A 1,153,433-nucleotide genomic window follows, 5' to 3' on the forward strand; every position below is an offset into this window, starting at 1 on the left:
TTGTTTGTGACCTGATACTTCAGCTTTGGGGCCCAGAAGCCACAAGCCTCTGGGCTGGCCCAGATGCAAGTGCCCAATGAATATTCCACACCTGTCAGCACTCCAGGTCTGGCCACTGATGGGACCAGACTGGGCAGAAGGGTGGGGATTATCTTGGCCTTTCCTGAAGAACTTTGTCAGGTGTCCATGGCAACGAAGCCTCAAGTGGATGCTGAGTAGAGAGTTGGCCCTCTGCCTCATAGGGCCAAGGATATGGTGACCTTTGAGCTGCCACTTGCTGACAAGGCTGGAATACTGGCATGTAGTTCATCAAAAGGTGGGCTCCCGCCTTCACTGGAGGCCTCTGGAATCCAATATTTTCTGCCAGCTATTATGTGCCTGGCACTGTGTTGGGTGTTATGAACATAGAGGGCTTTCCTGGCCACTGAAAGACTATAAGCTTAATGGCACAGCAGTCCACATACACTAATTACTGTAACATATTATCATCAGTACTGTATTATATATGCATGAGCTTTGGAGACATGGAAACAGGAATATTTAATTTTGCCGACAGAAAGAGTGGTGTTAGGGTAAGCTGCCAAAAGAAGAGCTGGTATAGTGTGAAATAAAGTAAGTAAAACTCTTGCACAACAGCTGGCATGTAGTAGTGTAAGCACAGTACTTGACAAACTGTAGGTACTCAAGGATATCAGATATCATTATCAGCAGAAACAACAGTAGCATCCCTAGATCTAGAATAGGTGAGTGATCTTCAGGCACAGAAATCAGGAAAGGGCTAGCAAACCTTTAAGAGCAGAATGTTATTCCCAAGGATTAAAAAAAAAAAATATTGAAAAAGCAGTATGTTTTCAAGTTGAAAAACTGGGACGACACTGAGCCTCAGCTCAGGGGATGTGGTTGTAGTTTCAGTTGGCCACGATTATCTGTGTGCATTGGGCAAATCCTTTTTTCCCCCATGGATCCTTTTTATAATTTGTAAATGCAGAAAAATGGACTACATGTTATCCAAGAGTTCCTCTAATAGCAGAATCTACAATCTCCACATCTCAATGAAAATGTCTTGCAATCAATAAAACATTACTAGATGTATAGAAACTGAAAAATGTATTGCATAGCCAAAAGAAAAAGAAGTCAATATAAACTAACTGAGGTATTGGAATGAGTGGACTAGGTCTTTAAAGCATCTATTTTAAATATGCTCAAGAAATTAAGGAAAAACATGGTCATAATGAACAAACAGATGGGTAATAACAGAGAAATGAAAAGTATAAAAAAAGAACCTCATGGATTCTTTACAATGTAAAATTAAACTACTTCAAATTTTAAAATGATGACAGGTAAGTGAACTTGGAAAATTAATAGAAACATTTAATCTGAAAGACAGAGAGAAAAAGGCTTGACAAAAGTGAGCAGGGCCTCCGTTGTGCCATATCAGGTGATCAAACATATATTAAATTGGAATCCAAGAAGGAGAATAGAAAGGAGGAAAGAAACAATATTTGAAAAAATAATGCTAAAAGTGTCCAAAACCTGGTGGAAAACACAAACTTATGAATTCAAGGAACTCAAAGAAATCAAGTAGGATATATATAAAGGAAGCCACACTTAGGTATTATGCATTAAATCTGCCAAAAGTCAAAGAGAAAGAATTCTTGAAAGCCGTCAAAAAAAAGTGGCACATCACATACTCAAAACATTGATACACATGATGAATAACTTCTTTAAGATGAGTAGAGGCAAGAAGACAACAGAATGATGTCTTTAAGGTGCCAAAAGAAAAAAAAGAAAAAACTTTCAGTCCAGTATCCCAGAATTCTATATTCTTTAAAAATGATAGCAAATAAATGCATTTTCCAATAAACAAAAATGGAGTGTATTTCTTGCCAGTAGGTTACAACCTCAAAAATGCTGAAGGAAAATGATTCCTGAAAGAAAATCATACCTGCAAGAAGGAATAACAAGCACTGGGAATAGTAAGTGTGTGAATAAGTATAAAAGACTATATACTTTTTTTCTCATAGTTTCTTTAATAGACATGATTGTCTTAAGCAAAATAAATATTGTGTGGGCTTTATAACAAATATAGAGTCACTATTTATGACAATGATATCAAAAGGGTAGGCAGGGGAAGGCAAATGGAGCTATTCTGTTACATGGTTATCATATTTTACATGAAGAGGTACTATATAAACTCCAACCAGACTGTGACAGGTCAAGGATGCATAAAGTAGTCCTTTGAACAAGCACTAAAATATAATGCATAAAGGTAGAGCTGAAAAGCCAATCACAGAATTAAATGGAATAATAAAAAATGTTTGATTAACCCAAAAGAAGGCAGAAAAGGATGAAACAAAAAGAGATGAGACCAAGAGAAAAACAATTGCATAATGATAAAGCCAACTGTATAAAAAATTACATGAAAGGTAAATAGAGTAAGTTCCCTGCTTATGAATGAGTTTTGTTCCAAGAGCATGTTTGTAAATGCAATTTGTTTGTAAGTCCAACAAAGTTAGCCTAGGTACCCAACTAACACAATTGGCTATATAGTAATGTACTGTAATGGAGTCATAATACTTTTCACACAAATAATACATAAAAACAAAGAAACACAAAAGTAGTACTGTATAATAAAGTACACAAAAGCACAACCACTTGTAGAGGATGGACACACGTGACAATGTACACCAGACATGTGAACTAACTTACATGATTGGATATGCGAACATAAGTTTGCAACTTTGTTCACAATTTGAAGGTATGTATGTAGGGCACTTATGGTAAATGGAACAGTCCAATTAAAAGGCAGAGATTGTCAGGCTGAATAAAAAAGCAAGACACCAATATATTTTTTGAACAAGAAATGATGTTAAGTGTAAAATATAGATAGATTGAAAATAAAGGATGAAAAAAAGCTACACCAAGTAAATCATAGCATAAAAAAGCTGGAGTAACTATATTAATATCAGACAAAATAGACTTTAAGACAAAGAGTATTTCCAAAGATAAAGAGAGACATTTCATTATGATAAAAGGGTCCATTTATCAGAAGGACATAGCAATTATAAATGTGTAGTTGCCTATTAACAGAACTTAAAAATCCATGAAGCCAAAATTTACAGAACTAAGGTAGAGATAGATAAATCTCTAATCATAGGATATAGAAGATCTGAACAATACTGTATCTTGACCTAATTGACATTTATAGTATGCTATATCCAACAACTGCAGAATATATACATTCTTTGTATAAACACAGAATTTTCTTCAATAGACCAAATGCTGGGTCAAAAATAAGTGTTAAAAAATTTGAAAAGACTGAAAATTTACAAGTACATTTTCTGTCTATAATGGAATTAACCAGAAATTAAATTTATAATAATAGAAACTCTGGAGAAGTCCCAATGTTTGTATATTAAACAACACATGTCTAAACAACCCATATGCCAAATATTAGAAATATTTTGAATGGAATGATAATGAAAAAACACATGGAAATTTGTGAATGCAGCTAAAGCAGTACACAGAGGGATATTTATGGCTTTATATGCTTATACAAGCAAAGAAGAAAAATTTAAAGTCAGTGATCTAAATTTCTACCTTAAGAAGCTAGAAAAATACAATCAATGTAAGTAAGTAGAATGAAGGACATTATAAAGAGCAGAAATTAATGAAGTAATAAACAATAGGGACTTTTACAGAGCCAGTTGTCCTTCTAACATTTTCTAATAGAAATAGCTCAACTGAACTAGCATGTATTTGCTACTGGGACCAGTGATCCTTCTCATGGCAATAACAGCCCTTTGGGGATCTGGAATAACTTAAGAAAAGTCTGTCTGAAAAAACTTTGGAAGATTTAAAAACCACTTATTATTCTTTTCTAACAGAAAACACAATCTATATAAAAACAAGCAAAGTTATCCTTGAGCTTGTCTAAAAAGATTATATGGTAAAGCAAGGCTTTACCTGGTTCACAAGAAACTCCCTGTAGAAGCAGACCATTACATAGTCACCTTCCTGGGTTAGCTTATCCTAATTGTAATTATAATCTATATCACTCCACACCAAACGGCAAAGGGGTGGGGACTTGGGTGGTAGCGATGCATGGTTGGGGTAGGAGCGGGAAAAGCAATACTAAGAGAAGGAGGATAAATCAGCTACCTCTGAAACCCCCTTCAGTGTTCTAGAAAGGCGTATCCTCTAGCATGGCTTTTGCATCCCTCCCCCACAAAGTTCCTGAAGGATCTGGATTTTGCTGCACATCAACCAGAAGGAAGGGAAGAACATTCTAAGACAGTGCAGGAGACTTCAGTTATCACCTGGATGCCCTGTGTAGTAGATCAGGAGTTATAGATAAGAAATAAGGCTAAGGAGTATGATAATTAATGGAATTAATTGAGGGAGGGGTGGTCAATGTTCTCCTGATGCCAAGGGAAACCATCTTATTATTATTATTGAGCTTCAAGTTCATGCCAGAAATATTCAGCAAGGATGGTTGTTCACCTGTTTTGTCCACTCTGGGTCCCAGAATCCAATAGCCAGATAAGAAGTGGTCCAGACTGACAATATTTGAATAGTTCTCTGAGTGTTAATGGGTTGGTGAAAAATGACCAAATTCACTGTCATTAGAGAACAACATACAGTTTTTGACATAACTGTATTTAACACACTGTATAGAGAATAGAGTAGATTCAATTATTCCCCATTTCAAAGGGTAGTATCTCCTTACCAGTACACCTGGAGATGTTCTCTCTGCCTCACTCTATCATGTCCTGTGCTGCTTTTGTCACCAGGTCTGGTGGTGGCTGAGATGGCTCTGCTGCTTCAGATCCCTCTCCTTTAATGTCCGAATTAGTCCTTGCTCAAAGGGCAAAATACCCAGTGCTTTTTTTTTAAAAAAAATTTATTGGTGTATAGTTTTTTTTTTTTTTTTACAATATTGTTAGTTTATATTATAAAGTGAATATATATACTATACATATACATATATCCCCTCTTTTTTGAATTTCCTTCCCATATAGGTCACCACAGAGCATTGAGTAGAGTTCCCTGTGCTATACAGTAGGTTCTTATTAGTTATCTATTTTATACATAGTATCAGTAGTGTATATATGTCAATCCCTGTTCCCCAATTCATCCCACCCCTACTCCCCCTTTGCCCCTTGGTAATCATATGTTTGTTCTCTATTTCTGTGTCTCTATTTCTGCTTTGTAAATAAGTTCATCTATACCAGTTATTTCAGATTCCACATATATGTGTTAATATATGATATTTGTTTTTCTCTTTCTGACTTACTTCACTCTGTATTACAGGCTCTAGGTCCATCCACGTTTCTACAAATGACCCAATTTCATTCCTTTGTCATAGATTAGGTGACCATAGGTGTGTGGGTTTATCTCTGGGTTTTCTGTCCTGTTCCACTGATCTATATTTCTGTTTTTGTGCCAGTACCATATTGTCTTGATTACTGTAGCTTTGTAGTATAGTCTGAAGTCAGGGAGCCTGATTCCTCCAGCTCCATTCTTTCTTCTCAACATTGCTTTTGCTAGTCGAGGACTTTTGTATTTCCACACAGATTGTAAAGTTTTTTGTTCTAGTTCTGCGAAAAATGCCATTAATAATTTGATAGGGATTGCACTGAATCTGTAGATTGCTTTGGGGAGTATAGTCTTTGCATAACATTGATTCTTCCAGTCCAGGGACATGGTATATCTCTCCATTTGTTTGCATGGCCTTTGATTTCTTTCATCAGTATCTTTTAGTTTTCTTCATACAGCTCTTTTGACACCTTAGGTAGGTTTATTCCTAGGTATTTTACTCTTTTTGTTGCAATGTTATTTGGGATGATTTCCTTGATTTCTCTTTCTGATCTTTCATTGTTAGTGTATAGGAATGCAAGAGATTTCTGTGTATTAACTTTGTATCCTACAACTTTACTTATTAAATTCATTAATTAACTCTAATAGTTTTCTGGTGGCATTTTTAGGATTTTCTATGTATAGTATCATGTCATCTGCAAACAGTGGCAGTTTTACTTCTTCTTTTCCAATTTGGATTTCTTTTTCTTCTCTGATTGCCATGGCTAGGTCTTCCAAAACTATGTTGAATAATAGTGGTGAGAGTGGGCACCCTTCTCTTATTTCTGATTTTAGAGGAAATGCTTTCAATTTTTCACCATTGAGAATGATGTTTGCTATGGTTTTGTCATATATGGCCTTTATTATGTTGAGGTAGGTCACCTCTATGCCTACTTTCTGGAGATTTTTTATCATATGATCATCTCAATAGATGCAGAAGAAGCTTTTGACAAAATTCAACACCCATTTATGATACAAACCCAGTGTTGCTGAAGCCCTGTCTCCTGCAGGTTTGGCTTGCCTCGGGCCCCTGTCCATGGTAGGTGGTGTTGCATCTCTCTGTCCCTCCAGCCAGAAGGATGCTGAGCTCTTGTCTGCATCTCCTTTGCTTTGTCTGGTATCTGAGCTCAGGGAGCTGCATGCTTTTATGGTGCCTGCAGTTGTGCAGGTGTCTTGTAGTGATGGGAGTTCATTTCAGAGATGTTTAGGATTGATGAGAACTCAAAACAGTTTTCTTCATTGGGCAGAAATATGGATGCCAAGTCACTTCCTCTACCCAGTACCCTTCTAATTTAGCAGGAGTCCAGGGCATCAGTACTTAATAATTTTCATCCTTCATCACCTTACATTAGTCAATTCCACATATTTTTGCTCATTTAATCCTCCCACCAATTATTTGAGGTAGGTATTATTGAATTTGTAACAAAAGTACTCATAATCATGATAATATCAATAGTATCTGCACATATGGAGGGCTTACTAGATGGCAAACACTGTACTAAGAGCATTGTGCAATTCCAATAAATCATCCCAGCAACGCTATAAGGTAGGCCTTATCAACCCCCATTTAACAGATGAGAAACCAGAAGCACAGAGAGTTTAGGTCACTTTCCCATAGTTACAGCTAATAGGCAAGGGAACAAAAGTTTGATCCCAGGTGTTCCATGTTTAAAGTGGAGTGAGACTTGTCAGGGGCTGGTCCCAGGTTGAGTGATGGAGGAGGTCTGTTTTCAGGCCTTGTCTTCTACCCACGTTACCTGCATTCGTGTGCATCTAAGTCACTATGTCTTTCTAGATCAGCTAAGACTCCTGGGGGCTGCACTCACACCCTCAATGCAGGGTATGCCTTCCTGCTACCTACACTCCCCTCTATGCGCAGGAAAGAATCCACATGTGTTATTTATGAATGTAAATCCATTGAGAATTTCCCTTCCAGGGGCTTCTGCACCTCCAGCCTCTCTTTTCATTGGAGGGCAGGGCCACAGGGGCTGACAGACCCAGGATCAAGTCCCTGTACAATACCCTCACATAATTTAACCTTAGTTTTCTCATCTGGAAATAGGAACAATGTCTGACTCAGAGGGCTAGGACAAGGATTCCACTAGATAGTGTACCCAAAACACCAGCTCTTAGACCCAGATTTCTTTTCCTCTACTCCTTTGCTCCCACCCACCCCCCTTAGGAATTTCATGCGTTGGAGAAGGTAAAGGAAATCTTTTGAGAGGGCAGTAGGGACAGCCAGTCAACTCTGAGGTATTGTCAGGGCAGCCTTGTTCTGATTGGCTGAAGGTTGCAGACAATGTGTGTGTCTGTGTGTGCATGTAGGCACCAGTGTGTACACACATGTGTGTGCTGGAGATGGGTCAGGGGAAAATCAGGAAAGCAAAAATGAAGAAAACTAGAGCATGACATGGAAAGCTTAAAGATAGTAACATTATATGTAAATCACCATGGTAGATAGACTGGTCACATGTGTGGACTTGGGTAAATCTTTATACTAATCAGCTTAAAATGTGTCTGAGGAAGGAGGGTGTTAGCTATTATTTGAGAGAGATTTGGTCTCACTATAAGATTAGGGAACAGATAATCTGAACTGAGTATTAGACAGGAAGTGTGGAGCAATGTGATCCTTCCATAATTTTAGCTGCTAACCTTTCTCCCTCTAGATTTTTGCTGTGTCTGGGAGCCAAATGTACTATTATTCCCTTAATGTTTTTCTTAACATTGACTCACTTAAAAAAAATTAATGTATAATTGATTTACAATGTTGTGTTAGTTTCTGCTGTACAGCAAAGTGATGCAGTTATACATATACACATTCTTTTTCATATTCTTTTCCATTATGGTTTATCATAGGATTTTGAATATATTTCGCTGTGCTATACGGTAGGACCTTGTTGTTTATCCAGTCTCTGTATACTAGTTTCCATCTGCTCATCCCAGACTCTCAATCCATCCCTCCCCCACTCCCTTCCCCCTTGGCAACCACAAGTCTCTTCTGTATGTCAATGAGTCTGTTTCTGCTCCGTAGATAAGTTCATTTGTGTCATATTTTAGATTCCACATATAAATGATATCATAGGATATTTGTCTTTCTCTGTCTGGCTTACTTCACTTTGTATGAGAATCTCTAGGTCCATCCATGTTGCTGCACATGGCATTATTTCATTCATTTACATGGCTGAGTAATATTCTATTGTATATATCTACCACATCTTCTTTATCTCTTCATCTGTTGATGGACATTTAGGTTGTTTCCATGTTTTGACTATTGTGAATAGTGCTGCTATGAGCCCAAGGGTGCATGTATCTTTTTGAATTATAGTTCTGAACATTGACTCACTTTTAAACTTTAATCTTTACCATGAGAATGAATATCTGAGAAAACATGGTTTTACTGTGCTGATTAGATATTTTTTTCTAATACAGGCTGAGATACAACCTATCTATTGAAATGTAGATGGTTTGAATTCCACCCAGATCATCACATGTGCCACCTGGGAGAGTGGGCCACATTCTAGAGGGCAGATTCGAAGGGAGAATTAGTTCCAGCTTTGTCATCTCCTGGGAGCATCTCTCTTTCTCCTCACCCCAGCAAGTCATAGGGCCTGTTAAAGTCACCCAATCCTGGAATTCCCTCTGGAATCTTCTGACCAAATGATCTTTCAGTCCCTGCTGGGCAGGGAAATAGCCCCTCATGTTGGCCTGAACCAGCTCAGGACCGTTCTGCACCTGCCTCAGATGGGTTCCTTGTAGCTCCACCCTTTGCTTCTGTTTCTTTCTTTTTCTTTTTTTATATTTTTATTTATTATTTATTTTTGGCTGCATCAGGTCTTAGTTGTGGTATGTGGGATCTTCTGTTTCTGCACACGGCCTCTTTCTAGTTGTGGTGTGCAGGTTTTCTCTCCCTAGTTGCCCCATGGCATGTGGGATCTTAGTTCCCTGACCAGTGATCGAACCTGGGTCCCCTGCATTGGAAGGTGGATTCTTTACCACTGGACCACCAGGGAAATCCCTTTGCTTCTGTTTCTTGCCTTCAGAACCCATTCTCCTCCACATCCTTTCCAGCCTTGACAACAGCTGTCACGCATCTAGAGGCCAAGCGGTGTTGAGCAGGACTGGGCTCTCCTCTATTGTGATTATGACTCTTCTGTTGCTGATGTCCATAAGAATAATACATAGCTCTAACTGATGGGCACTTCCTCTGTGCCAGGCACTGTGCTGAGCTCCTGCACAGGTGGGACCTCAGTGCAGCCTCACTGCCATCCTGGTTACAGGTACAATGTTCACCCCTGTCTAAAGATGATGGCATCAGATTGAAAAGACATTCTGGGATTTGAGGTCATGCTTAACTGATATGGTTCTCCCCTCTGGCTAAACTCCCAAGCCTTTCCATGCTCAACACTGGTTTGCCAAGTCTCTTACCTTATTTTTGCACGGTTGGTGTAGAGGATCCAGGGGAAGGCGTGTCCACCTGGCTCTGTTATATTTCATCCTGTAGGATCTGGTCCATCACTCAAGGCTGCTGAAATCTTTTTGGATCCCAACTATATCATCTGACATATTTCTATCTTTCTCAATTGGGTGTCATCAGAAAATTTGATAAGCTTGCAGTTTTTATTTTCATTCAAGTCATTGATAAAAAACGTTGAATAGGAAGAGCCAGGGGAGTCCTCTGAACGCTATTAGGAAATGCCTTTTGAATCAGCATCAATTTTTTAATCACCACTCTGAGTACCGACATTCTACTAGCTATTGGGGTCCTCCCAATTAGACAGGCCTGAGCTTATTTCTCCAACTTATTCACGAGATATGATGAGATTCTTGGGCCTAAGATTATGAGAGAAGAGGGCAGGTATGCAGTAAAGGATTAACCTTGTCCAAATAAAGTTCTGGTTTTGCCTAGCTCCTGAGAGGTGATCTCTCAGAGATTGGAATGTGATGCCTGAGAAGAGTGTCTGTTTACCTGGGCGCCTGGGGCCACGCTAGATAGACTATGTAAACAATATGATTTAGGTGGGAACCTTGGGCCACATGGTGCCAGCTTGACCTCTGGAGGGGCTAGAGACTGAGGTCAGTCATGTCCACATGACCAACCCCCAGTGAAAACCCTGGACAGCCAGGCTCAGGTGAGCTTCCCTGGTTGGCAACACTGTATGTGCTGTAACCTACTGTTGCTGGGAGAAGTAAGCATTGTCCACACAACGTCCTTGCTGAGCATAACTGGCTGCTCATGCCTGGTCTCTCTGGGACCCTGCCCTGTGTGCCTCTTCCCTTTTCTGATTTTGATCTGTATCCATCTGATGTAATAAACTGTAACTGTGAATATAACAGCTTTGCTGAGTTCTGTGAATTACTGGACAAGGAGATGGTGTTGGAGACCTCCTGAAACTACAACAGGAATCTCTGGACCACATTAAATGTATCTTTCTTTGAAGCCAGAGGACTGAATTCTATCTGGGTTTCCCTAAATGTCTTCTTCAAAAGGTACGAAGTGAAGAAAGTAGGAAGGCCTTTCTTTTCCAAAGTAGCATCTTCCCTAACTTTCCCCAGGGACTGACCTTCCCCTGTTGGCTGCTCCAAATGGGTAATGAGCACTTATTTCAATTTACTCTGGATACTGTATTGTCCAGGAGGATTCCAAGCTCCTGCCTTTTAGGAAAGTCCCTGCTGAAATTCAAATACTAATGGGAACATGCATATTAAGCTTGCACCCGTTTATACTCCAGCTGAAATTAACCAGCCCACTCATAGAACTGGAGTTTCATTAAGATGGAATCCAGGAGAGGGAGGTTTGGATGGGGGCACTGCTGGGGTTTTCCCAACGCTTGAGAGTAAAGAAGGTTGTGCTGGAGTGGGGAGCAGGGTTGCTGGGGTCCCTGCAGGCCAAGGTTGAGGTGTAAGTGTTGGGGAAGCAAGAGAGAAATGTGCTTAAGGTGTGATGGAGAGCTGAAACAAACTAGAGGCAAGCCCTAATTTTGTTAAAAAATCACAGGGTGAAACCAGCACTTTATTCCTTGTTTGGCATCCATGTGTATCCACATGGGTAAGTGGGTGATGACTCCCCAGAGGATGGAACTTTGTCAGGGGTGATGGGGAAGTGCATCCAAGCTGGGCACGTGAGACAGAGGGAGCCCACTCCTTGCCTTATTTCTTGCTGAAAATAAGGTTCATGGTGCTGCAGGGGAAAGGGGTCACTGAGCAGAAGAGAGTGATCACTTTATATATAAGGTTTTTACCTTGCCTCTGCCCTATGCAATTCCAGCGAGCTGAACCAAGATACTGGTTCAAATGGGGCCGATTTTACATCAATGCTAACATAAGGGCCTGTGACCACGAAAATACCTTTAGTTATGTCCTCAGAGGTTGTTTTTGTGAATTCTCACTACATAGTGGCTTCTTTCTTCTCTTTTCTTTCAAAAAAAATTATTGATATACTTGTATTTTATCGATATAGTTGTATTGTTATATAGTATAGTTGATTTACAATGTTGTATTAGTTTCAGGTGCACAGCAAAGTGAATCAGTTACACATGTACATATATTTACTCTTTTTTTTTTTTAAGATTCTTTTCCGATATAGGCCATTACAGGGTATTGAGTAGAGTTGCCTGTGCTATACAGCAGGTTCTTATTATTTATCTATCATATATAGTAGTATGTATATGTCAGTCCCAATCTCCCAATTTATTCCTCTCCCCCAAGCGGTTTTTTTCTTTAAACTATTTTTGAGATGTATGTTGGGAGGGAGGTTTTATTCTTCCTTTCCGCCTCTCTTTTTTCTTTATCCTGCAGCCAAGGGGCATGGATATCTGCTCTTAATGACATGGGATAGTTCAGTCTTCCCTGCATGCCTGGACCTTAAAAGATCACAGAATGTGTGTCTTGAAAAGCTCCACTCCTCACAGAAGGTGGAAACCCTTAGGAAGCCTTCATTTCTTCCTGAAGTGTAGGGACCAATGGCCCCTCATCCCCCACGCTCCAGAAACATGAGATATTATAGTCCCTTCCCTGCATGGAAGGTCTTCATATTGAAAGCCATTAAGAGTGGAAGTTTCTGGAGGGCAGGAACCACATGAATTTCGCCCTTGAATTTGAGGGCTTGGCCAGGCCTGATATTGAGAGGGAATAACTGAGATGTGGTCTGTCTCCTGACTCGGGAACATTTCGGCCAAGTAGGATTAGGAAACGCAAACTCCCTTTCCTCTGTCACCACAACGGGCTTGGGCAGCTGCCAGCTGGATGCTTTGATGCTTCACAAAAGCTCCCCGAACTCTGCACGGGGGTGTTGGCCGTGAGCCCAGGCCCTTCTGCCTAGCTGTGCTTTCAGTCGGTCATGAACTTCAATGAGCTCACTCTCCAATTTCACACATGAGAAGTTGTGCTTGGAGTTTGCTGGGTGCTAGTGATTGGGACAAAAATTGTCAGGCATCGAACACATGGGCTGTTTGAGGCCGTGTCATCAATGTGGTCAAAATTGGGGCTTCCTGAACTTTAATCCTCCAGTAATTTTGTTAAGCAGCTATGGATCCCCTGAAGATCTTGTGAAAATGCACATTCTGATTCAGAAGCTCTGGGGTGGAGCCTAACAAGCTGCCAGGTGATGCCACAACCTCCCTCTGAGGAGCCAGTACCTGAAGGACTATAAGACGTGTAGGTGTTGACGTGAGGGCAGGGATTAGGTGGCCAATTAGCCAGTAAAACTGTTCTGACACATTCTGAGCAGAAGACATAGAAGGAGGTGATGGATCCTGCATTGACCTGGAGGAAATCAGCCAGGGCATCTCCTCTCCCTGAGGCAGGGGACGGGGCTCCCAGCCCTCATTACTTTGATCAGTGTGTTTGCAGCAGCAAGAGGCAGGATGGTGTAACGGTCAGTGCTTGTGCTTTGGTGCCAGTTCAGCTATGGCAGGCCGGACATACCCTCCTAAGCTCTGTTCCTGTGGCCTAACATCTCTGTGCCTTGGTTTTCTCATTTGTAAAAAGCGGGTCAAGGGTGGTAAGAATAGCACCACCTCTATAGGGTTATTGTGAAAGCTAACAGATTATATAAGGGACCCGGTTGGTAGTGGATGTTTTCCTTCTCAGTCAGAGCTCCCGTCCCTAAGCCTGGGACCTCAGGGGGCCTGGGCTTCTGTGCCCTGCAAGGCCACGGTTGTGCAAGCTCTGTCGGGGCTCTTGTTACCCGGCAGCCGGCAACAGACCAAAATAAAGGGGGAGGGGGTACCAGTGGGGAGGGCCGAGCGAGCCTCTGCAGGGAGTCTGATCAGGTCAGCTGGGAATGCCTGTCAGCCGTCCAGGGTGGCTCCTGCGTGGGCCTGGGGGGTGGGTGAGTGACTCACGCCGGGGCCCTCTCCACCCCTGCGCCCAAATGCTGGGCGCTCCCCAGCCCGGGGCTCACCTAATCCCCGCAGTGGGAGCCGGGGGGCACCCGCACCTGGGCCGAGGGCTAGGGTTGCAGCGCGGTCACGTCATACGGCAGCATGTGCAGCTGAGGCCTCCCCCCCGTGTAGCAGGCTCCCGCCAGGCGGGCAGCGAGGTCAGCTTGGCAGCCACTGACGCTTCAGCCCCGATCTGGCCGCAGGCAGCCGATTCCCCCGGACCCGAGGAGGTGATGGCCGAACAAGAAGCCAGTGGGCTGCAGGTCCTGCTGCATACGCTCCAGGTAGGAAGCAGCGAGGGCTGCAGAAGCTGGCCGGCTGGGTCTTTGCGGGCCGGGCCTGCCTGGGAGCCGGGCTTTTCCCGCAGTCCCCTCTGGCACCAGTGGCCTGGTTTGCTAACCAGCAATAACACCGGAGTCAGCAGCCGCTCTCACCTTGAGGCTGACCTAAGTGATGCTACAGTGTTTAAATATTAAACCTTCGATGTTGATGAGTGCTCTGCTTAAATTATTGAACCTGGTGGGATTAGAGGCTCAGGCTAAAAGATCTAGGTTTCCTACAGATGGGAAAGATGGAGAAAAAGGCTGTTTGGCAAATGCAAACCTGTTCAAGTTCTCCCAGAGCAGGGCAGGAGACATGGTGGCAGGGGGGGCAGGTACGTAGAACTGCCTGGGAGGAAAGGAGCCGCAGGGCAGAGGACTCCTCCGGGCTTCTGCTGAATGGCTGTTAAGAGGTTCCCAAAGAGTTGTCTGCATCAGACTTACCTAGGATGCCAGCTGACAGGGCATCTTTTCAGGTAAGATCTGGCAGGAAGGAATCACATTCTCCAGGAGCGGGGAACTGGGAATCTGCCTTGCCCTCTGCCTGATTCTATTCACTCCTAATGTTCAGCATTCTTATCCCAGAGCACTGGTTTGTTGAACTTGTCTGCAGACTAGAAACTCCCGGAGGGTGTTAAAAAATGCTGACGACCACCCACCCACCCAAATTTGGATTTAATTGATCTAGGGAGTAACTTCGGCATTGGAGTTTTGAAAACACCCCAACAAACCACTGCTCTGTAGACTTGGGTAGATGCTGGCACTGAACCGGATGCAGGGAATGCCAGGGCTCAGAGGGACCTGAGAGATCTTCTATTCCAGCATTTTAAACTTGAAGTCCATGGGCGGGCATCATAAGAGGATGGGCTTCAGGGACTCCAGGACCCCCACCCTCTGATTTAGAATGTAAGTGTTTTGCACTTATGGTCATTCTTCCCAGCTTTGAAAAGCTTAGCTTTGCTCAGACTCTTAAGGAAATGTATATCCCTGGAAAGTTGAAGAACCAATAAATCCAACCTTCCAGTGCACAGATAAGGCAACTGAGTCTCAGACGTGAAACAGCTTCCCAAGGTCACGTAACCACTTAATAGGGGAACTGGAACTAGCACCAAAGAACTTCAATATCCGGTGGACCTAGTGTCTTTGACTCATTCTATCCAATACATCAAAGGCAAGAATGCATCTGGGCTAGGAAGGTTATTTGAGAGAGTAGACCTCAAAATAAATTTGCAGTTGGCCTAGAAGTCACTGCAGGATGAACTCAATCTCCTGTCTTCCTACCCGTGGGGTTTTCAAACTGATATTTAGAAGGATTGTTCCAGGGCACTGCAAGATTCTCAATCATCAAAGAAAGATTTAGTTATGTTCAAAATACCGTGCTTTGTTCGCAATTAACCGGAACACGCTTCCCCTGTGCACTCTGCTTGATCTCAGAATCTGGTGGTGGAATTGACTTGGGTTCCTGACCGACCCCTGAGTCAGCACTCTCCAAGTGCCTGCCTGAGCCCGGTTTCTGTCTTGAGAGTAGAAGTCAGAACTCTGATGTACTTTAAAAAAAGAGAACCCAGAGGAGATATGCTGTGGGATGACGTTTTATGGTGGGTTTCGTGTCTCACCCCCACCCACCCCCTGGGGACTAGAGCCCGCAGGGTTTCTGAGAAGAGCTTTGCTGAAGTGCTTTTGATCGGGGATCCCAAAGGTCTTAGGGATTCAAGCCAATCCTCCTTTCCTTGTGCACAAAGGTGAGAGACTGAAGGCTTTGCTCTGCTTCTTAAACTTCTGCAGAAGACAGTGGTTTTGTCTGAGCAGAATGTGAGCTCAGAATATGAGTTGCCCACGCCTTTCAGGAGCACCCCAGAACATTGCCAAGGGAAGGGAGAAAGAGAGACCAGGTGACCAGAACGAGCAAGCACAGGAGTGACAATGTCCCTGCAATATGATTGTAGAAATCCCCCTACTCCAGAGCATCACCGCTTCTGCCAATCTGGGCCACAAGGACAAAATAGACAACATCATATCAGTTTATAAGCTAGAAATATCAGTTTTCTGCCTGTTATCTTTTCCCGTACAAGTGGGAAAGGGGTAAGTGATTTTTTCCCTACCCCAAGTGAAACACAGCCTTATCTCTGTCCTGAAAGTGTGAGAATCAGATTTCTACTGAGACATTTTCCAAGTCCCTGACGTTTGCCATCTGTGTTGAGGCAGAAAATCAGATTGACTCATGAGGGCCTGGGTGAAGCGGGGCCAGCCCAGAGCACAGGTGCGAGAGACAGAAAGAACTGGATCCTGCCCCACTTCTGGCACTTACCAGCTGTATATCCTTAGGCAAGTCCCTCAACCTCTCTGAGCCTTCATTTCTAGATCTGTAAAAGGGGGCAATAAAAATGCTTTGCTCGGCCCTTTGTGCCAGGATTGAGAGAACCCATTTGAAAAGTGCTTGTAAACTATAAACAGTGGTTCAAATGACTCTGGTTTTTATGATTTCCTCAGTTGAGTACACAGTGGAGAGGCTGGGAACACTTGCCTAGGCTTTTCATCAACCTGCCCTGCTTTTTTTCCTGGGTGGACTCCAGGACACTTGGAAAAAAAGGAAGGTGTCTCATTCCTCCTGCTCTCATTTCTCCATGTGGTTTGAGCTAATGGGGAAGATGGGGAGCTGCCAGGGTAGAAGGATGTGGGCTCCACGCCAGCCCTGATGCTGGGAGCCCTCACCCATTGGCGTCCCACAAAATGTCAATGAAGTACCTTATCGAAACATGAAAAATGTATAATTATTTGGTCAGCTTTGGCACACTCTGAGCTGTGATATGAGCACATATTTTGCTGTTTGCATTTGCACTTTATTATTTTATGTTATAGCTGCTCAAACCGAATTCCAGGTCTGCATCTTGGCCAAAATGTGCATAGCGAACCTCCTTTTCTTGACTTGGGCTCCAGGAACATTATCTATTATGGATTGCAAATGAGGCTGCAAGATGTGGGGCTTCCTGTCTTGAGTTAGCATTGAGCTTAGATAATAGAAAACCTGGAGGGGGCGACAACTCCAGTTTTCCCCTTGGATTGGTTCCTCCAGGGATTATTTCCAAGACAACAGGTGATTTCAGCCCCTCAGCTGCAAAGAGGCCATGGGCGGAAAAATAATGAATGGTATGTTTCACTCATAGCACTTGGGAGTTTTGTTTTCAAAACATGTGTTTAAAAATTTCCTTTTTAGAATTCTCCATGGAGGATGTAGAAATATCCATGTATTGCACATCCACAGGGCCAGGTGTAGCGGAAACTGAGCTTTCCCCTTGGACATTAATAGAAGGGTTTGGAAAAATCAAGAGAAGAATTTTCCTCTAAGATAGCAAACATTGTATAGACCTTCTAAACATTGCAGCATCTCTCTGGTGAAATTTGAGGCTTTCTGAGGGTTTTTTGGAGACTTCTTCCTTAACTGCAAGACAAACATGGACATAAACTGAAATCTGTCTTAATTTCAAGCATCAGTAGAAACAAAGAAAAAGACAAACCCCCAAAGGACAAATGCCAAATGGAAAAGGGACAAAATTGGCACAAAATAGCCTCTGTCAGTGTCTAAAGAATGACTTGGTGCCAGTCAACCTGGAGGTTGAAGGGGTGATGGAGGCATGGAGCCCTGTGCTGAGCTGGGAGTGGGGAGATGACCTTATATGGTGTTTTGTTTTTTAAGACCTTGTTGCTTTCACAGTTTCTTAAACTCCTTGGAGTTAAAGATTAGAAAAAATAAACATTGATTAAGGGTCCACTCTATGCCAAGTTTTCACATTCATTACCTAACATCACTCTCTCTGCCACCTGTGAGGGGAATGTGGCTGGTCTGTCTTATAGATGAGGACACTGACCCTCATAAGCTGTTCAAGGCTCAATGACAGAAACGATAAATCCCTAGAGGAGAGATGTGAAATGGATCTTGTCACTCTAAGGTCTTTCCACTGGTCTCCGTTGCTCACATGACCTGGGGAATACCCACTTGCTCTTTATTTTGAGAGTATTACCTTGACTTGACTGAACCTGAAGATTGAGGGGTTATGGATTCTTCATAATGGAACTAAAATAATCTTCTACATCCTGTATTGATGTTTGGGTAAATAACTCCTGATAGAGAAAGGTAACAGTTAATTTGAGTCAATTGGATATTTTTAATATCCATCCATCCATCCATCCATCCATCCATCCACCCATCCATCCATCCACCTATCCATCCATCTATCCATCCATCCATCCATCTATCCATCCAACCCTCTATAGCTATCCTGTGTACTAGAAGAAATTCAGAGTATTTGGTAGGACAATACATCAAGAAGAGCAAGATCTTTGGATCTTGGTTCAGCCATTCAAAACTTGTGTGACTCAGGACAAACTGTTGATCTTCTCTTTGCTGAAATTTTTTCATTTGAAAAATGAGAATTATAGTATCTACTCATGAGCTTACTATATGTTTAGAGAAAATGCATGTAAAAAAGTAAACGTATTATGTGCCCAACAAATAGCGATGATTATAGTTAAACACAGTCCCTGCCCTCATGAAAATACAATGTTCAAAAGGAAAGGTAGGAGAATAAGAATATTTGCAGAGCAAGTTTGCATGTGATGAATGCCATGGTAAAGGTAAACATCAAAAGAAAATTCTGTGGAATTTGGTAGAAGAGATTCCTTTCAACTGGATATTCAGGGAAGACCTTGGAAAATGGTTCAGAGTTCAGCAGAGGAAGGTGCAGTTAACAGGGAGATAAGGATCCCCAGTGATCTTTCCCATGTCAGGAAAGTGTGGAGAGTATTTGCCATGGCACTGAATTTGATTAAAACAGAAAATCTGTGAAGGGGAAGAAAGGAGATTGAAATGGGAATTTGCCCAAATGCTAAAGAGCCTTGAGTGGCAAGCTTCAGATCCACTCATGTCCTTGGTGATGGCTGCCTGTCTCTAAAGCTAGGTAATGGGGGCTACAGGACACTCAGCCAAGGTGTAAAGCCAAATAGTTGTAAAGCTATTTGGATGGGGGGATGTTAGTCATGACCGCATCTTTGCTTTTTGTTGCTTAGTGATGTGATGTGTTCCCCACGACCTCCCCATCCCTGACATGCCCTTTATCTTGGTCTTCTTCTTATCCATTTCCAACCTTTAGCCCTTTCTGGTCACTTAACTCAACCCTGTATCTCACCCTGCCTGGAGCCACAGTCCATCCCTAATCCCCTTCCAGGGGGAAGGGCTGAGATGGATTAAGGCTCAGGGATTGAAGAAGGAGAACTGCTTAAACTTTTTTTTTTTTATTTTTTAATTTGGAAGAAACACAAATTATTTTAGAGGCAGCATTCAGATGTCTCTGACAACATGGCTGCATTAAAACAACCAGAGTTGGGTCCAAAAGTCCCATCCTCACTTTTGGGAATTGAGAGCAGTTGGCCATTTCCATCCCCTGAGCCCAGATTCTGGATCTGACTGCCTCCCTGAACACCCACCTCTGCAGGGTAGCAGGTAAGGGACAGAAGGCCTGCATGGCTTTGAGGTGTAATTGGAATTTGCCATTGCTGGTGACACGTTGAGGCAAATGGCCAGTAGAGAGAATTTCTCTCTGTAGAAATTCATAACCTGGCAACATTTACTCCACAACTCAGTTGCTAAAACTGGAACCATTCTTATAACCTGCCTCTTTTTTTTTTTTTGGCACACGGGTTTAGTTGCTCCGCGGCATGTGGGATCTTCCTGGAGCTAGGATCGAACCTGTGACCTCTGCATTGGCAGGCGGACTCTTAACTACTGCGCCACCTAGGAAGCCCTGGAACCATTCTTAGGAAAACCAAACATAGTCTGGGTTTGAGCCCTGGGAGCTGGGGAAGTATGCAAACAGGGAGGAGAATTTGGTCTGGGTTCCCAAGCACTGCACTGTATCTGTAAGTATGGGACAGGCAGCTATGAATCAAACAGACAAGATGCTTCTTCACATTTCAGAAATAGGCACATGGAAATACATCCTCTTGGGTGTGACCTCCATATCCTTGTGCCAGACCAGAAATGAAGGAAGTCAGAGGTTTGTGGGATCTGTGCTTTTTCACCAAGTGAATACTGCATGGTTGCTTCAAAGTGATGGGTCTGCAAATCTGATTCTCACTACAGAAAAGGATGCGTAGGGTGAGGAAGAGATCAACGGCAGAGATGCCAAGAATAAAAGAATGAGTAGAAGAAAGGGCATGGAAGAAAACAGAATGGTAGAGTATGCACTCAATACATAGCTTTTTTCCTCCCTCCCTCCCTGCCTTCCCCTTCCCCTCCCTCCCTCCTTCTCTTCCTTTCTTTCTTACAAAATTTTGTGAACTGAATACACCCATGTAACCATCACCCAGATAAAGCGAACTCTCAGCATCTCAGAAGACCCCTCACACCCCTGCTTCCAGCCCTCGCTCCCCCAGTGTAACCACTGCCCTGATCTCTAACCCCACAGATCAGTCTTGCATACTTTGTGCTTCATGTAGTTAGAACCTCACTGTCAATTCTCTTTTGTGTCCGGCTTCTTTCACTCAGCATTGCGGGAGTCCCCCCGTTGCTATCGTTGTAGATGTTCTCATTCTCATTGCTGAAGAACATTCAGTTGTGTGAATGTTCCAACGGTTTATTTATCCATTCGAGAGTACATGGTACTTGGGGTAGTTTTCTTTTTTGGGCTTTCACTCATAGTGCTGCTATGTACATTGCAGTGCACATTTTTGTGAAGATAGGTACACGCGTCTGTCTGTTGGGTAAATATCTAGAGTGGAGTTGAGGGGTTATGGGCTACTTGTATGGTCAGCTGTAGAAGACAATGAAAAGTTTTGAAAATGATTGCTCCAAAATAAACACCTATTAACCCTGTAAATACCATTAATTTATGAGCGTTCTGGGTTGAACCCTTGCCCTAACCTGTTTAATTCATATTTGTTAGTTGAAAGTGGCTTGAGATGCTTTGCATGGAGGGACCTTGTCAAACTGATGTTTTTTGTATCTAATTCCCTCTACTTGGTCCTTTTCATAATAATAGTTAAAATAATAACTAACATTTATCAAAGAGTTTCTACACATAAGGAGCCATGCAAAGTCCTTCACTTGCATCATCTCATTTAATCCTTACAACAACCCTTGGAGGCGGGTCATATTATTATCCTTGTTGTAAAGCTCTCAAACGGAAGGTTGCAGAGGTTAACACATTTCTCACGGTCACAGAGTGAGTGAGTGGCATAGCTGGAATTTGAGTGAAGGGAATCTGACACCTGTGGATGCGTTCTCGCCAGGTGTGCTAACTCTCTGAGGAAAAGAAGGGGCATTGAGAAGATGTGGAACAGATTTCCCCAGGTGGTACGTGTCTGCTGAGCAGACTGGAGACCCCCACTTGGCACATCTGGGGAAGACGGCAGCTATTCCTGCAAGGCTGGCAGGACTGGCCAACAGGGCAGAGAACAGCCTAGAGCAGAGGTCAGCAAACTCTAAGGGCCTCATAGTAAATTTTTCAGGCTTTTCTTGACACAAGATCTTTGTCACAGCTATTCAACCCTGCCACTGTGGTTGTAGACAATATACAAATGAATGGGCTAAGTTGCAGTAAAATTTATGTTCAGAAACAGGGAGTGGGCTGGCCTTGGCTGTTGGTGGTCAATTGTGGACCCTTGGCTGGAGGTCCTTTGGGCACAGGTAGGGTGTAGGGGTGGGAGATGGGACAGAAAGAGAGTGATGGAGCAGCAGGGGTTGATGGGGGCTGCCAACTGCCAAGTGGGAACTTCCCTCATGTGCCATGGATATCCTCCTCAACTCCCAGACTGCCCTTCTTGCAAAGGCTGCACATCAAATGGTGCTCTGAGTTCCTCTGGGGGCAAGTCTTGCAGAATCTGAAATGCACACTTCAGAATGTCATTTCCTGCCATTGCTGCTTCCTCCAATTTTCTAAGTATCAGTGGAGACAGTGATTGTGTCTATCAGCCCTCCAAGGTGGGCTTTCAGGTCATTTTAGCAGCTCTGACCAGTGTAATAGATGACTGTCTTGCACATATTGTCTGCATTCAACAGTGCTACCAGCACAAGATGTGTTCAGTCCAAGACTTCTCAAACTGGGTTCCACAGAACACCAGTGTTCCCTGGGATGCCAATGAGTGTTCTACTCACAAAGGGTCTTGTTGACAGATGGATCTGAGATGTCAGGGTAAATAAATTTACTAATTTCTTTACTGAAAGGTAATCAATCTTTTAAAAGCTTTTCAAACACTTCTGTCCTACAGTAAAATGCCTTTTACTTGGAGGAATACTCTGATAGACCAATGAGCTACCCAGTCACTCTAAGTTCCATCTTTCTAGTTTGACTCACTGCATAGAACTTGCCATTTCCTGATGCTTGATTGTGTCTTCTCTCCCTTCTTCCACCAGGGTAGGGGTCTCATCTGTCTTGTTCACCTTTATCCCTGCTGCCAAAAGCACTATCTAGGACATAGTAGGCGCTCAATAAATATTTATTGATTGAGTAATAAGATGAATGTGCATGGCATATTATCAAGTTGGGGATATAATATATTGCATTTCTAAACCATCTTAGAGATGGGATAATTTTTTATAGCAAAACCCCTGTAGTATCCCACAGGACATTAAGAATCCATGGAGCATATTTGGGAAACAACGGTTATAGACCAATGCCATGTTAAATCACTGCTGGTGCAGGAGGGTTGAATTTCTCCTGATCTGGAAACTAACCTCTGGCTTGTTGAAACATTTCTGATCTGAGTTGATACAAAGTTAGTTCTGTTGGAGACCTAGGGTCATTCCTCTCCTTGGTGAATTCTGCAAATCATGATTCTACAACCTATCTCTAGGCCTTGAGTTACATGAATTCTAATCCTTGATTGGGAGGGAGAATATAAGTGACAGATGTGGAGGTTTAGAAAAAGGTTCTTCCTAGAGGCTCAAGAGAGTCATTCTGCTTCTGATCAGGAGGCCAGATGGTGATAAGAACAGCATTAGCCTCAGGTTTCAGATGAAAGGCAGAGTCAGATTTCAGAGCAGGAGTATCTGATGAAACTTTCCCTAGGGAACTTGGAGAGAAGGCAGCTTCTTTAATAAATGGTCAATAGTGAATTCTCCCTCTACCCTTAAAAAAATACACCCAAGCTCAATGTGTGTTAACATCTCTAATCTTCAGATCTCACCAGTCAGTACAGCCCAATGCCCTACATTTCTGACCCATAGACATCCTTATCCTATCCATCTTAAAATCCAAATTAATCCAAGAAACCCCCATGACAATGCAGATATTTTTTCACTACAATGCAGATATTTTTTTTACTTTTCACAATAGATAGATTAAGAAGACACTATAAGAAAATCCCATTTTCTCCTTGACTTTCATTATTAAATCATAAAATATATATTATATATCCTAAAGGAAAAAAATGACAGCTAAAATTTTAGACTAAGGAAGAGGTTAAAATGATAATATTTGAATAGGTATTATTTGAAAATGGATATTAAAATTCAAGGAGTGCTTTTGCCACGAGCTGCTCATGTTTGTTGAGCACTTACTATGTGCCAGCAAGTAGTCTAAGCATTTGACATGTTATCTCATGTAGTCCTATGAGGTGGGTACGACTATTATCTTCATTTTACAGATGAGGGACACAAGGACCTTGTCAAGGTCACACAACCTTTAAGTAGCAGGGTCGAGGTGTGAACGCAGGCACAGTCTGACTCTAGCTTACTTATTACTCATTGCTATTACTCATCAGGCTACAGAGTCTCTTTTCCTTTTTTACCTGTCCTTTTCATCAGTAAACATTTTTTTTCCTGATTAAAGATGTAGTAAAAGCTTGTGATTATAAAAATTTAATTAAAATGTAGGTATAAATTTTAGGGAGTAAAAATCGCCCCATCAAATCCTGCTCCCTAAGACAACCACACAAGGGTCTACTGTATATTCTTTTATATGTTTGCATACATATAGCAATATGTGTATTTCTATAACTATGTCTATGTGTGTATATCATTTTAATACATTATTATTCAATTCCTACTTATCAGTATGTTTGCACATCTTTCAAGCCAGCACATGTGGACCCAGTTCAATCTTTTGTGATAGTTATATAGTACTTAATATATGGATGTACTATAACTTAAATAAATAGAAGTATATTTTCTTCTAGTATTTCACTTAAATTTGACTTGGTTCATGTTTTATTTTCATTTTTTTGATGTTTTACGTGTTACATTTTATCAAACTTTTCTTTCATGGGTTATTTTTGGCCATGATGCATTCTTCCCAGGATCTAACTCTTATACTTAATGATGCTTGAATTCAACTCCATGCCATTCTCTTTTTCTTAAGTCTCCTTGCTTTCATAGAGCTTCTCTGCCATACTACACTTCACCAGTATGTGGCAAAAGTAAACAAATTTATAAATTTAAATTTTCTTTTACTGGACAATCCCAGTTCTGTAACATCTAATAGAGCTCTGCTTGATAATATTTAGAAATTTTACATTTGACATAAATGCTTATTTAAAATAAATATAAGTTTCTTGGCTGGGCTTCAGGAGGCCAGCACTGATTTTGGACGCTGCACTGTCTTTCTATTTGACTTGAATCCCCTGGGCTAGCATCCTATGTTTTCATGGTTTTCAGACTTAAGTGCTAGGAGATGTGTCCAACAATATCATCTATTTCCTTGGTATATTATGTCTCTCTTGTTAATGGTTCATTCATTTATTGACTGCTTCCCTCATGCCAGAGGCTGTGCTAGGTAGTAGGTGGCAAGGTTCAAGAGTCTTATTAGTCAGACACTTTCCTACTGAAATTCTTCCAAATGTTAATGGCTAATGTCAGGAAGAGAGAGATCCAGAATGCTGCAGTCACACCTGCCCTCCTTTGCTCCATGGAGCATTTTATTCTGTGGTGACTTGCTGAGAACACAGTATTAGCATTACTCCATGTCCTGGGGGAAGATCTGAAAACTCAGCAGCTGTAACATGTTCAGCCACACCTATGTACTTATGTTAATTCGTATGTGGTCCTTTTTTTTTTTTTTTAAACTGCAGGGGAGTGATTCTTAATCTTTTCATTATTTTCTCTTTCAGGGTGTGGGTTGTCACAGATTCCTTTTTTTTTTTTTTTTTTTTGGCCAAGCCCCACGGTATTTAGGATCTTAATTTCCCGACTAGGGATTGAACCCTCACCCCCTGCAGTGGAAATGTGGAATTTTAACCACTGGACTACCAAGGAAGCCCCATAGATTCCTTTTTGATGCCATTGAAAGCTAAAGACACTTTCCCCAGATAACTGCTCATATAAATTTTTGTGAACAATTTCAGGGTAATAAGCCACACCATAAGATTTCACTCTCTCAAGGTATTTACTTGGGTTTTGTTTCATGGAATGGAGCTCTTAAAGGTTAGAATAGTAGAGGTGAGTTCTAGTCACACAAAGGAAACCCCACAATTCTGTCCAATTGCAACACATCTTTCATGCCTCCAAACTGGGCACAATATTCTTTTTATCTCCACATCCCAGCTATGCCTTGAACATCTTTCATAGCTGATCTATACTTGTGAAAATTATGAGTACCTTTGATGGATCAACTGTAATGTTACTTTTCAAAAAAAGCTTGTTTTGATAAATTGTATAGATGATATTTTTCTCTCTCTTCTGAAGTAGCATCTAAGCATTTGTACCTTTCTCTTAAATCATCTATGCTTTGCTTTGTTATAGTTGTTCTTTATTTTTCAACAAACCTTTACTGGGCAGGGAGAATCCCCAAATAAATATGACATGGTCCTTGTTCTCCCAGAGCTCACTGTATTTAGAGGAACCAGATATACAGTTGAGACTCTTCTGAAAGTTACAGACCCTTTCTCTAGATATTCATACATATGTTCTTTAAGCACTTAAATCTTAGATTTGCCTACAGTTTGAATAAGAATCTATGTCATGTGATTGCTCGGGTTGACATAGGAACAAATAATTATAAAGTATTATTGTAAATGAAGATATAACAACATGCCCAGTGTATTCTTGGAGGAAGGGGGATCTCAAACAATCTCCAATATTCCATGACCTTCTCTTCCTGGGTAATAGATTGATTAGATAATTCAGACCAACCCTTGAATTGGAGACAGTTAAACATATAGATAAAATATAAGTAATTTTTTTCTGAAAAGCATCCATGTTCTAGTGAGATAATAGACATTTAATGATCTGTGCTCAGAAGAGGTGGGAAACCGCAGAGACATGAGCAAAACTCTGGTACTCTGCTTTGGAGGCATTTACTATTTTGGAAGGTGTGGCTGGAAAGATTAAATTGTATGTTCTGTATCTTTGCATCTCTAGGAGAACAGGAGTTGGAATATAGGGCTTGCCAAGAATGGGGACCCTGGTAAACTACTGTCTGCTTTTGGGCTGAGACCTGAAGGGATGCTCCCTAGAAATAAAGGTGATCCCTACATAAACTAATCTTTACATTGAACCATTCTTCAACTCATTTGGGTAAAATCCTAAGACTTGAACAGGCAGTCTCAGATTCCTAGAGCTTCCAGGTGCCTGGTAGTAGCAAATTAAAATCAGTGGAAGAAAATATCATACTAGGCCTTACACTAATTCTACAAATAATTTGGAAGCCAGGGACAAGGGGAGATAAATCAATATGAGTAAACACCAGCAGGAACAGGGAACTATATTCAATAACCTGTGATAAACCATAATGGAAAAGAATATAAAAAAAGAATGTGTATAACCGAGTCACTTTGCTGTACAGCAGAGATTGGTGCAACATTGTAAGTCAACTATACTTCAATAAAAAAAAAAATCAAATAAAAAGAAATAAAAGATTTCTGTTGTACTCCAGAAATGAGAATTACCAGACACAGAATGTAACAAAGCTTTGGTTACTATGTTCAAAGAGATTAAAGTCAAGTTTGAAAAATTTGGCATTGGCTGTAAGATATGTGATGTGATATAGCAGATTTGAAAAGGAACCAAATGGAAATTCTTGAACTGAAAAATAAATAACCAAAATTAAGAACTCAGTGGATAGGTTTAATTGCAGATTACACTTGGCTGAAGAAAGAATTGAAAATCAGGTCATAAAAAAGGGAAAAAAAGGGAAAAAAAAGGAAAAGAAAAAAAAAGAATCTACTTATCCAGAATGAAGCATAGAAGGCCAAAAAGCTTAAATATGCAGAAGGGCAGGTGTTGAAATGTGTCGGAGGCACAGGGGATAGAGAAGGTCTAACATACATTTAATTGGAGTTCTAGAAGGACAGAAGAGAATGAGGCAGCAACAGTATTTCAAGAAATAATGATAAGAGTCCCAACCCTTTAATATACTGCTCATTCCTTGGTAATAATAGAAGCCATATCTTTCTCAAGTCTGTATTCTCTGAAATACTTAGCAGGACTTTATTAAGTGTATGTTGAAATTGTTAGGTGAGGAAACCTCCCTATTATCTTTTTTTTTTTATAAATTTATTTATTTTATTTATTTATGGGCTGCATTGGGTCTTTGTTGCTGCACAGGGGCTTTCTCTAGTTGCTGCGAGCAGGGGCTACTCTTCATTTTGGTGCACAGGCTCCTCGTTGTAGTGGCTTCTCTTGCTGTGGAGCACGGGCCCTAGGCACGTGGGCTTCAATAGTTGCAGCACATGGGCTCAGTAGTTGTGGCTCACAGGCTCTAGAGCACAGCCTCAATAGTTGTGGCGCATGGGCTTAGTTGCTCCGTGGCATGTGGAATCTTCCCAGGGCAGGGCTCGAACCTGTGTCCCCGGCATTGTCAGGCAGATTCTTTACCACTGCACCACCTAGGAAGTCCCCTCTCTATTATCTTCTATTCCATTTCATATTTTTGGAATCATGTCAGAAGTTCTCTTAAAACAGTATACTCTTTAAAACAATATTATAAAATTACTGTCTGTTGTGGCTATACATTCAAATATCTAAATCCCTGTATTTGCAGTTGTCACTTCAAAATTTAGAGCTAAATCTACGATAGACACTACAGTTGTAGATTAAGCTCTCATTTGCAATCTGATGATTCATTCATTTTTTTGACACCCCCCCCCAGAAAAAAATCCTCTTAAATTCATATATGCTACCTATGATTATACTCCATTTCTTTTCTTGCTTTTTAAGTTTTATAGCAGCCTTTGGCAATGAGTTATAAAATTCTAATCTGGTCACAACTAATTAGAATATTACATCTACTTACTTTTCCCCTGTTCTCTTTAATGATCTGGTATTCTGATAAGTAGCTTCATTTTTTTCCCCTTTAAAATAGAGGAAACATGATGTTTTATAGGTTCCCTAGGAAACAGATTTTGAAACAAAGGTTTGCATTGAGAAAGTATGCTGGGGAGTATCTCAGGTCCACATGCAGAAGAATGAAGGAAGCAGGATCGGGCAGGGGGAGGAGATGAAATGCAGTGTAGTCACAGCAAAGTCTCAAGTTGATCCCACAGGGAGCTCCTGAACTTGGATGGTCCTTTAGCAATTGTCTTGTCCTGTGGTCAAAGGGTCGAACTTTTATACCTCCTTCCCTGCACCACTGACCAGTCATTGGTTATAGGCTTCTTCCAGGTAGGGGATATGACCTTAGACATCTCTTTATCTGACAGCAGTTCCCAAAGAGAGACCCAGGCGAGAGCTGTCAGTCACTAGTATTCCCTTTGGTTGGTGGATGAGTGCCTCAATCCTCAAGGGGAGACCCAAGAGGCACACCTGTATCATCCACTACAGGTGATAACTGATAACACATCAAGGCACCTAGGTTCAAAATCTGGTTTTGCTGCTAATTGACTATGTGCTCTTGGGCAAGCCATATAACCCCCTGGGTCACAGTTTCCTCATCTTTAAAAAAAAGAGTAGGAATGAGATCATATTTTCCTCAACTTTTGTTATTTGTATGCCACTTTCATGACTTTTTTTTCATATTTTGGATCAACGATACTATTGTTTACTTGATTTATTTCAGCAAATTTATTCATTTTAACTTAATGTTACTTAAGGTGGCACTTTATATACAACCATAAATAGAGCAGTAGTACTTAGCACAAATAGAAAGTAGCCACAAAAATAAATTTAATATAAACAATGCAGTGCTGTTAAAATCCAGGTAGACACTTGCCTGTAGAGTCTCTTAGCTGAGGCCTGCTCTCTGCTTTCTAAAAAGATTAGCAACTATTGGAGAAGAATTGGAAATATACAAATAACTAAGACTTTAACAGACATTTCTTAAAAGAAGAATAAACACTTTACTGGGAATAAATGTTTTTCTCTATGTGATTCAGTGAAATTCAATGCTATGTCTCTCATGACATCTAAATTCAGGTCATATACTCTCAGTAGGAGATTTCTGACCTTTCAAGAAAATACTGGATTAGGTAGCCTTTAGGGTGAAATTATATTATCCCATGATTTTCTCCCTGTGGGAGAGGAATATTAGAGAGAAGATATTTGTGAGTTATACTTTTTTTTTTAGGTCATGCATCTATCAGATTGAGTACCAACCAGAAGCTTGAGGAATTAAATTTATTGGATAGGTTTCCTAACATTATGAGCACACCATATCGGAAATGTAGCCATGGTGACCAGCAATGAGAATGCCATGCTTCAGTTCTCCCAATACCCCTGGAAGAAAGAGCCTCTCATAGGTGGTAGACACTCCTTCCTTGGGTAGCCTAGCACAGCTCTACCCTACACCTAGCTTCCTCTCCTCAGGAATGATTAATCTGAAGTAGCACAATGTAGGGTCCTCTCATCCTGAGACCACCAATTTCTTATTCAGATGCTGTTTCCCTGCTGACCAGGAGTTATCCAGTTTATCCCAGGACATTTAGGCATTACTAGGAAGGGTCTAGAAAATTCTTTACATGATATCCTCCAGATATCAGACCTGGTACAGGGTTGCCCAAACCTACTGGCCTGCTTTCGGAGTTCTGTCATCTCTGCACATGTTAATTGCAATCCAGGGTAGAGCTGGGAGTCTCCTCTAGCATGTCATCTGTATTCTAAGCTTAACTAGGGTTACTGTTTCTAACTCTTTACTCAGCTACAGTAATAGATATGTCATCCTAGTCTTGGCATCCTTTCACCCCTGGATGTTAGGATTTGGCATCTCTTATTGAATTCACCTCTACCAGCCAACCAAAGGATGGCTGGAATTCTATGTCTGTACCCATTTCCTCCATAAACAAATCAGGAAAATTATCTTTCTTGAGGCGAGTAAAGGCATTCACCTTTGTGGGGCCACCACCCTTCATTCAGTTAGTTCTACAGCAGAATATTCACCAAGAATTGAGACCCATGAGGCCTCTTTGCTTCTAACATAAAACCAATTTCTATCCGTATATAAATAATGATGAGGACGACAGTTATCATCTTCATATCAGAGGAGGAAGAAGGTGAGGAAGAAGCGGGGGAGGTGCAAGAAGAAGAGGAGGTGGAAGAGAGAAGCAGAGGGGAGAGACCCTTATTGAGCACGTACTAGTTCCAGGCCTGATGCTTAGCCTTTCACAGAGGTAGGGCTGGCAGTAGTCTTTGAATACAGATGCTTCCATGTGATGAATTCATCCCTCAAGTTTTAGAGCTCAATTGAGATCGAAGAACCCCGTATGTCTCATTCTCTTCTGGACCAACCCAATCCTGGCTCTCTTTATGGCTATTTCTGTCTTTTCTCAGTAGAGAGTCAGTCCTTGGATCCAATTCAGTGAGGTCTGTGAAAGTGAGTTAGTTTTGTGTCTCCAGTTTTATTTGCTGTGACTTACAAGTCACATGGAGTATCTGAAGTTACGCTAGTTATTTGCAGAGTGACCTGCCAACTCAGCCCACCATCTCTTCAATTCTCGTCTGAGAATTCCTTTTTTCTTTTCTTCCAAATGTCCTGCTCCCCATGCTGTTATTTAAATCTGAAAATGGCACAGGAACAAAATTTATGTGAATAATAATGTACAAAGAAATGTATGTTCAGCCTGATGTAAGGATAACTTCTCTGGGGTATTGTATCCCAATGTTCTGCTGTGTTTGTCAAGTGCTTGAGTCTACAGAGAGAATGCGATGGTTCACTATTCAGTGAATTTGGTGCTTATGTTACATATACTTGATCTTTGTGAGATTTGGTTCATAGAATTGTTTTCAGGAAAGCTAATTCCCCATTACTCAGGACAGAAATGCATTTGGATGCACTCCAAGGTACCCATGGTTAAAGCAATGTTCACGCATGATATGTTAGGCATGCATGAAGAAGGAACACTGATATGATGCAGAGGACCTCTTCACCTATTCTGAGCCCTAATCAGAGCCAGGAAACCTCCATCTGATTTTGGGATAATACCTGTCTTTTCAGTTGACTCTGGGGATTGTCAACTAGGGATAATTTTGCCCCTCAGGGGACATTTGGCAATGTCTGGAGACAGTTTTGATTGTCACAACTGTGGGGGATGCTACTGGTTAAGCATCTTATAGTGCTTAGCCTCCTAATGCTGCTAAATGCTAAATGTCCTACAATGCACAGAACCCAGCCCCTGCCCAAAGAATGGCCCAGCCTTAAATGTCAACAGTGCCAAGATGAGAGCCCTGTTCTATTCAATCAGCCCTTTATTCATTTTACTAATTGAGGCTGAAATTTAAGATGGCACAATACCAGAAAGCTGTGTCTTTTGGTCCAAATAATACTTTCTCTGAGAAGGGTAGTGAGGCTGTCCTTGTTAATTCTTGGATTTGCTCATAGAAGAATCAGGCTAGAGAATCTCAGGACAGACATTTTCTCGCCAGAGCCACCTCCTCCTCATTCTGACTGGCAGTGTGCTTTTGCGCCCTGAGAACCAATTGGCAGTGATCAATGCAATTTGCTTTGATGTATTCCTGAGGCTAGAGGAATTGTTGAACTATGTGAGTGACACATGCCTGGAGGCAAAGTGTATCATGATTCACAAATGGGAGAAAGACACTAGTTACAGTTGATTAAAAACAGAACACATTGTGGGAAACATTTGGGGTCCAAAATCCTTCAGCAAGCAAATTTATGCATGCCAAGATCCAGGCACGCCAAAAATGAAGATGGCCAGGGTGCCCTATGGTTTGCAAGTGAGTAGGAGACTACAGGAGAAGGTAAAATAGAAGAGTTTTACAAACAACTTTGATCCTCCATAATTTTTATCCTGTTCTTACTTCTTCTGCAGCATGGTTAGAAAGTGGAGAGCTTAACTTTGATCTGTGGTGGCCAGACATTGGGTTTAGCTCCAGAGAGAGCTGAATTTCAATCCTAGTTCTACTACATATAAACTGTGCACTCCTAGGCAAGTTATCTAGCTTCCTTAAACCTTAGTTTTTTCCTTAGTGTAATGGGGAAAATGATATCTACCTGCTGTGAAAATGAAAGGTGTTATCATTTGTGAACATGCTAGCACAATTTTGGCACACATTACAAATGAACCCTGACTTACAATGGTTTGGTTTATGATTTTTCGACTTTATGATGGTATGACAGCAGTATGCATTCAGAAGAAACCCTACTTTGAATTTTGAATTTGGATCTTTTCCTGGCTAGTGATGTATGATATGGTACTCTGTTTGATGTTGGGTCACAGCAATGAACCTCAGCTCCCAGTCAGCCATGTGATCACAAAGGTAAACAACCTATACACTTACAACCATTCTGTATCCAGACAACCATGCTGTTTTCACTTGCAATACAATATTCAGTAAATTATATGAGACATTCAACACTTTGTTATAAAATAGGCTTTAGATGATTTTGCCCCATTGTAGGCTAATGTAAGTGTTCTGAGCATGTTGAAGGTAGGCTAGGCCAAGCTGTGGTGTTCGGTAGGTTAGGTATATTTCATGCATTTTGTACTTATGATATTTTCAACTTAGAATCCCAGAATGTAAGCCCATTGTAAGTTGAGGACTATCTGTAGATGCCTGATGAATATTCACCCGTCTTTCTCTCCCTCCCCCTGAACCTGAAGCAATGCCAAGTCTCCCATCCTACCAGTTCTTTCTTGATAGAATTTTGGATGTGCTTCAGGGTGAAAGGCACACTCTAGAATTGCTCAGTGGACACAGGAGGATGACTTACTCCCATTGCTTTACTGTTCACATTTAACCAGCATTCTCTCTTCTGTTATTGGTAGGGGGCTGGGATGGGAGAAAGGAAGATGGCAAACACTTGGTTCAAGTCTACTCTGTGGGTTAGAAGATAAGAATCTCTAGGAATAGACTGGCTGAACATAATAAACATGTATGTTTTGCTTTCTCAGTGTTTCTCAGAGACTCATGCATACATGTGGATTCCAATTCTGGTGGCTTGTGTAGTAACACCTCACTTTTTATAATTCAGTTCTCCAGGAAAATAAGATCTTTCAAAAAATAATGGAGAACCAAGATAATAACCAGTTAATGAATAGGAAGAGCCCAAATTGATGCCATGCTATAAAATCCATATACAGTGTTAGGAGAGCCCCATGCTACCATAACTAGAGCTGCCTTACTCTTATTTTATGTGCGCTTAAACATACCTCTTGATCTAATTTCAAGGCAAATATCTCACTGGGACCAGTAGATTAAAGATTAAATGAGGACTTCCCTGGTGGCGCAGTGGTTAAGAATCCGCCTGCCAATGCAGGGGACACAGGTTCGAGCCCTGGGCCGGGAAGATCCCACATGCTGCAGAGCAACTAAGCCTGTGTGCCACAACTACTGAGCCTGTGAGCCACAATTACTGAGCCCATGTGCTGCAACTACTGAAGCCTATGCATCTAGAACCCATGCTCCACAACAAGAGAAGCCACCACAATGAGAAACCAGTGCACTGCTGCAAAGAGTAGCCCCCTATTGCCACAACTAGAGAAAGCCCATGCACAGCAACGAAGACCCAACACAGCCAAAAATTAAAAAATAAATAAAATAAAATATATAAAAAGAAAAAGATTAAATGGGAAGACACTAAAGATAGGTCCTTTGACAAAAACAAGAAGTGGTAACTCTGTGCATGAGCAGAGACAAGTTTACACATTGACCATAGTAATTAGTTTTCATGATATTGAGCATGCATCCTCACCAAGATGAAACAATTTTGTGTGTCTTCTTTTTAAAAGGGAATGGGAAATTTCAAAATTTCTATATGTGATGAATTAAAATGAAATAAAATGAGGATGAAATAAAGTGAAAAGGGATAATATACCCAATACAGCTCCTTGCTGTGCTTAGTTGGTACTGGTTAAATGCTGCTATTAATATAAAATATTGTAATATGATGCTCAGGAGAGCACCCAGGTTTCATGGGGCCTGAAGCTTTTATAACTTTGGGATTCCTCATTAAGAAAAAGAGTACAAAGTTACAAATACAAAATTAAATATGAATGGGAATATTTATTTAAAATAAGAAGCCTTTAAAAAGTAATGATTTTTCAAAAGCTGACAATACCACAAGCATCCCAAATCCAGAAAAATAATGTATTTTTTAATTGACTTCCTGGGATTCCTTTATAATCCTTTTTATCATAACCTTTCTTGGCTGACTATTCTTTGATTGCCCTGTTCACATGGCGTTTTACAATATCCTCTTCTATAGAGAATAAGGACAATTCAACCTCTTCCTAGCATGGCTGATCAAACTTTATTTTTTACTATTGATAATTAAAGAAAAATTTCTTTTAGTGTCACAACTTGTTTTGGGGTAAACTTTTAAGATTATTGTCAAATTTGGGAAAACCTCAATTGAGTTTCTTTTAAAAGAGCTGTCAGTTTTGAAAGGACATGTCATAGACCAAATTCTGCTCTGTCCACTGCAGACCTTGTTTCCCCTCCATTACCCACATCCAGGGCTGAATGCTGTAGGCGATGTTTCCATAATGATGGGACCTTCTTGTCATGATGCTGGTGAGTCTGCATAGGTAGGGACGTTCCTGGAAGCCATTGCTGTGCCAGGATGGCTAACAGTAACTTACCTGTACACAAGAGTTACTGTAAATCATAGGAATAAATCCAGCTAAACCTGTGTTAACTAGGTTCTCTACTCAACTCCAATGTCATTCAATATGTGGCAAATTGCTTGTAGGGAGTTGAAGAGGAAAGAAATAGGGGTCTTAATTGTGGTTTAAATCTCTTCCTGCTGCAAATTAAAAAAGAAAATTATTGGAGTATAGTTGCTTTACAATGTTGTGTTGGTTTCTACTGTACAGCAAAGTGAATCAGCTATATGTATACATTTATCCCCTCTTTTTTGGATTTCCTTCCCATTTAGGTCACCACAGAGCATTGAGTAGAGTTCCCTGTGCTATATAGTAGGTTCTCATTAGTTATCTATTTTATACATAGTAGTGTATGTCAATCCCAATCTCCCAATTCATCCCCCCCCCACCTTTCTCCCTTGATGTCCATTCTTTTGTTCTCTATGTCTGTCTCTATTTCTGCTTTGTAAATAAGATTGTCTATACCATTTTTTTTAGATTTCACATATATGCATTAATATATGATATGTTTTTCTTTTTCTGACTTACTTTACTCTGTATGACAGTCTCTAGGTCCATCCATGTCTCTACAAATGATGCGATTTCGTTCCTTTTTATGTTCTTTTTTTTCCCTTCCAGTTCTTTGTGGAATATAATTGCTTTACACTGTTGTGCCAGTTTCTTTTGTATAACAAAGTGAATCAGCTGTATTTATACACATACCTCCATATCTTCTCCCTCTTGAGTCTCCCTCCCACCCTTCCTATCCCACCCCTATAGGTCATCACCAATCATCAAGTTGATCTTCTTGTGTTATGCAGTTGATTCCCACTAGCTATCTATTTTACATTTGGTAGCGTATATATGTTAACGCTACTCTCTCACTTTGTCCCAGCTTCCCCTTCCCACCCTCCATGTCCCCAAGTCCATTCTCTACTTCTGTGTCTTTATTCTTGTCCTGCCACTGTTCATCAGTATTGTTTTTTTAGATTCCATATATATGCATTAGCATACGGTATTTGGTTTTCTCTTTCTGGCTTTCTTCACTCTGTATGACAGACTCTGGGTGCATCCACCTCACTACAAATATCTCAATTTCATTCCTTTTTATGGCTGAGTAATATTCCATTGTATATATGTGCCACATCTTCTATATTCATTCATCTGTTGGTGGGCATTTGGGTTGCTTCCAGGTCCTGGCTATTGTAAATAGTGCTGCAATGAACATTGGGGTGCATGTGTCTTTTTGAATTATGGTTTTCTCTGGGTATATGCCCAATAGTGGGATTGCTGGGTCCCACATCACCATGTAAACATGTAGCTAGGACACCTATCAGATCTTGAAAGAATCCCATGCAAATGAATGACTCTGAAGCTTAAGCTCTGTAAGATTCATAGTCAGTCTCCCTCTGATAAAAATAAATAGCTCTGAGAAGGGGATGAGTAGACTTGGGCCACCATTTTGCTTGGGAACTAGCTATGTGACCTTGGGTAAAATCACTTCATTTTTTATGGACCTTCTTTCCCATCTTTAAAGTGAATATGGTGATGTGTAAGGTACTGGGTACCCACAGCAGTGGGCGACTCTGAGAACTGCTTCAGCCTAGTGGGGTCAGGAGGATGGGAAAGAGCAAGAAGAAATAGTTATTGCATTAAGACTGTCCCTCCCTCCCTCTCTCCTCCAGCAAAGGTTTGCTTAGCAAACGAATCCTGAATTTTCCCAGTCCAGAAGAGCTATGAAAACTCTGTACCACTGAGTATTGCTACAATTACTGGCTGTGACAGACCTATCTTTTATTTTCCTGGGAGCAAGATGTAAGGAATGAACTGAGCTGTCTGAATGACTTACCCAGACATTCCTCTTTTGAAAGTCATCAGGGCAGGAGGAGAATTGTTTTGGAGGCAGCAAGGCTCAGGCCAATTCCCTGGGTGGTCCTGAGCAATTCTTGTTTTTGACAGTGCCTAGTATCAGATCAGACTAAGTTTGGGAGGGTTCCAGTACCTTCTCTCTTTACTTCTTGACCTTTAATCCCGCTCCTTTGATGGGTGGACTGGGAGTGAGAGAAAAGTGGGAGGCAAGTACTCTTCTTTGGACTATATGTATTTTGAATGTACTTTTGGTATTAAAACTCATTTTTAAAGAAACTTAAATTCATTCCAATTTTAGCCAGCTTGAACATGCATAAAATTCTTTTTCCAGGACTCCTTTTCCACAGACCTACAACTTTTTGACATCTGTTTAGTTTTTGTCCTACGTTTTTTCTCTTTTTCTCATTCTTGAACAACCAGTCTCATTACCTACTTTTTGTACACACTTGTTTCTTTTCACCCTTATTTTTCTAAGTCGTTTTAAAAAATTACATACATTGATTAAACTTTTTAACCCTTAGAATCCTTTACTCCTAGTGAAAACTAAGAAGGGCAATTGCAGACTATCTGTTACACTAGCATTCTGTGGACTGGCAAATGTATAAATACATTTCATAATTTTTAGAAGTATATTCTTCCTCATAGTACATTTTTCAACGTGGCACAAAAGATGTTTACTAAAAGACCCAAATATCTTTTGTTCCTCTGTAAAAGGAAGCCAAAAGAGGATAAACCTATGGTCAGTAATTAATGTTTCAGAATTTTATCTTGTTTGGAAATGAATTAGATACTCAATGAACATCCATTATTTAACTTATCTCAGTATAATTTAAAGGTATTTTTAAAATAGACATACCATAAAACAATTACTGTTGAAAGTTAACTTCCAAACTTTTATCAAACCTACATCTATTTAATTTACTTGTTATGTTTAGATTATTTATAAAAATTTACATGAGATATGAAAGAGCTAACCAGCACCTTAAGTTACCTTCTTGCTGACAAATTCTGTAACAAAGAAAACATAAGCTTGTTTGACTTTTAATGAACCCAGGTAGAATAAAGTTTTATATTTAATGCAGATAATTCTAAAGGCATGCCTGTTTTAATTAAACCAACAAACTAGATTTTATTTACCAAAGATTATTCTAGACCAAGTGAACCTGAAAAACATTTGAGTTCGTCTCTATATTTCTGAGAGTATACTTGATTTATAGAATGCTTTTCTGTCTTTAAGCCAATTAAATAGAGCTCGTTACAAATTAATTTTGGCAATACAATCAGTCTGGAGGTAGAAACAAAATCACACATCTAAGAAAGAAGAAAAAAAAGAAAAAAATCACACATCTATGACATGCATATATAGATATCCAGGCAGATGCAAATGGAGATCTTATAGTTTTTCTTTAAGAATTTTAGTCATGAGACAGGTATGAGAATGCAAAGGTTTATAAAAGAACAGTTGGATCCAAACTATGCTTCTGGCAGGTGGAATAAAAGTTAAGGTCACCTACTCAGGTGGCTACAGTTTTTTACTAATATTTGTGATAGAGACTTTTAAGATTTTTCACAGGCCTAGTTCTCAAAATAGGTTTTCCTTTTTTTTCCTCGTTCTGATAAGAATTATCTTAGTTTCTAGAGAAGACCAGGTAGATACTTGCATTTCAAAAGGCACAAAGAAAGGAGGCAAGTTTTACCAAGAAGGATTTTTATTCCCTAAGTCCAGATCTTTTACTACATGTACAAGCCTTTTGAAAGAAATAGGGGCGGTTTGGGGGTTGGTAGAGGCATAGGTGGGCTTTGAATTTTTCCAGATGCACATTTCTGTTCTTGTAAAAACTCGATGTGTAAGACAAGTACAGTTGTTTTGAATTCCTCAAAGAATTGGGCTGCAATTCTTGAATGATATCAAGAAGCTGATCCACCCTTCCAACTACATTTTTTTCAATTTGCTTTTTAATAGCAGGGAGAAGATCTTCAACTAAGATGAAATAAAAAATTTTTGAGTTCTAGATTTAGAATTATTTATCTTCGGAATGTTTCTTTGTGAATCCTCCTACAAAGCCTTTAGAATATTTTTCTTTCCCTTTGGGTACAAAGTTTCATTTTGGCTTAGGGAAGGAGGCCTAAAAAAATTCCTATCTGGCTCTGATTATCAGCTTCCAATCTGGCAAACATCTGATCATAGAGCTACTTAAAAAAAATTGTTTCAAATATCTTGTCAGGGTCTGGCCAGGACAAACAGTAAGTATTTTTGGCAGTATTAAACAACCTCGTGGATGCAAGAGTCATCCCCAAAGAGGGTGCAAAAGATACTATCACCCCAAGATACAGAGCCACTCCCAAGGATAACCAAAAGAAAGAAGAGACACTTCCCCGAGAGTTGGTGGGACCCTAGATAGCTGCAAATGCGGGTGCACCCACAATTCTGTCTGGCCATATTTTGGGAGCCCCAACCTGATAGATTCCAAGTCAAATCCTCAGGACAAAAAATGAGACAAGAAGACAATAGCTGTCCCTAGGAGAGAGAGAATCGATAACCAGCAGGTTACCCGAAAGCAAATTCACAAGTCACCATCGAAAGACCTAATTCTTACACGCGTTTCTTAGCCTGCCAATCTGAATTTGGAAAGGAAGGGACAATGTAAAATCTTACCTTCCTCTTTGACCAGGCACCACAGCTAGAGATCTGACTTTGGTAAGCGTTCTCACCCTTTGCTGGCTTCTGCCCGTTTTCCCAGGATGCCATCTGCAGGTTTTGGAGCTAGTGAGGTGTCCCAGCAGGTCTCATCCTGGTCACCACACACTGTAGAGGAGCAGAGACAGCTTTCCCTCTATGTTTTATGGTGAGTACTTGGCTGAGAACTCTTTTTCTCTAGGGCACCTTTGAAGTGGATAAGCTTGTCTACTTTAAAAGATCTCCACTGTGGCCACAGTAATTCAAGATTATCTTTGGCAGGTTAACCTGCTTACCCTCAAAACAAAATCTGAATTCACTTGAGGCCTCACACGCAGCCCTGTCCAGCTTAAGTCAAATTCGATTTGACCCAGACCCAGTCCGACCCAATCCAGTCGGTTTCTAAGTCAAACCTAGTCCAACTCTGGCCGGTTTCCATACCCAGTCTGGAAAAAGAAGAAGTTCTCAAATAAAGTCTGAAGGCTTGTAGCACAAAAGCGGTGGAGCTGGAATTGTGGTGGGGGCTCACCCATCCCCTCCAGAGGCAGTGGGAAAGCAGGGAGCCCAAGGGACTCCGCAGGTATTGATACCTGCTTCCTTGTTGCTCCTGGAGGCTGTCTGGCATCTCCTTTGATTCCCTCTCTGACACCAAAACTGTTAAAAAATAAACTGAGGTGGATTAAAAATGAGTTTATTTGAACAAAAATGGATTTGAATTGGGCAGCATCCAATTGAGCAGATAGAAAGGAGCCCTGAGGACCTGTACAAAGCGGAAGACTTTTATAGGCTGAAGGGATAAGGAACAAGGGAGCTGGTCTAGGCAAAAAACAGGTTGGTTGTTGCAAAAAGTTACTTTCCTTTAGGGGATGGTAGTGGTTTGTCAGGCAGATGACCTCACTAGTGCTGATCAGGTGATTCCTCACGGACTGGTTTAAGATTGCATTTGTGGGAGAGCTGAAACTGTGATTAAGCCTTGGTTTGGTACCATGAGGCTTAGCATAAGCAATTCCACTTGGGGCTTGTTGTCTTGTTTCTAGTAAGTCAACATTTTGAAGACTCAATAGAAGTTTCCTAGGAGATCAAGGCATTGCATGAGGGCAAAAGACATGCATTGAAATGTCATGGGCAAATAAAGACTTTCCATGGCTGGAAAGGCTGAGAACAATGTATGTGTGTTTATGTCATTCCAGATTTCACTCTGTGCATTTATCCATATATATATATATATATATATATATACATATATATGAGTGTTTAAACAAAAAACCAGACATGCTACAAAGGTATTTCATGCATTTATTAATATAACATGAATATCTTTTGCATTAATAAAAATGTCCTACAACAACATCATCATCAATGATTGGAATGGATATAATAATTCAATGGAATAATAAGTCCATTGTGTTATGGCAATTTATTTAATGTTAGATATTCAGAGTGTTTTCATTTCTTCACGATTAGCAACAGTGATGAAGTGATTAAGATCCTTGCAAATAGATGTTTGTCTCCATTTCTTAGGAATAATTGCAGTAGAATTGTTGGGTCAAAGGGTCTGTACATTTTAAAGGCTTTGATTAAGTATTTCTAAATTGCCTATCCAGAAAAGTTGGAGCAATTTAAGTCTCTTCAGCACTGTAGAAGAATGCCCATTTCCTCTCACCCTCACTAGGGCTAGATTTTATCATGCTTTTAAATCTTTGCCCATTTGAGAGGAGAAAGATGGTAATTTGTTTTCATTTGCATTTCTTTGATTACTAATGTGATTGAGCAGTTTTTTTAAATAAGCTTATTAGCCATTTGCATTTCTGCTTTTGTAAATTGCCAGTTTATTTCTCTCAGGCAAGAGAATCTTTTCCTTCAGAAAACTCTCCCTAAGATACTAGGATCAAATTTATAAAACATCGTCTTTTGTTCTCACACTTCAAAAACATGCCTCCCATTGGAAAAATGGAAAAGACAGCCTAAAGAGGAAATGGTGTCCCTGTTAGCAAGTAGTGAGTCCAGCCATGGGGTCAAGGGCAGAATTTAGGCTTCTTGCCTCAGCTTTTAGCTCTTGCCTCAGACTTACTTCTCTGGTTAGTTGGTTTCTATCCATGGCTGTATATTACATCTCTTTCAGGGGATAACCAAAGGCTGTCATATAGTCTAGATATTTGAGTATCTATATCAAATGGATATACTGATATACGGTATTACATAGTATAGTTTATATTGGGTGGTTTATATTATATTGTTACATTATATTAATTATCAAACTGATAATAGAAGGGGCATTACACTGACTTATCCTAGGTTATAAGCTCCTAAAACACAAGGACAGTTTCCTCTTCATCTTTTAATGTTCCGCCACACTCAACACAGTGGCTTGTCCATCAAAGGTGCTCTCTAATGTGGGATGAATATGTATAATGCCACCTCCCAATAATGCATTTTAACTCTAGCAGATTTTGAGTTTTCTGGTCCTTCTGCAAACTTGCTAGGTAGTCTTAGAAACATGACCCAACTTTATAGTGCTTCTCATTCTCCATGCCCCAAAGGAAAGACTGGTAATGTTTGTTTATAAGGTTCTGTGTGTTATATTGGTTTTTTGAAAATGCTGAGAATTATGAGAGTGGTAAAAAAACAATTAAGAGAATTCTACACATAAGTCATTAACTACACTTGAAATAAAAATGTGTGCGTTACCACTGACATTTCAAGAACTATATTTGCTAATAACTGAGCCTTGACAAATTGAAATTATTTACAAACTTGGCTGAAATGGGAATCCAATACTGCTTCTAGTCTTGTTGAACAATCCAATTAAGGAACTCTTTATATAGAACATGTGTGCCATTTTTCCATTTGAAAGATTATGATGATGTTACATTTGAGATCTGAAACTGGTTTTTTCGCCAGTGGTTTGGTCTCTTCGGACTTGGACTTGGTGGAGTCGGGGGAGGTGAAGGATGGGGAACGGGGGAAGCAAGTTCACACTCTGTCTTGGCCACTTGCATTTCTTCCAGTTCAGCAGAAAGAGCTCAGAGGCCCATTTCCAACTGAACCTGGGAGAAGAGGCCTCCCTCCTCTACCCCAGTCTGCTTGTGTGTCTGAACACACTGCAGACGCTGCTGATGACCCACTGGGATTCCTGGAGCCTTGCTTTTGTGAAGAGTCATAGGAACTTAGCTCCTAATAGCTCAAATGCTTTTGTAAAAAATTGAAGTATAGTTTTTTGGGGTCTTTTTTTTGGCTGTGTTGGATCTTTGTTGCAGTGCACGGCCTTCTTAGTGCAGTGGCTTCTGTTTTTGCGAAGCACAGGCTCTAGGCGCACAGGCCTCAGTAGTTGTGGTGCACATGCTCAGTAGTTGTGGCTCACAGCCTCTAGAAAGCAGACTCAGTAGTTGTGGTGCACAAGCTTAGTTGCCCCACGGAATGTGGGATCTTTCTGGCCCAGACATCGAATCTGTGTCCCCTGCGTTGGCAGGTGGATTCTTAACCACTGTGCCACCAGGGAAATCCTTAATTGAAGGATAGTTGATTTACAATGTTGTGTTAGTTTCAAGTGACAGCAAAGTGATTCAGTTATACGCACACACATATATATTTTCAGATTCTTTTCCCTTATAGGTTATTACAGAATATTGAGTATCGTTCCCTGTGCTAGACAGTAGGTCCTTGTTGACTATCTATTTTATATATAGTAGCATGTATCTGTTAATCCCAAACTCCTAATTTATCCCCCCCTTCCCCTTTGGTAACCATAAACTCATTTTCTATATCTGTCAGTTTGTTTCTGTTTTGTACATAATTTCATTTGTATCATTTTTTAGATACCAGGGCCCAAGTGTTGACTTGACCCCAATGTGGCATAGATATCTTTCTTCTGTGTTGAGAGTTCCTTGACATGAGCTTGACCTCTGAAACAAAGAGAAGGTTGGAAGGTTCCAGGAAGGGACTGTTCTTTTCACTGATGTCATAGTCAGCTGTATGCATCTGAATCTTGTCGAAGCTGTGAATTTTGCTGGCTTAGGGATTCTACATACTGAAATACGGCCAGGAAGATACTGTGTGCTAGCTGAGTTTGGTGCAAATGGCGACTCATGTCTTGCTTGCCCACTTCAGGATCAAGTGTATGCTGGTTTATTGAGTCACCCATCCATACCAGTGCTGGGGTCCTTCAAGAAGTCCTCTTCTCAGTGAATTCACTTGGAATCTAGGAAGAGTAGCCAGAGCGTTCTTAGAATTTGTCTCTTTTGTTGACCTCCATGATAATCTCTAATGCTGTTAGTGAGCCCAAGCGCTCTGCTTGCCACATGACAGGCAAATACATCGGGAGATGAGTTGTTAGGGCAAGGACTTTTATCTGAAAGTTAGCAGGCTGAGAAGATGGCAGAGGAGTGTCTCAACAACCGTCTTTCCTCAGTCCGCAGGTTCCTTTTAAACAGAAGAAGGGGGGGTGGGGCACTGCGATGCCAACCAATGGCTGAGCAGGACTGCTAACCATTGCCCGCTAACATCACTCGCTTGGGGGCGGGGCCCACTGTGACACGGATCAGTGGCTGAATGAGAACGCTATCGGTCACTCGCTAACAGCCGTGCACCTGCCCCACACCTATTACAATGTGAAAAGGGTAGGAAAAATTGCTACCACTTTCCTGCTCACTGTTCACCACTGGGTGATGGGTAAACACCTGCCTGACCTATGAAATGAGGGGAATGAGGAAGACCTGACGTAATGTCTTCAATTCTAAAAAATAGTTACTGCTATCCCTAAATGACACGAGGCTGCTTTCGCTTTCCTGAAAATACCTTTCTTGAAGGATGCTTAAGACATTCTCTAGGCGGTGTGATGACATCCAGCTTACTGCTAATCCCACGATCCAGATGAGCTCTGTGAGGTCACAGCGGCGGACTGAGACTGTAAAGATGGAGTTTGAACAGTGGCATCCACTCTGCCCTAGTCTAGACCTGCCTGTTAAACACATTGCCACTAGGTTGTGCTAGAGTATAAACATAGCACCAGTGTGCATGTCCTGGTAAATCTTCATTCACTTCGCTGGCTATTTCTTTCCTTATTTCATTAAAAAAAAAAAATTCCTCCTGTTCTTCATGGCTTGGAAGAACAGATCAGAAACATGGTGGTGATCACTTTTCTTTGAAATGAAGGACCTTTGAGTGGCTCGCTTGTGATTTTGTAAAAGTCCGAGATGGTGAGATGCTCAGAATTATTTACTCTCATGCCTGGATACCACTTAACCACTTCCCAACATCTGGTGCTTTTCTTCAATTTTCTTACCAGCTCCTCATTTTCTGCCTAACTTAGCACTGGAAAGCTCAAGGCTCTACTTGGGATCCTCTACCTTCTTTTCTCTGATGGGTCATCTTCCATAGTCACATACCATCTGTATGTCAGTGATGCCCTGAGCTCTAGTCCTGACCTTTCCACAAAACTCCAGACCCTTATATCCAGGATGACCAAACAATCCAGCTTTCTGGAACAGGACCGGTTTATACTTGTTATCCTGTTGTAATTATTAATAGCACCCCAACTCTCTCTCAAAATGTACCATTTATGTCATCCTACACATATCTCTGCCAGTTTGACATCTTCATTTGCATATCTTATAAGCATCCCGATTACTATGTCTGAAACTCGGCTCTTAAATTTCTATCCGATTCCCTTATATCTTCCCAGTTAATGGAATCAACATCTGTCAGTTGTTTAAGCCAGTTATCTAGTACTTTTCCTTGATTATTTAATTTCTCTGATTCAATCCTAGATCTACCCAATTCTGTCTCATCCACTACAATTCCAGCCCACTCACAATCATCTCTTCCTTGGATAGATCTTAAAATCCATTCTCCAGTTTGGCATTTAAACGAGATCATGTTGCTTTCTTGCCTAAAATCCTCTCAAGGGAAGTAAATAATTGGGAAAAATAATAGAATTTATTATGCCACTAAGACAAGCAGGGAACCTAGCTTGAGCATCGCTGTGCTAGGTTATTTGAGTTTATTCTCTCATATAAGTTTCATCTCATCTCTGTTTTGGGGGTATTATTCCAGTTTATTTCAGCTAAAACAAAGCAAAATAAAACAAGCAAACCAACAAAAAAGAAAAGCAAAGCTCAGAAAGACAAAAATAACTTGCTTAATGTCACACAACTGGTAAGTGTTAAAGGTGGATTCGACTCTTGGTTCTCTCCAGTGCTCCAGTCCGGGGATTATCTGTTTGTGTTTTCCAATCACTTTGTTGGCAGCTAGTCATCTGTCTTCATCTGGCCTCTGGAATACTTTCTTAGAGGTTTTTGTATTACTTGGGCTACTTACCTAATGATTTATCAACTGTCATCATTATAGTCTTATTGAAGACTTTTCTCTGGGTTACTCTATTGATTAAGATTAGATTTGACTCTGGGTAATAAAAACTAAAAATCGCTGTTTTATTCTTTCTCATATAATGAAGGCTGGAGGTAAGTGGCCCTGAACTGTTGTGGGCTCCATTCTCAGCACAGCCCTGGCTTTCTTTCTGCCCTAATAATGCTATGCATGGGTACCTTCCTTAACATCACCCTCTGTTCCAAGGAGGTGGCTGGGAAGCCCTGCTAAATTTGCCCTGTTACTAAGGAAGAAGGGGAGAAACCAGTAGTGTCACTATGGTGACTGACTTTGCTTTCCTTTATTTCTCATTATTTGGGAAATTTTTTTTGGTAGGAGTCTGAGTGTGTGAAAAATAAAGTGTGGAATAAGGTTGATTTGGCATCAGATTGACCTAGCTATAATTTCCAGTTTTCCCTGGAACTAACTTTGCTAATTGGGCAAGTTGTGTAACTTACTCTACATGAGGTACTTAAAACAATCATTTAACTCTTACGAAAACCCCGTTAACTCTATTTTACAGTTGAGAAAACCAAGGCTCCGAATGTGTTAGTTCATATCAAATAATGGTCAATGTGTGATGATTAACACTTCATTGGCACACAAGGTATTCAAAACTTTTTTTTTTAAAAATAAACTCATTTATTTATTTATTGGCTGCGTTGGGTCTTCATTGCTGCTGACGGGTTTTCTCTAGTTGCAGCAAGCAGGGGCTACTCTTTGTTGAGGTGTGAGGGCTTCTCATTGTGGTGACTTCTCTTGTAGAGCACAGGTTCTAGGCACGCAGGCTTCAGTAGTTGTGGCATGTGGGCTCAACAGTTGTGGCTCACAGGCTCTAGAGCGCAGGCTCAGTAGTTGTGGTGCATGGGCTTAGTTGCTCTGAGGCATGTGGGATCTTCGCGGCCCAGAGATAGAACTCACATCCGCTGTGTTGGCAGGCGGATTCTTAACCACTGTGCCACCAGGGAAGTCCTCAAAACTCTTATTTACCTTGTTTTAACCCAAAGATTTCCTTGTGACTATCAAATAGGACTCTTCACCCTTCATTTTTTGAATTTATCAAGGTTTTCACTGGAAAAAAAACAAAACAGAAAAACAAACAAAAAAAAAAACCAAGGTTAATGTGATCAGAGATCACAGGAGAATGTCATAGGACTCTATAAAAATTCATATGTCTGAAATCCAACTCTAGGGACTTCTGATTTAGTAGGTCTGGATGGGCTTGAGATATCTGCTGTTTAAAAAGCTGATGTGTATCTCCCTGGGTGAGCTTCTGGCACAAGAAGAATAGCTTTCTGGAAATGTTCTGCTGGTCTTAATTTGGTGTCTTCCTCTTGGGTGGAAGTCTTTGCCTATTCCAGTGTTTAAGCTCTCTTATTAAGCAGCCATCTCTAAATTTCTTGTCACACTGACATTGTTGCCACCCTCATGGTGAGTGCCAATATAATCTTTCTTCTGAGATTTACCCTCCTCTTTTAGAAGACGGCTCTCACCTTTTTCTGGGTGGGCTCAGTTCTATGTTTATAAGTGCTGCCTAGGCTGTGTAAGAGTTGCTCTCAAATGTCATAGAATAAAAAACATTAAAGACATAAAAAAAGAGTTGCTCTCATTTGGGGTGCTGGGGACCCCCCAGTTCATCTTGCCCCTCCCCTTTGCTTCTTTCTGGGGTTAAGGCTGGCAGGCAGGAATGAGAAAAAATATAAACAGTCCAAATTGGCAGGTTGGATTTCAAAGAACAAAAATAATTTTCAAGGCACATCTCCCCTCTGTTTATGCTGACAAAAGGCGGTCCTTGCAAGAACTCTGCGGTATCACACACACTGTTGGCCCTCTGCAAATCAGCACCAATGACAACATTATAATTATGCTTCAAAAACAAAGGCAGTGAGAAACTTGCATTTTAAATATCCTTTATTTGGTTGCTCTGGGGTTGCCTGTGTAAGTTCAGTGCTGGAGAGCAGGTGCAGAGATTAAAAACATACTCAAAAAAATCTAGAGCCCGTGCCTTGCTTTCCATCCTATCCATCGTGAAAGTGAATGCCTTCCTGGAGGCCTGGACATTAAGGGGGATGAAGGGGCGGAACACGGGAATTCCTCTTCTCCTGGGTTCTGTTCACGATGCAGTAAAGCAAGGATACGGAGGACTAAAGCTTTTGGGGGAGGGTGGAGCTAGAGAGCAAGCTCGTACTAGTAACTAATGATCAATTTCTCATGTATTCAGAGAGTTAAGCAATTGCATTAGAAAGGGTCTCCTAGGCGAGGCATCATCATAGCAACTCCCATTTTAGCATCCACTATTTGCAGACAGGCTACAAGGTACTTCATTGCCATGACTTCTAGTTCCTACAACAAGATTGTGGGAGAAAATTGTGTAATACTCTGGGAGTCTCTGAGAGGACACACAAAGAGATGCCTAGCCAGTAAGCAGAAGAACCAAGATCCAAAACCCGTACGGTCTGAAGTCTTTGCTATTTGCTCTAGGGGCACCTCACCTCTGGCTCGATTAGGGCTCGTTTGATTGCAAGTCACCGGAGTCCAGGTCTGGATTCCATCAAACCCCAGTTAAACTACATTTTGGGTTTAATAAAATTAATTTAAACCCAACCCCATTTTATTGTAGAGATCCAGAGGTTTCTAACAAGATGCCAAAGTGGTTCCGAGAGTCTGGAATGGACCAGAGCCAGTGCTTAAATGCAGACAGTACTCACGCTGTTCCTTGTTTTTGCTCCTCTGTTCCCCTCAGTTCACAGTTCACTCTTCCCTCTTGCTGTCGATGGATTTCTTTCAGCTCTTTCTACCGACACTCCCCACATATCGCCAATAATTCTGGAGTTTGACATGGCACAGTTCATGGCCCTAGAGAGAGATACCAGCTTCAACAGCCCAGAAAAATGGATCGACTGGTCCAGCTGGGCCAGTGGGAAGGTTAAGTTGTGTAACTATGGCTGAACCCACAGTGGCCGGTGGTTAGGAATTCTGTAGAAAATCGGATTAGGGTAGAGAAAATCTCAGAGGACTGTGTGTATTTGTGTGTACAATGCATGTATGTCTGTATGTAGAAACTGGGCAGACAAAAGTTGTCCAATATATCTGCACAGATTGCAGGTGTCTTCTGGTTGTAGGGGGTCCTGGAGGAGGCACAGTTTGCCACAGTAATCATTTTAATTCCATCCCCAAGGCTGGCTCCCCACAAGGGATGAGAGTGGAAGGGTTTGGGTGGTGGTTGAAGGAAAGCCAGGGAAGAGAAGAATTTGTTCGTAATCTATTCTCAGCATCAATGCTAAACATCCATTAACTATGAATAAACCAAGGCTACTTTTGCAGATCATCTTTTACTTTCCCCCATGTGTCCTTGGAGCTCTACTACAAGTTGCAATGCCCTTTTGCCTTGTTTATATGGTAAACAAACATCATTTGGCTTCAAGGCAAAGTTCTAGCATTATCTCACTAACTTCTTCTCTGTAACCCTTCTTACTCCTAAAGCAAAGCTAAATGATGTTCCCATAATACTTAGTGGGCCTGTCTTCAAGACTGCCCCTAATCTGTAAGGTACCTGTGTGCCAGTGAGGAAAATCATGTCCCCTCCTGGAGACACTTTATTGCCAAAGGCTGGAAAATTGCTATAGTAAGAGTGCAAATCTGAGCTGACTGTGATGCAGGCATGCCTTTCAGACCTGGAGCCACTGAGCGGAGCCCCAACTGCAGGGCTGGAGGCAGTGGCCACAGATCACCTTCCACCATGGAAGGAACAGCCTAAATCCATCTGCTTACATATCCGTCTCCACCTTGGTACCATGGGCACAAATTACATCTCACTAATTGTGTATCCCTAGTGCCTAGCAGAACTCTCAATAAGTGTGTGTTGAATCAACACAAAAGGAGTAAAGTATAAGGCATGAATGACCATAAGGCAAGAGCATTAAGTGATGTAGAAATATAGCTTCAGTATAGGTGTGGTCCCTGCCGCAAGGATATTAGAAGCTTGGGGGGTCCATGTATTCATGTACCCGCATCCCTCTCCCCTTATGTCCTCATTTACTTTCGGCATCTTAAATTTTTAAATTTTTAACTTTTTAACTTTTTTAAAGATTTTTTTGATGTGGGCCGTATTTAAAGTCTTTATTGAATTTTTTACAGTATCACTCTGTTTTATGTTTTTTTGTCTTTTGACTACGCAGTGTGTGGGATCTTAGCTCCCTGACCAGGGATCAAACCCGCACCTCCTGCACTGGAAGGCGAAGTCTTAATCACTGGACTACCAGGGAAGTCCCTCGGCATTTTTTAATAATATAGAAGATATCTATGGTCATTTTAGAAAAGTTAGGAAATTAGATAAGCAAAAATAATTTCCAGTCCCATTACTCAGGAATAACAATTGTTAACGTCTGCTTCCCCAGATATTTTTCTATGCAAAAACAAAAACAAAAACAAAACAAAAAAAAACCAATACATTGGTGTGGGATATTTTTAAAACAAATTTAATCATTTCTTTTAAATAGTGATTAAGGAGATATGTAAATGTGTAAATCACAAAGAAATACCCCAAGCCTAAGGATTACCTTCTTTAAAATTAGAGTTTCAAAAAGTGGTGTAAGCTGCTTTGGGAAATCCTGAGTTCCTTGTCTCTGGATGTATTAAAAAGAAAAAAAAAAAAAGATGAGGAAATTTCTCATTTGTGTGTCATATGGGTGATTTCATGCATTTGACAATAGTCAGATTAGAGAACTTCTAAAGTCTGGGATTCTGATCTGTTAGGAGAATTCTCACGGATTCCAAGGGGAACCCACACTTCTAAAAGTGTCTGCTGTGTTGAGAACCAGAATGCATAGTTTTCTGCAGCCTTGTCTCAACCAGCCTAAACCTCAAAGGCAGGCTCTCAGAGGTTAATCTTCCAATGCATTCTTAGGCTTACTTACACTCTCCAGGTTGGCAGATGAGTTTTCATTCCACAATGTATTCAGTGATGCTGAATGTAGTCATTGTGCAATTAGCATTAAATTAGTTATAGGATAAAATGAAACAAATTTGGCTTTTTGAAAAGGGGGACTTTCATACAAGGTCCAACTTGAGAGAAAGAAAGCCGGAGAACATTTCAACTCAAAAAGCAATTTACTTTGCAAAAGGAAGTAGGACAATTACAGCCCATCATACCTAATTACTGCACACATTTGTGTTTGAATGCTAGCCCTCGCTCCAAGGAACTGTCTCCAAGTTCCTTACACTTCACCTCTCAGCAGCCAGAATCCACTGCCGAGGGCAAAACAGTCATTGGAGCAACACGATATTGTCCATTTCCTGACACGGTCACAGGAGGTACTGACAGATTGAGTGTTGTGGAAGGTCTTGTTCCAAGCAGAGTAATGGGCATGTGATTATAAAAAATAGTACGGAAGAGAACGTCGACATTCCCATGAAAGCTGAAAGCACTGAATGAATTTCTCCCTCAAGGTCAAGGATTCAAAGAATTTTTGTAGATACTCCCCGTTCCAAGAGATGGAGCTTAATTTTGCCCCTTCTGCTCCAGTGTAGTGTAGACTGAGTGACTTGCTTCTCAAAAATGGAGTATAGAAAGGAAACCATAGTAACTTCCCATTGGAGAAAACTGACAAAAGTCACTTTATCCAAGTGATGTCATGTGGGTATCATGCACCCCTGATATATGATGGGAAGGGCACTTCCTCTCTGAAGACTCATAAACCTGGCCAATAATGGGAAAAAAATTGAACAAACCCAGATTGAGGGGCCATCCTACAGGATACCTTTTTAGTACTTCTCAAGACCGTCAAGGTCATGGGAAAAAAGAAAAGGCTGAGAAACTGTCACAGATCAGAGCTGGGGGGACATGACAACTAAATGCAATGTGGTATCTTAGTTGGGAACTTAGAACAGATTGAAGACATTAGTGGAAAAACTGGCAAAATCCAAGAAAGTCTAGAGTTTAGTTGATAATGTAGCAATGTCAGTGTCTTAGTTTTAACAAATGTGCCATGCTATTATAAGATGTAGCAGTGGGGAAAGAGGGTGACGAGTATCTTTGCAACTTTTCCGTCAATCTAAAATTGTTCTAAATTAAAAAGGTTTATGAAAAATTTCCAAGGATTTTTTTTTCCTCTGTGTAAATTTCACTTCTGTTTCATTAGCGGACTTGGTCCATGCCTTTGATAATGATCCATGAGATTGTTTTAAGGAAATCAATATATTCCTCACAAAGGGTGTCTGCATTTCCAATCCTATGGCTCAAACACCAGACTTCTGAATTGAATCTCTTAAGAATAAAAGATTAGAGTGATCATTCAGCATCCAATGGTTGACAGTTGACAATGGAGACTCTGAAAAGCAAGCAGAAGATGGCCATTAATGCTTAATCTAATTATGTATAAACTCACAACAGTCTTTAGAATGGCATGACACAGTTATAATTACCCTTGGTAAATGGGCATAAAACTGGTTGATGTTAAAATGGTTGACTTTATTTTGTGGAGAATTGAATGAAAGAGACTTTAGAACTAATTTGATCAAACATCCGTCCAAAGTACAATAATGCCTTTATAGAAACTGACTGATGAAGGCTCCCTGATTTTGCTTATCCAGCTAATTCACATCTTCCTAATGAGAGAGAAAAACTTTGATTTTCAATCACAGCAAATCTGGTGCTTTATTTACACATTGGTTGACTTCCTTCAAGAAGATGAAAGCCAAAACTTAAGACAGAGTCAGAAATAATTTCATAAGGTTTTTAGAAGAGGTTTCCACCCTGAAATTGGAATAGTCACGGCTAACCGAAATAACTGTTGCCTCTATTTAGAAGGAACTTCCTACTTCCTCATTGTACATCTCTATTCATTTTCTTTTCTTTTTTTTTAAACTTTTTATTTTATTTTCGAGTATAGCCAATTAACAATGTTGTGATAGCTTCAGGTGCACAGCAAAGGGACTAAGCCATATATATACATGTGTCCATTCTCCCCCAAACTCCCCTTCTATCTGGACTGCCACATAACAATGATCAGAGTTCCCTGTGCTGTACAGGAGGTCCTTGTTGGTTATCTGTTTTAAATCTAGCAGTGTATACATGTGAAGATTTTCACAACTAGATTTTCCCCTTTTCTTACATACCTTTCCAGGAACTCCTGTTAATCATTCTCATATATTAAATTCAGTATGGGCTGGATAAAATGTCAGTATTTTTGTGTAATTTTTGGCTTGTTTTGCAGTTGGGTTGAGAACTCCCGCACTGGTGGCACTTAGAACTCCTTATCCATGGCTTAATGTATTAATGTATATCAAATAATGTTAGTAAACAATTGATTGAATGGATGGATGGAAGGACAGCTAAAAGGACATTTTGTTTAGTTATTGCTTATGAAGGAAGTCACGACTCTTCATGGCTGTACTTCTTGGTTACTTTCAACCAATAATTTTCATTTCATTCCTCCTTCAACCCAGGCAGGGAGATGCCACTGCATCACTGAGTATTGGTGTACCAGCCATATCTCTCAGATTCATTGAAAGGATGCAGTCAAAAGCAACTTCCATTATCATGATACTTATTTGATAATTCAACATAAAGAGGAATTCCAGAAAGGCGAATTGAAACAAATGTGTTCTCCTTAAGTGGGAGCATTTAACTAAGAGCTTGTTGAGTATCTCCTTAGTTCTTGGAATTCAGCCCTGGCAATTGGAAGAGAGTTGCCTGATGTCCTCTTTATGGGTTATGTGATCCTACACAGCTGCAGACACTTTTCTGGACTATTAAAACTGTGACTTAACTGGCTACTTGCCAAACATTCAGGGCTTAGTTGCTGAATCTCTTGATACACCATTTTTCTCCCAGTGTCCCATTACAATCTCTGACCCTTGAAGCCTTGATCCATAGTGGAACCATCACCTCTACCCTTTGCAGCTCTTTTTTTTTTTCTATTATCTTTCCCATTTATTTAACCTCTTAACTCTCATCAACTTAATAACCCAGCCTGCTAACACTGTTTTTCTGGAATCTTCTGGTTTCTTGGACACAAGCTGTGAAAAAGTAAAATGTCGGTTTGTATTTAACATTATCTTTATCTAACCTTCTCTCTCACCTGTTCCCTCTACTTCATGAAATACAGTCCGAGTGCCTGAAGAAACTCTTGTGAAATTATCAGTGATCAAAAAGAATGTACAATACTTCAAGTAGGCACTCTGTCCCTGGTAGAGTTCTAGGGTGACATCAGTGGGTCTTTATGACTCCAGTGTGGGATTTCACATTTCCAAAGAGGCCTCCTGGATATTCCATAAATAGATGGTAAAGTCTATGTGAATTTAACAATGCATTAAACGGAAGTTCCTATTGGTGAGGAAAGAACCTTCTCTGGGAGAAGGGTTTGCAAAATATTCTCACCTGTACTTGATACCTAATGATGATTTCCTTTTGAACACCTTTATTCACCAAAGAAGAGCTCAACAGGATCTGTAATAGAGATACAGATGAAAAATATGCTATTAATTAAGTGTTTGGTCTTCAGATGTCCTGGAAACAAAGCTATAGAGTATTTGGAAAGATAAATAGAATGACTAATTTATTTCCAAACCGCTTTTTGTTTAGCAGTTGCATTGTGGTTTTAATTAATATAACATATCTTGTAACAAATTCCCGTTGCAGCTGCCCACATAGCAGTGAAATTCCTGGATATATTTCATTGGAAGCATTTTGCTTTGAAGATGAGAATTACTAGGATGGAAATCACAGTTGAGGTTTCTCAGAGGTGTTCGGTATGGGCCAGCTGGGCCAACAGGCTCATGACACGGCTTGAAGTACTTCTGAGAAGTGCCTCATGAGATCAAGAGGGTGTGATATTCAGACAGGATGAGTAATCGCTTTTCATAGAAACTTAACATTGAATCTTCATCTGCATTTTCTGAGATGCTCACCAGCATGCCTACCTTCAAATAAGGAAAGAACTACAGGAATTCTTAATATTCAAACCCTTGGTATTTTTGCCCTTAACCGTTGATGACTATTTTATACGAGGTAGCTCACCCAGAGGTGTCAGGGCTTTGTGTTTTCAACCTTGGCCATAGGTTGTGTGACATACTGACTCCTTCCTGCTGCTGTTTGTGATTTTTCTTCTATAATAATGTGCTTATTACTGAGCTTGAAGTTTTGGTTCTTTGTGAAAGATGTACTTGATACCAGAGTAAATCTTTCACGAGTGGGGTGGGTTCTCAAACAGGAAATAAGAATTGGAAAATTGCTTTAGATGGCAGGTTGGTAAATCCAGTGTCCCCTGGTCTTGCTTACTTGGGCCTATAGTTTGGTGAGTCTAGACATGATGGAGGGGAAGATGGCACCGCCAGCAGGAGGCCAGCCAAGGTTGGGGAACCCTAAGTGGAGGATGAGGAGACTCCACTATGTCAGAGCCATGCTAGCCATCTACCGACCTTACTTCCTCTCCTTTTAACACGTCAGCTGGAGTCTTGTGCAGAGCTGATGTCCTGATTCTGGAATACGCTCTCCTAGCAGCTTGGGAGGAAGGTGAAGAGCGACTAGCAGAGAATTAACCTCTGAGTTGCAGTTGTCCCTCTCCATGGGGTGGTTCCCAACCCCCTCCTTACAACCCAAACTTACAGGTTTGGGCCTTATTTCATTGACAGAGGCAGGAAGTTTCTATATAGTTTATGCTAACTCATCCACACACCGCTTATCTTTTCTCATCTCTCTTTTTAAGCCCAAAGAGCTCATTTACTAGAGTTGGGGAAGCAATTTATACTTACGCAGCAGAATGAAAGGAACTGGGGCATATAGCTATTTCATCTTACTATTACCAAACTTTAGTGAAACAAACACTTCATAGTCCGAGAGAGCTGTGAGGACTGAGACCTTATTGGCTCGTTCACATCCCTGACGTGGAGTGGCCACCGAACATGTATCTTCCAATTACGTGAACTCATTGCTTTCAATAACTGAGTCAACCGCTGGCATACCAGGGAGGATATTGGAAATAAAAAAAGAAGAAATCTTATTCTTTACCTTCTAGAATGTACTGGATGTTCTCTTTCAATATAATAGAACCAATCACTCTAGAAGGAGGATAATTAATAATCATTCAAGAATAGACGTAGCATCCCGTGCTAGACAAAAGCCACACCTTTATTTTAATTCTGGGTTGGTTGGTTTATTTTTAAGCATTTGAGTAGTTGGTGGAATTCACTATAGGATGAAATCTGCTAAATTCAACTAGTTTGCTATTTAACCACATGTGTGTATGTGTGTGCACATGTGTGGACGTGTGCGCACGTGGACGTGTGTGTATGAATCTGCTTGATCATATGTCTCATCCAGAAATCTAGTGCTGGCTTTGAATGAAAGAAGAAAGTAAACAGTTGTCTGGGAGTAGTAATTTGTGAGATGACCAAAAGGATCCCTCCCCCCAAAGATCCCTCTGACTTGGCTTTTCACTGATCCCTGAAACAAGCAAAAATTTATTCCTCTGGTTTATGCCATTATTCTCATTAGATACACTGGGAGGGATACTGTGTTACATAGGAATTAGTCATTAATTCATTAGTTTAGTGGTTCTTGACCAGTGCCAATTTTGAATTTTGCAATGTTGTTCAGTTTTCACAACTGGGAGGTCGGGTGGGCTACGTACTGGCATCCATTGGATAGAAACCAGGGATACTGCTAAACATCCTACAATGCACAAGGCAGCACCTCCACCCCACCTCAACATATAACTCTCTGGCCCCAAATACCAATAGTACTGAGGCTGAAAAACCCAGCCTTGTGTGAACTTATCCATTGACAGATCCTTCTGAGAAAATAGTTGGCAGAGTAGCGGGTTTTGAGAGAGAGTGGGCAGGGTGGACAGAAAGGCATTAAAAGAAAATTGTGAAATTGGGAGATGAATGTTGGGATACCTTCATGTCCCAGAGGTCAGCATCTGTGAACTGAAAGGGAAACAATTACTCCTTCCTGGGAAAAATGTAGAGCTGTTCTTTTAAAATGGCAGAGGGCTGTCTTAAGTTCACAAAGGTGAGGAGAGGTCATGTGGTGGGGGCAAGAGCAGGGATCGCTGACCTGAATTTAACACATGTCTCTCTGTATTATTTTGGATCCTGGGGGATGTCTTTGGAAGAGCATCATGCCCTACCTTAGGTCTCCAAGGGCACATCTGTCCTCTGAGACTCTTGGGGGTATGGTTTCAGCATATGAACAGATACTAGCTCTCACTCTTTCTCTCTCATCCCTCATTTTCAGAGTCTGACTCACCTTTAAGCAGCCACTCTTGGCCCACAATACCAAAATTAGAAAGTTAACCTCTTAGCACGAGGGTCTTCTGTTGGCCTCAGTCTGACATCATTGAATGCCATAGGGTCATAAAGTTGGAAGGGACCTGAGAGATCATCTCTTCTTGTTCTCTTAGTTGAAGCATGAGGAAAGCAAGTAAAGGCCAGAGAAGGTAAATAATGTATCTAAAGTCATAACGGAAAAATTGGGTTAGAAGTAAGTTTACTGCCTCCAAGTCTGATGTTTTCTCTGCTATCATATAGTCTTGCAAAAATCAATGAAAGAAGCTTTTAAAATCTTTGTGATATTCTACAATTTAAAAGGTCTAGATCCTGTTTTTTGAAACTGTCATGCATTCCAAATTCAGTTTTTAGAAATCAAATTTTCAACGCATTTTATTGATCTGTTTTTGAGACTGGTTTGCATCTCAGTTACTATTGGTGTGTAATAAATGATCTTAATCTCAGTGGCTTAAAACAAGTATTTAATTTTTCTCATAATTTGGAAAGGACTCAGCAGGGTAGCTCTTGCTTGGTGTCTCTTTTGTGTTGCATTGGAAACTGACTGGAGATGCAGTTATCTGAAGGTTCAACCAGCCTGGACATCCCAGATTACGTGCTGCTATGGTTCACAGCAGGTGCTGAGCAATCCCAGGGGAGCTGAGTGCTAAATTGAAGCTGTCTGCTGGAGCATCACGTGGGTCCTTCCACGTGGTCTGGGCTTCCTTACATCACAGCTGCCTTAGGGTAGTCAGGACTTTCACACGATGGGTCAACACGGTGGGTCAGGGCTCCAGATGCCAAGATCCCAGTGGCCTAGGTAGAATTGCCTCACTTTTTATGGTTAGCCTTGGAAGTTAAGCAGTGTCACTTCTACTACAGTTTATCTGATAGTGAGAGTCACTTGGCCAAGATTTAAGAATATGGACCATAGATCCCGCCTCTTGGTGGTAGGTATGATAAAGCATTTGCAGACATGTTTTAAAATTGTCAGTTTGTCTTCTAGAATCAGAGAGTTTTCACTAAAGAAACATTAATTTAGTGATGTTAGAATGTCCTAATTTTTTTTCTAACTTGCTAGCTTTCAAAACTCAATTCAGAAAATATGAAGAAAGCTTACTCTTACTCTCAAGCAAATCATTCAACTTCTTTTGGCTTTTGTCTCCTCACCAGGACAGTAAGAATAATGATATCAGAATGTCAAGACGGTTTCAGGGAATTCCCTGGTGGTCCAGTGGTTAGGATTCCGCGCTTCCATTGCAGGACTGTAGGGGGCAAGGGTTCCATCCCTGGTCCGGGAACTAAGATCCTACAGGCCACGAGGTGCGGCCAAAAAAATGAAAAACAAAAAAAATAATAAATGTCACAAGACGAATGATGGTATCAAAGCAAAATCGCAAGGTTATGAGGATTAAGCAGTAAGTGACATCTGGAATGAAGTGGGCACTCAGTGGTAATATTCATAGTATTGTGGCCTATGTGGGATGTCAATTGATGATCTGATGCCTAATTCTTAATTCTCAAAGTGTACAGAATATCTCTGAAAAGCAGCTTTTCAGAGTGGGTTGGGGAAAATCATTACCTTCTACGTTAAAGAGTACACAAGTGGAGGAGCAAGGCCATGAGCTGATGGGGTCCCTGGACTGGGAGACACAAGGACAACAGAATCAAACTTTTCTTGCTTCACGATTGTGCTTTAGACCAGCTGGCTAAGAGTTAGCTGGGTGAATGACCCGGAAAAGGGCGTCTTCTGAGTGTTTTTGGAAACTGCTCATTTCAGTGGCCTTGCAGAGGCAGCATTGAGCCTCTCTGTCCCAGTGCTTTTAATCCTCCCTGTGTGTTTTGGAGGTTGATGGATTCGGAAAGGATCAAGGCAGTGAGTGGCAGCTGCTGATGAACAGGGAGGCAGCAGCTCACTTCCTCAACATTGGTACTGAGCCTTGGGTGGCAGGCACCTGGCGTGTTATTTACTAGCTGTATTTACAATCCATTTGGAAAAGCTGAAAACTGTTTGGCACTTCTTTTCAGTAAATCGTTAATTCTAACCTGCAAGTTTTGTGCTATCATTTGTCAACTGTGCTTTGGAAAGACTTCACAGCCTTCCTAGAAGCAGAGACAGTCTGCTTTCCAATGAGCGTCATTTAAAAGAAATCAGAGAACATCTCAAGGATGTGATGTGTTGATTGCTGTTCTTATTATTATGACTCGGCATCTTTTACTGTTTACCAAGTGGCAACAAGTGTGCTGGGCATTGACAAAGCACAGAACTCCAAAGTGTCTCTGCTCAGAGGACACCACCTCACCATTTTCAGATGTTTTGGTTATTTTTCCCTTCTCCTTAAGAACATCCTGCTAAATTGGGAACATCGTGATCTGGGTGGAAAATTGACCCAGGAAGATGCATTTCTAAAGATCTCCAGATCTATTTTTAGATTACTCACCTTTTGTTAGGCATGGTCATGGCAATATTTATTTACCAACGGCCTATTGAACATTTCTTGTGACCTAGGCAGAGAGCTAAGCGTGTTGCATCCATTGTGGTATTTCCAACCCAGTTGTACCCATGAGCTGGGTATAGTGATTAGCCCAGTAATGTGGGGAAGAAATTAAGTTGTACAGAAGTTATGGTAACCAAAGTCTATCTGAATTAAAAGTACATCCTTTAAACACCCCCCTCCCTTTCTCTACCCCAGCTTCACTGGCCTTCTTTATCTCCCTCACCTGTGCCGTGTTTCTACAGCCACAGGACAGAACACTACTCTCCTTTGCCCTGTTTTGTCCTGAGCATTCTTCCCTCTAATCTTCTCCTAGTTACTGCTTGCTTACTCTTCCGCTTTTAGCTTACGTGTTACTTCTTAAGGGAATCCTTTCCTGACTCGTGTCAAATAACCTTAACTTACGGTCATGTGGTACAATAAACCTGGGCACTTATCCCCAGTTGCAATTTTACATTCCTTTGGGTGACTATTTCGATATCTGCCTTTCTAACTAGGCTGGAAGTTCATGAGGACAGGGACTGTGTGTACTTATGCTTCCCATGGTATTCCTGGTACCTAACACAGTGCCTGGTACCTAGTAAGTAAGCAACGATATTTGCCAAGTGAATAAAAAATGGACCGCATTCTAACTTTACCCCATGCTGGATCATGAATACCCTTTTAACCAGGAGGAAGAGCATTGGTATTCTTAACAATTAGTTATGTAATACCCAATCTATGACTGGGGCATGCGTCAAATTCTGGGGCCCAAGAACTATGAGAAAAGATGCTAGTGGGATTGTTCGTTCTTAAGGTTCCATCTAAGATAGAAAAGCATTGCAGTACATACCATTCTATTCCATTCCATTCTATTCTATTCTATTCTATTCTATTCTATTCTATTCTTCTATTCTATTCTATTCTATTCTATTCTATTCTATTCTATTCATTTTGTAATGTTCTGTGATGTTTATTTTATCCTGTAATATTATAAAACCACATCACCCAGCTTCTGTAATTATGACGGCAAACCACTTGTTTATGCCCCACTATTTCCAGCCCAACCTCCATCATATTGAAACAAATCTTATTTCACGTCATTCATAGGTATTTTGGTCCAAAACACCTCTCTCTTCTGAACCCATTGCAACCCTGACAGGAAGGTTTTCCTTCTCCCTAAGCTGAATTTCTAACGATGCTGCTGCTGCCTCTTTCCTCTCTTGTGAAGGCAGGGAGATGTCGGCGGCCGTTTTTGGGAGCGTCATAACCATGTTTAGTCATTGACGTTTGTGATTAGAACCCCCTTTTGTCGTTCATTACCAACTCCAAATTTAATAATGTCTTTTCTTTAGCAAATGGACCATGTCTAGTGAGTGTTCAAACAGCATGACCGAAGAACAAATTTATTCTCGGCAATATGGTTTTCTTGGGCTATGAGCTGTGTCCTGTGCTCTTGGCTCATGAATTTGGAAGAGATTCTGTCTTATTCTTTAGAGACCAAGAGTTAAAATTTCATGGGCTTGTTCTTTTCATCTGTGGGAACAGAGCAGCAGCACTCTATTTCTGCGATATCAGGGGTGTTACACAAAATGGGATAGGGATGGACGTTTTCCCCCCGGTTCAGTAAAATGGGGCCAGACTTGAGAAACTTGGAGATGCTTCTTATTCCTCCATTTTGTCTGGGATGACCTTCATTAACACAGTTCACCAGCACAGTGCTTGGCACATAATTGGCATCCTACAAATGCTTGCTCCATTCCTGGATTGGCAGAAAATTTGAGCTGCATACCTCGTAAGCTTCTGTAACAATGTTCTCACTGGAATATACTTTGAGGTAAATCCTGTCATCAGAGAGAATAGGATTACATATTGTTTCCATTCCATTCCATTCCATTCCATTCCATTGCATTGCATTCCATCATCCCATCTCATCCCATTTTATACCATTCAGAATGGTTACTGAATGTCTACTTTGTGCAAGATGCCATGCTTGGATCTGGGGTTATCAAGCTGAATGAGACAAAATTGCTCTAGAGGAGCTCTCAGTCTAAAGGGAATGTGGAAGATTAAAAATGGCTGCAAATTCTTTTCTACTCCTCCTGTTGAGAGGTGGAGATTAATTCCCTCCACTTGAATCTGGGCTATCATCAGTGACCTGACTGACCAACAGAATGCAGCAGAGGTGATGGCTGGACTTCTGAGGCTAAGTCAAAATAGGCCTTGTGACGTCCACTCAGTTCTCTTGGAGTGCTCGGTCTGCCACATACGATGTCCAAGTACCTTAGGACTGTCATGCTGGAAAGGCCACATGAAGGTGTTCTGGCCAACAGCCCATGGTGAGCCCGGTCCTTTAGACTGCCTGGGAGACACCATCCCTGCCAAGGTATCAGGCATAAAAGTGAAACCATCATAGATCCTCCAGGCCAGCCATTCCATTTGCCAGCTGAGTGCCACCCAGTGGCCTTTGTTGACACCACGGAAAGTAGAAGAATCTCCCAGCTAAGCCCTGTCCAAACTCCCTATCCACAAAATCAAGAGATATAATTGTTGTTTAAGCCATTAGGTGTTGGGGTGGTTTGTTACTCTGCAATAGACAACCAAAACAGAGAGGTACGAAAATAACCAAGATCTAGTAGGAATTCTAACAAAAGTATGTGCACAGTGGATTGTGGGAAATCAAATGTTCAGAGCAAATAAATCTGTTCTTGGAGAGGCTGGGCCACTGCATCACTCTACTTTAGAGGGCACTGGTATGTGGTAGTCCTTGTGAATGGTACCCCCTGGAGTTGTGCAGTGCCCAATATATGCAGACATGTAGCAGTTTCGGGTAATGGGTGCCAGGAAGGCAAGTTACCTGGGAAAACTGTAAGAAAAGGGACCTTGATCTTGGAATTGAAACTTAAGTAGGTGTCATGGGCTAAGGAAGACGGAGGAGAAATAAGACCCCAGCAGTGGAAGCAACATAAGCACAATGTTGAAGGCAGAGGAACCCGTGATGGGCTTGGGGCATGGAGGCTGGTTCTGTGTGGTCAGCATGCTTGGTACTGGGGTCAGCGGAGCGGATGGAAATGAGCCTCCAAAGTCTGAGTGATGTGAAGGGTCTCATACCTCCATGAGGAGTCAGGAGGAAGGAGGCCACAGGGCGACAAAGATTTCAAAGCAAGGGGGCAACCAATTCAAAACAGTATTTGAGAAAATTGCAGTTCAAAACCCCACAGACTGTGAAAGACACTGTTCTTCCAGCGGCCTGCCTCTCCCTGAAAGTTTGGCAGATCCAGTTTTTCAATAGGAAAGCCTTAAACAACAGGGGATTACTCAATGATTCATTTCTAAGGATCATTAGAGGACAATCGAGGCACGTCACATCCTGCCTTCTTAGTTGCTCATTTATTATTACTGTGGGTGAGATAACAGCTTTATGTTATTCTTCTAAATAATATAAAATATTTATAAATATAGCAGTGCATATATTAATGCCAGGCGAGATTTTGTGGAGCATTTTTTTCCTCCACTGATAGCCATAATTTTTACTTAAAGACAAACAGTGTTGTGCTGATGAATCCTGGCTCAGAGCTGAGCGAGAACATCACGAACTCAGCATCTGTGTGACGGTACCACCTCTTAGTGCCAGCGGAATGGTAGGATTCTCTAGGTGGGCTGGCCCTAGAGTTTGTGAAATCAATTTCTTTCCTGTTTATGAAGGTTCTAATGCTTGGGAAGAGAGCAAGGAGAGGTGTAAAGTTTTCTTTTCTCCCTCTTCACGACAAACTACCGAACGGAAAATAGCTTCTATAAGTGAGGATGTTTATTGTTTCATGTATCTGAAGGTCTACAGGGAGGTGGTTGTATAAAGTTGGTTTGGTGGCTTAACAATGTCACCAATGACCCAGGGTCATGTCCTCATAGAACAATGTCCAAAACCAGGAAATAGAGTTTTTGTTTTTTGCTTTGTTTTTGTTTTTAATGTTTTCTTTTTTAAAACCCTGGAGGAAAATCTTTTCCGGGATCTCTTAGTCGACTTCTACTCGAGTTTCCTTATCCAGATCTGGGCTCACATTCACCTCTAAACCAGTCATAGGAAAAGGAGAAAGACTTAGAGGAGGTGAACTGTGGCCCATTCCCCAGGCAGAGGAGAGTAAAAAGTGCATCTTCCATCAGCACACGGCTGCCCCATGTTTGAAACAAATGGGGTTTTCTGGGAAGCAATTACAGAGGAACGGCTCATGTGTGTGCAGCCAACTGTGTTGGCCACGGGTCAAACCAATTTAGGGGCAGTGATTTAGTACATTCTGTATGCCCAGATCTATATCCCTGCTGGCAGGTACAACAGAAGTCTGGAAGACAGTGCTTGTTTTCAGGGAGCGTTAGTGGGTATTGTTCTAAAAACAAGCGATTCCTTAGCTGGATAAATTAATCCAATAAAATATACCGATTATCTGTTACACTTTAGGAGATGGGAATGAAGAGATGAGTAAGACCTACTTCTTGCCCACAGATATTCACAATTCCCTTCACCATTCGCTTCATCCTGGAAGCAATGTCATCCCCCAAGGTCGCCACGCTCTGTCATGCTTCCCTCTGAGTACCCAGGGCTACAACACAGCTGGAACATTCCCCCCACCCCCCTCTGTCTGGTTTCCCAGATTTATCACTCATGGACCTGGCGGGGTTAAGTGCTCCTTCCCTGGATTTTTCTAGCATCGACGCTTGCTTTTGCCGCAGTCCTTAACCAACGTGGGTCCTAACTGTCTGCCAGCTGTTCGCCTCAGCCAGGCCTGGAGCCCCATGAAGGCAGATTGAGTTTCCATCAATTTGTATCGCAGCCTGATGACTGGAACATAGATGATTTTCAGTGAATGTTTGTGGGACGAATGCATGAATAATTGAATGAAAGGAAATTAAATATGGATCTTTCATCGCTCTTCAATCAGTTTCTACTTTATTGGTTTTTTCTTTCCTCTCTTTCTCATCTCTCCATTTCCTCTCTTATTTTACCCTTTCCTTGCTCATTATTCACAATAAGCTAATGAATCCTGCATTTAGCAAGTTACACAATATTGCACAGCCTTGCTTTCATCACTTATTCTCCTCTCTCTTCTCAGAAAGAAGAGCAGTTATAGCGGGTCCTGCAGGTGGATTCAGAAACATCAGTGCTGACCAGGAACACCATTCCAGGGACTTTGTTTTCTACTGTGAGCCATCTTTGGGTCCACTTTCAAAGGGCTGGAGTCCTGCAGTGACATTGTGATTTATAGTGAGAAGTATATATTTGGTCTTCCTCCTGTTTCTGGCACAGAGCTCCCAAAACTCTTGGAATGTCTTAAGTGATGAGCGCAATAAAGTTGTCTTTTGTTAAGTTTATGAGTTGACTTTTGGACCACACTTAAGGGTGGGAGCTAGTTGCCAGGAGAACCAGGACCATGTGATTAGAGGGTTGGGACTTTCAATGTCTTGCTGGCTGACGAGCACACCCCAAATCCCCCCTCACTTTCAGGGAAGGTAGAATACTTGGAAGTGATTCATAGACTATAGATTAAGGAAATCTCCATAAAAACTTGAAGCATGGGGTTTACAGAGCTTCTGGGTTGGTGAACACGTGGAGGTGCTGGGAGAGTACTGCTCCTGGAGAGGGCATGGAAATCCTGTGCCCGTCCCCCATACCTTACCCTGTGCATCTCTTACATCTGACTGTTCCTGAGTTATATTATTTTATAATAAACTGGCAATCCAGAAAGTGAAATTTTTCTCTGAGTTCAGTGAGCAGCTTTAACAAACTAATCAAAACCAAGGAGGAGGTCTGTTGTGGGAATCTTTAATTTACAAGCCAGTCGATTGGAAGTACATGTAGCAACCTGGGCTTGTGATAGGCATTCTGAGTTAGAGGGGATCATTGGAGCCTCTGATTTATAACGAGTTACTTGGTGAGAAGGACAGGTAACAACTTGAACTTGCCACTGTAGTCTGAAGTGGGGGAGGCCAATCTTGCAGGACTGAACCCTTAACCAGTGGAATCTGATGCTATCTCTGGGTAGCTAGTGTCAGAATGGAGTTGAATTACAGGACACCCACCCAACTGGTATTCAGAGCATTGTTTGCTGATGTGGGGGAACCTCCCCTGCATTGGAGTTGGTACCAGAACCTAAGACTAGCAAACTCCCTGGGATGACAGATCAGTTGCCGCCTGGCTCCTTGGTTCCTGGTCCAAGATTTTGGGAGACTAAGGAGGGGCAGGAAGTACTGAGGTGGTGCACAACTATGCATGACATTTGCTGGAGGGTGGCTCAGACTTGGGGACTCAGAGAACGGTGTCTTCTCTTAGCACCCAGTGCGTGTTATGGTAGGCGGCAGAAAAATGCACGCTGAGGCTGCCCTCTTTAGACCACAGCTCGCAGTGGAGAAGCTCTCAGAGCAAACCCAAGTCTTTTCCTGGGTAAGTGTAGACCTCAAATGCCTAGGGAATCCCCAGCTGTCTCATCATACCTGGAAGATGAGTTAAAATGTTAAATTTTGGTATTTTGTTCATAATGGATTTTTTTTGCCTTATTTGATATATAAAATTATAGCATTACACTATTATCTTAATTACTGTATTTTAAATTTAAAAATTTGTGCCCAAGCTAGTGTCTCACTTGCCTCACCCTAGTCCTGGCCTTTGCTGGGGTTTTAAAGTGTGACTTCCTGGAAGGTCTTAAGCCTGGGATTGAAGAAAGCACAAGCACCGCTCTGCCTAGGGATGTGGTGCTGGACTTCATGGCTCCTTGGAGTTCCTTATGGTTCAGTTTGGTTGGATTCTGAAAAATGTTTTTTGCACACTTTCTCTGGAACAGCTCTTGTTCCAGGTGTTGGGAATAGAATATACACAATACTCGGGCCTTTCTTTAAGGATTAGTATCTGGTGGGGGTGGGGTGGGAAGCAAGATTGCATCCTGAGGCCCATGCTATGTGGTATGGATGCTGTCAGAGCTGCACAGAATGATGTGGAGACAGAGGAGACTTCACACGCAGCTCGTGGGTGGGAAGGAAATCTTATGGGAGCCATAGTGCACTTGAAGGATGAGTTGGCATTGACCAGGCTTCAGGAAGAGGGACTAAATCTTATGATCAAAGGTACAGAGGCAAGAAATTACATGGTTTGAGCAGGAAATTATAAGTAGTTTCATGTTGTTGAAGCATGTATTTGTGCAGGGGTGTTGTAATGAATAATGAAGCTGGAGAGATAACCAGGAAAAGATTGTGGGAAGCTTTGGAAACCCTATCAAAACTATCAACTCCATCAGCATAGTCATGACTTTATCCTATATGTCATGGGGAGTTATTGAGGTCTTTGAAACAGATGAGGAACATGAGACTTACTTATGGGAAGATGAAAGCTTTGACTTAAATAACATATCTAAAAAAATAGCTTATTAGGGTTCCTTTTTCTCCTCATCCTTGCCAACATTTATCTCTTGTATTTTTGATAAAAACCAGGTAGTAGGTGTGAAGTCGTATCTCATTGTGATTTTGATTTGCCTTTCCCTGATGATGAGTGATGTTGGGCATCTTTTTATGTAACTATTGACCATTTGTGTGTGTTCTTTGGGAAATGTCTATTCAGGTCTGTTGCTCATTTTTAACTGAATTATTTGCCTTTTTTGTTATTGAGTTGTATGAATTCTTAATATATTTTGGATATTAGTCCCTTATCAGAATTAGTCCCTTATCCCTTTGTGAATATTTCCTCCCGTTCTGTAGCCTTTTCAATTTGTTGATTGTTTCCCTGGCTGTGCAAAAGCTCTTCAGTTTTATGTAGTCTCACTTGTTTGTTTTAGTTTTTGTTGCTTGTGCTTTTGGCGTCTTACCAAAGAAATCATTGCCAAGACTAATTTCAGGGATTTTTTTCTCTATAATTTCTTCTAGGAGTTTTATGACTTTAAGTCTTAGATTTAAATCTTCGATCTGGGACTTCCCTAGAGGTCCAGTGGTTACCATTCCATGCTTCCAACACAGGGGGCATGGGTTCGATCCCTGGTTGGGGAACTAGGATCCCACATGTGGCGGGGGCAAAAACTAAAAAAAAAAAATCTTTGATCTATTTCGAGTTAATTTTTGTGAGTGGTATAAGATAGGACTCCTGGCTATATATTCAAAGGAATTGAAAGCAGTGTCTGAAAGAGACATCTGCACACCATGTTCACTGCAGCATTTTTCGTAATAGCCAAGGTGTGGAAGCAACCTAAGTGTCCTTCAACAGGTGAGTGGATAAAGAATACGTATATACATATAATGGAATATTATTCAGCCATGAGAAAAAGAATATCCGGCCATTTGCAACAGCACAGATGGACCTTGAAGGCATTAGGTGCAGTGAGATAAGTCAGGAAAGATGAATACTGTATGATATCACTGTTATATGAAATCTAAAAAAGCTGAACTTGCAAAAACAAAAAGTGGAGTGATGGTTACCAGGGACTCCAGAGTGGGGGATTTGGAGAGGTGGTGTTTATGGATACAAACTTACAACTAGTAGATAAATAAGTTCTTGAGATATAGAAAATTAGCCTATTACAGTGCAACGACCCCTGGCCTGACTTTTGGGAACCTGGCCTGGGCTGTAGTCTGGGTTTTGCTCTATGGGTCACAACAGAGGACTTGAATAAGTCCTCCCTCCCTCTGAATCTTGGTGTTCTCATCTGTGTAACAAAGGGTAGAGTGGCAAGCATTGCAAGCATCCCATAGAGCATCTACATCACATGGCTGGGTGCTACCCTAGGTGTCTCTCGAGAAAATAGAAATTCGTCCTTGTCAGTCAGGGAAGTCTTTCCATCTGAACATTTTAGTGGATTCCTGTTTCTGCTCTCTGCCTGCATTTAACAATAATCCTGAAATAAGTGAGAACTCTGCTACCTTGGCCCACAAAGCCCTTTTTCATTTGCTGTTTCTGCATAAATTATCAATGTTTATTTTTTTGCCCATCTTTCTGATGTTACTACAAAGTGGGTCCCCAAAGAGGGGTCCTGGAGGCTAAATATGGAGGCAGAAACCCTGAGACCCTTACCTCAGTGAGTCCCCTCATAGTCATTATTTAAGGAGCAACCCTTCAACCATTTCTTGTCACAGGAGGTCCTTCTCAGCAGAAGGAAGCACAGCGCTGCCATTCCCACGCATACTCCTGACCGTGCCACCTCCCTTCTTTTTCCTTCCTTCTTTTTTTTTAAGAACTTTTATTGAGATACAGTTAACAGACAATAAACAGCATATATTTAGAGTGTACAATTTGGTATCCCAATCTCCCAATTCATCCCCCCCCAACCCTCCCCGCTTTCCCCACTTGGTGTCCATGTGTTTGTTCTCTACATCTGTGTCTCTATCTCTGCCTTGCATTTCCTCTTTCATAGTTGTTAGCTTTTGCCTTACGTATGGAGGTGCTCCTTTATTGGGTGTATGTATATTTATAATTGTTATCTCCTCTTCTTGGATGGATCCCTTGATCTTTATGTAATGTCCTTTCTTGTCTCTTGTAACATTTTTTATTTTAAAGTCTATTTTATCTGATATGAGTATTGCTACTCCAGCTTTCTTTTGATTTTCATTTGCATGGAATATCTTTTTCCATCCCCTCACTTTCAGTCTGTATGTGTCCCTAGGTCTGAAGTGGGTCTTTTCGAGACAGCATATATATGGGTCTTGTTTTTGTATCCATTCAGCCAGTCTGTGTCTTTTGGTTGGTGCATTTAGTCCATTTACATTCCAAGTAATTATCGATATGTATGTTCCTATTACCATTTTCTTAATTGTTTTGTTCTTGTTTTTGTAGGTCCTCTTCTTCTCTTATGTTTCCCGCTTAGAGAAGTTCCTTTAGCATTTGTTGTAGGGCTGGTTTGGTGGTGCTAAATTCTCTTAGCTGTTCCTTGTCTGTAAAGCTTTTGATTTCTCCGTCGAATCTGAATGAGATCCTTGCTGGGTAGAGTATTCTTGGTTGTAGAGTCTTCCCTTGCATCACTTTAAATACATAGTGCCACTCCCTTCTGGCTTGCAGAGTTTCTGCTGAGAAATCAGCTGTTCACCTTATGGGAGTTCCCTTGTATGTCATTTGTCGTTTTTCCCTTGTTGCTTTTAATAACATTTCTCTGTCTTTAATTTTTGTCGATTTGCCTACTATATGTCTTGGTGTGTTTCTCCTTGGGTTTATCCTGCATGAGACTCTCTGAGCTTCCAGCACTTGGGTAGCTATTTCCTTTCCCACGTTAGGGAAGTTTTCAACTATAATCTCTTCCAGTATTTTCTCAGGTCCTTTCTCTCTCTCGTCTCCTTCTGAGACTCCTATAATGTGAATGTTGGTGCGTTTAACATTGTCCCAGAGGTCTCTTAGGCTGTCTTCAGTTCTTTTCATTCTTTTTCCCTTATTCTTTTCTGCATCAGTGATTTTCACCATTCTGTCTTCCAGGTCACTTATTTGCCCTTCTGCCTCAGTTAATCTGCTATTGGTTCCTTCTAGTGTATTTTTCATTTCAGTTATTGTGTTGCACATCTCTGTTTGTTTGCTCTTTAATTCTGCTAGGTCTTTGGTAAACTTTTTGATCTTTGCATCCAGTCTTTTTTCAAAGTCCTGGATCATCTACACCATCATTATTCTGAATTCTTTTTCTGTAAGGGTGCCTATCTCCTCTTCATTTGGTTGTTTTTCTGGGGTTTCATCCTGTCCCTTCATCTGGTACAAAGTCCTCTGCTTCTTCATTTTCTGTCTTTCTGTGGCTGTGGTTTTCAGTTCCACAAGACGAAATACTGCTGATACTGCTTGATCCTGCTCTCTGCCGTCTTGTGAAGGAAGCTCCTTCCTTCTTTTTTTAAAAATTTTAATTTTATATTGCAGTACAGTTGATTTACAATGTTGTGTTAGTTTCATATGTACAGCAAGGTGATTCAGTTATACAAATACATGTATCTATTATTTTCCAAATTCTTTTCCTGTTTAGATTATTACAGAATATTGAGCCCAGTTCTGTGTGTTATACAGTTAGGGTTGATTACTTTATACATAGTAGTGTGTACATGTCAATCCCAAAGTCCCAATTTATCCCTCCCCCCACCTTTCCCCTTTGGTAACCATAAGGTTGTTTTCTAAGTCTGTGAGTCTGTTTCTGTTTTGTAAATAATTTCATTTGTGTCATTTTTTTAAGATTCTACATATAAGTGAAATCAAATGATATTTGTCTTTCTCTGTCTGGCTTACTTCACTTAGTATAATAATCTCTAGGTCCACCTATGTTGCTGCAAATGGCATTATTTCATTCATTTTGTGGCTGAGTAATATTCCATTGTGTTATTCATCCATTGTATGTAATATTCCATACCACATCTTTATTCATTCATCTATCGATGGACATTTATGTTGCTTCCATGTCTTGGCTATTGTAAATAGTGCTGCTGTGAACACTGGGGTGCATGTGTCTTTTCTAATTGGAATTGTTATCTTTTCTGGGTATACGCCCAGGAGTGGGATTCCTGGATCATATGGTAACCCTATTTTTAGTTTTTAAAGGAACCTCCATACTATTCTCCATAGTGGCTGTGACCTTGCCTTCCTTCTTAAAGATGCCTGCCTGTGCTTCCATTACAGAGCTCCTCTGACAAGGAGTCCACCCTGGCCATCCTCCAGGTCCTCGGAGATCTGCTTTCTGTTGGTGAGTAGCCTACGCCCTCATCCCTCGTATGGTGGACCTGGGTGTACGAGGCTGTGGTGTCTCCCAGGAACCTGTGTGGCTGGGGGGTTTGCTCCAGCTCAGGTTTTCTGTGAGAGTCAGAATCGCCATGGGATGGTTGTACTTTGGGCTCTTCAGTCTTGTCACCCACCCTATGGTGATCCAAACTTTGGAGGGAATTAGACTCTGGGTGGTTCTTCTGTGACATCTCATCTCTGGGGTCAAGGACCTCCAGCCCTCAGTGATTCAACCTCTTGCCTCCCCTGCTTCTCTCATTGTGGCCCAATTAAAGAGCCAGGTATTGGCAGCTCCCTTCATATGTCAACTGGAGACAGGAAGAGGAGGCAGGAGCTGGACTTAGCAGTGTGGTCAGCCATTAGCTTTTCAGAGATAAGATGACAGAGGTGACAATATTGGCAACTGAGTTAACTGGGGCATGCCTCTATTAGCTCATTTCATGTGAAGGTCTTGGAAAACACAGTTTCTTGGACATTCCAACATTCACTCAGTTTTCACTTCTGAGTAGCCAGACACATTGCGTTGGAAAGAACATATTAGCACCAAACAGACAATACCAAAGTGCATGTCTCTCCAAAGCCACAGACCCTCAGGTTGCAAATTCAGGAGGAAAGGTCCATTCATATTGAGGTTTTCCCATAGGCTGTGTGCCTGCCAATGGCAGGGTGATTTCCCCTTCTTTTGAATGAAGTACCCTCTGTAGGTGAATTCCACTTGTCCTCTGGGATAGTTCTGCCTTCAATTTGTCCAGTGGTGTCTGGAACTCTTAAAATCAAATCTTGGAGTTCTTCTTCTGAAATAGGTACTGATTATTGCCCCTTTAGTAGAGGATGAAAAATCAGAGGGTCTTCTTTACTAATAATCTTCCACCCTGTTGGCCACCTGGTCCAAGTACATAGAGAATAACATGGGTTTCCTTTCAAGTTGAAATGTAATCGCTGCTTTTGAGCTTGTCCTGGGGCAAGATGTTTAAAACTATTGTTAGGTAGAAAGACCAATATACCTTACCCTGGCCCCAGACCCTCTTCAAAACTCCTTAGATATATGATTAGATGTTTGTTTCTCAAGGGCTTACTCTGGTAATTTCCATATTTCTCTCACATCAGTTACCGAAGGCCAGCACCAAATACTCATTAATACCATCCATGAAATTATTCCAGATAAGCTGTAAAATCAAACCCTCTTGTAGATGATTCAAACCTATAGCTGAGGGATACTGATATTCCCTCTTTAATTAAGTATATGATTATACATAAGCCTATGGGCATATTTCTATACATGCAACACAAGTCACACATACACTGAGACTTAATAGATTCTCAGGAAAGTAGATTTTAGGCTCCATGTATTACAGTTGCTGCAACTTCTGAAATATTCCATTATTTCTCCATCTCACACCCCACCCTCACCTCCCAACCCTGGCCCCTAACCTAATAGCACAGCTTTACACAAGTTGATTCAAGAATGCCACAATTTTGGTTTCTGGGGTGAAATGAACCAATCCTTGCTCTGTCTCTAGCTGTGAAGTCTGCTTCCTGCTCCAAGGAAATGAGGGTAGTTATTTGAGGCTCAGCGCTCCTCTGCTCTCCCCCTCAGGCACAGACCGGAGGATTCGCTACATGATCAGCAAGGGTGGCAGCGAAGCCCTTCTGCAGACTCTGGTGGACACAGCCAGGACGGCTTCTCCAGACTATGACATCCTCCTGCCTCTCTTCCGACTGCTGGCCAAAGTTGGCCTACGAGGTACTCATACCCCCAGACCTAAAATGACTGAAAGGGCACCTGGGGATAATATTATGAGAGCAATTTGGGAAACTTTTGTAGGGGAGTACAGTGAGGATGCAGCAGGGAGGTCTGGAAATCTTGGTGGTGATAGCAGGACCAGCCCCTCAGGAGAGGTACATAGATGTCAGCAAATCCTAGGTACCTAGGTGCTTAGGACAGAACCCAGAGCAGGCATGGGCTACATGAGGCATGAGGCATATGGGGAACAGAGTGGAGATACTCCAAGGAGGTTTTCAATCACTTTAAACATAAATGGAACATTTTTACAAATAGCATCCCACGTGGAAGTTCATTGTGTAAGTGCATTCATTTCCTAGGGCTGCCGTAATGAATTACCACAAACTGGGTGGTTTAAAACAACAGATGTGTATTTTCTCACAGTTCTGGAGGCCAGAAGTCTGAAATTAAGAGGTCAGTAGGATTGGTTCCTTCTGGAGGCTCTGAGGGAGAATCTCTTCCATGCCTCTCTCCTAGATGCTGGTAGTTTCCAGCAATCCTTGGTATTTCTTGGCTTGTAGAGACATCACTCCAATTTCTGCCTCCATCTTCCCATGGCCTTCTACTTCTACTCTTGCATCTTTCTTTCTGTCCTCTCTTCTTATAAGGATATTTGTCGTTGGATTTAGGGCCCACCCAAATCTGTATGATCTTATCTTAAATAATTACATCTGCAAAGACTATTTCCAAATAAGATAACATTCTGAGCTTCCAGGAAGACGTGAATTTTGGGGAGATAGGTTTCAAATCACTACAATAAGTCGCAGAGAAGTGGAGCTTCCCTGGTTGAAGAGAAGATGGGAGCTTAGAGTTCTTTCCACTTATGGTCCATACCCATTTCTCTTTCTTCTTAGAAGACTGAAACACCTCCCTAAAATCCTAGAACTTTTTGGAGCCCAGTTGAAAAAGCTTCTGCACTCAGGATGCATGTGAATGTTGCAAATTAGTCATAACAGTTAAGCTCCGATAGTGTGCAGTCTTTCATAGACCACGATCAAGAAGCTCAGGTCCTCTGAAAGCTGGGTCTTTACTGCTCAGTGCAGACAGCAGCAGCTGAGGGCACAGGGCTCTGGGGTACTCTTTGCTTTCAATGCTTGGAGCTCTACTTCGAGTCCATTCAACATTTCACAAATAACGATTGAGACCCAGGCATCAGCCAGCGCCTGCGTGAGCATGTTCCAGACAAAACCAGTAGAATTCGTTCATTGAATATTCAACAGAGCTTTACTCCATGTCCCCCAGGGCTGTGTGCCCTGTTCTGGACTCTGGGCACACCACAGTCACCAAGACAGATAAGGGGCCTGCTCTCATGGGACTTACATTCAAGTGGGGAAGGGCAGAAACTAAATAATTAACTAGATAATAGCAGAAAATGGCAATTAACTAGATAATAACTGAAAGGAAAAGAAAGGGTGACGTTCCTCTAAGATGGTGTGGACAGAGAGAGGGGACACTTGAGCCCAAATTTGAAGGATGAGAAGAAGTCAGCAAAACAAAGAGTGGGCCACGTGAACTCCAAAAAAGACAGAAAAGACATGATATACACCCTGGTAGTAAATGGCAGAGGCTGGGAAGTCAGATCTGGGTTTCAGGCCTGGCTTTGACACTTGTAAGCTGTGTGACCTTGGGCAAATTACCATTGGGCTCTCATCTATCGAAGGGGTCTCAGTACATAATTCTTGGGTTACTGTAAAGATTAAGCAAGGTTATATGTCACCTGCTTAACATGTGGGGCCAGAGGCTTGACAGACAAGAGTCATGTAGGTTTCATAGGAGAAAGAGAGATGAGTGATGCACCAGGGCAGTGATTTTCAAGTTATGCACCTTGATATTACTATTGTCATCATTCCATCACTACACCTTCTGCCGTCAAGATTGTAGTCCTTGATGTTGCCATTCAAGCTGTCAGGGGCTGATCTGAACAGAACAAACGTGAGATTGGCTGCTCATGAATGGAGTCAGATAGATATCTTTCTTTTCTGCTAAAGGGAATGGTCATATGAGTTCAGTCACAATCTGCTGGTGTCCTTTGGTCCAGAGGTAAATATTGGTAAATGAGGTTTAAGACGTTGTCTCTGTTGTACTCATTTCCACCTGTGATGAATCTGATAGTGATTGTATTCTTACAAAAACAAACATGATGATTCGGGCATTGCACTTTGGAAAGGACACAGACAAATGTGACAGGTGGGATAACACCTGTTATCCTAGTGGGAGCCAGGAGCATAGAATAAAAAGCACTCTCCCTTTTTCTTACGCTTATTCACTAATTATTAAAATAATAATGACTTACCCACAACACCGAATCTCAGGTTATTTGGATCAATGCTTTAGAGAAATTTGGGGAGAAAATTTTATTTTCTGAAATTATATTATTACCTTTTATTATGAAGTTCTCTACCATATAGAAAGATGACCTCATATACTTATCACTTAGCTCTAACCATTGTTAATATTTTGCCATATTTCCTTAGGCTATTTATTTTTATTTGAACTATTCTAAGGAAAATTAGAGAGAGCATGTTAGTCCTAAATGCTTTTGAGTATATTTCTTTGAAAAGAGATGTTTTCCTATATAATCACAATAGATTCCTATAGATCACAAATCTAACAAAAGTAACAATGCATGCATATCTATATTCATTCCAATTTCTTCCAATGTTCCCAGCATGCCTTTTACAGACATGTTTGGAGAAGGATTCCATCAAGGTCCACACACTGCATTTGAATGTTATGTACCTTAAGTGTCCTTAATTCTAGAACTTTCTTAAAGAAAGAAATTTATACCCAACTAAACTCTAGCTCATGTTTGAGGACAACCAGAAATACCCTTACATTTAGGGGATGCAAGTCATATAACCCACAAGGCTTGATATAAATATTACTTGAAGAATAATGGACCACATACGTGCCCTTGCTTAGCTCTTTGGGGCCATCTGCTTCCAATGGGGACATATTTATTAGGGTTGGCCAAAAAGTTTGTTCGGGTTCGCCATACTATCTTACGGAAAAACCCGAATGAACTTTTTGGCCAGCCCAGGAGCATTTTCTACTAGATCTGAAAAGTCTCATTGGCCACGGTAATCCTCTTCCCTCCACCGTCTTTGCCTTCCTCTCCTCCACACATTATACAACCTTCAGAATTAACGTGAAACACCACTAAGATGGATTGATTTGTGTTCATAGATAAAAAGTTTGGACAGAAGGCACTGGAATTGGAAGCACTGGATGTGACATTGATTCTGGCCAGGAAAAACCTGTCCCACAGTCAGAACCTTCTCCACTGTCTCTGGATGCTGCGTGTGTTCGCCTCTAGTGGTAAGCAACTCAGCTGTGGCCCTCAGGGGTAGCTTCCAGACCTGGGTTGGGGCACCCGGAAATCATTTGTGGGTATGGTCGGAAGGAGGGTGTGGGTGGAGGACAAATGTAGTCCCAACAAGAGAAATAGACCACAAGGAGCCTCATGTTCTAGAGAACGTAGAGGTGAGAAGTTATTTCTTCATCTGCTCCTCAGCCATGGTGAACTCTTGAGCCACTTCTTGAAGCAAGAGGTCCATATTGTTTTCCCTTGGGAGCTACATGTTTTAACACTCTACACCTCTCTGTCAGTACTACCAGATGAAAAAGACCTATGGCAGAGGAGAGCAGACCTTATTCAGTCCTTATATACAAAGCACAGTGTGATGTGTTACAGCTGTCAAGGGTGACCCTCACACACAAATCTCTCTACCGTGTTCCTGAAGTCACTCATTGATCATGACATCCTTCACCAAAGTTTATCTCCCAATGCTTCACAGCACAGTCCTTCAGGTAACTTGATCTATCCTAGCACGTGGGTTGATGTTATTTGCCGTCTCCTGATTTGGGTTATTTCTGATTATCATAACCATCCTGTATATAGATTTAGCTAAGAGAAAGAAAATGAAGCTTATAAGAGTGAAGAAATTGCTTGAGTTCATACAGATAAGTCATGGGGGCGAGTTTCTAACTGCAAAACTCATGTTTATTCTACTGTCCTTATGGAGGAAATTCTTATTAATAGATTAGATTCTGTGCCACCTATTTCAGTGTGATGGACATAGACTTTTATTTCTCCCTTTCCTGCAGAATGAAAGTGGCAATTATTTAGATGTAATAGTCTCTAGAGGAAAGAACGTGAGCTTAGAACCAAGAAGACCCAGGCTTGACTCTAACTTCATGAGAGTCATATTACATGGGCCCTTAACCTCTTTAACCTCAGTTTCTTCCTTTGTAAAATTAGAGTTGTAGTAAGAATTCATAGACTTGCGTGATTGGGATAGGTAAAATCATGTTCACGGGTAAGCTCGTCACATAATGGTTGCCAAGTAAGTGTTAGTTTTTCTTCTCTGCTCCAATCTTTTCCCTCAGTCCTTTGAAATAATAGCAAGTGCCACATAAGAGGAGCAAATAGGTGACCTTTTCCCATAACTATCCTCAGAACTACCAAAATAGTAGGGACATGTTTCATTGGTTAATTCTGTGAGTAAGCACGGAGGACCCACCAAAAGAAAGTATTTCTAGGGAATCATGAGATAGATGCTTGACTCCATGTTCGCAGATAGAACCTGCACTCACACTCACACATGTTGACCAGAAAGGCAGAGAATATTTGAGAAAGGCTGAAAGAATCTGTCCAAACCCACCTCGAATAAAGGAAAATCTAAGTGGGAAGTTGTGGCTTTGTGTAAAGGACAACACTTATTAACGAGTAGCCAGAAGGTATGTCACCCCCATTTGGAGCTTGCCAGCAGCACAAGATTTGAAGTATCTTATTTCGGTTCTGTAAAGAATAGTTAAGCTGAATACATTACTCTTCTTATTATAGACATTGATTATAGACATCTTGAAGAAATCCTTCAGCAGGGAGCTCTGAAAAATGCTGAGATTTGCCTGTGGAGGTGGCCATGTGTCTCCTATTTTAAGGCAACATTTATTGTACGAACTAACTGTTTCTTTCATAAGATATTAAAAAAATATATGATCACTCTGTACACCTTGACTTTACTGATGAGAGGCAAGCAGAGTTCACAAAGCCCATGGGCTGCTATCGCTTTGGTGAATTGCTAGCCCCTGTTGAATGTTCCAGCAAGTTTTCTAAACAGCTCCTATCTGCAGAAGGAGTTGGCTGGAACCATAATGGGTCTGTGACAGACAGCGAACCCTTCAGCAGCTCTCAGATGGCCAATGGGGATGTTTACAGAGCTGCCAGAGGTCTAACCTTGGGCAGGCATCCAGCATGGAAGAACGTAGTGAGGATTTTTTATTGTTAGCCTCTCTCAATTCCAAGTCTAAAGTCTTCCAGGCTAGAACTCATGCTCTTAAAACTATTTCCTCCCTAACTCTACTTAATACTAGAATTTTGCTGAATTATTTGCCAGGAGTTTACTCCAGCATGTTTTCCCAATTTAGAAGGAAGGACTGAGTTAGTAGCCAGGGGAGGGGAAGATTGATGGGCAGGACTAGAATGCCAAGTTCTTGAATTTTGATCCAGGCAATGACTGCCTGTGCTAGCCTCAGGAGGGACAAATTCATAGAGGATGTTCCAGGAGCACGCACCCCTCGTGGTAACTAAGACATCAGCCTCTGTCTCTCTCTGGTGGACTGTACTGGCATGAACTATTTTAGGGACTTCAGTTTTCCATTTTCCCTCCTTTCCTGAGGCTTGGAGCAAGCCAGGATAAGCCTTCCTTGGTTCCCTCTCTTTGCTTCTCCATGACCGCCTTGTTCCCACTCATATTTCCTGGGACAAAGCTGGTCCAAAGCACAAAGCATTCCTAGGTCTCGGTTTTACCACAACAGTTCAGTGAAGGAAAGGAAAAAGAGTCACACCTTGGAAGACAACCTTCTTTCCTTCTCTCACTGAAAATTTTGCCCCCAGCCAAACTGATTCCATTTTGTATCCTGTGGATTCCTCTTAAGTTTGGACGTGACCAGAGCTCTTCCTAAAGTGAGCTGAGTGGAGTGGGGGTGCTGGGGCTAGCACAGGGGGGCTGGGGCATCATTGGCGATGAGAGTGACATCCAGAGGTTTTGCATCTAAAATACTTACCTGATGCCACCAGGATGACCAGATACCCCCTTGAGTCTCCTTCTGTTATTCAGATCTATCACTATGTTTTTATAACCATCCAATTGGGCAAAGAGGCAGAAATTTCTGGTGGTTACCTCTGAGCAGGACCAACTGATTCTTCCTTTACCATTCTAATGGATAGAAGTATAGTTAAGCCTTAGCCTCAGTGATGGGAGATCTGAGTACAAAAGTTATAGGGGAACTTGCAACAGGGGTGGAACAAAAACGGCACCACCTTCTTTATTAGGTTGCTACTTAAAGTTTTAAAGAAGTCAGTCCAAGTTGGATTGAAACTTATCCCATCCACTTATGACTTTTCTTCATTGTGAAGTCTCCAAACAGCAAAATATTGTCTAAAAAAGTGTTTTTGAAAATACTGGCTGTGTGTGTGTGTGTCTTTGTCTGTGTATGCACGCTTGTATGTGTGCAGGCATGTGTGTATCATATGGGAAGTTGGTGGTGGGTGAAACAGCTTGAACTGAAGTAACTGCCAGAAACCCAAAGATCTACTTTCAGAAAAATCTTCTGCTCAGCAATTGCCTTGACTATTCTGGTTGAGTATACAATGGAGTAGTACAATGGGCCACCAGAAAATGAAAAACATAATTTCATGGCTTGGGCCCCCTTTGAGAAAAAGATAGTGTGGGAAGATAATGTGTGCTTTTCAGATGATCTTTAACTTCCAAGCCAGGGATGAAAGACCATAGAGTTTCTCTGCTTTTAAGTTGCCTTTGGTAAGAAAGGCGATGGACCTCCCCTATCTTTTTGGCTCGTTCTGTAATGCTGAAAATAACGCTTGGTTCAGATGGGTCAATAACTAGTGTGATTTTGTCTTTCTCAGTCACCACAGGAGCCATGCTGGGAATTAATGGAGCGATGGAACTACTTCTCAATGTCATCCCCCCTTACACCCAGAGTTGCACCCGAGTAATCAGGTACAGAACACTTTTTAGAACTTTTGCCCTCTTTGTAATAGATACAGAGATGGGAGTGGTCTCAGATATTCTCTTGCTGCTTCCAGTTCACTTAGTGATGACTTCCCCCTTGTGGATACAGAACGATAACTTTATCTTGTCACAACTTGCATCCCTCCCCACCCATGCATCATTTCCTCTGACCATCACAGCAACCCTGAATGGATATAATATCATCCTCATTTTCAGATGAGGAAACTCAAATGTGGAGAGTCTTATCCAAGGTCACAATGCTAGGAAAAGGCAGAGTTGGGATTTGAATCCAGCCAGATCTGTCTGACTCAAAAGCCCCTGTGTTGTTTTTTTTCTTTTTCTTTTTTTTTTTTTTTTTTTGCATGGAACCTTCAGGTTTCTCTTTGAATCACGGTGACTCTGCCATAGTGAGTACAGCCCTTAAAAGACTGTCCAGACATGACAGGGTCTCTGAAGAGTCGGCCAGTTAAATATCTGATATGAAATTCTGATTGTGTGCTGGTTTTGAGATGTGCTTTTACGATTGGAAAGTGAAACTCAGCCTATTCTCCCTGGCCCTGCCTGTGGGAGTGGAGTGAATTACAAACTTAAAAAAAGGGAGATGGTCAGACACACAGGCTTTAGAGATATTCGGAACCGTTAAGATCCATCATTTATGGGAGTGACTCAGCCAGGACCTTGAAAGAATATTAGAAAAAATTCAGCCAATTTCCAAGATATATGGGGTCGTTTGGCAAAGTAGCATTTCCATGCCCAGCCATGATATTTTCCGCATCCCAGCATCAATCTTCAGCTCATCTTCCACCTGATTATTTTTCTCTTGGGTCACCACAGTAATGCCATTATCATCCATTCTCGCCTGCAGCTCTCTACACCAGCATTTCCTAGAGTGAAAAACAGATCTTGGTAAAAAAAAGTTCCTCATCAAATATATTGAGAAGTGTTGGGTTAAACAAAGTTAGGTTCATTTCTTGACTGTAAGACTTCTCAGAGCCTTTGTAAAGCCAACACACATTCAGAATATTCAAGATGGGTACGTAGTATATACCTTTCCCAAAACTGATTTGGCTAGGGAACTATTTTGTTTGGCGGCTACCTTTTTTTTTGGAGTCAGTGTTGCACACACCTCATTTGAGAAATCTCCTGTCTGAAGTGAAAATGTATTGCAATATGGGATCCAACTAAATTCTGTCAAGGGGTCCTCATGCAGTCAGTATAAAGCTTCAGTCACGAGCTCAGTGGCAAAAAAATTAACTTTCTTGATTTTTCTGTAATTATATTTTATTTCCTTCGTAAACTTCCATTATTCAATTTGAATATGTTTGATTTGGATATTTCAGTGTTTATCGTGGTGTATAGGCCCTTGCTGCTTACATATGCAGTCTTAACACGTCCTTTGGTCAACAGGCCATGAGCCATATCTTTTTGCCCTATTTGCCAGGGCTCTTCTAATCTGCTCTTGTCTCCATGTATCTCTTCGGCAGCTCAGGGATATTTGGTTGCTTCCCCTACATCATGTGAAAATCTAGCAACGTCTCCTGGGCCCATCCACATAGCAGTACCAGTCAGTACTCATCTGGGTACCATGTTGTCTGGAGAGCTTCTCTAGGCTAGCCCTTCCTGGCTCACCTTGACACTAGGCCCTTCCCTTCTGGGATCCTGATAACTTTTATTGTCTTTCCCACTCAGGTGGAGCTGGGGGTGGGGGGTGGGTGGGGAAGGAAATAAGCAACAAAGCACAGACGCCCCCTTCTCAGAGGCTTATGCTAGTTGCCATCTCTATTTCCCTTTTTCTCCTCAGGCACAGATCTGATCAAGATGCTACGTGAAAGTAGGAAAGTAACCCCAGGGATGAATAGGGTTGGATGTTACCAATGACAAGATGACTTTTGGGGGACCTTGGGTATATTTCTGCATTTCTGTTCTGTTCTGTAAAAGTTAGACAAGGTGATTCCCCTTCTTGATCCAAATGTCAAATTAAAACCAAACCTCCACAGAGGAGAGGCTTTTCCACCAACCATTTCAATAGAGCTGTCATTGCCATGGCGTTTATTATGTGCTCTGCCCCGTGCTAAGCTCTTAGCATGCATTATCTCATTTGATCCTCTCCTCTCCTCTGCGAGACAGGTGCTATTACTGTCCCCAATTTTACAGGGAAAAAAAATTGAAGCTGAGAGAAGTTAAGTAACATGCTGGGATTTAAGTAAAAGAGCTGAAATTTAAACCCTGTATGATACATGAGCCTTAGTTCTTAAACCACCACTGGAGTATCTTGCACAGTCTATTTCCAGCATTTGATTTCTAAACCACCATATATAAGACACCCATAAGCAGTCCAAGTTTGCTTAAATTTCTGTTACCCTCTAAACACACATACTCATGGACCAATTTGCTTAATGATAGGGGAGTCTTTCTTCTCCATCACATGCCTCTTTCCTTTCAAAGGCTAAATAAATATCTGTTCCCTGTGCTTTTGAATTCTTTCTCGAATCTGCCTTGTTTTCGGCCTTACGCCTAGCCTTCAGCAGCAGGACAAGAACAAAGGTGCTAAAATCAGAAGACCTGCCTTGTCTCCCTCTTGCTGGCTGATTCCTTGGCGAGTCATTTATCCTTTCTTAACTAAACTGTCACATTTCTCAAAGTGTGAACATCAAGTCCTACCTCCTAGGTTTGTTGTGGGCATTAAGAAATAACATGCCCAAACTCTTGAAAGCTTTGATGTGCTGTAATATTGCTCCTCATTTTGAATATAAATGCTATTGGCTACTTGGCTGCCTGCTTCAGATCCGGCAGCAGTGCTAGAGGTGAACAGGCAGATGGGAAGTTTCTGCCACTACTCACCTTCTCCCATGAACTCCATTTCCCAAATAGTAACTAAAACGTACCCCAGTGAGTTCTACTCAGCTCCACTTGGATGCCAGAATCTGTGGGTTTGAAGGGGTCTTTCAGGGATGCAGTGACTTCTCAGGGGATGTGAACAGCTCTACTGAGTGTCATCCTCCAAAAGTGAGCAAGCCCTGGGAGAGTTATTCTGGGATGGCTCTGCAGGAGCAGACGCCCAGCATTGTGTCACTATGACTCCTCCCTTCCCTGGAGATTAAACCTGCCCTATTTCTCCAGCACGAGCCTAAAATTAGTTATGCAGCTGTCCTCCAATAAAACCCTGTCTCCAGTTAGTACTCAGGGCAAGATTTATGACTGAGCCACAAACCGCACACTTTCTAGAGAGAAGGGTCCTGCAGAGCAATGCCACTCACCCCCCGTGGCCCTGTGTCAGCCCTCACTCTCAGGGGAGGTGGTTACTGCAGGCCTTCCTCACTTCCCAAATACCCACCATGCTGGCAGAGACTGACTGCCGTAGATGAGTGTTGGCTTGCACCTGTTCCCTCATGGCCCTCGCTTTAGTCTGAGCAGTTTTTGTCAGATCTAGATGGCTCCTATAGCCCTCCCACTGGTCTTCCCTGACTTCAAAGCAATCAAGCATGTGTCCCAGTCGCCATGTCCATCCTTCCCTTTAGTCCTCCTCTCTTTCTAGCCAGCTACCCCTGCACATGGGATGCCCTGTCCTGTTCCAGTCTTTCCGCTTGTGCTTCCCTCCCTCTGGAAAGGCAGCACTGCCTTATTGAATGGTAGTCACTCCTCCTATTATTCGGGTCCCACCTTATGGTACCCACTCCACCTCACTACACGGAAGGAATTTTCTCTCCTCCAGCACTTCGTTCATATTTTCCTTTAACATATATCAGATTTGACTCGGTCCTATGTTTGCTTGTACATCTTCCCTCCCCACTAAGTTCTAAACCTCCTGAAGGTAGAAGTCGAAATATATTTCTCTTGCTGTTCTCCACTGGCCCTACCCGAGTGCCTGGACCATGGTAGGCTCTTCATTCAATTCGAAAGAAATTCTTCAATTAGAAAAAATTGATATATTGTGAATAACCGATCTAATGACAAATAAAAGCCAACATTTACTGAGTGGGTGCTATAGTAGACACTGTGTTTATTATCTTATTATTTTTGGTACCAAGCCAACTTCACATTTGAGGTTCTATCATGTCTAAACATGTCTGGAAAATGATGGGGCAGGTGTACCCAGAACTCTCTTGCATGAGGGACTGAGGTGTCTTGCGGGAGGGGACTCATTCTAAGAGAATGAGAGGCAGCAATCGTCAGCTTGAAAGACAACAAAGTCTCCCTGAAGGGAAGGAAAAAGGGGAGCCTCTTGTCTCTTCCTTAGAGTTGTCTGGGAAAACTGACCAAGATTGGCAGGAGAGAAAGATCTACGTTTGAAGGCATGTTATGGGCCGCATTCACATTGAGCCTTTGCTTCCTATTTTCCAGTATTTGGTTTGATAATCCACTTGGCTGGAATTAGTGGGGCTTTAGAATTTATGGGGAAGCTTTTTATAGAATCAGGGAGGGAGAAATGACACAGGGCCAGGGTGAGCTAGCGCTTGCTAGCTTGTTCTACTGTGAACAAGTTTGTTTATCTACACCAAAGCTGTCTTTGAGCTTTCCATGTTCGCTAAGTAGGAAAATTTATTGAGACAAAGATGGATTGCTTGTCTGTGACTGACTCATCTTGTGACCTTAGAAGAGTCTGTGTTTGTTCCATGTCTTAACACCTTCTGTACATTTGTGCCCCCATTTCCAGGGTGGACCTAAGGGTTTTGGTAAAAATAATGGCAATTTCCACTGTCTGTCCATGTGACTATTTCCAAAGCATGGCCACATTTTCACATGGTAATAGTTAACCCAACCTTTGAAGCTGAATTATCAGCTGTTATCATCGGTTTATCTCCCAGGGCTTCAAACTCTGTTGGCCTCTCTTGCCTCAGAAACATCAGAGTCAATCAGAAACAGGTTGAGTCTTCCTAGCAGAGGCTGGACCTTAAACGCCATTGTATTCCCTGACCATTGCACCATCCTTTGAGAAAGGGCACACAGGACATCCATGGGCTGAGATGGTTCCTTCATCCTTCCCTTGCAGTTTCCTTGGAGCTTTCCCAAGAAGACAGGAGGTCCGGAAATGTGTTGTTCAGGACCCTGCTGGTCTAACCCTCACAGAGGACAGCATTTCCAATTTTCCCACCCTCTCAGCATCCTCTCAGGCTTTCAGCAGGGTTCTCATGCTGTGATTTAGGCTCTCCAGGCTCAGAAGTTCCTGGGTGCCTGGGTTTCTGTGAGGTCATGATGTTCCGAGGCTGTGCGCTTCACCTGGGCTCAAACACGTTGACAAGAGGAGAAGATGGATGGGTTGGGTCTTTAGCAAGCCTCATAAGCAAATTCTTCAGCTGAGTCTCCTGTTGTCTGTGCTTAGAATAGTTTTAGATGATCTGCTCCCTTTAAAGGCCTGATCTCAGGGCATCTCTGGCATTTGAGCTTTGCCTGAGTGCAGGATTACTAGGCATGGCCTCACTGGCAGCTCTTTATGGTGATTTCATCTTCAATTTATGAGCTCTAAAAAATGTCCTGCTCCTTCTTTCCCTCCCCTCAAATCCCTAGATTTTTTTCAGAGCCAGACCTTCTGGGCTTCCTCCAACCATCATCCCATTCCACTTTATCTGGGTGTAATAGCTGATGGATGAGTGGAGACTCAACCAAAGCTAATGCGTTCCCTGAGAGCATGAGTGGGTGACTCAGCTACTTTGTCAGTGAGACAAAGTAGCAAATTTTCCTGTTTTTCAAAATAGCTACTGAATTTCTCCTGGGACGTTCATTTTCCCCTTACCCTCCCATTAATGGCTTTGTGACTTTTGCTGCTCTCTGTTCAATATAATTAGACTCTGTGGTCTCCAGGGCAAGGGCTTACATTGGGATTTTAGGAACCGTGTGCTCCAGATCACTCAGATTCAAATACCTTGGAACAGGAACAAAAAAATTCCACCCCAGCCCTACAAGTGCTTCTGTTGGGAGTGAACAACACAGGCTCAATTTACTGACAGAGTGATTAGTGCGTTTGCCACCTGACTCCAAGCCTGTAGCTGATGATGGAATGAATAATTTCCTACATGTATTAAATCTTGGTGACTAGGCTTTTTGATCTAAATCCCTCTCATCTTTTTGGGAAGCCAGTGATCTCTCCCTGATTAGGGCCAGTTACAGATATTCAAGTCATAGGATCTAAAGTTGGAAAGTCCTTAAGGATCTGCTGGTCCAGCTGCTTCATTTTAAGCTGAGGTGACTGAAACCCAGAGAGATTGAACTAAGCCTTCTAACCTAATTTCAAGACACTATTCATTTCTCTAAGGTGCTCTACCGTATAACGTAATCAAACTTGCCCTGATCTAGAACTTTCAACATTTCTTTGACAACATTGTAAGTGTCTGTTTTGGTGCTAGACACAGGGGTTTGAAAACAGCAGAAGGTGGACCATGTCTTCAAGTTGGTGACAGTCTATGGCAACAATAACAATGCGGCGTGGGGGGAAACTTCTGACCCAGTGTTAGGCTTATGAAATGGACTGAATTCCTGTTCTGTGGAAATGTCCTCATCATGCCTTTATCTGGAAGTGCCCTTAGAGCTGAGCCAGAAGGGCCTCTGTTGTGGGCCCGTTTCTTAGGAGGAACGGGAGGCTCTCCTTGGGCCCTCCCAGGACTTTGGAGAGCCTTCCCGGAAATGTGTAAATTACTCCTCTGGGCCTGAGATGGGATTGGGTTGGCAGCACATTCACGGGGCTCCTAGTCTGTTTCTCCCTCTTTGGGGTGCTCTCTGATGCACTGACACCTGAGTGGGGTGGACTGGATACCTTGAGGAGGAGAAGCTCTGGAACACATGCAAATGGGATCGTCTTGAGACTCCATGGCCAGTCCTTGATTCAAGGAGGATGACTTGGCAAGGAGATCACTTCCACGGTCTGGTGGGGTATTTTGTCCTTAGCCTGACATGAGATGGGGCAGACCGAATGTTGCTGACATGCTAATTTTGGGTGCATCTAGTTGTTTGTATAGACAGAGTCTCCAAAACAAAACACAACAAACAAAACAAAACAAAACAAAGCAAAACTTCCTGGGCCTGCATACCCTGGGACGGTCTTCACATGCCCCACTTGGCCCTGGTGAGGGTTCGCTACAAAAACTCCTTTCCCATTATTATCTGCTGAAGTCTGTTCTGCTCATATCTCTTCATGGATTTGCCCCCATTTCCCTTCTGTAGATTGGAGGCAGGATCTTAGGAATTTTCACTTTTCATAGAAATTAGTTTTATAGCCCAACCTGACTCAACAGGGAGCTTTAGCGAAGAAGTTTGTATCTTCCTGTAAATCATGCCCTCCTTGCAATTCTATAACTGCCCACAAATATGTGGGTGAGGGGATTCGAAGGACTGGGGGAGGTACAGAAAGACCCGTATCAGTAGAGACTCTCATGACATTTACCCTTTGCTTTGAGGGAAAAGATGCTTCTAATAGGCCATTACTAAATTCTTGAGGGGTAGATTTCACACTCAGATGCCACAAATTATAAAGCACATGGGTGAAGGAAACACATTCTGCTTTTCCTATGGGGCTGTGAGTGGGTGCTTTGTCTGGGGATGTGCTTATTAGGCAGAAACAAGCCAACTCAGTTAGTTGGAAAGGAAAGGGTCAAAAGGAAGCCATTAAGCAGACGTAGAGCCATCTAAAACTATTTCTTTAAAGAATTTAGAGATTTCAGGATGGAAACAGATTGGAGGCTTTCTGTCTAAGTTCAGTTATAGCTCTAATTTAATATTAGATCGCAAGTGATCGTTAATTATATTTAAAAGAGTCAATGAGGAAAATGGCTAGAAAACAATAGCCTGCCATTTAAAAGAAGTGAATTATTATAAATTATGTTTGAATTTCTTTCAAATAGTACATGGTGTAGGTGTTCAATAAATGCCAGCTGAATAAAATGAGCACTGTTGTTTTAGTTCATCTGAATTGTACTCTTTTAACCACTTATTCATTCAATAAGTGTCTTCGGCATTTATCATCAGCAGAGATGTGTGGGCTTTGAGATGAAAATACATAGTCCTTGCCTCTTAAGGAGCTTATCGATATATGCATAATAAGATAAATAATATAATGGTAGGATGTTCAAAGAAGGAGGATCTTAGTCTACCCAGGAACTGTCAAGGAGGAATTCACTAAAAAGGCAGGTTTTGGTTTGAAATTGGAAAGGATTTTTGAAGATCTTAAGGTTATAAAAAAAGAGCCCTCCAGCCAGAGGCAGAAGCAAGTGCAAAGAGAAAAGAACAAGAAAAGATGGTGGGTTCGTATGTGACTAGAGTATATTGCAAGAAAGTAAGGGCAGGGAACTCACCCAAACTGATTTGGAACACTCCAATATCTTAATAACAATAAAAGAATGGAAATACATAATTCACAAAGAGGAAATAGAAAAACCAATAATCTCATGAAAATATTCAACTTGCCAATAATCAGAGACACACAATTTAGATCAAGATACCAATTTCACAAATCAGAGTAGCAAAGATTTTGAAAAAGAATATTGTTGGTGAGGCTTCAATAAGATGAACACTCACATATGCTGCTAGGAATAGAGATAGATAAAACCTTCCTGAAAACAATGGGATGATGTATATCAAGTGTTTTTTTTTTTTCATTAAGTTCCCATCCCTTAACCTAATTTTTTTCACTTCTTGAAATCTGTCCAGAATATGATTGAGAAGGTGGATGAAGAATTATGCACAAAGATATTAATCATGTTATTATTTATAATTGGAAATATCATAACCAGGAAAAGTCTGATAACATGGGATGCACAGTAAAAGTGATATATTTATACATCATAATATTATGTAACAACACACACAAAACAGATTAGGAGTGATGTTTGCCAGTGGTACTAGCTTATGATAAAATATTGACAAGAAAAAGTAAGGTTCAAAATTCAGAATGATCTCAATTATATAAAAAAATTGCATACAACTTCTGTTTCAGGCCAATATGGAAGAACTGGGTTCACATTTATCTTCCCACCTGAAAAAAAAACTACAGATAAAATATATTTTAAAAATGTTTTAAAAGATACTAGATATCAGGTAATGGAGAACAGTGATCCCTGGGAGATGAACCTTAAATAACATCAGTTAATGTCTTAAGAGAGTTTCTGGTTTGCAGTGCAGGAAGAGGAACCCCAGTTACAGCCTGATGGATGGCCTCAGTTGAGGAGACAGAGCTGAGGATATAGGGTTATGAGTCTGGAGAGACCAAGGTGCCTAGAATCATAGGACTGGAAGGAAGAGAGCTGCACAAAAAGAAATTATTCTGGAGAGCTTCAGAGGTTCTCCTTCAAGTATTCAGCTGGATATTGGTCAGTATATACTTCTTGGGAAACTGCTTAAAGGCAGGGAAAGACCACCTTAAAGGAATGGAAAAAACAAGGCCCGGTGCTCAGACAGAGCTGGAAATAATGCTTGGTTTTACAAAGCAGACTGGGGAACCTCGTGATTTGTGGGGCATTGGGTAGAGTGCACCGAAGAGTCTTACTTCAGTAGTGGGGAGTAGTTAGCTCTAATCTCAACACTGCTCTGGCCCTATCTATCAAATATTGAAAGAAGACCTGGAAGGATAAAACTGTTTCCAAGAAACCTAACTGCATCTCAGGACAAAGCTTCAGAATATTTATAGAGATACAAAAATACTCAGCATTCAACAAGGTAAAGGTTAAAATGTCTAGAATCCAGTAGAAAATTATCACAGGAAAATACTACCCATGGTGAGGAGATAAAACATTAAGTCAAGAAACAACCTGGAACTGAGATAGATGTTAGAATTTTCAGGCAAGAACATTAAAAAGTTATTTTAAAGTATCTTCAAATGTTAAGTAAAGATGCAGAAGATATTTTAAAAGACCCAAATTGAACTTCTAGAGATGAAAGCTAGCATGCAAGAGGTAAATACACTGGATTGAACTAAGGAAAATTGGACATGGCAGATGAAAAGGTAAGTGAGCTTGAAGGCATAGCAAAAGAAAGTTTCCAAAATAAAGTACAGATGAGAAAAAGAATTAAGAAGAGAGCATCAGTGAATCATGGGACAATTTTAAGCAGCCTAATATACATATGATTGGAGTCCTTGGAGAGAGGAGAGAGAGGTAGGAAGAGAAAAAATATCTCAAGAAATGATGGCTTAAATCTTTTAAATATCATGAAAACTTTAAAGTCAGAGAGTCAAGAAGCTCAATAAATCACAGGCACAAGGCACACGAAGAAAACCACTCTAAGACAAATTATATTCAAATTGCTCAAAACCAGTGATAAGGTAAAAAAAATCTTAAAATAAGCCAGAAAAAAAAGAGACATTATACACATAGGAACAGAGATAAGAATGAAACGATTTCTCTTTGAAAACAATGCAAGTGGGGGGGCAGGGAGAGGGAAGAGCAGTGGAGCAGCATCTTTAAAATATAAAATTCTGTATGCCATTAAAGTATATTTCAAAAAGGCAGATGAAATAAAGATTTTTCAAACATACAAAACTGAAGAATTAGTCTCATGACAAGAAATGTTAAAGAAAATCTCATGAACAAAGAAAATAGTACCAAGTAGGAAGAAGTATTTGCTCAAAAAACAGAATAACACTGGAAATAGTAACTACATGAATAAATATATTTGATCTTTGATTTATTACTTTAATCTCTTTAAAAGATAGTTAAGAGCTTCAGTAAAAATGATAACAATGTAGCCTGGAGTTGATATACCATGTAAAGTTAAAAGCACACAAAAGTCAGGATGGGAGAAATGGAAGTATCCTATGGTAATGGTCTTATATATGAAATAGTATAGCAGCACTTGAAATAGACTGTGATACATTAAAAATGTATACTAAAGCAACTACTAAAATAGTAAAGCGAAGAGTTATAGCTACTAAGACCACCAAAGTGATAAAATGGAATAAAAATATTCAGTTTAATCTAAAAGAAGGTAGAAGAAAGATTAAGGAACAAATGTTACATATAAGTAGCAAACAGGCAGATGACAGATTTATACTTAACCACATGAAGAAGATGTAAATGGTCTTAATACTCCAATTAAAGAAGAGAGATTATCATATTGATAAGAAAGCAAGGCTCAACAATATGCTGCATACAAGAAACACATTTTAAATAAAAAGACACAAGTAGGTTAAAAATAAAAGGATGAAAAAGATACACCAAAGCTAAAACTAATCAAAATAAAGCTTGTAGAGTGCCTTTATTAATACCAGATAAAGTGGATTTCAAAGGAAAGAATCAGCCAATATCTCTTATAAAATAGAGATCGAAATATCCTTAACCCAGTTTTAGAAAATTGATATCAATAGTATATAAAAGTATCAACACCAATTGGGATTTATTCCAGAAAGGCAAGATTGGTTTAACTTGCATAAATCATTGCCTGTAATTTATCATATAAAAAAACTTAAAAACTAACCACATGATTATTTTACTAGACACAGAAAAAATATTTGATAAAATTCAGCATCACTTCCTGATAAAAATTCAACAAATTCTGAGTAGAAATCACTCAATAAATCACATTTATGAAAACTATTAGGTAGCATCATGGTTAATGGTGAAAGAGTGCTATGATGGTGATCTGAGTGCTTTCCCACTAAGATCAGAAGCAAGACTAGAATGTCCACTCTCACCACTTCTACTCAACATTGAATTGGAGATGCTAGCCAAGGCAATGAAGCAAGAAAACAAATAAAATCGAGACATCCAGATGGTAAGACAGACATAAAACTCTTTATTTGCTGGTGATATGATCATCTATGTAGAAATTCTGATGGAATCTACACACACACACACACACACACACACATGGTACAAGGAATACTAATCGAGTTGACTGAAGTTCCAGGATGCAAAATCAATATACAAAATAATTCTATTTCTATAGAGGGCAACAAACTATTATAAAGGAAAAATTTTCAAAATACAATTTACAATAGTGTCAAAAATATGAAATACTCAGGGATAAGCCCAACAAAAAGATGCAAAAGATCTGTGCACTGCAAACTACAAAACATTGCTGAAACAAGTTTATGAAGACCTAAATAAGTTGATAGAGTTCATGGCTCAGTAGACTCAATATTGTTAAGATGTCAATTTTCCTTAAATTGATTTATAGATTGAATGCATTCCCAGTCAAAATTGTGAGGATTTTTTTGGGGTAGAAACTGACAAATTGTTTCTAAAATTCATCTGGAAATGCAAAGAACCTGAAGCAGCTAACACAGTTTTGTAAAAGAAGAACAAAATTGGAGGACTAACAGTATTTTATTTCAAGAATTATTATAAAGCCACAGTAATCAAGACAGTGTGGTATTGATGTCAAGACTGACAAATAGATTAGTGAAACAGAATAGACTGTTTAGAAATAAACCCACACATATAGAGATAATTGATTTTTGGCATAGGCAAATTCCATGGCAAGTTCATCATCTGTTCAATATACGATCCTTGAAAAACTTAATATCCGTATGCAAAAGATGAATTTCAGCTTATACTTCACACAACAAACAAAAATTAACATAAATGGTTAATATATCTAAACATGGAATCTTTAGCTGTAAAATTTGTGGGCTACAGCTGGGGAAACCTTTGTGATTTTCAGATAGGCAAAAATTCTTTTAGATGCAGCATTAAAAGTGCAATTCATAAAGTAACAAATTAATAGATTGGAGTTCATCAATATTAAGAACTTCGGTACTCTAAAGGTATTATTAAGATAATGAAGATACAGGTCACAGACTGGGAGACAATATTTGTCAATTACATATCTCAAAAAGGGGTTTTATCCTGTATCTAAAGAGCACTTAGAGTTCAATAATAAGAAATGAACAATCCAACTAAAAAGATGGACAAAAGATTTGAATGGACGTGTCACCAAAAAAGATATATAAGAAAGTATACATATAAAACATGATTGATGTTAAAATTCATCAGGGAATTGCATGTTAAAACCATAATGTGATACCACTGTATACCTGTTACAATGGTTAAAATTAAAAAGCCTGACCATCACAAGGGCTGACAAAGATCTGGGAGAACTGGAACTCACACAGTTTACTGATGAAAAGCTGAAAATGGTACAATTATTTTGGAAAACCGTCTGGCACTTTCTTAAAAATTGTACATACACCTAAAATACAACTATTCCTTTTCTAGGTATTTACTCAAAAGAAATGATAATATATATCTTTACAAAGATTTGTGCAAATGTTCATAGCAGCATTATTTGTAATAGCCCCAAACCGGAAACAATCCTAATGTCCATTAACTAATAAATAGGTAACAAACTAATATTTCCATAAAATGGGATATTACTCAGCAATAAAAAATGAACTATTAATACATGCTACAATGTGAATAAATCTCAAAATAATTATACTGAGTGAAAGAAGCCAGACAAAAAAGTATGTGATGTATGAGTTCAATTATATAAAATCCTAGAAAATGCAAAATAAACTATAGGACAGAAAGCAGACGAGTGGCTATCTGGAGACAAGAGTTGGGGGTTAAGGAGGGGTAGGAGAGAGAGATTCAAAAAAGCATAAGGAAAATTTGTGGGGCTGTAGATTTGTTCATTATCTTGACTGTGGTGATGTTTTAAAGGGTATACAGACATCAAATCTTATCAAATTGTACACTTTAAGTGCATAATTTGATGTATGCCAATATATCTCAATATATCAGTTAAAAACAAAACACGTTCTCTTGCATAAAAATTTGCACAATAAAATCTTTAAAGAAGAATACCAATAACTGTAGCTATTTCTGAGTGATGGGACTATATATTACCTTTAAAGTGTTTTCTGTAATTATTAGGCATTACATTTATAATTTTAAAAATTAAAGCTAAATGAAAATAGTTGCAGTAACGTCTAGTCTGCAAAATATTTTATTGGACTGTCTGGCTACAGAAACATGCACTGAAACTAACGACACTATTATTGGTCATTAGATTGTTCATTTATTCATTCGTTCAAAAAGGAATTGAAGAGGAGTTTTGACTGATGGGAAGGATTTAGCCCATTTAGTATTGCGGATGGGGAATGGAGGGAACAGAGCAGAGTGTGTTTTTCTAGGTAGAGATTAAGCACTAGGAAATGCATATAAAAGCAAGAAATAGACTAGTTTGGGTGGGGTGTACAATTAGTTGGATATTTATGTAGGTAAATTTTGAGATGGGTGGTCATGGGAAAGAACGACGTGAGCTGAGGCGGGATCTTTTCTCTATATCTTGTCTTCTCTCTCACCCTCCTCTCCTCTCCTCTCCTCAACCCTTCCCTTTCTCACCTTAGTTTATTTTTGTTGTTGTTGTTTGTTTGTTTGTTTGCATTTTAGGGATATTCTTTGTGTTTGTATTCAACTTGAATAATTCAGTTTTAATATAATATCCTGTCTGCTGTTCACTGCCTCCGACAAATTTTCACATTTATAACCATGTATTTAATATATATATATATCCAGTTCTTTGTATTCTTAGATTTATGGCCTCATACAGTTTTCTCTAGGGTTATAGATACAAATCCCCTCTAGAATATTCTGAAGAACAGAAATCAGGTGTTTTAGAATTTCTTTTCCTTTTCTATCTTACATTTACTCTGCATCACAGGGAGGTAACCTACTAAGAAAACGTTACCTTCTTCTTTTGAACTGAAGAATAGGTTTTTCTTTTTTTTTTTTTTCTTGTCTTCTTCTTTTACAATTTTATCCTTACAGAGACACTTTTATTCTCTCTCAGTATTAGTTTGTAATCAATAACAGTTGAGCAGGGACTATGCTGGAATTTGGTATAGGTCTCTACTCAAATATTTCATAGCAGGATCTTCAGGGTCAGATTAAAGAAAAAGAAAGGAAGAAAGAAAAAAGGAAGGAAGGAAAGAAGGGAGGGAGGGAAGAAGGAAGAGAGAGAAAGAAAGACATCCTAGTAGTTACTATTTTGCCAATTTAAAGATCTAGCAACCTAGAGAAGGAATGTAGTGGAACAATCTTATAGCCATAGCAGCAGGTATTGCTATTTTATTTCAGTGTCACTGAGATGATGCTCTGTACCATGGCTAGCTCTCTAGTGTGTCTGATCAAAAAGCAAACCTGGGGGATGCTTGTCCCAAAGAGTGCCATGCTGCTTTCACCTTAAGTTCTTACTTCTCTGAGATGGGGGCTTTCTCCAAGAGTTTACTAGGGTCTCTGTCCATTTTCTTTTAGTGTAGCTATGAGATTTCTCTTAATTAATTAATCAATTAATTGGCTGCATTGGGTCTTCATTGCTGTGCGTGGGCTTTCTCTAGTTGCAGTGAGCGGGGGCTACTCTTCATTACGGTGTGCAGGCTTCTCATTGCGATGGCTTTTCTTGTTGTGGAGCACGGGCTCTAGGCCCATGGGCTTCAGTAGTTGTGGCACTCAGGCTCAGTAGTTATGGCTCATGGGCTCTAGAGCACAGGCTCAGTAGTTGTGGTGCATGGGCTTAGTTGCTCTGCAGCATGTGGGATCTTCCTGGACCAGGGCTCAAAACCACGTCCCCTGCATTGGCAGGTGAATTCTTAACCACTGTGTCACCAAGGAAGTCCCAGCTATGAGACTTTTAAAAAATATTTTACTTTGGGAGATTCTCATTCCTGTTTCTTAGAACTGCTACAATTTTTGCAATCTAAATATTTCTACAATATTTTTTTAAAAGGGTAAAACAATTTTAGACTCTGTGACAGCAATGTTTTTAATTTCCATAGAATCTTTAAATGTTTTATGCAGAAGGGAAAGTAGAGGGTACTCATTACAATACCCCAAGTTGATAAATAGAGACTGAGTTCAAAACAGGTCATTTCCTGTAATTTACACTGGTAGTGGGTAGAGGAGGTAAGATAAGATTCCAGTTCTCTTGATGGGAATATCCAAGTCTGTTTTCACCCTATCATGCTGTAGCGTGATGACTTTTTTCCTCAGTATTTAAAAGCAGAAATGTTTAAATGACTAGTAAAAAATAAAAACATGTAGTGGACCATTTCACTAGAGACTGAGGACTCTAAAAAATAAAGAGGCAGCTTCAAGTCTCTCTTTCCTTGTGGCTGAAATAATTTGTCTCTGAAAATGGCTCACCCTCATCATAGTAAGCATTTTCCACATAATAAAATCCCATTCTATGTGGCATGTTTGGGGTCAAATGAATCCCCCCAAAATGCTTTTCAGAATTAACATCAAGGTCCCCCAGTTATATGATGCTCTTATGGAACTAAATAATACACTGGCAGAGTTATGATAATAAGGGGTAAGAGGGAAAGTGGTCAATTTGATCAGGCAATAGCAAGGGAAGAAAGCAGTGTTTCTGAAACAAGCTCAAGAGTCAAAGAGGCAGAGAAACAGGAAAGGCAGTTCCAGGTGTCAACAACCCACTGATCTTGAGCACCGCCATCTCTTGGCAGCCATGGGTATTACAGTTATCTCTTAAGATATTGGTGTATAAAGTGTTGTAATGAAATGACTTCATATTTATATTTATAGAGATGTTATTTCCAAGTCACTCAAAGAAAATAGCTTTTTTAGAATTCAGTTCATTCTTTTATTTTTTCTGTTGTTTGGAAAAACCAAATGTTGCCTTCCTGAATTTTGCTTGTGATGGTGATAAATGCTCATTCCAAGTAGTATCCTGTTAGTATTTTTTTCTGATCAGAGTTGCTAATGAAGGCTGAAATGAGTTCACCGAACAGCTAGTCACTGGATCAATATGAGATTGTTTTTCAAAGCAGAAGTATAAAAGTATATTTTGGAAGCCAATTGTTGAATGGTTTTTGATTTTCATGGAATTTTGTACATATTCTATTTTTGTATTTTTTGTTTCAAAAGGGCAAACAGCTTAAAAAGGAATCCTAAAATAATTTTTGGTGTCTTAAAAGGAGTTTCTAAAATAAAAATATTTTCTCTCCCTCAGGGTTAGCTTCTGTCCCTGAAAATTACCTTTTAAGGAGTTCTTGTAAGGTGGGACTTCATGGCTAGAACTGGTTTATGACTGTCCGTGCCTTGGACAATCCAATTTACTCAGATCTTGGATAATTTATTTACTGAGAGGATGGTACAATTGACACCTCTCAAGATGGATCTGAAAATATGCATTCGAACACAAATCTCAACCTCACATCATGACCACTAAAAGGGAAAAAAGGAGAAATTAATTACAGTGTAAAGATTGCTCTTTTTGCTATGAGCGTTCCAAGGCCTTCCAATCCACCACGTCAGGTGTAGGGCTAAATATGAAGGCAGCCTCACTGTGTGGACTTGTCAAAATGTTTGCTGTGGAGTAGAATTTATTCTCAAGAGCCAATCTGATGTGGAACACTGTGGCCTCCACCAAGGACCCTCCAAAGTAAATCTCACAAAGGGTATCATTACTCTAGGCTTTCAAGAAGCTGAATCATTAGAATTAATAAAAACGGAGAAATAATTGGGAACCTAAGGCTTGTCAGACATTTTCATGTGCATTACCTTATTTAACTTTCACAAAATCACTGTAAAGTTGGCATTTTTGCTTCCATTTCACAAATGAGGAAACAGAGTCTAGAGATGTTTAACAACATGTCCAAGGTCATGTTGTTACCAGAATGAAGATTCAAGTCAGAGTATCTGACTTTAAATCCCAAACTGTTTTCATCATACGATGCATATTAGCTTTTCAATTCTTTGAGCCCTAGTCTATGCTTATTTCCATCTATAATCTGAGGATCGCTTGGCTATTATTGATACTAATGCTATATCAAATAGAGCTAAAGCACTTACACCTTCATCTACCTTTTTGCTTCTAAGCAAAAATATCTAAACTGTGCTGTAAGCTCACTGTGCCTATGAAAACCAATACATACCTGCCACCACCAATTAGTTATCGAGATCTTACATAAGGTCAATTATAAGAAAGGACATGGGGAAAGGAAAGACAGTGTTTTACATATTTCAGTCTGATTTCTTATGAGTTTTTTTGTTTTTGTAAGTGAAAGATTCCTGCTCCCTTTTTCAAGTGGATTCTTACATGGAACTTCAAAATAAAATACAGCTAAGGGCTATCCTCTTTACAGTCGTTGAAAATCTGGAGTTCTGCCTTCTCTTTGCACCTTAAACTTCTCTTCTTCATCACAGTCTTGGGATAACAGGACTTGAAAGAACATATATTAAAAAGCCTCCAAACTATTGAAAATAACATTAGGATTCAAGAGTTGACTCCCCTTTTTTTAGTGACCTTAGCAACTTTCTCAACTTGATTGAGTCTCAATTTGCAGACTTTAGGAATAGGTATCATAGAGCTTTATCTCAAGAACCTGTTGAGAGATTTAAATGGGATAATATACATAAGGGCCCAGAACGATGGCTAGAACATAACAAGTTTCAGTAAAGAATAATACCCTTTTTTTGTTTTGTTTTTTTGACAAAGAGAATTCACCTTATTGTTACAAAACAATGGCTTCAGTAGGAAGGAACAAAATCATTATGGGGGTGGGGTGGGGGTGGGAGGCTAGCTTTAAAATATTTGAAAATCACTGATTGTGTGAAAATGGTACTTCTGGGCAGCTGGGTCTTGGATCTCAACTCAGTGACTGTCGCCAGTCCTCCAACCTTCCTACTTCCATCTCTGTATCTTTAATGTCATACAGCCCTAATGTCATGGATGTTTATCAAGGAGGTGGGCCAGGGATCCCAGCTGGGCAAAGTTAGAAAAGACTTGGGCCTTCAGACTCTGTCAAGTGGGATCTGAGTTCTAGAGAAACATGTCATGTTCAAAGGCTTGTTTTCTGTTCTTTTGCTGTTTGTTTTGTAGTGGAGGAAACAGACAATCGGTGCAAGAATGAGGGATCCTTCCTGGGTTCCCTCTTCACATCTGTATTAAAGTTTCAAAGTGGGAAAAGTCTATGAGACAGGGATCCACTCAGTAACAGCCAGAGGCTAAAATATGGCCCTTCCTGGCCATCATGAACCCTCCATTAAAGAATAGTACCCTTCATTGCTCAACCCCGGTCCCTCAAAAGTCCTTCTCTACAACCATCAAGATTATATGCAGGACACCCGTGACTAAAACTTCCACTGCTCCACAAACACACTACCCCAAGGTGTATTCAATCCTGTCCTTTGTTTACAGTGCAGTGACCCCAATTGTTATTTGGATTCACCATCTCCCCTAAGCGTTTGCTCAAAAGGGATTTCGTTTTAGACTGTTCCATCTCCCTGTGACTTCAAGCGTTCTCTTAGTGAGCAATTGTTAGTGGTGTTGGGATTTGGGGCAATATGACAGTTTGAGCCAGGGTGTTTGCTCTGCTGCTCCAGGATCATTATTACCATGACAAAGAAATAGACAATTAAGGGAAAATGTTGCATCAGGGTTGGAAATTAGATAAAGATGTCATCCACATGCTTCAAGGCATTTCTAATAAGTAAAGTACAGAAGGGTCCAGATTGAGGAAGGGATACAAGAATCACCTCACCACTCTCATCCTCAGCAAAACTACTCTCACCCACTAATGTGGGAGGGTAGCTGCCAAAATGAAGGAGAATTTGGTACAGTGGAAATGAAACATTAAAAAAATTATTAATGGTGAAATTTTAAAATCATACACCAGAGAAATAGAGAATTAGGATGGATTGGTAGTATGTAAATTACTGTTAACTTATATGTGGGAGGCATCAGTAATTACTTCTTAGAAGTCTGTTATAAGTTTTCTATTTTCTTTTAAAGTAATACATAGATAATGAATATATATGAATATAATGAATGTATATATATAATAAATATATATAATGAATATCTCCTGTAATTCTCCACTGATAGCTTCTTTGAACATGTAAGTGCTTTCAAATTATTTTATGCATACATTAGCAGGCACGTATCTGTAACACATATTGTTACTAGTGTTATTTTACAAAAACAGGATTGTCCTAGGACAATCTCTTTTTGATTACATTTTTTGTTTAATGAAACATTATGAATGCTTTCTGAGTTACATCATAAACATCTCTTGGCATCCTTTTTTTTCCTAACTGAGGTAAAATTCACAGAACATAAAATTAACCATTTTAAGGTTTACAGTTCATTGACATTTAGTACATTCACAACATTGTGTATGTATCTCCTCTATCTAGTTCTAAAACATTTTCATAACCCCAGAAGGAAACCCCTTACCCATTAAACAATTACTCTGCATTTTATCCTACCTCTCAGCCCTGGGTCACCACTAATCTGCCTTCTATCTCTATTGGATTTACCTATTTGGGGTATTTCATATAAATGGTATCATATAATAAGTGAGCTTTAGAGTCTGTTTTTTTTTTTTTGCACTTAGCACAATATTTTCAAGGTTCATCCATATTGTAGCATATATCAATACTTCCTTTTTATGGCCAAATAATATTGCATTGTATTGACATGCTACTTTCGTGTATTTATTCATCAGATGATGGACATTTGGATTATTTTTGCCTTTTGGCTATTGTGAATAATGTGGCTATGAACACGTGTTTATATATTTGCTTGAGTATCTGTCTTCAGTTCTTTTGGGTATATACTTAGGAGTAGAATTGCTAGATTATAAAGTAATTCCATGTTTAACTTTTTAAGGAACCACTAAACTCTTCCATAGCATCTGCACCCTTTATATTCCCACCAGCCATGTATAAAGTTTCCAATAATTTCTCTTTATCCTCTCCAACACTTGCTATTTTCCACTTTTAAAAATTATTATTATAGCCATCTTAGTCTGCATGCAGTGGTATGCTTTTGTGATTTTAATTTGCATTTCTCTAATGGTTAATGATGTTGAGCGTCTTTTCATGTACTTATTGGCCATTTGTATATCTTCTTTGGAGAAAGGTCTATTCAGGTTTTTTTAAATCTATTTCTGTAATTGGGTTGTCTTTTTGTTGTTGATCTTGCCAAACTTTTAAAACGTGTGCACAGTATTCAGTGCTGGACTCCACCCTATCCAATGTAAAATCAAGGTATTATTTTCATGAAAAGGAGGAGTGGATACTGGGTCGAAGAAACAACAACTGTTCACCACGTTAAGAAAACACATAAGGCAGGATTCTCGGAGGAGCCCTAGAAGATATTTCCCATAATCTTGCAGAATAATAACTCTTAACCCAAACTCATCAGTTTTGCTTAATATTTTGCTTTCTCTGGATGTGAAGTCGTTATAAATGGCTGCTGAGGAGAAGCAGGTAAGGTGGGAAAAATGAACTACTGGAGTTGATAATTTCTGTTGGGTTCCATCTTCTATCAGAGGGATAATTAACAGCTCAAATATGCTTCCCATGTGATTAATATATGCCCTCAGTCAAGTGAAATTAACTCTGTCACCAGAGTTTTAATAAATTTCATAAGAAAGGTGAACAACCATCTTAGTTTGACTGTGACAGTCTTAATTTTTGCGCTGAAACTCTGAAAATCTTGTGTCCTGGGAAACCCCTCAGTGAGATATGAAAGGTCTTGGTTTCCGGTGATGGGTGTGGAAAGTTGAGGGAAAAGTACAAAATTCATATGGTAACCCCCAGAATAGGGCCTGAAAGTATTATTGTTTTTAATGGCAAGTAGATATGATGTAGATCAGTGGTCCCCAACATTTTTGGCACTAGGCACTTGTTTCATGGAAGACAATTTTTCCGTGGATGGGGGGGTGGGGGTGGGTGGGATGGTTTAGGCGGTAATGTGATGATGGGGAGTGATGGGGAGCGGCAGATGAAGCTTTGCTTGCTTCCTGGCCACTTACCTCCTGCTGTGCGACCTGGTTCTTAATGAGCTGTGGCCCGGTACCCTTCCACGGCCCGGGGATTGGGGACCCCTGGCTTAGATGGATAAATGGATAAATGGGTACCCTCTGCAGTCATCATTGTTTCCACTGACCGCTGATGCTGGTAATCGTGATTTGTGGTCCGCAGTAAAGGACTATTGGACGATTCATTATTGCACCACTCTGGGTGATGAGATTTAAGTGTGGATGTCAGGGCATTGTGACTGTGGATATTAGCAGTCTGTGTTTGTTAGTTTAATTTTAAGCATTGTGAACAGAGTTTCTGAGAGTTCAGATAACAAAATGAGAATGATCACAACACCAGCGTCAGCATGACCCAGATAGCACTGAAGAAGAATGTTAAATGAGCATGTAATTTTTTTTGCAATATAGCTGATTTACAATGGTGTGTTAATTTCTGCTGTACAGCACAGTGATTCAGTTATACATATATACATTGCTTTTTAAATATTCTTTTCCATTTTGGTTTATCATAGGATATTGACTATAGTTCCCTGTGCTATACAGTAGGACCTTGTTGTTTATTCATTCTATATATAAAAGCTTATATCTGCTGACCCCAACCTCCCACTCCAACCCTTCCCCAGTGGCAACCACAAGCCTGTTCTCTCTGCCTGTGAGTCTGTTTCTGTTGCATAGATGGGTTCATTTGTGTCACGTTTTAGATTCCACATGTAAGTAATATCATATGGTATTTTTCTTTCTCTTTATGACTTACTTCACTTAGTATGACCATCTCTAGGTCCACCCATGTTGCTGCAAATGGCATTATTTCATTCTATTTTATGGCTGAGTAGTATTCCATTGTATATATGTACCACATCTTCTTTATCCTTTCATCTGTTGATTGATATTTAAGTTGTTCCCATGCCTTTGTGAATAGTGCAGCTATGAACATAGGGGTGCATGTGTCTTTGACTTATAGTTTTGAATGACCGTATAATTTTAATGACAGATGGAAGGATGCATACAACTGGATTAGGGAGGTAAATACCCAAGCCAAACATACTATGCAATATGCAGAAAAAAATTTGGAATACTGCATGTTGGGGAAGGCAGGTATGGAAACTGAATCTCACAAGTCTATAATGAGACAGTTGAGTACTTCTAAGTCAATTTAAAGATTTTTCATCTCCCCAAAGGCACTGATGCTCAGTCGAAAATAATGGCCTCTGAATTGGCTTGAACATACTGTATGAATGGATATACATTATTGTATTGTCTTCTTTAATGTTCTGTGAAACTCCATAAAGTTACTTTTCCTGATTCAGATATTGCAATTAAAATATCCTGTAGTTGAACAAAAGCAGACATTTGGTAGTTGATCTGTTGACCCTTCATACTGTAGAGCTGATTCTGTTAGTTCTTATTAATGGCCAAGTTTTCTATAATATTGAGTAAGAAGAAAAGTAACAGGAATAAAAAAAAAAATTCTCCTTAGCTTTAGATATTTTGTTTTGAGAAAATGAAGTATCAGACTATCTTCTTGATTTCCAAGAAGATTCTAATGAAACTGCAGACTATATAAAACAAAAGATTGTTGGTAATCTTGTCCAAATGCAAACTAGATTTTGCTCTCTCTCTCTCTGCATATTTGACAGACAGTGCTAATATAAATTTTGACAAATTCTGTGTAATCTATAAACTTTTTACCAGAGAAAATGGAAAGATCTTATCTGTTAAATGTCCTGTACACCTTGGACACAACATTGCTAAAAAGAGGTGTGATTTGCTTACCAGTGTTATTCACGATTAGAATTTTCTTTTGTCACTTTCGAGTTTCCTCCAAACAAGCAGAAGCAATTAACAAAATTTTAATTTTACAGAAATGAAAGGAGATAGCATCTGACAGCATGGTACATCTTGATACATTCTTGTTGGCTGTAAAAAAGCTTTTAAAATGTTGGCCTGCTATAAAATATTTTCAAATGTGAGATAAGAAGAATCTCCTTCTCTAATGTGGAAATACCTTGAGGATAAAAATGGGGAAAAGTGTTACTTTAAAAGAGAGATTATATAATGTTTCTTCAAAGCTTTTTGGTGATCTTTGAAGAGATATTAAGGAGCCCTAGAAAAGGATGAGCTGACTGCACTTGAATTGTTTTAGGTTGTGGCAAACACTTATATGGAAAAAAAAAAGAAGACTCATTTTTTGGTGGAAAATAAGACTGCTTCAGAATTCATAAAAATGGGCAGCCAGATTAAATAAGACATTCACAAATTCAAACTACTTCTTTGCTTTAAAACTATTTTCCATGAAAGAGGTTAAACTTTGGATTTTTTCAAAATTGTGGACATTGTAGACATGGAAAATCTATTTCATAAATTTAAGGGTGCAAAGGACCTGATGGACAACTGGTCTACTATAACAAGCCAGCAGATATGACGTGGATGGACATTTTTAAAGAACTGGAAACTAATTCCTAGAAGTCAAAAGACCTGGTGTTGCTAGTAAATAAAATCTTAAGTATTCTAGGCACAAATGCTTTTTAGAGAGGATATTTAGCTTGACATCATCAAAACCTGAAAACAGTGTGATGTGGGCTTAATAAGAGCAGAACTTCAAGAGAAAATGAATTTCATATTTGACTGTTTTCAGTATCACTACTACATTACAAAAGAGAAGTATGTCCTAAAGGCGGCAGGCTGTTCACAGAAGTATTATTAGAGAAGGATTTAGTAAGATTACAACTATCCTACTGTGTCAGGGGACCAAAAGGAACATATTGTATTATTTTTAGTTAAATATGGGTAATACCTACTTAATTAGTTCTATTATATTTATGTTCTCTTTTTACAATACATTATATTAAGGTATCTCCAGAATAGATATTAATATAGCATGATGTATATATAGCATAACTGTTACATACAATGGCTTTAAAAGGTTTAAATAATTGCTCTATCAAAGGGCAGAAAGAAATATAAAAATATTACACATTTCTCACACATGTTATTTGTTTAGACCTACTGTTAAGTACTACTAAGTGCTACTTTGTCTTATTTTTTGTTTAAATATTAACATTTGTATAGAATAGTTATCTCAAATGAATATCTACTTTTCACATTTTATGTTAAAATGATGAGACATGTGAATAATTATTGTATTTTATTATGATTTTTTGTTTGTTGGATGTGGCTGTGTTCTGGTTTGGCTTTCTAAACAGTTGATAATTCTACCCAGATAAATGCACTACAACCAGCTCCAGTCCCACCTGGGCTCCCCCTTCCTCTTCCTGTAGGATGACATACTGAGGCTGTGTAAAAACAGATCTAACTTACAACATTCAGACCTCTAAGTGAAATTCTGAAGGGAAACTAATCAGATATCAAATAATGTGGGATGGACTAATGAGTAATGCAACTTCATCCTTATAGAGCAAATAAAATATATAAAAAAGAACTGTCCTAGTTAATACGAAAATTAACAGTGTAGAGGAAAAAACATCTAAAAGATGCAAGAAAGCAGGCATTAAAAAAGAATGAAGAATCTAAGCTTAAGAAAACATGAACCGAGAAAGAAATACAAATTTCCTACAAGTGCTTTGCAATGTAGAATTTAAAGTGAATGTGAGTCCAGTGACTCAGGGCTCAAAGGTAAGTTGCTAAAACAACAGAGTGAGCTGAAAAGGAAGATTGCTGAGGAAGCAAAGAAATTAAGGGTACAAATTCTCTTTTAAGTGAAAGAAACAGATTAGGGATAGAAAAGACATAGCAGAAAAGTGAACTCATGACAGCAAAGGCTTGTGATGATAACCCTGATTGTAGAAAAAAAAAATCCAAGGGATTAATGGAATTTGAATGACAGGAATGGACAAAAAGGTCAGAGATGGTGTTTTAACTAAGAATAACTGGTCTTCTTGCAGTAGAAAGTAAAACAAATAGAATTGTTGTGAAGGACAGGAAACCCTACCAGAGTGCCTGCAGAAATCCTGGTAGAAATCCTGATCGAATCAGGCTCTTTCTATCTTACTGCTCCACTGTCTTTAGTGTGTGGCTACTGTGCCTTCATGTACTGACTGCATATTCCAGGCAGGAACGTGGATGAAAGGCATAGAGCCAATTGTTTCTACTAGTGAGAGTTTGTGTTTTTATTTAAGAAGGAATAATCTCCCCCAGGAACATCTGACTGTGTCTTGTGGTGAAACTGTGTCCCATGACCACACCAGCTTCAGGGGAGTCTGGGGAGGTATTCTAGTTTTCCTTGGTTAATGAAGGCAAGATGGAGGTGAACTATGGCTTCTGGGAAACCAATCTAGAGCCATCTACCAAAACAGTAAGTCCACAGGCCTTGTCTAAATTTGATAACTCCATAAGCAGCAGTGTTAGCACGTTCTTTACTAGCTCGGTGGTAAATACTAGAATAACCAGAAAAAATATTTGAAGAGGTTGCTTCAGGCAGCAAGTTGTAAATATACGGAGAAGTGTGGTGCTATTTAGCTATTTTCATATAAGTACTTTAAATTTATCTGAATTTATACCCATGTACTTGTATTTCTAACTTTAAAAACGCAAATATCTTTGGAAAAAATATAGGGGAAAAAGAAAAATAGAGAAAAATCATTAGGTGACTTCCCTGTTCAACTCCCCATCCCTCCCCCCAAGAAAATCAAAAGTATATATACAAAAAATTTTAAAAAAGTATGTTTGTAAGTAAAATTCTTACTAAATACATTGTTAGGATATACTTACATGCATTTAAGTTTAAGAAAACTACTAGAAAAGTAGGGAGAAAAGGCAAAATTTTAAACCATAGAGGGGAAAAAATGAAGCAAAGAAATTTTAATCAATCAAATAAAAGGCAGGAAAGAAAAGTAAAAGGAATCAAGGAGAAAGAATGCAAGTGGGAGACACAAAATAAGACAGCAGAAGTCCAACATATCACAAGTGCAACAGAGATTAAAATCCAGCTATATGATAATTACAGGAAATATTCTGAACACAGAATGATGTCTGAAGTCTGAAGATGAACACATGAAAATGGGTAGATCAAGGAAATTCTAATGCTGATGACTACAGGCACAGTAATAGCATCAAAAGCAACCACAGCAAATGAACAAACCAAGAAAATGATCCCACCCCCCAAAAAAAACACACAAAAAACAAAAGCCCTAGATGAAGACGTATTGGCTATTTGTATGTCTTCTTTGAGAAATGTCTATTCAGGTCATTTGTCCCCCCCCCATTTTTTTGGGTATAAATTTATTTATTTATTTATTTATTTATTTATTTATTGTCTGTGTTGGGTCTTCATTGCTGCACATGGGCTTTCTCTAGTTGCAGCAAGTGAAGGCTACTCTTCGCTGTGGTGCATGGACTCCTCATTGCAGTGGCTTCTTTTGTTGCGGAGCCTGAGCTCTAGGCATGTGGGCTTCAGCAGTTGTGGCACACGGGCTCAATAGTTGTGGCACACGGGCTTAGTTGCTCCATGGCATGTGGGATCTTCCTGGAGCAGGGATTGAAACTGTGTCCTCTGCATTGGCAGGCAGATTCTTAACCACTGTGCCACCTAGGAAGCCCCTTTGTCCACTTTTTAACCAGTTTTTTAGTTTTAATTTTTTTTTTTGTTCTTAAGTTATAGGAGTTCCTAATATATTTTGAACATTAACCCCTTATCATACAAACGGTTTGCAAATATTTTCTCCCATTCTGTAAGTTGCCTTTTCACTCTGTTGATTGTTTCCTTTGCTGTGCAGAAGCTATTTCATTTGATGCACTCCCATTTGTCTATTTTTTAAAATATTTATTTATTTTGACTGTGCCGAGTAAATAAATGTGGACTCAGTTGCGGCATGCAGGCTTCTTAGTTGTGGCATGCAAACAGTTGCGGCATGCAAACTCTTAGTTGCGGCATGCACGTGGAACCTAGTTCCCTGACCAGGGACCAAACCCCAGCCCCTGCATTGGAAGCACAAAGTCTTACCCACTGGACCACCGTGGAGGTCCCCCGTTTGTCTATTTTTGCTTCTGTTGCTTGTGCTTTTGATCTCATGACCAAAAACTCATTGCCAAGACCAATTTCAAGAAGTTATTTTCTTTGTTTTTCTTTAGTAGTTGAATAGTTTTAGGTCTTATATTTAAGTCTTTAATCCACTGTGAATTGATTTTTTTTTTTCGTTTCCCTGGAGTTCAGAATGGTGCAACAGAGCCATTGAACCATGTTTCCACATTAGTAGGTGGCAAGCTGAGGTGCCACTCTGGTCTCTCGTGGCTTTTACTGACAGCGACCCACAGCTCACTTGAGGTGGGTGGGGCCACCACTCCCTCCTGAGCAGCTTTTGCTTTATGGCAAAGTTAAGGTGCTCAAGACCCACAGGCAGGCACAGAGAGGGTGCCTGTCTCTGAGAGCCTCTCTTTGAGGGTGCTGGAAAAGCTTGACAACACAGAGAAGTAGTTAAACATCAGAATAAATCAGGGAGGCTTCCCTGGTGGTGCAGTGGTTAAGAACTTGCCTGCCAATGCAGGGGACACGGGGTCGATTCCTGGCCCAGGAAGATCCCACATGCCAAGGAGCAACAAAGCCCATGCACCACAACAACTGAACCTGTGCTCTAGAGCCCACGAGCCACAACTAATGAGCCCACGTGCCAGGACTGCTGAAGCCCACGCACCTAGAGCCTCTGCTCCACAACAAGAGAAGCTACCATAATGAGGAGCCTGTGCACCACAACGAAGAGTAGCCCCCACTCACTGCCACTAAAGAAAGCCCGCATGTAGAAACGAAGACCCAACACAGACAATAAACAAAAATAAATAAATTAATTAAAAAAGAGTATTCTACAGTTATTAAAAAAAAAGAGTAAATCAGGGACTGTGTTTCTCAACACAGTGTGAAGACCAGTATGTAAGGAATGGTGCCTGACACACTCTTTTAAGTATAAGCCAGCCTTTTAGCCAAATTTTGAAGGTCGTTCAAGACCTATTACTTTTGGAATATTTTCTGTTTATTCTCACCACACCCCTATCATAAACATAAGGCTGTTTGCATTAAACAATCACACTGATTGGAGATGACAGGGCCTTTCTGGCCAGCCTGTCAGGCCCAGGGAGGGACATAATAGGGAGAAGCTGTGGTCTACTTCCAAGTCCTCTATCTGGAGATGAGACTCCCGGGCATGGGGGGAAGATCTTTCCAGAGTAACACATTCTCTTGTGACGGATTTTGTCCTGACACTGGGTCTTGAATTCCCCATTTTTTATTTCTTCCTTTCACTCCTGCTCACATCCTGTTGGAAAAATTCATTTTGTTCCTAACCTGCTCTGCTTCTAAGTGCAAACCAGAAGTACATCTGTACTTTCTCAGCAAACTCATCGTTTGACTGGGTCACTTCATAATTAGATTTTTCAAAAGCCTCTCTCCTCGTATATCAATGATTCCACTCCCTTAATCGTTCTCTTCAGTGTTCTACATGATCCTACTCATTTGTCACTGTCTCGGTCTATGCTTCGGGTTTGCAGAAAAAGAAGGAGTGATACATGCGAACAGGGTGCTATGTCTACTTGGCTGTGGTCTTGGGAGATTTCTCCCATGTTTTCCCCTTTCTGCTCCCCATTTGACCTGCCAGATGATAGCATCATTTCCCGTATCTGAAAAAGAGGATCTTTTGGTTTAATGGGCTTTTGGATTTCTGCAAAGATGCTTTTAGAAGTAGAGCATTCTGGAAATCGATCCTCCCTGTTTAGGTCCCTTTGTAATGGAAGATCTAACTTCCTGAAGCACTAGCCAGTTTTACGACTAATTAACCTATGATAACCTTGGAGATAACCCAAGAGACAAGGTGAATTATAGAACGAATTCCTGATCCCATATTAGGTGGTTAGTAGGTAGTTAGTAGGTAGTTAGTAGGAGGGGAAGATGTGCCAGTATGCAGGCAAAGAACAGGCAGTCCTCTGTTCCATCAGGAGTGCCAGAGCCTAAAAACTCACTCTATGGAAATTTAATGCTGGTTCCAACTCTGTCAAAATAGACACGGAAGGAACAAGCAAGCTAGCAAGGTCTTACAAGAGACATATATCAGGAAAGATATATATTCCTGTTATTTGTCACTGAAGTTTTTCTGCAGAACCTGATAGGAATATACTGTCTTTGACATGTTCTCTTCCACTTGTAGACACTGTTTTACGATGGGAATGAATTTATTCTTTATAATAATCGCTAAGCATGAGGGATTCACTTCTTCAGTTGATCTATGAGGGTCTTTAAGTATCTCATTCATTGACGGATTCATCCTTTCATCACACCTTTATTAAGAGCTTACTATAGGCTGAGTACCAGGTAGGCACCTGGGATGCGATGGTGAGTTGAAATACATATGGCCTCTGTCCTGATGGGTTTTATAAAGTAATAGGGAAAGACAGATGCTAATCATAATATCCCACAAATACTTGTAAAATCACAGTAATGACAACTGGTTGTTGGAGGGTACCTCTGTGAGGGGCGTGGGGATAGGATGTTCTGGAGCTCTGAGTGGTTGAATTTGCTTGTGGCCATCCCGGACCGAATGAGACACACGTCTACAGATACACCCTTCCCTGTGAGTGCTCTGAAGATGAGGTCATGTTGCATTGTCTATTTTTTTCAGGGGATTTGATAGTTTTTAATTGCACTTCATACATGTTTATCATTGCTTAGTTCATCAGATTCATCGACGAAAAATCTTCAATCGTAATTCCCTCACCAAAAGGATGCCTAGAAAAAATTTTAAAAATATTGACCTACATGGGCAGCTTTCTGAAGGTCTGAAAATCATGTGGCTTGCTGGGATCACTTGTTCTTCAGATTAAAGTGAAATCAGACTCCAAATCTGGTGGGAATTCCAGCAGCCCTTTACTCCCAACATTCACCTGTAAATGTTCACCTGGCAAGATTTACTGGAGACTTGGGGCATAAGGTGGTTGTTACAGTAATTAAACCACAGGGCAGCACAACAGAAAAAAAATGGAATATTGGACATTCCAGGTTTTAAACATCCCTGAAGCATTTCCTTCCCTAGGGAATTTTTGCCCTCTTTTTCTTGAGTCCAGCTCTGTCATTTTTTCATATTGCTATGTCTATCCCAGCTATGCCCTGGAGGTGTCTTTTCAACGACTAGCTTCTTTTGTTGAGGACAATAGGACTCACTGAAGAGAAGATAAAAGGATCGCATTATCAAATAAATGTGGGGAGCTCTGGTTGAAATGCAGTAGGAATTGTTTTTAACCCTAGGGTTTCTCTGAGTTTTTAATGCGCTAATGTATGTTGTAAATTGCTAGGAAAGTGATTTTCTGAAAGTCTTTAACAAGATCTGTTTTCATTATTTCTCGGAAATTGCATCATTTATGATGACTTTGGCTCCACATAGCACAGACTCTGACTTATAATGTTTTGAGCAACAAGAAATGTGATCATTTCGTGAGGCTGGAAGTTCCGATGTAGGGTGCTTGATTTTGTGGGTCAGTGATGGCACCAAGAGCTCAGGTTTTATCCCCCGTGGCTTCTGCCAACCTCAGTGTTGACTCAGTACTCAGACTAGTAGCAGGATGGCTGCAGCAGGTACAGGCTTTAAATCTATAGCGGCAGTATCCTTAAGAAGAGGAGTGGCCGTTTCTTCCTAGGGCTTTTTCTTAGAGAAAATAGACTTGTTCCCAAATCCTCCAATAGACTCTCACATGTCTTTGGCTGGAACTGGGTCTTAGCCTTATTCCTAAACTAACCCATAGCAAGGAAGATGGCTGAGCCTCCCTTAATCACCTGGCTACACGTGGGATGGGTAGATACCTGCACACAACTGAGGTTCTTTTTGGAAGGTGTTAGGTGGAAGTAAGTGCTGGTTAGGCCACTAATAATGTCCATTAAAGAAACACATTGCTATGGACTGAATTATGTCCCTCCTAAAATCCATAGGTTGAAGGTCTAACCCTCAATGTGACTGATGAGATTTGGGGATAGGGTCTTTAGGAGTAATCAAGGTTAAATGAGGTCATAAGGGCAGAGCTCTAATTTGGTAAGACTGGTGGCCTCATAAGAAAAGGAAGAGATAGAGTACACGTACCAAGGAAAAGCCAGGTGAGGACATTGCAAGAAAGTGGCTGTCTGAAAGCCAGGAGGAGAACTCTCACCAGAAACCAACCTTGTCAGACCTGCATCTGGGACTCCCAGTCTCCAGAACTGGGAGAAAAAAAATTTCTGTTTTTGAAGCCACCCAGTCTACGATATTTTGTTATTGCAGACTGCACTAACTAATACACACATTAATGTGATAATAAGTTAAAATAATACAGACATTTCTAGAAAAATGATGAAATACTCCTCCTCTATGCCAACTTCATCCCTCCCCAGAGATTGCTGCTAAAAACAATTTGCTGTGTCCTTTTCTAGTCTTTTTAATGCTTATCAAATGTATGTATATGTTCACGTGCAATAACCGTATATATATCATTGTGCACACATACGTTTTTGTTGTTGACTTTTTATTTTTTAACATCAACATTTCACTTACAGTTTTGCAAGATCATTTCGTTCAATGAAAAATACAGCCCTACGTCATTCCTTGTAAGGGTTGCATAGCTATGCCATGAAGATGTATCTTACTTGATTCAACCACCTCAGTATGGAAGGATGTGTGAAGTGGGTCCCACGTGTATCTGAATGTGGAATATCTCCTGGGATTTGTATTCAGCACATTTGTGGATCTGCTGCTCTAGAATTACAGGTTCTCTCTGTTGTCCTAAAAGAAGACAACATCTTGAGGCTTTTATGGTTTTTGCCTATGGCAGAATGTCATTGGCTGATGGCACCCAAAGGACATGGTGACACAGGACACTAAGGAATGCTCCTGTGCTGGCTAGTCATCTTCTGGCCCCTGCACATGAAAAATGCTAACTTCTCATTCTTTAGGGGACCAGACACTTAGTACTTTCATGTGTGACACTGTACTGTTATGGAAACTGTGACATGACAACCACTGAATTTTTCCATCTTGAAAGAACTCTGCTTCAAGCTGTGTCACTCGAATAGAGTAAACCTGATTAATACATTTAAGGCAGGATTTTGGCAACATAAAAGATTCTGGCGCCTCTAGAGAAGTTCAAAAAATTTGTCTGATGTTTATGAAGAAAATGATTTCTTGTTATGTGTTATATGAATCTAATTTTAATGATCAACGAACACTATAAATGTAAGAAACCCACCCTAGTAAAGTCATTTCATCTTTAAATACATTTAATCTTATCAATGGGGTTGCTAAAATAAACATGGGTGATTCTAACATGACTGGGAGTTTATACAACTGCCCTGTTTGCAAGTGCCAAGATATTATTGTGTTTATCATAGACAAAAGATGATGTTCACTTGGGGATTGGATTGAGTTCCAACAGAAAGATTATTCTGTAAACCTAATTCCCATATGAATGTAGGTAATTGTTATATACATATTTCAGTTGGTTGACTCAGTTGTTGGAAGGTCCAGATGCAGTATTTTGGAAAGTTTGTCTAACAATTTAATCTTTCATTTCTTCATTTTTAAAGCCTTATTTTGGCTTGAATTTATTTTGGGTGACATCACATATAAATAGAGGAAAAGAAAAAGAACTTGAGTCATTAAGTTGATGCATCAGAGACAAATTCTTTTTAATGAATTTTCTCTTTTGATTTCAAAAGAATTATAAGAAATAATCTTTCCCAAATCCACTTAATCTTTAGCACCTCATTTTTGTCACCTGTGGTGTCTTTCTAGATGAGGGTGGCTTACAAATCACCCAGATTTCGGACTGTGGAGGCTGAGATAGTTCCCATGCGTCATTCTTTAAGGTGTTTATATCACTTTTTAGTTCCATTCTGTTATTATTTTAGAGTAGTTGTCACCAATTTTTCATTAGTTTTCCATCATGCAAAGAATCATGGATACTTTAAATTGGGGAAAAAGATCGTATTCTTACTCAAACTCCCATGCAAACACTTTTATATATTAAAAGCACATAGCATCTAATGATAGTATACGAAGTATAATTAGACTACAACAAATAATCAAAATTCTGTTAATGTATATATTCAATTATATATGGCATGTAGGAATACTTATATATAAGTATGCATCCATCCATCCTATCTGCAAAGACTTGCTTAGGTTACAATAGATATGAATGATTCATTAATTCCAAATGGAAAAGAAAACTGTGCAAACAGATGAAGAAATCTCTTCACCTCGCAGTCCAGGCAAGCCATCAATCTTTTGACAGCACGGCTGGATGAAGATTGAAGGATGAGACTCATAGTGGGTGAGGAGTCTGGGAAAATAGCTCAAGTCTCTACAGGGGACCTGAAAAAAGCAGGGGGACTCTACCGGTGGCTGTGGCAGCTTTACTACAGGTTTGTTGACCCACACAGAGAAATCCTTGTGCTATGCTCCATTCTCAATGAAGCTGAGCCGTGTGCCCAGTGCCACATTCCCTTCCCCTCTTAGGGCCTTCCTTGTTCCCTTGCCCTTCCTCCCACCATTCCAACTAACTCCTGGTAATCTTAAGAAAAAAACTCTTTTTGGGGTGACACTTACTTTGTGGTTTCTAGAGCTAGTGCGGGGTTAAGACTGAGGTGTGTTTAAGTTTTGCAGAAGACTGTTGCAACCTAGTCACATATTCATTTATTTACCCACCAAAAATGTATTTAAAAACTATTATGGAGCAGGTCCTGTGATAAGTGCTCAGACTTCTAAGATCACAACATCGTTTCTGTCCTCAAAGAGCTTCTAGCTGAGTGTGGAGTTAGATATATAAACAGATAATGTCCATGTTGCTGCAGAAATCGATCCTGTGAGAAACCAAGCACCACACTCGGAGGGTTTATTGAGCCGGCGGACCGAGACGAGCTAATGCTCCAAAATTCTGGGTCCCGTTCCGGGTGAATTATCTCCTTATATAGGTTAAGACACATGGCTACAGTCGGCATTAATTGATTGGCTACAGTTGGCATTAATTGATTGGCTACTCAGTTTTCATAGGTTACAGGTGATTACAGAGTGTGGGAGTTGCTAGGGGTTACATGCAAAGGGTTTTCAAACAAAAGTGAGCTGGGGCAGGAACAGAACATTCCATACTTATCTGATCATCTTTTAAGTTCCAGTTGATTGTATTTTGTCCTCACTCTAGTGCAGCAAGCAGGTTTTACAGAAGCAGAGCAGGCATAAAGCTATTTTCTAGCTGTGTATGAACTCCAGATTCTCCTCATCAATGTTACTGTGAAAATGGTCTGAAAAGGGAAAGTAGAAAGTGGATTGAGAACTCAGAGAAGACCTTTTCAGAGGCTGGAACTCAGGTAATGGGGGAGCTGGAATTTAAGCTGAATGTTAGGTAGGAGTTTGATAGACGGAAAAAGACAAAAGGAAGGAAGGCTTTCTAGAGAATGGTGAAACTGCTTACTCGGACCTGTAAAGAAACCCAAAAGCATGATGTGTGGCGAGGAATTCTGGCAGATTATGTCCTGTGTTGGCTTTTATTGGTAATAAATCCAATCCTTTAAAGAAGTGGGATGGGCATTTTTTCTCATCTCCCCTCTCACCTAAGCTCTAATGAAGACCCTGATTTCTTTTTTTTTTTAAATTTCATAATAGCAAAACTTTATTTAAAAATATATATATAATTTTAAATCCCCTGACACTGAAAGACAAATACTTTGCTAAAGTACTTTACATGAGATAAGACCCTGATCTCTAAAAGACTTAAACACTCCAGGATGCTAGGGATCATAGACGTATATCCCGTCAATCAAGGAATGAGTACCAAGTCACCTTGAGGCTCTGAGGCAGGCAAAAATGATGACTCCTCTGCTCTCTGAAACCTCAGACTCTGGTTTGGAAAGAGTCCCCCAAATCTCACGGGTCTTTTAAAAGTTAATTTTAGTTAAGGAAGAGGGATGTTTAGGAAATCTTTGCTTGGAGGTCCATCTCATCATGGCACTATAAGGAGGCGTCACTGAGGGTCTGCAGCGCTTGACCTGAAAGTGAAATGGCTTAGGCATACTCCCCATACTTCGTACTGAAAAAGTCCCTTAGCCAAATCTCCTGAGTACCTACTGCTTAGCGCTGTGTTTTGCAAGTGTGATTCGTGAACCAGCAGATTCAGCAGCACCTGAGAAGTTGTTAGAAGTGAAATTCCTGAGGTCCCAAACCAGAGCTACTGACTCCTCAGGGGGATTCTGATGCACCCGCCAGTTAGAATCACTGGTCTGAGTGGTGGGTGATGAATTTTCTGGTGCTATTCCCATGTCCTTCCAAGTAAGGGGGCAGTCTGAAGCCTTTTTCCACACTCTTTACCCCTCTTTCCTACATGACCTTAGCATTTTTTTTGAAAAGAGATCACTCATCTTCAGATATAATGACAGTTTATTTTTTTGGTAGTAAAATACACTAACATGAAATTTACCATTTTAGGATAAAGATGTGGTGTGTATATATATATATATATAGATATATGTAATGAATATTACCCAACCATAAAAAAGAATGAAATGATATCATTTGCAGCGACATGGATGAAACTAGAGATTATCACACTAAGTGAAGCAAGTCAGACACAGAGAGACAAATATCATCTGATATCACTTATATGTGGAATCTAAAAATGACACAAATGAACTTACTTACAAAACAGAAATAGACTCACAGACATAGAAAACAAACTCATGGTTACCAAAGGCGAAAGGAGGGGAGGGATAAATTAGGAGTTTGGGATTAACAGATACACACTACTATATATAAAATAAACTGCAAGGACCTACTGTATAGCATAAGGAACTGTATTCAATATCTTGTAATAACCTATAATGGAAAAGAAGCTGAAAAATAATATACATGTGTATATATATTTTTATACACATATACACGCATATAAAAACTGAATTGCTTTGCTGTACACCTGCAACATTGTAAATCAACTATATCTCAATTTAAAAAATTTACCATTTTAACTGTTTTTAAGTGTGCAGTTCAATGGCATTGATTACATTCCCATTGGTACGTAACCATCACCACTATTTATTTCCAAAACCTTTTCATTACTTTAAATGAAATTCTATAACAATTAAGCAATAACTCCCCATTCCCCTTCCCCTCAGCCCCTGGTTACATCTAATCTACTTATGTCTCTACGCATTTGCCTATTCTAGGTACCTCATATAAGAGGGAAGAATCCTACAATATTTGTCTTTTTGTGAATGACAACCTTTGGAAGTGCTGGTTTCATTAGCGTTAGGGCCTCTATGTCTTGGTACCAAGTGTGATGCTCTGTTACACCTCAACCAAACAGGTCCAGTAATGGTCAGTCCTGTCTTGGCTCTGCCCTTCAGCAAGAGCAAAATCAGATACATTTCTCTTCATTCACTGAGTCAGCAAATATCCGCTGGGTGCCTGTTCTGTGCTGTGCCACGGGATAGGATATCGTAGCTTTCCTTTTGCGCTTCCAGATATTCAAGAGTGGATGGTATCATACACGCATTTAACTCAGAAGAATTTAACTAAATACAGGGATTATTCTACTACGGTAATACAGCAAATGTTCTGTAACATTTTATGTTGCATATATATGCATAATTATATACTGTGCTCATTATACATTTATATACACGTATTACAGTATGGGATTACAGTCACTCATCCATATATACTGTACTTTATGAATAATTTAAGGAAACTCAAGGGTTACTTTCACATCCAGCTCTAACTCAAGAGTCACAGCGTAATGTGGAAAGAAACGCCCTGTTTGTGAGAGCTTATTGGAATCCCTGTTCTGCTCTCCCTCCCCTGCATTAATTAGCCTTTCCCATCCTGGTCTTGGAGATTCTCAAAAGCTTTTGTCTGAGTCCTTGGTCCTGATGCCATTACCCAGTGGATCTGGAAGTACTTCAAAACCAGCTCCCCTCTGCAGAGTTCCTGCTTACGACAGGCCAGGTGGGTGGGGGTCCTCCCAGCCTTGACTGCGGTGTTGTGCTCCCTGTCCCCTGACTCAGGCAGTAGCCACCCCTCTGCCACACTCCCTACTGAATGTTACTAACCAGACCAGTCTGAGGTCTGGGTTTCCATTTCCCTGGTAAAAACTTTCTGCAGTGGATGATGGTTCCCGTAAGATTTCTTTGACAGCATCTGGGTAGACTTGGGAGGGGAGTACTTTTCTTTCTTTCCCAGACATAATGGACAAGTTTCACGCTGGGCACAGGATCTGGTTCAACCTTTGCACCATATGTCCACTGTTTTTCTTTTCTTTCACTGTGTAGGAGCCATCTCAGTTTCCATTTCTGTTTTCTCCTCTCTCTGGGAAACAGTGATTTGCAAGATTCATTTGTCATCCATTTTCCTTGGTAACTGCCTGTGTGTGTGTGTGTATGTGTGTGAGAGAGAGAGAGAGAGAGAGAGAGAGAGAGAGAGAGAGAGAGAGAGAGAGAGCATGCGTGTGCAAATAGATCCTGCTATTCCCTCTCCAGCCAGGCAGGAGGCTGGGGTGGTACCAGATGGTGTTCTGGGCGCCTGTGCTTTACAGGCAACGTATTCTATCCCTTGTAAAGGTCCTCCTGCTTTATCCACCTGTTATTTAAATAGCTCTTTCTTTTTTTTCCACTTTCTGTTTCTGCTGCTACAACTCTGCATCCCATGGTCAACTCTAGATAGGATCTAGGGTTAAATTCTAGGGCCACCTACTACTTTCTTTCTGAAAACTATCTTATTTATAGATGGTTTGGTCTTGTATATAGAAAGTCTTTATGAATCCACTAAAAAGCTATCAGAACTAATGAACAGGTTCTGCAGTGTGGCCATGATAAAAGATCAATATTCAAAAATCACTTGTATTTGTGTAAACCAGCAATGAAAGGGGAATATCACTGGCTGCAGTGCTTCAGGTGCTGCTGGGTGGCTGGGGTGAGTGCCAGACATTGGGGTCAGACAGAGTCGAGGCCAGGTTCCAGCTCTGCTGCTTTCTAATGTTACTTCAGGTGGGTTAACTTACCTTGAATAGTCCCTTCATCTGTAAAATGGGAATTGTTATGAGAAATAAGTTAGCTAATGTTACTTATCATAGCAAGTTGCCAAGACATCCTGTTAGCTCCAAATTCAAAACATATCCGTGTTCTTGAGAAGATTCCTCTGGTTGTACCCTGAGGAACAGTCTGAAGAGACCTAGGTCACTATGGATGCATCAGTTTTGGGGCGATAGCAGTAGTTAGGTGACGGCTGACATTTAGGTGATTTCTATTCATTTAGGTTTTCTTTAACTTTTTAAAAACAGAGTTTTCTAGCTTTCAGTGTAAAAGCCTTGGGTTTCTTTTATTAAATTTATTACTGGGAATTTTATTCTTTTGCTGCCATTATAAGTGAGATTGCTATTTTAAATTTCATTTTTGAACTGTTCACTGCTAATTTACAGAAATACAATTGATTTTTAAATATTGATTGCAGAACTCATTAGTTCTGATAGTTTTTTGTGGATTCATTTACTTTCTATGTACAAGACCCAACCATCTGTGATTAAGATAGTTTTACTTCTGCTTTTCCAATCTACATGCCCTTCCTTCCCTCCCTCCCTCCCTCCCTCTCTCCTTCCTTCCTTCCTTCCTTCCTTCCTTCCTTCCTTCCTTCCTTCCTTCCTTCCTTCCTTCCTTCCTTCCTTCTCTCCTTCCTAAATGCTCTGTGTAGAGCCTCCAGTGCAATGTTGAACAGAGGTGGTGAGAATGGATATCCTTATCTTGTTCCTGATCATAGGAGGAAAGCATTCGGTCGTCTTTCTCCATTAAATATCGTATTAACTATGGGTTTTAAGTAGACCCCTTTATCAGGGGGAGGAAGTTATCTTCTATTCCTAGCGTGTTGAGTATTTTTATCATGAAAATGTAATGGATTTTATCAAATGCTTTTTCTCTATTAAAATTATAATATGGTTTTTATCCTTTATTTTGTTGTTATAGTAGATTACCTCATTGGTTGATTCTCAGATGTTCAACCAACCCTGCATTCCTGGGATAAATCCCACTTGACCACTGTCTGTAACCCTTTTTATTCGTAGCTGTACTTGGTTTGTTCCACAAAGCTCTCTACTGCTTTCTACTCTAGTCTGTCCCTGGTTTCTACTTTTGCTTCCTTAGAGTCCTTTTTCTTTAGAAAAATAGAGCAGTCACAGAAATCTTCTTAAGATATGTTAGATCATTGCTTAAAATCCTTTAGTGAATCCCTCACTTGGAGTGAAGGGAAAGCCTTTACAGTGCATACCAGGCCCATATGACTAGTTCCCTGTTACTCCTCACCCCAGCTCCTGGTCCTCTCCTCTCATCCTTTTTGACTCCAGCAGCCCTGTCCAACTTGCTGTGCCTTGAAAATATCAGGTCTATTGCCATTTTAGAGGGTCTGCACATGCTTCCTTCTGAAATTCAATTGGCAACTTTCTTCCCTCCTTCACGCCTTTGTTCAGAGGTTGCCTTCTCCATGAAGCCTACTCTAGCAAATTTTAAAACTTGCCACTCAGCCCTGTGCATCTTATCTCTTTACCCTCTTCTTACCTTTTCTTTTTTTCTCCCTCATAGCATGGACCACATTTTAGAATACTAATTTAATGTATTTGTCAAAAATACTTATTGTCTATTAACTATTTCCTTCACCCTAACCCTTTTGAGTGCAAGAATCTTTGGTTTATCAGTTTTTCCCAGCACATAGTAAATGCTCAGTTAATATTTGTTGAATGAATAGGCAGTGTATATAAAGCTCCTAGACCAGGGCCTGATTTTTGGAAAAGTTTCAACAAATATTCGATAGGGTTCTATATTCAAATACTGTTAAATGGTGGGGGCCAATAAGGCAAAACAAAATGCTTTCTGTTTTCTGGAGTTTGCAGACTGGAAGAGTAGACGGACATTAATAAGATAATGATGAAATGAGTGAAAAATTACAAGCTGAATTGAGCAATTAAAAAGGAAGGGATGAAGGATGAACACACCAATAGAAGACCTGGACCTAGGCTAGGGGTCTCGAAGTCTATCCTGAGAGACTGGCACTTGAGTTAGGATGTGAAGGAGGAGAGGAGGGCCTAGAGCATTTCAGGCTGCCATTAGCAAGGACAAAGGCAAGTTATAGGAACATGTTCCAAAGCTTGGCAATAGGCCAGAGGGGCAGAACTACAGAGAATAAGAGGGTGGTATGAGGCTCGGCTGGAGTGGGTGGCAGCAGCCAGACTTTGTAGGGTCTCCTGGACAATGTTTTAGGATTTTATCCAAGAGCAAAAGTGGGTTTGGAGGGTAGGAATGTGAAGGTGCCTTAATCAGATGTTCTTGGGAAGATCACTCTAGTTGCAGCTGAAAGGACAATTTGAAGGGGACCTAGAGTTGATACAAATAGATTCATTCTGGAGTTTTGCAGTAGTTAGGTGTGAGATATTTGGGTGATTTTAATTTATTCCATTTACTTATGCTCAGCTATATTTTATAATATATCTAAAATGATTATGCTGTTCACACACACTTATGGTATAGAAAATAAAATGTAAATTTCAACCAAGGACCAATGACTCTAGATATTACATTTTTCAGTGAAGTACCAGACCCCCATGTGCTTTGACTAGGATGCAAACAGCAGAGATCAAAAGGAATGGGCAATTTAAGAGCACTCTAGAAGTTAAAATGGGGGTGTTTGAGTGTGTGGTGAGATCTGGGTGGTAAGGGCAGATAGATAGAAGGATGCATGCTCAGTTTCTGAGAAAGTAGTAGTTCTATTCTCTGGGAAGGAGAAGATTGGGGCAGGTCATGTCTTGGCAAGGAGAATATCAGGGTCCTAGTATCTGAATACTAAAGATTGAAAGAAAATTTGGGTGGTGTATAGACTCTGAGGTACCCCCCCCCCCATGATTCCCATCTCCTGGTGTTTATGCCTTTGTGTGATGCCCTCCCCTTGAGAGTGGGTAAGAGCTGGGACTTGCTTCTAACCAACAGAATATGGCAAAAGTGAGGGCATGTTACCCCCATGATTACGTTGTGTTCTGTAAGACTTTGTCTGGTTTACATACTCACTATAGAAACTCTCCTTATTGATGAATTCAGCAGTCATGTTGGGGAAGGCCACATTGCAAGGAGCAGTGGGTGGCCTCTAGGAACAGCAGGTACATCTAGCAGCTGAGAATGGTCTTCAGCTGATGGACAGAAAGAAGTCAGGGTCCTCAGCCTTAACCACTGCAAGGAAATGTATTCTGTCAATGACCTGTTGGAGTTGAGAACCAGACGCTTTCCCAGCTGAGCTTTCAGATGACACAGGAGCACCTCTGGCTGACAGCTTGACTGCAGCCTTGAAAGATGGTAAGCAGAGGATCTAGCTAAGCCATGAGATTCCTACCCCAGAAAAACTGTGAGATAATAAGTGTCGTTTTAAGCTGTTAAGTTTGTGGTAATTTATCACACAGCAATAGATAACTAACATAGATCACAATTGCTATATCTAGACCTTCTGAGCTACAGAATATTGGACTTCCATGAAGTTGTTTGGTCATTTTGTTTCTCCAAGGGGTAGAAACCTATTTTTCTCCAGGGACCCTGACTGGCAAATGACAATCCTGTCGGCTCACCATATGCAAACACCTATACAGAGATGAACCCTCACTTCCTTGCTTGGTACTGGTTCTACCAGTGATGTCATTCAAGTTCCTGGTATGTTTCTGGAACTATGGTACATTTTAATTTAATTTTTGCTTTATCTCTTCCTACATACCACTGTTATCAGTTAGAACTTATACCCACTTTACAGAGGAGGATGCTGTGAGATTTGCAGTGACCAAGTAAACCCAGAATGTAAGACCTCAAAAGGGTCAGTTCCAAGCTTCAAACCCCAGCCCTCTAATTCCTACTTCAGCAACTCAGCCCTGGCATTCAAGAACCTCTGCGGGTTGGTACCAAATGAGTTCTCCATCCTTGTCTACATCCTTGTGTACATGATTACCTCTGAACATCTAAATCCACTCAAGCTTCAGCTGAACTGTTTGATGTAGAACCCTGAATAAGCACTGGGCTCAAGGCAGAAAAGCTGTTTGCATTTGCTCTGTGACATATTAATCCTGTGACCTTGTACCAGTCACCTAACCTCTTGAGCTGTACGATCCTTATTTGAACGATAAAGAAATTGCACTGAGAGATATTTTATATTCCTTCTAGTACTATTCTAAAAGTACTAGAAGAGCCATCTCTGACTGAATCTAGAGAGATGTGGACTTGTACTCAACGCTGCCTCTTGCTAGCTGCTGCAACTTGGGCAGGTTATTTATCCTTTGTGAATCTCACTGCTGCATTTGTAAAACAGGGCTAATAATTTTACACTCCAGTATACCTGGGAAGATTACCTATGATGTATGTAGGACACAGCATAGTACTTGGCATTTATAGGGACTCCCCAAATCATGGTGGTAATTATTAAAGACTATTGTAAAAGCTTTTAAAATTTATTTCAGTTTGAAGAAGTAAATTAAATTGTTGCAGTTCTGTGGCTTTTTGATAAATTCTTGAAAAGAGAGTATATCTCAATTTGGCAATGGTTTAAGGTTGGTTTTTTCTGAGGAGGAGAATTGCAGGGGTCTGTGACCTCTAGAATCTTGACTCAGTCATCCCCTGTATTGTGAAAATGGTATGGTGGAGGCCATTCCACTTCTCCTTTGCATGTCATTGTAGTTCTCTTGGAGCAGGTATTCTGCAAAAATTTATTCAATGACCCATTCAGTGATTAAACTCAGGGAAAGTCGATGGAGGAGGCGATTTTGGCATTTCTACTTTCAATCCCATGAGGACTTGGAAGCTCAGACCATACGGGATGTTGGTATGGGTTTACACATAAGAAATAGAGGCATCTCGAAAAGTCCTCTTCTAAGAATCATTGAAACAAATACCAGAACCATGGGTGCTAAATGTCCATGTCCAGCAGAGGGCAGTCTAGAACCTCAAAGGCAGTAACTTAGTGGCCCCAGCTCATGGACCTGTGGGCTTGATTTCTTGGAGTGGAGGTAACTTATTTCCACTCATTTTCTTATTCATTTAAACTTTAGTTGCTTGTGTTTTTGCTTTTTGCGGGTTTAGCCACTGGTTGACAAAGTAGTTGCCTCAGTTCTGATGGATTTTACACTCTTGGTGTTACACTGGGGGAGCAGAAGAGACGCAGATCTCAATGCTCAGACAGTGGACCAGTCTTCCAGACATTTATCCACCACATAGATACAAAATGCAGAGCCCCTCGGTGACAGTCACACGAGTGCCTGGATCCCAGCACCATGAGGGGGAGCGAATGCTTTCTCTTTGCTCATTAGTTCATTAGCTGATTCCAGACGTTTGCCCGTGTTCAGATCTCATATGGACACTAGACCTTAAACTGCATCTTTTTTTTAATTTTATTAATTAATTTATTATTTGTTGGGGGGGTACACCAAATTCAATGAACTGTTTTTATACACATATCCCCATATTTCCTCGCTCACTCAACTCCCCCCCCACCCTCCCTCGGGTCCCCCCCACCCTCCCCGTCCCAGTCCTCTAAGGCATCTTCCATCCTCGAGTTGGACTCCCTTTGTTATACAACAACTTCCCACTGACTATCTATTTTACAGTTGGTATAAACTGCATCTTTACAAGCTTTATTTTTTTAAGAAATACACTTACATCTTCTTCCCAGTAGACACACATATGTGTGTATGTGCATTGAAATAAAAGTTTCTGAGACTGTAGCTAATCTTTGCTACATGAGATGACTCTAGTATATTTTATTCCATTCCAATATATTTGATTTCATTAATGAAATTAGTTAATACCTGTTGATTTTACAATCTACTGTTGGGTCACAACAGTTTGAAGAACATTGTGCCTGGAAAATCTAGAGATTTCAGTTTCAACACTGACCCCAACCCCAATTCCTTCTCCTTGGAGAAGTCTCCTCCTACTTCCTTGACTGCATATTCTCTTGAGTCTTTTAGGGGTTTCCTTCCCTCTAGTGCAGATGCTGTCCTGGGCCAGCCCTCTGTTCAGCTCTTGACTGAATTCCCTCAGAGATAGCACCTGTTTCTGTGGCTACCGCTGGTGTTGCTACTGTAGTGATTCATAAGTATACGCCCCCAACTCTGGATGTTCTCCAGAATTCTCAATCTGTGTTTCCAACAGCATTCTAAATAGTTCCATGTGGCTTGGTCCCCATTATCTCGAGCTCAGAGTGTCCCAGGTCAAAATCATTATCTTCTCTGAGCACCTCAATTTCCCTCCATTCTGGGTTAATTGTTCTCCCAATTTCCTTGGCTAAAAATTTCAGGCCATCACTGACCCTTCCTTTTCCTTTGTGCTTCATCACTGGCCTGTCATCAAATCTTGCTGATTCTTTGCTCACCAGCTTCCTCTCCCTTTTCCATCCTTGCCACCATACCCTCTTGATCAAACGAATCGAATGGCTCCTTATTACTTATGAAACTAAATCTGAACTTTTTAGAATACTGGGCTTTGGCCTCAAACCTTATGTCCATTGTTGCTCTAAATGTGCCCTCTGCTGTCCTGCCTGTTGATCCCCCAAGTAGAAGCTGTGAAGAAAGAAATATTTTCTGGTGACTCAGAAATCCGCCTCTCATCTTTCACTAATATGACACTTACAATGTGTTTTCTGCTGTATCATGTCACTGTTTGGATTCATGTTTATTTATTGTATTATCGTACCATTAGGTAACTTCTAGCAGGTTCAGATCTGGGAGTTACCTTGAATCTTTCTCGCAACATCAAAGAGCAACCAAGCCAGAATGAAGCTCTCCTCTAAACCAATTAATCTCAAAGGTTAATGTGCGTATGAACTATCTGCTAGAATGAAGGTTCTGATTCAGCAGGCCAGGGACAGGCCTTGAGAGTCTGCATTTCTGTTTGGCTTCCAGGAAATAAAAGCTGCAGGTGGGAGACCCATGCTTTGAGTAGCAAGACTCTAAACTTCCCTTTAACCGCCCCCTCTCCCTTCTTCCTCCACACACTCTTCCAGCTGGGGCTCCTGTCACCCCAGATCTTCCTAACTTGCCTGCCTGCAGCCTGTCCCTCCCCAGCACTAGTCTATCCTTCTTAAAACTACCATCTAAGGGAGCAGTACCTCCATGGTGAACTCTCCCAAACAAATGTGCCGTGCAAATCCGAAATGCAGGGTTGCCCTACGACCTGGCCTGTGATCTAAGACAGGACTAGGTATTTTGCTTGGGACATCCCCATTCTTTCTTTTCCTGCTTCTGTGGTTTCCTTACTCTCTGCTAACCCTCCTTTGATGAACTCAATGTGGCTACTCTGCTTTTCCCCAAAGTATTGATTTTCATTTTGTCCCAGCCCAAGCCAGGCCCTCTGTACTGTGACTCATGGATTTTCCACCGTGGCTTGGACTCCCAGCAACACCTTCAAAGTGCCCTTTCTTAAATCCACTGTTGCCCCACTGTTAGGGAACAGTCAGCCGAAGCTGCCTGCCTTGGCCAGGTACCATGATGACACTTGCGTGAGTCGTCTCACAGTAAGGAACACTGTGCTGCTGCCAAAAACTAACTGGCAGAATTTGGGAGGCACCAAAAGGAGGGAAGAGATGCCGGTCCAGATGTCCTACCAATATCCCAGAATCTTTCTCACTGGAATCCATCTTGGCTGAGAGATGCTCACACCCCCAGGAAGGACCCCGAATCAGACCAAATATGGGCCTAGTGAGATGATTGGCCAGAGCCTACCTGGACACTAACCCCATCACCATAAAACCCGAGACTGCGAGCCCCGTGGCAGAGCAAGTTCTCCTGGGTTCCCTTACCCCACTGCTCTCCGGCCAGGAGCCTCTTCCCAATTAAGTCTTTTGTTTTGTCAGTATAGAGAGTCTCCATAGACAGTCCATCTCCGAGTGTTAGAAAAGAAGGGGTCCCCTGCCTGCAGCCCTGCCATGTAGGATTACAAAAGAGGGTGGCTGAGGAAGCTGATAGTTGACTAGAGGAAATCGTGGTTGGGAAGGAGGAATGATGTAATCCATTGGTGAAAACTAGCCTGGCCTTCTTTGTGTCTGCCCTGTGGTTGTGTGGGTCTCAGAGCTGGGGGTCATCCCAACCATGGGTTTGCGTCTGTGAGTTTCAGGCCACTGCTTTGCAGGAGTCCCTCGTGGGTTATGGGACACAATAATGTTTCAAGCGCCTAATTTCTATTCTGGTTTAATTTATTTTTATTCATTCCTTTGTGATTATGATTATTTTTTATGTCGGGCTCTATTGCTCAATAGTAGATAATACGTTGCAAAGAGAATTGTGCCTCATCACCTGGGCAGAGACCAGGGCAAAGCGAGTACCAGATAGATTCTGGAGAACAGCAGATGCGGAGGAAGCAAAGATGAGAAGTGAGATTCCTGGGTTTGGGGTCCCAGTCCTGCTCACATGTCTATGAAATCTTGTAAGGGCGATCCAGCCTCTTTGGCCTGTTCCTTCGGTTCTCAGAAGGGTGCTGGGGACATATCACTGTTTAACAGACCTTAAGGATAAGTTAGTAGGGCTGTGCAGAATACTTCTATTCTTTTATTTATTTATTTATTTATTGGCTACGTTGGGTGTTCGTTGCTGTGCACGGGCTTTCTCTAGCTGCGGTGAGCAGGGGCTACTCTTGTTGTGGAGCACAGGCTCTAGGCACAGGGGCTTCAGTAGTTGTGGCTCACAGGGCTTAGTTGCTCCTTGGCATGTGGGATCTTCCCGGACCAGAGATCAAACCCATGTTCCCTGCATTGGCAGGCAGATTCTTAACCACTGCACCACTGGAGAAGTCCCTACTTCTATTATTTAAAAGAAAAAAATCATATACAGTCTCCCTCCCAGAATCACACCACAGTGTCCTCAGTGCCATGAAGCTTTCCTCTGCCCTGTGAGTGGGTCTTTGCAGACTGAAAGGTCACTGAGATCTGGGCCAAAGTCATTTTCATTCTACATGCCTCCCCTCACTGCAAAGGCTGTTAAATTCCTTCATGGAACAAAATAATGAATTTGGAAGAAAAATGCAATATAACCATTTTCTACCCTAATGAACCAGCTTCTCTTTCCAATGTGTGAATGTTCTCTAGTGTGTCCCCAGGGCCGTGAGAGTTTCAAGAAGTTTGCAGTGCACTGCTGTACTTACTCAGCTTCCAAGTCTCACCCCCTCCCAACCGATTCTCTAGAGTCCCCAGGGTTTCCAGGTATAAATCAAGGGACTGAGAGAGAGCTCTGGCTAGACGGAGCACAGCTTGAGGAAGCTGGTGGAAGGTGGGAGGCACGGGGGGGAGGGGAAGAGACTTTCAGCAGCAGAAGGGACTCTTGAGACCCATTTGCAAGACAGACACTTCACTCAGCGCGATTTCTACATTCCTGGCCCTTTAATGGCTGGCAGTAGAATCAGTGGACTGCCTGCTACCTGGTTAATAATGGGGCAGTTAGGTGGCAGCAATGAGCCTGCCGACTATGGGATCCATGGGCTGACAAAAAGACCATTGAACATTGACTTTTCCACTTTTCTTTCTCTTTCCCCAGGGCATCCGCTGAAGTTCTGGCAGCATTGCTGAAATCCAGTAAGTACCTCTTTTGAAACATCGGGTTATTCCTTTCCCCTCCGAGTTTGGTGAAAGATGCTCTTCTGTCTCCATGGCTCATTTTCAACCTGGAAGGCAATAGAGCCATTCCTGGATCTTTGGGGTGAGATGGAGAATATTCCGGCTGTTCCAAACTTGGGCTGCAAAGAGAGAGTTAAACTCTCTCCCTGTGGATGTGCCCGTACATAATGCTGCTAAGACAATGGTCTCGAATGGGAGTATGTTTTCTACTGCAGACCCCAGGAACTCTCCAGCTCCTTCTAATTAGATCAGCAGCCCTTAGGGACTGTTGGAATAAATTGCAGGTTCCAATGGGATTGTCCTATGGAAGAAAAGTTTATGACAGTGGGTGGGAAGCGTGATTCTTGCCTTTGATTCACAACTCAGCTAGTGACTGTATCCTTGGGCAGGTGGGGTGTTGGAATAGCTTGGACAACATAGATGCTGATAACAAATTTATATTAAAAAGTTGGCTCTTTTCTTAGTTACTTGAATGATTGCAAAAGAATAGCTCTGGGGGTCTGAATAATTTGAGGGGTATTTTTTGTCTGCCTTTTTTTTTTTTTTTTTTTGCCTCGTAGCCATGGTCTAATTACATTGGGAGCCAATTTCAAGTGTGCAATATAGTAGAAGGCACCATGCATTGGGAGTGAAGAATTCTCAGCTTAATGTTTTTATTTTTTCCCCCTCCTTACCTCTTCATCTATTTTAATTTGGCACCTTGGAAACCAGCTGCTTCAATTGTGATATTTGTTTCTCTATAGGGAGCCTGAGGCATGTGGGTAATAGGTGAACTTTAATAAAACTTATAAATAAATAAATAAAAATCAAAACACCTTCTCCCCTCAACCATACATCTCTGTCAACTCTAAGTGCAAAGAAAGAGTCATATCACATAGTGCTTCCCTTTGTAGACTGAAAAAGTAATTGAAGCTTGAATTCATTTGGACCGTTGGAATTTGATATAATACACAAGTCTATACACAGTTGCCTGACCTGCAGGGAGAGTGAAGGTGGTTAGATCAGGTTGGTGGAGTGAAGAGGTTAGGAAGCCCTTGAGATAGGAGTGGTTGAGAAAGTGCTACCTGTGGGTTACATGGAGAGAACAGTTTATCCTTCAGACTAAACTTGACTCAGGTTTGGTGTCTGGGTTCTCATTATTTACCTGCTCACTCTGTCTGCTCACCTGATTATAACGGGTGTTTGAGGAAGAAAGGTGAGGAAGTTCTTGGATTGCAGGAAATAAAGGTGCTGAGAAAGGCTGGGTAAGCCAGCCCACGAGTGCGGTGCCTTGGGAAAGTAACTTTCTCCTCCCTGCCCAGCCTTGGCAGTAGAGACCTTTTCATGGGAACAGAGCCTTGCTCGTGTTATTGAATTGGGGGGGGGTGTCCCACTGCTGGCCACTTACAAGATCAATTACATACTTACAAATGTTGTTAGAAAGGAAACACACCTTTAATCAGATTGCTGGCAATCTAGGGAGATGGTGGACTCAGCCTCCCCCCCAAAATCACCTCTGGAGAGTCTGCTTGGCCATGAAACTTTTAAAGGGAAGGAGGGACGTGATCTCAGTTAGTCATTGAGATATAGGGAGTCGGAGTCATCACTACCTCCCATTGCATGCAGGCTTGTGGACTTCTTGTCATCTTCCTCTACATGTTATCTTGTTCACACAGGTTGGTCACACAGTTTGTTGGGGAGATTACTGAAGGTGAAGCTAGGGAAGAGATCTGGTCATCTGTTAATTTCTTATGTTTCATTTCTACTTCTTTGAGCTATGGAAAGAACCGATGAGTTAGGCAAGGTATTGTGTGATTGAAAGATTTTGAAAGGTTTACTTGGGCTGGAGAAGTGTAGAGCATGAGGGTGCCTGGTTTAAAAGTTAGTTAAATGGTACAAATGAACTTATTTACAAAACAGAAATAGAGTCACAGATGTAGAAAACAAACTTATGGTTACCAGCAGGGGAAAGGTTGGGGGGGCCGGGCGCAGGGATAAATTGGGAGACTGGGATAGACATATACGCACTCCTATATATAAAATAGATAACTAATAAGGACCCCTGTATAGCACAGGGAACTCTACTAAGTACTCTGTAATGACCTATATGGGAAAAGAATCTCAAAAAGAGTGGATATACGTATATGTGTAACTGACTCACTTTTCTGTACAGCAGAAACTAACACAACATTGTAAATCAACTATACGCCAATAAAAGTTAAAAAAGAAAGTTAGTTACACTCTAGCTTTGCTAAAGTGACAAGAAAAGGGGCTTCCGGCTGAGAGCAGTTTCCTGCAAAGAACTGCTTACACTAGCTAAGAAAGGCTGCCTTATCTTTTTACATATACACATCCCCCTGAGACTTAGAGTTGAGTGTCCTGATATACCACGTGTAAAAATCTGAACGTCGTCCCATGCCAGTTATTAACTATTTCTGTTTGAAACATGGTGCATGGGCTCAGGAGAAACCAATAGCCAGTGCAAATACTGACTGATTCGGGCTGAGAGCATTAGTTGGGTTTCCAACACACTAGTCATGCTTAGCGAGTGGAGTGCGCTGTACCAGGTGCTCAGTTTTACAGTTTCTAACGTCTACTCTCCCTCCAGAGCTCAGCTCAGACCTCATTCCCTCTGAAAGCACTTTCCCTGGTTACCAAGACCAGGCTGGATGCCCCTCCTCTACGATCTCGTAGGCTCTCCCAACACAGGGTTGAGTACACTGCATTGAATTTGCTGTAGCCCATCTGTCCCAGCTGATTGTAAGCTTTTGAAGGCAAGGGTCATCTTCGTTGATTGTCGTATTACTTGCGTCAGCACAATAAAAAGCCTAAAATAAATATTTGTGTCCTAAACGTTTAAATGAATAGTGCTTTCTAATATTTACATGTATAAAAATGGCATTACCACCCCCCACTGCCCTCTACCACTGAATCCAACAACCCATGCACAGAACCGATGACCTTAGTTCTAATCTCTATTTAACTATATGGAGAGACTATCAGGGAAATGATAGTCTGCCATCCTCCACATATGAAACAGGCTTTGTTGTCCCATTAGATGAATGTATAGGGTTATTTGCTAATCCTGCTGAGCTGTCCACATAGACTTTTGTGTGAGTCTTAGGTCCATCCTAACACAAGAGAGTTGGTTGAGAACTTCTCTAATGTTCTTTCTACCGTTAAATACCCAGCCTTCACGCCTATTGGGGTTTCTCAACCCTGATACCCTTGTGTTTTGAACTGGATAATCCTTAGTTGTTGCGGCCTGTCCTGTGCATTCTGGAACGTTTAGCAGCATCCCTAGGCTTTTCTCACCCGGTGCCACTGCCAGTTGTAATGAGCAAGATTTGTCTCTAGACACTGCTAAATTGTCCCCCGGGACATCAAAATCGCCTCCGTCTGAGAATCGCTGATGCATATTTGACCGCACAGGAGCTGAACCTCATTCAAGGTTTCAGATGATCCCTCCCAAATACCTGTATTGGTATTTCATAGAAATCTCTTCTTGCATAATTGATCTGAAATTTCCCGGCACTGGTGTCATTCCTGTGGATTCAAATGAGGTAAGAATACCGATGGCAGGAAGTCTTTATGAACACGCAGAAATAACTTGGGAGGGAGCAGGTTCTAGAGCTCTAGAGGCTCTTAGAACAGGGAGGGCAGGTTCTAGAGCTCTAGAGGCTCTTAGAACAGGGAGGGCAGGTTCTAGAGCTCTAGAGGCTCTTAGAACAGGGAGGGCAGGTTCTAGAGCTCTAGAGGCTCTTAGAACAAGCGCCAACTCCCATGCGTGGGTAGAAGGATTCTGAGATCATATTTGAGCTCATCAGGCAAGAGGGCTGTTTTTTCTTGTTTAAATTTATTTTTTATTGAAGTATAGTTTAATGTATAGTATTATACAAGTTACAGGTATACAATATAGTGATTCCCAATTTCTAAAATGTTTTACTCTATTTATAGTTATTGTAAAATATTGGCTGTATTCTCTGTGTTGTACAATATATCCTTTTAGAATTATTTTATACCTAATAGTGTGTACCTCTTAATCCCCTACCCCTACATTGCCCTCCCCCTTCCCTCTCCCCACTGCTAACTACTAGTTTGTTTCTATATCTGTGAGTCTGCTTCTTTGTTGATATAGTCACTATTTTGTTGTATTTTTTTAGATTCCACAATATGTGTTATAATTCAGTATGTGTCTTTCTCTGCCTGACTTATACACTTAGTATAATGTCCTCCAAGTCCATCCATGTTGCTGCAAATGGCAAAATTTCATTCCTTCTTATGGCTGCCTGGTATTCCATGGTATATGTTTATCCCACATCTTCTTTATCCATTCATCTGTTGATGGGCACTTAGGTTGCTTCCATATCTTGGCAACTGTAAATAATGCTGCTATGAACATTGGGGTGCATGTATCTTTTTGAATTAGTGTTTTAATTTTTTTGGAATATATACCCAGGAGTGGAATTGCTGCATTGTATGGTAGTTATATTTTTAGTTTTTTGAGAAACCTCCATACTGTTTTCCACAGTGGCTGCACCAGTTCCCACCAACAGTGAAGGAAGGTTCAAGAGTGCTGTGTTTAAATAGCAAAGTCTTTCATGGATTTGGGGAGGGCCAGTTGCCATCTTTGTTACACCAGCCTAAGCAAAGCATTGTGTGGCATGTAATAACTGGGTATGGGTTGTACCAGTGCACTTAGGCTGGGGTTCCTGTGGGGGAGATAAGTGTCATGGAATTCTCTAGTTGCCTTCCAATGCCTTCATGCATAGTGAAGAATTGACATGCAATGTCTGCCAATTTGGATCCCAGATGAGTTTGTGTCTGCTGAACCTAAATGCTGGAAGTCAGTTTCTGTCTAAAATTCAGACCCTGGCACCCATATCTGGGAATGTTCATATGAACCTTTATCTCCTGAAAGCACACTCTTTTTAGCTGGTGGTTATTCTGGCCTTGATACTTATCAGTATAAAAGTTGGCCATTTTAGCATATCTCTAAAATTGCAGCACAAAAGAACATTCCCCATTCAAAATAGAGCCAGAAGGACATATCTACTACCTTCGGTGCAGTAATCATGGGTGGGCTTGGGAATCTGAGGTCCACAAGGCCCTATCAAGTAGTGGGCGGTGGGAGGCGATCTCCACCAGTGACAGGGAACCTCGGAGCCGCCCACTGTAACACCAAAAAGAAAGGCAAAGAGCACCAGTTTGCATTAGGACAATTTTGTTGTTTTGTCTCAGCTCATCAAGTAGCTGCTGCATGAGAAGCCAACGTAGGAAAAGTAGATGGTGGACAGAGCGAAACAAACCAAAAGACAGGTCTCATCTCTTTCCCTCTCCAAGCAACAGCAGGCAAAATAAGCTTGGAAGTCCTAAGCCTCTTTTCCAACCATTTCTGAAATTTAGAATCCTAAAAATTGAAGTCATTGCTCATTCAAGGGCCCTTTTTATATGACCATGGGCTAGAATGGTCTAATCCAGATTCCATACCCTCATTGTATCAGTTCCTCTCTCTCTACTCACACAGGCACAAAGGTTAAATTTTCCTGTATTGAAAGTTTTGCCCTTTTGTGTTTTATCCTACACAAAACATTTAGCTTTTCATCACCAAAACTTAATAAAGCTTTGATTAAGAAATAGTGCTTCTATTGCAGGCCATTTTTTTCTCTAATAAATCAACACAACACATGGTCCTTTGCCCTGTCCCCCTTTATTAAAAAATTTTTTTTAATTGAAGTGTAGTTGACTTATAGTGTTGTGTTAATTTCCGGTGTACAGCAAAGTGACTCAGTTATACATGTATATACTTTCTTTTATATATTCTTTTCCATTATGGTTTATCACAGGATATTGAATATAGTTCCCTGTGCTATACAGTAGGGTCTTGCTGTTTATCCATTCTATATGTAATAGTTTGCACCTGCCAACCCCAAACTCCCAGTACATCCCTCTACCACATCTCCCCTCCCTTGGCAACCACAAGTCCGTTCTCTATGTCTGTGAGTCTGTTTCTGTTTCATAGATAGGTTCGTTTGTGTCATATTTTAGATTCCACATATGAGTGATATCACATGGTATTTATTTTTCTCTGTCTGGCTTATTTCGCTTAGTATGATAATCTCTAGGTCCATCCACGTGCTCCCGTCCCTTTTGCTATCTGCCTCCACTCTGCCTTTCTCTCTCTCACCTGTGTCTCTACCTGGACTTCTGTCTCTTCTTCCTTTTTTTGCTTCATCTTCTTCTCCTTGTCTCATTGGCCCTTCCACCTCCCCCTCTTTCTTTCTGCTCCCTGACAGCCTTCTGTGAGCATTAGATATAAATGCAGTTTGGAGAAAGGTGGCCCTGGCAGCAGTGCTTGAAATGAGCATGCCCTGTGGGATTCCGCCTGATCTGTCCTGGCTCCAGTGCTGAATCTTCACATAATGCCTTGGTAGTAATCTTGCTGCCCAGCTTTGACAGTCGCAGTCTCACCGCAAGGAAATACCGGAAGCAATTTTTGGTTCAGGCCCTAGATCTTAACAAGAGGATGATGGGTCTACTTCAGACCACTCTCCAGCTTCAGCATTAGCATTCAGAGCAGTCTGGGAGTTTGCACAAGTTGGGGCAACAGGGAGGGTGCTGGGAATGGGAAAGTAAAGGGAGGGAGACAGAGAAGCAAGGAGGGAAGGAGAGATGCAAGGGAGCTAGCGGGAAGTCTGGCAGGAAGAGGAGATTCTCTGTGATCTTCCTCGGTGAGGTCTGCCCGGCTGGCTCACGGCACACGACAGCCTGCTGCTAGCGGGGTATAGGAAGGAGGTGCCTTCTGGCACCTGGAGTTCTGATCATGGACAGACACCTCATGCTCTCAGTCATCCTCTGCTATGGCCTGTCAGTCAGCAATGCACGGACTGAAGGGCGTGATGGCCAGAGCTGCTCTGCAGCAGAACATCAAAGAAGGGGCCCTGTTAGAAATGCCACAGCTGAGGCTTTTGTAGGAATTCTAGGAGCTCCGAGGAGTTCTCAGAATGACATCAATGTTTTAGGATGGTTGGCCGTGTGATTCCTTTGAACTTCTGACATACACTAATAGCCATGGGGTGGCACGGCCTTCATGGGGCTCACAGGTACAATGTGTGTTCCTACGGGGCCAGGAGTCTGTCCTCCTGGCCTCCCGGGCTGCTGCACAAGCCTGGTGCTCCAGGGTGATGGAGTGATTACCCTTCAGTTTCCTGATGAGGGCTATGGAGTCAGGCCATTAGAGCTGGAAAAGACCTTGGAGGTTGCTTAGTGCAGTGATGTTCAAACATTTTTTTTTTTTTTTCAGTAGAGAACTCAGAGCCCTGTCTGTCCATTTCCCAATGATTTTCCCCTAAGGTGGCCTCTGAGACACATTAAAAAAAAATAGGGCTCCCTGAGAACCCAGAAAACTATTAATCTTTTTTTTAAATTGAAATATATTTGACACTTAACTTTGTGTAAATGTAACACATGTTGATTTGCTACATCTATATATTGTGACTGCCATTCTAGCAGTAATTTGTACCTCCGTCACGTCACATAATTATCATTTCTTTTTAGTGGTTGGAGTAATTAAGATCTAGTCTCTTAGTGAGTTTGATGATTATAGTACAGATAGTTGTCCAGATCCCAGAAAACTGTTGGTCGTATCCAGCCCCCTCCTCATTTTCACACAGGGAAACTGAGGACTAGAGAGAGGGAGTGACCCCCCCCACCTCCAGGTCTCTGAGACTGGAAGCTTTCCTGTCCAGCTAACACTAGTTCTTTCTTCTGTCTCAGCACAAGTGTCTCTGCCAAGGGTATTGACAACCCCCATCTCTGCCCAGGGTTAGGTTTCCAGGTAAACCTTTTCACTATGTTTATAGTAACTATAAATATACTAACTATAACTAAGAACTAACTATACTGTAATCAATGATTCCTGTAGTTCTGCATATGTGTAAGCGTGTATGCATTTTTGTGTACGTAGGCACGTATTTCCCTGCAGGGTATGCCTCCACGGGGGCTGGGGTCCCTATCATTGCCCCCACACCTCGCATTGAGTTATCCAGAGAAGCTCTAACACACTAATGTTAACTGAGGAAGGATTCCTGTTTCCTGACTTAAGCCTCATACAGTTGCGTTCAGTATGCCTTAATGAAGAGGCCAGCCCAATTCCTCTCCCCAGAAAGAATCAAACTACAGTGTGATTATAGACTCTACATCCTTTCTGCCACCATAAATCCTAGAGAAGCAAGCCATATATTCCTGTGATGATCCAGAAATCTGCTTCAAATAATATTGATAGATTTTTGCATTTGTCACGCTGGGATGCACTGCTGTGATCGACTTCGTGTGAATGCAGACTAGCAAGCTACATCCATCACACGGTGGGACTGAAATGACAACACAGATAGCTACTGTTTACTGAGTGCTTAGTGTGTTAGCCGCTGTATATATGTGTCACCTAGCAAGGAGGTATCATCTCCCCATTTCACAGGGGTAGGAACTGAGGCCTGAAGAGGCTAAGTAATGTACACAGCTTAGGGGCTGCAGAGCTTACCTGCTGTAGACCTTGGGACCTAAGCCCTTTGTGTACCAAGGAGAGATGAACAAGGGTAGGATAATTTAGCCCAAAGAAGATATGATCAAAAGCTGAAAGAAAGCTAAATAGATACTTTCTAAGAATTGGAAGATTCTTTTTTTTTAATGGTGGGAGCATCTGTCATTTAGTTTAGAAAAGAGCATCACACGGTCCTTCCCGTACAAGCATCTGAAGGGGACCCAGGGAGAGGTGCCCAACACACCAGTGTGGCTGTGCGAAGGGCCAGAGTCCCTGCTGTGAGGCTGAGCATCAGGCGAGGCTGATGAATGATGGGGTGAGTGAGAGGAGAAGGGAACAGGGCTGGGAAGGATTACAGACCCTATTATGTCATGACGCGTTCAACTTGGCTTTTTTTTTTCTTGGCTCAAACTTCAGTCTTCTCTGCCATTTTTTTTGTCTTTTGCATAAATACATAAAATATTTTTAAAAGTTTAAGCTAAAAAGATACTACCTATCCCCCTCCTCCCCCCTCTCCCTGCGGGTTTTGTCAGGCCCCCTCGTTGGGGGGGCTGATCGGCACTGGCCAGACCGCAGCTCATGTAGTTCCTCTTCCTGCCATGCGGTGGTGCTGTTCTTTTAGTTATCTTGGCCGCGCTAGTCCAATATTTATTTTCGGTGAGTAATTTGTTTATCGGGAGGTTATTTTTATCTAATTTTGGCCATATTTGCTATTCCACACTATCTGTGCTTCCCAGCGTTAGCAGCCTGCATGTCTTGAAGGAAATTAGCTGAAGATGGTCTCGGAGGCATTTGCTCAGCCATTATTTAAGCGATCTGGGAGGAGGCAGGGTGAGCAGAGCCCCGGGTTGGAAAAGCTCCTGGAATTGGTTTCACTCCCAGTGAGGTTAGTATGATTGAGAGGGACTTACTGAGGGCGGGGAGCATCTCGCATCTCGGGCAGCTTTTTTGAGGGCTACCTCTGGTAAAGGGCAGCAAATCCTGCAGTTACTTTCCTCCATCTCCTTTGAACCCTGGTGATAATCTGTATCTTCCTCACCTTTGCTGCCAAGGCCAAAGGCACGACTTAAGGAAGATGCCCATCTGCCTTCCCATGGTCCACAGGCTTCCCGCATCCCATCTGACAGTATGTTTCATGAACTGTTCATTGCCGGTGGTGGAGGAAGGGGGCAGGAAGGTGGGGAGTGGGAAGAGAATTATTGTTTGTTAGAGTACCTTCAATGAGTAATGATCGTAGCTGTTAATTACAGAGCACTGGCACTTGCCAGATATTTTATATTCGCATTTTACACAGGAGGAGGTTGTAGTGAGAAGAGGTTAAAGATTGTCCCCAAGATCCCATAAATGGTAAGTGGAGAGCTGAAATTCAAACTCAGTTGTGACTGTCTTCAAAGCAGAAAATCTTCCTGTTTCAAGGATGATTCATTCCTTCCACATGGAGTCAGGAAACCTAGACTTGGCTGATGGGCATGTGACCTGAAATTAGTTCTTTGTCATTGTACTTGACTTCAGTTTGGTTTTCCAAAAATGGGAGGGCTATGTAAGTTGAGTAGTGTGAGAATGCTTTGGTAGAAGAAACTTTTTTTTTTTTTAAAGAAATCTTCTGAGGAGATGACACATGTAAAGAAGATAAGACAGGAACAGAAGTGGGAGAGCCCAGTGAATCACAGCCTGGCCTTTCTAGTGTCACCTCCTCTTTCCCCAGCTTGTGAATGACACTGAGAAACTTCCGCGGAAGTTCCTTAGGGCAGCGGTCCCCAACCTTTTCGGCACCAGGGACCAGTTTTGTGGAAAACAATTTTCCCACGTATTAGGGGGAGGAGGGATGGGGGGGATGGGAGGGATGGTCCAGGTGGTGATGCGAGTGATGGGGAGCAATGGGGAGCGCTCGCTGGCCCACCGCTCACCTCCTGCTGCTGTGCGGCTGGGTTCCTAACAGGCCGTGGACTGGTACTGGTCTGTAGCCCGAGGGTTGGGGACCCCTGCCTTAGGGCTCCAAGGAATCAAGTTTGAAAACCTCTGAAATAAATATTCTCATGGGACTTTCAGGGCTCAGTAAGTTGTCAGAGATTATAATTTAAAGATGGGCAGATGCATCCTTTAGGAGGTTTGGAACATGTGCTATGTGGAGGTCCTAAGGAATAGCTAGTCTGACTCAGAGAGACATGCAAATTGTTATCTCCATCCTTGAGCCCTAGTCAAGTTACCTTTGAGTCTCTTGGGACTAAGAGGCCTAATTAAACAATTAAATTGAACCTAATTAAATGAGGAGGGTCCGCTTTCATTGGAAATTACAGTGGTTTTTAGTATAGGTAAGATGGTGAGCTACCATCCTGAGATGGCCAGGATATTCCCAGACACCCCCACGGGGTCTAACAGACCTGTGGACCATGGTGGTGTATTTTCACGGCTTGACATAAAACTGTCGTCTGCAGAAAATATTGTTGTAATAAGATCGCTCTCAATCCTGGTTCTCACATCCAAGAATGATGCTGTGTTTTCACCAGGCAATTCTGTTCTCTGGTACTAAAGACCTGGTTCTGTCTCCAGGGCTTTCCCTCTGATCTGACTCTAGGTTTGTTTAGGCCATGATGTTGCTTTGACAACAGTGCAAATGTGTTCAAGGAGGCTCAGGGTCATGTGTGAAGGTAGTGTGTGTTTGCTAAAAGCTCAACCCTCTTACTCTCTGGAACAATGAGACATGGTGGAGAAGAGTGTTTGCACAGTGGTCTCAATGCTGGCTCTCATGAGACTGGATTCAAATTGTGTCCACATTGGGTGTGTTCCTTAAAGACTCTGTACCACAGTTTCCCCATCAATAAAGCAGGGAAGATGATACCCTCCAAGGATAATTAGTGAGACTCAAACAAGGTGATGTACCCATCATGGGAACATAGTGCTAGATTTTAGTCAATCTCTATAAAGATCAACTCTCATTTTGTTATCAGCACCATTTGGGAAATACTGGGAGTTTTAGGAATTGGTCATACACAGGCATAAAGCTTGTTGTAATGGAATCCCATCTCCCAACATCTCCCTGAGCGCTGAATGATACATAGTTGTCTCCACTGTCTGTCTTCCCTCTAGAAGTTTTTTCAACAAAAGGAGTAAGTAAATAGACGAATGCGGCAGATTTGGCGCTCTGAGTTGATCCACGTGCACTTATGTGCTTTGTTTGCATTCGGGGGAATCAGGGGTTAACATCCAGGATTGCTGAGCTTTAAATGTTCTGGATTTTAGAATTCATGTCACCCTGGCATAATGAATGACTGGCTATGGACTGACAGAGATAAAGTATCACAAAGATTTAAAGAGATAGACAAAAAGATAAACATCTCGGGGCTCTGAAAGTGCACGGTAGCTTCCTCATTCCATTCAGGATTGACTGTACAATCATTTGTTCATGTCAGGATGTAAGTCAGATGCTTCCCACAGGCTTCTGATAAAAGCGGTTTACAAAGCACTTTTTCATCTATTATCTCATTTAATGCTCACCGTAGTCCTGCAGGACAGGTAAATATTTAACTCTTCTAGAGCAGCAGTTCTCAACATGAATGATTTTGTCCCAAGGGGACATTTAACAAGGTCTGGAGACATTTTTGGTTGCTGCATCTGCAGGGGGTGTGGGTGCTCCTGGCATCAAGTGGGTAGAGGCCAGGATGCAGCTAAGTATCCTACAATGCACAGGGCAGCTGCCCCCCATCCCACCTCAAGAGATAATATTCAGCCTCAAATGTCAATAGTGCCAGGCTGGGAAACTGTTCTACAGAGAAAACATTGAGGTTCAGAGAGGTTGGCTGACTTGCCCAAGATTGTGTGATGTGTACTTGACACAATGGGACTGAAATCCATCCCTTCGTGTCACTACCAGAGCATTTCAAATCTTTTATTTTTATTTTAGGGAATAAAACAGTTTTCATTTTTAAATGAAAACCTTGGCAGAGCCATTGCATGTAAACAGCTGATGGTGGAGCTGCTCTGGTGGCAGCGGGGGTCAGACACCCTCTTCCTCAGCCCCTCCCCCTAATCCCAGGGACACACAGACAGCCTGGCAACCACTACCCCCCACCCCGCCATACGCGGAGACCCAGAGAACACCAGGCCCCTGTTGGCATCCACAGACCTTCCGGATTTCCCAGAGCCGTTACATTTTTCTGAGCAGAGGAGGACAGCATCTGAGTGTGCATTTTAGGAAAAGGTGTTGGGCAGTGTAGGGGAGCAGGAGGCATGGGGGCCAAGTAGGAGGCTGCTGCTGGCACCTTCCAGGTGGTAGGGGAGGAGACTGGAAGGATCACGGGTGATAAGAGTGGAGTCAAAAGGAGGAAGCACAAGGCTCATGCTTGCTTCGGGATTTTTTCAGTGCTATGCTATTGGCTGACATCAGGCCAAAGGGCAGCAGGCCAGGAGCACAGAGGCTGAGCTCTTCGCCTTCCTCTGTACATGCTCAAGGCCTGGAGGCCTGAAGCAGCGTGGACCAATTTGCACGTGATGTTTTCCCCGCCGTGCAGATTTGTTTTCCTGCAGTCCATCTTGCTCGTCTGTACTCTGGGCAGAAGCAGGCAACGCCACCGACAGACAGGCGTCTCCGTATCCACTGACAGAAGAAGGCAGGTGGGGACATGCTCTGTCTTTCTCCTTCTGGGTATACATCCTGGCTTTATTCTTTAAGTGTTATCTTCTAATGAGTCGATGGTGGAAATGGCAAAGTGAAACCAGGAGGGACGTTATCTACAATGACCCAGAAGGGACAGTGGCTCATCTTGGGGCTTAGAAGGTACTTCTTTCCCTACCAAGAATCTGGACTCAAAAGAAAACTCTGGATGGATAGGAAAACTGGGAAATTTTAGGTCCAGGCAAAGGTGATCCTTCCTAAGGGCTTTCTTGCAGAGATGTCAAAAATAAATTACAAAAAGGAGAGTGGGAAAATCTGACATAGCTGCACCCCCACCCCCACCTGCTTTTGCACAGCCCTCTGTGATGAATGCCAAAGTGGTAGGGGTCCTGCATCCGGATCCCTGCCCTCCTACTGCTCTCCCATCTCCTTCTTCACCTGGCTTTAGCTTCCAGACTTTTTGTTATTTGCCCTCACCAAATCTGGGCTTTTCCACTTGCTCTGCTATCAAGATTTCCAGAATTTTCTGTCCTTGAATCTCGGCCTCTTGATTCCTTCCCACATTCCGGTCTCAGTACTAATGCCCCCTCCTCAAAGAGCTGCTCCCAACCACCCAATCTAGAGTAGCGACCACACGCAGTCCCTCTAGCATCATTATTTTATTTTCACTGTAGCTCTTGTCATTATGTGAAGTTACCTAATTTATATGTGTGTGTGTGTGTGTGTGCGCGCGCGCCTGTTTGGATCTGGGAGTCTCCCCAGCTCCCCCATGGAAATGCAAGCCCCTAAGAGTAGAGACTTTGTGCATCTCATTTCCTGCTGTAATACCCCCAGTGTCTATGTTGCACCAGGTACAGACTGGCATGTAGTAGTTGTCAAATGTGTTTGTTGAATGAATGAATGGTGGTGTCTGGGTTTTGCGGGGTGGGCGGTGGTTAGCTGATAATTTACTGCTTGGCCACAGCAAGATCTGGCTTTCAGGACAAGCTGTCTCTGCTATTCCCATATGCTGAGCAAACCTCTCAAGTGATCATTTCTTGCTGGGAACAAGCTCCTTTTAGAGAATTTTAAAACTAAATATTGAAAAATTAATCCTATTTCCTCAAAGCTAAGATGTCATTGACTATAAGATGCCCATTTTTGGGGGCTTTCTAGGTGGCGCAATGGTTAAGAATCCGCCTGCCAATGCAGGGCACATGGGTTCTATCCCTGCTCCAGGAAGATCCCATATGCTGCGGAGCAGCTAAGCCTGTGCACCACAACTATTGAGCCTGTGCTTTAGAGCCTGTGCACCACAACTATTGAGCCCATGTGCTGCAACTACTGAAGCCCATGCGCCTAGAGCCCGTGACCCGCAACAAGAGAAGCCACAGCAATAGGAGCCTGCGCACCACAACGAAGAGTAGCCCCCACTCACCGCAACTAAAAGAAAGCCCGCACACAGCAAAAAAGACCCAACACAGCCAATAAAATAAATAAATAAATAAACAAACAAATAAATAAATAAGTAAATAAATTTATTAAAAAAAAGATGCTCCATTTTTTATGTGCCATGAAGAGTGAAAAAATGCTGCCAGTTGTTATTGAAACACTATCATTGGTGAGAAGCCCCTTAATTCATAAAAAACACTAAGATGTGAAAAAAATATAGGCCTTAGAATTGATGAAGTACAAAGTGAGATTGATTCATCATATGGGATGCAGGGAAGTTGGGGATGGGGATGGGATCTGGAGCATGTCCCCATTAGTGGTCCTCTCCCCTGTTGCACTGCAGCCTAACACTGTGGACATGGTACTCTTGAAGGACCAGAGGAAGAGCTAGGTGAGTGGAGGAAGAGGCAGATATGGCTTCTCAGGCTTTCTTAAGAGTGGAGAAATTTCTATGGCTTGGGAATGTATTTGTGGAAAGGTATTAGAAGCTTGGTGATTAAAAAAAAAAAAAAAAAAAAAACAACCAACAGTAGTCGAGTCTAGATTTAAAACAATGTTATGTAGGATGGTTTCTTACCCTTTGCAGTCACTCTTTCTGAAGCTTAGAAAAAGCATCTTTAATTTTCAAAAGGCAGTCAATGGGAAAACAAGATTTGCTTCAAACCCAAATTTACTTTATAGCCAAGTTTACTGAAATGTATCTATTTTACAAAGAGAAAAAAATACCTGCGAGCTAATTCGATATCATTATTCTTATCTGAGCTAATGATAATGGAGTGTAATTTCCATTACTGCTGACATTAAGATTAGTTATGTTTCAGTACATATATCGCGGCTTCTCCTTTGTGAGGAGCGTCTAAGCAGCTGCAGGGGAGGCTGAGAGCTGATTCCTTCTCTCCTTCTCAGTAGCTCTGCACTCACTTCCGGGCCTGACTTCTGGGGCTGGCCTCAGGGAGGTACCGCCGGGCATCAGGAAGGCTCCGGAACATCTCCTCCAGTGACACAAAGAACCACCAACTGTTTATTTGACTCTTTAAACCTTCTTGAGTTTCCTATGAAAAATCAACTCTCACCACAATGTGGGGGCCTGGGAGCGAGCAGAGAAGACGGAGGAAGGCGATTGGCTGAAGGTGGCTGAACTAGGTTAGATTTGGCTGAAAGCGCCTCAGCTGTTCCGCTGGCTTTTCTCTCCTTTAGCCTTTCAGAAACCTTCCTCAAGAAGCTGGTTCTCCTGGTAACCATTCAAGGTCTTTATCTGAGTGCAAAACAGCGTAATCTGTACAAACCAGCATCTAGAGCTTTGGGGATAACGATGTGGGATGTCAGCTTTGGAGGCAGATGGGGGATTCCATTTGAATTCTCCATATGCCATTTATAAGCTCTCAGGACTTAAATAAGTTATTTAACTTCTCTCAGCCTCTGTGTCTTCATTTGTAAGAGGAGGCAAATAAGGCTTATCTTCAAGCATTTCCATGAGATAAATGAGATGATCACGTAAAATGATTAGCCCAGTGCTGAGCACGTAGTAAACGTTCAGTAAATAGATACTTAGTAATTGTAACTGGTGTTACAGTGGCAAAACACGCAGCTTGTCGTTCTTCTAATATGATTTAGAAGTCTTGGTAAAAGCCTGCTGTGTCCAGAAACATCTTATAAATTGAATCCCTGAAAAGACCACTGCTACAGAGGCCAGCGGATTGTTTGCTGTAGTTAAGGTCACCACTCTCTTGGGTTGTAGTGATGTCTCCAAAGGGGGATTTCTAGAGTGGGATATTATACAGTGTGAGTGCTGTGCTCCAGGAGGGTCTTTCCATGTGGGGTCCTGATGAAGAGCAGGCAGTGTTTGTGATGTAATTGCTCAGGGTTGGGGGACCCGGTGAGGAGAGGGGTTGGAAGCAAACTTTGGGGAGGAATGTTTGATAAGCCCGGCTGAGTGGTCTTCTGTTCTAGGAAGGGGTCCACTGTCCTGAAAAGGGCTAGCTGAATTGTCAGTAGTTCATATGGATGAATTTTCATGAAGTTCCTGAAACAAAAGGAAATAAAGCTATTTAGTAAAGCTATTTAATCTTCCCGGGCAAGAATTTCTTGGGATAGTAATGTCCTACTATGCTGCGTGGCTGAAGATGGTTTCTGTTCTCAGGAATGATGGGGGCCTAGAATCCTTGTATTTATTCTTACTCACATATGTTTATCAAAAGCAAGGGTGAGTTATTAAACACTTAGCAATCATCAATCAAGAGGATCTTACAGCACTAACCAGTCTTCTCAAAAAGCTTTAGTGTAATGGGACCCAACTGGGGTAAACTTTGCCAGAGAGGGGAACTCTAAAGGTCTGCATTATGGACATTGTCTGTAAGGGCTCCTGGGATAACATGAGGTATAGTCCTCAGTATGTATGTTTCAGGGTGTCTAAGGACAGATAGGCAGCTACATAAAAGGGGTGGCCATTTGGAGAGAGAAATCAATTACGTTACATGGGGATCGAAGGATTCTGGTTATAAATTTTACTTCTTCCGAAACTTTTCCTTGGGCTGCTCTCACTAGTGAAGTTTGAATGTCATCCTTATGGGGAAGGGGATTATCATTTATTGCGCACATACTTGGTTCCAGGTGCTGCACTATGCATTCATTCCTTAAAATGGACGTGTAGGGCTGATGCTGGAATTCTCTCTTTTTTAATCTTGCTTTAATATTTGCAGATGATGGAAATGTAATCCAGGTTGTCTTAGTAACTTAACCAAAGTTACACAGCTGGTAAATGGCAGAGTCAAAATGCAGATCAGCAGCTATGTGACCCTGGCCCTCCTATTCTTGTGTGAGGCTGTCCAAAGGAACCTGTTCATGTCCTGAGCGTTTGGCACTTTGTTGTCCAAAATTACAGAGGGGAAGTTGGAATAGTAAATAGATGATGCGTACCATAATGCTGATGGCAGTTATCATAGGCAACAGGTATTGCGTGCTTAGTCCATTCCAGGGATTGGGCTATCTACTTTATATGTATAATCTCATTTAATTTTCTCAACAGTTCCACAAAGAAGGGATTATTATTAGTGTAGGTCTTTTGTTTGTTTGTTTGGTTTTTTTTTTTTAGATAAAGGCTTGGTGATGAGAGCTGTGAAGTGACATGCTCAAGGTCACACAGCTAGAAAGCCGTGGAGGTCACGGCCATGTGCAAGGACTCCAGAAAGAAAGCTGACCGCTGAAGGGTCTGCCCGGCAAGGCAGTGAAGCGTACACGGGGATGGTAAAGATGGGTGTGGAGGTCTGTGCTAATTTGTGTGTCTCATTCCTAGAGCTGTGGTTGTGAAAGCATCCGGCTCCTTCCTCTGCGGCAGCTTCCCACTTTTCTTTCACTTTAAGTCATCAGTTTACCCTAAAGGGGGTGATGAAATTCTCAGATATGGGAAACAAAGGGGTGATAAAATTCTCAGCCATGGAAATTTCATCTGATTTTGCCCAATAACAATGATGTAGTGTTGGGCTGCTTGCAGATATGATAACCTGGGTCACCAAGCACTTCTCCACCAGCCTGTCACGGAGCTGGAGGGTTCCCCATGAGAAATCCAGTCTTTGAGTCTTGAAGGTGTCTGGGCTTTTCTGTTCAAAGACAAACATCTTTATAGAGGTGATCGTGATCTCAAATGCCCTGGAGGTGAGGTAGGTAATTCACTTTTGAAAGGGATGGGGTAAAGTGAATTGGTTGCTATGGCAACCAGGGGACTGCTTGTCCTGCCCCACGAGCATTTACAACATGGCATGGCCTATAGACTATGGACTTCCTGTCAAAGGTAACCTAACTTTTTCCTCTTGATTGTCAAAGTTCATTGCAGAGGATGTGGAGAATAAAAACTACGGAAAAGTCTAAATCTAGTCTAAAAAATCTAAAGCAAACCAAATCATCAATATCTTCCTCCCTTATAAGTACTATGGATACCTTGGCATATTCCCTTCCTTTTTTTGTTCTTTTTTTCCCTGAGTGTAAAAATCTGCTGCATCAGTGGGGCCTGCACTATAGAAAAACATTTGAAACTCTGTGAAGAAATACCTGGGGTAAAGATAAGGAGAGCTTGAGATCACATTTTAGACTGAGAATTAGCTACAAATAAGACTTCAGGAGGATAAAATCTGCAGAGGTAGGTAGAAATAGTAGAACATAAGAGGGTAAATTGGAGGTGAGGACAAGGATGTGGATTTGCCACTGGAAAACTGGCCAAATAAGCCCTTCAGCAGGAGGCCATCAGGGAAGAGAGCTGATGGAGACAGGGGGGCATGGAGAGCACCTTCGGATGGGGTAAGGGGTGGGGGTGAGCTGTTAAATTAAGGCCCTCAGGGACTTCCCTGGTGGTGCAGTGGTTAAGAATCCACCTGCCAAAGCAGGGGACACAGGTTCAATCCCACATGGCCTGGAGCAACTAAGCCCGTGCACCACAAGTACTGAGCCCACATGCCACAACTACTGAAGCCCATGTGCCTAGAGCCAGTGCTCTGCAACAAGAGAAGCCACTGCAGTGAGAAGCCCATGCACTGCAACAAAGAGTAGCCACAACTCGAGAAAGCCTGCGCGCAGCAACAAAGACCCAATGCAGCCAATAAATAAATAAATAAATGTATTAAAAAAAAAACTAAAGGCCCTCAGAAGTCCTCTCTGTCCATTCCACCTCATCTTCCAACTGGTTTAAGATAAACTAATCTATTTAGAGGACTGAAAAAAAAATTAAGGACGGGGAACTCTTTCTCCAAGAAAATCTTAGGAGGAAGCCGTTTACGTAAACAGAGGTAAGTACAGCTGGTCTGGGGATCCTCTCCAGCCTCCAAACCCTGAGCTCACCTAAAGCAGTGTATAAAACCCCATATCTCCTCGCTATTTGGCCCCCTGGGGAGAAGCGTGTCCTCCTCTGAATCTTCTCGAACACCTGCGAGTTGCTGATGCCAGCGACCCTCATTTCATTCTTGGGCTCCTCTCTACAGTTTGTTCAGCTTGATGAATCTCCTCTTGTCTGGCGGCTTTTAGATGCGTATGGACTTTTGCAAAACTGTCAAGCCATTCACGGAGAAAGACTGGCTGATTTAGGGTGGGGGTGGGGGAGGAGGTGTAGCTGTTTTCCATGTTAGTAAACATGATAGCTTGTTGAAGATTAAAGGGAAGTCAGGAATAAAATCATTGGGATTTGATAAGGGATTTTTCTCTCTGACAAGTAAAGATTTTTTTCCCCATTATCCCCCTCCCCCTCCCCCCAAAGTGAGAGATAAAGGTCATGTGGATAACACATTATTAGTCTCACACCCTTAAAAGAGATAAAAGACAAAAGTTCTTAACCTCCCACTGCCCACAGGGCCTCCGTGCCCTGTTTTTGCCATTCTGTCATCTTTTCAGCAGGCGATACTTTAATGCCTCCTACTTAATCCTCAATTTTCTTTTAAACATCAGATATTGGATAGGCTGGAACCTCATTTAGGCAGTAAAGAACTCCAGTGCTTTGTGGCTGGGACCAACCGAAGAGAGAAATATTTTTGATACAAAAGAATAATTCATTAAAGGAGGTAATGAAGGCGATTTAAACCTTCCACAAACACATCATGGAATGAATAAAGCTCATCGCTCTCAGTTCAGGGTCATGGCTGAATGAAATGTTGTAAAAAGTGGAAAAAAAAAACAAAAAACCAACTGCACAAATGGGTCAAAAATCTCAGTGGGGCTCAGTCAAGCCTGACAATTTAGAATTTGACAAACAAGCAGGAAAAAAAGAAGAATTCTATTAATATTATGAGAAAGCCCTTCTGGAATAAAGCACTGAATTTCCAGGTTATTTTTTTCACTAATGTGCACTTATGTGTTCTTAGGGAAGAATCTGACTTGGAGCTGAAATTTTGCTTATCCAATTACAGCTCAGGGAATCTCTCTCTCTCACATATCCGGCCAGGAGCATAGATTGTCTCATAAACCAGTGTGAACAGTGTGGATGATGGAGAAATGCAGTCATGGGAGGGCAAAGCTGCAAAATATGGGCATTTGTGCTTGAGAGTCAGCCGGTTAGAATTCTGCAGGGTACCAAGTCCACAGGGGCAGAGAGGACCAGGATCCAGAAAAGATCTCCCCATCTACTGGGTAGGCCTGAACTGGTACACATCTGTCCACCAGCCCTGCAGGCTGAGTAGTTTAACAGGAAATGTGGAGTATGTGAACTGTCGAGAGAGGTATCCTAGACCATTCTTCCATGTTTCTTCAAAGAGAATTGAAACTACATATTGGGAAAACAAAGAAATCTTCCACCCATCAGAGGGTTCTCATGGGAGGTCTCACGCAGGGTCATTTGACTAACAAAGAGTAGTCGTGGAGTGGAAGAGGGGAAGGGAACTGTAAGAGCATGCTACAATAGCTCCCTGTTAGATGTAAGGAAGCCCCATCCTCACATCCCTGCTGGGTAGATTTCCAACCTCTGTCTGGATATTTTTGGTGCCAGGTTGCTCATTACCACACAGAGTCCAGCCTCTTGTTGGGTAGCTTTGACTCTGAGGAGTTCATTTCCTGGACGGAGCCAACCCCTTGATGATCTATAAACTGCTTCCATTCTTTTTAGGGAAAACACTCAATGCATCTGTTACACATGACAGCCTTCCTGACATATCTCTCACTAAGGGTCCTCTCCTTTCCAACCTAAGCCTTATGGGTTGCTCAACCCAAATGACAATATTCCAAGTCCACTGAGATTTAGGAAAGAGGAATGGAAATCTGGTGGATTCCCCCCCACCTCCTTTCTTCTCTCTCCCCCACATACTATTATTTTTTTTCTGAACTATTTGAGAATAAGTTATAGACATTCACAATTGTGCATTTCCTAAAAACAAGAATATTCACTTGCATAAGCATAGTTTATCAAAATCTAACAATAAATATTTATGAAATACTGTGGGTTAATCTAAACACCTTATTCAGATTTTACCAATTGCCTCGCTAATGCATTATGTAGCAAAAAAAAAAAAAAAAAAATTGTTTTCTGGTCCAGGATCTAAACGATAATTATATATTGTACTTAATGTGTTATGTCTTTTTAGTCTCCATTAGCTCAATTCCTCAGTCTTTTTTTTTTCTTTCTTTGCCTTTTATGCGTGACATTTGAGAAAAGTAGAGATCAGATATTTTTCAGCATATCCCTTGTTTTGGATTTGCTGGTTTTCCTCTGGCTACACTCGGGTTATGCATGTTGGGTCAGGAACACCCTAGAAATGATGCTAAAGTGATGCTGTGTCTTTACCAGGACATCTTATCTGCTGCTGTTGACTGTGGTCACTTGATTAAGGTGATATCTGCCAGTTTTCTCCCCTGGAAAGTTCTCATTCTCTGTATAATTAATTGGTATCTCGTGGGAGGTACCCTGGGACACGCTCAGGCAGGTGTGGCCAGGAGAGCCTGTGACTGATGTTGCCTTTTCCCGTTGGTTTCAGAGTCTAACAGTCGCAGGGCAGTGAACAGAGGCTACGTTGCCAGCTTGCTGAGACTGCATCAGGACTGGCACAGCCATGACCCTGCCAATTCCTACGTGCTGATCCGCCGGGCGCTTCTGCTCTGCCTCAAGCATGTTACCAACCTCCGATCCGGCAGGGAGGCCTTCCTGGCGGCTCAGGGCATGGAGATCCTTTTTAGTACCACACAGGTAATCAGCATGGGGATTCCCTCTGCAGTCGGATGACATCTGGATGATTCCTGAAGGCCCTTGTTTAGGTCTCACCCTCAACAGAGCTGGGAAACCTCAATACATTTCTTGCTGCCTGCTCTGGGAAGATGCTCTGGACTCAAATTCGCATCCCGTCACTCAGAGACTGATTGATTCATTTATTCATTGATTCATACATAGTCGTTGGGCACACACTGGGTGGTGCAGTGATTAAGACTGCTGATTTTAAAGCTAGAGAACCTGGCTTCAGACCTCAGCTCTAGCACCTACAGCTGTGCAACTTAGGAAAAGTCACCCAACTCCTCTGGGCCTCAAGTTTCTTCTTCTTAAAAAAATGTAAATGATAAAATCTAGTTTTTTGTGTGGCCTGAATAAGTTAACATAGACATGTCTTGGGCTTAGCAGGATGCTTGCCATGACTTAACTGCTTTATGAGTGCGAGCGGTTATTGGAATAATAATTAGTTATTGGGACCTAATGGTGAATGTGATAGACAAGACCCCTGATCTTTTGAGGCAAGCATTCCAGCAGAGAGTCAGACACTAAGGAAGCAAAGAATTCAGTCTGGAAGATAATTTCATATTGCTCTGTGAAATCAATAGAGGACGGGCATAGGTCTGCAGTGACACCTGCATATGCGGGGAGAAGGCCTTCTCTTAGAGGGGTCAAGTCTTCTCTAAGCAGGTGACACCTAAGCTGAGACCTGAATTATTGAAGGAGCCAGTCATGCCAAGTTTAAGAGGAAGAGCATCCCAGGCAAAGGGAGTAGCACCTACAAGGGCTGTCACTTATTTGTGCCCCAGTGGACTATGGGTCTAGGGTTTCCCAGATTTCAACCAAATAACAAATTCCTTAATTTCACTTGATTAGGGCTAATTTAAACAGTCTCGTGGGAGGCTACCTATACGTTTTCCTTGGATGATGTGAGCATCTCCCTAACAACCATCATCTGCTCACCCACCCGCTGCTGGGGCCAAAGCAGCCGTGTTTCACACAAACTGTGTTCCTTGCTGTCTTTGTATTAGTCAGTCTCTGCACTCCCTTCATTGGTCTCATTGCTTCTTTCTGGACATCCTCCAATTTCTCTCTACCTGAGTGCATCCAAGGTAATGAAGCAGTCAATAAGAGTGCCGTTTTCCAACCATGGTATCTGTAGACTCGAACCATTTTTTTTAAAAAAGCTTTTTTCCCTCCTCTAAACAATAACACAATATTGTGCTGCAAACCAATATCTAATTTTCTGTCTGCTATCAGCTCTGGGCTTCTCTCCATCATTACAGCTTTCAGAGATTCTCGGTCATGAAATAGCTACCGTTTCCATTCTATTCCTCCGGATGAGGAAGGACTTTGCATTTCTGCAAGCTTCACGGTACTTTGTAAGCTTGTGTTCCCCCAGTCTCGAATCTCTCCCAGACCTTGTGAAATTCCCCCCTGCATTGCTGACGCCTAACCACCCCGCACCCCCCGAATTCTGGCTCGTGGGCTGCAGCCAGGTCCTCTGCCCCCTCGCCTCTGTATTATTGACTGTTTCTCTGATCTGTGTTAAAAAAAAAAAAAAAAAAAAAAAACAATTGAAAGAGTAATAAAGGGAGAAGGTGGCGATCTCAGAGGAACAGGTCTACGACAAGAAGAGGGTGGAGAAAACACCAAGTAAAGCCCAGGCGTGACAGGGGCTGTGAGCCCAGAAGCAGGCTTTTAGAAGCAGTTCCTCAGCAGATCGATAAAGACCTCAGCTGCTCAATTAAGCAAATTTACAACGAGCTCCCAGCTTCCAATTACTGTTGGGAATGGAAGCAGGATGTGAGCAGAGGCAGAATCTGCGCTTGGTGGCCAGGTTTCTCCTGCCTGAAGAGCCTCCCAGCACCTGGGCTGAGTGCTTTGAGCACAGATGCCTGTGCAGCTGCACTGGAGTTGGAGCTGCCCATCCATCCCCTCCCCTCTGCTGCCAGAGAAGGCGCTTGAGTCACAGGATGGCCAACTGGGGAACCTCGGATCTAGGGATGTCATTTCAGTAGCTCTAGCAAATCATGCTGGTTCTGGTGCTGCTGCTGCAGCTGATGGTGATGACAATGAAAATGAAGGAGAAGAAGAAGAAAATGAAGGAGGAGGAGGAAGAGGAAGAGGGGATGAGATTTGTATCGAACGCTTGCTATGGCCGAGGGCTGGCATAGCAATTTATGCTGACTTTCTGATTTCAACATTTTAAAGGATTTGAAACTGATGGTCTTACTCAAGAGTCCATGCTTCTGTCCGCTGCACCAGGGATTCTCTATGTTAAGTGTAATTAAAGGCACCTACATGACTGCGAGGGCCCCATCCTCAGAGTTTCTGATTCAGTAGGTCTGGGATGGAGCTGGAGAATTTGTGTTTCTAACAAATTCCTAAATGGTACTGATGCTGCTGATGTGGGGATCACACTTTGAAAACCACTGTCCTGTACTATTTTTATCAGTGTTTGTGATGTAATTGCAAGCCTACTGGGCATGAGAGTAACTGGGAAAGAACTGTTTTTGAATCCTTTCCACACCCTTTGCCCATCGTAAGTTCTCTGCCTTCCTGTTGAGGCCGCTGCTTGCTGTGTTTCTCTCTCAATAGCCCCACCTCTTTTTTTTCCTGGGTCTCACATCCTTGCATAGATCCTCTGAGCATCCTTGAAACGTTCAGAGGATCAGATTGTCCATAATGCATTGAGGTTGTTGTGTAATGGGATCTTGTTGGAGCTTTGTATGAGGAAGGAGAAAGAAGGCCAACAATTTGGATATAAGGTTAAAAAAGAACCCCTGCAAGGATGCCCTGAAATAATTTGAGATAGTTGCCAATTTGGAGAAATGGGTAATTGCAGATGGAACAAACTTGTAAGAAATAATCAGGTAAAAGGGCCACTCTCTGGAGCTAGAACAGCTTCAGAGACCTAACACATTGCTAAGATTGGTGGTTTTCAAACTTGATCATGTGTCACAATCACCTAAAGGGCTTGTTAATACGCAGATAGCTGGACCCCATTCCTAGAGTTTCTAATTATGAGATCTGAGTTGAGGTACAATATTCTGCATTTCTCACGAGTACTCAGGTGATGTAAGTGCTGCTGGTCTGCGACCCTCACTTTAAGAACCACTAGAATGAGCTATGATAGCCTTTTAAAAACTTGCAGCTACTGTCATATGCTCAGAAAGCGTGGCCACGTCTTAATTCATCAGGACCCAGTTTGTCCATAGGACTGATTACTGCAGCACTGTGGATCTACGGAAGGAAGGGCTGACTCCTTAAAGGGAATGTTACCCACTTGGGGTCAGGAGCTCCACACTCTGGAGGACAGAGTGATTGGAGATCATTTGCTGTTTATTTAGTAAATGTTTCCCGAGCTCCTGTTTTGTGAAAGGTACTAGAGTTAGGTGGGGAGTTCAAAGAGGAAGGTGATTGGAGTTCCCATTCTGCTCAGGAAACCTACTGTCTACAGGGGAAATCAGGATCACTGCAGTATAGGCAGCAGGTGGGATGCCAGAATGGAACTGGCAAAGCCACGCAGAGGAAGGAGAGCCCCGCGTGGTCTTGGCTGACCAGAGGAGGCTTCGAGAAGGAAGTCATTGATATTTCAGTCAAGGCAGACCACCTTGAAATACTGGGTTTGTGCACAGAAGTGCAAGGAGTTAGCAAGGAGGTACAGATGAGAGAGGAAAACAGTGTACAGCTCGTGGGACCACCAAGACATTTGGGGGGAATCAGGCAGGAAGGAAAGACCTGGGCAAGAATGAACCAGTAGGTCCCAAACCAAGGTGTTTCCATCTAAGACAGTCCTAAGCTGAAGCAACACCACATCTGTTTTGGACCTTAGAATTTGCCCATCTCTGTTCAAAGAGTTTCTGGAGAGAGAGGGAAGAGAGGGGCCAGTCTAAGGCTGGCTTGGAAGAGCGACCCTCTGAGCTGAGATCTGAATGACAAGAAAGAACCAGTGATGTGAAGGTCTGATGTGAGGGCTCCAGGGAGAGGATAAAAAGGCAAACGTGAAGGCCCTTAGATGATGGGGTCGGGGTAGGGGCAGAAGCATGGGGAGGAAGAGTGGTGAGAAATGAGGTGAAGTTGGAGACGGGACCAGAGTGTCCAGAGCATCCTGAACCATGGTAAGGAATCTGAGTTTTGTTCCATCAGATTTTAAGCAGGTACAAAGAAAGGGGAAGACAGATTTGGAGAGTTTTGGAAGACTGGATCATATAGAGTTTCTAGATCATGAAAAGGAATTTAGATTTTATTTCTTTTAGGTTTGAAGCAGGGGAGTGACGTAATATGATTTATGATTTTTATTTTTTTAATTAAAAATTAAAAATTTTAATTGTGGCCAAATTCATATAACATACAATTGACCACCTTAGCCATTTTTCAGTGTACAGTTCAGTAGTGTTAAGTACCTTCATACTCTTGTATAACCAATCTCCAAAACTCTTTTCATCTTGCAAAACAGCAACTCTACCGCCAATTCAAACTGATTTATGCTTTTCAAGGATCATTCTGGCTGCCTGTTGGAAAGGAGAGTATCCAGGGGCAGAAGGGGAGGAGGCAGAGTTAGGGGGGCAAGGGGAGGAGTCAGACCATGGGAGTCGAGGCAGGAGATGCTGACGGCTTTGGCGAGTGAGCAGCAGAGCTTAAACCCAGGACTCCTGTTTCTTCCTCAGGCTCCTCTTCCACTAGAATGTCTCATTTTGTTACCGTGAGGATTATTACTGGGACTCTGCCCTGAGTTAGCAGCGGTCCCCTAAGATCTTCCTTTCAGATTCTTATGAGATTTTATGAACCTATTGATGCCTCCTGGCATCCTACTAGCTAATGCTTACCGTGTGCCCACTATTAGGCACTCACCTTACCTATAACTCACTTAATTCAGACACATGAGAGAGGTTCTGGTATGATCTCTTTACAGATAAGGAAGCTGCAGCACAGAGAGGCGTAGTAATTTGCCAGGGTTGTACAGTAGCTCGTAATCGTCATCCCAGGATTTGAATTCAGGTAGTCTTGCTCTGGGATCTGAGCTGCGTGCTCTACCCTATCTTGCTTATGTATCATGAAAGTAGAGTATTTGTCATCCCAACGCTAATGCGAAGATGTTAAACGTGAATTGAATATATTAAGCACTCATGTATTTTATCATCTTTTACAAGTAGCAGGTGGATTACTGGGAGTGGTGGGAAGAGTGAGCCTACAAATCTCACCTTTGCCCTCAGTTCTGAGACGTTTGTCCACAGGGATCCTATTTCTTGGAGTCTCGTCAGTTTGTGATACATGGCACAGCTGCTGACCCTGCACTTGCAGGAGCCTGAGAATGAGTGCCTTCTTAAATTTTGTGTCCTCGGCACCTCCTTGCCTCACATTAGTCCTGGTCCTGATCCATTAACACTAGGAAAAAGTTGGTGAAGGATCTAGGCATTTCTATTAACTTGGACCCAAGGATGATTTTTGAATTCAGAAATGTTTTCCCCAGAGTAGAGAAGACACCAAGTATAATGTTATCCCTAATGCCTAGGTTTCTGTGGGTACTAACAGTGCCTTCATTCCCCCAAATTCAGCTCATGGTGTGGCCCAATCCAACAGGACACTTGGACTTGACTCCATCCTTTCACTTGCTTTTCACCTGCACCATCCCACGCCAAGTAAAACATTATCACTGTAACCATCATTAGCTACAGTACCAATGACAACCGTAGACCTGGCTACCAAAATGCAGGCAGTTTTGATCAAGTTCCCTGACTTGGACTTGGCTCTCCATCTGCTAAGGTTGAAGCTCAGAGCATTACATTTGATCAGCCACCTACCTCACCATTCTTCATCCTCCGTACTCAGTTCTCTTTTTCCAATACTCATACTTTTCATTAAGCACTTGAAACTATTTGACCAGTCCCAGCGATGAAATAGCCTCAACTAATTTATTTTCCATGGAGAATGTTTCCTGCTCTTGGTTCAGGATACCTGATTGGTGTTATTTGCTCTTGGTTCAGGATACCTGATTGGTTCAGGATACCTGATTGGTGTTATTTGGGTACACGGAAGGGGAGATAGCGTTCTCGATTGTATTAAGAAATTTCTGTTTTGAAAGTTGGCTTACTTTTATTTTACTTTGGAGTCATTTGGGTAGCTTGAATTCATGGCTTAAATTTTATTAAATGTTTTCCCTCCATATTCTTTCCTGTGGAGCTACCTGTCGTGTGGGCCTGAAGGTACCATGCATGGCATCATTGTAGACAGTCATTGCCCCGTGGCATGTTCTAAGCAACCTGCACATCTCCTGCTGTGACTTATTGGCCTCAAAGGAAACCGCTTAGGAATATCAAACGGAAGGCTTACAGTAGTCAATTTTCTGTACCAAGTCAGTAGACAAAACATTTACTAACAGACTGAAGAAAATGGTCATATTTTTGCCAAAGAGATACTGACTACTCCCAACTCTCTCTCTCTCAATTTGGTAAACTTGTTCTTACATTTTTCATGGTGTCTGAAAAGAAGGGTCTTGTCATGTTCCATCAGTATCAAAATGTTACATTTGCAAACCCAATTTTTCTTTGCTTTGTGTAGGTACCAAGGGGGATCAACACTGTGGGCTTCAAGAAGAAGCATGTTATTTAATTTAGGTACCTGGGATTCTCTTCGTCTTTCTTCTGATTTCATATTTTATTTTTTTCCTGGATATTTTTCTCTTCAGATAATGGCTGAAAGAGAAAAGTAACACTTCCATCAATTCAGCCACTCATTCTCTAATTTAGGCAATAATTCACAATGACACATGGATGGTTGAAGGAAGATGCCATTACCTCCTCTTCCCTGAGCTATTCTGGACAGTGTCTTACCTTAGGTGCAGCATCCCTTGAAAGTCTTTAAAGTCTATTTTCAGACTAAATTCATTCCAAGAATATATGAGCTGTAAAAGAGAAATAAAAATGCAGATTAAACACTGGACCAGAGCAGATTCTGCATTTGACAAAATTCTACATTAGAATGTTCAGATTAGATGTTCTACATTAAGGATATTTACTGTACATTTAGGCTATGTGTAACCCACTACCCCAAATACCATGATAGCAAAGGGACTTCACACAAGGCGCCCATATCTGATATAATCTTCTCTCTGTTCAGAACTGCCTGGATGACAAAAGTCTGGAGCCTGTCATCTCCCTTGTGCTTCAGATCCTGAGGCAATGCTACCCTAAGAGTCCACTTCCCTTGGTCACAGCCAGCAGTGCTTATTCCTTCCCAGTCCCTGGGAGCATCACCTCTGAACCTCCACGTGTCCTAACTGAAGGTAAAGTGTGTGGGTAATTCTTCTGCACTGAGTTTGCTCACAGTTATGAGCTTTATGATGAATTTTTGATTTGGATAATATTTCAGAGGAATGTGGATGAAAGAATCTGTTTTTTTTTTTTAACAGATCAACCATGATTACTAATAAGCTAATTAGACACATGTATGAAAAAGCAAGGTTTTCATAATATCAAGCTCATTAATTTTGTCCTTAATTGTTAACTGTTGCCACTTTGCCTGGTAGCTATGGAATGCCTATATAGTCATCTCAAGCTGATTAAAAAAAAAAAATCTATTCCCAACCCCATGATGAAGTCCCTCCACCATAGAGACTGATTCTGGAATTAATTTGCCCTAAGGATGAAACTGAAATCAAACTTTTGCTGCTTTGCCACCCTACGTTAGTCCTTTTAGAATACTTGAAAGTATGATTATCCAATCTCCAAGAAGATTTTGTCGTCAGAAGATTCTAGTACTTTTCAACCTCGTCGTCCTTCCAGGGAACAGATTTTCCGTAGGCATCATCTTGTCACAATGACACTGGGTGCTTTCTCTGGACTTTTGTTTTAAATAAGTTCCTTCGTATTAAAATTAGGGACTCAATCAAAGTGCTGTCTACATTACAACAGCTTTGGCATGTACGTGATCACTAAACTCTGGCAATGTTAGTTGCATGAATACTTCTACATCGGGTGGAGGAAGCCAGAATGGTATTCATGTGTCATTTTATTCTGTACTCATTTTGCATTCAGTGTGGGACAGCAGTTTAGACTTCACAATATAGTGCCCTCATGTGCCTATGTGCACACAATTTACACATGCAATAAGTGTTAGTGTGTGTTGGGACCTTGTGCACTTAATAATAGCCCCTTACTTCTGAGAAGAAGTACTAACCATTGTGTGGCGAGAATCCCAATCCAAGGCAAAGGGGACGCCTCATCCATTTTACCTCTTTTTTTTTTTTTTCCCACTCAGAAGATTTTGAAGATGATGGTGAGGAAGAAGAGGACAAAGACTCAGATTCCGAAGATGTGAAAGAGGAAGTACGTGTACTAGCCCTTGCTTCTAATGATCTCCACATTCGCACTTCTACAAAGGCAAACGCCCCTTTCTATGTTCAGCTAAGCCCAGGATAGATTTAAAGAACATACCTTTGTGCTTCCACTCCGGGGCCAGGCAGATACTGATGCTCAGTAAATGATGGCTACTGTTATTGATTTCCAAGGTGTCATGCTCATCTTGGTAGGTCCTGTACAATCTCATTGTCAAGACAGAGTCTATCTATTATTAAGGCACTAATATTCCATCAGGATGAGTGCGAGGTAGACACTTAGGGTTGGTATATTTAATAAGTGTGGATGATATTCAGGCAAAGAGACCATGGAAAGATTTTCTAGGAAACTTTTTCTAGTAGATCTCCCCTATCTTTGTAAGTCACTCTTCTTACGTAACCAACCTACGCACAGGACCACTGCGTTGTACAATTCCATTTACCTTGGAGTTTGCGTGAACTGTGCTCCCTTGGGTTGCACACCCTGGAGTGCAGGGAAGTGGTGCCTTTTGGTATCTATTGATAATAACATGCTATAAAGTGGAGGTCAGCAAACGTTCCATGAGAAGGCAGATAGTCATCACTCTAGGCTTTGTGGACTATAAAGTTTCTCTCACAATGACTCAACTTTGCTGTTGTAACACAAAAGCAACTGTAGACAATGTGTAAACAGTAGGGCATGACTGTGTGCCACAAAACACAGACAGTGGAGCATAGTTTACTGACTGCATTTCTAGAAAAGGGCTTCTAAACCTTGGGACTACTGGCACTTTGGCAGGATAATTCTTTGTTGTGGGGGGTTGTCCTGTACATTGTAGGATGTTTAGCGTCATCCCTGACCTCAATCCACAAGACGCTGGTGACATCCATCCCTTTGCCCCGCAGTCATGAACCAAAACTGTCTCTAGGGCTTGCCAAATATCCCTGGGGGACAAAATCACCTGTGGTTGAGAACCTCTGCTCTAGAATAATGATAATTTATCTATAAGTTATAATTCTGTCTCCATGTCTGTTGGTGGGCATAGATTTGGGCAGGTCCCTTCAAGTTATAATTCCTTAGTTTTGACAGCTGCAAAATAAGACTGAGAAGTAAATGCTACCTTTTATGACATTCCTGGAGATGAAATCTGGATTAAAAATCTATCTATCTATCTATCTATCTATCTATCTATCTATCTATCTATCATCTATCATCATCATCTATCACCTGTCTATCATCTACCTATCTACTATCCAACAATCCTCTTCCCTTCCTTCCTCCCTTCCTTTCTTTTTACATACCGTTTCACCTACATATCTGCTTAGAGAGAAAGAGACTTTTTGTGTCCTCTATCATAATAATCACTCACCTCGCTAATGGTGGCAGCAGACATAGAGGGACTACCTCTTAGCCAGGTCTCTGGGTTAAGGCTGCTATTGATATTCTGGTGTGCTCAGGGTTTTGTTTATAAATAGAATCATTTCTGAAGTCATCGGTAGCAAACTGGCTCTTTGCTGTGGCTTGCCGGTGCAGGCCTATGGAGGACTTGCTGGATTATTTGAATAATACTGTGCTGCTGCAGTCATTTATCAATGCCACTTTCCCTCCCCTCTTGCTGGCTCTTTGATAACTGAGTGTTTGATGCGGAGCCTCAGTCGCCTCTTGTATCTGACGTGGAGGAACAAGCTGCTGGCTGGTGCCTGACTTCACACAGCGTGGGGTTGGGGGAGAGCTTTCAGACTGTCTCCCTACCACAGCTCTGCAGATGATGGTGGGTTGGGGTGGGGTGGAATCTAAACAAACAAATAAATCCAGCTGGGAAGGAGGCATAAGACAAATGAGGGAGGGCCTAGAAATAATTCATCAAGAGCTTTCAAGCCAAGGAGAAGATGAGACGTGTGTGAGCATGCATTGTAGAGAAACAGAACATCAGAGTAAGGGCTTGATTTGGGGGTGTTGCAGGAGTCAGGGAAGTGGTGCTCCCAGCAGACTGGTTTTTCCCTGGAGAACCCGGCAGCATTTGCTGCAAGATATGTGGGAAGAAACCAGGAGTATTTATTTCTGGTCAGAGAACTGACCCAGGCCTTTTCATTTGAAAATCTTAGTTAAAAATTGGGAGAAGGAACTTATATCTGTATATGGTCTTGAGAGTAGATAGTCAGGTGCTGTTCTCTGATTGAAAACCGAATGTCATCATAAGAAAAGAGAAACTTACAACAAATATAAACTAGAAGTTGGCCATATTTTTTTTCTGAATGAACACAAACATTAGATTTGAACAGATTCTGAAGAAGAGGAGGACATAGAGGGTGAATTCAAGTTCTTTCTTTTCTTCCCTCATTTCCTCCTCTTAAAGTTTTTATTTATTTCTGGTATTTTCTGGGATGTGATCCATATGTGGGGCAGCATACTGAGTTCTTAGAGATGTTAATATGATACAAAAGCAAATAAGACATAGTTTTTTATCTTCAAAGAATTCAATCTAGTAAACTTGGGGATTGTCTCTACCAGAGTTTGAATCAGCACCTTCAAAAGGATGTTGAACTCAATCTAAGGCTGGGAAAAGTCAATATTGGAAGCGTCCAATCTGAGGAGGAAGGGCATTATCTGGATTAGATGGTTACCAGAATCCTAAATGATGAAGCTTGTTTGGGTTGCTGTGAGGACAGAGAAGCTGGCCCACCCCTAAATAAATATAAGTGGTATTTATAAAATACAGAAGGAGTTGACAACCTGTCTGAGTGCCTGGAGATTCAGAGGCCAAGAGTTAAGATTTGAGGACCAGAGATGGTCTCTGTTACAAGTACTCCACTTTGCTGTTATACTGAGAAAGCCATTGCAGGCAATATATAGATGAATGGGCATGGCTGTGTTCTGATAAAACTTTATTTACAACAAAAAGCAGTGGGCCATACACCTCAATACATAAGGCAAATGCTAACAACTATGAAAGAGGAAATGCAAGGCAGAAATAGAGACACAGGTGTAGAGAACAAACATATGGACACCAAGTGGGGAAAGCGGGGAGGGTTGGGGGGGAATGAATTGGGAGATTGGGATACCAAACTGTACACTCTAAATATATGCTGTTTACTATCTGTTAACTGTATCTCAATAAAAGTTCTTAAAAAAAAAAAAAAGCAGTGGGGCATAGTTTGCTAACCCTTGCTCTAAGGCTGCGTAGGTCACCTAGTTAGGCTGAAGCTCATGGGTTACCTGAGGCTCCTCATTCCAGACATACCAACCTTACTTGCTGGTGGGGAGATGTTTCTCAATGCCTGCCGGGTTGCATTTCTATTGGTGCCACCTTGGGGCTTGGCTGAGGCTGTAACAGAGATGGTGGAAGCAAGGAAGATCTGACAGATAAAGCTGGAAAGGATAAGTGCTGGGATCTCTAATACTAGGCTAAGGAGTATGGGCCTGGTGTGTGTTGTTTTTGAAAATATCATTATATCAACCTCATGGGATCTATATTTCTTTTAATTTAAGGTTTGGAGGAAAATTACAGAAGATGGATGGAATATTGCATTTTATCCCCTGAATCAGGAATATAAACAATTATTGTTCACATTTATTTCATTTAGGGAAGAATAATCCAGGCTTTCAGGACTATCAGGTTTTTCCTTCACTAACAAAATAGACTCCTAATATATAGGGTAGATTGCCTCCCCTCCCCCATTTTATTAGGGAAACTTGATCTAGGAGAGGCACAGAAAGATGGAGAGATTGAACTGTTTAATTCTTAGTGCCTTTTCTCTGTAAGATTCTATAACCTTCGGAAAATACAGAAGTGTTTGGAGGAGAGTCACCATCACTGTGAAATGATTAAGAAATGATGATCTAGAAGAAGAAATAAAGGGTCTGGGATTATTCAGCCCAATGAAGAAAAGACAGATATTACCTTGAACTTACCTCCTCCCCGGAGCCTGGAAGGCTCAGCATTGTACCTGCTTCTGGAATCTTGACTCCTACAGTCTTCCTCTTATTCTTTATACTTCAGCCACCTTCTTTCTATTTATTTATTTTTATTTTTTTAATTTTATTTATTTATTTATTATTTTTTGGGGGGTACACCAAGTTCAATCATCTGTTTTTATACACATATCCCCGTATTCCCTCCCTCTCTTGACTCCCTCCCCACCCTCCCTCGAGTCCCCCCCACCCTCCCCATCCCAGTCCTCTAAGGCATCTTCCATCCTCGAGTTGAACTCCCTTTGTTATACAACAACTTCCCACTGACTATCTATTTTACAGTTGGTAGTATATATATGTCTGTGCCACCTTCTTTCTATTAAAAAAAAAATAAATTTATTTTATTGAAGTATAGTTGATTTATAATGCTGTGTTAATTTCTGCTGTATAGCAAAGTGATTCAGTTATACATATATAAATTCTTGTATATGGGTGTATACATTCGGTCACTTTCTTTCTGTAAGCAAATTTAAGCTTTTTTTTTTTTCTTTTTCTGTTAATTTCTTTCCCTAAGTCTTTGCCTAGTTGGCCATTGTTGTCATTTAGGTCTAGTTTAAATATAACCTCCTCAGCTTCTTGTACCCCAGGTTCACTCACAATCACTCCACCCACTCTCATTCTTCCCATGACATTTATTACTGTTTGAAGTTACCTTGGTCATTTGTTTGCTTTCTTACTTATGTCTTCCTTCTCTCACTAGAAGGCAAGTTCTATGGAATCATGGACCTTAGTCTGTTCCATTATCGCTGGGTCTTTAGTACCTAGGAGAGTACCCACTCATACTAGGTGCTTATTAAATGTTTGTGAGAAGAATAACCTAAATAGGTAGATAGATGAATTGGTACAATTACGATTATATTGAAGAAAGTGGTGATGAGATAAGAGCAATTCTTGTATATCGTGCTTCACTGTTTATGTAGCTCATCTCCTTTTACATAAATTATTTATGATGAACCCTGATAAATACTGACATGAATGCTGAGAAAAATTATAATCTTCTTTCTTTTTATTTAAAAAAATACAGCCTCACATATTAAATTATTCTTGAGTAGGCTAGCACTATAATTTGGAGGCAAGGAAACTATGTCCCAGGATTCTGAAGAATCACATCTGTAGCTTTTCTTGATGTTTCTCATGATGGCTCTCCTGATTGTGACATATTTTTTTGACTATTACATTGCAGGATGATGACTTGGAAACAGATGTGAACAAGCTAAGCCCCAAACCTGGTCTTGATCGACCGGAAGAGGAACTGACGCAATACAAGGCGATGTGTCTTGAGCTGTCCTGCAGCTTTGAGGTAGGATGTATGCCATGTTTCTACTCCTTGGTGAGGCTAACAGGTTCTTTGCAGGCTCTGGGAGGCCAAACAGGTCTCCAGATGGAAAGCATAGCTCATCTTTAGCAATCTGCTTCTGGGCTCTTTTTGAGAGAGAAGCAGAGGCTAAACTAAAATGTGAGATGGTGGCAGAGCTAGGATGCGTGCGAGGGTTCTACAGTCTGACACTGACACCTAGGAAGGAAGATGAAGGTTCACACTGCTGCCTGTTGTCTGGTGGGCAAGGTGCCTATCTCCCACACTGAAAAGCAAGTGAAAAATTTTGGAGATTTAATCGTTCCCTTGTCAAAGTGGAAAGGTTGTGTGAGTTGGCTTTCTGGAGGTGACCAGCCTGATTCTAGGGTTCCTTTGTTAGTAGAAACAAATCAAGAACCTTATACATGGTGATGTTAATCCGCTGGCTGGTTGCTGCTGCTTCTGCTGCTCTTACTTCCACCAAAATTTAGACCTGCTTTTGGACCTCCGTTATTTTCTTATGATTCTTAATAAATCATGAATCTGGCCACATCTAATAGTACAAACTATGTCACTTATAGAAGGGAGTTAGCATATTGTATTTTGCTCCAGAAAACAGAAGGGAATTAATGGGTAAAAATTTCAGTGAGGGAAATGTTAATTCAGCGTAAAGAAGAATTTTTTTTAAACACTCAGAATGATCCTCAAATAAAAGGAACCATCTTGGGATGCAGGGAAGCTTCTGTAAGAGTTGTTCAACAAGACTGTAAATTATTGGAGGTGTCATAGAAGGTATTCATGTACTGCATAGAATTGTACTAGACCCACCAAATGCCCCTTACACCTATGGATTTCTAGGATTCTGCCATTTTTCTGACTCTTGAAGCTGAGGCTTTCCTTGACTGACCTTGGAAAAAGCTTTACAGTGCAGCACAAGATTTATATTTAGTTCTGTGCCCAGAGAGTGAGGACAGGGATCTGATTGTATTCTCTACCTGGAAGGAAACACTGATGTATTCTTTTCCACTTTTAACCTGAAGGAACTGGAGTCCAAACCTGAAGATGATTTGAACTTTGATGAGACTCAGTATGCCAATCACCACCACATTCCGACTGCTGCCTCCCCAAAGGGGCTTTGCTTGAATAAGGACCAAATCTCCTGGGGACAAGAAAGAGAAGTCCCTGTCCAGACCTCCCTTCTAAGCAGAGTGAAGATGGGGAGGTCCAACATACATCTAACCTCCAAAAAAGGACCTGGAATGAACCCATACCAAAATGCACAATCCAGTGCTCTTGGGATAGGTTCTTCTGGAAGTGAAATCTCAGACATTCAGGCATCCTTCAAAGAGGATGCTTGGGACATAGATGTGATTTCCTGCCCAAGGATAAGCGCATCCTTTTCCAATTCCACCAAACCTAGAGAAACTGCTGAATTAATGGATAAGCTACTGCAGATATATCTGAAGCATATCGCCTTCCATGACCCCTATCTTTATATGGCCAAAGCCAGAAGAACCAGATCTGTGGCTGACTTCACAATGATGGCATTTCCTGACTTCTGGGGACATCATCCACCTCTTTCTGCCCAGTCCATGTTGGATCGTAAATGTGGAGTCCAAAGGTGATGGTGCTACTAACTTGGGAGCTAGCTATATATATATTTTTTCTTCTTTAGTATATTGGTAGATAGAATGGTTTGTACAGATAGTTCTGTTACCTTCAGGAAAGTGAGAATTAGTCAGGAACATGTTGCCTCCCTACTAGGACATTTCAGAGCCAAGTGTAAAGTAGTGGTAGACATGTGTTTATTCTTAGATGAATTTCTTAGATGATTCTAATGCTACCCCTTATCCCCTATCCATTGCAAATCCTACAAGAGGGAAAGATTATCCAGTTTCTCCAAATACTGAGATCATTCCTTAAGAGAAGGTTCTCAGGAAAAACCTAGTATGGATTATTTGGGATCACTTGTCTCATTCACTGCAAATTGGAATCCAATCTGTTAATGAGAGGAGATGATGGACCTCCATCCCATAGTCCCAACCTAATAGAACCTCACTTGGCTTGGGGAATAGTTTTGCTGCATCACTGAGGATTGTAAGGAAAAGAAAGTGCATCCTCCAGGGAAGAAACATTGGGTGATGGATTATTCCCTGGATGCGTGAAACAGAGCTTTGCCTTTGGATAGGCATAGTGAGATTAAAAAGAAAATCACTAAAGCGAAGGAAAAAACTATTTTCCCAGAAAAAAATTGAGTATGCATACACTAAGTCTATGGAGCAAAGTGTGCATAGCAGTAAGTTTTATTCACTTATTTGCAAGTTCATCAGCAAGTCGTTTGTGGATCCCAAAACCTGCTCCTACTTGGTCTCCTGGCTGACATCTCTGACCTCACCCTCTGACCTTATCTCCATGCTCAAGTTCCAGAGAGACACACTGCAGGGGCCTGGCCCATCAACAGCACCGCTCTGGACAGGACATCTTCCCCCTGAGTTCAGGCCTCATGTTGACATCCCCTCCCCCTTCTCCTTGCTCTTCCCACCCGGACACCTGGATTGGAAATTCAAGGGGGGAATCTGAAAGATCTCTTGGGTATCCTTCTTCCCTCTTACTTAAATCTCCCAGGTATTGGTGTTTCTCAGACAGAAGATTGACCATCGTCTTCTGGAGCAAACAGAGCCAAGAAGTATAAATGATACAAGAGTTCAAAGGCTTATTGGAGCCTCCCAGATCTCAAGGATGCTAAAAGTCAGCAATCCTAACATCTCCTTCAAAACAGTCTTAGTGCAAAGGACCCTCTTATTCACACATCCAGAGGCTTCAAAGTCCCTCAGCCCAAATGCTCTTGATAAAACTCTTCTTTGAGTAGACAATCCTCCTAAAACTAAAATGTGGTATCACTGCTTCCTACATCCCTACTACTCAGTGTAGTTTTATTTTTTGATGACGAAGAAAAGGAAGGAGGGACCATGCTTTTTGTACTCATTCAGCTCAAGATTAGGGCATTATTACATTTTTCTCTCATAATTCTCTGATGACTCCCAAGGCCCTTCCCACATGACCATAGGATGAATGGGTTAAGGAGTGAGGGCCAGCCCTTAGAATGTTTCCAATTTTTCCTTTCCAGGATCAAGATATTTGAGGATGTCCGGAGGCTCATCCAACCAAGCGATGTGATAAATAAAGTTGTCTTCAGTCTAGATGAGCCTTGGTAGGTGGTCTTGAACATCAGTGGAATGAAGGGGTGGGGCTGGGGGTGGGGGTGGTGGTGGTAGGAGTATGGAATACCCTTTTAATGACACGAGAATAAGAATATTTTAAGTTAGTAATCCGTTCCTTCTCCTAAAAACAACACTGTGAAAATTCGGGTTAAAGATCCGTAAGAGAAAGCTTATCTCTTGGAAATGTCAAACTGTGCCCAAGAATAGCACTGACTTCTATGTTCATAGGTTCTTTACTTCATTACAGGCCTTTGCAAGATGCCACTTCTGACTGCTTACAGTTCTTCTCCCAGTTTGAGTCAGGAAATCTTCGCAAAGCCATCCAAGTCCGTGAGTAAGTAAGGAAAGCTGCAGGGGGTAGCTCCTGGCAGCTCAAGCCAGCTCTTTGTGACTACGTTTCCCCTACTCTGTTTTCAGGGGCCTCACAGTGATAGCTTGCCATGGTGGGGGTGTTTATACCCTGAAAACTAGCAAACACAGCCAGCGAGGGTTTTTCCTGAGAGTCCGTTGTTAAACATTTACTGGCACACCACCAGGGAACTCACTAGCTGATGTCAACACAATGGAGACTAGGGGTAAACTATTATGAATACACCTTATGTGTCAAATAATGGGCTTGTATTCGGGTGTGAGAGCCCTTTGGGAAGTTTATACTCCTGTTGACGCCAGGGCTGGTTCTATTGTCACGGAAAGGTATACAGGATTCCTCATTCCTGTACTTTCCCATGTCTGTTGTTCCCATAGCTGTGTGCTTAGGTGGCAAAAACTCTTGGGCTCCCCGTGGAGAGGGGAGAGGTGCCCATTCTTTATTCAAGGGAATGGGCAGCGCCAGACCTCTCTGCCAGAACCTATCAATGAGTGCTTGTTGATAGAAAAAGATTCCACAGGCAAAGAAAGTTTCAGGCTGCAACAGACTAAAAGGAAGGAAATAATCAAAAATGGAAATGAATTCTAACTCCTTTCCAGTGGCGGAAGAGATTGCTGTTCTTGCTATGTTGTTATTCCTGATACTATAGCAGTATGGGCTATATTTGCCGTAATACTGAAATCCACCTTCTGTGGGTGAACTTCTGAAAACCACAGGCCAGAACAGTTAATGGTGTGGCAGTCATAGACTTTGGAATCAGATTACCAGGGCAACTCCACCCCTTTCCAACCAGGAGACTTGAAACACGTTACCTTACTAAGCCTGTGCCTTGATTTCCTCACCCAGAAAATGGGGACAGTAGTAGCACTCTCGTCATAGAGATTTTCTGAGAGTTAAATAGCTCTCAGAACTCTCGTCAAGCTCTTAGAACACTTCCTGCCACATGGTAAGTGCTCAGCCAACATTAGCTCTTACTCAGGGATGCATATTCACCATGGCTTGAGCTCAGAACTCAGTACTGCTCAGTCCTGTTTTGTATCCTCCCAAGGAGTCATTTTTGAAGTTTTCCCTTTTTGGGAAGTGGTGAGTGATAATTTTTTTGGTACATGAAATATTTCAAGGAGGCCCAACATACAAAACAAATACAAGTTGAGCTGTTTGGGCTGGAGAAAGGAAAGGCAGGCGTGTTAAGATTCCTTCTCAGCCTCCTTCTCTTTCTTGTTTTCTAGCTCAGCTTCTTCTTCCTACAGATCCTGCTTTTATTATTTATTCTCTTCATTTATCACGTTCCAAGGATCCAGAAGGGAAGACCTAATTAGAAATGTCCTAGTAGGACAATGAACAGTCCAGGATGTGCCTCAGCTCCTGGCCTTACTCAGGTCTCTCTCTTTATATCTGCCTTTGGCCAGAGTGTAGAATCCTAACCCCCTCAGTTGTGGTCTGGGTGACAGAGTGAAAGGACAGAAAACAAACCTACTTACAGGCAAAGAATTTTTATGATCACTTTTTGGAGCGAGCATTGTGGGCATTGCAGATAATTGGAGGGTCATGGGCTTTCTGGAATTGTCCTCATGAGTGCCACTATAGTGCCAGCTATAGCTTTGCTCATTGTGTGGTGAGCTCAGTGGTTAGTGTGCTGCTTATGGTGATGATGTGAGGGAGTTGGACAGCATCTGCTCTGCTACATCTTCAACAAAACTCTCCCCTTCCACAGATCTCACTATACACTGCCATTTACTCAGGGGTCCAGAGTAGAAGAGTATGAATGAATCAGAGCAAAACCATTACCCTTTCTAGAATAGCAACTCAAAGAGCATGCAAAGGGGATGGGATGAGAATATTTTTGAAAATGAAATATCCTGATGATAATGTTTAAGCCAAAGCTGCGTTGCTAATTCTGTTGCTCAAGCTTGAAAAAGTAATTTTTTGGAGACATAGTGACTGGGTGGGGACACGTGAGGACTTTCTGGGTTCTGGAACTGTTCTCTACATAGGTGCAGGGAATTGTCACAGGTGTATCTGGATGAATGTGTTTAAAATCATTGAGTTGTACATTTAAGATTTGTGTACTTATTGCATGGAAGCTAAATCAATTAAAAAGGGAAAAAACAAACAGACAAATCCTTTATTGCTAGTCTAATACATGTTTGTTGCCTTGCTGGGGATTTACATATACTCTACTACTTAATCTTTACAAACAGTACTGCAAGTTTAGACACTATTTCTGTTTTTCATATGAGGAGACTGATGCTCAAAAGTCATGTCTAGCATCAAATAGCAATGAGACATCCAACCAGATGTGACCGCATTTTCTCTGGGATGTGGCATACTTGCATTTTTCTAGCTGGGCAGAAACTTCATTACCATTTAACGAGAAGATAGGCTATAATTATAGAACTGACTCTTCTAATAACAGGACAATGCTCCCTGCTCCTTAAATTTCCAAAGCCTGTGTCCAGTATTGCGAGATAAGGATGATAACTATAGCTTAACCAGCCAACCAAGATCCTGGATCTTAGATTTATCATCCGGAACCTGAGATGTGCAGACTTTTCAGCGCTGGAAGTTCCCTTAAAGACTGATCTTTTGCTTCTGATGTTGCAGGTTTGAGTACGACTTACTGATCAATGCTGATGTGAACAGCACGCAGCACCAGCAGTGGTTCTACTTCAAGGTGAGCGGTATGCGGGCTGCTGTCCCTTACCGCTTCAACATTATCAACTGTGAGAAGGCCAACAGCCAGTTCAATTATGGTATGAGCTCTTGGGGAACAGACACTTTCTCGATAACACCAAAAATGAGGTCACTTCTGAGCGTCAGAAGCCCTGCTTCGGTTGCAAAGGGTTGGAAGTTGGGCTCACACGTTTTGGTTGCCAGGTACAGCAAGACAGCTGTCAACCTCTGGCAAATTGCTACCATGGGAGGGGAAGATGGAAACTCTCCCTCTGCCATGGAACGTTAATTCCTTGCATAAGTTTCCCCCACTTCCTGCCTCCCTGCTTCACCCTGAACTTTTGGAGGCCAGTGAGCCCTCTCATTTATCCCTTCTCTCCATCTCCTAAATCCCACAGAAGCAAATATATTGGTCTATTTGTCACAGACTGGCAAACGGCACAACTCAACTGGACAACTCTGATTTATACTCTCAGAAAACTCTGGAGAAAGTTTAAATTCTCCTGAATACCTGTGGCAATTTTAGAGGAGGAATAAAGACTGATTAGTAGCCCATCTTTATTTTGAATGTTTCTGGGAAATTCTGTGTGTTATTGCTGGCTCGTAAACTAATGTACTGAGTGGCTCTGAGTTAGGAAAAAATATTCCCATAGCTCCAGGTCTGAGCACAGGACATTGTCTCTATTTTGTACTGATTAAATAGACTCTTGCTGCTATAGAAAGAAAAAAGGTGAGCCTTGACTCTTGTATTCACTTGATGTGGCTGCTGTAACAAACTGTCACACATTTTGTGGCTTCAAAGAAGACAAATGTACTCTTTTACAGTCCTGGAGTCCACATGTCCCAAATCGGTTTCTCTGGGCTTAAGTCAAGGTGTTGGAAAGGCCATGCTTCCTCTGGATATTCTAGGGGATTATTTGTTTCCTTTCCTTTTCCAGTTTTTAGAGCTATGTTCCTCACATTCCTTGCCTCATGGCCCCTTCCTCTATCATCAAAGTCAGCTGCGTAGCATCTTTAAATCTCTCTCTTCAGCCACATTGCTTCTCCTCTGCGGTCAAACCTCCCTCTGCCTCCCTCTTGGAAAGACATGTATGATTGAATTCAGGGTCCACCAGGATAATCTCTGAATCTCAACATACTTAATTTAATCATATCTACAAAGTCTCTTTTGTTATAGGAGGTTAACACACAGCTTCGAAGGATTAAGACCTGGGTATATTTGAGGGCCATTATTCAGCCTACCACGGCTCTCCTTTCCTTTTTCCCCCCTCATGGATTAATCCTACCTTTATTTTGTGTAGGGATGCAGCCAACTCTGTATTCTGTGAAGGAGGCTCTTCTTGGCCGACCTACCTGGGTACGGACGGGCTATGAAATCTGTTATTACAAGTAAGTTAGAGCGCTGTTAGCTTCCTTTGCTCTTTCGTTCTCTCTCAGTTTCCTGCTTCTCCATTTTAATCTTATAAACCTGAGCAATCTGTGCCTGTCTGCTTTGCTTGTCACTCTCCCACTGGCCAACGCCCACGTCCTTCAGAAGCCTAAGCATGTTAAGTGGCGCCCACAGTAGATCTCAAGAAATATTTTTTGATTTTCTGAAAAGTCATCTATTCTTATTTAAACATGTTAAAACCGGTTTAAATTTGTCAGATATTAGAAGTTGTACAGACTCAACCTACGATTAGTGCATCAAGCTTTAATTTATTTCTTTTCCTGTTTCCATTGATCCCAGTGAAAAAAAATTGTGAGATATTCTAGCGTATTCTTATCCATCCCATGCTTCAGCTTTCCAAACTGGATAAGCATGAATATGTGACAAATATACTTAAGTAACTATTCCTCCACAGCAAGAGAACTTCTTGGAAAAAAAATAGAAGAGAAAGGTATTTTCGGAATTCATCTTCAACTCTTGATCAGTAGCCAGTTTCATCAATTTATCCTGTAAAGTTGTAATGAAATTTGAATTATCCATATATTTTGATAAAATAAGTGCATTCCAGACCCATGAATTGCTTATTTGTGCATTTTCCTTTGATAGAAAATAAAATACAAATTCATAAGACAAAGAAAAAGGATAGGAACTGGGGACAGGTAGAGACTATGTAATTAATTATTAGCTGGTTGCGGGTTTCTTATAAAAACCGATAGGCTAGTATTTATTTTCTTGGATAAAGTAAGTTGTATCTGTTTCTGAGATTACAAGAGGCCCCTGAAAATATTATCAGGCATTCTAGAGTTCAAGATTGTTGCAAGTATCAAAGAGAAAGAGAGTAAATATGCTTACTCCTCCTGGCTTTTGAGACTGTGACGACAGACAGGCGCATTGACAGATAGGAAGGTCAGGAATCTTGTTGCTCTATCAGATGCAAGGGCAAACATCACCATAGAAGTAAGGATAGTCTATAAAGTGCAGAGCTGGGCTAACAGTTTGTAATAAAAGAGTCAGCAATCTTCAGTCTTGGAAGTATTAGAATATGGAGCTGGGTAGTGTTTTCATGACATTCTTCAGAACAATAACAAAGCCATACAATTTTGTTGGTTTTACATAGCAATTACTTTCTGGCCCACCTATCTACAGACTCTCAGGATTCTTTTATGGTCCAAAGAGATTGAAACTAAAATCACCCCAAGGTGATAGGGGCCACAGCTGCAGGGGAAAATAATGAAAGCATAAATTTGGACATTGGTGTGTCAAGAATATCTGCTCGTGTCCTCGAGAAATAGTAATCCTAAATAAACATGAAAGACCCAGTTTGCAGCAGGCTTGGATCTGGAGCTTAGTAAGAGACTGGACAAACATAACATTCAGCATCCTCTGGCGGGGGCGGGGGTGGGGTAGGGGGTGGGTATAGCTCTCTCTGGAGGTTGCTTCCTTGGATGTGGGACAGAAGGAGTCTGCTTAAGGGGACTTAGAATCTGCCGAAAGGAGAAGGAAGAAATCAGACATCCCAAAGTGGAGCCTTGGACTAAAGAATGCCAGTGTTAATGTTAATAGCTTTTAGATTCATTAACAAGACAATTGTTATGTGATTAAAGAGCAACAGAGGGGTAACATGAAAACCATGAATGAGTAATGTAATTCATTTTTCATCTTCCAGCCATGAATGCAGTAGAGATGAATGGATAAGATTGCTACATTGTAACGTAGTTTGTTTTACGATTCACCACATTGTGTTAACGTATTTCCAATAATGTGATCTAACAACAGGATAGATATGTTACGTGTATCTCTATTCAAGCCCAAATCAGAGTACCGATTCCTAGGGTAGAATGCCTTAGTTTATACAATGTATTTATTTCTCCCCTTTACCTATAACAATCTCTGAGTTGATCTGCTTTAGAAGATTTTTTGCTTCATCCCTGACTTTATGCTCTCTAATATATTAATTTTGGAGAACTTTACCTCCTTATTTCTTTGTTTCCAATATGTCATCAGGAACTCAGAAGTCTTTTTTCTGTTACATTTTTAGATTTAGTACCATGTTCTAAAGGGGGTTCCAGGGTGCTTACTGTGGAGAGAACCACGAGCCCTGGTACCTGAGTATATTTATGGGAGGGTGAAAGAAAAAAGAGAGTACTCAGAAGGAACAGACTATTCACTTGCTTCAAAAAGTGATAGCAAAACTGATCAGTTAAGGAGGTGGGCTGACCGCTTTGTGGGTCTGAGCATCATCGCTTAGAAAGTGATCTCCAAGCTATTTTGATAAGATAAATTAATCCATGTACTTTTAATATAGGTTTGTTCATAATTTAAAAAAATCAATTATGTACACCTTACTGTAGTAATATGTACACTAGAAAACATGCAGAAAGTTTAGAATTTTAAATCATGGGAAAAAGATGAAAAAATGTAAAATTTAAATCTTTAAATTTTAAAAGTAAAATTGTTATATATTTATACTATTGGTAACTCAGGGTATCCTATACTCTTAAGGTTTATCATGAAAAATATAGTTGTAAATTGTCCTTTGGATTATTTTGAAAAATTGTGGTTAACTTCCTAGATCTAATTAGATAATTTTTACACAAGTAAGAATTCTTGAGAAAGAGCTAGTGTTAAGGATAGGAGGAAGGCCATGTCAGTTATTCCATTTTCTTGGTCATTTGTGCTTAAAATGTAATAGTATTATCAATCTCTGAATTCCAGGCAGAATTTAGAAAAATACTAATTGTCTACATTGAAGGGCTTAGTTTAATTCAGATAATATAATCTGTAAATCGACCAGAGAATTCAGCGAATTTAAATGCTTTGCCAGAAGCTAAAATCAAAAGAATGAGAGGGGTGATGAGCTATTCCCATCCCTCCCTCAGCAAGCCTCCTGTATAGCCATCAATACTTAAATATCTGACATATGAAAGCCATAGATATAAAACGTAATGCATTTTTCATAGTTTAGCCCTGGAGAACAACAGAGAGGAATGGATAATATTGCTGCACTGTAATCTAGCTTGTTTAATAATTATTCATCACAGTAGGCTGACTTGGACAGCATAAGGGGAGCGGTGTCCATCCTCCCTGTGTTTAGTAGATTTGATCCTCTTGCCCTTCCCCTGGAGTACCTCCTGCCCCTCTTTCCCACCCCCTCGCCCACCCACCTTGCAGACCACTAAGCCAGAAAAGCAAAAGGGATCCTCCAAAGGGAAGAACAGAAATGCGCAGGTTCATTTTTCCATGCCTCGCGTAAAAGTAAGCAAGGACAGTTTTAGTTTCTGCTTTATCTACTTCCCTGAGGTCTGCTTCTCCCTCTAATGTGCACAGCCTCACACCTCTTTGAATTCTCTCTCAGCTCTGGTCTCAAGTAATTTGGGTGCTGAAGGGCAGAAGAGGGGAGAAGTCGCACGCTCAGAGTGGCCATGTAATACACAAAGGCTGATCTCTTCTGACACTTATCTCTGCTCGTGAGTGGAGACGGAACAGCTCACTCATGAAGATGAATGTCATACAAGAGCTCTGCCATCATGCATCCTTCCCAGGGACCTCAGGAGAGAGATTTGGTGCTATACAGAATATTAGAAACGCTGCAGACACAGGGCAGCCCGGTGACTTGACTGCCCTGCCTTATTAGATGCTAAGTGAAATGATGCACCCGTGTTAAACAGAGCCATTGTCATTATAAGATTATCTAATCCACTCTCTATCTTGGCATTTGCTTCCTTCATGCACACACAGAAAAGAAAAAAAAAGACTTCCCAAAAATAAAATGTAAAAAAATGACTTCCCAGCATATTTTAAAGTACAAATGGAAATAGATTGAGTTCATAACTATGCATTTGTGTACTTTGCGCCTTGCTTCATTGAAAGCTTTATGATTATAAAAGTGCAGATCCTTCCGAAGATAAATGGTTCAGGGAATGGAAAAGCAAAGGGGAGCCTTTTAACTGTGGAATGGCTGATCCATCCATATCATCTTTGACCCAAGATGATGTATCTAGGATCTGGCATTTTTGAGAGCACACTTGATTTTCAACAGGCTTCTTCTCCTTCTAGAAGCACAGATCAAGGAGAGAAGGTCCTTGGAATTAAACTTCTACCACTCATTAATGATGTGACCTTGGGGCAAATTATTCCAGCCTTGCTGGAATAATTTAGATTCTTCATCAGTGAAAGGGGAAAATAGTGGTATGATAGATATGTGATGAGGATGAAGTGAAATGAGATAAAGCACATAGAAATCTTACAACAGTGTCCAGTGCATAGTGGATGTTCAGTGAATGTTAGCAATTATTAATAATTAGTGGAAGCATCTTAGTGGCATCAAATACGAATGACATAAAGAATCATAGTGGTATGAATAATTTTCATTAGCTCTCATCTGGATTATTTTACATTCCTTCTGTTATTTTAGACTTTAAGTTTATAGGCAGCCCTATTTGTGAAAGCCAAAACTTCAGATTCTTACTTGCTGAATTAAGCCTAACGACCTCTTGTTCTTTCATCCATTTTTATGAGACAGCTGATATAATGAAAAAAAAGTTTGGTTTTGGAACAAACCCACACCTGGGGTTGAATCCTCTTTACTGTGCTTGTTGTGTGGAGCTGCTCAAGACACCTAAAATCTATGAGCCTCAATTTGCCCATCTGTAGAGTGTGTGTAATAATACCTTGAAAAGATATAAGTAGGATTAGAGATAAGATATTCCAAGCATTCTAATGATTACTTCTGGTGTCTCAGGTCCATTTATTCTACAAGCCTTAGCTGAACAGCGGCTAAGTCCAGGTACTGTGCCAAGCAGGTATACAAACAAATAAACACAATTCCTGCCATAAAGCGTGGGCAGTCAGGGAGAGACACAATGTGGTAAGAATTATGTAAAAGGGCAGATATCAGGGAAGGCTTCCTGAAAGAGGAAACGCTTGTGTTGAGTCTTGAAGGAAGAAGAAAAGTTGGCTGAATGAGGAAGAAGGAAAGCATTTCCATACAAAGGAAGAACAAGGGAACCATTTGAAATATAAAGGATGGATGTGGGACTTCTCTGGTGGTCCAGTGGTTAAGAATCTGTCTTGCAATGCAGGGGACACTGGTTCGATCCCTGGGGAACTAAGATCCCACATGCTGCAGGGTAACTAAGCTTGTGTGCCCCAAGTACAGAGCCCACGCACTCTGGAGCCCATGTGTCACAACTAGAGATAAGCCCGCGCACCACAACAAAGAGTCCATGCGCCACAGCAAAAGATCCCATGTGCCACAACTAAGACCCAACGCAGCCAAGAAAAAAAAAAAAGTATTAAAAAAAATAATAAAAAGGATGAATGTTATTGCCTTGCAAACATCCCTCAATAGGTTCATATAATAACTTGGAAAACAAAAATAACTTGATAAGGTCTCACTTTCTCATGGACAAATCTAATTGTAGCAAGCCAAGTGTTTCACTTTGGAGATTTATTGAACACTTCACTTTGAAGAAGGTGATCTTGGGAAAGTTTCGAGGTTTCTGAAGAGGGCAGTTTTGCTAAAGGTGGAGTTATCTCTGGAACTCTCCTGCTACAATGCAGCCACCAGGGGACTCCAGTGGGGAAGCCTGATGTTTGCTTTAGTTTCAGCTACAGCATAGACCCGGATTAGCATTGCAACTGAATCTCCTTTAGCTGAAACTCATCCTAAATGAGGTGGTATTCATTTTTCTTAAATTGCAGCCATCAGTGATCATCCTGGGGAGGGCTGGCTTATTAGTGGGGAACTTTTAGTCTTGATCACGAGAATCTTGTCCACCAAGCTACAGCTCAGGTGTGTGTGTGTGTGTGCGCGCGTGTGTGTGTGCGCACTGGGTGGGTGAGGAGGTAGATTTTATAGCCCAAACTACCATACTAAACTTTCCTTAAATCACTAGAGCCTGGGCCCACAGAAGCTCAAAAGCTAAAAATTATTCTGTTTCTCTTTCCGTTTCACTGTAGCCGTTCCCTGCCTGGAGTCGTTTTGGCTTGAATGGTGCAAAGAGCCTAGGGATGGGAATTTCATATTCTTATTTTCACTCTCTTTCTTGCTGTCTCTGGTGGCTGGTGGGGCAGGATTGAGTTTGCTTAGGATGGAGGTGCCTGTGGTGTTATTTCAGTGTATTTAATAGTCAGTGGGAAACCTAAAAAGAAGCAAGGCTCATGTCAGATGAGACCACTCTGACTGGCCTCTGGAGCATCTTATTGATCTTAAGGAAAGATGCAGGCTCTGTCTCCACTGCGTGTAGCTGAAAAACTTGGGGTGGCAAGGCACTAGATGTGTTTCCACCTGCCTTTACCTTCATGAATATGTATGTGGGGTGCGTGTGTTGTCACGCTCGTGCGTGTGAAGCTCTCTTCCACGTTTCGATTGGTTGTCAAAATGTTGACCATTTGACCAAGTTGTTGACTGTCTCATTTCACTTAGAAGAGAGTATAATTGACTAGGTTCAGCTAGGTGTAAACTGAATGTGCGTTTGCAGTGGAGCCTTTACGAGTGAAATCAGAGAGAATAAAAGGAAGAGCATATGTGGTTTGCATGCTTTCTGAGTTACCATCTGCTTCTTTACATATTTACTAATCATCAGAGCCTTAGCTCTGGAGAAACTACAGAACTTTGGGGAAATCTGGAGAAAGTAGATCCAATTAGGTATCAAGATCCAGATGGCATCTTTGGTGAAGATGCCATTTTGGGGACTTCCCTGCTGGTCCAGTAGTTTGTGCTTCCACTGCAGGGGTGCGGGTTCGATCCCTGGTTAGGGAACTAAGATCCTGCTTGCTAAGCAGTGTGGCCAAAGGGAAAAACAAAAGAGAGAGAGAGAGAGAGATGACTTTTTGAACATAGTCCTGTAATCACAAAGGATATAGGTCCTATTAATAGGATGCTGAAAAGCCGGGTACATTGTTGGGGATTTCTTTCTTTCCCTCGAATGACCAGGGATTCAGGGTGCCATGTTGGCAGAAGCTGAGGCAAAAGAAATGTGTAGCCTGATAGGTCACAGTCCATGTGACTACCAATTTCTCTTACTCCCGTTCTTAGTTTTATGAGTATTGAAGAAACCACAAAACCACCAGAAACAGTAGATTTTCTATTTCTTCCTTTCTTGCTCACTTGATTTGTTTTGCTTTGGTGGTGGTGATGGTGGTGGCGGGGGCGGGGGGGGGGGGTTGTCCTGAAGGTAGCAAAAGAGGCGGAAAAGAATAATCTGTGTTTTTTATATTTGCAAGAACACACAGAATAATTATCTGCTAGTTCTTCCCTCTCCCCACCCTTTCCCCCATGAAACCCCAAAGCACAAGGGACAAGAAAGCCAACGTTGTAAATGTTCAAAGGTGGAATTACATCTTTTGGTGTCCGGGTGTATTTTGCATTATAATGCAGCCTTGATGATAACATTTCTCAGGAAAGCCTGCACAGCTGTCTCAGCATCAAGAGGCAAGGAGGGAGCGTAACTGGCAGCGTGTGGGGAAAATATTGCTCAGAATGTACTTCTGGGTGCAATTTACTTTGATACTGTTCTCTGAAGTATCAAAATTGGTTCTTCATCTTTGACAAAGGAAAATGTGCATTCTCAAGCTGCAAGAAGCCGAGCCACCTTTGGGGTGACAAATGTATTCCTTTTGGGAAGAAAGTACTGTGTGGTGGAAAGAACAAAGGCTTTGCAGGCAGATCTGGGTTCGAGCCCTGCGTTGGCCACTTATTAGCCTTTTGACCTTTGACAAATGGATTTTTCTAAGCTTTTGTTCCTTTATGCACACAATGGGTTGTTGCAGTGATAAGATGACATACATTGTGTTGAGTTGGAACTCTAACATAGAGTAGCGATTGGTAATAACCCATCTGGCAGGTAGAAAGGAAAGGAGGAGCTGGACTCTGTGTGATCTGGGGAGAAGCAGGGGTTGAGGAACCCAGATTTGGGTAATAATATCTATGTCGGTAATAAAATCTCAGGAAGAACGAATTATTCACACTTTCCTCTGTTTTCTAACTCAGTGACTTTACAGCCTTCATTTTCAGACAGAGCAAGGAAAGGCCCCTGGCATAGATGCCACAATTAGGAGACAGATGGATTAACCTAGATGTTGCTGATTTGGGCTCATGACCTGGCAGTAAGCTCACGTCTCTATTGCTCGGTTTTCTAAATTTTGCTCACAAAGTGTTTCAAGTGCAGAACGTTTTGGCAGTATATAACACTAGAGGTTTATGGCATCTTGAATGCTAAATGACTGTTTTTCCCACCTTTCCCTCATTCTCCTTTCTTCTCCTTTCTCTTGTAGGAATCATTATCGCCAGAGCACAGCCGGCACAGGGGCAGCGTCTGGGAAGTGCTATTACACCCTCACCTTCGCCATCACCTTCCCGCACACCGAGGATGTCTGCTACCTGGCCTACCACTATCCCTACACCTACACCGGCCTCATGGTAACTTCCTCTCTACAGCCTTACTCCCGTCCGACTGAAGGGGCTCTTTGAGGTTTTCCTGGAAATATTCAGGAGACCCTGACATCCTGGTGGGGACCTTCAGCCATCCAAGGGAACCGGGGTTTGTTGTCTTGTTTATTTCCTTCCTTGGACACAGCACGAGGCTGAGGTCATGACCAGTGACATTCTGAGGCCCTGATGGCATATAGCGCTCTTCGTCTGCAGGTTGAGTGTGGGAGGCAGGGGGCAGGGGGACATTTCTTAGGGGTTCTATCTTTAAAAAGCCCTCAAATTAAGCAAGGGGAAATGATGTTGGAGTACGATTATTAAGTTAAAATGGGATAAAACCAGGCATGGACTCATTGAGAGGAGTGAAGCAGAGGGTGAAGAGGTGAAGCTTGGAAAAACTCCTTGAGTTCACCTTGCCCCCCATTCCCCATTTCCAGTGGTTCCCATGGCAATGGGCTAGAGGCTGCTAGAAGGATCCAGGATGGACCAGAAGGGTGGAAGATAAAACATTGAATCACTGGAAATGAGGGTCACAGTCTTTTCATGAGAGGAGGGTCATGTCAACCTGTCCAAACTCGAAGTCAGCGTCTGATGTCCTACCAGGCCCTGCACAGGGCTCATTGGAACAATCTGAGCAAACTGCTTAAACCGTGCAGTTTCCTGTCACTTGAAAAAGTTGGCAAACCATCCTTTCCCCCTAGCTATTTCATGGATATCCTGAGGATTAATGAGCTAAAGTATCCCCTATAAAGTACTTTCATCCTCTGTGTTAATGCAAAATGGTATTAGCATATTTATAATCATATGTGTATAAGCGAATATATGTATCACTTAGACTGAAGGATGAGCATTTTCGTTGCAAGTCTGTGATAAGGAGTTGGAAAAGGTGATAATCAAGAACGTCTTTCCCCTCAAAAGGAATGTTCAGGTATAAATAAGTTTTTTTTCTCCCTTGAGGAGTCATACCTTAAACCACTTGGCAAACTGCTTTGTAAAAGTACATCTGCCTTTCTCTCCATATGTTGGCTTGCCTAAAGAGAGATTTTTTTTTTTACTGTTTCCCAGATTGCAAAAGATACACAACTAGTATTATTTGTGTATTGCACTTAGAGCTCTCAAGAGCTTAATCCAAGAAATGTGCATTACGAGCTTTGCTGCAACAAGGCGTGTTTGTTTTAAATCACGCTTGTTACCTTTAGGGACTCAGAACAGGCAAGATTCATGATTCCCTGCAACATCTGTTCTGATTGTCTCGCCTGTGAAACCCGGCACACGAAAAGTCTACTGGGGAAGGGGGTTCTTTTTTGAATTTGGGTCTGCCTTTTCCATCGGGGGATGGATCTAACACTTGTTAGAGTATCTTTGACCTCGCGGAGATTCTCAGTGGCGATTAGTAGAAAAGTTGAGAATTCCAAGGGGTTTGGGAAATTGTCTAATTCACCTTATCATTTATAGATGCAAAAACTGAAGCCTAGAAATCTGACATTTAGGAAGTGGCCAAGCAGGGAAGTACTGGCCTTTGACATCTATTCCTGTCTGAATAGAAGGTCTGAAACTCCTTCAGCTGGCCTTGACTGCATCTGGTTGCTTACTTTGACTTTCAGACTTTGAATCAGCTTGCAGGCACTTAGAAGGACTCACTAAAGCATCGTGGAATAAAAATGGGATCATGTTTGGGGAAAAACACTATTCTCACCTGAACCACATCCATAACACCCAGTGTTATAGACAAAAAATCATGGGTTGTTGACTTGAACTCCATCATTGGAGGTTATATAATCTCACAACTTGATGACTATGTGCACCTATAAAAGTGGGCTGCCATTGCAGTAGCTCTAGCTTTTGTCTCTGGGACCACTCAGTACTCTTGTCAGACCAAAGCACAAGATCTAAAGTTTACAATCAAGAAATAGTTTAGGAGTCACGGAGGTCAAGTTTGGGATAATTTCATATTGAGGGGGGACAAAACCTCAAGAAAAGAAGACCCCACCATCACTTGATCTCAATGAGAGGAAGAGAGAGGTCTTGTTCATTGATGCTTATTGGCTTGTACTTTGGCTATTGACTGAATCTCTTCCCACTAGGGAAGTTTGAGGAGAGTTAATGAGAAAGAGAAGCAGGAAAAGGGATAGCTTTTCATTCCTTTTAAATGAGTAGAACAGAGTAAGAAAGACTATTTGTTACTTGAAGTGAGGAATGCATATACACGATTTTAGGTTTTACATTTCCAATAATGCATGGGCTTTGTCCTCTCCAGGTTTAAGACAATAATTGACTCTGTAACTTCTCTTTAAAAACTCTTCCTCCCATCATGGACAGAATGAGTACATTCTGTAATGCACACTAGTCATTTTTATTTTTGGCCATATCCTAAGGAGAAACAGTTTTCTTCCAACAGATCAGTGATAAATTAAATGTGAATGATACCCCAAGGGCAGAATTAACTGGATGTTACTTGGGGGTTATGCTGAGGGGTGGAAAATACATTTCTATGTGGAATTCACATTTTGTAAATCTCTTGTAATGTGGATTACGGTTTAAAATTATAGACATTTTTATAGCAGAGGACATGTATGTTGGATGTTTTTCAACATGAATATAATTTTGCAACCTTAAAAATTTTATTATTCTCTTATAATAAGAGAATTAGTATTTGGATCTTTCAAACTGATATCTTCCAGATGCTTGCCAGGAACTCCGCTGGATAATTGTCCAAATTATAGTATTAAAATAAAGCTAAAAGAAAGAAATACGGTACTATTGTAATCATGAAGCAAGCAAAAGGAGTTCTATTTAATCATCCATCTCAAGCTATCAATAATTGCAATGATGGTTAAAGTGTTGTTAGCAATACTTGTTAATGTGTTTGGATTATGTTCTGGATTGCCCCTAGGTAGCCAGGAGTATTGGTTGAAAATGGTGCCCCAAGAGAGTTTCTGGTGGACATTTTAGAGAGTAAGAAAATGGGATCTCACTGAGAACTTATAACTTAAGAGTTGGCAAGAGACAAGCAAAGGGATCGGAAGTAGGATGCATGTGTTGGGAGAGCTTAAGGCTTTTCAAGGGTAGAGTAGGGTTTTTCACCAGACACATATACCCACTGTGGTAGAGGCTACCAGCATTATCTTTAGAGATAAAATGGAGTAGTGTAGGGAGACAAAGGGAGGGGAGGAAGGGAGAGGGAGAGAGAAAGAAAGAATTGAGAATTAGAATGCTATATTCAGAATTGCTTATAAAGGGCTCACCTTTAAAATGTGTCAAATAAGAAATATTGACTTATATGTGGTAGATCAAAGATGCAATGAGTAAGTCATAAATCAGTATTGTCACTTAATCAATAGACAGGCACCTGTCTTTGTCTGGGCCAAAAGAAAGGACAGGCACCAATAAAGGGTCCTGATGTCGAGGAGTTGAACACAAAAAGCCATTCTGATGAGCTGAGGTGTGCGTGGATGGTGAAGTCATTGACCACAGGGACCCCTGAATTCCAGGGTTGTGAGTACAATGTAAGAACAAGTTTGGAGTCAGGCAGGACTGGATTTGGGTCTGAGCTCTGTGTTTTCTTGCAGCATAGTCATGGGCAAGCTATATAACGTCTCTCAGCCTCAGTTTTAACATCTGTAAAATTGGAACTATTGAAGTGGTTATTCTACTGGTTATCAAGATTACATGACTTGATACATGGAAAGTGTTAGCCAAGTGCCTACAACTAGTAAACAATATTAGGCGGTGACCATTGGAGCGTTTATTCTCTTTTTTATGATGACGTATGATCATTTTCTCTGTTGGACTGACTGGAAGATACCCATTCCACAATACATAATAAAACTAAAATTACGTAAAAAAAATCCAAACCAAGGACCAAAAAGAAATAAATACAAAATCTATTCACGGTTTTCTTAGGGTGGTTAATCATCATTATTTTTTTCTTTACTTGTTTTCCAAATCATCAGCAATATAGCTCTGTTTATTTATTTTTTCACAGATAATATTTTTATTTAACACTCAGGAAAAATAAACATGGGATTTCCAGGGTAGGGATTATGATAATAATCTGATGAGTAAGAAACTAGGAATCATTTATTAACTCATTCAACAAATATGTTTTGAGTGCGCCAGGCTTTCTGTTAGTCACTTGGCATGCTTATGAAGACAAAATTCAGGAGTGCATATTACAGTCAGGGTGCTTTGGGTAAATGAATTTATTATATCAGATGGTAACATTAGCTATGTAGAAAACATAAGTAGGGTAAGGAAAGTGTGATTAAGGTGGGAGAGTGAAAGATATCTATTTTAAAAATGGCAGTCCCAAGTCTGCAGCAAACTCGGCATGTTTTAAGGATAGCAAAATGGGGAATTCCTTGGTGGTCCCGCAGTGAGGACTCGGCGCGTTCACTGCTGGGGCCCGGGTTCAATCCCTGGTAGGGCAACTAAGATCCCACAAGCCATGCAGCAGGGCCAAAAAAAAAATTGTAGCAAAAAGACAAATGTGTCTGAAACAGATGGAACAAAGGCAAATGAATATGGAATGTGAAGGAAAAGACACAGTTATAAACCAGACCATGAAAAGTTCTTGTAGGACATGGCAAACCTACGTTATACACAAATTCAGAGAGCTCCAAAAGGAGCACAGGAAAGTATGAAGCTGAACTGCAATTAAATTATAGCTTGGTTTATTTTTAATGGAAAAAGGATATTTAAATCACCTTTTTTTTCTAATCGGCAAATCTGTGAATACACATCTAGAGATGAATCACTTCTTTCAGCCTCAAAGTGAATCTGTTTAACTTAGGGAGAGTAGTATTGGCAGACTGGGGTAGTTTGAGAAAGCTCATTAGAACCCGCTTACAGCATGTTCTATTGCTTTTTATTTAGCTTAAAAGTGTCATTTGTTCTCTTGTGATGAGAAGCCTTCGATTCTCTGATGAGTGTATTTAAGTGACAACTGAGAACTAGGCAGTACACACGTAAAATAGGCCATCTCCTTAGGGGTGAGCTTTCTTGTGAATTAGGGGGACAGGGAGTGTAGCAGTTTAGGGGATAACAGTGAGAAACCAATGATTTTTGAGTGCATAGTGCTTCTTACTTTATCAGCAGCCATCAGCAGGCTAACCTGCTGAAGTCAAGTGAAGTCTTTTATGGACGTGTTAAGGGAGTAGCTGATAAAGCAGAGTGGGCAGAAGACCCCTGCTGAGAGGCTCGGAGGAGGCTGCAGGCTCAGTTAACAGCCTGATGTCTTTCAGGGGTAGGTAGGATTTTCTCGGGAGAAGACAACCTCTCTGGGGGTTTCCATAATTGCCTTGAACTCATTCTCATTTTTAAAAAGAAACCCACCCGTGTGGCTTCCACAGGGCTGTTATTACAGTTGGTTGTTGGCACCTGCATTCAGAAGCCCTGCTTCTCTCATCAGCGCTCCCAACAATATCCTGTTAGACATGGCTTTGCTGGACCTGAGATGGGGGCCGTCACCTAAAAATCACTTTCAGGAGAACCATACAAAGTCCTTTGTTTTTTTTTTGCAAAAGGAAAACCAACAGAAGTTTATAATTGGTTTCCTTCTGGAAGTTGTCTGTGTGACTGGAATCAGAAAAACGCACCAAGCGCAGAGGTGTTACGTATTCGGTGGCAAGTGGAGTGGTCAGAGGGACAGAGATTTCATTGAGGGGCACAGGGACATGGCTGCATGAACGATAACAGAAAACCAGCTTAAGCTGAAAGATATTAGGCGTTTGTTGAGTTGTAATATTAGTAATCGTGAAAAATGTCATAATAAAAAATCAACAAAGAACTCATAGGAGAAGAGAATTTTCAAACTTTGCTTCCTCCAGGGTCCGCCTCTAGGGAGCCCATTAAGGTGACCGTGTTTTAAAGCAGTGGTCCCCAACTTTTTGGCACCAGGGACTGGTTTTGAGGAAGACAGTTTTTCCACAGTCCTGGGGTTGGCAACCCCCGTTTTGAAGGACAATGTATGTGTGCAAAAGACGGTTTTTCTTTTCTTTTCTTTTTCTTTTTTACTTTTTTCTTTTGTATCTAATTGTGTCTGATGACTTCTGTAGACAAAACTGCTTCCAGACCTGCTTCCCGTATCTGATTTATAAAATCTAGATTTTATTTTCTTTCAAGATTTGGCAAGAAGAGCTATGGCTTGTATGTAACTTTGTGACATCACAGAATGATGGCCACTACTTTTCTGGAGAAGGGTCTCTATCTCGCCCCCATCTCCCCCACTTCTCGTAGCCGTAATAAAATGTGAAAGAAATAGCTTTGACGGCATGAACAAAGCAAAAACCCTCATAGAAACCAATTCAGCAGACAGTGTTTCCCAAAGCATATTCTACAGCACTCCAGCGTCCTGAGATCTTTAGAGGAAAAGGGTTTAAGGGTCACGTTAATTCTTGAAACACTGTTTGCTAGTTTTTCTTCTGAGAGTTCACAATGCACATCAGCATGTTAAAGAAACTGAGCAGTCTGCATCCGTGAAAATGTTTCCATCCTCTGTGATTCACCAGGTCCCAGGTGCTTTGGCTGTGAATCTCCGCCCTTCCACACCCCAGTGCTTTGGAACATCCTGCAGGTTACATTTTGGGAAATGCTGCAGGAAAGGGTATTGATTTCCTAGTTTAGGGGCCTGGAATCTTGATAGTAATTGTGGGGCAGAGTCTAGGCAGTTCAGATTTCAAGAATTAACATTGGGAGCAATTTTCACCCAGAAATGTATGAAAGTGGTTAAAATAATTTGTTTATGATCCCAGAGTATCATCTAAATCCAGAGCAATCTTGACTCTATGAAGGTGCTGGAATTTCCTTTTACCAGCATGACTGAGACGTGGACGACATTCTGATGTCCTTGTCCTGTGCCTTCTCTCCTGGGATGCCAGATGGACGCTTCTATCAGGGTTTTAATGATACTGATTTATTATTGATTCTCTTTTTAATATAGGAATTTCTTTCCTAAGCTTTAAAATGGAGGATGTTTTTCTATTCCTCAATGGTTTTATTTTTGCTGGTTTTAAAACCATTTTTACTTAAGTCTAATTTCATTTAATTGTTGTCAGAAAATGTGGTGTGTACAATTTCTGCTTTTTAAAAAAAATTTAGTGAATTTTTTTATAGTCCTGCACATGATTAATTTTTGTTACAATTCCGTGAATGTTTGAGAGAAAAATAAAGGATGCTCTCGGTAAAGACAGTTTGACATATATCTATAAAAAACAATATTGTTCAAATACTCTCTATCATTTTTTTTGCAATTGATTTATTCAAGACTGAGGTACTGTTTTAAAGTCTCCCACTCCTAGTACAATTTTTTCCCCTTCTGCCGTTTTTGTGTTGTATATTTCAATTCTGCGTTATTTGATTCTTAAGATTTATGAGTTTTATATGTTCATTGTGAATTGTGCCCTTTATCAAAATAAGACTTTTAAATCCCATTTAATGCACTTGGTCTTGAAAATGACTTTGTCATATATTGCTATTGCCAGGCCCGCTTTAATTTATGTTTGCTTATCCATTTAGTTTCAATATTTCTCTTTTAAAATATTATAGTAGAGGCAAACAGAATAAGAAGATAATTTAGGAGTGTTTTCCATACACATCATGGGTCCTTTTTTTCATCTCTTTAAAAGTTTCTTTTATATACAATAGGCAGTGGGGTTTAAAAAAAAAAACTAATCTGAAAGTTTTTATCATTTAATAAGGCTGTTTAACCAATTTATACTTAAAACAATTTTTGTTGTTACTTCTGTCATTTTGGTTTTGTGCTACTTTCTGTGCTTCATTGCTTTTCTTTCTTTCTCTCTCTCCCCCTTCCCCATCTATCATTCCTCCTTCCCTCCTTCCCTCCCTCCCTCCTTCCCTCCCTCCACTCCTCCCCCCACTTCCCTCTCTCTCTTTCTTTCTCTTTTATGCAACATGGAGTGACCATATGTTTTATTATTTTTTCTACAGTGTTCATAATTCTACTAGTTTCTCTTTTAGTTCTTAAAAATATTTTTTGAACCTACATTTCTCCATCAATAATCACAGCTAAAATCGAGTGTTTCTTGTATGATGGGCACTTCTCATACACAATAAATGGCTAAATTATAGCAATTACTGAATAACATAGGTAATGCCATTTTATATACATTTTAAACATGAGAACACTGAGTCACAAACAGGTTAAGTATAGAATTTACATGACTTTTTTAGAATCTACAACCAAGCTGTGAACCCAGGCAGCTGACTCAAGAGCCTGCCCTCTTAGCCGTCTTGTTCTTCTGTCTTTCCATTAAATAATATTATGTCCATGTAAGTTGAAAAGTTAGTATTTTGTTTTACTTTATTCCTCACTTACACATTTCTTTTTAATTTCATTTTAGAACAGGATGATGAGATTAACATTTGACGATATGTGTTTTCTCCCTAAAGAGTTATTTTTTATATTTGTATTATGTAATAACTGTGTTTTCCAATAGTCATTTAGACAAACCTTGTTTAACTGAACTGTCCTTTTATATCATTCCTTCGTTTGATTTTGGGCAGCTGAAATTTGTCTTCAAGTTATTATTGTCAATAAAGATAAGATGATATGTTTTCTGAGCTCTCACATGGCTTAGCATGTATGAGCAGAAACTCGTGAGCAAAATCTTGGCTGGTTATAGGTTTACTCGATTATAATCCTTTGTACTTTCAAACGCTAACCAGTACTCCATTTCCTCTGGCTTCTAGCATTGCAAAAGGAGGTATGACCTAAGAACGACTTTTTGCGTAATCATATATGTACATGAATAGGTTTGTCTACACACACACAAAATCACTTTTAAAAATAACTTCAATTGTATGGTTCAATCCCCATTCTGCTCAACAAGCAGCGGTGATGTTGGGCTTAGCTTGACAATCAAACACATAAGACTAGGCTTTACCTGGAACCAAATGAACTCATCCTTGAGAAAGGCAAGCAACAGCACAGCATGCCTGGAAAGGGCTTTGTGAAGGTCCTGGACTCCTAGGCCCAGCTTTCTTGGTCTGAGTCACTTTGCTAGGAAAGCGTGTGGTCATGAGAGATGAAGCTGAGCTCAGCCTAGACAAGCCATCAGCCCTGGGGTCTCTTCAGCTTTCACACTTAGCTAGTTACATAGGGCCTTGGTGTTTGTGCAATTAGTTAGCCTCCTTGTCTCCTCAGGGTATGAGACTGCCTCCCAATCATCTCCACTGCAGGTGCATCACAGCAATACCTGGTACTCACCATCACTCGACAAACAGTCAGAAGAAGGAAGCACAAAGTTTTGGTCAGAGGCATGGACCTTAGCTGAATTCTCATCTTGAACCTGGGGTAGCCATGATCCTTCTAACTCCTTTCCTTACTATTGTGTCAAATGCTGGCTCCAAGAAATACCACCAGAACAACCTGTTTCTAAGACAGACCTAAGTGTATTGCTTACCGTGGTGTGTTAGATAGAATAATCCCCCACCCCCACCCCAAGATATTCATATTCTAATCCCGGAAACCTGTGAGGATGTTACTTTATGTGGCACAAAGGACTGTGCAGATGTGGTTAAGTTGAGCTTCTGCAGATGGGGAGATTATGTTGGACTATTAGATTGGGTCCAATATCATCACAAGGATCCTTAACCATGAGTGAGTGAGACAGAAGAGTCAGGGTCAGGGAAGGAGATTTGACCACGGAAGCCAAAGTGGGAATGATGTGATTGCTGGCTTTGAATAATGTGGAGGAAGACACCATGGGCAAAGAAAGCTGACCTCTGGAAGCTGGAAAAGGTGAGGAAATGAGTCACCTTCTGGAGCCTCTGGAATGAGCGCAGTCCTGCCAACACCTTGATTTTTGCACAGTCAAACCCACTTTGGATTTTTGACCTCTAGAACTGTAATACAGTAAGTTTGTGTTGTCTTCATTCACTAAATTGGTGGCCATTGGTTACAGAAGTGATAGGAAACTAATATATTTGATAAGGGAGAATGTGACAGAGTCTTGATAGTGTCTCAAAGTGAGAAGGGTAAAGCCGGGCTATTTATTAAGACTTTAAAGTTTTGTTAAGAGCAGGTATTTTAATGTAGGGGCTTGATTAGTATTGGGTAAAGACCATGATGTAATGGTTTAAGATTGATAGACTCTAAAAGGCAAGAATCTTGAGAAGAGACATCAACAAGTCATTGATACTTTCTATTAAAGAGTTGATAAGATGTTCCTGAAAAATGATACATTTATGAAAAATAAATTTATTTGTAATTTTGATTTTCCTGGGCAGACAGGGAATAATAAGTCATATTAATCAAGGCAACAGGCTGTGTGAAGGCACATGATTTGGGGTCTCAATTGTAAGGAGGATGTGATTCAGGGTCAAGTTTTCAGGTATCCCTGAAGCTACAGGAAAGGCCACGGAATCATCTGGTAATATTTTCTTTCCTTGGGACTTTTTCTTTTTCCTTGCAAGTCAAATGTTTCAATAGAGTACAAGTAGATTTTAGTCTATTCCTACCCAGATGCTAGGATTTTTACTTAGTTTAGGAAATTCTTTTTCTTCTTTCCCAGTGTATTGGTTTTCTATTGCTTCTGTAACAAGCTATCAGAAATTTGGGAGCTTAAACAATTAAAAAAAATCTTACAGCTCTTCTGGTGAGAAGTTCAACATGAATAGAAATCACTGGACAAAAACTGAGATATTGGAGCTGTATTCCTTCTGGAGGATGGTGGAGGAGAATCTATTTCCTTGCTTTGCCAGCTTTTAGAGGACACCACATTCCTCAACTTTTGACCCCTTTCCTCCATCTTCAAAGCCAGCATGGCAGGCTGAGTCCTTCGCCTGTGGTTCTGGTCCTTTGTGGCTGGGGAAAGTTCTCTGCTTCTAAGCATGTGTGATTAGATTGGCGCCAACTGGTTTATGCAGGATATCCTCCCACCTCAAATAGACCTCAATCCATCTCTTTGGCCACATAAGGTAACATATTGACAGGGTCTGAAGATTAGGGCATGGACATCTTTGAGGAGCCATTATTCTGCCTACCACCTCTATAGTAAATCCTTTTCACATGTAAACACTTCCTCTACCTTTTGAGGGCACTACTCCCTTTTTCATAAGCTATATCATGAATCTCTTGTAAATATTTTCATATGATTCATGTTTGTTTCATTTGTCTAGCACGCTTGTTATTTGTCAAAAAACAAGGTGGGCAGTTTTTCCTTTGCCCTCTTAATTCCTATTTGATTGTGTTCATACCTATTTGATCTTTAGCTGAAAGGACCGTTTGGTGCACTAATGTTCTTGCGTTGGAGAAGGGCCGCTTCCCTCTCACTGGTAACTGAAGTCACTGGGTTCCTATTGTTAGGGTACACAGTGCAGTTGGCAGGCAATCTCTTAACCACTTGATGACTAATTCCACTGTTTGGGTTATTGAAAGTATCTTCAGTCTTAAAGATTGTTGACCAAAGAACCCTAGTTTCAATGGTTGCCCCATTTCTGTATCTTTCTGTGTTTTAAATGAGTGTTTAAAAGGGAGGGTATTGGGGTGGGATGAATTGGGAGATTGGGATTGCCATATATACATTACTAATAAGAAAAAAAATCAAATTGTATGCAGTTTATTTTTAAAAAAAATAAAAAATAAATAAAAGGTAAGGTAGGGAAAATAAATTGCTCCCTGTTAGAGGTTCTTTTCACTTAGCATTCTCCCTGGATCAACTGCTTTCTATTTTCCTTCAGTATGTTCCCAACTTTCCTTATACTGCTTGATTCTACAGTACTCTGTGGTGCCAAAGCTCTGTCTCATGTTCCCAGTGTCCTGCATGTACACTGTCTTCATGATAACAGCATTCTTTACATGCCACTGCCATGGGAAGAATGCTGTATGCCCCTGCTCTTTCGCTTTCAGTGCAACTTGAAAACAGATATTCTATTGTGCAGACATAGGCAGGCATGATGCTTCCTGTTCAGCCTCATTGAACTTCTTCCAGGGATTAGGAAGAGCCCCCCTTTTAAATCACTTAATGCTCAGTGTCAGGCAGATTAGATTAACAAAAATACTTCCCAAACTATAAGGAGTTAACGTGAATATAAGCTTTGTTGCTGCTTTCACCTATTGCTATTATTGAAAATCTTAATATACACTTCTGTTTCATCTCTGCTCCAGACTCACCTTGACATTCTGGAAAAAAGTGTGAACCCCAAGCAGGTCTACTTCCGGCAGGAGGTTCTCTGCCAGACGCTAGGAGGGAATTCCTGTCCACTGGTGACCATCACTGCCATGCCCGAGTCTAACAGTGCTGACCACCTGGAGCAGTTCCGTGAGTAAAAGGCGGACCCTCTTCTTTGAAGATTTGGTGGTGAGGGTGGGGGAGGGCGGGTGGGGGCCCTCCCAGTCTTGGAAGCACTCTGTCTTTTTGAGATCAGAAGCTCCATAAAGAGTTGGGGACTGGTCTACCTTTATAGAAATACACCCCAACTATTCTTGATATGACCCAAAGGGTAAGTATTCATGTTGCTCTGTTATCAAAGGGAGGAAAAAAAATAAATTGCAAATTGCCAGAGAGATGAAATGACTTGCTGGAATTGTGAGCAGTTTACAAGTGACAGTCACTTCTCCTAAAACAGGACCGGGACTGGAAAATGAATCACATTTTCCAACTTCTAGTCCAGGGACTTTTCTCACCATACTTACTGCCACTCTACTGCCCTCATGCTCAATCAAGATTTGGAAAGGAAGTAAGCTGAGTCTTGGAGCACTGGCTGAAGAATTCCCTTGATGACCTGGTTACAGTTTGGATCTGAAGAGCTGATGGTGTGGAGGAATCTGTAGCCAAGAACTGTAAAACCAAACCAAAACACACAGCCATACACACACACACACTTGCACAGACAAACAAATGCCCATTTAATGTTAGAGTCCTGAGCACAAATGTGATTTACTTGTAAACAACCATCTTTTAAAGTTTACCCCTGACATGGTTTTTGACCTTAGATAAGGCAAGAAAAACCAAACAGAATGAGGAATGCTTTTTAATGCGGAAAAGTTTGTGAGATGAAAGAAAAGACTAGGGAACAAAAATCCAGCTAATTTATCCCCCAAAGATGCAGCCTTACCTGATGGAGTGCTAACTGCATTCAGGTGAATCTTTGGTGGCTAGGAAATGTAATTTCTCACACCCCATCAACATCTGACAATGAATGCTTAACTATCTGGCTAATCAACAACTGATTATCCCATCTGAATTAATAGGGCCTTAAAATGCTTTAATGAATAATAAGGGATTTTCCAAAAATTCTCTTATGTGTTTTATGCATTTAAGAGCAATTTCTGTAACAGTCACTGAGTCCTTCCCTTGAAGATAAGCAGTTCTTGAAGGTTAGAGATAGTAATCTTTCCAGTGTAACCTTCATAGAACAATTATTTATTTAAGAAAGTGGATCTATGTACGTCTGCATTTTGCAGGCTCAGTTTCTAAATAGGAGCTGAGCGGTACCCAGTGAGTAATTATGACAAGGAGCTGCCTCTGTTTTTGCATTTTTATTTATGCTGACAATGGTGCTTTTGTTGATATCATAACCACAGAGATCATTCTTACTTTAAGGAGAGGACTTGAAACACAGTAAAAGCTCCTGAATAATTTGGCACTCCAAAATAGTTCAGTTTAAAAAAAGAAGAGAAAATATCTCTTAGCACACCTTCATAGGAATCAAAGGAGGCTGGTTTCTGCTTGTGGTCTAAGGTAATAATAAATGTATACTCTTGATTTGGGGGTGGGTGGGTGGTGGTGGCAGGACAGCTGGAAGCAGGACCTTGGTCCTTGTCTTCTCTGAAGAAATAATTCAGTAAAGAGAACAAGACTGTGAAACAAAGCATTTATTAGAAGCAAAGAACATGTGGTGATACCTCATTGTGGCTTTGACTTGCATTTCTCTAATGATTAGTGATGTTGAGCATCTTTTCATGTGTTTGTTGGCCATCTGTATGTCTTCTTTGGAGAAATGTCTATTTAGGTATTCTGCCCATTTTTGGACAGGGTTGTTTGTTTCTTTGATATTGAGCTGCATGAGCTGCTTGTATATTTTGGAGAGTAATCCTTTGTCATTTGATTCATTTGCAAATATTTTCTCCCATTCTGAGGGTTGTCTTTTCATCTTGTTTATGGTTTCCTTTGCTGTGCAAAAACTTTTAAGTTTCATTAGGTCCCATTTGTTTATTTTTGTTTTTATTTCCATTACTCCAGGAGGTGGGTCAAAAAAGATCTTGCTTTTTGTGATTTATGTAATAGAGTGTTCTGCCTGTATTTTCCTCTAAGAGTTTTATAGTGTCTGGCCTTACATTTAGGTCTTTAATCCATTTTGAGTTTATTTTTGTGTATAATGTTAGGGAATGTTCTAATTTCATTCTTTTACACATAGCTGTCCAGTTTTCCCAGCACCACTAATTGAAGAGGCTGCCTTTTCCATTGTATATTCTTGCCCCCTTTGTCAAAGATAAGGTGACCATGTGTACGTGAGTTTATCTCTGGGCTTTCTATCCTGTTCCATTGATCTATATTTCTGTTTTTGTGCCAGTACCATACTGTCTTGATTACTGTAGCTTTGTAGTATAGTCTGAAGTCAGGGGGCCTGATTCCTCCAGCTCCAGTTTTCCTTCTCAAGATTGCTTTGGCTCTTTGGGGTCTTTTGTATTTTCATACAATTTGTATAACTTTTTGTTCTAGTTCTGTGAAAAATGCCATTGGTAATTTGACAGGGATTGTATTGAATCTGTAGATTGTTTTGGGTAGTATAGTCATTTTCACAATGTTGATTCTTCCAGTCCAAGAATATGGTATATCTCACACCAGTCAGAGTGGCCATCATCAAAAAATCTAGGAATGATAAATCCTGGAAAGGCTATGGAGAAAAGGGAACCCTCCTGCACTGTTGGTGGGAATGTAACTTGATATAGCCACTATGGAAAACAATATGGTGATCCCTTAAAAAACTAAAAATATAACTACAATATGACCCAGCAATCCCACTACTGGGCATATACCCTGATAAAACCATAATTCAAAAAGATACATGTACCACAATGTTCATTGTAGCACTAGTTACAATAGCCAGGACATGGAAGCAACCTAAATGCCCATCAACAGATGAGTAGATAAAGAAGATGTGGCACATATATACAATGGAATATTACTCAGCCATAAAAGGGATGAAATTGAGTTGTTTGTAGTGAGGTGGATGGACCTAGAGACTGTCATACAGAGTGAAGTAAGTCAGAAAGAGGAAAACAAATACCATATGCTAACACATATATATGGAACCTGAAAAAATGGTACTGATGAACCCAGTGACAGGGCAAGAATAAAGATGCAGATGTAGAGAACAGACTTGAGGACACGGGGTTGGAGGGAGGGAGCAAAGGGGAAGCTGGGATGAAGTGAGAGAGTAGCATTGACATATATACACCACCAAATGTAAAATAGATAGCTATTGGGAAGCTGCTGCATAACACAGGGAGATCAACTCGATGATGCGTGATGAATTAGAGGGCTGGGATAGGGATGGTGGGAAGGAATCATGGAAGGGAGGGGATATGGGGATATATGTATAAATGCAGCTGATTCACTTTGTTGTACAGAGGAAACTGGCACAACAGTGTAAAGCAATTTTACTCTAATAAAGATCTGAAAAAAAAATTAAAAACTTGAAGAAAAAAAAAACCATGTGGAAGAGCACACGGGTGGACTCGTGGAGTGAGTTGCTCCCAATAAGGGTGGCGTAGGTCACTTATATGGGGGCGATCTTCCGGGTTGTCTCTGGCTGGTCATCATCTTGCTGGTGCCCATATTTGGCCTGACTCAGGGTCCTTCCTGGTGGCGCCTACTCTCTCAGCCAAGATGGAATCTCACGTGAAGGTTTCTCTGGGTTTTGGCAGGACATAATATGGGGTGGCATTTTTTTCTCCCTTTGACCCCTTTGCTAGACTGAGGACCTTCTATGTGCATGTCTGGGCTGGGAAACTGCCTTGACCTCAAGAATGAAAAAAATGTGGTCACTTTCTCTTTCACCCATTCAGAACCTATGCTCTTGCTAGTATCTTATCTCAAAGTGTCAAGAGGAGACCAGCTGCAGCTGTTCAGTCTGGGGCTCACCTATCTCCTATCTCACTCTCATGTATCATTACAATGTTCTTTCTTAAACACGTGCCAGTGTGTCAGCTGTTGTTCATCTCAAGATGGGCGGGTGTGGAGAGGGCCCAGATAGTGGTGAAATAAATGCTGTTTGTTTTCTTTTTGGCATAATTGACTTGCAAGTGACAATCGTTGAGCTAGATCCTGAGAAAAGACTAATGAGGGCTGACTTAACAGGTGTGTCAAGTGTACAGTTGCACAGGTCCTGTGCTTAGAAGGGCCTTGAACTTTGTTCAATGTTCTCTGACACCAACATGAAAATCTTAAAAAAAAAAAAGTTTTGAAGGAGGGGCTTTGCATTTTCATTTTGCAGCGTGCCCTCACATCGAGTAGCTGGTCCTGGGACTAATCTAAGGTCATAGAGCTAAAACGTGAAAAGACTAGTGCCCTGCCCATGCTACCATCCTTTACTACTTCTAAGTATACGAGAAGAGTTCCTACCTATCTTGTGCAAGGTAGGTAGGAACTCTTACCTATACTCTGAAAGTCTTATGTGTATGGGTTATGTAGCTGGTTGGTATCTTTCATAACGGGGCTGAATCAGGACTCTCCATTTTTACAGATGAGGTAGGTGGGGCTCAGGGAGGTTAAGTACCACAGTCAGTGGTGGTGCCTGATTTCTGATTTTCTTGTTCTCATTCCTGGGTCCATACACACAACAGATGTGCTAACACAGTCATCAGAACAGGGGTTCAGCATCACTATTCAGGCTCCACTCTGTGATCCAGAACTTCCCCTCCTCCCTGTTCTATGTCCTCACATTGTTGCAAGCTAGCTTAGTTGCTAAAGCAACTCACAGTAAATTGACCACAAATAAATGTATTACCCTCTTCCTGCTCACAGTGAATTTTATTTTCCTCCTTAACCCAGTGGAAGCATTTTCATGGTGGATGTTTCAGACACTGTGGCAGGAAGGAAAGAGGGAGAGAACATTCAGAACACTCCAGACCCCTCAGATCCCAGCACAGAGCTGAGATCGCAGGGCCTGGGCCTCAGTGCTGGGAACGTAGTCCCAGACGTGCTGCAGAATCAAAAGTGTGTTTAGCAGGTTTCAATACATACACCAACACACTCCATTGCTGTATTTCTAAAAAAAGACAGGAAAAGATCTCAATATACACATCATCTACCCTCCAAAATGCAATTAACCATGCCTATAAATCAGAAATGAAAAGGTAACTTTCTTTGAACCGCAAAATGTGACACATTGTTTTAGGACAAGAAAATAGCAAATGAGCCAGCAGCCCAAGACTCCCCTGCCTCCAGTCTTCCCCCCAGGTGAACTTCAGTTGTCTTACCTGCTTCTTGCCTCCCAGGGACTAGGCCTGCTTCAGTTTGCAGGTGTATTTAGCTGTGATTTGGCTAGTTTCCGACTCAGTGGCTGCCACTCGCCCCTCATAAGGAGGTTTTGTGCACTGAAGACTTTCTTTCCACTGTGTAGGATTATCACTTCAGTCTTATTTTAGAAACCCAGGAAATAAGAGCATGGCTACGGGGCCCTGGGAGAAAGTCCCTGCTGGAGACTGGTCCCTGGTGGTCTGGCCTAAAGTCCCAGCCCAGGGGATTGTTTAAAACAATTTATCGATTACTTTTAGTTCTTCCTAGGGTCTGGGCTCCAGAGAGTCTCCTGGAAGGATTTATTTGGTTTGATTTATATTTCAAAAGTATTTTTTTAAAAAAGATCTTTTCCTGGAAACATTTAGCCTTACTTTCTTGATAAATATATTTTCGGTTCAGTAGTAGCCAGATTTCCCTGGTGTATGTTTGATGACTTTCCTGAGAACTGAGGGCGGGTGCTTTCCCACAACAGTCCTCGGAGAGAAGGCTCACTTTTCAGCTGGAGATCTGAGCCCTCAGAGCCCAAATGCTGGCAGGTCACCAAGAGCAGAGTCACTCTCCGTCCTTTTCAGTGGGACAGTAACAGGGAAGTTCTCTGAGCAATTGTCATTGAGGCCGGAATGGAAGAGACAGTCTTGAAAAGAAATGGATGATAAAAGGGAGCTGTTACCAAAGGATAAATAGCTCATTCTAGCATCAGAGAATCTCAGTGGATGAGATGAGGCATCAAGGAACTAGGAAGTCCAGTCCCTTCTTAAATGCTACGATTCCAGAGGTCAAAAGATCCCTGGACATTTGGGGTTTGCAAAGCAGAGGGTGAGTGAGGAGTGAATAGAATCCAGGAGGATGGGATAACGGCTCCGACAGGTTGGAACAGAAGGCATCGGATGAGCAGTTCTGGGGGTAGGTGTGGTAAGCAAGACCTATCCAGGACGTGGATTCCAGTGCTTTCTGTGCCTACTGTCTGTTGGTTAATGGTGTTCTGGCATAATGGCACTTAGCCTAGTTAAATCCTTTCACACATTGTACGTTAATAGGTATTCTGATTAACAGAGCCTTTGGATATACAACTTCCAGGTAGAGAGTTGAGAAGTCATGTTTTCTTTGCTTTGTGTACTCTTCAGGAACGGTGCGTGTGTGTGTGCGCACGCACGTGTGTGCTTTTTTGGATTTGAACTGAGAGAAGATACTGAATTTAAGGAGAACTAGAGAACAATTCAGAAGGTAAACAAAATTCTTTGGTGGGGCTGAGCATTGTTTCCTCAGACCCCAGCATTCGCCCTGGCCTGCTTCCTGCTCTTGCAGAAGTGCTGCCTTTGCTGTCTTGGGTCTCCCTATACGTGTCATTATCTCCATTTTGCAGATGGCCAAGGTCAGCCTCACGAAGGGGAAATAACCAGACTGAGGCCCCATGGGAAGAGGTTGCGCAGGGAGGAGACCCCAGGTCTCTGCACCACGGTTCCAGAATATACCCCCACCTTAGCGTCTGCCCTCCCTGGGAAATTCCCCAGAAATACACACAGTCCAAACACACTGCTTATTAAAGACCATCACCTTGTTAACTTTTCTATTTTCTCCGCATTTCCCTCATTACCTCACATTTTCCGGTTTTTGTTTGTTTGTTTTGTTTTCCTTTGGTTTGTTTTTTTGGCTACACTGTGTGGCATGCGGGATCTTCGTTCCCCGACCAGGGATCAAACCCGTGCCCCCTGCAGTGGACATGCAATCTTAACTACTGGACCGCCAGGGAAATCGTTCACATTTTCAGTGACCATTAAAATGGTCAGTCCAGGGAAAGCTGACTTCCTTTTTGGTTTGGGGAACTAAATCTCTGAAATGGATGCTTCATTTCTCTCTCAGGAGCTTTTTTCCTGATTCTTTTCCCCTTTGGACATCTATCCATCCAACCTTTCTTATAACAGTATTGTCTTGACCATCCTCAAGAACGACCTGAGAGGGGAAACGAATTTGTGGAGATTATCTGAGGGAAAAATGTCATTCTCTTATTAGAAACTCTCACTTTCCAAGTGACTAGTGGCTGACTGACTCACCGACTGGTGAGAAGCCAAGAAACAGCAAAGGTGGATGGAAGGGGGCGGATCTGCTATTTTTGCCCTCGGAGACACCTCCACTCTGCATTTATTATAACCTGAAAGAGCAGAGTGTAACCTTTCTATGGCTCTGGAGGTGAGGTAATCTCACGGCACTACCACAGCCTCCTGTGGCTCACACACTCTTCTTTCCGGGGGGCCTGAGATGGGGGAAGCAAGGGGCTGCGTTTGCTGTTGTTAAAGAATACCTTTCTCTTGTTCTTTCTCTTAAAAACATTCTTACAAGAGCAATGTTCTATTCAGCCTGCCATTATGCTAAGAGCTTTTCCTTGGAAGACAATAGCTGTTCTCAGAAAAAAAAGATTTACATGGGGTCCCCAGGGGATAATGAGCTACCAGATGGCACCTGCCTCAGGTTGGGAGTTGTCACTTGTAAGTGGTTTTAAATTAGAACGGAGTGGAAGAATACACAGTTACAGAATTCCCCTTTTGGCTTCTTTGCATATCATTTTCTATCCTCTCTAGCCTTTGTCTCTTTCTGAGACACCTGATCAGGTATGAAAAACAGAGCTTTCCAGTGAGGAGAGTGCGAAGGGACGATAGTGGTCCAAGGAAAACAGAAACCCAAAGTGGAAACCTCTCATTCTGGAAGTTTCTGTTTCTTTTTGTCCACCCTCCCCCTGCCCCCTCACCCCTGGCATGTGGCGCCACGTATTACTAAGGGATCACTGAATACTAGAGCTGGAAACATCCATGAAGACTTTGGAGTCCAGATTCCTCAATTGTTAGTTAGCAATTGAAGGTCAGAAGCATGACCTGACCTGTTTCAGTCACCTGGCAGATGGGGTTCTAGACCTCAAACCTCTTGTCTCCTAGTTAAATCATGTGCTTTTCTTTTTTTGTAAAGCACTGCTTCTGACAAATATTAGAACCAAAAAAATTAACTACGAGAATGTGAAAAGATTTCTCTCTATGGAAACTTTTAATAAGAGGAGTTAGAATTAGAAAAACTGAATTGTATCCTTTTCTTGTCTTGGGATGGGATTTCCATCTCTTCAGGCAACTAGGGCTAGGAACCATGGTAGATATTAGGAATATAGAGATGACGAGTATGTGATACCAGCCATTGAGACACTCATGATCAGTATTGTGTCTCTGTGTGTGTGTATTTGTGTGTGACAGTCATGTTAACAGGCCATTATGATACAGCAAGTTATACCAGAACAAAGTTCAGTGGAAGTGCAGAAAAGAGAGCATTTATCTTCATGGTAGACTCAAAGGGGGATTGGTACCCACGGGGGAAGCTATGCAAATCCCATATGCATGATGGTCTTATATTGACACAGCTTTGCTTTCAAAGAAACCTTAGTGGAGAATCCCAAAACAATTTAAAGAACTGCTTGAATCTTTCTTGAGAAAACATGAAACGGGGGATATTTAACACATCCAAAGCATCATAAATTCATCTTTCCTCATCTTTCTTACTGCTGTCAATCTGCACACACAAATAGTGGTTCACAGTAATACCACATTTTTTCAGTACAAACCCTCAAAACTATGACATTTAGACCGGTTGAGTAACTCCTTTCTACTTCCCATTTTGGCCCACTCACTCCAAGAAAAGGAAGGCTAAGAATTCTTTCTCCTTCGAAGTATGGTTGGAGGGATTGGGGAAAGCTGTAAAACCTTACAATTGAATAGTTTTGCTTACACCCAATCACGTAGTTTCCACTTACAAAGTTTTTGCATGATATATCATTTCGTCCTTATAGTTCCCTTGTGAGTTGAGGAAGAAAGTAATTATGATGCCTATTTTATAATGATAAAACTGATATTCAGTGCCAATGCCATTTGATCTGCTTCTTGAAGTCAGACTGCTACATGCAGAGAAATGGAGGAGTGTCTTTTCAAGTAGGAAAATAGCTTTTGCTGAGACAAGGAGGCCTGGAAATGATGCTGTGAACATCTCAGGGTGCCAGGACTACAGGATGGTGGATTGGTCATGGGGTTAGACAATAAGGTGGGAAAGGTAAGTTGGGCTGCGTGGTAAAGAACCTTATTCTTCACGTTAGTTTCTCCTGAAGGCAATAATGAGCTAATAAGATGTTTTTAAAAGCAGAGAAATGACAAAATCAGATTCATTTTGGAGGAAGATTCTGTGGCAGTAATATGGGGGAATTCTGGAGTGAGAACACAGTGACACGTTGCCCAGCACAGAGAAATTCTTAAGCATGTAGACCATAGTTCATTCTCTCCGGGGTTCTAATCTTGGCTCTGCCATTTGTCAGCTTCATGACCTTGGAAAAGATGCTTCAAAACTCCATGCCTACATTTTCCCATTTATAAATTGCAGATAATAATAGTACCTTCTTCATGGGGCAATCTGAAGCAAGTAAAGGCCTAGAACAGTGCCTGGCACATAGTGAGTATTCAAGAAATAATAGCAATTGTTAGCCCTCTATCCGGACGCTGAGGTTCCCAAGGAAGAGAAGCCTATGGAAATGGGAAGGAAGGGTCTGAATATAGGAGACAAGTCTAAGTTACAAGTGAGAGGTCTTGGTGATTGATTGGGAGGACAGATAAAGGGGAAGGAGTTGAAATATTTCTCCTTTGGGTGATAAGTGCACAGTTTAATGCCAATAGAATATATGAGAGAGTAAGACCGTTGTGGACAGATATTGAGTTCAGTGTTGGAAATGTTCATTTACAGAGGCCTGCAAATTATATAAGAACTCAGGCTAAACTTAATTATAAAACCAATATGCTATAAAATATAATCTGTTTCAGAGGGAAATAAAACAAAGTTTGCATTACCTGAATAATTTTCTCAATTAGCAAGGATACTAAAAGTGGACAATATGTGGTTACTGTAGCAGGAACATATATTTTATCAAAATCAATGCTAAAGTGTTCTGTCCTATAAATATGTTCATGAGATATAACAACTTATATGTTTTTAAGGTAATTAACTCCTTACAGTGTTTACATGTGATTAACTGTTCCACACAACAGCTCTGTGAGGTAAATTTAAAAAAAATTACATTATGGTTTCCATTTTTAGATGATAAAATTGAGGCCCTAAAAAGTCCCATAGTTAGTAAGAGCTGGAGCTCAGATTTATCCCCAAACTCTCTGCATCTTAAGCCCTATTACCCTAATCCCCACACTCTAAGACCTCTTTCAGCTGTGCAGTAACAAGAGAAAATCCTTTATCTTCAAGTTGCAATTCCTTATATGTAAAAATATTTGTTTATACTACAAGTAATACCTTCTAGGAGTTTCCAATGTGTGAGTACACATGTGGTCATGTTAACATTAATAACTTCTGATTTTAGTAAAATCTAAATCTTACTGCCTCTACAAGACCCTGCATGCCCCTCTCCCCTGTTTCTTACCCATTCACCACTCTGTACCCTTCAGTCACACTAATCTTCTTTCTATTCCTCGAACACAGCAATTTAATTACCTCCCCTGGGCCTCTGTGTTTGCTATTGCCTCTGAGTGGAATATTTTTCCTCCATACCTTGGCATGGTTAATTTCTTCTTGTTGTGTGTTATCCTAGTTCAGGTTGAGGAAGCCTTCCTGGGTCACCATATGTAATGTCCCCTCATTCAGGACCTCACTACCACATGCACTTGTTCTGTTTTCTTCATAACCCCGTTATTGGGCTCTATGAGGGCACAGATCGTAGGCTTTTCTTTTTCATTTTTGTGTCTTTAGGAGCAAAGAGCTCCTGCACAAAACTGGTGCACACTCGGTATTTATTGAACAAATAAATGAAATCTTTGCATCTCTTCTTCCTTCCACCCACAATGCAGAGCCTTTAAACCTCTCTTGAGAAGTTACTACCTAGGTATTTCTGGGGGTACCCACAGGTAGCCTCAATTGTTCTCATAAAGTAACCATTGGCTACAGTCACCCCCATTGGCCACTCCATTCTTTCCTGATGCTTGGGCTTCTTTTGGTGGTTGTCTGCTGGCCTTACAGCTACTAAAAGGACTCTTGCTACTGCCATTGCTGGGTTTTCAGAGAATTGCTGGATTTCATGTAAAGATTGGGAGGGTGGGGTTGTAAATTAACATTCTTCAAAAATCTGTACCACATCTCAACGTTGATTGTCCCCAAAGCTCCCAAGTTTCCTGTGAAAGAAGCTCCTTCTTCACAGGCTGGTGAGATGGCAACCCATGTCACCATTATCCAGATGTTTCTCTCTCTGAGTCCCTGCACCTAAGACATGAAAACCTAACTCAAACTCCTCGCTTGTTTTCCAGCCTCAACACAAGGTCTTCCCTACCTACCAACACATGCTCTCAAGTGTGGGTCATCACCACCCTGCCATTTCCAAAAACATCAAACTTAGATTACGAGGCTGTGCTAACCAGATGATACTCTGATTCATATATTTCATGGAAGCCTCACAACATGACCATGAGTTTGTTATTAAACTTCCCTGTTGTTTTAATATAACAGGACAATATATTTCATTGTTTATGGGTACTTAACGTGTATAGAAAAAGTATAAAACCATGCTGAAAAAAGATAACACCAGATTCAAAGTAGTGATTCCATCTGAAGATGGAGGAGCAGAAAGGGAGATGGGTCTTAAATCTATTGCAGAGTTTGTATTTCTTAAAGTAAAAGAGTTCTGAGGAAAATAGGACAAAAAGTTAACATCTGAATGGGTAGGTACCTGAATGTCTGTCCTATTATTTTTTGAGAGTCTCCAACTATATTTGTATTTCATATTTAAAATCTAAAAAATAAATTAAAATTTAATTTAAAAATTAAAATTAAAAACATCAGCATATCATCCTTATTAAAAAATCGATAAAGTGTGACATTAACCACTTATTTCACATATTACTATTCCTTAAGCAACTTCTTTTAACACTTCCATGTTTTTCTTCAGTGCACAAACACACATACACACATGCACATACTCACTCACTCACACATAAACACATGAACTCATACATACCGAGTCTTGAAATTTAGATGAAATGAACTTAAATTAGCCTTCCTGACAATTCTGTCCTGTGGAAGTCCAAATCTCTTCCCCATGAATTCTGAGAATTGATATCCTCACCAAATTCTGAGTTACAAATTTATACCCCCACAAAAAGTATGGGAGATTATTTTCCTCCAAGGCTCAACCAACAATGGATTTACTAGTCTTCTAGATTTTCGTACCTGTTAGTTAAAACAATTAATCCCCTTCTCTCAAAACACCATTTCAGTATTATTTCAATTTGAATTTCTTTGAATATAACTCAAGTGGTCCATATTTTTAAATGTCATTTATGTATCTTCCTTTTAAATTGCATAATTTTAAAAATCATTTGTCTATTATTTTATTAGATGCTTTGTCTTTCTCTAAATGATTTATTAGGAGCTCTTTATATGTTAGAAATATTCTTCTTTGTTAAACATTAATTGATTTATTTAGTAAGTATTTATTAACTATTGATCATTGTTCTAAGCCTAGAGCGTTGAGTGGCTGATGTTTTTCCCTAGCCTGTCACTTCTTTTTAAATTTGCTAACTTTTTTTACTTAACTTTCGTAGAGTCTAGTATAATAATCTTTTCCTTTATACTTGTGAAAGTAATGTGTGTGTGTTAGGGAAAAATTCCCATTTTAAAGCTGATGAAAGTTAAGGCCCAGTGAGTTAAAGTGACTTGTGCCTGGTCTCATACCTATTAAATGTGGAGCCAGAAATTGGAATCCAGGTCTTTCATGAAAAGACAAAGTGCGTTATTTTAAATGCGATACTTATAAAAGAATTCATGTAATGTAAAGGTCTAGATTAAAGAACAATAAAATGAATACCCAGGTATATAATACCCAATTGAAGAAATACAGCATTAATCCATATTTTAGCCCCTGTAACCTTTGTTCCTATAACTCCCCACTATTTCTGCCTTAGAGTAACTACCATCCTGGATTGTGTGTTAAATGGTCTCTTGCTTTTCTTTATATTTGAAAATCACATTTATATATCTCTAAACAACCTATTGCTGAGTTTGCCTGTTTGGGGCTTTAGGTAAGTGGAAACATACTATATATGTATGTATAACAGTATATACATACTGTGTATGTATGTATACACTATACACAATATACTGTATGTGTATGTATACAGTATATTATGTTGTGATTGGCTTATTTTGTTAAAAACATTTGAGACTGAACCACATGACATGCTGGGGTTGAGATCTGAGTCATTTATTTTTTGCTACTATAGAATACTCCCACTTATCAATTGAGGTCAGTCTATCTATTTTGCTGTTGATGGCTAATTGGAATATTTCCAGTTTCATTTCATTTGCTGTTACATACAGAACAGGGTATACTCATGTTCAAGTTGGTAATGCCAGTGTTTTCTAGGATGGTCGCTCCAACTTCCACTCCCCCCAGCCTATTGCCCTACATCTTTCCAACACTTGGTACTGTCTGACTTTAATTTTTGCCAATCTATCATGTGAAATGGTATCACACTATGATTTAATAAGCATTTCCCTTACAGCTATAGTGATGTTGTGTCTTTTTATATAGTTAGGGGTCATTTGTGTTTTCTTATCTCTTTTATCTAAATTTTTTGAAATGACATTTTCCTATTGGGTAGTTTCATTTATAAATTCAATATAGAATATGTGTGTATATGTCTAATGTACTGCTTGGTCTATCTCTACGGTCTTTTGTTGAGATTACTTGTGTTGTCATTATTTTAGGATTGAGTGCATTGAGGTGTACTTTAGAGGCAAAAAACCAATTCTTCTTTGGTGAAGAATTTGATGAATTTTGAAAAAATATATAGAGGCGTGTAATGTAATAACCATGATAATAAAGATATAGAATATTTTCCTCACCTCAAAATTTTCTTTTTTACTCATTTGTAGTCAATCACCCCACTCTCCTGTCCCAAGCCCCTGGCCACTACTGATCTGATTCCTGCCCCTATAATTTTGCCTTTTCCAAAAAGCCGTATAAATCAAATCATACAGTATGTGGCCTTTTGTTCTTGTCCTTCACTTAGTGTAATGCTCATGAGACACATTCACATTATTTGCATGGATCAACAGCTCATTTCTTTTTATTACTGAGGATTATTGTGTTGAATGGATATACCATTGTTTATTCATTCACCATTGGCAGACATGGAGGTTGTTTTCAGTTTGCTAATTATGAATAAAGCTAACCATTAATTCTCACATATAGGTCTTTGTGTGGACATATCTTTTCTTTTATATTGGGTAAATAAAGTAAGTATATGTCTAATTTTCTAAGAAACCACTCAATTATTTTACAAGGTAGTTGTTCTATTTTGCATTCTTACCAGCAACTTGTGACAGTCCCAGTGGCTCAACATCCTTGCTGGTACTTTGTATGTTAATTTTTAAGATTTGCCATTCTAGCAGGTATGACGTAGTGTTTTATTTTAATTTACTTTGTATTTCCTGATTGATTACTGATATTGAAATGTCTGTTCAAATTTTTTGCCCATTTTCTCATAGGATTTTTTTTTTGTATTATTACTGAGTTATGAGACATTTATTGTGGGTACAAATTCTCCATCAAGTGTGTGTTTTGCAAATATTTTCTCCCAGTTTATGACTTGCTTTTTATTTTCTTTATGGTGTCATCTAAAGAGTGGAAATTAAACATTTTGGTGGCATTAAAATGTTTTTAAATTAAGGTAGAGTTAGTGCTTTATGTATCCCAGATAAGAAATATTTACTCAAATCAGTGGTTCTTGGCTGGGGACATTTCTTCCTCCCAGGAGACAATTGTCCATATCTGGAGATATTTTTGGTTGTCACAACTAGGGGGATGCCTACTGTCACCTAGACGGTTGAAGACAGGGATGCTGCTAAACATCCTATAATGCAAAAAAACAGCCCTTCTCAACCCACCCCAAAATGTCAACAGTGCTGAGCTTAAGAAAACTTTACTCAACCAAGGTCAAAACCTGTTTCTTCTGAAATTTTATAGTTTTAGGTTTTACATTTAGGTGTATATCAAGTTGATTTTAGTGTATATTGTGAGGCATGGATCAAGAACTATGGTTCATTTTTTTCTCCCCGCAACAAAAAGCTGTTGAGATTTTGACATTTGCAAAGAACTGAAATCTTAACATTATTGAGTCTTCCTACCCACGAATGTGGTATACCTCTCCATTTATTTAGTGTTATGCAGTTTTTAGCATAAAATTCTTACATGTAATCTTTTAGATGTATCTCATGTATTTCACTTTTTGATGCTGTGGTAATTGGTAATTTTTAAATTTCATTTTTTTATTGCTAGTAAATGAAAATACTGTCAATTTTTGCATATCAACCTTGAGTTCTATGACTTTACTGTTTGTTTGATTGAATGGTGGGTTGCCGGGATCAACTCGGCGACTCAAGGTGAGTGACGGGTGCCGCAAGCTTGAAGAAGACACAGACACAGACTGAAGAGAAAAGTGGGACCGGGGGGCTCAAGACCTCTAGGATCAAGAGCCTTGCTGGTTGATCCCACGTTGCTTTTATTGAGTTCTCGGCATAGCCTAAGGGTCTAACACTCCCAGGTTAATCCCATAAACAATCAAAGGCCTCACATGACTGGGGGCAATGATCTTTGTTTGCCTCCTGGGTCCTGATTTGAGCTGGGTGTGGAGAGCAAAGCAGCCCTGGGGGAAGGAGACCTCTCTCAGAAGGATTAAGGGTCTGTGCCCCACCCGTGTTGGCCCCTCTGCGACTGTGCCTGTCTTAGGTTGTTCCTCCCTTGAGGAATCTTACCCGTCTCTGGCTAACCAGTCATCCTCCAGGGCCAAACACGGTGATATAAGGAAGGCTCTATGCACCACCCCTGTTGGCCCCTCTGCGGCTGTGCCTGTCTTAGGTTGTTCCTCCTCTGAGGAATCTTACCCGTCTTTGGCTAACCAGCCATCCCTCAGGGCCAAACAGGGTGATATTAGTCTCCACGCCCCGCACCCTCAGCTCCTCCACTGCTCAAGCAGGACATTCTGAATCCCATCGCTCGGCCCACATACTTCAACATTTTCAATGTTTCAAAAAGGTTCCAGAATGTCTTCCCACAGTGGGTATTCCATATGTATAGAAGAATATCAGAGAATGAGATCAATACCATTTACCCCTCTTCTGTCACTGTAGGGTAAAATGAATCATGTCAAGAGTGGGTTTTGTTCTTCTCATACTCTTATTGAGCCACAGGCTTCAATTCCCTCCAGTGGTGCCTGCTGTTGTCACGTAATTAGTGTAGGGTCTAGGGTGCAGGGGGGCAGTGGTTCTCAGTGTTCCTGTTTCACCATCAGCTTTCGACAGCATGTTTGCATTACAGAGGGCCTATGTCTCCATGCTCATTTCCTCCTGCAGGGGCAGACAACTTTTGCATTCACTCCTACCCCAGAAGCATGAGATATTAGCCTGGGTCCTGAGGGTGAGGCCCCTCAAGACCTTTGTTTTGTATGAGAGGAGCCAAAGAAAGAGCTGCTGTTTTTGCCTGTCCATCAGCAGCAACTGAGCACCTTCTGCTTGCCTCTGCCTCTGTGTGTGTGTTTGTGGGCTCTTCCTATTGCCAAGCTCTGCAACTGATCCAAGGAGAAGAGTTTCCAGAGTGTGAAATCCCCTGGTATATGATGGATTCTAGTTGATACACTGTTATTACCAAACACAAGTTTGTGTGTCCAATGCATAGTGAGGCCAAGCATAGCTAGGCCAAACAAACTGAAATGTCAGAGTTTGCACTAGAGAGAGGTTTATTATAGGGCCAAGCAAGGGGAACTGGTGGCTCATGCTCTAAAAACCTTGAAGTCCCCGATGGTTTTGGGGGAGAAGTTTTTACAGGCAAAGTTTGAGTGAGGGCTGCAGGTGTGTGACTGTCTCCTGATTGGTTGGTGATAAGGTAACAGGGTGGTGCTCCAGGAATCTTGTGCTGAGCCTGAGGTTACCATCCTCCATCTGGGTGGAGGCCTTAGTTCCTGCAGAGGAACTCAAAGGTATTGCTATGTATATCCCTTGAGGAGGAACCAGGATCCAGCATTAATTGCTGCACTGTAGTTTCCTGACTGTTCTTCCTTTGTTTCTGCATTCCCTTACTTCCCTGATTAACAACTGTTTGAGTCTGCTTTTTGGAACTCAGGGAAGGTCTAGGAAGCTGAAGCTTTTATCCTGCAAATAGGAAACAGGAAAGGCTTTTGTGTCCAGGAGGGCCCCACAGGGTCCTGCTCCGTTGCACTATCCCACACAGGGCTTTCAGGGATTTCTTAAAATTTTACCTGCTTCTACAGCAGCCCTTTCTTCCTCTAATACTCCACCAAAGTGGAAAAGTGTGTGTGTCTCTCTTTTGGGAACATATAGCTCTTTGCACTCTTTGGAATTCGGTTCACTCAGCTGCTTTGTGATGTTAACCTCTGATAGGTTCAAGGAAAGTTATGATGGATGTGAAACTGTGCAACTCAGATTGGGACTTGAACCCATGCACTGGGACTTGAACCTGGCCAAAACCCAGATTGGGGCTTCAATCCACAGTCTTTTAATTGAGATCACACACCTGGTCTCAGGACTTAATGAAGCTCAGGTTCTTGATGTCTCTTCGCGGAAAGAATTCAGTGAGAGACAAAGTGACAGGTAAGAAGTGGATTGATTTAGAGAGAAACACACTCCACAGACAGAGTGTGGGCCATCTCAGAAGGCAAGAGGCCTCAAAATATGGGGTGGTTAGTTTTTATGGGCTGGGTAATTTCATAGGCTAATGAGTGGGAGAATTATTCCAACTATTTTGGGGAAGGAGTGGAGATTTCCAGGAATTGGGCTTCTGCCCACTTTTTTATCTTTGATGGTCAGCTTTGTCATGGCGCTGGTGGGTGTGTCATTTAGCATATGCTAATGTATTACAATGAGCATATAATGAGGCTCAAGGTCTACTGGAAGTCAAATCTCCTGCCATTTTGGACCTAGTTAGTTCCAACCAGTTTTTGTCTTGTCCTATGGCTGTGTCATTCCTTTAAAGGCTGTGCCCTGCCCCCTTCTTATCTCAGATAGATTATTATTCAGCTTTTTTTTTTCTTGGTTAGGATGAGAGCAACATTCTCTAGTGGCTAAAAGTATTTAGTCTATTATTCTTCTATTAATGGGAATTCTCACCCCCTCAGCTCTCCATTAACATCCCTTTCTCTATTGACTTTTTAGTTTCAGTTATTAGATTTTTCGCTTCCAGAAATTTATTCCATCCTCTCCACATCAGTGTTTTGCTTTTAGAGTCTCATTCCTTGCTCATATCTCAAATTTCTCTTCCATTTCTTTAAATGTTTTTTTTTTATATTGTTATTTTATATTGTTTCCCATAAATCTAATATCTTGTGTCTCTGCTACTCTGGTGCTCCTTCCTGTCTCTGCTGCCTCTCACTCATGGGGCCTTGTTTCCTGGTTTGTTCTGTAATTGTTGACACTAAGTCACTCATTTTACTTGGAATTTTATCTCTGAGAAATCTTTGAGGTCAGACTTGAGGCTGCTTTACTTAAGAAAGCTTTTGTATTTGCTTTTGCTCCTATCTGAGGATGCTAGCAAACTGAGATGACTGTATTACCTCCCTTAAGTTTGGGGGACCACAGATGGATCATGAATTCAAATGTATGTGAAAATTTGCATAGTTATACACTCCTAGGGAAATTTTGAGATAAAAACTTGTTCTTGCTCTCCCTTTCTGTGAATCGAGAGTGAAGACCTTTGGGGTGGGGGGTGGGGGGGGTCTCAGCTTTATGCAGGGATCTCCTATTTGATGCCCTACCATGGGTGAGCCCCGTGCTTCACTTCCCGCCATCTCCTGCAGCCTTCAAAGCAAAAGCTCAGGGTCTCCAAGGCTTGGTAGAAACCCTTGGGTGAAAAGTATCCTTTGATGATTGCTTACCTTCCAAGATTTCTTTGGTCTCGCTTTGGTTTTAGCATCTACAGATTTCTTCTTTTCAGACCAGCTCAGCAATGCATTGAAAATGATTTTTGAAAAAAAGAGTTTATTTTAGCGTTTTGGTTGTTTCGTTTGGGGGATTGTTCAGAATATTTAGTCTATTATACTGTTGGAAATGGAAGTTTTCACTCCTTGATCTTTCCACTTTACATGCTACTTCTTTCCATTAGAAAGAAAAATGAAAGTCTATTTTTTGTTTACTATAGTGGATAATATGAATTTGAAAGTCTGTGAATCTGAAATAGTATACCCACTATTCTATATTTAGAATTGACATTAGTCCTGTTGAAAGACTACCCTTTCTTTTCTGATTCTTGGAATACTCTTTTCCCCCTAGCAGAAAGTAAAGATTTTAGTGAAGAAGTATTTTGAAAATTTTAAATTAATAATCCAACTAAAAACTAGGTTTTCTCCAGTGCCTCCTGCTTGTTTTCTTTGACAATATGAATATCAGCAGAAGAGTGCTTTTTGTTTGGTTTCGTTTTTTTCTTTGCCTTTAAGATGACCGGTTCACCTAGAGGTACCTCCTCTTTCTGATTTCAGTTACCGGTTACCAACATCAACACCAGAAACCTCCAAAAGACAAATTATTTAATCCATCACAGTTGTTCTACTCTATGAAAGTAACTTTAGGTACCTCCAGCTGTGGGAGGGACTCCTCATCCCCTTGCAGCTGGTAGACAGTCTCTTGGTCCCCATAGTGGAGTTTTTAAATTGCAATTTGCAGGGCAGGTATATTTAATGTGACTGGGGGAGAGAATGATTCTCAGCATAGCTGATCAGTGTCCCCTATGCTCTCAAGAAGCCAGGATAGAGTGATGCGGTAGAACCTGGAGATGGATCCTAGCTGTTCTTTCATAAAATAATCTTCATGGACCTACCAGGATCCTTCACTCCACTCCGTTACAGGTGAGTGATGAGTGATTGTGACAGAAGGAACTCCTTCCCAATCCAAAACAAAACATACCCAGTCACACTGCAAGCCTGACTTACAGAATGCTAGGATTGTGTTTTAATGCGCTTTCTCTCTTCTTCTTGAAAGTAGGGATTGAATTTAGTGGAGGAACACTGATGCGATGATATGGCATTATCCAATTTGTTTGTTGTGGTTTCCTACTCCCATTCTCCAGAGTTGGCAAGAAAAAGTAGTTTGGCCAGACAGACTTTTGTAAACAAGAGCCTCTTGAGGCTATAGCTGGGACATCACTCCACTGATTCCAGTCGCAGGAGAGATTCAGGAACACAGACTTACAAGCTGAGTCACTGAGCATATTAACTGCCTGAAATGTGATGATTGAAATGTATGTCCATAGCCACCTTGGCAATGATCTCTTGATGGAGTTCTGCCCTCAAGCTGGTATGTGTGGTGCTGCCTTTCCCAAGCAACAGATGAATGCGTTAAGAGCTTGCATGCCACAACTCAGAGGCAATTGGTGGTGCCCCAGTGTTCTCTGTGCACCTTCCCGGTAGCTGATTTTCTGTGGCTCATTGAGTATTGAGTCCAGGTGACAGCTGTGGATTTTGACATCCCAGAATTTTATAGAGCAAGGGAATCCTCAACATGTACTCATGTGCATCTGGATTGGAAATGGCTATTCATGAAACTGACAGGGTAAAACCCTAATTAGAAAGACCAGCAGGCTGCCTGTACCCCAGGATGCTTCGACAGAGCTGTCACTGTCTCCCCTCAGGCAGGATCATTGGGCTGGAACACTGAGCAAAAAAACATTTTGTTCAATGTTCAACATAAATAACTCCCATCATTAGCATCATGACAAGTGAAAGGAGGACCTGCATGTCAAGAGACAAGGATTTATTCATTGTGCTTGTGATGGGTGATTCTGAAAACTTTTAGCTGCTGGGGAAGTAGCTTTCACCTTCTGAAAGATGCTACTGGAAACTTGAAGAGTCAAATGGGTATGCCCCTCTGGTCTTCAGCAGACTGAAGCTTAATTAGAGGTTTTGGAAACACTTTAGGCTGGGAAAGGGATGGGGTAAGACGAATTTGAATCACGATTCATCTCAGTATTTTGTAGGGCTTTTCCATTTCTTTGAAGCTCTGTTTCTTGGTCTTTAAAATGGAGGGTTGAAAGCAACGCTCTTCTTAGTTTAGGCATATAATGTAGTCCTGTTTATTAAGATTCTGAATTCTTTGGAAAAAAACAAAAAAAAATTCTACACACCGTATTGCACTCTGAATACACTTGTGCAAACAGCCTTTGTTCTTACAATCAAAAAGATATATCACCAGATCGTATGTAGTTTCTTAAGCTGTTGTGTAAAGCAAGAATCCTTATCTTAATTTTTTTTCCGTCAATAGCAATTCGTAATTCAGAAGGAAGAGGAGTGGAATAGAAACTGTACTCCTTTGAAGGAAGCTGTGATGTAATGATTTGGTGGGCAACTTACATAGTTTAATTAAGCACTCTGATTAAATCAATATGTACCCAACAGTTCAGCCTGGCAATCAGCTTAATCTCATTAAATGTTGTTCAGGCCCCAATAATTGATTAATAATACATTATCGTTTATGAATTATTGACTTCAAGTTATTATAATTGTGCCTGCTTTGTTCACTGCACCTGCTGCCACATGTTAATTATGAAACGCTTAAACAGTTTTCTTGGAATAACTTTAGAGATAAAGCTGATGGGGTTTTTAATGAAGTAAGATTATCTTTAGTTCAGAGCTAGACTTTCTCAACCCTGTATTGTTTAATAAAAGGGAGCAGACATTTGCCTTTTTAAGAGCCAGTGCTTGAAGAATAGAAAGACAGAGTTTGGAAGGCACCATGCCTGAGTTGGATGGTGAGCTCTGCTAAATGAGAAGGGTGATGTCAGCCTCATAAGCCAGTGAATTCTACTTATTGAGCAAGACCTTGCCTTACCCAGTAGGCATTGGATTTCACCTGGAAGAGATGGGTGTTGCCATTGTCAGACATCTAGGGGAAAAGATAGGACCTCAGAGAGGAAAATAGAATTGGCAATGTGAAAGATGATCCTTAGTCCTTGGGAGAGGAGCTGCTCTTTGGAACTTCTAATATCAAGGAAATGTCAATCATCAATTGACCTTGGGGACAACCTTCTTTTTCAGGTGAGATCATACCAAAAAAGCTATTCTCAAAAAAGACACCTATTATATGTCACTGAGTGAAACAGGTACTGGATATACAGACATCATTCCTATTCTCCTGGAGTTTACTGATTCTGTCTTTGAAGTTTGAATATGCCTGAGGGTATTTGGGGATTCTAGAGGGAGGATCTGGATCTTTCCTGGCTAGAGATAGGAGACATGGGAGCTATTCAGGGAAATGCCCTTTAGAGGGACCTTTGGCTGAAGAAGAGGCACTATCCCATTATTCCACTTAAACCAGGTTAGTCTTTTGCATTCTATTTCTCTCTACTTCCAGCTCCATTTTTTTTTTTTTTTTGTGGGAGGTGGGTGTGCTGGTTAGCAAAATCTTGCTTCAGACCCCCAGACTGGTCTTAGCTATGCCAGCGGAGTCAAGATAGTAGTTCATAGTGTCTGGCCTTACATTTAGGTCTTTAATCCATTTTGAGTTTATTTTTGTGTATAATGTTAGGGAATGTTCTAATTTCATTCTTTTACATGTAGCTGTCCAGTTTTCCCAGCACCACTAATTGAAGAGGCTGTCTTTTCTCCATTGTATATTCTTGCCCCCTTTGCAAAGATAAGGTGACCATGTGTACGTGAGTTTATCTCTGGGCTTTCTATCCTGTTCCATTGATCTATATTTCTGTTTTTATGCCAGTACCATATTGTCTTGATTACTGTAGCTTTATAGTATAGTCTGAAGTCAGGGAGCCTGATTCCTCCAGCTCCATTTTTCCTTCTCAAGATTGCTTTGGCTATTTGGGGTCTTTTGTGTCTCCATATAAAGTGAATCAGCTGTATTTATGCAAATATCCCCATATCCCCTCCTTTTTGAGCCTCCCTTCCACCCACCCTATCCCACACCTCTAGGTCATCACCAGTCATGGAGTTGATCTCCCTGTATTATGCAGCAGCTTCCCACTAGCCATCTGTTTTACATTTGGTAGTGTATATATGCTACTCTTTCATTTTGTCCCAGCTTCTCCTTCCCCCTCTCCCTGTGTCCTCAAGTCTGTTCTCTACACCTGTGTCTTTATTCCTACCCTGCCACTGGGTTCATCAGTACTGTTTTTTTAGATCCCATATATATATGTTAGCTTACCATATTTGTTTTTCTCTTTCTGACTTACTTCATTATGTATGACAGTCTCTAGGTCCATCCACCTCACTACAAATAACTCAATTTCATTCTTTATTATGGCTGAGTAATATTCCATTGTATATACGTACCACTTCTTCTTTATCCATTCATCTGTTGATGGGCATTTAGGTTGCTTCCATGTCCTGGCTGTTATAAATAGTGCTGCAATGAACATTGGGGTGCATGTATGTTTTTTACAGCTGATTCACTTGTTGTACAGTGGAAACTAGCACAAACAGTGTAAAGCAATTATACTCCAATAAAGATCTGGGGAAAAAAAAAAGACAGGAGTTGAGAATGAGTCCATGCTTTAAGTCAAGCACAAAAGGAGAAGACACGGTCAACCTGGTTATTGCCACGCAATGCATTTATGTTTGATGCTCAAGGAGAAAGGAAAAATTTGATGGGTGAGACCCAATTTTGCAAAATCCCGTGGCCCCTTCCTACATTGTGAGTCTCTTTCCATAGCCTTCCTTGAAGGACCTGGGCTTGATTTTATTGAAGATATCCTGGGAGGCATCATTATTGCCACCTCTGGTCCGTAGCTCTGTAGGAGCCCTTCGCTTCAGGATGAACACATCTGGCTCTCTTGAGACGTTCCTTCCCCATTGAGATACCTTGTCCATCTCCAAAACCTGGCCCAGAAACCAGCAGAGTAAGAAATAAGATCTCATCTTCAGGCTCCATTTTTCCCCTTTTATAAGTGCCATTAAAAGCTTCATGTTTTCAAGTGCACTGTTTTCAGGAAAAAAGATTTTGACAGAGTGGGAAACCACAGGTTCATCATCAGACCTGGGTTGGCATCCTGGATTTTCTGCGTGAAGTTTGGAAAGCAGCTTAAACTCTCTGAGCTTCAGTTGCCTTATCTGTAGAATGGGGATGATATTTTTGCCCTCATGAGGGTGATGAGGATTAATGCAGTAAAGTATGTTTTCCTAACATAATGAATAAGAGAGGATGCTTGTTAAATGCTCACATACATACTCTCTCACTCTGCCAGCCTTGACTATTCTAAGGTGAGGTGTCATCACCCATCTTTCTTGGTGCCATGTTAACATTCAGGTTAACATGCAGCCTTGTGAATTGAGGGGCGGGGGTGAGACTCAGGTAGAGAGACAAGTCACCCAAATGTAATGTCAAGAGCTGCAACCCAAGCACAGGTTTTGGAGTCTTTCTCATCTGCACTCACCTTTGAGCTGTCCCTCACAGTAGCTGGGTAGTAAGACCACTGACTGTTGGGCAACCTCTGAATTGAGCCTACCTCTGTTTCTTCATCTGTACAATGACACCAGTTATATTTTTTTCATACGACTGTGATAAAGTTGAAAAGTGTTCTTGCATACAAAGTACAATGCCAGGCATTAGGTAGATGCTCAGTAAAAAAGTAGGGTTCTATCCCCCCTTACTCATTTTGTGTGGACATTACCATAGCTAGTGCTGCTTCTAAGTGGCATTGGTCAAAGAGGAGAGTATAACCTTTCCCATTTGTAATCTCAGACAATACCACTAGGCAGGAAGTAGCAAGCATTACAAAACACCCTGTCTCAAACAGCCTAAAGTGCTTGGGGTGGACGTTGGGGAAACTTGTCTATTTTTGATACACCAAATTAAGGGCACCTTTTGGCAGAGACTGAAGCACTGTGTTACTCATGTTTTCTGAATGAATCCAAATGTATTGAATTTTAGCATAGACCATGGACGTCCTTCTATCCCTTACTCCTTTCTTTACACCCAGCTTGTCTACCATGAGTGGACCCAGGGAGAGTACCTGAAATAGTCCTATTATGTTAGCATAAAGAGTTTAGACAAAATTACAGGGGAGAAGTGTCCTGAGAATACTGATTGTGTGGAAGCAATCTCTTACTAGATTCAACTGCTGTTCCTGTGCTGAAATAAATCCCAGTTCATCTTGACATGAAGTGCACCTCCAGATCCCAGATAATTCCCTAGAAATTTCTTTCTTTTTTTCTTTTGAGCCTTCCTGATTCATTTTTGCTAGCTTCTCCCTCTCTCCCTTTCACTCAGTTTTTACTAAATAACCACACCTTTCCATTCTGCAGGTGCATAGGCACAAGGGGTAAAATGACTGCCCTGGTTCTCACGCAGCTCTGACACTTTGTAATTCAAGCATCTGTCAGCGGTGAACCCAATTCAGAGGATTGGGGAACTGGTGATCCGTGGGTCCCTTACTCTCTGCAGGTCAATATGCTCTTCTGATCTGACTAGATAGGGATTTTATCTCTGAAGTTAGGAGCCTGATCCTGGAAAGCAGGTAGCAGATCAGAGGATGTAGAGATGACAGCGTCACATTGTCCATCTTGTCCTGATTCTTGTCTTCCTTTACTCTGCTGATAGTGCAGCTCTACCTTGTGAATCTCGATTTGGCCCAGTCACTGTGTCCTCTCTGATCTCAGTTGGGTACTAGGTCCTGATCTCTGGCTTTATCTTCTTCCCTTGGAGGGAGCAACTGATCCTTGCTGGGGTGATGCAGTCCCGAGAGAAGCAGCTCTCTCATGTAGGACAATGGCAGAAGCTTATACTGGGAATTTCAGGGCTATGAGCTATGCACAAACAGAAAATGTCAGCCTCCACACCTTCCAGTCTGGCATCCTTCACTGTTGCCATGTTCATTTACAACATTTATAAACATGCAATTTGGTACATCCTGCCTCTCATCTGTTTCTTGTTCTTCCTTCCTCTCAATTCTTTCTTCCAAGGAGATATGCATCAATTCAGGCTCTCAGTACTTTTATTAAAGAAGTGTTCCTAAAATATGTTCAATCAACCTAGTTTCTAGCTCATCTGTTTCCATAGCACCAATCATGATGTCACAAACAGAAGGTGATGACCTGAGGGAGGAATTAGTTGGCAAGATTGCAGATAGGCTTTCGGGGGAAGAAAAAAAAAAAGAAAAAGGAAAACAATATCCTCTTCACACAGAGTTTTCCTTGGTAATAAAGAACAAGGGAGAGATAAATCAAAAAGCAATGAGAGAGAAGAAGAACCATTTCCAAACAGTGTCAGAGAAATTAGGGGTGGAAATTAGTAGCACTCGTGAGCAGTGTTTGCTTCCTTTCAGGCATTATAAATGATGAATCTACACAACTCCCTTGGGATGATGAACTACATGCAAAATGAGGAAATTAAAACTTTGAGAGATTAGGGAACTTGCTGGGGGCTGCAAAACACAGAGACAAGCTTTGAGAGGAGGGTTGAGTTGTTACTCATAATTACATAGAGTAGGGAGAGGCACACTTTTCCTGTCAAGAGTCAGACAGTAAATATTTTAGGTTTTGTGAGCCAGGTGATCTCTGTTTCAACTTCTCAACTCTGACTTTGCGATGCAACAGTAGTCATAGCCAATGCATAAACACGTGGGCGTGGCGTGGTTGTGTTCCAATAACACTTGTGCTGGATTTGGCCCAAGAAATTCTTGAAATAGAGGATTATAGGATATAAGTGCCACATTTAAATGGAAAGCTCCTGGATGGGAGTATTGACACCAGACCTCCTCCGGAGACTTACTGACTCATGCATTATGGTATCATGAGTGGAAAGAATAGGTGGGTACTGAATAGATGGGTTCCAGCTCCTCCGTTTATTCCACAAACATTTGTTGTGCCTCCACCTCGTGAAGTATTCTGTGCTGGGCATTGGGAATACAGCAGTGCCCAAATCTCTGTCATTGAAAGATTTTATGTTCTAAGTAGCTGTGCTAGCTTGGGCAAACCATTGAACCAACATAAGCCCTGGCTCTTCTCATCTGGAAATCTAATTTTTTAAAAATTATGAGCCATATTATATATACAATACAATCTATACTATGTATATGTAGAATATAAAAACATCTATTTGCCTACCACCAGTATTAAAAAAAAATAGAATGTTATAAGTACCTAAGAAGTTTTCTGTGTGTCTTTCCCAAGTTTCATTATGCTTCTCTTTCCCCCAGAATTTTGTGCTGATTATTTCCTTGATTTTCTTTATACTTACGCCACATGCATATGTTTCATTTAAAATTATATAGCCTGATTTTTTGCCTTGTTGATTTTTAAAGTTATTGGAACCATACTGTAGCACTCTCCTTTGACATGCATTTTTAAATTAGAAGATTTTTTTGGAGGGTGGGAGGATTTATCCACACAGATGTGTGTCACTGTTGATAAAACCTTAGGGCCCAAAGAACAGTAGAGCCAGACCTGTAGTCAAATAATGTTAGATTTATGAACTTGCTGTAGCTGGGGAGAATGGAGAGTCATTGGGCATTTCAGAAAGAGATTTACGGGAGGCTGTTTATAGGTTTTGGTGGCTAGAGTTGGTCATAGATTATCTTGGTAGGGATTGGTCAGAATTTGGAAGCCATGTTGTTAGAATAATCAGTAATTGTATCTTTAGAACCTATGAGTTCACGTAGTGATTCTGTTAGATCACTTTGTCTGTGGCTTTATCTTGGAATATATGGATTTGGATAAAAGGGTATTAAAACAGTTTGAGCTTATGTGAGCTGTGATGCGTATCATGGCTCAGTTGGGGACAGTTTATCTTTCTTGTGGGTCTGGGTCCATTCTGCCAGTCGTGGTTTCCAAATTATCAGTTTTCCTCTTACAACCTTGATGCCAGAAAAGGCATTAAAAAATGTTCTAACTGCAGGTTATTTTTATTGCAATATAATATTTCATTGTATGAACACAGCCACATATACTTATCCTTTCTACTCTTGATACATTTGGATTGTTCCTGGGCATTTGCTGTTACAAGCAATGCCACTATGAACATTCTTTTTTTTTTTTTAATTTTTTTAATTTTTATTTTATTTTTATTTTATTTTTATTTTATTTTTTTATTTTTTTGGGGGTACACCAAGTTCAATCATCTGTTTTTATACACATACCCCCATATTCCCTGCCTTCCTTGACTCCCCCCCTGAGTCCCCCCCACCCTCCCCGCCCCAGTCCTCTAAGGCATCTTCCCTCCTCGAGTTGAACTCCCTTTGTTATACAACAACTTCCCACTGACTGTCTATTTTACAGTTGGTAGTATATATATGTCTGTGCTACTCTCTTGCTTCATCTCAGCTTCCCCTTCACCCCCCGCCCCCTCCCAAACCTCGAGTTCTCCAGTCCATTCTCTGTATCTGCATCCTTGTTCTTGTTACTGAGTTCATCAGTGCCATTTTTAGATTCCGTATATGTGAGTTAGCATACAATATTTGTCTTTCTCTTTCTGACTTACTTCACTCTGTATGACAGACTGTAGTTCTATCCACCTCATTACATATAGCTCCATCTCATCCCTTTTTATAGCTGAGTAATATTCCATTGTATATATATGCCACATCTTCTGTATCCATTCATTTGTTGATGGGCATTTCGGTTGCTTCCATGTCCTGGCTATTGTAAATAGTGCTGCAATAAACATTATGGTACAAGTTTCTTTTGGGATTATGGTTTTCTTTGGGTATATGCCCAGTAATGGGATTACTGGATCATATGGTAGTTCTATTTGTAGTTTTTTAAGGAACCTCCAAATTGTTTTCCATAGTGGCTGTACCAACTTACATTCCCACCAACAGTGCTGGAGAGTTCCCTTTTCTCCACATCCTCTCCAACATTTGTGGTTTCCAGATTTTGTGATGATGGCCATTCTATGAACATTCTTAATGTGTATAAAAGTTTCCCCAGGCTGGGTGTACACCTGGAAGAGGAGTCATTGGATGCATCTCTGCATAGATATTTAATTTTAGCAGGAAATGGAAAATTGGTTTCTGAAGTGGTTACACAGTTCTCTTTCTGCCCATTGTAGGTGAGAGTTGCTGTTGCTACACATCCTGGCTAATACTTGGAGTTGTCAAACTTTCTGATTTTTGCCAGTCTGATGCGTATGTGATATCTTATTGTAGTTTTAATTCCTTTGATTATAAACAAGATGAAACATCTTTTCAAGTGTTCCTTAGGCCCTTTGGATTTCCTCTTCTGTGAAGTGTCTGTTTGTTTTTTCCCTCCATTTTGCTATTGGTTTTTCTTCCTCCCACGTGCTATATGGAATCCTACTTTAAATAAATCTTGATATCTAATAGGGAAGTCCTGCACTTTGTTTTGCTTCTTCAAGAATATTTAACTATTCTGGACCTTTTTCATTTCTAAATAAATTTTAATGTCAGATTGTCTAATTTGAAAACAAAAATATAAAAGCTACTTCCTGGGATTTTTGTTGGAATTCTATAAAATTACATATGTATCAGGGAAAAATGATATAAAAATGGTAGCAAATGTTCCAAGAAGTTTCCAAGAGTGTGTGTAATTCTTCATTTAGGTAAGATTCTTTAGTAATTTTCATAAACATTTATGTTTTTTGTATAAAGAGCTTGCTTATACATCATAATTTTATTCTTGAATATTTATATACTTGTGGACTATTGTAAATGATATATTCTTTAAAAATTCCTTTTAAAAATGATTGCTACTGGTCAAGAGAGATGAGAGTGACTTTTATATATCATTTTTGTATTTAAAAAATTGAATACTTTTAAAATTTTAATACTTTTTCTGCACACTATGTAGGGTTTTCTTTACAAACAGTCATTTCATTCATAAATGATAGCATTTCTTCCCTTCATTTCTTTTTTGTAATTAATTAATTATTGGTTGCATTGGGTCTTCATTGCTGTGCACAGGCTTTCTGTAGCTGAGGAGAGCAGGGGCTACTCTTTATTGCGGTGCATGGGCTTCTCATTGCTGTGGCTTCTCTTGTTGCAGAGCATGGGCTGTAGGCAAGAGGGCTTCAGTAGTTGTGGTGCATGGGCTCAGTAGTTGTGGCACATAGGCTCAGTAGTTGTGGCACACGGGCTCAGTAGTTGTGGCACATGGGCTTAGTTGCTCCCTGGCACGTGGGATCTTCCCAGGCCAGGGCTGGAAACTGTGTCCCCTGCATTGGCAGGCGGATCCTTAACCACTGCACCACCAGGGAAGCCCATTTTCCCTTCATTTCCAAGTGTTGTATCTTTTATTTATTTTCTCTTGTTTTTAATACATTGGCTTGAACTTTGAGAACAATGTCAGTATAAATGGTGATAGTGAATATATTTCTATTCTTCTTGATCTTAAAAGAAATGCTTTCAGCATCTCACCATGAAGTGTGACATTTACTGAAGGGGGTGTGTGTATATGTGTGTGTGCATGTGTGCATGAGCTCTAATATTTGTGTGTATTTCATTTATGAGGTTAAGGAAGTGACTTTTTATTCTCCATTTGCTAAGAGATTTTTAATATGAATGAATGTTGAATTATGTCAGATGCTTCTTTCCACATCTATTATGATTATCAGATAATTTTCCCTTTTAATCTGTTATTGAGATAAATCACATTAATTGATTTTCTAATATTAAACTAGCAGTCCCAAGATAAACCCATTTGTCATAATATATTACCTTTTTTATACATTGCTTGTTTAAATTTGCTCTTATTTTATTTAGTATTTGCATGTATGTCCATGGTGCTACAGACTTTCAATTTTCCTCTCTTTTGCTGTCTTTGCTTGTGGTATCAAGGCTGTGCTTATTCCTTAAAATGAGTTGAGGACATATTCCTTTTTGCTTTGTTGTTTTTTTATTTGTTTTTCTTTCCCCCTATTCTCTGGAAGAGTTTGGGTAACATTAGAATGAACTCTTTCTTAAATGTTTGGGATAATTTTCCTCTAGATTTCTCTGGGTCTGGTGCTTTCTTGCAAGAAGTTTTTAACCTATTGATTCAATTCCTGTATTGATTCAGTAATGTTTTCGTTTCTCAATTTCTTTTTGAGACAACTTAGGTAAACTTTTAATCATTTTTTTAAATCCCTGTAATGTGTCTATTTAATCTAAGTTTTAAAAATTGCTGGCATCACTGTGATTGTATGTCCTTTTATTTATCTGTTTAAAAATTCAGCCTGTGTACTTGTGTCTTTATTTTCATTGTTAAAATTGTTTATACATCATTCTTTCCTGATAGAAGCATTTGAAGAAAGTCATTTCTCTTTAAATACCACTTTAGCTCTATACCACTGGCATTTCTATGTCATATTTTCATTTTCTCTTAGTACTAAAATTTTTCTAATGTCTACTATGATTCATTTTCAACTCATGAATTGTTTAGTAGTTTAAAAAATTTTTAAAACATATTAAGTTTTTCTAGTTAAAATTTGATATTGATATTAAATTAACATTATTATGAACAGATAATGTCACCTGCTTGTTATTCACCATTTGATAATTGTTGGGGCTATCTTTTATGGCCTGCTGTATGGTTGAGTTTTGTAAATATCTATACAAAAGGAATGCATTTTCTTCAACTAGTAGGTGCATAATTTTATATATATATATATATATATATATATATATATATATATATACTTTAGATCAAACTTTTTTTTGCTTAGTTTGAATCTCCTGTATCTTTAATAACTCCTATTTTGATTGCTTGACCTGTCAGTATTTGAGAGAATTGTGTTAAGATTTCCAATTATAGTGATAGAGTTGTTAATTTTTCCTTGTTTAGTTAAATAAGTTCCTTACTTATTTTGAGTCTATGTTGTTAGTTGCATATAAATTTAAAATTATATTGTATTTTCCTAATTAATTGAAACATTGCTCATTATCTAGTGATCTTTTTTATCTCAAGTTCCTTAGAGAGAATTTTGTTTGATATTAATATATATACTTTAAGTTTTCAGGTTCATGTTTGACTGTTATGTCTATTTTGAATAGTGTATTTATTGGGAATATATTTTTTTAAGTCAATTGCTTCTGTTGGTTTTCATCTACAGTATCTCATTTCTAGTATGCTTTATAAATATTAACTGTAAGATGACATCTTACTTGGAACTTCATCTGGGGGAGCACTTTGTAATTTGTGCTGAGTTTCCCCCGAGAGAATTTCTTCTGCTAGTCACCCAGCAGCACTCTCAACATGGATCCACTTAAGTTAAATCCTGGGCTTGCTGGCTTTCAAACTACATAGGTAGTGTGAATTTGAACAGAAAACCAGCTATACATGAACCCTTTCCCAGAGTAGCACCAGAATCAGGTCAGATAATTTTTCTTGCTGTCTCCTTTGCAAAAAGGACTTTGTTTCTGGTTCAATTTTTAAAAAATAATTAATTAATTAACTTAGATGCATTGGATCTTTGGGGCATGTGTGATCTTTGTTGTGGTGTGAGGGATCTTTCATTGCAGAGCATAGGCTTCACTCTAGTTGAGGTGCATGGCCTCTAGAGCATGTGGGCTTAGTTGCTCTGTGGTACGTGGGATCTTAGTTCCCTGACTAGGGCTCGATCCCACATCCCCTACATTGGAAGGTGGATTCTTAACGACTGGACCACCAGGGAAATACCATTTCTGGTTCAATTTTATACTATGTGTATAGCCCTTTAGAGTACCACCTTTTTTACAGTTGTCTCCTGTTAAATTCCCTGCATTGGCCAGATCTTAGGCTTCTTAGGGTCCTATGCAGTTTTCAAAGCAGAAACTCAAGTTCTTTAGGCATTGGCAGGAAACTTTCAGAGTCAAAGGTAGCTTTACTTATTCTCAAGGTCTTCTGGTTTTACTTTTCTTTGGAGCATAGCACATATCCTTGCTCTGGTCAGCATGGTGATGCTTTGTACTTTTAGCCACTATTTTTTTTTTCTTTCAAATCCACCATTTCAGTTGCTTCTGTGGGGAAGGTGAATGAAGATATATATCCCATCTATCATATTGCCAGAAATGGCAATATTTGTGTATTTGACAAATATTTGTCGTGTCTTATTCTCAGGTGGTTGTGGCCCTCAAGAAAGTAATGTGTGTTCTAATAGCTTTAGAAACAACAAAGTACTTGGCTTTTCCATAGTTAGGTAGCATTGAATAACTTTAGTAATTGATGTAAAACATGCAAAGTAGACTTCATGCTTGGGGAAAAAAAAATAAGATCAATTCACTTCATTGTAAGGTGGTTGTATGAGCCTCAGTATTGACTATAGCTTTGTTAAAGAACCATATGATAAAGCTTCACCCACCATCAGGAAAGAGAATCATTTGATTGGCAGATGATACTAAGTGTAATCTGACTAGAGGCAAGGGCATTGGAAGTTAAAGAACTGTCAGTGCAAAACCCTGCTTGGATCTTTGTGCTAAATGTGTTTGGTCTCTGGGTTTAATAGTGATACCCCTTATCCAGGCATAGAATTGATCTCTAAAAGGCTAGTGCCTCTGACTCTACCTTGCTTGGCAGTCTCTATATTCAACACTGTCAGTGTGACTTCTGAAATTATTTCTTTTACTTGACTAGGGTCATGGACCATTGGTGCTCAGTTTTGCACAGTAGTTTGCAACCTTAATGAACTTACTACTGACCTCTCTTCCTGGTGTTTCTCCTTTTCTCTGCACAATCTGATGTCTTGCTTTTTGGAAGAGATGTAATTTATGAGGTATTAACCTGTATGTTGCACTGTTGTACATCTTAGTGCTCCAGGTAATGGATGGTGATATGGACAGAGAAGATCTCAGATAATTTCTATGGTGGGATGTCTCATGTGTTTAAAAAAAATAGAATCATAACATGTCTCATTCTGTCATTGATTTCTAACTCAAAAATTATTACAAGAGAACTCATTTAGTGTCAGGCTCTGGGCTAGGTATCAAGTATACAATGATGATTAAAATATAGTCCCTATCCTTAAGAAATTAATGAGTTTTCTTAAGAGGAACACACAAATAGTACATTTGAGTATTACAAGCACTATGGTAGAAGCTGATACAAATTCGAGGTAAGGTATAAAGGAGAGAGATGAGAAGTATACCTGGGAGGGAAGGGAGAAAGTCAGATAAAATTTGAAGGTGCTAATGACGCTAGTGCTAAGGCATGGATGTGGTGTGGGTGCTCCACAGGATGCTGGAGTGGACCGAGGGCCGTCTCTAGGATGAGAGATCATCGTAGTAAAGGTCCACTTGTGTGAGGCAGCTGTGAACAACTCATAGATTGCATTCATTCATAAATTCATTCATCATTCATTCAACCAATTTGTAATCGGGCATCTGCTAGGTGCCAGGGACTATACCATGTGTTAAATGTATAGATGTGATCTCTGTCCTTTTGAAGCTTTCAGACTAAGGGGAGACAGTCAGTAAACCAGGGAACAAGTAAGGGAATAGTCACATAATATGATAATAGCCATAAGGAAAATAAGTAGGTTGTAGTGATAAAAAAAAATAAGGTGGGGTTGTGGTGGTGGTAAATAATTTAGATAGAGATGGCCTCTTGGAAGAGATGACATTTATGCCAACATCCTAACAAGAATTTTCCATTTGAGAACACAGGGTGAGCTGGGACAGAGTTTGGAGAAAGGGTTAGAGGGTTACAGGCAGAGGGAACAGCCTGTGAGAAGGAGCTTAGTGTGTTCCAGGAATGAACAGGAAGCCACGGTGACTATAATAAAGGGGGACAAAGGGGAAAGTAGCAGTAAATGACACTGGACAAGAAGGCAGATGACAGTTCTTGGGGGGCATCGTAGACCAGGCTAAGAAGTGTTAGCGGAGAGCCTTTGAAGGGTTTTGGATAAAAAAGTTATTGACAGCTAGGATTTTAGAAATGCCACTCTGCCACTAGTAGACAGGATAGATGGGAGGGCTAGCTCACAAGAGAGAGAGGTAGGGAGATCCTCAGTGATGTTTGTGAGAGTGTGAATAAGAACTAATGAGCATTCATGGGAACAGAGAGGAAGAAATGTGTAAGAAATGTTTGGGTTGGGAAAGAGGAGATTGCAAATAACATTCATGGGTAGATGGTGGTGCTATTTTTTAAACCTCTAAATTCAGCAAGAGTAGCAAGCATTTGGGGGAATGCAAATTAACTACTACTAGATGGGTAACCTTTGAGGTCCTGAGAGTATGAGGGAAAAGAATAGCATTTCATGGACTTGCAGATCTGTTTGGAGTTTGTGACAGCAGCCAGGGCTTGTATGAGAGATGGACAAAGGTTTGGAAGGGCCCTCCTTTTCTGTAACTTACCAGCCTACCTGGTGAGGACACAGGTTCCACACCTGGTGCGTCCTTGCCTCTGTTGCCCTGGCATTGCTTTGTTGCTGAGCTGGCCAGTCCCACAGCCCAATCTCTGCCGAACAGCTATCTCCCGACCTCCTAGCAAGATGAACACAGGTGAGTTAATGTCCTTCTTCTTAGTACCTCCTGATTCATTTCACCAGGCAAAACACTGAATTATGGTGGAAATGTAGGATGACATTTTTCTAATAGATTATATAGATCTGACAGAGTTACAAGGTGTGTGTTGGGGGAAGGGAGGAGGTGTACTGTTTCATCTGGTTTAGTTTCTCTCCTCCATCCAAATGGGAAACACCTGATGTAGACGTATGTATTTGAAAGGAGGGTGCCTCACTGGAATACTTTCTTTCTTGAAATATCACTTCTTAATTTCTCCCATTTTTCTCCTGAATCTTTTACACTTAAGCCCCCAAAGGTACTATCCTACTTGCTTCTTGAGAAAATTCCAGGCCTTCTCTCCTGAGCAGGAAGTTTTGCTCCCTGAACTCTTGTATCTTCCAAACTTGATCACATAAGGCTTCAGATAGGTGCTAAAGAGCTTTTTAAAAATCCAGATGAGAAAAGTGTGGTCTCATGGCTGAAAGCAGCTGGATGCTCCTATTCTCGTTTATGCTCTTCACCAGCAAGTGCTGTAGTTGATTTCCTCACTGTTATGCAGAAAGCTAACATACTTTGTCAAGGTGAGCAATTTTGCTTTTTTTCTTTTTTTGGTCAGGGCAACACAGTTCAGTCTTATATGAACAATGGAAACCCCTTCTATTGAGAAGATAGTTTCCTGTCTACTTGTGAAGCAAGAAACACAGAATTATTGGGCTTCACCAGCTATGAGTGTCTCTCTCTCAGGCATCTTGGGCTAATTAAAAACAGCTCCATGAATTTTTTTTTTCAGTTATGTATTTTCTTCCAAATAGAAGGGAGAGGGATATAGAGAATGGTTTTTGGTTTATTCTGAAACATGAAAAAAGTTATCAAATATTGAGATGAAACTAAGTTAAAGTTGAAGATACACGAGAAGAAAAGATATGTTTCTTTGGCTAGGGAAGCTTGGCTAGCGGGAAAGAAGAAAATGGATGTCATCTTCTTTTGAGAAACTTGATTATTAAAGGAAAGAGACCATTAGGGCAATAAGTATAGAGGAGTGGTGTATATTGACTTTATGCTTTTGAATTTTCTTTTTTTTACTCATTTCATTTAAAGGAGGAGGTATTTGAGAAACTTCTAAAACACTGCTGGGTGGAGCAGAAGCCAGTTTTGAGATAAACAAGATTTAAAGCACAGCCGAAACTGGGAATGAAATGTTCTAGAGAAGCTAGAAGTGGGTTAGAATAATCACGAACAATTGGAAAGGAACCTCAACCTTTAGACCAAAAGGCTTTAGAAGCAAATGAAGATGTTTATGGATAAGGGAAGCAAGAAGTTGAAGGAGGTCAATCCCCGTAGCCTTGATAGTCCGCATGGAGTAATATGATGTCATCCACTGATGGATGGTAGGATGGCAGAATAATTTGAGGAGACTGGTCAAAGTAGAAATGATCATTCAAGGGAATGGGAGAAAAAAACTGACCAATGACAGAGAGATAAGTGACAGAGAGGGGCTTAAAGACCAGTGATAAGGGAGATCATGGGTTTGTTGGGCTTCAGTCTATGTGGATGGGTACTTCTCCCCAGCAGTACTCAGCAGGTCTCCCAGAGTTGAGAAAGTCGGTAGATGGACTGATCTAACATTGAGGGTGGTAGGACAAGGAAGTGAAAGACTGGGGGATAAAAGGAGAGTTAGGTCATAAACTCTTTGTTTTATGGAGCTAGAACCAACTGTGCTCTTACCTAATAAATTTGTGACATTCCAAACACTAGATTTGCCTTAATACTTGATAGCTAGATGTGTTGTTCTTCACTCAGGAAGCTGAAGTTTACAACACCTCTGACTCATTCTCTGATGACAAATTTTACTCTTTGGATGCTGAAATTTTGGTCTGAATGCAAATGTCACTGGGAATTAGTTTAGTTTTGCTTATTTATTGTGCAAAGTGATGGAATCCACATAAGAGAAGATAAATCTTAGGCATATGTGCTCAGCAGAAATGTTTGTATACTTAGTGTTTGCTTATGTTTTCCTAGAGGCGTCAGCTGCTTTTTCTATACCAGTACCTTTATTGAACATATGGCATTTTGAGGTGAGTCATAGAAAGTTCAGCTGAGTCTGTTAATTTGCCAGAAGAGACAGATATAAAATTCACAAAGAAGCCAGAATAATGTATCTACAAATGAACTTCAGGCAGGTGTGACTTGCCTAATTACTTGCTGATGGAAAAAGCACACCTATTTTAATCTATGCATGCCATGTGATAGGAGGAGTCTTGGCAACTGCCAGATGGGGTGTGTTTCAGATGGGGTGTGTTGTAATCTGACTCCCTGAGAACTCAGGCAACATGTTTTAAAGGAAAGAGGGATCTGGTTAGAATCCTGGCTTCATAGTTACACGGACTTTATAGCTATGTGAACTTGAGCAAGTGTTTGCTTTTAAGCCTCAGTTTTTCTTTCTTGAAAATGAGGCTGATAATACACAATGTTTTATTATTCTGTGGACTGAGTATTTGAAGCACTGGGCTGAGCTCCTGGCCTGTAGATATTTGTTCTCCTCATTTTCTCCTTCTGACCCCTACTTGTAGAACTTCTAGCCCTAAATATGGGAGGCCAAGTTCACATTTATTGTGGTTCTTTCCCAGAATAAGAACTAAAACAATTGGATCAAAATATACAATTTAATAATCATATGTAGATACAGAGTAATAAAACAAGTGTGGTAAAATATTAAGAATGAGGAGAATCTAAGCGAGGAGTACACAGGAATCTTTTGAACTATTTTTGCAACTTTTCTGTAAGTCTGACATTGTTTTGAAATAAAACTAAAAAAAAAAAAAAATCACAGTTTAAAAAGAAAGAACATCCAAGCGTGTGCCAGAAATGAAGAAGAAATAGCTGGCCTCTTTGCCTGTCTTGGCGTCAGCTTGTGAGAGATGAATGGATGTAAGAGCAGAACTGATTCACAAGTGGGGATCTGTGGAGATGGACGATGCACCCTGTGTTTATGTGCAGTGAGGACAAGAGTCGAAGCTGGTGTATAGACAAGATGTGAGGCTGGTAGGAATGCCCCCCTCACTAACAGGACAAGTGAAAAGACCCACCCTCTAGCTTAGAGAAGCAAAAAGGAAGTCTCTCTTCTAGAGCTTAGTAGGAAAGAAAAAAGTCTCTTGAGAGACACTGAAGCTCCAGACTTCTGCCACACGTGTATAATACCAGCTAGGTATGAAGGAAGTAAATGTATTAATTTAAAGACAGGTCCTGGTGAAACTCACTTTCTACCCAGAAGAAGGCAATGCAGAAGTACTCTTTAGCAATAATTTCATAACTCAGGCACAGTGGACTTCTGCTGCTGCTGCTAACATTTATACCCCACTCAAGGAAGTGATGCACCATGAAGGAAACCAAAATTCTAATAATCAGGACTATTAGGCCATAAAGAATTTGAGACAATAGAACAATCTGAAAGATGCTTCAAATTGTGTGCCTTTAAAATGACCAACAAAATGAAAGAAAGAAGAGATATCATGAAAATAGAATAGGAACTATGAAAATCAACAGGCATATTTAAGAAAAGAAAGCAAATACATCTTTTAGAAATTAAAAGGAAAACATATCCATTGAAACGAAAACCACAATAGGTGAGTTAAGCAGCAGTTTTAGACACAGTTGATGAATTTAAGAAAATTAGAAGCATACTTGAGGGCATAACCTAGGATACGTGATGTAGAGAAGGAGATGAACACAACAAAAGAGAGGCTGAGAGACATGGAAGACAAAAATGAGAAGGTCTAAGCAGCTTCAGAAAGCAAACAGAGAGTTGGAAGAGGCAATGTTCTAAACATATTGGCTGATAATCTTCCAGAATTGCAAAAGAAATGAATCTTTAAATTGAGTTTAAGAATACCTTTGTATCCACTAAACTCTGGATCCACTCAGGTGAAATTGCAGAACACTAAATATCAAGGGAAATACTTAAAAACAACTGAAGAAAAAAAATACATAATATAGGGACATCCCTGGTGGCGCAGTAGTAAAGAATCCACCTGATAATGCAGGGGACACGGGTTCGATCCCTGGTCCGGGAAGATCCCACGTGCCACAGAGCAGCTAAGCCTGTGCACCACAACTACTGAAGCCTGCGTGCCTAGAGCCTGTGCTCCGCAACAAGAGAAGCCACTGCAATGAGAAGCCTACACACCGCAATGAAGAGGAGACCCGGCTTACTGCAACTAGAGGAAAGCCCACATGCAGCAACGAAGACCCAGCACAGCCAAAAAAAAAAAAAAAGTCCTTGATCACTGTTTTTTAAAATTCAAAAGTGAGATAGAATAGTATTATGAGGAAGTTAGAGAAAACTATAGAAGAAAAGGATCAGAGAGAAAGAGAGAAGAATGAAATGTAAAAAATGAGAGAGGAACAGCTACAAAAGTATTAAAAAGAGAATCTCCACAGGACTCAGATTCAGGGGACCTTATTCAAGGTCTGTTGCTGTGAGAATTTAGCTAAGTTACCTAACTTCCCTGATTAAGAACATGCATGGGATATTTTCTAGTTTTAACAAGCCTCGACTATCAGCCATCAGTTCATTTCGCACAGCACTGTTATTTTCCACCACGGAGCCCAGTGTGCCTGTGTTGTGAAAGTGTTGACACAGAGAAGCGGAAAAGCATGAGGTCAGCTTGCATACAGGGAGGAGAAAGGGTGGAGAAATCCATGAGCCAGGAAGAGGCAAAAAATCAGCCTCCACCTGATGCTTCTGAGCGCCCCAGGTGATAAGGCCAACTGAAGCTTTGGGGTCAGTGGAGTCAGTTAGTACAGAGTAGCAGTGCCCCGGTGATCTCTCACTCCTTTTGCTCTGTTTCTCGCTCTGTCTGCTCCAGGCTCTTTCTTCAGATCTGCATTTTGCCTTGTGGAGTTGGGCTCTGTTTCTGGACGTGTCGAACACGCTTCCGTCTTTGAGTTACTAATCATCACTCTCTGTAACTTGCAAGAGACGCCCCTGAGGTTTCGCTGACTCAAGTAGAACAGAATCTAAACTTATTATGGAGCATAAAACACGAGAGGATCAAACTGAAACAAGTTCAGAAAATAAATTGCATTTAGAGCTAAATGAATAATCTTTCCCACTTCTTGGGCTGACTGGAACAAGGTGCTTGCCTGGAATAACAACTCTTGCGTGTGAGTTGGCATTTGATTGTGCTTTTATTACCCAGCGGTCTGGCTTCAGCTTGAAGAGAAGTTAGGGGTATTTAGTTAGTACAGGGTTGTTGAATTAGTGGCCATGCTCCAGCTCTGATCCATGATTTATACCAAGAGGGAACAGCAGGCTTGACTGTCCCTGCAGGTGGGTGAAAACCTATCCCCTTATACCCCATGGGGCAGAGACTTAATGGGGACTTTTCATAGTTCTGAAAACAAACATCAGACTGGCCTTTGCCTTCAGAGAGAGACAGATGCAAGAGGGGCTTGAGAAAAGCTCCTGTTTTGACACATGATTTGTACAAACACATAACCTAAGTGAGAATTACTCTGCTACTCAGCTCTCCATGTATGAATAATCTTCTAGCCCAGAGAAACTGCCTGAGTATGGGGAGCCACATACCCTCTATTTCTAGGACGTTAGGAGGCACCCCTGAGGACTCTGACTGTCAGGGAAAGGAGACAAGAATTATCACCACTCTCAAGAATAAAGCATTAGGTGTACATGCAAAATAATTAGCTTAGAAATCTTGGGAACTTTTGTATTCCTGATGCCTCTCTTTCTTTCCTCTGCTTATTTCTATAGAAACCTGCACATGTTTACACTAGTGAAACTTTTGTAAACTGAGTGCTATCTGCTTCTCACGTGATATTTTGTTTATATGCCTGGATATTTGCAGAAAACATCTAGACCTATTGACATGCAATTTGCAAGAATCCAGTCTGTTGCCTTGCACAACCACTAGGCATATGTACATTTGTTTAAAGAAGGAAAGAAATTTGTATGTCAATTGTATCTCAATAAAAGTTCTAAAAAAAAAAGATTATTGAGGCCAAGTGATAGAGATATGGCCCAAGTTAAAAAAAAAATAAAGAAGGAAAGAAAAAAAAGTACAGAGGAAAAGAAGGAAGGAAGGAAAGAAATAATGGGGTAGAAACACATATATAGGGTATTATTTTAATTTGTTCATTTATTTGGCAGATAGTTACAAGTATTTGGTATATGCCAGACACTCTTCTAGGCAGTAGAAAGAGAGCAGTGATTAGGAAGCAAAATAGATAAGGTTCTGCTCTGTTGAGAGCTTACATTTTAAAGAGGGGACAGAGATGATCAATATGTAACCTAGGATAAATGATGTGTCAGATGGTTCTAAGGGATATGGAGGAAAGAAAAGCAGAGAAGGGGATGGGAAGTGCCAGGTGGATGTGGGCTCTATATGGTAAAAGATGGTTGGTGAAGGCTCCTTAAGGAGATGCCAGTTGGAGGCTTGCAGACCCATTCCCAGCAGAGGAAATGGCAAATGCAAATGAGCCTTAGAAAAAGCCTGGAGACCGGACTGTGCTTGGTGGGTTCTCATCAGGACAGCCAGTGTGGCTGAGTGAAGTGAACAAGGAAAAGAGTCAGAGGTAAGGTCTAAGAGGTGATGGGGGCCAGATCCTGCAGGTCCCTGTAGTAGTTGTAAGAACTCTGGCTTTTCCTTTGAGTGACGTGGTGGTGTTGGAGAGTTGAATGATGTGGTCTGATTTATACATTAAAAGAAATCACTTTGGCTTCTAAGGGAAAAAGGTGAAGGAGGACCACACTGGGGAATCTATTGCCTTGATCTGGCCAGAAATAGTGGTGACTTTGAACCGAACAGTAGAGGTGGGGAGGTCGTTGTGTTTTGGATCCATTTTGAAGGCAGAGCAACAGATTTTGCTATTGGATTGGATAAAGGATGTGCAAGAAAGAAAATCATCAAAGTTGCTTCACTAGGTAAACAATTTGGATAGGCTGCCAAGACTGGAGCCACGGAGAGCAGGATAGAGGCTGCTCTCAGTTATTGAGGTGAAGCTGGAGTTTCCAGCACTGTATTGAATAAGAGTAATGAAGAGTGGATATCCTTACCTTGTTCCCAGTCTTAGCACAAAGCATTTGGTCTTTTACCATTGTAGATAGTGTTAGCTGTGAATGTTTTGTAGATTATTGTCAAATTGAGGATGTGATCCTCTATTATTGTTTTTCTGAGAGTTTTTATCATGATTAGATGTTGAATTTTATCAAATGCTTTTTTCCACATTAATTTGTAGAATCATGTGGTTTTTCTTCTTTATCCTGTTAATATGGTGAGTTATATCACTTGATCAATATTTCTGAAAGATATCTTCATTAGGTATAGAATTCTACTTAACAGTCTTTTCTTTCAGCACTTGGAAAATATTGTGCTACTTCCTTTTGGCCTCTGTGGTTTTTAAATAAGAGATCCACTATCATTCAAAATGTTTTTTCTCTATAGGTAAGGTGTTTTTTCTCTCTCGTCGCTGTCAAGATTTTTTTCCTTTAGTTTTCAGAAGTTTGACTATGAAGTGTCTTGCTGTGGATTTCTTTGAGTTTACCCTGTTTGGAGTCTGCTCAGTTTCTTAAATATGTAGGTTGCCATCTCTTGCCAAATTTAGGAAGTCTTTTAGCCATTATTTCTTCTAATATTTTTCCAGGCCTGTGTTCTTCCTCCTCTAATTCTGGGACTCCAATTATATGATTGTTAGACTTTGTATTATTGTCCTACAGGTCTTTAAAGATCTGTTCTTTTTTTTTTTTTTTTCATTATATTTTCTTTCTATTATCAAGTTCACTGATTCTTTATCAAGTTCTATTATCAAGTTCACTGATTCTTTCCCTGCCCCCTCCATTCTGCTGTTTAGCTCATCCACTAATTATTTTTATTTCAAAAATTGTATTTTTCAGTTCTGAAGTGTCTTTGGTTCTTCTTTATATCTTGTTTGTTGAGGCTTTTAATTTTCATTGCTTCAAGTATATTCATAATTACTCACTGAAAGATTTTTATGATGACTTCTTTAAAACTTTGTCATAAAATTATAACACCTCTGTTTTCTGGGTGTTATCATCTATTGATTGCCTTTTTTCTGGACAATCTTCTTGTTTCTTTGTATGATGATTAAGTTTAGACTGAAACCTAGACATTTTGAGGTATTATGTTGTGAGACTGTGTATCTTATTTAATCCTTCTGTTTTAGCTGGCATAATGGGTTGAATAGTGTCCCCAAAATTCATGTCTACCTGCAACCTGAGAATGTGACCTTACTTGGAAATGGAGTCTTTGCAGATGTAATTAATCAAGAATATTAAGATTAAATCATCCTGGACTTAGGGTGGGTCTGAATCCAACACATCTGTCCTGATTGATAGATGAAAGGATACAAAGAGACACAGAGAAGAAAGCCAGGTGAAGACAGAGCCAGAGATTGGGATTATGTTGTCATAAGCCAAAGAACACCTGGAGCCACCAGAAGCTGGAACAGGCAAGAAAGGATTACCCCCTAGAGCATTTTATAGTGAGTGTAGCTCTGCTGGCAACTTGGTTTCAGATTTCTGGCCTCCAAAAGTGTGAGAGAATAAGTTCCTGTCATTTTAAGCCACCAAATTTGTGGTCATTTGTTATGGTAGACCTAGGAAACAAATAAAATGGTTTCCTTTGGTATTACTTTGGCAGGGGAAGCGGTGTGGGTACCACTTTGTAACCACTACATGAGTGAAGAAGCCCTAGTTCCCCACTTGGCCTTTGTTGGCCCATGAGAGCAGAAACCCTCTGCATTCCTGCTGACTGGGGATGGGAGTTCTGACTACGCTAGGCGTCCAGGGATACCATTTTGGCTGGGAGGGGCTGGAGTGCCTCATTACTGCTCCCGACACAGCTACTTCTGATACCTCGAGCGGAGGTGACCTCATTACTCCTGGGCAGTGGTGAAAGTCCTGACCCTCATTAGGCCTCCACTAATGCCCCTGGTGGGGCAGGATTGGGACACCTCATTACTGCTGGGGTAGGAGTGCAAGTCTAAATGTCCTGTGTGGTCTCCCCAACTCTGCAGGTTCCCTACTGGCCCTCTTGACACATCACTGTGGGAGTGAAAGACAGGGGGTTGGGGTGCCTTCTTAAAACCCGTCCAAGATGGAAATCTAGGCTCCCCACTCAGCATTTGCTGGTGTGAGTGGGGCCTCAGTTTTTTCTGTGGTGTTTGACTGGAGTAGAGTATTATCTAAAAGTTTTCTGATCTGCTGAGCTCCCTTTTTTCTGATCCTTTGACTAGAAAAAGCAGGTTTTGTTGGGGCTTTTTTTGTCTGTGCCTGTTGGGTTTTGGATTTGTTGAATTTTTGGCTCCAGAGTTCGGAAGCATGAGGCAAAAACTCCCACAAAAACCCCCAAACCCAAAACCTAAAACCAAAACAAATAAAAAAACAGAGAAGTTACTCTTATGCCACTCCTCAGGTCCTGTGCTTCCCTAGCTGGTTCACCTTCCTCTCTTCCTTTCTCAGATTCATCTTATGTTTGTTTTAAACATCACGACCAGATGGGAGGAATAAAGAAAGATACATCTACTGTATATTGTCCTCCTAGAAGTGGAAATCCTTATGTGCCTTTTAAAGATTTTTTCATACCTTTATTCCTGTCAGATTATAGAATTTATTTTCTATGCCTTTTCTGGGTAAGTATCATCCTCAGACCGTACAGAGATCTAGAGAATCCTGTTATATCAGAGCTTTAATTATGAGCCCATAGACCAATCAAGTCCCCCAAACTTAGGAGGGCCATGAACCTTAATAGAATTTTAGTCAGAAATTTCTTTTGTCCTTTGCCTTTACTTGTGAGTTAGTCACTTGAATCATTGCTTTAAGGAGGAAGGGACATTGATAGAAACTCTTTTTTTTTTTTAAAGAGAGTGTTTTCATTTTAGAATTTTCTTAACCATAGGATTTCTCAGAAAAGCTACTCTTTCAAGAGTGAATGAAGTATCATTCAGCTTACATGAATGTTTTCATGAACACAGATGTTAAAATCAGCGATTGCTTGTTGAAATCCTGGTTTGTGAAAAGTAGTGGGCCAGTGGCCTCCTCCTATGTGCATTTCTCATAGTAATAAAGGCTACCACCTTAAAATGACCTCTTTCCCAATTTTCCTCTCATGTTTTTATCTAATATCCTTTCTTTACTGCCAGTTCTCTGACGGCCCAGAACTCACCATGTTCTTGAGCATCGCTTAAATTTTTTTCAGCATGAGCATTTGGGAAATAGCTGAATTCTGGTCATTCTCTATACATTATACATAGCTGTTTGACTGTGAACTCAATTACATCTTTTGACTTGTATGTGTTGCTTTTCCCAGAAATATAATATACTGCGTGAGACCCGGGGCTACATTTCTTGTTTCCTTTTTACCTTTTTTGGGATGATTAAGAAAGCACAGGCCCAATAATTGACTGTGAAATGAATTAATGAAAGACGATTAAGAGAATCTGGCTTAGGGGATAGTGATGGATCCTGAGAATTATGTTTTTATTCCATTAGACTATGTTCACCCATTCATCCAGCAAACATACAGAGGCCTGCTGTGTATGAGGCACCTTGCTAAGGACGGTAGAGATTTCAAAAATGAATAAGAGGCAGACGGAGTGACAAGGTGGTTAACAACTTAAACTTCAGAGTCTGAAAGAACTGAGTTTAGATCTCTGGTCGACCCCATCTTAGCTGCATCGCTTCACGAAACTTAGTTTCTCTGAGCTTTGATTTCCTCATCGATGTGTTTGTTGTCATGATTAAATGAAATAAGAAATATATAGGACACCCACCCACATAAGCTGGGACTCAGTTTATGCTGGTTATTAGCAAATTGTGCCTTTCTGTCTCAAAAGAGTTTATACTATAGTAGAGAAGGAAGCATATACTCAAAGAAATTAGAACCTTTTTAGAATTTGCCAGGAGAGCAGCATTTTGTGAATTCAAAGGAGAAAGCTCACTTATTGGCAATGGGTGAAGAACTTAACTTTAGTGTCCTCTGCACCCCCCTCCCCCCCGACTGATGCACCAGGCACATGGCCTTCATTAAATTAGGGGGATAACTGGGGTTCAAGGTGTGTTTACTGAATTTTCTTGGTGTGCTGGATGTTTTCACGTTATCCCTCCCAGCACCCCATATCTACTCTCTCACCCTAGAGAGTGACTTTATAAATTGGAAGGTTGATCTTCATGGTCTGTACCACTGGGGTCTTTGATGGAATGGCTTTGGTTTGGGTTGGCCAGTGGGGGACAATATAAAAGATTGGAAAAGGGAAAAGAGCAAGATCTATGTATTCTCCTAGCTTCTTCCTTTGTTGTGGGTTGGCTGCATCCCTCCCCTGAAGGTCACAACTCCTGAGAGACTCCTTCCTCCACACCACTGCCCTTTCTAGGTACCAGTAATGGCTCCCTCCCCTTTTGCCTTCAGCCCTGGGGGTGGTCACATCTAGCCCCAGGATCCTGGGCCTTGCCTTGCTAATTCCCCCAGATTGTTGTGCTGTTTCTTGCCCGTGCCCTGATACCCTGGTCTTCTCAGAAACTATTCTTGCCTCTGCATCTTCTTGAAGTTATATCTGAGCTCAGAAAGGCATGGATTAAATGGGCTTTAATGGATTTTCATGGAAGAACAAATGATTAGGAAAAGAAGGGAAAGTTGGGGAACTTTTTCTTAAATGCATTCACTGGGGAAATTTGTACCAACTTTTCCAGTGCCTGTGGGTTCTTAAGTTTCTTCCCTTTCAGAGAAATCCATCTCTTTCTCTAGAATGTGACCAGCAGGCCCTGCAGTGGCTGCTGCTTGCGGGGCTTTTAATCACCTGTGTGAACGTCTGATAGGGCTATGAAATATGGCCCCTGAAGGCCTCCGCACTGCCTTTTCCCTTCCTCAAATGGTGAGTAATCATTGAACTGCTCCACAGTTTCTGATATAAAGTTCAAATCAAGCCATGAAAAAACCTATATTTCACAAGGTAGCATATATTTGGTTCCTGGCAGTAAATTTTCCCCACTCTCACTGTGCCGTGGGGTATATTTGGAAAGGTCAGTTTGGCACTGTGTAAATTAACCAAAGGACCATTGGAGTTGAATGAAATGTATTGTAAATGTGTATTGATGGGCATAGCATGGAGGCGGGGACATGGCTCTGGTGCCTGAGTGATTTGGACAGAAAAGCAGAATTGTACCACGGGCCTTAGAGGCACTGTTATTGTCACGCTGAGTAACCACTGGAATGGAGTGATGACACAATGGCAGGAACGCTCTTTCCAAAGCTTCCTTTGGGAAGCGAGTGTTGAGCTTCTGCCAAGGATTGAGCTGATCTCTTGGCGTCCTGCGTTCGTTCACTTCAAGTGTGAGCACTGCTGCCTTGTTGCACACATCCAGCGGGCAGTCGTCCCTTTGTCATGCATGTGAACAGAGCACCCTGGTGTTGTGGTGTACTGACTGTGCCTCCAGGCAGGGTGGCCCGGGGTTTGTAACACCCTGGGTCTAGGAGGAGGCAGCATAGTCCAGTGGCTAAGACATGGATAGAAGCACAGATCTTTGACTTGCTAGCTGTGTGGTCTGGAGCGTGTCTTTTACATTTTTTGAGCCTCAGGGTCTTCGCTTTAAATACAGTGATAATAACACCACCTCCCTGTGTGGTTCTGATTATGAAATCAGATAATGTGAGTCAGGCACTTTGCTCAGCATGATAAGCAAGTCCTAAATGGTAGCTATTACTGCTCTTATTATTTAAAATGTAGGCCCTGAGTGGGAGTCCAGATCCCAATATGGCCAGAGACAGTAATGACCAGCCAGAGGACACGGAAGGGAACCCGATCTGCCAGGCCCTGTTCAGAGTCCTTAGTTTCTATTTGACTCCTTTGCTTCCCTTAGTCGCATAATGTCATCGGTGAGCAGAGAGGAGAGTGACTTTTCCACAATCAATTAATTATTTAATCAATCTATTCATTTATTCAAAGTAAGTTAATTGAGCACCTCCTCTCTCTCAGCACTGTTTTAGGCTCTGGGGAACAGCAGTGAACAGAGAAGACATATGTCATGTCCAAAGCCCTTGACACAGCTTCTACTCATCTGCCTGAACATCTTATTAACTGTCTCCAGTGGATGGCTCTGCTGTCATTCTTACCTGTGGGGAGACAGCTGATTAGGAGGGACAGAGAGAGAGAGAGGAAAAGAAGAAAGAATGCAGAGGAGGAGGAGGGCGACATTTAGAAAAGATTTTCTATGGATAGTAAAGCTAGAACTATTAGTCAAAGACCTTGAGTCTGTTGCCTTTCAGAAGACTGCTGCTGACAAGCCATCCCGTTAGTGGTTGCCACTTACAGTTGGTGGCATTAACAGTCACTCATCAGCTACGATGAATTGTATACCTACTATGTGCAAGGCACTGCGCTGGGCACAGGGAATACTGTGGTGAACACATCAGAAATGTGCAGTTTAGTGATGAATACAGATACTAAAGAGAGTTTGGAAGTAACTAAATGATAGCAAATGTGCAAAGGAATACAGAAGGCTATGGCACTCATAGCTTGGAGAAAACAGTCAAGGGAGGCTTTCTGAGGAAGTGATATTTAATCTGAGGCTTGAAGGATGACTTTGAGTTGCCAACAAAGGGCTGGTACAGGGAGAGAAGATTCTGAAATCTTTAACCATTCCTAAAAGAATCCTAAAAGAATAAAGAAGTAGAGCTCCTTTTCAAAGTGGTCTTTCCGCATCCAAGGGTATGTCATGGACTCTGATGATTGGCTGCTCAATAAAAATTTCTCAAATGACAGAATAAATGGAGGGATAAATCACTGAATAAATGACTGCATGAATGAATACAATCCCATAGTAGAAGAGCCATAAAAGAGTCTCTGGTGCAGTAATTGAAACCTTAATAAGCTGAGAGGAGGAAGTCATTCACTATCCTCACTCCTCTTCTTGGCTTTCTTCTTGCTGCTTTTTGGCTGCTATAATATCTCTCTTCAATCCTTCCTTCTCTTTTCATTGGGCATGTATAGCCCCTCCTTTTAAAAAGCACTCAATTGATTCAGGATGTGATCTCATTCTTTACGATACAGGGAATACCAATATCACTGACCCGACAATCTTTTCATGTTGAAAAGGAGGAAGCAGGAACTTCTGAAAATGGACCTAAGTTAGTCGTGGCTTACCAGCCAACAAGAAGCTTGTGTAAATGACTCTGCTGGTGGAAGCTTTGAGAATCAATGCTAACGATGGGCTGTACAGCGAAACTCTGCCTTTGGGTCTGAGCTCTCGCTGGTTTGCGTTGCTCTATTGTAGGCCAAGTTAGGAGGCAATGAAAAATTACCCTATTTGGTACCTCGTTTACACAATATGGATCCTGGTGGAGCTTTGAGAGCTTTATTAATAATGGCTCTGATGGTTTATTGGACATGTGGTGCCCAATTACAGGATTTGACAGCACAAGGTATATATTAATGACTTATTAGGGTGGACCTGACTGGTAATTGATCACTAATGAGGTAGACTTGCTTGCATCTAGGCAAAATAAGATTTTGAAACTCTCTTAGCAAACCCTGCATGAATGCCTTAGGAGAAGTGATCTGCTAAATGGGTGGTAAATATTTCTTGGGGAGCATTTTAAGCACCCATTTTACTAATTATTTTTTAAGGTTAACTAGATGGTTACCAGAAAGTCCCAGTAGGTGGTTGCCTTTGGTGTTCAAAGTTCTTGATGTGCAGGATTGGCACAGAGTAACTGCAGTCATTACTGACTTTATCTTGCTGCCTACGACGACAGGGGCATGTTCAAGTGACTGAGAGTGTTTTGCTGGGCTAAGTTCTTGGCAAGCTTTGTTTTGGGTTCGCAAAGGCAAAGCATAGTTTATGCGTGTTTCTCAAATGTCATAAGAAATGAACGATTTCAAGCTACAACTCTGATGGCTCACTGATGTGAAAGTGAAATATTTTCTTTCCTTTTAGAGCCTGAATTAAATACATACTTGCTTTCCTAAAGATGTTGTATGTATGTTTTCCATAAAAAAATGCTCTGGATCTGTTTTACAAATTTCCGTTTTCCATCTGACCCTTTCCCTTTTTATATTAATGAATTTCACCTAATTGAATCAGATGCCACAACTGACAAGTGCGTGTTCTGAATTTGAGCTCCATCTCCCCAAGCAGGCATTTTCTCAGTAACACTTAGCAAGATGATATCTATCAAATCACTGGTGCAGCTAGAATTTAATTTGCTCTATCAGCTGCCATTGTCATGCTACTTAACCTTAAAAAAAGTAATTTTCCTCAAGACTTCATAATTCCTTTTACATTTCTCCTTTTTCTCACTGAATGAATTTAATAAACTCTTAAAAGAGAAAAGACTGGATAAGAGCCATTCTTCACAAGGCGAACCTGTTGTGTCTCCTTTCTTTCCAAGTCACCCCTATCAACTGGCATTGGATAATTTTAATGGCTTTTTCTTCCTGATGGTAGCCTACAGAGTCCCCTTAAGGAAGGGGAAAAGAAGGTACTGGCAGGGAATGGGAGAAAGGGTGGGGAGGATGGAGAAAAGAAGAGGCAATGAAGATAAGAAAATAAAAGGAGAAAAGAAAGAGGAGGAAGGAAATAGCAGTGATGCTGGAAGAGAAGTCGAGAGGGAGGAACAGCACTGCAAAGCCAGACAAACCAGGCTCCTTCCACCCCTACCTGTTCTCTTGAAACCTTTACTGAGTTCTCAGCTCACAGTAATGTGTTCCTTTTCTGATCTCTGTAGAGCAGTGGTTCTCAACTACAGGTGATAACTTTCCCCCCAAGAGGACATTTGGCAATATCGGGAGATATTTTCAATTATAACTTGTGTGTGTAGGGGCCAATGTAGTGGATAGAGTACAGGTGTGCTGGCTTGAATCCTGTTCCTCACATCTACCTGGAAACAGTAAATGTGAGCCTACTGGAAACAAGACCTTTGTGGATGTAACTGAGTTAACGTGAGGTCACACTGGATTAGACTGGGCCCTATTCCAATGACTGGTGTCCTAGTATGAAAGAGAAATTGACCCACAGGGACATGGATGCAGAGAAAAGACAGCCATGGGAAGATGGAGGCAGAGACTGGAATTAGGCTGCCACAAGCCAAGCAAAGCCAAGATTGTTTGGAACCACCAGAAGCTGGAAGAGGCAAGGAAGAATGCTTCCCTAGAAACTTTGGAGGGAGTATGGCCTACCAACACCTTGGTCTCAGACTTCTAGCTTCCGAAACTGTGAGATAATAAATTTCTGTTGCTTTAAGCCACCCGGGTTGCAGCACTTTGTGATAGAAGCCCTAAAGTTGCCACGAAATGTCCTACAACACACAGGACAGCCCACCACAACTATGAATTATACGGTCCAATTGTTGGTAGTGTCAAGACTGAGAATATCTGCTAAAGAGCTTAAGTCTGTAACTCTCATTAAACACTTTATTATATATGCTTTGAGGCAATTTCTATGCTTGCAATTTTTTTTTTTTAAACTGATCCCTATGCGTGATTTAACTTTTTGTGTCTTTGTGTGTCAGCACATCTACTAAGTAAACTCTAGGATGGCAGGGGACTTGTGTTTGCTTCTTTGATTTCCTTCTTTGCTTAACTGAGGTGCATATAATAGGAGCTCAACAAATGCTTCTTGAATAAATGAACAAAGGTTATCAGCCGATGATCTTGTTACAGTGGCACCTGTCCCCAGTCATGTCAATAGAACATATTCTGAGGTTTTGAAGTTGTACTTGCCCACGTTGTGACTAATGTTCCTTAAGTCTGAGGAGTCTGGGTGGAACCAGTCACCCAGTAAGGAAGGCCTGATGTGGATGGGATATAGAGGAAGTGTGGTCTTTTGAAAAGAGCTCCAGAACAGAAGGTTGGAGAAGAGTTCAATTTCCAACTCTTTGGGCATCTCACATGTTCTCTCTGAACTATGTTTTTCCCACCTCTAAAATGAGAATAGTGATACCTAGCATATAGAGTGTCTGTAAGAATCAAGCAGGTTACAACATAAAGAGCCTGACAAAGGTACTACATAAATATTTTATTTTTTATACATGTAAAAACCAGGACAAGCATCTTTTCCTGTTTCAGGAAAACGGCGCAACCAGGAGATATAAATACATGTGCGACGGGCCTGTGAATTTTGCATGAGAAGCAGAAAACAGGGAAGAGAGTAATGCTTAGTGCTGGGTACCTCCGTATGCCAGGCATTTTCACGCTTTCTCATTTAATCCTCAGGATAACCCTTGGAGGTAGCAATTGCTTTTCTCAATTTGGAGTGAGGGAAGTGAAACTCACAAAGAGCTGAAGCCAGTAGGGGCAGACTCATATTTGATTGTAAAGCCCGCAATATTTCAACTGCACTTACTGCCTGCCAAGTTTATATGAGAGGTCCTGAGTGGTTGTTTGGTAAATCAGAGAAAGGCGATGAACCGATGTAGCACCGAAACAGAAGAGATCCTATAGAAGTAATATGAAGTGAATGTGTATTTACGGGGTATCATCTCTGTGCGAAGACCATGTTCCTGGATCACTCTTGCCTGGCCATGTTTCTGGGCTTTTTTTCTCTAGTTAGTCAGTTAGTGCTGACTACAGCTTGGTCTCCAGCATGTTTCTGCTGTACGTCAGGTGAAGGTTAGTAGTATCATCCATGGGCATGGAATAAAGGGAAGATGACGGGCCATGGCTGCAGGGGCTCCACAGGGCACTCTGCTGAGTTGGTTGGTCTCAAAAGTATCACTATCAGAGCTGGAACATGACAAGGTTAAAGGTCTGGCAAGAGACATTGGGTAAGAATTGGTTATCCAAAAGAAGATTTCAAACCTTCGAATTAGGCTCATGTCAGAAATTTATACCTGGCAGTTCCTCTGAGAAAATGCCCATGTTCTAGTGGACTATGTGTTGATGGGAAAATACGTAGATCCATGGGCAAGTTTTCAGCAGAACATTTCAAAGAAAAAACAAATTTAACAAGTACATTTAAGTAGTATCTAAGTGAATAAGTTTTATACATGAGACCAGAATCACGACAAGGGAAAGCTAGTCGTATATGTTACTTATCTGAGTTAAGCACATTCTGCATAGTTATGCCAGATCTGCTATCCAAGAAATTCATGTTGGAAGCCCATGTGGATGGGAAGCACGGTCTTCCTGCACCATGGGTAGAGTGCCAGTAGTTCCAATGGTGTTGCTGTAAACCTTGCCTGTGGAAGACCCAGCTTTCATCACTCAGTTCCTGTGGTGCCTGTAAATCTGATCAAGTGTGAATATTGAGGATGACACCTGTACATGATGAAGAATGGGCTCATTTTATAGTGATCATCATTGAGGGGTTTTAGTAGTGTTTTTCTTTTGTTGAGGTACTATAAGAGCAGATATTTGATCATTAGAGGAAAAAAGGTTAACTTCCTACTACCCTATTATCAAGTTAATTTAGCCATTGATGTCTTACTCCAAAATTTTCACATTTCTGGATTTTTATAAGTTTATATCCAAAAGGGTCAAATATAAAACATATTTCTAAATGTTCTTCCATTAGGGATAAGCGGCTTTTGGATTCTTCTCTGTTTTGAATGTTTCTCTGTTATACCTTCTGCTTTTCTATCCAAGCTGAGGTCATTGACTTCTGCATGAATGGTGACATCAGAAATATTTTCATTCTCTCTCTTTTTCTGATTCATCTAGTTTTGACAAAGCACACATGAAAGGTGTTCTTTGAGTCCTTTAACTCATATTAGAAGTAAATTCCATTGTGTTAGAAACATGACTTTTCTCAGACATTCTGCTTTCTTCCTGTGGGAGGAGCTGCCCACCTCCCGCACAACATTGCAGCCACCAGGGGCTGACCAGCCATTTGCTCTGGGAAGGCCAAGTCCTCTCTCTTACTGCTTCTGAGAAGCTAGTCTGACCAGTAGCAAGCCTGGAGTTTCTGGTTCTTCCAGCAGTTTCTGAACTTGGGTGAAAACTCACAATGAAGGTGTGGGTTGTGGCGTCTTAAACCGCTAAAGTAACCAAGATGTGAAGGAAGGTTTAATAACACCGTGAGGTAAATTCTCACCAGCTGGAAACAGGAGACAGGAGGGAGATGGGCAGACAAGTTATCTCCCATTCTTCCCTTTCATTGACTACTTGGACACAGAGTTTCTCTTCACAGCTTGTCTTTAATTAACTCGCATGCTGAGTAACCAGGTCTATCTGTTCATGGAAGACTGTGAGTCAACAGGGCTATTATAAAGTGAATTGTGTTCCACCCACCACCACCCTAGTTCATATGTTGAAGCCCTAATTGTCAATGTGGATGTGACTGTATTTGAAAATAGGTCCTTTAGGGAGGTAGTTAAGATTAAATGAGATCATAAGGGTGGGGCTCTAATCCAGTAGGACTGATGTTCTTATAAGAAGAGAGTCACCAGAGATCTCTCTCTCACTGCATGAGAGCCTGAGGAAAGGCCACGTGTGGATGCAGTGAGAGGGTGGCCATCTACAAGTGGGGAAGAGAGCCCTCATCAGGAAGTGAATTCTTAGGCATCTTGATCAGGGACTTTTAGTCTCCAGAATAGTAAAAAAATAAATGTCTACTGTTCAATCCACTCAGTCTTTGGTATTATGTTATGGTAGCCCAAAGCAGATTACTACAATGGTCGTGCTATATTCTCATTGCTTCACACCTTTCCTGATGAAAAATACTTTAATTCTTATCTAAGGCTCTGTTTTCTAGACCTCAGGTTAAGACAAACATCTTACATTGGAAGGAAAGTGCCTTAATAGTCATAAGACGATGATGCCTTGAACTCTGTTCTATAAATATGTCAGAAAAAAATGTAAAGTTTTTATTTTAATTATGAAAAGGAGATGCTAAAAATCTTCTCTTGGGGAGTGTGCCATTCTTTTAATGAAGCATCTGTTGCAGTATATGTCAGTTGAAAGAAACTCAAGGAAATGGAGAGATGGTTGGTCAAAAAGGTGCAGATATGATTTTTCAGTTATTGCTCCTTGGTCCAACAGCATGTTACCCATTGTAGCTTTTCTACCATGCTTTGCAGACGAGCTGAGTGGGGGAAATCAGTTGGCATGGCAATGGGCTATTGGAAATATTCAGGCTGTTGCCAGGAAAAGAGTAAGGGTTTCACAAAACTCTATTTATGAAATTAAGTTGGCCACGATCAGGACAGTCTTGCAGCTTCAATCCGGTTGCATGCCTCTAAACAAAGACAATCAATACAAAGCAATGTTCTTCACTGTGAGGACATATCTAACGGGCTGCCACTGAGGTCAGCTCTAGGTCAAGCTTCATTTACTAATGAAAGAAAAAGAGAGAAGTGTGGAGAACGTTAATGAAACCCATCCTGGTTCTAAAGTGGAAGGCCCTACCGTGCCAGGAGAATGAAATAAATGTCACTCTTATTTCTTCACATTTAGCAAGCTTTGCCAATTATTTTGCCGTGTATGAGATTTTATGATAAAATCATTTGAAGGATAAGTGAAATAATGAAACTGGCAGAGAAGTGCAGGTAGAAGAGAGGTTTATCTTGGAAACAACAGGACAAATTATTTGGATGAAAGCCATTAGAGTTCGATTTTGAATAGGAAGGAGAAATATATAAATCGCCACAGATGAAAGATTTGATAGAATATCCAACAACTGAGATCAGATTTTTAGGACAGGATGGAAGTAAAATTAGAAGCCAGGGACCAGACGTTCTGACACATACCTGAAAGATGAGAGTCATATGAGGACCAGACCATGAAGTTGTATTGGTGAGGAGATACTATAGTATTGGTAGTTGTTGTAGTAAACTTGTTGCACCCTTGACAAAGCAGCTGCTTTTTTTTTTTTCTTTCATTCATGGCTCAAGACAGAGTGTACTGATTATATCACAGAATGATACGTTAATTCCAGAGAGTGTAGCTCTGTGTTGGATTCTGAGGAAGTAGATGATCTGCATTTAACTTCTCCATAGAGGCAGATGCTAAAGGGGATGGCGGTCACAACTTCCACATGCTTGAGTAGGGGGTATGCCCAGACCTGGCCTGTGGAACAACAAAATCTATCCCTTGTGGTCCCTGAATGGTATCCAAGTAGACTGAGAGTTAAGGCAAAATGACTCTAAGGTGCAGTTCAGGGAGGCATAAGTGAGAAAGATGTTCATTTGGTGATTTGGGAAAATATAGAGAGTGCCCAGGGGAGGGCTGATACAGCCATCTGATTGACAGTATGATGATTCTAAGGCATTAAATAATTCATGGTTGGATCCTTCATAGTGGATGAGGTACAAGGATACCTTTTCAACATCCTGGGTGGGAGGTAGACCAGTGGCCACAGCCCACTCACATTGGTTAGATTGTAGCACAGGTGTGCAGTCTTTGCCTTTGTCAGAAATGGTTCATGAATTGAATGGGGCTGAGGGGAAGTCATCAGTATGTGGAATGACCAGGCTTAAGTGGATTTAGAAATGTGAAAGATAATAACAAAGAAGAGACACATTTTAGAGTGATGTCTATAGCTCTGGACAGTCAGCTAATATTCCTGAAATGTCAGTTGAAGTTTAGCATAAATAGCAATTTAAAGGATAGATTCACTGTTGTAAGCCAGATAATGGTTCCTCCAAGATGTCCTTGCCCTAATCCCTTGATCCTGTGAATAGGTTACTTTCCATGGCAAAGGAACCCTGCAGATATAATTAAGGTTACAAACCTTAAAATAGGGAGGTTATCCTGGATTATTAAAATAGGCCCAAGGTATTCACATGAACTTTCAGTGGTTGGAATCAGATGTGGTGGAAAAGGAGGCAGGAGAGATCTGTCAGGAGGGAAAAGCAGAAATACTGGAAACATGAACAGAACTCGATGGGCTGTTGCTGACTTGGAAGATGGAGGAAGGAAGCTGACAGCAGCTCCTAGATGATAGCCAGCAAGGAAATGGGGACCTTTGCCCTAAAACATCAAGGAACCACTTCTGCTGACAACCTGAGTAAACTTGGAAGCAAATCCTTTCCCCGCGCCTCCAAGTAAGAGCCCTGGACAGGTGACACCTTGATTTTTGCCTGGTGAGACTTGTGTTGGGTTTCTGACCTATGGAACTGTGAGATAAACTGTTTTTGCTTTAAGCCTCTAAGTTTGTGGTAATTTGTTATGGCAGCAAAAGAAAAGTAGTACATTCTCATATCTATGTTTCCATAGATATAGGTATCATTATTTTACTGTGTGTACACACACTTATTTCAGCAAAAGAACCACACACTATATAGCATACTGGATAAATAGAGCTCATGAGAATATGCAGTCTTATGGTCAATGCTCCTGGCATTCACTGCTGAGGGCTGGTCTGGGAGCATGTTGCCTACAACTATTTTTAACTTCTTCAATGGTTAATTAAAGACAGAGACTGCACATGTGAAATTATTGTACTCTCTGCTTTGTGAGCTGTTGGTTCCCAAAGATTATCAGAAATGCAAACTCAGCTCCAGCCTTCCCCCACACCTTTGCCAAATTTGATAACTTTTCCAGCCAGTATATGTGCATGTGTGTATGCTTGTGTGTCTAGGGTATGTGTCTCCTGTAAGCATGTAGATATATAACTCTCACTTCCAAAGCAATTTTCTAACGTGTTAAGAATAGAACTGGAAACCAGCCTTGCCAAAACACATAGATCTTTACTTCCTGTGGACTGGGGCAGAACCGGCGAAGGAGGATGGGGAGATTTGCTTCTTGTCAACACTGAATCTGTCCCTTTCTTACAGTGACATCTCTTGCAGGAGTCCTTTATTTGTGATTCCCAGTGTTTTGGAAACTCACCCATAAGTTTATGCAGAAAAAAAAAAAAAAAAAAAAAAAAAACAGCTCCTTTTTCTTTCTTGACCCTGATCATAAGAATTTAATGAAATGCTCACTGGAGCAACCACTCGGCTTTCCCCTCTCCTCTTCAGCACCAACTGGGATGGACAGCTTCCTTAGGAGGCTGGGCGGTTTGTGTGCACTTCTTACGCAGTCAACAGAGCTGTCCTCTGTGTTTTAAATCTAAGTGTGGATACTGAAAAATGCTAACTTATGATAAGCAAGAGCTGGATTGACAGAAATCACAACAGCAGAGGGAGAGGCTGTTTTGTTTGGTGAGGCCGGAAACGGGGAAAGGGAAGGGAATGAAAAGTTCAGAGACTGATTGGGAATAAAACCAAAGAGGTTAAAACGGAATTTTTTGGAGTTAACCCAGAGAGGGGCTGCAATAGAATAACCTGGAAAAAGCCATGTAGATTTATATCTAGGAAAATAGACTAAGCGTATTTTTATCAGTCAGATAACAGTGATATGGAAAAAATATACATATATTAGTTCAGGGAGTCACACTCCTTCCGGGAAGATCAATCAATGCCCAAGCCTTGGGTTTATGTCTTTAGAAACAATAAGAGTAGCCTTTGTTTTTCTGAAGGTGAGAGGCAACAATAGGCCAGCTTGTTGGCTGTCGACTAGAATCTAGGTGGAACTAAGAAGCTGAATTCAAGTTATCTTGTAGGGCAAATCGGTTGGACTCAGCACAGACGCTATACTGTGTCCCATGATTCTGATCATCTGCAGAGACTTTTTACCCTGGGAGTTTCACTGGAAGGATGTGAGAAGCAGTGCTACAGTTCTCATGGGCAAGGCTTTCAGTAAGAGCAAGAGTTAGGGCTGACTTTACCCCAGGTCACATGGGGAGGTGCTCCTTTTACTGCTATCTCTGGCATTTTGTTTTGCATCCTCTTTTGTGGAGCATGATGGAGAAGTAAGGTGAAATAGTCTCACTTTACATTCCAGGCAGCTGAGTCCCAGATGGTACCACAGTCGTCCAACATCACATAGCAGCATCCACACCAACTCATCTAAATACTCTTAATTTTTCTTGATTCCTAAAACACTGTTTCTGCTCTGGTATTTCCTGAGAATAACCTTGTTTCCTGTTTCTCTGCAAATGAAATCTGAGATTATCAGTGTAGCGCTTACTCATAGCTGAGAGAACATTTGAGAACTCAGGAAATACTTTAGCTGGAACCAAGTAACTCAGTTGGGGCATGATTGCTTTCTTCAGATATTTGTCAGGGAGTCATGTAAAAGAGGGATTTATCTAAACCCCTATGGTCCCAGAGGGCAGATGCAGAAGTGAGGTGTAGTAGTTCCAAGAAAGCAGATTTCAATCCGGGGTAATGAAGAACTTCATTCCAATCTGAACTGTCCAAAAATGGAATTAACTAAATTATGCCATAATGAGTTCTCTGCCTCTTGAGGTAATTAAGTAAAGGCTGAATGTTTGCCAAGGATGCTGTCCAGAAAATTACAGAACTGACATGAGAGTGGAGTGGGCTTGTGCTTGATGGCTCAAATCCTGAAATTCAATGTGTCCATCAAAATTAAAATTACCTGAGCTTCCTTACTTTCCTTTTTCTATTTTTCAAATTTACTCTTGTTTATTTTTTAAAAAAGTTTATTACTTTTTATTTTCACTGAGGTACAGTTGATGTACAATATTATATACATTTTGGGTGTACCATATAGTGATTCAGTTTTTAAATATTATATTCCATTTAAATTGACTTGATTTCTACTCTACATCTAAACTTTTGTTTCCACATAGGTTTGCCAGAGACCATCTCACTTTTCTGGGATCACTCCTCTTTTCTCCATTTCCTTCTCAATGTGCTCATCAATTTATCCCTTTCTCTGCTTCAGTTGTCTATCTTCTTTGCCAGTGGCACTTTTTTTCCTTAACATACGGCATGCTTCTTCACCGTAAAATGATATTCCATTACCTGTTCTACCCCTCACATTTCCATTCTGAATCTTTTCATGAAATAATACTTTGTTTACACTTGGTGCTAATTCACTTACCAATTGATGCTCACTCCATAAACTCTTAATACCTGACTCTTTTCACATCATTCTAGTTAATGGTGGGTATGCAGGTGTTTGTTCCAATATTCTTTTTTGACTTCTTATTTTTTAAAAAAATATAAAAATCATAAAAAGTTCCCCCCTTCCCTGGACCTCCTAATTGCCAGATATGGGAGCATCTTCTCAGTCTTTGTCCTTCTTGATTTCTTCCTGACCCTTTGGCACTGGGTGCATCCCCCCACCTTCTAGAAGCTCTCTCTTCTCTTGATTTTTGAGACAGTGTTATGCTGATTTCCTTTCTATTATTGCACCCATATCCTAGGACTCCCCAGGGAACAATTTTCACCCATCTTTTCATCTCTCTTTGTGTTTCTGCCTTCAGCTATATCATATGCTCACTCAGGTTCAGCCATAGATCTGTATGCAAATGACTCTCAAGTTCATTAACTTAAGCTCTGACTTCTCTTCCAAATTACTGACTTTTATTCCAAATGCCTTGCAAGAGAGCTCTCCCTTAAGTATCTCAGAGCCAACATGGTGAAAATCAAATTGATAACCCTACCCTGCCCCACGCTCCCCCCCCCACCCAGCTCCTCATTCTTACTCCTTAATTGTGCTTTATGATACCACCGTTATCCGAGCTACTCTGGTCCACTGTTTCTTAATCAGAGTTGATTCTTCTTTCTCTCACTCCATAATCAGTGCCCAGCCTCTATATCCAACCTACGACTCCTTTCAAGTGAGTCTCCTCCTTTTCTCTTCCCACCACCCCTACTTTAGTGTGGAGCTTATACCTCTCATCTGAACCTTTGCGATATCTTAAGCCATCATCTCCACACCTGCAGTCTCTATGCTCTCCAGTCATAACATACATACTCTGACATGACATGATCGTTCTCTTCAAACCTCACTATTGGCTTCCTCTCACGGATAGATTTGAAAACAATTTGAAATTCAAGTTTCTCCACAATGTTAGACCCAACTCTACTTATCTTAGCCATTAAAGTAGTTAACATGTATGAGTGTTTACTCTGGGTTAGGCATTGTGTTAAGTGATTTTAATAACCCTATGAAGTAGATACTCATATTACAATTTAAGTAATTTGCCAGTGGTTACAGTTAGTAACTATTTGAAGCTAGGAGGGGTGATTCTAGAACCTTTAACCTTTCTGATGCCCTGTTGGCTTATCCGCTATTTATACCATATGTAGCTTTCATCTGAAATTTTAATGCATCTGCCCTATGTCCCTCTGATTGGAAAGTTTTTTCTACGTATTTTGTTTTAGAAACTATCTATTCTCCTAAGGACTCTTTACTGATTCCTGCCCACTACGTGAAATCCCACAGTTTTTTTTTTTTTTTTTTATATTTTTATATACAGCTTCTTTAAAGTTTTTTTTTTTTATAGTAGTGTATATCCCTAGCTTCTTAGCTCTGATATTTATCATCTCCTTAAAGACAGGAACCATTTGTCAATCACCTTTTTTATTCTTTAAGTTACTTAGCAGAGCACACCTTTCCTACAACATAGTAGGGTCTTCATTTAAGTTGAATTGACTCACAGCACATTAACTACATATAAGAGCTTGTCCTAATTCAGTACAGTGGCCCCGCTCATGCTTTTATGATTATCACTCCTAGCTATAGTGTTTAGACAACCTGAAGTAGCCTCATTGATTTATATGTCACTGATATATATAGCATTGATTTATTTACACTTCAAGAACTGCCCTCCTAAGTGAAGGAAAGAAAAGTCTCATTTCTACAAGAGACAAGTGATAATACCTGAAACAAGGGCCACATCAATGTCCAAATGGATGAGGAAAAATTCATTCATTAGAATTAATAGCCCAATTCTGATCTCTTACAACAGACAGAAGAGATTCATCTAAGCTATTCTAGCCAACGTATAATGGTCTGGACTTTTTGACAGAGGAATTCATTTTGAGGAAATAACGTTGAGTTCTCTGAATCCTTCTGATCCCCTTGAGTGGGGAAAGCTGGGAAGGAGGATGTGATGAGCACTTGGTACTTGCAGTAGATCTGTGTCTCTGTTACCCAGAATGGAGGGATGCGGTTGTCTCAGCAACCATCTGCAAGAGTGAATTGAACTTGACCATTTGGGTAGCCCTGTTTCAGAGAGTAGGTGATGGAATTTTTGCATCTCATATGTGAAACTCCTCCTTGCAGTCTCTCTCCACACCCATTTTTCTCTTTGCAGAGCTGCCTGAGATTATTCATATTTCTGAGTGTTTTCCTTATCCCTTTTTCTCACTCAACCCTTTGATTTTCTCTCAATCACACCTGTTATTTGTCACTTCTGCTTTCCAAGAGCCTTTAAGTTTGTTTGGTATGTGATGAATAAATTTTTTTTCATGTTTTGTGACAGAACATTTCTTGGGTAAAGGAGTGATAAATATCAAATCAAGTGGAGGCCAGAAATTTAATTTCTGCTATCAGGGCCAATCTGTGCTTCGTTTTATCCTGACAGAAATTGATATTTTATCCCTGTGATAATGGAAGACTCTGATTGCAGTGCCTTTTCATAATTTAAAAAAAGAAAACCCTTTTCTTTCCCCAGAGAAGCTTGAATCAAAGCAGAGCAGATTCCATGCACATTGTGAAGAAAGTCACCTTTTATTCCTTCAGCACTTTTGGTCCCGCAGCCTGGCAGCAAGTATTTCCATAAAGTTGTTCAAGTTCTTGATGTAATGTGTCACTTTCAGGTTTTCTCTCTGGTTCTTCTCAAGAAATTTATTTAGTCATGGCAGGGACACAAGCCTCTCCCACCTTCTCTTTCTTTTTCTTCCTTCCTTTCTTTCTTTCTTTCTTTCTTTCTTTCTTTCTTTCTTTCTTTCTTTCTTTCTTTCTTTCTTTCCTACTTTTTATCCCTTCTTGGTTCAGTTTCTCTCTCTTTTTAAAAAATATTTATTTATTTATTTTGGCTGCGCTGGGTCTTTGTTGCAGTGTGTGGGCTTAGTTGCAATGTGTGGGATCTTAGTTTCGATACGTGAGATCTTAGTTCCCCAACCAGCGTTGAACCTGGGGCCCCTGCATTGGGAGGGCAGAGTCTTAATCACTGGACCACCAGGGAAATCCTCCCCCGCTTTCTTTGTCCAGCCCCACTTCATAAATTCAGGAGGACTTGAGAACTCTGACATTATGTCTGAGAACTGTGCTTTCCAGTTAACTCATTAGAAGTTGCTTAAGGCTAGAATGGGGCCAATAAGCACCTATGTAACAAACAGTCATATGTCTGGATCAGACAGCATTCCAAGTGCTCTTTAAATATTAATTCATTTAATGGTCATAACAACCCTATGATGTCGACCCAATTTTTATACCTATTTTATAGATGGGGAAACTAAGGCACAGACAAGTGAGTTAACAGGACCAAAGTTACTAGCAAGTGGTGGAGCCAGGATTCAGACGTGGCAGGCTGCCAGGACCCATGCTCTTAATCACTTCACAGCGCTGCCACCACATTAAATTGTTCAGTTTGCTTTGTGTCTTCCTTAGCATCATCCTTCTCTCACAGACACTTTTCCAGCTCTTAGGTGGACTACCCTCTCTGGACTACCCTTTAGAAGAATGTTGCAAACCATATTCCTTCACATTCTCCAAACTATGCTAGAAATGTCTGGATTCCCAAGTCCCAGAGTAACTTCTGACATGCAGTCTCAGTTCTGTCAGAAACTAACTATATGGTCTTGAGGAAAACAGCTACTCTACTGCTGTATCCATCTGTAAAATAAGGTGAGGCTGGGCTATGCAATTGCTTCTGTCATAGCAGTAAAGTGTTAGGATCCTAAACTTGACCCATATTCTTTGGGACACCCTGGCTGTGTCGCCTATGCTTAGAAATCGATCTCAGATTTGGAACCTATCCTCTAGGGGGCTGGAGGCAGATTAAGAACTTTGCCCCAAAGCTGCTCTGAAGAATCTATTAGTTTTAGTACACTGACTGCCCTGGTTTTGCAGAGTTTTAGGCTATTCCTTATGTCCTTTCGACAGCCTCTGTTATGATGGGTAGTGATGTGTATATGACAATATATTCCATGAGGACAAAGAGATAAATGCCTGATGCAGTCAACAGAGACTAAATTAGTGTGAGACTTGGAAGTCTTTCAGGGGAAGCCACTAATAAGTTGTTTTTTTATTTTCTAATTTGGACAAAATACATGATATGCAGCAGGGTCCTAAAACATAAGCACCTTGAATGGATACTTAAAATGCTTTTCTGTGTGAGAACCATGCAGACCTGAGGTTCATAGCATATAGCTTACACTGTGCCCCCTGATGATATTTTCTGAGGAATCCCCACCCAGATAATTTTGTATTTATAGGCTTTATCATCTGGTGTAGGACTTATGAAGAGAAAATATGGTCTTAAGTCTCATGACTCATTTCTGACTACTTGTCACATTCTCATAGGTCTGAGGGTCCTTATGCTAGAGATTTTAGATCAATGGGGCACATGGTTGGGCTTCATTCATCTGTGAGTGCCTGGAAATTATATGCATATAAAGTGTATATATGTGTGACTATGAGCCTTTTAAATATCATTTCATTCTGTGAAAATCTGAGCATGAGTTAAGAACTCTTTTGGAACTAAGTGACAAAACTCAATGCAAAATGGCTTTAGCAAATAGGCTCATTTTCTTCAGAAGTGCTTTTATCTAAAGACTGAACCATGTCATCAGGATTTGGTCTTTTGCCTTATTCTCCCAGTTCTGCTCCTCTCTGAATGGGATTCATTTTAGGTAGTCCTTTTCTACTTGGTGATCTTCCTTCACTCATAGAGCTCCTGGTTTACATTCCAATAATTAGCAATTCCAGTGCCAAGAGAGAGCATCTTTCCCAGTAGGTTGAGTACAAGTCCTGGAGCTACTTCTTGGTGAACGGATTAGGTGCCAGTTTTTATCCAGTCACTCTGAAGACGAGGGGTGATGAAAGAATATGCAGGTTTCCCATGCCTGCAACCCAGGGGTGAAGTCATACTCATGTGAACCATGTGGACTGAAAGTGGGGAGGCAGAGGTTCGCAAAGAAAATCAAGTTTCTTCTGTTCGAGGAAAGAGAAAAGCCAAGATATGAAGTCAAGCCCCTTCCTCCCATATTTATAAGCACTCTCTGAGAAAAAGAATTTTAGGATACTTGTTTCATGCTCCAAACATGTGATATTGTTGATTAAAAAAAAAAAAAAAACATAGGTTTGAAAATGAGATGTGTGGACCACAAGCGGATCAGAAATTCAAAACATTGTGCAGGCCTCAAATCAGCGGTCTGCTGGGTTCTGAGAATCAGCAGCAGTCAGCATTTCACTCCCAGACTTTCTGCTAAAATTGTTTGACATGAATTGGGGGCCAAGAGCCCAGCTCATGCTTGATGTAAGGTGCTGAAGCTGGGCTCTGCTTATCTCTTATAAAGGAGAGTACACTGCCAAAAAAAAATATAGCTGCTTAGAGATTTGGCTTTTCAGGATGCTCTGGGCTTAGGGCGCTGGGAGGATCAAGATGCAATCAGAAATAGCACTGAGATGTGATAGTCCTGATATCACCATGAGGGAAGAGCCCCCAAGTGCTTCTGGGCTGGGGGTCTGGAAGGAAGTACCAATAGAGAGATATGGTGGGTATAGAGGGAGGAAGAAAGAGAAAAAAACAACAGCACAACACTCTTAAAATGAGCCTAAAATTCAGAATTTCAAAATGTGTGATAAGAAACATAGCCAACAAAAATCAATAATAAGACCACAAATTCACTTAGGTGATATCAAATATATGAAAATGTCATATTGATTTTCAAGTTACTACATTCAGCATGCATGAAATGATAAATGAAGGAATAATGCCAGTTGAAAAGAACAAGAGCACATGAAACAAAAAGAGGCAGAAATGAAACAAGAATAGGTAGGTGTGAAAAATAACGAATTAGAAATCTTGTATATGAAAAAAATAGTTCATTAAAAAAAGCGAGTGGAGTTAATTCAATCCTAGAGACAGAGAGAGAATTAATGAACTGGAAGAAATTTACTCAGAGAGTGGTACGAAGAGAGAAAGAAATAAAATATCTCCCTTAAGGAATAGATAGAGACACAGAGGACATATTGAGGGACCCCAGCATATAGCTAAAGAACTTTAAGAAAAGAATGAAAGGAACGGTGGAGAAATGATATTTGAAGAAATAATAGGTTAGAATTTTGCAGAACAGAAGAAAGACTTAAATCTTTCAAAAATGCATTCTGAATACTAAAAAGGAGAAACAAAGATAAACCCACACCTAGAAACACCTGTTTACACAGCAGAACAACAATAAAGAGAAATTTAAAAAACTATCCAGGGACTTCCTTGTGGCACAGTGGTTAAAAATCTGCCTGCCAATGCAAGGGACACTGGTTCGAGCCCTGGTCTGGGAAGATCCCACATGCTGCAGAGCAACTAATCCTGTGTGCCACAGCTATTGAGCCTGCACTTTAGTGCCAGTGAGCCACAACTACTGAGCCCACACACCACAACTACTGAGCCCACACACCACAACTACTGAAGCCTGTGCTCCTAGAGCCTGTGCTCTGCAACAAGAGAAACCACCGCAGTGAGAAACCACCGCAGTGAGAAGCCAGCACACAACAACAAAGAGTACTCCGCACTCACCACAACTAGAGAAAGCCCGCACACAGCAGTGAAGACCCAATGCAGCCAAATACATACATACATAAATAAATAAATGAATAAGTAAATGCCAACATTAAAAAAAAAAAACTATCCAAAGAAAGGTGGAGATGACTTTCAAAAAGGCAATAGACTGAAAGAAACTGACCAGCAACAAGACACAATGTTTTAAAAGAGAATGAACTAAATGGAAATATTTGAAATCATAAAAGATTAAGAGAATTTGCCAACAAGACACTCAATAAGAGGACAATTAACAAATCTACTTCAGTAAGAATGATAAACTGAAGACTGGAGGCATGGGGTATGAGAAATGGTGGTGATCATAGAAATTGATACAATTGATAAGAAAACTATGATAAGGATTGGCCACAAAAAAAATTATTGTTTAATATGATAAAATAAACTCTAGACAGCCATAACAAGAAGGGAGACAGTATTTAATGGTTTCTTAAAATATGCTAAAATTCCTGTCATGTTAGGGGGGAGGGAATACATTGTGAATAATTAAAGTTTGTTCATAAGGTTTATAGGATAGAGATAACTAAAACACAGACATAAAAATCTATAATTTTGAAACTAATAGAGAAAGAAAAGAGAGCAGAATATGTTAAACTTCATCAATCTAAGCAGAGTCCAGAAAGTAGATAAAAAAAGCAGCAAAGAGGAAAAAAAAGACATGAAGAAAAAATAAGTTGGTTGAAATGAGTATATATACGTACCAGTAACACCAATAAATATAACTGGATTAAAGTTAGATATTTTTGACTATAATTATCAGATTGATAAAAGGGAAACTGATTTCCATCCTGCTAACAAGACACATAGTTAAGACCCTCCAAGAAAAGTTTGAAAATATAAACCAAAAGCAAGCTTCAGTTATAATATCAATATCAGATGAGAATTTAAAGACAACTTATTAATAGGGATAAAGATGGCTACCTCTTTATACTCAGTACATAAATGTAACCATTATTTACTACTGTTTCTACCAACAGAGCAGAACTAGGCAGAATTACAAGGAGACGTGGGCCAATCTACATCATGGGTGATTTCAACAAATATGTCTCATTGGTATATATAGAATTCCACTCCCAACAAATAGGTTTACAAAATATAACCATACTCTAGGTCACAAAAGAAGAATTCTCAAACAACTTCGGAGAATCAATTACAAACAGACCAGGTTTTATGAGTGGAGGGCAATTTAATTCCATATCAATCATAGAAATATTTAGAAACTTAATTCTTCATTAAGAAAATCACCCTGGAATTTCAAAATGTCTCGAAAGGAAGAATAATGAAAATATGACATATCAAAACATATGGGCTGTAGCTAACGTGTTAATTAGAATAATTTTTCTGCCCATTAAGCTGGTATTGAACACTGTGGGTGACATTCCCTTGTGGCCTGGGGTGGGATTCACTTTGCAGCTACCTGGTAGGTCTCATCCCATTTCTCAGGCTGCTCCTCACCTTCCTACTATTTCCATTCTTTAAGGCCAGGATAAACGACGACTGCCTGGAGAATACAACCTCAGGTTCCCAACTTGAGCTGATTTGTACTTCTCTGTCTCTATCACTCTGCTGTCACAGCACATCTCAGTCGGCCTTAGTGTTGAGTAATCAGTGACCCTGCTTAGCCTAACTCTCCTCTCTCCACTAGCTGGGAGGTCTTTGGGGGAAGAGATTTTTATACCCCCACCAGGCCTATATGGGGGACTTGCTCCTGGTGGTATACATATAGTAGGGTACAGCCTGAGTACCACATCGATCGTGAAAGGCATATAGACATTGTTCTTCTAGTAGACTGTTAGATCTGTTGGTCTGGCATTCAGAGCAGAGGTCAAGACTGGAGACAGGATCTTGAGCATCATCAGTGTTCAGATAGTACTGAAACCCTGGGGATGGGATAAGATCATTTTGGCATTGACTACTGTGAGCAGAGGAGGAAGCCTGAGAAACGGCATATGGTGCAGTGGGGATTAGGAGGGCTGAAGAGGAGCAGCCGGAGAGGCAGGGAGAAAATGAGCATGGCGTCAGCAAACTGGAAAAGAGCGTGTCTTAAGGAGAGGTGAATTGTGCCAGATGCTGCTGGCAGGGGAAAGAACAATGAGGCCTGAAAGGATTCCAGTGGAGTAAAAGCAATGGGTATCACTGGGGACCTTAGCAAGGCCAGTTTTCAGGAAGTGGTGCAGCAGGATGCTAGACTGGAACGAGCTGCCTGCATTACTTCCTCCTGGAGTCACTCGACCTGGAGCACCTTTTCCTCCACCCTCTAGACCTGGCTCACAGTGGCCCATTCTCTGTATTTACTTCATATACTAAATATTTGAATATATTTCATATATGTGTAACATCTGTATGTGTATATATGATCTATTGCATTGCATATCTGATATATACAATGTGTAAGATATACACGTGTGTGTACATATATATATATAGAATACGTGTGTGTGTGTGTGTATTACAACACTTATCACATTGCATCATAATTATTTATATATTTAACTCCCACACATCATCCTTGCCAGGAATCTGAGAATTTGGGTCAAGGACTACCTTTTTTTCCCTCTGTGTCCCAGGTTCAAACACCGTGTGGGGTCATCTGGCGCTGCCGTGTGTTATCTTTCCCCCGATGATAGAAAAGCTTTTTGTGCAGATGATGCCATTCCAGGCAGGGGACACGGAAGGGAGGTGGCTAAGGTGGAAGGGAGGAGAGGTTAAGGCAGTGGGTGCTCCCTCTCCATCCTTCCCCAGTTTCAGCCTGTAAAGCTGGTCTAGTGCAACCTCCCTTGGGTGTCTTGGAGGAGCAGGCAGTGGCTGAGTGTCTGTGGAGTGGTAAGACGATGGGGCGCAGAGCTTCTTTGTCAGGGTATCATCTGCCTGCACACCTGGCAGTGACCCCTTCCATTCAGGGAAAGGGTCCCACGCATCCTTCAGACAGTACTTATGCTGTTCTGCCTCCCACCTCACAACACTTGCCAGAAGAGTACGATGTGAAAGGGTCCGTAGCTGCTGAGATTCTCAACGGAGTGGGGCTTTCCATTCTGATCTGCTGTGGCCTGGGGTCAAGGCCAGGGCTGACAGATCCTCACCTTTAGCCCCTGTCAAGGCACTATGTGAATGTGGGTTCTATGCACACTCCATGTTGTGTGCTTTTTCAGGGTTTCAAAGACAAGGTCTCAATCAGTTCAGTTAAGAGGGGCCCCCACTTGATTTGCTGGCTTCTTGGCCTCAAATGGGACATGAGCCACGGGCACATGTAGATTTTCTTTGTTCTTTTTTCCCTCCTGCCCTCCTGCCCTCCTTCATTCTCTGCATCCATTTCTCCCTCTGTATCTTTTCTTTCTTTGAGTGAAAGAGAGTTTCTCTCTTTCTGTCTCTTTCTCCCATTCATCCTCTTTCCATTTCTCCCCATTTTCACATGCGCACACATTTTATAACTGCAGATGTATGCAGGAGGTAGTCACTCAGCTTTGGAAGTGCAGACCTTTGGCTCTTTCTCTCATAATTGTAATTTTCCTGGCTACCCCTGTGCTGTCAGCTGGGACCAGATCTGAGAAGCTTGTCTCCACAGGGGAGGCTGCTCTCTGCACACCACCGTCAGACTGGCTGGCTAGATTCTAGATGCTGCAGAGGCTTCTCTGGAGAAATTAAAAAGCCAAGGACTAGGGTCCACAGGGCTCTGAACAGAGGGTAGCAAGGTAGTCATGGTGGGAGAGGGCCCTCCTGTCCCTAGCGCCCCTGCAGACCTGGGAATCTGGTTGCTACTGAGTGGCGAGAGTGAGGTTGAAAGCCCAGAAGGGTAGATTTTGGTCCAAGTACTGGCATGTATGTCTCTATTTCTGCCTTGCAAACCGGTTCATCTGTACCATTTTTATAGATTCCACATATATGCGTTAATATACAATTTTTGTTTTTCTCTTTCTGACTTACTTCACTCTGTATGGGGGGGTGGGATGAATTGGGAGATAGGGATTGACATATATACACTAATATGTATAAAATAGATACCTCATGAGAACCTGCTGTATAGCACAGGGAACTCCACTTCACTTTGCTGTCCAGTAGAAACTAATACAACATTTTAAAACAACTATAGCCCAATAAAAAAATTAAAAAACAAAACAAAAGAAAGCAAACAAACAGACAAAAACAAAGTACTGGCATGACTGACCTGACCCTCTAACCTCCTTTTCTTCTTACTCTTCTTTCCTTTTCTTCTCCTTTCTTGTCTTGTCTTTTCTTCTTATTTATTTATTTAATTTATTTTGGTTAAAAGTCTCTGGCATGTCATTTAATAGTCCAAGCAATATGAAGTTTTGAGACTCGTCCCCCATTCATTCAAATAGCATGCAGCCTAAAGGATCATTACCTTTATAAATATACCCCATCAACCCTCATCTAATTAACTCATTGTGGTTTAGTCCACACATCCCAAGGATAAGTTTGATGATATTCTGCTTATAATTCTCTGGGCTGAATTTCCATGTGCAGTTTGCTTTGAGAGTGTCTGCCCCTTATAATGTGATTACCTACTTCCCCAAGAGAGGCCTTGGCACCCTTCCAACATTTGGAAGCCCTGCTCCAGTGGACAGAGACAATAAACTTGACATGCTGGGGCACGAGCAGTGACAGAGCAGAAATGGCCCAGAGTGGAGGTAGGGGTGGGGATGGTAGTGGGCTTGCCCCAGAAGGCTGGGACCAGTGGTTTGGCTGTATGGATGGGAGAGTCAGGAAGTCCTGTATGTCAGCAATGAAACAGAAGACACTTAGCAGTGCTAAGAAGGGGCTGCAGGAAAACAAGTGGACAATAACCCAAGGGTTTCAGTAAGCAGAATGGGATTTCAGGTCAGAAGACCAGGCACAAAAATTCAAGACCCAGGTGGGGATTCTGGGCATCACAAGGTCAGAAGCCTTTGCTCAAACATGTTGGTAACAGAGGAAAAGCCCTAGGTGAGGCACAGCACAGCACAGAAAGCCCAGAGGCTACTAGGTCTCGCAGTCAGGTCTGGGTTCAAGTTCTTGATGTGCTATTTACAAGAAGTCTGCCCGTGAGCACAGTTAATACCTGTCAGCCACTTATTTTACTTAAAGTGGAGCCAATAAAACTTTTGTTATGGTGAGCATTAAGTGAAATTATGTGTGCAAAGTGCTTACTACAGGCCTTGAAGTTCTGAAAAAATGAACATTACCTCCTGCCTGCCCTAAGCAGGGTCCTCTGGCACAAGCTGTTAGAATGGAACTTGACTCCCCATCAGAGGTTTGCATGAGAATAGGAGTAGGGTCTCCTACTCAAGCTTGACGTGATTTCAGATTAGGACAGAGACTGTACTCCGGGGTGGTTACTTGAATTGGTGGTGGTCCCAACAGTTCTTAGAAGCAAAGCCAGAAATATAACTCAGCATTTCTAAATTCTAACCCACAGGCATCTACAATTAAGCATGTAAACACTTACTGATATCAATAGGAATTTGGGGTGAAATAAGATTTGCATCTTGGCGAAGAAACTTTTGTTGACTTATTACAAAGCCTGTGAAGATAAGTGTAATTTTATCTTTCATGGATCCATTTTTACGAACACCTTAGGGGTCTGCATATTTGATTTTAATGCTTGCATTTATCTAAATATCATAAAAGTAATAGTAAGAACATATGAAGGAGACAGTGTGATCCAGGCAGCACCTTCTTCAGGGCACATGACTTGTCTTGTTTAGACACTGCTGATGATGGAGTGTTCTGATTTATCCACTTTTCCATCCTAGTCCCTCTGGCATCGACAATAAGGGTTGGAGTTAGAGAACAATCTGACTGTAGAATGGAATGCGCCTGGCGGTCTTAAACCTATAAGTTAGGGTCACCAATCACAATCAGTTGTCTCTTGCATCTGTCTGGTCAAAAAGGAGACCCTCAGAGTCCTTGACTGTCTTTTCAACTCCTGCCTTGCTCCTATGTCAGTGTACCCTCAGTCATGGGTATACTTCTTATGAGACTTATTCCTTTGGAATCGACTTGCAACTAATACACAGCAGAGGGACTTCTCTGGTGGCGCAGTGGTTAAGAACTCACCTGCCAATGCAGGGGACACAGGTTCTGTCCCTGGTCCGGGCACATCCCACATTCTGCGAAACAACCAAGCCTGTGCACCACAGCTATTGAAGCCCACGCGCTCTAGGGCCTGCATGCCACAACTACTGAGCCTACCTGCTGCAACTTCTGAAACCCTCATGACTAGAGCCTGTGCTCCACAACAAGAGAAGCCACCACACTGAGAAGCTCGTGCACCACAATAAAGAGTAACCCTGCTTGCCACAACTAGAGAAAGCCCATGTGCAGCAATGAAGACCCAACACAGCCAAAAATAAAGAAATGAATGAATGAATAAACAAATAATAAAATAAAATAAAAATTAAGAAAAAATACATAGCAGAGCTTAATTAAGAACGTGGGCTCAGGAGCCAGTCTGTCTGAGTTGAAATGCAGCCTCTATTACTTGCTTTCTGAATGACCTTGGGCCAGTCACTTAATTATTCTGATCTGTAAGGTGGTGATTACAATAGCACCTTTATTCTGAGATGCTTTTTGAGGAAAATGTGTGCTAAAACAAGCAAAGTCAATCATAGACAAATATTAAATGCTCCTTAATCTACTATAATTATCTGGTTCTAAAGCTACTTATCCTTGGTTTCCCTTCATGGACTCAGTCATACCTTCCTGCTACTCAGTCACTTGGGATTCAACTCTTGCCCTTGTCTTTTGGCCAAATCTAAGGCAGCCTGTCTGACTCCTAGTGAGATCCAAGTTGGGCAGGTGTTTGCCTTGAAAGGTATAGAACTTGTGATGATGATTTATAGAACCATGTTGAGTTCCCTGAACTCTACCTCTCCCAGGTCATGTCAACCTTTTCACTAATCTATCTGCAGAGCCCTGCACGGTGCCTGATGCAGACAGAGTGCTTAGTAAGTGTGTGCTGACCACAGGAAGGAGTACCTGTGTGTCACTATTCGATACAGTCTCTTGTGCAGCTCTGAGCTGGTCCTAAGACAGTATACTCAGCATTCTGGCTTATTCTCTGTGTTACCCCCCTCTTTCATAGCTTACTATGTGACAGGAAAGGGTAGAGCACTTAAGTGTAGGGGTCAAAAGTGAAGGGGAAGGGGAAGAACACCATAATTAATAAGGAAGTGTGCTAGTTTGGGCCCTGGCCAATGGTAAGGTCAAGTGCATGCTAGGAACAGAAGGGCGGAGTCTTCTCTGTTCAAAGAAGGACTCATCACATTCTGCATCTGATCACACCAGGTGGCCACACTGCCTGGAACAAGGCGGTGGGTCCTGCCTCAGGTTGGATCTGAGCAGATTTTCATCTAAGGTGACCAGTGGTTATGTGAGCAGATGGAGAAGAGAATCATGCTAGGGAGATGCCACTATTTGAGCTGAGGATATGGTATGTGCTTTTATCTTGGACGCTGAGCTAGGAACCCAGTGAGGCAAAGGAGAAGGAGGATGGATGTCAGAATCAGGGACGGTTATAAGCAGGATGAAAAGTGGGTCAGTGCTTGGTGAATGTCATCACTCAGAGTTAGTGCAACTTCCAAGTCAGGGGAAACAGTCCCCACAAAGCTGTCACTTCAGACGCCAATTGCAAGTTTGGGGGTCTCCCAAAACTGCCCTCAGTTTTGATAATTTGCTGCAGGACTGAAAGAACTCATTGGAAGCTGTTATATTTACTGTGATGGTTTATTACAGGGAAAGGATATAAGTTGGAAGCAGCTGAAGTAGGAGACACATGGGACAGAGTTCAGGAGGAGTCCAAAGGCAGAAACGCTGCTGGTCTTGTCCCTGTGGAGCCACGGACAGCAGTACCTCCTCCCAGCTGAGATGTATGACAATACGCAGGAAGGACTGTCTACCTGGGAAGCTCACCCAAGACTTTGGTGTCCTGAGTTTTTACTGGGCTTTGATCACTTACCGTATATGTGGCTGACTTGTAATCTCAGTTCCTCTGAAAGTAGGAGGTGATAGAGCATGGCCCAAAGCCCCCATTATAAATCACATTGTTAGACTGTCCAAAGGGCAAAATGCCAGACAAAGATACTCTTAACAGGAAGGACATTCCAGGAGCCTAGGGATGACCTCCATGTAGCCAAGGGAAGAGACCAGGCTCCCTTCAGGTAAAGTTAATTTTTCATTTCATAGTTATTAAGTCCTGAGTTGCTCTTTTCTGAATTCATCCTATGGATGGTGATAAAAGGACAGGAGCAGGTTAGAGATGATGCAAGAATTAGACCATAGTAACTTGTAATCATCTCAGTATGGGAATGCCAGACAGAGTGGGGCTGGTCCTTAGAGTAAGACGTATGATTAATATGTTGTAAGAATTATGTTGGCTGGATTTTTCTGGTTGAGCCTAATGGGGCCAGATCCACCATGAGTCCAGCCCTAGCCTTTGCTTTGCACTCTGAGGAACTTGACTCTATCCGTTCATCCAGGTGGATTGGATTACATGCACCAGAGTTCCAAAAATGGATTTTAAAAATCACTATCAAATTTACCAGTTTATAATTAAATGCACAGCCTCAGGTATTTGTGCGTACTTCTAAGAACCAGAAGAGCTCATCCCCCTGAGGGGGGTCTCCGTGCTGGTGAGTCATCCACTCAGGACACCAGAATATACCCTAGAAGGCAGCTTGGTCAGCACAGAATTGGAGCAGAGAGAGCTGGGCTTTAAAGATACGGCAGTCCTCACAGCCTGATGGACTGGCCTTCTCTCCAGCGGCATTTTCTGTCTAAATCACTGTACCAGACTCCTAAAATGGGAGCAACATTTCTCATGGTCAGTGCTGACAAGACCTGAATTTCCAAGTCTCCATTTTCATTATTTCTTATCGGGTTCCAACGGCTTCTCTCATTACATTATTTTATATTACAATTTACAAGCGTATTTTATACAAGTGACATTTCAGAGGAACAAGTTCCTGGCATGTTAATCTCACCGATGAACCAGCTCTAAATCACCACGTGCAGTGTTAGTGCTGCCTTTCATCCAGGGAGGCTGCTGTGCTTGCTAGTTCCAAGGAGTTACTTCCCCCCCCCCCGCCAGATTTCAGGACTTGGTGATTTGGGCGTCCACCTTTGAGCCCTCCACGCGCATCCTCCTTAGATACCCTGGCAGGTGAATGCTTTGTGTAATTGCCTGGGGGAGAAACCCATGCTCCAAACCCCTCTCCTCCTTCCTATGGTAGAAAAGAGACCATGAAAAAGATAAGAATGGTAGGAAAAGAAGAAAGATGGTTATTTGTGGGAGAGAATTTCAGATTCTCATGTACTATCCAGGCTGTATACACCTCGGCTTGGCGCGTCACTTTGCCTGTGGACAGACTTTGCGTTTAAATGGGCTTCACATCACAGTGTGTACATATGTATGGATAATATAAATACATGACGCTCTGCATAATACAGCGGAGAAACAGTGGGGCAAATTTCAGAGTTTAAAATACAGTATTGCCATATTTTTAGAGCCGGAGTCACCTTAATGTGCTGTCTGCCTCACTCAGGCAAACTTTAAAATAATATCATATTTCACAAAACCCTATTAAACTGTCACATAAATTCCCCTTATTTCCTTTTCCCGTCAATGCTGATTACCCTGGAAGGTATTTCTGTGTCAGTGGAAATTTTCTCTTTTCCCATCAGCTTCCTCCTGTTGCCTTGTTCTTTTGGGGGGTCTGTCTCCAGGGAGCAGTCTCCTAGGGACCCCTTTCCTTCTCCGGAACAGAGGGAAATGCAACCTGGGGACCCAGAGCCGAGTTTCTTATAAGCTGTGAGCAGCTTGAACTTCCAGCTGGGCTGTGTTGAGAGAAATGCTGACCCCACAGGGGCTTATACAAATAGTTATCATTTATCGAGGACTTACTAGGGGTCTGGCTCAGGCTAAGCTATTTATGTGACCTCCTCTAATTCTCACAAGAACATCATGAAGTGGAATTATTATTTTTCTCCCTGTTTGACCACTGAAGAAATGGAGGCTGGCTGTAAATAACTTACACAAGGTCAAGTTAGAGGTGAAGTGGCAGGATTAGAATTTAGAGTGACCAGTTGTCCTGGTTTGCCTGAGACTGAGAGATTCATGGGACTTTCAGTGCCATAACTGCTATGGTCCTGGGCAAGTTCGCATGGTTGGTCACCCTAGCTTAGATCCCAGTCCATTAGATTGGCTGAAAGCCCTTTGTCTTAACCATTATGGTCGCTACCCCACCTGCATGGAGAAGAATATAATATAATAATATCGCATGAATTAACACATGATATTCATTCTTCTCGATTCCCGTCTTTCTATATTGTGTTTTAGACAAAAGTTTTTACAGTCAAGTCTGAATGGTTCTCATTCAAACTAGATGTGGCCACTCCAATAATTTATTCATTTATTTGTTGATTTGCTACAGCCTGAATAATAATGTAATCCTCCTTAATTAATAATTATACAATTTAATTAATTGCATTTATTGAGCAATTAATGTGCGCCGTTTACTTTGCAAAAATGCTTTGCTTACATTATCATATTTAATTTGGACAACAATCCTATGAGATAGGTACTATTTTCTTCTGGCTTTATTGAGGTATAATTGACACAGAACATTGTGTGCGTTTAAGATGTGTAACATTATGATTTGATACATGTTTCAAAATGATTACCACAATGAGGTTAGTTAACACATCCATCATGCAGTACTATTTTTTTCCCCAGTTTTGCAAAATAAGGCCTCAGAGAACTCAAGTGAGTGACCACAAAGAATATGCAGCGCTTGGATGCTAACCCGTTTCTGAGGCCAGAGAGCTGGCTGACTCAGGACATAGGGGAGCAGGGTTTATCTGCTCTACTCCACACAGCCTCAGGGCTGTCTTCAAGTGCTTTGCAGCAGTCCAATCTTACCGGTGTAGCTGTGTCTCACTTCAAAAAATAACTGCAGGAATTCCAACTTTTCAAAAAGATTCATAGCAGGGGGCTTCAAAATTGAGAGCTCTCCAAGTAAATTTAAATGATGACTTGATTTTTAAAATATCCATTTACATGCGATCTGCAGGGCCCACCTCTGACACAATTCCTTGGCATGGCTTAAGGGATTGTTTGAAAGCAAAGCACTAGTGGGATGTCATTTGGTTTATATTAAATGGCTTTCTGGGGGACTTTAAATCTATACACTGCTCAGGAATAACTGATGACCAAAGATTCTCACTTGATAGAATCTTTGTACTGTGGGCACACAGTCACTTCCCTCCCTCTTATTCATCTGTCTATGTCTTTCTCTCTGTTTCTTTGAGTGTCTGTCTTTCTTTCTGTCTTTAAGCCCCCAAAGAGGAAAAGAAGCATTTCATTAACTTCCTCTTAATTTACAAGGCCATCCATGCACCTGCATGGTTCAGAAATCTGTTTTACAATCCCCAACTTTCAAACTGTGTGCTTTTAAGGCTACTTATCCTCATCTAATTCTACTTCGAAGCCATGTCTCAAAGGATGCCTGGTAGAACTTTAAAAATTCTTGCTTTTAGTGCTTATGTGATTTTCAGAGAGGGTGATATTCCTCTCACTAGGCTTTGTTCTTCCAACCCCTATGTTTTTAAAGTGTGTGTGTGTGCGCACCAGTCACTATGTTGATTCCGAGTCTCTGGGGAAACAAAATTGAATGAAATATACATACTCAGGACCATTTTAAGATCTTTTAGGCCTGAGGCACTTTATGAGTTTGAGACCCTATCATCATATATCATATTAAACATAATTAAATGCCCTCATATCCCACATTATCTTTTTTTAACTGGATTTGAAATAATACCGTGTTTGTTTTTGCAATTATTTGGCTATGGGTGAAACTTAATTTACCGTTGGCTGTGACTCCTTAGCCATCATTGTCTGCAATTGAAAAATCCTGCGAAGTGAGGAAATCTTACCTACCAATTACTTTCAAAGATAATAAAGTTTTTATGAATACTAAATTTACCCATTAATGCAGTTGACGTATATTCTATTTTTTGGGCAATTAAACATTTATCTCCATTAAATAATTTCTTTTCACATTTTGGAGCCAATGTATACATTTCTTTTTTGGGTCTCAAAGACTTTTCTGAGTTCTACAAAGTCTGTTGGCTCCAGGCACTATGGCTAGGGTCCCATGGGGTAAAGGATTCTGCACGTCCTCCATGCCTCGAAGTGTGTTCCAGCTTGAGACAGAGAAGAAAAATTAGAAGTGCAAGGCAGGGTGGACACAAAGCTTTGATGCCATGTTAGAAACGTGAGCCAGATGGCAAAGGAGCACAGGCTCCAGAGTAGTTAATTCAAACTCAGAAGGAGGTAAGAAGGGAGGTTACCCTGAAGTGAGTGAAACTTGAGCTGAACTTAAAGTCCAATGGAGCCGGTCAAGCAGAGAGGGCCTTCCATCAGAAGAAAGAGCCAAAGTTGTGGAGCAGAACAGAGCCTGTTGAACCAGGAGGCCACGTGTTATGCTGCGTGGGTGCGTGAGGCCTGCCAGTGCACGTGTGGCCTGGGGGGAAGCATCCCTCCCTTGGGAAGGCCCATTATGAAGGGCCTTGTGCCCCCCAAGGAAGTCTTAATTATTTTTTTTTCAGTTTGGCCTTTTTTTTATATATTTATTTATTCGTTTGTTTATTTTGATTGCAGTATAGTTGATGTCCAATGCTGTGTTAGTTTCAGATATACAACAAAGTGATTCTGTTATACATATAGATACATACATGTATATATCTCTATTTTCTTTTTTTCCGATTCTTTTCCATTATGGCTTATTACAAGATATTGAATGTAGTTCCCTGTGTTACACTGTAATCCCTGTTGTTTAAGAAGGCTTAATTTTATCCTAAGAGCCATGAGGAGGGGGTGCTGAATATTTTGTATGAACAGGGATGGGGAGGATGTGAAATACCCAAAATGTGGAAATGACAGGACTTGGTAACTCTCTACAGGTGGGATGACTCACTGTGATGTGAGTATCTGGTGAGACCTCCCTGATTCCAGTTGAGTCGACTAGAGGGACAGGGATACCCTGCGCCTTCACTACCTCAGGCCGCACAGGGCAGGGCGGGGCTTGGGCAGCGGAGCTGAAGGCCTGAGTGCATGGATTTGTCTGTGGGGTGTTGTCTCAGGCAGCTGCTGTCCATGCTACAAAAACCAGCAGGAGGGTGTCAGCAAGGCAGAAGCAGACATCAAAAAGAGGGGCCAGAAGTAAGCCTTTGATCCTGATGGAAGCCTGGTTTGGGAGCAGTGAAAGCTTTTGTATGCTGCTCGGTTTCTCACTTTCAGGCCTAAATGTGCCACTAATATTCTCTGTGAGGCTCACTGACCAGATGCACTCCCCCGCTGCACTGTTGATTCCACACATCCTAGGGCTCTTGGCCTGCCAGGGGCTCTTTCTTGTTGCCCAGTCATCTGTGAATATACCTGATTCAGAAGGTGAATACATTTAAATGGCTTAAGCATAAAAGGCAGGTTGCCAAGCAACTGGGAATCCGAAATACCTTGTCAGGTTATGTAAGTGAGGAACTGGCAGGTCACCACTGTAGTCGTTTTGATTGGAACAGCAGCAATAATAATCCTCTCTCTCTTTCTCTTTCCCTTGTTTCTTCTCTTGCTCCCTCCTTTCATCTCTTACTGTAAATCAGCAGCTCAGACTTAATTTAAAAACGTACTAGCTCTATTCCGACCAAAGTGTGCCTGGAATAGCTCTGGGTTCTGTTTGTGGAGTAACTAAGGAGCAAGGTTACTTTCCTAATGCCGACCTCCTCCCATTCCTTAAACACCACCAGGTTCTCGAAACAACCGGTACCACGCCAACCCTGGCGAGAGTAAAGATTTCCACATCTCAAAGCAAGTAACGCAGCTATTGAAATTTCCTGGCACGATTTCAGTTTTAAACTGCTCTGCTCCAGTGTCAGGTGGTGACATATGTTTTGGGCTTAAGACTCTTAAATTTTCTCCTCCTATCTTATTGGTCCTTATGACTCAGGACCATAATTTATTCGTTGTGCGGTTTTCACTTGGTGGTTTTTCTGCTGTCTTAAATAGCTGGAACTACAAGGGTTTGGGGGAGTCTAAGATTCCTGAAAGATTCTGCAGGGAGGAGAGCGGGCTTTCAGTTTGTAATTTATAATTTAAAAAGAGAATCATCCTATTTGCCTATTTAAAAATATCCATTGCACAGGGGATCACATTTTTCCCCCTCACTCTTCTCATCATTTCCCTTCCCTTCTTCACGGAAGCCTAATAATATCCTGTGATAAGATTGTCCAGCAGCCCATGGTAACACGGGGGCAGACACTTTGCTTCTGGAAGAAACTCTGTCTTTGGAACTGAGAGCCTGCGCCCTCAGGGACTTTGGATTCATTTCTCGTTCAAATACGATCAGGCAAATAATGTGGGTAAGAGCAAAGCAAGAGACCCATTGTATGTGATCTGGAAACAGATTTATTCACTAGGATATTTCAACATTTTCTGAGCAAAGCCAAGAGCTCTTTAATCTCTTTCTTCAAGATTCGTATCTGTATCTTTCAGTGCCTTATACCATGCCTCAACCTGCTGAAATGTAATCTAGTGTAACAAGATGAGCTGTGTTGGATGAGTTTTCATGGAGCCTGAAAAGTTCTCCTTCCAACTCACTTTAGATATTGATATTTCTCGAGGTTACTGTAATGCACGGCTGTGTCACCATAGTGCTCAGGCCAGGAGCTCTGGCAGGAGATTGCTGGAGGCTTGGGTGTGTTGTGAAACATACAGAAACAGCTGGTAGTGATTTGACCTGACACTCAGTGGTCTGTAGGTGACAGAGACCTCCTGGGACCTTCTGGAGCTTGAGGGAATTATAGTGCTTTCCTCCTGGCAGAATTAATTCTGCCAGGGAGGCCAGGGGTAAAGGAGCCAGTGCCCTGGGGTACCAGTGAGCCAGCAGGTCCCAGGCAGACTTGCAAGCATCCCTAACTGAGATCAGCTGATGGGTTGGTGCGGGGTAGGGAGGTACAGCAGCATCTGCCTGCAATTTTCCTGATGCGATTACACACTTCTCCCAAGTTGACTGTCGTTTCTGTGTGTAGTAAATTTCTCAAACCCAATCCAAATAGTATATTATGATACTGTATATATTATGTATCATTATAGCACAAATGTATTATTTTTATTTCCACCATATTATAATATAACAAACTCTCCAGAAAAATCTGTACAGTTTGACGCAGATGAGGAAATGCAGATGAATTTACTCTTATTGATGCAGAGTCTAAAATTGTTATCTCGGCCTCGATTACACCACTTCCTCTTGGTTATCTGAAAATTTCCCAGGAATAGATTTCCTGATTTTATTTTCATTTATATCCATTATCCAAACCCACTTTCTTATAGTCAGAGGTAGGAAGTTACAAAATAAGAAAGCAAGATTGCCCTTTGCAAAGAAATATGAGTTTGTAATATTTCAATATTGGATTGTTTCATGAGCAAGAAGGCAATGAAACAGAATGTTTTGTTTGGGGGTGTGGCTTATTCTTTTACCCATTTTCTTAATGTCTCAACTATATTACATTGGAGTATAGTAAACTTTTACCATTGAGTATGGTGAAGGGTTTCAGTTAGAGACCTGAAAGAGGGTCTAGTGTTGTATTGTTCAACTTAGTAGTCACGAGTCACATGAGGCTATTGAGCACTTGAAAGAAAGTAGTCTGAATTGAGCTGTGCTGAAAGTGTAAAATACACGCCAGACTTCTGATGATTTAGTACAAACAAATGTAAAATATTGTATTAATTGTTTTTCGTATTGATTACATATTGAAATGATAATGTTTCGAATCTTTGGGGTTGAATACAATTTATTATTAAAATTAATTTTTTAAATTAAAAATGTAGCTACTAGAAAAATTTAAAATTTTGTATAATATTTCTGTGGCTTCCATTATATTTCAGTGGGACAGGGAAAGCTTTGCAGCTCAAAGTGTGATCTTTGGACTAGCCATCTTGGCATCGCTTGGAAGCTTGGTAGAAATGCAGGACCTCAGGCCCCAACCCCAGAGTCACTGAAACAGAATCTGCACTTTAACAAGTTCCCTGGAGGATTCACATGTAAAACACTGCTTCAGTTGAGGGAATTTCCTAAAAGGCCAAAATTCTTTCACTCCCAATAAATATCTATTTCCCATGGGAAAACTGGGAGTTCTTTGAGGACAGGGACTCTGCCTAAAACTCCTTGGTTATCCTTAGTGTTTAGTATGTCCTTGGCACACAGAAGATACTCAATAAATGTTGAATAAATGAATGGGTACATAATCTTGTCTACCACTTCATGGATGGAAACTTTTATAATGGTCGCGTAAAGTGAAAAGTGACCACGGTTGAGGGCAAATAGTTTAAAGTGGTCTGTCTTCTATGGCACCATTTTCGTATCAGAAACACAGAACAATGTGATATGCTCACACGTGACGAACCTAATTGGCCCCCCTTCTGGGCTTCAAAAACCTTATTCTGACTGTGGTATAAAAAATTATCTTAAATGGAGCAAAAGTACAAATTAGATCACCGTACTGCCCTGCTCAAACCTCCGTGATGTCTCATCACAACCCAGTCTTACTCTGTCGGACTCATAGAATCTGGCTCTTGTCCACTTCACACACTCTATTCCAGACCTATTTAACTTTACTTCTTGAATTGGCTAAATTTCCTGCAAGGAGGTCTCTGCTTAGATGTCAGCTCCTCAGAGAACCTTCTCTTCATCATCTTTTCTAAAATGATGACCTCCACCTGTCCTCTGAGTTCTCTGCTTTCTTTTTCTTCATAGTACTTACATGACGTTACCGTTTGCCTTCCCCGCTAGAAGGTAAGTTCCTGACAGCAGGGACTTTGACTCGGTCTCTGTTACAGCTCCAATTTGTACTATAATGCCTGGTATATCTTAAGAGCTGAATAAATACTTGTTGAATGAAAGAACAAATGAATGAATGGATCCTGAAAACATTAGTGAATTTGTATGTTGTGACACAACAGGGCATGGAGAGGTTAATTAGAGGTTAATTACAGTTAATTACACACATTTACTCAGAAAACATTTTCTGAAAACCCCCAGTGCACACGGCTTCAGGAACAGAGAATGAAGGTACAGGAAACAGGCTGGATACTGGAAGAAAGAGACCAAACAAGATAATGGATGATAAGTGTACTTGGAGAGTTGTATACAGATGCACGGATAATGTATACCTGGATAATGTATACCTGGATAATGCTAGAAACCCACATATGTCATAGGACGTAGGAGACGGAGACTACTCCCTCTTCCTGAGTGGGAAGGGGTCAAGAAAATCTTCAGGGTGCAGGGCAACAGGAATTTTCCAGGCAGAGAAGTGGGGAAGGACTTCTAAATAGAAGGAAGCGTGTGGGCAGCAACACAGACATGGAAGGGAAAGGACATGCTGTGTTTTGGTTACGGTAAGAAGCAGAGTGAAGACTATTTGGTTCTGGAGCAACAGGGATTGAGACCAGTCTGGCTGAAGCCAGCTGGTGGGGACTTTCAATGAAAACTTGATAAGCAGTGTAGATTCTACTATAGTTTATTATGTGGAAGGTGATGCAGTCAGATCTGGGTTTTCTTCTGTTTTGGATCACTGGGGATGCTGTGTGGCTGGACCAGATGGTGAGGAAGAGGTTCTATGCATGTATGATGGAGAGAGGAGGAATTAGAGAGGGCGAGACCTTGCTGGTCCCGGGCATTTCCCTCCTTGTTTTGTGTATCGCTTATAATTTGTTAAGAAGTTTTAAAGAGTTAAGAAAATGATTCATGGGCTGCCAATACCAGATCATCATCCTCAGATCAATTTCTGTAGCTCATCAGCTGTGCAGGGCCTAAGGTCAGGCTTTGCTCCACAGCTGCCTCCCTGCTGCCCCGAGTCCTCCGTGAGGCAAGTGGGGGCCATGAGCATCCTCTCTTCTCCCTCTGTCAGTGCAGGAGCACCTATATCTCTGGTGAAAATTAAGAAATCTGTTTACAGAAAGATGTCAGAGCTTCCCAGGCTGTATGTCATTCACTCTGGGGTGTGAAGGTCATTTCTCAAGCTTTGAGAGGAAAGCAGGGTGCAAAGTTCTGGGAGGGACGAGATCCAAGGCCACTCCCTGCCACTGGGGGTGAAGATGATCAATCTGGGGTGAACTGAGGTTTTTAAGCTCACCACTTGGAGCAGCCCCCAATGAGACTAGTTTGGAAACTGTAATCTGGTCAATTTCTTATTCTCATGGCATATGGGCCAGACAGCTCACAGCTTAAGAGTGTGTAAAAGAGGGCACATGAGCAGAAGAGCCAGCTCATTTGGGAAGGAGTTGTGCCCCAGTGCTCAGGAGAAGCAGGAGAGATCCAGGCCACACCTGATTGTTCAGAAGCTGATTATTAGCAGTGATTACCTGAACTGCTCTCTTCTGCTGCCACCTGACTTTTGACTTCTCTGCTTATTAGCACTTGCATCTGAATATTGGAAAAAGAGAAAAAAAGAGCTGAAGCTCCATGTAATTTTGCTTCTTGTTAGGCGCTCTATTAAAAGAATACAGAGAATATAATAGAATCAAAGGGGATTGAAACCATTGGCTAAAAAGTTTTATTTTTATCTACTGTATTTCACATTGCCATTGATAATCATTGAATTTAATGCTGAAAAGACCTGAGAGAGCCTTATTTTATAGGTCAGGAACTGAGATTTCAAAAGAGTTTAATTTCCCCAAATCCATTCAATTAGTATGAGGCAGAACCTGGCCTCAAACCCAGCTTGCCTGATTCAAAATTAACATGGTGCTTGTTTTCCCCTCAATATATCATCATGTTTTATCTCAAGAGGATTAATTTCAGCCTTCCTCTTAATTATACGTACAGAATAATACATGGTCAAATGAAAAGAACATTGGATTTTGTTTCAGAACACCTAAATTTTCCTCTTGCTTTCTCTCCTTTTTAGCTTTATGAATGAGAAGAGAATAATATTTGTCTTGCCTACTTTACCATTTACTCTGAGAACTAAAAGGATGATGTAGGTGAAAGTGCCTTCTCAGCGGCAAGTTTCTATAGAAATGTCATGAATGTGTTTACACATAATCCCACACATTTTAACAGAGCTGGCCCAAATTATTGGCAACTCTGTCAGGGAGTCACCAGTCGTGATAACATTGAATAGCATTAAAGGACTCTTTTATTTCCTATTAGTGAGGAAGTTCTAAAAAATTAGAAATGTATGCAGAATAAGTGATATAATATTTGGAGAGAAAGAAACTTTTCATCCTTTGCAGATGTTAGGATTGTCTACCTGGAAATTTCAGTATAATCAACAGAAATTTTAAAAAGAGTACAGGAAAATTCAAGAACTTGGAAATTCCATTTAAGACATTCTCCCTTCTTTTGGAAGCCACATAAAAAGAACATGTACAATAGAAAACAAAAACACATATCCCTATTTCTGCAAAATGAGGAGACAGACTTCTAAGTACTTGTGAGGGGTGTTGAAAGCAGCCAACTTCTTGCAGGATCTTGGTGGGAGGAACATGGAAAGACATGGAAAACATGGAAAACAGAGTTCAGCACCAGGGGTGAGATATGATCCAATACTTAGCAAAAATAATTTTCAAACCTGAAGTTGGGATGAATTCATTTTCAGACACATGAAGAGACTACAAAAAGGGAGAGTGTTCACTGCTAGCAGACCCATGTTAGAAGAAATACTGATGGGTGGTTTTTCAGGAGGAAGGAAAATGAAACCTGATGGACACTTGTAGATTGAGTAAGGAGTGAAGAATAACTAAAAGGGTAAATGTATAATTTAATTTAAATTAGTATTGACTTTATGGCACAATAAATGTATTTTGTGAGTTTTAAGATTTGTGGTATGATAGGTCAAAATGTGGTAGATTATATTTACTATGATAAGTCAAAGGTGCATAATGTAATCTGAGTAACTAAAGAAGAATAAAAGGATGTATAACTACTAAACTAATATAGCGGAAAAAAGGAATAATGGGAAAAAAATACCTAATCAATCCAAATGAAGAAAAGATAGGAAAGGAAATAGATTATACAAAAGTTAAAATGAACAGAGAACAAATAATAAAATAAGAGCATTATATCATTACTTGAATCAAATGTAAATTGACTAAATACTCCATTTAAAAGAAATAAAAGATTGCTAGACTGAATAAAATACCATATTCAATTATATGGTACATCCAAGAAATAAATACCGACTGAAAAATTGTAGAAAAGTTGAAATTAAAGGGATGGGAAATGTTACACACTGTAAATACTAATGGAAAGCAATCCAACATGGCCATATTAATACAGACAAAGGAGAAGCTAAGGAGAAATGTTTTAGTAGAAATGGAGAACTTATCAATAAATGTCACTTTAACAATAAAATGTCCAGTTAGGATAACATAACGATGCTAAATCTCTTTTCAGTTAAAACATGGCTTTAAAATAAAGAATTGACAACATTTTAAGGAGAAATAGACAAATCTAAAATCATCTTTGGAGACTTTTACATACCTCTCTCATAGAATAAGGAGACATTATATCAAGTAAAAATACAGAAAATATGAAGAATATGAATAACAGTTCTGATCTAATTGGTATATACGGAACTTTGCACTCAACAGCATTCTTATTTTTTTTTTAATCAACAGCATTCTTTAAAACAGGTGGATAACATTTATAAAATTCCATCATATGCTGCGTCAATGATCTAAATGCCTGTTTAAATTCTTTGTAAAAGAACAAAAATATTGACACCAAAGAAAGTGGAAGGAAAGAGAAATAAAATTTAGGAGCAGAAATAAATGAAAGAGAAAACAACTATAAAATGAAGAGTTTGCTTTTGGAAAAGACTAAAAATGATAAGCTCTCCTGAGAATGATTAAGAATAAAGAAGTCTACATCAGAAATAAAAATAAGGCAGATCAATAGAGACTCTTAAATATAATTAGGGGGGTTTCAAAATAACTTTACGCCAACAAATTTGAAAATATAGCTTTGAATGCAAAATTATTGGAAAGTAGAATTACCAAACTGACAAAGGAAGATATAGAAACTCTCAACTGTTGGATTTTTTTATTACATGATTTGAATACCTTTTCATATTTTGGTTTTGTTATTATATAATTTGGGTTGTTATTAAAATCTGCAGAGAAAAAAATTCTAGGCTCAGATGGCTCACTAGGAAATTTTACCATAAATTTAAGGAGGAAATATTTCTAAACTTTAAAAATCTTCCTCAGAAAAGAAGTGATAATGGCTTCCAACTCATCATAATCTTGATATCTTAGTCTGAAAAGGACATTACAAGAAAGAAAAATTAGAGGCCAACTTCTCTCATGGGACATAGCTGCAAAATTCCCAAGAAAACAACCAAATCCAGAATTATATAAAATGGTATATGATATATCATAATCCTGTGGATTGTATTTCAGGAATGTAATGTTGACACAACTTGGAAAAAAATCAGTCAATGTTAAAATAAAGTGATGCCTAAGATTTGTTTCAAAATAATCTTGCGAGAGGTAGAGAATGAGAGTATAAATGAAACAAAAATGGCTGGGAATTGATAATTGTTGTAGCTGGGCAGTAAATGCATTTGTGCATATTCAAAGTTTTCTATAAAGGAAATAAAAATAAATAAATCCATATAATTCATCACACTAACAGTATGAAGGAAGAAATTATGTATTCGTTTGAACAGAAGCCAAAAAAATCACTTGAAATAATTTGACATAATTTAAGATCAAAAACTCTTAGCAAGTAGGACTACAAGGAAACTTTCTTAATTAGATAAAGGATAATTTCAAAAGCCTTATTGGGGAAATGTTGAAAGCTTTCCTTCTGAGACTGGAAACAAGAAAAAGATTGCCACTGTCATCATGTCTATTTAATATTGTATTGTAGAGTATAAGCCAGAGGTTTCCATTCTCCTATCTATTGACACTTTGGACCAGATAATTTTTGGTTATAGGAGTCTGTTCTGTGCATCACAGAATATTTAGTAGCATCCTTGGCCTCTATCCAATAGAAACCAGTAGATGCCAGTAGCATCCCACCCTCCAGTTGAAATAAATGCTTTAAAGTTTGGAGAGGAAAAAATAAAACTATTCTTATTTGCAAAAGATAAGACTGAATGGGAAGAAAATCATAGGAAGAAAAGGATATCATAGGAAGAAAAACATGAATCTCAACCCTTACATCATATCATAATCCAAAATTAACTCACTAGACCTAATATAGATCTACCTAAATATAAAACTTAGACTATAAATCTTGCAGAAGAAAATCCTGGTCACATTGAGTTAGGCAAAGATTTCTTAGATGGAACAACAACTATTCAAACTATGAAGAAAAAAATGGAGAAATTTGACTTTATCAAATAAAAAAAAGTTTGTGTTTCAAAATACATTTTCAAGAAAATGAAAAGGTAAGTCAAAGACTGGGAGAATTTACTAAACCTATATCTGTTAAGCAGTTATAGTTAAAATATATAAAGATCACTTCAAACTCAATAGTAAGATAAACAACCTGATTGTAAAATAAGCAAAAGAGATGAAAAACTACTCCCCTTAAGAAAGTATGGGATTTCCTTGGTGGAGCAATGGTTAAGAATCCTCCTGCCAATGCAGGGGACATGGGTTTGAGCCCTGGTCCAGGAAGATTCCACATGCCAAGGAGCAACTAAGCCCGTGTGCCACAACTACTGAGCCTGTGTTCTAGAGCCTGCTAGCCACAACTACTAAGCCCATGTGGCACAACTACTGAAGCCCGTGTGCCTAGAGCCCATGCTCCATAAGACAAGTCACTGCAATGAGAGGCCCACGCATCACAGCGAAGAGTAGCCTCCGCTTGCCACAACTAGAGAAAGACTGTGTGCAGCAACGAAAATCCAACACAGCTGTAAAAATAAATAAATAAATAAATAAATATTTAAAAGAAAGAAAGTATGAAAATGGCTGAAAAACACATATGAAATTTCTCAAAATCATTTGTCATCAGGGAAATACAAATTAAAAAACAATTAGACAGCACTACCTCTCCATTAGAATGACTAAAATTAAAAAAAGCTTGATAATACTAAGGGTTGGTGTTTTGGTTTTTTGTTTGTTTGTTTTGGGTTTTTTTTTGGAGATTAATCCTTCATCAGTTGCTTCATTTGCAAATATTTTCTCCTATTCTGAGGGTTGCCTTTTAATCTTGTTTATGGTTTCCTTTGCTGTGCAAAAGCTTTTAAGTTTAGGTCCCATTTGTTTATTTTTGTTTTTATTTTCATTACTCTAGGAGGTGGGTCAAAAACGACCTTGACATGATTTATGTCAATGAGTGTTCTGCCTGTGTTTTCCTCTAAGAGTTTTATAGTGTCTGACCTTACATTTAAGCTGCTCAATATCGAAAAAACAACCCAATCAAAACATGGGGTAAAGACCTAAATAGACAGTTCTCCAGAGAAGACATACATGTGGTCAAAAAACACGTGAAAAGATGCTCAACATCACTAATTGTTAGAGAAATGCAAATCAAAACTACAATGTGGTATCGCCTCACACCGGTCAGAATGGCCATTATCAAAAAAATCTACCAAAAATAAATGCTGGAGAGGGTGTGGAGAAAAGGGAACCCCTGTACACTGTTGGTGGGAATGTAAATTGATACAGTCACTATGGAGAACAGTATGGAGGTTCCTTAAAAAACTAAAAATAGAACCACCATATGACCCAGAAATCCCAATACTGGGCATATACCTAGAGAAAACCATAATTCAAAAAGACACATACACCCCAATGTTCATAGCAACACTATTTACAATAGCCAGGGCATGGAAGCAACCTAAATATCCATTAACAGAGGAATGGATGAAAATGTGGCACATATATACAATGGAATATTACTCAGCCAAAAAAAGGAACAAAGTTGAGTTATTTGTAGTGAGGTGGATGGACCTAGAGTCTGTCATACAGAGTGAAGTAAGTCAGAAAGAGAAAAACAAATATCATGTATTAATGCATATATGTAGAATCTAGAAAAATGGTGTAGATGACCTTATTTGCAAAGCAGAAATAGAGACACAGACCTAAAGAGCAAATGTATGGCTGCTAAGGGGGAGAGGCGTGGGCTGGGCAGAACAGGGAGATTGGGATGGACACATATACACTATTGATACTATGTATAAAACAGACAGCTGAGGGGAACCTACTGCACTGCACAGGGAGTTCTACTTAATGCACTGTGGTGTCCTAAATGGGAGGGGGTATATGTATACATAGGGCTGATTCATTTTGCTGCGCAGTAGAAGCTAACACAACATTGTAAAGCAACTATATGCCAATAAAATTAATTAAACAAATACCACGGGTTGGTTGTTCTGTGGATTAACTGGAGCCCTCAGACACTGCTGGTGGGCATGCAGAGTGGTACTGACTCTTCGGGAAACAGTTTGGCTGCGCCCGATAACAACCTACCATAATATTAACCCTACCAAAACATGCAGAAGTTCTATTCCCAAGTATTCGCTTCAAAGAGGAATGTATACACAAATGATTATAACAGCTTATTTCACAGTAGCCCTAAATCGGAAATAATGCAAATTCTTATCAATAGGTGAGAGAATAAACAAATTGTGGCATGTCCATTGCTCCGTGGAACACTGGAATGTAAGTCAGTGGCTAAAAGCAACACCTTTTTGATATACATAACAACATGGACGACCCTCAAAAGCATTATGCTAAGGGAAGGAAGCCAGACAGAAAGGTTATATGCTATATGAATCAATTATTATGAAATTCCAACGAGGACAGCCCTATAGATCCAAAAAGCAGATCAGTGGTTGCCAGAGGGTAGGGATGGGGTGAGGCAACTGCCTGCAAAGGGGAAGGAGGGGAATCTGCGCAGAGAATCACGGTCCTAGTGGTTTTACAGCACTGCATACATTTGTCAAAACTCATTGAAGTGTAAAATTAAAATTGGTAAAATTTAGTGTATGTCAGTTATACCCTAAGTACAGCTAATTAAAAAAGAGATATGGAAGAATCTATATATTGATGTGGAGAGACCACCAAGATGAAAAACACATGATGCAGAAAATGTTCATAGCATGGCTGCCTTTGGTGGGAAACATTAGTATCATGTATATTATATAATGTACAAATTTTTTCCCATCATACCTCTATTCCAATTTTCTCTTTCTCAGAATCTTCTTTCATTGACATTTTCTTTCCATTTCTTTCCTGGTCTCCTTCTGCACCTCCTTGCCCTACAGTCAGGCCAATTTTATCCTCTCTCTTCAAGAGTTAAGGTCAAGTTAGCTGATTTGACCTGAAAATCACAATATGTTCTTTTGGCCATTTCTCTTATCATCTTCAGCTCCAACAAGAAGCCCCATCTGATCACACCCTTGCAGAATGATTTTCCATGGTGCTTCTACAGCCTCTAAGATTGTTTCTAAACTCCTTAGCCTGGTCTAAATGGTCTGTTTAAAAAGAAACAGGTACAGGCTTAGCTTATAATATCAGTCCTCTTCCTACCTTCCATATAGCTAGTGCTTCAGTCACATAAAATCACATGGCTCTTCTTCGGACACTAAGTGATTTATGACCTCCTTATTTTGCAAATACATCGACTTAACCCTTTCCTGTCATCTCCCTCTTTCTTTTCTTCATCTGGCAAACTGGAACGCCAATGGGACGAACCAGATCATATGTCACCTCTTCTGTGAAATTTTTTTTTTTAAACTTTCTCTTGTGTGGTTTACTACTATTGGAAAATATTTTGCCTTTATGAAAACTGACATATGGTTGCTATTTTCTGGAGAGACAGTCATGCCAGATTGGGATAAAGGGGACATAAAAATGACCCAGGTGGCCTCCATTCGCAGATGTGTCTATGTGTATTGATACCTTTAAGTATCTACAGTGACACACAAATGGGATCCATGATGATGCCACGATCTCGCCTACACTGTTTTCACCCATCACTGTGTGACAGACATCTTCCAGCGTCAACAGAAAGAGATCTATGTGCCATTTTTAATGGTAGTATAGTATTCTATGTGTCATTTCCTTAATGTCCTGTGGATGCATGTTTAAATCATTTCCAGTTCTCACATTACCGTAAATAACATCGTAATAAGCTTTCCATTGCACTTTAAAAAACGTGTCGACAAGTGTCCCTAATCACATTGGATCATAACTATCCGTGTGCCTGTCTTTCTCACCAGACTATTATTAGTTCCCCGAGGGCAAAAATCATTATTTCTTTTGGAATCTCCAGAACTTTCCAGACTGCCAGTAGGAGCTTAATATATATTGTTGAGAGAAAGAAGGAATAAATGAATGGATGTTTATATAGTTGGGTGCACATGTGTATCATCACACACGTCTTCAGTTCTTACTCAGCTTTGGCCCTGAGCCTGATATCGCTCAGGCATCAGACAATCCCCTATTTGTTTCTAACAGATGTCATTACCACTGACATAAATTCAATCTGTAGCTTTAAGAATTACAATGTTGCCAAACCATGACTCCCCCATAGATATGGGTGGCCTCCGGAATAGATTTTATAAATTGCAGAGGAAAAAAAAGACATATACCTGACACTCTTTGCCCTACCCTAAGCAAAGATGAGTTATTAAAACTGAAATTGTCAATTACAAGAAAAAACACATAGTATGCGTGCTGCACAGTCTTGACAGCTGTTGTCTATTATGGGATTCTCTGGAGCACCATTTGCTGCTGCAACTGAATGATCCCATAGGTTTAACTCACCAATATGACTGCAAAATTGCCTTCAATCACAGGGAGAAAGACAGGAAAATCACCTAGAAATGGCTAAAATGCTGCTTATGCTATGTCTTCCTGAGAACATGCAGTTTTCCCTCTTTCCTTCTTCAGGATGCTCAGAATAGACTGTTAGGTTTTGTGGTGTATTATAACCTAGCAGAGTATCAACCTGCATCTCCAAAGGGAAGAAACATCATTGACTTTCTTTGCAAGAGCTTCATTTGGCTTATTGACTCATGCACTGCATTGCACAGGCAATGGGACTCAACTGGCCCAGACAACGAGAGTGTTCAGTTGCTGTTGAAAATTTACAAAAGCTTAAGCTATTTTTTATTTCTTCTTGCTGGGCTGGGAGCATTTACTATTGTTGTTCAATATGCTGTAAATGAACATAGTTCAAAAACCACAAAGAGAGTGATATGATATTATAGAACTGAAAATAGGCCACTGATTGGGTACATATTCATCAAGCCTCTTTATTTCTCAACGAGGTTTTTATTGGTGTGCCAATACAGCTTGCTTTGGGAGGAGTAAGTAATTGTAGGCAAATGATACAGTGGGAAAGTTGACCTTCAACCTACTTCAACTGTGCTCAGCTAGCTAACTATATACCACCACCCTGGACCACCCCCACCCCCTCACCCCCGCCAATATGCTTACTTAGTAAGTACCAGCTAGCAAATCATCAGTCTTACATGCAGAACATCCAACCCAATATTCAATTTCTTCAGAAACTTACATAATTCATCTCAGGTAGAACGTGGTGGGGCTGGAATTTGAACTCTGGATGTATGGGTCTAAAAGATGTTCTCTACTCCAGTAGGCTACACTGTCTATGATTAAACAAATGTACTGTCTACATAAATGTCAGAATTATTTTTTTTGAAGCACAGTTTTTGGCATGTCTTTCTCCTCTTGAAAAGCCATCATTTACTCTCTGCTTGTTAAAGCACACATTCTCAACTGTTTTTTTCTGGGACACACATAACAAATATTCTCATTACAGCTCTCTCTGTCATTCTTTTCTCTCCAATCCAGAAAGCACACTTGGATGCATGCTATTCAAGGTAACCTTATTATAAGGTTGATTTTAAACCTGATCTTATATTCAAATGTTAGGCTAGAGTCTAACGAGATATAACAGAAACATGATTACATTTGCCCAGTCAAATAGTGGTTTATTGGTTTCAAACATCCAAAAGCATTGAAGAAGCCAGTGAAGGTACAGAGTAGCTGCTTAAGGGATTTTTCAAGAACCCAGATTCTTTCTACCCTTATGGTAACATCTTATCATGTGACTTTGATCCTCAAGTTGGCTTCCTCACCTGAGCGTATCAGATCTATGTTCAAGGGAGGAGGAAGGGACAAAGATATGAGATAAGAGGCAAAAACCAAGAAGGCATTTGCGGGGTCAAAGGATGCCCTTTAATCAGTTTTCCAGGAAGACTCACCCTGGCTTCCATTTCATCTCATTGGTCTCAACCCTGTCACACTACCACTCCTACTTACAAGAGGATCCACGAAGCTTGGTGTTTTGATCTGGGCACTTTTTAACCTCTCAAAATCAGGGGTCTGGTAGTTGGAAAGAAGGGGAGAAAAGCTATTGGGCAGGTAACCCGCATTTTGTGTGATATGTATATGCAGTGTGTGTGTATATAAGTATATATGCCTGTGTATGTGTATTTCTAAAGTATATGTATACGTATATAGTGTTAGTAACCACTGATTCTTCAATAAATCTCATCACAGGTCATAGTATACCAATGAGACACTGACTCCATGGTTGAGAACTTCTGATCGACAGAACAAAGTCCAAATCCCTAAACAAGATATATGAAGAGAGATCTTAACAGTTTGACACCAACCTAAGCTTCTAAATTCACAAGCTGCTATCTCCAATCCTTTGCTTCAGCCACTGACAGCTTTTCTTTATTCCTGAATGCACCAGTTTTTACTCCTCTGTGTTCTTTGCCATGTATCTTTTCTTTGCTTAGAAGACCCCTCCTCACCTTAGATGATACTTATTCTGCAGGACCCAGTCTAAGTAGCATCACATCTCTGGAAATGTCCTTCCCTCTCTGAGTCGGATCTATTTTTGGTGCTTTATATGCACCTCCACTAGCTCATTATTTGCTTGCGTGTGTGTCACTACCGACACTGCTTTGGCCTTTTGCAGAACAAGAACTATAATATAGTCAACTTTTTCTTCACAATGCCTGCAGGATATTCCATATCTTGGAATATGTCCAAGATACCTGCTTCAGCAAAAACACAACTGAATATTATCCCCAATATATAAAGATAAAGAGAAATAATGTGCTCTCACCATAGTGAGTAAAAATGCATGAAGATATGCCCCTTAAACCTACATCACATTGGCTGTTGACAGAGGGTTTTTTTTAAATAAATTTATTTATTTATTTATTTATTGGTTGCGTTGGGTCTTAATTGCTGTGCGCAGGCTTTCTCTAGTGTGGCGAGCGGGGACTACTCTTTATTGTGATGTGTGGGCTTCTCATTGCGGTGGCTTCTCTTGTTGCAGAGCACAGGCTCTAGGTGCACAGGCTTCAGTAGTTGTGGCTCATGTGCTCAATAGTCGTGGCTTGCAGGCTCCAGAGCTCAGGCTCAGTAGTCATGGCGCACGGGCTTAGTTGCTTCTCAGCACGTGGGATCTTCCCGGACCAGAGATTGAACCTGTGTCCCTTACATTGGCAGGCAGATTCTCAATCACTGTGTCACCAGGGAAGCCCCAGGGTTTTTTTTTAAATTGATGATATTAGTAATATAATTAGGTAATTAATTGTTTATTTCTCTGTATCTTCTATTACTTGTTATTTAGCTGTTATTGAGAGTTATTCGGTTTTGTCTTTCTTTATACAGAATTAGAGACAGAATTTATTTCCTCAAAAAGATTACTGTTTAAGGGAAGAAAAGCCATATTTAACTCACAGTTAAATATTTAACTCATGATTTGAATGATCAGAAAGAAAATGACTGGTTTAACTTTTAGGCTGTTTAGTGGCTAAGGTATTTATACTTGGCAAATATTTAGCTCTTGTCATTAGAATGGGTTTAGGAACAATAAGGAATTAGGTGAGGTTACAGAAGGAAAAGAGAGTCAAAAAACCCACATAAAATCAGACAAGGGATTAGAACACACATGGTGAATTGCCTGTATGATACCACACGTTCCCGCTTCTTCCTCAAGAGTATGTGGACAGACATCACCAATCAATCAAAAGACGTTTCCCACCTGAGCCCAGATGTGGTCTAAGAATAGATCTCAATGCTACAATGCTCCATGTGTCTTCTATCAGCAGAGAAAGGATGATAAGTTTATTTTTAATCAGTGCATACTTCATAAGATCTTTTCATGTTAATACACTCTCTGTGATTGGCAGAGAGTATGTTCCTGATTTTTTTTGCAAAGTGAAGGAAGTATTGTAACTCCAAGATTGAGCTTCTAGTTGCTTTGCTCTTTTGTGAAATCTCTCCAGGACTGGCTTCAGTGTCATAAAGTCAGTTGTAAATTTCCCGATTCAGTTTCTGTATTTGACTCCTATTTCTACTGGGGAATGAGAGGGACCATCCTAACCACAGACTTCATCATTGAGAAGGGAGAGAACTAACAGTTATGTACCAAAAGGCAAGCAATGGAAAGCAAATGCTTTATAATTACATCCTTTAGTTTCTATAACAGCTACAGGAGGTCAGTGTCATTGTCCTCATTTTACAGATGAGAAAGCAGGCTTGGAGAAATTAAGTCATTTGGCTGAGATCTTACAAATGGTAAATGATGAAGATAAGATTCAGTCTCAGATCTGGGACACTCAGCATCATGCTGTTGGACTCTGAAGAGTAAATTGTTTCTTTGGTGGTCTTGTTAAAATCTGATTCTTGGCTTGTTTTGATGCCACTAAGTACTTATGCTTTGGATAACAGCCTTGAGCTTTAACTTTATAATCTCTTGGGTCTTGCAGACGATAGAGGCAGATGGAAAATGGATAAATGTACATTAGGTGTGTATTAGAAACAATCAACCTATTTCAGGCTTCTTGCCAGTCAGGTGTAATACTGGCTTCCTGGAGATTATCTTGATGGAAATGGAAAGTGTATTTAGGTTTAATCTTCTGTGTCTCTTTTACTGCAGGGCAGCGCCCATACCAGGTGATTACCGCTCGAGTTCACCCAGGAGAGAGCAATGCCAGCTGGGTGATGAAGGGGACCTTGGAGTTCTTGGTCAGCAGTGACCCTGTGGCTAGACTCTTGAGGGAAAACTTCATTTTCAAGATCATCCCCATGCTCAACCCAGATGGTGTCATCAATGGCAAGTATGTCAGGCACCTGGCCCAACCTAGCCTGCATTTATGTTACCATAGTAACACATTGTTGTTTTGCCCAGTGGATTTCACTAGGGAGGCCTTGGTACTCTGGCAGGAATAACATCTCTTGGGTTCTGTTACCTGGTACAAATAACAGGGTAATCTCTATGTACATTGATGTCAATTTCATAGTTTCTTTGAATAGAGAGGTATAGACTCACCGGCAGTTAGTAACAGAGGAATCCTTGGAAATAATCTAATCTAACACTCTCCTTTTTAAAAAGAAAGGAATTGGTGTCCATGATAATCAAATGACTCCCCACAGTTACTTGGCGGGTTAATGACAATGTCAGTGCTCAAGCTGTAATTTCCTTGAAGTTAAGACCAATGCTTTTATTTGCTTCTATTTACTGCAGATAAATCTTTATCCTCAGTTGTATTTTACTGGATTCTGGGTACACCTATAATAAGGGTGTCACTTCATCTGAATGGAATGGCTGAAATGGTTGAAAAATGTCTGTGGAATGGCTAAAAGTGGAATGACTGAAAAATGGTTGGCTGAAAGAGAGAAGGTCGGGGTGATGCTTCTCTTGGTCTAGCTGCCACTTGCATTTCAGAATGTGTAATAGGAAAGATGAATTCCAGTGTCAGAAGGGTCAGCATTTTCAGGTTTGTAAGCTGAGGCCCAGATAGCAGAGCAGGCTCCCAAGATCACTCAGTCAGTGGGTGGAGGTGATAGAATTAACATTCCCATGTACATGCCTCAAACTGTGGAAAAAGACTTAGAGCCCCTTCTTATGGTAATAAGTGATTCTTTTTACTATAGGATTAGACGTTGGTATCCTATGGAAAAAACAGAATATAAGGTAAACAGAAAAATTGAAAGGAAAAATAATTTCAAAAGCTAAAAATAAAAATGCAGAGGAAATTACAATTTAAAATATCAGTTTTGAAGACACAAAAGCACAGGTTTAGAAACTGAGAAAATAGAGCAATATTGAAAAGGTGAAACATGAGAGATGAGAATTATAAAGAAATTAAAAAAGAAAAAAGTTCAGAGATAAAATTAAAATGACAAAATGAATAAGAAAATGTTTTAAGAAATATAAAATAATTTCTTTTGAGAAAAAAAAAACCTAGATAAGTGTCAAAAGGCTGAGAATAGCCTAGCTTCAAAGGATAAACACAAAAAGAATATTGATCAGTTAAAAAGGTTAAAAATGTAAAGATGATAAAATAGAAAAAGAGGATCAGAATAAATTCCAAATGATAAAATGTGTTAAATTATGCCAAAATGCAAGCCAGTTAAAGCTAAAGACTGTAAAAATAAAATTTCAATAGATACCACAAAAGAAAAAGAAAGGAAAGAAGATAAGTAGGTAAGGAAAGCATCCATGTGTTCTAACTAACAAGATTCCTAGTTTTGTAGCTCCCAGATTTCTTTTTTCTTTCTTTCTCTCTCTTTTTTTTTTTTTGGATGGAAGTATTTGGTGGGCAGAGATCAGGATCCTTCCTCTTTGCGTATGATGACTGGTTGGTCTACAAGCACCTGTGAGGTGTGGGAGGCCAAGTCCTTCAACAGGTGGCATCCAGTAGGCCCCTGGCAGCAATCAGACTTCCTAGATCTTAAGCTGGACAAAGCCCTAAAGCAGTGTCCTTTCCTGGTGCAACAGAACTCAGCTGGCTCCTACCATGTGTTTCTTTAGCTCTAGAGATCAGCTCCAGGGCCTCAGTGCATGGCTCCTCCCTGCTTGAGGGGCTAAGAATTTTACTAGCAGGCTTACTGAGCCCAAATGGATGGAAAACAGCTCTGCAAGCCATCTTGAGGGACATGACCTTATTTCAACATTTTCTCATCCAAGCTGGCTCTTTTCTGAAGTTACGCATTGCATTGAATTGTCTGGGGTCTGGTAGAGCATGGAAAGAGCATTGGGTTCAGAGTCATAACTCTAGTTTGGAATTCTGGCTCTTCCCTGATCTACTCAGTTGTCTCTTCTGTTGGAAGAGGAAGCTCCCTGTCGACCTGTCTGGGTAGATATCTTATAAGCCCAAGGTAATATTCAAACTCTGGAATAAATACTATAGTTTCTTCCATCTCAGATGCTCACACCTCTGAATCATAGGCTTGATCCAGGTTTTTGGTTGAAAGGTTAATGTGGTCTCAGTCACTGAATATCCTCCTGGCCTGGACACACATTATTTCCAGCTCACAGCTGGTTGCTTTGGGCTCTCTAATGGCAGGCCAGCTTCTTCTCTGTGACACCACCATTCATCATCATTACTGTTATTTATTGTGACTAAATTACCCTTTTTATTTTTATAGCATCTTTCATCATGGATCTCAAAGCTCTTTGTAGGTTACTTGGATCACCCAAACAATTTTGGCTAAAAGGGATTTGGAAATCACAGCATTATTCTACTGAAATGAAAATCCCCAGGTCACTGCACATCATTACCAAAAGACTTCAGGCTGCCATGGAATCATAACATCTCACAATAGAAGGGCCTAAAAGTTTTCGCTCATGAACCCTTAGAACATACCTAACATATGGTTTATCTAACTTCCACTTAAGCTCTTTGTTGACATTCCATTTCAGGACATGCCCATTCCTTAGTGTATAATTAGGTGGATTTGTTTTTCTGTGTTTTGATCCTCGCCTTGTGAATTTTATACATTTTGCCTAAAATGTGTAAAAACGAGGATGAGATCTAACCTCCATTTTACATACCTTAACTTCCCCAGGTGAAGCCCTCTCCAAGTTTGATGTGGTTCACCTAAACATTGTTTATGTGATATTGTTTCTGATGTTCTGATTGTCATTGATTTTCTTTGGCCACGTTCCTATCCATAGGCTACTTAACGTTAACAGAACTGCCCTGTGTGTGGTCTGACCAGCAAAGAGGCAAGCTGTCTGCCTAAAGATGAGAGAGCCTGAACCTGAACTTGGCGCTTAACCTACCACATGGTGCTTTTCTTTCATAAGAAATCATGGGCCCCTGTGGAGTTTGCAAAACTGTGCAAAGGTGGAGGAGTTTCCTTATGTGGTGATGGTAATGAGCCTCTGAGGATGGCTGGGAGGTTTTGATAGCAGTGGTCAGGGAGACAAAGCCAGGATTTTCTAGGGAAAATATAGTAGGTCTTGCCAAGCCAAAGATCTCTTAGCAACATATGTCTGTAACAGGAAAACAAAATATAAAGATGGTTTCCAAAAGAAACAATCTACCATCTTGTTGGCCTGGTAGTTTTATTGAACTGGGCTGAGTTCTAAGTAATCCAGGAGGACTGACGCGATGATCCCTTGATTCTTCTAATTCTTTCCAACATGGGATAAAAGAACAAGGAGACAACCAGTTGGGTTAGACCAGAAATAGTAATGGTGGCTTGATTAGAGTCGGGAGTGGGGAGAAGACACGTGATGGCTTAAAAGGTCAACATGACCCATCACTGAGTTTATCTCCCTATGTTTATGCCTTAGAGGGCCAGGATAGGGAGCGTGGGAGGGAGTTGCGGGAGGGAGGGGATATGGGGACATATGTATAAGTACAGCTGATTCAATTTGGTGTACCTCAAAAACTGGCAGAAGTCTGAAAGTTCAAAGGGGGATGCAGAAGAAACCAGGAGATTAATATTTGCAGAAGTGGGCACTGCCTACAAGCATGGGGAAGCAAAAGGAAGAGGTGGAGTTACCAGAACCCAGGGGTTGACAGGCTCTATGACGCTGGTGTTTGGAACTTTGAGAAGGCAGTCTGACTTAGCAAGGGCTTCAGTGGACCAAAGGGCACAGCTGAAAGGGTGAAGGAGTGTAGCGTATCCAAATGGCAAGGGGAAGCATCGCGCCTGCTGCTGTTACCCACGAGAGGATGCAGTGATGCTAGTGCTATATCTTAAGATGCAGGAGTTCAGCCAATCGCCCTTTGCTGCCCTATCACGTTAACTGGAACTGGGAAACATAAAGGGTATCACTTTCTTCCTCCTCCTGCCTTCCTGTCTCCCTCTAGTGCCTCCTGTTGGCAGAACTTAGCAGGAAGCCAACTGGCAAGGGAGTCTGAGCCTTGAGATGTGCAGAGTTTTAGCTGCAGTGTGGTGGAGCAGAGGATAGAATTGTGGGCTGAGAGTTCAGAGACATCTAGTGAAAAACAAGCACAAAGTGTCCATTTACAGAGTGTCCAACATGCTCTTACCTCCGGCTTATTATTGTTTATATGTGACTTCTTTATTTTCAAACCACAAAATGGTTTTATTGTTTCCAATGGGAGAAAAATGAAACATCATTATTGTAGAAAATCCCAGTATAGAGAAAAAGCTTAAAGAAGAAATTAAAAAGCACCCAAATTTGGGGCTAATACGTTACATTTCTCCAAGGGGCATGGTTCACATTATCATCTATGATAATTACACTGTGCCTGTAGAACTTTGTAATATGCAGACCCTCCCTGAGTCATGCTGCCCAGAGAGAAACACTATTGGAAAGTTGAAGAAGATCCATTAGCCATTTGTTTGTAAATTGACAGCTTCAGGTATATCAGCTATTTCCTTAAATATATTTCTATATTCACACCCATGTTAACTTTAATAAGGTAATGTATTTTGTAGTATAGTTTATGAACAAATAGCATCTTCCTATGGCATTATTAGTTTTTAAAACAGCAATCTCATAGTATTGATGGGCCATAATTAATTTAAACAATTCTCCATTATAAACAACAGACAGGTGAAGAGTCTTGTTTGTCTCTTGGCAAATTTCTTCAATCATTTCCTTATGATAAATTCTTAAAAGTAGTCAGTTGGGTCAAATGTTATGCGTATTTCATATTTGATACATGTTATTGACAGATGCTCTCTATAGAAGATTCACAGGTGTATATTCCTACCACTGAAGGAATATAGGATGAAAGGGCCAGGTTCTCATACCTTCTTCACACTGTATATTATCATTCTTTTTATTCTTTCTCTATATGATAGAACAAAACTATGATTTTAAATTTGTTCTTTTATACTTATGAAAAAAATTTGTACTCCCATTTTACAGATAAAAAAAAAACCTGAGGCAAAAGATTGGGTGACATATGCAAGGTCAGCCACATAGCTGAGGTTTCAGAGTCAGAAATTAAACTCAGGTTTGTCAAGTTGCAAAGCTTGTGTTCTTTCCACTTGGCTATGCAGCCTCACTTATGTCAAAGCTTCCAGACAGTCATCTGGTGACTCTCCTTTTGAATGTTGCTAGCATAGAATTTGGGAAGTGGTAAGTATCTAATACATATTTGTTGAGTCTAACTCAGGGTGCACCTGACCTTTCTAAAGTCTTTTTAATGTGTGGTCCTCCAGATAGATCATCCCAGATCAGAGCAAGGGCTCTAACAGGCTTTGAGTTATCTTTGTCAGAAGTAAGCTTTTGAATACATCTTCAGTTAAATATTAGCACTTAAGTATTGGTGTACCATCGACACAATGTTTTACTACAGGTTAGATTGGAAGGGAAACTTTGTATCCTATCCATTTGTGGTGTGATTTCTGTTGAACCTGTGGGCATGATACTTAACCTTCTCCATGTCCTTCTCCTCCTTTCAGTCACCATTCACTGTCTTGAAAGAATGACAGAGAACACATGAGGGAGTGTGGTTTTATGTCTGGGCAGTCTTCAACAGGATAAGGTTTAATAAGTAGCTTCCGTGAAAAATGCCATTGGTAATTTGATCGGGATTGCATTGAATCTGTAAATTGCTTTGGGTAGTACAGTCATTTTCACGATGTTGATTCTTCCAATCCAGGAACATGGTATGTCCCTCCATCTGTTTGTGTCGTCTTTGATTTCTTTCAGCAATGTCTTAAAGTTTTCTGCATACAGATCTTTTGCCTCCTTAGGCAGGTTTATTCCTAGGTATTTTATTCTTTTTGTTGCAATGGTGAATGGGAGAGTTTCCTTCATTTCTCTTTCTGCTCTTCCGTTGTTAGTGTATAGGAATGCAAGAGATTTTGTGCATTAATTTTGTATTCTGCTACTTTACTAAACTCATCAATGAGTGCTAGCAGTTTTCTGGTAGAGTCTTTAGGGTTTTCTATATGTAATATCATGTCATCTGCAAAGAGTGACAATTTTACTTCTTCTTTTCCAATTTGGATTCCTTTGATTTCTTTTTCTTCTCTGATTGCTGTGGCTAAAACTTCCAAAACTATGTTGAATAATAGTGGTGAGAGTGGACACCCTTGTCTTGTTCCTGTTCTTAGAGGGAATTCTTCCAGTTTTTCCCCATTGAGAACGATGTTGGCTTTTGGTTTTTCATATATGGCTTTTATTATGTTGAGGTAATTTCCTTCTATGCCCATTTTCTGGAGAGCTTTTATCATAAATGGATGTTGAACTTTGTCAAAAGCTTTTTCTGCATCTATTGAAATGATCATATGGTTTTTATCCTTCAATTTGTTGATATGATGTATCACGTTGATTGATATGTGTATATTGAAGAATCCTTGCATCATATACGGAATCTAAAAATGGTACTGATGAACTCAGTGACAAGAATAAGGATGCAGATACAGAGAATGGACTGGAGAACTCGAGGTATGGGAGGGGGCGGGGGGTGAAGGGGAAGCTGAGACGAAGCGAGAGAGTAGCACAGACATGTATATACTACCAAGTGTAAAATAGTCAGTGGGAAGTTGTTGTATAACAAAGGGAGTCCAACTCGAGGATGGAAGATGCCTTAGAGGACTGGGGCAGGGAGGGTGGCGGGGACTCGAGGGGGGGAGTCAAGGAAGGGAGGGAATACGGGGATATGTGTATAAAAACAGATGATTGAACCTGATGTACCCCCCCAAAAAATAAAATAAAATAAAATAAAATTAAATTTAAAAAAAAAAAAAGTAGCTTCCAAGCTGGGAAGGTTTGTGCCCTGAGGTCTCCTGCTGGATCACGTAGGGGAGTGATTGGCTTTTCTATGGACTCACCATCCACATTTGGCTTCTGAAGCACAGATTTTCTGTAGGCCTGTGGGTGAGTTCTGCAGTGCACCCTGAAAAGCAAGAACAGCGGACCATACTCCTTTGTAGAGGGGAGAAGGAGAAGCAGGAAAAAGCAGGGGAGACCAGTAAATGCAGAGGGATACTGGCTGTCAGATGGTCAGCCTCCCTGTGGGTCTCTTTCTTTCTTTCTCTCTCTCACTCAGCAAGGCGCTGTGTCCTCCTGTGTGAAGGCCAAAATGATCACAGGCTGAAGAGCCTATCAGGAGAAAGTTCTGCATTCTCTGTGGCCTTTGGGAAGCTGAATGAATGAGTCCATGTCGTCTGTAGCAATGGTGCTGATGGTCATGATGACATGACATGATATAAGAATGATACTCACCTTTAAACTCTCATTCCAAAGTTTCAGCTCCAAATTCTCCTTTCAGCAAGGCCAGGAGAATCCAGTGCTCCTGCTGTGGAATCTCTCTGTGGAATGTTTGCTGGCCAAAGGTCATATTTCTTAGCAATTAAAGCTTAGCCTACTCCAGTCATCTGTCCTTCAACACAGAACCCAACTACTCTGCCTGGAAGCTGACAAAGGAACTTAAACGTGCAATCATGGACTTTTAAGATTTAGATTGTTTTGCTATTTTGTACTCTTTGGAACAGAGTTATCAGTGAATGGATATTTGTGCTTTATTTGGTTTCAGGAATATTTTAAGTTTTTCTGGACGTGGAGCGAAGGTTGGCTATTCAGATGGAAATGTCAGTCTGGGTCTGATTCTACCCTGTTTGCTGGTCTCTCTGTTAAGGGACTTGGGGAAGAGGTGGGCAAAGGGTATGTAATCTCTTTCTCTTTGCTTTACTTTCCTTATATTTGAAAATGGGGAAGAAAGTTATTCTGATCCAGAAGGGTTTATTTGGTTGGAGGAACTATAATTTTCTCCATTTACCTCCTGCCCTCACTGGAAAAAAAGAAAGAATGGAAGTCTCAGTCCATTTTGAATGCTAAAATATTCTCCTACTCACAAAAAGGGAACATTGACAGGAATATTTTAATCTCACAGATTTTGAAAATAACTACTAAATGAAAGACAAACACGCATTTGAAATTGTTTTAAAGGATGCAAACATAACTGTTTTCTGCTTTAAATACTTTCCTTGCAAATGTCTGCCAGCGATTCTCAAATCATGGTCTACAGACATTTTGCAGGACATCTGTGATGTTCCTTCTAAGAGATGGAAGGAGGTAAAGAACGTAGCATTTGATACAACCGTCCAAACCTCTGTGCATACCCCATAGGAAGAGTGTGAGCTAAGGGAACATTTGAGGGTCTTGGTTCTAGAGGGAAACGCGACACAGTCTTGCTGATGAAGTTGTTCTTAGGGATCCAAATGAAAATTATTTGCTCTGGGAACTGTTAAGGTCCTGCTGCTAAGTCATTTGCATAGTGTGAAATGATGTGTGATGCTGGGTGGAGAGTTCTGGGAGTGTGTTCCTGAAGGCTCCCTTGCTCACACCCATTCCTACACAGCCTGCACGCCGAGAGGGAGTCAGGAGCTTGACTGCTGCATTTGCCTTCCTCAGACACTGCAGTGCCGAATAAATATGACTATTTATATTATTCCTAAATTTAGGGTTATTAATTATATCAGCATAAACCTAATTTATGCCATCATAAACAGCGATAATAAATGCTGCCAAATGCTAATACCCAGCTCTTGCCAACTGTGCCTGTGGTTGATGGGCTCCCCCCTCTCTTCCCAGAAGCATTAAATTAAGAATGATTCAATGTTGCAGAATCATTGATCAAGTTGGAGCTGAGGCTCTTGGGGAAATGTGCTTGTTTTGTTAAATGCTTTTCTCCCTTATTGGCTGGGCGACTTTTGACATCTGTCTGCACTCCAGTTTTTCTCTGTTCCTTCCCCTATACGAGGAAGAAATGGGGGCAGGGATACAGGCAAGGAGGGAGGCAGATGGCCGTCTATTCTTCTTTCTTGATTTCCCCTTTAGACACCTCTCTTTTTAGTGTCCCCACACTTAACACTTTCTTTCAGTATGTACTTAGAAGTCTTTACAAAGCAAAACCTTGATTATAATATAGATGTGTTATTTCACAATTCCCATCACATCTACCATGTATTTAATGAGGTATGTCTCATGACTCCCTAAAATCCGTGGAAGTCAATAACTGGAAAATAGGAAGAACAGCCCTGACAGCTCCTGCCAATACTGAGGGTGTTTTTTCTTTTGCCATTTACCCTTGGGGAGGCTCTGCTTTTATGAAGGCAGAGGTAGAGCCTGTCCTCTTGTTATTAGAAATATAATAAGATCTCATTTGTTTCCACAAAGGAAACTGTTTGTACATTTTCCTGCCTTCTCCCTGGTTCTTTCTTTTTTTCCCATCTGGGATGACTGTGATGGTGGTATAGTATAAAGAATTTCCATCAGGCGATCAGAAGATTCTGGTTTAGGTCAGAGTTGTGTTCTTTCCATCCGTGTGGCTTTGGACAAGTTACCTAACTTCTGCATTCCTGCTTCTTCAAAGTATTTAAGGGGCTAGTAAACCCTAACCACTGCACCTCCTCTAATTATTATCATGGCCAAATACCATAGTACTGTGAAACTGTTAAGCACTCTGTGGAACTTTTTATAATTCCTCTGATGGTGTTCTTTTTTTTAACTGGAGGAAGGAATACTTTTTTAAATTTTTTTATTGAGGTACAGTTGACATCCCTGCACTACTTGCAGATGGGTGACACAGTGATTTGACATGTACGTACGTTACTCATTGATCACCACGATAGGTGAAGTAACCATCTGTCAACCATACAAAGTTATTACAATCTTATTGACTGTATTTCCTATGCTGTCCATTGCATCCCCGGGACTTATTTATTTTACAATTGAAAGTTTGTCCCTCTGAATCCCTTTCACCTATTTTGCCCAACCCTTCAACCCCCTCTCCTCTGGTAACCACCAGTTTGCTCTCTGTATCTATGAGTCGGTTTTATTGTTTGTTTGCTTTGTTTTTTAGATTCCACATATAAGTATGTAGATTTTTGATCTGTGGTTACCATGAGGCACTGCAATTTTTACAGCCCCACCCCCCAACAATGTTTTCTGTTTTTGACATCATATTTTACATCTTTTCATTTTGTGTGTTGTTTGACCTATTATTTTATACATAGACGACTTTACTACTTTTGTCTTTTAGCTTCCATATTAGCCTTATAGGTGGTTGATCCACTACCTTTATTATATGTTTTCCTTTATCAGTGAGATTTTTTTCTTTCATTATTGTCTTTTTTCTAGTTATGGCCTTTTCTTTTTCATTTAAAGAAGTCCCTTTAACATTTCTTATAAGTCTGGTTTCGTGGCAGTGAACTCTTTCAGCTTTTGCTTGTCTAGGAAACTCTTTATCTCTCCTCCAATTCTGCATGATACTTTTGCTGGGGTAGAGATCTTGGTTGTAAGGTTTTTTTCCTTTCAGCACTTCGAATATATTGTGCCAGTCCCTTCTATAACGTTTGTGCTGAAAATTCAGCTGATAGTCTTCTGGGGGCTCCTTTATATGTAACTAGTTGTTTTTCTTTCACTCCTTTTAAGATTGTTTCTTTATCTTAAACATTTGGCAATTTAATTATAATGTGTCTTGGTGTGGGTCTCTTTGGGTTCATCCTTGTTAGGGGCTCTCCGTGCTTCTCGGACTTGAATGTTTGTTTCCTTCTCCAGGTTAGGAAAGTTTTCAGCCACTATTTCTTAAAATATGCTTTCTGTCTCTTTCTCATTAATTTCTCTTTCTGGGGCCCCTATAATGCAAATGTTGTTACACTTGATGTTATCTCAGAGGTCCCTTAAACTATTCTCATTTTTCAAAATTCTTTTTGCTGTTCCAATCGGGTGATTCACACTAGCCTGTCTTTCAGATCACTGACCCGTTCTGCAGCCTCTAATCTGCTGTTGATCCCCTCTAGTGTATTATTTGTTTCAGCTATTGTAGTCTTCTTTTCTGATTGGCTTTTTTTTTATACTTTCTCTTTCTTACTCTTTGTTGAAGTTCTTACTGAGTTCATCTGTTCTTCTCCCAAGTTTGTGAGCATCCTTATGATTATTTCTTTGAACTCTCCATCTGGTAAATTGCTTATCCCTTTTTTCTCTAGTTCTTTTCCTGAGGTTTTGTCTAGTTCGTTCCTTTGGAAGGTATTCCTTTGTCTCTTCACTTTGCCTATCTCTCTGTGTTTGTTTCTATGTATTAGGTTCATCAGCTACCTCTCCTGGTCTTGCAAGAGTGACCTTACATAGAAGTGATTACCACCCAGGTGCTCCTGTGTAAGTGGTGTGTCCCTCTTCTCATGGTTGGGCTGCAAGCACACGGGTGGGTGGGCCAGGCCCCCAGCTCAGCTGTCTGTAAGGCCCAGCTATGACTGTTGAGTGAACCCCGGTGGGCAGGGCTGCTCCTTGGCAGGGCTATTTCTGAGGCCTGGCTGAGACCGCTGCAGATGTGCTGGTGGGCAGGTCTGGTCCTGCAGAGTGGGAGCCACTTTAGAGGGGCTGGCTTGCATGCATGCGTTGGGTGTGGAGGGTCCTCTGGGGAATGCAGTGATGGTGTGCATGGTATTAACTAGATTGATAGAGAGAGGCAGAAATAGTGCCCACCAGCACCAGGCAGGCTAGGTGGAAGGAGAGTCAAAAAAGGAAAGCTGGTGTCCACCAGTGCTTCTTTTCCCAGAGGAAGTTCCACTAGGTCCCAGCCCCTTTAGCACACACTATAAAATTAGTTGATGAATCTCCTTGTATGACCCAGGTACTTTTCAAGCTGCTGTCTCTGCACTGGGACTTGGAATGGGTGAGTTTTTGCAAGCTCTTCAAGAGTGGAGTCTTGGTTTGCCACAGCCCTCTGGCCCTCCTGAATGTAAGCTGACCTGGTTTTCAAAGGCAGACATTATGAGGACTCACCTTTCTCGTGCAGGTCCCACAGGCTGGAAAGCCCAACATTGGGCTTGGACCCTCACTTCTCAGGGGGGATGTCCATGGTTGTGATACCCTCCTATTTGTGCGTTACTCCACAGTGGGGTGTGGGCTCTGACTAGGCAGCATCTCTGCTACTCTTACCTGTCTTGATTTGGTGTTTTCTTTTGGTCCTTAGTTGTAGAAAATCTGTTCTGCTAGCCTTCAGGTCATTCTCAGACGTAGTTGTTCATATGTAGTTATAGTTTTGGTGTGTCTGTGGGAGGACGTAAGCTCAGGATCTCCCTACTCTGCCATCTTGATCCGGACCTTCTCTGATTGTTTTCTGTTGCCTGAATTTCAGTGGTGGGACATGCAAAGTTCTTCTCAATGACCAAGCCAAGCAGGCTCTGTCCTGCTTCCATTTCTCAGTTTTTCAAAGAGATCCAGGATGAGGTTTGGCAGGATAGATGAGATAGATATTCCGCAGAGGATGGGATAAGATCAAAGGTGAAAAAGTTTCCTTCTATATATATATATATATATATATATATATATATATAAAATTACATGTATATGTATACAATTTATTCAATCCTATATCCACTCCATAATTTTAAAATCACAATAAGGAGGACAACAACCTCTTTAGTAAGAGCTTTGGTTGTCTTTGTGATTGTGATTTAAAAATTATAGAGTGGGTGCAGGGTTGAATAAATTGTATATAATATGCAGCAGGAGAGAAGCTTGGAACTGGAAGAATTCAGCTAATGCCTTTTTTCTCCTCATGCTTACTCTTTAAATACATTTAGTTGTCCTATTGGAATAGACAAAAATCTATCTTCTAGTCTTTCAGAAGCCAGCCTATGATCAGCCTCAACCTCTACCAGGGCATCTCCAAGAGCGTTTCAGGGCATCAGGGTTTCACAGTGTCTGTGGTTGGTGGAGTCTGTCTCCCCCAGCCTAGGGACTACCTGCTTGGTGTACCCCATTTCAGCCACACAGTCTCATTGCCCACCACCCACAGAAACCTGGGTTCCTAGGAAAGGGCACCCCATTAGGAACCAGAAGGAATTGCACCTCTAATCTGGAATTGGGGAATTGCCGGGAACCTTATGCTTTCAAATTCTGGGTCTTTCTGCCTGGCTGGCCAGACTTTATAAACAGGAAAGTCAAAGGCAGAACATAAACCTTGGTAATGTGGATCCACCCTCCCTACCCTGACTTCCAGGTTGTCTTTTCCTTGGAAAAGGTTATTTATCTCTCTGAGCCACCTAGCCCTTTTGAATTATTAGTCCTATTCCTTTATTGCCCTGCTTCCTTCTTGCAAATATGCTCCTATACATCTTCACTGCGCAGGAAACTCTTTTCTATTTACAGCTTTTCGCTGCTCCTTCCCCCTCCCCCCGGCCCAATAACAGCCAAGGAGATAAATAAGAAACATAACTCTTTTTAGCTATTATTTTTTTTCTTACCCTGCACAGTAATATATATAATAACAAGAAAACAAATCTTATTACTAAAGTAATTACAATAAATAAAAAATAACCGAGAGTGGAGCTTAAGGAAGGGGGCATGTCAGGGGAGTGATTGCACCAGGATTTTAAAAATTTAATTTACAAGCACCAGTCTCACTGTTCTGTTGATGCCTCACTTAAGAGATGGTGTCTAATTAGAGAGTGTTGTTATTGCTCTTTGAATACACCCTCCCCTAGCTGACTTGTACCTTGGGTCTTTAAAGGGGAAATTTGGCTCATGGAATCCCTCGAGAAATTTCCTTGTCAGCAGCCCTATGTTGAGAACAGCAGCATTTTGCATGCTACGTTGTATAATCTTCAAAACTTGGGAATTGCAAAGAATTGCATGGCATCCTTCCCTCTGACTGTAGATAATCTCCCCCTTAATCATCCAAATAGGTGTGTATTTACCCTGTCATTTGTGGACTTCTGAGTTGAGGTCACAGTGCATCCCTTAGTAAAACATGCTGGTGTTGACCAATTCTTAGAGTTAAAATGTTTTTCCTTGTAGGCAATCTAATTTTATCTGAAAGCAATTTATGTCCCTTTGTTTTGTATGGTCCAGAGTGGATATGGGGAACAGTTATTTTTCTTCATTAATTATGGCTATTATCTCATTTATGATAGCCATCTTTCCAAGTCCTTTTGGCATTTGAATCACTTCTCTTCTTTCACCTAAGTCCTTGTGTGGGCTGCACTTAGTTTTTTTTAACTATAATGTATTATTGTCACTGCTTGGCTTCTTTAGCCTTCTCCAAGTTACCCTTGGGTGTGGAAGGCAGATTAGGTGTTATTGTGCCTCTTAGCATCATTCTTCAACAGCAGCATCACGACAACAACAATCACATTTATTAATCCGTTATGTGGGCATGTGGTCTTCTAACTTATTGTGGCTGATTGGTCTTAGTCATCCACACATTTGAAATCCAGGAAAAAATGCATAGTTTAAACACATAATATACCACCTCCTCTCTCAACTGTCTCTACTACCACCATCATCCCTACACACATGGCCAATATCAATGATAAGAAAATAACAAATATTAATCGAGCATTTAACATGTACTTGACAATGCTAAGCATTTGATGTGCGTTATCTCTTTTAATCTTCATGACAATCCTCTGTGATAAGTACTACCAATATGACTTAATCGTAAGGAATCTCATATTTTAGGAGCAAAAGAAGTGTCTAAGGGCATACAGACCACAGATAATAATTGAGTGAAGAGGGTGTAGAATGTAGGTTTGTGTACGTGTGTGTGTGTGTGTGTGTGTGTGTGAGAGAGAGAGAGAGAGAGAGAGATTCTAAAACCTGCTCACTTACCACTGCATTATACATGAAATCAAAATTAAGAGAATCCTATAATATTAGCATTGGAAAGGCTTTTGCATTTTAACAAATCTAGCCCTACACTCTCTTTATAGAAGCCAACAAATGACTAGTCAGGTTCAGTATGTTTTTAAATCCTTACAATTTTAGAGCTGAGTTTACAGGCTAGGTCTAAAATTTCCCCCATTGTATGGCCATTTCATTCAAGAGTAAAGCATTTGCAAACTATGCAGACATTTATTAATAACCTTATGCGTAATCTTATGACATTTGGGCATGTAAAGCAAAGGCAAGTACCTTCTTAAGACAAAGAATGCAGAGTTTTGCACAGAAAAGCACAAAATGTTAGAACCCCTCAGCCTGCCTAAGATGGCATCCCAGAAATGGTGAGACAGCAATGGGAGTTTAAAAAGGGGAAGCAGGCACTTCCTAGGTGGCACAGTGGTTAAGAATCCTCCTGCCAGTGCAGGGGACATGGGTTCCATCCCTGGTCCAGGAAGATCCCACATGCCTCAGAGCAACTAAGCCCATGCACCACAACTACTGAGCCTGTGCTCTAGGGCCCATGAGCCACAGCTATTGAGCCCATGTGCCACAACTACTGAAGCCCATGTGCCTAGAGCCCGTACTCTGCAACAAGAGAAGCCACAGCAATGAGGATCCTGCACACCACAACTGCTCACTTCAACTAGAGAAAGCCCATGTGCAAAAATGAAGACCCAACCCAACCAATTAATTAATTAATTAAGAAAAAGGGGGAAGCAGAAGGTTATTGGGAGAAAAGTGAAGGCCAACATTTCCCAAACTGGGTCTGAAGGACACTAGCAGATTGGTGCTAATAGATGTTTCATAAAATAGGGTGCTATGGTTGGAGAACATATTGCAAATTTCATGTAAAAAGATTTCTTTGTTGCAGAACCTACCAGTTCTATTGGAATATTAATATGCATGGAGACTGTCCAATAGGGGTTAAAACACATGGCATTTAATGAACTTATTCGAACAGGGTCACATTTGTTGATAGAAGATCTAGAGGAATATTAGTGATCCCTCAACTTGAGAAGTGTGGCTCGTGCTTTTAGCTGAGATGCAGACATAAAATGAAGCTTATTACTTATAAAGAAATGTATTAGCATAGTGGCTGAGAACATGCATTCTGGAGCTGGATGGCTTGGGTTTGCCACTTGCTGGCTGTGTGATCTTGGACAAGAAACTTTCATAGGTTGGATTATGTGGGAAACGTATTCTGAGAAGAAGACTTGCTACAGGAGGTTTATTTTATTGTGCTTCTGTGAATAACACCTGGGAGGGAATGGGGTAGCTGGATCAGGACTAGGGTAGAGTTGAATTGTGATGCAATTATTACAGAGGCCTTAGATGTTGAGGGGAAACTTTGCAGCTGGGGTAGCATTGGAATATCCTGAGTTAAAGCAAGTGTACTGAGCCTTTCTTCTGTGTACCTGACTAATGACCAGTCATTGAATGTGGGCTGCCTCTGGTTGAGGGGGTGTGACCTTGGGCCAGGAAGATCCCTTTGGCTGAGGACAATTCCTAGAGGAGGTAGTTGGCCATGAACCTTAGTAGCCAACGGCAGCTGAGGAATGAGTTTTTCAGTCATAGGGGGTACTCTGAGGGACACACCACCCTATCTTCTGTGTTTCACTTTTCTCATCTGTAAAATGGGCATAATAGTTGCACCTTCTTAATAAGGTCATTATGAGTTAAACGAGTTGTTGTACATGTGCCTAATATTTACTAATGCTAAATAAGTGTTAAAATAATTAAGATAACAAGTAATACTTAAGATATGCACCAGTTTTTTTTTTTTTTTTTTTTTTTTTTTTTTTTTTATTTTATTTTATTTTTTTTTTGGGGGGTACACCAGGTTCAATCAACTGTTTTTATACACATATCCCCATATTCCCTCCCTTCCTTGACGCCCCCCCCCTCGATTCCCCCCCACCCTCCCTGCCCCAGTCCTCTAAGGCATCTTCCATCCTCGAGTTGGACTCCCTTTGTTATACAACAACTTCCCACTGACTATTTTACGGTTGGTAGTATATATATGTCTGTACTACTCTCCCGCTTCTTCTCAGTTTCCCCTTCACCCCCCGCCCCCTCCCATACCTCGAGTTCTCCAGTCCATTCCCTGTATCTGCTTCCCTGTTCTTGTCACTGAGTTCATCAGTACCATTTTTAGATTCCGTATATGTGAGTTAGCATACAATATTTGTCTTTCTCTTTCTGACTTACTTCACTCTGTATGACAGATTGTAGTTCTATCCACCTCATTACATATAGCTCCATCTCATCCCTTTTTATAGCTGAGTAATATTCCATTGTATATATATGCCACATCTTCTGTATCCATTCATTTGTTGATGGGCATTTAGGTTGCTTCCATGTCCTGGCTATTGTAAAGAGTGCTGCAATAAACATTATGGTACAAGTTTCTTTTGGGATTATGGTTTTCTTTGGGTATATGCCCAGGAGTGGGATTACTGGATCATATGGTAGTTCTATTTGTAGTTTTTTAAGGAACCTCCAAATTGTTTTCCATAGTGGCTGTACCAACTTACAGTCCCACCAACAGTGCAGGAGAGTTCCCTTTTCTCCACACCCTCTCCAACATTTGTTGTTTCCAGACTTTGTGATGATGGCCATTCTGACTGGTGTGAGGTGATACCTCATTGTGGCTTTGACTTGCATTTCTCTGATGATGAGTGATGTTGAGCATCTTTTCATGTGTTTGTTGGCCATCTGTATGTCTTCTTTGGAGAAATGTCTATTTAGGTCTTCTGCCCATTTGTGGATTGGGTTATTTGCTTTTTTGGTATGAAGCTGCATGAGCTGCTTGTATATTTTGGAGGTTAATCCTTTGTCCGTTGTTTCATAGGCAATTATTTTTTCCCATTCTGAGGGTTGCCTTTTAGTCTTGTTTATGGTTTCTTTTGCTGTGCAAAAGCTTTTAAGTTTCATGAGGTCCCATTCGTTTATTCTTGATTTTATTTCCATGATTCTAGGAGGTGGGTCAAAAAGGATGTTGCTTTGATGTATGTCAAAGAGTGTTCTGCCTATGTTTTCCTCTAGGAGTTTGATAGTGTCTGGCCTTATATGTAGGTCTTTAATCCATTTGGAGTTTATTTTTGTGTATGGTGTTAGGAAGTGTTCTAATTTCATTCTTTTACATGTTGCTGTCCAATTTTCCCAGCACCACTTATTGAAGAGGCTGTCTTTTTTCCATTGTATACTCGTGCCTCCTTTGTCAAAGATAAGGTGCCCATATGTGTTTGGGCTTACTTCTGAGTTCTCTATTCTGTTCCATTGATCTTCCTTTCTATTTTTGTGCCAGTACCATACTGTCTTGATCACGATGGCCTTGTAGTATAGTTTGAAGTCAGGAAGCCTGATTCCACCAACTCCATTTTTCCTTCTCAATATGGCTTTGGCTATTCGGGGTCTTTTGCGTTTCCATACAAATCGTAAGATTTCTTGCTCTAGTTCTGTGAAAAATGCCATTGGTAATCTGATCGGGATTGCATTAAATCTGTAAATTGCTTTGGGTAGTACAGTCATTTTCACGATGTTGATTCTTCCAATCCAGGAACATGGTATATCCCTCCATCTGTTTATGTCATCTTTGATTTCTTTCATCAAAGTCTTAAAGTTTTCTGCATACAGATCTTTTGCCTCCTTAGGCAGGTTTATTCCTAGGTATTTTATTCTTTTGGTTGCAATGGTGAATGGGAGAGTTTCCTTAATTTCTCTTTCTGCTCTTCCGTTGTTAGTGTATAGGAATGCAAGAGATTTCTGTGCATTAATTTTGTATCCTGCTACTTTACTAAACTCATCAATGAGTGCTAGCAGTTTTCTGGTAGAGTCTTTAGGGTTTTCTATATATAGTATCATGTCATCTGCAAAGAGTGATAATTTTACTTCTTCTTTTCCAATTTGGATTCCTTTAATTTCTTTTTCTTCTCTGATTGCTGTGGCTAACACTTCCAAAACTATGTTGAATAACAGTGGTGAGAGTGGACACCCTTGTCTTGTTCCTGTTCTTAGAGGGAATTCTTCCAGTTTTTCTCCATTGAGAACAATGTTGGCTTTTGGTTTGTCATATATGGCTTTTATGATGTTGAGGTAATTTCCTTCTATGCCCATTTTCTGGAGAGCTTTTATCATAAATGGATGTTGAACTTTGTCAAAAGCTTTTTCTGCATCTATTGAAATGATCATATGGTTTTTATCCTTCAATTTGTTGATATGATGTATCACGTTGATTGATTTGCGTATATTGAAGAATCCTTGCATCCCAGGGATAAACCCCACTTGATCGTGGTGTATGATTTTTTTAATGTGCTGTTGCAGTCTGTTAGCTAGTATTTTGTTGAGGATTTTTGCGTCTATATTCATCAGTGATATTGGTCTGTAGTTTTCTTTTTTTGTGACATCTTTGCCTGGTTTTGGTATCAGGGTGATGGTAGCCTCATAGAATGAGTTTGGGAGTGCTCCGCCTTCTGCAATATTTTGGAAGAGTTTGAGAAGGATAGGTGTTAACTCTTCTCTAAATGTTTGATAGAATTCGCCTGTGAATCCATCTGGTCCTGGGCTTTTGTGTGTTGGGAGATTTTTAATCACTGCCTCAATTTCTGTACTTGTGATTGGTCTGTTCATGGTTTCTATTTCTTCCTGCTTCAGTCTTGGAAGATTGTATTTTTCTAAGAATGTATCCATTTCTTCCAGGTTATCCAACTGATTGGCATATAGTTGCTTGTAGTAGTCTCTCATGATCTTTTGTATTTCTGAGGTGTCCGTTGTGACTTCTCCTTTTTCATTTCTAATTCTGTTGATTTGCATCTTCTCCCTTTTTTTCTTGATGAGTCTGGCTAATGGTTTATCAATTTTGTTAATCTTCTCAAAGAACCAGCTTTTAGTTTTATTTATTTTTCTTATGGTTTCTTTCCTTTCTTTTTCATTTATTTCTGCTCTGATCTTTGCGATTTCTTTCCTTCTGCTCACTTTGGGGTTTCTTTGTTCTTCTTTCTCTAGTTGTTTGAGGTGTAAGGTTAGGTTGTTTATTTGATCATTTTCTTGTTTCTTAAGGTAGGACTGTATTGCTATAAACTTCCCTCTTAGAACTGCTTTTGCTGCGTCCCATAGGTTTTGGGTTGTTGTGTTTTCGTTGTCATTTGTTTCTAGATACTTTTTGATTTCCTCTTTGATTTCTGTAGTGATTCCTTGGTTGTTTAAGAGTGAATTGTTTAGCCTCCATGTGTTTGTATTTTTTGCAGTTTTTTTCCTGTAATTGATATCTAGTCTCATGGCGTTGTGGTCTGAGAAGATGCTTGATATGATTTCAATTTTCTTGAAATTGCTGAGGTTTGATTTGTGACCCAAGATGTGATCTATCCTGGAAAATGTTCCGTGTGCACTTGAGAAGAAAGTGTAGTCTGTCGTTTTTGGATGGAATGTCCTATAAATATCCATTAAGTCGAGATGGTCTAATGTGTCATTTAAAGCTTGTGTGTCTTTATTTATTTTCTGTTTGGATGATCTGTCCATTGATGTAAGTGGGGTGTTCAAGTCTCCCACTATAATTGTGTTACTGTCGATGTCCCCTTTTATAGCTGTTAGCATTTGCCTTATGTATTGAGGTGCTCCTATATTGGGGGCATAGATATTTACCATTGTGATATGTTCTTCTTGGATGGATCCCTTGATCATTATGTAGTGCCCTTCCTTGTCTCTTTTAATAGTCTTTACTTTCAAGTCTAATTTGTCTGATATGAGTATTGCTACTCCAGCTTTCTTTTGACTTCCATTTGCATGGAATATCTTTTTCCATCCCTTCACTTTCAGTCTATATGTATCCCTTGGTCTGAAGTGGGTTTCTTGTAGGCAGCATATAGAAGGGTCTTGTTTTTGTATCCATTCAGCCAGTCTGTGTCTTTTGGTTGGAGCATTTAATCCATTTACATTTAAAGTGATTATTGACATGTGTGTTCCAATGACCATTTTCTTAATTGTTTTGGGTTTGTATTTGTAGGTGTTTTCCTTTTCTTGTGTTTCCTACTTAGAGAAGTTCCTTTAGCACTTGTTGTAAGGCTGGTTTGGTGGTGCTGAATTCTCTTAACTTTTGCTTGTCTGGAAAGCTTTTGATTTCTCCCTCAAATCTGAATGAGATTCTTGCTGGGTAGAGTATTCTTGGCTGTAGGTTTCTCTCTTTCAGGACTTTCAGTATATCCTGCCATTCCCTTCTGGCCTGCAGAGTTTCTGTAGAAAGGTCAGCTGTTATCCTGATGGGTTTTCCCTTATATGTTGTTTGTTGCTTTTCTCTTGCTGCTTTTAATATTTTTTCTTTGTGTTGAATTGTCGTTAGTTTGATTAATATGTGTCTTGGTGTATTTCTCCTTGGGTTTATTCTGTATGGGACTCTCTGTGCTTCTTGGACTTGGTTCATTATTTCCTCTCCCATGTTGGGGAAGTTTTCCACTAGAACCTCTTCAAATATTTTCACAGACCCTTTCTTGTTTTCTTCTTCTTCTGGGATGCCTATAATTCGAATGTTGGTACGTTTAAGGTTATCACTGAGGTCTCTGAGGCTGTCTTCTAGTCTTTTTATTTTTTTATCTTTTTCCTGCTCTGTGGCATTTATTTCTTCCATTCTATCTTCCAACTCACTTATTCGTTCTTCTGCCTCAGTCATTCTGCTGGTTAGAGCATCTAGAGTATTTTTAATTTCAGTTATTTTGTTATCCATTGCTGTTTGTTTTTCTGAGTTCTTATGAACTGTTTCTTGTACTTTCTCTAATTTGTTATCAAGATTTTGTATCATTTTTACTATCATTACTCTAAATTCTTTTTCAGGCATTTTTCCTATTTCCTCCTCATTTATTTGGTCTTGTGGGTTTTTTTCCTGCTCCTTTGCCTGCATGGTGTTTCTTTGTTTCCTCATGGTTGTCCAAGCTTTTGGGGTTGCTTGTCCGGCTATGTCAGGTTCTCTGCAGCCCTTTCCGGTGTCCGAGGCCGTCTGCTGGTGTTCAGCTGGTTCTCTGTGGGAATGACTGTGTCCTTCCGTGTATTCCCAATGCATCTGTGGAGAGGGATGCACTCCACGTCTCTCTACTTCGCCGCCATCTTTTTCTCTGCCTGAAGCGTCTGGCAGGATTTTTTCAGAGGCCTCTTACTCTCCTCTTGGGGGCTTCACGGCACTTCCCAATTCTTTACTTTCATCAATTTCACTTTCCGTGAGCCTTCGTCACTCAAGCCTTTCGAGCCCCACGTTGGGCGCCACTTGCCGGGATCAGCTCCGCGACTCGAGGTGAGTGACGGGTGCCGCAAGCTTGAAGAACACACAGACACAGACTGAAGAGAAAGATGGGACCGGGGGACTCAAGACCTCTAGGATCAAGAGCTGCACCAGTTTTTTTTATCATGGAATTCATAGTTAGAGTTAAGCCCATGAAAACTGAAAGGACAAAGGAAGTATATTTTTTACTCCTAGTGAATTAAAAACAATTTTAGTCCCTCTGTGTTATCATATATTCACACCAGTGGGCTTCTGTATAGCTTTCTTAGGTTGGGACAAAAAAGGTTATTACTGCATCTTCCAGTGTGTTCTTTCCCTAACAGTGTAGGTCTTTGTGATGAGAGCAGTCTACTCCTTCAGAAGTTATTCCCTTGGATATTTCACATTTTAGGCAAACAACAAACAAAAACAAAAAAAAATTAAACTAGGCCAAGATGTAAGTTGAATAGAGATTACTAGATATTTATTAGTATCTAGGAGGTTGATTGTGGTGTTGACTTCATCTAAAAGGAACTATATCCATAGAAGAGGTGGTCTATCCTAAAATAATGTCCAGAGATTTGATACTAGATAAGCTGAGATCTTTCTTTAAGTGCAGTGTTAAGTGAAAATGTCCAAAGCTTGGACTGAAACTTCCAGTGTCAGGGCAAAGAATTCTAATGCTTGAAGTCCTGATTAGGCTGGGTCTCCCTCCAGAGGAGACTGTAGCACATTAATGCCCATCATCTGTAATAGTAATTCTGGAAATTCAGACAGAAAGACTCCCGTCAACAGTAATCAAGGCCATTGAAGTCCATCTGATCTAATGTGGGGCAGACTTCTTAAAAAGTAGAATTGAACATCTAGCTATTAATCTAGCCAACTTGACAGTAAATTATTGGGTGTTCTAACTCAGTGTATTTGGCCCTTGAGAGACTTTGCACGTGATGTCCATAAATGATGGATATTCTCTGAGGAAAAAAAAAAACACAGCTTATTCTCCTTGGGTAGGTCATAAAGGTGATTAATAGAATAAAATAAACTCTCTGCCTCTCCCTCTCCCTCTTGTTCTCTCTCTCTCTCTCTCTCTCTCTCTCTCTCTCTCTATATATATATATATATATATATATATATATATAATATATTATATATATATGTATATCTGGAAGAGCTCAGAATTATTGGTTCAACATTTTAGAGACATTGAATACCATAACATAGATTGTGTGTGTATATACTTTTCCATATATATATATAGATAGATAGATATCCAGAATTATTTTGTTCAACACAGTATTCCATTCTACAGATACAGAAATAAGCTTGGAGATTTGATGCTACTTATAAGAGTTTACCCAGTTCCCCAGCATAGATAAGATCAAGTCAAAAGACAACTGTCAAGAGACAATTGAATCTTCTGGGACTTCCCTGGTGGTGAAGTGATTAAGAATCCACCTGCCAATGCAGGAGACATGGGTTTGATCCCTGGCCCAGGAAGATCCCACATGCCATGGAGAAACTAAGCCCACATGCTACAACTACTGAAGCTGGCACTCTAGCACCCACATGCCACAACTAGTGAGCCCATGTGCTGCAACTACTGAAGCCCATGTGCCTAGAGCCTGTGCTCTGCAACAAGAGAAGCCACCACAATGAGAAGCCCGTGCACTGCAAAGAAGAGTAGTCCCTACTCACCACAACTACAGAAAGCCCACGTGAAGCAATGAAGACACAACACAGCCAAAAATAAAATAAAATAAAATAAACACACTTAAAATAAAAGAGAAGACATTTGACTCTTCAATTAGAGAAAGAACAAAAAATCCCCAAAGTTAGCAAAAGGAAAGAAATTATAAAGATCAGATCAGAAATAAATGAAAAAGAAATGAAGGAAACAATAGCAAAGATCAATAAAACTAAAAGCTGGTTCTTTAAGAAGATAAAATTGATAAATCATTAGCCAGACTCATCAGGAAAAAAGGGGAGAAGACTCCAATCAACAGAATTAGAAAGCAAAAAAAAGTAACAACTGACACCGCAGGAATACAAAGAATCATGAGAGACTACTACAAGCAACTACATGCCTATAAAATGCACAACCTGGAAGAAATGGACAAATTCTTAGAAAAGTACAACCTTCCAAATAAGAAATGGAAAATATGAACAGGAAGAAATGGAAAATATGAACAGATGAATCACAAGCACTGATATTGAAACTGTGATTAAAAATCTTCCAACAAATAAAAGCCCAGGACCAGATGGCTTCACAGGTGAATTCTATTACACATTTAGAGAAGAGCTGACACCTATCCTTCCCAAACTCTTCCAAAAGATAGCAGAAGGAGGAACACTCCCAAACACATTCTAGGAGGCCACCATCACCCTGGTGGCCAAAAACCAATGATATCACAAAAAAAGAAAATTACAGTTCAATATCACTGATGAACATAGGTGCAAATTTCTTCAACAAGATACCAGCAAACAGAATCCAACAGCATATTAAAAGGATCACACACCATGATCAAGTGGGGTTTATCCCAGGAATGCAAGGATTCTTTAATATATGCAAATCAATCAATGTGATACATCATATGAACAAATTGAAGGATTAAAAACCATATGATAACCAGATGCAGAAAAAGCTTTTGGCAAAATTCAACACCCATTTATGATAAAAACTCTTTGGAAAGTGGGCATAGAAGGAAACTACCTCAACATAATGAAAGCTGTATATGACAAACCTACAACCAACATCATTCTCAATGGTGAGAAACTGAAAGCATTTCCTCTAAGATCAGGAACAAGACAAAGGTGCCCACTCTCACCATTATTATACAACATAGTTTTGTAAGTTTTAGCTAGGACAATCAGAGAAGAAAAAGAAATAAAAGGAATCCAAATTGGAAAAGAAGTAAAACTGTCACTGTTTGCAGATGACATGATACTATACATAGAAAATCCTAAAGATGCCACCAGAAAACTACTAGAGCTAATCAATGAATTTACAAAATTAATGCACAGAAATCTCTTACATTGCTATACACTAACAATGAAAAATCAGAAAGAGAAATTAAGGAAACACTCTCATTTATCATTGCAACAAAAAGAATAAAATACCTAGGAATAAACCTACATAAGGAGGCAAAAGACCTATATGCAGAAAACCATAAGACACAGATGAAAGAAATCAAAGACAACACAAACAGATGAAGAGATATACCATGTTCTTGGACTGGAAGAATTAACATTGTGAAAATGACTATACTACCCAATGTAATCTACAGATTAAATGCAATCCCTGTCAAATTACCAATGGCATTTTTCACAGAACTAGAACAAGAAATTTTGCAATTTGCATGTAAATACAAAATACCCCAAATAGCCAAAGCAATCTTGAGAACGAAAAACAGAGCTGGAGGAATCAGGCTTCCTGACTTCAGACTATACTACAAAGCTACAATAACCAAGATAGTATGGTACTGGCACAAAAACAGAAATACAGATCATGGAACAGGATAGAAAGCCCAGAGTTAAACCACGACACATGTGGTCACCTTATCTTTGACAAAGGAGGCAAGAATATACAATGGAGAAAAGGCAGCCTCTTCAATAGTGGTACTGGGAAAATTGAACAGCTATATGTAAAATAATAAAATTAGAACACTTCCTCACACCATACACAAAAATAAACACAAAATGGATTAAGGACCTAAATGTAAGGCTAGACGCTATAAAACTTTTAGTGGAAAACATAGGCAGAACACTCTATGATATAAATCACAGCAAGATCCTTTTCGGTCCACCTCCTAGAGTAATAGAAATAAAAATGAAAATAAACAAATGGGACCTAATGAAATTTAAAATCTTTTGCACAACAAAAGAAACCATAAACAAGACAAAAATACAACCCTCAGAATGGGAGAAAATATTTGCCAATGAAGCAACTGACAAAGGATTACTATCCAAAATATACAAGCAGCTCATGCAGCTCAATGTCAAAAAAACAAACAACCCAATCAAAAAATGGGCAGAAGACCTAAATAGACATTTCTCCAAGGAAGACATACAGATGGCCAACAAACACATGAAAAGATTCTCAACGTCCCTAATCATTAGAGAAATGCAAATAAAAATCACTATGAGGTATCACCTCACACCAGTCAGAATGGCCATCAACAAAAAAATCTAGAAACAATAAATCCTGGAGAGGATGTGGAGAAAAGGGAACCCTCCTTCATTGTTGGTGGGAATATAAGTTGATGCAGCCACTATGAAGAACAGTATGGAGGTTCCTTAAAAAACTAAAAATAAAACTACCATATGACCCAGAAATCCCACTACTGGGCACATACCCTGAAAAAACCGTAATTCAAAAAGATAAATGTACCACAATGTTTATAGCATCACTATTTACAATAGCCAGGACATGGAAGCAACCTAAATACACATCAACAGATGAATGGATGAAGAAGATGTGGCAGATATATACAATGGAATATTACTCAGCCATAATAAGGAACGGAGTTGAATTATTCGTAGTGAGGTGAATGGACCTAGAGTCTCACAGAGAGTGAAGTAAGTCAGAAAGAGAAAAACAAATACCGTATGCTAGCACATATATATGGAATCTAGAAAAAAAAAAAAAAAAACGGTACTGATGAACCTAGTGGCTGGGCAAGAATAAAGACACAGATGTAGAGAATGGACTTGAGGACATGGGGGGAAGGGGAAGCTGGGGCAAAGTGAGAGAGTAGCACTGACATATACACTACCAAATATAAAATAGATAGCTAGTGGGAAGCTGCTTCATAGCACAGGGAGATCAACACGATGCATGGTGATGACCTAGAGGGGTGGGGTAGGGAGGGTGGCTCAAGAGGGAGGGAATGTGGGGGGATATATGTATAAATACAGCTGATTCACTTTGTTGTATAGCAGAAACTGTACACAACATTGTAAAACAATTATACTCTAATAAAGATCTGAAAAAAAAAAAAGGCAATTGACTGATATTTCCATGAATGCAACTTTTCTTGGACAAGTATCTTATTCCTAATAGATTAATTTACAGAGGAAGATAGTGTGAATTATAAATGAATACATTTCTTTGACTTAATCATTCAACCATGGAATATTAGGGAACTTAGCATTTAGTCCAACTTCCCATCTCATGTTTGATATTTCTTTATGACATTCCTGTCATGTAGCCAAACATTCTGTGCTTTAGCATGTTCATAGTACATGAACTTATTTTGTCTCATGGGAATTTATTTCATTGCTGATATTCCTCTAGCAAGCCATCTCTTGAACCATGCTAAAATATCTCTCCTTGAAACTTTTGTCCTCAATGCCATGTAAAATAAGCCGAATCAATCTTCTTCAGACTTTTACCTTCAGACTTTTAATTGAAAACTACCCTCACATCACTCCCAGGAGGCTTTCTTTCTCCTGGGTAGTTCCTCCTAGTTCTCTTTTGATGTGTTCTTTTATTCTTCCACTATCGTGATTACTCTCTGAATTACCTCAGTCATTAACTCACTAAAAGTTTATTGAACATCTGATAAACCTGTGGATGTAACAACGAACAGAGTAACAGGTTCACAGTATAGAGGTGGAAAAAGACAATTAAATACAGTATAAATTCAGTGTTAGAAGTGATCTGATAGCTGTTAGCTGCAGGGAGGCTCAGAGGAAGGGTGTGTAACTTAATCTTGGGGTCAGGGACAGCTTCCTCTGGCATCTACATTGAGAGCTGAAGGAAGAGTTAGCCAGGAGCAAAGCATGTGTGGGACAGTACAGGTAGGAAGGTGTGAGAGTTGTCTACAGGAGAAGCCAGCATGCTTAGGAGTCGAGGAATATCTAGATCTCTGTTAGGGTGAGATTCCCAGATGACCACTATTATCATTCTGAAAACCCAGCTGCTGTTCCTGAAGTCTGAAGCAGGAAGACTTAAGGTCTTTTGATGGCCTAATCATATTGCTAACTCATTTTCAATTTAGTGTCAAGTAGAGTCCCCAACTCCTTTTTTATACTAATTGCCAATAGCATGAATGTTTCCAGCTACATCCCTGTGTAGCAGATGTGGGTGGACCCAGTGCTTGAACTCATACTTATTCCAATTTTGTCTGATTAGATTCCATTCTTACGAGACCACTTTGGATCTGGAAGCTGCCATCCATTTCATTTGGCTCTATTCTAATTCACATGGAGTCTTCAGTGCTGACAGGGATTTCTTTCCTCTTGTTGCCATGCCATTGATACATTTGTTGAACTTAAGCGAATCAAGGACAATATCCTAGAATACGTATCACCCAAAACATAGATCCATTTAGTTATGATCATTCAACCGTGTTCTGATCTATTTGACTGTTGCCATTGAACCTATCTTTCTTTATATAACGTGCAAGGGTATCTTGAGAGACTCTTGCAAATTCCTCACTGAAGGCCTGTTAAACTCTTGTCTCCTTACTTAATAACCTGTCAAAGTGTGAAATGAAGTTGGCCTGGCACAGCTGGAAGAATTTCCTAAGTTGTTCTTGGTGATAGGCGCTGGTTTCTATGATTTCTGCTTCCTTTTCTGGACAGCCCCAAACTTCCCAGTTAATATGTCCCCGAATTTTGCCAAAGATTGGTGCCAAGCTCGCTGATTTCATCTGCCACTTTCCCCTTTTCACAGATGGAGGGGCATCTGTCCATCTTCGGTCTTGTTCAGAATTCTCCATAGATTGCTGATGTTGTCTCAGGCTAAAGGTGGGCTCAGCCAGAGCCTTTGAAAAGTGAAGAGGAGACCTCAGCTTCTCTTGACTTCGTGTAATTCAGTCTTCTCAGAGGCATCTCTGGGTGCTGTAGCTATTCGTTTTCCCTGTCCCCAGGACAGACCATGCACCCTGCTTGTCAGGATGACTATTTATTCTAAGGGCATGAGAACTGCAATTCTCTTGACCTTCGGTCACTGAACTGAATGATACACGTGGGTCAAAATCATTGTGGCTTCAGGTATTTTAATCTAGAAAATTCTTTATTTTACTTCTATTGACTTAATGCTCTTTAGTATCAATCGAGCTCCTTCTTGGATATGATTAGATCATAGAGTGAACATTTTTTGATGTGTGACACGTTGTAAAATATATGTCTTACATATCTTACGCACATTTTAATATGAAGATGTGATAAGCTTGAGGGAGTTAAACAGCAAAATTCCAGACCATTAATATTACTTGGGAGGCAACTTAAAATCAATGATTAAAGTTATGGTATGAGAGACTTTTTCTACTAAAAGTGTTTCCTTCTGTGGCTGATCATCAGAATGCCTTCAGGAGCTTTCTAAAAGCATAGAGACCAGAGTCACCTCCTTAGAGTTTCTGATTTCTGATTCAAGAAGCATAGGTGGGGCCTAGGAGTTTGTGTTTTTAATATATTAGATAATTATGAAAATAGATCAATGGTATGCTACTTTGTATAATCTTTGTGATGGTCACACTATCAGAGAATTATGGAGAGAGGTTATGAGTTTGGGCATATATATGTGTGTGTGAGAGAGAGGGACAGAGAGAGAGAGAGAACGGAAGCATAAAAATAATACATGTGAAGAGAACTCACCAAAAGAAACATGCAGAAGCCATCTCCATGTGAGAGGTAGCAAATATTTTTTTCCAAATCATCTGCTAGAGATAAGTTTGGCCACATCTCTGCTATCCAGTAGAACATTTATAGCAGAACACATGTATAATAGCAGAAAATAGGAGGCAATATAGAAATAAAGCTAAGCCTTTGTACTTGGAGCTTGAACGTTGAAAATTTGTAAACAAAAAGACTGAGAAACCTCTGAAGTTAATCTCAAAGATCTCATAAGGGAATATCAGTTTTGCCACCGGCAGATGGGGGACAAGAAAAACAGGGTCTAAAAATGTTTAGCAGACAACCTAGGACCAAATTCAACTTCACCAAAGAAGGGGATTCTAAGAGATCCAGGACAAAGAAAATCTCCTTAGCCAGATGTGTCAAAGGCTTTTACTTATTCCTTTGTAAAACTGTATGGAAGTCATCTTAATTGGAGACATACTGTGTGTGTGTGTGTGTGTGTGCATACCTGTATATAAAATATCTAACATATATATGTATATTAGATCATAGATTGCAAAGGATGCCTAAGCATTTTTAATAGTGACATGTTATGAAAATATGTCTTGTGTATCTTAGGCAGTTTTTGGCTGGTATATATATGTATATGCATCTGTGTGTGTGTGTATACATACATATATATATATATATATATATATATATATATATATATGCATATAAAATCAGCCATTTTCTTAAGTACATCCAAAAGTAAATTGCATGTAGTTCCAATACTGTGGGTTCATCTACACATGAACAACATTGTATACCTTCCTTTGGTCCTAATTAAAAGGATTCTTTCAGGCAATTTCAACCTTAGCCAGCTGGACCAGCTGACAACTGAAGTCTCAGATACAGTGGCCAGGGCAAGCAGTGGGGATGAACTATGCCTTTGCTAAATGTGGCCTGAAGGAGGCCTGTTCTGCTCGGAGAATGCAATACAACATAAATGCACACATCACTTGAAATCCTCTACGGATCCTATACTAAAGCTGTGCAAGTGGGGCTACTCAGTTATTTATTTTGTCTGTTTCGCTATGTACTTTGTGTTTTATTTTATTTACTTTGGGTCAAATGGTGATCATTTATGGAAAGAAATGTACTTCATGTTTTCCTTGTCACTGTATTACTCTATTTTAGACTGAATTGATAAATCCTTCCTGGAGTAGACATTGCATAGAAATATTTTTCATGGGCAGGAGGAAAAGAGGAACAGTTCATGGAATGAAATTACAGAAGCTTCATTTTATAAGGGTGATGACAAATGTGCTAGACCTTTTTGTAATATCCATAACCAAGAAACAGAAATTGCACAGGGATGAGTATTAGTGTCTTTCAGAAGATATTTTAGTACATACTAGATGTCATTAATTAGGCAATATTTCTGTGAGTTTCAAACCAGGACATCTCCAGAGTCCTAAATGACATTTCCAGCTTTATACTGCCATTCAGTATCTTTTAGGTTGTTTTATTTTTTTTTCTGTACATTTTAAGCGTTTAGATCCATAATTTATTATAAAATATTTTCCTGCAATTTTTGTACATGGTTTTAAGAAAACCTCCATTAGCATTTAGCAAGGGTGACCATTCATATGGTTTTGACAATTTATACCAGTTTTCCAGGGCAATTCCAGTTTATATGTGATTTCCCAATGTGATTATTCAACAGTATACTTTTCCATTCTCAAAAGTGTGGATGACATATTTTGTGGCCACCTAAAAGGGGCTACTAGAGCCACAGCTTATTAGACTTCAGCATTGGCAGTTTCTGCACTTGATTGGACCAATTCTTCCCAGCTGTGTCTTCTCCAAGACTTGAAACTCACATTCCTAAACTTTCCCTGGGAGTCAAACATGGTGAACATAATAATAGAAACTGGCAAAGCATAAGGACAATGACCTTCTCCCTTTTCCTTTCTTATTCCTGACCTTGTAGACAGAAGTAAAATGCAAAATAGAAGGGATCTGAAATACTCCAGGGATCTCTGTCCTCCAATTTATAGATTATGACACTGGGATCCAGTGTTGCCTGTAGCCAGTGGGTGGCTTGTCCCCTAGATCAGCATACTTTTCAATTCTATCAGCATAAAAATAGGTCCTAAATAAACTCATTAACAGGGAGGGATCTGAAAAACTGAGCCAACATGAAGGTAGAATCGTCCACAAATCCAAATGAAACTCTGGGCATTTGAAACTCAGCTTTGGGTAGAAAACTGTACAACAAAGTATCAAAGAGGAAGATTTTGATGTCCCTAGGTGCCAAAAGCAGTACCTTGGCTTGAGGAACCATATTCGTTACGATTAAATACCCCAAAGTAGGGGGAGAATGTTAAAGAGAAGTACTCTAGGGAAAATCAGATCCAAATCTTCCTTTCGATGTTCTCCATTTTCCTTTTCCTCTTTTTTCGGTATACACTGAGTGCTTTAACTGCGGTAGCAAGGATAGTCTACCTCTTAGTGTCCTAGTCAGGGAAAATATTGAGTAGAGGATACACTTGGTGTTTTTAATATGTGCTTAATTATTATTTTATGAGTTGATTTGCATTCTGCCTTTTCTCTGAGAAAACCAAGCAAAAGAGAATCTGAAATGGGGAAGATTATGGCTAGAACGAACTTCACCACAGGCATTGCCAATCATGAGGCTGGATTAACAGCAGAGTCCGCAAAATAACATCTGAAGATCTTTAAGAGTACTTGGGATTCCTACTGGCCTGGGATATTAGGGATGAACTAAGTCTTTCTAAAAGCAGTGAGCTGCATGAAGCCCTTTCCTTTTTTTAAAATTTTTAACTTTAAAATTTTTTATTGAAGTATAGTTGATTTACAATGTTTCAGATGTACAGCAAAGTGATTCAGTTATACATACATACATATATGTATATATATATGTATTTTTTTCAGATTCTTTTCCCTTATAGGTTATTACAAGATATTGAATATAGTTCCCTGTGGTATACAGTTTAAGTCCTTGTTGTGTATCTCTTTTATATATTGTAGTGTGTATCTGTTAATCCCAAATTTCTAATTTATTCCTCTCTCCACTTTCCCCTTTGGTAACCATTAGTTTTTTTTTCTATGTTTCTGAGTCTATTTCTATTTTGTAAAAAAGTTCATTTGTGTAACTTTTTTAGATTCTACATATAAGTGCTATATGATATTTGCCTTTCTGTGTCTGACTTACTTCACTTAGTATGATAATCTATGTTGCTGCAAATGGCATTATTTGATTCTTTTTTATGGCTGAATAATATTCCACACATACACAGTGGAATACTATATATGTGTACACATGTATGTATATATGTGTGTGTATGTGTACATATATCACATCTTTATCCATCCATGTGTCAGTGGACATTTAGATTGCATGAAGCTCTTTCTTGCCTTGCGATTAAATGACTTTGCACACTTGGAGGCTGATGTTCTCAGTGATCACTGAAAGAGAAAAACATAATTGAAAGCTTTATCCTCCTGATTTCTCAGTGTGTTCCACAGCAGGTAGTCTCAGAGAATGAAGCCAGGGACAAGTCAAGATTGAGAAACAGAACAGATGTAGGAGGGCAACTATGGCTGCTGGCTTCACAGAGGGCTAAGTGTCCTTCTGCTTCCCTATGCCTCCTCACAAAGGCATTGCCAAGGTTACTCATACCCTGGGTCACTAGATCATGAGAACCTTAGGTCTGGAATAGAAAGCAGGATAGTCTGTCTGTTGGGAGGTTTCTGTCTTATTCCAGAGCCATGGGAAAACAGACATGCACTTGTACCTCTAGTGCTGGCTTAAAACACGTCAAACGTGGGAGCTTCGCCTCTGCCTTCTTCCAGGGCCAGCCTTGTGGTGAAGCTGTATCAGATGGGTCTATTCTACGACATTGAAATTGAAAAAAAAATTCTAAAACTTCACCTTTGCAACACATGCATGATAAATAGAAAAGAGTAGGAGAGCTGTGATTTTTCTTTGAAAGTAAAAGTTTAAAAAAATGCATTGAGCATAATAGACTGTCAACCACACTATCAAACTGAAAATTATAGCTGGGCCCAGCAGACATAAAATGTAAATTTGACAGACAGGGCAACAGCCAAGTGTTGCACAAATGCTGCCTGGAATCACAGCTTCAATTCATCTCCAAGGAATCAGCATGAAAGTTCTACTCTCCCAGATACTCATAGCCCTGTAATTTCAGGCTCTGTTCCCACCATGTGGGTGAATACAACCTTGAACTATGTCTCCATTTTTCATTTTATTTCAGGCAAATGAATTCCTCACAGGACGTGTTGTTTGTACAATCAGGCATCCTTCTTATCATTGCCTTTGAGCTTTGCTGCGAATAATGCTAAGATAGCCAGAGACATAAATAAAATAGAACCTAAGAAAAACCCATGTTGCAACAAATAGCAACAATATATTGACTCTGATGAATATTCTTTATTCTTGCCCACAGTGGCCTGGAATTCAGTCAGCTCTTAAGCCTTCGGTGGCTGAGTTGGGGTTGCTCTTCTGGGAGATTGGTACAATGAAATCTAGCCTATTTTAATTCCAGCATTTTTTTTTCCCTTGGGAATAGACTGTCTGCTTTGACTTATTCAATCTTGGAATTTCTAGGACTCTGAAAACGACAGCGTATACTGGGAGAGTACTCACGTCATTATTGCCGTGCATAGGTTTTAGTTGTGATATATTGGATTTTCTTGACTTAGGATTTGCTTAGCCCCACAAGGTGAAATTCAGGGATTGAAGACATTTTTTTTTTTTTTTCAAGTGCTAGACACTGGTCTAGGTCTTTGGGAAGCACAGACATAATCTAGTCCTAAAAAGCACATAATCAAGCTTGAGAGACGGACCCAGAAGAGCTTTCATTAATAACCACACATCATAAAACATGTTTTAATGACTGCATCAGTAAGTTGTTGTGGAACCAAAAAAGAGACACATAGAATTAATTTTGTTTAAGAGGAACAACAGAGGTATCACAGGCAGTAATTAGGGTTTTAAACTGGGCTTTGAAAGAGTAAGGATCTCATAGGATTTGTGAGGAAGTAAGGTTGGATTATAGTTTAACTTTGAGTTATATGTTTTTTTAAAAAGGATTCTTTTTATTTTTTAATTTTTTCATTGAAGTATAGTTGACTTACAATGTTGTGTTAGTTTCAGGTACATGCCAAAGTGATTCAGTTTTATGTGTATATTTTATATATATATAAATACGTATATATTCTTTTTCAGATTCTCTTCCATGATAGGTTATCACAAGCTATTGAGTGTATCACAAGCTATTCCCTGTGCTCTACAGTAGGTCCTTGTTGTTTATCTATTTTATATATAGTAGTGTGTATCTCTTAATCCCAAACTCCTAATTTATTGCTCCCCACCACCTTCCCTTTTGGTAAACTTAAGTTTTTTTTCTACGTCTGTGAGTCTATTTCTGTTAAAAAAGGATTCTTAAAGTCAGTGTTTATTATGTGACAGGAACAATGCTAGGCATTTAATATCACAAAAGCCTATTTAATTATTATGACAACCCTATGGGAGAGGTAATATTAAAATTCTCTGTGCAGGTAAGGAAACGGAGACCCAGAGAGGTTAAGTAACTTATTCCAGGTCACCCAGCTACCAAGTGGTGCAGCTGCGATTTGAACCTGGTCTGTCTGACTCTAACATCCCAGTGCATAATGCTAGCTCTGCAATGAAGACAAAGTTATTTCATTCAGTGTGTTTAAATTATCAGTATTTTAATGGGCCCTATTTGCTTACAAACCGTGAGACAGTGCTGTGAACCCACTTGCCAGAACTGGGCCTGACACAGTGTCAGCACAGTTAGTACCTGACTTCAGGGTCAGCTTCACTACTCAAGGGATCTTGGAAAAATTACTTAAAACAAGGTAGCCCTGTCTCCTAGTCTCTAAAATGAATATAACAGTTCCCCCATCATGCAGTATTTGGCAGGAAGAAAGGAAATGACATATGTGAATGGCTTAGCACAGTGCCTGGCACATAATGAGAAATTAATGAAAGTATTGGTTACCATATAAATTTCTGAGAAATCTGTGATCTAGCAATTCCAGCTCTCCCAATCTTGACATTAAAGCCATGCTCAAAGTTTGCTTTTTACTCAGTACTAGAAAGTAAAACAACTACATGTAAAACTTTTCTGTAACTCAGACTTTCATCCTAATTACTGTTAGCTAATAAGATTTTATTTTACTTTATTACTCACCCTGGGTGTCTATGTGGTGTCTAATAAGCCATAGGAATCCACATGCATTTTATCTTACCTTATTTTATTTTATTTTTTTATCCAATGTTTTTAAACTAAAAAAAGAAAAAGAAAGTTCACATGTTTCTCCCACCCCACCCCCACCCCTGTCTGTTGCAACCACCAATCTCTTCTCTGTGTCTATGAGTTTGGTTGGTTCTTTTTTGTTTGTTTGTTTTGTTAATTTTTTTTAGATTCTACATTCAAGAGACATCATATGGTGTTTTGTTTCTTTCAGTCTGACCTGGTTCATTTAGTGTAATGCCCTTGAGGTCCATCTATGTCATTGCAAATGGCAAGATTCTTTCTTTCTTGTGGCTCAATAATATTCCCTTACATATATATAATTTCTTTATTCATTCATCCTCAACACACTTAGGTTGTTTCCATACCTTGGCTGTTGTAAATAATGCTACAAAGAATATGAGGGTGCATATATCTTTTAGAATTAGTTTTAATTTTCTTTGAATAAATACCAAGAAGTGGCATCACTGGCTCATACGGAAGTTCTATTTTTAATTTTTTGACGAACCTCCATACTGTTTTCCATAGTGGCTGCACCAATTTATATTCTCACCAACAGTGCACACCGCTCCCTTTTCTCCACAGTCCTCACCAACATTTGTTACTTCTTGTCTTTTTGATAATAACCATTCTAACAGGTGTGAGTTGGTCTCTCACTGTGATTTTTGATTTGCATTTCCCTGATGATTAATATGTTGAAAGACTTTTCATGTACCTGCTGGCCATCTGTGTGTCTTGTTTGGACAGATGCCTACCCAAACAAAGTTTTATTTGTTTGTTTGTCTTTTCCTGCTAAATTGTACAAGTTCTTTATATATTTTGGTTATTAGCCCATTATCAGATATGTGACTTATAATTATTTTCTCCTATTCAGTAGGTTGCTTTTTTATTTTATTGATGGTTTTCTTTGCTGTGCAGAAGCACTTCAGTTTTAGTTTATTTTTGTTTTCATTGCCTTTGCTTTTGGTGTGAAATTGAAAAAAAAAAGTCACTGCCAACACCTATGTCAAGGAGCCTGCTGCCTTTGTTTTCTTCTAGGAGTTTTGTTGTTTGAAGTCTCACAGTCAAGTCTATAATCTATTTTGAGTTAATTTTTTGTATGATGTAAGATAGTGGTCCAGTTTCACTCTTCTGCTTGTGCCCAGTTTTCACAACACCATTTGTTGAAAAGACTGTTCTTTCCCCAATGTATGTTATTGGCTCCTTTGTCATAAATTAATTGACCATCCACACATGGGTTTATTTCTGTACCTACTATTCTATTCCATTGATCTACGTGTCTGTTTTTATGTCAATACCATACTTGTTGTAATTACCAAAGCTTTGTAATATATTTGAAATTAGGGAGCTTGATGCCTCTAGTTTTATTCCTCTTTCTCAAGATTGCCTTTGTGGTTCCATATAAATTTTAGGATTATTTGTTCTATTACTGTGAAAAATGCCATTGGAATTTTGATAGGGATTGCATTGAATTTGTATATTGCTTTGGGTAGTATAGACATTTTAACAATGTTAGTTCTTATAATCAATGAGCATGGGCTATCTTTCCATTTATTTATGTCCTTCAGTTTCTTTAATTAATGTCTTATAGTTTCAATACACAAATCTTTCACCTCCTTTGTGACATTTATTCTTAGGTATTTTATTCTTTTTGATGCAGTTGAAAATGGATTTGTTTTCTTAATTTCTCTTTCTGATAGTTTGTTAGTGTAAAGAAACAGGACAGATTGCCTACTGATTTGTATCCTGCAATTCCATTCCATCTTATGGCTGAGTAATATTCCATTGTATATATGTGCCACATCTTCTTGATCCATTCATCTGTTGATGGGCATTTAGGTTGCTTCCATGTCCTGATTATTGTAAATAGTGCTTCAATGAAATTTATGGTACGTGTTTCTTTTTGGATTATGGTTTTCTCTGGGTTGCATTACATTTAGTTGTCTTATCTCCTGTGAGTTTCTTGGACTTTGTTTTTGATGACATTTTTTAGTTGAAAGGAGTACTGGTCAGGTATGTGCTAGAATGTCCCTTAATTGGGATTTGTCTGGCATTTTTCTCATGATTAGATTTGGGTTATGGGTTTTATTTATCGAGAGATAAAAAGTCATTTTCATCACATCATAGTAAAGGTAATTCTGTTAGCTGACGTCCTGCTACTGATGTTCACCCTGCTGAGCTGGCGTTTGTCAGGTTCCTCCACTGTAGAGTTACTCTCTTTCCCCCCCCATTTCTGTACTGTGCTCTTTCTGACCAACATTTTTCACTTAAATAACATCAGGTCATCACCAAGGATGGCAGAGATAAAGAGGAGCTTAGATAAAAGCCTGAAGGAGGTCAGGCGATCTAAAGCCTGAGGCTATTCTGTTTTGGGTTTAATTTGTTCCTGGGTCCCGTGGCAGGAAAAAATTGACAGAATTTTCTTTGAGAACAACAAGGAGCGGGCCCCTGGCAGGTGGCTGTAAGCTAATATGCCAGCATAGGGACAGGCCCCACTGATGGGAGTGACCCCTGTCCCCATACTCCCTCAGGGTGCTGGCGGCGGGGTGGGGGGGGGCAGGCAGCAGGGCCACCAGGGGTCACGCTGGAGGTCAGTCATGGTGCTCTCCTCAAGGCTGACTTTGACAATGTGCAGAACAAAATGGCCAAGGGTGGCTCAGCTCCAGGGGAAGTCTGACAGGCATCAGTTAAAACTGGTGGTCAGCAGCCTGGTAGCACTGAGGAGGAGTGACCCAGCTGGCCTTGCAGAGATGAGAATTCTGAGCAAATGCCTTGAAAGAAGATGAAGTTCCTTTCACTTTCTTTGTGGCCATTGGCTACATCTTTAATGGATGGGTAGAGGAGTTTTATACAGAGTCAGGATGGATGGCATCATTCTGAATAGGCTTGTTTAGCTCCTTCTAGAAGGGGATGGTGGCAGATCCCGCTCAGGCATGTTCCGTGGAAATTGTCAGTGTTAGAGTAGGGGGGAGTCTCAGGGAAACAGTAAATAGAATATGTTTGTCTAAGGAAACCAGGTACTCCAAAATCCTTCCCGTGACACACAGACGTGTGTGGCACTTTTCTTGGAGAGAGACGTTTCACTGTGTGTAGGGCTCCTGCGAGAACTCTGGCATACCCTGTGTGGTCACTGGCACCTCCAGGAGGGCATCCCTCAGCCTAAGCTGTCAGGAACAACACACACGCAGTCTCTGAGCTTCAGCCTTTCTCTGTTAGATGTGATGAATCCACTAACTACTAGGACAATCCAGAAACCCAATTCTGAGGGAGTGGGGAAGGAAGGGGTGGGGACATATAGAGCATCTTTCCTGGATAGCTCTCTTCCTTCCCTTTCTGCTACCTCGAATTTATCTCTGTAGCCCTTTCCCCTAGGGACAATGTTTTATGAAACCTAAGCTATGGGATCCAGTTTGTAAGATTCCTGACTATTCCATCATCCAAAGTTGGGGCAAGTGCAAAGAATTCCTCCAGACAGTGGAGGAATCTACAGCCATCTGAAGACCTGTCTACACACCCAGCCAGTCCTTTTATTGTAGTGGAAACATTTGATCCTTCACTTACCTAGTCATTCCAGCTTTTAAACAAAATGGAGTCTAGGTAGTTACCTGACCAAATTAACCTTTTTGATGTCGGTACTAACCATCTGGGCTAATCACCCCTGTGAAACCAGTTGTCCATACAAGCAGAGTTTTATGAGTCTTATTTCCTTTGACCTTTATTCTAACTGCCCAGTTAACTGACAACATGTGTCTAAAAACTGAAAAAGGGCCACTTGCTTTACACTGAATTCAATATCTGACCTTGCTCCTCAGCTTCAGAGTATATTGTTTAGATCATGAAATTGATGAGGTGAGGAGAAGTGATGCTGAGAGGAAAATAAGCGAAGTGCAGGAGGAGCACAGGAAAGACCTCACAGTGCAGTTTGCTTACATTTAGATTAACTGATGCTAATTTATTTACTTATTATATTTATGGGATGCACCCATTGCTTATTAGCCCCTGGATACATTTTAAGAGGATCATAAAAGGAGACACTCCTTGTCATTATGGCTAATTAACATTCAAATTGACTAACTAACTAACATTTAAGCGCTAAGAATAAAATCAGTCACGGGCCAGTCAACATTTTCATCAAATACCCTTAAATAGAATCCATGAGTTGGTTCCCTCTCCTCTACTTTTGTATCTGCTGCCAAAATATGTGGCGCCAGAGAATGTCCAAATTGATCAGGGGAACTGTATTGTTACCTCTGTGAAAATTAATATCTGATGTGTTTCTGGGCTCATACAAGGTAGTGTGCAAAGTGTGATTAAGTGGACAAGGCTTCCTCCCAGAAGTGGTTTACAGTCCAGCTATAATTGATACGGAAGAAATGAACACGTACCACTCAGGGTTTATATGTCCTATCGTTATGGATTTGTTTTGCTCACACAACCACAACAATTACTGAAGCTTATAAATGAGGGTGTGTGCTGATAGTAAGTTTTCTTGATTGAATATATATGCTGAAAGACCCTTGAGCTACTGTAAATCCATTCAGTTGAAACATGTGAAGGACAGGGAGAAATACTTATTAGACAGCTCAGGTGGTTCTTGTAATTTCTAGGGGAAGAGGAAGGAAGAAAGTTCATTTTTTTTTTTTTTTGGTCATTAACCTATCCTAGTAAATATCTATAGAAGCACATATGAGTCTCACTTTAAAAATATGTCCATATTAACGTTTTCATCCCTGTTTTCTATTTGTGTTCTTCATTTCCCCACTATTTCAGTTCTGAGTTGATGCTATACTGCATATACTGAAAGCATTGGGAAAGGTCAAGACCAGGCAGGGGGCGATAAACTCTGAACTATGAAGGTTTTCCACTAAGTATGGTGGGGAGGGGAGGCTTATTCTCGCTAGGTGCTTAAATTATCACCAGTTAAGAACTAACATTTTTTAACATTAAAGCTGGTAAATTCATATTTTTAAGGAGCTCTAAGTTTTAAGACATGAAAGATGCTCCACTTAGGCTAATTTTTTAATAATCACTTCCATATGAATCAGAAATTTAAACCCAATTGCAGATTTATGGCCCTATGTTATTGTATTAAGACTCGGTGGGCTTCTTTAGAATTATAAACATCTGAAGTTAATTTTCAGGTTGGTCACTAACCTAGTGTAGACTAGAAGTAAAGCATGTGGGCTTTGGAGCCTGAATTCTGAAATTCTTGGTCTGGCTGAACACATAGCTAACCTCTCTAAGGCTCAGATTCCTTACCCATAGAGTAGGGTAGATAACAAAACCTATCCATTAAGCGAGATAATCAGATAAAGTGCTTAACCTGCTCCCTGGCAAATACTAAATGCTTAATCAATTGTAAGTTATGGTTATTATAGTTAATTATCAATATCATAACAATACAATATGAATTATTAATGACAACTATATTGGCTTCTTATTTTAGCTAAAATTTATTCTCATGGCATTCATCAGAGTCTAAGGAAACATTTAAATTCAGTTCCTTTCTCTAAGATGGTACTTTGAGTATCCCCCTGGGGTGACTGCTATGGAAACAATTTTTTCTTCCAACCCTTTCCTCTCTCCCCTTTGCTGCCCATTTTTTATTGAACTCCTTAATTCTGAGCCTTGCATACGTATAGATGACTATTGACTTACCCCGCTCTGTAGTGGTAGGAAGAGTGGGTGTAGGGGGACCCAGTGTCATCCTATTGTGACTAAGCTTGGTGGAAATTCCACCTCTGGCCCAAACTGTGCATCGCTAGAGTCAGATGGAGTGGAGGAGAAAGGGGAAGGCTGCCACATGGGGCAAGCCAAAGAAGAGATTCACAGTGACTAATAAAATAGGCAAATATGGAGTATCATAAAATTAAGGTAAGGAAAACAGTAGACATAAAATGGGATAAATGTGTCCATCGGATTTGTGGGTTTGTGGGAGCACGTTTCTTGGTGAGAAAGATAGTTTTGTCCAGGATTGGCTTTTTGTGCAAGAAGAGTTTGGAAACAGGGAAATTCTAGCTATTTTCCATCCATTCAGCAGATAATTAAGGTGCTCCCTCTGAGTGACAAGCTCTGTGCTAAGCCTTGTATAGAGTGACAAATGTCAGATGCATGACCTTTGCTGCAATGGCCGTTCCACTAAGTTAGTAGGAAGAATTATATTAGTAAATTAATATTAGTTGGCAACCATGATCTCAAAATTATTATTTTACAAATTAAGCAGATCAGCAGTGTTAATAAGGAATAGTATCCAAAGTTAATTATTGTTAATGAATCAGCTAAAGAAAGACAGAGGAAAGAAGGTATGAATAATTTTCAGAGACAGGATCTGCTTACAGTTCTGGAAAATAACTGTGGGGGAATAAAGAACAAATAATTGCCAAAGTTAAGACCTCCTAATCTTTTTCAAGACTCTGCAACTCCACAAAATAAAACAAACTGGCCTTGCCAAATCTTGAAAAGCCATCAATCTGCAGAGAGATCTGGACAAGTTGGTTTTTTTTTTTTTATTTGTTTATATCAAATGACTCTGGATTTCTTAGGAATTTTCCATCAAAACCATTTTTTCCCCCTAGTTACTATTGCCAGAAAGAGGAATTCTAAATGCACTATGGTTCTCATAATTTTATAAATTATCTCGATTTGAGGACACTGAGTATGTGTGTTAAGGCATATTCTAGAGAAGTTAAGTGAGAAACATTGATAATAGATGTTGATGTCAAGTACAGAATTCTAAGTATCTTGGTGCTTTGACCTAAGTTCTTCTCTCCAAGGCCTGGTATTTATAGATATAGTATTGGCTTTTTGTGGAGCACTAGCTCAGTGATCTGCTACTTCCTTTCTCCAGCAGAGACAGGAGAGGGGGCTGTAAATCAGGTGGCGGCACCATTGATCCTGCTTCCGGGCCGCATTGGGTTATCATTGTGAGACATTTATTGGAGCACCATACTTTCAAGAAACAGAGTGAGATGCAGTCCCTTCTCCACAGACCTGTGCCTTCATGGACCCATCTTATCCTGTCCTTTCAATTCCTTTTTCTCCTGATATTCATGTAATTCTCCCTACTTTGCTGAGTCCTGCTACCTATTCTGGAACAGCTTAGATGGTCCCACTCCTGGTAAGTGACTAATGTGGCTTCTCATTTTACAAGAACATCAGTAATAACTTCAGTTATTACTAACTGAGCACTGTGGGGTAGAGCTGAGGGGTCAAGTGATGGAAAGTTGAAAAATTCTGCTCTTAAGAACTCCCAGTCTCTGTGACTGCCTCCTTCTACCCTTCCATTCTTTTTCCTTTTTTTTAATATAAATTTATTTATTGGCTGCACTGGGTCTTTGTTGGGTCTTTTTTGCTGCGTGCGGGCTTCCTCTAGTTGTGGCGAGTGTGGGCTTCTCTTCGTTGCAGTGTGTGGGCTTCTCATTACAGTGGCTTCTCTTGTTGTGGAGCATGGGCTTCTAGGTGTGTGGGCTTCAGTAGTTGTGGCATATGGGCTTAGTTGCTCTGCGGCATGTGGGATCCTCCCAGACCAGGGCTCAAACTCATGTCCCCTGCATTGGCAAGCAGATTCTTAACCACTGCACCACCAGGGAGATCGCTACCCTTCCATTCTTATCATGGGTGGCTGTGCAGGGTGGAGGCTAAGACTATGAGCTTGAGACATCTGTGGTCAAATCTGGCCTCTCCCAATCACCAGGTGTCATTGGACAAAGTATATAATTCAGCCAAGTCTCACTTATAAAATGGGGAATATAATAGATGGGTTGTGAGAAAAACATAAGCTAATCAAGGTAAACTGTTTTGCATGGAACCTAGTCCCCACATGCACAATATAACAAAGGTCTTATTTTTCTTATCTAATTATCGCCCAGTACTCCCCACTCACGTGTTCTGAGCAGATTGGAATACTCCTTCACTCCAGAACTTGCTTTGCCCCTTTCCCTACTTTTTTAAACCATTCACTTTATCAAGAATGACCTCCCCACTTTCCCTCACTCCATCCAAATCATCCAGGGTTACCAGATTTAGCAAGTAAAAATACAGGACACACAGTTAATTGAATTTCAGAAAAGCAACAGATAATGTTTTAGGAAAAGTATTTCCTATGCAGTAATTAATGGGATATACTTCTAAAATCTTATCTATTTGTCTAAAAGTCAAGTTGAACTGAGTCTATGTTTTAGCCAACAACTCTCTCCCTCCGTGACTGCCTTTTGCCTACAAAATCCTTTGTGTTATCTAAGTCTTGCTTGGGAGTGGCATCCTGAAATGTCTGTATGGCCAGGCTGGGAATGCTGATATGGTGAAAGGGGCCTAGTGAGGATGCTGTTACTGGGAAGCACATATAGAACAGTGGCATTTTATCTCTGGCTGGTTGTTTCTATGTGCGATGTGGAACTCATGTTGCTGGATGTTACTAATTTCCAAGAGTAGTTGGAAATTTAAAAAGTAAAGCATGTGTGATCTGCTAATATTTAAATATTGGAACTAGTTAAATATCTTAATAATTATCCATGGGTCACAAACTTAAAAACTTTGGCCAGGATAATCACCTTTTGTTTCCCCCATGTAGACTTTCTCTGAAAACCCACACTAGATACGGCATCCCTTTCAGTTGAGCTCCACGGGTGGCTCCATTCTGATGGCTCAGTATTTATGGCCCTGTATGTTTGATCTTGATTTTTTCCAAGAAGACTACCAACTCCAAGAGAGCAGGGAAATTTTCATCTTTTCTTCTCTAGGGTTTTGTATTTACTGCATCATCAATTGAAAGAATCAATGAATGGGTGACTACATAAATGAGTAAGTAAATTTCAAGCTAGCCAGATTAACTAAGATTATCAACAAGACCAGGAATAGGAGTTAAAAAACAGCAACACTGAAGAAAGCACAGAAATCTATAGATTTTCTTTTTTTTTAAGAACTTTTATTGAGATACAATTGACATAAAATAAGCTGCATATATTTAAAGCGTAACTATTGGTATTTTTTTTCCTATTAGTAATGTATATATGGCAATCCCAATCTCCCAATTCAATCCCCCCAACCACCCCCTGCCCCTTTGGTGTCCATATGTTTCTTCTCTACATCTGTGTCTCTATTTTTGCCTTGGAAACCGGTTGATTTCTACTATTTTTCTATATTCTGCAAATATGTGTTAATATACGATATTTGTTTTTCTCTTTCTGACTCATTTCACTCTGTATGACAGTCTCTAGGCCCATCCATATCTCTACAAATGTCCCAATTTGATTCCTTTTTACAGCTCAGTCATATTCCATTGTATATATGTACCACATCTTCTTTATCCATTCATCTGTTGATGGGCATTTAGGTTGCTTCCATGTCCTGGATATTGTAAATAGTGTTGCAATGAACATTGGTGTGCATGTGTCTTTTTGAATTATGGTGTTTTCTGGGTATATGCCCAGGAGTAGGATTGCTGGGTCATATGGTAACTCTGTTTTTAGTTTTTCAAGGAATCTCCATACTGTTCTCCATAGTGGCTGTATCAATTTACATTCCTACCAGCAGTGCAAGAATGTTCCCTTTTCTCCACACACTCTCCGGCATTTACTGTTTGTAGATTTTCGATGATGTTCTTTCTAACCGGTGTGAGGTGATACCCATTGTAGTTTTGATTTGCATTTCTCTAATAATTAGTGATGTCGAGCAGCTTTTCGTGTTCCTCTTGGCCATCCGTATGTCTTCTTTGCAGAAATGCCTGTGTAGGTCTTCTGTCCAATTTTGGTTGGGTTGTTTGTTTTTTTGATAGTGTGCTGCATGAACTGTTTCTATATTTTGGAGATGAATCCTTTCTCTGTTGATTCATTTGCAAATATTTTCTCCCATTCTGAGGGTTGTCTTTTCGTCTTGCTTATAGTTTCCTTTGCTGTGCAGAAGCTTTGAAGTTTCATTAGGTCCCACTTACTTATTTTTGTTTTTATTTCCATTACTGTAGGGGGTGGGTCAAAAAAGATCTTGCTGTGATTTATATCCAAGAGCGTTCTTCCTATGTTTTCCTCTAGGAGTCATATAGTGTCTGGCCTTACATTTAGGTTTATTTTGAGTTTATTTTTGTGTATGGTGTTAGGGAGTGTTCTAATTTCATTCTTTCACATGTAGCTGTCCAGTTTTCCCAGCACCACTTATTGAAGAGGCTGTCTTTTCCCCACTGTATATCCTTGCCTCCTTTGTCATAGATTAGTTAACCATAGTTTATCTCTGGGCTTCCTATCCTGTTCCATTGATCTATATTTCTGGTTTTGTGCCAGTACCATACTCTCTTGATTACTGTAGCTTTGTAGTAGTCTGAAGTCAGGGAGTCTGATTCCTCCAGCTCCATTTTTTTCCCTCATGATTTCTTTGGCTATTCGGGGTCTTTTGTGTCTCCATACATATTTTAGGATTTTTTGTTCTAGTTCTGTAAAAATTGCCATTGGTAGTTTGATAGGAATTGCATTGCATCTGTGGATTGCTTTGGGTAGTATAGTCATTTTCACAATGTTGATTCTTCCAATCCAAGAACATGGTATATCTCTCCATCTGTTTGTGTTGTCTTTGATTTCTTTCATTTGTGTCTTATAGTTTTCTGCGTACAGGTCGTTTACCCCCTTGGTTAGGTTTATTCCTAGGTATTTTATTCTTTTTGTTGCAGTGGTGAATGTGATTGTTTCCTTAATTTCTCTTTCTGATCTTTCATTGTAAGTGTGTAGAAATCCAAGAGATTTCTGTGTGTTAATTTTGTATCCTGCAACTTTACCAAATTCATTGATTAGTTCAAGTAGTTTTCTGGTGGCATCTTTAGGATTTTCTATGGATAGTATCATGTCATCTGTGAACAGTGACAGTTTTACTCCTTCTTTTCCAATTTGGATTCCTTTTATTTATTTTTTTTCTCTGATTACTGTGGCAAGGACTTCCAAAACTATGTTGAATAGTAGTGGGGAGAGCGGACATCCTTGTCTTGTTCCTGACCTTAGAGGGAATGCTTTCAGTTTTTCACCATTGAGAATGATGTTTGCTGTGGGTTTGTCATATATGGCCTTTATTATGTTGAGGTAGGTTCCCCCTATGCCCACCTTCTGGAGAGTTTTTATCATAAATGGGTGTTGAATTTTGTCAAAAGCATTTTCTGCATCTATTGAGATGATCCTGTGGTTTTTATCCTTCAATTTGTGAATATGGTGTATCACATCGATTGATTTGCATATATTGAAGAATCCTTGCATTCCAGGGATAAACCCCACTTGATCATGGTGTATAATCCTTTTAATGTGTTGTTGGAGTCTGTTGGCTAGTATTCTGTTGAGGATTTTTACATCTAAATTCATCAGTGACATTAGTCTGTAATTTTCTCATTTTGTAGTATCTTTGTCTGCTTTTGGTATCAGGGTGATAGAAGCCTCATAGAATGAGTTTGGGACTGTTCCTTCCTCTGCAATTTTTTTGGAAGAGCTTGAGAAAGATGGGTGTTAGCTTTTCTCTAAATGTTTGATAAAATTCCCCTGTGAAGCCATCTGGTCCTGGACTTTTGTTTGTTGGAAGATTTTTAATCACAGTTTCAATTTCGTTACTTCTGATTTATCTGTTTATGTTTTCTATTTCTTCCTGTTTCAGTCTTGTAGGGTTATACCTTTCTCAGAATCTGTCCATTTCATCAAGGTTGTCCATTTTATTTGCATATAGTTGCTTATAGTAGTCTCTTACGGTGCTTTTTATTTCTGTGGTGCCTGTTGTAGCTTCTCCTGTTTTGTTTCTAATTTTATTGATTTGAGTCCTCTCCCTCTTTTTCTTGATAAGTCTTGCTAAAGCTTTATCCATTTTGTTTATCTTCTCAAAAACCAGCTTTTAGTTTTACTGATTTTTGCTATTGTTTTCTTGGTTTCTATTTCACTTATTTCTGCTCTCATTTTTTTGATTTCTCTCCTTCTACTAACTTTGGGTTTTGTTTGCTCTTCTTTCCCTAGAGAAATCTATACATTTTCAAACTATGACCAGGCTTTACCTCATATACATTCTTTTTAGGAATCATGAAAGTAGTGAATTCCTTCTCTCTACAACAGTTGCATTCCTCATGCCTTATTCACTCAAGCAGCCATGGCAGAGAGATTGTGTAAATGAAGAACATCCAGTTTCCTTAGGGAGGAGTTTTACATCAGTACACACAGCCCAGGTGAGAACAGCCAATGGGACACTGAAGAGGCCTCTAGTAGGTACCCTAGCCAGCATTATCTCTAGAGTTTCAGCAGTAAATCTTGCTCTAGAAGGAACTTAATTTTAAGTTCCTCAATATTAATAAAAGCATTAAGGACCGGTATATTAAAAGTTTATTGACTAATTTTCCACTGTAATGTGTCGGTGATTCCTGTGCCGCTATATTATATTTTTATGAAATGGAAACACTGTGCTCCTAGGCTGCATGATAATGACAGTAAAAGAGCAAAAGATACTTGGAAAATCATTCATCAGGATCTGAGCCACTTTGGGTGAGGAAATTTAATACTAGTTTCATGGGGGATGCATAGAATGATTTAAAAAAATAATAAAGGAATTTGCCCAACTGGGGAAATGCTAAGAAGCACATAATACACTCAAGACTGGTTCATATACTATTTGGTTATGTGCAAGAGTAGATCTCTTTGTAAAAGTCTTCTTGATCATCAAGAAAAGAGAAGTTTAGATTACGGTCAATAACCTGTCATCAAAGGCTAAATCGCCATGTGTGATGGTCCTACCTCTCCCGTGGGATGGAGAATTATAATAATAATGATAACAGGACTCATAATAGTGAATGAGAGTTAAACATTCACTTTATCTCAGTAAGTGTGTGAAGCTTTTTATAGACCATGATCTCATTTATTCCTCATGATCACCCTATAAGATTGGCATTCTTATTAGATGAGGAAATGGGTCCAATATACTGCCCCCAGGCACGTAGCTGGTAAACAGCGTTATTCATACTCTAAACCAAGATGGAGGACCTACTCACCATGCATTTAACATGGCCTCTTGCTATAACACAGCAGCTTTGATGCCTTAGGAATGGACCCAGGGAGCAGCAACCAACCTCCAAAGCACACTCATATGTGAGAGTGAAACCAAGGAGTTGTGCAATAAAGCACATTTCATCAGGACATGAGATGCCAAGAGTTAAGTGGAATTGGGGGCTTCCCTGGTGGCACAGTGGTTAAGAATCTGCCTGCCAATGCAGGGGACACGGGTTCAATCCCTGGTCTGGGAAGATCACATATGTCATGGTACAACTAAGCCCGTGTGCCACGAGTACTGAGAATGCACTCAGGAGCCCATGCACCACAACTAGCCTGTGCACCCTAGAGCCTGTACTCTGCAACAAGAGAAGCCACTGCAATGAGAAGCCCATGCACCGCAACAAAGAGTAGCCCCCACTCACAATAACTAGAGAAAGCCTACACGCAGCAAATGAAGACCTAACACAGCCAAAAATAAAAATAAAATAAAAAATAAGCTAAACAAGAGTTAAGTGGAATAATCAGGTATGGGAAATAAGCTCAAGAAACATAATGATCAACACAGTGATGGGAAAGGACAGTAGAGAAAGAGTCATAGATTAGAGTGAGGGTCAGGAACAGATGTAATAAAGCCCTAACCTTTACAATTAGAGATGTAATTGATGACCAAGGCCAGCAACCATCTGACTACATGAACTCAAGAAAGGTGATGTGCTCCAGTCTAGCAGATGGAGGCTTGCTGGCATGGACTTGTGTGTGGTCCCTGTGTCATGCGATGGTCTGTATCAAATCAAGTAGGTTTGAGACTGATGGTTGTCTGTATAGGTAATTGGAATATTTGAATATGGATATCACTGATCATTGATCCTTTGAAGTCAAAATCTGACTTTTTTTCATATTGACCTAGTATTTTTGTCTTTGGAGCTAAAATCTTCAACATCTCATGCTATAGAAAGGAAAAAAAAAATCCAACAACTGTGTCCAATTCCTGCTCAAACAAGCTTTATGACCTTTGACCAGAGATGAACACATAGAGTAGACTCCTTCTGATGGCTAATTCTGCTTAATTAATGACTTTGAGAACCAGAGAAGATGATAGGAGGGTAAGTGTGCTAATAATACATCTATGCTTCTAGGAGACTACCCAGGTACCTGCGCCAATAGGACCATGCCAAGGTCCTACCATAACCCCTGAAGGGACTAAATGACTAAATGGCAGAGTTCAAACTTGTTAGAGGGGCATTGTATCTCTGTCATTGGAAGAGATTGGGCAGCTTCCCTTCCCCAGAATATAAACATGGCGGTTGTCCAACCAAAGGGTCAGCTCGCTGTGTTGACTCTAATCATGGTGGAATTGGCAGGGGATGTTAAGCCAGCCTCTTCTGCCTGTGGAGAGACACGCCGAGCAGGACAGCTACCCAGAAGCCCAGTGTTCAGTAGACATTGGTGAGATCAGTTCTTAGAGAGGGCAGGAGCAGAAAAGATTAAGGAAAAGCTCAGGTTGTGCTCTGAAGAGCTCTGAGCATCAAAAGGAAAACAGTCAAATCCACAGGAGTAGGGACAGACGGTAACACAACAGATGATGCTTGGAACATTCCGGTAGCCTCAGGAACTGAGAAGGGAACAAAGAGCAAAGGTAGGAGGGAGCAAAAGCTGGTTTAAGACAATTGTTTGCATGAGGCCAGGATGCTATGCTTGGCTTTGATTGGGTACCAGCCATGTAGTGTGTAATACTCAGCTGGACTTAAGAGCACATGGTTAGGTCAAGGAAAAAATAAATCCATCTTTGAATAGGTAGGAGCAGACTGGGCCAGCACCAGAGCCACCATGCTTTAATAGATACAAACTACCCACACCTATGGATCAAGCCAGGCTTCTGTAGCCCAAGGACTGAAACAAGATCAGAGGCCCGTTGCTCCCTATGCCTTTATGGTCTCCCTATAACCAGATGCCATCTTGGGGCAAGGAGAGGGGAGGGAAAGAGCCCTAGTAGAGAGTTAATTTCTGAATTGACTAAGTTTTTCCCCCAACAGAGTTGTTTTAACACCCTCCCCTCAAAAGACAATTTGAATCAGTAAAATTTGAGATACCCTAAAATGACTATTTATGATTTTCCTTCCCCAGCGGGATGGTGGGGAGTGGAGGGGGGCAGCTGTCTTTTTAGGAGCAATGTTTGAGCTGGAGGGTGAACAAATTTGTGACTCTGCTCTGTGAATGTTATTGTCATGGTGGGCATCATCCTGTCTGCTTCCCATGGGCGTGGGTGGAAATCAAAGACCTGGGAGATCAGGAAAAATCACACTGTACTCCTCCTGATTAGAAACCCATCACTCTGGGGAAACGTGACCCCTGGCAAGCCAGCAGAGTAGCAAGTCCACCATGGATGTTCAAAAGAGAAAGAAATCCGCAGAGTGTGTGAGCTTCTGATAGCCTTTGGTGCGTGCAAAGATGTGACTTGTTGCTATGGCGATACTTCTGGGATGAATGGATTATAACAGGAAATACCTTGAAACCCTTTTGCTTCAGCCAAAGCAGGAGCATCCATAAACGGAGGCTTGGTCAGGGGAACGTCCCTTCTGGCTGAGGCAGTAAACTCTCTTCTCTTTGGGGACACAGCAGGGCACTCCTCTGTCAATTTGGATTTATAGATCTTCACCACTGAAAGCTCCTCATCGTCAAGCATGGCAGACAACCTACTCCATAGAAAGGAAGCAAGACCCTGCCAGGGACTGTGGTAATATACTGCAGGGTGCATTTTCTGCCTCCCACTCTAGACCGACTTCCCTTTTTCTTCCAACCTGGCACACAATTTTGTGGTCAGTTTTCCCCTCCACCTGGCCTCAGATGAGTCTACTCACCCATTTATCAGGAACAGGAGCCAGTTGAAACAAATAAATAAGGTGGAAAGGAAAAGGACCTCAGCATCCCAAACCCCTCCATTGAGCTGTGGCTCAGGAATTACAGCACATTGTATTAAACCATTTCTTCTTGATGCATTGGGGCTGCTCGAAAGCCGACAGTGACATATGGGAAAGGCCCTGTTAGCAGGATTGGGGCTGTTGTGTGATAAATGACACAATATGTCAAAGAACATCTGTTATCCATCATGCCGGCTTCCTCGGAACACTTGGATAGAGAGAGAGAGGGGCTGGTGGGGAGGGGGCTGAGAGTTGGGTGAATTAGGGGGAAACAGGACCCTACACAGCTGGAAGAAGATAGGAAACGAGTCCCCTAACCTTGGGAGAGCAAAAGTGATTCAGAAAGATGAGCGAGCCAGTGAGTCTCTCCGGCAACCCACCATTCTCCCTGTCCCTTTCATTTCCTTTCCCTTGATTTTATTTTTAAAAAATTTAATCGGTTGAGGGGTGAGTGTATTAAACCATCATGCAGGCAGGTGAGGGGTTGGAGTTGGCTGTACCGTTGTTCTGTTCCTTTCATTCTCCAGACGCACCACTCTGGAGGTGCGTTGGATCTCTCCAGGGCGAGACAGACTCAGTCGAGCATTCTGCAACTTCATTGGCATGACAAGCTGTATTAGAATTGTCCAAGTGAATGCTCTGAAGCCCGTGTGTGAGAGCAGGTTTCGGGCCAGGAGGGATCTTTCATTTTGGATTTCTTTACATTTCATCCTTCTAACGTTCCTATCATAGTAATGCAAATGCCTGTCTTCCCTATCTGGATGCAAAGTTTCTGATTATTTTGTGTCAGGAGAGAAAACTTCCATTTGTTTTGGATTTCTCTTTGTAATATTACGAATGCAACTTTTCCAGGATGAAGCCAGGGGCACCCAGGAGGATAAATGGATTCCTTGCTTCCTTCAAAGATGCAACTGCTCATCATGTTATCTAAGAGAATAAATCTGTATTAGTGAGTCTGATAGATCAGAACCAGACATCCCTGGAGCTCATCTGCTTTTATTTTAGATGAGCTTGGAGGCAGAAATGCTTATTGAAAATAATTGCACTTTCATATTTACAGAGTCACTTTCCTTGGTGCTCATATTTCTTTCTAAGTATTTTTTATATCTCTTTAATATATATCTGGATTACTTTCCTGTGTAATAGAAGTAAAGAAAGGTACAGACAGGAGTAAGATGCTTTGATCCCCTCATCTGGGATCACCATAGGAGGTTTCATAAACTGCATTTCCCAGACTTCCAGGACAAGATTCCAGTTTGGAAGTTTTTAGATAGGGTTCGTAAATCTGAAATTTAAAAAAGTTTATCCAGTTGATTCTGAAGATCAATATAATGAACTAATCAGTTGCAATCTAAGTATCATTTTTTGACTTCTCCTGTTACTAGTATCCAGATTTCCCTCTGCGTATTTATCTCAGCCACTTCTCCACCATGTGATTAGTTTGTGACATACACCTGACCTTACACCATTCAGGCCAATGGGAGAGAGTGAGTCTTAAGACCTGGAGCTATTGCAAAAGGCTCTTTTCCTCTCTGGCAGTGGGTGAAGATGTGGGCCCTGGAATTACAGTGGGATGGCAGTTTGTTTGCTCTAGCCAGGGAAAGCCTCAAGCTGCTGGGGCTACTGTGTACATCCTGAGAATGAAACTGACACTGTGGAAAGCAGGCAGAGAGATGGAGAGAAAGTTGTTGGATCGATTGAGTTTCTTGATCTGGCCTGTCTGACTTGAAATCTGTGTCTAGATATTTCTGTAACATCAGCCAAAGTGTTTAAGCCAGTATGAGTTGGGTTTTAAATCACTCAACACCAAGAGTTCCACCTGATTAAAATGGCCAAATTTAGGAAAACCCTCAGTAAATCTCCTTCCAAATAGGTAGAGAATCCAAAATTAACATCAACCACGCACTTGATCCTAATAATACTTATTGAGTACCTGCCAAGGCCAAGCACGATACATGTAAAACTCAGGATAGAATACCCAAAGTGGTGAAGCTGAGTTTTTATCTTAAAGAGGGTGACTGAAGGACTTTCTCGTTGGTGCAGTGGTTAAGAATCTGCCTGCCAATGCAGGGACACGGGTTCGAGCCCTGCTCTGGGAAGATGCCACATGCCAAGGAGCAACTAAACCTGTGCGCCACAGCTATTGAGCCTGTGCTCTGGAGTCCGTGAGCCACAACTATTGAGGCCATGTGCCACAACTATTGAAGCCCACTTGCCTAGAGCCTGTGCTGTGCAACAAGAGAAGCCACTGCAATGAGGAGCCCATACACCATGATGAAGAGTAGCCCCCGCTCGCATCAACTAGAGAAAGCCCGTGTGCAGCAATAAAGACCCAACGCAGCCAATAAGTAAAATAAATAAATAAATTAATTAAAAAAAAAAAGAGGGTGACTGAAGGGAAGAGAGGAAGGTACACCTTAAGAAAGAGCTAATGATATAAGACAACACAAAAGTGTCAAAAGAGAAGCACAATCAGTCAGTATAAGGATGTCCAAGGAGGAAGAGCTCTCTCTGAACCAGTGAGATGAAAGCTACACACAGGAGGTACCATCTGAACTTGTTTTTCGTGACTCCCAAGGACCAATCAGCCATTATTGTTTACTTAAAAGGGATTTTGCCTTCTTTCTTGATCACACTTGGGTAACTTCTATGACTAAAGAGAGGATAAGGCAGAGCTCACCTCCCTTTAAGCAGGCACCACCACTCTTGATTTAAGCGAGCTGACACCATTGAGGGCATGGCCACAGGCCGGTAACTGGTACAAGGATGAGGGTAATTAATTACTCATCTGAATTACTGAGTTTAAACCCCCAGCTTCCCACACTTTGGCCCTTAAGGAGCAACACTGAGGATATTTCACCGTGGAGTGATGTCCTGGTGTATCTGAGAATAAAAATGTGGCAGTTTTATCTATGGTGTATTAGAGAAAAGTCAATCTTTCAGAAGAAAGGAAGTTCCACTAAGTATCTAGGCTAAAATCTCTTCAGTCTCTGATTAAATGTGGGAGCAATCATACACAACTCAATAACCAAAAAAACAAACAAACAAACAAAAAAACAAAACCCCAAACTAACAGCCCAATAAAAAAATGGGTAGAAGAACTAACTAGACATTTCTCCAAAGACATACAGGTGGCCAATACACACATGAAAAGATGCTCAACATCAGTAATTATTAGAGAAATGCAAATCAAAACTACAATGAGGTATCACTTCACACTGGTCAGAATGGCCATCATTAAAAAGTGTACAGATAACAAATGCTAGAGACGGTGTAGAGAAAAGGTAACCCTCCTACACTGTTGGTGGGAGTGTAAATCGGTACAGCCACTATAGAAAACAGTGTGAAAGTTCCTTAAAAAACTAAAAATAGAACTAGCATATGATCCAGCAATCCCACTCCTGGGTATATATCCTGAGAAAACTCTAATTCAAAAAGATACATGCACCCCAATATTCATAGCAGCACTGTTTACAATAACCATGACATGGAAACAATCTAAGTATCCATCGACAGATGAATGGATAAAGATATGGTACATATATATACACAATGGGATACTACTCAGTCATAAAAAAAAAAGAATGAAATGATGCCATTTGCAGCAACATGGATGGATCTAGAGATTATCATACTAAGTGAAGTAAGTCAGACAGAGAAAGACAAATACCAAATGTGGAAGCACTCAGATTGGCAGAGAGGGGCTTGAGGTCAAATAGACACAGAGCAGTTAGCAATTAATTGGTTGTGGAGGGTAAAGGGAGAGGAGCAAGCTGGATGTGATTTTGAAGTTTTTAACCTGAGATAATAGGGAACTTACTGTTTAAAATTTAACTCAAAAGCAAACACCAAAAAAAGTTAGGAGAAGCTGATTTTTGGAGGAATAGAATACTTTCAATTTCAAATATTTTGAATTTAATTGGCTGGCAAGTCATTTGTGTGCAGATATTTCTGGCAGGTACATGGGAAATGAGGGGGTGGTAAAGCAAAATGAAGTTGAGGTTACAGCTGCAGCTTTTGGAGTAACACACAATGTTAAAACTGTGGGAATAGATTTAAAGCCCAATAAAGAGAATATATAGAGAGAAGATATGAAGCTCAATGACAAAATATGAGCAGATTTCTGCGATAAAAGGAATTAATGGACTCAGAAATTATAGATGAGTTAGTCAATGACGTAGTAGCGATAACAGAAATAACCACCACAGTGATAATAACTAGTGGCCCGGTGCTAGGCTGTAAGCTCCACACAAATGTATTTTTGAACAATCAACAGCACCTTTTCATTTAAGTAAAGAAGAAAAGGTCAGAGGACAGATCTAATTATAGAAAAATCTAAGGCAACCGTATTGACTGTCTTTGAAGGCGGTGTGAGATCTTTCACTGGTGGAATAGAGGTTCTACTATTCAGAAGCCTGTGCTGTGGAGCCAGAAGACTTGGGATTGAATCCCTGCTCTGCACTGACTAGCCATGTGTTCTTGGCCAAGTGGCCTAGTTTCTTCTTCTATAAAAATGTGGAGAATATTTACTGTTATGGACTGAATGTTTGTGTGCCCTGTCTCTCAAATTCACATGTTGTAGCTTCAACCCCAATGTGATGAAACTAGGTTAGGATATGGGGCCTTTGGGAGATACTTAGGTATAGATGAGGTCAGGAGGGTGGAGCCCCCATGGTGGGACTAGTGCCCTTGTAAGAAGAGGAAGAGACACCAGAGACACCTCTCTGCCATGAGGACACAGTGAGAAGACAGCTGTCTGCAAGCTGGGAAGAGAGACCTCACCAGACACGGAATCTGCTGACACCTTGATCCTGAACTTTCTAGCCTGCAGGACTGTGATAAATAAATGTTTGTTGTTTAAGCCATCCAATCAATCTATGGTATTTTTTAAAGCAGTCCAAGCAGACTAAGACATTTACCTACCCCACAGGCTCACTGCAAGGATTAAATAATGAATACTTGGTACAATGCTCAATGTAAGATGTCTCTTCAGAGTGTGGAGAAGGTGGGCGGCCCCAGCTGAGACTAGGCAGTGTTGCTATGCTGTCCATCCAGTTAGGGCAGCCTCCTGGTCCTCAGAAAGGCAGATTCCAAGATGCTGTACCCATGCCTGTGAGCGGAGGTGCTGAGAAATGGCATGCCTGATCCTCACACGTGGGAGAGCCATACTTTGGTTTGCTACCACGGTCAGGGGCATCCATGGCTTGGTCTGCAGAATGCTAAGCTGCAAATAACTCCCTTTCTCTTTCACTGGTCTATTCCCCACCCTACCCCACCCCCCAAAAAATCCAGAGGGTGCCTTGCTGTGCACCATCTCTTCACCGATCTGTGACCCTCCGTGTCATCTTACTCCAGCAGCTCACAAATACTGTAGCCGTGGATCCCTAGTGCACCTCTGACTCTGTGAATGTCGGTCTGATCAGAGACAGCTCTTCTCCATGGCTAGACAAATGGATTGTGGCATGATAGCCACTTAACTCAGTCTCCTCCTCATACCTGGGGCCCATTTTCATGATGGATTTGACTGTTGTCTGTCAAAGGCAACAGTGCTCACCTTTACCCAGCAGAATCTCCCTGATTTTTTTTTTTTAACTATACACTTTTTCCTTTTTGTTAAATCCCTACCCTAGACCCAGTGCATGTGAGTGTCTAGGGATGGGGATGGGTCATGTGTACTTTTATAAAGCTCCTTGGATGATTCTGTGGTAAAGTCACAAATTTAAGGAGAGAAATCTTAGAAAAATTCAACTGGATTTTGTTTGTTTGTTTGTTTGTTTGTTCTGGAATGAAATGTTTGGGGCCACATGTTTCCTGTCTCCTAGATTAAACAAACATTAATTTTAAACATTATTTGTTCTGTTTATTAAGACTGGAAGGTGACTCCTTGTTTATCCAAAACTTAATTTTTTGACTATAATTATTTTAGAATAGAGTCAAAATGATAGATTTTGGGTTAGGGACACCTGGGTTCAAATTTCAGTCCAGCTACATACTAACTGTGGCTTTGGGGACATTATGTCACCTCTTTGAGCCTCATCTATGAAATGCAGGGGTTGTCCACCTCCGAGGTTAGGTTTAAAGAAGATACTGAACACAAATTCCTCAGCTCAGTACCTGGACATGGAATGTACTTTAAACAATAACTATTGTCTTAAGTGTTTACTGATTAATCAATAGATATTCTTATTGCACTATCCTCATAATATCCCAGATATTTGTAAATTCAAATCAGGATTTTCCATCTGGGACTTGTCAGAAAATAATAAGATCTTCTAGGACGTGTTTTAGTGAATAGCCATCCTTTCTTTGAAAATATCCATTTACAGACACGTACGCACAGACTGCTCATGGCTGTTAGTAACTGACTACGTAGAGGCTCATCACTGAATATTTTTTCCTGTTTTGAGACTGTGTTTCTACTATAACTCAACTGATTGGATGCTTTCTTTCCCATCCACTAAACTTTTGGGATGTTTGACTTTCTCAGGACTTTTACGGTGTCTTGCTTTAAAAAAAAAATATTTGTAGAATTGAAATTATGTTAGACTTTCCCTTTATCAAAATCCCTTGAAAAACAGCCTTCCTATGTTTCTGAATCTTTAATTAGTTAATCCTTGGTCACATGTGGTTACCTGTCAGCCTTTGGCCAGGGAGCACTTGGAACTTCAAGAATTGTATTAAGATTGCACACCAGGCAGTAGAAGTAATTCCTCCAAAGGAGGATCCAGATGCAATGGTAGAGGCAAAATAATTCATGTCTCCTCTTCATCTTCCATTACTTACAAGAATTGCCTTCTCAATGTCTCTCGTGTCTCCTGTTGTCTCTAGGCTTTGGTCTCTGTTCTAACATATCTTCCTAACTACTTCTGCTTTCTCCCAATTTTTATGTTTTGCACATGTCTATAAGATTAAACACATTTACCATATATTGAAACCTTCAGTGACTTCTAATCTTTACTTTATAAAGTTTGAACTCTGCCTGGCATCCAAGGCCCTACAAAATCTGTGTCTTACTGATATTTATGATTTTATTGTTTAGAAATCTCTACCTGGACTAGCTTTTCAATGAATTTGCTCTTTCATCCTGAAGCTGCCCTCTGTCTATTGGTAGAGGAGCCCTATTCCAGCCAAGAGAGCTTTCCTGAACATGTCATATACATTCATTAGATTTCTTAGGAGTGACCTGAGTATAATCTCCAGACTCATCTCTTACCATTTCTGGAATACTCCCTTACTCTCCATCCCCACCCTATACACCCATCATGCTAAAAATCTTACACGTCTCTGGGACTTCCCTGGTGGCCCACTGGTTAAGATTCTGCACTTCTGCTGCGGGGGGGTGGGGGGGTGGGTTTGATCCCCAGTTGGGGGAAGTAAGATCCCACATGCTGTGGGGGCACTTTCAAAAAAGGGAAAACAACAACAACAACAACAACAAAAATCTTTCAGGTCTCTGGGCTGGCTGCTCCCTCTACCTGGAATGCTCTTCCCCCACACATCTGCATAGCTTCTTCTGCCCAAATGTCATCTTATTAGAGAGGGCTTTCCTGATCAATTGCTATCATGAAGCATGCCCTGCACAGCACTCTCTACCTGCCTTACCCTTCTTAATTGTTTCTACTGCACTTAGCATCATCTGACATAATATATGTTCAATGGTGTGTTTATTACATGTCTTCCCCTCTACATGGTAGTCCCATGAGGATAGGGACTTTTTCCTGCCCACTCTCTATCTCCAGCTTCTGGAAGCATACGTAAGGCACTCAGTTATGATTTGTTAAATAAATGAATATGTGCTAAAGACATGGAAAGACATGTGTTCTCATGTGATCAAATACAGGCAACCGTTCCCACCAGCCATTCATATTCTCCTTTCCACATCAACAGACAGACACCTAAATTAAATATAGATGCGTGTTCCTGAATCTTCAGATCCAATATGGGCACAATGATATTAATAATACAAAATCCATCATGTCTGGCATCACTTTAAGGAGATTGGGAGAGGAGAGGAGAAGGCTTGAATGCTTCTCCCTGCAGCAATTCCATAGCCCTCTTAATAATATTTTCGTAGCTTGATAGAGGCATTTTATCCCAGAAAGCAGCCTGACATTTATCCTGGATTGCCTGAATTTACTGCTGCAGTTACGAGCAAAAAGCTGTCAGGTTTTAGAGTTTTCTCATCCGTGGGAAGCTGGTCAATTTATTTTATTAGGATCTTTTCCAGTGCCTGACCCTAAAATAACCAATTTCAGTGTTTACATTCTTAGTGGCAAGCTAATGAAGAGCACTTGGCAGCTACGCCCAGCCCTAGATGTCTGAGCAAAACCTGGTGATCACGGCAACAAAAACCTCCCAGTGGAACCCACTGGAAAAAGATCTCTTATCTAGCATTCTTTTCTTTTACCTCATATTGTTTTGTGAATAGATGATTCATGAAAATAATTCTGTAAATGTTGTGAAATTATGCTTTCCACCCTCTGCTGCACATTGGTACTTGATAGCTACAACTTGCCTTTTTTGAGGACAGTCTATTTTTCACTGTTTCTTCTTCCCCTCAGTTTCTCCCTCCCATCTATATGTCATTTGCTTGCTTTCTTCACTTAGTGCTGAAGGCTTTTTGGGATTGTTGAGTCTATGGGGAAAACCTTAGAAAAGTTCCCTTACAGGTGCACACAGAGAAAGGATCCTGAGGGCATCTGAGAGTACTATGTATGTACCCATGGAGATCCCTTCAGCCTTGTCACCAACAATTCTGCCCATTAGAAGTGAACCTAAGCATGGATAAGAATGTAAGAGTGATTCAGACTCTCCTATATATCTGGTGGGAGTGCTACTTTGGAAGACATTTTTGAACTTTCTTTACATTAAAAAAGCACACTTCTACGTTTCAGTAATTCCATTCCTAGGTATTTACCCCAGAGAAATGAAAACACATGTGCACATGATTGCTTATAGCAGCTCTGGTCATAATTGCCTCAAACTGAAAATCATCCACATGCTTATCAACACATGAATAGAAAAGCAAACTGAGACATATCCATACAATGGATTACTGCTCAACAATACAAAGGAAAAAATATGATACGTGCTGTAATATGGATGAATCTCAAAAACATGCTTAGCGAAAGAATCTAGACACAAGAAGGCTGCATTCTATGTGATTCTACTTTATGAAATTATTGAACAGGCAAAGCTAATTTAAAGTGAAAGAAAGTAGATTGATAGTTTTCTGGGGACAGTGGGTGGCTATTGACTACAGACAGGCATGAGGGAACATTTTTAGGTGATGAAAATGTTCTATATCTTGATTGAAGTGGTGATTATGTGGGTATATACACTTGTGAAAATGCATCAAACTGTTCCCTTCAAATGGGTGCATTTAGTTGATTTAAAATAAAAACAAAACAAAATGAAAACAAAATGAACTCATGTTTAAAGTCTATTCTCATCCACATCCTTCACCTGCCAAACCCTCTGTCCAAAAAGAACTCTTGCCTCCCTGAAACTCTGCTGACCATTTACTCATTAGGAGAGTTTTAGAACACTTAATTAATTTGTTATTTAAAAAAAAGCTCTGAATTTAAGATCTGGTTCTGCTAGCTTCTTCCTGTGATATCTCAGGGACAGCAACTAATGATAAAGACACTGACATGATTAAAATGTATTGATTGCTTAAAATACCTGGCATTTGTAGTGCTTTACATCATCATATCAAGTTCTTAGCACAGTGCCTAGTGCATAAGAGGCATACCATAAATATTTATTGAATAACAGGATGACCCTTATGACAATATTATAAATATGTCATCATTTTATCATCATTTTATAGATAAGGAAACTGAGGTTAGAGAGGTTAAGTAACTTTTTCAAAATCTCTGAGTTAATTAATTGGCAAAGCCAGGTTTTTATTCCAGGTTTCTAACATTTGTTTTTCCATTGTTAGTTTGATTTAGTACAGAGAATATTACCTCCCAGTTGGTTGTTCTTATGTACAATTGTTATTATATTTATGTTGTATATCTGAGTCATGTGCCTTACTGATGATCAAATAGTTTAAAACATGAGAACAATCTTTGTAAACTCTAAAGATTTGTAGAACTATGAGAGGTAAGCAATATGATTTAATGTAGAATTTGGCTTTCTTTTTATCTATCACAAGAAAAGCTAATATTTTTTGAGTGCTTATGAGGTACACGTTATTTTAAGTGCTGTATAGTATGTTTAATCGCTCAGCTCTCACCAAAACTCTATGGGGTAGATCATCAGTATTTCATTCTGTGGAACTGAAAACCACAGCCACAGAAACATAGAGAAAATGAAAAAGCAGAGGACTTTGTACCAGATGGAGGGATAAGATAAAATCCCAGAAAAACAACTAAGTGAAGTGGAGATAGGCACCCTTCCAGAAAAAGAATTCAGAATAGTGATGGTGAGGATGATCCAGGACCTTGAAAAAAGACTGGCTGCAAAGATTGAAAAGATGCAAGAAAAGTTTAACAAAGACCTAGAAGAATTAAAGAACAGACAAAGAGAGATAAGCAATATAATAACTGAGATGAAAAATACACTAGAAGGAATCAATAGAAGATTAACTGTGGCAGAGGGGCAAATAAGTGACCTGGAAGAAAGAATGGTGAAAATCACTGATGCTGAAAAGAATAAAGAAAAAAGAATGAAAAGAACTGAAGATAGCCTAAGATACCTCTGGGACAGTGTGAAACGCACCAACATTCACATTATAGGAGTCCCAGAAAGAGAAGAGAGAGAGAAAGAACCTGAGAAAATATTGGAAGAGATTATAGTTGAAAAATTCCCTAACATGGGAAAGGAAATAACCACCCAAGTCCAGGAAGCTCAGAGAGTCCCAGGCACGATACAACCAAAGGGAAACATGCCAAGACACATAGTAGTCAAATTGAAAAAAATTAAAGACAAATAAAAATTATTAAAAGCAACAAGGGAAAATGACAAATAACACACAAGGGAACTCCCATAAGGTTAACAGCTGATTTCTCAGCAGAAACTCTGCAAGCAAGAAGGGAGTGGCATGATATATTTCAAGTGATGAAAGAGAAGAACCTAAAACTAAGAATACTCTACCCAGCAAGGATCTCATTCAGATTTGATGGAGAAAATAAAAGCTTTACAGACAAGCAACAGCTAAGAGAATTCAGCATCACCAAACCAGCCCTACAACAAATGCTAAAGGAACTTCTCTAAGCAGGAAACATAAGAGAAGAAAAGGACCTACAGAAACAAAAACAAAACAATTAAGAAAATGGTAATAGGAACATACATATCAATAATTACCTTGAATGTAAATGGACTAAATGCACCAACCAAAAGACACAGACTGGCTGAATGGATACAAAAACAAGACCCATATATATGCTGTCTCCAAGAGACCCACTTCAGACCTAGGAACACATACAGACTGAAAGTGAGGGGATGGAAAAAGATATTCCATGCAAATGAAAATCAAAAGAAAGCTGGAGTGGCAATACTCATATCAGATAAAATAGACTTTAAAATAACAAATGTTACAAGAGACGAGAAAGGATACTATATAATGATCAAGGGATCAATCCAAGAAGAGGAGATAACAATTATAAATACACATACACCCAACAGAGGAGCACCTCAATATGGCAAATGCTAACAACTATAAAAGAGGAAATTGACAGTAACACAATAATAGTGGGAGACTTTAACACCCCACTTACACCAATGGACAGATCATCCAGACAGAAAATTAATAAGGAAACACGAGCTTTAAATAACAAAACAAACCAGCTAGATTTAATAGATATCTATAAGACATTACATCCAGAAACAGCAGATTACACTTTCTTCTCAAGGGCGCACGGAACATTCTCCAGGATAGATCACATTTTGGATAACAAATCAAGCTGTGGTAAATTTAAGACAATTGAAATCATATCAAGCATCTTTTCCGACCACAACGCTATGAGATTAGGAATCAATTACAGGAAAAAAGTGTAAAACATATGGAGGCTAAACAATACGCTACTAAATAACCAAGAGATCACTGAAGAAATCAAAGAGGAAATCAAAAAATACCTAAAGACAAATGGCAATGAAAACACAGCAATCCAAAACCTATGGGATACGGCAAAAGCAATTATAAGGAGGAAGTTTATAGCAATACAATCCTACCTCAAGAAACAAGAAAAATCCCAAAAAAACAATCTAAACTTACACCTAAAGGAACTAGAGAAAGAAGAGCAAAGAAAACCCAAAGTTAGTAGAAGGAGAGAAATCATAAAGATCAGAGCAGAAATAAATGAAATAGAAACCAAGAAAACAATAGCAAAAATCAATAAAACTAAAAGCTTGTTCTATGAGAAGGTAAAAAAAATGGATAAACCTCTAGCAAGACTCATCAAGAAAAAGAGGGAGAGGACTCAAATCAGTAAAATTAGAAACAAAATAGGAGAAGTTACAACAGGCACCACAGAAATAAAAAGCACCGTAAGAGACTACTATAAGCAACTATATGCAAATAAAATGGACAACCTTGATGAAATGGACAGATTCTTAGAAAGGTGTAAGTTTCCAAGACTGAATCAGGAAGAAATAGAAAATATGAACAGACTAATCACAAGTAATGAAATTGAAAGTGTGATTAAAAATCTTCCAACAAACAAAAGTCCAGGACCAGATGGCTTCACAGGTGAATTCTATCAAACATTTAGAGAAGAGCTAACACACATCCTTCTCAAACTCTTCCAAAAAATTGCAGAGGAAGGAACACTCCCAAACTCATTCTATGAGGCTCCTATCACCCTGATACCAAAACCAGACAAAGATACTTCAAAAAAAGAAAATTACAGACCAATGTCACTGATGAATTGAGATGCAAAAATCCTCAACAAGATACTAGCCAACAGACTCCAACAACACATTAAAAGGATCATACACCATGATCAAGTGGGGTTTATCCCTGGAATGCAAGGATTCTTCAATATACGCAAGTCAATCAATGTGATACACCATATTCACAAATTGAAGGATAAAAACCACAGGATCATCTCAATAGATGCAGAAAATGCTTTTGACAAAATTCAACACCCATTTATGATAAAAGCTCTCCAGAAGGTGGGCATAGAGGGAACCTACCTCAACATAATAAAGGCCATATGAGACAAACCCACAGCAAACATCATTCTCAATGGTGAAAAACTGAAAGCGTTACCTCTAAGATTAGGAACAAGACAAGAATGTCCATTCTTACCACTACTATTCAACATAGTTTTGGAAGTCCTTGCCACAGTAATCAGAGAAGAAAAATAAATAAAAGGAATCCAAATTGGAAAAGAAGGAGTAAAACTGTCACTGTTCACAGATGACATGATACTATCCATAGAAAATCCTAAAGATGCCACCAGAAAACTACTCGAACTAATCAATGAATTTGGTAAAGTTGCAGGATACAAAATTAACACACAGAAATCTCTTGGATTTCTACACACTAACAATGAGAGATCAGAAAGAGAAATTAAGGAAACAATCCCATTCCCCATTGCAACAAAAAGAATAAAATACCTAGGAATAAACCTAGCTAAGGAGGTAAACGACCTGTACTCAGAAAACTATAAGACACAAATGAAAGAAATCAAAGACAACACAAACAGATGGAGAGATATACCATGTTCTTGGATTGGAAGAATCAACATTGTGAAAATGACTATATTACCCAAAGCAATCCACAGATTCAATGCAATTCCTATCAAACTACCAACGGCATTTTTTATAGAACTAGAACAAAAAATCCTAAAATATGTACGGAGACACAAAAGACCCCGAATAGCCAAAGCAATCATGAGGGAAAAAAATGGAGCTGGAGGAATCAGACTCCCTGACTTCAGACTATACTACAAAGCTACAGTAATCAAGAGAGTATGGTACTGGCACAAAACCAGAAATATAGATCAATGGAACAGGATAGGAAGCCCAGAGATAAACTATGGCCAGCTAATCTATGACAAAGGAGGCAAGGATATACAGTGGGGAAAAGACAGCCTCTTCAATAAGTGGTGCTGGGAAAACTGGACAGCTACATGTAAAAGAATGAAATTAGAACACTCCCTAACACCATACACAAAAAGAAACTCAAAATAAACCTAAATGTAAGGCCAGACACTATATGACTCCTAGAGGAAAACATAGGAAGAACGCTCTTGGACATAAATCACAGCAAGATCTTTTTTGACCCACCCCCTAGAGTAATGGAAATAAAAACAAAAATAAATAAGTGGGACCTAATGAAACTTCAAAGCTTCTGCACAGCAAAGGAAACTATAAGCAAGACGAAAAGACAACCCTCAGAATGGGAGAAAATATTTGCAAATGAATCAACAGAGAAAGGATTTATCTCCAAAATATAGAAACAGTTCATGCAGCTCAATATCAAGAAAACAAACAACACAATAAAAAATGGACAGAAGACCTAAATAGGCCTTTCTCCAAAGAAGACATACAGATGGGCAAGAGGCACGTGAAAAGCTGTTCAACATCACTAATTATTAGAGAAATGCAAATCAAAACTACAATGAGTATCACCTCACACTGGTTAGAATGCACATCATCAGAAAATCTACAAACAGTAAATTCTGGAGATGGTGTGGAGAAAAGGGAGCGCTCTTGCACTCTTCGTGGGAATGTAAATTGATACAGCCACTATGGAGAAGAGCATGGAAATTTGTTGAAAAACTAAAAATAGAGTTACCATATGACCTAGCAATCCTACTCCTGGGCATATGCCCACAGAATGCCATAATTCAAAAAGACACATGAACTCCAATGTTCATTGCAACACTATTTACAATATCCAGGACATGGAAGCAACCTAAATGCCCATCAACAGATGAATGGATAAAGAAGATGTGGTACACATATACAATGGAATATTACTCAGATGTAAAAAGGAACGAAACTGGGACATTTGTACTGATGTGGATGGACCTAGAGACTGTCATACAGAGTGAAGTGAGTCAGAAAGAGAAAAACAAATATATATTAACACTTAAATGCGGAATATAGAAAAATGGTACAAATCAACTGGTTTCCAAGGTAGAAACAGAGACAGAAACATAGAGAACAGACATGTGGACACCAAGTGGGGAGAGCGTGGGACAGGGTTGTGGTGAGGGAGAATGAATTGGGAGATTGGGATTGCCATATATACATTACTAATAAGAAAAAAAATATCAAATTGTACACTTTAAATATATGCAGTTTTTTGTATGTCAGCTGTATCTCAATAAAAGTTCTTAAGGGAAAAAAAAACCTGTGGGGTTGATATACCATCAGCAACACCATTATTGTCATCATTTCCATTTTACAGATGAGAAAACTGTGGTTCATGCAGGGCTTCCGGTCACACAGGCAGTAAGTGGCAGAGCTGGGATTTGAATCCAAATAGTCTCTATACAGGTATCTCATAATCATCACCTTGTACTCTCTCATCCATCCGTCCATCCATCTCCAAAGCAATCGTTCTCAGCATTTTCTCTTGAAACATATCTGACCATGTTCATTCAGTGATACTCTCACATCATTGTCATTCATGACGGTTGACCACATAGATTAACAGACTGCAATTACACAGTTTTATGTGAATCAGTTGAAAATTTCACTTTTTTCTTATTCAGGTTGAGAACTGATGCTCTTGATTAAAGCAACAGCAACAAACAAATAAACAAAAACTGTGGCATGGCATGGTTTGGCTTTCATTATTGCCAGCCTGAGTTGGATAAATTCAACATTAGTAATTTATGACACTTATCTGGATAATGTCATCTTAAGTTGAAAAACACAAAGGGCTAACTCCTCCAAAAAGCTATCCTGCTTATTCCATCTATAGTGTGTTTCCTCCTGCCATTGTAAATCTGTTGGCCAAGTCTAGCATGGGATGGCAGAATGTTGACTCTTCTGCTGAACAGTGAAAGGACCCAGCCGTGCATTAGTATTCTTTCAAAGGACTGTACAGTGCTGGGCACAATAGGTGATGGTGTCTTCCAGAGCAACTGAGAAGAGGAGACTCTTGCAATATCGTATTCAGAGGAAAAGCCCTCGTAGGACCTGAGTGGTTTATTCCTCAGTTTGCCATCCATGTCTGCAGGCTGGATCTCACATTTGGGACAGGAGTCCTGGATAAGAATAAGTTCAGAGGAGGTCTGGCAAAGCCACTGCTTGATTAAGATGTCTCAGGGAGCTGGACTTCCCTGGCGGTCCAGCGGTTAAGACTGCGCTTCCAACGCAGGGGGTGCCAGTTTGATCCTTAACTGGAGAACTAAGATCCCACATGTGGCGTAATGTGGTGGGGGGATGTTTCAAGGGTGGAACTGTGATTAACCATGCCTCTAGAGCAAATAAAACAATCTATTTCATGGAAGCCTTGATGCTTCGATTGAAGAAAGAAATTATTGCATTATTAAATAGATGTCAGTTTTACCTGATTGGTTTTAGAAAACAGAGCCTATGTAAAATGCTTTCACGTTGTCTTTATAATCTTTGCTATTGTGCTGACGGAGGTGGTGTGGCCAACATTTGAACATCTCAAAAAAGGGCAGCCTGTACTCTGCAGACTGATATATTTATTAGCTATTCATTGCTGATTCTTTAAAAAATACACACACACACAGATCACACACTATACTTTGTCTAGTTAGTAAACTAAATGGACAAAATCCCTTTCATCATGGAGCCTAACCAAAATTACTTTTTTTTTTTCCTGGAAAGCTGTGCAAAGGGACAGAATAAGATATCTTTCTATAGCTCTTTCTCTATTATTTATTTTTACTTAAATAAATACACTTGGTTTTCTTTTCTGTTGCAAAAGTAACTTCTTCCTTAAAGGCAAAAAACCAGAATAATCATTTGATCTGTGAGATATGCAACAAACTTTGATCTTCTGTGTGCGTGCACAGAGAGCTTTTTATTTGTAATGGTGCTGTAGTTGACACACTAGGTTTTTTGATTCTCTCAGGTGAAGAGGAGTGTTACTCAACAGGTTTGTGGCAATCTCCTTACTTAAGATCCTTCTGGGAACAATTCCAACAGCTGAAATCTTTGCTTTCTGAAAAGGACAGGACACCGAAATCATACTCAACATAAAAGGAATCATTATGAAGATTTAACTCATTCAGGAGAATTCCAGAATCAGGAATGTATGATTAGGATATCATGTCTAGGGGAAAGTGTCTCTACTATGCTTCAAACTTCATATCTTACAGAAAGACTTAAGACCAATCTTGAAACCAAACAAGATTAGAAACCTTCTGGGGACCACCTGCAGGATATGTCTGCCTGGTAGTCATATTGTGCAGGATTGTGCAGGTTTGTTGGCTTAAAGGATTATATAAGTCATCCCCTTTCTTTTCTTTTTCTAAAAAATTTATTTATTTAATTTATTGGCTGCATTGAGTCTTTGTTGCTGTGCACAGGCTTTCTCTAGTTGTGGAGAGAGGGGGCTACTTTTCATTGTGGTGCACAGGCTTCTTATTGTGGTGGCTTTTTTGTTTCACAGCACAGGCTCTAGGTGCGTGGGCTTCAGTAGTTGCAGCACGTGGGCTCAATAGTTGTGGCTCATGGGCTGCAGAGCACAGGCTCAGTAATTGTGGTACCCGTGCATAGCTGCTCTGTGGCATGTGGGATCTTCCCGGTCCAAGGATTGAACCTGTGTCCCCTGCATTGGCAGGCAGATTCTTAACCACTGCACCACTAGGGAAGTCCCCATCTTCTTTCATCAATCAAAGTAAAGGTTTATTTTCTGCCGGTAGAGTAGAAAAAAAGGATAATGTTAGAAACACATGTTACAGTCATCAGTTCTCCTAATTCCTCTGAGATTTTCTGGGCCTGGGATGAGTGGGGATCCCAGATTCTTCCACACAGGGTTGCTGGAGTCTTTCAACTTTCATTGCCTTCAATCACATGAGTAGTCTGGTGTAAAGGGAACACCGACAGAATAAAAGTGGAAACAATGGGAGATGAATAGTAGGAAAAATAGCCCTGCTTTTCTTGTTGGAAAGCAAATCGACTACCCCCTTATACTACCACTTTAAAAAACGAGTTAAATCAACCCAATAATAAGGCTCAGCAGGCTGGCTGAAATAAGGTCAACTAGTACGAGTAGATCCCAGTCTGAAGAAACATGAAGATCAAGCCAGTTTTCCCCAACATTTAGAGGATGGGTTTCTTTAAAAAAATTAAAACTTGAAGAAGTAGATAACAAAATTAAAATAATTATAATTACCTTTAGTTTGTGAAACACAAGGTCAAAAGGCTGCATCTTATGTCAGCCATTTGCTATTTATACTACTAACCTTGGGTTTTATCTCTGTCATTGTGACCCATGTGAGAGATTTTGTGGTTTAGTGCCCAAACAGACCATTTCCAGCCCGAGGTTAAAGGATGATATGGTCTTATTTTCTTGTTTGTTTTTGGGTAAGTGTGCTAGGTAAATGTATTCTAGGTCAGAGGACCTCAATCTTAGATGGGGTTCCCTGGAGAGCTTTACAGATCACCTTCACAGATCTGTAAAGATCACCATTACAGATCACCTCTACCCTTTTTAAAGGCCCTGGGTACCTTTAATGTGTCCCCAGAGTAGAAACCCACTGCTCTAGGAAGACTTGCATTCCCTGCACTGGTCCACAGGGGAGTGGAACTTGGTTTATATCGAATTTTGCTTTAATGAGAAAAACTTCAAAAGGAATCAACCAAAGTAGCATCTTGCTTACCCGAACTCTTTTTTCTGGGAGAGAAGAATTTTCAGTGAACCCTGTTTATGCCTAGCCATATTCTTCCCCAAGCCCCATCTGAGAAGACGTTGTTACAATATCTGATATCTATATAGTACTTGTCTCCCTGGAGCGCACATACCATGCAGATTTGTTTTAAGATCCCATTAATCCTCACAGATTTTTTATGTAGGATTTCACAGGAGTATCACATCAATATATAAATGTTGGAAACACTATTTAAAATATATACATAAGTGCCATATGATTTTTTTAACTTAATATTTACATCCCATAACTATTCAAGCATACATGTGTGTCTGTGTATATAAGCATAAAATATATGTGGCATATATTAAATACAACCCCCACCCCCAGTGCGTTTGTATTTATCAACATTGCTTTTCAAAGCCTTCTTTTAATCTTTAGTGCCCCATTTTTTTCTTTCTCTTTCCTTTTGCAGGAGTTTTCATCTCTCTTTATTACTGAAATTCCCATGGCTGCACTTCCGGTGGCTCGCTCACTGTGATTGTTTATTTCTCATGCACTCCTGGTGACATAGTTGTTTCATAGTGATCACAGGATTGCAGCATCCACTGCTTGGAATCTCCCATCCAGGCCCTCCCTGCCTTACTTAGTCCACACACAGTCTTTCCTGTCTGGGACTCCTTTTCTTTAGTCAATTGCCTGCAAAGTCTGTTGCTCCATCAATTGAGAAATAGATATTGGTAACCTACAATTGCCAGCATCTATTTCAAAAGGCAGTGCCACTTAGGAGTTGAGAATATACACTGAGGGGTCAGACGGATCTGGATTCAACTTGTACCATTTTCTAAGCATATGACCACTCTGAGCCTCTTCTGTTGAGTGGTTGTAAGGCTAAGTTGAGATAATCTGCATTGTGTGGAATGCAGTGTGGGACATGATAGGTGATCAATAAACAGTGATATTCTTATTATCGTCATTGATTTTGCCAAGCCTTCAAGTTTAAGCTCAAGCTTCTCCTCTTTTTAAAGATCTTTTCTGACTCCTGCAGGGAGACTTTATGACTTGTTTTCCTATCGTATCCTTTCCACTTGTTTATACCCCCTTTATGAACATTCCTCGATTTTTTTTTTTTTGCTAGCATTTCTCTACTACCACCCCCCCCACACCCAGACTGTAAACTTTTGAGGGTAAGGGTGTGATTTAAATCACTGTATCCCTACTGCCAGACAGACACATATATCATGAGAGTATGGGGACAGGCAGGGGACTTGCTACCTCCAAATATTTTGATAAAAATTGCTTTTGCATTTCTTCATCAGCTCTGTGGGAAGAAAGCATTAGACAAAGCATTCAGGGACTAAGCCACATGTTTCTAACTGGTTCTAAACTGAACCTTTACACAAAACTTGCTAGGTCTGGCTTTTAGAATGGGAATCTAGAAACTCTGTCCATTGCAAAAATTTTGGCATTCTGAAGCTTAGATTGCTGCGTTCCTCTAGAGAATAAGGAACACAGTTAAGCAGAAGGTGGTGTAGTTTCTCACTGCCAGAATCTGCTCTGTGGGCACTTGGCCTCTCTGCTTCGGTCCAGGTTAATTTCAGGGGCAGGTCACTTCCCCACAGTGGGGCTTGAAACTGTCTGTATGGACATCACTTGCAGGTTTGCTTGGTGTTTCTCCGCTCAGGAGAGAATCATTTCATGTGTCCGGTAAAAAGCCTTAAACCATCTCATTACCAGCCTTTGCAGGCCCTTTAGGAACACAGCTTTCATTCTGTGGGGTCTGAATTGGGCTGAAACTCTCACTAATAAGACTCCTGTACTTACTTCTTCTGAATTGTGGGTTCATGTTTATGGCCATTCCCTTCATTACCAAGGAATAATGAGCAGGGTTTGCAAATTCCTTAGCTAATAACTCAGTGATCACGGTTATTAAAAGCATGTTGTGTTCCATAGATGTGAGAAGGGCATGGGGGAATTAGGAAAGATGAATTATCAGTCTTGAGGCTGAATGGGAACAGAATTTTTTGTATCTCCTCCTTGAATCTAATTTGCCTAAATGAAGCGGGGAAGGCAGAGTGGATTGTGATCGATATTTCTAAATCATATTTCCAATCTTTGATGAGGACGGAGGGTTACAATGGTGGTGGCTTCTCTGTGTAAACTTGGCCCTCTACAGGGCATCCCACAGCTTCTATTTAAAGAGTAGAACACAGAGGAAATTGGAGAGCATTTTAAGGGTGATATCATGTGTTGAATGGTGACCCACCAAAAGAGATATGTGTATATCTTAACCTTAAGGACCAGTGATTGTTTGGAAAGAGGGTCTTTGTAGACACAGTTAAGGATCTGGAGATGAGGTCATATTGAATTATGATCTCAAGGAATACCAGGAGTCACCAGAAGCTGGAAGAGGCAAAAAGGGATTCTCCCCCAGAATCTCTAGAAGGAACACAGCTCTGCCCACCTTGATGTTGAAATTGTGGCCTCAGAACTGCGAGAGAATAAATCTCTGTTGTTTTAAGTAACCAAGGTTGGAGTAATCTTTTATGGCAGCCACAGAAGATGAATACAGGTGACTAGGATTTATGTCAGGCAGGCAGAGTTAAAAAACTGGTCAAGGTATAAGTTCTCTTACTACTTATTAGTTTGTATGGCATTGGGCAAAGATACTCTCATAACTGGTTGGTTCATAGATAGATTCATTTATGCACTCATCATGTACTCAGTAAATATTCAATAAATACCTATGACTTCCTTCTGTGCTCTAGCCACAGTGGTAGACATTGTGGTGAGTAAATGTGTTTCCTAACATTAAGCAATGTTACATCTAATGACACGAGATCGGCTATTTCAGTGTGTGTTTGTTAAATTTTCTTTATCTAATGATAAGTATTCTAATCCGAGAAACTGCTAATTGGAGAACTTTTAGAAAATATAGATGGGCAAAAATAATAAAATAAAAAGAACCCATTATTCCAACACGAAGGGATTAATCACAGTTAACATTTTAATAGATTTCTTTCCACCTGTTTTATAAATAGTTGTACTTTTATGAAAATTTGAGTAGTATATCCTACTTTAACACTACATCAAGTATTTCCCCATGATGTGAAATATTACTTTAAAATATCTTTGTAATTGTTTTACAAAGTCCTTTTTTACTGTCCCCTGATTGGGTAGCATTTCAGCTGAATTTTTTTATATGCACAAAGATAGATTTGTGCTCTGGGAGTTTGCTCTAGGAGCCTGGAAAGGGACCCTTGACCCAGCTTGAGAGACACGGTGGAAGGGTTGAGTGTGATGGGCGTAAGGAAGCCACCTCACAGGGCCATCCTAAGGATCCAGTGAGATAATCCAGGCAGAGCCTTCCTGTTTGCTTGGTGCTTAGGTGGATTTCTGTCTCTCTTTCCTTTAACTTTGATTTCAATAAATAAAAATTAAAGTAAAAAAGAAAACCAGATATCCTATAGTTTCACTCCTGTGCGATAACCACTGTTAATATTTTGGTGAATAAACTTTCATCATCTTATCTTATGTAAATATGTACGTTTATTTTGCACAATAAACATATTTACATATGTTTCCACATATATAAAAAGTATGGAAGCAAATATATACGTATAATATTGTGTATTGTAATTTGGTATTATAATATGTATATATTAGCATCCTTATTTTTTTTTAGAAAGATCATGCAGTACACACTTTGTGATACTCTGTTTCTTTTCCTCACGACAAAACTATTCTTCTGAGAAATCATTTTTAATAACTGATAGTAAATATTTTGTTCCAAAGATGGAAAATAATTTATTTGACCACTGTGAGATTGTTGGAATTTCAGTTTGCTCCGTGAATGCTATTATTGCCAGTCTTTGCCCATACCTTTAATTATTACCTAAGGATTAATTCCCATAATGGAGCTGCTGGGTCAAGTCTCACCATTTTTCTTGCTTGTACTAAGTTGCGCCAAATTGCTCTTGGAGAAGTGTCCTGACTTGCATTTTCACTTGAAGTGCGTGAGGGTGCCAGTGTCCTGAGTCTGTTCTGAATGTCGTGAGGAAGGTCGTGTGTTGCCAACATTCAAAGTTGTTTTCCTCTTGGAGTGCTCATGTCAGAGTTCAAGTTGGTGTCATCTTTATCAGGTGAATGGACATTTATAAAGAAAAATCTCATTAAAAGAACGTGTGGCAGAAATGATTCCATGAAATTCTGTTACACAAATGTCCATGAAGCACCTATTATGAGCATGTGACTTTTGCTGTGTCTGGTACTATGCAAAGATGAATGAGCTGTGATTCATCTAAAGAGCATGTAGCATTATAGAGGGGTAAAACCTACACATACCTATAAATAGATATACATACATATGACAAGGAAGAAGGCGATGTGTACACTCATGGACGCAAGCCAAAGGGGAGATGAAGTCAAGTTTTCTTGGAAGAGATGATATGGAGGTGAGCCACCAAGGCAAGGTGGGATTTTAAAAGATGGAGGTTAGAGGCCCATAAGAACAGCATGAAAAAAAGGTCATGAAAGGCTAGGAATATTTAAGTAATGGTGAGCAGTCTAGTCTAGTTGGAGCCTAGAAAGGATGTGAAGGACTTTGACCAACTTTGAAACCAACTTTGACACTTATTCTAATGGCAGACGTACTCTCTGCATATTCTTGGGTTTTTTTGTTTTTGTTTTTGTGTTTTCCTGTCATTAAGTGCTGAAACTATTTTCAATGGGTAGGATTTATCAGTCCAAAGTCCATATTATGAAAGATGAAGAGGAAGGAAAAAAAGTATAATATTTTTTGGTGAAATGGAACTTGACCATGACAGCTGAAGGACAGAGGAAGAAAGAAAAAGCCATTCTCCTATCTTGGTCCTTTGACACATTTAGAGAATTTCTTGATGGTTTTGTGGCAATAATGATAACCGTCATTTATCAAGTACTTATTATGTGTGAGATGTGTTTTTAGCCATTGACCTAATGTCCATAACAATTCAGGTAGGTATTTTAAGCCACATTTATGGATAAGGAAGCCAAAGTCTAGTAAGGTCATGTGCCTTGCCCAAGATCACACAATCTGTAAATTATAGCACTAGGAATAAAACTTACATTGTTTTTTTCCCAGATCCCATGCTCTTACTACTGCCCTACACTGAATATGTAGACCTCTATGGGCAGGACTTTCTTGGTTCTCTTATTAACCGATATCTCTACACCCCAGGGCATAGAGAACTTGGGTTATCATATGCAATGAATGTCCAGTGGATTACCTGTTTTCATATTATTTTCTGCACATTCTGCCAAACCATCATCTTAGAACCAAAGATTTTATGATGGTGTTACATCCTGGTAAACCCATCTTAGTTGAAAATATAGTTTAGTCGAAAATGCATTTAACACCCCTAAGCTACTGAACATCACAGCTTAGCCTAGCCTACCTTGGAAGTGCTCAGAACACTTACATTAGCCCATGCTTGGGCAAAATCATCTAACACAAAGACTATTTTGTAATAAAATACTGAGCATATCATGTAATGTATTGAGTACTACACTGAAAAACAGCATGGTTGTATGGGTACAGCATGGGTGTCAGTGTATCTGTTTTTTACCCTCATGATTGCCTGGCAGACTGGGAACTGTGGCTCCTTGCTGGTGCCCAGGCTCAGGAGTGAGTATCATACTGCATATCTCTAGATCAGGAAAAAATCACAATTTGAAATGTGAAATACCCTTTCTACTGAATGTATATTGCATTCATACCATCGTAAAGTCAAAAAATCATAAGATGAACCATTGTTAAGTTGGGGACTGTCTGTAGATGGAATTCACTGGTCATCTGGTTATTGTCCACTCTACTGAAATCCCCATTTGGCATCTCAGATGGATATTTTCTGCTTCAAAACTCTACTCCATTACACTGGAATGACTCATTTAATATAGTTGAGAAGTGGAATGAAAGAGGGAAAGTCATGTTTACTTATAGAGAGGTTAAACATCGAATAGAAAAAGTAATGGTTAGATGCTGCCTGAGATATGTCCAAGACTCTGTGGTGTTGATTTCAGCCTTGCCCACCTTTCACAGCATAGGAACTCCTGCGCTAACAAGAAAGAAGAGATGTATTCCTGACCCATAACTGTGATGAGTTAACCTACTTTGGTAATATATTTATAATCCTTTTGAGCTCCTTGGAGGAAAGATGCAATATGAATATAAAATAATAACAGAGCTAACCTTCAAGCACTTCCTCAATGCCCAGGTGTGGTTTGAAGCTTAATGAATTTGTGTTAGTAAAAATATTCTGAGATCCCAGTTGAAGGGAGCTAGAGAACACAAGTGGTTATTAATTATTATTATTACCGACTCCTGCCCAGGGTTATGGAGATTGATGGTCTCTGCCATGTTTGATGCCCAGGGGTGTAGCTGCAGGTGTCAGTCCAGGGCACATTAAATGTCTATTCCCTTAGAAGGATTAACTCTACGTTGAATTAAAAACAAATAATGATTCCCCATAATCTATTCTGAATGAATTGCTTCTTCCCCCTCCTAATTCATCTGGTGACTCTTGGTATTTATAATGGAAACAAACTACACTAAAATCCAGGCTGGACCCTTTGTGTTTTATATTGGGTAGCAGAACAAAGAAACTTCACGAATTTTTATTACTTCTGTAATATGAGAAGAGGAAAAGAGTTTTATCTATGGCACATTTTTCATACCTTGTGTCATATGGGCCAGCTTTTGTGACCTAGGACATCTGCACTAGGTCTATTAACAGTCCACCTTGAGGAAAAAAAGATGGCGGCGAAGTAGAGAGACGTGGAGTGCATCCCTCTCCACAGATGCATTGGGAATGCACGGAAGGACACAGTCATTCCCACAGAGAACCAGCTGAACACCAGCAGACGGCCTCGGACACCGGAAAGGGCTGCGGAGAACCTGACATAGCCGGTAGGGAGGCATCTACGAGGGCTCAAAGAGGGTGAAGCGGCGGAGCTGTGGCAGACAGGAGGGAGTGAGAAACATACGGAGGGTCCGCAGCGCAGCTCAGCGTTCCCGGACCGAGACATCGATCCGCGGCTGAACGGAGGGTCCAGGAGCGGGAGCGTGGGAACCGGAGAGCTGGTTCAGGGGGAGAAACATTGTTGCCGGTAGGGTGACGGACCGAGAGGACAGGAGGGAGGAGGTCCGCGGAGAGGAGTGCCGATCCCTGAGAGCTGCCCGGCCATGATGGCGGCTGGAGGCTGCAGGCTCCCGGGCGGGGGGGAGGAGCCGCGTGCATAGCCTCTCTCTCTCTCTTTCTGCGCCTCTGCAACAGGCAGCGGAGAGACGCCCTGCGGGGCCACATAAGGCGCTCAGGGATAACAAGCACCCTCAGGCGCTCGGGCGGGGCTAGATTAAAACTCCTTGCAACGCCAGCAGCAGGGAGGCTGCCGAGAGAAAAAAAAAAAAAAAAAAAAACCAGCATCAAAAAGAAAAAACCCCGAGAGAGGCCCAACTCTAAGACTTTCTGTGTACGCCTGAGCCACCAGCGCCCTCTGCAACAGGCACCTCCAAGCCTGACTGAAGCAACAGTGCGCCACTGCTCACTCCCTCCCAGGAGAAGGAGCCACTATTGCACCCTCTCCCTCCCCACACACCGAGGCTTACAGACGAACAATAAAGGAACCTCTGCTGGTCACAGAATAACGCAAAAAAAAAAACCCAAGGCAAGAAAAAGGACACTTACAGCTGAGACGCTAAGGAAACAGAAATAGTAGTATCAATACCTATTGAACTGGTCCATCCGGGGATCAGTTCTGGATTTTTTTTTTTTTTTTTTCTTTTTCTTCTTTCCTTTCTCTTTTTTTTTTTTTTTTTTTTTTTTTTTTGATTTATTAAATACGATCTTAGCCCTAAGGGATCTACAAGTTTTACAACATAATTTTATAAGGATATTTTTTACTCTTTTTTTTTTTTTTTTTGCCTTTTAAAATACTTCTATATCTAGCTAAGTTTTTGGTAGTACGGACAAAATATCTTTCATACTTTCCTTTCATCCCTTTCTTTTATACACTTCTATTCCTTTCTTTTTCTTTGCATATTTCCAACCACATTACGCTCTTCTGTTCCCCTTTCTTCCAGCCATTTTAAGTGTATTTTATCTTAACATACTTATAAGCAACACTATCGGTCTGCTCAGACTCCTTGCTCTATTCTCCAGATGATGCACTGCCTTGGTATTAATATTAGGCTTTTGTCTTTATCTTAGTTCTTAGTACAGTTGTCTAATTACATTCTGAGAATCTCCATTCTCTCTGGTGGTACTCCAGCTCATTTCTATATTTGATCCTAGCTTACAAAATCTCCCTGGATTGATGTTTGTATGTGTAGGGTGTTATTTGTTGTTTGTTTGCTTTTGCTTTTGTCTCTGATTTGTTCTGTTTCAGTTGTCAATTTCTGCTGGGTTTCTCTCTGAATATCTGATAGCACACTGGGGTTCTGTCAGGTCTTTCTAGAGCCTTATGTCCTAACGGATTTAATAATTGTGTGTCTTATACATGTATGTGTTTCCTAGACTGAATATTCGTCTAATCCAATACTTGGACATTAGTCTGAGGCTTGGACAGTCTTCTATAAACACCTCTATCACCAGGACAAGCAACCCCAAAAGCTTGGACAACCATGAGGAAACAAAGAAGCACCATGCAGGCAAAGGAGCAGGAAAAAAACCCACAAGACCAAATAAATGAGGAGGAAATAGGAAAAATGCCTGAAAAAGAATTTAGAGTCATGATAGTAAAAATGATACAAAATCTCGATAACAAATTAGAGAAAGTACAAGAAACAGTTCATAAGAACTCAGAAAAACAAACAGCAATGGATAACAAAATAACTGAAATTAAAAATACTCTAGATGCTCTAACCAGCAGAATGACTGAGGCAGAAGAACGAATAAGTGAGTTGGAAGATAGAATGGAAGAAATAAACGCCACAGAGCAGGAAAAAGATAAAAAAATAAAAAGACTAGAAGACAGCCTCAGAGACCTCAGTGATAACCTTAAACGTACCAACATTCGAATTATAGGCATCCCAGAAGAAGAAGAAAACAAGAAAGGGTCTGTGAAAATATTTGAAGAGGTTCTAGTGGAAAACTTCCCCAACATGGGAAAGGAAATAATGAACCAAGTCCAAGAAGCACAGAGAGTCCCATACAGAATAAACCCAAGGAGAAATACACCAAGACACATATTAATCAAACTAACGACAATTCAACACAAAGAAAAAATATTAAAAGCAGCAAGAGAAAAGCAACAAACAACATATAAGGGAAAACCCATCAGGATAACAGCTGACCTTTCTACAGAAACTCTGCAGGCCAGAAGGGAATGGCAGGATATACTGAAAGTCCTGAAAGAGAGAAACCTACAGCCAAGAATACTTTACCCAGCAAGAATCTCATTCAGATTTGAGGGAGAAATCAAAAGCTTTCCAGACAAGCAAAAGTTAAGAGAATTCAGCACCACCAAACCAGCCTTACAACAAGTGCTAAAGGAACTTCTCTAAGTAGGAAACACAAGAAAAGGAAAACACCTACAAATACAAACCCAAAACAATTAAGAAAATGGTAATTGGAACACACATGTCAATAATCACTTTAAATGTAAATGGATTAAATGCTCCCACCAAAAGACACAGACTGGCTGAATGGATACAAAAACAAGACCCTTCTATATGCTGCCTACAAGAAACCCACTTCAGACCAAGGGATACATATAGACTGAAAGTGAAGGGATGGAAAAAGATATTCCATGCAAATGGAAGTCAAAAGAAAGCTGGAGTAGCAATACTCATATCAGACAAATTAGACTTGAAAGTAAAGACTATTAAAAGAGACAAGGAAGGGCACTACATAATGATCAAGGGATCCATCCAAGAAGAACATATCACAATGGTAAATATCTATGCCCCCAATATAGGAGCACCTCAATACATAAGGCAAATGCTAACAGCTATAAAAGGGGACATCGACAGTAACACAATTATAGTGGGAGACTTGAACACCCCACTTACATCAATGGACAGATCATCCGAACAGAAAATAAATAAAGACACACAAGCTTTAAATGACACATTAGACCATCTCGACTTAATTGATATTTATAGGACATTCCATCCAAAAACGACAGACTACACTTTCTTCTCAAGTGCACACGGAACATTTTCCAGGATAGATCACATCTTGGGTCACAAATCAAACCTCAGCAAATTCAAGAAAATTGAAATCATATCAAGCATCTTCTCAGACCACAATGCCATGAGACTAGATATCAATTACAGGAAAAAAACTGCAAAAAATACAAACACATGGAGGCTAAACAATTCACTATTAAACAACCAAGGAATCACTACAGAAATCAAAGAGGAAATCAAAAAATATCTAGAAACAAATGACAACGAAAACACAACAACCCAAAACCTATGGGACGCAGCAAAAGCAGTTCTAAGAGGGAAGTTTATAGCAATACAGTCCTACCTTAAGAAACAAGAAAATGATCGAATAAACAACCTAACCTTACACCTCAAACAACTAGAGAAAGAAGAACAAAGAAACCCCAAAGTGAGCAGAAGGAAAGAAATCGTAAAGATCAGAGCAGAAATAAATGAAAAAGAAAGGAAAGAAACCATAAGAAAAATAAATAAAACTAAAAGCTGGTTCTTTGAGAAGATTAACAAAATTGATAAACCATTAGCCAGACTCATCAAGAAAAAAAGGGAGAAGATGCAAATCAACAGAATTAGAAATGAAGAAGGAGAAGTCACAACGGACACCTCAGAAATACAAAACATCATGAGAGACTACTACAAGCAACTATATGCCAATCAATTGGATAACCTGGAAGAAATGGATACATTCTTAGAAAAATACAATCTTCCAAGACTGAACCAGGAAGAAATAGAAACCATGAACAGACCAATCACAAGTACAGAAATTGAGGCAGTGATTAAAAATCTCCCAACACACAAAAGCCCAGGACCAGATGGATTCACAGGCGAATTCTATCAAACATTTCGAGAAGAGTTAACACCTATCCTTCTCAAACTCTTCCAAAATATTGCAGAAGGCGGAGCACTCCCAAACTCATTCTATGAGGCTACCATCACCCTGATACCAAAACCAGGCAAAGATGTCACAAAAAAAGAAAACTACAGACCAATATCACTGATGAATATAGATGCAAAAATCCTCAACAAAATACTAGCTAACAGACTGCAACAGCACATTAAAAAAATCATACACCACGATCAAGTGGGGTTTATCCCTGGGATGCAAGGATTCTTCAATATACGCAAATCAATCAACGTGATACATCATATCAACAAATTGAAGGATAAAAACCATATGATCATTTCAATAGATGCAGAAAAAGCTTTTGACAAAGTTCAACATCCATTTATGATAAAAGCTCTCCAGAAAATGGGCATAGAAGGAAATTACCTCAACATCATAAAAGCCATATATGACAAACCAAAAGCCAACATTGTTCTCAATGGAGAAAAACTGGAAGAATTCCCTCTAAGAACAGGAACAAGACAAGGGTGTCCACTCTCACCACTGTTATTCAACATAGTTTTGGAAGTGTTAGCCACAGCAATCAGAGAAGAAAAAGAAATTAAAGGAATCCAAATTGGAAAAGAAGAAGTAAAATTATCACTCTTTGCAGATGACATGATACTATATATAGAAAACCCTAAAGACTCTACCAGAAAACTGCTAGCACTCATTGATGAGTTTAGTAAAGTAGCAGGATACAAAATTAATGCACAGAAATCTCTTGCATTCCTATACACTAACAACGGAAGAGCAGAAAGAGAAATTAAGGAAACTCTCCCATTCACCATTGCAACCAAAAGAATAAAATACCTAGGAATAAACCTGCCTAAGGAGGCAAAAGATCTGTATGCAGAAAACTTTAAGACATTGATGAAAGAAATCAAAGATGACATAAACAGATGGAGGGATATACCATGTTCCTGGATTGGAAGAATCAACATCGTGAAAATGACTGTACTACCCAAAGCAATTTACAGATTTAATGCAATCCCGATCAGATTACCAATGGCATTTTTCACAGAACTAGAGCAAGAAATCTTACGATTTGTATGGAAATGCAAAAGACCCCGAATAGCCAAAGCAATCTTGAGAAGGAAAAATGGAGTTGGTGGAATCAGGCTTCCTGACTTCAAACTATACTACAAGGCCATAGTGATCAAGACAGTATGGTACTGGCACAAAAATAGAAAGGAAGATCAATGGAACAGAATAGAGAACTCAGAAGTAAGCCCAAACACATATGGGCACCTTATCTTTGACAAAGGAGGCACGAGTATACAATGGAAAAAAGACAGCCTCTTCAATAAGTGGTGCTGGGAAAATTGGACAGCAACATGTAAAAGAATGAAATTAGAACACTTCCTAACACCATACACAAAAATAAACTCCAAATGGATTAAAGACCTACATATAAGGCCAGACACTATCAAACTCCTAGAGGAAAACATAGGCAGAACACTCTTTGACATACATCAAAGCAACATCCTTTTTGACCCACCTCCTAGAATCATGGAAATAAAATCAAGAATAAACGAATGGGACCTCATGAAACTTAAAAGCTTTTGCACAGCAAAAGAAACCATAAACAAGACTAAAAGGCAACCCTCAGAATGGGAAAAAATAATTGCCTATGAAACAACGGACAAAGGATTAACCTCCAAAATATACAAGCAGCTCATGCAGCTTCATACCAAAAAAGCAAATAACCCAATCCACAAATGGGCAGAAGACCTAAATAGACATTTCTCCAAAGAAGACATACAGATGGCCAACAAACACATGAAAAGATGCTCAACATCACTCATCATCAGAGAAATGCAAGTCAAAGCCACAATGAGGTATCACCTCACACCAATCAGAATGGCCATCATCACAAAGTCTGGAAACAACAAATGTTGGAGAGGGTGTGGAGAAAAGGGAACTCTCCTGCACTGTTGGTGGGACTGTAAGTTGGTACAGCCACTATGGAAAACAATTTGGAGGTTCCTTAAAAAACTACAAATAGAACTACCATATGATCCAGTCATCCCACTCCTGGGCATATACCCAAAGAAAACCATAATCCCAAAAGAAACTTGTACCATAATGTTTATTGCAGCACTCTTTACAATAGCCAGGACATGGAAGCAACCTAAATGCCCATCAACAAATGAATGGATACAGAAGATGTGGCATATATATACAATGGAATATTACTCAGCTATAAAAAGGGATGAGATGGAGCTATATGTAATGAGGTGGATAGAACTACAATCTGTCATACAGAGTGAAGTAAGTCAGAAAGAGAAAGACAAATATTGTATGCTAACTCACATATACGGAATCTAAAAATGGTACTGATGAACTCAGTGACAAGAACAGGGAAGCAGATACAGGGAATGGACTGGAGAACTCGAGGTATGGGAGGGGGCGGGGGGTGAAGGGGAAACTGAGAAGAAGCGGGAGAGTAGTACAGACATATATATACTACCAACTGTAAAATAGTCAGTGGGAAGTTGTTGTATAACAAAGGGAGTCCAACTCGAGGATGGAAGATGCCTTAGAGGACTGGGGCAGGGAGGGTGGGGGGGAATCGAGGGGGGGGCATCAAGGAAGGGAGGGAATATGGGGATATGTGTATAAAAACAGTTGATTGAACCTGGTGTACCCCCCAAAAAAATAAAATAAAATAATAAAAAAAAAAAAAAAAAAAAAAAAACAAAACAGTCCACCTTGACCAGAATTTTTTTCATCAAGTATCTTATTTGAAATGGTCTTAGCCATTCCACGAAGCATCAGCAGCCAAGCCAAATTTTGTTTCTTGTTTCACACTTGCCCCAAGGAGGCACGGGGAAAAGTTGGTGGCTGGGTAATTCTGCCTCAATCAATGTCAATTGTCATTGACTGAGAAACACAATGGAAAGATTTGAGCAGATGAAATGGTTCAAGTGTATCGCACAAGTGATTACAGAAAAGTTTTATTGGCTTTCCAGATACAAACATTTAGCTGTGAAAATAAACAAACTTCTGCATCCCTACAATTATCGCTTACCAATGCAGATGCAGATTCAATGAATCCCAGCTCATTCTGAATGCTGTGATGATGTCTCCAAATGAAGCTTCTTGCTATTTTAGCCAGAGAGGGAGCAGTCGGGATTCAGCTGAATGATCTCTTGACAATGTCCTCCTTGTTTTCCAGTAGAAGTTTGAAGGACATCTCCAATCAGGTTAACGAGGACCTGCTGATTCAGTGCTGAAATGGGTTTGTTTACATCTTTCCACTTATCTATCCATGAAGAGCCATTCTTCTTTATCTGCCAGCCAATCACAGCCTGCCAGTCTAACATCTGGCTTGAGCAGCTGCCAAGAGAGGAAGCACACTTTCTGTCCCCACCAGCAAGGAGCAAGTGTGTGTAATTGAGAACCTGTAATTGCAAGAGTGCACAGACTTTGGCAGAAACTGTGAGGGTGAGATGAGAGAGGAGACAGAGGGTGCAGGACCAGCCTCTGTGTAACTTCCAAGGGAGTCCCAGGTGGAAAGAACCACAGGGGAGAGTAACGATTCATTATCATCTGCACAGAAATTCTTGTTAACGTGTATCCAATGATGCCTGTGGCACTTTTTGGTTAGCAAAAAGTAAGGAAACCACATTTTCCCAAATTGAAAATGCAAGGGATCATTTATGAATCTGGGAGGCATTTTGTAATTCTATGACTAAGTCTCCCCTGAACCCAAATTTATTCTTAAGGCGGCATGTGGCAAGTTAAGATAGACACTGGTTTGCTTCTGCGTTTCCCTGGAAGCTCACACCCCGTGGCACACCGATATGCCTGAGTAGGAGATGCATTGAAAGGACAGCCTATTATCCATTTATTTCATATCTTGTTGAGAACTTCCAGAGCTTTTCTGCCCTCTTTTACTGTCTATTTCCTCTAGACTCTATGATTGTGCTACTCAATCAATATGTATGCCATAGAGTTGCTCTGAGAACGTTTTCAAAGCTTTCCATGAGACCAGATAAGAATCACAGGAGGTAACTGAAAAAGTTTGAAAAGTTTCCTAGACTGTTCTAACCTGCCTTCTTTCTCTACACCCCTACACCTTACTTAGAACCAGTGTATTTGTGAGTTTCCACCTGCTTATGGCTTGTAAAGCTCTTGGGCAACTAACTCTGAACCTCAGGGGTGTCTGAGAGCTCCTGGCAAAGAGCAGAGCACAGGTGAGGCCACATTCAGAGTAACAGGCAAAATGGACTGTGCCAAGCACTGTAGTCAAAGCCTCCTAAGCAAGATGTTGGCTAATATCCGTATATTGGTGATCCTGCCAAACTCTTGGTTAGACCTGATGACAGCATGCGCAGGGCAAGGACAAGAAAATAATATTATTCTAGAAAATTGAGATTGCAATGTAGCATTTCATGGTACATTGTCTTTAATGTGGTGATTAGAAGAGGTGTTAGATCCAGGTGTCCAACAAATGTTTACTAAATGCCAGAGACTTGGCTATGAATTGAGGATATAATGGTGAACAAAGCAGACAGTCTTCATGCAAAATAAAATGTGTTCTGAGATTAATAGCAATGGTTTCTGATGGAGAATAACTTCTCTCCCAGGAGGGAACATGTGAACTAACACATGGAGGATGAGGAGGCAGCGCAGGCAGGTGTGATCCCATCAGATAGGATAGCATATTCAAAGGCCCTGAGGTGGGAAGAGAATATAGCATGTTTGAGGAACTAAAGAAGACAAGAGTGGTCTTCAAGTAGCATGTGTCTTGGGTTGGCTTCTCTGCGAAGTAGACTGTGAGACAGAGATTTGTGGGCAGGAAGTTTACTGGTGAGTGTGCCCAGGACCAACACCTGCTGGGGAGTAAAGACAGCAGGATTGGGTGGAGGGAGGAGTGGAATAAGCTCTGGGGCACTAGCAACAGAGACCTCAGCTAGTTCCTTCGATTGTTCTGCAGCTGAAATACTCTTCAAAGCCCTGAGGCTAGGGGGCAAACCATTATACTCCTGCATGGACTGATCTTGTAAGTTGCTCCCAAAAAAGAGACACGACCTTGGATATGGTTGATGTTTTGAGTGGAAAGTGATTCCCAGAGAACTCAACTAAGAGCTGTCAGCCACCAAGACTCCCATCAGCTAGCAGCATGATGGCCTCAGTGCTGAAAGGGGGGTTTGGGTGAAGTACCAAAGCACACACTAGAGCAGGGGAAAGAGAAAAGATCATGAGCTGAGGTTGGAGTGGGAGGCAAGGGCTGCCACGCAGCAGCTTGTGGGTCATAGGAAGGAGTTTGGGTTTTATTTTAAGGGGGGTGGAAAAATGTTAGGTGTGGTTTAAGCAGAGTTTTAATGACTCAATGTGGCTTTTCAGTGTATTCTCCTTTGATGTTTATACACAACAGTTAAAAACACAAGAAAAAAGAGGGGATAGCATTATATCACCATTTTTAGAATAGACTGTTAGAACTTATAAGTGTTATATTTGCCAAGGTTGCATACTTAATAAATGAGAAAGAAGGACTCAGTTCCAGGTCTGTTTGCATCAACAACTTAAAATCTTTAAATCTAAAATCTTTAAAACCACATCATGCTGAAGATTTAAACTTTATTATAACAGAAACTGTGGAGCGTGTAGTTTTTCTCCACTGTGTGCATGTGTGTCTGTTTAATGATGAGCAGACTCTAGGAAACTGCACCTTTAATCTGCAAGCACTAGTGAAGGCTATCTTTCTCTGGTGACAAATTAACAAGAACACAGAAGGACAGAGCTCCAGGAGAGAAAGAGTGATATCTTGCCTAAACCTTTGAAACCATTCCCTCTTCTTTTCCAGATTCTAAGGTCTGTCTGTACTGCTTGATTTCCTTGAGTAGTTTTGAAGTTTGGATTGGCTTTTGGTTGAGGTTGGTGAAGGGTTTTAGGAGAAAGGGCATTTTAGCCACTAGGAAAGAAGGCTAGGCAGTAGCAAGGTGGATATTACCCTCTCTTCTCCATCATGGAGCAAAAATAAGAAAAAAGTAGATGAGGATCCTTTGGGAAGGTCTACTTACCCACACATTTTGGACAAAGGTATCTCTCTGCAATTCTTGGTTTATGTCATTTGAGCCCTGTAAAGCTACCTGAAGAGGTTATTGAATTCTCCACTGTAAAGACAGACTCAGAATCAATTTTATGTGAGTGAATCTGCATATGGAATGAAAACTAAATACAGTTTATCATGTAGCATATAGTTTTATTGTGTAGGGCTGATAAGCTCTGGTTCAGCTGCCAAATCTGACCCATAATTTGGTTTTGTGGAGCCCACAAGCTGAGAATAGCATTTACATTTTTTTTACAGGGTTGGAAACAATTGGAAGAAGAATATTTTGTGATATGTGAAAATTATATGAAGCTTAAATTTTAGTGTTCATAAATCCAGTTTTATTGGAACATAGCCATACCCATTTGTTTCGATATTGTCTGTGCTTGCTTTTGTCCTGCAGTAGCAGAGCTGAAGAGTTGTTAACAGAGACTGTATGGCCCTCAAAGCTTAAAATGTTTACGATCCGGCTCTTGACAGAAACAGCTTGTTTCAAGGCTGACATATGTGGGGAAAAACCCCATGATTTCTATATATAAACAGTAAACAACCGTACGTTGAATGTTCTGGTATTGGTTGTTAATGTCTTCTCTTATTCCAATAAGGTTTTGAGTAGCACTCAAGCTTTGCCCAAAGATGGCTGAGGATTTTGTTAAAATGCAGATTTGAATTCAGTGGGTCTGTGGGTGTGCATTTATAAAGAAACTCCAGGTGATACTGAGGCTACGGGTCCACAGACTACACTCTGAGTTGCGACAGCTCCAAGGATGCTCTATGCCCTTTGATTCTGGTATCATCTAGATCATCTGTGGATTGTTGCTGCTTTGGGCTGTGCCATTTTTTGTTCTAGGGCTCGCTGTACAGGGATGTGGTGGAACAAATGCAGGCTCTAGAGTCATCATCTGGGTACAAATCCTAGTTGTATCATCTCCTAGCTGGGTAACTTTGGGCATGCTCATTATTTTTTTTTAAGCTCTTTATTGGAATATAACAGTGCTTTACACTGTTGTGCCAGTTTTTTTCTGTACACCAAAGTGAATCAGCTGTATTTATACATATATCCCCATATGCCCTCCCTCTCTCGAATCCCTCCCACCCCCCCCCATCCTAGCCCTCTAAGTCATCACCCATCATCAAGTTTATCTCTCTATGTTATGCGACAACTTTCCACTAGCTATCTGTTTTTTACATTTGGTAGTGTATATATGTTAATGCTACTCTCTCACTTTGTCCCAGCTTCCCCTTCACCCCACCCACCCACCCACCCTGTGTCCTCAACTCCGTTCTCTACATCTCCATCTTTATTCTTGCCCTATCACTGGGTTCATCAGTACCATTTTTTTAGATTCCATATATATGAGTTAGCATACGGTATTTGTTTTTCTCTTTCTGGCTTACTTCACCCTGTATGACAGACTCTAGGTTTATCCATCTCACTACAAATAACTCATTTTCATTCCTTTTCATGGCTGAGTAATATTCCATTGTATATATGTGCCACATCTTCTTTATCCATTCATCTGTTGATGGGCATTTAGTTTGCTTCCATGTCTTGGCTATTGTAAACAGTGGTACCATGAACATTGTGGTACATGTTTCTTTTTGGATTATGATTTTCTCTGGGTATATACCCAGTAGTGGGCATGCTCTTTAAACCATCTGTGTCTCAGTGTTCCCTCTGAGAATACTGAAACAAGTTAAGTTCTTATCTTCAAGTGTATTTGTGAGGATTTAAAGAGAAAAATCCATGAAAATTGCCTGGCAGTCCAGTGGTTAGGACACTGCACTTTCACTGCTGAGGGCCCGGACTTTGATCCCTGGTCAGGGAACTAAGAGCCCACCAAAAAGAAAAAGGCGGGGGGGGGGGGGAGATAGAGAGAGAGGAGAGAGAGAAGAGAGAGAAAACCGTGAAAACTGCTAACAATAGTGCCTGACACATAAGATGTACTCAATTATTGTTTACTATGCTTGGACAATTGATGCTCAAAAAATATAATTCTTACTCCCTTAATTTACAACTGCTAAAAAATCTGCTTTTTAAGTTTAAAGTTTTAATTTTATATCCAAGGACAATTTTCTCTGTCCCTCATTCTTCTCTGTAAAATGTCCATCACATTCTTTACGGAATTGTCTCTTTTCCTGTCATTTCTATGTAGCTCTGCTTTGGTTCTCTGTTTCATTTGCCTCTTCTCTACTGATTTGCCAAAGAGGATTTATAATTTGCTATTTCAAGTGAAGATGTAACTTCCAGGTTAGAACAAAACTGTAAGAGTATGTCTTTGAGTGGCCATCAAGATGATATTGTGCCCCTTCAGTAACCTTGCTGAAGTCACAGATTTTGCTCTTTAATACTTGACATTTATTTTCATGCAGGATGGTACAAGCAACTCACAAATATGTGTGTCATTTTTTATAATCTATTACAGTGCATGAATAAGAAACATGTATTATTATTTTTTACACTGCCACGTCTTAAATCTGTGGCCCTTAATTTCCTCTGGATCTTGGATCTCTTTGAGGATCTGATGAAATCAATTATCTCACCCGAGAAAAATGCATAATATACAAGCATTTTTGTACATGGAACCTCTGGAGTCTATTACTCAACACGGAGGGTCCATGAACCTCAAGTTAAGAACTCCCGACTTGTCACTTTTCACTTACAGAAATCAGATTTTATCTTTAAATTTATATCACATCTCTACAGAGCCTGGCACGTAGATACTCAAATAATGCCTGTCTATTTGAACTTGACTTCTACGAAGGTGACTTCAGGAGGTCTGTCTTCATCCAGGAGCTTTATCTTAAGTACCAGATACATATACCCAACTGTTTTTCCACCTCAGGCCACTTCTCTCTTACCTGTCTCTACCTCAAAGTAACTAAGATGCAAATCTGCTTTCTCTATGAGAGAGTATGGCTTTGGAGACAGAAATCAGTCCATGTAACTCATCTGACATTGAGTATCATGCATGTATCTCTGTTTCCTTATCTGTCAAGCAATGGTAATAATGTCTTCCCCAAGGGAGTGTTAGGAACCAGAGTCTTCTGCTCAGGATCTATCAGTCTGATACTTCTAACTCTAATCAAAGCAGATTTCCTCACCGTTATGAGGCTCAGAATAATATTAAAGCTTTTCCCTCTAGAAACAGCCCTCTGAACCTCCAGGTTGGCCCAGTCTCCTCTTCTGAGCTCTCGTTGTGCCGTGGATACATCGATCTCACCTGTTTATTGGTCTGTCTGCCCTCTTCTCAAGCAAGGAGAGTAGAAACTATTCACCTTCGTACTCTCAAGGTCTTGCATAATTCCTAGTTTATAATAAACATCTATCAAATACAAGATAATGTTTGCAAAATGCCTTATGCCAGCTGGCCACTACTGAACATCTTCCTCTCTCCTGACAGCATTAGAGTATACCCATGAATCCAAGCTAGAAACCTTAGTTTCATTTTTAACTCCTTCTCTCTGTTACCCCATTTTCATTAATTATGAAGTCTTAGTGATTCTACCTCTTTAATATCCTTTCTTTCATTTTCACTCTTGCCTGGTTTAACTTTTCACCATCTCTTACTTAAATTTTAATACCAGTCTACTAATCAGCTGGGTTTTTTTTTTTTTTTTTTTTTTTTGCCTCTGGTTTTCCATTCTGTCTTTCCACTAGAGGTTATTTTCCTTTGATCCTGAAACACAGCTATGAATGTATTCCTCCCTTGTTTAATGGTCATCAACTCATAGGTTTAATATGAATATTCATAAGTCCAACCCAGACCTAGTGAAAGAATCTGAATCCCAGGACTCTGTATATTTAATAAGGTTCCTAGGTGGTTTTGCACATCTTCAAATTGGGGAAGTGCTGACCTAACCCAGTGTTTCTCGAACTTTTCCTCAGATCCCTCAGTAGTGTTTTTTCAAATGTAAATTCCTGGGCTTCCTCCCAAAGGTAGGATTCAAGAGATTGGAGGGAGGCTTGGGGATCTGCACAGTAACCCCTTCTCCAAGTGATTCTGAGGCAGATGCTTTAGAATCACCCTAGAGCAGCCCTGGCTGAAAGGTCTAAACCTTGGAATCACACCCAAAGCTCTTTACAAACCTTAACTTCATTTCCTCCTTGTCCTCCCCCACCCCCATACATTAGACCCGCAGGAAAGCAGAATTTCATAGCAGCTAAGACACCAAGTACCAGCATCACACCTCCCTGGGTTCAAATCTAGGCGCTTCTATTTACTAGGTATGTGAGTTAGTAAATACTTAACTTCTATACACCCTAGCCTCCTCATCTTTAATTTGGAGATAACGATATAATTGCTGCATGCCAGTGTTGTGCCAAATGTTAAAGATAAAATATGCAGAGTTCTTCATATAATGTAATGCCCATTACACATCCTCTATAAGGGCATCTATTATTATTCGCCACTCCTGATCTACACTCTGGATTTGGATGTCTGTCTTTCTTTGCTTTTAGTGTTTCTTCTGACCAGTTTGCCTTCTCCCCATTTTTCCCTTCTGTATCCATACGCTTCTAGGCCCGGGACATACATAACTCCCAACATCTTTCTTAACCCATTCCACTTCTCCAATCGCCTCCTTAGGTAATAGTCCTTATTCCCTACTTGTGCTCTGTTAGTCACATCATCATAATTGCTCTCACATTTCCTTAGGGTCATGTGTGTGCTTAACTCATTGGCAGGGTGGTGAGACCCTTGGACATGAACTCTGTTCTCATCCGACTTTATAAGCCAGGCACCTGGTACAGGCCGTTTTCCAGAGCGGGTATACAGCAACAGTTTGCTGCATGAATGAAAGTGATAAGTATATGGAGAACATAGTTGTTATGAGTAAAGAACTTGAAGATAGCTGTGCGAATACATTTTTAGTATTATTTAGAATCTTTATTATAATCGTTTCTCAACCTCATTCCTATAAGTGAGCTTTCGTTCAGTACTATGAATCTCCATGTGTCTCTTGTGATTCAAACATTCTTTCTCCCTCCATATGTCTCCCTGCTTGTGGATACTTGGGTCTCAGCTCTGCCTCTCTCTATGGACCCTATTCCTGCCCGTGTACTTGTATTTAACTTGAATTCTGCACACTGAGTGTTGGTGACCTTTGGCAACATCTTTACTGGGTGGCCGAGTTCCCAGCTCAAGTCTAGAAAGCCTACCTTTATAGCTTTCCATATTTTCTCTTCACATAACCTGCTAGATGTGTTTTCATTTCATTTCAGCCCATAGGACTCAAATAATACTGCACACCGCTTTCATGGAACTGGCCAGGATCTGTCGATGCCCAGTGCTCTGCAGTTTTAACCACTCCACTAGCCCCTGGGGCTGCCTGCTCTTTCTCGCTCTCATCTGTAATCCTCCCCGACCTTTCAGAACTGTCACCAGAGGGTATTCCATAATCAGAAATGAAAGGGTGAAAAGGTCAGGTCACAAGGGGATGGCAACAAGGTGCAGCATTTATCCAGAAATATATTTACTCTACCTAAAATCATCTCGCTTTGTATCATAGCCCTTTGCTTGAGAAGGGATCTTCCTTCCTCCAGAGGCAGCTGCTCCCCCGCCCTGGGACAGCTGAGGTGAAGTCCCCGGCCTGCGGTTCTGACAGTGCAGCGGACACCATTGTCAGGGAACAGAATGATGATGGAAATAATAGTTAATAAATGATGTGACATTATGGATGTCTCAGGGACATGTTGTACTAAGCTGGATGGATGAAGAATATGGGCCCCATAAAGACTTCTTAGAAACACAGAAGCCCTTGGTAATGACATAAGCTAAAAATTTGAATAGGAAACTCCCCCCTCCCCCCGCCTTTCTTTTAAGGAAAGTAGCTCCAGTCTAAAGGGAGATGAAGTCTCAGTTGGCAAGGAGGCCCAGACCCATACCAGAAAATAAGGCTAATAATGCGTTTAGGTAGCCCCTCCAGCTCATCTGTAAAGGACCCAGATGCAGGATTAATATCATTTTTCCTGCAGTTGTCCAAAGACTCAACCAACAACACAACCCCAAATGTCGTATATGGAATGCATTCTTTCTCCAAGCAGCCAGACTTATTTGTTTGGAATTGTCTCTGAACTGGTAACCCCAGGAAAGTGAGAAAAACCAGAAACCTGCCTGATGGGATGGCACGTGTTGGGCTTGTATCATCATTGAGAGAACGCTGGTTTGCAGAGCCAGTCTGTTTCATATAAAGGATTCTTGAAAGTATCTGGATGGGTTTCAAGTTCCTCTCCTCTGCTTTCTTCTAAATGAGTGGGTTTCACCTGGTCGAAGCAAAGAATGAGAGCACTAAACATCGTTCACTAATCCTGAACATTTTTATTCAGCTCCCAATTTGGTTTCCGGTCATATTGGCCCACAATTTTAACTGTGGCGTTTCAGCTAAACAACAGCTGGGAGTTGACAACTAGCCAGCTGCAGCCTGCTAGAGCAAACACTTGAGCTCCTAAATGTATAAAAATGATAAAATGACTAGACATATAGGCTTCTAATTGAAGCCAGGAGTCTGCAGCTGGGAAGTCACCAGAAGATATATATTCTGTGCTGTAATGCAGCAATCTCACACTCCACCCCAACTGAAGAGCACTTCCCTTTCTCCTACCCCCAAGATTTCAGCCAAAATGTGAAGTCTAGTTCCAGCCTGCAAACGAGGTTAACTTCTTATTAAGGAGCTGACCCAGCTCCAGCCTTGTAAATCCAGCCAAGGATTGAGCCAGGGTGATAGATCAATTGAAGTTTGAGGGGGACATGATGATAAGGTGGTGCTGCAAAATAAGACTCAGATGCAGGCCTAAGATGAGATCTGTGGGGTCACAAAGGCAGCCCCGCAATCCAGCACTATCTGCAACAAACAGCGAATAAAAGATTCAGAGCACAGCCTCTTGTTTCCTCTCTTCGACTCTCCATCATCTCTCCTTCCCTCCCCTCCTTTCCTCTTCACTCTCCCCTCTTACCCCTGGTCTCCACGTACATACCCTCCTTTCTTCAAACAATTGCTGTAACTCATCATCCTTCTCGGTCAGGCGTATTCCATTGATGGGGGAACATTCATCTTACTCGAACTTCTCTCCAAGCATTGAGAGGGCAAACATTTCCCTTATGTCAAATATTCATCCTTCCACCTTTAGAGTTAATCTTCCAAGTATTTGTTCCTGATTTTGGGAAAAAAATAACCAAACTTTTATGGTTAGTTTTCTTCTGCTTGAAATTTAGCTTTCAAGACAGTCATTTCACTGTGGATTTAAAAAGCTGAGCCAAAAAAAAAAAAAAAAATTCTGAGCAATTTCTTTGTTTTCTCTTTCCTTGGAGTACTGATCTTCTGCCTGTTGGACTGATTAGTCTTAATAGCAGAAAGGCTACAGGGCAGGGGGAAGAGGATGTGTGACAAAGAGGCCAAGAAAGGAAAGTGCATCTGGGCTACTCTAGAACATTTTCTGGCTGTATTGCTGGGCCCATGGCACTACATCATCCTGGCTTGTTTGCTTTTTGTGCTAGAGCAAAAGTGCTTTAAAATAAGGGGTCTTCTAGTCTCTTCAATAAGTGGTGCTGGGAAAACTGGACAGCTACATGTAAAGGAATGAAATTAGAACACTCCCTAACATTTATACACAAAAATAAACTCAAAATTCATTAAAGACCCAAAATGTAAGGCCAGACACTATGAAACTCTTAGAGAAAAACATACGCAGAACACTCTTTGATATAAATTGCAGCAAGATCTTTTTTGACTCACCTCCTAGAGTAATGAGAAAACAAAAATAAACAATTGGGACTTAAACTTAAAAGTTTTTGTACAGTAAAGGAAACCATAAACAAGATGAAAAGACAGCCCTTAGAATGGGAGAAAATATTCACAAACGAAGCAACTGATGAGGGATTAATCTCCAAAATTTACAAACAGCTCATGCAGCTCAATATCAGAAAAACAAACAACCCAATCAAAAAATGGGCAGAAGACCTAAATATACATCTCTCCAAAGGAGACATACAGATGGCCAACAAACACGTGAAAATGTGCTCAACATCACTTATCAGAGAAATGTAAAGCAAAACTACAATGAGATATCACCTCATAGTAGTCAGAATGGCCATCATCAAAAAATCTAAAAATAGTAAATGCTGGAGAGGGTGTGGAGAAAAGGGAAGCCTCTTACACTGTTGGTGGGAATGTAAATTGATACAGCCCCTATGGAGAACAGTATTCAGGTTCCTTAAAAAACTAAAAATAGAATTACCATATGACTCAACAATCCCACTCCTGGCTATATACCCAAAGAAAACCATAATTCAAAAAGTTACATGCACCTGAATGTTCATTGCAGCACTATTTACAATAGCCAGGACATGGAAGCAACCTAAATGCCCATCAACAAATGAATGGATAAAGAAGATGTGGCACATATATACAATGGAATATTACTCAGCCATAAAAAGGAACAAAATTGTGCAATTTGCAGAGGTGTGGATCGGCCTAGACACTGTCATACAGAGTGAAGTAAGTCAGAAAGAGAAAAACAAATATCGTATAATATCGCTTGTATGCGGGATCTAGAAAAGTGATACAGATGAACTTATTTACAAAGCAGAAATAGAGACACAGATGTAGAGGACGGATGTACAGATTCCGGGGGAGAAGCGGGGGTGGGATGCACTGGGGGATTGGGATTGACATAGATACACTACTATGCATAAAATAGATAACTGATGAGAACCTACTGGATAGCACAGGAAACTCTACTTGGCACTCTGAAGTGACCTAAATGGGGAGGAAATCCAAAAAAGAGGGGAAATATCTGAGTCACTTTGCTGTACAGCAGAAACAAACACAACATTTTAAAGCAAATAGACTCCAATAAAAATTAATGAAAAAAAAAGAAGGGATCTTTGATTTTGTATCTTTGGGGTTTTACATAGTACTTGGCCTCTGACATACACCTAGAAAGAATGCTTATGGATTGAATAGTAAATGAATGAACTCCAGTCAAATCTGGTTGGATCTGTTTGCGCTAATAGCGATGCCCTACATTTGTAAGATTTTCCAAAGTGTTTCCACATAAATCCTTATCCTTGATGTGAATATTAGCGAGTTGTCACTTTTTTTTTGCACTTTCATGAATGAGCCAGAAAGCATATAAATAAGCAAAACCAATTAGAAGCTGAGACTTGTACCAGAAGAAGCCATGGCACAGAGGATTGGATAGAACACCTCCTGTCTAGCCTCGAGGTCTAGATCAGAGGTCAGCAAACCACAACCTGCTAGCCAAATCTGGTCTGTGGACCATTTTTGTAAATTAAGTTTTATCAGAGCCACAGCCATGCTCACTCATCACCTTATGTCTTTGACAGCTTTCTCACTACCATACAGAGGTGGGTAGTGTGAGAGATGATCAGGCCCTCAAGATCTAAGATACTTACTCTCTGGGACTTGGCAGAAAAAGTGTGTTGACCTCTGGTCTAGATTTTAATTATAGCGTGCACAAGTCACTCTGAAAGATGTCAAAGAAGGTAGGGAAAATTCTCTCCCCCTTTGGAACCCCTCTTGATTGTTGAATGATATTTTCTGATCTATGATGTAAGTAATATACTTAAAAAGAAAGATCAGGGAAAGTAAAGAAAGAACAGCATGGAATTATCCTTTTCAGCCAACACATGGATAAAGGCACTCAGGAATACCCAGGGTGTTTTTACTCAGGTTTGTTGTGATATCAAAAAGCTCAGTGTAAGGCACTTCTGAGGGCCTGCTGTCGCACAAGGCAGCTGTGACATCCCACTAAGCCATCCCAGTTCCCTCCTTATCTCACATTTCCTGTTATCTTTACACTTGAGAAGTCACTCCAGATGCAGCTCTGCTGAAAGTAAGGTAATTAGGTAAGGGTTCCTCTCTCCCCCTCGCATCATCTGTGGAGTGGGTGCAAGCTGCCTTCACTCTGAGAACTTAATTTTTTCCCCAGCGAATTCCTGAGTAGACTGAACATATGGGACCTCTCACACCTGCAGGCATTTTAGCAATTTCCTCTGATGAATCCATTTGTAACCCTCTGCTCAGTTACACCAAAGGGTTCCTCTTCTTTTTTGCAGCCTTTGAAAGATTTGCCACTTGCAGGGCTGGGAAGTCATGAGCTATCTGGCTAGCTGTGGGGAAACTTTTGCATTTGGATGACTTTTTTTTCACTTCGATAAATCACGATGGGTTTTTCTACAGACAGATGCATTTTATTTATCTGTATGACAAGACCAATATTCTAGAACAAATCCAACATGAGAGCTTGTAATTTACCTCTCTATCTTGGCAGCTATCATTTAGGCTTACTGGCTTTTTTTTTTTTTTAACCACTGAGTTATAGGTAAAGAAACTGATTGCAAACTGATTCCGTGACTTCTAGATCAGAGTGAAATCCTGCAAATAGAGAGAATACTGAAATATCCTGTTTGTTAGAGGCATCTGCTATATTAAAATAGCATAGACTTTGGAATCAGAGGACCTGGGTTCTAAGCACAGCTGCATTACTGACAAGCTCCAAGACTGTTGTCGATTTCCTCTGTAATTTCTCTGAGCCTCAGTTTCCTCTTGTATGAAATCTGGGCGATCACAGTATTATGCTCCTTGCTGAATTTAACTCCGTTCCATTCAATTTGACAACATTTTATTGACCATTTACTTTTTCTAGGCTCTTTGCCTAGCACTGTGGTTATACATCAATATAATCCTGCCTCCTTACCAGTTTAATGTATACTGGGGATTCAGATGCATAGGAAGATGGCTTCAATATACTTTGGTATGAATCATATGGAATATGGTCTGGGTTCTATAGGGATATTTTGCTCAGTCTGAGTGTCCAGGAAAACTTCCTCTGAGATATGGTACCTGAGCAGTGATTGAATTAGTGTCATCACACTAAGGTAGAAAAGAAGGATTATTTAGATGGAGATCCTAGCATGAGAAGGAACATGAAACCACCTTGTTTACGTGGAAAACCTCAAGAGGTTTGACAGTATTTGATCATAGAAAGAACATTCGTGGCGGGGTATATGGCTGGATGTACATTTAGGCCACAAAGAGCCTTGTGAGCCTTGCCAAGAAATCCCAACTTTATCCAGAGAGCTCTGGGGAGCCAATGAAGCTTTCAGGCAGGGATGTGACACAACTGTGCATATCTGATTAAACACTTAGGTTAACATGTGGGGGCATTACTCCAAGGGGGGTCACATTTTAAAGCTAAGAGATAACATTTTCAGCTTCCAATGAAAAGGATGTAGCAGATCTGTGGCAGAAGAGACAGAGAGAAGGGGGGCAGTTTCCAGAAGTTAGACATATAATTATCGGGGGGAGAGAGGTTGATTGGATGTGGTTGGAGAAGAAGAGAGATATGCTTATATTGGTGATAAACTCAACTGATGTGAGTAAAAGCACTGTGCAAACTATAAAGCACTAGATAAAGTTAACTTTGGGGGTCATCATTCACAAAACATTTAATGAGGAGTTTCTAGGCTCTAGGCTAGGTTCTATGTATGTGTGAGAGATAGGAGTACAGAAAACAGAAGAGAAATAATATTTGCAAAAAATTATTTATTCTAGGTCCTGGCCAATACCACACATTCATGAATTCTCTTTGTTCTCACAATAGCCCTTGGAAGTGGATTTTATTTCCATTTATGCATAAGGGATGGAGACTTTAGAGATGATTCCCTGTCCTCAAAATGCTCACTGAAATTTGTGTAAGTGGAATTATAACTCACTGTGAAAGAAGTCAAGACAAAGATGTACATGGAGTGATGCATGCGTATGGAAGAAAAGTGCTGAGCTGTATTTGGAGAGACTTCACAGAGGAGGTCATGCCTGTAAGAGGAGTAGAAACTGTCCAGGAAGCCAGCGGGGGCAGCCAATGGAATCACAAGTAGAAAATGTGAAGGAATATGTTCTGGGAACTGCAAATGGTTCAGCCTGGCTGGTGAAGTATAGAGGGGAGTGGCATTGGATGCGATGCTATGACATGCTAAATCTGGGCTTTATGATAAAAGCAATGGGAAACCATCCGTGAATTTTAAGCAAGCATGGGTTAAAGTGTATTTTGGGAAAATTGTTTTGGTGGCCCTATAGAGAGGATGAAGAAGATTGGAAGAAGGCAATTTCTAGGTAAGAGGTGGTGGAAGCTTGGACAAACATGGTAGACGTGGAGATGAAGCAGGACAACCGTTCAGGAGAACAGAGACAACACGCTGACCAGGTGTTACAGTGAGAGAAGGATATACAGAGTCACTGAGTTTTCTGTCTGGGGCTGGGTGGAGAGTAGAATTAAACAAAGATGGACACTATAAGAAGAGGAGTTTGAGGGAAGGAAAGAACTTTGAGGGAAGGATGTCGAGAGACATTTAGAAGGCACATGGAAGAAGGTAGATGGGTAGAATATGAAAGGTGAGAAAGAGACAGAAATTGAGGATGCCTTGAGCATGCCAAAGGTTTAGGGCATCATTTATAGAGCAGGATAACCTCTGGTCAGGTGGCGTCTCTGGGCTTCTTGAGAATCAGAAAAGTCCTCTAAGCCCACCTTCGTACTTGTGGAAGTTTTAAAGTCCCCCGATATTTCCAAGATTTCATAACGCTTAAACTCTCATGATTTCTTGAGTCTACACACTTTCTTCTATAGTGCTGTGGATTTTTACACAATATTTATCCATATGTGAAACTGTTCCTTTCACTAGTTCTTGCAAAACACGCATTCCCCCAACTGTTCCTCCCACACACAGGCAGAGTGGTTGTTTCTTATCCTCTGAACCCTTGGCATTTACTCACACCCCAGCCCATTGTGACAGAGGGTGAAGGGTGGGGAAACATCACCTTTTACTCTAAGCATTTATCAAGTATTTCCTTCCAAAGATAGATTGGGTACTGGCTAGTAGAGGGATTATAGTTTACCCACTTCATTGTGTGGTAAATACAGGACAAGGTTGGGGGAGCCGCCATGTTTATAACAGAGGAGGACGGGTGTTATTATAAGCAAGTTTCATTTGGGATTTCCCTGGTTGCCCAGTGGTTAGGACAGGACTCCGTGCTTCCACTGCAGGGGTCATGGGTTCGATCCCTGGTTGGGGAACTAAGATGCCACTTGCCGCATGGTATGGCCAATGAATAAATAAATAAATATATAAGTAAAATCTGCTTAAAAAAAATAAGCACGTTTCATTTGACATGCCTCTGGGATATCAAGCTTACTTTCATGGTTGCAAGTAATCTCACTCCTCCTAGAAGATACTTCCTTTAAAGAGTAGAGTTTTGTAGGTCATTGTGTCTTTTCCTTTATACTCACACCTAAAGAAAGTTGACTGTTGAGTATGGTCATTTCCCCTCCTCCACTGGCTGTTTCCATGCTGGTTTTGTAGGTTCTGTAGGACAATAGTGTGCTAGAGTGTTTATGTCTCAGTTCTGGGCTGAGGATCTCAGCTTGTCCTAGTGGGCTGTCCGTGAGAGTGAGACTGTGGGTCTAATACACAGGGTAGGGAGTTCACACAATTAAAAATCCCGGTTCCATTGTCACAGGCTGCTCTTTCATCCTGCTGTCTCAAAGGTCTATGTCATTGATCACAAAGTTAAACAGGTATGACCCTGAAAAATCTATCACCACCATGGGAATGTCAGCCTGCTCCTGCATCAGTGCATTCATTAACCATGAAAATTCTTGAGGCTTTGCCTGATTCTTGTGGCTGGGATAATAGGCTCAGGAACCTTTTAGTCGTAACAAAAACTCATGAAAACTAGTTTAAGTCAAAATGAGACTCAATGCTCATTTATCAGAAAAATACAAGGGAACGTTGGACTTCCTCTCTTCTCCTATCCCTCTGTTTAATCCCCTCCCCTCTCTCTTTCCTATGTATGCTTCCTAGAAGGTAGAAGGTGATCACCACAAGCTTCAACTATACATAGACTTTTGGTACTTGTGGTTTCCAGATAGGGTGTCCTTTACAATTTCAGCAGCATTCCTGGGGAAAGCTTTGATGTAGCTTGAGTTGTTTGAAAATCCATAAACCGATCAGGGTGTATGAGGGAACATGGCACTCTGATTGGTTATACCCAGGTCAGGTGTTCAGCCTTGGGACCTGAATGTGAGATGAGCCTCTCCTGAAGCATTAAAATTGACCATGAGGAGATAATGGTTCACCCAACACATACTGGATTTATGCTTGGTATTCTGATAAGCAGGATGCAGTCCTGGGAGAGGTGGGATCCAGTACTTACACCCTGCTCAGCTTCTGTAAAATCTTGTCTTAGGCACTGGACCTTGATACCATATCTCCAAGTGGCTGAATAACTACCTGAGTACAGACATCAACACTGCATGACTGCTGCTGTAGGATCTCATCCTCCTCTTCAGTTAATTATTTTATTTGGAACTATCCTTGCTTTTAAAAAATGAATATTTTGTTTTTTACTCTGGAGCACTGATCTTTAAAAAATGTCTCAGTAATTCTCATTTCATGTACATATGGCAGAAGCCACAATTACTCATGTGTTTGTTTTATTTGTTTTAGTAAATAGTTCAAACATAAATAATCCATGGAGAATAATGTAAGGAACACACTTAAAGCTAATGCTACTATTTAAAGAATTTTAACACTTTTACATATTTGCTTCACGGTTTTATTTTTAAACAAAGACAATATTGTGGATACAGGACAACATCCTGTATCCAGTCAAAATTTAATTTCCATCCTTTCTTCTCCAAAATTACAACTAGTGTTGGTCTATCATCTATCTGTCTATCATCTATCTATCTATCATCCATCTAACTATCATCTATCTATCTATCTATCTATCTATCTATCATCTATCATCTATCTATCCATCCATCCATTCATCTATCTCTATCTATCATCCATCTATCATCTATCTCTGTCTATCTATCTATCTATCTATCTATCTATCTATCTATCTATCTATCTATCTAATCTATCTATCTATCATCTATCATTTATCTATCATCTATCTCTATCTGCTTCTGCTTTAGGGTTTTCTCTTCGCTTTCTTTGGTTAATTTTTCTATGCCTGTGTATGGCTAATTTACAATGTGTTTATAGAAAGTGTTAAACTTCCCCATTAATTAAAAGCAAACACACACAGACGCCACCCAGAAAAACATCCTAAAATTAAAACAAAACAAAACACCTCTAATACAAATTTTTTCAGGTTGAGCCACAGCTTTTGTGAGATGTTTACTTTAAAAAAAATTCCCACTGTGATTGAGATCTGTCCATTTCTGTTTTTAAGTATTTTTGCTTTTGTATTTTGAAGTGATGCTGTCAAGGGTACACACATTCATGATTGCGAGAATTTCTCAGTTCAGGCTTCCTTTAAGGATTATATTGTGTTTCTCTTCATCCAGATTATTAATTTTGCTATGAATAATTTTTTTCATGTAGTAGTAGTTGTTGGAGATTTGTAGAATTTATTAGTCATTTTTTCCTATGTAATTTTGGGTTTGCTGATCATTTCTCTTTACCCATTCCATTATGTTTGTATTCTTTTTTTCTGTGTGTATTCCATTCATCTTCTTTCTTTGGACTTATTCCATCCTCCCCCTACCCCCTTGACCCTTGATTTCAACAAAACTCTATTTTAATTCACCTTTTTTTGTAAAATATAACTTTATAAAAGATATTCAATAAGCATTATTATAGTTGTATATAGTTTATAATATACATCATTTCTTTAACCCATGAATTGATTCGATTCTGTTTTTAGGTGCCAGACGGTGATAGAAGTGATTATCACTGTTGGAATAATTGTTATTGTAAATTGTAAGTTTATGCTTGTTTTCTGTTCCATTGTAACTCAATTCCATTGTGGTCAGGGAATCTGGACTCTGTGGGGGTAATTCTTTAATATTTATTGTCTTCTTTATGACATAGTCCCTGACGGATTTTTATAGATATTCAATATACGGTATAAAGATGGGCATATTTTCTGTTGGGAACCTAATTATTTAATAACAAGCTTTTTGATCATGCTATTTAAATTGTATCCAACTTTCTCTTTTATCTTTTTCTATGTGATCTAACAGTTTTTTTTAAAAGTCTATTAAAAAAAAATATTGATTATCCTTGCCACTATTTTGTCCTGTCCAATGTTTTTGCCTTAAATTCTTTTCTCCCCCCGTAATATTAGTGTTGCTAAATCAGATAAAAACAGGTTTAGTGATTTTTGTTCTTAATCTTTCTCTGGTCATTTGTTTTAAGTGTGCATCTTTTTTTTTTAAGCTCTTTATTGGAATATAATAGCTTTGCACTCTTCTACCAGCTTATGAGGTACACCAAAGTCAATCAGCTGTATTTATACATATATCTCCATATCCCCTCCCTCCCGCAACTTCCCCCCACACTCCTCTTCCCGGCCCTCTATCTCCCATCATCCAGTTGATCTCTCTTTGTTATACAGCAACTTCCCACTGGCTATGTATTTTACAGTTGGTAGTATATATATGTCTATGCTACTCTCTAAAGATTATACAGTTGGTCTTTTTGGTTGTTTGTTTTTAGAAAATTCAATATATAGTACTGCCTTGTAATAAACTACTTAATTTTACATTTTTTGTGAGCACTGATCAATTTGGGTTAATTCCTTGCATCTTATTTTGTGCTATTTATTAAACATTTTTTCTTTGCTTCCTTTCTTTAATCCCACATATCCTACCTCTTTTGGCTTATAAATTTTAAAATATTCCTTTGTTTTTCCCCTTCACCAGTCTGGAAACTACTAATTATATTTTTATTGTGTTTGTAAATTTCTTCAATTAAAAAATATTGAAGTACAATATACATACAGAAAATTGCACACAAAAAATTTTTCACAAAATTAACATTCATGAAACTGCCATACAAGAAATAAAACATTTCCAATATTTCAGAATCACAAAGCATTAATGCATTTAAAAAAATGAATCTTTAAAGTTAATTAAGTTTCTTAAATTAGCTAAAGTTATGCAGTATCTCTGTACTTTCTCAAATGAGATGAGGACATTAGCAAACTTACCTAGTCATTAAAAACTCTTTCCCACCTTCATTGATGTTTTAACTTTAATTTTACTTACTTGAGACAGAGACAGTCAGCTATTTTATCTCTGGCAGTTACATAAACTTTCCAATTGTATCTTACTTCCTTATCTATGTGCTTGTCTTGCTGTTGTTGTTGTTTGTTTTGTACTAAAATACAGCCTTTAGTGGTTCTTTCAGTACTGATTTATGAGACCTAAACTCTAAACTTCATTTTATGTCTGAAAATGTCTTCATTTCATCTTTGCTTGAATGATACTTTATCCAGATATAAAATTCCAATCTGACAATTGTTTTCCCTTAGCATTTTGAAATTTTTTTGTCTGTTGCCTTGAGGTTTTCATTATTAATAATGTTACATTTGCTCTCACTATAATTTCCATTCCTTTGAAGGAAATTTGTCTTTTTCATTTGATAGTTTCAAGAACATTTCTTTCTATTTTCACTGCATGAAACAGCAGTGTTGTCTGGTGTTTAGTAGGGCATTGTACCCTACCCCTAGCTGTGCCTGATGGTCCTATGCTTAGGGCCTGTATAGTTTAATCATTTGAGAATAAATCTCTAGCCTTCAGACATAAAAGAGGGAGGAAGATTGCTTAGTCATATACCCTGGGGCATGGATCTGAGGACCTGATTACTTTTCATAAAGACTTTCAACCAATACCGTGTTTGGACATTTTCTGCATGTCTCACAACGTCTCACAGTTAGAGATACTTTTTGCACTCAATTTCTGATTTTTTTTCTCCTGTAAATTGGCTTGCTTCTTTACCAGAAAGAATAAGTTTGAGGGATCTCTGATCTGTTAAATCATCTACCGCTAGACCATCTGCTTTGCATCTCTAAATATTTAGATATTTCTCATCTGTTGTCATCTCCTCTCCTATTTTCTGTATGTTTGAAGATTTATAAATATTTTAAAATCCTTTACAGTAATTTGCTTGGGAGGGGGGTTTCCTGGAGATATAATGGATGAGTGCATATATTCATTCTTCTGTGTTTAAACAAAAATCCTTTCCATTAAGATTTTGCAGACACTGGAAATTCTATTAACAGTAGATAGAGTCCTTCATTTCATAATTAGAAATATCCCAGGGAGACATAGCACATTAACTTGTAATTATAAATAGCTGTTATGCTTTCCTCTTCATAATTGACCCCTGATTCAGAATTAATTGCTTCCATATCCCTGTTATATCTCCTTCACGTATTTATGGATTTTGGTAGGCAGGCCTCAATAACTAGGCTGTGAACTAGTTAGGATTATGTTTAAGACACTTTTGCATTTAAGTATCATTAGTACCTATCACAGTGCTTGCTACAAAGAGATTGCTTTATAAGTGCTTCTTCAATAACATTGAATAATTTAGAATAGTAATTAACATAAAAAATTTTCAGCTATGACAGGAGTGTTTCTCACCCATTGGCGAGAAATTTGAACCAGATGTTCGCAGACTTTTCTCCCAGATTTGTCCCAGGATTTGATTGATTATTCGGGTTAGAAACTGGCATTGTGAGATTAAACCTTCAAGTAATGGTATAATAACAGCATCGTTCTATGTTCATATAATTCATTTATTGTTTAAGGTGTTTCCATATTCATATGTCTTTTTCTAATCCACATACATCCCTGCAATGTTGGAGAATTGCAAGATGTATTTTATTTAATTTTTATTTATTCTTTCAAGATCCTGGCGGGGATAATCATTGTCAATTAGGGATACTCCAACAATATTCCCTTATTCAACGTCATTTTCTGTAAAACTGTCAGAAACAAAGTTCAGAACCCAGGAAGAGCCTCTTTAAGGGATCATTAAACATGGAGCAAATGTCAATTGCCAGAGTAGAACCTGTACTTTTTCCTTCTTTGTCACTCTGCTCCTAAGGAGTGCTGTTGAACAATAATCAATAGAAAGGCTGCAAAGAACAAAGAGCCTCATTTGGGGGCTTAAGAATCTCAATTCAGGAGACACAGATCCAGGTAAAGCTGAAAGTGTATTCCAGGGAAGAGAAAGAGTCAGGGGCTTATAAAGGCAAAAAGCACAAGGTTGTACTCTGACATAAGAAAGAAAATACTTGTCCTTAAGGGATAAGCTGTCACGAGTTATTTTAGCCTAAGGATCCAATAAGTGTCTGGAGTTTCTGGAACATTGGGTAGATGTTCTGGATGCTTGTATTAAGACAATAAGGGGTCTAAAGGTCAGATTCCATCTGGGCTGAGAAGTGCGTAAGTCACACTTCCTCAGTGGCCTCGTGGCTCCATTTTAGAGCACTCCCTTAGCAATACTGACTACATTTTGATTTTCCTTTCGCAACACCTCCATAAGGCAGTTCACACCCTCTGTTATTTTAATGGAGTTAGGAGAGGACTTGGGCCACCATGTCTTCATCCTCAGAAATGGCCTGTCTCCTAGAGCCCTTGCCCACACAGACAGACACATCTCTTCACCCAAGCCCCTCATTCCCACCAGAAAATTTAAGCTTCTCTTTTTCTTTTGTTTTTTTTTTTTAAAGTGGAGAAGGTAAAGGGACTGCTATTTATTTTATAGCAAACAAACTTCTTATTTAGTCCAAATGGTTAAACGCAATGATAGGTATCCTAAAACTTCTTCCCCACAGAATAGTTGATAGCAAAAAGGAGTAATGATCATTTTTGCCCAGAGCAGAAAGATTTACCATTGTTAGTTCTGAGAACTGTCTTATCTATCCTAAAAGAAGCAGAAGGTCTCGGGATTTGTGTGGGCTGGGATTCCAGGAGAGAGGAATGGTATGGGTTTAGAGCAGGGTTGAGGTCTATGGCTATACAGTTAAGAACAAAGTGAAACAGAAGCAGCGAAGCTGAGATCAGACAAGGGAATGTTTTAAAAATTGAGGGAAAAGTCCCAGATCAAGACTTTTGACTAGGAGCTTTAAACAGTGCTGACTCAGAGTAAAAAGGAGTGTACATTGAGTGGAAGCCCACTTCTTGTGAAATGTCAGACATAGAATGCAACCTCCACTAATTGGCATTGTAGTTCATTTCTCGACTAGTCTCATAGAATGAGGTTTCGAGCTTGGGTTTAGCTAGTAGGAAGTGTGCATTTTAAATGCATTGAAGGAAGCTAAAATTGTAAATAAATCACTCTGCCATCTTAAACTGACAACTAGGTGTTCAGTGAAAGTAGTGACCTGGTTAGCAGCCAGGAGACTCACAGTCCAAGTTAGCTGCAGAAACATTCTACTGTTATGTAAATGGTGGGGAGCAGGGGAATGTTCCTTGCTCTTCTGAAAGATCAAATTAATTAACATCATATCAAGGCACCAGGGATGTCATCAGCTAATACCTAGCAATTTTTCAGGTGTAATCCCCTTGGTTATCCCAAGAACTTTTCAGTCACCACTGTGAGCAGTTTTCCTGTCTGTCGTGAGAAAGCTGGATAATTAAGGTGTGTGTGGCTGTGCAGACTTGCCAGGGAAAATGGCCAACTGAAGAAAGTGCCGCTGTTTTCTTCTCCTGAAGAATAAACAGATAAAGGTCCATCACACAGTTGGGGCTTAAGGGCTTTATGGAAGCAGCTGATGGAAAATCCGTTTAGGATGCATAGGTTTGTGGAGGGAGGCCTTGTCTTTGTTTCATGGCTTCCTGATGGTCATTAGGTTTCAAAAAACTTACCAACACATTGTGAGTGACTTCTGAAAATGAAAGTTGGAGATTCACATAACAGGCAAGAAATTTGAGGGCAGTCAAAACACCTGATATGATTTACGCAAGACCCTTGATAGTAAACAAGTAGAAATAAGATATACAGAATTGATGTCATTCTTAAAATAACTGTATTCGGTATGTTAGATATATCAGCTAATACCTAGCAATTTTTCAGGTGTAACCCCCTTGGCATCATCATTATGACTTTGGTATAAATGAGAAAATTTGGAAAGCAAGCTGTAGTTAAGAATTTCTAGCATTATTCATGACTCCTCTACATTTAGTGTTCAAATAGATTATTAATAAATTTAAAAAGTTGAAGACAGTTTATTCCAAGTTTCAGTATGTAAATACATAGACATATGCTGATCGAGTAAAACCTCAGTGATTAAGGAACTAATTAATGGAGTATCTACAATATGTAATGTATTTTTTCACAATTTTTATAATTGCATTTAAAAAATTGGGATATAATCCACATGTCATACAATTCAGCCATTGCAAGTATACAATTAAGTGGTTTTTAATCTATTCACAAAGTGGTACGGCCATCACCACTATCTTATTTCAGTACATTTTTGTTACCTCAGTAGAAACTCTGTACCCATTAGCAATCACTCCTCATTCTCCCCTCCCTGTGGTCCCTGGAAATCACTAATGTACTTTCTGTATCTATGAATTTGCCTATTCTAGATGTTTCATGAAAATAATGTCATATAATGTGTGGTCTTTTATTTATGGCTCTTTCACTTAACATACTGTTGTCAAGGTTCATTCATTCATTCCTTTTTAACACTTCATTCCTTTTTTATGACTCGGTATGTTTCCATTGTATGGACATACCACACTTGTTTATCCATTCATTCACTGATAGGCATTTGTCTTGTTTCCACTTTTTGGCTATTATTAATGATGCTGCTATGAATATCTACGTACAAGAGTTTATGTGCAGATATTTTTTTCAGTTCTCTTGCGTGTATACCTAGGAGTGAAAGTGCTGGGTCATATGAGGAATCTATGTTTGACATTTAAAGTAACTGCAAAACTACCGCAAAATAGGCAACAATTTTATTCCACTAGAATGTGTAAGAGTTTCACTTTGTACACATTAACATTTTTAAACTTTTTAATTTTAGCCATCCTTTTTAATTTAGTGTGTGAGATAATTTCTTATTGTGGTTTTGGATTGCATTTATCTAATAGCTAATGATGGTTAATATATTTTCATGTACTCATTGGCCATTTTAGATCTGTTTTGGAGAAATGTCTATTCAGATACTTTGCCCAGGTTTTAATTGATTTGTGTTATCAGATATATATGATTTGTGAATATTTTCTCCCATTCTGTTGGTTGTTTTTTACTTTCTTGATGGTGTCCTTTCATACTAAAGAATTTTAAATTTTGATGAAATATAATTTATCTGCTTTCTTTTGTCACTTTTGCTTTTGATAATATATCTATGAAACCATTGGCTAACCCAACGTCACAAAGATGTAATCTAGTGTTTCTTTCTAGTTTTGTAATTCAGTTCCAGTATTTAGGCCTATGATGCATTGTGAGTTAATTTTTGTGTATGATATGAGATAGGGGTCCAAAATCATCCTTTTGCATTTAGGTATTCAGTTTTCCTAGCACTATTTCTTGAAAGAAAAATTTTTTTCTCTCATTTGCAGTTATTTTGAAATTGGGAAGTGTGGGTCCTTCTACTTGATTCTTCTCTTTCAACATTGTCTTGTCTATTCTGTGTCCTGAGTATTTGCATGTGAATTTTAAGTTCAGGTTGTCAAATTCTGGGAAAAAGAAGTCAGCTAGCACTTTGATAAATATTGTGTTGAATCTTTGGATCAATCTGATGAGTATTGACATTTTGACAATATTAAGTCTTCAAATCCATGCACAGAGGTTATTGTTCCATGTATTTAGGTGTTCTTTAATTTTTCAATAATATTTTGTAGTTTGCAGTGTATAAGAAGTCTTGCACTTCTTTGGTTAAGTTTGTTCCTAAGCATTTTATTCTTTTCAATGCTGCTCCATTATAAATGGAATTGTTTTAATATTTTATTTTCAGATCATTCATTGCTAGTGTATACTAGTGTATAGAAATATAGTTAATGTTTGCACATTGATCTTGCAAACTGTGTCCTTGTTGAACTTATTAGCTCTATTTTTTCCTTTTTTTTGGTAGATTCTTATGGATTTTCTATATGCAAGATTATTTCACCTGCCAAATAATTTTACTTTTCCAATCTGGATGCTTTTTATTTTATCTTCTTACCTAATTTCTTGGTCTAGCAGTCCCAATACAATGTTGAGAACATGTGGTGAGACCAGACATCCTTGGTTCATTACAGATATTTGGGGAAAGATTTCAGTCTTTCACCATTAAGTATGAAAATAGCTGTGGGATTTTAATAGATATTCTTTATTATGTTGAAGAATTTCCCTTCTATTCCTAGTGTGTTGAGTGGTTTCTATCATGAAAGGGTGTTGAATTTTGTAAAATGGTTTTGTGCATCTGCTAAGATCATAATGTATGGTTTTTGTCCTTTATTTTATTAATATTGTGTGTGACATTGATTTTTAACATTGATTTCATGTTGAACAAAGCTTCATATCCTGCAATAAATCCCACTTGTTTGTGAGAAACTTGTATAATCATTTTTACATGTTGTTTCTTTTGGTTTGACAATATTTTGAGGAGAATTTTTAGGTATACATATATTTATAAGGGATAGTGATTTCTAGTTTTCTGTAATATCTTTGGATTTGATATCAGGGTAATACAGATTCATAAAAAGAGTTGGGAAGTATTTCCTCCTCTTTTATGTTTTAGAAAAGTTTGTGAATAATTGATTTGAATTCTTTAAAAGCATAGTTGAATTTACTAGTGAAGCCATATGGTCTGGGGTTTTCTTTTGTGGGAAATTTTTAACTATTAATTCAACATCTTTATTTATCATAGGTATATTCAGATTTTCTATTTCTCTTTGATTTAGGTTTGGCAGTTTGTGTCTCTCCCAAGATTTGTCCATTTCCTCTAGATCTGCTAATTTGTTGGTGTGTAATTGTTCATTGTATGTCCTTCTAAACCTTTCAACTTCTGTAAGGTTAATAATAATGTTCCCTCTTTCATTTTTTATTTTAATAGTTTACATGTTCTCTCTCTTTCTCTCTCTCTCACTCCCCCACCCCTCTCCCTTTCGTTTTTTATCTGTTTAGCTAGAGGTTTATACATTTTCCAAGAACTAACTTTTAGTTCACTGAGTTCTCTATTGTTTTTCCATTCTTTATTTCATAGGTTTCTGTTTTAATCTTTATTATTTCCTTCCTTCTTTTTGCTTTGGATTTAATTTTGTTTTCTCTTCTAGTTTCTTAAGGTGGAAGTTTAGATTATTGACTTGAGATCTTTATTTATTTGTTTTATATATTTTAATATAGGCACTTGCAACTATATTTCCTCTGAGCAATGCTTTTATTTTATCCCATACTATTGGTACATTTTGTTTTCTTTTAATGATTTTTTTCTGATTTCCCTTGTGATTTCTGCTTTGACCCATTGATTATTTGAGTATATTATTTAATTTCCACATGTTTTTGAATTTTCTCAAATTTCCCTTTGTTATTGATTGCTATTTTCACCTGTTTTTATCATAGAACATACTTTGCATGATTTGAATCTTTTAACTTTATTGAGACTTATTTTGTGGTCTATCATGTGATCTGCCTTGGAGTATACTCCCTGTGCACTTCAGTAGAATGTGTGCAGTTTGCTGTATGGACCAAGTGTTCTATAGTTGTCTGTTAGTCTAATTGGTTTATAGTTTTATGCATGTCTTATATTTCCTTGTTGATCTGTATAGTTGTCCTATCCATTACTGAAAATGAGGAATTGAAATCTCCAAGTACTATTATAGAATTGTCTATTTCTTACTTTGATTCTTTCAGTTTTTTTTAAATAAATTATGCTAGGGCTTCCTAGGTGGCGCAGTGGTTAAGAATCCGCCTTCCAATGCAGAGGTCACGGGTTCGATCCCAGCTCCAGGAAGATCCCACATGCCACGGAGCAACTAATCCCGTGTGCCAAAAATAAATAAATAAATAAATAAATAAATAAATAAATAAATGTCAAAAAAAATAAATTATGCTACTCCTTTATTATGTGCATGTGTTTACAATTGTTATATCTTATTGATGAATTGAGTCTTTATCATTATATAATATTCCTTTTTATCTCTTGTAACTGCTTTTATCTCTTGTAAAGTCTATTTTGTTTGATACTAGTATAGCCACTCAATCTCTCTTTTGATTACTATTTCCATGGTGTATCTTTTTCCATCCTTTTACTTTTAACCCATTGTGTCTTTGGATCTAAAGTATGTCTCTTGTAGACAATTTATAATAGTAACATTTACTTTAAAAAAAATCTACTCTACTCATCTCTACCTTTCAATTGAATGGTTTAATTCATTTATATTTAATGCAATTACTGACAGGGAGAATGTATATCTCCCTTGTTGCTATTTGTTTTCTATATTTCTATGTCCTTTTTTAAAAGTTCTTCCATTCTTTCATTACTGCCACGTTTTGTGTTAGATAAATGCTACCTACTGTGACATTTAAATTAATCTGTCATTGCTTTCATAATTTTTTAGTTCTTTTCTAAGTTTTTGCCCTGGGGATTATAATTAATATCTGGATTTTTAACAATCTAGTTAGATTAATACAGACTGAATTACAGCAGTAAATAAAAGTTTGCTCTTATAGAGTTTCATTTCCTCCCCTTTCCTTCATGCTGTTATTATACAAATCACATCTTTAGACATTGTTTGTGCATCAACTGTTTGTAATTATTACTTATGCAGATGTCTTTTAAATTAGCAAGGAGAAAAAAGTTAAACTAAAAATATGTTTATACTATCTTTTATATTTACCTATGTAGTTACTTTTAACAGTATATTTTTCATTTTTTTTAATGTGTATTCTTGTTTTTCTCTAATCTGCTTTCATTTTAGCCTGAAGATCTTCCTTTAGAATTTTAGAATCTCTTGTAGGGCACAGTTAGCAATTAATTCTCTCAGTTTTTGTTTATCTGGTAGTGTCTTAATTTCTCCTTTATTTTTTAAAGGATAATTTTGTTAGCTATAGGATTCTGGTTGGCAGTCTCTTTCAGCGTGAGCATGAATATGTTTTCTCATGGCCTTCTGGCCTTCATTCTTCCTGATAAGAATAATCAGTTTTTAATCTCACTGTGAATCTCTTGTATAGGATTGGTCACTTCTCTATTGCTTCTTTCAAAGGTTTTTTTTTTTGTTTGTTTTTTGACATTTTTATTACAGCTGTCTAGGTGTGGCCTTTGAGTTATTTTTCCTGGAGTTTAATGAGTTTCTTGAATGTGTAATGTTTTTCAACAAATTTAGGAAGTTTTTTGTTTTTATTTCTTTAACCATTCTTTCTACTTCTTTGTCTTTCTCTTTCTTCTCTTTTTGGGACTCCTGTTATGTGTATATTGGTATGCTTGTGGTATCCTAATGGTTTCTGAGGCTGTTCATTTTTTAAATTCTTTTTTATTTTTATTCCTGAGATTGGATAATTTCAACTGAAATATCTTCAGTTTCACTGACTATTTCTTATGTCTGTTTAAATTTTCTATTGAGCACTTTTAGTGATTTTTTCATTTCAATTATTGTACTTTTCAACTCCAAACATTTTATTTGGTTCTTTTATGTAATTTCTATCTCTTTATTGATAATATCTATTTGTTGAGACATGGATCTCATACTTTCCTTTAGTTCTTCAGATCCAGTTTTCCTTAGTCCTTTGAGCATATATACATACATAGAAAGCTGATTTGAATCTTTCTCAGAAAGTCTAATATCTGGGCTTCCACATGGACAGTTTCTGTTAACTGCCTAATTTCCTATGTACCAGCCATATTTTTTCTTTCTTTTCTTTTCTTTCTTTCTTTCTTTCTTTCTTTCTTTCTTTCTTTCTTTCTTTCTTTCTTTCTTTCTTTTTTTCCCATGACTCACAAGAAGTGGAAATTTTAAATAGCATAATGCTTCAATTCTGGAAATCAGGTTCATCCTCTATTCGAGGGTTTGTTGTCATTTGTTTAACAACTTTTTTGAATTAATTTTGTAAAGCCTATATTATTTGTAATATGTGGTCACTGAAGTCTCTGCTTGGCTAGCTTAGTGGTCATTTAATTATTAGATAGAGATATTCTTAGTTGCCTGGGACTAATAAGTCCCATAGCCTCTGCTGCGGGGCTTGTAGGCAGGTTGGGGCATGCTACCAATACTCAAGCTAACAACTCTGCTGATTTCTTTACTTCCTGCTTGTGCAGAACCTCAAAGTTAGTCACAGGTGAGAACCGAGGGCCTTTTCAGGTCTTTTCTGAGTATGAACACAGGCATGCACACAGGCCTGGATATTCACACAATTCTTTGCATTTCTATTTCCAGAATAGGTTGGAGAATTTTTTCAAATTTCCCTATGGACATTTCTTCCCCCAGTTTTTAGTTTTAAGATTTGTGGTAGTTCATTATTTGCCCAACTGCTGTCCACTGCCTCAGACAGCCATCATGTTCAGCAATTGCCTCTGGTTGTTTTTTAGAAATACCCCTGGGAGAAAGGCTGTTTCCACATGACAAGCTCTGAATTGGGTAAAATAAAGACCAGTGCTACTTATTCCTTTTGCCGATCATCAGGAAACAGAGCTAACACTCCTCCAATGACTTTTCAGCAAAACAACCTTATTGAAGAGTCTTGACACAACTTGCAAGACATCACTAATTAGATTTCACTTGCCATCTGCTACACTATCCTTGTCAGAGACCAGTAAAATGTAAATTAAGAACAGATGACAGAATGAAAGGAGAAAACAACACCTTCCTGTTGATTGTGGTTACCCAATCTGGATCCTAGGGAGGCGATGCAATGTTATCTAAAGGATTGCTTCATGTCTTAGGCTAAAAGGACTGGCATTGAATGAATCCGTGTGCCCATTTTATTTCTTTTAGTTTTATTTGAGGTTTGCTTACCTTGGAAGAGGGGTGAGAAAGAGGAGAGCAGATATTATCTTATATAGGAGAATTTTTCCTATAAAATATAATTTTGACGATTATTTTCTTTGATAAAGAGATATAGAAATTATATTAACTATGTTTAGCTTTAAGTGTGTATTTTAGTTTAAAATATACAGTTGATCAAAGATAGCATTTTTTTTTCTTGTCCATGAGACCTAGCTATAAAGATATTTTGAATTTTCATATTGGTAAAATAACTGCCTGAATAAAAGGATGAAGTCAAGCTACTAATGAGAAACCTGTCTGATTTTATTCTGGGTCTTGATGGAAAGAAGCCAAAGTAAAGTAGCTTCAAACTTTTTATGAAATATCTTTGAGGGAGCTAGTGGTGAGCTATAGTCAGATTCTGTATATATACTGTAAGGAAGAGTCTGTGTGGTTTGCTGATAAATGGGATTAGGGGTATGAAATAAGGAGGGATCAAAGATGACTCTCAGATATTTGGTTTGAGAAGCCAAAGTAATGGGGGAGCCATTTACTGAGAATAGTGAGAAAGTAGATGGTGTTTCCTCCTTCTTTGTTTATAAAGTCTAATGAATAATTCCTTTGCCTTTTTAACTTCCTGTCATGGTATGGTGTGTGTAATTTAGCTGAACAATATACAGTAGTCCCCTCTTTTATGTTTTTTTCCCCCATGGTTTCAGTTACCTGAGGTTAACCATGGTCAGAAAATATTAAATGGAGAATTCCAGAAATAAACAATTCACAAATTTTAAATTGCGTGCCATTCTGAGCCGTGTGATGAAATCTCTAGCAGCCCTATGGCTGCTCTCTTGGGGCAGGAATCATCCCTTTGTCCAGCTGCTCCACACTGAATATGCTACCTGCCCATTAGTCATTGAGTAGCCATATCGGTCATCAGATCAACCATCATGAAATCACAGTGCTACGTTCAAATAACCCTTATTTTACTTAATAATTGCCCTAAAGCACAAAAGTAGTGATGCTAGAAAAAACATAGTATATATTGGGTATGGTACTATATGAGGTTTCAGGCATCCACAGGGGGTCTTGGAACATATCCCCTGTGGATAAGGGGGAAGCTACTGTAAATGGCCTGCAGAGGAGCAGGATAAGATTCAAGCCAACACCAAAACTTTCTGCATGAAAATAAGGTGGAGTATGGCAAGAGAAAATGAGGACAAACAATAAGGGAGAAGATGTGTTTTACGTAAACGAATTCCCAGACTTCCTTCCAGCCACCTATTTTTCAATTTCGTGGAAAACTGTGGATAGTCATGTAAACCTTCTGAACTGCAGTTTCTTCGAATATGAAGTGGAGACTGTTTTGAGAAGTGAGACATATAGTTTTTTCCCCTGTTATTTTTATTTTCTCCCCATCCTTTGCTGAAAATCTCAAAGGAAAAGGAAAGAGAATATCTCTCTATTTATGGCCTAATTTGTCTCTAAACTTTTACATAACAAGTAGTTATTGAGATCCATTGAATGTAGGGCGTGATGGTAAGGACTGAAGCAGATTTAATAAACACACAAAATATAGTTTATCCTCCAATGATTTATAATCGAAGTAAAAGCACATAGAGTTCAGTTAAATGAAAGTTCAGGACAGTATTTGAGGGTGATGCAAACATGAATGCTGTAAGTAATTGTTTTAAAAAATTCAAACACTTATTGTTTGTCATTGAGAATTTACTAAGCATTTTGCTAAGTGCCTTCAGTAAATTATATTACTTACTTCTAAGAAACAAACAAACAAAAATCTGTGAGTTGGATACTAATGTTTCCTTTAGGCAGAGATTGAGAGGCAGGAATACTTCTTATCTGGTATTAAGGGGCCTTATATTTAGCAAAGTTAAATAATTTAGCCAAATTTACATAGCAAGTTGCAGAACCAGACCTGACTCTATCAACTATACATATAAACTTTTCACGATTTTGTTTTCCTAAGGGAGTTCAGAGGTTGGAGAAATTGTTGCTATGCGTTGGAGTAGTCAAAGAAAGTCTCATGAAAAGGGCAGGGTTTGAAAAGTTTCCTGGAGGTGGGTAGACTAAGAAAAAGAGCACAAAAGGATCTGATTTCAGACACAATTCCATCAGCTGTTGAGAGGATTTGGTAGTTGAGAGAGCACGAACTGTTTGGGAAACAACAAGGACATCTGTCTTGCTTATATCACTGGGTTTGTGTTGGGCAGTAGTAAAATTACTGAGAATAAAGATGAAAGCAAATTAAAAAAAAATTTATCCTCTAATGATTTATAATCTAAGTATATAGTTAAGTCAAAGTTCAGGACAGTATTTGCTGATGATGCAAACAGGAATGCTCACCAGGAGTTGGATTGGTGAACCGGGACCACTTTGTAGAAGATCTTGAATTCCAAAGTAGTTTACACATCCTCCTGTAGGTAATGGTAAGCCATGGGAAGAATTTGAATATCAGTTTGGAACTATGTCAAGTTGGGAGAGAAATGTTATGAGAAACAGAAGATGAGAAAGCCGTTATTGAGGCAGTTGCTGCAATTCATGTATGAGGTGATAAGTCTTGGACAGTTTTTCTCCTTAGGAATCTGTGTTTCAAAGAGTAAAACCATATAGTCCGCCTCTCTACCCTCCTCTCCCCTTGTGTATCTCTTTTTCTCTCTTTCTCTTTTCTTAGAAGTCTTTACTTAGAATAATGGATTTCTAAAGGAGAGTTACCTTGGCTAAGCTTCATATGTCCTATTTTTTTTTTAAACAAATGACAACTCTGATTCAAGCAAAATTAAGGAACTTGTCTAAGGTCACATGGAAGCAAGTGTCAAAGCCAAGACCAAAACTCAGTTTGTTTTCTGACTTTCTCTTCAGCACTGTAAGTGGTATCATTCCTATCTTTCTACTTTCTCCTGCCAGGACTTCAAGAAGAAAAAACACCAGACTTCCTGGATGATTTTCTTCCTTCCTTTATCTAGGATGGTATTGGCAGTCAGTATTGCATTCAGGGGATGAGGTAAATGTTTCCTAGCCACTGAAACTCCCAATCAGCAGAAATTATTTTTTCTACATCTCTGTTTCTTTCCGCAAGAGGCTTATCTGAATTTTAACATACACCAGAGTTAAACACATTGACATCCTCTGGAGAAAGCAGAGAATCACTTTCCTTGCTACCTCTCCTAGTTAGCTGGAGAGGGAAGAGTTTTACTCTCTAGAGATACCTTTTGGTTTACAGATCATCAGGGAGTTGTAAATGGCCAGTGTACCTTCTGGTCCATAAAGGAAAATTACCTTAAAGTGAACGAAGCCTCAGAAGCATGAAAAAGAGAACAAGTAAAGAGCTTTGATTTTTTTTTGCATTCAGGAGGAGAAATACAGGGTGTTATTTGGTCTTATGGTCCAATAAAGGACCCTAATTTCTGGGCTTCTTTGGAAGATCTCAGCTGTAAACTTATCACCTCTTTCATTAAGGATAAGAGAATGAAATTCGCATTGCAATTTTAGAAAAAAAATAATTTTTCTCAATGTTAATAGTTTTGAGCTTTACATGCAACCTTTTCATCAAGGGTTTCTCTCTAACAAGGAAGGTACAGAGATTTTTAGACTGTAGCAGTATGGAGACCCCCGCCAAGACAGTGATGATCAGGAAGAATCAATATCCTATAATTAAATCTGTTGAATTAACAATTTTTTAAAAAAGTTGCAGTGTTAATTTAGATGTTGGCTGCCCAGAGAAGAAATATTCTTCAGCAGTAGAATGGGGAGTCCTTAGATCATGATGAATTAGCTGCCTACCATGTGCTGGTCACTGTGCTGAGTAGATGCTGAGAAATGAACAAACAAGACAGACACATGTCTGTCTTTAATCACCACTTGATGGTAATCCCCACAGTGCCAATTCCTAGTAGGGCTTGTTCGCTGCTGCATTCCTCAGGATAAGAATAGTATCTGACAGAGAGTAGATGTTGTAACAATAAATATATGGTGAATTAATAAATAATATATGTTTTTATACAACGCTTCTGTCTTTTGAATATAATTTTATACCTTACACCAACTTGTCAAGTAGCAGGGGAGTATTAATTTTACATATGAGAAAGCTGGGTACTAAATTGTCAAAAGATTTCTAAGGCTAGATCGAGTAATGACACTGGACCCATAAGCCATCAGTTATTAACATATAAAATGTTGTAATCCTTTCTTCAAACAAAGTTTGACTCTGAAGTTCAATGTGCAAATCAGATGGAAACTGAGACACACTGGTTCATGTAGGTACAGGAGGAAAAGGTTGTCCATTTCTGTAGGTTTCTTCCCCACCTTTCATCCCTTGAGGACATTGGGTTGATGTGTCTATATGGTGGTTAAGACTTTTAGGCATCTTGTAAGTAAGCTGCTTCTGTATTATGCAGTTCATTCTGGATTCAGAAGCTAACCGACTTATGCTAGTTTAGGCAAATTACTTAACCTTTCTAAACCTCTATTTCCTCATCTGCAAAGTGGCAATTACAATAACAAATGCCTGTAGGGTTATTGTGAAGATTAGTGAAGATACTGCATAGAAGCAGTTACCAAAAGACTGGCACTCAGTGAATATTAGTTATGATGGTGAGGAGGAGAAAAAACAGCTGTTATAATCATGTGGCCTGATGTAAAAAGATGAGGTTGACCTTATTTGTTTTTCATGTCATGATGGGATCTTTCAATATTAAGTGAAATATATAAGTTTTCATTTTATTTTACATCACAGACATAACTAAGGTAAAAATACACATTGGGAATAATGTGTTTTTGCCTTTTTGGTGTCAGAAAGCATTTGAAGATCTTAAAACTGTTTTGCTTTGCAATTGATTTTGCTTTAATAAACATTTCTTTGAGCACACTGCATTTAGGACCTTAGAAAACTTAAATTCAATTCTGTTTTCTTCACTGTAATATGCATCATTAAATAATTTCTGTGGGCCAGGTGCTCTTCTGGGTTCTGGAGACTCAGAGACGTGACAAGACCCACTCTTTATCTTCAAAGGGCTGAACTTTGAAGGTGGAGGGAACCATTGTAATAATGTAAAACAAATTTTGTGGCATCGATATCCAAAAATTGAAAATGTCCATATCTCTCTGGTCGTTTTGCTTATCTGGGTTTGTTATCTAATCTATTTCTCAGGACAGGATCATGGGAATAATATTCCCTGGGTTCTTGAATATTATTAACAATATATCTGTCCCTCTTTGTATGTGAAGATGAGTTTTGTTGGATACAAACATCTGTGTCTCAAATTTTCTTTCCTTCAATGTCTTATTTAATTCTTTGAATATCACTATTCAATTTTCTTCTGAAGCATTGCCATCAAAAGCGATAACCTAATTTTCCCCTTTTAAGTCCCCTGCTTTTATCTCTGTCTCCCCAGTGACTTTTCCTTTAAAATCCAGTAATATCACTAGGTTATGTCTTGATGTTGGTTCCGGATCAATATTATGTTTTCTCAGATACATAATAAATTATTTCAGTATGTAGTTTTAATTTTTTGATTATCTTATGCTTTCTCAATATAGGTTTTAGTGTTTGTTCTGATCCTTTGCTTTCCTTCTTACCTGCTCTTATTCATTGGTCACTGTTTGCCTGTCCTTAATATGTGTCACCATGTGTCATTTTCTCCTAAATCCTTTTTATGTCTTTGTTTCCTTAGGATTAAAAATTTTTCTTTTCACATTTTTCTCATAAGGCATTATCTATTTTATTGATTCACGCATATTCTTTCTACCATAAGCTTCACTTATAAAATTATATTTCTTTTTTCTAACCATTTATTGTTACCTCATTTCTGAGTTTTAAAAATTGTTACATATACTGTTTTTTCATGAATTGTAGGATTTCTTCCTTTTTTAAATTTTAACCTTTAAAAATCTTTTAAATGTTTATTTTGAAATAATCCACATCTGTCAGAAAAGTTGTAATAATTGTACCAAAAAATCCTGTATATTTTTTGCCCACCTTCCCTAAATGCTAACATCTCACTTATCCAGAGGATAATGATGAAACCTAGAAAATAACATCAAGACACTAGTATTAATCACTCTACAGACATTATTCAGATTTTACCAGTTGTGCCAATAAAGTCCCTTTTCCCAATCATAAAAGTGCATTGGTATTCATATCTTCTCAATCTCCTCCAATTTAGAATAGCTGCTCATCCTTTCCATTTTTCTTCATCTGGATATGTTTGATGAGTACTGGTCTGTTATTTGGAGGATACATCTTAATTTGGGTTTGTCTAATCATTAAATTCATATCCTGTATGTTTGGCAAAAGCATCACATAAGTAATGTTGTGCCCTTCTCATTGCACCATATCATTGGATATATGACATTGCTATGTATTTCTAATGCTGATGTTATCTTTGATCAGTTGATTGTGGTGGTATCTGCTGGGTTTCTTCCCCATAAATTTACTACTTTTTGCCTTTGAAATTAATAAGTATCTTATGGGGAGGTATCCAAGTCTATGTAATTATTCTGTTACTCATAACACTTTCACCCACTAATGTTAGCATCCGCTGATAAGTTGCTTGCAACAATTACTTCTTTGATGTTTACCCAATGATAACTTTATTTTCCTTCACTCCTTCTGTATTTAATAGCTGGAATTCTACTCAAATGAAGAGCTATTCCTTTATTTATATCAGTACAAACATGAATATTTACTTTACGGATAATAACGTATTATTATTATTGATTTTATTGTTCAAATTTTACCACTTTTAGTCATTGGGATTCCCTTAAAATTGGTTCTTCTGTCATTTCAACATGTTCCCATTATTTTTGAGTACTTTTAAAATTTCTGTCGTCAAAATGTGTTCTAGACTGATATTCTTCTTTCTCACCCCACCTCTGAAACCAGGCATTTCTTTCAAAAAGCCCTGATTTCTTTGATTAAATAATGGTATGTAGAAACTGTGATCTGAGCATTTTCTATATTGATTGCAACTAGGGTGTTATTGTTTATAAGTCTTTCCAGTAGACAGAGCTAGGAAATAAGTGCATGAACACACACACACACACACAACACATATATTTGTATCTATTTCTTTACCTATCTCTTTATATGAAACCATGAGTTCACGCTGATACTTCTGATTCCAGTAAAACATCAGAGAGTTAATTCTTTATTTATAACTCCTTTTTGTGACTGAGAAACCAGCTTGTTATTATTCATAATTGACTTATTTCTTGCTCAATTCTAGAATATATCCAAAGTAGTTTTAGAATTGCTAGCTCAGAATTGCACACTGCTGTGAAAAGCACATTTGTGTACCATTGTTTTTGTCTTTAGCTTTAGAGTATATAACAACAATTTTTTTCTAAAGTTACTTGAGTCAGTTATTTCCTTCTTACTTCCTTAAGTGTTATTAATTTGCCATAGAGTTTAACTTTATTTGTAACCATTATCCATTTTGAGTTCTATTCATGGTTTTATGATTATATTTATTTATTAATATGAGTATATGAAACATTAACATGATTCTAAAAGTGGGAACAGTATAGAAAGGTATGATCAGAGAAGTGTCACTTGCCTTTTATTCCTCCTACCTCATTCCCATTCATCCATACTTTATATCCTATTTCCATCTGCTTTCAGTAAGTAATCAATCTTATTAGTTTCTGATTTATCCTGTTTTTTTTTTTGCACAAATGAATAGATGTATGTGTATTGTCTTATGTGTCCTTCATTCCTTTTTTTTTTTTTTTTTTTTTTTTTTTGCTGTGCGTGGTCTTTCTTTTAGTTGCGATGAGCAGGGGCTGCTCTTCGTTGTGGTGCGTGGGCTTCTCATTGCCGTGGCTTCTCTTGTTGTGGAGCATGGGCTCTAGGCGCGTGGGCTTCAGTAGTTCCAGCACATGGGCTCAATAGTTGTGGCTCACGGGCTCTAAAGCGCAGGCTCAATAGTTGTGGCGCAGGAGCTTAGTTGCTCCGCGGCAGGTGGGATCTTCCTGGAGCAGGGATCGAACCTGTGTCCCCTGCATTGGCAGTCAGATTCTTAACCACTGTGCCACCACGGAAGCCCAATGTCCTTCACTCTTAAATATGCTTTTAATATTTTATATAACTTTTTATCACTTAACATATCATATTAGTTCATAGATACCTTCCTCTTTCTTCTTAACAGCTGTCCAATACTCCATTTCTTAAATGCACCAAATTATTCAACCACTGTCTTATATGAGTATTTTCTTCTGTATTGTAATATTATATCCTGTTACCTTACTGAATTGTTTATTGTTTGAGTTAATCATTGGTTTTCTGGGTCATAATAAAAAATATAGAAAATATATGTGTATTATATGCATATATACGTAGAATCAGAATTGATGCATACTCTTTAAACACATACATATGACAGAAAATACCCACCAATTCTTATTTTCTTGACTGTCTTTTCTCAGAAATGAGTGTTGAATTTTTTCAAAAGATTATTTTTTTAATTTTTTACCATTATGGAGATAATTGTTTGTTCTTGATTTTTGGGAATGCTCTTTCATAATTTCCCATTCTGACAACTTTTCATGAAGATTATTAATGGATTTAAAATTTCAGAAATTAAATTACTTATTCTTACTCATATATGGTAAATCACAGTATGTGGTCCAAAATGTCAGCCAGTTGCAATAGGTGGCTTCCAGTGATTACTGGCTGGCTGGTCTTAGGATTGGTGGCACTGACAAAGGTCTCAAGGCATAGCTTTAGAAACTCTAACCTTAGAGTATTGACTGTTTCAGTGAGCGTGATACCTATTTTTATTGAGTCAGCCCTATATGAGATCAAGTGCTATGTAGAAATGTGAATTAACTGCTTACATATTCCTGATTTATACAAGTGATATTGTAGGGCTCACCTATATTTTCCCACCCCTTAATCTGCTCTGACCTGATTTCATCTTGTCCTCACCTTGTTATTTTTTGAACTGTTCCATTGGATATTTGAATGATATTATGAAACCAGGCTTCTCAAAATAACTTAGATAAAACACATTTTCATCTTAACTTTACATTAGTTTTCAAATTAAAATATGCAAGAGACTAAGATGTAGTGGGGGAAATGAGGTGGGAAGGCAGGGGGGGATGTCTTTTCAGACTTTCGGAGCAGGTACTGCTCTGGGTCAGATGCTAGTGATTTGATTCTAAATAGCATATGTTCTAGGTTCCTGGAAGTATGGTGGCAATAAAGTCCTTTATAAAATCCATGTTCCTATGTAAGTGTTAATTTTCTTTCCTTCCTTAAAGTATAGTATAAAGCACCGCTTCTTTTTGTTTATTGATGTTTGCTTTTTAAAATTAATTTATATTGGAGCATAGGTGATTTACAAAGTTGTGTTAGTTTCAGGTGTACAGCAAAGTGATTCAGTTATACACATACATGTATCTATTCTTTTTCACATTCTTTTCCCATAAGGTTACTATAGAATATCTACTTGAGTTCCCTGTGCTATACAGGAGGTCCTTGTTGATTATCTGTTTTATATATAGTAATGTGTGTGTGTTAATCCCAAACTACTAATTTATCCTTCCCCCCAATCTTTCCCCTTTAGTAACCTTAAGTTTGTTTTCTAAGTCTATGAGTCTGTTTCTGTCATGTAAATGAGTTCATTTGTATCATTTTTTAGATTCCACATATAAGTGATATCATGTGATATTTGTCTCTGTCTGACTTACTTCACTTAGTATGATCCTCTCTAGGTCCATCCATGTTGCTGCAAATGGGATTGTTTCATTCATTTTTATGGCTAAGTGATATTCCATTGTATATATGTGGCACATCTTCTTTATCCATTCATCTGTCAGTGGACATTTAGGTTGTTTCCACATCTTGGCTATTATAAATAGTGCTGCTATGAGATGCATGTATCTTTTCCAATTATGGTTTTCTCCACATATATGCCCAGGAGTGGGATTGCTGGATCATACAGTAGCTCTATTTTTAGTTATTTTAGCTCTATTCCTTATTTCTTAAGGAACCTCTACTGTTCTCAGTAGTGTCTGTACCATTTTATATTCCCATCAACAGTGTAGGAGGGGGTCACTAAATGTGCAGGCAGATGCCCTGGAGCTCTTGTTAAAATGCAGATTCTGGGTTGGGAGCCAGGTTTCTACATATCTAACAAGCTCCCGCATGATGTTGATGCTGTGGGTTGGTGACCATACTCTAAGGAACAAGGGCATGAAAACAACCAGTTTAGGTTTGGACTAACCTAAGTTCAAGTGTCAACTCTGGGTAATTCATTTAACAAAGTTGACATTTGAACACTGGTCTGTTCTTTGGGCCCATCTTTTAAAGACCTTAGCTTTCCTCTACTTGAACTCTGGGGTGATGAGGCCTCCGGTACCACATTGCTGGGTTTTGGAGGTGTTGAGGGACCCCTGGGTCTGATCTCTTCTATTCTCCTTCTCTCTAGATTATTGCCTCTCTGAGCATTTTGCAAGATAAAAAATATTTTCAATGTAATAATATGTCTCTGGCAAGATAATATGTCTCTGATTGTTTGAGCTGTATAACAACTGGGGCCTTAAGATGAAACTGCCTTTTGCTTCTCCCTCTTTCCTCCCTTTCCTGATCCAAGTGATCTTTGTTTGGAAAGCTCTGGGTACAGTGTCTGGCCCATGGTGGCTCATGCTGTTCTGTTGTGTTCTTCTGTGCATCTCTTTACCTTGATAAATATTCTCCTGCTGCAGTCATGCTGTCTCTTGTTACTAAGATGTGCAGTGAATGGTGAAGCACTTGCTAAATCTCGAACGCACTGCCTCTCTTTAGACTTCAGAGCTTGCTGTGCCGTGGGTACTAATATAATCAAGCCTGGCATCACTCATTCAGTCTGATGGGCCCCATCTCTCCTTTTATCAGTCATGGATGGATGGGAGATTTTTGAATCATTTTATTGTCTGAGTGCAGCTTTATAGATGCTCTTTCAGGAAGCAACTCACTTTTCCTGTTTCCTCCTCTGACTTGTGCTTCTTTCTTTGCTTCAGGGGTCCTGGTAGTTCAGGATCTGCTTGTCAAGGCCTTTGGTCATATGATTTATTTCACAGTCTCTGCTCGAGATAAGCCCTATTCTTAACAGATACACAAAATCCACAATTAATGTTAAAAAGTGGTTTATGGTGACCTCATTTCCCTTTAGACGGTCTGACCTTTAAGGCTGTCCTTAGGTTACCATGAAGTTGGTGGCTTTTATTCAGTGCCCTCTTAGGACTGGCCCTTCTGATTCATTTTTTGATAATTTTGGCTGAGATTTTTTTTTTCTTGGTCTTAAAATGACCATATTTTCAGGAGACCAAAAGACTTTTTTTTTTCTCTCTTTTTAAGGAAAGAAATTTGTCCTACCAAAAACTGCAGGTTTAATGGTTAGAGAGACATCCTAGACATGGGCTGCAAATGCCTAAAAAGAGCAGGCTCATATATGTAAAGCACTCAGAGGTAAAAATAGAGAGCAAATGTGCCTGAGGTGGGGGTAGGGTGCATTCCAACTAAAACATTCAAAGTGAATTAAAACAATCAGACCCAATTTTGGTCATCCTACCTTTGAAGCCCCTCAATTCACCAGGAATTGAGGAGTTTCTTGGAATGTAGGAATTTCAAGGCTAAAACTGTGACATTCCAGGACAAACTTGATGGCTGGTCTACCCTAGATCTAGCACATTTTGTGCATCTAAGCTTTATCTTAAACAAGCCTGTAGTTAAAGCAACGCTTTTCTTTTAAGAAATGAGGACTCTTTGGATCAAATGACTTCCCCTGTGCAAACCAAAAGGAAGTGTTTCTTTTCCCCCTGCTCTGTAAGTTTGCAATTTTCAGTGGGGAAAAAAATAGCAATGCTCACCATTTTACTCTCCTTATGAGCAAAGCAGGACTTCAAACTCTATTTGAGGGATGACCCCTTTTCAGAAATTAGAGACACTGAATTTATTGCCAACCAGTCATAGCTGTCCATCTGCTAATTCTTTCCACATAGAGGGAGCAGCTGTCATTTCAGAAATGCTACAGTAGATAATAAGATGGGGTGCATTTCATCTTCAAATGCTTAAAACAAATCCCCAGGAAAGCAGCAGCAGTTCCTCTGACTGCATGAATCTCTGATATTATTAACACAAAATGCCAAATGGATTTGGAGATTGGAAGAAAATGGATTTGCTTTAAAAGGAAAAACACTCAAGTGAGGTGTAGTACATGTTGTAATAACCTACAATTGCAGAGATCTAGGAGCTGCTGAAGCCACAGGCACACACACACAGAGATACTCTCAACATCATAGCCACACACAGAGCGCTGAATACAAATACACACATAGGGGTTTCCCAAGTTCATACAACCTACGTATACCAAAGGAATGCATCATCTCCACCCCTGAAAAACAAACAATTTTTCCCCCCAACTAATAGCTAGCCTAAGTCTCACATTGGCTCAATTTCTCTCCAAATCCGTGTACTTACTCAATCTTAAATGCCATCCTCCCCTTGGTGCTATTTAATGGCCTGCTTGGTACTATTAAATAATCTGTTCAACAATTTATATTGTTATATCCTTGCATTTTTTCCTTAGATAACTTCTTTTCTCTCGTCTTATTTCTTCCACTCTTAAATGTGCTCAAGTCAACTTGAACTTAAAAGTAACCACAGCCTCTTGTCTGGAATTCCTAGCCAAGATTTTTCTCCCTTCCAATCAACCTGCGTATAGCTCTCTGATTATTATTCATAAGGAAAAATATGAGGATGAGACAAGGAACTGATGAACATAGTCCAAGTGGTGCTATGCATCCCTGAGCATTATAGATGTGGATGAGGATGTAGATACAGATATAAATGGAGGCATGCATGTGGGTATAGGTGTGGACATGACATGGACATAGACGAGGGTAGTGATAGAGTTATGTAGGTATTTCTCCATGGAGATATCTAAAATAGAGATCATTTCATTTAACCCTCAAAATAATCCTGGGAGGTAGGTTAGGCATACCTATATTCTTTTGCATATGACAATATTGACTCTCAAAGAGGCACCCAACCCCATGTCTGGTGACAGAGCTGGGAGCTGAGACTTGATGTTCTTAACCAACACTCAGGCTTATTCTGATTGCAACAAAAAACTTTTTTTTCCCTATGTTTTTGAAGAATTGTAATCTAGAATGGTATATCTGCTGTTTGGTAACCTCTGAGTCTTTTCCTTGTGGACGTCGTTGTTGAACTTGATCTCTGTGGAACATATGGAGAGAAGAGGTAGAAAGAGTCGCATGGAATTGCTGGCTACTGGACACATATAACGCTTGCATTTTCATTTCTATAAACAGAAATGCTTTTAAGGGGCCTTCACTGATTTCATTACTTTTGATGTTACAAAGAAAAGAGAAATCCCCAGTGTTGATGAGAATCCAGGTCAAAGCAAGGAGAATCACAGAGCGGTGAAAGAAAATCCTGGGGCTCTGGGATGTTGTGCCTGCAAGGGCCTTGATTTGAGAAAAGAAAAACACAGCAAATATGCTTAGGAGAAAGTCTGGGACACTGGCTTCTTTCCATTGCTGTTTGCTTCTTTCCAAAAATCTGCTTCGTATTTTACCTTCATCCTTGGTCGCCATGCAGAAACCCTATTTCTAGATGTCATTGCTATTAAAAGGAGGAAGGAGTGGGGGGAAGCAAGAAAAGAACAAAAAGTCAGAGAGGAAGAGACAAAAAACCTACCATTTCTCAAGTTAAAATATTTTAATGGTGAAATCGGGATAAATGATTAATCTAAAGATTTTCAGTTTCCAGTGAGCTGTAAGAGGGGCTGGCAAACAGCAGAAGACTAATGTTTAAAGATAATTTCAGAAACATGAGATGAAAAAATGGTGAAAGGAGTAGGCTGAAACTTTTTCCTTCCACCTCCAAGGTTTATTGAAAATAGTGTTTTTTCTTTAAACAGAAAATGTATGTGATTCTACACTTAAAAGCTAGTACATTTTTTCACTCCAAATTATTTACTGAGTACCAATTCCAACACAGTTACTGTATTAGGATTTTGATGGTAACAAAGAAACCGCTTCTGCCCTCAAGAAGCTTATAGTCTAACTGGAAAGGTAGGAGAAATAAAAATAAAAAAAAAATCCTAAAAGGTTTTTGTAAGAACTCTGATTAAGGTTATCCCAAGATCCTATTGCAGCAAATAGGAGCAGAATGTAATGGCCTGGGGATCAGGGAAATTCCCCCTGCAGGGCTGATCCCTGAATGTTCAATAGGTGGGAAGGGATGGAGATTTGGGGAGTCCTGGAAATGAGACCAGCAGACATAATTGCTCAGAGACAGCTGTGTGCAGTTTGATCCGGTTGAAGTACAGAAAGACAAGGATGGAAGGAAGTGTCAATAGGGGTTGGGGTAGGGGGTTGGAAGGACTAGGTGATGGGGATAGCTTCCTCCTAATCTATGGTACCTTGACGATTAGCCCTATTGAATAAATAACATCTCGGCAGGACTTCAGGTGCTTCCCTGGAGAATGGGCTGTGCTTGATAATCTCTGGTGGTCCTGGGCTTTTAGGATGACCTTACCTGCCACTCAGCATCTCAGCTTCCTTCCCTCTGAAATGAAGTCACTGTTCTCGCTCATCGGCTATGTCACCTTTGTAAGCTGACTTGATACTTTCAAACATGGACATCCCCTTTTCCCAGATGAGGAGTTGTATGATTATAAGCTCATTTCTAGAGCTAATATTCTGTGATGGTGTCTCTGAAAATGATACTCTGGCTCTCTGAGTAAATGTCAAGGTTTCTGTGTCATCTATAAGGTGGAAGCAATGTGATAGGAGAAGGAGCCTTATGCTTTTTTTTCAGAGGGAAACAGATCTGGATGTACAGCCTAGCTCTAAGTTATGTGATCTTGGGCCATTTATTTAACCATTTCTAAGCATCAGTCTCTTCACTGGGGTGCAATACTATCCAGAGTTATTGGCCAGCTAGAAATATCATATGTAACATGCCCAGCATGATAGATTGGGCTCAACTTAATTATTTGTAGAACCAGTGGTCCCAGAACCTAGAGAAACTCATTGAATTTATTCTCCATCGATGTATTATATAGCAGGGAACATTTCCCAAACTTTGCCTTCAAACTCTGGTAACCCCAAATCAAGTTAAATATAGTTTCTCAGTTCTTTTGGGGGCTGTGAATAATCATGACATGTGGAAGATTAAAGGCCAGATCTGCATCTTTCTGGACATCTTCAATTGATGCCAATTAAGCAGAAGTCAGAAGGAAGTTGGATTCATTAGTTTAATTGTTTGTCTTGTCGAGCTTTATTTTCTCAAGTTATTTTCTTCTAAATGTGTATTTATTTGCTTGTTGTTTGTTCCTGCAGTCACAGATGCTCACTGAGAGGGGAGGATTTGAACAGACAGTGGCTCTCTCCTAGTGCTCATCTCCAGCCCACAATTTACCACGCCAAAGGACTCCTCCACTACCTGGGCAGCATTGGCCGGAGTCCCATGGTGAGTTACTTCCTTCTGCTTCCACACCATTGGCTGGTTCCTTCCACCTTCCAGGAGGCAGAATACTTTCTGTCCAGGCAGGAAAACCAGATACAAGCAAAAGACCTGTGTGTGACAAGCTCTAATGGGGGGCATATTCATTTCCTAAAGATGCCATAGCAAAGTACCACAAACTGGGTGGCTTAAAACAACAGAAACATATTCTGTCACATTTCTGGAGGCTAGAAGCCTGGAGATTAATGCGTCAGCAGCCCCTGATCTCTCTGAAGTCTCTGGGAAAGAACCCTTCGTTGCCTCTTCCTAGCTTCTGGTGGTTCCAATCATCCTTAGCATCCCCTGACTTGTGGGAGCACACCCCCAATCTCTGCCTCTGTCTTGACATGGCCATCTTTGCTCTCCGTGTGTCTGTGTACAAATTTCTCTTTTCTTATCAGGATAGCAGTCACTGGACTAGGGCCACCCTGATTCAGTATGGTCTCATTTAAACTTGATTGCCTCTGCAAAGGAACCTATTTCCAGATAAGGTCACATTCATAAGTACCGGGAATTCGAATTTCAGCATAACTTTCTGGGAAACAACTTAAGCGACAACAGGAGCCAACCAGTAGTTCAATAGTCATTGGTGAAAACTGGGCCAAAAATTGCATTTCAACCCGTTTCGTGGGTCTTTTTTTTTTTTTTTTTTCCAGTTATTGGTCAAGGAAGAAAATGTATGTGTCTATTAAATAGTATTTGGAAAAAATCCTCCAGGTGTTCAGATTCACATTCAACTAGTACTTATTAAATTCCAACGATGATTCTGGAATTGTGCTAGGCACTTTCATGTGTAGGCTTTTCTCCCGAGCCTAAAGCAACTGTGCAATTGGTGAAAAACAGACTATATGAATCCAGAGGCTTAAGCTGAAGATAAGATAGGTGGCAATACTAGCTAAGTAACTGTTTGAAAATAATCATTTATTGACTACCAACTGTGAACATACCTGTCTGCAAAAGTGCAGAGGGGCATATGTCCAAATTTAGAGTGCTTACCTAACCTAAGGCATTTAAACTAACATGGAGAAACTCACAGATGGACCAACTTGAACCATCATCTCTACCATTAGCCAATTTTTGACCATGTACTGTGTCATCAAAACAGTGGCACATTAGATGAATATCTGGTGAAACAATGAATGCATATCTAATAATTATTTACATCTCAAAAGGATTATGAGGTCAAGTGATTTCCTTGGCATCACTAGGAAGTGTACGGCAAAGGTGAGATTCAGTTCCGATCTGGTTTTCCACCCTGAAACCCCATCTCTCTTCATAACTTACTCTTTGAAAGGATGTATTGGGATGTCCCCAAGACTACCTTCGGGTTCAGGGACTCCCTGGAAAGACCCACAGAACCGAGAATAGGTTTTATGTTCATAATGATAGTTTATTACAGTGAAAAGAAATAGATTAAAATCAGCAAAGGTAAAAAGCACTGAGGGCAGAGTCCAGGAGAGACAGATATGAGTCCAGGTGTCCGTTCCTGGAAGAGTTGTATGGACAGTGCTTAATTTTCCAGCAATGGTGTGTGATCACAGGTAGAATGTTGCCAACCAGGGAAGCTCCCCTGAGCCTCAGTGTCCAGGATTTGTATCAGGGGTCATTTTGTAGCCACCATGCCCTATTTGGCTGATCTTACTCAGTCTCCAGACTCTTCAGGGGTCAAATTGACACTTTGTGGCACAAGAACTGCACCATATATTACATTGTCAGTATCAACCTTCTCACATGGCCCAAGGCCCCAGGTAAGGAAAGATGCTCTTATCTAGCAGAATATTCCAAAGATATCAAGGTGATCTCTCAGGAGTCAGTCAGGGGCCAGACCATTCTTTGGAGTATACAGGGTTTAAACATTTCAGACTTGCTGAGTCAATGCTTTATGGCAAAAAAGACAAAGCACATCCTTTTCCCTTAAGAATGCTTTTTCTTACACTGGTCAAAATGTGCAATATTTTCATGCTAACCTCCACCCCCCTTTCCAAGGAGTTGCCATAGTGTATGGTATCTACCCTCTAGAAGCATGTTCATGGCCTGCATAGCAAAGCACCAATGTCACAGTCAAGATCTTGAAAAGTATGTCTCTCTGAATAGGAAGCCTCAGCCTCTGGGAGGAGAGAGAGAGACTTACCAGAAAAAAGAGGTTCCAACTGGGTACACATTTAAGCATACACACATTCAACCCATAACAAACAGGATTCCTCTCTTCTCTGACAACCTCTAATTGAAGAGCAGAACATTTATTATAAAGCGTGACGGGTGAAAGCCTTGTTTAAAAATATAAATAAACATTAATTAACTATAAACATGACAGTCACAGACTTGTTTCCTGCTGGGGCCATCTGAGAGGTGGGTGGGAAACAGCTGAGCACTAGATGCAATTCACAGTGTTACGAAGCTCTCCTATAGGCTCAACATCACCTTTCAGTTACCTATGTGACTATATTTAACTAGCCTCCTGCTCACAGCAGAAGCACTGTCACTCATTCAGTACTCAGGCCTGTCCCGTACGCAAGATTTCCACTGAGTCAATATTGCCTCTTGGGCTATGCAGTTGGAGGTTAACTGTGACTCCACCCAAACTCTGACTCCTATGAAAATATTTCTTAACGCAGCAGGAAGCCAGTTTCTGGTGGCGAGGAGGTTCTCCCTGTTCTAATTGGTACTGAGACATTTGCCTATTAGCAGGTAGAATAATACGAACCCTCAGAAGCAATGAGAATGCAAAACAGTGAGAGAAAGCAATGCCATGATACTTCAGGGGGTTGCTGAAGAGCAGATAATTCATTCAGTATAAGCAATATGGCACTATTCACACACTGTTTCATCCATCCACCCGTTCATCCATCCATCTTTGCATCCATCCTTGCATCCATCCATTCATCCATCCATCCAAATTCGTCCCATCTATCTACTCATCCACCTGGCCAGTCATCCATTTGTCTACTCATTTACACCATGTGTGTAATCACTGTGCTAAATGCCAGAAGTTACCTTTTCTTTGAGAAGTCCATAGATTCCTTGGTAGAAAGTGAAGTCAGGTCTGCAAAGAAGCCAATGTGGTAAAAAACGGCAAAAACTAAAACCAAGGCTCATGTGAGGTGTAGGAACACAGACGAGGTGTTGAGCCACTTTCCCTCAAGGTTGTAGAAGTGCTAGTGACTGGAGATGCCATTTGATCTGGAGTTGAATGATAAGTAAAAGATTTTCTTCTGCTCAGAGTAAAGTAGTAAAGTAGAGAAATATTCTTTTTTTACTTGTAGTAGAGAAATATTCTTTCTTCAGAGGTCTACAGGCCTGATTATTGACCCTTAGATCTTCTGCCTTGTGAAATTGAAGACTTGGTGAATTGGAGGGTTACCTCGCAGAGCAAAAGAAAGGAAGCTTTTTTTTTTTTCAATTTATTCAACCAGTATTTATTTAAAACCTGCTATGAGCCAGATGTGAGGCAGCTTTTTATTAACTGATAGCAGAGATCTCACATCACACTGATCTTATGGTCCCTTTCCCATCTTCTTGAACTTCCATTTTCTGTCTCTCTTGTTTGTTAGATCAGGAAATCTGCTCCAGATGTTGGATCCAAAAGCCCAGAAACATATAAAATATTGGCATATTCATACATTGGAATACTATTTAGCAATAAAACATTAAAGACAGTAACAATGAACTATAGATATACTCAGCAACACAGACGAATTTCAGGAACATGTTGAGTGAAATAAGCTAGACACTAAGAAGTACAGATTCTATGCTTCTGTTTACGCAAATGTTAAGGTCAGTAAACCGGAACAGTGGTTGCCTCTAGAAGGGGATTAAATAATAGACCCAGAAGGGAACTTTCTAGGTTAGTGGAAACATTCTATATTTTGAAGGAAGAGCCGGTTACACCAAAACTCATTGACTCAAAACTCATTCAAGTTCTGTGCATGTACACATTTACGTTTATTTAGAATTAAAGAGAAAGAAATCAAAGCAAAGTTACAGGGCTTTGAAATGCAGCTAGGAGATAAAGGGGTCTGTCCGAACTAGAGCTGACCAGCATGGAGGCATGCAAGTCAAGCCAAGGAAGTTTATCTTTGCCAGAACAGAGTAGAAAGGCTGAGAAGATTTATTAGAAATCAGAAAGCTTCAGCCAGAGAAAAGGTATGTAAGCGGAGAAGCCCAGAGGAGCAGACAGGCTTAACAATCAACAAGTAGGAGGCCTTAAAGCACTCCTCCTCCTGGAGCTCCCCACAAGGGCCAGGAGGCACGTGGCCCCAGGGCAGTAGGGCACAGCTTGGGGAAGTGGAGGAAAGCTCTCAGGCTCTAACAACTCCCAAGAAGCTGGACCAGCAGTCTCTTCTGAGCTGCTGTGTTGTAGCTGCCTGGCCTCTGTGCCACTGCAAAGGGTCTGGGCTTCAGAATTAGGAGAGGTACCAGTTCCCATCCCCTTGGCTCTTGCTGTATGATTGCATGTTGGTAAAGGGGTGGCAGTGCTCTCTGAGTAGCTCATCGATTTCCGTTTACCACTCACACAAGCTAGGCTGCCTTCAGCCAGGGGACAGGGAGGGCATATTTTGGTTTTATCTTTCTCTGGGGCCCAATGGAACAGAACTTTTAGCTACTTAAATGATTTTCCTGGTCTTATTCTGTCCCTCTGGCATGTGTTTTTAGTTAATCAGCTTCTTTTAAAAAAAAAGGCATGAAAGGAGAGGGCGAAAAGAAATGGCATGTCCCTTCCTAAAACCTTGTCTCCAAGGATCTCAAGATACTCTATACACACAATTTATTTTATTTCCACTTTATTCCTTAGAAGCAGCAGCAGAACAAGTGTTATTGTTACTTATTTTTATTCACTCAGGCTAAGGTGCTGAATCTAGAATTCTCCTCTTTTTGTATTTGAGGATACAGTAGGGGGAAGAAAATTCCTAAACCAAAAAAGACACATGGAGTTCCTGAGTAAAAATAATAATAATAATAATAATTTGATTCCATATTTTTTTATTTAAAATTGTTCCCATGCTACCAGAATAAAGATTAAACAATGCTTCTTTAACATACCAGAAACCATGTAGGTTTTTTTTAATGATAAAAAGATAATGTATACCATTGGTAATTTTATTTTTTAAATTAATTTTATTGGAGTATAGTTGATTTACAATGTTGTGTTAGTTTCTGCTGTACATCAAAGTGAATCAGTTATAATATACACATATCTACTCATTTTTTAGATTCTTTTCCCATATAGGTCATTACAGAGTATTGAGCGGAGTGCCCTGTGCTATACAGTAGATCCTTGTTGGTTATCTATTTTATATATAATAATGTGTATATGTCAATCCTGTAGGTGTTTTTACAGATGTAAATACTCCACATTTAAGTGAACTACTAAAGTTTCTTGGATAAAATTTCTTTGTTGAAAAGCAAAGGGGATGCCCCACCCACCACCCACCCCCACCCCCACTAGTATTGCCAGTGAGCCTTCTATGTATCACAAGGGCTGGAAACCTGGGGTTCTCCACACGCTACAGGGAAGACCAGTCAGATTTTTCAAAGACATCTGAGCAGATTTCCTATTTTTCATTTTTTTGGTGTGTGAAATGGATTGAGGTTAGGAGGTGGGGTGGAGGGGAAAAGAGGAGGGTGTTTGCCTGGATCAGTGTTTCCCTTCAGCCTATTTGAAGTTGCCTCTGCCCAGAGCTGGTGGAAATGGGGAGGAAGGCAAGACACAGGGCCAGATTGTCTAGTTTTGCTATAAAGCTATTCTCTGTAAGGATGGCCGCAAGTCAGAAGAGGCTTCAAATGAAGACATGCGGAGACCTGTGCTGCATCTACTCAATACATATGTCCCAGGAAGACTGCTTCAGTGAGTGGAGCAAGGCAGTGATGATTATGGCCAATGGCATTGAGCATGAAGCTCAAAGCTCTAGTCCCAGAAAGTAGGGTTTGCCAAGACCAAAGCATGGTCAAGCCTTGGGTCCAAGACCACCAGCAGTCCTCCAAGATAGGATTGCAAATCCGGAAGCAGAGGCCAGCTTCTTTTTACTGACTGGGTAGGCATGGTTGTGGGTCAGTGTTCACACCCCACCTCCTAGGTTTATCCAGACAATTTGGACATCTGCCATGGCTCAAAAAGACTGGTCTAGATCCCACCTTCTGGTGAAGACAGAGTTCCCAGTAACCTACCTGCCCTAATTGAAGTTGTCACACAAAGTGGATAGGCTGATGCTTCTACCTTGAGAGCTTTAGTACCTGCAACTGAGTGAGGCAGATGGCAAAGGCCTCACTCAGGCTGATAGGTTGCAGGCACTGTGTCCAAAGGTGGCAGCAAGACTGTTGCTTCTCTCCCTTCAATGTCTGAAACTGAAGAAAAAGAGCAGTTTACACCACCGGGGAGCCTGTCAAGGCCTCACTGCACAAGTACCCTCTGGGGATGTTAAGTTCCCTGCCTGGGGGGGTGGGGACAACTGGCCATAGGCAGCGAGTAGAAATTGGCTTAGGCCAGACCTCAGGGTAAGACTGGTCATTCACTCTTAGTTTTGCTAATTGACAGACTAGTTATACTGTGCTTTATCATTGATAAATCCAATGTTTCATAGTGTTTTGTTTTGGAAAATCTTTGCAGCCAGACTGATCAAAGTGTGAGATAAAACACATGAATTTTCAATGGGTGGTCAATCGCAAATCACTTAACGTCCTTAAATCTTCGTAAAAGTTGAGCTTCATATGTAAATTTGAATGATAGCCTCCTTTCAAGAATTTTATACGGATTAAACATGTATGTAAAACAGCAGTGTGACTGGCACATATCAAGCACTGAAATAAACAGCAGAGATTGAAATTATTATTACTTCCCAAGAGGGTGCTGCATGCAAAACAAAGCCGCGTGTCAGACTGCATGATTTTGCATTAATGTACATGTGCTCTTTCAGTGTAATGGAAGTATTTTGGAAAGAAGGACATTATATTATAATACATAACACTGGAATGGCAGAAAACCTCCTCCAGCATTTTATAACATGTAATAAAGTGTCCCAATGTGAGAAATCTCATAACCAGTTAGTTACTGATGCCTTCTGCTGAGTTAAATGTGAAAATTTTCACCCCAAATTAGCCACTGGAGGCGGGGAGAAAACTGATTTGTAAGTAAAGTGTGCTTTTCTAAGGCCATGTTGGAACTCTGGCCCACAATGGCCCAATTTAAGTGAAAGTCTCTCACTTTAGGAAAGGGAAAGGAACATCAAATCCCCTTTCAGGTAGTTATAAGAATAAATTCTGTACATACCCTCTGTGGTTAGCCCTAGCCATGACTGGTGTGCTGAGAACTCAGATGAAACACTTGCTAAGAAGAGAGCATGACTGTCAGTAAAAGGACTGGAAAATGTGGTCTTGCAAACAGGGTTCTTGGATAATTGAACATGCCACCGATAGCATTTCTCTCAGAAATGCTGAGGTTTACTCCACTCAAGAGCCTGGGCTGAATGTCGTCTGCAAAATAGTGTGCACAGGCTGGAATCTCCGGGGTTTTAGTGAGACTTGGCTGGTTTAATTGGAAGCATCACTGTTTTGGGTTTCCATCACATTTCCCACAATTAGTCTCCTTCGAGCTCCAGCCTCACCTTCATCTTCTTGTGGCAATGGTATAAATAATGCAGAGGTCTTGCTGCTGGGAAGCAGGAACAAAACCTGGATGTCAGGAATGGAAAACACGGCAGCTTAAAGCTGGCAAGGCAGAGCAGTAAACAATCAGGAATAGGTGAGCTGTGGGAGTGGGGGAATGGCTAGGGGAGGTGTGTTTGAGATGCTGGGGGGAGAACCTCTTGAATGAGGTGCCCAATTAGCTTACAGAGGAACCAGGGTGGGACCAAGGAATACAGGGAAAGATGCTGAAGGCTTGTGAGTAGCATAGTAATGTGGCCCTGAACGGCCTCTTTGCTGAGCAAAAATGATGGAACTCATGTTTGCATGAATTAAATGAACCTTGCAATTTAACTCAGTCAGGAATTCATTGGAAAAGGTACTAGAGAGAGGCATGAGAGCCTGATTTCAAAACTGTAATCTGATCCACACTGTATACTTTGCTGATGAAGAAAGTGAGACACCGGGGAATCAGTGTAGCTCAGGTTGAACAAGTTCAAAACTAACCACTCCAGCTCAAACAAAACAAAACCTAACTAAATGAAACCTTCAAATCTGCATCTCTGCCCATGTTCCTTGCCTTGGGGAAAAGCACATCATGTTGCCTATTCACTTAATCTGGAAATCTAGGTATTATAGGTATTATTCTTAACCTCTTCCTCACTGAGCCCCTAAATCCATTTAGTTTCCAATTCCTGTAGATATCACTCCTTTACTCTCTCACCAAGCGTCCTTTCTCTCCATAATTACATTTGCTGCCTTTGCTACGCCCTTGTCATCTCTTGTGCCTGGTCTCAGTCCCTGCGATTCATTCTTTTTTTTTTTTTAATAAATTTATTTATTTATTTCTTGGCTGCGTTGGGTCTTCATTGCTGTGTGTGGACTTTCTCTAGTTGCAGTGAGTGGGGGCTACTCTTCGTTGTGGTGCATGGGCTTCTCATTGCGGTGGCTTCTCTTGTTGCAGAGCACGGGCTCTAGGCACGTGGGCTTCAGTAGTTGTGGCACACAGGCTCAGTAGTTGTGGCTTGTGGGCTCTAGAGTGCAGGCTCAGTAGTTATGGTGTAGGGGTTTATTTACTCTGCAGCATGTGGGATCTTCCAGGACCAGGGATCGAACCCGTGTTCCCTGCATAGGCAGGTGGATTTTTAACCACTGCACCTCCAGGGAAGTCCTGCAGTTCACTCTTAACACTCTTGTTCTGGTGATTTGATCCTGCTGCTCCCCTTTGCCCCAATACTTTGATGGCTCTTTCACCACCTTGGGGAAAGTATCCTGGAATGCTGTGCACGTGCATTAACGATCTGCCCACTGCCCACTTCTGCCTATGCCTGAGAGCCACCCTCCTTCACTCTATAGTCTTATTCTGAATGATTTCAGTCCTTCATCCCCAGAGTCCTTTCCTCTTCACTTTCCTTTTGCTTGGACAGCTCTCACTCCGTGGGACTCACCTTAGGCATCACCCCCTGGAGAACCCCAGGAGCACCACCTCGTACGCCTTCAGGGGTACCATTCCTCACAGTGCAGTGTAAATGATGCCCCATGAGTTGGACAGCATGTCCTCACTCAGGTTCCCAGAGAACACTGTGTGTCTCTCTGCTCTCACTGCAATATGATCACCTATTCACTTGTGGGATCGTCCCAACAAAACAGCTCCTGGAAGAGGCAATGTAGACCTGAAAAGTGTTTTAAAACATGGAGTCTGGATGAGAGCAAACCCAGGTTCAACTACTTAAGGCAATGCAAACTTGAGCAAGCCTAGGCAAGTTACCTATTTTTTTTCTGCAATTAAGTTTTCAGCTGCAAAATGGGGGGATAATTATAGCACCTATTGCATCATGAGATAATCTATATTAAGTGTTTAGCACAGTATCTGAAGCATCGTTAAGTCTTCAATAAATTAACTACTGTTGTTCTTGTCCTCGTTATTGAGGGCAGTACTGCCTTATATTAAAATTTAATTTCTCTGGCCATGCTGCAGGCACCCAGCAAATGTTTGTTGAATCAATTGATGAATAAACAAGATAGGGCCATTGATTAACCCATGAGTATTACAGTGCCACGACCAGGCACACTTCCCACTTACCTATTAGGGAATTTTACTGAAAGGAAGTAGAGGAGTCATCCAATAGGAAAGAAAAAGCTCCCTCAACTGAAATAACTTGATAATTTGTCTTGTAATTGCCCCCTGCAATTTAGAGGAGCACATGTTTCTTATAACTAACAAGCATTTATTTTTAGGGGCGTCATTAGAGGAACCAGTAGGACAATGTCTCCTTTATTTAGAATCTTCAGAGGCCACTAGAACTCATAGGGCTGAGCAGTGCTCACCCCCACAGGTGAAGAGGTCTCTAATTTGTTGTTTACCTCGGCTTTCAGAATCTGTAAGGATCAGAAGAAAATAAAATTCTTTTCTCCAGAGGAACTCGGCAGCTAAGGAGCGCCTGTCACCACGTAGGCATAGCTTCTGGCTTTATTGAGAAATCTGTTGCTAAGACACCACCTTAATCTGCACATTTTTCATAAGAATGGTGGGTGTTTATTCACAGAGAGAAACTGAGGCGTGAGAGATAAATGTTGGTGGAAAATTCATGACGATAGAGGATGAAACCTCAAACAATTATTTGATTGGTTCTTTTTGAGGCTTTCAGTGCAGGGTCCCTGGCTCAGGGGCATCAGCATCCCCTCGCATTGTTAGAAATGCACATTCCTGGGCCTCACCCAGGCTTGCTTGAGTCACAGAATGGCTGGGGCGTGGCCCACAGTCTGTGATGTAACACGTCCTGCAGGTTGTTCTGATGCTTGATAACGTTTCAGATCCATGGCTCTAGACTCTGGACCAGTACAGTGGGTCTCAACTCTGGCTGCACATTTAGAATCACCCGGAAAACTTTTAAAAATCCCATCACCCTGGTGTCACTGCGGACCAATTAGATCGAAATCTCTGGAGGTGGGCTCCAGGCATTGATATTTTTAAAATCTCCTCAGGAGATTCAAATGCACAGATAGGATGGAGAAGCACTGGCCTAGGGGATATTTTTGTTGCAAATAACAGAAACCTGCTATAGTCACCCAAGGTGGAAATTTTGAAGGAAAAATTTTGAATAAGGTCCAACCAGAACTGGAAAGTACCAAAACCCCAGACACTTCTGTCCATCTCTCATTTTTCTCTGTCTGTGGCTACATTTGATGCTTTCTGCTTTTCTCTGCACACTTGCTTATCTCACCCTTTACAAAACAACTTCTTCTGCTCATTCACTGCTTCTGCTCTTCTTTTCCATTATTTGTCTTGTCAGTGAGCCAACTCTCTCCTCCCAACGCTGTGTGACCTTTTTGCTTGAACACCCACAGCTCAATAATATCTAGAAGCTGGAGAGATTTATTTTCTCATAAGATTTTAATTTGCCACTATGAATTAAGGATCCCACAAAAAATAAAAATTTTTTTGAAGAGAAAAAAATACTTAAACCTGCTTTTCTGCTAACAGAGTATTTACGATGTAATTAAAAAATCCCCCCCCCCCAAATAAAATAGCAGTTTTCTGCTATTGACAATTAAGAGAGAGGGGGAGGAAAAGAAGGTAAATTTATGAAGAACAGTGTCAAGTCCTTTAGTTCTTAAAATTTTCATCTCACAGATACTTGTCTGGCAGCAACCTTGATTCCAGAAATCCATCTTGACCTCACTGAAATTCTTCCCTGCTTACGTAGCGCACCAACTAAGCAACACACCTTATCAGTTCTAACCAGCTATTCAAGAGTTAGTTTTCATCTTCTCCCGTTGTGACCAGGCAGACCATCTACCTATTTGTCCTTGTTAATTTTTCTGACACATATGTGTTCATTTATGCCTTCATGCATGCACCCTGAGTGTCCCGGGCCATTCCTGCTGTCAACAGCTTCCTATTTAATCAATGAATTAGAGGACTTGATCAGATACCAGAGAGTAGGCTCTTTCATCATCTCGTCTAACTTCTCAACCAACACTATTGATAGCAATTTATCTAGTTTTTGCTGAAATATTTCCAGAGAACAGAAGTTTTTAAAAATGTGAGACAGCATTGCAAGACAGTTGTTATCATCGAACGTTATTTCTTGCTGGTAATCAATATTCAACGACTGAATTAAACGGAGCTAGAATCTACATCCATGGTACATAGTCTCCTTCCTTTTGCCTTCCTCTGCTCCTTGAAATGATAGCAAACACATTTATTCCTGTTTCAAACAGGAGAATCTGTAAATTTGGAGAGCTGCCATCAAGACCCCACTGAGCCTTCTTTTTTTCTAGGGTAAGCATCTCCAGTGTCTTTAGGTAATCTGTGTTTATGAACATTCCCATTTCCTTAGCTTTCTGATTCCTCTCTACGAGGTTTGTTTTAACAGTGCCATACTCAGAATTGAAAAGCACTGTATTAGATATAGATTGACCACTTTGAGGTATATTAGACTGATATTCTCCTAATGTATGAGCACTTTACTTCTCCAGAAGCAATTTGTGATTAATTCTGACATCCATAGCCACTGATTCATTCTGAGCAAAACTGTCATCTAAAACCTCCAAATCTCTCATTTGAAACCTACTTCTTAGTTGAATATCTCTTTTACTTTTGCCACTGTTTGAATCTAGTTGTAGGAGCTGCATTTCTTCCAATGTATTTCTATTTCTGTGAATTCTGCTCTTTCTGCCACTTATAATTTCCACTCTTACTTGTTTACTCTGCTGTCGGTTGTCCTCAATTCTGTATCATTAGCAAATTTGACAAACACCTTCAGTTACCTACCCTGGGTGCCTAACTTAGCACGCAAAGACTACACATCTAGAGACTACGGAACACGTGAGGAAACACCTCAGTGAAATACCAGGACTTCTGTCTCTTTGAAACACACAAAAGTGTATGTATCATTTATTAATTTTAAGTACACAGATCACACCTCTATAGCTTGATACATTCGTACAAAATGAACACACCATGTTGCCATCAACCAAATTGAGAGCCAGAGCACTAGGTGTAACCCAGATACAAGACCGTAATGTAATGTCTCCCTACCCCCAAACAAAGACATTATCCTAACTTCTATCACCACATTAGTTTTGCTTGTTTTTGAATGTCACATCAAGGAAATTATATGGATATACTCGTTTGTATTTAGCTTGTTCTTTTATTCTCAATACTGGACAGTATTCTGTTGAATGATTATACCACAATTAATCAATTCTACTGTCTACATATTTAGGTTACGAAAAGTAGTGCTGCTATATATATTCTCCATATCTTCTGGTGCCCAATGTATGCATTTCTAATGGGCAGGTTCTAGAATAAGTGTATATTCAGCTTTAGAAGACAGTCCCAAATTGTTTCCTACAGTAGTGTTGTAGATATATAGTCCCACAAGCTGGGTCTGAGAGTTCCACTTGCTCCATAACCTGGCCAGCATTTGGTATTGTCTTTTCATGCTGTTACAAGTCCTAATAACCTGTCGGATGCAGTGGTATCTCACTGTGGTGTTTAAATTATATCTCCTGGATATTGATGGGGTCGAGTACATTTTCATTCATTTAATAGCCATTTGGAACTTCTCTTTTGTGAAATGTCCCTTCAAGTTTTTTGCCCATTTAAACATTGAGATGCTTCTTTTTTTTCTTATTGATATATGTATATATTCTCTCTCTATGAATCATTTTTTGGGTATATGTTCTGCACATATGTTATTTTACCCTTTGGTTTGACTTCTCACTTTCTTCATGGTGTCTTTGGATCAAAAGCAATTTTAATGAAATATATCTAGTTTTAAAATATTTTTATTTATTTTTAGTTCTTATTTGTGTCCTCGTTAAGAACTCTTTTCCAACTGCAAGGTCATATGTAGTAGCCTATGTTACCCTCAAGTAGCTTTATTATTTTATCTTCCATGTTAAGATTTATAATTCATGTAGATACTTTTTAACGTACTATGAGGATAAATATTTATTTCTGTTTTCTACATTTTTTAACATGGGAATCCAAGTTCCTAGGACCATCTTTTCCCACTACACCAGAGTATGAACTTTGTCATGAGTCAAGTGACTGCATATGACAGGCTTTCCTTGGAATATCTACTTTCCTCTACTGATCCATATGTCTTCTTTCACCCATAATACTGTCTGAAATACTACAATTTTAAAACAAGTTTTGATACCTGTACACAATTTGTCTGCTTTTTTTTTTGTTCTTTGTCAAGACTGTCTCAGATATTCTTGGCTCTTCGCATTTCCTTATTGGTTTAGGAGCAGCTTACAAGTTTCCACAAAATAACAAAACAAAACAAAACAAAACACCCTTTGAGGATTTTGATTGACATTAAATTGAACTTATGCAGATAAATGTGCTGTGAATTTAATTTTTTCATTTTTCTCAATAATGTCTTGCACATCTTTAAAAGTTATTCTTCTGAGTGTAATGCTTTTATGCTATTTAAAATACTATTTTAAAATTTAGACTTTTTTTGTACATTGATAGTATTTATAAATGCACTTGATTTTTATGTTGACATTCTGACCTGTGATTTTGCAATAATTTGTATGTGTAGGTTTTTGATATTCTACATTTTACAATCTTTAGGTAGGAGAATAAAGACAATTTTATTTAGTCCTTTCAAATCTTATGCATTTTATTTTTTTCTCTTATGTTTATTTTTTCTTTTTCTTCAATTATGTCATCAAGTACAATTGATACCAGTGCCAGGTCTTTTCCTGAGTTCAGGGAAGAAGCATAAGATTTCGTCCAAAATTATACTATTGGCTACTTTTTAGGTAATAGTTCTTAGAAATAGAAATTCTGTTCATAGATGCTAAGCAAGTGTTTATTATTACTTTTTACATTTTTTAGTTTTATACAATTTTTAAAGGTTACTTTCCATTTACAATTATTACAAAATACTGGCTATATTCCCCGTGTTGTATAATACATCCTCGAGCCTATCTTATAAGATTGTTAATTATTTTTTAATCCTTTATGGCTATTTTGAGACAATTTTAGAAAATTTCCAAAAATAGCACAGAATACCCATATGTACTTCATCCAGTTTCCCCTAATGCTAATGTTTTGCACAATTATGGTACAATTATCAAAATTGATAACTAATATTGGAACAAGACTCTAAATGATACTACAGACTTCACATGGATTTTACTAGCTTTTCCATCAATGTTTTTTCATTTGTTTCAAGATCTAATCCATGATCCCCATTATGTTTCCATTTCATGTTTCCTTAGTTTCTCCACAGTGAGTGTCCCTCAGACATTCTTTGTCTTTCATGACCTTGACGAATTTAAAGAGTATTGGTCTTTTTTTACTTTTCTTCAATATGATTTTTGTTAGTGTGTCTGTTATTGGCAATGTTTACCTTGATCCCTTGGTTAAGGGTGATGTCTGCTGGTATTCTCCATTGTAAAGTTACTATTTTTCCTTTTGCGATTAACATCTTGGTGGAGATATTTTGACACTATGCAAATAATCCTTTTCCTCCACAAGTCTTTCTCACTAATTTTGGCATCCCTCAGTGGATCTTGCCAACAGCAATTATCACAGAGGTATTCTAATGGTGATTTTCTATTTACTTCATTTCTTCCATATTTATTAATTGGAGTCTCTCTGTAAGGAAGAACTATTAAAGCCTATTTCTTATTTCCTCTTCCAGTTTTGGCCCTATCTCTTCCCCTGTCACAAGTAAGCTTCTCAGAAGAGCTGTATATGACTCATATTTCCTTATATCCTGTCCAGTCCTAAGCCCCTTCCAATCTACCTTCCTCCCTGATAACTCTACCAAGAGAACTCTTACTGAAGTCACCAGTGGTCCCCATGTGTCTGGTTCTGCTAAGTAAACAGTACCTGCCTAAGAAAGTTGACATTTTATTTTATTTTATTTATTTTATTTTATTCTTGACATACAATAAACTGCATATGTTTAAGTGTACAATTTGATATTCTTTTTCTTATTAGTCATCTATTTTATACATATGAGAAAGTTGATATTTTAAATGTGTAGGAAACCAATAGATTTAGCTTCTCCTTTGTTTGGTCATTGTAGGTCTTCTGTGATTTCCACGGTCACTCCCAAAAGAAGAATGTGTTCCTTTATGGTTGTAGCATCAAAGAGACTTTGTGGCAAGCAGAGTCCACTGTGGGCACATCCAATCTCTTGGAAGATGTCAGCTACAGGGTGAGTCATTAGGGGGAATGACACCAGATAGTTTGTGTCCATATGCTTGCCTTTGAGACATGCCCCAATCATTAGTTCCCTAAATAGGCATTTTGATTATTTTAGATAGAGGATTATAGTACAATCAGGCTGAAGGCATGTGTATCCTCTCTATGTTTTTGATGAGTAATGGCTTCCTGCCAGGTTACTCTGAATTCATTTTTTCTGTATGATATGATACAGTGCATAGGATATGAGAATTGGAGACTTAATACTTAATTTATGACTATTAACTGTGTGACTATAAGCCATGAATACCACCTCTGTGAACCCTCATTCTTCACCTGTAAAATGAGGATAGAGGAAATACTGCCCCTGTTATGCATTATATTTATGGAGGGAACAAAATGTTGCTGAATTGGAAGAGATCTTAAATAAATATGAAGGGATAAAAAAGATTTTAGGCATTAAACCATCCACATTCCTCTGTGTGAGCATACTATAAAAAGTAGAACAGTGATCTGCTGAACCTAACTCTATTTTTTCTGGGTTGCAGTGGTTAGAGCTCAACTATCCCCACACTGAACCCAAGAGGAGGTTAAGGAGGAGGAAGGAAGGAAGTACTTCTTCCTGTGAGGATAAAGTAAACAGGCTGTTGTTTACTGGATATCAGGAAGAGGTAGAAGAGGCCAAGTTATCCAAATGCAAAATAAAAACTGTCCTTTGCTTCAAATTTATATAGGAAAAGGAGAAAAAAAATACTCTATTGGAAAAACCTAGTTCTCCTCCTGTGTCTTTCTTCTTTACTTTTACACAGAACACTTCATTTCTGACACTTCTGGGGGCCAAATATTTGGATTTTCCCCTCCACCAAGCAATTCTGCCACCTGGGTGGCTTACAATTTAACTCAGTTCTAACACTATCTACCTGGTGATAACATCAAATCCGTCAGGTTAAGAGCTCAGCCCTAGGAGACATCCCCCGACTTCAGATGCCAGTTGAAAGTAGTAGGTCCCCAGGTTACTCACAACTTCTGTCTGACTCAGCTGCAAATCAGAGGTTCCCATGATCTCTTCCCTATTGGGTTCAATTATTTGGTAGAACAGCTCACAGTACTCAAGGGAACACTTACTTATATTTACCACTTTATTAAAGGATGTGATAAAGGATACAGATGAACAGCCAGATAAAGAGATATCTAGATATGGAAAGGTCGGAAGCTTCTGCCCCTGTGGAGTTGGGGGTGGGGTGCATTACCTCCCAGTGTATGGATGTGTTCACTAACCGGGAAGCTCCCTGAGCCCCATATATTTGAATTTTACAGAAGCTTCCTCATATGGGCATGATCATTTATTAACTCCATTTCCAGCCCCTCTATCTTTCCTAGAGAAGTGAGGATCCGCCCTGATCCAGGAGCCATTCAGGAGCCCACCCAGGGTCACCTTATTAGAACAAAGGATGCTCCTACCACTCTTATTACACAGGAATTTACAAATGTTATAGGAATCTCATTTCAGAACTGGGGGTGAAGAACCAATACATATTTCTTACTACAAATCACAGTATCACAATTATGATGGCACCAGCCTCTTCTAAATCCCATATTATTCTGGATATATGAATTTACTGTGTGTGAAATACCTTCATTTACAGGGTTAGTGAGCATGAAAAGAGGTAAAAACCCACCAAGCTACTATTTCACCTGGAAGTACGTCCCCTGTGTCCTGAATTTTTTTTCACCCTCTTCATTCATGTCTATTAGAAGCATGTCTGCTATTGATCAGTAGAATTTCCCCAAGGCCATTAAAGCAGAACCAATGGCTTATCCTCAATGTCCTATTTACACTAAGGCTCAGCCAGAGTACTGGTGATAAACCTCAAGAAGCTTAACTGCTTAATCTTACTTAGGAAACTAGTTTAGTAAATTAAAACATTCATCTGGGCAGGTCATGCTGACCTACATAAAATTATCTCTTATGAGTGGTACGTAAAACCTTAAACTAGAAAAATCTACACTATTCAATCTTAAATATAGAGTCGCCATGACTTTTAGGTCTCGTTTTCCAAGAGTAAGTTAATCATAGTCATAGATTATAATAAAACTTACCCCAAAGTCCTGTGATGATTAAATGAATTAATGCATGTAAAATACATAGTAAGCGTTCAGTGAAAAGATACCTATTATAATCTTAATGTTTGGGAAAATGAAATTAACTTTAAGGCACAGAGCAAGCATCAGGGGAAGAGTTGACTGTCTCAAGCCTTCTTGCCCCACCCAAGCTGGGAGATCCCAGGAAACGTTAAAGCAAGTCTCCAGTAGATCGATTCATGTGTAGAGTTCATCTTTCCTATGCATTTACAAAACAAAACATAACAAACAAACAACCTACAGTTCTCACAGCTATCATCATCTTCATTGCCCACTCTGACATAGATCCGTGTGTGTGAAATCAAAAGGGAAATGGAATGAGGGCTTTACTGCAAATGAGATAGTTTGGCACCCATTATTTAATGAATGGATAAATGGCTGCTCTGCAGGTGTAAGAGGGTATTTATTCCCATTGCACTTTGTAAATCTCACATCCTCCAGGCTCCAGTGAAGAGATCATAGCTTACAGAGCTCTCCAAGATACATTCCATTAATTTGAGTGTGTGGTTATTTGGAGAGGGGCTGCACTAGCTAAGAAAACAAGGTTCACCAAAGTAAGAAAGCAAAGCTCATTTAAATGATGTCACATTAAACTTTTGCAACAAGGTAGAATATTGATAAATTAAAATTATATTCAAGTGTTCTCGATTTTATATATATATATAGCAACTAAAGAATTTGTCTATATATATGTAATATATGTATAGAATATGTATATATTCTATTTATGTCTGTTTAAGAATATATATATATATATATTCTATTTATGTCTGTTTAAGCAATCCTCTAAAGGCCTGGACTAGCGGATTCTATTTATTTCAGTGAATAGTTCTGAAGTACCCTCTACAAGCAGCATGGATTCATGTGTAGAGATTTTCCTGTGAACAGACACAGACTTGCCCTCATGGAACTTCTAGGCTGCAGAAGAAATAGAAAATAAACAAGTAATTACATACACAATAATTTAACTCTGTGATGAATACTTTGAAGGAGAAAAATGAGGTGAGAGGGAGAGATCACAGGGAGAGAGGGACAAGAGTGGATAGATAAAATCAATTAGAAGGCAATTGGCAAAACTCTGAGGATAACGTTAGCATTTCATTTCCCTTAAAATTATAAGGCTGTAGGTCTGGAGGCTATGCAAGAGCTTAGAGATAATAGCAGATTATATTAATAATTACACTAATATATGTATATCATATGTTTTTATAGTTAATAATTATATTAATCCTTATGTTAATATAACTAATAGTTATGTAAACATGGGGACAATAAGAACCAGAGATATTAAAAGATTGCTCAATGTTCTAGAAATGAACAAAACTGTATTAAAAAAATTTTTAATTTCTATTCTCATCAATTTGTTCTGCTTCTTCACCTTCTCCCTACAATTTATCCAAAGACCCGATGTTACACTGTTAATTATCTAATGTATATAATTTTATATTATGTGCTAGTTTGGGGAGATTTTATCAGCACTGAAGTGGGAGAACCCTTCCTGTTCCTGTCACAAAAGTTCTGCGCTAAGTGTAGTATTTCTGCTGTCCCAAAGACTTGGTGTACTATCAATTCTGAGACATGTTCCTTGGGGGATGGAAAGGTGCAGTGACTAGAAGTTCCCTCTCTGTCAATCAGAGAGTGGTCAAGGGTCTATTGAAGCCTTCTAAATGGAGATTAAATGCTCTCACATAAAGCTTTTCTACCCTACTAAAAGATGGTATATATGAATCCAGAGAGTATGGATTGTTAGAAGTTTTCTAATTGGTCCAGCTTCAGACTTATGGATCAGAGGATGTTTTATGACTGGTCCAGCTTCAGACTTATAGATCAGAGGTTGTTCATTTTGGCAGTTCCAGTCTCTCAGGAAAGAAGTGAACTTTATATGTGCTTCTGCTCAAGAATCATCAGTGGTCCATATGTCTGAGATAAGTGAAAATCCAGCTAGAAAACAGTGAGGCTGGATGGAGACACTCTCTAAATTTTAGGTGCCTGTGAAGTCTGTGGCTTTCCATGGGGCTCAACTCAGCAATGTATTAATATGAGGCTGAAGGTATGTTGCAACATTGGTCCACAGTGATGCAGGAAGATGGAGTTGAAAGATCATAGTTTTTGGAGTTGGCCCCGTTGGCATTTGGATCCTGTTCCAGCCACTTTATAGTTGAACTTAAGCTAATTCTTTCTAACTTTTCTAACCCTCAATTTCCTTATCTTTAAAATGATAAAAAAATGGTACTCATTACTTAAGATTGATATAAGATTTATAGTTGCATATATTGTGTTTGATATATTGAGATGCTTAATACATACTGAGAAGTTATTTTTTTATGATGCATAGCCCCATTCACCTGAAACTCATCATAATTTGATTTTTTAAATTGTAGATGCTTCCCAAAATCCTTGATAAACTAGCACCAGCATTCACCATGAGCAGCTGCAGCTTCCTTGTGGAGAAATCCCGAGCCTCCACAGCCCGGGTAGTGGTGTGGAGAGAGATGGGGGTATCCAGAAGCTACACCATGGAGAGCAGCTACTGTGGCTGCAACCAGGGCCCTTATCAGGTATGTGAGGCTGTGGGATACCCATGCTTTCTGTCCAGGAGCCATACATTGTGATGGAGAGCTATCACATACCCCTCGTCCCTGATCTCTAGCCTGGAAGAGGAAGAAGTCTCCAGGTAGAATCTGGTCCAGCTCCCTGATCTTGCAGAAGAACTAGTTCAATGATTGCCTTCCCTGGCAGCACAATCTGTGTTGATCCTGGAAGCAATCTGTGCATGCCTGCTGATTTGGTTTCTCAGTCATCTGCCCTTGCCTGCAAGCAGCAGGGAGCTTTCCTCAGACAGGCACCTCCAGCTTTTACGGAACCGCTGCCTGGCCCTGTTTTATGCATGAGAACAATTTTCTTTCTTTTTGCAACAAGTGGACCGGTCCCCTATGCATCATAAAAAAGGCAGAGGTCAGCGTGTAGATATTGTCAAGACGTATGTGGATTGTGTTTCTCTGTCTTCTGTGCTTATCTAAATAAGCGGCTCTCTGTTATCCTGCTGTCACCAGAGAAAACAGAAGTGTGTGCATGCCGTGGGTCTCCCCAAGATGAGTGGGCCTAGGACTCATGTTCTAACAATGAGGGAAAGGGCTCATATAAATCATATTCTTTCTGCAGCTATGTTAGCTGTATGCGCAGCTGGATAGCTGTTACAGCGGGCTGTTCTAGCTGCTCGTCCCATTCCCCCACTAGAGGAGCATAAATAAGGGACATTGTGACAATGCCAGGGTAATAGACTCTGTTAAATTTGTTAGGCAAGCTGACAGACTACTCCTTAGTGACTTCTATTCAACTTCAAGAATACCTGGACCTTACCAGCGTTAAAGCTCATCGCATTGGCTTTGATACTTTCCTGTAACTGCTGGGAAACGCTTGGCATCTTCATAATCTGGTGCCTGTAGAAATCTGTTAGCTAGCAAAGGCAATCCAGGGAGTGACAGGTGATGAACATTATCTAACTTGCCACCTGGCCAAAGAGATTTTTCGACACAGGGCTGTTGAACCACCCACTCTGACCTGTGAATTCTATTAAATAGCCAGTTAGTTTGTCTAAACAGTGGTTTGAAAGAATTATTTTTATTAGTGAATTACTAAATTATTAGGCTGAATTAATCCTTATTTATCCACATTAATCCGATGCAGAATAAGAAGAAGAGTGAGCGTGTTGAAGAGACATGGGATTGGTCATCCAAAGACCTCACTCTTCCACTTACCAGCAGTGCTGCAAGCTGCTTACCTCTGTGAACCTATATGCGTTTCATATATCAAATACAGATATTAATAAGGATTTCTCTCCTTCCTACTAGACAAAATTTTTGTAAAGGCCAAAAGAAAATACGTATGCAAGTATACTTGGAGGTTATATCATCAGGAATCTGTTCACTCTCTTGACATTCAAAACCTATAGGACTGGAAAAAAAAATAAGCCTGGAATGTTGTGACTTTAAGACATTATGGATATAGACTTACGCCTCTCTCGCTGTATGCTTCTTGATGGAAATGGGCCAGTCAGTTGTTTAAAAGACAACTCCATGCATTCCTCACAGATTTATTGGATTGGTGACTTTCACTGACTTTGTTTCTCCAAGCACCAATTCAGGCTAACAGCTTCCAGTCACATAAGTATCAATGCCATTCACAATAAATCAACCGGACACTCAAAGGCCCTTGGAGCTGTTGTTTGAAAACTAAATGACTCATAGGTTCAGGCCCTCACCAACTCTCCGTCTTCCATGCAACATACATAGTAGCTGCTGGAAATGACAAACAGTGAAAGAGGCTTGCCCAGCGGGACAGCTTTCAGATGGAAGCTCAGCGTTTGCACTGTGAAATTTTCCACGTGGCTTTTGCATGGGGTCTCTATAAGGAGAAGGATGCAAAGGAACTGGTTAGAGAAAAGCCCTAACAGTGCCAGACCTGGTTGTGCTTTAAAAAGCCTTTTCTCTATATGAAACACCTCTCTGGTTGGATTGGTTTTCCCCTTCCCTTTGTTTTTCTCTTCTTACAAACATTGTCGAGTAACTGAGCAGAATTGCAGACAGTGAGTAAGAGGATGGTGAGTGATTTGACACATGGGGGGCCGCCCTAGGGAAAGGAAGCCAGCCCAGAGTGGGGTGTTTTGGTGGTTTTTGTTTGAGGTATATGATGAAGTCTCTGAGCTATAAAGCAGTACAGAAATTTCCATCCTGAACATATTGCAAATGACTTTTGTACATTGAGAAGCTGAGTCCCAGTTGGGTCCTGAGGTTATTATTCTAAGGTCATCTTTCCATTTTTTGCTTAGTATTACCATTTATCCAAAAGATGGAGGACACTTAAATACACCCACGAGGGGCATTCCTTCCTTCCTTCATAAGAATATAAATATTTTTGCAGTTTCTCTGGTTAACGCGGCTTTAAAGTAGTTCCAATCATTTCTCCCAGCACACTAAGTACCTGATTTGTTAGCATTGAAATGAAATATCATTTCTTACAGTGACATTTATGTTGGAACTGCATTAAAGAATATAAGCGATCACCTTCAAATAATTATTCTTAATATATTTCCCTTCTATTTTCCGGTCTATTGTTGGCTAATTAAAGAAAAAAAAAATTCTCCTGCTTTTGTTGTTTTTGGGATCTAGTCTCTACTGCTAGGTTATATGCTTTGATCCATAATCTGATTTAATGTGGAAGTCCCACCCACTGAGAGATTTACTTTACCTGTTAGGGACTGGCCCAAGGCTGTTGAGGCTGTTGAGGGGAAAAGCCAGAACGGAACGATGCATCCTTTGGGGGCTCATTTTTCAATCATTCAGTCTACATGGACAGCTGTGCGCTTCACACTGTTTGTGACCTGGAGTCACATGCATGGTGTGTTTGCACATCTAAGACATGTGACTGGGTCCCGTGGGCTGCTTGTGGCTTAGAAGGGTGATGTGAAGGCTCCCACCCAAGCAGGCTGTTGACATGCTCCTTGGCAGTGCTGCCGACTCATGGGACGGCAAAGAGGGTCTTCGTCAGAGGAAGGACAGAAGATGGCTGACTCTGCTGAGATTTGAAGAGTGACTCAGCTGGGTGTTAATATTCCCTACCTGCAAACCACTTCCCTTGTATGGTGGGCCCTCCAGCAATCCGTCCTCTTTACCACCAACAGAGGGATCTTTCAGTAACCCAAACCTATTCAAGTCACAGTATACTGCACATAACCCCTCACTAGGTCTAGAGAAAATCCAACTCCTCATCATGACATGTAAGGCCTTTGACAATCTCCTCATTCATTTTTTTTTATACTCAGTGCCTTCTTTAGTGTAGAATAGGTGTTATGTATGTGTGTGGACTGACCAATGAATAAATGAATAAGTGAATAAATGAATGAATGATGATTTCCAGGTAGGGTCAGATGATTTTCCTCTGTCCATGGATAATTAGGAAAAGGAGAAGAAATCACCACGGTCCAAATGTGATTAGAAGCCATTCTAAAATGGAAGACTTTTTGTAATTGGTGGAAACGGAAAATGTGTGGGTGAGAGAGGGAAATGAGTAAGAATGCAACTCTGAGACCTCTCAGGCCTGTCAATATACACATGATTTGAGAGCATCTAATGGATTCTTTTGCAGATTAAGGCAATTCTAGTCCAGGTGTGGAATTTCACATGGCCACATGCTAATAGCAGATGATGATTAGACAGGAAGACATCCACCCGTGTATGTGGGAGATGCTGCAGTGTACCTCTTAGACCCCCCTGAAGAGGCGTTCATTTCCCCAGTGGCTCACAGCTGTGTCTATCACCAGCAATTGCTTGTAGCCTGCGGAAACTGCCTTGACCAAAGCTATGGCTCCTCTGTGTGAGCCTGCATGCAATGGCTAGTCTAGGTGAGGGTTCAATGACCTGGCCTCCTAGTCCTAATTAAGAAAACTCCAAAGGGAGGCCCTTCCAGCTCCAGAACTCCCTGTAGGATCAGCTGGGGCCTTTGTTTCAGTTGCATAGAGGCTCAGCCTCTTCCTCTGCCCAATTCTGCTTTCCTCACCACTCACAGGTGTTATGGTGGGAGATCCCTCAAAATCCTTCTGCATAACAACTTGTAACAGTATTCCACAAAGGCTTAAATTAGAAAACATATATGTTGGTTGTTTTTTCAAACATATTGAAGATGGTTTGATAGTGATGAGTATCATAAGAAATTAAATCATATCAACTTGGCTTCTAGGGCTTTCAGTGCTCTCTCATTCACATTCTTCTCCCCTCAGCTGTTTTGGGAACACAGCCCCACACAGAATGAGAGACTGCAGCTGGGTTCAGGGCCTCTTGCACTGGTGCTCTACTGCTATTGTGGTCCAGAAGGGAGGTTGAGTGTATTGGTGTGTTCCCATGTCTTCCATACAAATTAGGTAGCTTAAAACAGCATACATTTATTCTGTAACAGTTCTGGAAGCTAGAAGTCCAGCTTTAAGGTGTTGGTGGTACCATGTTCTCTCTGAAGGCTCTAGGGGAGAATCTGGTCCATGGCTTTCTCTTAGCTTCTAATGTGTCCTGGCTTGTAGACGCACCACTCCAGTCTCTTCCCTTTGTCATCACATGGCTTTCTCCACTTGTCTGCCTCTGTCTCTGTGTCTTCTCTTCTCTTCTTATAAGGACACCAGTCATATTGCATTTGGGACCCATCCTATTCCAGTATGACCTCATCTTAACTAATTACATCTGAACAATCCTATTTCCAAATAAGGTCACATTGCAAAGTTCTTGGCAAGACACTACTTTTGAGGAGATATTATTCAACCTGGTACACTGGGTCAGGCAAGAAGGTACAGAAGAGTTAGATCCAAGAACCAAAAAAGAAGTTTTTATTTCTGTCTTCATTTTGCTGTGCTGTGAAACCCCAAACGAATAACCACTCTTGTTTCCTCTCTACCTCATGATCAAGAAAATGAGGAGTTTGAGATTTTCTTGGAACATCTTGGAAGACAAATTTGAGACTCATGCTGTAGATAATGAATGCTAATTAGTGCTGCTTGAGTATTATAACATACAGTGCCCTTAGAGAAGCAATAATAACCAACATATCTATGGTATTTACTGTGTATTAAGCCTTTTATAGCTACTAAGTTACTCCATTTTTTTGCTACCACAGGACAAAACACTGCAAAGTTGGTTTTTTTTTTATCACCATCTTCATCATCCTTCTTTTACAAATTGGGATACTTAGGCAGAGAGGTTAAGTAACTCAATACCACACAGCTAGGAAATTTTAGAACCGGGGTTTGAATGGAGGCACATCTGGCCCTGGCAGCTTTGCTTTTACCTCCTTGCTTTCTGCCTAGTAGAATATCATTGCCAAAAGGAGCCCTGGGCTTTGGAAACAGGAGACCCAGCTTCTGCTTTTGGTTACAACTAAGTAAATCCACAACAGTGGGTTTCTTGTCTATAATAAAAGCCATAATTAGAACTAAGAAATGGGAATGCTGTCTGGTAAATTATGTTTGAAATAGGCCGCCTTTGCTGGGTATCCCTGGGGCTGATGGGTTACCTAGACCAGGGTGACATGGCATGATTCTGAAACCCCTAAAAATCTTCTGCAACCACTCCTGGGCATGTGGTTTTTCAAAGGAGAAAGTGCTCTGCTTTTAGCACCAATTAGCTAGTTCTCAGGAGCCTTTGTTCATCCATCCCAGCCCTTCACTCCCCTTCACCCAACTTGACCTGTTTCTTTTTCGACCTTTCCAGAGTAAACAAAGAGGGATTGGAGGAATGTAATACTATGAAGTGGCAGTTTTCTACCAGCAGGGCAAATGGGGGAAGCAGAGCTGGTCCTCAGTGAAACAACCAACCAAAGTTTGTATTAGGCAAGTTCCTACATTGTTTCCTACACTCATTTCATGTCCTAGTGACTTCTTTTTCCATTAGAGAGCTATTGTTCTCACACAGCTCTTTGTACTTGACCTGTCTTTATTTGAGGACACTTCTCTTCCTCAGATGTCCTAAGTTGCAGAATCGCCCTTCTGTCGGCGTATACATACACATTTTTTCTCTCTTGACCACACACACATTTGTATGTGAGTATCACACATGTATGTACAAACATACTTACCTATCAGTGATTCTCCATACATTCATATAGGAAGTGTAGCTTATTGTTGAGTGTGGGTGTGTGTGTCAGACACAGAGTTCCAAGGAGAGCTCTGCACTTAGCAGTCATGACTTTGAGACAGTTACCTGACCTCTATGAGTTTTAGTAGTAAAAGTGGTTTCCTCACAATTCCTACCCGTGGAGATGCTGTTACCACTGACTGAGCAACTGCCTGTTAAACATTTATCATCATTTTCGTAGTAAACACTCATCCTTACTTACTGTTTGTACCATTGTTGTTAGTATGTAAGAATTTTTAATGATTGTTTGTTTTTTCATTTTAAATAAAGACACTGAGACTCCAACTTTTATCCATAATTGTCTTATTTAGGTCTTCTTAATTAGAACCTTTGGGATTGGAGCTTAGGTATCTGTGATTTTATTAACTTTGCTATGAAGCCAGGGTTGAGAATGATAGATTTTGACTTTTATGGAGGCTGATATCCATATATCTATATTTATAGATTTAGCTATATCGAAACAGCTTCTGTATGTATTAGATAGAACTTTATTATCCACCCTTTATTCTATCAAACTTTGTATGTAGTCAAATCTACATAATAGTCAATTTATAGCTGAGGTACTAGAAAAGGGAAGGGAAATTTGTGAGCCTGCTTCTAGGGGAAGAGTGGAGGGCAGGACAGGAAATAGATCTAAATTCCTCCAGAATTGCTGAATTTACAAGCCTATTCTGATCACCAGCAGAACTCAAGTACATATTTTGGATCACTATTCTTTTGGAAGTCAGTTCCCTGTTCTATGGGCAGCCTCATGTTGGATTATAACTCTTTCCGAGCTCTGAATGGAAGTTGGGGTTATCTTAATTTCATTAATGCAATCTGAGGAGTGGTATTTTTCAAACATTAATGTGCATAACGGTACCTAGGGATCTTATATAATGCAGATTTCTGAACCATGTCTCTGTTTGACCTTGGGTAAGGCCCAGGAATCTGTATTTCATCAAGCACTCTTAGAGATTCAGATTCTTAGTCACTGAGAGATGGGGCAGGATACCCAGAAGTAAAAGGTGATATGGTTTTGAAACTAGTTTTTGTAGTTTCTGTTTTTGTTCTCTTTCTCCTGATTTGCTCTGGGCTGTGGAGAATTTTCCATGGCTTTTTTTGTAAAGTTTCAAATTCTCTGCCTCCCCCAAGCTTTTAAAAATTTTTTTGGGGTGTGTGTGTGTGTATGTGTGTGTGTGTGTGTGTGTGTGTATGTGTGTTTTATCTGTGCTTTTAAGTAATTGGCTTAGTTCTCCCACAAAAGTTGTATTTAAGAACTGTCTAATATCCCAGTGAGGGTTTAAAGAGATTTTTGTTGTTTGTTTGTTTTTCCAGCTTCTGGGACACCACCAGGTTAAAGTTTCTTAAATTGCCTGTAGAACAAAAGTGTCTAGGAACTGATATAATTATATACAAAATTCTTTGCCTATGTGTACAGTTTTCTGGGGAGAGTGGCTACAGGTGTTAAGATATTTCTAAAAAGATTAAAGAGCTCACACTTTAGTTTATTGAATCCAAGATCTTCAGACAGCCCATCACAGCTTCCCAGTATCTGCTCTTAAATCAGCTCTAGAAGTGCTTGACTTGACTTTGTGAAAATCAAATGGTGTCTGTAAATCGCTATTTCTGCTACTTATCAATTAACACAAGAACAATGATACATCTCATTAAGTGTATATTGCAGTAACTTCAGTCTAAATCTTCCGTGATTACACGTGGGACACAAATCTTTTCAGGATGCTGCTTCTCACAGGTGGTCATTTAGACTGAGGAGCAGCTGCCTCAGCTTCACCTGGGATCTGTCAGAAATGCAGAGTCTCAGGCCCCACCTACTGCTTCAGGAGCTGCATTGTAATAAGATCCCCACATGATCCGTTTACCCAGGAAAGCACTGATTTAGAGCATCCTTGCTTGGCAGGGAAGTGAGAAGGGATTAGGGGTCAAGAGAGGGAAAAGTTAGGGAGCGCTAACTTTTCTGTTAGGCAAGGACATAGTTCCCAGAATTTTTGTGAGCTAGAAAGAGATGCTGTATGCGAATGTGAATTCACAGGTGAAAGTAATCCCCAGTATGAGACCTTTTGTTGAATTGTGCCAACATTTAATGCTAGACGAGTTTGTTGTTTTCTCCTCCTCCAGCTCTATTCCATAACAGTCTTCCCCATTCTAGGGCTTAGAAAAGAGGACTGTTTCCCAAACGTCTGCTTTGCCATTGTGTTGCCACTTCATTCCTTTGTAGACAAATATGAAATCCAGACGCTAATCTATCCATCATTTTAGTGTGAACCTCTATTTGAATCATTTTTGTCGAGCCCCTTTCTTTTTCTTGTTAATTGTGATTCAACAGGTGTTGCCTTAGTGTTGTTTTTGTTTTTTAACCTCTTTGTATATCTCAAAGCACATTATGAGCCATTTATTAACTCGCTGCAGGATTAACGATGTAGTGAAATATTGTCCTTATTCTGTAGCCCTCCATTTCATAAAGTCTGTCAGCATTATGATAGAATGTTAAAAGGAATTAAATAAAAATCAAGAGGCTGAGATGCTAATAAGGTTGCCAGCAGGGGCCTTTCCTGGGATTTCTAAAGCCCTGGGAGCTGTGAATTTTATATGCCCATTGTAGAAAATGGTTCATTGTATCAAAAATAAGGACAAAATCTGGCACGTGGGATAATGCAATGAACCCCTGATGACCTCTGAGCCATTAAAAATAATTTGGCTTCAAAGGACCAGAAAGAAGAAAAGATGGTTTATTTCTGTAAATCTTACTCTCTTCATGTAATTAATGTCAATACAATAAGCCAGATGCCCTAAGGGAACAGATATAAAACCAAAGAAAGGATTCATTTAATCTAGGTGTTTTTTTGTGTTTGTTGTTTGTTGTTGTTGTGTTGTTTTGTTTTTAGCTTGTAGCATAGAGAAAATGGATTGGCCAAGCCTGAGATGCATTTCTTTGGTTCTTGGTGTATGATTGAGTTCCTTGGAAGAGCATCTCCTTACAAATGTGCTGAGAAGTGAGGGTTCAGGTTCTGAAAGTATTATCCGCAGGGAATCCTCCTCTACAAAATGGAGTGGACCTCAGACCATTGTACCTTCCTTGACTAGGAGGGGCAGGTAACACTTCTATTCCTCCAGCCAGTTTTTTGACATCCTCTACCATGTCTTCACTTCAGTGGCATGGCCTCAGAGAATTCTATTTATAAAACTAAGCAGTGATTCTCTTTATACACTTGTGTTCCCTGAATGTAAATGAGAAGAGAACATTTTAGAATGCTTTGAACCATGTTGTCAGAAGGTAGGCCTTAGATATTTTTTAATAAATTTATAATTGATTCATCAATGAGTTAACACATATTTATTAGGTATCCACTTTGTTTTAAGCTGAAGTTTGGGACTTGAGGATATATATAGTAAACTAAAAAGACTTAGCCAAAGTCAGACACATGGTCAATTCATCTTCATTCTTCATTCGTTCTTTCTTTCATTCATCATTCAATAAATGCTAAAAACAATCCAGACAATATGTTAGGTGCCAAGAATATGACAGAGAGTGGAATTGACAGCTTCCTACTCTCCCAGAGTTTATAGTCCAGCCAGAAAGGAAGTTAATTAAGTAAGCAATAACAACAGAGAGTAATATAAAACAATTGGGTGCTATAAGAGAACACAGAAGGAGATAATTTAGGCCTTCCTTCAATGTTGGTTGAGTTGAATGTGAATTATCCACAAGTTAATTTTTTGTGAAATTGAGGAAGGATAACTTTTGTGACAAAGTAGAAGATAATTGTTTGAAAGTAGGGTAGGGTCAGGGAGTTTCTGAGTTTTCTTTCATCTGAAGTTCCTTTCATGCTACTTTTTTCTCATTTCACATCTCTAAATCTTACCATGGAATTCCATGCTGGGGTGTGCATCGGGCTACATCTGGGTACACTGAAGCACTTGAGGGTAATATTCTACTCCTTATTCTAGCATGCCTTCCTTAGGAAGACACTGAAATGTTCTGCAGGTGTTTCTATGGAGCTTATAGTTTACTACACCTCCCTGAGGGCATACGTGGAATCAGAAAGATCAAAGATGCCTCAGTACCCTTCTTAGACTGATAAGGAATGATGAAATGTAAATGAGGGTAATCTTGATTATTTTATGAAATGGATTTCTGTATATACCCAAATATTCCTCAAAGCAACAAAAATCACAGCAACAAAAATACCTTCCCTTTGCATAGTGGTTTATAATTTATAAAACACTTTCATAAACTTTATTATCTCAGATGAGCCAGAAAACCACCATAGACCAAGTGCGAGAGAAAATGAAAGCAGGAGATAAGGAAAGTGGGCCAGGAATGAGATGGAAAGTAACGCAAAGTGTCACATTGCTGGTCAGAGCAAGCAGAGAGTTTTGCTCAGCTATGTGGGGTGTGTCTGGACGGGCTGTGTGTGGAACCATTTGTAGAGAAGGAAGAAGGAGAGACTTATCTGCCTGCTCCACGCAGCTCCCCTTCCTATTTCCCTTTAATCAAAGTGTCTCCCTAGAGAGCTGACTATCTGACCCCTTTTGCAGGCAGTCATCCAAGTCAAGCGATGGTGAGAGAAGCCAGAAACTCAGGGTGGTTGGCCTGGCTCTATAGTAGCAGCAATGAAGGAAGTTCTCCTAGGAATGTAACTGGTCCACCCAGGGTGTGGAGCTGTGAGGGCCCAAGCAGAACTGGGGGCACCTAAGGCAAAGTTTGCCCACCACTGAGGGTCCAGCAGCTGATGTCACCAAAGGAATCTGAAAAGGCACCTGAGATATGTCCTATACAATTCCCAATAAAATCTTTTTATATTTTAATCATAAACACTATAAAACACGAATTGACAATATTCAACAAAAATTTTTCATAACTTTTGATCCTAAGGTTTCACTTCCAGAAATTTAATTCCAGAAGGGCAAAAAGATACAATATACAAGGATATTGTTACCTGTTAATAGCGCAAACATGAAGCAACCTTAATTCCCATCCATAGAGGATTGGTGAAATAAAAAATTGTCTGTTTAACAATGGATGACTTGGACAAAAGGAAGAAGATGATTATGTTCACATGGCCTTTAGCATTTCTATACACTAGCTCCATCACATATTGACTGTATTTTGGGTAAATTATTTATTCCTTTTAACCTTTAGTGTACTCATCAGAAAAATGGGGATACTGATTGCACCTTCTTCAGTGTATTTGTATATAAAGCACTTGACACAAAATACTAAGTAATCTTTGCCTTCACTGTCATTCTCCTGACTATCCTCGCCCATAAATGTATATAAATATCTATAAATGTAATAAATATAATAAATAAATATATGTATACACACACTCACACATATATTTTGGGTTGGCCAAAAAGTTTGTTTGGGTTTTTGTACTGTCATATAGAAAAACCCAAACAAACTTTTTTGGCCAACCCTAAGTACAAAGATAGAGAAGAGAGAGCGAGCAGAAAAAGGTTTATTGCAGGAAGCAAGTAAGGAGAACAGGTGGCTCATGCTCAAAAGATTTGACCTCCCCCAGTGGGTCTCAGGGAAGAATTCTTAAGGAGAAGGTGAGGGCCTTTCCCTTACATATTGCTAGACTCGACCCAAGACATGAAAACCAAGATGAAGGAAATTTAAGTGGTATCCCAAGTGCTTGATAACTGATCAGTGGTGGGGTTAGAAGTTAAGCTGTGTTCTAATTAGAATTAAAACATACTAAATCCCGTGTTACTGAATTGTACCACATTGCCTCATGTTGATGAAATGTTCAGGCATCACAAAGCTGGGACAAGCAGTTATTGAGTTACATGGCAAAATTTGCGTCTAAAAAGATCTTAGCAAAATGGAATCCTGGGCATAATATCAAAAGAGGAACTTAATATGGATAATTGGGAAGTCCAGCATTTGGTTAAAACCAAAAGAAATCACTCCAGTACAAGAAGGTTTATTAAAAATATATATACTGAGGAATTTTACTTACTGTTAATGTAATATGATTCAAATGTGAACTATGACTGTTAAAAGCGTGAATGTGATATTTGATTGCATTAAAATATCATAATGTTTAGAATGAGAAAGCTGATATTTCTGCTTTCTCTCACTTGGTCTAATTGCACTGAGAAAAATGTGTTCCGTTCAGTAATATGACTTGATTTCCAGGCACTTAAGGGAGAATTGTAGTAGATGTATGCAGTAGTCAGGTTAAAAAGAGTCTTTTGAGCCATCCGAAGGAAAGTGGAGTTTACTTTCAAAGATAAAAGGTGTCCATCAATTTATGATTTAAGAAGAGAAGTGAAGAGAAGTAATGGGATCATATCTGTGCTTTGACAGCTGTGTGCTGACTGGGACTGGGGACAGGAAGACTAGTCAGGCTATTGTAACAGTTCATGGATGGAAGGAGGGCAGAGGTCTTGGAAACAAATGGGAGAGACAAATTCCAGAAATATTCAGGAGGTGGACTTGACCGAAGCTGAAAATGGGCTGAAGGAGGTAGGAGGAGAAGGATGATTCCTGGGTTTCTGGACTGGATTCAAGTTAGGAAATGTGAGAAGGGGAATCATCTCATGGGTGGGTGTGAAAGAGAAAGGATGCTCCTATGCATAGGTAAGGGAACTCACTACTACTTTGGATGTTACAGAACAAACTAAAGAAGCGGAGTTTGGCTTGATGGGTAAACTCTGTAGCCATTCCCTCTGTGAAGTTCTTGATTTTGTGATCAGACCACTAATGGTGTGAAATTGCTGTATTAACCTTATGAGAAACTTTCTAACATACACTCATTACTGCTTCAACACCACTGACCTTATCCACATTGCAACTTAATTTAAATTCTAGTGCTTATTCTTCTATATACTCCAAAATTCTTATTATAGGGTTCCTTATTGCTACTAACTTTCTAATGCAATCTATATGTTTGGTATTATTTTGACTGAAGAAAAGGTCCCTGGGTCAAATTTGACTATATATACATTTTTTTTTCTAACCATATTATAGGAAAGTTTAGGGGAACAAAGTAAGAAAAGCAGTATGGCTAATACATGTACAAACCTGTGTTTATATCAACCATTTATTTTGTCATTTTGATATTTCTTTCCAGACTTTGATCATATGCACATATTTACAGGCTTGTTATCAATCAGTACATATATTTGTGAACCATTTATTTTTAATTAACATTGTATCATAAGAATTTTCCACGTTTCTCTGAAAACATCATGCTTCTAACTGCATTTTTTTTCAACATTACATTTATTACACTACAATTTACTTAAATTTGTTAGACATTATGTTTGCTTCCAAAATTTTGGCTGCTTTATGCAACTCTAAAAAGAAAATCTTAATCTGTAAACTTTTCCCCACTCACCAGCAATATTTTCTGCTGACAGGTTACAGTTCCAAAGCAGAATTTCTAGGTCTAGGTATTTAAAAAAAAACCTGGATATTACAAAATATTATTTACCAGATTAAAACATGGCTTGAAAAAAAAAAAGACATGGGTTGGCCTTGATTCCTTGCTTACGGTCAGTGTAAGAAGTTCGTATTTTCCCTTGGGGTTTTTAATTTAACCATGTATATAGCACATTTAAGCTAAATGCATGTCAACTTAGAGTAAAAGGAAGGCAGAATAGAAATACAGTGGCCACTTTTATTTTTTAAAAAATTCTCAAATTCTGGCATCTCATAATTAATAAGTTCCTTCTTATTTTTTTTGCCCCAGACCAGCTAATGGCAAGCTCTAGTGGCAGCATTTCTTACGTTTTCTCATGCAGATATATTGTCATAGAAAGAATTCATGGGTTTGTAAATTGATTTTTTCAGCTTTTGGAAACGATGTCCTAGAAGAGACCACTGAAACAACCATGGGGCTGACTTCCAAATTGGATCATCATTGTATCATTCATTTGAAATCTCATTTACCACTGAAAAGCATTGCCAGTTACCATAACAAATCAATTTTTGTGTCCTAACACTCCTCAGACTCTCCTCAGTCACCCATGAATGGGTTGAGTACAGCTGCTCCTCATTAAGCCTGAAACATAACCCAGAAATAAAATCTTTCTCCCCCCAAATCTCCCTGATATAGATACATCCTCCCTGGCTCAACACTGGCACAGAAACAAGGCCATTTGTAGCCTCCATTAGGAAACATGGAAGAGATTGCCAAGGAAAGTTGTGAAATGGAAACCAGCAGATTTCTCTTCATCAAGGACACGGGATATGAGTTTAACTTGGATTATGAGTTTCTTACGCAACGATTATGGATATATGTTAGTGTGAGACATTAAATGGATTCCTGAAGCAGTAATCTCTCTAGCTCAGAGTTTCTCAACCTCGGTACTATTGACGTTTTGGGCTGGCTAATTGTTTGTGGAGGGGCTCTCCTGTGCATTGTAGGATGTTCAGCAGCATCCCTGGCCTTTACCACTAGATGCCGGTAGCAGATGCTAGCTGGGACAACCAGAAATGTATCCAGACATTGCCATTTGCCCCCTCATGAGTCAAAACCGCCCATAATTGAGAACCAGTGCTTACCTGCAGTTGTTCAGTTTCCTGGGTCCCCCTTTGAGTCTCAGATTCCTTACCTACAAAATCAGAAGATGGAACTAGATGATATCCAGTTACCCTCTAACTCTAAAGGTGTTTGAACATGCCGGAGCCGGAGAAATACATTTACTGTCTATATGATCTTTCAGACTCTAGCCTTTTGTTATTCTTAAAGTTTAAAAATTGCCAAAATGTTCTGAAAGTGTTTGAAAAGAAACACTATGGTGTTATCAGTTGGGGAATATAAACAAGATAGACTACTATTTTCTCTAAGAAAAAAAAAATTGTTAGAGATCAGAACTAGAAATTTTATTTGTGCTAATGCCGTAAAGTTTCAAGATTAGAAGCAAGCTGGAGTATGATGGATTTGAAAGATAGCTAACAATAAAATAGGAATAACGGCAAAACCAATAAATTTCAAGTCTGAAAATACTCACATCACTTCTTTTAAACATAAAATAATCAGATAATAAGAGGAAAAAGGCTCAAGGAATCCAGGAACTGATTTACTAAGAGCACATTTCCATTGGAAGGCTTCTTTTTTCATCACTTGGTTATTTCAGTTTCACAGAAGATTAGATGTGAAATCCATGAATTGCCTTCTGAGTAGATTGAAAGGAATGCCTAGTACATTCAGAACACTGGGGAGAAACAGAAGCTCAGATGTTCTAGAAGGGTTGTGAGGGTGGAGTGGGGAGAAGGTGATTAAGAATAGCAAACCACGCTCCACGTTTCACTGCCAACACCATGGAAAGAGCTTTTGTGATGCTTGGTGTCTATTTGGACACACAGGCATGCTGCCTGTCAGCATGCCTCATGCACTGAATAGAACCAATGGATTTGGGTCCAGCTTCACAGGCAAGAACGTTCTCATCTGAGAGATGACACTCGACAAAATTCAATCAGAAATGAAAAGAGGAAGGGATATTAAATCTCCCTCTTTTGCTTGGTCTCTCACTCTCTCTTTCTCTCCTAACCCTGCACTTCTAAACTATCCAGCAGGGCAACTTTCACAGTCATACAGTAAGCATTCATGACCATGTAGGATAACTGGTAATGCTCTTTAAGTGCTTGCCATGAGCTTGAAACCTGACTTGGCCTTGACCTCAAAATACATCATAATACTAGTTAGAGCTTACTACATGCTCTTATGTTTGCATGTGTTAGATTAACTGTCATTATAAATCTTTAAGGTAAATGGTTGCTGTTTTTTCACTGCCCTCTTTGGATAAGGAAATTTGAGCAGAGGGTAGTTAGGTAATATGTCCAAAGTCACACAGAGAGTAAGCTGAAACAGCTGAACCCCGTCAGGACTCACTCCCTCGGGCCTCTGCTCCTTGCTGCTGTGTCCTACCACTTTCCTGAGTGTGCTATAGCATCGTCTCACTTCATTCTAACCACCATCTTACGAGTAGATATTGATTTTATCTTTTTTCCACAGATGAGGAAACCGAGGTATAGAGAGGTTGAATCATTTGTCAAAAGTCACATAGAAATAGTAAGGAACCAGGGATTCCAATCCAGTTGGCCAACTCTGTCTTTGCCCTTGCCTCTGTGCGTTCTGCCCCCTGTGGGGGAGCTACAATACAAGGACTTGTGCTAAGCCACTGCCCAGTGAGGTAGATGTCATCAGAGTCACACACAGTGTGGCATACTTTCTTTGTTCAGAGAAGGAGGATGTTACATTTGGTTGCTTGGAAGCGGGTACCCAAGAAGGCTTCATGGAAGAGGTGGTATTCGCTAGGGCTTGGGGAAATGGGCTAATTTTATAGGCAGAAGTTGAAGGGAGGGATTTCTAGGGAGATAATGTTTTAGCATAAGCAAAGGCATTGAAGTTGAGTTTTGTAGAGTGTTCCTGAAAGTATTGTTCAGTTGGTCATGGAGAAGTTTAGGTCAATGAAAAGGGTGTAGCCTTTCCTGAAACAGATAAGTCATGCCTTTCTTGAAGATTTTCTTGAGTACAGCAATTCAGGAAATTCAGAAAAAAAAAACAAAAAAAAAAAAAAAAAAAAAAAAAAAAACCAGTTTGGGTTAGAAGGAGAAATGGGCACCCTGGCCAAAGCCAGTACCAGTGAACAGGCTTAGAAAGTGACCAAGAATAAGGCAGATGCCTCCATGGGGACATTTAGGGTATTCACCCAGCAGTGCCTGGGCTGGGTTACCTCCAGTAGTGGGGATCATTAAGATAAAATCACAAGAGGAGAGTCACAGCCCAGTAGGAAACGTTTTACTCTTCCATAGGCCCTGAGGACTCAGTAGAAAGCCAGTTATCTTTCAACACCATCCTTTTTCTGACACAAATGACTAGTATGTAAATGTATTGATATGGAAAGTGTTACTAATAACTAACATACCTATGCTGGGCACTATTGCCAGTGATTCTAAATATTAACTCATTTAAAGGTCTCAAAAATGTTTAAGTTTAATTGCACAATTAGCAAATTACACTTAACAGTAAGGATGTGGTTTAGGAAGAGAATTTTAAAAGTCTGCATTATACCTTCATTAATAGAATATTGTGATATTTAAAATCAGAATGAGTCTGAGTTGACTATTCTACTGACAGGACACATAGTCTTTTCAATGAAGGTGAGTAAAGAATCTAAGCTTTGGGGGCCTCAGTCTCTTAACCCTGTTATCAAAGACTGATGCAATTGGTCTCCAGTTATCACTGTGAGAAGAGGATGCAACCAATAGGAATCCTGAGGTCCAAACGATGGGGCATGTCCAGGTAGAAGAACACTGACAGCAGTAGCTATTGAGGACAATTCTGTCTTCTGTGCTCTGCGTGGGGCAAGTATTGCAGGGAGTGCTGAGATCTGTCAGATTTGGCTTTTCAACATTTTTAATAAGGCTGAAGCTCACATATGCCTGGATCTTGTTTGCCTGGAGTCAGGCACCATGGCAAGCAAATCTGATCAAATTCAGCCCCTGGAGTGTGTGTCAGGCCCACTGAGATGGAGCACAGCAGGCTCATCTCCAAAGCAGAGAAATAATACTCCTGCAGTATTCTGTTTGCAGTCCAAATAAGCTTTGTTTTTTGTTCTCCTTCTGAGACAAAATTTTAACCTGATCCTAGGAGGAGGCAGCAATAACTGAACAAAGAACCATATTTGTTGAGAGTGACTCTTCCCTAGAGAAAACTAGAGCAAGTGTCTTTTGCTTTTTGTTAAACCTTTATTAATTCTTGATTGCAAATAACATGTTATCAATGTTCACTGAGATATTGAGAAAATACTGATTGGGGAATGATACAAAAAATATTAAACATCCCTCATGCACTTTTACCATTTTCATGTGTATCTTTCCAGAATCTTTATGAGTATATTCATATGCTAAGTACATAAGCACATATAAACAAGCATTTTTAAAAATGTGAATAAGGTGTAATTGTTGTTTTGAAATCTATCATTTGGGGGTATCTTTTTTATTCTGAAATTATTTCACTTACAGAACTGTTACAAGAACAGTATAAAGTACTGATCACCCAGATTTACCAACAGTTTGCATTTTGCCCAATTTGCAAAATTCCTTTCCCTCCCTTCCTTCCTTCCTTCCTTCCTTCCTTCCTTCCTTCCTTCCTTCCTTCCTTCCCTCCCTCCCCCTCCTTCCCTCCTCTTTTATTCCTTCCTATCATCTGTCAATCTGCCTCTTTATTTCTCTAATCTATCCTCTATCTATCTATCCACATATTATTCTGAATCATTTGAGAGTAATTTGGAGACATCATGCCCTTTTAGTTTGTGTTTCCTAAAAACAAGGACATTCTCTTATATAGCTACAGTAAAATATTCTCTTACATTCTATTATAAAATCATGAAATCAAACAATAAACCTTGATGCAGTACTGTATCTAACCAGAGTCCATCTTCAAATTTCATCAATTATCCCAATAACGTATTTTATAGTTCTTTTCCCCTTGTTTTGGATCCAGTCCAGGATCACATATTACATTTAGCTGTCATGTCTCTTTCATTTACTTTAATCTAGAACAGTTTCTCATCCTTTATCTCTCTTAACCTTGACATTTTTGAAGGCAATGTCCCTCCTGTAGATCTGATTGTTCTCCCATTGTTAGATTCAGCATGTGCATCTTTGACAGGTGTATCCCAAAAATGCCGCTGCATCCTTTTCAGTGCATATCAGGCGGTACATAGAGTATGTTTGTCCCGGTATCAATGATGCTAAAATTTTATCACTTGATTAAGATGTTGTCTTCCAGGTTTATCCATTGTAAACTTGCCATTTTCCCCCATTGTAATAAGTCATTTTCCAGTTGGGAGATGTTTTGGGACCAGGGAAATGCTCCCAAATAGGATATTTCTCTTTAAGTCACTAGCTTAACATCTACTTAGACTTTTCTCATTCCATCATTATTTTTTGTTTACCGGTTAACCTTCTATGACAAGAAAGAACTTTCCCTTCCTATCTATCTATGTATCTATGTATCTATCTATCAAACTAGTAGGGATTCATGGTTCATTCAATGAATTATAGGCCATCAGTGTCATTTATTTTATTGCTTAAATTTCCCCAGATATGTGGTCACAGGGAGCCCCTTCATGCTGTCTTCTTCTTCTTCTTCTTCTTCTTCTTCTTCTTCTTTTTTTTTTTTTTTTTGACATGTTTACATGGTTCTCTGAACACTTTAGTTTCTGGCACCACAAAATATTCTTTGCTATTTTTGTAATTTCTCCATCCTGGCTGTGGAATCAGCTTTTCCTTCAAGAAATAATGGCTATTTTCATTGAAGAAAACTATTTAGAAACCAAGGTCTGTGGACTAGGTGTGCCCATTGCTACTGATGTTTCTCATCAGGCAGACCTAGGAGCTAGGAGATACATACAGCATATATCTAAACAGGACGGCATACAGATTTTTCCAGTTCAACACCACAGAATACTCTCTAATCTTTCTCTCTTGCATATTTTTAGTTGTCTTTTCCAACAGTGAGAAATGTGGTGCGATAATTGGAGAAATGTCTGTATTATTCAGCTAATAGATGAATTGCACTGACTAATTTTAAAATCAACTTTGATATTTACTTTATATACAATAAAATGCATCTGTTTTACCTGTCCTGTTTGAAGAGTTTTGTCAATGTACGTACACTGAAATTACCAACCACAATCTGGATAATAACACCCTCCCTGCCCCCCCACCAAAGTTTCCTCATGCAGGTTTGTGATTAATCCTCCACTACAGAGATCGGCTCTAGGCAACCACTGAGCTCCTTCTTGTCACTGGAGATTATACTTCCCATTTCTAGAATTTCATATAGATGGAATCATAAGAGAAGTGCCTCTGTTTCTGCTTCTTTTACTCAGTATGATGTTTTTTGAGATTCTTCATCTGTGTGACACTGACTGATTTTTTAAAAATTTTATTATTTATTTATTTATTTATTTATTTATTTATTTATTTATTATTTTGGGCTGCATTGGGTTTTAGCTGCAGCACATGGGATCTTCCTTGTGGCATGTGGGATCTTTCGCTGCAGTGCATGGGTTTCTCTCTAGCTGTGGCTTACGGGTTTTCTCTTCTCCAGTTATGGCTCACGGGCTCCAGGTCACATGGGCTGTGTAGTTTGCTGCATGGCAAGCGGGCTCTCTAGCTGAGGAATGTGAGCTTAGTTGCCCCATAGCACATGGGATCTTAGTTCCTAGACCAGGGATTGAAGCTGCCTCCCCTGCATTGCAGAACGGATTCTTTACCACTGGACCACCAGGGAAGTCCCACACTGATTTTTGAATGATAAACCAACCTTGAATTCCTAGGATAAACCATATTTGTTCATAATTTGTTATCTTTTTATATGATTTCAGAGTCATTTTATAAATATTTTGTTAAAGATATGTGTACCTGTGCTTTTGAGGTATATTTGTTCTGAATTTTATTTCTTATACTGTTTTTGTTGTTTTGCACACAAGGTAATTTTGGTCTCCTAAAATGTGGTGGAAAATTTTCTTTCTTCCTATACTTTATTAAATAGCCTGGAAAATATTGGTACTATTCATTGATCAAATATTTGATACAATTCACCAGTGAAATCATCTGGTCCTGGGATTTTCTTTGTGGGAATGCTTTTTCATAATGTTATAGGGCTTTGGTCACCCTCTAGTACCTTCAGATATGTATATATTTAATTTAGTCCAATATTGAAACTTATAATCTGGCAGTGGTTTGGTATGCTGCTTGTTCATTACCACAAGAAAACAAAGTAAAATATAATTTTTTAAACTCAACAATATATTGGGGGCACATTTCTACATCAATAAATATACACAAGTACTGTAGAGTATTTCATTTCATGCATGTAAGGCAATTTATTTACCTGATTTCTCCACTTGTGTATTCACACTTATTTTCTTTAAACCCACTCTTTTCAGGCCTTTTTTACCCCAATGACATTGCTAATGCCAAGCTAATGAATTACCTCCACATTGATAAATCCAATGGTAAGCTTTTAGTCCTTATGTCACTTGACCCATCAGCTGTGTTTGACTAAGTTGATGACTCTCTTCTCAGTATACTTTCTTCACTTAGCTTTCAGGACACCACCCTCTCTTGATCTTCCTTTACCTCACTGGTTGCTACATTTTGATGTGTTTTGAGGGTTCCACTTCCTGTGGAACTTCCTGTCCGCTTCCTGAACTCTTAATGTTGAAATGGTCCAAAGCACTGTTCTTAGCCATCTTCTCATCTCCCTGTACCCTCAATCCCTTGATAATTTCAGCCAGACTTATAACTTTAAGTACCATTTCTGCTGACTACTCCAAATTGCTCACATCTGTCTTATAATCCCAGACTCAGAAGCCAGACAGACATTTCAAGCTCATGTTCTACACTAAATTCTCTAAAACCTGCTCTGCCCCCCAGCCTTTCTTATTTCAATTGTTGTTAACTCTGTCTTTCTGGTTATGCAGTTCAAGATACTTGGATTCAACTGTGACTCACATTTCCCTTATATTTGGTCAAAATCCAAATCCTATTGGCTATACTTTTCTAATGTGTCCAGAATCATATTACTTTTCACCATATCATTGCATTATCACTCATCATTGCCCCTCATTCCTGCTGTCTCTCCCACCCCTTTCAGAGTCTGAGCCACCATCATCTCTTCCCTGGATTACTCTAAAAATCTTCTGACTTTAAAGCTATCCCCAACACATTCATAATAGGATCATATTAATAATTGCACTTTTTTAAAACTCAAGTTTAATTATGGCATTTCTCTACTCAAATCACTTCGTTTCCCCAATTTACTCATTATACAATCTAAAGCCCTTACAAGAGTTTACAACTTCCTACATGCTCTGCTCCCTGCTGTGTCTCCTTCTTGTTCCCTGCTCTAGACACTGTGGCTTCCTTGCAATTCCTTGAAAACTCCCAGTGCACTCCTGCCCAAGGGCTTTGCCCTAACTACTCCCTCTTTTTTCAGAGATCTACACAGCTCACCACCACCTTCAAATGAGCACTCAACTCTCATCTTCCCAATGCTGCCTACCTTGACTGTCCTCACCCTCAGAACTCCCAGTTCCATTTACCTAGTTTTCCTTTTTCTTTTTCGCATATCACTCATCACCTTCTAGTAGAAAATTTGCTTATTTGTTATATTTACTCTTTATTGTCTGTACTCTGTTAAAAATAAATCTTCTTAAAAGCAGAGATCTTCGTTTGTTTTGTTTACTAATATATTGTGCACCAAAAAGAGGAATCAACAGATCGTAGATATTTAATTAAGTTATCTTGAATGAGTGACTTACGCGGGTTGTTCCCATTTTCCAAAAACAAGGTGAATCTGTTTATCACATATCTATCTGTCTGCTGTCCATTCAATCAGTAATCCATCTATCATTTATCTATATATCTATATCTACATCTATATCCATATCTATATCTACCATTTCCTATCCATTTGTTTTTTGACTATTTACCTGTGTTGGACAGTGTTAGACTATGTGCGAAAAAATAAGTAAATATACACTGATGTACTGGAGCCACTCGTATTAACTTGCTAGAACTGGTTGTTAAATATTCATGAATTTTACAACCCAGTTGTTAAACTCGCTTGAAATTGGCCATGGTAGGAGCTTTTATATTATATAAATTGGAAAATGCTATAAACCAGGGCTTTTCTGATCACCCCTCAACCCCAGAGCCCATTTATCAGTGTCATTGGAAGTACAAGACTTATTCTTTACCATCAAGCAGTTAAACTCCTAAGCATAGAATTCTTAAATATAGTATGCAGTAGAATGTAACAGGATACTTAAAAGTGACTCTTGCCACACTTGTGTTTTGTGGAAATAAATGAGAACAGAGAGGTGATTTATTCACAGCTTGTTATACCAAGGAGGCACCATCCCTTGTGTTTGGCAGAGACTGGGAGGCAATCAGGTAGTTGGAAAACCTTTATAGTGAGAAAAGGGGAAAGCTTCAGGATGGAGGTTGTTGGCTTGGGGAAAGTAGATGGATAGCAGAGGGACACCTTACATGATTGACTTGGGAAAAATATTTGGCTTTCTCTAGTTTGTCGTGAGTTGGATGGAGAGAGGTGTCACAGTTGGGGGAGCTGGTCATCACTGACACACTCCTGACCATTCTGGCTGATTGCTACAGAGGTCGCAGTTGGGTTTTCTGGGCTTTGTATGTAGGTCAGAGTCCTATTGACATATATGGTCTGGCTATTGTCTGTATATTCAGTCTCCCAGGCCTCTGTTTTGGTTATTCTCTTGCTTGTAAGAGACTGACCAATTCAGAGATGGCTCAAATTCCATATCTTCATTTCTCAGTGATTGTCACCACTGTCAACTGTATCATGAGATCTTCTTGACCTTGTTGTTGTATCATGGTGGTGATCATTGGGTGAGAGAATATCTTTGCAGAAGCATTTAAAACTCTGGACAGAATGCACTGGACCAATGTTATTACTACTGTGATCAAAACAACAATTACTTGCTCCTGTAAGATGTTTTGGACTCAAGAACCACAGTTGCCAAGGGGACAAATCCCAGAGGTTATAGGGACCAACCTTGTAGATCTAAGTAGTCTTTTCCGTAATGTAAAGTATAGTGTGTTCTACCTTGCCAGCTTGATCCAAGTGCAAAAAAGTATTATTAGCAATGACACAGATGCCCCCGGGACGAGCCCACAAAAAATGCAGAGCAAGGCGATTGTATATCACTATTCATGTCAATGAGTGAGACTGATCTATATTTCACCTAAGGCAGAGTAGCATCCCTAACGACTTCTGCCAGAGTCAGTGATAAGTTTTTTATTTCTGCTGTTTGGAACACTGCTCTGACTGTTCTCATAAACCATGAGTCAATTTAAAACATGGCAGCGTCTATTCTAAGGATATTATATTGAGATAACTTATTTAAACATGTTAACGGTATTTAAATGTAAAAATTCAGCTTAGACTTTGTTACTCTTTTGGCAGTAAAACTTCAGTCCATTGTTGAAAGTCAATATAAGGATGAATTTGGTATTAATAAGAACTATGAAAACAGAGCAGACTGTCTTGTGAATGTAGTGGGCTTCTTGCTCTTTAATGCTTTCAGGCAGTGGTTCTAGCTTTGAATGGGAGGTTGAAATAGATTAATGTCTCTTTCAATGCTAAGAGTCTATGACTCAGAATGATTCTTGAAAGATGCTGATTGATGACTAACTGCCATAAGAAAAAGAGAATGATTTTAGTGTAATCACATAGAGGATATAGAGATTGGTTTCATACTGAACTGAGTTTTGCTTAGTTTCTGAGGCAGAGCTATAAAGGGAAATTTACTAGCCTTGTGTTGTTTCATCTGTCATACAGAGTATCCCATAGTCATATGGTCTTCCCCTAATAATTTGGTGTATTTTCTCCTTAAAGACTATGTGGATCCTGTAACTGAAGATGTTCCCATTTTTATTTTAGTGGCATGAAACCCAGGGGCAAATTTTCAGTTAAACATTTTAACTGCGTACGTTCAGATTGCCTCTATATTTATGGTTTTTCTTCCTAGTCTCAATCTCCTATTCAAAATGACATTGTGTTGACTCTTTATTTTTATGTTTGGTGTTTATGTACATTACGCATGCTTCTAAGTACCTTAAATCCTTTGTGAAATGAGATGGGAAATGGATGAATGGATGGAGAAGTGGATGTACGGATAATGGATTGATAAATCGGTGTTCTTTTTGGTAAGCGCCAGTAAGTAGTGATGGCATCATGTTCCATGATGATGGAGTAAGCTGTCAATCACTATCATTGCCAGCAATTGCCTCCATTACGCAACATCCAAGTATCTTTATTCCCCAATCGGTTCCCATTTTGATAACCATCAGCCCTAATCCAATACTCATTTGGAATAGTGGATAAAGGATGGGATCCAGTTGGCTAATAGCAAATTAATTGACGATGTTCTAGGATTTGTTTTGTATAGCATTGTTAGGGTTCAGTACATGCTAGATATATATGAGAAGGAGTCTCACAATATAAGCCCCATGTTGAAACTAAAACATAAAATAACAGTTGAGTTTTATATAAGCTACTTAAAATGGGTAAACTTGGGGTCCCAAAATGGTGGTTCACTTGATCCACCATCTTCGTTAGATTGGACTTTGAATTACTTCTATTGTACAATAGTAAAAAGTGATCGCTTCTCTATAATTATTACTGATCTGAGCAGGTCTGGAGTGCTGTGTTCAGTTCTGGGCCACATCCTTGGGAAGGACACCAAAAACCTGAATTGGGTTCAGGGGAAGTTAACAAATTGATGAGGGATTTTGGAAACACCTCACACGTCACTGCTGGAACTGTGAATGCTTAACCTGGAAAGTGATAACTCTAAATTAATATGGTTACTTCTTTCTGATATCAGACTTGAATTTGTCCACTGTTTGCTAAACTTTGTACATAAATAGAAGCCTTCCAGAAATACAAATACACCTATATATTATGGCATATGTTTATTGTACCAAAATGTACTTCCTGAAGTGCCCAAAACATTCTAGAAGATCTTGCAAAAGGTCTGTTTGATGTGGTCTTCTGCTTACTGCCATGTGGAAATCTATCTGTCAAGACCCCTTTGTACATGCTTCCTGGAACGTGTTCTGGGGAAAGTCACCCCCTGGTACTACTGGAGTGGATTTTATCTGTCTCTCAGTCTGCTTTTTGTTTTCTTGCACTTTAGATGGGTAGATTGGGAGAGATGCCTGCAGCCTTGGAACTGATTCCTAGGACAGGAAGCTGAATCCAAAACAGCCTTGGTAGGGAGCACTGGTTTTCCTACCCTTGCCTTTACTCTTAAAGTAACTTCTGAATATACATTTATCACTAAGCAGTATCATAATGAGCAAATGTAAGAGAGAGAAAAATTGGGCTGACTTGTTCTTTCAGTAGCATAGTCTCAAGGAATTTTACATCTTAGACCTTTGGACACTCCTGTAGTAGAGCAGGGCGAGCTGATGCTAATTTAATCAGGGTAGAAGAAGGCCTCTAATAGTACTCCTTGCAAGTTCTGACATTCTCTAAGGGTCCAGAGTCTGCTTGACTTCATTTGTAATTTCTACAGACTTCTCCTTTAGTGAAACTCTACTGGATATTAAAATGTCCTAGGATTGGTGGTAACTGAAACCATTTTTTCCCATTTGCTTATTTGCATTAACCTTCAGACAGACCCCATGGAGCAAACAGCCTAGCAGGAGGGGCCTCTGTCAAAGGAGATGGTGGGGATAATATGGAGACCAGATCTGATCACTGACAGTCATTTGGTTAAAAGAGATATTGCATAGGTTTGATTAAGAATGAACAGATTCTTCCATAGACAGCCGGCTGAGGGCTATCAACTCCTTAAGCCAGGTATTGTGAAAATAGTTGGGCAATACATTATTTGATTTTGTTTTGAGTATATTTACCTTTCCAATTATGCATCACTTATGCCAGTAATAAAATTAATTTCCATTTCTTGACATTTACATTACTCGAATTATAATTGAGAGATTGAAAACATGAAGTACAATGGACAAAAATTTGGTTGTAAAATTAAGCATCAATCATGCTTTTTAGTTGGGTGCAAGTGGGTTAATTAATGCAATGAAAGAATAAATGAATGATCAAATGAATTTTTTTGAAAGAAAACATGATTTAGGTGATTTCTGTCTCTGGAAAGACAGACAAATTTTTTGCCTGGCCAATTAGGAAGAAGTCATGAATGGTGTGCTATGGGAACAGAAGGAAAGAAAGAGAGGCATTTTAACTGGTATTTTAAACAGAATCACCAGTAATAACATATTCCACTTAATAACAGTTTTAATTTCCCAAAGCCCTCTACATTCATCGTATCATTTTATTTTGAGGTGATTTAGACAAATTATCATTACTATCCCATTCAATAGAGAAAGAAATGGAGATGGGCAGGGTAAATACTGTGCTTCAAATTACACAGCTGGTTAATAAGTGGATTGAAGCCAGGGCCAGGCCTCTAAGCTTAGCCGCTTACTCTTTCCACTAGATCACCTTGCCACTCAAAATTTATGAAGGATCTCCATCCGATTTAAGTCTCTAGTGGCTAACTAATATCTTGATTCTTTTCTTCCTTCCTTCCTTCCTTCCTTCCTTCCTTTTTGCTTTCTCTTCTCTCCTCTTCTTTCCCTCTCTTCCTTGCTTTCTGCTTTTCTTTCTTTGTAACACCATGGCATTAGGAGACTTTAGCAATCTCTTTGTTTAGCACCTTTAAAACATTTTCATCCCTCCTTTCTCATCTTGAATGGCAGCATGGCTACTCAGCACTGACTTTAAATTATTTATGTATGTAAACACACACACACACACACACACACACACACACACACACGTTTGGCTATGAATACCAAACTCCTAATCCCACTAACTCATCATAACCCTGAGCTTTACATTCTTAATTCATTACATGAGGTATGATGGGAGTTGTTATAACTCCTTTATAGAATTATTCTGAGGATTAAGGTTGATCATTATGTGAAGTGCTTATCTCAACTTCTGTTGCATTTTGAGATGTAGGTACTCGAGAAATGGTAGCTGTTGCTGTGGGGTTGTTTTGCTCACAAAGCAACAATGAAATTGAAATTTAAAAAAAAGACAAAAAGCCATCTTTATTTCAAAGAATGGGGATGGAGTCACAGAATATATAGCACTGATCTGAGATCAAAGCCAGATATTGTATCAGTTGGTTTAGGGCCATTTCTGGCCAGATCCCAGTCAGTTTTCGTATATTCTTTGCATATGAAAGATTTATAATGGTTTGAAAAAATGCACAGCTAATGGAGAATGCATGAACGATGGAGTTAACAATATGTTTGTGGAATCATAATCATGATTTACCAGAATGTGAAGCCTCTATAATACCAACAAAGTGGGAAGTTATTTAAAGATCAGTCCTTGACAGGACAAACATTGTCAGAATTTGAGAATGCTATTAAACACATTAGTAGGAAAAAGAAGTAAGGCTCTGACTGGGGAAGGAGACTTTAGTCATGGTTTGGTCTCTTGGAGTCAACATCAAAAGTGTTCCTTCTAAGGGGAATTCTAGGATCTCTGCTTCTCCAGCCGTGGACCAGTAGAAGTCCTATTCACAGAAGTGACACTTCTTAAATCAGGCATCTCACACTGGCTGTTGACACATCGCTGGGTGTGGACCGGCTGAGTAATTGGATCTGAAGCCCCATGCCAAATGGTTCCATTACGGTCCAATAAAAAGCAATGACAGGGTGAACGCAGGAGAGGTCAACCTCCTTTTGGAATGTGCAGCAATTTCTGGCATCACTCAATCCAAGGAGTTGGTTTCAGCTGATTCTCGGAACTGGAAGGTCTCTTGCTCCTCGACATTCAACCATCCCTGGCATCCATGACCCCACATTGCATTACAGACATTATTTCTTTTATTTATTTCCTTCCAAATACAGGTTACCTAAGTTACAGCATAACCCTCCTCTCTAAAAGGTCCAACATCTGATGTGCATTTTAACATCTCACTTCTATATGTTAATTATCTTATTTAAGAAATTGTTGGAAGCTGATTTAGGCATAGGAATATAAAATCCATTTACGATTTCTCCTAACGTTGTCATTTCCTCCTGCCTCCAGAATCTGGGCACTTGGCTAAAAGCTTAGTGTAATATTGCAGTGATGCATGCTTCCTCTCTCCCTTTCCCTCCCCCCTCTTCCAGTTTCTCATACCCAACCATTTCACTTCCAAGATGGGCATTCTGCCTAAGAACGGGATCAGGCTGGCACAGTACCCACCGGAGGAGAAATTACTGCTTTCAGAGGGAAGCATTGAATCAAATCTCTCAGAAGGGGAGGCCTGACCCCTTCCCTGTCTTCCCACCCCCCCTCCATCTGGAAGAGAAGAGAAACACAGAGATTTGGAAGTTGCCAAAGTTTAATTACTTCTACTGAAAGTGCCAAAAAAAACGTGAAAGCCTATCCTTTAGTGGAAGGAAACCAGAGGGCCCTGTGGACATTTGCAGCAGTCTGTTTGCCATTTGTTTTTTCTTTTCTTCTTTAGCCCCTGAGTAGCAAATTTCCATTTTTTCTTTCCAAGAAGAAAGAGGACAGATTGTCCCTTAGAGACTTCAAAGGGGTGTTTCTGATTCTGCCACTGGAGACAGAGCTGTTAACGACATCCTCAAATACTTCTGCATTGAGATCCACACAACCTGACACTTCAGGAGAGCATTTACTTACACCGTTAGCTCATTGTGTCAACTATTCATCCACACAAATTGTATGAAAATGACATCTGTCTCTAACCCAGAGGGGACCACATCAGCAGATATTAAAAGAGGTGGCTTTTAATTTTTGTGTGGGAAGGGGGCAACAAAAGCTTAAACAACACAGGAACAACAATTAGAAAATTGTAATATGAAAGGGTAGGCAATTAGATGACAATATTCTCATGAAACAACAGTTATCAAATGTTTACCATATGTCAAATCTATACACTTTCATGGGTATTGTAATTATTTCTCACAACAACACTGTGGGAAAAAAAAAAAGCTAATATTTTCATTTAATAGATTTAAAGAAAGCTAAATTTTCAGTGAAGATAAGGAACTTGGCCAAAAAGTCACCCAACTAATATGGGGCAGGGCTGCGATTTCAATTCATGTCTTCTGGTCCCAAGACCAGGCGATTAGACCTCAGTGAAGTCTTAATTAGGCAAAGGCTGATCAAGCTTGCAGATTGCCTGCACTTGATTTATCTGCCTTTTCTCTCCCTGTGGCATATTTTCTGTATGTTTTACCTTTTAGCAATACTTATACACTTGGCTTGATATTTACCAACCCAAAGGCAGGGGAAGCAAAATTCTCTCTGCTACTTGTGAGTAGGTTGAGGGGTAGGTGATTGTATCACATAATTAAAATTATGTAAAAATAATCAGTGAATCACAATGATTGTTATTTTCTAGCTTTTATACCAAGAAGTCAAAACTGGTGACACGTAGAGAGTAAGTTTACTTCAATTTGGAGGTTGAAGACAGTAAACAGCATTGCTTGAAAGAAATAAAACTAATGCTCTTTCAGCTTTTAGCAGTAAGTCTTTTCTTATGAAGGAAAGTCCTTTTCATTACAAATGGGACATTGTAGTATTTCTGTCTTGTTGGTGACCCTTTAAAGAGCCAAAGAAAATCTCACATCTTTCTCTGTGTTTTCTGTGAAATCGGCGTGATTTGCTTTTCTGATTTCTTCCGTCTCTTTCTTATAAATCTTTTTCTTTGTGGATTTGTAGCAGCTAAAAATCATCCTTGAATACAATTCAGGCACTAAGCATTAATCTCTACATTGGGAGGAATGTGTATGGTGGGTGATGGCACAACTGGGAACTTTCTATTTCAAGTCCTGTTTTCTTTTCAAAATTTGATGTACCTTATCCCTTCCTAACACCACATGGAATATAGAAATTGCCCTTAGAAGTTAAGACATTGGTTTCGCTAGTCCAGTATTAGTCTCTAGTTGAAGCTCAGGTTTTAATTTTTCAACATGTGTCAAATAATTCTTATTGTACTGAACTGAGCTCAGAGGTTACATGTATGATGGCTGGGATTGGGGAGACAACGTGAATGGGAAGAATAAGAGAAGGGAAATCAGCTGATAGCTTTATGGGGGTTCCCTTGTAAACAACTCTTTGTTTTTCTCTTGCTGCCTTTAGAATCCTCTCTTTATCTTTAAATTTTCCCATTTTAATTATAATATGTCTTGGGTTTGGACAAATGTATGCAATAGGTATCATATCATATGCAACATGGTATCATACAACATAGTTTCACTGCCCTAAAATTCCTCTGTGCTCTGTCTATTCATCACTCTGCTGTCAACCACTGCATCTTTTTACTGTTTCCATAGTTTTGCCTTTTTCAGAATGTTACATAGTTGGAATCATACAGTATATGTTCTCTTCAGGGCGGCTTTTGTCACTTAGAAATGTTCATTTAAGATAACTCCATGTCTTTTCATGGCTTGATAGCTCACATCTTTTTAGTGTTGAATAATATTCCATTGTCTGGATTTACTGCAGTTTATTATTCATCAACCTACTGAAGGCTGTCTTGATTCCTTCCAAGTTTTGGCAATTATGAATATAGCTGCTGTAAACACCCACGTGCAGGTTCTTGTGTGGATAAAATGTTCAACTCCTGTGGGTAAAAACCAAGAGCGTGATTGCTGGATTGTATGGTAATGCTATATTTAGTTTTGTAAGAAATCACCGAACTGTCTTCCCAAGTGGCTGTACCATTTTGCATTCCCACCAGCAATGAATGAGAGTTCATGTTTCTCCACATCCTTTTCAGCATTTGGTGTTGTCAGTGCTTTGAATTTTGGCCATTTTTGTAGGTGAGGAGCAATATCTCATTGTTTTAATTGTAACTCCCTAATGACATTTTTTAAATTGGATTGTTTTCTTACTGATGAGTTTTAGAAGTGCTTTGCTTTTTATTTCTGATGTCTCAAAGGGAAAGTCCTATAGAAAAATAGTTGCTACTATGCAAATTTCATGTTTCTCCAATGGAGATAAGAAAAATCTAAGCAGTACATGAATATATTGTCAGAGGTTTACAAATTATGATATTTGAGATTATATCTATAAAGAGAGGAGCAATTTATAATCAAGTCCTATCATCCACATTTGGTACCTGCATTTCCATTGGTATTTACAATTGCTTTAACACCACTGACACAGCAGTGACATAATTCATTTTTAATGCAGTATTTTTCAAACCAAGTTCAATAGATGCCTGCTAATCTGTGGATATATTATTTGGAATCCAGAAGAGTTTTATCCCTTTATTCAGTAATGAGGAACAGCAGAAATATCACCATATGTCTTTGATCCCAAACTATCATAATTTCACAAGGCTATCAGAAGACTTTCTTTGCTTTGGGCTAGAGACAGGTTTGGGCAAGTGAGGGGGCAAGCTCCTTGTCCTTTCCCTTTAATTCACTTCTCAATCTCAAATGTTTTAAATCGGGGATGCAAGAGCAGGGAAAAGTGTGTGTCCAAACACAGCCTTGTCTCTTTCCCTGTGGACAACATGGCCTAGAAACGTGACTCAAAGTCGGTGGTCTTATAACTTTTCGTTGGGAAGTAAAACGCTTGGGTCCTGAGAAATACAAAGGAGACAGAGGGAAAACAAAGAAGACCTTCAGCTGCCTTTCCTGAGAGTCCGTTTTGTATGACCTGAGGCTGAACTGCAGGATTCACAGCAGGGACCTGGTAGGTACCCAAGCAGGTGATGGTAGCAAACTGGATAGCATCACCCACTGGAAAGGGCAGCTCAGTCACTGCAGGCTGAAATGGGGACCTGAGTCAAATCTGATTTTTTTCAAGGGAAGATGCAAATCTGATTTTCATGTGAAATCTCCTAATTTTCAAACACCGGCAGTGAATTCATATCTTTTTCAAAGCCCTGTGACCTTAATAAAATATATCTTTGCATAAGATCTGGCCCACTACAGGTCTTCCAGCTGGTGACGTCTGCTCTGTGGGGGTTCACTTTGCTGGTGATGAGAAATTGCACTTTGATAAACACAAAGGGGCTATTTAGAAAAATACACAGGAAGCATGCTTAGTTTAGTTTTTTAAGCACATTACTTTGTTTTCAATCCACACCCAAATATCTTGGTTGGTGCTCCCAAATGTATAAGGTTACACTGCCTTTCTGCATGCTGCCTGATCCAACACTCACCCATGTGGAGAGATACATTCTTTTTTTTTTTTTTTTAAATAAATTTATTTATTTATTTTGCTGGCTGTGTTGGGTCTTTTTTTGCTGTGCGCAGGCTTTCTTTAGTTGCCCTGAGTGGGGGCTACTCTTCGTTGTGGTGCACGGGCTCCTCATTGCCATGGCTTCTCTTGTTGCAGAGCACGGACTCTAGGTGCATGGGCTTCAGTAGTTGCAGCACATGGGCTCAATAGTTGTGGCTCATGGGCTCCAAAGTGCAGGCTCAATAGTTGTGGCACACGGGCTTAGCTGCTCTGCAGCATGTGGGATCTTCCTGGACCAGGGATCGAACCCGTGTCCCCTGCATTGGCAGGCGGATTCTTAACCACTGCACCACCTAGGAAGTCCGAGAGATACATTCTTGAAGGGGTTGCTGTCTTTACCGAGGTAAAGATTTATAAACCTGGCCTTCCTCGGGTGGGTGACTAGATCTCAGGCTCTGCGCAGCAGGCGCTGATGAAGGACAGGGATTATAAAGAGAGCAGGAGGCAGGAGGGGCTCAGAACAGAAATCCCAGGAAGCAGAGTTGCTCGGTTGCGGAGGCCCAAAGCTTAGCCATCAAATGATGTTACAGATCTTTGAAGCTCTGTAGAAGATGAACGTGTTTCCTGAGAAACACTCCCTGGTCAGAAGAGTCCGATGCCTGGGCTTGCACATACTTCGTTGATACATAAGTAGCTGTGGTAGGGAACGTGTATATTTATGGGGTGGGGTATGTGGAGTTCTAAGAGTTACTTCGCATTTACCTGCTCTTGGGCTTAATACTGTCTCAGTGGACCCAGGTTACAGAATTTGATTGTGGAGTATGTTGTACTGTCTCTTCCAAACACCTCATTCTCATGTAAAGCTTCTTGTTTAAAAAACCCATTTATTCAAAAAATGACTTGAAGAGTAAACAGAACTCACGTGAGACTCTTCATCACAGTAGCCATGAGAACAAATCGTACTCTCGTAAAATAGTGGGGAAGAGGATTTTTAAGTGACCTACTTTCGTAGAAAAAAAAAACAAAGCAAAGCAAAACAAAACAACCTAAGCCTCTGGTGCAGACCATAACAACGCATCTAGATTTATTTATTTATTTAGTAACTATTTATTAAATGCCAGCAGTATGCTGGTGTTCGCGTTCTGTTTAACAAATCCTATTTCAAATTTTTACTTTAACTTTGGTTATACCCATTTTACAGATGAGACCAAGCATCAGCAAATGTGTTACTTGCACAAGTTCACAGAGCAAATAAGTGACAGAGCTGTAAATCACAAAAGACGGTGTGGTCTGCTCTCCCCTCCAATGGCACACCAAGCCTTTCCTGTCCCTTTGGGGCATACAGATTTTTTTTTCTATTAGAAACTCTATTTGAGTACTGGTTTAATAACCAGGTGATCTCTCCTTTCTATAGCATAGTCAATTAACTGAAGACAATCATTGCATTTCTTTTGCCACAATAGAACTGTGGTTGTGAAAAGGATGGGTAACCAGGTTTCACCAGGGCCACGCTGTCAGGTTAACACTAGGTGAAAAACGGTCCAGCACAACAGCTGGGAAGGAAGAAATCTTTATCAACCAACTGGATTCTTTGGTCCACACGATACTACACAAAAGTATATGATCAAGCAACCTTGAATGCTTTTGAAAAAAACCCAAATATTCAGTATTGGGCAGATGGGTTTGAAATGTCTACCTCTGGGTCCTTGGTTATGAAGAGGCACTTTCTTGGATGGGAATGAGGCGTGTAGCCTGGTGATAGCTAAGACAATTAGCTTGTTCTGCCCCAGAGGGGAATAGATAAACTATCAAAGTTTCCTAGACTAAGGGATTCAGTTCTTGAAAACTTCTGCCTCTCAGAGTGAATCTTGGTCTTCCCACCCCCCACCCCCACTTGCTGTCAGTCAGTGTTTAAAACGGGAAACACTCGAATCTGGTTCCTAAACCATTTCCAGCAAATCTGCGAGGGAAAGAAAAGGATCTCTGATTTAGACTTTGACTGTGAAGCTCCAATTCACACTCTTCTGAGACATTCCAAGAGGCCTCCAAAATCAGCTCTTACCTCATTTCCATAAGCACATTTTTTCCATTTTTATTCTTCCTTCTCTTCCCTCCATTCTCTTGTTTTTTGCCTTTCATGACATATTTGTAGAGTGCATGACATAAAAGAGATGCCGTACTATGCTCTAGACCAGTGGTTCTCAAAGTGAAGCCCCTGAACCAGGAGTATCAGCATCCCCTGGGACCTTGTTAGAAATTCAGATTCTCAGGTCCACGCCAGACCTGCTGAATCAGAAACTCGCGGTGGGGGGGGGGGGGGCGGGGGGGGCGGGCAGCAATCTCTGTTCTAACAAGTCCTTGGGTGATGCCAATACACGCTCAAATTTGAGGACTACTAGTCCAGGCTGAAAAATTGAATGGGACTGGCATCTGCTCTCGTCAGCTTACAATCTGGTGATGGGAACCACAAGAAAATTAATGGTATATGGTGAATTACATGATATAGGTATGCACAGAGTATGTGGGAGAAAGAAGGAAGGGCAACATCGAAATCAATATTTTGGTAGAGCCTCCAGAACACTTCAAATGCACTCTCTTTTTATTGCCTAAAGATTGTTGTCTATACATTCACATATTTGCAGTGTCTAGTCCTTCCTAAATTAGCAGGCACCCAGCCATTGCTTACCTGTAACACCAAACCAGGAGAAAATCCTAACTCCCTTTTGAGGAGTTTTCAACATAGAGGGTACAAAACATACCTTTGACATTTGTATCCATTTGGAAGTGTTTCTAGGGCAGAGAATCTCAACCCAACTAAAAATCAAAAGGGGGATAGAAAGAGGAATATTCAACAACATGGGGGCCAAGGGCTAACCTCAGATGCTACAAGGTACCAGTGCAGTGCACAAGGGAATGTGGACATCTCTGCAGATTTGTTGCAGCCCTTTCTGCCAAGAGTTTTGAACTCTACGGGGCCTTCCCAGGACAGGCCCTTCCCCCATATCCTCTGCTTTAGCTCCTCCCTGAAGTATGTAGATAACGGTATTTGATGCACATTTCCTGAGCTGTTTTACAGGTGTGAAACCCCCCACCAAATGGAAGATGTTAGCTACTTGATGACCAGCAGCACACAGCCCCTAGGCCTCCTGGAGCCTAAGGACAGATAATGTTAACCCCACCCTATTCCCTCACCATCAGCCAATCAGAATTGTGCACGGGCTGATCACACACCCAGTGACCCCCCACCCCCGCCCCCGCCCCACCATCTGACATTTAAAAATGCTTTGCTAACCTTTCAGGGAGCTCCGGCTTTTTAGGGCATGAGCCACCCTTCTCCTTACAGGGTCCTTCAGTAAACCTTTCTCTGCTCCAAACTCGGATGTTTTGGTGTGTTTGGCCTCACTGTGCGTCAGGCATACAAACTTAAGCTAATATTTTCTTCTCCCCCTGCACTCCCCTCCCTTTATCTAAGCAGAAAGCAGAAAGCCAATTTACATTTCTGTGGGGTTTTTACTATCATTATATTATTTTTAAAGCATGGTATTCAGTAGGCTACAGCAGCCAAAGAAGTGGTTCTTATTAAGAGAGCAAGCCCATCTGTAAGATACTGTGAAAGCAGCAGCTACATGAAAAACGGCTCAGAGGCAGGAGTTTACTGTAAACTCAGGGTGAGTCAACAGAATGACAAGATTGCCAAGAAAATTAATTTGATCTTGTGCTGCCTTAGTCCGTAAGCAGCTGGTATTTAGAATGAGGGGCAGACTGGTGGTGCTCTCCTCTGCAGGGGTCAGAACACACCTGGCCTATTGTGTTCTGTTGTGAGCCTTGTCCTTTAAGGGAATATACCAAAAGAAACCCCCAAATCCAAAGTCCATGTTAGACTCTTGCTGTTCTGCCTACTAGTGTGAGGGATGGACTCTTCATCCTGCTTTTTACCTCTTGGGAAGTTGTGTGGGGAGGGGAGAAGGGAGAGACATTGTGTCTTGACCAGAAGGAAAGGGAATCACCCACATGGGTCTTTGAATATGCAAATTGAAGCCCCCAGAACTGAGACTGAGAGAAGGAGCTGAAATAGTCTTTGCCCTCCCCAGGAGGTCTTTCCAGATCTTCTGATTTTAAAGTGCATCCAGCTCCTCGCATGCTCTATGTCCTCCCTTTAAATTTATTTTTTAATTGATGTAATAACCTTGAGGTTTATAACATTCTGTTTCACATGTACAGCATTGTATTTCTACTTCTGTTTATCCTACTGCACGCTCACCGCCAAAAATTTAGTTTCTACCTGTCACCATACAGCTGATCCCCTTTATTTATGGTATCTTCTCTTCTGCCTCTTTCCCCCTCAGTAACCATCACTCCTTTCTATCTACGTTTGTTTTTGTTTGGTTTGGTATGTTTATTTATTTTGTTTTTGTTTGTTTAGATTATTCCACTTGAGTGAAATCACACAGTACTTCTCTTTCTCCATCTGACCTAACTCTACCCTTCTACTAGCTTTAGTTTTCTTTTTTTTCCATATAAAAGAATTTTATTGAGATACAATTGATATGCAATAAACTGCATGTATTTAAAGTGTACAATTTGATATTTTTTCTTGTTAGTCATCTATTTTATACATATTAATGTACATATGGCAATCCTAATCTCCCAGTTCATCCCACCCTAGTTTTCTTCTTAACACATAACGGTACTTGACAACGTGTTGTATTTTTTCGTTTCCTTTTGTCCTCCTCCCCTGGGCAGGGACTTGCCTGCGGCATTCATTGCTGCATTTCCTCCCAGAGCAGTGTCTGACACAACCCAGGGATGCGGAAGGTAAACCAGAGAAGAATTTCAGGAGGTGGGAACAGGGAGACTGTGATCTCGGGCAGCCTCCACCTGCAGGGACTTGAAGCAGGATTTTGGTTCCAGGCCAGAGACTGGAGTCAGGCCACGGCAGTGAGGGCACTGAATCCTCACCGCTAGACCACCAGGGACCAGTGGCCACTGACAAGGCCCTGGCCCGTCAACTGTGTAGAAATGAATTTCCACAGAGAGACGGAAAGTAGTAAAACAACTAGAGTGTTTATTAGGAGGAAAAAGAGTACATGTGGATAGACACACAGGCGGGCTCAGTGAGAGAGTCACACCTTCGTGGTAGTTTGAGTCACTTATATGGGGCATTTCTTCTGGGTTTCCTTTGGCCAGTCATCTTGCTGTGCCCGGTTCTGAGCCTGTATTTGGTTTATCTCAGGGTCCTCCCGTGTGTACACACACATCTTTTAGCCAAGATGGATTCTAGTGAAGAGGCCTATGGTTAGGTTGGCATCACTTACTATGGGATGGCGCCCCCTCCCTTTATGACCTCCAAGGAGCCTTTCTGCGCCTGTAGTTGGGAAGGTCTCCTTGACTATGAGAATGAGGAATATGTGGTCTCTTTGTCTTTTGTCTGGGCAGGGCTCAGCTTCTTCTCCCTCCCACTATTATCTTTGTCTTGGAGGATCTGTCCACAGGGGATGGACTCCAGCTGTTCAGCCTGGGGCCCGTCTATCTCCTGCCTCAATTGCATTGATTAGAGTATCAGTTGCTACAATATAATAAGAAGAAAAAGAAAACTAGTCAGTTGGATTGAATTTGTGGTTACAGTGAGGTGTTTCTGTGGAGGCTGTGAATGCGCAGATTGCAGAGGGTGGAGTGATAAATGGGAGACAGACAGGAGTCGGCAAGTAGAGGACACAGTCTCAAAAATGCCTGACCGATGGGTGAATACAGAACTCACACCTCTTGTCTCATTTTATTATTGACTTAACTTGCTGTTGACCCTGGCAAAGCTATATCATATGTTTCTATAATTCCAAGTCATTTATTATTTCTCCAAATTCATAGATTTGGGAATTTTATCATGCTTCACTTTATATAGACAAAAATATTCAGTGGATTAATGAATTTTTACCATTCACTCATACATGTGTCAGATTTTAGGCATTTACCTTGGCTGTCTATCTCTACCCCAATTTTCCCATCTTTTTTATAAATTATACTTAAAGTTGATTTAAGAAGGAGAAGAAGAAAGAAAGAAATCAAAAGGGCTTGTTGTGTGTCTTTAGATCTTAGTAAGTATTGTAAAAAAGGACTGTCTCTTCTGCCTCTTCTGCCACCAGGAACAATTGCTCACTGGTTGGAGTTTGTATTCTAATAGTTTTCTACGAATAAATATTGTAATCACTTTCCAGTTTAAGTGTTGCCTCCTTTAATCTCTCTCTGCTTAAATGTGAGAATTAGCTCAGTCCCTTCTTAGCCGTGGCAAGCTACCTTTGGCCTGCCCTGCCCTTTGATCTGTGATTTCTAATTGCATTTCATAAGGGGTCCTGCTTTTACAAGATTTATTGACCTTTTGATATAAATTAGGGCTAGTGTCATTCGACAGAATTGATGTTTCTTGCAGTCTGACAGCTGTTTGGATTTCAAAGTCTATAGCTGAGAACAATATTTCTGTGACCTTTCAGAGCCACTGTTTTCTTTTGCTTTAAGGAGCAGACATAAGAGATTTGAAAGAACTGCCCAAACTGACTTTGACAGTTGGAAAAATGTTGCCTCTGACTAAAGTACCAAGGACTTTATGTTCAAAATTTAAAACTCTCTAGAAGATGGTTGAGGATGAGAAACTGCATGGAATTCTCATCTACTAATTAATTGTATAACTGTTGATACCCTGTAATTTATGATAAAATCTGACATTCTAAGCTCCAATTAATACTGTAAAATTTTAGTTGGATTGATGAAAATATGGTGTCATTGAAATCATAACCATAGATATTTTATGTATTAAGTGAAACTATGAAATTGCTGTTTTCATAGATTGAAAATGGTTGATAAGATCAGTTGTATATGGTTCAAGTTTGTATCACACACACGTGAGCCTGGGGTGGGGTGGGGAGAAGGAGAGAGAGAGAGATAGAAAGACTGTGGAAGAAATTAATATACTATTTCAAAATGAAAGTACTTGGCAACAGAACTTTGATAGTAAAGTGTTTTGCCACTTAAAAAACAAAATATATTATTGCTATTGGATCCATGATTATACAACATTAATGGAACTAATATTTATTGAGAACTTCCTATGGGTCAAATGTTTCAAACATTTTATTTAATCATAATATTTCTGGGAGGTAGCCTATTTTACCCTCATTCTGAAGATGCAGCTCAAAGAGAGGAAACGAGTATCACAACACTAGAAATTGATGAAGCAGGGCTCACCCTACAGGATGCTTCCACCTAAGACTGACTCTCTTTTATGTACATCTCGGAAACTGAAGTCTTGATGGAATATTCAATTGAGGGAGCAAATTATGGACCACAGAATCACTCTTCAATTCCAAACTGTGCAGGAGGCTAAGTTTGATGCCAGAGAAGAGAATTTAAATAAAGAAGCGAGAGGTTAAAAAAACAAACACATGTTTGCATAGTCTTGCATCGTCTTGCCTTTAAATAACTGCAATTTTGGTTAAGAACAACAAAATTCTTTGCACCATGGGTTTTCTCACTTGTAAACCATTAGGATTAGGCTAAGGTGACTTAAAAGACCCTTCTCCACTCTGGATATGATTCATTGACTCTAAGATGACACAGGCAGATCTATTAAAGTCATGAAACACATGGAGGTAAAACATTTTCCTCCAGGTTTGGTTCCAGGACCACCCTCATCAGAATCACTTGGGTCTTTTATTGAAAATAGAGATTTCTGGGCTCCAGTTTCAGACCTACAGAATGAGACTCCTTAGGGATAGAGTCAGGGAATCTGTATTTTAACTATCTTTTCCGAAAGACTGGCATTGAGTAACTGCTGTATAAATGAATGTTAATACTGTAATATGAATGATTCTAATGATTCTTAGATACCTTACATTTGAGAATTGCTAAACCAAAGAGTGTGGTGTAAAGAATACATCCAGGTGTATTTGATACTGAACACCTGTTCTTGATCAGAAAATGGGGACGCGGATCACCTCTTGATCTGCTATAATATCTGGCAGAGAGTTCAAAGTGTATTCTAAGAGCTCTTATTTTCTTCTCCATGGATCATGCTGCCTCCTGAACTTCTCTCTTTCACTGAACCTCTGACATTAACCCTTTCCCCTGGGCTACAAGTACTGCCCTTATTTTATAATTGCTCTTCCCCTCAGACCTGAGAACAAATGCAAGCAGTATATGTCATTAAAAACCATTAGAGCCTAAAGGATTAAACAGTATGAATTTAAGAGTCAAACATTTTATGGGCCCTTCTGTAATGAGGGCTCCAGGTTTCTTTGGCCAGGGGAAGCCCTGATCTAGTTCAAACTCTTCATTCATTCACTTATTCATTGCAAGGCTAATCTGTATTGAGTGCTACCATGAGCAAGGCCCCATGCTAAGACCAAGAGATATTTATTATCAGTTATAGCGTCAAGCATATAATAAGTACTCAATATATCTTTTTAAATAGATGCAGACACCTATCTTCACCAAAACGTACAAGGTCTTCCATTTATAGAGACTTGACCATACTTTGTGTCTGGCCTAATATCAAAGATCACCTGCAAATGCAAGAGCCTCTTAAGATCTAACTCCTGACTGCCAGTTTTTCCCTTTTTCTATGCTTCTCTCTCTTTTAATATCCTAAAACAGAATGAAAAGTTCAGTGGAAAATGATAAAGTTCAGATTTCATTAGCTTTTGATATCACTGTTCCTTGGGGAGAAAAGTCACATTTTTGGGTGACCTTTTTAGTTAATTCACAGCCGGGAGACAATCATCGTTAGTGTCTTTTCTATTTATAGGTAATTCGACTCTGCTGGTAAGCGTGGTCTTATGGGGTGGGCTGCGCTGTGGGGGTGAACAGAGGTGGAATACGGCTCTCATCCTTTTGACCTCGGATTCCCAGACCCTGGACCAGAGCGGCTAGTGAAAGAATGAGAGCGGTCACAAGTGCCAGAATAGCACCCAGAGGAGAGAGGGCTCACTGCTGAGCTGAGAATCAGGGAAGGCTTCTCAGGGGAGGGAACATTTGGATTAAGCCTTATATTTTAAACCATCAGGACTTTGACAAATGGAGCAAAGGAAGCCATTTCAGATGGCAGACGCCACATATGCAAAGCAACTGAGATGTAGACGCAGATGCACCTGCAGAGAAAATGGGCAAACTCTTGAGTTCTGCAAGGGTCTACTCCTGGGTAGTTCTGTACAGAGTTAAGTCACATTTATTTGATCAGAACCCAGCCTTTCCTGATCAAGGGTTTTCCAGACTCACCAGTCTTGGCCACATAACTATTCTTCTAGACAAGCAGGGCCACAACTGACCTCAGAGGGTTTTTATTAAAACAGTGTGATCTCCGGTAGTATCACTTATTTGTGAATTTCCCAGATGGAAAGGGGACACCACATTGGTGGTGTCAGGTACAATTCCCATCAACAGAAGATGAAAAGAAAGGTCCATGAGGTCACATGCAGTCTGTCTCTTGAGGATCAGGGCAAGAGGATTCAGGGATGTATTTATTTTCTCTCACTCTGTCCTGTGCAGACTTACATGTTTACATTTGTATAGCACCTTTCCTCAAAGGAAATGACTTCACTCGAGGAACGAGGAACGGCAAAAGGTCACTTTAAATCTGAGTTAAGAGGAGATGCAATAAACTTCAGGCTGTCAGGAAGTTTGCACTAAGGCTCCTGTGTGGTTTCCTCCCACTGACCCACTTGCCTGCTTGTGATTTTCTAAGCAATTCCACCCTTGCCTCCAAGGTGCCCCCCCCTCCCCGGGACTCCCCAGTGACCTTAATTATCACCCCATCAAGTGCACATATTTATGGCTTTTCATCTGTCCCCAGAAATCAATCCATCCTCTGCACACAGCCCCTTCATTTAACCCTTTCATCAGTTTCCTGCCTCCCGCTGATGCATTTCCACGTCCTAGTTTGAAAGGACTCGAGAAAATAATCTATCCTCTCATTAGATCCTCATAAAAAGGGACTTGGAAACCTACCAGTTGTGTGATTTTTCCACCTCTGAAGCTGAACTTCGAAATATTAGCTCTTTTTTTTCCCCCTCCCTGCTATAGCATTGCAGGACCAGTCTAAATCCCACTGGCCACCCATGTGTCTCTTTTCAGGATTCTTTTTCAAGTTTGCTCTGTGCTTTGAATATTTCTCTTCAAAGGGAGTGGCTGCTCTTTCCCTCCAGTTAAGTCTCCTTTTATTATATTCTGCTCTCTCCTTGCTGTTGCTGCTAAGTTCCCCTGCCTGTCTCTTCTTCCTTTCCCGGCATTTGCAACCCTTTCAGTTTGGAATCACCTGAGAATTTCCTTCGTGTGAGGTCGTCTTTTGTAGGTAGGCATGAATATAGATGATGATACGACTAAAGGTAACAATGATACTTGCAGATTTTATTTGGTTATGGAGCTCTGCTTTTAAATCTTTCTATATTGTTATAATGTGTGAAGCAAGAATGGTTCTCTGCTGTAGGATTCAGGGAAGTCAGCTGGGATGGTAAGGCAAGTGAGTGTAGGATTTGATTCAACAGATCCAGTTTCGAGTCCTTGCTCTGCCACTTACCGCCCAGGGTTTTGTATTTGTTAAATAGGTTACAAATGATCATAAACTGGGTGGCTTAAAATTGTTAGCTCAAGTTCATGTGCCTGACACCACGCACAGCGAGACCAAACAAACCCAAACGTTGGAGTCTGGAGCTGAGAAAGGTTTATTGCAGGGCCATGTCAGGAGAATTGCAGGGCCACGTCAGGAGAAACACGGCTCATGCCCCAAAAACCCTGAGGTCCCTGAAGGGTTTCTGCAAAGCATTTTTAAAAGCCAGGTGAGGGAGGAGGGTCCCAGGGTGTGTGATCCGCTTGTGCACTATTCTCTGGCTGATGGTGAGGGAGCAGGGCGGGGTCACAGGGGTTAACATTATCAGTCCTTAAGCTCCAGGGGCTATGTGCTCTTGGTCATCAAGTCGTTAACATCTTCCCCTTGGTAGTGGTGGTGGGGGGGTCACATCTGTAAAACAACGCAGGAAATTTTCATCAAATACTGTTATTTGGCTACTTCGGAGAGGAGCTAAAGCAGAGGATACGGGGAAGGGCCTGCACCCCCCCTCCCCCACCATCCCCAAGCCCCATAGCCCCTGCTTAGTTATGAAATGACAGAAATGTATTCTCTCATAGCTCTGGAAGGTGGAAATCCAGCATTAAGGACTGGTTCCTTCTGGAGTCTGGGAGGGGAAATCGGTGCCATGCCTGCCTCTTTCCCAGCTTCTGGTGGCCGCCAGCAACCCTTAGCCTTCCTCGGCTTGCGGACACATCACTCCAGTCTCTACCTTCATCTTTTCATGGCTGTGTCTCCGTGTCCTCCCTTCTTATTATAAGAATGTCAGTCATTGGATTTAAAGCCCACCCTAAATCCAGTATGATATCATCCTAAGACTGATTTAATTACATCTGACAGGATCCTATTTCCAAATAAGATTATGTGCGTAGCTACCTGTGGTTAGAACTTGGGCATATCTTTTTTAGGGGACAGTATTTCAGCCCACTAAAACCTTCGTCAATTTTTAAATCTCTTTGAGCCTGTGTCCTCATCTATAAAATATGGATAATATTGCCAACCAGAATAGTTGTTGAGGGAAGTTAATCATAAAATGTTTGGAAATGCCCTAGCATTATAGTGGGCATATAGTAAGTTATCAGTAAATATTAACTTCCTTTTCCAAAATTTCAATGATTCTTTTGGTACGGCACTTTAGAAAACATACATGATCTTATTTTACAGATTGAAAAATTAGTTGTCCCAGATCTAGTGCTTTATGACTGTAAGAAATTGAAAAATAAGTTTTCCTCTAATAATTGATCTGCAAGACAAAGTTGGAAATTTTGGAGAAGAAAGGGTTTGGACAAAAGCCAGGCAGGCCTAATTCATTCATTGAATAAATATTTATTGAGCATCTATTAAGTACTAAACACTAGAGACAAGAACCTAGGCATCATGGAAAGAAAGATAATTAAAAATAACACCATAAATACGTAACATAATTCCAGGTTGCTGTAAATAAAATAGAGAAAATAAAGCAGGACAGAGGAATGGAGCATAAGGGAGGGCAGGGGGGAGGTGAGTTTTGAAAGGTAACAACGAAGGCAAGTTCTGAATGAAGTGAAGGATCATTCCATGCAAGGGGCTGGGGGACACACATTCTCCACAGAGGGAAGAGCAAGTGCAAAGGACCTGTGGCAGAAGGAGGAAATAGACAGCCAGGGCATCTAAAGCAGCAGGATGTGGGGTAGAAATTGGAGGAGGCAGGTATATGGAGCCTAGTAGGGTAGGCCAGAGATGAGACTGGACCTGACGCATGTGCTGGGGAAAATCCAGTGTGGCTGACAGCATGGTGTCCAAGGTCAACAGCTACCACTGGATGTTTGGAAAGGCAGCCGGCCGTGTGTATGGAAACCACCAGAGCTGGTTCTCCCGATATTGGGCCATTGTCTAGGTTACATACAACTTTGCCCTTCTTTTCCAACTCTAGTCTCTCTCTCCTGTCCAAACTGTTCTCCAACCATGGGAATATCACCATCTCTGGATACTTGCTCTACTTTTTATTTTATTTTATTTATTTTATTTTATTTATCTGATAGAAGTAGATGGTAATACTCTGAGACACTTCGAGAAACCAGCATAGAACAAAAAGATGCTTTTCAAACTGTCAGTTCCTCCAGTACAGGTGACATGATAGTGCCTTTCTAAATAATTTCACAAAATTACAAATCCTGTTAAGTGAGTTTACTCACACTGGTAGCTGTTGTGACTCTTTGCCTGAAGCTACACTCTGTTGTATTCTGCTGTGTATTTCACCTAGAAGAGGCCAGGTTAGAATTAATCCCATTCCAGACTCATGTCCTGCGGTGCTCAATTATTTAAGAAAAAATATTTTCTCAAAAGATAAAAGCAAGCATGAAAAGATAAAACTGGAAGTAGAGGCCCTTCCAACAGAGAAAGAAAAGGGACTGGGAGGAAAGAGAGAGTGAAAGAAAGCTGAACAAAGCCAGGGCAAGTCAAGGAAAGTACACAGGCCAGGGGAATAGTGAATAGCATTGTCTCCTTGTGGTCTAATTAATTTTCCTACATCAGCGCACACAGGTGCAATCCTGTCTTCTAAACTTCTCTAGAAAGGCATTGGGAGCTAAGGTTCTTTCTTCCTGCTGTTGGAGACTGACTATATAGCCAGAGCAAGTCAAACTGAAGTTGTATTTGTTGACTTAAAAAACATATGCGCAACATGAGAGTTGTGAATTAAGTTTTATTTGGGGCAAAATGAGAACTGCAGCCTGGGAGGCAGCGTTTCAGGTAACACTGAGAGACTGCTCCAAGGAGGTGAGGGGAGGAGCCAGGACATATAGGAGTTTTGCAACAAAGGACAGGTAGTCAGAAACGTCAAAGGATTATTGTTAATGAAAGAAAGCCAGATATCTCAAGTTAAGGAATTTAGTGCTTTTCTGCGTATGGGAAGATGCAAGAGTCGGGGCTTTGGAAATCATGCCTTGGGCATGCACCTCAGCTCTCTGGGGCCAGTATTCGGAGTTTCCTCAGGGCTCACAGTGAAGGGTGGCTGCAGTCGGATGTCTGCTAGAAGGCAGGTGTTCTTTTCAGCCCTGAGTTTCCTCAGCTCCCTGGCTCACGTTGGAGGGCTGCAATCGGTGATGACTGTGACAGCCTTCCTGTGATGTGGCAGGACATATTCCGTGTCTCATATTTTAAATGTATGAGATTAACTTATATTGATAGATCAGATTTAATACAGTAGCATAGTTATTGGCCCTTGATCAAGTCGGTGGGCATGGCCATAGTCAACATTCAGTAGCATCTACAGAGCACCTACAGCACACAGTGAGCTCAACGGGGTGGGTAGGCAGCTGCGGAGAGAAGGACATGGTCCCTGCCATCTGGAGGCTTTAAGTACTGATTCTGAGTCACTTCCTGTGGTGTTCACCTCTTCAGTTCTTTTCACCTCCTCTCTCGGGGGTGTTCTGGATTAATATCAAAAGGCCAAAAAATCTAATTAAGGTGGAAGTGGGGCTGGGCACTGGAGGAATTCTGAGCATAAGCTGAAGGCAGAAGGCAGACTGCTCCACAAACTCAGGCCAGCAGCTCTGGCTCTGTCTGCATCTGTTCCCACATACTCTCGGTTTTACTAAGGGACACTCTGCTGTGATGACCCAACCTGGCCACAGGGTGTCACAACTGCCCCAGGGACTCCCAGACACACTCAGTCTCCCGAAGGTCTGCAAGGTCAGACGGCAGCCGCTTGGCACCCACACTCCTGCTGCGTGAGTCAGCCCTGAGTCAGCGGCTGCTGCAGAAACCACCCGGAAGGTTTCTCATTGTTTCTCATTTTGCCACAGCCCTGCCAAAATGGCTCCATAGTTGCTCCCCAGGTCTTGGGAGGCTCCCTACATAACAAGAGGAGGGGATCAAATGCTAGCTGCCCCCATGGTTGGGGTGAGGAGCTGGGAACGGCCCTAGGCCTGCTTCACTCCTTGGCCTTCAGTTAATCAGACCCAGTTTGCCCCTGGAGGGATGTGCATCATTTACCTGGAGAAGGACCTGGCAGGGAGTCAAGAGACAATGATTTTACTGTTGGCTCTGCCTCCTCCAAGCTGGTGATCGCAGAGCTGGGCCTTGGTTTCTTTATCTGCAAAATGGAAGCAAATCTTTTCAATTCCAAAGCATTAGAAAATGATCTGGCATGTGTTATGTGGTTCGATGTTTCAATTTCATTGTCTCATTTAGCCTTGATAGCCTCTAAGGTAGGAAGAATCCGCCTAACCCCTTTCTATAGACACAGAAACTGAATTTCTGAGAGACTAGAGAAGGATAATGGAAAAGTCATACAGGGGAGACATTTCATCCAGATCTGCCTGGGTTAATTCCACCATAATTAAGATGTTAATTGACAAACCATCCCCAAACCTCTTATGAGTTCTGGGAACCGAACATAAGACATGATGTGATAAAGGGCACAGAGGATAAATTTGAATGAGGCTCTGCAAAAGGTAAATTCTGGATCCTTGGGACAGAAGCTAAATTTGATTTGTGAATCAAATGTTAAGAACAAAACGGGATTATGCATCAATGTGTGTAAAGGAGAAACAGGAGAAAGAAAACGGATTTCAATTACATTCCACCAATATTTAATGAGTAATGAGCTTCTCTCCTGAGAAAGTTACTGGTTAGGGCAGCAAAAGACATGTATCTCTTGAGGGCAAAGTGATAATCCAGCCACATCAATATTCAGATGCAAAGGAGAGGAACGATGGGCTGGCGAAGAAGGAGCAAGGCACTTAGGGACTCAGCAGAGCAGGAAACCCTTGGTGGAACTAGGTCAGCACCATGGAGAACGTGGTATTTCAGTTGGACCTTAAAGAAGAGTAGGATAGAGCAGGTACAAAGGATGAACTAACTGAAAGAAAGAAATATGTGAACAGAAGTTAAAAAAAAAAAGCTTGCATTTGGAAAAGTTTTGGTGGTGGTCTGTTTTATGGAAGTCGTGGAGCACGTAGGGGAGATAGACCTTAGAAGGGTTAATTTGGAATCGTATCATTGAGAGCCTGCTTAGAAGACCATTTTGAGCTTGGTGGACAAGGAGGAAACAAACAGAGTTTTGAAGCAAGCTAGGTATGTAATTTTTACAAAAACTTCTTTGTCTATTGTACCAAAGCAGATGGATTCTGGAGGCAGGAGATAAGGAAGACAGGTAAATGTAGTGAAATAATCTTCGTTGGAGATAAGGAGAGCTTGAACTAATTTGGTGGCAGTGGGACTGAAGATGAGGTGTTAGAGACACCATGAACTTGAGGACTTGGCCTTGGAAAACGGGTTGGGGTATTAGAGAAAGGGTAAAGAGAGGCTGAGGTTTTGAGCCTCTGTGGAAAATGAAGGTGCTGTTGAGAGAGGCAGAAAAATTGGGAGGAGTGAGGAGATTTGAGAAAACTAACAGGGGGAAGTATATTCAAAGAAGAGAAGATGGATACAAATGACTTCCTCCTATGCAAGATGAGGATCTTACATGATGGAGACAGTAAAACTAATGGAAAAGACAGAAACCACCAGCTGAGGCACAGAGTTATGAAAGAAGAGAGTCCCTAAGAAGAAACAAGGTCAGTAGTGTCAGGTGCTTTGGGGATTCAGGAGGACTGAGGCGAAGCCCCTGGATGTGCTGATGAGAAAATCATGATGGCTTTTGGTGAGGGTTGTTCTAGCACCACTGTCATTCTCTCTGCACATAGAGAAGCTGTTTGTCTGCACGTTTACGTTCATAGCATCCAACAGAGCATCCCGCCCATCGAATGCGTTCAGTGAATGTTTGCTGAATGGAGAAACGAAAACACAAACATAGCACTGTGTAGGAAAGCGGTAGGCATGGGAACGAAGTTGTTAAGGAGGGAGTGGCTTCTGAGTAAGAGAAGGGAGTGGGCATCCCCTGTCTTTCCAAATAGTTCTGAACGGGGAGATAGTAGGCAGCTTGGGCTAGCGCAGTCCTCAAACTTGACAGTGAATCATCTATGGGTTTTTTATGTGGACTGCTGGGTCCCACCTCCAGACTTTCTGATTCAATAGGTCTGGGATGAGTCACCCAAATTTTCATTCTAATTAATTTCTGGATTATGTTGATGCTACTGGTCCAATGACCACGCTTTGAGAAGCACTGAGCTACTGAAAAGATATTTAGTTAAAAGACCTAGAGTGAATCCTGCTTCTTTCTCTTGCTGTTTGATGTTAGACACGTCTCTGCTGACTCCCTCCTGTGCAAGATGAGGATCTTACCTGCAACATAGGGCTGATAGGAGTGTTAAGTGAGATCTGTCTCAGAGTATGTACTTAAAATGGATTTGCTGAACTCAAATTAACAATTTTTAATAAGACAGAGACTAGATGGAGCTTAAGGAGGTAGCATGGAGGAGAAAAATATTTTTATTTTGCTTATTTAAGAAATGGAGATATCTGTGCATGTTTGTGGGCAAAAAAATTGGTCTGAATCAACTGATCTCTGTGAAATAGCAGATGATTTCAGCTGGCATGAATCGTGCATATCCATCAGTCTGTCTGTCTGTGTGAGCAGGACATATAGGCCTGAAGACAAGCTTTATCATTTTGCTGGTATGAATTTAACTGAAGCACCCGAGCCACACACATTCAGAAGGGGAAGGATAAAAGGAAGCACCCTTTGAATCATACATAGATGTGTAATTTGTTTCCAATAAAAATGGAGATGAGGCTGGAGCTGAATAACCATAAGCTTGGTCCAAGGTACAAAGGTTTAATTTTTTATGTTTGAATTTAGTCATTTTTATGGTTCTGACTTCCCAGCTCACTTCTGAATAAATCCATGCAGCATTGAAACAAATGCCAAAGAAACAGAAAAAACCCTCTTAGAATTTCCCGTCCATATTTATAGTGAGTTGACAGATATTGCATTTCCTTCGTTTCAGGCCCTAATCAGTTCATTACTAAAAGGAAAAAAAGAGAGAAAAAGAGAGAGAAAAGAAAGCAGATGAATAATTTGTATAGGGCTTCTGGTCATTACCCTCCTGTTATAACTATCATTAGTAGAACGAATTAGCATTGCATTAATACATAAAGGGATAGAGTATGTGGCCACACACACACACACACACACAAAAGATGCTTATTCTGATTGCAGATACATTGCTACCATTTGCTTGCTAAACTCAGCTTCTTTAGTTTTTTAATTTAGTGCTTTCAACAGACTAAAAGGCTCCCCTTTGATGGATCTTCCTTCTGTGTGGTCAGGGTGTGGGTCCCAGGGTGAGAGAGTTGCTCTGGGTCTGTCCAGCCACCTCTGTGTGTAAGGGATATTCTGTGCTGCTTGTGCGCCGTGGGCATTCCAAATCCAGATCCTCCACCTGCTTTCCTTGCTCTTCTCTTGGCTGTTGACAAGACAGCGGCCCAAGCACTGACAGAGAGGACCAGCCTGTTCCATGAAAGTTTTGGTGGAATTCAGCTCTGATGGATTGTGTCACTGAACTACCAGGGACTCCTGAATGGCTCTGCCATGGGTAATGGATTGAAATGGAGACAGAGGGCAAAACAGAAGCTCCCCACATTCCATCCCCGACTTACAAGAGGGAAATCAGGGGCAATGGTACCAAGTGGAAGAGAGGGTGTGCTGTGTTCCTCAACCATTAATCTGAGTACACCTGGGATTTTGTTATAAAGCAGATCTGATTCACAGGCTCCCATGGATACAGATGCTGTTGGTCCTTGAAACACTTTGAGTCGCCCTGACAGGTGATGGATTTCAGCTCCCTCAATTTAACTCTCTGTCTCCTGTAACAAAAACAGCTAGAGTTTTGCTTAGATGGCTCCAGAGGGCCATGTAGTTTTACTTTCAAAGTAAAAGAAATCAACAGGGTTAGAATCATATAGGAAAATCCCCTTGATAGTTTTCCGCCAAGGTCTAGAGGTAAGTGAGAACATGAGGTAGTGAGAACTGTGTAGAGATAAAGTGGAGTTTGCCTCATTTTTCTTTTTCTTTTCCTTTTTTGTTTTTGTCTGTGTTGGGTCTTCATTGCTGTGCATGGGCTTTCTCTAGTTGTGGCGAGCAGAGAGCAGAGTCTACTCTTCATTGCAGTGCATGGTCTTCCCAGTGTGATGGCGTCTCTTGTTGCAGAACACTGGCTCTAGGTGCACGGGTTTCAGTAGTTAGAGCATGCAGGCTCAATAGTTGTGGCCCATGGGCTCTAGAGTAAAGGCTCAGTAGTTGTTCTTTGGCATGTGGGATCTCCCCAGACCAGGGATTGAACCCATGTCCCCTGCATTGGCAGGTGGATTCTCAACTACTGCACCACCAGGGAAGTCTCTGCTTCATTTTTCATTCTAACCCTACCTATTAATTTTTATGAAGGGTGTCCTTATTTCACAAGTTCCTGAAAGGAAACGGAAGCAGACCTGGGTTTGGGAGAAGAAAAAAAGTCACATTTATCAGCAGTCTTTGTGCTAATCTTAACAAACATTTCAGGTTTTAATCTTAGCAATAGCCTTAACGGGTAGGTAATGTCATATATCAAAGATAAAGGAACTCAGAGGGGCTTAGAGAGATTCAGAGAGATTGAGTGACTTGCCCAGAGCCAAGTTACTGGAAGACCTATAGCCCCTGTTCCTTTATTTATAAAAAATACTGCTTCTGACTTACTCATTCTTTGAGACCTGTAGTTTGATTTGAAGCCTAGTAGTATCTTTTATTTATTGCTTGCATCATTTCCCATGAGATATGTGTGGCAGCCTGAGTGCCAAAACTTCCTGCAAGGATAAGCACACATCCCTTATAGGATGCTGGGAGGTCTCCTAGTCTCATAAGAGTCCCCAGGAAGATGCACAAAAAGGCTTTTAGGGTAGCTAGGGGGTCAAGTGGCTCCTCCCAGCTGCCCCCCAGGTCCTGGATCTCTTCCTTTCTGAACTGCTGTCCTCCCACAGAGTTAATGGCCTCCTTCTACTGCCTCTGCCTCCACCCACTCCTGTTCCTTCTTTTGCTGAGGATTTCCAGAAACTAGCAGTCTTCCCTTATTTCCGTTGGATTCCTTGCTTTTCTGGTAATTCTGAAAGTTAATGGGGTCCATTTGATTTACATAGTTGCCACTCAGAACAAAGGAACGGATTGACATGGACCACACACACCACTCAGATTGCTCAGCTCCCCCTCCTGGATGTGAAGAATCCCCCACTGCCAGCCATCCTCAGGACCATGGCAATAACTATATCTCATAATGTTTGTTTGCACAAGGGCTGCATTCGTTGTGAGTCCAACTAGCCTGTGATATTCTTTAAGTGAGGCTGACTACAAGTTACAGGAGCTAAACAAGTATATGAGTTACCACTGCTCTTAAGATGCATGAATAATATTGTGGGTGTTTTCCACCAGCATCATTTTATTTTCACAGTCATTTTAAAATTATTTTATTTTATTTTATTTGCTCATGTTATTTCTGATTTCTTTTTTATCCTTTTTGTCCTTAGGGAGATGATTTTGCTTCAAAATAACCATTCTTTGCTTGCTTGCATTGTTCAGTTATTAACCAAAAAGCCTACAAAAAAACCCAAAAGCAATATTTGAAAACAAAATGCATGAGAACTTTCTAGATTTGATGAACACTGAAACTTAACAGTAGGTAGACAGTCAATCATTCACACAATAAGTGAAAATAAATCTATAATTAAACACACTGTAGTAAAAATTCAGAACAATTAAGAGAAAGAAAATATCTTGAGGACAACTAGAGAGAAAAGATAGAAAATGCCAGTTAATACTCATAGAGAAGAGGTACATATGTACAAAAGGAGAGCTGGGTTGTGTAACACTAAGTTGATGAAATTTAGGTGAATCATTACCTTTCATGGCTTCATACATAACCATTAATTATTGTCTATGTTATTAAGATATGCTAGATTAGTTTCACTGTATTTGCTTGCACCATGAATTATTGTTTATGTAATGTGGTCACAATGCTCCAAATTTAAAAGAAAGAAATATGTATCAAGAGAACCTTGGTTATGAAATAAATCAGACTGTGACATCTGACATCATGGACATTCTTTTATGTACTTTATAACCTGGAAAGTACTTTGCAGAATGCTTCACATGTAGTGAGCTCTCACTAAATAAACACCGTGGAAAGAATATTAGAATCCTTGATCTTCAGCAAAATTCTCATTTTAAATTTCCTTCATCTCTTAGATAGTTTTCAAGTAGGATGTATTAACCCCAGGAGAGTAAAAGGAACCATTCTGTGACATCTTGGAAGAAAGTCTTAGCACCTCTCTTATATTTAGAACATATTTTTAGTGAATGTTTTATACAATATCTCCTGTGTTTGTACTGTACTGTATGTGAACAACTTCATAAATAATCCGTCACACATAAAAAAGGTGAGAGCGCAAATGCTAATATGTATGCAAAATCAAAAGTATTTGGAATGCAAATCAACACCACCAAGACATACCACGTCCCACTCACTAAGATAACTAAAATAAAAAAGACAGACAAGTGCCGCCCCCAGCCCCGCCATGCCCGCCGACCTCAGTGGCACCTGGAACCTGCTCAGCAGCGACAACTTCGAGGGCTACATGCTGGCTCTAGATATTGACTTTGCCACACGTAAGACAGCCAAGCTGCTGAAGCCACAGAAAGTGATTGAGCAGAATGGGGATTCTTTTACCATCCACACAACCAGCAGCTTCAGGAACTACCTTGTGACATTTAAAGTTGGAGAAGAATTTGATGAGGACAATAAAGGCCTGGATAACAGGAAATGCAAGAGCTTGGTCACCTGGGACAATGAACGACTCACCTGTGTGCAGAAGGGGGAAAAGAAGAACAGAGGCTGGAGCCATTGGATTGAAGGGGACCAACTCCACCTGGAAATGTTCTGTGAAGGCCAAGTGTGCAAACAGACGTTCCAGAGAGCTTGATCTGTATCCAACCGGAGTCCACGTGTGGCAGCAGCTTAATGCTGAGTTATATTCCAGAATGAATAGAAATTGATCTGTCCTGGTTTGGAGGTGGTGCCTCGTGGTCGGAGAGATGTCACACAGCCTGTACCAGGAGCAATTTGGATTGTGGGAAAACTCAGCTTCAAGAAACCTGTCCAATGATTCTGACTTTTTCCTTCTAAAAAAAAAAAAAAAGACATACAATAGCAAATGTTGACAAGGATGTGGAGAAACTGAACCCCTGGTATACTGTTGGTGAGAATGTAAAATGATACAGCCACTTTGGAAAACAATCTGACAAGTCTTTAAATCGTTAAAAGTAGAGTTACCATATGACCCAATGATTCCACCCTTGGGGATACATGCAAAAGAAATGAAAACATAGGGCCACACAAAAACTTGTACATGGTTATTCATAATAGCATTATTCATAAGAGCCCAAAAGTAGAAACAACCTAAAAGCCCAACAGCTGATGCAAGAATAAACAAAATATGGTATATCCATCCATACAGTGGATGTCATGACAAGGAATGAAGTACTGACACATGCTGCAACACTTAAACCATGAAAACATGATGGGAAAGAAAGAAGCCAGTCATATTTTATCATTCCATTCATTGGTTATATCCAGAACAGTCAACTCCACGGAGGCAGAAGGTAGATTCGTGGTTGCCTGGAGCTGGGGGGAGTGGAAAATGGGTAGCAGCTGCTAATGGGTATGAAGTTTCTTCTTGGGGTGATGAAAGTGTTCTAACATTAAATAATGTTAGAACAGAGGGTTGTACAACTTTGTGGAAAAAAAAAAACACTAACAATCAGTGTTAAAAAAAAATGTGTTTAAAAACCACTGCTGTAGATAAACTCACCCAAACTGAAGCCAGTATAACTTAGAAAATCACAAGAATAAAAATATTCAATTCTATTTACATTAAGTTGCCACATTTTTTTCTCTTTAAGTAGCACAACCTCTAAAAGATGTTTTTCTTTAAATTATCCCTCTAATCTTTGATTTAACAAGAGATGTCATGTTTGATTTTGTGTATGCTCACAGCGGTCTAAAAGGGAAACTTGGATGTACATTGAGGAATTAGGACATGCTGCATAAAATTGTTCTGTGAATTAGAAGAAAAACAATTGTATTAGATTTGTAATTTGTTCTCATTTAAGGGACTGTGGAGAGTAGAGAAGAATGAGTTCATCATATTTTCTTCTATTTAAGCCTGAAAGGCTCAGCATTTACCCATTATTCCACTTCTTGCCCTGTTTTTGGATGGCAGGGAATTTGCTCCCCCTCATCCCCCCCACTCCTTTTTTTTTTTTTTTTTTTTCTCATTTTTGAGGAATTATCAAGGGCAAAGTACTGTTGGCCTGAATTGTCATTCAGGTTGCTGTGGAGGTAACTTAAAGGAACAGCAGGTAGATGGCACTGTTTTAGCTCCCTGATTGGAGGCTAATGTAATAAATAAATCCAGGCAGAGAGATTATTTAAGGATCCTGATGTGTTTGACAGTTACCTTGAGTTCTTACTATGGGAAAAGTAGCTCTGTACGTGTGCTGGTGCTGGAAGTAAATCCAGCTTTTGTGGGGACTTCCCTTGCGTTTGGGGGACCCTCTATAAGAAAAAGATTACAAATTATAAATATAAAAATATTTACAAAAGTGAATATCTGTTTAGAGAGACAAAAGACATAACAAAATCACACAGGTAAAATGCTGCTAAACCCCACCAACATGAAATCTAAAACAAAACAAAAACCTCATTTCAAACTTGACGTCTCTCCCCTCCTTCCCGACTCTCACTGCCAGGTGCTGTAGGATGGATTTGGAACACAGCAGAATTCCTGGCCCCACTTTCCTATCACGTCACTAGATGAGTCAGCACAGTTGGAAGTAGGAGTGTTATTGGAAGCTCTTTCTACACCGGGATGGTAGCTATGACTTAACTATACGTGAGATTCACTATGAACCTTATAAATGGTACCACTAACCAGAAACTAAATAGATCCCGACTCAACCCTTCCTGAGTGTGATGCCCAGAATGCCATGGGCACCACCTCATCCCACCACAGGAAGGGAAATGTGATGGAGGGGAGTGGGAACGTGGCATTGTCAGAGAAGAGACAGAGGGCAGTGTGAGCTCACGGCTATTAAAATTCCCACTGCTGTAAATTTTATGACAATAGGGCTGCGGAAGGAGTCTGTGTCTGGGGGGTCTGAAGCTTAATTTCTTTAGCTTCATGGTAAATATGTCTCTGCTGACTTCTCCTTTTCAGAGACATTTTACAGATATCCATTTAAATAAATCTGTTTTCCCCACTTTGGGCAATTGTATAAGAATAACAAGTTCATAGGAAATTTTGAAATATTCCAGTTTAAAATAGAGGAACTACAGAAGAAGAGGCAGCATGAGAAAAGTATTCTTTAATTTATCAAGATATATTTTCCTAGAATATCTCCCATTTGTAGTACAGAGATGAAAACCTTTTTCCCCCTTATAAAATATATTAAAAAAAAATCCCAAATCCATTGTAATGCCCTCACTATGGGAGTATTATTAGATTACTCAGTCATCATGAGTCAGCACATCTGAATCTTATCATATCGGCTTACAGCCTCGCATGGAACCATCACGGTTATATATCTAAAAAGATAGGAAAAGATCACATTCTTTAATGGATTTAATCAGAACGCTGTAAAACCATCTCTAATGACTCATAAGGCACAATTTAGTTGTTTCATCTGTTGAATATATATGTATTAGTGTCAACTACATGTAGGGCTTTGCTAGGCCTAAGGTGAATTTAGAGATTTATAAGACACAGACTGTGTCCTCAAGGAGCTCATATTTTTTTTTTTTTTTTTTGTAAGCAGAACAAGGCATATATTCAGGTAACTATACAAATTTTGGGTAGCAGGTAGATATGAAAAAATAAATAAATAAAACTGTGGAAATTCCTAAGAGGGAGAGTATCATCCATTTATTCGAAGATGGAGGGGTGAACAGAATACATCTGGCCCCTGCCCTCACAGAGTTTATAATCTAGTGGGGAAGACACACATTAAATAAGTTCAGGGGCTCCCCTGGTGGCACAGTGGTTAAAAATCTGCCTGCCAATGCAGGGGACACGGATTCAATCTCTGGTCCGGGAAGATCCCACATACCACGGAGCAACTAAGCCCGTGCACCACAGCTACTGAGCCTGTGCTCTAGAGCCTGCAAGCCACAACTATTGAGCCCATGTGCCGCAACTACTGAAGCCCGCATGCCTAGAGCCCTTGCTCTGCAACAAGAGAAGCCATCACAATGAGAAGCCCGCACACCACTACTAGAGAAAGCCCGTGCACAGCAACGAAGAACCAATACAGCCAATAAATAAAGAGATAAATAAGTCCACACACTCATGACTATCTCCTTGTAAACTGTGATGTGTTATGAAAGAATAGATTTGGGAGACAATGAAAGAGGACTCTGATTAGGATTGGAGGATCATAAAATCTGAGAAGGTGACACATCAGGGAAAGTAGAGTACTGAGTGTGAGTGACTTAGGTAGGGGGGTAGAATGTTTTGGGCAGAGAGATGCACAAGTGAGAGAGGTTCTAAGGTGGGGCAAGCTTGGTTAGTTCAGGGAACTGAAAGAAGGTGACTGTGGCTGGATAACAGTGCCTGGGTGAGAGCAGTGTGAGGTGTTCAGAGAGCAGGGGTAGAAGCTAAATTCTGAAGGGACTTATAGGCATGTTAACAATTCTGTGCTATGGGAATCCTTTGCAGATATTTAAAAAAAAAATCCAAAAACTCATGTATGACATGGAGTGTAGATTGGAAGTAGAATAAAAGTACTGGCAAGAGGTTGCTGGACTCATTTGGGGAAAGACTGTGGTGACTTGGACTAGTACAGAAGCAATGAGGGTGGAGGTAAGAAGTCATCAATTTTGCAGGTGGAATTGATGAGACTTGGGTATGGATTGGGTGGGGGGTGAAAGAGAGGGATCATACATAGACTACTAGTCTTAATATTATAATGTTTTTTTAAATTAAAAAAATTTTGTTGAAGTGTAGTTAATTTAAAATATTGTGTTAGTTTCAGGTGTATGGCAAAGTAATTCAGATATATATATCTTTTTCAAATTATTTTCCATTATAGGTTTTTACAAGATATTGAGTATGATTCCCTGTGTTATACACTAGGTCCTTGTTGTTTACCTATTTTATATATAGTAGTATGTGTATGTTAATCCCAAACTCCAAATTTATGTCCTCCTCCCCGACTCTCCTTCTATCCCCTTTGGTAACCATATGTGTGTTTTCTATGTCTGTGAGTCTTTTTCTGTTTTGTAAATAAGTTCATTTGTATAACTTTTTTAAGATTCCACATGTAAGTGAAATATGATATATATTTCTCTGTCTGACTTACTTCACTTTGTATGATCATCTCTAGGTCCATCCATGTTGCAGCAAATGGCATTATTTCCTTCTTCTTTATGGCTTACTAGTATTCCATTGTATGTATATACCACATCTTCTTTATCCATTCATCTGTTGATAGATATTTAGGTGGCTCCCATATCTTGGCTACTGTAAATAGTGCTGCTATGAAGATGGGGTGCATGTATCTTTTTTTTTTTAAGCTCTTTATTGGAATATGATTGCTTTACACTGTTGTGCCAGTTTCTGCTGTACAACTAAGTGAATCAGCTGTATTTATACATATACCCCCATATCCCCTCCCTCCTGCTATCTTTTTGAATTAGAGTTTTCTCTGGATATATGCCCAGGCGTGGGATTGCTGGATCATATGGTATATATTATAATCTTAACTTTGTGACAAGACTGTGAGTTCATTTAGGCAGTAGACATGTTTTCTGCTGATTTGTGATCTCTATAGCATTAAGATTGTAGAAGGTAATTAAGAAATATGGATTTGCAATGTGTTGTACTGCATAGAGGATCTGGTTCCCCTTGCTTTCTGCTCCTTAGGGTTTTCTTGTCTTCTTTCCACTACTGTGTATTTGCTTCCTGCTCATGACCTTGGAGGAAGAACAGGAAATCATATCCTACACACTGTGCTTTTCAGGGCTACTTACCATCCTCTTTCAACGTAGCACAGGCTAGAGACACATGGCTATTCTTGCTCTTTTGGATAAATCCTGCTGGGGCAGCCACCCTAGATGGGCTGTCCAACATGGTAGCAGTTGGTAGGCCAGCTGAGATAAAGAAATGTGATGCAACAGTCAATACCTATCCGTTTTGCTTAGTTACCAGAGGAACACGGTTTTCAAATGTCCTCATCTTAATCATTTCCATGAATAGTTCAATGAAAATGGTGTGGCATCTGGCACTTGTAAATGATCTTCAAAGGAAGTGTGCTCTGGATTTTCACTGCCATCTGCATCTCCTGGCTGGTCTTGAAATTAAGAGGGTCGTTGTAGGGCTGCAGTCATTTCGTTTCTTCATCTTGTGGGGAAGTATGTGTGGGTAATGAGCTCTGGGGGCAAAGCAGTTGCTCTGGAGGGTTTGTTGGACTTGGTGGGTGGCCATGACTGAAACAACCTTTTCCTCCACCTCGGAGACCTATTTCAGCCTGACACTTTCTTCCTACATTCAACTTTAGCGTCTAAGCGATCCGAATGGGAAACTTGCATTAGAAAGAGGGTCAGGACCTGGAGGAGATTTGATTTGGAGTAGAGATGAGAAAGGTCTGAGAGAAAGAACAAAATGAAGGAAGAGGCAGATACATGACTGGATGAATCATCTATTGCTGTTACAAAAGACCACCAAATTTAGAGGCTTAAAACTACACTCATATATTACCTTAGTTTCTGTGGGTCAGAGTCTGGGCATGACTGACTGGTTCCAGTGCTTCAGGGGTCTCTCACAGGCTACAATCAAGGGGTCAGTTGGTCTATAGCCATCACGAGGCTCAATTTGGTAAGGCGACCCCTCCAAGCTCACTCGGATGTTGGCAGGATTTAGTTTCTCACTGCCGTTGGTTGCCCTGTGTTCCTTGCCATGTGGGTCTCTTGCTTTACTGATGTTGCAGCTGCACTATACGTATATGACTGTGTGAGAAGGCAATAGAGAGAATGCAAGCAAGGTAGGAGTAAGAGTCTTTTGCAACCTCATCATAGAATTGTTATCTCATCAACTTTGCTGTATTCTATTGATGAGAAGCAAGTCACTAGTCTCAGCTTAAACTCAAGAAGAGGGTATTATATAAGGGCACAAATACAGGAGATGGAGCTCACGGGGGGGTCATCTTAGACATCCACCTACCTCTCTGACCTCGAATTAGAGTCTGTTGCAAATACTGAAACTATCATGGCACAGGGAGGGAAGGAGAGTTTCTTTGGTAAGTACCTGCCTCTCTACATAGAAAGGACTCCAAAGTGTTACTCTACTGTTGAGCTCAGATCTAGGCTCACATTAATGTTGTGGTCAAAGAAACAGGCTGGTAGCCAAAAACAATTTCTCTTTGATTCAAATTAATGCTTATTACAGTTCCTCAAACATCACAGAGGACAGGCATCTTCTACACTGTACCGTCTCCTCTGAACATCCCATTTTCTTCTTCCACCCACTTAACTCACACACAACACCATGGTTGTGCTAAACTTGCTCTCTTCCTATCTCCCCAGACAATCTCCCAGATGGCTTATCCTTTCTTCCAGTTCTAGATTACAGATGTCCAGGGAAAAGATTCAGCTGTAGCATAGAAGTGGTCTGGCAATCGCTGAACCCTCTTTGGAGAGTGGAGAAGGGGACTCAACATGTTCTCTTTAGCAGGCAGGGGAAAAGCTGGAAAACCTGCGTATATTAATATTTTCAGTCTCATCACATAGCATTTACTGGGTGCAGGATTTATCTCTTTAACCAGACTGCAAACTCTTTGAAAGCATGTTCTTATCTTCTACTTTCTTGTATTCCCCCATAGCACATGTTGGGCTGGGGTGGGATAAACGAACGGCATAAGTGCTGGGCTGTGACAATTTTTCCATTAGACTGAGTGGTTACAATAGATCATGTACCTGAAAGTGCTATGTAAATGGTAGCGCTCGGTCTCCATGTTGCTGCTATTGTTGCTACTCTCATCGCCATCATCAGCATCCTCTAGCGCATCTTTTATGCATCATCTGCAAAAATAGACCCTCTCCTGGATAGATGCTCCATCTTGACCATTAGAATTTGAGCTCAGCAGAATCAACAAATCCCTTCCAAAGATACGTTTGTGCACCAGTTCTTTGCTTTACATTTCAGGATTATAAATATTATAAAGTGGGATTGTCACATATAATGTCAATCAGATTTCTAAATATTGTATTTTTCTGACTCTAAAAGCAATCAGGTTTATTATATAGAGTTTAGAAATAAAGTGACAGCATAAAATAGAAGACACCACTGTTAGCATTTTACTATATTTCTTTTCAGCCTTTTTTATAAATGTGTGTATATGTATATATGTACATTCACATATATGTGTAATATATATGCACACCTAGATATGTGTGTGCATAGCTATATATACATGTATAGATTTTATATCTTGCTGAATTTATAGTCTATTATGAGAAATTTCTTATATTATTAATTATACTTCTAAATATTAATTTATTGGTAACCTTATTCCATTAAAATATTACTTATAACACGTGTAACCATTTCTCTACATTTTGGAGATTTAAGTTTCTTTCCTAATATGAATAATGTTCCAATTAATATTTGGTCATAAGCCATCGTCTACAACTCTAGTTATTACCTCTGGAGTCAAAGTTGAATTACTAGGTCAATGGCATGACCTTTTAAAATATTTTTCTAAATTTGGCAAAGCATTTTTCTGGAAAGAATTTGCCAGTTTACATTCCCCTGGGAGTCTAGAACATTCTTACCCTCAACTGCATGAAATAATATCATTTGAAAATTTCTGCTGATTTGATAGAAATATACTTGAATTTTACTTTAATTGTATTTTTAAATTACTGAGGTTGATTTTTTTCCATGTCTTTTGTATTTATTCTTCTGTGAGTGGTTTAGTCATGACTTTTGCCCACTTGACTTTGGATGGGTCTTAATGTTTTCCTTCTTGATTGATAAAGTCCCTGTGATAGCTGATTTTAAGCTTTTAACGATTGCCATCATTTTCAAGGTGTTCTTTGCTGTTAAGATTTTGTACGTGAATTTTGTTTTTGGCATCTAAATAAATTGATTCCTTCTGTATACCTAGTACGCCACATTCAACTATTTTTCCAAAATTATTAATCATGTTACTTATTTATTTTTGTTTTAAAATATTTTCTATCCACATAGGAATACGTAACATATATACTCAAAGAATGTGTAAAATGTATGTGAACTGCTTAAAGAATAATGATAAACACTATAGTTTTCGCCACTCAATTTAAGAAAAAGAACCAATGCCTGTACTTGGCTGCCCTTGTGTGACCTCCCTAATCACACAACCCTCCCGCATTCCCCAAGGCGACCCGTCCTTTGACTCTGGTGATCATCACTTTCTTCCTCTCCTCTGCAAGTTTGCAAATATGTGTGTATTCCTAATTAATGCATTGTTTAGTTTTTCTTGCACTTGAACTTTATGTAAGTGTCAAAACACACTGTGCTTTTCTATCACTTATTTCTTTCATTCGACAGTATGTGGTTTTCAGTTAGAATGACACGTGGACGCATGTCATGACCCTTTTGCTCTGTGCTATAGTGAGTATTCCATACTTCAGCATATTCTTAATGACTATTTGGGTTGTTTTCAGGGTTTTTGTTATTATTTTGTAATTACAGACAATATTGCTTTGAACATTCTTGTAGATGACAAGTCTCCTAGAGCACATTTGCAAAACTGTCTCTAGGGAATGTATTGAGGAGTCAGGTTGTTGAGTATTGGGATATGAATATATTCGGTTTTACTGGATAAACATCAAAATGTCTCCCAAAGTAGTTATTCTAGCTTTCTTTCCCTCCAGCAGGGAACAACGTTTTCTGCTTCTGTCCTGGGACAGCACTTAGGATTTCTGACTTTTTAAGTTTTGCTTACAGGGTGAATATAAAATATTATTCCAATGTGATTTTAATTATAATTTTGCCCATTACTTAATGAGGTAAAGCACTTTTCACATGTTTGGGGATCATTCATATTTTCTGAGAAATGTTCAAATTCTTCACTTATTTTTCTCTTTTTTATTTAAAAATTTTTTAATTAATTAATTGATTTATTTATTGACTGCTTTGGGTCCTTGTTGCTGCACACGGGCTTTCTCTAGTTGCAGCAGCAGGGGGCTACTTTTCATCGTGGTGCACAGTTTCCTCACAGTGGTGGTTTCTCTTGTTGCGGAGCATGGGCTTTAGGCATGTGGGCTTCAGTAGTTGAGGCTCACAGGCTCAATAGTTGTGGCTCACGGGCTCTAGAGCACAGGCTCAGTAGTTGTGGCACAGGGGCTTAATTGCTCCACGGAATGTGGGATCTTCCTGGGCAGGCGTGGAACCCCATCCCCTGCATTGGCAGGCGGATTCTTAACCATTGCGTTACCTAGGAAGTCCCTATTTTTCTCTTTCTCAGAAAAGCTTTTTCTAATTGAATCACAGGTACTCTTTTTTATTCTAATTTTTTGTCACTATAAGTGTTGCAAATATATTCTTCCTATTTATGGCATGACTTTTCACTCTCGTTGTGATGTGTTTTGATTGATGAAACCAAGTTGTTAATTTGACATAGACAGGTTTATCAATCTTTGCCTTTAGGATCTATTCTTTTGAGTTTTATTTTAATAAATCTTTCAGTATTTTCTGAAAGGAAAAACTCTCTCTCTTCTACACACTGACACCACTTCACTTCTGATACCAGTTACGTGGGTTTTTTCTCACACCAACCAATTCTCTGACACCAGCTGGGTGTCCTATAATTCAATTCAATTCTGACACCATCTACCTGGATTTAGCGCCAGATCCCATGGGTTAAGGGCTGAGTCCCACAAGACTGCCCCCAGCTTCAGATGGCAATTGTAAGTCTGGGTCTCCGGGACTGGTAATTGACGAGGTATAAATCAGGAGTTCCCACAACCCCCTCCTCAGGTTTTATTATTTGCCATGGCGGCATACAAATTCAAGAAAATACTTATATTTACTGGTTTATCACATAATAAAGCATCTAATAAAAGATACAAATGATTGAACATACACATGAGGAGATACCTACAGTGAGGTCTGGAGGGGTCCTGTCTCTGTGGAGTTGGGGTGTGCCATCCTTCTGGCAAGGAGATGTATTCACCAGCTCACTAAGAGATTTAACCAGCATTCAAGTTTTGTCTTTAAAATTATTGTGGTGATTATTGTTTAAAATTTTACTTATTGTCATGAAATATTTTATTAATACACTACTAAAATTAAACCATCTTTATAATCTTAGCATAGATCCTGTTTAGCCTTAGTGAATTATCCTTTATACCATATTGAAATCTATTTGCTAATATTTTATGTAGGGGTTTGCTTTCTACATTAGCAATTTCAGTTTGTTTTCTTTATTCAGTTTTATAATTAGGGTTGTCCTACCTTCACTAGAAATGCTGAGTAGCTACCATCTTTTTCTGTGCTCTGGTAGAATGATTTTTATTTTATTTTTTTATATTACCTGCAACAGGAAAACAAACTCACAATGTTTTGTTTTGTTTTTTCACTAGATGCATTTATGTGCTTATATACAAGGAGCGTAAATAGGTTGGGTGGGTTTGGGGGTTGGTTTGATTCACTGATCATCTGACATCAGTGATTTGGTTTCTTGTCACATCACTCTGAATTCTGGGGTGACAAACTTTTCAAGCTGGCACCCTGCCTGGCATCACATCTTTACAGTTCAGAAGAGCGAGGGCTGGCTTCTACAAGTGCTCATAAGATAAAGGTATCTTCTTTGAGAAGTTCATAGAAAAAATTTCTGCTTTATGTTTCATTGTCTTGAATTGAGTCAATTGTACTTTCTGGCCATGCAAATGCCATAAATTGATGGGCTTATAGATGGGTCATCTGATTCCCATTATGGTAATAAAGGAACTTTTGCCTTGATTAGTTAAAACAGAGTCCCACCCTGGATATACTGGTTAGGCCACTCCTCGGGGCTATTAATAGTGAGGGAGGGAAAGATAAGATGTTGGTGAGACAGCCTCAATATTCACTAAAAAGAAGTCCTTTAGTAATTGAAAGTGTCTACCTTTAAAACCATGTAGGGTTCTACTGTGTTTCAAATATATCTTTCCTGTTTTTCTATTGATCTATTTTGGTTTCCTATGTCTTATTGGATCCATTTGGTCATTTATTCCAAGTATATCATCCATTTTGTCCTACTTTAAAAATATGTTAGCCAACATTTTGTATGCTGTTGCCATATTTTTAATCTGCTATGTGCCCCTATATCTATTACCATAGCCTTGTTTTCTTTTTGAGTAATAATAATAATATTAGTGATGAGAGCTTAGGTACTGTGCAAAGAGTTTTACATATATTATCTTGTTTCTGATTGCTCTCTTCTAAGACTTGTTACAATTTTTTTGTTTTTATCTATTTCTTTTTAAAGAACTAGCTCTTAGATTTGTTTATGTCTGCTGGTTCTCACGGTTTTCAGTAATTAATTTTTGCTGCATTTTATCATTTCCTCCTACTTTCCTTAAGCCCACTTCTATACTCTTTTTCTAAATTCTTGATAATTAAACATTGTTTTGCATCATTTAATAACAAAGTATTAAGGATCCAGATTTATGTATGCTTATATTTATTGTGTGGATTTATAATATTTTTATTTAAGATAGTTCCTAAATAGTATAGTATTTTATTATGCATTTAATCTTTGACTTAATGGACTCAGAATAGCAGCTTTCAACTCCTATGGTTAGGGCTTTGTAAAGTTATTTTTGAAATTTTTGCTCTTACTGAGTCTTGAACGAATAATGCTGGTCTGTGCAGTGACTAATTTGCAGAACTTAATGCAGGTTTGTGTCCCAATAGACACAGTTTTTAAGCCATACCTTTCAAGCTTAAAAGGAAAGAACCATTTTTCAATGTGTGGCATATAAAATTAAATATGTGTCTATTCCCACACTTTTGTTAATTATGTTAATCCAACCATAACTATTCATATATTTGACTATTTTTGACTCTTTCATTCATTATACAGTGAAGGTAGGGAATTAAAGAAACTCCATCATATTTCTTTCAATTTCTTAATTAATTTTATTTTGACAAATAATTGCTTAGTTAAATAATTGATTTCCTAAGTAATATGCAAACACACACATGCAATTAGCACCCGGGTCAAGAAATCGAACATTGATAACTCAGCCTCGTATTTCCTTTCAGTCACTAACCCCTACAGGTAACTGCTGTCCTTAATGCTAAGTGCAGAGATAGGTTTTGTCTGTTTTTGTAATGTCTCATGTCTGGCATCTTTCACTCAACACTGTATTTGTGACATTTGTCCATATTTTTTGTGTGGAATGTTTTATAAAACCATTGGCTTGAATGCTAAAAAAAAAAAATGTCAATATCGTGAGGCACCAGAGAAGCAAACAAACACAAAACTGAAGGAATATTTTAGAGTAAAGGAGAATCAGCCGCTATGGCAACCAAATGTTTGATTAAATTGGAGAACTTTGAAATATGCACTGTATATTAGTTAATGTTATTTTATCAGTGTTAAACTTTTTGAGTGTGCAATAGTATTGTTGTTATATAGAAGAATGTCTCCTTGCTCTTAGGAGAAGACATGGTGATATATTTAAGAGTCAAATATTATAGGGTCTGCAAATTACTTTAAAATGGTTCAGTAAAAGTACTATACATACACATGTGTATGTGTGTGTGTATATTTATTTATTTATTTATTTATTTTTATTTATTATTTTTTTGGGGGTATACCAAGTTCAGTCATCTGTTTTTATACACATATCCCCGTATTCCCTCCCTTCCTTGACTCCCCTCCCCTCAAGTCCCCCCCACCCTCCCCGCCCCAGTCCTCTAAGGCATCTTCCATCCTCGAGTTGGACTCCCTTTGTTATATAACAACTTCCCACTGGCTATCTATTTTACAGTTGGTAGTATATATATGTCTGTGCTACTCTCTCGCTTCGTCTCAGCTTCCCCTTCACCCCCCACCCCCTCCCAAACCTCGAGTTCTCCAGTCCATTCTCTGTATCTGCGTCCTTGTTCTTGTCACTGAGTTCATCATTACCATTTTTAGATTCCATATATGTGAATTAGCATACAATATTTGTCTTTCTCTTTCTGACTTACTTCACTCTGTATGACAGACTGTAGTTCTATCCACCTCATTACATATAGCTCCATCTCATCCCTTTTTAGAGCTGAGTAATATTCCATTGTATATATATGCCACATCTTCTGTATCCATTCATTTGTTGATGGGCATTTAGGTTGCTTCCATGTCCTGGTTATTGTAAATAGTGCTGCAATAAACATTATGGTACAAGTTTCTTTTGGGATTATGGTTTTCTTTGGGTATATGCCCAGTAATGGGATTACTGGATCATATGGTAGTTCTATTTGTAGTTTTTTAAGGCACCTCCAAATTGTTTTCCATAGTGGCTGTACCAACTTACAGTCCCACCAACAGTGCTGGAGAGTTCCCTTTTCTCCACACCCTCTCCAACATTTGTTGTTTCCAGATTTTGTGATGATGGCCATTCTGACAGGTGTGAGGTGATACCTCATTGTGGCTTTGACTTGCATTTCTCTGGTGTGTGTGTATAAATAGCAAGGACACATGGTAAGATGTTAAACATTGGTGAAGGATGTAATAGAGTCATATTATTCTTTCAACTTTTCTATGGAGCTGAATTTTTCAAAACTGAAAAAGAAATGTGAAAGATAAGCATGTGCTGTGATTTAATCCTAACTTTTAAAATCTGAGAAGAAAACTTTTCCATTGTTGATTCCATTTCACATATGGGGAAACTGAGGCTCAGGGGAGTTTGGTAAATTGCCTGGAGTATGCTTTTTCCACAGAAGCCACAAGGATGCTGTTGACTGACTGTTCAGAAAAATGAAAGCTACAAAACATCCTGGGATTTTATAGTAGAAAGGAACCTAGCTGGTCAGATACTCTGATCTTAGAAGTGATGTCAAGAGATTCAAGTATTTGGTTCAGGGGTGTCAGAGACTGTCAAAATCTTGGTTTTCTGATTTTTAGGTCAATGTTATTTTCACGGCACCACCAAAAACTGAAAGTAATTGCAGGAAGAATTCTGGGCCATGACAACAAAGTTAAAAAAAAAAAAATCCTCAAATTTTTCCAGTTGCATTTCGGGTTTATGTTTGACATATGACCACATGTCAATCAGGCGTTGTTTATTGCTTCAGTCGGGAACATTTTGTCTAACTCCTCTGAATGTGTAAGATCCTGGCTTTCTTTCCCTGGCCAGGCTGGGAGTGTATCTTGGCATGTAGCAAAATTTCTGGATGTTTATTTCCCTGTCTTAAATCAACAGTTTTGCTGAATCATTTACTTTTTCCCTTTGACAGAGTTTTAATGCTGTCAGTAGAATATGCATCAGGGCAGAAGGGAATTATCATGGTGTCAAGCATTATGGGTAATTCCAATGTAAATAGTTCTGCCGAGAGCCATGCTGACTTGCCTGGAGGCAGTAAAGACTCCAAACGGAAGGCTTCCTTCTGTCTGGTTTTGTTAATTTCAGTTTAGTGGCTATTAGCAGGCTTCTTGGAAATATGTAAGTTGGACCCTTGACAGTCCTCTTGAACTTGAGAGCACTACCCAATCTTCTTTATCCTCTTCTCGCAGAAAAGGTTTTGTTTTCAATTTCTTTGTTTCCATTACCCACATCTTTCTGTTTACTTTTCCTTGGCCCCAGCCTTTCCTGAGAGGAAAGAGATGTTTCTGGTGTTCCCTTTCCATACTCAGAGTTGGAGCCCTGAATTTGGGTTAGTCGTCTTCTTCCTCTTCCCTTTCCTCTTCTTTTTCCTTTTTTTTTTTAGTTAATGATAGATCATCCACAAAAATATATCTACTCTCTAATCTCACTGATGAGAGCTTTCCCCCATAGAGTTTGGAGTAATGTTATAGGAATCTGGGGCTCCCATTTCAGTTTTGCGATTATTCAATGCTATGACCTGATCATACCACTTTTCATCACCAAAGAAGTAACAATGAAGAAAATGAAAAGATTCTATCTTATTGTGTGCTTGATAGATGGCGAGAAATTATTTACTTGTTCATTTTTAAAATATAAAAATACATTCTAAAAGATACATTTAAAAATCAACCCTTAATTATCCAGTAGTTGGATATTTTGTTGTTTTATTTTAAAACAAAGCATCGTAACAATCCCTTATACTGAAACAGTTTACGTATTTGAATCCATTGCTTTGTTGCCTCTCTTACATGATCAGATAACCAAAAGGAGTATTTTTAAAAGATAAAAACTAAGTTAATTGATTTATCAAATATTAAAAGTCTAGTATTTGAGCTAGAGGTAAAACTAAGAATTTAAAAATCTTAATGTCTATATGCCTTTTTTTTACTATATAGGTAACAAAATGATGCATTAAGTATAATTTGTAAAGTAGAAAATATTTAAAATATGAAAACATTACAAAAATATCACCCATGTCTCATATTTGTTAATTCCCTAAATATATGTTGATTACCTACTATATGCCAACCATTGTTTTAAGGGTCAAAACTTCATCAATGAACAAAATAGAAGAAAATCCTTATTCTCATGCAGCTGACATTATAATTTGTGCAATTTTCAATATACAATGTATATTGTATACATGAATATGTGTAATGTTTGAATCATATAGATTATATAAAGGTGATAAATGTTATTAAAATAAGTGAAGAGAAAGAAGGTTCAGGATTATCTGGGGTGAAGTCGGTGGCGGGTATCATTGAAAAGGTGATATTTGGGCGATAATTTGAAGATGTGAGATGGTGAACCATGCAGGTATGTGATGGAAGAACATTCCAGAAAGAAGAAGAGTCAGTGCAGTGGTGGGAGCATGTCTGGAATTTCTGAGGAATGCTAAGGTAGCCAGGGTGACTGGAGGGGGTTTGGTAGAGTGATGGGATTGCTAAAATGAAATAAGAATTGGAATTTGGTTGTAGAGAGGAATAGAAAAATGGGACCAGCGTTTGGGGCCTTTTTTTTTTTTTTTTAAGGTGACACCAAGAGACATTTTGTTTTTTGAGAGGGAATAATAGTATCATTTTTTATGCTTATAGGAATGATCTAGTAAAGAGGGAAAACTGAGGATGTAGAAGAAGGACAAGAATTGCTGGATGGATGTCCTTGTGTGGGGATGAGGACAAGGACGAGGAATCGAATGCATCCATGGAGTGATGGGCCTGAGGCAGGGTCACCAGAGTTTATTCATAGTAATGCGACGAAGGCAGCACATGCTTGAAAATAGATTCTGAAAGATGGGTAAAGGGAATCCTGAGGATTTGGGGAAGATTGCCTTTGGTTGCTTCCATTTTGTCAGTGAAGTTGTTAGAAAGATTATCAGCTGAGAATGAAGATGGGGAAAATGAAAGGAAAGGAAAAGGTGAGAAATGGTTCAATAAGAGACAGAAGGAATACATGGGCAAGATAAATATATCATTTGGTGGCATTCAGGGTCCACTAGAAATTTTTGGTCATGAGTTGAAAGTGATACCAGACAGAAGGGTCGTGTGTTTTTCCTTCCTACATTCAGTGACCGGGAAGGAAGCAGGTAGGGAATATGTGGTAAGGAAAGAAGAGCTGGAAACATCCGCCAGTGAGTGATTATAATGGTTGATCATAGAATTTAGACTAGGTAAGGAAAAATAGGTATATTCAGAATTGCCACTTTGTTGCATTTCCTTTTATCTTTTTAATGTACAGGATATGTCGGTTAAAAAAAAAAAGAACAAACTTATAAAAATTATTCTGGATTGTGTCTTTTCAACACTTTTTTCACGGGCATTTCAGCATACTCTGGTTTCCCAATAGGCTAGAGTATATGTACCAATTTCTTTTTGGGGGGCATTTAGTTTTGTGAAAAAGGCTGCTAGTTTTCCTCAAATATTCTCCCATTCTTTAATTGTAATAGAATTCCTTCTCCCATTTTGAGCTTGGTACTTAGCCACAGAAGTAAAGACTGTTTGTCAGCTTCCTTGTAGTTAAGTATGTCCATGTGACCATCTTTGGACAAAAATAAAAGTGCAGGACCTGTGTCAATCATCTGGGACCATAACCTTGACAATGAACACTATATACACTTATGTTATCTAGAACCTGGGTCTCTGACACCATGGAGGTAATACCTCTAGCCAAGATAATTATGAGAGAGAATTAATTTTTTGTAAACAGTGTCATTGTGAGACATTTGGGAATTCAGATGAATTGCAGCCGCCCCAGAGTATGAAAGGGCAACATACCTTTGTATCCAGGTCGAGCATTCTATTTCTTGTTTTTTATTCCACATGAGATTATCTGAAAATGAAAATAAAACGAAAAAGCATTATTTTAAAAAGGGCTAAGAAAAAAATTGAATTTAAACATTCTAAGGCAAGATGCCTGTACAGTTCACATTTGTGGCCCACCAATAATTAACCTTGACTCACAGATGGGCAGACACACAGATCAACACACTATCTGGATGCTTTTTCCCAAGTCCCCTCATCTTTCAGACCTTTGGATTCTGAATACAGGTGTCTAATTTTCTGTGGCCTACAGCTAGTCTTACCCGTACTGCTCTCTGTCAAGGACAAATCCCAAATAAGTCTGATTTGGGGATTTCATTGACTTCACAGTTCATTGGCAGAGCAGTGATTCTTGAAAAACCTTGTAGTTAGTGAATCCCCTAGCACTTCTTGGTTCAAATCCTCAACTCGGCTTGCTTCTGAGAAGGAAATTCTGGTATTACTCAAGTATCTTCAAGACTCCCTTTCCTATCTTTCCTGTGTCTCTCCAAACTCCAACCCAATTAAGTACCTTTCAAATTTTAATGAGCATAAAATTATCTTGATAAAAATGCATCTCATCAGACCACAGCCTTGGGGTTCTTGATTTGGTGGATCTGCTGGTGGGGCCCAGGATTATTTATGTTTAACCAGTGTCATCCCATGGCTCTGGCGTGGGTATCGCGTGGATCACATTTTGAGAATTTCGTAGAGGCCTTCGTGGAAATTGACATTCTCTGACTCAGTTGTATTCTAATTGCTTAGAACAGTTTCATTGTGTGAGATAGTCTAACAAAGGGCCGATCTTCACTATCTTTCCCCAATTTTCCCCCTATATGATAAAAGAGAAACTTCTGCCATAAGAGTAACATGGACACCTGCACTTAAATCCAGGTGCATTTCCGATTTAAGTGCTATTTTGGCATCAAAAGATTGGCAGAAAATATTTAGAGGAAATCAGTTTCCCCACGTCTCTTGTTCAACTCAAGCAACATGGGAGACTTTAGTAGCTGTGACATGACTCCCACTTCGTGAAAAAGGGGACAAGATCAATGCCCACTTCTGCGGTTCTTACAGAGAAGCATAAGGATCTCTGCTTCTTAATTTTGTTGTTGTTGTTGAAGGTCTAAAGATAAGAATCAAGCTTTAATGTTGGAAGGCAGAACGAAAACAAAAACAAAAACTGTTTTTCTGGCTACTGGAGGTTTTTATCCTTCTTGGCTCAGGACTTCTAGAAAGATGTTGTCTTGGGATCAATATAAACACACTGGGATGTAGTGTAAGTGCTTCGTATTTCACAGCTCAGGTTGTAGATGGAAGCCCTTTTTGGGGTGAGATTTACCTACAACTAGCACTCTATCGACTGCTTATTTGCTTTCCTTTCTTAAAAATCTCCCAAGTTTAATTTCTGGGACCCCATTCTGAGAATCATTTCAATGGAATTAAATTAATTATAACTATTGTGTTTGGAGTTTTCTCTCTGAATTTTATGAGTAAGCGCATCAAATCTCCCCAACATGTGTACACATATGCCTGCAAATACGCACACTTCAGTTTGTGTAAAAAGCAGAAGTCTAAACGGGGGAGAATTTTGCCCCACACCCAATCCCCAACGCCAAGGACATTTGGCCATATCTAGAGACATTTGGGGTTGTCTTAACTAGGTAGGCAAATTACTGGCAAATAATGCGTAGAAGCCAAAGAGGTTGCTAAACACCTTGCAATGCACAGGACAGTCCTCACAAAGAATTTCCCAGCCCAAATGTCAAAAGTGCTGAGGTAGAGAAACTTTGGTGTAGAGCCTACAAAAGTTTATCCATGAGAATGTACTTTCATTTTATTTTTATCAAAAGCTAGTTCACCCATCAACCAGCTGGAATATTGCCAAGTGGCCTTTTCTCATGCTTCTTCCATAATCCCCTCAATTGCAAACCAAGCGAGTTAAATCAGCACAAATATCCCAGGAGTCCATGATTTACAAATAAGGAATAGTTATCACTGGCTTGGCGGGCTCCCTCCACATCTACTCGGTGACCTCATCTTAAATTATGGTCCTTACACAGTGCACTTTAGTGACTGCTCATTTCCCCTTTCCCTGCCCCCCAGCGCGTTGCCACCCACCATTTGTTCCCAGATTCTGTAATACCACAAAGCCCCTTCTCTCTATATTATTCTCAAGGCCTAGCAGGACATTTTGTGCTCGGGCAAATAAACACGCTACCAATAATCCAATAAAACCTTTACAGACATCGGATATAAACCATAGCGAGGAGCAGTGCACAATCTATAACTGCTTGCTTCTTTTTTTATAAACCCTGCACTTGAGCCCTGAAAGCAACACAAATCAAAGCTAATAAAAGCGCCAAGGTTTTACCCTTACTGTTCTTAATGGGTTGATTCACCCTACCTGTGCTACTCCCCTAGTGACCACAGGCTGTCTGGGCTCCCGGTCGGAACAGATGCATGGCAGTGTGTCGAGTATGAGGGAGGAGGAACTAACTTCAAACACGTCTTTCATCAGGATGATTTTCCCTTTTGGTGGTCATCTGCCGCAGACAAGTAAGTGCCGTCACCTTGGGCCGGAACTAGCCAGTGTCTCAGGCTCCCAGAGACAGAAAGCAAAAATACCCCTAAATCCCGGAGCTCATTTTTAGCTGCGTCTCCCAACCCTTACTTTATGAGGGAACTGCAACTAGCCTATGCTTTAAATGAGAACAGATTAGAACTGATAAATGTGAGCTGTTTGATAAAAAGCTTGCCCCAGAGTGGAGGTAAGAGGAAACGGAGGTCAGAAGGTTAGTCCTTTCATGGGGAAAACTTTGTCTCTGTCAGAATGACTGCAGGGTCTTGCTGATAATCCAAACACCAACATTTGCTTCAGAGCCACAGCTTAGATGTCTCTAGGGCCAAGTAGATGACAGAAATGAGTGAAAAGCAGGGGATGAGGGGAAATGTTGCCAAGGGAGGTATTTGGTCATTTAGATATATGTCATTCTTGCAGTCTCCACCCCTCTCCCAACAACTTAACCAAATTGTTGACAAGTAGATGTGTTTTCAGATCTTCTCATTTTTCAAATATGTAAGATAAATATTTATTTTAATGTAAAAGCTTCGAAATTTTATTACATGGGTGAATAATTTCATTTAGGAAAAAAAAATGCATGGGCCAAAAAAACAAACTGAAACATATCTGTGGGCTGCATCCAGCTATGGGCTGCCAGGCTGGGCCCCCTTCTTCCCATGATCTTGTGTTCAATGTTTCTTCCTTGAAAATAAATAGCTTATGATGTTTGATGTTCATTAATCCCAGGACCCCAATCAAGGCTTTATAGAGCACATCATAGGCTTTTTTTTTTTTTTTTTTTTGCTTTCACAGTAAGACCCACATGCATTCCTAGAGGACAGCAGATGGCATGTGTCAGGGTAACTTTTTGGTGACCCCTTCCATGTCAAATCATCTCCTTTAGGTGTCACTGCAGCTCTCCTTTGGGACGGGCAGTTGTCTTTGACCTCCCGTTCCCCTTCAGGGTAAGGCTTTCCTGATGCCCTGGCCCTGCCAAGTCAGCCAGCCATGGAGAAATAAAGATCACACACAGCCTTCCCTTGACTAAAGATGCCAGTAACCATCAAAATCAGACAGGAGCTTCATATAGCCACGGGCACCGAGAGATTGCCATGCTGGAATCTCTTTCATCTGGTTTTGCTCTGTTGGAATGTAACATCTTCTCAATAGCTCCTACTTTTCAGAGCGGCATTACAGGAAAGCAGTTGAGGATGGCTTGTGTTGACCAAAACTCACACTAACAGCCTGCCGGGAGAGGTGATGCATCCATCCATAAGGGAAGGAGAAGACGGGTGCTGAGACCAGGGCTTACTGGATCAATTGGCACAGCTATGACGCAAGCGTCCAGTGGGACAAATCTGGGGCTGATCCCAAACTCTGAAATGGATTCTTCCCTGGAAAAATCATGAGCCAGGAGGTACAGGTGTGCAGAGAATGCAAACAAACCTTCCTCTCATATTTCTTTGAATTGTGAACACCTATTAGCAATTTGCCCTCCCACTGCTTCCCAGCAGCTGGAGCATAACTGACTACACAGTCGGAAGCTAGAAACCAGACTCGCCAACTGACTCTGGATTCTAAGTACCTATACAGGCAATTATACCTTGACTAGTAAGCATTCAGTGGAAAATATACAAACATTAACATAAAGAATGTTTAAGTTTCTCCAAATTAACATTGAGAGGTAGATAATATTTTCCTTTTTTTTCTTTTCCCTCCCCTTCTTCCCTCAGTCTTTATTAACCATCTTCTATTATGTATAATTCTGGACACATCTAACTTTTAGGAGGTGCTCTCTTACCATCAAGTCCATCTATATTGCCAAAAAGAACATTAACCCTTTGGAAAGTTAGAAATGGCACTTGTGTTATTAGAGATTCAAAAAATGCAGTTGCTGGGGCTGTTATGGTCATTCTTGCTCCCGAGGAGAGGGAAAGTCATCGTTACCTTGTCGTGGTCAGGAAATACTGCAAGAAGGTGTACAATTTGGATAGTTAGGAGGAGAGGTCATTGAGCAGGGAGCTGGGGCTGGGGTTGGGAGTAAACATTATGAGGAACCTGTGGCTGTGGGCTTAGGTGTGTGTAGCTGGAGCAACAGATTCCTATAGATGCTAAGTGTGATATGGCAGAAAGACGGGCAGACAATTCAGATTCTGGCAAGTTGGTCCACCTTCCCGAGCATCTATAAAATGGGTATAAAATGCTTATCCACGTTGAGCTGCTATAAACATAAATATATATTATATAATATGTTATACATTATATATTGACATTATATCATATATCATATATATCATGTTATGTATTATAAATATAATTAAGATAAGTAATAGGATAATGTACAGAGCATGAAGCATGGTGCCTGGCTCATTTTTGCACTGTCGGTGTGATAGAGCAAATCACGGAGGTCTTTATTTGATGAGCTTGGGTATTTTCCTACTAGTTTTTGTTGGTTCCCTGACCCTTAACTTATTTCTTTTGAAGATCACCTGGTTCCTCTCATACCAACTGTTCCTGCTTCTGAGACCCTCACCTTCCTCATTTATCAGTTTGATTTCTTTTGCTAATATGCTTAACTATCCATCCTAGCCCTTCCACTAAGGACGAGGCAGCCTTTTCTCTGGTCCCCAGAAATATATCAAGAAAGGGAAGCTGAACAAGGACACAGCCAACTGCATAAGCCCTAAAGGCCAAACTGAGTTCCTTGTGGCCAATTGGTTTTCCGGCACCCGTAAGTGCTGGTTTCTTCCTGCTTCTCAACACAAGCTTTTCTCATTTCATGAGACTTTGTGATTAGTATTCAACAAGAACATTCTCTGACGGCATTCGTGGGAAACCGGACTGTCAATTTATTTATACCCAGCCTCAGGGCAGAACCACAATGCCTGTGTGAAGTTATTGAGATGCGTAAAATACGGTGTGTGTGTATATATATATACATATTGACTAGAGGTGATGTTTAGAGTGGAAATCCATTGCCCCAAGGGTTGGAAAAGTGACTAACAGTAGGATATAAAAATGCCAAAGAAAGACTTGGTGTTATTGCTAAACAGAGGTCACTTTTTCAAATTCATGGTTAATAGTTTCCTCCAGAAATGCTCCATTATATATGGGTAAGCACAGTGTCATCTACGTGTGGACTTGTTCTGCCCTAACTGAAGTTGGTGACCTGGCCTTCATATCATAGAAAAATACACATCTGTGTTAAATCTCCTACTTCTGGGATTATATAATAAAATGGGCCAGTGGCCTGGGGCATATATCACAAAGGGAAATAGGGAGCAAAGGCCTCCGGTGCACTAGCAGCTATGATGTCCTGGCAGGAAGCACCCTGAGCGTAGGGTCAGGGGCCCTGCTTATTGGGGGTTCAGAGAAAATCTTATCTTAACCCTCTTTCAACCTCCTCTTTAGGACTGTTTAAGATTAAACTTTATTTCTATCTCTATCACTGTTGCTATCTCTATATTTCTATCTATCTATCTATCATCTATCTATCTATCTATCTATCTATCTATCTATCTATCTATCATCTCTCTAGTTTATAAGTGTAAATAGCATGTATATGTCTGTAGTATATTTATATATATGACAGAACATGATCTGTGTAATTATTCAGGTTGTGTTAGAGTCCCTTTAATGTATTCTCATAGCATTCTGCATTTTTTGGTCACAGCACTTTCAAAACTACAATAAAACAATTATTAACAAAACTTCTCTACACTAGGTTCCCTGAGTGGGGAGGGGCTGTGTCCTCAGCCTGAAAACAATGCAAAAATGTCTGGCACTGGGAAGGAATTTACTATACATTTTTGAATGAATTGCTGTTAAATCTTAGTGTTTGTTAAGTCTGAGTATAAATGAGCCCTATTTGTGCTTTTTGTTTGTTTGTTTTTTGGTGACTAATGGACACTGACATCTCTATCGGTCTATTCTGATCCTGGATGAAATAATATGATTCAATAATATCCCAGATGCTTATATTACTAATTATTCTTATCTCATTTGAGTTTTTACAGCTGTCTCACAAAATGAGATTATGAGTTCTATTTTATAACTGTAACTGTTGAGGCCTCCTGGAATTTGGTTCTAGCCAGTGTTTCTCATTTGTAAACTTACTCTTACCTTGAATCATAAGTCTTGACCTCATCCAGGATTGTTTAATCCAAAGATTACGTGGTTTTATGGATACAGACACTCTCTAGATTTCATAGGCTGAAGTATATTTCTGACATTTGCTCCGTCACCCCCACGAATAAGCTAATCATTTGGCCATGTGTTTGGGGTTTGATTTTTAAAATGTGGTCATAGAAACACTAAGGAGAGCAATTTTCTGTGTGGGCAGGGCTAGGTGAGTCATGGAATGTTAGAACAGGGAGGATTATTAGGTTTGGCTGTTAAAACTCACTTCTGACTGTATCTTACAGATGTGGTAACTGACATCTAAAAAGAAAATAGAAATGCCCCAAATGACACAGGAAGATGTTGATGGGACCAGAATTATAATCCAGGTCTTCTAATTGCTAGTGTAACAGAAGCTTGATTGGGACTTTCCCTAGTTTGGGAATTGGAGCTAGTAGATTGCAGTACAAGTCATTCCACACTCCATATTAAAAGAAGAAAAAAAAAGCCCCCATTGAGCAGATAACTTCCCAGGGATTTCTAGGAAAAGTCAGATTTGAGCCTACTACACCTTGTACCACACCCCACTTCAACACACAGGAGGAAAGACTGGAGCGGGATGCGGGGAAATAGTCACCAAAAGCTTCACGCAAGGCCAAGCTCATGGTGAGAAGGATTCCTGTTTTCTCTGTCCTTAGTAGCTAAGGGAGCTAAGAGCTCCAAAGGAGTTGGTGGAAGACACTGAAGATGGCTCTAAGAGAGGAAAACCAGCTTTTTTCCCCAGATATATGGATGCTTGCTGAGATGTAGAACCTGTGGATCCAAGCTACAGTGAGGCACCCGGGAGCCAGAAGTTGTATAGTTGTTGGTGACTGGGCTGGCTGAACAATTCTGCCATCCTCCTCCCTCTCCCTTAACCCTTTCTCCAAAGAGAAAAACATACATCTTGCCTCTGTCTTGACATCAAATTCTTACTCCGTTAGGTGGAAATTTCTTATTTACGCTCAGAATTACGTGTCTTACAGTTAATGCTATTTCACAGGAAGATTTCTATTTTTTTCACTGCCTATTTTATAGCACTTTTTCTTATTATTTTTGCAGTGTCTGGGTGGGAAGGGATACTTTAGGGTTACAGACTTGCTAGTAAAAGAGACCTCAAGGCGGTGCCTAGGCTGACAATAAATATCTTTCTTGTATGGAATTGGACCCTGATTAACCTGCCATAGTGCTCACTAACAGTATGTTGAAAATCTACAAGAATAAACAATGAATGAATGAATGAACCCTAACAGGGACACATCCTGTTACCAATCTCAGGTTCGGCTGCTTACTGCTCGAAAGTCAATACTTGAGAGACAAGTGTTGGTAGGAAAGGAAAGGTGGCTTTATTCAGGAGGCCAGCATCCCGGAGAGAAGGTAGACTTGTGTCTTAGAAGCAACTCGCAACTGCCAATCAGGGGGCAAGAATTTTCAAAGGGGAGTGTCAGGGGTGCATAGGCAGATGAAGGAGGCTATATGCAGGGCAGCATAGCAGCTCCAAAAATCACCTTGAAGTTGGGCTCCTCCTGATCAGTGTCATCTTGATTGTTTTAAGTACAGTTAATCATCAGTTTCAGGGCCAGTTTGTTCCCATTTCCTTGAGGCCAGTTTTTGGAATTGTGGCAGCTTATGTCATGGCTACAGCCTGGTCATCATGTAGTTAACTTCTTCCACCTGGGGTGGGGGGTGGGGTTTCAGTATCTACAGAACAGCTCAAAGGCTATGGCTCGGAATATCATCTAGAGACCTTGAGGAGGAACTGAAGGTCCTTCCCTTTGTTTAATGACTAAACTATTATTATTTTGTCTTGTTTGACTATTTTCCTTTGCTTCTGCATTTCCTCACTTCTCTGATTGAATCTTTTTCTTTGGCTGGAGTTTTTCTACAAACAAGAAGCAGGCAGAGGACATGGAGGTCTGTCCCAGAAAAGCCCCATGCGGGCCCGCTCGGTTAAAATCCTACAGTGTTTCTATGAGTCAAGAGCCTAATACCTAAATTGACCATAAAAGGTATTATTGTTGTTACACTTGGCTTTTCAGAGTCAGACAATTATGGGTTCAAGTCCCAGGTCTGCTACTACCAACTGTGTGATTTTTGGCTGGGTATGTGATTGTTTTATGCTCCAGTCTTCTTGGTAGTAAAATGGAGATGTTAACACCATCATTTATAGGGTTGTGGTGAGAATTGGAGATAATACCTAGAAGGTTCTCAGCAAAATGCTAAATAGAAGATGTTCCGTAGAAGCCTCACTGTTTACTCAGCAAATATTGATCAATATCTAATCAGTCCCAGAGTCTGAGTGAGGGGCCAGGCATAGACAAATTTATAGGGCAAAACCCCCTTCCCAAGAAGGTCACGTTTTATCTGAATAGGGAAGGAAAGAGCTGCTGCTACTTAAGGAATTTAGTTTGGAAACCAAGGGAATGATAAACAAGGCTTCTCTTTTGGGGTGATCAAAGTGCACTACATTGTCATTGCAGGTAGGCTTTAAAATGTAATATTTATGCATATATTTGTCCACACAATTATTGCTTTTTTAAAAAAAAACTCAACCTTTTATTATATGAGATAAAGAGAGTAAGAGAGTAAAAGGAGAATTAAAATGAGCTACATCTACAAGTGCTTTGTGGACTGGGGTTTGTCTGCACAATCATTTAGTCAATGGCTAGAGGAACAGAGATAAGCAACTATTTGTCCAGTCATTCTGAAAAATTAGAATATTGCTTCCATTTGATCAGAGACTGTGGTCTTCAATATCATTAAATACTACAGTTTTTATAAATAAGTTTGTGCAGGAGACTGGGAAAATCAGTGCAAAGTCCTTAACTCTTGTATAGAAAATACAAAGTGTTAGAGTGGATCCATTGTATAACTGGATGCGAAAATTATCTCTGAAGTTTCCAGATATATATACTACCCAATACTAAAAAGAGTGGTTGAAAAAAAAAAAAAAGGAATTTTCAAAGGAAATATTCACCATCCAGTCCACGACTTTTGAACATTTTAGCCAGATCAAGAATGTAGAAAGAGGCCAGTGTAGAAAGAGGGTTGATAAAGATAAAACCATGTTGTGAACGCCAACCCATTTCCCCTAGATTACCTGGGTGGGAACCCACCCCCAATGCACTGTGGCTCCCAAACCCCAGGGGTCACGTACGGGCTATCCCAGTGGTCTCACTGAAGCTGTTCCTCTGGGCTTAAGGCAGGGAAGAGGAAATAGGATGGAGTTCATAACATAATTTTATCCTTACCACCTCGTTGATGGTGCGTCAGAGGCCCGGTTAGGTGGAGATCGGTTCTTCAGGCAAAGGGTGTATATGTGTTTCCCGTTAGCCCAGAGATAAGTGGCTTGTGCAAGGGGGAGGCAGCAAAGGGCCATTTCAGGCTGCATCTGGCTGAGCCACCTGGAGTGGTAAAGAAACACCAGTCACCATGTGGGAGAGGAAATGTTCTCTAGCGACTGTGCAGCAGGCTCTCAAGCAACCACCGGGAATGGAGACCTATCTGTCAAGAAAGTGAGAAAACCCATTGTTAGGAAATGCCAAAGAACAGCAATTGTACGTCTGCCCCAGGTGGCCTCCACATCAGAGAGCAACCACAGGAGACTGGATCTTTCCCCTATATGACCTCTCCTTGAGTCTGACACTGGAAGCACCCAAAATGGCAGTAAACGAGTTGGAAGGAAGCAAGCTTTGTACCTCCCCCTCCAAATCCCAGCCTCATTCAACTTTCCAGTCCACTACCAACTTCTACTAGAAGGAAACCTGCTTTTGAATAAAGATTAAAATATCTATTCACATATTTCACAGCATATTTCTGATCTGAACCTCTATCACATAAGAGTTCACTACATTTAATGAATAAATCTGGAGGAAGGTGCTTGGGATGTAATCCCACATATTGTGTGGATTCAGTGAATGGGTTATGGTAACATTCTTTTTGTACAAGCAGGACAGGTTGGCTGTTTGTACCACACAGAAAGCAAAGGAGGATGTTTATAAAGATAGAAGGAAACCAGGATTTTTTTTAAAGAAATTTCCCTGCTCATTTATTCCTAATCCCTCCTACCCACTTCTGCCCTCAAGAGGCTCAGAGAAAGCTTGATGATTTCCAGATTTCTGATTCTTTTTCTAGAATTTACCTGCTCTGTGTGTCCTTCCTTTCAGCCCCAACCCTCCACTGAATGGCCAGAGAGCAGTGAGGCATTCATAAGCCATGTAAGACTTGGTGTTATTTGGTTCATTAATGGATATTATTTTAAAGTTATTAATAAGAGGCATCTAAGTCATTGTCAGATGGATGGAGGCGATCACTTGAAGCAGGGAAACTTAGTTTTCTTAGAATAAGACCCTGCTGAAAGTCCAGGACTCTGTGATCTAGTCCTGCAGGTGGATCTAGTACATCCTCAGCTACATGCCTAATGTCTGTGTTCTCTCTCCTGAGTGTGGCATCCCCCGCCTTCTTTGTGGAATTTCAGCAGCACGCTCCTATCTCCTGCTACCTGCTGTTGCATCTTGAACTTGTAAGTCTCTCCCTGAAGACACATCCCAGTTCTTTTGCCATCATCAGGCTGTAATCTGAACACTCCCCCTTATGTAAGAACAAGACGGCTGCAGGAGGTTGGAGGCAGGTAGGAAGAAGACAGGACTTATTGGGAAGAGTTCCATTAAAAAATAAAACATTTCTCACTGTTTGAAGTGAACAAAGTCTGTTAATATGTAGCCTGCTTGCTGGGGTTTCCAGCTGTTCCCTCCTGAGCAGCTGGGTATCAAAGCCGCATGGGCCGACGGGAGCACTGTTTGCTCTGATGCCAGAGCAATTACAGCCTGACGGCGCTCAGCTCCGTTACTGTTTTTATTACTCTTATTATTACTTCTCTGCTCATGGATTCTGAAGGCCTCTCTACACAGACGTGAACCCTGGGGAATCACAAAGCCACAGGCACACCGTTTGCAGTAACCGCTCAGCAGCTCTTGGATTGATGTGGTTTTAGCATCTTCCCTTTATCTGGTGAGCAGGACCAGAGATGTTTAGACTTACACCCACAGGAAAGAGAGGATTCCCTGCAGAAAATGTCAGTCTCTGCTCTAGGCAGAGAGCAAGATAGAAGGAGAGCGGCCTCTTAACTTTCATCTAAAAAGATCTCCAAGTGTCAGTGGACCATGGGCTGCCTCTGGGCCAAGAGGCATATTCAAAACCAAACTGTTTGGGGCCCAGACTTGAAGCGTTGGACAATGGATTCCGTCAATGCTTTGCACTCAGCAAAAAGAATTTTCTTGAATAAATTTACCGAACAACTCTCTCCTTGCATTCTCATTATGTATGTTTTAAACCGCAACATTTGCACATATCAACTTTTCAAATATACTTGCAATTGGGTGGGTGTGATTTGCTGAAAAACAGAGTGAAGTTCTAGAAGGATGAAGACATAATCTTGTTTTTTGTTTTGTTTTCTTTTCCCTTAAGGTTAATTGTATTAATAATTCAATGCTGTCAATAAAATTTTCTTACTGATTTCTTAGTTAAAACATTCTAAAAGTAACCATTATTTGTTAATTTACTTGTTGACTCCGTATGAGACCTTTATACAGCAATCTCATTGCTTTGAAGCCCCAAATGATGATTTTTCTCTGCATTTGGTCAGGCTTCGTTTGCTGAACTGAATATAAAGTTGTTATATTACTTTTGGTCACACGATATCTTTTGGATCATAACATCGACTTCTAGCCCCACATGAATCTTCAGGCCCTAATGGATATCAGCCTCTCTTCCTGCTTATATTGGTTTTCTCCCTACTCTGTCCCTCTCTGAAGTATTCAGTCAAGCACAACTTGAATAATAAAAGATGCCAAAGAAGGAGTGTTCGTGGCTAGAATTGCTCAGACCTTGAGTGTTACAGGGGCCAAGCAGGCAACCTAAATACACAGGTCTGGGAAAGGGTAAAGCTGTGTGTTTAGTGTTTATGTTGCTACACTGGTTTTGTTAGACCACTTTTAAAATGCTGTACAGGGGCACTCAAAGTCCAGCCAAAGCCAGAACAGTTGTTTTTCCTCTGAACATCCAAACTGTTTCTCATTTTCCTATAGGTTATGCCTTTTCTAGCAGGCTGTGAGATCCTTGAGGGTTGACGTCTTTGAATTCTTTTGATGATCTCTGAATGCCCACCCTGCACTCTGAAGTTATACCTTGTGCCATACTCACTGCTAGAGATATAGACATGGAGGTGGTCTTTTGCAGGTGGCAGGCACATAAGTCACTGTTGAGAGTTGGGACCACACCTCTTTCTTGCCGACTCCTAGCACAGCATGATGTACGTAGTGAGAGTTACATAAATTTCCATTACATGTCTGAGTGGACAGTCAACTCTCCTAATTATTTACTGGTGACGAATGCTGACCGAGCCCAGCTGCCAACCTCCGGAAAACCCTGTACTTCTTCTTGAAGCCAACAGTACCTCCTAAAAAATGCCTCCCCCCCCAACAAATTTGCATGCAAATTGAGGGGAATAATCAACTCTCTCTGGATCCCTATGGTTCAGTGAAACCCAGTTAGAAACCTTTTGGCTGGAACAAGCAGATAGTCTCCACATAAACTGTGGTCTAGGATTCTGGGAGATGGCATTAGAAACGGTGATGGTTTCTTGCAATTGGGTGGGTGTGATTTGCAAGAGCTAAGGGCTCTTTCGGTGTAGGGCTCCCCAAGAAGTCACTCCGGTCCCCTGGACTGTCATGTTGTTCCAGCTCACTTTCTGGTCAACTTGTTCGATTAGTCAAATGAAGCCTTCTTTGGGGATGATTTTTCTCTTTTATGCTCAAGCTCTGAATTTCCTTTCTTCGATTCAACTTCCACTTTCCATAAGAAACGTATACAAGCATACCTCGTTTTATGGTACTTTGCTGATATTGCTTTTTTTTTTTTTTTTTTTTTTTTTACAAATTGAAGGTTTGTGGCAACCCAGTGTTTAGTATGTCTATCAGCGCCATTTCCCCAACAGCATTTACTACCTTTGTGTCTCTGTGTCATATTTTGGTCACTCTCAAAATATTTCACACTTTTTCGTTATTTTATTATTTTTGCGATCAGAGATCTTTGTTGTTACTATGGCAAAAAGATTATGACTCACGGAAGGCTCAGATGATGGTTAGCATTTTTTATCACAGAGTATTTTTTAACTAAGGTATGCACATTTTTTTTTAAGACGTTATGCCATTGCACACTGTTGGAGCCTAGGGAAGGCCATCCCAAAATATGACTCAATGGCATACCGATTATTTTGAATTAAAGTAACTTGAGAAACAGCCTGTGGAGAGAAAAAGGTATTTAAAAAAAACACTCTGATCCCTGTCTTTCTCCCTAAAAGCAGGAAATAAATCTCCTATGTGAAGATATTCTCCCCATACCAGGAGGATAGAAAGCATCCTTACCACCAGAGTTTTAGGCAATTCAAGGCTAAGAAAACTGTATAAGCAAATTTTGTTACGTCTTGTTTAGTCTGATACGCCAAGCACAAGCCCCTTTGTTTTCTTAAATCTTCACAAATAATTGCTTCTTTGTCTAAAAACGATATATAAACAGCCTGCTTTAGTCACTTTCAGGGGTCTCACTTCTATAAGCCCTCTGTGCATACAAGCTTTTTTCTTTTTTCTCTCCTGTTAATCTTTCTTGTGTCAATTTAATTATTAGACAAGCCAAAAGAACTCCAGAAGGGTAAGGAGGAAACTTCCCCTCCCCCAAACACTTAATAGACTACAGTATAGCATAAACATAACTTTTATATGCACTGGGGAACAAAATAATTTGTCTGATTCACTTTATCTAGATATTCACTTTATTGTGGTGGTCTAGAACTGGACCTGCAGTATCTCTGAGGTGTGTCTGTATAGCAAAAATATGACTCTTCTCTCTCAGCTCCTTCCAAAATTTACTTATATAGATGGATAAAAGCTCTAGCTTCTCTTGAATGCAAGTGCTCAGTACTTTGCCTCTTTGTGTTTTATTCACATTAAATTGACCAGGTTAAATTGAAAGAAAATAAAAGAAGAAAGAGAATGAAAACTAATCAAAGATGAGTGACATTTATATATGCATATATACATACTTTTTTTTAATTGAAGTATAGTAGATTTACAATGTTGTGTTAGTTTTAGGTGTATAGCAAAGTGAATCACTTTATATCTATACACATACTTATATATGTATATTATTCTTTTCCAGATTCTTTTCCCGTATAGATTATTACAAGATATTGAGTATAGTTCAATATACTATACCTACCTATACAGTAGGCCCTTGTTGGTTATCTATTTTATATACAGTAGTGTGTATCTGTTAATTCCAAACTCCTAATTTATCCCCCCCACCCCTCTTTCCCCTTTGGTAACGACAAGTTTGTTTTCTGTCTGTGAGTCTATTTCAGTTCTGTAAGTAAGTTCATTTGTATCATTTTTTTAGATTCCACATGTAAGTGACATTATATGGTATTTGTCTTTCTCTTTCTGACTTACTTTACTTGGTATGACAAACTCTGGGTCCATTCTTGTTGCTGCAAATGGCATTATTTCGTTCTTTTTTATGGCTGAGTAATATTCCACTATATATATTATATATAATATATTTTATGTATATATAATATATGTTTATGTGTATGTATATAAAATAAATATATATATCATGTCTTCTTTATCCATTCATCTGCTGATGAACATTTAGGTTGCTTCCATGCCTTGGCTATTGTAAATAACATTTCTGTGAACACTGGGGTGCATGTATCTTTTCGAATTAGAGCTTCCTCCAGATACATGCCCAGGATTGGGATTGCTGGATCATATGCTATCTCTATTTTTAGTTTTATAAGTATATACATACATTTATTCATTATATATAAGTGTGATCTGTATAGATTGCTAGGCCTATATGTGTAATACTGCATGTGGAGAAAGTGCCTGAAATTCACATTTATGGAGCATCTACTCTGTGCATCTGCACAGTACATGTGCACATTATACTTCATTTAATCTTCACAGAAACACTTAAGTGATATGTAATATTTTCCCATTTTAAGGAAGACCTTGAATTCAAAGAGGTTGTATAACTTGAACGTGGTCATTTGGATAAGTGGCAGAACTGAAATTCAGACCCCAGAGAGTTGGGATCCTTTTTGCACTATTCAAAGCAGAGGCCTCATTGGAGAGTTTATTCTGGATCAGTACTACACAAAGTATCTGGTCCCTGAACTGCTGACTCATCTGTTGCTGCAAAGGTATAAGGAGCTGGTACCAGAATATAAACACAGTCACAGTGCTCCTTTCCTTGGAAAAAAATTCAGATGAACTAAACGTGTGTGCTTAGTCACATGATTGATCTATATTCAGCCTCAGGTCTCTTATTTCTTCACAGTTGAGTGATCACAAGCATTTCACAGGCAAGCACTAATCTGCGGACTATGCTTGGAGAAGCGCTGGACTTGAATATTTTTATGGTAGTCTTACCCTCCCCAAGCCACTGGCCATCCAGCGTGGCTAGCGAAGGCGTGTCTGGTGGGCTGCTCTCCTGGGAGAAGCTATATGTATGGGAAAGTTGCGGGCTGCAGCTTCATGTTAATGTTATTTCACTTTTGAAAATAGTTTTAGTTTGTTTCCTGTCCCCTTCATCAGACAAGGAGAATGGGTGCGCTTGGATGGACTCCTGTGGAGCCTGAAGGCCTGGATAAGTGTTAGGATCAGTATTGCACTGGGTGTACCAATATGGCCATGCCCACTGTGAGGAAATTAAAATACCTTCACATCTGTGCATTAATAGCACATCTGTGTGTTAACTGCTCATGACCTCCAAGTGAAACCCCACCTACCCCTTCACTATGCTGTTTGCCCTCACTCCTCTTCCATATTCCTCCAGGGCCATATCTAGATTCAGAAATGACAGGATACAAACCTGCAAAGCAGAACTCTGCTCCATTGCTATGACCAACATCTGTTCTAATTAGTCATCATCTTTTTCAGATGAGTTTCTCAAAATATTGTATGTAACTCATAGACAGAAGCAGGGGACTTTCCCACCTTCCACCTTCTATCTGTGACACAAGAAGGAAAGTTCAAAACTACATCTGAGGACTTCCTAGGTCGCACAGTGGTTAAGAATCCTCCTGCCAACGCAGGGGACACAGGTTCGATCCCTGCCCCAGGAAGATACCACATGCGGCGGAGCAACTAAGCCCATGTGCCACAACCATTGAACCTGAGCTCTAGAGCCTGTGAGCCACAACTGTTGAGCCCATGTGCCGCAACTACTGAAGCCCATGTGCCTAGAGGCTGTGCTCCACAACAAGAGAGGCCATCACAATGAGGAACCCGCACACCACAGCAAAGAATAGCTCCCGCTCGCCACAACTACAGAAAGCCCGTGCACAGCAACGAAGACCCAACATAGCCAATTAAATAAATAAATAAATTTATTAAAAAAATAAAAAATAAAAGTGTTACTCAACCTCTACCACACACACACACAAAATAAAGTAAAAAAAAAAAAAAAAAAAAAAAAAAAAACTTCATCTGAGAGCACCCACAGGGACCCAGGGCTAGAGAGATTGCCCTGGCTAGTCATCATAAGGTAGGCTAGGACAGCTTTCAGGAACCAAGGGCAGAGTTAAGGGATAAAAGGGCCAGGGAAGATGAGTGCCAGGGACAGTGGGTGGAAATAGAGAAGGAAGGTGACAACATAATTGCCTAAGATTGGGCTTGTGCATGTTCCTGCTGAAATAGCGGGTGAGCCTTTTGGTTTCTGGGGGAGATGGGGAGTTTGGAAAGGTAGGACTTATGGAGACACATGACCTCTAAGAAAAGATGAACTTCAAACCTCCAAAGGCTTTTATTAAACAGGTATGTGAAGTTTAAAGCCTTGTATATTGACGTGGAGATTTGATTAGTGTCAGGGGAACATTTATTGTAACCCGGGTTCTGCATAACCTTGTGTAAGGCACTGTCAGTTTATGCATCTATAAAATGGAGAGTTAAGCTTGCTAAGATTTCTCTCTGCTCAAATCCTAGGCTGGCTAAGATACAGTCTCTGATTCATATTTACTCTCACATGCGTGGTCCAGAAAGACTAGAAAGGCAATCACAGAGGACTTAGCTGTCTGCTGTGTCATTCATGGCTTAAGCACAAATTCACCAATAAAAAACCCAGGGAAGGTCCAGCATAGAAATAAAGGACACATTTGAAATCTAGCCCACACCTTCAGCCCTGCTGTTTCCATGAATATAGGGCCTTTTTGCAGTTACTAAGGAAACAATTGTCAGTAATGGATTAGGAAGACTGGGCTGAAAGGATGGATACAGAGGGGCTTTGTACACAGGAGCCCATCAGATGGAGTCTGGCAGAGACACCAACATGCTTCGCAATTGATTTGGTCCTCAGTGTGAAAGCATTAGAGTCCATTTGATGGGGTCGATAAGCAAGGAAGCCCAGGAGCCCGTCCACTGTCTCTCTCGCTTTCTTCTCTGCCACCCATTAGAGTTCACAGATCTGCATGGCTGGATTGGCTCAGTTTTAACTTCTCTGCTGGGTGCATGTCAGGACAAAGGATGTACAAACTGAATTCGGCTCACAGCTTCTCTAAACTCATTTAAAACTCTAAAAGTCACTGTCTCTCAAATCGCGCTGGCAGTTTGTAAAGATTCTGCGAACGTTTCTAGGGACAGTACCAAGGGAGCAGATATTGCTATATCTTTACTAGACCTTAAGATGTTTATCCCCAAATGAAAATAGGCACAGTCTCAGTGACCCAAAGGAATTAAGGAAAATCTAGAGGATACCAGGTAATGTGTATGAAGGAAGAAACAGGTACTCAAGAAAGTCAATATGCCTAACTGGTTTTATTCTTTGCCTTTTGTCCTTATTAAAAATTTAAATTCAAATATTTAATTTAATTTTAATTTAACTAATGATTTATTAAAATGAATTTTAAATTTAATTTTACTTAAAAATTTAAAATCACATTATATAAAGTAACATTCAATCAGATACACTACTTTTTCCAGGTTTATATGCATTGCTTAAGGAAATATGAGTGAAAAAGCAATTACTTATTTCTCATGTAAGGAAAAAAAATAAAGTAAGGAAAAAGAAAAAAGATTAAAGTTGGTACCCTTATCATCATGCATTTTTAAGTACTTTTAACATTTTTGTACATGTAAATCATATAAAATTTTTAAATAAAATTAGGATCACAATGGATATACTACACTGTAGTCACTTTATAGTTTGTAATACTATGTTGAATAAAATAATGCCATTTGCAGCAACATGGATGGACCTAGAGGTTATCATAAGTGAAGTAAGTCAGACAAAGACAAATGTCCTATGATATCCCTTATATGTAGACTCTTAAAAAATGATAAAAAATAAACTTATTGACAAAACAGAAACAGACTCATAGACTTAGAAAACAAATTTATAGTTACCAAAAAGGAAAGGTGGGGGGGTTGGAGGGATAAATTAGGAGGTTGGGATTAACATACACACACTACTATATATAAAATAGATAATCAGTAAGGACCTACTGTATAGCAGAGGGAATTCTACTCAATACCCTGTAATAACCTACACAGGAAAAGAATCTGGAAACAAATAGATATATGTAGATGTATAACTAAGTCACTTTGCTGTATACCTGAAACTAACACAACATTGTAAATCAACTATACTCTAATATAAAATAAAAATTAAAAAAAAAAAAGAAAGTAAAGCATTGCACAGATACTTAAAAAATACTATATTGTGAAATTATCCCCATGGTATTACCTATTCAAAACATATCATAATATTAATATTCCATGATGTGAATATACTCAAGCTTTTTTAACTAGTAGTATCCTGGTGCACATTTAGGACTTTCTTGTTCATCCTATGATTACTTTCTTAATATTGATTTCTGGGGTTTAACTCCAAGAGCTTAAACAGTCTTAAGGCTTTGAAATATATTTTCAAATTGTCCTTTGGAAATACTGAAACTATAGGTACTTCCACTAGTAACAGACTATGATAGTGCCTTTTTATAGCTGTGTACCGGCAGATCACTACGATTTAGGGATCAAAACTAAACCTGAATTGGGAAGCAAATCATGATATTTTATTGTTGTAGTAATTTGCATTTTATATCAAGTGAGGTTATTTTTCCCTTTATTAAAATTATATTTATTTTGTTTCATTTGTAATATTTTGGGCAATTTAGATATATTTATATTTTATTTATTTAATCACTAGTATTTTCCTTTATGTTTTCTTCTTTGGGAATATGCATTGAAAGACCTTTTCCTGGTTTGGAGATGGTGAAACATATAAATCTGTATTTTATCCTTTATTTTTGTTTGATTTTTAAATATTTAACCCTCTAATCAAAATGAAATGATTTTGCATTTCTGGTAAGACTTTTGCCTCAAATATTAATGAATTGTTTTTGTTTTAGCTCCATCATAATCCATTCCCTGGTGACCTGAAAGTCACCTCGATCATATGCATGCTTTCACATATTCCAGGGTTTTGGTGCTTTCTGTATTCTTCCCTTGATCTGCTGCCGTATTTTGCATCAGTGCCAAGAGAGTAAAAATTATTGTAAATGGGTAACATCTTTTGCCTATCTGTAAAGGAAAACCCTTATTATTATTTTTACTCTTATTCCAAAATGATTCTTGGGTATTTTTGCCATGTATTCTTCTAAAGTGGAATTGGTTTGCCAAGTCTGAAAATCCCCATTACTGTTTTGATTTCCTATGCTTTTACAGACTGATATGAGGAGAATTGATATTGCATGTTGTTTGGCCCTGCTTTCCCAGAATTCAGCATATTTCTGTATTTAAATTTTACTTTTTATCTCTTGGTAAAGTCCTGGGATTTATCATATAACCCTTAGGGCATTTATTATTCATTCCATTCCTAGATATTTTATAGTTGTGCTGCTATTGTGAATGGAATTTTTATTATACTTAATTTATTTTGCTGGTTCTTAGAAAGCAAATTGATTTTTGTATATTTAATTTGTTACCTGTCTACTTACTCAATTCTTGCCTCATATCTAATAGATTTTCTGTTTCAGTTGATTCCTTTGGTTTGTTTTAGTACATAATCAGTCTTCAAATAATGATAATGTGATTCCTTCCTTTCTAATATGTATGACTCATTTTCTCTTATCTTATTGAATTATTTGGAACTTGCCAAATAATGATAAATAACAGTAGTGAGAGTATGCCATAGTTTTAGCAAGGATTGTGTATGCCAATTATAATTTTGACTATTGGTTTTATATAGGCATTTGCTATTATTATGGATAATAATAAATATGTGTATAGTGTGAAATGGGCCATGTACTAAATTAATTTTTTATGTATATTAACTCACTGAAGTATCTCAGCAGCTACATGTTATCATTAATTATTTTTATTCTTATTCCCATTCTACAGATAAGAAAATTGAGGCACTGAGTTCAAATGATTTCCCCAATGGCCATAAGGTTAGCACACAGCAGCAGTGGGATTGACACCCTAGCAATCTTGGCCGCAGGCCTGTGTTTACACCTAGCATGCCATGCTGCCCTCTCAGGTTTATTAAGTGCCCTTGTGGGCTCATATGCTAAGACTTGTATCAGAAATGGATGAATACATCCAGAAGTTCCTGCTTTTTTTTTTTTCTCTTTTGTCCTCTGCTCTTTGATCCCTATGCGTTAACATTTATGTTAGTAGATTTCCTAATGACACCAGCCCTATATCATTCTTAGGAAAATACTCTCTAGATCACACTGTATAATTAATTATTTGGCTTGCTGCTTTATTTATGTGCTATAATGATCAATTTTTTGGTTTTAGGGTTATGCTAATATTTTCCTGCTTTTTATTGAGTTATAGTTGACATATGACATTATATTAGTTTCAGCTGTACAACACAGTGATTTGATATATGCATATATTGTGAAATGAGCATCACGTCTCATTAATATCACCACATGTAGTTACAATTTTTTTGTGTGATGAGAACTTTTAAGATTTACTATCTTAGCAATTTTCAAATATATGATACAGTGTTATAATCTAGAGTCAACAGGCTGTACATTACATCCCCAGGACTTATTTTACAGTTGGAAGTTTGTAACTTTTGACCACCTTCACCCATTTTGCCCACCTTCCACCCCCCAACCCCCATCTCTAACAACCACCAATCTCTTCTCTGTATCTATGAGTTTATTTTTTTTAGATCCCACATATAAGTGAGATCATACAGTATTTGTCTTTCCGTGACATTTCACTAAGGGTAATGCCCTCTAAGTCTATGCATGTTGCTGCAAATGGCAGGATTTCCTTCTACTTTATAGTTGACTAATATTCTGATATGTCTATCTATATCTATATCTATGTGTATATCTATACCTATATCTATATCACATTTTCTTTATCAATTCATTCATTGATAGATACTTAGGTTGCTTTCATGTATTGTAAATAATAGGGTTACAATAATATTTTAAAAGAAATTCTGAAATTTTCCTTCTCAATGTATGGTTTGTGTTTAATTCTTTCTCTTTCTTGGGTTTATCTTCTTGAGGCCCTAACACATAAACAACATTTTCTACGTGCTATATTTTCTCCTCAATTCTGTATGTTGCTGCTTCATTGTCTTCGGTATTAAGTGGTGTGAGCAAATTTTACTGTTTATTTTTAATGATTTATAGGGATCTTTATACTTTTTTTAGTTTCTTTTCATTAATTATAGCACATGTATTTGGTGAGTTTGATCTGCAGGGTCAGATTTTTTTTTTTAATGTAAGGAAGTTCTTTCTTCTCTCTTCTTGTCCTCTTTCCCCTCTTTTTCTTTTTCCTGACTTCTGTTTTGACTCCCATACTATCTAGTCTGAAAGTCCAAGATCACTTTCCCTGAATCTGGTCTACAATTCTTGTTTACATATTTAACTCATCAAGTTTATCTAGTTTTCCCTTGAGATATTGGAAAATTTCTCGAGGTTGTCTTACACAAAATGAATTTTATTTTCTACATTGAACAGTTTGTTAACTATTTCCATTAGGCTGTTAACTTAGAAATTGTATTTTCCAACTCAGTAGTACAGTTTCTTCTGAGCTCTTATTCTTTCATCATGCCTTTTGCTGTACTTTCACCAGTGTGATATACTCTTGATTCTTTCCAAGAATATAAACAAGGAATCTCCCAGATTTTTCTCATTTCTGACAGCAAATGTATTTTTTAAAATGAAATTTTTGGTGTCCTTTGAGTGTCACGCCTTTTAACTGCAGTATTTCTACATAGGTGTAACATCTTCCCTCTGTGTATGTTTATAGAGGGTGTTCAATGAAGCCTAGTTTTATTTAAAAAGATAGGCTTTGCCAGACTTTGTTGTAGGTCTTTGGGGGCAGATATTAATCCCTATCCACTTATAATTTGGGTTTGGGAACACAAATAGAGTCCCATGCAAGATCTTAGGACTGATTGAAAACTTAACCACGCAAAGCCAGGACCTCCAAAGATGACAACTGCGATCAGTAAACTAGTGACACCACAATGTGTGAAGCAAAAAAGTAGGTTTGTCTGACTGTCTTGGGCATTGCTTTGGGTAGAGCAGGAAAAAATGGAAAGGTCTTTATTCATAATTTCTCAACAGAAACCCTCCTTCAAGCAAATTTGGAGTCAAAATTCAATGTTATGGTGTAGCCCAAAAGGCCTCAAGCCAAAGCTTCAGCCTATAGTGGTCCTTGACTTGTTGCCCCCAGTGCCTAGGGGAGGAAAACACAAGTTCTTTCTGGAGGCAATAGCATTAAAATCAATCCACAAAGATGTTCTTTGAATGAAAAGAAACATAAATTTAGAATTTTTGAAAAATCATAAAATATTTGGGCAAACAAGCCTACATTATTGGCATTAAACAGAAAAATCAAATCAATAAATGTTGCACACAAAGACTATATTCACGAATGATCAGGTAGAAAATATAAATAACTGTGTTTATAGGGTTTCAGAGACAGTTTTTGAGATGGATGAGTTAAAGAGAAGATTCAATAAAGCTGGAGAGAGAATTATTAAAATGGAATATTTATATAAAAATATTCAGAATCACAGTGATAGAAAGCAATAAAAATGTGAAATTAGAGTTAAGATTTATGAAGGTGATAAGGAATGGGAGGGATAAATTATTCCAAGAGAAAATTGGTGACATTTTTCTTTTCTTTTTTTTTTTTTTTTTAAATTTTTTTTTTAATTATTTTTTTTTGGGGGGTACACCAGGTTCAATCAACTGTTTTTATACACATATCCCCATATTCCCTCCCTTCCTTGATGCCCCCCCCCCTCGAGTCCCCCCCACCCTCCCTGCCCCAGTCCTCTAAGGCATCTTCCATCCTCGAGTTGGACTCCCTTTGCTATACAACAACTTCCCACTCACTATTTTACAGTTGGTAGTATATATATGTCTGTGCTACTCTCTCGCTTCTTCTCAGTTTCCCCTTCACCCCCCGCCCCCTCCCATACCTCGAGTTCTCCAGTCCATTCTCTGTATCCGCTTCCTTGTTATTGTCACTGAGTTCATCAGTACCTTTTTTAGATTCCGTATATGTGAGTTAGCATACAATATTTGTCCTTCTCTTTCTGACTTACTTCACTATGTATGACAGATTCTATCTATCCACCTCATTACATATAGCTCCATCTCATCCCTTTTTATAGCTGAGTAATATTCCATTGTATATATATGCCACATCTTCTGTATCCATTCATTTGTTGATGGGCATTTCGGTTGCTTCCATGTCCTGGCTATTGTAAAGAGTGCTGCAATAAACATTATGGTACAAGTTTCTTTTGGGATTATGGTTTTCTTTGGGTATATGCCCAGGAGTGGGATTACTGGATCATATGGTAGTTCTATGTGTAGTTTTTTAAGGAACCTCCAAATTGTTTTCCATAGTGGCTGTACCAACTTACAGTCCCACCAACAGTGCAGGAGAGTTCCCTTTTCTCCACACCCTCTCCAACATTTGTTGTTTCCAGACTTTGTGATGATGGCCATTCTGATTGGTGTGAGGTGATACCTCATTGTGGCTTTGACTTGCATTTCTCTGATGATGAGTGATGTTGAGCATCTTTTCATGTGTTTGTTGGCCATCTGTATGTCTTCTTTGGAGAAGTGTCTATTTAGGTCTTCTGCCCATTTGTGGATTGGGTTATTTGCTTTTTTGGTATGAAGCTGCATGAGCTGCTTGTATATTTTGGAGGTTAATCCTTTGTCCGTTGTTTCATAGGCAATTATTTTTTCCCATTCTGAGGGTTGCCTTCTAGTCTTGTTTATGGTTTCTTTTGCTGTACAAAAGCTTTTAAGTTTCATGAGGTCCCATTCGTTTATTCTTGATTTTATTTCCCTGATTCTAGGAGGTGGGTCAAAAAGGACGTTGCTTTGATGGATGTCATAGAGTGTTCTGCCTATGTTTTCCTCTAGGAGTTTGATAGTGTCTGGCCTTACATGTAGGTCTTTAATCCATTTGGAGTTTATTTTTGTGTATGGTGTTAGGAAGTGTTCTAAGTTCATTCTTTTACATGTTGCTGTCCAATTTTCCCAGCACCACTTATTGAAGAGGCTGTCTTTTTTCCATTGTATACTCGTGCCTCCTTTGTCAAAGAGAAGGTGCCCATATGTGTTTGGGCTTACTTCTGAGTTCTCTATTCTATTCCATTGATCTTCCTTTCTATTTTTGTGCCAGTACCATACTGTCTTGATCACTATGGCCTTGTAGTATAGTTTGAAGTCAGGAAGCCTGATTCCACCCACTCTATTTTTCCTTCTCAAGATTGCTTTGGCTATTCGGGGTCTTTTGCGTTTCCATACAAATCGTAAGATTTCTTGCTCTAGTTCTGTGAAAAATGCCATTGGTAATTTGATCGGGATTGCATTGAATCTGTAAATTGCTTTGGGTAGTACAGTCATTTTCATGATGTTGATTCTTCCCATCCAGGAACATGGTATGTCCCTCCACCTGTTTGTGTCATCTTTGATTTCTTTCATCAATGTCTTAAAGTTTTCTGCATACAGATCTTTTGCCTCCTTAGGCAGGTTTATTCCTAGGTATTTTATTCTTTTTGTTGCAATGGTGAATGGGAGAGTTTCCTTCATTTCTCTTTCTGCTCTTCCGTTGTTAGTGTATAGGAATGCAAGAGATTTCTGTGCATTAATTTTGTATCCTGCTACTTTACTAAACTCATCAATTAGTGCTAGCAGTTTTCTGGTAGAGTCTTTAGGGTTTTCTATATATAATATCATGTCATCTGCAAAGAGTGACAATTTTACTTCTTCTTTTCCAATTTGGATTCCTTTTATTTCTTTTTCTTCTCTGATTGCTGTGGCTAACACTTCCAAAACTATGTTGAATAACAGCGGTGAGAGTGGACACCCTTGTCTTGTTCCTGTTCTTAGAGGGAATTCTTCCAGTTTTTCTCCATTGAGAACGATGTTGGCTTTTGGTTTGTCATATATGGCTTTTATTATGTTGAGGTAATTTCCTTCTATGCCCATTTTCTGGAGAGCTTTTATCATAAATGGGTGTTGAACTTTGTCAAAAGCTTTTTCTGCATCTATTGAAATGATCATATGGTTTTTATCCTTCAATTTGTTGATATGATGTATCACGTTGATTGATTTGCGTATATTGAAGAATCCTTGCATCCCAGGGATAAACCCCACTTGATCGTGGTGTATGATTTTTTTAATGTGCTGTTGCAGTCTGTTAGCTAGTATTTTGTTGAGGATTTTTGCATCTATATTCATCAGTGATATTGGTCTGTAGTTTTCTTTTTTTGTGACATCTTTGCCTGGTTTTGGTATCAGGGTGATGGTAGCCTCGTAGAATGAGTTTGGGAGTGCTCCACCTTCTGCCATATTTTGGAAGAGTTTGAGAAGGATAGGTGTTAACTCTTCTCGAAATGTTTGATAGAATTCGCCTGTGAATCCATCTGGTCCTGGGCTTTTGTGTGTTGGGAGATTTTTAATCACTGCCTCAATTTCCGTACTTGTGATTGGTCTGTTCATGGTTTCTATTTCTTCCTGGTTCAGTCTTGGAAGATTGTATTTTTCTAAGAATGTATCCATTTCTTCCAGGTTATCCAATTGATTGGCATATAGTTGCTTGTAGTAGTCTCTCATGATGTTTTGTATTTCTGAGGTGTCCGTTGTGACTTCTCCTTTTTCATTTCTAATTCTGTTGATTTGCATCTTCTCCCTTTTTTTCTTGATGAGTCTGGCTAATGGTTTATCAATTTTGTTAATCTTCTCAAAGAACCAGCTTTTAGTTTCATTTATTTTTCTTATGGTTTCTTTCCTTTCTTTTTCATTTATTTCTGCTCTGATCTTTATGATTTCTTTCCTTCTGCTCACTTTGGGGTTTCTTTGTTCTTCTTTCTCTAGTTGTTTGAGGTGTAAGGTTAGGTTGTTTATTCGATCATTTTCTTGTTTCTTAAGGTAGGACTGTATTGCTATAAAATTCCCTCTTAGAACTGCTTTTGCTGCGTCCCATAGGTTTTGGGTTGTTGTGTTTTCGTTGTCATTTGTTTCTAGATATTTTTTGATTTCCTCTTTGATTTCTATAGTGATTCCTTGGTTGTTTAAGAGTGAATTGTTTAGCCTCCATGTGTTTGTATTTTTTGCAGTTTTTTTCCTGTAATTGATATCTAGTCTCATGGCGTTGTGGTCTGAGAAGATGCTTGATATGATTTCAATTTTCTTGAATTTGCTGAGGTTTGATTTGTGACCCAAGATGTGATCTATCCTGGAAAATGTTCCATGTGCACTTGAGAAGAAAGTGTAGTCTGTCATTTTTGGATGGAATGTCCTATAAATATCAATGAAGTCGAGATGGTCTAATGTGTCATTTAAAGCTTGTGTGTCTTTATTGATTTTCTGTTTGGATGATCTGTCCATTGATGTAAGTGGGGTGTTCAAGTCTCCCACTATTATTGTGTTCCTGTCGATGTCCCCTTTTATGGCTGTTAGCATTTGCCTTATGTATTGAGGTGCTCCTATGTTGGGGGCATAGATATTTACCATTGTGATATGTTCTTCTTGGATGGATCCCTTGATCATTATGTAGTGCCCTTCCTTGTCTCTTTTAATAGTCTTTACTTTCAAGTCTAATTTGTCTGATATGAGTATTGCTACTCCAGCTTTCTTTTGACTTCCATTTGCATGGAATATCTTTTTCCATCCCTTCACTTTCAGTCTATATGTATCCCTTGGTCTGAAGTGGGTTTCTTGTAGGCAGCATATAGAAGGGTCTTGTTTTTGTATCCATTCAGCCAGTCTGTGTCTTTTGGTGGGAGCATTTAATCCATTTACATTTAAAGTGATTATTGACATGTGTGTTCCAATTACCATTTTCTGAATTGTTTTGGGTTTGTATTTGTAGGTGTTTTCCTTTTCTTGTGTTTCCTACTTAGAGAAGTTCCTTTAGCACTTGTTGTAAGGCTGGTTTGGTGGTGCTGAATTCTCTTAACTTTTGCTTGTCTGGAAAGCTTTTGATTTCTCCCTCAAATCTGAATGAGATTCTTGCTGGGTAGAGTATTCTTGGCTGTAGGTTTCTCTGTTTCAGGACTTTCAGTATATCCTGCCATTCCCTTCTGGCCTGCAGAGTTTCTGTAGAAAGGTCAGCTGTTATCCTGATGGGTTTTCCCTTATATGTTGTTTGTTGCTTTTCTCTTGCTGCTTTTAATATTTTTTCTTTGTGTTTAATTGTCATTAGTTTGATTAATAGGTGTCTTGGTGTATTTCTCCTTGGGTTTATTCTGTATGGGACTCTCTGTGCTTCTTGGACTTGGTTCATTATTTCCTTTCCCATGTTGGGGAAGTTTTCCACTAGAACCTCTTCAAATATTTTCTCAGACCCTTTCTTGTTTTCTTCTTCTTCTGGGATGCCTATAATTCGAATGTTGGTACGTTTAAGGTTATCACTGAGTTCTCTGAGGCTGTCTTCTAGTCTTTTTACTTTTTTTTCTTTTTCCTGCTCTGTGGTGTTTATTTCTCCCATTCTATCTTCCAACTCACTTATTCGTTCTTCTGCCTCAGTCATTCTGCTGGTTATAGCATCTAGAGTATTTTTAATTTCAGTTATTTTGTTATCCATTGCTGTTTGTTTTTCTGAGTTCTTATGAACTGTTTCTTGTACTTTCTCTATTTTGTTATCGAGATTTTGTATCATTTTTACTATCATTACTCTAAATTCTTTTTCAGGCATTTTTCCTATTTCCTCCTCATTTATTTGGTCTTGTGGGTTTTTTTCCTGCTCCTTTGCCTGCATGGGGTTTCTTTGTTTCCTCATGGTTGTCCAAGCTTTTGGGGTTGCTTGTCCTGGTGATAGAGGTGTTTATAGAAGACTGTCCAAGCCTCAGACTAATGTCCAAGTATTGGATTAAACGAATATTCAGTCTAGGAAACACATACATGTATAAGACACACAATTATTGAATCCATTAGGACATAAGGCTCTAGAAAGACCTGACAGAACCCCAGTGTGCTATCAGATATTCAAAGAGAAACCCAGCAGAAATTGACAACTGAAACAGAACAAATCAGAGACAAAAGCAAAAGCAAACAAACAACAAATAACACCCTACACATACAAACATCAATCCAGGGAGATTTTGTAAGCTAGGATCAAATATAGAAATGAGCTGGAGTACCACCAGAGAGAATGGAGATTCTCAGAATGTAATTAGACAACTGTACTAAGAACTAAGATAAAGACAAAAGCCTATTATTAATACCAAGGCAGTGCATCATCTGGAGAATAGAGCAAGGAGTCTGAGCAGACCGATAGTGTTGCTTATAAGTATGTTAAGATAAAATACACTTAAAATGGCTGGAAGAAAGGGGAACAGAAGAGCGTAATGTGGTTGGAAATATGCAAAGAAAAAGAAAGGAATAGAAGTGTATAAAAGAAAGGGATGAAAGGAAAGTATGAAAGATATTTTGTCCGTACTACCAAAAACTTAGCTAGATATAGAAGTATATAAAAAGGCAAAAAAAAAAAAAAAAAAAAAAGAATAAAAAATATCCTTAAAAATTTATGTTGTAAAACTTGTAGATCCCTTAGGGCTAAGATCGTATTTAATAAATCAAAAAAAAAAAAAAGAAAAAGAGAGAGAAAGAAAAAAAAAAATCCAGAACTGATCCCAGAATGGACCAGTTCAATAGGTATTGATACTACTATTTCTGTGTCCTTAGCGTCTCAGCTGTAAGTGTCCTTCTCCTTGCCTTGGGTTTTTTTTTTTGCGTTATTCTGTGACCAGCAGAGGTTCCTTTATTGTTCGTCTGTAAGCCTCGGTGTGTGGGGAGGGAGAGGGTACAATAGTGGCTCCTTCTCCTGGGAGTGAGTGAGCAGTGGCGCACTGTTGTTTCAGTCAGGCTTGGAGGTGCCTGTTGCAGAGGGCGCTGGTGGCTCAGGCGTACACAGAAAGTCTTAGAGTTGGGCCTCTCTCGGGGTTTTTTCTTTTTGATGCTGGTTTTTTTTTTTTCTCTCGGTAGCCTCCCTGCTGCTGGCGTTGCAAGGAGTTTTAATCTAGCCCCGCCCGAGCGCCTGAGGGTGCTTGTTATCCCTGAGTGCCTTAGGTGGCCCGCAGGGTGTCTCTCCACTGCCTGTTGCAGAGGCACCGAAAGAGAGGGAGAGGCTATGCACGCGGCTCCTCCCCCCCGCCCGGGAGCCTGCAGCCTCCAGCCGCCATCATGGCCGGGCAGCTCTCAGGGACCGGCACTCCTCTCCGCGGACCTCCTCCCTCCTGTCCTCTCGGTCTGTCCCCCTACCGGCAACAATATTTCTCCCCCTGAACCAGCTCTCCGGTTCCCACGCTCCCGCTCCTGGACCCTCCGTTCAGCCGCAGATCGATGTCTCGGTCCGGGAACGCTGAGCTGCGCTGCGGACCCTCTGTATGTTTCTCACTCCCTCCCGTCTGCCACAGCTCTGCTGCTTCACCCTCTTTGAGCCCTCGTAGATGCCTCCCTACCGGCTATGTCGGGCTCCCCGCCGCCCTTTCTGGTGTCCGAGGTCGTCTGCTGGTGTTCAGCTGGTTCTCTGTGGGAATGACTGCGTCCTTCCGTGCATTCCCAATGCATCTGTGGAGAGGGATGCACTCCACGTCTCTCTACTTCGCCGCCATCTTTTTCTCCTCCGACATTTTTCTAGAACTAATGAAAGACACCAATTACACTGAATTACACATAAAAGAAATAAATCTAAATGTACTTCAGAATATAAAAGATAGACGATCTTACAACTGCTAAATGGAATTACAATAGTTTATTGGCATACTACATATAGCTTTTTAAACATTTTTCTAGGGAGCAATTTTAAAAGGTATTTTGTATGTGGATGTTTTATTGATATTATAACCCCCCCAGATGTTTGTGTATTACTGTCAAATCATAGCAATAGTGTCTGAAAGTGCATGTGAGGGATTTTTTTTTATGGCTTTGTTTTTAGCTTTTTATTTTATATTGGAGTATAGCTGCTTAACAGTGTTGTGTTAGTTTCAGGTGTACAGCAAAGTGATTCAGTTATACATATACATGCATCTATTCTTTTTCCAATTCTTTTCCCATTTAGGTTGTTACATAATATTGAGTAGAGTTCCCTGTACTATACAGTAGATCCTTGTTAGTTATCTATTTTAAATATAGCAATATATACATGTCAGTCCCAAACTCCCTATCACTTCCCCCCACCCTTCCCCCTAGTAGAGTAAAATACGGAATGCTTCATGCATTTGTATGTCATCCTTGTGCAGGGGCCAAGCTAATCTTCTCTGTGTTGTTCTAATTTTAGTATATATGCTGCTGAAGTGAGCACAAGGGATTTTCATTTCTAAATCTTCACCAGAAATCACATCATTATGTGCCTTGTATTTTGCTTTCCAGACCTATCAGTAAATCATAAACATATTCCATGTTGTTATAATTATCATTTTAGTAACTTCATTATATCTCATAAAATTTATTCCATTGTAGTGGTCTTAGTTATTTTTTCTTTATTATTTAGACTTTATTTTCTCTCAAATTTTAATTATTATATTATATAATAGTTATATTATATATAACTTTTATTATATACACTTTGTACATATGGCTTCACTTTTATTTAGAATCAGTTCCTTAGGAAAATTTCCCAGAAGTGATATTATCGTGTCAAATAGTCATTGTATTTTGGTATGTGCCAGCTCTTATCATGAGTCATCACTAAATATTATAAATTTGAATATATATATCTACCAATTTACTGGGTGTAAGAGGCATTTTTATTTAGAAAATAAAATAGAATATTTTCCCATGTTTGTTTTTTAATTGTTTTTCCTCTTTTGCTCACCAATTATCAGTATTCATGCTTTGTAAACTTATCTTTTGTGGATTCTGTGTTTGTCTTACCAATATGTAATTTTCTGTGATAACACAAATATTAAAATGAGTAATTTTCTATAATAATACAAATATTCTTCCCATATTGATATTTAAAAATTATGTGAGGATGAGGTTAGTAGCCAGTTCCGGGGCCAAATGTACTTATGAATTTGACTTATTTTGCGGTAGATTATCAAGAAAATTTTATATATATATATATAAATAGATTTGTACCAGTGAGTTTTGCTTACCAATGTGATGAAAACATAGGGACCTATACTTTCTAGCAGCACTTGGTATCTAAATATTGGTGTGACAGACATTGTTGGCTCACCCAACGCTTGCTTCTAACACTCTTCTGTCTCACATGTCTCTATTAAAAAGGATGAATAAACTAAAATATTCAGTTACCAGACCATTGTAAAGCTGGAGTTTGCTTTATTACATAGTTCTGGCCAATAAAGTGTAAGGAAGAGTATGCCGTCACTTCTTTCCCCCCACTTTCTCTTTCTCTTCCTTGAATAATGATGTGCTAGGTAGAGCTACAGCACTCACCTTGCAGTCATGATGAGAAAGCCAGGAGAATGGCAGATAAAGTGACCCTGATTTTGTTAAGACACTGAAATAATGCCATGAACTTCATATCCACCAAAACTTATGCAAAAAATAAAGCTCCATTTATGTTTAAGCCACTATAGTCAGGCTGTGAAAAACAAATCCTAATTAACACAACTAAACTGGGGGAGAGGGAAATTGGGTCTCTACTTTATTAACATGCACTTTTAAACTAACCCAAAGCCAGATTTTATTTATAAACCTGCTGCTGTGAGTACATGGTGACTGACCAAAGTAGATAAGAGAATTTCTAAATTTTATCTCCCTGTTTCCCCAAACACATCCAGGGAGTGAATGCATCTCCTGGAGCAAAAATAAAACAAGAATTTAAAAAATACGCATGACATTTAACAATGGGAGAATGTAATTCAAAGGCATTCCTGTATTTGCTACCTAGAGAAATGAAGTTTCACTTAACAAATACAGTAAGTATCCAAGAGACACTCCATCCATGCCTCTCTATATCCACCCATTTATAGCCATTACTTATCCATTTTTAATATATGGAGGATATGCCAGATGACACACTCTGTGTTCCATGCCAGGGACTGTAAAACAGCAGATACTGCTCAGTCCTTGCCTTTGAGGATTTCACTCCAGGCTGGGTGTGGGAGGTAAGAGGAGGCCATTTGGATAAACAAATGTTTTTGATACTGCGTGAGTGTAAAAAGCATAGAGTACTGAAGTGAGATTCACAGTAGAGGGCTAAATAGAGTAAGTGTAACCCAAGACCCCACAGTCAATAAATGATATAAGTTCCTTTATTCTAGGTCTTCTGAACTAGTCATTTCATGATACCACGATTGGCTGAAATAAAAGAACCAATATCTGAGATATGGGACTATTTTTACGTTCTAAAAATGCTATCATTTTGTCTGAAGTTGGCTTGTATGAAGGAATTGCCTCTGACCTATCAATATGGTGCATACTGTAAGATTTATTTCCCCAAGGACTCTTGCTTCTTTTGGCCTGTTATCTGTTCGGCGGGATGCTGGGGTAACATCTGTGTATCAGGGGTTTTGCCTGTCCTGAGGGGCAGGACAGAACTTGTTCATTTCTCCTCCTTTACTCCCCTTTGCCACAAGCAGGTGGTTTGTGGATTTCACTCCGGAGGTGTGGGAGATCAGAGGAGGCCTCCTTTTTCTCATCCAGGAGGAGGGTGTGACCCGCCAGCCATTCTAGAATGAAGGCAAGCAGCCGGAAAATGGGTGGAGGAAAAGTATCCAACCTCAGAGCTGTAGCACATGGAAAGAGACTGAGATTTTTCTCTCTGTAAAAAGTGAGCTTTTCGATTGACTTAAGGAAAATAACTTGTTAAACATCTGTCTTTCCCTCCCACTGCTGTTGTTTACAGAGGAACAGACTTCCCTTAACTCTGAAATAATGTCTTTCTTCTTTAAGAAAACAGGTGTCCAAACATGCAGTAAATCACATTTTTAAACAGCTGAAATAAACTTGAGGACTTTACGCATTTCTTTATCCTTTTACCAACAAATTCTTTTGTTATACAGTTTTCTGGCTCCGAACTTTGTTTTTCCTTGGGGCACTTGACCAATCTTTTAAAATTTTTACTATCACATTCCTTCTCCATCACTATTCGTTGGATGGAAAATCTATTTTTAAAAATAGAATATTCAACTATTGATTTTTTTTTCATCTGAGTGAAGTGTATTTTATAAACATGAAGACCTCAGGACCACAATGAATTCTGTCAAATTAAATATCTTTATAGGAAGAAGGAAAGAAAAATTGAGCTAATATTGATCAATATTGTGGAGACTTTGAAATATATTCCTTATCAAGACTTATCTAAGTATATGGAGGGAAGAATTATAATCCCTTTTATGGATGAGAAAATCAAGGCAAATGGAGTTTATATACCTAAGATCACACAGTCAGAAAATAATAAAACCAGGATTCAAATCTAATTTTTACCTAACTTCAAAAACCATGCACTTTCTACCTCACCGTGTAATAGAATTCCTCCTAGTATACGTACAGCAATTTGTCGAGTAGTTAAGTCAGAATCGATTTGTGAGTCTCTATTACTTACTAGCTGGGAGGCCAAGGATAAAGTATCAGTTCTATGGGTCTAAATCCCCTTCTCTGTGAAATGGATACAATAACAATATCTACATCACAGGACTTTGTTAAGGATTCACTGAGTTAATGCTTGTAAAAGGGCTCAGAACAGTACTGGCACATGGTAAATATTCAATAAAGTTGTTGGTTAATTGTTACTATTACCTGTTACTTCGTAGCATAGAGTACACATCATGACTTTGCTTTCATGCATTATCTTAGTACAGCTGAAGAGGTGGTTCTAAATAAATGGTGAAATTTTTGTTTTTTTTTAAGTTTTAATGTTTGCATATGAAAGATCTCCCTCATTCTTCACTGGTTGGTAAATTTAGGGGAGAGAAATGATATCTCTTAGTGAGATTGTTTACAAACTTTTGTTTCAGCTGTGAAACCCTTTAGTAAAATACAGATAGAAGCACTGCTGTTTATCTAAAGTGGGGGAAGGTGACCCCTGGATCTCCACATACCCTCCTGCCCTTTAGTACCCCTACCCGCTCATTATTGTCTTGGGGGTACTTCTGGGAAACCCTGAAGGTTGATGTAATGCAGACTGAGAGCCACTAATCCACCAAGCACACCACCAAACACCCTGGACAGTGACCAGTAAATACTATTCATTCATCATTTCTGTGACAGGCATATGTCCAGGAGTCCTTCCTCCTAATCTCAGAATGTCTTCACTCCATTTCCATCCTATACTCACTGTTGATTACTGTGTCTAACTGACAGGGTCTGCAGTTTGGTGTCAGTGAACTGGAGGAGATGGGAGCCATGTTCTGCTTGGGCCTCCTCATCTTGGAACTCAAGTCTGTAAGCTGCAGCCATCAGCTCCTGACCCGCGCAGCAGCTCTACTGAATGCCGAGGAGGAGTCTCTGGACCACCATCTCCAGCGGTAAGTTGCTCGCTATTTGAACCTTTGTGTTTCCGTTGGAGAATAGCTCAGAGATGAAAGTCAAGGGGACCTATGGGTCTTTGACAAAGAGAAAATACGGAGAAGCTGCCAAATGCAGGTAGGGCAGTCATGCTTCACTGGAACAAGACTCGGGGCATCCTTACTTCCTGCTGAAGACAAGGAGGATGATGCTTACTTGTACGTAAATGCACATATAAAGCTACATACATTTATAAGTATGTATTTTTATTAAGTTTTGCTTATGGCAAAGAAGATGCAGCTTAGTGAAACATATGCCCATTTACTTATGCTTATGTTTGCCAGTTGTGTGTTTATATGTATACAGATATCATTTTGGAGTCATTAATCAGCTAATAAAAAAAGTCAGTCTCACTGCTAATATCCAGGCACTTGGGGACAAGAAATGTTTTAATCTTCACGTTCTGAAAAAGCAATGTTCTGTCTCAAATACATGGTGGTGATAAACACATTGTCCCAGAGAACCTGACTCACAGCCATGGCAGGGAAAGGAACCTCTGAGAATGGTGAGGATCTTTAATGAATCAGGAGAGGGGGAACTGTTACCCACACAAGCCCTTTTGATGCCCTATACAGGAGACATTTTCAGGGGGCAAGAAGGGAAGATATAAAAGCCATGGGAAAGAAGAGAGTATCAAGAAATGTCAGAGGACTCAAAGAAGACTAAGTCATTGTCCACATTTTGAGCAAAGGAATGGAGGTGGGGATTGAGCTGTTGGGGGGAGGAAGTGCCTGCCAGTAGATGAGGAAGCATCTTGTCATGTTCATGTCCAAAGGCAGAGAGAAAACTGTTTATCCCGGGGGCTCCTATTTCCAGCTAATTTTCATTCATTTTCCTCCTGCCACTGTTCGGCTGCTGTTCCAGTGTGACTTCTCACCAAATGGCCAGTCAAGCCTAGAAAGATCTAGCAGTGTAAATTAATACTGCTTTGGAAGGCACTGGTTTCTCTGAGACTTAATTACCTAAGTGCAGTAATTAACTTGCTCATCAGATGATGCTATAGATCGTAGACTATGGGGACTTAAGTAAACTTAGGCCTCCTCCCCGCCTAGAGACACCGGACGCCGATTTCTTTTGTTTTGACATCACAACCACTTCTGTCTGCCCCTGCTCCTTCAGCACCCCTCAGCGCCTGAAGGCTTGGCGTGTATGGCATTGTGGTTGGTATTTCAGCTTTTCCCTCTGACAGCAAGTGCTTCCATCTGCCAGGATATATATTTCAACTTGTCTTTTCATCTTTGCTTTTGCTAAGCTATCTTGGGTGCAGGCATGCTTGTGTTTTCTTTCTTTCTTTCTTTCCATCTTTACACCCCCTCCTTCCCCCCCCTCCCGCCCCCGCTCATTGAGGGAAGATTGAGCAGACCTGGCATTGCTTGCGCTCCCTGAATTGATCGTGTCCGTCTGTTTGATCCAGTGCAGTGAGGATTAGTTGCCTGTAAACTGGAACAAGAAGAAATCTGTCAAAGAAGTGCCTTTTCTAATTCAAGTCTAAAGAATTTGGTGTCAGGATCCAAATGCAGTAGCTGCCGTGTGGGTTATCATAAGAACATAGTATTACCTGCCCTCCATGCCATCCCACACAACTGACCAGTAATTTTTCAGTTGCAACCAGTCCAGGGATACTGAGGGTTGAAATCTTCCCATGACCTCTGACCCTTCTTAGGTGGGTGCAGCTTCTTAAGGCCAGGCTACCTGCAATAGGATGTGATTAATCTGTATGTTTTGAAAAGATTTCAATTAAATGTGAGAGGCATAGATTTTGGTGGAGAGCAGCAAGATAAAAACTGCCTATTTCACCCAAACATTTGTATCATAATATATTTTTTCTACTCATGGAGGCAGTTGATCAAAACAAATTATGGTTCCTGCCCAAAGGACCTGAGAACTACGTGGCTGAGAGGGAAATTATGCTGAAAATGTCTTGACCCAGAAAATATTCCAGGCAGTAAGTGTATATTCATTAAAGGATGGCAGAGGAAAACTTAATAACATGATATTTATTGGTTTGAAACCAGCAGCAAGCTGTTTGAGTGCCTTTGATTCGTTTCTGATGAATAGAACTAAATCATGAGATATGATAATCAGCAGTGTGAATCCGAGGAATTGTGTTAGCAACAGGGTTCTTATTATAATACAGAGGGTGTAACTAATGTTTGTCAGTACAATTCTCCGTAGGCTTTAAAGAGGAGACCTCTGCTACCTCCCCACCCCACTCCCCAATCCTGCCTCTTTTCCTTGGGTGTGTTGGCTTTATTTGACATAACAGGGCTATGTACTTCAAGAAGATTCTTCTTTGCTTGCACAGAAGGAAATACTAGAGAAAAAAGGGGAGTTCTGCTCTGAAAGTCTGCCTTAAAGACATGCGAGCACATGTTATTTTGAGGGTGCCTCAGACAACATTAACCCCTGGGAGCGATCTACTGGGAAGATAAAGCCTGGCTGTATGCCATGGACATCATGTTTTTTGACTATAGGTTTCATGCCTCATTTACCACGAAAACAATTAGAGCATAGTCATCATCCACAGAGCATCTCACCATTTCTCATGAGCAGAGAAAGGGCAGAATGGTGGATGTCTGCCCAGTGGCTGAAGCTGAAAATGAAGTACATGCACGCCTTGTTTTGGTTTTTCCTCTACAGCTCTCTTCTTCCCGGTTGCTCATTTAAGAAATGTCTGCAGACTCATTAAGGCATCTTTGGATCTTCTTGCCTTTCCTCTTTCTTTCTCCTTCCTATCAATCTCAACCCTGGAAATAATCATATGTGCACTGCAGGAATCCTAAGCTGCTTCTTCAGGAGGGGCCATTTATCCGTTGTGACAGGTCTTTTGCAAAGTCATTTAACAGTTTTGCCAAGTCAGCCGCTATTCATCTCGATTTGTGTCCTCCATTGCCTCTCGCTCTTCCGCTCAGCTCTCCTCTCTCCATTTGTCCTTCCATTAATAGCGACAGAAAGCTCAGAGTTTCTGAGCTGAGCCTTAGCAATAGCTTAATATCTTGCCCATTCTCCAAATTACAGTCCCATTGCGTTAACCGGGGCTCCGCTTAGCATCAAGATAAATTAGTTTAATCCTCTCTTTAGTTTGATGAAACAACACGGAGAAAATAAAAATCCTTCATAGACTTCAGAAAACCCAATTATACTTTTTAATAATTAAAGACACTTGATTTTCATTTAAAACATATACAGTTTTGTCTTTCTGAATAAGAAAATATAATTTGGAAATCAAACAACAAAAACACGACCCTACTCCTATCTTCAATCACCCATAATCCAACTACCTATAGATAACCATTGTCAACATGTTGGTGTAATTAGATGACTTTTTCACCTATGAATAAATAGATACAAAAAAAAAAATCAACAACAATGTATAGGAGTTCCTTTCCTTGCGAATTTATACACACTTTTTACAAAATAGACATTACTTTTAAGAGAACTTTTAGTTCACAAGATTGGGAGGAAGGTACAGGATTTTCCATATGCACCCTGCCCCCACACGTGCATAGCCTCCCCCACTAGCAACATCCTCTAACAGAGAGGTACACTTGTGACAACTGATGAACTGACATTGACATTATTACCCAAAGTCCAGAGTTTTCACTCATGGGGTTACACACGTAATGGGTTTGGACAAATGTAAAATGACCTGTATCCATCGTTGTAGTCTCATACAGGGTAGTTCCGCTGCCCTAAAAATCCTCTGTGCTCTCTCTATTCATCCCTTCCTCTCCGCTAACTAACCTCTGTCAACCATTGACCATTTTACTGTCTCCGTAGTTTTGCCTTTTCCAAAATGTTCTATAGTTGGAAACATACAGTATGTAGCCTTTACATATTGGCTGTTTATCTCTTAGAGATATATATTTTTTTCATCCATGTCTTTTCATAGCTTGATAGCTCATTTCTTTTTAGCACTAAATAATACTCCATTGTCAGGATGTATCCCAGTTTATTCATCTATCCACCTCCTGAAGGACGTCTTGGTTGCTTCCAAGTTTGGGCAATTGTGAATAAAACTGCTACAAACATCTGTGTGCAGGTTTTTGTGTGGACATAAGTGTTCAACTCCTTTGGAGAAATACCAAGAGCATGATTGCTGGCTTGTATGGTAAGAGTATGTTTACTTTTGTAAGAAACTGTCAAAGTGGCTGTACCATTTTGCATTCACACCAGCAATGAATGAGAGTTCATGTTGTTCTGCATCCTTGTCAGCATTTGGTGCGGTCAGGCTTCTGGATTATGGCCATTCCAGTAGGTGTGTAGTATATCTCATTGTGGTTTTAATTTGCATTTCCCTGATGACATAGAGTATGGAGCATGTTTTCATATGCTCATTTGCCATATATCTTATTTAGTGAGGTGTGTTTTAAGGTTGTTGACCCATTGTTTAATCAAGTTGTTTTCTTCTTTTGAATTTGAAGAGTTATTTGTGTATTTTGGGTAACATCTTTTATCAGACGTGTTTTTTCAAATATTTTCTGCCAGTCTGTAGCTTGTCTTTTGATGCTCTTTACAGGACCTTTCACAGAGCAAAGACCTTTAATTTTAATGAAGACCACTTTAACAATTCTTTCTTTCATGAATTATGCCTTTGGTGTTGTATCGAAAAAAATAATTGCCCAAACCAAAATTTGTCTATTTTCTCTTACCTCATCTTCTAGATACGATGATTGTTTTTGCTTTAAAATCTTTGCAATTTATAGATGGAAAGGTGGTGCTGTTTTAATTTACAGTTTGATCTTTTCTGATATGGATTACATGTTTCTATTTCATTAGTATTCTTTTTTAAAATACATTTCCAAATAATATCTTTATTCTTTTAATAATCATTTTAAAATTTATATTTAAAACTAATTTCAATTTTTATATTGAAGATATTCAACTTCTGTTCGTCATGGATATTTCAAATATTTTCCCATTAACCTTTCATGTTTTTTATGTAGTTTATTGACTTTGGATGTTTTGTTTTTACATAGATGTGTTTTTCAATCTTTTTCTTTGTTTCTTTTACCTTTGATAAACTTATCTGCCTCAGTCTAATAACAAATAATCCACATGCACTGTAAGAATGTATTAATTAAACTGAGGTAGGTAAGTTTATAATGAGTATATTTACATGTTGTAATTCCTTTCCATCTTTTCACTGTTGAATAATTCTGTATTTCTAAATTGTTAACCATTTGCCCTAGCAAATGCTTAATAATCCATCCTTTAACATGGATGAATAATGTCAGCTTATTATATAGCATTTACCTGTGCATGTACCTAGTATACATACACACACACACACACACACACACACACACATGTGTATTTTTGGTTTTATATTCTGTTCCATTAATCTATTGTATCTGCCAGGAACACACAGTTTTAATGTTGTAGCTGTGTAATTTAAACCTATGATGTTGCAAGCACCATCTCGATAGTATTGTTTAACAAACATACACATTTACAAATGCATATTTGTCAGTTATGTGTTTATATGTGTATTTGTTTAAAAGTGTGCTTTGCTATTTTCCTTTTCTAAAGTTTCACCGATAAACTCTATAATGAGTTGTTACCTGCCAAAAGTGAAAGCACTGGGATTTTAACTCAAGTTGCATTAAAATTGTAGGGTTTGTTTTTTTTTTTTTTGGTATATTGACAAAATGATTATTGATGTTCTTATTAGTAATTTCACTGAACTCTGTAGTGAAACCCAAGTGTGTTCCCTTAGGTTTTTCTGTTTTTCTAGATAAATCATAGCATTATTTATCAATTTTAAAAATTAGCTTTGCTTACTTTTTATTCTTATCTATAACCTTGCTCAGTTTTGAGAGCGTAGTTTAAAGATGATGATTCTGTGGGCAACTTCACTGTGAATCTCACTTCAAGATGAGAATGACGGTAAGTATTTAAGAATTAAGTAAAATGTCTATTGGTTCAGTATTACTGTTCAATGTCTCCTTTATTAATTACTCTTTTTTCTTAGCATATTAATTAAAAAATCAGGATTGGATAATGAATTTTTTTGGTATCTAGAAAAATGATTATTACTTTGAATTAATAGTCTTAAATTATGTTAATAGATTTTATAATATTCAGCCATCCTTAAAGATGAAAGGAAAATGTATTTGGGTGTGATCTAAAGTATTATTTTATCGTAGATATTGATGTTATGTACTGTAAATAGAGAAATTTTTTCCCTATATTTGTGAGTGAGTCAAGTGTGTACTTTCTGTTTTGTTTAATCATCTGAAACACTTTACATTTCCTAGGATTTTTCCTGGAACATATACATTTTGAGCATAACATAGTGCCTATCCAACCATCTGTGTCTCACTTATTTTAAACAAAAATATTATTTTTCCACTTATTTTCTCACATAAGACGTATCTGTGGCATTTGGATTGTCTTAGAGTCAGATCATTTTAAAATTCAGTTTTATGTTTAATTACTTGCATTGCTCATCTCTATCCATTCTGTGCAATTATGTCCTCATTCTTTTATTAATGTTGATTCAGCTCATATTTTCACTAGAGAACACCTTGAATTTTTTTTTTTTTGGTACAGTAAATCAATGGTATACTTTTGGTATATTAACATACATGTGAATATCTTCCTCTTTCCTTTACATGGGAGTTCCTCTTTGCCTACCTAGAGATTTCATTAAAACAATATAGGCTTGGTTCAATTTACTCTGGTATTTAAGCCAGTAGTAATCAACCTGACTTTTCTTTCTTTGTATGTACTTTATTTCTACCTTAATAGTTTTTCCTTGTTCATTAACACAAATATTCTTTTTCTACTACATCAAAAATGTTTCTTTCCTTTTTTCTTTTTAGGTTTAGGTCCTTTTGATGCATTTTGAATTTGAATATCCTGTCCTTTTTCTGACATGTCTTTCAGTTATAAGATAGCAGTGTTTCCATTCTAGGTCATTTTCTTTCTCTAGAGAGTTTGATACCTGCTCTCCAACCTCTGTATCTGTCATCTCTTCTCCTCTCTTCACTTCTACCTTGTAGCATTATTTTTCATAATTTAAAAAATTTTTGTTTTATATCAGAGCATAGTTGATTAACAATGTTGTGTTAGTTTCCAAAAAAAATTATACAAATGAACTTATTTACAAAATAGAAATGGGCTCACAGACTTAGAGAAGGAATTTATGGTTACCAGTGGGGGAAGGATGGGCAGGAGGGATAGATTGGGAGTTTGGCATTGACATGTACACACTGTTATATTTAAAAAAGATAACTGATAAGGACCTACTGTGTAGCATAGGGAATGCTGCTCAATATTCTGTAATACCTTATAACTCTTAACAGTTGAGTCAAGTTTGTCCTTGTAGATTTGATTTTCTGCAGCATGGACTCTCTTCTTTGTTGATGTGTTTTATTTTCAGCCATTTTACATTTAGGTTTCATTGCACCTGTGTCTTTATCTCTCATCAGTGTTTCTTTTATTCATGCTTGTGATATAGCCAGCTCTCTTTCCATTTGAATCTGTTATCTTTTCATTTAATGTTTCATGGATGCTATCTTTCTTGAATTTTCTTGGTATCTAAGCCGGGGCTACCTAATGCTGCCTTCTGTTTCCTGTGGTTGATCATTTTCCAAAAAGCACCCTTACTCTGTGGGTTGAGTCAGGCTTTCACCTCCTTTAACGCTGCAGAACGTGTCACTCTCTGGGTACTCATGATTGTCTGTCCTCCTCATTCAACTTCTGTTTCATCTTTTTGTTGGTATTGTTGTTTATTCATCTTTGAATCATGAGAGCTCTATTAAGGTTTAACATTGCTCAATGACCCAGGGATTAGGTGTTCTTTAAACCCATTTGTAGCCTAGCTGGATGTAGATAGCTCCTCCTATTTTAGTATGAAGTAACTTGATTTAGGTGGTGCTTTTTCTTCCAGAATTCATGGTATTTTGGCTTTGACCTGAAAGTATAGATTTGGGGTGTTTGCATTGTGGAAGTTAAGAAAAAGGAAGAGTTATATCTCTGGAAACTCTCTAACTCCCTCAAGATAGTCAGTTAATATTTACTGAATGAATATGTAAATTAATTGAGATCTAATATTATCAATGAACTTGTATTCAAAATAAGTTTATATTTTAGGATACTGTAGGGGGGAATTAATGACAGTTATGATGGTGATGGTGATGGTGAGGACAGCAAACATTTATATGAGTGACATGCAATCTCCTATGTAATTTGCTTGTATAATCTCATTTAAGCCTCTCAATAACTCTATGCACTAGGTATTATTATCTTCAGGTTACAGATGAGTACATTGTGATTCAGAAAAAATATATGGCTTGCCTAAGAAGACAGAGTTGATAAGTTGTAGAGCTGAGATTTGAACCTATACAGTTTTGCTAAAGAATCAGTATTGTCAATCACTATGATACACTACTTCTTAATAGATAATAATAATAATATTAATAGCTGACGCATAATAAGCATTTACTCTTTGTCATCTTCAGTGCTATGTGTTTTGTATGCATCCCGCGTTTTTTGCTTTATCTTTTAAACCAGGGGTTGACAGGCTTTTTCTGTAAAGGGACAGATAGAAAATATTTTAGTCTCTGTGAGACGTATAGTCTCTTTCGCAGCTGCTCAGCTCTGCTGTTGAAGCATGGAAGTAGCCATAGCCAATATGTAAATATATGAGCATGGGTACATTTCAACAGAATTTTATTTACAAAAATAAACAAAAATGGACTGGATTTGTCCCAGTGAGCCATAGTTTGCCAACTCCTGCTTTAAACAATTCTTTGAGGTATATACCATTATTATTTCCCTTAAACAGATAAGGAAACTGGAGGTCAGAGAAGCCATATAATTGTCTTTCACCCAGCTAATAAGAATCAGATTGGAGTCAAACCAGGTAGGATGACTCTGTATCCTTGATGTTTAGTGACTACAAATACTAAGCTGGGTGAGGTTTTAGATGACCAATGAATGACACATTTTTCTTCTCTCATGAATCCTAAACTAAATTAAGAAATAGAACCCAGGAGTTGGATAGGTTGAATGAAATATATCTGATTTATTACTAGTAATAAAGAAGGAGAACTCATGGCCCCACCAGAATTGAACTTCCTTATCTAGAACTATAGGGGCAGAGCTGGCCTTGCTAAGCTTATCATGCAGAGGAGCAATGAGGGCATCTTGAGTTCAGGGAGAGAATGAACATGGGGGGGCACCATCAGCTCACGCTCACTCAGCATCTCCCCCTAAATCATCAACTTCATGGCACTCTTCCTGCCTTAGGGAGAAGCAAGTGAGGGCAGGAAGTGGAGTACCAATGTCTGTAGGCCAAAATGGAACATATGGGAACTGGGAGAAAGTTCCCCAAAAGGTTCATTGTATCAAAATGAAGGATGGAAACTCAATGCTTCAAATTGCAAATTACACTCTTGTTTCCATTAATTCTGATAGTTGCTACATAGCAATTATGATAGTATTTCTTATTTCCCTGTCTTTGGTCACCTTCATTTTATTTAAATTAAAAAAGATTAGCCCACAATATCTAATATTTGAGAACAGGCTTAGCTTCACTCCATTGTTGCAGGCAAAGGAATGTCCAGTGGCTACGAGCAGGGAAATGCTGGAATGGAACTCAGCCTGGGGATCTTTTGAGACTATAAGTTATTATGTGTTACTTTTTTTCTCCTTGAAAATAAATTTTTTATTAGTTATCTATTTTATACACAGCGTATATATGTCAACCCCAATCTCCCAATTCATCACCCCCCCACCCTGCCACCCTGATGTCCTCGGTTGGTGTCCATACATTTGTTCTCTACAGCTGTGTCTCTGTTTCTGCCTTGAAAACCAGTTCACCTGTACTGTTTTTCTAGATTCCGCATATATGCATTAATATACGATATTTGTTTTTCTGAGTTACTTCACTCTGTATGACAGTCTCTAGGTCCATCCACCATCAGCTGTTGCTTTAAAACATTAAACAGCTCTCTAAAGGGTCAAGGAAAATGAACTGATTAGCCAGAAAGAAGTGCTAATCTTAGTGGGAAACAATGACAACAAAAAACTCCAGCTTCATTGGTAAAGAAAAGCTAATTCAAATATTCTTGGTATGATTCTATGCTGATTCTCCTACAATAAACAAATAAAAATAATGAAAACTCAGTGTTAGTGCATCTATGAAGAAAGAGGCTTAATAATATCATACAGCAATTTGTAAACTGCTTTACTTTTCTCTGGAGAAGAATTTGGCAACTTTTAAGAAGGTCTATGAAAACCTCCCATTTAATCTTGTTTCCAACTTGAATATTCCTCAAGGAAATAAACTTATCAGAAAACAGTATTTACTATGTAGATATTTATAGCAATGAGACTTATATCCCCAATAAATTTTACCCAAATTCCTAGTAGTAAAAAGAAAAAAAAAAAGAGCATGGTTGATTAATTGTCTAAAATACCATGCAACCATGAAAATAATGAGGGTGTCAATGAGCATGTAAGACGATAATGAGTTCAAACATTCATTGGAACCTTACCATGAACTCGATGCTATGCTAAGCGTTTTATTAGTATTATTTCACTTTATCATATAAATAATCTTGTGTGATAGGTGCTATTATTAGCATCCCCTTTTACAAACAAAGGAATTGTTCTATAGAGGTTAAGAAGTCTGCCAAATGCCATGAATCTTGTAAAAGAACTGCTAGCTTTTGAATTCAATTCTGTTTCACTACAAGGCTCCAGTTTTATCCTTTATGGTGTTCAGACTTTCAAATAATAAGTGGAAAAAAAAGCACAATAATTAATACTCTACCCATGCTGATTGTGACTTCAGCAACATGCAGAACCACTGATAGAGGTGAGGGCCATTAAATATATAATCTAAAACTCATTTAATCTTATTAGTTTCTTTTTCTCTTCAGTCCCTAAAAGTATGTGTTGAATGAATGTATATCTGAGTGTGTTTCTGTGTAAGTTTTTAAATCTTAGTGTCTTGGACTTATTTTGGCCTAGAAATATCCCTTGATTGTTTTAATACTATTCAGGGAAGATTAATGTATATCATCATAGGTGGAATGTATATCACCATGGGTTGAATGCATGGCAACCCATGGAGATAAGAATTCAAAAGAGAAAGAGGACAGAGACTGCAGACAGAGAAGACTTAAAGTGAATTTTCTTCATATTGCATTTGTTATTTGCAAAGCATTATCACCTAATAACAACCATGTGTGTTAACCTAAAAGAGTTCCTATTTTACAAGTGATTCCATGGTAGCTCAGGGAGTCTAAGTGACCACTAGGTGTGTTAAGTGATTTTCCCATTTCCAGTCGACACTGGGGATCTCATTCACTTCTGCCTCAGCTTCAACCAAGTGAAAGGCTGGTCTCTTGCCTATGAATCTATAAATACCTGAAAACAGAATAGGCTACCAGCCCCTAGAAAAGAATTTCAGTCAAGAAAACTCACTCTTCCCACTCTGCATCAATAGCAGCCTTTTATATCCTTGTCTTTTGTTTTTGTTAATTCTAAAAGTATAAGACAAAATCTTGAAAGTTTTCCCAAACAGGAGAGGCTATATTTATATAGGAAGGCTTCAAATAGCCTGGTGTGGGTAGTCTAAGTTAATTCAATAGCTTTTCATTAGTTTTTAGAGTAATACCTTTTTTCTCTTTATTTCTTAATATTGGTTTTCTCTTTATTAAGAAACCCCATGAGCCCCTGTGACGCTTACATAGAGCTACCCCTTTAGTATTAGCATTCAAACAATTTTACCTAAAAGAGTTAGTCTACCAAATGTATAGAGGAAAGCAAAACTATGGATGTGACAACAAAAGCAAAAGAAAAAAGGAAGGAAAGAAGGAAAGCTGTTTCATAAGAGAAGAATTTGAGGTCATGATATTCAAACTAGAATACACTTATGAGGCTAAAAAGAATCAGAAAGTCTACATTTTGTTTGTAACATTCCTAATTTAGGTGACTTTGTTGTAGAAGAGAAACACTGTTTTCAAGTTTTTGTGAACATTTCCATGTTTTGCCGTTTTTCTTTATCCTGGCCATTTGTCCAATTCCCCCCTCTTAGAAGGGAATCAAGTAAAGAAATCTAGACACATCCACTGCATCCAAGATGAAATAATCTATCATGGTTTTCACTGTCTCACAAATTTTTTGCCAAGCCCAGCACAGTTTTTACCAAGGACATGTGGCTTAGTTTCACAGAAGCTCAGTTCTGATTCAAAATATTACTGCTGACAGCTGGCCCTGTGACTACGGGGAGGTGGTTTCACTTGTTTACTCTCAGATTGTTTAGCTTTAAAATTACAGATCTTTAAATTCCTTTCATATCGAACATCCTATGTTTATTCTCAAGGCTACAGCCATTGACATCCTCTCATTTCAACATGGGTAGTAAGGTTGCAACCCTGCATTCAAAATATAAAAGGAGAGGCAGTTGAATTACGCTTAGTGACACAAAGCTCTACTTGGTCGAATGAAAATTAAATTTTATCTCCATGCCTACTGAATAGATAATAAAGGGACAGAAGCTTAACTGTACTTAGGTAACAGAAAGGAGTTATACATAAATGAGAAAAAAAAGAGAGAGTGAAATAAAGATGTGTGTTCAGAAGTGGATGGCACACGTTTAGGGGCAATAAAAGAATGAGGAAGGATGTCACACCAATCATCCAACATCAGAAATAGAATCTAACACAAGGTGATCCTTTGAAGGGGATCTTGATATTCTTAACCAGAATCTTAATAAGTACTGTATTCTGTTCCTAAAGGTGAATGCTTCAGGGGGAAGGAGTTGTGATTCATTTCTGCTTGGTCACTTTAATTTCTTTAGATGACTTTGTCCAATTCAGACCTAAAGTATGTCCTAATAAGACAAAAAATATCTTCAGTCGTGTGATAACTTGTCATAGACTTACTGATTCCATTGTGGTGAGAGGCGAGTCTATTGGAAAAGTGGAGATACCTTAGCAAAAGCCAATACCGTTGCAGTGCAGTGAGAATGGAAAACTAAATTGCAGCCAATACGTTTATGATGACTAGGTATTCATTATTTCGTTATGTGTTTTTTTTTTTTTTTTAAGCTCTTTACTGGTTTTGAATCAGGAAAGCTGACTAGTTCCCTGTGTTTTGCCAGTGTGTGACAAAATAAATATGATGAGAAGTAGAATGGTGATAGGTCATAGGGCTGGAAGTATGATAAAGGTTTGATATGTGTTATCTTAAATCAAGCAAGCCCTAGGAAATCTTTAGTATTATTATTGTTAGTATTATTAATTGTTACCTTATAGATGAGTAAATGGAGGTTAAGGATGCTAAATGTTTCATAGAAGCCAAGCCACTGCTATGTGCTTATCCGTGATTCAAACACAGATCACTGTTTCCGAATTTCTCATTTTTTTTCCCCTGAAATGTATTGCAAATAGTTCTTTAAAAATTTATTTGTAAAACAGTTTCCAACACAAAGGGGAAAACTTAGGCCGTGAAATATAATCTATATAAACCGATGTTCTTAACTAAAGAGCTGGCTCCTCTACATTCAGTACGAAGATCACAACATCCTCCACGATAAGGAAACATACAGGCACATAAGTCTCACCATTCTAAACCTTTCACTCACTAAATATTCAAGGTCAGAAGCAAAACCAGTCAACCTTACGTTGTTGTTGTTCTTGTTATTCATATATTTAATTACTTGGGAATAACCCAGGAAAAGTCAAAGGAACTTCTCCGCATTCTAAGGAAAGGATGTGCGATTATCTTGTAAGTCTACCTGATATCAGGTATTGAAGGTTTGCCCTAGAAAGGGTGGATCTAACTTTTGGAAAGAGGGCCTGAAGAAGTTGAATTGACTCTGTCTCTTATCAATGAAGCACTGAGGACATAGAGGTGGTTTGCATTCCAGTCTGATCTAGAGTTTAACCACTCCACCATTAGTATTGTGGGAAAATGGACACTGGGGAATTGCGTATACTCACCAGAAAAGCAGCAGATAAAGGCACCACTGACGATAATAACCGGTGTTTACTGAATGCCTCTGTTCCAAGTGTTTATTCATATAAGCTTTTCGAAATTCCCTCAACTAGTTCTTAGAGGTAAACAATATTTTGCCCCCGTTTTAGAGAGATGAAACTGAGGTACAGGGAGTTTAAAAAACTTCCCTAAAGTTACTCATAAGTGATGGAGCAGGAATTTGAATCCCAGAAGTCATCTCCAGGACCAGCACATTTAACCACAATACCAGTTTGAACAGCAGAGGTGGTTCTGTAAAATCACCAATCTCTTGTTTCTAACTGGATTGTATGTGTGTCTGTACTTGTTTACCTTGTCAGGAAAACAAGTTGCTGTTCGCGAGTTCCAGGTCAGGATATTGTGTAAAGGGAAGGAGAGTCTTATTAAACTGTTAGAAAGACTGGGGGTGGGAGGGTGGGGAGGTAAAGGCAAGGACTCTGTGGTCAGTTAACATTCAGTGCAAAAGTTAGTAGTTTTCAAGAGCCCACCCAGAAGCTGCTTTGAATCTCAAGATCTTCCAGGACACCCCCTCCACCTGCATCTCCATCTGCTGAAGTCCTCCTGAAGGAGCTGCCCTCACCTCTCTCTGCGTCTATAGCCACGAAGAAGGTGGCTGGCAGAGGCTTGCCTGAAAGCTGATGAGACACTCATGTCTGTTGTCTCCCCATTCATCTACCACAAACACCCCCCCAGGAATAATGGTCTCTCCCCTTCTGCCTCCAAATCTGATAAGGAGATTGGCAGAATCTAACCGAGAACCTTAAGAAGAACAGGAGAGAAATGATGGAATTATTTTATTGCTAAATACTGTCGTATTTTTAATATAATCATGAGTGACTTTTAAAAATCATGGCCTGCAAGTGGACACGTCTGAGGCTTCAAAGCAGAGGCACGAGTGCCATCGGAATTAAGCACGAGCTGAGTTGGTTTCGCTAGTTCCCATGGAGCAGAACGATGGTAATTCTTAAATCTGCACATTTTGGTTGCGTTCCCAATGTGTATGTAACAATTACCATCCTTTTACTTTGTAAAATTCTTCATTATTTTAGATGTTTCTATTCATGTTTAAAACAACTCTGTGAAGGCCCCTAGGTAGAAACTGGGACAGTGAGAGGGTGAGAGAGGCAGGCACCTAGGCAGACAGGCGTGCACAATCACCTCTGGGGATTTGTGGAAGATGCTCCAGGCAGAGTTCTATTATATCCAATGGCACAACTGTTACTAACTCCAACAGCAACACAGAGTTTGTGTCTTCCCTAATACCCCAATTTTTGTTAGCAGCGGAAACAAGCACAGGGGCAGGAACACTAAATTTCCTAAAGAAGTTGGAATTTATAAAACCAAAGGAGAAACAAAAAACACACCTAGTTATATTTCAGGCAGGACTGCAGCTAAAGGCAAGGCACAGCCCTTGGTGTTGCAGGTGACTAACGCCCGAGGAGGGAGATCTTTGATCCATGGCATGTTTTGTCTTCACTGTGTAAAGACTGATATTCAGACTGAGAAGGAGGAAGAGGAGGAGGAGGAGGAGGAGAAGGAGGAAGGGAGAGGAAGAGGAAGAGAGGGTAGAGGAGAAGGAAAATAGAATAAAACTTGCTAAGAAGGAACAGATGTCAAAGGCGGGAGAGGGAATTTACAAGAATATGTATTAGTCTAAATGAGTTCAGGGTTCCTAGATTGGCTGTATTAAAATGCAATTCTGAAATATAATGCATATATATTGTCTAACTCCTGTGCAAGATCTTTGAGGAGGCATGTTTGCAAATTGAAGTTGGAAAAAATATTCTTTTACTCTCCAAAACTTAGGCCAATGAGTGTGATGTCAGTATCAGGAAAGCACAGGTTGGATTATTGAGGAAGGTTTATTAAGTATTTAGAAAATGAACTGGGCATGACTGGAAACTACTAAATATTCCCTGTAAAAAAATGCTCAAACAAATCTGATTTTATTATAGTTTAATTGAGGCATTATTGATGTACAATAAACTGCACATATTTAAAATATGCAATTTGATTGGTTTTGGCATTTATACATACAGTAATGATACCATTACCACAATAAAAATTACAACCATTCTATCATGTCCCCAAACATCTGAGTCCCTTTGTAATCCATTTCTCATTGAGACAACCATTGACTTGTTTTCTGTCCCTAAATTTTAGTCTGTATTTTTGGAATTTTATATAAATGAAGTCATACAGTATGTGCTCTTTCCCCCCTCTTTGGCATTTTCACTCAACATAATTATTTTGAGATTTATCCATGTCCTAATCTGATTCTATTTTATTTTTATAAGGTTAGTAGCTAGTAGATCAAATAAATGTAGGAGAAATTGTTCACCTGGACTTCAACCACGCATTTCTGTTTCTCTAACAGTCTGAGATGGATCAGTCCTAACTCAGAAATTTTTCAATCGTTGTTCCCTCAGACTGGTGTACATTTCTTACAGATCATTGCATAGCTGGATCCTTCTTGACATTCAAGTCTCAGCTTAAATATCATAATCTCAGCTTAAATTTCACCATCTCAGCAAGATTTGTCGTGATCACCTTGCCTAGAGTAGCATTCCTAGTCACTCTTACTGTGACACCTTTAATTTAGTATCATCTGTCTTTCTCAGCTAGAATGTACAACCCATGAGAGAAGGAACTTTATCTGTCTTGTTTAAAGCCATATTCCTAGCACCCAGAACAATGCCTGATGCATAGGAGGTAACCAATAAATAAAAGAACAAATAAATCTTTGCCAAGCCTTTCATTTTATGTTTATGGGAAATTATGGAGACCCATGGGCTGCACGATGGCATAATTCAATGCAATTGTTATTAGTTGAAGTAATATATTCTAAGTATGCTGATTAATGGATATTTTTCACTCTAAATTGGGATTTCTATTTACAGCTTTGCCTTAAGTCCTGTCCTATTCTACAGTTTTTACACATTAAAAAAATAAAGCACTTAGCTGTAACTATAGAAACAGTGATATTTCTTTCTGTATCCTGTGAAGCTACAACACATAATAATGATGTAATTGATATTCTAAAGTATATTCACAGGTGGAAATGATAGTTGGCACTGAAAAGATGAAACTAGGTAAAGATACATTCTGCTCCCAGTCGAGGACACACACCCTTGGAAGAGAACACTGTTGTCCACGTGGGGTTGTAATTGACAGTGAGCGCTATAAGGCTCAGTCTGCTAAACCTGAGTTCTAATGACAAGTCAGTGGCTTTGATAGGTTTATCAAATACAGAATTGGTGAGGTGTGAGTTTCCTTCTGCTTTGCTTTTGACAACACGAAGCCTAGAGTATTATAGTTTGTGCCTGAACCACAAAATATGGAAATGGTTTCAATGGGTTGCGTACATAGTAGCAAGAAGAATAATGTAAAAATAGTGCATAGAATGAATAGTAGAAGAAATGGGCAGTGTTTATTTTGTCGGCTGTCTTCAGATATCTCCCTAACGAAAAGAAATTAGGGCTAGTCTTGGTCTGACATGAACAGTGAACTAATATCTATTAATATCTGACACCACCTGGTATGCTCAGTGAGAGCTGCCCACAGATGGAGTGACTTCACGATCTTATAGCATTTGAAAAATGCTTTGTAGGTCAGACTAAAGATTGTGAATTGCTACTTGAATGGTAGCATGTTTAGAATCTGTAGTAACTCTGGCTTATAAATTAAAATGTATCATAATATTAATAAAGAGATCTGTTCATTTTCATTAATTTATTTGGTATGAGATGTAGCCCATTCACTTTTTAAAAGTAGATGAAACCATTAATTCATCCCTAAATTCCTTATTGGTATGAATAATCCACTGCAGAGGTAAGTTTGAGGAGTGGCTGCTTGGCACTCTTGTTTGAAATTTCATCTTGTGCTATTAGGGGACAAAAAAGTGTTTGTTTTGTTTTTATATCTTTCTTAAACCAGAGAATAGAAGTTTTTAATAGGGTGTAGGGAGGGGATATTGAAGGCTTTGGTTTCTAGATCTTAGTCACCACAGAAGATCATTTTATATTCCTCAATTTCCATTCAATTAAATGGTTTTGTGTAGATGCTTGTGAGATGGCACTGTCCAGCGGCATGGGTGCTGAATTGTAGGGCTCTTGAGGGGAAATTTTCTCAGCAATCTCATTAGTAAAATGAAACTGCAGGTGATAAGATAAGCTTGCCCAATTTATTTACTTAGGCATTCTATTTTTCAAAATTGTATTATTACCCAGGGAAAAGCATTAGCTATTGCTGTATCTTTATTTTATGTAGACATTTATTTCAAATTGTTAAGAAGTACAAAATATAGTAATCCATATTAAGTTGTGGGTTGCATTTTTCCTGGACAATTTTCTCCATTAACAAGAACTGGAGACAAAGGAAGAACAGAGACATATTTGTTACGTGATGTGGAAGCAAAACTGTTTCCAAATAATTCTGTTATGTGGTGTATTCCTGGAGGTACCGACAGCTCCTTATAAGGAAAATGAACATTTCAGCTAAAGTTTGCAAGCAAAACACAAGGCTAATTACAAAATATTTTTCTGTCTCTTGGCAAACTGCAGGGGGCAAGAGAGAGCTTGTGTAAGCACTAAGAACCTAGATTTCCCTGGCTGCTATCTTCTCACATATGTTTTTAAATCTTCCAACTTGTGATTATTATTTTTCAGCACTGAATTAGTGAATCATTTTACGTAGTGCCATTATGTAAAATAAAATGATACTTTGTTTCTCTGCATTGGCCAATTACTGGGTGGAGAAAATTGGACTCATGAAAGACACATGTGTATATAGTTTACCAGATTACAGGAAAGCCTTATAAAATGCTCCCAGATGTTTGATGCAAGAGAGGGAAAATGCCAGGAACAAGGAGCAAATTGAGGTGGGTTTCAGATATTATACAATCTATTGAAGTAAAAGCTAAGAAAATATATAAGATCATAGGCATGAAATCCCTCTGGAAGGTCAATAATCATAGAGTTTATCTATATTAAACCCATTTGCTCCTTTCCTTTATCCCCTTTTGCCTGATGCTATTGTAGAAAATATTAAGGAACATTATTGCTAATCCTTAATAAATAATACATTAAACATGAATTACCTCATCTTTCAGCACAAGGGCCACAGGACTGCAAATGAACAAAATCTGGACTGCTTTTTTTTTTTTTTTTTTTTTTTTAATTCAAGGACATGACCCGCATATCCAATCATCAAGATTGCCTTTCATTTAAGGGTGGGTTAGGTGGTTCCTGATAAGAATTTTGTTGTGAAAGAGTCGAAGCATCATAACTAGAGGCTCCTTTCAACCTCAAAGAGCAAATGGAGAGCCTGTCCCTCCCTTTGTATGAGGTTTCTTAAACTTGACTATAGCAGAGCTGGATGAAGTAAGGATTGTAAAACTGGCCTTCTTGGAATGTCAAGATTTTTCTTGAATCAGTCTATGTCCTAGTAGCAAACAGTTGGAAGATGGCAAGGGGGTAATTGAGGAGAGATCAATGAAGGGACCATTTTTGAAGGCAAGATTAAGGGAACCATTAAAGGATGGTAAAGCACTCTGCAAAGGACAATATTGGGAAGGTAATAGCACCTTAGTGAGGTAGAGGGGTAGAACCAAGGAAGAGTTGTCCTAGCCTGTGAGAGACGTATCTTCAGGATAAGTAGTGTCCAACAGGGAAGAATAGTGCAGCCACTGCCAAACTATGTTTTCATTGGGAGGGATATGGGGGAATAAATACCATACCTTTTTCTCTTACTCCTATCTCCTCAATATGCCACAGTTTGTCCAAACCCAAGCTTGGCAAGAAAGCTTGGTTAAACCAGTCTTTGAGGTCAGTTTCTTGGTCACAGAGCAGGATGGAGAAAGATGAAGAGAAGACCTGGAGGGGAAAATGGAGAATATGCAGCACATTCTACATTTTAGCTTATTTATTTTTGGAAATATACTCCCAAATGATTAGTTTCCATGTTTCCATAGATAAGTATACTAAGATTAAAGTCCTTAAATAATTTGCCCAAATTTAAAGAAGGATCTATCTGACTTCAAACTCCTCAACCTCTTTCCGCCATGCCATGCTGCTACTTTTCCTTTGTTTCCAAAGATTATCTTTGGGGAAGATGATCCACAAAAGGAGAAAAATAGATTGTTATATCACCTCCCCATCTTATTCTAATTCTACTGTGTATAAAATGCTGACCCTTGTTTTCCAAAGAGCAGCAGGATTAGCAAAAATGGCTCATCAGAATTTCTCAGGCAAGGAATCTCAATCCTGCTCTTCTCCATCCTGCCCTTTATCCATGGCTGTAATTTCTCTGGGATGACTAACAGGAAAATTTGAGTCAAGTGTTCCGAGCAAGCCATGAAATGCCATTCTGGGAACTTGCTGCCATTAGTAAAATGGATCTTGAAGGCACATTGTAAAATTTGAAGGCAGACCACTACCGACAAATTACAGATTTATTTAATATGTTTGTTTTGTTGTATATGTAATTTAGAGCTCTCCTAGATGCCTTTTGGTACGGTGAGACAGAATCTTAGTTTTTAAGACTTCACCAAATGAATGTAAAATTTTCTTTTACAATAATAAAGTTGGGGAGGTCAAATAATTGAATTTTTAAAAGCAGGTAGATACAGTGTCGTCAATATCATGTGACATAACTTTCATATATATGTATATATATATTTTTACTTTTATATTTTTAAACTTTATCTTCAAATAATTTCAGCTTTATTAAAATATTGCAAAAACTATCCAAATAGCTTCACTGAGATTCCTCAAATGTCAATATTTTTCACATTTGCTTCCTCTCATCCTCCCTCCCTCTCTCACACACATGCATGCACACAGACACACATTAATATTTTTTCCTGAGCTACTGGAGAATAAGTTCCAGACATAATGCAAACTTATCTTTAAATATCTCAGTGTCCATTTACTAAAAAACAATGATATTCCTGTATATAACTACAGTACAATTGTAAAAATCAATAATAATTGGTAGTGTAAAAATAATCTATAGATCTTATTCAAAAATGTTTGTTTCAGTAATGTTCTTTATAACAAAAGGAAAAAAAAAACTTGACTATAGGATCCAATTCAGAACAATAAGTTTCATTTAGTTGTCAAAGCTCAAGTCTCCTTTAATCTGAAACAATTCCTTGCTCTTGCTTTATGTTTCATGACCTTTATATTTTTAAAAAAATTCAGGCCAGTGATTTAGGAGAATGTCTCTCTCTGTCTAGGTTTGCCCAATGTCTTCTCATGATTAAATTTAGGTTGTGTATTTTTGGCGAGAATAACACAGACATAGTATTTTTTTTTTTCTTTCTCAGTGTTTCATTTGAGAACCACATAATGTGTATTTGTCTCATTACTGATGATGTTACACTTTGATCACTTGTTTAAGGTGGTGTCTGCCAAGTTTCTCCACCATAAAGTTACTTCTTTTCCTTTTTAATTAATAAATATCTAGTGGGAAGATGTCCTGAGACTATATAAGAGCTCCATTTTTCATCAAGCATTCACCTATCAGTGTTAGCATTCATTGATGTGTTTTGCATGGAACAGTTATTATTATGGTATTATTATGGTGGAAGCCAAATGGTTAATTCCCAATTCCATTATTTCTTCTACATTTATTAGCTGGCATTTCATTGTAAGGAACAACTATCCTTTCTGATTGATTTACATCTCTATGGATTCATTGATTATTTTTTGATGAGTTATAATTAATCACCATCATTTATTTTGATTCTCAAATTGTCCTTAATTTGGATAGTGGAAATACCTTCATACTGGCTCCTGTATCCCTCTAACACATCCCTATCATTCTTTGAGCATGTCTTTATTTAGAGTACAGTTATATGTACTAAGTTCATTTTGTACTGTCCCTGATTCATCTCTGAAATCATCCTTTCTTCCTAAAGAGACCTGATCTTATTTGAAGGTGGCATTTAGAAACTAAGATCTAGATGTCAGGTGTGCATATAAATTTTTTAGCAGACTGATCTAATATACACACACACACGCACACACACACACACACCCCTTTCTTGAAGTGGTCTTACTGTTGGCAAGGAATAGTTAAACAATAATATAGAGTCTTAATTTAGGAAAGATATAGACTTTTGGTATTAACAGCCTTTGAGTTACAATCAGAACTGGCAATTTTCAGCTTGAGGAATTTAGGACCAAAACAAAAACAAACAAACAAACAAAACAAATGACATACAATGGGTATAAGGCAAAGGTTTTTGCTGCCTTGATATTTCATAGTTCCTCAAGTGCTTCTAACTTCTCTTCTCTCTTGATTAATTGTTTTCAGATAAATTTCTCCATGAGGTCTAGTTCATCACCAAGAAACTCGATGTTATTTGATGTCAACAAACTTCCTATTAGGTTCAGGTTAAATGGATCTTTCCCAGTGAACACATTAGTGTTTATCAGCCTCCACATAAAACCCCAAGAGACATTCAGAGTCAGCAGGCTTAGGAATCATGTGGGATACTGTGATTCCGAGCGCCCTCCCCATCCCACCAAGGGAATAAGGTGCTGGAAGAGCTGCTCCATAACTGGTCCCATGCTCATTCCCCAGATGATTCCAGGTGCATATTAACAGTTTAACTTTGTTAAGAAGGTGTCAGCCTCACATCATTTGCATTCCGTTACCCACAATGCTTTTTAATTTAGTGCCTGCTTTGAAAAGCAAATGATGCCATTCTGCTGGGAAAATTTCAGCCCATGTGTGCTCTTTATAAAGTAAGGAAGTGGAATAATTATCACTGAACGTGGAAAGGGGATGTTTTTCACATTTGGTGTTTTTAGAGAATGTGGTGTGTGTGTGGTATGTGTGTGTATTGGGAGGTTGCATTGAGGAGGAGAGGTGGAGGATGGGAAAATAGTGATTCTGGTTCCCTGTACTAGTAATAGTGAACCAAGAGTTGTCAGTAATTCTGAAAATCCTTCTAAGTAGGAGGGAATCCAATTCATTGTTAAAAATGATCAAGCAGAATTGTGCTGTGTGCTAAGTTATATGTCATTAGAATCCTGGATAAACCAAGATTAGATTGTGAAGCTAGAGGCTTAGACTCAAGGGTTGAAATTTACCAGGTCTCCTGAATGGTCCAAAGATGATATGGGGGAGGAAAGCAGGTGAAGAGAACCAGATAGAATGATAAAACACAAGTCTCTTCTCCCCTCTCCTCTTTCCCTTTCCTTCTCATTCCCTTTTTTTTTTCTTTTGGATCTACCACAGCAAATGACCAACAAATCCTATTATTTCTTCCTCCAATACATATTTTGTATTAAATGAAGTCAAATATCAGAGTGCATTGGAAAGAGATATAGAAATGAATAAAATAGAGGGTTTTTTTTTTTTAAATTTTGGGAACTCAAATTGTAGTATATAAGCTAGGACAGATATAAAACTAGTATAATAGAAGTAGGAATTAACAAGCTGTATGTATTTTACAAATAATATCCTATATAGATTAATAGCAACATTTAGTTTTATCTGCCCATCAGAATGGAACTCTAAGAAGACAGGGTTTATCTTTTCATTTTGTTCACTGTTGTGTTACCCAGTTCCTTGAATAGTTCTAGGCACATAGTAGATGCTCATTAAATACTGAATGGATAGATGAATGGCAGTGTTTACACCTTTTATCATCATTTATTCCCTTCTCCTCTCTTTTGAAAAATTACAGTGGACTCCACCTCCTCCTTTACCATAAACTCCTTAATTCACTCTACCACACTCTCTGGGAACTTCTTTCAACAGGGGTGACACACGGCTGCCAAATGCACTTTCTGCCCTTATGACCTCATTGCATTTTCTGCTTGGCATCAAGTGTAGCAGCTCATTGCTTCCTCTACTTCTAAATTCTCCTCATGCTTTTTCCCCATACTGCATCTCCTCTAGTTTTCCTCCTATCAGTCTGAGTAGTCAGTAATATTGTTCATTTGGTCTTTTTTTATTTTGGTTTTTAAATAAGAACTGTGGATATTTATGGTGTACAATGTGATGATTTGATGTACATATACACAGTGAAATGATCACTATAGTCAACTAAGTTACATAACATCTCCCCACACAGATTTCAGGTGATCTTATCTCCCTTTTCCTCTCTCTTGAACACACACACATACACAAACACACACACACACACACACACACACATCTTTTGATCTTCTTCATCTGCTAGTTTTTCCCAGGAGTTCTTTAGCTGCCTTTTCTTTTCCTTTTTATCTGCCCATTCTTTTGAGGTGATCACATCAAGCTCCATGACTTGGAGTATGATCTCCATGCTCAAAAAAAAAAAAAAAAAAGAAAGAAAGAAAAGAAAAGAAAAGAAAAAAGTAAAGAAAACCTTTAAAGCAGTGAGTGTAGAAAAGAAATGTAACCGAAGACTGAGTCCTGGGGCACTCCAACTTTTAAAAGGCAGGGAGATGAGTAGCAATTACCAAAGAGCAAGAATTTGTGTCAAGATGTTTTGGAGGAAAATCAGCTGTCCTAGAAGCCAAGAGAAGTAAGTATTTTGAGGAGGAGCATTGAAAGACTCTTACCAACTGAGTAGAGCAGGGACGATGGGTCAGTGTTTGCAACCCTGGGGGTTGTGTTCTGGTAAGTTCACACTAGTATAAGTGCTAAGAGCATTTTTGTTTCATTTGTTATTTTTTAAATACATAGATAAATGGATAAATAGATATCAAGTACACAAAGTTTGAATAAACCTGATTTGAATACTGGTTCTGCCTTCTATGAACATAGCATGGCGGTGGGAACTTAAACTCTGAAGTTAGATGGCCTGACTTTGGCTCTTTTTATCAGCAGATGGTGTGATTTTTAGATGAGTACACTGCTTAGGTCTCAATTCCCTTATTCATAAAATGGGCATAGTAATAGCACCTCTTTCATTAGGTTGCTCTAAGGATTAAATGAGAAAACATATTAAAGAACTTAGAAACACACAGTAAACACTCAGTGACTATTGTTTCATGAGCTTGTGTTGCCTTGTTAGTTGAATGGACATCATGCAGAGTTCCAAGCTCATAGAATTATTCTGAAAATCAAACTAGATTATCCAGGTAAAGTGTTGTGTGCACTGTGAGCTCTGCACGCATGTTGATGAGATCACTGTTGAGTATGTTCATCATTTGGTGTGAATCAAATGCCTCAGACACCCAGTTTCTCCCTCCCTCACTGGGTGCTCACACTGCTAGTGGTTATGGGGACGGAAGCATTACACAGCTCTAAATTGTTTTATTCTAAGTCATATATTGTTTAATTCATGCTCATAAAGTACTGTTGGTTGAAGACAGGAAGCATAAGGAGCCTGATGTGCATGCAGCTTCACAGGATCTAAAAGATGCATTCATCTGATCAAAATTCTCATAGAGCACATCAAGGTGTCTCTCGTGCTTGAAAACCAATGTTAAAAGAGAAAATTTAGTGATGATTAAATCCAATTTGACTTTCATCTTGGGGGAATAAATAGTATCTTTATGAACAACATGTTATATGTGAAGTGCTTTCAACTGGAAAACAGAAACCACCTCTCTTAGCTCGTTTGCTGAAAACAAATTTAAAAATAAATAAACAAATTGTTTTCTAAGTATGAAATGCAATAATTCCACATGCTAGGTTTGAAAATCAATGTTTAATTTCATGGCTTCATTTCAATCTACAATCAAATATTAAATAACCCATGTCAGTTATTAAATGGGACAGTAAAACGTGTCTATATGGTTTATGAATATTCTTGGAAGCTATGATAAATTAACTTTACATTATATCATATATCATTGACCAAATATAAAATGATGTTTTTTTTATCTCAATCCACTCTTTATTGCCACAACAAAAAATACAAAATATTTTGAAAAATCTTGAGTTTTACAAAATTGTATATGATTGTGAAATGTGTGTATGAGGGAAGAAAAGCTCTATTTAGTCAATAATTGTAGAGGAAGAACTCAGATTCTTAGACCTGGGCTGTTAACTTGGGGGGAAATTTAGAATATAAATGTTATGAGTTTGCTTATAGTGTTTAATTATGAAAATCACTGCTAAAACTCTCCATCTACCCTGTGCTCATCTCCTAGATAATATCCTCTTCAGGAAAGCCTGAAGTTTGTAATGTACAACTTACTATTATATGCTATTAATCACAATTCCTTAAGGCTCATTTATTCTATAGTAAAGGATCTTAAAACTTTAACACATGGTTCACATAGGCAGTTAACACACTTACTACCTCCCTACCAGCCGTCCCAACACCTTGCCTTTCTCCTTCTGGACAAACACATCTCATTGTGTGTTCCAAAATGTTCTGGTATATTTTGTTACAATCTGTTTTGAGGATTTCACAGAATAACCATAGTCAGTGGAATATGCATTTCAACTAACCCCAATTCAGATCCAGGCACTTGCACTAATTTGTTGTGGGACATGAGAAAACCCTACTTAATTGACTTGACTTTTTTTAACCTCAGTCACTTGATCTATAAAATTGTATATTTTCTTGCAGAGAGGAAAAGGGATAAGAGTGGAAAATATATTGAGGGGGATACATGAGTAGACACAAAAGAGAGGGACATTGCATGCACCAATGACAGTAATGCACCATGACACAAGGAATGTGGTTAACTCAGTTATCTCCTCAAGTTCTAAATCCCTGCATCTGTCCATCTCTCTAGCTTTGCTCACTATCTGCTAAAACCTAGAAGGGCAATTCTAACATGTAGGTACCTAACATATGGGAGTTTTTTTTTCTTCTTCCCTAGCTCTATCTTTTTACTCACAACATGAAATCACCTTTACATCTGTGCACACTCTTGTAATAGGGAACAAAAGTTCACTCCCACCAGTGAATTAAAAAATGAGGATAACAATACATACAGATGTATAGTAAGTTATCGCTTTCTAAATTGTATGTGGAAATGATTCCTTCTTTATAAGTTGGCAGTATCCCTAAAATTATGATTTCCCTGTGAAGCAAAGAGGAAAGACTAGGTTTTCATGAAATCACATAACTCTGCTTTTCTTTTCTACCTGCTCTGTATGGAGGAATCATTAAACAAAATGTGTGCATGCACACGTGCGTGTGTGTGTGTCCGCACACACACACGTCACATCATACCCCTCATGAGCTCTAAACACAATACATTGTAGAAAAGTAATAGGGTATTACATGCCTTCCTCCAATAACTTTTACAAAATTTGGAAAAGATACAAAGTCAAATGGACAGAATTTATAGGAACCTCACTAAAGAAAAGATAGTCCCAAGAGGTCAATGAAAATCTCTTTCCTGGACTTTTTGTATAAAATGTTGAAGAAATATTGAATAAGAAAATAAGAAGCATGTCAAATTTCTTTCATGACAAAAAAATATTACCTGAAAGAATATCATGAGTTCCTCTGAGAATTTTCCTGGAAGTAGAAGCCAGAATTGAGTTTTCTTTTTGAATGGAAATGAAGAGCTAGAAATGTGTGATCAATTTTTAAAGGGTCATACTTGATGAGACCATGAATGATTGTTCCTTTAGAAACTGAAGTTGGAAGAGGAGGGTGAATAGACAGAGATAGGGAGCATTGTTCTGACATAGATCACAATTCCTCTAGCCACTCGTGTTCAAAACTTCGACATTCCATTTATTTTGTCCCCTTTCTGTATTTTCCTTCTCTGGTTAGTGGCTACATCTGGCCAATTTCCATTCTTAGTATCTTCCATGCCAGTTCTTTCAATGCTGTAGGCATGAACACATATGGGCTGCTATGAAATAAATTGTGTCCCTCCAAATTTCATATGTTGAAGCCCTATTCCCCAACGTGATTTTATTTGCAGATAGGGACTTTATGAAAGTAATTAAGGTTAAATGAGATCCTTAAGGGTTGGGCCCTGAGTTGATAGAATTCATGTCCTTACAAGAAGAGACACCAGAGAGGTCATTCTCTCTCTCACACACACACCTAGGAAAGGCAACATGAGGACACAGTAAGAAGGGAGATACCTGCAAACCTGATAGAGAGCCCTCAACAGAAGCTGAACACTATCGCACCTTGATCTTGGACTTTCCAGCCTCCAGAACAGTGAGGAAATAAACGTGTTGCTTAAGTCATTAGTCTTTGGTATTTGTTATGGCATCCCAGACTAAGATATAGACTAATTACAATATTCCAGAATCAGTGCTATTATGTATGGTTCCAGGTTTTAATAAATCCTCACAAAAACCTTATGAATGAAGTTTTACACAGATCAGCACTTCAATTTTCTAAGAGGTTAAATTATTTTCCCTAGTACACAGAGCTAAAGATGACAGTGCACAATCAGAGTCCTGTTTTATTTTAAAAGTATGTTTCTTCCATGCTAGCACCAAGGTCATTACCCCAGGCCATGACTTTCTTGTTTAGGTTTCCAGCACTTACCAGAGCTATCTGGCACCTGTGTTATTTTTGTAATCTTTTCAAGCCAGAAGCATCCATTTTGTTACTTCACCTTCACTGCTCACCCTCCTTGAATGCATCCCTAGGAGTTGCCAGGACAAGCCCCAAATCCTCAACCTGTCTTCTAAGGTGTGTTCAAAATCTGAGTCTGTTTAGTTAAAATGTATCACCGATTTCAAGCTCACGTGGCTAATCTCTGATTCACCATACTATACCAGAATATACCACATTCAACTTTGTCTTTGTGATCTTATTACATATGGCATTCCCTCTCCTGGAAATGTTTCCTTTCCCATCTACATACAAAAATTCTACTGATCGTCTGAGGCTAAACTCAATCTAACTACTTGTGTACATTTTTCTTATGTCAGTCTATATTGATGCCCCTGCTTGGAACTCTTCCAGTGTGTGTATGTGTGTGTGCGCGTGTGCACAATGTATTTTTTTTTAATATTTGGTTATATATTCTTCTATTGTTGTCTTGTGTTTATGAAATTTTTTTTTAAAAGAAAGAAAAAAATTCCTTAAATGCATGGTTCAGATCTTTAACAAACCAGCAACAACTACTAAGAAGTAGTTACCGACCAGTTACTATATGATCTTGGCTTTGCAAAAACTAAAATGGCATTGGATAAGAATATACTCTATTCTTCCTCTGTAGTATATTTCATAGCTAAGCCCACTGCTACAAAGACACCCAACAATCGATTGCATGAGTGATGGTATTATTGCTATGTGCTCCAAAACTCAGAGAATGTCCACCACGATCTCACCTTTGCTCACCAGTAGTACTGAAAAGGGATCATGAACGGAGTGGCTATGTAATGCACAGAGAGACAGCATGGTGTGATGGAAGCTGTGTGGACTTTGTACAGAACGGAGTTTGAATACTATCTCCATCCACTTCCTCATTTTATTACTAAGGAAATTACTTAACTTTTCTCAGCCATACTTTCCCTATTTAAAGCGCCCATCACAGCACCTGGTTCATAGTAAATGCTGTGGAATCGCCTAGTTGCTATTTGTGGCCTTCAAAAATTACTGTGTAGAGAACTTTGTCATCCCTTCATCCATGTTCATTCTATGCCTATTGCTGCTCCAACTTTTCCGTGCTTCAAAGTGGATCCAAAACAGAGCCAGATTCCCAGACTGGCTTTGAATGGGGGCAAAGAGAAACAGATCTAGAGGAGATGTACTATAGCAATGATATTAGTGAAGAGAAATGGTCATGTACAATTACATTTCATCATACTCATCTTCCCTTGCGGGAAGCAATGCATTTGCTCAACTTAAAGAGAAAACATGAGACAGTCAACCCTACAGATGTATTACAATGCTTTAGAAATGGTATAATTAGGCAAAATACCTTGTATCGGCAGATTGCCTCTTGGGGAGGATGCACCTGAGGGGAGAATCCATCATTTCATTTAGTAACACCTACTACACCTGTATTTTAGGAGTAAATCAGAAGATTTAATGAATGATTATAAAACTGAAAATAACACCCCATTATTTTTTAATAAAGAATGAATGACTCTGGACCATGGTAATTCCATTATTTCTAATGGGAGGATAGTTTGAGCTGATACTTAAGGCTCTGCTCAGCATTACATTTGGAAAAGTGCAATTTAATTGGTACGAGACAGTATGGGTTTGTGGAAATAAATCATGTCAAACACATTTGATTACTTTTTAAAATTAAATTGCTATTGGACTAGGTAGAAGAGAAAACGAGTAAATTCAATACAACTGGATTTTTTAAAAAGCCGCCTGACAACATTCTTTATTAGTGTTAAGCACATAGATTAGTTTCGGGTAGATTTATGAGTAAATAATCAAGTGGTTATAGACAGTGGGTGCTAGGGTTGAAGATCTAGAAAGTAACATAGCTATTCTTTGGAAAAGCACAAAATGCCAGACGTGGAGGGCTTTAGAGGCAGATGGACTAAAGGTCAGATATTGGCGCTACAAGTTACTGGCTTTGTGATAAGTCACAACCTTTCTGAACTTCAAGTCTCTCATCTATAAATAAAAATCATAATAGTTACCTTCCAGGGTCTGTTGAGAAGAGCAAATTAGTTGGTTTTTAAAGAGGGCAGCTCAGGCCTGGCATGTAGCAGGTGCTCATGTGATATTTCCCACCTATTTCTAGACCCCTTATGCCATGATGGCTTCCCCTAATCGCACAGAGCTCGAGGAAGTTTAGGGAGCGGGCTGCTTTAGTGTTCAGTCAAGACTCTGGGTAATATTAAGGTCCAAGCTCCATTGTGTCCTTGACTTCTTGGTACCTTATATACGTTTCGAGTATTTCCCTCTTTATAAACACCTGTTTAAGAGATCAGTCCTGCAAAGCCCAGCTTAGTTCTTTGGGAATAAGAAACTTGAGGAACTTGAAAATCTTTACAAAATTCTAAGATAAAAGCTTCACCAAAAATCAATGAAAGCCTTTTAGGAAAGGCCTTCTTAGTACTTTATGCTCCATGGTGAGATGTGACAAGAAGACTCATGTATCTACCCTGCCACTCTCTTCTGTGAGTGATTCTCTGCAGAGTCTACATACTGTCGGAGGCTTTTCTCAGTTTCCTCTATGTTCTTGCGTACTCATTGCCTCCTCTCCCAGGAATGTAGGTAGGCCATGTGAAAATAACGTCTTTTTCTATTCTGTTTATTGCTCTATTCTATGATTTGTAAGCTCTTCGAGTTACTAGTCCTGTTACAGTTGTTAATCCATCGTAGGCACCCAAATAAATATTTTTTAAATGAATTAATAGTTGATGGCAAGAAAGGGGAACAGCAAATTATGGCCCACAGTCAAGTCCAGTCTGCCACCTGCTCTGAACAGCCTACAAAAATCACAGCTATACGTAACATTTATATGTTGCCTATGTCTGCTTTTATGCTATAGTGGCCAAATGTGTGGCCAGGTGACCTACAAAGTGTAAATAGTTACTATCCGGAACTTTAGAGAAAAAGATTGCCCACGCCTGGTTTAGAAGACAGGAATCAACAATGTGACATCACCACCACCACCACCACCACCACCATCATCATTGTAGCTCCCAAAGTGTTTTACTTGGACTAGACATTTTAGATGCCTTTATTTGGTCTCTTAACAGCCTTTGCGATGTGAGTCTTATTTCCTCTCTTTTGCACATGAGGAAACTGGCACTCAGAGAAGTCTCTGCTGTAAGGATATGGAGCTCAACAGTGTCTGAGCTCAGCTTCACCCCTCCCCAGCCTCAGCCTGTCTGACTTCAAAGCCTTTGATCTTCATACTCTACTAAGCTACTCACATTTTTTACCATAGGCATTTTAAGTGACCATGAGAAAGTCATTTAAATTCTCAGGGTCTCCATTTCCTTTTCTCTCATGGGTTTAGGGTTGAAATAATTTTTTAAAAACCAGAAAACAAAAACCAACCAAACAAACAAAACCCAGAAAATAAACAAAAGTGTCCAAGCCTTGTTTTATAAGCTTGGTTGCTGTGAATTGTCACTTATTCTTTATTGTATTTCCTTCTTGGTTTGCTTGTTTTTAATGGAAGCGGTTATAGAGGTGATATGCATATTTTTTATACAAAACACTGACACTGAAATAGAGGGCATGTTAAGAAACCAAGATAGAACCATTTTTACAGGATATACTCTGAGAGATTAGGCAAATGGGCTTCAAAGTGGAATATGAAATTTAATGTGGCTAAGTGATGCACTTGGGTAGAAATAATGCCCAGGCTAAGTACAGTTTAAATGGTGCTTAATTAGTTAATATGGCAGAGAAAAAAGATCCATGTGTACTCAGAGAATGAGCATTTGCATTCTGGGTTCAGTGTGCAGCAGAGATGGAGGAAGCTAACGTGATGTCAGCTGGTGTGCAGAGTGCCACTCTATTAGTCCTGGGATATCGGGCCTTTTGTAAGGCACTGATTAGAATACACTGAGGCATCTGGTCTAATTCTGGACTCATTAGGTAACAAAAGAGATGGGAAGTCTATTTGCAGGAACTAGAAATGACTGCCAAGAGTCTGTAGACTGCTAGTGAAGAGAGTAGCAAGGACAAGAGCTGAAACAGGCTCCTGGACAAAAGCCCCAAAGCCCCAGTGGGACGGGGCACCCTGCACTCTCCAGCCTCCTTCCATGCTGCAGCCCTGCACTCATCACAGAAGTTCAGTCACATCTGCAGGATTCTAACAGATACTACCCTCCAGTGTAATAATGGTGTGTATTGTAGCCTATCGTACAGAGGGACAATTATGCTTGAGTTTCTGTCTGTCCATTAGAAAGTAGCTTGTTGAGGTCAGGGTCTCTATCTTATTTACTTGTGCATTACTGGACCCTACACTTCCCCTCCTGCTACACAGAGTCTTATTTTTGCCCTCTGCTTTCTCCTTTTCTTTCTCTTTGGGAGGGAGGCTAAGTATAGCTACATCATTAATTATGAAAGAGATTGGGGAAGGACAAAGAAAATTCAGGCAGCATGTTGGTAGAGAGTTTTTATCGGGGAAAACGTGTTGGGGGAGGAATGGAAGAGAACACTGGAAAGAGAGGGAAGTGTATGTGATGAAGCATTGTGGTGGATTATGAATGGGGCTTTCTTAATTTCTCAAGTACATAAACACAGAGATTAAGTTGCTTTTTACCTAATAATGGCTATTGAATTGCAGTTCTTTACATGTCATCCCACTCTGGGTCTGGACTGGATGGATGGTTAGAATTATAAGCATTTCCCAGTAAGGTGCTAGACAAGTTGTGTAGATTAAAGATGTTTTGAATAGACAAAAGAATAAGAGCGAGAGGGAGGTGATGCCAGCTGTAGAGTGACCTGATTGGAGATAGAACTGTGTTTCATACTCTTCAATGTGTTTCAGGTCAGCATAATAAATTAGTTAAGGACACCTAAAGCACCTGCAGAGAATATAGCTCACCAGGACATGATCCAGAAGCTCATTCAGCCCTAGAACAAGACAAACACTAAGGTAAACAGGGTAGAGACTGAATTTTTCTTTTTTCTTTTCCTTCCTTCCTTCCTTCCTTCCTTCCTTTCTTTCTTTCTTTCTTTCTTTCTTTCTTTCTTTCTTTCTTTCTTTCTTTCTTTCTTTCTTTCTTTCTTTCTTTCTTTCTTTTTCTTTCCTTCCTTCCTTCAACTAATACTAAAAGAAATCCACTGGAATTAAATTAATCATGAAAGAGCTACAAAGTAGACATAGATTACTGGAGAGTCTGCTAATTAATTAGCATTTTCTCCCATTTAGCATGCCCTTGTTAGAGCAAATCATGCAATGCATGTATCCCGTGTCTCTCCTTGAGCACACACACAGAAGCTGGAGGCATGGGCAACAGGAGAGAAGAATAACCTATGCCAATAGCTGAATGTTTACTCTTTCTAGTCACAGAATTATATTGAACCCTGGTTAGAAGGCATAGGAGTTATAAACATTGCTGTGACCTCCTCAGAGGCACATAGAGTGTTGGGGGAGGGGTGCATGCAAACACCATATTAGTTATGAGACAAAGGTGAGGGGCGCAAGAAATACAGCCCGTGTGCCATTGAGTTCCAGAGGAGGGTAAAGACACATTTCACTGGTGACCAGGATGAAGGAGTTTAAGACTTAGGCGATATGTGACTCAGACCCTGAAGTGTAGTTGCTTGTCAGTGGGCTGCAATGAGGGGCAGAGAAGCAGTGTGGGCAGAAAACAGGATGGAAGCACAGCACAGATTCCAACCCAGGAGACAAGTAAGTTATATGTGGGGGATGAGACTGGAAGAGAAAAGCTGAAGTGGTTTAAGCTCGGGAGAATTTGGGGCAAAGGCTGCCTTGTGAAAGCCGTAGGTGTGTATAGATAACCAGGGGCCTGAGAGTTAACACCAATGGTGGATCTAGATTGGTGTGAGACAGTAGGTATTGGCAGGGTCTGAATGTTACATGGTTTTTTAACCATTTAACAGACTTTCCCGCTGAAAGTCAGTTCAGTTTACAAGAAAGAGAAAAGACTTCTCACTAACTGACACTTCTGGGGTTTAAAATCACCGTCCCCACCCCCCAAGTCTACCAAGATACAAAGGATCCTCTCGAGGGGAATAAGCAGGCACCTTTGAATGCGGGACCCCTCAGCATTCTTCCTCTGTGGGAGCATCCTTTCCTCTTGTCTGAGGCTTCCCAGCAGGCACGCAATCAGCCTGCATGCCGAGTGTTTGAAGCTGTGTGCTCACCACTTGAAACTTTTGGATTATTGAAATTTAGGGTCACTCAAAGTTAAGTACTTTAATGATCTTCCCTATGGCCTTGCCTCCAGATCCCACCAAGCATCTGCACTCCCCACCACACTTCCTGTGGTCAAGAATTGTGAATGTAATTTGCTTTTAGGAAAGGAGATGTAGGAAATTGACCTGACCCAGCAACTTGACTGATTTAAGCCTGAAAAGCCAAATGCTCAGAATGGAGTTGTCCCACCAGTTCCGAAGTCAGAGAATGGGGGGAAATAACCTAAATCCTGCACAGTGAATTAGTGGCAGAGACCTATGCCTCTGTTATTGTTGCTGTTCACTATTCCTGTAATGGCAAATCTACCTTATCGCACACACAACAAAGAAGCCACGAGGAAAACAGCTCTGATGAGCCACTCTTTGCAGCTCACATTCCTCACAGCTCCCATCTGGGGTTTCCTCATAGAAGAAGAATTTAATCCTGACGATTTAGTACCGAGAAATGGGAATTCCCAGTTTTCTAACTCATAATTGAATTGATACCATTTTCTTCATGGTTTATTCTCACTTTACCCTTCTTTGGGTCTTCAACAACCAGAATAGTTACTGGTTGATGTGAAGCTGATTATTAGGAATGAAAACTGTGTTTATCTTATTCTCGGAAGTCTTTTGGGAGAAAAAAAATGGCTTGGTGAATCTGTTGTATTATTTGCAAGATTAAATTAGTGAGTATACATGGTCATAAGACTTTAAGAGAACAGAAAGAAAGAGGAAAGTAAAGCACAGGAAAAAGATTATTTGATAAGTTTTAAATGAGCAGTTTGTGGTTCTTTAAATAGTAAAGATATCAGTTATTTTCTCTACTGCATCCTAGTTAGCTAGCCTGTTGGTAGTACTAGTAATCTATGCTCTGAAGCATTTACTACTTAACATACAATTAAAAGTAATTTAACAAAAGTTCCCCTCATCTTCTGAAATACACTGTTTCAAAATATTTTCTCTGATGGCGATGTCCATAAACATCATGGCCATGAGACCATGGCCCCTATGATATTAATGGGGTAAAGAGTGGTATTTCCTCTCTACATATCTGCCAGGGATTCCCCCTCCATTTCTGGAACCTCCCTACCATTCCCAGTCCAGATCTTTCTCAAGAGGATTGGATTGAAGTTACTCTAAGGATTGCCAAACACACAGCCTGATCCACATTTCTAGTTAGCATTGCTGCACAGGGGAAACCTGAAGGGCTGCTGAAGTGTGGTGGGGTCTCATGCAGGGCTTCAGTTTATGATGTGTAGATTAACATCTCTCCCAGGACTAGGTAGAGTTCACGTCACCTCCATTCCATGTGACATTCTGCCCAGTCTGATTTATAGTTGAGCTGAATACATCATTGAAAATCACTGTTTATATTTCCTATACCTTGGAAGATCCCAGACAGATATTAAAAATAAACAACTAATCAAAACTTGGAAAAGTTTCAGTTAGGCTAGATGAATAAGTTCTTGAAATCTGCTGTACAACATAGGGCCTATAGTTAACAAGACTATTGTGCACCTAAAAAAATGTGTTAAGAGGGTAGATCTCATCTTAAGTACTCTTACTGCAAACAGACACATAAAAACAAAAACAAAGGGGCACAATTAAACTTTTGGAGGTGACATACATTTATTACTGTGATTGTGGTGATGGTTTCATGGGTGTATGGATATGTCCAAACGCATCAAATTGTACATATTAAAAGTGCAGTTTTTAATATTTCAATTATACTTCAATAAAGCTATATTTTAAAAGACTTGGAGGGGCGTCCCTGGTGGCACAGTGGTTAAGAATCCACCTGCCAATGCAGGGTTCATGGGTTCAATCCCTGCTCGAGGAAGATCCCATATGCCATGGAGCAACTAAGCCCGTGAGCCACAACTATTGAGCCTGTGCTCTAGAGCCTGTGAACCACAACTATTGAGCCCATTTGCCACAACTACTGAAGCCTGTGCACCAAGAGTCTGTGCTCCACCACAATGAGGAGCCCGTGCACTGCAATGAAGAGTAGCCCCTGCTCTCCGGAACTAGAAAAAGCCCATGTGCAGCAATGGAAGACCCAATGCAGCCAATAAACAAATAAATAAATAAATTTATATAAAAAAAGAAACCTTTGATTTAAAAAGACTTGGAAAAGGGTGAGCAGATGGGAAAGGTGGCAGATATAAATGTCCATGGATATCCCCAGAAAATGTACAGCATTCAGATAAAAGAGTAGGAAGAACTCCCAGACCTGGACTGAGCAAGATATTTGATTAAGGAATTCGTAACCAGATCTCAACCATCCCAAAACCATTATGGCTAATATTTAGAATAGATGCCTAAACCAAATTTATTTTTGTTTACATATTATTAAATTTTAGATAAAACATCAAGACCTCATGGGTAGAGTGGGAATCCAATTGAACTTGGTGGCTTAAGAGCTCCGACTCAGTCAGAGGGCCTGGGCTGGAATTCTTTTATGCCATTTACTGGGTATGTGATTTGGGGTAAGTTGTTTTATCATTCTGGTTTTCTGTTTTTGTTTTGTTTTGTTTTGTTTTGTATTGATCTGTGAGACAGAGATAATAATATAACCTAACCCAAAGAATATTTTGTGAAGTAATCCGTGTGAATTCTTTAGGCAGTTTCTTTGCATATGGTAAGTGCTCAAATATTAATTATTAGTATTAAGACAAGATGAGAAAATGTCCCAGGTGACTAAAGGGTTCAGAGGGGAAGACTGAAGAAATCACAGAGGAAGAGGAGGGAAGGGCATGAAGAGTTTGAGACGAAATGTGAGGAGAACAGAGGAACAGTTGGAGTGAGACAGCACTTTATAATGAGAGCTATCAGTTTCCAGCTCATATCCTCCATTTCTGCAATTATGTCAAGGCCACAGGGATGGGCTAACGTGGGCAATGTGGAACCTGACAAATTCCTCTGTTTTACGGACTAACCCCAGGGGAGAATGCACTCCTGCAGCAATTTGGTAGGCTAAAGAAAAGGGCACCATAGGATACAGCTGGAAGGGACTCCAGCGAGGCCAGAAGCCATGATTTCATAGTCATCGTAAACATAAAAGGCCCATGTGCTTCCTTAATAACAAGCCTTACGTATCCTTGTGTATCCCCTCATTTTGAGGTTCTAAACCTGTTTTGTAGGCTTTTTCCAGAACCTTCCTATTTCACCAACTGACCCATTGCCCTGAAAACAAAAGTGACCTCAGCCACGTTGGAAAACCAAGACTCGGCTCCTTGAGAAGCATGTCTGAGCGTATCATCAATTTACGCTTCAGGGATCTTATTCCTCTTTCAGAATGATACTCCCATCCTCACCCTGAGAAATGAGATTACAGCATCATACTTTGGGAGAATTAAAAACCCCACTCATGAGAGGAACACTAGAAGGGATATTCAATTGTCTGTGTGTGAACAATGCAGCCAGACACCCTATTATTGAAGTACAGCTGAGAAAAATTCAGCTAGAAACCATCCTGCAATCTTGCAAAGGCAGGCCAACAGCGTAGCTTAACGAAGGACAGTCAGAAGAACAAACTGCCTCCCCAAACCAAGGGAAGATGAGGAAAAAGATGAGACAGCATTTGGCTAGTTAGAGTTGTGAAGGGAAAACAGAGCTTGGAAAATCTGCGGTGATGTTGATGGTTAGGCAAGGGGCAGGGAGCCATGGGAACTGCAGGAGGCCAGGAAATGAGAATTTTGGGTTTGTTTTATTTTTTTTTTTCCTTTATAAATTGTGTTTGGTAAGTCTGTCTTTTGAACAGGAAAATAAATGAAGTAAAACTTTGGGGGAAAAACAGTGGAAACATGATGAGCCCATGAAAATAACCATTACTGCGGACTCCCTTAAATCTAAGCATTTCTGAATAAATAGAACTAGAATGCCTGCATCTGGTACTCTTATTAGACTTGGATTCTAGGCTAATTGCTTAATGAAATAAACAATCTATCCCCCAATACTCCCTCACTCTACCAAGTTTTCCTTTTCTCTCCAAAGAGAAAAAAAAAATAATGGAAATGACTTGCTGGGAAACCTAACATTGATGTTTAGTAAGTAATGGAACAAATATAATGAGAAAAAATCTTTAAGCATTCGAGAACAGAGGAATAATGATCAGCAAGTCAAACTGCAAATCCGTAAGGGGGAAATCATGCCTTTTCTTCCCTCAATCAGATGGCAAAGAACAACAGCATGGGAACAGCAGCAGCAGTCAGCTAGAAAACAAATCTGTTTTTCAGACCTAGATAGTCCCAGTTCTCTGCTACCCTTCACGTGCTTTACATATATTAAGTTAATTGATATCAGCCCTGAGTAGGCATATCGCTAAAGATGGGATAGGGAAAAATTCGCCAGTCTTAAAAAAGTGCAAAACATCTTTACAATGGTGGATAAAATGCCTTCTTTTCCTTCTTTTCAATGCTATAGAAATGGATAAATTTCACAGTATAGCCAGACTCCTTCCTGAAACTTGTTTTTCCATGAACTAGGATTCATTTATTTACTCACACTTCCCCTCATCTCCCTTCCTTCCTCCCTCCCTCCTCCTTCCCTCCCTTCCTTCCTTCCTTCCTTCCTTCCTTCCTTCCTTCCTTCCTTCCTTCCTTTCTTCCTTCCTTCCTCCTTTCCTTCTTCCTTTTATTCTTTTTTTATCTTTAGTGATGATAATAAGGTATAGTGAAAGGCAGAGGAATTTTGAAATTAGTGGACTTCAATTTGATTACTGATGCTAAAGTATAACACTTGTGTGAACTTAGATGTGTTCATCAGTCTTTCTAGTTCTTGATGTATTTCCCTATTAGATGGAAATACTAATACCTATCCAGCAAGGTGTGAGGATCAGGAAAATGTGTGTCATATTTCTGGTACACACTAGTGTCTTCTTGGTTTCCATGACACCCCTTCCCAGCCTTTCTGGTCACTGATTCTCAAATTGTTGTTTCTTCATTTTCTCATCCAATTGCTAAATGTTGGGCTGCCTAACAGCTTAATTCTTAGCCCTCAGCATTTGCTTATTTGTATTCTATCCTTAAGGGACCCTTTTGTGTTCAAATAGCAAATATATACAGATAATGGTCAAATTGCTCTCTCAAGCCCTGACTCCTCCCCAGAGCTCCATACTTACATGGCCAACCACCCCTGTAACAGCTTCCCTTGGATAACCCAGACTTAGCCTAACCAAGGGTGATAAAGAGCTTTTTGTCCACCTCCCAACGCTGTACTTATTCCTTCTTAGTTTGTTTTTTTGTTTTGTTTTTATTTTGTTTTGTTTTTTTGTTTGTTTGTTTTTTTAGCTGGATAACTAACACTAGTCTCTACCCAATTATTGTACTTGAAACCTGGGAGTCATTTTTGATTTCTTCTCTTCCTTTATGTTTCCTTTCCACTGTTTCAATCTTCAAAATATATCTTAAATAAACTTGTTTATTTTTATTGCTACTACTGTAGATTGTATTAATGTTTCTGAGTATTCATTCTCTCCTTCTGTGAAGGATTGACTGTGCACGTTCTTTGCCATGGAACTTGTAGGACTTCCTATGAGAGGAGTTTACTTTCCTGCTCAAAGTCCTATCTGCAATATGTGGTCACATGAATGTAAATATTTGCAATGTAAAATGTGACTGGTTCCTTAGCTGCGTATCATTGCTCTGATCACCTACACTGGGCAATATTTCTCTGTAACCATGGGTTTTGCCAGACAGGAATGGTGGCAGAAAAGACAGCAAAGGTGTTGAGGGTAAATGTCAGGGGTGATTGTAATGACAGACTATGGAGTGTTAGCTGGGTAAGAAGGGAAGTGGGGATGTGAAAGAGATGAGGGGCATGAAAAGGTGACAGGGCCCATGGATGGATGTTCCGGCAGAGCTGAGAATTCTTGGAGTCAAGGTTCTAGATGGTAGTTTCTAGAAAGATAAAAGATGCTTGAGAATGAGATTATGGAGGGGTGAGAATGATTAAATTAAAAGTGGGGAGACTTGAACACACCACTTACATCAATGGACAGATCATCCAAACAGAAAATAAATAAAGACACACAAGCTTTAAATGACACATTATCATCTCAATTTAATTGATATTTATAGGACATTCCATCCAAAAATGACAAAATACACTTTCTTCTCAACTGCACATGGAAAATTTTCCAGGGTAGATCACATCTTGGGTCACAAATCAAACCTCAGCAAACTCAAGAAAATTGAAATCATATCAAGCATCTTCTCAGACCACAACGCCATGAGACTAGATATCAATTACAGGAAAAAAACTGCAAAAAATACAAACACATGGAGGCTAAACAATTCACTTTTAAACAACCAAGACATCACTAAAGAAATCAAAGAGGAAATCAAAAAATATCTAGAAACAAATGACAATGAAAACACAACAACCCAAAACCTATGGGATGCAGCAAAAGCAGTTCTAAGAGGGAAGTTTATAGCAATACTGTCCTACCTTAAGAAACAAGAAAATTATCGATAATTATCGATAAACAACCTAACCTTACACCTAAAACAACTAGAGAAAGAAGAACAAAGAAACCCCAAAGTGAGAAGAAGGAAAGAAATCATAAAGATCAGAGCAGAAATGAATGAAAAAGAAAGGAAGGAAGCCATAGCAAAAATTAATAAAACTAAAACCTGGTTCTTTGAGAAGATTACCAAAATTGATAAACCATTAGCCAGACTCATCAAGAAAAAGAGGGAGAAGATGCAAATCAACAGAATTAGAAATGAAAAAGGAGAAGTAACAACAGATACCTCAGAAATACAAAAGATCATGAGTGACTACTACAAGCAACTCTATGCCAATCAATTGGATAACCTGGAAGAAATGGATACATTCTTAGAAAAATACAATCTTCCAAGACTGAACCAGGAAGAAATAGAAACCATGAACAGACCAATCACAAGTAAAAAATTGAGGCAGTGATTAAAAATCTCCCAACACACAAAAGCCCAGGACCAGAAGGGTTCACGGGTGAATTCTATCAAACATTTCGAGAAGAGCTAACACCTATCCTTCTCAAACTCTTCCAAAATATTGCAGAAGGCGGAACACTCCCAAACTCATTCTACAAGGCTACCATCACCCTGATACCAAAACCAGGCAAAGATGTCACAGAAAAAGAAAATTATAGACCTATATCACTGATGAATATAGATGCAAAAATCCTCAACAAAAGACAAGCTAACAGACTCCAACAGCACATTAAAAAAATCATACACCATGATCAAGTGGGGTTTATCCCTGGGATGCAAGGATTCTTCAATATATGCAAATCAATCAACGTGATACATCATATCAACAACTTGAAGGATAAAAACCATATGATCATCTCAATAGATGCAGTAAAAGCTTTTGACAAAGTTCAACATCCATTTATGATAAAAGCTCTCCAGAAAATGGGCATAGAAGGAAATTACCTCAACATAATAAAAGCTATATATGAGAAACCAAAAGCCAGCATCGTTCTCAATGGGGAAAAACTGGAAGAATTCCCTCTAAGAACAGGGACAAGACAAGGGTGTCCACTCTCACCATTATTATTCAACATAGTTTTGGAAGTTTTAGCCACAGCAATCAGAGAAGAAAAAGAAATAAAAGGAGTCCAAATTGGAAAAGAAGATGTAAAATTGTCACTCTTTGCAGATGACATGATATTATATGTAGAAAACCCTAAAGACTCTACCTGAAAACTGCTAGCACTCATTGATGAGTTTAGTAAAGTAGCAGGATACAAAATTAATGCACAGAAATCTCTTGCATTCCTATACACTCACAACGGAAGAGTAGAAAGAGAAATTAAGGAAACTCTCCCATTCACCATTGCAACAAAAAGAATAAAATACCTAGGAATAAACCTGCCTAAGGAGGCAAAAGATCTGTATGCAGAAAACTTTAAGACATTGATGAAAGAAATCAAAGACGACACAAACAGATGGAGGGACATACCATGTTCCTGGATTGGAAGAATCAACATCGTGAAAATGACTGTCCTACCCAAAGCAATTTACAGATTCAATGCAATCCCGATCAAATTACCAATGGCATTTTTCACAGAACTGGAGCAAGAAATCTTACGATTTGTATGGAAACGCAAAAGACCCCGAATAGCCAAAGCAATCTTGAGGAGGAAAAATGGAGTTGGTGGAATCAGGCTTCCTGACTTCAAACTATACTACAAGGCCATAGTGATCAAGACAGTATGGTACTGGCACAAAAATAGAAAGGAAGATCAATGGAATAGAATAGAGAACTCAGAAGTAAGCCCACACACATATGGGCACCTTATCTTTGACAAAGGAGACACGAATATACAATGGAAAAAAGACAGCCTCTTCAATAAGTGGTGCTGGGAAAATTGGACAGCAACATGTAAAAGAATGAAATTAGAACACTTCCTAACACCATACACAAAAATAAACTCCAAGTGGATTAAAGACCTACATGTAAGGCCAGACACTATAAAACTCCTAGAGCAAAACATAGGCAGAACACTCTATGACATCCATCAAAGCAAGATCCTTTTTGACCCACCTCCTAGAATCATGGAAAGAAAATCAAGAATCAACAAATGGGACCTCATGAAACTTAAAAGCTTTTGCACAACGAAAGAAACCATAGACAAGACTAAAAGGCAACCCTCAGAATGGGAAAAAATAATTGCCTATGAAACAACGGACAAAGGATTAACCTCCAAAATATACAAGCAGCTCATGAAGCTTAATACCAAAAAAGCAAATAACCCAATCCACAAATGGGTGGAAGACCTAAGTAGACATTTCTCAAAAGAAGACATACAGATGGCCAACAAACACATGAAAAGATGCTCAACATCACTAATCATCAGAGAAATGCAAGTCAAAGCCACAATGAGGTATCACCTCACACCAGTGAGAATGGCCATCATCACAAAATCTGGAAACAGCAAATGTTGGAGAGGGTGTGGAGAAAAGGGAACTCTCCTGCACTGGTGGTGGGACTGTAAGTTGGTACAGCCACTATGGAAAACAATTTGGAGGTTCCTTAAAAAACTACAAGTAGAACTACCATATGATCCAGTAATCCCACTTCTGGGTATATACCCAAAGGAAACCATAATCCCAAAAGAAACATGTACCATAATGTTTATTGCAGCACTATTTACAATAGCCAGGACATGGAAGCAACCTAAATGCCCATCAACAAACGAATGGATAAAGAAGATGTGGCATATATATACAATGGAATATTACTCAGCTATAAAAAGGGATGAGATGGAGCTATATATAATGAAGTGGATAGACCTAGAGTCTGTCATACATAGTGAAGTAAGTCAGAAAGAGAAGGACAAATATTGTATGCTAACTCACATATACGGAATCTAAAAAAGGTACTGATGAACTCAGTGACAAGAACAAGGACGCAGGTGCAGAGAATGGACTGTAGAACTCGAGGTTTGGGAGGGGGCGGGGGGTGAAGGGGAAGCTTAGGTGAAGCGAGAGAGTAGCACAGACATATATATACTACCAACTGTAAAATAGATAGCCAGTGGGAAGTTGTTGTATAACAAAGGGAGTTCAACTTGAGGATGGAAGATGCCTTAGAGGACTGGGGCGGGGAGGGTGAGGGGGACTCGAGGGAGGGTGGGGGGGGATTCAAGGGAGGGAGGGAATATGGGGATATGTGTATAAAAACAGATGATTGAACTTGGTGTACCCCCCCCCAAAGTAATTAAAAAAAATGCTTGAGAATGAGATTATGGAGGGGTGAGAATGATTAAATTAAAAGTGCCCTGGGTATGACCTTTGGGAGTAAATAGATGAGATCGAGGACAAGGCCATTGGAGGCAAAAAATAAAAAAGAAAAAGAAAAGTAATGAGAAATTAAGGGGCCAGGATGTTGGAGGGGTCTTCTGTATGGATATTGAAGTATTCAGTAATTACAACAAGTTTTGGATCAGTTTAGTGCTAAAATACTCAAGGAATGAAGAGAAGTGACCTGAAGCGGGCAGGTGACTCTATGAGGAAGGATAATCAGCGATAAAAGTATAGTCTTTTGGCACAGACATCAGAGGAGCTGCAGGTGGGGTGGAGGTTACGGAGAAAGAAGGAACAGTGACTTGGAGGTGAAAATGAGGAGCAAAGAGGATATTTAGGATCAGTGGTATCTAGGATATGAGAGAAAAAACAGCCAATATTTGGGAGTGCTGCACTGGATACAGTATCCTTCAAGATACTCAATAGAGCTGAAAGTTAAATGTAGGTTGAATAAATGAATGAATGTAGTGTTGTTATCATTGCATTTCTTTTAAGTTGCCACTATATGACAGAATAAAGGGAAATAAAATAAGCAATTTCATTCAGGGAGCTCACAGGAAGCAAAGACAAGTACGAGACATGTCGTAACTGTTGTGAGAACACAAAAAGGATCACGTAACTCTTCCAGGGTGAGATAGAGCCCTGTGATAGGCCAGAGAAGGTTTCTTAGAGAAGGGGATAGTTCAAGGATAATTAAGCAATTGCTGGGAGGTTAGGTTAATAGAGGAAACAGCCTGGAAAAAGTCCAAAAGGCATGAGGACATCACAGAATGTTAGACCTGGCCTAAGAGTGATGACTGCCTCTTTTCCCAATGCTCTAGTAAGAGACAAAGGCATGGGTGAATCTCTAGGTAGGCACTGGTGTGCATTATCTTCATATGTGTATATCTGTGCATGTGTTTGTGTGAGCATCTGTGACAGTTTTTCCTGTGGGATCCTTTCTCCTCTAATACTGATACACTCTTTCAGAAATGTTCTTTGTGAAGTGAGTCTTCCCCTTCTTGGCAGAGCATAGAGTAGTATGTGCACCACTAAGTGAAAGACCAAGGTGACATATTGAATTGTGTTCTGGTGCCACCAGCAGGTATATACCACATGCATGCACTTGGATGGATCAGCCCTGAGAACCAAGGCACACACGTACACACTTGCAGATTTCACTAAAGCCTTTCTAAGTAGAGCTGTGGTTGGAGGAACCATGCACTGGACTATGAGCTCTAGAAGGGCTGATTCACATCTAACTCATCATTTTGGTCCCTGAATCTAGCTCAGTGCCTGGCATAGAGAGTGAACCAAAAAACTATTTGATGGTATTCTATTTAACCTTCCACAATGAAGTCAAGGAGCGGAGAAATATGAGAAAGAAATCACTCAGCAATACTGTAATGGAATATAATTGTATTAGCTTAAGAGTACATTGTGCTTTGTAAATTTTAAGACATTTAAATATACATTGACTCATTGGATCCATAAACAATGTACTAAGTTATATGGCATGCTTATCAACTTATGCTTTACGTAGCAAAGAGCAGCGTCGCCATTAATAAGTGCTAGAGTCATGGCCACAAGGTAATACTTAGAGAAGCTGGGACTAGATATCTGGTTTGATGATCCACTGGTCAGTGCTGGATGCAAGATCTGGAAAATACATTGTGCTTTAGCAGCGAGAAAGCCGGGGCTAATTTTGGGTGTGTCATAGAGTTGGGTTCCCAACATGGAACAGTTAGAGGAGAGTAGCTCTTGGGCCTAAATCTCAGCTCTGGTTACCTGAGTTGTGTGATCTTGAACAAGTTAGCACACTTCTGTGAGGATCAGTTCCTCATCTGTATCAAGAGGAACATTACAACCAATGCATGATGAATCTTTAACCTAGGATCCTGCAAGATAATGTGTATAGTGCTCAGCCCAAAGGTAGGTACTCAGAACTGGTGGGTACTACATACTATTATGATCATTAGATGCATCAAGTTTACTGGTGGTTCACTGGTGACAGGGTATAACAGTGAATGATGGGAATGTGGTTTTTCTCATTCATCAGATGCACATGGGGCACTTTTACTTTCTGTGTTTTGGCACAATTAAAAATGTACTTGGAGAAAAAGGATATGAAAATAGAGACCACGTTTTCCCGCCCTTCTAAATTGTGTTGAGTCAAAGAGAAGGAAGAGAAAGAGTCAGGCAGGGCTTGGAAAGCTGGGGACACTAATGATAAGAAAACTGAATCAAAAGGTGCAGCCGTGATGAAACAGTGGTCTGAGAGGGAATGTGATTGCACTATTCAAATATTTACCAAACAAAAATGTGGGGGAGTGTGAGACATCTTGCCGTACTCAGGGACCTTGCACGCCACAGTGGAGACACTGAGATTAAGACTGAGGAAGACTCTCCTGGCATTGAGACTGGCTGAACTTGTGAATTCAGAAGTGTCAGCTGAGGTGTCGAGCAGTAACGCATGGGCTGGCAAAGACTGTTGCTGTGCAGGAGGTGCCTTGGGAAGGAGATGTCATTTTAAAAATGTTTTAAATTTCAGTTTAGTTCCCATGTGTTAAGGCCCTGAAAATAGACTCTCCATTAAGGAGAAGGGTCTTTATTGGGTATGGGAAAAGTATGGGGATAGTACCTCCCAAGACCCTGTTTTCATTTCTCATAACAAAGAACTAGTTGTCTTTAGGTTCATTGTCTCTCCAGACTAAACTATAAAGAAAGATCGTCAGAGTCAAGTACAACTGAAACTGGAAAATATATATAAAAAAGAATTTATCTAATAATAAAATGGGATATTTTCCATGGGGCAGGAGCTTGATTCTGATTTCCCAGTTTGAGACACTAAGGAGAAGTGGATTGATATGCTTGGAGAATCATTAAACGCTAAGCTGCAAAGACCCCACTCCTATTGTATAAATGAAAGAACCGAGGTTCAGAGAGGTTCATTAACCTGCCCAAGGTTATCTAGTGAGTTTCCTTGGTAACATCAGAACAAGTGCACTTAGGATGAGAATGTCTGGATTTAGGCTTCACTGCTACACAGGCCTACTCTGTACTCATAAGCACAACTTTTATAATAGGCAAGTTCCTTACTTTCCCTGTATGAAAATGAAATACAGGGACATTTAGTTTAGACTTGACCTCAAAAACATGCACTGAACCTGGACAAAATGATCTGTGTCCTTGGTTCCAAACACATTATATAAAGGTGAATAGATACCCCTCTTCTTTCTGGGAAACCTCAATTGGGCACATTTGTCAGGGTCTAACAGAGTCAGAGTGGGAAGGATGTACCTCTTTTACAGATGTGATAAGCGAGGTCCCCAAAAAATAAGTAACTACCCCACAGTTACATAGGAAATCAATGGCCAAGGACCAGGGTCCTTGGTTTCTTGCTGTGGGATTTCTCTCAATCTATCATTATCATGTGACACCATCTAACTATAAGCAAACCGGACTTGACACAATTGGCTCCTTTCCATTTGCACAAGGAGCTGCACTTCTAAAGCAATTCCATTTTGCAAGAGTCAACCTGGTTCTTGCTGGTGGCTTATCTACAACTGCCAAGGGTTAGGGTAGAAGGTACACTCAAGGGCCTCAGGCAGACAGGTGGCCCCACATGCACCTACACAGCTACCTTCTTACCTCTAGCCTTTTTTCAGCTGTTTTGTTCCTTTTCAGAACCCTTTTGAGCCTTAAGGAAGTTAAAGACAAAAACCTTACCATTATTTAAAAATTTGACACTATCATTATTACGATTTTTTTGCATTAATTTTGATTTTTAAAAACACTATGTTAAAATATTATTTACCTTGATTAGTGAGGTGTTTTTACACCCTCCTTAAATTTCTCATTGGGATTTTATATTGGGTAGAATTCCACGCTTCCTTTGACTTTGGGTTTACTATGTCAAAATTAAGATAAAAATGGATGGATTCCCCCCATTTTCCGGAGGACTCTAACCTACACATTCAGATTCATTTTACATTGAGAAATAGACTCATGCAATCATAGAATGTAAGTTCGATACAGGCAGGAATTTTGTGTTTTTTGTTCTCTGAAATATCCACAAAGCTTAGTACAGCATTTAGTAAAATGTGAGAGCACAGTTAATATTTGTTGATCAGATAAGTAAAGGCAGTACAACTCTATAGTTCTTAGTGTTTATAATTGGCTAACATTTTGTCTAGATTCCTTCAACAGAGTCTCATAGAACCATAACCAAGTTCTGGCAGTTCTTGGAGACCTGGGCTGGCCAGGTCTCAAAGAATTGGCCAGCTTTTTACTGGCTGGCCATGAGAGTATTTTAAGTAGATAATGAGGATGATGGTGATTGCAAAACAGTTCACTAGTAATGCTAGATTTTAACTACAGAATAACTCAGAAGCTGCCACTTGCTCGTTTGGTAGCCTTAGCTGGGTTTACCCATATTTCTGGACATAAAATTCATCACTTGTCGTTTGGCAATACTAAAAAGTTACCATAGTCAGTTTGGTAAGGACTAAATCAGAATACATGAAAGTGGGTTTTATAAGTGGCAAAGATAATGCAAATTTAAGAATGTGTAATTACTAATGCCTTGCAAAAGCAAGAATCTTTGGGTTTGTATTTTCATATACGCAAAATTGTACTTATATAACAACAAAGAGAGAAAAGATACGATTATATGCCCCAAATTGTTGAAGTATGCCCCTGGCCTTTCTGGACTGGTACTGGGCTCAGTTAGGTTTTTCTTTCCTACAGCTGACTGACCTAGAAAGAAGATTCACATGCCCAGGGAATCATTTCCTGGGTGGGTGTGTTGGGGCACTGTCTGATTCTCTCACTCTGACATTCACATTCAGCTTTCTCAGATCCTAAGGCTGGAGGTTTTCCCTCCATGTCTGAAAGCATCAAATGCCAACAGGGATCCCCAAATCATGCTGTGATCTTTCTGCCTCTTACATTATCACCAGAAATAAATATTCTGCAGTGAGATTTGAGCTGATGGCTCAGGTGATGTTATACCAAGCAGCAAAGTCTCCAGCTTTGTTCTTCTGGGGTTCTATCAAATCCTGTGGGGCTAAAGGAAAGAAACCATGTTGGTTTTCTTTCCCCCTTGTGTCACGCTGGCAGATGAAACTTGAAAGCAAGCAAGAAGCAAAGAGATAGAGGAGGAAGTTATCAATGTCACCTAAAAAAATCCCTCCCCACCTCAACCAGAGTAACTTTGGGGTTGCAAGGTAAGTCATTGGCCTGAGGCAACCTAGAGGAGCTGGAGGTTTTCTGGGTGCTTTTGAAGTAAAGGTTGCTTGTGGGTAAAGCAGCAGGTTTAGAAGTCTGGAACCTGGGAATCTTGGGGGGTAGGAGGCTTAGAAATGTGTGCAGGGTATCAGCTTAGCCACTGGAATGGAATAAGGAAAAATCCCATTCCATTACCATCTTATTTCCAGCTCATTCTTCCTTCTCATATTTATACAAGTGGCATTCCTCCAGGGCCTTAGTTTGCAGCCACTCTGCTTGCCTGGTTATCATTTGAAAATTGAGAGGAAGTTTTGCATAATAGCCTTACGAGATAGGTCTTATTATAATCCCCTTTTTATAGATGCAACTACTGAGGCACAGCAAGGTTAATTGACTTAAGACTATACAGCCAGTTAATGGTAGACTCAAGTTTTGAATGCAGGAAGTGGGGCTCCAGAGTCTATGCCTTTAATCTAGTTTCTTGAAATATATGATGTGTGTGTGTGTGTGTGTGTGTGTGTGTGTGTGTGTGTGTGAGAGAGAGAGAGAGAGAGAGAGAGAGAGAGAAGGAGAGAGAGAGAGAGAGATTATCCAGGTTTATAGCTGTTCTCAGTAAGAGGTTGGTCTGATACAATCTATTCCATCAGAGCTGGAGATAGAAATTTCATATGATATGATTTCCAAGCGACTTTAACTGTGTAGGTGTTCTTGTCAATACCTCTTTTCTGATCCTGGTTCTCCAGCATTCCTGTTCATGCTGTGAACTCCTCAATATTTCTTCTATGTATTCCTAAATCAGACTGATTTGGTTTCAGTTCCTTGAACTTAAAAATCATGATTGATGTAAAATATTATAGAGATTATGAAAGGTAGTACTCTTTTGAAAATTGCATTCTCAAATACAGGGCTCGTGGCTAGCAGTTCATTTTTCTGCATTTTTGAGACAGTGGAGTAGAGCCCTTAGTAGAACAGACTCTGAGGCTGCTTGGAATGGAGGGTTGGCTTCCAGGATTTGCTGTGTGTTAGCTGTGTGCCTTAGGCAAGTCAAGGGATGTATCTGCGTCAGTTTCCTCATCTTAACATGGAAAAATGTTAGTGCACAGTTAACCCTTGAACGGTGTGGGGGTTAGGGGCACTGATTCTCCATGCAGCTTAAAATCCACATGTAATTTATCGTTGCCTCTCCAAATACAGGGTTCCTCCATGTATGGAGTTCCTCTTCATACACAGTTTCTTCTTACCCACAGATTCAACCCACCTTGGATCGTGTCGTATTATTTACTATTGAAAAAAATGCAAATAAATGGACCTGTACAGTTTCAACCATGTTGTTCAAAGGTCAATTGTATATCTCATATTTTTTTGTGAGCATTAGATGAGGAATTCAGTCACTATTTAGAATATTGCCTGATACATAGTGACTGCAGTAAAAACATTCACTATTATTTAAGCCCAGGAATTTTTTTTGGAAATATAACTAACACATATTGCCTGCTTACTATGTAGAAGGCATGGTACTAATCATTCTATATGAGCTCACAACAGTCTTGCAGAAGGCTGTGCTAGCAAAATTTTATAGGTGAAGAAACTGATGCTCAGAAAGGTCAAAGATCTTTTCTAGAATCTCATAACCAGAAATTGACAAGTTTGGTACTTTTCGCTGATTAATCTGTATCTAATTGCAAGACTCTTTATCTTCCATGTCTGTGAGATCCCACTTGGGAAGAGGTGAGGTCATTCACGTGGGGCACATATATCTAGAGCATTTCCCATCCATACACTTACTGGTAATGAGAATAGGCACGCTTCATCATCTGTAACTAAACTCCTCCCACCTACCCGAGATGGGTGACATCTCCAGTGACCCCTTACATGCGTTGAGTTTGATCCCCTCTGATGTTATGGTAAGAAGAGAGGGGACCTTCACTGAAGTCAAGCTTTATTCAAGACACTACTCTAAGCAGTTTCCATGCTTTTATTTTTTTTCTTTTTTCAAATCCTTAGACTATAAGCAACCCTGGGACATACATACAGCATATTCATTTTTGACCCAAGAAACGTAGCTTCTCAGAGGTTAAGAAACTTGCTCAAGGTCACACAGTTATCTAGAAGTATAGTAAGGATGAAAAACCAGCACTGCTTGACTCAAAATATATATTTCTGATGTAATATGACCATGACCAAGGTTCTCCATGAAAAAAGATGACTAGAGTGGTAATAAAATCATAATTCAAGTTATAGTGAGAAGTATGGCATGATAGGTTTCATGCAGTTTACGGCAGGGAGTGACAAGGAGATCTGTAGTTGGAAAAGATGCAGAGACCAGGAACTGTTGTAGGAAAAGAAGTGATGAGTAAGATGCTTTAAGCACAGGGAGATGTGGACTATATCTCAGGTCCACAGCGGGTGGGGGCTGAGGGATGGAAGGAAAGCTGTGTAAAAATAGACGTGTTTGCTTTGCAGAGGTGATGTTTTGATGCTGGCTCTCCCACCTGCTCAGAGCCACGGCCAGCCCCTTTCCTGGTGAGGAGTCAATGTCACTCTTGGTGTCTTTGCTTCCCCATTGCAGCAAAATAATGACGTCATCACAGGATAAAGGGGGCAGAGACAACACTGGCTCTCTCCATGATGGGGCTGACAACTCCCTCCCACTGGCTGCTGCCTTGGCTCTCTGCTGTTCTTACCTAATCCTCTGTAGACAAACGAAACCAAGGACCAAAGAGCAAGACTTTCCTCCCATCTCTGCCATTGTCCCATGGTGAGTGGGCTAATGAGGGCTGCAATCCTGGTGGGTGAGGCAAACACTCAGAGAAGGTAAAGAGACCCCATAGCGCTCCCTTCAAGGCTCAGGATGTGTTTCCAACCAGGTTTCCTTTTTCTTTTGTGCTCCTGCTTTGTTGTGTCCATAGTCATCACATTCAATGTAAAATCACGACATTGTTCCTTGGCTTATAAAGCTGTTTCACACACGTGACTTAAAATATTAATGCTGAGTGGGCAAACTTAAAAGGAAAAAATATGTATATGATGAAATATATATTGAAAATACTTTGGACAATATAATATATATTTTTATATAATATATATCTGTCTGCCCCGTTTATGTTTCTCTGTAAGGGAAAGTATAATGTCATTTTTAACTGCATGGGGTTTTCTGGCTCTGCTCACCAAGGCTGTATTTGCAATGCATCACTGTCCAAGATGTGTCCCTGGCAACAGAATGCTAAGAAGTGGGGTTCTGAAATCAAGTGAATTTGGGAATATGAGTTATGTAAGAAAAGCAAACATCACTACTGCAGACTTTCCGAGTGCCTTTAATGTGTGAGAGTACATTGTGAAGCTCCACAAGGCAGAAGTTGTCGGCAGATAGTTTGACCGTGACGTCCCCCTTCCCTACCTTTTATTATCATTTCTTACAGGATCAGTCAAGATCTGTGTTCCTTGGGGAGGAGAGATTAGAAATGTCAGAGCAACAGGTTAAAATCATGATTTGCAGGCTTCAGAAATCTAGGTTCAAATCCCAGCTCTGCCACGAACTTGCTCTGTCATTTCCCACGAGTGACTCATGCCCCCTTAGGATGATAGACTTACCCTTGCACTTGGAAAGTGGCAGGAAATGGTGACTACCATTATTTTTTTTACCATTATCACTTTCAAAACCTAATGCACTTGGGATAAGGAGGGACAGAGACATAATGTTCACTCCTTAAACTGTTCACCTGTACAGCAGAATGCCCAGAGGGCTGGACACCTCAAGGGTTCTATGACACTAAGTTTACAAAGACCCTCCCCCTGCAGCAGGGAGGTCTAATGAATAATGGAGCCCCGCTAGGAAGGGAAAGGTTTATAGTTTTCTGATACTGTATGTGTTTGCAGCTGGCTAGTTCTGATAACACTCTTAAATAACCCCTTTCACCTTTAAGCCTGATACATTTGCCTCCTGTTTACAGTTCCAGGAATTCTATTGCTATAAAAATAACCAAGCTTTAAAAAGGCAATGCTATTTTTTTTTTAAGAGAATAAAAGTGCCCTGGCTAGAGCCTTAGTAATTTAGAGACTTAGAAGCCCTGTCAGTGTGTTTCACTGTGGCCTAGATGGTCTTCTATCAGTAGAAAGCTGGGTAGTTTTGTCTCTTTTGTTGTAAAGTATAAAGAATAAAACTCTCTGTGTAGAGCATCCATATGTGGATCAGCCCAGACCTTCCAGATGTGAGAGTTCAGGCTGAATCTTATTAGCTGACTGACCATTAACCGGTCTGAGCTTCCACATATGCGAATTAATTATCAGTGCAGCCTGCCCACCCAGGAAGTTCTAAGATTCTGTGCAAAAGCATTGCTGGATATAATCCACACTACAGTTTTCTTTTACTCTGAGAATCTGGTGGAAGGAATAAGATTGGGGGTGCTGCTAACATTCAAGGTGAGCCAAAATTATCCCTAATTTTTTAGGGGGTTACTGTCTACCTGGGGACATAAGACTAAAATAGAAAGCAGAGAGTGTGAAGCTGAGTGGTAATCATTACACGTGCTTGTAGGAGATTAGTAGTCAGAGAGTGCATCAGTTCAAGAATGGCTTCATGGGGAGGGTAGACAGATGGGTGAGTGTTGGATGGGTCAAGAAAAGGAAAGTGTTCTAACAGGGTTCATTGATTTGCAAGGAAAAAGGAATTGACTTAAGGTATCCCATGTGAAAAATACAGTTTTAATGCAAAGATAAGATAATTTTGCCATTTCCAGTCAGGAAAAGAAATTCAACCAAATTTTAGGTGAATAGAAATTGAGAAATAAATGCTTTAGGATCCAGAGGTGACACTCTCTCCAGCCCTCAAAGGACACTCAGAGGCCTATCAAGAATGTCTGCTCAATCTCTTTCCTCTTGCAGGACAGAATGCTTATTCTTTATCTTGCCTACAGCTTCACCCAAATGCAGCTTCCACTTTCCATTGGCAAAGCTCCTTTCCATGTGGATAGAACCCTACACGTCATTTGCTGCCGGACAGCCTATCGATTGCTTCCTCTGGAATTACGGGCTTATAATGGTCTAAGTCAGCCATGCCCAGGGATAGGGTCATGCAGCAGAGAGAATGTTTTGTTCCAGGGACTGGAGGCAGGACCATTTATATTAGCGTGGAAATGTTCCCTAACAAGGAAGATAAGAGACACTTCTAATGCATAATGTCAATGCCAGTTTAAGGAAAAGGAGGGGCAGAGACGTTGAGATTGTGAAGAGAATTGCCTAGTTAGAGTGGACAGTGGTCTAGGGCAAAACTCAAAAGGAAGAATTCAGCCAGAGGAGGCATGGCTTTGAATTTCAAGAATATGATTTGAAAGAAAATAAGCACTGAAAATGTAAAAGAAATAGGATAATGAATTGTTGACTGTGATGATAGGGACAATGTTTAAGTCTCGAAGTGTGATAAGACATCACAGTTCTGCATGTGGATGGAATTTCTTAAATTTTAGATCAGCAGGCAACCAAGCAGAAAAGGGAAAGAAACTTGGTACATTGTGCTAATTGACCTTTGATAAGAGAATTTTGTTTTTTATTGAATTTTGAAACACCGCAGCTTGATGGAAAAGAGGCCAGGCTCAAGTTTCAAATTTGGCTTTCATGTTTGCTAGAAGGCATTTTACTTAACTTCTTGCTTTAGTTATTCAGTCTGTAGAACAGAGGGGCAATGCTCACATCTAAGATTTGTTCTGAGGGTTAGTGCAATGTGTGTCGTGTAGTATTCAGCATCTAGTAGATGTTTTATAAATGTTAATTCCCTTTTTCCCCCATAATCTTCTTTAGATCTAGATCCCTATTAATTCTCCTTATCTCCTGGGGAATTTTTTTAAACTGTGGGTGGTTTAAAACTTACGTCAGGCTAAACATGATGAAAGGGAAGGTTAAGGCTCTTTGAATGGAGAGGAAGGCTGAGAGGCTGGTGATGACTTAGAACCGGCAGTAAAGCATTGAGCCGTCTATGCTCGCTGATGACACAGGCATTCTTTTTATTGGGTAGAAATAAAGAGAAGTGACTCAGACCGCACAGCACCAATTGTCAGAGTTCCTTTCCTTGAGAATTTCCATTTTGCACTTGTTATGAGCCTCTACAAATGGAATCAGACTGGGTGGCTTTCTAGATGCCTCAACAGGAAAGATTGATTAAAATGAGTTACAACTGAAACAATGCCCTCTGCTGTTGTGGAGTTCCTTTGTAAAGAAATAAATGGCAAGAGTGACTAGACCCTTCTTTACTTAAACTTTTGCAAAAGCCGGAAGTTGTTACTTTGGTGATTTAACCTTATACTTATTTCCTAAAGGTGTTTTCTTTGGCTTGTTGTTCCCATGGGCTTGGGAGGATTGTGCGACCTAATTATGGGATGCAGGGAAGGAAGGGGAAACACTTACTCTTCATCTTCTGCTTATCTCTAGATGCTGCCAATGGCCCCTGCCTGTCGAAGTCCTCTCCCTGTAGCTCACTCTTGGAGCTGCGTTGTTCCCAGGGATTTGCCCAGATTGTCACAGAGGGGGAGCTAGATCCTGACATTCATGTCTTTGGCAGTGTCATAAAAAGAAGCCCTTCCTGCAGGGCCCCCTTTGTTCCTCTGGTAGAAAGAATCACGGTAAATACAAATCTCCTTATGCAGATTAAATGGTTCCCGCTGCTCTCTCTGCTTTGGTCTGTTAGTCACCAAATTAAATTCTACATCGGAAAGAGTCAGAAGCCTACAGGTAGCTTGGTTCAGCAAATAATGAGGAAATCAAACTGAAAATCAACATACTTCAGTGCTTGTTATATGGACACATTCCCTGGAAGCTGTGGGGGCAATAGTTAGCATATACAATTTATTCAAAGATTTTTACATTTTATTTTGTAGCACCTAGCCTTAAATTGTGCCTAGAGCAAGACTCAGTAATTATGAGCCAGATGAACAGATGAATTCTGAAGAGCCCCAAAGAATTTTGCTGTGGAGATATCACATGCTTGAACATTTTAGTTCCTAAAGACACTCACACTCAAGTTACGTTCATTAAAAAAAAAAAAAAAAAAAAAAAAAAGATTTCAAAATTTTTATTTATTTTAAGTTTTATGGAGGTATACTTTACATATCATAATATCCATCCATTTAAGTACGTTATCATTGACTTTCATTTATTCTTCACCCGACTTTTGCTATAATGAAAGGAATGAAGAGTGGTTCTCTGATTGACCTGTAGGGCAACCTAAGGAGGTTAAAGGCTATCATCGAAACTGTAACCCACTAGGATGCCAGAGCACAGTGCTTTGTTGCAAATCCACTTGGTCTCAGAACCCCCTGGGCTGTTTTTCCTCCTAGAAGCCTGGGCCTCTGGCAGGAGAGCTCCCCCTACTGTCAGGTTGTGGGATGAGAGATTGGCTGAGGCTGTCATGTAATATGTATGCCTGCACCTACATACATGCTGGAGAGCTCTTATCTGAATAGCCTAGTGGATCTCAGAGTGTTTAAATTGCAGATTGCTGGGTTCTACCTATAAAATGCCTGACTCAGGAGGGCTGATGTGGGCCGAGGGAAACTGTATTTTAAACATGCTCCCAAGAGGTTTCTGGTGTAGGTGGTCCCAGAAACTATTTTATTCTGAGACTTATTTTGAGAGACACGGAACGAATTTATAGCAACATCAGAATGGTTATGGGTTGGAAATGTTGACTTCATTGGTCTAAGCAGCTCTAGTTTTATCTATCTAACACAGCCCTTCTAGTGCATCTAATTAAAGACACATGCACACATGCACAGAAGAAAAGGCAAGCTAATATGGATACATAAGGAAAAGTCATTTAGAAGTTAAATACACATAGTTTCCTTGTAAAAATAATTTTTTAGAACGATGCCATATCTTGTTCAAATATATCTTGAAAATGTTAGCTGAGCCTAAGTCCCTGCTGGGAAATGAATGGAATGGGAAATTCAAGCCTAGTCTAAATCAACAATTAAGAAAAAAAAAAAAACATTTCCAATGACTAATGGTCTCTAGCCACCTTAGTTAAGGCAGGACTTGCTATTGACAGGAATACTTAGCTTTGGAAATAATAGTTAAAATAGAAATTGAGGACACTAGCTGATGAGCCTGCACTGTGTATTTATATATCCTGCCAGGTCTTTGCACTGAGCTTTCTGCCTAGGAATAAATGTGCTTTTATTGTTTGTCCTGGCCTCCCCTTTTCTCACAGAGCTCCTGCCGTGCCAAGAGAGATATGAAAAAAGGCCAAGTGATCTGCTATTGAAGCTGGAAGAAATATCTCCCTTCCAGTGACCTTCCGAGATAATGAGCAGATATGGTTTTCTAATATAAAGGGAATAAATCAAGGGACCTTTCAGGGAACCCAGGCAATAACAGTGGAGTCCAAGACCATCAATTCCAAAAGCAAAGGGCAGAGGCACCTTTCCCTATAGATCAACGTTAGACTACAACAAAGTGGGAAACATGTCCCTCCGGAGTGGGGAGGGGTTAGAATAGAACTTCTTCCTCCCTCCTCCCCCAACCCCCACTGCCAACTTGCTCTGAGTCCTGGAACTAATCTGGGAGAAAATCACACCTTCACAGGATGTTTCTCTAGCTGTTATTTTCTGTCGATTGACCTAATACATAGTTTTCAGAGATGGGTTGTTTGTCTTTGTCTTTAGCTTACTTTAATTTTTTTCTGTGAGTTCATTGCTAGACACAGTTCATGTCAATGTCATTTCAAAGGCTTCTGTTGATCTGCAGAGCAGCTCTGATCTTCATCTGGTGCCTCTGCAGAGGCACCTTTAGGGACAGGGCTAGAAGTGGAGCCACCAAGTGTCAAGGGCCTGGTAGACCTTTGGGTGAATATAGTTCATGGGGCATCTCTGCCCTAGACCTATTGTTACACACATGACAACAGATGGCTGTTATGTGTGTAGTATCATAATATACCAAGGAGAACAAAGAGGAGATGTATGTTCAATTTAGGAACAATGTCTGGTATATTAAGAATCACCACATAGATGATTTTGATAATATAGCTGCTGTTGACTGATATCTAGGTGTTAGGCATTGTGCTGCATCTTTCTAAATACTGTGCATGAACCCTTAAAGAGGGTCTATTATTAGGCCCCTTTTACAAATGGTGCTACAGAGGCTCTGTACATCTAAGTGACCTGCTCTGGGTCACACAAATGGAAGATATTAAATGAAGCATATTTTACTTAGGGCTGTCTGACCCAAAGTCCATTCTTTTAAGCATGTTTCTCTGCCACAGGAGAAGACAATCCCTAAATGGTGTATAAAAGGAACTTGGGAGAATCGGGTACTATCCCTCCGCAGAAGCTCAGTTTTTTGTGGACCTTGTGTCACACTAGATTCTCCCTCTCTTCTTCCCATTTTATCTATGAGAAAACTGAGATCTAAAGAGACAAGTGATGTGTCAAAGGCTGAACCAAAGCTGTAACTCAGGTTTGGGATCTTTCTAAGCCTTTTCCTTTAATTGGTGGCCAGTCATATTTTATTTGAGGTGGTTAAAAATCTTGCTGAAGGCCGGGCAGTCCACTCAGGTCATCTTTCCCATAAGACCTGCAGAACGCCAGGCTCCTTGGTCTCATCCTGCCAGCAGTCAGCAATAGATTTGGGACAGGAGCCCATGACCCATGCTGGGTACCAGAACACAGCTCCTTACTTCTCTCCCAGATACTCTGCTGTTTCTTTTTTGATTCGACTCTAGGGCTCCCACTCTTCAATGAGCTGACAAGCCAGGGCAGCACGGAACAGTCATCAATTTGGTCCCTGTTGGAGCTTCCTGTGGTTCTCCTCTCACCCAGTTCTTTATCCCAGTTAAGGCCTCCCCTCTGCCTCTTTTCTCTTTTAGGTAAGTTTCTCCTCTATGTTGTGGACAGAGACAGCTTTTGAAAATACGCCTGGCAATGTCTACCTCTATTGAAAAGATGAAGTTGAATTCTCTTTCATGTCCTTCTTTAAGTGACTTATGCAAGATACTGCAAGATATGGTCCCTCCTTGTTCTACAAACCCCATCCATATTTAAATGGTTTTATTTTCAGAAATATGCTATAATTTATCTTGCCTCTGAACCTTTAAAACTTGCTGTTCCCATTGCCTAAGTCTTCTTTGTAAGTCTGGCTAAGTCCTACTCACTCAAAAGTCCTAAGTATAAGCATCACTTCTCTCCGGGAGCTCACGCTTGATCCCTTATTAGGTGCTCAGAACATACCTTGCATGTACCCCAGTCCTAGCACTTATTACCTGTATTGTAACTCCCTGAATGTGCGCATCTGTCTCTGCCTATGGACTTGGAGCCCCATGGTGCTGGGAACCATGCTTATCTGATTCATCACTATGTCCTCACTGCCTAGTACCAGACCCGGCACAAAGCAGGTACCACATACGTATTTGTTACATGAAGAGTACTTAATGGATGTTAAGTACTTAATGAACGTTAAGTACTTAATGAACAAATCTTCCCTTCTCTTCAGTGTTCTTTATATTAGCCACTGTGCCTAGTGCTGGTAACACAATAGAGAGGAAATCTAGTATGAGACTGATCTCATGGAACCTCTGGTCTACTGGCACCGACACATAACTACACAACTACGTAAACACAGGCACATGATACAATTACAAATTCTGATAAGTTCTACATGAAAACGTTACAACAGACCCTATTACGTGATGACCTAAACTTTTGCAGTCACAGATTGAGATTGTTTATCTCTCATGGAGTAGATGAGGTCAAATGAAATTTGAATGTTCAGTATCTCAACAATGACGTGGCCTGGTCATTAGCATAATGGAAACTGGGAATGGAGAGATATGGTACTGCCCAGTGACCCAGCCTCCCCAGCACATGCACACCCAGCACTCTAGGGGGAGCACTTTTATCTTTCCTCTTCTAGGAGAGGGTGAGCTCCAAATAGAAGCCCTGACATCCTGCTGCATTTATTTGGAATCCACAGTCATATAAGAGGAACATGGAAGTATTTTCCTACTTAAAATATTCATTAGATTTATAAAAAGCATTGAAAAGAAAGCAATTGTGACCATGTCCCCACTTTCCAGAGAGTTGCTGATGATATTATGTAGGTTAAAGTGTTACATACACGTAGTCAGAAAATGGAAATGGCAGATAAAAAGTGAAACATATAACATTTATAAAATATAGGAAGATTACAAAATACATAAAAGGTGTAAAAGCATCAAAAATATGAAGTAAAACTTCTTGCTAAAGGCCATGATTCTTAATATTCTCTTAAGACCCCTTGCAGACAAATTTTCTAGTCAAATAACAGTATATGTATTTACTTTTTTAAAAAATAAATTTATTTATTTATTTATTTATTGGCTGTGTTGGGTCTTCGTTGCTGCACACAGGCTTTGTCTAGTTGCGGCAAGCCGGGGCTACGGGCTGCTCTTCGTTGTAGGGCACAGGCTCTAGGCGCATGGGCTTCAGTAGTTGTGGCACACAGGCTCAATAGTTGTGTGCATGGGCTTAGTTGCTCTGCGGCATGTGAGATCTTCCTAGACCAGGGATTGAACCCATGTCCCCTGCACTGGCAGGCAGATTCTTAACCACTGCACCACCTAGGAAGCCCCTATGTATTTACTTTTAATGTAAAAAGGAATCACACCATCCACATATTCTTGTATGTACTTTTTTCATTAAGCAATATATCTCCTGATAATTTCTCTATAACAACACCCACACAGAACCATCTTGTTCATTTTTTCAGCTGTATAGTATTTCACTTTATGGCTATAATGTCATTTATGGAATCCCCACTGGTGGACCTTTGAATGGTTTCCTAGTTGTGTTTATTGTGGTAGCCATTGTTTTTGTTTTCAAAATCAATTGTCAAGGACATTCATTGGCATTCTCCTCCTAGTGCAGCTCCAAAATAAATAATAAATAGTGAGATTGCTGGTAAGGCTTATGAGCATTTTATATTTGGAAAGATTTTGCTAAGTTATCCTCCAAGTCACATTGATCAGTGTAGGAGCAGAGTCATTTCCTGCAGCCCGCCTAGCAGTGCTGAACATTTCTTAATCTGATAGGTGAAAAAGTATATATCAGATTTGTATTTACGTATCATTTTTGTCCAGTGAGATTGGACACCTTTTCTTGTTAATGTGGTAGGCATATACGTTGGGATGATGCCTTAAAATCAGAAACAATAGCTTTTTTTTAAAAAAAAAAAAAGCAAATCATAAATACAGACAAGATTACACCGATCTTTTCAAAGAAAAACATGTTTTAATCACAGGTCTTAAAATTTTGGACATGCTTATTTGACATGAAAGGACTGATATTCTACTTACACACCACCCTCATATATTTATCTATAATGATCTTTCCTAGGCGACACTTTATTACCTTGGTTGGATGTGCGATATATATGGAATAAATTGCCCTTCACCTCCTGCTATTCTGTGAATCGCACTCCCACCCCAGCAGCCCATCTTAGTGAGGAGTTAATGTACCATAGGCAGACATTCTGGAAACTTCACTAATCTCTGTGTACAGCATTGCCATAATGGAGACTGAAAAGCTAAATGAAGCCTTCAGATTTTGTAGCAGTTATTCCATTAGCTGAGAGCTCTGCCCCCATCACCTTATCTATTCCAGTTTTCCTGGGTTTCTGCTTATCCATTTCCCAGTCTCATTGTAACAGCACGTGTAGCCTGTGGGCTGGTGGTGTGCTGGGTGCTGAAGCAAAACAGATGTGTTTCTGAAATGTGTCTTAATCCATCTAGGTTTTTAGGACAAGGTCATTCATCTTGTGTCTGGTATAAGAGGGATCTCCAGGCACTTCCCCAGGTAATGCGTTTGATTCAAATGATGTGATGATAGGAGAGGTCCACAGATTCTTCCCTTGTCACCACCTTGTAGGATCCCATGCTCTAGGGAGAATGCAAGAGCTCGGTGCCTTGGTCCTGTTCCTCCTTCCATTTCCAGGGCTCAGAGAGCAGGCAGAAAGGGTCCCTATGCCCTATTTACTGTTATATATATATTTTAAGACTGACATTAAGGGTGGCAGCCTTACCTCACCCTCCCAGGAATAGATACATTGAGAACTATATTTGGAGAGAAAGGAAATGAGATGAAAGCGAACGCTGTAGCCCAACCCTTTTGGATTTTATGAGGAGTGATTATATTTGGGCTATTTTTTTTTTCAGTGAGTACATTTCTCAACCAAACATCAAGGACAAATGATTTAGATAAGGGACAGTGAATTAGCAAAATTAATGGAGCAGAATATTGCAATATTCTCATACAAAATTTTGCAGTATTCACATAAAATCTCCTAAGTACAGAATAACCAATCTATCTTTCCTTCTCCCCACCGCTGTCCTCTCCCCCTCTTCTTCCTTCCCTTCTTTCCTTGAATCCTTCCAAAATCAAGGCCCTGTTTATAAGAGACTATGCTATCTGCTCCTCCCTGAGAACTCCTTCCTTTTAAAATCACATTGTTCCATGAAATTTTCACCTTTATATATATCTGTTAAGAGCAGAGACTAAATACATTTAGAGAATTCATATCTATGTTATTATATACATGATATATTCTGTGTATTATCATATTATGTGGTCTCCATGTGGCCCTGGGTAGCCCCAGAACAGGACACTTCCTTCTCAATCTCCATTCCAGCTGTGCTTGCCAAGGAGTCTGACCAATGATGAGGCACTAGGTGAATGTTTAGGTCAGTTCTAGGGTGTTTCATTCTCCACAAACTTGCTTAGGAACACAAGGCAGGGATAAAGCCTATATTTAAAAAAAAAAAATTTTGTTGAAGTACAGTTGATTTACAGTGTTGTATTAATTTCTGCTCTACAGCAAAGTGATCCAGCTATACATGTACACGCATTCTCTTTCAGTCTTTTCCACTATGGTTTATCACAGGATATTGAATATAGTTCCCTGTGCTATACAGTAGGACCTTGTTGTTTATCCAGTTTATCTATACAATAGTTTGCATCTGCTAATCCCAAACTCTCAGTCCTTCCCTCCCCCATCTCCTTCCCCCTTGGCAACCACAAGTCTGTTCTCTATGTCTGTGAGTCTGTTTCTGTCTCGTAGATATGTTCATTTGTGTTGTATTTTAGATTCCACATGTAAGTGGTATTATATGGTATTTGTCTTTCTCTTTCTGACTTACTTCGCTTAGTATGATAATCTCTAGGTCCAGCTGTGTTGCTGCAAATGGCGTTACTTCATTCTTTCTTATGGCTGGGTGATATTCTATTGTATATATGTACCACATCTTCTTTATCCATTCATCTGTTAATCAGTGGACATTTAGGTTGTTTCCATGTCTTGGCTATTGTAAATAGTGCTGCTATGAACACAAGGGTGCATGTATTTTTTTGAATTATAGTTTTGTCTGGATATATGCTCAGAAGTGGGATTGCTAGTTCTATTTTTAGTTTTTTGAGGAACCTCCATGCTGTTCTCCATAAAGACCGCACTAATTTACATTCCTACCAACAGTGTAGGAGGGTTCCTAAAGGCTGTCTTTCTTTTTTGTTGTTTTATTTTATGAATTTATTTATTTATTTGCTGCATTGGGTCTTCGTTGCTGCACATGGGCTTTCTCTAGTTGTAGTGAACAGGGGCTACTCTTCATTGTGGTGCACGGGCTCTTCACTGACGTGGCGTCTCCTGTTGCGGAGCACAGGCTCTAGGTGCGTGGGCTTCAGTAGTTGTGGCACATGGGCTCGATAGTTGTGGCTCATGGGCCTAGTTGCTCCCTGGCATGTGGTATCTTCCTGGGGCAGAGATCGAACTCGTGTCCCCTGCATTTGCAGGCAGATTCTTAACCACTGAGCCACCTAGGAAGTCCCGAGGCTGTCTTTCTAATTGTAGATCATGTCTGGTGAGACTATACTAAGGCGAGAGGGGAGATGCCCATTTGTCTCCTTGACAGCACTTAACTCAGTGTCAGAACCCTCAACGCTGCATGCCTGAAGGAGAGGTCTGTCCCTCACTTAGATACAGGTCTCCTTGTATCTTGGCCTTGTCAAGGGGTCCACTTGCTCTCTATGGCCAGGCAGGCGTAAACAACTTGAGAGCAAGGACTTCTGTCTTTCCACCTCTCCTGTGCTCTTAACTACACATTCTTACTAAAATCTTGTTGAGAATCTTACTAAACACACTGTTGTTCAGTTCAACACATGGGAAACTTCATCACGGAAGCTGCATCACAAATTTACGTTTAGCAAAACAACATCGATCACATGAAATTATAATGCTGCATTCAAATTTTATTAGTTTTATAGTGTAAGAGCTCTAAATATAATGTCATGTTTCATGTGTGTGCAGATTTAAACACTATTATTTTTCAGATGAAGTCAACAGGTTGAAGAGAACATTTGCTGTTGAAGGGGATTTGTGCTTACTTCAAGTCTGGGAAAAAGCCTTAATTAATATCCACATCCATTTTTTTTCACACGTGTATGGCTTGCTTGCCCAGCTAGATTACAAGGGTCTTAAGGGGCAGGTCCCATGAGTTACATGGTTTTTGAAATCCCAGAAACTTAAGTGATGCTCAAACAATACTGATTGGGTAATGGTAGTGTCTCCACGTGTGTGCTGAGGTCTGGGTTTTCTCTTTACTCTGTAGCGGTTCAAGGATTGAGGAACCTGTGCGGAGAGTGGCAGGACGAGGGCGCACATTTCCACTCTGTTGTGTCTGTTCTTGGGTCCAAAGGCCTCCTCCTCGAGCTTCCTGCAGGGCTTTGATGTCCACACCCCTCCCAACTGGATGAGTGCCCCGCGCATCCTGCAAGCATCAGCCGGGCCTCTCCCCAGTGTCATCTTCCATTCTGATGTGCGATTGTGGCTGTGCAGTTTTATTGCTGCTGAGAGCACTAATAGCTCTGCATAAAGTGGTTTCTTTGTTCCCATTCTTTTATCCTTCCAACAGCAGTGACCTTTCCGTTTGCCCACTTTGCCAAGCTCCAGAGAAAAACTCAATATGTCCCTCTTTTACCTGGCGATGGTGGCTCTCCACAATTCCTTTCTTCCTCTCCCTTCTCTCTAAGATTCTTTCTTTTTTTTTCTCTCTTAACCTTTTGATTTTATTTTCTTCCCTGTGGCTCCTTTGGAGACTTCCTAGCCAAAGAGAAGAAGAGGACATATGACACTAAGTTTGAGATTTATCAGAAACCTTTCACTGCAAAGTGATGGCCTGGGAAATTGCACTATCCATATATTTGTCTGAGGAAGAGACAACAGATGGAGAAAGCATTTATGTATTGATGGGCTTTTATACTGGTGTCTGCTCTAAGGAAAAGACAGAAGTGAAAAAGGAAAGGAGGGAGAAAGATAAAGGGAGGCAAATAAAAGTGAGGATGGATGACATAAGGCTTTTGGCTGCCTCTCTAGAAAATATAGAAGAAGGCGGTGATTCCTACCCCTGTTCAAAACAGAATGAAAACATTCAATACACCATAAAGTGAGAAGTGCAGAAAATTCTATTCTATGTTTCATTTCAAGTCTGGGTTATCATTACAGCTGAGGAGCAGAGAAACCGGTAGCCCTGAGAGTCCCTGAGAAAACAGGCCTCTATTTTGGGTTTAGAGTGAGCAAAAGATAGAGGAAAATGATGCAGAAAAGATCACAATCCTGGAACAAATAGGGTTGCCTGCTTTCTTCAAGGGGGAATGGGCACAAATGCCATTTCTTAAAGATCCTTTATTTTTTTTCAGCGGTAAAGTACCATTCGTTTCAGACTGGCCCCCCAATTCCCCTCTTCCAAGTGTTCTTCCCTGGTTGACTGCACTTGCCTCTGTACACAATACACTTACTTGCCCTGTTATCTTACTTTTGTGTGCATGTCAACTTCTTCTCTTATGCCTCTATTTCTCTACTTGCTTTCCCACCTGGCTGTTGAAGATAGAGGCTGTGTGTTTGATTTTAGCTTCCCAGCCACTGCTTGGCTCTCTGTTGTATATGTTATCTTTTCACTGTTAATTGACTTCTCTCCAGCATGGAACTTCTTGCTTCACCCCAACTAAGGAGGGGAGAAGCAGCAAGAGGGAGATGAACCTACCAGGACAATCGGCCAGTCCTGACACACACAGACTTGTTTCCCGGGAGATGATCCCCCACACAAAGATGACCATTAAAGTGATAATGAGAGATGGTGGTCTGAGGCTGGGATTTTCCCACACCATTTAGCCTAGAGTCCAGATGCCTTGGATGCTCTGATCTTGTTCCTCACTGGGAACAGCACATCCCGCAAGGGCATCTGGACACATAGTGGATGTGGTCCATTGTAAGTTTTCATGAAGATTAGAGGGTGGTATGGTTAATATTCACTTTTAATGCCAGGGTCCAGGAATGACAAATGCCTTGAAATATGCAGGAAAAAGGCCCGCACAATGAGATGTATCCTCCCCAAAATTCTATTAGTTCTCCATTTTAAAAAATTCTCACACATGAAAAAACAAGACTATGTAGCCATTTTCTCACAAAATTCCCAGGCTCCAGGTAAGGTTTACTCTGAAATCTTCCAATCCCTTTTCTAGAGTCCATTTATTCACCCATGGACTTTCTAGAGGAATCCCTATGTGTGAGCATGGAGGATGTGGTCTTTAGTAAGATGGATAAAGCCCCCCGCCCTTCTAGGCTCTCATCCAGTGAGAGATGTGAACTAAACAGAGACCCAGCAGTTCCGTACTATGAGTATTTTAAGAATATAAGTGTGGGGTTCTATGGGAAAGTATGGAAGGGCTTTGACCTGGATTAGGGTAGTCAGGGAACGCTTCCCTGAAGAAGTACTTCCTAAATGAAGATGTGAGGATGAACAGGAGATCAGGGGTGAGAGAGGGAGGGCACAGAGTGGTACCTCACGTGGAAGGGCCCTGGAGGAGGCAGAGGGAGAGCAGCGCACGTGAAAACCTGGAGGTGATTGATGCAAGGGGCCCTCAGGAAGAGCTGATCATATGGCTGAATCTCGGAGAGTAGACAGAATATGGTAAGGCAGTCGCTGAGGCTGGACAGATAGGCCTAGCCCATCTTATAACTAATGAGTTTAGACTTTATCAAGAGGGTACTTGGAAATCACTTAAGGATTTTAAAAGCAAGAACATTGGCAATTCAGATACTCCTTCTGTCTGTAGTTTGGTCCAATATGAGTTGACCAAAGTTGAATCCAGTTAGCATGTTTTTTTTTCTCCCCATCCTCCACTCATTCCACTTGGAGCTAATTATGCCACAGCAGCTTCTAGAGTGCCATGCCTTATCTTGGGTTTTGAAATTTGTTCATTAGGCAGAGAATTTATTGATAACTATTAACAGTATAAGATGTGCCCTGCATTTATAAATTCACATCCTCTCTGGATGTCTAGGCAAATTTACTCATGATTAACCTTAGATGCTGCCTCCTGAAGCTGCACAGAGAAAGCCTGGTCCTTTTTGCAGATTTCTTGGGCAAGCTTGATGCTTCTGTTCTTGCTGAATCTAAGCAACCAGAGCTCCTCCACTTTCTCTCATTTTAATCTCATAGCACAACTACAGGTGGGATGAGTGAGTAGTATTTGTATTCTCCTTCTCTCAGATGAGGGAATGGGTTACTTCCTTAATTATCAACTTGAATGCCCTGCTATGGACTAGAAGAATGGCCTCATTTTTACTGAGCAGCTGCTAAAGTGAAAAGTGCTTTCCATGGCCATTTCTTTTAATCCTCTCAATGACACTGTTGGGATTTATCAACAGAGGAGAAACCAAGGCTCAGTGGGGTTAAGTGACTTGTCCAGTGTTCACATAGCTCTGTAATACCCTTGGAAAACAGAAAAGAAAATGGATGTGTTTGGTTTCAATGACAAATGGTCTTGTTGCTCCACATTTTTTTTCTTTTTTTTTGGTCATTATGTCCATTCCCGAAAGTTGTCTTGGCTACATCCTCCTAGTCCCTTGGGCTTTCCATTTTTCTTTTCTCCCTCCAGTTCTTCCTATCTGGCCCATTATGCCTCTCTAAGCTCTTCTGCAGTGTCTAGTCTTGAACCATGAGTGTTTCTGCCACAGATGGCTCTTTGCTCTTTTACTGTAATGTAGCAGGAAATAAATGCATATCTGAATTTCGGAAACCCGGATTCTCTTCCTGACTCTGATCTTGAAATGTAAGCTGAGTGATTCTGGGCATTTCATTCCATTTTGTGGAGGCTTTCGCAGCCCCATCTCTGATGCAGGGATTAGTATTCTTCCTCTTTACTTAAAATAAGCGGAGATCTTAAGACAAGCAACCATCAGTGCTTCTGAAGTGCTGTCCCTGTATTTATTTGGACTCCGAGTTAGGACCCACAAGGCTTCTGGGTATTCTTATGATTAAAACCATAAACTATGCTATGGCTTCCAAGGCGCATCATGGTCCACACCCCTGCACCTCCCCCTGCCCTAAGACTGTTTGTTTCTTGTGCTCCATTCCTACTGGTTTCCTTTTGTTTCTCAAACACCCCAAGCTCCCTCCTGCTAAAAGGTTTCTGCATAGTCTCTTTGCCCGAATACCTCTTACCACCCTCTAGTTAACATCTACTCATTCTTTTTATCTCAGTTCCCACTTTCTCAAGGAAGCGCTTCCTAGCTCCTAGAATAGCTTCAGTTACTGTGCGCTCCCACAGTACCGTGTATCATTCCTTCGTAACAGTGCTCATAGTCATTTGCATTTAGCACTGTGATTGATTCATGTCTATCATTCACTGGATTATAAACGTCATGATGGAGACCAAGTCTGCTTTTGCACATAATTGCAATCTCGGTAACTGGCACTTCGGTGCTCAGTGGTACCTGTTGGAAGTTTGAATGAGTGCTCTGGATTATGTTATAGGTGATTCAATGGACCTTTGAATTGTTCTGATTCTGGTGTCAAGGATCCACTTTTGTTAGAACTTAAACTAATACTACAGGGACTTCCCTGGTGGTCCAGTGGCTAAAACTCCACACTCCAATGCAAGGGGCCCGGGTTCATCCCTGGTCAGATAACTAGATCCCCCATGCCACAATTAAGAAGTCTGCATGCTGCAACTAAAGATCTTGCATGCTGCAACTAAGACCCAGTGCAGCCAAAATAAATAAATAAATAGATAAATGCATAAATAAATAGATAAATACATAAGTAAATATAAACTAATACTGCATAAGACTGTGGAGTATGATCAGATTTTATATAGATTTCTGTGAATTGAGGGAGTTTTGAGTTGTATCTTATATGGAACTCTGTTCCTATTCAGATCAGTTCAGAACTTTGTATTTAACCCCAAATATTGCAGGATTCATGTTTGGTTCAGAATTCCCAAATAGTATGGGGTTAATTTATGGTTATTAAAGTTAGTTGGCCAGTGGCAAGTGAACGTTACAGGAGAAAGCATGTGGGGAATTAGTTTACTATGGTAGCTATAAGCCCAGGTTCTAGCATCAGATCTCTTCAGATCAAATACTGCATAGTGGTATGTGACCTTGTGTAAATTACTTGGTTTCCCTCTGTTTCCTTACTTGTAAAACAAATAATAGCGACTTCCACTTAAGATTCATAAGGATAAAACAAAATAATCTTTGCAAACTTCATAGCATAGCACTGGGCATCAGGTAAGGGTTCAGAGAATGTTAGCTCTCATATAATTACGGGGTTAAGACATGTTACTAGATTGTTAAGGTATTAATAAATATTAATTGATGTACTTTGGCTTTCTTCCCAAAATCTCAGGTCCCCTCTCTTTTCGCAACACTCCCATTAGAAAGTCGTAATTTTTAGATGACATCTAGACAGTCATCAAAATATCAATATAGAACCTTGAAAGATGTTAAAATCTTTGACAGAAAACAAGCAAGTAGATTCTTTTAGGGAAGGACAGATCTTGACGACCACACATTCTTTTTAATGATCTTCACATGATTCTAATTTCTCTTTGCCCACCATGGGAACTTTTTTTTGGTCATCGCTTTTTAAAATCACAAACATTCCCACGTTATGTCTAGATTCTGATGGTAACCTTATAACTTTTCCTAAAGGAGTAAAGGCAAGTACTCCGACATTTGGAAAAATGAGGTATGCAGTTATTTTTAGACTGACTTAAATAGCTGCAGCAGGTTTCCATTTATAGGAACTAGTAGGAAACGTCTCCCGTGTCTGGGACAAGGTAATGACTTCTATGGAGTAATGACTTGGCCATCATAAACTTTATCCCACTGATGATTACCTACCTCTTTAGTGGTCTTTGTATTATGTTATTTTGTCTTTTTGGTATTAAGAGAATGAGGCCCTGGTTGTTCTTCACATTTTATCATTTCTTTCTTCTTGGGCTGGAAGAAAATGAGAAGCAGGGGCAGACTAGCTCTCATGGCTAAATTGTTCCTGCTAATAAAACTGCAGGAACTGTACGTTAGGATGTCTTCCATAAATCAGCCTTGGGGAGAATTAGGTGCTGAGAGATGGAGGAGCGATGTTTAATCATCACTTGTAGGAAATCATTAGCTGCACACCCTCATTCCGCCACTTGCCCATTCATCATTCCCCAATCGCTGGTTTCCCCCCAGACCATTAACATTTCTCAATGACTTTCTAAATGCAGAGAAAAACCACAGAAGGGGTGAAGCATGGGGGGACGTTATGGAAACACACAACTGAGAGATGTCTCTGCCACTTGCCTCCTGCTCCTGTGAATGTAAATGGACCAATGTGAGAGTAAAATGATCAATACCTTGGCCAGCCAGATGCTGCCGCGAGAGCTAAAGAAGATTCTACCTCCTGTTCACCTCTTCCCTCTTTACAAATAAATAACCTAGTTGCCTTTCCTTTGGTGATGTGTAAGACAGCTCTGTCTTTTCTTCGTTACCATAACCTCATGATGCATAAGGGAAATGAAGATGTTGAATGGCTAGTGGAGGAGTGCCAGCTTGGGAAATTCATTGGATCTCCCCATATTCGCTTCTTCCATCCTGGAGAGGAAAAGTCACAACTGAAGAAACTGTAGGGTCTGCAGATGAATGAAGCAGAAACTTCAGTAAAACGGAACTGTGTAATTGACTGAAGGATTGGTGAATACCCTGAAAAGAATCACCCAATAGTGATGCTTAGACAGGCAACACTGTTCAGGAATTTTCAGGAGGAAACTGTATTCTAGCATTGCCTTGTGCTCCTGGAACACACTTTTTGATGCTAAGGCATGTGCACAAAGTGATTTTAGGAGCCTTTTTCTGAGACAAGTACCCCAGGTCTTTACTTCTGATTGTTTCCCTAATTAATTTTGGTCATGGATCTCAGAAGCTCTCAGCCACCATTTACCGTCTTCCAGGCGAGACTAGAAGTTCAGTAATAATCAGAACATGTTCACTGAGGACTTACTACATGTCAAGCACTAGAATAAGTAACCTGACATACACTAAAAGAGTTGATTTGCACAACCGTGCGACAAAGTAAGGATTATTGTCCTAATTTTGCTGATGAATAACCTGATGTTAGTAATAATGATTTTCCTAAGTTCATGAAACTTAGGGAAGATTCAAGTTCTTTGGGGCCTGAAAATTATACTATTTGCAGAGCTCTTTTGGAAAAAAAAAAAAAAGACTGCACATTTAAGTATAGGACTGCAGAAAGGGCCTGTGCAAGAGAGGGGCGCTGTGGCTGCAGCTTCATCAGCTCTGGGGGAGCTCTGCTTCCAGGCAGCTGGTGGGGGAAGAGGCCAGTCTGACGCAGGTCTGTCTGAGATCGCAAGTGCGGTGACTGCCTGCACATGGAAAAGATGAGTGCCATAAGAAAATGAATCCAAGTGTGAGACAGTAAAGAGTGATTTGAATATCCCAGCAGTCTCTGGGGGCAGGGGAGATTTTGGGAAGGTTAGCAGAGGGTGAAAAATTCATCCTGGAGATGTCCCTCTGGCTCCGGAATGATTACTTGTTATCCCCACACTCTGAGAGAGAAAACTACGAGTGGTGAGCGCTAAGTCCATTGAGAAAGCATAGAAGTGGGAGTCAGGAGGCCTGTGTTCTAGTCTCAGTACTATCATTCCTGAGCCATGTGACTTTAGAGAAGCTAAGTTTGCATTCTTCAGCCTGTAACCAGAGTTTTACTGGAGCTCTGGAATTCTGTGAGTCTGACTCAAAAAATGTATTAACGTCCACATTTCTTTGGTGTTCCTTCTTGTTGAATATTTATGGCAGAGTTGAGCTTGTTTAAAAGAGAATGCATCCAGGTCAGATGCAAAAGTGGAGAAAGGGGTAAAGGTTATTTTGGTTAGGATGGGTAGAGACAAATACAATGCAATAAGAAAAACCACAGTGCTAAAAATTAGATCCAATATCTAATCACATAGAATCCAGTGTTGCATAATTGTGTGTAAATGAGAAGCTAGGTTACTGAGTAGCAGAAGATGGGAGTAGTAACTGATCACACCATGTTTGAATCTGCATTAGTGTGGGTGCATTTTTGTCCTGCCTCACACCCCCTTCTCTGCATTCCACCAATAATAACAGCAGCAACCGTAATAATAATAATAATAACTCTACAGATATTTATTGACCGTGAGATTTGTGTTTTATGTGTTTGGACACTTATTTGGTAGTTTACTCAGGCAATCTCGCAAATACTTTCCCATAAGAAAAATATTCTAGATTACTTGAAGATTCTCAGAATATGTCACTATAGAACTATTTAACTCCCAAAGTGGCTGAGAATTTTTTATCCTCAATAAATAGAAGCAGGGAACGTTGCTAATAATTTCTGCTCAACAAATCAGAGACATTAAAAAATATAAAAATGCTCATTTTATTGAAAAAAAAAAGTATATTTAAAGGGGATGGGGGACTTCCTTGATGGCGCAGTGGTTAAGAATTTGCCTGCCAATGCAGGGGACACGAGTTCAATCCTTGGTCCAGGAAGATCCCACATGCCACAGAGCAACTAAGCCTGTGTGCCACAACTACTGAGCCTGCGCTTTAGAGCCCACAAGCCACAATTGCTGAGCCCGTGTGCCACAACTACTGAAGCCCACGCACCTAGAGCCCGTACACTGAAACAAGAGAAGCCACTGCAATGAGAAGCCCACACACCGCAACAAACAGTAGCCCCCACTCGCTGCAAAAAGAGAAAGCCTGCGTGCAGCAACAAAGGCCTGGTGCAGCCAATAAAGGAACAAACAATAAAAATAAATTTATTAAATAAATAAATAAATAGGATGGGGAAATAGATGAAATGGGATTTTAAGACTTTAGAGATTTATGGTCCCTGCTTCTCTGCATTATGTTACTTCCAAGGCTATAATGTTCCTTTTTTTGTGGATGGAGGTGAATGCCTAGTACAACTCTTACCTTTATTGACTGGGATTGTTTTCACTTGTCAGGCGATGGATCAAAGATGAAATGAAGTGAGGAACAGATATTTTCCATGGGTAGGAGATGAACGGACAGCAAGGTTGGGGGGATGGATGTGAGTACATATGAAAAAGATTGTTTGATGGGGAAAGGCAGAGGGAAAAAGAGTAGTTGACATGCTTGTATGGTCTCTCTGAGGAGCAAGAAAGTGGGCTGAATTAGAAAGTTAGTCCAACTGCCAGTGCTTGGGACTATTGAGCCTTGCTTCTGGAAACAAACCAAGGATTGCAATGGAAGGAGATAAAGGCAGAAAGAGGCAAAATAGTGCAGGCAGCTGTATAGGTAGGTAGAGGATGATAAAATATGAGCTGTATATGGAGGCAGTCACATGTAGCAAAAGTTTAAAAACATTGACAAGATAGAGACATGCTGTTGTCATATGGGGTTACAGGAGGGCTAACATAGGGATAGAATGTGAGCATTGGCTGTAGTATATAACCGAGTGCGTCTAATGTTCTGTGTGTGTGTGTGTGTGTGTGTGTGTGTGTGTTTGCACACACGTGCGCACTTAAGAAGAATCTGAGACAAATATGTAAAGTGTTAACATGGGTTAAATGTATAAAATGGGTACATGCGTGCCTGTTATAAATCCTCCATACTCTTTTTTTTTGGGGGGGGGTACACCAAGTTCAATCATCTGTTTTTATACACATATCCCCGTATTCCCTCCCTTCCTTGACTCCCCCCGCCTCGAGTCCCCCCCACCCTCCCCGCCCCAGTCCTCTAAGGCATCTCCCATCCTCGAGTTGGACTCCCTTTGTTATACAACAACTTCCCACTGACTATCTATTTTACAGTTGGTAGTATATATATGTCTGTGCTACTCTCTCGCTTCGTCTCAGCTCCGTACTCTTTTGTATATTTAAGTTATTTTTTAGGATAAAAAAGTTAAAAAAGACATTGTTTATAATAAATAAGAATAATGATAATTGTGTTATAGAGTGTTATAAGTTTGATAATCTACTCTACAAATAGTTCATTTCCTAGCATAATTTTGTTAAGGTCACTTTGCCTCAGTTGCTGAGGTCATTAAGAGATGAAACATATAACCCATTTTGACTGTGAAGTTTTTTTTAAGATCTTGCAGGTGAACATTAAAGTGTCTTTTTAATGTTAATTTGGGCCACCTTTGAGCTGTGTAGATGTAGATTACACAGAAAACACCTGATTAATCAATCTCCACTCTGATGAACCTATTTCCAGACAATAATAAAGAGCACAGAACCTCTGTAATCAGTTCCTCTAGGATGTCTTTGATTCCCCAAGAGATGTGTTTCCATTACAGGTGGGAAGATGGGAAGATGGTGGCGGGCTTGTGTTCTTAGGAGAAACTACAGGGTTAAGAAACTTGGCAAGACCCACAGGGCGTATCTTATAATGGGAATGGACTTGAATCTGTTCTACCCCATACCATGATGCAGGCCCACAATAGGATGACATGTGTGGTTTTTTTCATATTTGAAAAGGATACAGATCCAGAAGCAGGAAAGCACCTGACGTGTTGTTTTTCTAATAGTTGATTGTCTGTCTCCAGTTGCCTTGCCTTGTTGTCCTTACAATAAATCACTTTTTTTAAACAAATAATTATTGTGTTCCTAGTAAGTACCATGTACTATGATGAGACACAGACAACCCAGATACTTTCATCAGGGGCCTCACAGACTAGTGAGAAAGAGAAGCAGGTGACAGACAACTGTGATTCCTACTCGGTAAGCTCTGTTCTTGAAGACAGTGTCCTAGAGTAGAACAGGAAGGGTACCCAGGTTACACCTGGTCGGTCTGAGGAAACATCCCAAAGAAAGTAGCAACTTTTATTTATTGGTTAAATAAGAAAGATGAGGGAGTGTGTCAGGTAGGGTTCCCCAGAAATCTGAATCAATAGGATAAATAGAGATATACATGAAAGGAGATTTATTGTAGGGTTTGGCTCATGCTGTTATGGGAGCCAAGAAATCTCACCATCTGCAAGCTGGAGACCCATGAAAGCTGGTGGCATAATTCAGTCTGAGCCCAAGTGCCTGTGAATCAGGAGTGCTGATGCCCTAGGGCAGGACAAGTGGATGCCCCAGCTCAAGCAAAAAGAGCAAATTCTCCCTCCTCTTTTTTTTTTTTTTTTGTTGTTCTTTCCAACCCTCAAAGGATTGGATGATGCCCACTGGCACTGGCGAGGATGATCTTTACTTGGTCCACCCATTCCAGTGCTAAGCTCTTATGAGAACACCCTCACAGACACATCAAGAAACAGTGTCTTACCAGCTACCTGGGTATCCCTTAGCCGAGTCAAGTTGACATATGAAATTAATCCACATGGAGCATATTAGACATAGCAGCAGCAGTGCTTTCAAATCCCTGGAGCTGTAAGGTGATGATATATGGTAGAAAATACCTAAGTACAGACTATAGTCGTGGGATGATGTTGAAGTGTTTTGAGGTGATAGTGACTAGACTTCTGTTTTAAAAATAAAATCTATCTCACAGCAGTGTAGATGCTGCTCTATTAGAGGATGAGTCTGGCAACCACAATATATCTGTGGCTGGGAGATAATTTATAGCCAAGGGAGTGATAAAAGGTAAATAATATTAACCAGAATTAGAGGGATCTTATATGACCCTCTGGCTTCATAGTGTTTTCAGTAGACTGAACTAGATAGAGTCTCTAGGCTGTTTGTAAGAAAAGAAGAGTAGAACCTAGTTTAAGGAGCAATTATATGCTTTAAAGTACTTTTAGCTCTTTAACACCCAAGTTGTTTGTAATGTCTCATAATAGCAATAATGATAACACCACCAGCACTTACTGAATTCTTTCTACGTGCCAGGCATTGTTCTAAGAGTTCATGTATATTTGCTCTCTTCACTCTAACAACAACCCAATGAAATAGGTTGCAATTCTTCTCTCATTTAACAGATAAAGCTCAGAGAGATTAAATAATTTCCCCAGGATCACATAAGTAGCCAATGAGTGTAGCCAGGTGTTAAACCCAGGTGGTCTGGCTCCAGAAACCATACTCGTACTCTCATGCTATACTACCTCTGATAGTAAAACCATTTTCTGTTTCCATTTACAAAGTTCTTCCACTGTTTTTACTTGTTTCATTGTTTACATGTTGTTTAGAATATGTTTTCTTTAGACCAGACACTGCTCTTTTGATAAAGATGATATAACCTGATGATTTTGTACATCTAACTCTGTGTCCTAGACAAGTTCATAATTGATGTCATTATTAAACCCGTTGGTAATGAAATTATTTCATTTAACGTTTTTATTTCATTCTAGACCCATCAATTATAAGAGATACAAAATTTATACGATAAGATAGATGGTCATATAAAAATGTTTCTAATATAGAAGAACAAGTCATAGTGATTTATATTTCAGTGTGGAGATTCCCTTATTCATCCATCCATCCATTCATTTGTCAAATATCTATTGAGTGCTAACTAGATGCTGGATGCTGCTCATGCACTAGGGATATAAAGTCAAAAAGACATGGTCCTTACCCTCCAAGATCTCTCAGTCATCTGGGCCTGATCAAATTCTTATTTCTGCTGCTGTCTATAACGGGAGGGACAGGGCAACGAGAATCAGGAATCCTAGACAGCAAAGGCTCTCTTCTATTTAGTGAAGCCAAGAAATCAAATAAAATCAAATGATCAGAGATGATAGATTTTTTAAAAATAAATAATCTTCTTTTCTTTAAGAAAAATCTTGCCAAAAGAAATCTCAACACACACAACTCTGCTCTGAGAATCTACTGATAAACTACAGAGTCCCTTTTTAAAATTTGGATGGAGAAGAGGAAGAAACAATAGCCCTAACATAATGATCTGGGGTAAATTAGTAAAAAGGGCTATATTAAAATTTAAGTAGGAAATTTATGTTGTATTAAATAGTATTCTTATTTATGAATTGATGACAAAGTATCCAGTTATGTCTAATGCTAACTTCCCTTGAACTATTGTTTAAAGAAGTATCAACCCTTTTAAAACATAATTAGCCATAGGTGAAGTTCCGATTGTTAAATATTTTAAAATATTGTGATTTTTAAAAAGTGATTGTGAAGAGATGAGTTAAAAATCTAAGGAAATAGATACCCCCAGATTAACCTTTGGTCATCAAGTGTAGCAGGAAGGTAGGCATCCTGGTGATGCATCTGTGAAAGCAGAAAGCAGAGACATAGACCACTCAGCCTTTGTGATTTATGATTATAAATTATTCTAAAATAAGTAAAGCTAAGCTAGGGAAAGATAGCTTCCAGCCTCTTCCGCCTATCCTTTTGCTTATTTGTATTCCTCTTACTCTAAGAACCATAATATGCTTTTTGTTATTATTAGATTCCCAGAGGAGACTTGTTACCAAAAGCATGGTCTGAGGTTCAGAGGACAGCAAATATTCCAGAGGCAAACAGACACAGAATCCTTATCTTGAACTGAAGGAAATAATACAGCATTTGTTTGGCTTCAAACAGCTTTTTCTTAACTCATTTGACTTCCAGCTCTCAACAACATGTCATCGATTTATTAACATTCCCATTTTAGAACTGAGAAAACTGAGCCTTCTTTCTGAGTTTTTTTTTCTCGCAATCACACAGTCCATCAGAGTAAGAATAGAGGTTTTAAAGTCAGATTTTCTGATGTCACGACCAGGGCTATTTTCTCTTCTTGATGTTCTTACCAGTATTGTTTGGAAAAACATGCCACTGTCTCTCTGATGGCATGAGATGCCAAAGTTGAGAAGTCAGGCAAACTTCTATTCTATTCAAATATGAGATTTTGCAGAACTCAATCCAAGGGGTATAAAGGTACTGACCTCTCCGTCCCCTTACCAGAGATATTTGCTTACATTCTAGAGTGAAAATGAAATTTATTCCTCTCCCCGCACCCCCCAACTCCAACTTCCATCTTTCTCTCTGGAGGGGAGGGCAGACAACCCACCAGCAGCTCTGCTTTCAGGGCCCTCGCCTGTAATATACCCACTGAATGTGTAGGAGCCCTCAAGCCCTCACTGGATCCGGGGATTGGACACTGGGAATTGATGTAACGTATTGCTCTGATGGCTGCTTTTGCTGTGAGTAATAAACTTTCTTTATCTCTGACCTGGAGGTCTCATGTGAACTGGCAAGTAGGTTACAATCCCATACTCTCCATGATGTCTGATGTAGCACCATGTTTTCAGTGTTTAATCTCTCCAGCCATTCACTCATCCAACAGCTTTTTTAAAAAGCACTTACTATACATGAAAGATTCCTAAAAGCCCTTGGGACATAGCAGTAAATTACGTAGACGAGGTCCCTGACCTATAGGGCTTACATTCCAGGGCCTGAGTAAACAATAAACAAATTAAACAGCTAGTTTTTATCTATCGATAACTTCCGTGAAGTAAATCTAATAGTGCAAAATGGTAGACTTGATTTGGGACACAGTCCAGTGTAGACAGGTGGTCACACATGGCCTCTCCAGATTGGTAGAGAGATAATTATATGAAAACAGTGGTTCTTACCAGGGTTGAATTTGTCCCCACAGGAGACATGTGGCTATGTCTGGACACACTTGTGATTGTCATGACTGAGGAAGGTGGAATTACTCCCAGTGTCTACTGGACAGAGGCCAGGGATGCTGCTAAACATTCTGCAATTCACAAGACTATCTTCCACAACAAAGAATTACCCGGTCCAAAACGTCAATAGGGCTGAGATTTAGAAACTGTATAATAGGGTAACAGCACTGCATCAGAAGTAAGAAAGACACTGATTGCACATTTGGCGGGTAATAACTCACTGAAGGATGGCAGAGTTGGTCAGAGAAGCCTTGACTGAAGAACTGTGCTTTGAGCTGAATTGTAAAGATAATTAGGAGTTTTCCAAGTAGATGGGATGGGCCTTACAAGAGTAGGTTCTCTCAAAGGCTGGGGCATGTAGCACTGTTTTCCTACCACAGAACTTCCTGATCCCCAAGGATACTGGGGACTCCCTTATGGTAGGATATTAGGAGTCGTCATGGAAAGGGGAGGCACCTGTCCTCTCTTTTGAAAGGACTTGGTCTGAAATTCACTGTTGGTGTGTGTTTGCACAGAGTCATAACGTACCTACCATGTTCAAACATCTTCTCTGTGTTAGGGACAAAGGGACAGACTGGCCAGCTCTTCTCAAACCTGTTTTCTGTTCATCTTGGGTACCCAACTAGATTACCTGTCTCACATCCATTCTCAGGAAGATGTAGCCATATGACAGGGTGCAGGTGTGAGGAGGGAGGTGTCCGCCTCCAGGCCCTCCTCGTAAAGCCTCCTCACTCTCCCCATCCACTGGTTGGAGGATGGAGGTTTCACAAGATGGAAGGAGGCTGGTCCCAGAATCCCTGCATGGAAGACATTGTGCTGCAATTTATTTTGGCAGAATCTCAGTTTTCATGGTATTAAGCCACTGGGATTTCAGGATTGATTTATTATAGCAGGAAGGGCTACCATAATTAGTATAGATAGTGCTAAGTACTTGAAGCTCATCATCCCTAATCCTCTCAGTGACCTTGCAATACAGGTGTTATTACCCACATTTTAAACATAGGAGAAAGGACTCCACGTGGCTAAGTAACATAAACTAGTAAGTGGAAAGAATTAGGAATCAAATGCACGATCTTTCCAATACGCTAAACAGCTGTGCACGGTCCTTCTATAAGACGTAGCCTTGATTGACTGGGTAACTTTTTCGAGGGAGAGCTTCTCTACAGAAATTTGCATCTTTCCCTATTTCTTCCAGTTCAGAGGGGTAACAAGCGGCTTTCTCCCAAGTTTCCATGCCTGGTGTAGTATACCAATGCAGCATTCTCATCTTCTAAAATATTTGACCCAGTACAAGAGGTAACATGATTGGTGAATAGAAACTGCTCTTGCATAAGTGGTACCGTGCTTGTCAGACACTCACAGATGGATAAAAACAAAACCTTCCCAAATAGTGGTGCTTATAATTTTCCTTATTGTTTTCTTCAATGAATTGAGAATGTACATGAAGCAAAGGACCTTCTGCCTCTCTCAGCTGCTGGAAGTCGCGTTTCATTTCCCTGTAAGAGAGTTTATGGGTCCCCAAGGCTGCTGGAAGGAGTTACCAGTAATCAGAGAGAGTCATAAAGGAAACGGGTGCTTATGTGAACGAGTTTGGGGAAATCCTAGGAGCCTTTCTGTGGACAGGGATGGAGTCAGGCAGGGCCTGGGAGGGGAAGCCTTTATATCTTTGATGTGACACATCTGGAAAAAAAAAAAAAAAAAAAAGAAGAAGAAGACCAGCGTGGCTGGGTCTCAGAGTGTAAGAAATGAGGCTGGGGAAACACATGTGGCCTTGGTCTTTCAGTCTGTCCAGCGTCTTTGGGAAACTACCACTCCTCCATTCTTAGTCCTTGAAATTTAGCTGGGGTTGGGCACTACCTTCTACTTTCAGGACTGGGCAACTGACCCAGACTTGACCCGTTACTTATTTCTGTCTCTATCTCCCGCCTCTGTCCCCAGCCACTCTGATTGTTATAGGAAAAGCCATATCACCTAAGCAGCACCAGTAGGAGTTATCCTTAAGATGGTTCTGGTACTGTCATTGGAAAGTTCTCTCTGATTATAGATATGTCTAATTAGCTAGGCCAGGTAACCCTTGGGGTGTTGGGGATATTCCTTAAGGAGAGCCTAAGAATGCAACCTCACTGAAGAAAGCAAAACAATATTAGAAGATTTGAAAAAAAAAAGTAAAACACACCCAGATGATATTATTAGAGATTGTGTCCAGGGATATAGTCATAAATGAAATCAAGCAAATGCTTAAGTTTTCCATTTTAGGAGCCTTGCATTTTCTTGTTTCGCCTGAGTTCGTTTGAGTTGGACTGTTCTCATTTGCAACCTAAAGGAATACATATAGGGCATGCTCCTCTAGGCCAGGATAAGGATTGGAACCTTTTTCCCAATAGCAGTGAGAAGTTATGGAAGGATTTAAGCAATAGACATGCTCAGGTTTGTGTTTCAAAGAGATCACACTGGCTGCACTGCAGAGAGCATGGGTCAGAGGGCCAGCAGTGATGAGAGTAGCAGGTGATTAGGGTGATCTAGCTATAAGGGGTGAGCAGCATGGATTTGAGTCATGGAGCTCAGAATGGAGAAAATATCACACATTAGAGAGATACTTAGGGTATAGAATTAAATTAATGTATTAATGAACTAAGAATGCAAATTAAGAAGGAGAGAGTGGTTAAGAATCACTCCCAAGTTTCTGGCTTGGGAAAGTGGTTGAATTAGAGAATTGCTCAAGGAAAAACAGAGCAACCTATAAGAATAACAAGTGCAGAAGGGGTGTAAAGATTATGAATTCACTTCTTAGAACACTATGTTGCGGTGCCTTTATCACATTCACATGGAAATTTCAGTAAGGCAGCTGGAAAGTTGGACCCAAATTTCAGAGACGAGCTCCAGACAGGAGAGGCACATTTGCAGGTCATCTGTGAATTGATGGTAATTTAACTCATGAGCATGTATGTATACGATCAGAGAGTAAAAGGTGAAGAGTGAGGAGAGAAGAGGCCTGGGGCTGGGCCTTGGGGATATACTGGGCCTAATCTTTAACAGCTCTGCAGAAAAGAATGAGTCGGCAAATGAAGACAGAGAAAGCGCAAGCAGAGAGGTAGGAGGAAATGAAGGAGGCCTTTGTACCAACTAAGGCAGGAGAAAAGTGTTTGAGGATCTTGTGGTCAACATTGCTGATTGCTGCTGACAGGTCTAATAAGCTGAGAATTGAGAAATACTAATCAAATTTAGCAACATGCATGCCACTGGTGACCTTAAGACCCATTTCAGTAGTGTGATTGGAGCAAGAGTCAGATGGGGTGGGTGAGGAGTGAGTGAAGAGTGAGGAAATGGAGACAATTATCATAAATAATGTTTTCAAGCCAGTAAGTGCTTCAATGCAGTAGTGAACTACCAGCAGTTGAATACATGCTTGACAAATTGATATTTGGGATTAGGTTTGCCTAGGTCTCTCAGAATCAAGAGCACGTGTATACTTGGCTCTCTGTCCATGATACACTTACATTCAATACCCAGAGAACACCATAATTCAGAAAGACACATGCACCCCAATGTTCATTGCAGCACTATTTACAACAGCCAGGACATGGAAGCAACCTAAATGTCCATCAACAGATGAATAGATAAAGATGTAGTACATATATACAATGGAATATTACTCAGCCATAAAAAGCAATGAAATTGGGTCATTTGTAGAGACATGGATGGACTCAGAGACTGTCATACAGAGTGAAGTGAGTCAGAAAGAGAAAAACAAATATCATATATTAATGCATATATGTGGAATCTAGAAAAATTGTTCAGATCAACCCATTTGCAAGGCAGAAATAGAGACACAGATGTAGAGAACAAATGTAAGGACATCAAGGAGGGTAAGGGCGGGTGGGATGAATTGAGAGATTGGGATTGACATATATACGCTAATATGTATAAAACAGATAACTAATGAGAACCTACTGTATAGCACAGGGAAGTCTACTCAATGCTCTGTGGTGACCTAAATGGGAAGGAAATCCAAAAAAGAGGGGATTATATGTATACATATAGCTGATTCACTTCGTTGTACAGCAGAAAATTACACAACATTGTAAAGCAGCTATGCTCCAACTAAAAAAAAAAAAAAATTAAAGCATATATCCTGTGTTAGGCTCTGGGTTATGAAGTTGCATGAAACTAGATGGGAGACAGACTTGCAGAGGCAGTGGTCTGATTCAACATGGTACTGCAGTGAAGGAATACAGAGTGAGAGGAACGGCAAAGGCCCCCTGAAGACGGTGACAGCCGAACTAACTCTTGAAGAATATGTGAGGGTTAAGTTTATCCTTGTGGAAATACAGCTCTTCCATACATATAGCCTATCCATAAAAGACGCACGTCAGTACAGTCCGTCTTCATTCGCCCAATGGAATAAATGTATAGAAAACCAGAAGTCAGTTTACTCTCACTCACCACGTGGCCTGACCACTACTTGGCTCTATATGCACTGAAAAAGCAAAAGGCAGAGCTGTTAGGTGTATGTTGAAAAGAATCTCTCCTAGACTTCTTATCTCCATGGGGCTTCAGAATGAAATATATCAGCTCCACAGGGAAGCCCCTGACAGAGGGGAACCTATTTAACAAGTCATGGAAAATGAATAGTTTGGCTGTGGAAGGGAGCACACAGTCACAGAAAAATCTATTCTCAGAGATGTGGGTGTTAGCAGGACCCAATGACCCACATTCAGAAAAATTTGTCTATTAATTAGGCCAGGTGGTTCCATCCCAGAAGGCTCTGCCTAGCAACTGTAACTAAGAGCATCTGTGACTTCAGTCCTGTGAAAGAACTTCAGTGTGAGAAATCAGTGTGGCGTGGATAGTGGCAAGAGAAGTCTCTGAACTTGAGGCCGATTGCTCTCTCTGTGCCCCTGTTTTTGCTTCACCCAGATGAATAATTTCTGACAGCCCAACAGATCACCAAGACAGACTGGCTCTCCCCCTACAAACTTAAACTCTGTGTAGCCTTTTCATCTGGCCTTTGAATACCAGTGATGGATAGTTTCAAATAAGGATATTAAAACAATATTTGAGGGTCATTGCAGGATGGTTGGGATATGGAACAGGTACAATGGAGATTTTCATACACTCTTGGTTTACTGTTTGTTTCATTCAATTCATTCATTCATTGAACAAACATTTCACATTTTTCATAGACAAGGGGCACAATATCAAACAAAACAATATCTGTGCTCAAAACCTTAAAATCTATGGGAGGAGATCAACAAAGTCATTTCAGTACAGTGAGATCACTGCTACCATAGGGAGCCTTAAGCGTAGGGAGCGCTAAGTGCAGGGAACCCTGGAAAGAGGTAGGCGACCCAATCTTTGAAGAATCCTGGAAGGCTGATGGGAGAGTTAACCTGTAAGGAAAATTAAAATTCACGCTGAGGACAAAGGAGAGGGTGGTGTTCTATGAAGTGCTAACAATATGTATCAAGGCAGCAGGCATGAGCAGGGCATATTTGTTGAATGTCCTGTGGCTTGAGATTGAGAGGGCTGAGATAAGAGTATAAGAATTGAGATGGAGAGGTAAGCAGCGGCTAGATCATGTAGGGTCTCAAATGCCATGCTGAGGAGCTACAAGTGTTACCCGCCAGGTAGTAATAGAACAGTTTATTTATTTATTTATTTTTAATTTTATTTATTTATTTATTATTTTTGGGGGGTACACCAAGTTCAATCATCCATCCCTACACACATATCCCCGCATTCCCCCCCTCGACTCCCCCCCCAACCCTCCCTCGAGTTATTTATTCGTTTTTATTAAAAATTTTTTTTATTGAAGTATGGTTGACTTACAATGTCATGTTAGTTTTAGGTTTTTGGCACATTGATTCAATTATTCATGCAAATATATATATACATTCATATACGTATGTTTGTGTAATATATGCATGTATTAATATATATGTATATTCTTTTTCAGATTATTTTCCCTTATAGGTTATTACAAAATATTGAGTATAGTTCCCTGTACTATACAGTAGATCCTTGTTGGTTATCTATTTTATATATAATAGTGTATATATTAATCCCAAACTTCTAATTTTTATCCCTCCTTCCCCTTTGGTAACCATAAGGATGGAGGCAGGGAGGCAACTTAGAGTCCATTTGTAGTAAATCAGACAGAAGATGGTGGTGGCTTACACCAAGGCAGAGAGTAGAGTTGGGAGGGATGGGTTGAATCAAGAGATCACATAGAGGTAAGGCCATAAGACAGCTGGAATCTCCTGGTGACCATATACTTCTCTTGATGGAATGACATGACAGGGCTCAGTCTGTTCCATGGAGAAAAAAGAACCTACTCAAATTTTGCAAATCAATTTGGAGAGAGCTGTCAATATATCATACCCTCAGCAAAAGATCACTTGGCATAGCCAGTTTCTGGGCAGCTAACATGTAAAAGGATTAGTGCAGGTTGAGATGTAAAAGTCTATTTAAAATTTCATGTTTGGGTTGTTTCATGGGCTCCTGCAACTGCAGATTTTTCTTCTATTTTTAACTCATGGCAGGAGATTTTTTTCCCCCCAAGATAGTGCCGTATTTTAAATTAAATATTTAATTATGAATATTTCAAACACATAAAATGTGCAGAAAATAATGTAACAGACACGTATGGAGCTATCACTAGTATTTTAAAAAAGTTAGCTTTGTATCATATTTGCTTTAGGTATCTTTCTTAAACAGTTAAGATGTAATTAAATCATGATTGCTCTCTTTCCAACATCCTGAACATCTCAGAGGAAACCATCACTGCAAGTTGGTGAATGTCATTCCATATATTTCAACATTTACTTGACATGTAGGTATCCACAAACAACATATAGTCTATTTTAAAATATCTTGCATATTTTGTAAGATTGTAAAATTGTATCATACTTGATCATTTTCTATCTTGTCTTCTTCAATCAAAACATTACTCTCGAGATTTCTTTATGTTGATAAAAGTGGATTCTGTTCATTTATTCTAATGACAGTATATATCCCACTGCATTGATAGAGTTTATAGATCTGTTTCCTTTACTGAGACACAGTAACTTTCTCCCTGTTCTTTCACTTGCATGAAAGTTTCTCTGTGATAGTTACTGAGAATCAGAATTGCTGGTCTGTATCCCTATCAATACTCAGTGATCTGTGTAGTTACTTTTGGACAGTCTGAAAGTGAAATATCTCATTATTGTTTTAATATACATTTTCTAATTATTAGTGAGTTTGAGGTTTTCCCCTCACAATTTATTAGCCATTTGATTTCCCTCTGCTGTGAATCACCTATAAATATGCTTTGTCCATTTTTCTATTTGCTGTTTCTCTTTCTGTTATATTCTTTTCCTTATTTATTTGGATAAATTTGTTCTATATCCTGAATACTTGGCCCTTTGGTCCAGGGGTTAAAGTTATTTTCACCCAGTCTGTGACTTTTTTTCATTTTTTCTATTTTAATTCCCTTTATGGAAATTGTCAGTTTTGTTTTTTGTTTGTGTGTCTTATTTAATATGTTTTGAAATAATTGTATGATTTTTTTTTTCTTTTAGGATTTCTGTGTCTTTTATATTGTTTGGGAAATTGTTGCCTAACCTCACAATAAAGTTATTTTTTTCCCCAAATTTTCTTCTAAAAGTTTTCCAGGATTGCTTCTAATATGTCTTTTATCCACCTTAACTTTATTTTTACATATAGATAGAGTTCTAATTTTGTCTTTTTCCATAGGGACAGCCAATTAATGGTCTCGGCACCATCACCAAAATTCTTGTAATGTCATCTCTGTCATGTGCCAGGCTCTCGTATAACAAGGGTCTGTTTATTTCCTCTATAACCTGTTCCCTTGGACTATTTTCTATTCCTGTATCCTATATCACTCAGATTAAAATACAAACTACTATACAAAATATATATAAACTAAATAAGCTACAAGGATATGTTTCACAGCTCAAGGAATATAGATGATATTTTATGATAACTTTCAATGGAATATTATCCATAAAATGTTGAATCACTATGTTGTACACCTGAAATTAATATAATTTGGTAAATCAACTCTACCTCAATAAAATATATTATTTTAATATTGCTATTGTGAATATTTATAATTATATATGATATATTTACATTAAAATAAAATATCCTTATATCAATCTTACTCTTTCTTCTGTGTTCTCTCCTTTTTACTTCGACCTCATCAGTCACCTCCTTCATCTATTTTTCTTCCTTTTTCCAGATCACCTTAGCTATTACTCAATTTTCAATTTTCATAAGAATTTTAGAATCTGCTTGTCAAGGTTCATGAAAAATTCTGTTAAAATTTTGACTGGAATTACATTGACTTTGTAGATTTTGGGAGAATCAGGGTCTTTATGATATTGATAATGACCATCCATGTAGATGTATCTATGTTCATTTATAGCATTTCTCTTTAGTATTTCCATGAAAATTTACATTCTGGCCATTAAGGTTTTATACATTAAATATATATATATATATATATATATATTTGCAATATGTTTTGTCATGAAAACAAGTGCTCATTTGCACTTGACAACACCTCTGTTACCTCTTCTCTGCTTCTTCCCTTTCAATTTTTATTTACTTATCACATACATACAGATAAGTGAACAAATCATAAATGTAAGACGATTATAAAGTGATGATCAAGCAACTGATACTCAGATCAACAGAGAGAATATCATGTGCATCCCACAAGTCCTTTTGCATCTTCTTGGAGTCATTACCCTTCCTAGAGATCTTTCACTATCCTTATTATCAAGTACCATCAAATAGGGTGCCTATTAAAAACTGTTATGTAGACAGAATCATACACTATGCATTCTTTTAGGTTTGACTTGTTTTAACTCAACATGGGGTTTGTAAAATTCATCCATATCGCTGCATAAAGTTGTAGCCTATTCTTTTTCATTGTTGCATTATATTGCATTGTGTGAATACTATTAATCCGTTGCATTTATGTTGCCACTGAATCCTTGATGGGCATTTAAATAGTTTCTAATGGGGAGCCATTGTAAATACTGTTGCTATGAACATTAATGCATCTTTCAATGAATACATGGGATTATTTGACTATAAATTTAAGTCTGGACTTTTGGGTCACAGGTACACATATAGTCAGCTTGTAGTAAATACTGACAGGGTTTTAGAGTTTTTCAGCACTTATGAAGAATTCTTATGCTTTATATTACTATTTATGAGAATTACCTTTCCTTATCATCGATTCATTCTAATAGAGGTTAGTGATATCAAGTTGTGGTTTAATTTGCTTTTTTTCAGATGACTAGTGAAATGTAGCCTTTAATTTTTATATTTTATGAACCATTTGAATATGCTCACTTGTGAGGAGGCTATTCCAGTTTTTTGCTCATTGTCTTATTGAGTTGGTTATGTTTTTCTGATTGATTTGGACACAAACACACACAATACACTTTTCACTCCCTTACCAGGGCATTTTGGAGAATATATATTCTTAATTTAATGCAATATGACTTAATTTTCCCTTTATAGCTATTGTTGTTTGTGTCCTGTTCAAGAAATCTTTGCTTCCTTCAAGATCATAAAGTGCTTCTTTACTGTGTTTTTAAAGCTTTATCATCTTACCTTTCACATGTAGGTCTATGATCCACATTTAGTTATTTTTTAAAATATAGCATGATGTAGTGATCAAGATACATTTACTTCCCATGTGGATATCCAATTGACACAGTACCATTTGTTGAAAAGACCATCCATGCCTTCACTATGCTGCAGTGTCACCTTTGTCATAAATCAGGTGACTGTATGTATAATAAACTATTTCTAAACTCTAGTCTGTTCCACTGATCTATTTATCTATCATTAGACCAAAATCACAGTGTCTTAATTATTATAACTTTATAATAGACCTTTCTTTCTTGTTGAATATGTCCTTCAATTTTGTTTTTCTTCTTCAAGATTACCTTGCCTATTCTTGGACATTTTCATTTTCATTTAAAAATTTAGAATCAACTTAAAGACTTCCACAAAAAATATATTTGCAACCCGACAACACAAAATTTTCCATTCTATGAGCAGAGAATATCCTTCCAATTAATTGGTTCTTTTATAAATTCTGCACAACTCTCATTAATTTAATTTATTCATAGGTATTTGACATTTTATGATAAATAGTATCTTTTAAAATATATTTGTTAATACTATGTTATGTTTCGTATCTCTTTTAAATAACGTAAAGCTGGTTTTCTTCAAGCTGATCATTTCTGTATTACTGACAAGTTCAGTCCACTTTCATTATGATATGTGTTAATTTATTTCCTCTTATCTATTTTGAGTTTTCTAATCATTTTTGTCTTTACTTTTATCTCCATGTTTTCTGCCTTTTTCTAGGATTGATCAATTTTATTGATTCCCAGCTTCCTCTTTACTGTTTTGGAAGATGCACATGATGCTTTTATTCTTTTATTGGTTTCCCTTAATATTTCAATACAATACTTCCTTTGTGGGAGTTGATATGAGAATTTAGTAGCAACAATGAGGTAACGTATTCAAAGTGCACGGCCCATGATATGTGCTCAAAAAAATGGTAATGATCTTTATCAGTATTCCTCTGACTCTTAGAAATATTATCAAGATACAAAAATCATCATCTTCCCTCATTCCCTCTTCTTTTTATATCTCTCTGTATCACTCTGTCTTTCTAGGACAGGACCTCAAACCTATGTAATAACTAAAGGATTTTGACGTCTGAGTTATTTCGTCATAAGAACAAAATCAAGTCACTAAAAGCACCAGGGATGTCTCTACGCAGAAAGGCTTCCAAAGGCAGTCCAGGTCTGGGTAGTGGAGTCTTAACTTGAGGCTTATGAGACAAGAAGCTGACACATGCTTTTTCCACCCAGCCTAGATGCGGCTTGTTAAATGTAGCTACAGTGACACTCTGATCATCCACTGCGAGGAACCAGCACAAAGGGTTTCTACCCTAAAAAAAGGTGTTTTTTTTTGTCTTTTATTTTTATTATTTATTTGTTTGTCTGTTTATTTATTTATTTTAAGCTCTTTGTTAGAATATAATTGCTTTACACTCTTGTACCAGTTTTTGAGGTACACCAAAGTGAATCAGCTGTATTTATACACATATCCCCATATCCCCTCCATCCTGCGACTCCCTCCCATTCCTCCCTGTCCTGGCCTTCTAAGGCATCACCCATCATTGAGTTGGTCTCCCTTTGTTATACAGCAACTTCCCACTAGCTGTCTATTTTACGGTTGGTAGCGTATATATGTCTATGCTACTCTCTCACTTCATCCCAGCTTCCCCTTTGCCCACCTCCCCCAGCCCCATGCCCTCCAGTCCGTTCTCTGCATCTGCATCTTTATTCTTGCCCTGTCACTGGGTTCATCAGTACCATTTTTTTAGATTCCATATATATGAGGTAGCATACATCATTTGCATTTCTCTTTCTGGCTTACTTCACTCTGTGTGACAGTCTCTAGGTCTACCCACCTCATTACAAATAGCTCCATTTCATTCCTTTTTATGGCTGAGTAATATGCCATTGTATATATGTGCCACATCTTCTTTGTCCATTCATCTGTTGATGGGCATTGAGGTTGCTTCTATGCCCTGGCTGTTGTAAATAGTGCTGCAACGAACATTATGGTACATGTTTCTTTTCGGATTATGATTTTCTCTGGGTATATGCCCAGTAGTGGAATTACTGGGTCATATGGTAGTTCCATTTTTAGTTTTTTAAGGAACCTCCAAATTGTTTTCCATAGTGGCTGTACCAACTTACAGTCCCACCAACAGTGCAGGAGGGTTCCCTTTTCTCTACACCCTCTCCAACATTTATTGTTTCTAGATGTTTTGATGGTGGCCATCCTGACTGGTGTGAGGTGATACCTCATTGTGGCTTTGACTTGCATTTCTCTAATAATTAGTGATGTTGAGCATCTTTTCATGTGTTTGTTAGCCATCTGCATGTCTTCTTTGGAGAAATGTCTATTTAGGTCTTCCACGCCTTTGTGGATTGGGTTATTTGCTTTTTTGGTATTAAGCTGCATGAGCTGCTTGTATATTTTGGAGATTAATCCTTTGTCCATTGCTTCATTGGCAAGTATTTTCTCCCATTCTGAGGGTCGTCTTCTTGTGTTGTTTATGGTTTCTTTTGCTGTGCAAAAGCTTTTAAGTTTCATGAGGTCCCATTTGTTTATTCTTGATTTTATTTCCATGATTCTAGGAGGTGGGTCAAAAAGGATCTTGCTATTATTATTCAACACAGTTTTGGAAGTTTTAGCCACAGTAATCAGAGAAGAAAATGAAATAAAAGGAATCCAAATTGGAAAAGAAGAAGTAAAATTTTCACTCTTTGCAGATGACATGATATTATGCATAGAAAACCCTAAAGATTCTACCAGAAAACTGCTTACACTAATCGATGAATTTAGTAAGGTAGCAGGATACAAAATTAATGCACAGAAATCTCTTGCATTCCTATACAATAGCAACAAAAGTGCAGAAAGAGAAATTAAGGAAACTCTCCCATTTACCATTACAACAAAAAGGATAAAATACCTAGGAATAAACCTGCCTAAGGAGGCAAAAGACCTGTATGCAGAAAACTATAAGACACTGATGAAAGAAATCAAAGATGATACAAACAGATGGATGGTCATATCATGTTCTTGGATTGGAAGAATCAACATTGTGGAAATGAATATCCTACTCAAAGCAATTTACAGATTCAACACAATCCCTATCAAATTACCAACAGCATTTTTCACAGAACTGGAACAGGAAATCTTATGATTTGTATGGAAACACAAAAGACCCCGAATAGCCAAAGCAATCTTGAGAAGGAGAGATGGAGTTGGTGGAATTAGGCTTCCTGACTTCAAATTATACTACAAGGACACAGTGCTCAAGACAGTATGGACTGGCACAAAAATAGAAAGGAAGATCAATGGAATAGAATAGAGAGCCCAGAGATAAACCCACACACATATGGGCACCTTATCTTTGACAAAGGAGGCAAGAAAATACAATAGAAAAAAGACAGCCTCTTCAATAAGTGGTGCTGGGAAAATTGGACAGCTACATGTAAAAGAATGAAATTAGAACACTTCCTAACACCATACACAAAAATAAACTCCAAATGGATTGAAGACCGAACTTCTAGAGGCAAACATAGGCAGAACACTCTATGACATATGTCATATACCTTTTGAATGTAGCGTCTGACTCACTATTAGACCCGGTGCTAACTGGTAGATATGATCTCTTACTACAAAATATATATATTTTTTCCTGCACAGGCAGACAGGACAATTCAGGTGTAAACTCTATAAAAGAGACAGTAGGATTTTACCGCTTCCCATTAAAAGAAAAAATTTGAAATACTACCCAGTCCATTCTGCTTTTGTTTGTGAAGTTGGAAGCAAGGTCCAGAAAGAAGCATTTCCTTCTTTGATGTGGGCTTTTGAAAGATGGCACGAGTGATACTGGTGGTTATAAAGTAATTTGTGCCAAAGCTGACCTTGGATCATACTTCACCACTTGTATGAATCTCTGCTTCAAGTTGACCTTATCGTTTGAGTGCAGTGAGCAAATTCAGGGTCGACCAAGAGAGGGGAGATGGGCAGCGGGGAAGGAAGAAAAGCAAACCTTGAGCTGTAGAAAGCATTTTTATAAATATTGAGATCATCTGAAATTCTGTCTCACAACAGTAAAGCAGGCATTTAATCCCCATGAAGGTCAGCAGTGAAATGTTTTAAGATTTAAGGACAGTGGGGATATCTTGGCTAAATTTGCTAAAAGCCCCAAAGCTAACTACTTTCCATGTCTGCTTTTGATTGAAGTGAAATGAGTTTCAACTTGCAGTAACCAAACTCTCCGGCCACTTTTTGCTTGTTTGTTTCCTTTAAGTTATGTTCTATCTCTCCAATGGCATGCATAATTAGTTAAAATGCTGAGAAAAACAGCTGGATCTCAGAGGAATCCACCTCCATGAAATTGCTTCATTCCTTCCAAATTGCTTATGCTTTCCAGTTGTTTTAAGGAAGTTCTTCCACCGAATGAAATTGTTTTAATTGTTATACCCTCTGCCCCAACCCTGTCCTCACCACTTTCTTCTCTTCTTGTTAATCCATTTGGATGCATGTACATTCTCCTGCCATGCTTGAGTCTATAGACTAAGTTCTGGTCCTCTGTTCTGTTTTCTTTCTCATCATCTTCAAAGGCAGGCACCCGCTTTGTGTTTGTGTTGATCAGCTGCTATGAAATTTTCTAAAGTCTGGAGCTCTCTGGATGTATATTCCATCATTTGAAATAAAGGCTTCTATTTATTTTTACCTTCCCTTTCCCTTTTGGAATAGGAATAGTCTTGCTTTCCTTTGCAACATGCGAGTGGGCAGAGTATGCCATCCTTGTGAGTGACAGAGTCTTCATCCATGGCAGCCTGGTCCTGTCTCCAAGGTACAAGACTCCCTGCCAACAGCTTTCTTAGCATCTCTGGTTTTAAATTACATACAGAGGCTATAGGGAGATGCTGGTCAAAAGGTACAGCAGGGTGAATACGTTCTGAAGATCTTATGTACAGCATGGTGTCTGTAGTTAATAATATTGTGTCATATACTTGAAATGTGCGAAGAGAGAGATCTTAAGAATTCTCACTACACACCAAAAATCCCAACCATGTGAAATGATGTATATGTTAATTAGTTTGATTGTGGTGCTCAGTTCACAATGTCTATGTGTGTCAAAACATCACGTTGTATACCTTCAATATACACAATTTTTATTTGTTAACTTTACCTCATCAAAACTTCCTTTTAAAGCTGAAAAATTATATTAGAAGAACCACTGTGAGGTTCTATGGGGTTCTGACCCATTAACTAAGAAAATTGGACTTCTGGTTTGGGGCAAGGACAGTGTTGGACTAGAGATAAGAAGACAGATTTTAAAGTCTGAGTAATATCATTTTAAACACCTGACCTGACCTTTACTTGCTGTGCACCTTTGCACTACCTCTTAAGCTCAGTTCTCCATCTGTAACTTGTGAATAATAATACTACTTTCCATAAAGGGGTGTTGTTAATTTTAAATGGGGTAACTTATATAAAGTGTTTGGGATGAAGCTGGCACATTATAAGCTCCTATATGCCATGTTAAATATCAATAATGATATTAATAATGTTGGAGCATAGAGAGTACCATTCCCCACAGAGGCAACCTACTGATGGAATTCAGGAAAAATATAGCCGGAAAGTTAATTCGCTTTCTGAACGGGTTGACTACAAATGGGAGATGCAGTTATGCAAATTCCAGAAATAATAGCTAACATTTATTTCAGCTTGCCAGAGTATACTCACTGCCCCAATGGTTTTCAAATCTTACCGTGAATAAAAATCCCCAGGAAGCTTGTTGCAAATGCAGAAACCCGGGTTCCATCCTTAGAGGTTTCAGTTGCCCTAAAGTTCAGGATTTTACTTTTAAGGGGTAACCTAGGTGTTTCCATTGACTCTACATTAAAGACAGCCATACTGGACTTAAAGTCAGGCTAATCACAGTGCATAATAAAGTTGACTCTCTGGTACATTTTCCCACTATTATATGTGCCTAGTTTCAAAGGTAACTGTGACTTCTGGTACTTGATAGACTTATCCTTGGAGTCACATTAGTCAGCCTGTCTTGGCCTACAGAATGTTCTGGAATATATACTCTTAAGTAGATGCTGCTTGAGTTCCTCCAAGGCATTAGAATCCTTCTACTTTAAAGCTCATTGTCCAAATGAAGTCTGCCGTTATTGGAATAGGAACACTTTTCAATTTTTCTGTAAATCTAACGTTATGTCAAAAGAAAAATTCCTGGTTTCCCAAGTGCATGTTTAACTCCCAATCTTAAAGCAATAGTAATAGTCATTGTCTTACATTGAGGTTAGGTGTGCTTTTTCAGGCTAAGTCCCACAACACAGAGGAACTGGTGTTATTCTGGAAGGAACCCCCTTTCCTAAGGGGCACTAGCAGCCCTTTTGCATTTCTGAGGCCCACAGAGAAGAAGAGGGGCCAGGGCCTGGCTGTAGAGGAGCACACACAGGCTGCTCTTAGTAAGGGGATTGGGCAGTTGGGTGGGAGGTAGAAGGCGAGAAGTAGGAGGAAGTATCATCCAGGTCAGTGGTTTTGCAGGCTGACCAGGAGAACCTCCTAGGGAAGTTTGCTGATTCAAAAGCTCTAGGATGAGGTACAGGAATTTGCAGATTATAAAGGGTCAGTAGTGGTTATGAGGACTGGCCAAGTTTGGAAACCATAGATAGCAGTAAGAATCACAAGCTAGAAAAAAAATCACTGTGTATTCAGATAATCCGACTCCAGGGGACCTCAGTTATTTTATTTATTTATTTATGTATGTATGTATATATGTATGTATTTATGTATTTATGTTTTTATTTGGCTACATTGAGTCTTTGTTGCTGTGCATGGGCTTTCTCTAGCTGTGGCGAGTGGGGGCTACTCTTTGTTGCAGTGTGTAGGCTTCTCAACGTGGTGGCTTCTCCTGTTGCAGAGCACAGGCTCTAGACATGTGGCCTTCAGTAGCTGCAGCCACAGACTCAGTAGTTGTGGTACGCGGGCTCTAGGGAGCAGGCTCAGTAGCTGTGGTGCACGGGCTTAGTTGCCCTGCAGCATGTGGGATCTTCTCAGATCAAGGATGCAACCTATGTCCCCTGTATTGGCAGACGGATTCTTAATCACTGCACCACCAGGGAAGCCCAGGGGACGTAAGTTATGCAACTGAGTGTTTGGAGAGCTCTCCCCAGGGGAGCACTGGGGGTGGGAGTTGGCATCTCATTGCAGACACTCAGACAGGAAATCCAGGACTACAACAGAGGCAAGATTGTCACGATGATTGGAGGTAGGGAATGATTTGAGTGTTCTAGGCTAGGGCTGGTGCCACACTAAGATGAAGGAGAGTAGAGGTGATTGGTGCACAAACACCACTGGATAGACAGTTGAAGATGGGTTTGGTTTCTCTTCAGATCCTTTGCATTTTCCTGGATTTTCTCTGAGGGTTATTACTGATTCTTCTGGGACTTACTTCTGTGTCAAAGCCTTGGTTCTGGAAGTTCATGACTGCCAGGCATCTGAGTTGTAGGAAACAAGTATGGCAGGATACGGCTTGTGCCAAGCAATGTCCTCTTCTGCGTATATGTTCATGAGGGAGGCAGTGTCTCCACATTGGTGCTGGGAAAAGCTTAGAGTCGGGCAGATGTCAGAGTCTCTTAGTTTCTTGGACGGAACCACTGTGCCAATGGCCAGCAGGTACAAAGGATGGCAGGTACAACTATTTTCAATGAAATATTTAGGTCACATAAACATACATAGAAAAATATAACACGTACACACACCTGAACTCACTCTCAAGCTTAAACAATAAAATATCACAAATAAAAGGGATGCCCTCTTTACACCTGAGCTGTAATGCGTTTTCCTCTTTACAATCTAAGGTAATTACTCTTTTGAATTTAGCTTTTACCATTCCAAGCCCTGTCTTGTACCTTTACTACTTCAGTATGTATCTATAAACTATATTTATATGATTTTTAATCACATTTTAACTTTTATATAATTGTTGTCATGCTTTAGGTATCTCTCTCCTACTTTATTTTTTTAAATCCACTGTATATTTTTGAGACTTATGCGTGTTAAGTAGGTAGATCTAGCCCATTAATTTAATTTTCTTGTAGTATAAATACATCACAATTTATCCATTTATTATTAAACATTGTGCTTTCATATATGTCTTGCACCTCACATAATTGTTTCTCCAAGAATGGAGATTGTTGGGCCATAATGTATGTACATTTCCTAGATATTGTTAGATTGCTCTCCAAGTGTTGCACCCATTTACATGCCCACCAACGGGATATGAGGGTCCCAATGCACCACCTCTTTGTCAATACTTGGTATTACCTGCCTTTTTCATTTCTACCAATTGAATATTTGATTGGTGTTATCTGATGATGGTTTTAATTTGCATTTTGTTAATTACTACTGAGGTTGGACCATTCAGGATTTCTCCTCTAAGAATTTCCTATCCATATTTTATACTTATTTTTCCTTTTTTTATTTTTTATTTTTTATTAATTAATTAATTTTATTTTTTGTATTGGCTATGCTGGATCTTCGTTGCTACACACCGCTTTCTCTAGTTGCTGAGAGCAGGAGTTACTCTTCAATGTGATACATGGGCTCCTCATTGTGATGGCTTCTCTTGTTGTGGAGCACGGGCCCTAGGCACATGGGCTTCAGTAGTTGCAGCACATGGGCTCAATAGTTGTGGCTCACGGGCTTTGTTGCTCCGTGGCATGTGGTATCTTCCTGGGGCAGGGATTGAACCCACGTCCCCTGCATTGGCAGGCAGATTCTTCACCACTGCACCACCTAGGAAGTCCCTTTTTTCCTTTTTTAAATGTTAATTTCAAGCAGTAGTTTACATATACTGGACACCAATTCTTGATATATAATTGCATTGAAATTCCCCCTCAACTGTGGGATACTTTTTTGGGTGGGGTCACCTTTTTGAAAGTAAAAGGTCAAGTAGAGGGACAAGGAAGCACACATCACATTTTTGGAAAATAGGAGATGTGGGAGTGAGTTACTAAGGCCATAAGGAAGGGATCAGAACCCAGAAGTTATAGAGTCAGAGCCAATGATTCTGCCTGACCCTTACATGAGGCTGAGATTTTGAAAGAACCTGGATTTTTTTTTTTAATCTCTTGCTATGGACTCAAGCAGCTCTGTCATCAAACAACCAAATTTGAATCGTGGGAAGAATAAATAACTCAGTTGTTATTTTATCCAGCAAACACTTAATGAACTCATACCATGTGCCAGGCTGTGCACCAATTTTCTAGTGTTATATGCACCCTGTGTACAGTGTGTGAAGATGACACAGACCTTGACCTTGAGGAGCTCTCAGTATTGTCAGAGGGACCCACCTCTAAGGAAGCCCTTGGATAACAACGTGACAAGAGCCTTAGCAGAGCTTAGGACAGGAGCCGTTGATTTCTTCACTCTTTGGTGAAATATTTATGGAGCATCTACTATGGGGACTAGGAATATGGCTGTAAACAAGGGAGGCAAGAACTCCTGAAGCATATGTTTTAAAGGTGTGAGACGATCATTATGCAATCTGTATATAAATCAGGAAATCACTGTTGTAAATAAGTCACCATCAAATAAATAAGTTCATAACCAAGAAATTTCAGGCAATGTTACATGTCAAGATGAACATACTGTTAAAAGGACAACATGATGAAAAGTGTTGAAGGCTGGGTCTTCTGCAGCTGGTGGGGCTAGAAAAGGCCTTGCTGAGGAGCCAACATTTGAGCTGAGATGTATGTGATGAGCAGGAGTCAGAGATATGAAATCTGGGTGGAGCAAGTGCAAGTCTGCAAGGCAAGAATGAGCCCAGGGCTCACAAATAAACAGAAATCACAGAAAAGGGAGTAGTAGAATCTACTGGCAGGCAGGGGGCTTTGAGGTAGAAGGCAAGTTCTGCAGAGGAGGTCGCATTAGGCAAAGTCAGGAAGGATGGAGAATAAGCTAAAGAACATTCTGGCCACAGGAAATAACATGAACAGGGATTAGGAGAGGAAACACACTGTGCAAAGCCAAAGCTTCAGCATCTAAATCCGTTAACCTATGCCGTCACAGAGTCAGACACAAGGTCCAATGGGCCACAGCACACAGCTGTTCCTAGAGCCTGGGCTCAGCCCAATTGCCGGCACACATGTCTCCTAATTCTGGAACTTCCATGGGCTCCATCTTTAGGCAAAAACCATCAGGTGATCCAGCAAAGGAAGATTTTTCTCCCATGGATGTGAAAGTAACAGAGTTCAGATTGTGATTTGTAACTAGGGGTGAGGGGGTTAGGTAGGGATCATCTAAAGGCAAGTTTCAGTCAAACCCAAAACTTCTACTTTGAACTTGGTTGTTGCTGCTCGGTTGTTTAAATTTTCTTTGCCAAATAGTTCATGTAGGTATATACATGATTCCGTTGTTTAGGATGAACACCTGAATACAAATGGACTTGACGCCATCCTCTCAGAAAGATAGCAGGGAGCAAGCAATGAGCCTTTAAATTATACCTCCTGGCCAATAATCCAGGTCTATACAAAACTAATGCAGCCCCTATCACCTGAATTTCCATTGTGTCCATCTCAGTAGCTCTTAGCATCACTGCAGGGGGTAGTTTTAAAACACATGCAAGTTTTAGCAGTCTTCATAAGACTTAGAGACCCCCCCCCCTTTGTTTTTGAAAGAATAGAAATATTCTCTTGAACAGGTAAATGCTGTTTGATGACAGGGCGCATGGGATAGCTCATTCTTCCCTGGAGATAGCTCTGGAAAGTCTTCTCAAATCTATCTCTATGGCTCTTAGTTCTGCTTAAATGATTCCAATCACTTAAATAGTTTCTGGTGATAAAAATAGTCACTGGGAGACTTGGAGACACCATACATTTTAATCAGAACAATTCCTGATTTTCACTATCTTCGCTTGCTCTTTTATCTGATTTCTTAAAGTTAAACATTAGTTAAAAATGAGTGTTTTTGTTGTTATTTTCAGTACACACTGTTGCATTCTTATTGCTTAAGAATAAGCATTCCCAGGGAATGCAAGGCATTCTGGAGAAGGCACAGAAAGCTGCATTTTGTACTTGGCAATTATTTTCTAATCATTAAGCTCAAAGAAACTTCATTGGGTGGCAGGGGACACTGTATTTCTCTAGAAGAAAGATGCTATAGATGTTATCCCATCAAGACATTTCCTGTCAACCTAGGAAAGGAGCTCACACAGTGTATTAATTTCACCAGCTGAATAGAAAAGGAGCCCCTCCCACAGAGAGAGAGAGAGGAGAGAGAGAGAAGATATGAGAGAGAGAGAATGAGAGGGAGAGAAATACTTAGAGTGCCGTATTTTGTGCAAGCATTTGTTGGTATCTACATTTCTTCAGCCTCTGCTCTCTAAGTTTTTCTCAGAGCTTAGTAGACAGCTGAAGGGTCTGCAAGCTAGTGCCCTGGGGCAAACTTGCCTTTTTTATAGACTATGAAGTCATAAAAGATGACTATTTGGACTCATTTTTTTGGATCCTGTTATTTTTATTGTGTGGCTTTGAGAAATGGTTTCCACTGGAATGCCAATGGGGAGAGGGCAGCAAGAAATACATGACAGAACCTAGGAATTTATCAGTTCACTTTCATGATTCATCCCTCTTAGTCTTAAACAGATAAAGGTCTATCCTGCTATAAAGACACAATATGCTTTCAATTTAATTCAAGAAGTATTTAGGAAATGTATATCTATTCCATGTGATCACAGATCCTGCAACATACTATGACTTCTGTAACCCACAGGAAGCAGCTTTGTGAAAAGAGTTGTAGTAAGTCCCAAATGCTAAAAAAAAATACAGAAAAATAGGTAAAATGAAAAATCCATAGACAAAATAATTAAATAATCCATGTTACAAGGTAACAAGAAGGAGAAAGATCCATCTCCATCAGAAGTTTCAGGTGATCAGTAATCATCAAGAGAGAGGTAGCCCTGGAATATAAGGATAGTTTGGAAATATGTAAAGACCCAGCCCTTAGTCTCAGATCATCACCCTAGTCTAGAAAACACATGAACCCAACATGAACTTCTGCTGACGACGAACCCCTCCATTCAACTGCCATTTGACTGGATAGCTTGGTCACTCTAGTGAGCTACTGAGGTCTGAGGATGTAGTCCTGATAAGGCTGAGGCTACCATTTCTGAGTAGGTTAGCACCAAATGTGAATCTCAATCCTTCCATTGATTGCTTGTATGATTTTGGGTGGGTAAACTCCCTAACTTTCTACATTTGCTAGTTAGATATGCTTTTAATTCATAAAATTACTTCAAAAATCAAAATAATTCATGCTAAACACCTCACCCATAGCTGGTGCTCAGTAAATGCAAGCTTGTGTTTTTTTTATTTTAATTAGTTAATTAATTTATTTTATTTAGTTATTGGCTGTGTTGGGTCTTTGTTGCTGCACACAGGTTTTCTCTAGTTGCTGAGAGTGGGGGCTACTCTTCATTGTGGTGCGTGGGCTCTTCATTGTAGTGGCTTCTCTTGTTGTGGAGCACGGGCTCTAGGTGTGTGGGTTTCAATAGCTGCAGCACACAGGCTCAATAGTTGTGGCACACGGCCTTAGTTGCTCCGTGGCATGTGGAATCTTCCCAGAGCAGGGCTCGAACCTGTGTCCCCTGCACTGGCAGGTAAATTCTTAAGCACTGTGCTATCTAGGAAGTCCCTTTTTTTTAATTGAAGTATAGTTAATTTACAATGTTGTGTTAGTTTCTGGTGTACAACAAAGTGATTCAGTTATATATATATCACATCTATACACACACACACACACACACACACAAAAGAATGAAGTTTGATTCCTACCACACATCATCTACAAAAATTAATACAAAATGGATCATAGATCTAAATGTAAGAGCTAAAGTTGTAAAAGTCTTAGAGGAAAACATAGGTTTAATCTTCAAAATCTTAGATTTGACAATAGTTTCTTTTTTAAAAAAAAATTTATTTATTGGCTGTGTTGGGTCTTCGTTGCTCCATACAGGCTTTCTGTAGTTGTGAAGAACGGGGGCTACTTTTCTTCGTGGTGCCCAGGCTTCTCATTGTGGTGGCTTCTCTTGTTGTGTAGCATGGGCTCTAGGCGTGTGAGCTTCAGTAGTTGTGAAGCATGGGCTTATTAGTTGTGGCTTGTGGGTTCTAGAATGTAGGCTCAGTAGTTGTGGCACACGGGCTTAGTTGCTCCATGGCATGTGGGATCTTCGCAGACCAGGGCTCAAACCTGTGTCCTACATTGGCAGGCAGATTCTTAACCACTGTGCTACCAGGTGAGCCCAACAGTTTCTTGAATATGACACCAAAAGCACAATTGACAAAAGAAAAAACAGATAAATTAGACTTCATAAAAATAAAAAGTTTTTGTGCTTTAAAAGATGCTATCAAGAAAGAAAAAAGACAACCCACAGAATGGGAGAAAATATTTGACTATCATATATCTGATAATGGTCTAGTATCCAGAATATGTAACAAATCAACAACAAAAAGACCACAACCCATTGTTTAAAAAATGATAAAAGACAAGAATAAACTTCTTTTTTACTAATGTATACACTCATCTCTAATATACTTATATACATACTACATACATATAAGTATATATATATATATGTCTATACAAGGGTGAGTCAAAAATTATCTGCACTCTGGCTGTAGAATGTAATTTGATCAACTTTTAGAAAAGACAAATACATAATTTTTCAACATAATCTCCTTGCTTTTCAATACACTTTGTCCATCTGTCAACAAGCTTTCGTATTCCCTCATTTAAAAATGTTTTAGGCTGAACTGTGAGCCACAAAAGCACTGCTGTCTTCACTTCTTCATCAGAGGTGAATCTTCTTCCTCGTAGGGCTGCTTTCTGATGGAGCAAGATCAGGACTGTAATGAGGATACTTTAACACCTTAAAACAAAGGTTTTGCAGAGTGTCGACAGTGTGGGCAGAAGTGTGCAGATGTGATTTGTCATGCAAGATCACAACACCCTTGGATAGAAGTCCTCTGCATTTAATCTGAAGTTTAGGCTTCAGCTCTTCAATAAACATCTCACTGTAATGAGCGTTGTTGATTGTTGAACATTTTTCCTGATAATGTTCCAATACTGGCCCTTGAAAAATCTGAGAAAACTGTAAGCATTAATTTTCCAGCTGATGGTTGACTTTTTAACTTTTCTTGGTTGGCGATTGAGGGTGTTCCATTCCACACTCTGCCGTTTACTCTCAGGCTCGTAGTAATGAATCCATGCCTCATTACCAGTAATGATTCTCATCGAGAAACTTTCACCTTCCTTAGAGTATTGGGCCAAATTTTCTTTGCAGGTATCCAAATGCTTCTGTTCATGCTCTTCCATGAGTTGTTTCGGTACCCATCTCACACGAACTTTTCAAAACCTGTCTGTGGTGGATTACTTCCTTTTGAGGTGTTAAAGCATCCTACCTATAGTCCTGATCTTGCTCCATCGGACTTTTTGTTCCCCTGAAAGCAGCCCTACAAGGAAGAAGATTCACTTCTGATGAAGTATGGACAGTGGTGCATTCGTGGCTCACAGCTCAGCCTAAAACATTTTTTAAGAGGGAATACAAAAGCTTGCTGACAGATGGACAAAGTGTATTGAAAAGCAAGGAGATTATCTTGAAGAATGATGTATTTGTGTTTTCTAGAAGTTAATTAAAATAAGTTCTACAGCCAGAGTGTGGATAATTTTTGACTCACCTCGTGTGTGTGTGTGTGTGTGTGTGTGTGTGTGTGTGTGTGTGTGTGTGTGTGTATGTATATTAGAAGATATACTAATAGCCAAAAAGTACAGGGTAAAAATGCTAAAAGTCTTTAGCATTTGCATTAGATAAATGCAAATAAAAACTACAATATTTCACACCCACTAAGATATCTATAATCAAAAACACTGAAAGTAATAATTATTGGTGAAATAATGGAGAAATTTGAACCTTTACATATTGTTGGTGGGAACGTAAAATGGCATATTCACTGTAGAAAGAAGTTTTGCTCATTCCTCAAACAGTTAAACATAATATCACCATATGGCACAGAAATTCTAATAGACATATACCTAAAGAATTAAAAATGTGTCCAAACAAAAACATGTACATGAATCTTCATAACAATTCTATTTACAATAGCAAAACAGTAAAATCATCCTAACTGCCCATTAACTAATAACAGATAATGTGTAGTGTATCCATACAATGGAATATTATTCAGCCATAAAGAGGAATTAAGGACTTACATCTGCTACAACATGGGCAAACCTTTGAAACGTTATGCTAGGTGAAAGAAATCAGTCACAAAAGCCCACAATTTGAATGGTATTGTATTTCCATTTTCAGGAAATGTTCAGAATAGGCAAATCCATAGAGACAGAAATTAGATTAGTGATTGTCAGAGGAAGAGGGAACTGGGAGTGACTACTTAACGGGTATGGGATTTCTTCTGGGGGTGATGTTCTGGAATTAGATGGTGGTAATGCTTGCACAGCATTGTGAATGTACTAAAAAGCTGTTGAATTGTATACTATAATTTTATTTTTTTTTGAAGTATAGTTGATTTACAATGTTGTATTTCTGGTGTTGTATACTTTATAATGGTTAAAATGGTGAATTTTATGTTATATGAATTTTACCTCAATGGAAGAAAAAGGAAGTGGGGGAGGGTCTCACGTTTACTACTTCCACATTAGTGCACTTTCTCCCAACCCTGTATTTACTGATTTTCTGAAATTGGACAGCCCTTAGATATAGACTTGGTGACTTTGCATATAGCAGAAATATTTTGCTTATCCACTGAGCAGCTGGATGGGGGTAGCGCTAGTCTTTAATCCTGAATATGGGGCTGTATGCAGGTATTTGAGCAGGTAGTTTTGAAGTTTTGCTAGTTCTGTAGAGAGAGAGTCCCAAAGAGGACACAATGGGCTGTGTCATCATATCACAGAGAGTTCCTAATCAGAGGGCCACCTGTGGACCAGCACCTGCCAAAAAGCAAGAAAATTGCCAAAGGAGGGGAAAATGGTAGACTTCACACCTTGGGGGCAATCAGTTAATCAGTTTTGGGTCCTGGTGCTGAGAGCCTTCTGCTAAAGGGCAGCTGAAGAAGATGGCTATCAAAGTTTGAAATTTAGTCTCCATAGCGCTAAAGTCTGCAGGGTCCAGCTCTAGCACTTCAGCTCAATTGGAATCCTCAGCTCTAATTGCCAGATCATCAATTCCCATTGACTACATGCTCTTGCCTGAATCCCTGGGTGGTGAAAATGGGGGGAGACAAATCATGGTTTAGGAGAAGGCTGATTGTGATATCTGACAGGCAATCTTTTATAAAGCCTGCTAGGCTTTAGGAGAGGGACTGGAATTTTTTGGAAAACTCAGAGGTGCTCATCCTTGAAATAAAGTCTTCCTAAATATTCACTGGGGCTCCCGTTACCTAGGCTGGGGAACATGACCCTGCAATTGCTTGTTGGAGATGTAGCTCCAAGGCCATGTGCGAGAGCTCATCTTCCTTATCTGAAGGGCACTGTCTCCCTTCACCCATGCCCTAGCACAGGCATCAGACTGGTCATCAGTCTGCTTCCTTCTTGGTCTTACAGCCCCAAGGGGAAGGTCAGTGGTACACAGGAAGGAAGCAGTAGACTCCTTTCCTGGAGATGTGGACCCTCCATTTCCCTGGGGTAAGAAAATGTCCTGTGTCCACCACACCCTAGGAGGGTGCCACAGTCTCCTTAAATGTGTCAACCAACTAAATTTTCACATCAACTTTATGAGGCACCCACCGGTTTCATTATTTCCAAGTAGAGAGACCCACGCTCAGGCTCAGAGGATTGAAGTTATTTGCTTTAAATCATACCAAAAAAGTAACCCCTGGAACTAGCATTCTCTTCTCTTTCTTTCTGATCTGAAAGGCCACATTTGTTCTTCCTCACGCTGGGAAAAGTGAAGAGACAAGTTGGCTGACTGGACATTTGGTCTGTCAGGAAAGTAAATGTCATTGGACTTTGAACATAATACACTCTGTCCTTTCATTTCTGTCATAAAGGATGGTCTCTAAGCCCCCAAAGCACACAAGTGAACTCTCTAAAACCGGAAGCAGCTGGTCTCAATCTATCCTTTAGCATCAAATAAGTGTAAGGGTCAAAGATAAAAATCATATTGCTTGCCTCTTGTGCACCAGCGTCTAAAATGCCTCTGACCATGTGCAACTCATCCCTAGAACATGATTAAGCATCTTTAAGAATGGCCAAGGATTTAGCTATGGCTTCAGAGGTATAAAGTCATCTGCTTCATACCACTTAGCAGTTTCTGCTGAACTGAAAGGCTTTATTTAGTTTTAGAGCAAAGGTCAGCAAACTATGGCTCCAGGGCAAAATTCAGTCCTCTGACTGCTTTTTTGTAAATAAAGTTTTATTGGAACACAGCCATGCCCACTCATTTACCAGCTGTCTTGTCTGCTTGTGCTATGAGACTGAGTTGAGTAGTTGCATCAGAGATTGTGTGGTCCACAAAGTCTAAAATGTTTACTATTTGGCCCTTTACAGAGAAAGAAAGGTTTTCAAATCCTGTTTTCTGGTTCAGGAGGGACGGGCTTTCTAGTACTTTCTCACTACAAAGTATAATCCCTGCTGTTAATGAAAGTGAATTGTACAAGGCTGAGTTAGCTGTGATGCCTCTGAGAGGTAGGGCAGTGGTCTAAAACACGGACTCTGGAAATCAGAAAACCCTGACTTCAAATTGAAACCCCCTTTTTGGCTGGGTACTGTCTAGGGTAGTCACTCAACTACTGAATTTCCTCATCTGTGAAATGCACGTAATCATTCTGACTTTGTGGGTTGTTTGAAGATTGAGTTAGATTGGGATATTTGTAGAACCTAGCCTAGTGCCAGGCACAAATGCCTCATTAAATGATGTTTCCTATATGACTCTCAAAAGACGGTACCTCCACGTCATTGAAGGCCTCAGTTAAACCGGCATTTTGGAGGTACACACATTAGCTCCTACTATTGCTGGGCTGTTCCGGGATGGCAGGTTGCTTTCTACATCCTGATGATGCATGGCCTACAGGAGGCTGAGTGCCTTGAAGCTCTAAGAATGGAACGCAGAAGCAGAGTCATTTCAAAAAAGTAGCAGATCTGTCTCTTCTCTCCTTTCCTACCTTTGTCTTTCTCCTGCCAGAGACCTGTTATCCTGCAGGCATCTCAACTTGCCCACTCTGATAAATAAAAAATGCACCAGGCAATTGCTAATTGCTGATAACTCCCTCCCTATTGATCCCTTTCTTTGACTCCACCATCTCAGGTTACAGAGTGACCCTTCTAGCTAATTACTACTGAGATGGGTCAGGACAAAGAAGCCCCGATTTAATATTTCTGTGGCAGCATGGTAGAGTGTCTGTCTGCAGGACACACACACACACACACACACACACACCGCACTGTCAGTGAAGATGCATTTTTAGAGGCAGGGAACTTCAAGTTTGTGTCACATATTTAAGCAGAGGAAGGGGAAAAAATCCATCAGCAAAATGGATTGAGACCAAACCTGAACCAACCTGTAATGGGAAGAAGGTAGCCAGTGGAGGTGGAGGGCTCAGGATAAGATCAGAAGCTGGATGTGAGACAAAGCTTTTTGTTATATATATATATGAGCTTGTTTTGAAAAGATATTCTGCTAGTGTATTAGTCGGGGTTTTAGTTTAAGCAGAAAGGGATTTATTAGGGATAGTTAGTTATTATACAGAATCTCTTGGAGGTCCACGTAGCTAAGCTTGGATACCATGCAGCTATAAGCAACACAGCCAGGATAAATGCCAGCCACTCGGTGAGACTGTCCCAGTTGAAATTCTGAGGCTCTCATTGCAGTCCTTTGGTAGCCATTAGACTGCCAATCACAAAAGCAAACTTTCACTATTTCAAAATGAAAACAGAACAGTTGCTTTGATGACATGTCAGAAGAGCCGGGCAGCCACTGCCTCACCATGCTCCCTTCTTCCTTCAAAGTTCTGAGTGAGACTCTTTGCTCTCAGAAGCCAGGTTACTCCTGGAATCCTAACTGTAAGAGAGTCAGGGAAATTTAGACTTTAGCTTCCCAGCACTAGGTAAACTTGTAGTGCATACTACAAAGCTGTTGGAATAGAGTCCAGGGAGTCAGTATACAATGTCTCTAAAACCTGAATTATATTTTAAAGATTACATAAAAAATACATGGGATGCTCAGTCTTTTCCTTCATCCCAGGAGAATTATTAATTCCTGGACATTCTTAGAAATTTGAATCAAGAGGACTCTGCTTTCCTTTGTTCCTTAGATTAGTTTCCACCCATTGAATGGACAACTACTCTGTGATAGCAGTAAATTAGGCACTTTACAGGCGATACTTTAGTGCTATAACAACTGTAAGGGATAAATATTATTTTTCCCATTTAGCCCTTGGAAAATTGAAGGCTAGCCAATTTAAGTAATTTGTCCTGTTTACACCACATATACGCTAGGTAATATGACTAGGTATCTAAGGAATGCACTTAGATTCCTAGGTTGTGAAGCCCAGTGTCTCATATTTATTGAAGAGTTGAAAGGAAAAACAGTTAGGAGACCAGCTATTCCATTGTTGTTGGTGGTGCTTTTATGTTTGTTGTTTTGTTCTTCTTTTTATTGTTGTTGTTTTAAGTAGACCTCCTGAATGGGAGTCTTTGAGGAGTTTATGAGGAATTTGGCAAGAAGCTCGTTTGTTTGGCAATCTTCATTTGGGCATCTGGGGAAAAGTTAAAAAAAGAATAAATGTGTTTATCTGAGGTAAGTCTTCCTTTTGGGAAATCTTTCTTCTACACTAGGGTTCTTTCCTAGCACTCAGTGTCTGGATTGTAGCCAAACTGTGGATTCAAAGTCCTGTCTAGTTTGAATATCACCCCTGGTTCTTTTTGTTTGCATCTGAATGTGATTGTAACTTTCTAGGGCTTCTTGTTATGGGCAGAAGTCCTCAGATGATTCTTTTCTTACATATTAAATAATCTAACTCTGCTTTCTTCAAAAATGCATAAGCACATGGAAACTGGCCAGTTTAAAGGGCAAGTGTTAAGAGAGTAATCCAGACTAGGCAATTGCGCAAAAGGCAACATTCTCTTCTCTTTACATCATGATAGTTCATGTACTCAGTCAGTCCATAAATGCCAATTTCTTTCACTTGTTTTTTTTTTTTCCTTTTTTTTAAAGTTTTATTTATTTATTTATTTATTTATTTATTTATTTATTTATTGCAGCAAAGTGAGGGTTTATTTGCAAGGAGCCAAGCCACTTGTTTTCAGAGTAGCTCATCTGACTTAAAAAAAAAAATCCTCAGATGTGATTGAAATAGCTAGGTTCTAGAATTCTTGCTCTAGGGAAATTATGTAGGCTCAAGGCAGTTGGGGAAATGCAGTAAGCACTTTGACCTTCACTTCTATTTTTGTTGACTTTGGACAAAAACACGAAGCCCCAACATCTTCATCTTGAATCTGTAAGCCATTTCGAAATTCTTAGCTGAAAAGTGCTAGGGAATTGCATATAAAACTAATCATTACCTTATAATGAAATGGTTCTGCAAATTACTGCTTAATAATACTTGAAGTCATCAAAAAGCTCAAAGATTAATTACCATGTAACTGGCAGTGTTTAGATCAGAAAATTAAGATTCCAGTGAAGGACAGAAAAATATCCATCTAATTATCCAGGTATAAAATGCAACTTAATACATTCAGGTATATGGGCTTCTCAAAATAGCAGATTTCTTTTGAGAACATCAAGTAATTTTTCATTATTCTTATTTCTTGTCATATAGTAACCAATATCATGCTTGTTTACTCATCTGTATCTGATGGACAATTTCTCTTTAGCAAACACCTGCACCACCATGAAATAATCTGAATGATATCATTTGGTAGCATATTATTGTTTTTGTCATGGCTCCTGGCAATTAATAGGCGCATGTTATTTACACATATTATTTTGGGACATATTTTGTGGGCCTTAGGGAGCAAAAAAGTATGCCACACAACTACAAAATGTTTGAAACCATATAGAGATACTTTTTAGTTTATTGGTGTACCATTTGAATCAAAGATTTTTAAACTTATTTTTATTTTATCTTTCTATCCTTTCTATATCTTTGCAAATAGTACACCCTTGAAGAGGAGTGGTTTGATAACATTAGTCTTTCCTTTAAGAGCTTCTAGGACAGAGAGAGGCTTGAAATCCGGAACCCAGGAACGAGACTTCCGTACGTATATTTGGTATTCAGGGCTTTCCCTCACGTAGCAGGCTATACCATTCATACTCCACTTACTTGATTTAAAAGTTTGGCTTAGAAAATTGGCCACTTATGTTTTTAGGGGATTTTTAAGAAGTGAGACATAATTTAAAAACGGAATTTGGCAAGCTGTGCTGGGTTCAAGTAGGAGCCATATGCTGGCAACTGCCTCGTGGCAAGCTAGTTTCAGAACACGTTTGGCAGGATGTCTACCCCATTTGAAAATATTTGCTCTACAGTTACCTGGCTGATGGTAAAAAAGAAGGTCACTTACAAAGAGGGCAGTGGAATAGAAGGGAATGGAGGCAGGAAGACTCGCCAGAAAGTGAGAAGTGAAAGATCTGATAGGAGACAATAACTTTATCAGAAGCAGCAGCTGCTGAATTAGGTTATAGCAGGTGTCATTTTAAGGGGCAAATATGTGAAGGTTGATAAGTGAAATATCAACTAAAGATGCTTAGTGTCAGGGAGCTTTTTTTTAAAGCAAATTTCTCCAGCAGAGGTCTATTGAGTGTGAAATAGATGTCTCTTCATAGTACCTGCTTATCTTTAGACAAATAAAAAACAAAAAAAAAACTTGAACTTTTACGTGTAATGCTTCTTTGGGTCCCATCCTCAAAGTGACCCTCACATTCACCATCTCACAGCTTCAAACATTGCTTCTTCCTGTAGTAAGAACCATCATGATTCTCTTAGTTCTGCTCGGTTTGTTTCCTAAATTCTACCTGGTAACAGAACTCTTTCTTGGGAAAATGTTGGGGAGAAGCAGAAAATAAATCAGCGTGTTTTTTTCTTAGCTTAAAACCATTATTTCCCCTTAGTTACATAAGCCTATTAAACCCTCACAAATGAACTCATATCCTGCTATTCTGAATCTGCTACCATGTGGCTTCATGATGAGCCCTTTCAAGTTTGTTTAATCTGCCTGCAGATGCCAGTACCCATGTACTTTATGCCATGCTTTATTTTCCATTGAAAGATATGTTCCTGTTCTAGCAGCTCTCATAAATGGAAGGTCTACATTCCCAAGAATATTTCCTGCATATATCTATATTTCTTTTTACCTCTATATCTATCTATATATCTCTACCTATCCATCCATCCTATCTATTTATCATCTATCTATCTATCTACCTGTCTATCTATCTATCATCTATCTATCTATCTATCTATCTATCTATCTATCTATCTACCTATCTCTCTACCTGTCATCTATCTATCCATCCTACCTGTCTGTCTGTCTGTCTATCTATCTATCTATCTATAAGAGAAAGAGGCATTTTTTAAATCTTTAATCATCATGGAGGTCTCTCATCACAGCAGAGATTTAAAGTCTCTACCAATATGTGTCAGATGAAGATCTGATGGATTAATGATTAAAGCAGCTGAGGTGCTCTGGGAAAAAAATGCAAGAACAAATAACAGAGAGATCTTTGCTGTTGTTATTCCACATGCCCTCTGGAGAGAGCCACAGAGGAACTTAGAGATCCTAGAGACTTAAAGGGAATGAGATTCAAAATCTGGTCCATTTATGCTAAAGAGAAATGTTTAAGCCCTGTCAGCAATGCATGGATGCTGTTAAGCTTTGGAAGAATTAAGTTTTATTTCCTTTGGAGATTCAACAGCTCCCTAGATGATGGGATTAAATCCTGAAAATATTTTTGATGATAGAGAGGGATTTAAATTTGTCGAGTTCTTTTTTGTTGTTGTTGAGGGATGCTAAGTATAAACGTCTCCTTGAATGGTTCCATATACAGAACCAATGGGCAGAATTGTTTCTCTTTTTCAGATTCCAACTCATCAGCTCTCAATATCGAATCATATGTGTGTGTATATATATATATATGTGTGTGTATACACGCACACACACACACACACATATATATATATAGGCTTGGGACTATGATTCCCATTTTCAAATTAATCAGATGTTTTTTGAATGAGTTTTTTCAAATCTTTCAATGTTCAATAGACAGAAATTCATGGTGGCAAAGGCTATGTCTACTAATTCACCATTGGGTCTACTTCCTAGCACAGAGCTGGGCACTGGGCAGGGCCTCAGTAATGTCTCTTGTCTGATCTATCTTCAGTGAGTAAATGCCCAGGCTCAGCCCCACCTCTGTAGCATCTAGTCTTTAAATCAGAAAGTAAAACCACGTTTCAGTGTTAGAGAACCGGATGTAGTGGTATCATTCTCCTGCTTTACCTTGAGTCTGACATATACTTAGAGCTTAGTAGGTCAAATTAGCACATGAAAACCAACCAATTCAATTTCTTTATCTTAGGCAGGAACTGGGACTATACATATTATTGTTCCTGGCCTCAAGTTGCTCACAGTCTAATGGGAGGGAGAGATAAATAAGCAGATTATCTCAATATTGTGCTATAAATGTAATTCATGGAGTGATCAGACATATAGGCTGGTGAGGATCAAGCATAAGCACTTGTAGCAAGACAGGCCTGGGGTTCAACTGCAGCTCAGTCCCTCCTGAATTAGTCGCCATGGTCCTTAACCTTTCTGAGCTCTAATTTTTTCATCTGTGAAAAGGATATAATAAAGCACTTAGCTCAGAGCTATGGTAAGGTTTTGATGATATAAGATATATAAGGTGCTGATCACTACATTTGAAAATTACTTAAATTATTATTAACTCTTACTCCAAAATCAGGGAAAGTTTCCCTAGGGAAGTTAATTTTCTTTTGTATTTTCTTTTATTTTTTTTTGTAGGAAACTCTAGCCGTGCGAAGGGGCAATATAATGGCAAGAATTTAGATTTAGCATAAGAAGCAGCACATGTAGCACTAATATGTACGCCGACAGATATTTATTCTGTTCATTTCAGAAAAGTTTAGTGGGAGCTCTGGCATTTCATGCATGGTCCTTTTGAACTGTGTAAGGCCATTGGCATCTCTCTTTTGAGTTTTCCCTCATCTTTTAGCTATTTGGGATTTTCTAAACAATGTGGCAATATTGCTTCTGCTTCTTGGTAAGGAACAAGAAGGCACACTTATTTTGGAATTCTTGAAGGACAGAGAATGGGAAGGGCATGGTGCAGTGGGTCTCAATCCAGGGAGATTACACCCTCCAAGAAACATTTGGCAATGCGTGGGAACATTTGGGGTTGTCACAGCTGGGGAGGGAGGGTGATGCTACTGGCATCTGATGGGTAGAGTTAGGGATGCTGCTAAATGTCTGACAATGCACAGGACAGTTCCCCACAACAAAGAATTATCTGATCTAACATGTCAACAGTACTACAGTTGAGGACCCCAGGCATAGGGAAAGAGAGTATGGTCTAATATTGGTCTGTTATCCAATGATTTGATGAGGACATCTCAGGGAAAGAGACAGGAAAGAAGCTGCTCCTAAGAAAATAATGTCAGCTGTGGGCTAGGAGACAAAGGGGTTTAGACAAAGGGAAGGGGCAGAGAATTCAGCAGTATAAATTTTTAATTAACTTTGTGTATTTAAAATTAATAAGAAGCATTAAGGGAGTTAAAAGAATCACAATAATTTCCAAAATGAGTTATTTATATATTAGAGAATCTGAGAAAGGGGCAAGGAGACCACCATCCATGAAGCGTATGTTCTGTAACAAGGTTTAGGTATATTTCATGTTCATTATCATGAAAAACAGCTTCCTGTAAGGAGCATTATTTGCCATTTTGAAATTGGGCTCACAAACACAACTGGTTAATAACAGAATCAGAATTTAGTACACAACATCCTGACCCATGTCTAAGTCACCATCTTTCACCTTTTGCTAGTTTCCTGCATCAAGCCAATGGCAGAGGCAGGAACACAACAAAAAACCCAAATGAAAAATAATAACAACCGCCACCACCAATCTGGCCTCGGGAAAGATGCAAAACTAAAGGAAGCAAAGCCAAATGTGAAGGCGGTGCATGTGTCCTGATTGCAATTTAATGTGTTCTTAAACTGGAACACAAGCAATGCCAGTTCTCTAGGCTCTGGCCCAAGACACACCTCAGACAACCTGGGTCGTGCTGTTTCTCTCTTGCACAGAAATAGCTCCTCACTGTTCCTGGGGAAGGCATCACGGGGGGGCGTGCAGGGAACATGGAAGAGTGGGGTGGAGGGCAAGATCTTGAGATTTTTATGTTCACATGGAAGGAAATTCCTAGAAGATCTTAGTATCCAAGGACCAAAGCCACTTTGGAAGGATTATTTTCCAAGCTCACTATCCACAGAGAAAAGAAACATTGGCAGCCGGAAACCATGGAATATGAGAAGGGCTCAAAGCTACAGCAGTAAAAGTTTGGATTAGCCAGCAAGGGAAATGTTCAGACAGAGCCACTGGGGAGTAAGCAGCATCCCACAGCCAGGCGCTGAGGGACTGCCAGTGCCAAGCTTCTAGAGCACATTAGATAAAATGATTGCAAAGACTCCAGTGGTCTTTTCTGGCCTCGGGAGATAATTGGTGAACTGAGCAGAGCTGTCTCAGCCCTGGGCCAATGATAAATTATAACAATCCATTATTTTTGTAAGAAAAAAGGAAAAAGGATCCCCTCCACCCTTTCTCAAAATGAATTTTATGTCTGTAAGGAGCACCAGCAAAATAGACCCCAGAGGCTGAAGTTTTCTATTAACTTGCAAAATAGTGACTTAACTGAACAAAAGCAGTACCTGAACGTCCTCTGTGAATTTTCCCAGCATCCTTCAGACCTACTTCAAGAGCCCAATTCCTCTGCTCACTTCACCCCGTGCACAACACAACACCTTGGCATGAGACAAGAGTTCCTCCGTCTGAGGGCCACTTAGCATCTGACCTCCTCTGCTGAAACTGCCAACGAGCTGGTTAAAATGGGTAGGACTCGGATGTGGACATGTGCTCATTAGAAGCAGGCTGGATGCGTATCCCACAGAAGACAAAATCAGGAATTGCTTGGAATGACTTTTAGCTATTAGGGAGACAGGAAGAACCTAACGTGGCCCCGCTGGGGTTGGTGTGACATGCTAGTTGTTTTCTAACTGTTCTCTGAAATGCCTACCCCATTCTACGCCCCCCCCCCCCCTCAAGTGCACAATATTTCAAAGGAAAGAAGTATGGTCTTCTAAGTGAAATGCTAACTTTGCTCCAAACGCAGAGGAAAGCCATTGAAAGACTTTCCATAATCAACTACAGCACTGAGCCCTTTATACCCCACTTACAATTCCTCAAAGTCCATTCACACTATACTTGTCCTAATTAGTTCTTGACAGGCACATCAGCTGGGAAAGTCAAACAGCCCATAATGCTGGAGTTAGGGCTCAGCAGCATCTCAAACTCTGGAAAACACCATGAAGGTCTACACTGACCTCAGGGCCTCCTTCCCAAGAGAATTCTTCCTGCCAAGAACTCATCAGAGCTCAAGGTCCAGCGTATTTACACCTTAGCTCTACTGTTTGGGGGCCTGTTGGGGATTAAGGATGGGAAAGAAGGGTGGGTGACCTCTGGAAACATGAGGCTATAGTCCAGAGACTTGGAACCAGCTCTTCCTCCAGAGACAATGCATTGTAGTACCATTTGATTTCCATGACTCAGATGGGGAGAACATGGTTACAGTCTAGGTCAGTGGGGGTCAGACTGAAAGCTGGAGCCATCTTGGCCACCCCAGATGGACCCTGCCAGATCAGACTTAAGGAGGCTAGGGGGTGGGGGGCGACACTCTAAACAGGACTTTGGAGAGAAAAATTAGGGAGGGATTTCACTTAAGAAGTGACTGAACAAAACTGAAGCTCGCCAAAGAAAAATTAAGTCGTTAATCCTGTATAAAATGCATTTCCTGGGACTGGAAATCCCAAGAGGTGTACCTCAGGTTAATTTCATAGGCCATGATGGTGTGACAGGTAAAGATAAGGACTCTGGACCTGGCTGTGTCCAATTTCTGGCTCTAAGACTTGCTAGCTATGTGGCCTTAAGCAAGTTACATAATAACCTCTCTGTGCCTGCCTCCCCTTCCCTATTTGTAAAATGTAGGATTGTTGTGAGGAGAAATTGAATTAAATTACATGTAAAGCACTTATAACAGTGCTGATGTGTAGAAAGTAATATATAAGTTCTTGCTATTGTTGTATTGTCAGTATTCTATATTTATTATATTATATGTAATTGATATAATGTATTTAATTATATGAATTAAAATTTATAATTTATAACATACAGTTAATGATTATTATATGTAGCTATAGATTACATTATACCAACATTATATGTTATATTACACACTATATGTTCTGTAGTATATATCATGCATTATATATCATTCTTTATTAGTGTCTATATCTGCATTGAATCTCTCAGGATACATTGATGTCTATTTTTTCCTCAAAACGTGTAATTGCTTTCTATATTTTCTGAGAAAAATTCCATGTAATCTGGCTCAAAGCTAGCTCTAACATATACTAGCTGCAGAACCTTGATAATCCTTCCTAAGTCCCAGTTTCTTGAACTTGTACATAGGTCTTCATGAGAATTTAAATAAGTTAGAACAGAGCAGTCCAGCCAGAGTCCTCTGCACTGTTAACAACCCAGTTAAATAGTGAGTGCTTTAGCCTTGCAGATGGGCAGCAAGTTCTGGGAAAATAAGAGCACTTTGCTGGTTGTCCCTGACAACGTGTCCTCTTATCTCAGCGTGCCCTACAAATATCACCATTTTCTCTGAGTTCATAATAGAAAAGATGTTGGGGAGCACTGGGAAAGATGTTGCATTTGAAATACTGAGTACCAGGCTTGGTACATAGTAGGTGTACCAACAATGTTAACTCTTGTGCTTGTGTTGATGGCAATGGTGATGGTGAAAGAGGAGAAGAAGAAGAGCAACTATGTCTGCTGTAGTTTTGTGTTTCTTTGAAGAGTGGATTTGGAGCCTCCTATAATTTTACTTCTTCAAGCCAAGAGGCCACAGTCTATCAGTATTGTTTACGAACCTTGGAAGTCCTGAGTATTGTGAAATGTATGTTTACCTTGGAGCCATGGTTGGTAGGGTGACTGTTCCAGTTTGGCTGGAATGAGAGGGTATCTAGTACATGGGACTTTCAGTGCTTTTAAGTGCATCCTCCCTTTGAACATGTGAGTTGCAATTCCTGAATCCCTTTTTCTCCACATGGGAGAAATAAAGCTTGACAGTAGGGCTTTTGTTATCAAATAAGAAACTGTATGTAAGGCATGTGACATAGAGTAGAAGACAAATGGTATACCTGTTCTGTTCCATACCTCCCACCCTCCAGTAAGAGACATCAGAGTGTGGATATAGGCTCCAAAACTTGATAGCTGTGTAAAGCTGGGCAAACTGTGGAAATTTTCAGAGCCTCAGTTTTACCACCTACATCATCACCATCATCAAATATTGACCTTGATAGGTTAGAGGGGGATGAAATGAAAAGAAGACAATTACTCCAAGGGAATAATTATTAGGCAGTATTTCCCTTCTTATTCCCTTCTTTCCTTTCTTTCAGTGGATTTTCAATCCATAAATCTTATACAGAATGACCATCTTGAGAAAGTAGTCTTCCAAACACTGGTTGACCCATGGTTTTATCTGCATTTCTCAGCAGAGAAAATTCCCCAAGCAGTGCTTCTCTGTGCTACTTGTGCCCTTTTCACGGAGAAGATGGGGTTCTCCATGAAGTGCCTGCGTGAGGTGTTTCCAAGCACAGAACAGCTTTCAGAAACATTGAGGAGCTGGCCAGGATTTTAATAGCAAGGCACCGACTTGGTGTAGCAGACAAGTTCTTGTTTCTAAATCCCATCGGTCTTCTTTTGTCCTTAATAATACCCCATCAGAACTGAAACAGGAATAAAAAATGGTATAAGCCTATTCTACATCTGCTAATGTGAAAAACTGATTGTTTATACTCCATTTCATGATTTCTCCTTCCTTCTTTCTTTCCTTCCTACCTTCTTTCCGACTTTTCTATTATTTCTTTAGTTGCTTCCATTCTCATGTGAATCACAGTTTCTTTACCTCTCTTAATTCTTCTGAACTTCAGTGTTAGTTGTTGCTATCGTTTCTTTATCCTCAGTAATCATGGATGGATCTTTTCTTTTTCTTTAGACAATTCGTTCAGTAATACACTCAATGGATACTTATTGATCACCTTCCATTGGGCCAGACACTGTGTGAGATACTGACGAGGCCAACAGAAGTGTGATCTTATGGTTTCTTTAATGAATCACTCTTTTCTATTCAAAAATTTATATATGCAGGCATGGAGAAGGAGAAGCGTATTACATACATTGTCTCATTTTATTCTCATCATGTAAGGATTAGGGAAAATAATTAACTTGCCTAAGGTCACTAGCTAGAAAGTAATAGATTCATGATTCAATCCAAGATCTGTTTCACTAAAGAACAATGGTTCATTCTAATTTGGGTGTGTGTGAAATAATTCATATTGGTCTTCTCATTTTTCTCCTTTTAGAACTGGTGACTTGAAAGTTTTTACTACTAAGGTCTTTCCTAGACAAAATTTGAGATTGAGAGAGTTTTGCTTTGGTAATTCTTTCTACCCCAGACAGTCCCTGTCCTCATCATGTCCAAGGATAACACTTTTGAAATCCATCCCCGTCCCTCCCATACACACTCTCTGAGCCACACCATAACAGGATTTTTTTTTTTTTTTTTATTATCAAACTGTGCTTGGTATTTGTCCCATTTGCTTGTATTCTTACTTGGAAACTAGCTAATTTGATACACTAACACTGTGTGCTAACTTGTGGGTAGACATTAGTGTCAGCACTACTTCATTTGTCTGGACTTTCCTGAGGACATTGCTCTAACCCACAAGATTAGTGGCTGAGAGAGTCAGGCAGTCCCAGGGAATTAAGAAAAGAACATGTGGACTTGGGGAACTTCCAGTCACGCGGGGTCATTTTCTAAAGACATTTAGGTCTACTTGACTTAAATTAACAGTACTTAACAGGCCCAGTAATCTACAACAGTTTGGTAGACCACACATTCTCAATGTTCTGTTGAAATCCAGGACACCCAGACTGGAAAATTTCTAAGAGGACAAATAATGTTGAATCTAGCTTTGTGTTTCCTTGTTATGAGTTTTGCGTATTGTTTGATTGGTCAAATCTCTGTTGGATCAGTAGATTTTTAACAAAATAAGTAAATGGTTACCGGTAACGAAAGTACTTCACAGGGAAATATAGGGGTCCAGTTTTTGTTTTGGGGTTTTTTTTTGCTTTGTTTTCTTTTAAAGCCCATGAAAACACTGCATTAATTCAGCTCTTGGTTTGCTCCATCTTGAAGCAAGAGATTTGGCAGTTCTGCTGGTTATGTCTCAAATGAGTTCAAATGCAGGAAGGTTTTATAAAAATACACCAGTTCTCCTTTCTTTAGAATTAAGTAGATTTTCAGTTCTACTGCAATGAAAGAGGAAGAGAGGTAAAACACACACTATGTGTAATATAATCTTCTTGGGTGTTTGATCCATAGCGAATCCTTCTGAGTGAGTAGGGGTTTTCTCAACTGTCATTTAGCCACGATACAACCAAAAGTTTTTTGCCTGTCTCCAGCACACACAGCCTAGAGGGAATGACCGTTTCACCTTCTAGACTCAAAGCCATCACATTGCCCATCTCTCTCTCTCCCTGTCCTGCAGCTTTCCTCTTACAGTCTGTCTTTAAACCCTATTAATCAACACCTCTGAAAGGCCCCATTACTGAGAATATTTAAAGTGTGACAGGATAATACACTAGGAAATATACTGTGGGGAATATTATAGTCCTGGCAGGACTAAATGACCTAAAGTCATCTCACTCTCTAGTGTTGCTTTGATTAATTAGCCCCATTTCTCCGAATCCCTAAGAGTCCAAATTTCTCTGTACAGAAGCTTGTGAGAAGTCAGCTCAGGGGAGTTTTTTTTTCCTCTCACTGCTGTTCTTTCTTTGCTGGAGGATTGTCTTTACTCTTAAACTCCAGCTTGTCTCTAAAATGTTCATTTGATCAACAAATATGATTATGCTTCTGATATGTGCTAGGCATGGCACGTGGGGATGGTGAGGACCAAGTTGAGTGATACCTGGACCTCACTGCAAACAGCTCTGTCTCAAAAGGGAAACTGATGAGAATGAGGCCTTTTAGACACACAGAGGAGAAACTGCTTAACTTTGTATCAGAGAAGGCAACGCAGGAACCAGATCTTAAAGGGGTGGTTATTGTCTGCCAAGCAGGTGGACCAAGGAAGGTTATTAGAAACAAAGGGGAAGATAACGTGCAAATATATGGATAATTCTTGAAGCATTAATTGAAGCTGAACTTATCCAGTCTGTCTAGAGTATGAGGGTCAGGTGGGGTGGTAGAAAAAGGTAAGCATCAAAAGGAGCTAGAAAAAGAAATGTCACGTATGCTGTGCCCAGGAGTTTGGTCCTTGTGCTGCAGGTAGTGGGGGATAATTGAAGATTTTTTTAGCATATGTGAGGTTTTTTTAATATTTATTTTATTTATTTTTTATTTATTTTATTTCTGGCTGTGTCAGGTCTTAGTTGCAGCATGCAGGTCTTTCTTTGCAGTGTGTGAGCTCTTCGTTGCAGGCTCTCTAGTTGTGGCATGTGGGTTTTCCCTCCTCTAGTTGTGGTGCGCAGGCTCCAGGACTCTTGGGTTCTGTAGTTGTGGCACGCGGGTTCCCAAGCACGTGGACTCTGTGTGGCACGTGGGCTTATTTGCCCTGCAGTATGGGGGATCTTTGTTCCCCACCAGGGATCAAACCTGCGTCCCCTGCATTGGAAGGCAGATTCTTTACCACTGGACCACCAAGGTAGTCCCCAAATGTGAGTTTTTAAAAATCACTCCAGTAGAATAAAAGTGTGGAACCTAGAGGGGGTGAAAAGATAGGGAGAACAGTCAGGAGGCTACTGGAAAGTTTAAATTTGAGATAACGGGAGGAGTGGGATCTGGAGCTATAAATGTGACTGATTCTTTCTCCAGACACATTTCTCTCTCAAGAGCTTGTAACATTTTCTTCCATTTGAAGGTAAAATCAGCTCTCTGTGATGGACAAATATATTCTATGTGTTCTAATAGGCTTTCTGTACCCTTTTATGCCCTTTAGAAAAAGCTCTCCAAATTCCTTTCTTGTTTTATTTAAATGTAATTGAATATTGAAATGCATGGCACGTCTGTCAGTCAGTGATCATGGGATAATCTTAGACTCCTATGATTTTAATGGGGTTAGTTCCAAATTCCATGATGTTGGAAATACCTGTGGGAAGCACAATAGCAAAAAGAAAGCCAATATCATGTGACAACTATTTTAAGTGAGTCTTTTTTAAACTAACACAGTAATACCTGTCATTGGGTTTGGAAGCAGTTATGGAAAACATATAGTTTGTTTCTGACAGTGTCAATTCCATTTCTATCATGTACACTAATTCATATTAATTGGCTGTACCCATGTTCAAGCTACTTATCCACTCCAAGGCTTATTATTTTTCAACTTTGAAAGCATGGAGAAATAGCTCTCTTGCTTGCTTCTAAGATCAATCAACATATGGAAAAACACTTTGTAAACTTTAATGTACTCTCAGAATAAATGGCTTTGATTATAATGTCTAAGGGCAAATAGCTAATTAGTGACAGAGCCAAGGTGAAAACTATGGTCTCCTGACTTTTAACCTAACCATATGACAACTTGTTCACTTTTATATTGAATTATTTTTCTCTATACACCTCGCTCAGTTTCAAAAAGAACGTAGTCCAGATGCTTTATTTTCCCATAGCAAACTAACTTTGTTATATATAATATACATGTACACACACACACCATACCATCTCTCTTCCAAATTCTAACCACTCTATTTGGTACTGAGAACAATCCACTCAAACAGTGGGCTGAAATTTACCTTAGAAGAATCTACAAAGAGAAAAAGGGGTTCTTATTTAAAATGATTGATAGAATTCTCAACTTTGCTTTGGCATTAGAATCACCCATGGAGTTCTTTAAAAAGTTTTGGTGTCCAAGCCCCATCAAATCAGGGTATCCTGAATTTCCCTAAGTGATTGAACCCAAACCCACGAATTTAGCTAAACAGCCAGAGGTGATTCTGATACGTGTGGCGGCCAGCTGGAGCCCCAGTCTCAGGTTTATAAATTCACTCAGCACAGTTGATCTTCACATGTAAAGTGAGTTTGCCTCACCTTGACTCACCTTCTGCCTCACAGCTACTCCTCGCTGTGTTGTTGGAAATACATGCCATGCAAACCCATTTGGATTCGCAGTTCCTGCCCGAGTCCAGGCACGATGCTGGGTACACACATGAATGAACACAGTTACTGTCTACGAGGCATTCTAGGAGTATGCATGCCTGGCTCGTGAAGAAATGAAATGAACCTAACAAGAGTGTATACTTGCAGTGACATACATAGGTAAAAGTCCAGAAGTATTAAAGAACAGGGAGTACTTGGTTGAAAAGGGAAAGCAGAAAGATAAGGCTTCACAGGGGAGGGAAACTTTGGGCGGGAACTGAAGGATAAGAGAATTTTCCAATGAGTCAAATCAGTGGAAACAGAGAACAGGGAGCTGGTAGGAGAGGAGAGAAGGGAAGAAGACATTGTTGAAAATGGTGGGGGCATGTTTAGGGAATCACAAACAGCCTTGGGCATGTGGGATCTACAGAAAGATAGGATTGATGGTGAGTCATGTCTGAGGATGGGGGAGGCCTCAGTGGATGAGGATGGAGAGGTCTGTCAGGGGCAGTCGAAAGGGCCTTAGACACTTTGCTATGAAGCTCTACTCTGCTGTTCTCAAAATACAGCATAGTTCTCCATTCTAATTTTGTCTGATGACATAAACTCAGCTAACGAGATATCCCTAATAACAGTTCTGAACTGGAAGAGATGTTCTGATGAAAGTGGTTCTATCTTCCATCTCCTTTCTGTAAAGGAATCACAGATGCTTTTTTGGAACCTCTGTTCATTTCTCTGCCATCTTCCAAGTCAGGTTAACACTGAAGAGCCTTATCCTAACGGCCACTCTTGCCTCCATCCCTTCTATGCTAACACACAAGGCCTTGGGAATCCTTGCCTAGTTCTCGTTTCTTGTGGGTGACAGCATCTTTGTTCTGAGGAGATCTTTTGAGATTGAAACAGTCCCTCCACCAGTTATTGGACAAGGAACAACATTCCAGAGAAAGAGAGGGGACTTGGAATATATAGGAAGAAGTTTTAGGGTTAGTCAAACCCCAGAATACTCAGGACTGAGCTCCAGTTCCAGAGAAAACTAATGATCTGAGTTGAGATCATCAACCAGCTCAACCCTATGAGCAATGCACCTGCTGTAAGAGATGGGCAGAAACAGCCTCCCTTTCCACCTGTGATTGACACTGGACCCTGACTGCAAGTGAGTGGATACCAGACATAGGATTGTGGTACTGAGTCTAGTTCCTTGTCTGATCTACCAACTACTATAGCCTACCATGGCTCAAGGCCTGGGAAGACAGGCTATATAGACTGATGGGAAGGGATAGGGTGGCCAGACAGGGACTGAACCCGGACTGTTAATGTGCTACAGATACACACAAGTGCTCATCCAAGAAGTGTCCAGGTCACAGTAATAAGTTCTCTAGAGCTCAGAGGAGAAACTTCTTATTCCAGGTGGTAAAAGAAGAGTGGAAGAGGAGAAACTGTTACTTAGAGTAGGAATTAAGACTCTGGTATCTGGATGATCTGATTCAAATCTGAATTCTGTTATCTGTTATCGCTGTTAATATCTATATCCCTCTAGGGCAAAGGCTGTGTCTATCTTAATCAACCTGATATCCCAACAACCACCACAGAAAACGACCAAGTGTTGTTGACTTATTTTATTTTGTTTTATTTTTTTATTGAGATATAGTTGATTTACAATGTTGTTTTAGTTTCAGGTGTACAGCAAAGTGATTCAGTTATATATACATATACACCTATTCTTTTTTAGATTCTTCTCCATTATAGACTATCACAAGATACTGAGTATAGTTCCCTGTGCTATACATTAGGTCCTTGTTGGTTATCTATTTTGTATATAGAAGTGTGTATATTTTAATCCTAAGCTCCTAATTTATCCTTCCCCACTCCCTTTCCCTTTGGTAACCATAAATTTGTATTCTATGTCTGTGAGTCTTTTTCTGTTTTGTAAATAAGTTCATTTGTATCATCTTTTAGATGCCACATCTAAGTGATATCATGAGATATTTGTCTTCTCTATCTTACTTCATTTAGTATGATAATCTCTAAGTTCATCCATGTTGCCACAATGTTGACTTATTTTAGAAGTTAATTCCTGAGGATTTTTAATGTCTTCAAACAATATTTTCCTCTTATGTAAAATGGAAGTGGAACATACTTACCATACTCTTGTGAAGATTACCTGATTAAATGCATTAAAGTCCCAACAGAGTGCCTACTTCTTAGTAGTAGTAATTTGCAAACAAATGTTTTTTGGCTTCTCTTTTTTCACTTTCTTTTGTTCCTGCGTAGTTTATGTAGAACAGTCAGAGAATGAGGTTGTTTGTTATATGAGAGTTGACCACCAGTGTATCTTCTGGGAAAGAGTATGGGACAGTATAATATAATATATTGTATTCTGGTAAATAACTGACATTTATTTGTGAGGTAGTTGGCTGATAAACTGCCTTATACTTTAACCTCCACACAGTAATGATCTGAATACCTTGCCCTTAGCAGAGACTCAAGAAATTTTTATGGATTGAATGGTTTAGGAGATCTTTGCAATTTTTACTCTTTTATTTTTAGAATTGGGCATATTTGAATAAATAAGTTTGCAAGTGTTTGGTGAACCTGGCTAGACCAATGGATAGGAATTTATAGGGCCCATTCCCAATTTCTAGTATGCTGTTGGTATTCTTTTTCTCCAAAACATTCTAAGATACCGCTTCTATCTGTAAGGATTTGGGGGAAAATCTGTTGTAAGAGAGATTAAAGAGACTAATCATTTCTGGCAAGGTGTTCATGTTTATGAAGTCATGAAAAAAACTTAAGAAATTAGTCAAGATCACACATTGATGAAAACTGCTAGTTATCAAGAGTTACTGAAGCAGGGAAGTGCCTTATTGCACTTTTAGGAAGAATAGTTGGAGCAAAGAGGGAAGCCAGTCCCCCAGAAGATGTGTTATAATTCAGGCTTTGGTGGGTGCAGTTTGTGGACTGAGGAGAGGATACCACATTTCAAAGCTCTGGGAAGGATTTGGAGAGAGAAGCAGACTACGGAGTAGTCAAAGATGACTCCAGAGATGTGATGTTACAAGAACATCTATAGCTGTGAGGAGTTTAGTAAAAGATGCTTTGGTGAAGGGAAGGGTGAGGAAGCAAAAAGGAAGTTTGTTGTTTATTTTTTAGACCCGTGGAGTCTAAGGTGGTTGAAGGGGCAGCTTGCAAATATTTCAGGTGCTGGAAAATAGTTTCCATTTTCAGCCAGGAGTATGAGATAGGTACACAGTAAGAAGGAAGGGCGGGAAGATGAATAGTAGGTGTTAGTCAAAGCCATAAAAAAATCTTCTAGAGAAATTAAATAAAGAACACATTATGAAAGTCTGAGAACCAGGGGGCACCCATCTACGGGAAAGAGAGGAAAAGCTCTCTGTGTAGAAGCAATAAGATGGAAAGGTCTCATTCACAGAGGCAAGAGGATCGAGTCTTCTGTCGTATCACAAAAGCCAAAGCAAAGAGAAACTCCAGAAGGAGGGGTGGCCAGTTGGGATACACAACGGAATTGTCAAGAGGCCTGGAGTCCAAGAAAAGACACATTGGCACCCAGCCAGTTGCTTTCAATGTCAAGATTCTTTAATGCCATTGTGACTTTCCTAAAGGCAGCTCAGTCGACAGGTGACATGGATGCCAAAGAACTATCAGGAGAATCGATTTAAAAGGAAATGAGAGCACAGTTAAAAACATTCCTCTGCAAGTTTGGCTGTGAAGGGAAGGAGACAAGCAAAAGTAGTGAGTAGGGCCACTTAAAAATCATTTCAGGATTAGAAAAAGCAACATATTTAAAGGAAATTCAATTGAGGGGAGAATCTGGAGATACTTAAATTGAGAAGTATCATAAAGAAGCAAAATCCTTCAAGAGCCAGACAATAGATTCAGAGCAAGAGGAAAACTGGCCCCTTCCTGAGATCAATGACCAGAAGAGATGAATGGGTGTAAATAAAAGTCATATTATTTTACCTTTGAAAATACCATACATCTTTCAGGGTCTATATATACAGTTTTTCATTTAAATATTTTTCCTTAGTTTCTTAGACCTTCATAGGGTCTCGTTAATAAAAATGTTATTATTTCCATCCTGCATTGTATAAACAAAGTCTGAGATCAGGTGGGTAAATTAATCAAGATCCTATACCTGGAAAGCAGTAGGGTTAGGCCAAAAGCTCAGATCTTCTCATCTGAGACAGCAGGCAAAAGCCAAGCCTCCTCCTTGATCCTCATATATGTCTGCACTTAGGTTGAAATGTACATCAAAGATGAGAGTGATGAGGCTGAGTGGCCTCCAGCTGTTAAATAAGATGGGGTGTGTGTGTGTGTGCACGCGTGTGCGTGTGTGATTGTGCCCTCATTGGAGGATGATTTAGATTGAATTATATTCCACCCCCCCACCCCCCAAAATAAGACATGTTGAGGCCCTAACCCCTTGCTACCTGGAATGTGAACTTATTTGGAAATAAGATCTTTGCACACATAACAAAGATGTAAATTAAATGAGGTCATTGTGGAGTAGAGGGGGCCCCTGATCTAATCTAAATGGAGTCCTTATAAGAGCAGAGACACAGAGACAGACACACAGGAAGAAGACAGCCATGTGATGATGGAGGCAGAGATCAGAGTGATGCCTCTATAAGCAAAAAATGCCAAGGATGTAAAGCAAATACCAGAAGCTAAAAGAAGCAAGGAATCATAATTCCCTATAGGTTTCTGAGGGACCGTAGAACTGCTGGCACCTTGATTTCAGACTTCTGGCCTCCAGAAGTGTGAGACAAGAAATTTCTGTTGCTTTCAGCCACCTAGTTTATGAGACCTCGTTATCACATCCCTAGGAAACTAATGCGGAGGGATGTAACTTAGATGGGTTTGGTGAGAACTTGAGCAGAAAAGAGAAGGTGTGAGTGACTGAAGTGGAGGTTAAGTGTAGGAGTTTGCAGAGGGGTAAAGATAGTCCTGGGGTGAGTATTTACCACGGGCCAAGACTGGCAGTCTAGCACTGTGGCTGAGCACAGTGATTTTGTAACCAGACACAAATGACACAGATGGGTTCTGCCTCTCTTTAGCTGGGAGACACAGAAATGTTATGTAAGGGTGCTAAGGCTCTGTTTACTTATTTGCACAATAGAGATAATAATCCGGATACCATGGAATTATTATGAAGAATAAATGGCATGAGACATGTAAAGTGTTCACCACAGTGCCTTTTAATGCTCAATAAATTTAGGTAAGTTGGTAGTGGTTGTAATAGTTAGAATTGTTGTGTATGTTATTACCATGATATGCCTTTTCCTAGCAGCATTTTTATGGAGAACTACAAAGAGTAGAGGCAGAAAAGGATGAGGACAAAACCCAGCACTGAAGTATATTTGTTCGTCTGTCAAAGGTACCATGGTGCTAAGAGCAGTGGTGGTGTTCACAGTAGCGGCAGTAGTAGTAGTAGTAGTAGTAGTAGCAGCAGCAGCAGTAGGTGGTAGTAGTAGTGGTAGTAGTAGTAATAGTAGTAGAAGTAATAGTAGTAGTAGTAGCAGTAGTAGAAGTAATACAAGTAAGATGAGGAGGAGGAAGAGGAGCAGCGGTTTTAGATGACTATGTTCCAGACATTTTCCCTGTGCTTTGTATATATGAGCAAGAACGGGAAATGTAGTAGAGAGGATAACACTGACATTTGGAATCCAAGACTGAGCATGAATTCAGTTGAAACAAAGGGCAGCGTTTTGGTCTCAAGCAGAAAAGCTGAAAGTAATTCCAGGTAGCAGAGATGAGATGGAGGACGAGATCAAACATAAAAAATGGTAATGGATAAAAAGGTAATTGTTGAAGATAAGGCACACAAAATGAATCATTTGTGCGACACAGCAGTATATTAGGTAGATGACTGTTTCCTATTATGTGACGGCTATGGGTGCCTGTGGATGGTGTAAAAATGTCAAGTGTGCCATTATTACTAATGATAATAGTAATAGGTGCTATTTGTTGAGCACTGACTATTTTCTTGTTGCAGTATTAAGGATATTATGAGCATTATTTCATATAGTTCTTAAATCAACCCTCTGAACTAGTGTTTTCTGCCTCTAAGATGCTGCCTCAGATCTGCCCAGCCTCACTCATTTCCAGAGCCCTTGGTTACTGATTCCACCATGGTTATCTCTGCAGTGACTATGCATTGTCTTCAACCGACATCACAGGGGCACCACCCAGCAGCACCTGAGCTCCTTCCTGTGCTGCTCACCTTTCACCTCCTAGCCTAGCGCTTCCTCATAATCCCTGAGATGTGTAGTGTCATAAGACCTGATTGGTGTCCGTGGGTGACAATCCTGAGGTCTAGGGGATTTAATGCCATGTAGAGTGAACCTATAACCATTTGGCAATGGGAGTCAGTGAATGTATTTGTCTCCCTTCTTACCTCTTGATTGGTTTTCCCATGAACCAATTGCTTCATAAAACTTCTCAGTAGTCTTCTTGGGAAATAAGAATCTCCCAGCTTAGAGCAATTGGTTGTTCTTGATGACAAGTAGTAGCCAGTGATGCACCCTCATATGTTTTCTCTATCCTTCTGTGTCCCACAACTTTTTCCCTCACTTCTCTTCTGCTCTCCTGATATTTATCTCCCCAATAAGTTGGTAGTGCATAGGCATTTACCTTTCTAGAGAACCCAGACTAAGATAATGGTACCAGGATGGGATGGATGTGATGTCTGTGGTGTAGGGGCATCCCTGTCTTATGGACTTCACCTGTGCATATTTGGGATGAGATGCAGGTGGAAGGTGACCTGTGTGTTAGGCAGTGGCTGTGGTGATGGACCACAATGGACACAATGACAATTATAAGGATTGTACAGTAGTTTGGCTTCTGTTAACAAATAGGCATCCTTGACAACAGAAAATGATAGGCTAAGGGCAGTCTGCTGCTCACTTAAGCCATGCTATGAAACCTGGAATGCCTTTATAACACCTTTTAAGGAGACTCTTATCTTCTGTAACTATAAGGTATAAACTACTGAAAATCAGGCAGAGTCTACTAAAAAGATAGCAGAGGTGTAAACAAACCTGAATGCTCCCCTTCAATAAATCGTCTTTGAAAATTAGAGCCCTGATAGAGGAAGAGTCAACAGCGAAACCTACAATATGGGCATTTAGATGGACATGACTGAGAGTCTTTAATCTTCAAATTCCACTGAATTTTTCAGGCTAGCAGAAGTAAGCCTCCTTCCACTTGCTGCAGGAGAACAGATTCCTCGTGCCTAGAAACCTGCAATCTCTTCACCTGAAGAAGAAGCCTTGTAAGACAATGCTTATTCTCCTCAAGACCTCCCCCTTTCCCTCTATTGCCTCCCGATCAATAATTAAAGTTTGGTTTTAGCACAGCTGGGTTAGGGAAGTATAACCTTGCTCCAGGAAAGTATGGCCTACATGTAAAGGATTTGCCGGACCTTCCTAATGTGTCTGAGTAAGAACTGAGAGCATCTGTGTGGGAGTGAATCTTGAGTAGGCGAGATTGGGGTAGGGACAGACATTTAAAACTGGATAGGGGAGAACGTATTGACATCAAAGCACTCACATGAGACTCTGAGTTTAATGTTCTGTTAAACACGCAGATTCTAAAAGTTTGCTGTATGCAGCCTATCAACAGGCTAAAGATGAAAAGTCATATGAAAGATACAATTGATGCAGGAAAAGCATTTGGCAGCATCCAACAGCCAGTCATGATAAAAGCTCTCAGAAAGAAATGGAGAATTAGTTCAACTTGATCAAGGGCATCTACCAAAAATGTGTAACTAACATCACACTTAATGATGAAAGACTGAATGCTTTCCCCTATGGCTGGGAATAAGGCAAGGATGTATGCTTTCACTGTTACTCTTTAATATAGGACTGGAAGCTCTGGTGAGCACAATAAGGCAATAAAGGCAATAACAGACATACAGATTAGCAAGAAAGGAAATTTTTCCTGTTTGCAAATGCATGATTATCTACATAGAAAAATTCCATATAATCTGTACCCCACCCCCCAATAAAGCCTCCAAAAACTGATAAATGAGGTCAAGATTGCAGGATACAAGATTAATACATAAAAAGAAATCACATTTCTATATACTAAAAACAAGCTTCCTGAAACTGAAATTAAAAATATAGTGCCATTTATAATGACTCCAAAGAAAACACCTAGGTAGAAACTTAACAAAACATATACGAGACCTAAAAGGTGAAAGTTACAACATGCTGATGATGGAAATTAAAGAAGATCTAAAATGGAGAGACATACTGTGTTCATGGATTGGAAAACAATTCCAATTGTAAAGATGACAATTCTCCCCAAATTGATCTATGGGTTTAATGAAACACCCATCAAAATCTTAGCGAAGGTTTTTGTAGCTATTGGAAAAGCCTATTGTAAAATTTGTATGGAAAGGCATAGGTCCTAGAATAGCTAAAACAATCTTGATGAAAAGAATAAAATGGGAGGAATTGCTGTAGCCACTTTAAGACATATAGTTACAGTAATCAAGACAGTGCGATATCGGCAGCGAAAGGACAGATGCATAGATCAAAGCAACAGAATAGAGAACCCAGAAGTAGATGCACATACATATGCTTAACTGATTTTGACAAGGTGCAAAAGCAATTCAACGTAGGAAGGCTTTTTTAACAAGTGGTGCCAGAGCGTTTGGACGTCCATAGGCAAGAAAATGAACTTCCACCTGTACCTCACACCTTATTCAAAAATCAACTGAGTTTTTAGACTTGACACCAAAAGTATAATCCATAAAAGGAAAAAAATAATGAACTAGGCTGCATTAAAATTAAAACCTTTTGGCTCTGTCAAAGACTATATGGGGGGATGGCAAGATAAGGTACAAACCGGGAGAAAATATTTGCAAACTACACATCTGACAAAGGACTTGTACCTAGAAGAACATTCACAGCTCAACAGTAAAAAAAAAAAAAAAAAATCAAATTATCCAATTAGAAAACGCTCAAAAGACATAAAACGACACTTAACTGAAGGGGATATACGTATGGTAAATAAGGACACAAATATTTTCAGCATCATTAGCCATCAGAGAAATGCAAAACAAACAAACAAAAACCCACGGTGGGATATCTCAACATACTGAATGGCTAAAATAAAAAATAAATGACAACACCAAATGCTGATGAAGATGAGGAGAAACTGGATCACTTATTCAATGCTGGTAGGAATGCAAATGATAGATGATAGGTAGATGATAGGTAGATAGATAGGTAGATAATAGGTAGATAATTGTAGTAGACACCTGCAGTTGTAAGAAATAATACAGAGAGATCCCATGTACGCTTTAACCAGTTCCTTCTTATGGTAACTTCTTGCAAAACAATAGTCCAGTATCACAATCAGAATATTCACATTTATGTAATCCACTGATCTCAGCTTTCTTCAGCTTTTCTTGTACTCATTTATGTGTGTGCATGTGTGTGTGTGCAAACAAAAAGTAAAAATCTGCAGAGTAGATCCTTAAATCTTCTGCACATCAAAGGCCTACACTAATGAGCTAGAGACGCCTTTGCTGAATATTGAGGGTGGAATCAGAAGACTCAGGACAATGGAATTATTGGAATGAGTGGTGTCCCAGAGGACGCTCCTTTCACTGTCAGTGGGTTTCAAACTTAACCCTGCACAGAATCTTTAGGAAGACTTGTTAAACATCTCCAAAGTCTGATTAAGTATGACATCAAATTGAGGGTCCTAACATTTATATTTCTGAAAAGCTCCCACGTGATATCAATGTGACTGTTCTGAGGTCCACACCTTGAGAGAACACTACACTAAAGTGATAAGAAGTGCATTGGGGAGTGGGCCTCTCCAGGATCTTTGAGAAGTTCAGTGGTGGTTGTCCTCTGTATGCTGGGTCTGACAGTGGGAGATGTTAACATAGACATAAGCTCCCTAGTATCAATGCTGCTGATGAGATTCCAGAATGACTGAGGCTGGGTGGCAGCACTTAACCATCAGAGGCAAGATGGACTGATGTAAAGAAGTTGAACCTGATGTAGTTACTATAATGTGTAGGAAGGCTGGAGTGGCAATCATGGTACCTTGACCTGCAATGGTTTGTAGCAATGGCTAAAAGATCATGGGGCTTTTTGATTAAAGGAGAAGGTCTGCCCATTAGTAAGGACCCTTCAAGGTCATTGCAAGTAGATGTGGTAAAGACCCCTCTGATCCTTCCCAAAGAGACCTAAAATAGGGCTGCTATGCATACAAGGACAAGTAAATGCCAGAACATTTGAGGATTATTAGATAGGGATCCTGACACTAATATCAGGAGACCTGAAATACCTCCACAATTTTCCAGTTAGAGCTGGGTTATAAGAAAGCCAGATATTAAATAGAATTTGATCCAAGTCCATCTAATAGTGGGTTCAATGGGTATGTGAAACTGGCCTGTGGTTATTTCCCTGGATCCTGAATATATATTTGACATCAACTTACTAAGTACCTGCCCAAACTGACTACCTGATCTGGAGAGCAAGGACTCTTACGGTAAGAAGGGCTAAGTGGAAGCTCTTGAAACAGCCTCCTCTTCCTGCCAAGTTAGTATCTCAGAAGCAACATCACCTTCTATGAAGAACCTCAGAGATCTCTACTGCCCTTAAAGATTTTGATTTAGCAGAGGTGGTATAATTCACTTCCCTTATGAATACTTCCGGACCCCGCAAAAGCGAGATGAATTGTAGTAGATTATGGTGGCTACCAGAAATGTAACAGGTGGTGGCCATATCTGCATCTGTCCTACTGGGTGTGTTATTTTTATGGTCCACCAATAGAGCCTCTGGTACTTGATGTGTGGCTTTTTTTATGTGGCATTTTATTCAATCCTCTGATAGGTTGAATAATGGCCCCCAAATATGTCCATGTCTTAATCCCAGAAATCTATGAACCTTAATATATATGGAAAAAGGAACATTGCAGATATACTTAAGTGAAGAATCTTGAGAAGGGAAGATTATCCTGGATTATCCAGGCCCAATCACGACAGTCCTTATAAAAGGAATGCAGGATGAGTTGGAGTCAGAAAAGAAGGCCATGTGATGACTGAAGCAGAGATTGGAGTAGGACACTTTGAAGATGGAGGAAGGGGCCAAATGCTAAGAAACCAGAAGCTAGAAATTCTAGAAAAGGCAAAGAAACAGATTCTCCTCTAAATCCCCCAGAAGAAATTAGCCCTTCTGACAACTTACCTTTATCTCAGTGCAACTAATTGCAGACTTCAGGTCTCCAGAACTTTGAGAGAATAAATTTGTATTCTTTTAAGGCAACAAGTTTGTGGTAAATTGTTACAGCAGCCACAAGAAACTAATACAACCGCATTAGCAGGAAGGATTAAAGCAGCATAAATTATACATTGTCTTGCCCGAGGGCTGTGATAAACCTCCTGCCCTTGATAATAATATAAAATCCAAAATTAGGTATATTGATAGATAGATACCAAGATATAAATAACTGAATGTAGTGTTATATTGAATTGTCCTTAAGTTGAAGACATAATTCAGATTAGGTATAGTGAGTAGGAAATGGCAAATATTCTTGATGTTCTAGAGAGTTAAATATGTGACAGAATAGGAGGTGGTCTCAATAGAGATTTGGAGGGTGATGTATCAGTGAAGTTTTGGGGATCTAGTGCTCTGCCACATGCTAGGACATCCTTCTAATTAGGGTCAAGGGTAAGTTGTCAGACCTCTCACCTTCTACTACCAAAAGGCACAACAGTTAGTCAGCTTTACAGGATTTTGGAAGCAGCATAATCCCATGTGTGGGAATGCTGCTCTGTGTAGGAAACTGCAAAGTTCAAGGGGAGCCCTGATAAATAAAAAGTTCTGCAAGAGGTTTACTGTGCAGTCCAAGTCTCCCTTCCACTCATGCCACTTAACCCCACAAATCTGATGGTATCAGATGTTTCCGTGGTAGAGAAGGATGCTGTGTTATTTCTGTGGGAAGCCCTAATAGGAGAGCCACAGTTCATACCGCAGGATTCTGAAACAAGATCAGGCCTTCTATGGCAGAGAAATTGTTGCCATTTGGAAAACAGTTCCTTCCATGTGACTGAGATCTCGTAGAGACTGAGCATCTGATTACAGGACACCAGTGAGGTGTGACTGGAGCTGCCCGTTATGAGCTAGGAATTATCAGATACATCAATTCACATGGTTGGTTGGAAATCACTTACATGGTGCAAATGGCACACTTGGGACTGGGGACTGGCTGGTCCAGAAGGCATGAGTAAATTACATAAATGCCTGGATCAGAGCCTCATGTCATCTGCTTCTGTTGCATTAACATCTCTCCCTGACTCATACCCATGGCCTCCTGGAGAGCCTCCTACCCTCAGCCAGCAGAAGAGAATAGGACTTGGACCTTGTTCACAGATGTGTTAGCACAGCAGGTTGGCGCTCGCTGAAAATGGACAGATGCTCCACTATATATATATATATATATATATATATATATATATATATATATAACTTTACTATAAATGGTCAGGGCAGGGGGAGGTTAGGTTAGATGATGGTTAGTCAGTGGAATTAAATAAAAGTCCAGTGCCTTCTCACATGGAGTAGACCAGTGTAGGAAATATATTCTGCACTGTGGGAACAGTATAGAAAAAGTATTCTGCAAGGGGAATGCAAGGTGACTTTGGTAGGCAGGTTTAAGAAAAGTGAGAAGAAAGAAGATAGGGAAGAAGAAGAAGAGGAAGGAAAACATCAAGAAATGGTTGCTTAGAACCATTAGGAATTTCCCTAACATGATGTTGGGTGAAATATACAGTGAGAGTACAAGTCATGAATGGGTAGGGTGTGAACTGAAAGTTTGTGAGAACTGAGATGTACATGACTATGATGAGAGACCTGGACAGGGAGTAAACATGTGGAGCATTAGCTTGCAAAGAGGTTGGTGTAGAGGTGATATCAGAAGCTGGACCCAAGTTTATGCACAGACATATATCTTATCCAGTTGGTATCTAGCTCATATCAAGAAAAGCCCACCTTCTCATGGGCATATGGGCCAGATCCCACCCACAAAGTGAAGGGAAAACAATTTCTTATCTTTGAGTCTGCTATTGAGCAGAAACATGTTGTTTCTAGCTTATTTCTTGGCTAAACTATTTTCATTTTATTCTGCTGTCTTTCAGAGGACATCACTCATACCCTTAAATACTTGAGAAACAAGAGTTCAATTTTATGCGGCTAAACAGAGATTGCCTCTTTAAAATTTATAGTGTGGTACCAGATTAAAAGTATATTCACCGACTGAAATATTGGAGATTGTGTTCTGAAACCCCATTGCTAATTTGTACAATAGGTCACACAGTTGACCCTTAAAATAGAAACTGATGAAATCAAGGGTGTTTATACAGAACATAACAAAAGACCAGTTCTCAATAGACCCAGGCCTTGGTTCTTTTGGTAGAAGTAACTTCTTTAAAGGTAATAGAGCTTAAAATACCAATTTCCATCAAGATCTTAATTATAAATAAATTAACAAAATGGAAATGAAAGGGAAAAAGAAAATTCTCCAATCCCACCCACCATCATACAAGAGTTTCCTAATTTATTTTCCTGCTACCACTCTCCCTCAACCCCTCCGAGAGTCCACTCTCCACAGCCCAGTAAGTGGTATGCTTTAAATAATCTGGTTAGACTAGGTATCTCCTCCTTCAAACCATGCCAAACCTTCCCCTCACATTAGAAATAACATTCAGACCCTTAAACCTGGTCCCAAGGCATGAGGTGGCTCCAGCCTACCTCTCTCATCTCATATTTGGTACCCTCCCACTCACTCCAACTATACGCTCCAATCTTACAAATTTTTCTTTTATTATGTATTTCCTTAAATCCTTTTATAGGAAACTTATCACCATTAGGTCTCAGCTGAGAAGATCATCTCAGAAAAGCCTTGTCCAACTTCCCAAACTATAGTAGTAACTATTCCACTTATATCTGGTCCATATAACATCACTGTTTCATTTCCTTATTGGAATTTTCATTATCTGAAATTATCTTGTCTATATATTTATCTCTTCAGTGTCTGCCTCCTAGTACTAGACTATGATCTCCGAAAGAGCAAGCACCGCTTAGTTCTTGTTCACCATTATATTCCTAGAACCCAGAAAAGTGCTTGGAACAGATAGCCACACAAATATTGCTGAGCGAGTGACAGAATGAACAAACTAATAAAATTAAGTATGCATTGTGCATTTCCCAGACTCTCTACTCCCAGGATTCCTACACTCATTCCTACTTTTTATTATTGGCTTCTTAGCTATTGGAGGACAGTGCCATTTACTACCACCATATCTTTCAAGAAATGATGGAAGTTATTGTATACTGGTCATTTACTTTAATTATTACTTTGCTTTACATATTATTTTCGTTACTATTGTGTATGTGGAACAAGGGTCAGCAAACTTCAGCCCCCCCAGGCCAAAACTGACCCACCACCTATTTTTTGTGAATAAAGTTTTATTTGAACGCAGCCACACTCACTTGTTTATACATTTTCCATGGCTGCTTTTGAGACATAACAGCAGACTCGAAGAGCCGCAAAAGACAGTGTGACCCCCAAAGCTCAAAATATTGGCTATTTGGCTCTTGGTACAAAGCAATGTAGGTTCAAAGACAGAAATGGTATGAGAAAAAGATCTGCAAAACATCAGGGGAAAACTGAGAGCACTGATTAATGTTTTCTTTGGGTAAAATCCAGGAAATTTGACGGTGATCACATTAGAAGTGTATCTTCAACATGGTCTTGGATTAGAGCGTGAGAGAGAAGCCTGCATTGCAGTTGTTAAGTCAGAAACCAGAACTTTACTGGTTGAAGACCAAGCTCCCCATTCAGCCTACTTCTTCATTCTCCTGTTAAGAGATGTGTACTCTCCTCAGGTTTGCACCAGGCCCCCGATTCCTACCTTTGTTAGTGTCTTCTCTGCAATCTGGAATGTAGGGAACATTGCCATCTCATGATGAATGGTTTCCCCCGTTGAATTGCAATTACAGGTTTTAATCAGTTCATTATTCCACCTAGTTTTTGGGTCCTGACAGTTATGCTGCAGAAACTAATTGAATTGGCTTTACCTCAAGGCAGTCCCATAAGATCTTACCTTGCCACTTGGGAATCTTTTTTGGTTGATTGACCAACTTAGCCCTGATTTCCATGTTCTAATCTAAAAAAAAAAATAGTTTCATATTTCTCCTTTGAAACATTTCACATTTTTTCCTACTTTGAACAAGATACTCTTTATATAGAAAGACAAATCATGAGCCTCTAAGTGTAGTATACACTGAATTTCTTAAATAAGAGGCTTTAGAGTCATTGCAAAATTAACCCTTATTATTTCCCTTAGCCTCTCTTCAGATTAATCAGGGAAAAAAAGTGTAGAAGATCTTGGATATTACATTAGTTCTTTTCAACCCTTTGCTCTTCCTGGTGCTGCAGTTTTTAGGCTGTGGAAGCAATATTGCCCAGGGATAACATTGGCTGCCTGTCCATGGTGACATTATCTTAGTAAGGTCAGCATGGTCTATGGCTAGGGACTCAGGTTTCTGAATGTCTCCCACAGGACTGATTCACACCACATTCCCAAAGTTTTAAAAAATAAAGAAATCAAAATGCCAATTCATCAAATCAGTATGAGAGATATAACAACCAAGGAGACCAGAATAATTTTATCTTTTTGGTCAGCTCATTATCTTGCCATAGGAGGAGCTAAATGAGAAAAACTATAATCGGAAGATTGTTTCGTGAATGTAGGATGCAAGCAGACAGAGGATAGATGCTGTTTAGAAGATTACATAGTTGGCATTGGATACCCAGCTGCATCCATCTACCACTGGGAGCTACATCATCAGAGGATAAGAAAACCACATTGTGGATTAAAGCAACTTATCCTTTGAAAAGTCCTAGATGGATACCTCCAGTAATGTCCTCTAGAAAGCTGACTTTCTACATACAGTTTATTGAAATATTCTTGCTTTTGATATTGCCAGTTAACTACTACATTAAATCCTACTGCCATAGCGATGCTCATCTTCTGAAGGTGATGTCTCTGTATTTCTTATTTGATCCATTGTGTGTTAAGTTTATCAGTGTGACCCACAAAGATCATGGATATCTCACTGTGGTCTTTTATACTAACGGCATATAGCATATAGCAGTGTCCTTCAACTTTAGCACTACTGATATTTTAGGCTGGGTAATGTTTTGTTGTGAGGGGCTGTTTTGCACATTATAGGGTGGTTGCAGCATCCCCGTCCTCTACTCACTGGTTGTCAGAAGCAAGCCCACTCCCTCAGTTTTGATAACCAAAAATGTTCCCTGACATCTTAAAATATCTCTTGGGGCCCAAATATGTATACCTGGTTGAGAACCGCTGGTATGTAGGATAGATGGTTGAAAGGAAAAGAAGTTTGCTTCCAATTCTTTTTAATAATCTAGAGCAAAAAGCATTCAACCCAGTCAAGCCAGATTCCTGCTTAATACAATTGACCATTCAACTTTATTTCTCTGAGGTTGCCTTACTGTAATCAAGGTGTTTATAAAAGGCAAATCTTAATTCAGACCTTTTTTTCCATAAAATTACTCTGTTTAACTATCTTTCCAAGCAAGTCACAATTTTATCCCATCTTCTTGGGCAGAAAATTTATCGTACTTTAGTAGACTTTTGCCAGTGATACAGATCATCGTATTTTATTGGGAGAGAACAATATTTCAGAACATGAGATCTGTACAGTATCTATCAAGACGCCCACAACTGATTCAACTCTGAAACCTAACTAATGTGCATTTTAATTTCCTTTTATTGGAAAAAGCTGGGTCATAGATCTTGTGATAGAAGAAATCTTCTACTCCAAGAACTTCATTTTCAAATAAGAAATAAATCTCAGAAGTGAACTGACGTGCTTCAAAACAATAATAAAAGAATGATTTGAACTCAGGTTTTCTGATAACAGCATGTGTTTTTTATACTATATAATTCCACACTTCCATATATGTGCATAGGAGGTATTTTGGGGTTTCTACTTCAAGCAAAATAGACATGATTGTTCATATACTGCATATGTCTCCTACTCTTCTGCCCCATAACCATGCCTGGTTGTGCTTTTACTGTATATTTCAATACATTTCTCCTGCCCATGATCAGTCCCCTGGCTATATCTGCTATGCCCATGAGGTGAATTGGTTTTGGATCAGGACCTTAAATTTTTCTGGTCCAACTGACAAGTATTGTCATCTTACAACACGATGACTACTTCATCCATCAACTCATTGGAATTCTACCTCCACCATTTTTTTTCCAAGCTTTTCTCTTCCTTTTCTTTTCTTTTATTGACATATAATTGACAATAAACTGCATGTATTTATTTATGTATTTATTTTTAAAGTTTGCTATCATCATTTTTAAGAACTTTTATTGAGATACAATGGACATAATAAACTGCATATATAAAAAGTGTACAATTTGATATTTTTTATTAGTAATGTATATATGGCAACCACAATCTCCCAATTCATCCTCTACCCCCACCATTAAACAACTATTTCTTTCGTTTCTGTCTTTGCAACTTGTTAAAATGGAAACTCTTTCTTATGAATGTCCCTGGTCTACAAAGCTTAAGTTCCCAAAAGATACATCCCTAGATGTCCGACCCCAATGCATGACCTAATCTTAGATAGAGGTATTATCTCATTCTCATCCTCTATTTTAAAATATATCTCCCTATCTTTCCCTTCATCCTATTTGAGTCATCTATGTCCCTGTCCTTTTACTTCCCCTGGGCTATGCCCAAACCCAGTTCATTCTCCAGAATTACAAAAAGAGTAGTCTTCCCAACAGGTTTACATTACTTCCCAACAGGTTTAAATTGCAATTTACCAAGAGCAGCCAAAAAGCCCTTTGCTGAAAAAGCTATGCTCTGAAAGTAGGACTACAAGATAGTTTATTTTTTTTCCCCAGAGATGATTAAAATTTTCCCTACCAATCAAAAAGTCTTAAAGCAAGCCCAGTGATGCTTACACTTGGGGAGGATGGAGCAATCTGGATGGGGGATTTATCTGTATGGTACTTACCTGTATCTGTATTCAAGTCCCGTGAGCAGTTCTGCATTTCTGTGGCAGTTCCCCTTTTACAAGAAGGAAGAGGGCAATTGGCCAGATAAAATATAATTATTGCTGAGGTGTATATCATTCATCTTGAGCTAATGAGATCATTTCCAGAAAGATTTTGTTAGCCAAAGTGAGAAAAGGGAAGAACTGTAAGGAGTTAGGTCAGAAAAGGAAAACAATGCAGTGCATGGAAAATTCTATGTGTAAAAATACAAGCTGTCTAAGCACATACTGAATTCAGGTGAGAATTTCAGAGAATGTTTTGCTGCGATGTTAACATTTTGAAGGGCTTATGAATACTCTTTTTAAGTGTATTTATTAATTTGTTATTTTAAAATTTACTTTTTAATCAATCTGACTTTGAAACTTGGCATTTCCACCATCTACATCAGGACTTGGGCTTCAGAGTCAGGAAAATCAGGTTTTAAAATATCAGCTCAACTCCTTATTAGATATGGGACTGGAACAAGTTCTTCAGTTATTCTAAAATTGCATTTCCTCATCTATAAAATGGAACCCATCAATTAACAGAGTAGGGCTCAGTTACTTAGTAAAGGCAAGAAAGATGGATGAACAGATATGTGGGTCGGTAGGTGGAGGAATCTGAAACTCTGGATCCATCAGAAGAAAAGCAATGTCATCTGAATTCGTACAAAAAGAAAACAGCTTTGTTTTGTTCCCTCTCAACGACAGTGAGAAAGAATTAAGTGTTCATTCTTCAGGAAGGGCATGAGGCCTCAGCTATCAATACTGAAGGAAGTACAGCTTCACCTGTCTTGAGTGTTTATGCTCGTAGAAAGTGGAAGCCTTTTACTGAAGTGGTGGCACAGGCATCGTCTAAGAACTTTGTTCTGGATTCTGAGCTCCTCACATAGATTGATTTCTCTCTAATGAAACAAGCCCTTGAAACTGGCTCTGTGATACTGCAGACATGTCTGCCTGAGCTCTGTGGCCAGGCAGAGCCCAGTCTAGCCACAGAACTGGCCTTCCATTTCCATTTCAACAAAATTAGAAGCCTTTCTTTGTCTGAATCAGTAACTGGCTGGCAGAGGACATAGAACAGGGACATCCCACGGGCTACTTTGGAGGAGCAGGCAATCTAACTACTGAAGAAGGGGCCACAGGGGCTCATCACGTAGAGAAATTCTCATCTCTGCAGCAGGAAGGTAGGGAGTTGTGCTGCATGCTGGTGAGCTGATTATTCGGCTCATTCCAATTAGTACTGGATCCAAATGGAATAATGTATTTTTCCTTAATTCTTCCAATTATCCAAATACTCAGTGGGAGAATGCATTCTTTGCTTCCAAATGGAAGCACAGAATTCCTCTCTGCTCTGGGGCCTGGTGATTAGCGCTACCAGATTAACGCTGCCTGCAATGCTGCTGGAGGTATAGCGTTCATTGCCAGCATGCAATTGCCCATCAGTATCACTAATTAAAGAGGGACTGCAATCCCTTTCCCTTGCTTCCTTAACAACCTCACTACACAGTGAATCCCATCTGGAAGATGCTTGCAAGTCCCCAGCACATGTAACTGTACCCAAGATAGGGCATACGGCTCCTGCCAACAGGTCGGATGTCACTCCTTGGAATGGAGAGGGCACCATGATTGAAAAGGAGGTAGGGAGGAGGGGTTTGGAGGCAGTTTTCCAAGCGAAGAGCAACAAGTATTGACTGTGTGGCTCTGACTCAGTGCTATAGATGAGTAAACAATAACAGTGTCCTTAATGGGCGACAACAAAAAAAGCAAGTCACCCAAAGCGCATACATCTGTATCCACCACAGCCCGATGCTTCTGACAGGAATCTCCGAAGGAAGAGTACATTGAATCAGCAAAACTTCACTTAGCCCTGACAGTTTGATGGCCCTGCAGTGGAGAGAGTGACAGATGTTGCAACAGCAAGAGCAGTATACTTTAAATGCAGGCAACATGGGCCTGGGTTTTCTTTCTTTCTTTCCTTCTTTTCCTTCCTTCCTTCCTTCCTTCCTTCCTTCCTTCCTTCCTTCCTTCCTTCCTTCCTTCCTTCCTTCCTTCCTTCCTTCCTTCCTTTCTTTCTTTCTTTCTTTCTTTCTTTCTTTCTTTCTTTCTTCCTTTCTTCCTTTCTTCCTTTCTTCCTTTCTTCCTTTCTTTCTTTTTCTTTAAACATCGAGTTGCAAATCCTAAGGCAAAAGAGGCAGGGGTAGGTGTCAGAAAAAGAGGTAGGGGTTAGATTTGAAGAGCTTCAATCATAAAAATATTTGATAAGAATTTAACCCTGGAAAATTAACCAAACCAAAAAACTAACTAACCGACCAACTAGGATTTTTGTTGCTTTCTTTGTTCCTTTCTATGAAGTGATCTACAGAGGAGCTTAGCTGGGAAGGAGGGACCTCAAACAATGTCCCCAAGCCAGGGGGATAAGGCAACCTAGACTGATTGAATGTTTAGTTTTTGTGTTTAATCCTAATTACATGAATGAATTAGTCTTCTAACCTAACTCTGTGGATGGACTCCTGACCTCAAGAATCTTACACTAAAGAGATTTTTTAAAGTTTTATTGAGATATAATTTACCTCCTGTGAATTTGATTCGTGGTGAGTATAACATTCAATGACCTTTAGTAAATGTGTTCAGTTGTGCCATCACCACCACAGTCCATCTTTGGAATATTACCATCATCCCAATTTCCTCGTGTCCATGTAGAATCAATCCTCTCGCATCTCCTCCCGGCCCCCAGCCCAGGCAATCACTAATCTTCTCTCCTTTTTATAGATTTTTTTTCTGGACAATTCATATAAATAGTATCATGTAATATGTAGTCCTCTACATCTGGCTTATTTCACTTAGCATAGTGTTTTTGAGATTCATTCATCTAACAGTATGTCAAGAGTTCTGTTGCATGGATATACCACACTTTGTTTATCCATTCATCAGTTGATAGACCTTGAGATTGTTTCCAGTTTGGTGATGTCACACACGACACGGCCACCCTCGGTTCTGCTGTTCTAGGGGCCATCCACAATGTCTTGTACGTGGGTTGTTATTATATTTTTCAACTTTATAATTTACATTTGGCTCTTTTCATAATTCCTATTGCTTTGTTGAGATTTTCTATTTGTTGATTCTCTGTCATGGTATTTAATCCTTTAAACATAGTTTTCTTTAGTCCTTTGGACATATTTTTAATAGCTACTCAAGTCTTTGCCTACTAAATCCAATGTATGGGTCCACTCAAAAACAGTTTCTAGTAACTTGCTTCTTAAAATTTTTCTGAGTATGTGTTACATGTAATTGAAAGTGGGAATATTTTAGATAATGGATGACAGTAACCGAATTCTGATATGCCTATCTACACAGAAATTTTTGTTTCTATAGTCTTTGTTTTTTTTTTAATTTCTTTTTGCTTTTTAGTAACTTGCTATGCATAGATCTATGAAATCTATTTCCCTTGTGTGACTGCTAATGTTCCTACTCAATTAAAAATTATTTTATATTATTCATGGTGTCCTAGGGGTCACACTATTCTGCATAACTTACTGATCAAACAATGATATATGAAAAGCTGTGCTAAATACCTCAATTCAGTAAGTCTCTACCCTCTGACAATGGTTCTGTGTATGTGTGGGGGAGGACATTCACATTCATGCAGTTTTTAAACCAGCTCCAGCTTTTACTTTCTGCAGGTCCTATTGCACATGTGTGAAGACAGAGTCAGACACCGAATATGCAGACAACTTAGATTCTCTCTGGTCTGCTTCGCACTTGTGCACAGCTTTCCAGTCAACTGGGGACCAGTGGGAAAATTATCAAGACCCCTTTTTGCTGCGTCATTTCTCAGATTTCTCTGCTAGTTTCTGTCTACTCTGCCTCTTTCTTACATGCTTAACTAGGTCCACACTTCTGATTAACTGAACAAGCGGTCTTTCATTCATTTGAGACAGAAATAGCTAACATTACCGACCAAGCTGTTACTGTGGGGTATTTTTTTTTTCCTGCTCGGCTGTCTCCATCAGTGAAGCTTCTGGTTTTTATGAACTGGCCCACTGTGGTGGAAAAAATGGCACAGGCTTTCAATTTTTTTACCTCCAATTCAGCATTTTTTCCATGAATAATTGCTTCCCAACTTGGTGTATGCATATTGTTAGTTTCCAAAGCCCTGAAATTGTGCCTGTGTGTTTTACAATTTTGCTCAGTGTTATAGCTGATTTTGCAGAAGATTTGCTGAGAGGATTTGACTTATTAGAAGTTTTGTCTTAAAAAGTTAATTTTGAGAGAAGGAATGAATGAATCACCAATGAGAATGTAGCTATCACAGATCCCCCATTAAAAAAAATTAAGACATGCTATCCCATGCTCATCCTTTTTATTATGTGATATCAAGTCCCCTCATGATTTTAATTCACTTCTTGGAGGACTAACACCCCTTTTAATATTTAGTCCCCAAAACTGGATGCAGTATTGCAAGCATGGTCTCACTCATTCAGGTAGTTGTAACTTACCTCTAAAGAATGGATTCACTGAGAATCTATCTTTCAATAGTAGTAACAAACAATAAAAGTTAATCTTTTCAATAGATTTCAACAGATTTGTTTTGACTAAGGCAGAGGAGCCATGATGGGTAAGTAGTTAAACACTAGATTGAGTTTCCATAAGAGAAATTTGGGATTGATATTTTTATCATCTTTAACCTTCAGTCTTTGATGGTAGCAATGGAAACAACCATGGGGAAAAAAAGAAGTGTAGTAAGATTAATAGAAGCCAACATTTCCTGAGAACTTTTCATGTTCTAGGCATGATTTTAGGTGTTTTACAGGTTATTGCTTTTTTTTTTTTTTTTTTTTTGATTTTTTGCAACCCTACTGATGCAAAAACTGAAATCTGCTGGAGTAATCAGCCTGGCTGAAGTCACAGAGCTAGTACGGTTTGAGTGTGGATACTCTGGAGCCAGAGCTGGGCATATTGAGTATGCAGTGAGGCCCACTACCCGGGAAGGGGGCTTTCTCATTGGAAGCTAATCCGGGAATGCCTTGCTTTACTCTTTCCAGTTCTGAAGGAGATTGAGAGAAGATTACTGGTGTGAAATTTTAAAGGAATCCAACTTACAGCACGTTTTAGTGGTGCAAGTTTCCATTTTATGCATATTTCTCTGCTTTGCCTCCAAAAATTGCAGGTCCCTAGAAAAGTGGCTAAGAAGCCGGCCCCCTGGCTGCTGAAGCCTCCAGACTGCTATGCACATCAGGAGTGTGTTCTGCATACTAAGTAGCCATCCCTCCCACTAGAACAATTGCACACAAATCAGGACGGAACTGGGGAATTTAAATCAGCACTGCTGGCAGCCACTGAATCTGAGGGCCTTAGATAAACGGAACAAGGGTTCTGAAAATAAGGTGGTACTTTCTAATGATATTTTTTTCTTATGCAAACCACAAGGAGAGAATCAGAATAGCAAGGCACATGAAAATAACATTGCTGAAATCCTGATAGACCTTATAACAGATGAAAATGGAATCACATCCGGAACACAGAAAGCAACAGTTCTGGCCAAGTTTATCCCCAAGTCCTGGAAGTGACAAAAATGGCACAGGCCATGTCAGGCTTAGCCTCTAGGACCTGTTGGGACCATTTCCAATAGCTCTGAGGCCAAATCCTCATCCTAGGAAAGCAAAGCTTCTCCTGTCTTAGCAGCACCATGCTTGCCTTACAAGTGAAGTCATAGGGCCTCTGTCACCGATGTGCTAGAATTTTAATGGAAAGTTATAGAAGGAGCTGCTCTGTTTGATCTTTTTATAGTTTTGAAAATAAAGAAGGACTTGTAACTCTTCCCACTGCTTCTCTAGCCAATCATTTTGCCCTAGGAGACTTCAGTGTTATTGCCTTTTTGTTTCCATAGCATAAACAGTCCACCTATGTGGTGATCTGATGCTTTATCTGTCCCAACCCAGTTAAGCACAGTGGGAAGGATAAGAAGACTTTTTTAGTCTATATTCCAACACCTATTTAGAACAGGCTGAAACACACAGATAGCTGGATCCAAAAGGACAGTCAATTTCAAGGCTTGGGAAATAGCAAGATGTCACCATTCTTGCTGCCTTAGGCTACGGACATTACTTATTCATTCCTTCATCCATAATGTTATTAAATAGTGTCTGTACATGGCATGGATTAAGTGTCGGAGGAATTACCACTATGCAGAGGACACGTTCATTGCCAACCTCTCTCTATCAATTCCACCCCCTCCCCCATCCTATTTTCCACTCATGTCCTACCACACCTATGACATGTCATTTTTGTGAATAAGACTTAACTGAACTTTACCAAGGAGCCAAGTACTCAATTGCCCACATAACACAGGTGCCCCACATGCCATGTTGCCTCTTTCTGTTTTGTTTGCTTTGTTTCAGATTATTCTTTCTCCATCAAAACCCATCTTTTTTTTTTTTTTCCTCTCTCTCTCTCATTTTCTCTGGAATCTATCAAACACTTTTATTAACACAGAGAATATTTATTGGTATGGACACAAACTCTCTGTGGTCATTTCCCTCAACTATAAAGCGGGAAGGATAAGAGTACCTATCTGATATATTGTTGTAAGGCTTAAGTGAGATAAGGAGTAGTGTGCTTACAATAATACAAGCCACATGGCAAATGCTCGTTAATTACTCTTCATATCCTGTGATCATTCCAATGATTTTAAAAAAAATCACACAAAATTTTCCTTCTGGTCACCAATGACATAAATAGTAGGTAACATTTGTAAATTAGATACCATGAGAAGCACCTTCTCACATTAATTATTGCCAGGCCCATTTTATTGATAAGGGTACCAGACTGCAGAAAATCAACAGAAGTTCTCTGACATTACCTCTAAATTGTGTTTGGAGGGGCTTTTGGATCAATTGTTGAATGGACTGGATTTATAAGTTATTTTAGACCATCTGATTAAGGGTGAGTGATGTCACAAGTCACAGCAGTGGAAGGATCACCCACTCTTATCCCTTCTAAGTGCTTCCCTGATAGCATCACCCTCATTTACTCTTTTGGGAGAGAGGGCAAGAAGTGGAAGAAAGAAGTGCAGGTATAAAGCCCAGAGAGAAAATTGGGAGCTGGACCTGTGGGTTATTTTGTTCCTGAGAATACAAATCACCAGGATTTGGGCAGGTGCTGATCCTATCTCACAGGTAAGTCTGCCAGGACCACTCACCCTGCCCACCTGACCCTGTTGGATAGGGCCACAAATGACTCTGATGGGAGTAAAGAGTGAAGACAAGTCCATCACCTGGTCATGGACAAGACATCGCTGCTCAGCCATAATCTTTGAGAACTGGAAATGTGGGTGAAGTGACAAAATACATACTGAACCTGTACAGTGAGTGAAACTTTCTGTCTTCCCAGGATTTTCTGAAAACTCCTTTATAAGAGTAAGCATTTCTGTCCATATCTGCCAGTCTTAGTTTTACCTGGCTCACAGAACCCCCCAATTCTCCCATCTTCAAGATCTCTAGGGTGATAACTGGCTTGATAAAGAAAGAATCTGGATCTGGACAGGGACAGTAGCCAGAAAGAAAGGCAAGGTGTCAATTTGAGCCTGAGACAGGAAGGGATGAGGACAGAGATCAGTGGGGTAGCCAACAAGGGATGCAGTGGCCATTCTGGACGAGTGACCAGCTGACCAACAGAGATTTGGGTTTAATACAAGAAGAAGGAGATGGTGGTAAGCTCACACTCATTTTAGTGAATGGTTTAACCGCAGCAGAGGTGGGTTTGTACTTTTATTGTAAGTTCTGAAAAGGCTGTCATGCCTGCCTTGCTCACCATTGTCACAGCACCTACCATAGTGGAGCAACTCCATTCACATTTGTTGAACGGATGAATGGATGGCTGATCTTTTCCTGAGAGTCTCCTAAACACCTCATGACCTCTCACACTTCCTGGAAACTCTATTCTAACCCGCTTCCGATCTCCTAGCACTATGTGGACCGTGTGACTTGAAGAACACTCAGCTACTCTACCAATGCTCCTTTTGAATTGGCATTGGTTATCCTCCTTAATAATCTTCTTCCTACATTCCTGGGATTACTGAAAACCCCAGGCTTGCTTCACTGCAGCAGGCCTAAAATCTGAGGTCACAATCTAACAGGCAATAGGAAGTGCCCACAATACCATCCTGTGAACCCTTTTCCTGGAAGCAAGGGAGAGGAATGAGGGAAGGGACTATGGAGTAGATCCCCTACCCATGAGGCATTCTGCTTATTGAGGTTTGAAGCAGTGGTTCTCAGTCTGAGCTGCACATTAGAATCACCTGGAGAACTTTTAACATGTCCACACCCCACCCTGGATCAATTATATCAGAATCTTGGACTGTTGTGTTTTCGTCATCATTTGTCTCTAGGTATTTTTTGATTTCCTCTTTGATTTCTTCAGTGATCTCTTGGTTATTTAGTAATATATTGTTTAGCTTCCATGTGTTTGTGTTTTTTACAGTTTTTTCCCTGTCATTGTTTTCTAATCTCATAGCATTGTGGTTGGGAAAGATGCTTGATACAATTTCAGTTTTCTTAAATTTACCAAGACTTGATTTGTGACCCAAGATGTGATCTATCCTGGAGAATGTTCCATGTGCACTTGAGAAGAAAGTGTAATCTGCTCTTTTCAGGTGGAATGTCCTATAAATGTCAATTAAATCCATCTGGTCTATTGTGCCATTTAAAGCTTGTGTTTCCTTATTAATTTTCTGTCTGGAGATCTGTCCATTGATGTAAGTGGGATGTTAAAGTCCCCCACCATGATTATGTTACTGTTGATTTCCTCTTTTATAGTTGTTAGCATTTGCCTTATGTATTGAGGTGCTCGTATGTTGGGTGCATAGATATTTACAATTGCTATATCTTCTTCTTGGATTGATCCCTTGATCATTACGTAGTGTCCTTCCTTGTCTCTTGCAACATTCTTTATTTTAAAGTCTATTTTATCTGATATGAGTTATATCAGAATCTTGGGGTGTGACGCTCAGGCTTGGTTTTTTTAAGCTCCCCAGGAAGATTGTATCATAGTCAGAATTGAAAGCCAGTGAGTTATGGTTTCTAACTTTGCTTTAATTAGAATCACATGGGGATATTTCAAAAATCCCAGTGCCCAGGCCGCACTCCATACCAAATTTAAATCAGATTCTCTGGGGTAGGACCTGGGCATCCACATTCTTACAACTCCCCAGTTTATCCCAATGAGCACTCATGTTTGAGAGCAAACAGTTTCTGAGAAGGTGGGGTGTATATGCCCTTGGTATGCTGAGACATGGTTACTTGCTAGTTGAGTGACAGTGAAAAGTACTGATTTGGGGCTTTGATGAAAACAACATTGTTTGCCTGATACTCAAACAAGATTCAACCTTGATATGAATAAGGGTTATTGGTTAAGCAAACAGTGAAGAGCTAATTATTTTTTTATATCATGATTCCTTGTCACCAGAAATAACAGAAATAAGATTAGCTATTATTGCTTTAGTGCTTGATCCTCACAGCAATCTTGAGGAGAGGGTGGTATTACTCCAATGGTATAGATGAAGAAATGGGTGTGTAAAGAAATTAAGGAACTTGGGCAAGGTTGCCCAGGCCTTCAGAGCTGGAATTAGGATCTGAACCATGGTATAATGACACCAAAGCTTAGGCCCTGCTTGCTACACTTGGTTGACTTTATTTTTTTAAAATCTGATTGTAATATAATTTACATACCATAAAGTTCATCTATTTTAAGTGTACAATGGTTTCTAGAAAATTTACAGAGTTGTGCAACCATCTCCACTTCTAGTTTTAAAACATTTCCATCATCCTTAAAAGATCCCTTGTGCCCATTTACTTGACTGACTTTTAAAGAACATTGGACTAGAAGGACAAATACCTGGGCTTTACTCCCAACTCTATCATTTACATAGTCCTCTGACCTTGAAGTTCCTTAACCTCTCTGGGTCTCCAGTTTTTATATTAGTCACTTAGAGATAATAATCCCTGCTGTAGGATAAAGGTCAATTAAATATCACATAGAGAAGTGCTTGGTAACTATGAAGAGCTAAGAAAGTGGGAAGTACTGCCTTTTTTAATATGCTGAAAACCATTTTGTACCTTCCACGTGCCCTAGCTCTGAAACTGACCTCAGAGAGTTACAATAACGCAAGACCAGTGGTTTTTCCCTCTTTGCCATTGTTCTCCTCTACCAACACCCTCACTCCACTGAGGTTTGCGTCACTACACTCCTTTGGGAATTAAAACCTGCACCAGCCATCATAGCTGATGAGAGTGTGCACGCTCTTGAGCGCAGAGCTCTGTTCTGGGTCTTTAGGGGGCTTAGCTGTCCCTGGCAGAAGCCCAGGATGCCCATGCGCTTCTGTAATGACTAGCTGTCACGGAGATGCATGGTGTCCTTTCAGCAGGAGAACAAAAACAAATGAGGTGGACAGTGGTGTTTCTCTGGGCTCTTAATTAGCACTCTGATGGGTGAAGCGAAGCCCAACTGAGATGTGTTTCATCACTGCTGCTGGGGAGCGAGGCTAAAGGTTTATAATATTCATCTAAGTCCCAAATAAGCTGTCAGCATTGAGCTCGGCATTAATGCCCCCAACCTTCTTTTATTTACATTGCTTCAATTCTTTGCCTTAGCTTGTTTTCCTACTTTCCTATAGCTTAAACTATGGACATCCTGAGGACATAATCTTCTTTGGCTTTATGATTTATTCTAGCTACCAGCATTCATAAATGTTCACAGTAACATAAATAGAGCTTGAATCTTCATGCAATTTCTTACCTGTCCTTTTTCCTCCCCCCTTTGCAATATTTGGGTCTTATCTTCCATGTAGCTAAAAATGTTTAGAAATTCACAGACTTTCCATCTAGCATCTCAAAGGTCTTCGCCAGTGCTCTTTGATGACTCCCATTATATTTTACATAGTTGTGATTTTCTCCCCATCTCCCAAACTGTGTCCATGTTTAATAGCCCATTCAGTACATAGAGGAGATGAGACCCTTCTGGGGACAGAGGGAGTGACAGTTGGGACACTTAGCCCCTTGACTGTTTTTGAAAGGCCAATTGAGAAGACCTGCGTGTATCGTTCAGGCCCTGGAATATGATTGCATTTCTAAGAGTGCCCCAGAGCTCATGCTATACCTCCTGGACCAGGCAGCCACGTGAGAGAAGTAGGGCTTCCTCCTGAGCATCAGGCAGATTTCAGTGTCCCCAGCCACAATGAGAAGCAGGAACAGACAGCTGCACAGGGGAAGGAAATGGTGATATAAATACATGTTTAATTGCACATCAATTACAATTACTAAGCTGCATTTATTTAAATGCAGTATAATTAGAGCAAAAGCCTTGATTTAATCATAACCTTATCAAACACAGATCCCGTCATCTTCCTGTGCTTGCGCGGTCTGTGTTTCCCTTTCTGCCAACTGCCAAGGAGAAGGGTGATGGCAGCGCCCGATTGGGGCAGGAGGCCCCCGCCAAGGATTCTCTCCGCATTGGGGACCCCTGCTCAGAAGCTGCAGAGCAGCTCATCTTGTCTCTTCTTTAGCAGCTCACCACAAGAGGGCCTGATTAGCTAGAATGACTTATTGAAAATATAACTCATCCCTGATGGCAGCCTTCATAACCCGGGAGCCCAAGATTAGTAAGGACATTATGTAGGTTCAGCCTCCAGAGATGAATTACTCCTTGGAATGAACCCTCTCGTAGTCCCTATATCTGATTTCTCATCAACGTTGATGGGCCCTGACTTGACATTGCCGCAGAGGGGTGGACAGCAGGCAGGCAGACTGCCTTTCACAGTTAGCTCCAGGCTATGTCTTTGTCCACCTCCCTCTCCCTTTCATTATCTCTTGGCTTTTCTGTCCCTGGCTCCCTGGAGGCTGAGATGCTGTCTTTAAGTTTTCTGAAAGACGATGCCCTCTTTCTGCGAGTGTGCTTAAAAACTGTCATCAGTTGTACCCTTCCCAGAACAAGCATCCTCAGGTGGACAAAGAGGTCCTTTCTTCAATGACCTTCTGCATGGTGACTGGGAGGGGAAGTGGAAACAAACTTCATCTCCATTTTATGGATTGGAAAGTGAAGGTCTAGTTCCAAAAGGCAACCCTAGCAAAGACAGACATTAACAAAAACAGGCAAGTGTCTTAACGTTTGCTCTTGGCAAATATTCTCCTTCATGCACTGATTTCCTATTCTTCCAGCCAAACAGGAAGCAGGTACATCTCTGGAACTTTAAATTAATAAGTAATGTGTATTGAGCACCCACTCCGTGACAGGCATCCTTCACAGCAAAGTGCAGGGTAGCCATTCTTATTACTTCGTTCCACAGATGAAAAAAAGAAGTTCATTTTCTGACTTGAGATCACAACGTTAGTGACGCAATAACTGCTGATGTCTATGGAACACAAGATTAGGGCCAGCATTGCCTTGCACACGTTTTGTATTTTGTCTCATCTTATTCTTACAACTCTACGGATGAGGCATTATCCTCGTGTTGCAAATAAGGGACATGAGCTCTGAGAGGTGAAGCTAATGCAGGAACTTTTGCTCTTCTCTGTGCCCACCTGGTCCTCTCCCAGTGGCCCTGTACTCCAGCAGGTGGCACCCCCAGCCATGTAGCTGCACAATCCAGAAACCCAGAAACCATACTGGGAACTTCCCTCCCCTACCACATTGGATCCATTATCAATTCCTGTCAATTTTATATTCTCAGTACATCTCGAATATACATACCCTCAGTCCTCCTCAACCCATGGTCGGCATGCTAGTCCAAGACATTGTCATCTTTTATTTGGATTCCTGCAGTTTCTGTCCAAGTGGGCATCCTGTTTCTACTGTTTATTCCATCCAGGCCATTTCCTACATATTAACCAGAGTCAACTTGAAAAGTGCCGGTGTATCCTACCACTTGTTGGCTTAACTCCTTCTAATGGCTTCCAATTCTTCTTATGGTGAAGGTCATAATCCTCTCTGTGGCCTTTGTTCCTCTTCAGTGTGGGATTCCTACCCTTTTCTCTGACCTCTTCTCAAGCAGATCTCCTTGCTTTTGTGCTCTGGCCACTTGGTCTCTTCTCATTTCCTCTTACACGTTCTCTCCCCAAATAGAAATTCTGCACATATTTTCCCTTCTCTTTCAGATTCCCTTCAATTTTCCTCACCTTCCTTTGCCTAGGTGTTTCCCATCTTTGAATCTCCACTTAAAAATGACCTCCTTGGGGAAAGCTTTCCCAACCCTTCCAGATAGAACAGAACCTCCTGTCACACATGCACAGGACTCATCAGCTCTTCATTATGTACTTATGTAACTACCTCATCCTTACCTAGCTCTCCACTACGGTCTAAGATGTAACGGGGCAGGGACTGTGTCCTCGGCACCCAGTACGGCAGCAGATACCTAGAAGGTACTCAATAAGTATCAATTGAAATAAAGACTGAATATACTCAATTCAATCTAGAATCTATTTCTTTCTGTATTTCTATCTGGCTTCCTTTTTATTCCACAGCTTCTTTACCACACCCTGCAGCTGAGCGTCTTCTTTCACAATTTTTTTTTTTTTTTTTTTTTTGGCGCTATAGTCTTGGGCTCTTGCCTTTACTATGAGCCCTAGCCAGAATTTTTCTTTCCTGCCAGAATAACCTTTCCAGTTCCCCTTCTTCATTTTGCCCAAGTAATACCTAGTCACTATACAAAGGCTGGACTCCCTTGATACCACTTTGGCAGGTATTATAGAAGCCCAAGCTGGTGATACACTGTCTGTAGCACAGATGTCAACATAAATCCCCAAGAGGGAGACATGTTATTTAGTTGAGGGTATAACAAGGACAAAAGGCAAAAACTCAGAATGAAAATGGAGAAATAATTGCTCAGAAGGAAGTGCTAGTGTGAGGAAAAGCACTGAAAAATCAGACTTCACAAAGTCTCTTAAAACTCAGTGGGATGGGGCCTTGGAGAACATCCTTGGGAGATGGTTTACCAGCCCAAACCAGTGTTCCTTTAAGGCTGTGCCAGGCACTGTTCTAAATCCTGGGGCCAGAGAGAAACACTAAACAGAATCTGACCTCAAGGCATTTGTGTATGTGTGTGTGCGTGCATGTGTGTGTATGCGTGTAAAGGAGGTGGAGACTGACTAAACTACAATGTGGTAAGAGTCACTCATTCATTTATTCATTCACCAGACATTCATTGAGAATTACTATGTGTAGGACACTGTTCCAGGCCTTGGAATACAACAGGAAACAAAGAAACAAAGCCTCCTGTGCTCTGAGAGCTTATAGAGCTGATACATGGTTCTAGCTTTGAAAACTTGGGGAATAGATGTTTCTAGTATTGCCAGTCACCCTGGATGCCTATAGCAGCTCTGGTCATACCCGAGGCAGGATCCTTTACAGGCATTCCCAACCCATACAAAGAACTTTCATGGGCACTAATTGAGCATTAGTGTGCCAGATTCTAGGGTATAAAAATGAACAGGACATGGACTCTGCAATAAAGGCAACCCTTTCTTTTTATAAAAGAGATTTATCTTCACACAGCGGTGGTATATGAATGAGAGGACTTTTTAGCCCCTTTCCCCTCAAATCCATCTCCCATGAACAGCTACTATGTCATAAATTTATACTCCTTGAGAAGCAGTCCTTTGAGTTCAAACATTGCTGCTACCAAAGCTGTTTGGTTTTGGTAAAATATACCAAAATCTAAACAAGTTCTATCCTGTGAGGGTACTAAGGGCACAGGATGTGTCTTGAGAGGGTCAACCAACTATCCAGGTCTGAAGAAAGTCAGCTTAGAAAAAGAAAGGACACTTGGAAGAAAACGTACAAGAAAGGGTACATGGATGGTGGTGAGCATTTGAAGGCATGGATGCAAGTGTAGAAGAAAACTCACACCTCCATTCTCTTGATGTTCTAGGGCTGATAAGTCTTTGGAGTCAAACACACTCAATTCCAAATTCCACTCCAGCACTTACAAGATGTGACCTTGGATGAGTCACAGACATATTCTGAGCTCAGTTTTGCTGTCTGTAAAATGAGATGATGAGACCTCCCAACCAGGATTGTCTGAGAGAGAATTAAATCTGGAGTGGAAACTAGTGGTACCTGATCGTGCATCTATTTCTGAGTTTTGCCTAGGTCTGGTCTTTTTGCTGTAGCTTAATGATTAATTTGGGGGCTGGATATCCCAAAGCCCTACAGATCAACTGTGAACGCTGGGTGAATTACTAAGCTTCCCTGAACCTCATCCTTAAAAGGAAAGCAATGAAGTCCACCCCTGTGCCATATTTGGGAACTATAGGTGATGCATGTGCGGCTCTGAGCTCACTGTCTAGAACATGGTGAGTTCTTCACGCAGTAGACGCATTATTACTATTAATTGTCACAACTGCAGCAAGACAGACACTGTCCCTTCATTCCCTTTCTGCAAGTGAAATTGTTAGGAATAGGGTTTTCCACTTTCTTCTTAGTATGTTTTTATGTATTCCTATTTCCTACCAGAGGAGAAGTGAGAAAGAGTTAAATGCAGTTATAAAGCAGAGAGGCTGTTCATTAGGGTCTGATTTATAAATCTTTTACACTGTCATCCAGGCATATTGGCACTACATGACTACAAATTATGCTTTGGTACCTGGTTCTGCAGCAGGAGTTGCTGTTCAACAACCATTCTCAGGGAGCTTGAATTTTTCTAGTCTCCACCATCACTGATTGTTCTTTTCCTCTATGAATGTGTGTTCATTTGTGCATGTAGATATACACATGTTCAGATGAACACACTCTCCTGTGTTTCTGAACATGTCAGTAGGCCTGCCACCTGCCACGTGTAAATCTAGGCTCTGCTTGTGTCTCTGGTGGGCAGAAGGCAATATCGAGGTAGAAGCTATTGATTAAGAGGCTCTTTGATTACCTGTTCCTTAGCATTAGCTGCTCTTGTCCCTCCAGCCAGCCCATTCAGGGGGGAAGTTGAGGGTAGGAAGCTGTGTCAGTCTTGCTCCTGCACTTAGGGAAGTCAGTGGAATTCCAAGAGATGGGGCTTCTTGAGAAGGTTGTAGGGGTTCATTTATTTTATTGCATGAATGGAGAGGAACTTATAATGTAACCTACCTTTCCCCAAACCCCAGAAACTCCTGAAAGTCACTGCTCTGAAATTCCTCCTGGGAGATTCTGAACTCAATTGACTGAGTCCCATTCTCTGTTCAGTTTCATTCAAAGGCATTAATTATGCACCAACCATAGACAACAATACAGTGTCTGGGTGCTATGGGGAAAATGAAAATGAACTAGATATGATATTTGTACTCAGGGAGCTTGATATCTAGCAGCTACTAATGATAATGCTTGAGATATATATATTGAAGAGTAATATATATATATATATATATATCACTCTTCAAAGTTCCAAGGACTATCTCAAGAACACAGTATCTCACTTAATTCTTGTAACTCTGTGAGTGAGCTAATATTATTACTCCCATTTTATTGGTACCTGAAATGAAGCTTAAAGAGGCTCAGTGACTAGCTCAATTATAAGGAGGCTTTGGAAACAGAATGCCAGGGTTCAAACCCTAGCTTAAACAGTTACTATAATTGTAATTTTGGAAAAATTACTTAAATTTCTCTGTTACTTAGTTTCCCCATTTATACAATTGGGGTAATGCTGTTATCTACCATATAAGGTTGTTGTACAAATCAAATAAGATAATATATATTAAGTATTTAGTATTGTCTGTTGGTATATAGCAAACACACCAAAATATTAGCTATTATTTTATTATAGCTTCATCAATGTCCTTGATATGCCATCAGTATTTCTGAGAAGAGATGGATATGTTTGAAACTTTAAAGCATTCATTTGCATTTATGAGTTAACTGTCAGGTTTATCCACAGGGTCAAACCAACTATATGGTCAGTAAATATCACAAAAATAGAAATATAACTTAACTCCAAAGATATCAGTAGCTCGTAGATGCCAAGTCAAAACTACAGAGCCAGGCACTGTCCTAGGTGCTGAGAATATAGCAATTAAAAGTGTATCTAGAAGGAGAAGAAATATGGCAGCTAAGTAGAAGGATGTGGAATGCATCCCTCTCCACAGATGCATCAGGGATACACCAAAAGATGCAATAATTCCCACATAGAACCAGCTGAACACCAGCAAACAACCTCAGACACCAGAAAGGACTGCAAAGATCCTGACATAACTGGGTAGGACAGAGGGGGGAAAAAAAGGAGGAAGAGGAAGAGAAGAAAGGAAAGGGACAGGTCCTACACCCTAGGGTGGGGGCATCTGAAACAGAGGGGAGATTGCTGAATTTGGGGAAATGTCCCTTATCTGACGGGAAACCCCTTCTCCAATAGGAAATTTCCCTGGGTCAGAAGGGAGGCATTTGGGACTGTTCAAAGAGAGTGAAGCAGCTGATCTGTGGCAGACGGGAAAGAGTGAGAAACACATGGAGGGTCTGCATCACGGCTTAGTGTGTCCAGACTGAGACATCGGTTCACAGCTGAACAAGGTGTCTGGGAGCTGGAATGTGGGAACTGGAGAACTGGTTCAGGGTGAGAAACATTGTTGGCAGTGGGGAGATGGACTGAGAGGAGAGGAGGGAAGAAATCCACAGTGGAGAGTGCCTACCACAGAAAGCTGGGCAGCCATGGCAGCAGCTCGATACTGCTGACTCACAAGTAGGGGGGAGGAGCTGCAGGTGTAGCCTCTCTCTCAGAGACTGTGACGACCAAAGGAAGGACCCCTGTGGGCCTGGCTAATGCACTCAGGGATAACAAAGGCCCCTGGGCAGGGCTGGCCTAGAGTACCTGCAGCCAGGAGCCAAAAGCCCGAAGAGTGGCCCAGCTCTGGAGACATTCTGTTTACACCTGAACCACCAATGTCCCTCTGCAACAAGCACCATCCAAGCCACCTCAGCCACTGCGACCCAAACAGGGTGCCACTGCTAACTCACTCCCAAGGGAAGGAACCGCTATTGTACCCTCTCTCTCCCCACACACTGGTGCTTATAGATGAATAATAAAGGAAGCTCTGCTGGTCACAGAGTAATACAAAAAGCCCAAGGTGGGTAGAAGGACACTTACAGCTGAGACCTCAAGGAAACAGAAACATTAGTATTATGTCTATTGATCTGGTCCATTCTGGGGTAGTTCTGGGTTTTTTTATTTTTTATTTTTTATTAATTACTATCTTAGTCCTGAGGGAGCTATACGTTTTATAACTTTTTTTTATTCTTTTTTTATTCTATTTTTATTTTTAGCATTTTTATATATTTCTATTTCTAGCTAAGTTTTTTTGTAGTGCTGACTGTATCTCTCCTACCTTCTTTTCATCTCTATCTTTTAAACATTTCTATTTCTTTCTTTTTCTTTTCATATTTCCAGTCACACTACACTCTTCTGTTGTCCTGTCTTCTATCCTTTTTTAGTTTCTTTTACCTTAATATACTTATAATGAATATTATCACTTGGCTCTGATTCCTTGCTTTATTCTCCAGATGACACACTGCTTTGCTTTTATTATCAGGTTTGTCTTTATCTTAGTTCTAAGCATAATTATCTGATTTCGTTCTGAGAATCTTCAGTCTGTCTGGTGGTACTCTTGTTCTTTATTTATTTATTTATTTATTTATTTTTGAATTTCTGTTAGTTTTCTCTTTGCTTGTCTGATGGCATACTGGGGTTCTTCTGTCAGGTCTTTCTAGTGCCTTATGTTCTATTGGATTCAGTATTTGGGTGTCTTATACATGCATGTGTCTCCTTGACTTAGTATTTCTTTGACTCAACATTCTGCCATTAGTGTGGGGCTTGGACAGTCTTATTTAAACCCCTTTATTGCTGGGACAAGCAACTTCTGAAGTCTGGACTACTCCATGAGAAGTTAAGTAGGAGGCTCTGGGGAGGGAGCACTGAATTCAAAATGCTAGACTACTAGGGAGTCCTCAGACACAGGGAAGATTAGCTGCAGAGAACTCTCATGGAGTCCTGTATCAGAGTCTAAGACCCAGCTTCATCCGACTGTCTGCAACTGCCAGTGCTGGACACCTCACACCAAACTACAAACAAGACAGGAACACAAACCCACCCATCAGCACACAGACTACCTAAAGCCATATTAAGATCACAGATACCCTAAAACACACCACCTGACATGGCCCTGCTCATCAGAGAGAAAAGACACATAGCCACACACTGGAAAGCAGACACCAGACCCTGCCACCAGGAAGCCTACTCAAAACACTGGATCAACCCCACCACAGGGGGTAGAGGTCAGAAACAAGATGAATTACTACTAGGCAGCATAGGGAAAGGAGACAGCAAATCCTATAAATTATACAAAATGAGAAAACAAAGAAACACCATGCAGGCAAAGGAGCAGGAAAAAAACCCCACAAGACCAAATAAATGAAGAAAAAATAGGAAAATTGCCTGAAAAAGAATTCAGAGTAATAAAAGTAAAGATGATCCAAATTCTTGATAACAAAATAGAGAAAATACAAGAAACAGTTAATAAGGACTCAGAAGAACTAAAGAGCAAACAAATAATAATGGACAACAAAATAACCAAAATTAAAAACACTCTAGATGGTATAAACAGCAGAATAACTGAGGCAGAAGAACAAATAAGTGATTTGGAAGATAGAATGGGGGAAATAACTGCCACAGAGCAGGAAAGAGAAAAGAGAATAAAAAGAATGGAAGACAGTCTCAGAGACATTGGTGACAACATTAAGTGCACCAACATTCGAATCATAGGCATCCCAGAAGAAGAAGAAAAACAGAAAGGGTCTGAGAAAATATTTCAAGAGGTTATAGTAGAAGACTTCCCCAACATGGGAAAGGAAATAATTAATCAAGTCCAAGAAGCACAGAGAGTCCCATACAGTATAAACCCAAGGAGAAATACACCGAGACACATATTAATCAAACTAATGAAAATTAAACACAAATAAAAAATATTAAAACCAGCATGAGAAAAGCAACAAATAACATATAAGGGAAAACCCAGAAGGATAACAGTTGATCTTTCTGCAGAAACTCTGCAGGCCAGAAGGGAATGGCAGGATATACTGAAAGTCCTAAAAGAGAAAAACCTACAGCCAAGAATACTCTATCCAGCAAGAATCTCATTCAGATTAGACAGAGAAATCAAAAGCTTTACAGACAAGCAAAAGTTAAGAGAATTCAACACCACCAAACGAGCCTTATAACAATTGCTTAGGGAACTTTTCTAAGTAGGAAACACAAAAGAAGGAAAAGACCTACAAAACAAACCCATAACAATTAAGAAAATGGTAATAGGAACACACAGGTCAAATTCTCCTTAAATGTAAATGGATTAAATGCTCCAACCAAGAGACACAGACTGGCTGAATGGATACAAAAACAAGACCCTTCTATATGCTGCCTACAAGAAACCCACTTCAGACCAAGGGACACATATAGACTGAAAGTAAAGGGATAGAAAAAGATATTCCATACAAATGGAAGTCAAAAGAAAGCTGGAGTAGCAATACTCATATCAGACAAATTAGACTTTAAAGTAAAGACTATTACAAGACAGAAGGAAGGGCACTACATAATGATCAAGGGATCCATCCAGGAAGAACATATAACAATTGTAAATATCTATGCATCCAACATAGGAGCACCTTGATACATAAGACAAATGCTAACAGCCATAAAAGGGGACATTGACAGTAACACAATAATAATAGGAGACTTTAACACCCACTTACATCAATGGAGAGATCATCCAAACAGAAAATAAATAAGGACACACAAGCTTTAAGTGACACATTAGACCGCCTTGACTTAATTGATATTTATAGGACATTCCATCCCAAAACTACAGAATACACTTTCTTCTCAAGTGCACATTTTCCAGGATAGATCACATCTTGGGTCACAAATCAAGCCTCGGTAAATTCAAGAAAAGTGAAATCACATCAAGCATCTCCTCTGACCACAGTGCCATGAGACTAGATATCAATTACAGGAAAAAAACTGTAAAAAATACAAACACAGGGAAGCTAAACAATATGCTATTAAACAACCAAGAAATCAATGAAGAAATCAAAGAGGAAATCAAAAAATACCTAGAAACAAACGACAATGAAAACACAACAACTCAAAACCTATGGGACGTAGCAAAAGCAGTTCTAAGAGGGAAGTTTATAGCAATACAGTCCTACCTCAGGAAACAAGAAAAATATTGAATAAACAACCTAACCTTACACCTAAAACAATTAGAAAAAGAAAAACAAAGAAACTCCAAAGTGAGCAGAAGGAATGAAATCATAAAGATCAGATCAGAAATAAATGAAAAAGAAATGAAGGAACAATAGCAAAGATCAATGAAACTAAAAGCTGGTTCTTTGAGAAGACAAACAAAATTGATAAACCATTAGCCAGACTCATCAAGAAAAAAAGGGAGAGGATGCAATTCAACAGAATTAGAAATGAAAAAGAAGAACAATGGACACCACAGAAATACAAAAGACCCTGAGAGACTACTACAAGCAACTATATGCCAATAAATTGGATAACTTGGAAGAAATGTATAAATTCTTAGAAAAATAAATCTTCCAAGCCTGAACCAGGAAGAAACAGAAAACATGAACAGACCAATCAAAAGTACAGAAATTGAGACTGTAATTAGAAACCTCCCAACAACAACAACAACAACAAAAAACCTCCCAACAAACAAAAGCCCAGGGCCAGATGGATTCACAGGCGAATTCTATCAAACATTTAGAGAAGAGCTAACACCTATCCTTCTCAAACTCTTCCAAAATATAACAGAAAGAGAACTACCCCCAATCTCATTCTACGAGGCCACCATCATCCTGATACCAAAACCAGGCAAAGATGTCATAATACAAGAAAATTACAGGCCAATATCACTGATGAACATAGATGCAAAAATCCTCAACAAAATACTAGCTAATAGAAACCAACAGCACATTACAAAGATCATACACCATGATCAAGTGGGGTTTATCCCTGGAATGCAAGAATTCTTCAATATATGCAAATCAATCAATGTGATATATCATATCAACAAATTGAAGGATTAAAACCATATGATAATCTCAATAGGTGCGGAAAAAGCTTTTGACAAAAGTCAACAATGATTTATGATTAAAGACTCTCCAGAAAATGGGCATAGAAGGAAATTACCTCAACATAATAAAAGCCATAAATGAGAAACCAAAAGCCAGCATCATTCCAACGGGTGAAAAACTGAAAGCATTCCCTCTAAGAACAGGAACAAGACAAGGGTGCCCACTCTAACTATTATTATTCAACATAGTTTTGGAAGTTTTAGCCACAGCAATCAGAGAAGAAAAAGAAATAAAAGGAATCCAAGTTGGAAAAGAAGAAGTAAAACTGTCACTCTTTGCAGATGACATGATATTATACATAGAAAATCTTGAAGACTCTACCAGAAAACTTCTATCATTAATCGATGAATTTAGTAAAGTATCCAGATACAAAACTAATGCACAGAAATCTCTTGCATCCCTATACACTAACAACTAAAGAGCCAAAAGAGAAATTAAGGAAACTCTCCCACTTACCATTGCAACCAAAAGGATAAAATTCCTAGGAATAAACTTGCCTAAGGAGGCAAAATACCTGTATGCAGAAAACTATAAGACACTGATGAAAGAAATCAAAGACGATAAAAACAGATGGAGAGACATACCATGTTATTGGATTGGAAGAATCAACATTGTGAAAATGACTGTACTACCCAAAGCAATTTACAAGATTCAATGCAATCCCGATCAAATTACCAATGGCATTTTTCACAGAACTACAACAAGAAATCTTACGATTTGTAGGGAAATGCAAAAGACCCTGAATAGCCAAAGTAATCTTGAGAAGGTAAGAGGGAGTTGGTGGAATTAGGCTTCCTGACTTCAAACTATACTACAAGGCCACAGTGACCAAGACAGTATGATACTGGCATAAAAATAGAAAGGAAGATCAATGGAATAGAATAGAGAACTCAAAGGTAAACCTAAGCACATATTGGCACCTTATCTTTGACAAAGGAGGCAAGAATATACAATGAAAAAAAAGACAGCCTCTTCAATAAGTGGTGCTGGGAAAATTGGACAGCAACATGTAAAAGAATGAAATTAGAATACTTCCTAACACCATACACAAAAATAAACTCCAAATGGATTAAAGACCTACATGTAAGGCCAGACACTATAAAACTCCTAGAGGAAAACATAGACAGAACACTCTATGACATCCATGAAAGCAAGATCCTTTTTGACCCACCTCCTAGAATCATGGAAATAAAATCAAGAATAAGCAAATGGGACCTAATAAAATGTAAAAGCTTTTGCACAGCAAAATAAACCATAAACAAGAAAGAAGTCCACCCTTAGAATGGGAGAAAATATTTGCCAACAAAGCAACAGACAAAGGATTAATCTCCAAAATATACAAGCAGCTCATGCAGCTTAATACCAAAAAAGCAAATAACCCATTCCACAAATGGGCGGAAGACCTAAATAGACATTTCTCCAAAGAAGACATGCAGGTGGCCAACAAACACATGAAAAGATGCTCAACATCATTAATCATTAGAGAAATGCAAGTCAAAGCCACAATGAGGTATCACCTCACACCTGTCAGAATGGCCATCATCAAAAAATCTGGAAGCGATAAATGTTGGAGAGGGTGTGGAGAAAAGGGAACTCTCCTGCACTGTTGGTTGGAATGTAAGTTGGTACAGCCCTTATGGAAAACAGTTTGGAGGTTCCTTAAAAAACTAAAAATGGAGCTACCATATGATCCAGTAATCCCACTACTGGGCATATACCCAGAGAAAACCATAATCCAAAAAGAAACACGTACCACAATGTTCAATGCAGCACTATTTACGATAGCCAGGACATGGAAGCAACCTAAATGCCCATCAACAGATGAATGGATAAAGAAAATGTGGCACATATATACAATGGAATATTACTCAGTCATAAAAAGGAATGAGATGGAGCTATATGTAATGAGGTGGATAGATAGAATCTGTCATACAGAGTGAAGTAAGCCTGAAAGAGAAAAACAAATACTATATGCTAACTCATACATATGGAATCTAAAATAAAAAAAAAAATGGCACTGATGAACCCAGTGACAGGGCAAAAATAAGGATGCAGATGCAGAGAATGGACTGGAAGACATGGAGTTGGGGGGGCGGGGGGCGAAGGAGAAGCTGGGACAAAGTGAGAGTGTAGCATAGACATATATACACCACCAACTGTAAAACAGCTAGAGGGAAGTTGCTGTATAACAAAGGGAGTTCAACTCGATGATGGGTGATGCCTTAGAGGGCCAAGACAGGGAGAGTGGGAGGGAGTTGTGGGAGGGAGGGGATATGGAGATATATGTATAAATACAGCTGATTCACTTTGGTGTACCTCAAAAGCTGGTACTAGAGTGTAAAGCAATTATATTGCAAGAAAGAGCTTAAAAATAATAATAATAATGAAATGTATCTGGCACTTTGGGTTCAGGAAAACAAGAATTAGAACCTCACATCCTCCTTCTTCTAGTCATGTGTTCTGGGGCAAGTTACCAACCTCAATGGCATTCCGTTTTCTCCTTTTAAGAAATGGGAATAACAACAGTATCTACTTTTTAGAATTATTTGAAGATTAAGTAAGTTGAAAAATACAAACCACAGTCTCTACATAGAGTAAGTACTAAGCAAATGTTATTTATGCAGATCAGTTCTTATGAAGGTCTATTACACATTGATAGGCAAATGTTGTAATGTAACTTAGCCTCCAAAAAAACAAAAAACAAACAAAAAACAAACCACTGTCAGGTTAGTATTAGTAATCAGATCCCACAGATGAAGAGACTTAAATAGTTTATGAAATTAGCCTAAGGTGGCACAGTTATAAAATTGAATACTTGGTTTGAATTCACATCACCATACCGCAAAGCAGATGTTCTTTTCACCATTTTGGCCACAAGCACTGGGTAACAATAATCGTTTGTGCTGAGGAAGTACATAGCTGAGGACACTCAGGAAAGGGTCAGAAGAAGAAGCAAGTGCAAAGCTGGATGGGGAAAATGAGGAAGTAAGGAAAAGAACCCCAGACGTTATAGATAGAAACAAATGTAGTTGCTGATTGATGTGGTGAGAAACTTTGAATGGACAGACAGATGATTTGCCGATAGGTTTACTGTGGGTAGAATTAGAAGTCACGGAGAAGCACGTGCTGTCATCTGACAGGAGGTGAATTACTGTACCCACTAGTTAGAGGTATGAGAACAATTAGAGAGAGAGATTCCAGGCATATAAATAGAAAAAGCATGTGGATATATGAGTGCTATGCGGTGAGAGATAATGCCACAGATAAATACTAGAGCAGGAAAGGCACATAAGACTCTGGATGAACGATTCCTATAAATAAGTATTGCTCATAGATATTTCAGATGCTTTTCTATTTATGAACATTTGACATTCACCCCTAAGGAAATGCATATTTCCTCATCAAAAGGAAAAGCAACTGTGTAGCCAGTGACTTGATGTCTGATCAGAAGTTTAAACATTTACACCATGCTAGCTGCTGCAACCACTGCTCAGGCTCTAGCTCCGAGCTCTTGGGGTGTAATGGATATTTCATTTATGACAAGACCAGGAAGCCATAGTAACTACTGCTGGGGGAAGCTCACCACCAATGCCTGTTACTGAAAAAAGTCCTTATATTCCCTTTCTGTGATAAGTAAGGGAAGTCACCATCCCTTGCTCAAGGCAAAGGGTTTGGTCAGTGTAGGTGTTGGGAAGGTTCATGTTGTTTATGAGACATGATGTCTCTTAGGAGCGACAAGACTTTGCTATTTTATATTTCAGAAAGCTCTGTATGGGTCATGGGAATGGCACAGTAATAATCTTAAAAAGGTGATGTTGTCTATGCAGTGCTTTCTAGAGGCAAACACATGGGCTTTGAGATCAGATGGACCTGAAACTCACTGTGTGATACTAAGCAAGTTGCCTAACTGCTTTTCCTTAGACTTCAAATGTGAATGGTAACTATTTGATATATTTGCTATAAGAATCAAATGTTATACATAAACTACTTAGCTTAGGGCCTGGTATATGGTAGGGTTTCAACAAAAGGTAATTTTTATCATTATTCCCAACAATCAGAACAGCAAAGTACTACCTGTTTGTCCCCAAAGCAGGCATCATCTTGGCGTGTAGAGAATTTCTCACTAGTTAGATTACATAGCTTTGCATAAAGACAGAAACCAAAGTACCAATGAAATAGACAGCTGCCAGAGGTTCAGAGGTTCTTTCATCTTGAGTTGTATAGGAAAGAAGATCTACTTGCTCTCTAGCCTGATCCCTTTGAAACAAAATAATCCAAGTCCAAAAGGGCACCTGAGCCTGTGACTGTGAGTTGTAGTAGAAGGAAATACCAAACAGCATATTGATTTCCAGTTATTTTTCCACTAACTTGCTTTGACTTATGGCAAAGTAACTTGAAGATTTTAGTTTTGCCATTGACAAAAGGAATGAAGGAAGGGAGAGAGAGTAAGGGAGGAAGGGTGGAAGGAAGAAGAAAAATTGTAGTAGATAAGATGTATTGAAGATTTAATATACTCAGGAACCATTCTAAGTACCTTTTGCATTAGTTTATATCACACTATCGACAATCCTATAACTTAAGGTAATTCTACTACCTCTATTTCATAGACGAAAAAATGGATATGCAAAGAGTTTAAGTAACTTGGCCATGGTAACTGCAATGAGCTGAAAGTCCTGGGCCATCTTATTCAGGAGTTTGTCCTCGTGCTACTGAACTAACCTACCTCCACTAACATCAAGATACTGAACCCACTGAAGCTGTAAGTTACCTTTTAATTCCAAATGCCATAATTCCTTTGTAAATATTGCATGACAAGAGGACATCAGGAAATTATTAGTCACTGTCATCCACTTAGTGGAGCATTCAACAAGCATGTGTTCAATGTGCCTCCCACGTGCCAGATGTCAGGGGGTACAATGGGCTCTCAATAGTGCAGCAAATCACCCTGGATTCCACACACTGTGGTAGGGATGTTTAGAAGGGAAGGTTTATTAGGCTAACTACTCTGTAATCAGTCAATGCTAGTGGTTGGAATATGGTATAGCAAAAACAACTGAAAATTTCTCCATACTTTGATTTTTATAGCACTTATCAGACTCTCAAATGATTAAATTTGCTTACTTACTTATTACCATTCTCCCCCTTACCACCCCCTACAAATATTTATTCTCCCTGGAGCAGAGGACTTGCTGATTTGTTCACCATACAATCCTCAGCACACGTAACAGATTTGGTGCACTGTGGGAGTTACATAAACAGCTGTTGAGTGATTAGTGAATGAACACAGCAATGATAGATCCTGGTGTAACACTTTGCATCATCTCCCTGAAGTTTAGGAAATGCTTGCGGATATAATATTCCATTTGATATTTATCAACAGCCCAAGGAGAGAGCTAAAATTGCACTTCTCATTTTACGGAAGAGAAATCAGAGAATCAAAAGGGTTATTTGAATTATCCAAAGTCCTACAACATGTAAGACTCCAACTCCTTTGACTCAGCGCTCCACACTTTTTATTATGCCACATTGCAAATGAACCTGTGATGACATTTTGGAAGTACCACTTAACTAAACTGAGAATTTCACCAATAGGTACTTGATATAATTGGACCAGAGATGTGAATATAGGCAAATGAAATCAATTTCTACCTTCTCAGTTCCATAACGGTCCTAAAGAAAAATGTTGAGTTCAAAGGTTTGAGATGGATGACCAAGGATAGATAAACTGTATTTAGTGTTCTTTACTCAACATAACTAAGAGAAATCCCATGTACACAGAGCTAATTATTGCATTTCTTCCCCAAAGCAAAATTTTAGCTTTATCCATTAAAACCTTATGTCGTAGCATGTCATACTCATCAGAGTCCTATGCTCTGTGTACATCTGTACCTCCTTTTCCCCAGTCCCTCATGTACAGTATTTGGAGTCTATAGTTAAGCCTGCTCAGGTTGAAACTCTAGCTCTCCCTCTATCTTTCTGTGCAGCTTTGGGGTGAGTTAGTTTGTTTACTTGGGTTACTGGGTTTACATTGCAGTGAGTAGCCTCCCTGTGCTTCAAACCTTCCCATGGTTACAAGAAGATTAAATTAGTTAATGTAAATAAAGTGCTTAGTTCTAGGCCTGGCATGTAACCAAGCTTTTGGGAGCTCAGCCGTCTTCCTTGTAATAATTTTTATTTTCATTGTTGTTGTTCTAACATCCAGATGACCTTGCCTCAGCCATCTTTCTCTCCCCCAGGTTTACACTGTAAGAAACATCTCTTCCTACTCTGTCATTCTCTTTCCCTCCTTCTAAACTTTCAAACCACAATTTCCTTTTATTATAACTCTAAATATACGAGCAAGACCATTTACGTTCTCATAGCGGAACATGGCTCAAAATAAACATCCCATTGAATTAGAAGAGCCATCTTGTCAAATGAAGGACAATAGATTTTTTTTATATAGTGACAATGATCAATGCCTATCACTTCCTCATGTACTATTTATGAATTGTTTGTTGAACCTCAGTCCCAAATGCCATCCCCTGATAGCCTGAGAAATCCAAATTCCATGTCAATATGGCATTGATCACATACTTAAAGGAGGTGTGTAAATTGGGCTTTTATTTCTGCAAGCAAAACCAGGTAGGGGGAATGATGGTTAATCCAATCATCATTCACTTCTTTCATGAGTCTTTTAGCAAACAATTATTGAGCACTTACTGTTTGCCAAAGAAGGCATTGTGCTAAACACTGGTGAATCAGCAATAAATTGGATGCTATATCTGACATCAAGGAGCTCACTGAGAAAGGATTTATTGCAGAGAAAAGATATGCAGAGCACTATACAAGGCGAAAAATTTATAATAGAGTTATGCTTGATCCAGTGTGTTCCCATGAAGCTTGGGCTACAGAATCAGGAAAGCTTCTCAGAGAAGAGATATCAGAAGAGAATTTAGAAAGATGAATAAAAGTTAGGCAAGTTGGAGAACAGAGCTATCATTTGATGAAATAACATCTAAATATATGAATATATAGTCATAATGTATAAAGACATGAGTGCCTAAATATGCAAAGGCGTGAAGTGAGAGGGCAAAGCGCTCTTGGGAGACATTTACTGTATCAGTGTGGCTGTGATGTGGGGTTTGGGAGTGGGTGGAGTGACAGGGAGAGAGAAGGGTTGTCTTATAAAAATGCTTCCATCTCATGCTGTAAGGATTTTGGTTTTATCCGTTTCTTAGGAGTGGGCAAATTCTATTTCACAATCACAAATGGTAATTAAAATCATAGAATTAATTGAAGTTTCACTCAACCCTCAATTTTTCTTCGCCCATGTTGGTCCCAGTGTGAATCATCCTAACCTAGCGCTTCTTTCAAGGCTGTGCTGAAAGTGCTGACACTTCAATTTCCCTCTCACCCAGAGTTGGCAGTCTGCTAACTCTATATTTTACAGATCAACTGTCCTACCAGATAGGTGAGAACAACTTTCTGAATTTTATGGCATGCATTTCAATTTACGGGCCACCCCAGGAATGAGGGATTCTGTATGCGGCAGCAGTAAAAACAGTTAAAAAAATGGAAGCGCTCAATTACATTTGATATTTGAAATTTTATTTTCAGTAATGGTCTTTGATATTTTAGTGAAGGGATATAGTGCTTTGCTTGTGAGAGGACCATTTCATGTAAGGAAACTTATGAAGGGAGGCCAGACACTAAAAAACAGGACAATAAAATGGCAAAATGTATGTGGACTAAGTGGGGCTTTGGTGCCAGGTATTTTTGGTTCAATTTTATCATTTATGGTATTGAACACAGATAAGTAGGCATTCAAAAAAGTGGGATATACATTGAATGAAAATAGGGGAAAACAAATTAACAGATGTAATTTAAAGCAGAGGAAATGGGTAGGATTGAGTTGAGAGATTTGAGACCCTGATCTCTCCCTTACATGAAAATTTCTAGGCTTTGTTGCAAATGCCAAATGTACAGATCCCAATGAATCCAGGGCCATTTACGATGGGGAAAAGGGGAGATCACAGCCATCACAGGAAGGTAAGCACAGATCTTAGTGTTTCATAGTATCAGGATCCAGATCATGCTCTCAGGGCACTCTCCAAGGGTTGTGAGGCAGTGTATGTTTTACAGTTAGTCAGAATGATAAATTGTCAATGTGGCTAATCTAGTATATGATCAAAGTGGGGAGTCAGGATGTAACACTGGATGAGGTTAAAGAATATCAGGCATCAGGTGAGGTTGAAAAAATATACATACATATACACACACACACACACACACACACACACACACACAGAGTCAAGAAGCAAAGGAACAGATATAGAAGTGGAGTGCACATCATTCTATTGAATAGGTCATAAGAGGAGCTGAAAGTACTCTGAGGTCACCAGAGGGCATTTATATGTGGCACCAACTTCATGGTGCAAGACTCTCATACAGCTACCCAAGCCACATAAGACTGCAAACTCTTGGGTCTTTCCAGATGAGAAGTCTTGTTTGTAAAGCAATTAGCATACCCTTTACGACTTTCTTCATAGCACTGAGCCAAGGCAGTTCTTTCAGATTTAGTAGCTAGAAGCCATGGAAGAAGAGTCCAATTTCTCCAAAGCCTATTGCACATGGTACACATTCAACTATGACAGAATTTTAAATATTTAAGATCTAGGTAGCATTAAGTAAAATAAGTCAGAGAAAGGCAAATACAGTATAGTATCACTTAGATGTGGAATCTAAGAAATACAACAAACTAGTGAATATAACAAAAAAGAAGCAGATTCACAGATATAGAGAACAAACCAGTGGTTACCAGTGGGGAGGGGGGAGGGGAAATATAGGGGTTGGGGCACGGCAGGTACAAACTATTGGGTGTAAGATAGGCTCAAGGATGTATTGTATGCAACATGGGGAAAATAGCCAATAGTTTATAATAATTGTAAATGGAAAGTGACTTTTAAGAATTGAATAAAAGTTTAACTTTTTAAACAAAAATTTAAAAAAAGTACAATAACTTTAAACATAACTATCAAAAAAAATCTAGTTAACATCAATGCTTAAGAAATACAGATGTGTAAAGGAATCATGAAGAGGATTTTGTAAGGAAATATAACTATCTAGAACCAGGTAAAGTTGAGTTCCTTAAAAAGAGAAGAGCTTCATTCTGTGACATCACGCTGTCTGGTTTGTATCTGAGCTTATATCCAACAAAAGTACTAAACAGTAGGGCCTGTGAACCATTAGTAGATATGAGTGGATGACACAAATTAATGGAATGGTGACAGAAAACAGATGCTGAGAAATAAGTAGCAGTCTCAAAAAGGAGGAATAAGTATAGAAAAAATACTAATGAAATGGCCTTTGCTTTTAATAGAAGATAATGAAAGTAACATGACTACCTTGGCCCACAGTTTAGAATGTTCTAAATGCAAAGCCTTTAAAATCATACATTTTCAAGGATCAAGCAAAGGCATCATTTTGAAAGAATTTTGTATCCTAGCTGTCAACTTCCTTATTGTCAGGGTGATAAATTTGAGTTCAGCAGACTAAACTCTATGAAACTGTACTTGAACGACTGCTAGACATTCTGATAGTCAGTTCCCAAAACTCCCTACTAGGGGAGTCAGAGAGGTGTGCCAGGGGAAACACAGAACAGAAGTGGGGGATAAGGGCACACCTATCAATAGGTCACCTGCAGCATCTTCCCAGTGGTCGTTGTGATGGTCACCCCCAAAGCCATCGCAGTGCTGCTGCATCTGATTGTCATGGAGATTCCAGCATCACGCCTCTTCTTCTCCTGCTTCAGAGCCTCTGAATGCCCTTGATCAGTCATTGTGGGCTATTTTCTTTAAGAAGGAATTGGTAGAATTTCCATCTAAGATATGACAAAGTTGAATGGGATGCTCTGTAGCATGGTGTTCAACTATTATAGAGAAGAAATTGGGGCATGGACCTTTAGACCTTGTAGATCTGATATATAGGTAGAGCCTGGAGACAGAAAAAATAAGTCCTACCAAACCTGGCCTTGATTTGATTCCAAATATTTCTAACAATAACAACCTCCTGTTCTACCTCAACGATTACAGATGCTGACCAGAAATGCCATGTACCGCAGTTTGCATGTTTTATCTCAGTTGGCCAAAATCTAAGCTCAGTCATCTCTTGACATCCTTCCCAGCTCTAGACCTGTATTAAATTGATTTCCCACTTTCTCAGGGAATTCCTAAAGAAGAGACCAGTATCATTTCTTGGCTTGGCAGTCGCTGGCTGCGTATCTGGGCTTATACCTAGAAGAGCTGGAAAACAGGCCATCCCACAGCCCACAAGTTCCTGCTCTGAAACAAAGGCAGCAAAGTAACATTTCCCCCCTTCCTTCTACTGTGCTCACCCACTCCTGTTCAGACTACAGTGCTTTAGAGACCCCCTCTTCTAACACACAGATATCTTTGATTATTAAGAGATTCATATTTGTAATTGAACAACATGAGCTTGAATTGTTTTCAAAGAGTCTAATCAGAAAAGGAGGGGAAAGGGAATCAATTTATAGTCACTTATATCCAGTGCTTTTATGGACTAAATGCAATACTCTTGCTCTATCTTATTTTTCACCCTCAGTTTACAAGGAGGAAATCAGAGGTTTATAGAATTTAAGTCACAGGTTGAAGGTCAAATAGGCAGAGCCAGGATTTAAGCTTTTCCATTACCTTTTTTTTTTTGCCTCAGAAAGGACATTGAAAAGAGGATCCAGAGCCTGCATCTAACTCTGGTAAGAAAAAAGTAAAGCATATCTGTCCAAAAAAAAAAAAAAAAAAAAAAAAGAGAGAGAGAGAGAAGAAAACAGAACACAATGAAAGTCCTCTTTCCCTTTGGTATTTAAACATTGCTTGTGTGAAAGCATGAGGATGGAAGTTGTACACGTGCTTACATGAGCAGAAATATTCTTAGAAGGCTTGGGATTTATTTCAGACATGTTTTGAATGGATATATTAAAAGAAAAAGGAGAGGAGGTGAAAAAAAAAGCATCTGATGAGTAAGCGAGTGGGAGGAACGAGGAGGAATAAAGATGCAGTGTAATCCTAACCCGATTCCTTCTAGGCTAAACTAATGTTCGGGTGCTGTCTCTATCATATGAACTATATCAGATATACTGAGATTACCATTTCATCAAAAATGGTATTGGATCTGATCTTTCAATTTGGCCGGTTGGGTGCAGAAACAACACTGGGAAGTTTCCAAAGTTTTTAGCTCAAGTGAATATTAAAATATGCATTCCCTTAATTGCCTCAACAGAGAGACTGGATAAGTTTGCCTTTGGAATGCAGCAGCTAATTGGCTAGGTGGAGCAATTTATATCTTAAACCTAGCAACCCATGTGATGTTTTCCTGTCAGAATCATGCCATTAAATCGGACAAACTTCTTTGACTGACTTAACCAGGAAGTTAGCTCAAGAAACTAAACCAAGGAAAGCCACTGTAATCTGCTTTTTTTCTTTTTTTTTTATGACCTGTGAATAGGAACTGGGAACAGACAATAAAGTGTCCCCAGTGTCCATGGTCACTAAGAATACCCATCTCTCAGGGATGTGGTCAGTACCTCCAAAGAGTGTCTATGTGCTGAGATGCTTAAAAGCATCCAGCTTAACCTCCACTTATCAACCAGACAAGTCCAGCTGTTGGACGCTCACACATGCATAAAACAAGCCTTTGTGAACTCCTTGGCTGGCTGTAACTAGTGGAATTATTAAATCTCTGTAGACTGAACAAAGTGACTCCCCACATGTCTTCCTTCCTTCCCACAGGCTCCTTGGAGAGAGGCTGCCATGCCTGTGGTCCGGCTCCTCAGGGACTCCTATCCTTCTACCCACTTTTCTACTTCCTCCCCTGTCTACTAAACTGTGGGGTCTCTAACTGCCTCAGTGATCACACTTTAGGGCAGCTTGGTCTCTTCCAGGGGTTTGTTCTTTGGTCCACCTTCAGGTTGTCACTCTATCACACAGGACTGTTGGATGCTCTTTGCCTTCAGGATCTTGAAAATCATGACCAGCCTTGACCTCCTTTCATGCCTAAGATTCTAGCTCCCAGAACTAATTCCCCAAATTGAGCTCCAGAACCTTCCCTACCCCCTTGTGTCAAAAGAGAGTTTGATCACTTGTACTTTGTCTTTCTATGGAAAGACTTGCTATTTTCTTTGGGAAATCGGGCCAGTTGTTCATCTGAATGAGTGCCACGTGGCACATTTAGCTTTAAAATGCAACTACAGTTATCAAGCACTTTGGTACATATTTTTCACGTCTGATACAACCGATAACCTTGTGGTACTCATATCCCGATGTCCTCATTCAGACGAGAAAATGGTTTAAATGATATTGAAATGGATTTCTCAAATTAATATTGATCAACAGAGGCATACCTAGAAATCGAAGAGCAGATTCCGAAGCTGTCATGCAATCCAAAACTCACTCAGACACTCTATCAAGACAATTGCAGTAATTAAATTCCTGGGACAGAAGAGCTGCTTGTTTGAATCACAAACAGTGCCTATGAATTCCTGTGAAGTCCCCTTGCACATTCCTTTTTAATATATTTTCTGAAGTCAGAGAGGAAAGTATTTCCATTTGCCACCTTTTCAGATGGAGAAAACAGACACAAACTGATGGACTGATTTGACTAAAAGGACTAAACTGGAGAACTGAAAATCAAAGCCCCAAGTCCTGATCCCTGGTCAACAGTAACCACAGGCCAAGTTTACCTCATTCATGAATTAATGTAATGGATTCTGATACTAGCGGTATTGTGAGCTTATCTACTACTAGTGAAGACAAAATAGAAAGACACACAGAAGGGCTTCCTATGCCAGTTACAAATCCTGGGAACCTATGATCAGCAGCCTTGTTTATTTAATTTTCAGTATTCACTTAGCAGTTCAATGGGCAGACCTAGTTATATAGATGCAGAGCATGGGAAGATAATCATTCTCAAACATGCAAATATGATACACTTCATCTCATTTCCCCTCTACCTACAGTCATCCTTTGACCACAGTGTCTAACAGACCATCCACTCCCTAATTAGGAAGGGATCTGGTATTTGTCTTTGTAACTATTCTGTGTATGCTCCAATTTTCTGCCAAACCCTAGATCTCTGCAGGTGGGAACAGAAGAAAAAAGCATTTTGCACTGGTTTCTTTTCCAATGTAAAGTTTTCATCTCTGTAGGGGCAATTAATTTTCTCTGTTTAAAAAGACAGAGAAAAGCCTTACCTTTTGCTTTTCATTCTAAGAGCTTGGAGGATGCAATGTGGGAGCAAATGCATGTTGGTCTTCCCTGTTTCCCTGCTGAGTCAGATGAGTTGATTTCTGAACAAAATTCTCAGTTATTCTATAAAGGATTTAGTGATCTGGTTAGTTTTCATCGAGTGCTGGGAGATATTCATAATGAGAATAAAATTGTTAAAACCCTACTTGTGTTCAGTGAATTTAAAGATGTTTTAAAAATCTTCACTCCATAATTTTAATAATGAGGGTTTTCCTCCCTCCTTTTGTAATGTTATTGTTTTTTTTGCCTCCAGCATAATGAAAACTATAGAAGGCAACTCAAGACACAAGGATCTTTATGAACTCATAGCAATAGTAGTTATGTTTCAAAGAAGAGTGGACTTGAAAGCAAGATTTGACTCCATCTCCTATTAAGCTTGTGAATCATTCACCCTCTCTGTTCCCCTACCTGTCTGACGGATATGTGGTGAGGGTCAAGTCAGACAAGACTGTGGAAGTGCTTGGTTCATTGTGAAGCCTGATGTACCTACAGGCATTATTTCCTATAAAATAACCCTTTACGGAGAGCCACAATTTTGCCAATATTTCCCAATCCTTCATGGGGCATGGCAACAGTCCCAGGGATTATTTAAATAAAAGGAAAAATAATTTTAAATAATTTATCTTAATTTATACAATTTTAAAGATTACATTCCATTTACAGTTTTCACAAAATATTGGCTATATTCTGCGTGTTGTACATCCTTATAGCCTATCTTACACCTAATAGTTTGTACCTCACACTCCTCCACCCCTGTGCTGTCCTTCCCCCCACACAGCTAAACACTAAGTTTTTCTCTATATCTGTGAGTCTGCTTCTTTTTTGTTATGTTGACTACTTTGTTGTATTTTTTAGATTCCACACATAAATGATATCACACGGTATTTGTCTTTCTCTCTCTGACTTATTTCACTTAACATAATGCCCTGAATTAAATATAGTTTAGATAGTAAAGCCTTTTGGAAAAATCATGGCGCTGCATCTTTCAACTTCCATTTCCTTATGTGCGAAGGTTAGTAAAATACCTGCCCTAGGATTGTCGTGAAGTTTATATGTTTTAACGTTTTGGGGCCAGTAACTAACACATAATAAGTACTAAATTAAGGTTAGTTCCTTCTCCCTACACTGACCATTCAATCCATCTTGCTCCTAATCTGAGAAAAGCTCCTGGTCCTTACTGAGGGGGAATCAGAGTGGATGAATGGGCCCTGGTTAGAGGACCTGGGAAATACCAGCTGCCACTTAAGAGCCAAATGACCCAAGATCAGGAAGATCCCTCTACGTGGGGCAAACCACAGGGAGAAGGAATGGGACATTTTCCTCCTTCACTAACCTAAGGTTAACTTTTAGAACAGAGTTTTTCAAAATTTTTTTTTAATGCAGCCCACACTGTGTAGTACATCTGTCTTATGCAGTGGCGGAGTATACAGAAATTTATGTACACAATCATAGACAAAATGTACTGAAACAATTATACTTTTACTTCTTCTATTGGCAATACCTGCCACTTTCTGGTCTATGCATTCCACGATCTTTAAAAATAAGATTTTATGACACCCTAATTGGTAGCAATCCAACAGTTTACAAATGCTTTTAAGAGTGTCTCCAAGTATGACCTCCAACATCACGACTTCATTTGTCACTCCCTACGATGTCTGATAAGTAACAAAGCCAGCTGTTATTGTTTTGCAAATCAGAAAGCTAAGAGACCATAACCAGCACTTTGAATTCAGAAGAGATCAAAACTACAAAACAGAAATATATATATATATATATATATTTGTGTTTTTCTTATATGTTTCTTATATATATGTTATATATATGTTTTTCTTTCCTGGACTTTTTGTTCATGACTCCCAGAGAAAAATCCCCACAGTTTCCCTCAGCTTAATGCTAAGAATCTTTTAATAACAATAAAAGCATGAAATCAATCTTGGGCCTCCCTGGTCTCCACTCAGGGCACCCACTCCATCAGGCTCTGCCGCGGCCGCCATCAATAAGATCTAGGTCTTACAAGCATGCCTGCTTCATGGGACAAGCCCAGAGCCAAATCACAGCTCTGAATCCAGATTGTGGCTGACAAATGTGCCATTTTCCCTTAGACACACAGCATGCCCTTTGGCATCATTTAATTGGAGTTTATTATTTTATTTATTTTTTAATAGAAGATTCCATAGAAGGGTAGGGGATGAAATAGAGGTTGGGATTAGCAGTGAGCCTCATAGCTTTCTCTTTACTGTCTGACTCGCATCTGTGCAAGTCAGTTTGTTTTATTAATGCTTAGTGGCCTAAAGCTACTGCCATGATGTTAAAGATGCAATGTTAGCACAGCACTGACATAAAGATTTGTTTTCTGTGGGAAAGGAATTAACGATCACATAGGATATTGAACCCCTGGCTTTCCTCCAACTTTTTGGGCTCTGTGGCCAAAGGCTGGATTAAAGGTAGTGATTAGGAAGGGGCTCCTGAGGGGGTTACCATTAAGAACTGGGTGGAGATGAGGGAAATCCAGGCTGGAGGTTCAAGGTTGAGATATCACCTTACCTCACCTTGAGACCTAATTTCCTCTTCATCACTCATCCTCACCATCAGGCAATTCGCATGGACTATCAGGCAACTGGTAAAGAAGGAAACAAAGCTGTCCCTTGGCTACTGAATCATCCTAGCAGCTTTGTCAGACACAATACAAAATTTTATTTGCCATCAATACTGGGGGCCCTTCTGTCACCAAGTATAAGAGAGTGTAGTGAACTCCAGTTTGATCCAGGTCAGCATTTAGACTTAAGACATGGAAAAATGCAACATGAAGTTTCAGTTTCCAGGGAGCTACCATGTTGGATGCAAGTTGTAACCTGGGAGGCCCATCCAAGCGGATGAGAGCAATGAGAGAAGTAGGGCTCAACCACAGGGGAAGGCACCACGGGAGACAGGTGGAAAGATCGCATCCAGTAACCTGGTCCACGATTCAGGGCAGGACTTCAGGTGTGATAGGGAATCAGAGTGGGTCTTGAAAACTGCGGGTAGCTGGGAGCCTAGAGATGCTGCTGCTGTGGGGTCCCAGAACTATGTTCAGATCAGGTGCTCCAGATATAAGAAAATTGACTCCTGTATGCTTCTTTCTTATCAGAGACAGTCCTTCTTGGGAATGGTTGCTGTTGGTTCTGGGCCAAAGAGAGTCTGTGGCTGACCAGGTGTCATCTGTTACTCCATATGAGCATGCTTTGGGCTCCCTGAGCCTCAGTTTCCTCCTTTCTAGAATGCAATAATATCATCTGCCGCTAGGGCTAGTGTTACTTTTTTTCTTTAGATCTTTATTGGAGTACAATTACTTTACAATGTTGTGCCAGTTTCCACTGTACAACGAAGTGAATCAGCTGCATTTATACTTATATCCCCATATCCCTTCCCTCTTAAGCCTCCCTCCCACCCTCCCTATTCCATCCCTCTAGGTCATCACCAAGCATCAAGTTGATCTCCCTGTGTTATGCAGCAGCTTCCCGCTAGCCATCTGTTTTACAGTTGGTAGTGTATATATGTCAGTGCTACTCTCTCACTTCGTCCCAGCTTCCCCTTCCCCTCCATGTCCTCAAGTCTATTCTCTATGTCTGTGTCTTTATTCTTGCCCCAGGGTTAGGATTTTTGAGAGGTTTGAATGAGTAGATCATGTGGTGTAGGGCCAGGCACAATGATAACAATAGCAGTAGTGATGTATCTCATTATTAATATTACTTTTCAGTTTCTGGGATAGGAAGAGGCATTTAAAGTCTAATTCTATCCACTTATCTCACTCACTGGGCTTAAAAAAACCTTCCCGGTCCATATGAGTGGTGTACATGGGTCAATTATCAAATCTCAAACTTTTATATGTTCAAATGTATGAAAGCGCATAACCAGTCTCCACCGCCATGTCCCCGTGCTCACTGAGGGCTCACCTAGCTTACTGCACTTCAGTCATCCTGAGTGCCATCCAACAGTGGACCAGCTAAGAAAACCTGAGTCACAACTCCTGGAGGAAAGTAAGCCAGCTCTGCGCCATCTTCTAAGAGGATAGCACAGAAGGTGCTTAAACTCAGCGGAAGAGATTGCTAAGATGTATGTCACCAGACATGCCTGATGTGCTCTTCCATGAAGAAGAAACTAGGCAGATAGCCATCTATTCTGTAGGAAATTAGGTAGTGTTCTTCCTGGAGATGGGGGATAAAATTAGTGACCTCTGATGACTGACCTTCTTACTAAAAGATACTTGGAAACTCTCCTTCCTGTCAGTGTTGGGGAAGGGACAGGTCGAAAGTGATAAGGCATAAGTCCCACCCAGGAGAGGACAACATGAGTCTTTGTATCTCCAAGTCCAGTTAAACATGTGCCATCCTTGCTGGGCAGCCACATGCTCTGAACCTGGAAGACTATAAGCATTTATCTGCCTTCTGTAACTGTCAGCTACTAGAAATATACCCAAGCAAAGAGACCTGAGGGCCACTTAGTGCTCTATAGTTCAGCAACTTTTCTCTGGCCACTTCTTTGGATAACTTATTAAGCATTGTTGATTCCATGATATCTACCCCCTCCATTGCAGGCAGTGTGGTTATCAGTCCAGGTCTCTCTTCTCACATTCGGCGTCATCCCCATCATGGCGAGCCCTACTTCACCTCTCCTCCATGCTGATGGGGAAAAACAAAGCGCACTGGAGAAGGTAAACTGTCTCTCTCCTGGAGCAGAAAATAGCCCCCGGATCTCAACATGGAGCTCAGTAGCTTAGCCCACAAATCATTGTTTTCATGAAACCCCAGAGAAAGAATGAACACAGACTCTTGTGCATAGAGTGTGCTTTTGCATTAGGGTTTTGCTCTAGAGCAGAGCTTGGTAAACTTGTTCTGTCAGTAAATATCTCCAGCTTTGCATATGCTCTCTTGGAACTATTCAACTCTGCTGTTGTAACACACAAGCAGCCACAGACAATGCCTGATACAAAGAAAGTGCTCCATAAATGTTAACTAATAAGCCCATGAGTTTGAGATATCTTACTCGTTCTTTTCCTGACTCTCCATACCTGGTCTTCCATCCGCAACCTCCGCAGTACTGCTCAGCAGGAGCACCTTATCACCTCTATGGTTGGGCCTCTCAGCTTGGGAGGCAGCCTCTGAGATGGGATGTCTGAGTCCCAGGACCTTCAACAGCCATGTCCCCTTGCCCCTAAAGAGCCGCTGCGCTACTCCAGCTCACAGCAGTCTCACGGGTTGTGACAGGTGGATAAAGGAGGCAGAGGCATGAGTAATCCGGGGGGCAGGCAAGGGTCTTTTGTCCAGGGTCACAAAGAACAGAAGGCCATCTGCAAGCCTCAAGAGGGAGGTGTTCAGCCAGAGAGCATGTCTGGCAGGAGGTAGCTCCCTTTCTCCATCCTCGCCCCATTTATCCTGTCTCGGCCCCTTATCCCTTCCTGGAGAAGGGCCCCTTCCTCCTGTTTTGCAAAATGAGTGATTTTTAATTATGCCAATCTTGTTGGCCTGAGCACTATCAAGGTGGAGTTGAGGTAGGTATTCACAAGACCCTCGGGGCACACTCCTCTAGTTGCTAAAGAGCCGCTCGGGTGACGTTTGGCCACCCCCTCCCTATGGTCTTTTTGGGGAAAGAACTTACCTGCTGAGTGTACACTCTTAGATGTCTGCTGCAATTCTGGCCCTAGGGAAGGTGTTGTCTGGGGCTTGGCCTGAGACCAACCTGCTCCTCATCTCTTACGTGAGACACTTCCTCCTCCCACTTCTCCTTGGCTGCTTGCTAATTTAACTGGTGCACTAAAGCATCCATTTTAATCTGGCCAAATCAATTACAAACATTACAGGTTGTAATTACCCCAGGAACTCCTGAAAACTAACATGCAATTCCCACAATACGTTACCTCTTTCCTTCGACCTTATGTTCCAGAAAACTCTTTTCTGAAGATGCAGAGGAGGAGTTTTTTTCAGCTCTGCCAGGGACAATAGTGAAGATGCTCTTTATTCGGCTCTGCCATGTGTTTTCAGGTGTTTGTCAGAGGTGGTCCCAGGAGTGGCTCTGCTTGGCAACCACGTTGTCTTTTGCATTTTGGGGGAGGTTACCAGGTTATCCACGGGCCCTGGGCTGTCCTTCAATCACAAGGAGGAACTTAGTTTACTTGGGAAAAATCTGGGGAGCAGGCAACAGAAAGCAAACAGCAGCTGCAGGATTCTAGAAGGGAAAGCAGAGCAACATGATTTACTTGGTCCTGGCAGTGGTCAGAGCCTCCTTCAGCAAGGGAGCCTGTCAGAAGAAACTCAAAGCAGAAATTTTTTGTTTTTTGGTATTTTTCCCTGGTAACAACAGGCAAGGGAATCTCAGAGTTTGCTGAATCTCAGCTTTAGGTACCAATAAAGGCTTTCTTTACTGAAATAACATTGGAAAGCAGACTCTAGAAGTATATCAATAATAAAAACAGGAAATCAGCCCACAAAGAGGACTCACATCCTCCCAGTTGAAGATCCTTCATCTGGAACTGCTGTTCCTGGGAATCGTTATTCAAGAGCTGTTAGTATAATTATCAGGACAAAAGGAGAAACAGAGAAGCAAAGTTGTAAGCGTTCCAAGCACAGAGTCAGAGGATGGAGAAATTTAGGAATGATTTTTTGTGTCAGGAGAGCCCAGGATGGCTGACAGGTGGAAAAAGATCTTTGAATCTGAACAGTAGTGAGACGTTTCCTCTTTGGGATACCCTGGGAGTGGTGGGTGGTCGTGAAGTGTGGCGTGTGTGTGTGTGTGTGTGTGTAGATTTGAGTTGCATGTGTGTGTTCACATATGTATATATGGGTGTGCGTGTACTTATAAGTGTATGTGAACATCAGTACAAACGTGCACTTGTGTGTTTGTGTATGGGTGTACACGTATGGGTATGAGTGTGTGTGCATTTGTGTGTGTGTAGTGGATGTGGGTGTGTGCACGCCTGTAGAGGGTACATGTGTGCATGTGCCTCTGGGTGTGTGTGTATGTGTGTGGGGGGCACACAGACTCACACGAGATCAGACAAGACCCTTCTTACTGTTCTCCTCCAGCCTGTGGGCCCTCCCTCCCAGTGTCTATCATGGTCTACATCCTTCTCAGTGCAGGAGAGAGACGGGGAGTGCTCAACCCCACACCCAGCCCCTGGCCCTGAGCCCGACTCCCAGTAGGAGCTGATTAACATCTGCTGGGCGGATGAACTGCACACTGTGTGGAGGAGCCTGGGGGATGGTGTGTGTGTGTGGCAGGGTCCCTTCCTCACCAGCAGCGCTACATTCAATTTTGCAACTTCGGGAATCTGGATTTTGTCACTTTTTCTTTGCATGTTTACTTCTAAAACAGAATGGTATTTCTTGAATTAGCACAGACTCAAACGTGAAATATAGAATAAATGCTATAGAACGAGGAAGAAAATCTCTTGTAAAATGGTTCTTTGTGGTGGGAGGAACTTGAGCTCATATGATGGTCCCAGATTCTTTTCCTGAAAATCTCAGCGTTGTCTTAATGATTCTCACTCTCTCACTCCCCATCTCCACTCGGTTATCTGTTAGTTTAGTTTGCAGAGGATTCTAACCTCTTAGACACTACTTTTATGAAAATAGTCATTCTTTCTCACCTGGATGACTGCAAGAACATTCAAACTCGTCTTCCTGTTCCATTTCCCCCACTCCAGGCTACACACCTTGCCGAGGTGACCTTTCAATGGAAAGATTTAATGGCATTAAGTTCAAACATATGAAATTGCCCGTATTGGACCCCTCTTGACCTACAAAAGATAGCAGTTTAATATAATTCAACCAGATACCATCATCTAGCTCACAAATCTTTGTTGGCATCCCATGAACAATAGTTTTTTGAAAGGAACTTGCTGTACTCTATTTCCTAATCATTCTCCCAGAATTAAATAAGCCAGACTGGTACCCCAGAGCCTCATTTCCCATAGATGCTATTTGCTAGATAACAAACAGCAAAGAACAGCTATATACCATTGAAATGCAATGTTCAACTCAAATAATAAAATATGTCCATGTCCACATTTAATGACTTTCTGTATTCACAACTGAACTGTAGCCTTTCTGATGTCAGTACACACTGTCTCCCAGTATGGAATTATCAGCAAACCCTCAGGGCGCATCCTGACACTACTAACTATTAGCTGAATGATCTTGGGCAAATTACCTAACCTTTTCATTTTTCTCATAGAAAAATTAAGCATATGAATAGTACTTTAACCCACTGGGCTTTTTTGAGAATTAAAAGAACAGTGTGTATAATGTGTTTTAAACATGGTGACTGACACCTCCTAAGTGGTCCATGATGTTGGTCCGACATTACACCTCTCCATCAATGCGAGGCTGCTCTTTTAGGATCAGGATCCTCTTGGGCCCTTGTGATGAACTACAGCTAAATAGCAACTCTCTGGGGGCATTTTCTCTAAGTCCTCCTAAGTCTGAGAGGAGGAAGAGTCCTTTTTAAATTAGCATGTACCCAATAGGACTCTCCCCCACCCCTGTTTTTTTTTTTTTAACCTATTGCTAATGAAAATGTTCCTCCACTTTTCTCATACTTACTTCAGTTTGTATAGAGAAATTTTAAATAGGTTTTCTAAATTTGAGTGATTATTGCCAGGAATGTGAATTCCAAACTGAATTTAGTCAAGGAGCTAAGGTGCTTTGTAGTTAATTTCTGCTTCATTTGATGAGAAAATATTAGTATTGCACTGTTTTTAAATAGCACATATAATTATACCCTCATTAATGATGTCAAATATTATTATTTAATACATTGCTCCAATTAATTATGTTTTTTAAATTAAACAGCTAACAAGTTATGTTTAAATAATTATATCAAGTGCTAATGGGATAGAGAGTGTGTTCTAGCATCTTCTTTATAAACACAAAATGAAATGACCTATACAGTTAAGTCTGGTTTCTTTTCCTTGGCTAAGCATCCCTGCAGCTTCGTGTCCCACAACTAACCACCCACAGTTTTTGCTTCCAGCTCCCTAAAAGGCTCACAGTTGCTGTGTGTACTACGCTTTCCCAGGATGCCAGGATTTTGTACCTGTTACTTTTCATCCTGGGGTGTCCTTTCCTCTAGTCTTTGCCTGGATCAAAGCTCACATGTTCCCTGTTTGAGGACACCTTCCCTGCCGCTCTGACTGAGTTACTTGTTTCATCCACTGAGCTCCCGGCCGGCACTGCCCGCTCCTCTGCTCGAATGTTCAGTGAACAGCACGGCAATTGATCTCTGAGTATGTCTGTCCCCCACTCCACTCCCCAGCTGTTCTGTGTTCCCTTCTATAGTAATAGTCCTCAGCACATGGAAGGTGGATGAAAGCTTGCTTTTCTTTCCCTTTTTTCCCCTAAATTAATAAATAGGCAAATGAAGAAAAGAAAGTTCATAGACAATCAATGATAGTTATTGAATGAATGAATGGATTAAATGAGTTAATAACTCTAAGAATTTTAGTGAGTTTGGGATTTGTATGGCTAAGGCACAAGAAAAAACAAATCAGAAACAGAATATTAATATTTTGAAATCAGAAGTGAAAAACAAAGTATAAAGCAATGCCATGGAGTTAAATGAGATAATTTATTTAAAATATCTAGCAAAATGCTTCCCAGTGAACTTTCAGGTACAGTAGGTGCATTTTATTGTGCTTCTTATTGTTGTCATCACTATGTTACTCAGTAACTAGTAAATGGAAAAAGCTACCTAATATAGCAGATGCTACCAGGTGATGCTAAAGCATCTACTTAATAGCGCTATTTTCATTTTTATGAAAGAACACTTTTGAAATAAATTCTAGTAATAAAAACAGTTTAATATATAATAGTTTATATTAAATATTATACATGCACTATATATATAGTTTATATAATATGTAAAAAAACTTTACATATTATATAAACTACCCTTTGTTAAAGTTCTTATGATACAGTATCACGGCTTTGTTAAGTGATACTTACTTCTGCCTTAGGCCGAACTGCTGTGGCATGTTTTACATCATACCAAATGTTATTCTAATATATTGCCTAATATGTTTTATTGTGATGCTTACAACAAATTATCCCAGCGCCTCCTCGAGGGATATTTATTTTTTGACTCCTTGTAACAAACTATCTCAGATCTGCTTCTGACAGGATATTTGCAGTCTTGTATGTCCTGTCACAGTTACGATCCTCAGAGGCTGTCTTTATTAAGTTCAGATTTTTGATATTTTTTTAAAAATGCCATAATCGTCACTCACAATTATAACTTTTTTTTTTTATTAACCCCACTCAAGCTGTGCCTAGTTAACTGCTCAAATCAAAATACTTCCTTGAAGGTCAACAGTCATGTTTATAGTAAAATTGATTCTACTGTTAATACCCTATTAATTAAGTTCCCTTAGAACTGAGTGTGGGATAAATTAAAATTGGCTTGTTGGGGTTAGAGCAACCTCCCTCTGAAGGTACTGACAGCTTTCTCTCCCACGCTTTGTGAAAAGAGTTATTTCTCCGTAGTCTGTACAGCTTGGGAGTCTACTCTCAACCCTTTGCATCTCTTCAAAAGTCATGTGTTAAGTATTTATGTACTTCATGGCAAAACGGATCACCACTCTTTACAACATACACTATCTGATAAATATACCTATTTCATTCTTATTCCACGTATCCAGTGGTTTCTCCCAAAGATGTCTGTGATACTCAAATCATGGCCACTGTGCCTGGCTGTCGTATAACTTCATCGTCAGGAAAAATATGTGTCATAAAAGTGGTAATCTGTAGATTAAACGTGTTACTCTTAACGAGAAATAGAACAAGACATCCACAAAATGTCAGCTTTTGCCCCAAACTCAGTGGTGGGTGCTGTGGACATAGATCTATGTTCTGAAACCAAGGGCCATCTGGTTTTCTTCCTGCAACTGAGATCAGAATTCATTGCTCTGTAAACTCCTTGGAATCCCTGGATGTTTCAGAAGGCAAGGAGATTTGATTTTGTTCTTACGACAAAAAGGCCTGTGTAAAGAATTCTTTTAGTCTGTGTAACAATAGCAACACAAAATCCTTTTATCTGAAACCTGAAAGCCTGATAGAAACATAGAATTTGGGAGACAGTTTCTATGATCACAAAATACAGTCCTTAAATAGCAGTCCTGATTTTGTTGTTTCATATAGGCTCTCCAACTTCTTAGCCCCCATCCTGCAAATTTTGGACATGTATCCATTTCTGCCCTTTTCATCTTAGCTGTGAACATCTTATTCTAGTACTTTTATTTTCCGAGGACAGAGAACAACAATCTGCCTATGGCAAGCAAACTCGAATCTCACATAAGAACACTGATTAACTTGAAGTTTTAGCAAATGTTCTTGTAAAGAAATGGCCCATTCAGCACTGTGTCTTCTGTAGTTTCAAATTTTAAGGTGTGAATTGTCTTGAACACCTCATCTCTTCAATTTCTGTGTGTGGCCAGTAGAAATCAGGAGAGACATATGAATATCCTTAATCTGGTGGCAGAGTCCATTTTTCTTGTGTTAAAAACGTGAGGTTTTCTGTTATTTTTTAATTTAGTTCATGTTTTGAGCATTTTCTATGTATAAAGCAAGTGCTAAGAACTATCAGAGTTACAAGTTAATCTGAAACATGTTTCTGCTCTGTAAGGGAAAAGACAGTGAATAAATGCATTAAAGTCAGCCAAATAATTATTTCTAGCCTGCATCATCACTGGCATTTTTTATGAAAGAAATAACATTTGGGCTTGATCTTAAGACATGTGGGAGTTTCAGTTACCAGCGGTGGGAAGGATAACATTACAAGTAGAGTCAGCGTGAGTCGTCAGAGAAACAGCAAAGTCCCAAGTGTACTTGACAAGAGGTGAAAGACCAAGAGACTTTTAATGGAGGAATCATGTAGGAGAATGTGGCTGGAAAACTCCTATGAAGTCATAAGTAGAGATCAGATTGTGGAAGCTCCTTTTTCTCCTCGATATGTAATATCAAGTCTCTGTGATAGAAGATAGTATAGACCAAAACTGTCTAAAGGTAAGGGGTGGGGAAGGCCACCCAGCTTTGCTGAGCACTCACAGTGTTCCCATTGTGAAAATGGCTTTGCTTAAAATATGTTTGAGATACTGGTACTAAGTTTATTTAAATTAAACTGTATGTGAAGATCCTATTGCATAAAAGTAATTTATTGAATTAATTGGAAATAATAAGTTACATCTATGGAAAGGTATATATGTCTACATACATAAAGGTAATTTATTAAAATAAATAAAAATAATAAGTTACATTCATGGAAAGTATATATGCCTACAGTATCTATCTATCTATCATCTATCTATTTATATCTATCATCTATGTATCTAGATAGAGACATAAATAGTTTTTACTTTTAAATATTTCCATCATTTGAACCATAAATCTTAGCTTTTTATTGAACTGTCTTTGACATATGGTGTGCAAATTTAAGGTGTGCAACATGTTAATTTGGTACATTTACAAATTGTAATGTGACTGAAACACCTCCATTAACACTGTCCTACCTAACCACTTAAAGCCACCTGCCTGACCTCAAACTTTCCCTTCCCCGGACCTTTGGTGCTGTTATGACCTGCTCCTCCAATAGTCCTTTAAGCATCTCCCTCGAGCTGTATTCTGCTGTGTTCTCCTATTAGGTTTTTAATCCCTAATGTGTCCAGGCATTCTGAGTCTGGAGAGGAGGAAGTGTTTCTGGAAATGAGAATACAACCGGAATCACAGCTATACAGGTCCTTAGAACACGGTCCCTGTGGAGCTGAGTTCCTGACATTGTACTTTACAACTGCTGTTTCTTTTACTTTTAATTCCCTGACATTGTTCCAGGCAACCACCACAGATTCTTCTAGCTACAGATCACACAATTTAGAGTAGGTACCTCACAAGATACAGTGAGTTTTACCAAGCTCTTTATAATATAAAGGACTGTCATAAATCTCCAATTGATTTAGCATGAGTGGGAGAAAAAAGAAAGAAAACATTTCTCCCTTCAGGATAAAGGGATCTCAACAGAGAGACATAGATTTACAGGGGTATATATAAACCCCAGCAAGCTTTCATTTTCCTCCCATTTACTCTAAACTATCTGAGGAAGAATGGGAAGGAAAGGTAATACAGAAGAACAGTTTAGGGTTGCAACCTTTCACCACTCCCACTACCTCTGCATGCGGAAGATAGGGTAGCTCTTTGTGAGAACCTCCAGGTTTAGGAAGGGCCCAAAGAGGTACAGAACTTCAGTCTTTGGGACCAGCATGGAGAAGGAAGCAAGATGGACCACAACTCATTCTATTGCCAGTGGCCAGTCACTTTGGGGCTACCTCATAAAAAAGGACTGGGCTGTCCAGTGGAAACTAAACATTCAGGAGACTGAAACCCTCTGTCAGAACGAAAACAAACAAACAAAACCAAAATACACACTTACCGACCCACCTAAAATATAGAGCTAAATTAATCATATGTTGATATTTACATTTTAAAGATAATGGTAATGCTGAAATTCAAGCTGTTGGTTCTTTGTAAGTTCCATCAGCTTATACATGTCAACAATTTGAGAAGAGAGGATGGTAACCAAAGAAGGTCTAGATACAAAATAACTTTTCTGGAGATGGGAGAGAGTGAGGTGGTTCTAAATCCTAGTAAAAGGAGATTTTCCCAGTGACCTCCATGGGGACACCAATTGGCATCGGACATTTACCATCTGTTTCCTTACCCTTCAATTCTTAAATGTGCTCATGGTCTCAAGCTGCTTTAAAACTAGCACTCACTGTCTGCACCTCCAGCACTGTTATTTGCATGTCTTTTGTGAGCCATTATGAGTCAAAACTGTTCACCAGAACATAAAATCATGTCAGAAAGAGAAAACTGTGGAGGAGTTAAAAAATGAATACTTTTTGAAATAAGGAAAGCACAGAATGTCATGCTACATTTATTGGCTTAGCAATAGATGGTTTTCATTCCTGGAGTGAGACTAATACATAAACATTTATAACATTGAGAGTTCTATAACAAATAAGCACACAGCAGTACGTAAGGAGATATGTCTATAAATTGTGAGTCAGAAAATAAATGCATAGATTAATTACCTTAACTTTTTGAAGGATCAAAACTTATGTCCATATTTAAATTGTCTTAATTTGTTTTGCTGTCACTGAGAAATCACTCCTGACCTTTCTCATCACATAGTTCTCTTTATGTTGCTTATTTTATATGCAGTAACCACGTTTATTTCTTTGTCATTTTGAAGCATATAAGAAAGAAAAGTACTTTTAATATAAAATTGGAGTGGTGATACCGCTTAGCATGGAAAGGTAGAACAAAAGTTAACCAAAAATCTAAGTGCTTTCAACAAACATCTACTTCTCTCAGATGCTCTGTTTTCTTTTCAGACAATGAGGAATTGTTCTTTTGCATGTTTTTGAAAGATGATGAGTTTTACAATAGTGTAGTTGAGTGAGAAACAACCAGTTTGTTTGGTGTCATGGTAAAGCGTTTTCGTTTTTCATTGAAGTATAGTTGATTTATAGTATTGTGTTAGTTTCAGGTGAATAGCACATATATATTCAGTTATATAACTATAACTATAACTGTATATATTAAAACATATATATGTATGTAATTATATACATATACTTCAGATTCTTTTCCCTTATAGGCTGTTACAACATATTAAGTATAGTTCCCTGTGCTATATAGTAGGTCCATGTTGGTTATCTATTTTATATATAATAGTGGGTATCTGTTAATTTTTTGGTTTGTTTGTTTTGTTTTGTTTTGCAAAATAGCCTTTATATTAATAGATGTCCTAAAGCAATTTTTAAATATATATTTTAACCTATTCGAGATATGAAGAATTTATGACAAGCAAGTTCATTGATATCTGTTTGTATTTTATTTTTCATTTTATTTTTATTTATTTATTTATTTTTTTTTTGGGGGGTACACCAAGTTCAATCATCTGTTTTTATACACATATCCCCGTATTCCCTCCCTTCCTTGACTCGCCCCCACCCTCCCCGCCTCAGTCCTCTAAGACATCTTCCATCCTCGAGTTGGACTCCCTTTGTTATACGACAACTTCCCACTGACTATCTATTTTACAGTTGGTAGTATATATTTGTCTGTGCTACTCTCTCGCTTCGTCTCAGCTTCCCCTTCACCCCCCGCCCCCTCCCAAACCTCGAGTTCTCCAGTCCATTCTCTGTATCTGCGTCCTTGTTCTTGTCACTGAGTTCATCAGTACCATTTTTAGATTCCGTATATGTGTGGTTTTTGATCCATTGAAACTTACATTGTACCATGTGTTCCACTGTTTGAGGGAATATATCAAATGGTAAAGTATTTTAGCTGTACCAAATTATGCTGTAGCCAAAGAGTGGTGGCCCATAGTTATTTAGTAGAATGTACTTTCAAAGAGAAAACATGGCAAGAATGGTGGGAAGCAGACATAGGACTGGGTCTCTTTTAGACACTGTAACAGTAGTAGCCTGAGCAAGACCATTGTCATTCATTTCTAAAGTGACAAACTGACTTGCCCTAAAGCACCCTGTCTGGTCAATTGACACTGAGTACGTCATCATGATTCTTATTTGGATCCTATATGAATCAGTTAACGTCTCTAGGTCCCTTAACCTCAGAGTATAGCCAACCTTGTACCCCAGACCCCAATTCTATAACTACCCAGTAAGTTTCTAAAGAGGACTCAGTAAGTGACTATGATTTGGCTTATTGGTATTTCATCAGCTATACAAGATAAGTACTTCACAGTACATGTCTGAAACATTAGTGGACCTCTCAAACATTAGTGGACCTTCTCTCATACAGTTGCATTTTTTTTAGTCATTGACTATCCTCCACAATGAACCAGCATCTTACACTTATATACCTTTTCCTTCAAGCCACTTATGTCAACTCATTTATCATATAACTTATGAGAACTTAAGTTAAACCTCTTGTTGACAAGTTGGTTGGACAAGTTTCACTAAACTCTCCTCTCCCTCTCTTTCTCTCTTTCTGTCTCTCTTTCCCTTTCATTCTCTCTCCCCTCCCCATCTCTCTTGTTCTCATTCTTTTTCTCACTAACTCTCTCCCTCCCACTCTCATCCTCTTTTATTCTATATTTCTATTTTCATCAAGAATTGGGACCACATCCTTACACCATTGTGGATTAACTTGTTCAATAAGAAGTGAGACGATGGCCAAGAGGCACATGAAAAGATGTTCAACATCACTAATTGTTAAAGAAATGCAAATCAAAACTACAGTGAGGTATCACCTCACACTGGTTAGAGTGGCCACCATCAAAAAATCTTCAAATAATAAATGCAGGAAAGGATGTGGAGAAAAGGGAGCCCTCCTACATTGTTGGTGGGAAAGTAAATTGGTACAGCCACTATGGAGAACAGTATGGAGGTTCCTTAAAAAACTAAAGATAGAGCTACCATATGATCCAGAAATCCCATATATTCAGAGAAAACCATAATTCAAAAGTTTACATGCACCCCAATGTTCACTGCAGCACTATTTACAATAGCCAGGACATGGAAGCAAACTAAATATCCATTGACGGAGGAATGGATAAAGAGGTTGTACGTAAATGCCATGGAATATTACTCAGCCATAAAAAAGAACAGAATAATGCCATTTGCAGCAACGTGGATGAACCTAGACATTGTCATACTGAGTGAAGTAAGTCAGACAAAGACAAATATATGGTATTGCTTATATATGGAATCTAAAAAACATGGTACAAATGAACTGATTTATAAAACAAAAATTGAGTCAAAGATGTAGAAAACAAACTTATGGTTACCCAGGGGGAAAGAGGGGAAGATAAATTGAAAGATTGGGGTTGACATATACACACAACTATATACAAAAATAACTAATAAGAACCTACTGTATAGCACAGGGAACTCTATTAGGTGCTCTGTAATGACCTACATGGGAATGGAATCCAGAAGGGAGTGGATACATGTATATGTATAGCTGAGTCACTTTGCTACACAGCAGAAACTAACACAACATTGTAAATTGACTATACTCCAGTAAAAAGCTAATTAAAAATCAGTGAAAAAATAGAAGTGGGACATTTATTTTCATATCTTTTTTGAGTGAAGATGGCATTGGACTTTTTCTAGACCTCTAAACCTCATGACAGTACAGAACTTTGATTTCGGCTGAATTACTATTTCATTCCAGTTTTTTCCTCAGATAAAGTATGTTTTATATGTCAATATTCGTTGAATGGAGTCATTCAACTCATGCGGGATACAGAAGCCCTTGGTCTTATCTGATTATCACGCATCTTCTGTGCCATGTATACTGTAAAATACAGAGAAAATTATTTAAATACCCAAGGTCTCTCTTTTCCCAACTGTAAAACAGAATAATAATATCACCCTATAGATTTGCTTAATTTTTACGTTTTAAATGAAATGAGAGCAAATGCAACATACCTGACACACAGTAGGTGATTAACAATGCTATTGATTTTTTTTTTTTTTTTACTTTACCAATAGTGCCTAGTGCTGTTTTCTGTACACTTGAAATGCTCCATTACTGGAGTTAACTAAAAACAAGACACACACACACACACACACACACACAAACAGGGAAATAATAAAATATGCCCTTCCTCTTACAAGTGTTGAGTCAGTGACAGATTTTGTGATGATGTGAAGAACTTGGCAAATAGGAAACACTAGGGAACCACGCTAATTATTTTGGGTGATGATGGTGAGATATTCATTGTGGGAATAATTTGTATGTCTTTAGATGTTTATGAGTTATCTAATAGGCTGCTGGTACCTCCTCAATGGGACACAGCGTTCACACAGCTCTGCTCACAAAGGTCAAAGAGGAACAGACTGGTGTGAACAACATGTCCAAATACTCCCCTGGGATGCAATTAACCAGGGAATTGATTTGCCCTTCCTTTTCTGCAAAAGCCAAGATGCAGCAGGGCTGCATTTCATTGGCAAGAGGCATTTGGTGAGGCTCAGCTTTTTCAGGAGGGAGATAGGTGACAGGTAGGCTGGGGAGAGCATGTTGGATGAGTCTGAGTGTCTAGAATTTACAGTTTTCCATTACTTCTCAGTAGGCGGCCGCCTCTTGAGGTCTGGCATTCACCCAAGTCCTGAGCATTACCTCAGCATTTAAAGAGAAAACAAGTGAAAAGAAAATCCACAAAGCTGTGTTCTAAGCAACATCAACATCAAGGAACGCCACAGGCTAAGTTTTGTTCACCCTGTTAGCATGCAGAATTATTTTGCGCGACAGAAAGCTGTCTTTTCCCAACCAAGAAAACAAACACACACACAAAAATGCAGAACTAATTAAGATCGTCATATCTCAATAAATATGCAAATGAAAAATCAAAACAAGGAAATTCTATTTATCACATCATAAAGTTGCAAATTGCTGCACAGGCTGGCTTGGAAGAATTGCAAGGGATAGAGTCTTCTTAATGGCTTTGCCCAGAAACTGTGTTCAAAAGCTGCGTTTATGGGTTTCTATTTGAGGACGAAGATGATGAACTTGCCAAAATAAAAATGTTCTCCTGCCTTGTCTCCAACCCTATGGAAAGGAAAGAGGAATTCAAATTCAGTTGAGTAACTGTGAGTCAGGTTTTGTGCTATGAAATTTGCTCCCTTTATATCATTTCAAGAAGAAAGCTAGTAAGATACCCATTTTACAGATGAAGGCAATGAAGCTCAGAGAAGGTAAATTCCTGTTTTTCACTTGGTCTTTGAAACCAGGATTCTTACCTCCAATCACATGTATGACTCTATGTTTTCTTTTTACTTTTTACCATGTTTTTACAGGATATCAAAGCATTCAGGGGGAAGTGAAATCAATTTTCAGATATTTCCTCCATACATTTTCCACATCTGGGTATTAAGGACCACCCTATCAATGGAAGCATAGTTTGATTTTTGCATAATGTTATTTCCTTTTATTTATATTTGATTTAATTTGCATATGGTGATGTCTTCTTGAATTTATCATCTTTGAAAAATAGAGAGAGAGGCCGAAAGGGAGAATCATGGACACCATAGTAATGCTGACAGTACCGTTACTCTGCCTTACTATATTGGGAACTGAATCTGTAAGCTGCTGAGAGAACATCTCCTAATGACATTAGCAGCTTTGTTTTAGAAACTTGAACCTGCCCTTTGCCACATAGAATACTACCCTTAGAAAAAGGCTCTCCTTGGACCCCAGGGCTATATTTGCTATTCTGGTCAACTGGGCTAACATTAGGGTGAGTTTCTTAATGAGGATGGGGAGTTGCCTGGAATGAGCAAGCAGCTAATGAGATGGAACCAGCCTGGTACCTATTAGGTATTCCTCACTGCCCTGGTCACAGGGGCAGTGCAACCAGCAGTCTTGCAACTAGCAGAAGGTCAACGCACATGGAATTGCTTATTAACACTGACAGTAATAGTAGACAACAATATAAGTAAAATGTCAGAGAATGGTCAAGCTAAGTGCTTGAACAAGGGAAATAAAGGAGGGCACGGTGCTACTGTTCTCAGCAGAAAATTTCAAAGAAGAGGTGGGATGCAAGCTTTGCCTTGAAGATGCGATAGATTGGCAGGAGTGTCAAGGACAATTTTATTGTATTTTTTTAGACCTGAGCAATTTTGTTCAAAGGAAATAAGATAATGGACTGAGTGGTGGCAGGATGTGTACAGCAACCCTGTCCCCTGGCCAGGGACACCTGCCACAGCAGTTCATCTTTTGTATTGATTCCCTTTTCTTCCTTCCTTCCTCCCTCCTTCTTTCTTCTTTCTCTCTCTTTTTTTTTTTTTTTTGAATTTTACCCTTTATTAGTCACTTTATATTGTGAAATTGTAGGATATAGTTTTTTATTTTTTAGTTTTGTTATTGGGGTATGGTTACTTTACAATGTTATGTTAGTTTCTGTTGTACAGCAAAGTGAATCAGCTGTATATATACATATAACCCCTCCTTTTTGGATTTCCTCCCCATTTAGGTCACCACAGACCAGTGAGTAGAGTTCCCTGTGCTACAGCAGGTTCTCATTAGTTATCTATTTTATACATAGTAGTGTGTATTTCTCAATCCCAGTCTCCCTTTCTTTTTTCTTTGTTTTCTTTCTTTCTCTACCTCTTTTCCTTCTTTTGTCCTCCCATCCTTTTATCATTTTAGATTTAAAACATTTTAGTATTATTTTCCCACTAAAATCAGTATTCTATGGCATACACATGTATATAATATATGATATATAATATGATGTATATGATACATATATGTGTGTATGCACATATATATATGTATATCCCCCCCCCTTTTTTTTTTTATTTTTGGCCACTCTGTTTGGCATGTGGGATCTTAGTTCCCTGACAGGGATTGAACCTGTGCTCCCTGCAGTGGAAGCTTGGAGTCCTAACCACTGCACCACCAGGGAATTCCCATATGTGTATATATTTTTAAAAAGCCCATGGAGGATTGCTTAGGGCACTTCTGGAGGAAAGTGGCAACATCGCTTCTGCCTACATTTTCTTGCATAGAATATTTTAAATCACTCCATTCTCATTGTCTGTATATGACTCCTCTCAGTCTATACGAGTATATTTCCAAATTATCCAACACGTTTAGTACTTTTTAACAAAATCATTTCTTGTGATCTTGTTACTTTTTATGATTTCAGTTTTTTTCTTATTGAAGTATATATTTAGTAGTCCTTTCAGAGATGGTTCATGTGTGGGAAAACGTATTTATTTCACCCTCATTCAAGAAAAATAAAGTTTTTGTTTTTGTTTTAGTATGTAATTCTAGTTCGAGATTTGTTTTCCCTTAGCATCTTTAATACATTTGTTCTTTTTTTTTTTCTGACTAGCTTTAACATTATTATTACTTTTTAAGCATTTTAAAATGAAACTTTCAATTTGGAATGATTTTTATATTCACAGAAATGTTGCAGAGATATCACAGAAAGTTCCCTTCACATAGTTTCCCCTACTTTTTTTAATGGGAAATCTGTTGATCAAAATGTCATTTATTTAAGGGTAATCTTTCTTTTCTCTTTCAATTTCTCTAAGATTTCTCCTTTTTTATTGGTATCCATACTGATGTATCTAATTATGGACTTTATTTTTTTTTTAATCTTTTTGCTTTCCAGAGTACTTCAATTTGAGGACTACCACCTTTCAACTATAATTTTTTTTTAACATTGCCTCTCTACTTCTAGACATATTTCTTATTGTTTATGAATTCTTTGTTTAACTCTGTCTTTTGTGCCATTTAACTGTTCCATTGAGCTATACATTGTAGCTTTGCTTTTTTTTTCTTTTTACTTTTAGAAAGAATTTAATTTTCAAATTCATCTTTTTCTTTTATCAAAAGTACCTTATTCTTTCATTATGCTTCCAGAACTTATTCTAATTTCTTAATCATTGTAAGCAAACATATTCTATAGTGTTTTCCAGATTGTCATATGATTTCAAGTTTGTGGGTGTCTGTTTTTGCTGCTTTATTTTATGCATATATAAGAGGAAGTCTCCTTCTATTACTATTTTATATGAGAGGCTTTATCTTTAATGGGTGTTAATTTTGTAGAATATTTTTTGCATAAATTTATATGGTTATATGATTTTCCTCCATTAGCTTGTAAATATAGTGGATTACACTGATTAATTTTTAAATAGTGAATCAATCTAACATTCCTGGAATTAACTCCACTTGGTCAGGGTGTATAGTTCTTTTTATAGAATACTGAATTCAATTTGCTGATAGTTTGTAAAAAATGTTAAATTTATATTCACGAGACATAACGGTCTGTAGTTATCTTCTTTTCTTTTTACTAGCTTTGGTTTTAGTATTAGAATTAATACTTGACTCAAAACATGAATGGAAGTATTCCCTGCTCTTTTATTTTCTGAAAAAAGAGTGCATAGATTTGGTGCTAATTCTTCTTTAATCATGTAGAATTCTCCAGTGAAAATATCTGGAAAACTCTTTTTCAAGACATGTTAAACTATGAATTCAATTTCTTTACTAGTTATAGGGCTATTCAAATTATCTATAACATTGGGTGAATTATGGTAATTTTTGCATTTTGAGGAATTGATCCATATCATATAAGTTGTCAAATTTGTTTGTGTAGAGGATTTTTTTTTCCCCTGATGTTGGTAATTAGTGCCTTTCTTCTTTTTTTCTTTTTCAGTATAATTAGAGGTTGGTCAATTGTATAGATCTTTTCAAACAGTCAGCTCTTCTTTTCATTGATTTTCTCTATTGTTTTTCTGTTTTAGTTACATTGGTTTCTGCCCTTATCTTTATTGTTTCATTTCTTTTACTTGCTTTGGGATTATTTTGCTCTTATTTTCCTACTTTCTTGAGGTGTAGTTTAGATTTATGATTTCAGACTTTTCTAAAGTAAGCGTTACTGCTATAACTTTCCCTCTTGCCATGGCTCTATCTGTGTGCCGCAAATTTTGATGTGTTATATTTCATTTTCATTAAGTTCAATTGTATGTTTTTCCTTTCCTTAAAACATCTTCTTTGACCTCCTGAAGTTTTTTTATCTACTTTCCAAATGTTTGGAAAAGTTCTTTTCATCTTTTGGTTTTAGATTTCCAGCTTGATTCCTTTGGTCAGAGAACACAGTCTGCATTATTTCAATTTTTTTAAATTTGATAATGTTTGTTTATGGCTCAAGATATGGTTGTCTTGATATCTATTTTATCAGCATTGGAAAATAATATGTACTCTGCTGTTATTGGGTGGGAGTATTCTATAAATGTCAATTCTATGTTGTTGGTTAATAGTGTTGTTGAACTGTTCTGTGTCTTGGCTGATTTTCTGTCTAGTTGTTTAATCAATTGTTGAGAAACAAGGGTTGAAGTCTTGAATTATAATTACAGTTTTGCCTAATTCTCCTTTCAGATCTATCAGTTTTTACTTCCAGTGATTTGCCTTTCTGTTGTTTGGTACATACACATACAAGAGTGCTATGACTTTTTGATATATTGACATTTTTATCATTGTATCCCTCCAAGTCCCTGGTTATTTCCTTTGCTCTGATGACTACTTTATCTGATATTGTTAATATAGACATTTCTGCTTTCTTTTGATTAATGTTTGCATAGTATATCTTTTCCATCCTTTGAGTTTATATCTACCTATATCATTATATTTTAAGTGAGTTATTATGAACAGCATATAGTTGGGTCACTTTTTTTAATCCACTCTGACAATCTTCCTTTTAATTAGTATATATAGACAATTACATAACATTTTTTAAAGTATTTATTTATTTGGTTGCACCAGATCTTAGTTGTAGCGTGGGCACACCTTAGTTGCATCAGGTGGGCTCCTCAGTTGTGGCATGTGAACTCTTAGTTGTGGCATATATGTGTACTCTAGTTCCCTAACTAGGGATTGAACCCAGGCTCCCTGAATTGGGAGCATGAAGTTTTTTGTTGTTGTTGTTGTTTTTAATTAATTAATTTATTTACATATTGCCTGCATTGGGTCCTCATTGCTGCACATGGGCTTTCTCTAGTTGCAGTGAGTGGGGGCTACTCTTCATTGTGGTGTGTGGGCTCCTCACTGTGGTGGCTTCTCTTGTTGAGCAGCACAGGCTCTAGGCACGTGGGCTTCAGTAGTTGCAGCACATGGGCCCATAGTTGTGGCTCACAGGCTCTAGATTGCAGGCTCAGTAGTTGTGGCACATGGGCTTAGTTGCTCCACAGCGTGTGGGATCTTCCTGGAGCAGGGGTTGAACCCATGTCCCCTGCATCGGCATGCAAATTCTTAACCATGATGCCACCTAGGAAGTCCTGGGAGCATGAAGTCTTAACCACTGCACCAAAGTACCTACATAACATTTAATGTTGTTGATAAGTTAAGGCCAACTCTTCCATTTTATTGTTTGTTCTCTCTCCCTTTTCTAATCTCTGTTTTGTCCTTCCTGTCTCCTTGTTAGTGAATTTGTTTTATTTTTATTTCTTCATAAGCTCTCGAGTGTATCTCTACGTATATAATTTTTTATGTTGTAGATATTACATTTTACAATACATAATTTATTATAATCTACTGGTGTCACATTTTTACCAGTTCAAGCAAAGTATAGAAAGCTTGCCTCCCTGTACATCCCTTTACCTTCTTATTTATTATAAAATTAGCTTGACTATTTATATGAACCATAACACACAATTTTATAATTTTTGATACAACTCTCAAACATAATTTTAATAATTCAAGAGGAAAAGAAAAAATCTACTGTCTGCATATTTTTGCTCTTTTGGTGTTCTTTCTCCTTTCTTATATTCCAACATTCCTCTTTCAGTTCATTTCTGTTTAGAGGATTTCCTTTAGCTATCTTTTTTAAGGTAGCTCTGGTGGCAACAAATCCTGAAAATGTTACTTCCATAAGAATGTCTTTATTTTCCCTTCATTCTTGAAAGCTGTTTTTTCTGGATTTAGAGTACTTGCTTGGTAGTTCTTTTTTATTTTTTTTCCAAACTTGAAAAATGGTGTTCTGTTTTATTATGGTCCTTATGGTTTCTGATGAGATGTCTGCTGCCATTTAAATTACTTTTCCACTATAGTGCTGTTACCCTAAAATTTCTCTCACACTGGTTTCAAGATTTTTAATTTCTCTTTAGTTTTCAGAAAGCTTGTTGTTATCTGTCTGGTTAGATTTCCTTGGGTTTGCCTCTTTGGGATTTGCTCAGCTTATTGTATTTGTAGATGAATGTCTTTTGCAAAGTTGAAGATGTTTTCAGCCTTTACTTCTTTGAATACATTTTCAGCTTCTCTTCTTCTAGGACTGCAAAATGAATATTAGATCTTTCATTATAGTCCCACAGGACCTTGATGTTCTGTTCATAGTTTTAATCTATTTTCACTCTGTTATTCTCATTGAATTGTTCTATTTTCAAGTTCACTGAGTTTTCCCTCTGTTCCTTCCATTCTGCTTTTGAGCCCATCCATTGAATTTTTTATTTATTTTTTTGTATTTGTTATTTCTAAACTTTCCATTTGGGTTTTCTTTATATGTTCTCTTTCCTTGTTGAGACTTTCTGTTTATTTGTCAAATTTTATATTTATGTTATTGTGTTTCTCACTTTTACAATTTCATTTGATTCTTCTTTATACTCCCTATTTTTTGCTTCTATTTCTTTATTGAGACATTTTTGTCATGTGTATTCGTAATTACTCAGTGAAACACTTATATGATGTCTGCTTACAAACGCTTGTCAGATAATTCTAACATCTGCGTCATTTTGCTGTTGGCATCTATTGATTTTCTTGAAATCTGAACATTTGGTGTATTATGCTATGAGACTATGGATATTATTTTTTATATAAATTTATTTATCTATTTATTTATTGGCTGCATTGGGTCTTCGTTGCTGCATATGGGTTTTTTCTAGTTGCGGTGAGCAGGGGCTACTCTTTTGTTGCAGTGCATGGGTTTCTCATTGCAGTGGCTTCTCTTGTTGCTGAGCACAGGCTTTAGGTGCGCGGGCTTCATTAGTTGTGGCACATGGGCTCAGTAGTTGTGGCTCACGGGCTCTAGAACACAGGCTCAGTGATTGTGGAACACAGGCTTATTTGCTCCACAGCATTTGGGATCTTCCCGGACCAGTGATCCAACCCATGAACACTGCGTTGGCAGGCGGCTTCTTAACAACCATGCCATGAGGGAAGTCCTATGGGTCTTATTAAAACCTTCTGTTTGAACTGGGTTCCTATGACACCACTCAGACAGGAAAAGAAGGAGTCTTGTTACTGCCCTGTGGGAGTGAAAGCCTAGGCTCCCCATTGGGCTCTATTGACACCCAGGGTGCTGAGGGCTCCTTGTTACTGCTGGGCATTGGTAAGTGTTTTAGCTTCCTGCTTGGCCTTCACTAATACTTCTCTGGGTGGAAGCAGCATGAGTTCCTTGTTATTGGTCTCCCCTAAAACTGGTAAGGAGTGGTCTTTTTACCAACAGTTGTGTGTGGAAGTCCAGGCTCCCCACATGGCCCCTGCTAGTGTCAATGGGTAGGAGACCTCATTATTGCACATTGGACATGAAAGTTCAGGCTCTTTCTGCCTTCTCTGATGCTTCCTTAGCATGAGGGAGAGAAGGGGATTTCAGATATCACAATGTGGTCTGAGGAGAGTAGAAATCTAGGTTCACCCCACTTCTGTTGGCAAGATGAGGGTAAGATTAATGTTTTTTTCTGTGGGATTTGATTGGAATAGGGCTATTATAATATAAAACTTGTCTTTTTTTTGTGAGGTTGCTTTCCTTATCATTTGGATAGAGAACAACCTCTTGCTAAGCATCTTTTTGTCTGCACTTGTTAGCAATTCCAGGCTGTCAGCTTCTCCAGCTCCAAGACTAAAGTATATGAGGCCAAAAGAAAACTCAGGGGACACACCACCATATTGGTCATTAGGTCTCTATCTGGTCTGGCTTCTTCTCTCCACATTTCATCCACATTTCAGTTTTCTTACTTTTGTTTAATATATAATATCCATGAAGAGGAAAAGGGAGAAATAGTTCTCTATCTTCCAGAAGTGGGAGTCCTTGGATATGCATTTTGATTCTCTAACTCATCAGAATACCTAAACATTTGGGCAAATATGAAGAGACATAAACTATTGTAGGCCTTCTTAATTTATAAATATATAAATATACATATATAAATGTACATAACATATAAATATATAACATATTAACATGTATAACACAATTTTATAATACAGTAAAACCTTGGATTGTGAGTAATTTGTTCTGTGAATGTTCTGCAAGATGAGCAAACATTTCTAGAAAATTTTAACTTGATAAATGAGCGGTGTCTTGCAATACGGGGAGTACATGACACTGAATGTCACATGATCACAGCTGAGCCAATGGAGCTGGCCACCGAAGAACTGATGTATCTGCATTGAGAGCAACAGCAAGAATTTATGGCGGAGGGGCTTCCTAGGTGGTGCAGTGGTTAAGAATCCGCCTGCCAATGCAGGAGACCCGGGTTTGATCCCTGCTCCAGGAAGATCCCACATGCCATGGAGCAACTAAGCCCGTGTGCCACAACTATTGAGCCTGCACTTTAGAGCCTGTAAGCCACAACTATTGAGCCCATGTGCTGCAACTACTGAAGCCCATGCGCCTAGAGCCTGTGATCTGCAACAAGAGAAGCCACAGCAATGAGGAGCCTGCGCACCACAACGAGGAGTAGCCCCCACTCACCGCAACAGAAGAAAGCCTGCACACAGCAAAAAAAAAAAAAAAAAAGACCCAACACAACCAATAAAATAGATAAATAAATAAATAAGTTTATTTAAAAAAAAGAAGTTATGGAGGAGATCTTGTCTGCAGAGGAGGAGGAGAAAAAGGCGGAGGAATCCCTCACTTCAAATGAGATTAAGGAGATGTGTAAAATGTGGGAAACAGTGCAAAATTTTGTAGAAAAATACCACCTGAATAAGGCTGTAGCAGTGCGAGCGATGAATCTGTTTAATGAGAATGCAATGTCATATTTCTGCAAAATCCTCAAAAGAAGGCAAAAGCAAGTGTCATTGGATAGCTTCCTCGTAAAGTTGCATGAAAAGAAAAAGATTCCATTGAGCCAATAGATAGCAGTGATTCTGTTAGTGATAGTGAAAGTCATCCTACACAATAACCCTCCTTTCTCTTGTCTCCCTCACACCAGCCACGAAGGTTTTAGAAGGTAAGTGCAGGTTAATTTGTTTATTTTTCTTTAAATTTTATATTTTCTTTAGTTTTTTGTATTATATTACTGTATTGTAATCATTTTTATATGAATCATTTTGGGTTGTGGAATGAATCATCTGTTTCCATTATTTCTTATGGGGAAATTTGCTTTGATATACAAGCGCTTTGGATTATAAGCATGTTTCTGGAACGAATTATGCTTGCAATCCAAGGTTTTACTGTATATTATATGTTATATATTATGTACTAATTTTATGTTAATTTATTTATAAATATGAATGACAAGAAACCATATTTGTTGAAAACTACTAAAATGTACTGACACTAATTATGGTTTAATTCATATATAAAACTTTTGAATGGGGGACCAAGATGGAGAGATAGGAAGATTCTGAACCCACCTCTTCTCATGGACACACCAAATCTATAGCTACATATGGATCATTTCTGAAAAAGATCTGAAAACTAGATGCCTTGCTTCACCACAACAAAGGATTAAAGGACCACATGGAGAAGGGCAGGAAAGCTTGAGACAGAGTCTTGACAAGAACTCTCTGTGACTGCCAGTGTGGCAACACAGGATGAGGAGGGATCTCATCAACCCAGTGCTTCTACCAGAGGAATGAGGGCTTGGTGCCTTACCCAACGCCTGGGATCTGCACCACAGAGATGAACCCTTAAAGTGTCTGGCTTACAAAACCAATGGGGCTGATGTCCAAGGGACCCATAGTGCTATAGGAATCTGAGATGTCCCTTTTAAAGAGCTCACATGTGGTCTTACCCACCCTGAGACCCAGAGGGAAAACTAGCAGCTTGGAAAGTGCCCAGAGTACATGTGAAAGAGACTCATTTGGTAGTCTAAAAGCATGTGCTGGGGGGGCAGGGTCACCTGAAACTCACCCCAAAGGTGGAGGTGCTGGCAGATGCCATTACTGCCCTCTGCATGTACTCTGCTGGCAAAGGCAGGTAGGCTTAGGGCAGCACCGTCCTGATGCTTTGCTCAGATGGACAGGGGCAAGTGGTCATGGCACTCTCCTGCCGCCCCACTGAAGCCGGAGCACACAGGCGGTTGCAAGAGTCTCCTGCTCTCTAGCTGGGGCTGGCACACTGTCCAGGCACCCTCCCACTCCCAGCCTAGCTTCAGCACGTGCGTGCAGGCCACACACTGTCCTGCTGCATCACTGAAAGTCACAGGTGTGCACAGTCAAGACATTTTGCTGCCACCTTTCTGAAGCTGGTGAGGGTGCCCCACTTCCTAAACTCTCCAGCTGCCTTGCTGAAGCCACTGAATGCATGTGATTTACACAGGGAGCTATTTATGTATTTAATTTATCTCTTTATCTATCAATTTATTTCTACTACATTCTCAGCACATTCTAGGTGTGCTGTAGAATAATATAAATATGAATCACATAGAGTCATGGGCCTTATTCACAATATAAGACTATAAACACTATTAAAGATCAAAGCAAATTAAGTGAATCCATGAAGGTTTATATTTAGAGGAAAAATTCCAATAAGAGAGTTACCAAAATAGTCATTTGGCAGAAATTAAGACAAGCTTTTAAAATTGATCTCTCTTATTTGGTTAGATGTTGAGGAGTTGGAAGATTATTTCAGATATAAGTAATTGGTTGTATGACTAAAGACTTGGAAACCCATTCAGCCTGGTATGTTTGAATGCTCCCCAACAAGAAGAGCCTGACAACTTGACGGTGGTAGGAAAGGTCTGGGAATGACCACAGGGGACTCCACAGTGGAGGGAAGGCAGGGCCTTACTAGGGGAAGACTGACCCCGTTGTTTACTCAGGGCTCCTGCCAATTGGGCCCTTTAATAATGTCCCATCCACCGATGCTCACATTGCATTAATAAGCAAGGGCGAGTTCTTGCAAGTTACAGAATTTGAAATGGCATAATAAAAATTGTGTTTTAGAGAAACTATTAGTGTTGCCAATTTGGATGGTTTTGCGATAGTGACTGCAGCAACCCAGGTGTGAGGCAACACATCTCAGTTCGTGCTCACCTTGCCACCGTGTTTCACCATCTTTTTCAGTATCCACTGAATTCAAGTGTGTTGGTTGCTTTTCTTTTGCAGGTCACTTTGCTAGATTGCATTCATGTGTTTTCTCATTTGGTATTCACAACAATACTTGAGGTATTATCATTGCCATTCTGTGAGGAGAACGGGATTTTCCAAGGTCCCCTGGTCAGAATTAAAACTTGACATTGTACAGCATTGTCACCTCAATAATGACCATGGTGACAGTTGAGTCAGGGCACTCGGTGTTCTTGCTGACTTCAGCTTGTGTTATCACTGGGTGGCTCTTACCTTCCTTTATTCAGCTGCTTTATCAGCCCACCAACCAGCCGGTAAAATATGATAATAATTTAATGCTGTGGTGCTGTGGAATCAAGATTCATATTTCTTCTCTTTCTTCTCCATTCATACAATGTCCCACCAGACCTTCAGCTTAGGGTACTGAGAGCCTGAAGAGCATGGAGCAGCTCCTAACAGTTAGTGGACAATGAAGAGACTGGGCTCTGATTCATTTCCCGAGCTAAAATGTAACCATGCTGCTGATTACCCATCATCATTGTTTATGGTGAGGCAGGTGAATGAACAGCTCTACCTGATTTATGAAGTGCTTGCCTTCTATAAATCACTGAGTAGAAACCCAGCACGCTGCTAATCCTAATTGGTTAAGTCCTAAGTAGGGAGTGATTAGGATGTCTTCAGAAAAGACAGTACCTCATGCAAGTGAGGAAGACATACAGTTCCTTGGGAGGAAATTTCTCCTGTTCACAATATATGGTCCAGGGTTGATAGTCATTCCTATTGCCCCCTTCTGTCTCTTGTTGGTCAGCCCCTGTGATCTTCCACTTGTGAATAAACTAGAGGGAGGTAGAGGAGATGATGAGGGAGTACGAACATGGTAGAAAGAAGGTACTGTTTCCCCGCTTACTCTCTCCTTTAATGTCCACCAGGATTAATGTTTTAATTCCAATAAAGCATTCACCATGATAAAGGAGAGCTATGTGATAATGGCTTACAGTGCTGTTAGTTAGAGTGGGAAACATTAGGGATGTTGAAGCTTACCTACCTGAGTTCCAACCCCGCTCTTTCCTGGGCATAACTAACATGCCATTCTCAGATAGTCAATGACAGCTGTCTCTGATTGTTTACTTTAAGCCTAAAAGACCCTGACAGTGTTAAACAGATGAGGCCGTCCCTATCTTGTGGTTGGAAATCTTCCGATTGGACTTAGAAATGCAGACTCTGCTGGCCAAGGAAGAAGGGAGCCCACAGACTTTCCAGATGTTCTTCCCCCATCTCATGGTAGTGGTTGAGAACACAGGGTGCTGTGTATGCAACACATTGAAAGGAGCAGGGGGTCTTGAGCTTCAATATCAGTGAAGATAATCCCCACCCTCCTTTTCCAACCAATCGTAAATGTTCCTTCCTTTGGGTAACTTCTCTTTTCATCTCCCCCTCCTTTCTTTCCCTCCCTGTTTCTATCCCGCCCCCCTTTTTTTTCCTTTTTCCATCCCTCCTTTCCTCTCCTTCCTTTCTTCTCCATGTTTTCTGGGAACTCGTGGCAGATGCAGCAGAAACAGCAGCGTCGCTTCAGAACTGGATGATGAGCCTCCCTGCCTGGAGGAGATTGATTATGGTGCCGACAGCAGCTCCGACCAGGAAGGGAGCTTCTCCGAGCTGGACCGGCAGATCCAGGAGTGCGCTTTCCACAGGGATGAGGGAGAGGAAGAAGAGGAGAGGCCAGGGCAGGGAAGAAAGTCCATCCCGTAACCCTGAGGTTCATAGCAAGTTCTGTGCCTCTAACCATTGGATTAGCTGCTATGTTGTTGCTTTACCATCAGACACACACCATGCAGGCACAGAAAGCCAGACCATGTGAGGTCAACATCCCTACATCTAGATTTTCTTCAAGTTTCACTATGCATAGAGAGTGGCTACTTCTTAATTAGAGCATCATGCATATATAGTTAGGTGGCTACATGCACGCTATCGTTATGCTAGAATGGGAGACTCTCACGATGGCTGTGGAGCCCCTGAAGACTGTTTCAAGCTCTTCTCCAGTCCTGTGCTTGAAACGGGAGCAGACTGGAAGCAGTAGGAGTTGGAATTTATTTGTGCCTTCTCAGCCAGAATTCAGAATTCTAAATGGTTGTTAAGTTGTTCTTTATGTGTGTCATCATCTCCTATTGTCTCCCTGCTAGAGCATCTGAGGTCCTCAGCTCAACACATGAGCCCCACTGAGGCTCTGAGGTTCCTGGTAGGGTCTTCTTTTGTTGAGTGATTGAACATGAAAAGCTGTACAGCCGAGTAATCATCCTTGGTCTGTTGGAACAGTATACATTTTGCAGATATAGATCTGCAGAAGATCCCCTTCTAAAGGAAGGGGGATGATAGTGAGTAAGACGTGGCCACTGGTCTTTACAAATTTGAAAATCCTCTGAAATTCATAACCCTGCAAGGCAGCAAATCATAGTGGACAGTTCATTCATTCACTCAGATAGATGTGCCTCATATCTGATCTGGCAGTTACTTGTTACGAGAACTGAGGCAAGTCACTAAACCTCCCTAAACCACAGTTCAATGGAGATGAGTGTATCTATATCACAGAGTTGTTGTGAACATGAAACGGGATAATGTGTAAAAGTATGCAGTTTGGCACAGCGTAGACAATAACATTGGCTTATTTTCCTCCGTAACACAGGCAGAACATTCGATGGGTGTATTCTCGTAGTTAACATTCTATGAAGTCACGTGGTTGGGAAATACTCCCTCTTCCTGGAGGGGATCAGGGCAGGAGCTTCCGTAGGAACAGAGACTAGGAGGTTGGCATTGCTTAGGACAAGTGAAGATGGAGCAAGGCCCTTCAACAGACAGATGGAAACTGTTTGAAAATGTGAATGATGAGATGTACAGAGCCCAGGCAGAAAGGATGAGAAGAGGCGTGGAAGGCAGATTAGAATGAAAGATAAAATGGAGATAATATATTACAGCAAATGTATGTTGGTCCAGATGCCACATGTATTTAGTCAGAATTAGGTTTGGCTACAAAGGATGGAAAATCCAAAACAGCAGTAGTTTTTGTAAGAGAGAGGTCTATTTATTTTTCATGTGGAATTCCAGATACAGGCAGGCCAGAGCCCTGAGAGCCTGGTGTCAGGAACTCAGCTTCAGCAGCTATCTAGCCCCGCCGTGTTTTGCTCCTACTCTTGGTGTAAGATAGCCACTGAAGCACCAGGCTTTGCATCCATATCCCAGTCGGCAGTAAGAAGGACAGAGACAGAAGATCATGTTCTCCAAATTCCCAAAACTATGCATACTGCTTCTGCTTAATACCGCCACCCGGTAAGTTGTCCTATGAACACAGGTAGCTGGAAAGGAGGTTGGAAAATGTAGTCTTTATTTGAGGTAGGCAAGGCTAAACATTTGAAATTTTAATCCTAAGGGGAAAGAAAATAATGCATATTGAGGATTAAAAGCATGCCAAAGTGACTTTTTCTAGATGTACCTACCTCCACCAAGAGATTTTGGAAACAGAATCATTTCAGAGAAAACTCAGAGTCCACATCTCTAGACCAGCAGAAAGCCACAGAAAAAAATGTTTTGCCATAATTCAGCCCCAATGCATATGAGAAAGTTACATGTGCTGTGATTTGGGTATATTATTATTATTATTATTATTATTATTATTATTATTAGTCCCTTATTTTCAACTCCTTTTTAAATTTCTTTGCTATCATTCAGAAATCACAACTCATTCTTTGTATTAAGGCATTCAGATTTCTGTAACATACACGAGAGCTTTGAGGGAAATAAGAAAGACACTGAATTCAAATCCAAGCTGGAAGCATCTCTTAACTTCTCCCACATTCAATATTTCCACTCTTAAATAGAGGATGGCATAATGCTTCTGTTTTTTTCATTGCTTTGAGGGTCAAGAAGATAATATTATTGAAAATGTAAATGGTGAGAGGAATGGAAATCATACCAACTCATCATCAATTTGCATCTCAGCTCAAAATTGCTTATTTAGTGTGTTTCTGAGAACATGAACAGGGCAGGTAAATTTCTATGTGGTGTGTTCAGGAAAAGCCAGGAACATGGACTATTTATTGATTCACCTATGTAACAAATATGTATCAAGTACCTGCTGTTATAATCTTCTTTACTAAGCTCTAAAGCTGAAGAGAAAGCAGACTCATTGTGTCCTGAAGTTGCTCAAAGTTTAGTGGAGAGATGGACAGTAAACGTTTTAACACAGCAGCACATGGTATTATGGAGACGTGCAGAAGATGATACAGAATCACCTCATCTAATGGAGGCAGCGGTGGTAGAAAAGTCTACCCAAAGAATATGATAATTTAGGTGATTTTGAAAGGATATGTAAGAGTTTCCTGGTTCAAAAGAAGAGGAAAGACATGCTAAGAAGTGGGACGAGCTCATGCAAAGGCCCTGGGGTGGGGTGAGAGCTTGGAATAAAATCAGCGCGACTTATTTAAAAGATGTGCTTGTATGTGGGGAAAGGAGGAGAGTGATAGGAGATGAAACTGATGAGACAGACATTCATCAGCTTAACAACACTGGTCATGCCTTGACTGACCAGTGAACTGGACAATAAAGGTTGAACTTTATTCTGAATGTGCTGGGAGGAGACAAAGAATTTTCAGCAGAGAGAGGCATGGCCAGGAGTGATGTCGGCGTGGATGCCTCAGTCCTGCTACACCACGTGTTTATGACTGATTGACTGGCACCCTTGCTCTGTTGGTTGTTCAAAGGTCTCAGAAGTACACTGGGTATAACGTTATCATATTTGAAGAGCAGCAGGTTTGGGGTGAAGTGAGAGATAAAGAGTGCAGTTAGGGCTCTGTTGAATACTGGGGTCTATGAGATGTCCAGTTGGAAAGGACTCTTAGAATTCAGAAGTACATCAGGAAAGGAAATAGAAGAAGATGAGCTACACCCAGTGAACTTGGGGACCTGGGTGGAGGTCCTGAGCTGCTGAGCCCAGACACTAACCAACTGGGAAAGAGTTTGCTTGGAGGGAACAGGAGCGTGGGAGAGGGCAGCCGTTCCTCTCTTCCTGCTGGGATGGAAGGCTGTTCTGTGTCACACCTCGCAGCTCTCCAGTCTGGGGGTGGGGTGGCTCATCACAAGTCGCCTGCGGATAGTCACAGGAGCAGCTCCTCCAGCCCAGCCAGACGCGTCTGCTGCTGGCCAAACCACTACGGTCAACTGTCCTGAAAAACGTTCTACCGAACTCAGGGCCAAATGTGATTACTCAAGAGTTCCGGGGAGTTGTAAGCTTTCATGGGAAGCAGATGTGCTTCAAAATGTGCAAAGGAAGTGCATCTGGAGAGGTGATGTGGGGTCCGGGCCACGTGCATGGGTGTCCTGTGCCAGCTGTTGCCAGGTGCTCTGCATGGCAGGGCTGGAACGGGGGGCCTTTTTCACCCCTGTGATAATCATGGGTAGAAAAGCACAAGGCTTCTTGTGATCCCTTAAGGACCGTGCTTCCATGATCCCTTAAGGGTAGAATCTGCTGTTTCTTCACGACACTTCCCTGTGCTAAAGACTCTTTGGCTCCTTTATAGATTCAAGTTCTGCCCATCTCCAGTCTCTGCAGTTTGCCCTGGGACATAGCTTCATTTTATCTCATCATACTGGTACATGTAGATGTACAAAAAATTCATGTACAGACACACCACTTCTTGAGCCACACAGTTACCTAAATGCCCCTTTTGATTTTTTAAACCTGTTCACACTTTCCCTCTGTCTCTGATAAGCTTATCCTATTACCTCATTTGGGGGTATCAAGACACAGTTCAGATGTCACTTTTCTTATGTAAAATCCTTCCTAATCACCCCAAGTCAAGTGATATAATTTCTTTTCTGTGCCCCTAATGCACCATTTATACATTGCTTTTATAGCATGCTTGCCATTTACAACTTCATTTATGTGTTTTTTACAGCTCCATCCCCACTGGCCAATGAATAGAGAACTCTAAGATGCATGGGGCTGCCTATTATCTTTCTATATTTCCCCGCACCTGACACATTAAAGTTTCTCAAAAATGTACTTTCCCCCAAGCCTCAAACCTGGACATCCAACATCTCAATGAAATTCCACCTATTTCCCTTAAATTCCTCTATTTTCCATCTCAAATCAGAGCATGTGTTACAGGAAGGGAAATTGGTTTCATTAAAATGGCATCTAACACAAGCACAGCCAGCCTCTAGAGCTGGTTGTTGCCATGGAAGGCTGTTCCCTGTGTGAGGCGAGCTTCACAAGGAGCAGGGTGGCCTTGTCCTTGCCTAGATTGTGCAAATATTTAGATAGAGCAGTGAGAACAGAGGAACAGAATCTCTGAGAGTCTCTGGCTGCAGTATTCATCAAGGTGCTCTGGACACCCTGGCTCACTTTGTTGAGAACTGGCACGTGACTCCATGTGCATTGTGCCAACTTGGCTGCCTGGGCGCTTCTTTCAATCCCATCCGTTGGCTCCAGTTTCCTCTGGGTTTCCAGTAAAAGGATTCAGATCCACAAAGAACATTTGAACATAACCTGATCCTTGAGTTATAATCTGGCATTGAGCTTTGCCGACATATGTAAGGTCACATTACATCCCGAGGGAAGGGGTTCTTACCTGTGGTTTCCATGGCCCAGCCTGAGCAACTGAGCTGTAGAGTCAATTTCATATTCCAAGGGGAGCCTCTATCCTCTGCCAGGTAAAGGAGCTTCCATGAAATGCCTGACATGAGTCATCCTTGTTAGGGACTCAGGACAGAGACCTGCAGGGTGGACCTGAACATTTGCATCCTCATCAGAGTGATGTATTCGTTTTGCCCTGTTGGTACAAACTGCCCCTGCCCCCTAAAGACTCTAGTCTTGGAAAGACACACAACAGTATAGCCTGGGTACTTAACCATGCGAGCTTTTTTTGGACAAAAATAATTCATGAGATCTGGAGTCCACTGCTGTCTTCCCAACAGATGTCCTCTTCTGTTTGTGTTGTAATTTAGCTCCATGTGTGCTGTGTGCCCGACTGATTCTTGATAAAAAGTGCTGTGTGGAAAATAGGAACTGCTAAAAGGAAATTTTCAGATAAAATTGGATTATATTACAGCCTTTCTGCACCTAATAATAAAAAAAGATTCAACTGTATACAACTTAAAATTATCTATTACACATGTTCCAACACAATAGTGCTGAAATTGAGCTTGATTCACACACACACACACACACACACACACAGCATATAGGTCCAGGGCTTTCAGAAGGAAAACAGAGTGAGTGAGGAAAGGTTCATCATCAGGCACACGTTTCTAAAGGCAGGGGGAGCTAGGTGATGATTTTACACTGTGCTGTCACACAGAAACGGAAGGGGAGGCCTTTGGGGTAGAACGTGAGAACCTCTCCCATCAGCGTGTGACACAGACTGGCCTTCTCCCTTGTGCATATTTTGAGCCTGTTCAGGTCACGAAGGGAAATGGATCCAGTTCTCTTTGGAAGAGAACGTGTATTTGTGAGACGATTACCAACTTAATCACATTTTCCTCTTGTGACAAGTAGCCGAACAGAGCAGAGCCATGAACTGTTAAAATGCATGGAGTATACTGGTTATTCTATTTAGGAGCTACTATTGATCTTTTAGAGTCTTTTGTAGGGCTTTATAGGGTTAAAATGATTTCTTAAAAGCAGGTATGTATCATGACCTTCCCCCTGACAAAATCATAGTAATTAAGCACAATTCTCCAGAGCAGTTCAGTTGAGGTGTCTGAGTGGCCTTGGTCTTCGGAGGTCAGGGCAAGAAGTGACACTGAGGTCCGTTCTGGACTGGCTGTGGGGCAGAGTGCGGAAGCGAAGCAGCCCGCAGCCCTGTCCGTGAGGGGGTGGGGGCTAGGACAATATCAGCGAGGTCCCATCCCCGTTTCATTTTGAAAAGGAAGTTATTTTAGAAGGTATCAGGGGAGGGAAAACCTGCATGTGCTGCTCCTCTACTCACAGTCACTTATGTAAATTCTCATGACCCCTCTGGGTGATAAATGGGCATTACTAATGCCATTTTTGAAAAGAAGGGCCTCTATAAAGGGACATTTTTAGTGAGTGATGGAGCTGGGATCAACTCCCAGAGAAGTCTGACTTCCCAACCCATGCTCCTTTTTACTTCCTTAGAGGGAATGGACGGTAATAGGATATAACAACCAGCAGTTGCCGCTAACACAGGCTGAATATGTGCCCCATACAGTACTTTGAGTCCATGACAAGTGTTAGCAAGTTTAAGCCTCACAACCCAATCCTATAAGATAAACCCTCTTCTTATGCGCATTCTATAGGTGAGGATGCTGAGGCCAAAAGAAGATCAGGATTTTTCTAAGATTACACAGCTAGTAAGTAGCAGAATGATAATTTTAACACAGGCAGTCTGACACCTGAGTCTGCACTGCAAGGAAAAGTGCTTTTTCAAAGACCCCTGCGGGCCTTTCAGAGGCCAAGGAGCAATTCTCTGTCTCTAGGGAAATATATTGTTGTTTTTGTTGGTTTCAATATTTGAGTGAAATATAAACAACTTGTGCTGGGCATCTCTGTATAACATGCTCTTTAACCTCAAACTGAACAAGTTCAATGTCAGAGTCTCATTCTCTCCTCCCAGCAAAGTCTTTACCCCCCCAGTGCCTAAACTTGACCATCTCAATGGGAATCTGTTTGTGTGTGTGCCTGATGTACACCTCAGTGTCTGACCAAGCCAGACACTTAATGCTTCACTCAATGGATGAGTTCACCAGTCCTGTCCAGCATACTCTCGGCTTTGCTTAGAATCTGCTACTCTTTCTTCTTGGTCCATTTCTCACCTGGATTTCAGCAATGGTTTCCTCACTACTGTCCTCATCTGTTGGCTTTGCCTCCTCTCCAGCTCTTTTTTCTCATGTAGACAGAAGGTATTTAGAAGGAAAATCTGTTTCTACTTCTGCTGCTTAAAACCTTTCAGTGGGCTCCCATTGTCCTAAGGATAAAGTGCCAATGGAACTTGGCATTTGAGCCCTTTCTGATCCAGCCACTGGCTAACTGTCTGGTCTCCTCTCCTAACACAAGCCTCTGCTGAGGTCCTAAGAAATCACTTCTGGTTTCCAGAAAGCACTTTACTCTTTTATTCCGTCTACTTCCACCTCTGTGTGTTCCTTCACTGTGTGCTTAAGTGTATTCTCCTCCAGGTAGTCTTCCATGATCTGATTCTGAGTTCCCATAGCACCTGGTAGGAACCCTATCATAGTTTTGTTGCAAGGTTTTGCCTGTGGACTTTTCTGTTCCCCCCACTAAACTAGAGATTCTTGGAGAACAGGGATGATTTTTTTACTGCTGTATCCTGAGGGCCTAGCACCGTGCCCAAGACACAGTGGGCCTTCATTAATATGCATTGAATGATTGAGATGTTCATTTCCATTCCCAAAATCTCCCGAGAATGACCTCCTACCTGTTGCCTCAGTAACCTATTAAACATGGATAGCAGAGCTGCAGGAAAGTAGGACACACATGTATCCAGCAAACTCAGAGCAGTGTCAAAGAAGCATCCTGGAAAAACCTCTCTCAGCCCCTGGTCTGCAGGGCCTCTTGCTCTGTAATTTTCCAGAAGCAGCTTCCTTTTTTCCTCCAAATGGCCTGTAGAGGTCAGAAAAGGGCCTTGGTTTCCAATCCCGGACTGTCCTCTGCCTCAATTAGCATTCACCCTGGGCATCTATAATTAAGCAAACCAAGGCACTGCACATAGGAACGGAAATGCATTGAGTTTAATAAAACAGAGTGTAAGACAACTTTAGATTGACTCCAGCCTTGTTTATTCTTGCACACTTGTAATTCTGCTTCGGTATATTCCCAGTCAAAGAGACCATTGTCCTGGGAGCTGAAGCGTGTCCCTTCTTCATTGCTACCGCAGCCCATTCCGAGGAGGCGAGCCGTACCAGCTTACTGCTCCCAGCTCACGGCAAAAAAATGTTTTTGTATTTCTTAAAGCAAAACAATAACAAACAGGAGGGCGCGTAGGTACCACCATGAGAAGCACTCCAACTGATGTTCTAGCTTGTTGGTATTTTTCATGAGTCCAGAAAAAAAAAAAAAAATATATATATATATAATAAAAACGGAGAAGTCACTCTGGTTGCTACTAGCATTTAGGAACCACTGATTTTGTTTGCTATGTTGTCCCCTAGTGCACAGGAAAGAGCATGAGACTGAAAAGAGTCCATGGTTTGAGGTTCAACTCTGTCACTTTCATGGACGACTTTGGGGCTGATCCTTTAATTCTCTGGGTCTCAATTTCTCCATTGGAGAGTGAGGGGCTGGGCCAGGTGAAATCTAAGGTCGTGTCTATTTCTCATAGTCGTTGCCACCGTGCCGGCCGGCCCGTGGGGAATGCCAGCAGCCCCCGGGCTGGCCAGGAGGGTGAAGAGGCAGCGTGAGGTGGCTCACACTAGCGCTCTGTCCCCGGAGGGCCCGAGGCCAGGCTTGCACAATGATCTTTTCAGAGCCCAGAATGATGCCGTTGATACCCTGCCAACGCCCAGCAGAATAAAAGCTTCCGAAATCAGGGCTAAAAATAAATAATGAAAGAAAGTGACAACATAAACAGGAAGACCTAGAAGTGGTGGGGGATGAATTGAGTCAGCAAACTTGGGGGTGGCGTGGGGAAGAGTCTAATGTGTTTTCCTCTGCAAGGGTGGGCCCGCTCGAGGCTCCCGAGGTGAAAGTGCTCTTGAGAATGGGGGTGCGATGCCACCTGGGAGAGGATGCAGGCCCGTGGAGCAGAGGTGTGACTCCTTTCTCAGGCTCATTTCCTCTCTGCTGCACAGTTGATCCGCCCACTCATCCCTGACTCTTTGTTGGCTGTTCAGAGAGCGAGCTTTTTAACAGTGCCCCTCCTGTCCCTGGACCTCTGCTTGGGCCAGGGCCAGCTGCCCTCATTGACCTTGTCTCATAGCCTTGGGGGCCCTGCTTCCTCTTTGCACACACTCAGGATTTCAATCAAAATGACTTTCCGATCCAGTGATTCAGGGTGAGATGTATGCAAGAGGGTTTGGTAGGGAAAGGGTGCTACTAGTTATTAAGTACATTTCACGTTCCAGCCACCAAGATAAAGCATTCATGCAACATACAAGGAGACAGGGAGGGTCTCAGGATAACTACAGGGCAAGTAAGCACATGAAAATCACCTCTGCACACCATCCGCCTACTTCTAGTTCTCACAGATGCTAAGGGTAGAGATCCAGAGCAGAGGGAATTTTTATCAAAGGAGGTGTCTTAATGGATTGGGGGGGATATGCAAATGTGAACATTCTGGGAGTAAGGGATGGAGACTGTTTCTCTGTGCATTAGGTACTAACAGAGATTTGAGGCTTGTGCTCTGGCAGAAAAGCAGAAGAGGGAGGGAGAGGACTTCCCAAACATGGCCAGGGGCCCAAATCTTTGGAGAAAAGAGGGTTCATGAGAAATCCTGACTCATAACAAAAGTAACGTCTAGTGTTTGATTTTAACTTGTTTCCTGTTCTGTGGGGTCTAATTTCAACCCATCCCTATGCCCTCAAATCTTTAGTAAAAGATGACCATCCCAAACAGCAATTTTTGAGTCAATGGAAAATGAGATTGCTCATGTTGGATAAAAAGACTATGGGTGGGGCTTCCCTGGTGGTGCAGTGGTTTAGAATCCTCCTGCCAATGCAGGGGACACGGGTTCAAGCCCTGGGCCGGGAAGATCCCACAAGCCCCACCCCGGAGCAACAAAGCCCATGTGCCACAACTACTGAGCCTGCGAGCCACAGCTACTGAGCCCATGCACCGCAACTACTGAAGCCCAAGTACCTAGAGCCTGTGCTCCACAACAAGAGAAGCCACCACGATGAGAAACCCGTGCACCACAACGAAGAGCAGCCCAGTTCACTACAACTAGAGAAAGCCCGTGCACAGCACTGAAGACCTAGTGCAGTCAAAAATAAAACAAACAAATAAATAATAATAACACAAATCTTAAAAAAAAAAAAAGACTATGAGTGGAGGTTGTCAAGGAAAATTCAGTGGAAGTGGGAAATCTGCAAAATTTGTTTCTAGGGCATTATAGTTCCCACAGTTCAGCTTGGAAGCTTCAGCCAGGTTTCATTTGTCTATTAAAATGCTGATGAGAATAACAATCTTAAGAAAAACCAAGTTACCATGGTCCCTTGCCATGTACCATTTCTTAGACTGAGTGTTTACTACTCACGGCATCCATGGGAGGTAAGTAAGTATTATTATCCCTGTTATGTAGATGAAGAAACAAAGTCCTAGGGAGTGTGTGCCAAGTAAGTACCTAGGACAGAGGTCAAGTTAGGATGCGAGCTGAGTGTTCTCCTCCCACCATAAAGGAAGTGATCCTCCTTGATAGCGAGGCTTCCTTTTTCTTTTATCATCTTGAAGTGAACTTGTTTTCGTGCTTTCTTCCTCTAATTCAGTTAGGAGTGGATCTGTCATTTACAGCATCTTGTCTTCAAACTTCATCAAGACTTATTCTTTCCCCATGTACCTATTAATCTTAATTTTGTTCTGCCTCCCTTCCATATTTCTAGATGGAAATGCTGTGTGACCTTCTGAAGGAATCTCCCAATGGGTTGATGGAAATGGGTTGATGGTGGTGGGTGGTGATGTGTATGTGGAATACTTAAAGCACGCTCTAATGTTGAGAGCAATGTTTTTGCAAGTAGAGAACATGAATTTCAAGCAGAAGTTAAGTGAACATCATAGATGACTATGGTCCCATCCAAACAAAATTAGGTTGGGTTTGGGATTAGTAAGATTTTCCTTAAGGTGTCCTTAAGGTGTCTGCCGTGGTCAGGAAATGATTATTCAGGTCTCTATCACACTTATGTAAAGTGTTCCCAGTTGCTATACTTTTGATAGAGTTCTGTTTTGTAACGACCCTGGAATAAATGTGTTGGGGATCATCGTGAGCTTATGTTGCAAGATCTCCGAGCACCATAAAACCATTACCTCATTTCAAGTGATACTCAGTTTACTTTATTAGACCAGAATCTCTGATCTCCAAATCTTAAACTGTCTCTGCCTCCCAACTTCACTTAACTTCTGCTTACCCTCAACAAAGAGACTCAGAAAAGAGTAACAGGAGAAACAGTCCTCGCCTTCCTACCTTGCCCACCTATGTTGGAAATGGCTTTCCATGTCTTTTGGCATAAGTCAATTGTATTCCACAAAGAAAGTTTACTTGAGCCTTTCTGCTCTTCTTCTGAATGTTTTTGTTTTTGTTGGTTGGCTGGTTGGTTTTTTTCTCATCTGAAGTGACTAAATGATAATAGGACCAGAGACACTTAGTTGGGGAGAATCAGGATCCTGAAAGTTAAGAGAAAGTCAACACTCAGATCCCAAGATGGTCAGTGATTGGCTGCCCACCCCCTGTGGCCACACACACACACATAAACATACACACACAAGCACACTTCACTTCCTAAGGAAAAACTTTCATATGGATCAAGAATAAGATGGAGACTTCAAGGCCAGTAATTTGGTGACCATTTCAGAGAGCAGAGGTTTTGTGGTAAGCGGAAGAAATTAACAAATAGAAGTAATCAAGGTAACGTCTCTCACAGTGTTTTCTAATTGATGTCAAAATACCTTTTGCCAGATAATATGGCAAAGATGGTGTAACAGGGATGTCTCCAGCTTAGGAAGCACCCTCACTGCCAGAAGTCCCAGTGGGATCAGAGTGAGACAAAGGAAAAGCAGATAGGGGCTGCCTCACCCATTCTGCTATGGGCTTCAGGAGTAAAGGGCAACCTCACGGGTGATGTCAATAACCGCCCCTTCGTTTTATACTGCTGCAAAATAAATGAACACACATTTAGTGGTGTAAATCAACATCTATTTATTACCTCACAATTCTGTAGGTCAGAAGTACAGGAAAACTGTACTGGATTCTCTACTCAAAATGCTTCAAAGCCAGAAACCCAAGTGGTAACTAGCCTCGTGTTTTATCCAGAGGCTCAGGAAAAGAATCTGCTTCCAAAACTGGTCAAGTGATTGGCTGCATTCAGTACCTGTGGTTGTAGGACTGAGATTCCCATTTGCTTGCTGACCATCAGCTGGGGCTATTCTCAGGTCAGCTTCCTTCATGCCTTGACATGTGGCACCACAAAGCCAGTAACAGTAGTGTTGAACTCTATTCATGCATTGACTCTCTGAAGTTTTCTTCTGCAACCAGCTGGAGGAAACTCTATGCTTTTAAAAAGCTTCTGTGATTAAAGTAGGCCCACCCTGACCTTCTCTTTTTTGTCTTATGACATAGAATTATCACAGAAGTGAAATCTCATCATATTCACAGATTGCACCCATGATTAAAGTGGGAGAGAATTATGTAAGGGCAGATTCATTGGGGTTCATTTTTATAATGCTGTTTACTACAAAAAGTACTAAAAATAAATATTATATGGCACATTTCCTGTGCCAGGAAGAGTCTAAGCATTTCTATACTTTAACTCACTGGATCTTCACAATAACCTTACGAGGTAGGTACTATCATTGTTCTCATTTTACATTTGAGGAAACTAAGGCATGTAGTGTTGCTGCAGAATACATGGCTAGTGTACTATATATATATATATATATATATATATATATATATATAGCATTTCAGTGCTTGAGCTGAGATTTGAACCCAAGCAGTATGGCTCCAGGTTTGGGACAGATTTCTTAACCACAACTCCATGGGCCTATCTAAAATTATGTTCTCTTAGATGTAGTTTTCTCCTTCTCTGCCCAAGCTGGGGTATGAACATGGGACCTGGAATTGTTCAGTGGGATGGGATAGGATACAGGTGAAAGGTGGCACAGCATGCCTGGCTCAGAATGGTTCAGACTGCCCATGACCTTGTCTTCAGTGAAGGATTACAGGTAACGTGCTCTCCTGGGCTCTCCATCTGTAGTCAACGTCTTAGCCAGTTACAAAGAGGAACTGTCTTCCCAGAATGCTCCCTCTCCAAGTATTCTTCAAGAGCAGTGGGTCTAGCAAGACTGAAATAGACTTACACTCCCATGTCCCTGGGGCTCTTCTCACCTGAATTGAAGGCTGTGCTGTGCAAGTGCTCAGGTCTATATGGAAAATCAACTTATTAAATCCATGCTTACTCCATATGGGCTTATTTGAAAGCATCTATGCTCAGTCACAAGGGGGAACTGAGGTAACTTCATACATTTTCAAACTTCCACTGATTGAGTTACATGATTTTGGTTTAAATAGGAGGTGACATAAATCCTAAAAGACACAATTAGTTTATGATCAGAAATTAGTGAAGACAAAGATTAATAATTATGAAATAAAGTTGATTTTAAGAACAGTATTTTATTTTGGAATGCCTTAATATTATAAGTAGTAGTATTAACATTGGAAATCCACCAATAAAATCACAGTGAAAAAGTATAGTTCATATACCAAAAGGCATAACAAGAAAACAAAACAAAGAAATTAAAAAAAATAAAACACAAAGCATAGGACTGAAAACATTTAATAATTGTAGTTGTAAATGTGAATGCTATAAATCATACCACTAAGTGACACAGAATATCGACGATGATCAAAAAGGGAATCTAAAACTATTTTTATTCATTATGCAAAACTAAACAAAAAGATTCCTAATGAAACAATCTAAAGTGAAAAGGAGGTAATGAGTAAAGATTTCTAGGGAGCCATTACCAATGAGAAGAATTATCAATGGAAACGCTGAAGTTTGAAATAAACAGTTGAGATGGTGGACTGGTTTAGGGAATTGCGAGAAATATTGCGTTTATTTATTATCACAGACATGATAGAAGGCCTGGATGAAAAGGAGGATACTTTCCAATCTGACTGGGGAAATTTGACCAAAGCATATGAAAAGTGAAAAAAACAGAAAATGCGAAAGGATTCCTACCCAGAGTGCCACAGCAGGAAGGAGCCACTGGCTTCAGGTCTGAGGCGTGATGAAGAAAGCAATGCGATCATCAGAGCTAAGCATCAGTCATAAGGTGACGTGCCCATATCTTATCTCTCGCCCCTTGTTTCCCTTGTATACAAGGCAACTTTGAAAACATGATAAATAGGTAGACGGGCTAACTAGATCTGTTGAGTTATTTGGGTTTAGGACAGATTAAAATGAATTGGAACGACAGTCTCCTTCAGTTGTCCATATGATGAATTAGCTTGACATTCAAAGCCTTCTTAGCCCACCCCATCCTGCCTTTCTAGGCTTATCTTCAAATACACATGGCCCCAGAGTGAGCTTTTCAGCCAAAAGTGGCCTAGCCACCATCTCCAAAGTTTATCCTGCCTGTTATCACCTGCTCAACTTGTCTTGATCTTCCTCCCTCCCTTCAAGGCCCACTTCAAATTGCCCCTGATCTGAATATCTTCTCCTATAACCCTTGCTTGCTCTATTCCTCCATCTAAGACCCCTTAAAGCATTTATTATGCAATTAGCCATATCCTTTCATGCTCTGCTGGTTGGCCATTTATCTCTTTTATCGCGGTTTGATGCTTCACATGTGTCTGTCATTTCTCTGCAAGTACACTATTTGATTCTTGAGAGCCAGGCCATGTCTTTTTATCATATCATATCATTCATCATTTAGCACCCTCTAATTTCAATTTGTTTATCAATACTATCTCATGAAATGCTCACTATAAAACTTAAGGTTAAATATTACTTCCCTCATTTTACAGACTAGATCATTGAGGCTTAGAGGAGTTCAAAAACCTACCCTATGTCATGCAGCTAAGAAGTGGCAGAACCAAAATTTGAAATCATATGAGTTGAACAAAAACCCTCTCCTTTCCCCAATAAGGCCAAGGTATCATTATAACTACCTGGATCTATCACTCCAGATGATGCCTTGCAATAAAATACTTATAGCATTTACACACACAAAAGACATTTTCCCTAAGTATATTTCAATTATTGTAGGTGATTTTCATGCAATTTATATGTTTGTAGAAGGGGTATAGGATTCCCAGATTAAATCTAATGCCTAGGCAGAAAGTCTATTCACATGTACACGCACACACATACACAGATGTTTGCATCATGATAGATTAGCTGATCAGTGCTGCACAGAGGTCTGCCTGAAAGAACACTGCTTTCCCAATGGCACAATGCATGGTCTTCATTGACAAGGACGTGGAAAACTTTTAATCTCATTTAAGGTAGAAAGGGGTGTAATCTTAGCAGGATGCTTCAAGACTCAATTGTATTGCAAGGGTGCCCAGAGCTTATTGATTAGGTTTGCGGCTAGCATATTACTTTGAAGTAGAGATCTGTTCCTTGTGATATTAGCTTTGAAGAGCTCCTCTATTGAAAAGCCCTGTGTCAATTCATCTGTAAATCATGATCCCAGATAATCTAATGAATGGAAAATGTGCTCAGCAGGCTGGTGATATTTTCAGATTCCTGGTTTGTTCCCTATTAAGGTGAGAGAGGCATAATATCTCTGAAACCTATTAGCGTTCGGAAGTGGGAAGAAGCCTGACAAGTAGAGAGGGAAGTGTGGAAGGGAAGAAACCAGAGCCTGATTGTTCATAGATTCCCTGAATGCTTGAACTCACCTCTTGGCATCAGATATTCGCCATGTGCATAAAATGAGAACAATGATAACATTTCCCTCTTGTGTGGCTCTCAAACTTCAGCCCCATAAAAGTCACCCAGATGGCTTGTTGAAACACAGAGTGCTGAGCTCTAATTCTGGGTATTCTGATTCAGTTGGTATATGATGGGGTAAAGTAATTTTCATTTCTCACAAGTTCCCAAGGGATGCTGATACTGCTGGTCCAGGGAAGATGAACCACTGTCCTAAGAGACTTGATGCGTAATCACAGGACACACCAGCGATCATAGGAAATCAGGTCCCTTTAAGAAAATGTATTATAATGCTAATAGTTAGGAAACCTTTCTTAACACCAAATCTAAACATTTTCTCTACACCAATGTTAATATTCTCTCATTTACCTCAGAGCATGCAGGGAACTTTGTTATATTATAAGTATATTCATGCTATCTCATGCCCTGTTCTTATGAAGGCTAAGTTGCTGTCCACCACGTAGGTGCTGATAGGCTTGCTGTCATTGATGGGAGCTTTTTCTTCATTTCTTGAGAGATGAATCAGTTGTCATTGGACCAGGGAGAACAGAAGAACTCTAACCATGTAAGGGAAGGAAAACACCAATATCTGCTTCTTCTCTCCTCTTTTCCTTCTATTTCTCTTTTCCTCTGCATTCCCTCTACCCTCACTTTCCTCTCATGTTTCTCTTCTGTTAGTTTGTCCCCTTTCACTTTCTCTAGTTCTGTGAGTCTTTCCTTATCCTCCTTTTTCTCCTACAGAAGTTAGTGTGAATGAGTTCATCATGGTCTGCCCTGCCAACTTCCATCTCCATGACTTTATTTCCTCTTACTTTATCCTCAGCATACAAATCTTTTTCTGAACTAAATGAATACCGCTAGTTCTGAACCTAGAAATTGGTCCAGACTTTGAAACTTTCAGGCCAGGCAAGGTGTTTGACGGTTATAATGACCTTTTCTGAATAGCTTAGTACACCTGCCATGTACACAACCTCTAAGAGTCTCAATATGTGTAGATTGCGATATTTGTGCCCAGTGACATCAGGATGCTGAATGCAATGAATTTAACTCCTGGCCCAAAAGAAGCCTGTTTATAGGCATTCCTTAGACTCGTGATGTGACTGGTGTGAAAGTGCTATCCAACAGCAAAAAGAGCACCCTCTCCTAAATGGTGATTTTCCAAGCCAATCAGAGTTTTCTTTGTTGAAGAGTTTGACTTTGAGACACATGAAGGATAACCATACAAAAGCAGTGCTAACCATAGAAGCTGAGGTAAAGAATTGCCAAGACATCAGGCTTCCTAGGTGGCGCAGTGGTTAAGAATCCGCCTGCCAGTACAGGGGACATAGGTTCGATCCCTGCTCCAGGAAGATCCCACATGCCACGGAACAACTAAGCCCGTGCGCCACAAAAAAAAAAAAAGAAAAAAAAAAAAGAATTGCCAAGACACCAAAGCAATAGTCTGAAGGATAGAATGCCATGGGGCAGCTGCTAAAAATGTCTTTGGGCCATCATTTTTTGAACTATTGCCAAGACCTGAACAAAGTTTCTATCTCTAGGAAGGCTGATTGTATATCATTCTAACAAACTGTTTGAGATAAGCTAAGGATCTCTGTTCCTTGTACCTCAAAGAAGCTTAATTTACAAACAATAGGAAAAGTTATTTTAGACTAAGATCTAGGCAGAAGGCTATAATAAATAGATGAGCAGTCAATAATAGAACCCAGGATTGATAATCATGATGTGTAGCAGTCATTGAAAACAATATTTCAAAGTCCCAATGTACTAGAAATTTCAATCCCTGTATCTATCTGCCTGTGACAGACTTCTAGGGCAATCACTTCTCTTAAAGCCACTGATGGAAAGACAAGCTTAGTTGTGTATTACTTGACCTTGACATCATTAGACCAAAGATGAGCAACTACTTCAAAAGGAGCAAATTCATATACATATATATAATTTTATATATATATATATATATATATAATTTTGTGTACCTATGTACTTTATTGTATGTAATTATAGCTCATGAAATAAAAATAAATCTTAAAAGAAAATGAGCTAGGCCAATCAGATCCCAGTATGGGCCACTTAAACTAAGAGTATTGAGATAAGGACTTAATTACCTCAAGGAACTGCTGTTTTGAAAAGTCACAAGGCAAAACTGAGGCCAGGAAAGATGGTATACAAATTGAAGGTATAAAGATGCTGAACCCCTGTGTTGGCAGAATCTGCTTTGCATAAGAAAGAGTTATAGAGCAGAGAGATAGAGAGAACCAAAGGCAGAGAAAGCACACAGCTCATGCAGGAGACTGAGAGAGGACCTGGTCCAAGAGATGTCTCTTTTGTAGAAAGAGTTTTCTGGCCTAAACCTGACGATAAATCTGGTTTTCCTTGAGTCAGAGATGTTAAGTCACTTGCCTGAGATTATTTAGTGAGCACAGAGGGGGGCAGGTATTTGAATCTAGGCTGACTTGATCCACTGCTTTTGCTTTTTCTGGGTCACGTTGGTTATGGAGACTTTACAAATGTGGAAGAAGGTATGAGTCTTAACGACTCAGGTACCATGAGTTTTGTTTTCATGTATGTGATGTTGGGTGCTTGTGCATGTGAATTATAGGCTTCTTTTGACAATTTAGAATGTGCTTCTCTGTCTCTTCTTATCCCAACCTCTTCTAATCACAAAGTTTCTGGCAATAAACTATTTCATTGGAATAAACGAACTTGAAGTTTTCACTTATATTTCACATGTTTATTTTCATGTTAGAAGTTGTTGGATGCTAATTTACGCTGGGTTAATTTATGAGCTATTCACAATTTTTTTCCAGTGTCTACCATTTCCTCCTCCCCATTTCACCATTCACTTATATTCTTTATTATTTCACTTGCATTTACCACTATTCAGTCTTCTTACATTAGGTCTTGAACCATTTTTTTAATAAGAAAATACCTGATGTAGATAGTAATAGCAGGGAAACACAGTCTAGCATTTTTCGAGTGGGAAAGACAAAATGTTGAGACACTCTTTCAAGATCTGCTCTTTGTGGCTCTGGACCAAAAGAATATCAACATCACAATCAAAGAAGGGCTTTTACATCACCTTTTCGTAAGCTTCTGGACAATACACAGAATGGGATGACTGAGTGTCATAATCCTGGCAACTGGTCACCTTCCTCAAAAACCATCTCAGATGTCTGACTCCATCCATGAATCTCCACCACCTTTGCCTGTGTGCTCCCCGTCTCAGGAAGAAGCATCTGAGTAACATCAATGCTCAGGAGTGAAGAGATTCTCAGTCTAAAAAGTCACAAAATTATATGAGAGCAGAGTCCAGAGGTGTTTGATTGTTTGTTTGTTTTCAGATAACCAGCTCAATACTCAGGAGCTTCTAAACTCCAAGAACTACTTGGTATTACCAATCAGCCTGGTGATCTTCAAAGGAATCCAGGTCAGAGAGCCAATATTTCAGCTTTAAGTAAAACTGGCAAACTCCCAATCATAACCATTTTTATGGTCATCCACATTCATCTCTGGTGTTCAACCGAAGCCCTATGTGTATCATATTCACAGATGTACAGAGCATTATATCTGAACTCTGTAAACCAGGAGATGCCTCTGCCTTAAGACCACTTACATGCCTTTCTCCAATTTTATAAACAACCGTTAGCTAAGTAATACTTTGGTAAACAGATAGGCAAAGGTATGTGTGATTTGGCTGTCTCAAATTTGAATAATCTATTCTGCTGTACCCTTTCCACTTCTCTATCATGCTTTCAAGGAACCAGACCATCAACTTTGTATTTGTCTTGCCCCAAAATCTAATAAAAAGATCACTAATAAATGACGAAGAATAAGATAATCAATGGCTCACTCCTTCCCATCCCACAGAATACGCTGCAAACACTCTGGGATGTGAATTAGGAGATGTAGTTTCTTGTTCTAGTTTAATTGCTGAGAGGGTGACTTTAGACAAGTAATTTAATCTCTGAAAAACCCTCTAGAGGGAAAGTTAAAACCCTGCCTTGCCTTTCACTCAGGGCAACTCTGAACAGATGAAATGATGCATATGACAACATACTTTACACTATCATATAAGTAGAAGGGGTCAGCCTAGGAATGTAGGAGGAGAGTCGGGTTAGCAGTTTAGCAGTGAAGAGGAGGAGACCCATTGTATTGGGGGTTTTAAGAGATTTGTTTATTTTTTAATTGCCAAAAAGCAAGGGAGGCTTCCAAAATGTTTACTTAGGGGTAATCAGTTCAGTTTGACCCTTTTCTTTAATAAATATTTTCTCTGTAGATAAATCTCTTCAAAAATAAACAATTATTATAGTATAATTTTTGGCATCTTAGTGAAAGGAAACACTGTGATGACATCAAGCTGGTGTTAGCTTTGCCTTTCAGGATTTTGGAATCTGAGAAATAAAATGCTAACAAAGGAATTACCCATGATAACTCAACAATTCATTTTCATAGGCATCTGCATATAAAAGTGTAAAATTCTTTAACTGAAAAAAATACACCAACAAAAGGATGAGCAATGTTTTTTGATGTTGTTTTGTTGTATTCTCTCCATGCTAACATGACTTTTTTAAAAATTTTACACATTTTGAAACTTTCCACTCTGTGTGTGTGTGTGTGTGTGTGTGTGTGTGAGTGTGTGTGTCTGTGGTTGAGGGGGAGGACTTTGGGTAGAAACACTTTGAATTCCATTGGGATACATTTTCCTGGAGTCATTTGCTTCTTAAAACAAGTCAATACCATCATTTATAACCATAACCCTGAAGGCATCATGGTTGCCTAAACATATAAACAAAATGAAACGTGCAATTTGCAGAATCTTTAGCTGAGTACTTTAAAATATGGAATGGTTTTGGGGAAGACATACAAGTAAAAACAATCATATCTGATACTATCTAGGAATGTTTATTAAATGCCTATTTGTGGTTGTGTTTGGCATTCTAAAGGACAGGATAAATGTAATTGTGGAATCACAGAACTATAAAGCAGGAAGGAATTTAAAATGAGTCTTATCTAGCTTGTATACTTTATTGATGGAGAAAGTGAGGTTAAAGAAGATAAGTCCTGAGGCCACTGGGTTAGCAAGAAACAGGACTCACACCCAGGTGTCCCAAGACCTAGTTCCAAGCTCCTTCCAACACACTCCCCTAAAGAGCCCTTCTATATCCGCTACTGCTAATGTATCATGCGAATTTTCCTAACATGCCTGTAAACAACCAAGCAATTTTCTAACCACGGTGTTACAGCAAGAACAGAACTGACCATTCACTTCAGGCTCTGTCGACACATTTAAAAGTGGGTAGGACATATTCGGCCGTTACCAAGTCATCTGATGAATGTCAATAGCAGTCCAGATCTTTCAGGTTCTGAAATGGATGGCCATGCGAACGGGAGGCTGACTGGACAGTGTCTAGGGCCTATGTGAAAAGGGTTTAGGAAAAGCTTCCCTTTCATTCTTACTGTGTAGATTTGCTTGAGAGCAGAGGCCAGAGAATTGTTAGGAAAGAGAATTCCTGAGGGTAAATCAAATCACAAGTCTTCAGAGAAAAACAATCAATTAGGTCACATATAGTCCACCCACGTGGCAAGGGTAGGACTGCTTTTCAGCGGCTGGACCTGAGTGTTGTATTTTCTCCCCAAATTGCTTTGCAATGACATCAGCTATGTGTACTCCCCATTCTTCTGTTCCACTGTTTACTGTATAATGGCCATTATGAAGGTTTTGCTGAAGGCAGAAATTAAACTTTTGGAGAAATTTCCTTCCATTAAGTCTAGTTACATGAATCCAGACTGATTTTCTTTCTGATGGGAAGATTTTTGGTTTTTTTTAGTCAGTGTTTAAGTGCTCTGGGCTTGACTGTCTATGTGAGACCGACTTCCTGATGGAAACGAAATTGTTAGTCAGCTATGGTCTCCATGGTGATTTTTTTAAGGCCAAGTTTGAATCAGTCTTCTAAATATTGAGGCATAATTTGTGAATGCAATTGAATGAATAATAACAGAGGTATCAACAATACAGCATTAGCTTTTATTCTGGTATTTGAGACTTTCCACAGACCAGCTCATAACTGGCCTTCAAATGGGTCTCTAAGCATGACCTTAAGGGTCGCCTTTCCTCAATCATGATATTCTAGCCAGGCAGCTGTGTTTTCTTTCACTGCATCTGTATATCTGGTTCCTTTACAGAGCAGCTCTATTCCACCCACTCCTGGGCTCTTTCCTTAATACTGTTTCATTGTAATCCCTCTCATTTTATGCCATTTGTATAACACAAGCTCCCTTACCCTAGGAACTGATACACTGGAAAGAACTCTGGTTTGAATATGAGGAGACCTCAATTTTAACTGTCAAAGCAAGTTCCATGGCCTGACTTAAATTTCTTGATCTGAAAGTTCAGCAAGTTGGGCAACATCATTTCCAATGTCCTTCGTCTGTAAATTCTATGATGAATCTCAGTCACAGAAACAAAAGACAGTACTGTTTTCCTGCTCTATCTTTTTAATAGAGTGGTTTCCATCCATTATCTTTTCAAATGTGTGCTTCACGTTCAGAAATATGAAATGCAGCCAAAAGCTGCTGTGAGCTAATGAGAGGGAGAAGTAAATTCACCTCTCCGACAAGACGCATGTGCTGATAAACGTGCAGAATGTGTCTGCAGGCTGGGGGTGCTATTAACCAACTGTTTCCAGTGGCAAAGTGGAGACATTGTGTGATCTGTTCTTGGTTATCTGTCTTTAAGTGTCTAGAAAGCTGTTAAAGCAGGAAAAAAATATCTTGTCATTGTCTAAGAATAAGTACGTTTGGGGGGTCATCTGTTTAGGACGATAGACCAGAGTGTGTGAATCCTCTAACTGACCAGGGAGGGGAGGAATGAAGAAGCTAGAGTTTTTGGTGCTTTCAGTGGGTTTTCTCCCCTTCTATTACATGGTCCTCCACATTAAGTTATACATAAATTAACAAGGAGGTAATGCAAGAAGCAAACTATCCCCAAAAGCTCTTGGAATTTGCTCCCTCAAGTCATGTATAGGTAAAATAAGTATTTGTTGAGTGCCTACTATGTTATATTTATAAGTTAATGGGGCCAATATAGTGTAGTGAGTAAGATTACAGCCCCTGGAAGGCGATAATACAGCACTTAAAGCACTGCATGTTTCATAGGTAGCTCACAATAAATGTTTAACAAGGTTATAGTGTTTGCTTTTGGTACTTGCTGGTACTAGGTACAAAATGAAGGGACGAATAAGGTTTCTGCCTTCACAGACAACCAAAGTAAACCCTACCTACATCAGTAAATACTTTTAAAACACTGTGTTTGAGAAAATTGTGGCTGGAAGAATAAAATGTACTCCAATATTCTGGACTGTCCTTCCCTTGCGTACACCCCACCACCTTTCCCAAGCTTCTGTTACAATAAATTGGACAAACATAGGGTCTCAGTTAAAATATAAAAGGAGTAGAATACATTTGCACGGCAACCTGGGTCACGTTGGTCTTGGCCTATTTTACAATCCTCCAGGCTGAAGAAGATTTCTCTTTATTATGGGTGTGAAAAGGAATTCAGCTGGCTTTCTCCCAGACTCCTTTCCGGCCCCACTTTCCAGACCCCTCTATCCTATCCTTTTGTCCATTGAGCCCCCTCCTCATGTCTTGTGTGACACCAGAGAGGCGTTAGAGGGTCTTGCAGTGTTTTACAAGTTCCTCGGCTTAGACCATAATGCGAGTGCTGTGAGTTACCTCGCGGGAGGATGCGGTTGTACACATGACATTAAAATTAAGCGTGTGCTTGAATCCACGGGCTGTGCTGTGAGGCAGCAGATCTGCTCAGGAAAAGGGATGGCTTAGGAGAAGGCAGAGGGGGCAGGGCACATTCTCCGCCCGGAGGCGAGCTAGCTGATGGGAGAAATTTCTCGGCTGCTACCATAAGGGTGGTAGCAGAGACACTGAACTCCTCCAGGAGCCAGCTGGGGTGGACTGCCTCCTTCTGCTCCTCTTTTTTCTCTAAAAACGCTGTGACCACACCACCCCATGGCGGCAGCACTGTGGTCTCTAGCCGGACCATGTTTCTGAGTTGGCAATGTCCACCGACAGCTCTGTAAGGAGAGAGTTTATGGAAACATGAAGAGCGCATGTTTGTGTTTAGCCCGGCGTCAGGTCTGATTGAAAATGAAATCTCGCTCCTGTCATGCTGTGGGACTGCCGAGAGCCACACGGAGACCAGAACGGCGACGATTTTACGTGGGTTTTAAAGGGCAGGTATGATTAGAAATGTGACGGTAAAAAGGCGTTTCAGTGTTCCAGATTTATTCCACCTTGGTGACTCCCATGTCACATCCACTTAGTTTACAAATATAAACAAAAGAGGCCCAACTGCAGCGGCGGGAAGCTCAGAGAGAGACTTGACTAAAGCGGCATCATGTCTTGTCCTTTTCGGCGTTTGAAAAACCCCGGCCACCGGCTGGCGGAAGGCGGCGGGAAGCCGGCTGAGCGGGCGGAGGCGGTGACGGATGGTGATGGATGTGGATGCGTCTGATGCGCCGCAGCGCTGCCGAGCAGGTGCTCCCGCCTCGGGTTCCTGCCGCGCTGATTAATCCAGAGCAGCTCTGCCACCCTCGCTGTGGCCCCGCTCTGACAACAAGTGCTTCTGAAAGGACAACACAGGACTTTCCAAACCGTAAACAGAACAATTTGTTTTAAAAAATGACAAAAAAAGAAATAGAAAACAAGAAGCAAAGTCCTCACTGTACGCCAAGTCTTTTGTATTAGGGGGCAGACATTCTAGACATCTTTATTCTCGTGGCAAACTGGCCGTTATCTGGTACAATCTGGCAAGTTCTCTGAACTGGACGTCCAAGGAATCAAGACTCAGCGTCATACCACATGCTCGGCTTTGTGCCAGCACTTTCACATAAGTATAGGAGGAATGTGAGCAAGACTATTAACATTTTTCTTTCAACCTGTGAAGTATCATCTATCACCTGTTGCACAGCTCCATTGAGGGGGGGCGGGGGGGGGCGTCAGGAGTCATTCCTTCTACAGCCTGGTCCCTGGACACAAAATCAAAGCATGCAGGGACCTTAAGAACACACTGTGAGATGGGAAGCTGTAGAGCTAAGAGAGGCAGAGTAGACAGGAGGTGTGGCCAATTCAGTCCATTGCCCACGCAGTATATAGTCTCCTAACATTCCTTGATCTTAGAAACTTAACTTTTGGGGGGTGCTAACTAAAGGCAAGGTTATTCAAAGATAATCCCGATAAACCTGATTCCCAGTTTCTGCGAATCTAAGGGAAGACTTGCAATCCAGATCTGGTCAATAAAATTGAAGTGGAAATCTGCTGGGAAGGGGGTGGGAAGAGGTGATCTATAAAATGCTTGCTTTCTTGATTAACAAAAATGGATGTGGCTGCCAACTCCTCTTCCTCCTTCCGTAGGCTTCCTGTCTTGTACTCAGATATGATGGCTGGAGCTGCAGTAGCCTTTCTGTGATCAGAAGAGGAAGGCTATAAGAATGGCAGACACACTAAACCTACAATGGCTGAGTCACTGAAATGATAGTAATTGCCTACTTCTGATCTTTTTGTGGGAGAAAAGCAAAGTCTTGTTTTTTAAAGCCTATGTAATCAGATTTTATATTATAGACAGCTAAACATTTCCTAACTATTAATATGGTGGAAAGGGATGGGACTGTTCCACACCTTTGGAGGGAGACTCAGCAATTGCAAGTACCTAGTCTAAGGTGCATAACAAAATTGAGATTGACCCAGGTGATATCACTACATGGGGATTTGGGCAACATAAATGTGAAGTCTTGAAGCAGCTGTTGGAGTTCTCCAGATGGGTGGAGCTCAAAGTTGAAGTGCCACAAAGCCTTTTAGGGATACTCTGACTGCTTAGGTCAGGGCACATAAAAGCAGACTCTGTCCCTGGTAGAGATGAACAGACCCAAGGAGGAAGGCTGAGCTTCTACACTGATTGGATTCATTTTTCTAGGGAACTGAATTAAAACAAAACAGAACAAAATAACAGAAAAAAAATCATGCCTAAGGTCTTCCCTCAGGACCTTATGGCATCAATCATTTTCATGAACATGAGGAACTCCAGTACTGTCCTGCTACAAAGAGCCCGGGTGTGAACCCCACTCCCCTTGCCATCCTTCATACCTCTCTCTTTCCATCTTGCTCTTGCTCCTTGCCACTTCTGACACTTACACATTCTCCTGTGTGTATTTCTACGTAGCCTTTCTATGAACTTATTTCTCCCCTCAAGCCTAATATAGTGTCTCCCTGCGGATGTGCTGCCTCAGTGCTTTGGGTAATCACCTATCTCTACCTGACTGGGGAACGAACCAAAACCTAGAACAAGGAAGAAAGCCAACCAAAGGCACTGGTCATTCAGGCTGAATCCCAGTGGCTGTGGGGAGAGAAAGTGCAGCATTTCTAATGGAGGGCTTTGGATTTGGTCTTTTTTGCTTTGAAATGCATTTTCCTTTAGAGAAACTTAATTGTTTAAGAGCTCCTTTACTTGTTGATCTGTGAAATGGGGATAATAGTAATACAGACCCCATAGGGTTGTTGTTTTAGCTGAGATGATTTATCAAAGCATTTAGAATAGTGCCTGATACATAGTTAGTATCCAAGAAACCGAACCTATTTGAGTGAGGGGGATATTTTATCAACAGCTATTTATTAAGTGTGGTTTATCTGCTGGATGCCTAGAGTACAATGCTGACCACTGAGCTTTAGTCCCTACCTTCTTAATATGTAAATATAAGAGAAAGTCAGTAGATATGCCCCATTCTTTGGTGTCACTAGTGCTATGATACAGAATGAAAAACAAGGTGCTAAGCAAGCTACCTTCAAAGAAGACAGGGAAACATACAGGGTCCCAAGATATATTTGAGGAGCACAAACTCTCTTTGCCACAGTAAGTCCATTTGATCACTAAGCATCTGGATGTGCCCTTCTCTCAGGTGTGGAATATATTTACCCCTCCCAAGGGAGACAACAGCCTAGAGTTCAACCTAGTCTGTGCATGGTACTGTCTGGCCAATCAGGAGAAAGAAACCACATGGTAATTAGAACAAGGAAACTTTAATATAAAGAACTATTCACTGTAACAGGGGATCAGATTGACAAGGGATTCACTAGTTAGAAGTCAAGAGAACTTTAAAGAATATGGAACAGAAGATATAAGGAGCAGTCAGGACTTGGGGCTGTGATATCACACCCAAGGAGCCTTATGCAGTGCCCACTCCCCACCCCCAGTGGCCAGGGCTGAGATCCAGCCGGGTTGGAGATGCATTGCCTGGCTCTGCAAGTCACTGTGGTGCTGTGCTGGGAGACCTCGCTGGACAGCTACCCTTTGGAATTTGCAGGAAAAGTGTCCTCTAGGAAAGCTTCTTGCTGGAGGTACTCCACTGCAAGATGCTCACAGAGGGGATGCCAAGCAAGCTGCTGGCCTCTGGGAGCTGCTGGCCATCATGCAGTGCAGGAGCCTGACAGTGGTGAATCTGCAGGCACCGTGAGAGCCTGCCTCAAGGACACACCAGAGCAAGGAGCAGATCCCTTCCTTCTCCTCCTGGAATCTCTCCAGTGCCCTGTACTGCATCAGCGCAAGTGACAAAGGGAAAATAGTTAAGAGTGCAGCTCCATTTTCACAGGACGGTCAGAAAGAGTGAATTTGGAGCTGAGAGGCAATAGATTGATAAACAGTGCAAACATCGAACCAAAACTAGGCAACGTACCCTATTCCCTTCATTAAGACAGCACTGTCAACTCTGGGTCCAGAGAATTGGAAACTAAAACGCTACTCACCTCCTTAAGCCCCTCCCCACTAAACACACACACACACACACACACTCAGTACACAGTGGTGTAGTCAGAGTAATGACTGTAGTGAACACTCCCACTTGGAAAAGGGAAGGTGAGAGAAGCAGTAGATACTGATCATAGTGATTCTGCTTGTAAAACTGTGAAACTTTTTAACCCCAGGTGAAATCGAGTTCTAGATCAGACCATGCACATGCTCTCTGGAAGGGCTTATTTGTCCATTTCCTCTCTATTCCCTGGTTCTGCTCTCTGAGGGGGTCATCAGAGATCCTGTAATTGACTAAAATTTCAGACGAAGAAGTTTTGCAGACTTTTGGCTTCTTCTGTTCATTCCTTTGAAAACTTAGCTGCATTCTGATTCACTGACTTTCACCCAGTTCCACGTGCTGGTAATCGTGCCCTGATAGCTTCAGAGATATTATATATTAGAGCCATTATTTTTGCCCTCACACTTCTCTCTCAACTTAATTAAAATTACCTTAAAGCTCTCAGACTCAATCTGATCTTTGCCCTGAGTCACTTTATCCTTCTGCGAGGTTATTCTGGACATTTGTCATTCAAAGCCTTGTCCGATTTCTTCTCTTACAGTTTGGGCTTCAGAAGCAATTTTCCAGCTTGGCAAGGCCCCAAATTTCCAGACTCTTTTTGTTTCATTCCAATTCATTTCTGCTTGTACGCATGCTAATTTATTCAGCTCATCTCTTTCTTGTAAGACCTTCCTATATCTGGAGTACTAGCTAATATAGCAATAATGATAACTGTTTAATTTTTTTTTTCCTCTAGCGCTGCAAACATATTACAACTGTTCTCACTGTGTTCATTGTTAAACGTGAATCATCTTTTCAGCCTCCAGTACCACGTTCTTCACAGTTTACTGTTCAGGCCCTGATCCAATGCCATATACGTCAGGTTTTTATAATGTGATACCCCATTTTTGGAACTGATATTCATTTTAGTCAGGATAATTAAGTCTTGTTGTTGAAGCGTACCAACCCTAAAATCTTCGTGACTTATAATAAAGGATTATTTCTCATTTAATCCAGGTCTGATATAGATTAAACAACCTTCTTCTATCCCCAAGCTACACTTCTGGAATGCACAGCCTTCAGGACCAGCATGGCCGAGGAGAAGAAAAATTTTGTCAAAAGTAGCTTCTCCAAAAACGCACCCTCCTACACTGTTGGTAAGAATGTACATTGGTATAGCCCTTATAGAGAAGAGTATGGAGGTTCCTTAAAAAACTAAAAATAAAGTTACCAAATGATCCAGCAGCTGGAGAAAACTCATTCAAAAAGATACGTCGCTCCAATGTTCATAGCAGCACTATTTATAGTAGCCAGGACATGGAAGCAACCTAAATGTCCACCGACATATGAATGGATAAAGAAGATGTGATATATTTATACAATAAAATATTACTTAGCCACAGGAAAGAATGAAATAATGCCATTTGCAGCAACATGGATGGACATCGAGATTATTACAATAAGTGAAGTAATTCCGACAAGAAAGACAAATGTCATATGATATCACTTATGTGTGGAATCTAGAAAATGATACAAATGAACTTATGTACAAAACAGAAGCAGTTTCACAGTCATAGGAAACAAACTTACGGCTACCAAAAAGGGAAGGGGGGAGATAAATTAGGAGTTTGAGATGAACAAACTACTGTATATAAAATAGATAAACAGGATCCTATTTTATAGCACGGGGACTATATTCAATATCTTGTAATAAACTATAATGAAAACAATCCAAAAAAGAATATATATATGTATATATACACAAAGTATACATATATATAGTATATATAATTGAATTACTTTGCTGTACACCAGAAACCAACACAACACTATAAATCGACTTTACTTCAATAATAAAAACAAATAAAAACCTCACAAAAAACAGCTTCTTGTAATAGAGTAAGGGCAAGTATGTTTCAGAATGAAGGATCAGCATGTGTGGGGAAGGCATGGTGCCACTTTGGAAATATTCTAGGCTAAGAATCAAGGGACTAACTCAAAATTTTTCTTTCTTTCTTTTTTCTTTTCTAGTTTATTTATTTACTGATTTACTTATTGGCTGTGTTGGGTCTTTGTTGCTGCAAGCGGGGGCCACTCTTCATTATGGTGCGCAGGCTCCTCACTGCGGTGGCTTCTCTTGTTGTGGAACATGGGCTCTAGGCATGCAGGCTTCAGTAGTTGTGGCACATGGGCTCAATAGTCGTGGCTCATGGGCTCTAGAGTGCAGGCTCAATAGTTGTGGCGCACGGACTTAGTTGCTTCACAGCATGCGGGATCTTCCTGTGTTCCCTACATTGGCAGGTGAATTCTTAACCGCTGCTCCACCTGGAAAGTCCCTCAAAATCTTTCTTGGTGATGGAGAGATACTTCCCAAGGTATCATTAGACTGGACTTCTTTTTGCTCAGGCTTTTAGCAATGCTGAGGACATATGGTTATGTCCTCAACATTGCTGGACATGGATGGAGTAGGGAGGGACAGAAATACAGTATTTGAAATCTTCCAAAAATATGCAGTACATACATATAGAACCAGAATATGTTTAATGCCTTCACTTTCAGAGATGAATCTATGTTTCACATTACTTATAAAATAGGTTTAATTATTTATTATCTTTCACTTAGCAATTCTACCTTCAGGAGCTGTTCTAAAGGCAATCATTATGGATCACCAAGACAGAGTGACAATATAATTTATTGACCAAACTTGGATACTGTTGTGAGTGAAAGGATATGCTATAAATACATAGGACAAAGTGTTAACATATCCTGGGCAGACAGGGATATATAGTGTCATGAAATTTCTATAAGTATCATGAAATGTGTCACATCACTATTCATAATGTAAAAGTAAAAAAAAATATATTAATAAACAAATAGGTATTATAATTCTCATAAAATGATGCTCTCATAAGCAGTTGATAAAATGATGTTATAAATAAAACATTTGATACTATGGAATTAGTTCACAATATATCAAGATGTGAGAAAAACAGGTTAAAATTTTATTCCTATTCATAATGTGGAGAAAATATAGTGAAAACTTCTACAGCTTATTAACATTGTTTAACTTGAGTGGCTGAATGGGAGAATGATGTATGTGTTTGTGTGTGTACCTTTTCTTTACTTAATCGTATTTTCTAGCTTGATTCATTCTTACTAGTCAGCAGTCTAGGAGTCTGTAAAAAGTCTTTAAAAAGTTACTTTTGGACTTGACCAAGGTTTTTAACCAGTGGATTCAGCTGAAGGGCAGCTCAGAGTCAAAGAATAATAATTCTTCCCAAACGTATAGCACTTTCACATTAAACTGCTTTCATGTGCATTATCTGATTTGATCTACTCAACAGTAGACAGGTATTATAATTCTCATTTTACAGTTTCAGAATTAGAATTTCTGAAAGATTAACTTAATTGCCTAAAGTCAAACAGATATTTGGAGGTAAAGTGGGAATATACCTCATGTCTCTCAACTCTGAGTTCAAATTTCTTTCAAAGGTAACTTCCTGGGTCACTAGTTGTGACCCAAAATTTTATTATGGATAGTACTAAGGGACCGCTATTTGGTTAGAAGGAGTCTCTGGAAAATGTGTCTTGAAACTTCATATGCACAAGTGATATACTTAGTAAACTAGGTCTTGCCTGAGCTCCAGAAAATTAAAACACTGAATATGATAAAAATTCAAACTCAAGTCACATGATCTGAAGACTTGACTGTTTTTTAAGGATGTAACATTTAAGATTTTATTTTTCTTCATGGTAGAATTTATTCTAATTCTATTTTATATAGTTTAAAGTATGTATATAGTTTAAAGTACAGTATAAAGTATTTTATGTAGTTTAATTAGTTTTTTTCCCATAAACAAAGACACAAAACCATAAGCCTTCTATTTACTTATTAATAAATTTGCTATCATTATAAATGTATCTTAGGAGATGTTAATAAAGATTATGGGGGTGGTTAAAGGGAGTGAAGCATTAAATCAGCCTTTGCATGCCCTCCACTTACGACTCAGAATTGTGCACCTTCTCATTTGGGCTTTAAATTCTTTCAGGGACTTCTTGAGAAGGTGAGCAATACTTCCTGTCAGGGCTCAAACCTAGCCAGGGAATACTAACTTAATCAGCTAGAAACACAAAGATCTGCCATTGTTGTTTCTTTGGAAATTAAATGCTAAATTTGGGAAGGTGATGGGAGAGAATTATGGGATAAATCCCTAATACGTGTTTCCCATTGCTTATTCTGATGAATAATTAGTTCCCTGGCTCCTGTTGACTATGTATGTTCTTGGGTTAGAGCAGACACTTAATTTCATATTTAAATAATTGCTTTGAATGATCACAGAATTGAAGGACAGTCACTCATAGCTGCATAATTTCTAGTCCTGAAATCTAACAACTTTGTCATACAGACTTGGCCTCAATTTATATTGTTGATGTTTAATATTTAGTATACCCTTAAAATTTACATTAGGTTTTTCATAAATTATTTTCAGTAAACTTTATGTCAGATACTACACGGTTTATGTTGTTCAGAGACCCAATAATTTGCAGATAATTTGCAGACATTTAAAATGCTTATCTGACCATGTGTCTGGGAGAGAAGGGAGAGGATTGGTGAGCTAATTCCGGAAAAGTTTTTCTGTTAATTTATTTAATTGTTTTGGATACTTTGTTGTCTTTTCATTTGCTGAATTGAAACACAGCCAAATCCATTTATTTATATAATATCTGTGGCTTCCATTATACTGCAACAGCAAAGTTCAACACCTGTAGCAGGTACTACATGGCCCACAAAGCCTAAAATACCTGTTCATTTATGAAAATATATACATAAATGTTGAATCACTATGTTGTACACCTGAAACTAATATAATGTATGTCCATTATACTTCAATGAGGAGGAAAGAACGAAAAAAGAAAGAAAGAAAGAAAGAAAGAAAGAAAGAAAGAAAGAAAGGAAGAAAGAAAGGAAGAAAGAAAGAAAGTTTTGCTGACCTCTGACATAGCCTGAATTCTCTGATAAAGAAATGGAGAGAATAAAACTATCAAAAATTTTGTAAAAATTCCTACAGGTGATAATTTAGAAAAAAAAAAGACATATTATAGAAATAATGGGAGATAATTTTATTAAGTTAAAAAATAAAAAAAGATAATAATTCATCAAGAATTATGTTTCCTTTTATAATAGAGCACCTTGTAGGTGACCAATGTTCCTACTGGAAAAAAATTGAAAATCAAGATGAAGTTTTGATATGTATATATTATTGAAGGTGTGAGAGAACTGCAAAGAAAACAATACTTGGAGGGTTAAAATCATAGAAGGGAAGGGAAGGGAATTGTAGAAAGGTTTCATTTTTCAAGGAATGTGCAAATTTTTGGTGGCGATTCAGAAGGCCACTATTATACAAAGAAACTAGCAAACATTTTTGGAACCCATGGGAATAGAGAGAAAAATATAGGTGTTTCAAGCAGTCAAATAATGAAGGACCTGGGGGACCATAATTCTGTTGAGGAAGTAGGCCCAGGGTAGTAACTCCATCATTTTGCTGGTTTTTCTCCCAAGGGATTTACATTGCATCCCAAGGCATGTAGCATGATAAGCAACTGGGTAGAAAACAAAAGCAAACAAGCAAACAAACAAATAAGCAAACAAAAGGTAGAGAGAAGGACTTATAAACACCCTAAGACCTGGAGGGTTAAACACCAGGGGTGGGCGAAACATAATAAACAGACTCTTATGATACTTACAACCCAGAATTAAACAAGCTCCCTCTCTGACTGAAATAATTTTATCTGCTGCTACTCTGATTAACAGGTGAGAAGCTTACGTTGGAGAAAGATAGACCAGGCAAAAGCTCTAAAATTTATCATAATGATGTCTAACATTTAACACAAAATTATGAAATAAGGAGAAGAAAAGGAACATAAAGCAGGAGAAACAAAAATAAAAATAAATAATATAGTAGTTGTACACCAAATTATAATAATTATAGTGCATTAAATGGTCCAAATACTCCAATTAAAACACAAAAATAATAAAATTGGATTGAAGAAAAAAGAAACACATGCTTCTTACAAGACATTGCTTTTTAAATGTGAGAGCACACCAAAAAATTGCAATTTAATGGATGAAAAACAATATGCCAGGAGCTAACTGAAAGAAAATTGGCTTAAATATATTAATATTATAAATTATACTCTAAGACAAAAGTATTCCTAGAGAAAAAGAAACTTACACAATAATAAAAGGGTTAATCTACCAAGATCATATTAAACGTCTCTATTATTATGTATATAATAATATTGTTTTGAAATACATAAAACACATTTGTAAGAATTAAATGAGAAATAGAAAAATACACAATTGTAGTAGGAGATTATTAATATACTTTATTGAATTACTGATAGAACAAGTAAACAAACAAAAAACAGCACGGATGTGGCCAATCAAAATATTAAGATATACAAAGTTGAGTTGACACATACAGAACCCTACACCCAATAATAACAAAATGCATATTTATCAAAGGTAATCATTTACTGAGCTTTAAAGCAAGCTTAGCAAATTTCAAAGGATCGATTGTATTCAGAGTATGTTCTCTGAGAATAGTGGAATCAAGCTAGAAATCAATAACAAAATGCACATTTACAGCTCTTTGGGAAATAAGATACATTTCCAAATAAGCCATAGGTGAAAGAAATCACCCTAGAAATTAGAGAATATTCTGAACTAAGTAATAATAAAAATATGCCCTATCAAAACATGTCTGATAATGTTAAATATCTATTTAGAGGAGAAATAATCTTTAAGGCACTTAAAAAAGAAATCCTTAAAAACCAATAACCTAGTAATGACAATAGCAAAAAACTTCCTTTTAGTAATCTATGGTTACACAGTAAATTCCATCTGATAAATAGTATCTAAAAAAGAACTGTAACAAATATACTTAATGGTGAAATCTTAAAGGCTTCCCTCCCAGAGACTGAGTCAGCAAAGGAGATCTACTATCACCACTACTGAAGCTACTTGCCAATGTAATGAGGTAAGGAAAAGGAATTCAAAGTATAGGGAATGGAGGTAGAAACTCCAATTTTATTTACAGTTGACATAATTATTTGTGTAATTTTCAAAAAATCTACAAAATATTGAAACTAATAAGTAAATGTATCAAAGTTATTTGATACAAGGCTATTATAAGACATTAATTGTACCAGTAACAAATAAAAGGAAATAAAATTTTAATAATGGTACCTTTTTTGCTAACAACAAAACATCAAATAATGATTCTAATAAACAATATCAAGACTCCTACTCTGAAATCTACAAAACTATTGAAAAAATTAAAGAAGAATTAAATAAATGGAGTCATATATTATGTTTATAAATTATAATAATGAATATTGTGTAGATATCAATTCTCCCCAAATTAATCTATAGATTAAATGCATTTCCAACCAGAAAGTTTTTGTGTTTTGGGGAGGCTAGGGGAGACTGAAGAAAGTTTACATATTGATTTTAAAATTTATATGGAAATGAAAAGGGACAAGAATATTCAAAACAATCTTTAGGAAAAACAGAGTTAAAAAATTGCAAAACCAGAAAGCAAGACATTATAATGTCATAGAAATTAATATAGAGCTTTTAGAAACAGACCACTGAAATGAATTAGAAAGATCATAGACATCTCATATGAGACAAGGTGACACTGTAGTAGAATAGGGAAAGGATGATAATTTTAATAAATGATACTGAGTTAACTGATACCCATATATAAAAAAAGTAATGTTGACCTTATCTCACATTAAGCACTAACATCAGTTCCAAGTAAATTGTAGATCTAAATTTGAAAGGCAAAACGATAAAGCTTTTAAAAGGAAACAGAATGAATTAGTGACCTTGCAGTAGGACAGAAAAGCAGTAATCAAGAAGGAAAACATATTAATAAATTAATCTCAATTAAAATTAAGAAACTGTATTTATTAGAAGAAACTATTCAAGAGTAAAAAGAAAATTCAGAGTAAGAGAAGATATATGCAATAGAAAAAAAAAAAAAACAAACAGCAGATCCAGGCAGCATATATAAAAATAACTTCAAATAATTAATAACAGGAGACATAACTAATTCAAATTGTACAAAAGACTTGAACAGACAATTCATAAAAGAGTACATCAAAATGGTCTATAAACATATGAAAATGTACTCAATATCATTAATCATCAGGGAAAGATAAATAAAAGCACAACACAATAGTACTACATATCCACTAAACAAATGAAAAAGAATGACTATATCAAGCAGGGTTGAGAACAGAGTGAGGTGAGTGAGGCACCTAGAGTGCAAATTTTAAGAAAGAGATTACTCTTAAATTTGACCAGTGCACAGTTCTGCACAAATCTGAAAGTGAGTGCCTCCTTACATTTTGCCCTCTAGGCATCTAAATCTTAAGGAGAAACCCTCTCAGATTCATGCAAGAGACCAGAGTACAGAACTCAATGAGCGTGAGTACTTTCTTAAGTTTTCAGTCCTAGTTGCCTCCAGCCACTTGTGACCCTGATAATGAGTATTGGTGAGGATAAGAGCTAGTGGAAGTATTAATTGGCACAACCACCTTGATAGACTTTTTGGCATATTTACTAAAGATGTATATCCACATACCCTACGACACAGCTATCCCACTCTTTGTTATTATACTCAAGACAAATTACGATGTGTGTTTCTCAAATGTCAAGTATGAGAATGCTCATGACTGCACAATTCCTAATTGCCCCCCAAAAGAAACAATTCTAATGTCCATCAAAAGAAGAATATGTAAAAAAGTGATAGTTCAATGGAATAGTATACAATAATGAAAGTGAACAAAGTGTAACTATACACGACATCGTATGTAGAGGTAATCTCACAAGTGAAAGCTGGAAAACACAGTGGATCATATTTATTGATTTAGAATTGTTTTAAAAGAGGGTACAATATATCTATGGGCTTAGAATTCAGAAAAATGGTTACTTTTGGAAAAGAATTTATTGAGAAGGGGCACAAAAGGAATTTCTAGAATGCCAGTGATGTCATACTTCTTGATCTGAAGATACTGAAAATTGCAAACATTTAGTCAGCTGTGCAGTTATTATTGGGGCAATTTTTGTTGGTTATTCCTTGCAGGTCTATCTATTCTGGCTTCTTATACTTGAAACTCTGTTGTTATGTGCATGAGAGTTTAGGATTGGTATGTCCTCTTTATGTAATCATTATGAAATGATGCTATTTATGGTAACATTCTTTGCTTTGAAATTTACTTTGATATTAAAAATAGACAGTCTTGATTTCTTTTGCCTGTTATTAGCAGGGTCTTTTTGCTCATTTTACTTCTCTATTTGCTTCTTTATATTTAAAGTGTGTTTCTTGCAAGCATCATATAGTAAGGTCTTGATATATTGTTATTCAATCTAAAAATTTCTGCTTTTTAATTGAAGTTTTAGATGATTTACACTTAATGTGATCATTGATATGGTTGTGTTTACCATCTTGCTATTATTTTTCTATTTATATCTTTGGTTCTTTATTCCACTTTTCCTGTTTTTCTCACTTTTTGGATTGAATATTATTTTATGTTTTTATTATATCTCTTTTTTAAATCATTAGTTAACTAATATCAGTATATTACTAATTATCAGTATTTTAGTGGCTTTTTAGGATTTATACATCTGTACTTATATAACTTTAACTTATTAGAGTCTAACCCTACTAATATATAACTTCTCATATAATGTAAGAATCTTACAAAAATATACTAAAAATTTTCCTCTATTGGTCTTTATGCTATTGCTGTCATACATTTTACTGCTACATATTTTATAAACCCCACAATCTTGTTATTATTTTTGCCTTAAGATTCAAGCAAATTTTATAAATATATTTATTACAGTAAGAAGTTTACTAAAAATGAGAGTTTTAGTATCATATTTCTAAAGTTAAAATCAATTTTATTAAATATTCATTGTGGTTAAAATATTTTAAAATTCTAAGAAAAATTAGCAAATAGTTAAAACTGAATCACAGAAGCAAACGAAAACCCTACAGGTTAAAAAAATGGGTTGCTAACATTTAAAGTGAAATCTGCACTTGTAACTACACTTACCAGAAAACAAATTACTAGTCAGAAAAAAAGGGAACTAAGAATTCAATTCAGGACTGAGAAAAAGAAATGAGTAAACCCAAATAAAAAAGGAGAAATTAGTGATAAAAATAATGAGAAAAAAATGAAAACTTATTGAAAAAAAGATTTGAACACAAAACTAAAGGCCAATTTCTAAAAGGACACTATAGACAAAACTCTGAGAAGTATGATTAAGAAAAAGAAAAATGAAAATAAATACTGAATGTAAAGTATTAACAGAGATTTTAAAAGTGTTGAAAGGGTATGATGAAATATACATGATTAAACGCATAAAATTATATCAAATGAATTAATCTCTCAAAATATGTTAACCACTAGATTTTGAAGAAGAAAATTTTAAAATCCATTAAATTATATTTTAAATACATTGAAATGGAATTCCAAGTCTTCCCCTCCACCACCCCAACAAAAAAAAGTAAAAAATTTTAAATTCAATAATATAGATGTTATTGTGGCTGTGGAGAAGCAGATACCTTCATGTATTGATGGTGGAAGTGAGACCTGGAAGCCATAGTTTTAGAAAACAATCTATTATTATGGAACAAAATTAAGTACACATGTACCTAAATGGTGTGTGTGTGTGTGTGTGTGTGTGTGGAGGGGGTGGGATTTTAAGGAGCTGACTAATGTGATTGCACAGGTGGCAATTCCAAAATCCATAGGGCAAGCTAGCAGGTTGGAAACTCAGGTAAGTGTTGATGTCGATGACTTGAGTTTCAAGCCTGAGAACCCAGGCAGAATTTCTGTGTTGCAGTCTGGAGGCAGAATTCTTTCTTCTTCAGGAAACCTCACTCTTTGCTCTTCAACTGATTGTACAAAACCCATCCACACCCACATTTTGGAGTGTAATCTACTTTCCTTAAAGCCAATTGATTTTTAATGTTAGTCACATCTAAAGAATACCTTTACAGCCACATCTAGACTGGTGCCTGACCAAACAGGTGCTCACCATTGCCTAGCCAAGTAGACACACAAAATTAACCATTGCACATTCAAAGGTGATTTACTGTTTAGCAATCTGAAATAATGACCTGCATTTTCAATGTAATGCCATCTCAAAAATATCATTAGTGAAATAAATAAGAAACTGAATGGAATAACTATTTATGTAAGTTAGCATATGCAACATACAACACCACAGACACATATACCCATATGTACGAGGTGAGTCAAAAATTATCCGCACTCCAGTTATATTAAAACTTATAAATTCTACAGCAGGAGTGCAGATAATTTTTGACTCACCCTCATATATATACACAAAATAGATTGCAGTGATGTAGATTGTTCAAAATAAAGTGGGTGTCTAGGAGAGCTGGTGCAAACATGATGGAGTATAACAAGAAATAAAATGACATTAAACATTAGGGGTTCCTTGCATGGTCCGGTGATAAGGGCACCCATTAATTAGGAAATGAGGAGTATGATTAGCTCAATTCTGTGCATGTGAGATCTGAAAACAAGTGTAATCTCTTAATTCAACATAATAACAGGTTAAACTAGTCTTAAAGTTTATATTACTATGACACCTTGAAATTAAAGGGCATGTATTGAACCTAGCAAATAGATCTACTAAAATCCTACAGAAAATGCCAGTCTTTAGGTGAGATCAGCCGTCACCTCTGGCATCATATATATGTTTGTAAGGGGCATAGCACTACCACAGAACAAGAAACTTAAACACAATATGTAATGATTGAAAGAAAGGTGAAAACTCCTTGTTATTCTCACATAGTAGATGAATATTTACAAAGAAAAATCTCAGAGAGTCTATAGAAAATAATAAGGTATGAAAGAGCTTAGCAAGGATACTGGGTTAATATATAATATAACAAAATATCAATATATAAAAATTAATCAGTCCTATAGAGCAGCAACAAACAATAACACATGTAATTAGAAAGATTACATATGAAACAGCAAAAAGAAATCAGGTAATGGTCTTGTAATATATCTAACAAAACTATTAACGATCTTTCATAGTAAAAATATAAAATTTAACTAAAGGATTTTTAAAAAGACCAAAATAAGCATAGATCTATAGCATAGTAAATTGGAAGAATCATTATAATAAAACTATCAATTCTTGAAGTATTATATGAGAATTTAAATGCAAATTTAATTAATGTTAAATGTCAAACGAGTTTTTCTTAGAATTTAAGAATCTAATCCTAAAATTCACACAAAGGAATAAAAAACAAGCACATCCAATACACTTCTGGAAACAACAAAAAGGTTAAGAGGCAGTGGAATGAGGGATTTTTAAGATTTCAAACATGTGATGCTCAATATCTTAACTTATCAGGTTACAATAGGGTTTTTCAACATTGGTCCTTCTGAAATTTTGCACCAGGTAATTCTTCATTGTGGGCACCTGTCCTATACACTATAGGATGTTCAGCAGCATCCTTGTCTTCTATTTCTGTAGTTATGACAACCAAAAATGTCTCCAGACATTGTCAAATGTCCTCTGTGGGGAAAATCACCCCTGGTTGAGGACCACTGAGTTAGAATAATTAAAACCATTTGATGCTAGTGTAGGTAGTAGACTAATTACAAAGAGGAAAGAAATAAGAATCAGACCAACATGCATGGGAATTTGGCATATATAGAAGTGCTATTACAAGTTAATGGGGAAAAATTTAGTAGAGAATCTTGCAACAATGAGGTAATTATAGAAAATGATAAATCATATAGATTTCTACCTTACATACAGAATAAATCCCCGATTGAGGAAAAAATTAAATGTGAAGATCTGAATGCAAAATTAAAGCAGTATACAAACTTTAATCAGCATTTTCATTTCTACAGAGTGATCCTAGAAAAACTTCAGACATATATTGAAGAAGATATTTAAAAAGATGGTTATTTTGGCACTGTTTGTAATTGCAAAAATATGCAAACAATTACTCTCCATCATTAAGATAAATAAACTTTATGCTTAATTCAATACTGTGTATCTGTTAAAATGAACTAACTGGATCTAAAAATATCACCATGAATAAACCTCAAAAATATAATACCAAGAACAGAAAGCAAGTTGCAAAGGGATACTTACAGTAAGACATTATATATTTAAAATGTTAAAACACTCAAAACAATAAAACATATCATTTATAGTTGCTGACAAATGTATTAAATATATAGAACCCCATAAGGGAAATTTCTTACCTTTCTGAGAAGGGAGGGAGGGCAATGAGATGACATGGGATTTTGTTACAGTTTTATGTAAATCTGTAATTTTCAAAAAAAAAAAGAGTTCTAAAGAAAATGTGACATTTTAATATTTGTTAGTACTTGACATCAAACATAAAAATATATTTTCCTATGTGTTTGTATACATCAAAATGTGCTATTAATAAAAATAAAAGTCATTCTTGGTTGTGTCTGTTCCATTGATTAAAGATATTAACATCTAGGCCTAAAATTAAACATACCTATAAATACAAAAATTTCATTAAAATGAGTAGGTCAAAGGCTATTCATGACCTCCAATGCAGGCTTTCCATCTGCATTCTTCCCCTATAAATGTGTCCTTGCACAGAGGCAGGATCTTCTCAGGTTTTACTAGTAGAGTTTCCACGTTCCTCAATGTGGGCTGACTCGACGTATGGATTTTCTCTTTCTTGCTTTGAAGAGATTTGCTTATGAGATCATTATTCCAATACATGCACTCAAAGCCTTTTTTTCTGTTTTGTTGTGTGACTTAGAGACAAGAATGAATTAGAATTTAAGTTCTATATTACAGATGACTGATAAGTCAACGCTATTTTTCTTCCCTGTTTATTAATGAACATTCCCTCTCTTCTTCTCCTTCTCCTCACTCTTTCCTTCTTTTTCTCACCTCAATACATTCATCTCTGTTCTCATTTACTTTAATGTCCTTTCACCAGCCTTATCTTTTTCCTTCCAAAGCCAAAATAATGATGCACATTATTCTTATCTGGGTCTCTCCTCACTTCTCTATTTCCAGAACAGATTTAGCTTAACCAGTGGATCATTGATTAGATGTTTACACAGCCACACTGGATCTTTATTGTTCTGTTCATTTGTCTTATTCAGGAGAAATGGGATTAGTCCTACTTCGTGTCATCTTTAAAGCTACACAAGAACTCTTTTAAAGTGTAGGGGAAATACACATTGGATAATATTTCACAATATTTTTTAAAGTATTTCAACAGGTGGCCTCCTACTTCTTTAATCTCTCTATGTTGAGGTGAAAATAAAATAAAACAAAATAAGAAAACACAGAGTACTATTTATCTTCCTTTCCACAGAGACTGAGTCAACACCTCCTTATTCATTAAGTAGGTGCTGACGCAGGACTCTAGTTGATATCTCCTGTTTTGTTTTGTTTTGTTTTGTTTTGTTTCTATTCAGGCACCTCTTCTAGATCTCATATCTACTCAAATTGTTGTCCCTCTGTTTCTGAGCTTCTCTTTCCTTATAGTACTTACCCACTCAGATCTGTAAACAATAGGCAATGCCATATCATTTACAAGTATGATCTGAATGAAATGAACTGAATTCACCACTTCCTTGGGAAATGAGAGGTACTTTGTTTCCATAGGGTACAGATCAGGTTTGAGTTGGGTTTGACAATGAGAGAGTCATTGCCATAGCATCTGTGAGAGTACTCGTAAATCCACCCAGAGCTTGGATTGCCTTTGTCTCTCTCAGAAGCAAAAAGGAGCCAATGAGTGTCCGCACTGCAGCTCTACTATAGGATTCTATCACTATGGAGACCAAGGTGTCAACTCAGTGTTCCTAGAGACAGCAGCAGAGGCAGTAGAAGAGCCATGGCCATTGAGAAGGATCTGATGCCAGCCTTATAGTGAAATGTCCAGAAAGCCTGGGCATGAGGATAAATCAATTGTGCGCTTCATTTCTCCCCATAAAACACTGAACAAACCTGTGATGTATTGGTGAGTCCTTATTTGCAGTCAGAGGATGTTACCATTTTCTATTACAAATTGCAAATTCAATTTTCAAATTCAATTATCCTGGAGACAGCCAACCAATAAGCTTCGCAGTGTTTGAAAAGAAAGACAAGCAGCATCCAGGTTTATAAACACATATATAGATACAAAATCTTTTAACATAAACCTCGGCAAAATTGAAAATGGACACTTTCCAGCTCAGGACTGGGGTAGGAGGCAAGGAGAGGATTTTGGGTGATAAGACATATGACAGACTTCCGGATTTGTGTGTTCTCTGGAGCAGTATTCCAAATGATCCTCCACGAGGGACACTTTTTAAAAATGGCCAATTAGGCTTGGGAAACACTGCATAACACATCTCATTCCTACAGATTCATAAGGCATATTGACAGATCCAAGATTCCAAAAATGATTAAATCTTTTACTTTGTTAACACTCCCCATATTTGACCACAAAACATAAGAATCCTTATTAGCAGTTCTTGAAACTTTTGTTTCACACATCTCACTTTGGGAAACAAAGATACAGAATAAACATACTTTAAATTGTGGAGAACATATTATTGAGGATAAAATTTGCATCTCAAGATAAGCTCTTCCCATGAAAATCCACAGACATTTGCAAAACAAATTTTGAGGCAGGCCTATTTAGGACCTTGCTATTCCAAGTATCCTTCTTAGAGAACAGTAACATGGCACCCCCATTAAGTTTGTTAGAAATGCAGAACTCTGGCCCTGCCAAACAGCTATTGAGTCAGAATTTTACATCATCTACAGGAGCTCCCAGGTGATTCCTGTTCACAAAAAAGTTTGAGGAAGACTATTTTAGGAGACATTCTTTCTAAAATACATGAGTTTCATGCCTTTGTGCATAAAGACTGGAAAACACAAGCTAGAATTATATAATTAAGGTTCATGACATTTGTATTTTAAAAGTTAAGCATTGAACAGTTTTAGATAGAAAAAAATATGTTAAAATATCATGCCAACCTTGAATAGGTGACCAGTTTGAATTAAAACTTATTGACATTGGATCTGGATCAAAATAACTGGGTCAGTAGGTACTATAAAAGCAAGAGGATGGCAGAAAACCTGGCAAAGACTCAACTCTCACCTGTTTAGCACTTAAGACAATTTACTTGTGAGAAAGGAAAGGCGTTTAACAGCCTACAAACACTACGGTCATATTGACATGTTATTTGCAGAATCCACATTTCTTTTTAAAAAAAATTTTATTGAAATATAGTTGACTTACAATGTTGTGTTAGTTTCAGGTGTAGAGCAAAGTGATTCAGATATATATATATATATATATATATATATATATGTCTTCTTTTTAAGATTCTTTTCCATTATAGGTTATTACAAGATATTGAGTATAATTCCCTGTGCTATACAGTAGGTCCTTGTTGGTTATCTATTTATGTATAATAGATAACCAACAAATTAATTGATAAGCAATATACAAAATATACTATTTTATATATAATAGTGTGTATATTTTAATCCCAAACTTCTAATTTATCCCTCTCCCCTTTTTCCTTTGGTAACTATAAATTTGTTTTCTATTTCTGTGAGGCTATTTTTGTTTTGTAATTAATTAAGCTCATTTCCATCTTTATTTTAGATTCCACATATAAGCAATATCATATGATTTTTGTCTTTCTCTGTCTGACTTACTTTACTTAGCATAATAATCTCCAGGTTGCAGAATCCTCATTTTATTCACATTCTTATAAGAGGATGAGAATTCCAACTTTACAAATATTTTAATTGTTTGAAAATAATTATCTTAACGTCTATTCATTTACTTATTCACTGGGTCATTAATTCATTTTACAAGTGTGTTCTTTGGATATAACACTATCCTCAGACCAATGAGACATTAACTTTCCTGTAGAAGGACACATAATCCAGTATATTAGAGGGATTGCAAACAATATATCATTTTTAAAACATGCATATTGCAGGGTTATAGCAAGGAGTTCCATAAATCAGAAACATACATGACAAATGTTAGATGCCAGAGAAGGACTGAGGATCTGGAAAAAAATCTCCATGTCTTTATTTGCGCATCCTCATATCACTGGGGGTTAGTGGAGAATTAGTGTAGTATGTAGGTTAGAGGGCGGAGTAAGAGTCCCAAGTCTCAGTTGTTAGTCCTTCTTGACTTACTGCTTTCCTCCTTCAACTACTGTTCAATGATTTTCTGAACAATAGTTCTCTGAAGACTGTAGCTTCCCAGTGAAAGGGCTCAGAGTTCTTACCTGTAAAGTCAGGGATAAGAGATCTTGCAGAAATATTTATGAATTGTTCAAGGAATTTAAGAAGAAAAAGCCATCTTTACAAGCAGTCAAGTTAATGGAATGTCTGAGCCAGGAAATTTACTGTGTGTGCAAATGCGTGTACCTGCACATGTGTGCATGTGTGTTACTTCAAACAACCTGGAAGACTTGATATTATTATACTGATTTTACAGTTGAGGAAAGAATATACCCAGAAAAGTTAAGTTCAAAGCTAGTCAGCAACAGAATAAGGAATCAAACATGTAAAACTAGACTCAATCTTTGTTCCAGGGTTTCTTAATTTCAGCACTACTGACATTTGGGACAGAATGATTTTTCATTGTGGAAGAGTATTCTAGGCATTGTAGAATGTTTAGAAACATTTTTGACCACTACCCACTGAATACCAGGAGACATTTCCCCCCTCCCCTCTATTCCCAATTGTGATAACAAAAATATATCCGGATATTGCCAAAATCATCTGGCAATGATAAAGAGGAAATTATCCCTCGTTGAAAACTACTGTTCTATTCATAATAAGTCTCTAGGATCCTGAATGTGAGCATTTTACAGTAAATCATCTCTTGAACATGGACCACTGATACAACTTCATTAAGGATGATTTAGCCGGTATGCCTACGGTTGCTTCCATTTTTTAGGAAACAGATTTGCCCTCATTTTTAGCCAGGTAATTCTAGTGAAGATAAATAATTATATTTTTGGTCCCCTGACATCTCCAAGTCTGAGGACAGAAATATGACCAAAGCCAGGAGAATCAGGGTCTTTTCTGGTTCCTTTCCCTCTCAGGTGAAGACAGTTTGGGTGTGAGCTAAAAATCAGCCTGGGAAATATCAATAGTTGACTAAAGAATGAGGTCAACGGGCAGAAACAAGAGCTTATGGCTTCTATATCTCAGGTCTCCAGAACCATGCCTCTTCCTGCAGCTTTGTGGCTTATCTCTACCTAGACTCTGGAGGCTACTCAGATGTTTTTTTCTAATAAAACTTAATTTATACTTAAAGTAGTTCCAGTTTCCTTTCTGTCACATAAAACCAAAGAATCCTAGCTAACGGAACTTGAGACAAGGGATCTGAAAGCTATAACCTTAAGGAAGAAATACTTTCCCATTCTCAAGTCCCACACCACCCCCTCTCCCAGCCAACAGAAACACTTAGACCTGAGAATCAACTGTTTCCCACTTTAAAAATAATCCCATGTCACCCAAGGAAGTCTTACAAAAGTCCTCCAATTTTGGTTTAAGAGCTGCTCCCTAAATTAGAGGTAACCAAAATGGAAGGAAAGGGTCGTTTTAAATAAATTTGACTGATGATATCTGTGTTAATTAAAGTTTTTTTTAAATAAAAAAGGCTAGTATAATCCTAAATGTTAGGAATTAGAAAAAGATAACAGGGAATTCTATCAAGAATGGCACAAAATATGCAGAATATGTGTCCAACCCAGAGAAGAGACAGTGTCAATAACCCAGTGGGAGATGATTAGGGTATACATCAAGGTACTTTCCATGGACATAAAGTAGCAGGGTGATGTGAAGGACAATATTTAAGTACACGGGGATTGAATGGCATCATGGGATGGAGTGAATAACCACTGATGGAGCAGAAGTGCACGGAAGTGGTTATAAATACAAGGTAGCAATAATGGTATACAGGAGAAGTTTCTTAAGCTTTGAGGGGATAGAAAGTAAACTATTTTGTCACGTTCATTTTAAGGGCTTGACATGACTTCTGTGTTGGAAAAACCCTTAATTCTGGAGAATCAGGAGACTACTCCAACCTTACCCCCCAAAAAGGAATGAGGAGACAAATTTTGTCTGAGCTCAGCTGGAATTCATGATACAGAAGTACAAGAGCTCTCAATTTTCATTTTACATGTAATAGCTTTGTTTGTTGGAACAGGCATGAAATCAAGTCATGCTGGGCAGGAATAAAGATTAAATATTTGGTATGAGAAATGTCAGTATTATATCCCTTTAGAACCAATGCATGATTGATGAGGTAAACAAGGAGGAAAGGAGGGGGGCGGAGAAGAAAGCTAAAGAAGAATAGAAAGAATAAGGAGAAAGACAAAGAAGGGGAAAAGGAGGAGAAAGAGACATAAGAAGAAGAAACGGGAAGCTCCCATCATTTGTGAAGTCAGCCCAAGGAACCATAATGGAGCTTTTTGTTCTTGAAATGTGAACATAATTTTCCTTACCTCTCAGCTCCATCTTTTTGCTGTCTGTGCTCTAGGATGCCCTCCCATTCTTCATCACTTTGGATAATAACCCTTCTCCAGTTCCTGCTCCCTTCCTAAAAGACACCAAAGATCAAATTAAAACTGCCATTTCCTTGGAGTCCAGCAACTGAGCCTTATGTTTGAAATACAGAGCCATTTGAGTTTGGCTGGAGATGTTTTGAAAGAAAAGAAGATATGCTCTTCATCTAAGCAAACCCATCTTGATTGCCTTGCTATTCTGGACCTCACCTGGTACAGATCTGATCCTTCTCATGAGATCCACCACTGGGATCCTATGAATACCAACAGGAGAAGGACTGCTTTTCCTTATGAGGCAGAAATAATAACAATGAAAAGATTTTTTCAGGAAAATTGTTTCCAAGGTCACCTACAATCAAGTGAAAGCCTTGTAATAGGAGAAAGCATGTTCATAAAGTCACCAGTTGACATAAATTCTGAATCCTGCCTCACTTGATGCTTTTCCTACTAACCCAGGTGTGTGGAAGTGGGGGAGAGGGCTGTGCTTTTTTCTTTTTTTGGCACACAGGCTTAGTCGCTCCGCGGCATGTGGGATCTTCCTGGAGCTGGGATCGAACCCGTGACCTCTGCATTGGCAGGCGGATTCTTAACCACTGCACCACCTAGGAAGCCCAGGGCTGTGCTTTTGAACTGAATAGGCTCAAGCCAAGAAAAATAAAAAAAACAAAACTGACTAAACTCCTGGGTTAGGTAAAAGAAGAAAGGAAAGAACGAAAGAATGAAAGAACGAAAGAATGAAAGAACGAAAGAAAGAACGAAAGGAAGGAGAAGGAAGAAAGAAAGAAAGAAAGAAAGAAAGAAAGAAAGAAAGAAAGAAAGAAAGAAAGAAAGAAAGAAAGAAAGAAAGAAAGAAAGAAAGAAAGAAAGAAAAAAGAAAGGGAGAGAGAGAGAGAAAGGAAGGAAGGAGGGAAGGAAAGAAGAAAAAGAGAAAGAAAGAAATCTAGTTTTTTATTCATCTTGGATAAGACCTCAGAATTCTTTTAATACAGTATGTCATAAAGCTGCTATTGATAGATGATTATCACTATATGAACCCCATATGTCAACTATGTCACACTGAGGAGGGAAGAAGAAAGTAGTTTCACAGGTACCATGCTTGGCATCCTTGAAATTAGCTGATTTGGGGTACCGCATGGTGAAATTCTGACAGCTCCCACAAAGTAGTTACATCTTTTGGTGTAGTTCCAGAGCAAGACTTAGAGTTCAACCAGACTTAGATGATTAATGATCTAACAGAAATAAAGATACTTATTTCAATTAAATCATTTTACTTACACTATTAAATGCATAATCTCTGATTTGAAATAGGGAGTTTTGTCCACTGTACCTTTACCATATAGTATTATTGTCCAGGCTGTCCTCATTTTATACACGGATACCTGGAGCTTTTGGCAACATACCACTAAATATTTGAATTATAAGACTCATTTTCATTTCTCTGATTCCATGATCACCAAACACTTGCATATATCTTTGCTTTCGCTTTCCCTATTGGAGAAAAAAATGCCCTGATCTTGCTAATGTAAGTATTCTGATTTACAAAAACTAGACTTCTCACTTGTATTCTACACCAATATATTGAAATTATAATTATTTTCATCCCCTTAAAACTGAATTTTGCACAGCCCTTTAAATAATTTCCCTGATTCCCTTTTTTTCCTGATAATGGTAGATCCAGTGTTTCAATAACCAGAACCAGCTTTCCAGAGCAATCATCTGTTCCTTTCATTATAATAGGCACAAACAGAATAGCCGAGTGATTAAGCAAAGAATTTGGATCAGACAAATTAGAATTTGCAACTTACTTGTTATGTGAACTTTGGTGAACTTCAAAACCTTTCTAAGACAGCTTGTGACTGTGAAATAGTAATAATAGTATTTATTAGTGCTGTAAGCTTCTTGTAAAGATTAAATAAAATGATGAAGAGATGTACTTAGGAGTTCCATTAGTTAGTACTCAGTGTATATTAGCTATTGTCATGATTTCTTCTTTCTAACTCCAGTGGCATTAAATTACCACATGGAGAATATGGTGACATGTGCACAGCATCAAGTCCCTAATCATTTTATACCCATGAGACCTGAACTTACATTTTGAACTTAATCAACTATTGTTCATTGCTATCCCATCAACAGCTGCAGCTTCTTGATGGTGAGAAATCTATTTTCCATATAATTACTTAAAAGGACATTTTAACTATGGGAGCGATTTTAACTGACTTCATGTCATTTCTTAGTCACTCAGTGTCAGAAAGCCTAGCTGCTCTTCAGGGAACTAGTGCCTCCCAAGCTTTCTCATGTCAGGTTGGCCTACCACAATCGGGAAAAAAAAAAATCACAGGTTGGCTATCAATCATCCAAAGGCATTTCTTAGGCACCTAAAAGAACATAATGCTCTGCTAACTCTTGTGCCAAGTGAATTACACAGACATAGCCCAAGCAATCTAGGACCTCATATTGAACAGAGCACTTCTCCAGAGAGAACGAGAGAGGGTCTTGGCATATAAATGAGAAGGGATGTGCTATACTGGAAGGGGTGTTCACTCAAGTGTCAAGACACCTTTCCCAGGTTTGTTCTTCAGCAATTCACTTTACATCTTTCAATCTGTTTCCTCATTGAAAAGTGAAATTATAAAATCCACCACCTCCCAGGGTTCTTAATGCTTTGAAAATATCTGTGATGTGCCATGAATATTTATGTAACACTTTTCTGCAAAAATAAAAATAATAACAAACTGATGGGAACAGAGAGGAGATGAGCAGTAGTAGGTAATTATAGGTATTATTTTTTGAATTTCCACCCTGGGCCAGATCAAAAACAATCTCAAGCAAGTTAATTGGGGATTATGGTGGAAAGTACTCCATGTCGGTTAGCAGTAAAATCTAGTGAGCTGAAATCTGAGAAATCATACTTCTAGGTAGTTGTTTTGTATTAACTGAGCACGGATCTGAAATAAAAAAATTTTTATGGGAAAAATTTAATGCCTTTTCATGGCATTAGGGAGTTTGGGCAAGGGAATAAGAGGTCTCCAGAAGAAGTTGTTCTTGGAAGACTCCAGATAGGCATTTCTCATCAGCTCTGACACTCTAGAGGCAGGACCAAGTATTTGTTGCCCTCCTCTCCCAAGGAAACTTTGACAATAGCATTAAGACAAAAATCCCCAATGGCTTCCAATTACTTTTAAGATATAGCAGTCTATCTTGTTTTATAACTAGAGACTATCTGCAGATATCCCTGTTGTTCTCCATGCTCCAGCCTCAACAGCAACATTTTTGTAATTTTTCTAAAGGACCAGGCTCCCTTCTGCCACAAGGGGCTGTCACAAATGATGGGCCATCTGTCCTACACCCTCTTTTCTCTACCTCTTTGCTTAGTTAACCCACTCTTACTCAGACTTTAGACTTCAGTCTCAGGGAAACGTTTGAGTCTCTAGACTAACTCAGATCCCTGCTACAAGTTCTCAAGGGCACCTGGTCAGTTCTTTTCCTATATAGTCAAAGTGTTTGAAGTTGTGGACATTTCTATATGATTGGCTTGGCTCCCCTTTACTTGCATTACTGTGCAAGCCCTGCAGAAGAGGGAATTTTACTTGGTGCCTTTGGTACCTAATGAAAGGTTTGCAGCTGTTCAGTAATAATTGCTAAATGTGTTCATGAATAAATGAAGAAACTGTGCACTTTAAAATTATAAAACATATTATTATATTGTCTACACATATTCAATATAGAAAATTTCAAAAATACAAAATTATAAGTAGGACAAAATACTTTATTTCTAACATATAGGACTGATAGTTTATTAAAATTTCATTCATTTATTACTATACCTATTATTTATTAATGTATAAATAAATTATTTTATGTAAGTTATTATAATTCCTTCCAGTTAAATATGAATACATATGTGTAATATATATGTGTGGATACATATATCTTTTTGGATTACTGGGCATGCATTGCTTATAATTTAGCAATACCATGAAAAATTTTCAAAACCATTAAACATTCTCCACCAAAATCATTTTTTAAGCTCTTTATTGGAATATAATTGCTTTACACTGTTGTGCCAGTTTTTGCTGTACAACAAAGTGAATCAGCTGTATTTATACGTATATCCCCATATCCGCTCCCTCCCACCCTCCCTATCCTGGCCCTCTAGGTCATCACCCATCATTGAGTTGATCTCCCTGTGTTATGAAGCAGCTTCCCACTAGCTATCTATTTTACATTTGGTAGAGTGTATATGTCAATGCTATTCTCTCACTACATCCCAGCTTCCCCTCCCGCCAGTGTTCCCAAGTCCATTCTCTACATCTGCATCTTTTTTCTTGCCCTGTCACTGGGTTCATTCGTACCATTTTTTAGATTCCATATATATGAGTTAGCATACAGTATTTGTTTTTCTTTTTCTGGCTTACTTTACTCTGTATGACAGTCTCTATGTCCATCCACCTTACTACAAATAACTCCATTTCATTCCTTTTTATGGCTGAGTAATATTCCATTGTATATATGTGCATCTTCTTCTTTTTTTATAACTTTACTGGAATATAAATGCTTTACAGTATTGTGTCAGTTTCTGCTATACAACAAAGTGAATCAGCCACATGTATGTGCATATCCCCATATCCCCTCCCTCCTGAACCTCCCTCCCAACCTCCCTACCCCACCCCTTTAGGTCTTCACAAAGCATCAAGCTGACCTCCCTGTGCTCTGCAATAGCTTCCCACTAGCGATGTATTTTTCATTTGGTAGTATGTATACGTCAATACTACTCTCTCACTACGTCCCAGCTTCCCCTACCCTCAGTGTCCTCAAGTCTGTTTTCTATGTCTGTATCTCTATTCCCACCCTGCTGGTAGGTTCATCAGTACCATTTTTCTACATTCCATATATATGTGTTAGCATATGGTATTTGTTTTTCTCTTTCTGATTTATTCATTCTGTATGACAGACTCTAGGTCCATCCACCTCACTACAAATAGCTCAATTTCATTGCTTTTTATATACATTCCATTGTATATATGTGCCACATCTTCTTTATCCATTCTTCTTTCTATGGACATTTAGGTTGCTTCCACATCCTGGCTATTGTAAATAATGCTGCAATGAACATTGTGGTACATGTTTCTTTTTGGATTATGGTTTTCTCAGGTATATGCCCAGAAGTGGGATTACTGGGTCATATGGTAGTTCCATGTTTAATTTTTTGAGGACCCTCTATATTGTTTTCCATAGTGGCTGTACCAATGTACATTCCCACCAACATTGTAAGAGGGTTCCCTTTTCTCCACATCCTGTTCAGGATTTATTGTTTATAGATTTTTTGATGATGGCCATTCAGACTGGTGTGAGGTGATACCTCATTGTGGGTTTGACTTGCATGTCTCTAATGATTAATGATGTTAAGCAACTTTTCATGTGTTTGTTAGCCATCTGCATGTCTTCTTTGGAGAGCTGTCTATTTACCCATTTTTGGATTGGGTTATTTGCTTTTTTGGTATTAAGCTGCATGAGCTGCTTATATATTTTGGAGATTAGTCCTTTGTCTGTTGCTTCTTTGACAAATATGTTCTCCCATTCTGAGGGTTGTCTTCTTGTCTTGTTTATGATTTCTTTTGCTGTGCAAAAGCTTTTAAGTTTCATTAGGTCCCATTTGTTGATTCTTGATTTTATTTCCATGATTCTAGGAGGTGGGTCAAAAAGGATCTTGCTTTGATGTATGTCATAGAGTGTTCTGCCTATATTTTCCTCTAAGGGTGTTAAAGTGTCTGGTCTTACATGTAGGTCTTTAATCCATTTGGAGTTTATTTTTGTGTATGGTGTTAGAAAGTGTTCTAATTTCATTCTTTTCCTTGTAGCTGTCCAATTTTCCCAGCACCACTTATTGAAGAGGCTGTCTTTTTTCCATTGTATATTCTTGCCTCCTTTGTCAAAGATAAGGTGCCCATATGTGTGTGGGTTTATCTCTGGGCTCTCTTTTCTGTTCCATTGATCTATATTTCTGTTTTTGTGCCAGTACCATACTGTCTTGATCCCTGTAGCCTTGTAGTATAGTTTGGAGTCAGGAAGCCTGATTCCACCAACTCCATCTTTCCTTCTCAAGATTGCTTTGGCTATTCAGGGTCTTCTGTGTTTCCATAGAAATTGTAAAATCTCTTAACTAGTTCTGTGAAAAATGCCATTGGTAATTTGATCGGGATTGCATTGAATCTGTAAATTGCTTTGGGTAGTATAGACATTTTCACAATGTTGATTCTTCCAATCCAAGAACATGGTATGTCCCTCCATCTGTTTGTATTGTCTTTGATTTCTTTCATCAGTGTCTTATACTTTTCTGCATACAGGTCTTTTGCCTCTTTAGGCAGGTTTATTCCTAGGTATTTTATTCTTTTTGTTGCAATGGTAAATGGGAGTGTTTCCTTAATTTCTCCTTCTGCTCTTTCATTGTTAGTGTATAGGAATGCAAGAGATTTCTGTGCATTAATTTTGTATCCTGCTACTTTACTAAATACCTCGATTAGTGCTAGCAGTTTTCTGGTAGAGTCTTTAGGGTTTTCTATATATAATATCATGTCATCTGCAAAGAGTGACAATTCTACTTCTTCTCTTCCAATTTGGATTCCTTTTATTTCTTTTTCTTCTCTGATTGCTGTGGCTAAAACTTCCAAAACTATGTTGAATAATAATGGTGAGAGTGGGCACCCTTGTCTTGTTCCTATTCTTAGAGCGAATGCTTTCAGTTTTTCACCATTTAGAACAATGTTGTCTTTTGGTTTCTCATATATGGCTTTTATTATGTTGAGGTAATTTCTTTCTATGCCCATTTTCTGGAGAGTTTTTATCATAAATGGATGTTAAATTTTGTCAAAAGCTTTTTCTGCATCTATTGAGATGATCATATGGTTTTTATCCTTTAATTTGTTGATATGATGTATTACATTGATTGATTTGCATATATTGAAGAATCCTTGCATCCCATGGATAAACCCCAGTTGATCATGGTATGTGATCTTTTTATTGTGCTGTTGGATTCTGTTAGCTAGTATTTTGTTGAGGACTTTTGCCTCTATATTCATCAATGAAATTGGCCTGTAATTTTCTTGTTTTGTGACATCTCTGCCTGGTTTTGGTATCAGGGTGATGGAGGCCTCGTAGAATGAGTTTGGGAGTGTTCCTCCTTCTGGCATATTTTGCAAGAGTTTGAAAATGATATGTATTAGCTCTTCTCTAAATGTTTGATAGAATTCGCCTGTGAAGCCATCTGGCCCTGGGCTTTTGTGTGTTGGGAGATTTTTAATCACAGTCTAAATTTCAGTGCTTGTGGTTGGTCTGGTCATATTTTCTATTTCTTCCTGATTCAGTCTTAGGAGATTGTACTTTTCTAAGAATTTACCCATTTCTTCCAGATTATCCAATTTACTGGCATATAGTTGCTTGTAGTAGTCTCTCAGGATGTTTTGTATTTCTGTGGTGTCAATTGTTACTTCTCCTTTTTCATTTCTAATTCTGTTGATTTGCATCTTTTCCCTTATTTTCCTGATGAGTCTGGCTAATGCTTTATCAATTTTTTATTTCTTCTCAAAGAACCAGCTTTTAGTTTTATTGATCTTTGTTATTGTTTCCTTCATTTATTTTTCATTTATTTCTGATCTGATTTTTTCCTTCTGCTCAATTTGGAGTTTTTTTGTTCTTCTTTCTCTGGCTGTTTTAGGTGTAAGGTTAGGTTGTTTATTTGAGATTTTTCTCATTTCTTGAGGTAGGATTGTATTGTTATAAAATTCCCTCTTAGAACTGCTTTTACTTAATCCCATAGGTTTTGGGTTGTTGTGTTTTCATTGTGTTATTTGTTTCTAGGTATTTTTTGATTTCCTCTTTGATTTCTTCAATGATTTCTTGGTTGTTTAATAACATAATATTTAGCCTCCATGGATTTGTGTTTTTTACAGCTTTTTTTTTTCCTGTAATTGATATCTAGTCTCATGGCATTGTGGTCAGAGAAGATGCTTGATGTGATTTCAATTTTCTTGAATTTACCTAGGCTTGATTTGTGACCTAAGATGTGATCTATCCTTGAGAATGTTCTGTGTACACTTGAGAAGAAAGTGTATTCTGTAGTTTTTGGATGGAATGTCCTTTAAATATCAATTAAATTGAGATGGTCTAAGGTGTCATTTAAAGCTTGTGTTTCCTTATTTATTTTCTGTTTGGATGATCTGTCCATTGATGTACCTGGGGTGTTAAATTCTCCTACTATTATTGTGTTACTATGGATTTCCCATTTTATGGCTGTTAGCATTCGCCTTATGTTTTGAGGTGCTCCTATGTTGGATGAATAGATATTTACAATTGTTATATGTTCTTCTTGGATGGATCCCTTGATCATTATGTGGTGTCCTTCCTTGTCTCTTGTAATAGTCTTTACTTTAAAGTCTAATTTGTCTGATATGAGTATTGCTACTCCAGCTTTCTTTTGACTTCCGTGTGTATGGACTATCTTTTTCCATCCCCTTACTTTCAGACTGTATGTGTCCCTAGGTCTGAAGTGGGTTTGTTGTAGACAGCATATAGAAGGGTCTTGTTTTTGTATCCATTCAGCCAGTCTGTGTCTCTTGGTTGGAGCATTTAATCCATTTACATTTAAAGTGATTATTGACATGTATTACCATTTTCTTAATTGTTTTGGATTTGTTTCTGCAAGTATTTTCCTTCTCTTGTGTTTCTTGACTCAAAAAGTTCCTTTAGCAATTGCTCTAAGGCTGGTTTGGTGGTTCTGAATTCTCTTAACTTTTGCTTGTCTGTAAAGCTTTTGATTTCTCTATCAAATCTGAATGAGATTCTTGCTGGGTAGAGTATTCTTGGCTGTAGGTTTTTCTCTTTCAGGCCTTTCAGTATATCCTGCCACTCCCTTCTGGCCTGCAGGGTTTCTGCATAAAGATCAGCTGTTATCCTTGTGGGTTTTCCTTTATATGTTATTTGTTGCTTTTCTCTTGATGCTTTTAATATTTTTTCTTTGTGTTTAATTTTCATTAGTTTGATTAATATGTGCCTTGGTGTATTTCTCCTTGAGTTTATTCTGAATGGAACTCTCTGTGCTTCTTGGACTTGATTAATTATTTCCTTTCCCATGTTAGGGAAGTTATCCACTCTAACCTCTGCAAATATTTTCTCAGACCCTTTCTTTTTTTCTTCTTCTTCTGACATGCCTATGATTCGAATGTTGCCACACTTAGTGTTGTCACCAACATCTCTGAGACTGTCTTTCATTCTTTTTATTCTTTTTTCATTTTCTTGCTCTGGGGCAGTTATTTCCACAATTCTATCTTCCAACTTACTTATTTGTTCTTCTGCCTCAGATGTTCTGCTGTGTATACCATCTAGAGTATTTTTAATTTCAGTTATTGTGTTGTTCATTACTGTTTGTTTGCTCTTTAGTTCTTCTGAGTCCTTATTAACTGTTTCTTGTATTTTCTCTATTTTATTGTTGAGATTTTTGGATCATCTTTACTATCATTACTCTGAATTCTTTTTCAGGCAATTTTCCTATTTCCTTTTCATTTATTTGGTCTTATGGGGTTTTTTCCTGCACTTTTGCTTGCATGTTGTTTCTTTGTCTTCTCATTTTGTCTTATTTATAGGATTTGCTGTCTCCTTTCCCTATGCTCCCTAGTAGTAATTCCTCTTGTTTCTGCCCTCTGCCCCCTGTTGTGGGGTTTGTCCAGTATTTCAAGTAGGCTTCCTGGTGGCAGGGTCTGGTGTCTGCTTTCCGGTGTGTGGCTCTGTGTCTTTTCTCTCTGATGTGCACGGCCTTGTCAGGTGGTATGTTTTAGGGTATCTGTGAGGTTAATATGGCTTTAGGTAGTCTGTGTGCTGATGGGTGGGTTTGTGTTTCTGTCTTGTTTGTAGTTTGGTGTGAGGTATCCAGCACTAGCAGTTGCAGGTAGTTGGGTGAACCTGGGTCTTAGACTCTGATAGAGGCCTCTGTGAGAATTCTCTACTGTCAGCCTCTACTGTGGCTGAGGACTCTCTAGTCATCTAGGATCCTGGACTCTGTGCTCCCTCCTCAGAACCTCTTACTTGACTTCTGCTTGAGGAATCCAGACTGTAGAGTTTGCTCATCCTGGTAATAAAGCGGATTATAAAAGACTATCCATGCCCCAGACTAACTGCAAAATGTTAAGTCAAATAAATAATGAATCAAGGAAACACATACATGCACAAGAAAGACAAAAACCAAGCCAAATAGAACATAAAACACTAGAACAACCTGGGAGAAGAACCCCAGAATGCAATCAGACAATCAAAGAGAAAACCAACAAAAAAGCAAAACAAAAAATAACCCCAAAAAATGAAAACAAAAAACAAACAAAAAACCCCCAGGGAAATTGTGAAAGCGAAGACCAAATATAACAGGGACCAAATAGAAACGAGGAGCAAATACAACAAAGAGCAAGAGAAAAACCAGACAGACTGAAAATCCCCAAAACAAAATTTGATAATTGTAATTAGAACTAAGATAAAGACAAAACCTAAAAAACCAAACCAGTGTGTCATCTGAAGAATAAAGCAAGGAAACAGAGCAGACCAATAATATCGATTAAAAGTATAATAAGTTAAAATAAAATAAAAAGGGATAGAACATAGAGCAACAGAAGAGTGTAGTATGATTGGAAATATAAAAAGAAAAAGAAAAAAATGCATTAAAGATAAAGAGGAAAAGAAGATAGGGGAGATAAACTCAGCACTACAAAAAATCTAGCTAGAAATAGAAATATATAAAAAAGCTAAAAATAAAAATAGAAGTAAAAATAGAAAAAAAAATATGTTATAAAATGTTAAGATCCCTTAGGACTAAGATTGTAATTAAAAAAAAAAAAAAAAGCTAGAACTGACCACAGAATGGATCAGATCAATAGAATTAATAATAATAATTATGTTTCCTTGGGGTCTCAGCTGTATGTGTCCTTGTACATGCCTTGAGCCTCAGGCCACATTTGCCTTCCCAAAAGGCCCCCTTCTGCCTCTGGGTTGGACTCTGTACCTGCTGTGAGTCGTATGGGGTCCACTTAGGCTCTGATCTGGCCCAATTCCTGTGTGTGCTCTTTCCCACAGTCCACAGCTGCCAGAGTTAGACCTTTTTCATTTCTGGGAACATTCATTGTCTACTCAGGTATTCCAAAGACATAGAGTCTACCTAGTTGATCATGGGGATTTAGTCTGCAGCGTGTATATCTGATGGAAAGATTTTAGAACCTCTTCCTTAGTCCCCCTGTCCCTGGTGTTCAGCTTTGGTTTTGCCCCTGCTTCTGCATGTGGTCTAACTGCCAGAGTCTGGTCCTGAGGCTTCCTTGGAGTTCTTTGGGTCTGCCTCAGTGAGAGTTTCCATTATTGTTCATCTGCAGATGGAGTTGTGTGGGGAGAGAGAGGCTTTGACAGTGGCTCCTCTCCCTGGGTGTGACTCAACAGTAGTGCCCTGCTTGGATCGTGGGAGCCCCGGGGGTGATGCCAAATGTGCAGGGATGCCAGTGGCCGTAGGTATAGGAAATCTGGCCTTGGTGTGGTTCTTTAATGGTGCCTGGTGCAAGGCGCCTGATGGGCAGCCCTCAGTGGCTTTTTGTATCACTCTGCGACCAGCAGAGCTTCCTTTATTGTTTGTCTGTAGGTGCCAGTGTGTGGGGAGAGGGAGGGTACAATAGTGGCTCCTTCCCTACATGTGAGTCAGCAGTAGCTCCCTGCATGTCACGGGAGCCCTGGTGGTGGTGGCGGCAGTGCCTATTGCAGAGGGAAGCCAGTGGGCTCAGGTGTAAAGAGAATGTCTCCAGAGCTGGCCCACTCTGTGGATTTCTGGCTCTCAGCCACAGGTACACCAGGCCAGGCCCGCCAGGGAGCTTTTTCTATCCCTTGTCAACTGCAGGAGCCAGGCCAAGAGGGGGCCTTCCTTTGTTGGTTGCAGGTACTGAAAGAGAGGTTACAACAGTGGCTCCCTCCCTGCACAATTGTGAGTCAGCAGGAGCGCCCTGCCACCATGGCCACCCAGCTTTCCACGGTAGGCATTTTCCGCCGCATATTTCTTCCCCCCGTCCCCTCAGTCCATCTTTCCACCGCCAACAATATTTCTCACCCTGAACCAGTTCTCTGGTTCCCATGTTCCAGGTCCCAGACCCACTGTACAGCTGTGAACCCACACCTCAGTCTGGGACATGCAGAGCCATGGTACAGACCCTCTGTGTGTTTCTCACTCTTTCCTGTCTGCCACAGATCAGCCACTTCACCCTTTTTTTGGACAGTCCCAAATGCCTCCCTTCTGACCCAATCAAATTCCTCAGTGGAGCAGGGGTTTCCCTGTCAGATAAGGGGGGTTTCCCTGAATTTGGCAATCTCTACTCTGTTTCAGCCCCTCCAGGGTGTAAGACCCGTCCCTTTCTTTTCTTCTCCTCCTCTTTCTCCTTTTTTCTCTCCCCTTTGTCACACCCAGTTATGCTGGGATCTTTGCAGTCCTTTCTGGTGTCCAAGTTCTTCTGCTAGTGTTCAGCTAGTTTTCTGTGGAAAGTATGGCATCTTTTGATATATTCCTGATGCATCTGTGGAGAGAGATGCATTCCATGTCCTTCTACTTCATCGCCATCTTTCAATCCCCAAATCATTTTTAATAGCTAAGTAGCGCCACAGCTTTTTGTTAAGTAATAGCTTATTTTTGGCATTTAGAATATTTAAATATCTTATTATAAACAGTGGTGGAACAAACAGTTGTTTTGCTAATTTTCTCATGCCTTTTTCTAGGATAAGTTTCTAAATATGGAATTATGGAGTCTAATATTTTGATGCATACTGCCAAATTGTTTTAAAAGGAAGATGATTACAAAGCTCTCTCGCACTAGTGGAATGTAAGAATATCTAGTCATACTCATCTCAACAATATTATTTCTATCCTACTTTTAAACTCTTCCAAGTTGATAGACAACATTTGTATTTTACTTTAATTTGTATATCTTTGATTACAAGTAGGATTGAATTTATTCATAAACACATGCATACACGCATATATATGCATATTTACCATTTATAAACCTCATACTTTATTCATTTTATAAGCATCTGTTAAGTTTATATGTATATATTTATACATATATATACCGTTTTCTTCATTTATTTTGTTACTATTTTGTACATATCTGTTGATTTTCACACTCAAGATGTTTATCTTTTTCTCAGAGATGTATAAATATCTATATATTTTTTTTCAAGATTTTTATACTATATTTGCAGCATATTACATTTTCTCAGTTGGTTGATCCATTTTAGTTTTGCATTATGGGTTTACCACACAGTGACACATTTTGATGCAGTGAAAGTTACATCTTCCTTTATTGTTTTCTTCAGATATTTATCCTGTGTGTGTATGTGAACATGTGTGTCTTTTACATCTTAAAAAGGATTTCATATTTCTGTTTCTCAAAGTTATAAGATAAGCTTTTTCCATATTTTTTCCAAATAAATTTCCAATTGTTCCATCAAATATCACTTACACAAAAATTCATTCTTTTCTTGATATGCCACTCTTAACACATAGCAATTTTGATATATATTTGCTTTTGGCATTGGATTTTCTATGCAGTTTCAGTGATCTGCTATTCTAATGCCAGGAAACTACTTTTATTAATGTAATTGTATGATGTATTATAATATGTGGTAAGTCCTCTGTATTTTTCTTTATTAAAGCTTTCAAAAATTGGTTCTTGTGATGCATTTCTTTTTATAGATAAAAAGGAGAATTTGTCTCCTTTTCATTGGGATTATCCTTGCATGTTAAAATTAGAGATTATTATTGTTCTTTTATTCCTATTTCCTTTTTTATCTTTCAAAAATGCTTCTCATTTTTCTTCTTATTCCCTACACATTGTTTGTCATGTTTATTCCTAAGCATTTAATCTTTGTGGTTGCAATTATGAATGAGATTTTTTGGTGTCATTAAATTTCTCTAACTGCTTATACAAAGGTAGGACAATTACTAGCTTTTATTAATATATGTGTAATTAATTAATTCTACTAGATTTTATTTTATTGCAAATAGATTATGAATTTCTATCCTATTTTTCTATGATCATTGCTTATTTTATTTTCTATTTGCTTGAGAACTCTCAGATCAATATTGAGTGGGCAAATATATCTCAATCTTCAAATTTAAGGGTAATGCCTCCTATGCTTCTCTAATAAGTTTTGCTTGGATCCCCAGATATATACTTTTTGTTATGATTTAGAACATCATTGTATTCCTGATTTACTAAAAAATTCAAATTAGAAATAGATGTTAAATCTTACCAAAATTATTTTCTACATTTCTAAGACCATCATACAGTCTCCATTTCTAAAATTATTTTTCTAAAAAAAGTTACATTTAAAAAAATGTTAACTTTTCTGATTTAGTGATGCATGTCTATGAGCGATTCCATTAACCAAATTCATAGGCAGTTACCAGAGCACGTTTGGCTATTTGCCTTACATGCTTGGCTAACACTTGAAAGAAATATTCATATCTGAAATGTAAGATAATGCAATGTGTTGTATTCATATCTGAAATGTAATGTGGCTAGTAAAACGGGCTAAGGTTCTGAGAATAGAGGTAGATTCTCTCCCTAGGGTGGAACAGGTAGTGTTAAAAGAATTGACCAGACTGAGAGAACAAAGGGATTGTAAATTTCAGTTGTGGCACACGTGTCAATGTTGGTTATAAATATCGGCAAGTCCTAAAATTAGGAAAAAAGGTCATATTTAATGGTGAGGAATTCAGACAAACAACTTCTGGGAGGTGGCTATGAGCTGCAGAGCCTGATTTTCTAGACTGATTGTTTAAGCACCAGGTCCGGTCCTAGAGCAAAGTAACACAAGAAGAAATACTCCTTAAAAGAGTAGGGGTAACTCAGAAGTGAATGACCTAAAACCAAAATATGGACAGAGCAGAAACCAAGCACCAAGCACCAAGAATGGATCCCAGGTGAAGGAGTAGACAATAGCACCTTTAGGGTCAGGCTGTCACTCAGGCATCAGGGAAGGACTCAGCAGGTAGCTCTGGGTCACTGCTGGTCACTGAAGATAATAAATACCAGTAAGGCCTCCCGGGCTAGCAGGGATATCATGCCTCTTAACATTTCCAGTCTTCAACTTGTTTTTCCCATGCAAACAAGTCTGAACTTGCAGAGACCAACAGCTCCAGTGAGGGGCAACCCACATGAGGTGGAAAATTGAGGCAGAAGAGTGACAGAAATAATCTAGTGAGTTCTTGCTTTCAAATTCACATTCAGACTGAGGCAAGGAATGGCTGCCTCTGTGTTGAGCATCCTGGAATCAGTGCAGGCACTACTTCAGAAAACCATTATCTTATTCATTGGTATGAAACACTGTGAGTAGAAAAATTCTACTTGTAATGGTTGGTGTTATTTTCATCTAACCTGTCATTAAAACCAGACAATTTCTATAAATTTTGGCCACTTGGCCTTGAACTATTAAAATGCTGATATATCTACCTGAGTAATTAAAACATAAACCACAAAGAACAGGTCTCTCTTTAAGAAAAATCCATTTTGGCAATATGGAGAATGCAGGATGGTGTTCAAAATGCAGTCATAGATACAGATGTACCTTATTTCAGATGTAGTAATATGAGTATCCACAATCATAAAACACATGCATTTCCCCCAAATATCCTTAAATTACAAAGTCACTTTACTATATTTAATATATAAGGCAATATTAGAGTGATTGTGTACCCACGGTTATTTGCACACATACAAGTAAGTAAGCCAGTAATTAAAAGGAACATAATACAGTAAGTCCCCTACATATGAAGGAGTTCTGTTCCGAGAGTGTATTCGTAAGTCCAAATTAAGTCCAACATAGTTAGTTTACGTACCCAACTAACAGAATCAGCTATACAGTACTGTACTATATGTTTATAATACTTTTCAAACAAATGATACATAAAAAGCAAACACAAAAAATAAAGAAAACATTGCTAATCTGACAGTACAGTACTTCAAAAAGTACAGTAGTGCAGTACAGCAACTGGCATACAGGGGCAGGCAAGAAGAGTTACTTACTGACTGGAGGAGGGAGAGGAGGTGGGAGACAGGAGAGCTGAAGGATCCTCAGCAACAGGAGACAGAGGTGAGGTGTAATTTCATTCACTCCTGACGCTGATGGCACCAGATTCCTTGCTGGAACCAGATGCATGTTCACATCTTTGAAAGTTCACAAATTGAATGTTCGTATGTAGGGGACTTACTGTAGTACTTAGTCGAGGAGCTTGACTCTTAGAGAGAAGGACCCTCTGCCCCCACGCCTCCATCTATCACACAGCCTTCTTTTCCCCTGTCCCATGCAACAGAGATCACCACTAAGGGGTTTTTGCTGGGATCCATGTGTTGGGATTGAAGTCCAGGAAGAGGTTTCTTAAAAGAAAGAAACCTTTAATATGTTAACTGTATTTACCCTACATCTTAAAGTTCTTATCCTCTTAGAGCAGCTCAACTCAATAATAAGATTCTAGTCTTAAACCAGAAGTGGGAATTTAGCCAATATCCTTTGATGAATTGGTTAGTTACAAGAATTTAACCACCTGTTTATAGGGGGTGGCCAGGTGTTCAAGCTGCATGCTGATTGCTTTTTTGTGTGTGTTTTGTGATTTTAAACTATATTTAATGGGTTATTTGAAAGGGAGATTTGTTTATTTATTTATTTATTTATTTATTTATTTATTTATTTTGATGTGGATTATTTTTAAAGTCTTTATTGAATTTCTTACAATATTGCTTCTGTTTTATGTTTTGGTTTTTTTTGTTTTTTGTTTTTGGCCACGAGGCATGCAGCATCTTAGCTTCCCAACCAGGGATTGAACCTGCACCCCTTGCATTGGGAGGCAAAGTCTTAACCACTGGACAGCCAGGGAAGTCCCCGAATGGGAGATTTTGCCATCCAGGAGAATAGCCCAGAAAACTGCCTAGGTCACTTATGCTGCCAACGAGCTGCAAAAATAGTGAAGTGGAAATGACCCAGAAAATCCAGCTAAGGCATCTTCCCCTGAAGTCTAATCCTCTGATAATGATATTTTAAAAAGCAACTTCTGTGTCTTCCCTGAGATCACAAACTTCTCTCCTATATTTGAAATGAAACAGATATTCAATTGATTTGTTGAGAAAACACGTCTCCTTTATTTCTTTCATATATGGACAGATGCATATCCCACCACTCACATATAATATAGCATTGATAGCACACAAATACAGGGTCTTGCATTATGATTTTTTTCATCAAATATTTTGTATCCTTACTTATTGTGCTTGCCATTAATATTATTTTAAAAATGCAAAATTATGTAGTATACTATTTAAAAAACATGACTGTGTAAACATAATTTATTTTTCTGATGAACATTTAAGCTTTCTCTAATGATGAAATGTAAATCATGCCTTCAAAAATGTCTTCATAAATATATGTTCTCCATTTCTTTTTGAATATTTACCTGCAAAGGGGGAGCCCTTTTTGAATATCTTTATTCATCCCCACCTAGCTCTCTTCTGCATTTTCCTAAACATTTCCTTCAAATATATCCATGACTCTTTAAAGCATGTAACATGTAATTTAGACTCAAAAGCAAATAAACCTTTATTCACATCTCTTATTATCTCCTTAGGAAATACATGCATGAAAAAATTTAAATTATTAATATATTTTAACAAAGTGTTTTCCAGAAAAAATTTATAATTTTTTATTTTCCTTAGCTGCATTGGAGAGTGTCATTCTGTTTGCCTGTTTGCTTGGACAGAAAAGCTGCCTTTTTGTTTAATTTGCAATTCATTAATTTGCAATTCATTAATTACTTATAATAAATATTTTTATATGTTTCTCTGCTCTTTCAGTCTATTTTATGAGTATTTTGTTCATGATTTTTTTGTCTATGTATCTTCTTGGCATTTGTTTTCTCTCTATGACTTGTAAGGTTCTTTACATAGTTATAGTATAAACCTTTGCCATAGTTTATACATGGAAATTCTGTGTTACTAGGCACATAAATATAGGATATTTTCAAAACTTTCAGTAGACCTGTACTTTTGTAAATTGAATATGATTGTCCTTATGTGATTTAACAGCTTTTGGTTTGAATCCTCATATGATATACCTGCTTCCTATGAAGACCAGCTGCTGTGCCCAGGGGAACTGAAGTCGTCTTCGGACAGAACAGGACCCATCAGCATTCCAAACCTTTGGTCCTGTAGAGCTAGTTCAGCTGAGTTATGTTAAGGGGAGGCAGAGTTTAAGCATCTTATCTACCAGAATTCTGCTTCCTGGGACCAGACAATTGCCTACATCTTTCATTTCCTTCATAATAAACACTCAATGTAACAAATACGTTTAGAAGGCTTAAAATATAATAAAACAAAAACCCTCATACCGAACACATATCACATCACCTGGTAATAAAAATATTATCAATGCCTTTGAAATCCTCTGGATGCCCTATACTAACCTCACTTTTGAATTTTTTAATTTCAACTTTATTGAGATGTAGTTACATACAATAAAATGCACACATTTTAAGTGTACAGTTTGATATCCTTCAAGTATATATGTCTATAATCTAGGTGTATATAGATCATGTTCATTACCTCCAAAATGTTCCCCTGTGCTCTTTTGCAATCAATAGCCATTCTCCTAACCCCATGCCCCAAATAACTAATATAAGCTATCACTAAAGATCAGTCTCGAATGGTCTAGAATTTCATATAAATAAAATGTATATTATATATGTACCTGATGCCTCTGGCTTTTTTTGCATGGCAATACTTTTGAGATTTATCTATGTTGTGGCATGTGCATGTAGGAAGCTACTTTTTAGTTCTGAGTAGTTTACCACAGTTTGCATACCGACTCTCCTGTTGAGGGACAGTTGAGTTGCTTCTATTATATTGTCATTAACATAGCTACTGTAAATATTGGCGTACAAGTATGGGCATATGCTTTGTGTGGACATATGCTATTATTTCTCTTGGATATATATACGTAGATGAGAAATTGTTGGGTTGTATGTAAAAATCATTGTATGTAGGTCTGAGTTTTTCTTAACATTTCCAAAGTGTTTGCACTATGTTGAATTCATACCAGAAATGTGTGGATGGTTCAGTTAATCCATATCTACTAGGTAGGTTTGGTTTAGGTTAGTGGTTTCATTTTTCTTTGTTTGTTTAGTTTTAATTTTAGCAGCTGTGATTTTAATATGTATTCCTTGAGGACAAATGCTGCTGTGCATCTTTTCTTCTGCTTAGAGGTCATCCCTGTATCTTCTTTATAATGTGTCTGTTGACATTTTTTTTGTCATTTTTATTTTCAAATTAGGTTGTCTTTTAATTGTCAAGTTAAAAGTGTCCTTCATATATTTTGAATACAAGAATTTTGTGTATATAAGTGATATATCATTCCTATAATATATATATTTCTAATATACATTTATATATTAAATATTTATATTAAAATAGATCTATCAATATATTAATTATATTTATGTATTAGAAGTATTTTTACCTGAGTGTCATGCCTTTCTATTTTCTTAATAATGTCATTTTTGTCAAATTTATTACAGTATAATTTGTATACAATAAACAGCATCCACTTAAAGTACACATGTGATGAGGTTTAAAGATGCACACAACAATAAATACACAGAAAGGACCCTTCCATCACCCCCAAAAGTTTTCTCTTCCCCTTTGCAGTCCATCCTTACCTCCACCCCTGGTTGATCTCAGACAACTGTGGATCTGCCTTCTGCCAAGATAGGTTAGTTTGCATTTTCTAGATTTGATATACATGGAAACATACAATGTTTATATCTGACGGTTTTCACTCAACAGCATAATTCATCCATGGAGATTTATCCAGTTGTTACATGTTTTAGTAGCTTATTACATTTTATTGTGAAATAGTACTCCATTGCATAGATATGCTACATTGTGTTTATCCATCCTCTTGTTGATGGGCATTTGGATTGCATCTGGTTTTGTTTATTGTGAATAAAGTTGTTATGAATGCATGTGAACGAGTTTTTGTGTGGGCATCTATTTTCATTCTACCAGGGTAAATATCTAGGAATGGAATGGCTGGTTCACGTGGTTGTTTACGTTTAACCCAGAAACTGCCTAATGATTTTCTAACAACTGTGTCATTTTACACTCCTACCAGCAATAAATGTAAAAATTTAAGTTGTCCCTTATCTCACCAGCATTTGGCATTATCAGCCCTTTTAATTTTAGCATGTTAATGTGTAGACTGTGACATCTTATTATGGTTTTAATGTGCTTTTCCCTGATGACTGAAATTGCTAAGCATCTTTTCATATGCTTATATGCCATATCTAAAACTTTTTGGTGATGTGTCTTTTCAAGAGTTTGCCCAATTTATAGCGTCAATTGTGTTCTCATTTTGGGTTTGTAAGTTTTTCTCTTTATTTTGGTCAAAATTCTTTATCAGATATATTTTTTGCCAGTATTTGCTTCTATTCTATGGCTTACTTTTTAGTTTTTCAAGTGATGTCTTTCAAAGAGGAAAAGTTTTTAATTTAAATGTAGTCCCTCTTACCTTTTTCTTTTATGGTTAATGCTGTTGATGTCGTATACAGGCTGTAAAAATTTTGTCTTATGTTTATATCTAGAAGTTTTATAATTTTAGTTTTTACATTGTGTCCTATGTTTCATTTTGAGGTCATTTCTGTATAAAAGATTCAAATTTTTCCACATGGATATCAACTGTTCCAGCACCATTTGCTTAAAAACAACAGTAAAACTTTCATTTCCTCTATTTACCTAGGTACATCTTATGAGAATCAGTTGACCATGTATGTTTAGATCTATTTCTGGACTCCCCATTCTGTCCATTGATCTATATGTCTATACTTTTGCTAATACCATACTTTCATGATTACTTTATAACGAGTTTATCATTAAATGCTTTATAGTTTCTTGATGCCACTGTCAGTAGTATTACTTACATTGCATTTATAATTATTGTTGCTAGTACATAAAATACAATTGATTTTTGTATATAGATTTGGTATCTTAACCACTCAGATAAATTCATTATTAGTTCTAGTAATTTTTTTTGTAGATTTCTCAGGATTTTCTAATTATTTATTTATTTATGTATGTATGGCTGTAGTGGGCCTTTGTTGCTGTGCATGGGCTTTCTATAGGTGGGGGCTACTCTTTGATGTGGTGTGTGGGCTTCTCATTGCAGTGGCTTCTCTTGTTGTGGAGCATAGGCTCTAGGCGTGCGGGCTCAGTAGTTTTGGTGCACGGGTTCAGTAGTTGTGGCACATGGGCTCAGTTGTTCTGGGACATGTGGGATCTTCCTAGACCAGGGATTGAACCCGTGTCCCTTGCATTGGCAGGCAGATTTTTAACCACTGTGCCACCAGGGAAGTCCTCTCAGGATTTTCTATATTCATGATTTTATTTTCTGCAAATAAGACAGTTTAAAATTTTCCAATTTGTGCACCTTTTAATTTTTTCTTGACTTATTACACTTGTTTAGTTCTCTATAAATATTGTTAAATAGAAGTGGTAAGACTTGGTTAGATTTTCATCATTACCTTTCATTAAGTTGAGAAAGTTCCCCTTTTATTTCTAGCTTATTGACAGATTTTATCATGAGTGGATGTTAAAATTTATCAAATGCTTTCTCTGCATCTATTGATATGATCATATTTTCTCTCTTCTTTCTTTTGTAAATCATTGCTGCTAATGATAAGCACTCTTCTAATTTGTTATTTTTATCATATTCTTGGACCTTTATGTTTTCATCATGAATTTTTTTTATATTTCCATAGACAATATATTGTGAGTATGTGTATGTGATTTTATATTATCGGTATCAAACCATAGTTACTTTGATGAAGTTTGTTGTCTCACTCAACAATGTATTTTAAGATCCATCTCTATTTATATGTGATGCTATGGCTTATTTATTGTCACTGATATGTACCATTCACTTATGTAAATATTACACATTTAAACAAACAAAATACCCCTTCAGTTTTAGAAGACAATGCCAACTTCTTTCCAAAGCAGTTACACAAATTTACATTTACACAAAAGTATAAGACTGCTGGATGTTCCCTGTGCATAAAACCTTCCAGCAGGATCTGCCTTTTTAAACTGTTCTCAATGTGGTCCATGCACATTGGCATCCCTTTGTGGTTTTATTTGTTGGTAAAAAAAGCATTAACATTTCTTGGGTACATTTTTTGCATACTCTTGATTCTTGTTTCTCTTTGAAATACCTATTCATATTTGTTTAATGTAGACTCTAGTGGCATTAAGTTTTATGGATTAATTTGGAGAAAACTATATTTTTAAAATATTGACCTATTAAAAATCCTTTACTTTTGCCTTCCTTAATGCCATCAAATAAAGATTTATCATTTTCTCCTGTATCTTTGTTGTTAGATTTATCCCAAAGTTGTTAAGTTGTTTAATATTTTGGCAATGCAACTAGTATGTTAAAATTATACTTTGTAATTCTGTATCGCTGGTGTCAAATAATTCACTTTCTTTTTTATTTTGGTCTTATACCTAGAAGCCTAGCTATACTTTTAAAATTATTCATTTTAATAAATTGACTGTGGATTCCCATGCTTCTTTTATGTAGTTATTCTCCTTTATGACCAGTATTTATTTGCTTTTTCCCCCCTACTTTATGGGTTAAGACTTCCAATTAAATTTTGAATAGAAGTGGTAATTGTCAACATCATTTTGTTTGTTTCTGATTTTTTAAAAAAAGTGCTTCTAAGCACTTACTGTAGAGTCTGATGGGGTTTTGGTAGATACTTTCATCAGGATAAGAGTTTCCTTCTACTTTAATTCTGTAGAGTTTTACTATTATTATTTTAAATAGAAGCTAAACTTTATCAAATTTTTCCTTTCTATTGAAGAGATTGTAAAAATTTTCCCCTTTAATCTGTCCATGTGGGAAACTATTAAAATATTTTCTAAAATTAACCAATGTTAAATTTGCTTCTCCACACAACAAATAGTCATTAAATCCTACTTTGTGCCAGGTATTTTGCTTGGATTTGGAGATAAGTATATAACAATGAAGAAAGAAAGAGGAATAACTAAAGCCTTCATTATATTTTTAAAAGGCAAATAAATATATAACATGACATGTGGCAATAAGTGTTTTAAATACCAATAAAACAAGATAGAGATTGGTAGGTGCTTGTCTTCGTTTGTAAGGCTGGTATAACAAAATACCAGCCTGGTAGCTTATAAACAACAGAATTTTATTTCTCACAGTTCTGGAGGCTGAGAAGTTCAAGCTCAAGGTGACAGCATAATGAGGGCTTTCTTCCTGGTTCATAGCTGGTGCCTTCTTGCTATGTCCTCAAAGGGTGGAAGGGGCTAACAAGCTCTATCTCTTCTCTAAGGCACTAATCCATTCATAAGGGCTCCACCCTCATAACTTAAGCATCTCCCAAATATCCCACCTCCTAATATCATCATCTTTGCAAGTTGAGATGGCAACGTATGAATTTGGAGGGGACACAAGCATTCAGACCATAGCATTTCACCCTCACTCCCCATCTCAAAGAAGATGTTTAAGAATGTCCTATCTTTTGGGAGGGGGCGGGGGGTGAAGGGGAAGCTGAGACAAAGCGAGAGAGTAGCACAGACATATATATACTACCAACTGTAAAATAGATAGTTAGTGGGAATTTGCTGTATAGCAAAGGGAGTCCAACTTGAGGATGGAGGATGCCTTAGAGGACTGGGGCGGGGAGGGTGAGGGGGAGTCGAGGGAGGGGAGCCGGGGAAGAGAGGGAATGCGGGGATATGTGTATAGAAACAGATGATTGAACTTGGTGTACCCCCCAGAAAATAATAAATAAATAAATAAAATTAAAAAAAAAAAAGAATGTCCTATCTGATAAAAAAAAAAAGACATTTAAGTAGAGACTAGAAGGGAGAAAGAAAAGAAACTATGTGGATACATGCAGGAAGAGCTTTCCAGGCAAAGGAAATGGCAAGTGCAAAGGCCCTGCAGCAGAACCACAGAGAACTAGCTGGTCAATGTGACTGGGGAGCAGCAAGCAGCAGAATGAGGAGTAGTAAATAGTCAAAGAGGCAGCAGCACGTCAGATTATGTAGGTTCCAAGTAATCAGATGCTTCTTAATGGGGTCTTGATGAACATGGTCAGACCTCGACTTTTATTCTGAAGAAGATAATACCCTGGAGATTTTGAGCATGACTTCCTTTTAAATAGAATACTCTAGGCACTTCCCTGGTGGTACAGTGGTTAAGACTTCACCTTCCAATGCAGGGGGTGCAAGTTCAATCCCTGGTCGGGGAACCAGCATCTCACATGCCTCTCAGCCAAAAATCCAAAACATAAAACAGAAGCAATATTGTAACAAATTCAATAAAGACTTTAAAAATGGTCCACATCAAAAGAAAATCTTTAAAAACAATAAAAAAATAAATAGAATACTCCAGCTCCTTTGTGGATGATAGAGAGAAAGCAAGAGGCAAAGTTCAAAGCAAGCAGGCAGTTGCAAAACTGATGCAAAACTCCAGATGAGAGAGAATGGTGGTTTGAGTGAGTAAAAAAGGTTATGATTCTGTACATATACTGAATATACACAATGAGAGCAAATACTATTATTTATAACACGATTTGCCAGGCACTCTAAGGGATGTACAATATGAACTTGTTTTATTCACTCATAAGAACCTCAGAAGATAACTACTGTTATTCCATTTCACACAAAGAAACTGAGGTACAGAGAGGTGAAATACCTGGTTATCAGGGATAGATTGGAAGCCCGGACACAACGAAGTCTACCTCTAAAGATGGCACCAGGAAGGTGTCCAAGGCTGCCAAGAGAAAGGGCAGGGGGCATCCTTGACACACGGTAACTCAGTAGAGGGAGGTTCACAGGTTGCTTGAGACCCCACTGGCGAGTTTCAGAGGCACTTTAATTGTCTGTGACTCTAGGACGTGTTGCTTAGGATAGAAATTGCTGTTCTTGGAAAGGATACAAGAAAATCCCCTTATTAAAGCTAGTGCAGGAGGAGACTTATATAACTTATTTTTTTTTTGTTACTGTTACTACTACATTTTAAAAGGGATACCTAGTTTCCCTGAGTTGGAGAGCCACACAGTGAACTTTTATGTTAACAGACAAAAGGACAAGGAAGTGGTGGGTCTGAGATTCTTGTTGCAGTTGCCTATCCTGCTTACACTGAATGGCCGTTCCTTAATACTCAAGAGCTGAATTGGAATTTTCTTGGTTGAACAGTAGAAAAGTCCTTTCTTCTTGTTTTTTTTTTTTTTTTTTTTAATAAAGCTCTGTGCCTTGTTAGTGTGATGGCACAGAAGACCAAGTTATTATTCCTTGCAGAAAACTGTCAATCATACGCCTCTGAGAGTCCCTCAGCATCCTAGCTGCTTACACATGCTTGGTCATTTCCATCATTTCCCAAGGGTGAATTCCTCCAAGCCCCTTAGGTACTTTTTGTTCATCTCAGATATATCTTTTGTTAGTTTTTAAACAATTGGTTTTCAAAATGCTTAGGAAACCAAAGTTTAGGAGAGAATAAGAGAGCAAAGGAAATAGAGAAGAAAATATTGCATGTATATGAAATTATATGTATATAAAATTAATGCACATGTGAATGAAAATATTATATATGCATACAAAACATATATACCCATATTTTCATATATGTATACATATAAATATGTACATATGCCATATATAAGTATACTATGTAAGTATACTATGTATCCATATATTTACATAATGTAATATAATTGCATTATGTGATGATGTATATCTATTATACATATAATTATATACAGTATTATATATTTGTAAGCAACTATATGTAATCTAGCATATGATGCAATATATAACATATATGAAAGTTGAGCATTTTTTGAAGACCTGAAAAACATATATTAGATAGCCACATCTCTGAATCTTGGTGTATAATTATGATCTGTGGAACTTAGATCTGGTTGGTAGCCTGGAAAATCATGTCTAAATGGTCTGAAAGGACTAGGTCAGAATGTGGAACAGACAAACAGGCATTAGGGCATCAGATTAACAAATTTATAAATATTTACAGAACACCTGTTATAGGTAGAGAACTATGTTATGAGGTGTGAGGGGTAAATAGTGTTACATAAATGGCCCCTGATTTGTAGGAGTTTACAGAAAGATTAGCAAGACACGGTACCCATATACAGTGGGAGATCAAGGCAATCTAACACACATTCCATAAGAATGATCTAGGCAATAAGATATTATTTTAGAGGAAGGAAAAATGACTTTTGACCAAAAGATCAAGGAGGACTTTAAAGAACAGCTAAGATTTGAACTTGAATATGAATACTATATATATATATTTTTTTTGCATGAAAATTCCTTTATTTTTAAAAATTTTTTGTTGAAGTATTGTTAAGTTACCGTGTTGTGTTGATTTCTGGAGTACAGCAATATGATTTTGTTATTCTGAAATATTCAGAATATTTCATATTCTTTTCTATTATAGTTTATTATAAGATATTGAATATAGTCCCCTGTGCTATATAGTAGGACCTTATTGTTTATTTTATATATAATAGTGTGCATCTGCGAATCTCAAACTTCTAATTTATCCCTCCCTTCACCCTCCCCCTTTGATAACTGTAAGTTTGTTTTCTATGTCTATGAGTCTGTTTCTGTTTTGTAGAGAAGTTCACTTGTGTCATCTTTCAGATTCCACATATAAGTGATATCATATGATATTTATCTTTCCCCGTCTGACTTACATGGTCATATTTTATACAATATTTATAGATAGGAATGAGGATGCATGCTTGTTTAGATCTGCATCAGTTCTCTACCCTTATCTTGCAAATATATCTACTTATGGTTCCCCCATACATTCTGGCCCACAGCAATTCCTCAAAAACTATCAAGGAGATCCAGAATCCCAATCTCAGTTTACTTGCTCCAGGGACTTGGAATCAACTGTTAACTGAAAAAAAAATCTTATGGGCTGAGTATATATAGGCCAAGACTACTAACTTGGTTTTTCCTCTGCATCTTCACTATACTAGGTACATACTAGATACTCCACAAATATTTGGTTAATGCAAGAATAGTTTCCTATTTAAATTTAATTCTTTTGAACTCCACTCCCCATCTCCCAGCAAACCAAAGTTTGCCCTATTATGCTAAACACAGAACTGGATATATTAGATTTATTTCCCATTGACCAAAAACCTGCTAGAAATAGTCTTTTATTAAATTCCTACCTATTTAACAGGTATGGGTACCACACTTAGCTTAAGTGTCACCTCCCTCATCCAGGGTCTGCCATGAATGGCCAAATTACCATGAGGATAGGGCTGCTGCCTGTCTTCAGTTTGAATATTCCTTGCCAAGCAGGCTTGCCTTCTTTGGTGCTCTGTGTAGTGATTTTTCACTGCCATCCTTAATTCTAAGCCTGTCTGATATCAAGGACAGCTTGAAACATGCCTAAACTGCTAAATATTGTACAATGGCTGTCTGACACACATTTTAGGACAGCTTCTGTTCTGGCTTAGTTTTTCAAATATGTTATTGAGTCATAATTTTTCCCTTCTGGACCATTCCAGAAAGAAGTAATGGTTTGAGCGAGGCAAAGAGGCATGAAAATTCTGAAAGTGTTCTGAGCAAGGTGAGTGGGTGGGGCAATTTAAATAGAGCAACAGTCCTCAACCCAGTGAGAATAGACATCCATTTTTTAATGATAAATATTTGTAATATCGTCTTTATTATCCTGAAGTGAGAAGCAAAGGTGATATAACATCCTACACAGTTTCAAAATATCAACATTATACCCTAACTGTAACATAAAGCAGAAGCATATTAAACAGGTGATAGAAGTGTAAATGGTCAGACACAGTTCATTGAGTACAAGCTGTCTTAAGTAGCCTTGTCTCTATTTTCTCTCCTCCAACTTTTTATTCCCAAGATGTTTTGTTTATTGACTCTTGTGTTCCTTTTAAGGCCTTATTCCAAATCATTATGGAGCACCAAGTAGGCACCAGGCACTATGCTAAGCAATAACATAGGTATTAACCACCTCCACAAGCACCCCCTCAGCCCCATGGCAGATGGGAAAACCAACAAATTAACCAAATGTTCCTAAGCCTAATTATTAGGATGCAATGGAACAAAGATTCAAAAGCAAATCTGCCTGTTACTTCTGCTACAGCAAGCAGGATTGCTGTTGTGCATTGGGTTGGTGTAGTCATTTGAAGGGAGCCTGGTGGGGAAGGTCAGGGGACAGAGTCGGTGTTCTGTTTTTTCTCTAGGTGCTGGTTACATGGTTATGCTCAATGTATGAAACTTGGGGGAGCTTTACGATTATCATATGTGCTATGCACACTTTTCTCTATGTTATGTTATTCTTCAGTGAAACCTTGGGGGTGGGGGAAGCAGAACTATCTGAATCCAAAACAGTTTCTTTTGCCTGAAGTCAGACTCTCAATAAATCCATGCTCCAAATATCAGATCCTCTTCTCAGTATGCTCTTTTGTTATTTTATTAGCACTGGTCTGTCTTTCAAAGGTAGCTCTTTAGAGCCTTCTTTATTGAGAAACCTGAATTCCTTTGCAGAGATGGGGTAAGAGGAGATTTTTGAGTTATCAATCCAAATATGAGCTATACATGAGTTCCATTCAAATCTACCAAAACTCAATCTCCCATTTCCATTAAAGTTTCTATAATGAGAGTTCTGGAAAAGAACTAAAGTTCAGGCCAGTGGAAATCACCAAATGAGGAAGCGAGTAGCCAGAAAATGAGTTTTGTGTGGGAAACTGAAACTTGTCCTCCACCTGCAAAACAGTGGAGATTGCTTACTGGTGGCCCAGTCTTAGGACTAAGATGACCCTCAAGAATTAGGGCACTGAATTTCACTTGAATGATGTTGAAAACCTAAACAATAAAGAAGTTACAGTCAATATGCATGTAATTAAACTCAATTATAAGTTGTCAGAAAAGAGAGAGAAAAAAAAAGATAAAAGAACTAAAACGCTGTCTGGCATACTGCTCTACCTCAAGCATGGAAACAGCCAAATCTGAAGTGCTCAGTGATCACTCAGAACAGGCTAATGACTTAAAGATTTCCCAGCTACTGAAAAAGAGAAACATCTTTGACTAGGCAACTGTATCAGTTTGCTTCTTCATCATAGAAGAGCTTAACAAATTAAAAGAGGATCAAAAAGAAAAGTTGTTTACAAAGTTGTATTCAAATATCAGGTATCCCTTTTATATTTTATAAGCCATTAAAAGGTTTTCCAAGGATAAATTTAAATATTGTAATTGGGAAATATATTCTAATTTAAATATTCTAATTGTCACACGTTTACTTTACAACACAATGTCCATGTATGATTTAACTTTATTTCTTAGCCTTATAATCAAAAGCAACTGATATTGCCAGATGAAATAAAAATTTATGACTTATACAAAAAGGACAGAAGACTGTAATGAACTATTTTTTTAAAAACCTGGTGTTCACCAAGCACAAAGCTAGATATTTTGGTGGCAAGGTGGTTTTATGTTTTTTTGTTTGTTTGTTTTTTGTTTCTTTTTTTGTGCCGGTCACTATGATGAAGAATTTGTTGCATTATTTCCTTTAAGCCATACTGCAATCCTGTGAGGTAGAGATTATATTTTGCTTTAAAAATAAAGATAGTGAGGCATATAGAAGGTAACCTGTCTGCTAAAGTTGCTGATTCTACAACTCACAATCAAAGAGATTTGATTTTGTTCCAGCGAAACTCCTGAGTTGAAAGCATTGTAGGAGACAAAGATATGTGTGTAAAACTTCAAAAAGTTCTAAATATTATTCTCATAAGGAGAGAACAGAAGAGAGAGAAAAAAACATTTGAAGACATAATAGAAGAAAATGCTCCTGACCTGAAAGATGGCATGTTGCCAACCATGTCTTGAGTACATTAATAGTAGTTTGCTACAGTAAGTTTACCTCTTTAAACTTTAACTATTTTTCCTGTTGGGATTGAATGATGTGTGTTTCAATGCTTCTTCTCACAGGAGTAGATTGCTTTATGTGTTTGGGGATTCATAATCATCTTTACATATTTATAAATAAGAGTCTACCTGATCAGTCTTGGTAGAAGGAGTACCTTTTCTCCAGCCCCCAGGTTCTGACCTTATGACACCACTGCTTATCACCTTGAAATTATTCTGAGCTCTAATGGGAAAAAAAAAAAATTTAGAGATCCTCTTCTTCACGTGCATGTGTGTGTAATTTTCTCAGCTTCATTGCATTTTATCCTCTTTTAATCTCTTTCCATCAGCTTTACACCTTTTACAAATGCTACAATGATCTTGTGGGCTAAGGGCACCCCTACCAGCTTTCCTGTTCTGCTATGGATTATTTATTAGTTCATTTGTTCAAATTCCCAATTATTTAATTGAAGTATATACATATAGGAAATGTTACATATTATAAGGATATAACTTGATTTTTTTTAGAAAGAGTGTACTTGTCTAATCAGCTCTCAGATCAAGAAGCAGATACCTATTAAATATCTCAGAAACCCACCTTCTGTGACTTTCCCATCACTAAGCTCCCTCCCCAAAACAATCTACTACCCTGACCTCTAACATCATGTTAGCTTTGCCTGTTTCTGTTAGTTTTGTGACTGACTTCTTTTATTCAATCTTGTGTTTGGAAATTTGCTTATGCTTTTGCAAGCATTTGTACTATATTTATGCTCATTTTTGTATGTAATATCATGATGTAAATATTACCCAATTTATCTATGCTTTATATTGCTGCTGGACATTTGGATAGCATTGTTTTGAATTATTATAAATAGGGCTGATATGAACTTACTGTGAATATATGCATGCATTTTTATTAGGCGTATAACTAGGAGTGGAATTGCTGTGTTTGATTTCTTTTACTATTCAGTATATGTTGTCATTTCAATAGATTTTCAAACAGATGAAAATAAGTGCATTGGATCAGTCTGCCATCTTTTACTTGAAAGACAAATTTTGACTGACAGAATCATTTACAATCCAAAATTAATGATATTGTTTACTCTTTTTTGAATTTATATAAACCAGAATGAGGAAACTTTGAGTTCAAAACTATTAAAAAAATTTGTAAATGCTGAATATTCCTGTTTATTCCTTCCTAATACTTCAACGTACATTTAGCTTATAACATTATTTAAGAAAGACATACAGAAAATATCCATCATTAAACTTATTTTTCTAAAAGCCCAATATTATCAGCTCTGTAAGGCTGCAATTGAAAACAAAAATAAAAAGAAAGAAAAAAGAATTCCATAGCCAATTTTTTTTTGCTTCCTGTTTTGATTTGCATTTGTTCAATTATGCATCTCTGAATGAACCTAGTCCCTCATCCACTAACCTTCTTCTGAACTTAAATGATTTGTATGTGGTCTAATCATATTTCTGGTCCCAAGGCACTCCAGAGTCTAAGTGTGCATACCTGTCTCTCATTTCCATACATTGTATCTCAGAGATAACCAAATGCATGGCCAACTTCCCTAATTAGATTCTGCAGGTCCTAGAGACCTCCTAGCAGTAGCCTCTCTACCCTTCATTCTTACAGTTTTTTTTTTTTTTTCTCTCTCTCTCCCTGAAGTATCCTCTCTTTCAATTTCCCCTTTCCCTAAGGAGGCTGCTTCAACATTTGTTTATATATCAAAATAATTGAAAGCTAAATTAATTCTCAGCTTCAACTTCTCAAGCTTCTTGTCAATTGTTGTAGCTGTTTTTCCCCCTTCAGAATCTGGACTTTGGCAACTAGTAAAGGCTTTGAAAACAGAAAGCACACAATAGATATTGATTGATCAGTTAATAGACTATCTCCTTCAAGCCTGGAGTCTATGATTTTATGATTGATTGACTTGCTAGATTTTTTTTTCCTCATGGGTTCTCAAAACCTGATTATTAAATTACCAAGAGAGCCGCCAACCATGTTTGTAAATCCCACACTCTTAATCTCTCTGTTCCTTTTGTAAAAGAGGCTTAATGAAAAAAAACAAAAATAAAACAAAACTATCTTAAACCCCTGGACTGTGAGTTCTTTAATGACAGATAAATATATTTTGTATCTCTTTATGTGCTAAATTCTCAGTATATTGGCCAAGACATAGTAGAATCTCAAGATAGACCTCTCTTACTATCATTTAGGGGAAAATGTGGTTGGGAAGTGTGTCAGGCAGCTTCTGTGTTTATTCCCAATGATCTCTACCTCCTGATAGTCATACTTTTGTAATGCCCCCCCCCCCTTGAGGATGGGCTAGTCTAGTGACTTGCTACAAAGTAATATAATGTAGCAAAGGTGATGGGATGTTGCCTTAGTGGTTGGTTATAAGAGATTTCAACCTCCACATTTCTAGCAGATTCTCTTGATTGACTGTGTCCCAGGATGGCTTTGATTAAAAAAAAAATGTCATCTTGAGAAGGCAAGAAATTAGGGCAACCTCATCAGGCCAACAGTCCTTGAAAAACTGAATTCTGTCAAAACTACATCAGCTTGGAAATGGATCCTTCCCCAGTTGTGCCATCAGATGAGATTCCAGCCCTGACTGTGACTTTAATATGGCCTCCTAGAGACCCTGAAAATGGACCCAATTAAGCCACACCCTGACCCTGATTCACAGAAACTATAAGATAATAAACCTGTATTAATTTAAGCCCGTTTGTTATAGTTTGTCATGTAGCAATAAATAATTTATATAGGAAGGTCACATCTGTGGAGTTGGACTGCCAACTCTATATTGGAGGGACCTGATGCAAAGGACCTCATCTGGTCTTAACAACCTTTTTGCAAGGTATGTTGTTGGTTGGTATATAGCAATGATGCTAAATTGCAAAGTTAGAGAAAAAAAAAGTTCAGAGAATTTAACCCAACCCGTCCAAGATCACACAGAGCCAAGATTCCAAAACCCAGGCTAGATCTTGTGAAGAATGGGAATGGGATGAAAAAAAGAAAAGGCTAGATATGAATCTTGGTTTTATGAGTCAGGAATGAGATAGGGGACTGAGCTTTAAGTAGAGTGGGTGTTGGTGGCCCCAAAATACGAGAGAAAGTGACACAAAGTAAGGAAGAACTAAGTCATCATCTATATAAATAAAACTCTAGGGTAGGTAGAAAATTAGCTTAAATTATCTTGAATTGGGTAAGAATCAGTTGACAAATGAAGTTACAAACAGGATACTTCAAAAAAGAGCCATGGAGATGATGCCCATATTTTATTAGAAAAGGCTAATGTGGGAAATGTTTTTGGTAGTCATCTGAGACACACAGCAAATTTTTCCAGGAAAGCCATGCTTTGCATTGTTACCAGATTCGAAGGCTAGCTAGAAATATGTATAACAATAATGCAGCTGAAACACCACACATTTGTAATGAAGTACAGAATGCTAGACTCTAGAAATGATAACATATTCAATGACAATAGCCAAATGAATCCCAATAAGGTAGAGAAATAAATTGCTTAACTAAATTATTTCCTCTAGAAAATTAGTTTTAATGAATTTGTGGGGATTCTGGGCTTTCGTAAGAGCTTTAAAAATTGATACCACTGCTTTATATTTCTGATTTCTTTACAAAACAATATACTTTTTCTTGATATAAATATATTGGTACCACAGGTCTTGTCCATAATGGGCATGAATAGGGGCACAGAGAAGGTGAGGTGATTTTGTTCAGAAATAACAAGATAAGAAGTTTAAAAGGTGAGTACAAACAACAAAGGAATTACGAAAATTACTCGATACAAAAAAAGTAAAATGCATGCTGGTAAGAGAATCAGCTCAGTTAGATACTTAAGTAAATGCATCCCAGGAGCAAACAGAAATGCTGACTTGACAAATTACTTCTTATGTATGCTTAGTCAATTCCTGGGCCTCAGAATCCTCATTTTAAAACAAATTATAATGCTTCTAACTATATCAAATGGCCTCACACAGATGGTAATTCCTTGCATCACGCCTGCCATGCAGTAGACTCTGAACGATGTTTGTTGAATCTGAAAATGAATGTTACCTTCGTAGGGGGAAAGAATGGGAGTCATAAAGAAGAAAATTTAGATTATCACCTCCCCATGATAGATTAATTTGGCAAAGGAAGGAGAGCCAGGAAGGGAAGAGGAAAAGGTCAAACAGAGGCAAAGCCTGGAAAAAGTTGCAAAGGCTGGCTCGATGCCTACCAAACCCATTTCCTCTTCCTGTAAGTGCAGAGAAACTATGTTCTCTGACCCCCTTGCACAAAAGGGAGACCAGGTGAGCAGTTTTTGCTAATGGATAGTGAGTAGAAGTAATTTGTGGTTAATAGTTCAGTGACAGAAGTTATACATAAACGTGCTTTCCCTGTGCCTTCCCTCCCTCCTGTCTGCCAGTTGGATTATGCCAGTGGGCCTTCCCTGGCGGTCCCATGGTTAAGACTCTGTGCTTCTATTGCAGCGGGGTGTGGGTTTGATCCCCAGTCTGGGAACTAAGATCCCACATGCCACTTGGTGCAGCCAAACAAACAAACAAACAAACTGAACTGTGTACTGAAAAAAGCCATTGTGTAGTAGGAGCCTGAGTCCCTGAAGATGGCCTGATGTAGAGGCCCACCCCCACACTACCTCTATAGGTCTGGAAATGTCTGAAAAAGAAAACTTTACTGTGCTATCCATTGAGAATACTAAATTGTAACTGTAGCTAGCATTATTTACAAATAGAACCTAAATGGAAGCAAAGGGGGGCATTATGTAGCTGACTTTATATATGTTTAGGAAGTGAAAATCTACATTTAGAGAACAGACAAATGACTTGGTAATTCTCTGCATCACAGAAATATTCCCCATCGATTCCTATCAGTGGCCAAATTCTCCTGTCCATTTATAATGACAAGAGTTTACAGCATAATTTTGTGTGTATAGCCATTAGATATGAAAGGGGTATTAGGGTGCTGTGTGAATTGTAATGGACTCCCAAAGGAGGTGAGACACCTCTCCGCTGGAGAGGCATTTATTTTGGAGCCAAGGTAGTGCAAGAGTGCAAATATCTGAGATATTTGCTTAGGAGCTCAGAATTTAAACTTGCAACATTGGCTTAGCCACACGTTTAAGGTAATAAAAGTTGCTTTCATTGGAGATATAATATTCAGAATACCCATTGTGTATATTTCTCCAATTAATTGGACTTTAATTACTTTGCAGAAAATCTATAAAAGAGTCATCGGAGTTTTCAAGATGAGAACAAGCTGGTACATATTCCATTTACTTTCCATAGAACTATCTCACCATGAAACTTAAAAAAACAAAACAAAACAATAGCCAATTTAATTTTCTTCTGTTCAGTTTTATAGAAGACCCAATAGAGGCTACTATCTCTAATTTTTATAGAGATAGCTCTATTTAGAAATATAAATGCTGAGAAAGAGAACTGGCCCAGGAATGCTATTTTAAATCAAGGTGACCCTTTATATTAGTTTCTTACAATGCCTGTGCATGTGTGTGTGTGTATATATATATATATATAAATACTTTTATGACTGTATCAGTATTCAGCCCAAGCAAGGTAAAAAAAATCCAACAAGAATATGGTAATATAAAGCTAATTTCTTGATTTTCCTCATTACCATATCAACTATTTTACTGGGGTAATTTCTTCCCATTGCAGGGGAGAGAAAAATGATTATACATGTGAAAAATGTTTAAGAAAATGTGTTTAACCTCAATTACTGAATGTATGTTTAGTGGGGTAGAGGATAGAGATACAGCTTTGAATAAGACGTAATGGCTTGGGGACTTCCCTGGTGTCACAGTGGTTAAAAATCCACCTGCCCATGCAGTGGGCACAGGTCTGGGAAGATCCCACATGCTGAGGAGCAACTAAGTCCTTGCACCACAACTACTGAGACCGTGTGCCACCTATGGAAAGCATATGCACCTAGAGCCTGTGCTCTGCGACAAGAGAAGCCACCGCAATGACAAGCCCACGTACCGCAACGAAGAGCAGCCCTCGCTAGCCGCAGCTAGAGAAAGCCTGTGCACAGCAACGAAGACCCAACACAGCCAAAAAATAAAATAAATAAATAAATAAAAATTTTAAAAACGGCCATAATGGCTTAACTTGAAGGAGATTGTTTTACAGTCATCTGGTAGGAAAGATTTATGTACTAATGACGCACAGAAGAAGGATGAGGGATTGAGAAGCAAGGGAAGCCAAGCTGAATGTGAGCTGGGGCTGCATCCTGCCATTTCCCCTGTTATAATATTGGTGTTAAAAGGAGGAGGAACCACTTTTAAATCTCATCCCGAACATGTCCAGTGTGGTCAATGAAAAAAACATATTTTTGGCATTTGGAGCAGGAGAGAATATCAGATGAGAAGCTATAATCTAAATAAAAAGTGAAACCTGAAATTAAAAACATGTCAAAATCCATCAGTTCAGTAAGGCTCAAAAATATTCTTACCTCGAAGGAGCTGATTACCCTTGAGGGCGTCTCAAATCTCTTCTCAGCCCTGCACTTTGATGCTATAAGATGCTGAGCTGGAAGATAATTGGCTGAATATTTTGCCTTTGATTTTGGAATTTCTAATCTTTATCGCCCGTCCTGTATTCTGTTGCTACACTGTTTATTTTCTGACCAAGGCCACTTAGACCTTCTTCATGTTACTGTTAGGTACTTTCCTGTAGTCTGAATTAGTTTAATGTTTCTGACAATGAATTTCCAGGTAATTTCAGTGGTTTCACTCCATGATCTGTCTCTCAGAGTACTCTTGAAAATCAAATGTTAGTTCTCACTGGTTATTTGCTGACTTCATCCTCATTTTATTAAGTAATCATTTTTTAAAATCCTTTTAAATTTAAATATGTGTACTCTATTATCTGAAAGGCTTGGCAAGATGGAGAGTCTGGGTGAAACTAAGCCAACCGCATGCTCTCTTCATTCTTTGTCAACGGTTTTTTCCATTGATGTTCAATGTATCTTAAGTTGTGGGTTTTATGGAGTATCCTGTTCTGTGCCTACTGGGGTCCTGCTTTAATTACAGCAACTATAGCAGAAATCGCTGCTGTGTAGATGTGGCTTGAACCTTTCAACAACATTGAAAATACTACAATCCAGTTATAGCAAAGGAGTAAGCTGAGTTTTCTTTTGTGTTGGAAGACTTTTCCAGAAGATTTATGAGGATTTATTTTGATGGAAGAACTAGGTAAGCAGGGTTCCAAGACACATGCATTGTCTTATGACAATGACTGCATACTTTATCTGGGTCCAGTGGATAACAAGAGATTGCCCCTCATTCTAGGAATATTTCCCTTCTGGAGGAGTTGCATGAAGTTACCCACCTGTAGAGTTTGGAGGAGAGGATGTTCCATTTAGTTAAAAAATTTCACTCAGTGAGATATGAAGTAATTGTTCAAGTTCAACAAAATAGAGTTCTGCTTAATTCCCAGTTCAAGTATTCTAGAACAGCATAGAGTGGCAAAAAGGTCTTGAGTTTTGGACATAGGAACACTTAATTTGAATTCTGGGAGCCACCCCTTGCTAGCTGTGTGATCTTCCATATAAAAGTAACATCTGAGCTTCAGGTTCCTAAAGAGAAAAATAAAGTCTACTTTACAGGGGTTATTGTCAGTCTTAAAAAAATGTTTTTAATGTACCTGCAAAATAAGACATAATAGTAAATAGTAAAGAGTCTTACCATTGTATCTCTCATTACTGTTTCCAACAAGCTGCTTGGTTTAAGGCTGGCACTTGTGATGTGAGTTGTGATTTAATCATAGTCCGGAAATTATGTTTAGAAAAGTTTAAGTTTTATTTCCATTACTGGAAATTTATTTGACTACATGGTAGAGTCTTGTTCAACCAAAGCACAATATACAGATCTGATATATTCATAAAGGAAGCCTACATGTATAGCTAATGAAAAAGATAGGATTTGCATTTTCATTCCAATATTCCCTGTCTAATTCTATTGTGTGATCTTAGGCAAACCAACTACATTTTTCCATCTCTTTGGGGAGGAAGAGCAGAGGGCTTTATCTGCAGTATCAAGGCTATATCTGTGTAAATTATTTCCAAGAGGTGAGTGAGAGTGACTGCAATATCATCCCTCAAGTACTTGGCATTCCTTGGAAGAAAACATGATGTAATTGGACTTTAATAACTTGGATGAAAATGTATCTTAGGGCCATAAAATGTTTCTCTACAACATTAGATCTAGGCAAGGTATTATGATTACCTCTTAAGAAGTGTTCGGATTAACAGATAGGTAATTATAAAGAACATTACAAAGGCAGAATCAGGAAAAGGAAGAGGTACAGAAAAGCACCCTGATATTTCAATGCTTCTCACTCGTGAACATTTCAGGCAGAGAAGTTATTTTATCACTTGCAGTGCCAGGCTCAGTGGGGGAATAGCTGAACAAGGAGGCCTGCCCTGAATATCATTTCCACCTTCCCACATACCTTGTATCACAAGAAGCTGCTTGAAGGAGCTTTCCTTTATTACAATGTATAGGTGATTACTATGATATGGGAGTCAAAACACTTGGGTCTACCAGCTGAGCCCCCACCTAGCTCTGCAATTCATACCACATCCATTCAGCAAACGTTGAGTACATTCTGTGCAAGGTGTTAAAAATACAAAAATAAATACAACATGATCCTTGACCTCAGTTAAAAATAGTCTGGTGGATGAGACCAGTTGTATATAAATACATCTGTTAATAGATTTCTAAAGCATTTTATGGCTGATTTCCTCACAGTTGATTATTCTTAACCAGTTGTGGTAATCCCATCCCCACCACCTCATTGTTATTGATGGATTCAGGGATGGAGTTGCGGATCTAAGCCAATTTGAGGTATTGAAACACTACGAGTGACTTTACAGAGTTTTCTGGGAAAACAAAACAAAACAAGAATCCAAATAACCTCTTGGTTTTAAGAAATAATTTAATACCATAAGGGAAACCAGCCTAAAGAAGATGTTAAGGTTATTCACAGCAGAGCAGAGCAGAGCAGAGAGAGAGAAAACTGTCCTGAATGACACAAACAACTTGTTGAATCAAACGAAGGTCTTCTCGCTCTGCGTTTAGATTTCATGATATGTGAGCTAATAAATGACTATTACTGAAGTCAGACTAAATTAAATGTTCACTTACTTGCAGCCAAAAGCATTCTAACGGACATTGGTTTAATGCAATGCTTTCCATATATGGTATCATGACAGTCTCCTCTGATTCTTGTTTAAAACACAGACTGTCTAGTAAATAAGTTCATTTGTATCATTTTTTAGATTCCACACATAAGTGATATTATATGATATTTGTCTTTCTCTGTCTGACTTACTTCACTTAGTGTGATAACCTCTAGGTCCATCCATGTTGCTGCAAATGGCATTATTTCATTCTTTTTTATGGCTGACAGGGAACTCTACTCAATATTCTGTAATAACCTAAATGGGAAAATAATCTGAAAAAGAATAGATATATGTATGTGTATAACTGAATCACTTTGCTGTACAGCTGAAACTAATACAACATTGTAAATCAACTATACTCCCATATAAAATAAAAATTAAAAAAACAAAACAAGCACAGAAGGTCAGGTAGTACATACGATGAATCAGAATCTCTGATGTACCTGTACAGAGATGGGTCCCACGGATCTGGGTTTTTAATAAGTGCACCAGGTCATTCTTATGTTCAGGCAAATTTCAGATGATTGTTCTGATTGCTATAATAGAGGCAAGAATGAAGCACAGGCTTGGCAACCAACTCAGCCTGGAGGAATTAGGAATGGTTTCTTGCAGGAACATTTGATCTGTGCCTTGGAGAATGAATGGAGACTTGCCAGGCTGAGAGGAGGTGGGCAAATAGTCCCCACAAAGGGAATCTTAGTAAAATCCATATCTTTAAGGTCCTGCCTCATCTGTAAAATGAAGACATTATAAAGCATGCCTTCTCAGCTGACGTCTTCTGTTTCACTGATTACTTTGGAAACTGGGCAATTTCAATGTTATTCAACTTAGTGACTTGTGAGATTTTCTTTATGAGAAGTTCTCTCTACTGGAAAAATGGAAATATTTGGTAAGTTCTTTTATAATATAACTGCCTTTCTTATTCACTTTCGTATCCATATTGCCTTCCAGAGTGTCTGGCCCATTTTTACTCAAATGTAGTTATTGTATAACTGAATTGAATTAATTGTATTCAAGTGTTCAATATCAGGCAGACCTGTTAAAAGTGAATTTCATATGTAAAGTAATATTTTAATTAGAGTGATGATAATATCAAAAATGTAAATATTTGGAAATTGCCTAACCATTTTATACTTTTAAATCACCCACTTATTCAACAAATATGCATTGAACATTTTCTAGGTAACAAGTACTATTCTTGGAACTGGGAATTAAGCAGTAAACAAAACACAAAAATCCATGCCCTCATAGGCTTACGTTCTGATGGAAGAATGGAGATACCTCTTCTATCACTAGACTAAATTCAATTATAATTTTCCATAATTCATAGAAGAGTGAAATGGATTCCATATCTTGATTAGGTCACTCACTTTGTCACACTTGTGACAGAAACCAGAAGCTACACGATTCCAGCACAGTGATTAGCACACTATTTCATTAGAGAGACTTTGTGACACTTATGAAACTGTCTTCAAATGAGCAAGTATTTAAGTTCTTGCAATGTGTCCAGCTTCCCCTGGATCTGTGAGAATGTGTTTAAAACCTGTAAGATGTGGTGCATGTCTTAAGAAAACTGTTGCTTCCTTATCCCTGCACTCCTTATCTAGAATAGCTCTATGAAGAAAACATAAGCACCAACAAGCTTCACGAAAATAGACTCCACTTGTCTGGTCCCTTAGTACCCAGAAGGCAGAACCATGGGAGGGCAGACTAACATGAAGTAAGTAGGTGTTCACTAAATAAATGAAAGAATTGTGAAGGCAGTTCACATAGACTATTTTCTACTCACGGATTTAAAAAATAGCTTTCTAAGGCTTCATCATGTTTGAGGTAGTAGCTCTCTTCTTGCTTCAAAGAGCCATGAATGGTTTTCCTAACTTCAGGACCAAATGTCCTTTACACAGGACAAAAACAACTCAACTATCCGGAGATCACTTTTTAGAAGCATCTACTAACTGAAACATAGACCAAAATGAAGAACCCAGAACAAGGTCAATCTGAGTAGCCAAAAGAGAAGTGCTGAGTTCTTGCATGTTCTGATGTGCTATTACTTTACTCTTTACATTGTTCTTAGATCCTCCTTCAAAGGAGCTGTACAATAACAACAACAACAACAACAATAATTGCAACAATAACAAGAACAGTGCGGACAGCTACCCCTCTGGGAGCACATACATATGACTCCTTATTTCATCTTCCTGCAAACTCTAACAAGGTAAAGGATGATTATTATGTCCACTTTATAATAAAGAAACTCTGGTTTATAGAGCTTAATTTATTTTTCAATGTCAAAAAGGTCATCAGATGTTAAACAAGAATTTTAATGTCTATGTATGTATATCTGTCTGTAAAATATAATCTTAGTCCTCAATTATCTGATTTCCTAACCCATATTAGCTAATGAATAGAGAGAGGCAGAGATAAAACAGGGAGAGAGAGAGAGAAAAAGAGAGAGAAAAGAAATTCGTAAATCAAAAATGCCCAGCAGTTCTGGACATTTTAGTCCAGTGGCAAACAATCCTCCATCCTCAAGGGTTTTAGGACAGTACATTAATTAAGGTATACAGAGATAGTTCTGAAAAATGAAGTAAAAGTGAAATTCCATTGAATCCTTTTACCAAGGGTAAATGGAAGAGATCTGCATTTTCAAGATATGTTGAAAAAATTATTGAAATTAAAAGTTTGGGTACTTATAAGGCACTAAACTTTAGGAGTCTGGGAAATGTGCTTATATTGAAGAGCTCACTTATAGCTATAGTTGATGTTATTGCTTTTCTGCATCTACTGTATGCCCATGCCACTTTTAGCATCCTACACAAAGATTCAGGAATCTTACGCTAGACAAATGACTGCAAAGTTAACCATTTGAATAGATAAAAATAATAAAAACAGCTGATTCTATCATTAAGTCTGTGCCAAATTCAACTATTAATATCAGTGTCCAAATACCTAATTGCTTTTAAGAACCAAACTCCTGGATACTTCCACTGAAGAATCTTGAAGAGAAGGATTTCTTCTCAAAAGTTAGTAATAAAGGTTGTTGTTCTTCCTTGTCCTTCATTGTATTTAAAAGTTTGTGCATGGATATATAGTATATCACTAACAAAATCACTGATGTTTAGCAAAAAAGAATAATCAAAGCCAGTTTTACCATCAAGGCAAACACCTGTGCAAAGAGCAGAAAAAGCAATACTGTTGCAAGAAAGCCCAGGGAAAAGTTCTCCTGATGATTTCCAGATAGGAAGTAAACTGCTTTGAGCATCTTCATTTTTCCTTATTCTAAATAAACTTGTCTGTATAATGGCATTTTTAATTATATGTGGTAAATGTACCGATTTACTATCTCCTCATGAATAAAGTTTACTTTTTGTTTTTACCTTGGGAAAATCTCCCAATACCTTCACTGGTATATATTTCCCAATTATCAGTGTACTTGACTTTCATTCTGCTTGGCCCCAGTCACAGCCTCTCATTCACGAACAAACATCTCCAATAGTTAGAAGCATTGCTCCCATATGATGTGTTACTATAGAGATGAGAAATGGCAAATGATGGCATCATAGGGTGTCATTTTTTGATACAACCAGCACTACTTTCCAGAAGAGTGACAGTGATTTGCTCTCAAGTGAAGGCAAATATTTGCTGTTATTAAAAAAAGGCTTTTTCATTTTCAGGCAAACATATTCTCCTACTTCTTTTGTTCCTACTACAACACCTTGGGTTTTCTGTAAGCCAGAATAAATTCAACCTTCCCTTATCTTTTTATGTGTCAGCTTTGTGTATTAAAGAAAGCAACTTTCCAAACACTTCCTGATATTGCTGATATTTTGCCTCATTTTCTTCTCAGTGTATTTCTTTAACCAACATCTGTGGTGCCCTGATATAACCATAATTGCAAAGTGAGGGATTAGTCAGTGAGAAATTCGGAGAAAGGAGATGTATGAATAGGATAGAGAGATATTTCTTATAGAAAATATACATTTGCACCAAACAGGAATACATTGCTCACCTCTTATACTAAGACAATAGAACAGCCTTAAGAGCAAGTAAAAATTAGATGTTTATCTCAAATCACATCATTTTTTTAACATGGGAAAATAAATGGATTTTTATTATTTACTATGTTTCTTGCCTCTCAGGATTTTTACTACAGTTCTCCTCTTTTTCAATACCTTCCTTTTTACGGTACCTACTTTAGCATGGTTTATTACATTGTTTTGACTTTGTTACTATTGCTGTTGTTGTTTTGCTGCATTTTTTTGTTGTTGTTGTCTGTTTGTTTTTGCCAGAGTTGAACTTGTGAATTGCTCCATATTTAATCTGACAAATAGTCCTGGCAAGCCCTGGGGCACTCATCTAATTAGTCAAAGATGTCTTATTGCATGCCATGTGTGCCCTGCACACATGTCTTCTTATGACATTTGAAGACGAATGGTCCAAATACACTTTTCTCTAATACAGAACATTATTTTTCAGATCAATTTGGGTTTCTTTAGAATAAAGTTACTTCTTTCAGTAGCCAAAGAAAAGGCATTTCACAATTAGACATCATCCTTTAGTGTTGCGTGTGCTTACTACTGTCTATCATTTGAGGACAGGGATATTGATTAAGACCCTGTAGTTGCAGATTTCTGTAGACATCATGTCTCTAAGCTAAAGACTCTCTGAAGCATATGAGACAATGTGGTTCATCAGGAATCATACCCTTATTACTAAATTCTGTCCAAATGCCACTTAAAGAAAATCACCATGTATCTTTAGTTAAACCCCTCAGCTGCAGAGCCTGAGATGATACATTTGCAAGTGATTTATGAAGCTCATGCTCCCGAGATAAACTGATAAAAGATTGAGGGAAACAGGACAGGAAGGGGAAAGGAGTTGGTCAAGGGTGATTTCAGGCAAAGTCTAATCTCAGGCCGATCCTGTGGGGAGCTTGGAGTGTATATAGCTTGCAACTCAGTTTGTCAAAACTCAAAGCAGTGGAGCCAGGCTTTCTTAATCCTATAACAGTCAGCCATTGGTTATAAGCTGTTCTGAAGGGAAGGAAGCTCCCAGGCATACAGGAGGAGGTGACTAGAGTAGTCAAAAGACATTTATCTGAAGGTACAGGCCACTTACAGCAAAGTGCACAGAGGTGGAGATAAATTCAGAGATCCAAGGGGACCTTGGAGAAGCACTTACAGTGTTTGCTAAGCCATGGGTTCTCTTCCCAATGTTTGCACATATGCGGTATGCCACTGTTCATTCCATGTCAAAATGTACTATGAATCTAGTCCAGTGCTGTCCAATAGAAATATGTGAGCTAAATATGTAACTTAAGATTTTCCAACATTCACATTAAAGAAAGAAAAAAGAAATAGATAAAATTAAATTCAATCATATATTGTATTTTATGCAATATTTCCAGACAAGTAATTAATAAAAGTCAATGAATAATTTACATTCTTTTCGTACTTGGTCTTCAAAATCCAATGTGTATTTTGTGCTTGTTGTTCATTTCATTTTGAACTAGTCTCATTTCAAGTGTTTAGTAGCCATATGTGGCTAAGAGCTACTGTTTTAGACAACTCAGATCTAGCTGGTTTCTTGAGCTAATCTTCTGGGCTTTTACTGAGTGGTACAGTCAGAGAAATTAATATGTTAAACTTGAAATAAGTTGTCTCTATACTATACTACTCATAATACACTCTCTACTATAAGAAAAATAGTACAATTCTTCAATCATCTTCCCTTTCATGAAAATACCCCACCCCCTTCCACAGGGAGGTCCCCTGTGGCTGCCTTTGTACAATGTGACTGTCCAATTGGACATAATTGCCTAGATGCTGATAATTTGACCCAAGATGGCCTAATCCCATTCATTTCTTGAAGGATTCCCTGAGTACCCATTGGCTTTCCAGGTCCTGATTCTAGTATCTCTGAGACTTGGCTTCCTTACAGCCCTTAGGTTTGTTGAAATATGACTGTAAATTTAAAGAGATCTTTTATAAAGTTGCTTACAACCTAAGGAATCTCAACTACTCATGAGAAGTGGTATCCTAAGTGCAGAGACACTGTGAGTCCAACTGAGTCAAGGCAAATGTCAGTGAATCTTGCCCATGCTGGACTGGGAAACCAACAGAACACAAAATAATGTTGACATTCACTTTCTTGAGACCAAGACCAATAGACCTTGTTGATCAGGCAGTCTTTAACTTGGTTATCAAATGTAAGAATGTAATATCATTGTGTATCATTCTTCCTTGGGAAGCCCAGAAAAGAAACAGGTTATCTAGCCAGAGGAAGATAAAGAAAATCTGCATTAATACCCTTGCCCAAGAGGTTTTTTTTCCCAACAGAGAAGCCAGAATAATTCTTTTAAAATCTAAGTCAGATCATGTCACTCCTCTCTAAAAATATTCAGATAGTTTTCAACATCATCCAGAGTAAAAGCTAGTCCTTAAAATGCCCCACAAAGCCCTACAGAATCTGGCCTCTCAGTACATCTCTGACCTCATTTCCTATTGCTTTTCTCCTTGCTCATTCCACACTGGAAGCTCATATATGTCAGGTGTGCTTCAGCTCTAAGTTGTCTGCACTAGCAGAGCCCTCTTACTGGACTATTTTTACTTATTTTCTGGTGGCCTTTAACACATTCCTCAAATGTCACCTTCTTAACTAGGTCTACCCTGACCATTCTCTTAAAATTATAATCCTCTTTCATTGACATCACTATCCAAATTCCTTTACCCTACTCTACTAATTTTTACATAATATACCACATAATGTGTGCATTTATTTTGTTTATTGACCTTTTTTTCTATTCTTTCACTACAAAAATTTAAGCTCCATGAGGTCAGGCTTTTTTTTTTTTTTAATTGCTCTATACCACTAATGTGTAAACTAGTGTGTACTTGAACCCGGTGTTAAATGTATTAGGAACTTCTTATATATTTGTTGGAACAATAATGAACATATGCTGTCAAAATTAATTATCAGAGGATGCAAGCAAAAAAATAATTGACAACACTGCTATATGCAGGGGGAAAATTATTTTTTAGACTCCTTTTCCTGCAAAGATCAGTACGGTGATTGTGAAAGTGTTGAATCATTTCAGTTAGAATGAAGATCTCTAGAAGGAACTAGAAAGAGTGACGGCATGGCCACAAGTTCCTTCAGGACATGTCTACCTGCCTTTTGCCCCTGAATTTGTAAAAGTCCAGGTTGACCTGCATTTCAAAGTGAATTCTATGTGTAGAACAGAAATGCAGCTGAAGTTTCTTTTCTCTGTTACATCTCTGTTTCTTTCTCAATGTCTACTGATGACATTTTAGAAACACAAACAAATAAATAAATAAAAATAGAGGTGGTGTCATGGGGGGTAGGCAGCTCCAATGGCCCATTTTCCCAAAAGAAACATAGAAAAATTGAGCAAAATTGTCAGAATCAACTCTATCAGAACGCTGGAAAATAATAAAAGTTTTACAGCAAACAAGTGAATACTGAGCCAACAAAAAGCAAGTTAAAAATGGTAGGAAAGCTATGTCTCATTTTTTTTGCTCTGGTTCTTTACCCTCCCAAAGATGGCAGAAGTCTTCAAGACAGTGGTTTATTTTTTCAGTGTGGTACCCTAATCACTGATTCTGATGGGGAGCAGAATAGACCTGATCTGCAAAGAATTATATTTGTCTGTTCTGATCTGCCTGGAGTCTGCCTGAAGGCCTGACACAAGTCACTTTCCTTTGTTTCACCTAACCCAGAAATCATATAGGGTGAAAAGCAGCAGACATTCCTCAAAACCATTGTAAAGCAATTACAAACCACAGTTAGCTGGGGCAAAAGATATGGTTGAAGCATATCATAAAGCACCCTAAGTATGGGGACACAATCTTGGAAGAGAGAATTCTTTGGGAAATTAGGTCATTCAAAAGCACCTGTGTGTACTGGAAACTTTAGAGTCATGGAGATGTCCAGGGCAGGATGAATGTTCAAAAAAAAGCTTAGGATGAACATCCTAAGCTTTCACTCTGGCTAATCTCAAGGCTCCAAGCAAGCAGGAAGCGAAGACTAATGCAGAGTTGTAAACGGCCTAAGTGTTGGAGCAGTTCCCCAGCATGTAGCCACCTTGCAGAGACTAAGAGAGCTTTATAATTATCCTTATTATCCTTGCCATCACCATCACCATCATCTGTTCCTTCATGTTCACATTTTTTCTCTGTTTTGTGGAGGCATGAATTTGGCATTCAAGGAAATACCTGTCAAAACACCAGCTGAACATAAGGAAAAGGAACAGAGGCTTCAGAGACCACACACAAAAGGGAAAATGTACTTTAAAAAATTAGTTCAGCAAAGTCACTACACAAACAGCTACAGTCTACAGCAAGCAACCAAAACAGTTCAGAAGAGAGGGAAGAATCTGATTTCTGGAATTACCACATTGTAGTATTCAATATGTTCCCCTTTCAACAAAATATTATAAAACATGCAAAGAAACAAGAAAATGTATCACTTCATAGAAGAAATTTACAAAAACTATCTTAGAGGGCACAGATATTTAGCTTACTACAGGAAGCTAGCTGTGTATTATGGTAAAAAACAGAACAGTAGAACAAAAGAGAAAGTACAGACACATGTCCAGTTGATTTTTGATAAATGTGCCAAGGCAATTTAATGGCGAATAGAAAGAAAATCTTGTCAAAGAATGATTCTGGGAAAAATTGTCTATCCAAAAAGGAAAAAAACGAGCCCTTCAAGCCATACATACACATGCATATGTGAGTACACACACAAATAGAATCACAGACCTAAAAGTAAAAAGCTAAATTATAAAATTTACAGAAGGAACCATAAAAGAAAATACTTGTAAACTTGGGACAGGCAAAAATGTCTTAGCTATAAATCAATGAAAGCAAACTGTAAAAACACAATATTGATAAATTGGATCTCCTTGGAACTAAAACCTTTTCTTTAAAAGATGCCAATTAGAAACAAATAAGCCATAGAATGTGAAAAATATTTGTATCTGTGTCTGATAAAGGACTTGTATCCAAAATACAGAAAAAAAAAATAGCAACTCTTAAAACTCAGAAATATAAAGACAAAAAAAGTGGGCAAATAATTTGAACAGGTACTTCACTAAAGAAGATATAAAAATGGCTCATATATATATGATTAAAGATGCTTAGCATCATTAATCATTGTAAACATGCAAATTAAAACTGTAATGGTTTACTACTCACACCCACTAGAATGGCTAAAATTAAAAAAAGACTGACCATAGTAATTACCGACAAGGATATGGAGCAACTATAACTCTGAAACATTGCTGGCAGAAATGTAAATATTGTAATCCCTTTGGAAAACAATTTGGCAAAATTGATATATATATATTTATAAATTTAAACAACACTTACACACAACTAAGCAATTCTTCAACTTCTTTGTATTTAACCAAAATAAATGAAAACATGATCATAGAAAGACTTGTACCTGAATATTCATAGCAAATTTTTTTCACAATAGCCAAAAAAAAAAGAAGCAACTTAAATGTACATCAACAGATGCATAAATAAATAAGTGTTTGTATATTCATAGAATAGAATGCTACTTGACAAAAGAAATTAACTATCAATGCATGGATGACTTTCAAATGATTATGGTGTCAAAGAATCCAGATACCACTGAGAATGTATAAATATAATTTATATGAAATTATATGAAGCTCCCTTACTGGAAAACTAATCTATGAGTGGTATAAAAGATCAGTAGTTACTTGGAGCTTCAAACTGTAGAAAAGAGCACTGGAAGAGGGCATAGAAGAACTTTTTGTGAAAAAGTGATGGTAATGTTCTTTATCTAAATTGTGTTGGTCGTTAATTCCATGTATATAATTGTCAAATTTCATCAAACTATACCTATACAATTTTATTGTATGTAAAATATACTCCAATGAAGTTGATTAGCAAATTTAAGGCTAAATTCGACATATAAGAATTTTGAAAAGAGCGAAGTTTTCTTTTGCTCAAGTCAGCTAAGCCCAGCTCTCGTGGATTCACAAAACAAAGGGACAGGAGATCAAAACAAAGAAACAAGCAAAACAAAACAAAGAAAGCTGAGCTGCAATTAAGAAAATTAGAGAACTTATTCAGTAGGTCCACCTCTGTAGGACCTTTAAACTACATTGTAGAAGATTTTGTAACCCACGTGACAGAGGACGACCCAAGGGAAGAAGATTTATTTTCTAATCAAGGCAGTAGCTAGAACATGTTGGAACCTGCTGAATGGTATAGTGGACCCAGCAGACTATTTAACTAATCAGAGAAAATATAGACCAGCTTTTTCTATTATTGAGAAAAAGAAAAAGTCTGGAGGGAAACTATGATAATTTGTATGAACTTTATTACATTGATAGATCTTGGATCATCGTCTCTGTTGACTCTGGGCTGGACCTGGGACTTTCTTTAGTTGAGTACTTAACTTCCAAGATTAAGCATAAAGAGCTATGCAGCTTTCACCCTTCTCTCAGGAATGTCCTCTCTTGGAAAACAGCTATTATGCAAAACGTATCCCTAACCACCAAGCTGTGAGGAAGCCCAACCTATCCACAAAGCCAGAGAAGGTCATAGGAAGGAGTACAAGGTCTGAGCGTATGAATGAAGCCTTCTTGTACCTTGAAGGCACCCCACCCTTTAGCTGAATGCAGCTAAGTGAATGGCCCAAGCTGAAGCCACATGGAAGCGTGGAAATGCTAAATTGAAACCTATGCAAATTCCAGACCCACAGAATTATGAGAAAATACAACGGTATTATTTGAATTCACTGTATTTTGGGGTTCTTTGTTATGCAGTAATAAATATCTAAAACTACATCGGTGCCTTGAAATGGGATGCTGCTGTAACAAATACAGTGAGTCCCCCACATTCGAACCTTCAAGTTGCAAACTTTCAGATGTGCGGATGTGCCTCCCATCAGCATCAGCCGTGAGTGAAATTACAGCTCACCCTCCGTCTCCTATTGCTGAAGATCCTTCAGCTCTACCATCTCCCACCTCCTCTCCCTCCTCCAGTCAGTAACTCTTCTTGCCTGTTCACTCGATGCAGCCCGTATATGCCAGCTGTTGTACTGCATTACTGTACTTTTCAAGGTACTGTATTGTAAGATTAAAAATGTTGTCTTTATTTTTTGTGTTTGTTTTTTATGTATTATTTGTGTGAAAAATATTATAAACCTATTATAGTGCAGTACTATATAGCCGATTGTGTTAGTTGGGTACCTAGGCTAACTTTGTTGTACTTACAAACAGAATGGTCTTACGAATGTGTTCTTGGAATGGAACTTGTTCATATGTAGGAGACTTACTGTATGTAATATATGTGCCAGAGGCTAGAAAGGTAATGAAAAAATTTGTAAATGGAAATTGGAAGGAAAGAGTCATGCTATGTACTGGCAAAACATTTGGCAACACTGTCACCTATGTAACTAGGAATACAGAAAATGTATTCAATGAATTGGTGCATCTAGCTGAGGAAATATCTAGGTTGAACGCTAAATGTGCCGACTGACTTTTCTAGCTGTATCAGAGGCAGATGAACTAAGGAATAAACTGTTCAATTTTTGAGTAGAATTTAGATTAAAAAATAAATTCAAATCTGAGCTTGCTAGTTTGGAAAACAAAACTGTTTCTCATTCCCAGATCCCCAGTCAGAAAAAGATTCTCAAAGTAAGAAGTGGCCTCAGGACAAGGATCAAATCTAGGGATTCTTCAGTAAAAGATGTCCTTAGGGTCAAGATCAAATCAAGAATGCAGGTGTTAAGTCGTTTGTTAAGACTTCAGAAAGATTTAATGTGGTACCTTATAGACTCAACTAGATGAAAAAAAAATGCTAAGAATCTTAAAGGAATTTTATTACAGCAGCTCAAAGTAGAGTATGACGTGTCTTGAAAATATCTGGAGGTGAAGTAAACACTGACATGATTTGTAGAAAATTTACAGAGTTTTTAAACATAGTTATATTAAATAAGTGTTACCAGCTTGGACTAAAAGGCATAGGGACAGTTCGAACGGCAAGAGGCTTTTGGGCATCTGAACTCCTATAGACAGGGAGTAGCAAGATAAGATCTTTCGCTACAATCAGGTTACTTCATTTTTGAAAGGAAGGATGGTGGATGATGCAGAGGTCAGGACCAGCAGCTCAGAGAGCGGAGCCAGGACACACATACACACACACTTTCCAAGAAGTAGAATTGAGTCCATCGGGCCCTTATACAAGAATATTTCCTGCTTCTGGGGCAGGAGAATTGGTGATGCATGCCAAGGTAGATTTCAGAATTTCCATGAACCAGTGGCTGAAAAGGAACTTCTCTTACTTGTTTGTGTAGGAGAGTTCACTACAGTTGTTCTGCTGCTTTGTCTAACTCTGTGTCACACATTTGGGTATATGGGATCAGTTTACAGGTCTTCAGATTAAGAGGACTTGCACTTATTGCACAGACCTTGAGGAAAACATAAACAGAGCCCCTTCTACACCTGGGTCTGATTTAGAAGACAATACTCTGGACCTTCAGTCCAAGTATGATGTTAAAATGGGTCTGATTCTGGGCTCCTGTGGGGTAGAAGGCGTGTATATTTTGCGTGTGGAAACAATGTGAATCATTATCAATGTCTGGAAGCTACTGCTTTTGTGCTCTTGGGAGGCTTGAGTCTTTCTGCAAGAATCCCACTCATGCCACTGTCAAGGGCACATGGAGAGACAAAGTGGAGGGTTCATATGGAACAAGAGAGACTCCAAGACTGCATAGACAAAGATGCCCATATCCCGGTATCCTAGCTGAGTCCAGATCCCAACTGACCTGCCAGCTGAATGGAATCACAGGACTGAGCACTGGCAAGACCAGCTGAGTCCAGCCCGCCAAGTAGAATCGTGGGCAAATAAAATGGTGGTCGTTTTAAGCCACTGAGTTTTAGTGTGTTTGTGAGGCAGCAACAGATAACCAGAACAGAAACTATCCTTGTCTGCTTTGGATGCTCTGATGACTTGAGCAGCTGATATAAATCATCACAGGATATGGCAGGGAACAAGAAAAGCAAAGGGGATAGTCACTGGTGGGCAAGAAGAATCTATGGGATTTCCTTCGGGAGTCCAAGAGGATGATGGGCTAAAGCCCCGGACACTCATAGTAGATGGGGTCAGAGAAAGACTAGAAATATGATCTTGTTACTAAGTTACTTTTTATCTCCAATCTGGTTTAGTCTTGGACAAAGAGACTCTTCATCTGATAGTGCTATATAAATGTAAGTTAGTGTTGTTCACCTATCACAAAGGAAAAAAACCAAAGCAAAACAGAACAAAACAAAACAAAACAAAAATCCAGCAGGTCAGGGGCCTGATAGATTTCATGCAGCAGAGAGCACTCTGGTGCTTGGCCTCTGAAGGCAGGCTTAAGAGCAGACAGGCACGGACCCATCAGAGATTTACTACAACAAGCAAGGACCCAAATTGTTTCATAACAAATGTCTCAGCACATATATGTGGATATGGTGCTAAAGGTACTAGAACCCCTGAGCTAACATAAGTACAACCTAGGCATCTTGCAATATCCAGGCTTTGGGAACTCACTTTGCCCTAAGCTGTGATTGTAAGCCCGGGTCTAGAAGCATTGTGGAAATTACAGACCAGCAGAGTCTAAACAGTGAGTGAATGTAAATGAATGTGGCCTCCCAGGAAATAAAAACATGGGTTCATTATTTTTTTTTTTTCAATCCAGAAAGGAACACACTTTGAAATGGCAGTTTCTGGCAAGAATAAAAGAGTAGTAATAATAATGATAGCTCTGCCCAAGCCAATTTTCTCCAAGTGGCAAAGTCTGATAGGAGTTCACAAAGTAAAAGTACATCAGCCTATCCAAAGCTCAGCGACCACCAGGGAACTCGTCATGAATCTCTCATCATGGGGCCTTTTACCAACAGCATTTATTCAGCACTTTCATCCCATGAGGTGGGGATGGGGCATAACTGTACCCCCTGTGCAGGCTTCACAAAATGTATTGTTAAGGGATGGGTAATATAGGAGGTGATGTAAAAATATTCCATTTTAAACAATTTCAATTTGGCCAATTTCCTTGATCTTTAAAAATATTTGCAAAACACTGCGGTGATGGAAACATTTTTCTATCTTTAAAATGCATAGACTGGGTTCATCTAGGAGATGCCTATGCTATTAGAATATTTTCTGGATGCCATTTCTGCAGACTACTGGTACTTGGAGAATGTAGCAAATGGTGCCAGGAATGTTTGCTGGGTCTGCTCAGCTATTTAGGTAGCTCCTCTGGGCTCCTTGCTATGGGAGGTTCTAATCCATAGAAGATGCCGCTGAGTTGAAATTTCTTATGGAGTCTCTATTCCTTTAAATCTCCATTCAAAGGCCACCTTTCTTGATTAGGCCCACTGCTCTATTAATACTAACGTCTGCTCCCTAACCCCTTGCATTTACTGATCCTCCTTTTTCTGCTCTATTTAAAAAGAAACCAATGAATTATTTCTGTTAACTGCAGGTGAAATGCAAGTTCTATAAGAGCAGATGTCTTAGTCTATTTTTTTCTTCCACTAATATATTCAAGTGTCTAGCACAGTGCCTGCAGCCCAATAAGCATGCATGGGCTAAAGAAATAAATGAATGCATCTCTGCTAAGGCATTTTATTTCTCTGATCTTTAAATCTCATCTCCTGAATGAGAGGGATTAGTCTGGTTTCTAGGACCTATAACCTATATAATGAAACATTGTCCCATGCAGGTCCAGTTCATGTTGGGTGAGACCCACAGAGATTTGCTTTTTTATATAGTCCCAATGAGTAGTGATATCAAGAGATTTTGGTTTTTGATTTTCAACACAGGAATTTCCTCCACAGATGTCCAAACTGTTCGTTTCCACACCATGGACCTGCCCAATAGGACTGAACTAACATGACTCATTCACACATTTGCTAGACACATTTATTAAGAGCCTACTGAGTATCAGATGGGTTCAGCTCGTGGACACAGAAATGAATCAGTTGCCAGCATGTGTCCTCAAGGAGCTCACCATCTGCTACAAGATGAAGACGTGCACATTTCTACATCAGTGGTAGGATGCAACTGGTACTACACAGGAGGCAGAAGCAGAATGTTGAAGGAGCACAGAGAAGAGAGCCACTCACGCTGGCTGCCACGGAAGAAGTGATCAACGAACTGGTTCTGGGAGGAAGAACAGGAATTTTCTGGGTGGATTGGATGATGAAGGAGGGAAGGTTAGAGGAAAAGCATACTGGGCAGAGCAAACCAATAGGAAAAGGAATGAGGTGGTCCAGGAACATGGGGAGTCTGGAGGGGGACACAGTGTTTTGTGGAGTACTGGATATCTTGATTAAACTCAGTTCTTGGGAAGGCCTCCCCGAATCTTTGGTCAAAGAAATGGCACAGCTTCTCAGACTCCAAAAAGCATTTCACCCTGCTATGGAGGCAGCATCTTTGATTTTATGTATTTTTAAAATTGAAGTACAGTTTATTTACAATGTTATGTTAGTTTTCTGGTGTACAGCAAAGTGATTCAGTTATATATATATAGTATATAATTCTTTTTTCATATTCTTTTCCATTATGGTTCATTACAGATATTGAATATAGTTCCCTGTGCTATACACTAGCACCTTGTTGTTTATCCATGCTACACATAATAGTTTCCATCTGCTAGTCCCAAACTCCCAGTCCAACCCTCCCCTGCACCCCCACCCCTTGGCAACCACAAGTCTGTTCTCTACGTCTGTGAGTCTGTTTCTGTTTTTTGGATAAGTTCATTTGTGTTGTATTTTAGATTCCACATATAAGTGATATCATATGGTATTTGTCCTTGTCTGATTTACTTTGTTTAGTATGATAATCTCTAGGTCCATCCATGTTGCTACAAATGGCATTATTTCATTCTTTTTCATGGCTGAGTAATATTCCATTGCATATATGTACCACATTTTCTTTATCTATTCATCTGTTGATAGACATTTAGGGTGTTTCCATGTTTTGCTATTGTAAATACTGCTGCTGTGACCATAGGGGTGCGCGTATCTTTTCAAATTATAGTTTTATCTGGATATATGTGGAGGCAGCATCTTTAGAGGCAATATATCTAGATGGGATTATGATATATCTCATATGCACTTAATGATTTTGTCCAAGTTGCTCCATGTTCTCAGTTTGATGGGTGCCCAAGCATGTAACTAGGTGTCTAGAAAAATAGCAGTAAGTAATATCACCTAGAAGCAACCCATTGGCAAGCTTCTTGTTAATAGATTTATACAGAAATACACATACACATTTAAGGAAATTAAGGTTGAAAAATTATCTGTCTGTTGAACTTTTGGTATATCAATGAAGATAATACAAGAGATAATTTATCTGCAACATCTGTCACCACAGTATGACCAGGACTCTCTGATCTGACCTGGATGGCTAGAAGATTAAACCTTCCTCTCTCATATTTCCACATGCACCTTCTTACTGTGCTTTGGACAAGCTCAGGAGTTTGCAATGGTTGGTCCCTCTACCAGGAATTTCTTCTGCCAGATGGCCACATAGACCACTCCCTCAGTTGCTTTTCAGTCACTGCTCAAGGCTCACCTTCTCAATGAGGTTTGTCTTGAGCACCATATTTAAAATTGCAATTTCTGCCCCATGTCCCCATCCCATCCCCTCCTTCCTTGGCCTCTGGCACTACCAATTGCCCTTTCTGTTGTTTAATTTTTTGAAAACCACAGCAGTGGTTTTCAAATTATATGTTTGCCAGTTTGCTTCAGGGTCTGTTGAAGGAGAAGAGATAGGGAGGTTGAACAGACTGGCTCTAGTTTCCTAACATTTATTTTAATTTAGCTCCCCTTAATGAGTTTTCTATTCTTTAACTCAACAGAATACATCATTTAAATCATTCTGGGGCTTTGCAAAGTTGGAAAATGACTGAGAGAGAAGAAAGCACATAGGACTAAGTTCAGGAAAGTTACATTCAAGCCCTGGATCTCCTATAGACCAGCTGTGTGTAAACCTAAGAATGTCCTGCTCCTATTTTGTACCTGTAAGATGGTGGACAACGTAATGGTCTCTTGATCCTATTTAAATGGAATGTTTCTGTGACTCTGAATAGCTAAACATACTCCCTGCTCTTGCAGAATGAAGAAGTGGCTGCTCATGAAACCTGTGATTGTTATGAGACAGAGACAAGAGCAAGAACTGACATTAACTAGGTGTGAGGGGATGCATTCACAAATCAAAAAGATGATGTTCACCTAGGGACCAGGTGCTGAAATATAAGTAGTGGAAAAGAGGAAATCAGCTAGATGGCAAAAGGTGAGAAGAAGGGTTATCTCTGGCTATTTGGGAGCAAATATAAGACAATAGAAGGGTTCTTGGGATCCAAGGGGAAGGATCTGTTGTCTGGCTTTTCAGTGATTCACCTGGTGAAGGCTAAAGTAGCGTTCTGTGGCTAAAGTCATGTTCTGAAACTCATCCCACAAATATGTCTTCTCACAGTAGGGATGCTGCAGGAAATACGGACCATTTTGCACTTGTGTTTTTTAATATTAAAAGCAACAGCAGCTTCTCTTTAGAATGCACTGTTTCAAAGGAAATTGGGTATCTTCTGACACACCCCCAGGGTTCCTGATAGCAGCTGCCCTGGGCATCCTATTCCAAGTCCTGAGTGCATCATGGTTAACATGAGCCCAATCTTACTGAAAGGTCAAAAGAGAAATCAATAGGCAGAGTAGCTTGAAACAGTATAGACTTTCCCTTTATGTGTGATGTGCTGGAACAATTCCTGTCTATCAGATTCTGCTAAGCTTCACTTCCCCGCTTTGATTATTTAGTCATTTCAAAGGACTAAAGGACACAACTCTTGTCAGAGCTAATTTATTATTATACCACATTATTAATTCTGGCTCAAATTCTCTGGTTTTTAAAAGTTGTTTGAATTGTGCTTTACTTTTGCATTTAGGGACGCAAAAGCTCCTTTGAAAAAATGATACCATTTGGGATATTACTTAGACTTAGGTCCCAGATTTAGAAGCTGATGAAAACCTCTAAATCTCCTCCTAAGTTTCCGGATTTAGATACTAATACAGTAAGTTGAATATCTGACTTCCCAGATTATATTACATGGGAAACAATTTTTATTAAACATTGTAATAGTAGCTGAATAAGAGCTGTTGGCCTCATAAGAGCAAAGGAGATGATGAAATATTATTAAAAGATGAGACTCAAGTACTTCAATACTAAAAAATATGATCATTATAGAATGTTTACAAAATATGTACCTACTTGAAATAGAAAACAAAGAAGATGAAAACAGTCCATCAAACAGCTCTACAATCAAAGACAATGTACTGTGTCCAGTTATAGTCTTAGATATTAATGCCAATTAGAATGGGAAACATCCACCAAAACTTAAAGGAGGCAGAAAAATCTGTTTTTAGAAGCACACTCATTAATTTTTGAACTAGAAAAATGAGAATTAACCCTTCAAGTGATAACTCACTTCCCCTCCGCCAGCCCCTCAAATTAAAAAAATGAAAAAAAAAATAACAAAAGAACACAAAAACATATTGGTGAGAACATGATAAATTACAAGGACAAAATCTGAATTAATATATTACAAAATTTGAAAAATTCAAAAGACAAATGCAAGAACTAGTGTCTTGAGTAAATTTAATAGCAGTCAAACTTCTTGTAAAACTAGCAAATTTCAGAAAATTAAAAATAAGAAATTTATATACCAGCAAGGGGCCACAAATATGGGAGAGATTAAACACTTAAGAGAATAATATTATAGAATTATATGAATCACATTGGAACATCTATATGAAATAGGCTATTGTCTATGATTTGTTTCAAAACAGATGATGTGACATAATACATTTATTAGCAGGGAAGAAATTGAACATGTTATTTAGACCTTCTCCAAAATGATGGGTTCAGAGAGTTTTAAGTTCTTAAAAACAAAGAACAAACAGCGCTTATGCGCTCTGTTTTTCTGTGTTATGAAAAACAATATATTTCTTCTCAATTAAATTTATAAATCAAGTATAATTCTCACAATAAACCATGAAGATAACTCAAGAAAACCTATGGACTTTTTTTAAGAACAGAAATGTATTAATAAAACATTAATAATATGAATCAGCATGTTAAAATAATATCATACATTTAAATAAAGTTTATACAGGAATGCGAGGTTAGTCAAAATTAAGATATATATTAGTATATTAAGATACACTTTAATAAGCAAAGAAGGGAAGATATTAGTAGATGTTAAAAATAATTTGAAGAAATTTTATATTATTTCTTTACATTCAAGAACATTAAAAAAAAGCTTCGAGCAAACTATACATAGAAAAATACTAACTTTACATAATGAAGATTTCAAAGCTAATAAATAATATCAATATGATTAAACAATTTAAAATTTATTGTATGCATGCTATAATATATATTATATAGTATGTAATATTTTATTGTATATATTCTCTATATAGTATGTATCCTTTTTCAAAAAATTTTTATTTGCGTATAGTTGATTTACAATGTTGTGTTAGTTCCTGCTGTACAGCACAGTGTATCAGTTCTACATACGCATATACTCACTCTTTTTTAGATTCTTTTCCCATATAGGTCATTACAGAGTATTGAGAAGAGTTCCCCTTGCTATACAGCAGGTCCTTATTAATTATATATTTTATATATAGTAGCATGTATTTGTCAATCCCTGTCTCCCAATTTATCCCTCCACTGCCCAACCCACCTGCTTTGCTCCCTGGTAACCATAAGTTTGTTTTCTACATCTGTGACTCTACTTCTGTTTTGTAAATAATTTCATTTGTACCATTTTTAAACTTTTTTTAAATTTTTTTGACATAAACTGCATATATTTAAAGTATACAATTTGATTTTTTTTTCTTATTAGTAATGTATATATGGCAATCCCAATCTCTCAATTCATCCCACCCCAACTCTCTCTGCTTTTCCCTCTTGGTATCTATATGTTTGTTCTCTACATCTGTGTCTCTATTTCTGCCTTGCAAACCGATTGATCTGTACCATTTTTCTAGATTCTGCATATATGCGTTAGTATATGATATTTGTTTTACTGTTTCTGACTTACTTCACTCTATATAACAGACTCTAGGTTTATCCACCTCATTACATATAGCTCCATTTCATTCCTTTTTATGGCCGAGTAATATTCCATTGTATATATGTGCCACATCTTCTTTATCCATTCATCTGTCAATGGACACTTAGGTTGCTTCCATGTCCTGGCTATTGTAAATAGTGCTGCAATGAATGTTAGGGTGTATGTATCTTTTCAAATTATGATCTTCTCTGGATATATGCCCATGAGTGGGATTGCAGGGTCATATGGTAGGTCTAATTTTAGTTTTTTTAAGGAACCTCCATACTGCTTTCCAAAGTGGCTATACCAATGTACATTCCCACCAACAGCGTAAAAGAGTTCCCTTTTCTCCACACCCTCTGCAGCATGTATTGTTTGGTGATGGCCATTCTGACCAGTGTGAGGTAATACCTTATTGTAGTTTTGATTTGCATTTCTCTAATAATTAGTGATGTTGAGCATCTTTTCATGTGTTTTTTTGGCCATCTGTATATAGTACATATCGTTAAACTTATCATACTATATTTTAAGCTTTCCTGGAAGTTCCAACCAATACAATAAAAAAAATAAGAAGAAATACGAATATTATTTAGAAAAGGGGAGATTAAAATAATTATGACAATTTAGTAATTGAGTTACTTACACAGTACATTTTTAAGAGCAAGTTGTTTTCCTATATAACAGCAGTAACACATTAGATTGTCAGACACTAAAAGAAAACAGACAGCTCTCTCACACACACACACACACACACACTCATTATAAGCAGACTATTTGAATCTGAAAGTAACATAAATTATACATTTAACAGAAAAGAATTTTAAAGTATTTTTTCATTAAAGAAATTGTATTAAAATATGGTTTAACATTGTCACAAAAGGTAGTAATCAAGAGAAAAATAAAAATATGTCACTTAGGCTAAAAGTTATTTGGGAAGATAGTAAATATATATATATATTTTAAAGTCCAGATAGTTTGGCAAGAGAGAAAAGATAGGATATTTGAGAAAAAAGCTAAGAGTGAGAATTAACCAGGAACACAACATTCATATAATATGAGTTTATAAGAAAGGAAATAAGGAAACACAAATGAAGAATATATTAAATAAATTAAAGGAATAAATATTACCAGGCTTTAAGAGAGAAAGTGGTTTTCAATTTGCAAAACTCCAAAAAGCGTCGTCAGGTGAGTGAAAGAAGCCACATGTATGCTAGATATGAAGAAAGGAGTGCTTCCAAAGTGTCAGAGTGACAAAATACACAAACAGAAAGCAAAATTAAAAAAGAAAAACCCCCCAAAAAACCCCATAACAAAACAAAAAAACAAATATTGTTCCCCACAAAGGAAAAAAAAAAGTCAAAGACTTCAGCCTTCTTTCAGCAGCACTCTCTGCCAGAAAACAATGAATTAATGTTTTTGAAGCTTTGAGGGAAAATAATTGATGCTTAGAATTCTGTGTGTATCAAAAGAACAGATCAAATGTGAATACGAATTTAACATATGTTCAAATGTGAAGGACTCAAAAAAAATTGTTTCCCATGTACTCTTTCTCAGGGAAAATAGCTTTAGCAAATGAAAACAGAAACTAGGAAGAACAAGAAAGAACCAAATGTGGAATCAAATCACCATGCAGTTACATCACATGTGCATTAGGTAACTTAAATATGAAGCAGGCTTAAAAATATTTTAAAATGTTAGTCCAATTTAAAAGAGGAAATGAAATGGCCCCCAAAACAATGTTGCCATTAAGAAGGTGGATTTTATATTAATCTTCATTTTCTCTGTCTATAGTTTCTTCTTTTTCTGTGTTTAGATATATGGTCTTTGTAATTAGGGGAAACGGTCCAAGTGTCAAAACAGTTTTTGAGTGACAATACTATCAGACAGTAAGTCACATGAGAGCCTGGACTCGACCTGCTTTGTTTCCAGTTATTTCCTTAGAGGAGAGCATTCATCCCCAACATGTGTTATGTTGTTGGGGAAATAAATGAATACATTGACAAAATAAATTCCCAATTAAGCATTGAAGAAGTCCTTAAGGCATACAATTTAACCAGCATAGATTTTAAAACTTGACTTTGGATGAAAAGGATGCAATTTGTGCCCTCAGGGACCTTACACTCCAGTGAGGGACTCAAATATTCAAAAATGTAATTTCACTGAGCTAGAGTGTTGGTAGGATCCAATATGTACCCCGGTTTCACCACAGACCACCCACAAATCATGCTCTTATCACAGAAAGTAATGGATTTAAATGGAGCTCCATGATTATATACTCTATACCTTCATATTTCAGACTCGGGAACTCTGTTCTTGCATAAGAGGACACACGGGACAAGGCTTTCTTTCCATCCGGCCCCAACTATACAACACATTTACAATGTTAAGATCACAAATATTAAGATCTCAGAGAACAACAGACATCTGTAGTGTTCAACACTGTAACAAGTCATGTTTTTAATCCTTAAATTCATCTTTAATTAAAAAAAATTCAATTGAAGTATAGTGGAATTACAATATTGCATAAGTTTCAGGTGTGCAGCACAGTTATTCAGTATATATTTCTTTTTCAGACTCTTATCCCTTACAGCTTATTACATAATATTGAGTATAGTTCCCTGTGCTATACAGTAGGTCCTTGTTGTTTATTTTATACATAGTCGTGTGTATATGTTAATCCCAGCCTCATAATTTATCCATACCCCCACCCTCCTTCCGCTTTGGTAACCATGAGTTTGTTTTCTGTGTCTGTGAGTCTCTTTTTGTTTAGGAAATAAGTTCATTTGTGTCCTTTTCTTAAAAAAATTCTACATATAAGAGATAATTGTATGGTATTTGTCTTTCTCTGTCTGGCTTACTTCACTTAATATGATAATCTCTAGGTCCATCCAAGTTGTTGAAAATGGCATTATTTCATTTTTTATGGCTCGGTTATATTCCATTACACACACACACACACACACACACACACACACACATATACATACACAAGAACAGAGTTCCTGAGTCTGAAATAAGAAGATATAGAGTATGTTATCATGGAGCACCATTAAAATCTATTACTTCCAGTGGTAAGAGCACGATTTGTGGCTGGTCTGTGATGAAACTGGGGTACACATTGGATCCTACCAACACTCCAGTTTGACAAAATTAAATTTTTGTGTGTATAGAGATATATACACACACATACCCCCCCATACATTCTTTATCCATTCATCTATCAATGGACATTTAGGTTGCTTCCATTTCTTGCCTACTGTAAATAGTAGCAAGTCATTCTTATGCTTACATTTTGGTATTTCAAAGTCAATCTGGGTGCTATGTGGAGGGAGTTAGTAGTTATCTGGCTTAGAATCCCAGTCCTGAGTTCTGTTCATGAGCATGATGGACTAGCACAGAGCAGATCAACCCTGCCCTTGAAAACAATTAGAAAAGCTGGATAGTATGCTTTTTTTTTTTTTTTTTTAATTATGTGGGGTCTTAAATATCTAGCAAGGCAGCCAGGACATGAGAGTCCCAAAGGATAAGTGTTGAGGTGAGTCTGATATTCTACTCTACCTTTCACCCCAGCAACTTAAGGATGCCTTCAAAAGATATGTGCAGAGTCTGAGAACCTAGTTAAAAACAGCTGCTACAAGACAAAGAGGATGAGTAGAGCCTCTAGCTGCCTCAGGAGCATAAGCGGAAGAGTTCATGGATCTTATTTCTTAAGTGTCTAAGATACCATATAGAAGGAAAGAGGAGGGAAGTGAAAATGACATTTCCCCTTGACACATTCTCTTTTGTGCTGGCTGAAAGGTGAAGAAGAAAGTAGATGCCAGGGGACTGAGGAGCAGCTTTATGGCATCAGAGACATGAATATTGTAGTTCAGAGCACTCCAAGGTGAAGGAGCCTTGGTAAACACCCCATAATTTTAAATAGACACCCCTTTAAGACCAGGAGAGTCAACTGGACTCATGTCTTACAATACCTAGAAATCAGCCTCAAAGTTGCTCAATCCCAGACTGGTGGTCCGCTACTCAGCTCAATACAAACTATAACCTAAAGAAAATAATCTCTGAAATCAGAGAATATCACCCAGGGACTCTACATACAAAGTATATAGCATATTTAACATCCACCATTCTTTTAAAAATTATTAGGAACTCCAAGAAAAAGGACAAAGAGAAGGCAGAGATGAACTGAAAATCTCAATACCTCAAATAAAAGCTAGAAACGAGCTCTTCCCTTCTTCCCTTCTATCCTTCTCCTTTTCTCCCTTCTTTTTCCTTTGCCTTTTTTTTTTTAATGATTCTATACCCATCCATTTCCTTGTCTTCCATGTCTTTTGTTTTCTTCTCTTCCCTGAGCTGACCAGGACCAGTGAGGTCCTGCCTGGGGAGCCCCTCTAAGCTGAGGAGATGGTCTGGACTGTAGGGCTTCAGAGCAAGAACTGAATAGGCCGACAGAGCTGAGGAGAAGCTGGAGTGAGAAGGTCTGAAGGGCCGGGAGGTGACCAAGACTGCAGAGTCTGTGGAGTCAGACACAAAAGTACACATACAATATCTTTCCATGTGTATAAATTGTGTAAACTTACAAAAATGCATATAAATGGTATAAACTTGCCAAAATACATATAAATTGTATAAACGTACAAAAAAGAAAAAAGCTAGTGGTGTCAAGTCAGGAGAGTGGTTACCTTTAGGGAGGGAGATAGAGATTGAGAGTACAGAAAGGGGAGGTCTGGCATGCAGATAAATTTCTATCTCGACTAGAGTGAATGACTTGATTATGTGTTTTCTTCATCTATGAGTGAAAATTACCAAGCTGTACACTCAGTATCTGTAGTTTTCTACATGTAAGTTATACTTTAATAAAAGTGTTCTTGGAATATAAATTCTGATCTGAGTTTTTATGAATAAATTAGATTTAGCTGAAAGTAAAGCAAGGAGAGTTAAGTATCTGGCAATGTGAGTACGGGCGCAGGAGCATAAAATAGTATGATAAATGTGTAAACTACATAAGCTCCACAAATGAAATGGAAACTTCGAGGCAGGAAGTGGTAGAGATGAAGCTAAAAAAGCAGGGAGGGACAAACACATGGAAAGACTTGAATATGATACTGAGAATTGTGGCTTATAAGATGTAGAAATGGGAAACACTGAAGGCTTACAAGGGGAAGACTGTGTGGGGGGCAGGGGAGAAAGGGATTGTATTTACTGGTGACATTCCAGCAAGTGAATGGTTGAAGAAAATGAAAAGATTGGGGTTAGAAAAACTGTGAGGTAAAAAACTGGGTAGAAACATGAATTCCATTTATATTAAGAACTGTGCCTAAACAAATGTGGTAAGTTTCACCACAAAATGTAAAGGTTTTTTAAACTTGACAATTTAAAAGTCATAGTGTAACTTACAAAAATTTGGTGTTATATATGGAGAGAAATTGTAAGAAAGTGTTGAGTATTTCCTCATTTTTCATATGATGCCACTTGAAATTGATAGATTAATAATATATGGTAACATATTCATATACATATATTGTATATAATGTTATTTACATACATATATTATGGTATTTAAAGTTATGAAGACAATGATACATGAAGTAGAGTCTAAGAACATTACAAACTATGAAAACCAAAACCAAAATCATACACACCAAGTAAAAGAAAATATAGATCACTGAGCAAGTAAAAGATACCATAGGAAACATTAATACGAATGGAATAACATAAATGACAGAATTCAGAACAAAAATATCTGTTATAGCAACAAATGTCAGTGGGATAAACTAACCCATTAAAACAAAAAGACTCAGGTTATATAAAAAATAAAACCTAACTACGTGCTATATACATGAGACACCTGAAATGGACTCAAAAGGGTTGAAAATAAAAAGACAGGCTAAAATTACACCAGGAAAACACAAAAACATAAATCACAATATTGATATCAAAGTTAAATCCAAGACACAAAAATAAATGACAAGAGAGCTTTGTCATAATAAAGGGCACAGACACATAGAAGATCAAATGATCGTGAGTCTTCGTGCATCAAATAACAAAATAATTAAAATGTGTGACCAAGAATTGCAGGCAATAAAAGGAAAAAGAAAAATGTTAATTAGCAGAGTTTAACTTGTCTCTTGTCCCATGACTGATCCAATAGATACATTTTTTAAAGTTATATAGAGGATTTAAAGCACAATTTAAAAAGTAGGCCTGGTGGAAAAATATCCCCTGTACTGTACACTGGAAGGCAGTATCTTTTCAAGTATCTATGTTTGCAAACATTGACCACATGTTAGGCAAAGCCTTTCTTTAGTACTACCATATTTCTCATATGTTTACCTCCATTCTCATACCATTATTTTATTCTAAATCACAATCTCACGCTGAGACTTCTAAAAATACTCTCCCTGTCCTGTTCTCCAGACTTAATCTCTAGTCAGTAGACAAAGAGATTTCCCCATAAAAAAAGTTAAAGAAATAATCTCTTTGGGAATACTGAAGCAAAAGTTGTAAAGAAATTACTGAATGGAATACTATAATACTTTAAGGTATTAATGCATACTAACAGAAGAAATGTTTCAATATTAGTAATTGTCTAACATTAATGATCATCTGTATATACACCAAAAGAACTATTGATAAAAGGAAGCATTTATTCCTGATCTGAGTTATATTTCTATTACATTGTCAATACCTTGGGAAAAGGTAGCCTAGCTTAATGTATTTAATATGTACGTATGTATATATATCATATTTTAATTATATATTTTATTTATGCATATATGTGTGTATAAATACACACAGGGAGACACACATAAATATATTTTTATATCACTGCAGAGATATGATCCTAAGCTTATATTTTTTCATTTTGTTAAGTTAATTTTGATTGGAGTGTAGTTGATTTACAATGTGTTTGTTTCTGCTGTATAACAAAGTGAATCAGTTATGCATATACATATATCCACTCTTTTTTAGATTCTTTTTCCATATAGGTCATTACAGAGTATTGAGTAGGGTTCCTTGTGCTATACAGTAGGTCCTTATTAGTTATCTATTTTATATATAGTAGTGTGCATATGTCAATCCCAATCTCCCTATTTATCCCTCCTCTACTTCCACCTTGGTAACCATGTTTGTTTTCTACCTCTGTGACTCTATTTCTGTTCGTAAAGACAGAGAAAGACAAATATCATATGATATTGTTTATACGTGGAATCCAAAAAAATGGAACAAATGAACTAAGCTTATTTTTTAATGTATATTTTTTGCTTGCTTCTCTCTTCTTCCCTCCCCTTCCACTTTTATCCTTCCCACAAAGGAACCCAGATCATCAACTTAGCATATGTTCTTTCTGATTTTTGCTCATGCTTAAGTAATTACATACAAACATATGTATATGCACATATACACATATAGACTCAGGACATATACATAAATCCATATATACAAAAGTGTTGTTTGTGAGTTCTGACATTATTTAATAAAAATGTTTTTATAATATACACAATTTTCTACATATTGCTTTTCTCCCTCAGCATAATATCTAGTGCAAATCCCTCCACATCAACTTGTGCAGCTCTGAGGCATTTTATTTCTGGTATAATAGCCTGTGATATGGATATAAGATAAAATATTCAACCTATAATTGGAATTCACATTGTTTCCTTATTTTGTCACTACAAATGATGCATCATAAAATATCTGTATTTCATTGTAGTGGGTTGGGTTTCCTGGGAAACAAACTCTTGAGTTCCTAAGTGTTGCAGCAGAGGCTCAGAATTTCTTTTGGATTCTATGTATTTTTCTGTTAAATTTGTAAATGTTCTTTGGGCATTACAGACATGAATCCTTTATCTGCTATCTCTGGTATCTGCATTGAACACATTTCATTAAAAAACTATTTTATCATATACTGAATTTATTAATGGCATATTTTACCATCAACCTTGTGTTATTTTTACATTAGAATGTTTATTTTACTGGAATTTCTTTGGGGAAGGGTATAAAATAGAAGTCCAAATATATTTTCTGGTGATGGATAATATTTCACTAGTATCACTTATTAAATAATCCCTCATTTTCCGTTGATTTGACAATACACATATCTATATTAATTCACATATATACAAGGATCTACTTCTGGAATATTTATTTACTTTACCAATAACAACTCAATAAATTAGAAATATATTGGGTTGGCCAAAAAGTTTGTTTGGGTTTTTCTGTAACATCTTATGGAATAACCTGAATGAAGTTTTTAGCCAACCCGTATTTATAAATCTGTAATCTGATACATATACATGAAATCAAAGGTAAATATAATGATTGATAAGTGAAGTACAAGAAGTCTTACCATTAAAATAAGGAAACCACCTTTTATTTAAATTATTTCAAAAGCATGATTCAAAACAATAAGAAAAGAGGCATTAAAAATGGAAGCAAATTTATTAATATTTGACATGATATGATTGTATATTTAGGAAGAAAATCAAATGATAAACCATTTTAACAGTAAGAGACTTTTTATAAATTGCCTAGTTAAAATTTTAACATGCAAAAATCAATTGCTTCCTAGATACAAACAGTAAAGTTAAAAAAACAAAATCAAGAAAGATCCCATTTACAAGAGCAACAAAAAAGATAAACAATCTGAAAAGAAACTGAAGAAATGTTCAGTGTCTGTTGGAAGAGAATAATAAAACTCTACTGAGAGGCATAAAAAAAGAATTGAGACAAAGGAAAGGCACATTTCTTGTAGCTATAATGATTCAATATTGTGAAGAGTTCAGTTCTTTCTAAATTTATCTATAAATTCATTATAAGATTTGGCTATCTCAAGGACAGTGAAGAGGTCCTGGGCTCCCAGGACACGGGTAAAAATATGACCCTGCCTGGAGTTAAGATGAAGATTTGCAACCACTACTGCCTTATATGTAGTAAGAAATAACAAATTACTTTCTTATATATTCTTTTTAACTTATGCTATCTGATTGGTTAGGTAGGCTCATTCCTCAGGAAGTCTTAACACATTTGATTTTTGAGTCAGGCTTGTAGAAGGACAGGGGTTCCAGAAGTCCATGACCTTAACCTAGAGCATGCCTGTGGGCAAGGCCAGTAAAGAATAAAAGTGAAAATATTTCCCTAGCTTATAAATTGTACCATCAAGCAATGTACAAGTACTCAGTTCACTTTGAAAATATTCTCTTAATGTCTCCACTATACTGCATTGTAATTTTCTTATTACTTGTCTGTCTAGATTAGACCCATGGGTCAAATCTGGCCTGTTGTCTGTTTTTATAAATAAAGTTTTTATAAATAAAGTTTTTTTAAGTGCTTTTATTGAGATACAGTTAACAGACAATAAACAACATATATTTAGAGTGTACAATTTGGTATCCCAATCTCCCAATTCATCTCCCCCCAACCCTCCCCACTTTCTCCACTTGGTGTCCATGTGTTTGATCTCTACATCTGTGTCTCTATTTCTACCTTGCATTTCCTCTTTCATAGTTGTTAGCATTTGCCTTATGCATTGAGGGGCTCCTATATTGCATGCATATATATTTATAATTGTTGTCTCCTCTTCTTGGATGAATCCCTTGATCTTTATGTAATGTCCTTTCATGTCTCTTGTAACATTTTTTATTTTAAAGTCTATTTTATCTGATATGAGTATTGCTACTCCAGCTTTCTTTTGATTTCCATTTGCATGGAATATCTTTTTCCATCCCCTCACTTTCAGTCTGTATGTGTCCCTAGGTCCGAAGTGGGTCTCTTGTGGATAGCATATATATAGGTCTTGTGTTTGTATCCATTCAGCCAGTCTGTGTCTTTTCGTTGGTACATGTAGTCCATTTACATTCAAGGTAATTATTGATATGTATGTTCCTATTACCATTTTCTTAATTGTTTTGTTTTTGTTTTTGTAGGTCCTTTTCTTCTCTTATGTTTCCCGCTTAGAGAAGTCCCTTCAGCATTTGTTGTAGGGCTGGTTTGGTGGTGCGGAATTCTCTTAGCTGTTGCTTGTCTGTAAAGCTTTTGATTTCTCTGTCGAATCTGAATGAGATCCTTGCTGGGTAGAGTATTCTTGGTTGTAGGTTCTTCCCTTTCATCATTTTAAATATATCATGCCCCTCCCTTCCGGATTGCAGAGTTTCTGCTGAGAAATCAGCTGTTAACCTTATGGGAGTTCCCTTGTATGTTATTTGTTGTTTTTCCCTTGTTGCTTTTAATAACATTTCTCTGTCTTTATTTTTTGTTGATTTGCCTACTATATGTCTTGGTATGTTTCTCCTTGGGTTTATCCTGCCTGGGACTCTCTGCACTTCCTGGACTTGGGTAGCTATTTCCTTTCCCATGTTAGGGACGTTTTCAACTATAATCTCTTCCAATATTTTCTCAGGCCCTTTCTCTCTCTCATCTCCTTCTGGGACCCCTATAATGCAAATGTTGGTGCATTTAACATTGTCCCAGAGGTTTCTTAGGCTGTCTTCAGTTCTTTTCATTCTTTTTTCTTTATTCTTTTCCACATCAGTAATTTTCACCATTCTGTCTTCCAGGTCACTTATTTGCCCTTCTGCCTCAGTTAATCTGCTATTGGTTCCTTCTAGTGTATTTTTCATTTCAGTTATTGTGTTGCATATCTCTGTTTGTTGGCTCTTTAATTCTTCTAGGTCTTTGGTAAACTTTTCGATCTTTGCATCCAGCCTTTTTTCAAAGTCCTGGATCATCTTCACCAACATTATTCTGAATTCTTTTTCTGGCAGGGTGCCTATCTCCTCTTCATTTAGTTGTTTTTTTGGGGTTTTATCCTGTCCCTTCATCTGGTACAAAGTCCTCTGCTTTTTCATTTTCTCTGTCTTTCTGTGGATGTGGTTTTCAGTTCCACAAGAAGAAATACTGCTGATACTGCTTGATTCTGCTGTCTGCCCTCTTGTGGAGGAAGCTATCTAGGAGGCTCTAGTGTGCTTCCTGATGGGAGGGACTGATGGTGGGTAGGGCTGGGTGGGTGGAGCTCAGTAAGACTTTAATCCGATTTGGTGGGCAGAGCTCAGTAAAACTTTTATCTGCTTGTCTGCTAATGGGTGGGGCTGTGGTCACACCTTGTTGGTTGTTTAGCCGGAGGCAACTTAGCACTGGAGCTTGCAGGCTCTTTGGTGGGGCTAATGGTGGACTCTGGGAGGGTTCATGCCAATGAGCACTTCCCAGAACCTCTGCTGCCAGTGCTCCTGTCTCCTTGGTGAGCCACAGCTGCCCCCCACCTCTGCAGGCAACCCTCCAACACCAGCAGGTAGGTCTGGTTCAGTCTCCTCTGGGGTCACTGCTCCTTCCCCCTGGGTCCTGGTGAGCACACTTTTTTGTGTGCCCTCCAAGAGTGGAGTCTCTGTTTCCCCCAGTCCTGTGGAGGTCCTGTAATCAAATCCTGCTGGTTTTCAAAGTCTGATTCTCTGGAGATTCCTCCTCCCATTGCTGGACTCCCAGGTTGGGAAGCCTAACATGAGGCTCAGAACCCTCACTTTAGTGGGTGGACTTCTGCAGTATAACTGTTCTCCAGTTTGTGAGTCACCCACCCAGCATTTATGGGATTTGATTTTAATGTAATTGCGCCCCTCCTACTGTCTAATTGCAGCTTCTCCTTTGTCTCTGGATGTGGGGTGTCTTTTTTGGTGAGTTCCAGTGTCTTTCTGTGGATGATTGTTCAGCATTTAGTTGTAATTCCAGTGCTCTTGCAAGAGGGAGTGAGTGCATGTCCTCCTACTCCACCATCTTAATCCTATCTTCTTATAAAGTTTATTGGAGCACAGCCACACCACTCATTTACATACTGTCTATGGCTCCTTTCACTCTGCAGTGGCAGAGCTAAGTAGTTGGAACAGAGATAGTATGGCCTGCAAAGACATTTACTGTCTGACCCTTAAGAGGCAAAGTTTGCTGACATTGGTTCTTAACCATAAAAATGAGGACAACTTCATTTCTTTCATATCTCAGCATACTCCACACTTCGGTCATACATTGTGCTTAAAAACTATTTTTGCATTAATGAATTCAAAGAAGAAATATTCTTTCATTTCTTTGTTAAATTTAGACTACTAATGTTTTATTTATTTATATGTATTTCCTTGGCTATTTTCAATGGAAATGAGGTGGGAGTAAATCTGAGAAGGGCAGCAAAAAAACATGGCTCAGAAGTTGATAAAAGGTGAGGCTGAGATATGAAGAAAGGATTGAAGGCAAATTATAGTAGAGATGGAAAGTGTGACATGGGGGTAAGATACTTGATGGGGGCTTGGAGAGGCAACACTAGTAAAGTCTCCCCAGATCAAGAGATCGGGGGTTTATTTCTGTTTCTGATTCTTATAATAGTTGACTGCTTTTCCCACCCAAAATTAAACCCCATTTCTTATTTCCAAATGTGTAGAAACTCTTTACTTGTCTTTATTCCCAATTTCACCACCCCCTTGCTGTAAGCCACCATTGTACATTCCCTGGGTTCTACAACAGCCTTCTAATTAGACTCTGTTATCACTATTAGTTAGGGTACCCTTGGGTGCAAATAAGAGAAAATCCAACTCTAACTGGCTAAGGGATAAAGAGAATTTACTGTATTATTTAATTAGAAATTCTAGCAGCAGTTCAGATTTTAGGCATGACTATATCAGAAATCTAGGTCCATTTCTGTACTAGTATTTTGTTTGTACTCCTTTGCAGTGGATCTCGTCTTCCCGCTGGTTTCCCTCCTGGTTTAAGACGGTGATCAGCAGCAGTCCACACCTCAGCTTTCCTCATTCACATTCAAGGGGAGAGAAAAGGTATCTCGTTCACCAAATATGAAGCAAGGGCCCCAGGACTGAAAACCGTTCATCCAACCTGAGCCAATCACCCTGGCAAGAAGAATGAGATCCTACTACATGGCTTCTCACTGTTATATTGGTAGAGATGCTTACAAATAGGGTAAATAAAAAGTTGAGTGGACCAAATGTAAAATGGATAGCTAGTGGGAAACTGCTGCATAACACAGGGAGATCAGCTCGATAATGGGTGATGACTTAGAGGGCTGGGATAGGGAGGGGATATGGGGATATATGTATAAATACAGCTGATTCACTTTGTTGTATAACAAAAACTGGCACAACAGTGTAAAGGAATTATATTTCAATAAAGAACTTAAAAAATAAAAAAAGGTGAGTGGTTCTCAAAATTGTGCATCAGATTCTCCTGGAGGGCTTGTTAAACCACAGATCGCTGGGTTCCTCTTGCAGAATTTCTGATCTAGGAGGTTTTGGGTGAGACCTGAGATTCTACATTTCTAACCAATTCCCACGTGATGCTAATGCTGTTGGTTTACACTATGGGAATAGCTGGTGTAGGGAAAGATGTGTTTAAAAATCCTTTCCAAAGTTATGGAGAGGCTGGGACATACGTAGACCCCCATTTATTTTCAGAGAGGACCTAAATATACTGTTAGGTACGAGACTGTTGAACGTTTTCATTTAATAGACCCAGAGCCTTGAGTTCTGGGAAGATTGAGAAAGGACTGAATTACATGACTGCCTTAAGTTTTTGACATGGATCTTTAATTCTTTTTGCTGGGCCAATTTTAGCTCTTGGAGTTTTGTCAAAGTCCCAACTCTAAGGAAAGAAGAAAATTCTCTAATCATTTCTGGAAAATAAAAGCACCAAAGTATAGACTGAGGGTCTTATAGCTCCAGTTGGACCCATACCCTTGGACAGCTGAGTTGAAGGACGGACCCAAAGATTAACTGCAAGGATCTAAAGAAGCGGTCAGTTCATTTGTTCTCATGCTTCACCATCAGATTCCAGGGTGATCCAAGTGACATGGAGACCGATGTTAATAACAAAATTACCACCCACAGGAGGTTAAAAATGGCAAAAATCAATGCTAGACTGAACTGGCCCCTGCTGGAGCCTGATATCATTAGGAAGGCTTTGAATCAAGAGCAGCTTGACAGCAAGGCAGAGTCCCACTGTGAGAAGTGCTAACAAAAAAAAGTACAAAAGAAAAGAAAACAACAACAGCAACAAAACCTGCCCCTTTGGCCCTAGCCTAGCCTTCTGTAGCTGATAAATAAAAGGATAGTTTACCTGATTCACAAAGTAGCCACAGTTTCCTCTGAAGTCACCAAAGTGACATCTTTTTATATATCTTTCATTGGAGGGTGGCCTCTAACTGATTATCTTAAGCAGCTAGGGCTGCCATAACAAAATACCATAGACTAGGTGGCCTCAATAGCAGAAACTCATTTCTCACAGTTCTAGAGGCTAGACCTCCAAGATCAAGGTGTCAGCAAGGTGGGTTTCATTCTGAGGCTCTTCTCTTAGCTTATAAGCGGCCAACATCTCACTGTGTCTTCACATGGCTTGTCCTCTGTGTGCGCCTTTTGAAGTTTAAGAGCTCTCTCTTTCAACCTGCTGTCTTTTCCTATATGGGTAGTAATCTCATCATGAGACCCCCATCTTCACAAGCTCATCTAACTCTAATTAACTCCCAAAGGCTTCAACTCCAAATACTATTACCTTGGAAGTTAAGATTGTAACATATGAATTTTGGGGTTCCCAAACATGCAGTCCGTAATTCTGACCCTTGATTTCATTAGGCAATGATGCTTTCTTTCCCTTTAAAAGTAAGAGAGAATAAACCAAACCTGGGAGAGAAAATCTTAGTCAGGCAAAGGAATTAGAATTGTTGGGTCTCTGGCTCTGCTCAGTCAAGAAGATTCCATGACGGATAACTGTAATTGTGGGTGGCCATCAGCTCTGGGTAGAAAAGCTTTCCAAAACTCTTTCTGCATCTGCGACCATATATTGTTCTCCCCTCTTTTACAGGCAGAAGACAGAAGGAAATGGAAACACGTGAAGCCCAGGGAACAAGCATGAAAAAGGCTCCCTCTCCAGGCTGTCATTTAGGCGGCTGCTTCTGTCACAGGCACTAGGAATTGTGAATTACAGACTCCCTGCCTTCCAGCCAAAGCTGCCCCCCATGGACCTCTCTCTTGTTGCTTTCTGATTATTTCAGTTTCCTGTAAAACAACCCCGAGTTCAGAAGCCCTTGTTGTAAAGGGAGAGAAAACATTTAGGTGACTAAGCCACTGCACACAGGTGTCGTGCAGAAGCGATGTCTTTTACCAAACAGCCTGCACCCTAAAGCATGTGTAAGGCACATTCAGGCTTAATTCTCTTGGTAGACTAATATAAACACATAGATAGTGTTTTATAACATGTAAAAGCAAATCCATGCACACCCTCTGACTTGATTTGCGGAGTAACATAGTGAGTTAGAATTATAATAACCTTCCCCCACCCAACTTTATAAATAAAGATATGTGAATTGTGTCATGTTTTCCTAGCTTCTCTTTGTGGGTTGTGGGATTGTTGGACATCAGATTCCACTAACCTAAGACGGTGTTGTTAAAGGTGTGGTTTGAGAAAGGGAAGAGGGCTATGCCCAACACACACACACACACACACACACACACACACACACACACGCTGCAGTCACAGTAATCTTGTTAAAACGGAAATTTGAGTATGTCACTTAGATAAGCAATGAGGAAAGGAAGGTTCTGATGTGGGAAAATTGCAATGCAAGCTCTTCTGTAAGCTGTGTGCGGTAAGCAGGGCAAATCACATTCCCCTCTAGACTTTCCTTCTGAGATGAAACCCTCATACTAGGTGATGCCAGGACACTGAGCATTTGCTGTTCTCCAGGCACTGTGCTCGAAGCACTTTAACTGTATTATCTCCTTTAGTCCTTACAGAAAAACTGTGCTTTTAGGAATTTTATTACCCTTATTTTTTTCTCTTTCATTTCTTTCTTTTCTTTTTACAGTTAAATTCTAGGCTGGCAGAGTAAATTACTTACTTAAAATTGCATTGCTGGTAAGTGAAGAACTAGGATATAAACAAAGGTGTGTATGACTCCAGGCATGCATGGAGCTATGCATGCAGTATTCATCCTTTTAACAGATTATTATTGCATCTTTACTTGGTCCCAGAAGTTGCTCTAGGCGTGAGATATAAAAATCTGCTTGAACTCTGCCCTTATGGAATTTACCATTTAAGAGGGGAGAGAGTTTTTAATCAAATGAGTAAAACTATGCTTGCAAAATAGCAACACTTCTAAGTGTTGTGAAAGATAAGCTCCTGGTGATATGAGTAAATAGAGCACCTCTCCTGGGAAGGTTAGCCTAGGGAGAAAATTGTTCTGAAATCTTCTAGCCTTTCTTACCCAAGGTTGACCCAGCTGGCGCAGACCAAACATTGGAAACACGGAGGGTTAAAGATTGGTTGTGAGTTGTCATGGATGATAGGGTGGTTAAACATAATCAACCTGGAGTGCTACTGAGAGATACACAAATGTACAGAATACAACCGATCACACAGGAAGAAACGGAAGGAACCAGGCTACCCCTCTCCCACTGAGGAACTAGAGAAAAGATTATGAGCTGGTGCTGAAGAGTCCCATTGGATCTGATTCTGAGGTAGCAGTTAGTTAGGATGGGGGTAGAGGTGGGTAGTCTAACCTTAAGTAGCTATCTATATTATAGATAATAACAATAATTTTTCTCCATTTTTTCGTTCCCTAATTTCTCTCAGCAATGTTTTATTAGTTTTCGGTATACAGATCTTGCACATCTTTTTGTTTTGTTTTGTTTTGGCCATGCCACGTGACATGTGGAATCTTAATTCCCCGCCAGGGAGTGAACCTACGCCCCCTGCAGTGGAGGCATGGAGTCAACCACTGGACTACCAGGGAAGCCCCAATAATAATAGTGTTAAGTAAAACTATCTCCATTTGGGGGGTATCGAAGTACAGTGAAACCACATAGACATAAGGGCAAAAAGAGGCTCTCGTCTGCTAGGACACAGCACCTGAGATTAATGGTTCAGGTTTTTGCCCATCAGACTTCATCCAAATGAAAGGATTAAAAATCCCGGTTACACCCGCTTCAAAATGGATTGTTTTTCTGACTACTTGTCCTTAAGAATTTCATGAGCAACATCCTGTATTTGTGTCGGGGAAAGCAACTCTGTTTGCCACATTCTCCACTGGGTCTCTTATTTTTAGAGCCAAGAAGGTTTTTCTGTTTGTTTCTTTGTTTTTAATTGTTTCATTTATTTTCTCTCCCACATCCCCTTTTCTCATTGTATTTACTTGTTATTTATTGTTTTTCTTTGGGTAATGGAGAAATGAGGAAAGAAAAACATGACATCTTTTAAAAAGCCTGGCTCTTTTGACACTGATCTTTTTAGTAGTCTTGGGGTGGAACTTGCTGTTACAAGGGCAATTTTGAAACCATCTTAATTGGGGTCTCTAAAGTTCAACACGATCCATCCCATTATTTGTCATTTCTAAGAGATCACAGGATAAAACATAATTAAAAGATCCTTAGCATTAAACTCACAATGTTAAGAGCATCTATATTTTGATCTTTATGTTTTATTTGTTTAATAAATTTACTGTCTGGTACAAGAGTGTAAAGCAATTATATTCCAATAAAGAGCTAAAAAAAATAAATTTACTGGATCATGGTTTCTAAGAATGCCATATATACAGGAGAAAACCAAACTGAATTTTCTAGGGGATCCATTTGAATCCCCTGAGAAGCTGTTACCCACAGTTTCAAGGAATGAAGTTTAGAAATATGGGCTAGTTCATTACCAAAGTGAAAGAGGGATGAGGGCTAAAAATAAAATGGCTAGGAGAATTTTAAAATCCCGTATTAATAAGAGGAAAAACAGACATTTGAACAATTAAAACTTAATTAAGATCTTGGCAAAGAGCTGTTGTTTAAAAAGTAGGTAAAGAAAAATTAAGCAGAAATTATTAACTAGAAAAAGAGTGTCTGAATAATATTTACAGAATTTTCTAATTTATCAAACCATTTCCACTTATTTTAAGCAGAATGAAAGATGAGAAGGATCTAGGATGAGAACAAGAAACAATGCTCTGCTTCCTAGTAATTATCTCAAGTTCTTAGACCATTTCCCTTTAGGAATTAAAATTAGGGCAGAATCAGAAAAATATAGAGTGTGGAATTTTTGAGCTATCTTCCCCAGAATGTACTATTTTAAGGAACATGAGAGATTATAATCCTGTCAACAAATCACTGTTGGACAGGAGGTATTTAATGGATCTCATTTTGGGGGACAGAGTTGTTAGTTCTTTGAGTGTCTTCACTGCTTCTCTCATGCTGCTGACATAGGAGCTGAAGACAGCTCCCAAGCATACATGACACCATGACAGCACACACAGCCTGGGCCCTGATGCATTTAAGTCATCATCCTTGAACTGCAAAAGGAAGGGAAGGAGGGCTGGCCAGGCCAGGTGTGGGGCTACCATTTTCTGAGGCTCTATAATCCAGTGGTCAAAGGGCCAAACCACCCTCAGCTGGCCTGGGTTTGAATCTTGGCTCTCTTCATTACTTGTGTATCTTTGGGACGTCCTCTCAAGCCCCTGTCTTCCATTTCATCTGTATGCAACACACGTAAGAGTAGAACGTAGCTCGTGAGATAAAGTTGTGCCTAGAACATGTCAGGTTATTCTCTGAATATTGGAAAGTATTCTTAGGATTATTGCGGTAATGCTAATAAATGTTCAGTGCTGCCCTGAGGGAGATGACCTTTGGCTCATTCTGAATTGCACTAACATACAAGATTTTGTTTTGCTCCTTTTTCCTTTTTCGTCTATAGGGAGTGGTAATTCTCAATGTTAGTGATGTTTTGGTACTAGCCACTGTTTCTTGTGTGAATTAAGGCCCCAGATAGTAGCTGATTGGACAAAGTCCAGGCTCCAGAGAGAAGGAACTGGGATTGCCTTTGAAATACTTTCAAGGCCCCAATCGAATGGTGTGAGGTTCCAGGAAGAGCTCTCATCCTATCAGGGGAAGCAGGCAGCAGATCAGGAAATTAAGTTCTATAGGCTGGATTAATATGGGGGCAGGAACAGTAATGTCAGTGGGAACAACAGCAGCAACATCACCTAGACCTCAGGTGGACTTCAACGAACCCTAAAGTGGTCTAGATATTAGTGTGTACCTCCCAGGGCATTCAGGTGACTGTCTTGCTATTTCTGTTGAATTCCTTCCCCGATAGGTCATTATGATTTATGGTATGCCATCCAAACCTGCCCCAGCTGACAATACCAGGGATGGCCATCTGACCTAAAGGCAGACCTCTACAGTCTGGCCAGTGGCCCAGGTAGCTCCAGAAAAGTTTCCCAGAAATACTTCTACTGTCAGTTCTAATATGTGACAGCTGACCAATTACCAGAAAGACATGGCTGGGGACTTGAATTGAAACAAGAAAAATATTGATATATATCAAGGAAAGACCTGTAGTGAACAGGCAAATGGAGGTCTAATAACTACAGGACAATGAAATATAATAACTAGTTTTTATAACAACTGAGTGATCAGTAAACATTTGCTTTATGTTCAGTATATTGTGCCTCAGAAGCATGAAACATAATAAAGATGTTTAAAGGAACTTACTTCTAAACTAGAAGGATTTTTTTTTTAATTGACGATTACAAAAATGCATACTAAGCTCTTTGTAAACATACTTATTTAGATTGTGCATTCTTTGGTGTTTCTAGATGGGTAAGATTTAGCTGTTATTGAAAGTAGTGAGTGATTAGATTTCCCTGGTGGCACAGTGGTTAAGAATCCACCTGCCAATGCAGGGGACACGGGTTCAATCCCTGGTCCGGAAGGTCCCACATGCCACGGAACAACTAAGCCTGTGTGCCACAACTACTGAGCCCATGTGCTGCAACTACTGAAGCCCTCGTGCTTAGAGCTCGTGCTCCGCCACAAGAGAAGCCACAGCAATGAGAAGCCCGCACACGGCAAGGAAGAGAAGCCCGCACATGGCAAGGAAGAGTAGCCCCCTGCTCGTCGCAACCAGGGAAAAGCCTATGCACAGCAATGAAGACCCAATGCAGCCAAAAAAAATAGTGAGTGATAAAATAAATAGACAATTTTAAATGCCTCCCTTTCCTAAGGATTGTTAGATGGGTGAACCTGGGAAATCAAATACAGACCTACGACAAATTAATCCCTAGAAGGGAAGGGGAGGTGACAGTTATTAACAATCTCCTCTTGCCAGGTAATGTGCTAAGGGATTTACCAATTTATACTTAAATCTTCTCAATAGTCACAGGAGTTAGGCATACGTATTTCTGTTTTATGGATAAGGAAACAGAGCTGTTTTTTCATACATTCTAGCTACCTCTTGGTGCCAAACAAATCATCTGAAACTTAGCAGCTTATAAAAATACTCTACTGTGATTTCTCATAGCTTTGTAGGAAGACTGGGCTCAACTGGCTGGTTCTCGTTCTGGCTTCCTAATGCTTAGCTGGGCCTAAAGCGATCTGAAAACTCTGCAGAGCTGAACATCCAAGATGGAGCACCTTTAGTCACATGTCTGGTGTCTGAGCTGAGATGGCTTGGTCATAAGCAGCCTGGCTGGGCATCCGTCTCTTTTGTTCCATGTGACCTTCCACATGGTGAGCATGGGCTTTCTCAATCCATGGCAGTGTGAGGGTTGTCAGACTACTTATGTGATGGCTGGCATCCTCCAGACCGCAGGGAGCAGGCCAAGAGACCTGGGCTGAATGATGTCTCATGTTTTGCCCGCAGAAGTCTCAGAATGTCAGTCTTTTGGTAAGGTAGGTCACTGAGCCCAGCTCAGATGAAAGGATGGGGAATTAGACCCCCACCTGTCATTGGAAGGAGTGTCAAAGAATCTCTGGCCATCTTTAAAAAGTTATACCATGGTAACTTTAAGACATTGATGAAAGAAATCAAAGACGACACAAACAGATGGAGGGACATACAATGTTCCTGGATTGGAAGAATCAACATCGTGAAAATGTCTGTACTACCCAAAGCAATTTACAGATTCAATGCAATCCCGATCAAATTACCAATGGCATTTTTCACAGAACTAGAACAAGAAATCTTACGATTTGTATGGAAACGCAAAAGACCCCGAATAGCCAAAGCAATCTTGAGAAGGAAAAATGGAGTTGGTGGAATCAGGCTTCCTGACTTCAAACTATACTACAAGGCCATAGTGATCAAGACAGTATGGTACTGGCACAAAAATAGAAAAGATGATCAATGGACTAGAATAGAGAACTCAGAAGTAAGCCCAAACACATATGGGCACCTTATCTATGACAAAGGAGGCACGAGTATACAATGGAAAAAAGACAGCCTCTTCAATAAGTGGTGCTGGGAAAATTGGACAGCTACATGTAAAAGAATGAACTTAGAACACTTCCTAACACCATACACAAAAATAAACTCCAAATGGATTAAAGACCTACATGTAAGGCCAGACACTATAAAACTCCTAGAGGAAAACATAGGCAGAACACTCTATGACATACATCAAAGCAACATCCTTTTTGACCCACCTCCTAGAATCATGGAAATAAAATCAAGAATCAACAAATGGGACCTCATGAAACTTAAAAGCTTTTGCACAGCAAAAGAAACCATAAACAAGACTAAAAGGCAACCCTCAGAATGGGAAAAAATAATTGCCTATGAAACAACGGACAAAGGATTACCCTCCAAAATATACAAGCAGCTCATGAAGCTTAATACCAAAAAAGCAAATAACCCAATCCACAAATGGGCAGAAGACCTAAATAGACATTTCTCCAAAGAAGACATACAGATGGCCAACAAACACATGAAAAGATGCTCAACATCACTCATCATCAGAGAAATGCAAGTCAAAGCCACAATGAGGTATCACCTCACACCAATCAGAATGGCCATCATCACAAAGTCTGGAAACAACAAATGTTGGAGAGGGTGTGGAGAAAAGGGAACTCTCCTGCACTGTTGGTGGGACTGTAAGTTGGTACAGCCACTATGGAAAACAATTTGGAGGTTCCTTAAAAAACTACACATAGAACTACCATATGATCCAGTCATCCCACTCCTGGGCATATACCCAAAGAAAACCATAATCCCCAAAGAAACTTGTACCATAATGTTTATTGCAGCACTCTTTACAATAGCCAGGACATGGAAGCAACCGAAATGCCCATCAACAAATGAATGGATACAGAAGATGTGGCATATATATACAATGGAATATTACTCAGCTATAAAAAGGGATGAGATGGAGCTATATGTAATGAGGTGGATAGAACTACAGTCTGTCATACATAGTGAAGTAAGTCAGAAAGAGAAGGAAAATATTGTATGCTAACTCACATATACGGAATCTGAAAATGGTACTGGTGAGCTCAGTGACAAGAACAAGGATGCAGCTACAGAGAATGGACTGGAGAACTCGAGGTATGGGAGGGGGCGGGGGGTGAAGGGGAAACTGAGACGAAGCGAGAGAGTAGCACAGACATATATATACTACCAACTGTAAAATAATCAGTGGGAAGTTGTTGTATAACAAAGGGAGTTCAGCTCGAGGATGGAAGATGCCTTGGAGGACTGGGGCAGGGAGGGTGGGGGGGACTCGAGGAGGGGGGTCGGGGAAGGGAGGGAGTACGGGGATGTGTGTATGGAAACAGATGATTGAACCTGGTGTACCCCCCAAAAAAATAAAAAAAATAAAAAAAAAAGTTATACCATGGTAACTCAGTTAGGATGAGCATTGAATCTTAATCTACCATACAGCAGTATCCATTTTATCACATTTCAGGTAATTGAACCCAAGAGAATGTTTTATTTTCCTGATGAAGTAGCTGAGATACAGATAGGTAAAGTCCTGTAATCAAATTCACAACGTTATCTAGGGACTTTCCCACACATAAAGCTGCCCGGTATTGATTTGTTCAAAAATAAGAAACTGCCTCTAGAAAGGAGGTGCAAATTCAACTCACTGAAAACAACTCAACACAGAGCACTATGAAAAGCCTACAGGGAGCTCTCCAGAGTAGGTTGGCTATACAGGAATCTGTAAGGAAGCCCTGAAACCTAACGGCCATGCCAGGACAAAAGCTGCCCGCTGCTCTTTCCATATAACCACCAGATGGCTGAGACTTAGAACAGATGGGCCAATTTCCAGAGAGTGACTCATGTTGTACATCTGGGATGTTAACATGTTGGGGTGGAAAGTCCTAATGCTTACAGTAGCAGGAAGCTCTGGGTAAATCACTTGTGTTTCTCTCCTCGTTTAGAACCGTGAAAAAAAGCGACACTAACCTGTGAATATTCAGGAGGAAATCCAACAGGGATGGTGATGCGGCGATCCAAAAAAGAAGACCAAAGAGGGAGGCATCCCAGGGATGTAGTGCTTAATATGTAGCAGATCATACATGGGTAGGTTTGGAAAGTGTCAAGACTGGTGAGTGGGAGAGATATCCCAGAGAACGGGGAGAAAATATTACCCTTTTTTGTCCAATGGCGATAATGAGAAATTAGACCAGAAATCACTGTAAAAAGCCATCCTTACAAAACTGTTTTATATAAAAAATAATGAGAACAGAACTAATTTAGTTAGCTAATTATCACATGCATTTCACATCAGCCCACAAGCAACCAGAAACCATTAGCAGTACACCCTGCCGTTCTCATCAAGCAGGGGATTAATGGGAACAAACCTGGAATTGGCTTTTGCAGAAATGAATCCACCATCTTCAAAAGGTAATAATCACCTTGGGCTTCCCCTTGTGATCTGCACTATGCAGTCAGCTTCCCCCGAAGCCTTGGGCGGCAGGAATATCTTTGTCTTTACCTCTCTCTTGTTGCCCCCACTCTCCCACCCTGCTCTGAGAGCTAGAGGTACAAAGTGCGTTGTTTTACGCAGATAGTCCTAGCACTCAATTCATCTCGTTAGTGACAAAACCCAGTTTCACGGTGATCTCTGACCCCTCTTCGGACCCGGGTCTAGGAGCCTATGCACATCTTTGATGTGTTCTTGTCAGGATTTGAAATTGGGAGTCATTCATTCATTCAAATGGTCACTTATCTTCCTTAAACCACGCACTGTATTAGGTGGTGGTAAAGGAGACAAATGATTTCTGTAAGGAACTCATACATATGTAAAAAACAAACAAAGAAAAATTGGGGTGCACTGTGATGCATCTCAACAAGACAGCTGTATCAAAACTCTCTTGACATGAGACGGAGAACTAAAGGAATCAGGGCGGATGGACCTGAGGATTGAAAACCACAAAGGTCTAAGCTAACGGGGAATCTGGGCAGGGCATCCGGATAGAGGACAGACAGCATGGACAAAACATCAAAATAAAACTTACGAGTGTTTTGCATGCTGGGAGTGTAAGGTGCATATGAAGAAGTTGCAGATGAAATAAAGCTATCACCTTGTAGTCAAAGATGGGCACCACCAGCACCCCTGGGACTGTGTAGAAATACTGAATCTCAGGCTTTACCACAGACCTGCCGAACCCGAATCTGCATTTTGACAAGCTCTCCAGGTTACTTGCGTGCATGTTAGAATTTGAGAAGCTCTGGGCTAAGGTGTGCAACAGCTGATGAGTTAGTTTGAAAAATAGCAAAAATAAAATAGAGCTTCCAGCCTTTGACAGATACAAACCTGCCGGGAAGTGAGAGGCGGAGCAATTGAATTGCATCTGCAGATCCTCAAGATTCTTTTTATTTCTCTGCTCTCCGCAGTAGAGATCATGTCTAAGAACTCACAGTTAGTGGCGTTGTGGGGTTTTAGATGAGTGTGACCACATATTTCTCTTACTGGTTAAGGGAGCTAGTAGGGCATTATTTTGATGGTATGTTTTCCTTCCTATCTTTTTTTTTTTTTAACCTCGTTGCTCTTCTCCATTCAAAATAGATTCAGAAGGCTCCACTGCCTAGGGTTGGAGTTGTTACAGCAGAGCCCAGAAAAGGAAGAAGTCAATTTTAGGCTTTTGAGTTTCAAAATGGACTTTGAAGGGGAATGCTTCGGGAACTGAAAAACATAAGATTTTATCTTCAAAATCCTAAAGCACAAAGAATTGGGGGCACAAACCTCAGGCTATGGTGAAGAGATAAAAAGCTGAACAAACTTGCTTTCAGATTGGGTAGAAAGTTTATGGACTGTGTGGAGACGAGAGTGTCAGGAAACCAAAGGGAGAAGTCCGCTGCTCGTGAGCCCTACATGTGTACGCTGCCAGGTACTCTGGAGGCTAGACTGGGTCTTAAGACTCCATAGCTTTGAGAGAGAAGACCTGGGTTCTGCCCCCTGGGTGGCCTCAGATTTCCTGGAGCACCTCCTGGGAAGGGAGAGTTCTTGGTGTCTGTGAGCACACAGGGTCTGTAGGATGTTTTCTGGGATTTCACAGAGATGAGGACAACATGGATGAGACAGGTGGTGCACATGAAGAGATCTGGCTGCCAGTTTCCAGAATGAGAAGCAACACTCTGTGGAGATCAGTGATAGGAGAACTCTTTCACCTCCATCCCCAGGAGAGCTTGGCATCTGCTCACTGCTCCCCAACGTAAGAGAGATACGACGACCCAACTGCCAACATGCCCCTCAGTCTATTGAGAGTAAATGTTTGTGACTGTCAAAATGGGAACTTAAAACAGATATTAAATTCTACTTTAGAAAAAAAAAAAAAAAAAAAGCCAATGCTCTCTCTACCATTCCATGTACATGATATGAATGTTCATACCTGCTGGAGACACTTGTGACTCAAGAACAGAGTCAGGGTCAGCCTTGCCACACGGATCTCCTGTGAGGATCTCCTGTGATCCACCCACTGGCTGAACAGACCCACACGATGATGGACATTCTCCTGGGTGGTTCATTCCCTTAGTTTATTCAGCAATTTTGAGGTAAGCTAATTGTAACTCCAGTTTTTTTTTGTTTGGTTTGGTTTTTTTGCTGCTTAAAAAAGAACATAGAAAAACAAAGATATCCTAGTGTTGCTACTGTGAAGATAATGTTGGATCTTCTCCACTTTATAAAATTCCTTCCATTATATAAGGCAATATGCTAACTCTTATTTATAACAAACACTAGAGGACACACCCCCATGTGTATGTATGTATTGCAACATTGAAATGGGGATTCGCTCACTGGGCTAGAGGAGACATCAACTTGATATTCAGATGGCAGTAAATCTGGGGCCATCTACAATCCAAGAAGAGAGACCTTAGAGGAAACCAACTCTACCAACTCTTAACTGTGGACTTTGAGCCTCCAGAACCAGGAGAAATGTTTCTGTTGTTGAAGCCACCCTGTCTGTGATACTCTGCTATGGTGGCACTACCAAATTCACACCGCACCTGCTTAATGGGGTCAAAACTATGCCCATGGAATTAAGCATAGCTTTGGAGCATATCAGGAATAGGAAGAGAATGAGCAGGAAAAAAGAATCAGTCCCTTCTGTGGGGCAGCCCAGCTAATGCCCAGGTCAGCTCTGGACTCAGGCTCTTTTAAAAATATATATGAAAATGTAAGTCTATGACTCCATTCCTGACCCTTGAGCCAAATTAACCTCTTCATTCCTCATGAGCTAACAAACCTGTAAGAGTGTCCGTAGCTCTGAGCCCCTCCAGGTACAAATGTCTTGTAAACCAAAACCCTCTTCCCATCCTGAGTTTGGACATTCATTCTGGACTTAGCTCCCTGTCTTGCATCCAGCTTGGCATGTCCCCTATCACGTCGCCTTTTGTGCTTTCCTTTCACGGGATCCTAATCTCCTGCCTAGGGTCTGGTGACTAACCAGGGTGGCCCTGCCATACAAGTGAGATTTTTCTTTAGTGGTCAGAAATCATCAAAGTGGTTTTATATCCGGACCCTTTGTGGATGGAACATTGGCTATGAGCTGTCTTTTTCTTCTAAATAATAGAAAGGACAGGCAATATTTTAAAGTAGTCATGGACCATACAGCAGTACTATGATGGTAACAGCAGTATTAAATAAAAAGAAAAAAATCTCAAGTTCTTGGTCCTATAGAAATTTAATTATTAATTTCCATGTCTTCCATACATAAATATTTAACACTTGCAATCAGAGAAGAAATACAACTTTACTCTTGCTTTTCGCCCTAATATCACAGTGCAGAGGCTTTTCTTTATTGCTTGGTGATCTTAATGATTACTTTTAGTGGCTTTAGAGTATTACATATAAATGGATGTACCTTAAGTATTGTTGGACATTCAGGCTGTTTTAAAATCTCTGCTATTTTGAAAAATGCTGAAATGAATATCTTTATGAAAATAGTGTCTTCCATCCTTAGAATTACTTTCCACAGGAAATGGCCAAGTCAAAAAATCTGAGTACTTTTATAATTTTAAAAGCATATCAAATCTTCAAAAGAACTTGCCAATTTACATCGCTTGTAGCCACGTATGAATATATCACTTTCATTTCAACCTCATCTGAAATTGGTGTTATCATTATTTTTCATTTTTCATTTTTAGTAAAAATGAAATATGACCTCACTTTTGTTTTGATCATAATTCTTTGATCAAAATGTTCTATTTTATACCTCCTCTAATTTCTGAATTTACATTCATCTTAAAGGGTAGATAAACTCATGGCAGGGAGAAATGAATATTCAGTACCCACTACCTGACAGTTGACTAGGGATTTTATACTTGCTACTTTTTAATCTTTGCAATAACTTCTGATTATTTCACGAATAAGTCACCGGAGACTTTGTGTGGTTAGGCAACTGTCCAGAATTACAAGTCTAGTAGGTCAAGGAGCAGAATTAAAACTCAGAACTTTCCTATTTAGGAGCTGACTGATAATGTTAGAAGAGTGATGTATACACGTCAAAGCATTTATGCATAAATTCACACCAGGCCAGAAGCTGAGATTGACCTGTGAGTACTTAAAATACAGGGTCTGGGCCCAGAACCCAGAGATTCTGATACGGTGAGTCTGGAGTGTGGCCTGAAAATCTGCATTTTTAACCAACACCCCAGGTGAGTTTCATCATCAGGCAAGACTTGCTTGTGGCATTTGCAGTAGTGTCTACCCTTAGCTCTCAGAATTGCCTTTAGAGCTTTGTAAAACCTACAGATCTTGGAAGCCCACTCCAAATCTACTGAATAAAGTCTCTTAAAATGGGGCTCAAGAATCTGCCTTACTAGCCACACCCCAAGGGTATTCTTACTGAGCAGACACACAGAGATCCTCATTGGCATTTAGAAAGTCCCACACACAAGGATGTCACTTCTATTGCCCTTTGGGTCTATGTTATGTGATCCTGTTTTAAGTGAAGGTCTTTCATAGAAGTCTTTAGTTAATTAAATAGAAGCCTCTGGAATGAGGTGCCAGAGGGCCTGGTACCCACAGTAACTGAGTCTGCTTGTCTTTTTAGAATCTCACTAAAGATCAGTATAAGAGCTCTGAAGATCTTTAAATACCTATAATTTATGATATTTCTTAGATATGCTCGTGCATCTTAGTTCTTATATATGTTAAAACTGTATTTCTTTCTTGCTGCCAAAAAAAGTCTCTGCTCTAATGACAAGGCATGTTTCTGAAATCACCCTCCTTCTCACCCCCCAGTAATTGCAATATTCACACTTTGGATGAAGAGCCTAAGATAAGGGTCTAATTTGGATTAATAGGATAATTACTGTGTGACAAATGAATGCCAAAGAACATGGGGAACTGCTTTGTGAGAGAGTTCTTGGTTTGACAAAGGTTTGTTTTCAGGTAGGCAGCCTGAATTGCCAACCTCAGAATTATTTCCCAAGCTTCTGATGAAATCTATATTTAAACATTCACTGCAACCTTGCCATTTTCTCGGATATTTTTAAGAGTCAAGTTTGAACTCTCTAGGGGAATCTTTCTATCATTCCTCAGGCTTTGCTGGGGCAGCTGAATTGTCACCTTAACCTTGTTGATACCCCCAGGTGCAGCTGCCTGAAAATGAGGAGGTAGAATCTCAAACCTGTGAGTGGGAGAAATGCATTCCTCCTCTGAGCTCACGCCTGTGTTCACCAGGGCATCCCACATACTCTCTGGTGACTGTCGGTTCATGTGTTTCTCATCCCTATTAAGCCATGAGCTCCATCAGCATCAAGGGCTGTGCAGTCACACTTTGAAAATAATGACAGAACATCTTCAACAACTAACAGCTTTGGAGCCATTAGGATGCCACAGGCGCTGTGCTGGCATCTATTAGGCACATTTCAGGGAAAAGAGAATGTGACAGACAAAGGTGAAGAAATTTTCCAAAGACACAAGGCATAGTAAGTGGCAGACTCTGGGATTCTAATTTTAAACTGACTCCAAAGCCTGAGGGATCACATTTTTGTATCACCACTACCCGACCCAGAGTAGGTACATAGTAGGTATTAAACACACTGAATTATTGAGGTGCTGCCCTCTACTGGATACTGTGCTCAGCTAGTCACATACGCTATCAACACCCAGAATCTAACCACCCCACTTCTGTGTGGGACTTGCCTCTGAAGACCATGGCCACCCCTGAGGACAGCTGGAGGGTAGTGTGGGTCTTACCATGGGACTGGCTTACGTTTCAACAAAACTCAAGTCTTCTGTTGCCTGAATGAGTCATTCCTTTCTCTTCTCTCCTGACTTCCCTGCTCTCCACCTTTATTTTATGATCTCAAACATTTTCCCCTCCTGTTATTTACTACCTGAATCCCCTCAAGACACCCACCACCCGCTTTGCACCTAGCACTGTTCTCACTCCCAGCCCCAAGTGGTCCCATGTCCATCACCCACCTCTTTGGGTTCTTTCCAAGCCGCTGTGAAGAGGGGTGGTTGGGGGCCACATACTATGCTGCCTGGGGTCACAGCCTCCTTTTACCTCTTACTATTTTATGACCTGCAGCAAGTTGCTTAACCCAACTGTGCCTCAGTTTTCTCATCTTTACTAACAGGATGATAATAACACTACTTACGTCATCAGATCAGGGGAAAGTTAAATGAATTAGTGCATGTAAATGAGCTTGTAATAGTCCTTGGCTCGTAATAAGAGCACCAGCAACATTGGCGCATTGACCTCTTCTCACGCTCTTCTCTTATCGGACATGAATTTGGGATGCCTGCTATTCTGTGTCCTTTGTAGACTGCCATTCCTCTCTGCTCCCTTTTTGACTCTTCTGCAGGATTGTCTTCCATTTACTTTTAAATTTTCTTTTCTGCCTCTTTTCCCTCATTTCCTCTGAGTTTTACCTGAGACCACACAAGGATGTATTTGTCAGTATGTGTGCTTCTGTCTACACAGTCATCAGACCAATGGAAAAGTCAAAGGTTCAGATAATTTCATGGCTTGTTCTTTTTAACAAAATGGATTTATTTTGAGACTGAATTAATAGAATCAATGACATGTAGGCACTGTCTCATAAAAAAATATATAGTTTTACCCAAGTGAATTTGTTTGTAGTTGTGTGTGTGTGTGTGTTCCTCCACATTCCTTGTCTACACAATTTTATGTCTCTCTTCTGGGAAAAAATCTATGCAATTTGAAATATTGAATGAAGACCATGAGTCATGGGGAGGGCATTTGAACATGTAAAACACACGACATCGGCACTGAGTATTCTCCAGGAGTTGGGACTCAGGCTCAAATTGATGATGATATAGATGGTTGAATGCTAAAGAAGATGAGACACAGAAAAGAAAAGAAGACAAGTTTCTTTTCTGGTGTCCTTTATCAGTTATGGAATGGTTGCATCCTTTAGACAACATGTAAGAGTTAAGTGGGAAAAGACTGGAGAAGACATTGTAATATTACATACTACTTCTTGTATAAATCTTTGTGAAATTTATCCTTTCTAAATAAAAGAAAGCTCATGGATTGGTACCCTGAGGCTATAAATGCTCCTAAAATCTAGACCATTCCATACCTTCTCTATATTACCTAAAAAGTCGTGGCTGCAGGAATGGGAAGTTTCTGAGGCTGGTAATAGAATGAAATTATGTATAAGTTAAATGTGTTCATTTAAGCATCTCAGTATCTATTCAATCCACTTGCAACAATAGTTCTTCAAGGTCTACTTTTCCTATTGTGGTTCAGGTAGATCCCTGTCACCAGACAGGTGAGTTTCCCTGAACAAATACCTGCTCTGAGTCCATAATTCCTAGTATGTGAGGTGGAAGAAATAAAGAGAGAATAAAGAGGCACAGAGTAGAGACAGAGAAAGATAAGATTAAAAGATAAAAAAAGTATGGAGGATGCTAATATTTATTTAGTGTTTACTATGTCACAGACATCCATGCCAGGCAATTTATGTGAGTAATGTTCATTTTCACAGTGGCTGGGTATTGTTATTACATTTTTAGAGAAGACTTTACATTAATCACCTGACTTGCCAGGAGTGATGAGTGAATTCTCTCACTTAAGCTGTACAACGAGGCTCTTTCATCTTCACCCATTCAGCATTTCTGCAGCACTGCACACAGGTAACCTCAAAAAGTTTAGCTAGCTTTCCCACATCACACAACAAGGAAGTGTTGATATGGTTTGGAAGTTAAATATATATAGAAAAATCTAAATGCTGTATTGACTACAGATCCCTGCTGCCATGAAGCTGTTTCTTTTGTCAGAATTAGCTAACATTTTTATTACTAGAAGAAGTTTATAAAATTGTGATTGTTTTGAAGTTCTGAGTCCAACTAATCTTGCAGCCCAGATGCAGGTCACTCCCAGTAAAAATGTGGGAAAATTTTCTGTGGGATATAGGAAGATTCTCTTGTCAGTTCTCAGGTTATTTGGTATATTTTAGATGATATATAATATTGACCCAATTTCAAATATTTTCCCAAATCTTTTCATGCTCAGGCATCTATTTAAAGAAGGCTCGGTTCTGAAGGCACTTATTATTTGGTGGCACAAAGATTTAGAGGATCTTTGCCAATGTATTATTCAAGCCATTTACTCATGTTAATGTATTATTGAAACACAGGCTTAACAAGTTTCTAAAAAACCTGTTACTTATGAATGGGAACAATATCATAGTGACATTCACATGATACATTGTATCCAGCCATCCCTTAATCCAGCTCCACTTTATCTAAATCAGCCTCCCACCTGGTTCCCTTGCAGGCAAGTGGGATTGGACAAAAGCCATTGTTTTGCTTGATAATCTCTGACCCATCTGACATTCATTCCATCAGTGACTCAGCCTTTCAACCACATACTCACACAATCACCAAATAGACACTAAGTGCCTATTGTGTCAGCAGTTCTGTTTTGCAGAAAGTTCCACCCTGAATCAAGAAAGAAGAGTTGCTAACAAATTGCAAATGACACACTATGCTGATGAAAACACTTATTGACATCAATAAACTACGCATTCTTGTTCAAATGTTTATCCATTCAGATTTTACAAATACTGAGATGTGCAGACACCCTCTCAGATGTTTCCAACCAGTATTAGCATGCAGACGACCAGCTCAATATCTGAAATACGGAAGAGCAATCTACAGCTGTCTGCATGGAATATTTAGTTTTTTTAAAAAATCTCCCTCTTGTCCTTATTTACAATTCTGAAATGTGGAAAACATAGGAACTTTTGTAAGGTAGGAAAAAAATCTATTATTTCAGCATTCTGAAATAATTATTTTCAATATTTTGGTCTTTAACTTTTCAATCTTTCCTGTGAAAAAAATTTAAATTTATATATAAATGTATAGATGCTTACAGGTAGAAATCTACACACATATTTCCTACCAAAAAAAAAAAAAAAATACTAGGCACAGTATTTTGTAGCCACACACTCACTTAGCAAGTCTATTATGAGCATCTTCTATACCAATGAATATTTTTCTATAACATTATTTTTAGCGGCAGCACATCCGTTACATGAATATACCATAGTTTACTTAGAGAATCCTATTCTTGAACACTTAATTTGATTCTAAATTTTTTAAATTGTGAATTATACTATTATATCTATCAGCTATTGTTAAAATAATGCTAGAGAACAAACCACTGCAAAACTCAGTGGCTTAATCTTTATATTCATAGATCTACTGGTTGGCCATGGCAGCGGCTCTGGTTCCCTTTGCAAATCTGTAACTCAGTATTTTCTCCATGTGTCTGATCTTCCTTCAGCCATCAGGCTAACTGGGGCATGGATTTCCACAGCAATTGTAGAGATAAGCCCCACTTTGCAAACATATTCCAAACCTTTATTGATATTACATCTGCCTATAAATAAGTGTTAAAACAAATCACACAGTCAAGCTCAAAGCTTATAGTATATTTCATCTCTATTAAGAGAAACCTTAAGAGAACATGGAAAAAAGCGTGGAAGCTGAAAAGGGTGAAGAATTTGGGAGATAGTGAACACTACTACAATTATAATTAACATTACAATATATGTAAATTGATAGAGAGATAGATACATATATACATATACATAATTTTAAAGTGTTATTTGTTTAAGATTATTTTATGGAAGTGAGATTGGACAATATATGCCTATACCTAATCTGTCCACATCACATGCTTTAGGAATAAAAATCTGCTGTACACTTAAGCTCCTCTCTAAGGATTTGATTCAGGCCATCTCAGAATTGATAATATTTGTGTCTCTATTCTTGATCTGCTAGTTGGTGCTGCATCCCAGGTACCATCTTGCTTCTGTCTCTCCTGATGAATGATGTCAGATGATCTTGCTTTTCTTCTTCAACATCACCACTATTATCTGGGACACATGTTTGATATTTGCCTTTCTGTACCTAGCCAGGTGGCCTTGGAGGAAAGGCCATTGCCAGCATACCCACTCCAGCCTTGCCAGCTCCCAGTCTCACCTGAGCTGGAAGAAAGAGATCAATCTTAGACCAGTGGTTTCATTTCTGAGAAGTTTTCTCCCTTCCTTATTAAGATTTGGCTTCCCTGACATTTTGTCAGCTATTATGACTACTCTTGGATGTCTCCATCTTCATAGAGTACAGGTGGGTTCCCTGAAAGCCTTTTAAAAAAAAAAATATTTGTTTTTGGCTATGTTGGGTCTTCATTGCTGCGCGCAGGCTTTCTCTAGTTTCGGCAAGTGGGGGTTACTCTTTGCTGCAGTGCACGGGCTTCTCATTGCGGTGGCTTCTCTTGTTGTGAAGCAAGGGCTCTAGGTGTATCGGCTTCAGTAGTTGTGGCTCACAGGCTCTAGAGTACAGGCACAGTAGTTGTGGCACATGGGCTTAGCTGCTCCGTGGCATGTGGGATCTTGCCGGCCCAGGGATGGAACCCATGTCTCCTGCATTGGCAGGTGGATTCTTAACCAGTGTGCCACCAGGAAAGTCTCCCTGAAAGGCTTTAAATCAGTAAACTGGTTAAATCTTAACAATCTTTATGGAGGAGGTAACGAATGAGTCACAATTTTTTCTACTATGTCTTTAAAATACTAGACCCATGGTTCTCAAATTTGAACATACATGACAATATCCTGGGGGTTCTTAAAAACATGGGTTCTTAAATTTGGCTTTTTATCCCTACTCCCCAAATCCTGGTTTAGTCATCTAAAAAGACATCCAGAATTGTCAATTTAATGAGTTCTTTTGAAGCAGTACAATTCAAATCATATCTTAAAAAAAATTTTCCAAGGCAGTTATTGTTGTTCTTGCTTTCAATCTGACTGCACATTTGTTTTTTAGTGTGAAAAGATTTCTTTTTTAATGCCTGCGTCAAAAAAAAAAAAGTTAATTCCTGATTTCCACCCCCAAATTTTTTATTTACTCGGTTTTGGATGGGACTGGAAGAAGCGTATCCTCTAGAATGTCCCCCATAGAATTTTGATACGTAGACTGTGAGAATTATTGCTCCAGACCCTCAAAAGTTTGCTGAGAATGGATGGGTACTGCCAGGTGGCCATCCATCAGCACACACGCATGTGCACACGTGTATCCTCTGGACATTCTTTTTTGTACTTTCCGTTTTTGTTTGTCTTCTTTTTTCTCCAAGAAGAGAAAGTCCTCCCTGTTGTTAACGATGGCGCTAGCTTTGTGTAAGAACTTTTCTGAGGGAGTATGTGTGATATTAAAATTGCTCCTTGGAGCTTCTGGTTTCAGCTCTGACATATAGAGAGATTAAAAGTTATCATTCCCATTCATCCAGTAAGAAAAATCTGGAAAAACTGCAAAGCAATGACTTTTCTTAGACCTCTCAGACCACTGCCCTGAAATCTGGAGAGACAGTCACATCCAGAGAGACAGAACCACTGGGATCTACCTTCTGGAAGCAGAAGCCACTGGGGTCATAAATTAGTAGGAACACTAGGCAGAAGCATTACATAGCAGGCCAGAGACTGCTCTCCTTGGAGAGGACAGCTTGCAGTGTTGGCCCTTGACTGGTGCCTGGGAACTTGGACTTGAGAAGGGTTCTCACCATTCACAGAGCAGTGATCACTCCCTGTTCCTAGGCTGTTTACATAAACCATGTGGTTTACCTGACACCTGCTTTCCATCTGGGAGACTGGAATTTTGGTATGTGCCAGACAGAGGGTGACCTCAATAAAAACCTTGGGCACTGAGCTTCCCTGATAGGCAACATTTAATATACATTGTCACAACCGGTAGCTGTAGGAATTAAGAGCAACCTGTTTCTGCCTCCTCTGGCACAGGACTGGGGGAAGCTTGTGCCTGGTTTCCTCCAGATTTCACCCATAGGTGTATTGTCTTTGATGATTTGGCTTTGTGTCACTTTACTGCAACAAATCCTAGCTGTATGATGGTATTCTGAATCGTATAAGTCTTTCTACTAAACTATTGAACCTGGGGTAGTCATGGGGACCCCGGACAGTAACATTTAGGTAGCAAATTTGATAAATTGCAGGAGGCTGAGTATGGATAAGCTTGAGAGTGAGAAAATCCTGAAGACCATGTCTTTTGCAGGGCGTCTCATATATTCGTGGGCTTTATCTCCATGAACCCCAGGAACTCCACCCAGTTCTCAAGGTGATGTTTTGAGAAAGATTATTTCCTTGTTCAGGCAGGGAAAGGGAAAGAATAATCATTGTGAAATAAACTCAGAGATTTCTATTTAACAAAATCCCACTCCCCAGGGGGAAAGATCTTTGCTAAAGACTTATACCAGGAAGAAAATTCCTTCTTTTCCAGTCCCCTCCAGCTTTCCCATCTCACCTAAGAGGGGAAAATTTCCAATAGGGGTCAGAGTTTCAAGGAAATAGGTTGAGAACACTGCATCCACTGAAGGATTTGGGGATATACAAATATGAAATCATTATGTTCTACACCTGAAACTGATATAATGTTATATGCAAGTCATACTTCAATAAAATTAATTAAAAATGGATCATATATTTAAATGTAAAATGCAAACATAAAATTTCTTGAAGAAAACATAGGAGAAAATCTACACAATTTTGAGTCTGGTGATAAGTTTTCAAATATAAGACAATAGCATGACTCATGAAAGAAAAGACAAATAGGTTGGATTTTATAAAAATTATAAACTCCTGCTCTAGGAAAGACACTCTTAATAGAATGAAAAGACAGGAACCAGATTGGGAGGAAATATTTGCAGAATACTCATCTGATAAAGGACTTGTATCCAAAATATACGAGAAACTCTCCAGACTCAATAAGAAGAAAACAAATATTCCAATTAAAAAAGGGCAAAATGTTGAAATAGATACCTCACTAAAGAAAATATACAGATGGCAAATAAACATATGCAAAGCTGCTCAATATCATTTATCATTAAGAACATGCAAAAACAGCAAGATGCCACTACATACTTAGTAGGATGGCTAAAATTAAAAAAAAAAAAACAATAAAACTAACAAACAAAAAAATGTTATTCTGACTACTCGTGAGGATGCAGAGCAATGTGAACCCTCATTCATTATTGGTTCAAATACAAAATAGTACAGCCACTCTGGCAGACGGTTTACCAGTTTCTTACAAAGCTAAGACATAGTTTTACCTTATAATCCAGCATTTGTGCACATAGGAATTTTCTCAATTGACTTGAAATCTTACATTCACATAACACCTGCATGCATATGGTTATAGAAGCTTTATTCACGATAATCAAAAACTGAAAGCAACCAAGATGCTCTTTAATAAGTGAATGAATAATTAAATTATTTTATAATGACAGAATGAAATATTATTCAATAATATAAAGGCATAAACAAAAAATCCACAAAATAAGCAAGAAACAAACAAATGAAACAAATAAGAGAGATTAAACTTTAAATGCATATTACTAAGTGAAAGAAGCCAGGCTGAAAAGATTAAATATTATATGATTCCAATTGGGTGACACTGTTTAAAAAGTAATATTACAAAGACGGTAAATAGATGACTAGTTGCAAGAGATACCACATAAAGAGTGAATATTAATGTGTGAAAAATGAAAACATGCAAACAAAAAAAACCCACCCAAACAGCATTTGAGAGGTTGGGAGATACAAGGATGGAAAGCAGGCAGTGAATATTACAAATGAAACAACCTCACTGAATGAGTTTCAAGAAAATGTCTTAAGTAAGTAGCTTGGGAAATGAGTGGAGTCTGTAAGATTAAAAGCAGGGACTTCCCTGGTGGTGCAGTGGTTAAGAATCCTCCTGCCAATGCAGGGGACATGGGTTTGATCCCTGGTCCGGGAAGATCCCACATGCCACCGAGCAACTAAGCCTGTGCACCGCAACTACTAAGCCTGTGCTCTGGAGCCCACGAACCATAACTTTTGCGTCCATGTGCCACAACTACTGAAGTCCTCATGCCTAGAGCCCATGCTCTGCAGCAAGAGAAGCCACCACAATGAGAAAGAAGCCCGTGCACTACAATGAAGAGTAGACCACGCTTGCCACAACTAGAGAAAACGTGTGCAGCAACGAAGACCCAAAACAGCCAATAAATAAATAAATTTATTTTAAAAAAAGACTGAAGGCAAAAGGATCTCTCCATAGAAATGTACTCTAAGTGATCAAGCTGTCCCGTATGGAAATATGGGTTAATAATTCTGAAACTGCTTTAGATATAAACTGGCATTTAACAATTAAATAAATGGATGGCAGATGGAGAGAAGCATGTTTCTCACTATTACAGTGTGAAGATAAATAAGAGGATGAGGTTAGAATGATTTATGTGGTAATATCAGCATTGGAGACACCAGTATGAATTCATATTTAGCTCATAGAGATGGTTACATATTGAAATTTTACAGATATGTGTGCATACATAGGTTAGTATACACTCCTATATTTCTTTTCTCTGTCAGCTGGAAGGCCTAGAAGTAATGACAACCCAGTAGCAACAAACACCCAGCACTAAGATCTTGGTTTCTAATGCCATTGTCCAATTAAAGGAAGTGGAGCATCTTGGAGAAGTGGTTGATTCTAGTGGTAGGACTGGAACTATAGAAGATGAACCAGGAGAATCTTGTAGTGCAGGTATATAAGCAGCTGCTAAAAGCAATTAAACACTCATGCACACACGCGGGCACACACACACAATGACAGAAAAATGTCAGAGGTATAAAGGAGGCAACTGAAAGAGCTCCTGATGTCCAAAGTGGAAAAATTTGAACAACAAAATAAATGAAGTAGTATTGGATTACAACCCAAAATATAAAATAAACATACAAGTCTACATTGACATAAACAAATGGTTGAATGAATGAATAAATGGAAGATAATAGACAAATATCCCATGCAGAAGAATTACAAATAATTTATGTAGACACTCCACCCTTCAAGGAGATGAAACACATAGCAATTTCCATCTAAAAAGTACAGCATGGAACAGAGTAGAGTAGTGGAGAAACCTGACAAATACTCCCTCAGCCAGGTCATCAAGGTTAATGTCAACAGAGATAAGCCATGAGAGAGTAATGTAGCCTTGATATCATAGGATGAACTTGGTATCTTACTTCTGTGTCTTTTTCCCTAAAACCTGTAACCTGAACCTAAAAAATGTCAGGCAAATTGCAAAAGAGGTTTATTCTACAAAATATCTGACAATTAATCCTCAGAATTGTCAAGGTCATCAAAAACAAGAAATGTCTGAGAAACGGTCACAGTTGAGAGTGACATAAGGACAAATGAGGACATTTCTTGTGGTTTCCTGGATGGACACAAAGAGGGCATTAGGTAAGAACTAGTGGGAATAAATAAGAACTTTAATTTCCAAAAAAAAAAAAAAAAAATCACTTTCAACCAAGAGTCATGCACTATATCTTCTATTCATGTTTATTTATTTTTATCATCAGCTGTGAGTTAACCTCAGCCACACTGCTCCTGCAGTCTCAGAGTGCTGGAAAGAAAATAGTCTGTTCTTACTGTTAAGTGCCTTTCCCTAACATTAGCTGCCATACAGGAAAACCGAGCACTCTCAAGCTGCCAGTTGGAATGTATCAGTATAACTAGATTTGATGCCACCATGGAAACCAGAGCTTGCTCCAACCTGTTGACTGGTTTCTATAGCTGTCATGGTGAAAACAAGTTTGTTCCTGACAGATAGCTAGGAATTTGAACTGGGCTTGAACTTGATTGTAAACTGGTGTATCTCTTGCAGAAAGCAGTGGTTCTTTTTCAGAATTTTTAATTCATGAATTTAAACTAGCTCTACTTCCTTTGTCTGAAGCATCACCTCTACCTTATACACAGTAATTTCCAGAGTGCAATTAATCTTTTTTTCCAGGCAGCGTTTATAAGCAAACAATTCATTCTCTAAGTGACAGCCTGTTGCTTGGACTATTAATATAAACCTTAAAGGTTTAAATTATCTTACTTAGGAAATTAAAATCCAATCATTCACTCAACACATATTTATTGAACATATACTATATTCTAAGCACTCCACTAAGCATTAGAATCTTTCGAAGCTAAACTCCCTGCTTTTCTAATGTTTCCCATCTAGTTGGGGAGGTAAAAGAACAGACCTAATGTTTCTAATTCAAGACAGTATATGGTGGTTACTCTGACAGCATTATAAACTTCTTAAGTAGACCAGGACATTGTGGGCTGGGATTATTAGGAAAGACTTCTTTGAAAGCCTCGAGAATGCCATTAACTAGAACCAGTAGTAGAGGCCATTCCAGAAGAACGAATGGAAAAGGCAGGTGGCAAAACAGGGCAAGTATATCAGAGGATGAAAACTGGAGCCGTCTGCTCTGAGTAGTGTTATAGAGGGGGTGAGGAGGGAAGGATATATGACATAGATTGGGTTCTTTGTGTGCGAAGCAAAACAGTTTGAACTTTATTTGGTAGGCGATGTGGAGCCATCGGAAGGAGGCGCTTCTGGTTCTGTGTTGTCATCAGAGTGGTCGTTAAGAAAAATTACTCTGGCAGCGTGTAGAGGACAGATAGAATTTAGTGGTAGCACACCTAGAGTGGAAAGTGAGAGCCTGAACAAAAGCAGACTCTGGGCTGTGGGATGAGAAAGCAGGAAACTAGTATGGGAGACATGAGGTAATTACAAATGACGTTTCAAGCCTGGGTGAAGAAAGTTTGGATAGCAGAGGAAGAGAGAACCGGAGCAGAGTTTCTGCAGGAAGGTCCTGAGACTGACACCGTGACGACCATCCTTCCCAGCTAATTCTTCCCAGTTAACGTCCAGGGGAGAGGCATTAGTTGAATTACACAACATTCGATATTCTCTACATATTTTTTTCTGGCTCCACATTTGCAATGAATGGTCATGACCAACTGTGGCTTATCTCATGGAACATATCCATTGCCACTAAAGTGACTCATTTGCCAGAACTGGTTCCTCCAAATACTTGTCAGCAAATGGGATGTCCAAGAGATTCTCCTCTGATTCCCCTGTAGATCTGAACCCCACATTACCAAGTCCTGATTCCAAAGGAATTTTGTCTTCCTTAAAGACAGGGAGCATCCCATGATTTTTGTCCCACAGATCCTCAGAGGGGAAGCAATGAGATGAAAAGTGAGAAGTGATCGGCTTTTCTGATTCTGATGCTCCTCATATAGTCCTCCACCACAACTCCCCATGGGGACCTGATAGCAGAGGGGAATCAGAAGATATTCCTAGGGATCAGGAGGTGTAAACAAAGAGGCCTGCGGGAAGCCCGGACATGTCTTTAAAGCTTTTAAGTTTTAACCTTATGTTTGTTTTATTTCTAGAATTGTGATGGACTTTTCTGTTCAGTTTCACATGCGTGTTTACTCTGATATAAAAGTGATGTATTCTTTCTCATTATTCGAGTAAAATTTAGGCACTGGAAAATGTGCCATGTTAATCCAGTGGTGTTGAGTACTCACTGCAGGTCCCTGTGCCCCCCGGGGGTACGCATAGCCCCATATAATAAGAAGGATAATTTTTTCTTAGGAAGCAGGAACACGGGAAGAGGGTAGTTCTCACATCTACTAAGCCTGTCCTAAGGACAAGTGGGAATTCAAAAGCCAGCTGGACCTATAATTACTGAGCCTCTGAAAGGAACTGAGGCATGCAGACCCTCCAACATGGTCAGCCTTTATACACATTCTGGCAGAGAGAAATACCATCCAAAGGCCTTTGGAGATTGAATGGTCAGTCTTGAAATAGTCAAAGCCTAGCTGTTTGAAACGAGGGAGCCAAACTTTCCCTAACTCCATTAATATTTCCCTCCATCCAAGTATGAAAAATGGGCCCATTTATTATTTATCATCTTCCTGTTTGGTATTTCACCTGCTGCCAACACAGCGAAGCCCAGCCAAGCTCCCCCCATGGCCAGCCCAGGGGCAGATGATCCCAGCAAAGCAGCAGCAGCACGCCCAGGGAACCAGATGGGTGACCTTTCCCTTTCCTGCTCTCCAGACTAGAGAACAGACAGTCACACTCTCTGAGTGGCCCGGGATCTTTGCTTCTATAAATCAAATGTACACCTTCAGACCGATGGTCTGTTTCTCAAAAACATTGCTCACACGTGCGCCAGACAGCATCTTTCACGCACTATGCCAGAGCAGCCAGTTTCTCTGTTATCTGAAATCCTTTATATCATGCCCCCTCCTTCCTTGCCGACCTCCACTCAAAATAACATGGCATGAGCTTTTTCTGTTGCCTTTCCTCTCCTCCTGTGTAGCCCATGTGTTTGAAATATGTTTAATATATTGTCACATCTCATATTTTAAATATCATGAAGATAGGCCAATTCTAGGATATTTTAAGTGCCCTCATTATGAAACATATGGCCAGAGGGATGGGGATAGGGAGATGGAGAAAGAAACATGGCACATGTAATATTTTCCCAAGAGAAGGGGGCAGGGAATATGACCTGCAAGATGTAAGAATCTATGTGCATCACTACTGAAATACCATCTGTTTCCATTCAAATTATCATCTTGAAATTACAACTTTCTTTTTCATATGCCATAATGTATAGGATTCAAGGGCCCAAACACATCATAGTGTTTGCAACCAACCAATCCAGTGGCTGCCAAAGCTGTGGCAGTTTAAGAAATAGAAAAGAAAAACAAGAGAATGTTCTAGTTGTTGTGTTTTCATTTTTACTTTTCTTTAAAATAGAGGCATTGTCATTACAGAGACAGTGATAGAGATAGTCATTAACAACATTGTTCATTGCTCATGAATTGAGTCATCATTCATTCATTCATCATTCATTTATTTCATTCATTCATTCAGCAGCTGGTTAATGTATTTTATAAATCACACATGATGTGTGGAGATGGGGATACAGAGGTGAAAGTACCTTTGTCTTCAGTTAATCAGAGACAAAAGAAGATGATAAGATAGCCAGCAGACTTAAAATATGAATGATAAGGCCAACTGTAGGCATTTATGGAGATGTGACAGGAACACCACATTTGGGGGAAGAGGTGGTGACATGGCTCAGCGATAGGGAATTCTCCTTAAAGAAGGCTACTTTTAAGCTGATTTAAAAATTAGGTAGGATTTGGGGCTTCCTAGGTGGCGCAGTGGTTGAGAATCTGCCTGCCAATGCAGGGGACACGGGTTTGAGCAGGGTTTGAGCCCTGCTCCAGGAAGATCCCACATGCTGCGGAGCAACTAAGCCTGTGCACCGTGACTATTGAGCCTGCGCTTTAGAGCCCATGAGCCACAACTATTGAGCCCATGTGCTGCGACTACTGAAGCCCACGTGCCTAGAGGCTGTGCTCACAACAAGAGAAGCCACGGCAATGAGGAGCCCGAACACCACAGCGAAGAGTAACCCCCACTCACCACAACTAAGAAGAAAGCCCGCGCACAGCAAAAAAGACCCAACACAGCCAATAAAATAAATAAATAAATAAATTTATTCAAAAAAATAGGTAGGATTTATCTGTGCAAAGGGGATATTGACTTTCTCAAGGCTTTGGAATCAGGATATGCAAATATATAGAAGTGTCCTCAAGCCCTGGTTACGAAGAATTCATTCTGGCTGGAAGGTGGAGGAGCAGAGATGCAAGGGGGGCAGATAGAGAGGGTGTAACTCCTCAAGAGTCCAGCTCTATTGAAGACCAACAGGTATTTCAACAACGGACACCTGAATTCCTACTAGGAAGACAAGCTGTCTTTGGTTGGAACTGTATCTTGATGAACACAGTATAGAAATAGATTGCAAGGTCCTGTATGTCAGATGTGGCCAATCTCAGAGACATAAAGTTGTTTTAAGTAAGGCGTGAAGAATAAGTAAATGTGTCACCCTGACAAGTATGTGGAAGAGAAGAGAATAGAGAAGAAGGTGGAAGGGTCAGGGGTTGAAAGAATAGGGGACATCAGGGAGCTCAGCTCAATGCTCTGTCGTGACCTAGATGGGTGGCGGGATGGGTGGGAGGTCCAAGAGGGAGGGGATATGTGTGTACATATAGCTGATTTACTTTGTTGTACAGCAGGAACTAACACAGTATTGTAAAGCAACTGTACTCCAGTTTAAAAAAAAAAAAAAAAAGAACAAAGGGCAAAGAGAGAACACCCCAAGCATCAGAGAAAACAGAAAGGACTTTTGGAGAAAAATCCCATGTAACATGTAGCTGTTCTGCTTGCTTTTCCATGGTGAAGTATGTTCTCTCCATGGCCCCTACTCTTCCCCAAACTCTCCTTTCAGCTCCTTCATAAAGTCTTCTGCGATCTTGTATATTTGTACCGTGGATTCGATCTTCCTTTGGAAAAGATAGTACATGGATGGAGTTTCTTTATTGAAACAACACGGAGTACTGAAGGTACCGTAAGGAAGAAAGCAAACAGGATCCAAGACAAGCCTTCAAGGAATTAAAAACAAATCATGATGTGGACGCCTTTGCGCTTCCACAAAATGCATAAATGAGGTTTCAAGCCAATCTCGCTAGAGTTTTAAGTCTGAGGAAGCACCCTGGCTGACATCTAAGTTGTGTCAGCAAGGATTTAGCTGTAATAACCACAGTTAAGAATAAATATATGAGTTATTTTACTATAGTAAAAGTTAGAATTAATATCGTTTATTTTCTAAACTATAGTTTGTTTTTAAAATAAACTATAGTTTACTTTTTAAACTATCTTTTAAAATTAGAAAAATAGTTAAGAATAAATATATGAGTTATTTTACTATAAAACCCATAGTCAATTTCAGGAGATATTCACACATGTAGTGTGTGAACCAGGTAACAGTATGCATCCTTAGCAGGGCTACCTGACCATTTTCTCTCTGACACAATGAGAACTATTTGGAAAGTGTGAAATAAGGTATTGACACTTATAATTTGGGTAGCAATCATTACAAGCTAAAAAATAGCTGCCACCAGATGAAGGTTTCCCGTATTTCTGGACTACTTTTGACAATCCCCTCTTTCAACCCACATTTTTTCTCTCTCTCTCTCCCACTATACTCTAAGATATAGAAGAGTCTTGTGGGTATGTGTCCCTTGGAATCCTTAATGCTATTCTCTGTTTCCCCAAATGCTGGCCAAAATATCAATCATCTTGTATTTTTAGGGTTTTAAGAAAATCGTGGTTGAATTAGTAAGTGCATTATGAACTTCTGTGGATTGATAAATAGCAAATTTTCCAAAGAAATTGCCCAAGATATATTTCTCAGTGGTACAAGTATTTTTAGCAGATTAAAAAGTCTGAGTAATTTCTTTTTCTTTTTCTTTTTTTTTTTGTTTGCAGGAAGGAGTCAGGAAATGGAACAAATTACCAGGACAGCATTCTAAGACCATCCCAAAGCAGCTAGGTTACAGGTTACAGGTAAATGCAAAAATCAGGTATCATCCCACTTAATCTACACATGAAAAAGGAGTCAAGGTTTATCCTATTTAGTACAAGAATTTTTAATTAAATATATAGTGATTCATTTCTCAGAAAGTGATACCAGTAACTTTTAGAAGAAAGAAGTTTCCATTACACAAGGACTAGAAAATCTCAATGCAAGTGTGTGCCACTACGCTGCTCTGGGCTAGTGTACATTTCAGTTTAATATAGAACTGCATTCGGGCTTTTAGAAAGGCAGCAATAGTTATATTTTGGCTTTTATTCTAGATGCTTAACATAGTTAAGGAGACAGTTCAAGCATATTAAGTGAAGGCAGTTCAAAATGTAATGATAATCAATACAGTCCCGTGCAGTCTACATACACTGTATAATAATGCTCACATGGAATGAAACCAGTGTTACTTAATTGGTGTTTTACACACACACACACAACTGAAAGAAAAAAAAAAAGTAATTCTAAATGTACTATGGTAACACAGTAAAAATGCAAATATACCATAGAAGTAAAGTGATATGAACAGCACTACTTGATACCCAAAATGAAGGTGATTGGTTCTAACAGAAAGCTGAGCCTGTATCAGTCATCCTCATCACACAGCTTGTAAAAGCATCAGGTTTCCAGTAAAGAAACTCATCTATGAAGGTAAGTCTCTTCAACTGTAAAACCAGGATAAGGCTACAACTATCTTGAAGTCTGAACAAGACATCAGATCAAACAGTAAGATTTCCAGCCCGACTGTAAGACAGGAAGGTCCTCCTGCAGCATATGCTCCCTGGCTCCTAGGAAGCTCCATGTGCATAAGAGAAAGGTAAGTTGCAGAAGACGTAAACGGAAGAACTTCAGCGAAGTTTCCACAGTGCCGTGACTTCTAAACCTCAGGAATGGCATGGTCCATGAAGCTCTTCATGATGCTTGGGGCCAACCGTTTAATAATATGTTCAAAGATAAAAGCAGGCATGATTGTGATAGTAACTACATTCCCAGCTGTGGACAGTATGTCTGCGATTTGAGAGTCCTTCAGTCCAATGACATTCTGTCCGTTGACCTCACAGATGTTGTGTTCTGTGAGAAGACCGTTTCTAGCTGCAGAACTGTCTTTCACTATGGATGTGATTTTCCCATTTTTAAAGACAAAGCCAATGTGTCCAGTGCTGTCCTTATGCATGGTAATTGTCCGTTCAAAGGGCCTGTCACGGATGGTCATGGTAATCTTCTCTCCGAAAGCCTGTTTGAGCACCTTGTGTGCCCTGTCCGAGCTCCAGCCGGCACAGTTCTCCCCATTGATCTGCAGCACCTGGTCCCCGAATCGCAGACCCACCAATGAGGATGGAGAATTGGCCTGGACTAGCTGAACAAATACACCATTATCTATGGATTTAAGCCTGAGCCCAATCTTCCCATCTTGATCCTTACACAAAATGACCTCTCGAATCCCTTGCTTAATTTCTGCTCTGAGGATGCCAGCATCATTACCAGTTATAGGAGGCACCATATAGTTCATGCTGGAAGGTCTTGCTACCAACTGCCCCTGACTTGGTGCTCTGGGGACCACGGCCATATTTGCACATATTTCTTCTTCATTTAAACTCGGGCCCATGTACTCAGAGAGCTCCGGATACAGTTTAGGATAGAGATTTCCATCTTGAGAGATGGGAGCAGAAGCTTCAGATAAAATCGCTGGATTCTCAGGGTTTGCAGAAAAGGCCGCTTGTGCCTGAATCACCTTGTCTACCTTCAGGTCATCGAGAGATGGGTACAGAGACATTTTTGCAGGATTTTTCTAGGCCGCAGACACTCGCTCGCCGTCGCCGCCGCCGGTCACTCTGAGTAATTTCTAATACTTCTGTGTGAAGTGGCTACTAATATTCAAAAGTATGTGATCAGATCACTTGTAAAAGTGATATTTGATGAACTCATTAGAATTTTTATTTGGCCAGGACTTATTTTTAGGCATTTCTCCATTCATTAGTTCATCTATTTCTCACCACACAGCTGAGGGGTGAACAGTATCTTTCCTCTTTTCTGAGGAGATGCTGAGGTCTATGGATAATCAGCTCTGGGATGATTATCCCCAGGTCCTTTGATGCCTCCCTAGGGCCCGTGCAGCCCCTTGGGATTCAGAGTGTGATGTGAGTCCTGAGACCAAGCCCCACTGATTTACCTACCATGTGACCTTAGGCAAGTCATTTCCCTAATCGATATAGTCCTTCCCTACTTTCCCACCTCTGCATCCCACCTCTGGTGTATTTGGCACTACTTGTCCTCCATTTCAGGCAGCCTGGTTTGTAGGACCAATCTTTGCCCCATGCAGAAAGGAGTTAAAACAGTCTCATTTAATATCCAGCATTCCTTTTTGAGTTTACTCAGCCACTCATTTATGCAGACATATTTCTGAGTGCCTGCTATTTGCCAGGCATTGTTCTAGGTGTTGGGAGGTAGAACAGTAACCCAGACTAGAGTCCTGTGCTTGAGATGCACTCTGGTGCCTGGTAAAGAGTGTCTCCCCAAGTGACAGGCAGTGTAATATAGTGGGGACAACACATATGTCAGGTGTGATTCCTGGGTTCAAATTCTGTTTCTGCCACCTAGTATTAGGTGGACTGGAGGACACGTCGCTTTATTTTTTCTTTCAGTTTTATTGGAGTATAATTGATCTGCAGTGTTGTGTTACTTTCACTGTGCAGCAAAGTGAATCAGTTATACATAAACATATCACTTTAAATCTCTGAGTTACCATCTGTTTCATAGGGATACTTACCTAGGCAAGGAGGATAACAGGCAACAAGGAAAATCCACTATCAGATTGTCAAGCCGATGGACAATATAAGTGTACAGGTTAGCTGCTAAATTACACTGCCCCCTTTCCTAGGGGCTGCGACACCGCCTCCTTTGTAATCCGCTCCTTTCCTTTGAATGCTGACTTTTTTTTAAGCTGTGGTCTGACTCAGGAGACCCCCACTTTCCTTAGTTTCTCTCTTGCTCCTATATGATTGATTCTCCATTCAGCAATTAGAAAGAGGTTTTGAAAATGTAAACGTGATCATGCCCACCTTTTGATGAAAACCCTTCAACAGTTTCCCATGTTTTTGGAATAACATTGAACAAATGCAACAGAGCCTGTGATTGATTTCCCTGCCTGCCTCTCCTACCTCATCCCTGACCTTGATACCTTTTGTTCACTTTGCTTCCAGCCCTCCTGTCTTATCGCTGGCCTTCAGAACATCAGTTCCCTTCTACCTTAGGGCCTTTACGTTTCTTTGCCTTCTGCCAAGGATACTATTTTCCCCCAGCTTTCTATCTACCTGGTTCTTAGCAAAAATGCCACCTACTCACAGAACCATTCACTCACCACTCAATCAAAAATGCTCCCATTCTTAGTCACTATCACATTTTGTACTATCTAAAAGTATTTCTTTATCTGTTGATTGATTTATTTTCTGCCCCCCTACAAAAATGTAAGCTCTATGGGAAAGTCAATAACCAAGATATGTCTGTCTGATCCATCACTATGTCCCCAGCATCTAGAACTGTGCCCAGTACAGAGTATGTCCTCAACAAATATTTGTTGAAGAACCACGTAAAGGATGCTTCCCATTTTGAATACCCCAGCTGCTGGGCAAAACTTCACACTAGCTTATCTAAATTTAGCTTTCACTCTCTTGAAAGAGACATCATTAAGCTAGTTAAAATGAATAGGCAGCTATAACTGTCTCCAGAAAACACCCTTTTAATAAGGAGAGAGCAAGTGCACTCTCCTTATTAAAAGGCCCCCTTTGGGCTTTGCTGTGGGTCGTTGCTTCATAAGGACAGGTGGGTGGATGGCCTGATTATAGAAGCCATTCCATGCAAGCAAATTTCTAAAAAGGCACACAAGATATTCAGTCGTGATTACAGATCTCCATCCACCTTTCTTTTCCTCCTTCTCCTCTCCGCCCTCTTTCCTAGGCACTTATGCGGCGGTGCCGGGCTGTCATCCCCTCTGTGACAAATTGCTTCCATCACCTCCCCCTCATTGCCCTTCATCCCTTTCCACCATAATTACCATCTTACTAATAAGTCAAATGAGTGGGTACCGCAAAATGGGCAGCTCCGTTTGGCTGCCTCACTGAACACTGGCACGGAGTGAATGGGAACTACAGATAATAGGGCTGCTGCCCCCGGCACTGCAAGGGAAGCCTGCTAGTGGGTTTTCTCTTCAGTGGCTCTTGCTTACAGGGATGGCACAGGGAACCAGCTGGAGGAAGACAGTGCTATGGCCCCAGCTCCGGCCCTAAGCTGTGTCCCTCTGGCCATGGTAGTACTTCCCCAAATATCACAGGAAGGAGACAGTCAGATCCTTCTGGCCCTGAAAAAGACTCAGCCTGCTCCGTGCTGCCTTTCCTCCACCCCAAACCCAAGCCTATTCCTTTCAGACATATTTCCAAAAGTGAATGTTGCCCTTCCCAACATCTGTGCTGCCCCACAATCCTGACACTCAGATGAATTTATCAGGCAGCAGTATCTGCCTGGAAAATCATAATTCCAGGCTGGAGGAAGGATGCTGGGGCAGGAAGGTGGCAGAATACTTAGGTCCCTTTCCTCATTCAGGCTGGTGAGCCAGGCATCCAGGCAACTCACACAGACCACAGGACCACAAGGAACAGGACATCATCACTAATTTCTGTGATTTTATAACACGTTAGCATGAACATTCAGCACCAGCACAAGGAGAGCCAAGTGCTTAAAATGTGATGCCAGGGCTAGTGGTATAGAGTTCCTTAATTTCATTGTATTTATTTATTGGCTGCTTTGGATCTTCTTGCTGCACACAGGCTTTCTCTAGTTGTGGCGGGCTGGGGCTACTCTTCATTGCAGTACACGGGCTTCTCATTGTGGTGGCTTCTAGGTGCAGAGCACAGGCTCTATGCAAGTGGGCTTCAGTAGTTGTTCCACGTAGGCTCAATAGTTGTGGCTCTCAGGCTCTAGAGCGCAGGCTCAGTAATTGCGGTGCACAGGCTTAGTTGCTCTGTGGCATGTGGGATCTTTCCAGACCAGGGATTGAACCCACGTCCACTGCATTGGCAGGTGGATTCTTAACCACTGCACCACCAAGGAAGTCCCCCCTAATTTCATTTTAAAACCAATAAAATGTGGGTTGGGGGGAAAAAAGGAGGTGAAGCAGGAGTGGAGAGGGCATAGCCTTGCTCCCACCTGATATAGAAAGATGCCAGATGAAATCATTGTGACGGGAAAATCACCAGTGCCTGGGCACCAACTCAATTTTAATATACCAGAGTGTACTTTCTTCTTTTTCTTTTTTCTTTTTTCCCTTCATTTACACAACTTAGCTCTGAACACTGTTTTAAGAGGCACATGGCAGGATGGAGGCAAACTTCTTCTCATCTCATGAATTACTCCCCCCCGCCACCGTGTACTTTTAAATATTAATCTACTTCAGGTTATTAATCATCAGGAAGGCAGCCACAGGTTAGGGCCACACAGACTTCATCTTTTATCACACAGATCTCTGGATACTAAAAGAGCAGATGAAAAATGATTGGGGAACCACTCAAAGCCTCTTACCTTGTCATGGCCTCCTTTCTTCCCTGAGACCCAAGGGGCTGTGGTGACACTCTCCTTGCATCTAGTGTGCAAAATGAAGAGAACATGGGATGTGAAACACAGTCAGGCCTCACTGATTTGGAATGAAGCAGTGAAGGTGAGTGATGAGCGGAAAGCCCAAGTTCAGAATATTATTAAAGAAATCTATCCACACAGCTTTTAAGATTGACATGTACACAATGCTATATGTTAAATGCATAACCAACAAGGACCTACTGTATAGCACAGAGAACTCTGCTCAATATTATATAACAATCTAAAAGAGAAAAGAATTTGAAAAAGAATAGACACATATATATGTATAACTGTATCACTTTGCTGTACACCTAAAACTATCACAACATTGTTAATCAACTATACTCCAATATAAAATAAAAAATTAAGGAAAAAAACCAAATGTACAATTATAACTAATGAAGTGTTGCCAAAAAGGACACCTATGAAGGACCTAGTAAATGTCATATTTTAGAAGCTTATTGCTTATATATTGATGACTGGTGAAAATTTGGCTATAGGAGGGCTGTTGAAAACACTTCCCTTATATAATTTTTACCCATTCTTCTAGTTAATCCAGTTTGGCATTATGGTGATTTTGATTTCATTTTTGTTTGACTTTGTGTGTGTGTTTGTGTGTGTGTGTGTGTGTGTGTGTGTGTGTGTGAAGGAACTAGCATTAGTTTAGTGACTATGATATGCTAAAGGACTATTATTTGTCATTTTCATCTCTACAAAATTCCGCAAGTAGATAATTTTAGGCCCACATAGCAGATAGAAAAAAATAAAATTCAGAGAGATTAGATCATTTGTTTTAGGTCACAAAGTTCATTTAAAAATAAGTAAGGTAGCAGCAACATGGATAGACCTAGAGATTATCATACTAAGTGAAGTAGTCAGAAAGAGAAAGGCAAATACCATATGATGTCTCCTATATGTGGGCTAAAAAATAATACAAATGCTTCTACATACAAAATAGAAACAGACTCACAGACATAGAAAACAAAGTTATGGGTACCAAAGGGGAAAGGGATAGGGGGAGGGAAAAATTAGGAGTATGGGATTAATAGATATAAACTACTATACATAAAATAGTTGAGCAATAGGGATTTACTAGATAGCATAGGTAACTATATTAAATACCTTTTAATAACCTAGAATGGAAAAATAATCTGAAAAAAATATATATATATCTGAATCACTTTGTTGTACACTTGAAACTAACACAATATTATAAATCAACTATACCTCAATTAAAAAAAAATAAGTAAGTAAGGTAAATTCATCTTCATGTCACCCTGCTGTCCTTCCTTAATAGAACTGCTAAGTTTGTAGATCATGGGTTTTACTAGATATTTATTATTATGGACTCAATATGTGTGTCCCACCCAAATTCATATGTTGACATCTAATCCCCAATATGACAGTATTTGGAGGTGGATCCTTTGGAAGCTGATTAGGTCATGAGGGTGAAGTCTTCATGAACGGGATTAGTGTCGTTATGAAAGAGACCAGAGAGCTAGTTGTCTCTTTCTGCCATGTGATAATACAATGAGATGTTGGCAATCAGGAAGAGGGCTGTCACCAGAATCTGAACAAGCTGGTACCCTCAAACTTATCCAGAACTGTGAGAAATAAATTTGTGTTGTTTATGAGCCACTTAGTCCATGGTATTTTGTTACAGTAGTCCAAATTAAGACAGCATTTAATGAATTTATACTACTAAATAAATTATTAAACTATTTATACTACTAAAATTTATAGAAAATATGGGCTCAAATATTAATTAAGCTTAGAGTATTTGTTCCTGATTGAGCATCTTTTTGATGGCTTCCCCAGCTGTTCACACCTAGATCTAATGTAAGTCCCAACTGTAGGTCCAAATTCACCTTCATCCTTTGGGCCAAGAGATATATTCAGCCACATCATCTGTTGGTAATTAGCACTGTGCTGCCTTCTAGACTCAGGAGTCATTGTGCCAGAGATTGGTCCTGAGTGTTGTGTGGAGACTACAGCACTCCCCGTGTAGATTTTGTCTATATGTCTTTCTTTGTAATATTTCTGTTTATTTGAATTAGTCTCCATGAATAACTGGAGTTTTTCAATAACTTTAATTTACTGAACTAAATCCTTATAATTCTTGCCAGTGACCATTCCCCATAAAGCTAAAACTGACCCTTATTATAAGTTATCATTGGAGGATCCTCTCTTAAATAAATAGTCATATCAGCTTCATGACATAGCCCTGCTATGTCCAATATTATTGACAATTCCAAGCAATTTTTCTATTTCAGTCATGACTGTCCAGTCTCAGGTTGCTTCATGTCTAAGTCCACCTTTACCATAACAAGACCCAAAGACCGATAACAAATGAATAGGTTTTACCTTAAAAGAACATCATAATTTAATCATGACTTTGGCCTACACTAATCAACATTTTTGTCCTTAATTTAGATGAGGACACATATGGCTAAATCAACCTGTGCGTGACACAGAGCCAGGAAGGGGAGCTAAAAAGGGATCCAAAAAAAATGTTCCAGAACTTCAGCAATGGACTGGACATAACATGATGAAATTTAACAGGCATAAATGTAAATTTAAAAATAAAAACCACCAACAATTGCACACATGAATAATTGGGGGGAATCTATCAATAACACGTGAAAAAGACACAGGGGTTTTAATTCACTTTAAGTTCTACACAGTCAACTGTGTGATGCAGTTGCCAAATACTAATGCAATCTTGGGCAACAAAAACAGGAATAGTATCTACTTTTCAGAACAAGAGGCAATCATCCCACTCCATTCTGAACGAATGAGACCACACATGGAGCGTTGGATTGCATTCTGGGGCGCATTCAGGTAGGGGAGGAAACTGGAACCATGGTATATGAGGAATGATGAAAAGAATTCATGGTCAGGATGGAAGAAAGCCAAGATAAGTATCTTAAAATATCCAAAAGTCTGTCACATGGAAGGGGAAACAAAATTTTTCTATGAGATTATATACATGGGAGGGAAGTCCGGGGTTAATATAAAAGAGATATTTTAACAATTTAGAATGTTCTGAAATAGGATGGGCTGCATTAGGAAAAATGAGTTGTGAATCAACAAGTTAAGCAGATTCTGGATAATCACTTGTAGGGCTTTTTAGAGGCGATTTATACCTTCAATAAATCAGGGTTGGACAAGAGGCATGGTTGCATGGCCGTGAGTGTTACAATGTCATGGTCCATACAATTTACACCTGTTGGACAATCGTGAATCGTCTATTATATTTTTAAGTGATTTTTCTCTTGTCATCCCAATTAAAATGGAAGTTTGCTGAAGCTGGGGAAAGTGTTCTTATGAAATGCTTCTACTTTCCTCATTCCTTCTAGTGTGGCACAAAGATGAACCCATAATAATTAGGGACTGATTGATAGCTGTTATTATTAATTTATGTAACTAGTATTTCCCCTTTGAAGTATATAGTTATGTGCTACTCCAGCCCATGTTGTGATTGTCCTGTGTCATTTGAGTTAGTATTCTGTGATTTTGGCAAAACGCTGTTTGTTCATCTCAAAGCACAATGCTTTCACCCCAAAATATCCAGTTCTGAGTAATATGGACATGTTGGGAAATCTCCTTGTGTCTCAGTGTTCTCTTTGTAAAACACAGAAGTGGGGTTTCCAAGGTCCCCTTTAATTGTCATTCTATGAATCTAGTCACGTGAAGCACCTTAGGAGTTCTGATTATTTTGTCTTTTTCGTGTATTTTCTTCATATCTCACTGTCTATGTTTCTTCAATGACTTTGATAGTATCAGTGCTGAGCCGGATATGTTAGCATCATATTCTGAACATAGCATCTCAAGAACTCTTAAAGTTTAAATATGTAGAGAATTATAAATATTTGAAATACCCTGGGGCTGATGTATGTACTGTCTTTAAACAGATTTTTTGATCTAGTATCTTTTATTTTCTTGCTTGTGTGTTGGATTTTTCCCCTCTGTTGGAGCATCAGAACCTTTGCAGACTTTAAGACTGGCAAAAGGCCCTGCAGACAGTCACAGAAACCTAAATCTTTGCCCTCCATACCTTCTTTAGGTTGAGGAAAATGATAGGATACTCACAAGCAATGACACTACAACAGGCTACAATACTAAGATTTGCTTTTGCTGATCCTGAACTGTATTAACAATTAAGTATTGAAAAGTCCAAGCTCTGGTATTACTGTTGCTGTTCACTCACTTTGGAAAGACTAATAACCTTGTTGGGAATTCATTTCCAAAGTGATGACCCATACATCTCACATATATTTTTTATGACTTTCTTGAATATCTATTTTCTAATTCTCAGTTTATTATAATCAAAAATTTTCATTGCAGCTCTGGCACAAACATAAGTGAAATAGTCACAGACCATTTATTTACATTTTCCTTCTTTGCTTGTTTCCATTCTTGTTTCTGCCCTCTCCCTCTCTTTCCTTCCTCCTTCTTCACTATATTTCCTCAAAATTGCTTTAAGCTGGTTTACAAAAAGGTACAGAGGAAAAGTGAAATTTACATGAAAAGAGAAGTTAAGGCAAAAGAAAAAATGGGATAAGCCCAGGATAGAGATAAATACAGAAAATGTGTTGCAAATATCCACTACTCTTTCTAGAATGTTTTGCTGTGTTTTGTAATAGCAAGGAAATGAAGGGGAAATGAGGATCTAGTATTCCAACCTGTCTACAAGATAAAAACAAACTCATTGATTAGGACACATATGAGTAATCTTTGTGCTGAGACCAGAGAGAAATACAGAGAATACCGTGGATTGATGCAGACTTGGTTCTCAACATGCTATTTACAAAAAGTACAACTTTTGTTACAATGCTTCTTTATTATTTCTCAAAGGAAGCATTGGCCGTGATGACAAATAGCCCTTCATTTGAAGGCATTCTAGTAAGATGGATTGTGGGAAAAGAAGGAGTGGGGAAGAGGGAGAGCCATAATGTTTCTTTGATCATCCAGCTTAAACTAAGGATGGATTTTCAATAACTGGAGGGCCAGGTCACCTGCATATTCTTCAGATAACTTTCTATAAAAGCAAGAGACCCAAACTTTCTCATAAGCCTAGCAGAGCTCTTGGTTATTATTGATGTTCATGGGTTTGAAGTTATAACATCTGATGAGAACCTAAATATCACTATTTCCTATATTCAGTAAAATCCAGTCCTAAGCATTAAACAGTCAAGTTTGGATTAAGGTAGAAGTCCTATGTTAAAAGTGATTGTGATTAAATACTTTATTGATATGTTGCATATAGCATTTTTAATATTTAAAAAACCCTCATGATAAGTGTTATGTAGAAACTGAGGCACAGAGAAATGCATTTAAGTAACTTGTCCAAACTCACACAGGAAGTAGAAGGGCCAGAATTCAAATCTGTGTCTCTCTGACTGTAAAAACTGGTTGCTCAGTGGCCCCTGCTAAAAATTGGCTAATTTCCTGACAAATGTTCATTGCATCTCTGGACTTTCTTTTTTTTTTTTGACTTTATTGTTTTAACTTCTATTGTTCATTCAAAAATTTGCATGGTTTTGCAAAGGCTTTATGATTCATTTTGGTTATAAGTTGAATGTTAAAAAAAGGAAATTTATATTATATCTACGTATCTATCTATCATCTATCTATCATTTATCATCTCTTTCTCCTTCTTTCTCTCTTTCTCTTCCTTTAATATTACAAAGCCTATCCACATCTTGGCAGACATAACACAGACACTGCTTTTTAAAATCTAGTCTCAAAGGATAGATTTTGTCTCTTACAGAGTCAAGGTTTATTGGTTATCATAGGACTAAGAGAAGAAATGCTGAATTTGGCCAAAGCAGAAAAAAGCTGACTTGTAGTCTTCACTTTTCCATTTATTTGTCCTATTTTAAACAGCCATCGTTTCTATATACTCAGGATGCTCCAAAAGAAGGTTCCCTGATGTTACTATCAGAATGGGCAGGGATGGAGATCAGGATAATAACCGTATCCATGACACAACAGTCACACTTGTCCAGCCCACCAGAGTCCAAAATCTTTTTTACACCTGTATAAAGAAGCTGATCATTATCTCATCATTCTTTCCCTGCCCGACATCTATGCCACTAATCCCTTAAAACTTCGTTAAAAGTTACTTAAAACTTTACATTTTATAAAACAGCTTCAAAGGTTTATGTTTATAAAGACTATAACAATACATAGTTGATATACAAAATATAGAAAACAAAAATGAGAAAGTAAGAAAATAAAAATCATCTATGATTTCAACTCCATTATATTACTATTTATATATTTGTGAATATATAGGCCAGCTTTTTTCCATGTGTGTAAATGCACTAAAACATACACAAACATATTTGTTTGATTTTAAGAGAATTGGAATTTCATTTAATTCATTCCATATAACTGTGCATTCTTATTCAATTTAACTTTATAAGCATATTATAAGTTTCTGGAAATGTTTAAAGTATGTTTTAAACGGATATATACTATTCCAAGATAGGTTATACTGTAACTTCTTTAGTTATGCCAATATTAGTGCATATTTATGTTTTTAATTTTACACGATGTAAATTTTTCACTATGCAAAAAAGTTCATAATAAGCATTATTTTTTGTATATACATAAAATTGTGATATACATTAAATCACTTTTCCATCTACAAGAAGCAAGGCCTTAAATTAATAGGTCAAAAGGAATTTCCACATAAAAGGGAATAGCATATGCAAGGGTCCTATGGTAGGAAGGAGGATGACAAAGAAAAAAAAGATGAAACAAACCCTAAAAACAAGCAAACAGACAAACAAAAACATAATGGCAAGGGTACAGAGCAGGTGAGGAAGGATAATAAAAGGAACTGGAAAAAGAGGCGTGGGCCAGAATATGCCTTCATCTTTATCTTAGAAGCAAAAGAGAGAAGGCTTTGAAGTTTTGTTTTTAAAATAGAGTTGAGAAGTGGGGTATAAAACATTTGTGCTTTACAAGTTGTCTTTTACTTGCACTGCAGAGGACAGACTGAAGGGGAGGGTATAACACTCATGATGGAATAGCCAGGAGGCTATTGCCATAGTCCAAGTGAAATAATTGTAGCTTGCTGTAGGATGTTTTAAAAAAAATGGAGAAAAATGGGAGGACTTGAGAGATATTTAAGAGATAAAACTGACAGGACTCTAAGGTAGGTGAGATATGGGTGGGAAGAAAGGAACATAAATTTACAAGGATGTCTTCTAGATTTCTGACATGCAAAACAGGTGTTGCCATTCACAAAAAAAAAGAATACTGAAGGAGAATCATGCTTAGAAGTTGGATATTTTGTGCTCAGTTTTGAAACTCTTGAAGCGTCTAAGTGCCTGTGCTTACAGGTCAGAAATTTAGGAAGAGTCCAGGCTTGAGGGGGTACGTTTTGTTTGACTCTCACTGGCATGTAAATAAATGGTCATGAAAGCATGGACTTGGATAAAATATCTAAGGAGATGGTAGAGAATGGGAAAAGTTGAAGGCTTAGAATAATCAGTAAATTGCAAATAAGGATGAGGGAGAAGAGGCAAAGTTGAAAGGGAAAGGACAGCCAGAAAACCATCAGGAATGCTAAGAGAGTATGGGAACAAGAGGCGATGAATTCATGAATGAACCATCTAATTCTATTTGACTCTTAGTGTGTGCTCTTTTGACTTTAATGGGTGAAATTTACTTAGCATATTAAAATGACTATATAACAAAGTGAGGGAAGCTCAGGCACTAACTATTTTTCAGCAGATAATTGAAGAGAGTTTTATTGCTAATTTTAGCTTGTCAGAGGCATTTTTTAAATGGCATAAAACATTCGCTCCTGCAGAGAGGGGAAGGTGGGTGGGGACTGAGGAGAATGGGGGTCTTTCAGACCAAAGGTCTCCACAAATGTAGGACACACATCCAGGCCAAATGTAAATGGAGCCCAACTGCTATTTCACCCTAACTGTACTTTTGGATCTTTGTACTGGGAAAGAGGAGACTTCATAAAAGGATTTATTCTACATGAGCTGGATTCCAGGTTATAGAAGACAAAACACAGTCTCAAGAAGAAAGGTTTGGTGAAAGCCATTCTGAGATTTAAGGGCCATTGGAAGCCAGTGAATATTAAGGTATTGGCCTGGTCAGTTCAGCTGCTGTAACAAAATACCATAGACAGGGAAGCTTAAAGAACAGAAGCTGATTTCCACTATGGAGGCTGGGAGGTCTAACATCAGGATGCCAAGATGGAAGGGTTCTGGTAAGAGCCTTCTTCCTGGCTTGCAGATGCTTACCTTCTTGCTGTATCTCACATGACTAAGAGAGAAATCTTTCTTTGCATCAGGAATTTAATCCCATCATAAGTGCCCTACACTCATTAATCTAACCCTAATTACCTCCCAAAGGCCCCACTTCCAAATGCCATCACAGTGGGTTTTAGGATTTCAACATATGCAATTGGGGGGCACACAAACATTTAGTCCATAGCAGATATCATCTGAGAAAGGAAATAAAAAGAGTACAGGAGCCAAGACTGCAGAAACCCTAAGAAGCTGAATATTTCCATCAGCCTGTGTTTGTTACTTTGTTTCTTCAGTTCCCCATACTGATGAACAAATAAAGCCCCAAGGCCAAAGGACTCTCCTAGTTTGTTTTTGAAAGCAACTGGAAAAGAAGGTGGTAACTGAAGAGGGGAAAACTGTGTCCCAAAATATGTTCAATCTTGGGACTGAAAAAGACAAAAGGATGCAGTGTGGTGGCCCTCAAAAAATAAAAAGTCAACCAGACTGAGTTTAGTAAGCCCAATGGATTCATCCTGGCACACTTAGGTCCTAGGAAGAAAACGGAAGTGGGGGTAGATACTCACCCATGGAATGCTTAAAGAGGCCCTAATGCATGCCAAGTCTGTGAGCCACTCAGCAGAAAGTTAACTAACTGATCAGGCTCTTATAAGGAAATATAGATCTACTAGCTACTTTGCTTATTTTAATTCATTGATTCATTCATTCATTTGATCCATTTTTATTGAACACCTACTATGTCTCAGGCACTGAGAATATAACTGAACAAATGAAGACCTAGGCCTTATCTCCATGACACAGTTTGGTGACATTTTACTTCTTCATTTGATTCTGTAAGAAATTTCTTTTCACATGATCCCTGCATCTACCTCAGTGTTGCAACCTGAAACATTTCTATGTAGTCTCATTTCAGTAACTATCCTGAATCCTGTCATAAAAGATGCCTGAACATCCAGTCAATACAAGGGTCAAGGAAACCCAGCATATATGCATTTTCTTCCTTAATCTATCCCATGCTCTCTGAACCCTGCTGCTTCCCAAAGCCTCCAGTTGTTCATATTTTGTCCCTTCATCCTGAAGTCATATGGACCTCCTGGGGCATATTACTCACTCCAATAATTCCTTGTGCAATCATCTTCTTGTTGAATAAATTAGCATAAAATATAGCATATCTAAAATCCAATTATATGTTAGTTACTCTAGACACAGACAAATTTGGTTATTCTCAATCCACACATTAATTGGAGGCAGAAGATAAATGTTGTTTATTGGTTTTTGGGCATTTGTTTGGAACAGTCTTTCAGCTTACCTTCTCTTAGTTCATCTCCCCAAGAAGTGGACTTTCTGTTCACAGACATACGGGTCTACCTCCAGTTGAAATAGAATCCTCATTCTTATTGCTTCTTTGTACACACATCTTCCATTTCGGAACATTTCCTTCCCATTTCTAAGCTGACTAACCCTTACCCTTTGGGATGTAACGTTACTTTTCAATTCTCCAGTTTCTCATCTGAACCCTTAAAATATACAATGGTATATCTGATATACAACAAAATTGCTCTTGTTTCAGATTCAAAGGATGACTTAAAGGATAAGTTATGACCAAATAGAGGTGACTGAGAAGCATTCATTATAGTGATTTTTTAAATTCCTGGCAAATACCTAGGAAAAATCATATGAACCAGGATTTCACTTCTAAAAACCTACTCCTAAAATATGACAAAAATATGAAATAAAGTATGCACAAGGCTATTTACTGCAGCAGTTTGGTATATCGAATGATTGAAAAGTACTTAAATACCCCAATGATTATTATAGGAACTGGTGAAATAAACTATGAAATCTTCACAGAATGGAGTAGTAAAAAGCTAGACAAAAAGGAATAATAATTTATATGTGAAATGATAGATAGATCATAGATGATAGATAGATAGATAGATGATAGATAGATAGATAGATAGATAGATAGATAGATAGATGATAGATAGATGATAGATAGATGATAGATAGATGATAGATGGATAGATAGATATATAGATAACAGCCAGATGGAGAGAGACAGGGATTGGTTCATTTCAAGGAATTGTCTCACACAATCACAGAGACTGGCAAGTGCAGAATCTGCAGGGAAGTCTGAGAGGCTGAAGACTCAGGGAAGAGTTGATGATACCATCTTGATTCTCACCAAGACTGCAGGCAGCATCCATTCCTCTTAGGAGGACCTCAGTCTTCAGAGAAGGCCTTCAATTGATTGGATGAGATCCATTCCCATTATGGAGAGGTAATCTGCTTTACTCAGTCTCATGATTTAGATGTTAATTGCATCTTTGAAAATAACTTCACAGAAAACATCTCAACAAGTGTTTGATCAAATAACTGCACCATGGTCTATCTAAGTTGACATATGAAATTAGCCATTATGTATATAAAATAGAGTTAGGAGCTCAGTTTTATATAAATATGGATATAATTTATATTTATAATATATATACATTATATAATCAATATTTGTATTTTATCTATCTATTCATTATCCATCTATCTATCATCTATCTATCTATCTATCTATCTATCTATCTACTTATCTATAAGGCATACCTCTCTTTATTGTGCTACACAGGTATGTTTTTTTCTAAATTGAAAGCTTGTGGGAAACCAGCATTAAGTCTATCTGCTTTGTTTTTCCATTATTTTTCATTATTACTATACTTGTTAAGATGATTTGTGATCAATAATCTTTGATGTTACTCATGTAAAAAGATTGAATCGCTGAAAACAAAGATGATGTTGAGCATTTGTCAGCAATATAATATTTTTTAACTAAGGTATGTTAATGAATTTTTTTTAGGCTTAATGCTATTGCACGCTTCATTGACTACAGTATATCACAGTGTAGTGTAAACATAACTTTTATACTGGGAAGCCAAAACACGTGTGACTTAGTAGATTGTGGTATCCTTTCATTGTGGTGGTCTAGAACTGAACCTGCAATATTTCCAAGGTACGCCTATGCATTACTCAACTAAACTTCACTCTTCATTTGGATTATATTAGTTGTTTTCCCCAATGTCCTCTTTCTTCCTTCCTTCCTTCCTTCCTTCCTTCCTTTCTTCTTTCTTTCTTTCTTTCTCTTTCTTTCTTTCTTTCTTTCTTTCTTTCTTTCTTTCTTTCTTTCTCTCTCTCTCTCTCTCTCTCTCTCTCTCTCTCTCTCTCTCTCTCTCTCTTTCTTTCTTTCTTTCTTTCTTTCTTTCTTCTTTCTTTCTTTTTCTTTCTTTCTTTCTTTCTTTCTTTCTTCCAGGAATCCACCCAGGATACCACTTGATATTTCGCTATCTTAACACTTAACTAGACAACTTAATTCTGCTTGCTCTGTGACCAGTTCTCAAACTTCCTTTGTTTTCCAGGAAGTATTTTATTATTTTATTTTTTAGACATCTTTAGCTTTTGTTAGTTACCTCTACTGTTTCATTGCATTCTGCTTCATTAATTTCTGCTTTTTAACTGTATTACATCCCTTCTTTTATGATTTTCCTGGTGTTCACTCTATTTGTCTTTTCTAGTTCAATAAAATTCTTAGCTCATTATTTCTTAATCTTTCTTGTTTTCTAAAATTTGCATTTAAGGTTATACATGTTCTTTATTTTTTAATTAACGTGTAATTGACTTACAGTATTATATTAGTTTCAGGTGTAAAACACCATGATTTGATATTTTTATACATTATAAAATGATTACTACGATCAGGCTAGTTACCATCTGTCACCACACAAAGTTATTACAGTATTATTGACTATATCCCCTATGCTGTGTTACTACAACCTTTTGACTTATTTTATAACTGGAAGTTTATACCTTAATCACCTTATTTCACCCATCTTTCCACACCCCTCCCCTCTGGCAACCTCCAGTTTGTTCTCTGTACCTATGAGTCTTTTTCTGTTCTGTTCACCCATTTGTTCTGTTTTCTAGACTCCACATATAAGTGAAATCACATAGTATTTGTCTTTCTCTAACTTATCTCACTTAGTATAGTACCCTTTAGGTCCATCCATGCTCTTTGGATATGGCAAGATTTCATTCATTGATTTTTTTATGGCATATATATATGTATATGGCATATATATATATCACATGCCTTCATATATGTCATATATATGTCATATATATACATATATATATCTCACACTCCATCATATACATATGTCATCTTCTTTACCCATTCATCTATGAATCGATGGCCACTTATGTTGCTTCCATAACTTGGCTGTTATAAATGATGCTGCAGTGAACACTGGAGTACACATATCTCTTCAAACTAGTATATTCAATGTCTTCAGAAAAATACTCAAAGGTGGAATTGTTGGATCATGTGGTAACTTTATTTTTAATTTTTTGGCAAACCTCCATACGATTTTCCACAGTGCTTATACCAACTTACATTCTCACCAACCGTGCACAAGTGTTCCCTTCTCTCCACATCCTCACCAACACTTCTTTCTTTTTTTTTTTTTTAATGGTAGCCATTCTGACCGGTGTGAAGTGACATCTCCTTGTGGTTTCAATTTGCATTTCCCTGATGGTTAGTGTTATTGAGCATCTTTTCTTGTGCTTGTTGGCCATCTGTATGTCTTCTTTGGAAAAATGTCTATGTCTTCTTTGGAATCATGTCTAGTCGGGGCCTCTGATCACTTTTTAATCAGATTTATTGTTTTGTCATGTGTTGAGTTATGTGAGTTCTTTATATATCTTGGATATTAGCCCTTTATCAGATGCATTATTTACAAATATTTTTCCCCAATTCGGTAGGTGGCCTTTTCATTTTCTTGATAGTTTTCTTTATTGTGCAGAAACTTTTTTAGTTTGATATAGTCTGATTCATTTAGTTTTATTTTTGTTGCCCTTGCCTGAGGAGGATCAAAAAAAAAATATTGCTAAGACCAATGTCAAAGAGCTTACTGCTTATGTTTTCTTCTAGGAGATTTATGATTTCAAGTCTTACATTTAAGCCTTTAATTCATTTGACTTTATATTTGTATATAGTGTAAGAAAGCAGTCTGTTTTCATTCTTCTGCATGTAGCTGTCCAGTTTTCTAATGCCTTTTTTTATACATTAATTTCATTTTTATTTAGCTCACCCTCTCTGAGTTGAAACAAATTATTCCAATGTCTTTTGATGGGATTGTAAATGGGATTGCTTTCTTCATTTCTCTTTATGATAGTTCATTATTATTGTAGAGAAATAAAACACATTTCTGTGTATTAATTTTGTATTCTGCAACTATGCTGAATTTATGTATTACTTTTAATAGTTTTTGGCGGAGTCTTTAGAGTTTTCTATGTATAGTATTATGTCCTCTGAAAATAGTGACAGTCTTACTTCTTCCTTTCCAAGTTGGATGCCGTTTATCTTTTTTTTTCTTTACTGATTGCTATGACTACGACTTCAAATACTATGTTGAATAAAAGTGACATGAGTGGGTATTCTTGTCTTATTCTTGATCTTAGAGGAAAAGTTTTCAGTTTTTCACCATTGAATATAAAGTTAGCTGTGGATTTGTCATGCATGACCTTTATTATATTGAGGTATGTTATCTCCCTACCCACTTTGTTGAGGACTTTTATAATGAACATACTTTGAAATTTGTCTAATGCTTTTTCTGCATCTGTTGAGATGGTCATTTAATTTTTATCGTTCATTTTGTTAATGTGGCATATCTCATTGATTGATTTGCAGACACTGAATCATCCTTGCAAGCCTGGAATAATTCTTACTTGATTAAGCTGTATGATTCTTTTCATATATTGTATAGCATATACTATATTTACCAGAAGACAAAGCTGTCAATGCTTACCTGGGTTATGTCCAAAAGGGTCATAAGCACCAATGTGACAAGAATCCCACTAAACATGAACATTTAGAGAGCCAAACGAACTCATCATCCTTAAGTTCACAATGACAGAAAAATAAATCTCACTAACCACTTTAGGAAACTGTCAAAGCAAAAACTCATTCTGAAAACTGGTTAAAAACAGGTAAGCATGAAATCAAGCATCTATCCTGCCTTTCCCATACCAATTATGTTTCAAGGTAATTTAAGAGTAGAAGAGTAAAAGTTCTTTATAGAAGAATCCCACAGTTCAGGGTCTCCCTGATAGCACAGTGGTTAAGAATCCACCTGCCAATACAGGGGACACGGGTTTGACCCCTGGTCTGGGAAGATCCCACATGCTGCAGAGCAAGTAAGCTCGTGCACCACAACTACTGAGGCTACGCTCTAGAGCCCACCAGCCACAATTACTGAGCGTGCATGCTGCAACTACTGAAGCCCGCACACCTAGAGCCTGTGTTGCACAACAAGAGAAACCACTGCAATGAGAAGCCCATGCACCACAAAGAAGAGTAGCCCCGCTCTCCACAACTGCAGAAAGCCCACATGCAGCAATGAAGACCCGAGGCAGACAATAAATTAAAAAATTAATTAATTACTTAAAAAAAACAGTCCCACAGTTCATAAGCTCAGATGGAATGATAGAATATCACCATTTAGCCACCCCTTAATTTAATAAGATATTTAGACAGTGATCCATCATGGCTACTAAAACTAGTAGGTGAAAGGCTAATGAAGAACTTAAAAATGAATGAATTGAATTGATAACTTCTAAACATTAACATCAACAAAGAAACACAAGAAGATGTGTGTGACTCTTATAGTGATAAAGTATAGAGAAGTGTTTATGAAGATAATAAAAAATCAAACATGATTCTGATGAAATCTCCATGGAGGCTCAACATCTACAGAGGAAAGAAGGACATGTTACATAACTTATGGCCAGATCCAGAATGTGAGAAACATGACACAAGAAAAGGACTTGGTTTTTCCCCCAAATGAATGAGAGCGAGAGAAAGAGAAAGAGGGAAACAGAGAGGAAACTCAAGTCATATCAACCAAATAAAATATGTAGACATTGTCTAGATATTGACTTACAAGCCAAGTAAGGAAAGTGGTAGAACAATTGATAGACTTGAACACCACTTATTTTTAGTTTTGACACAAAGAATCTTTTTGATTGAATACTGGTATTGTGGTTACTACTCTTCTTTATTTCTGTCACTTGCATGTCAAATAGTTGTTTTTTGTTTTTTTAATGCAGCCTCAGAATCACTAAGTTTATGAGTTTCTTCCACATAATATCTCCTTGGGCCCCCATGATAAACTAAAGCGTTATAAAATACAGGTATTATGAGCCATTATTTTTTTAGTGGGAAACTGTGACTTCAAAGACATGTAAATGTTTTATCTCATCATTTTCCAGAAAGTGAAATAATCATGTCTTCTAGTGATTGGCACCATGTGCTGTTGGTTCCCTACTTGAGCTGCTCACATTTACACATTGGCATAAAACAGAAAGAAACAGTCACGCTTAGTATTCTCTAGGCTTTAAAATGTTTTTATCAAATTTATTTAATTTTATTTAACACATTCAGATACAGCACACATTCAGACAGAAAGACACACACAACACACACACACACACACTGGAAAATAGCCTAAAATCCTTCTCTTCTTTTCAACTTTACCTATGCCCAATATTAAATGTTCTACTCTCTTGCACATTTCCTGGTCATTCTTTAGGACAAAAAGCAATTCCCAAGTAACTTAAGATTTCAATAACCTTGATTTTCACATTAGCAAAGGAGTATTCAGTAAGCCACCGAAATGACTATTTCATAATAAGGTACCTGAAATTTCCCATTATAGGGAGTGCAGTGTCTTTATGATTTAATGAGCAAGTCAAAGTTGACTGGCCCATCCTGAATTTCACATATACTTTTCTGTTGTACATAGTTCACGTCACATTACCCAATTTTACGCAAAACTAAATGGGTATATAATATTCCAAGGAACTTTCTAGATATTTTCTAAATTAGAGATTATTTAGATTATTTTCTGGTTTGTATTATGCACAGTTTTGATCTACATTCATTTACATAAGATATATATATATATATATATATATACACACATATATATATAAAATAAGATAATTATTGAAGATTACTTTCCAGAAATGGAATTAATGGATCAAAGGAGTTTTAAGGCTTTTGATTCATATTGTGAAAATGCAACCAAAAGTGTCCTACCAAGCCTTTTGCTTGCCCGGAAGTCACCTCTCAAAGCCTGCTGCAGCAGTAAGAATCTGCATATTTTAAAACCTATGTGGATTTGACTTGCATCTCTTCTGGGCTTTTATCCTGAAACGTATCTGCTCTTAAATTGTATGTTGGTTAAGAGTAGGTGCAGGAGACAAGCTGGAGGTGTTTCTTCCGTTTGAGATGCCTTTCCCAGTCTTATTTTGTGCAGTCATTTCCCAGAAATGATTTCGTCCAACACTGCCCCTGTTTTGATGTATGAAGTCACCGAGTTTTTCTGCTTTTAATCCCCTTAATTCTTTTGATTTGCTGGATGGTTGAAAACAAAAGGAATAAATCACTGACACACAGGAAGCCGTGCATGTTTCAAATGAAATTTCCACTCTGTAAAGCTGGGCAATCACAGGCTTGGCTCACTCATCTCCATCCCAAATGGTTCCGTGCATGGCAGTAGTGGTGTCTGGTTCAGCCACTACCTTGACCAGGCTGCTGGTCAGAATTAGGCTTAGTTCTGAGCTGCTTTTTTCAGGCCGTGTTTAGAATTTGTTAATCAGAGAATTGAAACCTTGTGCACATCAAAGACCAATTTCCTTTAGAAAACCACAGTTTGAGTTGCATTTCCTTCTGTCCCCTTGTTATTTTTAGGAAGCTGAAACATGCTTCCTGTTCATCACAAGAAAAAAAAAAAAACAAAATTGTAACTATCTAGGGGATGGATGTTAACGAAACTTACGGTAATTATTTTGTATTGTAGTATGTATTTATTATTTAATGATTTAATATGTGCATACTTTGAATTTTTGCAATGTTATACCAATTATACCTCAATAAAACTGGAAAAATAGGTTAAAAAAATATGCTTGGTGCTTTGAAAAAGTGTCATGGGACATGAAAACACGGTATGGCCTGAAAGAAATATAACATGATTTAAGCTCCCATTTCTTTTTCTGAGTTTCCTTTTTCCTTTTTAGTAAGTATCTTGGAAGAATTTACTGAAAAAATCAAAAGCAATGGTACAAGATACAAAACCTCTCTAGAAGCCAGATCTATGTCAGTAACCATACATTTTGGTGCTTTGGTCACCAGGTGCATTCTACAGCCATGCATCCATGCACTCACTCGTTCATGTGCTAGGTAGCTATTTTTCATTATATGCCAGTACCATGCTAAGCACAAGTGATTCAGGACTGAAAACAAAATGATTCTTGTTCACATGAATGTCAACTTCAAGGAAAAGGCAGATCCATTTCTGATTAACTCTAATATAGAAAATTCCAGAAGGACAAACAGCTTTGACTCATGTCACTTGTGAAAACATAATGAAAAATAAACAAGTAACAGAAAAATGTCAAGCATATTACAAACCACCATGACCCTCTTAACAACATATTTATGATGTTAATTTTGTGCATTTTATCAAAACTCAGGAACAATCATGGACAGAAAGACACTGGAACTCACCAAAAAAGACACCCCACATCCAGAGACAAAGGAGAAGCTGCAATGAGATGGTAGGAGGGGCGCAATCACTTTAAAATCAAATCCCATAAATGTTGGGTGGGTGACTCACAAACTGGAGAACAGTTATACTGCAGAAGTCCACCTACTAAAGTGAGGGTGTTGAGCCCCATGTCAGGCTTCCCAACCTGGGGGTCCAGCAATGGGAGGAAGAATCCCCAGAGAATCAGAATTTGAAAGCCAGCAGGATTTGATTGCAGGACCTCCACAGGACAGGGGGAAACAGAGACTCCACTCTTGGAAGGCACACAAAAAAATGTGGTCACCAGGACCCAGGGGGAAGGAGCAGTGACCCCAGAGGAGACTGAACCAGACCTACCTGCTGGTGTTGGAGGGTTGCTTGCAGAGGTGGGGGGCAGCTATGGCTCACCAAGGAGACAGGGGCACTGGCAGCAGGGGTTCTTGGAAGTGCTTATGGGTGTGAGCTCTCCCAGAGTCCCCCATTAGCCCCACTGAAGAGCTTGTGGGCTCCAGTGCTAGGTGGCCTCAGGCCAAACAACCAACAAGGTATGAACACAGCCCCACCCATTAGCAGACAAGCAGATGAAAGTTTTACTGAGTGCCGTCTGCCCAGCCCTACCCACCATCAGTCTCTTCCCTCAGGAAGCACACTAGAGCCTCCTAGATAGCTTCCTCCACAAGAGGGCAGACAGCAGTATCAAGCAGTATCAGCAGTATTTCCTTCTGTGGAACTGAAAACCACAGCCACAGAAAGACAGAGAAAATGAAAAAGCAGAGGACTTTGTACCAGATGAAGGGACAGGATAAAACCCCAAAAAAACAACTAAATGAAGAGGAGATAGGCACCCTGCCAGAAAAAGAATTCAGAATAATGATGGTGAAGATGATCCAGGACTTTGAAAAAAGGCTGGATGCAAAGATCGAAAAGTTTACCAAAGACCTAGAAGAATTAAAGAGCCAACAAACAGAGATATTCAACACAATCACTGAAATGAAAAATACACTAGAAGGAACCAATAGCAGATTAACGGAGGCAGAAGGGCAAAAAAGTTACCTGGAAGACAGAATGGTAATAATCACTGATGTGGAAAAGAATAAAGAAAAAAGAATGAAAAGAACTGAAAACAGCCTAAGAGACATCTAGGACAATGTTAAACACACCAACATCCATATTATAGGGGTCCCAGAAGGAGACAAGAGAGAGAAAGGACCTGAGAAAATATTGGAAGAGATTATAGTTGAAAACATCCCTAACATGGGAAAGAAAATAGCTACCCAAGTCCAGGAAGTGCAGAGAGTCCCAGGCAGGATAAACCCATGGAGAAACACACCAAGACATACAGTAGTCAAATTGACAAACATTAAAGACAGAGAAATGTTATTAAAAGCAACAAGGGAAAAATGGCAAATAACATACAAGGGAACTCTCATAAGGTTAACAGCAAATTTCTCAGCAGAAACTCTGCAAGCCCGAAGGGAGTGGCATGATATATTTAAAGTGATGACAGGGAAGAACCTACAACCAAGAATACTCTACCCAGCAAGGATCTCATTCAGATTCGACAGAGAAATCAAAAGCTTTACAGACAAGCAACAGCTAAGAGAATTCCACACCACCAAACCAGCCCTACAACAAATGCTGAAGGGACTTCTCTAAGCAGGAAACATAAGAGAAGAAAAGGACCTACAGAAACAACAACAAAACAATTAAGAAAATGGTAATAGGAACATACATATCAATAATTACCTTGAATGTAAATGGACTAAATGCACCAATGAAAAGACACAGACTGGCTGAATGGATACAAACACAAGACCCATATATATGCTGTCTATAAGAGACCCACTTAAGATCTAGGCACACATACAGACTGAAAGTGAGGGGATGGAAAAAGATATTCCATGCAAATGGAAATCAAAAGAAAGGTGGAGTAGCAATAGTCATATCAAGTAAAATAGACTTTAAAATAAAAAATGTTACCAAAGACAAGAAAGGACACTACATAAAGATCAAGGGATTCATCCAAGAAGAGGAGATAACAATTATAAATATATATGCACGCAATATAGGAGCCCCTCAATACATAAGGCAAATGCTAACAACTATGAAAGAGGAAATGCAAGGCAGAAATTGAGACACAGGTGTAGAGAACAAACACATGGACACCAAGTGGGGAAAGTGGGGAGGGTATGAATTGGGAGATTGGGACACCAAATTGTACACTCTAAATATGTGCTGTTTATTGTCTGTTAACTGTATCTCAATAAAAGTTCTTAAAAAAAAAAACTCAACAGTAAATAAAAATTTGTGGGGGATGCATTTTTTTTTCATTTTCCTTTCTTCTATTTCATTCCCATCAACAGACCATTAAGTTTTCCTTAATCCTCTTTTCTGTAAAAGTGTCACAAAAGCATCCAATGCAGGTTCAATTTATTATGCAGTATCTTAAAGCATATGGACTTGGTGGTCCAGAGATAGGCTCTATGAGTTTTGACAAGTGAAAGTTACATGTCTTTAGCTCATTCCATTCAGTTTTGATCATGTAAACATCTTGGCCTTATTTTTCTGTGGCAGAAAACTGGGTGTCAATTGTTGGCCTGAAACCAAGCAGCAGGACCATCTCCAACCATGGAGACTTCTCTCTGAGATATGTGTACCTAGTTTTGCCAGAATTCTTTCCTAACTAGTGTTTTAGTAGTTAATGACCTGATTAATCAGAGATTCCCTTGTTTAGGTCTTTTCTATGCCCCCAAGAACTCTAGGAATATCCACCAAGATAAAGGATTTTTTTCCTCCCTTTCAAAAATTATCCATGGTATGGTTTAGATGGACATGACTGAAATCAGTTCCATATGGTCCCAACCATTTTTATTTATCTCTATGTCCTCAAGAGTTAACAAGCTCTGGCACATGGTAGATATCTAATCAGTCTTTTTGGAATGAGTAATGAGAAGATGCATTAATACCTTTTCCTGATTAGTGCAGAATTTTAAAAATGCACCCACCTTGCCTTTGTGGAGTATATCACTTTGATGGGACTTTCCATGTTGCCACACGGAGCTCACCAGTGAAGGCAGCTTCTCCCAAAATGTCAAGGTTACTTTGACATCTCATTCCCATGAATCAAGGCCCTAAAAAATGTTTGGAATAGTAGTTTCCTTCCTCAGAGCAGCCTTTTATTTTGGATATCCTTAGTTTTTAATGCCTCTCTTGGTAAAAATAATAATTCTTCCTTTTCTTCTATTGTGAATACAAACCAGACTCTTCATGGAATATATGGTTCTAGCCACATTAACTCTGTCTTTGACAAAATCAGGCTCTTTCTTAACTTTGAGATTTTGGGTTTCTATTTTCCTCTATTTGCAATATTTCCCTAGTTTTTCTTTTATTTTTTTCCCCACAGTTGACCCTTTAAGTGTAGGTCTCCATTTAATTGTGGTTTCTTTTAAGAAAGTCATTTTCTAATCGAAGTATCCCTCTGCTGCATATCCCAATCACAAGCTACATCCTGACTCCATTTGTTTTCATCAAAATCACCCACATAAATTTTCTCCCCTATTTACTACTGAATCCCCAATGTCAAGCACAGTGACTAAGGCATTGGAGAAATTTAATAATTACTCTTCAAATCATTTAACGAATGAATGGATTTAAGAAATACATCAGGTGACCTGAAATATCCCTTCCTACTTTTAGATTTCTTGACAACTTGATGCACCAGGTACTATTTAATTTTCCTATGTAATGGGGGCAGTGGTGCTGCTGGGGCAGTATCCAGACTTCAGATTTCATGGACTTTATATGAAAGGCTTAAAGGTAGTGAGCTGTGATCATCAAAGGAGGTTGCTTATTTATAGGCAGAGAACTTTAGAAGGTACATGAATCACTGCCCACTTTTACCAAATCTGAGAAAGATGATTGGTGAAAAATTGCCTTTATTCAGAAGGTTGCACTGATCAGCAAGATTTACTGACAGCTGTTAGGAGTCTAAAGTAGAAATTCCTGCAAACAATAACAAGATTGATAATGAAATATTGATTGGGGTGCACATTGCAGGGCAATTCTGTCCATTTCCGCGTGGAAGCAGGAGCATCCTCAGGCTGTAAGGAGGGTCTGGATTGGCATCTGCAGCCCCAGCACTTCTGTCCTCAGACTGATTGTGATGCTTATTTAGAACTGTCCAGAAAGTGTGACTATTTCTAATTTTCTCTAGACCCTTAGGGTCTCTCTTTCTTTTCTGCTTTCTCTCATCCTCTATACTTAAATATGGCTTTGAAAATGAGCTCATGTGGCTTGGGAAAAACTTGTGCAAAGCAAACTTTGAAATCAATCCATCAGACTAGCTCTGTAGCAGCAGTTATATAGTTCAGAGATGACTGCCAGATGGCTCAGCCATCACTGACATCAGAGAGCAACTCTTCCTCTTTCTCTCCCACTCATGCCCACCTGGACCCAGACAGATGGAGCACTTTTGCACAACATCAGATGGTACTGCCTTTTGGCTGGAGTGCTAATCGGTGAGTCCTGGTGTTGCAAATCCTTTTACCTCTCCACCTAACAGATAATTCACAGCCATCAGAAGTCTGGGCTATCACCAACCATCTCCTTAACTTCTTCAAGCTCCTGTTTCTGTTGACACCTGAACAATGTTTTATCTGAGGATACAGAGAAGTGCGTTCTTTCTCAGAACCCAGTATGACCTTGTGTTAACCAAATTAATAAAAATAAAATCATGTTAACTAATCTTACTGTGGTAATTATTTCACAATATATATGTGTATCAAATAATCACGTTATAGACCTTAAACTTATACAATGTTACATGTCAACTATATCTCAACAAAGCTGGAAAAATAATAAATTATATAATATATATAAAAAATATATATTATATACATTGTTGTTACATGTTAACTATATCAACAAGGCTGGAAAAATAAATAAATAAATAAATAATATATAATATATAAATAAATTATATGCATAAAGAACTCCTACAGTTTGTATGAAAAAGACAAGATGCCCAATAAATAAATGAACAAAATAATTTAACAGACAATTATCAAAAGAAAATACAAAATGGCCAATAAGCATGTGTAAAGAAGGTCAAACCATTAGTTATTAAGGAAATGAAAATCAAAACTACACTGAAGAATGAAAATATTATTGCAGAGGATTTGGAACAACTGGAATTATATAGTCACTTGGTTAGAATACTTTGGAAAATGAATTGTCGGTATCTATTAAAAATCAAAGAGTCGCTTCACCTATGACCCATTAATTCTACTCCTAGGTATATTCCCAAGGAACAAATGAGGGCATAAATCTACCAAAAGACATGCTCAAGAAGATTCGTGACAACTTTATTTATTATAGCTCAAATCTGGAAACAACCCAAATGCCTATCAACAGAAAGATAGGAAAATAAATTGTGTTTTAATCTCTCAGTGGAATGTTACCTATGCAGCAATAGAAAGAGACAAACTTTTGATCCGTGGAATAGCATGGATAAATTTCACAGACATAATGATGAAAGAAAAAAGGATAGACACAAACAAATCTATAGTGATAGAAATCATAATATTGCTTACCACTTGACAGAGGGCAGTTATTGACTGTGAAGCAGCACAGGTGGGCCTGTTAGGTTCTGGAGGTGATCTTATTTGGACCTAGCTTGAGATTACATGATTGCATTGATATGTACATATTCATTGAGCTGGACACTTAAATCTGTGCAGTTTGTGTTTTATACCTCAATGAAAATAATAACAAAATGCAACAAGATAACATTTTGGATTAGGTCAAACATGTGATGATCTGAATTGGTCCTTAGGGTATTCTTTAAGATGATCAAAAGCCACCAATCAGAACAGCCTAGGCAGAAGTATCAGTCTGCCCTTTCACTTGGGATGGCATAAATCAAATCAGCATATACCATGCTAAAAACAGTGACCATGGTAAAGAAGGATTTCTGTACTATTTCCCCTGAAAATGAGAAGACTAAACATATTCATTCAGCAAAATAGGGCTGAATCAATTACCACCAAAATATTGTATGATTTCAGGTCTTTTCCAAGAAGCTGACTTCAACTGGTCGAATATGGTCTCTGTAGATTCGCAGTTACGACATGAAGTGTTACCAATTAGGGATGCTATAGAAGGCCAAATTTAATATTTTACACAAGACCTAAATACCAAAAAATAAGCTTTTGTGAAATTTGGAATTAACATTAGTTTGAGATTCAGGAGACCTGTAGTCTAAACTTCACTTTGATGTTAAAACCAACTACATAATCTTGAATGATTTATAGCTTCTTTGAGCAATCTTGCTCTCCTGCAAAATGCAGAATTATTTTTTCCAAATATTTTTTCTAGACAGCAGAATTATTTTTCAAAATTATTTTTAATATAAAAATATAAAGTCTGTTCTTGTTGATGGTGAGGTGGCATTATGGATGAAGCTCTGTCCTTCTGGTCTCCCAATTTTGTCCTCTATGGTCCCCTGAGAGCCAAGGAAAACAGTTGGAAAAGCACTGGAAGTAGATAAGCAGATACTATCTAGCTGTGGCATTGGAAGATGAAAGGGCAATCTCAAAGGCATTGCCAAGATATGCTCACTCAACACTTTGAATTTTAGTCAGTGATTCTGTTTTAACCACTGTGCTCAGAAGAGGCAATATTATTCCTTTTCATGTTCAGAGATCCCTGGTTACAGCATGCCTTGCTACCTTAAGACTCACAGGAGACACTGCACAGTAAGAGGACGCCTATAGTGGAAGATGAAACTGGTCTTAGAAGCCTTCCATTTTCCTATTCTTTTACTTCCTTGCACTGTCCTCTAGAACTTTCTGCACCACCCTCTCATAGTATCCTTGGCCCCTTAATCACAGACCTCTGGAACAGTGTATATTCCATTTCAAGGATCTAATTAGTTTTTTACTATAAAAGTCTTGCTAACAATGTTCACTCGGATACCAGGAATAAGAAAAAAAAATAGAAGGGTAGAGTAGAAGGAACTCTGGAGGCAGTCATCCTAGATCTTGGTTTTGCTGTGTGGTCTTGCATTTCTCTGAGCCACTTGAATCATTTGCAATATGACAATAATAAACTTGTAGAATGCTATCTGAAGTAAAGTATCTATGAAGTGCTTAATATACCTGGCACATAGCCTTTATTATAAAAAAGTTGTCTATAATAGATTGAACTAACATAGACTAACTTGTGCAATTGGACCACCTCAAGCATTCCACACTGCTTTTATATGAGAGAGAATATCAGACCGTTTGAGTCATGGTTTTCTGACGGCATGGTAAAATAATTTTATGGGAACTGGGAGTTTGCCAGTAGACCCCTCAATCTTAAGGACACTTCAGTCTTTGGGGTTGCTAGGGGAACATGACTTATAAATACCAGATTGTCATCAGGCAGCTTTACCAATAGCTCCAATGAAAAACATGACTGTAGACGTGAACTTTATGGGCATCATCAACTTCTGTGATTCCTGTCAATTGTTTAATTTTGCCTCAGTTAAATTATTCTGGGAGTATGGAGGTGTAGACTACTCTGACCTGCAGAATACTTCTTCAGGGATTCTCAAAAATCCATTACCAATTCCTACTCCTTAGGACATAGTAAGGAGGAGGTCATTCAATGCAGATTACATTTCTTTGACCTCATCCTTTCGCTGTCATTAAGGTGAACTAAAGAGACCAGCACAAGCTCATGAGTAGATGTGACAGGTAACCAGATTCAGACAACTGCAAGCCCTGCAGGGAGAACATGGACAAATTAAACAATTGCTCTTAACCTCAGATTTCACATAAGTTAAGTGGAGATGATAATGTTTTATACCTAATTGTGAAGATTAAATGATAATTGCCACGTGGTAACGGTTCACCAAATGTTAGTACTTAATTTTCAAAGACAGAGAACTGGCCTAAAATCTGGATATCTGGGATATACTCTTGCTTTTTTCATACACTATGTAAGGTTACTTACCCTTTTTCACTTTGGTTTCTTTGCCTATTAAACAGAAGTGGGGGAGGTTGGATTAAATGATCTCAAATATCCTTTTTTAACTCTAAGATTTTGAGTTCATCAAAACCAAGGATGCTTCCATGTTTTATAAAAACAATTCTTCAAGGTCTCTGCTCTACCTAGAATCTTTTCATTTGAGATAGGCATCTGAATATGACCTTAGGGAATAGAAGACATGTATGCCAAATGTAATGAATGCCTCAATAAATCAATTCACTGCTCAACAAATATATCCTGTTGTCTAACATACAACTATGACCTGGGTATCTAAGACGCTTACCTAGCAAGTCATGATACTTGATGAATTGGGGGATGTAAAGATAGTTTCCAGAGGAAGAATGGGTTTACAACAGGAAAATTGGAAGCAAATATTCTTGAAAGATGAGATAGTGAAGCAGTCATATAGGGAAGTCAAAGACTCAAAGACAAAAAAAAAAAAAAAGAAAGAAAGAAAAGAGCATCTAGTGCTACTGATGAAAAAAGCTGTATATATGTATGAGACAAAGTGGGTAATCTGTGAGAACTCAGGGACAATAGGGGCTATATCAAAAGACATATAGGTGACAGTGAAGAACACTAGCATCAGTAAGAAGCTACTGCCTAGCAGGCATTTTCACAACCTTGATTTCAGAACAATCCAATTTTAGTAGAAGGAATCTGAGGATCAATAAGACGACGTGACCTGCCTACAAGAATGCAGCTAGTAAGTGATTGAGCTAGAATTTTAACTCAGGTCCATATAGCTATAAGATCCATGAATTGTCATTCATATTGTATTCATACATTTAGGGACTCTTTCCTTCATTCATTCGACAGCTCCAGGCAATGGGATTAGCGTGCTAAACGAGGCAGGCGCTAGCCCCGCACATCCAGAGCTTACTGTCTAGTAGAAAGGAGAGCCAGAATTAAATAAATAAATATAAATTATTCTGGTAAATTGTAATTTAGTAAGTTTATAAATTATCATGTATAATTTAATAAATATGTGTATAGAAAATTATGGTAAATTCTATTAAAGAAGAAAGTAGGATGTTGAGATAAAGCATAAAAAGTGTTGTGAACAGGGCTTACTTTAGAAAGAGGGGTCATATGCAGGGATCCCACTCGTAGGCATACATCTGGAGAAAACTCTAATTCGAAAAGATACATGCACCCCAATGTTCATAGCAGCATTATCTACAACAGCCAAGACTTAGAAACAGCCTAAGTGTCCTTCAACAGATGAATGGATAAAGAAGAAGTGGTATACACACACACAATGGAATATTACTCAGCCATAAAAAATAATGAAATAATGCCATTGGCATAAACATGGATGCACCTAGAGTTTATCATATTAGGTGTGGTAAGTCAGAAAGAGAGAGACAAATATCATGTGATATCACTTATATGTGGAATCTAAAAAAAACAAAATGATACAAACGAACTTATTTACAAAACAGAAATAGACCCACAAAATATAGAAAACAAACTTATGGTTACCAAAGGGGTAGTGGGAGGGGGGCGGGGTAGGGATAAATTAAGTTTGGGATTAACATATACACCCTATTATATATAAAATAGACAAACAACAAGGACCTACTATATAGCACAGGGGACTATATTCAATGTCTTGTAATAACCTATAATGGAAAAGAATCTTAAAAAAGAATATATATATATATATATATATATATATATACACACACCTTAATCACTTAACTGTACACCTGAAACTAACACAACATTCTAAATCAACTATACCTCAACTAAAATAAAGAAAAAAGAAAAAAGAAAGAGGGATTATATGTTTCCTCTTGGCAGAGCTGAAATCAAAGTGGAAAGCTGAAGGATGAGGAAAACCCAGCCATACAAAGAACAGGGAGGAGAACATGAACACCATGCTTGTTTGTTACAAAACAAACAAGGTAAGATCAGCTGCAGGAAAATTCTACAATGCATTATTATGCGGGTAGCTTGAGGGCATTTTAAAAGGAAGATTGTATAAAACTGCACAGTGTCCAGATACTGAGTTACGCTAAATCAATTCCTATCTTCTTTTTTTCTTTTTCTTTTGGTCTTACCTTCATTCATTCATTCTTATTTTTATTCATTTTTTTTTTTCTTTTCAAGTTTTTTCTTTTAAGTTTCAGTTTAGCTCCTTAGGTGAAAATAATTTTTTTAAATGCTAAGTCTTTTATCTAATCTTCATGAGTTTGTTGGACATAATCTCCCATGACCTACTTGCAAGAAACTAGGTTGAATTGAGACTAAGACGTCATCATATGTATTTGGCAATGTAAGTGGCTAAGTATCCATGTTAAAACATGTTGATGACTCTGGAATCTGGAGAAGAGCTGTGGGACTCAAATTTCCATCCCATTTAGTTGAACATTTTCATCCAAACGTTGCACAGAATCACATAAAACATGTTTAACAAATCACTGTTGGATGGGTAGACTACAGTGGTGACAGAAACAAAATGTAAATGCTTTAAGTTGTTATACTCTTTGTAAACCAAAATAATAAGAATAAAATGGAAAATATGAGTTTTCCTATATTTACATTAAAATGATTGATATTACAAATGCAAATGTAGAGAAATTGGCTTGAGGGCAGTTCATGTGAATTCTGGGAGTCAAAGTTGTCAGAAGCTTAAACAAGTCAACTATGCCAGGAGACTCCTAAATGAAACCTTGACCGGTGAGACTTCTATAATCTGCCCCGATCAGAGCCTATGGTGCTCAGTTCTGAGCCCCACCCTTGAACAGCAATGTCAACAAAGTAGAATTGGTCCAGAGGAGAGTTGCTTTGGCCCCAGCCATTCAATTATATTAGTGCCATTTCTGCTTTGTTCATCTGTACCTCTGTTCCTTTTAATTGTAATGTTCTGCTCCCTGAATTTTGTGCATTGGATTCCTTTTGGAATCTAGGTTTAAAAGCAAATGCAACTTCTTCAAAATACTTCTATTATCAAAAATTAGCCACCTGACTCCCTGCCCCCACCCAGTCACCCAGTCATCCTTTAACATGTTACCCAAATCTATTTTCTTCATTTTACATTTACCTCTCAGAAATTACCTTTTTTTTTTGTTTGTTTAGGTGTTTGAGTTAGAAGACTTTCTAATTTCCACTAGAAATGGAAAGATGAGGGCAGGGCTTTAGTTATCTTGGCTTTTCCTAGACTACCACATAGAAGGGCTCAAAATAAATTTGTTTGAAAACAAATCATGTCAAGAAAAACAGAGGGAAACTGCTAAATTTAAACTGGACTAAAGGCCTATGGCAGAGTTGCCTGCAAATATATGAAGCCCCATTAAGGGAAATAAAGAGACCTGTGGTGTAGAACTTACACAAGAGACACACTAGCATCAGTAAGTAGAACGTAACGAATCTCATTTTTGACCCAAAATTAGGAGCAGTTTCCTGCTAATTTGACTGGTCTGACAACAGAATAAGCAGCATGAAGTTGCGAAAGAGTCACATTGCATGTAAACAACCAGAAATTGAAGAAATTGCACAGCACAGCCTTGGATAAGTGGGAGGTTGAAATCAGTGATGTCTAAAGCCATCTGTGGTTGGAAGCGTTTCTACATTGTAACACCAGTAAAGATTCACAGACCCTTTTGCTTTATTCTGTCATTGAAACAAGGAGGAACTCCAGCTGGGGAAAAATGCTTAGAGCAAAGCTTAGAACCAAGCAGAGCTCAATTCACTTATGAAATTTATTCCTTTTATTCTCTTATGTTACCAGTTTCATAAGCATAGAGGAGAAAAAAAAATGTTGGGAAGGGGAGTCTTATTTATGAGACCAGGATTCCGACATTCCGTTGAGCAAAGACCCTAATTATTAATTAATAAGACAATTTCCCTAAGACACATTATTTACCAGATTGGCTGTGTTAATGAGGATGTTTTGCATCTAATTTAATGCACCGCAATGAGCATTTTTATCACAAAAAGGACAAACCTTCTCTATAAAATCAAAGCTCTTGTTAGCCGCAAACTTCTGATAAATAATTCCTCATTTCTAAATGGAAGACACGTACACCGCAAAAATCTCTCCCTTGGGAAGCTGAGACTTTCAAGCGTGCATTTAACATGAGACACTTCCTCAGAAAATGCTCTGAGGACTCTACACTTCCATCTTCCAATGACTTCTAATGCCTGCATAACAGTATTTACCAATCAGAGCCATCAACCTGGACTGACCCCAACTGGGTACCATTTTGTCTGCATAGAAATCTGGGTTTGGGATGCTTCCAAATCACCCTCTATTGAATATTTCTCCAAGTAACACTCTATACCCATTCCTCCCACTCAGCATTAAAATCAGTTAATGGTGCCATCATTCTCACTGGAGAGTTTCAGAACATCAGGGTCTACCCCGAGGCATCAATTTCCACCCTCCTCTATCCCCAGTGAGTTGACAAGTCACTTGTATCTGATATCAATCTCTCAGCTAATATCAGAGACATCCAACCCATGAGGCTCCAAAAATTCAACCATCTGGTCACCCACTATAATCCCATTATTAATGACATGCTCAGGAATGTGAGGTGCAAACTCAGTACATTGGAAGGTTAATTAGAGGTCCTCTGCTCCTCCCTTCAGCTGACCTTCTTTTGGCACACACAGGTAGACTTCCCCTAAAATATTTCTTCTTGGGCCCAAGAAGTAGAAATTATCAAAATATTATAAGAAGCATACTCCTTATATTTCCTGTGAGCACAGCAAATTATCACTTTACCTGGTAGAGAAGAGGGACAGTGTATCATGTAGGGCACGGGTCCCCAGACCCGGTTGTTAGGAACCAGGCTGCACAGCAGGTGGTGAGTGGCAGGTGAGCAAGCTAAGTTTCATCAGCTGCTCCCCATGCTCCCCGTCGCTGGCATTACCACCTGAACCATCTCCCATCCCCCCCAGCCCTCCCCCCATCCGTGGAAAAATTGTCTTCCAAGAAACTGGTCCCTGGTGCCAAAACGGTTGGGGACCGCTGATGTAGGTGGTGGGCTATAAAGCCATACAGACTGAGGTTCAAATTCTAGCTCCTCTGTTTACCAGCTCTGCTGTTTCCCTGCTGTGAGAACTTGGGCAAGTTATTTTGTTTCATGAAGTGTCCATATCCTCACCTCCAAAAACAAGATAATAATAGGCCTGCCTGGGGCAATGGTTGAGAATAGCAAAGGAGTTAATGAATGTCAAGCGTTGAGTAAAGTGCTTGGTACATGGTAAGTAACCAGGCATTACTAGCTATTATTATTACTTGTATAACAAATTATTAGTAATATTAGCAGCAGTGCAGAGAAGCTGGTGTCTATTTCTAGTGTTGTGTGTTGGGGTTGCTGTCAATCCAAAGATTCTGTGACAGTATCTGTGCCCTCCTTTTCATTGTAATGTCATCAGCGAGAGATAGATTTTTTTTTTTTTTTTGTCTTACCTGGACCACCTCCTTCTAACATGGCTTCCACCTTCAATCTCTTCCAATTTTTCATCCAACTCATTCTTTTCAACAGTACTACAACTACTTACTTAAAGACATCTTTGGTTATTTAACACTTGCATCTATGATAGTTTCTAAGGTCTTATCAAATAACATTGGATGCCCTTAGCATAACATTTGGGGTCCTCTAAAGTCTAGACCCAGGGACTTCCCTGGGGGGCACAGTGGTTAAGAATCAGCCTGCCAATGCAGGGGACACAGGTTCGATCCCTGGTCCAGGAAGATCCCACATGCCGTGAAGCAACTAAGCCTGTGTGCCACAACTACTGAAACCCACAAGCTTAGAGCCCGTGCTCCACAACAAGAGAAGCCACCGCAGTGAGAAGCCCTTGCACCGCAACTAAGAGTAGCCCCCACTTGCCACGACTTGAGAAAGCCCACGTGCAGCAAAGAAGACCTTACACAGCCAAGAAAATTTTTAAAAAGTTAATAAATAAAATAAAAAATAAAGTCTAGACCCAAACTACTAGTAGTTTCACAACTTCCATCAAAAGTCTAAACAACCAATATCAAGACACAGCCTAGTTGGTAGCAAAGATAATTAGTCATGGAGAGAAGGAAGAATATATCACGTGGGACTGAAAGGGTGATAGTTTTTCTTTCCCCTTCCCTCCTCCAATGACTAATGAAGAAAGCAATACTTCTATCATCAGTAGAATTTCATTTCACTTTCATTTTAAAAAAGAGATTCCTAAGAGGTAAATAGCAATAAAATGTATATCTTTAAAACCAAAAAAAAAAAAAAAAAAAAAAGAGATTCCTAACAATGTTACCCATTGAGGTGTCTTAAATGTTTGGCATGACAAATACTATGACATTCAAAAACAGAATATATCCAGAATATATTAGCAGCATCCTTTTTAGAGAAGTTTTAAAATTTGCTAAATATGACAAGGTTTATCTCCTCCCTCAATGCTGAGATCTTTTTCTCCCACCTACCTACTAAGTTACAAGATTCCTCCTTTCTTGGTAATCACAGGCAATACTTGGAAGGGATTACAGATTATGTTGATGTATTTTAAAAGATGACCTATAATAATGATGTGTTAAGTATTGGGCAGGGTGTTGGGGTGAACCCTGGTGTTGGGCCAGCAAGCATTCCCCTCCTTGCTTCCTGCAATGCAGTTCTAATAAATAACAAAGTCAAGCCTTGCCTGAGTCTGGAGTCTCAGAAGATAAGGGACTAGAAGCCTACATGGAGACAATGATTCTTCAGTTGGTATTCTCTCCACTTGACCATGAGGCGTGACACCTTCAATTTAATCCCATGTGTCTCTGTTGAGAATGTCCTATGTACTCAATGTTATACAAAGCTCAATTACCCTGGACATGGCTTCATGATAATGTTATTTTGATAGCCTCATTAGAGCCTTCAATACCACACTAGTTTTGATTGAGAACAAGAAGTGATCTTCTATCACTAAAATTATCTACATGAGGAAGCATGGTATTTTCCAGAATCAAACAGCTTGTCCCCACCCCCATGAAATTATTTCAATTATACCCTGAGGGCCCATCCTTCTCTCTTCTCCAAATAGACAGTGGATAGTGACTCACTGTGGAAACACTGACAAACATTCTGTAAACAGCTTTAGATAAGAATTTTCTGACCTCCATTTACAGGGACTGGTAAATGACAGAGACCAGAAAAGATGCAGAGGGATGGGAGAGACAAGAGTGTAAGGATAAGATAAACATCATTTTGCGAGAAAATATCACAAGGACCAGGAAGCTGCTTCACTGCAGGTGAATCCTCCAAGGGAGCACATTGACCAATAACTTTCAGCCAATTACTCACAAAATGCCCACTTTAAAATGATGTTCATCTGTGCCCCCAGCTGTTAACCCCAACCAACTCTTCTTCCATGAATAACCAAAAGTATGATGGTCTGAAAATCCCCACCCACCCACACAGAAAAACAAAGTAGGTCTTGGATATCTTCTTTGGAGGTGGCAACACTAACAAAAAGCCCATATCTTACCTCAAAACCAAGGTAGAATACAGAATTAGCCTAAAATTTTCTGCTGCAAAGAGGTTGGAGCAACATATCACCAGTTAAATTCCATGTCATAGTTATTTACAATGATGGTGTAGATAGTAGTCAATGCCATAGGAAAATATTGATTCAAGTGAGCCAATCCACTCAGTACTGAGTGCAGACAGAGCTTAGGTGTCATGTTGGAGGAGGAAGTACACTTCCTGTCTGTCTCTCAGCTCCAGGTAACCAAGTCTTCTAGAGGTGAAACCATGTACTCTGATTGGGACTTGAACCCACATGCTGGGACTTGAACCCAGCCAAAACCCAGACTTGGACTTGAACCCATGCTCTTTTTTTTTTTAAATATTTTAATTTACATATTTGTTTATTTATTTATTGGCTGCATTGGGTCTTCATTGCTGCACATGGGCTTTCTCTAGTTGAAGCAACCAGGAACTACTCTTCATTGTGGGGCACGGGCTTCTCATTGTGGTGGCTTCTCTTGTTGTGGAGCATGGGCTCTAGGCGCTCAGGCTTCAGTAGTTGTGGCATACAGGCTCAATAGTTGTGGCTCACGAGCTCTAAAGTGCAGTCTCAATAGTTGTGGTGCACAGGCTTAGTTGCACCATGGCATGTGGGATCTTCCTGGGGCAGCAATTGAACCCATGCTCTTTTAACTGAGATCATGCACCTGGTCTCAGGACTTAATGAAGCTCAGGTTCTTGTTGTCTCATCACAGAAAGAATGCAGTGAGAGACAAAGTGATAAGTAAGAAGTGGATTTATTTAGAGAAAAATGCACTTCACAATCAGAGTGTGGGCCATCTCAGAAGGCAGGAACGGCACCAGGGTATAGGGTTATCAGATTTTATAGAAGTGAGTAATTTCATAGGCTAATGTGTGGGAGAAGTATTCCAGCTATCTGGGGGAAAGGGTAGGGATTTCCAGGCATTGGGCTAGTGGAAGGGTCTAGTGAAAAGTCGAGTGGAAGTCGACTTGTCCGCCATCTTGGACCTATTTGGTTCTAATCAGTTTATGTCATTCCCTTGGGCTATGTCATTCTTTTAAAGGTTGTGCCCTGCTCCCTTCCCTCCTGTTTCAGAGGCATGGTGTGGTTGTTCTCCTTCCCTACTGCCCAGGCTATGAAAAACATCCTCCCTGGAATTTACTTGGAAAAAAAACTAAAAATCAGATCCATCCTCTTCAACTGAATGGAACCTGATCCATCAGAATTGGATTTACACCTAAGCTGAAGGCATCACTGCAAATCACCTTGGACCCTATGGCAAGAGGGGACCTCTATGTGATGATTCATGAGGAGATAGAAGAGGTGGTACATAGTGATACTCTGGTGATGTGTCTTCACAGTCAGTCTATGTGTGTATCATTCTCTAAAGGCTGCAAGTCCTTTCATTGTTGGTCACCTGCTGGTCATGTTAGGCCATATAAAGGAGCAGTTTTCTTCTACCCATTGGGCATGTAAACAAATTGATGTACCCAGAGAAGAAATCAGGATATGCTGTAATCTGTTTCCCAAAGCAAGTCAGTGGCAGTGCTTCACTCTGGTTTACTTCCTGAGAATGATGTCACTAAGTTGGGCTAAAGAGTTGGTCCACAGGTCAAGTACAAAAACATAATGGAAATTAAAATGGGAAAAGCCCTAAGGAAGATAACTGCCAGCCTCTTGACCCCAAGGAAATGAAGTTTTACTCTACCCATATGAAGTCCAGAAAGGCTAAGTGGCTTGGCCAAGGTCACAAGATTAGTATGTGGTAGGAAGTAGAATAGTGAGCAAATCTCGTCTTGATCTCCTGCCTCTTCTTAAGCTCCCTTTTGATCATTTCAAACAAAAATGGACAGAAATCAATAGTTCCAACATGTGTATTTTTCTCCGGGCTGTGTAAGAGAACAGGATGAAGTTTTGGCCTGAGAATGAAGAAAGTGAAGGGCCAAGAGCAGGAGCCTCCGTGCATGCTCTGAGGTGACAAACTCCTTTCCCTAGAGTATCAGTGCAGTTAGAAGTGGTTAGCAGCCTAGAGGGGGAACTTGTTGAAGAAAGAGATAGAATGAGATCATGTCTGAGAATGGTCTCTAAGAAAACAGTACAAAAGGCTGGTTTCTCAATGGAATTTTATCCTTCAGCTTTGAGAGAAATGGCATATTCTAACAGCGATATTACAATGAGAACAGTGGAGTTGGAGAGCTGATGATGATGGGCGTAGAACACATGGATGTGTTTCCAGCCATGAAGAGTGACAGAATCTATGCTGATTGGCCCAGTTTCCTTTTCTCAGAGTAAGCCAGATGGCGCTGGGGTGCTTGTGTTCTCTATTCAATCTCTACTCAGGCTATACTTAAATGTAAGTTACTGCTGGTGGAATAAGAAGTTCTTACATTCATTAGTATCATAGAATTTCTAGAAAATTCCACTTAAATCATACAAAACTAATGAAGTTGGGTAAAGGGAAACTATTCAATTTTATTGGTAAATGTGTCCCAAGTCACATAATTAATTTAGCAATACATTGAACGACCGTTTAATGAGAACCTACTATGTATCAGTCACTGTAACAGCTGGTGGGGATGTATCCGCTGGAAAAAAGACAACCAAGTCCCTGCTCTCGTTAGGCTCCAATCTAGGAAGCAGATGGATAACTAATGAATGAATGAATATATGGTTAATGGTTGAAAGTGCTAGATAGTTTTAAAAAAAAGGAGATAAAATGTAATAGTGGAGTACTATCTTAAGGTAGTATAATAGCAATGGGTCCCTCTCCCTGAAAAAGTGATACTTGAGCAGAGGTAGGCAGCTCTCAGGGAGGGGACCAGTCTTGGCAGATGCACTGGAAGGTTCAAATGCCCCAAGCAGGACTGAGCATCTTTGGCCACACAGAGAGGGAAGGGAAAGAAGAAGAAATGAGTCAGAAAGTATGGGGTTGGGGAAATTCCATGGGACCATGGAGGCATGGAAGGTATCTGAATTTAATGAGTGAGGTGGAGTCCATTTCAGAGTTATGAGCAAAGGGGTGACTTTGGCTTCTGTGTTGAGAATAACTAAATATGGAAATAAGACCAGAGATAGGATTCAAATTCTGGACACCTTTTTCCTATACTTCTGGGTAGCAGAAGATCCCAGAATATCCAAGTTCAACTTTCAGTGTTATGTAGATTTTAGGTCACTAGAGTTGACTTCTTACATCCTGTTCTTCACTTCTTGCTCAGGCTGGTGAGGTGAGCTCTCAAGATGAATTCTGGGTTGCCCAAGCCAAATGGGATCCTGTCGCATCTGTTGTTCCCATCAAAGACCTGTACAGATGTGGTAAAGTACAAGGAACATTCAAATGAGACAGAGGGTATCAATGTATGTCACTGAAGTTACTAGAACTTCCTAAAACAGATGAGTTATTTCTGTCTTTTTAAAATGGAACATCTCACGGTAGTGGAGCTAGATGGCCTGGGACAGTCTTTTCATTTCCCTGCGATTCTATTGGTTTCTATCCCACTGTTACTGACATCACCAATGAGAAAGCCAGGCACAATGTCTCATACTCTGCAAATGTTAAATTAAAAGAAACTTGAAAGCCACCGTTTGGGAGAAAATATTTGCAAAAGACACATCTGATAAAGGACTCTTACCCAAAATATACAAAGAACACTTAAAAAGCCACAAGAAGAAAACAACCCAATTAAAAAATGAGTCAAAGATCTTAACAGATACCTGACCAAAGAAGACATACAGATGTCAAAGAAGCATATAAAAAGACTCTCTGCATCATATGTCATCAGGGAAATGCAAGCTAAAATAGAAAGAGACAACTTCCCACCTATTATGATGGCCAAACTCCAGAATAGTGACAACACCAAATGCTGGTGAGGATGTGGAGAAACGGGAAATCTCATACATTGCTGGTGCAAATGCAAAATGGTACAGTCACTTGGGAAGATCGTTTGGTAATTTCTCGCTCTCTTTTTTTTTTAAGATTTATTTTATTATTTATTTATTTTATTTTTGGCTGTGTTGGGTCTTCGTTGCTATGCACGGGCTTTCTCTAGTTGCGGCAACCAGGGACTACTCTTTATTGTGGGGCACGGGCGTCTCATTTTGGTGGCTTCTCTTGCTGTGGAGCACGGGCTCTAGGAGCTTGGGCTTCAGTAGTTGTGGCACATGGGATCAGTAGTCATGGTTCGTAGGCTCTAGAACTCATGCGCAGTGGTTGTGGTGCACAGGCTTATTTGCTCCTCTGCATGTGGGATCTTCCTGGCCCAGGGCTCGAACCCATGTCCCCTGCATTGGCAGGTGGATTCTTAACCACTGAGCCACCAGGGAAGCCCCATTTGGTAATTTCTAACAAAATTAATACTCTTACCATATGATCCAGCAATTGTGCTCCTCAGTGTTTACCCCAAAGTGTTAAAGCACATGTCCACAGAAAAACCTGCACATGGATGTTTATAGAAGCTTTATTCATAATTGCCCAAACTCAGAAGCAATCTGGATTCCCTTCAGTAGGTGAGTGGATGAATAAACCCTGGTACATCCAGACAATGAAATATTATTCAGCACTAAACAGAGATGAGTCATCATGCCATGAAAAGACATGGAAAGAATTTAAATGTACATTGATAACTGAAAGAAGTCAGTCTAGGAGCAGGCCATATACTATATGATTCCAACAATATGGCATTCTGAAAATGGCAAAAGGATTTATACAGAAGAAAATCAGTGGCTGCAAGGGACCAAGGGGAAGTGAAGGATGAGCAAGTGGAGCACAGAGGATGTTTAGGGAAGTGAAATTACTTTGCCTGATACTGTTAATGGTGGACACGCGACCTCATACATTTGACCAAACCCATAGAAGATCCAACATCTAGAGCGAACCCTAATGTAAACTGTGAGCTTTGGGCCACTATGATGTGTTGCTGTAGGTTCATCAGTTGTAACAAATGCAACACTCTGGTGGGGGTTGTTGATAACGGGGGCAGCTTTGTATGTGTGAGTGTAGGGGGGATATGGAACATCTCTGTAACTTTATTTCAGTGTTTCTGCAAACCTAAAACTGCTCTAAAAATAAAGTCTACTAAAAAATAAGAAACTTCATGAGAAAAGAGGTTACCTTAATGCATCCAAGTACTCATTCAACATCTTCCCATGAGTGTTATTAAGCACCCACCAAGTCCTGTGCAGCGCTGTAAGCAGTGGGGATCCCTCTCCCAGTGGAGGAAGAAAGAAACAGTGAACAAGTACACAAAAAGTAAGATCATTTCAAATGTTATTAAGAAAATAAATAAATAAATAAATAGGGCAGTAAGACCATAAAACGTTGTCTGGAGTACAAGATGAAGTTGGCATTAGGGTAGGTGTTTGGGTTCAAACTGGAATGCAAAAAAGAAAGTGCACTTGCAAAGACCTGCCCTGATTGTTGCCAGTAGGGTTGCCCTGAGGGGCCTTACTCAGAGCCCCGGCAGTTCATTATTCCAGAGACAAGACTGCCATGAACAGACCTACAGGGGCTAATGGAAACAAAGGTAGCAAGTGAATAATAAAAAGACTCAGGTAGTCCCTTTTCAAACAAGGCAAGGAGGGAAGTACAGTTTATGGAGGTCAGACTTAAGATGGAAATCTCTGGATTGCCCCGACAACTGCCAGCCTCCTGAGAGCCTGGACAGTCTTTCATTGACCCCTTGGACCACCCTTCTCTGCACTGCCTGCTCCACCCTCCCTAACCCCCTCCAGCCTCCTGGCTCTCTGCTCTCCCAGGACCAGCGACCACAGTTATTATTTGCTCTGGGAGACACCACAGGTGATTACCACTTGCCTTTTTAAGCATAAAGCACCAGAGGGGGCCTGTGATGGTGGATGGTTCCAACTCTGATAAGTGGGGAGGGTTTCCAGGCTCTCTCAGGCCCCACGGCCTTGATAAGATCAGGATTGACACATATACACTCTTGATACTATGTATAAAATAGATAACTAATGAGAACCTACTGTATAGCACAGGAAACTCTACTCAAGGCTCTGTAGTGACCTAAATGGGAAGGAAATCCAAAAAAAGAGGGGATATATGTATACGTATAGCTGATTCACTTTGCTGTACCATAGAAACTAACACAACATTGTAAAGCAACTAACTTCAATAAAAAATTATTAAAAAAAAAAAAAAAAGCAAGCAAAAGAGACAAGATATCAATGCCTCCTGTATCTATGATTGCAGGCAATGGACCTGTCCCACGTGGGGAATATTTTCAGGTAACAGAAGTTTGTCCTTTTGCCAAATTAAAAGACAACAAGAATAGCCAAAGACACGCTAATTTTGCTTATGTCATTAAAGCATTAAAAATGCGTACTTGTAGTGGATTAGTCTTAACAATGCGAAATTAAAATGTTTCTACAATGGGTGGCAATTCCTCTGCATTTGCTAATGTTCTCAAGTCCTTAATGAACTTATCTTACCTGGCTTTTATGGCTCAAGATCGTTTTTCAGACCTAAAGACCTACTAAGTTTCACAAAATGGAACCAGGTTACCAGGTATTTCAAGAGCAACTATCTGCCTTTGCTTTTCTCTTGATTTCATTTTTTTTTTCCTCATTCTCTTGCTTGCTTTCACCTTTGCACCTATTATTGTTATCACAAAGCAATTGTAACATTATCACTATTTTCCACTTCCATCCTCCGTGAGCCCCCTCCAGATCTGCTCTAGGTTTGGCAACTGATTCGAATTGGGTGCAAAATGAACCTAGTTCAATTACGAGTGATGGCTTAAGAGGAATTTCTGTGACTGAAATGTTCATAATTTTGAATATGGACACTGTGACAGATACTTTGTCTAGTTTTTACTTTTGTGTTAGATGTTGGCGGTATCCCAAATAAGCAGCAAGTGGGGCTGAGAGAAAAAATTGTGTGCATAGCATGTGAGATAATTGTATTGGTACAGTAGACAGGTAGCTAGGTATGAGCAGAGAAATGGGTGCAGGGACCAGGTGGCAGGAAATCACACATCTTGTAAACTGCGGGGGTCCATGAGCAGACAAAGTAAAGCAGGAGCTTCCAGACTGATGGGAAACCACACATTTTGGGTGATAAGTGTCCTGGAAGCAGGGAAAGAAAGGTGGGGAAAGGTGGGAATCTCCTACATCTGCATGTAACCTGTTGGTCATTACTCTCTCATTACAATAAAATTAAACTTGCAGATGAGAAGTACCCATCATGCCCCGACACCATGACATCTCTAATCTAAGCTAAATAAGGACCTCGCACTGCTTCTTCCCCAGTGAATATACCATCCCTTCATTTGTGTGTGCCTCATAACTGGCTTGCCAAAGACACCCAGGGCAACAGCTCCTCACCTGTCTGGTTGTTTCCCTCTGAGAGTGTATCCTTGCTTAAATAAATCCTCACTTTACTTTCTTAACCTCCCTGCTTCACCTCTGAATTCTTTCACGACGAGGCAAGAACTTCAAATTCACTGGGGACAATATGATGACAGTGATACTTTCAGCCACCTCTTATAGAGCCCGGCATATAAATCCTTAGTGCCAAGCTGGTATGTACAACACATTGATTCACGCAGATACAACACATTGTTATCATGGAAAGAACACTGAACTTCAAGTCATAAAAACCAGTCCTCAGTCATCACTTTGTTACTTAATAGTTGTCTGATGCTGTGAATGTTACCTACCTGCCCAGGTACAGCAACAATAAAATGGGTCCAATCGTAATAACTGATGTGCATCACAAAGTTGCTTTAGAATGAACTGAGAGAATGCATGTGGAAAATTCTCTGAAAAATAAAAAAGTACTATATGCATGATTGTATGCTTGCTCTTAATTATTTTTCAGTCTCTGTCCTAATTTCTTCCATGGTAATGACTAACAGAAACCAGAATATTAAGAAAGAAGAGAGTTAAGCCAAAAACAGAAATCCAAAGCAGTCACATCAACAAAAAACAACTAGAAATAATCAGAGGAAAAAAAATCCTCACTTCTTGTAAACAAAATGATTATTTGATTGTAAGTGAGTCGCAAAGAACTTGGCATAATTATGCCACTTTTTTTTCAGGAAATTTTTAGATAATTTCAATTCTATTTAAAATGCCACTGATTAGCCCACTGGACTGGAAGTTAGAATACTGGGTCTTTAACTGGACTTGAACATAAAATAAGTGTGCATCCTTGGGTAGATCATTTCCCCTGTGTGGCTCTGATTTTTCCAGAGAATGAAGATACTGCAACACCATCCTTCAAACTTTCCCAGTCTTGCTACTTCCAGGATGTGAAATAAGAGGAGAAGCAAGTCCCTCTTTGTCTGGCACGTGAAGTATCTCTTTCAGGCAGGTTCTGGGAGTTCTGAGAATCAAAACAGAGCACGACATCCTCTTCCCTTTGCATGTGACGCATCACCCGCAGGTCATGAGCTGCTGGAAGCAGGCCCTGGGTTCTGTGTTGTTCAAAGCAGCAGTGCCTTGACACCCCATCAATATTCATCAGTAATTGTTGCAACAATACTTTTATAGATCTTTCTTCTCTAATGCTCTAGAGATCATCGGTCAGTTAGGAACACAGCAGATAAAGAGTAGGAGGAGTTTGGTTTACTCTTGGTCGGGCATCCAAAATGGCAGGCACAGGTGTATCCCCATGTATGAGGGAGTCACTCCTGCTAGTATGTTCACTTTTTTTGGAGTAATGGTGACCCACAGAGAAGCGCCCAAAATAGCTTCATGTCAGACCATGTGGAAGCCGTGTACTAGGTGCTGCTTCTGCTAGGTCCCTAGCTCCTTTCCCTTTGCCTTCAGACTTCAGAAGGATAAAAACAGAATCATTCAAGACTAATGTATTGAGCAGATTTAATTTTTACAGATGGTAAAGTGAGCAGCACCTAATTTGGGGGCTAGCATCAAAGGGTTGTCATGCCAACAGGTGCTTAGTAATTTAAAGGGTCATCTGGCCTTGTTATGTGATCTCCAAGTCCAATCTCCAGTTCAGATGGAGATCTCAGATGTCCTAGGTTATATGAAGCCCAATCTCTTCTCCCAGGAAGAAGGTTTGCCTCAAACCTGTAGCCGGATGGTGCTAGAGAAAGTGCATACCCACAGAGAGCCATGCCCTTCGAAGGTCAAGATACTAAGATCAGCAGAGGAGCCATAACCATCCTGAATTACTGTCTCCTGGGTGACCTGTGGTCATGTCAGGCTGCTGCAGACACTAGCTGTTTCAATGCTGATTCAGAGACATGGTTGCACACAGGGTTGGAATCCCAAGAGCATTGTTCAGTGTTGTTGAAAACATGAATTGATCTTAAGCAGGTAATTTAATTTAAACCCATTGTGTCTTAGTAACCCTATCTGTATAATGAGGCCGTTGTTTTGGGAAAGCAGGAATTCACTTTTGCTGCCATGCCAGGCTCTGAAACCAAGTCAGATATTGCTATTTGATGCTAGTACTCTTTCACACCTGACATTCTTTCTCAAAATAGTGCTCCAAGAAATCATTTGCTAGTCAAAACAAAAAAGACATGTGAGATGCAACATTTTTGATACCTGTAATCTAGCATTGGTATGCTAGGAAATCAGCTCTTCAGAAAAACTGGGGGGGAAGGCTGATTGGTAGCGTTTTCTAATTTCCATGGGATAACCATTCCAACTGCAGCCATTTTAAGCTAACAATGCAACATCAAGTGGCCTGCAAAATTTCTAGAAATTTTACAGTTGGCTCTTGCAAACCACTAAAAACCAGCTCTAGCGCACTTCTGTCAGTGACCTCCTGGCTGAGGTTTACTGGAATCTGTGAATGCAACAAAACTGAATGAAAAATGTCTATATAACCATCTAAATTTTTCTGGGTAGCTGATTCCCACTTTTTAGCAGTCATCTGATGAGTTCCAGATCTGAATAAGGACCAGTAGCTAGGTGTTGTCTGTAACAGCTATTGCAGTCAATGGCTGGCTCAACTCTCCTTCCAAATAATCGGGAAGACTTCCTGTCTCATCCCCCTTGTAGTTAGACAAGGCCAGATAACTAATTCTGTCAGGTGCGTCAGTTCTAAGGTGAAGGTGTGCATTTGGAATACGTCTGCCTGGGTCTCTGAGCGACTATACGGAGCAGAGGCCCTGCCAACTCACACGAGGTATATAGCATAGTAAGAAATAACTTCTACTATTAAGTCACTGAAATTAGAGGGGTAATGTGGTAGTACAGAAAAATCTAGATTATTCTGACCAATACAATTATTAAAGTGCTTTCCAGACCTTAAATTATATAAGCTTGAATAAGTGATCTAGGATGACAATTGTATTCTTAAATGTATTATGAATTAATTATTATACAATTAATAAATCCATAGATTTATGAGCCAGTGAATAATCTTTTCTGGGACTGTAGCTCTGCCTTCAACTGTCATCTGAGGCCCAGACTTCAACTGTAGATTATTTTGTTCTCCTCACTACTCACAACTTTCCTCAAGTCCACTTGCTGAGCAGCTAGACTATACTATGGGGTCACTTTGCCCAATGAAGGTCATGAGTATACTTTACCAGTTAAGGAAGCATTTGCAGTGTATATCGTATCACACCAACAGCAACCTTGGCAAGTATTATGTACAGCATGTTAAGAATTGATCAAGCTGGCAAACCTTAGGTATAGATAAGAGAGAGAGTTATTTGTGATTTCATTTTAAGAGAATTTAAGAATTTCTTCTGGATCCAAATAGCTTCCTAGTAAGTTTGTAACATAGCTTGAAGTTCTCCTATTAAAAATGTATGACTTTGGCCAAATAAACACCATACGTAACATAAATTTCCCTGGGAAGGGCATAGATCAACTATCAGTCAATCTTATCATTATAGGAATGATGATATTTGAAACAATACCTTCCTGGAAGTTGGATGAGAGCATTAAGGAACTTGAATTTTTGTGAGAGAAGAGAAATAGGCAAAAAAGAAAAAGGGGTCATTTGGGAGTAAGAACATTGCCTGGGGAACTTATTTTTAAATTCCTCAGCAGTGGATGAATTAGTAAAGGAAGGTATAATGATTGTGGACATTTTACATATGACCACAACAATGAAAATCAGAGAAGCTAAATGTCTTGTCTTAGGTAACACAACTTACAAGAGATGAAGGATTGATTCAAACTGAGGGTGATACTATTGTTCATTACACATACAGGATATTTTGATTTAGTCTATATCTAAAATGTAGAAGTCATTTTCTTTTTTCCAGACTTCTTTTCAGCTAGACATCATGAACAAAATGCTTCAGGAAGGCAAGTCAGAGCAGCAGACGTAATATGACAGAGATCAGGCTGAGGCTGGCAACAGCCAGGGACTGTCTGGGTTGCTCATTCCTGCTCGAAAAAAGGATGGAGGGCTCAGAAGCACACAGAGAGATGGGGCTGGGCTCTGTATATGAGGTTGGACCTGCCTCCATCTCTCTATTTCACTCAGGCACTTACATTTTTTTTTTTTTGAGCAACAAACATCTCTGGCCTCCCTACAATCCTGTCTACTCCATCCTGTCCACAGAGGTGGAGAAAACAAACTCTGTCCTCATGAGTTAACGGTGCGGAAGGAGAAAAACAGTAAATGATAAATGAATAAACAAACTGCATTTGCAGCAAATGTTATGAAAATGAAGAGAACGACTTGTGAAATGATTGAGATCTTGTTCTTCGATGAAAACGTCCAATGCAGGGATGGGGTAGTGGCACGCATGTGACCTTTAGTGTGTCCTTGGTCAAGGGCAATAAGAAGTGGCTGATTACCTCTCACTGGCTCAGCAACAACTCCACCATCCCCAACCCAAGAAACCCACAGATACAAGGATGAGAAGCAGGAAAAACCAAATTGCTCATAGTAATAGACACAGGAGTCCCATAGCAGGAATTTTAACCTAGCCTGGGCCTCTCAGGAGATCACCTTCACGTCCATCACCAGAGCACCAGACAGGGCAAAAAGTAAACGACAACAACTACCAGGGATTTACAATAACCAGGAACAGTGATAGAATCCATGCTTGTGAACAGCCTAGACAGGAAAACTGAGTCAGATTTTGTCCAAAGAAAGCTAAGAATGATGAGTAACAAGGGACCAGGAAAACAGGGTAAGATGACCAGGTGCATGTGCTCTGTAATTGTTTCCTATTCCCTGTGTCACTATATGACATACTTTAAATTCAACAACAAATTTAGCTGTGTGGGCCTGCAATGGGTCAGGCATATTATTATGTTTATTGTTATATCATATTATTTTAAGTCTCTCTTTGGGGCCCAAAATGTAACATAGCACCGTTTCTAGACACAGCAAGATCATATACTTCTACAATGAAAGATACTTGGAAAGCTCACGTAGTCTCCTTCGTTTTCCAACTCCAAGCAAAGATGAATGGTTGGAAGATTTCCATTTCAGCTCCAATAAAGGCACTTCTCCAGGATTTCTCCATGGTGGCCTTCCTTGGAACTTCCTGGAGTTTTGATTATTCCTTCTAAGAAGGCCATGAAGGACAGCTAGAATAGAGAATCTGAAAATCAGGATAAGATTTGAAGGACATGCCAGGGTATTGGATATAGCAGTTTATATAGTTCGACATACTAGGGTTCAAGTCCAAGCTTAGCTAATTCGTATGTGAAATTAGCCAATTGCTTAAGCATTCTAACAGTCAGGATCTAGCTGGGATTCAAATATTATCGGAATATTTAAGCAGAAGGAATTTGATTCAGGATTTACACAGGTAATGAGAAAACTTAGAAGTCTATAGAAGAGAGTCAGACAATCCAGACATTAGTAATAGCAGGAAGCCACTGCACTCTGAGACCACAGGGGACAGAGGGAGGGAATGAAAATACTACAGTCAAGAACTAGGAGCACCTTCTAGAATCTGACATCAGGTCTCTTGTCACTCAGGAGCCCTGGGGCAAAAACAGAAGGATGTGAATATCCTGGCTTCCCTCCCACCAGCCACTCACCAATCTCCCATCAGTGCCTGCAAATGGCCAGACCTAGACCAATGTCTGCTGATACGGAGCCTGGAAAACAGCCTGAAGGGGTCAACTACCCTGCCATGTAGAGCTCAGTTCAACGTGGGCAGTCAGTTATACAAGTTTGGCATTACTAAAGCAGCCACTGTAAGCAAATATTTAACACATAACCAGTGGTATACTGGTAAATGTTTAGCAATTGACTCTCTGGGGGGAAAGCCCTAATTTGTTGCTGGTTTCCATGATGTGAATACCTCCTTCATGGCTAATTCCAAACACCCAGTGTGGAGCCACTGGACATGGCATTGAGAAGATTGGCTCATACAGGTGGTATAAGCAACTCCAGCATGGTGCTAGAAGTAAGCTTAGGAAGAAAAGATCAAACACACTTTTACAGTTTCCAGAGAACAGCACCAATATCCATAGCTGAAAATTTCAGAGGAATAGGGATTTTTGCTCTGTTTAAATAAATTTCTCAGATTTGGACTGTACCCCTTTTTGAGGTCATAAGTTGCACGTCAGTTGCAGGCACATCACTCGATAGTTGGTCAATCTTTATAGACATGTTTGAGAAGATCTGTATTACGTGGTAAGCTATGATGGTTCACATGTTGGCTTTCCAGAAACACAAATGCCAAACCTCCCCTTGTTTTGAAGCCAAGTTGTAAACCCTGGCCCTCATGAACTTCTCTTGATGTCAGTGGGATAACATGAGCCCTTATTACCTGAACTCTCAGTGGGAATTGTTGTGCATATCATGATTGATGCAGATGAGACCGTGGTGTTATCTTGGTGCTTCTTTGCACTGGCTTTTCCCATGTGTCTCACTATCTTTGTCATCCTGTCACTGAACAAAGTAAGGGCACGTTGGCAGAGCTCCTCACAGTCACTGATAAATGACATGCTTGGCTTTCTGATTTGCTGACTTCTGTGATTATAAGAAAGTACTACAGCCATCACTAGACCAGTCCATTCTTCTAACGAACTCCCTGCAGAGTTCTCGCGTTCCTGTTGCTTTCAACAATTTAGGAGGTAATCTTTTGTGTATACACTGATCCTTGTACCTTAGTGTCAAATTGGCAGGTCTGAAGACATGCCAGAGAATACAACCATGGCATCTGGAATGCAAATATTCCACTAGCTGGCCAAATATGTATGAGTAAAGTATCCTTAGCAAGATGTACCCTTTTTATTTTCTCCTGCTGTTTTACCTGTTGTATTAAAATCAATCAAAAGTTGGCCCATTTATTAATTTGCAATTTGGAAAATATCAATGAAGACGTGTAAAGCTCTATGCAAGGACCAGGGGATGCAATGGTAAAAAGAAAGTAATTCTTGTTCCCATGATGCCTTCAAGATGTTTCTAGTCTAGTAGAAGAGAAGACAATGAGAACTGACAATTATAGTCAATGTTATTGCTGATAAGGAAGGTTAAGCCTGAGGTGTTCCAGGACCACTAAGAAAAGGCAGTGGGAAAGTAACTCAGGAAAAGAATTGACTCATTAAATATCTGAAATATGTATAAAGGATTGTGAAGAGAGAGGAAATACTATTTCAGGTAAAGTCAACAGATTGTGAAAAAGGCAGGAACAAAAAAAGAATCAGAGGGGAATTCCATTTCTGGCCAGATACTGGGTTTACCTCCTACCTGAAACAATCAAAAGCCATATGAAGCTATGATCTTCAAGCCCTGGACCTCAAGCAACAAAGGGTAGTCATCCTTGCAGGATGAGAAATGAGATAAGCCCTATATAATTGCCTCCATTTATGGCCTTGAAAGAATTCTCAGGCTATGGTAAAAGAAGCAAGAACCAGGCAGAAACCAGTGGACTCTGGATTGATGAGACACAACTAAAAGTCCAGAGTGAGCAATAAGGCTCAAGTTCATAGAAAAGTGAACTGGAGGGGAGAGACATGCCCAGAGAGTGAACTCTAAAAATATGCAGAAGGTCTCCTTAAGTACTCAGCAGAGTACTGGTCAGCATGTGTATGTGAAAAACTAGCCAAAGTCAGAAAAAGATTACCCAAACAGATTAGAAGGGACAGTACCCAGTGCTTACAAAGGTCTGTAAGTAGTAGCCAGACTAGAGAGCCTCATAATTAATGATGCATTAGGTACAATACTCAAAAGGGTCTTGCATCTGAAGTGGAAAATAATTATCTTTGGGTCAAATCTTGGTCTGGACACTTCTAAACAACTCTTAAAACAAGATCTAGAATGATCAAGTTTTCTCTAAGTAACTTAATGAAACCTGGAAAAAATTTAACAATATTTATAAGAATACAAAAATATCCAGCACTTAAAAAGGTAAAACCCACAATGTCCTGCATCCAATTAAATATTATCAAACATAATGCAGAAAAATTATGGCCCTTAATTAGAAGAAAGATCCAGCAAAACTAACGCAGAACAGAAACAGGTATTAAAATTAGCATACAGTTATTATTAACTATATTTCATATAAACAAACTTCTAGAGATGAAAACTACAATGCATAAAATTAAAAATGGACTAGATGAGAGTACTGGCAGATAAGAGATAAAACACTGCGAAAGAAAAAAATTACGGTACCCTGGGACAACATTAAATGGCCTACTATGTAGGTAATTGGAGTCCCCCAAATAGGTAAGATGGGAGAGTATTTGAAAGAAATGGGTGAAAGTTTCCAAAATTGAAGAAAACTGTAAACCATAGACCCCAGAAGCTCAACAAATTGGAATAAGAAGAAAAGTAAAGAAAATCACATGTGCACCATGGTCAGCTTTCTAACAACCAGTGATAAAGAGGAGAGATTAAAAGCAGGCAGAGAAAAAAAGACAAATTATGAGCCCAAGACCAAAAATAAGAGCTGATTTCTCACAAAAGCTCTGCATAAGGAAAGAGAGTGGAACAACACTGTTAAAATACTGAAAAGAAAAAAAAAAAATTAGTCTAGAATTTTATACCTTGTAAAAATATATATTTTAAAACTAAAGGTAAAATGATTTTTTCAGGCATAAAGAAAGATAAAAGAATTCAGTGCCAACAGACCCTGGGTATGTATGTATATATACATACATATATATATATTTTCTCATGCAACATTAAAATAGCAAAACAAAGAGTAATAGTCGATAAATCAACAAAGAAAATAAAATACAATTTAAAAAACTCACTCCAAAGAAGGTCCAAACAGAATAAGAAACAAATAAGGGAGGAAACAAATAACAAATGGTAAATATAAACTTAACTTTATTAATAATCACATTAATTGTGAATGAGGTCAACATCCCAATTAAAGGTAGAGATTGTCAGATTTTAATAAAAAAGCAAATGAACTCTATGCTCCTTCAAATATAAAGATAAAAACAGGTTAAAAGCAAAAGGATGGAGAAAAAGATACACCATGCTAAAACTAGTCAAACTAAAGCTGGAATATTAATATGAGAGAAAGTGGATTTCATAGCAAAGAATTTTACTATGGACCAAGAAGCTCATTTCATAATGATAAAGGCATTAATTGATCAAGAAGACATAATCATCCAAAATGTTTGTAGAAATGCAGGGAGAAATGGACAAATCTACAATTAATAGTCAAAGATTTCAACACCTTCATCCCAATAATTATTGGAAAGATAGACTGAAAATTCAGTAAGGGCATAGCAGATTCGAATAACACTATCAACTAACTTGCTGTAGTTGACAATTATAGAACACTCCACTTAACAACGGGAGAGTTTTGGACCCTTTGATGCAAATACATAACATTTACAAATGTAAACTATATTCTAGGCAAAGTATCAATACATTTAACAGGATTTAAGTCATACAAACTACAGTGGGATTTAATTAGACACTGTTAGCATAAAAATATCTCAGAAAAACTTAAAAAAAGACTTGTTTGGGGTCAAAGGTAGCAAAAGCAAAAATAGAGCGTTTTTAACCAAGTAAAAATAAAAAAACAACAGTACTTGAAGAAACTGTATAGCACCGAATGCCTTTATTACAAAAAAGAAAGGATTCAAATCAGTTATTTCTGTTACTATTTTAGAAAATCAGAAACTACAAAAACAGAAGCAATTTAATCCCAAATAAGCATCAGAGGGGACATATCTAAAATAAGAGCAGAGATAAATAAAACAGAAACCAATAAAACAATGGAGAAAATCAGCATACTAACCAAAAGTTATTATTTTTTAAAAAATCAACAAATTGATACAATTATAGCCAGGCTGATGAGGAAAAAAAAAAGGAGAGAGAGAGAGAGAGGATATGAGTTAACAATATCATAAATAAAAGTGCTGGCATCACTACAGATCTACAGACATTAAAATGATAATAAAGGAATATTTGATAATTTTATGAATTAATTTGACAACTTACATGACATGGGCAAATTCCTTAAAGGACACAAACTAAGCATACTCAAGAAGATATAGGTAACGTGAATAGCTCCACATTGATGAATTAAAGAAACTGAATCCGTAGTTAAATACATCTCCACTCTCCTTATTCCCTATTTCTCCCAAACAAATACTATAGGCTTAGCTGGTTTTACTGGTAAATTCTACCAAATATTTAAAGAAGTGACACCAATTCTCCCACAGGCTCTTCTAGGAAATTGAAGAGGAGGGAATCCTTATAAACTTATTCTATAAGGCCAATATTACTCTGATACTGAAACCAGACAAAGCCATTACAATAAAATTACATATCAATATTTCTCAAATACACAGATAAAAAATTCTAAAAATGTCAGCAAATCAAATCCAACAATATATAAAAATGATAATATATCATGACCAAGTAGAATATATGCCAGAAATAGGAAATTAGTTTAACATTCGAAAATCAAAGCAATTTGCCATGTTAATAAAGAAAAAAAAAATGACTGTCAATAAAAGCAGGGGAAATAAAAAGCAGTAGAGAAAATTCAACATCCATTTCTGATAAAAACTCTCAGAAAGAGGAGAAAAGATGGCGGCGAAGTAGAGGGATGTGGAATGCAGCCCTCTCCACAGATGCATTGGGAATGCACCGAAGGATGCAATAATTCCCACAGAGAACCAGCTGAACACCAGCAGAAGGCCTCGGACGCCAGAGGGGACCACAAGGAGCCCGACATAACCGGTAGGGAGGCATCTACAACGGCTCAAAGAGGGTGAAGCGGCGGAGCTGTGGCAGATGGGAGGGAGTGAGAAACATACAGAGGGTCCGCAGCGCAGCTCAGCGTTCCCAGACCGAGACCTCGATCCACAGCTAAACAGAGGGTCTGGGAGCAGGAGCGTGGGAACCAGAGAGCTAGTTCAGGGTGAGAAACATTGTTGCCAGTAAGGTGACAGACCGAGAAGACAGGAGGGAAGAGGTCCACGGCGAGGAGTGCCTGCCCCTGAGAGCTGCCCGGCCATGATGGTGGCTGGAGGCTGCAGGCTCACGGGCGGGGGAAGGAGCCATGCGCATAGCCTCTCTCTCTCTCTTTCGGCTCCTGCAACAGGCAGTGGAGAGATGCTCGTGGGCCACCTAAGGCGCTCAGGGATAACAAGCACCCTCAGGCGCTCGGGCGGGGCTAGATTAAAACCCCTTGCAACGCCAGCAGCAGGGAGGCTGCTGAGAAAACAACAACAACAACAACAAAAACCGGAGAGAGGCCCAACTCTAAGACTTTCTGTTTACACCTGAGCCAACGGCGTCCCTCTGCAACAGGCACTTCCAAGCCCGACTGAAACAACAGTGCGCCACTGCTCACTCACTCCCAGGAGAAGGAGCCACTATTGTACCCTCTCCCTCTCCACACACCAATGCTTACAGACAAACAATAAAGGAACCTCTGCTGGTCACAGAATAATGCAGAAAAACTCAAGGCGAGGAGAAGGACACTTACAGCTAAGACTCAAAGGAAACAGAAATATTAGTATCAATTCCTATTGAACTGGTCCATTCTGGGATCAGTTCTGGATTTTTTTTTCTTTTTCTCTCTTTTTTTTTTCTTTATTAAATATGATCTTAGCTCCAAGGGATCTACAAGTTTTATAACATAATTTTTAATGATATATTTTATTCTTTTTTTTTTTTTTTTTTTTTTGCTTTTTTATATACTTCTATCTCTAGCTAACTTTTTGGTAGTACGGACGATATATCTCTCATACTTTCCTTTCATCCCTATCTTTTATACATTTCTATTCCTTTCTTTTTATTTGCATATTTCCAACTACATTATGCTCTTCTGTTCCCCTTTCTTCCAGCCATTTTCAGTTTATTTTATCTTAACATACTTATAAGCAACACTATTGATTTGCTCACACTTCTTGCTCTATTCTCCAGAGGATGCACTGCCTTGGTATTTAATATTAGGTTTTTGTCTTTATCTTAGTTCTTACTACAGTTGTCTAATTACATTCTGAGAATCTCCATTCTCTCTGGTGCTACTCTGGCTCTTTTCTATATTTGATCCTAGCTTACAAAATCTCCCTGGATTAGTGTTTGTATGTGTAAGTTGTTATTTGTTTGTTTGTTTGCTTTTCCTTTTGTCTCTGATTTGTTCTGTTTCAGTTGTTAATTTCTGTTGGGATTCTCTTTGAATATCTGATAGCACACTGGGGTTCTGTCAGGTCTTTCTAGAGCCTTATGTCCTAATGGAGTCAGTAATTGTGTGTCTTATACATGTATGTCTTTCCTAGACTTAATCTTCATTTAATCCAATACTTGGACATTAGTCTGAGGCTTGGACAGTCTTCTATAAACACCTCTATCGCCAGGACAAGCAACCCCAAAACTTTGGACAACCATGAGGAAACAAAGAAATACCATGCAGGCAAAGGAGCAGGAAAAAACCCACAAGACCAAATAAATGAGGAGGAAATAGGAAAAATGCCTGAAAAAGAATTCAGAGTAATGATAGTAAAAATGATACAAAATCTCAATAACAAAATAGAGAAAGTACAAGAAACAGTTCATAAAAACACAGAAAAAGAAACAGCAATGGATAACAAAATAACTGAAATTAAAAGTACTCTAGATGCTATAACCAGCAGAATGACTGAGGCAGAAGAATGAATAAGTGAGTTGGAAGATAGAATGGGGGAAATAAATGCCACAGAGCAGGAAAAAGAAAAAAAAGAATAAAAAGAATAGAAGACAGTCTCAGAGACCTCAATGATAACATTAAGCATACCAACATTCGAATTATAGGCATCCCAGAAGAAGAAGAAGAAAACAAGAAAAGGTCTGAGAAAATATTTGAAGAGGTTATAGTGGAAAACTTCCCCAACATGGGAAAGGAAATAATTCACCAAGTCCAAGAAGCACAGAGAGTCCCATACAGAATAAACCCAAGGAGAAATACACCAAGACACATATTAATCAAACTAATGACAATTAAACTCAAAGAAAAAATATTAAAAGCAGCAAGAGAAAAGCAACAAACAACATATAAGGGAAAACCCATAAGGATTACAGCTGAACTTTCTGCAGAAACTCTGCAGGCCAGAAGGGAATGGCAGGATATACTGAAAGTCCTGAAAGAGAGAAACTTACAGCCAAGAATACTCTACCCAGCAAGAATCTCATTCAGATTTGAGGGAAAAATCAAAAGCTTTCCAGACAAGCAAAAGTTAAGAGAATTCAGCACCTCCAAACCAGCCTTACAACAAGTGCTAAAGGAACTTCTCTAAGTAGGAAACACAAGAAAAGGAAAATACCTACAAATACAAACCCAAAACAATTAAGAAAATGGTAATTGGAACACACAGGTCAATAATCACTTTAAATGTAAATGGATTAAATGCTCCCACCAAAAGACACAGACTGGCTGAATGAATACAAAAACAAGACCCTTCTATATGCTGCCTACAAGAAACCCCCTTCTGACCAAGGGATAAATATAGACTGAAAGTAAAGGGATGGAAAAAGATATTCCATGCAAATGGAAGTCAAAAGAAAGCTGGAGTAGCAATACTCATATCAGACAAATTAGACTTGAAAGTAAAGACTATTAAAACAGACAAGGAAGGACACTACATAATGATCAAGGGATCCATTCAAGAAGAACATATCACAATGGTAAATATCTATGCCCCCAATATAGGAGCACCTCAATACATAAGGCAAATGCTAACAGCTATAAAAGGGGACATCGACAGTAACACAGTAATAGTGGGAGACTTGAACACCCCACTTACATCAATGGACAGATCATCGAAACAGAAAATAAAGACACACAAGCTTTAAATAACACATTAGTGCATCTCGACTTCATTGATATTTATAGGACATTCCATCCCAAAACGACAGACTACAGTTTCTTCTCAAGTGCACACGGAACATTTTCCAGGATAGATCACATCTTGGGTCACAAATCAAACCTCAGCAAATTCAAGAAAATTGAAATCATATCAAGCATCTTCTCAGACCACAACGCCATGAGACTAGATATCAATTACAGGAAAAAAACTGCAAAAAATACAAACACATGGAGGCTAAACAATTCACTCTTAAACAACCAAGGAATCACTACAGAAATCAAAGAGGAAATCAAAAAATATCTAGAAACAAATGACAACGAAAACACAACAACCCAAAACCTATGGGACGCAGCAAAAGCAGTTCTAAGAGGGAAGTTTATAGCAATACAGTCCTACCTTAAGAAACAAGAAAATGATCGAATAAACAACCTAACCTTACACCTAAAACAACTAGAGAAAGAAGAAGAAAGAAACCCCAAAGTGAGCAGAAGGAAAGAAATCATAAAGATCAGATCAGAAATAATAAATGAAAAAGAAAGGAAGGAAACCATAGCAAAAGTTAATAAAAGTAAAAGCTGGTTCTTTGAGAAGATTAACAAAATTGATAAAACATTTGCCAGACTCATCAAGAAAAAAAGGGAGAAGATGCAAATCAACAGAATTAGAAATGAAAAAGGAGAAGTAACAACGGATACCTCAGAAATACAAAACATCATGAGAGACTACTACAAGCAACTATATGCCAATCAATTGGATAACCTGGAAGAAATGGATACATTCTTAGAAAAATACAATCTTCCAAGACTGAACCAGGAAGAAATAGAAACCATGAACAGACCAATCACAAGTACGGAAATTGAGGCAGTGATTAAAAATCTCCCAACACACAAAACCCCAGGACCAGATGGGTTAACCGGAGAATTCTATCAAACATTTCGAGAAGAGCTAACACCTATCCTTCTCAAACTCTTCCAAAATATCGCAGAAGGAGGAACACTCCCAAACTCATTCTACGAGGCTACTATCACCCTGATACCAAAACCAGGCAAAGATGTCACAAAAAAAGAAAACTACAGACCAATATCACTGATGAATATAGATGCAAAAATCCTCAACAAAAGACTAGCTAACAGACTCCATCAGCACATTAAAAAAATCATACACCATGATCAAGTGGGGTTTACCCTGGGATGCAAGGATTCTTCAATATATGCAAATCAATCAATGTGATACATCATACCAACAAATAGAAGGATAAACACCATATGATCATCTCAATAGATGCAGAAAAAGCTTTTGACAAAGTTCAACATCCATTTATGATAAAAGCTCTCCAGAAAATGGGCATAGAAGGAAATTACCTCAACATAATAAAAGCCATATATGAAAAACCAAAAGCCAACATCGTTCTCAGGGGTGAAAAACTGAAAGCATTCCCTCTAAGAACAGGAACAAGACAAGGGTGTCCACTCTCACCACTATTATTCAACATAGTTTTGGAAGTTTTAGCCACAGCAATCAGAGAAGAAAAAGAAATCAAAGGAATCCAAATTGGAAAAGAAGAAGTAAAATTGTCATTCTTTGCAGATGACATGATATTATATATAGAAAACCTGAAAGACTCTACCAGAAAACTGCTAGCACTAATTAGTGAGTTTAGTAAAGTAGCAGGATACAAAATTAATGAGCAGAAATCTCTTGCATTCCTATACACTAACAACGGAAGAGTAGAAAGAGAAATTAAGGAAACTCTCCCATTCACCATTGCAACAAAAAGAATAAAATACCTAGGAATAAACCTGCCTAAGGAGGCAAAAGATCTGTATGCAGAAAACTTTCAGACATTGCTGAAAGAAATCAAAGACGACACAAACAGATGGAGGGACATACCATGTTCCTGGATTGGAAGAATCAACATCGTGAAAATGACTATTCTACTCAAAGCAATTTACAGATTCAATGCAATCCCAATCAGATTACCAATGGCATTTTTCACAGAACTAGAGCAAGAAATCTTATGATTTGCATGGAAATGCAAAAGACCCTGAATAGCCAAAGCAATCTTGAGAAGGAAAAATGGAGTTGGTGGAATCAGGCTTCCTGACTTCAAACTATACTACAAGGCCACAGTGATCAAGACAGTATGGTACTGGCACAAAAATAGAAAGGACGATCAATGGACTAGAATGGAGAACTCAGAAGTAAGCCCAAACACATATGGGCACCTTATCTTTGACAAAGGAGTCACGAATATACAATGGAAAAAAGACAGCCTCTTCAATAAGTGGTGCTGGGAAAATTGGACAGCAACATGCAAAAGAATGAAATTAGAATACTTCCTAACACCACACACAAAAATAAACTCCAAATGGATTAAAGACCTACATGTAAGGCCAGACACTATAAAACTCCTAGAAGAAAACATAGGCAGAACACTCTATGACATACATCAAAGCAAGATCCTTTTTGACCCACCTTCTAGAATCATGGAAATAAAATCAAGAATCAACAAATGGGACCTCATGAAACTTAAAAGCTTTTGCACAGCGAAAAAAACCATAAACAAGACTAAAAGGCAAGCCTCAGAATGGGAAAAAATAGTTGCCTATGAAACAACGGACAAAGGATTAACCTCCAAAATATACAAGCAGCTCATGAAGCTTAATACCAAAAAAGCAAATAACCCAATCCACAAATGGGCGGAAGACCTAAATAGACATTTCTCCAAAGAAGACATACAGATGGCCAACAAACACATGAAAAGATGCTCAGCATCACTCATCATCAGAGAAATGCAAGTCAAAGCCACAATGAGGTATCACCTCACACTGATCAGAATGGCCATCATCACAAAATCCGGAAACAACAAATGTTGGAGAGGGTGTGGAGAAAAGGGAACTCTCCTGCACTGTTGGTGGGAATGTAAGTTGGTACAGCCACTATGGAAAACAGTTTGGAGGTTCCTCAAAAACTAAAAATAGAACTACCATATGATCCAGTAATCCCACTCCTGGGCATATACCCAAAGAAAATCATAATCCCAAAAGAAACTTGTACCATAATGTTTATTACAGCACTATTTACAATAGCCAGGACATGGAAGCAACCTAAATGCCCATCAACAAATGAATGGATAAAGAAGATGTGGCATATATATACAATGGAATATTACTCAGCTATGAAAAGGGATGAGATGGAGCTATATGTAATGAGGTGGATAGACCTAGAGTCTGTCATACAGAGTGAAGTAAGTCAGAAAGAGAAAGACAAATATTGTATGCTAACTCACATATATGGAATCTAAAAATGGTACTGATGAACTCAGTGACAAGAACAAGGACACAGATACAGAGAATGGATTGGAGAACTCGAGGTTTGGGAGGGGGCTGGGGGTGAAGGGGAAGCTGAGATGAAGCGAGAGAGTAGCACAGACATATATATACTACCAACTGTAAAATAGATAGTCAGTGGGAAGTTGTTGTATAACAAAGGGAGTTCAACTCGAGGATGGAAAATGCCTTAGAGGACTGGGGCAGGGAGGGTGGGGGCGACTCGAGGCGGGGGGAGTCAAGGAAGGGAGGGAATATGGAGATATGTGTATAAAAACAGATGATTGAACTTGGTGTACCCCCCAAAAAAATAATAAAAAAAATAAAAATAAAAAAAAGAATAAAAAAAAGAATAATCTCTTCAGATATTTGACAACATAAAAATTTAGAATGGTTCTAAATTAAGTTAAATGAAGAAGTTTATTAAGTAACTAGGCCATTTCCAAATAAAATAAGATGCTGAAACATTAATTACTGAATACTGGCTTCCTTTTACTGATAAACAAGAGGTTTAGAACTATTAATAAATGCATTTGGTTCCACACAGATAATTTCTTGAAAAATGTGCTTTTTTATAGGAAATATTATTTGGATTTATGTTTACCAATCTACAGTGTGCTGATATAAAGGGCAGTTCATGGTTGCTTGCTTAAGGAAAACAGGAGGTGTGTTTTCAATAAAGAAGGTATGAGAAATGGAATTGCATTTTATTGAGGGAATGACTTACAGATGGCTGTTTCTGAAGGGGAAAATAAAGGGGTGGATACAGAAAGTGATAAAAAAGTTTGTGGAACATGGACCCTGAGAAAGAGTTTAGTGCATGGTACAAGTTTTATTAAGATGTTGAACTGCCTTTGATAACATATGTTTATCTATGATCCTATCTGACTGAGTGTTCTAAACCCTTCTGATATTACATGGTAACTATTTACAAAGATAAATATTCTAGAAATTGTATGGAGTTCCTAAAATTCTGAAATGTCCTGGTAAAACATTATCAATCATAGTTCTAGTTATTATCTGAAAGTGTTGTGTGACACAGCAGTAACCAAGTTACTTTATCAATTACATTGTATTCAGATATTAAACATGCTTTTTTTTAAAGAACTTTTATTGAGATACAGTTAACAGATAATAAACAATATATTTAGAGTGAAAAAAAAAAAAAAAACTCTCAGAAAACCAGAAATAGAAGAGAACTTCTTCAATATGATATTGGGCATTTACAAACAAAACAAAAATATACCTAACATCATATGTAATGGTGAAAGACTGAAAGGTTTCCCCAAATATCAGGAACAAGAGAGATTGCTCTCACCCTTTCCACTCAACGTTTTAATGAAGGCTCTACATAGTGCAATAAAGCAAGAAAAAAGATACTTAAAAGTCATCCAGATTGGAAATAAAATTTTCTTTATTTGCAAACAACATGATTGCCCATGTAGAAAATCTGATGGAACCTTCAAAATTATATTAGAACTCACGTGTAAGTTTACTAATGTTGCAGAATACAAAATCAATGTACCCAAATCAATTTTACTTCTATATAAAATAATAGGAAATTTTAAAAAAATTAAATATCATTGACAGTGCATTAAAATACAAAATATTTAGGAATAAATTTGACAATAATTTTCAAAGCCTGTACATTAAATATTACAAGACATTGCTGAGAAAAATTAAAGAGGACCTAAGTCAATTGTGATACACACAACATTCTTGAGTCAGAAGATTCAAACAATATTGGTAAGAAGCCAGTCTCCCTAAATTAATCTAGAGTTTTGATACAATGCCAGCTGGCAGAGCTCTGTGATGACCTAGATGGGTGGGATGAGGGGGATATCCAAGAGAGAGGGGATATATGTATACGTATAGCTGATTCACTTCATTGTACAGCAGAAACTAACACAACATTGTAAAGCAACTGTAATCCAATAAAAAAATTTTTTAAATAAATAAAAATATTAAATACATTAAAATAAAAAAGAAACTCCAGGGAGCTTTCTAAAATATTTTGGTAGAAATTGACAACCTTATATTGAAATTTATGGATATAAAAAGATCTTAAAATAACCAAAAGCAACTCTGGAAATGAAGAACAATGTTTCAGGACTGGAACGGTCTGATTTCAAGACTTAAAAAGCTGTATTAGTAAAGACATCATGGTATTGACATAAAGATGGACAAATCAATTCATGGAACAGAAATAAAACTTCACCTATCTGTATAACTAATTTTCAACAAAGTTGAAAATGCAATTCAGTGGGGAGAGGATTTTTTTTAAATATATGGCTCTGGCACCATTGGGTATTCATATGCAAGACAATGAACTTCATTATTGTATGTCAATTATATCTCAATAAAAGTTTTTTAAAAAAGAAAAGAAAGAAAATGAACTTCAATCCATACCTTGCATCATATACAAAAGTGAATTAATCTAAATTAAAATTTTAAAATTAAAATTTTACATTAATCTAAATATAAAACTAAAATGATGAATCACAGAAGGAAATCTTTTTGAACTTGGGTGAGGCAAAGATTTCTTAAATAGGATGCCAAAACAACCCATAAAAATTTAAAAATTGATACATTGGACGTCATCACGAGACACAAGAGAATGAAAGACCAGTCACAGACTAGGAGAAAATATTTTTCAAACATCTAGCCGATAAAGGCCTCGTATCTAGAACACATAAATAATTCCTATAACTCAATAGTAAGACATAAACCCATCAGATAAACATCTGAAAGGATACATTGCAAAAGAGAGATATGGGTGGCAAATAAGTGCATGAAAAGATGCTCTACACCATTAACAATTAGGAAATGTGGATGAAATTCACAATGAGAAACGAATACATTTCTATTAGAATGGCAAAAATTAAAAAGATTGACTATATCAAGTGTTAGCTTGGCAAGGATGTGGCCAAACTAGAAATCTCATGGGCAGATGATTAGAGTATGAAATGGTGCCAACACTTTGGAACACAGCTTAGCAGTTTCTTTAAAAGTTGAACATAAGCCTATATACACCTACCGTATGATCCAGCCTTTCTACTCCTAGGTGTTTAACCAAGAAAAATGGAAGCACATGTCTATATAAAGACTTGTAAACAAACGTTCATAGCAGCTGTATACATAATATCCCAAAACTGGAAGCCACTGGGAAATGTATAGACAAACAGCGGTATGCTCATGCGCTGGAATACTATAAGCAGTTAAAAGGAATGAAATACTGATACACAAAATGACATGGATGCAAAAATAATGAATTCAAAATAACTAAGCTGAATGAAAGAGCCAAAGGACTATAAGCTACATGATTCCATTTATATAAGTCTCTAGAAAATTCACACTAATCTATAGTGACAGCGAGCAGATCAGTGACTGCTCAGCGTGGGGAGAGATACGGGGAGGGAGTACCGAGGAGCAGGAGGAAACTTTCCGGGATAATTGTATGTTCGCTATCTTGATTGTAGTGATGGCTTCACAGGGGTATACATATGTCAAAACTTATCAAGTTGTACACTTTAAACAAGTATACTTTATTGTGTGTCAATTATACCTCCATAAAGCTGTTTAAAAAGAGAGAGAGAATGGGATGAAGCCTGAGTCAAGCTGTTCAGCAAGACAGGGGCATAGATGTGAGTGCTGCCAAACTGCAAAGGTTGGAAGGGAATTGAGGCAGAAAGTGAAAAGTCCTTGTCAGCCATGAAAGGAGTTTGTACTTATTCCTAAGGACAAAAGGAAGCATTGGAACATTTTAAAATACGTGTGTGTGTGTGTGCGCGCGGTCTCTGTAAAGTTAATTCATGCTTTCCTTTTCAGTTAGTCTTTATCTGTCTCTTACCAAAGTAACCAAACCAAAAAGAAAAAAATAATAAAAAATACCCTTTTCCAAATACTTATATCCTAGACACTCATCACACTCTGCCGGCCGGAGTCTTCCTCATTCTGGACCATCCTCAGACCCTCTGATCTCACCATAACATGCTAATGAAGATTGACATACTAAACGGGTTCCTTAAATACTGTTATTTCCATGGATGTTCATGGAAGATGGTCTCTTCATAAACCATTTTCAACAGAGACATCTAAATCAGTTTAGTTTTCCCCTGCCTGCCTCTCCTCACTTCCCAGTGGAAAGAAGACCTTTAGAGTTAAAAATTCTGCAGGAGTCTTAAATCTTAAACCCTGTCATTTCTGCATAACCTTGGGCTTATCAAAATCTCTTTTTGAAACACAGCTTTCCCATATAGGAAAGGGACTAATAACACAAGTGTCATGGTGTCATACTGATTATAAGCTTCAACATATGTAAAGCCCCCAGCAGAGAACCTTACACATAGTTGAGGTTAATTCCCTCTGGTCAACTTTCATCTCTTCCCATCCTCCTCTCCCTTAGGAATATTTCTACTTAGATGAGATCCAAATATCAGATTTTGTTCCTCAGTTACAAATTTAGTTGGGTGTAAATCCATAATCCGTTCATAAGAAGCATTGTTTAAATTAAAAAAATAATACACAAAACTAAAGCTGTCATTATGAGAAAGACAGACTCAGAACCGGCTTGGGTATGAGCTCTGGCCTGGATTTTAATCAACACAGCCAGTGTTTTCAAGTCAGGGCCAAATTCTTGTGACACATAATACAAAATTTATGAACTTACTGAAACTGATTTATAAACTGATAAAGGATAATATAACCATATAGAGCTGGTTGCAAAATAACTACAGGGCAAAACTGAAGTTTTATTAAAATGACCTCAGTCATTTTATCTCATACCTAAGGTGGATAAATAGTCATTTTTGTAGGATCCATAAACACAAGGGAACTCCCACCCATTTCTAATGCATAAAGTACAGGAATTAGAAGAAAGTCATCCCAGGAAATGAAACTCATATAAAAATGAATTCAATAAACTTTTAGTAAGTGCCTACTCCACGCCAGGCTCTGGCACAGCCAGACATCAAAAACACATTTCCTATCAAGGGGCCCTCAGTATACTGGAGAACACAAACATGTCAACCAAAAGAGGGGTAAGGTACAGGGTACTGATGTAGAGGTCAGGAGAAGCTTTACTGGAAAAGTAAATCACTGTGTACACTCCAGAAAAGTACATTTTCTGACCTCAGGATTCATTCTTTCATTCATTCAATCACTCAGCAAATATTGAGTTTTTGCTATATACCAGGTATAGTGCTAGGCCTAATTTTTTTTCTGTTGAATTGACACATTATATGTTTACTTTTTTCTCTCAAGTAAACCAAGTTCCTGGAGGACACAGACTCTTTCTGTTTTCCCAGCAATAAAACACTTAATATTTATTGTTCAATATTTGCTGAAACAATATAAGATCAATACTTATGAACTGGCTTTGTTAGAAGAAAAAGAGAATAAACAGGAACCTCTTGAGATGGTAAAAGAAAATGCTTTTCACATTTTGCCAGAGATGGTCTTTGTGTCTTCTTCACCATTTTTCCTTGCAAGAGGGGCAAGTGCTTCATTGCTGGTGTTCTCCTGAAAGGAATATGGCTTTTGCATATATCTTCAGCATGCTGTCTTCCAGCCAAATCTTCTGCCAGATATTTTAGAGTCTACCACTGGAAATGGGGTGGGGTTTGGGTAGAACCCAGTGCTGTATTAGTTTGACTGTAATAGTGATAACACAGTTTTTAAATTCCCAATTCAGAAAGAGTCCTCACACTGTGAGTCTGGCCATACTAGTAACCCTTTGCACATCCTGTAATCTGTCACAATCAAAAATCAAGAGGTTAGAAGAAACAGATCATTGTTAGAAATCTAGTATTGTGGTTTTGTATAAATCATCCCATTCCAACATGGCAACTCTCTGATATAGGATATTTTACACGACTGCAGATTAGAAATTTGAAATCAAGAAAGACCAAGAAAACTGCACAAAGTTTGTCATAGAAAAATTAAGGTTTATAAGCAAATCTGGTTTACTTCAAGAGTCCACAAGCTTCTACCACTTCACACAAAGCTCAGAAGAACCATTTATTCCAGTCTGCTTTGTAGAGGTCTGGACAACTGGTCAACCCGTCTCCATTCAATCTGCTTATTTACCTGGGTTGTGAACATGCCAGAGAAGCAGCTCCAGGCAGACTAGAACTGAGTAATTCTAATTCTGAGCTTCCCAAACTCCAGGCATTTAAATGTTCCACCTTCAGGATTATTTATTATCATTTAATATTTTAATTGCTCTAATTTTTATTTTTACTGAAATAAATTTGTTCCAAAAAGGTATTTTGTATCATTACTATGAGAAGTAATAAAATAGTGATTAAGAACACATTCTTAATCTTGAATCAAGTTTAAGGGATCTTTGGGATAACATTAAGCATGCCAATCTTTGCATCATAGGGGTCTCAGAAGGAGAAGAGATAGTGAAGGGGGTCAAAAATGTATTTAATGAAATCATGGCTGAAAATTTCTCAAGACTGAAGAAGGAAACAGATTTCCAGGGACAGGAAGCACAGAGGGTCCCAAACAAGAAGAACCCAAACAGACCCACATCAAGACGTTTCATAGTTAAAATGGCAAAAGTTGAAGAGAGGATTCTAAAAGCAAAAATAGATAAATTGTCAGTTACAAGGGAACCCTCATAAGGCTATCAGCCGATTTCTCTACAGAAACTTTTCAGGCCAGAAGGGAGTGGCAAGAAATATTTAAAGTGCTGACAGGGAAAAACCTGCAACTTAGGATACTCTGCCCAACAAGATTTTCAGCTAAAATTGAAAAAGAGATAAAGAACTTCTCAGATAAGCAAAAACTAAAAGTGCCCATCAATAATAAACTGATCCTAAAAGAAATGTTAAAAGGTCTTCTCTAAGTAGAAAAAAAAAAAGGCTATCACAAGGAGTAAGTATCTACAGGAAAGGAAAAATCCCAACAGTGAAGGCAAATACATGGGAAAGTCTGAGGATCCGCCACTTAATCTAGTACAGGGATTAAAAGAACGCACTGGTTTCAAATCCCATCTCCACCACTTATTCATCTGCGTGACCTCAGAGAACTTACTTTACCTCTGCTTCAGTTTCTCATTTGGAAAAGGAGGTAATGATAGCACCCAACTCACAGGCTTGCCATGGGGAATAATTAGACCAAAACATGGTAAACACAAGGGTGCCGTGTATGGTTACGTATTCAAGAACTATTAGCTATTGTTATCGTTGGTACGTAAGTGGAAAACCCAAACCACCTTCTGTAAACCAAAGGTAACCATGTAAATCAATACTAGGAAAACAAGCCATTATTCTTAAATCTGGCTACATAGTGCTGCTTTAAGGCTACAGGCCTCAAGCTTCCTCTCTTTTTTGTTAAAAGGCAATATTAGTAAGTGTTCAAGGGTAGTTAAAGTCTAGCACCAAACCGAACCTTTCTCTTTGGTATAGTCAGGAGGATGAAAGGCGATTGAAAGGAAAGTACATTTTTGTATGTGAATCAACAGGGTTTAATTTTTTGCCTAGGCACATCCTGAAAACGGAAGTGCTGACAGCTGGATATGAACCCCATGTTCAGAAAGGCATATTGTGAAGGGCTTTGGTGCACACAGGCAAATGGGCTTCCTTGCCTCTTCACGAGTCCAGGTTCTGCTTGCAGATAAAACCGTCACTGTCATGTCTCCATCCCAAGAGGTTCTGACAACTGCTGATATGTATTCTGTACTGCATACCCCCTAAAGGTATGGGTGGCATCTTAGATACAGATTTTACTCCACACTTGACCCAGATTCACATAGGAGGTGGCCCTTATTAAAGGTAGGAAAAGTGTTGATGTGGGGATGGGAGAAGCCACTCACGATGAGAAGAATGCATCTGAGGGGTCTGGGGCAGCCAGGAAGGAGGCCTACTCTAAAGGGAATCAGACTGTTGAAATATACATGCAAACAGAGCCCATTGTCCAAGTTAAGATACGATAATGGGTGTCAGGACACTAATGCTTCCTGCCAGGGCATGCTGCATCCAGGAGATCATGGGAGGAAGCACGGGCTAGACCTGGAAAGGCCTCAGGCTGCGTCTGTCATCAAGTCTGGAATCCACAGCAGCTGACATTCCAAGGACCCGCGGAGGGCTGGAGAACTGCATGGAAAGAGATCCTAGCAACTGGCTGTGAGGAAGAGGAATTCACGTTTCTCTCTCCTCTTCTCATTCACTCATTAAAAACAAAGCAAACAAAAAATATACTGTATATCTACAATGTAGATAGCTCTTTGTTACCACACTAGACCCTTCACAGATGGCAATGTTTGTGTCTCTAAATGTCTTACAATTCAGTAAGGGATACCTGTACAGCTACAGTCTGAGATATAAAGTAAAATAATTAGAGATAAGTTATAAAGGAATTTGCAAAAGGGAGATGTCATTTAGAACCATGGAGCTGTGTCTTTTTTTTTTTTTTTAATATTTAGAGTAGCCTTATCAGAAGTGACAGGTTTTTAGATACAGAAGGACAGTACAACTCATCATCTGAACTGGGACACTTTTGAGAGTAAAAAGGAACACCATTGACAGTGGGACTGTAGCTTTGTGGTCACCCTGTTAGGTAGCCGTATCATTTTTGTGTCTTTGAAATCAGTTTATATCAACTGGTATCAACCAGTTAATCACAATCTTGAGATCTTCTTAGAACACAGAATCCCAATATAAATTATGCAGTCCTGTTTCCATCAGGTAGAATTCCCTGGCTTCCCTGGCAGTCCAGTGGTTAGGACTCCATGGTTTCACTGCCAAGGGTCCGAGGGTCTGGGGTCAATCCCTGATTGGAGAACTAAGATCCCATAATCCATGAAACATGACTGTTGAGAAGTCCAGCCTGCTTCCAAGTGATAGGCAATATATTTACCATATGATCCAGCAATCATACTTCTTGGTATTCTCCCAAAAGAGTTGAAAACATGTCCACACCTTAACTGAACACAAGCAGAAGACCTCAGGCACCTAACCTGGGAGAGGAAACAGTCATCCAAGTCCAGGAAGTACAGAGAGTCCTGTATAGGATTAACTGTATAGCACAGGGGACTCTACTCAATGCTCTGTGGTCACCTGCTGATGTTGGAGGGTTGCCCACAGAGGTTAGGGGCAGCCGTGGCTCACCGAGGAGACAGGAGCACTGGCGGCAGGGGTTCTTGGAGCTGTGTCTTTAAAGATGGGGAAAAAGACACAAGAAACAGAGGATGGCACACAGGCCAACACGTGTGGGAAATACAGACATGTTCTAGAAATAGCAGGTAGTCAAATAAAGCTAGACTCTGGCAGAGAGCTTAAAGAAGTGAATACAATGGTTCAGGACCTGTTAATGGAGAGTCTTTGCTTGGCAAGATAAGGGGTTTCCAGTGCTAAAGGCAAAATCCACCTTTCCCTAAATCCTACTTAGGAGTATGGACTATGAAACACCAAGGAGTCTTCGAGATTGCCTTGACTGTGCGTCGTGTTCTCTGCCATGGCCACTAGCTGCAGACACAAGCTTAACTGTGCAGGTGGATTCACTGACCCCCTGCATTGCCCGCAGCCCATGCACACTCATGCTTGTGGAGATTATATGAGCTCCTGCTGGAGAACTGGAAGCCAGATAAAGCTCTGAGTGCATCAGTTATTTGGTTGGGTGGGCCAAGGCACTTTTTCCTCACAGCCAGAGGGTGGGAGCTTGGGGAGATGAGCGGAGGGAAGAAAAGGTCAATCTTAGAGCATTTTTGAGATCCCCAGTCCCCGCATGGCCAAGCTCACTGCTCTACAGCTAAACATCACAGTGCACGTTTTTCTCTTCTCCCCTTCTTTGCCCAGACCCACATGATAAGCACTGGGATGAAATGACCCCTTGCCTAGTGACGAAACAGTAGCAGCAGCTGTGGACCTCTCTTCAGCGAGGTAATGAGGATTCATTTCCATTTTATCACTTCTGTCACGTCTGCTTTTTTCCCTTTGCGTTACTTTATTATTATGGCTGAAATTGACTGCGGAAACGGAGCAGGGGGCTAAATCCCATCCCTTCATCCTCCCTCCCTGCAGCTCCCTTGAGCCCTTTCCTCTCAACCTTGTCTCTCTTTGCTCAACATCCTTCCCCTGGCCACCTCCTCCTGCTGTGGTATGTTAACAGGAAAGAAAAACTCATTTGAAACAATTTACCAGGTGACTCAGCAATCTGTATTCTTCTAACTGCCCGGGCGGCCAAGGCTGAAGGCAGAAAGCAGCCACCAGTTCGGGTGCTTTGTGATAAGACAGAGTCAGGTACCATTCTCTCCAACTGCTTTCTGGAGGGAGGGCCCTGAGAAGGCGCCCATACAGAGCTGCAAAGAAGATGCCTGATGAGGCAATCCATAGGTGGTTTTGGAGAGGCGAAAGAAAAGAGGAGGAAAAGTGGTAGCTATTGTGTGGGGCATCATCCTGTCATGTTTTATTGTCTGCGAGTGTGCCCTGGACAAATTGGCTTCTGAAGGTGCTGTATATGGCAAGACTCAAGATTCCCGCTGAGCCTTGAAGCCTGATTTCTCTAAGTCAGTTTCTTGCAATTTCTTGAGCATTGCCTCAGGGTATGCACTGTGAGCAAGAAAAGGCTGGGGGGGGGGGAGGGGTGGTTAGGGGAAGAAACAAATCACATGTAAACATGAATGGGTATAATACGGATTTAAGAGCATCCTTCTGGGAGGGACAGAGGGAGGAAAGGAAAACTCAAAAGAAGTAAGGGAGTTAAAGGTGGCACATAGTGTGTAACCACTGGGGATCAGACTCACTGGGAGGTATTTAATGCTTGGTGAGTTTGAGATGCCAATTCAGATCTTCCTGAGCACAAGACCCTTGGTATTTACATTTGACCACACTGGGCGGATGCAGAGCAGCCCCCATCCCAATTGCTTTACTCAGACGGAACATCTGCTTGCACTCACTTACTCGTGTGAAGAAGACTTGGGCTGTAACATTTTTGCAATTCTTGGAACATAGTGAAATTTAAAAATTGTAAACTACACAAAGAATACAATTTTTCAGTCTAGGATAAGAACAATGGGTAAAAAGGAATTCTATCTGGCCTGGTAAAGTTGAGAAATAAATCTCCAAGGTTAGGGTTTGCTTTTACATTGCTCCCCATTGCCACTTGAGAAAATAAACAATTTTTTTTTTTTTTCCTATTCAAAAGAAAGCTGGTCTAGATGGGCACTGTTTGGGTTAAGGACATTTTAGCAGGCATGCTTTTTCAGCAGGACTTACCTTGTGCAACATAAGCCCACTAATCTTTTTGAATCCCCAGTATGGATTAGATCAGACTTCACAAAACCCTGGGCTGTCAGTGTGGAGGCTGCGGGATGGTGCGCTGCATTTCACCATGGAACAGAACAATGAGTTTGCACATTCCAAAGCCCAGACTGCCTCCAGAGCTGCTAAAAATGCCTGGCTCACTGCTCCTTTATCTCCTCTTGCCCACCGGACTTTTCACAGATCGTATTTTTCTTCTATTAGGGGATCCCGTGTGCATATGTGTTAAGACTTGTGTGGGTCCTGGATGAGAAACATGTAAGAAGCCAGCTTTTGAAACTCACAAAGTCTCCAGCTCCGACTCCATCTCACGCCTTTCCTCTGTGCCGCAAGCCCCTTGCTCTGGTCATCCTGCCCCTGCCCCAGGCCATTGCATCTTGCTTGAGTCCCTGATTTTCCTTGGCTACCCAAGCAGGTTCTGAATCTGCCCGCTTCCTGGACAGACCTGCCTTCCTATTGCCCACATCCTCCTTCTCTCAACCTTAGCTTATGCCTCATCGGTCTGATATCAACCCCCATCCAGCTTTATGGAACTTCCAGGCTTGCAGCAGAATGAATATTTTGGCTGCTTTTAGCAATCCTTTCCTAACCTGCCAAAATAAATATTGGTTGAATGAAGGGACACATGATTGAATGAATGTCCCCTCTTCTGATGATCCCCTTACCTGAGCCTTTATGTCCAATTCCAGATGTCGCTCCAGGGCCTGGGAAACTTGCCCATTCAGAGTGAGTTGGACCCTGGATGACTGCTGAGTCTGCTCTCTCCCTGTTGTGAGAACTTTGAAACTTTGCTCACCCTGTATCTTGGAAGCCTGGGCTTCCAAATGTAGAGAATGAGAAACCACTTTGGTTTTTGGTTGACAGCAAGAAGGCCCCTCAACCCCAGGAAAAGAAGGATTTAATGTTTCTGAACTCCATAAATCTGGCCTCATTCTGCTTAACTCACTGCACCTTGATTCAGATGTATTTTGTGAAACTACCAAAACCTGCTCCTCTGGCCCCTAAGCCATCAAGAGATGCCCAGGGCCCCATGGCTAGGCTGGAGTTCATTGGAGAAGATAGGAGAGGTCGACCAAAGAGGTTGGGGGTTGAGTAAGAGAAAGCTATGGGCATCCTGCAGGCCTGGGTTTCAATCCTGGTCTTGCCACCTTTTAGCTATGTGAGATTTGGGGTAAATTGTCAGATCTTTTTGAGCATGTATTTTCTCATCTGAATATAACGATGCTAATTCCTTGCCTCCAGCCTGGTTGTGTGAGAATTAAATAGCCTGGCAGAGGAGAAAACTTCTAGCATAATGCCTGGCATTGAAATACATCCCTTTTCTTCTGATAACTTCCAGAACTGTTATATTTGGTTCTCCAGAGCCAAAGATACCTGCAAACTCTATTTGGGTCAAAACTTCTGATATTGAGCTTTCTCTTCTCCAAATCTTTAAAACTCATATGTCAAAATCATAGAATCCAGCTTCTGTCATCTACACGGTCCCCTAGGCACTGGCATCAGAAGCCCTGCCATTTTGATAGCCATATAACTTTTCAGTTAAGGAAGTCTATTTTAAAAATCCCAATGCATCTGGCAAGCTCAAGTTTATTGCTCAAAAAGCTCCAAGAAGCTTGGCTTAAAGGAAGACTTTACTTATATTTCAAGCTATGCTAGAGTCCTACATCCAAAATAGCTTGATCTCAAATTTTTGACATTAGGATATATGATGAGACCATGTATCAAATATAGGATTCCAGATACTACAGCCAAATTCCCTGACATGCTGCATCTTTTCATAATTTCTCCATTCTTAGAGAACATTTCACCTACTGAAGAGCTGAGGTGAGTGAGAGTACATGGAATCAGATCTCATGCTACAATTCCAGTGAGATGTCATATCCAATGTCACCAGTGACACTTCCAGAACAGATGAGGTGGGCTGTGACTGTGTCAGGACAACTTGCAGGGACCCCTCCTGGCATGTTCTCCTCTGCACTTTGTCTAGAGGTCATGACTCTCATCCTTAACTTTGGATCTACCCCAATTCAAACTCTCTTTGAGTCTAGGGTCCATCATTCCTATTAGTGTGCCCTCTCTTGGCCTTGATATAAGATTGTCTTAATGTATTCTCTTGGGAATTTCTCTTAACACCACATGCTTCTCACATTACATTAACTTGCATTATCCTTGACCTTTTTCTACAAATCATCTTCTCTCTGTGGCAGACTCCAACAAGTTCCAGCTCAAATATTTTCTTCTCCTTGAGGTCTTTCCTGTTCCTCCAGGTCAACTGAAGAGTTCTCATGGCACTCTTTCAAAGTCTGTGCTGACCAAAGTACTTTATAACTTAGGAGTTTACATATGTTTCTGTCTATCACCATCCTGGGACATCTTTCTTGTATTTTCAGCACTGGGTGCCTAGCTGGACACACAAGTTGAATGAATGAGTAAATACACAGTGTAACTACTTATTATTTTTATTTTCATTTGTTCTTAACTCAGTTGCTGAGATGGTAGGATATATGCTGAGCCTGGAACTCCATCTCACAGTAAACTGGTTATTATAAGCTTTAGTCACTAAGACACTTTCTCAAACTTCAGCATGTATCAGAATAACCTAGAGAGCTTGTTAAAGCACAGATTTCTGGGCTCCAGCCCCAGAGTCTCTGATTCAATAGGGCTGAGGTGGGACCGAGAATTTGCTTTTCTAAAAAATTCCCTGGGGAATGATGATGTTGCTGGTCCTGGAACCATCTTCTGAGAACCTCTGCTCTAAAATGTACTGTATCTGACATAAAACATCCTCGACAATGCCTCTCCTATTTTATAATGCTTTTTGATTTTCCAGGGTCCTTTTACAAGTCTCCTGGTTGGCATGGTGACCGCCATTGGATTGGGAATTTGAGCCTAGAGAAGACTGCCTAGACATCCATCCCAAGCTTGGGAAATCTTGAAGAACTTGAAGTTGAAGGGATGAGAAAAAAGATGTACCATTATCTTGAGAATGGAACACAGGACAGAAAAAAAAGGAAGGAAGGAAGGAAGGGTGGGAGGAAGGAAGAAAATGTTTTCACTTAACAGAAGAAAATGTATTTAAACTGGAAAAAAAAAAAGAACCATTCTTTCATAATCCAAAATTACTGACAAAAAAAGAAAAATTTAATGCACTAAAAAGGAATTCTTATGAAGATAAAGCAGAGAAATACAATTTTTTTTTAAAAAAGGAATAATCCTAACATCAGAGTTTTTGTTTATAGCATTGTCAGCTGATAAATACCTACTAAATTTTAAGTGAGGAATTGTTGTTACTCAATAATTCTGTCCCCAGGTAACATTTTGTTTTTAGTTAGGATTAAGAGAAGAAATTTTTTCAGATCTGTATGGGTCTAGAAAATAGTTTATCTACTACAAAAAAACAAGCTCTTCTCAGGCTACATCAGCTAGCCAAGCAATGAATCATAAATAAAATCTTATGATGGAGTTTATTCATTATTTTATTTTTATTCTGTTTTTAAATCACCAATTTCAACGTTTATATTCATGAATTTCTTAATCAACGTTTTTAGCATATTTTGACTTTTTCTTACTTCATTGAATATGGAGTCATATAATTGTTAATTATTTTTTATCTTTCACTCATTTCACCCACCTACCCAGCCCCCACTTCTGGCAACCACCAAATTCTTCTCTGTGTCTCTTGAGTTTGTTTGTTTGTTTGTTTTTTAGATTCCACAAGCAAGTCAGAGCATACAGTATTTGTCTTCTCTGACTCATTTCATTTAGTATAATACCCTCAAGGTCCATCCATATTGTCCCAAGTAACAGGGTTTCCCTTTATATGGCTGAATTTTATATATACATCATATTCTTTCTCCACTCATCTCTCAATGGGCACTTAAATTGTTTCCATCTCTTGGATAATGTAAGCAATGCTGCAATGAACATGAAGATATTGATATCTTTTTTGAGATAGTGATTTTGTTTTCTTCAGATAAATACCCAGAAGTAGCATTGCTGGATTATGTGGTAGTTCTATTTTTATTTTATGAGGAACCTCCATGTGTTTTCCACAGCAGCTGCCCCAATTTGCATTCCCATCAGCAGTGCAGGAGGCTTCCCTTTTCTCCACATCCTCACCAACACTTGCTATGTCTTGTATTTTTGATGGTAGCCATTCCAGTAGGTGCGAGATAGTATCTTTTTGTGGTTTTGATTTGCATTTCCCTGATGATTAGTGATATTGAGCACCTTTTCATGTACCTTTCGTCATATTTATAATATTATATGTGGACTTTTAAATAATTTTTAAAGTTGTTCTTGATATCTATGGGCCATTCTAGACCCCCATTTGAATATACTTATGACTAGAAGGGAAAGGCTTACTATGTGAAGACAGTAGAAACAGAGACGTATCATAAAACCTCCTTGACTAAGGTTACTCTATTCCTCATTATTGTCCATAAGAAATGCTTTAAACAGCTCCCAGATCATTCTGATTAGCATCTCTGTGGAGGAAAACAGATTTAAGTGCCAAGAAAAATGCATTAAGTGACTTAATTGAGTATAATATTGGAGCATAGACAATTTCGCTCTCAATGGTCACTACAACACATTCATACATGAGGTCATCTTTTTCCCATGAAGTGTACTGGATTTCTCCTTTTTTGCAATTTTATGGGTCTTTTGCTTAATCTGATATTCACAGATTCAGTGAATTTATTATTGTTCTTAGCAAAAACAGTCATTTATTTTTTGAAAACTCCTTTAAACCTGATTTCAGTTTTAAATTATCAGTTTGTGTGGGGTTTGCCTGTAGGATGGGAAAAGATTAGAATAGAGGGTAGTTATAGGGTTTGCTGCCCCTCTTCCAATCTAAACATCTTCTCTTGGAACACTTAGGCCTCACAAATTTTACTGGAGTCATACCTCATAGGCATTTGCCAGACGACAATTTCAAGTTTGCGTCACTAAAAAAAATCTGTTCTTTTAAGATTTGTTTTGTACGCCCTTCAAAGCTCACGGCAACAGCACCGCTCACCATCGCCTCTGCCCAGGTTACACCTTCTTTTTCAGAATTTGTGACTCTTGGATCTTCTCCTTAATAGTTTGATGCTATCAGCTCCTTTGATGGCATGGAACCCCTCTCTGTAAAACCTCCTTCCCTTAGCAGGATTGAGTGTTGGTTTTACTATTTATGCTGCTATTTTGGAAAAGGACTGTCTTATGCTTCAGAGCTGGTTCCCTCTTTATTGAAATAACCCTGCCAGAATAATGTGTTTCCCATTTTTCATGCTGGGCACCAGATGCGGCCTGAGGAGGGCTGATGCTGCTTGCAGGACCTGGAGGTCCTACTACTTATCTAGGTTCACTCATATTTGTTCTGATTTCTTCCTGGTTAGATTACCTGGGAACAAAGATGCTGAATCTCTCTTTCATCTCTAATCTTTCTTCAAATCTCTTTCAACACTAACATGTAAATTTGCTTCACAAAATGTGCTCTAGAGCCACACAGCATTTCTAATAACACCTTCTAAAACAGATTAAGCTTGCAGAAACATCTGCCCAGAAAGAGGGCTGAAGCATGGAGCCTAAATATGGAAACTTTCAGAATTCACGGGCCCCTCTTTTTACCATATCAAAGCCTACAAAGGTAGCCTTTCTCTTATATTTCTCGATATGATGCCTTCTGCCAGCACAGGTACTTTAATGAAATTGATCTAGCAAGACCCCTACTTATTTGGGAGCTGGAATGTAGCCCACGTTTGCAGAATATTGGAGCTCCAATGGGAGAATTTATATGCTATGAAAAGTAAGACTATGGTCTGGTATAATTTAGCAAGATTTCTTCTATAATATGCAGTCAGATACAGGCATAAATAAAATGCCTTAGGCTTGAAGTATGGCAAAATATTTTAGAGGTAGTGTAATATAATACAAAGGACCAGTTTGGAACTTTGAATACTGGCTGTTCTACATACATACGAACTGGGTGATCTTCTGTGATTTAGTTATTCTGTATGAGGGTCACATTCATCACCCTTAAAGTATGCATAAAGATACATTTTTTTTCAAATGCATTCTTTTCCCCTTTTCCAGCTTTAATGAATATAACTGACATATAATATTGTGTCAACATTAGGTGTACAACATGCTGGTTTGATGCACGTATCCACTGTGAAATGACCACGATAGGATTTAATACCTCCGTCTTTAGTGACTGTAAAGATTAGAAATGCATATGCAAATCATCTAGTCCCATGACTGGCACAAGTCAGATGCCCAGTAGCGGTAGCTCATGTTATGACTAAATGAACCTTGGATCCTTTTATATGTCAAACAATACTCATAATGGATCTTTGGTCTTTTGGTCCTTTCCCTTCCAGATCTAGCAGCTGTATTTAGGCATAAAGCTATATTTTAAACTTATGATTAAAAAAATATGATTAATTTTGGGGGGACTCGAGGGAGGGTGGGGGGGGAGTCAAGGGAGGGAGGGAATACGGGGATATGTGTATAAAAACAGATGATTGAACTTGTTGTACCCCCTCAAAAATAATAAATAAAAATAAAAAAAATATATAATTAATTTTAAAAAGTATAGAGACACATTCTGATGAGAAGTCCATGGTCCTACCCTCCTCATTCCCTGTCTTCAGCCAGGTATATGCCTCTTGTTATGGTAATAAGCCATCTGGGCCTCAGCAGGTCCTAAATAGAAAATATAGAAGAAAATATGAATGTCTCTTGGAGTTCTTCTGATTTTGCTAAGCCAGTATCCATTTCTCCTATTCATATCAGTTTCCTGATTTTCTTCAGGGAATTATCTTCTCACTCTCTCACTCCAGGCTGCTCATGAGATGGACAAGAAGTTGGCCCATAATCCAGTTCTGGACAGCTAGTCTTGTAGTCCACTGGCTTTGTTCATGGATGAGCTTATTAGCTAGTCCAAGTCAAAGAGATTCAATATAGGACTCTTGTCATAAGTGTTGAAATTGGTGTGAGGATAAGGTAGAAGTCTCACTGCAGGCAGCCATCTTGCTACCAGGAGATGTAGCCCAGCTAAGAATGGAACTGGCGCAGAAGGCACAGAAAAAGAAGAAAAGAGCTAAGGCTTGGAAAGCATGAGACTGATTCCCAACAGCATAATTTGAGACCCTGGGTATAGCCATACTTGATTTTTCATTCTTGATTCTTGTTGTCTAAGTTGCCTATTCTTTTCTACCACTTTCAACTAAAGGATACTGACTGACAAACAGTATGAATTCAGGTTTCATGGAGCCTAATGTTTAGAAATAATTTGGATTGCCCTCCTTAAGAAAAGAGTACAAACTACAGAAAGAAAATAAGATGGAAACTAATTATCTATTAAGAATTTGAAAGGAAATCATGAATTTTAAAAGGCTAACAAATATCTCAAACTTTACGAAATACCCAAATAAATATTTTGTCAATTAATTACTTATATAATGCTTTTCTTTTTTGTTCTTCTCTCTCTCTCTTTTTCTTTTTCAGCTGTACACTTTTTATTTTCCTTGTTATGAGATAACTATTTTTACTATCATTTTTCTAAAGACAGAATAGAATTCACACTTCCTCTGATGGTCAATCAATATTTGTTGTTTTAAAATCTTAATAGTTTCAGATTTTTTTTTAGATACACAAACCATGATTGCTAAGAACATTATAGAAAAAAAAGATGAGTTATTGTAAAGTTGGGGAAAACTTCTATCAAGATTCTTTGACATATGAACTATAAGATTTCAAACATTTCAAGTTTTCTGGGATGCTAACTCCTCTTGAATATTCTTTGAATTGCTGCCACTCAGTATCCATTTGTCCTAATTATTGTCAATGTTCCAGTTACAATGATATGAGTTTTCTGTTATCTTTGTCCATGTTAATGTTTCATATCACAATAATAAGAATTTTATGTTTAATTATTCTCCAATGTGTTCATATAATTCACTTCTCTTCATTAGCTGGATTATCAAGTAATCCCAGGACCTATTTTTGATGAGTTTGTAAAGGTATATGCTATATCATTGGTATATTCTTGATAAGAGAGAAATTTTGTTTTAACTGTGTATAGAAGAGAACCTCATCTTCCACTTACAACTTTACATAGCTGATAATTGGAATAACTTTCCACAGACTAGCTTCTGGCTCCATTTACATCAAACTTTCTTTTTCTTTCTCTACTACCTATGTAATATGAGCATCTTAATCATACTACAATATGATGCTTGAACCCACAACTTTGTGCCATAATATTGGATGATTCAGCATGGTGTACAGGACAAGGATTCCTGGAAGCTATTCCTATGCTAAGCTGGCCAGCAATTACCTAACTACAGACATGACAACACACCACATAAAAATATCTCACTAAACCCCACCTAACCTTAGCTGAATCCCAACAATGCCTGTAGTCACTCCAGTGCTATCCAACAAGAGGAAAGGTATCCGTGGAGGCGGGCATTACAGTGGAATGAGACCATAGTCTTAACGGATTGTGATTAGAATAGTTTACTTTTGCAAATTTTGCAAAAATACATAACCAAGTTACCAGGTCCCCTCTCGGAGTCTTGGAGGAAGCCCATGCAAATATGGGGCCCTGAAGCTTACATTTCACAAAAATTAACTTCTGTTGATACGGTATATGATTTGGGGACTCTGGAAAACTATGGGACCTCTCGTTTGCAGTTCTTGGGCCATTTTTACTTCAGAAACCATTTGAATGGAGGAGAAACCCTGGAAAATAACACTGTGAATGTCAGCATCTGTAATACTCTTCTGGCCTCAACTGAGAGGTCAGTATGACCACTTAAACATGTATGCAATAATCTTTGACTTTTGTGCCTTAACCATAGGTGAAATGTCATGCTATTTCAAATCAAAGAGTTTATCATGCTCTGACTTTGACAGCAGCCCTAAGGGTCATTTTGGGGACAGCAAGAGACTTTCCCTCATTTTCAACCTCAAAGTATTAGGTTTTCTTGCCTAAATATCCCTGATACCCCCTTATTTTTCTCCCATAGCCTGGATTGTGTTCTTAGGGACTGAGTGACTTATATCTGAGACCCTGAACATTAATGAAAAACCTTGGATCATACAAGATCAATGCGAATAATAGAGGATTTGAAGGAACTTTCTCCTGGGCCAGAGTAGGTTGCATGCCAAGAAAGAGTTATGCTGATTTAACTGGCGAGGAGAAATTGAGGATTAGATTTTCAATTTGCGAAGTAAAATGGACCCTGGGGAATTTAATCGGCCACTCTACATGTGCTTCACTGGTTACCAGCAATCTCTAGATCTGTCTGTTATGTGCAAATATGTAGAGTGAGTGAACCTTGATAATTCCCAGTTCACCTAATCAGATTATCTCCTTGTCTGAATGCAAACTGACAGGTGGAAGACAAACCTGTAGCTGGAGTGCATTTGGTCAGGCTCCATGTCCTTCCACTACCTTATCCTCCAAATGGCTCTTTGGCAAAGTTGATGAACACGAAGCTGAAGGACTGGAGGTCTACATGTGGTAGGGCCTGGCGTCCGACGTGGCAAGGCTTTTGAAGGAACTTGTCAGTGCAGTCACCTGAAGCAGAGACATAGAAATTGCCATCTGTTCAAGCCTCCCTCAATCCACTGGGGAAGATGATAGGATATCTCTTCAGGAGTCCCAGATGGATGATTCAACACACAGGTACAAGCCTGCTTCCAGAGAAGCTACAGGGGACATAGAGCAGATGGACTTGGATTCACCAGCACAGTTCTGGCTTAAGAATTCTAATGCCTTATCTTGTTCAGCCCTGAACACAAACCAAGGGAGCACACATTTTAGCATCAAACAGACCTAAATTCAAATTTTCTAGTAAAGGGAAAACTTAGGTAAGTTACTTAATCTCCATCACCTTAATTTCCTCCTCTACAACATGGAATATAAGAAAATCTTCTCTTATTTGTATGGTTCTCAGAATTGAGTACGGTAAAGTGGATGAAAGTGTCTACTCCTGGGCTGGACACAGAGTGAAACTCAGCAAACTTTTGTCCCTGGAGTTATACACATTTACTGATATCTGGGGGGTTTGGGGTCTGACTCACTCTCTGAGCCTGTTCATGACGAACATCCTGTAACCCACTGTAATACGTGCTGATATCAAAATTTTCTACTTGTAAACGGTGGATAGGCAGAATTCCTAGGGCCCAATTCAAAATTTCAACTTGAATCAGGTTCATGAGATGAGGAGAAAGAGAAATCAGAGCCTCTCTCTAACCCAGCAATTATGCCACATTCACTGACACTTAAAGGATTAGAACCACTGAAAAAGGAGATGAGAAAGGTACCCAGCAATTTGTTGCTTGATTGACTGATTTCATGTATTCATATTTCTCAACTCTAGTTTTTCGTGGAATATCAGTAGAGAAAAAGGAGGCTAGATCAACTGAGCAAGGAGCATGAGAGGATTCTGCACAAGGGACCATCTCTCTTAGGATGGCTCCAAGTAGTAAGCTATTTAGATTAAAAAAAAAAAAAAAACTCTTCAATTAAGTGAATTGTCTGTCAAGCATTTTATCTTTCTGCCCCATTTTTTTTTATTTTTAATTTTTATCTTTATTTTTTGCCCCATTTTTAAAATTGGGGGCGGTACTTTAAGATATATTAACTGACAAAAGTTAGTCTGTTCATACTTAAAACTCATACCTTTGCTATTTCTACCTAAATTTAATTCATGTCAGTTCCACTTAACACATATTCATTAAGCTCACACTATATTCCAGACAATGTGCTAAAAAAGAATGTTACTCTGACAATCAAGAGATTGACTTGTTACTTGTGGGAACATCCACTTCTTATCCACTTTGTGACAGATACAAATAATTAATTACAATGCAGAGAGGTAGGTGCCACGGTAGAGTATTTTAATAATAATTTACTGGGGGTAGTTTTAAAATATGGGAATGTGTAATGCTTCTCCATGGTAGAGTCAGAGAAACTTCCAGAGGCAGAACATGTTATCTGTTTCTTTAAGGATAAGTAGAAGTCCGCCATAGGAGTGGGGGATAGTTATTAGCAGAGATTTGGTGATTGGTGATATTGCAGCAAAGGAGAAGAGAATAATCAAAACAGATCTTGTGAGTTTTCCTGAGGGTTGTGGGTAAGATAGGCATGATAGTAATACATCCAGCCAAGTCTAGAAATTGTGAGAGAGTTTGGTGCTGCCAAGGGTGGGGGGCTAGTTGGGTTGGACATCAGGACAGATTTCAGGGCTAAAGATGGAAAATTGTTGTGTGATCTGTAGTGATGTAATAGTTTAAGCCAGGTGTTTCTCATCCCAGACTAGACAAAATTGGATTTGAATTTGTGGTCCATCACCTACTAGACACGTCTCTTAATAAAATACTAAACTTTTTTAAAGCCTCAGGTTCAATGAGATGACAATACCATTCTCAAGGTTTTGCTGGGAGGATTAAATAAGAGAGTAAACAGAGAATATGTTGCATCTTCACTGCCACATTACAAGAACTAGTTACATCCAAGTTATCCTTCAGCATAAGATGGCAGAGGGAGATATTACACTGCAGGAGCTCCATAGATGGGCTGCAGCAGGATCAGTGGAACCTTACATGTGTTTGTATTTGTCTGAGGGGATGGACCACAGCTTTTATTACATTCTCCAATGTCTGTCACTTAAAGAAAAGGTAAGTACCAGTTTCAGAGAATGCAAAGAAAGAGCAGTAAAGAATGAATGTTGAGGGATTTCAACATTATGGAAGGAGGAGAAAAAATAGGAAAGCTATGAAAAGATTCATAAATTGAGTCAATTCTGCTATAATGTGAGGCATGTGCTCCTCAAAGTCACTACATGGTAAGCAGACATTTGGTCCCCATGACCATTACACCCTGGTTTGAATATGTCACATTATGTAGACAAAGTTACTTTACAGATGTAATTAAGTTTACCAATCAGTTGACCTTAAAATAGGGAGAGTGAATGTAGTTATATAGCCCTTAATGCAGAGCTTTTCTCCTAGCTGAGGACAGAAGAGGAAGTCAGGTGATACAACAGAAGGGGAGGGCAGATAGACCTGAAGCAAAAGGATTCCACACACTATTGATAGCTTTGAAGGTAGAAGGGATTATAAACCAAGGCATACAGGCAGCCTACAGAAGCTGAAAACAGCTCTGGCCATTAGCCATTAAGGAAATGAGGATTTCAGACCTACGATTGCGCAGAACCGAATTCTTCCCACAACTTTAATAAGTGGATTTCTGCACCCCACCCACCACCCAAGAGCCTCTGGATAAGAGCCCAACTTGACCAACACCTAGATTTTAGCTTTATGAGATTTTAAGCAGAGAACTCAACTGATCCATGCTGTGTGTGGACATTTTAACTCCTGGAAACTGTGAGATAATAAATGTGTATTGTTTCAAGCAGCCACATTTGAGCTTATTTATTACAGCAATAATAGAAAAGCAAATACACCATGCTATGAAAAACCGTGCAATGAAAAACACAGGAATCAAGGGCAAAACACTCAAAAACTTGACAGACGTATGCAAAATAACCCCTAAAAAGTTAGACATCTAATGAAAATGGTAGCATGGTTTTACATATGTGAAATGGTTAAAAAATACATAAATACTGCAATAAATACGGCACCTCACCTTAAGAAAAGATTAGAACTTTGCTTCTGGAATTAGGTGTTGGAAGGACTGTAGCTCATGCATTCTTGTGAGGTGGTGAAGGGAGAGTTAACTGAAACTGAACAGAAAGTTTAACATCAGATGAGGGTGGGTGTGGCTCACAACACAGGGTAAGTGAACTGAGTTCACTGGTAGATGTTTAAGGTACACACGTGTGCATTTTGTATATTCTTATGTGACTTAATGCCTTTTGCTGTGTTTACCTAGTGTTTCTCATGGATGTGGAAAAAATCATACATAAACAAGTGCAAAATTCACATTATAATCAAATTTTTCATTCATATATCAGTTACATTAGAATTAACTCACATTTTCAAAGTTAAGGGATTATATATAGGAATAATGGCAATGAAAAATCATACAACTGGCTGCGTGGCAGCCCATGCCAAACCTGTCAATCTCCTTCACAACTAGACCTGCTGGACTGTTGTACTTAGGGGGAGAGAAATGAATCTGTGTGTAGTCACAGGCAATGCAACAGGTCAGTTGTAGTATCAGCCTTCCTCCAAGTCAGCAACAGCAAAATATTATACTTAATCAGTAGGTCTCACTGTCTCAAATGACAGACAGTATGAAACCAAAACATCTTTGGGATCTATACTTCAATTCTAAGAGTCAGTTTCTCATTTTGCAATGGCCTGGCTAGTATAAATCTCTTTGTAAATCTTTTAAACACAATCTCACGCTGATGTGTTTTTGTTTAGTTTTCTGTTTGTTTTTCGTTTCTTTTTTGCCCTCAAAAGATCAGTGTTTCTCATTGTTTTTCTGTGTGATTGCCTTTGCAGAGTCAAAAAGAAGCTAGTCTTTGGGAAAAAGTACCAGATACTGCTCCCTGGCCAGCGGTAACTGTAGAGTGAAAAAATAACCCAAAAATGCAGTTTAATGAAAAAGATGCACACTAGCCATAAGCAGAAATCACAAAGCTGAGCTTTATTTTATAAACCTCAATGATTTGAAAAGCACCCTTGACCTTAGTCCAAACCCTTCATGGGGTCACTTGAAGTCTAGCAGATAGAGAGCTTTGTTCAAAATCAAATGACAATTTAGTATCAGAGAGAAGAGAAGAACTCGGACTTTGTAACAACTTTCAGTATGTGGTGGCCATAGATGATCTGAAAATCTTATGAAATATCAAGGCATTTTGCACGAGAATCACCTCTTTTTCTCCAGGTGTTCTCTACAGCAGCAGAAAGTATGAAGGTCTCACATTTGTTCATGAGAATGTCTTAAGACTAATTAATTCCATCATTTCGTGAATCATTCATTATTTCCTTCTGTATTTCTACCAGAAATGAACAAGAAGCTAGGTGCATCCTAACAGAGGTTGAGAGAATGAGAAACAAAATCATCAGACATCTATCATCTAAATTCACCTTATTTATTATCTCATTCATGACCTCCTAATATGAGTCAAGTCTTACCCTCAAGGAAACAGGTTCTGAAATACTTCATTTCCTTCTACTACTACCATGTTTCCAAGTACTGAACTTCTGTGTCATAAAAATCAGAGAGTCATGGTTTATTTTTTAAAAGGTATATGTTGGGGGTGGGGAGTGTTGTAAGAGAGAAATGCAAAAGGCTGCCCCACTGAACTAGAAGGAAACTCAGTTCTAGGCCCTCTGCTATTTCTGCCTTAAAAGCCATCAAGCATCCTTATAGTTTCAAGTTCCTTCCAGAAGATGTGCCATCATCCTCCATCCTCAAAATCTAAGTGGTTTCCACGGCAACCCCTCCTCAAACCATCACTTTTTCTGGCAATACCATCTCATTGTGACCACATTGGAGTTAAAAAAATAAATAAAACTCTCAAAAATGAAGTTAGGAAAATATCAGCAGGCAAAAATAAATGTAATCCCAATAATACCCTGAACATAATACGATTGAGAGAAGAAAACATTCCCAGGTAATATTGGGTTCAGGATGTTAATAAAGATTTAACATAAAGAATACTATTATAAAAGAGGATAGAAGAATGGAGGAATGGAAGAGCCAGCCACAAAGAGCAAAGAGTTCACAATGGTTTGGGGACAGCCAGCTTCTTCTCCTCACCTCCCTTTTCTTCTCTGATAAGCATACGGTTGCCAGAATTGAAATAGAATTAAACTAAAGCCGCAAATGTGGTTTCCACTAGGAAAAGCTGTCTCTTGAAGTGCTCAGAGCAGAGCTGGGAGCAGGGCCAAGTGCTCATGAAACAATTTTGGAAGGTTCTGCTGGAAAAGCAGGAATCCCTGTCCTTCCATCACTCACCACCCTTTACAACAACTGGCATATCAGGGTATCAGGATCTTATGGTGCAAGTCAGGATTTGAAGTAGCTTGGACAGGATCCATCTGTCTTCTTCCATACAGTTATATTTCTATTACCATCTTAACTTTTAGGCAGTACTAATTGTAATAAATGCCCATTGCTCTTCTATAGCTTTGGCTAAAATTAGATTCATCTCTCATCTTTTGAAACCCAATTCTACGTGAGGCAGTATTATACCATTTCTGTGTAATGATGTTTTGTTTTACTTGTACTAGTCAATTCCACTGTGTTATTGACTTGAGGGCCAGGAAGGTGGTCCTCCATAGCATATACCATAACAGATAATTTTGTGGATTCCTAGGGACCAGAGTGTGTACGATCTGCACATATGGGCAGGAGTAGGTTTAAGTGTGCAGATGAAATTCCTGCCCATCTTTAATCAATCAAATAGTCAGCGTTCAGGAAGAGTAGCAAGGGAACATTCACACAGGGTACTTTGATCTCTATCTGAAACACAAGTCCTTTGCTGTGAATCCCGGAACTTGTAAAGAAAGAGGATCAGTTTCCTGGGGAAGATTTTCTTCCTGTGACATTGCCAGGAGGAAAAAAAAAAAAAGTTTTCATATCCAAATACAGGGTTTCCTTAGAGAAGTTAATGGATTTCTCACTTCTCTTTTAGAAGTGAATGAAGGAAAGGGCTGTGGGAGAAAGAAATAGAATTTGCTCTCTCACAACAGAGAGCATGTGTTGAAAGTTTGATAAACTATTCCCAGAGAGGAATCAGTCAGGATAGGTTCGATTATGCTGTGGTAACAAATGACTCCAAAATATGGCTTAAAACAACATTTATTTTCTTTTATACTACAAAACAACTGTGTCTTGTCAGGGGACTCTGCTCCTCACCACCCGAACTGGAGACAGTGGTTGACAACACAGCCGCTCGCTAGAAATCTGTGGGTAGCTGTGGCAGAGGGAAAAGAAAGCTCTGGAGAGCCAGCATTTCAGCCCAGAAGTCATACTTTCCTTCTGCTCACAGCTGATTGGCTAGAACCAGCCACATGATTCCTTCTGACACTAAGGACTCCAGGAAGAGCCTTCTTCCCATGTGCCTGGCAGGTGGAGGGCTGGGGATTCTTTGATGAATGAAACTAATGACTATCACAAGGAGGGGAAAAAAAAACTCCAAAGACATTTCAAATGTATAGTTTTATATTATATTATTTCAGAATCGACAGTTATCCCAAGCAGCCTTGCTCAGTTCCTAAATGACATGGGAGATCTAGAAATTCATTAACTATTTATTTGTTTTTTTTTTTTCATTGCATAGTTACTCGCCATTTCTGATTTCTGTGCTAAGTCTTGTGTAAGGCATTGGTGATATAAAGATGTATATATCACTTTCATAGGCTCACAATCCTTCTTGACCTATGATTTTCCCATTATCGCAAGCTTTTCTGTGCCCCCAGGGGGGAAAAAAAAGAAAAAAACCTCTTGGGTGTCAGTTCTGGTCTAGATTTTAATAGACTTCATAACTGTACCTCCAGAGACACTGGTGATTTGAGCTACTGAATCTTCTCTGGAAGGTTCTATCTTCTCTGTTATAGCTAGTTTCTTTCACCCTCATGCCTCATCCCTCATGCTATTCTTAGCTTGTTCTTATTCTCCTACTATGAGATATGATGTACATCTGCTTGAGTCAATTTGCACCTGGTAAACTGGATGTTTGACATTACTCCCTGGAGTAGTTCAGTAATCACAGCCATAATAGATCATTTTTGCCTCTTTATAATTGATGATTTTTTTTAAAAGGCTCTATCCTCTGACTTCTTCCCAAATAGGGATGAACATAGGTCCTGCATCCTGATTTATCTGATATGTCAAGAATTCAAAAATCAAAATTTTGACAGTAGTTTGTGCCTCCACAATATATTTTAGAGATAGAAATAGATTTCTACAAATGAAAATATTTGTTAAACTTTGAATCAAGAGATTAATATTTATTAAAGGAATACCTAGTGTGTTCCTTGATCAGAAGTAGACTAATTTCAGTCCCAGAGGTAAGAAGTATATCTTGACAAATCAACCTGCTTTGAAATGCAAATCTAATTCATTCACTGAAGGTCCTTAGCAATTACAATTGAGTCACAGTTTGCTAAGTGAACTTGACAGAGACTACAGGTTGCCCAGCGTGTGCTCTGACAGCAAGGGTCTACACCTCTGTACCTGCTGCATCATTTCCCAGAACTGTGGAAAGCCACAGCCTGTGTGCAGCCCATCAGAAGTAAAAGTTAACAGAGTCAAGAACAGCCCTCAATCCATGGCTCCCTGGAATTGGTGTACATACACCCCAGCTTCCTCAGCCCTTGGGTGGGAAAATTTCAACTTGTGTATTTTATACAATTGCCCAGAGTTTGTTTGCCAATTGAGTTCCAGTTGTCTACTTTGATGGCTGGCTTAATGGCAAACTGTCTTTGGGCTACCTTCTCTTTCATATAGCATTCCACATTTCTCTACTTTTATTCCCTACACTTACCAAATAAACTACAGCAACACTGGGACCCTTGACTCAGGGTTTGATTCAGGGATATCCTGAGCTAAAGCAGAAATGTAAGCCGAAATATGTGAAATTTCCTGACAATCTTCATTAAATGAAAGGGTAGACCCTTTAGTATCCTTCTCTTTATTCTATCACCTAGAACATAGGCATGATGCTTGGAGCCCTGCAGCCATCATAGGTCATGAGAATAAGGGCCCCGTCTATGTAAATAAAGAGCTGAGAAGTGGAAGAAGCCTGAAACCAGGGTGACCAAGGAACCTCCATGCAGGGCCTTGACCTCCCACCTCCACAACCATTCTATGTGAAAGAGAACTAAATTTCCATCTTACTAAATAATATATTTAAAATGAAGTGTCAACATTAAATATATTTCCTTATTTTTAGTATTTACTTAATATTTATTTATTTTGTTCCCCAACATAACCCAATTTCAGATAGATAGAGAGATACATGCATATCTCTCTCTATATGTACACCCATATACATATATAGAGAGATATGTATGTACATATATATGTATATATGCACATATATATATATACACACACACATAGGGAGAGAGAGAGAGGGAGAATGAACTTTCTTCTTTGAAATGTAGTCGGGAGCCGCTTACTTGTTTGGAAATAATAACTGGAGTGTGAGCAGTCGTTCATTTAGAGTCAGAATCATCTGGCTTTGATCACTTGGGTCCAGGCTTTAAGAACAGCAAAAATCTCAAAGAATTTCCACCTCTGGGACAGAGCTCAGTTCTCCCTTCCCATCCAGTTCTCCTGGATTCCAACCCTCCGAGCCCAGATGCCTCCGTTGCTCTTCCAGATAGAGGAGAACAGTACAGGCCCTGACTCCCTAGCGGCTTCCTTCACTCTAGCTCATCTCTAACTACCCTATCTTATCTCTACTCGTGCATTAGTATGAAAATTAGATGGTATTAGGAAAATCATGCCACAGAACTTACTATTTTTCTGTATGTTTCTTCAGTACTGTGTCTATTTCTGCATTGTTAGCTTCTTAGAATCAGCCCCTTGGGATGCACTTTGTGTTTTGCGTTTGTACTAAAAGCAGTTGTAGGAGAGTAACTAATGAGAACAGTGCTCCACTGGGGCCTGCACTGTCTAGAGGGTGTGGAAAGAGAGCTGGAGCATTTGTGCACATGCCCTCTGCACGGGAAGGGAGAATGCTGGTCCTAATATGTCACCTTTGTCTCCCAAAGAAGGCTTATGCGCTTCCAAAGGACGATGACCCATGGACAGCCTACAGACCGCCACTTCCTCATCAGACCAAAGGCTCATCTGATTAGCTATTGCATCTTTTTATTTTAGAGTCCTGAACACAGAAGTAGGTGAACATGATAGGGGAAGGGGCGTTGCCTCTGCTCCAGCCCCACCAAGGACACTGGCCAGATTTTGTTGTTCTTCTTGACATTATAGTTTTCTGGTTGTAGACCCAGGGGAACCTCTAATTCTTGGAGAGCGCAGAGGTTTCCTCATGGTCAGAAAACACCTGACCTTCTGATCAATTGCATTTCTAGCACTTTCTTATATTTTTTCTCCAGGGGACTCAAACTCTTTCTTGAGGATGCTAAGGATACTTACAAAGGAATGGGGAACGTAGATGAAGAAACAAGTACTAGGCCATACACCTTCCATGTACCAAGTACAGGCACACCTCACGCTATGGTGTTTTATTCTGCTTCACTGATACTGCATAATTTTACAGATTGAAGGTTTGTGGCAACCCTGTTTTGGACAATTCTATTGGCGCTATTTCACACAGCATTTGCCCACTTTGTATCTCTGTGTCATATTTTCATTATTCCCTCAATATTTCAAACTTTTTCATTATTATTATATTTGTTATTTGATCTGTGATCAGTGACTTTTGATGTTACTACTGATAAAAGATTACAACTCCTTGAAGTCTCAGACGATGGTTAACATTTTTAACAATAAAGTATTCTTAAATTAAGGTACATATATTGTCTTTTAGACATTATGCTATTGCTCACTTTATAGACTACATTATAGTGTAAACATAACTTTCATATGCTCTGGGAAACCAGCACATTCATGTGACTCTCTTTATTGCAATATTCTCCTTATCACTGTGGTCTGGAATGGAATCCAGGGTATCTCCGAGGTATGCCTGTACTAGCCTCATTAGTTTATATGAGTTATTTCATCTAATGTGTTTAAGAATCCAGTAGAGATGCATATCATTATCCTCGCTGTAAAGTGAGGTAGGCCAGAGCTGCCCAGTATGAAAAATAGGGCTTAAAACAAGATCTGAATGACCCACTGGTGTCTAGGCTTGGAGATTGCCATTATCTTTCCCCTCCCTATGAAGTCAAGGTCCCTGATTTGAACCTGGAGGGTGCCAGTGTTCCTGATGGGGAGGTATAGTGCCCAGTTTCTGATACACAGACCTCAGCAAGGACTTCCCAGCCTGTCCTGGGATCCAGCAAATACAGAGACAACGATATACGGATAAAAGCTTTCAGCCCATGTTGCTGACCAGACAAAGCACGGTGGGTTTTAGTGGCTAGGTCTGAGCAGAAAACCTCAGTCTTTGAGAGGAATGTTGTCAAAGTCTCACTTGATATTTGGGCTGCCAGACTGCAGAAGCATCTACATCAGCATTTTACCCTAATTCTTGATTCTGCCAACCAGCCGAATTACCTAACGACTAGCTTAAGCTCTGGGATAGGCCTTCCACTCCTATCTTTGCCTGGCTTCAGTAAGATGTTGGCTTATTGTGTGCCTGGCATAGATTTGTCTCTGCTTCCTTACTTAGCAGTGATGAATGTGAAGAGAAGACAATTAAAATATCTTGATTCTGGACAGTGATTCTACTAGGCTGTTGTGTAGTATGTAGTGAGGGCAATGTCCCCAGAGTAAATCTGACCCATGTTGATGTGAGGATTTTAAGGTCAAGGAACTATAGATTTATGGTTACGGAGAAAGAACACTGGACTTGGGGTCAGAGAATGGGAAGTAAAGCCTGATTCCACATTTGTAATCTTTGGCAAGTCACATACATTTTAGGACTTCTATTTCTTGATAAAAACAAAAAATGAGCATAAGACTGTAACATATACAGGGTTTTGTGAATTCAAAGTGATAATGCCTGGTGATGAACTTAATAAACACAATACAGTATTTTTTAGGACCAGTATGCATGGGCAGCCCAGTCAGTAGCAATCCCAAGATCCTGGGGTACAAATGTCTTTTCTGCAGCTCTAGTGTGGGGAGCCAGGGTTCTGGGGCTATTAGAGAATATGCCAAAGAGCAACTCAGAATAACATTTCTGAAATAGGTTCATGTCATGAGGGTATGAGCTGCCACATGTCCTGACTATAAACACAAATCTGGGGGACCCAAGGGAGTTGAAAACTAGAGACAAAGGATTGCCATGTGATTCAAGGCAGAAATCTGGTAACACGGAGAAGCAATTGTATTCAAACAAAACAGGTTTTATGTTTTCCATACAGAATCACATGTGTTTGCTTGACTCATTTGAAAGGCAAAAGTTGGAAACTTTACGTGGATTATTTTTATATTGCAGTGAAAAACTAAACCTTAACCATTATGAAGCCAGAAGGTGCAGGTAAATATCCAAAGTTACATGAAGAAAAGGGAAAGGAAGATCAAATAAAGGCAAGTTTAGGTATCAAACTAGTCCTGGGTGCTGCATGGATTTAGAAGAGTGTGAAAAAAGTCTGTTGTCTCAGGGAAGTTAAAATTTATTAGAGAATATGACAGGTATATAAAAAATTACCATGTGACAAAAAGAACAAATGCCAGAGAAAAGATGCAAACAAGTTGGGTGAGAAGGTCACTTTTGGTGGGTTAGAGACTGATCAGAAAATTGTCCCTTAAAATAAACAGCATCTGAAATGAGCTGGAATTGGGCAGATGAAGCTGATAGAGAGGAGGTGGGCCCTCCAGGAAGAGAGGTCTATCTGGGTAAAATATCAAAGTTAGGAATCTGGAAACAGGGTGCGACCTGGTCTGTCTGGTTTATGGGGGAGAAGTGCAAGACAAGTGGTGGAAAGTTTGCTTGGGAACGGAGTGTTGCAGATGAGGTTATGAACATGGCCTGCTATTTGACTGGTGATACTTAATGATTAGACACTGAGGATTAGGGATAAGATCACATCCCTCCAACAATGCATGATTATTAACTGTTTAGTTTATATTATTTCTACTGCAATTATTCTAATTGTCTTTATTACTCATTCCTTATGATAGTCAACCTCTAAGGTGGTCCCAGTGATCCCTGACTCATGGTATCCATGTCATGTATGAACTCTCCCAAAATGTATCAGGTGTGGTCTGTTTGGCCAACAGAATACAACAGAAGTGGTAGTATGTTATTTCTGAGGCCACGCTATAAAAGATCTAGTGGTTTTTGCCTCTGTGTGTGTGTGGTTGTGTATCTGTTCATGTGTGTGTCTCATCATTCACTTTATTTTTTTTTTTATTCTTCAGTATTTTTTGTCCTTTTTTTTAAATTTTCATCTTTTTTTTTAAGCTCTTTATTGGAATATAATTGCTTTACACCCTTGTACCATTTTTTGAGTTACACCAAAGTCAATCAGCTGTATTTATACACATATCCCCATATTCCCTCCCTCCCATGACTCCTCCCCCACTCTCCCTGTCCCGGCCCTCTAAGGCATCACCCATCATCGAGTTGATCTCCCTTTGTTATACAGCAACTTCCCACTGGCTACCTATTTTACAGTTGGTAGTATATATATGTCTCTGCCACTCTCTCACTTCATCCCAGCTTCCCCTTCGCCCCCCGCCCCCCCCAACTTCATGTCCTCCAGTCCATTCTCTGCTTCTGCAGACACTGCACTTTAGACTAGCTGCCCTGTCATGAGCTACTCTATGGAGAAACCTAGGTCATGAGGAATCAAACACTCCAGTCAACATCCAGAGAGAAACCCAGGTCTCTTGACAATAGCAACATGAGTGAGTTTGGGAGAAGACCCTCCACAATAGGCAAGTATTCAATGAGGCAGCCCCAGACAACTTCTTAACTACAGATTCACGAGAGGCTCTGAGCCAGAACCACCCAGTTGAGCCATTCCTGGATTCATCTACCTCAGTAACTGTGTAAGATAATAAATAATTGCTATTTTGAGCCTCTACATTTGGGGGTGATTTGTTACACAGCAATAGATAACTGATGCACTTCATAATTCAACGCATAGTTATTTATTGTCCACTATGTAGTTAGCTGAGTAGTTATTACAGCCCTAGGCCTCTTGCTTTCAGAAGACAATATTGACTTTATTTTGATTTTTTAGCAAAGCACTTTTTCTAGTTTCCAGCTTTACCATATTTCCAGCCGTCTCTCATCCTGGAATATTTTCTTCCTCCATCCTAACACCTTTCTTCTGTCTGAGTCCAAAGTATCCATCATTTAAATTTAATTTCTTCCTAGAGAGAAATTTTCACATACCTGTCCTATCCACTGATGTATCCCTAGTAGCCACCATGGTACCTGGCACAAGACAGGCTATAAATAAATCTATATATTAAAATCATATATTATATATGTTTTATCTATATACGTGTATATATATATATACACTAAATGTATTAAATTTATGGGTGAATACATGAATAAACAAATAAAAAGGTAGATTTAGCAAGCATGATGGGTATTTTCAGTATGGTCACAAATTAACTCAGCTTATACAGTCCTTCGAGCTGTGCTTGAGAAAAGAAGCCATTTCTCATGTGCATTTCTGTCCCTCCCATCCATACTCATCCAAAGATGGTTATAGTGGATGGTCCAACCAGATAAGGGTCTAGTTTACTGGCCTCGTGGATATGGGCACAGACATTGTCAAGAATAGAACTCTCACCTATGAAGCAATGAAAGATAATTAGGGAACAAGATGTCCAACCTTAGGGGAAACTTACACAAGCCATTGATATTACTTGAATTCATTTTGTTATCTTAAAGTGGCAAGAGTTCCATAAAAATGAAAATCTAGAGGAAAGTTATGTAAACTCCAGGATGGCTGTTGGCACACAGTGGTGCTTCTTGAGTCTACCAGGATCTCAGCATGGAAGCTGATGGTTTTGCCCAGAGGGTCCCAGTTGATTGTACACGACCCAGAGGCTGCACTAGATTTTATACAGCCACATGAAGATGCTCCTAATAGTTCACCTTCCCCATCTTTAAGTCTTAGGCTCCTTTACATACCAAAATAAGAGTGATATTTTTAAGTCATTTGTCCGGGAGAAAAACAATCTCTGCCAACGTGATGGACATTTGACACTGGTATACAGGGTTTTGTAGAGTCTGTTGTGGTAAATAAGCCCAGGGCTCATTTGTATCCATTACGGCTTCAACCTGATGTGGAGACTGAGGTGACCTCCCCTGTGCTTCTCTCTTGCTGCTGTGTGAGCGATGTAGGGAAATGGAGATAGGCCTGATGTCTTCTCACACAGCTCAGCCCTGAGTTACGCTAATTACCATCCCAGAGCTGGTTAAGAAAAACACATATTGTCAAGCTGGGCTTTGAAAGAGAAAATAATGAATATTTCTTTTCCCCTCTTCTCTTGTTGCCTCAACTAATTGGTCCATTTTTCTGCTACAATCAGTGGGAAGATGGATCCCCCCCATCCCCATTTAGAAAATAAACTGAACTCTATTTTTCTTTTGTGTCCATTAGAGCCAGCTCTTCCCTAGTTGTGCCTATAAATGAGTAGATAGTTAAAACATTACATTGGGAAAGTTTTTTTTTTCTTTTTTTTTCTCCTTCTCACAGCATTTTGCAGAGGACTTTTTTCTTCCCCTTTTCTTTCCCTTTAGAAATGAAGCAATGTTTAGAACCTTTCACATTTCAAGTAAAAGCCTTTCAAAATGAAAGGAAACAATATTTCAAACCTCGGCATTTAAAGTCCATATGTTCTCTATTCAGAACAAACAATTAATGTAAAGCTGGCAACAGTGCTAGGGAGACAGATGTGCCCAGCTTCCAAAAACGCCTGATAGATTTCTGATGGCAGATCTAACATTTAAGGCCTTGAGAGCAGCATTGCCAGAAAGGTGACATATGAACAATAGCTAAGAGTGGAAGGCACTTAGGTGTTCTCTGTTATTAAGGCAGGTGCAAATCTACATGGTACATACAGTTAAGCAGGTAACATGTAAATTGTGAATATATATCAACATGTGCTGGCTTAACCACTATAATCAAGTGTTTTGACTTCTTTTCTGAGTAACTATTGATGCAACAGGCTAGATTTTAATTTGATGTGACAGTAATGATATTCATTTTAATTCCAAACTAACCTATTCACTTTAACCAAAGTACCAAAAGTACCAAAAGACAGCCTAATCAATATAGTCCCTGAAAAATTAATCAAATCTAAACTGTCTGGAAATCCTGTGTGGTTGCTCCATGAACAATCTATTAACATAAGGCACTGGGTATCTTATGGTCAAGTTCATAACCTAAAAGAAGAGAAATCCAAGGTAACGTAATCTTTAAAATAGGAGAGCTTACTATGTTTCAGACATTACCTGAGAGTCTGAGGATACAGTAATAGTCCATGGCCACTCTGAATCTACCCTGTAAAGTGCAGAAACATGCAGATATTCTACAGTGTATTAAGGTCTCTGATGTAAGGAAGCATGAAACAGAAGGTTAATCCACTCTGGGGTGGGGTGGGGGGAGTGAGGGAAGTTTATGGTAGAGGTTTGGACTAAACTGAGACCTAAGAATGAAGAGAAGTGGCCCAGTAAATAATGGGGAGAAAGACTCTTCCCTTTGAGTTCTATCTCTTTTATTGCCCCAGATCATCCAGTGATGACCATACCTCATGCTTCATATGACAAGGAATTCATCACAGGCACAGACTGAGAGCTTTGTTTTCCCATAGCAATGTGTGTTTCTGCAGACTATCCCTACATCTGTAAGAGAGAAAAATTGCTTCTTCTCAGTCATAGGGCAAAGTGCCTAATCATACCCTCTATAGCAGCAGCCTTCAACATTTTTGGCACCAGGGACTGGTTTCATGGAAGACAATGTTTCCATAGACAGGGTGGGAGGTGGTTCAGGCAGTAATGCGAGCAATGGGGAGAGACGAGGAGCGGCAGAAGAAGCTTGGCTCCCTCGCCCGCCACTCACCTCCTTCTGTGCAGCCTGGTTCCTAATAAGCCTAGGACAGGTACCGGGGGGATTGGGGTCCCCTACTCTGTAGGATAAAGTAATATAAGTCGGGAGCCAGTCAACACAGGGATACTTACAGCTAAAACAACTCTGATTGGTCCACTGTGCACCCTGATTTGGCTGCAGGGTGGGAGATGATGCTCGTTGCATCGCTCCTATGGAGACCAGCCTTGCGTTTTCATAGTTTCCTCCTCTTTCACAGACAAAACTCACGATACTGTTTCAATGATTCTTTTCTGAGCATCTGGGACTCCCTTTTGGCTCTGCTTCCTCTCTCTCCCCTCTGCTTCAGACTCTGGTCTTGCATTTAGGCCAATCGCCTTCGGATCTGAAACTTTGTCTAGACACTGCTATTGATTTGCAAGTGTCCATAGCTGTTTTTGTCCTTAGATGCTGTCTTCACTCCTCCTTTACTCCATGGCCCACAGGTATAGCTAGGTGCCCTTAGTCTATCACATGCCCCATTTAGGTCGATAACATGGGCCTCTGATCATTTCTGTATGGCTTCCCTAACAAGTTATCATAAACTTAGTGGCTTAAAACAATGTCCTCTTCTCGGTGTACCTCAAAAACAAAACAAAACAAAATAATAAATAAATTAAAAAAATGAAAAAAAAAAAAAACAACAACAACAATGTCCTCTTGGGACTTCCCTGGCAGTCCAGTGGTTAAGACTCCATGCTTCCAATGCAGGAGATGCAGTTTCAATTCCTGATCAGGGAACTAAGATCCCACATGCTGTGCAGTGTGGCCAAAAAAATCAAAGAAGAAACAAACATACAAAATTAGAAATAAAAAATTAAAAATCCCACAATGCCCTCTTATTATCTCACAGTTCTGTTTGTTAAGAGACAAAAACACAGCTCACAGGCCAAAATCAAGGTGTCAACAGGTTGTGTTCCTTCCTGGAGAGTCTGGTAACAAATCCACTTCTTAACTCATTCAGATTGTTGGTCACATTCAGTTTCATGTAGATGTAGGACTAAGGTCCACATTTTTTTGTTGGCTGTGGGCCGGGAGTAATTCTCAGCATCTAGAGACTGCCCCATCCCCTGGTTTATGGCCCCCTTCATTTTCTAAGCCAGCAACGGCCACTCAAATTCTCCTCATTCTTCAAATGTTTCTGATATCACTATCTGTCTTTTTGTTTGTTTTGTTTTGTTTTTTCTGTCCCTCTTCTGCTTTATCTCTGTCCCTCTTCTGCTTTCAGTCAAAGAAGTTTCTCTGCTTTTAACGGCCCATGTGATTAGATGGAACCCACCGATATCATCCAGAATAATCCCTGTATTTTAAAACCGGTATTTGAAATCTGGATATTATCTGCAGAGATTCCTTTTGCCTTATAACCTGTTTATAGGGGATTAGGGTACGAATATCTTCGAGGCGCATCATCATATCCAGCCTAGAGCCCAATGATGGAAGTCAGACAACGAGAGCATCTAACTCTCTAGACCCTGGCGAAATTTCTAAGAAGGAGGCTCAAATACATATGGCTTTTCCTCTGGTAATATCTCAGGTTTGCAACGTGCTTCCCCAAATCATTATGAAGATAGAGGGATATGCTGAAAAAGCAGCCAGCCTAGAGCCTGGTGCAGAGTCAGTCCTCAGAATATATTAATTTCCTCCTCCCATTCTTGCATCTGACAGTCCCAGAGAGAACACCACGGTGTGACTTTGGAATTTTAAATCTCATCCTGCAAAGTGCACTCACAAATCAGCCTCAAGATTATTATAGTTTGGAGCAGACAGAAGTCTCTAAGAAATTTAAGCTGAGCATCATGATTTTGTCAATCCAATTACTCAGTTGTTGGGCTGAGAGTAACCTTTTTTTTTCCCTTCGAATACTGAAAACCTACATATTGGCCACCTACAGAATAATAGGATGCATGTAGTGAAGTAATGGTCTGAGAAGGCAAGGAATGCCCAAGTTAAGTGGCTTCTTGGCAAATAAGATGCCCTGCCCTTTTGTCCCTTAGAAATTAGATTCACTGGGGGCAAGGAAGGGTTTCTGCACCCTTCCACCATTCTCATCCCCAATGTACACATGCACGCTTAGAAAAGTCCCCTCTTTTTTCTTTTTGGCTGAGTTGAGTCTTCATTACTGTTCGAGGGCTTTTCTCTAGTTGTGGTGAATAGGGGCTACCCTTCTTTGCAGTGCATTGGCTTCTCAGTGAGGTTGCTTCTCTTGTTGTGGAGCATGGGCTCTAGGCACTCGGGCTTCAGTATTGGCAATGCACAGGCTGTAGAGCACGCGGGCTTCAATAGTTGCAGCATGTGGGCTCAGTAGTTGTGGCACACTGGCTTAGTTGCTCCATGGCACGTGGGATCTTCCCGGACCAGAGATTGAATCCATGTCCCCTGCATTGGCAGACAGATTCTTAACCACTGCACCACCAGGGAAGTCCCAAGCCCTTTTCTTTTTTTTCTCCCTTAGGAAAAACAAAACGAAAACCACACACACACAACATTTTCTCCGGTCAGTTCCACAATGATCACCTTTTCTATAGAAGGTCATTTCCTACAAATCCTACTGTCCAGACTTCACATGTTGATACCAAGTTCTAGGTCCTGGGCCCATGTCTGGTTTATATCCCTTCTTCATCACTAGCCCAGAGCCCAGCACACGATACTTGTTCAATGAATTTCAGATAAATGAGAGAGCGGGAATGGATTATTGTAGTCTCATAAATGCACTGTAAACTTGTAAATGTAAAGGGTAATTATTTCCACTTCATTTATATTTCAAACGGCTTGGGTGAAACTACCATCGGGCACATGTGCGACCATTCTTTCTCTTTGCTCATTGACTAACTTATTCTTGATACTCTTTCCTACTAAACCAGATGCAGACTCAAAGTCATTCTCAGCACACCTTCAACGCTGCTCTCTAATCAAACTAAATTGGCAAATGCAATAAAATGTAACTGGCAACTCTTACTAGTATAACATATAAGGCAATCACAAGTATGGTGAATATTTGTCATAATAAATGAATAAACTGTCACAGTTAAGAAGAGCCTAAGAAGACATGACCTCAAATGTAATGTGGTGTCTTGAATGGGGTCCTGGAACAGAAAAAGGACATTAGGTAAAAAGTAAAGAAATCTAGGGACTTCCCTGGTGGCGCAGTGGTTAAGAATCTGCCTGCCAATGCAGGGGACACAGGTTCGAGTCCTGGTCGGGGAAGACCCCACAAGCCATGGAGCAACTAAGCCCATGCACCACAACTACTGAGCCTGCACACTAGAGCCTGCAAGCCACAACTACTGAGCCCATGTGCTACAACTACTGAAGCCCATGCACCTAGAGCCTGTGCTCTGCAACAAGAGAAGCCACCACAATGAGGAGCCCACACACTGCAATGAGGAGCCCACACACTGCAACAGAAAGTAGCCCCTGCTCACTGCAACTAGAGAAAGCCAGCATGCAGCATTGGAGACCCAATGCAGCCAAATAATAATAATAATAATAATAATGTAAGGAAATCTAAATAAAGCATAGACTTCAGTTAATAATAATGCATCATTATTGGTTTATCAATCATAACAAATATATCATACTAAAGTAAGATATTAATAATAACAGAAACTAGTGTAGGTATAAGGGAATTACTATCTTCACAATAATTCTCTGAGTCTAAAACTGTTCTAAAATTAAACATTCATTAAAAATATTGAAAGAAAAGGATTTCTGAAAAAAATTAGTAAGTATGGATCTAGAAGCCCTAATTCAATTCTGTGACCATGAAGTAAAAAAAACTGAATTTTTTTAACCAATGGCTTTCATTTTGGTGATTGACTGTAAGTAGTTTCTGAACCTTCTTCTCCTAAACTTAAAAACAAAAGATAAAGCAATCTGAAAAAAATGTTTTCGGAAAGGAAATTAAAATTTATTCATGAAGAAAAAGACTTGATTAAGTAGTGATATTCTACAATAAAAAGTTGCATGGTGAAGAAAAAACACTATTCTTACGAAATCTTTCCATTTCTTTGTGTTTTGCTCTAAGTTGCATTTTTCATTATGTGTGAACTGATGATGAATCATTGGCTACAATTGTACCAAATAAAGCATGGAACTGCATCATATACACTTCTGCTCAGGTGTTCTCTGTCCAAGGATTCTAGGTCACCCATGACATGCATGTCACGTGACCCTATCATTGACTAATCTTGTCATTTAATTGAGGTACAACTATTCACTAAGCCAAAGCTAACTGAATTTTTGAATAAATTCAGAAGGAAATAGACAGGCTTATACTACCAGGAGACAAAATATTTATGGAAGCTATCAACTTAATTTTTTAAAAGGATCTGAAAACCCAAAGTAAAATGTATTTGATTTTACAACCAAATTTCAAAGTGTGGCATCTGTATTTATTGAGAAAGATGTATGTAAGAAAGACACAGAAAGAAGACATCACCTCATTCACTAACCACCCCACACATAATGCTTCTGTCTTTCCTTATGTGCTCAGCATCTTTATCTGAACATGGAGATCCTCCACTCAGCCTTTCAAATGGCCCAGGGAGACCAGTTGCACACAGGCTTATGGAAGGTTCCTTTACAAGGAACTGCTACAAAGTTTTGGTGAAGGGCCAAAACTCTGAGAAGAGCTTGTTCTTGCATTAGTCAGGGTCTCATCGGAAATGCCTGAAAGCTCATGAGAAAATTGGTTCCCTTCCGTTCCTGACATGTAAGAAGCTTGGATGGTTCACAAAAGATTCTGACAAGCATCTGGCCATCTGGGTTCAGGCCCAAGCCAGATATCTGAGGTTCCTGAGGTGCATGCCTGCATTCTCATTACATTGTAAACAAGTGCGGATGAAAGGCACATACCACATTGCTGCAAGACAATGTCTTGGCATCTATTGTTCTTCATTAATAAGTAAATGGGGAGTTCCTTCCTGTGACAAGTGTGGGCTCTACATTTGGTCCATCCACCAAGCTCAAGCCAGGCATCTAAAGTGATCCCTGTTCTTCCTATTTTGGGAAGAAAAAGTGAGCCAAGAATCACCCATCCCTGAGCATAGAGGCTTGTGACAACTGGATTTGAAAGTAATGCTCGCTCCTTTACAGTGTATCTGCAAGAAAAGGCATGTGTGGGGTTGAACTTGGGTTTCACCTTCACTCTCACCTATGGAAGAGTACTGTTTTACCTCATTAGCACCAGTAAATCATAGCCACAAATCCTTTCCCTGAGGTCCAGAAATTAGCTATTAGCATCCGGGGAGACAATTGCAGTGTTTTGTCAGCAGTCATAACAGAATACTAAGCAGGGACTTGGGGTTCCCCTAAGCAAACAGGACAGGGAAAGGAGCTGGCCTCTAGCCTACAAACACACAAATAAATAGCACCTCAAGGGGGTAAGAGCCTTCCTCCAAAGCTAATCACTAATTCATTTAAAGGTGACTGCCATTGTCACCCAGAAAGAAAATAGAGTTCTTTTCTTCCCTTTTCCTTCAGTCACGAACCATATTTAACATTCGTGATCCCCTGTGTTTTAATTTATATAAACTCCTTGGTGCCGGTAGAAATGTTAATCCTTTAAAAAGAAAATTTCATCCTTTTTATTCCAGCAGCCCTAGTGAATAGTAATAAAACATCTGAACACAGCCACACCTATGTTTTTATTCCACGGTCCCAGCATCCCTGGCCTTGATTTTGACACCCAGGGTTCACAATATACTCCAGGATAGGAAAGGAAAAGAGGTGGGTGAGGACTGGCAAGGAAGTAGAGGAGAAAACGGTGGGGAGATCACGTGTGTGTGTGCATTTCCACTGAGGAAAGAAGAGATAAATTGTGAGCAATGAACACCTAAAACAGAATGTCATCTATTTATATATTTGGGTGAGGCTCTGGGGAGGGTACAGAAATGAATCAAATACCATCAGTATCTTCCAGGAATTCTCAGTCTAACGGAAGGAAAGAATATGCAAATCAATGATCTCAACTCACTTCTGTGAGTGCTGAGCTGCCAGTGAAAGGTCTTAGCCTTGCCTGAAGGGTCTCAGGGTAGGTTTTCTGGCAGAGAATGATACCTGAACCAGATATTACAAGTTGTCCAGGGAACAAAGGTGTGAGAAAGACCAGCAAGAGCAAAGAAAGGTAAAGTTAGCAGCACAGGAGTGTTTATCAAGGCACAAATAATTGGGTGAAGGGGACATAGGTTTCTGAAGTGGGCCAACTGATATAGAACCAAATTTTGTTCTCGGAAAAGTTTACCAGAGACAATTGCATCAGAATGATCTATTTTGTGGCTCCGGGGAGGGGAGATTGGAGGGAAACATAGCCTAATGCCAGGATGAAGCAGAAAGTTGTGTAGGTTTATTCATTGGGAAATTAGGCAGCTTTCTAGATTGTGATATTAAGAGAGCTACTCCTCTCCTGGTTTAGTCTTGATACTGATAGTCCCATCTCTAGCATTTCCTACAATTGTCTGGAAATTTATTTAAAAATGATGATTCCTGGAGCCTACTTAATTAGCATGGGGGAATCCAGGAATATGCATTTTACAGAATTCTCCCAGGATAGTCCTATGCACATAATAATCCAAGAGCCACTGCCTACAATACAATTGGTTTTAAGTCACTGAATACAGAAATTCATATCTTATTTGGAAGAAGTACTGAATCCATTGTCAATGCCTTAATTTGGTTTCAGGTGCCAGCAACCTTTAATTGCAGTTGGGATGGGAGGGGTAAGGGCACCTGGTATTGCAACGGGAGTGGTATGAATGGGATTTAATCTACAGCGCACCGACAGTGTGCTAGAAAAAAGTAGCATGGTAACAAGTGATCACTGAAGAAAAAGGAAGGGGTCAAAGAGGACAGTATTCAAAGGCATAACCATCTGATGACATACAACATTTCATCATACATCAAAATGCTCTCATACCTCTTACCTCCTGACATGGCCATTACCATCCACATTTTATGCACGAAGATATGAGACTTGGACACTCTAAATGACTTAGCCTCACTCCAGCTCCTTCAAGAAAGCAATTCCTAGAGTGTCACCATGCAGATGAAAATCCAGATATTTTTCCTCCAATCCATTTTCCATAACACAAAGTGTCAATTTTCAATGGCCAATTTTCACCTTTTTTCATATTTTTTTTCCTAGAACAAGTTCTAAGTGTCTCCATTTGAGGATTTTTTTGCTCTTTGCACATTTTCAGAGTACTGATAATGGTAACTATCATCACCATAACAAGAATAGCTACTACTTATTGAGTGATTGAGATGACGAGACCCAGCACAAGACGCTGTAAAATACACGAGTTGAATTCTCACTACAGCCCTGTGTGCCAGGCAATGTTATACGTATCTTAAAGATGAATAAATAGAAGCTCAGAGAGGCCACGTAACTTGCCCTGGGTTCACGGTTCTTGATAGAGACAGAGCTGCCATGGGAACATAGGTCTGCCTGACTTGAAACCACAATGCCATTTTCCCTTTCCTTAGTTAGTCTCTCTTCTGGGAAATCATGTCAATGACTAGGTTAGATTCAGGGAAATAGATATTTTTTCCAGTTTCCACTGTAAAATATGAAATATATTTTTAACGAGAAGGGAGCTGTGTAAGATATAAAGTAGGAATAAATTACGAGCTAGTGGCTGCCTGAAATAGTGTTGCAAACAAAGATCTGTTCCCACCAGTGCATGAATTTTATGAAGAGTGGTAAATCCCCCCATCCTGGGTGCTGACTTCATAAGCCCAGTGTGAAATCTCCCCAGAGGTGGCCATGTCCCTGTCCACACACCATGAATGAGGCCCTTCTTTTCAAACTCATCAGCTGAGCTAGCCAGGCACTGACAATGGGCATGAGAGATAATGGCTGCTATGCCAACTGGCTCATGGCTATCTCATCTCTCTCTATTGCTACACTGGGTCAATTTGATGAGAAGTAGATTAATGCTGGTGGGAACACAAAAAATACCCCAAATCTCCTGTTTATTCTCACTCCATCAGGAGAGAGATAAAGGGAGGCTGGGACTAGGGGTGTGGGGTGGGGCGGGGAGGGTCAGACACAGAGCTAGATGAGACGTGGAGTTAATTAGATAACCTGTGCATCAAAAGGATACCACAAATTGTTTTCCTTGATACTGGACCTGCTGTTTTTTCAATTCAGCTTTGGAACCCAAAGGTTACCTTCCAACATGGTGGCTTATTTCTAAATTATCTCTACTAGAACCTCCTTTTAACGTTGGAGTAGTATTTTTTATTCTTTTAATCTTGGTTAACAGAAACCAACAAAGACTGTTAGAACTGGACGTGATTCTGTAGTTTGGCTAATCCAAAAACTTTCTTTTCTCTTTTCTTCCTTTATTCTCTTTCTTCCCTTCTTTCCTCCCCCTTCCCTCTCTCCTTCCCTTCTTCCCTCCTTCCCTTCCTTCCTCCCTCCCTCCCTTCCTTTCTTCCTTCCTTCCTTTCGTGGACAAGTTTGGGAACAGAAGTTACAGGCATCAACCCATTAGCAATAGAGTGAGGGTTAAAATGCAAATCCCTGCTTCAAGCTCCTTGACACTGTGGACAGTCACTCAGTTCACTATTCCTCATATTGGTGTCAAAATCAATTTTTCACCAGATCCCATTGAATTTTGAGTGTGTAGCTCACGTTCATGACAGGTATGATAGAGACAAAGAGAGTAGTCATCTTGGAAGACATCATTTCAATCTGCAACTCAGGAAGAGTGGCAATTTGGCCTAGAGGATCCAGAGCCTTCAGTCCTCAGAGCCATCAGCACTTCTGCCTGAGCTGTTGTTATTTTACAGCCAACATTAATACTCCCAGGGAATATCTGGTTGCCTGGAAACAGAGGCCCATCACTGAATTCATTAATATTTATCCAGTGTGCTTTCATGAGCTTTATTATATAAATTTTCTCCTTTGATCCTAATTAGCAGGTAAATATCATCAAATGAAACATTCTCAAGGATTTATGGGGCTGAGTTTGAATTTCCAATTTTCTCCCTGCATTCCCAACTTTCCTGTGATGAAGTTGATGCTTTTGCTGGATTCCTATTCTGACTAAGAATCCAGATGACATCAGATTTACTTATGGAGAAAGAAAAGAGGCTCGGGCCAATATTCCTCAGTTTGGGAAGGAGAGGAGGGGTAAAATCTACCTATTTAAGAGAGAATTAACATGTAATTCAACTCTGTAGGAGACTTGAAGTTCTGTCCAGAGATGAAGCTAGATTGTATGATTCTGAATTAAATTCATGAATATAACAAATGTGTTTCTAGACGTGTGGTTAAGGAAAAAGATGTTATCAGGTAAAAACTTGTAAGTAGAGAAATACTAACAATTCTTAGACAACTGCTTTCAAGTTTTACCATTGAAGTTTTTTGTTGACCTTAGCTAAAAGTCATTCTTCAAATGATGTTATGCATTGAATTGTCGCCCTGAAAGATCTGTTGAAGTCTTAACCCCCAGTACCTATGAACACCTTAGTTAGAAATAGAGTCTTTGCAGAGCTGGTCCAGATGAGGTCATTAGGGTGGGACCCAACCTAATATGACTCGTGTCCTTACAAGTAGAGGAGAAGACACACAGGGATTGAGGCTGAGGGTAGAAAACCATATGGTGAGGAGATAATGTTGCAAGTGATGTATTTATAGGCCAAGGAAGGCCAGGGATTGCTGACAATACCAGGAGCTATAAGAGACGCATAGAACAGATTATCCCCTGCAGCTTTCAGAGAGAGCGTGGCCCTGCCAACATCCTGATTTCAGACTTTCAGCCTCCAGAGCTGTGAAAGAATACATTTCTGGGTTCTTTCTAAGCTACCCAATTTGTGGTAATCTGTTATGGTAGCAACAGAAAACCAACATATGAAAAGCTAGATATAAAATCATGTTTCAAATGGTTTAAATATTTGCTCTATTCATAAATACTGAAATTACCAAATTCTACAGAAGAGGTATAAAAATAGGATCGGTGACTAAACTTTCTAGTGCAAACTCACAAAATAGAAGTACTCCCAATTCTCTATAGACTCTTTCTAATAAATCTGATCAACAGAGGCTATACAAAATCTACACCTTGAAAGGCGTATTGAGGAGAACCTAGTTTTTGTACATGTAATCCATAGGAAATAAAATCAATTAGAAAGTTGAAAACACATGAAAAAGTGCTTGACTAAAATGTATCCTCTATTTGATTTCTTACTGCTTCATTTAAGATTTTGGTTGGAGAAATTGTCATTAATTCATTAATTTACTCATTTAATCAACAAATCCATTCATAAGTCATTTTGCATGTACATGTGATGTTTAATAATATTTTGTTCTTCTACTCTATTCCTTTAACTGATTCTTTCACAAATCAGAGTTATCAACAGTTGACAGATATCCACAGCATCAAAGTAGAGACTCAAGGGTCACCAAGTCATTTACCATGAAATTTTCTTTCCTTTGAAAACAAAATAGTCCACTTATTTGGCTAATACATTTCTATTATTGTCACCTTAAATGGAGTATATCAGTATCCTGAAAGAATAGACTCTTGAGATAAAATTAGAAAGACCTCAAGGCTTGTAGCTCATCTTAGCTACCGAACTTGAAATTTACAGCCTCAAGACCATTCTATCAATTTTGCTTAAATACCTGCCTTTAAAGGTATGGCTTGTTTTATGGCACTTCACTGATATTGTGATTTTTTACAAATTGAAGGTTTGTGGCAACCCTGCACAGGGCAAGTCTATTGGTATTGTTTTTCTAACAGCATTTGATCACTTTGTGTCTCTGTGCCACAGTTTGGTAATTCTTGCAGTATTTCAAACATTTTTATTATTATTAAATTTGTTATGGTGATCTGTGATCAGTGTTACTATTGTAATTGTTTTGGCATTCTTCTTTTTAGCAATAAAGTTTTTAAGTCTTGTACTTTTTTTTGACATAATGCTATTGCACACTTAATAGACTATAGCATAGTGAACACATAACTGGCATATGCACTGGGAAACCTTTGTTGCAATATTCTCCTTGTAGCAATATTCACTTTATTGCTGTGGTCTGGACCAAACCTACAATATCTCTGAGTTATGCCTGTACTCTTATTGCCTTTGAGATGTAACATTGCACGTGTAAAGATAGAGACTTAAATTCTTGATTCACAATAAGCTGAAACCTTATAAAAATAGGTTCTACAAATTATTTGGCAAATTTTTCCACTTTAAAGTGTTGTAGAAACTTTTAAAAAAATAACTTACTTTGTAAAAATTTAGACAAAAGTCATATATCAGATGATTAAGGTAAGAAATTGTTGCCACCAGTGTAAAACAATAATAGAAATGTAAGTAGGAAGTTACGTTATTAATAAAATTGCTAGTAATTCATCAGGAAGAGATAATCGTAAATCTATTCAGTGCTTCTCAAATCCTTTTCAACAAAGAATCACAAATGAAACAATTAATTTGCCAGGTTTTGAGGACATAATCTAAAGCAATTACCAGAAGTGCAGAATTTCTTTCAAATCTTATTAGTTTCATTATTAATGAAAACACATTCTTGTATGATATGCCAGTTTTATTATAAAAATATCAACTGTAATTTCTTACCAGGGAGCAGCAGAATTAATTATTGAGCATGAAGTGTGAATGGACATTGCTAGTGCTACTCCTATCTGGGTCTCCTCACTTCTGTGGACAGTGAAAAGGGTGTATTTCACTTTCTAGTCCTCTGAAGTAGTCAGGGCCAAATAACAATTGTCTTAGTAGATTACGAGCAGAAATGATGTGTATCACTCCTAGTCCAGGTAATAAGATCCCCCTAATAGTCTTCCAACCATTTCTTCCCCTCTGGTGATAAGTGTGGAAGTGATATGTTCACACCATAAAGCAATGTGATCAAAACAGATTGAATCACTAAGTCACTGAACAAGAGTCATCCAAATAAGTCTGGAGAGAACCCAACGTAAAGCAGACTCTGGGCATTCAGGAAATACACTCTATAATACTCCACCGAGATCTTGGGTTTATTTGCCATCACAGCATAATCCCAGCCCTAACCATTAAAGCAGGCATATTTACTACCTGACTTCAAGAATCTTGTGCCCACAGAAGTGTGTGTAGCTAGACTTGGAGAAAAGGGTGATATTTTAATTTCCCCAATGTGTTCCCAATAAGATATGAACTAGGGTTCAGGAAAGAACTCATAGGCTGGCCAGAGCATGGTAAGTTAAGAATGCCAGGCTAATTTGCAGCAACATGGATGGACCTAGAGGCTATCATACTAAGTGAAGCAAGTCAGAGAAAGACAAATATCATATGATATCACTTCTATGTGAAATCAAAAAAAATGATACAATTGAACTTATTTACAGAACAGAAATAGATTCACAGACATAGTAGACAAGCTTATGATTACCAAAGGGGAAAGAGGGGGAGGGATAAATTAAGAGTTTGGGATTAACATATACATAGTACTATACATACAATAGACAAGCAACAAGAACCTACTATATAGCACAGGGAACTCTACTCAACATTTTGTAATAACCTATAAGGGAAAAGAATCTGAATTCTGAAATATATATGTGTGTATATATATATGTAGAGTATAATTGAATCACTTTGCTCTAAACCTGAAACTAACACAACATTGTAAATCAACTGTACTTCAATTAAAAAATAAATGAAGGTGAAAAAAGAAGTATTACACTGAAAAAAAAAAAAGAATGCCAAGATAAGAAATTTAAACTTCATTCTTTAGGCACTGGGCAGCCCTCAGTGTTTAGAGAGTAGCAGACTGGATTGATCAAAACTTCGCTTAGGGAGATTGATGCAGCGTTTGAGTATCCAAGTTAAAGAATTGAAGCACGGAAAGCCTGAGTGAAGGAGACCACTTAAAGTGTTATTAAAATAGTCCATGTAATTGTTGACAAGGTGGTAGGTACAGGAGTAGACAAGAAAAACATTTTGGAGAGACCCTTTGGAAACAGAGCTGATCATATGTGATAACTAGGGTGAAAAAGAAAGAGAGTGACTGCAAAGTCTCAAGTGTAACAAGGCAGAAATAAGGGATCCAATAGGAGAGGGTTTCAGAGTAATTTTTGCCTGATCAAAAATCTTCACTAAGCTGAGCCCTGCCTTACTTTTATCTATGGGGAGATTCTGGCTTGTTCCATCTTGTGTCATCACCGTCTTAAAACATAGCCTCCACTCTCACCAAAGGGGAAGAGACAGACAGTTGTGCAGGGGCTTTTCACAGACTGAATCTGAAAGTGATATCCCTTCTGTTCACAGTCCATTGCTAGACTTGTCACATGGCCCTGAGCAGCTACAAGTGATGGGAGATTTAAATGTACTTAACATAAATCAGCTAAGCTGAGCATTAGCAGGTATCTGCTTCTATTGCTACTGGCTCAGTGGAACAGAAATAGGGCATTGATTCATGTGTTTTGGATAGGACAAGTCTTCATGCCATATTGTCCTGGGGAGCATCTGGCAATGTTCATATTTGTATATTGAATCTAGATAATCCAAGGCAAACTGAAATTTCTAAGAGAAATAATGAAAGATTTTTGAGAATGGGAGACTTTTTAATTATGCAGAGTTGGTTACCTGAATATCCCAATTTATGAGGAGACTATTCTATGTCACTCAGGTATAGGTAAACTTCAGAATTGTCACCTCACATTTCTGTCCTTTTTACTTTTACGAGGGAATGACTTCTTATAATTTCTTAATTATAACAAGCCATTCTCATTAAAGGAAAGGCTGGTGTTCTCTTTTACTACAAAATAGATCTTGTGATTGGTCAGGATAGGAAAAGCCACAATCCTGTGCATTGAAAGTAGAGTTTCAACTAAAAGCTTAGGGTTATGTTAGGTGTCACTTAGCATACCAAGTATTTGCTTATTGTCTTGCAGCTATATATGCCCCCTACCGACGATAGTCTGCACTGAGCTGCTGAAGTAGGGAGTTGGCAAACAATACTTTTGAGACTCCTGGTCTACCTGTCTTTCTGTTGGGTTCTACCAACTGTAAATACTGTTGGGAAACAAGAAGGCAAGAAATAGATAGACATTTCCTGCTTCTGGATCTGACAGTGTGGCAGTAGGTTTAGTGGTAACATGAAAGGGTAAGTTCAGCTTCTGACATCCCAGGGAGAGTCTGTGTGTTTTCACCTATTCCAGCCCTTGCCAAGGTGGCACTCACTCAGTGGAAGTGACCACAATAGCACAGCTAGCAATGCATCAGTAGGTACAGACCAGTGCCTTTCAGTGAGTCTACCCAGAACATTAGCACCTTCTCACCTTTGAGCTGTACCTATTCTTCATCTTGTTTCTCCAGTCATTCCTCTATCCCCCTTTTATTCTTGTAGTCCTTTCTACTCCATTGTAATAACCAACTTTCTAAATTAAATTCTATGTGTTTAAAATACCTAGAATTGTTGACAGCATCCTGACTGATATAGCTAGAAGAGTACTAGCTTTACATCTGTACACAGCAACTTGTGTGATCCTAGAGTGTCTTTGGACTGGATTCACAGGGTGACAAGAGGAGTTACACACATTCAAGGTCCAGATGGTTATGGAAGCCAGAGTACCAAGGTAAGGAGGAAATATAGCTTGGAGGTACTTAGATATCTGTTACTTCCTGTAAAAATTCTGCTATTTTCTTTTTCTAAAGGAGGTACAATGACTTTAAAATTCTATTTGTAGAGTGAATAAGGATAAACCCTTTTGATAACCACATTTGAAGTGTGCTATGGAATCAAATAAGCCTAGATTGAAATGTCAGTTGGGTCATACACAAGCTCTTAAATGTCCCTGAGTCATCCTAGCCTTTTCTATAAAGTGGAGATGATAATATTGCCATAATATTAAAGTATATTCACCATAGTGTATTAGTTATTAATATTATGTACCAAGTGAGATTAATAATTGCTAACATTTCTGGAGTGTTAGCCATGCCAGTCATAGGCTAGTGCTTCTTCATGAACTATTGTACAATCCACAACCCTGTGAAACAGATTTCATTGTTAAACACATTTTATAGATGAAAAGCTTGAGATTTAGAAAGGTTAAACACTTTGCTCAAGGCATTGAACTAGTACAGGTGAATCCAAGACTCCAAATTCTGCAGTCTGACTCCCAAGCCAGCAATTTAATCACCCTGAGACAAAACCATCCGTATTGTATCAAAACTGCCAAATAGAGTGCCTGGTACATGCCAGGTGCCTAATGAATGGCAGATATTATTGCCTTACTATTCATAACTACAAGGATCACCTGGGCTGAGGGCAGGTGATCGTATTCAACCAAGACTATCACAGCTCAGATGAGGATGCCACCTTTGTCTTTGGCCTCCCCTACTTCATCTTACACGCGGCAAACATGGCAGTCCCATGCCACATGGCAATGCTACTGAGTCTTAATGCCCCTACCCCAGGGGGAGCTGGATGGGGTTCACACTTTCTCTGTCTATATACACACCAAAACAGAAGGGAACAGAAGATGGGCTGCTTGTAGATGCTAGAAAATACACCCCCTCCTTCTTATTGAAAGTCAAATTCATCAGGTACCATAATGGTGAAAATAAATAAATGTCCGAGCTAAATTAGAGAAACGACCTGACCCAGCAAAATAACTGGGACCTTAAGAAGCAAAGTAGCACTTTCTTCACACTTCTTCTCAGATCATTTTAAATGACCTCCTCCTTGAGTCTTGCCTGAAAAACCTGTCTCCCTTTGTGTTTCCCCTTGAAGCACTTTGTGGTATGATGGATGGAGCATGCCATATAAAAATAAATTGGATGGTATTCTCTCCTATTATCTATGATTCCTTGATCTTCCAACAGAGTTTTTAATAAACATTTGAATTATTTACAGTAATCTACAAAGGCATTTTAATAGTGCATATGGTAGAGGAAAGAGAGTGAAAAATGTCTTTGTTTCATTCTGACGGGGCCAATGAACCATGACGCAAATGATTGCCTGCCTCATTTGTAATTATTCATTGTAAAGATCTTCATTCAGTGGCAGAAATTTTCTGGCTCTGGGTCCTAGTGATTATGTGAGCGTGAGAGTTATTTGCCACAGTCTCAGCCGAGGACAGGCTGTACTGCACACAAAGTTTGGGATGGACTTCAGTGAAATAAATGCAGAATCTGACAACTGCTTTCAAGCTAGTCTGAGAGAGAGATAAGCACATAGGGTCTGCTTTTCCCCACCAGTAGAAAAACCATGGTGTGGTCATTCTGATTGCATTGTTGATATATATGTTCAATCACATTGAAAAGTCTAGCCAGGAGCTCTTAGCTATACTACAGTCTTTAAAAATGCAGATGGAGTCCAGTGTAAACTAAGTCAGTGGAGATTGTCTGACCAGATCAGGTGCCTTTAAGCCAATGGGAAACAGACACTGACCTGTAAATATTCCAATCTTAGATAGCATCTATGGTCTTACTTACTCTGTTTTCCAGCTAGCTTCCATTAGGGTCCATCTACTTCCTGGGGTTTTTTTTTTGCTTTACCTTCTATTCTAAGCTGTCTTCTCTCTGGACTTTTCTTTAAGTGAATCATTTTCCTGTTGACACCTGGATTTTCTATGTTCTCTAAGAACTTAGGGGGATGTCTCTCCCCTCAAGAGCCCTCTGCTAAAGCCTCTATCTTTAGCTTTTTAGGATGAAAAGGCCAGCAGCCTGGGCAGGAAGCTCGAAAGTACAGGTAAATCAGTGACTCTGTACTATGAGGCATCGTAAATATTTTCTTTCTTTATTTATTTAGCTGCACCAGGTCTTCCTTGTGGCACGTGGGATCTTCATTGCCTCGTGTGGGATCTTGGTTGTGGCATGCAGGCTCTAGTTCCCCAACCAGGAATCGAACCCAAGCCCTCTGCATTGGGAGCTCGGACTCCCAACCACTGGACCACCAGGGAAGCCCCATGAGGCATCTTAGTGTCACCTGAGACTTCTAAGAAAAACAACACTGAGGGTCTCATCTCGCTTAACGGAATTCGAATTTCTTGAGCTGAAGTCTGGGCATTGTATTGTTTAGAGTTTCAGGATGATTTTAATGTTCCAGCAGGGCTGAAAACCATAGACCTAGACAATGGAGGATGTCACTTCTGATTTGGAAAGAAGAAAATATTAATCAGCTGCAGCTGATGTATAGCTACACAGATCGAATTAATGAAAAGTTGATATTCAGTCAAAAATTATTGATCAAGCATTGCCCATGCATTTCAATGATGTGGCCTATGCCAATTATTTGGGCGTTTCTTCCACCTAAGAGTTCTTGAGAGTAAGGGTATGGAAAATAAGGGGGTGTGGGGGTGTAAGTGAGTGAGTACATGTGTTCATGTGAGTGAATATGTGTATGACAGAGTGAATACACATGTGAGGGAGCGTGTGTGTGTGCACAGGACAGTGTGAGTGTGAAAGAGAAATTATCTAAATAAAGAAAACACTATCACACCATCCAGATGAAAGGAGTACATTGAAATCACTCTCTATTTGAGGTGTTTTAATGTACAACGACTGAGTTTTTCATTAAACTGCCATAATTTTGTGACTGAATTAATAAAATAGAGAATTTTCTTTAACATAATGCAAGTACTACGTGTGTCTGCTGGGGACAGAGAAAGAGAGAGAAAGAAAATATACAATAAAGCTTCTTTGTCACAAATTGCATTCTCTAAAAGGACATCCTGCTCCAAATAGATATTATAGAATAAAAGCCTGTTGTGATGAAATGAAACATTTCAAATCAAAGTTTCACAACATTCAAATGTACTGTGAAAAATTTCCACTGTAATTAAAGGAAGGAGCGGTATGAAAGAAAGCTTGCACAAGGCGCAGCAGCCATGGGCGTGGGCAAAGCAGATAAAGATGTATTTAAGTCATGGGAGGAGCCAAATGTACAGAATTGGTGCAAGAAACAGAAATGAACATCAAGGCCACACACACACAACAGTGAAGGGACTCTACGGAAACCAGAATGAAACCCGGAAGACCTGGGTTGCCATTTGAACTTGAGTTTTGAAGCTTTTTGCCCCAGCTGACAGTGCTGTTTTATGCCTTTTGCAATTAGGGAAATATAGTCAGAGAAGAATCGTGGGATCCTTAGTAATATTTTTTCGATTGTTTCTTTACTTGCATCAGTGTTTTGAATTTTTCTTTATAATTAATGTGTGTGTTTTAGGTGAGGAAAGTGTGTTTACTTATTTATTTTTCTAATCTACCTCCTACTGCAATCAGCACCCCATGCATTTCCTGCACATTTTCTAGTAAAATAGCATGACATACCTCATTGGAGAAGTGTGAGTACAAGCATGGGACTATAAACAAAATTCATTTTAATTTTTTAAAGAAGTATTTGGAATCTTACTAGGTGCAAAGCACTGGGCTAGGAATAAAACATGAAATATACAACAGATCCATGTCTTCAACAAAGGTTTGTTGGACACATATTATATTTGAGCCTCTGCTGCATGTTATATACATGATTTAATTGGATCATTACAACAAACCAAAGAGGAAAGTACATCACTCAGATGAGAAGAAAATGAGGCATTATTTTTTTAGACCATAAAATACGTGTTTACAATTATGTTAAATTTTGATGAGCACCTATGCTGTGCTAAATACACTATACATTATACATGCTCCCTTAATTAATGATGCACAATTCCCTATTAAGATTACCAGTTTCTTGATGAAGGAAATGAGGCTCAGATAGAATAAATAACTTCACAGTCAGAAGAGAAATTTAAATTCAAGTCTGTCTGACTCCAAATTCCATTCTTTTTTTCTCACCAGTTGACCAACTGGAAGTTGGAAAAGGCAGTTGGGATAGGGTGAAAGAAAAAAAGAAGATAAAGAAGACAAGACACAAATTAAAAATTAAAAGTTATATATTCACATTTGTATTTCATACTTCCAAGAATTACCTCTGAATGTCTTTCTGAAATCACTTACAGCTCTTATTTTGAGAGCCAACTTAAAGGCCATTTCTGGGAGGTTTATAAGATATTTGGTCTCCAAAAAATGAAATGAAAAGCAAGTAGAAAAGTGAGAAAATGATGCAAAAATCTTACAAACAAAAGTAAGACTGTGGGTGTTTTTCCCTTCATTTTATTTTATCTGTGTATTCTAATGATTACTTTGAAATTAGTGAGCATATACAGCTTTTGAAACAAAAGGAAAATGCACTAAAAGATAGAGTAAGATGCAAATCGATCTTAATCTTTGACATTCATATTTTGGTGTTGACCAAGTGTAGCAATGTCTGGCTTGATAACCCTTATTCACCAGACTTGAGATATGGGTCTGGGGGGATCCCTAGTCCTCCAACAAAATTATCTTTCAGAACATAATTGTGCATTATCAGTGTATATCCTAAGGGAAAAGATGGCAATTCCCCAAAATAGTTCTGCGAATGACTTGGTCAATGACAGCATTATTTTGGGATGTACACATCCTTCCAAGGGGGTTGTTTTGTGTAGGATATGACTATCTTGGAGCTCTCAGTTTGTCAAACACTTGTCACAGTACATTACAGACTCACTCAGTTGTCTACCGAACCAAAAAGGAGAGAGAAAATTTCAAAAACAAGCTGAAAACATTGATAGATTTGAACTTGGAAACACTTTCTTCTCTTGGTCACTAGAGCACTATACTCATCTGGTTTTCAACCCACATCACTGGTACTCCCATTGGATCTGAACTGATGGATCCTTCTCTTCTCATGGGTCTCAGTGCTTGAGCTCTTCTTTCTACTTAATCACTCCTTAGATGACATCATGGAATCACATGTCTCTAAATTCCATCTCTATGCTGATAGCTACTAGATTTGTCCAGGCTTTCATGTCCAACTGCCTACTTAATATCTCCACAAGGATAACTAACACAGATTTAAAACTTATCACATCCAACATCAAATTTCAAATATTTCCTCTAACTTGATCATCCTATAATTGTCTTCCTCCCTTTTAATGGCAACTCTGTATTTTAATTTGCTCAGGCTCAAAACTTTGGGTTCATCCTTGATTCCTCTGTCTTTCATACCACACACCCAGTCCATCAGCAAATCCTATGAAACGTAACCAGAATCCACACTTACTAGTACCTCCACCACTGCCCCCCTGGTCAGACCACCACCATCTCACACAAGCTGCTTCCAGCTTTGCTCTTCTACAGTCAGTTTTCAATCTAGCAAGAAATGTATGCAGCCTTTTCAAAATAGAAGTCAAACTGAGTTCTGACTCTGCTCCACCAATGCTTTTCCATTTCACAAAAAGTAAAGCAAATATTTTTACAATGACCTACCAGGTTGCACAAGATCGAAATCTTCATTATTTCTCTGACCTCCTTACCTATGACTCCTCCTAGCTCACACTAATCCAGTCACCGAATCCCCTTGCTGTGCCTGAACCTGCAAGTCCCATTATCAACTCAGGGCATTTGCACAGCCCTCCTTTGTTCCAGGAACACTCATTCCCGTAAAACCAGTGTCAGAGTTTTCTCCCTCATTTGAGACATGAATTTTATTTATATTCTCCAAAGGAAATGCTTATAAAATGGAACAGATTCAGTCACTAGCTACTGCTTTATTTTCTATTGAAAGGGAAAGTTTCATGAAAGCAGAGGTCTCCCAAATTCCAAACCAAAGCTGACCATCCAACACCAGCCATGCACCAGAAGAATGAGATAGAAACTAAAAGCTGATATACATCAGGCATCTTCCAACCCCATGGAAGAGGCTCAAGAAGGAGATCTTATGGCCTCAAAAACCCTAAGTTTAGGGACCCTAGGAAATCACCTATTTATTTTTGCCTGAAAAGATACCTTTAGCCCAGTACTTTTATTATTTTTCCTAGACACTTTACTTTTATTAGAGTTGATTTATAATATCATATTAGTTTCAGGTGTACAACATAGTGATCCAATATTTTTATAGCTTGTGGTCTTTTTAAAGTTATTGTAAATTAGTGGCTATATTTCCTGTACTGTACAATATATCCTGTATATTATTTATTTTATACATACTAGTTTGTACCTCTTAACCTCCTATCCCTATCTTGCCCCTCCCCCCAATCCCTTTCCCCACTGGTAACCACTAATTTATTCTCTATATCTACGAGTCTGTTTCTGTTTTATTATATTCATTTGTTTTCTTTTTATTTTTTTAGATTTTACATATAAGTGATAACACACAGTATTCGTCTTTCTCTGTCTGACATTTCACTAAGCAAAATACCCTCCAGGGTACGTAAGACCATCCATGTTGTTGTAAATGGCAACATTTCATTATTTTTTAAGGCCGAGTAATATTCCACTGGTGGAACTCCATTATATGTTTACCACTTCTTTTTTATCCATTTATCTGTTGATGGACATGCAGGTTACTTCTATATCTTAGCTATTATAAATAATGATCTTATGAACATTAGGGAGCATATATCTTTTTGAATTAGTATTTTTGATTTTTTTTTTTTTGATATATACCCAGAAGTAGAATTGCTGTATCATGTGGTAGCTCTATTTTTAGTTTTCTGAGGTACCTCTGTACTCTTTTCCACAGTGGGTGCAACTTACATTCCCATCAACAGTGTACTTGGGTTCCCTTTTCTCCACATCCTTTCCAAAATTTGTTATTTGTGGTGACAGGTATGAGGTGATAGCTCCTTGTGGTTCTGATTTGCATTTCTGTGTAATTTTAAACAGAAGCTCCAGTTTCCTTACAGGAGTGATTTTACTCTGTTTCACATCACAACAAAACATATACAGCAGCTCTCTTCTTCCTCCTGAATGTGTTCCTTTTTCTATTTCCTGCCACCTCCCATACATAAATAACAAGATAAATGTTTATCATGAAAGGGCAGATAATAAAGAGTTCATGCAGGGCCAAGCCCTTGGAGAATTAAAGTCGTCTTATGTATAAAATTCAAGAGATAATATCTACTTTCAAGTAACACATGGCTATCAGACTACTATATGAAAAGCACAGTGGTATTAACTATTGATCCTATAAAATGGAGAAAACATGAATTTGGCCCTCAAGAGGTTCATAAACCAGTGCACGACATGCAATCCTAAAGTGTAATGAATAGGGGGCAAGTGCTATCATGAAGCTACAAAGAACTTTAGGCAGGAAAAAAAATACATGGGGATAAATTTAATTTAAATAATACAATTAGGAGAAATTTCATGAGAGGGCATCTTTTTACATGGGCTTTGAAGGAAAAAGAGAATTTCAATGGAATGGAGTGGAGTCAGTAAAGACTTAGTTTTCCTGTCATCATTCCTTGATTCATTCATTCATCATAATATTACTGAGAACGTTCTACGTGTTAAGAAATGTGTTAGATGCCCAAAAGCTGTTCTCGTTCAGAAGGAGAAAGAACTACAAAAGTGAGGAAGCATGCAAAAAATTAGGGGAAAGAAATTGGCTGAGGAATTGATAAGACAAAAAGGAAGGGTGGTTAGTTGACAAAGTAAGATAGGGAACCAGAGGAAGTGGAAATGGTATCTTGTTTCTAGAGTGCATGATTTTATTGTCAAGTTCTATGGAAATAGTTTTTGTGGGTTTTTTGTTTGTTTGTTTTTTGCCACACTGCATGGCATGCAGAACTTCCCTGACCAAGGATCGAACCTGTACGCCCTGCAGTGGAAGCCCAGAATCGTAGCCACTGGACCACCAGGGAAATCTGAAAGTATCAGTTTTTATTATAATCAATAGTCTGAAACGGTGTGCTTAAATATTTTGCGTGTGTGCAACAGCAAGGTTTTTTAACGAGGGAAATGACATCCTCAGTACTCTTCTTAGGAGAAAAAAATGCTAATATGCCCCCAAAGAACCCTTGGATAATGGGGTTCCTCAAACACAAATCCCAGAAGTGCCTCCATATAAGAATCCTTTCTGTGTTTGCTTCAGGGCCATCTTAACCCATTTAGGTATAAAGTAAAACGGAGAAAAACAAGCCAGTAAATTTGGTTATAAGGAAACTTGCTTCAGAGGGGTTCTTTTCTGCAATGTGTCTGATTTCCCAAACACAGTTGTCTTTGAACTTGAGTTATGGGCTTTTAAAGCGTTTATTTTGGGCTGGTTGATACAGTGATCATTCCCTAGTCATTTCTCTTTCAAAGATCTAAGACCCCAAACAGCCAATCTCTCTTTACTACGATCATCTTAAACATTTCCATTTGCCCAGCTCCACAAGATTCACATTTCCAGTCTATACAATAAGCCACTATGATTAAACATACCTCAGGCTCTCTACTCTGCTTTGTTCTAGAAACACATTGACCATCAGCATCTGTGTACTTAGATGCATATATTTGATATATGTAGACGAGAATAACATTAAGCGAGGTAATTCTACCTGTCCTGAGAATGTTAGAATGTTTAATCTTCATTTCTCACTGCCGGTCTCCCTTTAAACATGGCTGGGGGTGATTGGCTGCTTGCTGAGATTTAAAAAGTAGACAACTGTCCAGCCTGTATATTTGGCACTGGGGGTACAGACTTCACCAAAGCCAATTTAATTAGAATTTAACACCCTGTTCAATCAGGCCTCCCCATAACCTCACAGAGTAGTTTCCATAAACTCCCTTTTCACCCCCAAGGAAAAATTTCTACATCATATGTTCAAATTTACTGAATACAGCTTCTCTAGAAGCCAAAAACAGGTATCTGATTTTCCCCTGTAATCTTTCTGCCATGTGATTACATTGCTTTCCAAACTCAACGTTTCCTAGATGGTTTTTGTAATGTATATGTAATCAACTGCAAACAGACTCTGGCTGGTGTACTTGAGGAAGTAGATGGCTAGGGCAATGTTCCCAGCACAAACATGTGGATTCCTTGGGTGCCTACAAAGATGAGAGTACACCTCTTTCAACTAAAAGAAGCAACAAACAGAGATGCTCAAAAGGCAGGTTACAGGGCGATCAGAAGACAAGGAGTCAACGATTCAAACAGAAAACAAGATTATCCCTTACCCCTTTGCTCAGATCTGTGGATGGGCAAATTGCATGTGAGTTGAGCATTTCATTGTATCCAAGATCACTGAGCACAGAGCTGAGCCAATGCTAGAATCATAGACCACAGTTCATCCTTAAGATGATGGAGGTAGAAGATACAAAACCTTAACTTCCTGGTGCTCAGTCTTAAGCTTCCTTTACCTCTCTACCCTAATGACTCCCAGATTTGTATTTTTCAGATTGAACCTCTCCCCTGAAGTTCACACTCATTTATTCTACTACTAACTACACTTGGATGTATTGGAGACTTCTGAAACCAATCACGTCCAATATAGAACTCTTAGACACCTTCGCAAATCCATTCCTCAGAAGGATTTCTCTGTCTAATTAAGTAGCATCATTCTTCACCCAGTTACTTAGTCCAAAGTCTAGGCATCTTCTTTGTTTTCTCTTATACAACCCGTTTAACAAGTCCCGTCACTGCTATGGTAAAATTATGTCATGAACTCGATCAATTCTTAGAAAATCTACAGTTCACACACAGAGCCAACCTCAATCATTTCTCCCCTAGACCACCACAAAGACCTTTGAGCTCGCCGCACACTGCCCTGTGCCCTCTATAGTGGTTTTTCCATGCACAGTAGTCAGGAGGGATGCTTTTTAGCAAGAAAAGTGGACTGTATGACTCCCCTGGTCAAAATGTTCCAATAACTTCTCTCCAGCTTTTGAATGAAATTGAAAATCTTTAGGAGGGACTGCAAGATCCTACATGGTCTGGACTCACTTACTGCTTGGACCTCACCTCCACACACCTCCCACTCGCCCATTTTGCTGTCCCCTCACCCTCATTGTGCCTTCAATGTGGTCAGCTCTTTCCTGTCTCCAGGATTTTATATTGGCTGTTACCTCTGCCCAGAATGTGTCCCCCCAGGAGATTTGAAGGACTAGATACTTCACATCATGTGGGTTGCAGTTCAAATGCTACCTCCTAGACAATCCTACCTAAAATAACCATCATCTCTACCCTCTATATACTGACCCATCTATATCCAACTGCATTTTTTTTTCTTCTCAGCACTCAACCACCTAAAGTTATAGCATCTGTTTGGTAGTTTCATACTTGTAGCTTTCAACATAAAATAACTTCTATATGAGGTCAAGACTTTGTTTCAATTGCCATTGTTTCTTCAAAATTTATAGCATTGCTTGGTACAAATAGATGTTGAATACACATTTGTTAAATCAAGACACAATCTTGGTTGCCAACCTTACAGCCACAACTGCATGATGACTGCATTAAAACTATTTGGAATTAGTTTCAAGGGACTTCCTATTTCTATACATCATCTCATAAATTCAATGCTTATTGTGCATAGTTTCCTATTTAGTTTTTTCAATCTTTTTAATGAGTACAAATGAAATGAGCAGCCATAGCCCTTCTTGTTTGGTACAGCAATCACTCCCTCGAGTGTTGGATTAGAAAATGAGATCCAAAGACAATTTTCCTTAAAATAAAGCCCTGAGGAATGGTTTAAAAATACACTGACGCTAGAATCACTTGTTCCTTGAATGTTAAATGTTTCGTAGAGTAACCCTCAACCCTGTGCAGGAAATCCTGTCTTTGAATTCGGGATGAGGGCACTTCTATAAAGGTTTAAGTATAAGGTAACCTAAATAAGATCCAGAATTTAATTAAACTCCCATGTATGTACTGTAATCAATCTTACTAGACATATGAAATAAACAAATATCCTTTGTTTATCTTACAAAATTCTAAATGAAAACAAAAATATAAAAAGTGCCCATATTGGCAACTCCTACAGAGTACTTCCAACTTAGGTGTTTCATAAAAAAATATGCGACTAATGATATCTAACCCCTCTTAACTATGATGAAGATTAAATAAGAAAAGGTAGGTGAATAGGCTTTGATAAGTATCTCCAAGTCAAAGTGGTTCTGCTAACTCTGGAAAGGCCCCAGACTCAATGAGTCAGATGGTTTTATGCAGTTCAGTTGCACCCCTTTTCTTCAACTTAAGCAGAGGAACAGGTGTGGTATAGCAGAACAAACACACTTCCAGGAAGCAGAATGTTGCCACCCCATTCTCAACTTTAGCATTAACTCATTGGGTCCCCTCGTATCTTTATATTATCTCTCTTTGATTAGATTATCGATGAGAAGAGGAGTTCTCTCATGAGAGAGAACTCTGGCTTGTGGTAAATCCTGTAGAGAACAACCATATGGAGATTGTTTGACTTAATTGTATAGGTTTTATTACAAAATACTTATTTTTAGTTCATTAAGACTAAGATACATTTTACCTATTAATTGACCTATCTTAACAATGACCAGCATTTGCCTTTTCTCTACCAGAAACTCAGACTGGCTCAACTGAACACCCTAAGAAAAGAAAGAAGAGCAAGTAAGACCTAACTTTTAAAAAGAAGGAGAAAGAGGTGGAGGGGGAAGAGGAGAGGAGAAGATGGTGAGGTAGAGGGTGGGAAGGAAGGAAGGAGGGCAGGAAGGAGGGAAGGAAGGAGGGAAAGAAGGAAGGAAATGGAGAAAGCAGGAAAGAAAAAGGCTTTCTGAGAGAAATAAGAAAAAAATAATATCAGACAGGTCCTTGGCACTGTAAGAACACTTAGGCAATAGAATCTGCCTGAAGGTCTGGTTTAGGAATCTGAACGTCAGATATAGCATGTGCAGCCCTCAGGAAACCACACACCCAATTCCTAGTAGAGTTGAGTCAAATCTTTATCCATCTACTGTTCAAAGTAGACCCCTTCAGTTTGGAGTATAGTATTTCCTTTTCCAACCATAGTATTAAAAGCCAAAGTTATGGATGCTCCAAAGGGCTATTAACAATCCCTTTCTTAGCTTAGTTTCCTTCCAAAGGAAGACTATGAGAATTAGTCTGTCTGTGTGTCAGAATTTCACTCACTTACCACCCATTTATCAGAGAAATTGCAAGAACATTTGGTAAAAGAATAGAGAGAATATGGTGGGATCATGCATGATTTCATATCCATCCAATTTTTTTTTTCTGAAGATCAGAGATTTTTTTTATTGGACTTAAAGGAGAAAATAAGTAAGCAATTGGTATTATGGAAGGAAGGGACCCATTAAGCCCCATAATGGAACTATAGGAAGTGTTTGTACATTATTAAATAGCAGTGGATAAGTAGAAGGTCACTGAATTCTCTACTGAACATCTCTCCTCTGTTGTGAGATATAAAGATGCACAAGGAATATGTAACTAATGCCTAAATGAAGAACTTTGGTGTGCTTCAAAGACCCTTAAAATCAATAAAATGACTTTAGACCCCTTTGACAAAAAAAAAAAAAAAAAAAAAAGGCATCATTGAATTGCTATTATTGGGCAAAAAGTAAGGTCTGAATAAAGGTTTGTTGATAAGGAAGTGAGAAAATCTTGCCCCAGTCTAGAAAGTGTGTGTAATCCTGAGTAGTCTAATATAATAAACATTATATTAGGAATTTGAATTTAATTCTTAAGGCCAGCAGTCTTCATCAGGTACAAAGCAACCCACTGTTATACAAAAAAATAATAATATATTTATATATTATATATATATATAGAGAGAGAGAGACTTTCTATTTATAACATTAAGCTAAAAAATAAAGAAAATGAGCTTTACTCACATTACCATGTGGATTGTCACTGAAGTCTTTGCTGGGACATATGTAAGGTGGCCACTGTCCTCATCTGATGCACAGGTGTCCAGTGGGAAGACTAAGGCCCCCAAGACAAGGATTGGCAGCCCCACCCTTTCTTGTTCTCTTGCTATCAGTATGTTGTAATTTCTGTGGACCAGATTGCATGGCATTGTGCCTTAAATTATCTGGTTTTAATTAAACTATCAGAAAATGGACAAGCGGTTTAAAAATATATTTCCCCAAGAGTTGCAGACTGAAAATAAAACTGATAATGCAAAAACAGGTGAGCAAATCAAAAATGGCAAAGTTGATGCTTTTCTTTAACTTTGTAGTAGCTCTTCATCAGCCATGTGATGAAGCAAAACTAATGATAATGTAATCAGTTCTGACAAGGCATCAGCTAAAAATACTTGAAAGTATCAAGAAAATTCTTTGAAATATTTATCTCTGTGACTGTTAAGCATGAACTTTGTCCTAACTATATATTTTCTTAGAAACTATTAGCTAATAATAGTATAAATTCAGGGTGATATATAAGATAGTAAAACACTATTTATTTCAACCTGTTCTCATGCTTTTTACATAAAATATTATTATGGAATATAGTAGTATGATAATGATAGCTTAATATTGTAGTTCATGATTATGCTTTGTAGATATTAACATAAAATAGAAAGATAAACATTTGAGGAATTGCATATTCAATTATATTTAGTGATAGGATGCTCAAAAAAAATGGAATCTGCTGTTTTGATAAAATGTTTTTCAATAGAGGAATTACCTGAATATCTAGTTTTAGAAAGGTAACTAACTGTATCACAGAGGATGCATTAGAGGAAAATATGAGTTATCACCTAGAAGGCTATTTTGATATTGAAGACAAAAGTCACAGCAGATCTCAGGGCATTAAGTAGACTTCTCTCTAGTTTCTGCACTGCAAATAGACTGAAGTAGAGTTATTTGTCCACAGGGAATTGTCTTTTAAAGAAATAATATAACCCAGAGGAAAAACCATATTAGTGTCAAGAAAGAAAGAAAGAAAGAAAGAAAGAACGAACGAATGAACACGGGAAAAAACCAATCTCTTACAAAACAAGATAGACCACCTCCGGCTTTTCTGAGCTAAAAGTGAGAGGAGGGAAACAGGAAATTTACCCTTCTCCTATTAAGAGAGTTAAACAAATAGGAAAGAGTTTTTATCTGCTCTTTCCTTCATAAGATCCCTACGACTTAAATTTGAAAGGATTTACAAGGCCAGCCCTCTGTGCTTCTCAAATTTAACTAGGCAAAGAAATCTCCTGAGGATCTAATGAAAATGAAGATTCTGATTCAGTAACTGGATCTGCATTTCAAATAAACACTTAGAGGAGGCTATTGTTGGTGGTCAGCAGACCCCATTAAGAGTAGCACAGCTTTAGAGTAGCGATTTCTACACTTATTTGAACTTCCATTAAGTTCAATTAATAATGCAGGACAGGACTTCCTAGGCAGTGCAGTGGTAAAGAATCTGCCTGCCAATGCAGGGGACATGGGTTTGAGCCCTGCCCTGGGAAGATTCCACATGCCACGGAGCAACTAAGCCTGTGGGCCACAACTATTGAGCCTGTGCTCTAGAGCCCATGAGCCACAACTACTGAGCCCATGTGCTGCAACTATTGAAGCCCACGTGCCTAGGCCTTGTGCTCCACAACAAGAGGAGCCACTACAATGAGGAGCCTGTGCACCACAATGAAGAGTAGCCCCCGCTCACAGCAACTAGAGAAAGCCCATGTGCAGCAACGAAGAGCCAATGCAGCCAATAAATAAAATAAAATAATTAATTAATTAAAAAAAAAAGCAAGACAGAGGAAAAGATGGCAGTGAAGTAGAAGGATGTGGAATGCATCCCTCTCCACAGATGCATCAGGAATACATCAGAAGATGCAATAATTCCCACAGAGAAACAGCTGAACACCAGCAGATGACCTCGGATACCAGAAAGGACTGCAAAGATGCCAACATAACTGGGATAAGCACCTCTGAAGTCTGGACTACTCCATCAGAAGTCAAGTAGAAGGCTCTGGGGAGGGAGCACTGAATCCAGGTTTCTAGACTACTAGGGAGTCCTCTGACACAGGGAGGATTAGTGGCAGAGAACTCTCACAGAGCCCTGTAACAGAGTCTAAGACTTGGGTTCGTCCGACTGTCTGCAACTGCCAGTGCTGGACACCTCGCACCAGACCACAAGCATGACAGGAACACAAAACCCACCCATTAGCACACAGAGTACCTAAAGCCATACTGACCTCACAGATACCCTAAAACATACCACCTGACACGGCCCTACTCATCAGAGAGAAAAGACGCAGAGTCAAACAATGGAAAGCAGACATCAGACCCCCCCAGCAAGAAGGCTACTCAAGACACTGGACAAACCTCACCACACGGAGCAGAGGGCAGAAACAAGAGGAATGACTACTAGGCAGCATAGGGAAAGGAGACAGCAAATCCTATAAATTAGACAAAATGAGATAAAAAGAAACACTATGCAGGCAAAGGAGCAGGAAAAAAACCCACAAGACTAAATACATGAAGAGGAAATAGGAAAGTTTCATGAAAAAGAATTCAGAGTATTGATAGTAAAGATGATCCAACATCTTGACAACAAAATAGAGAAAATACAAGAAACAGTTAATAAGGACTCAAAAGAACTAAAGAGCAAACAAACAGTAATGGACAACAAAATAACCAAAATTAAAAACACTTTACATGGTATAAACAGCAGAATAACTGAGGCAGAAGAATGAATAAGTGAGTTGGAAGATAGAATGGGGGAAATAACTGCCACAGAGCAGGAAAGAGAAAACCAAATAAAAAAGAATGGAAGACAGTCTCAGAGACCTTGATGACAACATTAAGCACATCAACATTCAAATCATAGGCATCCCAGAAGAAGAAGAAAAAAGGAAAGGGACTGAGAAAATACTAGAAGAGGTTATAGTGGAAAACGTCCGCAACATGGGAAAGGAAATAATTAACCAAGTCCAAGAAGCACAGAGAGTCCCATATAGAATAAACCCAAGGAGAAATACACCAACGCACATATTAATCAAACAAAGAAAAATATTAAAAGCAGCATGAGAAAAGAAACAAATAACATATAAGGGAAAACCCATAAGGATAACAGCTGATCTTTCTGCAGAAACTCTGCAGGCCAGAAGGGAATGGCAGGATATACTGAAAGTCCTGAAAGAGAGAAACCTACAGCCAAGAGTACTCTACCCAGCAAGAATCTCATTCAGATTCAACAGAGAAATCAAATGCTTTACAGACAAGCAAAAGTTAAGAGAATTCAGCACCACCAAACCATCCTTATAACAATTGCTTAGGAACTTTTCTAAGTAGGAAACACAAGAGAAGGAAAAGACCTACAAAAGCAAACCCAAAACAATTAAGAAAATGGTAATAGGAACACACAGGTCAATAATCAGCTTAAATGTAAATGGATTAAATGCTCCAACCAAAAGACACAGACTGGCTGAATGGATACAAAAACAAGAGCCTTCTATATGCTGCCTACAAGAAACCCACTTCAGACCAAGGGATACATATAGACTGAAAGTAAAGGGATGGAAAAAGATATTCCATGCAAATGGAAGTCAAAAGAAAGCTGGAGTAGCAATACTCATATCAGACAAATTAGACTTGAAAGTAAAGACTATTACAAGAGACAAGGAAGGGCACTACATAATGATCAAGGGATCCATCCAAGAAGAACATATAACAATTGTAAATATCTATGCACCCAACATAAGAGTACCTCAATACATAAGGCAAATGCTAACATCCATAAAAGGAGAAATCGACAGTAACACAATAATAATAGGATACTTTAACACTCCACTTACATCAGTGGACAGATCATCCAAACAGAAAATAAATAGGACACATAAGCTTTAAATGACACATTAGACCACCTTGACTTAATTGATATTTATAGGACATTCTATCCAAAAACTACAGAATACACTTTCTTCTCAAATGCACATGGAACATTTTCCAGGATAGATCACATCTTGGGTCACAAATCAAGAAATGGTAAATTCATGAAAATTGAAATTATATTAACCATCTCTCACCACAACCCCATGAAACTAGATATCAATTACTGGAACAAAACTGTAAAAAATACAAACACATGGAGGATAAACACTACGCTATTAAACAACCAAGAAATCACTAAGGAAATCAAAGAGAAAATCAAAAAAATCTAGAAATAAATAACAATGAAAACACAACAACCCCAAACCTATGGGATGCAGCAAAAGCAATTCTAAGAGGGAAGTTTATAGCAATACAATCCTATCTCAAGAAAGAAGAAAAATATCAAATAAACAACCTAACCTTACACCTAAAACAATTAGAGAAAGAACAAAAAAACCCCCAAAATGAGCAGAAGGAAAGAAATCATAAAGATCAGATCAGAAATAAATGAAAAACAAACGAAGGAAACAATAGCAAAGATCAATGAAACTAAAAGCTGGTTCTTGGAGAAGATAAACAAAATTGATAAACCATTAGCCAGACTCATCAGCAAAAAAAGGGGGAAGATACAAATCAACAGAATTAGAAATGAAAAAGAAGTAACTACTCACACTGCAGAAATACAAAAGATCATGAGACATTACTACAAGCAACTATATGCCAATAAATTGGATAACCTGGAAGAAATGGATAAATTCTTAGAAAAATACAATCTTCCAAGACTGAACCAGGAAGAAATACAAACTATGAACAGATCAATCACAAGCACTGAAATTGAGACTGTGATTAAAAATCTCCCAATGATCAAAAGTCCAGTGCCAGATAGCTTCACAGGTGAATTCTATCAAACATTTAGAGAACAGTTAACATCTATCCTTCTAATACTCTTCCAAAATATAGCAGAAGGAGAAACACTCCCAAACTCATTCTACAAGGCCACTGTCGCCCTAATACTAAAACCAGGTTAAGATGTCACAAAAAAAGAAAATTACAGGCCAATATCACTGATGAATATAGATGCAAAAATCCTCAACAAAATACTAGCTAACAGACTCCAACAGCACATTAAAAAGTTCATACACCATGATCAAGTGGGGTTTATCCCTGGGATGCAAGGATTCTTCAATGTACACAAATCAATCAATGTGATACATCATATCAACAAATTGAAGGATAAAAACCATATGATAATCTCAATAGATGCAGAAGAAGCTTTTGACAAAATTCAACATTCATTTATGATTAAAAACTCTCCAGAAAATGGGCATAGAAGGAAATTACCTCAACATAATGAAAGCCATATATGAGAAACCAAAAGCCAACATAGTTCTAAACGGTGAAAAAATGAAATAATTCCCTCTAAGAACAGGAACAAGACAAGAGTGCCCACTCTCACCATTACTATTCAACATAGTTTTGGAAGTTTTAGCCACAGCAATCAGAGAAGGAAATGAAATCAAAGGAATCCAAATTGGAAAAGAAGAAGTAAAATTGTCACTCTTTGCAGATGACATGATATTATACATAGAAAACCCTGAAGATCCACCAGAATACTGCTAGCACTAATCGATGAATTTAGTAAAGTAGCAGGATGCAAAATTAATGCACAGAAATCTCTTGCATTCCTATACACTAACAATGAAAAGGCAGAAAGAGAAATTAAGGAAACACTCCCATTTACCATTGCAACAAAAAGGATAAAATACCTAGGAATAAACCTGCCTAAGGAGGCAAAAGACCTGTATGCAGAAAATTACAAGGCACTGATGAAGGAAATCAAAGACGATACAAACAAATGGAGAGACATACCACATTCTTGGATTGGAAGAATCAACATTATGAAAATGAATATACTATCCAAAACAATTTACAGATTCAACGCAATCCCTATCAAAGAACCAATTGCCTTTTTTCACAGAACTAGAAAAAGAAATCTTACGATTTGTATGAAAACACGAAAGACCCCGAATAGCCAAAGCAATATTGAGAAGGAAAGATGGAATTAGTGGAATTAGGCTTCCTGATTTCAAACTATACTACAAGGCCACAGTGATCAAGACAGTATGGTACTGGCACAAAAATCGAAAGGAAGATCAATGAAACAGAATAGAGAACCCAGAGGTAAACCCAAGCACATATGGGCATCTTATCTTTGACAAAGGAGGTAAGAATATACAATGGAAAAAAGACAGCCTCTTCAATAAGTGGTGCTGGGAAAATTGGACAGTAACATGTCAAAGAATGAAATTAGAACACTTCCTACCACCATACACAAAAATAAACTCAAAATGGATTAAAGACCTAAATGTAAGGCCAGACACTATAAAACTTCTCGAGGAAAACATAGGCAGAACACTCTATGACATACATCAAAGCAACATCCTTTTTGACCCACCTCCTAGAATAATGGAAATAAAATCAAGAATAAGCAAATGGGACCTAATAAAACATAAAAGCTTTTGCACAGCAAAAGAAACCATAAACAAGATAGGAAGGCAACCCTCAGAATGGGAGAAAATATTTACCAAGGAAGCAATGGAAAAAGGATTAATCTCTAAAATATACAAGCAGCTCATGCAGCTTAATACCAAAAAAGCAAACAACCCAATCCACAAATGGGCAGAAGACTTAAATAGACATTTCTCCAAAGAAGACATACAGATGGCCAACAAACACATGAAAAGAAGCTCAACATCACTAATCATTAGAGAAATACAAATCAAAACCACAATGAGGTATCACCTCACACTGGTCAGAATAGACATCATCAAAACATCTAGAAACAATAAATGTTGGAGAGGGTGTGGAGAAAAGGGAACTCTCCTGCACTGTTGGTGGGCATGTAAGTTGGTACAGCCACTTTGGAAAACAGTTTGGAGTTTCCTTAATAAACTAAAAATAGAACTACCATATGATCCAGTAATCCCACTACTGGGCGTATACCCTGAGAAAACCATAACCCCAAAAGAAACATGTACCGTAATGTTTATTGCAGCACTATTTACAATAGCCAGGATATGGAAACAACCTAAATGCCCATCAACAGATGAAGGGATAAAGAAGATGTGGCATATATATACAATGGAATATTACTCAGCCATCAAAAGGAATGAAATGGAGCTATATGTAATGAGGTGGATAGACCTAGAGTCTGTCATACAGAGTGAAGTAAGCTAGAAAGAGAAAAACAAATACCACATGCTAACTCATATATACAGAAACTTTAAAAAAAAATGGTACTGATGAATCCAATGATAGGACAAGGATAAGGATGCAGATGCAGAGAATGGACTGGAGGACACAGGGTTGTGGGGGCGGGGAGCAAAGGGGAAGCTGGGATGAAGTGAGAGAGTAGCATAGACATATATGCACTACCAACTGTAAAATAGTTAGCTAGTGGGAAGTTGCTGTATAACAAAGGGAGATCAACTCGATGATGGGTGATGCCTTAGAGGGCCAGGACAGGGAGGGTGGGAGGGAGTTGCAGGAGGGAGGGAATATAGGGATATATGTATGAATACAGCTGATTCACTTTGGTGTACCTCAAAAGCTGGTTAAAAAGTGTAAAGCAGGGACTTCCCTGGTGGCGCAGTGGTTAAGAATCTACCTGCCGATGCAGGGGACACAGGTTCGAGCCCTGCTTCAGGAAGATCCCACATGCTTCAGAGCAACTAAGTCCATGCACCACAACTATTGTGCCTGTGTGCCGCTGCAAGAGAAGCCACCGCAGTGAGGAGCCCACGTACCACAATGAAGAGGAGACTCTGCTTGCTGCAACTAGAGAAAGCCTGCACGCAGCAACAAAGACCCAACACAGCCAATAAATAAATAAATAAATTTATTTAAAAAAAGTGTAAAGCAATTATATTCCAATAAAGAGCTTAAAAAAAATTTCACAAATCCCAGTTAAAAAAAAAAAAGTAAGACATACACCCCCAGTATACATGGATTTACTGCTGTATAATGTAATGTATTTGCTATCACTTGTTACCAATATTATGGATATTATAACATGCAACCAAAAATAAAAAATTGCAAATGATAATATTTAAAGTAAATGTAAATAGAAGTTCTGATATCTTTTTCCTGCACACACACACACCCACCCCCACCCCCACCCCCACAGGATCGTATTTTGTACCCCCATTACAGGTACCTGACTCTGGAGCCTGTAGGACTAGAGGATAGATATTAGTTACTTTTTGGGTTTCTTTTTTTTGGGGGGGGGTCTAAAATGTGGGTGGTCACTGCCGGTGAATAGCCTTAAGGCATTTGTATAAGCCAGCTGTCAAAGCTTCCAAGACGGGAATTGGTTGAATCTAGTGAGTATTTCTAATACATAATTTCCTGCAAAGTTAATTCTTCTTGAAAATAGCATGGTTATTCATCACTAATTATTTATTAAACCTTGCAAGACATGTCTAAGTTAAAATAATTAGCAGCTTTCAAATAAATGCAGATAACCTAGAACAAATCAAATACTCTTCTCGCTACGTTGAATTGAAATAATAAAACGTCCTACGTAAGCAAACTTCTGTGTATTCTTTTGGCTATTTTTCACTTAAATTCTGGGTAATCAAGAATCTCAGTTTGTGTACATGTCGTACAATAGCTCTAAACGGTATGAAAGAGACCTGTCAAAATAGAATTAGCTACCTTCCCAAACTTCCAAAATTGTTCCTTAAAAAAGTGGAGAAAATAAGACTAAGTGTCTTTCTTGGGCTAATTATAAAATTCGATAGTTATTTTTCCCCTAAAACAAGGAGAGTTTTCTTGACAATTACCTCTCTGCTATCAACTTGATAATCTTAGCGAATTCATAAAAAAATTCTAAGCTGTTCTCAAAACCTAGTGCACCTAAGAATTCCCTATGGAATTTGTTTAAAATACAGATCCTTGGGTCTTACAGAGATTCTTACAAATCTAAATGAAATACAATGAAAACTAAGGTGCCCAAAAACAGACCCATAAATGTATGGAAATATAATATAACATAGAAATGGCTTTTTTAATAAATAGGGAAATGATGAAATATTCACTTAATGGTGCTAGAACAGTTGGTTTTCCATATTGATGATATTTAAAAGGTGCCATTTCAATCCCAGCAGGAAATAGATGGTACATACATATTAGGATACTTTGGGGTAAGGTTTAATAAAAGGACTATTTACAGAGATGAAGGCAGCAAATAGTGAAACCACAAAGGATGTCATACCCCAGGGCTGGAAACAGAACTATTACTACCTCTAGACTCAAGGAGAAAAAGGGTAAGAGAGGGTTACCAGAATCGGAAAGTAGAGCTGTTATGTAAGGAGGAGGACCCTGACAGTAGAAGTAACTTTTAATCTAGAGGCACAATCAGCCCCAGGCAATACTCAGGGAATAAGATGGGATATTTAACTATTTTGAAGTATCCATAAATACCCCACCTCACTTTCCTCCTATGCTCTAACTTCCTTTGGTTTCTCAATGCCTGAAGCAAACCAGAAGCCAGAGATCAAGGGATCTCTGTCATAAAAAATATAAATGAGTATTTCTGAGCCAGAAATGGGTTCAGAAAGGAAGAGAATTAATCTGGAGGGATGATGTAAAATATCCAACAAAGACTCCTAATGCATACCATACACAAAGTTAACTCCAGGTGCATTAAGATTCCTCTTCTTAATCCTAATATTTCTAAGATGTGGTTGTTATTGGTTAATAAAAAATAAAACAATTTATTTATATGATTATTATTTATATAATTTTATATAAATTATTAGTGTATAGTGGTATAAAATAATAGAACTAGTTTTAGGAGAATTTTTGTTGTAGTTAGGGGGCAAATTTTCTCAGCACAAGTTAAAATAAAATCACCATTCTATGATTCCAGATCTTACCAAGATGTTGAACTAGGACAGTTTATGGCTGTCTCTCCCAGGAATGATCCCAAAAGGCATATATAGAAGAAAAACCAAGACACATCAAAAACCATGAAAAATGTCTAGGGTGCATGCTAGTTTGTGCAGTGCAGTAGTTTTGTCGGAAGATAAAAAGCAATAGCTCTCTTGCTCTCCCTGACCATTGCTTTGGGATAAACTAAAGGTTCTCAAAGCCTGGCTCTAGGCCAGCATTAACAGCATCATCTGGGAACTTATGAGAAATTTAAATACTTTGGGTGTCTCCCAGACAAATTCAATCAGAACTGAGGTGGGTGGAGCTCATAAATCTGTGCTTTAACAAGTCCTCCAAGAGACTCTGGGCTAAACAATGCCTGTATATATACTAAAACTGTAAGATTTAGGAAATAAATATTGCAGTACACCCAGTTAAATCTGAAGTTCAGATGAACAACAAATACCGTTTTTTAGTGTAAATATTCTACTGGAATTAAGATAACTGTAAAGTCTGCATTTTATTTGGCAACCCTAATCTATAACTATAAATAGTCAGAATTTAGGTCCAGGTATCTTCTAGAATAAAATCAGACAGCTCAGAAGCATAGTAATCACGAGGAACTGAGAAAAATAGATGAGTACTAACTCAGCACGAGCCAAAGCACGGTCTCCCAAATGGAAGCAGTCAGCTGAGGACCTGTAAGAAATGCGGATTCTCAGCCCCACCTCAGAAGGACAAAATCAAGAACTGTGGGGATGTGGCCAAAGAATCGAAGGTTTACCAGGCTCTCTAGATGATTCTTCTAAGTTTGAGAAGCACTGTACTACCTAATCTCAGGTAATGAATCTAGACCCCTTCCCTTTCGAATGCCAAGAGCCAGGCTGCTTCTCCCAGGACCACAGAGAGTGAAGCTTTGGCCTGAGGAATTCTTTGGGCAAAAACCATCATTTCTGCTGTATTGTTTTCATCAGAAATTAGTAACTAAGACCAACCCACAGTCAAGGGGCCAGGAATTAATCTCCATCATATGAGAGGGAAATACTGAAGAATTTGAAGATATGTTTGTTAAACTACCCCAGACACCAAACAGTGGAACTTAAAGGATAGAAAAATAACATCAAACGCTTAACTGAAAGAAAGCTAACATGATTTGCTAATATCAAATGAGAATATTAATATAAATAAATAAAACTGATTTAAAAAATTTTAGAGATTGATATGGTCACAAATAGAAAATAAAAAGTTAATTCAGCAATAGAAACATAACAAGTCTAAAGATTCAAGCATTTAATAAAATTGTTTGAAAATATCGAAAGCAAAAACAGCAATGGAACTACAGCAAAAATGATAATTCCTCTACTTTTATAGAAAAATTAAAAATACCTCTCGATTATTAAGTCAAATAGTAAAAAAAAAATGTGAGGACAGATAGGATCTGGAAAACATAATCAAACAGTATAACTTAATAACCACCCTTAGAGTTCTGCATGGAACAAGTGGGAGAGTACGCTTTTTTTTTTTTTTTTTGCATGCATTCAAGTATTGGTTATGTACAAAGCCATAAAGAAAGCCTCAACAAACTTCATAAAATAAATATTCTTCAGATCATAATCTCTGCCTAAAACACAATTGGGCTAAATGTTAATAACAAAATGATTTTTTTTAGAATCCTCACTTACTTAGACATTTTTAAATATATGGATGTACTGAAGAAGAAATTAAGAATAAAAATGTAAACATTCATAATTACATTATGATGAAACAAATATCACAGAACAAAATGTGTTCAGCAAAAATGATGCACCATTTATAGCTTTGAGTTCTTACATAAAAAAGAGAACCTCAAAATTAATGAACTAAGTGTTGATCTTAAGAAGTTGTTCATAATGTAAACTGGTGAGGCCATTAGGGAAAACAGTATGAAGGTTCCTCAGAAAACTGAAAAAAAGAGTTACCATATGATCCAGCAATCCCACTCCCAGGCATATATCCAGACAAAACTCTAATTCGAAAAGATATGTGCATCTCCATGTTCATAGCAGCAATGTTCACAATAGCCAAGACATGGAAACAACCTAAATGTCCATAAAGAAGAGGTGCGGGGGGTGTGTGTGTGTGTACTATATATATGCATATATAAAAATATTTGGAATGTTACTCAGCCATACAAAAGAATGAAATAATGCCATTTGCAGCAACATAGATGGACCTAGAGATCATCATACTAAGTGAAGTAAGTCAGAAAGAGGAAGACAAATACCATGTATCACTTCTATGTGAAATCTAAAATGTGACTCGAATGTAACTATGAAATAGAAACAGACTCACAGACATAGAGAACAGATTTGTGGTTACAAAAGAGGGTTTATCTTGTGATAAACCATAATGGGAAGGAATATGAAAGGGAATACATATATGTATAAACAAATTATCGTGCTATACATCAGAAATTAACACATTGTAAATCAACTATACTTCAATAAAATTTTTAAATAAAGTTATCCATAGACTATCAGAGTAAGAATAAGAGTGAAAAAAAGGAGGAAGGGGAGAACAGGAAGAAGAAGGGAAAAAAAGAAGAAAAGGAAAAGAAGGAGAGGAAGGAAAAAAGAAAAAACGCAGTAGAAGTAAGGTCAAAAATTAACAAAATGGAAAACAAAATACAATGGCAGTGGAGAAAAAGAACACATGAGTTGGTCATTTGAAAAAATTAAAGCAGACAAAAATCTGGCAAAATAATCAAGAAATAAAGGAGACAAAAATAACATTAAAATGTTGTAAAAAGTGAAACATATGCAGAGTAGAAACTTGAAGATAAAAGAATATGTCAATATTCTTTAATATTACAAAATTTAATAGTACAACAAATTCTTGGGAAAATATAACTTAGAATTGAGTAAAAATGAAATAAAAATTTGATTAACTCTATAACTATTAAGAATTGTAGCAGTAAAGAAGAACTAAGCCAAGATGGATCTCATATTGATTTTTATCAGTCTTCCAAGGTGAGAAAAAGAAATATCATCCACCATAACCAAGTTGGGTTTATTCTGGATAAGCAAAGACAATTTCATATTCAAAAATCTGCAACTGAAGTTTACTATATTATTAAATTGGAAAAAACATTATTTTAACAGATACAGAAAAAGGATTTGATAAAATCTAACACTCAGAATAAAAATATATAGGGAAATTTAATTATAAATGGAGAGAGATTATAAACATGCCTTTCACAATAGGAAATATGACAAGGGCATCCACTGTCACCACTTCTAATCAATATTTTAACAGAAGTGCTAGCCAGTCCAGTAAGATTGAAGATACATGAAAGGAAAAAAGTATAGACTCATAAGTTTTAGAAAAGAGAAGCAAAAGTGTCATCACTGGACGATAACTGTTTACATAGAAAACCTAAAATAAAACACAGAAAATGTTTTAGAAATAATAAGATAATTTAGTAAGATGACTACATTAATTTGTAGAAGCAGTTCCTTAACATAAAAATAGCAAGGATTATAAAATATCAATAAATAAGCATCACTAAAGTTCAGATTTTATTTCTCAGAAGACCCCTACAAGACAGCGGAAAAGTAAGTTACAATCTGAGAAAGCATCTCTGCAAAATGGAAAATCAAAAGACTAGTATTGAAAATATATTTTAAAAGCTCAAAAATTAACTAGAAAAACACCAACAAAGTAATTTTAAAAAGTAAGGTAGTAGGGAGCAAGAGCAGGCATTTCACAGAAGAGTAAACACAAATGAGCAATAAATCTGTAAAGAAATGTTCTACATAATTAGCGATCAGGAAAATGTCAGTAATGCCCACAGCAGCATGCCACTTTATATGATTTAATGGACAAAAATTAAAAATCTGACAATATCAAGTATTGGAGACAAGTACATGGATAAAATACACTTTGCTGGAGGGAGTGTGGGCTGGGCAACTACTGTGGAGAATGGTTTGGTATCCTGGTTAAAGTTGGACATCCCCTCTGCTAAGCTATGGCCTGACAATTTCTCTCCGAGGTGTATACGAAGAGAAAACTTTGCACCTGAACACAAGAGACATTATCCAGCACTGCTCACGTTATCAAAAAATTGCAAACAGTCTAAACACTGACCAGCAGGAGAGTGCAAGACTACAATGAGTAAATGCAGACAATGAAATATTACATAGCAGTCAGAATGCATAATTGTGGAGAATGGGGTACAAGAATAGGGATCAAACATAGGAATATAATATTAAGTAAAAGAGTAACTCTACAAGGATTATACACAGCATGATACCAATTTTTATAAAGTAAAATAAAATAACATAATTTTTAAAGAATTTCTATACAAGAAATAAACTTGTGTGGAAAGAAAATCAAGGAAATGATGAATATGGGATGGGATTTAAAATGATCACCTTAACAGGTGAGGGGGTGGCAGAGAGATGGGGGAACATTATCAAGATCCTAGCTTCCGCTATAGGTGATAGGTTCATGGGTGGCTATAACATTATAATAACTAACTAGATAAACAAAGTGAAATTCATAGACCAACAATGGAAGGATTTGATAATATGATTTTTTTGTGCCTGAGATCTAAAGAAGGAAAATCACCATCTCCCTCAGGGTAGAGAGATTGGTTTCAGAAGCTCTGAAGTGAGAAGCAGGGCAGACAAGTAGCCTACACAGCTTTTTCTTTCTTGTGCATTAGATCTTTGACCTCTGGGAGAAGGTGTTCCGTGTCCTGCGTGGTGGCCAGTACTTACCTGGCACTGCTCTACATCTTTCTCTTGCAGCAGTAAGAGACCTCTAGCTAGGATGGCAGTTTCCACAGTCAGTTTATATGGCCAAGACTGGTCCAGCCAGATATGCTATGTCAGAGCCCTTTCATTTTAATTAATATCATTGTCAGTTTCTCCATAGCCCACTTCTACAGCCTACACCTGCCTATACTGACCCCAGGAAACCTCCTTTTATTGAAGACACTCACTTTTCTATGTTGTATGCTGAGATGCTCACTTTGTTTTATTTTTTTTTTATTTTTTTTATTTTTTTGGGGGTACACAAGGTTCAATCATCTGTTTTTATACACATATCCCCGCATTCCCTCCCTTCCTTGATTCCCCCCACCTCGAGCCCCCCCCACCCTCCCCGCCCCAGTCCCCCAAGGCATCCTCCATTCTCGAGTTGGACTTCCCTTGTTATACAACAACCTCCCACCGACTATTTTACAGTTGGTAGTATATACATGTCTGCACCATTCTCTCGCCTCGTCTCAGTTTCCCCCTCACCCCCGCCCCCTCCCATACCCCGAGTTCTCCAGTCCAATCTCTGTATCTGCATCCTTGTTCTTGTCACTGAGTTCATCAGTACCATCTTTAGATTCCGTATATGTGAATTAGCATACAATATTTGTCCTTCTCTTTCTGACTTACTTCACTATGTATGACAGATTGTAGTTCTATCCACCTCATTACATATAGCTCCATCTCATCCCTTTTTATAGCTGAGTAATATTCCATTGTGTATATATGCCACATCTTCTGTATCCATTCATTTGTTGATGGGCATTTAGGTTGCTTCCATGTTCTGGCTATTGTAAATAGTGCTGCAATAAACATTATGGTACAAGTTTCTTTTGGGATTATGGTTTTCTTTGGGTATATGCCCAGGAGTGGGATGACTGGATCATATGGAAGTTCTATTTGTAGTTTTTTAAGGAACCTCCAAATTGTTTTCCATAGTGGCTGTACCAACTTACAGTCCCACCAACAGTGCAGGAGAGTTCCCTTTTCTCCACACCCTCTCCAACATTTGTGGTTTCCAGATTTTGTGATGATGGCCATTCTGATTGGTGTGAGGTGATACCTCATTGTGGCTTTGACTTGCATTTCTCTGATGATGAGTGATGTTGAGCATCTTTTCATGTGTTTGTTGGCCATCTGTATGTCTTCTTTGGAGAAATGTCTATTTAGGTCTTCTGCCCATTTGTGGATTGGGTTGTTTGCTTTTTTGGTATTAAGCTGCATGAGCTGCTTGTATATTTTGGAGGTTAATCCTTTGTCCGTTGTTTCATAGGCAATTATTTTTTCCCATTCTGAGGGTTGCCTTTTAGTCTTATGATTTCTTTCACTGTGCAAAAGCTTTTAAGTTTCATGAGATCCCATTTGTTTATTCTTGATTTTCTTTCCATGATTCTAGGAGGTGGGTCAAAAAGGATCTTGCTTTGATGGATGTCATAGAGTGTTCTGCCTATGTTTTCCTCTAGGAGTTTTATAGTGTCTGGCCTTACATGGAGGTCTTTAATCCATTTGGAGTTTATTTTTGTGTATGGTGTTAGGAAGTGTTCTAAGTTGATTCTTTTACATGTTGCTGTCCAATTTTCCCAGCACCACTTATTGAAGAGGCTATCTTTTTTCCATTGTATATTCGTGGCTCCTTTGTCAAAGATAAGGTGCCCGTATGTGTTTGGGCTTACTTCTGAGTTCTCTATTCTATTCCATTGATCTTCCTTTCTATTTTTGTGCCAGTACCATACTGTCTTGATCACTATGGCCTTGTAGTATAGTTTGAAGTCAGGAAGACTGATTCCACCAACTCCATTTTTCCTTCTCAAGATTGCTTTGGCTATTCGGGGTCTTTTGCGTTTCCATACAAATCTTAAGATTTCTTGCTCTAGTTCTGTGAAAATTGCCATTGGTAATTTGATCGGGATTGCATTGAATCTGTAAATTGCTTTGGGTAGTACAGACATTTTCACGATGTTGATTCTTCCAATCCAGGAACATGGTATGTCCCTCCATCTGTTTGTGTCGTCTTTGATTTCTTTCAACAATGTCTTAAAGTTTTCTGCATACAGATCTTTTGCCTCCTTAGGCAGGTTTATTCCTAGGTATTTTATTCTTTTGGTTGCAATGGTGAATGGGAGAGTTTCCTTAATTTCTCTTTCTGCTCTTCCATTGTTAGTGTATAGGAATGCAAGAGATTTCTGTGCATTAATTTTGTATCCTGCTACTTTACTAAACCCATCAATTAATGCTAGCAGTTTTCTGGTAGAGTCTTTAGGGTTTTCTATATATAATATCATGTCATCTGCAAAGAATGACAATTTTACTTCTTCTTTTCCAATTTGGATTCCTTTGATTTCTTTTTCTTCTCTGATTGCTGTGGCTAAAACTTCCAAAACTATGTTGGATAATAGTGGTGAGAGTGGACACCCTTGTCTTGTTCCTGTTCTTAGAGGGAATTCTTCCAGTTTTTCCCCATTGAGAACGATGTTGGCTTTTGGTTTTTCATATATGGCTTTTATTCTGTTGAGGTAATTTCCTTCTATGCCCATTTTCTGGAGAGCTTTTATCATAAATGGATGTTGAACTTTGTCAAAAGCTTTTTCTGCATCTATTGAGATGATCATATGGTTTTTATCCTTCAATTTGTTGATATGATGTATCATGTTGATTGATTTGCACATATTGAAGAATCCTTGCATCCCGGGGATAAACCCCACTTGATCATGGTGTATGATTTTTTTAATGTGCTGTTGGATTATGTTAGCTAGTATTTTGTTGAGGATTTTTGCATCTATATTCATCAGTGATATTGGTCTGTAGTTTTCTTTTTTTGTGACATCTTTGCCTGGTTTTGGTATCAGGGTGATGGTAGCCTCATAGAATGAGTTTGGGAGTGCACCGCCTTCTGCAATATTTTGGAAGAGTTTGAGAAGGATAGGTGTTAACTCGTCTTGAAATGTTTGATAGAATTCGCCTGTGAACCCATCTGGTCCTGGGCTTTTGTGTGTTGGGAGATTTTTAATTACTGCCTCAATTTCCATACTTGTGATTGGTCTGTTCATGGTTTCTATTTCTTCCTGGTTCAGTCTTGGAAGATTGTATTTTTCTAAGAATGTATCCATTTCTTCCATATTATCCAGTTGATTGGCATATAGTTGCTTGTAGTAGTCTCTCATGATGTTTTGTATTTCTGAGGTGTCTGTTGTTACTTCTCCTTTTTCATTTCTAATTCTGTTGATATGCATCTTCTCCCTTTTTTTCTTGATGAGTCTGGCTAATGGTTTATCAATTTTGTTAATCTTCTCAAAGAACCAGCTTTTAGTTTTATTAATTTTTGCTATGGTTTCCTTCCTTTCTTTTTCATTTATTTCTGCTCTGATCTTTATTATTTCTTTCCTTCTGCTCACTTTGGGGTTTCTTTGTTCTTCTTTCTCTAGTTGTTTTAGGTGTGAGGTTCGGTTGTTTATTCGATACTTTTCTTGTTTCTTAAGGTAGGACTGTATTGCTATAAACTTCCCTCTTAGAACTGCTTTTGCTGCATCCCATAGGTTTTGGGTTGTTGTGTTTTCGTTGTCATTTGTTTCTAGATATTTTTTGATTTTCTCTTTGATTCTTTAGTGATTCCTTGGTTGTTTAAGAGTGAATTGTTTAGCCTCCATGTGTTTGTCTTTTTTGCAGTTTTTTTCCTGTAATTGATAGCTAGTCTCATGGCGTTGTGGTCTGAGAAGATGCTTGATATGATTTCAATTTTCTTGAATTTGCTGAGGTTTGATTTGTGACCCAAGATGTGATCTATCCTGGAAAATGTTCCGTGTGCACTTGAGAAGAAACTGTAGTCTGTCGTTTTGGGATGGAATGTCCTATAAATATCAATGAAGTCGAGATGGTCTAATGTGTCATTTAAAGCTTGTGTGTCTTTATTTACTTTCTGTTTGGATGATCTGTCCATTGATGTAAGTGGGGTGTTCAAGTCTCCCACTATGATTGTGTTACTGTCGATGTCCCCTTTTATGGCTGTTAGCATTTGCCTTATGTATTGAGGTGCTCCTATATTGGGGGCATAGATATTTACCATTGTGATATATTCTTGAATGGATCCTTTGATCATTATGTAGTGTCCTTCCTTGTCTCTTTTAATAGTCTTTACTTTCAAGTCTAATTTGTCTGATATGAGTATTGCTACTCCAGCTTTCTTTTGACTTCCATTTGCATGGAATATCTTTTTCCATCCCTTCACTTTCAGTCTATATGTATCCCTTGGTCTGAAGTGGGTTTCTTGTAGGCAGCATATAGAAGGGTCTTGTTTTTGTATCCATTCAGCCAGTCTGTGTCTTTTGGTTGGAGCATTTAATCCATTTACATTTAAAGTGATTATTGACATGTGTGTTCCAATGACCATTTTCTTAATTGTTTGGGGTTTGTATTTGTAGGTGTTTTCCTTTTCTTGAGTTTCCTACTTAGAGAAGTTCCTTTAGCACTTGTTGTAAGGCTGGTTTGGTGGTGCTGAATTCTCTTAACTTTTGCTTGTCTGGAAAGCTTTTGATTTCTCCCTCAAATCTGAATGAGATTCTTGCTGGGTAGAGTATTCTTGGCTGTAGGTTTCTCTCTTTCAGGACTTTCAGTATATCCTGCCATTCCCTTCTGGCCTGCAGAGTTTCTGCAGAAAGTTCAGCTGTTATCCTGATGGGTTTTCCCTTATATGTTGTTTGTTGCTTTTCTCTTGCTGCTTTTAATATTTTTTCTTTGTGTTTAATTGTCGTTAGTTTGATTAATAGGTGTCTTGGTGTATTTCTCCTTGGGTTTATTCTGTATGGGACTCATTGTGCTTCTTGGACTTGGTGAATTATTTCCTTTCCCATATTGGGGAAGTTTTCCACTATAACCTCTTCAAATATTTTCTCAGACCCTTTCTTGTTTTCTTCTTCTTCTGGGATGCCTATAACCTGAATGTTGGTACGCTTAATGTTATCACTGAGGTCTCTGAGACTGTCTTCTAGTCTTTTTATTCTTTTTTCTTTTTCCTGCTCTGTGGCATTTATTTCCCCCATTCTATCTTCCAAGTCACTTATTCGTTCTTCTGCCTCAGTCATTCTGCTGGTTATAGCATCTAGATTATTTTTAATTTCAGTTATTTTGTTATCCATTGCTGTTTGTTTTTCTGAGTTCTTATGAACTGTTTTTTGTACTTTCTCTATTTTGTTATTGAGATATTGTGTCGTTTTTACTATCATTACTCTAAATTCTTTTTCAGGCATTTTTCCTATTTCCTCCCCATTTATTTGGTCTTGTGGGTTTTTTTCCTGCTCCTTTTCCTGCATGGTGTTTCTTTGTTTCCTCATGGTTGTCCAAAGTTTTGGGGTTGCTTGTCCTGGCGATAGAGGTGTTTATAGAAGAGTGTCCAAGCCTCAGACTAATGTCCAAGTATTGGATTAAATGAAGATTAAGTCTAGGAAACACATACATGTATAAGACACACAATTACTGACTCCGTTAGGACATAAGGCTCTAGAAAGACCTGACAGAACCCCAGTGTGCTATCAGATATTCAAAGAGAAACCCAACAGAAATTGACAACTGAAACAGAACAAATCAGAGACAACAGCAAAAGCAAACAAACAAACAAATAACACCCTACACATACAAACATTAATCCAGGGAGATTTTGTAAGCTAGGATCAAATATAGAAAAGAGCCAGAGTACCACCAGAGAGAATGGAGATTCTCAGAATGTAATTAGACAACTGTACTAAGAACTAAGATAAAGACAAAAGCCTAATATTAAATACCAAGGCAGTGCGTCATCTGGAGAATAGAGCAAGGAGTCTGAGCAGACCGATAGTGTTGCTTATAAGTATGTTAAGATAAAATAAACTGAAAATGGCTGGAAGAAAGGGGAACAGAAGAGCGTAATGTGTTTGGAAATATGCAAATAAAAAGAAAGGAATAGAAATGTATAAAAGATAGGGATGAAAGGAAAGTATGAGAGATATATTGTCCGTACTACCAAAAACTTAGCTAGATATAGAAGTATATAAAAAGGCACAAAAAAAAAAAGAATAAAAAATATTAAAAAATTATGTTATAAAACGTGTAGATCCCTTGGGGCTAAGATCGTATTTAATAAAGAAAAAAAAAAAAAAGAGAGAAAAAGAGAAAAAAAAAGAAAAAAATCCAGAACTGATCCTAGAATGGACCCAGTTCAATAGGTATTGATACTACTATTTCTGTTTCCTTAGCGTCTCAGCTGTAAGTGTCCTTCTGCTTGCCTTGGGTTTTTCTGCATTATTCTGTGACCAGCAGAGGTTCCTTTATTGTTCGTCTGTAAGCATCGGTGTGTGGGGAGGGAGAGGGTACAATAGTGGCTCCTTCTCCTGGGAGTGAGTGAGCAGTGGCGCACTGTTGTTTCAGTCAGGCTTGGAGGTGCCTGTTGCAGAGGGACGCTGGTGGCTCAGGCGTAAACAGAAAGTCTTAGAGTTGGGCCTCTCTCTGGTTTTTGTTGTTGTTGTTGTTGTTTTCTTGGCAGCCTCCCTGCTGCTGGCGTTGCAAGGAGTTTTAATCTAGCCCCGCCCGAGCGCCTGAGGGTGCTTGTTATCCCTGAGCGCCTTAGGTGGCCTGCGGGCATCTCTCCACTGCCTGTTGCAGAGGCGCCAAAAGAGAGAGAGAGGCTACCTGCGCGGCTCCTCCCCCCCGCCCATGAGCCTGCAGCCTCCAGCTGCCATCATGGCCGGGCAGCTCTCAGGGACGGGCACTCCTCTCCGCGGACCTCCTCCCTCCTGTGCTCTCGGTCCGTCACCCTACCGGCAACAATGTTTCTCACCCTGAACCAGCTCTCCGGTTCCCACGCTCCCGCTCCTGGACCCTCCGTTCAGCCGCGGATCGATGTCTCGGTCCGGGAACGCTGAGCTGCGCTGCGGACCCTCCGTATGTTTCTCACTCCCTCCCGTCTGCCACAGCTCCGCCGCTTCACCCTCTTTGAGCCCTCGTAGATGCCTCCCTACCGGCTATGTCGGGCTCCCCGCAGTCCTTTCTGGTGTCCGAGGCCGTCTGCTGGTGTTCAGCTGGTTCTCTGTGGGAATGACTGCGTCCTTCTGTGCATTCCCAATGCATCTGTGGAGAGGGATGCACTCCACATCTCTCTACTTCGCCGCCATCTTTCTGTTTTATTTTTTATCATGTGCTTAGTTACAGAATTTTGTAGCATCCATAGAATCTCAAATGTTACCGCCTGCTGATGGACAGCTCCCCAGGCTCCTAATGCTGGTGATTTTTTTTTTCCCTGTAAATTCACTGATCTTTAGGGAGGAATCTCCATCAACCATCTTGAACTTGAAGTTTTCAAAAATTCTTTTAGAATGAGGATGGGAAGCTAGGACTGGTCTGGTCTCTCTGAAAAGAGAAAATGCTGCTGATGATTTAGAAAGATGTATCCCAGTGGTTTGAGTCAAGATTCTTAAATTATTTACCAAACTCAGGCTGAGCTCCTAGAACTGAACAAAAGCAAACAGAATGAATCCGAAAGAAAATTGGGTTGCCAACATTTGAGGCTTTAAATAACAAGTTTACAAGCATCAGCACAAGTGTTGTATTCCTCAGACCACAGCAGCTTTCAGACACAGGGGCCATGTCCACATGGTAAGTACATCGAGTTGTTGAATTGATAACAAGCTGAATTTTAAATAATCTGTTAGAATGGCTTTCCTTTTTATTCCTTTGTTTTCTCCCATTGGAAATGGTCACTTCCATTCCCCTGGAGGGATCTGAAATTTTAATTTAATTTTGTTCATAAGACATCCAAACCTACTGAAATGAGAGGTATACAGAAGAATTGCATGCATGTTTGTTTTTTTATTTTTAATTTCACCTGGCCCCTTTAGGAAATTTTCTGTCAAAGGGGTAGCTTGATTAGGTTGTATACACAATATTCACCACCATTTCTGGACATTCTCTCTACTGGGGAATCTAAGTTTTACCTTCAGTGCTATCAGAGATCTCCATCAATAAACTTAACCCATTCTTCTATATTTCCCTCATCTTCTCACCTTCTCTGTTTGTACCCTAGGTGTCTTTCATATCTAAAATCCAGATTCTATCCTATCTACCAATTCTACGGTCCTATTATAGCTCACAATGGCCTGGTCCTGCCCTCCTCTCTCCTTGTCACTCTGCGTTAGTCACATTGCCTTTGGTTTCTGAAACATGTCAAAATCCTTTTCTTCCCTCTGCCATGAATATTCTTACTCTTTCACCTCTCCTGAGTAGCATCTACTCATTCTTTAGCTTTCAGTTGAGTATCACTTGCTCTAAGAAGGCTTTTCTGACCTTCCCATACAAACCCCTAGCACTTTGAACTTTTCCTTCTGAGCAATTATCAAAATTGTAATTTTATAAGTGTTCTATTTCCTTTGGTTCCTGTTTAGTATGTCTCCAATACTGCACTAGGGCAGATATAGTACCTATTTTGTGTCCTTTGTGTTTGCAGTAAATACAGTGAGATTTCTAAAACATATTTATTGAGTTCCACAAAAAGATGGTAGAGTTTTTGATAAATTAGGGCTAAAATATGAGCTTGAGGGGTAACCCAGTTCAGATTCATTTGGTTACATCTTGCAAAGATCTGAGATATTCAGTAATTTGTGTCACTGTTTTCATCCCTTTCTCTTAGGTGGGCAGGTCCCTCTAACAGCCCTAGTCTTTTACCCCTGGTGTTACCCAATTCCACCATTGGTACTATGGATGAAATCTTACTTTACTTTTACCACCCAAGAAAAATTCAGACACCTGAATATAGTCCTTGGACTTAGCATCTTTAGGTTAGTTCCAAAACCTCTCTAAGCCATAGTTTCTTCATCTGAAAGCAGGATAATAACATCTCTTTCACATGTGTGCTGGCATGTTCGTGCAAGACCACTCAAGCAAAGAGCTCAGTGCTGATCCTGAAGCATTTGCCACTCACAGATTCTAGTTTCTTTTTGTCACTATTATAGTTGTGCAGAGTTGAGGCCACATTCAAGGACACATGGTCCACAAAAGACCACCCTCACTTCTGCGACCAATTGCAAGTTAGGGATGGTGTTTCCCAAAACCACCCTCGGGTTCAATAGTTTGCTAGACCGACTCCTAGAATTGACTGAAAGCTGTTATACTTATAGCTATAAACTCTTTCAAAGTGAAAGAAGACAGATTAAAATCAGCCAGGGGAAGAGACTTATAGGGCAGCTTCCAGGAGTTCCCAAAACATGGAACTTCCAGTCATTCTCTCCCTGTGGGGTCCACATTGTGTTAACTCCTCCCAGACACAATGTGTGACATCATGCATGGAGTGTGCTGACCAGGGACCTGCACCTGAGCCTCAGTTTCCAGAGTTTGCATCGGGGTTCCACTACAGAAGCACAATTGGTTGCACATATGGGTCATCTCCAGCTCCAATTTGATCCTGGGCCACTCAAAATCCCCAACTTAAGTCGTGATGCTACCACCTGCCATGGCCCAAAGTTCCCACCCAAAATCACCTTGTTAGACTATCCAGTGTGATCCAAGGCCCCGGGCAAACAAAGATACTCCTATCAGACATATCCTTCTAAGGGCTTAAAGACTGCCTTCTAGAAAACAAAGTCCAGACTTCTGTTGGGACAAGGTAAATTACTTACTACACAAATTGAGTATTGCATGTCCATCTATTTATTCTTTACATAAACTCCCAGTTTTCACAGCCATCTTCCTCATCAATTCAAAGTCCCATCTCAACTACTCTGGAAAATTCATTTTTCTTGGTTCTTTCTCCTTGGTCTTTGACATAGACTGATCAACAAGCTGAATACAGGCATGCATGATATATTCTAAAGAATTTGTTGTGCTATTTTCTGTTTCTCCAAAATGACCTCTTACCTGGATTCCACAGCCATATGGTATAGTAGCTCAAGATAGCCTTTGAAGTCGAAATTCTAGGTCTTGCCACTAACGAGCTGTGGGATCTTTGGGAAATTACTTAACTTCCCTGTGCCTCATTTTCCTTATCTGCAAAGAAGAAACAAATCTATTAGTACCTAACTCATGGAGGTATGAAGATTAAATGACTTGATAGATATAAAGCTCTTGGATCAGTATTTGGCATACTGTTAAATAAGATTTGCTTTGCTTTTTTATTAATATTTATTTTCCACCATGGTTGCATGTCCCATTTGTCACACTTGACAATCCACTGCATGTACATGTTAAAGTTTTTTTTCATCAACATATTCATTCAACAAATATTTATGAGTGCCGACCATGTTGCAGGCACTATCTTAAATTTTTATAGTGGAACAGAATAGTCACTGATTTTATTCAGCTGTGAAGAAAATAAGATAATGGAATAAGAATATGAAGAATTTTAGAGCGCTTTGGTTTGGCTGGATGTTTAGGGATTTAAAAATAAGAAATCTGCTTGTTAGGTTTGAGCTAAAAGTCAAAACTTTCTTCCATTAGGTATGCAATATTATTGTACATTGTGCCTCTGGCCCTTAGCAGTACAGCTCTAATTGTATCTATTATTAAAGTATCAAAAGAGTCTTGATGAAAATTATCATTTTTTAAAAGCAGTAGAGCTGAAGTCCTTAAAGTTTTTTTCCCCTAATGATTTAAAAGTAACTGATATTATTTTTAAGTTCTTTTAACTGACATTCAGAGGGAAAAAAACAAAACAAAACAAAACAAAACAGGAGTCTGGTGTGTCCATGAAAAAGAATTTTGGAAGCAACGCAAGTGTCCATTGATAGACAATTAGATTAAAGATGTGGTATACATATGCAATAGAATATTACTCAGCCATAAAAAAGAATGAAATCTTGCCATCTGCAGACAACATGGATGGACCTAAAAGGCACTATGTAAGTGAAATAAAGTAGACAGAGAAAAACAAATACCAAATTATTTCACTTATATGTGGAATCTAAAAACAAAACAAATGAAAAACAATAAAGCAGAGACAGACTCATAGACACAGAGAAAAAACAGGTAGCTGTCAGAGGGGAAGGGAGTGGGGGGGAAGGGGGAGACAGGTGAAGGGAGTTAAGAGGTACAAATTTACACTTAGAAGATGAACGAGTCCCAGGGCTACAATGTGCAGCCTGGGGAGTATAGTAAGTAGTATGGTAATAAGCTTGCGTGGTGACAGATGGTGACTCGATTATTGTCCTAATTATTTCCTAATATGTAAGAATATTGAATCGCTCTGTTGTACACCTGAAATTAAGGTAATAGTGTAAGTCAATTATACCTCAACTTAAAAAATAATTTTAGGTAATCATTTCTTTTCTGAAAAGGAATCTCAGAATGGACCTTGAGTGAGATAGCTTGTTTTCCTGGTGAACACCCACCAAAAGTCCCTCGCATCAGGGAAGAGCTTTAGTAATCAGGTGAACAGAATGGGCTGCACATGGATAATGTTCTCTTTGCATCAGCAAGCCCAGGGTTTCCTCAATAGGTTTATGGTGGCAGGCATGGAGATTATAAAGGGCTCAACCGCATGGACCTTTCTTCTCCAGTGATGACTTGGCTACTGCTAAGAACGAGTGCCCAATTTTGCAATTGCAGGACCAGCCCTGAGCTCTGTTATCTTACTACCAGGGTGAGTCAAAAATTATCCGCACTCTGATTATATTGAAACTTCTGTCGGCTGCACGGTCTTATCGGCGCTTTCCGTTCAAGGCTACTGTCTCCCCAGTCACTGCTGTGCAGGTGTGAACGTGTTACATCAATTCATTTGTAACTGCGGTGCGAGCAAAAAAGGATGCCCCACTTGTGATGTGCACGAAAGAAGAGCAGCGTGCAGGTATTCGTTTTTTGTGGTCTCAGGGTATACCTGGTGCCCTTATTTAATGAGGACTTTGTGTGGAGAAAGTGTTTTGTCGCGAAGAAGTGTGTATGAATAGATAGAAAAGTTCAAGGAAGATCTCACAAGTGTTCGCCAGGAAGGAGCCGGAAGCCCTTCCACATGAAGACGTGAAGACGTGCTTGCATTCGTGGCTTGCAGCTCAGCCTAAAACATTTTTTAATGAGGGACTACGAAAGCTTGTTGACAGATGGACAAAGTGCATTGAAAAGGAAGGAGATTATGTTGAAAAATTATGTATTTGTCTTCTCTAAAAGTTAACTAAAATAAATTCTACAGCCAGAGTGCAGATCCTTTTTGAATCACCTAGGGAACCACCCAACCTACCAGGCTGGTTATGCTGGGATCCTTTCATTACAGAGGGGTGAGTGACTTGTGCTCCCTGGGAGAGATATCTAACCTGAATTAGATTTGTCTTCAATACCTGCATGTTTCTGTGGGCAATATTAGCTGGGACTGAGTACAGACACTATTCAGCAACATTACCCGACCAAGAAACTGAGTTTTACAGCAAACAAATTAAGGCAACGGTCTTACGTTCATGGAATTCATGGGTCCTACATTACCCATGACCCATAAAAAGTTGGTCTTATAGAAAGTGAAATAATATGACTGAGAAGTCTACTAAAACTTTCAAATGTTTGGATTCTTTTCAGTATTGTAATCTTGGCTCAAATTGTCACCCAGAGTAGCCATCCCTGTTCATACTAACAATATTGGAAGGGAAAAAGAAGAAAAGGAAAAAGGAAATGTAAATGTTTGATTCCCTCACCTTGTATTCAAGAATATCTATAATAGTAAGTAATAAGGTGTAAGAATACTTAAGGACATAAAGGTAAATACCAGAAAAAAAATAAAGAAAAAAAATTAACTAGAGTGTAAGAAGGAAGGAAAGGAGGGTTGATGGAAGTTAACTTCTTTTATCATTACTTCTGTATGAGAATCAGTAGGCACTATCTGAAGAAATAGGAGAGTGAGAGATTTTGTAGTTATTTCCTGAAATATGTATATTTTATGTATCTTCTAAGTTTAATATATAAAATCATAATGTGTATACTGAAACATTAATTACTAAATAACATTCATTCATAATTTAAATTAGATTAATATGATAAAAGAAAATATATTTATATAAATATAAAATATATTAAAATAATGTAGTAAAATAAAATACTTTAATTTAATTTAATAAAAATGACATGATAGCCCCTTGTTATCCATGAGATACTATTCAGATTCCATAACATGGCACACCCTGTACTTTCCCATGTACTTTTCCAGAGTCCCCACCCACGGCCGTATATCTTATACTCAATGCTCCTCCTGCTGGACTAGCCCCACATTTCCCTAAAAGGTAATTGTTTCATGACTTTTATGCATGTCATCATACTTCCGCATCTACCTTAAGCACTTCCTTTTCCCACCTTCGTGCCTCTCTTTTGTAGGAATGTCCTTAGAAGCTCTCTTTGTAAGCTTTCTTTGAAAGCTTATTGATGCCTTTAGGTTAGATTAATTGTTTCCTCTTTTATGCATCATTTTATTTAACATACAAGGTATGCTTTTATACTTACTTCCTTTTTGGTCTTTCTGTTTTCCCCTACTAAGTTGAATACTCCTACATGGTAAAGACAATGTCTTATACATATCTTTCATTTCTGAAACTTAGCACAATCAAAATAAGTAATAAATGATCTAGAATAATGTCTATTATTTATTTTCTTTATTGTTAAAATTTTATGTGAATAAAACTACTTATTTATAAGCCAAATCACATACACATCATGTACATAGATGTAAATAATACCGATATACACAGCACATACACATACAAGACTTTAAGATCCTTGAAGGAAGACAATGTTTTTTATCCTTGTTTATATACCTTGAAAATTTTGTATAGTATTTAACACGGAGTTGAAATTTAACAACTACTGTTGGAAGAATGAATTAATTTCATCATGGTCATTGGAAAGAAAATTAAATTCTGGTGACTTTAGCAATTATTTTGCTGACTTTATGTGAAGAAAGATTTTCATTCACTCAGTTATACTACATTCTTCTCTAAAAGATAAGTTGATTTGCTCAAAAGGAGAGCCTGACATTGTCCATGGGAAGTTTCTTTTATTTTATATATACATATATATATACACATATATATACACATATATACATAATAAGATATATGTATTTATATGCATATAAATTTATATGTATATGTATTTATATTTATATGTTATATCCCTTCTGGTATTCTAATACCCTACAATTACATTATTAGTCTAATTACTTTAAAACCCCCAATAACACATCATTTGGTCAGATCAACCAACTCATGTTCATGTAAGAATCAGTTATTCTTTACTGTCTCTTACAAAAAAGACTCTTATAAAAGGCAAAAGCTCACAATTACCCTCTAGTTAATCTACTATATTTCTTAAATTGAAAAAAGGTTAACTTCAAAGAGTTCATCATCTCAACCAGATCAATATATCTTGAAATTTGGGTTTTTTTGTTTTGTTTTCCCCCCAATTGGATTGATTACCCATCGTGGTGTCTCACCTTCCCATTCCATGCTTTAGTAAGAATCCTCTTTATTTCTCTGTTTGCACTAACTTAATCTATTTTCCCCCTCCTGCTTCTTTTTGTAGAGGCAGGCTTTCACCACTATGCAGTCATCACTTTCATTGCATCCTTTCTTCTTTCTGTTACTGATTTCCACTTGGCCTGCATACAAAGGAGCAGCCCTTGGTAAAGTCATATTAGGTATTTCTTGATAGCATTACCCTAATTAAAGAGGGTGTTTCAGAAGCTGAGAGGCTATTCAACAATTCTACTAATTTTTATGAAGTGATTTCTACAGAAGTGTTTATTGTGATTTGCAGATGGGCTGCATGGAAACTGTGCACAATGACCTCTGAGTGGCCCCACCAGTCAACGTAACCTTCCTTGCTCTTATATCTCAGTGCATCACAAGAAATAGGTCAACATAGTTCACTATGTTCAGTATATAAACTTCCAACACCTCAAGGAACAGCCTTTAAAAAAAATGTGATTCCAAAGCCTGTATATTGTAAATTTTTAACTGGGCTTATAAAGGTAAATGATGTTCCTCCTTGTTTTTCACATCTGCATTGATTTTGTGTCTTAAAGCAAAACAGAATCTATATGCAAAGTCTGTTGGGTTTGGGCTCTGTCTTTTATCTTTCTCTGTTTATTTCAAGTGAAAGGGGAAGTTTCTGAATAAGACAAGCTCTAATATCTAATGATCAAGATAAAGGCAGTCTTCTTTGTCATCCTAGAATACCTTCATCAGTCATATATTCAAGTTGTTGATGTGCTCTTCCATTCTCCATATTTGAACCTTAAGGACGTTCTTACATCCTTCAGTTCATGGCAGTACCAAGGGCAACCTACTAAAGTAACTCTTTTATTATTTATTGGGTTCCTGATGAGCTTAAGCTATAAGGAGATAAACTAAACTCCAAGCCAAGAAGTCCCAAATTCAATGTCTCTGCCAATCTTGTCCACAGTCTAGACTTTACAGTTTTAATCACAATTGACAGATGAAACACACAACACAGGAGAAATGAGCATGGATTCTAGGGGTGCACTGTGCAGAGAAAAGAAATTTCAAAACAAAAGTGACTTTGCAATGGGAACTTTAAATATCTAATATATTTAAACACCCCTTGGTTCGCTAGGGCAAATGCTAAGGCTATCAAAATGAGAAAAGAATCTGCTAAGCTTAAACTGACAACGTTATTTCCCCCCTTTATCTCCCTGTTCACAAAAAAACATTGACAAGATAGATAAGTCTTTGGCAAGAAACTCAAAAGAGGGAAAAGTAAAGAGTCTTCAATGATCACACAGCTGGATCTTTAAAACCAGTTGAGAATGGATTTAGGTTTCATCTCTGATGACATCTTACTGTATTCATTTTGAAAATGTAATCACTCTAGCAGGTTCAATATTTTTCATTTACTTGCCCAGGATATTGACCAAAGAATCCATGAAAGACATCCTGGAAGGTATTTATGATGTAACTGCCTACCTGGTTATTGGTCTCAGATTTGAAGATTTGGTCCAAAGCTGAAAGTTAGCTGAGCCTAGAGGAGCAAGAACAAATGGGGAACACATCTATTCATTCATTCCTGTGGGGAACACATGAAGGAAGCCAAAACCTTCAGAAAGAATGAGGACCATTAAATTGCAATACTTCTCTCATTCTCTTGTTTTGAGTAGAAAGTCTTTTTTAATTCTAATCGGGTTCATCTTTGATGAGTAGATTGTATGATGTACAATAAGATTTGTTTTATTAGCCTTAGGACAGGAAACAACATATATCTCACTGAGACCATATCACCATTATTCTTTTTTCCTTTAGAAACTGTGTGTGTGAGTATATGTATAGTAACTGTAACAAATAACACACAGGAAAATCCCAAACATATAGGTTTATTTCTCATGAAAGTGCTTTACTTTCAAATTTAATTCAGTGTGAAAGCCATTTCTTCAAAACCTAGTTTATATTAACCTCAAGTCAATCCTAATATTAGCTAAAGATAAGGGAGGAGATATAGTGGTTGATTTTTTTTTTTCCAAATTGTATAAGATGAGTGAAAGCAATAGAGTGAGCATATCCCCTTTAAGATCATTGACCTTGGCAAGGCTAATCATCCCAATCCTCTCATTTTAAATTTGAAATGACTTTGGTAACTCCAAGGACCATATGATTAACTGGCTGGGAAGATTAACCATGATAAAATGTGGTCTGTTGCTTCCAGGTTTCCCCTAAGCTACCTATTTGTCATTTAAAGAATATACTCTATGTGCCTATGAGCTGCATCTCAAAGGGCTGGGAGATTCTTTCATAGATATTAATTGTGGTGTAAGTGTAAGGAAAGATATTTCAAGTCTTAATGAACTTGTGCTTCTGGGGAAAATGTGGGCTGTCAGCAGAACCCTGGGTACTCAGCTGTCATGGGCCAGTCCAGGTAATCTTGTCCCATTTCTTTTCAAATCATCATCCAAATCTCCTGTTGGAGATGGAGCCATCTTTTGCTTTTAGACATCATTTCCATCTAAGATCAACGCTATGTTTACTAAAGTGAAAATTAATGTTAACTGAAACTTGTTTTTTTGTGTTGTTTTGTTTTGTTTTGCTATTTACATTTTGCCTGTACTTGTTTATGACCGTCATTCTGTCCTTAATCCATGAATGTTTTTCTTATGCTTTCAACCAGGAACTCTCATCATCATAATACAATTCTTAGTCACACATTGCTTTTTTTCTGGCATTCCTTTAATCCAACTCTTCCCCATCTCATAAGTCTAAATTTACTCATGACTTGTGCTAGAATAACAAATATATCACATAAGCCAAAACTTCATTAGCATATTTTCTGAAGTTACGTGATGTTGAATGAAAAATCCTGCTACAGCACACACAAATTGGTATAACTATTCAGACCCATGAAGTTGTTTATACACTCTGTCTCAGAAATAGCATTTCTGAGAATTTATCCTTAAAAAAATGTAATTCGGCAGATCTGAAAACAAACAGAAAACAAATACACGATTTATAAAATACTCACTGTTAATTATTCAAATGCTATTAAAAGCTATCCAAATGTCTAAATATAGGAGAGCAGCTAAGTGAATAGGGTAGTCAGGTAGACATTTAAAAATATAATGATTAAGACAATATAGGAAACCAAATATTATAAATGTGATGGTAATTAAAAAGCATTATATAAAATAATATAATTTTAATTAAATAAAATATAACTATGAATATCAAAAATAGATGATAATATGCAAAAGTGAAAATAGTTGATGTGCTAAATGAAGTTGTTAGTGAAACTTCTTTTTCAGAAATAATTATTGTCTCTACTTCATTTTTTGTTTGACTTAATTTTATTGATATTTCTAATTAGTAAAAGATGTTGATTTCTGTGTATCAAATTTGTTTGTGTACTCTTCTGTTCTTCTGACTAAATATGGTAAATATTGACTGAAATTAAACATAATTAGAATCATTAAAATTCACAAAACTAGTAAGTATAAAAGAAAATTAGTTAACTGTTCAAATGATGTTTTTATAAATCTATAGCATTTATACATACTCTTCAAAGTTATTAAAGGTTAAATCTGCACTAGGAATTTCATTTTACCCTGTCCATAGGAATACACACATAAATTGTTTCACCTAAACCATTTGAGGGTAAGTTGACAGTTTGCTTGTCTACTGTGTACTTCGGTATTTCCCTAGAAAAAGAATGTTTTTTTATATAGCCACAGTACAATGACCAAAATCAAAAAATTGACATTGCCTGTTACTGGTATCTAATCTATAACCCATATTCAAATTCTGTCAAATGTCCCAGTAATGTTCTTATAACTATTTTTGTTTTTCTTGGTATTTAGGATCTAACCCAGGGTCATGCAGTGGTATGTTTAGTCTCCATTTAAAAAGTGTCCTTAACTTGGGTGTTTCTAGATCTTTTGTCATGACTAGACTCAAGATAAGTATTTTAGTAGCGATACCACAGAAATGATGAAGTAAATTTTTATAATTATTTTGTACTGTTACTACAAAGATACTTTTTAAAATCTTTAATTATATGTAACCATACTCACAAATTTTTTTAATTTATTTTTTTAATAGTAGGTCCTTGTTGGTTATCTATTTTAAATATAGCAGTGTGTACATGTCAATCTCGGACTCCCAATCTATCCCTCCCCCATCGTTCTCCCTGAACACATACAGGTGGCCAAGAGGCACATGGAAAGATACTCAACATCACTAATTAGTAGAGAAATGCAAATCAAAACTTCAATGAGATGTCACCTCACACCAGTCAGAATGGCCATCATCAAAAAAAATCTACAAACAATAAATGCTGGAGAGGGTGTGGAGAAAAGGGGACCCTCCCACACTGTTGGTGGGAATGTAAATTGATACAGCCACTATGGAGAACAGCATGGAGTTTGCTTAAAACACTAAAGACAGAGCTACCGTATGATCCAACAATCCCACTCCTGGGCATATATCCAGAGAAAAACACGGTTCAAAAGGACACATGCACCCCAATGTTCATTGCAGCACTGTTTACAATACCCACAAAACACTAAATCACTGGAGGGAAATTAGAAATTTTCACTTTGAAAAGATTAACTCTAAAAGAGAATGATACATAGCAAGTGCTGAAACGTACTTCGTAAGGAGGCCAGAGGAAATCAAGCACTAAGGGTTGTAAGATCAGCAGGCAAAGCAAATCCTTACACCAAATGGGGAGTTTGGATGAGTTTAATTTCCAGAAGCTTGTTTATGGACCTCATTTCTTTGGCGTAGAGGACAATGTTTAGGGGTACAGACATTTTAAATACAGGTTGGCTCAGAACAATTTGATCAAAGCAATGCTTTCTTCTGCATCTCAAGATCATTCCAATCCTTCTCTAGCTCATGACCCTGCTCAGCTTCAGGGACCCAACTCAACCAGGGACTGGCTTCTGACCTGGGAGCATCAGTAAGCAAAGCTTTGGTAGAGCCACTGCAGTAGCCCCGCCACTACCAGGGATGGTTCCAGAGACAAAGTCACAGCTTGGTGCTCAAACCTGAAGAGAGGCTTCTAGCCTGGCAATTGCAAAATTCATCAAGCAGGTCCATGCTGAGAATCCATTCTCTGGATGCCATAGAGAATAAAGGAGAAAAACCTCAGGATCTCATGGTTCCCAGGCTCTTCTGTGATTGAAGGCACATCCACAATAACCCCTTTGCTTTCTGCATACAATTCTTCTGAAACATGATGCTACTTGATGTATTTATTTAGGTTCCTCTGCACTATTCTGTAGCAAATCTTTATGAGTCATACTTGATGAGATATAGGCTGGGCCAACCTTTAGAAAAAAGAATTCATTCTATCCTCAAGAACAACTGTTGACTTTCTGCCCATGTCTCTGTTTATTTCATTTATAACACTTTTGCTCAACAAAAGAAGGACACAATTATCTTTACACATCTGTATATGTGACACAGAATCTGACTACTTCTAACCTTCAAGCTATGGTTTAAAAGAAATTCTAATTGAATGAATACTCTTTCCCACTGTTCTTGCCAATATAATGCTTGAAGAGCTTTTGCTTATATTTGCAGCTGAGTATCACTGAACAGGAATAGGCAAGGTGGATTCACCTAAATCCAACATTATCAGGATCTTAAAGATGAGAAAAAGTAAGGGTAGGAAAATCAAACAAGTTGAAGCAGAATGACTCTTCTCCCAGAACAAAAACACAGAGTCAGGCTAGCCTCACATGCAAAATCATACAACAAGCCTAGGTAGGAGGATATCAGAAACACAAGCACAGAGAAGAAAAAAAAAGAAAAAAACAAAAAAGCTTGGGACATTGGATAAGTTAGCTATTGCTACCTAACAGACTACCTCAAAACTTAATATGATAATAAGTTTAATAATAATAATATTAATAGGTTTAAAATAATAGCCTCCCCAGACCTTGGGCTGGTTGGGAAATTCTTCAGATCTGAGCTGGCTTAATAGGCTCATGCATGCAACTTCTGGTCAATTGCAGGTCATACAGTTGCAAGACCTTTGCTGGAACAGCTAGTCTGACTTGGCTCTGCTCCATGGGTCTCATCCTCCAAAAGGCTAGCCCAGACCAAAATCTCATGACAAAGGCACAGGAACCAGGGAGAGAACAGAAGCATGCAAAGCCCCATGAAGTCTAGGCTCTGCACTGTCACATCACCACTTCCCTTACATTCTACTGAGCCAAGCAAGTCACAGGAAAGCCCAGATTTAAGGAAAGAGCTGCAAAGTCAGAATACAAGGGACAAAGATTCAGAGATATGTTTGGATTATTTTTGCAATCAATCTGCCAGAAGGATGTTTTAAAAAATGCTTATAGTCATATTTGGCTAAACACCATGCCTCTAGATAAAAGATGCTGTTGGAGGATAAGCCTGGGCTTGCAATTTAAGGCACAATTGACCATGCATTTTCAACTGGTTGCCAATGGGGAATCTGAACACAAGAGTGAAAGGATTAGGAACATTAACGTGGAAATTTTGTGTAGAATTAACAAGAGTAGGGAGGGGGCAATGGTGGGGAGTTCAGTTAGGAGTCCATTGGAGGATAAGGGTGAGGAATAATGTGGGCCAGAGTCCTGAGGGCAGTGGTGGTGTTGATGAGAGGCAGGCAGCCTTGAGAGACCTAGCAGAAGCAAAATGAAAAGACTTTGTATTTAAAATTTATGGAAAAGGAGGCATCAAAACTTCTCTGAGGGTGTCCAGCTTTGATGATAGAGATATTTATGTGGTGAATGTACACAGTAGAACTTCTCAGGAAATGATCCAGAAGGCAGGAGATGAGTTCATTCATTGGGACTGTTGTGTTTACTACTCAGGGTAAACAAGTTATGCTATGTTATATAAAATCAACCTCACAATCTCAGTGGTTATCACATCAAAAACCCATTTTCCTACATGAACCATGACCCGCATGAGTTACAGGGGTTCTGGCTGCATAGACCTTCCACAGCCACCCTGGGTGGAGGCTCTACCATTTTGTAATGGTGCTATCTTTAGGGTAATTAATTTCTCCCAGTTTTCCTGGGACTTTCGCAGTTTAACACTGTAAGTTCCATATCCCAGGAAATCTCTCAGTTCCTGATGAAGTAGGCTAGTTGGTCTCCCAACAGCTGGCACAAACAGCACTTTGTCTCTTCAGGAAAAGAGATGGCTGGAGGCTCTTGCTTGTTCTTTGCTTTTCCCAAAGTTACTTTTACTTGCCATTGGCCAGAATTTGTCACATGGTCCTATCTAACTGCAAGGGAGCTGGAAAATATGAGCGAGCAGGGGGAACATTTGTCAAAGACTAATAACCCTGCTTCTAGATCTTTCAAGGGGCATTATGCAGCTGAGTATATACAAATCAACAGTCCCTGAAGACAATATATGGAGCTAGAACTTTCATAGAGTCAAACCAGGAGAGCGATAGTCTCGTAGTGGTAGGACAAATTCCACCCAGCCTTTACAGTCATTTGCAAACCTACTGCAAGTTTCCATGTACATTTCTCACGTGTGGACATAAATTCTACAATTCCTTTTACACTGGTATCATTCTCTATTTTTCCAAGACCTGTCATTATGTCACATACAATATACATAAGGTCTATTTTTGTCTAGGAGACACAGCCCTGGGCCAAGGTTCACCATGACTGGAGTAAAAGCTAGGTTGGTTTCCGCACCTCCTTGGCCAGGTACTCTAGGTGTGAAAGAACTTGCACAAAAGTGCACAGAAGACTTGCTTCTCCCCAGTAGATCCCATAATCAGTATAAGGGAGAGTTTCGGGAAGATGATCCAATGGGAGCCAGTACACTTTTTCTGAGAACCTCATCTCCTCCTGTATGAAATAGGCAGGAACTGAAATATTTCATTTTCAAGGATTTGAAAAGTCAGAACCATCAGTGGATTTATGTTCTTGAGCAGTTCTCACTTGAGGTTTCGTTAAATCTATGGCATATATAACACCCCAGAGATTCACAGTTTCAGACTTCCACGTCATCCATATAAACATACCCTTTGAATAAAATAGAAACACTGTGTTTAATAGGTGAAGAGGGCTTTGAGCACAATCCCTCACCCCATTAGCTACCAGATCGCTGTTATTACCCCTTTCTCTATGAGAATTTTGAAAGTTACACCTGAGGCCTTAATGGTTGGCTTCAATCTAATATATGTACATGTGTGGATGAATGGATGGATAGATAGATAGACAAAGATAGATAGATGATAGATATAGATAGATAGATAGATAGATGATAGATAGAAAGACAGGTAAACAGATGGATAGATAGGTAGATGATAGATAGACAGGTAAACAGATGGATAGATAGAGAGATGGTAGATAGACAGATGCAAATATATAATATATATGCATGTATATATACCTACATAATTTTGCTAAAAAAAGTATGGAGAAGCAATTGCTGCCTACTGGTCCTCCCATCTCCACTACTCCTCCAAACCAATCACACCATACATTCTATCAAACCCCTTGCCATGATCTGTACTGGCTCTTTAACTTTCTATCTACTTCAGCTCTTCCTGCAATATTCTTAAATCTTGCTCAGTCATGGTTTTCTGCAGATCTTGCAATGCCTTCTTATAACATACCCTCACCAATCCTCTTGAGAACATATGCTCTATTGATTAGGCAATCTCTTGCCACCTCACCTTGAAGGTTCTTGTAGTTTAAGACTATATAAAGAAGTTCTATTGACTAATAGAGCATATGAAAGTATGAAGTCAGCAGACTGGACCTGAAGGCTGAATATATAGCACATTTTCTGATGGGAGGCAGTTGAACAGAGCAGGGAGATGACAGTCTTAGCAATCAGAGGGCCTGAGTTCAACCTGTGGGCCCTGCCACTTATGGGCTCTGTGTCCTTGGGCAAGTTGTTTAATCCTTTTGATCTCCTTTTTCTTCATCTGTGCACTGATGGATAATAATATTTACCTCATAAGTCTGCTGTGAAAGTTAAATAAGATTATGTATATAAAGTGTGGAGCAAATTACCTGGTACATTGTGGTTAGCCAGTAAATGAGCATTTCTTCCTTCTCAGTTACATAAACGTATCTCTTCACTGAATGTAAAATCTAAAAGAAAAGATGAGAGAAACAGGCCTAAGACAAGATACTCTTAAAATATCTCCTAAAGTTATAGCTTCTTTTTTGTAGAGGTCTTCATCAACAATCACATTTCACTCTCTGTTCCCACTGCTTACTGCTACACAGAAAATGGCCCTAAAACTTAGTAACTTAAAATAACAGCATTTACTTTGCTCAAAAGCCTGCCATTTGAGTCAGGATCAGAAGGCAGAGCTCAGCTCTGATCTACCCAGTATCAGCTGGGGTGGCCCAAATGCCAGGGACTGGAATCTTGTGAAGACTCATTTACTGACGTTAACAGTTGCTGCCTGCTGTTGGCTGGGACCTCACATGAGTTTTCCCTAAGGTCTTTTCTTCACGGCATGGTAGCTGGGTTCCAAGGGTGAGTGTTCCAGGAGAATCAGGTGGAAGCTGTGCTCTTTTCGTAATTCAGCTTCAAAAGTTATATATTGTCACTTCGATCATAGTCACAGTTCCACCGACGTTCAAGAGGAAGCAACATGGAACCCGTCTCTCAATGGGGAAATGTCAAGGTCACATTGTAATAAGAGCATGTGGGAGGGGATATATTGATGCAGAAATCTTTGGAAAATGCAATTTGCTACATCCCCCAACCAGACATGGACTCAGAGGAAACTTTCACCTCTACATTTCTTTGAGGACATACCTTATGCTTTGTGCAACAACCATGTAAGGCTGTGGTGTCACCCATATTTGGACTATTTCCTTCCTGGAGTGGGAGAAGTTTCAAAGGTCTATGAGGTATGTCTTCCATAAAAGTGAAATATCTCTTTTATTTATTTGCTTATAAATACAACACATTTTCCCTTTGGAAAGAGGGAAGGAAAGGAGGGAGGAAGAAAAGACTGGAGAAAGGGAGAGAGGAAAGAAGAAAAGAAGAAATGAAGGAATATGTAGAAGTAATATCTCTCGGACCATCTCCTAAACAGCATCATGTACATAGTCTTGTAAACTGACTTTTAAAAATCTTTCCATGGCATAGTGGTCCATTTTATGGATATATTATGTGTTTAATCCCCCATTGATGCCATATCTCCATTTTTGTGATTTTTTACTACTATAAAAATACAAGAATATGCACTTTCTAATAAAACACACTCCAGAACACTTATTTTAGTATTTCCTGAAACCTTAAATTAAATTATCTATGAATTTTAAATTAGGGTTTGTTTTTTTCTTTAATGGAAAGTGTAAAGTTTCTGGCCCGATTGCTCCTTCAGAGATTCTGATAACACCCTGTTAAGACCCGATAACACCCCATTCTCCTATGACTTCAAAAACTCACTTGTTAAAATGGCAATTAGCATTTTGTTGCTATATATCTGTACATAAATTTGTACTCATACAACAATATATATAGTTGCACATACGTCAGGTATAATCTAGTGCTTCATGCTAATTGTTTTATTTAATTGTCAAGCCAACTGTATGAAGCATGTATTCATACCCTTATCCTACTGATGATAAACAGGCTCACGGAGTTTAAGGTTCATCCTCAAGGACTTCAGAGGCAGCAAAAGGCAGCCCTGGTTATGAACCTCACCCCAGTCCCCTATATAACACTTATTTCCACTTAAGTGTATATAAAATATAAACAGAAACAAAATGGAATAACATATTTATACACAAAAGAGTCTTTCATGGCAATTCCTTACCATTCTCCTAAAGTTATCCAATGGTTCTTTTCATTTTATTACTTGATCAATCATGTCTTTTCCACGTCTACCCTCTTTCATTGCTCAGCTGCAAGGACATAGCTGATGCCCCTGCTTGACCTTGGCCACATCTTTCACTGGCTTTCTCTGACCTTCGGCCCTGCATCCCCTCTTTCTTTCTGTTTCCATTGCTGATTCTCTTCCTCTTCACCCCTGCCCTTAGAATGGGCCTTCCAGAAGCCAGTCTTCTCTCTGTCTTTTGTTCCTTTAATACTCACCCTAGGAGAGCTCATCCATTCTCATAGCTTTTTTTTTTTTTTTTTTTTTTTTTATTGGCACACGGGCTTAGTTGCTCCGCGGCATGTGGGATCTTCCTGGAGCAGGGATCGAACCCGTGTCCCCTGCATTGGCAAGCGGATTCTTAACGACTGCGCCACCTAGGAAGCCCCATTCTCATAGCTTTAAACATCACTTCTATGCTAATGACTCCTAAATTTACATTTCCAGCCCTATCTTCAATCAAGGCAAATCCTCATTAATCACACAGCTCCTGTTCCCTGTCTCCAATTGCCTACTGGACATATTCAGCAGGAGTGTCTTACTGTTCCTGCACCTTTAAAACAGAACACATCATCTACCAACAAAACTGAACCTCTAAATTCCCTTTTGTGGTCAATGGCACTACCCTTCCACTTCATGGGCGGCTCCTGCTAGCTGTTTCCACCTAAATTCTGGATAAATACCATAACCTGAACGCTTCCTTTATTAATTTAATTTTCATTGTTATAAAGAGCTAAAGGAAAAAAATGGAATGCATGCTTAGAGATGGCCTTCAAATCTTTAGCTAAATTCTCTCTCTCTACAGTAATCAAAAGAGTATGGTATTGGCATAAAAGCAGACACACAGATCAACTGAACGAAGTAGAGAGCACAGAAATATACCCATACATATGTGTCAATTAGTATAGGACTAAGAAGCGAAATATGATGGGGAAAGGATATTCACTTCAGCAAATTGTGTTGGCAAAACTGGATAGTTACTTGCAAAAGAAAGAAATACAATTAAAAAAAAAAGAAAAATAAAGAAAAGAAGACACTCAAAATGGATTAAATAATTGAACAAAAGACCTGAAGTCATAAAACTCCTAGAAGAAAACACTGGAGGCAAGTTGGTTGACATTGGCCTTGGCAATGATTTTTTTGGATTTGACACCAAAAACAATAAAAGCAAAAGTAATCAAGCAGGACTACACCAAGCTGAAAATCTCCTGCACAGCAAAAGAATCATCATCAAGGTGAAAAGGAAACCTATGGAATGGGAGAAAATATTTACAAACCACATATCTGATAAGGGGTTAATATCCAAAATATTAAAAATCAGCAAAGGGCCTAAATAAACATTTTCCCTAAGAATATATACAAATGGCCAACTGCTTGTAAAGGTGCTCAGCACCTCTATTCACCAGGGAAATGTGAATCAAAACGGCAATGAGATCTTACCTCACATCTGTTAGGATGTCTCTTATCAAAAAGATAAGAAATAAATGCTGATGAGGATTCAGAGAAAAGGGAACACGTGTACACTGTTGGTGGGAATGTAAAGTGGAACAGCACTATGGAAAACAATATGGTGGTTCCTCAAGAAATTAAAAATAGAACCACCAGCAATCCCACTTCTGGGTATACATCCAAAGGAAATGAAATCATCTTGAAGAGATATCTGTACTCCCACGTTCATAGCAGAGTTACAATACCAAGGTATGGAGACAACCTAAGTGTCCATCAACGGATGAATGGAGGAAGAAAAATGTGGAATATTATTCAGCCTTAAAAAAGAAGGAAATTTTGTATTTGGGACAACAAAGATGAACCTGGAGGGCCTTATGCTAAGTGAATAAGCTAGAAAGAAAAACACAAATATCATATGGTATGACTTATTTATATGTGGAATTCTAAAAAAAAAAAAAAAAAAAGTCAAAATTGTAGAAATAGAATGGAAAAGTGATTGCCAAGGGCTGGGGATGGGGGAAAACAGGGAGAAGTTGGTTGGTAAAAGTGTATAAACCTTCAGTTGTAAGATTAATAAGTTCTGAGGATCTAATCTATAATGTGGAGACTATAGTTAACAGTACTGTATTGAATAACTGAAATTCACTAAGAGAAAAGGACTTAATTGTTCTTACCAAAAAAAAAAAAAAAAGACAAATTTGTGAATTGATGGATATGTTAATTGATGTTGACTCCATGGGGTAATTTTTCATAATATAAAAGAATATTATGTATATAATAGCATCACTTTGTACACTTTAAATGTATGACAATTTTATTTTTTAATTAGACCTCAATAAAGCTGGAAACTAAATAAATAAGATAAAATCTGACCTCAGCATATTTTTCCCTGTGTTCTTCATTGCTCAAAGCCGTATATTCTATATTTTCATGAAAATAAAATCCTCAGCACTTTTTTTAACATGTCTCTTTTCACCTCCCTGCTCCACATAAGTGGATAACAGTGTTTCAGGGGGAAGTAGTCACATTTTCCTTATCTTTATATCACTTACCTGGTATTATGCCATGAAATATTTACTGAATTGAATGAATTTTTCTAATCAGACTGTAGTGCTTTGAAAATAGAGTCTTTTGTACAGTACAGGGAAAAAAAATAAATGAACACTTAGTAGGAGCTTAATAAATATTCATTGATTGATTGGAATTGGGTAGCCTGGTTTCATAATTCAGGCAAATAAGAAAAACAAACAGCCATTTCAGGCTGACTTCTCCCAGAAAAAAATGAAGATGAATTATCCTGTTGAGTTATATAAGATGAGTATCTGGCCTGGTATCCATAGAGAAAAGTAAATTAGATTTTTAAAATAGTTTCAGGGTTAACAATGTAAGATGTTATTAGTAACAGAAGTAAGGAATCGTTATTAATGTAGTCTATGGCCTTTATCTTGATGTACTGGAATAAGAGATTTATACATCAGAGTGGGATGAATTGTTCATTTTCATCAAGGATTTGGAAACAAAGGGGAGAAACTCAAACTGGGAACATTGAGATTTGTCTAAGGACCAACTGGGAGAATGCACTGCAATTTCCCAGGGCTTGTACAAGGACTTCAGAAACTGAATCAGCCCAGAGGGAGGAGGGATTTAGGAACAAGAAAGCTACTTTTTACACATAAATATGTAAGTAATAAGTAGCAATAATTTAAAAGGAAATAAAGGAAATCCAAAAACTGCATATGTCAGTTTAATGAGATTTGGGGGGGAAAAATATGATATTCTTTTAAAGTTTGCTTCAGTATGACAGGGTCTCTTTAACACATTTCTCATTTGGTTTAATAGAGGTTAAAGAGCTTTAACCAATCTTAACCCAGATTTATTAAATATTATGCAGATTTTATAAACTCACTAAAGATTCCAATACTAGTAATTGTGGAATTAGCAAATCTTCCTTTATGCTTGTTAGTACTCTCTGTAATTTAACAGAGAGTGGGTGTAACCAACACTAAGATTTAATATTTAGAGTGTTATTGAGAAAAAAAAGACAAATGATTCAAAAATTTATTCATTATGCTTGACCTAACAAATATTGTCTCAACTCAGGAAAATAAATATCGAATGAAAATAGCCCTAATTGCTTGCTCTATGGCAGGTGTTCAATTTACCAAATTTTTAAATGTATTTAATAAATAGATTATTAAATCAAGTGCAATGCTCATTAAAGATCATATCAATTTAAAGAATTCATCTCAGCTATGATTTATTCAATCTAATGCCCCATTGATTAAACGTTCTTCAGATCTTAAAAAGTCCACTTCAGGTTTAATAGGTATCAGGTCAATTTAGAAAGCATTTAGCATGCATGAAAGCCAGTGAGTGAGGAAGTGATTTGTATACTCCGTGCTGTAGGGCACCATAAGTGGGAGTGATGTTGGGAAATAGGGTCCTTAAAATGCTACTTAAAAGCATTTCAGAGGGAAAATACTGCAATTTTGTAAGCTTCTCAAGTGCCTCTAAGTGGGACAGATGGGAATAAATGACATAACCTGAGGAGAGGTGGTAGAAGGGAGAAGTTCTCAAGATAGACCGAGGAATATGACTTTCTAAAATACCTGCCTAATGGTTAAATTGCCTTCCCTGGAAGTCCTATGAATTAGAGCCTTAACCACATCTCATGGGTTCCAGTGATACATTTCACTCTTCACAGTATGATGTACCCAGGACACTTGTATAGAATTACAGCTCTGCAATTTGGAACACATTTTTCTTTGATAAACTCTGTCATGATGTAGTATCATTACTCCAAGATTTGACTTCTGCTTGGTTTCAATTTTTTTGGTGTGATTCGATAGATACAGAATAGATTTATAAACCAGGTTCCATTTTGAAACTATATCTTGGGTACTGCCTCCAAATTGTGACTCTGTGTTAATGAACAGATGAAAGCATAATATTTTCTACCAAACTATCAAGTCAAAAGTCCCTTGGAATTAGAGTAGGTAAGTAGAAGTGCTCAGAGAGAAGCCTTTCCTTTACCCTTTTAATACTAAAAGAATAACATATTAGCTCCCCTTTATTTAGTAGCTACTATGTTCTGGAGGTCATTGCTTTCATATATGATAAATATCCTGCAAGTAGTTCTAAAATCTGTATGTTACAGAATAATAAACTACAATTTAGCAATTAAATGACTTGTACCAATTCAAATAACAAGCGAGTGGCAGAAATGAGATTGGAAATCAAAATGATCTCACTGTAAAGCATATGACATTTCACTGCTTCTGTAGAATATCCAGGAGAAATTTGATTAAAACTATGACTTGAGTGGCTCTTCTTTTCTTCCCTGTCACCAGCCTGTCTTTGAGCAAATCACTGTCTTATTGTGGAGACAGTCAAATAAGAGAAAATTAGCATTCAGTAAGACAAGTTTTTTGAAAGAGAAACCCATGGCGCTGTATGACACCCCAAAAGAGGCACTGAGCCACAGCATACAGGAAAAATCAAGGAAGGTTTCTAAGACGATTAAGCTGTAATTTTGGTAGGAAAAAAGAAAGGAAGGAAGGAAGGAAGGAAGGAAGGAAGGAAGGAAGGAAGGAAGAAAGAAAGAAAGAAAGAAAGAAAGAAAGAAAGAAAGAAAGAAAGAAAGGAAGAAAGAAAGAAAAAAAAGAGAAAGAGAAAAGAAGTTGTGGCAGAAGAAACTATATACGCAAAGGCAGGGTGATATGATCTATGATATTTGAAGTATGGTGAAGTCATTCACATGCCTCTGAAAATGCATGGACCATGGCAGTAGGCAATAACATTTCCCAGTGCTTAAGAGCAGGAATTCAGGTGCCTGTCAAACAAAGGGAGTGAGGATATTCTTTTCAACAAATGATGCTAGAACAACAGATGTCCACATAAACAATGTAATTTCTGACTTCAGACTCACTCTTGACACACACAAAATAATAATTTGAGATGGTATAGAGACCTATCTGTAAAAGTTAGAACTATAGAGCTTCTATAAGAAAATATAGAGAAATACCTTTACAAATATGGGTAAGACAAAAATTTCCTAAACAGAACACCAAAATTATTCATCATAAAATAAAAATATGATTGATAGGACTTCATCAAAATGAAAGGCATATGCTTATCAAAAAGCACCATTAAGCAGATAAATTTGCAAGCCACAGAGAAGAAGAAAGCTTGCAATATGTAATATTGGACAAGGTAATGGTATTCAGAATAAATAATTTCAACAAATTAATAACAAAAATACAAGCAATCCAGCTTTAAAAATGGGCAAAAAACTTAAACAGATAAATAACAAAGAAAATGTATGAATATGGACAATAAGCTTATGATAAGACACTTAGCCAGTCTTTAGGAAAATGCTATTTAAAACCAAAATTTTTTAAAAATTAACATATTTTGAAATAGTTATCATTAAAAAAAAGATAATGTCAATTGTTGTAAAGGAAATGAAGCAATCAGAATGCACATACATTGCTTGCAAAAATCACTTTGAAAAATCTTTGGTAAATTTTTTCTTTTTATTAATTAATTTATTAATTTATTTATTTTATTGGCTGTGTTGGGTCTTTTTTGCTGTGTGCGGCTTTCTTTTAGTTGCGGTGAGTGGGGGCTACTCTTTGTTGTGGTGCGCGCCTCCTCAGTGCCGTGACTTCTCTTGTTGCGGAATATGGGCTCTAGGCACATGGGCTTCAGTAGTTGCAGTCCATGGGCTCAATAGTTGTGGCTCACGGGCTCTTTTAAAGCACAGGCTCAATAGCTGTGGTGCACGGGCTTAGTTGCTCCACGGCATGTGGGATCTTCCTGGAGCAGGGTTCGAACCCGTGTCCTCTGCATTGGCAGGCGGATTCTTAACCACTGCACCACCTAGAAAGCCCAAATCTTTGGTAAGTTTTTAAAAGTAAGTTAAGCGTACACATAGCCTATACCGCAACAATTCCAATCCTATATATGTACCCAAAAGAAATGACAACATGCATCCACATAAGACTTATGCAAGAAAGTTTAAAGCAGCCTTATTTACAATAGCCTCAAATTGAACATAGCCATCAGTATACATCGTGACATATTATTACAATAGAATATTCCTCAGCAACAAAATGAATAAACTACTGATACATATGACAGTCTGGATAAATCTCAAGAAATAAACTCTGCGTATACAAAATAAATGAGACACTAAAGCATAGACACCATCAGAAGGCAATTGCCTCTTTGGAGTTTAGGATGGAAATTGACTGGAAATGATTATGAAGAAATTTTCTGGGAAGGTGGAAAGTTTCTGTAGCTTGGTTTGGGGAGCAGTTACAAGGTATACAGTCAGAACTCATCAAACTTAAGATCTTAACAATATATTTTTGAAAATTACAGTTCAATTTTAAAAAGTGGTCTTCAGAAGCCATAATAAGGTCCCTTCTTAAATCTTCCCACTGGGACACAGTGAACAATACAGGAGAATGAAGAGGGAGACAGATTTTAAATCCTTCACGCTGAAAGCAGCACACTGGTAGGCTTTCCAGTTAGAATGTACAATGTTCTATACCTCACTCAATATTTTAGTCCATTGGATAGAGAAGCAAGAAGCATTGTGCTCTTCTGAAATAATAGAAGTTGGAGATCAAAATAATTTAATGTGAAGAAAGGAGATGAGGTTTCAGAAGGCTTAGACATCTGAGTCCCAAATCAGCAGTGGTATTTTTGACTTTGGTCAAGTCCATGGACCATTTTGGAGCTCAATTTTCCAATGTGGTCATGTGTGTGTGTGTGTGTTGGTGGTAGTGGTGTGAATTGCAATATCTAGTGATGGACAAATATTTTGTGGCAGTAATATAATAAGAGAGGGGAGTTCAAGGTAGAGAGTTGAATAGCAAAAGCCCAGAGAATCAGAAACTCTTTTAATCTTTTCTAAGATGCATTAAGACACCAACTGGTCAAAGAACATTGCTAGCATGCTCTGAAATTAGTAATCTGGAATTAAATTCCCCATTCAATATGTAGAGCTGAGACGCCAGAGGCTGAACTGGCAGGAGAGGGCTTCCAAGGGGGAAAGCAGGAAAAAAAAAGAAATCCCTCTCTAAAGGTCATGAATGTTATAAATAAATAGCTGAACATTTAGAGTCAGGTTGACTGATTTTGAAACTCTCATGTGCATATCCTTAGTATGCATACACTTTGCATGAGAGATACACACACACGTGTGTGTGTACACGCACACATACACATTCTAAATATTTATTCCATATCTGTAGTCTTGTGTTAAGAATGCTTGAAAATTGGAGTCAGAAAAGGATCAATTTAGCTTACTAGATTTTCACACAGGTACTTGGCACAATGGATACAGTAAGGCAAACATGGTGATAGCTTGCTGAAAATTATGTGGAGGGATAATGTTTCAAAATATTAATCAGTGACATTTGAATTTTAACTACTAATAGTAGCTACCTAGGTCCCTATGAATCATGACTGATATGTACCTATTAAATTCTAAATTTTGGTACTTTCCCCTTGTATAACTTGTAAGAACCTATGAATCTAAGGAGTAGTTTACTTTGGAAATAGTCTCCCTTAGGAATTTGAATGTATTATTTTAGTTGTATCATTCGTGCCTTCAACCAAAAGCATTTCACTGTTCTCCTTTATGCATTGAGGAAAGTTTTTCAAGGCCATTCCATGGCCCACATTCTACTGAGTGTCACAGGCTTATGAGGACATCCCACATCAACAAGTATCCAAGATTTGTTTCTGAATATTTAATGAGCTACTATGTTCAAACACTGCTAAGGAAAGTACAATGCAAACATTTATGTGCATGATGCTTCACAAAGACCTGATATTTCTGCATGTCATTAGAACTTCCCAATAATTTGTCAAATCACAAGGCAGGTATTATTCCCCCCTTTCGACAGTTAAGGAAACTGAGGCTCAAAGACTTGGCAATTTGACAATTGAAACCCAGGTGCTAATAATAGGAATGATAGAAATGTGTCCTTGATCTTCTGTTTTAGATAGTAAAGGACTTTTCACAGCCCCAAATTATCTCTCTGACTTCCATCTTATTTCTGGAATCTTATATACTTTTTACTATAAAAGCCACAGAGCTTATCTTTCACATGAAGAGTAACAATGACTCATGTCCTTGATTTCAAGCTGCTAACCTTTAGCAGGCTAGGGAAAGAGACTTCAGAATTTAAGACAAAGAGACCTGGAGGAAAAGTAGACACAATAAAAGAAAGTCTAGTTATCCCTAGCTAATGCTCTTTTAAAAGATATCAGCCAAAAGGATTTCTGGGGGCTGGGGGGGGGGGGGGTGGTGGGGGGAAGTAGAAACCATAACTCAGAGGAGATAATAATCTTAATTGAAATCAGAAAAGCTTCAAATATCTTTGTGTATAAATGTGTGAGCTATAACAGTGAACATTTAGCATCCCTTTGGGATTTTTAAAATTCTGGACTGCACTTTATCCCTTTTTTTTCCCCTTTTTCATTGGAGGGGTAGGGCAAAGGAAGTTGCGGGGAATCAGTATTCCTGAACCTTCCTCTGTTTCTTGATAGTTTTCTTCATAGTACCTCACTGGGTTCATTGGAACCCAGGATTTTGGAGGAATACAATGACTTGATATTTTAGCTGAGGAAACAAGTATGGTTGCAGGTATCCAAGAATTGCTTTGGAGAGTAGAAATGAATTTAAAATTCTTCAACTCAACAGAGTAAAGATGAGGATGGAGAGGAGAGATGGCTCTGCTATGAATCAGCTCACAACATCTATTGAAGAAACAATTATAAAATGAAAATGTAATAGTGACAACTGTAAACAGAGCCCATCCATGGAGGCTGCTACCCTCTTCTGCTCTCAAGCATCTGATTAAAAGGAGATATCTCCAAAGCAAAACCAAGTTAGGGAAAGTTATTTATATGATTCTCCAACCACAGGCATGGAAGGATGACAGAGCCTGGGTGAGACACTTTCCTACATTTTCCCTGATGGTTCAATTCTTTAAATGATGACCATCACTCTTAACCCCTCCCTAAGAGAGTGGCAGGATACAGGGTCTTCCTGGCTTCAAAAGAAAATATTCAGGCTTCTGGTTTCAGTGATGTGATGTTGAAGTAATCACCGCCCTGCCCCACCCCCCATCCTTATAAGAAAAAGCTGGGGAAACTGAAAAGCAATGACTTTCTTGGACATTGGAGAAATGATTTTGTAGAGCAAACCACCAGCCTGAAATTTGGAGAGAGAGGTGATTTCAAAAAGTCACAGCCAAGAACTGCTCCCATAGAACAGAAATTACTGCAGTCATAAATTGGCAAAAAACTTAAATGAACATTTTGATGAACTCTTGGAGGCTGAATATGGCCTAATTTGAGAATTAGAACCCCTTTGGTTACTATCTTATGGGGGCTCCACACTTCTGTGTGACTTACCGCCAAGCATCTACAGGAATCATCACATAGTAAAGGTCTAAAGAGAACTCCTCCTGGAACTGGCAAGAGGAGAGAAAGAATAACCCTTGTGAAATATGCCCTGAACCTTCCCTACAACAAAGGATTACTACTGGGGAGGACAGATTTTAACAGAACCTTGTCTCAGAATCATGGGAAGGCATTCCCCTCTCTCTTTCTTTATAGTCCTCTCTAGCCTTCTTTTCTCACCAAATGGGAAGGGGTGCTCTAACAAAAAGAACACTTCTGAAAGTCACAGCTCAGAGAAACAAGCCCACTAAAAGGCTGAGATTTAAGTGCATGTTTGTAGAACACACCTCTTTCCCCATGCCTTATCACCACAGTGACTTGGCTCCAGTACCGTAAGAGTTTCACAGATTACAGCTGAAATAGTTTCAAGACACAGATTCTCTCTGAGGAGGAATACTCAAGGAAGCCAAAATCAAGACAGAAGACAAAACCAAGAACACTCAAGAATGTGAAGCCTCTAGTACCTACAGCTACAAAAGCATGAGACAAAGACTAATTCCTAGTCAAATTAACATGAAATTTCATTTTCAAGTCCTCTTTATCTCAGTTTCTATTACTTAATACATCATGTCCAGCTTTCCACAAACAATTATAAAGTGCAATGAAAGGAAAGAAAAAAAAAAAAAAACACAGTGAGGAGGCTGTCCATCAAAACCTATCTCAGATATGATACAGATGCTGGAATTATAACACAGGGAATTTTCAATAATTATGATTAATATGTTAAGAGATCTAATGGAAAAAGTATACCACATGAGAGAACGGATGAGCAAAAAGATGAAAACTTTAGGAACAAATAAAAAGAAAAGTTACTTATGTTACATGTTACACTGTAACATGAATAAATAATGCTTTTATAGGCTCATAGTTGACTAATCACAGTTAAAGTAAAGAACCTGTGAGTCCGAAGTTAGATCAATAGAAACTTTTCAAACTGAAATGAAAACAGAAAAAGTAGCTATAGAAAAGAACAGAACATTCAATAACAATGGGCTAATTTCAAAAGATGGAACATACACATAATTGTAATACAGATGAAGGAAGAGAGAATGGAGCACAAGAAATATGTGAAAATACTGGTGGAGACCTTTCCAAACTTAATGACAGACACCAAATCTCAGATCTAGGAAGCTCAGAGAATACCAAAAAGAATAAACACCCAAAGAATCACACCTATGCATATCATATGTAAATGAAAACCAAATGCAGAAAACCAAAGAAGAGAACATTTTGAAAATATCCAAGGGGGAGTTTAGTGGGGAACTTATCTATAGAGAAATATGAATAATAATAATGCACCCCATATTGGTTTATAAATTGTGACAAGCATACCATACCAATGTAGGATGTTAGTAAGTGCAGAAACTGAGTGTGGGGTATTCAAGAATTGGCTGCACTATCTTCATGGCAGTTCTGTAAATCTGAAATGGTACAAAGTTTATATTTTAAAAAGGATGAATGATATTTCTTTCTTATCATCATTGTAATGTAAATTTTTGTGTGTTTTTTAATCCTTAACTCTTTTTTTTTTACTTTAAGAACTTTTATTGAGATAGAATTGACATACAATAAACTGCAATATTTAAAGTGTACAATTTGATATTTTGTTTTCTTATTAGTAATTTATATATGGCAATCCCAATCTCCCAATTCATCCCACCCCAATGTAATGTAATTTTAACAACTTTATGGAAAAGCAACATGTCTCAACACTGCTTATTTTCTGCTTTCTGTGATCTCTTGATAGTTGGGGAGTGTCTCATTTTAATTCTCTGGCAAACATATCCCTTCACGTGGTCTTTGTTTGCAGAGAAGTAAATGGCTATGGGCAACAGTTTGAGATGCTTTTAGCATAAGGTTGACAGTTATATTTTAGAAAGTGAGTAATAAGATGAGACTTTTAGGATCCCCAAGGATGATTCATTCATATTTTTAAAAAGGACAAGGATACCCAGACAGTTAAATAACCTCCTCACAGTAAAACATCTATCAGAAAAAGGACCTTACCTCAGATACCCATTTTTGTTGTCATTGTTGATTTTGTTTAGCCAGTACTATTTACATAACTTTGAAATTGTTAAAAAAATAATGTTGACAAAGTACCCCATGACATCATAATATGAAGACATTATGCATCCTGAATGAGATAATTCAATGTCAGCACTGTTCGTAGATAATCCATCCAACTCAATATGTGTTTACTGTGTGCTTCCCAAGATATCAGGTGGGCAGAGTCAATCTGAAAAGTGGAAAGTATGAGTACATGAGTAAAATGTCTCAGTTGGCTCAGTTGGGGTCCAACTTATGTCCATTAACCCATTCTGTTAGAAAAAGATCCCAGTTTAGATAATAAATGATGTGGTTGCTCTTTGAAAGGGTCTTGAATGCCATCATGGAGCTCCATGAATCAATCCCTGTCTATGTACCTATTCCAAACCATGGTGCTCCCAGTCAGCCACTGTGCCCTGAGACTTCCTATTCCTCTACTTCTTTCTTCAGATGTACCATGTAGCATCCCTGCTCTATTGTAGCCACATGACCTTGCTCAACTTACACAGACTCTGTGTGGCTCAGTTTCCTCATCTATAAGATAGAAATAATATGAGTCTTTCTTATAGGGGTCATGTGAAGACTGAACTTAAATGTGCCTACCACATAATATATTCAATACATTTACTTATTATTATTATCTTTAATTCATGATTCATGAATTTTTAAATTTTAGATTATTTTTCTGCCTCCCAATTTTGAACATCTAGTTCATCCCATTGTTAGTCAAATTTATCAAAAGCAAAGCAACAGACTTTGGAAGAAGGAAATGTTTATTTATTTATTTATTTATTTATTTTTATAATGTATTTTTCAAATATGGCTGAGCACCTTCTGTGTTCCAGTCACTGTTCTGAGTGCTGAGACTACAACGGCAAACAAGACCCTCACAGAACTCTCTTTAAAATGCAGAAGTTGTAGGCTAATTTGCCTTTGTGAGTATTAAAAAATGATGTCCCCTTATTGGAGGACACAGCCTCATGAGTATACAACTTGGTAGGATGTCTGTGTCTTTCCGCGAAAGGAATGGTATCGCTTCTTTCTCCAGATGTAGCCCCATGCTAGGCATAGAGCCTATCCACTGGGACTTGGGCTGGGTTTTAACCCTTTAACACTCTCCACTGAATAATCCCGTTCACAACACAGTGGTTTTAGACCACCAACTGGGCCAAAAAAAAAAAAAAAAAAAAGAAGAAAGAATTGGGTATGCCAGGTTGGTTTCCAGGCAAGTGTAGGGCTAGAGAAGTACACTTGGGAGTTGTTAAAAATAGATAATATTTAAGTCATAGAACTGGATGGATTGAGAGCATGGAACACATCTGAGGGTCCTCTCACATTTAGAGGATCAACAGAACAAGAGACAAGGCCAGAGAGGGACAGCTAGGAAATTGCCAGCAATAAAGTGTTAGAGACTAAAAAATAAAGTGCAAGGAAAAGGTGGATAATGGAGATAGAACCAGGTTGGGGAAATTTTACATGCATGTTAAGGAAGCTGAGAGCTATACTGAAGGCAGCAAAGGCTTACTAAACATGGAGCTCCTATGAGTTCCCATATTCCCCTGTGTTATCTCTGAAAATCATGCTCTGGGAGCTAATGGTAGTTGAGATTTTGCGCATTGGTGAACTCAACTTTACAGTTACTGAAATACATAAAATCTTACCAGGCAGGAGTCCTGCCTCCTTCTAGAGAATGGAGGAGACTTGCAGGAGTACAGGTTCAAGGATTGGAGTTCAGTCTTCATCGTGAAGACCCACCAGCAAAGATAAATGATGGAAGCAGCCCACGATGGGGAAAATCACTGTGGTGAGTATTAGCCAGAATTCTTAAGAGGGACCCAAGAGTTAAGAGCCATATAGGTCACATGATAAAAAAGTTAAAAGTGATATAAACAAAGCCAAACAAGAGGAAGAGCCCATGGTCAGAAAACACACTGGTTGAAAGGCAGAACAGTTACCAATTAGCAAGTAAAGCTTGGGTAAGAACTGTGAATAGCAGCCATGCTACAAGCAGCATCCGATGTTGGGCAAGTTATGTAATCTCCGTGTCCCTTAGTTTTCCTCTCTGTAAAATGCGGAGAATGACCACACCTAACTCATAAGGATGCTGTGAGGTGTCCTTGGAATAATGCACAGAAAACATTTGGAAGATGGCCTGGGATTCAATGGGCACTCAATACATGTTTGTTAGTGCTTATTATTTTTTATTGTTGTGCTGCTTTTGTAGACCTGCTAGTGTGTGGTCTGAAGAGCTAAGTAGAGCAGGGAGAATAGGGAATCAGAAAGAATAATTTCAGATTGGCTGGAAGGTGAGGGTTGAAGCAACATTTTAATCCATATATGTGTATACACGCTCACATGAGGACCAGGGCTTTTTCAGTAAAGTTCCTGGGTGTCTATGAATTGTCAGCAGAATAAACATGCATCCCTTCCTGAGAGCCCCTCCTGTTGACCATAAAATGGCTTCAGTTTACAGTGTCAGGCATTAAGTTAGGACACACAGACAGTGAGACAAATGTGCCTTCCCTTACAAATGAAACAGTGCTAGGAAACAGGTGCAGAGAGAGTAGACAGTGCGTTCCTCCAAGCCGTCTCTTTGATGTGCTCGATCTGTCCACCCTTGCTGTATTTGTTTATTGTGTGTTAACTGTAACTTTGCTTGTTTTCCCCCAGATGTTTGGACATCCATTAATTAGCACATCCTCTACAACATATGTGTGGATGCTTTCCAACCAGTGAAAGGAGAGGCTGAATTCCAGCTGGAAAGAAATTGCAATTAAGAAAACACACACACACACACACACACACCCCTCAAAACTTTCTTTAGGACAGCTTGAGAATGAGATGGGAAGACAAGGGGGAAACATGAGTACCGAGGAGCAGAGAGCCAATAGGGCTCATTTTCAAGCTCACATGTCATCAATAAATATTTAGCTGGCATGTAACTCCAAGATCAAATTAATTCAGAAACAAAAATAAAAATTAAAAAGCCTTGTCAGAATGAGAAAGGAAGGTCTTTACCTTCTAGAGTAAAAATGCCCAAAGTAAGACTCCTCAAAATGCATTATTTTTCTTGACCTCCCTTTCACCATTTTTGTACTGGTTGAGAAGCTATCAAAGTAACTGGAAAGTTCAGCGCCAAAGGGGCAATACTGATTTTTAAACAATCAAGCAAGCAATTCGGTTTAGAGCTTGTTAAGCTTCCTCAGTTTTCCTACAATGACAAACCTGTCTGAAGAGGCACAGAAGGTGAAAGAAGTATTTGGATGCTTTCCCATGGGGACATGCCCAGTGTCCTACCCCATCCCTCCCACCATCTTCCCTAAAGATCTGACCTGCCACCATGGTCAGTCCCATTAGATATGGTGCCGTCAATTCCTTTGCAAAACAATGATGCCAACCTCTCTTGACTCCTGGATATCAGGTAAAATTTTTGCTAGATTGCACCCACCTCTTTGGAGCCTACATTTAAAAAAATATTTTAAAGTCAAACTTCCCTTTCCCTGGTCCATGTACTACCTTTTTTATGGGCAAAGATGCAATAACATGCAAAGGGCCAATCAGCATAGCCCCAGGATATTCTTTATCTAGCCCAGGAATATTTCTCTCTAGAAAATTAATAATCTCTATAAAATCTCATTCCTTATATCCCAGTAACTAATTTTTTATTTTTAACAGGTCATTTCACATTTAGCCAAAGCCATAATGTGAAACTATGATGAGTAAACACGACTTTGGTTTTCATCATAATTATTCATCACCCTTTTAACATTTTACCTTTGGTTGTGTTTCTTAGAAGAAGCCAGCCAAATGCCCACTGAATCTTAATAAAACCTACTGTGTATTGTAGATCTACTATACAAAGGAATTACAATCAAACAAAAGGAAAAGCTATTTTGGTGATGATTTGTGAGTCAGAGAAGAGGATGGGGGAATGTGACATTGTGCTAAGTTAACTATCACATCTAAATCCCCCAACAGTAGCGTGAATTTGGCATTATTATTTCTGGGGACAGATAAGAAAGCTGCAGCTCAGAGGGATTAAGTCAGAGATCCAGGAGTGATATTTGGAGAGCTATTAGCACTGGTTGAGAGCATGGGCTTAGGAATCTGAAAATACACGGTCAAGTCTTGGCTCTGTCAGTGAAAGAGCAATGGAGAAGGAGAAAGCTGGGGAGTCAGGCTGAGATGACAGCCCCATGCGTAGCATAACATTAGTAGAAGAGCACAGAGAGGGTAGGTACGTATGGAGGAAAGATACATGCAGATACAGTGACTTCAGAGGGCCAACCAGACCTTGGGTTCAGAATCCAAGCAAAGTAAGTAAATAAATGGAGACCAAACTACATCAGTATTAGCCCTGGGATTTACTCAAAATATAGGAGTCAATTGCCCTTATTGCTGGAGGTGTAGGGTAAACACCAAACCAAGGAGCCAACAGTCCATGCCTGGAACCTGGCAACAATGTGATATAAAACTGAGAAGAACTGATCAGTCAACTGGGGAGACCATAATGACCTAATGGCCATTTCACATATATTTTCCTCTTAACATATGTGTGCGCACACACACAAACACCCTTTACATAGCAGGCATTACTGTCACCATGTTATAGACAGGAAGGCAGAAAACCAGCATAAGTGTGTAACCTGTTACAGTCACACACCTAGGCAGGGTTGCCAGTGGGATTTGAATCTACATGTGGCAGACTTTAAATCCCATGCCCTTATTCATGCTGTCAATTAGAGATGGGGCCAAGGGGATGCTGAACCTTTTGAAACAGGTGTCAGAAATCAGAAGGAACTCACAGAAATGTGGACAAAGAATATAAGTCGTTCATAGAAAAAGAAATCGAAATGGCCAAGGAGCTATGAAAATGTGTTCAACCTTATTAGTCATGAGGAAAATGAAGTTAGTGTGACACACTTCTCACCTACGAGATTGACAAAAATGTTTAAATGTTTGATAATCCCAAGTGTTAGTAAGAGTGTAAGGGTGTGGATTACCTTGTATACTGCTTGTAGGAGTATCAACTCATTCAGCTGTTTTGGAGAGCAGGCTGGCAAAATCCATTAAAGCTTTAAATGTAAAGATTCTTAATTCATCAATTCCACTTTTTGATATATGCTCAAGAAATATTTGCACAAATATGTGCACTTATACACAAAGATACGTGTGTAAAAACATCTGCTGCAACTTTGCTTGCGACAGCAAAACACTAAAAAACAATCAAAATGTCCAAATAGGGGAAATAGATAAATCAAAATTTAGGTTGAATACATTGCAGCAGTTTAAAAATGAGTTTAATTTTATAAGTATTGATGTGGGAAAGTCTTTCAGATGTATTGTCAAATTAAAAAAAAAAAAACAAAAACAAGTTCCAGAACAATATCTATATTTCCATAAGCAAACAGAAATATACAAAATGCCATAATTCTACCTGTAAGTATATATGTATGTAAAAGCACAGAGAGAGATACAGAAGAATATGCACCAAATGGAAAATAATGGTTCACCTGGAAGGGAATATGAGTTGAGGTCAAGGGCAAGTTTCCTTTCTTAGATAAAGGGAAGTTGACCTGTCTGAAATTATTTGAATTTTTAATAAGAACATACATTCATATCCTGCTTGTATAACTGAAAATAAATACACATTTATTAAACAAAAAAGTCACAGGACATAAAATCAGAACAAACAAGATGGGGGGGGTCACAGCTCTTAAGTTCTGGGTTCAGAAAGTGAGAGTGTCGTGGCAAAGAATTGTCCTAAGACTCAAGAGTAAAAAGCAAGGAAGACAGTTAACAAGTTCCCAACACCTTGCTCCAGGCTGAAGGCATTCCTTGAATCAGGTAGGAAACCCAGTAGGGATAGAATGGTGCTTCTTGATCCATTTACCCATTTCATTCCTTCCTGTTCCCCCAGTAGCACTGATGGCAGTGGAGGCACAATGTTTGATTCTGAGAACACATCTAAGTTATACTAGGAGAGTGGCTTGACATCAGGAGAGAAGAACCATAGTTGTCTGAGGCCACATCACACTTCAGAATTACCTCAAGACCTGAGAAAATGGCAGAAGAGCACCAAGCAGATGGCCCCAGCTTGGTCTCCCTCTAAAGGATATTTCAGGACTGGGATCGAGAGAGGGTGTTTGGATCAAAGACGGCCCCTGAGACTGTCATTTCATGAGTCCCTCACAATTATTCTCTTGGGCATAGACTGCTCCCTGTCCTTGTTGGCGCTCAGAGTGAGGGTGATCTACAGACTGGGCCCTCCTTGGTTCCTAAAGAGTAAAGGGACAGGTAGAAGTGAGCTGGGCAGTCTGCACAAACATCTGGGAAGACAGTGTTGTCACAAGTGGGGAAAAGAAAAGTAGGACCTGCCTCATATCTTGTCTATGCACTGAAGGCTATACATTCATGGTGATTAATTGGCCCTAGAAATGGATATTTGTGAAACTAGAAATAAACAAATTCATGTAGCCTTAGAAAGAAACACAGCCAGAAGAAAAGGCACAAATGGGAGCTTCTGAACTTCTCTCTCTGATGGTTTTTTAAATTAATTAATTGATTGATTGGTTGTGTTGGGTCTTCATTGCTGCACGTGAGCTTTCTCTAGTTGTGGAGAGCGGGGGCTACTCTTCCTCGTGGTGCACAGGCTTCTCATTGCGGTGGCTTCTCTTGTTGCAGAGCACAGACTCTAGGCATGCGGGCTTCAGTTGTTGTGGCACATGGGCTCAGTAATTGTGGCTCACGGGCTCTAGAGCGCAGGCTCAATATTTGTGGTGCACGGGCTTAGTTGCTCCCCGGCATGTGGGATCTTCCTGGAGCAGGGATTGAATCTGTGTCCCCTGCATTGGCAGGCAGATTCTTAACCACTGTGCTACCAGGGAAGCCCCTCTCTATGATGATTCTGAAATGGGGAATCCACCAACCAGAGTGGTCCAGGCTTCCAGTCCTCCATGTGGTTATATGTGCCAGCAGCCACTAGCCATGGAGTCAGGGTCATCACCCCACCACATCTCTTTGAAGACAAAACCGGTTGCCTCAAAATGATAGCAAATGATTAGTCATGTTAATTAAAAATAATTTCATTCTCACTCCTAAACAGGTCAGACTGTCAGCTCTATGGAAAATTGAGCCTTCATGCCTTTTCTTTTGATTTTCTATTCAAAGTCTAATTAGTCACAATTCGTTGCTAAAAGTGATCATTTTTATTTTTTTGATAACGTAGTTGCTTTTGATCGTGTTGCCTTCATTATCATGGCAGTATTATCCTTAAGACTGTCACATGGGGGTATTTTTACTCTCCTGAGCTAATGAAATAAGGAGTTGAGGCTTCCTCAAGCAGCGCAGACCAAATCCAGAAAGATCACAAGATGCCCGTAGTGGAATGCAAGAGACAACTGTTTCCAAGTCTGGATTACATGGTTTTTTTTATGCTTAAAAAAAAAAAATTGGTGGAGGGGAGCAAGCAAAATAAAATAAAGAACCTTAGATTTTAGGATCAGAGAGCCCCGTGTTCAATCCCAGTTCTGTCACTTACAAGCTGTGTGACCACAGATGACCCACTTTCCCTCTCAGATCACAAGATTCCCCAATTTCAAAATACAGACACTAATGCCTATGTCATCAGCTGTCAGAAAAAAAATAATTATCAAGGGTCAAATGCCTAGCCTTGAGTAGGTTGTCAACAGATCTTAGTGAAGAGAAGTCCATTTGAGAGATAACAGATCTATTTTCTCTTACCTAACATACAGTCTAAATGATAAAATTAAAAGTAACCCATACTTCAATCTTTAAGATTCACAGCATCATTTTACATGCATTGCACTACTTGAACTTCCTGCTAGCTGATGACATATGTCATCTTTGGAGAAATGAAGTGACTTGTCCAGAGGAGTGAATGGTACAGTCAGCCAGGCCACAAATCCTAATGCTTTGCTCTAAACTGATTTTTAGAAAGATGTTAGCGCCCTCTTCAACACACAACCCCTCTATAGAGTGTTGGTTGCCCGTGGTAACAGACCACAGGCTGAAAGCACAATCGCCTTTAGTATTCACCGGTGCTTTCTCTGTTCTGTTCAGGGATCTGAGAACAAACCTCTTTATGTTAACAAGGGCTTGGAACAAAGGCCTCATCGCAAATATCCACCCACCAAAGCACTCAAATAATGTGGAAGCCAAAGAATACATCATCCAACCCTGGTCCTCAGAGTTCTAGGAGGAATTTGGGAAGGCTTACTTTTGCTACCTTTTAACCCCAAACTATTCCCATCTGGGATCTGAGAAAATAGGAGAAATGAATGGAATTCTGCATCTCATGTTAACATACAGTGGTCATGCTTGATGTATACTGATGAGATTATCCTGTGTAAGTGCATGCATTGTCACAATGTAAACTTAGAAAAAGAAAAGAAAGGCAAATAAAAGAGCACAGTTTTGATTCAATGCAAAAGACAGCACGTCTTAATAGCACCCATCAACAGGGAAAGTCCATTCAATAATGCCAGCCAGAGGAGGAACCACTTAGGAAAGCAGCAGCATAGTGGATTAAAAAGGCTTTTTGTCAAATATAAAGGTCACCAAGGCAGTAAACTTCTGAAAGCGAGAGACAATGCATTTCACGCATGAGAAGCTCAGCCTGAAACAAGACACGTTGACCATACAAATGGATAATCCTGTCTGAGTGGAAATAGACTCAGAGACATTATTTGTAGACTTAATGGCATAAAAAGCACCATTAGAGAGAACAGGCAAGTTCATGACCGACCTAGATGCCGCTTCCAGACAAACGTCCTCGAGAATCTGTGAAAGCATGGTAGAATCTTCTAGAAGAATTTGTCTGAGGATAGAACCTAAACCTTGTGGCTTCCAGATGCAGAGAGGTGAAAAGCCCACAGCTTCCCCAAGTTGTACAGAAAACTCCTTCCCTCTCCTTCCTTAGTGGGAAATGTCAATTCTGGGACAAGTCTTCCTGCAGAATGGGCTCCTTTGGCCCGCTGGGTGGTGACCTCATTAGTGGAGTAAAGCAGAACAGATTGCTGGTGTTCATGTTAACGAATAGCCATCACTGTGTGTGCTGTGCAGGCCAACAGAATAATCTTTTGGAGGAACTTACTTGTCCATTAATTCACTCTCCCAAGACACTCCCCCATGTGCCAAGTCATCAGATCCAACTGTGTATGGTAATCACATAGGTCGAGTAAGGGAACAGGGCTCCAGAAAGAAAATCCATCACTGCCATGTTGCTGATAGAGGGTCCCAGGGCCCAATTTCTCTCCCATGTGCTGTTACAACAAGACCATTAAAATCCTCCAGCTTTAGAAATTTCCCACTCAGAGTAGTCTTTGGACAGGTTGTGCTGCAAACTCGGCCAAATAATTTGTTTCCATCTGGGCCATATATTTTGAACCTAGCTCTTTTGCACCTCCTCCCAGCCTGCTCACTTCTGCATCTGCACCGAGGAATTTAATTCAATCCAAGCTGCCCTCAGTGATGGAGGGGATTTTTCCAGGCAGTCACATATGGTTGTGCAGGTTGTATACTGCTTAAACTTGATTGTATAATGTTTCAACTCCCCCAGCAAATATCTTGGGATGAGACTACCAAATCAGCTGGATTAAAGCAAGCTGGATTCTGGAATTTATTTTCCCTTTCCACTTTGTGAAAAGATTTATCTTCGATGGGACATCTAAAGCTGGAACAGATAAGGGAGTTGCCTTCATTGTCAGGGTTCTTTGGTTATAAGCAACAGGAATAGTCTCTGGTTATAACTTATGAAAAAAAGGAAATTTCTGGAATAGTGACAATTAACACAGAGAACTGAAAGTCTGGTGAATCAGAAAGAAAATGGGGACAGAAAGGAACAAGAATCAGGCAGTTTCAGGGTTAAGATAGAAGGAGTTACTTGGTAAGTAAGAGTCCCATTCTTCCTAGGCAGCGGTTACTCAGGAGAGTCCCCAGTTAGCCTGGCTTCGATCAGAAGAGTATTTCTTAGCTATGGTTGAGCAGAGAGCCCTGATTTGCTCCCCCACTAAGACAGAACACAAGAGAGAGAAAAAAATCCCCAAAGGAATGAGAGTCTGCTGTTACCAAGCAAAGAGGATAAAAGTTGGGCATCCAAAAGTAACAAATGTTAACTTCAACCCCAGGACTCTAAATGTCCTTTTGCAATAAAGCAATAGATGCTTGGTAAGCACCTACTACACTGAGCCTTGTGGGGGTAGGGGTGGGGGATGAGGACATGGCCTCTATTGTGCCAAATAAAAGAAAAACACGTGCAAGGCATATACATCCACATCTGGTCTAATTTATCAACATTTTGGGGTTGGTTTGTTTGTTTTTGTTTTTTTTAAAGATTGGCAGAGAAAATCACTTCCAAACTTTGATACTTGAAACATAATTTGTAGCAAATTTCTTGTGATGTATCTCACAAGTCCCTGAATATAAAACTTTGACCTAGAGGATGTGTGTTCTTAAAAAGTGACTTTCAAACCCTGCTCTCCACAGTCCCTAGATGCCTCAATGACCCTCTTTAGTTTGAGCGGGGTCATAGCCTCTTTAAGCAGAAGGATACGTTCATGGGTTGTCACTTCCAGAAAGCTGTTGGTTAAATATAATTTCTGGTAAAATAAGTTTAGGGGCCTGTGCTCTTGAGGTTCAGAGTAACAGGACCCTGAGGTAGGAAGCTTCACAGAGAAAGGTACTTAGAAAGAAATAGGTTTGATTTGAGTGAAGTTAGAGCCAAGGATGGTGCTTCAGAAAGGGAGGGAAACTGTATATAAAGGAATTGGGATGGAAACATGCATGACTTCTTACAGAATCGTGAAGATCCAGGCCTGTCAGAGATGAGGGCAGAACCACATCCTCTAACATATCTGGAAAAGGCAGTGATAATGAGAGACAGGCTGGGACCTAAAACCTGGGACCTGGGACCCTTGGCTGAAGTGCTTGCAACTGGGCACCCGTCTCCTCAGTAAAAAAATACAAAGACACTATGAGGGACTAAAAATAACTGGGTGCATGTGCCATGGGGGCAAAGACTGGACAACAAGATACAAAAAGACCAAAAAACAACCCAGTTGCTCCTTCCAAAGAGCTGGGAGCACAGACAAGGTGTTGGGAGGAAAAACAGGGCACTGCACATGCCCCCTGCACACAGTACCCACAGAGGGTGGGCAAACCACCTAAGTCACCCCTCTGGCCTGACCTATGAGCGCACCCCTGACCTCACCCCATATAAGGAACCAACTCACCCCTCCACCCCCTTGGGGAGTGAACACAGGAAACTGTTACTTGTTTTCACACCCCCTGGCTGCAGCAGGAGCCCCAGTAAAGCCTTGCCTGAATTTCTTATCTGGCCTCTAGTCAATTTCTGATGAATTAGGGAAAGGCCAGGAACTCTGGTAGGTATCAATGACAGCGTCTTCCTCATAGGCTCCTTGTGAGGACTAAATGAGATCACATTTGCGATGCTCTTGTTTGGGAACACAATGAGTGACATTTTCAAGAAGCATCCAACAAGTGTCAGTTACATGTTGATTACTTTAGGTCCTTAAGCAAAAGATGAAATGAGGACGTGGGAAAGCCCTGTACCCACGTCCCTGTTATTCTCCAGAAGGCTACTTACTTAGAAAAGCACTCATAATATGGGGGCCTGGAATAAGAGTGGCAGTAAGAGTCGCAACGAATGGGACTTGATGACAACAGAGGTTGTCAGAGTCTAAACTCAAAATTGAAAAATAAATGAATAGAACATGTGTATTTGAATCAGCGGAAACTTTTTGAAGGAAACAGGTTACAAAGGTGATGGAAATGTTGCAAAGCCAACAGAGGACATGGGGCAACCCAGGACTGGTGACACACAGGCAGCAATGCCACCCCTGGCTGGAGAAGCACAGAGAAGAAGTGGGATTACCCAGCAGGGGGCTTGTCAGGAGAAGTCTGAATCTCTAAGAGGTTGGAGAAGAGGTGGCTTCTGCTAATGCCGTTTCCCTGATGTACAGCAGAGGCCGTGACACCCTGGCTTCCCCCTTCTCCCATGCTGCAGTCTCCCAGGCTTTCCAGCCTTCCGGAGGGCTAGCCAAGTCTGGAGCCAGTTGGCAGAAAAGCCTGGAAAATGCAGTAGGTGTGCAAGACAAGGTTCAGGCAGAAGAGCAGAAAGAGATTTCAAAATGAGCATCAATAGAAATGTATGAATTCTAGAAACAAAGAGTAAGGGAAATGGGTAAGTCCAGTCTGACTCTTGTTTCAGGCACAGGTGATCAAGGCAAGGTGTTTTGCCTTGAAGAGGAAGAGATGGAGGTGTGGGGTCTGGGGAGATGAGTGGTTGAAGAGCTTCCCTTTACATCCAGCCCCTCTCAAAGATGTTCTTTGTCAAGGTGCTTCCTATGACCTTCTCCCTAGGTTCCTGCTGGGAGGCGAATGGGATTTCACCCTTTAGGGATCTCTATGGATGTGTGTGTGTGTGTGTGTGTGTGTGTGTGTGTATTTGGGTCTTACCACCCACCTACTTCAGTTGGCACATTCTTTCTTTATATATGTTAATGACATTGATTAGTCTGCTGTCCTGTTCTTCAGCTTTCAGCTTCTGTCTCTATCCTAACCTTAGATATTTCATCAGTCAAACTCTTTAAAGATGAGCTCCCTTTCTGTGACCCCTCTGAGCCCAGTGCCACCTCATTGATTCCAACAGCAAACTTGGGGAAAATAACTTAGTAGGGCAGAAAATGAATGGGAAGAGAAGATGGTTAGAACCACCACAAATGGACTTTTTATTTTATTACTTTTATCGAGCAATGATTGACATAGCATTATGTAAATTTAAGGTGCACAATGTATTGATTTGATACATTTTTATATTGCAATATGATTACCATGGTAGCATGAACTAAAATCTGTATCATGTCACTTAATTGTCATTTCTTTTTTGTGGTGAGAACACTGAAGATCTAGTCTCTTCACAATCCTGAATTATATAATACATGATTATTGACTATAATCCCTATGTCAAGCATTAGATGCCCAGAACACATTCATCTTCTAGTTGCAAATTTATACCCTTTGATCTAGATCTCCCCCATTCCCCTCCCCCCCCCCAGCCCCTGGTAATCACCATTCTGCTCTGTTTCTTTGAGCTCAGCTTTTTTAGATTACTCATATAAGCGACATCGTATAGTATTTGTCTTTCTCGGTCTGAATTATCTCACTTAACATAATGCCCTCAAGGTACAGTCATGATGCAGCAAGTGACAAGATGCCCTTCTTTCTCTTGGCTGAATAATATTCCATACTTTATACATATACCACACTTTCTTTATCCATTCATTCATTCATGGACAGACATTTGTGTTGTTTCCATATCTTGGCTATTGTGAATAAAGCTGCAGTAAACATGGGAGAGCAAATATCTTTTCCTTATCCTGTTTATCTTCCTTTGGCTATATACCCAGATGTGGGATTGTTTGATCTATTTTTAATTTTTTTTTTTCTTGGCTGCACCCTGAGTGGCTTGCAGGTCTAGTTCCCCAATCGGGGACCGAACCTATGTCCCGAGAAGTGGAAGCCCAGAATCCTAAACACTGGACTGCCAGGGAATTCCTTACTTTTAATTTTTTGAGGAACCTCCATACTGTTTTTCATAATGGTATCAATTTACATTTCCATTGACAGTACACAAGTGTTCTCTTTTCTCCATATCCTCACCAATACTTGTTACATCTTGTCTTCTTGATGAGAGACATTCTAATAGATGTAAGGTAATCTATTTTAAAAGTTATTTTTAGTAAGAATACATCAGGACAACTAATTTTCCTTACTTAGTTTTATTTGGTAATTGAATTAACAATTTGTTGGATTGAATTGGACAGTCACTTCATTCACTGTGCTGTCACCCTCTGTACATAACTAGAAAGCTTATCTTCCTTGGCTCATGTATAAACAGCTGGCATAAGGAACACAGCGGTCTGTACCTTTCTCAGGTAGGATGTGTCTTTGCCAGCCTTGTGACGTTTAGAGCCTTGGGTGGATGGCATGTCTGTGTTCATGTACCCTGAAAACACATTTCCTCAACTTAATGAAATGTTGGAAGATGATCAACATTTCCTTTATACTTGTAGCAGGAGCTTGCTAAAAAAGGAACATGTACCAAAATGGAGTGAATAATATAGAAGGAATAAGAAAAAGCTCTGTGTGTGTGTGTGTGTGTGTGTGTGTGTGTGTGTGTGTTTGTGTGTGCGCACACGCATGCATGCACAAGTTAAGTTGATTCATATTCAGATACTTGGGTGTTCCTTTATACAAGGGCGATTTGGGAGGAGGGTATCATTTCATCCTAAGAACTAGTTTTTGATCCCATGGGTGAAGGGCATATATTTCCCTGTCTCAGAGGCTGAGCTAAACAATGTCGTATGTTCCTCTTAGCCACCAGTGCACCTACAAATTATGATTGAGTATCTGGCCTCAAGCTGGCCTGGCTCCATCATAATAACGGGAAAATTTTTCTCAATCATCTCCAAACCACAGGTCTCCAAAGTAGACCACAGGTTTTTTCAGGAATAGATCTCTCTCAGTGATATTTGTGTGAATATGTGTGTGTGTGGGGGGGGTGTCTGTATGCATGATTACATATATTCTCTAAAAATGTAAAATAGCTTCAGCAATACCCTTACATTTGCTATGCCTACCTCAATCAAATTCAGGAAAAAGATTGGCCTGGAAAAGAGAAGCAAGCTCACCTTCACTGCCAGTTTAATATTTGAATCATCTTCCAAATCACCTTCTAACGTAAGGATGCTCAAGTGGGTTTCATTGGTGTTGTCCCAGAGAAACATCAAGTCTCTCTTATCTTAGTCAGTTCTCTCAGGTGCTTTGAATTGTAAACCATAGAAAGAACAGCATCTATATGCCCCTTCCATTTACCCCCCAACTCAACAACAACAACAACAACAACAAGGAAACCACTTGCAACTTCATTTAAGGAAGCTAAACAAGACCAGTATTGCTAGACAGTAAGTGGACCAAAGCAGCTAAATATTCCATCCTGGTGTTCTGTCTGTTTGAAGAGTTTTGTGAGGATCTTGCTTATAATCCCATTGAAAATAAAGTGCTCAAAAATAAAAGCTGTTTAGTCTTTTCAAGCTCACTGTCCTTTGTTTGTGGTACATTAATGGAGCAATTTTTAAATAATGACAATTTTTTTCTTCCTTGTGAAAGATGCTTTCTACAATCAAAAGTGGGTTCTTTATTTTCTAGCCTGGCACTCACATTCATTAGAACTAGTTGCATCCACATAGTAGAGGTTTATTTGTTCAGCTGGAAATGGGACATTAACATTTTAAGAGGATGATGCATAAGCTTTTAGAGATAATATTCTCCCTACCCTATTCTGTTGATGCACTCTTGGAAAATGCAAGATGCAACATATTTTTCTTTCCCTAAGAAATGATGAGTTTATAATAAACAGTTTATCACAAGGGCATAATTTTTGCACCCCCTCTCATTTGCAAAAAATCAAAATTTGGGGAACAAATGGAAGGTTTGCACATAAGAGAGATGCTCAGAATGTGTCAAGCTCAGATCAACAATAACTCTCTCTCTGTATGTAAATATCTGCCAGAATTTATCAACAGGTCTGCTCCATCTTGGTTGGTATGTAACTGGGATGGCTAAGTCCCACCATGCTCTCATTTTCTTCTTTCTTCCTTTTGGCATTAATTGTTCCTCCTCTTATTGAAGGGGTTCCCCCTCCTCTGACCGTCTCAAATATTTCTTCCATCAATGTTTCCCCTTCTCTCCACATCCTTACTTCCTCCTCTCATCTGCCCCTCGATGACTCCTATCAGCCTACAAACAACCTCCAATATCTCAGTGTAAACTTGCCTTACCCAAGGACCATCACTCTTCCCTGTCCAAACCACTGCTTCATTACTTCTCTCTTTTAGTAGCCAGACCTCTCCAGGGTTGTTTATACAGGCTGCCTCCAATTCTTCCTTTCCCGTACTTTTCCATGCCTCCTCATCTGACTTCAGTTCCCGCCACTCCATAAAATTTTCTCTTGCCAAGGTCACCAAAGAGCTCTGTTTGGGCAAGTACGGCAATCACTTCTCCTTTCTCACTTTATTCCACTTGGCAGGGCCAACAAAACCCAACCACCCTTCCCTATTGGTGGGTGGGACAAAATTCCCCTCCTGTGAAAGGCAGAGGCCAAAGACCCCCAGTAATGCAACAATGCTCATTACCCTTGGCTTTGACTCTTATCCAGACCCTCTGCTCTCAAGGTCCAGACCACCACACAGTAAATGCCATTCAGTCTTAATCTGCTCTCAGTCATAACTTTAGAAAGATAAAAAGAAACTGGCCAGGAGTTATTTTGTAAGATCTTCCATTTGAAACTATATCTCCCAGTACAAAGCTGTCTTTGGGCCAGGGTCTTATTGGAGAGTCCTAATGTTTACCTTTTGAGTATGACAAGGAAAGACAATGAAATCAACTTATTTTTCCTATAATCTTGGTCTTTTACTCCTATCTTATGTACTGGGAGAAAAAAAAAGGAAACTCAAAGCAAATTTTATCCTTGAAATATCTTTATTCTTCAGCTTTTACTGCTTATAAAGGCTACTCCAGCAATGAATTCTGGTCACTTATCACAGACCCATTGCTCTGTTTCTTTGCTAATTGTATGGGTTTAAATTAATTTATTAATGAAACAGATGGAGTCGTGGGTGTTTGAAGGTACTTTGCGGAGAGCAATGGGGAATAAACCAATTCATCAGCTCTTAGCAGAAAACCATCTGAGGACTTAATTGAGAATTGTCTTTGGAACTCAGAGTTGTTGCTTCACTAGGGTATGTTTTCACTGTGTGCTAATTGTCCCTCCGGGAATTCATCCTCTGTCACTTTTCTTTCTTCACCGCCTGTCAGTGTTCTCCACCAGCTCCCCTCCCACTTACAGCTCGCCAGCAGTGCCTGCCTGATGTTCCCACCTGTCATCCACCTGTCCATCCACCTATGGATTTCTATCCTGCAGAGCACCAAGAGTGGCTGACATTTTTGCCGCAGAGCCAAATTAACATAAACAGTAAACACGCGGCACTGCAACTTCCTGGGATTCAGCGATTTTTCAAACCCTCAGAAGAAATCAGCATGGTGTACATTACATCCCTTGTACTTATTTATCTTATAACTGGAAATTTGTAACTTTTAAAAAAAATTTATTTTATATTGGGGTATAGTTGATTATAGTTAACTGCTGTATGGTACATAGGAAAGTTGTTAAGAGAGTAAATCCTAAGAGTTCTCATCACAAGGGGAAAAATGTTTTTCTTTTTTCATGTCTTCTTTGTTTTCTTGTCATTGTATCTATATGAGATAATGAATGTTAGCTGGACCTACTTCTATAATCATTTCACAATATATGTAAATTAAACCATCAAGCTGTATGACAAACTTATACAGTGATGTATGTCAATTATTTCTCAATAAAACTGGAAAAAATAAAGAGGAAAAAAAAAGAAAAGAAACTGGAAAAAAAAAAAGAAGGAATCAGCAAAACGTCGACAAGGAGAAACCCCAAAATGAATATATGCACACTACCAAATATAAAATAGATAACTGGTGGGAAGCTGCTGCAGAGCACAGGGAGATCAGCTCAGCTCGGTGCTTTGTGAGGACCTAGAAGGGTGGGATAGGGAGGCTGGGAGGGAGGCAAAAGAGGGAGGGGATAAGGGGATCTATGTATAAATATAGCTGATTCACTTTGTTGTACAGTGGAAACTAGCACAACATTATAAAGAAACTATACTCCAATAAAGATGTATTAAAAAAAAAAAAAAAAGAAAGAAAGAATGGTATTGCTGTGTCTCCAGAACCTCGGGTTTGGGAAGATCAGAGGAATTCAGGCCCCAGGGCATATGTGAAAACTTGAGCCTGGGGCATTTCCCTGCTAGAGGAGTTTTTATTTTCCTGCAGCCACTGCCCAAGGGATCTGTTTAAACACATCCCTGGAACAACAGACTTCTGCTTTTGATTGATTGCCAGTGGCACTTCTCCTCCATAAAGGGTTTGCAATCCAACACGGCCAGCTGTGAAGTCTATTTAACCACAGTGTGAAAACTTTCAGCAGCGGGTAGGTCAATGGGTGCCCAGCTCCAAGAGTCAGTACAGCTTTGCCTGAATGTGTTCACACTACTCTGATGAGTATCAAGAGAGGCCTAAGTGATGCCCAGGTTCCCAGACCTCCTTGGTTCCATTCACAGTTGTCAGAGGGGAACCCTGCACACTGAGTAAATCCATCCCTCCCCACTGGTGATCAAGACTCTGCTGGGGGCTGACAAGCTAAAAGCACCTCAGGGTCTCCATCCATAGAGATCTGGGAATTTCAGCCTACTAGCCTGTCTACCCCCAATATTCACTGCCACCTACCTCGATGGATTAATCCATTAGGGCTAATCTCTTATTGCCTCATATTCCTGTTTCTATTACAAGTAAATGACAGGTCACCCTCACCTCCTCCCTCTCATTCCCATAAGATTCTGCATTCCCTTCTTCTATTCCCTGCCTCGACTACTCTCTGACTTCCAAAACCTTCCCCCTCCACCCTTTAGAATTCTCAGTCCCTTGGCAACTCAGGCTCCTTTGATGACTCTAAAATTGATCAAAAGCAGAAGTCTGTTGTTCCAGGGATGTGTTTAAACAGATCCCTTGGGCAGCGGCTGCAGGAAAATAAAAACTCCAAATTTCCAACATGGGCTTCTCAAACTCCAAACTCCTGCGGCTACCTTTCTACGTCTTTATTAAAGATTTCCAACACACCTCAAAGTTCATGTGTGTTCCTCAAATTCCCCCTGATACACCTGCTGCACCCCAGTTTCCTCATGTCTTTCCCTCCTCTGTAGGCCAAAATCCTTGCAGCCATTGTTGACACTTCCCTTTCTCTCACATCTCATAACCAGGCTATTTATTCAAACACATCCAGCAGATTTCCATTTCAGTGTCTTGGCTCTTCAGTTTGTTCTTCTTAGAAAGTTTTCTCCCACAGTTCCTTCATTGCTAAACAATAACTTCTAATGACTTCCCTGTTAGAAACTGTATGGCATCTCCTCTAAAACTCACTATTTCCTCCCTGGTCAATTTTTCTCCACATTTACCAAACATTTATATAGCATACACTTCTGTATTCTTTTAAGTACCATTACAGATATTAACTCATATACCTTTCAAATGCCCCTATAAGATAGATAGTATTATTATCACCCCCATTCTACAGATGAGAAAGTGGAGGCACTGAGAAGTTAATAGCTTGTCAAAGGTCACATGGTTGGCAAGAGACAGAGCTGAGATTGAGGTCAAGGAATCTGACTCCAGAGTCCGCACACAGTCACTACAACATACTGCCTTTCTGAAGTATTTACAACCTTCTGGCGTCATTCCTTCACTTACTGCCTGGCTCTGTCCTCCAGAATGTTAGCTTTATTAGGGTAGGAAAGTTTTATTTACTTTTCTTTTTATTTTTTAAATAAATTTATTTATTTAGGCTGCTTGGGTCTTCATTGCTGTATTGGCTTTCTCTAGTTGCGATGAGTGAGGGCTACTCTTCGTTGTGGTGCACAGGCTTCTCAGTGCAGTGGCTTCCGTAGTTGTGGCTCATGGGCTCAGTAGTTGTGGCACACAGGCTTAGTTGCTCCACCACAGCAGGTAGGATCTTCCCGGATCCAGGCTTGGACCCATGTCCCCTGCACTGGCAGGTGGATTCTTAGCCACTGCACCACCAGGTAAGTCCCGGGAGGGATGTTTTAATGTTTTTGTCACTACTATGCTCCCAGAACTCACAACAGCCTCTAAGACATAGCATCAACTCAGTAAATATTTCCCCCATGAAAGAATAGGGGTCTGCATCAGCAGAAAGCAATGTGATTCCAAAGTGAATAGAATATTCATTCAGGAGATCTATGTAGCATAAGACATGCTAAGAAAAGGGGGGTGGTGGCTTGAATTATTCATTTTAATTGGCTATAATTATTAAAGCTTGTTTTTTCCAGGTGTGATTAGTGTGCATATAAATAAGTGGGTGATGTGTCAGTCATCCAATCTAATGTTTACTAGAGGTGTCAGCAATGTATAAGTAAATTTCAGTTCCAAAGGAGCAGGGTTCAAGGGCTAGAAATCAGATGAAGAGGCTGATGAGAGTAAGTGATAAGTGATAAGATCGAGGACAGTTATGGATGGGCTATGACCATTTTAATTTGAATCCACTCTTCCTCTTTAAATATAAAGCAATTTGCTCCTGTAGGACACCATCTCCAGGAAATGGGTGATTTGCCCTACATTTAAAACCAAAATAAAAACAGTTATTAACCACCTCCTACAAGACCCGCACCAGGCCAGGTGTTTTGGGTACAAGGTTTAGGCTTTGGAGTCAGACTGCCTGGCATTGCCAGTGAGAAACTGAGTGACCCCAAGCCAGTTATTCACTGTCTCCAAGCCTTAATTTCTGTCTAAGAAATGAAAATAGTAAGAGTACCTATTATGTAAGTCGGAAGAGAGTGTTAGTAGATGCAGTAAGATTATTGTCACAGCTCCTGGAAAGTCATAGCACTCAGTAAATATGAACAATTAATATTCATCACACACCTGGCCCTCTAGTGAGGTAGAGAACTAAGGCACTTACGCTCAAAGAACTCAAGTCATTTACTCAGTCCCTTGTGAGTGACAGAGCTGGGATTCAGGTCTCAGTTGGCCCGACTCCTTGTCTACCATGTGACACTGTTGCCCCTTGGACTACTTTCTTGAATGTAATAATAACAATATTAATTACCTCTCATGTGCTTGGAAATTACAATATATCGTGCTTATTCTGGGGGCTTTCCATGTAGGAATCCATTTCAACTTCACAGCAGCCTGATGGAGTAGACCCTAACATTAGTCACCAAAATAGACACAGAGAGAGCAACGCGTGACCAAGCTTCCATAGCTACTATGGGGCAAAGCTGCGAGTCCAACCAGATAATTTATCTCCAAACCGCACATCCCAAGAAACTACCATAAGGTAACTCTTCGATAAAGGAAGACGATTCCAATTCCAAGTTTTCCTGCTCATAAACTTTTGCTATAATTAAATCTTGATGTTTTCCCCCCAGTTTCAAGTCCAATTGTCATACGTGCTCTGCAACACAGTAATTAGTAGTAATAATAGTGATAACATCTTGTCCTGTGCTGGAAAATCTGACACTCACTAAAGCAGCCAATCTAAATAATTGATATTAATTGCATGAGGTTTTTAGGAATAACCTGCCTGAAACAACTCTGAAATGAGAGGATTAAAAGGCAGAGATAATTCTCAGCAGCTGCTGAAAAGGCATTATGCAGCAGCGTGACTGACATCCGCCTGTCAGCTTCAAGTCAAAGCATGCCTTTTCTTCAGTTGTTTAGCCTACATTTTGTTTGTAGCCAGGACAGTCAGTTAGACCATTCATTGGTCATGGAACAAGTTATTTTGCCCAAGAATCTCCCTTTGTGTTTCTAAACTCTAGATGCTTCATAACCTAAATATTTCTGCTTTCTCTTCCTACAGCTGACCTAAATTTTACAGTTACAGAAATACAGGCACGGGTTTCTGGTTTTGTTCATTTCTTAGGGCTGTTGTAACAAAGTCCCAGAAACCAAATGGCTTAAACAACAGAAATTTATTTTCTCACTGTTCTGGAGGCCCCTCTGAATTCCTCCCAATTCTCACTTCTTTCGAGGCCTCTCCCCTTGGCTTGTGGACAGCTGTCTCTTCCCTCTGTCTTCATGTGGTCTTCCCTCTGTGCTTGTGCTTCTCTGGGTTTTAATCTTCTCTTCGTAGAAGGACACCAGTCATGTTGGATCAGAGCCCAACCTAATGATCTCATTCTAAGTTAATTACCTCTCTTAAGACCTTATCTCCAAATACAGTCACATGCTGGAATACTAGGGGTTAGGACTTAAACATATGAATTTTCAGTGGATGCAATTCAGCCTCTAACACTGGTAGATCTCAGTGTTCTGAAGCCTCCACCCCCACCCTCTTCCCTGTTCAGGGAAGTCTTTGGGAGTATCTGTGCATGTCGACCATTACCATTTAGTCACACTGATTCCTGTTCTACAAGAGTTGAAACATCAGGTCATAGATGTCCCCATCTGTAGTCTGCAGTGCAACTTTTTGGAAAGGAGAAGGAAAAAAATAATTCACATAAGCTCAGTACCTATGAAGCCTAGGAAAAATGCAAGACTGTGTCTTTTACATACTGTGTTTCACTTAAAACTCTCAATAGACTATGAGACAGGCTTGTCAAAAAGTCACATAATTAGTAATGGCAGAACTAGCAGGTTTATTCAAGCCAGAAAGAGAGAAAAATGGAAGGAAGGAAGGAAGGAAAAGAGGAATAGAAAGAAAGAAAGAAATCCATCAATCAACCTGGGGATAGAGGTCAAAAGGATAGGAAAAAGAAGGAACAACAGATTTATGTTGAAAACCACTAGGACAACCGTTTGATCACAACAGAAAAGTTTAAATTCACATTTTCCCCCCAAATGAGCCATTTTATAGCACAATAAAAGACGGTGATACAATCTAATACCACCCGTTTGTGTAATCATTATATCCTTACAGCTTCTCCAGACACCGATCATGTGGGCCCAGAACACTTTACAGGCTCAATCACTGGCCTTACTTTTACCTAACACTTCAGGGCAGCCACCTGTGAGGTGATACAGGCTCCTGATTGCCCTGGGTTGGTGTACTCCCCGGGCTGTACCTCTTAGCATCAACACTTTGAACCAATTAATTCTAACTAAAGATAAGGAAATTAGTGTAAGAATTAACTGGGAGGGAGACACTGGCAGGGGTAGAAGAGCAAACTTCAAGGATGTCCGTGGTGTACAAAGGAACCAAGTGAAGGAGAGAAAAAAATTCATATATGAGGTCATTACTTTGTTAGCTTTTGACAAACAAGATTGGTGGGAGGCAGCTCATCATATTTGCTGGTGGGCATGAGGGTTATGGAAAAGGTAATTCTTAGGAATTTTGATAAGTTTCTGTGTCCACAGACTGCTCCTGGGTTCCACTGGGTATGGAAACATCTCTGGTTGAGAAATACTGGGTACGTTGGTACCTAGGTTTCCATCTAACTTCAGAACAACTAGCTCTCTACATCCAGTGAAGCCAATTTCTCCAAGACCTTCTGGATTATATGTGCTTTGCATACGTGGTCATGTGCACAGGAGGTGGGTACCTAAAGATGACAAGCAGATTAATGGACAGTTGAAGAAGTTTCTAGAGGCAAAAGCTAGTTGCATATCCTTTGCTGATGTTAAGCAGGGCTCATATTAAAGGTCAGCTTTACAAGGCTCCAGAGGGTTTATAAATAAAACAGATGAACCAAAGATCAGATTGTAATGGGACACAGATGTGGGTCCTGGAGGCAGTCTATAAAGACAAGCACCCATTTCAGAGAAGAGCATCCCTTGTGCCCTGTGGAAAACAAAACAAAACAAAAAAGAAAAAACTCCATCTTTCTTCAGGACCAACCAAGTTACTCTGGGTGTGTTTTTTGTTTTTTGTTTTTTTCTTTCAATCTTTTTTTGTGCATGTGTGTGTCTGTGTTGAAATATTCTTCCCAGTTTTTCTGGCAGTTTCTGGGTAGTGTTTTTTTTTTTTTTTTTTCTTTTATGCTCTTTACACTGTTGTGCCAGTTTTTGCTGTACAACAAAGTGAATCAGCTGTATTTATACATATATCCCCATATCCCCTCCCTCCCATGACTCCTTCCCACCCTCCCTATCCCACCCCTCTAAGTCCTCACCCATCCTTGAGTTGATCTCCCTGATTTATGCAGCAGCTTCCCACTCCTACCTATTTTACATTTTGTAGTGTATATACGTCAATGCTACTGTCTCACTTTGTCCCAATGTCCCCTGTTGGAGTATAATAGCTTTACACTGTTGTTGTGCCAGTTTCTTCTGTACAGCAAAGTGAATCAGCTATATTTATACATATCCCCTCCCTCTTGAGCCTCCCTCCCACCCTCCCTATCCCACCCCTCTATGTCATCAGCAATCATCGAGTTGATCTCCCTGTATTATGCAGTTGCTTCCCACTAGCTATCTATTTTACATTTGCTAGTGTATAAATGTCAGTACTACTCTTTCACTTTGTGCCAGTTTCTCCTTCCACTCCCCAACCCCCACGTCCTCAAGTCTGTTCTCTACATCTGCGTCTTTATTCTTGTCCCGTCACTGGGTTTATCAGTACCATTTTTTTAGATTCCATATATATGAGTTAGCATATGGTATTTGTTTTTCTATTTCTGACTTACTTCACTCTGTATGACAGACTCAGATGGCCAACCAACACATGAAAAGATGCTCGACATTACTAATCATTAGAGAAATGCAAGTCAAAACCTCAGTGAGGTATCACCTCACACCAGTTAGATTGGCCATCATCAAAAAGTCTAGGAACAATAAGTGCTGGAGAGGCTGTGGAGAAAAGGAAACCCTCCTGCGCTGCTGGTGGGACTGTAAAGTGATACAGCCACTATGGAAAACAGTATGGAGTTTCCTCAAAAAACTGGCTCTGTTTACTATTTTTTTCAAGTGAAAAGGGGGAAACGGAAGACAGCGTTATGAAGCCACAAGCACTGGAAACTCAAGCTGGATCATGTTTTGGCTTGCCCCAGATTGAATGCAGTTTTTATATATGGACATAAAAATATACACTTTTGGAAATGCCTCCAGATAGCTACGTGGTAACCCCCACTTTTGAATTCTGGCCGAACTGTCTATTACAAGGCTGTTGTGAACTTTATTTCCTACCACACCAGGGGGAGAGAAAGAGAGGAACTGAGAAGTTGGAGTACTCAGATATTACATGTAATAACAGGGTCATAAAATCAATGTAAAATTTAATGCAAAAGGGCTGTGGGCACCCAACCATTCAAGTCAGGAGATAATGCAAATGGAAAGTAGGGTTGAATTTCCAGAAAGTAGTGTATTTTCTCTAACTTTACTGAAAGGTATACAATAGTACTCCTTTTTGCCAATCCATGTGTGAGTTTTAAACATGTTTTTAGCCGTGTTTTGTAAGCCATTTCCCATTTGAAGAGAATAACCACCATCATAATAAAAGTAAAAATAGCTTTTATTGAATTTGTTCTACATGGTAGGCATTGTGCCAGGCAGTTATATTATCCGGAAATTCTGAATGTTTTACTATTTCCATCTCACTGATGAGAGTTCATAGAGGTTATGTGTCACATTCTGAATTCATGACTATCCGACTCCAGAAGCCATCCTTCCGAAATACACATCCAGATTCAGCTTTTACATACACAGCACTATGGTGGACACTCCCTTTCATTGACTTAATACATCTCGTGAAGATGAAATCATGGTTTCTTCTTTAAAACCTTGGAGTAAAACTCAGAATACTTTCACCAGCTTTAATGACTTATCCTTGATTAATATGAAATGATTTACCGCCACACTTAGACCCCTCCCCATTTGAGTCACACGGTGGTGAGAACACAGAGGAAACATTTGTACACATGAAGAAAAAAATAACCCAAATCAATTTACTTTGGGAAATTGGTGATTTTTTAAAACATTATTTGAGAAAAGTCTGGAAAGTCTACAGTAGTGATTGGTTAGACAATCTCTAACGCTGCATTGTCTAGCTTTAAAGCTCATCTTGTCATTTCCTGGCTAAGTGACCTCGAGCACGTTCCTTAATTTCTCTGCACTACATTTTTTTCACTTGTCTCTCTGTTCAGTGGTACCTGCCTGGGCAAGGTGGTTGCGGGGAGTACACAAGATGATGCTTAAAACTGTCCACGGTACATGGTAGGTACTCAGTGTTTACAATTATTATTACTAGTGTTATTGTCATTAGTGTCCTTGCTTCTCTTGACTTTAACTCTCCATTTCATCAGGTGCCTGGAACATGAAATGGGACTGGTTAACTAGAGGCCAGCTGTGCATTACATGGCTCTGGGATGGAGTCGGCTCTAGCCTTGATTTGACACCTGGCCTCTGTGTGACAGAGCTTTGTAACCAGCAGTTTCCTAGGTTCCTAAAACACCATATGTTAAAAATTAAAAGCAGAATAAGTCACATTTACAGTTCATTGATTTTTGATAAGAGTACCAAGATGACTCAATGGGGAAAGGACAGTCTTTTCAACAAGCGGTACTGGGTCAACTACATATCCACAAGTAAAAGAATAAAGTTGGATTCATACCTCACACCATATACAAAAATTTATTCAAAACAGGTTATAAGTGTAAGCCTAAGAGCTAAAACTATAACACCCTTAGAAGGAAGTTTATGAGTAAATTTTAGGAACTAGGGTTAGTCAAAGCCTTGCTAGACATGACACCAAAAAGACAATTTTTTCTTTCTTTCTCTTGAAAGAAAAAAAATAGATAAATATGACTTAATCAGAATTAAAATAATTTATGTTTCAAAGAAGATCATCTAAACAGTGAGAAGACAACCCACAAAATGGAAAAAATTGCATATCATAGCTGTATCTAGAAAATATAGAGAACACTTACAATTCAATAATAAAAAAAACCAAATAACACAATTAAAAATGGATAAAGGATCTGAATAGATAATTTTCCAAAGAAGATATACAAATGGACAATAAACTCATGAAAACATTCTCAACATAATAAGCCATTAGGGAAATGCAAACAAAACCACACTAAGATATCACTTCACACCCTTTAGGTTGGCTATAATCAAAAAGACAGATAGTAACAAATGTTGGAGAGAAAGTGGAGAAGTTGGAACCTGGTGCATCTTCTTTGGAAAAGAGTCTGACAGTACCTCAGAGGTTAAATATAGTGTTACCACTTGCCCCAACATTTCTTAGTATATGCCCAAGAAAAATTTAAAAACATATGTATACAACAAAATGTGCACACAAATTTTTGTAGCCACTTTATGCATAATAGTAAAAAAGAAAGGAGAGAGGAAACAACCCAAGTGACAATTAGCTGATGAGTGAATAAGTCAGTGTTAGCTGGCAATGCAGTGGTCTGAAAAACGAGGAAAAAAACAAAGTACTGATACACTCTACAACATGGAATAACCTTGAAAAATTATGCTGAGTGCAAAAAGTGAGTCATGAAAGACCACATAGTGTATAATTCTATATTTATACGAAACATTTAGAAGAGGCAAATCCATAGAGACAGAATTATTGGGTTAGTGTTTGCCTAGGACTGTGGGGGTTGGGGTGTTGCAGAAATCAGCCTGTTGAGAAACCAAGCACCACACTCAGAGGGTTGGAGAACTCGAGTTTATTAAGCTGGCAGCCCAGATGAGCTAACGCTCCAAAGTTCTGGGCCCCAAACTCAGGGTGAGCTTTACTTTTATAGTGTACATGTTTACAGAGCATGGAAGTTTCCAAACAGAAACTTACAAGAGCAGGTGCAGAACATTCCATTTTAAGCAAAACATCTTAAAGTTCCATTGGATTGTTAGGTCATCCTGTTTTTCTGTTTTTCTCTGTGCAGCAAGTATATTTCACAAAAGCAGGGAGTTATTTTTAGCTGAGTATAAGTTTCTAACTTTCCTCTTTAGGGGGTCAGTGATTGCTAATAGTTATGTCGTTTTTATAAGGGTGATGACAATGTTCTAACATTAATTGTGGTGATGGTTACACAACTGTATGAATATAATAAAAGTCACTGAACTGTACCAAAAAAATGGGCGATTGCAGCTTGAAAAGAACAAATGACACAGACCAAGTCACCTCATCATGAGGGAGAGTCCTAAGACATTAGTGGAGTATTGGTGAAGATGAAGAAAGGATGATCTCAAAATTAATAACCTGAGAAATAGGGGCAGTTCAGCACATGCTTCAAATTAGAAATCAATATAGTACTTAAATCTTTATAGAGAAATAAATCCTGCCAGAATCCCTCTCTTCTGGGTGGTATTAGGTGGTGAAACCTCTGGATAAAATAAATGTCTTGTCACACAACATTAACACCTAGGATTATACACTCGCAGTCTACCCATATCAAAATATAAGAAAACTACATGCAGGGCAATTGGGTTACTGTCATCACAAAACCCTGGAATAATTCTCTTCCTTGGCCTAAGTTCCATACCTAATAAGAGAGCAAAGTTCTGTCAATTCTCCATCAGTAATGTTTTTTTTTTAAATTAATTTTTATTGGAGTATAATTGCTTTACAATGTTGTGTTAATTTCTACAGTACAGCAAAATGAATCAGCTATACGTTATACATAGATCCCCTCTTTTTTGGATTTCCTTCCCATTTAGGTCACCACAGAGCCTTGAGTAGAGTTGCCTGTGCTATACAGTAGGTTCTCATTAGTTATCTGTTTTATACGTAGTACCAATAGTGTATATGTATCAATCCCTTACAACTGTCTTTTCTTAGCACTGCTAGCATCTTATTACCTCGTACATGTTTTGTTTCTGTAGCTGCCCAAATACTCTCTGTTTCACCTAGTATACCTGTTTTCAATCTATTCGATATGCTGCTTTCAGATAATCATCAAACATGATTGTTTTCATTTAATTCAACTACCCAGAAGTAGTCAGACAATTACCTGTCATGCCCTCTAGAAAAAAAAATGTCCAAGTTTCTTATCTTGGCCCTCAAGGACATCCTATTTCATGTGTCAAACTTCTTATCTAAAGTTACCTTCTGATTCTCCTCAAGTACTCTTTTCCAACTGGACTTTTCCTAAATGGAAGATTTGTGGATATTTACTTCTCCACCCTGCCTTACTCTCAGTATATCCAAGTTCTACCAACCTTTAAAAATGCGGCATCTTCTTACTTCATCACTCAATGCTAAAATCAAATTCTACCTTGGATGAAGTTTGACCTTTTGTAAGAAACATTCTCTGGCCCTTCCATGTTTTCTGACTCATCCTTAACACTCATCACTAGTTGCTATTAATAACACTCGGTTGCTATTCATCAAATATTTGTCACATCCTGCCTTGTCTGCCTAAGTGCATTTTAGGCATTTCAATAGTGTCATGACTTCAACTTTTTGGAAAAAGGTCTATAGACATAGTGAGTGCTCAATAAAAATACCTCATGAATAAATAAAGAGAAATATCATCAACAGAACTGAATCACATGTTGATGGAAGGCCTTATATACCACCTAGTCTAATCATTTTGTTGTATAACTGGGGAAACTGAACTCCAGAGATGGGAAGAGATAGACACAAGACCTAACATTTGTTCAATGGGAGAGCCAAGACTGGACTCTGATTTTCTTTAAATTTTATTTTATGTTACTTTATTTTTTGGGGGGGTATAGTTGCTTTACACTGCTATGTCAGTTTCTGCTATACAGCAAAGTAAATCAGCTATATGTACACATATATCCCCTTTTTTTGGGGATTTCTTTTCCATTTAGGTTACCACAGAGCACCGAGTAGAGTTCCCTGTGCTATACAGTAGGTTCTCATTAGTTATCTCTTTCATACATAGTAGTGTATATATGTCAATCCCAATCTCCCAATTCATCCCATCCCACCTTTCCTCCTTGGTATCCATACATTTGCTCCCTACATCTGTGTATCTACTTCTGCTGTGCAACTAAGATCATCTATACCATTTTTCTAGATTCCACATGTATGCGTTAATGCACTAGACTCTGGTTTTCTTATTCCTACTCTATTTTTCCCCACTAGAATACAATGCTTAAATCTCACAGATTCTTTTAATATAGAATCATCTTAGAAATGACTGTTTCTTTAGTTTGTTCACAGGTGAGCATGCACTGATGAAAGAGGAGAAAGTCATCCTTCTCTTATACTGAGGTTTAGAAAAGAGGCTCAGGAGAAGTGAATACAGTACCTGTTCTACTGCAGTAGTAGTTGCCCAAAAGGAATTTTGACTGTAATAGCTGGAGCTTGTGTCATGTGGAATAGCTCCAGGGCTAAACAACTTCCATTAAACAGTATGAATAAATTCAGAGGGTGTACATATCCTGTGCACACTTTCCCACAGACCCCCCTACTCTAGCTCTCCTTGCATTCTAATTATTGTGTAAATTACAAATGGCCAGGAAAATCCAGGAGCAAGTGGCCAATCACCCACTTGGGTATTCTCTCCTACCTCAGCTGCTCTTAGAGCAAAGTGGACATATTGCAGACAAGTCACTCTCAGGTCCATCCTACATCTTCAGGCTCAGAGACCAGGTGATTTCCTGGGGAGAAAGGCTCACTGCTTTCCAGGATATCTTAGAAGTAGGAGAGGAAAGAGCTGATGTGTATCGTCACGTTGTAAATGAAGGAATGTGAAGATGTGTGAGTTAGAATGGGATTTGCATGAACCCCTGTCTCTTCATTATTGATCCTACCCATCAGCATGACATTTTTGTTCTGAATCTGCTGTCAACTCAGTGTGTGACCTTTAGCATCTATCTTAAGCTCTCCGAATCTTGAGTTTATTATCTTAAAAACAAAGATGTTGGGAAATATTAATACTGGGGTTCTTTCTGATTCTAAAGTTATATGGTTTTAATACCTACCATGTACACAGAGTTTATCAATTTATAAGGCCTTTTACAGTATCTCAGGCCATCCTTACTACCTGTAGCAGGGACCACAGATATCTTTAGCCCCATTTCACAGATGAGGTTATGAAGAAGAGAAGACAACACCCTTATAAGTAGCAGAACTTGAAACCCAAACCTTCTAGATAAGGAGTCAGCAAATTATAGCCTACAGGTCAAATCTGGTTCACTGTCTGTTTTTGTAAGTAAAGTTTCATTGGAACAAACCCACACTCATTTTTTATGTCTGTGTCCATGTCAAAGTCTGCTTTTGGGGCTTCCTAGGTGGCGCAGTGGTTGAGAATCTGCCTGCCAATGCAGGGGACATGGGTTCGAGCCCTGCTCCAGGAAGATCCCACGTGCCCCGGAGCATCTAAGCCTGTGCGCCGCAACTATTGAGCCTGTGCTTTAGAGCCCATGAGCCACAACTATTGAGCCCATGTGCTGCAACTACTGAAGCCCACGCACCTAAAGCCTGTGTTCCCCAACAAAAGAAGCCACGGTAATGAGGAGCCTGTGCACCACAACGAAGAGTAGCCCCACTCACCGCAACTAAAAAAAAAAAAAAAAAAAAGCCCACGCACAGCAAAAAAGACCCAACACAGCCAATAATATAAATAAATAAATAAAGTAAATTTATTAAAAAAAAAGTCTGCTTTTGCACACACTGCAGCATCAGAGTGGAGCTGTTGCTACAGAGTTATACATCCCACTTGGGCTTTACAGAAAAAGTGTTCATCCCTATTATAGAGCTTCAGTTTGTGCTTTTCCACCATAATATCTAGCTCCTAACACTGCAAGACCACTCCCAGCTTTTCTTGACATTCTTGTAACTAGATCTTTACACCTCTTTGGTGGTCATCTACCTCCCAATTGGGTTGGGAAGATCACTTGCAGAATGAAATGCAAGAATTAACTTCATCTGATTCAGAAATCAGCATGTACAGTATACACTTCTATTTTAAATGCCATGGTGGAAAAATCAAAAATGAGAAAAAAAGAAATCTTTAATCACTTATACACCTGTGTGAGAGAAGAGACATGCTACAGCACAAATATGCTGATTTCCTTATTATTAGGTTGCTCGGCACAGTGGCAATGAAACACTTAATCATTAGGCACCATCACTAGCCGAAAGCCTTTCACTGACGCAAAGAACACAGCTTACAAACAGACACAAGCTCTAGAAAAAAACAGTGAAATCTCTGAGGTGTGATTGAATGCTCAGGTGTGAGCACTGAATAAGGATGCTCACTCAGTCACAGCCCCACCATCACAGAAACACTCAGTGACTCAGTATTACGGGGTTTTCTAACTCAGTGTGCACATATGTGTGTGAGATTTCAATTGTTGCAACTCCATTGCTTTTGTAACTCTTTAATTACTCATGAGACCATTTCTCAGCTCAAACTGAACATATGGGCACTTTGCATTTTTAAAATCCTACTTTTGAAGTTATCCATGGACTGAAAAACCTCAGCGTTTCTTCTCAAGTGTAAGCAAGGTACTGTGGAAGCTTTCACACCAGCAACATGAGGGAAGCAGCCTGCTGGGTCTCCACTGCGTCACTACCGTGAGAGCCTGACTCTGGGGAACTTTTTAAGCAGTGGTAGTTTTCTAGTGGCTGGAAGCTCTCCAGTCATTCACTTGACAAAGATGAAGCACTGTGAATGCAACACTGGATGAGGACGAGAAATTCATGAAAGAGGATCCTTGCTTTAAAAATATCTGTGCATGATAATGTCATTTATTGAATCATTCATTCGTTATGCAATGGTTTTAAAGAGAATCTACCATATGCCAAGCACTATGTCAGACTCTGCAGAGAGAATGATTTTTTTTAAGATATTTTGCCTGCTCTTATTGAACTTAAATACTATCTAATGTATGTAAGAATTTACAACATACATAACTAATAAGGGAATCATACCTTGGTTATAAGAACTTTTAACTCAATAAGAAAAAAGCTAGAAAATCCAATTGAAAAATGGGCAAAATATGTAAAAAGACACTTTACAAGACAGGAGATTCAAATAACTAATAAATCTAGAAATAGATTTTCAACTCCACCAGTCATTAGAGAATTGCAAATTGAAACTAAAATATGATATCACTAAATATCTTATTTTATTTTTTTATTTTATTTTATTTTATTTTATTATTTTTTTGGCTGTGTGGCTTATGGAATCTTAGTTCCCTGACCAGGGATTGTACCCGTGCCCTCAGCACTGAGGGCATGGAGTCCTGACAACTGGACCACCAGGAAATTCCCTAAATATCTATTTTAGAATGGCAAAAATTTAAAATCCAGAAATCATTGTGTTGACAAGAATGTGGAACAACTGAAACTCTAGTTCACTGCTGATAAGAACGTTGACTGGTAAAACCACCTTGGAAAACTGTTTGGTAGTATCAACTAAAATAGAACACACTCCATGACCCAGTATTTCCAGTGCAGACCTACGTTCACCAAAACGCAGGAACTGGAATGTTCATAGCAGCACTGCTTGTAATAGTTCCAAACTGGAAACTCTACCTAAACACCTTTCAAGAATACAATGGAATAAATAGGTTGTAGGATTTTTAGCCAATGGAATATTATATAGCAAAGATAGTAAATGATCAATATAAGTGAATCTCTAAACCATGATGTTGAATCAGGAAGAAAATAGGGAGAAAAGATTAATGATTGTGTGTTTCTACTTAAGATACAAAAACAAAACTAATGTGTGATGCTGGAGGTCAGGATGGTGGTTACCCTCTAAGTGGGTGTGAAAATGTTATAACCAGAGGGAGGCATAAGAGGGCTTCTGGGGGTGCTAACGCTTTCTTTCTTCCTTTGTGTGCTGGTTACATGGGGGTGTTCACCTTATGAAAACCTATCAAGCTGTACACACATGAGTTGTTTCATTAAAACTGTGTATAAGACATTTCACAATAGAGAGTTAAAATAAACTTTGGAGCCACTTCATGGGAAGGGAACTGCAGGAAGCAGTCTCCAGGGGTGGTGTTTGCACTAAACTCTGGAGGTGGAGATGGTTTCAATCCACAGAAAAGGGATGATGTGTTTCCTAATGGGCAAAAATTCCTTCGCAGGTGAGCAGACGTGGGAAAATATGGAGCAATCCATGAAACAGGAGATTTATGGAAGAAGGATAAATAAAGCTAGAAAGGTAGGCCTGAGTCAGAATGTGTGGTGCCTGGATAGAGGCATTTGGCTTTTGTGAAATAGGCAGTGGGGAGTCACTGAAAGGTCCTAAGTAGGGCAGAGATGATCAGAGCTGTGTTCAGGGACGATTAACTTGGCAGTTGTATTGTAGAATGAATTGGAAAGCAAAGAAACTGGGGGGAAGGGAGACCAATTTGGATGTAATTGCAATTGTCTGGGTGGTACATAATTAGGCCTAAATTGGGGTGCCAGTGTGAGTGCAAAAGAGGAGATGTGTGTAAAAGGCATTAGAGGAGACAAAGCAACTTATTGGATTTTTTTGCCGAGGGAGAGAGAAGAGTCCAAGGAGGCCAGCCTGGGCGATTGGAAGATAAATCATGCCGTTAACTGAAGTAGATGAATTAGGATCTCTTCCTCCAGGGCAGTGGCTGAGCATGGGTGGTTTTTTTGTAGCTCATACACCAGAGATATTCCCTTGGACATAGATGTTCTGTGCAGCTCAACCTGGCATTTCAGGCCCTTCAGGAAGATGCCGGGGCACTTTGCCAGGCATCTACATATAAAATAGATTCTGACTTTCTTATAGAATGGAAGCCACCCAGCTACAAAGTGCATGTTCCAACCTTCATGACAGATGAGCCTGGCAAGAGGAGTGGGTCACAAGAAGTAAATTATATAACTTTGAGTCTCTACCTTGATGGAAATAGAATGTTCCTCCCCTCTTCTGTCCTTCATCCTGTTGGCTGAAATACAGATGTGGTGAAACTACCTACAGCAACTCTCTAAGACTATGAGTGGCAGCTGCAGGGCAAGTCTTAGAGCAACAGGATAGAGATAGCCTGAGTTCTGGATGATTACAGAACACTTCACTAGCCTGCGAATCTCCCTGGACCTTAATGTGGCAGAGAAATAAATTCTTTCTTCTTCATGTCACTGTTAGTTTGAGTTTCTCTCTATTAATGTAGTTAAATTGATATCCTAAATAATTCAGATCCTGAGCTTGTGGTTTTGATCCCTGAGATATTTTTCCTTATATTAAAGTATCATTTTCTGTGCAATTATTAGGTAGTTGAGACTATACCAGGTACCAGTGATGAAACAACTCATAAATGCAGAGCACACCCTGCCAACACCTAGGAACCTTCCTGAAAATATGTGGCAATGCCTCAAAAGGGCTTAACTATAACAAAAATCGCCATTTATGGAACACTTTCAAAATTCGAACACTGAGTTTCTATAAGCATCTCAAGAACATTGTAAGCTAGGTCCTACTGGGTTGGGCAACCCAATATTTTTATCCCCATTTTACAGATGAGGAAACTGAGGCACCCCAAAATTAGAAAACATCTCCAAGGTTATATTGCTAATGACATTATTTCTGTCTCCCAAATCCACTATTAATGACCTGACACTACAAACAGCCTCACTGAAAGAGCACAGAGATAAATCAATCTGTATTCATCTCTAGCAAACAGTTGAAGAGTTTGAGGCCAAGTCCCAGAAACGATCAAAGATCCCTATTTTACAGAATGCAGGTGTTTGCTTTGACTTCTCACGTGGAAGACTGATGGTTCCAAAACCTCTCCCACTTGTGGCCCCAATCAGAGAATTTGGTCCCTTGATTGACTGTTGGGGAAGATGACCTGAGTGAAGCAAGGCAGAAGGGGTGGAGAGAAAGAGCAAAGAAGAATGTGAGTGAGAGCATCTCCACCGGAAAATTAAAGTTATTTCCTTCTGGGTTTAGTAAATCAATTTAAAAAGCAACATGAAAAGGGAGTCTCTAAGATATTTGTGGGAATACTGGATGTTGTTAGGATAAGAGCACAACCCACGAAAGAGATGAACTTGAAAGTCATTTTCATGCAAAACTGTTGAAGGGTTTGTTCAAAAAATGATAATAATAACAATAACCTTTCCATCTCTAGTGAAACAATATGTTCCATCATGCTATGTGTCTGATAAAAGAAAGAAGTTTAACAGCTGATTTTTTGTTCATGATCATAGGTCAAGGTGCATATGGTGGCTGGGGTGCAAGGGAGTTTCGATTGTGTGGCTGTGGAAGAACGCTTGTGGATGGCTGGGTGTTTTGATGCTGGGCCACCATTCAAGTCAACGTGGTGATGTATTTGACATTCTTACCTAACCACAGAGTGAAGGATAGAAGATTGATGAACTTGGAGCAAATCAGGACTAGTGCCAAACTCTAAAGTTGAAGATGATTTCTGTTGCAGAAGATACTGCAGGGGATAGATGAAGAGGAGGTTTCCCAAGAAACCAGAAAGGACCATTAGAAGCCAGATGTCTTACTAGAGGACTACAAGGAATGAGCTAAAACAAATAGCAGTGAAAGATACATCTCAGGTCCGTCCTTTCTCTTCTTTCTTTCTTTCTTTCTTTCTTTCTTTCTTTCTTTCTTTCTTTCTTTCTTTCTTTCTTTCTCTTCCTTCCTTCCTTCCTTCCTTCCTTCCTTCCTTCCTTCCTTCCTTCCTTTCTTTCCTCCTTTGGCAAAGCCATCAAGTGAGGCTGATGCCTCCTGAAAGGTGTCCTGGAAGTTAAGATCTTCCTGGAGAAAACCTTTGGAACCTGGTGAAAGTGAACCTTCACCTTCTTGTTTCTCATCAGAGTAAAATGCAAAGACAACAAGGACTCTCTAGGTATAAATTTGAAGTTTTTATTCAGCTTTATAGAAATTAAAACTAATTTTCAAGTTAGTAAATAAAATGCTGGTCCTCATTTTTCTTGTAAAATAATGAAGTAGATTTGGGCATTCTGCCCATTGACTAGGAATATAATTCCAAGCTTTTATCATAGCCATGAAAAATCCAATTCAAATTACAGCATGTTTTCCTCTAACATTATATGCCATAAATGTCTGTGTGCTGCTATCTAAATAATATCCACAATCTAATCTAAGAAAAAATATACAAATCAATAGTTGGGACATGTAATTGCAAGAGGCTTATTATTTTATACACTCTTTCAGGATCCTTGAGAAATGACCAGAAGAAATGATACAAGGCCAAACCTTGCAAATGTAAGCAGAGATATTGTACTAAATTTTCCCCATCCTACTGATTAGAAATTGACAACTTCACCCACAAAAGGAGATTGTCTGTATACACACACAATATGACACACATCACCTAGGCAAATTATCACCCACACAATTTTGAAAACAAGGTAGAGTTAGGTGTTATGAGAGCCAGAATATGAGCAGCATCAGATTATTATAAAAATAATGTCACCTTCTATTTATAGAGTGCCTTGCTCCTGCTGAGCTCACGGTACAACCATATCTTATTGTGAATTCTATTAATACATGATGTTCAAAGTCATCTTTCATGCACAGATCATTACTGGTGTTCATTCTCACACAGTCCCAGCATGGGGCTACCTAAAATTAATCTGGTTTCAGAAGCAGAGATTCTGTGTATGAAATGCTATGGTCAAACGATGCTGCTCGTACTAAGGGGATAAAAAATAGATCCCCTTCTTGCATTATATCACAACCATGCAATGCTCTCAGTGCATGCTTAGGGCAAGTAATCTGGTGGCCCCCACAGCTCTGACTCCAAAATGATAATGATTCTACCTGTCAGTAGAAAACCTGTCCCTTCTGCTTGCCCCATCACCCATGTCAGGTGAGATGCTGGTAAGTTGGAGAGACCGAAGGGTGTGCTGGGACATAGAGTGACCTTAGCATACGAGCTGGGCATGTCTCTGAGCCTTTATGAGCCATGGTTTACTCATTCTTAAAGTGAACATAGACATTTGTACTTCACTAGGGCATCAGCATGAATAGGAATAAGTAACCAGTCAATCTGGCTCTTACTCTTGTGGAAAAAAGGAGATTTTGGACAACAATGAGGAATATTTGAACTCTTCTCGTAGTTCAGAAATGGGATAGATTTTACCGTGGAGATAAAACAATAAATGAGAGGCCTCTGTCATTATTACAATTCAAGTTTTCAAGGAAATTCTTCAAATTTACACTTCTCCGCATGAGTTTTCTCTCCCCATCAGAAAGTACACCTTCTAACTGGAAAAAAAAAAAAAAAAAGAAACACTCCAGACCAGAAATAACTTGAGATATGGTATCATGAGTGATCAGCCTTATCTAAAGTCTAGCCTCAAATACACCATCTGCTCCATTTAATTCTGTCACCTGTCCTCTTAAGGTAATATGCTCTGTCAGGCTTCTGAGAGTTTAAATAAGCTAGTCCTTCTTGTTGAAATGCCTTTCATCTCCATATTTACTAAAACAACTCAAACCAGACATTCTCCACTTGCACTGTTTATGAAACAACAATGAAATCCAAATATTCCAGAAAATGTATCCTTCTTGACTTTTGTTACCCAAACCAAGACAAATTGTGGAGACGATGGTCTTAGAAAGAGGTGAGTGAGGAGAGAGATTTAGAGGAGGATGAGGACCAAGCACAGAGAGCAGAGAGGGAAAAGTGTTGTCCAATGACTGATCTAGAGACCTTGGGGGTAGGAGTAAGTGAAGAGCAGGAAACTTGCCTTTTTCCCTAGGGAATTTGCAAGGACATGGTGGCTGTGTCATCTGCTTGAGGAGGCTTGATGGGGACTCCAACCATTTGCAAGGCATCCTCAGGGACTCAGAGCCCCAGCCTAGTGGCCTGGACACCAAACACATCAGTACTTATTAGTCTGACCTGCAGACCACCAAGCCATTTTAGAAAGTTCTACTGTGAGTAAGAAGCCACCTAATGTAAGTCCTGGTATAAGAAGGAGCCCCTTTGGAATTCCTTAGTAAGCCAGAAGGAAAAGATTTGAAGTCAGATTTAATCTTATTTTAGAGAACTACTGCATCACTTTGTACTCAATTGATTTTTGAGGAGAAGTTTTGTATCTCTTAAAATTCTGTCTCCAGTTCATTTTCCATAGTAAATGTTAATTTAATAAGCAAATGAGCATTCATTTTTATACAATTATGCCACAAGTTCCTTGGAGGCCTAAGTCAGAACACACTGTGTAAGTGTTCATAGCCTCTGCATATGCCAGTGTCATTTATATAATTAACCCAGGGAGGAGGGTGCTGATGTAGTCACACTTGGCTACCTCAGAATAAATCAGTCCCTAAATGAAGGTCACTTTCCTGTACTCTAAGACAGAGTCCTCTGTATGTTTCCCACTCTACATTCCACCCACTGAACAATTTGAACCCTTTTTCATCAAACCCCAAAATACCTCCTCCTTCCTCTCTCCCTTGTCAGGATGGAGAATGTGAAATGGTTAGAACCTGTAGGAGAAAGACTGGGAGAAGGAGATGCCTTAAAGTGACTTAGTTTCTCTAGCCTCAAAGTGGTGATTTTCAAGCCATGAACCACAAACCACAAAATCTTCTCCTGCTTTCTCCCCCTATGCACTCACAGCATTGTTGGGAAAATTAAGAGTAATGCTTGGAAAGAGTATGAGATTTGTGAGTGCTTCAAGCATAAGCTGCAATCATGTTAAGTATTAATAATGCACTTGTTAAAGTCATTTATATTCCTCCTCTCATTTTTTATTCTTTTTTTTCTTTCTGTTATTATGTACATGATTCTTTTTTTAAGGCCAGACATTATATTATAAAAAATGAGATTCACCAGAAAAGAGTATTTTAAGCAAATTCTAAGGGATGCACAAGAATAAATGAAAACAATTTATAATACGTAAAGTTCTAAATCAGATGGTATTTAATAAAAAACAAAGTTTAGGCAAATGTTCCCCATAAATCACTTTTGAGTTTATTTAGCATCCTTTTTCCTTACAATTCAACAGCTTCTTAGTTAAGCTAATGCAATGACTTAGTAAGAAGTTGACAAAGACTCCCCGGTGCATTACACGTGTCCCCTCTCTTGAGTTTTCATTTTATTCTGATTTTATATTGTCTCAGCCAATCTGGACAGCATGTGAGTGTGAGTGTATGTGTGCAGAAAATTAATATTCCATGTCAGGTAAATCTGTGTCCATATTCCTGTAAAATAACTCTGGTTATCAGTTTAGTTACCCAGTAGTTAAAGTTCAAGATGTGACAGGGATCTTGATTCTTTTACTTTTCTCATATTTATATGTTGTCCATCAACAAGTAACATAATCACTCCCCTCAAATATAACCTAAATGTAACCATTTCTCATCATCACCACCCCTTCTACCCTAGTCCACATCAGCAACATCACACAGCTGGAATTTTGCAAAAGCTTCTCCCTCCTTTCACTCTTGATCCTCTACTATCCAAACTCCATTAGGCAGACTGAGTGACATGTATAAAACAGGTATCAGAAAGAATCTTTTTTTTCCTTTATGTTATTATGTACATAATTCTTTTCTAAACACCAGACAATATGTTATAAAGAAGGAGATGCAACAGAAAAGAATCTAGCACGTGGAGAGCTATAAAGAGCATCACTGCAACTAAAGAACAACAAAGGCAGCTACACTATAAAACTGCAACATTGTCTAATCCCATTGGATGGCTGAAGTCACAGGACAATCAAGCTAACTAAAATCCATGGAAGAAGATCCCTGCCCACCCTGCCCAAGGACAGATGGAATGCACAAGCATGGAAGAAAGATGAATCTATAATAGAAGCAGGAAGAAGAAATAAGTTAAACTGTGAATAAATTGCTAAAGGCCAAATGTGGGCTAGCCTCTGAGTACAGCATTGTTGGCAGCTGCAGGCAGGCAATGTTTACATCCACTCTCAAGCTCTTTGTCTGTGGACCTCCACTGGGTATGTTAAGAAAGATCAGAGACACAGTAGGAAACTAAAGAGAACCTATCAAAACAGTACTGACACAGAGGAAAGAACAGGCTTCCACTGCTGGACAGGCATAGAGCCTTGCGCTCCTGCTCAGACCCTTCTGTCTTCTGTCACGTGGAGGAAAAAGCCTTGAATCAGAGAGGAAAGAGCATCAACACTGTCATCCCCAGTTCACAGATAAAGACTCATTTTTATGACAAGTTATGAAAGAAAATGGCATCTTTTCCTGCAGGAGGGGTACCAGATTGTTCTGAGCCCAGAATCCTAACCAGCACTATTAGAAGTTTTCTACCACTAGAGAAGGAGCAGAAACACAACACCTACCGTATACCAAAGATAAACTTTGCCACCTGACATAGAGAAGATGGGAGACAAGCTAAGACTCCTTACCTTTAAGTTCAGGCATGTACAGCCTTCCTAAGTGAGGAAGAATCAGGTCAAAATAGACCCTCTTCAATCAATAACATTATCCTAGCAAGCCAAAGTAACAAGCAAAAATAGGACATAGCTGGGAGGGGAGATATGATGGAGGCTACCCCCTCTGTGATACAGACATACAGTGATGGCTAAAAGCTGAGAGTGGAGCACAAGCACTGAGAAAAATCTTGTAGTACCCCAGCTTCTGCTTTAAGAAAAAAGCATCAGAAGAATTTAAAGACTGTGATGCACTGAAATTAACCTTACTGACAACAAAAAAACAAACCTATCTCAACTTCTAAGTTGAATCAGTGTCCCATACTAATGACCTGAGAAGAGATATGCCCATTTCCAGATGGAAATACTGTTTACTTCAGTTTCTTCTATTCTGCATGAGATATCTGTCACTCAGTGACAGTAAAAATAACACACAAAGAGTAAAAGAAGTGAATTTTTTTTAAAGAGACAAAGAAGTCAACACAACTAGACTTACAGATTACATAGGCATTGGAACTGAATCTTGAAACATCTATGATTAGAATCTTAAAGGATCTAGGGAAAAACATAAACAATATGTGCAAACAGATGGAAAATTTCAGATAGAGATGGGGATTACAAAAAATGAGTCAAATGGAAGTACTACAAATAATAATACTTTTTTAAAGTACTATATCAAAGGTAAAGAATTGCTTGAATGGGCTCATCAGTAGTCTCAGTTGAGCCAAGAAAAGATTCAATGTATTTGAGATTGTCGATAGAAATTACCCAATCAAAAATACAAAAAGCAAAATAAATAAAAGAGCATCTAAATCTGTATTAAAACACCAATTCATCTAAAATGCATGTAACTGTATTCCCATCAACAGAAAAGAGAAATATTGGAAGTGAAGAAATATATAAAGAAATAAATACTAAGATTTTTCCAAAAATAATGAAAAATATAAAACTACAGATCCAGGAAGTAGTGAATCTCCAAGATTTTTTTTAAAGGCAAATTAAACGCCAAGACATATTTTTCAAACTGCTGAAAAACCAAAAATAAAGAGAAAATGTTGAAGGACACCTGTGTAAAAAAAGTAGTACATCTAGAGGAACAAACATAAGAATTACAACATATTTCTTAGCAGAACAATGCAAATCAGAAGAAAAATGTAGTGGTATGTTTAAAATTTTGGAAGTGAAAGAAAAAAAAAAAACCCTGCAACCTACATTATTATACCCAGCAAAAGTATATTTCAAAACTCAAGATAAATAAATACTTTTTCAGAAAACAAATACAACAAAAAAACAAAAAACTGAAAGATTTTATTGTCAGCAGATTTAAGCTACACATAATACTGAAAAAGTTCACTCAGAAGAAACATGATACCAGATAGAAACTTGAATCTGCAAAAAAATATAGTGAAGTCTGGAAATGCTCAAATTAAAGGTAAATATATAAAGACCATTATTAAAATAGTAATGATGCCAAAGAATAAGTGACTATCTAAAGAAAAAACAATGACTGTTTGGGGGTTTACATAAAATATGTAAAAGTATCATGTATGCTAGCAATATCAAAAAAGTAGGGAGGAAAGAATTGGAAGTATATTGTTGAAGGTTTTTACACCTTACATGAAATGATATAATATCATTTTAGGGCAGACTGTGATAAGTTAATGATATATATTGTAAATACTAGAGGTAACATTAAAGAATATTTTAAAAAGAAGTACTGATAATAAACCAATAATAGAGATAAAATAGAATCATTAAAAACACTACGTTGGTCCTCAATTTACATATTTCTGATATGGACAAACTTTTTTTATTTTTTTATTTTTTTGGATTCACTGTTTTTATTTTATTATTATGCTTCATAACTTACATATATGTTACATACATTTTATGTAGATTAACTACTATATGATAAAAATTTTAGAAATTGTGTTTTACAAACAAGAGGAACAAAATTATTACAATAAAACACAAAAACAACTACAATGTTCTCACCATCAATGACAGTCTGGTTAATATTTTGGTGTATTTCCTTCTAGTACACACACACACTTTTCCCATTTTATTTTTTAAATAGGATCATATTGTTTATTTATTTTTTAAGAACTTTTATTGAGATACAATTGACATACAATAAACTGCATATATTTAAAGTGTACAATTTGATATCTTTTTTCTTTCTTTTTTTAAAATTTTATTTATTTCTTTAAAAACAATTTAAGCTCTTTACTGGAATATAATTGCTTTACACTCTTGTACCAGCTTATGAGGTACACCAAAGTCAATCAGCTGTATTTATGCATATATCCCCATATCCCCTCTCTCCCGTGATTCCCTCCCATGCTTTGCGTCCTGGCCCTCTAAGGCATCACCCATCATCGAGTTGATCTCCCTTTGTTATACAGCAACTTCCCACTAGCTATCTATTTTACAGTTGGTAGTGTATATATGTCCATGCTACTCTCTCACTTCTATTTTTTTTCTAATTAGTAATGTATATATGGCAATCCCAATCTCCCAATTCATCCCACCCCAAACCCCCGCCCCTACTTTCCCCACTTGGTGTCCATGATATGGACAAGTTTTAGTTATCATGGCTTAGTTGACTCCCCCAAAGCATGTCAAATTGCAGTTATCATTGTATAATAACTGCAAATGACCGCGTAAAATAAAAAACCTCACTGCAAATTATTTGGTTCACAAATTACTGTGTAAATAACAGACGTGCATCATGATCAGTGACAAATCAAACCACTTCTTTCAAAGTCTGTTAGGGATTAGTCTTTGCACATCTATTACTCAGCTCTTGCACAGACAGCAAAATGTGTAGTTTTGTTGCTTCCATGTCACCCAGTGATAAGCTAACATGACATTTTTTAAAAATGGATCATCTAAAGAGAGAATGGGCCAACAAAGATGAACATGCAGCAAAGAAACAAAAAGTGATGATGCTATAACTGATACTCAAATTAAACATAAATAAAGTTATGGAAGAAGTAGCTGATCATAGGTGTATTGATACTATTGTTGTCCAACAGACTGTAGATATGCAACCAGAAAAATTTAGGAAAAACTTACTGACACAAAGAAGGGATTTGGTTGTGAAGGAAAAAATTAAAGTGTCCCAGAAGAAGTGACGCCAGTAAAAATACATTAAAGAAACTCTCAAAGATATTTCATGACATTGGAAGCACAAAGGACAAAATGTTGAAACTGAAAAGAGTATGACTATTTGTCAAGACAGACAAGATATTTCCTCCATATGACATCTTATAAGAAGAAGGCAAGCACTGTTCAATCTACTCCTGATAACTATCTTACAAAGAAATAAAACCTTAATTCTTAATGTTTCTAATGTTTTTAATTACAAATTAGTAAGGAAATATTAGTTTTGCTATTTTTCATTTCCTATACATTTAACTTATCATAAGAGAGTCTAATGTTTTGAAAACAAAAAGTAAAGAAATAAATAATGGCCACAGAACAAACATAAACTATCCCACTGATTTTTAAGATCACTTTGTGTGATTTCAGCTTGCATGGTCATTTTTATAGTCCCACACTACTGTGTAAAGCAAAGACTCCGTGTAATCAGTCCCAAAGAAAGCATAAAAATGGAGACAGGGATGAAGAAACAAAATGAATTTTTTAAAAAATAGCCAGGTGATATTTTTTTAAACTGACCATAAAAGTAATTGCATTAAATGTAAGTATTCTAAATGTCTCAACTAAAAGATGGATATTGTTATATCGAACTAAAAAAGCAAAGCCCAGTTTAAGTATAAAATATACTTATAAGTAAGAAGATAGAAGAAGACATGCCATGAAAACAGTAAGCAAAAGGAAGCTAGAGTGGCTGTATAAACATCAGGCAAAGTAGACTTTAGAGTAAGAAATATTACCGAGGATAAAAAGAAGCATTATATGCTGATAAAAAGGGAAAGAAAAACAACCTAAATATGTATGCACATAATATAAAAGCCTCAGTATATATGAAGCAAAAACAGATAGCCTGTGACTTCAGAAATCTTCTCAGGAATACATAAAGCAAGTAAAAATACATCAGTATAGCTATGGAAGACCTGGAAGAGAGTGTCACCCAATGTGACCAAGTTGCCACTTCTAGACACTTTGTCAAACAGCAGAATTGTATTCTAGGCCATAGAAAAGCCTCAACATATTCAAGTTAATTTAAATGACATTCACTATGTTAGATTATGAAGAATCAATTATAAAATTTTCAATAGCATAAAAATATCTAGAATCACTCCCCAAATTTAGACAATAAAGACACATTTCTAAATAACCTATGAGTCAAATAAGAGGTTACAAAAGATATTAGAAAATATTTTAACTGGATGGAAATTAAAATAAAACATATTCAAATGTATGAGATGCAGCTAAAGCAGTGATTAAAGAAAAATGTATAGAATTAAAGGTATGTTCTGTTAGAGAAAAAGCAAGGTCTTGAATCCATCATCTAAACTTTACCTTAGGAAACTAGAAAAAGAACAAATTATACCTATAGCAAGCAGGAAAGAAGGACATAATAATAATAAGAGCAAATATGAATAAGACTGAAAAAGAGAAACAATGGGAAGAGACCAATTAAAACAATAACTAGTGTTTTTAAAATATTAATAAAGTTGATAATCTCTTAGTCCAATATCAGTAAACCACAGTACATGGGCAAAATCCAGTCTACCATATGTTTTGCTAAGTGAAGTTTTATGGGAACATGAATAAACACATTTGGTTTTCTCTCTGGTTGTTTTCCATTACAAGAGGTTTCAGTAGTTGAAACAGAGACCAAGCGACCTGCACATATGAAAATATTTACTATATAGTCCGTTATACAAAAAGTTTACCAAATTCTATCCTGCTCTCACCCAACCAATGAAGAAAAAAAGAGAATAAATGCATTTTCAATAACTGAAATTTTGAAATAGGGGTTTTTATTACAGATCCCATAGACATTAAAGAGATAATAAAGATGTAAGGCAAAAAAAAAAGAAACAAAAAACAACTTTATGCCATGCCACAGATTGGACAAATTAGGTAAAATAAACAAATTTCTTGGAAGACACAAACTACCAAAGCTCTCTCAAGAAGAAATGGATAACAGGAATAGTTATATATCTATTAAAGAAATTGAGATTGTGGCTAAAATCTTTCCCACAAAGAATACATCAGACCCAAATGCCTTCACTGGGAAATTCTACTGAACAGTTAAGAAAGAAATAACAACATTTCTACATAAGCTTTTCCAGAAAACAAGAGCAAGAGAAACATTTCCCAACACATGTTATAAACCCAGAATTACCCTGAGATCAAAATGAAAACATTGTACAAACAGAAATCTGCAGAGTCATATCCCTCGGAATCATAGGAACAAAAATCCTCAACAAATTATTAAAAAATTGAGTCCAGCAAGATTTTCAAAAGATAATACATCATGACCAAGGAGGAATGCAAGTTTGGTTCAGCATTAGAAAACCAATTAGTGAAATTCACCATACTAATAGACAAAAGAAGAAAACTCATACAGTCGTCTAACAGACGCAGAAAAAGCCTTTAACCAAAACTGACATCCATTCATTATAAGTACTCTAAGCAAACTAGGAATGGAAGGAACTTCCTCAGGGTGATAAAGGTCGTCTACAAAAACCTACAGCAAATATCATGCTTATTAATGAAAATTAACTGCTTTCCCCTTAGACTGACTCTACGTTAAATTGTTTCATTCCCTCGTATTGGTTTAGCTATTCCTACCAATTATTTTCTTTACAAATTCCTAATAGGAAGAAAGGAGGAAGTTTAAGTAGCACCCTCATGTTAGTTTTTGACCTAATTGATGGAATGCGTTAGAAATTCATGAGTAGCGATATGGTATTAAAAAAGTAAAACTGATAAAAATAACAAGACATTTAGCATGTCATTGAAAATGTCCTATGGTGATGTGTCCAAATTGTCATATGGGGGGCAGACATAGACCTTACTTCAGAGGACAGGTGATCTCTATGTGCTAGGATTGTCTGGAAATTCTTTTGGTGGCAGGAGGATTTGATTGCAGAGCAAAATAATAGAAAAAAAAAAACTTTCCATACGTAATCAGTAAGAAAATGCAATTCTTCCTCTTGTCTCAAGAGGAAAATTTATCATTTTCTTTGAGAAATAGAACTGGAATTAGGACTAACCAAAATAAACATGGTAAAATCAGTAAAGAGCCCCTAAACAACTGCTTTGTAGAAACTTCCAGCCACAGATTCTGTCATGAAAAGTACAAAAATGAATATGGTCCCATCCAAGCTTTTTGTCCTCCTGGAAGCCTCTTTATTGCCAGAGGTAAGAATTTGACACTGCCTTTGATCTTCTGATTTGAAAAGTTCACAAAGAGCATGTAGAATGAATGGCTGGCCTCGTGTTAACAGACCGTACCCTCTGTGCCAAGATCAACTTTCTGCTAAACCCTGTCCTGAATAAACAACATTTGGTCCATCAGACAGGCTAGACAAAGGTCAAAGTTATGTTCACCATGCAACTCTTTTCATATAAAAATATTTTGAGTTGTACTATTGCTAAGCTACCTATAACTGATATAGCTTACCTGTGGTATCATTTTTTTTTAATTCCCCCAAATCAAACAGAAAAGGCTTTCTAGATTAGAGGTACCTGTTTGCAAACAATAGCCTGCTGTGTTTGTCTAGACTTAAATAGACACCCATGAAGCCACCTTCTGATAAAAGGTGATTCACAGGTCCTAAAGCACCAGCTTCTCCTGGGAAAGTGGTTGAGGCTAGTGCTCACCCTTAAGGGATCAGAACTTGGATAATGAACTTGGATAATACTTTCAAAGGCCAAATAAAAATAAATTGAAAGAGCTCAGCCCACCTTGGTGAGAAAGGACACCAAGTTTTACAGAGGGTTTTAATCACCACGTTGATGAGTTCTGCAGTGAATGTATGAGAGAGGATATATGAGAGGTTGTATGAGAGAGGATGCAAAATAGCAGCAATCAGGAAATATTACTGGGTCTAAGACTCCTTCCAGTGAGGGAGCTCTTTTCATCTCTGATGCAACATGGCTGTCATTCTCCCTGCCAAAACCCAGGATGGGATAAACACAGAACCCCCCATTCTTTCCCAGCATAGCTGAGATCCAAAAGGGTGTGATGTGAGAAAAAGAGATCAGAGGGAGGGGAAAAGGAAAAGGAAAAGGAGACAGAGCAAGAATGAACAATTTCAAAACCATATAAGATAAGAGAGGTCATTGCCTGGATAAGGAATGGCACTTATCTATTGCCTGCCTCCTTCCCATAGAGCAAAAGAGCATGAGATCAAAGACGTTGATCATCTCATACACTCTTGTCTTCTCAGTGGCTTGTAGAGGGCCCAGAGTAAGCTGATGTTCAATCAGTACTTGCCCAATTGACTTCCCTGGCAGTCCAATGGTTAAGACTTTGCACTACGAATGCAGGGAGTGCGGGTTCATTCCCTGGCTGGGGAACTAAGATCCCACATGCTGAGTGGCGCAACCAAAAAAAAAAATAATAATAATAATTACCCAATAATTGAATGAAGGAAAAAATAATGAATATTTATTATGTATTAAATAAATAGATTACTCAAGTTAACTCTCCATTAACTTTCATTCTCCAAATTGGTTTAGCTATGTTCATCAATTATTTCCTTTACAAATTCCTAATAGAAAGAAGTGAAGGAGGGGGACTTCCCTGGTGGTACAGTGGTTAAGAATCTGCCTGGCAATGCAGGGGACACAGGTTCAAGCTCTGGTCCGGGAAGATCCCATATGCCTTGGAGCAACTAAGCCTGTGTGCCACAGCTACTGAGCCTGCGAGCCACAACTACTGAGCCCACACACCTCGAGCCTATGCTCCGCAACAAGAGAAGCCACCACAATAAGATGCCCATGCACTGCTGCTAAGAGTAGGCCCCGTTCACTTAAAATTATGGTTAGTTGTTCCAAGATTACATATGCAAGCTCCTTTTGCACCCTGAGATGAAAGTCATCTGGGCTGAGGGTTTAAACTTCTTTAAGCAGGTAAGCACTTGTTTGCTCCTTATCTATCCTGAGTAGTCATTGCATTTTTGCATTGTTTTCTTCTGCTCTAACCACTTGAAAGCCTAGTTCAGTTACTAAAAATCTCACAGCAAACTAAGTTAAGAATACCTCTCTTTTCCCCCTACCATCTGTTAAAATGACATCACCTACCAAGGAATGGGCCTGAAGCGATCAACAAAGCTTAAAAGGCCCTTTGTGTTGTATTTAGCATCTTTGCATGTTTCAACTCACTCTCGATTTTCATCTTAATGACTTAAGAACTAGTGTTCTAGGTATCACACTTCTTTGGTTATAGCCCTTGCAAAAATTTGTTCTTTTAAAAATCTGTGCTTTTCAGAAAATGAAATCTTTGTGTCACAAAGCTATCTAAAGAGAGCCATGTGGACATGTTTTTAGGTAAAAAAGTAATTATGTAAATAACATGGAGGTATTAGATAATATATGCATGTGTTGTGACATCAAAAAGGGACAAAGAGGTACTTCTTCACGATGGAAGTCTCCCTCCCACCTCTCTCTTCTCTAAACTCACTTCCCTTCCTTAGAGGCAACCACTAGGATGAGTTCCTTGGGTTAGGACAATTGCTGCAACTAATCAGGCAACTCACCCAACCAGATGCACTGGGCTTTGAAAATGTCATTTATCTTTTCAAAGAGAGAGAATATATAAAACTACATTTCAACAAAATTTCACACAGCAACTACGTACAGGCTAAAGAAATTATAGAGGTAATTTTCTCGCATTTCCTAATTAACTTTTCTTAGCTTAAAGAACTGATTAAGCTCTTCTAGAAAGTCTCTTATCCTTTCCTGGTTTAAAATCCTTCAGGGGCTCCCCAAAACTGACAAAATCAGTTCTCTCCTCTTTATCATTCACCCTTTCTGCAAACACACACATTTTCTAGCCTCCTAATCAAAGGTTCCCAGCTGACATTTCACCCTCCAGCCTTGCATTGCCACTTCTCACTTCTCATGACTCCACACGAGCTGGTCTCTGTTGCTAGAATGCCCTTAACCCTCCTTGGCTTCTTAATAAACATCCCTTCATCCTTAAAGACCCAACAAGATCTCACCTCCTCCGGGAAGATTGTTTTCCTCTTCTCTTCCAAAGTTATTTTCTCTTCCCCTATCACGTCAGTTTCTTGGTATTTATTATTGTACTTGCAACTGCCTTTTCGCTCATGATCAAAGAAAGCCTTGCTTATTTCCAGTGTATGTGATTCATCAAGGAGTTCTGTGGTGTTGTTTATTCAAATCTGCTTACAGGCAGGCACACAGATGAAATTACCTCTTATTCTCCACTTCTCCTGAATTTGATTATGGGTTCCAGCCATAGAAAAGCCAACTACAGTTCTATACTGTATTGTGTATTTTTTTTTTTTTTGTCTTTCTGTTTCTACTAGTAGAATATATGCTGCTTGAGGTCCAGGACCTTGGTTCATTTGTGATTTTGCCTGTCCTGTGTTTCCAGTTTCATCTCCCCTGTTCTCCAACCAAGGCTCCCCCTTTGTTGTTCTTCATGTACATCTTTTCCCTTACCTCCTGCCTTTGCATTCATTGAGCCTTATATCAAAAATTGCCGTCTATTCCTTCTCTCTTTGTATCTAATCTTTTAAGACTTGACCAACCTACACTGGATACTCCCACCACACTGTGTTAGCATCACTTATGGATCACAGTCACTGGAGTTTGCAAGCACCTAGAGAATGAAGGCTATGTCTTCATCTTTGTAGCCACAGGTACTATTATCAAATCTGGCACAGAATAAGCCCTGGTGAGGTCATACTGAAGAAGTGGTCCCTGGAGTATCAATTCCCTCCAATTATCTGCCTCCCCCTTCAGTTCTGATTCTCGGCAGGCTCGGTGGGGAGTCTTTCCTTCCTAACTCTTTTTCCTACCTCTACACAAGACAGAGCTATTTCAGTAAAACTGCTTGGTCATGGATAAGCCATTCTAGGTCAAAATGAATTCTGTCCATTGTAACACGTGCAGTGGCATCTGCTTGACCTCGCTGATGAACAGCCCTTAGTGTGTATTTCCCTCCTCTGAGTAATTGGTGATGAGAAACTGTTTTCTTAGAATTCTGTGTTCCATGGCAGTTAGCTCCAAGTACTCTATCCCTCAGTCTTCAGCATCACCCAGAAGCCTCTACTGGGTCACCTCTATCCCTCTCTCAAAGGCTGATGGCTCAGGTCCTTCCACATCTCTGAGATACTGATTCTTCTCAGACAGCAGTGGCTGCCAATCAGAGCATCTGAATTTAGATGTAATGCAGTGCCTTTGAACACAGCCAAACTGGGGCTACTCCCAGACATGCATGCTAATTTTGAGAAAGGCTTTTGTTTTACACTAAAGCATGAGTCATCTAGAAATTATAAAGGGATTAATTATCCAATTCGGGGATACTCTAGCTCTCTTAATGCTTCATCAAAAGGATAACCATGGAAAATCAAAGCTGCTGAAATTTAAGGCCAATAAATTCTGTCCTTTGCTAATTCTGTTCTCTGTGTCCTCTGCCCCTTACCTCTCCTTCCATCTTTTCAAGGCTTGGAGATTTCAAGGTTCAGAACCAAACCCTCTGCTTTTCGGCCTCTAACTAAATCAATAATTTTCAAATATCTTTTGACCATAAACCTTTATCAAAAAATTCTAATGCAAATTCTCAATATGTATATTTCAAAAAGCTTATATGTTCAGCATAGACATATTTCAAACTCCGCATTATAACAATAACTGCTTAGAAAAGAAACCAATGGAACAATAAGACACATTTCAAGAAACTAAAATGTTTACCAGATGAGGTTTGGGCCAGGGCTGGGGGAGGCATTGTTACATCAGATATAGCATAATTTATTTCTACACTTTGTTTTATTAGATTCACCATATCTAGAGAATCTTGTTGCTCACAAATCAATTGTTTCAAACAGTAACACAGTAACAATTTTAGGGTTTTTTTTTTTTTGTATTTTAAACTGTTTTTCTCTGAGTAGTAAGTGTACTTGGACGTTTTGTTCTACAGTTGAATCCCTTATAATGTAACCCAAAGCTACTAAGGAACATTAGAACTGTTTACAACATAATACTAGCACTGTGGGATGTGTGATTGAATTTGCTTGTACTAGTTCCCATGACTGGACACATGAATGCCTACATTTAGAAGGAAAAAAAGATAAATCCATGGCTCCTGTACAAAAGAATCAAATATATATACAGAAATCAAAAAAGCGTAATCTAATGTCTGCACAAAATGAATCGTACTGGCAACATACTTAATGCATTGCATGTTCCAGGATGCTGAAACTTGTTGGAGAACACATTTGATGGTTTGTTCTTAACTTTTATTTGATTTTAATATTCCTTAAGTAGTTACTAAGATATGAAACCATATATTTTATTTTTAAGTGTTTTTTTATTTTTTTGTTTGTTTTTTGTTTTTTGACCACGTCGGGTCTCTGTTGCTGAGTGCGAGCTTTTCTCTCTAGCTGTGGTGAGCATGGACTACTCTTCATTGTGGTGCACAGGCTTCTCAGTGTGGTGGCTTCTCTTGCTGTGGAGCATGGGCTCTAGGAGTGTGGGCTCAGTAGTTGTGGGGCACGGGCTTAGTTGCTCCTCAGCATGTGGGATCTTCGCAGACCAGGGATTGAACCCATGTCCACTGCATTGGCAGGTGAATTCCTAACCACTGTGCCCCAGGGAAATCCCAAGAAACCATGTATTAAAAAATAATAATAATAAATAACAGGTATTTGTAGAACTCCTGTAACTGTTTACGTGTTGCTTGATGGCCATTCTGCAAATGTATTTCTCTCATGTCCATCACCTCCACTTGGGGGCCAAGCATATTTGCATGTCTATTCCTGATATTGTCTGTCCTTTGGTCCTGCTGAACTTCTCCATCTCCTATCTGGTGAATACCTCATATGATATGGATAAAAACTCTTTATCTTTACCCTTAAACAAACTCCCCAGCTATTTTGAGAGGGTTTGGCACCTCTTTCTGCTTTATCTTTTAAAACACTTATTACCTGGAACAGAAATAGTGGCAATTAATTAATTTTGTGATGCCAGTTGTATAAATAATTTATGTTTGTAAATTTTATCTCTTAAACATTTTATGGAATGTGAGGTAGGAATACCAGCCCATACTGCCCCCATTCACCTAGTCACAGTAGTGATGCAAAGTACAGAGTAGTCATTGAATACATTTTGTGAATTAAAGTTGGATAAAACAAGATTTTACAGTTGATCCTTATTCCCAGTATGCATGGACTGTGCTTTCTAATATAAAATCATAGCAATAGAAACTTCTCACTTAAATCTCTCTCTCTCTCTCTTTCTCTTTCTCAGTTCATAATATTTCCCTGGTTTCATCATGTTTTCCTTCAAAGGCTATCCCTAAGATAAGGAAAAAGCGAACCCTCCTTATACATAGGATAGAAACTCTACCAGTTGCTACTACAGACTGATTTTCAAATTTTGTGGTAGGGAATGCCCTTCACCTTGCATTCCTAATGGAAATGAGGTAATAGACATAGATCCCTGGTAGCTCAAAAAGAATAATATTCCCAAATATCCATTCTTGCCACAACATCCCTTAAGGCTACCTGTGGGAACTAGGTGACATCCAAGACTCCTTCCAACTCAAAAAGAAAAAGAAACATGCCTCCAGATTTGCATCCTTCTCAATAAACCAAGATTAATGCCTTGGCTCTGGGTGATTCAATAACTTTACGCCCTCAGGCAAGGCATGTAGCCAGAGGGGGTGTCTGTTCCTTATCTGTGTTTTGAAGTGAAAGCTAAAATAAATAGTGCCAAGCATTGCTGGATGAGAGGTAGTTGGATTCAGAAAACCCAAAACTAGTAATCTACGGAAAGAATCTGAGCTACAAGTGAATAAGAATTATCAATTATTGTGCTCTTGCTGTGTACCAGGCTAATACCCATATATTTCTAGTTAACACCCACAAATATCCTACAATTGATGTAGATCAGTGTCCATTTTTCTGATCAGGAAAGTAGCCCCTTCTCCTAAAGGGGACACTGCTATTAGATGTCGGGGTCCGGACTTAGCCGTCATCTATGTAACTTCAAAATATGTTTTCTCCAGCTTTCTGAGGCACTGTATGCTATAGAGCCTTCATTCCTAAAAAAGTTCCACCCTTCAAACACAACCTTGTTCTAGCCAACAGACTGAAATGGTTAAGTAAAGTGCCAAACTTTGTGATTCAATGGAGCCCTGGGTCAGCCAGACCCAAAATGAGATCGTCTGCTGGTTAAGATGGGTTTTTTTTCAGGATGGAGAGAAACGTGAACGGTCTCTTCCACTTCTCAGATGGATAGGTGGGAACATAATGGTCTATTCACAAGAGCTTCAACTAATTTTAAAATAATTTTGAACATAGGTTTCAGTTTCCTAAGTGAAGAGCTAAAGAAGAATGGGGACAGCTCATACAAAGGGGCTCTCGGGGGATGATGGAGGAAAGAGGAAGGCCACCTCCTAGCACTTGCACAGCTGCTGTGCTTTATTAACTGTTTGTTTCTCTTTGCGACATGGCCGTGTATTTGGTTTTTTAAAATACAGACTCTTTTCATCTTCCGCTGTTTCATTTCATGTGCATTTTAATGGACACTTTTAACCTGATTCCTGCCTCCTAATGTGAATTAATCCCAGAGGGCACCCACTTTATTGAAAGGGAAAATAATAAAATAAAATGACTGAGTGGAAAAGTTATGCCGTTCCTGTTCTAGACTACTTAGTAAGAACTGCTCACAGAGAAATAACCTCTTTGCCTGGCATCTCAGTACCTAAGCCCTTAGTGGGGCACCTACATCACACAGAAACCAAAAAAATAAAATAAAATAAAATAAAATAAAATAAAATAAAATAACTAAAAAAGAGGGACTTCCTAGGTGGTGCACTGGTTAAGAATCCACCTGCCAATGCAGGGGACACGGGTTCGATAGCTGCTTCAGGAAGATGCCACATGTCGCAGAGCAACTAAGCCCGTGCGCCACAACTATTGTGCCTGCGCTTTAGAGCCCGTGAGCCACAACTACTGAGCCCATGTGCTGCAACTGCTGAAGCCCACACACCTAGAGTCCATGCTCCACAACAAGAGAAGCCACCAAAATGAGAAGCCTGTGCACCACAACGAAGATTAGCCTTTGCTCACTGCAACTAGAGAAAGCCCAAGTGCAGCAATGAAGACCCAATGCAGCCAATAAATTAATTAATTAATTAAAAAAAAAACTAAAAGAGAGAGAAACAAAAATCTGGATTGTGTATGTAAGTATTTCAGGTGATTTCATAAGACTAAAAATAAATAAATAAATATATAAATAAAACTGCTAGTTGGGGAAAGCTTATATAGTTTCAAATGAAGTTAAATTTTGAAATGAACAGTGTCAGCTGTCAGCTTAGATAATTGAGACTGAACGTTTACTTTGGGTCTTGATTTGGATCCAGGGAGCCCCAGATAATACAAACCAGTCTTATTTTTATTTATTTATTTATTTATAATTTTTATTGGAGTATAGTTGATTTACAATGTTGTGTTAGTTTCAGGTGTACAGCTCAGTGTATCAGTTCTACATATGTATATATCCACTTTTTTTAGTCCCTTTTCCCATATAGGCCATTACAGTGTATTGAATAGAGTTCCTACTGCTATACAGTAGGTCCTTAATAGTTATCTATTTTATATACAGTAGTGTGTATCCTCCTGTTGTTCCAGGCAACTGAGTAACGTGAGAGGAATAAAATGTTAGAGATTGGGGGAATAAATTTCAGGCAATAAAGAATTAAAAACAAACAAATCCCAGGAAATCTGCCTACAGAAGAGAGGATTGCCAGGAACAAATGTGGTGGAAGCTTAATGTTCATCAACCATCCAACCAACATCAGACTGTTTCTCTCCATTTCCTATTGGGACAATATGACTGGCTAATGGGATATGAGTGAAAGTGATGCCAAGAACATCTCAAATGACCCTGTAATTCATGCCTTTGGTCCTTACTTTGCTGCCAAGATATCTTGGAGACCATAGGTTCGAAACAGCATCACTCCAAGATGAAGGAAGGTCGCCTGAGGTAGAGTAATCTTTGCTTGTGGCAAGAAATTAACTTAATCTGTATTAAGCCACTGAGATTTTGGAATTTCTCTGTGGCAGCAAAGAGGATTAGTTTACCTTGATTATTACAGAATTTCTCAAGCCTTTGGATATTCTGAAGTTAGAGTGTAAGAGTTAGCATAAACAATACAGCTTTTCTGCTATCATTAAAGAAGAACAAGAAAAAAAACAGAATAATTAAGATATTAGAAAAAGATAAACTAACTTTAATTAATCTGAGACATGAAATTATCTATCAATGGGCAACTCTGGAGTTCTCCTTTCAAGGACAATTAGCAAAGATCAAGAAATCTGTTATCAATAATATTACACTATATTGTACTGTATGTATTCAAAGCATTTTCTTCTGATAGTTTAAATGAAGTTCTGCCAGGGACCTGAAAATGACCGGATTATGTCATGAGATTTGTTCCTACTTCATAATTCTAGAATGACAACATGCTCCATCATTTTCCCTCCAGCATTTTACCAGCAAGAGACTTTTCTCCATCCCATCTTCTACAAAAAAGCAGCATCCACACATGAAAACGACCAGACACACCAAAGAATGCCTGGATAATGGCCTTGGTTTATCTCATAGCATTTTGTGTCTGCCCCTCAGGCAAGCAATTCATCATCACAATCTCACCAGTGAATCACAGGGCTCACACATCGCTACAAATCCTCCCTTTCAGCATGCCCAGAATGAACCATTACCCTTCAACCCAGGATGAAATAATCCCAGTGAAACCAGCTGACCTGTCGGAGGGTGCCTAGATAACACTGAAATAGACAACACTTAATGCAGTGGGGGAGCTGTCAAAAACAATAAAGATTGGTGTAAAAACAAGTTGCAAGTTATTGATCTGCTATATTACAGTTGCTTTGAAAATAACTGGATTTCACTTTTGCCCTTTAATTTATCCATCTTAATCACATTCTGTCAAGACCAAGACATGCATATTATGCATAATAAAGGTCAAGAATACACTTGTGTGCTGCCTGACCCAACACGGAGATGTGTCCTGGGCATCAACACACATGCATACAAAATTGTCCATTCACAGGCTCCTGTGAAATGGACCAACCAAAAAAAATATAGCTAGGTGGGACATGAGTCTCTCAGGGAAATTTATAGTCTGACACATTAAAAAAAAGGCATCAAGAGCAATACACTCATTTTAGGCAATCTCCCTTTCAGTTAACTTAAACTCTAGATCCACATAATGTGATGCTCTTTGGAATCTCCCAGGACACTTGGACCAATTTCTGGCCAGCCTTATTTGATAAGGGCACACATTTTCACCACTCTGATCACTGGATTTTGACCTAACTGTAAATGTTGCTTCCATCTTTAGGAGCATTGGTAATATTCAGGGGCTAATTCTTCTTGAGTGCTGCTGTCTTTAGCAGTTACTGATCTTTATCTTTAGCCAGTGGACCATCGAGGGTTTTGACATCTGATGCTATATTTGGGAAGGTAGATCCTACTACCTTATACTTGCTGATTCTTAAATTCTCATTCTGGGCTCACTGTTGAAATTTCTCTTGGAAAAAAATAGTAATTACTTTTCTTCCAAGGATCTAATATTAAGATTTTGACAGAACCATAAAGACTGTTATTGTTTCTTAATGCCCCTCAGGGCCATTTTGCGAGTCTCACTTTAACACCTTCTTTTTCCCTTTCTTTTTTTCCTCTGACTTTCTCTACACACACACACACACACACACACACACACACAATGTTTATTATACAGACAGTATATTTCATAAAAATTTCTACGTTTTACTACCTTTCATTAGCTTCTCTGGGTGGTCTTCCAAACCCATGTAATTGCTATTCTTTTATTGATGTGAAAATAAACAACAACCAAATAGAAAAAGCAAGCACTATTTATTCTGAGCTTACTGCAGAAAAGAGTCAGCCACCATCAATTGCCTATCACTTAATGTTTTGGCAGAAACGCAGATGCAGCCAGAGGAGTGGAAAGCTTTATAGTGGAAAAAGGGAAGGCTTCAGATGTGCCCTGATTGGAAGAGTTGACATGGGGAAGCTACAGGAAAACTAACTTGAAGCAGGACATCCTGTATGATTGGTTAGGGGTACATATTTGGTTTTTTTTTTTTTTTTTTTTTGGTTGGTCCTAAATTGGAAATGGGAAGAAAAATTAGGGAAGCCATCAGTTCTTAATTAATCCCTGGTTATTCAGGGCCGGTCACTACATAAGTCATTGTTTAGCTTCCTGGGTTGTCACTAGAAATAGTATTCTATCTTTCTGACTTATAAAGGGCTGGCTTCCTGTGTTATTTATTATATTAGTAGATAAGGTGTTGGTTGCTCCAGGTTGTATGTCAAAGTTCTGTTTTTATATAGAGTATGGCCATTGTCTATTTGTATAGTTAGTCTCTCACTAAGTACCTACTATGAGCTAAATATTGTCCTAGATACTGGTTGTACAGATGGAACCAGAACTGACAAAGCTTTTGCTCTCCTGGAGCTTACGTTTCAATGGGAAAGACAAATAGAGGAAAACAGACAAACTAATGTATGTCTGGTTGTGATAAGAGCTATGAAAAACAGAGAAGGATAAGATGATAGTGAAAGATGAGGAGGTTTTTACTTTGGTGAGACTGGCCAAGGAAGGCTTGTAAGATGTGGGAAAAATATATATCAATAATCCACTTGGCATACAATAGAGCATCTTATTAGTCTTGACATATCCCACTTGGCATATCTGATATATTATAATCCCTTCTATGTTTCAGTTACATGGTACAAAGCCGTTGCCAGCCAAAGAAAATATTTAGTATAGGTCTCATCTTGCATCCCTTTTATTAATTGTAATAAACAGATGGCCATCTACTTTCAACGGACAGAGCACCTAAGCAGAATTATTGCCCTCAGAAAGAGAAAAATAAACAAGGTAGCAGGCCAGGGCTTTATCCTTCCCAGTGCTCTATATTGTCTTGGACACATTTCTTAGGTAGTCAGAGCTGCAGGAGTCATTAACCCTTCCAGCAAGACTGGGAATTACTCTTTACCAAGTCGGTACTTCCTGCCGATGTCCAGCCTTTCACAGAAGAAGACAGTATAGTTACAGTGGTTTATGGGGCATAAAGGCCATTACAGGACTTCCTAAATACCACTTTGCTGAAGAACCAGGACTGTTGAGAAAGTGTAATTACCATGTCAGATGACCTCATAAATTTTAAATTGCATTTTTGGAGTCATATAGACTCCTGGGATTCCCATTCTATCTCAAAAGTTTTCATTTGTGTGTGTCCTATATCAAAAATTGGTAATTATGGAAACTATACCCTATAGAAGTGCTTCTCAATCTGTATCATGCAAAAGAATTACCTGGAGAGCATGTTAAAACCAGTTTTAGGAGTGGGGCTGAAGAACTGGCATTTCTAACAAGCTCCCAGGTGACGCTGCTACTGGTTTGGGGACCACACTTTGAGTAGCACTGTCTTACAGGCCTTTGTGTAGAACACTCATAATTCTCAAAGCAAAAAGCATGAAAAACATATTTTGTACAAAAAGCAACATGGAAGATATAGGACGCACCCCTGAACATTAAATTTTCAGCATATGTCATGAATATACAGAAACATTAAGAATGTATATTTGAAATTGGTGCTGTCCTAGAAAATCCAGCATGTGTGTTTCTTTGAACTACATGCCACTTTCCCAAATGGTCTAATTATTTCCATTTTGGAACAAAATTACAGAGAAAGAAGATTCTTTTTTTTTAATTAGCATAACCAAGTCCCAAAGAGAATGAAAAAGACTACAAAACATCAGTGTAGACATTTGCTACCAACAAATATTAACAACATCTACCCTTTTGCAAACCCTGACTCTGGCCCTGGCAATGGCTCTGCAGAAGTGTGCAATGGGTTGAAGAAAAGAGGAAACTCCAGGACCCTGTCCTGATCAAGGTTGTGATCTGAAAAAATTAAACAACTTGAAAGGAGGTAAGGGACTTTGGCTGCATATTGCCACCTTTTAAAAAAATTAATACTTTAAAGAAAATAGAAAAATATTAACTGTTAAAAAAGACACACCAGGCTCCAAATGGAGTCACCCGTGCTAAGCCCCGATCACCAAACTGAGACAATAAGTAATTTAACTGAAGGGTCAGCTTCTTCTAGGAAGGTAAGCTCTAACCAGCCAATCTGGAATTACCTGGTCAGTCCTAGTGGGGTAATTCATCCTACGGAACCCTACTGTTTCCCTTAGGAGAATGACCTCTCCTGAAAGGTCTAATTTCATTGCTCATAATTTCCTTTTTCCTCCCTTTTTCTACCTTTAAAAGTCTTTCCATTTCTATAGCTCAGTGGAGCTCCTTTCTATTTGCTAAATGAGATGCTGCTAATTCATGAATTGTTCAATAAAGCCAATTTCGTCTTTACAACTATTCATTTGTATTTTCATTTTTGTTATTTAACAGATTTGGTGGCAGGAGTGGGACTGAAGGAGAACTTTCTAGGGCTTCAAGGACAAAGAGAAACACATGCGTGATACCCCACAAACTCCTTGAGTTCACTATCTTTCTTACTATTTCTGAGGGCCACAGGTAAGTATCCTCTCAGTTCTGAGCTCCACTCTCTTTGCATTGAATTCTCAGTCTAATTGGCTTTCCAGTCAAGGGCTTAGCGAGTCAGCTTGAGTTGACAGACAGTTCTATCTGGGACCCGAGACCCTAGGCCTTGGTTGCCTCTATGATTCCCCAGTTGTTCGGATTCGCTTGCCCCATTTCCAGACCACAACCCCCATTTATTGGAGTCTGCTGGTTCAGTTCGTGTTGGAAATTGCTGATGGTGTGCATGGTCTTCTCTTGGTCAGTCTGCAGTAATATCTCGTGGTCACTGCTGGTGTGTTAGGTGTGCATTTCTGTTTCTCGTGTTTTGTGTAGATAAAGGCTATTGCTAATGGTGATCTTAGATGTGGAAAGAAAAGACATAAAAAGTGGTGAGCATGGATCAAGCATTTAACAGTTCTTAGAGTTCTTGCTACCTGACTCAAAGATTCCTGTGTTAGGATAAGTCGGTCATGGAATGGGATAGATGCACACTAGATCACCCACCAACATCAAGAAAATTTCCATGCAAAAAGGCACACATGTTTGTCTAATGTAAACATCACATAATTCTCAACCCCACATCACATCCCCTTTAGGTATTAGTTTGGCTCTAAAAGACCCAAAGCCTTAATAAAAACAAACAAGGAAACACATAAAATGTGATCCTCAAGACTCAAAGAGTTTAACATGCCACCTTCTGGCATACCAGCTTATTTTATGTCAAAGAACTGTGGTCCCAGAAGCTGTAAATATCTACACTAACAGCAAAATCTTACTAAAAACGAATTAGGATTACAATGGCCATTATGGGGAATGGTACAATTAGGTAAGAGTGTTTACTTAAGAAGTGCTCTTGAAAGTAAGAGTTCCCATATCAAGCAAACAGAATAGGATGCCTATTTTCATTGGCATGTAGATGCTTCCCAAAAGCTTCAAGATTCCAAAATAGCTTCATGAAACAATGTGTTGCAAAATGATAATGAAAATTTAAAGACACAAGACTGTAAACAACAGTCTGCCAATCCATTACCTTTACAGCTACAACAGCTCCAAGTTCAGGCACCTAAAATAAAACTTCTGCCCTCCCCCCCCCCCCCCACACACACACACAATGCGCTTTCCTGGGGGTTAAAAATGTTGGCCTAGAAATCAATGTCTCTGTTGTAATCAACTGGAACGCTGGAAAAGAGACAGGCCCTCAAATAGCCTATGTGAAACTCCCACGTCCTCACATCTAACCCCTCAAATGGGCCCCTCCTAGATTTGAGGAGACTTTGGAGGATTTTCTGGTAAATTCCTACATTTTGAAAATGACAAATTTAGGATACCGAAGCTATATACTCTAGTTGAAACCCCACTTGGAGCCTGTAGAGGGGATCATGGAAACCTGGCATAAGTTGGCTAAGGATGAAAATGCTCACCAGGATCAGTCCTCCTGGATCTCTGTCTATAATTCCCAGTAGAGAGAGGAAGATAAAATACATTGTGCCCCCTCTTTGGGGACCCCTTTTACATCAAGGAAGGGTTATTTAATATTGCCAGGAATGTTACTGTTTGTCTCCACTGAAAACTGACAAAATATTTAAAAGAATTTTTAAGTAGCTTTGTGATCAGAGATTGGCCAGATAGGAAGCTGATATTCAGAGCCCAACAGGAATTTTTTTAAGTCTCCTCCCTTAAGCTAAAAATAAAACTATGTACCCAGAGGGAAAGAAAAACCTTCTGAAGCCTTTGTAAAAGGATTTACTAAAAAACTTTCCAAAGGCAAACAGCTCTAAATCCAGAACACAGAAATCTTTTGATTTTCATCTTAGTTAGAACTCTTCTCATTAACATATATGTATTAAAAAAGCAAATTCAGGGTAATGTCATTGAGTGGGTGGATCACCCTATGGTGTCATTTAGGCTGCAACCCAGTCCTTTCGGGAATTGAGAGGAAGTGTCCTTATTTTACAAAACCAGAAATGCAGCTCTAGAGGCAATTCAAAGTTCAGAATTTTTTTTTTAATCAATCCCAAAACTTCTCATATTTATCTTAAAAAGGCTTAAAACTGCATTTTCTCCCTGTGCCTCTGAGATGTAAATGTGAAAGTACAAGCATCAGGGAGATAATTTTTATCAAAAACAAAACAAATCAAAATTGGAAAGGTCTTTTGAAAATTTTGAAAAACAGCCGAGATACAAATTCTTTTATAACTGGTGAGTTTTGTGTACCTGATTCAGGGTAGTAATTTTAGAAACGGAAACTATAAGTTCTCTGTGTGCATCTGTCTATATGCTTCTGTGTGATATATATACACATGTCATAGCTGCATGGTATATATCTACATCTGGATGGTATTGCCAAAATTAATTTGTAAAAAAATAACAAAACAAAACAAAAGCTCTAATTGGCTTACAAATAAGTATTTATAAATTAAATATTTCTAAATCTTAGAAATATAATAGAAATTAACCCAAATGCCTTCAGGGTTCATGTGATCTGGGAAAATATTCAGAACTAAAGCTAGCTTAGGTTTGTTTGGTTTAATTAAAACAGACAAGTCTTTAGAGTTATCAACATTAAATGAAATACCTTTATTCTACCTAGGTTTACTCACAGTTTATTTTATCTCTTACAAAATCTGTCCGCAGGAAAAATAGTTTGGAACAATGATGGCAGACTTCATCTCATGTCTCATGAAGTTTTTGTGGGTAATATAAATATAATTTTTAAGAATAAGTAAATTAAATAAATGTAAATAGGATGGAAAGATTTT

General features: G+C 39.2%; 3 protein-coding genes and 1 non-coding gene across 4 annotated transcripts; 2 read left to right on the forward strand and 2 right to left on the reverse strand.

The window, feature by feature from the left end:
• The first annotated feature begins 13,729 nt into the window (after positions 1-13,729).
• Positions 13,730-759,835, forward strand: AGBL1 (AGBL carboxypeptidase 1). Its single transcript, XM_057720719.1, has 23 exons — positions 13,730-14,023; positions 71,277-71,340; positions 72,973-73,119; positions 76,345-76,476; positions 80,090-80,183; positions 128,446-128,483; positions 150,529-150,737; positions 157,875-158,040; positions 159,015-159,082; positions 164,226-164,342; positions 165,377-165,957; positions 167,464-167,547; positions 167,805-167,891; positions 170,529-170,677; positions 171,899-171,986; positions 180,304-180,448; positions 192,585-192,738; positions 290,888-291,068; positions 421,896-422,025; positions 437,739-437,870; positions 442,381-442,557; positions 549,949-550,112; positions 757,792-759,835. Exons 1-23 carry the CDS (start codon positions 13,730-13,732, stop codon positions 757,994-757,996), a joined length of 3,606 nt encoding a protein of 1,201 aa, XP_057576702.1. The 3' UTR covers positions 757,997-759,835.
• On the forward strand, positions 496,496-497,061 carry LOC130844214 (retinoid-binding protein 7-like). The gene has a single exon (XM_057720468.1). It carries the CDS (start codon positions 496,510-496,512, stop codon positions 496,912-496,914), a length of 405 nt encoding a protein of 134 aa, XP_057576451.1. The 5' UTR covers positions 496,496-496,509; the 3' UTR covers positions 496,915-497,061.
• LOC130847271 (U6 spliceosomal RNA) lies at positions 545,871-545,977 on the reverse strand. Its single transcript, XR_009052052.1, has one exon. It is a non-coding gene; the product is annotated as a U6 spliceosomal RNA (small nuclear RNA).
• Positions 759,836-910,554: 150,719 nt separating the features above from the next.
• On the reverse strand, positions 910,555-911,714 carry LOC130845789 (syntenin-1-like). The gene has a single exon (XM_057723529.1). It carries the CDS (start codon positions 911,660-911,662, stop codon positions 910,766-910,768), a length of 897 nt encoding a protein of 298 aa, XP_057579512.1. The 5' UTR covers positions 911,663-911,714; the 3' UTR covers positions 910,555-910,765.
• Positions 911,715-1,153,433: the final 241,719 nt, after the last annotated feature.

This window comes from Hippopotamus amphibius, chromosome 2, assembly GCF_030028045.1.
Source record: "Hippopotamus amphibius kiboko isolate mHipAmp2 chromosome 2, mHipAmp2.hap2, whole genome shotgun sequence".
NCBI classification, from domain to species: Eukaryota; Metazoa; Chordata; class Mammalia; order Artiodactyla; family Hippopotamidae; genus Hippopotamus; species Hippopotamus amphibius.

Excerpts from the sequence above, each read along its gene's own strand:
- AGBL1 (XM_057720719.1), top strand. The coding sequence starts at position 13,730 with ATGCTGGGCGCTCCCCAGCCCGGGGCTCACCTAATCCCCGCAGTGGGA. Across the intron at positions 71,341-72,972 it reads CGGAGATCTGCTTTCTGTTG|GCACAGACCGGAGGATTCGC; the intron begins GTGAGTAGCCTA and ends TCTCCCCCTCAG. Across the intron at positions 170,678-171,898 it reads CAACAGCCAGTTCAATTATG|GGATGCAGCCAACTCTGTAT; the intron begins GTATGAGCTCTT and ends TATTTTGTGTAG.
- LOC130845789 (XM_057723529.1), bottom strand. The coding sequence starts at position 911,662 with ATGTCTCTGTACCCATCTCTCGATGACCTGAAGGTAGACAAGGTGATT.
- LOC130844214 (XM_057720468.1), top strand. The coding sequence starts at position 496,510 with ATGCCCGCCGACCTCAGTGGCACCTGGAACCTGCTCAGCAGCGACAAC.